This window comes from Rhinolophus sinicus, chromosome 2 (assembly GCF_057876585.1).
Source record: "Rhinolophus sinicus isolate RSI-liver-muscle chromosome 2, RSI-T2T, whole genome shotgun sequence".
Classification (NCBI taxonomy): Eukaryota; Metazoa; Chordata; class Mammalia; order Chiroptera; family Rhinolophidae; genus Rhinolophus; species Rhinolophus sinicus.
The window spans coordinates 138,082,910-139,236,342 of NC_142502.1; the positions used below are offsets into that span (position 1 = coordinate 138,082,910).

Here is a 1,153,433-nt window from a genome sequence, read left to right on the forward strand (position 1 = left end):
GCTATTCTGTATTTCCATAATGATCAGTTTGTCAATTTCTGCAAAAACACCAGCTGGGATTTTCATAGGGAATATGCTGAATCTAATTTATGTAGATAAATTTGGAGCATATAGCCATCTTAACAATATTAAGTCTTTTCATCCATGAACATAGTATGTCTTTCCATTTATTCAGGGCTGTTAATTTTTTTCTATCATGTTTTCTAGTTTTCAGTGTACAACTTTTACATTTCTTTTGTTAAATTCATTGACAAATATTTTATTATTTTGATACTCTTATAAATGGAATTGCTTTCTTATTTTATTTTCAGTTGTTCATTGCTAGGGTAGTATGTAGAAATACAATTGATTTTAGTATATTGATCTTGTATCCTGTAACCTTGCTAAGCCCATTTACCAGTTCTAATAGTTTCTAAGTGGAGTTCTTAGGATTTTCAATTTATAAGACTATACAATACAAAAATAGAGATAGTTTTACTGTTCCTTTCTTTCCAGTCTGAATGACTTTGATTTCTTTTTCTTGCCAATTGTCTTAGCTAGAACCGCCAGCAGAATGTTGAATAGAAGTGGAGAATGTCATTGTCTTATTCCTAATTTTAGGGAGTATATCATGATTTTAATGGCTATTATTTGTAAAGATGTCAATTTTTCTCATAAAAATTTGTCTCACGATTCCAAAAAGAACTAGAGCTCGTGTGCACGAATACATGGGTAAGAGTAGCTATAAAATCTTTGAAAAAAGAAATGAGTGAATATTTGCCCTTCCATTGTAATAAAGCATCTAAAAGGCAACACTAATTAAAATAAAATGGCACTGGCAGAATAATATAAATCTCAGTGGAACAGAATACAACATTCAGACTCTGTCTATATTATTTTAAGAACTTATATGAAAAAAAACCCCATTTGCAAAAGGACAGGGTTTTATAGTATCTGTTGGGAAACTTGAATAGCTGTCAGGGGAGAGAGGGTTAGATTTTCACTCCAAATCACTTACCAAAAATAGTTTCTGGAAGAATTTAAAGAGAATGAAAGAGCAAAGAAAAGCCAAGCAACTTAAAAACTAGAAAAAATATGAGGAATGTTATCGGACCTGAGTGTGAAAGAACTTAACTTTGAAACAATGGAAGAAATGAAAAGATTTGACTACATAACTTCTGTCAAAACATATTTGCAATAAATGTAAAAGACAAGATGTTATTATTCTTAACATACAAAGGGTTAACATAAATTAATAAGAAATTAAGGCTTCAAAGAAAAACAGTCATAGAAAATAGATGATTCAGAAAATAGACAACTCATTAAAAGAGGAAATACAATGAAAGAGGAAAGACTAATAACTGAAAAAAATGTTCAATCTCACTGTTACTTCAAATGCAAATGAGGTAACAAAGGAAGGAGGTACAACCTTTTACTTTCAGCAAAGATTTCTAAGATGATAATACTCATTACTAATTAGGATGTGTTGAGCTAGCTCTCATACTAACTCTGTGAGGTGATTTCTATTTTTAGGCCCATTTGATAGATGTGGAAACTGAGACTCAGTGGGGTTCAGTCATTTGCCCAAGCTTATACTGGTAGTAAGTGGTAGACCAGGGTTTGAACCTGGGCTGTGTGACTCTACTATGGTGAGGTGGGGAAGGAGGGGTGAAGGACGGGGAATTGTCGCTTGAAGAGCCAGGCAAATATATTTGAAGTGCCTATGTGGAAGGATCAATAGTCTTGGATGGTATTGCAGAGGAAAGCAACAAGTGGAAATTACACAAAGGACCACTCTTTTAAAGCAAGAACTGTCACAGCGGACTAGAGAGGCCCAGGAAGGCATGAGCACCCAGCCCTGGGGAGGTGGAGGAGGCAGGAGGGTCCTCCTCCTAACTCTCTTGGCTGGCTGCAGGGGATCGGGGTGTTGGTGGTCTCTTCTAGAGGAGGAAACACACCTAGTGGCCAAATCCTCAGTGTCTTCGGAGTTTCTGTTTTTTTTTCTCACCTGCAAACAGCTAGCAGATCCCTCCCTTTCCTCCTGAGGCCAAGTGACCCATAGGAGAGTCCTGCCTGGGTTCACTGCTTTCCTACAGCCCCAGTTCAGTGCCAACAGGAAGCCTGAGCTTGCCAAACTGCGTGGGCCAGGACAGGAGGAAGGAGAGCAGGAATAGCCCACCTCAGTTCTCTCACCTTTTCCTGGAGCCTTGCTACTCCACTGGGGAGGAGGAAAGTACGTAGGTAGGAGGAGGCAGTCCAGTTATGTTGGAGAGCTACAAACAGATGAAGCAGAACCATTAAAGGAGAGGGGCAAATATATGTTAGTTGTAGTTTGGTAAAGATACGTTTATTTACAAAGCCCTTAGGGAATCCATTCTTAAAGTGGGGGGCTTCATCCTTACTCTGTGACCTTGGGTAAGTCTGTTATCCCTTTTTATACCTTAGTTTCTTCACCTGTAAAATGGGTATGATAACACTTCTTGCTTTGTCAACTTTTCAAATGTATATACTATGTTTCCCCCAAAATAAGACTTAGCTGGACCATCAAGTCTAATATGTCTTTTGGAGCAAAAATTAACATAAGAATCGGTATTATACTATATTATATTATACCCGGTATTATATTATATGATACCTGGTATTATATTGTTATATTATATTATATTGTATTATATTACTATATTATATTATATTATATTAGACTGGGTCTTAAATTGTATTAAAATAAGACCAGGTCTTATATTAATTTTTGCTTCAAAAGATGCATTAGAACTGGTGGTCTGGCTAGGTCTTATTTTCGGGGAAACATGGTAGTGCTTAGATGATCAGTGTGGGGCGGCAGACTGCTGCAGGCAGTAGTCACTTAGACCCGAGTTCAAGTCCCATCTCTGCAACTTTCCCGTTGGAGACATGGGGAAAGTTACTCAAGTTCATTCTGCTTCAGTTTCATCATCAGTGAAACTGAGGGTGGCAACAGCACCTGCCTTAAATGGCTGTCTCTTGGGATAAATGAGATAATACATACAAAGTAAATGGTAGAACCAGGAAACCAAAGCCCACAGGTTTAATCATTACACTACAGTTGTCTCATAACCATAATGTACATAAAACAACAACATATAGTGTAGAGAAAAGACTGGAAGGAGCTACAACAAATTGTTAGTGTTTATTTCTGGATGGTGAGATTATGATGTATTTTTATTTTCTTTGTATTTTTTTCTGTATTTTCCAAATTACTTTTATAATCATAAAAAAGACTGTGTATGATGTTCAGATGCCTTGAGATCAATGGTGATGTTCTCCACTGCATTACAGTCTTTGACAGTATTTTCTCATGGAATCTCTTCAGCAGCTGTTTGAAGTAGTGATCATTATCCCCACTTTCTAGATGAGGGAATGAGGATGAGAGAGGTTAGAGAGCTGCCTTGAACTTCAGGTCTCATTGCTGCTAAGTGGTAGACAGCCTAGATCTATAGGCAGGTCTGGCTGTCTCCAAAGCTAGGTGCTGTCCACAGGGGTGCTGGACCATGGGGCTCAGTGCCAAGGACACCCCCACCCCAGTCTTCTGATCATAGAGTTAAGGTGGGAGGCTGTCAGGATTGGTCCTGTGGCAGGCGCGCTCCTGTGGGGCTCCTGCACTGGTTTCCTACATCCATATTCCTGGTAGAGGACATGGCCTGGAGAGTGGGGATTTTGGCATCCTTCTCTCACAGCAGAGGGAATCAAGGGGTACTGTGGAGAGTCTCCCCAAGAATGTAAATATTACCACTATAAATATAGGTATCTAGTAGAGGAACTAAAAATAATAGCATTACACAAGACTGAGGGAGGGAAGTGGGTGTGAGAGAGCGAAATTATTATCATAGCAGGAAGACAATAGATAACACGGCCATTCCTGCCTGACAAATCCAGATAGAGCTCTGCAAGTATTTTACCTAGAGAGAGGGAGGTAACTGCCAGCCTTGAAAACACAAATGGCTGTAAGTTGTTATCCCTGATTCCAGAGGTAGAGTGGGAGTTTTTGCTTTTCATAAGTGATTCTGTCCTATTTGGTTTTTTAAAAGCTATATATGTGTGTTGCATTTTTAAAAATCATTTTTAAAATATAGGCTCTGACAGTAAAAAAAAAAAAAAAAAAAAAAAAAAGTACAGGGTTTGGGGTCATCTGTGTGTATTCAAATCCTACCTCCGTCAGTTACAGATCTTGGGCAGGATGATAACCTCTCTAAACTTCAATTTTATCTTCAGGAAAAAAAGGGATAAAAACCATATTCACCCTGCGGGGTTACTCTGAGGACAAAATGAGGTAATTAATGCATATAAAGCACACAAACCAGTACTGGCCGAAATTCAGCTTCTATAATTATTAACCACTGTTACCATTATTAATTATAAGCCAAGCGTGCTAGTAATACCCAGGTTTTTTCACATAGTAGGCACTTAATGGATGAAATAGTTTAAAACCCTCAGCAGAGCCTATAATTTTTCCCAACTCGTGACGCATGAGCTCCAGCGCTCTGAGTGAACACTTAAATATTGATGTGGTTACTCATTTATTCATCACTCTGCGCTCCGCTGCAGTGTTCGCTGAGGTTGAGCCCAGCTCTCTGGCCTCCAGCGCTGAGGTCTCGCCGCATCCGTGGTTGCCTCCTGCGCGGAGGTTGGAGGCAACTGCAGCTCACCCTCTTCTAGGTCGCTGATGGGGGGCCGTCACGTGGAGGAACGCGAATCGTTTCTAGTTTCACTCGGCATCTTCCAGAACAGGAGCGGGCTGGAGAAGGGGGAGCGCGGCTCGAGAAGAGAAGGGCAGCCGGGTTACGCATCACCCCCACATGCCCGCACCAACGGGATGGCCATCCCGGACCCGGGCAGTTTTTAGGGCGGAGCAGGGACATCTTAAAGGAAGATGTGGGATTGGCCGCGAGACGCCGAGCAGGCATTTCAGAACCCGCAGAGGGTGTCGCGCAGCCCCCCAGGGAGGCGGGATTTCTCGGGCGCCCCCAGCCCTGGGCGGGGCCAACGAGGGAGCCCCGCCCACCCCTCTGCAGAGGCCGCGCGCACCTCGGCTTCCTACAGCCTCCGCGAGTGTACCGTGGACAGGACGAGGGCGTGGTGGCCAGCGTGCCCGCAGCACTGCCGCACCGCGCGGGGCTGGGTCGAGGCCGCCGGCCGCGGGGCGGGGCGGGGGGCGGGGCGCTGACGTCGCCGCACGGCAGGCGGCCGGGGAAGCGGAGCGGCGGGAGGCAGCGGCCGGCTCGGCCCAGCGCAGCCGGCAGCTGCAGCGGTTGGGTGTGCGGGCGGTAGCGGCGGCGGTGGCGGCGCTCCTACCCGGCTCCTGACCGCCTCCCGCCGCTGCCCGGTTTCTCACTCGGTCCCGGTGTCTGCGCCGGGTTGGGCCAGCCCACGCCCGCCGCCGCTTCCCCCGCCATGGCCCTGGTGCGGGACGCCGAGCCGGCGGCTGGGCCCTCTCGCTGGCTACCCACGCACGTTCAGGTGACCGTGCTGCGGGCCCGCGGACTGCGGGGCAAGAGCTCGGGCGCGGGCAGCACCAGCGACGCGTACACGGTAATACAGGTGGGCCGTGAGAAGTACAGCACGTCGGTGGTGGAGAAGACGCCGGGCTGCCCCGAGTGGCGCGAGGAGTGCTCCTTTGAGCTGCCGCCCGGCGCCTTGGATGGCCTGCTGCGGGCGCAGGAGGCTGATGCGGGCCCGGCGCCCTGGGCCGCGGGCTCCGCCGCTGCCTGCGAGCTGGTGCTCACCACCATGCACCGCTCACTCATCGGCGTCGACAAGTTCCTGGGCCAGGCCACGGTGGCGCTGGACACGGTCTTCGGTGCAGGCCGCGCCCAGCACACACAGTGAGTGAGGGGCGCGGGGCGCGGAGACGGTTAAAGGCCTGTCCTGGCGGGGCGGGTGGCGTAGCAGGACCTCGAACCTCCGCCTGGGCAGTGCGCCCTTAACCTCGTGCTAAAGGGCGTAAACCGACAAGTTGGTTCTTCGCATATCGGGTCCCCTCCCGACACCCAAACGTGCGCCCGGCGGTGTTTGGCCGCTGGTGGGCCTTGGGAGGCTCGGGGAGGTGTGAATGGTGGCCTAGCGTAGATTGTCAAGTCAAGTTAGAAGTAGGATCCCGAGACTCTTGAAGTGTGGGAACCTCAAAAAGGAAAACCTTGGGACCATTCCTTGGGCCTCCTGGCGGGTCTCTCTGTCCTAGAAGGGGAGGGGAACTGCTGGCGCCTGACCCAAGCCAGGCCTGCAGGAGAGTGGAGAGGTGCTACCTCGTCCTGTGGGGGAAGGAAGGTGCAGTGTTGCCCTCAAGGGTGAGATTGAACCAAGGTGTCCCACCAGATCTAGAGACTGTGAGGGTATCTGCTTCCTGTCTGGTACTGGGATACCCTATTCCGCTTAGAGAGAGCCCTGGACTCTGCCCCTCTGTGTCTCTGGTCTGAGAACAAGAGAACCTCTAAGTGAAGGAAAGAAAAACACCTTAGTTAGGCTTCCAGTTCCTGCCTGTCCTGCGTGAGGTGGAAACAGCCGCATGGTTAATGCACAGCAGGGGATTATCTCCCAGTAACTTCCACCTAGAAGGGCCAGTGAGGTTTTTTTAATCATTTATTTTGGCAGCGTTTAACCTGCCCTGTGTTAAGATCAAGGCTTCAGACTTGGAGCCTCATTTCCTGTTTTGGGCTTGGGAAAGATCTGGAAGCCAGTCCCCAGGACTGACAACCTGCTGTGGATCACTCAAGTGATCAGCTGGGGTCACACCTCCCCTGGGCCGTGGATGGGGCGGGTGAGGGGATGAGGGCAGGGGTGTGCCCTAGGTGGGGACAGGTGCTGGAAAGGTTTGCCTGAGTGGATTGGCATTGCACTGTGTACGCCTAGGGAGGCTGGCCGGAGAACAGTGAGCCCGGTGCAGACCCAAAAGAAAGCAGGAGTTGGATAGAAAAGGATCTGACCTTGAATGTTTTTCAAAATATGGGTAGGGAAGGGCCTTCCTACATGGCTCTTTGAAGCACAGGGCAGGTTCTGGGCAGGGCTGTGACCTGCCTCCATCTCCCCCTCCCCTGGCCTTCTCTCCTTCCCTCATGACTTGCTGTTTGGTTGCTGGGTGTGGGATCATGTGGTATAGCTTGGCCCTTGTTTTGCTTCTTTCCTCCCCTTTTCTGTCCTCTCCCTCCTTTCTGGCTCAGGGAGCCCAAGCAAGTGGGTGTGGGGCGGAAAGCTCTCCCTTGGATCTCTTAGCCCTTTCTTTTTCTGAAGAGGCTATTTGCAAATTCATTCCCCCCCTTTCTTTCTTAGTTCTTAACCTCCACCTCTCAGCTAACCTGACTAGACTGGTAGGTGACACATCTGGGGGGCACACAGAAAAGTCTCCAGGCTTGTAGAGAGGGGCTTCTGGGAAGTCAGTGACTTGGGGAGGGGCTTTTATTTTATTTTATTTTTTGTTTCCTGCCCTTGTTTCTTCTTGGCCTGCGTATCTTGCTCAGCTGGGCTATCTATGGGTGTAGGCCCAAGTGGGCCTGTTTTCTGACAAGGACAGCTCCTCTTGGAGAATTTGACTTGCCACCACTTGATCTGAATGGGAGCCTTACTTGACTTTGTAGAAGTCATCTTTCCACCAGAATCGTTCCGCACCCAACTGGCTGCCTATCCTTTGATGCGCTGACCTAGATTATTTATAGAACCTGAGAGGGTAGGGAGGAGAGGGACACTTGTGGGCAGAGAAAAAGTCTGTGAAATCAGCCTGATTTTCTAGTATACAGGACCTCACAGCATGCCCACTGACAGAGGTTGAGGGCTGCTTGTCCCCACTCTGTCCTCACTTCCCACCTTTGACTCTAATGGCCACTCCTGGTGGCCTTTCCTGGAACACACTGGCGTGGACTGCTACGACAGGAGTCTGCACATTGCCCAGTGGTAGAGGGCAAGACGGAGAGGACCAGGGTGTATCCTCCTCAGCTTTGGATAATGATGGAAAAGAACAGTATCACACTTTAACTCCAGGAACCACTGGTGGTGCTCTCAAGGAGGGCAGATGGTAGCCTTGTATCATCAAGAAAGAACCTGGCTGGGGAAGGGCAGGTTCATGGTTAAGAGGAAAGGTCTATAGAATGTAATGGAAGAAATTCCAGTCCCAAACCTGCCACCTTGTGGCAAGTCAAGTAAATTCTTGGTGCCTCAGTTTTCTCATCTGTAAAATGGGGCTAATTTATACCTTCATAAAGTTCATGTAAGAGATGACATGAGAATGCAATTAAAGTACCCAGCGCAGTTCCTGGACATGGTTGGAAATCAATGAACAGAAGTGATGGTGGAGGGAGGTTTTGGTAACAATGTCCAGTAGTTCTGGTCTGGAAGACATCCCCTGCCCTGTAAGAGTCTTTCATGTGATGGGGGAGAGACAATATAGAACTTAGAGCCTGGGAAAGCCCCAGGACTGTGGGTGGCAGGGTACATACAGGAGTAGGAGAGCTCCTGATGAAATGGGCTGGCCCTTTGCAGCCTTCCACCATTCTCTTTGCTGCTAGAGATTTGAGAACTAGGGCCAGACTTGGGAGGCCTCTGCAGCCCAGAAGCCAGGACTCAGATCAGCCTGCAAGTCTGCAGCTCTCCTCCCCAGCAGTCTTGCCAGGAGCTGCCCTTGCCCTCTCAGAAATGCAAGGCAGCAGAGTATTTAAGAACCTGGAGATCGGGGTTTCAATCCCAGTTCTGTGACCTAACTATCAGGCAAGTTACTTAACCTGTTTCCTCCTTTCTACAAAGGTCATGATAATAATCATAGAATTGTACAGAAAATAAGACAGTGTCAATGAAAGCCTTGATATAGTTCTGGAACCATAGCAAGCTTTTAAATACCAGTGTTGGGATTATTCTCAGGGCCGTGCTTTGTGTAATGATGGTGATGGTGGTGGCTGGGGTGCTTAACAGCCCCTGAAGCTCCTTTGTCAGTGCAGTGCTCTTAGAGGGGAGGGATTTCACTGGGGACTTCCAAATAATTGAAGAGGAAATTACCCAAACAAAATTGAATATAGTACACAAAGACATTGATTATAACCCTTTCTCCTTAGTAAAGCCATCCATGGATCACCATGGGTCTGAAAATCCTGAGCTGCTTCTCCACTATTTCCTTTTTGGTTTTCCCCTCCAGCACCCTTCCTGGTATATCCCAGGGGCTGCTCTGTGTGGAGTAAAATGGTCCCTACCATAAAGAACCCCTGTCCTGGGCCTGTTGGATCAGTGGTTAGAGTTTGGCCCCCTGGGAAAGCCGAGGCTGTGGGCTCGATTTGGGTTGGGACGAGTTTGTCTTTTTTCATCCCAAAGAGTAAAACTGTTGTGACCGTGGACAGGCTGCTAACTGTGACCCCCCAAGAGGCTCTCATCATTGTGCATTGATTGTATTGGGGGCCCCCTGGAGTCCTGTGGCAGAGGATGACTTCAGCTTGAGACCAGAGCCTTCTGGCAGGAGACCTCTTGAGGAGGGAGGGTTTGGGGCACGGGCAGAGACACTGTAGGGAAAATGCAGCCTTGTCGGTCTAAGGTTGGGATGGTCTTTGAGGGCATCCACCCGTCCCTTAGCCTCCAGATGGGTCACATGGTACTGTTGTGGGCAGATGGCGCGTGGCCTCACACAGCCTTCTCTCCACCGGTTTCCAGATATGACTGCTCCTTAGGAAGCAGCTGAGGCCACGAGGGTCCTTGGCTGTGGCTCCTGTTCCAGCCCCAGGCCTGGAGTTGGAGGGCTGGGGGGCTGTCTGGGAAGTCGCTTTGGCTGCCAGGCAAGGGTGTGGCTATACTGAGAAGCCAGTCATTAGGACACAGGAGGCTCCATCTCTCTCCCATAGTTATGGGGCAGTTTTTATTTGGCGTGGTTGGAGCAGCAGCGTCTGGGGCAGTGGGGAGGGGTAGGAAGTGAGTCCCCTGTCAGACTGGGCGGCTCCTCCCAGCTGGCACAGCAACTTCCCCTTCCCTCTGCATCTGGTGCTAGGCGGTAACCCCATGTCTGCCCTGTTCTCCTCTCCCTGTAGGCAGCCAGGGCCAGGCGCAACTCAGCAGAGCCTCCATCCCAGGTGACCTTGAGGGCTGTCCCTTTCCTCTGCTGGGGGCTGCCCACCTCGTTTGTTATTGCTGCCACCTTGGTGCTGTGACGCTCTCGCCCTTATCCAGATGTTTCCCCTCCCCTCCCCACCCTGAGTGGGGACAGATAATGAACACAATGACAGGAGCTCTGTGTTCTCTGGGAATCACTACTCTTTTTCTTCCTTGCGCAAGGTCAGCCCTCTGCAAAACAAAGCTTTGCCCTTCCCCACGGCCAAGTAATAAAAATAAGTCCACAATGTGGGTCCTTTTTGTACCTGGCAGTCCTGTCAGGGAAGTCTGATTGCTTTGCTCTTCCTGAGCTGGCCGAGAAGCCCTTAGGCTCTTTCTTCCCTCCCTCAGGTGATGGCCGCCAGACAGGGGTGCTGGCTGGGCTTGGCAGGCCGTTTTGAGGCCCAAGTGTGGGACTGGCCCTAGGCCTCTCCGTAGTGAGCAGTAACCCCACAAGTTCAGCTCCCAGGCGGCAGCGCTTCAGAGGAGCAGCACGGAAGGGGCTTTGTCACCAGCTACCTCGACCTTCAGTTGACCCAGGGGTGGGGGTGGAAAGCACAGCCCTTAATGCTGGAATTCTAATGTCAGAGCTAGAAGAGTGCTTATAGTGTGGAAATTGAGGCTGGGAAGGGAGAGTGACATGCTGTCAGCTACTCAGCAGCTGACAGAGTGTTGTTTCTGTTGGGCCCTGGCAGCCAGAAGAGAGAGCATTTGGGACCTTACGTGCGTCCCTAGGCACTTTCTGTGCAAGTGCCTGTGGGGTTAGTGAGAGGGGGCCATTTTAGCTGGGATTGGGAAGGGGGCCTTGGGGCTCATCTGTCAACCTGGAGGGCAGTCTAATAATCCAAAGGTCTTTCTGGAGTGCCTGGGCAAGGCTGAGGGAGGGTGTACATAGACACCCCAGCCTCCATGCCTGGAGGGCGCAGTCTTATTAGGAGAATGGACCCCCGCATTTGGAGGAAGGGCCATAGCCAGGTGCTTTATTTTGGGGCCTAGCCAGGGAGCACTGGAGATATTCAGAACAGATAGAGCACCTGGAGTCAGCTGCGGTCAAGGAAGTCCTCCTTGAGGAGGGGACACACACCAAAGACCTATCAGCCTGGCCATCAGAGCGCCACCCACCTTCTCCGAGTTCCACACCGACCGCATGCGGTACTGTTATTATTGCCTTGTTGGCCTAGTGTATCAGCCATTAAGCCCTTTCTAGGTGCTACCACTGTCGGAAGGACTTGACACATTAGCTCACAGCAATTCCTAGAGACATAGGTACTGTTATGTGCAACAGATGGAGAAACACTGAGAGGCGAGGTGACTATTTTTCTAAAGGCACACAGTACACGGCAGAGCCAGGATTTGGACCCAGGCGCTTGGCTTCGCGTTCTGCGGCTCTTCACCACCATGCCGTACCGGCCGTCTCGGTGTCCCCGTGTCTCCCATGGTCCAGCTCTGCATGGGACTAGGTGCTCAGCAGCTACCCTCCTGAGGGTTCCTCTCTCCTTCCAGAGCACAGCTCGCGGGTGGCATTCGGGGCTCTGTAAGCATGACCCGCTTCCCCCGTGTGAGGCCTTGCTGACTGGGTCAGCGTGTTTGGTCAGTGGCTCTGGGTCTGCGGCGTCTGTGTGTCTGTCTGGGATGGGGGCATTGCCTGTCACTTTGGGAAGGAGGGTATCACTGCCACCAGGGTGTCTCTCCGGAGTCGGGGAGGTGTGGGAAGCTCAGCCTTGGCCCTGGCCACCCTCACCTCAGGGAGATTGCTCCTGTTGGCTTACGTAGTTAGTACAGCAGGGCAGATACAGGACTTCCTGTCCTTACCCAAGTCATCAATCACATGCTTGTTTCCCTGTGACAGAGCTCTGAGCCATCCAGTTCCTCCCCACAGCGATGCAGTCATTTGCTTTTTCTTTTCTTCCTTTTTTTTTTTTTTGTTCAGGATCTAGGAAGCGCTGTGCCTGGATCAGGGCTTTGGAGGAAACAAAAGAAAGAACATGGATAGCCCTTTCCTTAAAAGGGTGAAAATATGTTTGAGACAAGACTTACACATGAAGGGTAGTTAACCTACAAAGCAGCATATAGAAAGTGTGAGAGAAGGAAAGGGCCAGAAGAAAGGCCAACTCTCTAGGGTTGGAGTGATCAGGGAGGATTTCCTGGGGGAGGTGGGACATTGAATGACTGCGGGGGGGGGGGGGGCCGTGTTGTGGGCTGCGCAGATTTCTGGGAGGGAGACTAACCCCTCCAGAAGAGGAGGTGAGTGCTGTGGGCTTGGGCCAGGAGAGGGAGTGGAAGGGAGCCAAGCTTAGTTTCCTATGTGCCTCTCTCAGCAAAACAGTCTGTAGCTCACCTGGTTCAAATTCTAAAGGTACAGAGAGTATGCAATGAAAAGCCTCCCTTGCCCTGACCTTGAGTCACCCGGCTCCTCTCTTCAGGGGCCACCGACATTACCAGTACTTGTGTGACCTGCCAAAGGTATTCCATGCATTTAAAAGACAACACGTGATGTATTTTCTCCCTCCCCCCCCCCCCCTTGTGTGCACAAACACAACATTCTCCACACACAGGTCTACCTGTGGTCAACCTGACTTGCCCACAGAGGGATGTTTGTTGTGTGTCTCGACCTGTGGTGACTCTGAACCGAGACCCTGGCAGAGGGATGGGCCCTAGTTAGGTTTGTCCTCCTAACCCAAGACTCCTTTTTGGGGTGAATATAAGGTTAGGAGCAAACTGGGGAGGGGCATGTGGCTAAGTAGAATTTCTTATTCCTGTGTGCCCGACCTCCCCGAGTGAGGGCGTCTGGCTGGCTCTCTGCTTCCTCCTCGGCAGGGTCCTCGCTGGTTGGTCCTGGGCCACCTCATTCCCACTGGGCTGTTGACAGCCTATAAAAGGCCCTTGATAGACACTAAACCCAAATCTTTACAGATGGTTTGTCCTACTTTTCAGAGCGCTTTACCAGCATCGCCTCGTTTCGTTCTTCCCTGAGGGCTGGCAGGGTGACCCCCATTTTTACAGATGTGGAGTGTGGGGTCTCAGGAGGTGGAATGACCTGTTCAAAGTCACATGACTAGTTAGTGGCAGCCAGGTTTCTGACCTCCAAGCCCACTGCTTTTTTCCCTACATCATGCTTTCGGCGATACATACTTTCTGTTGCTATCTGGGGTGGTTAGACTTGTCTCCAGGCATTTTTATAGCTTTTTCTCTGCTGGGTGAGTGCGTCTGGGCCACGTCTGAGGCAGCTGGCGGTGACAGACCTTTGGAGCCTCCAGCAGTAGGAGGGATGAGGGTTAGCCAAGATGTTTATGCCCAGGAAGGAGGGAGGCGGGCTTGGCTGGGGTCTGCAGGGAGCTGAGTTAGCCATGTCCACGGAGGCAGGGGAAACTCATGAAGGGATGGTTCTGGGCTCCGATGACTGTTGGTGCCAGGCATGGTGCCAGGGTAGCCGATAAGAATCATCTTCTGGCCTGATAGGAAGCAATATCCTGTCCTACGATTGTGTCTGGCTTGCAGTTCTACTGTAGATACCAAATCAAAGGGTGGTTCGGTTGTGGGTGTGGGGAACCAGAAGGGGACTGGCCTGCTCCCTGTACCCCTCATGTCTGATAGTGTGTCAGGACGACTGCTGGGGTGAGGGGGTGGCATTTGGAGAGAGGGAAGGTGTCTGGATGGAGGAGACTCTGGGGAAAGGTTTTCCAGCTGTCTCTCCAAACTGAGTAATAACAGTTTTAGTTGGCATTTCTCCCTGCCCCTAACGGGCTTATTTTTAGAGAGGTGAAATGGCTGGTTTAAAGCCACTTAGTAAGTTGGATTAAGGACTAGAATCCAGGTCTCCTGGCTTCAAACCCACTGGGGTGTTCCCACCTATGCGCTTAAAAATGTTTTCAACTTATTTTTGTAACTAGCCGAGCCCTCCCGATTCCATCTCATTTAGCCAGCAGGTGTTAGAAGGTGTTCCGTATATCAGGTCCTAGGCTGTGGGGGATAAAAGGTGGGTAACAGCCCCTGCTGTCAATAAGTTGTGAGAGTGCAGGGTGGAGTGGCTCTGCCTGAGTGGCCTGCAAGGGGATGAAAGCTGGCCCCTCCCACCTTCGCCATTGCTTCTGTCCTAGTTTAGGATTTTTATTATTTTTTTTTTAACCTCTGCTCTGGACTGTTATTATAAGCTGCTGCTGCTGCTGCTGCTATTTTTTTATTTTTTTATTTTTATTAACCAGAATGCCAGGTTTGTTAATTTATGATGAGAAATAACTGCTAAGGCTTCAGGAGTTGCTCAGGTCAGCCCATCTATGGGACCTGCCCGGGCTGCGCCAGCTTCCTGCTGGCCTCCCTCCCTCACCCCTCTGCTGTCCCTCACTCTTCTTCCAGCACAGCTGCCGTCAGGCCCTGTCCTTGTTTTGTCCCCTGTAGCGCTCCTCGCGGACAGAATACAGTTACAGCTCTTTAGCATGATGTTTGAGGAAGGCTCCTATCTGCCCCAAAGCACCTTCCTGCCTGTCTTCGCCTGTCCAGCCCTGGGCATCTTGTGTTTTCTGTTCCTTCCACCTGGAATATCTTCCCACCCCCGTGCTTGCCTCCTTCCTACCCGTTGTTCAAGGCCAGTAGACATGCCATGCCATTCCCTAGCTCTCCTGAAATCATCTTCCTACTTCTTTGAACCTTCCTGTGCAGCTTATTTGTGCATTTTTGTGGTGTTGATCTCCTTCTTCTTTTATTCATGGGGCTATCTTATTTCTCCACCAACATGTAAGCTTCTCGAGGACACTCCCTTACTTGTTCCCTTGTTTCTGGAAAATTCCTGGGAAATGTTTTGCGCGGAGGCCTGGGTGAGGCCACCTTTGGTTGGGTGGGGTTTCACTGGCGAGTGAGTTTCCTGTGCCTCTAAGATGCTGCGAATGACAGGTTGGGATGTGAGGCCCCCACGCGCCAGGCCCTGTGGCCATGAGTCGGTGCTTAGCACAGGCTCGGGACAGGACCAGGCTGGGCTCAGTCATAGGACAAGGAGAAAAAGCCTGTGTCCTGGCCCAAGGCTGCTCCCCGACCTCCTTAAGGGCCTAATGTAAACCCCTTTTAGTCCTAGGCGGAGAAGGAGAGTATAAATGAATCAGCGCTCCCTAAATGCTTCCATATGTGTTTTCAACCTTTCCCCACAGATTCAGGTGCTTTTTCAAAAACATAACCATCATACCATTACCACACACACAAAATAACTCCTTACTAATCCCTTGGTATCCAGTCCATATTCAGGTTTCCCTGATATACAACTGTCTCTTCATAGGTGGTTTGTGGAGTCCAGATCCAAACAGGGCTCCCGTATCGTGCCTGGTGTTAGGTCTCCCAGTATAACAGTTTCCTCCCTCTGTGTTTCATACCCTCCCCGATGGAGAGGCTGGGCCACTGTCCGTGAGAATATCCCACACTGTGGCCCCGGACGATGGGTTCCTCAGGATGCCCGTCACCCTAATTCTCCAGCCCCTGAACACTAGGTCTGGAAGGCCTGTTCCCCAGGCGCCATCTCCAGGCAGGAGTCTTTCCACGTGTGGTGGCCGACTGCTGCATGGCCTGAGCGAGTCTGCGACTCACCTTCAGGGAGGCCCAGGTTAAGCTGTGGGCTGTGGGCTGGTAGCCTGACCCAGCCGCTCTGACGTCTCCAGCACCCTCTCTCCCAGTGCTTTTAGTGTGCACTGATGATGGTTGCATTCTAGGTCTCCAGGTCTGTCTTTTATGTATTGCATTTGTTTATCTCTCTATCAGGAATCTGGCATAAGGAATCTGACCTCTCAATTGTCTGGTCACTCTACACAGGGAATGGCAGGCTGCAATAGCAGGAATGACGGTTTTTTTTGCTGTTACTTTTCAGTTAGTGACGACTTTCAAATGAAGACTCCACCCTGCCCCTGATAGTGTCATGATCCTAGTCACTTACATGGAGTTTCCTGCCAGAGCAGAGACTGCAGGGCCTCCTGCGCCTAGGGAGGCAGCACACAGGGTGGCATATCTCTGGAGGCTGCAGGTCTTTTGAGGGCAGATGATTTCACCTACGCAGCACCATTTGAAATGGCCGGTGGCTGGCCTGGAGTGCAAATCTGGGGCAGACAATGTTATGGACAGATATTTTGGTGTTTTCTCCTAGTTTTCCACAACTTCTAGTTTTTGAGTCACCTGTCTTCCCCCTCTGGAACCCTAATTCCCCCCTTCCCCCATTTGTATGAACTCTCTAGGGGAACTAGAAGTGGAGAGTAAGGCTGGGAAAGGAGAGCTGGGTCAGGATTTCTTCCTCTCCTTCACGTTGGCTCCTCACTTTCCCTTCTAGAAGATTCTCCAGCCAGTACGTAGAGCAGCACAGTTGTCTTTCCTAAGGGCCTGTTGGCTTCAGTTGCCGCGGGGGGGTGTGGGGGGGTGGAGTTCGATTCTACATTTGTCAGTTTTGCAGGCCCCTCATCCCCAGCGTGGTAGTAGCTGTTCACTAGCCCAAGGTCAGGTCGGTTTCCCAAGGCTGGAGCAGCGGCCACAGCCAGAAAAGAGAGGTTGCAGAGCCGGTGGGTTGCAGCTGTAGCACGTGAGGCTCAGGTGGGGACCGACCCTGGGAAGCTGGAGATTGTGCTGTTGGGGGCATGACGGAAACAAGCTGTGGGAGCAGTCCGCTCCAGCCTGCTCGCAGACGTCCTTGGCTGTTTTCCTGTCTCTGGAGCCCCCTTCTTCGGCCTGTAGGGTGTGCGAGGATCAGACCGAGCGCTGCAGCATGACGCTGGGGAGTGTCAGGGCTGTTGGCCCGCTTCTTGCCCATTGTGAGTGGGAACTGGGGAGCAGTGCCTGTCCTCTGCCTTGGGAGCTCAGCTTGGGTGCCATGCATTTGGGCAGGAAGGCAAAGACCTGCCCTTCTGATTCCTTTCTGCCCTCCCTACTCTAGAGCAGGTGTTCTTAGCACTTTTTGTGCCACAGACCCCTTCTCGGAACAAGATCTTCAACTACATAGGATCACACAGTACACAAGTGACATGGAAGCACATTTATTAATATGTTAGAACATTTGCTAAAGTAACATGTGCTGTATTGCTATGTTAAATAATGTGATCCAGTGGTGGTCTAAGAACTTTAAAGTTCGAAGTAGTGATGAGTATATGAGTAGACAATATTTTGCGACGTTTGTAACATCTGTAATGTGATATGAAAATATCTGGTTTCTCCTGGTGACGCCCTCAGGCACTGCGACTCTACTACTGCTGCTGCTGCTGCTGCAAAATTCATCATTGGAAGAAATGCTAAATTTCAGTTAGCAATTAGGGGCAATAAAGATGTAATTTTTGTTCCATCTAACACTTATCCCTTGCTCTACAAAAATAAGGAGTGACTTTAGATTCTTTGGTTGAGCAGGAACTTGTGTTTTGGGGCCCATGTGTGTGTGTGTGTGTGTGTGTGACTTGCAGAGAGAGGCAGCCTAGTGCAAGGATCAAAGTCAGGGGCTCTCGAGACAGGGAGCCTGACTTCAAATCCTGGCTTCCTACTTACTGACAAGAAGTGTTGGACTTAACCCAGTGGACTGCTCTGTGCCCCCGTCTGCATCTGCCAAATTGTATGAGCCCCGTTCTCTGAGTGCTCCCCACATAACCCACTTAATCCTTATAGTGGCTTTGTGAGTGGAATGGGTGTGGAAACTGAGGCAAGGAGAGAGGAGATGACCTGGTCAAGGTCACAAAGCCCTGAGTGGTGCTGATGGGGCTTAAACCAAACAGCCCGGCCCCAAAGTTCACTGGTGGCCACTCTCAGGGTCAGCCTCCCACACCCAGCTCACAGGGCTGTTAAAAGGATTAGAAGGATATAATTTGGTGTGTTGAATGCTTAGTATAGTGCCCGGCACACAATAGGTGCTAAATGAAAGGTGAAGTTGTTCATGGTGATAAGACTAGTGGACTGGTGATGGGCTAGAGTGGGGTCAACAGCTACCTCCATTCACTAGCGGGGCGCTTCCCAAATCCGGTTGGCACCTTCTCTCTCAGGGAAGTTATTGAGAGTCTTAGCTCAGAGATGGGGATAAGGGTCTCAGGGTTAAAGAGGATCTCCTTTGGGAACTGTCCCCTTGAAGCCTGGCTCTTGTGGCCCCTCCTCTTAGGAAGCTTCTATTGGGGGATGGTGGGCAGGGAGGCCCCTCTTTGCTCTTTGGGAACTGCCAGTGTCATAGGTAAGACCGGTGGATTTGTAATGATGGAAACGTTACACAATTGTTCAGTTGTAACCAAGGACAAACACGTTCCTAAGTCAATTCATGGATTAACTTGTTAGTTCATTGAACAAATATTTGAATGTCCACTATTTTAAGAGCTGGGGAAGCAGAGATGAGCAGAATAAAGTTGCTGCCTATAGAGCAGGGAAAGAGACGTTAAATGGCTGTGCATACGAAGTCTGACAGTTAAGTTCATGAATTTGTTGCAACGATGTTGCTGACTTTTTTTGATATCAGAGGGATTATTCATTATGAATTTGTACCCACTGGACAAACAGTTAACCAAGTTTACTATTTGGAAGTGCTGAAAAGGCTGCGTGAAAAAGTTAGACGACCTGAACCTTTTGCCAGCAATTCATGGCCCTTGCATCACGACAATGCACCAGCTCACACGGCACTGTCTGTGAGGGAGTTTTTAGCCAGTAAACAAATAACTGTATTGGAACACCCTCCCTACTCACCTGATCTCTGGCCCCCAATGACTTCTTTCTTTTCTTGAAGATAAAGGAAATATTGAAAGGAAGACATTTTGATGACATTCAGGACATCAAGGGTAATACGACGACAGCTCTGATGGCCATTCCAGAAAAAGCGTTCCAAAATTGCTTTGAAGGGTGGACTAGGCACTGGTGTCAGTGCATAGCTTCCCACGGGGAATATTTCTAAGGTGACCATAGTGATATTCAGCAATGAGGTATGTAGCACTTTTTCTAGAATGAGTTCACGAACTTAATTGTCAGACCTTGTACATACACCATTTTACTGTGGGAAATATGTGTGCTCACACGCACACATGCATGAACACACAATGTCAGGTAGTGTTAAATACACTGAAGAAATAAAATAGGGTACAGGGCCGGATTTAGTTGGGGTACTGAGGGAAGACTGGAGAGGTTCAGGTGGACGGAGAGCTGACATCAGTGAGTGAGGAAACCGTGGCTGAGCAAAGGGAAGAGCCTGGGCCTGTGTCTCAGCAAAGGGAAGAGCAAACGCAGTGACCCTGAGGTGGGAACGTACCGGATGGATTCAGGAACACCATGGTGGCCAGCGTGAAATTAGAGACTCAGAGAGTCAGAGGCGCCGAGACCCAAAATATAGGGCCTTTTCTGCCATTCTGAGGAGCGGGTGTGATGTGCTCTGACCTCACCTGTTTGCCAGGTGGAGCACGGATGGCTAGGAGACAGGGAAGCACGGAACTGTGATATCCAGCCGGAGATGATAGAGGACCGCACTATAGGGTGATAATGGTGGGCGAGGTGGAATTCAGGATGTAATTTGCAGGTAGAACGAAGAGTTCAGTTTCTTACTTTTTTTTTTAAATTTTTTAATTGGGGAATATTGGGGAACAGTGTGCTTCCAGGGCCTGTCAGCTCCAAGTAGTTGTCCTTCAATTTAGTTGTGGAGGGCACAGCTCAGCTCCAAGTCCAGTCGCCATTTTCAATCTTTAGTTGCAGGTGGTGGCGCAGCCCACCATCCCCTGTGGGAATCAAACCAGCAACCCTGTTGTTAAGAGCTCGCACTCTAACCAGTTGAGCCATCCTGCCGCCCCAAGAGTTCAGTTTCGATGTGAGTTGTGAGGGGGAAAAGAGACAAATATGGTTCTTGAGTTTGGGGCCCGAAATAAATGACGTGTGGGGCCTCAGGAACGGGCATGATTATTTGGGCCATAAGCTGTGCTTGTGGCTGTCACAGCCCCCGCCACTCCTGTCTCTGACAGGAACCGCCCTGGCACGTGGCATGTGTTTGACATCAGTCCTCCCAAGAGTGTTGGGCTTTTCCAGTTGTGCTGTGTGGCACCTGTTGGCCCAGCTGGTGTCCGGAGTGATGGATGGAGAGCCGGGTAGCCCACTAGCAGGAGTAAGTAGGGCCATAGTCTTGCCCCAGGTGAGACAACTGGTCCCCCACCCCTTCTGTCTCACCTTTGTCCTCTGCCCCTGCGGTGTGAGGGGAGGGGTCCAGCCTGGCAGGAGCTGCGGCCTGAGTCCTAAGTCCACGCAGGGCCTGCTGAGCTTTGTCAGGCCGAGGGAGCGTGGGGGAGGGATTTCGGCTGAGCAGGGGCCCTTAGAAGTTCCCCATGGTCAGCGCTCCCAGAAATTCTGGACCCATTGATGGCTGTTGGGGGAGACTTCTCTCAGTAAAAATGTTAATGGTCTGGGGGCAGGTCAAAACTCTGAGGTTTCCTCAATGACTTCTCAGGGTTCTATTCTCCCAGGATTGTGGCAACCCCTTGAACGTCTTTCTGGTCTTCATAGCCGATCTCTGTGCCTCTTTGGGCGTCTGTGATGGATGTCCAGGCCTTTTCCAGCCTTTGTTCTCTCCAGGTTTCCAGAGGCATAAGCGTTTGCATTCAGCCTGATGAGAAATGCTCTACCTTAAAGGCTAAGGGCACGGGCTGGCAGTTAGGCTTCTTCATGGTTAAGTCCGGACTCTATCCCTTACTTACTAGCTGTGTGACCTTGGGCAAGTTGCAAATCTTCTCTATTAGTTTCCTCATCCACAGAAGGGGGAGAAGGGACCCTGTCTCTTGGACTGTGTGGATGGTGAAAGAAGCACAGAGCCTGCAAGCAGTGACCACACAACTGGCTCTGCTGATTCTCTGGCCCCATCATGCGTCTCCCTCTGTTCAGGCATGGCGCTGTCAGGCCCGTCTGTGCCTATGGGATCAATCTGCATTTTAATCAGACCCAGGGATCCTTTCTCCCTTTGCAGTTTGAGAAGCACTCTGAACTGCACTCCTGAAGAGCAGCACCCATAGCTCTGCATGCCTCTTCAGGGGCAGGGCATTTCCTCTGTGGCTCCTTTCCCGATGGTGCCCATCCTGGCTGGGCTGCAGACATCCCTGGGACAAGTCCCAGATAGTGATCATCGCTGTCAAAACCCTTGCTTCCTGAGCATGTGCTGCCCGGGCCTCGGTGAGTTGAGGTGCCCCTGACAGTGCAAGAGTCGAGGTGGGCGGGATGCAGGGGGCGCCGTTTAGGGCCTGCAGTGAGGGACAGGCAGGTTGGTGATTTACCTGCTGCAGGGGTCAAGGAACCTGGGCTTTGAGAACAGCCGTGGCAGGGGAGCTGTGCTGGAGTAGAAGGGCTGTCCTTCAGCCTGTCTCAGGGAGAGAGCCCTCCTGGGAAGGAGGCCGTGTTCGTTTTAGCGCTCCTTGCTTATAGGAAGTGTTTCATGGTGCCTGCCCCCCACCACCACATGCGTGTGCCTCTGGTAAATCATCCCCTCCTGTGGGAGAGAAGAGCATCACGACGTTCAGCCTCCAGACTTTGGAAGGCAAGCCTCTGCCAACCAGGGAGCAGGCAGGCTTCTCTGGATACCACCTGCCTGTCCCTGAGCACGATCCAGGGATGGTTGGTCTCTGACCCAGCAAGTGATGGGGACTGGCCCCCTGTGGTTCTCACACGGGGGCTGGTGAATTCAGTCTCCTGAGGGAGGACTGCTCCTCTTCACTTAAAGGTATATGTTCCCAGGTCTGGCCCTTCCAATCCTGCAGGTTATAGGTGGTATCTTGGTACAAGTAGGTAGAAAAGAAATCCTGTGCTGATGTGTATGTAGCAGGTTTGCATGCCTCCCTGGCGAGCTCTGAAGACCAGAGCTCTGTCTTGTGAGCCACTATCTTGATGTGTGTGGGGGCCTTGGTCAAATCCTGAGGGGATTTGGCTGGGCCTCAGCCATGGGTGGGAGTGACAGATTAGACCTCAGCTTGGGCCTTGGAGTTGGAGGTCCTAGGGCGGCAGTGGCCCACCCAGGCTGGCGGGTGCAGGGCAGTGAGTGAGAGAGAGAAAGCTGGGGTGGCTGGGGGAAATGGTGTGCCGAGGAGCAGAAACTCCAAAACCAACGGCCAGGGCAGGCGGCCCTGCTGCTCCTTGCATGCCGCTGTCTCCTCCATGGAATTGAGGGCGGGTGCTTGTTAAAGGAGCCAGCAGACTCCCTTTAAAGGCCAGGCACAGTGCTCAGGCTTAGGGATTCAAGAACAAAGTGAAAGTTCCAGGAACTCTGTGTGGGAGAGGTTGGGACTGAATGGGAAACGTGCTGACCAGGCTTTGTGTGTGTCATCCTCTCAGCAGCCCTCATAGGGTGGTACCGCCACTGGATGGCAGAGGAAGGGGAAGCTTAGGAAAGTAATCTGGTGGGTGGAGGTTTCACACCAGTAAGCAGTGGGGCCAGATGTGCACTCGGGATGCAGAGCCAGCTCTGAGCCACCATACTCTGCGGCCATAAGCATCCAGATGAGAGCTCCTAGTGAGGGGGGGCAGAGCAAGGGGAAAATGAGGAAAGTGAACAGTGAATCGCTGAGGGCTTATAACACCTCCAGGCTTTACTGCCAGGCATTGTTTCTCTACTTTGGAGCTGTGTGCCCTGGGGGACACAGTAAATATCCACAGGGCACGCAGTCCAGCCACGGAGACCCTGGGCACCTGGGAATGACAATACCAGGTGGTCAGAGCTGAGTGCGGCCAGACCGGCTGTAGAGTGAGTTTGGTTCAGAGTATGTATGCCTGGTCAGAAAGAGGAGGGTTGGACTGAGCCAGGATGGTGGCAGCTGAGAGAATGTTCTAGAGGAGGTAGGGCTTGAACTGGGGCCACAGGACCCTGCTGTCTCTTTCCCTCTGGGAGCCTCAGTCTGTAGGGATGAGCTGCTCAGCTTGTTTGCTCTGGCGTCTGCTGTGTGTGGAGCCCTATAAAGAGAATGCCTGCATCCTTTCACTGAGGAGCCGTCAGTCCATATGGGCATTGTTTGGGGCTTCCTAGCCCCCACTGGACTGTGTACTGCTGTGCCTGGCAGGCCTGGGGTCTGTTGGCGGACCCTGTGGATAGGCAGAAGGAAGCAGGAAGCAGGGGTGGGAGGAGGGAGGGTTGTGGTCTGGGAGCTGGTTGTGGTCCCCTGTCATCTCAGCCTGTGTGGGTCACACTTTTGGGGGAAGGCCTGTTGTGGTCGAGTCCTTGGAGAACCCAAGGTGCCAGGCAGGGTCCAGCTCAGTCCTGCCCCGGCCTGGTGGGCAGAGGGAATTGGGGTAAGTGGGTAGGGAGAGAGCTGGGTGACAGTGGCTGGAAGTCCAGAAGCAGGTCCTGGCTATTCTCAGCCACACCCTGCTCTGGAAGAGGCGGTCTCAGAAAATGGTGAGGGAAGAAGCCTTTTCTTTTCCTCCTGGCCTCCGTGAAATGCAGGTCCACAGAGAACCCCAAATTCCCTGCAGGAGAATCACAGGTGACCTTCTAGGGGCAGCGGTTGGGAAGGACAAGGGACAAGGATCCTTTGGGTAGAGGACCTGAGCCTCCCCCTGGGCTAGGGAGGCACACGCCCTTCATCAGAGGGGGTAGGAGGGACAGCCCAGCAGCCCATTCTGGGGCTCAGACAACTGAGGAGATGAGATAGAAACGGGCATTTTCTTGTCTCTTTTTCCTGTTATGACAGTAATACATACTCCTTATAAAAAATTCAAACAGGACGAAAATAGACAATGCCGGAAGTGATAGTTCCCTGCAGCCTTACCCCCCAGAGATAAACGTGGCTAATGCTGTGGTGTGTGGCACGTGACCAGTGGGGCCGAGGGCTCCTGACCTTGATACCCCAGCAGAGGATGTCTGCTTGCTGATCCCAGCTGCTCAGGGCTTGGAGGGTTTGGGGCTGGAGGCCATACACTTACTCTCTTTTGCCCCACCTCCCAGGGTCATCCTGTCCTAAATGAAGCCTAGGCCAGGATTGGGGAAAGTGACCTTGAAAGAGTTAAAGGGTCAGGCCCAGGGTGGGCATGGGGTTAAGAAAGTGGAGGTGTGAGGATGCTGATGCTAACTGCTTCCTCCTTTTAGGAAACCTCCCCTCCTGCCCCCACACACATCCTTTCCGTCTGTCTGTCTCCCTTAGCTCTCCCCTCCCCTCACTTCCCCCTTTTCCCTGCCTCCAGCTGCTGATTGTGAGAGCCTGGAGATGCGCACGCACCCCCTCTGAGCACGCACCCCCTCTGAGCACGCACCCCCTCTGAGCACGCACCCCCTCTGAGCACGCACCCCCTCTGAGCATGCACCCCCTCTGAGCCGGGCTCTGTGCCCTCCCTGTTTGTGCCTCACCTCTGCTGACCTGGCCTTGCCAGGGATGGTCTCTCAGGTTTGGGAGGGAAAACCGGCAGCCCAGGCTCACTCTGCTCAGGCCGTTGAGCAGTTCCCCAGGTGTAGACCTTGATGGGCACACAAGAGTTTAGTCATCATGGCCTCTTCCAGGGATGCAGTTGGAGGTGCCCCTGGGAAGAAGACCTTTTTCTTTTTTAAGTTTCAGTATTGAGAACAAAAATAAAAACACCCACTACCTCCAAGCCCTTGCAATGACTTAATTCTGGACATTTGGATGTCTAGGGACTTTTCCCATGAAAGATCACCCACTCCCAACCCCTTCGTGTCCAAGAGAAGCTCGGGGAGCTGGTGCTGTGGGGCAGGCAGGTCTCGGGTGGAAGATGACCGCCTAGTGCTGACTGAGGCACGTGGGTTGTTGTGTAATGTGTGTGGTACATTGTAGTGTATATGTGGTGTAGTGTGGTGAGTAGAATCGTGTGTGGGGTGTGTGCGGCTGTGTGTGTGTGTGTGTGTGTGTGTGTGTACGCACCAAGGGACTTGTTGAGTCCTTTAGTGACCGATTTGACCATCTCTACCAGGCTTTATTCCACCATCATGCTTGATTGGCTGGGTCCAGAATTCTAGGCGCCAAGCTTTTCCATCAGAATTCTGAAGGCATAACTTCACGTGTGCCCAGTGTTGGTAATGAAGACCTGGGCCTCTTCTGTTCCTGGATATCTGAGCCTGGCTCCCCTTTTTGGGAGCCCTCAGCGTCTCCTCTTTATTCCTGGTGTGCTGAAACCCCCCAGGGTTGCCGTGGCTGCGTCTGTCTTTGTTCATTGTGCTGCATACTCCTGGGTCCTTCTGTGGGGTGCTCTCGCCCTTCAGTTCAGGAAACCGTGCTTGTATGACTTCTTTCATAGTTTTGTCCTCTTTGTGTTCTCTGTACGTACTCTCCTTTCTTCTTTTTTTTTAATTAGTAAAGTTTGTTGTGTTAGAGCAGTTTGGACGTACAGAAGAACAAGGGGAAAGCACAGCGCTCCCACGTGCTCCCTAAGGCCTCCCACCCCGCCCCAGTAACGGTAGTGGGGTACATTCGTTACAATTGATGCACCAATAGCGATACGTTATTATTGATTAGAACCTATAGTTTACATTAGGGTTCACGCTCTGTTTTGTAGTCTGTGGGTTCTGACAAATATATAATGACCTGTACCTGCCATTATAGTATCACACAGAATAGTTTCACTGCCTAAGAGTCCCCTGTGAGTGGTTGATTTTCAGGTTGCTCAGCTCTTGTTTTGTGGGTGGGAGGGATGACCCCCAGGCTCCTCACACATGGGAACCGACTCTGCTCTCTTTTCTGACTCTCCAGTTCTTTGGTGGTGAACCTCCTTGGATTGACCTCGAATAATCACCTCACCGTGGTCCTTCTACATTCTGGAGATTTCCTCCCATTTATCTTGGAACACATCCTTTGACTATTTTATTTCAGCTCTTATGGGCCAGGGAGGTTATGCATTCTGGGTGCTGGCTTGAGAAAGGGGGCTGATTGCCAGTCACTCCTGTTTGACCCCATCATTTAAGGTTGGTGTCCTTAAGTCCAGAACCTTTCCGGTTCATTCTCTCTGTGGAATCTCTCTGCTCACATCCTTGGAGCTAGGACGGAGTGTGACCTTGGTGAGTGGGGCAGGAAGGGGCCGTATGGAGCTTTGTAGCGGCTCTGCACAGAGACCCTAGCCAGGCAGGATCGGCTTGGTCAGCCCTTCCTTCTCGGGCCTTCTGCTAGGAGTCTGTCTGAGTGGTTGGGAAGGAGGATTTGGGAAGCAGAGGAATGAAGAGCTCCCTGCACACCCCTCCCCTGTAGGGTGGGCTCCACCCACCCTGGTCCCGTGTGTGAGGGGGTCTCTGGGAGTGTGTGAGGGGCTCCGCCTTTCCCCTCTCCTTCCTGGGAGCTGCTTGTTCTCGATGAGTTACTTTCCCTCTGAGCCTCAGCCTCCTGATCTGTAAAACTGGGGCGGCGTCTCTGACGTCATGGGTTTGTTTTGAGGTATAAGTGGGAATGAGACGAGAACTCCTGCCCTCCATTGTAACACACAGGAGGTACAAGTGCTCTTTGCCTTCCCTGAGTCTCTTGCTTAAGGCCCCTTTGTGCCATTTTGTCTGCTCTTACATCTCGCAGAGGTGTTCCTGGCAGGGTTTGGGGTGAGTCAGTGAGTGGGCGAGGGTTTGTGTGTGTGTGTGTGTGTGTGTGTGTGTGTGTACATGCACTAGTGTTCCTGTGTTCCTGGCCCTGGGCCTCTGGGTGAGCTGTTCTTTCCTGGGCTCGCTAGTGGCTCGGAGCAGAGCTTTAGCTGGGACTGGCCGGAGGAGATGATGTAAACAGGGAAAAATGTGGGCAGGTCGGTCCATACCAGGGGCCTGGAGACGTGAGGATCCCCGCCAGCCCCAGCCCCAGCCTTCTGGGCCACAGAGTTTCAGTTGTAGGGGGCACGGGCAGAGGGGAGGTCTCTGAGCTCCAGGGAAGGTGCTGGGGTGCGAGGGGGCCATGGCCTGGTCACTGCTGCCCTGCCCAGTAGCACAAGGAGCTTCCCCTACCCAGGATGTGGTTTTCTCCATCCTGGAAAAGTTTTGGATAGTTTCTCAGCTATGCCTGTGGCCTGGAAGGCAGGGCCTGTGTGTCAGAGCAGGAGTCTGTGGGGAGAGGCTGTTGTGGCCCCCAAAGCAAAGAGGGGCCCCGTGAGGTGCCTGGCCAGCCTGGTGGAGGCCAGGCTCCCTGTATCTGTGACCAGAGCTCTGCCTGCTCCCCCTCTTCTCACAGGTGGTACAAGCTGCACTCCAAGGCAGGCAAGAAGGAGAAGGAGCGTGGGGAGATCCAAGTCACCATCCAGTTCACTCGCAACAACCTGAGCGCCAGTATGTTTGACCTGTCCATGAAGGACAAGCCGCGGTCCCCCTTCAGCAAGATCAAGGATAAGATGAAGGGCAAGAAGAAGTATGACCTGGAATCCGCTTCTGCTATCCTCCCAAGCAGTGTCCCCGGGGATCCTGAGCTGGGCAGCCTGGGAAAGATGGGCAAAGCCAAGGGTTTCTTCCTCCGCAATAAGCTGCGCAAGTCATCCCTGACCCAGTCTAACACCTCCCTGGGCTCGGACAGCACCCTGTCCTCGGCCAGCGGGAGCCTGGCCTACCAGGGCCCAGGCGCCGAGCTCCTCACGCGCTCGCCCAGCCGCAGCAGTTGGCTGTCCACCGAAGGGGGTGAGCGAGCGAGGGGCCATCCCTGCCGGGGAGGGGAGGGCCTGCCGGGGTGGGGAGGGCCGGCCTGGGAGGGTAGCGGAGGTTGGTCTTTCCCCTCAGGGGAGCAGGGTTGACCCAGGGCCAGGGAACAGGGCTTCTCTTCCCTGCGCTAACCCCGAGTATGCTTCCTTTTTAGGCAGGGACTCTGCACAATCCCCTAAGTTGCTCACCCACAAAAGGACCTACAGCGATGAGGCCGGGCAGATGCGAGCAGCTCCTCCCCGCGCCCTTCTTGACCTTCAGGGCCATCTCGACACCTCCTCCCGCTCTTCTCTCTGTGTCAATGGGAGCCACATTTACAACGAGGAGCCCCAGGGCCCCTTGCGGCACCGGAGCTCCATCTCGGGCCCATTTCCACCCTCTAGTTCCCTGCACAGTGTCTTTTCCCGGCCTTCTGAGGAGGGGCCTCCGTCTGCAGAGGACTTCTGGGGCAGAGGCAGCCACGGCACCAGCAGCTCAGAGGCGGTGCCTGGAGAGGAGCCGCTGAACACTCAGGCCAAAGTGCTGGCCGCTGGGGCCAGCCACTCTGGAGAGGAGGAGGGGGCCCGGCTCCCAGAGGGGAAGCCAGTGCAGGTTGCCACTCCCATGGTGGCCTCCTCTGAGGCTGTGGCAGAAAAGGAAGGCGCGCGGAAAGAGGAGCGGAAGCCCCGGATGGGCCTCTTCCACCATCACCACCAGGGGCTGAGCCGAAGCGACTTGGGGCGCCGTGGCTCTCTCGGGGACAAGGGGGGTCCCACCCTAGGGGCCTCCCCCCATCATTCATCCAGCGGGGAAGAAAAGGTCAAGAGTAGCTGGTTTGGCTTGAGGGAAGCCAAGGAACCAACTCAGAAACCCAGGTACGTCTTTGGTAAGACCAGCTTGGTCCCTCGGGGAGGATGTGGGGTGTTTGCAGCCTGAATCCTGGTGCTGGGAGGACGGAGCCCGTGGCCCTCAGGCAAGCGGCTGGGGCTCTGGCTTTGCATGGTTGAGCGGGGCTTCCCTAAGCCAAGGCTCGTCGTCTGCACTTGGATACAGGTGAGTCTCGAGGGCACAGTGCTCTGAGGGCCCCGGGGACTGAGGAGTCCAGGTCTTCCTTGGCCGGCCTTGCTTCATGGGCACACCAACCCCCGAGGGAGGGGGAGGAATAGGAGAAAAGCAGGAAGGCCGTTTGTGTCAATTGTTTGCTGCTTCACTTCTACCTCTTGTCCTCTGGCCTCAAGGTAAGGAAGCCTTGGCAGGTAGAGAGGTGGAGACCATGAACTAGACCTCAGACTTCCACCACCCTCCCTGAAGCTGCCCCCGCTGGCTCTTGATCTCTTCACCCTGAGAGATGGGAGTTAATAATTGATGCCCCCACCCTTACCCCCCGTGCACCTCCCTCCAATTGCTCCCCTGGCCTGGCAAGAGGCTATGGGCAGCTCCCCTGAAATCTAACCTACCCTCTGTCCTTGGAGACCCCTGGGCTCTCGCCATCTCTGAATCTCTGTCTTGAAGCACGGCAAGTACTGATGATGGCCGGTCTGTTTTGAATGTGCTGTGTCCCACCCAAGAGAGGGAGGCAGGGGTCCTTCAGTTCAGGCCCGGGGCAGAGCTCCTAAGAGGGTTCCGATACCAATTAGGATTCTTCATCCAGTTCCAGTGTGGTGATGGGGGGGGGGGGTTTCCCCACACATCCAAGGAATTTTCTGACACCAGCTGGATATCCTGCAATTCAACTCAATTCTGACACTGTTTACCCAGAGATGGCAGCAGATTCCATAGGTAAAGGGCTCAGTCCTACAGGACAGTTCCCTCTTCCTTTACCACTTCAGACACTAGTCAGAAGTCCAGGAAGTTACCTGCGCTTCCGCTGCCCAGCTACACATAGGAGGTTCTAACAACCCCCTCAGTAGGTTCGATTCATTTGCGAGGGAGGCTCACAGAACTCGCAGAAACATTTTATTTAGTAGGTCCCCGGTTTGTTACAAAAAGCTATGTATATAACTCAGAAATAGCTAGATGGAAGAGCAGCGTAGGGCATGGTATGGGGAAAGGCAGGGAGCTTCCAGGCTCTCTCCTCATTCACCACTCTCCACAAATCTCCATGTGCTCACCAACCAGGAAGCTCCTGGGTCCTTTTGGGTTTTTATGGAGGCTTCATTACATAGGTACCAGTGCTTAAATAATTGTCCATTAATCATTGATTCAACCTGCAGCCCCACCCCTTCACCAGAAATTTGGGGATGGGACTGAGAGTTCCGACCTTCTGTTTATGAGCGGTTCCCTTGGCAACCAGCCCTCATCCCTGCCCCCCACCTTAGGTGCTTTCCAAAAGTCACCTTAGGAACAAAAACCTAGTTGTTATGAGTAACAAACACCCATTTCACCTTTCTGGCTCTAAATTGTTTTTAGGAACTAAGGAAAAGAGAACAAATATAACAAAAGATGCACCCATTACTTTTCTCACTCAGGAAATTTCAGGAGTTTTGGGAGCTGTGATCTAGGAACTGTGGGTAAAAACCACATATATATCTTATAAATCACAATATTGAGCCCTTGGCCCCCACCCCGGCGCCTTTGCCTTTTCCTGACTCTGAGCCATCGAAGGCTGCTGCGCTGGCCCACAGGGCCCAGGGTGGGGCTCTAGGCTTGGGCCATAGGCACATGTGTCCCTCCTTCCCCAAGGCCAGCCCTGGATGGGAGCATCTGTGGCAACCTTAACCAGTGTGGCAAGGGCAGCCATTTCTGCTCTCTCAGCAAGCCCTGCCCCTCCCCCTGGATCTGTGGGCAGGAGGTGGGTGGGAAGGCGGGGTACAGTGGGGAAGGGTCAAGCCATAGGGAAGAGGGAAGGTTCCTAAACTTCTTTCCCAGCAGAGGGAGAAGAGTCCTGAAGTCCTGGTTCTTCTCTTTCCCTGTGAAATTCTGAGTCTGCCGAGAGGAGTGGGCAAAGAAATGCAGGCCTTTCTTCGTTTGGGCCCTGGCCAGCTGGCAGCTCATGGACAGATGTGTGGGGTGGATCTGTCTCTGGGTGATGCCACCCTTTGCTTCCCCTGCTTAGTACATCAGCCTCGGTCCCTATTGCCCAGCCCCTATTCAGCGGAGCCCAGGGGAACTGCTGGCCGCCTGTAGCCTAGGGGAAGAATGAGATGGGCCTTTCTCAGATGCCCAGGCTAAGCCTGGTGGCCTTGTGACAACTCAGAGGTATTTGTGGGTGGTGGAATGGAGGGAGGTGGCAGAAGATGGCATTTGCTGGGAGCAGTTGGGGGCCTGGGTCAGAAGGGGCACAGACAATAGGTTTTCAGTGCTGTGGGGTGTCTCTGGGCCTCTTTTTTCTGGGGTAGAACAGATGCTGGGGGACATCTCTCTGTGAGGCCATTTCTAGGTGCTTGCCCAGGTTTTGGGCTTAGATTCCTGCAGACCAAGACTTTGCGTGACGTTGGGGTTGTCACTGCTGCTCACAGCCTCCGTTTTCCTTCTCCTGTTTCTCCATGTCTCTTGCCTGCCTTTCAGAGACCAGAGAAGCTGGGTCACTGACGTCTGTAAGGAAGCTGGGGTGTTTGTCTTTCCTGCATTTGACTTCTGAGCTTGTCCTCAGCTGGGTGGAGGGCGCCTGGGGCATCCCTGCCCTCCCTGGGTCCGTGTGCAGGGACAGGCTCTGTGGCCTTGCATCCAGGCAGGGCAGGAAGGGCTTTCCTTTGCGTAAAGTGGCTTGGCCTGGGGAGGTGTGAAACCTGGCCATTGAGCTCCATCAGCATCACCCTGGCCCTGTGTGCCCTGAGGAAATGCAGAGGCTGGTCTGGAAGAGATGATAGTTGGTGCTTAGTAACCCAGAGGGCTTGCCAAGGGCTTTTGAAGAGCGGTGAGAGGTGAGCTGACTTACTGCAGGAAGCTGTAGTTTGACCCCTGGAACTGGAATGGCTGAGTGTGGCTGCAGGATCCCCAGCTGGGACACCAGGAACCTGTCCTGCAGGCCTAGAGCTTTGGGGGGCCTCTGCCCTAGGGATGCAATTGCGCATTGCTGGGGGTTGCTCACTAGAAAGGGCAGCGGCGCCCTCTAGTGCTCTGAGGTGGCACTGATGCCCCGTGCAGAGGCCCCTAGCAGCCTGGGACTGTCAAGACCCCCGCTGTTAACCACACCCGTGCCAAAGCAGATTGTTTCCGTGTCTGTCCCTCCCTTTCGAGCCCTTTTAGAGTATCAGCTTCCCAAGCGCAGGTCACTCTGCTCCCCATCCCCTCCCCCCTCACACTGACCTAACATTTTGCGTACGTAGGGGAGCAGGTGGTGAGTACTAACATTGTTTTAATTAGGGCTAATGTGGTACAGCATAGGTGTACTGTGTACTATGTACTGTGCTGGCCTTTCATGTCTCTGCCTGTGCTCCAGCCGTGCACCAGGCGTGGTGGGCAAGGTCCTGGGGAGCCTGCAGTGCGCAGTGGCGCTTGGCAGAGCTTGCTATCTCAGCGGCGTTCTCGGGGAGTAAATGCGTAACTGTGTGTCTAGGGATGTAGTGTGGCCATGTGTCGTGTCAGTGCCTGTTGTCCTGGCACAGTTAATAGTGCCCTGTACCATATAAACATGTCCTGGTTTGGGAGAGAAATTATATGGTCTCCCTAATTACAGCTCCAAGGCTCCACTGTGTCACCTCCTTGTGCCCAGGTGCTGGGAGAGGAGATGTCCAGTCTCCTGGACGTTTTCCTGGACATTGGGCATATCTCCGGCAGGTGCCAGGAGATCGTGTTCTGAAAGGGTTAGAAAGGGAGGGACAGACACAAAAACAGTCCGTTTGGCACTAGTGGGATTGACACCCATGGTCTTGACAGTCGGAAACACAGAGAGATGGTTGAAGGGCATGAAGGCTGGCTTTGGCCTTTTTGGGGGACGGCCTGGTGGAGAGCCTTTCAGATCCACCTGCCACCTCTGCGGTCAATGCGTGGAAATAACACGGACTCAGAGCTCATGTCAGCCTAAGGAAGAGCTGTCTACGAGTGAAATCTGGCCTGCGCTTACAGAGGTGTCCCGGAGATGGAGTCAGTTGCCTGGTGACAGTAGTGTTTAAAAGAGGGGGGCTGTTGGAGTGAACAGGTGATCCCTGCATTAAGTGGCAGGTTCCACTAATTCTAAGGTTTCTACAGGCCTTAAAGTTTTCTTTCCATAGTTTGAAGCGGCAGAGCCGTTTGGGTTTCTGATTTCTTTCCCCAAATTTTGGTCCTAAAAGAGAAGATGACTCAGCATATGATGAAGCCGCCGCTCCTTGCTGCGGGGGGTGGCATGGTGCTAGGCTGGCAGGGCGGGTTGTGGGACACCCGTGTTTATGTCTGTCCTCAGAGCATAACCTGCAAAGCTAAGCACACACGGGCATGTGTCTGATCTGTGCCAGGTGGAATGTGGGGAGGGGACGTTTTAAAGTGAGAACCTGCAGAATGAGCATCTTATGTGGAGCAAGGGCAAGGAAAGCATGGGGGAGGGGTTGTTGCTGGGTAGGAGGGATGGACTGGGTGCTCTGAGCGGTGCTGCTGCCGGGCCTGGAGTCCCTTCCTCGGGGGAGAGCCCTGTGCCGGTTCCATACCAACGGCCTGTGTGCACTCTGGGGAACCTGTGGGGGAGGAGGAATTGCCAGCCTAGCCTGAGGCTCCGGCCTACTTCCCTGCCACCCTGCTGCCCTATAGTTCCGACTGCCAGCCCGATTGCTGCAAAACTGCAAGGGTGAGTGGGGCCAGGCTATGGCTGAGGGCTGTAGAGCTAAGCTTGTGCTATTTAATGTTGATGGAGCTCTCTTCCCCCAGGCCTCCGCCCCCCAACCACTTGTCCTAAAGGGGCCTGGGGAGTAAGGTGGCTCAGAGTACCCTCGCCCTGTTCCTGGGGGCTGAGTCCTGCTGGCAGGGTTGGGCTGTATCTGCTATGGGTCCTTCAGTGGGGGCACCTCAGGGCCGGGTCTTACCCCACAGGCTGGTGGTACATTGCTCTCCTTGGACCCAAGGTAGGCATGTATGCCTTGGTCCTGGGGCCTGCCTAGAATGAAGGGAGAAGGGATGTTTGCAGAGATTGGGACTCTGGGCCCAGGATTGTATTCTTCAAAGAGTCAGAGCAGTGCTGGGAAGCCTGGGTGGGGTGGGAGTGGATGAGACTTTTATCTCCTCTCCCTCCATCTCTAAGTGATGGCGTGAGACTGAGAATCCACCCTTGGGTGGGGAGTTACTGTAGGGCAAACACAGGGTCAGTAGAGTCTCTAAAAGCTGGATTCTTAAGAGAAACCCAGGGGATGGGGATCTGGCTGTGTCCTGCTTGTAACGCTAGGCTCACGACTCGCAGACTCGGGAAGCCCACCTTTGCTGCTGGTTGAACCGACTCCTTCCCATCTCCTGCTTCCGGTGTTTGTGGACGAACTGGCCCTGCCTCTGCCCAGCTCTGTGTAGGGTCTGCTGTCTCTGGGCCCTGGCTTCTCGGAAGAATCCTGGCAAGCTGCAGACTTCTTGGCCTCTTTCCCTAAATGCCCTCCTGTCCCAACCTGCAGTCACTGTGGGCTGACTGGGGAAGCCTGGCTTCTGCCACCTTATGGCCCGACCCCAGGATTTCCCCATGGGAAGAAGCATCTTGAGTGGAAAAGATGGATGTGCAGGTGCTCCCCAGGGTGTTTCCACTTGGGCAGGCATCAAGGAATGGGGATCTTGGGGCTTGGAGCAGGGGCTGGGAGATGGGACTCAAGATAGCAAGCGCGGCCGCTGAGGTCAGGGTCTGACAGGCGGGCTCAGCCTCAAAGCAGCTGCAAACCACAGACTGCTGCACACGGGTGCTGGGTCTTGCACCGTCTTTCTGGTCTCCCCCAGGACTGTCCTGGGGAAGCCGGGGGCTCTAATTTCAGAGTCCACCCCCGTCCACATCCCGAAAGTCAGCTGCGCACTGTAGATAAGGCTCAAGTGCCGGCAGTGCCCCCGTGTTCACTGCCATGGCATGGATTCCCCAGGGGGGCCAGGGATGTGTGTGGGGGACCCCGGAGGCCCCTGCTGACATCTAGGGTTGCTGCTGCTGCCTGTGTTCTACATTCCAGCCGTTGCCTCCCCAGCAGGGCTGCTTTCAAGGCTGGCATGTGGGTGCCCTCGGTGAGGGGCACCGTTTGCCAGGTGCTGGTCCGAATGTACCTCTGACAGTAGATGTCCTCAGCCGTGTTTTGTGTCGTCCTTGGCTTGTTATGTGCTGACACCCTGTCATGCCTGATGACTGCCCCATCATCTGCTCTTTCTACGGGAGTCCGTAGAAACCAGTCTTGTCTCTGTTTGTCCAGCCAGGTTCCTAGGCTGGCCTTTCTCGGGTTCCTATCCCCTCCATGCCAGCTGGTATTTTCTTTCCTCTTAGTCCTTGAAGGGATGCAAGGCACTTTCTGACCGTGTTTTCATTAAGTAGAATCTTCAGCCCAGGGTAGTGGAAGAAACAGTTGGTTTAGGTTGGGATCCTGCTTGTAAAATGGGATTATTGCTCCCCGGGGTTGGTGTGAGGATTAAATGAATTCTATCCAGCATCTTCCTCCTTGGGTGGTATCTAATGAAAGCTACATGTTGGGGTGTTCCCTCTGTCCCCGGGCGGATACATGTGCCCAAACCCAGCCTGTGTGGCTGAGGCATCTCGTCCCGAGGCAGGTGGGGGGCGGGGAGCGTGGTGTTCAGCAGGGCGGTTCAGTCTTGGCATTAACCAGGAGGCTCACGGTTTTGTCTCCCTCCACAGCCTGGACGTGTCTCCTCAGGTAGAACCTGACTCAGCTGCTCTTCCTCACCATCCCCCCTGCTCCCCCTGTGCTCCGGCCCCTCCCACTCCTGCTCCCACCGCTGCTCCCATGCTAAGCACTAACCTTTTTGCAGCCGCCTCCCCTGCTGCTGCCACTGCTGCTGCTGCCACCACCGCCCCAGAAGCCACCCCATCTGGATTCTTGGGTCTCACCAACCCATTCCTCACCTCCTTGCAGAGCAACCCTTTCTTCGAGGAACTCATAGCCGACATAGCACTAAACTCTCCTTCACCTGCTCCCTCTCTCCCCAGTGCCTCGAGGGCCAGCCCCACCCCCCTGGCCTCCCCTGAGAAAGCCCTGCCTGAGTGGGACGACACCTTCAGCGTCTTTACTGCCAGCAGGCTACGTCCAGAGGCCAGGAGTGAGATCCTGGCCCCTGCAGAAGTGGGGCTGGAGGCGACTGGGCTCCAAGACCCAGGTCCTGGGGCCAAGACAGTGAAGGCAGCTGAGCTCCCGGGGAGCCCTGGGGGAGGAGGAAGAGATGGGAGCAGCGTGTGGCTGGAGCCCAGGGTTCCTCTGGACTTGGGACTGGACCACCAGAGCACGAGTGCGGCTGACCCGGAGCCCCTTGGGTCGGTTGGGGCAGGCCTGCCGTCCACGTCAGCCTTGCTGCACCCACGAGCCTCAGACTCCGAAGCAGACAGGGAACCAACAGCCCCTGGAGGTGAAGCTGGGCAGAGTCCAGTAGACAGTGCAACATCTCTGTTTAGCTCCCCAGAGGTGCTCAGTGTGTGGGAGAGGCTGCCTGGCCCTGACGACGCCCCTGAAGGCCATGATGAGGAGGCCTCCGAAGGCGAAAGCCAGCTTTTGCATGAGCTCAATACAGTCGACAGTTCCTGGCCTTGGGATGTGGTCACCATTTCTCCTGCAGCCGAGGTGTCCTCACCAATCCGGGGAGAGTCCAATGAGCTGCCTCCTGCCCAGGTGCAGCCAGAGTCGCCAGAGCCTGTGAGCCCCAAGGGGAGCCAGCGGCTTCCCTCACTGGAGCTGGAGCCAGAGCCCAAACCTGAGTGGGCGTTGGACAAGGGGCTGCAGTCCAGCACGCCACCTCCCAAGCCACCCCGCCTCTTCACACCCTCAGAGTCCCAGGACTGGGAGCAGGAGGAGGAAAAGGAGGAGGAGGAGTTGGCTGCAGGGGGGCTGAGTAGCAGGGGGGCAGAGACGGGAGAAGAAGACACCTTCCCAAGTGCGCTGGTTGCTGGTTCCCAGGAGGCCAAGGAGGAGGGCAAGAAGCCGGGGTCAGAGTCTGACAGCTGCTCTTCCGGAGCTCTGCCGGCGGAGCCAAGCCTGGAAGAGCCAGTGGAGGATGCCAGCCCTCCTGTGTCTGGGCCCACTAGCTGCCCCAAGGGTCCTGCCCCTGAACCCTCTTCCTCAAAGAGCCTGGCTTTTCAGAGTCAGCAGATCTGGGAGGCTCTGGAGAGAGAAGGGCCTGAGGCCCAGAGCCAGGGACCAGCAGACGGGCTTGGACCCCTGCCTGGCAGCTCCCAACAGGCTGACTTGTGGGCCCTGGAGGAGGATGCCTCGAACCCCTTCTTGTCTCAGGGGAGCCAAGATCCCCCCAGCCTCCCATCCACATCTCCTCCAGGGTCCAGAGAATCTTCCATCTACTCTGGTCCGGAAGAGCTGCCGACCCCCCCAGAGCCTGGCTTTCCACCGCCCCCTCTCCCACCCTGGGCCAGCCACCGCCACGGGGGGCCCAGCCCTCTGTGCTCTCCCCCCCCAGGAGCCTGGCCCCTCACCTCTTCCTCCCCACCCCCTGGGGAGCCAGCCTCCCCCACTGGGGGCTCCCCCGCCCCACTTGGGGAAGACCACGCTGCAGCCACCCCAGCCTCCCTGCTTGTGCTTCTGCCCTTGGAGACACGACCAGCTGAGGAGCCACAGCCCGGTGCCAGGTGAGTGGCCACTCCGAGAGCACTGACGGGGGCGATGCAGGCCACTGGCTGAGGGTTCCTGCTTCAGCCTCAGACCCTCCGGGGGAGGGCGAAGGCCTTTTTTACCTGGGCAGACAGAGTCTTCTGTGGTTACGGCTCTGAAGCCGCCTTCTTTTGGAGACCTTGGACCAGCAGGTGCCCCCACAAGCCAGGGGTTTGGGGGATGACGCTGATGAAGTGTCCATGGTGGGGAATGGGGTGGGGAGAGGTGATGTGGGTCAGCGGGGGAAGAGGGATGAGATCTCGGGCACTCAGCCACTAGGGGCTGGGGGCAGTGAAGTTTGTCCAGTGCCCCCCCCCCCCCACCCGGCGTCCTCTGCGACAGGCCTCAGGGTGAGAGGCTGCGGTAGGCAGAGAGCCAGAGTGGGGACCGGTACTGAGGTCCGAGAGGAAAGGGGAGACCCCATTGGAGGACAAAAAGTAAAAAAAATGCTTTGCGCGTCTGTGACTCAGAAGAAAGGGTACCTGGCCTCATCAGGTGCTTCGCTGGTTTGCATTTGTGCCTGTAGGGGGGGTGGTCTGTGCTTAGGACAGTGCTGTGGACAGTGGGGCCTGTGTGACGCTGGTCACTGTGGCATTGGTCTGTTTGGAGAGATTCAGGAGGCTGTGACCTCACTGGGTGGCTGATGAGTGGTGACCCGAGCTGAGGTCTGCAGACACAGGTCACTGGGGGGTGACAGGGTGTGATTTAGCAGAGGCAGCAAAGTCCAGGGGGGCGCCAGCGCTCTAGGAGGCCTGAGTGAAGAAGTGGGAGGAGCAGAGGTGGCCGCACCTCTGATAAGCAGGGCAGGGCGAGGGGTTTGGGGAGCAGGGCAGGCTCCAGCACTAGCTGGCCTCTGTGAGGTCCCCGCCCGCTGGCTCATACATTCCGTCCTCCCCATTCACTGAATGTCCACTGTGTGCCAGACGCTGAGCAGAGATGAAAGTCACTGTCCCCACTGTGTTCCCATGGAGTTTCCAGCCCAGCAGGGAAGATGGACGTGAGCCCCGAAGGGAAGGCTTGGGGCCAGGGCTGATATATCAGACGTGGGTGGGAAGGAGCCTGCGCTGCTCTGTCTGCTGTTCCAGTGATAGGTGGTGCTGCCATTCCCAGAGGTGTGGGAGAGGAGGTGGTTACAGCTTTCCAGTGTCCTCAGCTGGCCCTGCTGTGTGCCAGCAGCACTGCTAATTACACTTGCCACTTGTTAGAAGTTTTGTTCTCTTCAGAATTGGCTTCATGTCTGTACTTGGTATGTTCTTTACGTTATGAAGTGGGTGGGCCGAATAGCGCTGTCCCCATTTTTCAGATAAGGAAATGGAGTCCGTGGAAGGTCCAAGGTCTCTCAGATGCAAGAGGGCAATCATACTGGGAGCGCAGGACTCCTGGCCCCTCATTCAGGGTGTTGTTAGGCCTCCTGGTACTCCCCCCTCCCATGGCACCGCCCGCAGGTGGCAGGAAAGCTAGCTGCCTTTCCACGTTCTTCTCTAACGCAGACTCTTTGGTGGGGAGGGCAGACTGAGATGCATTCTTGGCCCTACTGCCTGCCCCTTCCCGGGCTTCTGCCACTGTCCCCAGCTTGTGAGGCTGCAACACGGCCCTCTCCTGAGTAACAGAGCACACGTCTCTGGATGTGGGTGAGCCCTTCTCCAGTGGAGGGAAGGGCCTTGACCTAAGCCATTTTGCTTCCTACTCCTGAATGCTCTGTGAAGTAAGCGTCAATTTTCAGAGGTCCTCTAGGGGTAGGTTAGTTGATTTAGGGGCCTGATGCTTGCAGGTTGGGTAACTGTCGCAGGTACAGGGTACTGGGGGTTTCCCAGAAGAGGGTCACCTTAGTTTGCCTGGGGGAATCAGGAAGGCTTCCTGGAGGAAGTGGCTTCGCACAGCTTTGAAACAGGAGTAGGAGTTAGCAGGCCCTCAGGGAAGGGGCAGAATTCCAGACAGAGGGGCAGCTTTTGTCAGAGCCTAAGGGTGAGAGAGAGTGCCCTCTCTGGTTGGAGCATATGGGGGCAGAGGGCCAGGAGGAAAGGGCCGGGCTCAGTTGTTAGAGACTGTTTTCTGACCCTGATAGGGAGGCTGAGATCTTGATCCCACAGCAGAGTGGAGGAGTGGTTGGAGGTGGGCAGGACTCCCTGAAGAGCTGACTTCGCAGCTGTGGCCAGAAGGAAGGTTTAGAAGCTTTGGCCTGGAGGGGCGGGGGTGGTGTGAGAGAAGGTTAGCAGGGCTGGATGTGTGTTAAAACTGAAGCTGAAGCAGGGGATTCAGAGGGATCCCCGGGTTTCTGACTGGAGCCACGAGAGGCTAATGGTGCCACTCACTGCTGGGGAGCAGAGGAAAGGGCAGGCGTAGAGGGCAGGGTGACATGCTTTGAGTGGACCCCCAGTGGAGCAGGCCAGCCTGCACTGTTTGTGTGGGTCCTGAGCTCAGGGCTGAGGGCTAGGCTGGAGGTGGCAATGAGGGTGAAGGGGAGAGAGCCCCAGAGCATAACTGCAGACTGAGAAGGGGTTTGTCAGAGGTCAGAACCAGAGGAGGGCTGGGGGGAAATGAGGGAGGAGGAGAGCAGGCCAAAGAAGGGAGTGGTCCAAGAGTCAGCTCCACAGTGGTCAGCAAGGTGAGGGCCGAGGGCTTGGTGGCCTCAGCAGGCGCGCTTGCGATAGGCTGGCGGGGGCCGACGTCCTGTTCTGTGGGTTGAGTCTGTGAAGGTGAGAGCATCGACAGAATGCAGCCTGTACGCTCTGGAGAGGCTGGGGGAGAAGGAACAAGAGGTGGGGGTGACTGACAGTGATAGCCAGGCAAACACAAGGTCAGGGAAGCTTTCTCAGGCCAGTGTCAAACGTTGAGGGGAAGCAACCAGTGGGGAGAGGTGGGCAACCAAGTGTCCCAGTTTGCCCACGTCTTTCCTAGTTTTAGCACTGGAAGTCTCACATCTTGGGAATCCCCATAGTCCTGGGAAACTTGGGATAATTGGGGGTGGGCGATGATCACCCTACCACCACCACCAGAGAAAGGTCGCAATAAGGAGGAGGGAGGGAAGATGGATGGAGAAGGGCGGCCCTGGCAAAGACTGGGTAGAGGTGCAGAGAAGTGTGTAGGAGGCCTCTGCTGTCCCCGTGAAGGGGGAGGTCATCTGAGGGAATGAGATGGGTGGGGTGCTGAGGAGTGCTGGGCACAGCTGTCCCAAGGCCTTGGCTGTGTAGGGGCAGCCACCGCCAAGTGGGGGGTATCTGCCCAGCAGACCTGCGGCCCCACCTTTTCCTCGTGCTGTCCGCCCCCCTCCCCCGTAACGCACCTCCTGTCTGTCTCTGCAGCCCCCACCCTGTGAAGCCCCTCAGTGCTGTCCCTGTGGAGGGCAGCCCCGACAGGAAGCAGCCCCGCTCCAGTCTGAGCACGGCCCTGAGCAGCGGGCTAGAGAAGCTCAAGACAGTCACGTCTGGCAGCGTCCAGCCTGTGGCTCCGGCCTCCCAGGCTGGCCAGACCGCGGACACTAAGCGGCTGAAGGTGAGGTCCCGCAGGATGCCACGGGGCATCAGAAAGACGTGCAGTGCTGTGGAGAGAGGCCAGGCGTCTGGAGGTCAGGAATGGGGTTCTGGGCAGGGTGGAGCAAGCAAGGAGCAGGCCTGGCCCCCCACACCCGAGCCCTGAAGCTAGTTAGGCTGTCTCTGGCATTAGAGACAGAGGCAGCTCTAAAGGTCTGTGGTGGTACAGCTGGGGTGTGGGCGGGCCGGCGGGCAGGTAGGCCTGAGGGTGCTTTGCTCACTTCATTCCGTCTGCCCTCAGGATGCAGGTGTGCTGGACCAGTCGGCCAAGTACTACCATCTGACCCACGACGAGCTCATAGGCCTGGTGCTGCAGCGGGAGCGGGAGCTGAGCCAGCGCGATGAGCACGTGCAGGAGCTGGAGAGCTACATTGACCGGCTGCTGGTGCGGATCATGGAGACCTCACCCACGCTGCTGCAGATCCCCCCCAGCCCCCCCAAGTAGCCCTCCTCATCCCCCCACCCCGGGAGGGTTGGCGAGGACCCACTGCCCAAACAGGGCTTATACCCTCCCTGCTCCTGCTGAACTCACTCACCTGGGGCTGGGCACAGTGTCCTCTCTTGTCACCCCTTGCTCCCCATCCCTCCTGCCTCAACTGGGGCTGTTGAAGGGAGGGGGGCTTTGGACTCCAATAGGTGGTGGGTCTTACACACCTGCCTGTTTTCATACCCCTTAGCTTTGGGGGCTCCAGGAATTAGAACAAAGAATTTAGTCCTCAAGATGGAGCAGGGGTGAGCTGCCATTTGACGTGGTATCTGGGACATACTTTATTACCCCACAGGGAGGCTCAGCCATTTCTTCCACAGCTAAACCCTCGTCGTCTTCATCCCCCTCCAGCCCCGGGAGGGCTCCTCGTATTACTGGGACTGTGGCAGGGGCGAAGCTGCCCATTTGTCTGAGTTATGGGCAACCAGGGTACCTGCTCTTCAGCCTCCTGTCTGTCCCCCGGGAACAAGGATCCTGTATGGTCTAGTGTTGTGTCTGCTGTGTCCTGAGTCTGTCTGTCTCCAGCTGTCTGCGGAGCAAGTGTGGTGTGGGTGGAGGGAGATGATGGGCATTCTCCTGGTGACTCCCTACCCTCCTGACCTTTCCATGAGTGTCATGTGTGAATGTGTGGAGAGCTGGAGCAGGGGGGTACCTCCTCACCCACCTCCAGGCCTCAGGGCTTCGGGTGGCTTACATTTGGGGGTCAAGCCTCCATTCCTGTACTCGTTGCCTGTCCAGATGCCAAAACTCTGTGCTGCTACAGGGTTTGAACTTTTGGAAACCGATTAAAATGTGCCTTTTGTGGGTGGGGTCAAGAGCCTCTGGATGTAGGCCCCACCCCCTGTTTGGTGCCCTGCCCCCTCCCTGTTGAGCTCTTGGGGCTGGATCTGGCAGGGCCCTGGTAACGGTAACGGGAATGGAGGATGGGGCAGCCCTGGTACGTGCCCTTCCCTACAGTGAATTTCAGTGAAGGGTCTTGCCAAGCTGCTGCTGTACCCTTAACCTCCCTGCTACCTTCTTAACTCCCGCAACCCCAATTAAGGGGGATCCTGGGGAAAAACTATGTTCTGGAAATGGGAGGTCCCACTCTGCCTATACTTAGGAAAAAGCCTTTGTTGGTCTTCCATCCGTCCACTAGCTGCTGTCTCGGCCTGTCCCTTCTGCCCATGGCCTTCCCTGGCTTGGCTGCAGTGCACTTTGAAACGAAGTGTCTGTCCTGTGGCCCAGCCCTGGTTTGTTTACGGAAAACAGCAGGCTTCCCCACAGGGTCTGCAGGGGCCCTTTGGTGGCTTAGGGCACCCTGCCTTAGCAAAGTTGTGGCGTGAGGAGGTGCTGAAGGAGGCTACTTGGACACAGTGAGGAGGCGAGAGCTGCTTTGGATCACCTCTTCATGAGCAGGCCTGTGGGGTCACTCTGTGGGATCACTCGGAAAGCCTTGGAAGAGAAGGGGATGTGCTCTGTGGGGGGGATGTCTTCTGCCAGGATGAAGCAGAGGAGCCCCACTTAGGGGGGAAAGCTCCTGTAATGTTATCTACCTTAAGGACCACTCAACAAAACTGAGGAAAGTGTCCACAGGTACCCAGGACTTCGGTCATGTTTTTGGGGGGTTACTGGGGGTTGGATAGGTGTCTCTTCTGGGGGCAAGGGGGTAACTTCTGTACTAGGTATTCTTCTGGGCTCTTCAGTCCCAGCCCTGGCCCTCACCTTCTACTCATCTTTGATTATGGGCCTCCAAAATGCCCAGGTCAGGGACATCCTCAGAAGAGTTGAGAGTTGAAGTCCAAGGTTCTTGTTGGATGTTTTCTGCTCCTGGCCACAAGTTGGAGGAGAGCTGTAGGTGGGGTGGGCAGGGAGCAGGCACAGCTCTGCTTTGCTGTTTGTCTTCCTAGTTGTAATTCCTGTGTATAAAGAGCTTGTTCTTCATGTTTTGAGCACTTTATGAAGAATAAAACGTTCACAGACTGCAGGTGGCTCTGTTGTGTTCTTGTGTTGATGAGCATGTGAAGGAGGCCTCCTGGGGGGAGAAGGTAGGTGATGGGGTTCTTGGATGACCCCGCTCCTGTCCTAACATCAGGGTAGCAGCACAGTGTTGGCCAGTGGCCTGGACTCCACCTTTCCTCACTCCTGTGGGGGATACAGAGGGTCAAAGACTTTATTCCTATTCTCAAGCCGCTTGGTTTAGTAGGGAAAGAAAAGACACAAATCCAGGATACAGATGATTCTTCATGGCTAGCTAGAAACTCTTCAGCTTTAGGGAAAATCTGTTTCTTGTGGGTTGACCGTTGGTAGATGAGGAACTGACTGTTGCCGATCATGGGTTGTTCAGAAAGACATGGGCAGGCATGAGCCAACCCTGCACCACACCATGAGACTAAGGAGACCCAAAGTGGGGTTCCTTAGGTCAAAACCAAGTATTTCTACTGTCTTCTTGGGTGAAATAGGCAGCTCCTCCTCCCAGCAGTGTGTTTATTCTCCCTGCTGCTGTCTTGCTCTACAACCAGCAGTGCTCTCCCTTACCTAAAGTCTTTGTAGTGCCTGATAAACACTACTGAACCCCACTCCCAGTTCTCTTCCTGCCTAGGAATTAGGCCCCTGTGGGATCTTCCTTGGTTGGCCAAAGGAAGTGGAGGCTGCCAAGGCTCCTAGGCCCCCGCTGTTTAACTCCCAGCTAGCAAACATTTTGAGTACTTGCTGTGAGCCCTCCCATGCCTGGCACTGAGGACTCAGCCAGCAGTGAATCCGAAAGTCACAACTCCTGCCCTATGGACCTTACAGTAGGAAAGAGGTACTCAAAACCATAAATATAAATGCACGGACAGCAAAAGAGACGAGCTGGGACTGGGTGCTATAGGAGCATGTAGTGGATTTTGTGGAAGTAGCGCAGTGGGTTGGGAAATGAAATGTTTAGGCTCAGGCCATAAAGAGAGCTCCCTAGCGAAAAAGGCGAAGATAAAAAGTTGGTGTCTTCAGGGTACAGAATGTTCAAGGGTCTGGGGCGGGGAGCGCCCAGCATGCTCCAGGAACTGAGTGTCGGGTGGCTGGAGAGCACAAGGTGAAAGGCAGGGTGGCGACAGAAGAAACTGCATGAATTCCGCAGTGCAACTCCCAGCAGAAAGCCTTGCGAGATTAACCCTACTCCTCCTGGAATCCTTGCCCGTCCGGTCCCGGGTCGGACCCGCTTGAGTAGGGCTCTTCTGGGCTGCAGCTCCAGGAGCGACGCCCACCGCAGTATCTCAAACTTCTAGGGGCAGGTAACCAGCGAGGGGTCGCCCCGTGGCCCCCTGTCGGGACCTCAGAGTCCTACACGCACATTCTTCCCGGACTGCCGACCCCTGCAAAACTGGCAGCGGGAACTGAACCCCGGTCTCAGTACGTGCAACTCTCTGCAGTCTAGGGCTTTCGAGCGTTGTGCCGAGGGAAACTACACCTCCCACAACCCCTTGCGTCTCCGGGCTCGCTGCGGTTGCTTATGACCAATCGGGAGAGGCAGCTGTGGCGGGGGCCGAGGAGGGACATTTTAAAAGGGCCGGAGATTGCGGGCGTCAGTGGCCATGGCGGATACAGCGACTACAGCATCGGCGGCAGCGGCAAGTGCTGGTAGCACCTCGACCGATGCACCTCCTTTCCAGCTGGGCAAACCCCGTTTCCAGCAGGTGAGGACTGGGCTGTGTGGTCTGAGGGTCGGCGGGTGGCACAGGGAGGGCGAGCAAACTCCTCTTCAAAATTCCCTTTAGCCCTAGGGTCTCCGACCCGCGGCCACCGGCAGCCTGCAGCTACTGGATCGGGGACCTTGGCCACAGCTGCTCTTTTTCCATTGGTCAGCGGGGTGGTCGAGGACTCCCACCTTGGCTCCCTATTGGCCGTCGGCGCTGTCGCTCTGCGGCTGCCCGCGCCCTCTAGCCTTAGCTCCCCGAGGCACTCTGTGATTGGCCGCTGCCGGCCGCGGCCGGGGAAGCGGAGCACCTGGGTTTGAGCTGCTTCTGCAGGGTCGCTTTCGGCTGTGCAGCCCACTCCGGGCGGAAAGTTCAAGTCTGGCTCTGGATGAGAAGTTGTCGTGGCCGAGATGCCTTCTAACTTTTTCCCCGAGTGGGGACTGAGAGTCTTTCCAAGATGCCGCAGGAGCCTCGGGGCAGCCTCCGTGCTCCCGGGTCACGCTCCCAGCCCTCCATCCCTGCCGGGTCCGCGGTGCCCGATCGGTCAGGGCCACGACCTGAGGGATGCCCGGGGCCCGGCGACCCCGGTCCCCTCCGGCGGGTGATTCGCTGACGCAGCGAGTCGTCCGGTTGGTGCCCTGCCGGGGATGGATCGAGGACGTGCGGGGAGAACCAGGTGCGGAGGAAACGCTGTGTCATCTTGGGGCTGCCGGGCGTTGGGAGGATCCAAGTCCCCAGGAGCCCGCACTAGCCCCCTTCCCCGCTGCCACCTCGGCGAAGGGTCTCCGCACCCGGGGCCTGGCGCTGCCGAGCGCCTGGCTCTGTCCGACTTGCTCGGGCTCTTCGGGCACGGTGACAGTGATCCTTTTCTTTCGAGACCCCGACGGGGCGTCGCTAACTGGCCCTCCCCACGGAGAGGGATCGAACCCGCAGCCCGGACCTGAGGCTGGGGCTGGAGGCTGGGAGGGACCGTTACCACGCCGCTACCGCACATGCCCTCGGGCCCTCGCTGCTTCCAGAGCCCAGGAAAGGGACTTCATTAGGAAACGGGCGAAGAGGCTCGGCTCAAGTGAACCCGGGCTTGCCCGGGGTGGGGGGGCAGACAGAAAAAAAGTTTACTGAAAGAAAGGAAATGTACAAAGGTCGGTGCGGTGGGGTGTTTTGTTTTGTTTTGTTTTTGGTGGTGGTGGTGGTGGTAGAGAAACTGGTTCCAGCAAGGTGGTGCACTGAGCTTCACTGATAATTAAAAAGCTGTGCTCCTGAGAAAATGTCCCCACTGTTTTAGAACAGAACTTTAAGTCCTTTAAAAAATAAACCATCTCAGCATAGGTGTCTGAAGTGAGACTGGTGTTTTCCTTCCAGGGGAGGGTGCCACCTAGGGCTAGACTATCTGGTGCCTCTGCTTGGACTTGAGTGACCCTTCATTGGCTGTCCCCCTTGCCCCGCCCTCCTCACATGCACTCATCTGTCAAGGCTTAGGCCCACCTTCTCCCTTTTTCCCTGTGACTTTACATGCCCAGGTGGGACCAGGGCAACGACTCCTTCCTGCCCACCTCTTTGGCCACCCCAAGTGGGATCCTTATAGGTCAACCTGCCCTGTGGTCCTCTAATACTTCTTTGTGTGGTTACTTGGTCTCTTCATCCCCTGTGTGCACGTTGTGAGAGAAACGGCTGATCTTTGCCCTTCTGTTGTCTCCATCTTACCCTGAGGTGGGGCTTAAACACATAGTAATGTGCTGAATAAAGATTTGTGGGGTGGTTATTTTCTCCTACCTGCTCCGGGACATTATCACACAACAGGCATTTATTGAGAACTCCCAAGTGGACTGAGCCCTTTGCCGTGATCACCAGTGGAGCCATAACTGCACATGAATGCACATTTGAGACTACTCTGTTCCGGCAGCCATTGCTGGTATCTCTTTGTGGCAGTGCTCTTGAGGGCAGTAAAAGTGTTCGTTGCATTTGCTTTTGAAGCCCTCCTCCTCCAGCACTGTGACCTGCATAAAGCACAGTGCATGTGAGCCATTCATGTAAAGGAACTTCTTGTCTTTCCCCCAACCTGTTCCTACCACACCACTCCCAGCTGTGCAAGCAGCCCAACCTGCCCCCCAACTAACTCCCAAGAAACCTGGAAGTCACCTGTATACTTTCCTTCCTCTCCCTCACCCTCTTAAGTACAGTCAGAGGTCCAGTGTTCTCATCTCTTAAATAGCTCTCAAATCCACCGGTCTCTTCTACCAGAATCCTAGACCAAACCCCCATCATTAATCTCCTGGGCCACTGAGGAAGCCTTCTAAGAGGTCTCCCTGTTTCCACTCTAGCCCCCTTCTAATTCCTCCCTCTTCTGCATTGGCAGAATCCCAATGCAGATCTGATCAGGTGACTCTCCCCTCACTTAAACATCCTCCAGTGGCTTCCTCTGCTTCTGAGATAAAGACCTCACTTTTGAAGGGGACCCAAAGGCCTGCATGGCCCACCCCTGCTGACCTCTTTTTCCTCAAACTGAACCCCCACCCACCTCCTGAAACCCTCCTTTTCACCACACTGGCTTCTTTCAGCCCAATGAACCCTGAATGTTTCATAATCTAGGGTTCATTCCCAGAGCCCATACCAGTCTCACCATTTTCTGCAAGAATGGGTGCCAAAGTCTTCCTTATTCCCTGGAGTCTCCCCAGAATCCTTCTTCCTTTCATCCCTTAAGGATCTCCCTGTTCAGGAGAGCAGGAGAGCAAAGCCACTATGCAGCATCAGAGGGTGGAGTTGATAGCTTGCCCTGATGGCCTTTGGTCTGTGACCATCTTTCTCCCCATGAGATGATGATGATAGCCAAGCATTTTCCCAGCCTTTCTTATGTATTGACTTACGTAATTTTCACAACAACCCTGTGAAACTGGTACACTTATCCTTTAGTTAATCTGTGCAGCACAGATTAACTAACTTCTTAGACATTCTGGCTCCAGAGTCCATGTTTGTTTGTTTATTATCAACTTTTTATTATGAGGGTTTCCAAACATACAAAGTGGAGACAGTTGTCAATGATTCCTCTGTGCCCTTCACTCAGCTTCAACAACTACCAACGAAAGGCCAGCCTCATTTCATCTATATGTCCCCGCCCCCAACCAATGAATTTTTAAAAACAAAACCCAGACATCCCATCATTTCATTGTACCTGCTAGTAGGTATCTAAAAAAATGAGGACTTTGTTTGGTTAGTTTTTTTTTAAAATAAACTTTTAAATTTTGGAATAATTTTAGATTTACAGAAGTCCAAAAGGTAACAGAATTCCTATATAACCCTCACCCAATTTCCCCTAATAGTGTCATCTTCACATTACCATGGTGCAGTTGTCAAAACTATTTGTTCCAGGATCCCACATTACATTCAGTTGTCATGTCTCCCTAGTCTCTTCTGGTCTGACAGTTTCTCAGACTTTCCTTGTTTTTGCTGACCTTGACAATTCTGAGAAGTACTGGTCAGATATTTTTGTAGAATGTCCCTCAATTTGGGTTTATCCAGTGTCTTTCTCATAGTCAGACTAGGGTGATGGTTTTCAGAGGAAGAAGGTCATAGAGGTGAAGTGCCTTCTTTTTTTCACATGGTATCAGAAGGTTTTTTGATTAGTTTTAACATAACCCCTGCACCATTAACACACCTAGAATAATTATTTCTTAATATCATCAAACCAATCACTATTTGTCTTAGTCTGTTTGGTCTGCTATAACAAAATACCGTAGACTTGCTGGCTTATAAACAACAGAAATCTATTTCTAACAGTTCTGGAAGCTGGAGGCTCAAGAACAAGGTGCTGGCAGAGTTGGTGTCTGAGGAGAGCCAGCGTTTTGGTTCCTAGACAGCACCTTCTAGCTGTAACCTCACGTGGCAGAAGGGTGGAGGGAATCTTTCTGGGGTCTCTTTTATAAGGTCACTAATCTGATTCACGAAGGCTCTGCCCTAGTGACCTCATCACCTCCCAAAGGCCCCATCTCCTAATACCACTATCTTGGGGGATAGGAGTTCAATATATGACTTTTGTGGGGACACAAGCATTCAATGCATGGCATTATTCACATTTCCGTGACTGTCACATCATTTTTAAAATAATCAGTTTGTTTGAGTCAGGACTCCCAGAAGGCCCCCCATTATATTTGACTGATTTGTCTCCTCATCTATTGGTTCTCCCTCCTTCCCTCTTTTTTTTCTATTTGTTGATGAAACTGCATTGTTTAACCTGTAGAATTTCCTTTATTCTGAATGTGGCTGAAGGCATCTCTGTGGTATTATTAACCATGTTCCTCTGTCCCCTGTTCCCATAAATGTGAAGGCCGTGCTTTTAACCACTGCCCCATATTGCCTAGAGAAGGGGAGGAAGATAGCAAGACAGCACCGGGGGGAAGCACTGTGACCGGACTTTGCTCCCTTTTCCTCCTTTTCGGCTCATTTCCTCTCCTGAACCTGCTCTTTTGCTCCCTTCAGACCTGGCGCCATTTTTGGCAAGTTGGGGCCCCAGGACAGGAAACAAACACGCAGGCTTCTTCCTCTTTGTGCTTCAGTCTATCCAGAAAGAGATTTTCGTTGTTTTTTAACTTCCTTGCTCCCTCAGAAGTCTCAGTTACCTGCTAAGTTGACTGGGGTGTGCTCTGGGTGAGCTGGGGTCCGAAATCGGCCGAGGCCAGTGGTGCAGAGCAGGTGAGGTGCCCCGGGCTCCCTCGGGGTCTGAGGAGCTTGCTGGGCAGGAAAATGTACTCTTCCCTCCAAGGTGGAGTGTTTGCGTGACTGAGTTGGGAGGCAATGGGGAAGTTTCTCACATAGTTTGCCTGAAGTAAATTCTAAAAGGAAAATGCCTTGCAGGGAGTTATGTATTTTAATCATTTACAGACTAGACAGCGACTGTTTCCCTGGCCTAGCCCTGGCGCTGGTTTGAGCTATGGAAGGGTTAGTACCTTCTAGTCCAGTGTTTCTCACCCCCTGCTGCACATAACTCACCTGGGCAGGTTATCAGACAGACACTGATGCCTGGAGCCCACCCCAGGCCAGTGGAATTTGAATCTCGGGGTATACAACTGGTTTTGGGGTACCCAGGTGATTCAGTGTGCAGATGGTCCAGGACTTCCGAGCCAGTCCTAGCTTTCTGCCTTTGGGCTACAGGTTCAGTGTGTATTTTATTCCTAATCCTGAAGAGCAGTGCTTTAGAGGTCTGGGAACGGCAGGGCTCAGTGTTCTTCCTTAGCCCATTGCCCTCAGCTGCTGCTCCCAAGGCCCACTGTCCCCCAGGGGCGGTGGAGGAGGGAAGGCAGTGTGGATTGCAGGCCCCAGACCCTGCAGAGAATTAGCTGACTCACGTCTTTGTGAAGGGAAAGGGAAGGAGTCACTTGGCTGACTCATTCTTCAGGTAAAGAAAAAGGGAAGGAGAAACATCCACTGACTGGGTAAAGATGGGGGCTGAATTTTGGAGGTGGGGGAAAGCCCATACATTTTAAACTATAGAGAGAATCAAAATTAATCAGACTGAGAAAGTAGGCACCTTCCCTGCCACTCATCGGGCTGGGAGGACAGGCACATAAAGCAGGTACAAAGAAACAGGGTTTCCCATGAGGACCCACTGCAGAGAGAAAGTCTCCCAACCACCTCCGTCTTTGAGTCACTGCTCTTTCATGCTCACTGAGAAATCACATTCTCCAAGATCTCTGGGGTCTCTTTAATGAGAGCATGGCGGCCATTCATAAGGGCTGATATCTAATCACCTCCCAAAGGCCCCACCTCCAAATGCCATCACCTCAGGCATTAGGATTTATCATATGAACATTGGAGAGACACAAATATTCAGTCTATAGCAATAACCACATGGTAGTGACTATATTCAGGAAGTTTAATATGGATGCAATACTTTTATTAAGCTATGACCCACATTCCGATTTTGTCAGTTGTCTCAATACTGTCCTCGAGAACATTTTCCCCCTTCAGTCCAGGATTCAATCCAGAATCACGTGAAGCATTTCTTGTCTCTATAGTTTCCTTTAATGTACACCGGTTTCTCAGTCTTCTTTTGTCTTTATGACATTGACATATTGGATGAATCAGGCTGGTTATTTTATGGAATGTCCTTCAATTTGGGTTTGTCTGATACCTCTTCATGATGAGGTTCAGGCATCCCAGAATACTATGTGAGTGATATGGTGAACTCCTCAGGGTGTCACATCTGGAGGCAGACAATGTCCATCTGTCCCTCATTGGTCCCTTTAACATGTCCCCATCCTTTTGGGGGGGTGGCATGTCATTACTTTCTGGCACAGCAGAATATAGCAGTTCAATCTGGTACCTTCCTGCCGGAGTGCTGGCATTGGCCACTTCTCTAAGGAACCCCGGCTCGTTTTAATGGACCAGGATCTGGATGTCATTCTGTCTCTTTGCTACTCATTTAACAGCCACCTGGCTCTACTGATCTCCTTGCCGATTAATCGGAATCATCCTCTTCATATGCATTTCACAACATCATAAGCATTTTTCCATGTCATAAATGTCTGGAAACATGATTTTAAATGGCTGCATAGTATTCGATCATCATTTATTTAACCATCCACCTTTGCAAATAATTCAGCAGTGAGCTAGCATCCTCAGCATATACCTCGGACCACGTCTCTGATTTTTTCCTTAGCCTTAGAGGTGAAATTTTGCCAGGGCAATGGTGTGAGCATCGTGGTTTGGGCTGTTTGAGTTATAAGAGATTAGAGAAGCAACTGTTTTCGTTGGGGATGGTGCTGAAGCCTGAGCTGGTCTGGGAAAGGCAGCACCTCAGTGGGGGTGGAGGCAGGAGATGGAGGGGCTGCTTCAGGCAGGGGGTGCTGCAGTGAGCAGAGAGACGGCCTGGTGTGGACAGGGGACTTTGAGGTGACCCGAGGCCTATTGCAGGGTCTTCATTGGGGAAGGAAAGGAGCAGAAGTTGGCTGCAGGGTCTGGTGTCTTACAGAGCAAGGGAAGGGAATGTGGAGGCTTCTGTTTCTTCCACTGTGCAGAAGATGGAGAGTTGTGCGGCCCCAGGGAGGATTTGGGGCAGAGCCCGGGAGAGTAGCGAGGCATGAACCCCCAGCATTTGCAGCCTTTCCTTTGTCCTCTAGCTTGGCACCCTCTCTCCTCACTTTGAGCTTGGCTTTGCCAAGCTGGCTCTGTCCCTAGGGCAGAGGGCCCAGCAGCAGGGTTGCTCGGTTTCCTTTCATTGCGCTCTAATGCCTGTGGCCGGCTTTGCACAAAGCCCTTCTTTTCCAGGGACCCTGCTCTGGGGCAAGACGATGGGGACCCCGCCCCTTGTCCTGAGCCTCACAGCAGCTCCAGGGCTGTGGGTAAAGGAGGGCCTGAGAGCTGCAAGCTGGGCGCTATGGTGCTTGAGCTCTGCCTATGGGGAGCTGACCTTGAAGAGGGACCATCCCTCACTGGAGAGGGGCCGTCCCTCACTGGAAAGGTTCTAAGCAAGGCAGGGAGAGTGTGGTGGTCAGAAAAGGCTGGAAGAAGGCAGAGGGCCAGGCCTCATCTCCGGTCTGCGTGCTCAGTGGTGGTCAGGAGCTGCTAAAAAGCTTGGAGTGGATCTCAGGGCACTGGGGGGAAAGGGAGAAAAGTGGGAGTTACCTTGAAGAAAAGTTGGGACAGTCACTAAGTATGTCATGGTCTTTCTGAACTGACGTTAGAAAGCCCTCAGACCTTGGAAAGCTGCCCTCTGGTCAACGAGCAGTGAGGCCTCATTGGCATTCATCACCCATATGGGGAGTCCTGGGGACTGTGGGAGCCCAACAGTAGGGGTGAGGTGTGGGGTGGGGTTCCCTGTGGCTAGAGGACGGTCACAGCAGCTGATGTACTCTCCTCTCCCACCCCCTTCTCCAGACGTCCTTCTATGGTCGCTTCAGGCACTTCTTGGATATCATTGACCCTCGCACCCTCTTTGTCACTGAGGTAAGTCATGGCTGTCACTCTCGTGGAGGCCCCGTGTCCTTTATACCTTGTCACTTTAGAAAACCTATGGGTCATCTCATCTGTGTGCGTACTTCATACACATTATCTCATTTCATTTGGATCTCACAGCATCTCTTCAAGGAAGATGTACATCATTATTATTATTATTTCAACTTTAATAAAATTATTACCAACACCATGAATTACATGCTCATTAGAAAAGTTCAAACGGTCCAGATGTGATTAAGTAGAACAAAAAAGTATCCTTTATACACTCTTCCTACCCAGTTCCCTCCTGTCATAGATAATTAAGGTATAATTTACCTTTTATATGTGAACCACTCTATGAATTTTGACAACCACATCCAATCATAAATCCACCACTACAATCACGATACGGAACATTTCCATCACCCTAAAATGTTCCCTTGTGCCCGTTTGTAGTCAGTGAATCTCCCCTGTCCAGCCCTTGGCAAACACTTACCTGTTTTCTGTCCCTACTGTCTTGCTGTTTCTAAAATGTCATATAAATGGGATCCTACAGTATGGAGCCTTGTGTGCCTTCCTCTTTTCCTAAGCATGTTCCCTGAGTAGTATTCCATTGAATGCATGTTCCAGAATTTGTTTGTCCATCCACTTGTTGATGAATACCTGGGCTATTTCCAGGTTTGGGCAATTATGAATAAAACTACCTTGAGCATTCTTTGTATGGACATATGCTTTCATTTCTCTTGAGTAAATAACTAGGAATGGGATCACTGGCTCATATGGTAAGTGTGGTAAAGTATGTTTAACTTCCTAGAAAACTGCCAGACCATTATTGTTCAGAGTCGCTCCATGGTTTACATTCCCATCTGCGGAGTTCCAGTTGCTCCACATCCTTACCAACACTTGGTGTTGTCAAATTTAAATGTATTAAGTTCATTTTAGCCATCCCAAGAAGTGTGTCTTTATGGCCTTTATGGGTATTTACAAATGTGTGGAGGAGTGCACGCACATATAAAATAACAAAGCCTTAGGAAGCACTTACTGTGAGCAGGGCAGTGCTGTGAGCATTTTATGTGCATCAGCTCATCAGATTAACTCAAAGCAACCCATGAGGTAGATACTATTGCAAGTTCCATTTTGTAGATGAGGAAACAGACAGACAGAAATTAAGTCTCATGCACATCTGGACTTAATGATGGCTTAAAGTGATGGAGCCGGGATATGGAACACAGGAAAGCTTGTCTCCAGAACCCTTATTCTTAGCCAGTTTATGTTCCTATTCAGGTAGCAAGTTTAGGGAACTCTCCCAAGATACCCAGCTGGGAGAAGGCCTGAGTCCCCACCATGGGCCCTGAGCCACTTACCCTGAGGCAAGTCATGAAGCCTGTGAGTCAGCTACCTGAGTGGACAGCTTCCCTGCACATCTTCTCTGTGCTGACCACTGGCTTGCTTCAGCCCCATAGTTGATCAGCTCGAGGAAGGAAAAGCCCTGGCGGAAAGGAGCGTAAGACCTGCTGGGCACCTGGGCCTAGAACCCTCCCCATTGGACCTAGGAGAGCAGCCCAGTAATGCGAAATGTGGGAATCAACCTGTTTGTGGTTTCCCACTGCATCTCGCAAGGACAGAGGGCTCAGGTATTTTACTGGCTGGCTCTACCTGCCCCTCTGGGCCTACTGCCTCCTAAGGACAAGGCTGATGTATTTCTCGGCTCTGCCTGGATTCTCTTAAGGAGTTGTCAATGTGATCACATAAAAATTTGGAAGAGCACCAAACGAGAGAAACTATTTACCCAGCCTAGATTATGTGTCTTTCTGGAAAGTTCCAGAATGGTGCAAAACTAAATACAATTGCAACCTAAATACTACCTGCTTGTTGGAGGAGTCAGCAGAGGCCACTGCTTAACTCCAAGGATGGAGGTGATTTGAGGTATATTGAGAGATGACAGGGAGAGAGACCGGGGAGGTATTTCATGCTCCCCAGCGTACTACGAGCCGGCAGGAGCTGTGGGGATGAATGGATGGCCACAGGCTGGCATGCTACCTGTGCCCGGGGGCTTACACCCTCCCTCCCTCCTGTCCAGTTGGCCCTCTTCTCATTCCCCGACCAGTTTACTGCTCTCCTCCTATACCATTTATTTCTTCTCCAACGCTTACGTTTTGGAAGGCCCCAGCATTCTTGTACATCATTAAATCATGTGGGTCTAAATGCCATCACTAAGTACAAAAATCTCCTACTTTACTATTATTAATTGAAGTGTCAAAGCAACTTAACTATTTACTAACTAGGAAACGAAACCAATGTAACAGTAATTTTAGAATATTTTTCAAATTTCACGTGTTCCCTCCCCTTGTCAAAGATTACGATAGACTTCCCAGAAGGATCTTCACTTCCCCCAGCGTCCCCCCCACACCCCCATCCCTCGCACTACAGTTGGGGACTATTTCCAGCACTGCCTGCTGGCCTTTTGGAAAATTTTTGCCCACAGAAGATCTTCTAGATGCTAAAAACTTTAGAAGGGCCGTGAATGGGGCCTTCAGGCCCTCACGGGTTCTAGTCCAGGCAGGTTGCTTAGCAAGGCCATCTCCATGGAAGCAATGAGAGATTAGAGGCTCTGGGAGGAGAGGCCTCTTACCTGAGCCCCTCCCCCATGAACCGTGGTGCCAGCAGGAGGGCCCAACTCCCCTCCCTGGGCCCTTAGCTGGTGTCCTGAGAGGGAATGTGGGGCAGTGGCCACCCAGTCGGAGGACAGGCCTGTTTGCCTGTGAGGAGGGTGGGAAGATAGTGGAGGACATGAGAAGGTGGCCCTGGAATCCAGTTTCCCGAGGTGGAAAGATCCTGGGCAGCTTGAGCCATCTGGTGGCCTGGTTCTGAGAGGCAGGAGCTGAGTCAATGGACAGACTCATCTTGAGAGATTTTTGCAGCTAATTGTTTGCAATTTATAGCTGACCAAGTTTTAAAAAGATTCCAACCCTTGTATGTGTAATGAGGGGAAGGAAGTATTATTCACCGTAATTTCTCTTAGGAAGAAAGAAGGCTGTCTTTGTTCTAGGAAAGTCTTGAGCAAGACTTCAGAAGAAGTTGGGTTGGTCTGCTTGACAGAAGGGGAAGAATTGTGCTGTGATCCTAAAGGAGAGAGGAGCGAGAAGGAGGGAGAGGGAAAAACTGGGAAGGAGAGCAAGTAACGGTGAGCCCGAAAGGCCAGTACCTGGGGGCTCTTTTGAGTTGGGCATGTCTACTGTGCTTGTGAAAGTCATTGACATGTGGCATCATTGTCCCCTCCTCTGTCATTCCTGGGAAGGTGTCAGTCAAGTGTGCCTGGTACATGAAATCTCTGCAAACGTAGATAATTTGGGGGATCTCGAGGGGCCGTGTGTGAGTCAAGGTCAGGGTGTAGTGTGTGTAGGATCAGGCCCAAGAAAGGACACTGCCCATCTTTGGCCTTCCTGGGGCATGGAATTTAATCTAGATTTCTGAGGGTAACACTGTACCAGCAGACGTCTAAGCTACTTTTAGTTATGAACTAAAGATGAAAGGGATTTGCTCTTCTGAATTCAACAATTATTTAAGGGAATGAATGGCTGACAGAGTGTTATCCTGAAGGGCATAGAAAACTCATTGAAATAGCGTTAATAACACCATCTCAGTACTAGTGCTGGTGTAGTAATCGGAAACTATTTGGGGTGTATTGTAGGATAGAACAAATAATTATGCTGATGCTGGGAACCGGGGTTCTCACCGTGGGAGTAGGGAGATACATACATAGGGAGTAGGGGGAAAAGACAAAACACTATGTCATGTTGTGTTTGAGTTGGAGGTATCAGTATGAACTCATGATTTACACACACACACACACACACACACACACACACACACACACACACACTTTCCTGGCTCTGTTCACTGAAAAGACCTAGAAGCAATGACACTCATTAACAACGTACCATTATCCACTAAAAGGAACCAGGGCTTCTTGGAGAAATGGTCAGGTCCACATCTGGGGCAAGAAGAGTTCCTACAGAAAGTAACAAAGTGCCTCAGAGAATGACGGAGACACAGGAACTGGCTTGAAAGGAAACCTACTGGCCACATTTGGGATAATTTGAGCATTAAGAATAAAAGCAATGAATTATAACACATTGAGTAATAATGATGATGATGGTAATAATAATAATAATAATAATAATAATAATAATAAAATATCCATGAGTCCATAGTAATACTAAAAATATGGGAGGGGGAAGCTCTTCTTCACAGAAGAATGCCATCTTAAAACTGTAGAAGGAATTAAGCATTATGTATTCCTCTGTGAAGCCACTGGTTCCAACTATGATCATTAATGGATGCTTTTTCTGTAGACTAAAAAGTTGTTGGGAAACAGGATATTTGTGTACTCGCAAATCATTATCACCCCAATGATTATTTAGCAATTACAAAGGAGAAAAGGTACCTTTACAGTGGAGAGCTGGGTGCACAGCCCTTTGACCAGGTGACCAAACTTAGCATCACTAACAATAAATAAGACTGACATGTGCCCCCTGATGTGATGTGATTCTGGTATTAACCCCTAAATACGGGAAAAGATATGGCAGTCTAAAGAAGAAAATAAAAATTGCTCATTATCTCTCCTGCCCGAAATAATCACCATTAGCATTTTGGTGTATGTCTAGGTACAAAATTAGGATGTTTGCATAATATATATAATATGTATGTAGCTCTATCTCTCTATATAGAGATATACATAAAGATTCATATGCTCTATATATATACATAACATAAATGTATACATGACATATATTCTTTTTTCCATGTAGCATATCATAAGCATTTTTCCTTGTCATTAAATGTTGTTTCAAAATGTGTTTAATAACTTCATAGTAATCAACCATGTGGTTAGTCTATAATTTATTTAATCATTTTTTGACCATTTGGGTAGTTTCAAGTCTTTTACCTTTATAAATAATATTGCAGTACATATCCTTGTACATAAATCTCCCCATCTTTCTCTTTATTTCCTTTGGATAATTTCCTAGAAGTGGAATTTCTGATGAAAGGCATTTTAAGGCTTTTGAATATACTGCCAAATTGCCTTGCAAATTGTACCATCCCACGTCAAGATTATATCAGTTTATACTCTCAATAGCAGTGAGTGAGGGTGTCCATTTACTCTTTTTTTTTTCATTTAAATTTTTATTAGGGAACAGTGTGTTTCCAGGGCCCATCACCTCCAAGTAGTTGTCCTTCAATCTAGTTGTGGAGGGCGCAGCTCACTGGCCCATGTGGGAATCAAACCAGCAACCCTGTTGTTCAGAGCTCGCACTCCAACCAACTGAGCCATCCAGCCGCCTCTCCGTTTACTCTTTTTTTTCCCCTCCATTTACTCTTGACAGCATCAGATATTCTAATCTTAAAAATATTTAATGGAATTTTAAATTAAAAAAAGACCCAAATGTCAGTACTTTTATACACTTCAAGTTCTTGCCTACCTGCATACATTTTTGGCATACTTATTACATTGAACATAGAGTTTTTGTTTGTTTTTTCATTCATTTCCAAGTCTTGATAATTTTTTAAAGTCAAATCTTATAGTATAAGTAAGCATTACTGTTAGAATTTTTGGTATAACAGATAGATTGTTTCCTATCTTTGTGTTCCCACAAAAAACACTCAAGCATATCACTTTTTACTTCTGCTAAATTTATTTTTTAGAATAAATTTCCAAGAGTAGGGTATCCAGGCTGGAGGCCATGATTGTTTTTATAGTTTTGGGGGTAGCTGGACAGTTTTATTTTCTAAAGGGCTGTACCACCTGTCGTATCACTAAAATTATATTGGTTTACTTCACATAGGCCCCTGAGGGTGACGAGAGGTGAGCCAAAGGGAGCCTCTCTTTATGGGTCCTCTCATTTCCTCTTCCCTTGAGCCTCCCAGAGGGTGGCTTGTGGCTGGTGGGAGCCAAGGACCAATCTCAGCACAGACAGCCCTGTGAGTCCTTGGTCCGCTGGGAGGGAACACGAAGGGTTTAGGAAGACCCAGGGAAGACAAGAGGAGGTCTTGGGACTCTGCACGCACATAAATCATTAGCTTTGGCCTCCAGGTCCCACGCCTGGGGTCACAATAGGAATGGATGAAGCCCAGCTAGCAGATGAGGTAAGAATGCATGGCCCTGCACTTGGCAGATTCAAGACTGGCCCAGGGGAGAGCAATCAAAATACTGAGCAGTTAACATGCTGTGAGTAACCTGCTGGCCCCCCTGCGAGCCATCCCTGCTCCATTCCCGCAGACACACCCACACCTGCAGTCAGTTCATTCTCCTTGATACTTGACACTGCTCTTTTTGTTTCTTTCTTTTTTTTTTTCAGTCTGTAAGCTTTGGGATTCCCAAAGCTTTGCCTGAAATTTCCCTGTTTCAATTGTACCCTTTCCCTAATCATGCTCTCCAGTTTCTGTGTGTCAGGCTGGGCTCAGCTTGGAATGAGAGTGAAGAAGGACCTTCCTTTTCTGACCTGGGGTGCCCACCCAAGTAGGCATCAGCTTTGGAGGGGATGCAGGATTTGCTGTGGTTTCTTTGGGAGACCGCCCATCTCCCAGTTACTGTATGAGGTTTTTCCATGCTGACATCTCGTGAAAATGGCCCAGAACTAGGATGGAACGGACTTGGGGTTTCCAGGTGTCACCTACCCACTCTGTGGCCCTGGGCAAGGAAATGCCCTTCCCTCTCTACCCCCAATTGTCTCAGAAAGGCGATGGCCTAGATGGTTCTATGATATACACACACACAGGGGTATTTTTATTCATGTCCTGTGTAAATAGGGCACAGTCTCTTGGAATCCGGGGATTCTGTCACACCAGCGAGGGACTTTGGTCTGCTGCTGCTTTGGAACCTGAATTCCTTGCCTTGCTTGACCATACCCTTTGCCTCTCCCCAAGAAGCCTCAATCATTTGTTTTTGTTAAATGAGCATTATGTGTGTCCCTGTGCTGGTGATGGGCGGGGGTAGGCATGTCCTGTGGTCCTGCAAAAATACTTAAACCCAATCCCCTGCTCCCTGCACTTTGCGATCTCTGACAGATAACATGGGGACACGAGCAGTAGGTGGTCAGGGACCTCACAGAGGTGCAAACCCAATGCTCTCTGACTGTTCACAGGAGGTAGCATTTCTGGAAAATTCCTGGAGAAGGTGGCACTGAGCCTTTAAGGATGAATGGGGATGGTAATGGACTTGGGGAGGAAGGGTGTCTCGGTGAAGTGAACAGTATGGGCAAGGTCAGGAGGTGGGAACATGCAGGTACCACTTGGAGAGTGAGTGGGTCCCTTTACCAAAAGGGGGGTGAAATATCTTTGGGCACTCCTCGCATCCTGGCCAGGTACTGTTACTCCCATCATATATTTAATATATTAAATATTATTTTAATAAGTATTTAAATCAGTTTGACATCCTCCTTTAACCAAGCAGGGGTTAAACTCAGTCTGCATTTAGTTTGGGGGTGCACTATGGTGCTCTCTCTTCCCTCCCTAAAAAGATTAGTTTTGCTTCTGATGACTCTCCCCAGCTTTCCTTGTTTTGCCCTTCCCTGCTTGTGTCCTCTGTCCCCATTCTCGTTTGGCGTGGTGTCCTGCCCTCTCTGGCCACCACCCTAACACTCCATACCTGCCCCTTTGCTTCCTTCTCCTTTCCCTCGGGGGTTTGGAGCCAGGATTCTCCTCTATTCAAATTATCTGCCATTGGAGCAGACCTCCCAGGCGCCAGGGACCTCTGAAGACCATGTCCCCATAAACTACAAGAAGACACCCTCAGTGATATTTTCGGCAGGTGAGCCAGAGGCAGGCAGGCTGGTGATAGAGTCTGGGAAGCAGCAACCTGGGCCATCCATCGCTCTGGCCCCTGGGGCCTCCAGAGAAGAGCTCCCAGTCTTGTCTCCAGCCAGCTGGCCCCCTTCCATCTTTGCAGTCAGGGCCTGGCTGCCAGTTCCTTCCTGGGTAAATAGACTTTTTGCAAAGTTCACCCTCCCACCAACCTCTAGCTTTCCCCACCCCTCAAGTGCCCAGGGCTCTACCGTCAAGCCTCGTAATGTATCTGGGTGAAGAGAGGTTTGACCCTCCTCCTATCCCTCAAGCCTCCCCGAAAATGGCCCCCTTCTCTGCAGTGGGGAGACCAGCCCCCAGTACAGTCAGCACTTGGGCCTCTCAAGACAAGTAGCCTAGGCACTTTCCTGCCCCAGAGAGATGTCTGGAGCCCCAGCCCTTCAGCCTCTGACAGAGGGGAGCCTGGCTGAGGGTTAGTAAGACCCGGGGGCAGAAAAGCACATTCTAGCTTCCTTCAGTCCTAGATTCTCAGATCTGTCTTCAGGAACTTTGGATTCAGTTCTCCCTCAACCCATGCCAAGATCAGGGCTCTTGGGAACTTATTCTTGTGGCAGGAGGCCTCCCTTTGATGACCGTGTCAAATGAGATGGAAATTGGCCAGGTTGTTATAGGAACTCGGAAGAATCCCTGGAGTGGGAAAATAATGAGAACACAGGGCCATTCACCATTCAGCGGTGGAAAGTAGAGCATCCATTGTCTGGTGGCAGCAGCTATGGCCCCCCCGAGGCAGCAAGCTTGGGGTGGGGAGCTTGATGCATCACTAGGAGGCTTTGGGGGTGTTGGGACAGAGCAAGGGTATGACTAAACTCCAGGTGCAAGTACCAAACCGCTCACTTTCTATGTGTGACCTTAAGCAAGTTAAAACAGCAATCACCATGAAAAACAAACGTTTTAAGTCTAGAAGGAAAAATCATCCTCATGTTTGCGGTGGTTATCTGAGTCGTATGTTTACAGGTGATTTAAAATTATTTTTTGTGCTTCTCTATTTTTTCTGACCTTTTCTCTAAACAGCATGGATTAATTGGAGGTTGGGAGTGGGGGAAACCCTGAGAACACAAAGCTGTCTCCAGTTTGGAAGCAAACATTCTGGGAAGGCACTCTGGAATTTTGGAACAGATACACATACATTGGAAAGGGCAGGGGCAGTACTTTCCAGCAGTCAGGCTGTTCCCAAGTGAGTTTTGCTGGCCCCTAATATCCTGGGTTAGACCAGTGCTGGCCACAGGTATTGTACACATAGGCCAGGTGAGTCGGAGGTGGCCTGGCTGGCTTATCCAGGCTGGTAGTTATTTCTGTGGTTACAGGACAGGAGGTGGCTGTTCGTTTCCCATCCTATGAGACCACCCTCTCAGTCAGCTCAGCAAATGCCCCTTCTGTCTGACTGGGTGCTCCGTACTGCATCCTGCCTTTAGACTAAGGGGCTCATGCTGAGGTCTCAGCACTCCCGTTCTCAGCCAGCCTTGTCCCTCCTCTGTCAAAAGGGGATCAGGGTGATGTGACTTCACTGGGTTTCTTTGCCTATGCCGGGCATCCCTGATGTCTGGGTCCCTCACCTGACCTTGGCGTAGGCTGCCTTCTATCACTGTTGTCTGTTTATCGCTAATTTTGAGGGGTATCACATATGTACAGTAAAATGCACAAATCCAAAGTTTATTGCTTAATGTATTTTGACATTTGTTTATACCTATGTAACCACCATTCAGATCAAGACATTGTACGTTTCCATTACCAGGGAGGGTTCTTCCATGCCCTTTTTAAGTCAGTACCCCCCGCCCCCCACAAAAGTAACACTATAATAACCTCTACCACCATAGGTGCGTTCTGTCTGTTTTTTAATGTTATTTTTTTATTGTTCTTTTTAAGACTTTCATTAAAATATAGCTAACATACAATATTATATTAATTTCAGGTGTACACTATAGTTATTCAACATTTATATACCTAAAGAAATGATCACCATAAGTCTAGCAACCACCTGACACTGTACCACGTTATCACAATAGTATTGACTATGTTCCCCTTGCTGTACATGACATCCCCATGACTAATTTGTTTCATATCTGGAGATTTGAACCTCTTATTCCCCTTCCCATTTCCCCCCCTTTAAAAATGTATCAATTACAGTTGACATTCAATATTGTTTTATGTTAATTTCAGGTGTACAGCATAGTGGTTAGACATTTATATAATTTAAGAAGTGATCCCGCTGACTAGTCTAGTACCCACCTGGCACTATGCATAGTTATTACCATATTATTGACTATATTTCCTATGCTTTACTTTACATGCCCATGTAAAGGCCATGACTATTTTGTAACTACCAGTTTGTACTTCTTAATGTCTTCACCGTTTTCACCCTGTCCTCCAAACCTCCTTCCATCTATCACCCCAACAAATCTAGTACCCATCTGACACCATACATAGTTATTACAATATTACTGACTGTATCCCTTATGCTATAACCTACGTCCCCATGACTACTTTGTAACTACTTTGTGCTTCTTAATCCCTTCCCCTTTTTCACCCATTCCCAACCCCCCTTCCGTCTGGCAGTCATCAAAATGTTCTCTGTATTTAGGAGTTTTTTCTGTTTTGTTTGTTTTGTTCTTTAGATTCCATATAAGCGAAATCACATTGCATCTGTCTTTTGCTGTCCTCCACTCAGCTAATACCCTTCAAGTCCATCCATGTTCCCACAGATGGCAAGAACCCATTCCCTTCCCTGGCTGAGCAATATTCCACTGTATATATGTACCACCTCTTCTTTATCCAATCTTCCATCGACACATACCCAGGCTGCCTCTACATCATGGCCATTGTAAACAATGCTGTAATGAACATATGGGTGCACACGTCTCCTCAAAGTAGCATTTTAAGTTTCTTCAGATAATTACCCAGAAGTAGGATTACTGGGTCCTTCTTTGTCACTTGTTATATAGCCTTTGTTTCAAAGTCTATTTTGTCTGGTGGAAGTATTGCTACCCCAGCTTTTGTTGTTGTTGTTGTTTCCATTTTCATGAAATAATTTTTCATCCCTTTACTTTTAGTTGTGTGTGTCTTTTGATCTGAAGTGAGTCTCTTGTAGGCAGCATATGTAAGGGTTTTGTTTTCTTATCCATTCAGTCACCCTATCTTTTGATTGGAGCATTTAATACATTTACATTTAAAGTAATTGTTGCCATTTTATTATCTCCTTCTAGAGCTTTTCTGATACATTTACACAGTAAATATCCTCATAGAACACATTGTTTTCTATGTGTGTGGGTTTTGTTTGTTTGGTACAACGAATGGCATCAGAAGGTTCTACAACTCACTTTCTCACTCAATAATAGCTTGGAAATATGATTATAAAATGGGATGTAGATCTACTTCACTTTTTAAACTGCCGAAAAATGTTTCACAGTATTGTCATACTACCGTCATGTAGCCATTTCCCTTTGGAAGGACATTTCCGTTACATCCTTCTTTATTGTTTTGCGTGTGTACAAGGCCTGGAGGACAGGCCTTGCAACATTGTATTGTTGCCTGTGCTTGATTGATACTAATGCACTCCCACAAGGGAGAGCTGCCGGAGCCCTGGATCTGGGCCTCTCAATGTCCCTGTTCCTCCCCCTGCAGAGACGTCTCAGAGAGGCTGTACAGCTGCTGGAGGACTACAAGCATGGGACCCTACGCCCAGGAGTCACCAATGAACAGGTAACGCTGCTGGAGGTGGGGAAGGAAGGAAGGTGGCAAATTCATAACCTCTTCCCTGCAGCCAGAACCATTACTTTCCCCTTCAGCATCCACTTCTACTGTGGCTACAGACCTCTGTGGACTTCCAGCTGTTTGGAGGGGATACTCAGGTCTTTCCTGTACCCTGAGTTTGGTTGGAAGCATGGAGGCTGACTAGATGAGAGAGGCCCAAAGGCAGTAGTTTGCTGGAGCTGATGTGTATCTCTTCCCAATTCCACATTCACTGATATCACGTGATGGCTTGAAATCAGCCACATTGGGACTATTTACACTATGGAAATTGGCAAATGCTACAAATTAGGACTCTTTCCCCCCAAAGAATTGATTATTAAACATTTACCAGGTTACTACTACCCAAAAGTTCAGGTTGAGGGTGAGAATGATGGGGGAGGATGCAGGGGATTAGGCTAGGGCACTTACTTTCATGTTTAATATCATATAGAACCTTGAGCTAGAGCTAATTGAAATATTGATGGTTGTGTTTGGTTTGGGCAAAGGTAGGCGACTTTAATGATTACAGAGACTCGTAATGGTTAATGTGTCAAAGTGCTTTTGTTGCTGTTCATAAAATTTATTTTTAAAACTTTTAAAAAATTAATTTCACATTTTTTCAAAGTCATATGTGTGAGTAATTTAGGAATCAAACAGTACTAAAACACTTCTAAGGAAAAATAGTGGGCTGCCCCATCATCCCTCCTCAATTCTCATTCCTGTTCCCCAGAAGCAAATACTTTTAGCTGTTTCTTCAGATAGATATCTATATTTCAAACTAATATACTTATACTTCTCAGCTAGTTCTTTTGTATTGTCTAATATGGTAGTTGAGGATTCAGCGCTCTTATTATCTACCCCCATAAACACACTCCCCTCCCCAAACTTCATCACCCTCCCAAGACAGTTATCATGATTTTGGGGTCTATGGACATTCAGTATTCACATTATAATTATGTAAATAACATTTACTGGAGAGTCAAGTTGGTTGTATCATGATTATGTTTCCTCTTTTTTACTTTATTTTTAAAATTATTTTTTTTAAAGATTTTTATTTTTATTTTTTTTATTGGGGAAGGGATACAGGACTTTATTGGGGAACAGTGTGTACTTCCAGGACTTTTTTTCAAGTCAAGTTGTTGTCCTTTCAATCTTAGTTGTGGAGGGTGCCGTTCAGCTTCAAGTTGTCCTTTCAGTCTTAGTTGTGGAGGGTGCAGCTCAGTTCCAGGTCCAGTTGCTGGTGCTAGTTTCAGGGGGCACAGCCCACCATCCCTTGCGGGAGTGGAACCGGCAACCTTGTGGTTGAGAGCCCGCGCTCCAAACAACTGAGCCATCCGGGAGGCAGCTCAGCTCAAGGTGCCGTGTTCAATTTTAGTTGCAGGGGGCAGAGCCCACCATCCCTTGCGGGACTCAAGGAATTGAACTGGCAACCTTGTGGTTGAGAGCCCACTGGCCCATGTGGGAATCGAACCGGCAGCCTTCGGAGTTAGGAGCATGGAGCTCTAACCGCCTGAGCCACCAGGCCGGACCCTACTTTATGTTTTATTTGTAGTTAATGATTGACTCTTTTTTCCATCATTGGCATAGTTTTCTTTGTTCCATCTCTAATTCTTATTGCACCCTCTAGTGATATTTTCAGTGCCTCCTTTCAATCTGAAGACTTGTGTTCTTCAGTTTTATTTTTCCCCTGAAAATTTCCTTTGTGGGGCCCACCTCCCTCCAGCTCCAGGCCTTCCTCTTTCTGTACATTTTCATTTTGGTGGAACACCTCTTCCTGTAGCTTCCTGAAAAAAGAGTAAATGGAAAGAAATTTTTGAATACTTTTATGTCTGAAAAATTATAATTCTGCACTCAGCTTTAATTGACAGTTTGGCAGAGGAGAGAATTCTAGTATGACAATAATTTTCTTTCAGAATTTTGAAGACATTTCTTTACTGTCTTTTGGCTCCTAGGATAGCTGTTGAAAAATCTAATGATATTTTATTCCTGATTCTTTGCAAGTGACCTGTTTCTTTCTTTGAGAATGTTTGGGATCTTCCCTTTATCTATAAAATTTATTTCTGAAATTCCACAGTGCCATCTCATTATTTTGGGTTCCTGATAACTCCTTTCAATCTAGATACTTGTGTCTCTCAGTTCTGGCAAATTTTCTTATACTGTTTATTTGATAATTTCTTCTCATTCTGGAACTCCTATTAGTCAAATATTCGACATCTTAAATTAACACACAAATTTTCTTTTTTTCTTTTTTTCTTTTCTATTCCATCACTTTGTCCTTCTGTTTAGCTTTGCAGAAAATTTCCTTGAGTTTATTTTCAACATGTCAACTGTACTTGAGTTTATTTTCAACATGTCTATTGAATTTTTAACTTTAGCTAGTATAATTTTAATTTCTGAGAACTCTTTGATTGCTTCTTTTCTTTATTCTTTTTGATAGAATCCTCTTCTCCTTTTGTGAATACAATATCATCTCATCTCTCTACATTCTGGAAGCCAAGAAATGGAAGGAACTGGGGTCCCAAAATCCACTTTGCAGACTTTCATTAATTCCCCTGCTTTTAGCCTCACCTATTACCCATTCCACTGTGCTAGTGTTCCCAAGTCTGGAGTCACTTGGATTCAGTTTCTCCAGAAGTTTGCTAAACCTCCAGCATCTGGTGGGGACACAGGTGAGGCAGTAAGAGTCATTTTGCTGTGAAGGGAAGGCCTGGTGGGTCTTACAGCTTTGAGGACAGACTTTCAACCACCCCTGTGTCTAGCCTTATAGTTAACCCTTTTTTTCGTATGTTACCTGGTGCCTCCAAGTCCTGAGCGTTGCTGGTGTCCGGGGGGTAATGGGCTGTTTCCTTAAGCATGCCTTCTTCATACATTTGGGGGATGGCTTCCTCCTCTCTGCTGGATCAGTTACTAAAACGCTACTCATTTCCATCCAGAAGCATGTTGCTGTCCCTCCTCTGCTGGTGTCTCCTCTTCTGTCCTTTTGTAATTCTGTGCATTGCTGTCCCTGCCTTTTTCTAACACCTTTAGGCTCAAAACCCAGGCTCAGCAGCTCTGTGTTGGCCGACCCGACACGCTCATGATTGGCTGGGTGTTCCTGGGGCAGGCGGCTTGGCCATCAGCCCTCCTCAGTGCAGTTCATTTCAATATGTATTTATGGAGCACCTACAGGCCAGGCTTGGTGCTAGGGCCTCTGGGAGAGAGCAGGGAAGAAGCTGGAGGGGAGACTTACCTCATGGACTCCCCAGACTAGGCAATGACAGTGACAACACATGATACCGCAAGAAAGCATAAGAAGACAGACCCTGCCCACATGAAGGGTTTCTGGAAGAGATTTCTCTCCTGAGATTGGAGGGATGAGAAGGAGCTGGTGAGAAGGAGGCACTGGGTAGGAGCAGTCCGGATGAGGAAGGCTATTGTGAACATAGAGAGAGCAGGCCCCCCAGAGGAAGTGACAGAGAAACGTGCTCCGCTGCAATCTCACTATAAGAAGGGAGGGGAAGTGAGCAGGAAGATGCAGCACCTTGGTTGTATCTCCATGTGCAGGGCCCAGGAGGGTGACGCGAGATGGTGCAGTGCCTGGCTAGGCAGGGCCCATCTGCAGGCGTCTGCGCTGCCTGCCGGGAGGGCAGGCCACAATGTCCTCATTGCCAGCACCGTACTTCTCTCTGGCCAGCGGCACCGAGGAGCCTGGGTGGCATGACCTGACAGCCTCTCTCTAGGCTGAAGTATAGTCCTCAGACTCAGGCAGCTCCTCTCAGACACATCAGGGAGGGGCCAGCCTCAAAGCCGTTCCTGGCCGTGTCTGCTCCCAGCCAAGCTCCCCTCTGGCCCACCCTTGCTGAGGTTGGCCTCTGGGACTCCTTCCAGTTTCCAGTTTGGGGAATGAGGCCATGTTTCCCCTCTTTGCTCCCTTTAGTTGCTTAAAGTTGCCCGTCCTGTTTCCTGGGCCTTCTTTGTTTTCTGTGCTGAAAGCCTCCATGTGCCTCCAGGGAGCTGGGAGGAGGGGAGGTGGGGGGCCCTGGCACGAGCTGTGCTTCCCTTCCTGCTCATGTCGGTGAGGCAGCCTGTCCATCTGGCGGCTGGGTGGCACAGTGGTCAGGTGTGAGCCTGCCCCCTGATAAGCAGGTCCTCCTCTCCCTCCCTTCCCAGCCCTCCTGGCTCCCACAGCATCAGGGCTGGGGTTCTGTGGCAGCTCTTCCACTGCTTCCCTCCCCTGGCCTTCGTGTGCAAAGCCCCCACCTCTGGCCTCTACAGACACAGGACCCAAGGAGATGGTGGTGACATTCCAGCTCAGGGGTTGGGGAAGCCTCCGCAACCTGGACTTAAGGACAGTCCTTGTTCTGGTCCTTAAGGACAGGCCAGCCCTGCTCAGGATCGTGTCTGTGCTGTCTGAAGAGGCCCCGGTGGTTCTTGGTCTCAGTCAGCCTTGCCTGCTCCCAGGATCTGCCCGCTCAGGTCCTTTTGCAGGCATGTGGCTCAACAGCCCGTGCGTCAGCAGCCTGTGCCTATGTCCTGATGCCTGTGGGCATGTCCTGGTGTCAGGGACAGCACTGGGCATGCCAGTTAGTTGTGTAACCTGCCCTCCAGTTACAGCATCACGCCAGTGGCCATACATGAATGGACTGACAATGTGTTCCCTCTTGAGGCCTTGGCTTGGTCTGCTGTGAGTGGGTGGCTGCGATCGCCTCCAGAGACTGTTAACTCCTGAAAAGGTTGCTACACCAATGAATAATTAGTCCCGAGGATAAAACAAAAGTAAGTATAATTTACCCTTTGGGCTTAACGGAGAAATTTGGTATGCTAGGCACCCTAATAAGGACTGTAGCTATCAGTTAAGCAACAAAGCCATAGATGAGAGCAGAAACATAGGCAGCGAAGTTTCTGGGTGCTGACTCTGCTGTGTGCACTCTATGGACTGGAATGGTTTGGCATGGGTGGGGTTCAACGTGGAAGGATCCCCCTCCCCATGTTGATGAGCCACCACTCACTGCGTGCTTACCAAGTACCAGGTGCTATGCTAAGTACTAGCGCTTTACATGTATTACCTCAGTTAATCATCACAGAAACCCTGTTTGGTTGGTACCTATATTAACTTCATTTTACAGGCAAGAAAACTGAGGCTCATAGAGGTCACATTACGTCCTTAAGGTCACATGACCAGTATGTGGTGGCATAAGGATCTGACACTGGGACTGTTAGGTCCCATCCCTGTTTTTCTCCCACTATCTGAAGGTGGCTTTGGAAGGGAAGGCGATACTCTGTGGAACGGAATGATGGGCACAAATGGGGCAGCAGAGTGGGGGGTGGTCAGGGGAGCTTGGCATTTGTGAAGGTTTGCAGCCCCAGTTACACCTGTGCAGTTAATGCGTCAGTCCAAGCTGTGGGCATCTGCTAAGTGTCCAGTATGTAAAAGGTGCTGAGGTAGCTGGGCACCGAGGGGGAGATAGGCAAGTGCCAAGGTTCTTGCCCTGATGTAGCCAGCTCCCACTCAGGTGAGGCCACCACACATAAGCAGGTAGCTAGAAGCCGGGTTGGTGGCAGAGCTGTGTGGAGCTGATGCTAAGGTAGAAGGAGTGCATCGCTGAGAGAATTCAGAAAACACAGGTAATGAGGAAAGGCTTCGTGTAAGGAGAGCACAAGCGGACCTGAAGGGTAGGTCGAATGTAAAATGGAGAGAGAGACACAAGGCAGTGGGAGCAGTTCCTTGTAAGTCGCAGACAAAAGCCTAGAAGTAGAGGAAGGAGGGAGGGAGAGAGGGCACGAAGGAGGGGGTGGGGGAGAGAGAGAGAGAGGGGAGGGGAGGGGAGGGGAGGGGAGGGGAGGGGAGGGGAAGGGAGGGGAAGAGAGGAGAGGAAAGAGAATGTTGGAGAGGAAGTTGGAAAGTTACAGGTTAGATTGTGCAAGTCTTTAAAACCTACCTAGAGAGATGCTGGGTATGTTGTGTCGGGTAAGAGGAAGCTTCTGGAAGCTCTTGAGCAAGGGAGTAGCATGAAAGTGTATTGTGGTAGAATCATTCTGGTGGGGTGCCAGGTGAATGGGGGAGGGGTAAGTGCTGTTAAGGAAGCCAGCTTGGAAGCTACTGGAGTGGTCAGGAGTAAGGTGAGCCGGCCTCTGGGCTCCACTGCAAGCTTCTGAGTGGTGGTTTGTTTTGTGTGTTTTTTCTGAGTGGTGTCTTTTATCCATCATTCCATGTTCCCCAGAGGGTGGGAACCAGCCCACCTTTATTAAGTGCTTACTTTGCACCCAGCAAAACACATCAATTGCTCAGAGGCCGGCCCCATGCAGGACGGACTTCTGCCTGCAACCTGCCGAGGAAAAGGACAGCTGGGATGTAAGAGATCCTGCAAAGTCTTCTCCTCTGGCAGACAGGAAATGGGGTCAGCTGTGTTTGGGCTTTGCTGAAAATAGAGAGGATACTGAGTTAAAAATACTTGTACCCCACATCTTCTCTGGGTGTAAGCAGGTTTGTCAGAAGGGGGCCGACCCCTCCCCCCTCCCCCTGGCCCCTAGCCTCAGGCCTCTGGGACCCTGGTCAGCATGCTGCCTCTGTGAGCTGGCCCAGGCTGGCCCTTAGCGTTAGCACACAATAGGCGAGTGATCAGTAGGCAGAGCATTTGTGTAGTGTGCTAGGTGTTGGACTGGGTGCTGTAGATACAGCTCTGGGCTGGGTTACCACGGTGGTCTCCTGGGTGGTCTCCCCATTCTACCTCGGCCCCTCTCTTCAGTCCCATTAGAGCAGTCAGAGCGATTTGTGAAAATATATATTACATCATTGGTTCCTCTGCTCCGGGGTTTCTCAGCCTTGGCACGACCAGCATTTGGGGCCGGATAGTTCTTTGTTGTGTGTGGGGGGGTATCCTGTACATTGTAGGATGTTTAGCAGCATCTCTTGTCTCTACCCACTAGATGCCAGTAGCATCCCCTCCCAATTCATGACAATCAGACATTGCCAAATGTCCCCTGGGTGCAAAATCCTCCCTCCTCCCTCCCCAGTTAAGAACCACTGCTCTAGTAGAAACTCTGTTGTGTCCCCCCTTTCCACTCAGAGTAAAAGCCATAGTCCTTACCACAGCCTACAAAGCCCCCATTCTTCTCTTACCTTCTACTCCTATTCTCCTTACTCAGTCCACTACAGTTACCCTGGCCTCCTCGCTGTCTTTCAAACGTTCTGGGCAGGCCCACTTCTGCCGCAGGGCCTTTGCACTGGCTGTTCTGGCTGCCAATCTCCTACCAGATATCTGCAAGGCTCACTCCCTCCTTCAAGTATTTCTTCCAGTGTCATCTCAATGAAAACTACACTAACCACCTTACTTACCATTGTTAGGCCCTAAACAGCATCCTACTTGAGCATCTGTCAGGGAAAAAGAAAAAAAAAAAGCTAAGGGTTAGAAAAGAATTAGCCACTAGGGCTAGAGGCAGGACAAGAGATGGCGTCTTAGGGGGCCAGGGTGAATGGGGGGATCTAAGGACTAGAGGTACTTCTTGGGGGTGGAGCAAATGCAGCCACAGTGTCTCCCCCTTCCCTCTTCCACCCCAGCTCCAGCCCTGGCCTTTCTTTTCATCCCGCTCCCCCATGATGGAAGCTGTGGCCCTGGCCACGTCATCATGTTCCTACGTCCCTTACATGTTGCCCATCCTTCACCTTCTCCTTTTGTGCTGACCCCATTACAATAAATTAAAAAGAAAAATGTCCGTCCTTCTGCCAGGACACACCCTGGCCTACTTCCCCATGTATCCTGCAGCTCCCATCCTTCTACTTATTTATTATCTTTATTGTGTATTGTCTGTCCCCACTAGCATGTAAGCTCCACGAAAGCAGAGGGTTTTGGTCTTTTTTGGTCACTGATGTATTTTTGTGCCTAGATCCGTGCCGAGCACAGGATAGGTGCTCAATAAGTATTTGTTGAACAAATGAATTTTCTTTCATCTTCACAATAACCTTGAAAATAAATATTCATATTCCCATATTACAAATGAGGAGGTGGAGGGTCAAAATGATTAAATTGCCCAAAATCACATGGCCAGCAAGTGGGAGACTCCAGGGTTGGATTCCAGGGTCTGTCCTCTTAATACCAAGAAGCTGGCTCTATAGGGAACCCATGACTGCTGCTGTGTGCTATGCTGTAGAACCCGGGGAAGTTCTTTTTCCTTTCATGTATCTGTAGAATTGATGGGGTGCCTTCACCCCACATAGACTCGCATATGTACATATTACCTGGGAGTAACCATGGCAACACAATTATTGTTGAGGAGTAATGGGATTGGCCCAAATGATAAATTAGGAAGACTTTTTTTTTGTTTGTTTTATGGAAGCATCCTTTGCCTTGCAGAAGGATCCCCTTCAGGCTCTGTTTAATTACCTTCTGGAGGCTGTTTTAAATAGGCTCTGTCTTTGCTGCCTTCAGAGGTTTGGAGAAGCAGCTTGGAAGAAGGCAGAGGGGAAGGGGAGTGAGCCAGACTGGGGGTGGGGCCTGGGTAGTTACTCTTCCATCTGGGGTCTGGAGTCTGGGCGCTGAGGGTATCCCTGCTCCACCCCAAGAAGACAGGGCTTCTCCTTCTGAAGCTTGTTTGGGCCCACCCTCTGCCCCTCCCTTGGCCTTGACACTGGGGTTCTAGTAGGTTCAGATGGCAGGTCAGCTGAAATGCAGGCCATTTCTGAAATCAGCAAACTTCTGCATTGTTCCAGCAACCTCTCACTCAGACTGCTTTCCACATACACCCTCTGTCCTCATTCTACAAGTTGAAAAATCAAGCAAGATCCAAAGTCTCTGATCCACACTGGTTTGTTGCTGCCACCATCAGTTCCAAGGGATCATGGATGCCCATTTTTATGTTCAGCCGGAGACACAGAGGGAGATGGGCTGAGCCCAAAGGCGATTGGGTCATGCCAAGGAATTGTCATTTATTTGTTTATTCACTTATTTTAATATTTCTTAATTTTTCAGTTACAGTTGACATACAATATTATATTAGTTTCAGGTGTAGAACACAGTGATTAGACATTTATATAACTTTTAAAGTGATCACCCCTGTAAATCTAGTACCCATCTGACACCATACATAGTTATTAAAATATTATTGACTATATTCCTTATGCTATACTTTACATCCCCATGACTATTCTGTAATTACCAATTGTACTTCTTAGTTCCTTCCCCTTTTTTGCCCTGCCCCCCAACCCCCTTCCCATGTGGCAACCATCCAAATGTTCTCTATATGTATGAGTTTGTTTCTGTTTTGTTTGTTTATTTTGGTTTTTTTAATTCCACATGTAAGTGAAATCATGTGGTATTTGTCTTTCTCTGTTTGACTTACTTCACTTAGCATAATACCCTCTACGTTCATCCATGTTGTTGCAGATGGCAAGAGCTCGTCCTTTTTATGGCTGAGTAATATTCCATTGTGTATGTATGTACCACCTCTTCTTTATCCATTCATCTTTTGATGGACACTTAGGTTGCTTCCATATCTTGGCTATTGTAAATAATACTGCATTTATTCACATATGGATGCATATGTCTTTTGAATTAGTGTTTTGGGTTTCCTTGGATAAATACTTAGAAGTAGAATTACTGGGTTCTTCTTTGCCTCTTATTACAGCCTTTGTTTTAAAGTCTGTTTTGTCTAGTGGAAGCATTGCTATCCCAGCTTTTTTTGTTGTTGTTGTTTCCATTTTCATGAAATACCTTTTTCTATCCCTTTACTTTCAGTCTGTGTGTGTCTTTTGATCTGAAGTGAGTCTCTTGTAGGCAGCATATGAAAGGGTCTTGTTTTCTTATTCATTTGGCCACCCTATGTCTTTTGACTGGAGCATTTAATCCACTTATATTTAAAGTAATTGTTGATAGATATGTAGTTATTGGCATTTTATTATTCATATTTTTAATCTTTTTATCTTCTTTTTAAAGCAGTCCCTTTAACATTTCTTAGAATGCTGGTTTGGTGGGGACGAACTCCTTTAGCTTTTTGTTGTCTAGGAGAGGAACTGTAGTTTAAAGTAGAGCTTCTTCAGTGGGCTGTTGAGAAGATGCTGGGGGGCCCCCGTCCTAGATTCTCAGTGTGGGTGGACCATCCACCACATCTCTTTTGGCTTCGTGTCGAATGCTTTACATCCCAGGATGATCTTCACCTGGAACCCGTTTGCAGGACTGGCTCATGAAACTTCAGACTTCATAGCAAAAAGCTCTTGGCTTGTGAGTGGTACCCGTTGCCATTTCTGCATGGTGGTTGCCAGGAGCTGGGGAAAGAGGGTTGGGAAGTTAGTACTTACTAGGTACAGAGTTTCAGTTTGGTAAGATGAAACAATTCTGGAGGTGGATGGTGGTGATGGCTTACAACAATGTGAATGTACTTAATGTCACTGGACTGCCGCTTAAAAATGGTTAACACGGTAAATTTTATGTTGTGTATATTTTACCACAATAAAGAAAAAAAGATAGGACAGAGCCTAAAAGACCAATAAGGTACAGTTTACAATACATTCATTCAGGGTTTCTACTAGGAAGAATAAGGTTGCTGTCTGTATGTGGATGTACAGAGCTCTCCAACATACATTAGATGCCTTAAGGGACAGAACGGTGTGCGTTGGTGTGCCAGCATTTAGAGACGGGTACGTGTGGTAGTTCAGAGTGGGGGTTCTGGAACCAGACTTCTTGGGTTCCAATCCCAGTGCTGCTGAGGGAAAATGCTCAGCAAAATAGAAATGCATGGAATTATCTCTCATGTCAGGCTTTACTATTGCCTTTATCTGTGGCACTAGCCTCCCTGGGCCGTGTGGGTGCTATCACTGCAGGATGGAGAACATGTCTGTGAGCTCTGGGTTCCTGGTCTTGCCTACTGACACCCCTGCTGACCTTCTGCCTTTGCTGACGAGCCAGCCACTCTCCATGGCCGTTCCATGGGAGGAGGTGGAGGAGGCAGTCCTTGAACCTGAGGGACACAGATGCCACCATGGATTACAAGTTGTGCTTGGCTGGGCTTCAGAGGGAGGGAAGGAACAGGTACTGGTGAGGAGCATCTGTTACCAAGCCGCCCTCAGGATCAGGTCAGCCAATTCTCTTCCCTCTGCTCTCGTGCCTCAGCCCTGGCAGTCAGCCTGGCCAGACCAGACATCCATCTGCTCCAGGGGGCCCCTGAGGAGCAGGGAGGGGAGCCTGCAAACCAGGAGGCCTGGGTGCCGATGTCCACCCTGCCACCAGGCCCCCAGGACCCTGGCTGAGTCACTTAGTCTCCATGAGATGAGTTACTTTGTCTGAAAAAGAATCTACCCACCTCACAGGCATGCTGTAAGAATAAGAGAATAGAAGGGAAGTTACTTTAAAAACTAAGTCCATTCAAAAAATATTGCTCATTTGAATGACTGTCCCTCTATTTTAGGCATTTATGGAGCATGTTCGATGGGCCAAGTATTTTAGATATGCATATCTCTTTTAAATCCCTGCATTAGTCAGCCAAGTGTTGTAACCAACACAGCCCAGATTTTAGGGACTTCTTAGGAAGGTGTATTTCTCAGTCATGTCAGGGTCCAGTGCACCTCGGGCACTTGGCACATGCCGTTGTCCAGGGACCAGGCTCCTTTTACCTCATAGGTTTACCATCTTCTAGGGCCTCACTGTCCTCCACTAGATTCTCTATGGGAGGCTTTGGGGCCAGGCCTAGAAGTGGGGAATATCACTTCATCTCACAGTCCAGTTAGCCAGCACCCAGTCATGTGAGCAGCCACCTGACTGGGGGGAGGCTGGGAAGTGAAGGCTTAGCTGTGTGCACCAAGGGAAATGCAAACTACTGGGGAGCACCAAGCATGCTCTCTGTCCTATCCTTACAACAACCCATTTTACTGATGGAGAAGCTGAGGCACAGAGGCAATGTAATTTTCCCAGGCCCACACCTCCAGTAAGTGATTTGAACACAGGCCTGCCTGGTTCTAACGCTGGCTTTTCATACTGTCCTTTGATGTCTTAGACCAGTGTTTTCTTGCCCAGGCTGTTCATCAGCATCATGGGAATATATATATATATATTTTAAGATTTTATTGGGGAAGGGAAACAGGACTTTATTGGGGAACAGTGTGTACTTCCAGGCCTTTTTTTTTTTTTTTTTCCCAAGTCAAGTTGTTGTCCTTTCAGTCTTAGTTGTGGAGGGCACAGCTCAGCTCCAGGTCCAGTTGCCGTTGCTAGTTGCAGGGGGCGCAGCCCACCATCCTTTGTGGGAGTCAAACTGGCAACCTTGTGGTTGAGAGGACGCATTCCAACCAACTGAGCCATCAGGGAGCTCAGTGGCAGCTCAGCTCAAGGTGCCGTGTTCAATCTTAGTTGCAGGGGGTGGAGCCCACCATCCTTTGCGAGAGTCAAGGAATTGAACTGGCAACCTTGTGGTTGAGAGCCCACTGGCCCATGTGGGAATCGAACCGGCAGCTTTTGGAGTTAGGAGCACGGAGCTCTAACCGCCTGAGCCACCGGGCCGGCCCTTTTTTTCTTTTTTTTTTAAAGAAATTGTATAAAGAAATCTTGAGTTCTTTAAAATAAAAATTTAATTTTAGAACAGCTTTGGATTTGCTGTGTGCCTGATGCTGCGGAAGAAGCTGGGGGAACGGACGGCCCTGAAAGGCGAGCCTGTGAATCCACAGGGTGAGGGGCCCAGAAAGGGAAGGCTCTGAGTGGGGGAGGAGAGTACGGGGTGTCAGTAGTCTGTACAGTCCTGTGGTCGCACCTAGGACGGCGCTGGGACCTGGGTGGTGCCCCTAAGGAAGGCACATTCTGAGCAAAGAGGGCTCAATCTTGTATCTTTTTTTTTAAATGTCTTTGCTGTATGCTCTCACTTATCTCCTTAGGCTGACAGTGATTCTGCATTTGGTTCTTCTCTTTTCAATCCCTTCTGTTCCCCAATTATTATTTTTTAAAAACCTACTGCTTCCAATCTTCCTGGAATGGCAGACAATCAAATATGTTTGAAATGTATCTAAAATAAGAGTAATTAGGCTGTGAATTAAGGCTCGGGGGACTCTGCTGTGAATAAAATGCATACACTTTAATATATCAATTTTATAACGTCTATTTTTACTACCCAGTAGCATTCTGCAGCTCAATTTACATTCCAGACCACAACATTGCCATATACATGAAGCATAACTGAACTTTTCTATTATAAACTTTCAACATCAACTCCTGGCTGTGTCTTGCCTCTCACCTCTTACCATGCTTGCACCATTAAAAATGCTCTGGCCTCTGGTTTGCCTACAATGTAAATTTTTATTTACTGTGTTTTCTTGATTCTAAAAGGCCTATTTTGTCCCATTTTAACATCTCTTAAATGGGATGAGTCTTTTTATTGATGGTGGTCTTGGCATTATGTTATTGTTTTCTTTCTTAGTGGCACATAGTAGTGTGTCTTAGGATCAATGATGTCTTAGATGCAGTGAAATACAGTATTTATATCATTCGAAGGAGTTGACGTACTGTTCTGTTTCTCCAGTCTGTCCCCCATGCTATGCTAGAAAGAGACAACTTTACCACTCATTTGAAAGCAACTTTCTTCTCCAACCTTCTTATAACAGCAATAGGAATAATAATATCTACAACAGTAAGCAGTTATAAAGCACTTACTATGTGCCCAGAGCTGCTCCAGGCCCTTTCCATATACCTCTTCAACAATGTTAGGGGTACAACTATTATTCCCATTCTACAGATGAGGAAATTGAGGTTCGGAGGTAGAAGTGAGAAAACCAGGCTTGAGGCAGTCTGTTTAGCTCTGAAAAAAAATCATGCTATGCTGCCACTAGTGATTCAAGGAAACAGTTGAAGGGTCTTCATTTAAATCAGGGCTTCTTACCTGGTCGTACCTTAGAATCAGCTAGGAAGCTTTAGAAAAAGGCTGGAAGAATTCTTCAAGTAATGTTACAACAGCCAGAGTTGAGAACCCTTGGTTTAATTGATTTTCATGAGATTCCTTAGCTCTGCTGTTCTGGGGTCCCTGGTACCCCTAGGGTAGCTGCCAGACCTGGGGCGACCAGGACAGCCTGAGCCTCTTATGCCCTTTGGAGCTGGATCTTTTGGTTAGAAAATATAGTTTTTGAGACATTAAATTGATGTGTGCTTTAATTTTTTCCCTTTTTTTTCTCTCTCCCTTCCTTCCAGCTCTGGAGTGCGCAGAAAATCAAGCAGGTAATCCATTTTTGGCTTCTTTTCCTTCCCTCCTCTCTGTTCTCCTGCACCCTGTCCTGCTCTGTCCTGGGGATCCTTTGCTGATGTGTTCCCAACCTCTCCTATCCCCTTTGGCCCTGTCTGCCTCACCCCTGCCTTCTTCCCCAGAACCCAGGGCCTGAGTTTCTGAAGACTGGAGCTCAGACCAGCTCTCCTTTCCCTGGGCCCCCTGAGCTCCTTCCCTGTGGGTCCTTCCACACGATCCTTATTGCATGCCTACTGTGTGCCAGGCATGGGGGTTCAGAGGGCCTGCAATGTAGACGCAGTCCCTCTCTCCCCTGCATTCAGCTTTGAGCATTTGCCAGAGGATAAGTGCTATTTGGGGGCCATGGTTTAGGTTTCTCTTGCCCTGGATAGCAGGAAAGGACTGACTGGCCAGAAGGCAAGATACAGCCACTGGTCATCTGAGTCATCCTGGGGGAGGCTGTCCTTTCCCGCCTCCCTTCCTCCTTGTGTCCCATGTCCCTCCTCCCTCTCCCACTGTCACCCTGTGCTCTGTTCCCGGCTCTTGTCAGGCTATTCTCCACCCGGACACCAATGAGAAGATCTTCATGCCCTTTAGAATGTCAGGTAAGCCCCTGGGACCTTCTGGTTCTGCCCAGCCTGGTCCACTTACTGTGGTCATAGCTCCAGGAACTTCCAGATGTGCCAGCCTGAGGAGGGGACAGAGCCTGTCATACACACAGCCACACTGGCACCTGCACGTTCACCTTGGTACAAGACTCCGGCCAGGCCTCAGAATCACCTATGGAGCTTTTAAACAATGTGCTGTCTGCCTTTTCTGCCTGAGCAGGTGGGGTGGGGTGGAGGCCGCCACACGTTACTGCCTGTGCCCCCTCCCCCAGGTTATGCATCAGTCACTTAGCAGCAGCCTCAGGGGTGGCACTTGCTATGGGCAAGCTCTGCCTTCTCTGAGTCACTCCTCTCCTACCTGTGCACACTGCGCTCTCCTTCCAGGCCCTGCTCCCTGCTCAGCCCTGTCAGGCCGTTAGTCCCCAGACTAACTCCTGGGGCTCTGATCCTGCGTTTAACCTTGCCCTTCAGAATGTCTGCACTGCATTTGCCCTACTACACACACAGGGGCAGCGGATTCCCATCCTATGGAGACCAGTGGGCAGAGAGGGTAGTGGGAGAGTGGGTATAAGTCCCTGACCCCAGGAAATCCCCACCCTGTGGTTGCTACAGGGACAGCGCTGTACTAATGAGCTTAATAGCCTGGAAAGCACTTGCACACACGCGGGCTGGCTGGGGCTGGCGTGGTTATCCTGTGGGCCACAGGCCTTGCCCAGAGTCGCACAGCACAGGTCAGACTCACACCTGTGCCGATGCCTCCCCCATGCCATTTCTCAGTGTAGTGGGGTGTCCCACCCCGACTTACAGGGCAGGTCAGAGGGCTACTGGCTGCTGCCTCCGGAAGTGCTCAGGCAGCTGGAGAAAAGGTTTCTCCCAGTGGGTGTTCTCAGTTGGGTAGGTCAGTCAGGGTCTCCACTGCAAGAGAGCCTGACTTCATGGGGATGAGAGAATAAACCACCATGTGACATCCCTGTGCAAACTGGGCAATTCGTGACCCCCTTGCTCTGCCATGAGCAACTCCACGGCAGGGAAGGCTCTGAGCATCTTGAAGCCATGGCTGTGGGTGCTCCCCAGTCTCTGCACAGGACCAGAGCAGGCTCTCACCCTGGGCCTGAGTTCCCTTGTAATTCTCCAGTGAAACTTTGGACCTCTCTCCAGAGGGATGCAGGTAAAAGAGTGACGGCTCATGTGCATGCACAGTTACACACCCTCAGGACACAAACCTTTGCTTCAGACGTAACACAGATAAGTGTAGTTGCTGCTGTCCAGCCACCAGTTGCCATAAGTTAGAGGCTGGGGACAAGAGGCTGCCACCCAGTGACAACATTGGGGAAGGCGGAGGGAGTCTTGCCGTAGTGGAGGGGCCATGAGCAGTGAGGAAATGGTGCCCAGGACCGGGCTGCACTTTATGCCAACTCTGTTCTGCTCTACTGAGGATGTCTAGGCAGGGTACAAGAAATTTAAAGAGCCCTGGCACTTAGAGGTACACATCTCAGGTGGGGAGGAAGTGTCCTTTCTAGTAACAGTCACGATGCCGGGGAAGTAAGAATGCATGCCAGAAAGGCAAGCTGAGAGAAGAAGGACATTCCGGGAGCTTTGAAGACATTGGAGTATGTGTGGGCAGGGGTATTGTGCCTCATAGAGGAAATCATGGGAGGACCACCACGTGTAGAGTGGTGGTGCCCCAGCAGTGGGCAGCCCTGCCTTCAGGAATGGACCCCTGGGTTTTGGAGGGGAGTGAGAACTGTTTAAAGGGGAAAAGAGAGAGGGACACTGGGGGACCCAGGGGAGCCTTCTACCCTGGGGAAGTCTGAGCTGGGAGAAGGTCTGGGGGCTGGAAGTGCCTCCTGCCTAACTGACCGGAGCCCCTTCATCAGGGCCACTGTCAAGACCAAGCCCAGAAGTCTCTTCTGATCTCAACTGACAGGTGGGTGGGGCAGAGTGGGAGAGAGTATATGACCTGACTTTTTTCTCTCTCCTCTCACAGGTTACATACCTTTTGGGACACCAATTGTAAGTATTACCTTCAAAGGATTTTTTTTTTTTCAAAAAAAAAAAAATTTAATGTATCAGTTTACATATTATTCATAAATATTTGACTGAGTGGTTGGTTTAGGATAAATTCCTGGAGGGAAATTACTGGATAAAATAGCATATATTTCTTTTTAATTCTCTTGAATGTATCGTCAAACTTCTTTCCATAGAAGTTATGCCACAGCACACCCAACACGGAACCTCAAAGGGCCTTCGTCCCTGCACATTTTCCATCCCGACTATTGTCATTGAGACACGTTGTTCTGATTACAGAGAAGTTTTCCCAAAAATCTTGGGAAGTCAGAAAGTAAAGGTGATGTCGGAAAACTAAGGTTTAAAAGTAACACAAAAAAGATTCAGTCTTCTTTTTGTTCAGTTTTGGAATCAGGGTTAAGTTTACTCTTAAATTTTTTTGTATTGGAATGGAACAAATATACAGAGAGGTGCATTTATCATAAATGGACAGCTTGATAGGTTTCTGCAAAGTGAGCTCATACACATAAACATCACTTAGATAAACACTTACAGCCAGGGTGTCCAAACTTTTTTCAATGTTTTTCACCAAGGGTCATATGCGGTAAAATACACACACAGCCGGGCCACTCACTCGAGGTGAAGTACATATTGCCTCACCTGGTTTATTTAAGTAAACTAAATATATTTTTGGAATTTGCTGCGGGCCAATTAACAATGGATCATGGGCCGCAGTTGGCCCGCGGGCCGCAGTTTGGACACCCCTGGCTTAGAGCATCATCAGCATCTCAGAAACCTCTCGGGTACCCCCCTCATAACTGCCCCCACAGGGAACCACTTTTCTGACTTCCTTCACTATTTTCTCATTTTGCCTGTTATTAAACTTTATATAAATGGAATCATCAGTATGTTCTTGTTTTGGCCTTTTGACTTCTTTCACTCAAAGTTGTTTGTGAGACTTGTCCATATTGTTATATGTAATATTAGTTTGTTTTTTCATTGCTGCCTAATATTCCATTGTTATAATTATGTTGAAATTTCTTTATCCATCTTACTGTTGGTGAACATTTGTTTTTTTTCCAGTTTGGAGTTGACAACAAATAGTGCTGCTTTTAACATGATTGTACAAGTCTTTTAGAGGATATATATATATATTCATTCTCATCTCTCTCTAATTTTACCTAGAAGGCTAAAGAGATAAGAATGAAATGCTGTATATGATTCTAGAACTGGGATCGGGCAGGAGTATGTGTGAAATGGTATTGCAGTTGCTTACAAAGTTAAACACTTACAATGTGAGCCAACAATCTTAATTTTAGGTATTTACTTCAAGAGAAATGAATACATATGTCCATACAAAGATCTATATGTGAATGTTTACAGTAGCTTTTTTCTTATTAGCCTAAAACTGGAAACGGACAAGAATGACCAACAAATGTTAAGACCACTGGGTGAAAAACTGGGAATAGAATATTTTCCTGGTCTCAGAGTTTCCTATATGTATTTCATGTGTATCATTCCTTCCATGTTTATTAGTTGGCACCCTCCTGTAAATAAGAGATTTCCCTTCTGTCACTTCCTTTAAGGTTTTTTTAAAACGATCAGTATGATCTTGTGTATTTTTTGTATTCAGTGGGTAATAATTTACTTCTGTCATTGTTCATTTTTGTATGCAAATTGTGCCAAATTTGACCAATAGGAACCTTTCAAGGCAGTTTCTCTGCCCATTTAACACGTTCATTTTTTTCTTTTTTTTAAGGGAAACAGGACTTTATTGGGATCAGTGTGTACTTCCATGCCTTTTTTGTTTGTTTTCCAAGTCAAGTTGTTGTCCTCTCAATCCCAGCTGTGGAGGGTGCCACTCAGCTTCAAGTTGTTATTCAATCTTAGTTGTGGAGGGCGCAGTTCAGCTCCAGGTCCAGTTGCCGTTCTTCCAGTTACAGGGGGCACAGCCCACCATCCCCTGCGGGAGTCGAACCAGCAACCTTGTGGTTGAGAGCCCGCGCTCCAACCAACTGAGCCATTCGGGAGGCAGCTCAGCTCAAGGTGCCGTATCCAATCTTAGTTGTAGGGGGCACTGCCCACCATCCCTTGCAGGAGTCGAGGAATCGAACTGGCAACCTTGTGGTTGAGAGCCCACTGGCCCACGTGGGAATCGAACCGGCAGCCTTCGGAGTTAGGAGAATGGAGCTCCAACCGCCTGAGCCACTGGGCCGGCCCCCAGTTTTTCTTTTTTTAAGTGATATTTTTCAATTACAGTTGACATACAGTATTATATTAGTTTCAGGTGTACAACATAGTGATTAGACATTTATATGACTTATCAAGTGATCACCCCAATAAGTCTAGTACCCGCCTGCCACCATACATATAGATATTACAATATTATTGACTATATTCCTTATGCTGTACTTTACATCCCCATGACTATTTTGTAACTACTAATTTGTATTTCTTAATCCCTTCACACTTTTCACCCACCCGTCAAACCCCTCCCAGCTGGCAACCATCAAAATGTTCTCTGTATCTATGAGTTTGTTTCTGTCTTATTTGTTGGTTTATTTTGTTCTTTAGATTCCACATATAAGTGGCATCATATGGCATTTGTCTTTGTCTGACTTATTACACTCAGCACAATACATTTAGGTCCATCCGTGTTGTTGCAGGTGGCAAAATTTTATTCTTTTTATGGCTGAGTAATACTTCATTGTATATATGTACCACCTCTTCTTTATCCATTCATCCATTGGGGGACCATCCAGGTTGCCTCCGTATCTTGGTTACTGTAAATAATGCTGCAATGAACATATGGATGCATATATCCCTTCAAAGTAGTGTTTTTGGTTTCTTTGGATGAACACCCAGAAGTGGGATTATTGGGTCTTCCTTTGTCTCTTGTTATAGCCTTTGTTTTAAAGTCTATTTTGTCTGGTAGAAGTATTGCGACCCCTCAATTTCTTTTGTTTGTTTTGTTTCCATTTTCATAAAATATCTTTTTCCATCCCTTTACTTTCAGTCTGTGTGCCTTTCGATCTGAAGTGGGTCTCTTGTGGGCAGCATTATGTAAGGGTTTTGTTTTCTTATCCATTCAGTCACCCTATCTTTTGATTGGAGCATTTAATCCATTTACATTTAAAATAATTGTTGATAGATATGTAGTTATTGACATTTTATTATTCATATTTTTAATTTTTTTTCCTTCTTCTTAAAGAAGTTCTTCTAATATTTCTTGTAATACTGGTTTGGTGTTGATACACTCCTTTCGTTTTTTCTTGTCTGGGAAGCTCTTTATCTGTCCTTCAATTCTAAATGATAGCTTTGTTGGGTAGACTAATCTTGGTTGTAGGTCATTGCTTTTCATCACTTTAAATATTTCATGCCAATTCCTTCTGGCCTGCAAAATTTCTGTTGAGAAATCAGCTGACAGTCTTATGGGAGCTCTCTTGTGGGTAGCTAACTGCTTCTCTCTTGCTGCTTTTAAGAGTCTCTCTTCATCTTTAACCTTTGCCATTTTAATTATGATGTGTCTTGGTGTTGGCCTCTTTGGGTTTAATGGGTTTATCTTTTGTTTTTTGTATATATATATATATATATATATTTTTTTTTTTTTTAATTTACTTTTTAAAATTTATTGGGGTGACAATTGTTAGTAAAATTGCATAGATTTCAGGTGTACAATTCTGTATTACATCATCTATAAATCCCATTGTGTGTTCACCACTCTTTGGGTTTATCTTGTTTGGGACTTTCTGTGCTTCCCAGGCTTGTATGTCTATTTCCTTCACCAGGTTAGGGAAGTTTTCTGTTATTATTTCTTCAAATAGGTTTTCAATTCATTGCTGTCTCTCGTTTATCTTTTTGGTACCCCAATGATGTGAATGTTGGTATGCTTGATGTTGTCCCAGAGGCCCCTTAAACTCTCCTCATTTTTTTTATTTTTTATTCTTTTTCCTTTTGCTGTTCTGATTGGGTGTTTTCTGCTACCTTATCTTCAAAATCACTGATTCAATCCTCTGCTTAATCTAATCTACTGTTGAGTCCTTCTAATGTAGTCTTTATTTCAGTTATTGTATTCTTCATTTCTGACTGGTTCTTTTTTATGTTTTCTGTCTCCATTTTTATGTTTCCTATCTCTTTGTTGAAGTTCTCCCTGAGATCATTGAGCATGCTTATAACCAGTGTTTTGAACTCTGTGTGTGGTAGATTGCTTGTCTCCATTTTGTTTAGTTCTTTTTTTGGAGCTTTGTTCTGTTCTTTCATTTGGGACATGTTTCTTTGTCTCCCCATTTTGGCTGCCACCCTGTGTTTGTTTCTATGTATTAGGTAGGGCTGTTATGCCTCCTGATCTTAGTAGAGTGGCCTTATGTAGTAGGTGACCTGTGGGGCTCAGTGGTGCAGTCTGCTTGGTCACCTGAATGACGTGCTCCAGGTGTATCCCTTGTGTGGGTTTTATGTGCTCTCCTGTTGTATTGAGCCTTGGTTGCTGTTTGCATATTAATGGGAGGGATTGACCCTCGGGCTGATTGCCTGTGAGGACTAGCTGTGATTGCATTTGAGGAGCTGATGTGCAGGGCTGACCCTACAGAGCAGGATTTGTTTTAGCGGGGCTCTGGTGCCTGCCCAGTCTGCCCTTTGGGTGTGTTGTCCTGCCCTTCGGGTGATGGTCTGGCTTGGTCAGAAGCTGGCCACTGGGAGTGCTGGCCTGGGGACTCCTGGGAGGGGCTGTGCCACAGGCCAAGTTCAACTGCAGCCTTTGCCCTGTGTAGGGCCGCCTGGCATGAGCCACAAAGCAATCTGCAGATGGCAGCCACCCACACTTGGCTTGGAGGTACCTCTAGAGGCCAAACTGAACTGAGGCTAGATGCTACTAGTGCCAGGCTTGGGGCTACTCAAGAGGTATGGGGCACTCCAAGACCAAATACTGCTTGTTTGGGGTTTGTGAACCTTTGAGAGGTTTTAGGAAAGTCCACAACATGAGCCAAGACAGGCTGTTTGTATGGAAAAGCCACTGGAATCGGCTTGGGTGGGTCTGCAAGTTGGGTGGGGCATGGTCTCAGGGAATCACAAGGTAAAACGAACAGTGTTAACCAGATTGGTGGAGACTCAGATATGGCAGCCGCCTGTGTCTACACACCAGGAGGGAGTAGGGAGGGCTCAACAGGGAAATAATGGAATCGGCCAGTACTTCTGTCTGGGAGAAAGCTGCTCCTCTAGCCCTCATTCTGAAGCCAGACAATTCAGTTCCTCCCCGTAGGTCCCTGGTGTCTTTCCAGCTGCTGCCCCAGCACTGGAACTCAGAGTGAGTGAGTCCATCTGTGAATAAGTCCGTGTACTGACCCTTTAAGAGAACGCCTGAGACTGCAGCCACCTCCATCCCACTCAGCCACAATCTCTGCTGGTTTTCACAGCCCAAAGTTATGGGGACTCCTCGTCCCAGCACTGGAACCCTCAGCTGGGGAGCCTGGTGTGAGGCTGGGACCCTGCATTCCTCAGCAGGGAACTTTGCTGCAAAGATTTCCCTCCCAATTTTTAACGGTCACATTTGAGGGTATGGGACCAGCCCATTCCGGGCCTCTGCCCTGCCTACCAGTCTCAATGTGGCTTCTTCTGTATGTCCTTAGTTGTAGGACTTCTGTTCAGCTAGACTTCAGGTGATTCTTAAGGACGGTTGTTTTATTGTTTAGTTGTAATTTTGATGTGGTCACGAGAGGAGGTAAACACAGTGTTTCCTATTCCGCCACCTTAGGTTTAGTCCGACACACCCTTCTTATTTTTTGAGTATTTCAATACTTTCTGGTACAGTATATGGATATTCCAGACTCATCTTATAGTTTCTTTGCCACAGTCCTGGAATCATCCATTTCTCCAAAGAGCCCTGATTCCTTTCAGAAAGGAATGGTATTTAGAAACCAAACTCTGGATGGGCGTGCTCCTTGTTACCCAAGTATCATTGTTGCTAGGCCATCTTAGCAGACTTAGAAGGTACAACTTTTTAAAAATCATGAGTTCATACTAATACCTCTAATTCCAATAATTCCAATCTGACATCTCAGGGTTCCTCCCCTTCTTCCATTCCATATTTATATCTCCCTTCTCCCTGAATGAGATCCAACAAGAGTATATTTATTCACTCACTAAATCTTATACATATAAATAAAGGAGTTTCAGAATTGCTATGTCAGTACCACTCCCTCAAAAATGTATTAAGTAAAGCCCAAGATTTCTTTGAAGTTCTTTTTATCCATTGACTAAGAGTATACAGTCCTTTTTATCCATCCTACTAAGAGTATACAGTCAGTGAACTGTGTTTAAAAGTTGTTTGCTTTTTTTTCTTCTGTGTGTTTATGTTATTTATTTGATATACCATTAGGAGTATTTGTTTCTGTTGGTATTCAGTTTCAGTTGTTTCCCCATTCTTATTGATTTATTTTGGGAAATATATAAAAATATCAACATAGTTCAAAAGTCAAAACTATATAAAAAGACATACTAAAAGTTTGATTCCCCTCTCTATCCTTTCTACCTCCTTCCCACCTATCCTCTGTAAGTAAATAATTTTATTCTTCCTATGTCTTTGGAAAAATAAGCAAATACATGTATAATCCCCCTTCTTTCTTATGTAAAAGGTAGCATACTATATGACTCTATTGCACAATGTTTTTTTCACTTAATGATACATCCCGGAAATCACGATATATCAGTTTATAGAGATCTTCGTTCTTTATTTTTTTTAAATAGATGCATTGTAGTCTACTATGTAGAAGTATCATAATTTATCCAACTAATGTTCTAGATATGGACATTTAGGTTATTTCCAATATTTTGCCATGATGAATAGTGCAAGAATGGATAATCTCGTGCATATGTTTTTTGATATTGTTGGAGATGTAGCTTGACAATAAATTCCTAGCTTCTATGAAAGGACTAATTAAGTAGATATTTCTGGCAACAGTGAGCAGAAAAAAGAGACAGATGCAAATAAACAATATTAGAAATAAAAAGTACAATAAATATTGATATAATTTGAAGTTTAAATGATCAGAATGCATTGAACAATCTGGGGTGATAAATTTGAATACTTAGAAGAAATGGACACATTTCTGGGAAAGTAGAGCTTACCAAGAACGACCTAGCAAGCTGGAATGTAGAATTTGAATAGACCTATAAGTAGCAAGGAATTAAATCAGTTGTTTCAAATAGATGCACCAGAGAACCAACAAACCAAAACTTACCACATGGCTTCATGATCTTCCTGGTGACTACACTCAAAGGAATAGTGAAGCCCGATCTTGGTAAAACCCCTGAAAGAGGATAAAAAAGAAAAAAGGTATCCCAATTCATTTATGAGGCACTTTGAGACCAATATCAAAGGAGTGACTAAAAGAAAGAAAAATTATAGGCTAGTAACACTTAATAAATTACATATAAATCGTGTAAATGAAATAATAGCAAGTTGAATCCAGCAATACATTAAAATGCATCATAATCAAATAATTTTTACCAAGAATGGTAAAGTTAGAGAATGTGTTAATATTTTCATCACATTAACAAATTGAAGGAGAAATATGATAATCTCATTTGACACACAAAATTTTTTTGATAAAATTAAGCATAACTCCATTTACAATTTAAAAAAGAGGTTAGAAGGGAACTTAATTAATTTGATAGTTACCTATCAAAAAAACAACAACCCCATAGCAAGTACCATTCTTAAAGATAAAACAGATAAAGGTACATTCTTAATCACTGGGACAGGATAAGAATATCTGATAATACTACTTCTATCCAACATTTTCCTAGGAGACAAGCATGTAAGACCTGAAAAAATAAATAACTAGTATTAGGATTAGAAAGGAAGAAACAATCAATTCATGAGAATAGGCAAACTATTGGAACTACTATTTGAAAAGATTTCTGGATGTAAGGCAAGTATACAAAATAATTGTTGTATAATTATAAACCTATAGCAAGCATCTTTTTTTTTTAAAAAAAAGCATTTACAATAGCACTTAAGACTATAAGTACCTGAAAATCAATTCAAGAAAGGATGGGCAAGACCTTTATGGAAAAACTTATAAAACTTTATTGAAGGGCATTTGTGATCCAAATAAACGGAGAGATATATCATCTTGGATGGGAATACTCACTTTTATCAAGAGACCAATTTTCTTCAAATTAAAATCTATATTCAATATAATTCCAATCAAAATGTCAGCAGGATTTTTCATGGAACTTGACAAGTTGATACTAAAAATTATATGAACAAGTTAAAGGCCAAGAACAGCCAAGACAATTTTCAAGAACAAGGTGGTAGGAGAGGAATCACCCTACCAAATACTGTAGGACAGTTTGGCTTTGGTACAGGGAGAAGCAAATAGATCAGTGGAAAAAGCCTGGAAACATGCTCTCCATGCCCACATGGAAGCTTGATATTTAACAAAGGTGGCATTACAAATCAAAGTGGGGGGAAAACGATGGACCGTAATAAATGGTGTTAATAGCAAAAAATTGGAAACCACTGAAATGTCCATCAACAAGAAAATGGATAAATAAGTCTTGGTTTAATCATACAATGGAATACTTACTACAGGAAAGAAAACAATGAACACGCCTCCATTTACCAGTCTGAATAAATCACAGAAACAATGTTGAATGAAAAAAGAATAGTAGAGTAATAACACTGTCTGATGTCATTTATAAAATGTTTTAAAATATGCAAGGCAATATGATATAAAATTTATGGGTACATTTTTCATGTATCCATAAAAACATTCACGGAAACATTTAGCAGCAGATTCATGATACTGCTTACCTCTGGGGGGAGAGAGAGAATGCAGTGGAATCTGGCAGAGCAGGAGATGCCTCATTTGTATTCGTCACGTTCCATCTTTTAAAAAGACAAACTTTGTACAAAAATTTTGACAAAATGATAAAATTTGACAATTCATGGATGCTCATTATATTATCCTCTAAAGTTTTCTGTATGCTTGAAATATTTCATTTTATACGTATATTTAAAATGTGCATGTATATAAATATGTAGAAAGAGTATTATTATTCACATATCTATCCTTATGTAGTTTTGCCAAGACTACTACATCATTTTGAAATATTATGAGAAAGGATTATGTTTCCAACCATAATTGTGTGTGTTTAATCTCCTTTCACTTCTTGTCGTTGTTGCTGTGTGTATTTCAATACAGTGGTGTTTGGTGTGTTCATGAGTTTTATGAGTATGTTTATGAGTCTGTTGTTGTCATCTCTCTCTCTGTCTCTCTCTCTCTCTCTCTCTCTGTCTCTCTCTCTCTCTCTGTCTCTCTCTCTCTGTCTCTCTCTCTCTCTCTCACACACACACACACACACACATACACACACACAATATCCATTTCATTGAATTTTTTGTCTTAAATGCTGCTTCATCTCATTAATATTAATAATGATTACCTTGTAAATCATTACCTACATATTTACACGTTTATATGAGTGACATTTAATTTGTGTCATTTTGTATTATATGTCTCTTGTAGACAAAATTTAGCTGAAATCTACTTTTTTACTCAGTTTGAGAAACCCTGTCTTTAATTGTAATATAAATGAAATCCGTTCATATTTATTCTGCCACTAGTTAATTGTGAACGCTTATCACAGCTATCAGGTAGTTTGTTTGTTGGTAGGTATATAAAGCTTAATTATTGTTTCCATTTCTTTTTCTGATTTGTAGTAGAGTGTTTTCATTGGTTACTAGGTTGTTTTCATTGGTTCTTTTGGTTTCTTGCGTAGCTTGGAAGGGGAACAGCATAATGCTCTCTAATTGCCGTTCAGCTATAATATTTTACAGAGACATTCCATTGTATTTACCTTATCAATATCAACAATTGAATAATAAATATGACCTCCCCAACCTTACTTACATAGGAAGAGACCTTGAACATATCACTTTACTCAACTCTACCATGCTGCTCATACACGCCTGCCAAGATTTTGAAAATAATCTGGAATCTCATCAGATTTTTGAATCCTTGCTTTAAACTTCACAATTTGTGTGTCTGTGTGTGTGTGTGTGTTCTATGTTTATCTAGAGTCTTTCTTTGAATAATATTCAGAGTGTGTAGGCAGCACACTTTCTGAGTACTTGCATATCTAGAAATGTCTTTTTTTCCACCTCATACATGAATAATAGTTGGCTTGATTCTCTTTTCCTTTGGAGGAAAAGATTCCCTTGGGATCCTCTGGTATTTTTTTCTCTTTATCTTCAGAGTTCAGAAATATCCTCAGGATTAAAAATTTTTTTCTCTGTATATTTTATAAAATTATACAAGTAATACATGAATATGTTCTTGGAATTCAAAAATACCACCAAGAATTTTTTCAAGACTATTTTAAAATTTATACAAGTAATACATGAGTGTGTTCTCTCAGCTCAAAATTCAAACAATACAAAAAAGTAAAAATTCCTCTGACAATCCGCTCCTAGAAGTAACCTCTGTTAGAAGTTGGGTGTGAACTTTCTGGCTTTTTTTCGTGTATTTGCATACATAGGAATTATTTAAACTATTTGTTTTGTATTTTTTCATTAAAATATAACAACATATTTATTTATCTACAATTAGCTTATTATACTTAGCAGTTTGCCTACATAAAGATCTGCTTCATTTATTCATTCATTCAATCATTTATTTATTCATTCATTCGTTTTTCCTGCTGAGTAGTAGTCTCTCCCCTAGTGATGGATTAAGGTTGTTCCTGATTATTTACTATTAGAAATATCGGTGCTGTGAAAAATTTTTGTAAAGCTCTCTTTGTACAAGTATGACGATTTCTCTAGGGCCATTCGAGAAAGTGAATTTGCTGTGTAAATGGCTGTGCAATTTAAATTTTTGATAGCTGTTGCTAAATTTCTCTTCAGAGAGGCTAGATTTCACCACACTTTTGAACTACTGGTGTTCATATTTCAGTGTTTTTGCCAATCTGATGGGAGAAAGGTAGCATCTCACTATGGTTTTAATTTTTTATTTCACTGAACACAAAAAAGATTTGCTTCTTTTCATGTATTTACTGGCCACTTATATTTCCTCTTCTGTGAATTACCTGTTCACATCCTTTGTCCATTCTTCTATTGGCTGTATTTTCCCAATAGATTTGTAAGAGTTCTTTATATATTCTGGAGACTAATCCTTTGAATTATATATATTGCAAATCCCTTCTCCCAGCTCTTTCCCCTTTACTCTCTGGTGTCTTTGTTGTAGAAAAGTTTTGAATATTATGTTTTTAAATGTAATAACTTTTCCTTGGATTGATTGTGAGTTTTGTCCCCATTTCTCACCTCCATCTCCTTCATTAAAATAACTGGATTTGGGAGAGTTTTGTCTAGGAATCAGCTCTTGGATATATTTATCAATTCTTCTGTTTTCATTTTCTAATTTATTCATTTTTGTTTTTATAATATCCCTTTTGCCTCTTTTCTTTGGTTTGTTTGTGGGTTTTTTGTTTGTTCGTTTTTTACTTTTTGCCTTGAATGCTTAATTTACTTATTCTCATTCTTTCCTTCTAATAAAAGTTGTTAGGGCTGTGGATTTTTTTCTGAGTGTATCTAATACCTGGCTATGTCTAATATGTTTTCATGTATAGAGATCTATGTTTTTATTTTCTAAATAAGCATGAAATTATAGTTTTGAATCCTCTTTAATCAATTAGATAGAGCACATTTTGAATCCCAAGTGGCTGGGTTTTTAAAAATACATTCTTTTAAAATTATTTTTTAGTTTATCTTATTTTTAGAGAGATTGAACTCTACAATTTTGCAATCTGAGATGTATTATGATTTTATTTGTACCATAGTACTGATTATATCAATTAGGATTAGGATATCTGCATATTAAAAAGTTCAAAATAACAGTGGCTTAAACAAAATAATTTATTTCTAGCTCAAGTTACCTCATAGCCCAATAGGGCTGTTAGAGTTCCAGCCATCACATCCACATTACAGGGAGGAGAAAGAGAGAGGAGCAAAAGGATGTACCTCCTAACTGAGTCAGTTCCCTTTAAGAAGCCTTCTTTGAAGTCTCACACAACAGTTTCATTTACATTTCATGCAGAATTTAGCTGGATATATAGTCAATCCCCAATTATAGGGATTCTGTTAGTGAGAAAGTGGGGGAAATGGCTAATAGGTAGTCAAACAAGAATTTGCTATGATAAAATACATATTTTATCAACACTTGAAGAAAATGATTCATCATTTGGCAGTATCATCTCCTTGCCAACCCAGGGAAGTTGAATTTGGGGCTCATTTCCCCATAAGAGGCCAAATGGACCCTTACAAAATTATTAGCTGCCATTACCTGGGATGAACCAGCTAAGCCAAAGGATGCCAGCACTGTCTCTAGTCCGTAAGATGTTACTGAAGACACCCCATACTTTCTCACTCACTCCTTTTCCTACCCAAGACAGGTCAGTCATTTCAGGGTCACTATAGCCTGTAGGCATCCTGGTAACTTGGGTGCCGGTCCACTCTCACGCTGTGCAGGGGTTCCGTGCTAAAGCAGATGCTGTGAATGTCCTTTCAGGACCAATCCTCTCCCAGCCCGGAGCAAACATCCCTTTGTGAATAAATGTGTAGAATGTGAGAAGAGTGTGCCCGGCCTCCGGTGAATGGGCAGCATAACCTGGGACATCTCCCAGCAGGCCTCCATGGCAGCCAGAACCAAAATGACAATGCTCACCTAGCCTCACTTCCTCACCCCAAATATTCATATCTCAGGATTCAGAACAGCTGGCCCTAAGGCCAGGTCCCGAGAGAAGCCATTGGATGTGGAGAACCTGTAGCCTTCCATCTTGGCACTTTGACTTGCACAAGCAATGTGAGGACTCATTGGTCCTACTCCCTCCCCGGGCCACTGCCTCGACTCGTGTGGAAGGAACAATGTGGCTATTCTGGCACTTCCATCCGAGGCCTGGCCCCCACCAGCCATGTCAGCTCCTGCAAGACCCCACTGTTGCCTGGTAGCACTGAACATCTCAGCAAACACCTGGTTTGAAGGGGGGCGAAGGCTCCAGTCCACACCTTAGGGAAACCCCTGGTGTGATAGAGTGGGTAAGAAATATACACATGCAGAAGCTACTAAATGCTTACCAAAATAGAAATGGGGGTGCTGGCAAATGTGCTAGGAACTGGGTCCCTGAGTGATGAAGGGAAGGGGTGAATAAGGCTGGCAGCTGCCTCGACCGAGATGCTTCTGGGAGCAATATCCCAGCTTCCTCCTGCCCAGGTGAGCATCCCTGGCCCAGCCCCACACTGTGCCCACCTTGCCTGAGAGGAGCCCCTCCTCCACCCTGCTCACTCCCCAGAGCTCAGGGGAAACGAGCTGGTTTTCTCCCAGAGGCTGGTGCCAGTTTAGTCAGCAGATTTCACAGATCCACTGGCACCCATGTAGTGTCTTATTTTAAGCTTAACATTTGAAGATGGGAACTTTTCCCCCTTCGGTGTGTGGCAAAGAGATCCCAATTTATACATAAGCACAGTGGCTAAGCCAGCACACCAAGGCTGGTCCTGATGAGGCTAGAGCCGTGCCGGCTCCCCTCCTCCAGGTACCTTCGCAGAAAAACCTCACCAACCGTGGCCGCTTCTTATAACTGGCAGCTCCGTCCCCACGTTTCCACTCCGAGGTGTGCAGCACTGTCCTTTCCATGCGTGTGTGGCCAGAAAAAGGCAGTGCCAGTGTCTGGCCCCTTCCTGTCCTGTCTGGCATTTCCCCACCTGCCAGCCTGTGCCCTGCACCCTGGGATCACATAGCACCTCAGATACCAGGAACTGGGCTTCCCGTGGGCCCGAGGATCTCCCAGGTCACCTGTGCCTTCTTCCTCAGCCCTGAGCTCCCCACGGCACTGCTGCCCTAGCAGCTCCAATCATTCTGGAACTCTCCAAACTCAAGGCCCCAATCCCCGATATCTAGCTGGGGGACAGGAGGGCTGGCTGTGCGTGTCTGGTCAGTGAGTCCAGTGGCTTTGGGTTATGTCCAAAGCAGATCTGTCTTGGGCCGTTAAGAGCTTGCACTCCGTACTCTGAGCCCTCTTATTTTACACTACAGATGATTACGTGGCCTTAGAAGCCCCATTTCTCATAGGCACTGGTGCAGGTCACGTCATCTCTGGGGAAGGAGGCGTGGACCATAAAGGGTTCCCAGGGCCTTTCTGACATCCCCCAGCTCTCCTCATCCCAGACGCTGCTTTTTCACACATTTAAATCCCAGTCCCAATTTTCTTCCATTGTAACAGACACCAGCCATTTGGCCTCGTTTATGCCATGCAAGACGTGTGGCTCAGTTAAGCTGGATTTGACCAGTCAGGGACAAACATTCATTTGACAAAAGATATTTTCTTTAACGGGTTGGGATCCTTTAAATAACAGCACCCCTCATGCACTGAAGTGTTACTTTTCAGATCATTAGCTACATAAATCAGAAGATGGAGACAAAGTAGAAGGAAAAAGCAGGCAAATTGTTGAGTACTGGGGCTCATGGCAGGTGTCTGAAAAATGAAGAACATTTAGAATTGAGAGAGTCAGTGTGAAGGAAGCGGGTATGGTTCCAAGGGACTGTTGCTTTACCCGTGAGGATCCCAGGTACGTGAGAAGTGAACATCGTATGGTCTCACCCCTCTGAAGCTTCTGGAAGCTCTCGAGGAAGACACACTTTAAACAGATACTACTGAGATGAATACTACAAAGAAGGCAGGCAGGATGCTGGGGGAACATATGATAGGGGACCTAACCTCACCGTGAGGTTCAGGGAAGGCTTCCTGGAGGAAGTGACAGCTAAGCTGAAAGCTGGAGGATGAGGAAGGATTAGCCAAGTAGAGATGGGGTAGAGAGTGAAAGGGACAGTTATTTCTGCTGTTATCTTAACAAGCAAGATAATTCCGTGCCCTGTAGTCTTCCCCTGACCTAAATTTCACCACCCAGTTGTTTTGACACACACCCTGTTTCCCGATTTTCTACACTTAAAAAAAAAAAAAAAAAAAAATCTTTTTTCTATCACTCAAGTTAGTTTTGTATGGACAATGGCCAAGGGGGTGGAGGGTTGCTCAGTTCTCCCTCTCTTTCTGAGTCCCAATAGCACAGTACACAGAATTGTGACCTGTGGCCTTGGTCCCCTGTCCTTGTGTTCAACTGGTCATGTCCCCTTTCTGGCCAAGCCAACTGGGATATTTGGTGGCGCCTCTCACCCAGATTGAGACCTCATTTCTCTGCAGAGGTTAGAATACTCTGAAGGAAGAGGCCTGGAGGGAAGATATAGTTTTTCGTGTGAGCCCGTTGTCATGTGGGTAATTGGCCCCATCCCAATTCCGTGCTGAGACAAGGCTCAAGCACACACTGGCTTTTGTCCTGGACCTGCCAGGGTGGCTGCCAATTGCATTAATGGTCACCAAGTAAAGTAGGTAAATAACCTAGGCTGCTCAGGAACCAACATCACTAATGAAGACATCATTTGAGGTGCATTAGTAATGTACAGAATTTTGAACCAGAAACTACAGCATATTTATTCTTCATATGGGGTAATCTCTGTATTAATCAGCTTTTGCTACTATAGTGCTGTGTAACAAACATCCACAAAATTTCAGTGGCAGCCATACACCTTTATTTTTAGGGATCTGCAGTTGCCTGGGGTTTGGTTGGTCCAGACCGGGCTTTACTGAGACAGTTCTGCTTCTCACAATAGGTCTGGGATCAACTGGGAGTCAGCTGACCCAGGCTGGACTCTGCTCCGTATGTGTCTCATCCTTCTTGGACCAGGACATTGGTCAGGCCATATCTCCTCATGGCAATGTTAGAAGCACCAGAGGGCGAGTAAAAGCGCATGATGCCTCTGAGGCTGGGGCTCAGAACTGGCAGATTGCCACTTCCTCCCACATGCCATGGCCAAAGCAAGCCATGTGGCCCAGCAACACCAAGATCAGGGAAGTACATTCCTTCCATGTCAGAGGTTTGGATGCAAGGAGGAGCACAGAATTGGAATCAAACGCAATCTGCACTGCCTCTTCCAAAGGCCAACACCCCATGCAATTCTGACTTTAATAAAAGGAGCAAGGGAGAGATGGCTGATGGTTGTCATTGTGCCAATCCATCATCGATCTTTTCCCTGGCCAATAATTATTTAATGCTCTTGATGAGTTGGCAGTGTTTCCAGTGTGTCATGTGGGCCCATCTTTGTGCTGAGTGCTTTGGGGGACATCAGGAAGAAAAGCCCTGATTCTACTCAGGAGCTCACAGTCCTTTGAGGGGTAAGGCTTGTGTTCAAAGACAAGACAGGGGCAAGATGGTGCTCAGTTGTGTCATGCAGACTGGAATTCAGAGAAAGGAGAGACCAGCAAAGACCAGAAAAGAAGGAGCTAGGAGGAAAGGAATCATACTAACACCTAGTAAGTACTTCCTGCGTGCCAGACACTGTGCCAGATTCTTCCCGTGCTTTATTCCCATGACCATCCAAAGAGGTACCAGGATCGTCCTCATTTAACTGATGGGAAAACAAAGAGGCACAAACAGCTCAAGTCACTTGCACGTGGTCATCTCTCTGATAAATACTGGAACCAGGATTCTGTCCAGTTCTTCCTGCAACCAGAGCCTGAGTGTTCGTCACCAGGGCTCATGGCCAGCCACACAAGGGGAAGGGGAACAGCAGAAATAGACAGATGTGCAAAGAGGACAGCTGCTGCCAGGGGGTGGGAGCTGTGGAGGGGACCCCAGTCATGTTATGAACTATAAATGGGAGCAAAGAGAGGATGTGCGATTTGGCCAAGGTCCTGTAGCAAGATAGGGTGGAGGCTGGGCTGGAAATTCTGGCTGTTGGCTCTCCTTCCACTTTCCTTGGTACCAGCCGCGTTCTGGGCTCTCTCCACCAGTCTGCGCGGCCACGCCTGAAGCGTTTCCCTCTTGGAAGAGGTGTAATCCACTGGCATTGAAGCCGGGTGGACTGGCTCCCTCTCTCTACCCATCTCTTTCCTCCTTTCCCCTGCCATGTTCTGGAAAGGGCAGCGTGAGGGAATGTGGGCAGGTTGCACCAGAGATATACATCTGAGAACTGAAGGAACATTTATTTTTAATTTAGACTTAAAAAGAAAAAGGAAGTTATAAAATATCTGCTCTTGCTCTGGGATTGTGCAGATGGCGCTGCGTGTTGCCTAATAGGGAACGGGGCTGGCACCGCGTGCTCCTGGCCCCACCAACCTGACTGTAGGACCAAGGAGGTGGGACCCCTATTCCCTCTGCCACAGCCTCAAATGGCTCCCTCAGGCTCCCTAATGCAGCATTGTGTTCCACCGCCTTCTAACCTCACCCTTCCCGGATTCCAGTCTTCTGAGTCCCCAAACCGCCTCCTTCAATGAGGCCGATCTCTCAGCTGTTGTTCTTGCTCCTGTGAGCTAACACACGCACGTGCACACACGCGCTCACACATGCACACCTCCGCACCATCTTACCTCCTCCTTGGGCAGATAGCCAGAGCACACCGACTTCTCACTGAACTCCTCTTTGGATGTTAGAATTTATCAGCTTTACACACACCCAAGTACCTGATTAAACCATCTTGTCATTTTCATGCCCAGGTGTTATAACGGACATTCTCACACATTTTCCTGTTTGGTCTTCATGTTTTTTGTGGTGAAGTACTCGATAGTCTTCTCCGCTGGGAGCAGCATGGCGCTTTGTGCATACAGGATGCTCGGAAATGGGCATGGGATCTGACTCTTCCTTTGTGCTCAGGGGAATGAGCTGGAGAAGAAGCCCCTACAATCACAGAGTCAGGGCCCCCAAGCCAGGAATCAGGAGACCTGACTCTTTCTCTAGTTTGCTATGAAGACTGAGGCAGATCACTGAATTTCTCTAAACCTCAGTTTCCCCATTTGCGAAGTATAGGAAGTAATCTCTATTTTGTCTGAACCCCAGCATTGTAATAAGTATCATGGTAAGAAACATAGAGGAAAATGCTTAGCAAAATCAATCAATCAATCAATCAATCAATCAATCCCTTTAAGAAAGCATAAGGAGTCAGAGGTAGCCTGCAGGGACAGGCCCATGTTAGGGCAGGAGCTTGGGACAGGAGGCTGGTTGGGGTTGGCAAACACAGTGAAAAACTCACTGGTTACAAGCCCTGTGTGTGTGTGTGTGTGTGTGTGTGTGTGTGTGTGTGTAGTACATAGCCTGGGTACTACTTTAGTTTAGGGCCGTGGTTCTTTCTGGAAAAGACTTGATATCACATTTAAAGAATGCATGGCACAAGATAAGACAAATGAAGATGAAAATGAGACAAAAGGAAGGAAGGGAAGATAAGATGAAGTCAAGAGTGAAATTTGGACACAAAATACAGGCCATGAGGATGTGTACTCTTGGCAGATGTGGGCCATGGAGATCTGGCCTGACCTTGACAGTCAGTGCAAACAGAGACACAGTTTGCAAGACTGATGCAAACCAGATGCTCAAAAGTACAGTTTCTGACCCGCAGAGGATTCCTAAGGGGACCCTGTGATGTAATGAGCAATGAGTATCCTGAACAATACAGTGAGTCCCACGGAGCTGTGTCTTACGATGTTCCTGGGGGCCCAAGCGTAGTTCAAGGGGTGCGTGGGGAGAACTGAAGGGGAGAATACAGTGTCATTCATAACGCACCGTGTTATACAAACTGACAGATTAGGGGGAATGATATGCCCGCAACAGTGGAGAACAACTTTCATTTCCTTAGGCTTTGGGAGGCTGTCACACATGTGTACACAAATGCACATGTGTATGCATATGTGCACACACGTTGGCTCACGCTGTCTGTTGCCAGCTGCAGGCCTCTCTACGCCCCGCTTCCTCTCTATGGTCTGGCTCCTGACTGGAGACAGTAAAGGAGGGCCTGGGTTTTTCTCATGCTTCTTACCTGGGCAAGGGTGGGTTTTTTGGGTTTTTTTTACAGAGAATGGGGCTATCTCAATTGACTTCACACATACTACTTGGAACCTGAGAATAGAATTTAAACCGAGATAGGACCTCCCAGGTCAACCCCTTTACTTATAGGTGAGAAAGATAAAGCCCCCAAAGGGACTGTCTTCTGCTGGAGATCACACAGGGACAGAGCTGAAGCTGAGACCTGCGTTCCCCTGATTCCCACTGCTGTACCCTGAGCTGTCATTGTCAAGAAAAATCAAGTTGGGATCTGATTTTTGGGAGAAAAATATTGTAAGATAATTCCTCACTGGAGCTATGAAATGGCTTTACATTATATAATTTTATTCAAACTGATATGGGCCAATAAATATAAATGTGTGTACGTGTTCTCTGTTTTAAAACATTTTAATGTTTAAAACATGATTTACTAATGCTGCTGAGGATGTCTCGAATTTGATTTACTGCATAGAATTGAATGTTTATACTTGTTCCTTACAGAAATTCTTGCCAAAGAGCCATTTTATCTACAGGAATAATAAATAAGTCAATATGTAGATGGTTGTGCACATTTTTTCCATATGCAGCAGTACTTGGTAGATGTTATTTTGCACACAAGCGCTCAAAAATTAAATTTGGGAGACACACATGGATCCCTGAAGTCCAAGGTTGGTCAGCATCAAGATCAGACAATTGATCTCGACTTAAACCCAAAAACAAAGTCAGTGAGTCTAGGTCTTAGGTGATGTTTGGGCTTTGGGAATAATGGATCCACACCTGTGTAACCATACTTAGCCATAGGGGTGTATTTGCCTACTCATTCATTCATTCATTCATTCATTCATTCATTCATTCATTCATGTATTCAACAAAGTTTCATTAGACATCTATGTTTCGTCTATGTTTCGTTTAACAGCTTAAATACAGTGTAGGTTTGCTTCATGAGGGCTCAGAGATAACAGATATAAATTCCCCCAGCTTCTGTTTGTAAAGCACTTAGGCCCTTTGAAATGATTTTTATTTAATCCTCCCAAGAATCCTGTTGGATGGCTGGCGTGTGACGGAGCTGGGTTAACTGAGTGGAAATGAAGGGGTTCCTTTGGTTTGCTTGTTTGTTTTCGTTGTTCCCACGCCCACCAATTATGGAAATAATGCACATCCACTGTTACAAAGAATACAGAAATACTTAAGAAGAATGTGAGACAGTACTGTGTAACCCAAGCTCCAGAGACATCTATATGCTGTGCTACAGGTTTTTTCATGCTTGGAGCTACGTATGTGTATATGTATACGGTTATGTATAAGATGAGATGTTTTTCTTTGCAAAAATTGGATTATGCTATAGCATAACTTTATAACCAGGCTTTTCATTGTATACTATCTGTACAGTATCTGTAAGTACTCATCATCCACATCAGTTTGTACGGATCCGGCTTGCTTCTGGAATTTTTGTTGAGTAATTTTCCTTTGCAAAAGTGTAGGACATTTCTTTTGCCTTCTTCAGCCTTTCCCCTCCCCCCCCCCCTCTCGTAGGTGGTCGGTCTTCTGTTGCCCAACCAGACACTGGCATCCACTGTCTTCTGGCAGGTAACAATCTCTGGGCAGAGAGGCTGCTGGGGGAGGGCCCAGGTGCTGGTTAGAATTCCCGGCCCCATGGTCTCCTCTCCCATCCAAGCCCCTTGGGGAAAGTCACTCCACTTCCTACCTCTCCCCAGCCCAGAAACCCCAGGACTTTGTGTCCTGCTGAGAAGGTCCCCAGCAGCCCACATCTTAGGCCATTATGTGTCATTTAACCTTTGCACAGAGGTGATGAGGGCTGAGTTGGGGCCCTTACCTGGATGGCTCATTGGTGGCCATCCGCTCTGCTTCTTGGCTTCTTGTCCGATGTCCAGTGACCTTGAGGCCCACAGCCTCTTGTGAGGAAGGTAAATCCACCCCAAACCCAAGGTAATGAGGTGGATGAAAAAGCATCACAGACCCTGGTGTCTGTTCTTAAAGAGAGTCTGGGCTGCAGCTCTCTGAAAACAGTGGAAACTCTGTGTGTGTGTCTGTCAGTTGTCCCTGAACAGAACTCCAACAGTGCCTGTGTCTGGGCACTGCAGGACACTGGGCTGGGGTATTTTTGAAAGACGTTCAGGGCTGTCAGTCATTCCAGGGTCCTAACGTCCACCTTCGGCCCAGTAAGTATGTAATAAGGATGATGGAGCAAAGGGAGGGGGGCCGTTTGGGGCAGTGAGCGCCATAATTCCAGAAGAGGTGTTGGGATCAGGATGGACTGCTGGGGTGAGTGGGACCAGCATCCTGGTTTGCCGGGAACGGAGGGGTTTCCAAGGACTGGGGACATCCCGTGCTAAGATGGCACAGTCCTAGGCAAACCAGGACAGTTGGTCATGCTAACTAGTGGGATGATGGGCCCACCATGAGCTGGTGACCCACGCCCTTCTGGAGGGGTGTGGCCTCCTGGGCCCAGGGCTGGCTTCCAGGGAGAGGACCAGCCTTCCCTGACTTCTTTCCCCTTTTGCCTTTCAGTGGCTGAACCAGAGTCACAACGCTTGTGTCAACTATGCAAACCGAAATGCTACCAAGGTAAGCACCATGGACCACCACCCAGTGGTGGCCTTCAGGCCCTGGTGACCTTCGTCCTCCCTGCAGTGGGTCATGCCACTCATCGGGTTAAGCATTGCCCTCCTGTCGACACCTCATTTAAACCTCCAACTTTTCAGGAGGGGCCCTATTGGGGAGGGACTGTTCCATGAAGTGACGAAGGCCCACAAAAGGGGAGTGTGGCGGGGATGGTTAAAGGGATGAGCTCCTGTGGCTTCAGACTCCTCCGTGGGCAGCTGAGGTTGGGTCAGGACAGTGTCAGCCAGGTGGGAACTGAATTTCCCTAAAGCTTTCTCCAAGCTTGCCTGGAAGCTCCCTTGGTACCCCAGACTGTTGGCTGCAAACTGAAGGGCTGCTCTTGAAGGGTGAGCGGTGTGAGTGCTGACACCTCCTCTCCAGTCCCCTGAACTGCTGGGGTGAGCTTACAGTGGAGGCCCAGTATCCCTTCTGTTGTCCAGAAAGGGGCTGGACCCCTGCTTCACTGGCAAGGCCTCCTCTCCCCCTGGTCAAGTGTCTTGTACTTCGGTCCAAAGGCAGGGAGAGGGGAGGAGGAGTCTGGGTGCCCTTAGGAGGCTGTCAGTTTGAGTAGGAGAGGGTCTGGGCATTTTCTAACCTTGCAGGCTGGCCTGGGGGTAGGAACTTTAGGGCGTGATACTCTGAGGATGCCCCGTCCCCCCATCTAAACCTACAGTCCACGCCTTGCTCATATGCTTCACACACATACATCTCTGCTTGGATGGCTCCTGTTTACCATACACCAAACAGCTCCAAAGTTGCCATTGTCATATAGTTAAAGGCAAGTTCCTCAGCTCTTTCTTAATTTTCTACATTGCAACTTGGGATACCTTTTTCCATAGAAATATTGAGCCACTGTCATCTACTGGCATGGAAGCGCAGTTGCTGCGTGTGTTGACCAGGCCTGTGAGAGCCAGCCAGGCTGTAGCCAGGCCTGACACTGCCGTTTCTACCTGGGAAGGGCTCTGGGTGCCAGACAGCCCATTTGCAATGCGTGGTCTTCCTAAACCGGATCTGCTTGCCCAGCCATAAATGAGCCATTTGGCCCTTGCTGGTCTCTACCTCCAGCCCACGGTGTCAGCCAGTGATCTTTCTAGAACAGGGCAGAGAACAGGGCCCTTCGGCATCTCCCTGGGCATGGCTGCCTCGCATTGCCATGTTTGGAACTGCGCTGATGGTGGCCCGGGTCCTTTTGGCTTCCATAGGGACCTCTTCCTTCTTGCCCCGCCCTCTGGGTTGGAGGACAGAAATACCCCTCGCTGGCTTTGGGTACCCAGTGGACCTGAAATTCCGTCTCTTTCTTCCAGCCTTCACCTGCGTCCAAGTTCATCCAGGGCTACCTAGGAGCTGTCATCAGTGCCGTCTCCATCGCTGTGAGTAATCCCCCCACTCCCCTCTCTTCCTCTCAGCCCTGCTGCTCTCTAGCTGGCCCATCCAGCATCTCGGGCCAGAGCTTGTCTGAGGATCAGACCTGGGCAAGGGGTGTGGGAGGCAGGTTTCAGTGGGTGGGCCGCCAAGGCGGGCTATCTCAGCAGAGAAGAGAATACATCCTGGTGACCTTTAACAGAGCATGAACTGGTGCTCCAGGTTTCGGAGCACAGGCGGGAGGTGAGGTGGTGCTCGTGGGCAATGTAAAGACCTGCCCACGGCCGCGAGGGCAGAACGTCTGTCCCTAAAGGGCCCTGTGTTTACCCGGCACTCTTCTCAGAGGAGCTGGGCATCATGCTCAGTCCTGCGGCTGATGCAGGAGGCTGGGGGCTCGAGAACAATCCGCAAGGTTGGCCCCAATGCCAGCTCCTCTTTGCTCTTTGCCTGAGCTCCTAGGGCACTGTTGACCCCTCTTGGTAGCCTTGGTCATGTGGGCACATGTCCAGTCCCTCCTGGAGGCCGGTAAGCTCCTCAAGACAGGGGCAATAGGCTCATTTTGTGTCTATTTGAGAATAGAGCAGCTATTAAGTACGGGAAGTTTGTAGACTGACTATGTGAGCGTAAGGATGGATCCCAGATGAGGGCAGAGGGCAGGTGACACAGCGAGGGGCCTAGGCCAGCGCCAGAGCAGAAGCTCAAGCCCCCAAGACTGTGGTTATGCTTGTCCTAGCCTTGAGCCCTCCCTGGCTCCTCTATCTGGTCCCTAGAATCCAGCTGGGTGGTCTATAGCTGACGCCAGTGGCAAAAGTCACACAACTTTGTTATTTTATTCATTACACAATAAATACATGCAATTAGTAAGAAAAAATGAGAAAATTCAAATTAGAAAACATTCACGTATAATAATTTTTTTGTAAAACACACTTTCCTCATCTTTTCTGTGTCATTAATTAAATATAATTATTCATGACTATGTACTAAACCACTGTACCAAACACCGTCATTTACTTACTGTTCTAAAGCAGGGATTGCGGATTGTTCTGAAATGGCCTCAATTACTCCACTCCCACGTAGACAAGATCATCTCCAAATAGCTGTTAGGTGTGTGTGTATGGGGGGGGGGGGCATTCCCACTTCATGCCCAAGATCACTCTCCTTCCCTGAATCCTTATGTCTCACCCCAAGCAAGAAGCCTTACATTGCAAAATCTGTTTAGATGGCTGTTCAAGAGACTGCGAATCCACCCTGGCAATCCTGCAACCCAGCATGAGGTTTCGTACAATTTGGGGGTCCCTGATTCTGGGGGGTTGCTGGCCAAGGTCAGGGACTCTTGGGAGAGAGGGGAAAGGGCTCTGTCACCTCTTTCTTGCCGATGTCACTTCTTCCCTTGTGACAAGAGGAGCTGATGGCTCAGCCTAGTTTAGCTGCTTGAAAATCCCGCTTTCCTTCTTTGAGATTTAAGGGTAAGGTTGAGGCAGGGAGCTGGAAGGAGAAGCCGCCTGGGAAGAATATTGAGTGGCTCTGATGGGGACGGGCTTGAGGGAAGGGGATCACTGTGTGGTGGGACCTCCTCCTCCTGAAGCCTGGGGCCCCAGTAACAGGAACGCAGTAGCTTCCCAGAGCCCCAGGCTGTCTGCACGCCCAGCCCTTGCTGTCTCACCCAAGGGGCCCTAGTCATTCCATTCCAACCACTCCTTAGGGCCAAAGCTAGCCCAGCTGCGGGGTAGGGGTTCTGAGGCGCAAAGCCCAGCAGAGTTCCTGGGGACTTGGGGTTCTCTAGGGCTCTCAGAGCCAGGGTTCACCCACAGGGACTGTCATGGCCCCCAGGACCGTGCCTGTGCTGGGGAGACCCTCCTTCCTCCTCCCTGCCTAGCTGCAGAGCCCTTGAAGAGGCAGGCGTTTCCTGACCATGCCAGCCCATACTGTTCTTCCCCCACCTCAAGTCCTAGAAACTTCTGTCCTTCCTGCGCACTTACTCAGTTATGCCCCGTGTCCTGTCTTCTCATTGTTCCACTGGATTACAAGCTAACCAGGGACAGGCCCTGTGTCTTCTCCACAGAGGGGGGCACGGAGCACTGCTCCATAAATACTTGTTAATTAGGTTGCTGATTGATTGCTGGCCTCGGGAGGCCCCCTCCACTCTGGTCCAGGCGTCTCAGCAGTGGCGCGTCCCTCTGCCTGCCGTCTTCACACAGTGAGGGTCTAACTCCGGCAGATGGAGTGGAGTTTCTGACTTGGAAAATCTGCAGCTTGCTTGCTTTTCTTTTGTGTGTGTAAATCACAAAACCTCCAAAGAAAGAGGCTTTATTTTATTTCCCTTTCCCTTGTTCTATGGAACCCCAGGCCTCGCGGCCTCATTAACTGATCTCTGCTTCAATTAGTGACAAATCCCCTCCCAGGGTGAGCCTGTTAGGAGGAGATGACCTGCAAACAAGTGTCAGGGCCCCAGTGGTTGGTCCAGATCTGGCATTAATTAAAACGAGTCCCTACAAGCAGGCGGCATGGATGGGGGTGCTGACAGGCCAAGGGCAGATCCCAGGGACCGAGGGCAAGCTGGAAGTGGAGGCCAGGCCTTGGGAGTCCAGCATCCTCTCTGGACCCTACATAGCCCTTTTCCCCTCTCCCTAGAGCCCATGGCCTTGGCCAGCAACACCCAGAGTCAGGGATCCCCAGTTTGCATATCCCCAATGTGAAGTCTCACGCTGGTTGCAGAACCACCAATATGGGGTTAGCAGCCTTTTTGGTGAACCCTCTAAATAGATTTGGCAATGTCTGGCTTCAAGAATAAAAAAGAAATTTCATCAGAAGTTATTCTTGAGATCTCACAGTTTACCATCTTTTCACAAAGGAGCCTCCATCAGCAGCTGCCGTTAGCGCTGTGGTCAGCTCCCCCTGGGCCCTGGCTACACGAGGGTGACCCATGCACCCCCCTCAGGATGCATATGTGCTGGGCTCTTGGCAGACACTGAGATGCAGAGACTGGTGTGTCCTTCAAGATGCTGAGAGGGGAAGCTGGGGTACTCTGTGGTATAACCAGAATTATGAAGGTGACCCTTGGGTATGGTGGGACCCAGGGGAGGGGCCCCTAATTCACACGGGGCTGACTCTTATGGGGCAGACCCGGAAGAGGCGAAGGCAGGGCTGTGTGTTCCAGATAGAGGGCGCAGCACACCACGAGGCAGACAGGAAGAGAGCAGGACACATTCCAGAAGCTGAGAGTGGCTGCTGCGTACGGAGTGATGGTGATGAGGCGATGAAGAGACCCGGGCAGCAGCAGGAGCCAGTTGTGGAGCACTGCAGAGCCATGCGGGAACCCTGCCTGGGCTCAGGGACCCATGGCGTTGCTGGGGGTGCAGGCAGAAGTGGGCTGCAGAAGTCGTGGGGGATTGGCAGGCCCAGCAGATGGACCACTTTCATGGATGCAGGGTCTGGGGTGAGAGTGGACTTGGGGCTGGAGAGGAAGGCTCAGGGCTACAGTCTGGTCAGGAGCTGGTTGATGGAGCCAGAGTATGAGAGTCGTTTCATGCCTGATCCTCAAACCCGTCACTTTTAGCCAGGTCTTAGCTGGCTGAGGACTTTCCCTGTGGGGCACCACTGACCTCCATTCCCGAAGGGTCTAGGCCCTGTGGGGGCGGGGGTCCTTTCTGCATAGGATGCAGTGATGTCTGTTAACCTTTACTACTAGACACTGGAGTACAAAGAAGTATCCCAGGGGGTCCCTGGGTGGAACCCCTCCCCACTCGGTTCCCGTTGCTTACTGCATGTCCGCATGATTGTCAGACAGACAGAGAATCATAATGGCTAGCACTTATGGAGTGCCAGGTACTGTTTAGATGTGCATTTCCATTTTATAGATGAGAAAACTGAGGCACATAGGTGAAGTCAGTGAAAGAGCTGGGATTCAAACCCAGGCTTAATCACACACTATTCGGCTGCCACAGGACCCCTCTTTCTTCCTGCTCCCCCTGTGGCATAAGGAGGCAGAAAAAGCCAAGCAGTATTCTCAGCTTCCAGGCTGGAGGAACTGCTACCATGCACCCAGGTAGACAAGGCCCTCCGCAGGTACCCTGAGAACAATGGAGACGGGAAGAAAATGTTTGAGAGGCTCCTCAGCTGTAACAGGGTTAGCCCTTTTGCTCACCTTCATACTTGGTTCCTGGGCCTGTGTTTTCTGGCTAAAGTCAAGCCAGTGGTATGTATTTGTCCCTGGTCACAGCGTGCCCTGCCTACAGCAAGACGCACCGCACTGGCTCTGTGGTCCGGGATGCACCTCGGGGAGTTCTCTGTGGCCCGGGGTGCACCTCGGGGAGTTCTCTGTGGCCCGGGGTGCACCTCGGGGAGTTCTCTGTGGCCCGGGGTGCACCTCGGGGAGTTCTCTGTGGTCCGGGGTGCACCTCGGGGAGTTCTCTGTGGCCCGGGGTGCACCTCAGGGAGTTATCTGTGGCCCGGGGTGCACCTCAGGGAGTTATCTGTGGCCCGGGTTGCACCTCGGGGAGTTCTCTGTGGCCCGGGGTGCACCTCGGGGAGTTCTCTGTGGTCAAGAGGGTACCTCAGGTTGTTCTCTGTGGCCCGGGGTGCACCTCGGGGAGTTCTCTGTGGCCCGGGGTGCACCTCGGGGAGTTCTCTGTGGCCCGGGGTGCACCTCGGGGAGTTCTCTGTGGCCCGGGTTGCACCTCGGGGAGTTCTCTGTGGTCAAGAGGGTACCTCAGGGAGTTCTCTGTGGCCCGGGTTGCACCTCGGGGAGTTCTCTGTGGCCCGGGGTGCACCTCGGGGAGTTCTCTGTGGTCAAGAGGGTACCTCAGGTTGTTCTCTGTGGCCCGGGGTGCACCTCGGGGAGTTCTCTGTGGCCCGGGGTGCACCTCGGGGAGTTATCTGTGGCCCGGGGTGCACCTCGGGGAGTTCTCTGTGGCCCGGGGTGCACCTCGGGGAGTTATCTGTGGCCCGGGTTGCACCTCGGGGAGTTCTGTGGCCCGGGGTGTACCTCAGGGAGTTCTCTGTGGTCAAGAGGGTACCTCAGGTTGTTCTCTGTGGCCCGGGGTGCACCTCGGGGAGTTCTCTGTGGTCAAGAGGGTACCTCAGGTTGTTCTCTATGGTCCAGGGTGCACCCCGGGGAGTTCTCTGTGGTCCGGGGTGCACGTCGGGGAGTTCTCTGTGGCTGGGGGTGCACCTCGGGGAGTTCTCTGTGGTCAAGAGGGTACCTCAGGTTGTTCTCTGTGGCCCGGGGTGCACCTCGGGGAGTTCTCTGTGGTCAAGAGGGTACCTCAGGTTGTTCTCTATGGTCCAGGGTGCACCCCGGGGAGTTCTCTGTGGTCCGGGATGCACCTCGGGGAGTTCTCTGTGGTCCGGGGTGCACCTCGGGGAGTTCTCTGTGGTCTGGGGTGCACCTCGGGGAGTTCTCTGTGGCTGGGGGTGCACCTCGGGGAGTTCTCTGTGGTCAAGAGGGTACCTCAGGTTGTTCTTTGTGGTCCAGGGTGCACCTCAGGCCCTGCTGTTCTTCTCTGGGCCTGATGGAGGAAGGGGGCCAGAAGCCTGAGAATCCTGGTCCAGACTGTTATCTGGCTGCTCTCACTAGGAGTGGCTTATGGGTTGGAGGACCCGTTGCACACACCCTGTAGCAGAATCTCAAGCGTTCTGAAAGCCTGTAGATGGTGATGCTAGCCGTGGTGAGTCTGACATGAATACCAGTCTGTGTATATTCTGGGCAGGATAAGTTGTCCCCTCCTACATGGAAGGAGTCTAATGTAATTGGTTTTCCAGCAGGTGGCCAGCTGGTCTCTGTGGGTCATGGTTCAGGGGTCAGGTCTGGTCACTGTTGCTAACAAACAAGCCACTCATTTGCAGCTGCAGCTGACTGGAGTTTTAGTCTGTGCATGACTCTGTCCCAGCCACTTTGGCCCTTGGCTCCTGAGCCTGTTGCCAAGCCACAGGCTGGCTGGGGTTGCAGAAAAATTAGAGGGTAATGGGCCACTTAGTTACCAATTTATTCTACCATGAGCGCCCTCTGGTGGGCATTTTTGGTACCTCAAAGATTCCTTGACCTGCCCCAGCCCTTGCCCCCTCCAGGACCCACACAAACCCGTGACCATTTGGTTACATTATTACCACCACCCAAGAGTGGATCTAAATTCTAATCTTATACCATCCCTCCTTTCAGACATGCCCCCTTCTCCGTTGTTCTGTAGGGGTCCTTGGACCCCCTTATGGCAAGTGTCTTCAGAGCCTGCTTTAGACAGTCTGATAGTTCATGATCCTGAAGCCTGCTGAACCCCCCTCCCTTCTAACCTGGCTGCCTCCCACTCCCCCTTCAGGGTCAATCAGGCACCCCTGTTCTCAGAAGCCTTCACGGCCCTTGGGGCCACCCCTTCCAGGCCCCTCCTGGGAGGGATGAGCCATCCACTCAGGCCGACTTAGACCCGGGTATGCAGCACCCAGCACTGGTAAAGATGTTTGCAGACGTGCTCAGCAGTCACTGTACAAGCCAAGTCTCCTCTGTGGCTCTTCGTTGTTTTCCTCCTGCTTCAGCAGTCATTCACTTGATTTATTCTAGAAACATTTATGAAGCACCTACTCACTTCACCAGCCACCAGAATGTCAGTGAGGAATGAGAGAGACAGAGACCCTGAGCCCAGTGCCCAGGGCCTGTGGGGAGAGATGGATGTTTAGCAGAAGCCACAGGTAAAAACAGTTCTATGGAATTCAGTTTTTCATCATATACATGTATTACTTTGAGCTACAACATTTTATGAAGGTCAGTAAATATGTGCTTAGAGACCATGATAGGTACACAGAAGGAAGAGATCCAGGTTCTGTGAGAGACTGTAAAAGGGGAGCCCTGAATAAAGAGGGCCTGACATTCACGCTGAAAAGGGAGCAGACCAAGGAGGGGGGCGGGGGTTGAAAATTGGTTCATAAGAGGACCAAGGGCAATGCAGAGGTGGCTGGGGCCTGACAAACAAGGCCAGGCGGTCACGCAGTGGCACGCAGGTCTGTAAGTGCAGTGAGAAGCCAGGAAAGGCTAACGCAAGTTGGTATTATTAGGAGGTCACTCTGGCTGCTGTAGAGAGGGACTGGAGGGAGGCAAGAGTGGAAGCCGTGAGCTGAGTTAGAAGGTGGGCAGTCATCCAGGGAGAAGAGACTGATGCTTAAGTGAAGTGGGAGCAGAGAGAGAGAAGTCGCCGCATTCAAGATACCCAGGAGTTGGAACGGTAGCTCTGCGGATGGGCTGGATGTGGGGTGATGGCTGGGATGTAAGGCGGGAGCGGCTCCTGCCTGAGAAGACTCCTAGGTCTGCAGCAGGAGCAGTGAGCTGGGAATGGGAGAGCAGGACTGGGCGTGGGTGAGAAAGAGCAACAGAACGTTCATTTGAGGTGTGCGAAGGTGGAGCGCCTGAAGGCCCTTGGAACAGAGGTTCCTGCAGGGGACTGGGTGTGTGGGCTGGAGGCGAGGACACAGCCTGGGTGAGAGAGGGCTGCATGCATTGCTCAAGGCCCTCCGGTGTCTCCTCGCTGACCGTGCAGAAATTAGGCTGCTGTGGGCCTGAGAAAGACATTGATACTTAAGGAGACAGCTATCATCCACATGAGTCATGGAGCTTCCACCCCACCCCAGTTCTTGGTACTGGTCAACGCTTACCCCCCTGCAGGGGGACTGTCAGGAAGCCACTCTTCTGTCTTCTTCCTCTGTTCCTGTCAGCTGCTTGTGGCAAATTCACTAGCCTGGGAGCCGCCGCTTGGAGAAAAGTGGCCGGAGAAAGTCCACTGCTTCCTCAGACCTTTGCTGATGCCCCTCGGATCCTGGGTTCTGGCTTCTCCCAGGACCCTTGTCTGCTGGCCACATGGGAATTCTTGTGCAAAATCCACACCCTGTTTGTTTTCCCCTCCACCCAAATGGAACCCCTGTTTGGTTAATTTCTATTTTGTGGCTTATTTGGAGGCTGTTAAAACAGACCCTAGGGGACCCTCAGCTGCGATTGTTCCATATCTCATTATCTTTCCCAAACCCGATTATTAGCTCAGATTTTTCTGATCGCTAGCTGCTGTTCGTGATGAGTTGTGTGCCATTAATGCCAGCTGGTTCCCTTAAACAGGACCTACCATGCCAGGGAGAACGAGCTGGCATTCAGAGCCACCAGCCACTTGGCTTTTTAATTTTAATGGGCTCCACCAAATGTTCCAGGCCAAAGGGCCCCCGAGGAACCAGAACAGACGGGCTCCCAACCCCCGGCCTGCAGCCCACCCTGTTCTTTCCCAGGCTTCGGCCATCCTAGCTGCTGGGACGGGAAGACCTGGGTGGGGGACTGCAGGAGGAGCTGGAGGGAGAGGGAAGGTGAGTGGTCACTTGCCTCCCCTGTATTCATGCCTGTCTGCCACTGGGTCCACCATGGGTAGAGAAGCAGGATGGGCTACACAGGAACCCAAGCCTTCTCCCCACTTTCCTGGTCCCCAGCCCCTTCCCTGGACTCTAGAGTGTTGGCTATGTGCTCAGAAACATACATGTCCTTCAGTAAATTTCACCCCGTTTGTGTTGGGGAGACGCCCATGAGCTTCTGGGAAGGGAGGGCAGGAAGAAACCTAGGCCCCCGGGTATTTATTTTTCTCTCTTCTTTCCTTCTCTCTATCCAGGGCTCCCACATGGGATAGGGGGAGACAGGCTAAATCCCTCACTAGGGATTGTGCCATCCCAGCCAGGGAGGGGAAGGCGTGAGGGTAAGGGGGCAAGTCTGAGTGTTTGCTACAAGGCCACTACGCCTCCTTGCCCTGCCCATCCCCAAGAGGCTGCCAGGGGAAGGGGCCGAGCTCCCTGCTGGCTTCTTGGAGGGCTCCTGCCCCCCACTCCTCCAACATTCTCTGCCTCTTTCCAAATGAATGTGGGGGCTTTTGTACCCAGACCTTCTGATTTCTAGCTATGGGGGGACGCGGGGAGGAAGTTCAAGGTCCCTGTCGCCCCTGACTGAAGCTCCTGCCCCTTTCCAGTCTTCTGGGCCCCAGACCCGGGCTGGTCTTTTCAGGGAGGCTTTTGCTACGCAAAGAACCAGTTTTAAATGGCAGTCAGACATTAAAGCAATCCTCAATGCTGGAAGGCAATTGGAAAGTAAATAGCACAGTGGTTAAGAACAAAGCACTGGCATTAGCAGACCCTGGGTTCAATCCCAGTTTTACCTGCCTCATAATAGCTGTCTGTCCCTGGACAAAGTTACTTTACCTCTCTGAACCTGTCTGAACTTCCCTGAATCTGTAAGGAGTTAATGCTCTGTCTGAAAGCTTATAGTGGGGATTTAATTAAGGTATTTTACGTGCCTTGCTTGGCACGTGGCTTGTCATATCCCCACACCCTTTTCCTCCTTCTCCTCTTTATCACTAATACTTACCTGCCTGTCCCTCCACACTTTCCCTCCCTGCCCTCTGTAGGAACATATTCCCTGGTATTTTGGGGGAGAGGGGAGAACCATTTCTGAATCACAGAAATAGAGTCACTCACTGCTGAGAGCTGGGGAGACCTGGACTTGATGAGTTCCATCTGCGTGGCAGGGGCAGCCTGGAAGCAGGGCAGCAGGGCCCAGTGTGGGCTGGCAGCTCCCCAGCCTGCCCCGCTGTACCACTGAAGTGTGTCCAAGCTGCCACACATCTCCCTGCCTCCCAGCCTTCCCTTAAACAAGCAGAGACAACAAGCATTGGACTCTGAGTATCCACTTGAGGCTTCAAATGGAGGTCAGGCACCCAAGAGCTGAGGCTATGTTTGCCTGGCAGTATTCTGGCTTCAGGGGGCCCTGGGTTGCCCAGGGGCTAGCAGGCTGGCACTTCCTGTCTTCCTGGGTGCCTGGGCCATTTCTGCCATGCCCCGCTTTTGACTGCTGCAGGGACCCAAAAGCAGGAGGCCTTCCCAAGGCTCTGCATCTTCCCCAACAACACAGAGGTTTAGGCCAGAGCCAGAGCGGTGGGTACAGGTTGCCTTCCAAGACAGCAGGTGTGTCAGAGCCACAGCAAGCAGCCCCAGGCCCCCTCAGGCCAGGAATTATCTACAGAGCAGGGGCTGGCTCTGGCATCAACTGGGGGAGCAGAGGCCTCTATACACCTGTCTTCTGGTCTGGCCACGAGCATCTTGCCTTTTCTCTCTCCGTGCCTAAGCTCACGCTGTTTTCCCCACCAAAAGGTCCTTTCCTTCCACCTAGACTCATCTCATCTGCCCCTTCTAGCCTTTGCTGATCTCTCCATCCATTCATCTGTTTGTCGGTTCATGCATTTATTCCTCAGTCACAGTGTATTCAGCATGTACTCTGCGCCATCCACTACCCTAGTGCTGGGCACACAGAGATGAAAGAAGCACGGCCCCTCCCTCCCAGTCTGGCGGGGGCGTCACACGCATGAACAGTGTATGGCGTGCTGGGAAGGAGAGGCTGGTGATGTGTGAGGGAGGGACTTTCTGCCAGGGAGAGGCGACACCCTTCTTATATAGCTTCATTTATTGAGTCCTTTTATATGCTAAACTCAGGCTAACGAATTACATACATTCTTACAACAGTCCTGGGATGCTGTAGGTTTTACTATCCCTTTGTACAGACAAGGAGACTGAGGCAGAGGTTGAATGACTTCATGACTAAATGGATTCCCACCGTTAGTAAGTGATACTGCCGATGGAGCTTAAAAGAACAAGTGTAAACTGAGTAGAGGGAAGAAGAAAGGCCTCCTTGGCATAGGGACCAGCACTGGCAAAGGCCCCCAAGGCTGGGAAGCTTCTGTAGCATCTGAGCAGCAGCAAACCCGACTCATGGAGGGAGAACATGGATTGTTGGGGGACTGGGGAAAGGAGGTGATGGAGGCCAAGACTGCCACATGGGAGAGATTGCACCTTCTCGCACAGGCTGCAGGAAGGAGCTGGTGGTGGTGGGTGTGACTGGTCCTGTATTCTAGAAAGATGAAGGGCAGCATGGCCATGGACTGGAGTGGGGGGCACCCAAGTGTCGGCGAAGAAACATCCAGGCAAGGGGGCTCCAGGTGAGGGGAGCTGGGATCTGAGTGAAGACAGGCAGGGAGGCCAGGATGTCCCCTGCGTCCCCCACCTGCCCCTGTCCTGCTGTGGCTGCTCTGCTTAACTCTGCAGGCACCTACGTGCAGGTGCTTGGATCTCCCTCTCCTGAGACCTCATGGCCCATGCCTGGCCTCACAGTGGGGCCTCAGAAAGGTGGTACTTAGAGGCTGGGCTGAGAATAAGGCGGTCCTACACTTTATTATTTGCAATAGCAACCACCCCACCATCACTTCTCCCCTCTCCAGAGAGGTGTGTGTGTGTGTGTGTGTGTGTGTGTGTGTGTGTGTGTGTGTGTGTAGCTGATGCTTTATCTCCCTCCCTCTGTCTCATGAGCCAGTTAACTGGGATGACTGAGTTGGGGTGCTTTTAATAGCCACACTGGAGCTCTGCAATCTAGGATCTGGGGTGAAATTGCAAGGGAAGACGGTGCCTCTCACTCTCTGCTCTTCCCCCAGTGTGCCCCTTCCTCCCACAGGCGGCTGCAGCACCACGTGCTTTTTCTGTTTTTTTCTTTCCAAGGTGGGCCTTAATGTCCTGGTTCAGAAAGCCAACAAGTTCACCCCAGCCACCCGCCTTCTTGTCCAGAGATTTGTACCCTTCCCTGCCGTAGGTAAGATCCGCACGGTGCTGAGTGCGCATGCGTGTGTGGGCGTGTGGGGCTGCGGGGAGCTCAGAAGCCGGACTACACCTTCTCACTCTCCTGATGTGGGGGTCGGGGGCTGTTTTCTGGCAGGGACAACTTGAACCAAACGTGTAGATAGAAGCAAAGGTGACAGGGACCCTGCTGACTAGCTCTGTACCCAAAATTCTGCACAGGGATTCTTAACCTGGGATCCCAGACTCCTAAGGGTCAGTAGATAGAATGCAGTGGATCTCGGTGAACGTGATTGGGGAAAAATTTACACTAACATCTAACTGACGTTAAACATTTCCTTGCATTATGAATGTAGGCAGCAAACTATAGTAACAAGCAAGTCCTGTGACTGTCACTAATAGAAATCACAGATAATTTATGTCCTATTAATGTTACAGTTGTTGCAGAGATCTTAAAATATTGTTCATACTTAATACTAAATCAAAAAATTATACTTAACAGATTCACTGGCAGATCTTATTTTTTAATTCATTAGTTAAAAAACCAAATCTATGACTATATCACAATTTAAAAAATATTTTGATACCTTATTTCAATATAATTCCTTTGTAGCCCTATATATTTCGTTTTATGCATTTAAAGACATTATTCGAAGAGGGATGCATGGGCCTCACCAGACTGTCCCAGTGGTTCGTGACACAAAAGAAGGTCCACTGCTCCTGCTAGTCTAGTGTTCCAAGTCTTTGGGTATTGTGGGCCCTTTAGGTTTTGGAGGCCCCCACTCAAATTCAGGTAATTGTGGGTGCATGTGTGTGTGTGGAGGGGATCTTACCTGCCTTCAACTGAGTCCTTGCTGGTCTTGGAGTCTCCGAGTTCCCAATAGATGCCCCAGGCCTGGGCCCAGGGATCCCACAAAGTCTAGCCTGGCTCTGTAAGAAGCCTATGCCTTGTGTGGGGAGAGGGCACTGCAGTAAGAAGTTTTTTTTTTTTAATTAAAGAGAAATAAATAACATTGAGAAAAAAAAGAGGCATTCAGCAATTAGTCATTAAAAGAGAAGTATAAGCCAGTGTTTGAACCATGACACTGAGTTTCCCATCTGTTGCCAGAAGACAAAGATGGGGGCCAGCCCAGGAGAGGCATGGGGTGCTGTGACCTCCCTGGTGCCAAGACTCAGTCTGAAGAGCAGAGAGTCAGATCCAGGTTGATGGTGTGGACCCTGTTCTCCAGGGCTCAGCTTCCCCATCTGTCAAGTGGGGTACAAGTACCTACCGTCTTTCCCCCAAAATAAGACGGGTCTTATATTAAGGTTTGCTCCAAAAGACACATTAGGGCTTATGTTCAATGGATGTCATCCTGAAAAGTCATGCTAGGGCTTATTTTCTGGTTAGGTCTTATTTTGGGGGGAACACGGTACCTTCCTGCAGCCCAGAACTGTGGGAGGGTCACATGAGACCACAGACCAGATTCCATTCACAGGAAAGTGCTTTGAAGCACCTAAAAGCCCCCAGGAGATCATTCCTGGTCAGCCCCACCTCCTCCACGGCCCAGAGGCTAATGACCTCCCAGGACCAACCTACTCGATGAGCCTCAGCCAACCCAGATAATTGCTATAGCAACTCCACACTTTTAATGAACTCTCAGCTATTTCTGGTGTGGGCCATTAATGGAATAACTGTTTAGATCTGACTTTGTTAAGGGGCCTAATTGAGTGAACACCGCTGCCATTCTTACGGGCCTCGCCATCCCTAGCTGGAGGGTTAGATACAGCCTGAGAAAGAGGCAGCTCTCAGCTGCACTGGACTGGATCTGGGACTCGGCTGAGATGTAATCTGTCCTTGAGCCAAGCTTCAGACAAGGACGTCACCAGAGCCCATTCCAGCCCTGCTCTGCTGGCCATCTTGCTGTGTGACCTTGGGGAGGTGGGTTTAACTTCTCCGAGTCTCCTTCAGGAGGAGGGTCCCTGTTTTTGGGTTTGATCCTTCTGTCAGGCCCACCTGAGACTTTCTGACCTGTCCTTCTGGGCTCCAGCCCAATTTCTCTCCTGTTTTCTTTTTGAGGAGGAGTCTGCAGTCCCCTTGTACTAATCCAGCCACTGTTAGGGGATCTTGAGTTCTCACGTAGCCCTCGCCAGTTGCACAGGTTGCACACAGTGTGGTTTGCAGCCCTGATTGTCCTAGCTTGCCAGGGTGCTGAGAGAAGCAGGTCCTTTATGGCTGCTTCCTCAGGCCTGCTGCCCAAGTCCTGGTGTTTGCCTGTCTGTCTTCCACTCCCTGCCTGTCTCTCCTCCCTCACGTGTAGACTCCCATCTTCCTGGCCCCCAATGTCCATCCCAGACCCAACTGCAAAAGGGCACTTGCCAATTCCCCTGGTCAATGCTGACACAGTGGTATACAAGATAAGTGGGCATGTCCCTCACCCTCCAGGGGCTCAAAAGTCCCCTGGTCCTCTCAGGCCACCATTGAGTCTGTGCATCTGACCTCCCTCCACCTTTCCCCAGGAGCCTCTGGCCAGGACAGAGCGTTGTTCAGCCCCACTGCATGCTGGTAAGGCCCAGGTCCCACTAGGCGTTCACCCTTGCTTTCCACGGCAGGCTGGGCCAGACTGAGCCAGGCCACTGTTAAGATCCCAGAGAGGCTTGCTCAGGACTCACTTTACCTTATAGAGGGTCCATTACTCTGGCCTGATGGGGAGACAGGACTCACCGAGCCATGAGTGCACATGGGAAGTAGGTTGAGGCAAGTGGAAATGATGGGATAAGATCTGGTTGTTGGGTTGTGTGTGTGGGAGGATGGAGCACGAGGGGATCTTCAGAGTGAGAGAGGGGCCTGAAGGGGCCTGTGTGCCCTGTGCTCAGAGGCCGTATCCACACGCTGTCCCTGCTGAGCAGGCTGGGAACTCAGGGCCTGGGAGGTCAGGAGGCTCCCAAGAGTCAGTTGTTCCTTCTCTGCACAGCTCCCCCTGGGGTTCCTGCTCCAGCCTGAAGTCTGGGAGATGGAAGGACACCTCTCTGCGCTGGGCCCCATATGCGGCCCAAGCGAGAGGCCTGAGACTCTCTGCACAGGATGCCTGGTTCTCGCACCTGATTATGCAGCTCACACCCCTATTTCAGTCCCTTCCCACTGGGAACTCTGGGACAGTCTCTGCGGCCTCCCCTGGGTTTGCAGAGACCAGTACTCCCAGGCCTCCATAGTGCTCCTCATTTCCCCAACAGGCCTCTGTTTCCCTCAACAGTCCTCTTTCTCTCTCTGGGAGGGCCCTAGGGCAGAGAGAGCCATCCCATCTGACAGAAGAATAAACAAGTTCAGACTTGTTGAAAGTTATCCTGAGCTGGCTAAAGCCCAGGGCCACTTCAAGCCCACTTGAATAACCCTGCAGCCCAGAAACAGGACGTGGTCCAGTGGCGGCCGAGGCTGTTTGTGTCCCACGGGGAGCACTCCATCTCCAGGTTTGCCCCTGGTTTTTCAGCCAGGGTTGTGTGCATGTGCGTGGAGTGCGTGGGGAGCCCCGAGGACACTCCCTCAGCCACTTTTCTCCCTCAGGGTGGTTTCAGAACCTTGCTGTGCCTTGGTCTGGAACGGCCATCATGTGAGAAATCTCAGTTTCTATTTATACATGGACATGTTAGGAAAGACGGTGTGTGCTGGCATCGGAATCGATTGGGGACTGGTAATTAATTTGTTTAGACCTTAATTAATTCTCCAGTTCTCTCTTATTTGTGGACTGTCACGCTTAATTGTGTTCAGGAGCTCGGGCCCAGAGCAGGCCCTCCATTAATTGACATGCGGTTGCTGTAAGGTGGAAGTTAATGGTTTGGGGAGCTGGGCAAACAGTGTAATTAAAGGTCAATTGAGGAGGCATCGGAAAAATACAAATCTCCGGATCCAGCCACCAATCTCCGTGAACAGAGTCTGTTCCAGTGGAGGCAGGCCCCATAAGCAGCCTTCTCATGAGGCCTTGGGGTGGGGGCTGGGAGGAGTGGCCAGGCAGAGGGAGCGCCAGGTCCCAGGTGCCATGATGGGACACTGGCATAGAAGTAGATTCACCTTTTCAGGAATGGGCGGGGCAGGGGCTTTAGCCAGGGGCTGAGAGGTGGAGACCCCAGGTGTCACCTGGCAAGGATGTCTACATATCCAGGATCTCTCTATGTGTGTGTAGAGGGCAGGGCAGAAAGCTCTGAAGGTCATGCTCAGGCTGCACGGTTGAATCCACACTGAGCAGAGGACAAGCTGTCTGTGCTAATGAAGTCCCTCATGGGGGCTCTGAGCTCCTGATGGAGGAGGGCGGAGCCTCGGCCCTAGCCAGCAGACTGCTTGCGCAGGGAATAATCTTCCTGCGTGGACCGGAAATGCCAGCGTTATCATCCCTTTGCCGGGGAAATGGCTTCTTCCTGTGTTGTCTGGAGCGGTCCCTTACGTTAAATGTCACAGCTTATTTCATTGCCATGAAAAAGATCTCTGTATTCACCAGTGAATCCATTCCTCAGGACGCCAGGGCAGCCTTTGGGAGAAGGCTTAGTTCACATCAGTGCGCCCCATTTCTGCCCCCCCCCTCCATGCTCCCTTTTGCCCCTAGGCCACATGGGTCTTAGTGTCCTTGATTCCTCCTTCACGTCACTGCTCCTGCCTTGGTGCTCAATGCACCCTGCTTGCCTCATTCGGAAGGTGGCCACAGTAGTGTGCCCAAGCCCCCAGGGTGAGTCCCCAAGCTTGCTCCTCTCCGCTCCCTCCTCCCCTGTGATTCGAGGACAGCACATGCATCTGCATCAGCTGTCTCCTGGGCCTCATGATTTTTCTTCCCTCCATCCAGGTCAGTGATAATGTGGCTACCACGGCCTTCAGGCTCCTCTGATGGGCCATGAGTCCTTTCCTCCACCTGGCCTCAGGCTTGCCTGCTCATACCCCATGGAAGCTGTGGTCAGTCTTAGGACTTCCCTCCGTCCTCTTCCGCTGGGCCCCAGGCCTTTGCTCATGGCCCTACTGGCTGGAGTCCCCATGTTTCCCCACTTTCCTTGGCTGCCAGGCCTTTGTTTCTCAGCTCAGATACCACCTCCTTCAGGAAGCCCTCCTTGGTAGCCCCAGTCAGGGTTAGACCACAGCACTTTGTGTGTGCCTATGTCTATCATGAAACTACCTGCTTTGTTTCTGATTCTACCTCCCTCATCAGACCATGAGGTCCCCCAAACAGGGACTGGATCTCATTCATCACCACCCCCCAGACCCCTTGGGTGGCTGGCACACAGTCAGCACATGATGTGGTTTTGTTCTGTGATCAAATCAGTGCTTTGGTAGAAAAGTTTTGACATTGGGCACCCAAAGTGGAACCCCTCCAACCCCGATGACATTGGTGATCAGATTCGATAGCTACTTGGACATTTATTCTGGGTTTTTTCATTTTTAAAAATGTGTTTTGAATGTTCTGTTTTCTTATATGTTTTCACCATCACTGTAATCTACATTTCAGTCGGCAGGCCTAGGGAGGATGGCCCATGATCCCACCCCTTACCAGGTCCTCCTGGGCACGTTCTCCAACCTTTCTAGGTTGGATTTGGAAGGATAGGTGGTGGGCTGGGCTACGTGCTAGGATTGGGGGCAGCCCCAAAACTGGCATGGGCCCCTGGTGTGTGTCAGGCCCCAAGAAGTCATGGACAGTGGGGCCAACTCAGCTAAGTGGAAGTCTCCAGTATCGTGCCCTAGGTCTCTGTCTTCAGTTTCATTCCCTCAGTTACTTATAACTGCCTTGGTCAGAGGAAGCACGTGGGTCACATTCAAGGAACAGCAAATTAGTGGTGATTATGAATCCATGGACAAGAGTACCAGGTTCCAAAAAGATCTTCCAAGTGTGTGGCTCTGATGAGGCTCACTCAGACTTCAGCTGTATTACTAGAGATAGAGTGCCTGGAATAAAGGAGTCTGTTTAGTTCTGGACTCGACACATTCAGAGTAGCACTGATAAGTGGGAGCCCAACAAAAGTAGCAGGATCTTCTGAAAACCTGACAGTCTGTTACTGAAATGAACTGCCTGACCCCTTGGTTAGGGAAGTGTCTGAGTAGCAGCCTGGCCCAAAGAACTGAGAGAGGCACTCACATGTGACCACATCACCTGTTTCTGGGCAGCTTGCCCAGGACATGGCATACAGTAGGTGCTCAGTGAATGCTTATGAATAGCCTTCCAATTCAGAGCATTTATAATTCCTGAAATCCGAGGGCAAAGAAGTCCAGAGACAGAGGAGGTAGGGAGGCACTAGGCAGGGGAGGAGGGGTTATGAGTGTGGGAGGGATGGAGGAAAGAAACCTGGTTGGGGTGGGCCGAGCCTATTGGGGAGGGGAGGTGGGAGGGCATGTTGATATTAGCTTAGAGATGGGGCTTTCTCTTGTGGTTAATGGAGAACTACTTAAGAATCTCAAGCTAGGGAGCAGCTGTGATAAAAGGGAGCTTTCCAGAGGATGAATACGTTAGCAAGACTCTTTTATTAAGAGATCCTGAACTTCAGAGTCAGCCTATACCTAAATTTACAGGCTGATTTTTCAATCCAGAAATTCTCACTTCAGTGTGGGGTGTGAAATTCTCCCCCAATTCTCCAGCTATTTAAGGGAAAATCCATGCCGTATAGCACTGCCTCTCAGGCGTAATAATGGGGAATATTGTAGAATCAAGCAAATATTGGGTGTACAATCTCCTTTGATAATCATCCTCTAAAGGCAGAGGGGCTGTATTCTAGTGTGATTTAAGTGTGTGTGTGTGTGTGTGTGTGTGTAATCTATTATAATAATTTTAATATATATATTCACATATATGTAAATATATATGGGTGCAATAAATTTGTGTGTGTGTGTGTGTGTGTGTGTGTGTGTGTGTGTGTGTGTAAGGCAGTAATATACATACACGTCTGCTTGTAAGTACATAAACCTTGCCTGGCAGGGACCTGAGAACCTGGCTACAGTGGTTTCCTCTGGGGAAGGAAGTGAAGCTAAAGATCAGGGGTTTGAAGGAGACTACATTTTATAATTTACACTTTTGCATGATTTGAATTGTTTACGGTGTTCATGTGTTACTCACAAAATAGGAGATGGAGGGATGGAGAGAGAGAGAGAGAGAGAGAGAGAGAGAGAGAGAGAGAGAGAGAGAGAGAGAATGTGGAGTCAGGAGAATTTTACGCAATGTCAGTCTGGAGCCAAGATGGGAGCTCACGTGCCCTGGTTGCCATTTAGAGTGTTTTTGTTTTAATAAAAAATGGTTCTATTTTTTTCCTGATAATACATGATTGTTATGTGAAGTTAAACAATTCTACTTATCTCCCCAGAAATGTTTGGTATATATCCTTCCAAATTCAAGTAAACATCTAAAAGTGAAGGACTCTGCCTATTTATTGTATCTATGTATAATATACATATATTTAATACAAATGAGATCATACTGTGTGTACTGTTCTATAAACTGCTTTTTAGCATCACGATAAATTTGGAATGTCTTTACATGGTAGTCATAAAATTCCAAATTATCCTTTTTAACAGCCACAATAATTTATTCCACGACTTTTAAAAAAATTATGAAATATTATTTCAAACACATGGGATAGTGTAGGAAATAGAGAAATAAAATATTAGATGCACCCTAAGCCTTCTGTGCCCTCCATCATTTTGATTCTGGTTTCCTCCTTTTCTCCCAGGGCAAGGCAGTCGACTTGCAGTCTCCTCATTTATGTTTTTATATTGTATCATATGTGTATGTACCATAAACCAGAAATTGTATTGTTTATGTGTTTTTTAAGTTTACATTAACTCTCATATTGTACAGGTCCTTTTAAAACTGCTTTTCATTGTGGTTTAGAGATTCATCCATGTTAATACATATATATTCGCTTGAGCCGTTGTAGGCATTCTACTGTATGACTGTTCCACTGTTGATTAATTAGGGACATTTAGGTTGTTTCCAGCTTCTCATTAGTATACATAGTACTGCACTAAACAACCTTCTACGTGTGCCCATTTGCACACCTGTAGGAGCTTCTTCTCCAGAGCAGAGATTTTCAAACAACCACCTGGGGAGCTTTAAAAAACGCCCAGATCTGGTCTTAGATTTGGTTTCAGTTGTGCAGCCAGGGTTGAGAGTCACCAGTCTGGGCTCTGTACCCAGAAATGGAATGGCTGTGTCAGAGGGTGTGCACATCTTTAGCTTTACTAGATATTGCTAAATGAGCATACTGGCTTTTACTCTGCCTGCCAGGTTGGAATATTTGCTTCCCTACATCCTCTTCAATATTTGGTATTATCACTCTCTTAAAAGTTTTGTCCATCTGAAATGGTTCTTTTCTCATTTTAATTTGCATTTTTCCAATTGCCAGTACGGTTGAGAACCTTTGCTTAAGTGTATTGGGCATTTGGGTTTCCACATAGGAGAGAGAAAGGATCCCTATTTTATACCACACACAAAAATAAATTTCAGATAGATTAAAGACCAAAATGTGAAAAGTGAAATGTTAAGGCTTCTAGAAGAAAATATAGATGAACATTAAAGTAGGAGTAGAGTTTCTTGAAGACACCTTAAAAACTATATACCAGAGAGGAAAGGACTATTTGACTACCTATTAAACTATATGACAGATGCCACACACTATTTGTAAACCATTTCACCAATGAGGATTAATCTCCAAAACATAAAGCACTCCTGTAGATATTTTTTCTTCGATTCAAAACTCTAGTTTGACTCTTAGTAAGATTGAGTTCATGTTCATTGATTTTTTTTAAACATTTCTTTTATAAATTCCTACTCAAATATTTTTCAGTGATTTCAAACACTGTCTTTTTCATAATAATTGTTAAAGCTCTTTATACATTTTTATGGATTTTTTTTGGCTAAAAGTAACAGAAACCCTCGACTCAAAGCAGCTTAAACAATAAAGGAATTTATTACTTTACAAAGGTTGAGTCCCGGGTGAGGTATCCAGGGCCCTTCCTTCCATCCCTCTGCTCTGCCAGGGGCTTCATCTTGAGGGTAGCTCCCTTTATGGTTGTAAGTTGGCATCAGTAATTCCAAACATCATATCCAGACCTACCATTGCCCAGAGGACAGGAGGCAGTGCCTGCTACAGAAGAGCCCTTTCCCAGAAGTTGCCTGCACACATCCCTCATTGGCTAGTATCAGTCACATGTCCCTTCCTAAACCAATCCCTGTCAAGGGAAGGATTATTACAATTCGTTTAGACTCATCTTTTGGGAGTAGAATAGCTGTTGAGCATCAATCACCATGACTCTCCATAGATTAATATTAGCTCTTTGTCACATATAATAAATATATTTTCCAAGTTTACCATTTCTTATATGATGGATATTAAATAACATATTGCTCAATTCTAAGATGCCTCAGTTACAAGAGGCATTAATATAGCCATTCAGAAGAGGGTAGGACTGTATTTCATCTTCATTTGAAGGAATAAACAAGCCTTCATTATACATTCAATCCAAGGCACTTTCTTCAACACCACAGTTTGTGTCTCAACCTTCTTCACATTTTCCAGTTCTCTTTTCGACATTGGTTGTTAAATAGCATCATGGCCCCCACTACTTTTTGTAATCCTGTCTCTAATCTTGACCCTTTCAGCCCCCTTAATATTGACAGTATAATTTAAAAGCACACAAAAGAATATTGGGAATTTTGTGTCTGCAGTTCCTGTTTGATTATACTTGCAGTTTGATTTCTTTCTTTACATGCAGAAAAAATATTCTTGACATTAATCTGCTGCTTTAGGTAGTTGCTGATATATAGATGCCTAAATATAGGACCCATGAATAGGTCACACCAGTCCCTGTTGACTTTTAATTTTTTTATGATCTACTTCAAGAAGTTTGATAATTTCTTTTCAATTTTTCAACAAGTAAAGCATGATTATACTCTCATTGTAAAAATGCAAACAGTATAGAAAATTTTAGGGCAAAAAAGTGAAAGTGCTTCCTCATCCCCTGATTCCCAACTTTTGTTTTCTTCCCCAAGGATATCACTCTGTGAGGTGTGAACCTTCCAAAAATGTTACCTGTGGGTTTATGTGCACACAGCTGTGTGTATACCAGTGACGGGGTTTTATGTTCAGTATATTATCCTGTACATACTCAGTAGCTCTTTTCATATAAGTTGTTTTGGAGAGCTTCCCATGTAAGTTCCCTAAATGGTGGACATTTAGGTTGTTTCTAATTATTTACTCTTACAAACAGTGCTATAATTAACATCCTTGTAAATGTCTCTTTGTGCATATGGGCAAGCATTTCTTTAGGGTAGCTATCTATGGTTTGGCAATTTCTGCTGCCTTTAATTGCATTGCCTGGTATCTGGCAGACGATCTTCCGCATGTACAATAACTTTTCATGTCCGTGCTCCATTATAGTGTAAGTTTTAAAAAGATGTCTTAGGCGACAATTAGGAATCTAAGTTTAAGTTCAAATTCTGTGTGGATTGCTGTAAGCAACTGAGGTGATACTCAAATGAACAGATACCTCTAACCGTGGCTGAGTTCACCCAGGCACAAGCAGTTGTGATGGGGAGCAAATAAGCCCCCCCTGCAACACCGATCGGGAGGCACATCATGGTTTTGAAAACATTAAAATATGAGAAAATGCATTTTAGAATAGAGGAGTTACGGTGTTTTATTTTCCCTAAATGAATAGCCTTTTGCTTCACCCCTATATTTGAATGGTTTTTTGCCTGGGAGTTGATACAATGGCTTAACTCGTTTCCACAAACTCGTTTCCCTGGTAGGTGGGTGGGTGTGTCTCTGGATTATTAACTCTGTTGATTTGTGTCCGTTCCTGTGCTAGTTCAGGGGACCAGCTCCCCTGTAGTCTTCTTTTTGAGAACTTTCTTGCACATTTGTCTTCTGTCTACTGCTCTTTCTCTCCACACTGTCCCTTTGACACGGGGTGCTTCATTATCTGTTCACAATCGGCAGGATTTTGCATCACGATGGGTCTGATGTGAGAACATCTGCAGCAGTCAAGAGCACATTTTTCTCAGGACTTGACACCGAGCTTGCCATCAGCGTGAAGCGATCTCTGTCTCATTCTCTCATCCCCTGACATCTCCCAGCATCCCTGCTCCAACATCAGCTATGCCTGAGTCTTGAGTGGTGTCAATCTGAGTTGAAAATGTGCCAGCTTTCTTAACATTATCACTAACAGACTGCTTAATTAACCTGCTGATACTGTCAATAGTAGATCTTGGTGGTGTGCTAGAAAGGAGAGCTGTGGCCCATCGTTGGTCTCTCTCTTTTTCATTTGCTCAGGCTCTCAGTGTCCATGATGCGGGAGCCGGACTTGCCAGGAGTGGGATGGGAGGGACCAGGGAAGGTCTGAAAGGAAAACAGCATCACTGAATGTTCTGGATGAGATTCTGGAAATGAAATCACCGACAAAGGCCAGGATTTTCACTGCTCAGAGGCAGGGGTGGCTAATAACCTGTGTTAACAGCAGGTGCTCAATAAGTAGACAACCAGTAACACAGTCGACAGAGAGATTACAGGGCATGTGCCATTTGAATGGGCAGTAAGAATGATGGGGGTCCAAGGGAGGAGGCTGGGGGGTGCCATCATTTTGAGGTGGCTTTTAGGGTATTCTCTGTCTTTTCTTTCCAGGGAGCTTAGATGAAAGGGCAGCTTTGTCATTCTGAAAAGTGTCCTGGAGGGGCTGTCTGAGGGGAGGGAGGCTGGATTTTATCTTTTGTCTCAAGTCATTTTGTGTTTGAACCAAGGTCCTGCTGGGTCCTGGGAGGGCTACACTGTGTATTCAGAAACTGCGGACAAGCAGGGGAGATACCATCATGAGTGTGGGACTGATCCACCATCACCTCCAAATCCATGCTCTCTCTTCTCTTTGTCTCCTACACACACACACACACACATTTGGGGCTAGAGGTGTCCCCACTGTCCCTGGCTTCCCTCAACCTGGTGTAGGCACAGATGGAAAGGCTGTGAGCCCAGAGGTCCCGTGAAGACGCTACATGTAGTCCCTCCTTTTACACCCAGGGAAATGGGCAGGGGGTGGCATTTGCAGAGTGAGCTGGTGGTTCCTGACTTAAAGCAGATGGTCGTCCCCAGACCACATTCCTGTGGCCTTGCCTTTCCTGGGACAGCTGTGGTGTGGTGGTGGTGGAAGGGATTTTCAGAGAGCAGAGACTGATGCCCTTTCAGGGGGAGAAAACCCCAATATCCTCTCCAGTGGTTTTATTGGATCTGGGAACTGCCAGCCGGGCAGCCCCCGCAGGTGAGGCATACAGAGTATTCCTGCCACCACTAGAGGGCATGTCACCAACACAGGCCAGGTGCCCCCTTCCCAAGGCCACTCTGGGGGCCCCTCCCTGCCTTCAGCCCTGGTGGGGGGAGCTGGCAGACGATCACCTCTGAGAACGAAGAGGGGGAGATACGGTGTCAGGATTGGAATTGAAGCCGAGTAGGCCTGAAGCCCAGGCTCCCAACTTCTCTTTCTTTACCTCAGATTCTGTCTGTCTCTGGGTGTGTGTGAGACAAGGGTTTTTCAACGTCAGAACTACTGACCTTTTGAGCTGGATAATTCTTTGTTGTGGGGGCTGTTCTGTGTTGTGGGATGTTCAGCAGCATCTCTGGTCTCTACCCACTAGATGCCGATAGCAACACCCCACCCCAGGTTGTGCTAATCAAAAAGGTCTCCAAATGTTGCCAAACGTCTCACAAAATCGCCCGTGGTTGAGAGCTGCTCTGTGAGACAGGTGAGCGCGCCTGCAGTGGGGACAGGACTGGCCCAACGCAGACGAGGTCTGTCCATGGTAACCGCTGCTGCCGAGTGTCGTGTGGAAACACAAGAGCTAGTCAAAGATGGCATATGTGCTGTAAACGCATTTTAAAACTGGATTTGGTCTCCTGCCTTTCTCTCCAAAGACGGCAGAGCCTCTCGGTCTTCCCCTCTGTTTACTCCACCTTCCCACTTTGTTGAAACAGGAAACTGAGGCTGAGAGACCCCCACGGTCTCATGCCACCCCTCACCTGCAGGACCGTGTACCCCCACTGCAAGCACCCTGGACCCCTCTGCTCCCAGCCCTGGCTCAGGCACCAGGGGCATCTGTGGTCCTCCTCCCACTGCATCTGCCCACGAGGCCCTGCCGCCCTCCGGCCCCCCAGCCCTGTGCCCCCCCCACTGGAGGGAGTGGGGAAGCAGCAGGTGTTGATGCTAATCAGCGTTCACAGCCCAGAACTGCAGTCGCTCTCAGGCTGACACACTCCCCAAAATTAAACACTCATTATACAAAATTAATTGACATTAATTAGCAAAAATTAAAACTTTAAACACAGCAAGGCGCTTTGGGGGGAGGAGTGAAGCAGGCGGGCTCCACATTTGTCGCCCCCCACTTCCCACCTGCCTACCACCCCCAAGTCCCCCCACATCCATCCCACAGCGGGGCTGGCGGAGTTCAGGCAAGGTCAGTGCCCGCACCCAGCCTTAAGCCCAGTCCCAGCTGTGTGAATCCCAGGTGAGAGGAGCCCGAAGAGGTTCCCTGTGCTAGTCACCAGCGGATGGGTGGCCCCCAAATGCTGGCATCCAGCCCTCCCCTCAGCCCAGCTCCCCATGATCTCAGCTGAGATGGGGGGCATGGCAAAGGAGGAAAGCCAACCATCTGAAGCAAGAATGTTGAAAGTATGCCTTTAGCGCTGCCTGACCCTCTCCCCCGCCTTCCTCGCACTCTCCCATCTCCTGGTTATCTAAAGGGTCAGGCTCTGTAGCCTTTCAGCTCTGTCCCACTTTGCGATGGGACCTGAGATAAGTTGCCCTCTTCTCTGAGCCTCAATTTTCCATCCATATGATGAGGGGGCGATGCTGGGTGAACACTGGATCCTGCCTGCTCTGGCACCTGCTGTCAGGGAAGCATGTCTCTGGGAACTGGATTCACTCTGAGGAGCAAGGGGCTGACTGTGGCAGGCTGGCATTTTAAGAGGATGCCCAGAAAGGCAGCCCAAGGGACTGAGTTGCTGACCGTGGAGCATCAGGCCCCAGTGGGGGGATGCATCTTCAGGCCAGAGAGCCCCCCAAGATGGACATCCACTTGGCCTGCCTGCGGGGCCTAGCCCCCAGGAGAGGAAAGCATCCTCCTTGGTAACTGGTTGCTTTCTAAGCCTTGAACAGTTTCCCCTTCCTTTCTAACACTGGTTATTTTCCACCTTTGCTCACCAGGTTCCCAGGGCCCAAGTCCCTCAGCAGCGCTGCGTCTGAAGGCGGACGTGGCATTTATTCAGCACTTGGTTGCTTGGGCTAAGGAGGCTTGGGTGAGGGTGGAGCCCAGTGGTCTTTTCGACCCAGTGGAATGTCATCCTCTCCTCTCACTCCTGCTCCCTGCTCCCTTCTCTCTCTGCAGCCAGCGCCAATATCTGCAACGTGGTCCTAATGCGGTACGGGGAGCTAGAGGAAGGGATTGATGTCCTGGATGGTGATGGCAACCTCGTGGGCTCCTCCAAGATCGCAGCCAGACATGTGGGTTGTCCCGGGGCTCGGGAGCTCGGGGGTGGGGGGTGGCAGGGGCAGCAGCAGGGAGGGTGTTTGTTCCTCCTAAATGTCTGCATTCCCCGGGGGCTGCTGTGCCCAGCACCCTTGCTTTGTCCCCTTGATCTCTCCTCCTCACCTCCCATCTCTATGAGTCCCGGCCTCAAGGTCTGGCCCAGCCACTCCTGTCCTCTGGACATCCCTGCTTCTTTCCAACTGCCCTCCCCTCACCGCTGTGAAACCGCCCCATCTCAGGACCTGGCTTCTCTTATCTGTTAATTGATGAGGGCAGAGGAGACCCCCCCCCCCAGAGCTTTCTTTTCCCTCCCCAGTACCTAGGGCCCTGCCCCCTGGGCTTTCATATCCTCTTGGGTAAAAGAGGAAGTGTGGGAGCGGGTGCTTTGTGTTTCTGTGCTAATAGGCACTTCTGCAAGTGACACCTCACCCCGGAGTGAGTGTGGCTGGGGTGCAGGGGTGTCAGGCTTGTGGGAGGCCATGGGGGTGGTATTTTGTTTCAAGAAGGCCCTGTTTCACTAGCCTCACCCACTTCAGCAATTGTCGTTTTTGTTTTAAATCCCGTCTGTCCCTCTCCCTATGCTTTCCAGCCTTCATCAATGGCAGTAGTGGCTCATCCTGCTCTGGCTTCCAAGTACTGGGACAGGGGGTTCAGCGGTGAGGTGGCTGAGCATTTCCCTCTGCTCCAGTCACTGTCCCTCCTCAGCTCCCATGTGGGGCCAGGCCGAGCCTCACCTCTGTCAGTGAGGCCTTCTCCACAAGCCTCTCATGTGGGAAGACCCCTCTGTTAGCTCTGCCCTTCCCCCCACACTGACTTAGGGAAAGTGATGAATGACCAGGCAAGTCTCGTGAAGGGCAAGGGGCTCAGCGTGCCAACACCAACACTGGCTTGTCTGCTTCCTGCACTGCCTCTGGGCCCCGTCACCCCACACCTGTTCAGGAGACCAGAGGGACCCACTCCAGGCCTTCTTGAGGCTGATCATGAAGGACCCAAGTTCCTGGAAGAAATTCCCAGCCCTGAGCCCGTCACAGAGGGAATTTGGCCTAAATTTCCTACCTGACCCCAGCCTCCTATCCAACCTTATATTCTTTCCTGACTTGCTATGAGGGAGGCTGACAATGGTAACTCCTCCTTGTGGTCCAAATGGCAGAGAGCCCCAAGCTCTTCTGCAGCCCTGGTTGTCCCTCAGCCTGGCTCTGTCAGCCCTTTGCTGTCTGGAGGAAGACCCAGGGACCTGGGGGCGACGGGCCTTTCCTGGAGCCTTCTCTGAGGGCTGGGATCTGGTGGGGTTAAAGAACTCCCCGCAATAACCGTCAGAGTGCAGAACTGCCACTGACCTATGCCCTGACTGTGCCCACCCCCAAGAATCCCGAGGGAGCCCCCAGAACAAGGCCCCAAGCAGACCCCATAGGGAGACTCAGCAGACACTCAGCAGAATCATCTCCCTCTGACAAAGCCGACCTCTGGTCACTAAGAAAGACTCATCCACAGCCAGGAGGCACAAGGTCGTCACCATCTGTGTGCTCCCTGAGCGCCAGGAGCCTCACGGGCTCCAGCAGACCCCAGCTGCTTGTTCTGGTCCTTCAGCGCCCGCTTTGTTTTTAGAACATCTCAAGTGACCCATGTGCTTCCTCCCCAGCCCCTGCACCCGCCACCCACCCGAGGCACCTCCCTGGGCGCAGGCCCCTTCCTGGGGCTGCTTCTGTGTGGCCACTCCTCCCCCACACGTGGCAGGTGACAGGATTCTGCTCTGCAAATGTGTGCAGTGGGAAGACGGGTGGCTTTTTTCTGTTGTTTGGAATATGGCTGTGTGAGCAATTGCATGAATTATTCCATCCCACCAGATGTGCTTAGCAGTCATACACACACCTAGGGGCTATGGGGTGGGATTTGCTGCCAGGCGCTGTCCCCTATCCCAGGAGCCGCACTTACCACAGCCTCTGCTTGCCCCTCAGGCCCTGCTGGAGACGGCGCTGACACGGGTGGTGCTTCCCATGCCCATTCTGGTGCTCCCGCCGATCGTCATGTCCATGCTGGAGAAGTGAGTCGGGGCAGCCAGGACAGAGGGGACACCACGGGGGGGAGCGGGAAGGGGGCTGGCTGGCCCAGGACAAGGGGAGTAGCTGGCAGCCCGCCAGGTTTGTTCAGGCTCGCCCAGGCAATGCTACTAGAATCTGGGAGAATTCATGGACTTTTATGGTGCGGGACCTGGTGTTAGGAAGGCTAGCCCTGCGCTGAGGAACTGGAATGTGTGTGTCTCTGTGTGTGCGCGTGTGTGTGTATGTGTGCGCGTGCACACTCTTAGTGCACAGTGCAGGACCGGTTGTGAAGAGAGTGAGGATTGTGGTAGGAAAACTAGATTTGGGGCAGCACCACCCCTTTCAAGCATCCACCATGAGGCAAGTCACTGCCTCACAGAGCCTCAGTTTCTCCATTTAGCAAACATGAATAGTACCAACCTCCCTGCCTCCCTCAGAAGGATGGAACACATATTTGTCATGACTGTGAAGAAATGAGGGAACACAATAATAAAAACAATGATAGAGTGATTCTATTAAGTGATGAGTGTGAAACTGAATCGTGACGACTGCAATGCTGCTTGAGGGAGAGGCTGAGCAGAGAGGGAGGGAGGACAGTAGGGCTGACCGTGTAGGGTTGGGCAGGCCCTGAGGTTAGAGTAAGTCTAACAGGAAAGGAACAGGCAGGGTCTGGGTGGGGGCATCAGGTTGAATAAAAGCCTGGAGGTCAGATCCTTGGCTCATACAGGTGAAAATAAAACGATTGCTCCCTCCCTCCTGGGGGCTCAGCCTGGGAGGGGGCACACCAAGGCAGCAAGGTTGGGCGTGGAGGCAGTGTAGGGTAAGGACAGGGTTGGGGCACCCCATCTGGGGTTCTGGGGCAGGGTCTTCTGCCCCTGAGACCTTCTTTTTCCCACAATACCAATTCTAATAGCAGCTAACGTTTATTAAGCACTTACTACATCCCAGCCCTCTCTCTGCCCAAATGCCATCTCAAAGAGGCTTTCTCTGACCACCCCGTCGAGGTAATAGACGCTACCCCCTTTCTTCACACTGCCTTATTTTAATTCACAGCATTTATCAATATCTGAGAGTCTTTATCTAGTTGTCTATTATCTGTCTGCTCCACTAGAATGTAATCTCCATAGAGGCAAGTAAATTCCCTTTATTGACTGCCCTGCAAGTTCCTGGCACATAGTAGGTGCTCAGTAAGTGTTGAATGAATGAATGAATGAATGAATGAACAAAATGAGTCTTCTAACCTTCCTAACAGTGCAATGAGGTAAGTATGGTATCCCATTTTACAGATGAGGAAAGGACGGCAAAGAGAGGTCTTATTATCTGCTCACAGTCATACACTGCATAATGGCAGAGCCAGGCGTGGCCCAGGAATACGGCTCCAAAGCAGGGCTCTTCCTCCCACGCTGGCTGTCTCTTTGGTCTTCAGGTCACATCCTGTAATCAGCATGTGTTTGTGTCCTGCCCTGTGTGGAGACTGAGGAGGAGCAGATTTGGGGACCTGGCCTCAGGAAGCCTGTATTTTGATAAGGGAGATGGGTATGACCCACACACAGGTCAGCTGCAGATGAGACCAAGATGACCTTGAGGAGGCATATTATGGGCTCCGCAGCAGGAGGGCTGGTCCAGAGGAGAAAGGCTACCGCTGACTCTGAGCACAAAATAGGATTTTGGCAGAAGGGAGGGCTTTCTGGGCAGGGTGTGGGCCTGTTGTGTGGACAGCCCGACAGAAGCAAAGCGTGCTCATCGAGGCCAGCTGATGGGGGGCCCTGTGTCCAGCTGACGAGATGATCCCTTTCTCTCTGTAGGAGAAGGGGGAGGGGTAAGGTGAGAGGGTGCCTGAGCAGGGGGCACTGTGTGTATAAGAAAATTAGTCTCCTATGGAAGTTGCAAAAATAAGTAGATCCTGGGAGAGCAATTGCTTTAGTGGCCCTGACCCTTATAAAGGTAGCTGCCTCGTAAACTGAGGCTGTCTCCAAATACCGGTGACTGCAAGTACAAACAAGGACACCGCAAGACAAATGAGGAAGGTAGGGTTTCTGTCTTCTAGGCTGTTGAATCCTGAGCCTGGAGTTTGCTGGGGGGATGTGGTCTGTGATGCCTTCCCGGTTGGCATCTGAGTTGGGTTTGTAGAAAGTGGAGTGAGGGTTGGCGTCCCATTGGCTTGGGGGCTTAAACTCGAGAGTCATGGAGGTGGGGTGGGACGGTTCTAGTTCTGAAGCTCCCTGGCCCAGAGTCCAGGCTGCCATGAGTCTGGCTCAGCTCAACGTCCAAAGAAGCCCCTCAGGCGGGTAGGGGAGGTGGCCTTGTCCTTGGCTGATTCTTCCCTGAAGCCACTTGGAGGGTCTCTGGGAGGAGAAAGAGTCCAACCCGAGTTCCCCCCAGAATATCAAAATGAATAAGACCCAATTTGTGCCCTCAGAGACTTACTTACTCTCACATGTATTGGGGGACTGCAAGACCTGGTGGGGGGAGAGCCAGGGCAGTGTGGCAGCACCAGCTGAGACTCCTGGTAGGAAATTGAAATCTGGATTCCTGCTCCATCATTTTCAGACCAGGAGACCCCCTCAGCCTCAGTTTCCCACCTGGAGAATGACAACACTGCCCCCTTTGTCACCTTGTTCACTAGGGCTTTGCATTTTGCACCATCCAGCAGGCCCTTAGCTCTTTGCAGGGGCCCGACTGGGCACCCCATGGCCTTTCCATGCAGGGATGCTAGTGACAGGGCCTCTGCTCAGGAGGCTGGTGGGGGAGGCAGCCTCCACCCTAGGGAGCCCCGTTGGGTGAGGGAGTCAGGACAGCCAGGAAAAAAAGACCAAAGAACACTTACAAAGCAGCCTACTTGCAAATTAATGGAGCGCAAACTAAAACTACTTCAAGTGCTGAGGGAATGAATGCACGGCAGTAGGGAGACAAGCTGTTGTGTGTGGGGCTGAGGCCTGCCTTGCTTTGCCTCTGGCCTCAGTTTATCCTCTCTGGGAGGAGCCCTCAGACTCCCTGGGTTTCCTGCCAGGGTAAGAGAGGTGGGCGCCAGGCATTTCAGGGGTCCCAGTCTCTGAGACTGAAAGGAAAAGTGTATGAAGTCGGAAGCAGAGGCGCCTCAGCTCCTAGCACGGGCCTCCCTCTGAGGGGGTACACGTGCCCCCCAACACACATCCTCTCACTGCACAGCTTCATCTTGCTGAGGAGGAAGCTGGTTTTAGACCCTGGCCTGGGCTATCAGCCGCTTCCCCCATAATCTCCCCAACTCAGAGGCAGGTGCAGCAGCTCTCCCCCACCCCCCAGCCCTGCATCCCTGGTCCTGGAGTTCGGTCTCCCCACCAGACTGGGTCTCAGCTGGGTTGGGGTTCAGGCCACACCCTCCATGGGTGTTCTCCAGGCCGCTCCTGCCTCCCTCATTCCTTGGGATCCGGGTCTTTCCTTTCTCCCAGGCATTCGCACATCTCTCCATCTGCATATTTTAACTCCCCCAGCTGCCTTTCCAATCCCTCCCTGCCATCTCCCTCTCCCTCTCCCCTCCCCCTGTCCTGCTGTGTTCACTCTCCCGCCTGCTCTGAGCTGGGACTTCGGAAGCTCCTCTTTGGCCTCAGTGCAGGGCCGGGAAGCACAGGCCTGGGGCTTCCTGGGCCCCATTCCCAGTGGGGACTTCAGCCAGCCACCTATGAGAAAGAAGCCAAGGTCACGGCCCCCCATGGAAGGAGGTCTGTCTGGTGTCACTGCCAGGAGTTCCCAAGGATTGAGTTCGTAACCTGCCCTTTATCTACCACCTTCTCTCTCTCTGTCACCTTCCTTGCCCTCAGTGACCCTTAGGGCTATGCCTCCAGAGACTTCACATCCTCCTGTCCCGTTCCCTCTTCTCTAATCCCCCTCAGGGACTGAGGTACCAGTCAGTGCCACGGGGACATAGGACAGCCCTGCCTTGCACAGCCTCTTCAGAGCCTGGGCTGTGGGCCCTGCGTGCAAGTCTGGAGAGTGAGCCCTGTAACCCAGCTCCTTTTGCTGCTGGAGAAGTAGCTCTGATTTGAAAAGATCTCAGGGCCCATGTCAGCCCCTCCATGACTCGCATGGAAGCCCAGGGGCCTTGGGCTGAGTCCGTGGCCTGTACGAGGCATGGCTGGAGGAGAGGGAGAGGATGGGGGCACCTGACTGAGGCGGAGGTCGGAGGTCGGACGGGCTGGAGCTTGACTGCTGCTCTCGATGCTGTGGAAACTCCCTGTCCAATAGCTCAACTCAGGCTTCATGGAACAGCTGGACAGATCCTGGGGCCCGGACCACTGGGAAGGGCCGGAGGACAGCCCCACCACCAGGACCCTCCTTCCTTAACATACCGTACGTACATACATACGTACGTACGTACATAACATGACAACAGCAGTAACAATGTATTTACGATGGCCAGGCCAGGCGTTTCACTTGCATAGAGTTGATAAGCAATTGGATCTTGTTGGTCCCTTAGCGAAACATCCTGGGCCTGGGTTAGTCAGAAATGTGCTCTGGGATCAGCTGTCTTAGACTCCTGGGGCCTTGTCTGAAACGCAGGTTCCCAGGCATCGTACCAACTGAATCAGGATCTCCTGGGGGTGAGGGGCCCTTGGGAATCTTCATTGTGAACCAGATGCCTAGATGTGAAGTTTGAGAACTGCTGCTCCCAGTGTTGCTGTCTGCTCAAGGCCTGGGGCTCCTGGGATTCTTGTCCCAGGAGGTGAAGGTGGCGTGGGGTTTACCTGCCGCCCTCCACTGGGGCCCTGCCCCCAGGAAGGCCTGCTTCTCACCTGCCTGTGGCCACAGCCAGCCCTGTTCCCAATGATATATCCTCTTCATACCAGGAGCCAGTCACAATCACATGGAGGCTGAGCAGTGACTGAGGTCACATTTAGTGCCCACCCAACACCCTCTGGCACATCGTGCAGTACTCCCTCCTGCTGGCACCTGCCCCCCCAGCCCTCCCAAAGTACAGTGCTTGGTGGTGTTCACTGAAGGGCCTGCTGCATGACATAAAACGTACAGCTCTGAGGGACAGCATGGCGAAGTTGTATTTGCCAGCTGGGATGGCCCCCACTCTAGCTGGAGAGCCTGTTTTGTCACTGAGCTGGGGGACCCGGGGCCTGGAGGGAAGCTTTTCATGCCCCACTCCTGCCTAGGAATCCTACCTCCAAAGTTTGGCCTGGGGAGTGGGTGCCAGCTGTGACGCGCTAATGACAAAGCTGGCAAAGGGTCCTGAAGGCGGGAGCCAGGAGCAGCACTGGGTGACAGCACTCACCAGGAGCCAGAAGTCCAGGCAGCAGCCCTGCTGCCTCCCACATACCTGGCCTTGGCTTTGGACAAGTCACTGCTGCTCTCTGTGGCTCTTGGATTGAAGTTGATGAGGTGTCCAGTGGGGTGTGTTCTGTTCCCACACACAGAAGAGCATCAGCCCCTTCCGGCTGTGCATATGTGTGTGTGTGTGTTTGTATACATGTGTATAATATATGTGTGCATGTGTGTGCTTCTGTGTTTGTATGTGATTTGTCTCCTCTCCTGAACTTGGCACCTTCTCTGGTTTGTTTGCTAGTTCATTATGCGCTGCTTTCAAGGGTGATTTTACTCTCCTGTATGTCCCCCCAGGAGCAGGCGCCAACAGCCTCCTCTATCATCTGCCCAACATGTGGCCGACTTTGCACAGGGCTGGGCACATGTGGAGTGCAGGAGGGGCCCCTACAAGTGCTCATTTATGGTTTATGGTTGAGTGTTCAACCAGCAGTGTCCTGCAGGGTAAGGCCTGGGAAGAGGGGTGCCAACTAGGGGAGGCCCCAGAGACAGTATTCCACCACCACTATTTAGCTACGGGCTGGCACTGGCCCAGAACTGTGCTACCCTGGCCCTGGGACTCTGAGTAGGACCCAGCGTGTGGCTAGTGGCCTGCTCACCCTGTCTCCAGGTCTCACAGCGCGGCCTCCGTCTCTCTCCCCCACAGGACGGCTCTCCTGCAGGCGCGGCCCCGGCTGCTCCTCCCTGTACAAAGCCTCGTGTGCCTGGCAGCTTTTGGCCTGGCCCTGCCGCTGGCCATCAGCCTTTTCCCACAGATGTCAGAGGTCAGTGGGGCAGGGGCTCAAGGGCAGGATGGGAGGGGACAGTTTGGCCATAATTAACAAGTACTTATTCAGTGCTGCCTCCTTAGCACAGGGCTAGAACCATAAATGAGACTGACCTCTCAGAGCTGAGGTCAAGCAGTGAACAAAACAATGAAACGGAGAATAGAAAATGAAGGGTGAGGAGTGTTAGCTGGGGGACCAGTTCAGCTGGGTGTGGGAGAGGACAGTAGGGGGCCCAAACCGAGCCTGGAGGGAAGTGGTGTTTCCTGGGGCCTGGAGAATGGGCTAGAGTTGGCCAGGTGTGTCGCGCGGGCTGAGAGAACACATAGGCTAGCGTCACCTGGAGTGAAGTTTCTGAGGTGAGGCAGCGCACCGCGTGTTCCTCGAGCTGAGGCAAGTCTACCTCTCAAGCAGAGAGTAGAGCACGGTGAGATGTGCCAGGTAAGGCGGCCTGGGCCCAGCTGGTGCCGGAAACGTGGAAGCCAAAGCAGGAGGGCCAGTGTTGTCAGAAGGACCATGCAAAGTCAGACCACAGATTCCTGATAGTGAACGGTCCCCGTGGCTGTTTTGTGAGGCTGGGTTTGAGCTTTGGAGGAGAAGGAGCCATCAGGAGGCTGTGGCGAGCGTCCAGCGAGAGATGATGGCAGCTTGGACCAGGCTGTTGGCAGTGGGCATTGAGAGAAGTGGGTCCTTTCAGAGAGAGTCAGGAGGAAGCTTCGTCGGAATAGATGAACTGCGTGTGTGGGAGGGAAAGGGAGCCCAGGATAGGCGCCCAGCTCTCTGGTTTTGAACAACCAGGAAGCTGTAGGTGCTATGTGACAAGATGGAGACATGAGGAGGGGCCGGATTGATGGAAGACAGCGTGTTGAGGTGGGTGGACACGTGGGGTTTGAGGAGCCTGGGGGAAGTTGGCCCTGGGTCTGGGGGACAGAAGTGGGGTTACCAGCATAAAAACAGGAATGGAATCGGGGGCGCTGGGTGGGATCACCCCGGACAGGGGTGGTGTCTAAGGATGAGTGAGCAGTGAGGTAAAGACAGAGCCAAGTGGGATTCAGGGTGGTGGGTAGGCTGACCACAGAGTCAGACACTCCTGAGAGGTGAAGCTCTGTGAGGTGGAAGCGTGTCTGTTAGTTTCTCAAGCCATGAACGCAAACCTTGTCCCAAGGGGCGGGCTCAGCGGACGGGCGAGGAACCCAGGTGGCAGAGCGAACGCTAGGCCCAGAGGCTTGGTGCCAAGGACAAAAAGAGAAACAGACCCTCACTGAGGTGTGGGCTTAAGACACTTTTGTTTATTTTCCCCCTTTTTAAATGGGAGGGTGGCGCTTGTATAGTGCAAAAGGGAAGCACCAAGACAAGTGGGAGGCGGAGAATGGGAGAGCTGAGTGCATGAAGGGGGCGGAGGCAGGGCACAGACAGGGATTCCTGGGGCTCACCTGGGCGGGGAGAAAGCCCTCCCTACTTTAGCCACGGGGAGGCGGATGATTCCAGGGGTGGTGAGGCTAAGGAAGTGGTTCTGAGAGCTTCTGGTCGGTGTCCTTATGACCGAGTGGAGAGGAAGCAAGAGGGTGGGGAGGGGGAGGTCCTAGACACTCAAAGGAGTGAGAGGGAGAGACAGCTGACCAAGGAAGTCAGAGAACCTCGTGGGCAGTGCAGGGAGGTCAGCAGAGGGAAAAGCTGAGAGAGACACAGGCCTGTGGCTGTGACCAGGACCTGTCTACCCAGAGGTGCCGGGAGCCAGCTCCTGGAGGAGCCGCAGGGCTCCCTCAGTGGGTTTCCTCCAGCTGGGTGGGGCATTCGGGACATTGATGGGCAATCAGGAAAAGCAGCAGACGCTGGAATCTTAGCTGGGGGGTGGGAGGTGAAGATGGGCAAGCCAGCTGGTGGCAAAGCAAGGTGTGATGGAGAGGCAGACCCGGGGGTCAGGGAGGGAACTTGGCATTTGAAGTCACTGAGCTCGTGGGCAGAGGGAGGCTGTGGCCAGAGATGGGCACTGCTGAATTTGCGATTGCAGGACTGACCCTGCTCTGTCCTGGAGAGAAACGTGGAGGGAGGGGTACTGGATTCCAGAGGGAAGTCAGGGAAGGTGAAATGAAGGGGCCTGGGTGTGAGACCTGGACTGTGAGGGCGGGAGCCCAGGGTCTGCAGTAGGAGTTGGTGACCCAGCCTGCAGCATCACGGTCCTAAGAGGGTAAGGACTGGCGTTGCTTCCCTCCACTGAGCCCCCAGGTTTTCAGAGGAAGCTATGACTGGCTGGCCTCCTATCTTGGGGGCCAAACCACACTGGGACGGGAAAGCTGGTGTGTGATCAGTCCCTGCAGTACTGTCATGTCCACAGGACCCAGCCTTGTCCTAAAGCCAGAGACACCCCTCCGCCCTCTTCCCCACCCCCCATAAAAGCAGCACAGCTATTACCTGATGCCTGCGAATCCAGAGGGATCCCAGGGCTCAAGGTTGCCTGGACATTCTGGAAATGGGAGGGAGGGCACTTCTCAGTGGTCTTGGCGTCCCCATCCTGGGCTGGGCTGGGCCCGGCACTCCCTGTAGCCGCTGTGTCTGTCCAATTGGGCTGAGTCTGAGATTCTAAGCGAGGGTCCCAGGGCCCTGTGCGCTTGGGGGCACCCCTGTGTTCAGAAGCTTCAAATAGCTGTCATGGCTCCACTGTCTGCACAGGGGAGGGACCCAGGGCCAACCCCACAGTACAGAATCAGAGACTATCCCTGCTGGAAGGGCTTTCTAGGTCATCAGTTTACCACCCTGCTGGCTCTGCTGGGGAAATGGAGGCCCAGGGCAGCCAGGGGACCAGGCCAAAGTCACAGAAGCCAGGTGCTGATATGGGAGGAAACCCCAGAGGCCACTCCCAGTCTAGAGCTCCTGGGAAATGCTGCATTTGCTTCTGTGGGACTTTCTTCCCTCACTCCACCACCTGGCCTACTTAGGGCAGTGGAGCGAGGCGGGGGTGGGGTGGGGTGGGGGGGTGGGGGGGCGGGAGGGGCGGGGGGGGGGAAGACTCGAGGAGTGCTATGGGTGTTTGGTGAGTGTTCCTCGGGGGCAGGTCATGGAGAGATGGCAGGAAGTGGTCTCAGTGAGCAGCCCTGGCCTCACAGGCTCCACGTGTAGGTCCAGCCTCCTCTCTCCCCCCATGCCTGCCTCAGAGAGGCCTTGTTCTTCTGGGTTTCTAGCCAAAGTCTCTCTCATTGCAACCCAGGCCTCTTTCTCTAGACTGGGGAGAATACAGTCATTGCATAATAAGTCTGTTCTTAGGAACATGACTTACAGCGCCCCCTCCTTACCTGTATCAACCCCAGTAGGATGCAGGGGGGCCTGGGCATTATGGGGTGTTTTGAGGCCTTTCTGTGGCCTACAGCACCAAGGCCATCAGCCACTTGCCTGCGGGGACCTCGTTCCCCCGTTCATCCTCCCAGTGAATTCTTTCTAACAAGGCACAGCTTCTGCTGTCTGGGGATCATGTCCCAAAAGCCAGTGGGATTGGCCACAATAAGTCTGGGCTTGCTTGAGCTGACCCAACTTTGCCAGGAGCCACCAAGGTTGTCGACAGGAATAATCTCTGGAACACGAATTAATTAATTAGGGGACTTGGAGATGGCATTTAGGAACTGGTTCCTCGCCTGGCTGGCCTGCGGTGATCAGTGTGGGGTTTCCAACCTACTAACCCCAGAGGTTGAGGAAAGAACTTCAATCCCTGCATGAGAGTTTTGTCTGCTCTTTTCAAATCAGGATTTCTGTCTATTGAAATGGTGTTAATTTTAAAATTAAAATTACAAATAACAGTTAGCATTTGCTAAGCATCTACTAGGCCAGGCAGCATGCTGGGAAACTCTGTATACCTTGTGTTAAATCCTAGTGTCCTTCAGGTCCCAGGTGTTATTGACTGTCAGGGGCTGTCCAGACAGACATGTGTGTCTCTGGCTCTGGGGAGAGGTTTTGGCAGGAGACGTGGAACCTTAGGTGCGTGGTGGGAACTGAAGCTGAGGAAGGGGTGAGGTCACTGAGGGCGGAAGGAAAGGTGTCAAGAAAGGGCAGGGGCAGCCAGGGCAAAGGGAGCACCCCAACTGAGTGGCTTCACAGACGCTGAGGACAAGGGCATTTCAAGGCAGAGGGGGCTCTCTGCAAGTGAGCTGCTGCAGGGGGACCAGAAGGAGGTGATGAGACTTGGAAACAGTGATGTAGCCGGACAAGGCCGCCTACGAGGCAAAATGGTAGTCATGTTTCCCTCTTTGTTCAGAGAAGGGAGCTCAGGGATGGGAAACCATTGGAGAACAGCCAAGAAAGTTTCATTCACTTGGTGTTCTGTAAACTGGGGATTGGGAGCCTGGAGAGAGGACAGCGATGGGGTCCCTGGGCCCAGTAAGTAGAGGGGCCTGGTTGTCTGTGGTTGGGAAATGGGGGTCCTGAAAGTGATAATCCTACAAGGTAGGTCCCCATATTATTCCCTGTTGAAAAATGAAGAAACTGAGGCACATCAAGGTGTAAAGCTGGTAACGATGGAGTAAACTCTGTACCCACAGAAGGGTTCTGTCGCCCTCCCCTGCCCACCTCCAACTCACTATAAAATGAGAAGGCCCAGGTCTGAGCCCAGATGGCTCCCCGCTAATGTATCAATAGGACCATTGCAGTGCCCTCCGCCAGCCCTCCTACCCATCATTGGAAATCCATATCCAAGTTCATAGGGACCTTCTGAAGTGCGTGTTAGTTATCCTTTGGTCTCTAACCCAGCACGTGGGGCAGGAAACCTCCTTAGGAACTTGGGTGCGAGAACAGGGGCACAAGGTGTGGCCTCCCTTCTGGGCCCCAGTCCCATCACCACATAGGGACCATGGGGTCTTCCCTGGTGGACCCTGTGACCAGCAGGTGTAGGCTATGGGGCACTGGCCAAGGCTGACTCCGCCAGGCCATGCCAAGCATGGATGGGCCCATCACACCCAGAGTCTTTTCCCCACCCCATAGACACTGGGTGCTTTCCCCTTCTTCCTGCAACTGGTTGGGCCAAGGCATAGCCCTCAGTCTCAGGAAGCCTCTCTTCTGGTAGAGTGGACAGAAACCTAGTAAACAAGAAACATAAGGTGATAGTACAGTTATGATAAAAATAAAGCAGAGGGCTGTGCTAGAGCTTCCCTGGGGCAACTCGAGGTCAGGTGAGCTGTGGAGGCCTCCATGGCGTGGTGGGGCCTGATTTGTGGTGGCCTTTTGGTCCTGCACTCCCTGGAGACTGGGGCTCTGGGTTCTAGGCAAATGTGGTCATTTGATAAAGAGTGCCAGTTCTCAGCCTTACGGATGCCCTGTGTATTGAAGGAGGGAGAAAGCACTGTTATCCCAAGGAGATGGGACATAGGAAACACACACCATCAGAGTCTACACATTTGAGGTGAGAAGTTCCTGCAGGGGCTCATCAGGGTAGATGTCCTAGAGGAGGGGTCATTTGTAGAACAGCTTCACACACACACAACACACATGCCACCCCACACACACACACACATACCACACACACACGTGACTTTGGCACCTCAAGGGAGACGTCCAGGGTCCAGTCTCCAAGCCCACGAGCTTGGCTGCCAAAAGAGGCTGGACCAGGGGATGTGAAGGTCCCCCCAACTCTGACAGCCAGTGTTCCCCACCTGGGAGCGCTTCTAATCCTGTTTAATGAACCTCATGTCTCCCCAGAGCAAGAAGCACTACCTTGGCCAAGACCCTCTCCCCACATCCCTGCCTGTTTCTGTTTCTGTCTATCTGTCTTTGTGCCTCTTTCTCCCTTCCTGGATTCCTCTCGGGCTCCCCGCCCAACCCCATTCCCCTCTCTTTTCCCCCACTCTTCCCCCGGGAGCTCGGGGGCTGGGGAACAGGGCTGCACATACAAGCCGGAGCCATTGTTCAACAATCTGTTTTTGTCTTCATCTTGTTGGCAGGCGGCAGGAGAGGAGCAAAAGGTTAATGAGGCACTGTGCAGCGGGATTACCGCGTGAACGGCGAGCGGCGGGCGGGCGAGCCAGCCATGGTGACAGGGAACTAATTAGGAGCAGTTTAACAGGAGGAAAAAGTGAAATCTCCTCTTCACCAACTGTCAATAATTAGCTGATTTGGTGAGGTTGAAATGTGTCCACAGGAAAAGTTGGGGCTCTTTTGTGAATGAGTGAGGCTTGGGGGAGTGGGGGCTCTGCCCCGTCCCTAGGTAAGGTTGGCGCTGGGGGTCCCCCCATGTCCCCCAGGCCTGCCCTCCTCCCCTCGTGATGGCATCCCTTAGCGTCAGCCATTCGTCTGACCTGGGTCTTGACCTCAAAGATCTCCGTTTCCCCAGCCATAAGCTAAGGTGTTGGGACTCATTTTATTCCTGGCTCTGCCCATTATGGTTCTGGAAATGAAACCAAGAGACCAGGCCCTGGTCCTTGATTGGGAGAGCTGACAGTGGGCTTTGTGACCTTAAGTCAGATGCTGACCCTCAGATGTCTTGTCTGCAGCATGGGTGGGCTCTCTGAGAGCCACCCTCTGGGGCCCGGCATGGCACAAGAATGGTGCCAAATGGTGAATGGGTAGACCCTAGCCTTCCTCGGAGCATCACTCACTCAGCTCCTTCTGGCCTCCCGGCAGCAGTAAGGGCTGGGATAGGAAAGATGGGGCGACGTGCTTCTGGCTGGGCTGCAAGTGGAAGAGAGGGCCCCAGGTATTTCTGTAGGGCTGGGGGCTGTGCACACGTGTGTGTCTCTCTTCCCCATATCAGCTTTGCAGGGGCCGAGTGGGAACCAGGCGTGAGATTCACTAGCAGCCAGGGTTGTATCATATTGGGCCTGTTTTCCCTGCAATTGTGCGTTCACTGGCTTCTGCCCTTCGGCCTTCTGTGACACCTCAGTTGGGGAACCCCTCCCACCCTCCCTCAGCCCCTCCAGCTTTTGTCAGACACCTTGACTGGAAGAAAAGACGTCATTAGAGCCCCCAGGGCTTCCTGCTTAGAGCCTCCCCGGCAGCTCTGCCAACCACCCCCCCCTCCCCGCAGCCCCGTTCCTCCTCACCTCATCTCTAGAGGGTCTAGGAGGGCACTAGAAGCATGTTCTGAGGAAGGCACAGGCCCTTCTCATGTCCTCACACCATTTATTCTTAGAGGCCAAGCCCTTGCTGTAGATGAGGTACCTGAGGGTCAGGCTGTTCTCCCTCCTCACGCCTTACCCCTCCCTTCTCCCCCTCCAGCTTTCAGAGCTAAGAAACAAAGAGGCACACCCTCCCTGCGTGGGAAAAGAGTATGGGTATTCCCAGTGGGTACCAGCACCTCTACCACCTCTCTCCCCTTCACCAGCCTTGGGGAAAATTATGGTTTTGCTGAACCAACTTGGCTGGGAGCTGTAACCCACCAGAAGCAAATATCCCCCCGAGCTGTGTCTCTTTCTCCGAGAAAGCATTTGAACTCCCAACCAAGAATTCGGATGAGTTGGGAATGGGCTCAGGTCTTCATTCAAACTGTTCTAGAAGTGACCCCTCCTCTAGGAAGTCCTCCCTGATGTGCCCCAGCGGGAACTGTCTCACCTCACACATGTAGCCTCTCGTGGTGTGTGTTTCCTGTGTCCCATCTCCTTCCTCGGGACAATAATCCTGTCTTCCTCCCTCAACACATAGGGTGACCCTAAGATGAGAGCTGGCGCTCTCTATCAGTCCCTAATCGGAGCATGGCTTACCTGGGCTCACCTTGACGGTGGTTCCTGCTTCTCTCATTCTTCCAGGGCTGATGTGAGGCTAGAGGCAATGCCTAGGGGACCTTATGTTCCTCCGAAGTCCACAGGTGTTCACCATCTCCCAGAGCAGGGGCCTCTTCCCCTCCAATCTCAAATCCATCTCCTATTTTGCTTGGAGATGTTTGTTTGGGGGTTTTCTCATTTACTGGTTTAATCAGTCCCTACTGAACTCCAAAGTGAGCTATTTTTGCTATCAGAAATCTGCCGCCTCCCCGCCCGCTGCTTTCTTGGAGTTTGCCCACAGGACCCCCCAGGAGGGATGGATGGGAATGGCAAAGCCACTCGGAGCCCAGGAACGCCAACGCCACCTGTCATGTTGCCTGTTCCCTACCCCACACCTGCACGTGCCCACAGGCCCACACTCAAGCACATGCTCGAATATGCACACACATACCCCAGTGACAGGCCTCAGCAGGGCTGCCTCTCAACCTGTCCCTCCCTGGTTCTTTCTGGGACCTTCTAGAACATCTAGATGAATTCAGGATAGGGAAAGAGGAGGCTTGGTTGTACAAAGCTTCTATTGAGAGGATTAAAAGCATCCATATGTGTGAAGTGTTTAGAACATGGCTGGCCCACAGCAAGGGCTCAGCCTTGTGAGCTGTGAGGAGATACTGGCAAGCGAGACTAGGCCTGGTCGCTAGGATAACCACGGAGTCCTGCCTTCCTTAAGCAGCAGCACATAGGTTTTCAAGCCCCCAAAGGGCTCTCCTATCCATTTCTTGACTTATCCTCATCCCAGCCCCAGGAGGTAGAAAATCTTCCCATTGCACATATGGGAAAACTGAGGCCTCTAGGCTAAGGATGACAGAGAATGATTCTGAAATTGGTCTACCAGAGGGCACCCAGGAACAGTGCAAAGCTCCAAAATGGGGAGGAAGTCTGAACATTCACTGGGTGAACATTGTACAGGGGAGGTAGAAAAGTATTAATATAAGACAGGATTCCTGCACTTGGGGAGCTTGGTTTAATTTTATTCGACTTTTATCGAGGACCTGTAGTGCACAAGGCACAGAGATACTGAGCTGTCTCAAGTAGCTCACACTGGGGTGAGGAAGGGGACCACTGCATTCACAGATGGTTAGTGTACAAATTGGCCTACGACTTGGGATGTGATGGAGATGGAAATAAGTGCCAGGGGCATCACAGGTGGCAGCATTGGATTTGGTCTGAGAAGATCAGGAGTGCTTCCTGGAGGAGGCAGACTTAGAAGATTAGGATATCGCTAGACTCAGGCCTCAAAGCCTAAACATACAATGTACTGGAAATGGGGAGCAGCCAGCAGGTGAGGAACCAGGAGAAAGTTCCAGAAGGCTTTGAGTGTTCAGCCAGTGAGTCTGATATTTATTGGGAAGGCAGTGGGAGCCCAGAGCCAGCACCAGGGGCCTACTCAGGGGTCCAGGTGCAGGCTTTGCTCTTCATCCCCAGCCTAACACCCCTGCCCACCACTCAGGATAGCTTCCCAAAAAATGGGGCCTTGATGTGTGTGTGTGTCTGAGCAGGACCTCGGGCCTGCCCAGCCCTGGTGAGAAAGGGTGGGATGTGGCTGCCCAGGAGGTAAGTTGGTTCCAGGCCTGGTAAAGGCCTCAGGCACACAGGGTCAGCCAGGTGCCAGCCTGGGTGTTGGACCCCATGTCAATGTCACCACCTGCAGACTCTCAGAGTCCCAGACCGTTGGCCAGGAGCAAGAGGCTGCTTTGAGTGGTGTCATAAGGTCACACTGAACACACCCCAACCCCCAACCCTGTGCCTTTGAAAAGGACGCAGAAAAGCCACCAGAAGAAAGGCAAGGAGGAGGAAGTGCTTTGTAGTAGGTAAAAGCCCCTGAGAATGGGGCACAGGCCAGGGATCCAGTTTCCTGTTTATGTCTCAGCACCTTAGCTCCAGGTTCAAATATGTAAACTATCCTAGCCGCTGGCTGCAGGTGTGTGCTCCCAGGCTGCAGAGGCAGAGGTGGCCCCAAATGCATTCCTGACTCTGGCCCCCCACCCAGGATGAGCCGGGAGACAGAGGCAAATAGCTCAAGGTTAACCCTTCCCGTACCACAAAGGAAGGCCTTCAGGCTGCTCTGGGGGACCCTGGGGCCAGCTGGGCCTGGGGTGCTCAGGGGAGGCTGGGGGCGTGGTACTAGAGGTGCTGCTGCATGTTTGCTGCCTCTGACCTTCGATGCAACCAGAGTCCTGGGATGTGAGGGACAGCAGAGCCGGGCCGGGTCTGGAGGATGGGGTTGGGGCTCTGATATCAGTGGGGGCAGCGATCCAGATGAGGCTGTCTGGGAGCGAGGGTGCAGGTTCTGCCTCAGAGACAGAGAATACCAACAGGGCAACACTGCTCATGTCGTAGCAGAGTGGGCATGTTCCCAGCAGGGGCTTCCCACGTCTTCCTGGCATCCCCCGTTCTGCGGAGGGGCGGTGGTACCATCAGCAAGTGATGATTGATAACTTCAGCTTCCTTGCAGGTGCCTGCAGCCCCCACCCCCAGGGCTCCGGCTCCCCATCCAAGACACCCCCTTCCCTCAAGGGCCCCTACTGACTGTCCATCAGATGCCTGGGGAAGAATCTTCAGATTCCTGCCTGTCCCCCACTGGCAGCCTAGGGCTAGGTCACTCCTTCTCCCTGTGGCCACTCCTTGCCCAGCCCCCTTTGTCCGGTCACCCTCTCCCCAAAAGAGGCCCCTCAGAGCTCTTGTTGTCGGAACCAAGCCGCTGGCCTCAGCCCACTGCCTGGGGCTCTAGCCTTTACTGAGCTGGTGCTGTACCTCTTCGCTGCACCCACTACTCCCACTGGGCCTTGGCACCTATCCTCCTTTCACAACCTGACCTGGAGCCACTGGAGCCACTGGAGCCACCACCCCATTTATTCTGCTGCCGATGTGGCACATACAGCCAGCTTCTGCTCCTTACCCATCAGCCCCCCCAAACAGCAGGCAGACCCCAAGAGAACAGCACAACCCTTTGTTGCTACCTCGGGGACCCCAGAGTTGGTTAGGGCTACAGCAGGGCACTCCGTTGCCCTCAGCCAGGACCTGAATCACATTCGTTTACCAGCAGTGCCCTGGATGTGATTTCCATGGAGGAGACAGCACCCCTATCTCAGGCAGGTGATCTTCAAGGGCGGGGGAGAGGGGCAGCCCAGGCGTCCCTGCCCAGCCCTCCTCGCTAGCCCAGTGGTGATGCGAGGACCCCCGGTAGTCCTGACACCCATGAGACTTCAAGACACCCAACCCCCAGCTGTGGCCAGAGAGCTGGAGGGGTCTTCCAATGGCCAGTTGAGTTGGCCCAGGTCAGAAGTGAGAGGCTGGGACTGGGGTCACTCAGCATTGAGTGAAGTTTAGGAAATCAGGACTCTGGAGGTCACCAAATCCCGATACCAAGACCAAAACCTCTTGGCCTTCTCTGGGACCACCCAGAAACCTCTGGTGTCCATGCTGCCTGGTATCTCTCCATGGCACCCTCTGTCACTGCTTCCACTCCTTGGGCCGGTCCCCCAAGGCCACCATCATGGGCTTGTTCCCTACGCCCGCCCCTCAGTGTGCCTGTTCCCCAGGCTGGCACCCTCCCCTTCCATCTGCTCTCCTGGGCAAGCTCCTCCACTCCGGGGGCTCCGGCTGTGCTCACACACCCCGGGCTCACTCTCCTGCCCAGACCCCTTCCCCGAGCTTCAGAATCCAGGACCTGTCTGCCTCTCAGATCTCTACGCCCGGGGGACTCAACATGGCCAAACCTGAGCCTGTCACCCTCCCACCTTGACCTGTCCCCCTCCCGTGTTCCCTGCCTCTGAGAGTGGCATCACCAGCCTCCCAGCTCCTGAGCTAGAATTAGGACTCATCCAACGCATAGTCATCCGCGATGTCTCCCTCTCACCCCCACATAGGATTGGTCATCAACTCCTATGGATTTCATCTTCAGAAAGGATCTCCAGCACACACCCTCCTCTCAGCTCCACTGGCAGCAGCAGAGGGCAGGACCTGGCACCTGTCTCTGATTCCCACAGCTGCCACCTCACCCCTCTAGTCCGTCCTCCACACCCACTGCCACCAGAGAGACCTTTCTAAAATGGAGCCCACCCCTGCTCAGAATCCTTCCATGGCTCCCAACTGCCCTCAGATAAAAGGCTGACACCTTCACGTGGTCTACAAGGGCCTGCCTGTCCCAGCCCCACCTCCGTTTCCTGCCACATACCCCATATGTCTGATATTGCCCACTCCAAACAGGCCATGCTGGCCAGCTAAATGCTTTTCCCTTCACCTAGCAAGCTTTTCCTGCCCTCTCATCAAAATCCCCTACTTTCTCCCTAGCCCACCTCCTCTGAGAAGCCTTCCTTCCTTTTTCTTTCATCAGTACATGGGAACCCCCGACCCCTCCCCAGTTTCCGTGGCACTTTTTCTCTCTGGGAACATCTGCTCTTATATCTGACTCCTCCCCTTGACTTTGAGCTTCTTAAGGGCATGGGCTGATCTTATCCATCCTTGTGTGCCCAGCCTCGGTGTATGGAGTTGGCAGCCATAAACACCTGCTGACTTGAGGGCTGACTGCATTGAAATGAGAGAAGAAGCCTTGAATGCCAGCTCTGTCCCCAAGCCCCTGCTCCTGAGCGCCTCAGTCACCTCCTCCCCCAGAACCTTCCCACTTCCCGCATCTCCCCCATGCTTCCCTCCTACCTGCCACCCTCAGCACAGTGAGGAGCCTGGGAGCCCTGGGTCTGTGACAGCCTCCCCTGGGAGGGTCCCGCGGCCAGTGCTCTCCAGGGAGTGGGTCGAGTGGGCCATGGCCCTGGCCTGTGCTCCTCCACCGTGGTGGAGAGCAGCCTCTCCGATTTTAATGCGGGCCTCAGTGCTTCAGTGAAAGCCGGCATGGGAAGTTGCTAATAATGGCACTAAAATAAAATATGCTACATCTGTTATGGGTAGCAGAACAAAATTAGCTGCTCACACCTCTGACATCCAAGATGTCTTAACTTAAAATACTCCTTGGCTTACTTTACATCATTTACTGATTATATTTAAAAGAAATACAATTTTGCAATTACTGTTCTTTCCAGCGTGATATCTATGCATCATTCTCCTTTTATGTTTATATATTTCTCCTTCATTAGTGCAGTCTGAAGGGTGATTAGGATTCTTCAAACATTTTACAGAGGTTAAACGTTGATTAAGATTTAATTATTACTGTAAATAGCTTGGAATGACATATGGTGCAAAAGCCTGACATATGTGCATTTGAATAAATGAAGTGCTATTTCCCAGGATGCCTCAGTAGCTGTTTAACAGCTTTCCCGAAGGGTTATGTTACACCTCATGGTAAGATTGCTGGGATGTTATATTTTGTTGGTTTTTGCAGCTGAAAGCTAAGAACAGTTTTCCAGTTTTTTAAAAACATTGAATATTTTAAATACCTAAATTGTTTTGCACAAATTTTTGCTAATTTGTCTAACTAGGTTAAACATTTTCAAAAGCATTTAGATTTTTAAGCGTGGGCGCTGTGCATTGTGTCAGTGGCAGCGTGGGGACGAGGGGAGCGGGTGGAGTGGAGGGGCCTCGGAGGCCAACAGAGGTGGGGACAGAGGAGGCGGTTTGAGGAGGGGGGTGGGGAAGAGGCCCAGGTCTCCAGCCGAGCTCCTGTCTCTTTGGCCCTCTCAACTGGTCAAAGCCTGGGTATTGGGGTACCAGGGACTACAGGGGAAGGGGCCCCCTTCTCCAGGAACTCTGGTATGCCCACCAGCTCTCATCCACACCAAATTCCCTCTTGTCTGGCCTCTGACGAGCACAGCCTGGGCATGCCTGAGCTCTTCGAAGGCAGAGCTGGTCTGTGGCACCTGCTGCCTAGGCCCCAGGGTCTCTGGCCGGAGCACCATGGGGTGGCAGTGTGGGGAGCTGGGTTGGGGCAGGGGTTGATTCAGTTCCATTTTAGATGGGTTGAGTTCAAGTGCTTGTGAGACATCCATAGAAAGGTCTAGTAGACAGTCAGTTGTGGGCCTGAGGCTCTTGGGAGAAACGTGGCTGGAGACTCCTCCAATCTGAGAGTCACCAGGAAGATTGAGTTACCCAGGGGGGGTGTGACAGGGAAGCGAGCCCAGCCAGACTGAGCCCTGGGGACCCTGAGAAGTGTCCAGTAGATGTCACAAAAAGGGGAGCAGCAGTGACCGTGGAGAGAAAGACTTTTGTGGAGTGTTGTGGGAACACAGGCCAGATTTGCTGTGGGTTGAAAAGTCGGTGGAAGGTGAAGAAGTGGAGACAGCTACTGTAAGACAACACCTTAAAGAAAGGTGGTTGCTGGGGACGGCAGGCAGTAGCTACAGCATGACACAGGGTTATGAGAAGGTTTTCTCAGATGGAAGGTTCTGGTCTGTGTTGAAATGCTGCTGGGCAGGAGTCAGTGAACTGAAAAGATGGGAAAGAGGGAAGACAGTCAGAGAGTGGGCTCCGGGAGTGAGCAAGGGGGAGATGGAGCTCATGGGGATCTGCTTCTGAAGGGAGGGATTGTTGCTTTGGGGTAGCAGGAGGGCAAATGCAGAGCAGAGTGTGGACACAGGTAGCTGGTGGGTTTGATGATGGGACACCGACGGTTCCTTCTGATGCCTTCTACTTTTGCCCCTTCGGTCCAAAGAAGGCTCATCTGCTCAGGATGAGTGGGAAGCTGAGGGTTTGCAGTGGCCTCTGGAGAATGGGAGAGGTGACCGGCCATGTGATCAGGGTCTAGGGATTTGCCTGGCCACTGCGAGGGTCCAGCCAAAGTCAGACAGTGAATGTTGCATGATTTCAGATGGTCAGGTTCAAGTGGAGACAAGGTGGCTGTATGATTGGTTTCCTGCATAGTGAACTTCTGCCAGTCAGGGCTGGAAGGACCTTGGGGCTAGGGAGTGGCTGAAATGATGGGCCCTTTTGTCCAGGTTAGAGGGGGAGGACGTGAGATGTTGGGAGTCTGGAGCCTGAGGTTTTGGAGGTCTACAAACAGGCAGGGAGCGTGAGTGAGGTGTTGGAAGGATAGAGGACTGTTGGGTTCAAGAGAGTGAAGTTTGGATATAAGGAGTCTGGATGGTGACCAGGTCCAGGGTGTGGCCCTGGGAGGCAGTCTGTGCAGTGCAGTGGGCAAGGTCATTGGAGATGAGAAAAACACAGAGCTCAGAGACCAGGGTATAGGACATTCACCCCCATGGACACGCTGTCAGAGGAAGCAGCACGACCTGGGCGGGAAGGGATACTGTGAGCCCCTGGGCAGGAGGGCAGAAAAGAAGGAAGATGTGTCATTAGAGGGCACATGTGGGTCCTGGCTGGAGTGCCAGAGGCGGGGCGGGGTGGGGGGAGAGAACTGTGGGTAGTCCTAGCTGCTACTCCCAGCTTCCCCACTCGCCTCTTCCCTCCTCTGTCCCCTCACCTTCCCTCCCTCTGTTCTCACTCTCTCCTCAGATCGAAACATCCCAGTTAGAGCCTGAGATTGCCCGGGCCACGAGCAGCCGGACAGTGGTGTACAACAAGGGGCTGTGAGTGGTGGCCTGCTGGCCTGGGGACGCAGTGTTGTCCAGGCCAGCAATGTGTGGACAGGGAAGGAGGATTAGGGGCTGCACCTGCAGGGAGGGGCACGCTGACCCCACCAGTCCTGGGCCACCTGGGGTGGGGGGTCTCCATCCACAGTGGTAGGGAGACTAATCTATTCACATGTTAACATAAGGGAGAGGAATTCTGACACATTTCCTATCAAAAATAATCAAGTGCATTTCTGGGCCTTACGTGGGGTTGTCAAAACTCTACTCCACACGATTCTGTGTGAAGCTAAAAAATTGTAGAGTGCCCACGGGGTAGAATTAGGATCCTTTTATACTTTGTGTTTTTTTATTTTTATTTTTTATCAGAATCAAGCCTTGGTTGCAGCTGCCCAGACTGGTTGCTGCCGGCAGGTGGACAGGTGGTGGGAATAAGAGTCCTGGGAGCTGGTTGGTTTGGTGGCTAGGCTGGTAGATTTAGGATATTACTGTGGCCAAAACCAATGTCTCCCTGGGCTGGGCGGGGGTAGTGAGGGGAGGGGAGGCAGTCTACACCTCACAGGACGAAGCAGCTATGACTAAGCTCCTCAGAAGGTGGCCCAGGAAATGAAGGAGCACTGGAGGCCTCTGGAAGTTTCCATGGGCATCTGGCTCTGAGTGTGGCCGGCCTTCATCCGTGCCACACTTGCAGAACCAGTTCCTCTGCATGAAGCCCAGTGATACACGGGCTGGTGTTTCCCTTCATGGAGCCATGATCCATTTGAGGCCCCTGAGATGACCCCAGCTCCAGGCAGGAACCCCCAAGAAGGAACAGTGTTAAGCCAGAGCCACGGGCATGCACCCTGGTGCATTTCTGCACTATGGAAGGTCCTCCTTTTGGCCACCTCCTTTTGGAAGATCCTCCCAGGCTGGAAGCTGGGCGTTGGGACTGGCGCTGGGCTGACTGCCGTCAGAGGGGTCTTGCCAGCCCCCGATGATTCCTGCCCCATCCCACTGCTTCCTGAGTAGAAGGGTCTCATGTCTGAGAGTTTGGAGGCCAGATCTCTAAGCACCTATCTGAGCGGAAGCATCAACCCAAGAACGGCAGGACTCAGCTCTGGCACTAATGGGCTGTGTGACCTTGGACAAATCCACTCCCTTCTCTGAGCTTTCACTCTCTGCCCAGAACCAGAGGACTGGATCAAGGGGTTCTCACCTGCTCTTCCAGCTAGACCTTGTATTGGCCTGTCCTGCTTAGATACTGGTCATTCCAGGCACATCCCAACGTGGACACTGGACTGGGAAAGGGGTGGGTCCCCTTGGGAATGACCAGGTGTTGGCCTCAGAACCTGGACCTTGCCTTTATGTACGTGACCCCACATCCTGGGAGCATTGACCTTTGCCAAACACTTTATCGTTCCGAAAGAGGAGGCAGTATGGATGCCTGGGACTGAGTAGGGGGCCACACCCACGTGCCACCTCTCACCCTGCACTGGCCTTGACGTTGTTTGCTGCTGGCTGTCGTCTTCTTTCCATTTGCAAGCCAGGAAAGAAGAGAACTCTTCAGAGGAAAGCAGGGCCTGACGTGGGGGTAAACAGGGTAACCCCCTCATTGGAAAGGCCCACAAAGGAGGAAGCATGGGTCTCAACGCACCTCTCACCTGACCCCAACTGGAAGGAGCCCTCGACATGCAGCCACAGGGCCTCCCCTACCCTGGTGACTCTACCTGGGGAGAGACCTGGCTGGAGGTAAATACATCACATGCAGGAAAAGGCCAGTGCAGGGCAGCAGGAGCGTGGCCACGGGCAGCTGTTACTGCGGTTAGGGTTGGGGGAGTTGTGGTGAGGTGGATTTCCGCAGGTATTGACACCATGCATGCCCCTAGAAGTCCTTGCTGCCGTCACCTCCTAGCCAGGCTCTGCAGGATGCTGCCCTGAGGGCCCCCCACTCTCCCAGGGAGCAGCCCACCCACTGCCCATTAGGAAGGAGAGAAGGCAGAGACAAGCTTGGAAGACAAAACAGAGGGAGGGGGTGCCGTGGTGTTGGAGGGGCAGGTATGTTTTAGCTATTCCCGCCATAATGTGAGTGTGCCAGTGACAGGGGCTGGGCATATCTGGGTCCTCTTTTGCAAAGTTCACTTCAAGCTCACCCTGTCCCTCCTCTCATTGGGTCTTATTCTTGTGCACTTTACTTTGGGACCAAAACTGTCCTCCCCAGCTCCACTCCCACCCCTTTGAAAGGCCTGGCAGAGATGGGGTCTGTCCAACTCTACCTCTGTGTTGGCTGCCCCAGCCCAGCCCCAGCCCTGTGGCCTCTTCATCTCATAACCTGCTTACTTTGTCTTCTGGATGATTTCTGGTCATGCTCGCAAATGTAATTTCAGGTTAGCTAAGGGGTGGTGGTGGCAAAGGATCCTTATAGCTTAGGTGATGGTGACAGAGATTCAGCAGGCCATGCTGAAGCCCTGGTCTGGCTGTGGAAAACACCATGAAGGGAAACTTTCAGCCAATATCCATCTTCCACTCTGCTGAGGCCAGAAGAAGGGAGGCCTCATGGAAAGATTGTTTTTTGACTGGGGAGGAGGCTGAGCCAGAACCCACAGTCAGGGTGGGGCTGTCTAGCCCAGCTGTGCTGGAATACAGGGCATATCTGCAACTGCTTCTCCAATCCTGGTGTATCTGCCCAACCCTACTCTAATAATTTCAGACATTTCCAAAGGCTGGGGGATGCCCTTCTCCCACTTCCAGTCAGCAATCTGAGTGTGCAGGGACCAAAAGCCCAAGATGTCAAGATGGCTGCTAAGTCAAGATGGCTGACAGACCCCTTTCCACTTCCTGATTGTGAGTGGGGGGTTGTTTCCTGTCCTGGGTCTCCAGCCTAGCAGAATGGTGGGGTCCTGAGAGAAGAATCCAGTGGACAGAAGCAAGGTGGTTTTCCAGCCCTGGGCCAGTGTGAATGAGGCACCAGTACACATGCCTTGGCCATATCCAGGTTACTTTGCAGTGTCTTTTTAACCTCAGAAAATTTCTCAATCTCTGTGATTTATGTAATACTAATGAACTGTGGGCAATAAATGATGGATTTAAAGCATCAGGGTTTGGCTTTGTGAATTGTGGGTGGGAGAGGTGGGGGCACTGAGTCACAGTGGGAACAAGCCAATGGGCTACCTGAGGATTTTGTGGGAAGGTCCCTGAGAAAGGTGCAGACACAGGCCTCCCAGGGAGGCCCAGAGGGAAGGAGAGATGAAAGGATGGAAGAGCATGTGAGGCCAGGAAGCAGGACAAGGGGTGAGTTGAAACTCCGCAGAAAGAACCCCCTTTACAGAGCTGTTGCTGAACTGGAGTAGGTAAGGGATTTTGGTAGATTTTCATGCTGATTATATCCAGGAGACTGGGAGGGGGAGCAGAAAGGGGGGAGCGGGTCTTTCTGGACTTCCTGGGGGCCAAGAGAAGCTCCATAGGGAGAAAAGGTTTGAGCCAAGTGGAAAGGTACCTACTGTCTGCAAACTGCCCAGCACAAGCCCTGGGAACTGTCCCTTCCTGACTCCTCCATGGGCTTTGGCTGCCTCTGGATAGTTCAGGCTCCTCTTCTTCCAGGCAGTGCCCAGAGTTCCTGAGGGAGTGAGGCCAGGCCTCTTCTCTGGGCCCTCCAAGCAACTTCCACTCCTGCAGGGAGAAGCTGATGGCCTCCCAGGGCAGGGAGACCATGCAGGAAAGGTGAGCTGTGTGGTTGAGAACAAGCCACCTGGGTTCCAGCCCCAGCTTGGCCTCAGCATGACTGTGACTTCTAGCCACTTGCTTTATTCACCCATTCATTCCGTCAGATGTTTGCTGAGTATCTTCTCTAGCAGAGCCTTGGTGTCCTTAGCTATAAAATGTCAAGAATAACATCATTCGCTGGACTGCTTGCTGTAAAGAGATTGGAGAGACCAGGTGAGGAACTCACTCACTCTTTTCCTACCCTCCCTGGTATGGGGGACGCTGGGTAGGAGGAGGGAAAGGGATGGGGGAGGGGACTGTTCCCAAAGTGATACTTACATACTTCCGGGTCAGGAGGCTTCTGGTCTCTGGGGAATTCCTTTGCTAAGAGCTCCACTGGTCACAGCCCCCATCGGGTGGGGTGGGCGGTGGGCGGAAATCCTTGACTCTTGGGACAGATGCAAATCCTTCCTGGGAGCTGTTTGTTGTTTTTAGCTGGTCTGGAGGCTCAGCTCCTGCCCAGCCCAGAGATCATTAACACTCCAAGAATGTGGCTTCTCCTGGCCCTCTCCCCACCTGCTGGCCCCTAGGGCCTCCCCCTCCTACTCAGGCCATGGTTAGGAGAGTCAGAATGCTGGGGGATGAGGGCAGTGATGAGTGACCCTCTCCCAAGGCTCTAGGGAGCCGGCCTCATTTTCAGATGGAGCTTCCCTTAGTCTCCTGGAGCTGCTGCTGTTCCTGCCGTCTCACCCGTCCTCCTGCCACGGATGAGCCCCCAAAACAGGAACCTCTTAGCCACTCCCCGCAAGGCCTAACCCCCACATTCCCATGCGTCCCTGCAATACCAAGTGTCTCTCAGAGCAGTGGTGAGAAGTGTTCCTTCTCCATGCCCCACTCTGAGATGAGGTAGCTGCTGGCGGCCTTGTCTAAGGTCAGAGCCTGACTCCTTCCCCACAAGGACACCTCCTCAGCCAGAGCAAGAATCTAGGGCCTCACCTTACCCCATTCCCTGGGCCTTGTGGAGGGGTGGAGAAAAGGAAGAAGAGAACAAAAGGGGGGGAAAGAAGATGGACAAATGGGCTAACAGGCAGAGGCAGTAGATGCGAGGAAGTGAGGGAAGGGAGCTGCCATTAGTCCCCTGGACACTTGAGCTGGTTCTCTTCACAGGTAAGCCGGGCAGAGGGAGGAACAGTACAAAAGCTCAGTGTTGTTAGAGAACAGAGGGCAAGACACTGGAGGTGAAAGTGTGCCAGCTGCAGCTGGGCCAAGGGTAGTTGGGTGCCATCAGAGGCTTTCAGTGGGGAAGTGGAGTCATCTGGCAACAGAGTGGAGTGTAGCGTGGACCCAAAGAAGACTGCTGGGGAGACTAGGTAAGAGGCCGCTGTGGCAGTCAGGGTGAGGGAAGATGGGGCCTGGACCAGACGGTGGGATGGGGATGGAGAGAAGTGAAGAGATCAAGACTGTTCAGCTCTTGGTGATTGATTGTGGGGAGGGTGGCAGAAAAGAGAAAAAGATGGCCCTAAGTTCCTGGCTTGAGCAGCTGAGGGCATAGATGGTGGTGCCATTTCTCAGTGCTAAGGAACAGAGAAGGAAGAACAAATTTGCAGAGAAGGTGATACATTCTGTTACAAATTAATAGAGGTTCCTGTGAGATAACCAAATTGAGATGTTAGGAGACAATGAGTATACTTGTTTGGCACTCAGGAGGCAGGTCGGGATTGGATATGTAGAGTGGCTTGTTATCCATTTATTTTATTGAGAGCACCTGGAGTTAAACTAACAGTGGTAGCCACTCAGGGGAGTAGGTGGGATGAGAAGAGGAAGACCTGCGATGGCACCCCAAGGAGTCCCCATCTCTAAGGCCTGGGCAGAGACGACAGGAGGCTGCTAAGAAGTTCAACCACAAGATAAGTGTTAATGGCCTGAATTGTGTCCCCCAGCCCCTCAATTCATATGTTGGAGTCCCAATTCCCCATACCTCAGAATGTGACTGTATTTGGAAGTAGGGTCTTTAAAGAGGTATTTAAGGTCAAATGAGGTCATTAGGGTGGGTCCTAATTCAATATGACTGGTGTCCTTATAAGAAGAGGAAATTTGGACACAAACATGCATGTAGGGAGAACAACACCATGTGAATATGAAGACAGGCGTCTGCAAGCTAAGGAAGGAGGCCTCGGAAAAAACCAGCCCTGCTGGCACTTTGGTCTTGGACTTCCAGCCTCCAGAACCGTGAGAAAATTTCTGTTGTTTAAGCCATCCCGTCTGTGGTACTTGTCATGGCACCCCTAGCAAACTAATACAAGAGGTAAGAGGAAGAGGAGGAGAGCGTGGGATCCCAAAGGACAAGAGCGTGCTTCAGTAGGAGGGGTTGTACACGTACTTAGTAGGTGATGAGAGTTGATGGAAGATGAAGTGCAGAGCGTGTCCCTTGGAACGACCTGTAGAGAATGGTCCAGTGGCGTATGCTCAGGGCAAAAGCCAGTTTGCCATGTGTTGAGAAATTAACAGGACTCCCACTGACTGGCAGCATAGATTGTTCTTTACGGAAACTTGGTTGTGAGTTGGTCAGAGAGACGTGACAATGGCTGCAACATGACATGGAGCTAAATTAGGGGTCACTTTAGAAGGGAGACTCTTGGGCCTGTTGAAACTCTAATGCGTGAGAGTGGGAGAGACTGTCAAGGCAGGACAAAGAAGGAACCCAGGAGTGAGGTCCCCCGGGGATGTGGGGAGAATCCTCTTTGAGGAGAGAAGTCTCAGGCGGTGACAGGAGTTAGGTGGAGAAGATGGCATGGATGCAGGCAGTGTGGATTTGAAAGTGGGAAGTTGAGGGGTGAGAGGCTAGCTTCCCCGGCCCCTCCAGGTCTACTCTGCACCCTTCTCCACCAACTATCCAGCCCAGGTGTGTGGCTTGAATGGACTTGATACCTGACTCCCACCATTGGGAGTCACCAGCAGGAAACGAGGATTGGAGGAGACAGACTGGGGCTTTATTTCCCCTGGCCTCCCCTGCAGTCTGTGGGCCTCTTGCTACTGAAGTCCCCAGCTCCATCTGGAGCACTCCCCTTCCAGCTGTCCTAAGAGTCTGGTAACTGCTCCCCTTGCCCGTTGCCTCTCCAGGCTCCCCATTATTGATAGTGTTGGGGTACTACAGCATATCTTGTTGGCTTCCCCAAACACATTAATTGTTCCTTTAATTAACTCTCAAAGTGCCTCATTTGAAGGAACCATCTCATCTCTTCCTGTCAGGCCCTTTACTGATATGAAGGTGTCCCCTTCAAGTGCTTCTTTTTTCTTTCTGAAGATGGAAAGAAAGTCCTCTGCTGAGGGAAAGGGAGAGAAGAGGTACGGGGAGAAGCGTGACTGTTTGAGACATCTCCTGTGGAGAATGCAAGTGGACTTATGAACAGGGGTGAGGCCTCAGCTGAGGCTGGGACCCTGGGTGTCCAGGAGGGCAACCAGCAAGCTTGCCTGATGTCCTCACAGCCTCAGTTGCAAGGACAGACAGGGAAACAGGTTCAAGCAAGTTTGCCATTTGGCCAGCCAGGTGCAGCTAAGGAACAGTGGGACAAGGGGATGTGGGGGGAACATAGAGGGGCCGTGGCCAGGAGGGGCCCATCAAGTCAAAGCACGGATGTCGAGGAAAATTGAGTGAGTGAGGAGGAAGAATGTGGGGTCTGCTAGGAAAGGACATCTGAATGTGTGATTTGAAGGAAGCTGTAATTGTAAGTCTCTGATGAGCCCTGAGAGTGGGTGGTGATGAGGAGGGTAGGGAATGAGAGGCTGGAGGGTTGGGTGTGTTGTCCATGTAGACGCTCAGGCCTTAGGGAGACAGAAAGCCTATAAGCTGATAGCCACAGGCTTTGACAAATGAGGGGGCGTGACCAGGACCTACAGCCACACACTGCCCACATGCACTGCCGCACGCCCACACACACCCACAGTCACACTTGCACACACACGCCCACAGCCCTCCCAGACACTCTCACATGCACTCACCCTCACACACACCCCAGACAGCAGATGGGGCGCTCGGGTAATTGGTTAAACCTGTTCCGATGTCTGGCTCCGCATTGGCAGCGCCTGTCTGACAGGAAAGCTGGCTGGGCCTGCTCCGCGAAGCCGGCTGGCCTCCGTGCCCCTCCCCCTGCACGGCTGCCCTGGAGCAGGGGCTCTGGGAGAGGCCTGTGGGCCCAGCCTGGCTCCCTCCTGGCCAGAACAGTTCATGAGGTGGGGGTTCCGTGTGTCCCATGGGCAGCAATCACAGCACCCGTGAGGAGGAGTTGGTGTAAACCAAGTGCAGAGATGCTAAGAGCACGAGCCATGCTGCTGCGGAGGCTGGAGGGACTAATCCTGGAAGTTCTGAGGACAAGAAGATGTGTAAAGATCATTCCCTGAGCGTGAGGCACAGGGTGAATGCCGTGAGCCTTCAGAGCAGCTCCCCTGTGCACCCTCTTCTTCAGCCGCATGCAATTTAGCATTCTCACAGGTGCTCATCACACCTCAGCCATCCGACTCTGCAGGGCCTGGGAGGCCAGCCCGGCTGAGGGGCTATAACCCATCAGGTTGTCACAGAGAGGGCCTGGTCCAGCAGCTCCTGTCCACCTGTCCTCACCCCTGCAGGCCCTGATCTCCAGGGGCAGGAGCAGTTGGGGGAGGGAAGGGAGCATCATTCTTGGGCTGCTTCTCCCCTTCCCAGCTGCATCTGTGTCTCTTCGAGAGAGACTTTGGTTTGTTCCCTGGAGAGGGCCCAAAAACTCCCAAATTAGCAAACCTGGCAAGCCCGCAGCTCAGAAAATAGTTCATCCTGATTCCATGTTTTTCAGGCTCACAGAAGCCTTTATTAATGAAGTCACAACACCAATATTTACCGTCTGCAGGGAGAGGCACAACATGGGGGATGGATGGGAGTGCAGCGGGACTCCCGCCCCGCCCCGCCCCCTGCAGGCCTGGCCTAGGAAGATTGGCAGGTTTCCTTGGGTCCTTTCCAGCTCTTTATCTGGATGACAGGGGGTGCTCTGCTGTGATCTCCCTATACCCCTCCCCCACCAAGTGAGAGAGAAGCTTGAGAAGAAGGCTCACGAATGCCTCTGACCCCCACTAATGCCAAAAGGATGCCTCCTCTTCTCACCCTCACCCAACCTGTGCGCATATGCTCCCCAGAGGTCATCCCACCTGCTTGACAGTGAAAGAGTCTACCCAAGGTTTAACTTGGACTTCTCTAGAATGCAAGGGATGTGTTTTCCTGGTTGGGGCGGGGGGGGGGCGGGGGGTAAGGGACATTAGGATGGGACAAAGCCCTTTGGTTTCTAGCACTGACTGTTCCCACGTGATATGCCGATACTCCCAGCAGAAGGACCTTCTGTGTTTGGATCCCTGCATGTGCCCCAGGCAACAAGGCTGGGCCTCTGACCTCTTTCCAATGACTTCAGCATTGATCAAGCCCCCCCAGGACATTTCAGTCACAAGAACAGCGTAAGTAAAGAAAGGCACAGTGCAGGCAGAACCCGTGGCTCACTGAGGGACAGGGATGACATGGATGAGACTGAAGCAGAGGGCACCAGGAGCGAGGTAGGAGAGGCCGAGGGTGGGAAGAAGTGAGGGCAGAGTGGGGGGCTCAGGAAGGGGGAGACACGGTCCTATTTGGGCTTGAGGACGCCCCTAGCCCCAGTACGGAGGTCCTGCTTTGGAGTCGGCCTTATCCTTGACATCTCCACAAAGCTCACTATGCCCACCCCTCCTCCCCTCCCAACCCACCAGGAGCCATGCACCCTGTTTCCCAAGGTGGAAGACACCTTGGCCACTTGCCAAAGTGGGCGATCCTGCAGGAGAACAGGCGAGGAGATGAATTCTCTGGGAATGCGTTGGGTTTGAGGTGCTGAGGGGCATGGAGCCGCACACGGCTGGTGGCGGGCTGGTTGGGTCTGCCGCTCAGCAGAGGCCGGAGGTCAGCTGAAGGTGTAAACCAGGGAGCCAAAGAGAAGTCCTGGCATTGGATTCGAAGCCCCTAGCCGAGGGCTCAATGAGGAGGACTGACCCTGGGGTGGACAGAGGCGATGAGGCGTGGCCCAGACTGGGGAGGACTCGGGGAGGCGGAGGAGGAGGTGTCAGGGGTACTGGAGTGAAGGTGGGGGGGGAGTCATGGGTGCATGGCCAGAAGATTGGGGTGCAGGTGAAGCCAGATGGGAAGCAGTTGAGTTTGGCCACAAGAGGGTGGCGGTAACTTGTTGGTGACTGTTGTCAGCATCAGCAGAGGGTTGGGGGGCACTTGGGAGGGAAGAAGTAGAGACAGGTCTGGATGGCGTAGGGGAAAGGCTATTAGGAATACGGGTTTTGCTTTTTTTTTTTTTTTTAAAGATTTTATTGGGGAGGGGGAACAGGATTTTATTGGGGGACAGTGTGTATTTCCAAGCCATTTTTTTTTCCAAGTCAAGTTGTTGTCTTTTCGATCTTAGTTGTGGAGGGTGCCATTCAGCTTCAAGTTGTTGTCCTTTCAGTCTTAGTTGTGGAGGGCGCAGCTCAGCTCCAGGTCCAGTTGCCGTTGCTAGTTGCAGGGGGCACAGCCCACCATCCCCTGGTCGGAGTCGAAACCGGCAACCTTGTGGTTGAGAGGACGTGCTCTAACCAACTGAGCCATCTGGGAGGCAGCTCAGCTCAAGATGCCGTGTTCAATCTTAGTTGCAGGAGGCGGAGCCCACCATTCCCTTGCGGGACTCGAGGAATTGAACCTCGAGGAATTGAACTGGCAACCTTGTGGTTGAGAGCCCACTGGCCCATGTGGGACTCGAACCAGCAGCCTTTGGAGTTAGGAGCACGGAGCTCTAACCGCCTGAGCCACCGGGCTGGCCCCGGGTTTTGCTTTTTGAGGATGAAGGAAACGTTGGTGTGTAACAAGCAGGAAATACAAGTGGACAAATTGAAGCCAGGGGAACTAAAGAGGTTGGTGTGCCCTGCCTTGGAGCTCCTTCCCAGGCTGGGAGGCCCTGAGTCCTCGGGCACCGGTGGCAGGCTCAGCCTCAAGCCCAGTCTCTGAAGCTATAAACTGCACAAGGGGTCTTCTGGGGACAAGTGAGCAACCGGGTGGGGCCAGGACTTGGGGCTGGGACTGGTAGCCTCTGGGAAGTGTGCCCTCTCCACCCAGCCCCCAATACGCCCCTTCATTTTCTGGTTTCTCCTCAACTGGAAAAGCTACCAGTCTCGTAAGCATGGGGAATACACATGCCCTCTCTCTCCCCTGACCCACCTGGGCCTGATTCTCATTGCTCAATAAGTTTGGAAAGACCTGAGCATATAGGCTCCCTCATATACAGGGTGGTCTTTCCCTATGTCTCACCTCAGTTTCTCTTGTGACATTGTTGTGACATTGGAGCTAGAAACCAGGTGAACCACCGACAAAGCAGGGGTGTTAATAAAATGAGTCTCCAAGGCCCCACCCCAGGCTTTCAGGCCCTGAACTAGCCTGCTCTGCCAGTCCCCACTGGCCCCCAGAGCCAGAATCCACCACCCCAGGCCCATGGGCTCTGGAGTTGGTGCTAGATGCCCATGTCATTAAGAGAGAGACTTTTATTGTTCCCATAGGGAAGGGAAACACAGGGGATCACTAAGAACTACAGCAGGTGCCTGGAAAATAAATTAAAACAGAAATACATCAAAACAAAAAGAAGATAAGAGAAATGGAGAGTGGCTGGGAGGCAGCAGTGGCCAGCGGCCTGCCCAGGCAGGCAGGCAGTTTCTCCGAGGAGAAGGTCGAGCAGTCCCAGGCCTCAGCCAGCCCATTTCTTGTCCCTCTGTCGGTGGTGGCCCCAGGCTCCAAGCCCTATGGGGCTGTGACTTGATGCCACCCCACAGCCCAGCCAGGGAGCAGCCAGAGTCCAGCTGAGCCCAGCCCAGGGGCCTGGACAGCAGTGAGCAGCACTCTGCCCTCATGGGTTCATGGCTGCCCACCCTAGTCATTGGAGGTGACATCGATGTCCTCCCCATTGGCCTGCTTGGTGGCAATACGCCACCGATTGATGTGGTGGGAGCCCTTCTTCTTCTGCTCAGACTCGGGCCCTTCCTCTTCCAACTTCTGCCGCTTGTACTTTGTCCTCCGGTTCTGGAACCACACCTTCACCTGGGCCAGGGAGGGAGGGGCACAGGTGAGAAACACCCAGGAGCCCCCCCGAGCAGCCAACAGGGCCTCAGCACTCAGGCTGAGCTGGGAGCCCGATGGGGAAACTGAGGCCAGAGTCCTCTCTGGCCAGCTGCGACCTGGTGGTTCTAGAGGCCTGTTGGGCCGGGAGAGGACACAGTGGGCCAGAGGGGGGTGGTTTTCCTGTCCCTCTCAACAGAGGGAAGGGAGGGGTCAGGGAGCTGCCAAGCATCCTGGAGCCAGGCAGACCTGGGTCTCTACCAGTTTCTAGAGAAGAGATAATAATCACTCCTTCACAGGGTCGATGGGAACAGTAAATGAAAGAACATCTGAAAAGTCATCACATGCTCCGTCTGTCAGCTCCTCCTGACCATGCATTTCTGTATTTGGCCTTGCAGAGCCAGGCCAGACCATCCTGAGTCACTGGGAGGGGCCTGAGTGCTGATCCTCTGCTAAGTTCCTGTCCCTCTCTGGGCTTATGTCCATCGGCTATAGGAGAAATACTTTCTAGGTCCCTTGCAGCTCCAGGGCACCTCCTGGGCTTTTGCTCCAGAGGGTCCCTGGAGGAGGTGATGCAGAGTGGGCAAGGTTACAAGATGTGGATGGTTTCCTGGAAATGACAGCACATATAAAAGCAAGTAGTGCCAAACTGCAGCTGGGGCAATCCATGGTGCCCGTGTGGGTGGTGGGTGGTGAGTCGTAAGTGGTGTGTGTGGAATGATCCTGAGCACCTTGGTTTTGGCAATGGCCCTGACTGCTGAGGGGAGAGCCTTTAACCCCAGGCAGAGCTGAGGGCAGTCCTCAGGAGGATTACCCAGTCCAACCCCTGCTCCCTGAGAATGAGTAAAAGGCACAGGCCTCAGCCAAAAGCCAAGCAGCGGCCGCCAAAAGCAGGCCTGGCCTCTGGATCCAGGGAGCAGTTTCCTAGCCAGGACTCCCGACCCTGACAATTCCAAGACACTCCCCTCTGTCCCTTCCTTGGAGCTCACCCAACCAGGGCTCTCCCAACTGGCCCCCGCCCCAAGGTGTCCATAGCACAGCCTACCCTGCCTCCTGGATTTTAGAGCACCAGGCTGGGGATAGGAACAGACGGTGCTCAGTGCTATGCAGAGCAGACAGCAGGGACAGGAGATGAGCGGCCTGGCCTTGGGGGATGGAATGAGGAGAAGGTCTCCTTCCCTCATTTTCAGGTCAAGGTTCAAACCTGTCACCTACATGTCTCACCTCAGGTAGATGGGAAGGATGGCAGATGCTCTAGGTGCAGGGCTTCTGGATTCCCACCTTTCCTTGGGAACAGGGCTGGTTGGGCCCTGGGTGGTTCTCAGCATAACCATTTGGCAGCCAGCCTGGCCCCTGCCTCCCCCCCACCCCACCCCACCCCCGCCCTGGAGCCTGCTGTGACTGTGCCATCCAGTAGGCGGGTAAGCTCACCCTGCCTCCTGTGCAAGGCAGTGCGTGAGTCAGGTCTGCATGCTGGGCTGGGGCGGCATTCCTGAGAACCCAAGGGGCTGGCTGAGGGCTAGGCAGGCCAGCCTGGTGATGGCGAGATCCAGGGCAGCCCTGAGCAGTACCGGGGACAGGACAGATGGATCCCTCTGCACTTTCTCACTCACACACACTCCCAAGTCTCCTTCCAGGAAGGAGACTTACCTATGATGGGACAGACCCAGCCTGCTATCCTTGCCCAGCATCATGGGCCCATAGAAAAAAAGCTTCAATGGTGGAGCTTCAGACACAGGAGCAGCTTCCGGACACATCCCAATGAAAGTGATTTCATGATTTCTCTATGAAAACAACCAGGGTCAAGGAAGGCTGTCAAGCTGTCTAGAGACAGGGCTATAAACCCTCTCCCTAGGCGGCCTGGCCATCTTCCAGAGAACAGCCTTGGGCCGCGTGTCCAGATGCTGTTTACAAAGACTGTAATAACAGGGGGATGCTTAGGACTTAGTAATATCAGTGAAAACGGCAGGATGCACAGTTTGGGCACAGTGTGATCACACCATGGAAAAACAAAATCTATGCATGGGGGGAAAAGACTGGAAGGAAATGTAACTAAAGTATGGCTGACTTTTATTCTTCTTTCCACTTTTCTGAATTTTCTTTAATGCATGACTGATAACAATTCCTAGTTATGTTTTACTTGGGAAAGAAAGGGAACTGGGCTCTGAGTGTAGTGCGTGGTAAGAGTGAAACCCCATGACCTCTCCAATCCAGCCAGGCAATTCTGGGGTGAACCCAGAGCCCCTTCCTTAGAGAACAGAGGTCACGCAGTGTGGCGCCCAGCTCTGTGGGAGGCTGCCTTAGGAGACTGTACTTTTTCTGCACCTATGTCCCCACCCCACACCCCCATACACCTCTCTCTAAGCCTCAAAAGTTCAGTTGGGATGTTGGTGTTGGTGAGAGGAACCACCCCATCTCTGACCTCTTGGGGTTTGGGGAGTCGTTCCTCATGGTCTCCCAAGTCCCTGCCTCACAGAACGTCTCTGTTTTTCAGATAAACAGACCCTTCCAAGATTCTCCGCTTTGGCCTAAGTGACCCCACCTGAAATTTACTTAGCCTTCAAAACCCTGCTCTGAAGTTCTGTCACTGGACCTGCCCCATTGCCTGTCTGTACTTCCTTAGTCCTTTTCTCTGTCCCAGTAACAGTGAGCCCAGCAGTGCGCTAATGTATTTGCTGGAACCTGTCTCTTCACAGGATTATGGGAACCTGGAGAACCAAAGTGATGAGTGAGTCTGTTTTGGAGTCCCAGCGGACACATGCCAGGTCTGTTCAGCCAGTTGTTCAGAAGTGAGGTAGCCCAGCCCTATGCTCTGGGCCAGACCCGGAAAACAGGAGAACATCAATGGCAGAAGGATTGAGGCCTAATCAACAAAAGGATTTGGGTAGTGCTAATTGCCAAAGAGATGTGATCCTTCTTTGGCTTAGTTCTGTGGATGGTCAATTCTTAATTTTCCATGTTGTAGCCTGGATTAAACACTTATAGAGGGAAGCTGGGGAAGGGAGACTCATTGTTGAGGGGACAAGGGTCAGTCTGAGTCCGGCAGGATGAAGAAGGTGAAACTGCTGCAGATGAATGAATGAATGAAGACATCAGTGCATTTGCAGATAGATCAAAGTATGCATTAATGAATGACCACACACGCATGTATTAATGCACGAGCGAATGGACAGATGAACTAACAAGCAAACTACAGCTCCAACCCATATTTCAGGTCTTACTTTTGAATAACCTACTGTTTGAATGACCCAGGCCCGGATCCCTTGTTTTCTACTACTCCCCAACCTTAGCCCATCCCAAATGGAAGTGTCTGTGGCTCTCAGCCCCTGCATACTTTCGCGTGAATACATACCTGTGCTCTCCTCAAGAAGTTCAAATACCCCTGTGAAGGGGTATTTGAGTCTTGTCACTTTAATACAAGAAGTTCCTCCTTATGTCTTACTGTTATCTCTTCTGCTTTGGTTTAGGCCTGTGTCCTCCTAGTCTGTCATCCTCAGACACAGAGAAAGTCCTCAGACTAGACAGAGGCTTGGAGACATCAATCAAGCCACCCCTCAGTCTCCTCTAACCCCTCCCCGCCCTCTCCCCTGGGGATCCATTTCCTATCATTTGATCATGTGATCTGCTCCTACTCTCAGGGTGAAGCCCAATGTCATGCTAAGCTGAACTCTCATCCCCCCAACCTGAGGTCACCTCTGACCCCCCATTAATCATAACCCTAAGCCTTCCTGTCTCCTCTCTCAGACCATCCTGGATGCTTGCCCTCACTTTCAGGTGAATCTCATAGGATTTACGTGCCTCCTCAGGACCATAGCCTCAGAGAACCACCTAGTCTTTCTTATCTCCCCTGCCCCCTTCTGCCGCCCACTGGACCTAGAACTTCAAGTGCCAGAGTTCTTGGAGAAGAGACAAGACTTAGAGGAGGGACAAGTCCATTTGAAAACATACAGTGAGCTAGTAACAAAGGTCCCTTGACCTTCCTCTAAAATTTACGTCACTTGGCTATCCCCCTCTCATACATCCCCCAAAAGGCAGAGCATTCCAGAGCAGGAAGGGACCCAAGGAAGTCTACTTATCATGCCCCTGGGGGAAAAAAATCCATAGACAGGTGACCACACACTCCTGTCTCCTAAGACCTCCCTCCATGCTCTCTGGCTCCAAGATAGTGGCCAAACTTTAGAGGTCCTGCTTCCTATTAATTTTCCCACCTCAAACCTTCCCCTTCCTTCCCACCAACGTAGAATCCTATGTGTTGTCCACGCCTTCTGGGCCTGAGGTTTCCTGGGAGGCTTTACCCATGCAGGTCTCCCCTGACCTCTGTCAGCCCACACCTGTGACTTCAAGGGAACTCCAGTCGCTCACCCTGTGCCTATCCCACAAGTGTGCACACTTTGCATTTAGGTCCTACCACTAAATGAGGAATCTCCAAGGCCAAGGACCACATTTCTGTTCCCTTTCCCCTCACAGCTCAGCTAAACTCAAAGCCAGGGAAGGTCAAGAAACGCCTGCTGAACTGTTCATAGCAAGGGAGGCAGCTGGAAACACCGACCAATTAGTCTGGCTGGAGCAACCAATGTTTTCTCTCCTAAAACTAACATGTTCCCGTCATGCACAAGCACAGAGGCATGCGAGCTGCACTCCATGCTATATGATGACTTGCCAGCATCTGATGTGTCATATGATATCATCTGACCTTTGGGCATCAATCACACTAAGCCTATATGTGCCCCACATTGTGGGCACAACGTTACACCCATTTAACACACTCATTCTCTCACTCGCATTCGTGGATCTGACCTGACTCAGGCCTGGGTCTGCCCCACCAGCTGCCAGGACCAAGCTTAGATGGGCATCATCCAGGTCAGAATCCAGGGCTCCACCACAGTGGTGAGGAGCAACTGATTAGGGCCAGAAGGGAGAAGAGCCCTCACCTGGGGCCACTCTCTCCTCCTCCTGGGTGGTCCCATAGCCATCCCAGCACAAATCCCCTACTCCCCACGTATAACCCTGCCCCAACAAAGAAGCTCAGGGTACCCACCTTCTGAATCTCCATACTAAAGCTTTGGGTGTACAGAGACTCCTGAGCTCTGGATGAAGACCCACACACTGATTTATTTAACCCTCCCTGAAGCTTTATCCATGGATAAAACTAGGTCAACAATATAGATGAAATTGCAAGGGAAAAGTGAAAAACAGAGGGACAAGAAGGGAGCAGTGACAGCAGAGAGCAAGGGAAATGACTGATAAAGTTAGCATATGGGTATGTGTACAATCAAATGAAGTCTGCCCATTCACTCAAAACGTGTACGGAGCATCCGCTCCTTGCTGGTCACTGAGCTGGGCCCCTGAGTACAAGCGAGAAATAGGAAAGCTCAGCTTCTGTCCCCAGAGCTGAAATGCTCAGGCCTGTTGTTCATCAGAAAAACCCAGACAGTTATTTTAAAAACTTTTCTGGGTCCCATCCTGGAACTCCTAAGAGAATCTCCTGATCGGGGCCCAGGAATCAGTATTTTAGATTTCTTTGCGAGATAGATGACAGCCTGTCTATAGCCTGACATGTGGACCTGACAGATAATTAAACAACAGCAAAGTCCTGTGCATATTACGATACGTGGGAGATAGACTGTGAGCTCTGAGAACTTGGAAGAAGGATTATATAGAAACACAGAGAAGTGCAATATAGATGAGCCAGAAACTCAGGGCTGGAAGGGGACCTAGACTTCATTCCATCTTCCAGATTCAGCAACTGAGGCCCAGAAAGAAGATAAAGCCAGAGATGAGGGACAACCAATAGAGACCTAGGACTATGTGTCACTTGCTAAGTGGATCTATAGAGATGGAAGTGTGAGATGGGTTGTGGATACACAGAAGATAAAACAGATGATAAAGAGATAACAAACAGTTGGGTAAATAGGAGTTATTGTTAGGAAGAAGATTATAATTAATAGAAGATAGGGAATCTAAATTAACCAGTTTGGGGGAGGCAGTTTAATGAGAGAAGACAGAGTACAAGGCTAGATATAAACAGCTTATCTGTGAGGGTCAAATAAGAGAGCTCTGAGAGACAAATATAGATATTAACAGTAGAAATAGATGGCAGGGGGCTGATGGGAATGACTGATGCTTGACAAGTAGCTGACAGCTGGAAATGACAGGTAAGCCTGCCTGGAAAATACTGAAAGATGGATAAGTAATTACTTAATGATATAACCCAGGTCCAAACGATCAGTTATGACAGGGACAGAAAGACAGCTCTGATGATAAAGGAGCCTGGACATACTAGAAAGACACCGGATTAAGAGTCAGGAAGCCCAAGTTTGAATCTTATTATAACACTAACTTGATATATTACTTTAAATAAGGGAAAGGGGAGGACGGGGGATGACAATTAATATCACTTGAATTTATAGTAGGTGCCTTTAATCCTTAAACAACCTATTTTTCTGAATGAGAAAACCAGAGCTCCGAGAGGTTGAGTAACTTGCCCAGGTTACACAGCCAGTTAGCAGGGAGGCAGATACTGAAATCGCATCTGCCTGCCTGGGGAGCTCTGCCCAGTCTCTCCATCTCAGAGTCCTCACCTGGAAAGACAGGTCTCTACAAGGAGGTTTCTTAGGCTCAAACCCCCCGTAGTTCTATTATTATTTTTTGTTCCATATGCTAAAACCAGGTCATCCATACAGATGGAACAAGATTGGACATGAGTTTCGATAGTGAAATTGGATACCCTATATTATTCTATCTGGTTTTGTTTTAAATATAAGTTTGAAACATCTTATAATAAAAGTGAAAGAAATAATTGTTATGTTTACTAACTGGCATTGTTAGAAGCAAATAATAAGCAGCTAGATTCGATTTGAAAGAAAGTTAATTAAAAATGCTCTCAATGCACTAAAAAGTCGAAAGTTTAGAAACAATGACATTATTTCAACAAGTATTAATCGGTGGGTGGTGGGATTATAAACCGTTTTGTTTTCTTACACTTCTGCAATTAAAATTAAACAACTGTTACTTTTTTAATGAAGTTAACTAAACACCATCCTTAAATTGACACCTTGTTTTAGACAACAATTTTAAAATGCTGTTTGCTAGGAGGAAAAGGGGGGAATTCTTTTATTAACGTGTTTTTAAAAAGCAAAACAAAACATGTCTTTCTTTAAAATATTTTTTTAAAATTAACTCCGTTGTTTGTAAGCTGTATCTCTGTAGTTAGAACAGCCGAGGTAGTAAATCTGAAAAAAACACGGGTCCTGCATCAGAGACGGGAGTAATGCACTGATTAAACGGGGCGTCAAACCGATAGGACGACAGTAGATACCAAAATGCGACGCGAGGACCCGCGGGTGAGGTCCGCCGGCCGCAGGGATCTGGCGACGCAGTGAGGGTTTAAATCCCCTACTAAGCTCCCTTCCTATCCTCATTGTTTCCCCTCTCGCCCCAAGGCCCGCTACTTGTCCTGGCCCGGGACGAGGGTGGAGAGTGGTGGAGGGTAGAGGCTAGGCAAACAGGAAAGGGGAGAGGATGGTGAAATGCCGGCGGGGAGGGAACTGTTAGGCCAGCGTGCAGACCTCTCTCATTTGCAAATCCGGGAGATGTTAGGGACCCAAGGGAGTAAGGTCTTCTGAGGCCCAACCAGACACTGAAATCAGCCCCCAGGGCAGCAGCTAGCCCCTCCGGCAGGCCGTACTCCCTGTGAGCGTAGGCGTTGCCTCCAAGCAGCATTAATTTAAGGCAAAGCCTGTACTTACAATAACCCCCAACCTGCTGCCCTGTCACTTCCATCTAGTTCTTTCAAAATTTTTCTTAATCATCAACTACAAAAACACTACGTGATAATTGTAATTTCACCCAGGTCAAATCTCTCCAACACCATTGGAGTTTATTCTCTCCCCAACTCAACAGCCCTTCAGGTGATTGAAAACAGCCCCCCCCCCCCCAAGTACCCAGAATCTATTTTTCCACCACATCCAGGCCTCTCAGATGGCCGCGCATTTCCAGAGCCATTTCCACGGTTTCCAGAGCCTTGCCGGCCGGACTGTGCGGAGATCAGGCCCGCCCTCCGACTCCAAGCAGGGCCACTGCTCCCTGGCTTATCCCCTCTGCTGCTGCTGCTGTTTCTAGCCTGAGAACACGTGGGCTCTCTCCCCACACAGCACCTGCTGCTAGCGCAGTCGAGGCCTCCACCAACTCTGCCCATGAACTGCAGCAAAGCCAGTGCGGGGAAGGCCTGGGCATCCCGAGAAACCGTGAGAGCCCCGGAAGAGAGGCGGGAGAAGGGGGGCAGTAATCACAGGGCCGGGATGGCTCCAGTGTCCACTGGTGCGGCCCGAGAGTGACAGAGGGCCCACCACTTCCTGATAACCTGGCACCTCCCTACGGGTTTCGGGAGCGGACTCGGGATAAGATTTAGTTCCCACTTCTGTTGGGTCCTTGGGGCTTGATTTAAAAAGTCCTGCAGCCTCTGCGAGGCTAACCACCGTCGGAGGTCCGGGTGTCTAAAGTCAGTCTTGGCTTTGCCGGAGCGCTGCCGATGTGGCTTTCGGAGCTGGGCGGGAGAAGGGCTCGGGGAAGCCTGGGGGAGGACTCGGGCCGTTCCGGCACCCGCCCGCCCCCACCTCCATCGGGGCTCCGGGCCAGCGCCGGCCGCGGGCTGGCGGGGTGATTATTACCTGCGTCTCCGAGAGGCTGAGGCTGCCGGCCAGCTGCTTCCGCTCGGCGCCCACCACGTAGTGGTTCTTCTCGAAGGCGCGCTCCAGTCGAAGCAGCTGCGAGGGCGAGAAGGCCGTGCGGATCCGCTTGGGCTTGCGTGCGAAGGGGCCATGAAGCAGCAGCCCGTCCTGGGGCACGTCGCTCGCTGCGGCGGCGCCGCCGACAGCAACACACGCAGGTACAGACAGAGAGAAGGGGCGCCGTGAGTCGCAGCCCGGGGCCTTCCCGTCAGCTCGCGCTCGTCCTTGAGAGCTCCGCTATCCTCTCCAATCCTCGACACACACCCCGCCTCTGTCTCCCCTTTCCCATTTGCTGCCCCTTCCTTCAGGCCACTCTCCTTCCCAACACCTCCCACAATCCCAGAGCTACCCGGTCCGGGGACGCACGGAATAGCAGCGCTTCTGTTGGGCCAGGTGGTGGGCCCGGGCCTGATGAGGCGCAGACCCGCCCAGATCCACAGTACCTGGAGCAACCCAAGAGGCCAAGGCGTGGGAAAAGTCCCTTATCTCTCTTTGTCCGCTTGGGCCGTCATATCTCCCTCAAAGTGGACCGACCAAGAGTAAAGAAGGGGCTGAGCGCCAGAAAGGTGATAAGGGGAACTGCGAAGTTGTTAGGCATCCCGCATGCAAACACAGATTCAGAAACTAAAGGATACCCAAGGAACCTCTCCCCTTCTACCTGCTTACACCAGCTTTGCAGCAAAATGCTCAGGCTGCTAGCCCTTTGAAAATTCCTACCAACAGGCCCAGGTGCTTACCTTCCAAGTGGTAAAAATAGGACAGTGGCTAGGTCAACTGCCAGGTAGTACCTGTAGGTCTAAGGTCAGGTTCTTCTTCTGCCCTTCCCTACCTCTCTCCCCCTTCCCCTTGGGTAAAACCCTCTCCCCACAGGAAACTCTCAGTGGTCTCGTGGCAAAAGACTTTGCTTCATCCCTGAATAGTCCCATGCTAAAGAAACATGTTTATAAATATCTAGATATCATCTTTCTGTCTAATAGATTGGTTCTTGCATGGGCATGTGTAAATATATGCTCCAGCTTCCCTACTGTCTTTCTCCCATCTACCACCATACAGGATTCTCAAAGAGCGTGACTGTCCTTTGGCAAATGTTGGCCATCAAGGGGAGTCAGCTCCTACATGCAGGAGGAGGGGCTGTCATTGGGCTAGACCAGGCTGGGGTGGCGAGGTCAGGAACTACAAAAGCCAAACAAGCTTCCACCCACAGCCCCAGTCTCAATGAACCCCCCACCATGCCCTCACACAATCCCTGGCATGGTCACCCTGCTAACAGACTGGAAGCAGCCACTGACATCACCTGTGGATTCCCGTGCACTGGCACATACGCATAACAGTCCTCCTAACCCACCAACAATGCAGAGCCCTAGATGGAATATTTTGACAGTTAGCTGTTGAGATTGACGGATCCAGTTAATTCCCTCTGAAATGGCCACTGGTTTGACTCAATGTGACCTGTTGTTTTGTTCTTAAGACAATTGTTTGGATCATTCAGTTGAGATCGCCCATCTCTGGAAATATCCCTGTTAAGTGAAGCCGGGCACAGAACTGAGATGCTGTTGCTAAAACTCTCCAGGTTCATGTCCCTCTGCTGGTGGAAACTGCCTGACGTTACTTTCTCCAAATCCCTGGGCTTTGGACACTGACACAGGAAAGCTTTATTGCTGGGGTTTTCTGTAGAACAGGGTTGCCTAGGAATGAGGGGCTAGTGTCTGGGGGTGGAGGGAGACCAAGTCCCTTGACCCTGAGAAGTCACCAACTTCCAGGCACCTATCCATTTTAAGTGACTGGATCTGTGCTGCTACAAAAGAGAGTGGGGTCACATCATAGGAAATGGAGGGGGGAACACCCTGCCCATTGGGCCCTTCAAGATGGGGTCAGGCCAAGGGCCATAGGCCTGTCTAAAGGAAGAGAAGTTTAACGTGTGGCAGTGGAGGGGACAGATGATCAGGGCGGTGGTCTGGCAGTGAGGGTGAAGTGGGAGAGAAAGGAGGATCCAGGTAGGAATGAGAAGGATTCAAGTCTTGCGTACGGGCCAGTATGATAGGCCAGGAAAAGGTGGGAGAGGTGGGTGGGAAGCAGACACTTCTTGTTGATGTTAAAACAAATTGCTTCAAAAACAATATCCTTCTGAGCCCAGGTGAAATCTCAATGGTGGTTTCCTCTGGAAAATGAGCTGGAGAGAGAGAAAGCCTAGCTCATGCCGGTACTCACAGGATTTGGCTCTAGCAGCTCGATTGGCTCAGGCTGGTCAGAAGTGACAAATGAGGTGAGGTGGCAGTGGAGAGTCCCATAGGTGTGAGAGAATGGGATGCAGAGGTGTGAAGGGCAGTGCGGGCTGAGGAAGCAGGACTGCAGTCTACCTCAGTGTGTGTCACTTGATGGCTGTTTCACAATTCGGTGCTTTGTGTCGGTCACTTGTGTGGTGGAATTCTCTGTGTTTGTCTTTATAAACTGAAAGTAGAGGATGGAAGCAACAAAGTTCTCTCTTATTCTGACATACACATATTTCTTTGCCTCCAATCTGGGTAATTTGGGGGAAAGCGAGATTGTTTGGGGTCTGCCTTATTGAGGGAATGACCCCAGTTCCTTGTTATGTCCTGTCAGGGGACACAGCGTGTGTCTACAGTCTGTGTCCATATACATATGCAGAAACATAGGGATCCTTTCGACCCAACCGCAAAGAAGGGGGGGGGGCAGGAAAATTATTCAAGATGCTGATAAGTGGTGACAGATTTAATTTCAAAAGAAGCAGGGCTTTTCCCTGTAAGAAGGGGGATGTTTAGTACAAAACTAACCGTCTGGAGAAACTGATCAATAGCTACATGTTTCTGCAAGTACAGGGTGGTGGCTTAGGTGCTACGTGCAAGGACCCCTCTCACTCTGACCTATGGGGAGGAGGCCTTGCCATCTCTAATGGGGATTCAGTTTCCCTTAACTGGACCATAAAGGCAGAACAGGCTTGGGGCTGGGGTGCAATGTGGCCTGTTTTGACCCACTAATTCTGGGCTGTGAGAGAGGGCTGTCAGTTTCAGACAAGGACAGGTGGGAAAGTAGAAAGGGGCTGGCTTAGCCTTCCCTGGAGCGAGAAACTGAACCCCACCCCACCTCATTTTCCTACAGCCTCTCTCTGCGGGCCACTTCAAGGCAATGCCTGGGAACTAGCAATAGAGACTCCCAGGAACGAAGCAGCTGGAGGTGGGAGCTCAGGATCCGGAGGGCCTGGGGCTCAAGCTGTGCAGTCCCTTCCACAGCAGCCGCGGCGGGCCCGGGGCTCTGGGACGGATGGCAGGGCGGAGGGGCCTGGGGCTACGAGAGGGAGAGGCCGGCCAGGCAGCGGAGATAACCTCATTCCCCCTCCTCCTGCCGGAACAAAGACGCCCTTTGAAGCACCGGCCCATTACCGTCGCCAGTCCCACAGGGCCAGGTCTCCCACGGCCCCCTCCTGACGCGGCTCCTTGGTTTGGAAAGTTCCCAAAGTCCGGGAAATAGCATGGAAGGGCAGCCAACACCTCGTCTCCACCAGCACCTCCCCTCCACGCTTCGAAAGCGGATCCCTCCTCTCCCGGCTTCGGGGTCCTGAAAGCTGGTCCCGATCATGCCGCGCTGGCCCTTCCTCTTCTACCGCCTGCTTAGCGGAGAAGCCGCTTCCCTGCTCGCCGGGACCACGCTGCAGCCGGAGAGCGCAGCGCACGGAGTGCAGACATGTTCCTTTTCGTTCGTGTAGGGTTTCCGTTTCTTGTGTTAAAACGGGGCTGAAAAGAGCATCGCAGAGACCCGGTTCTCTAGAAAACACGGCGCCGGAGGGCCTGGGCCGGCTCAGCTCGCAGCCCCGGGTCCCCGGTGGGTCCGCAGGGCGCTCGGTTGCAGAGACGCGCACGGGTCTACAGTGACGCTGACCGGCCCCGAAGCCAAAATGTCTCAGGGTTCAAAAAGTCCTTCAGCGCCCAAGGGATTTCCGAGTTCAAAAACGCGGCCACACTTGGCTCCATCTCCTCGTCCAGACATGGTTCTTGAGAGAAAAATCCAACGGTTTTTCAACTCGACAACGTGCCCGCCGGGACTGATGGCTCAGGGAGCGGAGGCAATTTCCGAAAGGGTTTTGTGGGGGATTTATCTGGGCTCGCCAGGCCAGGGATGCTCAGAGCCCGAGCGGGATCTCTCGCGAGGTGCTTGGGCCCTCCACCCTGAGCCCTCGCGGGCGAGCCCAGAGGTGGGAAAGGCGGCTCGGAGGGTATGGGGGAGCTGGTCGGAAGCCGAGGGCGCCATGGGAGAGGCCTTCTCCGGCTGAGCAGAGACCACAGGGCTTAAGACCAACTCTGCCCTCTCCTACGAGTCGCTGTCCCTCCACCAGCTCCTAACTTCTGGTACCTCCGCCGCCCTGGCCTGAAGGTTCTCAAACAGCCGCGACTCTCAAATCGGTCTCAAGGCACTGCATTTCGAGACCCAGGCCGGGATCCCAGCCCGTGGAGGATCGACGCGGTTTGCTCAATTTTGAAGAAAACTAAATTTTATCAGTAAACATTGATTTTAATTGACAGATTTCTTGCCCAAAGCTCCTGACACCGGAGGCATTTTTTTCCCCCGGATGATTTGGGCAAATCTTTGAAATTCTCAGGGGAGACAAGTCTGCCCACAAAAATTCTTGTTCAAATAATTACATTCTCTTGTTTTGTGGGGTTTGTTGAATCAGTGTCTACTAGCCAGATGCGACTGAGAAAGTAGTCCGACAAATCCGGACCAGAGAAAGCGGCTTTCTGTGAAACAAGCAGCTATAACTAAAGCTTCAAGAGATCATTTTTTCTCCTATTATCTAGATAATTGTACCAAACATCTCATTTACTTTGACTGTGTAAAGCCGGTTTACCGTCAGATTCGCTCCTGGAGCCCAAGCTCTAGCCACGTCGTTTCCATTTGTTTCACTAACAGTCGGGTTACCTAGCTCTGAGTCGTGGAACCGCACAAGGCTGAGACGTCCGGTCTACACTAACAAAATAAGGCCGGAAACTAAGGCAATTACTGCACAAATTAAGGCTACTCTTTAAAAACAAGAAAGAAAAACAAACTCCAACCAATTCAAGGAAGAAAACCAACTCCAACAAATGCAACTATCTTTCCTTCGGGAAAGTCAGATAATTCAAGTGTGTGTGTGTGTGTGTGTGTGTGTGTGTGTGTGTGTGTAAGGGCAGTCGAGGATCTTCATTAGCAAACCCGTTGCCCAGTGCAGACGAGGGGGCTCAGACCGCCTACGACCTTAAAAGCTTTCTGCCCCGGTCCCTTGCCCGGGAGGACTGCCTTCGGTCCTACAGAAGCCGGGTGGGCTCTCAAAGTCAGCAAGCGGCGGAGGAAGCTGGTTTGCGACGGCAAACCTTCCTCACCCTGCGTCCGAGAGGCGCTTGTGATTTGGGGAAGTCGGGCCGAGGTTGCTGAGAAACATCCCAAGACAGCTGAGCAATCCACACTGAACATTAATTAACTCGCCAGTTTGCTCTGCCCGCTGCCTCTTCTTCGCACAGACCCAGGGGTGGACTTTCCCCTGCCGGGACGTGCCAGCGAGTGCAGATCCCTGGGAGCTGGTTGTGGACATACGAGCGAAGTATGATGCCAGGCCCAGCACCAGCGAAGGGAGGGCGGCGGGCGCTGCGCTTTCTGGGCTGGGACTGGCTCAGCAGAGAGACTAAGACTGGCCAGCGGGAGCACCGGGAGAGGCTCCAAGGATGCGTCGCGACCCGCATCATTCCTGGGAAGGCCGGAAGGTCCCAACCCGGCTCTCTGGGAGGCAACTCAACGCGACAGAAGCGCGATGGATTTGGCACGGCTCCTCCCAGCTTGGGAATGGCCTCTGCGGACCCGCAGCCTCCTCGAAACAACTTCCGAACAGCCCTGCGAGCCCCCGAGCCTCCCCGGCTTCACTGCAGCGCGGGCGCGGGCCGGCCGCGTAGGCGGGCAAGTGTGGGCACTCACCCTGGAAGCGGTGGCCGAAGAAGCGGTTCCGCAGGACCCAGGGGTAGAAGTGCAGGGGGTCCCGGTGCTGGGCGCCGAAGAAGGAGTGCGGGGGCTGCAGCGGGGAGGCGCCCAGCTGGTGCGCGGGGTGCACGGTCAACGCCGGGTGGTTCATGGCCTCGGGGAACACGAGCTCCGGCCCACCGTACAGCGAACGGCCGGCGCCCGCGGCGGCGGCGGCGGCGGCGGCGGCGGGGAAACCGCTCACGAAGGCCGCCTCGGCAGCGCCGGGATGAGGGTAATTTAGCGCCGTGGGTCGGAGCGGCTCCTCCGAGGCGGCCGCCGCCAGGGGATGGGAGCCCGCGCCCCCGCCGCCAGTGTCCCCGCCGGTGCCGCCGTCCTTGGCCACCAAAGACTCGATGGTAAAGCCGCGTTTGGCTGTGGGCTGGAACATGGTCGCGGGCGCCAGAGCCGAGAGAGGCAACCGGGCTCTGGGGAGGGCTCCGCGTCCTGGCGCCGCCACCGTGCGGGGTGTGCACCCAGCCAGGCACATGCACACACACCAGCACCCCTCACCTCCCCCGCCCGCCCGCCCGCGCTCAGCCCCTGCGGGCGAGCCAGGCGCGGAGAGGCAAGGGGCGTGCGAGCCAGCGAGCGCTGACTCTGGTTCCGGCGCGCTGCTAGGCGCGCGGGCCTCTGCGGCCAAGCAGGCAGCTCCCGGCGCGGGCACTGGCGCGGGCACTGGCGCGGGCTCGGTGCGACGCTGTGAGCTGCCTCTGCGGCCTGAGGGCTGAACACGGACCCCTCCCTCCGGAGTCCAGCCACGACCGACCCCCGCCCCCGGTTCTCCCAGCACTACCCAGCCGGGCCTCGGCCGCAGCGCAGCAAGGCGCGAATTAGCGGGCACCTGCCCTGCGCTCGCCCATTGGCCACTGCTCACCTGCCCAAGGTGGGGGGCGGGGTGGGGAGGGGCGAGGGGCGGGGGGGGGGTACCGGGGCGGAGGAGTGGGGTGGGGAGGAGGGAACCTGCAGTCGGAGGCAAAAACCGGACTGGAGTCTCTACCGGGCGATCTAGGCGTCCTCCTCCCCCAGCCCTCGCCGCTGGCTTCTCCTCGCGTCTCCGCCCTTTAGCTGAGTCTGGCAGCCGCTGCAACCGTCTCAACACGCGCTGGAGCTGGAGAAGGCGTCCAAGGGGCCGGGGGCTTGGGAGAAACTCCAACCCCACTCCCCGTTGTGTAACTCAGTTGAACCCTCTCCATTTTGTCCCGGGATGTCGTTTCAGTTCTCAGACAACTTGGAAACGAGTGGAGGGTGGGTGTTTCGGGTCCAACAAATAGGTTCTCCCAAAAAACCATCTCCCCACTCCCCTGGCCTGCGGGACCCTCCCGCTCACCCACCATCTGTCTCCTGGTCCTCGACCTTGTTCGTGAAGTTTTGCCTTTTCTGGGTGTCATGAGGGACAGCTCCAGAAAGGGGACACTCAGTTCTTTTCACAAGGAACCGTGCTGGAGACAGCGCGAGAGGAGCCGCCGGAGCAGTCGCCCTGCAGCCCTCAAGCCGCAGTTCGCTGGGTCCAGAAGCACTCCCTTGGCCCAGCTACAGCCACCGCAGCCGGCTCGCACCGGGACGGCTGGCCTCAGCGCTCAGGGCAATCTGCTTTCCTTGCCTTCTCTGGTCGCGGGGCTTAGGTGCAGGCGGGCTGGTCCAGGCCAGGGACTCGGGGACACTGTCTTAAATTGGAGCTGGCCGAGCAGTCGACCCCATCCCCAAGAAAACACACCGGCCATCCCAGGAACGCAGCGGTCACATGGCCTCCCTTAACCCCCCCCCCTTCCACCCGCGACTGCGATGTAGTGGACAGCTCTGCTCCAGCCAGTTTCCATTTCGTGCAATAATTCCCCGAGGGATGAGAGGGTGGTTGGGAAGGAGAATCGATACTCTGCAAACTTTTTCACCCGGGCCTTCCAGGCCGCAGGAAACACCATGCCGAGGCCTAGGAGGGCGCTGGGCGGTGGTGGGGAGGCTGGGACCAGAACCCTGCCAGCCCAGTGCGAGGTGGGGACCGCAGCGCGTTTCTCTTCCTCGCCACTGCCGGGGTCAATCAGAGCCGCCCCGCCGCCGCTCGGGTGCGCAGATCCGTGCTGAGCTTCCCGGCGCCGGGAGGCCTGGGGGTCCGCGGGCCGCGTGAGTCTGAAGGGACTCCAGGCCGGGTCTTGGCAGTGGCCCTCCTGAGCGCCTGAAGCCCTGCTTCGCGAGAGCGCTCCGGGCGCCCTCTTCGCCACAAAGCGGGTTAAAGTCTATTTTCCACTCCACTGCTCTGAAAAGCCCCCGCGTGCGGACGCCGTTCCGGCCCCCTTGGGCGAGGAGGGGGAGGTGAGGCCACCGCACCCAGCAGCCCTTCGCGTCCTGGGAAACCCAGGGTTGAGCACCGCGGAGGCCTCTCTAGAAACGCCTGCGGAAGAGCTGAGGAATCTGTGCGAGTCTCTTTTCCTGGCCTCTCCGGATCTCCGTCTCTCTCTGCTGGTCTCGCCCTCTCTCACATTTTTGTCTCAGGCTTTCTATTTCTCCCCTCTCCTGCCTCTCTGCTCCCCTACCCCAACTTTTCTTCTATTTCTTCTTCCTTCTCCTCTGCCCCATCCTTAATCCTGGAATAGGGGAAGTTCCACAAAGTGGGGATGAGTACTCACCAGGACATATCACTAAGAGGGTGAGGGTGTGGAGCTGGGAAGAGGCACAGACGAGGAGAATTTCGTTCTATATGGAAAGAAATGACAGGGGAGAAAAGTCCCCGCAGGGACGTGGGTGCAGTTGGATAGGTACAGACCAAGTGCTGGGGGCAGCGAAGGAGACGGAACAAGTTGAATGCGGCCCCAGGGCCTTTTGCCCCTAGCCGGAGAGAGGAACCCCACCTGTCCAGCGCAGGCCCTCACTTCCCTCCCCTACGCGAGGATGAGCATTGACCTCGAATTCGCTAAACTGGGCAAATAGAGGAGCTGGAAATATACCAGGCTGTTCCTAGACTTGAATCTACACTGACCACATCTACTTGCATTCGTTCGGCTATGGACACACATGGTCGTATTTAATTCGATAGACTTTCAAAATAACACCTTGCCTTGTTGTGGTGCTTTCCAGATACTTGGACATTCAGCTGTCTGTCATTAACCCCATTTTACAGATGAAGAAATACACTGCACAGAACCAATGACTGGTCGGGTCTTAGCCTGGCTCAGGTTCCACCCCCACCCCCACCCTCTGCAGCCCACTCTTCCAAGACCGGGCGTTCACAGGGTTAGGGAGGGGGTACTAGGGTGCGCTGGGTGGTGGGAGTTCTACCGTCATACTACCTCTCTTTATGCCCCATTCTCACACTTTCCTCTCCTGTAATTTCCTAATTTCCCTCCCTTTGCAGATATTTATCCTTTACCCACTTTCCTCTATTTCTGCTTTTTAAAGGGCCTCTTCCTCTGTTGTCGCTTCCCCTGCAGTAGGTTGAGAGGAACTTGTCACCCTCTGAGGGTCTCTAAACCTACCACTGTGTTCTGGATACAGCATCAATAACCCTCACCTGGCCCCAGTCTCTTCCTGTGCCATCTCCCCTGCCCAGTGTCTGCCAAACTCATACCTCTGCCTCTACCACCCTCCTCCTCACAGCTGATCGTGTGCACAAATGCTTTCTCTCCTCACCAGCAGACAGCCACCTACCCTAACCAAAACTTGCTGCCCCCTCCCCCACCTCTGTTCCCCAACCCTTCCTCTCCACCTTTCCTGTCCTCCCTCCTGGGCTGTTGAGTTCTGCTGGTGACCAGAGTCTGGTCATGCCTTCCTCCTGCTGGAGTGCCCTACCATCCCACACGTCTGCGGGCTGCTTACCTTTCACTTCACACCTGCTCTCCTCTCACACCCCTGGATCACCCTCCTGGCTCTGGCCCCTCATCAACTTTCCTTTCTCCATCTCTGGAATACCCTGGGCTCAAATCCTGACTCTTCTATTTGCTAATGGTGAGACCTGGGACCAGTAGTCTTGCCTCAGTTTACACATCTGTGAAATGGCAAGCATTATATAGAAGCTGTGAAAATTAAGTGAAGTGAGTATGTGGTACACAGAATTAATGCCTGACTCCAGACAGGCACTTGGTAAGTGTTACTGTCTCTGCCTTTTGCCCACGCGAGAAACTTGGGAATTGTCCTCAAATCCTCACTCTCATCCTCTGTATCCAACCACAGTCACTGGGTCTTGTAGTCAAGTACTTCTCAAGTCTAATGCCCTCCCTTTTTGCTTCTTTGCTGGCTGCTAGCTAACTTCATTCTTCACAACTCAGTTCAACTCCTCTCTGGAAGCCCCTTCCACCACCACCTCTCACCACTCTGTCATAGCATTCACCTACAGGATGGAGTTGTCTGTGTCTGCATCTGGTCTGTCTCCCTCACGAGGCTCTGATGCCCCCCCAAATCCCCCAAGCTGGGAAGCTGTGGTGTATATCATGACCCAGCCATCCCCCCCATACTTTCCATCTCCCTCTTTTCTCTTCAGCCTAAGTTCATATTCTTGTCTCCCTACTCTACAAAAAGTCTCCTCTCCTCATGTTTCCCTCACTCTTGTTAACTTTTCTTCTTCACCACCAAACTTCTTGAATAAGTTTTAATCTCTCTCCGACTCCCTCATTGAGTCAATAAGACTACAAGGTGGCTTCCACCCTGTCACATTAGGAAAATAGCTTGTAAAAGCTCTGAAACTTTTAGTATAATGTTATTACAACAGCAACCTGTGCTGATGGAGGCAATAATAAACACAGTTTTATGGAGTTATTGCAATATTGAATGAATTGTAATACCCACACAATGGCGTAGAACATTGCCTAGCACATAGTAAGTACTTGATAAATGTTAGCTATTATTTTATAGAACCCTGCTGTCCAATATGGAAGCCATGTGACTATGGGTGCTTGAAATGTGGATGGCCTGAACTGAGATATATTGTAAATGTTAAATGCATACCAGATATGGAGGGCCAAGTGTTAAAAAATGTAAAATATCATTAATATTTTCCATGTTGATTACATGTTATAATGATAATATTTGGGATATATTGGGGTTAAATAAAATACATTATTAAGCTTATGTTTATCTGTTTCTTTTCACTTTTTCAATGTGACTACTAAATATTTAAAATTACATGTATGTTTCATGTTTCTATTGGACAGAGTTGTTGTAGAAAATACAGGTAATGCAAAAGTGAGGGAGGGTAAATGGGTGTGGGGGAAAGGAAAACAGAGGTTTTATAATTATCATATCCTACCACCCGGAAACAACCATTATGAAGTGAGCTCTGAAGCTGGAGTTTGTGTTGGAACAAATCTTAATTCACTGGTGGCCCAGAGCTTGGGTTTTAAAGGGCTGCAAATGAGAGGGACAAGGGAAAAAGCTTAGTAAAAATCCCACCCCCACAAAGGGAGATGATAGATATATGTGTCTGACTTAGCTTTGGCTCTGTGTGGAAAATAAAATAAAAAATAAAACATATTTTCTTGAGAGTTCTGAACCACAGCCCCACTTTACTGGGATTTGGGGCCAGAAATTTTAGGAGGCCCTAAAAGATTCCAAGCTGAAAATGTAGTATGCCCAGAAGCAAACAAGTATACTTATTCTGCTTCTTTCAAGGAATATACTTGAAAACCAAACTTCAAGTAACTGCCCCAGGAAAGTTCCAAGAAAGATAAACTCTCAATCGAAAATCACAAAATACACAGGGAAACAAACTACCGTGAGAGTTAACAGAAACCACAAACTGCAGAATCAGACCTGCAGGGACAGCATATATTAGGATTATCAGATTTAGAATATAAAATAATTATGCTTAATATGTTTTTAAAAATAAAAGAAAATATTAAAAAGAAACTTAAAAATACTGAGCATGGGAGTAAAAATGATGCAACTTTGGAAACTTATATGAGAGTTTTATTTATTTTTATTTTTTCCAATTTATTTTAAAAATATTTTTATTAAAATATAGCTAACATACAACATTATGTTGGTATGTTTCAGGTATACACCCTAGTTATTCAACATTTATATACCTAAAGAAGTGATCACCACGGTAAGTCCAGCAATCATCTGACATCGTACTATGCTATCACAATATTATTGACTATATTCCCCATGCTATATATTACATCCCCATGAATACCTGGAGATTTGAAACTCTTATTCCCCTTCACCTTCCCCCTTTTTAAATTTTTCAATTACAGTTGACATTCAATATTATTTTATATTAGCTTCAGATGCACAGCATAGTGGTTAGACATATATTTTTTATTTTATTTTATTTTATTATAATTTAAGAAATGATCCACCTGACTAGTTTACTACTCATCTGGCACTATACATAGTTATTGACACATTATTGACTATATTCCCTGGGCTTTACTTTACATCCCCTTGACTATTTTGTAACTATCAGTTTGTACTTCCTTTTTTTTACATTTTTATTGGGGAATATTGGAGAACAGTGTGTTTTTCCAGGACCCATCAGTCGTCCTTCAATCTAGTTGTGGAGGGCGCAGCTCAGCTCCAAGTCCAGTTGCCATCTTCAATCTTAGTTGCAGGGGGCGCAGCCCACCATCCCATGTGGGAATTGAACAAGCAACCTTGCTGTTAAGAGCTCACACTCTAACCAACTGAGCCATCTTGTCGCTCCCAGTTTATACTTCTTAATCCCTTTACCTTTTCACCCTGCCCCCCAAGCTCCTCCCATCTAATACTCCAACAAATCTAGTACCCATCAGCACCATACATAGTTATTACAATATTATTGACAATATTCCTTGTGCTATACCCTACTTCCCCATGAATACTGTGTAACAACCAATTTGTACTTCTAAATCCCTTCCACTTTTTCACTCATCCCCATCCCATCTGGCAACCATCAAAATATTCTCTGCATCTATGAGTTTGTTTCTGTTTTGTTTGTTTATTTTGTTCTTTAGAGTCCACATATAAATGAAATCTCATTTTTTCTTTCTTTCTCTGTTTTACACTCCACTCAGCACAATTCCCTCCAGGTCCATCCATGCTGCCGCAGATGGCAAGAACACATTCCCTTCCACGGCCGAGCAATATTCCATTGTATCTATGTACCACCTCCTCTGTATCCATTCTTCCATTGACAGACACCCAGGCTGCCTCCACATCTTGGCCATGGTAAGTAATGCTGCAATGAACATATGGATGCACATGTCCCCTCAAAGTAGCATTTGGGTTTCTTCAGATAAATACGCAGTAGTGCGATTACTGGGTCCTTCTTTGTCTCTTATAATAGCCTTTGTTTTAAAGTCTATTTTGTTTGGTATAAATATTGCTACCCCAGATGTGTTTTTTTTAATTTCCATTTTCATGAAATAGCTTTTTCTATCCTTTTACTTTCAGTCTATGTGTGTCTTTCAATCTGAAGTAAGTCTCTTGTAGGCAGCATATGTAAGGGTCTTGTTTTCTTATCCATTCAGCCCTCCTGTGTTTTTTGACTGGAGCATTTAATCCATTTACTTTGAAAGTAATTGTTGATAGATATGTAGCTATTGCCATTGTATTATTCATATTTTTTGTCTTTTTTTTCCCCTCCCATCTTAAAGAAGTCCCTCTACCATTCCTTGTAATACTGGTTTGGTGGTAATGAACTCCTTTAGCTTTTTCTTGTCTGGGAAGCTCCAAGTCCTTCGAGTCTAAATGATAGCTTTGCTGGGTAGAGTGATTTTGGTTGTAGGTCCTAACTTTTCATCATGTTGAATATTTCCTGCTAATCCCTTCTGGCCTTCAGTTTCTGTTGAGAAATCAGCTGACAATCTTATCAGGGCTCCCTTCTAAGTTACTAGTTGCCTTTTTCTTGCTGCTTTTAGGAGTCTCTCTTTGTCTTTAACTTTTGCCATTCTAATTATAATGTGTCTAGGTGTGGCCCTGTATGGATTGATCTTGATTGGGACTCTCTGTGCTTCCTGGACTTGTATGTCTATTTCCTTCATTAGGTTATGAAAGTCGTTATTTCTTCAAATAAGTTTTCAATCCCTTGTTTTCTCTCTTCTCCTTCTGGTACCCCTATGATGCGAACGTTATTAAGTTTGATGTTGTCCCAGAGGTCTCTTAAACTACCCTCATTTTAAAAAAATCTTTTTTATTTTTGCTGTTCCAGTTGGGTGTTTTCTGCTATCTTGTCTTCCAAATCAATTATTCGATACTCTGCTTCATCTAGTCTGCTGGTGATTTCTTCTAGTACATTCTTCATTTCAGTTATTGTATTCTTCACGTCTGACTGGTTCCTTTTTATGGTTTTTTGTCCTTTTTTATGCTTGCCATCTCTTTGTTGAAGTTCTCACTGAGTTTCTTGAGCATCCTTCTAACCATTGTTTTGTTGTTGTTGTTGTTGTTTTATATAATTAAAAAAAATTTTATTGGGGGATATTGGGGTACAATGTATTTCTCCAGGGTCCATCAACTCCACATTGTTGTCCTGCAATCTAGTTTGGAGGGCGCAGCTCAACTCTAAGTCCAGTTGCTGTTTTCAATCTTTAGTTGCAGGGGGCGCAGCCCACCATCCTATGCGGGAATTGACTGGCAACCTTGTTGTTGAGAGTTCACGCTCTAACTAACTGAGCCATCCGGACGCCCCTCTGGAAGATCAGCAGCCGCTCGTTGTCCTCAATCTAGTTGTGGAGGGTGCAGCTCACTGGCCCATGTGGGAATCGAACTGGCAACCCTGTTGTTCAGAGCTCACGCTCTAACCAGCTGAACCATCTAGCTGCCCCCTAACCATTGTTTTGAACTCTGTATCTGGTAGGTTGCTTGCCTCCATTTTGTGTAGTTCTTTTGCTGGAGTTTTCTCCTCTTCTTTAATTTGGGATGTATTCCTATGTTTCCTCATTTTGGCTGCCTCTATATTTGTTTCTATGTATTAGGTAGATCTGCTATGTCCCCCAGTCTTGACCAGGTGGCTTATGTAGTAGATGCCCTGAGGTGTCCAGTGGCACAGTCTCCCTTGTCACCTGAACTGAGTGATCCAGGAGTGTCCCATGTGTGGGTTGTGTGTACCCTCCTGTTATATTTGAGCCTTGGTTGCTATTGGCACATCAGTGACTGGGATTGACCCTCAGGCTGATTGGCTGTGGGGTTTTGCCATGTCCACAGCTTATAGGCTACTGTAAGTAGGATTTGCCCCAGTGAGCTCTGGTACTTGTTGCAACTGCTCTTTGGTGCCACTTGTGGGGCTAATTGGGCTGTGCTCTGCTGTGGTCTGAAGCCAACCTCCAAGTATGTGAGTTCTGGGGCTTCTTGTGAAGGGCTCTGGAGCAGGCCTAGGTCACCCACTGCCTGTGACCAGCCAGGGACTAACTGGTAAGAGCTACAAAGTGATCCACACTTGTTCACTGCCTGTACTAACCCTGGATGCGTGTGGGAGAGGCCACACTGTGAATCAAGGATGTCTGCCACCAGTATCTGGCCTGGCATAGCTATGCAAAATGCCAGGACACTCTGAGGCCTGCTGCCATCTGCTAGCTCCCTTAAGGTTCAGCCACTGGTAAAACCTCATGTGGTATGCCAGTTGGGTGAGGCAGGGTCTCAGGGAGTCACTAGAGTGGGAAGAGTTATGGTCATCAGGTTAATGTAAATTCTGGTTTGGTGCCAATGCTGAGCCTGAAGCTACTCAGCAAAAGTCTCAGAGCACACTGAGGCCAGTCACTGCCCTCGGGGTTTAGTGGACTCTGATAGTTTTTGAAGAACAAGTGCAATTCAGGTGGGCCTGGCTACTCTTGGAGAAACTGCCTCTGGCATTGGGGGAGTTGGGTGGGGTGGGGTCCCAGTGAGTCAGCCGGACGGAGTCCTGGAGTTCACCAGACCAATCAGATTCAGATTTGGCTTAAGTGTAGGGGGAGGGCTCAACACAGAAAATATGGAGACAGTGTGTCTGCTGCATGGGAGAGGGACCCCTCACAGGGAAAATGCAGCCTTCGTCCCAAAGCCACACAACTCAGTCTACCCCCTGTATCTCTCCAACACCCCCTAAGTTACTATCCCTCTGCTGGAGCCCAAGGAGTGCCTGGGAATCAGCGAGTTGTGCATAGGCCCTTTAAGAGGATGCCTGGGTTGCCTGCCACCTTTTTTCCCATCTGGATGGTCAGAATCCCCATTTTGTTTTATAGCCCGATGTTTTGGGGGCTCCTCTTCTTGGCACCAGTACTCCAGGCTGGGGAGGCCAGTGTGGGGCTGGGGTCCCTTGTTCCTCTGGGGGGAACCTCTGCAGCCCAGATATCCCTCCCAGTTCTCAACTGCCACACAGAGGTTTGGGGTTAGCCAGTTCTGCGTCTCCGCCCCTTCTACAAGTCTCAATGTGGTTTCTTCTTTATATCCTTCGTTCAACCAGACTTCAGATGGTTCTCCAGGTTGATTTGTCTATAATTTAGTTGCAATTTTAATTTGTTCATGGAAGGAAGCAGGCACAGTGTTTATCTACCCTGCCATCTTGGATCTTGACTGACCTTTATTTATTTTTTATTAAATTTATTGTGGTGACATTGGTTAGTAAAATTATATAGGTGAGAGTTTTGAATAAAATTAAACATATACGCATTCAGCCATTCTACTCCTGGGTATATACTGTAAAACAGGCAAAATGAATCTGTTGATAGAAGTCAGAATAATGGTTACCTCTGAAGGGTTATTCACTAGAAAGTGACACAGTAGAATGTTCTGAGGTCTTAGAAATATTCTATATCTTAATCTGGATGGTGTCTATATCGATGTGCATGTATGTAAAAATTCATCATGATACACACTTAAGATTTAAGCATTGTATAGTATGTAAATTATACTTTATTATAAACAAAAGGGACCAGCCAAGTTGGAAAGGACCAAAGAGAAATATAAACTAAGTTAACTAAAATTAGAGACTTAATTTCTAAGAAATTAGCAGATTAGACATAGAAGAAGAGAGAATTCATGAACTGGAAGATCTGAATAGTTGAAGTAATACAGCACAGAGAAGCAAAAATGTAAAAATTATCAAAAAGTTAAGAGATATGGAGGGTTGTGTATGAAGGATTATGTCTAATCAGGATTCTAGATGTAAAGAATAGAAGTGACAGGGAAGAGTCTACATTTGAAGAGCTAACAGCTAAAAATTTTCCAAAATTGATGAATGACTTGGGAAGTCCATTGAATTCCAACAAGATGAAAAATAGAAATCCACATATAGATAATGTAATTGCAGAAAAGGAAAAGAGATCTTAAAAGTAGCCAGAGAGCAAAAACCAAATTATTACAAACTGATGACAATTAGCTAACAAGTGACTCTTCACAATGGATGCTAGAAGAGAATGGAATATAGCTTCAAAGCAATTGGAGAAATTAACTTACAACCCAGAATTGTGTTTCTAGCATAAGTGGTCTTTCAAGGATGAGTGAAATAAAGACCTATTCAGGCAAATCAAAAATGAAAATTTCTACCAACCAACCTCACTAAAGAAACTTCAGGCAGAAGGAAAATTATTGCAGAAGGAAAGTCTGAGGTGAAAGGATGAGTGATGAGTAAAGTTCATAAAAATAAATACTCATATTGACTAATTCAGAAATGGGCAAATGATGTGAATAGACATTTCTCCAAAGAAGATATGCAAATGGCAATGAGCACATGAAAAACAAATGTTTAACATTGCTAATCATTAGGGAAAGGCAAACCAAAACTACAAAAAGAGTAGACTGCCTTGTACCCATTGGGATGGCTACTATCAAAAAACAGTAAATAACAAGTGTTGGCAAGGATGTGAAGAAATTGGAACACTTGTGCAGTGTTGGAGATAATATAAGATGGTGTAGCCACTGGGGAAAACAGCATAGCAGTTTCTCAAAAAAATTGAAATAGAAGTACTATATGATCCAGCAATTCCACTTCTGGGTATATGCATATACCCAAAAGAATTGAAAGCAGAGTGTTGAAGAGATATTTCTACACCGATATTTATTGCACCATTATTCATAATAGCTAAAACATGGGAGCAATCCAATTATCCATGGATGGATGAATGGATAAGCAAAATGTGGTACATGTATACAATGGAATACTGTTCAGTCTTGAAAATAAAGGAAAATCTGACGCTTGCTATAATATGGATGAACCTTGAGGACATTATGCTAAATAAAATAAAACAATCACAAAAAGACAAATATTGTTTGAATCCACTTATATGAGGCACTTAATCATAGTAAAAAATCATAGAGACAGTAAGTAGAATGGTGGCTGTCGGGGAAAGGGGGGAATCGGGAGTTATTGGAATGTGGAATATTAATGGGTATATAGTTTTAATTTTGCAAGATGAAAAAAGTTCTGAAGATGGACGGTGATGATAATCATACAACAGTATGATTGTAGTTAATACGGCTGAACTGCATACTTAAAAATAGTTAATATGGCAAATTTTATGTTATGTGTGTTTATTACACATAATAAATATCACAATAAAAATAAGTTAAAAATAAATACATAAAAAAGAATAAACAAATAAATAAAATGATGGCAATAGCAAGTAGTGTGTGTCTTTTAAAATATATTTTTGGGGCAATATAAGAACTTAGCAACACCCACCCAAAGTATAAATATTGATTTTTTAAAAACTTAATGGTTCTGTATAATCTGTGGGACTAAAAAAATGAATTAAATATTGAACAATAAAAACACAGAAGCAGGAGCAGAGTGGTGACTGAAGTTAAAGCATATTTGAATCATACATATTTCTGAAGGAAGGTAAAGATAGGGTTTAGATTATAAGTTAAACATGCTTGTTAAATGTCTAGGGTAACCACCAAAGGAATAGAAACAGGACATTACTTCCAAATTAGTAAAAGAGAGAAAACAGAATTAAAAAAATCTAGGATGAGCGATAATTAAATAACAATAAAACAGTTTCTTAATAAGAACTGTAGTCAGTGGATAAAAAATCTTAAAATCCATGGTTTCTAGGTTATAACAGTAGCATGCCACTAGGCTGAAAGAGCCCTGCTTTGGGACATTAATCTGGTTAGAAAACAACTGAGAAAACATGGAAAGTGTCATAACAAGAAGTGTTAGAGAATCTGTCATTGGCATTCTCTTCTTGGAGATGGAACACAATCGCTGAGCAATTCTAAATAAATACTTAAATCACAGGAATTTAAAAAGTGATGTCAAAACAAAAGTTTGAGTTCCGATTTTTCTCAAAAATTTCCAAGAGTTTGCCATCAAATTATGATGCCAATAGGATTGTGAGGCGTAATCAAGTATTTCACCACCAAGAGTTAATCAGGGTTGACGACATGAGAGTTGGTATAGAGTAACATGTTTCAAGCCAAAATTCTGCACATGATTTGAAATTTATGAAAGAAAGTAATATGCCTTATCAATCCAAACATAACTTCAAAGTATAAAACTTCAAGGTGGGGGAGCATGGGTGACTCAGTTGGTTAGAGTGTGAGCTCTGGGCAACGGGGTTGCCAGTTCGATTCCCACATGGGCCAGTGAGCTGTGCCCTCTGCAACTAGAGTGAAGTCAATGAGCTGCCGCTCAGCTACCGGGTGGCCAGATGGCTCAATTGGCTGGAGTGCAGGCTCTCAACCACAAGGTTGCTGGTTCGACTCCTCCACTCCCACAAGGGATGGTGGGCTGCGCCCCCTGCAACTAACAATAGCAATTGGACCTGGAAATGAGTTGCGCCCTCCACAACTAAGATTGAAAGGATAACAACTTGACTTGGAAAAGTGCTGGAAGTACATACTGTTCCCCAATAAAGTCCTGTTCCCCTTCCCCCCACAAAAAACTACAACAAAAAACCAAAACTTCAAGGTGAATTAGAATATGCTCTTAAAACCTTTGTAATCGGATTGTGGACGGATGGAACAGAGCATTTTAAAAGATGTGCTCTTCTGTTACCACTCCAGTTATTCTGCTAACAAAAATTCAGGAATGAAAGAGCAATTAAAACTTAAAAAAAAAAATTGGAAAATTTCAGAAAACCAGAAAAAATGTGAAATGCGTTTATATTCATGGAGTTTTGTAGTAAAAACTGACTTTTTGGTGACATTGTCTTTTGTAAACTACACTGATTAAATGAAACCTAATGAGGAAAGTAGAATGTATTTAAAGTTGAAAATACTTTATTTCTGAAAAACTGTTTATCAAGGGCATAGGGATTCTAGCATGTGAACAAAAGCATTTTGAGTTGGAAATCAGAGAAATATAAAGAAAACTTACAACTAATTTAAGTTGGTTTCTACAAATTGTATAAACTTACTATGAAACTTGGGCGAATTACTTAACATTTCAGTGCCAGTTTCCTTTTCTGAAAAATGGGACTAAATCATACAACCTGCTTTATAGGTGGTTGGGAGGATTCAATGAGTATATTTATGTAAAGCACTTAGAATAGTGTCTAGCACATAGCAAGCATTTAAAATTATTAATAAAATAATTAAAATGGAAATTGTTTTCACAAATTACTCATGAGATAACAGATAAATAATTAATAGTGTAATAACACCAAACTCTCAACCTGTGCAAGTTTCTTGCAGAAAATCCCCAAGACTGTCTTAACGAAGCAGGCATTCATGGATGCCATAGATATGGATAAGATCATTGTGGAGGCTCTCACACCAGATTAGTATGGAAGCTGATTTTAATAAAATGCGTGGCTATGTCTACACAGGAGCTGCTGACACAAGGGAAAGATTTAATGTTGTTGTTACAACGTTTATGGAAGATGAGCCAAGAGCTGTATACACACATTGTCATGCACGTCTTGGGGATGTAATGGTGTTGAGGTTTGTCGGAATATGAAAGAACGGCACCGTGATCTCAGTGCTGTCAATTCTTTGTATGACACTATTCATGCATCTCTGAAAAGCTGGCAAATTTTCAAAACGTTTGTAAGCAGAGGGAAGGCGTAACATACAGGAAGCTCCAAGGTTGTTGAAAATATGTTGGATGGTTGGTTGTGACTGAAGGACGTCTGCAGATGACTCAGACATGGGAAGTCGTATCAAGCGATTCTTGAAATGCGCAGGTGGCTGGTACAGGGAGGTCTTGGCTGACTTTGGTTTCCAAATTAGAATTTACCTTTTGTTTACAAATTTTAAGCAATGGGATAAGCATTGCAGGCATTTTTTTTTTCTAAAGAGCTTCTAATCTAAGCTTAGACATTTTTTTCTCTTTGCCATGAAAGCTGGAAGCAAAATTTCATGGTTTATCAGCCGAGAGAAGTGACAAATATTTCAAAACCATTTGGGACAGAATGAGAATTTATGCCAAAAAGTTATACCCAAAGGTTTCAAAGTTGAAAAAAAAATTGTTGTAAGGGAAAAACGAAAAACAGTTCATGGTAATTCGGTTATTACATTTCCCCTATTACATCAGAAAAACAATTTATTATAAATGTTTATTTCCAATAAATAGTAGCCATATAACTAAATTTATGTTTTCAAAAAAGCAATGACAACAAAATGAGAGAAATTTCAGAAACTGTATATTCAATGAAGAAACATAAACACGAGCAAGAATTTTCTGTGCTCACATCTCACCCACCCCCTACTGGCCTGGGTGAACCACGTGGCCATTCTACTGACCACAACTGATTGGACTTAGGTGGTCACTGGGAGTTTGCCGGTAACCTTGATTTGGGGCTGGGCTCAAACAATGAGATTTTCTGTCAGGAATTTGAACTAAGTGACTCAGAGGGAAATGACACCTGGTAGTGGGCAGAGGGGCAGAGAGTACAGCAAACCAGGGAGGCGGGGACAGTGCCTGGAGACCCTGTGAGCGGGGCTTCTGGGTGAGCCCGGGACACCAGCTCCCGTAGAGAGGCCATCCTGGCTTCAATCCACAGGCCTATTGTATGAAGTTCAGGAGACAGCCTTTATCGTGGACCTGTTCCACCCATGTTTGTCTCCCCTGAGCAACTTTAAGTCCTTGAGACTCTTACGTCTTGTTATCTCAAGTTCCCCCCTCCCCGCCCCTCAACTCACACACTCAGGAAATGTTCACCAGCCTCCTGGAAATGGATTAATTAGGATAAGAGGACAGTTAGGAAATCCAACCAGGTGAAGCATGTGATGAGTGTGGAAAGCACTGTAGGAGAGGACTCTTATTGGATCCCCTAGAAGGGGGCCAGAGTATTGGTAGCCCCAGTGTCTGGGGAGAGGCCTGGAGGGGGACCATGAGACAGCCCTGGGAAGTCTCAAGAGCCTGGTGTTGAGGACAAGGGCCTATAATAGAGACACTTGTCCCCAGGAAAGTAGTTTGTAAGCCCCAGTGCCTCATCCCAGGTGCCTCAAAGACATCTGTCATCCAGCTTCATCCACTCCTCACCAATAGTCCTCAGGCCACCGCCTAGCTGGTGTCCCCGTCTCCACTTATCATGTCCATTCTCTCCTCGGTGCTTTCGCTTATGCGCTTTCTGCCACCTGGAATGCCTTCCTCCTCCCCACCAATGCCAACCCTTCAAGACCTGTTCTAGTCTCACTTTTTTGGGCAGCCCTCGCCACCTCCCTCCCCTAAAGGTTGTCCTTTGGAGCCTTTGGGCCACTTGCATTTATATAACTCAGGAAAGGCATGTGGCAGGGACTCGGGACTTCCCACGACCATGGCATGAAAAAAATAAGGGAGCAGCCATGACCCTTGGTTCCCACACCAGAAATCCAGGCCCTCCTCACCCCCTTTCTGCCTCATTCCGTGGCCCACCACCACACAGACAAAAGAGAGTCGGAAGTGGTTCCTTTCTTTCACATCCATGTCTAGGTTTTCAGTAGTCCTCCCCCCTGTCCAGGGAGCTTCTGGTGTCAGCTCTTCCCTCTCCTTCTGCCTCCACAAAGGCACAGGATGCTTCTTCCAGGATGCAGCACATCCACTCACCCCACCCAGCCCTGGGGACACCCCTGTCTCTGCCCCAGTCTGCAGCCTCAGCCTGGGCCCCCAGCCCCAGCACCTGGCAGCCAACCATCCTTTAATGAGCACATTAGTGCTCAGGTGTGTGAGCCCAGAATTTTCAGTAAGCTGGGCGAGCGTCTTGTTATCTTAATGAGGCGGCTAGCAGCTCTTCTGGAGACCCTCCTTCCTCCAGGGATCACAGACTTTGTCCCCTCAGTTGCACCAGTGGGTCTTCCCTGCCCTTCCGACCCTGCTGCCACCTGCAGCTCAGCCGCAAGCACGCTGCTGCCCCCATCTCCTGTTGTCTGTGAGCCTAACTCCAAGCCTTGATCTGTCTGACGTCCTCAGTGCGGACACTGTGGTTGGTGGATTTCTGGTTGCTCAGACATGAACCAAAACAAGGCCTGGACATGCTAAGCCAAGCTTTCTCTTGCTGCAGCGGAAGCCCCATCTTGCTTCCCTTCAGCTCAATTTGCTCTTCCTCCAGGAAACCTGATTACTCCAACTCACTTGGATCTTCCAGTTCTTTCCAGAGACGTCTGAAGCTCACAAATGATTCTACTAGTGGTAAGAATGTTTGTCATGGTATGAGTGAGACCTCCAGGGGATGTTGGCCACACAGCTGCACTCACCACAGCGTGAGTAAAACAGCAGGAATTTAGTAGAAATTTAAAACAGCAGAACTACATTTTCGTTGAACATCTGCCCTTCCTCCCTCCCTCCCTCCCTTTCTCCTTCCCTCCCTTTCTTTCTTCCTCCCTCCCTTCTTTCTTTCCTTCCTTCCTTCCTTCCTTCCTTCCTTCCTTCCTTCCTTCCTTCCTTCCTTCCTTTCATCTTTCTATTACATTTTCTTTTTATTACCAAGGAAATGCATGTTCACTATGGAAATGTTTCAAAGTATAGGAAAGCAAAAAGAGCTACATAAAAATTCTTCCAAATCCTGCCACTCAGATGCCATTTTAAAATCTTACTGTTATTAACATTAATAGCTAATATTTATTGAACTCTTTCTAGATACAAGGCACTATTCTAAGACTTTCTATGCATTATTTTATTTAATCCTCTTGATCCTATGAGACAGGTGGTCTCTTTAACTTAACAGGTGAGGAAACCGAGACGCAGTTTAAGTAGCTGGCAGCACTGCAGCTTGAATCCAGGCAGATGATAACCAAGTCAAGCGATAAGCAGGGTTCAAATGGTCCTTTCAAAAGATAATACACTAACATGGACTCCTTTTCTGTTTCTTTATACAACTGCATTTTGAAAAAATTTCAAGTAACATATAGTCTTACTTTACATTGTGACATATTTTTGCTAGAGAAAGTAAAAAATACAGATGCTTTAAAAGAGGAAAACACAAATTGCTTGTAATCTTCCCACCCATAAGGACACTGTTTACATTTAGGAGTTTATCCTTGATGTCTGGAATGAATTTAGGATTAGGAACATAGCTATAGCTCCTAAACAGGGCATCACCCAGGGAGTCTTTTTTTTTTTTTTAAGTTTTATTTATTTTAAGTGTGTTTTTCCAGGACCCATCAGCTCCAAGTCAAGTGGTTGTTTCAATCTAGTGGAGAGCACAGCTCACAGTGGCCCATGTGGGGATCGAACCGGCAACTTTGTTGTTAAGAGCACCTCGCTCTAACCAACTGAACTAACTGGCCGCCTCCACCCAGGGGGTCTTTTAATGAACTGGGAAGCCATGTGAACATTGGGCAGTTGGGTGCACACTAGAGGTTGTGAATTATATTTGAAACCTTTCGAATGCTTCTGTCTGAAGCAGGCAAGTGTGTTCCAGATTGTAATGTTAAATGTTGCACAAAGTCTTTATAAATACTCTGGCTGCAGTGGAAAGAGAACTGGGCCAGGGGTCAGTTAAGCTGGACTCTCATCCTGAGATGCATACGCTGGGGAAGTCATTTCTTGTCTAAGCCTCAGTTTCCTCATCTGTACAATGAGCTACTACAATTCTAGGAATGAGTGAATGTCCTTGAAACTTCATTTCTGTGTTATCTACTGCATTTTGGATGATTCCTGACACAGTTCCCACTCAGCTCTGGCAGGAAACACAAGAGGGGCGGTATTATGAAAGAAGCTGGGGTCAGGGAACACCAAAGGCTTAAGGACGCCCCAAAGAGGGTGTGAGCTCTATTTTCCTGGAGGGCTAGGCCAGCCAAGCCGATTAGGGGCCCTGAGCAGCTGTGGGCCCAGGGAGGCCGCTGGCAGTAAGGGGATTCAAATGGCTCTTTCCCACCCTCTCCCCCACTAGCTTGCTCTGTGTAAAAATTCCAAACTCCCAATCAAACCCCCTTCTCTTTTCTCCTTTCATTCACCTGCCCATCTTCCTCTCCTCTTCTCTCCTTTTCTATCCAAACTCATAATTAATCGCTCAAGGCAAAAGTAATGAATGTTAATTGGCCATCTGTAGGAAGACTAATTAAAATCTACCACGCTGGGGTTTCAAACATACCTATAGCAACGGAGTGAATCGGGAATGAGGCGAGAGGGACTGAGGTAACAGCTGAAAGACTGCAAAACACCATTGGGCTTAGGTGTGAGGGAACGATGCCAGAGAGGGGCTGAGATGCTGGAGAGAGAGACAGAGAGAGAGACACACACACACACATCCTTGATTTACTCTTACCACTGCAGGACCTGGCATTTTGTTGCTGTTCTGTTTTGTGTTTAACAAACACATTTACACGTTTCCATCTCACTGGACATGGCTTAAGGGGTGGCTGGAGTTTGTCAACATACAATTGTTGTCCCTCAGTCACAAGCCCGAACATACCCATTTATCTAGGAACACCTGCACTATGTCAAAACCACACCCAGACAGACAGACAGACAGACACACACACACACATATCAATGTACACAAATCTCATGCACAGCTTTGCACAGGTTTATCCTTGCAACGCATTACCCTGTTGCATGTGTGTACACATGCCCACCCAGTTATAAACCAAGAGCAACCCAGGGATACAACATGTGGTCATACGCAATCCCACGTAGTCACGTATAGGCAGACTATTGCATGCACTCACAGTTTAAATACACAAGCCCACTGTTATTCAAATGTAAATGTGATATATACTCACAGTAGTTTACAATTGCACTCACATTCACACAATAGTCTTACAGGTATGTACATATAGTTACATAGCCAAACCCACATTTGCGTGCACACACTTATCTGGCAACTTGTTCTACATCAAAATGCTTATACATAGGCATACACACAATAACACAAGCTCCCCCTCCATGCATACATACACATGACTGGGGCCTAGGGCAGGGCCATGTGTGGTTCATATACATCCATATATGTGCACACAGGGACCCCAGCCCCAGGAGAGAACACATCCCAATGATGGCCTCCCACCTTCCTGAAAGTACAGGGGTCGAGCCACAGATCTAAGGGCTTAGGTCTCATCTCCTCCCTCAAAACACCTTGCATTGAGCAACATTAGCACCCACAGCCTTCCTAGAATGTCCTGTCCAAGCTCTGGGCAGAAAGGATAGTGGATCTGAGGGGAGCTCGAGAGAAGGCCTAGGGGTCAGCATGGGCTTTGATGATGCCGGGCAGGGGTGAGGCTGCCAGCCTGTGGGATGGGTGGCAGGGCCTCCGTACTCTTTATATCTTGAAAGGGTCAGTTCTGTGGGTCTGGGAGGCTAACCTAGGTGGGCATGGCATTGTGGGAAGACCCGTGACATAGAGGCGGGGTCCCTTTGGCCAGGGTCCCTATTTCCCTTACTTGGAATGAAAAGTGAGGGGACTTTCTGGATAGCTCCTGGGGCTTTTTCCTCGTTACTGTAAAATGCCATTATGATAAGCTTAGGTGAAAGCAGAAGGGAATGCAAACACATAAAAACTTTCTGACATATGGGGGATGGGAGGCTGAAAACCTGGAAAGGGTCACCAGAGAGAAAGGGCAGAGAGTCCTATCCAAGGAACCTTGCAAGAAAGGGTTAAGCATTCCTTTTTGTCAGGCTTTGTGCCAACCCTCTCTGCTCTTGGAGGCTGCGGTCTGAGGTTCTCAGAAGTCTGCAGCCCAGAGTCAGTGTCTAAGGCACATCCTTAGGTCCAGCAGAGAAAGCAATTGTGAGATGAGCAGGCCACTGGAAAGCAGTGTCCTCGGTGCCACCAGAGGGACCTGTGTGCTGGCTTCCTCCCTGGAGTCAGGGGCAGGCACAGAAGGGGCAGGCACAGAAGGAATTCCTAGCTCTAGTAACCAAGACTCCCTGATATCCCAGAGCGGCCAACATGCATGAGGCCAGGAGCTCGTCACCACCCCTCTGGAATCCAGGTGGCATGGCTACTGTACATTCCCACCTGACAAGTGAGGAGCCCAGCTGTTCTGATTGCCCAGGGCCATATGACTGTAAACAGACAAGCCAGGCCACAGAATTCAAGTCCAGTGGACTAACTCCTAGAGATGGGTGGCCCCTGAGCCTCTCTCTCCCTGTACAGGATGGGAAGGAAAAGGGCCTGTTTCCGAGGGTGTGGACTTCCTAGAGAGCCTCTGGGGCCCTTAGGGATCTCCCTCTGCCAGGCTAAGGCCTCAGAACTCTTTGGGAGGAACAGGCACACACAGGCACACTTTCACACTCACACACACACACACACACAGCCCTATGACAGCTTCTACATTTGGAGCTGACAGATGTGGAAGGTAACAGCTCGGCACTGCCTGTGCAGCTGAGGCCCGGGCGTCGAGAGCGGGATTATTTCCAGCGAGTCTTGGAGACTGAGTGAACACACACCCGGGTGTGTGTGAGTAAGTGTGTGTGTGAGAGTGTGTGTGTCTTCTCCCACAATCTCTCTCCTGCCATCGAAATCTGTCCTATTATATTTTCTAAACTTTTGGTCTCTGTCTGTTTTCCTGTCTGTCTCTCTGTGTTTCTCCATCTTCCTCTCACTGTCCTGCTCATCCTGTGTCCGTCTTTCACCCTGGTGTCTGTTTCTTGGATGCTCCTGAGAGGAAGGGAGACGAGCCCCCTCTCAACGCCTTCACTTTGCCCTGCTGCCTTTCCTGTCCCACCCAGGCAGGCCACAAGAACGGACTCTTAGAGAAAGCCTATTTGGTTCCCGATGATGATGTAGCTGGCCCTGCCCTGTGCACAGGGCTCCCGTTCCAAGAGGCTGAGGGCCAGGGGCATCTGAGGCTGTCCTGGGCGGAGAGCAGCTCCCAGCCCCGGTCCCTGTCTTTAGGCCTGGCCTTCTCATCCTGGGATGCTCATCATTTATGCTTACATTAGCATTTTAAAAACCAATAGTGCAGGCCTCTTTTGCCTCCCCAAGTTTCCTGTCTCTCTCTCCATGTTTCCAAACCCCACCATAGACTGAAGCTAGCTGCAGTCCTGTGCTCACCCCAAATCTGACCTCATAGTGGCCCTGACTCTGGCCACATATTGATCCTTAATTCTGACCTCAAACTAACCCCAACTCCTAACCCTGACTCTATCCCCTGAACTTCACCTTCACTGAGGGGCTGCCTTCTTTGATGACTGCCAACACCACTTAGGTTCGAAAGGTTTACGGCTCACTTTTTAAATTAATCATTTTCACAGTTCGCTTTTTAATGCTCTAGTGCAAAGTGGGGACACACCTGGATCCCCATGTGGGTGAAGGAGGACAAACGGGAGAATGATTAGTGGGGAAAATTCCCCAGGTGATTCTGACGAAGGTCAGCCCCACCCACTTCCACAATTCCCACATGTGGGCTTTCCTTTAAGGATTCCAAGGGGGGCTTGATCCCCACATAGAGACACCTGGTCTGGGTACCCATACAACTGGTGCTGGTCAGCAGAGACCTGACTCCCAGGCACCAGTCATCACACCCAAGCCCTGCAAATGCTTCACTGTGCACCTGGCAGTGGGTCACAACAGCATTCACTTGCTCACTTGCTTCCCTCTCACATTCATTCATCCATCCATGCAGCCATTCATTCATCAAACACTCAACAGTGCCTCACTGGGTTAGGTCTGGGTCAGGTCTGTGGGACACACACAGCCTCTTGAGCCTGAGGCCTTGGATCCGTGGGGACAAGCTGGGGCTTGAGAGGGCAGGACCCAGGCAGGAAAGACCTCTGTAGCAGTGGACCAAGACCTGAGCCAGACTATGGGCGAGGCAGATTCCTGCAGCTCCAAGAAGGTAGTACCAGGTCTGAGGAGTACCTTCTTGGGGTTGGCGTCTGGGAGGCTGGGGGGAGGGTGCATGGGCCTATAGACTAAAAGACCAACAGTCAGCTTCTAGGTTAGTTGGCTAAGCCTCTCTCTGAGCCTCTGGGGTCAGCTGGGGGGATTAGGCCTGAGAGGTGGAGCCCCTAAAGTTTAAAGGAACTTTCTTCTCCCTCCCTTCCTCCTTTCCCCTAACTCCTCCCTAAAAATAGAAGTTCAGGGTTCTCCCTTTTCACACTAGGGCTGAGGGGGAGTGCATGAGGATGGGTGAAATGGGAGACAAAGGGCGAGGTAGGGGAGTCTTGCAGGGAAGTAACAGTAATTCTGGGGTGGGAGTGGGGAGGTGGGCTCTACTTCAGATGTCTGAGAGAACATTCAGGCTTGGCCCTGGCTCCTAGCATTGGTGGCAGAAGACCTCAGGATTGGGGTGGAGATTGGGGGGAGAAAGGCTGGCTCACTCCGTCCTCTCCTCAGCCACCCCTGAATCCTTCCCCAGCTGGCCGGGGGCTTGGAGTGATTCCTCAGCTACCTTCTTGCAAGCTGCCTAGTGGCCTGCTGCATTCCCCTCCTCCCAGATCACTGAGAGATTCTGTGGGTGCCGGAGAGGTGTCATCCCTTGGGGTCCCCACTCTGGCAACTGGAAGTGCTCCTCACTCCCCTCCCTGTCACCACATGGGACCCCGATGGTGAGGGAGCACAGCTGGACTCTCTTGGGCATGGGACATGGGTGTGCATATGTGCTATGTGACTGGGAATTACTACAGATGTGCTAGCGTAGGAGGCCATGCTCTGTGGGCAGAGGCTGTAGTTCAGGTGAAGGAGACCAGAAGGCAGGTCCCCAGAGCACACCTCCCTGAAGTGAGACATGGGGAGATGCGAGGACAGAGCATGGCCTGGAGGAGTGGTTCTGAGTGGGGAGGGAGGAGCAGCGGGGCACCTCCAGGGGTGGCTAATGATGGACTCAAACACCACTCTGCATTGTATTCCAGGGACAAAAGACAGGAGTTGGGGTGGGGTGGGGCGGCTCCTGACCAGCCTAGTCCCAGATGGTCATACTCATGGACAGAGGTGCTGTCGCTCCCTGGGGTGGGCCTGGAATAGCCCCTCACTCCCCTGCTCCTTACAGGCCAGCTGCTGGCCTCCAGCTCAGGGGTATTAAACACAGAACAACAAAAAAAAACTGTCCAGCTCACTCATGCCAAAGACAAAGAGAAACCTTGTTTGTCTTTTGGCTAATCTGAGGCCCTGCTCAACCCAGCAGCTGGGCTCTGGGCATGTGCAGGCATGTATTGTGTGTGCTTGCATGTGCTCCTGTGTGTGGTGGCCAAGGCCAGGCCATGCACTCTGGGAACACAGATTCTTAACCCTCTGGTGGATGGCTGCTTGTGGCCAGGAGGCTGGTTAAGAAAGTCTCCCTGTCCCAGTGGTGGGGAACCTGGGGAGGCTGAGTCCAGCCCATGGAGCGAGGCCAGGGAAATCCCTGTGGCCAGAGCTCATGGGTCACTAAGGAGGCCTTGGGGCCTGCCAGGGAGAGCGATCCTGGCCTTTTCTGCCTCCCCAGCTCCCTGGGGGCCCCTGAGAGGCCAGAATCCTAGAGTACAGGGAGACAGCGAGACAGGTCTAGGGTCATTTCCAAGGCTCTGAAATCCCTGGGCTCAGAGAGGACGCGTCAGGTGTGAGAAGTTCTCGCCACCTTGTGGGGACATGTGGTACTCCTCCTGGGCAACCAGCCTGGTGGGAGAAAACCTTGCTGGAGTATCCACTGGCGTTTGGGCTGGCGCTGGCTGCCCTCATACTCCTACCGGGCAAGGGGCCAGGTGGGGAAATCCACCCAACACCCACCAGACAGAAGGGGCCTCTCAGGCTGGCACAGCACCACACACAGAAGCAAACCTGATGTCTTCATGTTTGAAACAACTGGGAGAGACATTTGCAGGAAGGAATCTTAAAACTCAATCTTTTCTAAGGACACTAAAGCCCAGAAAGGGAGGGGGGCCCTGTCCGAGACCTCGCAGCATCTCCATCGCAGAGGGAAGTTAGAAGGTTCTTGACTCCAAGGCTCATGGATTTTCCAGTGGGTCCAGTGTGTCCAGAACAAGCTGTCTAGACTGAACCCTCGTCCTTCTGAAGCCCAGAATAGGGGCAGCAGTGACAGTTCTTGCCTTAGGTCAGCAAGGGGAGGGCATCTGGGCCATGTAGAGACGAGACTGCAAGTGGGGCTCCCGTGTGACCTGAATTTTGGTATTAAAAGGCAATGAATATTAGCACCTACAATGTTAGCACTGTGCTTATCATTACAAACACTACATAATTTCATACCATGACCCTCTGAGGGAGGAATGGTTACAATCCACATTTTTCAGATAAGCAAACTGTGGCACAGAGAAGCAGCTTGCCCTGGGTTATATTTGTAAGTGGCAGAGCAGGAATCTTTGTAGAACAATTTTGACTCAGTAAGTGCAAAGGAGTCAAGAAAGTGAAGAAAAAGCATGAGTTGCTTGCTTCCTCCTGGGCAACCCAGCAGGGCACTGCCAGCTGCAGCTAAGGGCTTGCCTCCATCCAGAGCGGCCAGTTCTCCATGGCCTCTGTGCGCCCTCTGCTGTGCACAAGGAGCAAAGAGTGCTCCCTCATGCATCAGGCGCAGGGCTGAGTCCTGGAGATGGCTGGCAGGGACCAGGCTCTGTTCTCCTAAATACCCTCGCAAGGGGCTGGCTGGCTGTGGACCATCACTGCAGGGCTCCCAATCCACCCAAATTGATCCATCCGCAGGATGGGTTTAGTCACATCCCTTGTTTCTCAGGGTTTCCCTCTCTTGGAGTTTTGCCCACGTCTCCCTAAGGCATGTTGGTCCAAGCCCACCGCACTGAGGACCAAGGCCATGGGCCAAATGGACACTATGCCCCCTGAGGAGCTGGGACCCATTCAGAGCACCGCCATGTGGGCAAGGGATAGAAATGGGAATCCAAGAGGCAGGGCAAGGACCCCTCCCTGAGGACTGGGGTGATTGAGTCACGCTCTGAAGGTTAGATACTCTGAATAAATCAAGGTGAGCAAAGGGTAAAGACTAGGGTTAGTATAGACAAAAGGAAGTAAGGGCAGCACCCCGAGTTTGGGTTAATTGCTTCAGGAACACCTCTGGGCCCAGCAAACCAGGGAGTTAGTCATGGCGTCACTATATTCCAGGCATTAATAGAAGACAATCCACATTTTATTTGTATCTGCCTTTGACATGTAGAAAAACTCTTAGGGGCCTCTTCTCCCCCACCTGGGGGGCAAACGGTAGGTTCTGGAGGGAGGCAGCCTTAGAATGAGGTCATCAAGTTCAACAGAAGGTGCTGCTACCCTGAGTAAGGGGCATCCCTGGGGGCCAGAACTCGTGCTGTCCTCCCTCCCTGCTAAGCCATCTGTGAATCTACTGGGTCCTCTTATTTGACTTACCCCCCACTCCCCATGGACTGGCCATGGGCAGGAGACCCAACCCCCTCTTCAGTGTTTTAGCTTCTTGTCTTGCTTTTCCTATCCCTAAAATCCTATTCCTGTAGAGGGAACACCAATGTAACGTTTCTCTCCCAAGCCTCCTCCTAACTCAGGATGCTCAGCACAGACTCCTGGGCTGGGCACCCCAGCGACCAGAGGCCCTCACAGCTGGCTGGGTCTGAGGGCAGAAGAGCAGGCATCATTGCTTATATGTGTAAAGCAGGGTTGGCAGTGCCACTGTGGCAGGATGTGGGAAGTGCAGAGCTCCAGGGTATGCCTGAAAGAGGGAAAAGAAAAGCCCCAGAAAGCCAAGGATGTGTGTTTATTTCTCGTAGAAGTCAACATGGGCTCCAGACTTGAACGTGTCCTTTTGTAGCAAGCTTAGCAGTTTCTGGGCTGATATCTTGCAATCCACCAGCTCCCCCTTTTTCTTCAGCTCCTGTAGCCTTTTTCGCAAGTCTGGGTCCCCGGAAGTCTCCCGGGCCAACTGCTGCATGTCTGTGTCCAGGGGCCCTAGGGCATAAAGAGCAGAAAATGAAGGCACAGCTGAGGCAGGGGTCTCTGCTGTGTGTGAAGTGGGGTGGAGTCAAGTCTGGCCAGAGGCAACACCTCATTTTGGCGGACATGTGTGGTCAGGGTCACCAAAGGGCCACTGCCACCCACTGAACATGGTCCCTCCAGACCACCGTGTACAACCAAGCTTATCATTTCCTGTCCAACCAGCACCTCCTCCTGAGGCGATGTCAGTGAACTCATATGGGCACTTTCGATTGTTAGTATAGGAACCATAGCACCCCAGAATTTGGAGTTAATGGGCTTTAGGGGAAAAAACTCAAGGAATCTCAGTGTTGGAAGGAAAACCAGCCTCCTGACGCTCGAATGTCTTTCAAGAACCTGTGCATCCCTGGTAAGTTGGGACTCGCTACCTTTTCGAACAGCCCATTCCCCCTCCAGACACCTGTTAGAACATTCTTTGGGAGACTGAAATGAAAACTCGACTGGTCTCAGCCTTCACTCTGGCCCTGGTGGCCTCACAGAAGGTCAACTTCCTCATAAATTCCCAGGCAGTACCCTGAGATCTAACCCAGTCACATGGCATTCTGGCGTTTGCTCCACTTCTGGCTGTGGTTTTCATTTGCTCCCTGTTGACTGAATTCCGAGGCTGATCTCAGAGTGGGTGCTGAGTTGAATGTTGGCTGGAAGAATAACTGCGTGTGAGGGAGGAGGGCTGGGTATTGGCGAGCATGAGGAAGTAGCAATGATCATGTTCACTGATCATGAACTTGGAGGCAAGGTTTGATCCTGGCTCTGCCACATCTGGGCTTTGGTCAGGTCATTCTACCTTTGCCCCCAGGGTAACAAGGGGCATAGACTATTGGATCTCAGTATCTATGTTGCTCAGACATTATACAAGAGCTATGTCACTGCCTTCTAATCCCAGCAACCTCAAGCCTAGAACAGAAGCTTCACTTTTACGAAAGAGGCACAGTGGCAGCAGGGTAGGGTGGTGAGAAACCAGACCAAGTGTCATGAGACCCCTACCCTGTAACTTCTGTGAGGACAGGGGCCCTATCTTATTTACCCAAGCACCCCCTCAGTGTTCCAGCACAGTTCAGCCTGGGATGGTCAGCATTCAACAATGTCTGTCTGCTGTTCATTCAAATAACATTTTCTGCAGACTGACTCAGTGGGGTGCTTTATTACATGCTGGGGGACATACAGGCATAATCCCTGCCTTTAAGGCTTTCCTATCAAGAGAGAGAAGTCTACCTATGAAGATACACAGTGTGGTAAGTCCAATATAATAATTAGAAGTGCTAACAATTAGCTAGCACTTCACAGTTAGGGAGTATTTTCACATATATTACCTCATTCAGTCTTCCAAACTGCCCTGTGAGACAACTGGAATCGTCCCTGTTTTACATGAAGAAATGGGTGACAGGCCTGGAATTCAAAACCTAAATGTCTCTCGAACTCTATCTCCAACTTTCTGGCTCCACGCTCCAGTCCAAGTGGTTCTCCACTCTCTCTCCCTCTAACTGGTACCCTCTAACTGTGGCTCCCTGCCCTTGCCAGCTCTAACTTCCTGGGAGCCTGTATTTCCCTTCAGGAGTTATGTGTCACATTTCATGGTCACTATACTCTATGGGCCCTTCCTGGAGGGGACAGGCTAGGCCTCTTGCCCAGCCCCCAGGCGGGGACAGGAATGGCAGTAATGCCCACCTACCTGGGGCATAGCTCAGCACCCTCACACTAGGTTCCTCTGCTGCCAGGACCTGGAACATCATCTCACGGGCAGCCTTCCCTGCGCAGTACAGTGTCCAGCCCTTGAAGGGCTGCACAGCACAGAGGGAGGAGATGTTAACCACCGTCCTGTGGAGGCCAGGACTATCTGGGAAGGCCTTCAGGATGCTGGAAGTCAGGCAGAGCATCGAGGTCAAGTTCAGACCCCAGTAGCTGTTCATTTCAGCTGGGTCAGCCAGGTCCACGAAGCCTTTGGATACATCCCCAAGAGTGCCTGAAAAATCAGACCTTAAGAATCACCCAGTGCAAGCGGGGCTTTCCCTTCTTTCAGCCCTCCCCAAATTCCTCCAGACAATCCCTTCCCATCCAGACCTAGAGAGGTCTCCCTAGTGCTTCTGAAGGTGCCTCCCTCTTCCCAGCTCTGCAGACACATACATACCGCGGGCACCCACTCACCCCACGTTGCACATTGAGAAAGCCCTGCTCTGGGACTGGGGGAGAACTCTAGGGGCCGTTTGGCGAATTGGGGACATTCACTTGTGCTGGGAAATTCCATGACCTGACTCAGGCCTCCGCCAGAGGGCGCTGAGCAAGGCGATCGGAAAAGTTCCACAGACGTTTTGGAAAACCTGGCCTTTAAAAGGGGAGGGCGAAGCGGGGAAGTGGTGGGGGTGGGGGTGATGGCGGGTTGGTGGGTGTGGGTGTGAGTGGAAAGAACCTCCTCGACTGCACTGGGTCTTCCTTCACTCAGCTGAAACAACTAGTACTTTCAGGCACGTTTTTTGACTCTTAGCTGTCACCTTTAAAGTTCCAAGCGGTGGGGGCAATGAGAGGGAGGGAGGACGGAAAGGGATGGTGAGTGCCCACAAGGGGGGGGGGTCTGTCTCCCGCCCGCAGGCATCTTACCTGCGTTGTTGATTAGCAGCACTCGCTGCAGACCCTCTGGCCTGGGGAGCTCGCGCAGGGCGCCGAGAAGCCGCTGCAGGCCGTCCTGGGAGCCCAGGTCGGCGGGAACCCGCACCACGAGCAGGCCCGGCCGCTCAGCGCCCAGCTGGGCCCCCAGCTGCTGCAGCGCCTCAGCGTTGCGGGCGTTTAGGACCAGCACGGAGCCGGGCGACAGTAGCGGGGCCAGGAGCAGGGCCAGCGCGCGGCCGAAGCCACGGGAGGCCCCGGTCAGCACGCACACGGTGCGTCCCAGAGAGCCCTCGGAGCCGCCGCCGACCTCCATACCTCTGACCACTACCTGCTCCGGGCTGGAATCAGAGACCCGACGGGAGGCGGGGCGGCCGCTGTAGGCGGCGCCGCGGTGGGAGCAGGCGGACGCCCCGCCCGGCGGGAGCGGAAACCTGGGGCTTCGGGCTTCCTCGGGCCCATCACCCGTTTCCTTGGCTACCGGTGGCAGAAATGGAAGCTCCTGCTCGGTAGGAGTCAGCGCGAAAAGACTAAACAAAAAGGGCAGGGAGGCGCGGCTCCCAAGGGTAATCCTAGTCCAGCTCTGAGCCGGGCGCTGCCGCACGTTCAGTGCCCAATGGGGACTCCTCCAGACCCAACCTCCAAGCCCAAGTGACCTCCTCCTGGCAGGACAGCCTGCTCTTGGACGACAAAAAGCACTGAGTGAAGCCCAGGCCAGTTTAGGGCTTGGAGTCTCTACTGCGCTTGAGGAACTCACCTCCCTGTGGGTTACAAGAGCTACCGCCGGGAAAACCACCGCTGCTCCTCCAAGTGATGTAAAAACCTCTTCTCCCTTACTTTCCACGTTCTGAGCAACTGGGTGCTGGCGCCGGTTCCCCTGCCTCTCTCAGATTTCTGACTCCTCATTTGCCTAAAGGTCTTTGTACCCGGGATTCTGCACCCACTCATGCTACACTCTTCCTAATAGGCAATTCCTTCTACTCCCAGCTTCAGGTTTACGGAGATGACCACCTAAGTCCTGTCCAGGCTTGTGCTTCAGAAAGTCCACATTTCCGTCTTTTTTAAGGAGAGAGGGAAGATGTGAAAATTGGCTACAGATCTTAAAAGGAGTCTCCTTCCGAGTTTAGCAAGGGCGGTAAGTAACCACGGGTAACAGCCTAAGTCCTCACAGGGGTTTTTTCCCTCTGAAGATAAGCTTCAGTGTTAACCTTTCAAGTTTCCTGGAAAAATGTGTTGTCCTTCCTTGGGCTGTGAGCTGTCATTACCAACAGCAACACAGTTTGAGAGGGGGGAAGCTTTTCACTTGTCGACATGGGGTACCTCTACCACGGACTTTGTGTACAGACTTTTTGTTCAGATTGTACCTCTCCGTGGATCATATTCCAAGAACAACTGAAACTGCAAAGAAACTTAAACTTCATTTAGTACATTTGTTGTTAATATGTATAGTATTATTTCGAAACTATTTTATGTAAAGTAGGACCAAGAAAACAAGTAATTATGCTAAAGTTGTTAGAGAAAAAGACCAAGTATAAATTCAAGGAAATTAAGGGGAAAGTCAGTAAAATTGAATTTAAATTGGAAGCCAGAAAATTGTAGAATTTATTGCAATTACTTTTACTTTTATGTGATAACACCAAAAACACGTTTTTCTCTTCTGGATGTATTGGTTCTCCAATATCTGTGACTAACCTTTTTAGGAGTTCTGCAGGCAAAAATGGCAGAGATGAAAGTGGTGCCTAGATAAAGTCTACAGTTGTGTTTTGTTTGGCCCAAACAGGGCTTCCCCCCGCCCCCTTTTAAAATTTGAGATGACATTTCTAAAGTGAGAGATTTTACATAATATCAGAATTTCCACCTTCTTTTGAATGATGAGTGGGTCTGGCAAACTGGGTGCTGGGTGAGGTGAGCAGCAGCGCCTGTTGGGAAGGAGACAGGGCGTCAGTTTGCCAAGATCCTCACCACTCACAGATGTAGACGCTTGGGTTTCTTACTCCTGATGCAAAACTGAATTCTTACTCACTGGTGAGAGTCCAAACACTTAACAGCCTCAGCATTGTGCTGGATTGTGGAGAGGTGGGTCCGGGGAGGGGTCAAGAGGCTTTTTGTATTTTAACAGGACTCTGTGTGTATGTGTATATCAAGTGAAGCTGCCCTGCTTTTCACTTATCTGGTAACAATGGATGATAAAGATCGTAAAGCTGATTGCGCCAAAGCTAAACTCTCCTGTACTGGTCCAACAGCCTACTCTTTAAATAATTTTCGGTAGCTTCTCCCTGCTCTCCAGGCCTCAGCAAACAGGTTGGTGAAAGCACAATCCCATCCATTCATTTGTCTTTTATTGAATTTCTACCATGTGCCAGGCTTTGAAGAAAGGAGGGAATGAAGAAGGAATGGCGAAAAATCAGACCTAGCTTCTCCTAAACCTAAATGTTTCTAGGAGGAACCTTTTGGAAACAACCCCCAAGGAGAACGTGGTTTGCCTGGACTGTGAGAGAGCCTGGAAAATCCTTTTCTGAGGAAGGTGATTATCTGCCCCACACCTTGCCCCACTGCCAGCCTTCTTTCAAGTAATATTTCAGTAATTTGTGAGTAATATCTCAAGGGCAACACATTCCGTAGCATTCCTTTAACAATGGCAGTGGTTCCTGAATTTGTCTGCACATTACTGGGGAGCTTCAGGAGCACTGATGCCTGTGTCCTGCAGGCATGGACTTCGGAATATTTTTTATTACATTTATTTAAACTAAACACACATACACACACACACACACACACACACACACATATATATATATATATATACATGCATGCATATATATATATATATATATATATATATATATATATATATATTTATTTATTTATTTCATCCATTTCTCCCACCCGCCTTGTTCTTTGTGTCAATGAGGAGCTTGGGTTGTTTTTTTTGGCCAGGGGTGGGTTCAGATTCCACATATAAGAGAGATAATGCAGTATTTGTCTTTCTCTGAATTATTTCACTTGTCATGATACCCTTGAGGTCCATCCGTATTGTTGCAAATGGCAAGATTTCATTCTTTTCTATGGCTGAGTTATACACCTTGTACATATGTACCACTTCTTTATCCAATTGTCTATTGATGGACACTTAGGTTGCTTCCATATTGTATCTATTTTAAAGAGTGCTACAATGAATGTGGGGGTGCATATATCTTTTCAAATTAGTGTTTTTGTTTTCTTTGGATAAATACCCAGAAGTGGAATTGCTGGATCACATGGTAGTTCTATTTTGAAGTTTTGCAGAACCTCCATATTGTTTCCCATAGTGGTTGCATAAAGTTACATTCCCAGCAACAATGCACAAGGGGTTTCTTCTCTCCACATCCTTGCCAATACTTGTTATTTCTTGTCTTTTTTATAATAGCCATTCTAACAGGTCTGAGGTGATATCTCATTGTGGTTTTGACTTGCATTTTTGTTGTGATAATTAGTGATGTTGAGCATGTTTTCATGTATCTGTTGTCCGTCTGTATGTCTTCTTTGGGTAAATGTCTATTCATACCTTCTGCCCATTTTTTAATTGGATTGTTTGGGTTTTTTATTATTGAGTTATAGGCTTTCCGCTTTCCTTTTTTTTTTTTTGGATATTAGACCTGTATCAGATAAATGATTTGCAATTATTTCCTCCCAGTAGGTTGCCTTTTCATTTTGTTGATGGTTTCCTTTGCTGTGCAGAAGCTTTTTAGTTTGATGTAGTCCCATTTGTTTATTTTTGCTTTTGTTGTTTTTGCTTTGTGTCAGATTCAAAAAATCATCACCAAAACCTATGTCAAAGAGCTTGCCACTTATGTTTTCTTCTAGGAGTTTCTTCTGGCTTCATGTCTTGAGTTCAAGTCTTTAATCCATTTTAAGTTAATTTTTATGTATAGTGTAACATAGTGATCCAGTTTCATTCTTTTGCATTCTGTCCAATTTTCCCAACACCATAGATTGAAGATACTGTCGTTTGCCCATTGTATATTCTTGGCTCCTTCATCATAAATTAATTGACCATATATGTATGTGTTTATTTCTGGGCTCTCTATTCTGTTCCATTGATCTATGAGTTTGTTTTTATGCCAAAATCATACTGTCTTTGTTACTATAGCTTTGTAATATTACTTGAAATCAAGAAATGTGATGCCTTACCTTTGTTTTTTTGTGTTTTTTCTTAAAAATTTTCTCTAGGAATTTTTAAAAGATCTCCAGGTAATTCTAATGTGCAAGCCAGTTTGGGAACTACTGCAATAGCAATTGGCAGTCACATTTGTTTAACAGGTACAAATATCTGAAAGGTCAGAGATACATTAAAATAGATTTAAAAGCTTAAATCTGTTAAAGGACATTAGAAGAAAAATTGGTGAAATTTGAATAAGATCTGTAGGTTGGTTACTGGCATTGTATCATTTCCTGATTTTGACCATTGAACTGTTGTTATGTAAGAGAATGTCCTTGTTTAGAGGGAAAGGGCATCTTAACTGCAACTTACTTTCAAATGTTTTAGAACAAAAATAGAATGACTAATAGAATGGTTAAAGGTATGCAAGAGTTCTTAATACTATTTTTGCAACTTTTTAAAAGGCTGAAATGATTTCTAAATAGGAGTTTTAAAAAATTAACCATACTTACATCCCAATAATAAGAAGACAAGTAAAATTGAAGAATAAATTAAGAAAGAAAAATCCAGAATGTGAGACGTCTGCAAAACATTGATCAATTGCTTTGAGTCAGTAGCATGAAAAAAGGTAGGAGGGACTGCTTTATATTAAAAAGACATGACAACTCAATAATATGGATTCTGATTCAAACAAACCAATGTAAAAAGCATTTTCCAGATAATTGAGGAAATTTCAATATGGATTGGGTATTAGATAAATGTCAATGATTTATTATTAATTTTTTAGGTATAATAATGGGATATGGTTATGTTAAGAAAATGATTAAATTTTTAGACAAAGTGATATGAAGTCTGGGATGTGCTTTAGAATACTTAAATAACAAAAAAGAAAAAGAGGAAGGGATAGATAAAGCAAAATCTTGATAATTATTGAATCTAGATGATGGGTATGGGAACGAAAAAGGGGCTATGTAGCAAACCTGACATGCTTGGGAGGCCACTTAGCTAGCAGGCCTGACAAGCTCAGTGGCCACAGAAGTAACCACACAGGGTGATCTGATCATAAATTCCTAACTGGACACCCCAGGCCTGTAGCTTTCTTAGCAAAAAGTTAATCTTTACCTTAGGTGAGCCCTGTCTATTGTTCTTACACATCTGCAATAACACACCTTGGAAATGCCAAAGTAATCATCTTTTCCAGACCCCTGCAGGCCTAACTACCCTCAAAGGAACATATGCGCCAAAACTCACTATTATCTTGTTGCCTACATACCATCTCTATTTACTGTAAATGTTAAACTTTATCCTGTCCCCACCAATGTAAAAGAAGTATAGATTTCTCCATTTTGTTCTTTATCCAATCTTAGAGATTTTCCTGCTTTGCTTTCTCCCACCTCCTTAATCTACCACCAATAGATTTCATGTAACCTTCCTTACCTTTTCTCTTTTGATTCTAAATGTATAAAAGGAACCACAGAACTGCCAGTTTCTGGAACATTTTTTCAATCTGTTGAGATCTTCCTTCTGGGAATCGGTTTGGCTCAAGTTAACTCTAATAAAATCTTACAACGTTTTTCTATAGGTTTGGATTTTTTGTCTTTGGTAGGTATATTGTAGTCCATTATATTATTCCCTTTCTTTTGTGTATATTTGAAAATTTTTATATTAAAAAAAATTTTTAAGCTCTGGAAACTGGTAAAAGTACTGGAACATTATGCAGTTTAATAGATATTGCCTAAAAGACCTCTAAAAGGGTTAGAACAATTCTATTCTCCAATTAATAGCATATAAGCATGTCCATTTCACCATATTGATTTTCTTTTAGTTCTTTAGGTTTCAGTAAAATTGTGTATTTTTATGTCTTTTGTGAGTTGTTTCCTCATGTTCTTTGCCCATTTCTATTAGGCTTCCTATTTCTATCTAGGCTTTGTCAATGTAAGAATGTCCAAACCTATAGAGAATTTTTATAAAAATTTATTTGAGCCCCAAAGAAGATACACCTAGAAACAGGATCTCAACAGACTGATATAAATGCTTTGAGATAAAGTTTTATAGCTTCTTTTATGCATTTGAAATTAAGGAAGGAATGTAAGGAAGATTATAGGGAGGTGGGAGAAAGCAAGGTGGGGATTGGATTATAGGATAGTTAACGAGATTATGTGCTCTCTTGAGAGGTGTTATGGCTTATTTCAAAAGTGTGTTAACTTAGATGCACAGAAATAAAAGACAGGGCTTAACTTAAGGCAAAGATAAACCTTTACTAAAGAGGTTATGTGCCTGGGGCATGACTACCCACCATGACCTCCCCAGTTAGGAATTTATGATCAGATCACCCTGTGACTGTTACTTTCCAGAGAACCCCTGTTTTCATCCACGGCTTTTTTTGTGTGTGTATGTGTTTTTTTGTTGTTGTTGTTCCACTTACTTTTTTCCCTATTGATTTGGAAGTTGCACATCCCATTTTTAGTCTACCAATGGTTACTTTTTAAAAATTTTTATTGGGGAATATTGAGGAACAGTGTGTTTTTCCAGGAGCCCTCAGGTCCATGTCAAATCGTTGTTTTCAATCTAGTTGTGGGGTGCAGCTCAGCTCCAAGTCAAGTCATTTTTTTTGTGTGTGTTTTTTTTGTTTGTTTTGTTTTTCAATTTAGTTGTGGAGGGCGCAGCTCAGCTCCAGGTCAAGTCATTGTTTTCAATCTAGTTGTGGAGGGCGTAGCTCACTGGTCCATGTGGGACTCGAACCGGCGACCTTGGTGCTATGAGCTCTGCGCTCTAGCCACAGAGCCAACCAGCCACCCACCAATGGTTACTTTTGAAATAAAATTATAAATGTGTGAAGTTTTATTTTTCTATCAATATTAAAAACAAAATATTTTATTTTGGGGTAAACAATATGACTGGATTTTGCAGGCAAACAGGCCTGGTTGGAATCCTGGCTCCACCTCTTATTGTGCATTCTTGGTCAGGTCATACAACACATTTAACCTTGGCTACTTTATAGGCTTGTTTATTCAACGTTGCACAAATATTTGTTGCGTGCCTAACACAAACCGAGACATGGGCTAGGCTCTGGAGATATAATAATGAGCAACTCAGATAATTCCTATGTTCACAGAGGGTGGGATAAAGCAGCTAAATATAAAGTTCTTAGTACCCGTACATTGCTTTATAATTCAATAAACAGCAGATATTGTTATTAATTATTGTTATTATTATACCTCCATATTATGAGAGATTTTAATTCCTTCCTCCCAGGTACCAGTTTTTTAAACTGTATGTGGCCTCCAGATTCAACTTATTTAATGTTATATATTATGTCATCTTTTTCAGGAATTATTTTTGATATCATACTGTTTCATCAACATGGAAACAAAGTATTTAAACACTAACTTTATGTTTTCTGGTCTCAATGGCAGTCTGTATGTTTATCACATTGCATCTTCCATATACTTGAGTTCTTTATTTTGATTCATTTCTCAGTCAACTGAAGTACTTCTTTGTTTGTTTCAGAGAATATGTATGAGTTGCTTACTTTTTTGAGTCCATGTATAAAAGTGTCTTTCTATTGCCCTCTCTTATGAAAAAGCCCTAGTGGGGTGTAGAATTATTGATTCATAAAATTTTTAATGATATTCTGAAATGATGATCTATCACCTTTCTATCATTAATATTTAGTGTTATTCCAAAAGGAGTCTGATGTTGCTCTGGTTTTCATTTTGTAGGTAATCCATTTTGTTCCTGGCTGGGTCCATACAGAATTATTTATTCTTGAAACTTTAAAAGTCTATTTGATATGTTTAGGTGTGGGTCTTATTTTTTATCGTTTATTACACAAAGATTTATTTATTATAATTTATTACACAAAGATTTATTGAGAATCTACTGTGCTTTCATGATAATTTAGTGGGTCCTTTTGTTATGAAGACTGAAATCTTTCTTCAGTTTCAGGACATCTTTCTATAATTTTACTCATTATAGTCTCTTCAGGTAGAACCCCCACAACTAGTTCATTTGATCTCTTGAATCTATTTCCAAGTCTTTTATATTTTCACTTACCATCATATTAATCTCTTTATCCTTTTCACATGAACTATGTAAGCATTTCTGAGCAGTCTTTTAAATCCGTGTAGTATCAATCTGTAAGTCAGTGCCGCCATGGGTTTACCTTGCTGAATAAAGGGCTCCAGATGGCTGTAAGGTGTAGGGTTGGATTATTATGCTGCAGTCAAGTTTTATGAGGAGAAAAACTCTAAAATCATGTAAAACAGCATCCATGGTGAAACAACTTTGACCCAGATATAATAAAGAATATGAACTAAAGGGAGAAAGTTTCAGAGAAAAATTAGATATATCAAACCCATTTGGTTCTGACCAAATTTCAAAACAAAAGACTTTATAAAAATATTTCAATAAAATAGTGCCTTCTACTTTTGAATCCATGCAAAAATTTAAACAGAAAGCTTGACAAAATTATTGCTATAGACTGCCGACTATTTTTAGTGGTAAAAGATGAAGGATTTTTGACATTTGATGAAGCTACAAAATTCCTTCCTTAAGTATGTTACTGAAAACAGTCTATAGATTTAAGGTCTGCTGTGCATAAAAAGGTTAATGATATTATTAAATGTGCTACCTCTATATCCTGTACACTGAAACAACCAGAGCCTTCCTGAAAAATAAGAGCACCATGGATTATTGGCAATAAACAGAGTAGACCTTTTCCATAGTCTTCTCCAGCCAATGCAAACTTTTATGTGATATAGAAAATAGTTTGAACCTGCTTTGTCATGTAGTTACACAGTACAATCAAACAAGATAAAACAGCAGTTACTATGCATTAAGAAGGCCGTTTGAGCAAAAGAAAGCCTTGGCTTTTGAGATAACAATAGCAACATAGCAGAACTTTCTAAGAACTCATGATATCTTGAAGATGAATTAGTTTATTTGCAGGAAACTTCTGAAGAAGTAATCAACTCAATTGTCTCGTGAGGGCAATATTTCTTTCACTGTATGAAACCTGCTATTGGAATGGGAATTTACAAATAAACAGGCACAGGGCAGAAGGCTAGAACGAAGCACGTGGGAAAAAATTAGCATTGGAGACATCAGTATGAACTCATACTTACCTTAATACAGATACAGAAGGATAAATGGACAGATAATTACAGATATGGGTATATACACAATTATACTGCGAAGCTCTGCCCTCTGCCAGGGTCAAGAAGCAGACACCTCAGTAGCCACCGCTTACCCAGTGCCCAGATCTTGGTTTCTAATACCATTCTCCAATAAACAGAACCAGGGCTTCTTGGAGAAATGGCTGACTCTAGAACTGGTGCCGGAAATAGCCTGAAGCATCTCGTAGAGCCAGAAAGTTTAAAAGGTACATAAGAAAAAAAAAAGCACCCACAATGAAAGGGGTTTGTCAAAGAGAGACAAGGGAGGCAACTGAAAATGCTCCCAGTGGCCAAAGTGGAATAAATTGAGCAACAAAATCAAGTAGTATTGGATTATAACACAAAGTATAAAATAATTATCCATGAGTCCGCATGCTATAAATAAATTATTAAATAAATAAATGGAGGAGAATAGACAAATATGAGGTGGGACAATTAAGTTCGTGAATTCATCCTAGAAAAAGTGCTACATACCTCATTGCTGAATATCACTATGGTCACCTTTGAAGTACTCCCCTTGGGAAGCTATGCACCGATGCCAGTGCCTAGTGCCCCCTTCAAAGCAATTTTGGAACTCTTTCTGGAATGGCCATCAGAGCTGTTGTATTACCCTTGATGTCCTGAATGTCATCAAAATGTCTTCCTTTCACTATATCCTTTATCTTCAGGTAAAGGAAGAAGTCACTGGGGCCAGATCAGTTGAGTAGGGAGGGTTTTCCAATACAGTTATTTGTTTACTGGCTGAAAACTCCCTCACAGACAGTGCCATGTGAGCTGGTGCATTGTAATGATGCAAGAGCCATGAATTGTTGGCGAAAAGTTCAGGTCGTCTAACTTTTTTTTGTTTTTTAAAATTTTATTGGGTAATTGTGTTTTTTCCAGGACCCATCAGCTCCAAGTCAAGTTTGTGGTCCTTCAATCTAGTTGTGGAGGGTGCAGCTCAGCTCCAAGTCCAGTCGCCCTTTCAATCTAGTTGCAGGGGGTGCAGCCCACCATCCCATGTGTGAAATCGAACCAGCAACCTTGTTGTTAAGGCATTCTAACCAACTGATTCATCCGGCCACCCAAGATTGTCTAACTTTTTCATGCAGCCTTTTCAGCACTTCCAAATAGTAAACTTGATTAACTGTTTGTCCAGTTGGTAAAAATTCATAATGAGTAATCCCTCTGATATAAAAAAAAAGGTTAGCAACATCGTTGCAACAAGTTTGCGAACTTAATCATCAGACCTTGTATACAGAATAATTCCAAATACTTTATATAGATACTACCTTCTCAAGAAGGTGGAGCATGACTCCCACTTCTTAAGTGTGGTCTGTGCAGAGTGAACTCCTTCCAAATTGTACAGTATGTAACAGGAAAAGAAGAGTAACATTACACTGGAGAAACCTAACAAAAACTACCTGAGCCTGGAGATCAAGGTCAACATCAACAGTGATGAGTCATGTTGATAGCATGTAGCCTTGATATAATGGGATGAAAATGTCACTTTACCAATGTGGTCTTCCTCCTCCAAACCTGCAATCCCAGTACAATCATGAGGCGGACATCAGACAAACTCAAATTGAGGGACATACTATAGAATACTTGGTCAGTACCCCAAAAATATCAAGGTTATCAAAAACAAAGAAAGCCTGAGTAACTGCCATTGGCAAAAGGAAACTAACGAGACATGGTGACTAAATGTAATACGGGATCCTGGAACAGAAAAAATAATATTAAGTAAAAATGAAAGGAATCTGACTAACATGTTGACTTTAGGTAATAATAATATTTCAATGTTGGTTCATCAGTTGTAAACAAATGCACTACACTAATGTAAAATATTAATAAGGGAAGCTACATGTGGGTATGTCTTCACAATTTTTCTGTAAATCTAAAACTATTCTAAAAAAATAACAATCCAGTCTTTATTTCTTCTTTTCCTTTAAAAAATTACTTGAATTTAGGTAGATATGTTTTTATGTCTGAAATTTACTTTAAAATGCATCCAAGAAATTAGATGGATTAATGAAAAAATAGAGGGATGACTAGGTGGATAGATATGTGATAAAGCAACTATACCGTGTTTCCCTGAAAATAAGACCTAGCCAGACGATTAGCTCTAACGCGTCTTTTGGAGCAAAAATTAATATAAGACCCGGTCTTATATTAATAAGATTGTCCAGCTAGGTCTTATTTTTGGGGAAACACAGTAGTAAATTGTGAATAGTAAAATCTAGGTGATTAACTGGCAGTTCCACTCCTAGGTAGCTGCCCAAGAGAGATGAGAACTTGTAGGCAAATGTTCACAGTAGCCCTAAATCTGAAGGTCCATCAACTGGTGAATGGATAAACCAAATGTAGTCTATCCATACAATGGAATACTACTCAGCAATAAAAAGAAACAGTCCCGATACATGCTACAACATAGGTGAAAATCATGAAAGAAGCCAGGCACAAATAACTATTTTATGATTCCATATATATAAAATTTTTAGCAAAAGTAATAGAGATAAAAAACAAATCAATGGTTATCCAAGACTGAGGGTGGAAGCAAGAATAAGCTTCAAATCAGCATGAGGGAACTTTCTGGGGTGATAAAAATGTTCTAAAACTGGATTGCGGTGATGGTTGTACAACTGTAAGTGTTTTATAGTTTTATCTCTTAAATTTAAGTTTGTGATCCATTTTGAATTAATTTTTGTATATGTTGTGAAGTAAGGTCCAACTTCATTTTTTTTTTTTTTTGCCTGTGGATATTCTGCTTTCCCATACTTTGTTGGAGCGATTGACTTTTCCCTCATTGAAGGGTCTTGGCACCCATGTCAAAAATCAATTGACCACAGTGGCCGGCCCGGTGGCTCAGGCGTTAGAGCTCCATGCTCCTAACTCCGAAGGCTGCCGGTTTGATTCCCACATGGGCCAGTGGGCTCTCAACCACAAGGTTGCCTGTTCAACTCCTTGAGTCCAGCAAGGGATGGTGGGCTCCGCCCCCTGCAACTAAGATTGAACACGGCACCTTGAGCTGAGCTGCCGCTGAGCTCCCGGATGGCTCAGTTGGTTGGAGCGCGTCCTCTCAACCACAAGGTTGCCGGTTTGACAACCGCAAGGGATGGTGGGCTGTGCCCCCTGCAACTAGAAAACGGCAACTGGACCTGGAGCTGAGCTGCACCCTCTACAACTAAGACTGAAAGGTCAACAAGTTGGAGCTGAACGGGCATCCTCCCCAGCTAAGATTGAAAGGACAACAACTTGACTTGGAAAAAAGTCCTGGAAGTACACACTGTTCCCCAATAAAGTCCTGTTCCCCTTCCCCAATAAAATCTTAAAAAAAAAAAAAAAAAAAGAAAAAAAAAATCAGTTGACCATAGACGTGAGGATTTATTTCTGGGCTCTCCGTTTTATTCCATTGGTCTACATGTCTATCCTTATGCCAGTACCACACTGTTTTAATGATTGTATCTTTGTAGTAACTTTTGTGAGTCTTTCAACTTTATTCTTCTTTTTCAAGATGGTTTTGTCTATTCAGAGTCCTTTGAAAATCCGTATGAATTTTAGGATGAGCTTTTTCATTTCTGAAAAAAAAAAAAAAAGACAAAAAAATGCCATTGGGATTTTAATAGGGATTGCATTGAATCTGTATATCAGTTTCCATCCCAGGAACATGGGATATTTTCCCATTTTTTTAGGTCTTTAATTTCTTTCAGCAGTGTTTTATAGTTTTCAGTATATGTCTTGTGCCTCCTTAGTTAACTTTATTTCTGAGTATTTTCTTTTTGATGCTATTTTAAGTGGAATTGTTTTCTTAATTTCCTTTTTGGACTGTTCATTGCTAGTATATAGAAATGTAACTGGTTTTTATGTGTTGATTTTGTATCCTGCAACTTTGCCAAATTCATTTATTAGCTCTGACATTTGTGTGTGCACGTGTTCTTCAAGTTTTCCACAGATAAGGTCATGTCATCTGTGTATAGCGATAAACTTACGTTTCCCTTTTCAATTTGGATGGTTTTTGCCTTTTACTTCATTTTCTTGCCTAATTGCTCTAGTTAGAACTTCCAGTGCAGTGTTAAAGAGAAGTGGTGAAAACAGCCATCCTTTTCCTGGCATCTTTTTCCTGACATTAGGGAAAAAGTTTTCAGTCTTTTACTATTGAGTGTGATGTTAGCTGTGGGTTTTCGTATATGGCTTTTATCATGTTGAAGAAGCCCCCTTCTATTCCGATTTTGTTGAGTGTTTTTATCATGAAATAATGTTGGATTTTGTTAAATAATTTTTCTGCATCAATTGAGATGATCACGTGGGTTTCCCCCATTCATTCGATTAGTTTTGTGTATGCAATAATGGTGTATACATTGATTAATTTTCATGCGTTGAACCAACCTTTCATTCCTGGGATAAATCACACTTGGTAATAGTTATATAATCCTTTTAGTGCGCTGCTGAATTCAGATTGCTAGGATGTTGTTGAGGATTTTTTATCTATCTTCATAAGGGATATTGGTCTGTAGTTTTCTTGTAGTGTCTTTGCCTTTGGTATCAGGATAGTAGTAAAGGAGATTTAAAGAACAGTTTCAAGTTTGATTTAAAAGATATATAGTGTGTGTGCATGCACGTATAGACAGAAAGAGAATTTTTCAATTCACAAATAGAGAATATCTATTTTTGTAATTATCCAAAGAACATTTACAAAAATTCATCATGTACATAAAGATCTCTATAACTCCCTCAAATTCTCTTAACACAATGTTACAAAATGACAAAGTAGCAATAGAATAATTTTCAAAAAAATCACTTGAAATTCTAAAAACCCACATAACTCCAAATAACTCAGTTCAAAGAAGAAATAAAAATCTATTCAGAAAACACTCACAGTGAGAACACTGCTTTGTATACCGACAAACTCTTCACAGAGGAAAATTTTTATTACCAAATATTTTTTATTAGAAAGCAAAAAAGAAATGAATCAAGTATTCGCTTTGTATAAGGATCTTTGTTTGCAGAAAACAGACATCAACTCAGGCAAAACAAAACAATAAATTTTTGGTTCAGCTCATAGCTCTGAAAGAGAAAGCTGAAAAACCAGATCCAAAAAGGGCAAGAACCCCAGGTGGTTCTGGGGTTGATTTCTGAACCAGGTAACAGAAAGCAGTGAATCAGATACAGGGTGAATCAGCTACTAGATGAATTAGCTACAGCTGTTTCCAGTCTTATCCTTTTGCTTAAAATTTAGTTGCCATGGAGCGAGCATAAAATTAGCCTAGGTCAAGTGTCATGTCCATTTTTTAATCTAGAAAAGTTCAGTGCATCTTCATTGATGGTTTCACCAAACAGTATCCAATAGGGGAAAGTTAGTTCCCCAAGAATAGTTGGGGTAGTTTTATCAGAAGGAGGGTCAATGGATGTGGAGCGGCAAAAACAAATTGTCCATTACACACCTTTAGAAGCTAGATTTTTTTGCTAGGATGTTCGCTATAGCATTTAGTACAGTATTAAAAAGTTATGAGTGTGTGAGCTCTCCTCTCTCTCTCTCTCCCCCTCCCTCCCTTTCTCTGTCCCTCCCTGTGTGTGTGTGTGTATTCACATCCTAGCTCCTCGACCTGTGGATATGACCTTATTTGGAAAAAAGGTCTTTGTAGATGTAAATATAATTAAATTAATGATCTTGAGATGAGATAATCCTGGATTTTCCTCATGGGCTCTAGATCCAATGACCCGTGTCCTTACAAGAGATAGAAGAGAAGATACAGATACGGAGAAGCCCATGCTTACGTGAATATGGAAACTAGAGCAATGCAACCACAAGCCAAGGAATGCCTGGAGCCAGCAGAAGCTGGAAGTGGCAAGAAACTGTTCTCTCCTAGAGCTTTTGATGACAGTGCAGCCCTGCTGACACCTTTATTTTAGACTTTTAACCACCATAACTGTGAGAGAATAAATTTGTTCTTTGAAGCCACCCAGTTTGTGGTAATTTGTTTCAGCAGCCCTAGAAAACACACACACACACACACACACACACACACACACACACCAGTAATCTGTTTTATAGATGGATAGAGAAAATATATAAAATACATTTCCCCAAAATTTTCGTATTTTTCCACAATAAAGTATATTGTTTTAAAATGTGGATCTAAAAAAGGCTAGCAAATTTAATGCCAGACAAAGTAAAATTTAAGCAAAACAATCAAGTGTGCCTATATTCTCATAGGCAATTCCCTATGAGATTACTGGCCTCTGTGACTCAGGAACCCCCACCCTCACTGTCTGCTGTTCGAGCTTTGAATGCCTTGGCTCTTGTCTGGTCTGACCTCCTTCAGGTGTCTGTCTGTATCTCTCCCTCCCACTTGCACTTCCCTTCGGAGTTGGGGTTGGCTGGGTGGACTGCTTGGAAGTTGGATCTCGCTCCTTCTTGCTGCTGCCACCTGGGTTTCTGCTCTGTCTGACCCCAGCACTCAGCATTCTGGATCCCCATCTGGGGAAGGGAAATCAGGTATTTAAAAGAGGGGCTATTAACCGCTTTTCAAGTGCTTATAGCACATGTGGCGGGATAATGAATAGACATCAACAGTAACACGTCCACACCACTGTGTGAATTCTGGTAAGTGTAGCGTACTGTGGTAATTGTGTTCTGTTCGCTAAGATCTGAGGTGGGGATTGATGTTATCTTTGTTGGTAGGGTAGGTGGAAGGTTGGGTGCTGAAAACGCAGGCCACCTGATGTTTGGAAACCGGGAAGGTGTCGTCCTTGGTATTCTCGCTGCCCAGTGTCCCCAGGTCACCCAACAAAGCATGCGCCATTTAACGGGCGGATCCTGGGAAGACTGTAGCTCTTCTGGGTATCCCAGCCAGGTGGAGGTCCAGTTGCACAGCATCACCATCCCAAGTCGTGTTTACCCCCGGACTGTCAAATTACCACCAGGTGGCGCCAAAGAGCAGCCGAAACAAGGTGTCTCAGCCCAGAGTTGTCGGGAAAGCACCAGTATCAGACCCTGAGTGGGTCTCTTGAGAAGGGAGCCTGCCCTCTGCCTTCTATTCCCAGGGTGGAAACTCCCCCGAAGGGGGTATGGACCCCTTATCCACCCCCACTCTCTACATAGGGATATGAAATCCCAAAGTGGAGGTTGTCTGGGGAGAACAGGGAGGCAGCAAGCCTTGAGCAGTCAGCCCACAGCAGCCGGGTGAGTATCAAGATTGTGAAAGGACTGGAGGACCTGAGTATGAAAGGTTTCACAAAGGTGGCGGGGGAGGGCTGGCAGAGTGGAAGTGGCCTTGAGGTCTGGGCCAGTAGTGCATATACCCAAACTGGGAAGAGTGGGGAAAAGGCCACTAAACTAATGTTAGTATAGTCTGTGGCAGGTGACAGGCCTAGGTGGGGAGGATGATGTACATCTCAAGGGATGCCAAAGGGGCAGGTGACCACAGAACATTCAAATGACTCTCATTAAGGCTACAAATTTCCTCCTGACTTAGATGCAACCCCCCGTGAGAAGGTAGGGAGAACCATGATTGACGGGGAAAAATCCCGAAAGAACAGCAAAGCTGAGTTCACCTGGAAGTGACTAATGTTTGTATGTGATTGATGGGTGTAACTTTTATAATAGCCATTAGGGGATACTCAAAATAGAGGAAAAAATTTGTAACAGAAAAATAAAGTTACGTTTTGTTTTACCAAACCTGGAACTGTGGCCTGTGAAATGCATATCAGCTACAAATATTTATGAAAATTGATTGCATGTAATAAAACTTAATAAACTCCAAAAGGAGAAATTGTATAGACTACATTCGATAGCCACTTTGTAGCCAATAATATATCAAAACAAACAAGAAAACACAGCCACTTGGAAATCAAAAAAGGGAGGAAAATTATCCTAAATAGAACTAGAATCATAGAGAAATCAAGATTACAACACCAGATTCTTTAAAGAATAAGTAAAAAAAAACAACAACATACCAAGTCTAAGATACATGGACAATGCTGTGTTTTCACATATAAAATCATAGCTTTAAATGCTTTTGTTACCTGGAAGAATTGATCAGCTGGATATTTTACTTAGAATTTTAGAAAAACAAAAAATCCTTTGAAAAGGAGTAAATAAGTAACTATGGAAATAATTAGAAAAAGAGCAGAGTTATGTTTTTAACAAACTAATAGACAAATTACACTGAGAGACAATGCAAAATACTTCATCCTTCAGAAAGCGCTTAACCATCTGTCCCAGCAGAGGGCTCTTCTCTCCCTCTAATTTGCCCACTAAGCCCCTCTAAGAAAAGCCACAAGACACCCTTCTTTGTAGATTAGAGCTCACTGCCACAAGATCTAAAATGACCTTTAAAAATCCTGAAGTTCCCACACTTACATGGCCCCGAGGAGATAGGGAACAGTCCTCCTTGAGGATGACAGCAGGGTAATATGAGTTATCATGACTAGGTGTAAAGTGCTTACAGGTGTGAGTGTGCACATCCATACACATGTGTGTGTTGTGTTCTTTCAATCCTAGAATTATTCTAAACTGTTGAATCCAGATAGACTCTAAGCAACCAATCCCAACACAGATGTAAATTTTTATGTGTCACATGACCAGTGATGAACAGGCATTCTCAACCAAGGATTTTGGTTAATTCAAACTGTGCACCCAAAATTCACAAAAAAGAAAACGTCTCCTAGAAAAGAACTGCCCTGATTTCCTTGTCCACCTTTGTCAATCATCTGTAATGACTGAGCACCATATATATACCAGGGCCTCATTGCCAAACAATCATTATCTCAGTTAACCTCTCATCATGCGGACGTACTATTATTATTCCCATTTGACAGATAGGGGTTAAAGTGACTTGTCCTGCATCACACAGTTAGCCCAATGCTGAGACAAATGAGGTTTGTGTGGCTCCCGGTCTTATCATTATGCTATAAAAAGTATTGTAACTATTTTTATAATAAAAGTACTAAATTTACCCATTATGATATGCATATAAAAAATAATATGTATGCCTGCCTCGTTCTTTTTGGCCCTAGGTTGGAACTGAATCAGGAGCCTCCACTTAACCAGAGCATGGGACACCGAGTTGTGGTATGACCGCTGTAAGGTGGCAGCAGAATCTGAGGCTTCTTTGCTGACCTAAGTCCAGACTGCTTCTTGCCCTGCAAGAATCTGCCCAGGTAGAGGAGCCCTTCCTGGTCTCATGATCGTTTGGTCTCTAGTCAGGTTGCAGTCTGCTTTCCATCATTCCGTGCGCTGCTTCTCACAGCCGAGCAGCCATGGCACTGGCTTGCACTAAAAAAGCACTGCTGCTGATACCCAGTGAATTTTCTGTACTTGAGTTGTATTCAAGATGTAGCTTACATAAAACAACTACCCTTATACTGAATATTGTAGACATTTAGTTATTTTGTTTCACAAACTGGATTTGCTAAATCCTAAGGTTTTCCTAATTCACCGCTTCATCACTTTCCCCCACATTTTGACGTCTAGTCTTAAGCAAAATTCATGGATTCCTTAGAACAGGCTAAATCTGCGGGTCAGGTGAGCATCTACAGGTGGGAAGACCAAACTTCCTAAAGCTGTCTTGGTGTCACTGAAGGTTGATAGACCTGGCTCTATCTGCCTGTAGTTATCATGGGTTCCCCCTGAGATTTGGCATGAATTGGTAGTTGTTTGTGCTTTTTCTTTTTGTTCTGTGTTTCATGGGCACTTTACTGGGAAAGTAAAAGAAGCTGTTTTGGGGACTGCTTATCAGAACATTCTTCCAAAACACAGTTGGGCTGAACCTTTGACAGTCCTATGTAACAGCCAGATACTGAAAGTGAAGGTTCCTGGAGTTGGCACGGGGGTCGATGGGATTCTCCCCTCTCCTTCTGTCCCCCCACCCCCACAATGCTCACTACTCACTGTGTGTCTGTGGCTCTGGAAAAAATTCTTAGAAGTGAAACCTCAGGAGGCAAAAAAGGCGAAAGGACTAACTAGACTGGTTCAAAAAATATTCTGCTGCTTCTCCCATGTTCAGTCATGGCAGAAGGTGAGTCTCCTTGTGGCTCCTTCTCATCCGTGACGCAGCTACTGCCCAAGGCCCCTTTGCGTCTATGCTTCTGACCACAATGCTGTTTCACCGCTGGGTAACGTTCCCACCTCACGAAGGTCCATGTTGTCACGTTGTCACTGCAGCTGCCCAGTTAAGAGGTCTCAGGCAAACATTTGGTAACTTCTTCTCTTGCAGTGTGGGCTGGGCAGAGAGGGGGGACCTGCCTCAGCACCTGGAGACTCCACTCAGAAGGTTGGGGGTCACCACTGTGCCAGCCCCTCCTACCAGGATCATTTTCCCACAGCCAGCCGTCCCAGCTCCTCACAAGCTTCTAAGGTTCCCCCCACCTCTGTATTTAGCAGTCGAGGAAATGACCCCAAAGTGTTACATTCATTTAACAGCTCCCTTAGTAGTTCTGAATGATGAAGGAGAATGGGAGTGAAGAGTTGGGGGTTGCAGTGGGGGGGGGGGGGGAGGCAGTGCAAAGGACCGCTAAGGTGGCTGGAACTTGGACAGTGAAGGGGGAGTGGTACAAGGTAAGGTGAGGGGTCAGTGGGGCTCAAAGTTTTGGTCTCTATCATCACAGCAATGGAAAGCCTTTCAGGGGGTTAAAACAGATTAGTGATATAGTCTGATTTGTGTCTTAAAAGATAATCCATCTGTAAAATGACTTGGCATGGGATAAGCATGTTAGGAGGATATAGCTATGGCCTAAGTGAGAGATGATGGTGGTGGTGGAGATGGAGAAAAGACCTAGTTAGAATCTGGGTGAGAGGAATGAAAGATGCGTTTACAATACAAGGAAAAGGTAAATTTCCTGTGAACATGCTCACCGTTCCATACATACTCACACCCACCTTTACACTGTTGCTCCACCGTCCCCACTCACTTGGTGCTCTGCTACTTGCATAGATCATGGATACCAGCAGGTGCCCACATCCCTGCTATTCTTCCTTTGTCAGTCTTTGGAGGAAAAGTTTCCTCTGTCAGTCATCTCAGAGGGACAACTCAGGGACCAGGGAGCTTCGGGTAAGGACATAAACATACAGTGGTCTCTCCTTATTTGCGGTTTTGCTTTCTGTGGTTTCATTACCCATGGTCAACTGTGGTCCAAAAATATTATGGAAAATTCCAGAAATAAACAATTCATAACTTTTAAATTGTATACTGTTCTGAGTAGCATGATGAAATCTCTTGCCGTCCCACTTCATCCCTCCTGGAATGTGAATCACCCCTTCGTCCAGCGTATCCACACTGTACACACAGTACTGTAGGGGTTCAGAACATCTCCCCAAGATGTGCCACTTTGACATGTAAATTAGTTTGAGCTGAATGCAGTCAAGACCCTGGGGGCTCGTGAGAAACTTTTACCTCTCCATTAGTGACTTTAAATTAGGGGCCCAGTCTATCATAAGAGTTATCACCAGAAATAACTTTTTATGATCTATCTATAGGGCAGGGCAAGCTTCTAATTACTGAACATTTGCTCTTATCATTCTGCAATGAGCTTCTTCCCCTCTGAAGCCCCAAGGTGCCTTACCGCAACCTTAGCTCAGACTGTCATATATGCCTCATTTTCCCTTTTTGTCCTTGAACCTCTCATGTATGTGGGGTCTCTGACTCTCTCATGTATGTGGGATTCCCATACATACATATGAATTAAATTTTATCGTATTCTCTCATGTTGATCTGTCTCATGTCTATTTGAGTATTAGACCAGCCAAAAGAGCCTAGAAGGGCAGAGGAAAATTTCTTCCTTCTCACAGTACAATACATATTTCGAGAGAGAGAGAGAGAAACCACATTCACATACCTTTTATTATAATATATTATAATTATTCTATTTTATTATGTCACTGTTAATCTCTTACTATGACTAATTTATAAGTTGAACTTTATCATAGGTATGTATGTATAGGAAAAAACATAGTATATATAGGGTTTGGTACTATCTGTAGTTTCAGGCATCCACTGGGGGTCTTGGAATATATGCCCGTGGATAAAGGGGTGCTACTGTACAATAGATGAGATAAGAAGAGTGAGATCCCAAGGTGTGGGTCACCCTAGCTCAACAAATCTGTGATTTCATCCAGCTAGGCTCTCTCTGAGAACCCTGGAGAAAAGCTAGCCAGCTGCTCCCCTGTAGAGCAGCCTCCCTGGGTCCTGGCCCCTGGAGAAGCTGAACCAGAGTACCATGGCAACAGTGGTCATGTGACACATAGGCCCCTACCTCCAAGCCCCGAGGACCCAGTGCACCAGGGTTGGAAGGAGGTTTGGGAACAAGACCCCTGGGCTTTCCTGCGGGGCTTCTTAATCGTCCGGGGGACCGACACGGCTGAGGTGCAGTGTTTTCTGACTTTAGCCCTCCACAAGGCGCCAGTCTAGCCCAGCCCAGCCCAAGGGAAGGGGAAGGGGGCCTACAGGCTAAAGGGGAGGGAATTCTGGAGGCCACTGAAGAGGGAGAGGAAGGTTAGTGGCTGGCCGCCAGGCAACAGAATCCAAAGTAAGGAAGTGCTCAAAAAAACAACAGGTTGGGAACATCTAGAAAGGACACAGGAACCAACCTGAAGGAGCTCCCAGTGGTCAAAGCTGGAACAACTTGAGCAATAAAACAAATAATGTATTATTAGATTATTACCCAAAACATGAAGTAAATGTACATGTGTCCATAGTGATAAAATGTATGTTTGAATAAATAAGTAAACAAGGGGGTGGGGGAGAGAAATCTTCCTTTCCAAGAATTTCACTGAACGTCTGTGGCTATTTCCTCCCCTAGGAAGCAGAGCTTGGTCCCTCTTCCACACATGAAAGTGGACTTGACTTACTGTCTGGATTCCAAAGAGTTTGGAAAGGGAAAAACAGTACCATTACAGTGGAGAAACCTGGCATTACAGTGGCCATACCATGTGATCAAGGTAAAGGTCACCAGTGTTGTCATGTGGATGTAGGTGCCCCCTACTGTGATGCAATAAGAATACACTTCACCTCTGTGGTATTCTTTCCAGAAAGTCCTGACTCCAGTGTAGTCATGAGACAAACAGCCAAACTCAAACTGAGGTATAGCTTATGAAATACCTGACAAGTATTGTTCTTCAAAATCACCAAGATTGTGAAAACAAGGAAAACCTGAAAAACTGTTCCAGATGAAAGGAGACTAAGAGACATGATGATGGCTACATGCAGTGTGCTCTCCTAGATTGGATCCTGAAGTAGACAGGGGACATTAATGGAAAGATCTAACGGAGTCTGAATTAAGTCTGGAGCTTAGTTAGCAGAAATGTCCCAGTATTGGTTTCTTAGTTTTGACAACGCACCGTGTAATGTAAGATAATAACGGGAAAATGAAATGGGGTGAGGGGTATACAGGAAGTCTGTGTGTTATTTTCACAATTTTGCTCTAAATCTAAAATTATTTTAAAGTTAAAAGTTAATGTGTATCTAGGAGGTTATTGACTCAGTACAGAGAGAGCTTGCTCATATTTTTTTATACTGTAATTTATGTAACTGTTTCTCTACTGATGGACATTTAGGTTGTTTCTGATCTATTTTTGCTGTTACAAACAGTGGCACAGGAATGATATGTCATCGACACGTGTGTGAGAACATTTGTAGAATAAGTTCCTAGAAGTGCAATTGTCAGATTAAAATATATTGTCGATTGTCATTTTGATCAGTACTGCCAAATTGCCTGTCTTAAAGGTTTGTGGACAGAAAAAAAAGGGTGTTATAGAAAGTAACCTCACAGGATGACCCCATCATAAATTCCTAACTGGGCAGCTCAGAGTGGGCAGTCACGCCCTAGGCATACAACTTCTTTACTTGAAAGGCTTATCTTTGTCTTAAACAAACCCTGTCCATTTTTTTCTGTGCATCTAGGTCAACACACTTTTGAAATGCCTCTTTTCAGACTCCTCCTTCCAAGACGTAACCACTCTCAAGAGAGCAAATAACCTGGACTATCCTGTAATCCAATCCCTGACTTGCTTTCTCCCACCTTCATGTAATATTCTTTATGTCCACTCCTTAATTTCAAATGCATAAAAGAAACTGCAAAACTGTTATTCTGTGGAGCATTTGAGATCTTGCTCCCCAACATGTGTCCTTAGTTTGTCTCAGATAAACTCTTATTAAAATTCTCAAAAAAAAAAAAAAAAAATTATCTGCAGGTTTAGACATTCTTCCATCAACGTTTACTTGAGGTAGTCAGCAGGATTCCGAAGAAGCCCTCCCCAGGACCACCCTGGTGGACCTGGACCGCTGCTAGTTACACACAAAGGCCCATTGTGACCCACTGGCTCCCTGCTTTGCATCAGGTGAACTTGGGTGAGTTTTCTCTCAGAATTCTGGGCCTCCTTGATTTCAGTAGCAGGCCATGACTTTATTTGAGCTGTTCTCAGAAAATCTTTAAAGTGGGTAAGGGTTGAGATAACCCAGGGAAAGGAAAAAAGAATGGGTTGCTGCTTTTAATTTATACTTCCAATAGCAATGTAGAAAATGCCTCCTTACCCACCCTCCTAACATTAGTTATAATCAAATCATCCATAGAAGGGAGGTTCCCATGTCCCCTGCCTCAGGTTTGATTAAATTGCTAGAGCAGCTCACAGAACTCAGGAAACCAGTTTATTAGATTACCAGTTTATTACAAAGGATATTAAAGGACAGAAATGAACCTCCAGATGAAGAGATGCAAAGGGGTTGGTCTAGAAGTGTTCTGAACACAGGAGCTTCCATCCCAGTAGAGTTTGGGGTACACCACCCTCCTGGCACCTGGATGCATTTTGGTTTAGCTCTTCAAACCCCATAGTTCAGGGATTTTTATGGAGGCTTCATTAGTAGGTATGATTGATTAAACCATTGGACATTGATGGCTGAACTCAATTTCCAGCACTGCTCCCCTCCCTGAATGTTGGAGTGTGGGGCTGAAAGTTGCAACCCTCTGATCCAACTAATCACGGAGTTGGTTCCCCTGGGAACCAGCCCTCATTCTTAGGTTGCCTAGGGGCTTTCCAAAAGTCACCTTATTAATATAAACTCAGGTGCTTGTTACGATAACAGGACACTCATTTTACCTTATGGCTCAGGAATGGAGGACAAAAGTCCGAACATTATAACAAAAGGTGATCCCATTGCTCTAATCCCTTAAGAAATTCCAAGGGTTTTGGGAGCTGTGAAGCAGGAACTGTGGCCAAAGACCAGAATACATCTTTATTCTAAAGCACAATATCACAGGTTTCTAATAGTATGTGGCAGGCAAAATAGTGGTGCCGAGGGATGTCCGCGTTGTAACCCCTAGAATCTGTGAGTATGTGACCTTCTGTGACAGAAGGCACTTTGCAGATGTGAGCAGGGATCTTGATATGGCAGATTGTCCAAGATGTTCTAGGTGGGCCCAAGGTGAGGTGACTTATAAGAGGGTCCTTAGAAGCGAAAGAGGAATGGAGAAAAGTGGCAGTCAGAGGAGAGGGCATGACGAGAGCAGAGGTCAGAGTGACTGGATCGCTGGCTTTGAAGATGGAAAGGGGCCACAGGGCATGGGATACAGTCAACCTGCAGAGGCTGGAAAGGCAAGGAAATGGGTTTCCCCTCGATGCTCCAGAAGGAAAGCGGCCCTGCTGACACTTTGATGTTAGCCCAGTGAGACCCATTGCAGACGTTGGACCTAGAGAATTGTAAGATAATAGACTGTGTTGTTTCAGGCCACTGAGTTGGTGGCAATTTGTTACAACAGCAATAGGAAACTAATACATGGTAGCTGTGGTATAATTTTTATATTTTAGGAACATGGTCTATCACCTCTCCACAACCCAAACCTCAAAACAGTTGCCTCTATACCCTACTCCCTGTTACAATGGATGAATATCCTCACCCCCATCAAAAGCCAGTGTTAACTTGTTGACTCCCCAAAAGACCATCAGAAAAAACTGATCTTAAGTTAAGCTTAGTTGTTAGACTAACTGCAATAAGGGAGAACACCACTTGCTGCATCTTCGTAGCGTCGCAAAAAAGGAAAATGAGGACAGGATAGTTATAGAGTTTTAGGGCCTGGGCTGGGTGATCTTAAGGTGTGTCTTGCAAGGAGAAGAACTGGTTAGGATTGAACAGAGTGTATGACAGCTTTGGGATGGGGGCACGAGGTGAAGTCTTTAGTGAAGGGAAAGTCATGAAGGAGTCTTGATGAACAAGTCATTTTAGTTGGTTCAGTCTTTTTTTTTTTTTAACGTATTTATTTATTTACTCACTTATTTTATTATTATTATTTTTTTAAGGAGGGCACAGCTTACAGTGGCCCATGTGGGGATCGAACTGGCAACCTTGGTGTTATTAGCACTGTACTCGGACCAACTGAGCTAACTGGCCACCCCTAGTTGGTTCAGTCTTACTTCCCAAGAACAGGTATTTCCTGGAGCAATCAGCTAGGTCATTTTTCCTTGGTCTCAGTATTGTTTAACACAGGACAGGAAAGTATGTCCAGTCCCAGTATTGTTAAATACAAGAACAGGGAATTATGTTGGCATCAACGCTCACCAAAAACTCCACCAGTCGTCTGCGTCTCATTCCTTCTTATTACTCAAGGTCTTTAGTCCTACAACTTGGCCTCTCTCTTTAGCATTGTCAGTGCTCCCACTCTACTGGACCATTCCCATCTTGGGAAAAACAAAATCTCCTCACAGAACCCTTTGATATCTGCTCCATTTCTGTTTCCCGTTATAGAAAAACTTCTTGAAAGAGTTGTCCATGGTTATGATGTTTACCTTGTCACCTGCCAGTCCAGCGACTCTCCCGACTTGCCCTCTATGCTCCAACCACATTGGCCTTCTTTAGGTCTCTGGAATCCTCCCAATGTGTTCCTGCTTTAGGGCTTTGCACTGTCTGCACCTTTTGCCTGTAATGCTTCTCCCTCACCCACCATCTTTACGTGGCTGGCTTCTTCTCGTCATTCAGAGCTCAGCTTAAATGTCTCTTCCTCAGAGACCCCTCTAACCATCAACCTAGAAATTACCTGTACAGGATCTATTATGTCATTCCACATAAAAATATTTATTTGTTTTAATGGTGGCAAAATATATGTAACACAGAGTTTACCATTTTAACCAGTGGCATTAATTCAGTGGCATTAAGTACATTCACATTGTTGTACAACCATCACCACCATCCATCTCCAGAACTTTTCATCTTCCCAAACTTAAACTTTGCATCCATTAAACAACAATTCATCATTCCTCTCATACCCCAGCCCCTGCAACCACTATTTAATTTCTGTCTCTATGCATTTGCCTATTCTAGGTACCTCATATAAATGGAATCACACAGTATTTGTCCTTTCGTGTCTAGCTTGTTTCAGTTGGCACAATATCTTCAAGTTTTAACCATGTTGTAGCATGTGTTGGAATTCCATTTATTTTTAACACTGAATAATATTCATATATATAATGTATATATAAAAACAGATGAATGGATTAAACAAAATGTCCATTTGTTGATGGACAATGGAGTAGTTTCCATATTTTGGCTATTGTGAATAATGCTGCTATGAACGTTGGTGTGCAAATATCTGTTTGAGTCCCCAGTTTCAATTTTTCTGGGTGGAATTGCTGGATCAAATTGTAGTTCTAGGCTTAATTTTTTGAGGTGCCTCCATGCTGGTTTCCACAGTGACTGCATCATTTTACATTCCCACCAACAGTCATAACGGTTCCAATGTCTCCACATCCGCACGCACCAACTCTTGTTATTTCCTTCCTTCCTTCCTTCCTTCCTTCCTTCCTTCCTTCCTTCCTTCCTTCCTTCCTTCCTTCCTTCCTTCCTTCCTTCCTTTTTTTATAATAGCCATCTTATTGGGTGTGAAGTGGCATATCAGTCTATTTTATTTATCTAAATCGTGCTTGTAACTAGTGTGGGATCTAGAATGAGCCACCCCAAGATGTGCCTCAGTGGTATGCAGATTAATGTGAGCTAAAAAGACAATTTTAGATTCAGGCTCAAGGGAAACTTCTGTTCCCCGCTGCCCCGACCCCCCTTAACTACCTGGAAGAATTTGAATTAAAGGCCTTGCCCATAACAGAGTATTAGAGATAACTTCTTTTGACCCTTCTATAGGGCAGGGCAAACTACTAATTACTGAAAGTCTGCTCTTATCATTCTAGAAAGACCCTTTGAAGCCCCCAAGGCACCTTACCTCATCCCTAGCACAGGATGTCTTATTTGCCTCAATCCACCTTTCTGTCTCTGAACCACGCATGCGTGTCGGGTCTTTGACTCTCTCCTGTATGTGGGGTCCCTCTGTACATGATGTTAAATCTGATTTTCTCTTGTCAATCTGCCTCCTGTTGATTTGATTATTCAGCCAGTCAAAAGAACCAGAGGAGGTAAAGTGGAATTTTTCCTTCCCCATGGTTTTGGCGCTGTGAGCAGGATAAACTCACTGGCTGGAACCCCACACTTCCCCCACAAGGCTGCTGTGGATGAGGAGATCCTGGGGTGTCGGAGACAGTCTGGCAGAAGGTAAGGATTCTTACCATGTCAGCACACCCCCAGATCTCTGTCTGCAGGATCCGGTGGAGGCGAAAGTGATGAGAATCTTTTTCTCTCTTCTAAGTTTAGAAATTTGCAAGAGAAAATATTTGTGAAACTGGTTTCTTGGGCTAGTGAAATTTGGTTATTTTCCCTTGCTAATCTGTCTGATGTCTATTTGATTATTAGGCAAGCCAGAAGAACCTTGAGGGTAGAGGAAAGTTTGGTCTTCCCCCACTCAAGCAGATCTCTCTCTCTCTCTCTCTCTCTCTCTCTCTCTCTCTCTCTCTCTCTCACACACACACACACATACACACACACACTTTTTTTTTTCTCCCTCAACTATGTTGTAAACTCCATAGAAGAGGGATTTGGTCCCTCGTTTACCACTGTATGTCCAGTACTGAAGAGTGCCTGGCAAGTAATTTCAGCAAAAATAGTGACAACAGCTACAATAAATCCAATAGCCAACACGGATCCAGCACTTATTATGTGCCAGGCCCTGCTTTATAATAATATCGCGATCTTGTAGGAGAGGTATTATTATTATCCTGATTTTACAGATAGCAGAATTGAGGCACAGGGAATTAAGCAACTTGCCCAAGGTCACACAGGCAGTGTTTCTGTAGTTGCTTGAAAAATATTTTTTGAATAGAAGAGCAAATGAATGAATGAAAGGGAAGGAGGATTTTAGGAAAATAAGTTGGTAGATTATTGTAAAAAGTCCTGGAAGAAGATGTTAAACCTTGACTTCTGGTAGTAGCAGTAGCGCTGGATGAAGGATGGGGGGCATTCCAAGCCACTGGAGAAGCAGAAACATTGACAAGATTTCATGGTATAAACATGTATCCAAGAATGTGTCTCTAATGTACAAGAGAATTCAATTGCCTGGGATGGGCACATAGTTCGAGAGAGAGGGGTTTAGACACAGATTTAAGGAGGTGAAGGAAACACTAACACCAAATACTCCCGATCACACCATGTATTTTGATACATGGTTATTTTCAACTTAGAACGGTATTGTATTGTCTTTGTGAAGTTTCCTGTTTGTGTAGAGCAGATAATGTATTGAGCTTCTACTTGTCTTTCATTCTCCTGGTCGCCTTCTCCTATTCTAAAGGGGCAGTCTGGCTTTAGTTACCATTGCCTCAGAGCCATTTGCATGCAAGACAGAAATGAAAGTAGTCAGAGAGAGGTGTAAGTTCCTTGCTTGCTGGGTTGGTACTAGGCTATGGAGAGAAGGAAAGTGCTAGTACCTGAAGGGTTAAGGCTGAAGTGGAGAGGGCAGAGAAGAGTTCTGCAAAATTTGGGGGATGACTTAAGGGTTCCCAAGCATGTGAGGACCCTGGCCTGTTCCCATGGGGCACCCTGTGGAGGTGGTGAGACAGTAGAAAGGAATGGACCCCAGTGCACCCCAGACACCAGGGTTACTAACCCCACAGTAGTAACCCCTACGAGGAAGGGTGGTCTGAAGGCTGTAGAGCTACTTCACAGAACCCCCAGGGCTGGGACAATGAGCATCTCAGTTGGGGGACCAACCTGAATGTTCTGTTTGGGGAAAACCACCAGGCCTTTGCTCAAGCCTGGATTGAGACTGAATTTCTGCTAACAAAGGTTGAGGGTTCGAAGGTAGATTCAACTTGGTTGAAGGGAATTAAAATAATGCGCATACCCAGTTTGTAAAGAAAAATGTATACCTGCTTTATGTGTACTGGTTGGCTTCCCCAAACAGATGAGACACTCTAAATGCAGAGATCACTTTTTATCATTCATTTGGTCAACAAAGATTTATTAAGCACCTACTATGTGCCAGGTACTGATCTACGCACTGGGTATACATTACACAAATCAGACATGGTGCCTGCCGCCTTGGATTTATAGCTTAGTGAGGGAGAAAGGAAATAAAGAAACAAACAACTAAGTATATATAATTATAAATTGGGATGAGTGCTATGAAGGAAAAGAAAGGGGTCTTCCTCTTAGCAGCAGCGTATCTAATGTGGGAGCTGGCCCCGCAGCCAGTGCTGCCCCAGGGAGTAGAACTCGTTGCTGTGATGTAGTCCATGCCCCCGCTCCTATGCGGTGGCAGCACCTCGACCAAACCCTGAGTCTCAGGCCTGACGCTGCTTTCCGTAATGGCCAGACATGCGAGATCTTTCCAATTTGGACTTTTAATACTTCAAACACCGTGCTCGAGTGGCCAGTCACACTGTTTGTTACTGTATCTGCGGAGGCAACGAATCCGAGACCTGCTAACTCCGATTCGTCCTGCAGGTCTCAACGTAAACATCAATTGCAAAGCCCAAGGTAGTCAAGGTTTCGTTGTGTTTGAGGGGCTGAAAGATGGCCAGTGCTGGTGGAGGGGTGAACACGGGAAGAGCGGGGCAAGACGAAGTGGGGGGTGGTCGGGGGAAACTGCACAAGGCCATGGTTTAAGTTTGGAGTTTGTTCTAAGTACAGTGGGAGCCATGCGGGCATTATAAGCTGAGGGGTGCCTGTCTAATTTTGTTTTCAACCGTATCCCAACGTGTCAGGTATTCAGGTAAATGACTATCTGTTCAGTTGTTTGACGATTACTTGCCAAATTGAATTAAACTAGGAGTTGGGGGGATGGAAGGAGAGACCCCTCTGTGGAGATGGCTTCCTTATGGCTGACAGAGACGGGGAGGTTAAAAATCTGGAAGTTCAGGGTTGAAGCCGTTTCATGTTTTCAACCACTTTAAAGTGGAACAGCCTTGTGACAGTCAGACCCTGGAAAGGTTGACAAGTTTTCCTATTTCTTCTTGTTCAGCTTCTCCCTTTTCCAGTCTGACAGAATCGCTGGGGAGCATTTATTTATTTGTTTGTTTGTTTATTAAGATAATTCCCTGTGTTTCCTGATTTATATTGGTGTGTCAGAGATTTCAGGCAGTGTATGCGTAGAGGGAAGTACTGAGTGAGGCTTACAATTTGAGGGGACCCGTAAGTTAGGGTGACAGACGGGAAAGAAAGCTGCCTACCGGAAAGAGACCTCTGGGCAAAGGAAAGAACTCCAAAATCATGAATGCAGAACTTGTCTCAGGTAGGGCCATGTGGATGAGGGCTGAGTTTCTTACTAAGCCCCATGGAAACCTGGGTGATATCACCTGTGCTCTCAGGAGCCTGGCAGAGCAGGAGGCTGACATCATCGCCCAGGGGACCCAGTGAGCTCAGACTCCAGGGAAGTCCCTTCATGTCCCCCACAGATGCTGGAGCAGCAAACATGACCAAGAGAGCCCTGGGGGCTGAGCTGCTTTTGTCTGTTGTTCAATTATTGTTCTTCTCCTTCATTCTTCTGCCAGCACAGAATCCTACCTCAGCACTGTAGGGAGAGACAGCACGGATGCGCTGAACCCAGGAAACTTGAAGCTTTCTGGCGAGACATGTTTCTTCCCCTAAGACACCCAGCTGCTGGGACAGGCCCCTGCCCCCAGGGCGTTCATGGTATCGCTGGAGAGATAGACTTGAAAACTAACAAAAGCAATAAAAGAAAGCATATGAGCTTTGAGGTTAGGCCTGGCTACTAACCTCAGTCTGTCACTTAGTTATTAGCCATCCAACCTTGGGCAAGTTGTTTAACCATATTGAGCCTCGGTTTTTTCATCAATAAAATGGAGACGACAATTTTTGTCTCACAGCACTGTGATTGTGAAGATTAAATGACAGACATCGTATTATGTTCCCGGAACTCAGCAGGTATTTAATAAATGGTCGCTGTTATCATTGCCACTACTCGAGGTCACACAGTGTGGTAGGGACAATGTAGAGTTATGTAATGGTACACGACAGAGATGTTGACAGAGGATCCGTTGATCGACAGGAAGGGAAGGCGTCTCTTCACAGAGGAAGGTCAGACAAGCTGGATCTTGAAGAATAATTTCACCAAGGAAGCCAGGAGTCAGCAGGGGAAAGAGTATTTCATACAGAAGGAAGAGAATAGCAGAAGACTGAGAAAAGGGACAAGCAGTTAGGTTCAGTTTGTTTCAGCTCAAGCTACATGAACTAAAAGCTTTCTATTCTGGGAACTCAGAGGTGAGTAAGAGTACAAATATTGGCTCTTATTGTAACTACTTTGTATGTATTAATTCAATTTAACCCTATAAGGTACTACTATTATTATCTCCACATTATGGATGAAGAAACTGGGGCATAGAGAGATGAATAGTTTGCCAATCACACAGCTAGAAACTGGTAGAGTCAGGATTTTAATCTATACTGTCTGATTCTAGAGTGTCTTAATTACTCTGCTATAAGAGACTGAGCTGTCTCTAGGGGAAGACAGTGGTAAAATCATATGGTAACTGTTGGGACAGATGTATGTATACACAGGAGCTGGAGAGCCCAAATGGAGGAATGAGATCATACAGCAAAGGCTTCCCATAGGACAGGGGGACTCTGGAGTTAAGTCTTAAGGCATGAGTGTGTTCTTCCAGGTGGAATGAACAACATCTACAAGAATGGAGGCAGGGAGATTGGTTATAATAGTCCTGATATGAGGTGCAAAGACCTGAATTAGGTAGGGCAGAGATAAAGAGGAGTGAACAGATGAGTAAAATTAGCAGGGCTTGGTGGTCTATTAGAAATAGGATATGATGGAAGAGAAGGAATCTAGAATGACTCCTGAGTTTCTGGTGTGAGCATCCAGTGCCATTAACTGAGGTGGATTTGAGAAGGAAGAGAGTATAAAATCAATTTTGAACATACTGATTTTAAAGCACCTGAAAGATATTTAAGAGCAGATATCCAGTTAACAAAATAGTTGGAGACTTCGTTACCTTACTTTCAATAATGGGTAGAACATCTAGGAACAAGGGAATAGAAGACGTGCACAACAGCAGAACACACATTCTTCTTAAGTGCACGTGGAACACTCTCTGATAGACCATATCAGTAAATGTAAAAGGATGGAAAAAAAAAAAAAGTATGTTTTTGCCCTATGATGGAATTTAATTAGAAATCAATAACAGAAGGAAATTGGGAAATTCACAAATATGGTGAAAATTGAACAATGTATTCGTAATAACCAGTGGGTCAAAAAATCATAAGGGAAATTAGAAAATACTTCAAAGTGACTGCAAATGAAAACAACTTACCAAAACTTATGGGAGGCAGCAAAAGTAGCACTAAGAGGAAAATTTATAGCTATAAATATCTATATTAAAATTGGAGAAAGTTCTCAAATCAATTACCTAACTTTCCATCAAAGAAACTAGAAAAAGATGAGCAAACGAAACCTAGAACAAGCAGAAGGGAAGAAATAATAAAGATTAGAGAAAAAATAAATTGAGACAATAATTGAGATAATCAATAAACAAAAAGTTGGTTCTTTGAAGAGAGCAACAAAATTGAAAATCTTTTAGCTAGACTGACAAAAACAAAACAAAACAAAACAAAGAGAAGACCCCCCCCCAAAAAAAAAAAAAAAAAGAATAAAATACTTAGGAATAAATTTAATAAAAGTAGTCCAAGACTTGTCACTGAAAACTACAAAATGTTGTTGAAAGAAATTTAGAAAGACCTAAAAATAAGTGGAAAGATATCCTGTGTTCATGGGTCAAAAAAGTTAATATTGTTAAGATGGCAATACTCCCCAAACTAAAATATATTAATGTGTTTCCCCGAAAATAAGACCTAGCAGGACCATCAGCTCTAATGTGTCTTTTGGAGCAAGCATTAACATAAGACCCGGTCTTATATTATATTATAGTATGTAAGACCGGGTCTTACGTTAATGTTTGCTCCAAAAGACGCATTAGAGCTGATGGTTCAGCTAGGTCTTATTTTTGGGGAAACACGGTAATAGATTCACAAAATTGCAATCAAAAGCCTAGCTGGCTTTTTTTTTTTTCTACAGAAGTTGACAAGTTTATCCTAAAATTCAGGTGGAAATGTAGTGACCCAGCATATCTAAACAACCCTGAAAAAGAACAAAGTTGGAGGAATCACCTGTCCTAATATCAAAACTTACTAATACAAAGACACAGTAATCAAGACAGTTGTGATGTCTGTCATAAGGCTAGACATAAACCCTTACATTTATGGTTAATCAATTTTTAATAAATAGGGAAAGAATAGTCTTTTCTATAAATGGTCTGAGAGAACTGGACATCCACTGGCAAAAATTTGAGGTTGGAGTCCTATCTCACTCCATTCACAAAAATTAACTAGAAACGGACCCAGACCTAAATATAAGAGTTAATACTACAAAACTCTTAGATGAAAACATAAGATAAATATTCATTACCTTGCACTAAGAAATGGTTTACTAGATACAATATCGAAAGCATAAACAACAAAAGAAGAAATAGATAAATTGGACATAATTCAAATTAAAAACTTTTGTCCTTCAAAGAACACTAGCATGAGAGTGAAAAGAAAACTCACAGAATGGGAGAAAATATTTGCAAACATGTATCTGATAAGGAACTTGTATCTAGAATGTGTAAAGAACTCTTTCAACTCAATAACAACAAAAATCGAAATAAACCAATAGAAATGTGGGCAAAGGATATGAATAGGCACTTCTCCAATGAAAATAAATACTAGTGCCCAATAAACCCATGAAAAGATGTTTGGCATCATTTGCCATTAGGGAAATGCAAATCCAAACCCTAATGAGATGCCGCTTCACACCCACTAGAATGGCTACAGTGAAAAAGACATACAAAAACAAATGTTGACAGGGATATGAAAAGGAAGGGACTCACATATTGTTGGTAGGAATGGAGCATGGTGCAGACAGTTTGAAATATATTCTGGCAGTTTTGAAAATGTTAAACATTGAGTTACCATATGACCCAACAATCCTACTCTTTGGTGTATATACCAAGGAGAATTGAAAACATGTGTCCACACAAAAACTTATACATGAATGGTTATAGCAGCATTATCCATAGTAGATAAAAAATGGAAAACATCTAAATGTTATTAACTGATGAATGGATAAAAAAAAGTGGTATATCAATATAATGGAATACTATTTGGTCATAAAAAGGAATTGAGTGCTGATATATTCTATAGTATAGATGAACCTTTGAAAACATCATGCTAAGTGAAAAAAAGCCAGTTACAAAAGATCATGTACTGAATGATTCCATTTATATGAAAAGTCCCAAATAGGCAAATCTGTAAAGACAGAAAGTAGATTAGTGGTTGCCTAGGGCTGGGGAGGTTTGGGTGAAATAGGGATTGTTTCTAATAAATTTAGGTTTTCTCTCTGGGGTGATAAAATGTTCTAAAAATTAATTTTGGTGATTGTTGCATAATTTTTTGAATATACCCGAAATCACTGAATCATGGAATCTGTGAGAATCATAAAATGGTAAGTTTGGGATGATTTGTAGCATGATAGCAGTAACTGGAACAAGAGAGTTCTCATCTACTAATGATGTCTTTTACTTTTTTTAAAAAAGGAGTTGAGGCAATCTTGTGTGTGTGTGTGTGTGTGTGTGTGTGTGTGTGTGTGTGTGTATGTGTAGTAGAGTTCTAGGGGTTGAGCAGATTATTGAGGTGTCAAATAGTGGACAAGGAAAATGGGAGTGAGAATTGACTAAAGAGAGGTACACAATAGTTGTGGGGTGGTGGGTGGGCAGCACACAGACCTTTGTGGGGACTGGTACTTTTGGTTGGTGGCAGTTTGCATGTTTGTGCTCTTTTCTCTAGTTGCCCTGGGCACTTTGGGTGTAGGAATGGGGAAGGATGATGGATTCACAGCTGGCGTTTGTAAGACAGTGCAGATGGAAGAACAGAACTATCAGCCTTGCCTCAGGAAGGCTCATTGAAGGAAGGAGCTGGCAGGAGTATTCTGGGAAAATGTTAAAGGAGCCTGGCTTAAAGTAGAGGTTACTTGCGGGGAGGAATTATAGAGCAGTAAGGGAGTGAGATAGTCTGAGGTGTTTGCAATTTGCGTAGTAGTCAAAAGTGATTAGGATTGAAAGCAAAGAAGAAAATTTCCTGGCTCGACCTTCCGAATGAAACTCAGAGGGCAAACTTCCAGAGGATGATTTCTGCCCCAGTCACACGGGCAGTCGGCAACCAGTCTGTGGGGCAGCTCAGGTGCGGTTATTCATCCCAGGTTTTTTGGGCTTTGTGCAGGATTGGGATGAACCTATACAAATTTATGGCTATTGAATAAATAATAGGTGGTGGTATAATCTGCCAGAGGGAAGATGGGAAGGTGTAAGAGCTGATTTTTGTTAAGAAATTTAGAAATTTGTTTAAAATACTGAGTTTGAAGTGGTAGTGGCGTGGTAGGTAGTGGGATATTAAACAGTCATGTCCAGAAGGCCACTAGAAATCTGGATCTGAGGTTTAGAGGAGAGCATTAGGAATCAACAGTGGAGATCATATTTGACCCTCTGGGATTAAATGAGATCACTTAGGGACAGACTATGAAATGGCTGGAAAAGGAGGTTGAGAAGAGAACCAAGTAGGTACACAGAGTGAAAAAAAAAATGGTGAAGAAAGGTAAGAAGATGTAAGCACAGGAGAAGTGAGCCAGGATTGTATCAAGCCCAGATGATAAGGGAAGAGAAACTTTTAGGAAGGAAGGTAGAGTGTATCAGAGCTATTGTTACAATAAAGCTGTGTAACCAAATAACCAAAAGGTAGTGGCATACCACAAGAAGTATTTATTTTATACTTATGCATTTGTGGTCAGCTGGGGGCGGGTTCTGTTTCAGGCTGCAGTTTGTAGATTGGCTGGGTAGCTCTGTCTTTCACTCTTACTGAACCAGTCAGCTTTGTTAGGCATGTTTTTCTCATGGTGATGCCAGAGAGGCAAGAGAGTGAGCCCAACCATGTAAGTGCATTTCCTGCCTCTGCTTAACGCTTGTCTAGCCTATTAGCCAACAAAATCACATAGCTGAGCCCAAAGTCATGTGGTCAGGGAAGCACACTCCACTCGTAGTGGGAGGAACTGCAGTCACATGGCATTGTGAAGAATTGGGAAGAATAATGGAATGACCTACATACAGGTAGTCAACGAGGTCTGATCCCTAACGCTTTGTGAAGACTTGGGATAAGGGTATGAAAGGAGGTCTGTTCCCTTTCTATTTCTATTTCCTGGCTCCATTGGGTCTACACTGTCAAATAATGGATAGACTAAAGAGAGGTAGTTTTCTTTGACAGAAATCAGGTAGATGATGGCTGGAATATACTGTTGGATTTGGCAATTGAAAAGTTAGGATCACCTGAGAAAAGTTGCTTCCTAGGAGTGGTTTGAGTTAAGACATACAGGAACAAGTGGGAGGTGAACAGAAAGAGTGAGTGTAAAATACATTTCCAAGTAATGAAGGAAATGGAGGAACTGGAATAGCTCAGGGAAGCAAGGTTGAGGGGAGAGATTTTGTTTTTTATTTTAATTTTTCAGCTTTTTTAAGACATAATTGACAGACAACATTGTGTAAGTGTCAGGTATACAAAGTGATGATTTGATATACTTATATATTGCAAAACGATTACCACCATAGCTTTAATTGACAACTCCATCATGTCACATAGTTACCATTTCTTTTTATTGTGGTGAGAACATTTAAGATCTACTCTCTTAGTAACTTCCAAGTATATAATACAATATTATTAATTAAAATCACCGTGCTGTACATCCCCAGAACTTACTCATCTTATAACTGGAAGTTCGTACCTTTTGACCAACATCTCCCCATGTCTTCCATCTTCCAATCCCCTGGTAACCACCACTCAACTCTGTTTCTATGAGTTTGGCTATTTCAGACTCCACATATAAGTGGTATCATACAGTATTTGTCTTTCTCAACCTGACTTATTTCACTTAGCATAATGCCCTCAAGTTTCATCCATGTTATTGCAAATGCCAGGATATTTACTTTTTCTTTCTTTCTTTTTTCTTTCTTTTTTTCTTTCTTTCTTTCTTTCTTTCTTTCTTTCTTTCTTTCTTTCTTTCTTTCTTTCTCTCTCTCTCTCTCTCTCTCTCTCTCTCTCTCTCTCTCTCTCCTTCTCTCTCTGCCTCTCTCTCTCTCTCTCTCTCTCTCTCTCTCTCTCTCTCCTGACTGAATGATATCTATCTATCTATCTATCTATCTATCTATCTATCTATCTATCTATCTATCTACCTATCACCTTTTTCCCCTTCCTTCCTTCCTTCCTTCCTTCCTTCCTTCCTTCCTTCCTTCCTTCCTTCCTTCCTTCCTTCCTGTCTTTCTCACATCTTCTTTATCCATTCATCTGTTGCTGGACATTTAGGTTGTTTCCATGTCTTGGCTGTTGTGAATAATGCTACAATGGACATGGGAGTGCAGATAATATTTTTGAGATCCTGTTTCATTTCCTTTGGGTAACTACCCAGAAGTGGAATTGTTGAATTATATGTCAGTTCTGTTTTCAATTTTTTGAGAAACTCTACACTATTTTCTATAGTGGCTGCACCAATTTCTGTCCCACCAACAGTGCACAAAAGTTCCCTTTCCACCATATCCTTGCCAACTCTTTTATCTTTGACAAAATGCAGCATATGTCTTTTTGATGATAGCTATTCTAACAGGTATGAAGTCATATTTCATTGTGGTTTTGATTTGCATTTCCTTGATGATTAGTGATATTTAAGATCTTTTTCATGTTGGTCACTTGATGTCTTCTTTGGAACAATGTCTATTCAGTGCCTCTGCCCATTTTTCAATTGGATTTTTTCCTTTGATATTGAGTTGTATGAGTTCTTTATATATTTTAGATATTAACCCCTTATAGGATTTATGATTTGTAAATATATTTTTCTCATTTTGTAGGATGTCTTTTGATTTTGTTGACTGTTTCTTTTGCTGGGCAGAATTGTTTTTAGTTTGCTGTCGTCCCACTTTATTTTTGCTGGTGTTGCTTGTGCTTTTGGTGTCATAGCCAAAAAAATCATTGCCAAGACCAATGTCAAGGAGCTTTCCCCCTGTTTTTATCTAGTAGTTTTACAGTTTTAGGTCTTACCTTTAAGTCTCTAATCCATTTTGAGTTAGTTTTTTTGTGTGTGATGTAAGATAGAGTTCCAATTTCATTGTTCTGTATGTGGTTATTTAGTTTGATGGGACAGATCTTTAACTGGAAAGACTCAAACGTGTGTTTTCTGACCGAGGTAAAGCAAAGAAGGAAAGACTGAAGCTCTAAGAGGGAAGAGAGATAATTGTGAGAACTTTTCCCAGAAGAGAAGTTGACTTTAGAAAGTGATAGGGATCCCCATTTCTCTTACGTAGGAGATGAGGAGGAGTTGGATGAAAAGATGGTGAAGGGGTAGAAAGATGAAATTTTAATAACAGATGGTGGTCCTTCCAATGAAGTAGGATGCAAAGGTATCTTTTGAGAGTGAGAAGGATGAGAGCAGGGATAAGACCTTAAGTGGAGAGAAAAGGATTATAAATGGATGCTGTAAGCAGGAATAGAAATCAAAGGGTGGGTCAGGAGCCCTCAGGACCCAAATGGTATTGAGCAACACAAATGCGTAATGGTGCTAGTTGCCATGGTCACAGTCTTCTTTCTCTATTACAATAGAAGTGGAGAATTGGCCATGTGAGTATGGTGATAATCAAGATGTAAAAGGAAGCTAAAGAATTAGAGACGTTTTAATAAAATTGGTGACTCATGAGAGTACATGCAGTGGGTAGCTGATAACATTTATTCTGCCAAGCTCTGTGCTACACCCCTTACATGAATTATATCTAATTCTTAGAACTGCCTAAGGTATATATTATAAAATCTATTTTATATATAAGAAAACTGCAGCTTAAGGAAGCCACATAACACTCAAATTCACCTGCTGATTAAGAGGGAAGCCAGGAATCTAACTCAGATCTCTCTGAATTGGAAGCTTGGATAGAAGAAAAAAAAAATCCAGGATAAAAGGGAACAGATGCCAGTAGATTACATAGAAATTAGAGGTGAAGATTGGCATTAGAGTAATGTGTGGGTCTCATAGAAATTAGGCAGAGGTAGAAGTGGATGGAAAAGAGATGTAGAGAGGAATTTCAAAGTTTGTAGTCCTGGGGGTAGAGCAGTGTTTAAAAAAAGTTAGGGAAAAAGTGAGGCCATGAAGATATTGCCTGTGTGGCATGAAGAACATGGCTGGATAGTTGGGATCCATGAGGTCAGAGTGTTGGGTGGGTCATCCATGTTCATGTTGAAGTGCCTCAGGATGATGGTGAGAATGAGTTGGAGAGCAAAACTCTGAGCCAAGGGGTGAGATTTCTAAGGAATATGAGCATTAGTGGATGACCATAGCACAACCTGATACCCTAGATTTCAAAGGGGAGTTGAAGTATTAGGGTGTTGGAACAATAGTTTAGAAGTGGCAGTGGGGAGTAGTGAGAATGTTGATGCTGTAAGCCTATGGATGCAGGAGAAGAGAAAACCAATTCATTTAAAGTGAGTAAGTGGAGGTCAAGATGGCAGAGTAGGTAAATGCTCTGCTTGCATTCTCTCACAACCACATCAAAATTACAACTAAATGACAGAACGATCATCATTAAGAATTGCCTGAAGTCTAGCTGAACAGAAGTCTTACAACTAATGATTCGCAGAAGCCAAGTAGAGACTGGTCGGAGGGGCAGAGACACCAAATGGGCTGGTTCCTCACCTATGTATAGCAGTTAAAAATTGGGAGGGATATCTTGGTTGTGGAGGTCCCCCTGAGGAGCAAGGGCTCCCAGCTTCACACCAGGATTCCCAGCCCAGGGTTCCAATGCTGGGAAGAGAAGTCTTCACAATTTCTGGTTGTGAAAACCAGTGGGGATTGTGGCTGAGTGAGATGAGAGTGGCTGGAAACTCAGGTATTCCTCTTAAAGGGCCCATGCAGGGACTTACTCACTGGTGGACTCACTTGCTCTGAGCTCCAGCACTGGGGAAGCAGCTCAAGAGAAGCCGGGGACATAGGGGAAGGAACTGAATTGTCTGGCTTTAGGGTGAGGGCAAGAGGGGCAGCTTTCTTTCAGGCAAAGTACTGACAGAAGGCATTGTTCTTTTGTTGAGCCCTCCCCATCCCAGTGTACAGACGCAGGCAACCACCATGTCTGAGTCTCCATCAACCTAGCTAACACTGTTCCTTCGCCCCACCCTGGTGATTCTCTGAGACTCTGCCCCACCCATTGTTCAGGTCCATCCAGACCACTTCCAGGGATTTTTCCACACAAATGACCTGTCTTGGCTCATGCTGTGGACTTTCCTAAAATCTCTCAAAGGTTCACACGCCAAAAACAAGCAGCATCTGGGTTCAGTGTGCCCTATACCTCTTGCTAAGCAGCCCCAAGACCAGCACCAGTGGCAGTTGGCCTCAGTTTGCAGCTTACCCTCTCCCAGGCATCTCCAAGCCCAGTGGTGGTGGCAGCCATCTGTGGATTGCTTTGTGGCTCATTCTAGTTGGCCCCAGACAGGGCACAGGCTACTACTGAACTTGGCCTATGGTGGGGCCCCTCCCAGGAGGCCCTCGGGCAGGAACATCCAGTGGCTTTCTACTGAGCCAGAGCACCATCCAGCTGCCTCTGTGGATGACACACCCAAAAGGCACACTGGGCAGGTACCAGAGTCCTGCTAAAGCAAATCTTGTTCTGTAGTGTCAACCCCTGTAAAACAGCTCCTCTACTGTAGTCACTGCCGATCCTCACTACCAATCAGCCCAAGGGTCAATCCCTCCCATAGACAAGCTGACAGCAACTGAGGCTCAACCAGAACAAGAGGACACACACAACTCACACAAGAGACACACCTAAAGCACCCAGCTCAGGTGACCAGGGAGACTGGGTCCCACCAGACACCTACTGCATAAGGCCACTCTACTAAGACTAGGAGACATAGCAACTCTTCCTAATACATAGAAACAAAGGGAGGCAGCGAAAATGGGGAGACAAAGAAACATGTCCCAAATGAAAGAACAGACCAAAGCTCCAGGAAAAAAAAAACAAAATAGAGACAAGCAATCTACCAGATGCACAGTTCAAAACACTGGTTATAAGGATGCTCAGTGATCTCAGGGAGAACATCAACAAAGAGATAGGAATTATAAAAATGGAAATAGAATAAATAAAAAAGAACCAGGCAGAAATGAAGAATACAATAACTGAAATAAATAATACATTAGAAGGAATCAATAGTGGATTAGATTAAGCAGAGGGTTGAGTCAGCAATTTAGAAGATAAGATAGCAGAAAACACCCAATCAGAACAGCAAAAAGAAAAAAGAATCCAAAAAACTGAGGCTACTTTAAGGGGCCCCTGGGACAGCATCAAGTGTACCAATATTTGCATCATGGTTGTCAGAAGGAGAAGAGAGCAAGAACTGAAAACCAATGTGAAGAAATAATGACAGAAAACTTTCCTAACCTGGTGAAGGAAATAGACATACAAGCCCAGGAAGCTCAGAGTCCCACACAAGATGAACCCAAAGAAGTCTATACCAAGACACATCATAATTAAAATGACAAAGGTTAAAGACAAAGAGAGAATATTAAAAGCAGCAAGAGAAAAGCTGTTAGTTACCTAAAAGGGAGCTCCCATAAGACTGTCAGCTGATTTCTTTACAGAAAATTTACAGGCCAGAAGGGAATGGCACAAAATATTCAAAGTGATGAAAAGCAAGGACATAGGACCAAGATTACTCTGCCCAGCAAAGCTATCATTTAGAATTGAAGGACAGATAAAGAGCTTCCCAGACAACAAAAAGGTAAAGGAGTTCATCACCATGAAAGTAGTATTACAAGAAATGTTAAAGAGATTTCTTTAAGAAGAAGAAAAAGATTAAAAATATGAATAATAAAATGGTAATAACGACATATCTATTAACAATTACTTTAAATGTAAATGGATCAAATGCTCCAATCAAAAGATAGGATGACTGCATAAGAAGCAAGACCCATACATATGCTGCCTGCAAGAGACTCACTTCAGATTGAAAGATACACAGACTGAAAGGCAAGGGATGGAAAAGATATGTCGTGAAAATGGAAACTCAAACAACAAACAAGCTGTGGTAGCAATACTTCTACCAGACAAAATAGATTTTAAAACAAAGGCTACAACAAGAGACAAAGAAGGACCCAGTAATCCCACTTCTGAGTACTTATCTGAGAAAACACAAAATACGAATTCAAAGGGATATGTGTGTCCGTATGCTCATTGCAGCATTATTTGCGATACCCAAGGTATGGAGGCAACTTGGGTGTCTATCAATGGATGAATGGATAAAGAAGAAGTGGTACATATATACCATGGAATATTACTCAACCATAAAAAAGAATGAAATCTTGCTATCTGCAGCAACATGGACGGACCTAGAGAGTATTATGCTGAGTGGAGTAAGTCAGACAGAAAAAGACAAATGCCATATGATTTCTCTTATACTCGGATGTGGTATCTAAAGAACAAGATAAATGAACAAACAAAAGAGAAACAAGCTCATACATGCAGAGAACATTTTGAGCGTTGCCAGATGGGAAGGGGTTTGGGGGTATGTGCAAAAGGGGAAGGGATTAAGGAGTACAAATTGGTAGTTACAAAATAGTCATGGGGATATAAAATATAAGATAAGGAATACAGTCAATAATATTGTAATAATTATGTATGGTCTTAGATGGGTATTAGATTTATTGGGGTGATCACCTCGTAAGTGATATAAATGTCTAATCACTATGTTGTATACCTGAAACTAATATGTGTATATTGTATGTCAACTGTAATTGAAAAAAAAAATTATTGAAACAAATAAAGTAAGTAAGTAGAAAGAAGAGTTTCTGTAAAGAGGTCTTCAAAGTGATTTGGAAGGGGTCTGAGAAAGGATGTAATTCATTATACTAATGTGGAAGCAGATGCTGGGAGGCAGAATGATTTGCCTAAGTTTACACAATAAGCTTGTGGCAATGGAGGGAGTGGGTGGGATAGTATGGCCCAATGATCAGAAAATGGGTCTTGGGATCACAGGGATCTGGGTTTGAATACCAGCTTCCTTATTTACTAGCTGTGAGACTTGAGGCATTACCAATTATCTCAATGTTCTCATCTGTAAAATGGGATACATAATATCTACTGAGAAGGATTGTTGCAAGGATTTAATAACGCATGTGAAGTGCTTGCTTTGTGTATTGTGCCTGCACACAGAAAGTGCTCAATGCATTTTAACTAGTAGCGCTGGAAGTAAATCAAAGCTTTCCCCCTCCTCCACAACTCTTAGTGTAGTGCTTTTTGGCCATTCCACACTGACCTGACATTCTTTCTATTTAGAGGGCAGGCCTTCTCCACTGGAGCTTTTCTACACCAATCACTCCAGACTTACACATCCTTGTTGGTAACATGTGAGATCCCTGCCCTCTGTGGGGGCTCAAGAAAACTACTGAGAGTAGCAGAAGCTTGTTTGACCATTACGATACATATCTGGTGTACATAACCAGTCTGCTTCCTGAGATGGACAAAAAAGTTTTTGCTGAGTGAGATGCTCAAATGGGTGCCTGAAGGGACCCTCTGTCATGTATTACAAGAGATCTTTAGAAATATATGAAAAACTCCATACACTCTGTGCCCCTCCTACATCCACCTGGAATTGTTTAAACATGACCAATGAAATAAAACGAGGACAGCCAGAGATTATCTAGGCACAGACTGGTTTAGCAACTTGCTCAATTCCTGGCAAACCAGGACTTGTAACCCATTCTTCTCACTATTTATTTTTAAAATGTGTTTTTGGTTAATAACGACTATTTTTATTGAAAAAGTAATTCACGCAAAGTACATATATAATTAAAATTTACCTTCGTCCTACTTCCTTCCAATCCCTCTCCTGGCTGCCAGTACTGTTAACAATTTCTTGGGTATCCTTTCAGAAATAGTTTATGGATAATATTTTATATATATATATATATATATATATATATATATATATATATATGCATGTAAATATTCTTTTAATAAAAGAAATGAAAACATACTATATATTCTGTTTCATGCCTTGCTTTTTTCCACTCAGCACTACAATGTGAAGACAGTTTCCTATTGAATATAGAGTCTTTTCTCTTTCTCTTCAATCATTGCATAACAATCCGTGGCATGGCTGTAACACCAATTACTTAGCCTCATCTTCCAGTTTGGTTCTTCTTACATGCCTCTTTTGTTGATGGCAGCACCATTCTCCCAATCACTCTGCTCCAAACCTTGGAGTAATACCCAAGGTTCCGCTTCCCAATATCTAGTAAATCATGCCAATTCTGCTTTTAAATGTGTTTCCTATTTGTCTATTCTTTCTCATTCTCATTGCTACTTCCATGGTTTAGACCTTAGTTTTTTTCTATAGTGTTTCCCTGTCTGCAAATGTTCTATTTCTGCCCACCTTGAACACTTGATCTTGATCGTTTCCTAATGCCACAGTTCTGATTGTGTCACTCTTCTTAAAAACCTTCCGTGAGTTCTCGTTTATTGTGTTATGTAACAATTCCAACAGTGATCAATAAATATGATTTCTAAATTCTAATCTGGGGAGTTTATGAAATGCATGATTAGAACGTCCAGATGTAGAACCTTTAGTCTGTATTTAATAAAACGTTTCTAGGTGTTTCTGATACAGTTGGTTGTTGGACCAGTGAAGCCATTAGAAATTTCTCAGCCCAGTATTTCTTTCTACTTTTCCAGCCCTATCTCTTACTATTACTTCTTCTACATAAGTGCAAATGAAGTTCTTGCTGGCCTTCTGAGAACTCATCACACCTTCCAGTCACACTGTTTAGACTTCTAGGCCCAGTCAATGAATCCTTCGCGTCCAGAGGTGATCTCTGGGCTCGATTCTCTGAACTGGCTGACAGCCACGTTCTGCCTTACCTCTTAGTTTGGGTTTCTCCAGCTGTCTCCTCCGCACCCCCTAACGCCCCAGCTATTAAGATATCTGTCCGCAGAAACCCAGTTAGTCCTTTCTTATTATTTGCGCCTATAGAGCCTTTTGAGATTTGTGACAAGGGTCTTAAACAAAAATGTGTGGGATCAGTGCCATTGCTTGACTTCACCACCGCTGCATGCTGTCGTTAACTGTTCCCGGCTTATAGGGCGGCTTCCCACTCGTATTTATGGATTTAATGAATAAATGAATGCAACCCTACTCGACGTCGCCCAGAAAACTACAAATCCCAGAAGGCATTGCGTGGAATGTCGGCGGACGCGGTGACGAAGGGGGCGTGCCGAGCTTGAGGGCGGGGTCGTCCTGCGGGTTGCCAGGGGCTGGGGAGGCTCTGGAGCTTGGGGTGAGAGTGGGAGCGAAAGGTGAGCTGATCTGAAGAAGGGGACACGCTGCCGGGCGCCCCCATTCTATGGATCGGGGTAAGATGGCGGAGGCGGAGAGCCTGGAGACAGCTGCGGAGCACGAGCGGATCCTGCGAGAGATCGAGAGCACCGACACGGCCTGCATCGGGCCCACGCTCAGGTACCCGGGGTGCCCGGGCCATGGACCGGCGGGCACGGGTGGGGCGGGCGGGGGCAGGCTCCTTCGGGACCGCGCGTCTGGCCTTCTGCCCGCAGTGCCAGCGCCGGCCCCTTCCTTCGGCGAGCCCGGCGAGCGACCTCCACCCTCTGCGAGGCGGGTCTCGCTCGGGCGCCCCGACGTGGGGTCCCTTCCCGATCGCCGGCGCACAGCCCCGTTCCTCCGAGGCTCCTCTCGCCTCCCTCCGGGCCGGGGCAGCCTGCGCCCTTCCTTCGCGGCCAGCCTGGCTCCGGGCAGCTGGAGCGCGCCGGCAGATGGTGGCTCTTAGCAAGCAGGTCTCCCCCTGAGGATATCACCCTTCTCCCTCCGACTCAAACCCCGTCCTGTCCTAGACAGACGCCCTGCTTTTCAGACAAAACAGAATTGCACCCCGGTATGTTGCGCGGAAATTAAACTCTTGCCGTCGTGAAATCACAACCCCGGCTCGGAAACGAGTTCCTGAAAATCCTAGGCCGGGAAGGAAGGAAGTTTCCTCCAACCCGCGCCCCTCTCCTGGGAGCCGCTGCTCCCTGAACCCCGTCGGGAGGACGACCTCTCCGCGAGGTGCTGCCTGGCGGTTACCCCCTCCCGTCCCTGGTACCTTTACGTTGCCCACACACCACCGTTTTATTTGGAGATGTCAAAACAAACCCCCACCTACTTCCATTTATTTAATAACCCGTAGGTACCCCTTACTATGTGCAGCGCAAGACGTTGTATGCAGCAATTTACAAATGTAACTGATTCAAGCTGCGAAGCCATCCTGTTAGGTAGGTACTGTCATTACCTTCATTTAACAGATGAGGCACTGAGCGGTTAAGTGACTTGCCCAAGGTCACTGAGAAAACAAAGTGGGGGCGTTGAGATTCCTACTCAGGCCGTCTGGATCCAGACTCTGAAGTCGTAACCTCTGCCGTTTTGCCTCCGTTGGGGATTACCGTCTCCCTGTACTTCCGGTTAATTGCTTACCTAGCCCAGTAGCAAACTGCCTTTTCCTTTCCCCTCAGTTTCCTAGAGCCCTAGAACTAACTCATCGTCTTCCTTCCTGTGGTACCTTCTGATCTCCATGCAGCCAATAGATCATTGTCTTAAACACCTTGTACAGTCTCAGGTCACTGCTCCTCCCTTCAAGAGAGAGTGATTACTCACTGCTTGTTGTTTCATGGGGAGAGTTGCCTCATGAAAGAGTGTTTAAAGGAGGGGCAGGCTGGAGACTTCACCCTTATCTCCCCCTGCACAGCTTCCTTCTCCGTGTTAGCACAGCTCTCCCAGTGCCATCCCTGAACGTGACCATTCGTAGTAGTTTGCCTTGTGTCCCTTATTGCATGACGAGCACGACCATCATGCTCCTCTCTCTACCCATTTTCTTGAGCTCTTCAGGGTGAATGATAGATCCTCATTTCATCATCTTTTATAAAAACTAAGGCTTACTTACTAGTCTTATAAGTGCCTTATTAATGGGTATTAGTATTTGGTTTTCATAAAGCAAAGTGTTACTAAAGTTAACTGAAGATGCTGCTTCAGTATTCTCCTAAGAAATTGGCTGATGAGCTGCATTTGGCAGCCAAGCAAAGCTCCCACTGGAGCAGATGGGATTACCAGAGGTTTTAGGAAGGAGTCTTTCTCAGAACACCATCAACGTTGTCTTGAATTGGTTATGGTTTTCAATTGCTGTAGTTCTTGGTTTGTATGATAACGACTTTAGTTTCGTGTTATCAGTTTAGTTTGTTGTGATTTATTATGTTAACTCTCCGCTGAATAGTAATGCATATTTGTATCATCTGAATTTTGGCCTGTAATTTTCTAGTATCTTGACTTAAGAATGTTGCATTATGGCTCAAATATAAGTTACCCCTTCTCCCTAAAATTTGCTTCATTGTTATCACTGAGTTCTTTTCCCACAGGAAAGTGGGGTTTTGTGGGGGTAGATGGATTAAGGGATCATTTGCCCTAAGTGGATCTGGTAAAGAGAAAAATGGGGTTGAGACCTCTGCCCTATCCGATCCGTTGTAGCTGCTTTTCCTTACTCCCTGTATCATTATTAGGGCTCTTCATTTTTGGCCTCATCCTGTCTTTGGCAGATAAACCTAAATCTTACTATCAGACCCAAGACTCAATCACTTGACTGTCCTATAATACAAGTATTTATTACCCCCGTCTTTGTTTTCAGTCTAGCTTGTCTCTGCCCATGTTCATAGGGGATGATCTCAGCTTTTTTCCTTATCCCGTTCAGAGGTAGCAGCGTGCACAGACTTGATATTTAGACCCATGTTTTACCCTGGATGCACCTCCATCCTCATTATAGCCCGTTTTTCCCCACAGTACAGTCATTAACCAGGTTTAAGGCAGTAGGCTCCGTTCCCTCACTTTACCCTCATCTGTCAATGCCTCTACCCTTTTCATAGTCTATCCTATTTCTTCCGTCTTTTGAGGTAGCATTTTTTTAAGGCACTGGATTCTTAGGTGTTCCTGAGTAACTGAAGAGAAATGAAAGAACAGTGAATAACCGTAAATTGATAGCAGATAGAAGGTTAGTATACCCATCCCTAAAATTCTTGCTCTTCACAAAAATCCATCTAGCAACATTGCCTAACCAGATTCTTTCCTTTGCCAACTTTTATTAATACTTGTGAATCATTACTTGCTTTCCTGGGTATACCAAAGTATTCTTCCAGTCTTACTCCTTTTTGTTTGAGGAGCCACAGTGGCTTGACTTTCTCTTTATATAACTATCCTTTTTTCAATCTTGAATAGCACATGTAATGTTAGTCGATTCCCATATATCGTAGGGCAGTGCCTCCCTTTTTCATTATAATTCTGAGAGGCTCAAGCATATCACGCATATAGAGGTTGTTGCCTAGCAAATTCTTTTGGGAAAACAGCCATCTCTTTCTTCTCTGTCTTTATCTTAAAATTTTTTTTTGTTAGCTGCAAGTCCTGATTTTGCAGATGAGGAAAGAGGCCCATAGGATGTTATGGCCTGTCTTGTTTTTAAAATAGTATTGATCCCAGCTTTGTAGTACTAATGCTAAAGTATTGATTGCAAATCACTCACGCACAATAGCGCCATATTTTTATTTTTCAAATCCCATCTCTACATATCTAGTTTTCTTTCATATCACTTATTCGGTAGGTCATTTCTTCAATTTGCTCTCTGGATACTAGTGATTTAACATTCATTCTTAATTGCCATTTCAGCTTTTGTTTTAAAACTTAAAAAATAATTAAATTTATTGAGGTAACATTGGTTAATAACATTATATGAATTTCAGATGTACAACATAATTAGATATCTGTATACTCTATTGTGTGCTCGCCACTCAAAATCTAGTTTCCTTCCATTACCATATAAATCTTTTAATTTAACAGTAAAATGCATTACCTTTAAAAAAATAGCTTTATTGAGACATAATTCATATACCATATACTTCACCCATTTAAAGTGTACAATTCAGTGGTTTTTAGTATACTCACAGAGCTGTGCAGCAATCACCATAATCTAATTTTAGAACATTTCCATCACTCCGAAGATAAACCCCTTACCCGTTAGCAGTCACTCTTTATTCTGTCCCCCCCTTCGCCAGGCAATCACTACTTTCTATATGGGTTTGCATATTCTGGACATTTCGTATAAATGGAATTATACAATATGTGTTTCTTTGTGACTAAGCATAATGTTTTGAAGGTTCATCCATGTGGTAGCTTGTATCAGTATTTCATTTCTTTTTATTGCGTAATAGTATTCCATTGTATTGATATACCAATTTTATTTCCTCATTAGTTGATGGATATTTGGGTTGTTTCCTTTTTGGGGCTGTTATGAACAATGCTTCTATGAACATTCGTGTACTAGTTTTTTTGTGGGCATATGTTTTCATTTGTCTTGTGTGTATTACTAGGAGTAGAATTTCTAGGTCATATGGTAACTCTGTGTTTAACATTTTGAGAAACTGCCAAACTGTTTTCCAAAATGTCTGTACCATTTTACATTCCAACCAGCAATGTCTGAGGGTTCCAGTTTCTCCATATACTTGTCAGCATTTGTCATTATCTTTTTAATTTAAGCCATTCTAGGTGTGAAGTTGCATTTCACTGTTGCTTTGATTTGCATTTCCCTAATGGCTAATCTTCTCATGTGCTTATTGGTTATTTATCTTTGGAGAAATGTCTGTGGAGATCCTTTGCTCAGGTTTTTATTGGGTTATTTGTCTTTTTATTGTTGAGTTATAAATGTTCTTTATATGTTCTGGATATAAGTCTTTATCAGATATATGATTTATAAATACTTTCTTCCATTGTGTTGTCTTTTTTTCTTTCTTGATGGTATCATCTTCTGCACAAAAGTTTTTAATTTTGATATAATTCATTTAATCTATTTTTAGTTTTTTTGCTTGTGCTTTTGGTATATCTAGGAAGTCTTTGCTTAACCCAAGCTCACAAAAATGTGCTCCTTTGTTTTTCTCTGAGTTTTATAATCTGATCTCTTACATTAAGGTCTGTGATCCATTTTGAGTTAAGTTTTGTGTTCAGTTTCATTCTTTTAGATGTTGCTATCCAGTTGTCCCAGCACCATCGTTTCTTACCCACATCTAATCCTGGTTGATTTAGCATGATCTTTTTACCATGAAATTTATCTTCCTTATTTGTGGTAGAAGTGTAATATTCAAGACCCTGTCATTGTGTTTATTTGACTTTGCTATTCAGCCGACTCCCCTTGTTGAGTGTTCCCACCCAGGAAGAAGTCTACTCTAATGTCAGCTAATAATGGTTTTCTCTTTTTAGCTCGATTGCTGCCTTCTGTTTCTGAGGTCCTGTGTTATAAGAATGATGTGATTGCTATATTTGATCTTGGTAAAGCACATTATTTTAAGGACTGATTCTTATCTTACCTTATGGAATTGCTTTGTGACATATTACCCAGTCTTAAGATTAACAAAGTATCTTAATGATAGAATCTTATCTGTTTAATTACACTGTTAGTTACAATGTTTTAAATACACTGTTAAAACATTGTATCAACATAACATTTTGGAAGCTATCTTAAAAATTACTTACAGGGGCCTTTCTCGTTGGCTCAGACGGTTGGAGCTCCGTGCTCCTAACGCCGAAGGCTGCCGGTTCAATTCCCACATGCGCCAGTGGGCTCTCAACCACAAGGTTGCCAGTTCGACTCCTAGACTCCCATAAGGGATGGTGGGCTCTGCCCGCTGCAACTAAGATTGAACACAGCACCTTGAGCTGAGCTGCCGCTGAGCTCCCAGATGGCTCAGTTGGTTGGAGCAAGTCCTCTCAACCACAAGGTTGCTGGTTGGGCTCCCGCAAGGGATGGTGGGCTGCGCCCCCTGCAACTAGCAAGGGCAACTGGAACTGGAGCTGAGCTGCGCCCTCCACAACTAAGACTGAAAGGACAACAACTTGACTTGGAAAAAATCCTGGAAGTACACACTGTTCCCCAATAAAGTCCTTTCCCTTCCCCAATAAAATCTTAAAAAAAAAAAATTACAATCCTATAACACAACTGCTGTTGTTTTGATGCATTTCCTTTTAGATCTTTACCTCATATATTTTGTTGTTACAAAGCTGTACTCTCAGTGTACAGAACAATTTCTATCCTTTTTTTTTTTTTTAAAGTTGAAGTTGTTTGTTTGTAAAGCTGGCTCTTACAGAAAACAGATTGGGGGGATATTTTCAAAAGGTGCTTTGCTCAATATCGTTTGGTAATTAAATATGGGGACCTGGCTTCTCCACTTACTACTCTCTGCCTTTGGCCACAAGGCTTGGTTTTCCATCTTCCACCCTTCCCTGTTACCTAAATTGTACAGCAATCAGTTAATCAGAATCCTTGGTTTATGATACTTTCTCGTTATTAGTCCATTGCATGGACCTCTTTAATCAGTTAATTAATTATTTTTATAAGCAACTTACCACCCGAGTAGGAAAAATTTTCTCATCTATAAAATGGGATAGATACCACCTATGGTGCAGGTATAGTATTTAAAAAACAAAGGTGGTAAAGCATTCTTTTAGGTAGTGGTTACTCAGTTAATGAGAGTCCTCTTTTGCCTTTTACCCTTGAGTTTGTGGATTTAGATACTTCTGTTTTTGGAGTTATGTTGGTTTAGTGGTTCTTGGCTTTTTTTTTTGCCTACTTTTACATGTCTGCACTCACATAATATCCATCAATAATCAGACCTTGGGAGTGCTTATTTTGGGTTAGAGTGGAGAACAGAGGAGGAGATAAGAAACAAATTTATGAAGATCCTCAGGTGATTCTGATTTCCTTCCTCCTTGGTAATCATTGAGGGGAAAGAAATGATCTATCATTGCTGATTGCTCATTTTTCAGTTGTAGTTCCCTTTTAAAAATAACGTTTTTATATTTTAATTATAAATGTAATATAATGACTTTTAAAAAGACTGAAGAAAAAATAGATTGAAGAAACAGACAACAAAAACTTAATTCTACCACCCTGTCACAACTCATAGATTTGTATATTTCTTTTTAACTTTTTCTGTATGTATTTTATTACATTAGGTATTAGAAGAGTATTATCATGTTGTGTTTTGCTTTTTCAGTTAATGTGTTATATACAGTTTTATACTTTGTTACATATTGTATAACTATATCATTTTAGCGGGCATCACTCAAGAATGAATGAAGGAATTCATTCATTCAACAAATACCTACTGAGCAACTTCTATGTGCTAGATACTTTTCCAGGCTCTGGGATACAGCAGGGAACAAAATAAACAAATTCTACCCTTATGCAACTTGTATTCTAGTGGCTTACTCACAGAATAAACAAACAGATGAATAAAGTAATGCTATTTAGTCACTGGGATATTGTTTTTGATAAGGGTGTTAGAAAAAGTTGTGGCAAAAGTTTGAAGAGAGTGAAGAAGCAAGCGAAATGGCTGGCTTTCTGAGGGAAGCCTCTTCTAGACAGAGGGCACAGTAAATGTCCAGTCCCTCAGTAGACACATAATGGTGGGAGGCGATGGTGCGAGAGTAGTCAGGGTCCAGATCATGTGGGCTAGAAAGAGACCGATTTTATTCCAAGTGTTACGGGAAGGTACAGGACAGTTTTGAGCAGGAAAGTGACGTGCTCTAAGTTATGTTAAACAAGGAACATTACGGCTACTGTGTGGAGACAGAATAAGAAACAGGGAAATCAGCCAAGGGGTAGTTGCAGTAATAAAAGGCAAGAAGATGGTTGTGGCAATAAATAAGGTGCTGGGGAGAAGATGATGAGAAGTAGTTGGATTTAGGTATTTTGAAAGAAAAGCCAAAACGATGGATTATTTATGAGGGTTAAAGAAAGAAGGGAATCGAGGATGATTCCAAGTCTCTTGGCCTAAGTATTAACTGGGTGAATGGTGGTGCCACTTATTGGTACAGGAAGTAAAGGGGACGAAACTTCGTTTTTCTTCATGGCACTTACTACTGCCTGACATACGTCATTTTTGATTGTCTTCATCACTAGAATGTGTATTCCAGGAGGGGAGGGGTGTTCTGTCTTTTGTTTGCTGCTGTATTTGGGGGACCTATTATAATAGAGTGCCTGGCATACACAGTTGGTGTTCAATAAATATTTGTTGAATGAATAGAAGAATAAAATAGTTGTATTATGAACTGTTACTTATCTGGGGGTTAATTAACTGCTTTGCAGATTAACTATCTTAAAAAATATGACTAGGCTTTTGAGAAAAAATAAAACTGAAAATCTTGAAAACTTCAACATATCAGAAGTGTTTATTTTTTGGAATTACATATAATTTTGTAGTTCCTCTTTCTCTTCATCAGCCCAAATCTATGGCCCCTAAGGCCTATCATTCTTTTGTATTTTGTGCAGTGTTGTCAAAAGTTTGCAAATTTAAGTATGATAACTCTAGTGATTAAAATGCTATAATGTAAGTGCATGTTGTGTAAGTAAGGCTTGGAATGTGATAAAAAGTTAAAATTGGAAAAAGGAGGTGGGTAGTGTTGAATGTATCATTGCTATATGAACTAGGAAAATGGATTTTTTTGTGTGTTTGATAAAGAGGAGTTAGGTTTTATTTTAATAACCTTATTGAGTTGTCAAGCAAATTGGAAAATATGAAAAACTGTGAGAAAGCTCTCGTAGCTGATAAGACAATGCTGGTGAGGTCCAATCAGCAGTGGGCTCTGTCTGATTTTATTGAGATAAATAAACAAAAGTTTTCTTTGAAGCTATTGGAAGGTTATTCTGATGTGTTATCTGATTAATTAGATTCAAACCACAGAAAAATTAGTAGTCTCAGAGAGAAATTAAATGAGAGTGTCACATTTGGCAGTTATTCTTGTGTTGAATTTCAAGAGTTTGAAATCATCAGGTCAAATATACAGAGGGTGCAAAAAAATGTATACACATTTTAAGAATAAGAAAGGAAAAAACTGTATTAAAACTGTATCAAAATATACTGATAAGAAAAGATGAATACAGGTCATGGGTACACATTTTTTGGCACCCCAGTATAATATAATTCTTGTGAAACTGATCTAAAATCTTATGTACTATAGTTTTGAAAGTAAAAAATTAATAGGTAAATTGTCTTGATTTGTCTGGGTTTGAAATATTTTATTTAATAAAATGGAAAGAAAAGGATGTGAACCATAGATCTAATATTTTTTCTTCCATTCCCTCTACTTCCCCATTTTATTAGTTGGTTGTTTATTCTTCCATTGCAGTTTTTATGCAAATATAAACATACATGATTTTATTTTCTCCTCATTTTTACAAAATTAGTAGTTCTGCTACTAATATATAGTTCTGCAGTTTAGTTTTTTATTCATCAGTATATTTTGGAGATCTGCCCATATTAGTATGCAGAGATTGTACTTATTCTTTTTTTTTCAACAGCTGCAGAGTATTCCATGATGTGAATATACCATGGTTTATTCACCCATTCCCCTATTTCTGCATAGTTGGGTTATTTCTAGTCTTTTGCTGGACAGAATAATGCAGCAATGAATAACAGTGAATATTTGTCATTTCTTATTGTACATTTCATACTGTATCTGCAGGATAGACTCCCAGAAGTGGGATTGCTGAGTCAATGATGAATGTATCTGTAATTTGGTAGGTATTACTACTCTCTGTGGAGGTTGTGCCATTTTGCTCTCCCTTGAGCAGTCCATGAAATTGCTCATTTCTTTACAGCTGTTTCAACAGAATATGTATTAGACTTTTGAGTTTTTGCCAATATGATAAATGATAAATGGGATTTCAATGTAGCTTTCATTTGTGCTATTATTATGAGTATAGCTGAACATCTCTTTCTATGTGTAAAGGCCTTTTGTGTGTGTGTGTGTGTGTGTGTGTGTGTACTGTTTGTGTGTTCTTTGCTGATTTTTCTATAAGATTGGTATTTTTCTTTTTGATTTGGGAGGGAGCACCAGTACAGAACCTTTGATAGTTAGGCTTTGCTTAAATACATCATGGGGATATACAAACTGAAATGAGTTGTGATTACTAAAACAAAGAAACCATTATTTTTAAGGAATGAAAATTTCAAACCTTCCTTTTAATTATTTTAGTCATAAAGAGACATGAATAAACAGAGACATTTAAAAAGAATTAAAAAAAATCTTATTCCAGGAGGCTGTGATAATTTGAAATCAGAAGTTTTTTTGGGGGGAAATGCAGTGATATTGTTAGATAAGTCTGTTTCATATACAAATAAAATTCTTAGCAAATCAGAGAATGTCAACATTTAAATAATTTTTTACTTTAAAATATTATGTCATGTATTCTTATGTTTACGTCATTTCCAGCACTAACACAATTAGAATATGCATTAGTTGCAAACAATTGATAAAGACAATTATTTAGTACGGTTTTGGAAGCAATTTAGAGTTTTAGATGACATTTATGATATAGTTTTAGTTTAGCATATGATATTCAGAGGGTGCCAAAAAAAGTATATATATTTTAAGAAAGGAAAAAAACTGTATTAAAATTGTTGTATAATGAATGATGCTAGCATTCATTTGATTAACATCTTTTGAGCAAACGTCATACTACACATTGCTATGTAATTCAATTCAACTTCGAAAAGTAAGACATAGATAACATGTCTTAAAATGTGTAAACATTTTTTGTCTTCCCCGGTACATGATTATTAATTAGGTCATTGACGAAAATAAAGATATTTTGGTTCTTTATACCATTGAAGTTGATAGTTTGTAGTGTTTGCTATTAATGTAATAATTGGTTTAATCATGTACCAAAATCAAGCTTCCAGCTGAAAGCAACTTGAAGAAATAAAATTAGTGTGTGACTTACCTATGAAATATGTGAATCTGGTTTGAGAAGCTGAGCAGTGATGACATTTTAAATTTGCTTGGGGAGAAAAAGCAAACATAATGAAGGGGAGGAGTTAGTAAAAATTGAGTAACACACAGACCTGAGCTTAAACACTTGGGACCTAAGGTGACTAATAGGTCATTTTTTAGAGATGTTTGCTATTGTTGTGGGAAAGAAGAGTAAAGCCATTTCTGCAATGTATAATATAATATTAGTAGTAGATTAATACTATAATAATAGTAGTATCTGTTGGAGTGTTTAGAAAACAAGGAAGACAGTTGCTCAAAGACTAACTAATGTTGAATGGACTGTGTTCTAATAGTGGAATTAAGGAGCATTCCGCTGAGAAATAGACAATAATGGAATATTATTTTAATATTTTGCCTATTTAAAAAAAGCAATTTGCGATGTATATCTGTAAATTATATGTATATTGTATTTTACATTTCTAGATGTCTACAGAATGGTAAATGTTTTCCTTTAAGTTGCCTGTAACTTAACATTCGTATTTTACACCACATTTTGACTATTTTTTTGAGAAGAGATTATTTTTGTCTTAACTCTGTCTTTGGGTTATTCTCAATCTTCTTTCCCTCTTATTCTGGTCAATTGACAATTGACTGTCTTTCTCACTCTTATTCTCTAATTTTCCCCTTGCCTTGTTCTAGATAGGAATTAGAGAGTTTCCAAAAATATACATGATTTAAAAAAATATACATAATAGATACAGCACAGGTGGTGAGGAACTTGGGGCGAAGGGAAAACATGAAATATGAAATCAAGAGTGAGAGCAGTTAATAGAGTCATATTTGTAAAGAGCATATATTTTAGAACATTTAATATGTTCCAGAAGAATAACTTTTTGATACACGGAAAGGTATTGAGTCAAAGTGTAACCTCTTAGTGGGGAAGCCCTAACTTACTGAATTCCAAAAGGCAAAGACATAGAGGAAACCTAAGTGCATGAAAAAATTCGTATTTGAAGGCCTTATACAATTTTTAAAGGTAGGACATCAGTTTAGCTCTATGCTTTCTAGCAACTAGTACAAAAAAAAGAGATGTTCAGTTGAGTTATGGTGTTGTAAAATGAAAAAGTAGTTACTTTGGAGAAGCGCAGCTATTCTTGGTTCTGAGAAAGACCAGAGAACTGTTTCGCCCATATGTCCTCACAAAGAAGGCCCTGCATAGTGTAACTTTAATATCCACATAGTAAATGCAGCAATATGTGACAGGCTGTTTCCTGTATTGTCCTTTAGTGAAAGCATATGGCATAACCAAGGCACAATTTAGTAAAAGCAGTTCTGCCGGGAGCCAAAGGAATGCAGTTCTCTACCGGTCTTCGCTTAATCAAGGCATGGATTTGATAATATCTCCAGTGGAAGTTGGAAGTGCGTTATCCCTCCCTCCCTTTTTTGGATTATTGATCACTTTCAAAATTGTATGAACTCTATAGACACCTTCCATATGCATTGTACTGCAACGCGTATGTGTCCAGCCGCCATGATTTCTAACCTGAAAACATGTGTACATTGCAGGTATGTTAGTTATTTCTTCATAAGTACTACTTTTAGTAGTCAAGTTTTTTTATGCTCTATATTTATTTGAAGAAATAATATACATATGCTTGATACATAAACAATATCAGGGAACTGGTTACAGTGTTTATTTCTGGGGTGAAAAAACAGCGATGGAGTGAGACCCCCCCCATTTGAACGTTTCCTATGTGTATGTATGATGTATACTACATAAATACATAATTTTAAGAGAGAAGAGTCAGATTTCCTATCTATTGTCTTGAACAGATTTTCACATCTTATATTTAGTGTGAAAGGCAAGCTGTAGAAGAAATAAGATACAGTCATGTGCTGCTTAGCGATGGGGGTCCGTTCTGAGAAATATGCCGTTAGACAACACCATCGAGTGTGCTTACACAAACCTGGATGGTATAGCCCACTACACATCCATGGCTCTGTGGTACAGCAGATTGCTCGTAGGCTGCAAAGCTGTACAGTGTGTTGCTGTAATGCATACTTCAGGCAGTTGTAACACACTAGTAAGTATTTGAGTAATATCACATTAGGATAGTTACCACGGCACAAGTGACAGGAATTTTTCAGCTCCATTATAATCTAATGGGACCACTGTGGTATATGATGTCTTTCCTTGATTTATACATCCTTATGCTGTGCATGGCTGTATCCAATCCTATTTTTTATTTAAAGACTTTATTGGGGAAGGGAACAGGACTTTATTGGGGAACAGTGAGTATTTCTCCAGGATTTTTTCCAAATTGTTGTCCTTTCAGTCTTAGTTGTGGAGGGCACAGCTCAGTTCCAGGTCCAGATGCCATTGCTAGTTGCAGGGGCACAGCCCACCATCCCTTGTGGGAGTCGAACTGGCAACCTTGTGGTTGAGAGGACGCGTTCCAACCAACTGAGCCATCCGGGAGCTCAGTGGCAGCTCAGCTCAAGGTGCCGGGTTCAATCTTAGTTGCAGGGGGCGCTGCCCACCATCCCTTGCGGATCTCGAGGAGTTGAACCGGCAACCTTGTGGTTGAGAGACCACTGGCCCATGTGGGACTCGAACCGGCAACCTTGTGGTTGAGAGACCACTGGCCCATGTGGGACTCGGACTGGCAACCTTGTGGTTCAGAGCCCGCGCTCCAAACAACTGAGCCATCTGGGAGCTCAACAGCAGCTCAGCTCAAGGTGCCGTGTTCAATCTTAGTTGCAGGGTGCGCTGCCCACCATCCCTTGCGGGACTCCAGGAATCGAACTGGCAACCTTGTGGGTGAGAGCCCACTGGCCCATGTGGGACTCGGACCGGCAGCGTTCAGAGTTAGGAGCATGGAGCTCCAACCGCCTGAGCCACTGGGCCGGCCCTGCAATCCTATTTTTAAAAGAAATTACTAAGACTGAAAAGTAAATCTTACCTAGGATATTGTTTTGTAGGGGATTGGATTAAGCCAAAGGAGAAAGGTGGAGGACATGGAAAAGGGAGGAAGGTTTAACACTGAGGTCCCAACTGCTAGTGAGGCCCCACTCCGATCCCTGCCCGCCAAGCCCTGCGCCCGCCCTAATCCTTGCCCATTTGACCTAAGCCTCGCCCTTAGCCCAGTATATTTGGCATAGACCCCGCTCCCAACCCCACTCTCCAGGTACATAAGATCTAACTCTAGAGCCTAACCCTTAGGGAAGGAAGCTAGAATTTCTCCTCCGAGGTTGGTCATAGGAGTCATGCTTTGGGCCACTGCCTGAAGCTTCTCTGACCGCGTGAACTCGAGCCCTGGCCACTTGTGCTCCTGGCGTCCCGTAGACCAGAAGTGGAAGTGCTAGCAGTCAAGGTTTTTGATAAGTAATGTGTATGAGTGAATTCAAGGTTACATTTTTCTGCCTTTTTCCCCCCTGAATGTATCACTTGCTCGTGTAATTAGTTAAGTGCAGAGCTATATATGCTTTAAAAGTAAACCACCCGTGAGTAGGGTTACCATCTTTTTATGAAAGTCGAAGAACCTGAATAAACCAGAAGTGCAGTGAGGGAGAGTACCCAAAGATTGCACCAAGATTCTTACCTAGTAGTAATTTTGGGTGTGTTCTAGCAATTAAACAAATGCCATTAAAACCACAATAACTTCATTAGGAACAATCATAAATTTGATATTAAAAAAAAACACCAACCCACCTTGGTTATTTAAAATATTGCCCACAGGGGCGGTTGGTTAGCTCAGTTGGTTAGAGCACAATGCTCCTAACACCAGGGTTGCGGGTTTGATCCCCTCATGGGTCACTGTGAGCTGCGCCCTCCACAACTGGATTGAAACGACTTGACTAGGAGCTGATGGGTCCTGGAAAAACACACTTAAAATAAATAAGTTTAAAAAATGTATTGCCAACAAATGAACCATAGATCTTTTTTTTTTTTTTTTTTTTGCCTTAAGCTATATAATTTAGAATATAGTGGCTGGAAAAGGTATGTCTTATTAAGGGGTTATTTACTTGGAATATCTGGAAGCTACCCTGTTGTAGCTTATTAAGGGGTTATTTACTTGGAATATCTGGAAGCTACCCTGTTGTAGATTTATAATAAAAAATTGAGATATGTAACTCTCAAGAGCACAGTGATTAATAAAAGAAGTTTAAGTATGTAATACATGTTTGCATAACTGTAAAGTAGAAGTTTAAAACATACTTTACCCAGTGAAACATATAAGTGAGCAAGAACTATCACAGTTTAACCAACTAGATTACCTTAATGTGATTTGTGGTGACGCATACTCGTATGGATTGGAACTGTTTGCTATTCGGTCTTGATGTTATCACATTAACATGTACATTGCATTGTAGTGAATTTACCTTCAGTTACTACTGTGGTTTGATAATCAGATTGATCATTAGATAAAAGCAAAAGCAAAACAATGACAATAACAACCATTTTTTGTTTTCCCTTTTAGAGCAATTCTATTATTGTTTTGAGTTTAGATACTCACGGTGTTTTGAATGCTAGATAAATGTTCTATTGTATGTTAGATAAATGATGAAGGCCTTTTGCCAAAAATGATGATTTTGATGAAAATATAAGCTCTGTTGCTGTATTTGTTTAGATTAAAATGCTGTGAGGTAACACAGGCTTTCAGTTTTAATCCTGTTTTTATATACCTGGAACGTGACAAGCTCTGTGACGAAAGTATATGGTTTGACCCGACGATATTGTATACTGGAGCACCGACAGCTTGTTGCATGTCTAAGCCAAGTGTCTTTGCTCCTTCATTGTCAATAGCTCTTATTTTTGAAATTTTCTTCTTTATGTTTCTCTCTTTTGCAAATTGTGCCTTTGTTTCTTTCCTCATATTTGTGCTTGCTTTTTGTATTTCCCTTCTACTTCCTGTAACTTAGAACTTTAAAATACCCATTATCCGGTGAAACATCTAAGCAAGCAAGAATCATCACAGTGCAACTAACTTCCATTTGCTGGGGAAGCTCTGGTGCCAATCAACAATACAATTCTAAAGGTATTGATATGAAATGTGATCTTATCAAGCACTATCAATGAATAAACTGGTTGAGAGGACACACTCCAACCAACTGGAGCAGACATTGAGCTTGACTGACGATATGTTATGAAACATTTTTGGTATAGAGTTTTATTTTGGGAAATACACGTTTGTGTAGTACATTAAAAAAAGGAAAGAAATAGGGAGCTAGCCAAGCAGTTTGTTTTTAATGAGGTTTGCTTGACTTTTATACAGAAGAGGTGTACAATCGAGATCTTGGCATTGAACTAGCAAAAGTAAGAGGAAAGTGAAATTAGATATTGGATATACTATAATGGCCTTGTCATTATAGATTATAATTGCATTTCCATTAAAAAGTATTACATTTAATCTTACTTAAAGAGGAAACTGAAATGAAACATGGAATTACTGAATTTCAGGTAAATGTTTTTTCATCACAAATGATGCTCAGTTTTTAAAGATCGCTTAAACTTAAAAAGGTAAAAAGTGATTTTCTATATTTGTAATTAAAAAGAAAAACAACCTCACATTTTTGCTTGCTTTGGCAGCACATATACTAAAATTGGAACGATACAGAGCTTAGCATGGCCCCTACGCAAGGATGACACACACATTTGTGAAGCGTTCCATGTTTTTCTGAGGTTTTATACTCCATATTTTGGGGCATTTTGTATTGTGGCTGCTTACCAATATTATTAAAATCTTAAAAACAAAACAAACCCCTCGCATTCAATTTTAGGCAGTATTGATTTCCCACCGTTGGAAAAAAAGGAAAATTAGTGCTTTTTCTGTTCTCAAAACAGTGTTGAACTTTCTCCAGTCTTTTTCTCCCCTTCCCTTGTTTTATACTGCCAATTCTCACCCCATTCTTTTTTCTTTGCAAATTAGTTTACTGAAGAAAATTTAAAACATACAGAAATCAAGAAAATAATATAATAAATCTCTGTGTATCTTCCCAGAGCCTTAACAGTTAAACACCCAGTAAGTCTTGTTTCATCTAATTCTTTCACTACCTACTCCATCCCCCCATGCCGACCTTGGCTGATTTTGAAATAAATGCTAGACATCGTATCATTTCATTCTGAAACACTGGAGCATCACCTGTATTACTTTGGGGAAATTCAGCATTGATTTACAAATATTTGCTTTATTACATAGGCTCGCAGGAACTTATTTATTCAGTAAATCAAGGACTCCCTGTAGTTGGTCTGAAATTAATTAATTCTTTTTGGTAATAGACAGCCAGGTGAGTTTTCTAAGGTCATCCCTAAAACCATATAATCAGCATATAAGATACAGCTTTTCTTTTTATTCTCTGTGGGGGCAGTGGTGAGGAGGGACAGAGGAGAAGAAACGTGTACATTCAGCTCAACTCAGAGTTATTGGAGCCTAAACAACAAATCCTTGTTTGTCTCACTGACATTTCACAAGACTTTACCTACAGTTCCCATGTCCTGTGCCACATTTAAGGAATAGACCCTAAGTATCAGGAAGGGATATTTTTGTTTGAGCTCATAAAATTTGTACTCAGTCCTAAGCTGAGTAAACATCAATAATCATGCAGTCATACAATTGATATTCTTTCTTATTATTTCTGATGATCAATATTAGAATAGCTGTGCCTCAAGTTTGCCAGCTCCTTGTATAATGTTGACTGGAGAAGCCCAAGATTGCATTTATTGAGGATGTTGGCCTATAATTGTAATGGATTACTTAATAAGGTACAACATTTTTTATTGAGGACAAACAAAATGTTTTCCTGTTGTTTTTGTTTTTTTAATACATGACTTTTATTGCATCTTTAAAATATCACAAATAAGACTGACGAAACACTTGACACCTTGGCGATTCTGTAGCTGGACAGCTTAGATCTTCTTCATCAGCCTGCTGAACTGTTCCTTTTTCAGAAACATGATGCCATCCAAAAATTTTCTGATATCCTTGTTTTTAACTGTTGTGGCTTGTTGAATCAAAGCAGCTGAATTTGATCCAAGTTCAGTATCATTTCCTTCAAGAATTAAGTCATCTTTCTGGGCTTGAGCTACTGAACAAGCAACACCCGACCTCATCCGAATCTTTTTTTATTTTATTTTATTAAATTTATTGGGGTGACAATTGTTAGTAAAATTACATAGATTTCAGGTGTACAATTCTGTATTACATCATCTATAAATCCCATTGTGCGTTCATCACCCAGAGTCAGTTCTCCTTCCGTCACCATATATTTTATCCCCCTTACCCTCATCTCCCACCCCCCACCCCCCACTCCCCTTACCCTCTGGTAACCACTAAACTATTGTCTTTGGAGAAATGTCTCTTCAGGTCCTCTGCCCATTTTTCAATTGGGTTGTTTGTTTTTTTGTTGTTCAGTTGCATGAGTTCCTTGTATATTTTGGATATTAGCCCCTTATCGGAGTAACTGTTTGCAAAAATCTTCTCCCATTCAGTTGGTGGCCTCTTTATTTTGTTGATGGTTTCTTTTGCTGTGCAGAAGCTTTTAAGTTTCATATAGTCCCATTCGTTTATTTTAGCTTGTACTTCCATTGCCTGTGGAGTCAAATTCATAAAATGCTCTTTGAACCCAAGGTCCATAAGTTTAGTACCTATGTTTTCTTCTATGCAGTTTATTGTGTCAGGTCTTATGCTTAAGTCTTTGATCCGTTTTGAATTAACTTTGGTACATGGTGACAGATAGCAGTCCAGTTACATTCTTTTGCACGTGGCTTTCCAATTCTCCCAGCACCATTTATTGAAGAGGCTGTCTTTGCTCCATTGTATGTTTTTAGCTTCTTTGTCAAAAATTATCTGTCCATACTTATGTGGTTTTATTTCTGGGTTCTCAATTCTATTCCATTGGTCTATGTGTCTATTTTTCTGCCAATACAATGCTGTTTTGATTATTGTAGCCCTGTAGTACAAGCTAAAGTCAGGGAATGTGATACCTCCAGTATTGTTCTTTTTTCTTAAGATTGCTTTGGCTATTCGGGGTCTTTTGTGGTTCCAAACAAATCTGATGATTTTTTGTTCTATTTCTTTAAAATATGCCATTGGGATTTTGATGGGGATCACATTGAATCTGTATATTGCTTTGGGTAATGTGGCCATTTTAACTATGTTGATTCTTCCAATCCATGATCACGGAATGTCTTTCCATTTCTTTGTGTCTTCTTCAATTTCTTTCAAAAAGGTCTTATAGTTTTCAGCAAATAGGTCTTTCACATCCTTGGTTAAGTTTATTCCTAGGTATTTTATTCTTTTTGTTGCAATTGCAAAAGGAATTGTTTTTGACCTCATCCGAATCTTGCAGATGTATTTTTCACCCAAGAACTTTCGGATTTCAATAAAAGAAGCATTCTCCTGAATAATGACATCGATGGGGAAGTGAGAATACAATCTCTGACAATTAAGTTCACGAACTTGTTGCAACGATGTTGCTAACCTTTTTTGATATCAGAGGGATTATTCATTATGAATTTTTACCAACTGTACAAACAGTTAACCAAGTTTACTGTTTGGAAGTGTTGAAAAGGCTGTGTGAAAAAGTTAGACAAAAATGACCTGAACTTTTTGCCAACAATTTGTGGCTCTTGCATCACGACAATGCACCAGCTCACACGGCACTCTCTGTGAGGGAGTTTTTAGCCAGTAAACAAGTAACTGTATTGGAACACCCTCCCTACTCACCTGATCTGGCCCCCAATGACTTCTTTTGTTTACCCAAAGATAAAGGAAATATTGAAAGGAAAACATTTTGATGACATTCAGGACATCAAGGGTAATACAATGACAGCTCTGATGGCTGTTCCAGAAAAAGAGTTCCAAAATTGCTTTGAAGGATGGACTGGGCGCTGGCATCGGAACATAGCTTCCCAAGCGGAGTACTTCGAAGTTGACCGTAGTGATATTCAGCAATGAAGCATGTGGTACTTTTTCTAGGAAGAGTCTGCGAACTTAATTGTCCTACCCCATACACAGACCGCATCTTGTAACGGAAGCCGAAGGTAACACCCTTGATCCTGTTCTGTGCGTGACTACAGAGAGTGTGGAGAAGAGCCAGCTCCTTCCTATTTCCCCACCATTTGTTGACCCGAAGCCTCTTCTTTCAAGGAGACTGAGTTCTACATGGATGTGATTGCAGCCCCTCTGCAGGGTGCCTCTGGGGCCCTTCCCAATAACTGGTCCCTGCAGAGTGACGTCCACATTTTCTGGGATGTCCACAGTCTGATTGCTGAGAATGGTCTTCATCCTTGCCGTAGATGCAGCAAAGAGCGCAAAATGTTTTCCTTTAAAATGACAACTCAGGCTTTACTCTCTGGTCAGAAAAGACCATTCACGTGGAGTAGGTAAATTGGCAGAGTGATTCTTGACTAATTCTGGAGGAAGCAAATCTTTCTAAGGGCTTTATTTAGTTTGAAATTTTAAATCAGTTGTACCTTATGGGGGTCTGTGACCAGTACTTTGAAAGTGGCCTCTTTTCAATTTGCAGAGTTCTGGCAGTTTATAAAGCTGGGAAAACAGCCTCCCAAAGGTATACTGGATTTAAACTGTCATTGTCTCAATGTTCAGATTTGGACAGCATGACCCAGAATTTGTCCCTGTTAACCTGACTTATTAAAAAAGTCAGAAGTTTATAATAAATTAATTCTAAAAAAAAAAAAAAATTCAGGTGTCCTTTTTGCTGTTTTATTCCCTACGTCACACAGAAACTTGGTCAGGAGTTTTATTTTTTGCTACCTTGCAGTCTTTGACAAATGAAGAGAACAAGTCTCATGTCTCTTAGAATCACTTTTAAATTACAACGGTTTGATGGTTAGTGAATCAGAGAAATTTCTCAGCATACTTGAGGAAGAGATGTAATGGTTTCATTTCATTAAAGCAAGTTACTTGAAAATTCCCTTGATCCGCCTTGTTTTATTCAGTTTGCTGGTCTGCGAAGGCCAATTATGCATGGGAATGGCCTCTGCAATAGCTTTCGTGAGAGTTAAATGGAGGAAAAACGATCATCTGTTTGGTCCAGAAGTGAAGAAGGGCTGCAAACCAGGTTGCTGGATACTTGAGCAGATTTATTTCTGGTGCTACCATTTTACACTGTTAGGTTCTGTTCTATTAAACAAAAATTTTAAAGACTATTTCATGCAAGTCCGTATGTGTCACTAAAGTAATTTGCTAGTAATCAGACCTCTCGTTTGTCCGTGGCTGTAGGGTGGGCTGCATCAGACCCTTATCTATCATAGTGTTCTTGTTCTCTGAGAGGTAACAGACAGAATAGGCAACCAGACCTATGAAAAACAAGTAAATAAAATGCAATTGACTCAGAAGTAAATGAAGAGAATGCGTCTGCAGCAAATTTTTCTAATTAGTTTTGCTTTCCTCTATACTAGAATCCATGGTCAAAGCAGCACCATCCTGTCTGATGGAAAGCCAAGGGTCAGAGCCAACCTGCTGTTCTTTATCTGCTTGAAGCCCGGACCCCAGCTTTATCATTAGTTACTTGGAAAGATGAGGTTATAGGTTGTGTACGCAGCTGGGAGGCTGCTGTCAGCCTAACTTCTGTGAACTTTATAGTTAGATATCTTAAAGATTTCTAGTTCACAGGAGTTTCAGGAATGGTCTGTACGCATATTAGATTAATTCCTAAGTGTGGTTGCTTGTACAGTTGTGCCCGTTACACAGTACATAGCTGGGCTATTTATAGTGTAGCTGATGTAGATTTGTGTATTCATTAGGACAGTTTTCCAGCAGATGACAGACACGTATCTTGAAGAGAGGAAAGATACCATATGGGTGGGTGTGGACCCTATTTTTAAGTATTAAAGTGTTTCTTACAAAACTGTACATAAGAACTCTTTTACGTTGTATTTATAGATGCAATAATTTTAAGTCCACTGTTCATGTATTTACCCTCTCTTTCCTGTATTTATTATTTCTCCTACATTTTCCCTATTTTAATACTGACAGCATTAATTTTTCTTTTCCTGAAGAAATGAGCTCTTAAGTGAGTTTGCTAGGCGGGTGTTTTGGACTTTTTTCTTTGGTGGGTTTAGTTTGTTCACAGTTTAGCAACTCTGAGGCCTTAATATGGATGTTCTTGCAACGCTGAGATGACTTAATGCTTGGATCCTGTTAATCGCTCCATTGTATGTTGAATAAATCTCACATCTTTGCCAGAGATTTGGGTACTACTCAGCTGTCATTCTTTCAGTATGTGGTCAGCTGGGATTCCAAGTTCATTTGTTATTGCTCAGAGTTTCCGGAAGGTTGCCCTGGGTAGCATTAGGCTTTTGACAGTATTCACCATCTAGAGCTGTTATTCCTAAGGTTGGGTCTGGAAGTTTTGTTATGTGTTGTTTTAGCATCAAGATTAGTCACAGTTCTGGTGGGGTTGCGGCTTTATTTCTGGTAGTTTGAATATTTTTGAGTTTTTTTCCCCCCAAAGTTTATCAGATGGGCATATCACCTACATTTGTTTGAATTTATGTGGCACTAACATTACGAAGAGGAACTGAACTTGGCCTTTCAGGTCATCAGATTTTGAGTTCATCTTAAATAGTGGTTCTCAGACGGGAGCGTGGGTCAGAATCACCAGGATGATTTGTTAATACAGATTGTGGGCTCCCCCCCCCCGCCCAGAGTTTCTTATTCAGTAGATTTGGAGTGGGACCTGAGAGTTTGCATTTCTAACTAGTTTTAGGCAATCCTGATTCTGCTGGTTCGGATCGCACTTTGAGAATCATCGCTCTAAGATAAAATTATCTTATTCTTCCCTAAATTTATAGTATTTAACAATCTGGCATGAAAGGAAGTAGGTTTAGGTCTTTGAGAAAACAATCAGAATCTAAGCATTCTTTTTTTTCCAAGATGGAAAGGGATTTTTTTCTTTCTGATTTTGAAAATAATGTATATACAGTAAAAGTTAAACCATAAAGAAAAGCTTAAAGATAAAAATTGCTTAAAATCCCATTATTAATACAATAAACTAATTTTGGTAAGCTTCATTCAGATGTTTTTCTATGCATTTATATAAATTTATAATCTAAAATGTTTCCATTTATAGCTGATATTTTGTAACCTACTTCTTAAATTAAACAATATATAGTAGACACACATATATCAAATTAGTGTTCCATTATATAGATTGCACAATTTGTTTAATGATAGTGATAAACATTTAGATTGTTTCCAATTTTCTAGCAGCTATACAAGTTATTATACTATGTTTTTGAACATATGTTTAATCATTTTATTATGAATTACAAGAAATGGTATTCCTAGGTCAGAGGAGATGTACATTTAAATTTTGATACAAATTGCCAAATTGCCCTCCAGAAAGGTAGTATGAATTAACACTTCCACTGAGAGTGTCTGAGCATTGTCTGTAAACTGAAATGCTTTCAAGATAGCAACTTCCTTTACTCCAGTCTTATGGTAGAAAATGTTTTCTCTAGAGACGGACTTGACTCTCCTTGGAGCAAATAAAAATTCTACTAGTTCTGGGGTCAGTAGAGAGCCCTTAGCTCTACCTCTTTAAATTTCATCAGAGATTATTTAATCTTGGTGAGCCTCAAAGCACTGTCCCAGACAGGAACTTCTCAGGTGACAACTGCATTATTTGTTCTTCATTCAAGTTTCGTTGAAAGTTTCTGAAAAGGGCCTCTACTGCAGGGTAGACAGTCAACATAGTGCTTTAGGAGTCATCTGGTAATCAGTTAAGTAACTAAAAATATCCTGAAATTTTAAGGTGTAAAAGGAAACCTTTAAAATAAAAGTCAAACCATCTTCTCAGTGATTTTTTTTTTCTTTCTTGTTTATTTTTTGACCGTGTATTCCTATCAGTAGACAATGAGCACACTCACTCTCTTTAAGTGTATTTATTATAAATTATAAGCAAGTACTAAAAATGTATATATTATAAAACATACGTAGAAAACTAAAAGTTTAAAAGGATGAGGTTAAGATATTGATAGTAGATATGCTCATGTTTTCTTTCTGCCTCAATAGAAACTGTTGTTCTCTGTAGGGTTTATTTCTCGAGCATTATTCTCTGCAGAGAACAAGGGGCTTCTTGATTTGAGGCATATATCAGAACTGAACTTTTCTACCTGTTACAGTCCTACCAAGCCCAAATACCTATTTTGATAATGTGTTCCTGAATCCTATAATGCACTTTATGTTTCTTTAGTCATTTCTGAACAATTGGTTACTGGTAATCACCACAGTGGAGAATGAGAAGGAAGAGGGTATTAGTTGTTCCTTTAGGTAGATGGAGAAATTCTATTATTTAATTCTATTATTAAATTCTATTTATCTATCATTGATAGGGTGTATATTACTTTGATTTTAGGTCCATTCAGAACCATAGAGTTTATAAAAGGTGTTTCAGAGAAATCATCTTGTCTCATTCTTTTTAGTACGTAAATTTTAGTGTAGAATAGTAGTTAAGAGCCCAACCCCAGAGTCTGAAGTTAAACTACTTGGATTCAGTTTATGGCACTGTTACCAATTCACTGTGTGATCTTGGGGGAGTTACTGTATCTTCCTGTGCCTTACTTTCCTCCTCTGAAAACAGGGGCTAATAAGAGCATCTATCTTATGAGGCTGTTGTGAGAGATGATGTCTATCTTATGCTTTTACTAAATGTTGGCTGTTGTTACTAGAATTCATTCATTATTACTAAATTAACTTCAAAGCAGTATAAAAAGGAAAACTTAAATTAAACCAAAAAATTAAAAAATTCAAAAATTCTCGGGCAGGCCCAGTGGCTCAGGCGGTTGGAGCTCCATGCTCCTGACTCCCAAGGCTGCCGGTTCGATTCCCACATGGGCCAGCGGGCTCTCAACCACAAGGTTGCCAGATCAATTCCTCGAGTCCCTCAGGGGATGGTGGGCAGCGCCCCCTGCAACTAAGATTGAACACGGCACCTTGAGCTGAGCTGCCTCCCGAATGGCTCAGTTGGTTGGAGTGCGGGCTCTCAACCACAAGGTTGCCAGTTCGATTCCTTGACTCCTGCAAGGGATGGTGGGCTGTGCCCCCTGCAACTAGAAAACGGCAACTGGACCTGGAGCTGAGCTGCGCCCTCCACAACTAAGACTGAAAGGACAACAACTTGACTTGGAAAAAAGGCCTGGAAGTACACACTGTTCCCCAATAGTCCTATTCCCCTTCCCCCATAAAAAAATAAAATAAAATAAAAAAATAAAAAAGAATTCATCTAAAAAAAAAATTCTCTTATAAATCTACCAGCAGATATTTTGATATTTTATGACAGGCAGAATGGTGTATCGTTCTGGCGTCCTACTGTCTGGGTTTGAAACCTGGCTCTGTTACTTAGTGTCTGTCACCTTGGTCAGATCAACTTGTGTGGGTCTCTGGTTACTACTCCTCATTTAAATGAGTGATGATAATAGTGCCTATCATAAAATTGTTGTTAAAATTAAATGAGTTGTTGCATGTATGGAGTTTAGAAGAATGCTTGAGTATAATGAGTGATCGATAAAAATTCTGTATGTTTTATTCTTTACAGATACTCAAATGCATTTATACATTTTAATTTTTAAAATCAGATTCTTATCTTATTTGTTTTTATTTGGTTATATTTATAATTTTAATATACTTATAATTTTAACATCTATATAGTATCCTATTATTTTGAGGTACTATGAACCCTAAACAATAATTATCTCACTTCTGTGTTAGAAATAAGGTGTATTGTTTTACTTGTTTCATTTCTTCAAAAAGAAAGGGTTAGTCTTTTTGTAAACATTTCAAAAATATAGCTTCTTTCAGACAAAGACAAATACCATATGATTTTATTTATATATGGAATCTAAAGAACAAAGTAAATGAACAAACGAAACAAACAAACTCAGATACAGAAAACATTTTGAGGGTTGTCAGAGGGGGTGGGGAATTGGAGGGATGGGGGATGGGTGAAACGGGAAGGGATTAAGAAGTACAAAATGGGAGTTACAAAACAGTCATGGGGATGTAAAGTACAGCATAAGGAATATAGTCAATAATATTGTAATACCTATGTATGGTGTCAGATGAGTACTAGATTTATCGGGGTGATCACCTCATAAGTTATATAAATGTCTAATTGCTATGTTGTATACCTGAAACTAATACCATATTGAAAAATAAAAAAAAAATTTAAAAATACAGCTTCTTTTACATAACATTTTGACCTTAAAATAACCATTTTAAACTTTAACTTAGTACATATTTCAAATGATATTGAACTTTAGGTCAAATGACCATGTAAAGTAATACTTGGAAATAAAATCATCATTATTTCATATTACTGTTAACTTTGTCTTGTTACCTAGTTGCATAGGCTTTTATGTTACTGGGCTGTTAGTAAACTTTGTAACTACTGTATAGGTGTGTGATACAGACCATCATCTATATGTTTTCATGAATAGCATGGTATTGATTTGGCCTGGGTTCCTTATCTTTTGTAGCTCAGCCTTTAAAACTTAAAACAAAAATACATATTATATGAAATATTTAGTTACTTCTGACTGAAATGTTGGAATTTATTATGGTTTATGGGAACCCATGACAAATCTGTGAAAATGGCAAGTGAGAATATATACTGCTTTTTTTCTTGAGTGTTAGAACCTGCTTTGGTGTCTCATAAATGTGTGGTATTTAGCAGTTTCACTCTCTAGTGATTTTGATTAGTGATTAAAATATCTAGCACGTTGCTATTTTCAGTCAATGTGTTATAGATATGAGTTTAACTTTTTAAAAAAAATGTCTTCAATTTTTACATACTTTTTTCAATTTAAATTTGGGTAAGGTGAATATGAATTTGTGATAAACAAAGCTTAAGAATTGTAAACATCAGATCATTATTTTTCTTTGCCCTACAGAGTTACACAAAAAGGATTTTCAACTTTTATGTTGTCTTTTCTGACAGGTAAATTTTTGGGATGGAGATGGCTAAATTTACTGTCTGTATAGGTTTTCTCTTTCATTTTTTTGGTTTATAAACATTTCTGAAATATCTACGAATGTCAATTACTGTATTAGTCCCAAAGGATATAAAGATAAAATTAGAAGAACATGGTTTATTGGGAATTTCTTTGGCAGTACACTCAGATTCTTAGATTGTAAAATCATGTTTGAGTAATATTTTCATAATTTCATGTACTTTTCAAGGAAAATAACTTCACAAAATATTAGAAATATGGGAAGTGAAATTAATTGTATCACCCTTTTTTGTGAATGGTTAGTTTTTATCTGTTGGGAGAAGGGGTAGGGATGAAACAAAATTCTCCACATGCTGATCATTGAAGCTGGATGATAGGTATATGGTAGGAGATTCAGTTGATATAGAACTTGAATCAAATGAAATATTGTTTCAGCAGATTTTTTTTAAAATTTATTTTTTAAATTTATTGGGGTGACAATTGTTAGTAAAATTACATAGATTTCAGGTGTACAATTCTGTATTACATCATCTATAAATCCCATTGTGTGTTCACCACCCAGAGTCAGTTCTCCTTCCATCACCATATATTTGATCCCCCTTACCCTCTTCTCCCACCCCCCACCAGATTTTTTAAAAAATTAATTAATTAATTTTTTATTTTTTGGCTTAACTTTTTAAATTTTGTTTATTGGAGTGACAATTGTTAGTAAAATTACATAGATTTCAGGTGCACAATTCTGTATTACATCATCTATAAATCCTATTCTGTGTTCACCACCCAGAGTCAGTTCTCCTTCCATCGCCATATATTTGATCCCCCTTACCCTCATCTCCCACCCCCCACCCCCCTTACCCTCTGGTAACCACTAAACTATTGTCTGTATCTATGAGTTTTAGTTTCTCCTTTGTCTTGTTCTTTTGTTGTTTTTGGTTTATATACCACATATCAGTGAAATCACATGGTTCTCTGCTTTTTCTGTCTGACTTGTTTTGCTCAGCATTACTCTCTCATGATCCATCCATGTTGTCACAAATGTTCCTATATCATCTTTTCTTACCGCCGAATAGTATTCAATTGTGTGTATATACCACAACTTCTTTATCCATTCATCTATCGAAGGACATTTTGGTTGTTTCCATGTCTTGGCCACCATAAACAAAGCTGAAATGAACATTGGAGCACACGTGTCTTTATGTATAAATGTTTTCAGATTTTTTTGGGTAGATACCCAGGAGAGGGATTGCGGGGTCTTATGGTAATTCTATTTGTAATTTTTTGAGGAACCTCCACACTGCCTTCCATAGCGGCTGCACCAGTCTGCATTCCCACCAACAGTGTATGAGGCTTCCTTTTTCTCCACAGCCTCTCCAATACTTGTTACTATTTGTCTTGTTGATGATAGCCATTCTGACTGGGGGTGAGGTGATATCTCATTGTGGTTTTGATTTGCATTTCTCTGATGATTAGTGATGTTGAGCATTTTTTCATATGCCTATTTGCCATTTGTATGTCCTCTGCCCATTTTTCAATTGGGTTGTTCATTTTGTTGTTGAGTTTCATGAGTTCCTTGTATATTTTGGATATTAGCCCCTTATCGGAGGCACTGTTTGCAAAAATCTTCTTCCATTAAGTTGGTTGCCTCTTTATTTTGTCGATGGTTTCTTTTGCTGTGCAGAAGCTTTTAAGTTTCATATAGTCCTATTCGTTTATTTTAGCTTTTACTTCCATTGCTTTTGGAGTCAAAGTCATAAAATGCTCTTTGAACCCAAGGTCCATAAGTTTAGTACCTATGTTTTCTTCTATGCAGTTTATTGTGTCAGGTCTTATGCTTAAGTCTTTGATCCATTTTGAATTAATTTTGGTACATGGTGACAAATAGCAGTCCAGTTTCATTCTTTTGCACGTGGCTTTCCACTTCTCCCAGCACCATTTATTGAAGAGGCTGTCTTTTCTCCATTGTATGTTTTTTGCTTCTTTGTCAAAAATTATCTGTCCATATTTATGTGGTTTTATTTCTGGGTTCTCAATTCTATTCCATTGGTCTATGTGTCTGTTTTTCTGCCAATACCATGCTGTTTTGATTATTGTAGCCCTGTAGTACAAGCCAAAGTCAGGGAGTGTGATACCTCCAGTATTGTTCTTTTTTCTTAAGATTGCTTTGGCTCTTTGGGGTCTTTTGTGGTTCCAAACAAATCTGATGATTTTTTGTTCTATTTCTTTAAAAAATGCCTTTGGGATTTTGATGGGGATTGCATTAAATCTGTATATTGGAAAATTTCATACATGCACAAAAGTAGAGAGACTAGTATAATAAATTCCTTCCCTGTACTTACCGTCTATTTAGCTAAGAAAGGAAGGATGAAGGGATCTGGCTCAATTTTGCGGACTGTAGAAATGTTCAGGGAGGCAGTGTACGCTATCACCCTGATGGCCTTATCCATAGATAGAAGGTGAGATTATAGTTCTAAGAGCACTTTCCAGAGACGTTTTTAAACTTAATAAAGGCAGAGTGGACTGTAGCATCCTTGAAGCTCATTTCAGTTTCTGCATTTCACATACGAGAGTAAATTGAGGCCCAGCGAGGTCAAGTAAATTGCTTGAGATTGCAAAGTTTAGTTAGTTGGAGAATTCGGACTTCAGCTAGAGTCTGTAACCCAAATTTGGTGCCTTTTCTGTTTAACTTTGGCTGTTGGAAAAGTATATTGTTTTGCCTATACTTTGTATGGCTTTGAGTATATGAGAATTTTTCCTAGTGATGCTGTGTTGCAGTTATTTCTTCAATGAGTCCCCAAATTGGTATTTTTTTACTTAGTCTTTTTCCTCTCATCCATCTTCAATTTAGTCCCTACTCTTAAAAAAAAATCCAAATTGTAGACCATTTTAGCCTTACCCTGCTTTTGTGTTCTTCTATATAGAGACCTTCTCCTAGCTTTTCATTAGCTTTTTACCCACACTGAAGTAAAAAATAATGGGAAGTTCTTTATGTTTAGCTAGACTGTCTTCTGAGCAGATCCGAGAAAAAACGGAATATTTTTGTCAGGACCAGTCAGAGGTGTAGCAAGAAACTGAGACATATTTTGTAAACAGCTCTTCCCTTGTTCCTCCGCTGAGGAAAAGACCAGCTAATGTTGCGTGCTTAGTACAGGAAAGGAAGAAGAACCAAAGAAAATGATGGCGTGGTCAGTGGTGCCATTGACCTCAGGCATGACGATGCCAGTTTTGGGATTTCCGGGGCAGCTATTCCTTTGACTTTCACGTCACTCCTCCCGTTCCTTGTATCTGAAGTTCCCTCTCTCAACTTAATTTATCTTCGGTACCTTCCCTGCCGAGAAGTGCTGTAGCCTGAGGTAATATTTGTACAGCATTAGTTAGGCTCTTTTAGGAAGTTTACTTTGTAATATAACCTTAGGCCATCTTGCTAAATTACCTTCTCTTTAGGGCGCTCTCCTCCTGTGGTCTAAGTGAAATCGCCTCTGGCTGCAGGCTGAGCTCATTGTCTCTTGTGGCATAGAGACCAGTGGGGATGCCTGGGAGAGTTCTCCACATCTTCACTGTATAGAGTGGCATATGGCCTGTGCCAGGTAGAGAGCCTATGTGTACAGGTAATACCAAGATTTATTGGATAGAAGATTTATTATTTTTTGAATTAGGACTCTTAGCAGGTGCTGGGGGTGGCAAGGTTGGGGAATACAGAGACATCCATGAACGTGAGGGTGAAGAGAGAGATTCATTTGTAAAGCAAATAATTATTTAGTGCCAAGTATTGTTCAGGATGGAAAGATGAACAAAATGGGGCCCCTGTTCTTGAAGAGCTCAGTAGTATATACTAGTTTTCTAGTGGGGAAGTGGAGTTATGCATATATACATCTAATTATGGTATAATATGATAAGTGTGTGCATTTATAAGGGGGAAGATAAAATAGTAATTCTTTGAAGAAGAGGTACTTTTTGAGCTGAACCTGAGATAGTGAATTCAAAATTATTTTTAAGTAAGGAAGTATATTAATTTCCTATGGCTGCTGTAACCAATCAACTAGCTTAAAACAACACAGATTTGTTAATCTTGTAGTTCTATAACTCACAAGTCTAACATGGTCTCACTGAGCTAAAATCAAGGTGTCAGCAGAGCTGGCTTCTTTTCTGGAGCCTCTGGGGGGAATCAGCTTCCTTACTTTTCCCAGCTTTTGGGGCCGTCTGCATTCCTTGGCTTGTGGCCCCGTTTCTCCAATTTACAGCCAGCAACAGAGAATGTCTCTGACCCTGCTTCCATCCTCACATCTCTTTCTGAGTCTCTTCCTCTTTCTCCCTCTTCCACTTTTCAAAAGCTTTGTGATTACCTTGGGTCTACCCAGATAACCCAGGCCAGTCACCCTGTCTCACAGCTGATTAGCAACTTTAATTTCACGTGCAACCTTAATTTCCTTTTGCCACAAAACCTAATATATTCACAGGTTCCAGAGATTAGGACATGGGCATGTTTGGGGGGCATTATTCTGCCTACCACAGGTAAGAATAGTTTTTATGTCATTACCCTGTTTAAAAACTTGGTTAATTTATTGCTTACAAAAGAGATTCTTATTTTTTTGGAGGGAAACCGGAATCCAAATATGATGAAACGTATGATTCCTTTCACCAAAATAATAACACAGAAATTTTGTAATAGTTGTGGGAGGGCCTCTTAGAGGTCTAGGCTTTAAGGCCTTTGCCTTGACCTAACCTCTAGCTCTCCTCCGCCCCCCACCCTGTCTCCCAGCCCCAGTAATCTGTTTTTCTAGCCCAGGGCTTCTCAGAAACATCTGTGAAACGGTATAAAATTATGTGTCTAGGATTTCTCCCCTTTCCAGCCAGGGTTGAGAACCACGAGGTAGCCGCACTGGACTAACTGTTATTCCTAGAGAATTTCATCTTTCTCCCTTCCTCTCTTTACCTGCACTGGATAAATTCCTAGTATTTTTTTTTCAAGGTCCAGGTGAGATGGCATCTCTTCTGTGATGTTTTCCTGACTCCATACCTATTAGAACTTCTCTGTTATTTCTTTTCTACTTACATTTCATACTTTTTGTATTTCTGTTACAGCAATCAGCTCATTATGTTTGGTTGTTGACATTTGTTTCCTGAACAGGTCAGGAATTCCTTGTTTCTCACAGCCCTGCTATAGTAAAGGAGTCACAGGAGGTACTCGGTGTTTATTTTGATCATTTATCAAATAACAGTCATTGAGCTTATTCATCTGCTTATGCTTAGGTCACAATCTGTCAGCACCTTCTCTAGCGAGTGAACAAAGGAAATAGAAATTTATCAAGTTGTAGGAATTGATTAAAGTATTTTTGACTATTAGTGGGCTTTATATGAATTAACTTTCTTTTTCTGTTTGTTTCTCCACATCGCACCAAAATATCTGGGGGATATTCACTAAATTTCAAAATTACATTTAGGGTTGTTTGACATTCAGTCTGGGGAGCTTGGAGGGAGTGTCCCCTCAAAGCTAGGCAGTTATCATTCCAGAGCAGCTGATACTGAGGTAGGTTAAGAGGCCCATCTGACTGCCAGTTTGGAGAGTTGTGCCATACATATTTAAGATGCCATAGACAGAGAAACAGTGGTTTCAAGTATAAGCTCCACCTCAGAAGTTAAATGGTGGGTTATCTGTGTTTGATCAAAATTGATTTGCTTCTAACAAGGGCAACTCTACATAGCATGTGACTGGATTTCTCTATTTATATGATGGTTAATGAGTTTACTGAGCAACATGGCAGTGGTTAGTGGGAGGGCAATTAGTTGTTCATAAATTTGTATTTATCTCCAACCCTGATACCAAGGAACAGTCTTTTGACAGTGGACACCTCCCTTTTGGAATGAGATTTAGGACACCTCCCTGTTGTCACGCCTTGGCTCCAGTGGAGAGATTGAGGCAGGGTTTTAGTTTCCTCAGCATTCCCTTCTCTTCCATTTTATCAATATGTCTTACATAATGTCTACCAACTTATTGCCTGTGTCTCTTCGTTATTATAGGTACAAATTATTCAGGCATCTTCTTTTCTTATATACTGTCTTCTTTCTACTTCAAATCTTTACCTTCCCAGTGGCAAAAGGGGTTCATCTCCCAGTTGAATTATCCCTCTAAATAGTTTTTTTTCCCCCCGAGGCTCTGCTTAATGACTTCCACTTATATCTCACTGACCTGTTTGCAAGGATTGTCCTTTCAATCATTTTTCACCTGACAACTATACCTACTCTTGCAGGCCCACTTCAAATGTATGTCATCTCTTTTTTCCTAACTTCTCCAGGTAGTTACGTACTTCATTTTATTTGCTTCTAAAGAACATTGTCCATAACTCAGTTACAGAATTTATCACAGTATTATAGACTTGGCTTGTTAATTCTTCCTTGCCCTCAAGACTAAGCATTTTACCCTTCTGTGAGTTTTATATTAAAAACTAATGCATCATAGTAATATTTGGGACAGGCAAGGAGTAGGCACATGGGCAAAACTAACCAATATTATTTTCTAAAGTTACTGTATTATAAATGCAACCTCTTCTTAGGAAGATCAACTTTAGGAAGGAGTATATATGGAAATTGTGGGTCTTAAATTGGATTCTTGAGAAACTGTATGCCCACTTCCCATTTGGAAAGTCTGTGTACCCTTTGTGTAGGTCTGTGTCTGTTTAAAGGTCACTGCCCTAAAGAAATTCCTGTGCATTTACATCAGGTTACATGTAAAGGAAATGGTCACAGCACCAATGTACGTAATACTAAAACATGGAAACAATTTAGATGTCCAAAAACAATAGGATTGATAAACTACTATATGTTCATATGGTAGGATATTATACAATAATGAAAATGGATGAACCGTAGGTCAGACAGAATAACATGGACTCATCTCATTTATATAATATTGAAAAAGGGCACAAAAGAATATAGTCCTATATTCCCATTGTATAATATTCAAGACTAGGTAAAACTAACCAATATTATTTACAGATGCATACGTATATGCTCAAATATAGAGACAAAAAGGAAATGGTTATCACAGACTCATGGTAATGGTTACCTTTGGGGAAGATAGCGACTGGGGAGAGGGAGTTAGTAGGGCAAAAGTAACTGTGATTCTAGTAACCAGCTGACTTTAGGCAAATTATGTAACCTCGTAGCCTCAATTTCTTTGACTATAAACTGGAATAATATAACCACCTTATGAAAGTTGTAAGGATTAAGTGAGATAAACTATTTAAACCATTTAGTGCGGTGTGTGGCTAATAGTAAATACTAAATAAATGGTAATATTTTCCTTATATTATGTTTCTCACCATTACTAATAGCAGATGGTACAGGCTTTTGGTAGGGAGGATAAAGTGTAAAACAAGAGGATGAAACTGAAATAAGAAAATCTGAAATAATGATGAGGACAAAGAAACTACTCGTACAGTTGAGAGCGATCACTACTTTGTCTCATATACCTTGCTGTCTGGGAATATTATTTAATCTTCAAAATAACCCTGCGACAGATTCAGTTATAACAGCCAGAGTTAACCCGTGTTTTGTGGCTTACATGTCATCATTATCGCCATTTACATCAGACTGGTTAGGTAACTCCCAGGTTCTACAGCTAGTAAGTGATACAGGTGGGATTTGAATCAAGGTTTTTTTTTTATTGTGCTGTTATTAATGATTAAATTTGATTTGAAAGTTGCCAGAAAATAGCTGATAGTCTGCCTTCCGTGTACATGTAAATGCTCTCAGAAGTGTTTGAGATACACCTTGAGAAGTGGAATCTAAATTTCAGTGAATTCAAGATTACAGGCAAAATGTACCCGATTGGCTGCTGAAGCACATCTCATGTCGATTCGTTGTGTGTTCATGGTCTTTGATGTTTACTGTAGTGAAGCCAGGTTTGATAGTTTGCGATCAGATTTACAGTTACTCCAAGGATTAAAGAGATGACTTCACCAAGGATTGCTTTTCCATGAGGTATTGAAGATCTGTATCCTTGGAGTATTGAGTCCTTCCCAGCTGGATTTGTTCTCTCATTAGTATTTGCTAATAAGCATTTACATAAGCCTGGGTTTTAAATTCATTTTTAATAGGCCTATTTTCAGTTCAGAAAGTGGTTAGCATTGCTCTCCATTTAAGCACACAGGTAAATTTAAGTGGCTTTAAAAATCCACCCAGAGAGTTTGTAGTCATATCTGGATGTATACTTGTATTTCCAGCTCCAGGTTGCTTGTTAGTTCTAATAATAGTAATCCTCTAGTCTAATTTTCTAGGCTCTTGTTTTCTGCTGAGCAGTTTAGGATTCAAATGGACTGCTTATGTCTTGTCTCCCACATTAAGGCAGGAAATATGAACAGCTTATTCAAAATATTTAGATTTAAATTAGGAGGCTAGAATAAGCTGAAAGCATGGCTTTTTGTGGGATGCTTTAGGTCCCAGAAAGTGTTGGAGAGAGAGACCCTTTTAATAAGCTAATTATTGAGCTTTTTAAAAAGTCCGCATTTTTACATGAAGGTTGTTCCTTATTAAAGAGCATATTGCGGATCAGGTCCTTCCCGCATTTGAAGTATGAACGGGCTACCAAACACAGGATTCCATTCTTATTTTTATTTAGGTGAAAAAACCCGACCCAGGTGGTAGAAACTTGCTACTCACTGCTTCTACCTCACTGTTTTGTTTTTCTTAGGAGGTTTATTTGATTGTACTCAGTATTTTCCTTCTTGGATTTAAAATTTTTAAAAATGATCTCTGTGAAGGTTTCTGATGTTGCCTTAAAGTAGAGGTGTTATTTGTGTGTGTGTGTGGGGGGGGCTGGAAATACACTTAACACACCGGTCCATTTCAACTATATTAGAGAAAGCAAGGGGGTTTATGGCTGCCAGATGGGAACGCCTTTTCCTAATTAGCCCTGTGCCTTTCCCCTCTGTTTGGCATCAGTAAAGGGGGTCTGTGAGCATCTAGGTAGGTTGGTATAAGACTTGATGAAGTTTATAAAGAGAGGAAAAAGTCAGAGAGACTCTCCTTTCTATTAATTACGTGGTGTAAACAGTAATATTTTCCCCCTGAACTCTGGGAGTATGAATATATGAGTGTGTCAAGTTATGCCTCCCTGCCTTCTGCTGCCCCAACATTTTATTAAGAAAAACTCCTAATTTAAGGAAAAATGGAAAGAACAACCATCTAGATTCTGTAATTAATTATTAACATTTGCCATACTTACTGTGGGGACACAGCCAGGAGAGCAGTTTCCAGGCTCTCGACCTCACATGGAAAGGTGCTCGCTCGGGTAGTAGATACCCATCAGCTGTAATCAGCTGGCCATCTGCTGTGGCTGGGTCACCATCAGCGGTTACCGGTTAGCCATTAGCCACTAATGTAACTGCCATGGCTAAGCTAGCAAGTGTGGATTGCAGCTAGCTAGTGGGTGGGTGTGTTGGTTGGTTGATTGATTGATTGGTTGGTTGGCAGGCAGAGAAGCGGCTGCAGATTGCGGATTGTGTTGATCCTACTTCCTGTGTCTCGCCCGCCTCCAGCGAGACTGGGGTGCAGGAAGACCCCTCGTTGCGGTACTGGCGGATGTTTGCTTTTGTGTCTCGACCAGCTGCCGTCAAGAATATAGTGGTATGACTCCCCTATCTATGGCTCCGTGGGTGTTCCTGTTTGGCCTCACCAAATCCTGTGTTCTTGTGTGGGGAGCGGGAGCTGAGTCCCTGCATGACACTTACTTTATACACATTTTCCTCTTCGGGCATCAAATTGGCTTTTTCTTGTATAGTTGGGAGAAAATTAAGTTTGGTGCCATCAGTTACTTAGTTCTTATTTTCACAAATTGCCTGAAAGGTGGAACATTTTGACTTCTGAGCTATGAATGAAGCAGTTTTCTTTCTGAGAATGTTCATCATGATACAAACATAAAGCATGTAATCATACCCACCTTTTCGGAACTTGGGAGGCATAGCTAAAATGAAGAAGCAGGACACTGGTATCATTAATTCATGTTCACCTCAGAAGGTGCTGAGTTGTTGTCAAGAACCCAGTGTCCAAGCTGTGCCCCAGCAAGCTTACCACACACACCTATCCTAGACTTGTGCCCAAACTCTGTCATCATAAGCCTATATTCCCAGGAGGCGGGGGTGAAATAGGGAAAGGAAGGGTAGAAGGAAAGCATGTATTGATTTGAGCTTAATGCATTATGTATGTTAGTTCACTTAATAATAATAACAATGCTATTATAGATACTAGTATTCTCATTTTATAGCTGAGGAGACTGAGGTTCAGATAAGTTAAATATTTTGCCCCAAATCACATTCTGGTAGTAAGTTGAGGAGGAGTATATTTGAATTAAAAAAAAGGCTATGTTATTTTTAGGTCACTGTGCTCACAGTACGTCAGGTGCTTTTGAATTAGGGCTCACAGGTGAAAAATGGTGCTTTCAACATTTAAATTTGGTTATATTATTGAAATCTCGTATGATTGGCAGTCTGGGTGGGACTTGTCAATACTGCTTCTTAGAAGATAGTTGCAAAGGTCTTAGTTCATTTGGGATTTTAGGGAGCTTGGTAGTGCTAAGTACAGTACTTGTAGTCATGTTTTGTGCTTTTGCTCATTCTAATAAAGAAACAGTGGAAAATTACAAGGTAAACCAGCCTAAAGACAGCTGAATTCTGCTGCATCAGCATTCTCAGAAGAAATGGTGCCAGACATGGCACCACACCCAGAATTTGCCAGCCCACAGGAGAGGCTAAGTCAGGAATTCAATGGAGAGATTGTGACTCATCTCAGGATCCTGGAGAAAAAGCTGACATGAAGATCTAAGGAGTAAACAGAAGCAAAGACTGGGTTCATAATTTGCTCAGGGTTCTGCCAGTTGTAGCTCTAGAAATATGGGAGAGTCTTGACATTCCTGAAGGACAGGTGCTGTTAGGAATGTCCAGTTCTAGAACTTTGCTAATTGAAATGCTGCTGGGTAGTTTTGCTAGGCTCATGAATAGGCTAAATGACTAGGCGTCACATTCACTGCATCACCTATTTTGTACTAGATGTTTTTTAATTACAACAGCAGTTAACATTTATTGAGTACTTTCTGCTAGTCCCCATCCTAAGCAGTTTCATACATGTTAACTCATTTAATACAGCAATCCTGTGAGGTAGATGAGGAAAGCAGCTGAGAGAGGCTGAATAATGCTGAGATCAGGGCTAGGCAAAGGGCCGGGAACTTGAACTTAGTGTGCATGTGGTGTCTTTGCTCTTGACTTCTGTGCTATATCAAACCATGGTGCCATATTAGAAGAGCACTATAGGGTATTATCTCATCCTTTCATAAAATATTTCCTTTAAGGTGATGCCTGACAAGGAAAACTATGAATATCAAGTATTAAAACTCTTTTAGTCATGGCTCTCTTATCTAGCTCAGATGGCTTAATGGGTCTTCCATTTAGAATTTAGAATTTATAGTGCTGTCTCAGAAAAATGTTTCGGATCTTAACTGGACCTTCTTGAATCTTGTGTTATAATGACAGCTAAGTTATAATCTTAAATTTTCCTTGAAACTGTCTCTTATGGAAAATAAGAAAAAAAAACAAACCCCTGGAGATTGAGGCGTATTGGCTTTTTAAAGATCTTCTGAGATGACTTCATAGTACTAGTTTGAGAGAATCACTTTCTAATAATATGTAATAATTAAAAGCTTGTCAGGTAGTTGTTCTGACTTAGAGTTCTTTGTGAGGTTTCTTTGGGATTAGATTTCTTCTCTAATCTCTAGCTGTTTTCTCTGAGTTCCTATGGCTCATGAGCCATAAAACTTAGCATTTAAATAAAGACTTAGAGTGCTGTGTGTGATGTCAGAGGGGTAACGGATGGGGGCAGGGGGATTGTCACTGTGTGAGGGATATAAATGATAAATGTCTAACTATTACATTGTTTTGTGCACCTGAAACTAATAAAAAAAAGTTAAAAAAAATATATATAAAAGACTTAGAGTGGATGTCGTCATCCCCACTTTCCCCTGTCAATGGCTGAATTCAGGCCCTGTGTTTGCTTTGACGACAGTTTCCTTGCTGGTGTCTCTGCTTCATTCTTTTCAATTTTTTCATCAAATATATACTTACTTAAGGTCTGCTATGTGTGAGATGCTGTGCTCAGCACTGCGTGTATCAACAACAAACAAGACGGATATGGCCTTGCCCTGAGTGTATAGTCTACTGGTCAGTCCATTTTCCATTCCGTTGCCATAAACGTCTTCTGAAATCCAGATCACATCTCTACTGGTTCTCTTTTGCCTACTGTAAGCTCTTCATAGTCAAGTTGTAGTATACCTCAACAGTTCAAATGACTTGTCCAATGAAATTGTCCTTGAACTCTCCTTAGTAGCAGAAACAATTATTTTCTTATCCCGGGTCCCCTAGCACTTTATAAACATCTTTATCAGAGTATTCATTATATGTGTTTGTGTCAGTCTCCTCTGATATTTTGTGAATTTCTTGAAAACAGGGACAGTATTTTATTCATTATTGTTTTAGCATCAGTGTCGAGTATAATTTCTGGAATGTAAGTGCTCCATACATGTTTGAATTATGACATGATCTTAGTACTTATTTCATTTTGTATATCTTATTTCTCCAACTGCTAGGTTAAAGACTGTCTTATAATTTCTTTGTATTCCTTCTCACATCCAAGCTGGTGCAGAGGACATAATATATCCTTAAATAAATATTTTCTGATTATTATTGTTCTTTCAGTATCTTCTGCATGCTAGCCCTTTTGTTTAGAAAAGCATTTATTGGTCCCTTGTTTTACAGAATATATTACTTTATTAAAGAAATATCTAACAAATGAAAAACAGAGAAACCAATGATAATTTCATTCATCCTACAAGTATTTATTGAAATCTTCTTAAGGTATAGCACTACGTAAGTCCTGTGGAATATACAAAGATTAATAATACATAATGTCTTTCTTAAGAAGATTGAATTTATTAATGTAGCCTAAGGTAGTATTTTAAAGTGATCACCTGATCTAAAAAGGTGAGACAAGGGCTTTGGGAGAGAATGAGGGGCAGAGGCGTTGGAGACTCAGGGAGTGCTTCCGGAGAAGGTGACATTTGAACTGAATCTTGAGAGATGGCTAGGATTTGTATTTGTAGAGAAAGCAGAGATGGGCATTCCAAAAGGTGGAAACAAGTGACCAAGAAAATATGCTTGTATTCATTAGGATTATCCCCCCAATATTTCTCGTTCTCCTCTCAGGCACGTTATTTCCTTGCTCCTTGGAAGTTAGGTGTGGCCATGTGAGTTGTTTTGAGCTGAAGTGACATGAGTCACTTCCAAGTGGAAGTTTTAAGAGCTCATGTATCACTGCTCTCTTTTTACGTTGCCACAGTGACCCGCATTGCTCTGATGAGCACGTGGACCACATATGGTCGGCTGCCTGTACTTGTAAATAAAGTTTTATTGAAACGCAGCCGTGCTCATTTGTTTATGTATTGTCTATGGCTGCTTTTGCACTACAACAGCACAGTTGAATAGTTGTGACAGAGACCATATGCCCCACAAAGCTGAAAATATTTACTATCTGGCCTTTTATAGAAAAGTCTTGTTGACAACTGCTCTAGATGTTGGCTGCTGCTTAGACGTAGGGCATTGTAGGGCACAGCCTCCTGCCAACCCACAACGGGCACAGCCCATCAGCAAGAAATAAATCTTTGTTGTTTTTAAGCCAATGGTATTTTGAGGTTCTTTGTTACAGTAACATAATCTAGCCCATCCTGACAGTCAGGCTGGTTTATAGGATAAAAAAGAATTCAGTTTGCTTGGAGAGGAGGAAACCTTACGTAGAGGAGTAGTGTGAAGAAAAGATGGATAGGAATGTCAGGGTAATATTGTGGAAGTACTAGGCTCAGGTGTTTAGATTTTATTCAGAGGCCTCAATGTGGAATCAAGATTTGGCAGTTTTTTCAAGGGACAGAAGACTGGTATGGTGGGAGCCATACTATTAACCACAAGAAGATTAGTCTGCCAGTAGTTATAGAAATGCTGGGAGCAGTCATTGAGTGAGAGATTTGATCTTTGTAAAACAAAGCAAAAAAAATCCCCCAAAACCTGACTGACAGTGATTTAAATGGAGTTTTTCTTTTTAATTTAACACGTAGTAATCACTTAGTTCCTTGTTCTGTTTAATGCTTAGCAACCTTAGATGTTCTGTAATTTGAGCTGTTACGCACGTGGGGAGACAGCATTGTAAAGGGATGCTGAGGGCCAGTTTTTACTTCCTTCTTTCTTTGATTTCCTCTTTTTTTTTTAGATAAAGCAAAAACATCAAATCAATAAAATTTGGTATCAGATAGCCTGAGGTAGTATTTTAAAGTGAAAACCAGTCACTTTAGAATTCTTTCTCCTGTTACTTAATTTGCTATCTATCTGCTGAAGGACACTGGTCAGCTTGCCAAATTACGTGAGTGCATCTAATAATAATATATAGTAGCTCCTTAAGGTTAAGATATAATATTTTAGGAAACTGAGTCCTTTGGGTCTCCTAAAGCAGTTTCATGCTACATATGCTGTTCTGAAGATGTGGAGAGGGAAAAAAATAGAGAACAATAACAATAACAAAAAATGCTGTAAAAAAAATCCCTGTATAATCAGGTTATTTTGTAAAGTGATGGAAGAACGTATTCTTCTAATACTGTTTTGCTCTAGTGAAATAAATAATTTTTATTTATTTATTTATTTTAATGGAGGGCACAGCTCACAGTGGCCCATGTGGGGATCGAACTGGCAACCTTGGTGTTATTAGCACCACACTCTAACCAACTGAGCTAACTGCCACCCCAAGAAATTATTTTTTCACTTGATTTTATTGGCACAGGGGTATTTGGAAATTTGGAAGACTCATTGTATTGCAGGCATGTTGTTATTGTTGATGAAGCTGTTAATTGTTTTCTCTAGGAATTTATATTTTAATAATACAACATGCTACTTACACACAATTGAAAAAAGAAATAAACAGGATAGGAATTTTTTTTGCTTTTCCTGATGATGAAAATAAAACATGTTTACATTTCTTGGGACTCTTATTGCAAGTGACAGAAACGCAACATGAATTAACTTAAGGAAAACAGTTAAAGTTTTTAGCTTACCATGAGCAAGCATCTGAAGACATAGGGTGAAGCTGCATGGAATGCTCATGTTGACCTGTAGGCAATATGTTTACATTCTTAACAAGATTTCTATGTAGTTAGAAAAATATACACATATACACAAATGTGCATATAAAAAGTTTTGTGTATATGAGTATATAACGTGTATTTTATAATGTTATGTAATGTAGGGGTAGCAATTTATAATATATATATTTCTGTTATGTATAGTGCATAGACATTTTTTAATAGGCAGATAGAGAAATACATGAGTGGGATTCTTTGTCAGTCTTAATCATTTGGCTCTGTGTCTTGTGAAGTAATTTGTCTTATCTGTGACTCAATTTCTCTGTATGTAAAATGAAGGTAATACTGTTACCCTATATCATGGGGTAATTTTGAGGTTAAGCAAGATAATATAAAAAAGTATTTAGAACAGTTGTTTATAAGTAGAAAATATGGAAAAATATTAGTTATCATAAATACTGTAATGTGTATTACTATTTATGTACATTTACACTGTGCATATTTATATTGTGTTAATATATGAACCTGACTTGGGAAAGTGAGGTGGGCATGGCACCTGTGAATTTGTAGTTGCCCAGGCAGAGAAATATGGGTGGCCTGGATACCCCATTTGTGGCTGGTGTCTGAAGTGGGGGCAGTCTTGTGGGACTGAGCCCTTAACTTGTCGGGTCTGATACTAACTCCAGTAATTACCGTGTTTCCCCCAAAATAAGACCGGGTCTCATAGTAGTATCAGAATTAAATTGAATTGTAGGAGACCCCCTTGGTGTCAGAGAATCAGAGAATGAATTGGTGTTGGTGAAAACACCAAGTATTTGGTGTTAAGCAGAGAAAGAACCTTTCGTTGGCTGTTTGTGGATAAAGCTGTTTGAACATTCATGTACAGATTTTTGTGTTTTTTTTTTTGTCAACATAACTGGTCATTTCTCTGGAATAAGTGCCCAGGAGTTCAGTTGCTGGATTGTATGATAAGTGCATGTTTGGTTTTTAAAGAAAAATGTCAAAATATTTTCCTGAGTTGCTGTACCGTTTTAAATTCTCACCAGTAATATATGAGAGATCTAGTTTTTCTGCTTCCTCGCCAGCATTTGGTGATGTCACTAGTTTTTACTTTAGCCATTCCGATGTATAGTGATATTGTAATATAGTTTATTATGATTAGATTTCAAGTCCATCTTTATTATTGTGTTCTGCAGAATGACCAATTTATTATTTACACTACTTAGGTGGGATTTACTGTTGCTGCTTGTTTATATATTTGCAGATGGGGCATGTTCCCTTCTTAAAGATTGCCAATACTTAAGGATGGGGTGTGAGATATATATATGAAATAGTTTCAGGTGTACAACATAGTGATTAGACATTTATATACCTTATGAAATGATCACCTCGGTAAGTCTAGTAGACTGGGTGGTGATATTAATGAGTGTAAGTTTTTGATATTGTATAATGTTATATGTTAACATTTGAAAGACCTGCATAACCCAGTGAACCAGTATTTTTCAAATGACCAATGCCTGGTGTTATAAAATCATATATGGGTAAAAGATTCATTTGGGGTGTAAGATAAACCAATGGATTTTAATAGAAAACTCATGGAGTTTTGAGGTTGTATTAAAAATTCATATATAGTATATATGTAATATATATGTGTGTGTGTGTACATATGTATATATGTATATATGTATATATGTATATATGTATATATGGATATATGGATATATGGATATATGTATATATATAAAATTATCTGGAGAGGCTTTAAAAAACACTGTACTTTTTCCAACTATATATGTGTGAGGCTGGGTTTTCGTATACTGCAACCCAAACCATACATTGCAGTAGATTGAATGCAGAATCGGTTACAGCATCCAGATGTCTTCTGTTAAGCCAGACATTAAAGAGATTTGCACAAATGTAAAAAAAACAAAAGAACTCCTCTTGTTTTTTGTTTTTGTTTTGGAGTATGCGATTATTTTTCATAAAATATATTCATTGACATGTAATATTTATTGTTAATTTTAAATGAATTGATTGATAGTTCTAATTTCTCAGTTTTAACTTTTAATACAGTGAATATTGACATATATAATCCATACAAACAAAAGTTCTTTAGGGTCTCTGATAATTTTTAATCATATAAAGGAGTTCTGTATCTAAAAAGTTTGAGAACTACTAGCTTAGATGACTGGAAGCTGAAGAAACATGGTAACTGATTGTAATACGTGATACCATACTGGATACTCTCCAGAAAATGAAAATTCTCTAAAGAACATTATCTGGACAGCTGATAAAATAGGAATATGGACTGTGGATTAGATTATAATTGTATCAATGTAAATTTCTTGATTTTGATGAGTATACTGTAGTTAGGTAAGGGAAGAAGTAAATGCACACTGAAGTTTTAAGGGCATAATGTATACAGCATATTCTCAAATGGTTTAGAAAAATAAACATACATGTGCATGTATAGAAAGAGAATGATAAAAACGCGTGGCAAAAATGTTACAAATTGGTGAATCCTTCATAAAGACTCTATAGGAGTTCTCTGTTTATTTGTGCAATGTGAAATTATTTCCAAATAAAAGTTAAAAAAATTATGAAGTAATATAATGAATATCTTAGACGCAGATTTTACATATTAATTGGTGTGTTTAATTGTGCTCCACTCTTTATGCTCTGCTGCCCCCTAGTGACTTTTATTCTTATCAGCAATTTATTCTGCAAGTACAATAACCTGAGAATTTAGAGCAGGGTAGTAGTCATCATTTAAACATAACTTAGTATCAGGCAAAAGAATCTTGTTTTGAGGGTGGAGGACGATACTACTGTGAAGCCATATCTCACCATCTCTTTTATTCTTTGAATTTAAAGAAATTGTATTTTATCCTTGTTCTTTGTATTGTATCCTTAATCCCTTCTTACTCCCCTTTCTTTTTTTTAAAGGTAGTATTTATTAGTTCCTCATCTGACATCAACAGCAAAACTTATTTATACTCTTCCCCTTTCACTTTTCTTTTACTACTAAATATCAGTCAATAATATTATCTTAGTGTTTTACTTTATAATCGTAATATGCTTAGAATTCTGCTACCCCATTATCTCTGATTTGCAATTTGAAAATCTCAAAGGCTCTGAGACCATTTGTGGTCAAAACCTGCCTAAATTAATTTGGAAACAAAATCTAACATGAGTTGACATGGGATAATGATAGTCTTTATACTTACCACTTGTGTGAATATTTCTACATTTTGTTGCAGAAACATTAATGTGATTGATTATAGAATGTTTCTGAAGACCTTACATGTAATGTATGATATATACATTATATATATGTGTATATATATATATATATATATATATATATATATATATATATTTAAATTACATAATTCTGAGTTATGAAACATTTCTGCTCCAGGAATTTTAGATTAGGGATTGCAGACTTGTACTTGATTTGTTTAGGTTTGACTCCCAGTTATTACATATGAGGTATTCTACCAGCTTATTTTACTTTACGTCTTTTCTCTCTTATTTTTATTAATATTAGTTGTATAATTTTCACATGCTATTTTTATATACCATATTTTGTCATTTTTAATTTGGTCTTGTTTTTGTCTTGAGTTGCAGTTAAATATGTTCACTTGTTACTGCTGATCTTTTTTGTAGATTTCTCTCGTCATGTAGGTTGGTTGGAGTTCCTTCTCTAGCAGTTGTCTTGAGAAGGACTTACATGAACAATCATTTTTGAGTTATTGTGTATGTAGAATGGTTTCTGTAGACTTTATATTCAAAGCATAGCTTGGTTGAACTTAAAATTCTTGGCTCATATATCCTTGAGTGCCTTGTCTTCTGGTGTTTGATGATATTGTGGGTATCCTGCTGGATTTTTTTTTAAATTGGAGTTTAATTGACTAATAATATTATATTAGTTTCAGATGTACAACATAATGATTCAGTATTTGTATATATTGTTCAATGATCACCAAAATAAGTCTAGTTAACATCTGTCACCACATATAGTTATAATTTCTTTTTCTTATGAGACCTTTAAGATCTATTCTCTTAGCAACTTTCAAACATGCAATACAGGATGTCAACTATCGTCACCATGGCTCAACATTACATCCTCATGACTTATTTATTTTTTAACTGGAAGTTTGTACCTTTTGACCCCCTTCATCCATTTCACCCACCCCCACTCTTCACCCCCATCCCTGGCAACAATCTATACGCTTGTTTTCTTCTTTCTTTATTTTAAAGATTCCACATATGATTGAGATCATGTGGTATTTGTCTTTCTCTGTCACTTAGCATAATGCCCTCAAGGTGAATCCACGTTGTTGCAAATGGCAAGGTTTCTTTCTTTTTATGGCTAATATTCCATTTTGTGGGTGTGCGTGTGCGTGCATGCGTGCTCATTTTCTTTATCTACTCTTTCCAGCAGTGGACACTTAGATGGTTTCCATATCTTGGCTATTGTAAATAATGCTGCAGTGAGCATGGAGGCGCATATGTCCTTTTGAGTTAGTGTTTTTGTTTTCTTTGGATAAATACCTGGAAGTGGAATTGCTGGATCGTATTGTAATGCTATTTTAATTTTTTGAGGAGCCTCCATACTGTTTTCCATAATTGTTGCACCAATTTGCATTCCCACCAACGGTGTACAAGGTTTCTGTTTTCTCCACATCCTTGCAAATACTTGTTATTTATTGTCTTTTGGATAAGAGCCCTTCTAACAGGTGTGAGGTGATGACTCATTGTGGTTTTCATTTGCATTTCCCTGATGATTAATGATGTTGAGCACCTTTTCATGTACCTGTTGGCCATCGGTATGTCCTCTTTGGAAAAATGTCTGTTCAGTTCCTCTGTCCATTTTAAAATCAGATATATATATTTTTGTATTGAATTGTATGAGTTCTTTATATATTTTGGACATTAACCCCTAGCAGATTTTTGATTTTTGAAATATTTTCTCCCATTTTATAGGTTGCCTGTTCATTTTGTTCATGGTTTTCTTTGCTGTGCAGAAACTTCTTAGTTTGATGTAATCCCACTTAGTTATTGCTTTTGTTGCCTTTGTTTTTGGTGTCAAAAAAAAATTATCACCAAGACTGATGTCAAGGAGCTCACCACCTCTGTTTTCTTCAAGGAGTTTTATGGTTTCAGGTTTTAACATTCAAGTCTTTATTCTAAGTTAGTTTTTGTGCATGATGTAAGATAGTGGTCTAGTTTCATGCTTTTACGTGTTGTGGTTCCGTTTTCTCAGCATTGTATACGAAGGAGACTGTCTTTTCCTCATTGTATATTCTTGGCTCCTTGGTTGTAAATTAATTCACCATCTATGTAAGCATGGGTTTATTTCTGGGCTCTCCATTCTGTTCCATTGATCTATCAGTCTGTTTTTATGCCAATACCTTACTGTTTTGATTACTCTAGCTTTGAAGTATAGTTTAAAATAAAAAAGCATGATGCCTCCAGCTTTGTTTTTTTCTCTCTTAAGAGTGCTTTGGCTGTCTGCAGTCTTTTGTGCTTCCATATAAATTTTAGGATTGCTTGTCCTATTTCTGCTGGATTTTCTTTTCCTGGTATATTTTTTGGCTGTCCATTGGTTCCTCTTCTTTTTCTAATCTTTAGGAGTTATCCTAAGGATTACACATGTATGCTTGACTGATCACAGTGAAATACAGGTTAATACTTTCATCACTTCCTTGACATTGTTAGGATCATATACTACTTTATTTTTATTTACCTTCTCCCACCTCTTAAGCTACTGCTGTCATGAATTTTAATTTTATGTGTCATTTAGTGCCCACAAGATATTGTCCTTATTATTTTGTAGAGTCAGCATTCATTTATGTTTATCTTTTTTGGGTTGATTTTCTTTTCCTCCTACATTTCTGTGCTTCATTCTGAGATTACTTTCTTTTTTGCATGATGAACTCTCTTTAGCATTACATTCAGTGCAAGCCTACTATTGATAACATTCTTTCGTCTTTTGCTTTGTATGAAAATGCCTTAATTCTTTTGAAATTGTGGTACAGTAAATTTTATGTAATGAAAAATTGACCATTTTAACCATTTTTAAGTGTACAGTCTAGTGGTATTAAGTACATTCACATTGTTGTACAACCATCACCATCATCCATCTCCAGAATGTTCCTCATGTACTAAAACTCTGTACCCATTAAGTGATAACTCCCCATTCTCCCATTCCCCTGCCCCTGGCAGCTGCCATTCGACTTTCTGTTATGTATGAATCTGACTACTCTAGTCACTTTATATAACTGTGAATGGAATCATATAGTATTTGTACTTTTGCGACTGGCTTATTTCATTTAACATAATGTTTTCAAGGTTCATCAAGGTTGTAGCATATGTCAGAATTTCCTTTCTTTTTAAGAATAAATAATATTCCATTGTATGTGTACCACATTTTGTTTATCCATCTGTTGATGGACACTTAGATTGCTTCCTCCTTTTGGCTCTTGTGAATAATGCTGCTATGGACATAGATGTGTAAGTACTTTTTTGAGTCCCCTATGTCAGTTTTTGTTGTTGTTTTGTTTATACCCAGTCATGGAATTGCTGGGTCATATGGTAATTTTATTTTTCATTTTATTTTTTGATAAACTACCACACTTTTCCATACTGATGCACCATTTTACATGGCTTGTCTTTATTTGTAAAGGGAATTTCATTTTTATTTTTTTACTAGTTTTAGGATTCTAGGCTGGCAGTTTATTTTTTTTTTTAGAACTTCAAGGTAATTGTTGACCTATCTTTTCTGTTACAAAGTCAGCTCTTACTCTTAATGCTGTTCCTTTAATATTTTCTCCTTTGTTTTTGGTTTTGCACAGTTTTACTATGATGTACTTAGATACAGTTTTCTTTGTATTTATCCTACTTGGTGTTTGTAAGGCTTGAAACTGTGGATTGATGTCTTTTATTAGTTTTGAGAAATAGTTGACTCTGATGTCTTTAAATATTGCTTCTGCCCCGTTACAGAAAGACTAGACCCTTTTCAGCGGAGTCACAAATTCAAAACTATTTTCATAATATTACTAAGATGTTATTTGTTATTTTTACTCACATTCTTGCAGAATATAGTGTAGTATCACGGGGGTTATATGACATGTGAAGACATCATTATTTTAATGGCTAATGTAATATATACTTGTGTATTCTAATATTTAATTTTTTCAGTTTTAATTTCTAATATGATAAATCTCAAAACATGTAACCACAAATACAATTGTTCTTGGGGACTTCACTGTTTTTTTTTTATTGGGGAATATTGGGGAACAGTGTGTTTCTCCAGGGCCCATCAGCGCCAAGTCGTTGTCCTTTGATATAGTGGCAGAGGGCGCAGCTCCCTGGCCCAGGTGGGAATCGCTGGCAACCTTGGTGTTAGGAGCACTGCACTCTAACCAACTGAGCCAGCCGGCCGCCTGGGCCTCACTATTTTTTAAGAGTATGAAAATATTCCTAGACCAAAAAGTTTGAGAACTGCTGTTAGGCCTTTTGACTGTTTCATGTTTTATATTCCGTAATTCTTCTGTGTTTTACATCCTTTTATTTTCCTCTTTATGCTTTAATCTGGGCATTTTTTTTTTATTGATTTATGTTCATTAATCCTCTCTCTCTCTTTTTTTTTAAAGATTTTATTGGGGAAGGGGAACAGGACTTTTATTGGGAAACAGTGTGTACTTCCAGGACTTTTTTCCAAGTCAAGTTGTTGTCCTTTCAATCTTAGTTGTGGAGGGTGCTGTTCAGCTTCAAGTTGTTGTCCTTTCAGTCTTAGTTGTGGAGGGCGCAGCTCAGCTCCAGGTCCAGTTGCCGTTGCCGTTGCTAATTGCACGGGGCGCAGCCCATCATCCCTTGTGGGACTCGAGGAATTGAACTGGCAACCTTGTGGTTGAGAGCCCACTGGCCCATGTGGGAATCGAACCGGCAGCCTTCAGATTTAGGAGCATGGAGTTCTAACCACTTGAGCCACTGGGCCGGCCCCCATTAATCCTCTCTTGATGATAACCTGTCTGTGGAGTTCTTAATTTTAATAATTGCATTTTTTACTTCTGAATTTTTTTCCAATTTTTAAATAGCAAATTTCAAGGCGTTGGTGAAATCCTCCATCTTTTCATCTAGATTGTTGATCTTTTCCCTTTAGTTTCTTGACTCTGATGTCTTTATTTCTTGTCATATTAATCACAGCTATTTTAAAGTTCTTTTCTGGTAACTTCAATATCTGGATCATGTGTGGAGCTTGATTTTTAGTCTGGTGATTCTCTCCCTTGGCATGCTTGGTGATATTGGACTGAATGGTGATAAAAAAAATTGTGGAGGTTTTAGATAAACTTATCTTCCCGAGAGAAGGTTTATCCTCTCCCTGCCTCCCTTGCTTAGAGAGCAACTCAATCCAATCCTGGACAGAGCTGGCTACACTAGGGCTCAGCTTTGGCGGGGCTGTGGTTGCCTGTGGTTCAGTACTGCTTTCTGGTACAGTCCTCCATGTATTCCAAAGAGCCTCGAGGGCTGATTGGGGCCCCTTCCCTCAGGTGGATTTCCTCCATAGTTTCAAGGCTACCTGAAACTATGCACTGGTATCGATAGATACCTAACAAATCTTAATCATAGAGTCATTTCTGAAAGGAAGGCAATTTACTTTCTCCACAGTTACCTACCCATTGGAATTTCTCAATTCTGTACATTGAACCAATCATGCAATTTTAGTGACCTCTCTTTTCCGAAAGATGTCTCTTACCATGTTAAGCTAGTCTTCCCAATTTTAATACTGTGGTTTGAGTTTTGGTATCCCTTATTTTGTTAAATTTTATTTTGTTTTAGGACCATTTTCCCAAATAAGTCCATGTAGATCAAGGTTGTTTCAATTTTATTTTTACCTTTTATAGTATTAAAAAGAAAATCACTTTAGTATCATGTATGTAGTTGAACATATATTGGATTTCTTGGTCTAGTTATAAAGTGAAATTATTGACTAGAGTAGACCCTAAGATGACACCATGTAGAGAACTTAATGACAGAGTGAGGCCTTCATTTAATCAAAGACCATGACAATTACTAAAGTAAACCTGCGGCAGGACACGAAGGACCGTAGAGCAAGGACTGATTGTGATGTGGCAGGCGTTGTTTTGGGAGTTTGATCCAGATCATTGGCTCTGGATGCTAACATTTGAAAATGATTTCTTGGTGGAGCACATGTGACCTTGGAATTATGAATTGTCTTAGAATTTCTTTTCAAGGGAAGGAGCATGTCGGAAGGAGGGTAAACAAAATATTATCTTTATAATTGGCTGTAAAGATGACTTATTACAGTTTAATATTAAACAGCTCAGGAGGATTGGAATTTATCTCACTTGGTTCTAACTGGTGTTTCTCTCTGACACATGGTGTGAATCAACTGTCCTTCCAATTTGAAAGAGCAGAGAGCTTGCTGACGCAACTGCTTTGTTTTGGGGAATTGTTTCCACTGTGCCTTCAAAAGCTTTGGCTCATGGCAAGTTCTCTCCAAGTTGGACGCAGTTGGGGGGCTGAATGTTGGCTGAGGGAAGTAGGGTGGGTGACTTATATGTCCAGGACTTTTTAAAGACTGAACATTAACCTTTTCAAGCTCTCTACTTGACTTCATGTGATTAATGGTCCCTTCTTCCCCCTTAAAATGGAACTAGAAAATATCACAGTTTTATATGTGGGTGTTTTCTTAGATCCTGGAGAGGTGCTTGGGGTTCTGCCCTTCCCCATAGTGAGTTTTCTTTTGGGAAAATATTCTTGTACCTAACAAAACACGGAAGTGGAAGGTTGAATGCCGACATTATTGTTTCAAAAGATCTCAGAAGACTGGAAAAATGGGCTATAATTGTAATAGGCAATAAGTTGTAGATTCAGAATAATAACTGAATGGGTATAGCAATATATAAAAACAAATTAAAAGATTTTATGTGACTTTAAGCTCAATATACAGCATGATATGTCTGCCAGAATCGCTAAAGCATTATTGTTAGGCTGTTTTAATGGAAGCTGAGTAACAAAAAGTTAAGGGAGGTGTGTCTTATTTTCCTTGTTTGACCATCCTTGATTGTAAAATCGCTAATACTTATAGCATACTTTCTGTTTGCCAGACACTGTTTTGAATGCTTTACTTATAGTATGTCATCTAATGTTCGTACAACGAGTGCGTGAAGTGTTTGCTATTATTTGCATTTCACAGATGTGGAAACTGAAGTATGGAGAAGTTTTCTAACTTGTCCACGGTCACACAATTAATAAGTAGCAGAACGCAGACTTGAATCCAGGAAGTTGGGCTCTGAAGCCTGCGCTCTTGGCCACTGTGTATACTGCCTGTTTGGTTCGCTTCAAGGAGAATGTTGGCCACTGGAATGTGTCCAGAGGGTAAAGGCCTGAATTGAAAGGCTGTTTATATGGAATAGTTGAAGAAGTTGAGATTGTTTAGTCTGGAGAAGGGAAGGGAGGGATCAAGATCTTGTTCTCAGCGATCCTTTGAGGGCAAACATAAGATAAATGGTGATTATAGGAAGGCAGATTTTATTTCTGTATAAGAACTTTGCAATAGTTGTTGAAATGGGATTTGTTGCCTTGTAACGAACTTCCTCACACTAAAGATGCTTCAGCAGAAGCTGCATAAGTATGTGATGGAGATGCCGAGAAAAAAATTGAGCTTTGTGTCAATGGATTTGGGCAAGATTATCTCTAAGGTTCCTTTTTTTCTGTATATTTCTATATTAAAGGGGGATCTTTCAAGTGATCTAGTCTGTACACAAGTGCTTCTGTAAATAAGTGCTTCTATGAAAAAAGACACACTATTGATTTCCTAATGGAAACATGGCACTTATGGTGTGAGAGAAGGGGTGTGTCCTGATTTATTTTTGTCTAAAACATGAACTTTTTTTGGTAAATAGCTTCATAGCATTGGTAGGGAATTTTTTGCACATTGTGTTACTGAAATAGGAAACAACGGAAAAATGGCTACCTTTTCCAGTTCACAGATTCAGTCATTAGTAAGAGATCAGAGGTCCCATCATAATAACCATTGGGGCTCCCCTCTCCCTCTCCTGTTTGAAGGATAATGAAAGAACATTAACTGGGGGGCTTCCTGGTTGTAATGGAAGGGCTCTAGGAAGCTGCTACATCAATTTTCAAATTAAGAATTTCAGGGTATCAAATATAAGTGTTTTAAATTCATTTTGAGATTACGATTAATAGCAAGACAAGTTTAGACTATAGAAAAGATACTGAGTTGTAAATATTCTGACTACTGGCAATCACTTCTTGGTTTTGTAGGGGATAGTTTATAAGAAGACATTTTCATTCTATTTTTTCTTTTACATTTATTTGATTTTTTTTGGGGTAATTATTAAAAATTATACCCCAGTTACCCTGAAGTGTATATTCTTGTTTGGTTTTTATTTCAATTAATATTTTATTGAACATCTACTATGAACCAGGTACTATTCTAGACTCTTTTAAGTACATTTCTTTTTTCAATTATGAAAGCACACATGTTTAAATAAAAGCTACAGTTATAGAAAAGTAGAAAGAAAAAAGTCACAATACGTTACCCAAACGTTACCATTTGTGTTACTTTGCTGTTTTCCTCCTCTCCCTCCCTCTTGTCCTCATTTTTCTCTGTTGTATCTTCCTCTCCGCCCGCCCTCCATCCTTTTTCTTTCATCTTATCCTTGATAGAATTATAGCAACCCATGGAAGGAAAATGTTTCTGTGTACTGGCAATATCGGAAAGATTGCTTCATGTGTGAAATGATAGTGATAACTACTCCAGTAGGATTATTTTTGAGCACTGAGTTAATGTATATACAATGTTCAACAGAGGACTTGTTACATAGTTTAAAAATGTTTATTATTTTTAATATTATTTTACAATTTTGAGCTGGATTGATCCTTTAATGTTCTAGGTGATACGGGTATAGTAAGATTTCCTAGGTTAAATTGCTGGGTAGTTGAAGTTGAATGATTGCTGTCTAGTTTTCTATGCTTTTCTCATGAATTGATACTCTATGTAACTTTCCCCCCATGTTCTTGAGCCATCATTACAAACTCAGACATACACCCCAAACTTTTTTCAGAAAAATGATCAGGTATAAATTGTGCCCCACATGATGTGTGGTGGAATTTCTCTGCATATCCCTGTGATAAGCATTTAATGGAGCACTTAATCCAGGTCAAAATAATGAAAAATTGCTCAATAAGAGGACATTTAGCATTGCCCTTGTTCAGATCTGTATGACTGGATATTTCAGTGTCTAATCTTAGTATGAGACCCATGTTTATCATTATGATACAGAGTTCTTGACTACTTTTATGTTCTACCAAATACAAATGTTTAACAGACTCTACCCCACCCTCCCCCTTAAAAAAAAGACTTTGCCAACACATTTTTTCTCTCCTTTGAGAGTTAGCTTGGTAATTTGGAGCATATAACCACGATGTTTGGGAGCTATCTGTTTCCATTATTGCGGCCTGATTGCCCATGGTTTAATCATCAGTAGTTAAGAAGGAAAGCAAAAAATGGCTCCAGGTTGCACAGTACCATAAAAAATTTCCACCTGGAAGCAATTTTTTCTAAAAGCCCTTAGGGACTGTTGTCACCCTCCCCCTTCCATTGGCAACAAGGGCCAGAAACACCAGTTCCCTTCAGAGGCAGGTCTTGTTGCAGTTTAATCATCATCTTTCTCCTAGCTTCCAGAGGAGGTTAGAGGAGAGCTAGGGAAATAAATTATTCCCAGACCCTTCCCTTCTCCTACAGAAGATTTCCTTGAACCTTCAAAGTTCCTCCTTTTCGTCCTCGGATTCTTTCTTTTTTTATTTAGCATTTTAGCTAAAACACAGATTATTTGCACTGCTAGAACTTGAATTTACTTTTTAAGTAAGAATGTTTATTATTAACGCTAGTGTTTGTCTTTGGAGAAAGTTTAAATGTTGAAACACTTTTGGGCACTGCTTTCAGCCCTTTGTCACTTTGTAATGCCTTCTCTGTGGCATACAGGCGTGGTTCCAGGAGTAAACCCTCAAGGAACTCTTGGTCCTGTTGGTCCTGTAGGGAAGGTAGACGTGTAAATAAGCCTTTACAGTGTAGCATGCTCAGTGTAGTGGCCTTTAAAAACTATGAACAAATAAACGTTTCAGAACAAAAGAAGATCAACGCAGCTTTCCACCAGTGCGTGTTATTAGTGGTGGTGCCCATTCATTTCTAGGGTAATACTAGGCATTTGTTCACGAACTTTATGGCAAAACAGGATGATAGTATTTCTGGTGACATTTACTTCAAACCACACATGGTTTCATTGGTTCAAGGCCATTTGAAATTTACGCAGTGTCAAAATGAGGGCTAGGTGGTAAACGAGGATGCAATGGCTATTAAGGAGTACTGCTTACCCAGTAGCCTGTCCTATCAAGGATAGGGTTAGGTGCTTCAACAGGTTTTGTTTCTTCATTTTTTAAAATAGATTTTTAAATATACTTCTTTTAAAAATTAGACAATTATATACTGCAACAGATTTTTTATTATAGATGAAGTTGGTCTCTTCTGGGAAAAGATGCCTAATATCAGCCTGTCAGTAACTAGGAGAAAAGTAACCCTCAATATGAATATTCAAAGAATGGACTCACAGTCCTGTTTGCTACAAATGCCTCCAGAGAGTGCAAGCTTAGACTCTCTGTGGTTTGATGAACAGTTTCTTAGGTCCTACCTTATTGATAGGGAGGAGAGCTTCTATACCAGTTTTAGTAGTTGTACTAAGGAGGGAGGTTTTAAAGAAGGAGTTTTGAGGGGAGTATTGAAGGATGGGTAGGAATTTGCCAGACAAAGTGATAATAAGGAGATTCTGGGCAGAGGAACTACATAGTGTACTCAAGAAACTTCAAGTACAGTCTTAGAGTGAATGTGGGGAATATTCAGAGGTAAATCTGTACATGGAGGGGTCTCTTATACTATGCTAGGGACTTTGGACTTGACCCCGAGGCAGACTTAATTGTAAAGTGGTGTGTGTGTGTGTGTGAGAGAGAGAGAGAGAGAGAGAGAGAGAGAGAGAGAGAGAGAGAGAGAGAGAGAATGAGAGAGAGAGAATGAAGTGTGATCAAACAATATGGTGAATATTTAAATAAAAAAATTTATTACAGTAAAAGACACATTGCCATTAATCCCCTTCAAAATACTCCCCCTCACTTCAAACACACTTATCCCATCATTCTTGCCACTTTCTGAAGCAGTTCTGGAAGTCTTCTTTCGTGAGTGTCTTTAGTTGCTCTGTCATGGCTGCCTTAGTGTCCTGAATCATTTTGACTTTGGAGAAGAGCCAGAAGTCACATGGTTCCAGATCTGGTGAATAAGGTCTTTATTTGACAGAAATAAAAACCATATACCTGAAGGGATGTGTGACACAGAGCATTGTCATGATGGAGGATGATTTACAGGACACTTTAAAACACACCTTCTCTCAACCGTAGCTCACACCCGACTGATTGCACCAAGCAAGTTGACACTTGCCACACACTGTTTCTAAGGTTCGTTGTGCTGCTTCCTATATTGAAGATCCCTGCCTTTCTGTTGGATGGCACTCAGCAGCAGCATTCACCGTATTTGTTTGATCACAACGGAAAGGCTCCATGTCACACATCGCTTCTGGTACAGCAATTTCTGTGAAATAAAAACATTATGGTGTGTCCTCATCCACCTTTTTCACTGGATCTGGCACTCTACGACTTCTGGCTCTTCCCCAAAGTCAAAATGACCATGAAAGGTGAACATTTTGAATCGATTCAGGACATCAAGGCAGCCACAACAGTGCAAAGAAAGACACTCATGAAAGAGGACTTCCAGAAGTGCTTCAGAAAGTGGCAAGAATGATGGGATAAGTGTGTTTGAAGCAAGGGGGAGTATTTTGAGGGGGATTAATGGCAATGTGTCCCTTACTGTAATAATTTTTTTTTAGAATTTAAACATTCCCTTTATTTTCTGGTCATACCTCATATGTGTTTCATGATCACAATTTCATTTAAAGAAGATTACTGTGAAAGAAGTATCAAAGCTGGATTGTTAGGGAAATAAGGAGCGGTGAAAAGAAGAGATAATGAGGATATGAGCCAAGGCAGGGGAGGATAGGGAGGAAGAAAAGCATAGAAGAGACATCATGGAATTAGAATTGGTAGGTCTTGGTGATTTATTAGTTGGAAGGACGTGGGAGGTAGGGAGTGAGGAGTCAAGGTTAACTTACATATTCTAGTTTGGGTAACTAACTAGGTGGCTGGTGGTACCTTCATTTGAGATGATGAATATAGGAGGAAAGTATAGGTTTGGGTGGAAAGCTGATGATTTCAACATTTGACATGCACAGTTTGAGATGTTTTTGAGGATGAATGGTGGTTAGATATTGAGGTTTCTAGGATTTGACAAGGTATGCCCTGGGGTTATTGATTTGGGAAGCAGAGATATCTGATTACAGTGAAAGCTGCAGTACTGCTATCTCCAAGGGAGTATATATGCAGAGTGAGAGAAGATGAAGGCCAAGTAGGTACTGAGGGCCAGAAGGAAGAGTTATTGGACATTGAGAGGGGAATGTAATGGAAGCTCTGCGAGTAGAGGTTAAAGGAAGAGGGAATGGTTAGCAATGGCAGAGTAAACGACTGAAGAATGAGTATTTGATTTGACAGTTATTAGGCTTTTATTGACCTTAGCAAAAATAGGTTCTTTGCGGTGATGTGGGTAAGAAACAGGTTATAGTGGGTTGAAAAGCAATATGAGGAAATGGAGACAGTGAGTGTAGATTGCTCTTTGAAGATTTTTAACTGTGAAAGGAAAGAAGAGAGCAAAAAGGATGCAAGAAGGAAAATTATTAGAAAAGAGATTTGAATTTAATAGCACCTTAAAAAAAAAAGATAATAAAAGCCCCCTCCCCCTTTAAAGATGGGGACATGTTTTGTTAGGAGGAAGAAGTCAATTGAAATGAAACATTTGAAAGTACAGAAATTAAAAAAGTATTGATGGAGTAACACTCCTTGGTAGAGGAGAAATGACATTTTTACAACATAGGATTAGTCTTATACTGAGGTGGGCTATCTATTTCATTGAGGTAGCAAGGCACACGTGTACAGGTAGACAGAGATATAGATTTGTGTATTGGAATGCAGGACATTTAGAAGATTCATGCCTAATAAGCCTGAATTTTCTTTATGAAATAGATGGCAAAGTCATCTGTTGTGAAAAAAAGTTGCAGGATCGAGGATGGGATCTTAAAGACAATGGCAACATTTTGGAACAGATACTCTAGGTAGTGGAAGAATGAGTTGATAAAAGATATACCAAATATTCAGGTGGTTCTAAGGGTTCCTGTGCTGGTATAATTAGCTCTGTCAGAGTAAGGTTCTGTACCCTACTGAAGCAGAGCCATGAAGAGAAAGGACAAATAGGCAGCCAGCTCTAAATGCTGATAGATATAACTGAACAGTGCTGTTCCTGTGTTGGGAGACCACTTTTGGTTTTGGTTTTTAGGTCTGTCTTTTGATTTCAAGGATAACAACTTCCTGTATCTTTTATCAATTCTGGGCAATTCTCGTTTATTTCTTTGAATATTAACTGTTTATTATTTCAATAGAGCTCCCATCACACTCATTGTGTTCTCCATGTTCTTAACCTTTCTTCATGTTTTCTGCTACAGATTGAATATCTGTGTCCCCTCAAAATTCATATGTTGAAATGCTAACCTCCAAGATGATGGCGTTAGGAGGTGGGACCTTTGGGAGGTGATGAGGTCACGAGGGCGGAGCCTTCATGTACAGCATTAGTGCCCCTATAATGAGAGCTTGCTGGCACCTCTGCCTTGTGAGGGTACAAGGCGGCTGCCCAGAAGAGGACCCTCAGCTGGCGGTGTTGGCATCCTGATCTCTCACTGCTAGCTTCCAGAACTGTGAGAAACACATTTCTGTTGTTTGTAAGCCATCCAGTTAGGGGTATTTTGTTACTGCAGCCTGAGCAGACCAAGACATTTTCCATCTTCTGTCTCTCTGTACTGCATTTTGTATGAGTTTTATATATACCTCCCAGTTAGATATTGCCTCTTCCCATTTATTAAATGTTAAATATTGACTATTATAGTTTTTATTCTAAAAGTTCTATATGTCTTCTCCAATTTGTCTATTTATTTTTTTGTAATTTCCTCATACTTCTTTAAACATATTAAACATTTATTTTTAATTTACACATATTTATTTCTAAGCCTTTGCACATCTGATTTTGTTACTTGTGTTTCTTTTGATTCTTGTTTAATATGCTTTGTTTCCTTGTGTGTTTTATGGTTCTTGATAGTTGTGTTATTTGTGAGGATTTCGGAAGTTTGGGTTAAGATGTATTCCTTTAGAGAGGAGTGGCTTTTGTTTAAGTCAGTTTTGTGGGGGCACTAACAACCAGACTGGGATTTGAGGTATCTCCCACCACACAGATAGACTTAACAAGTTTCAGACTGTGGTTACTTTTGGCCAGGAAGTGTCAGTAAAGAACCATTTGTGGATGAAATTGGACCAGGAATTGAATGTGACGTTGGCAAGTCTGGTTCTTTCTCAGAAAATCAGGAAAGTGTGTGTGTGTGTGTGTGTGTGTGTGTGTGTGTGTGTGTGGTTTATTTTGTGCATATGTGTGTATATCACACATTTATAGATATATAGCATATACATTATATAACACACATATGCATATATAATGTATCCATAAGTATATATATATATGTATTATATATAACATACACATCTATAAATGACTTCACTTAAATTTATTACAGTTGGATTTAGTGATTCTGGGGGACTTGATTGGACTAATTTTGTTAAGCCTGCATTAAATCTACACATATAAGGAGACCAGGACTGTTCTCTTAAGTGTTTCCACTACCCGCCCCCACTGGTTTGTTTTTCTGTATTATGATCTCTGTCATTGGAACCATAATAATAGTTTTAAATGTGGAAACTCTGAAACATTTCTTCAATTAGTATGCCATCTTTCTAAATCCTTACATAACTCTTCAGAGTATTTATTTAATTAAGTACTTAATGTGTTTTGTAAAGGATCTTGAAGCATTTTACCAACATACCCTACATTCAGCTCATTCTGATGGTGGTATGTGAAGTGAATCAGTAGTTTCATTTAGCTCCACCTTCGCATATTTAAGTGTTAAAGTTGACACTTTGAATTCCATGCAATGAAACTGGAGCTAATCTACCAATGTTAATTATAACCTTGTATATAACAACTGTATTACTACCCTGCTCTCAGCAGTTTCCCAGGTTAGTCAGTGGACTCGTCAGGCTGTAGATGGATTATTTTTTTTTGACAGCCACATCTGTAATCCAATTTTTAGCTGCCGTATTTCATGACCACCGCTGAAAATGGGATACATTTTTTTGCACTTAATACAAATTGGTACAGAGGCCACTAACATATCCTGCAGTGCCTTTGTATCTTCAGTTATTTATAATGATTAATTGTTCTAACAGCGTGACGTTATCATGGTAGTAGTTACGGGATTCTCTATACCCTTAATATGGAGTTTCCTTGCTTTCATTAGTTTATTTCCTAATAGTCTGTTATTGATTTGAGTGACATTTTTGTGACAAGTTCCCCTTCGCCACTCTCCTGTGCTGTTTAACCAATAGCAGGCTTTTAGGAGGCTCTTCGGCTATGTGCTAGTTGGCACTTCATCCTGTTTTTAATCCCTCTAAAAATAGCCATCACAGAAGTGTGGGGTTCCCTTTCTGCTTTGAGGGAGGTCTCCTCACAGCATTATTTTGGTTGCATGAGCTATCTTGGTGAAATCATTCGGATACCTTGGTATCTGCACGGGTGAAAAAAGGATTCGAATGTATTTGATCTCCTGTGGAAAGTACAAAAACATTTGGGTATCGCCTACAGCTTAGATGTTATTAACTAGCATATGCTTCCCATATCATTGATAATGATATACAATGATCTTCTTTCACTTTTATGCCCTCAGAGAATCCAAATTAGCATAGTAAGTCTGAATTACATTGATAGACAATCCAAAGTAAGGAAGGGAAGGGACTTTAAACTTCTGTTGACCTCCTGCAGTTTCTCTTTCAACATCATGCTCAAGTCTGTTTTTCTACTTTATTTTTAACTTTTGGAATAAACAAAAAAACTGATGATGTTTTTATGGAGCTTAATGAGAAGAAAATGTTTCAGGACTAAAACCGTGACACAAGTGAAAAAACATATATATGAAAAAGAAAAGACTACAGTAAACTCTGGAATTTTTTCTTGGATGAATCAAAAACAAAAAGCAAATTGTTCAGTCTTTTGCATCTTGAAGTTCTCCTTGGTTCTGAAAACATCTCAATAGACAAACTTTGTTTGATGTAATTCTCTTTTGCATCCATCCCTGAAAAAATCACAAACCCACGTTATTTAGTCTCCAACCCTTCTCTTTCTCCACCTTCAGCATCCATGGAGGATCTCCCTCATGCCAAGCCCTGTGCTAAATGCTGGAAATAAAATGGGAGACACAGCCTCTACTCACAAGGCGATTCATGTTCCAGTATGGGGAAATTGTCAAGTGAATGGGCAATTAAAATATAGTTTAATACATTCTGTGATGGCATTGATACCAAAGGAGGAGCACATAACAAAGTCTATGTGATTAGAGAAAAGTAAGGCGCAAGCTGAGACTTGCAGAGTGAATGGGAGCTAACTCTTAACGGGAAAAAAAGATGAAGAGCAGTGTAGGTCCTGGGAACAGTGCTCCTTAGCATTGTGTAGACTTTGACTTGCTGTTGGTTGTTTCTTTGAAGACTGAACAATGTTGTGCATTTAGAATACTTTGCTTTGCCAGTAGCAGAATATCAACGGAAAGTAGAAATAGGAAATTTCTCTTAAAATAGGAAATTCATTAATGCTCATATAACGTGAAGTCTGGAGATAGGGCTGTTTAAGGATTGGTTCATCTTCAAGGACCCAGGTGTTTTCCATCTTTTCCTTTGGCCATCCTCAGATTTTTGGCAATGTCTTCTCTCATATTAGTATGGTTGCTGCTCCCCAAGCATCATATAGGACAAGGACGATGTCCAAAGTAGGAAAAGTGGCTTCTTTTTCTGTATCCTTCAGGAAAGAAAACCGTTTCTTGGATCCTCGCCAGACTTCCCTGTACTTCTCAGTCTGTGAGAGTTTTGTCACTGACTGGTGACACAACTGGTCACTGACAAAGGGAACGGAATTACCATGACTGGTCTACAGATAGTATTTACCCCAGTGCTAGATGGGAAGGTGAAATACCAGAGCACATTGGGTCTCTTCCAGCAGGAAGAAGAATGCAATAGCTTTTGTGTAGGTGTAACTAATAGGCAACTGACTCATCTTGAAGTAGAAATCTGTCTCTCTCAACCACTTAACTTTATGTCGGGCTTCATATTACATTAGCTTTTCCTAATTGTGTTTTTTTTTGGGAGTTAGACCCATATGTATCAGTAATAAGCAATGTAATTTTGATTAAGGCATTTAACTTTTCTTGGCCTCAGTTTCCTGCATGGTACAATAAGAGCTTTATATTCCATCTTTGAGACCTCTTTCAACTCTAACGTTTTAAGGGTCCAAGGGACTTTCTTGCTTTCCTTGCTCTAAAAGGACATGACCTGATGTACTGTAGAGGGCACTATCTAGCTGTGTGAATTTGTTAGATTACTTCATCTTCTTGGGTTCCAGGTTACTTATTTTTATTTTTTATTTATTTATTTTTCTGTCTGTTTTTTCTGTTTTAAAAATTTTATTTTATTAAATTTATTGGGTTACTTATTTATAAAATGGGGATAGTGGCTAATTTATAAGTTACATAGGATTTAAATGAGATAACATATGCTCATATTTATTCTTCTCTTCTGACAAACAGATTTGAGTGAGGTAGGCTCTAGTAAGTAATATAATACTGTAATGGTTTAGTACAGATGAATGATAAATATTTGTTGCATAGAATTCCTGAGGTGCCATTTTATAAGTTAAAATCTCTTAATATGCACATGAAATCTAGGGAGGATGTTCAGAGGTATGTATCAGACATAGACACTAGGATAAAACATTTTACATTTTGCAAAAACCTGTTGTTCGTTTGATAGTGTTTGAAAATGAGACTTCACATAGCAGCACTTATGTCAAAATATAGGCTATAAAAAAATTGTTAATTTCCAAGCATTTCTTCTTGTTTACCTTTTACTGGGTACTAGGATTTTCTTTGGATTGGCACAAATAATTAAACTAGGGGTGCAGTTTATTTCATAGTCTTGTTTGACTGTGACACACCTGGATATGTCAAAAGCATATGACTTTGTTCTTCAGATCTTGCTTTCTATTAGAAATAGAAATTTAAACATTAGAGTACTTAATATAAAACATAATTTAATAACTAATTATAAGTGTTTAGCCAGCCGGTACTACAGAATATAGTTTTTAGATTTTTTCAGCGGTCTCTATTTCCCTGCCATATCAAGTTTAAATTTCAAAGAATGTTAGAAATGAGCCATCACTAGATGGCAGTCTTTCTCTACTTTAAGTCATGGGGGAGGTATTCTGTGCAAGTACAATGTTGACTAGCAATATTAGATTAAACTTCAGTATGTCTGTGACCTTTCCAGAATTTCAGACTTGTTTATTTTTGTTTTTCGCATTTTATATATGATAGATGTATTAGTTTGCATTGAGTGTATACTTGAAATACTGATCAAGGTGAACTGGTAGGTAGTGATCTATGATTGCCTTTTCCTACGGTAGGCAACTAGAAACAAAACCTTTAAATCAGTGGTTTTTAACCTCTTAGACAACCAAATGGAAATCATGGATCAATTTCCCTTAAAATTACATATATGTGCTTCTCTCTGTGCACACAAAATGTACATAAAGTCTGGAAATCGTGTATTTCCTGGTGCATACCCACGGAACACAAATTCATTAAATATAGTCTCAAACTTCTGTTTAAATATGTGAGTTTTACATTTTATCCTAACTTAAAAATTCTCAAGATAGTCAAGGGGATGTACTATAAGCCTTTCATGTTATTCAACGCTATTATAATTCAAGAAGACATTACTAGAATCATAAAGGCTTACATAACATAGGAGAAACAGGCAGGGGAGAATGATAAGGTATAGAAAGTTCATTAACTTGTTTTGAACTACCTGTTTAAGCTATTCTGAAAATGTATGATCTTTACATTATTATTGACTGAACTTGAAAGTGGAAGTGAATTGTAGGGATTTAGACTGGGCTAATACTTGAGAGAAAATGTAATTGATTGCTTCCTATTTGCTGAATGAGAAAGCTGAGGGTGGGAGAGATTACCTGAGTTGACCAAAGACTCAGAGCTAATTACATTGCTAAAACGAAGGCCACACAGTCAGGCACCTAAAATCCATGTTTCCTTTCTTTGATTTATGTTTTTTTATGGGAATTTCAGGGAGCTAGGGAGTCATTCTTTTTTTCCCTTTAAGTTTTTGTTATTTAAATATGCCATGCTACAGCAAATGTCTCCGAAAATATCACAAATAAACTATCACAAGGGAAAATTTTTTTTCTTTATTCAGCTAATTAGAAATAGGAAATTTCTACACAGTAGCTGCTATGAGCCTGATTTAAAAAAAGAAATGTTTTTTTTCGTTCATCATGGGAGTAGCAACATTCGGATGAAAACACTTACATGCATACATACATTGTATTTTACAAAGACACAATAAAAGTGTTGCTAGAGTATCACAAAAGCCACATCCTTTTCTTTTATCTCATGTTCAGTTTTGATTGAAACACATTTCCTTATGACACATAAACACATAAAGAGCGAGTAGAAGGTTGTTTAGTAAAGCACAGGGCCCAAACTCTGGCCAATGCTCTGCTAATTGGTGATGATGGTAGAAAGCAGATTTGAATGCTTCTTTTCATTAGCTTCATCAGTCATTTCCCTTCTGCCAAGCTGTGCCCCTCCCCCCAGATGTCCTCCGGTGGAACTTTTCATTTTCTCTGCGGTCTTTCATTAGCCCAAGTTCACAGAGTCCTTAATGTTCATATTTAGACCTTTAAACACACCAATAAATGCAGGAAGGGCAGTCAAGACTAAAGATGCAGTGGCTTGGAGCTGGCACTGGCGCTGGCTACAAAGGTGACTTGTCTACTGAAGAAGACACATGGGATCCACCCGTGATGAACAAAATCTGAGATGAAGGCATGCATTCTGCATTACTCTGGCCTGTTAGCAGACCTTCTGGTCTGGCAGTCGTGGATTGTTCTGAAGTGAATTCAAATGGCCATGGATGAGAGCTGTAGGTCTATCCTGTTAACAAAATAAACTGCCACTGATGTGGTGAAACCGCCAGTCTTCTGGGACCAGGAGATTCTGGCAGGGAGAGCATGTGAAACCCTTAAGATGATATACGTTGCCTTGAGCCTTCACGACGAGTTCGCTCGCAGGAATGACTGTCCCCACGGGCTGCAGGCACCGCTATTCCCAAATAACGCCACGTTGTCATTTCTGCAAAGGATCGTGCAGCATGCTCTTGGTGTAACAGGACGTCGATGTTGCCCAGACGCGCCTGGCAGCAGGAGCTCTTCAGGCAGCGTCTGTGCCAGTAGCTGGCCATGGCACCAAGCAGAAATCTGTCCCCAGTCTTGCCCCCGCAGTCTGGGCACCGCTTCCGGGTGAGGGAGCTGATGGTCACCCGGGGCCCCCGGCTGCCGCCTGGGTTCACCATGACCTGCTTTCCCCTGTGTTGTAATATTGAGAGAGGCTCGTGATATGTGGCGCTAGGGGGTCATTATTAACATAAGTAACACATTTCTTAACTTTGGAATTTTCTTCTTCACTTGATCTTAGCCAAAAGGCCGAGAAGCGATTGGAATTTTCTTCTTGAGGTTGTCTTTTGGAATGTTAATGTAGATCTTTGGAGGGAGAGAAAATGAAAAGTTTTGCGTAGCAGGAGGAAGTAGATTGCTACTTAGAAATGTTACTGGTTCAAGATACAACTGAATTGGGAACCAAGAGTTACCTAATATTGAGTAGAATCTGCTTATGCCATTTATGTTGATGAATTTTCAGTGGTTATTCCTCTCCTCCAAATGGCAAGGAATGTTGGTGTATTTTCATGGAAACCTTTCTTTACCTTTCTTTTGAAAGGGAAATAAGATGGTACCTGGAGGGAAATGTGTAGATCAGGACATGTTTCTTTCCTTTTTTTTTTCTTTTAATTTGGACGTGTTTCTTAAAGCCATGTTTATATACCCATGAGGATGATTTAGTAGAGTGGGAGAAATATATGATGCAGGGGAAAGATAAAAGGGAATAATTGCAGGAGTAAAGATCTTGAGACAACAAGGATTGACTGTAGATAAGAACTTGAAATACTTTTTCCATTGTTATAGAAGGGTGGACAGGGTAGGAGTTACAGATGTAAGTAGGTTGGTTGATTTTAGTGAGAGAAGATGAAATCATTATCAGTTTTTTTCCGTGGTCAGTAGCTGAGAGTGAGGGGGTGGATGTTTGAGGAGAGGAGAAGCTAAGGCTTTTATACATAGTTATTTTGGAGAATACAAAGTGGTTTTTTGGTGGTGGTGATGGTGGGAGATAGATTTAGTAGTGTTATCTAGCAGTATTCATTGTGCCCACTTTATTTTTTTATTTATTTTTTACTTATACTCTTTTTTTAAAATTTATTTTTTAAATTTATTGGGGTGACAATTGTTAGTAAAATTACATAGATTTCAGGTGTACAATTCTGTATTACATCATCTATAAATCCCACTGTGCGGTCACCACCCAGAGTCAGTTCTCCTTCCATCACCATATATTTGATCACTTTAGATTTGTAGTTACATAGCTGAACGGAGTCTAACCGTATAGAGCTTTTGGTTTTCTCCAGTAGTGTCAGCTTCTTGGGTATAGTTATGGTGTAATGCGAGTTGGTTTTATCCAAAATTGAGTTTTTCTAGGTTAATTTAATTGGGAAAGAAAGGCACAAAGGACTTGTAATTTAGCCTTTGATTTTATGATGAGAAGTCTGCGATGAATACTGTCAAACGCTTAAATATATTTGAATGAATAAGGAAGCAACATTTTGGGTTTTCCTAAAAATAGTTGTCTAGAATTGGGGTGGTATTAATACAGTCGGATTGCTTTGTGCTTTATGTATTTTATCATCTGATTTCCAAATAAGTTTGCTTCTGGGTTTGTAATTTTTTTTCTATTTCTTAGAAGCAAAGCTGGTGTAACCTTTTATGCCATTTTTTTTTTTTTTTAAGGTCTGTCTATGATGGTGAGGAACATGGACGATTCATGGAGAAGCTTGAAACTCGCATCCGCAACCATGACCGAGAAATTGAAAAAATGTGCAACTTTCACTACCAGGGCTTTGTGGACTCTATAACTGAATTGCTGAAAGTGAGAGGAGAAGCCCAGAAACTCAAAGTAAGGAGACTCTGAGAGAGACTTGTGTCTCTGTCCCGTACCTGGATTTCGATCAGCATTAAAGGAATAGAGAGTACATTGCCGGTTATATGTTTGTAGTAGTAAAGATTTTTGTATAGTAAGAAAGGAATTTGTACTGAAACATATATCATTGAGATTATGGCTTTTAGCTAAAAAGAATACTCTTTTTAGTAAAATTTATTTGCAACAACTACATGTAGGCGAGAACCAGAACCAGAATCAGTAATAGTTTCTTTCAAACAGAAGCTCTGTTGACTCTTCATGTCATCCATCTACTTCTTTGCTCGATACAAGCCATCCCTGTAAGGTGATGCTTTTACAGGGCCTGGGTGTAGAAGTCACTGCAGGATGGCAGCCGAAGCCAAAGGAAAAAGATTTCTGATAGTTGTGGAGTGTGTTCTACCAAAGCAGGAAGGTTCTTTCTTGATATGACAGATTCAGGTTCAGGGAGGGTTAGTCATGTCACGCTGGCCCCTAGCATAGCACGTTAACTTATCTTGGATAACTGACTTTACTTATTGTTCTTAAATCGAACCACTTCACTAAACTCTTCTATTATTTCTAATAATTTGTACTTAGATTTTTTTTCTGTATAAACACTTGTATGATCTGCAAATAATAACAGCTTTATTTCCTTCTTTCCAGTCCTTATCCTTCTAATTTCTTTATTTTTTTTCTCTTTCCCCTCTTTGTTTTTTTATTTTGGTCTTTTTAGAATTTGAATGAAAACCCCAAAAGAATTTTTCTGGGGCATGGGGTGAACTTGATAGTGAGTGTAAAATTCATATAAAAGAATACATTGGTAAGAAAAGCAAAGAAACAATTTTATCGAGGGAGAAGTGGGCTATTAGATGTTAAATTATGTTTTAAAGGTATAGTGATTTAAAAGCTAGTTTGACTGCAGAATCCGACCTGAACAGACATGAAGCTATCAAACTTCTTAATATATTTTATTTAATGTAAATTTTTGTATTTTGCTTCAGAAATGTTAATGTGTTTGATTATGGGATACTGTCCTAGTACCCACAGGTTATATAATATACAATATGTACCATATTATCTTTATAAAGTCTCCAAAATTTTGAAGTCCAGAACACAGTGGGTCCCAAGGTTTCAAATAAGAATTTATGGACCTATAGAACAACTTTCCAACCATCTCAGGAAATATAATATTGCCAACACAATTAAAGCTCTCTTTTTGTACCCTTCTGAGTTGCTTCCTCCACCCTCCCCTCTTCTGATGTGTTGTTAATATCCTTTAATGCTTAACTAATGTAATTGAAATTAAATTAGATCCCTTTCTCATTCAACATACCAAAATTAATTTCAGATTATCTAAAGAGTTAAGTGTAAAAAATAAAACCATAAAGTAACTAGTAGAAAATATAGATGAATGTTTATGTGATTTTGAGAGCAAGGAATACATTTCTAAAGACAATTTGTAAGCCAGAAAGAAAAAATTGATAGATATGAGAACATTAAAACAAAAGAAGCTTTGCTATATACAGGTTAAAAATTAAAAGGTAAACAAGTAAAAAATATTTGCAAATATATACAAGTAATTGATATCCTTAACATATAAAAAGTCTTTGTAAATTAATAGCAAAATGTGAACACTGATAGAAAACTGAGAAATGCACATTAATATACAGTGTACACAAGAAATACAGGGAACTCTACAATTTAGAAATAAAGGAATGCAAATTTGGACAATGATGTGCCATCTAGTAAAATGACAAAGATGAAAAAAATAATATTTAAGATGGGAGATGACACCAATCAATGAGGGAATGCCTCGTTGGAGTGCAGATTGTTACGACCTTTGAGAAGAGCAATTTCATTTATCAGTACTTAAAACTCCACATAGTTTTAAGATTTATCCTAAGGTGCATGCACAAGGATGATCTTTTGAGTTTTTTGTAATAGGTAAAACTTTAAAATGTCTCTAAAAGTCATTTAGTAGAGGATTAGTAAAATAAATCACGGTGCATTCATTTAAAAGAAGAATAAACTATAATATATTGTAGAATGATATCTGACAGGGGAAAGTATTAGAAATGTTTGCTTCATGTATAAAGGACATTAAAAAGTATGAACAATTTGATCCTGTTTAAAATAAAAAACTATGCTGAATTTTTGGGGGCTGAACAGCCTCAGATGGACAAAAGTATTTGAAATGTATGAGAACAAAGATGGCGCTCCTGCCAGGAGCTGTGTGCGCTGTTGGTCCTTACTCAGCCATCCCATCTTCCCACCCTCACTCTGGGCTGCTTTTTGTCTATAATCCTTGGACACCTGTGCTCCAAACTTCTCCCTCTGCTTCCTGTGCCCCTTGTCAGTGATGGGCACCAGGATACTCTGTCTCTGGTTACCGACGTAGTCATGTGATGGAGTACTTCCTTGGCAGGTAGCGTGGAATGTTACCCGTAATGCTCACCCATTGCTGATATCATGTGCTGGTTGGTACTCATCTTCTCTTCCTTTCCTCACATTGTTTCAAGTTGCAAATTCCTTCAAATTACTCAGGATGCCCCTAAGGGGAAAATGAGAACTGGGGGCTGCCATTTCAGGGTGTTTGGTGGGCTGCTTCTGGCCCTACTCACTCATTCTGAGAATCGAGGGGATAAAGTCTAAAGCACCCCTGGGCACACCTGGGAGGCTCTGCTCTAGGGGGATTCAACCTGGATTAAGAACCTATGTAATGTAGAGGAGGTTCTTGAACTCTAGAAGAGAGTTCAGAAAATGGAAAAGGTTAAGCATTGACTTCTGTCAATATTTTTTAACACAACAATGAAAAGAAACTACATTCTCTAGGATGCCCACTATTTTTTTTTTTTTTTTTTGACTTACAGCTTTATCTAGCTATCATCTATCTATCATCTATCTATATCTATATAGGTATCTCTATATCATTGAATCAAGACAAGTAGCATCCTAGAGAAGCAGTATAGTTTCTTCTCATTGTTATGTTAAAGTATTATTGAAATGGTAATTATCTTTCTTATCAGAAGCATTGTTAGGCTCCTATTGTATTAGGACCTTGGTTTGTATGAAATCAATTTAGTGGGCCATAATCAGTATTTTTAACTAATATTGAAATGAAATGGAATAGAATATAAAATAATAAAGTATATTACATGTAGTAAGGGTATTTGTTTCTTGAAACAATTATTTCTTGAAAATTTTGTTTCAAGGTTTTGTGTGTGTGTGTGTGTGTATTCCCTGTACTTGTCTACTGGGATGCAGCATAAAATGTATTTCTTATAATGAGTTTGATGTAAAAAATGTATCAGAGACGGTGTCTTTATATAGGAAAAATTGTATTCTCACAGAGACAATGATGCTGAATTTAGTGGTATTTATGGAAAGTTTAATTTTATGAGATTTCTACTTTAGGATAAAAAATATCTAATTATTCTTGAATAACTGCTGTGAAGGGGATAGGTAACACTACTCTCAGTGCAGCCCGCCCCATTTTTATTCACATTGCTTGAAACCTTTTTCTTGTATTGAGCTGATATTAACCTTATTTTCTAGTAACATCCATTTATTGTTTGAGTAATAAGCACTATTTTTAAGCATTACTTTTCTTATAGCTTTTCCGTGTTTGAAGGACAGCTTTCATTCAGGTCTCGTGTATAGTGTCTCCAAATGAATATTTCCCCTCTCTTTGGGCTAAAAATTCTTTTAGCTGTTTTCCATGTGTTGTAGCTTTGACTCTCTCTCCAAATGTAGTCACATCTGATCACGCTTCAGTTTGTCAATGGCCTTCCTAAAATATGGCGTCTGAATGTAATTCTCATAGTGTGATCTTAAAGCCTTACCATCTCACTTATTTTAGACAAGGATCAGCAAACTATGTTTTGCAGGCCAAATCCAGCTTGCCTCCTATTTTTGTTAATAAAATTTTATTGGGACACAGTAATGCCCATTCATATACGTTATGTTTATGGGCTGCACTACTGCTACAATGGCAGAGTTGAGTAGTTGCATCAGAGACTATCTACCTGTCCATTTTCAAAAACAGTTTGCAGACTCCTGTTTTAGATAATGCTTCTATTACCATTGTCTCTGATCAGCATTTTGGATGGTTACATCATGCTCTGAATTCACGTTGGGCTCACAGTCCAATGAAAACAACTGTTTCACCTGTGGTGATATTAAATAAATAATAAAGAGGGAATTTGAGGGTTTCTTGCTTCTTTTTCTGATACTTTATAAAGACTTTTTGGAGGTCAGATTTCATTTTGTCTTTGAGTGGGGGTATGTGTGATAATCGCCTCTGAAAATGATAGTCCAGGTATAGTTTATAGTTTAGGGTAGAGTTTTCAAAGGTATGCTCCTGAAAAGCTAGTTTCTTGATATGATTTATTTTCAATAAAAGGGTGTTTTTTGTTAAATGTTGAAACTTATGTTAAATAAGTTTGGAAAACATGCTATATGAAATCCTCATCTTGGGTATTCATAGTGCATGTAGAATATTAAAAGCTTCAAGAAATCCTGAATAAACTATCCTGTGGTATTTCCCATACGTACCTGTGTGTGTGTGTGTGTGTGTGTGTGTGTGTGTACACGTACGCACATATGTGCACTTCTGTGCGTGTGCAAAATACCTATTAACTAACATTCCTTAGGGTTTTAAGGGACATAATAGGAAATGCTGAAGTAAGGGAATGCCGTGAAAGTATAAGGAGTGACAGTTATTGGTGGAAGGTTAGAAAGCCTGTGTTAAAGAAACTTTGAGAAGTTCAAATTGCTCATTTTGATAATGTCTGAGATGGTGAAGAAATTACTATTCTACGCACTTAAATTTTTTTATATCAATTGAGTCTTCAAAAGTGGAAACCAAAAAAAGTGGTACCAATCCCTTTAAATTATGAACTCTAGGTAATGTTAAGGCTTGTTCACATAGTTTTGACTATCTGATGGAGGGATTAATTTAGAAAAATGGGAATGGAGGTGTTACAAGTTAAGAATTAATGATCCTAAAAGAATTAAGATAAAACATTTTGTTTTAATATTAGGATAATAAATGGGGAAAATTTGACCTGAGTTAAAAAGTTCAATTTATATTCAAGTTCTCCAGGAGTGTATTGGTGAAGAGAGGAATGTCTATGATAACATTTGTTTTTTGCTACACATAGTAGAGATGGTAAGTTTCTTTGTGTGGGTTATTTTTTCTATTTTAATTTTTCTTTTCTTTTCGGAATTAAAGTACGGTCTTTAGTCATTATGGTATCTTAGTTTGGAATACTCCACACTGAACATATCTCTCGGTACATTTTTCTTTCCATTGTTGAAAAGGCTGTGCAACATTTAGTAGAAAAGCTGATATAATTTAAACGCAAGAGGATGCCACTAAACCAAAATGTGGTGGAATCCTGAAACTATCTGAATACCGACCCTTAGTCTTTTCATTGTAAATTTTGATTTTATCCAAACTGTTGTTTAAATGTTTGTTTTTCATGAGTTTAAATTGTCTTCTCTCCACAGAATCAAGTGACGGATACTAATAGAAAACTACAACATGAGGGGAAGGAAGTAAGGCCAGTTTACCTTTTGAAAAAATCTTTTCTTTCTGTCCTTCTCTTTTGATGACTGTCTTCCTGATGTAGTGGCTTGTAAGACCATAAGCAGTATGTTGGAGGAGCTTGGACATTATTGTTGCTTCTCCTAATGTTTATCTGAATTAAGTGACTGTAGCCACTTGAAAGCTTAGCGAGAGAGGATGTAGCCTACTTGAGCTGTGTTTTTAAATCACTTGAGTAGTCATAATACGGCCACTGCTGTTCCCTCTGCCTGGAATGCTTTTTTCCCAATATTTACCTACTTTAGACCTTGCTGTTTTGTTAGCTTCTTAATGCGGCCTTTTCTAACTACCATATTTGAAATTGCAATCTGAAACTGCAATTTCTGTCAACCCGCCGTATTTTTATCTTTCCTGCTTTATTTTTCTTAATTGCACCTATCCTGCTCTGCTATATGTTTTTACTTATACATTTTTTTTTCTGTTTCTTTCCATTAGAAATTAAGCTCCATGCGGTCAGGCATTTTAGTTTGTTTTATTTATTGCCATATCCCCTCTATCTGTCTAGACAGTAATGGGCATAAAGTGGGTGCTCCATAAATATTTGTTTAAAAAATGAATCATTGATTACATTAATTGATATACTCACCATTTAAATCATCACAGTTTGCAAGATTACTTTACATGCATTTTTCTCACTTGATCCTCATGGCAGACCTATGACAAAGTCAAGACAGGTATTGTCACTATTTTCTTGATGAGGAAACTAAAACATGTGATTTGCTAATGTGTACATAGTAATTGCCAAGTCTGAAAACTCAAGTTTTCTGACTTGTATGTAGTCCATTTCTGTTCTCTGTACTGTGCACCTTCCTTATTGCCTAATATTTATTGTTTAATTTTAATAATCTTTAAGATTAGCTCGTGGTTGTTTTATCATTGACTTAATCAGGGACATTCTTTTTTGTTCTCTTTTGCTTGGTATCTAGACAGATAACATTTTTAGATATGAATATGGGATGAGAACTATAGGAGGCTATGTAGGTAGATTATTGCTTTTTAAAAGTTTGTCTCATTTTAAATTATGCAGAGATTGTAGTTTCTTCTAGTTATATTGTGGTATGACTTTAGACGGAAGCCTTTCAAAACAGCTTTGAGAAGAAAAGTGAGTTACTCTTCACTAAACTGGAACTCTTGGAAAAGCCACAACTTCTAAGTGTGTGGCTTATTTGTTGAAATCGAGATTTAGTTGAAGATTACTTTCAAGACTCATTCGAAGCTGTATAGGAAGGACTATTTTCCTCTAGGACTCTAGCACTGATGTAAGAAATATGGGATCTTCTCAGGAGAGAGATGAAACCATAAATCATGAAGAGTCTGAATAGCGTCTGGAGAAAATCTGCAAATTTTTTTTCTCTTGGATAGCCTCTGAATTTTAGGATTTCATTTTACGTATCCTTTCCTCGTATAGTATGTATCTTGGGGAGAAAGTAGGAAACCATGCAGGAATGTTTTACTTGTTCAGAAAGGCAGTTCCTTAGTCCACTTGGCACATCTTACTATGAAACTGTCTGGGATTTTCTGATGAATTGAACACAGGGTGGAAAAATGTGACTGAAAGGTTTTTATTTACAGCTATTGGCATAATTCTTTTTTTTTTCCCCCTCCTTTTGCCAAGCTGGTAATAGCAATGGAAGAGCTGAAGCAGTGTCGACTACAACAGAGAAATATTTCTGCTACTGTTGATAAATTAATGCTGTGTCTTCCAGGTGAGGAACTGGAAATGGAGTAAAATTCTTGATCCAATTCTTTTAGCTTTAGTTTTTCACTTTCTTTAAATAATGCTGGTGTGCTCTTTTTTCCTTTCTCTTTCAAGTCCTGGAGATGTATAGCAAACTGAGGGACCAGATGAAAACTAAAAGGTAAGATTTTTTTATTGAATACATTTTATTATCTAAAATTTGTCATTTAGAATATTTTTAAGGCATATATTTAATATAACCCTTAGAAAAATAATTAAGTTCATGTAACATCCTGTCTAGCCTTGTGTATGTCTATTGATTTATCCTGAGACTTATTTATATATACTAGTGGTATGCTGATGTGTTTTGTCATGTATTATGTTTAATAAAACACACTACTCATAGTTGGAGTTTTAGAAGACCCAGTCTTTCAGGGGAAAAGCATATACCTGTTTTAGTCAGGGTTCTCCATTGGAATAGAACCAGTAGTGCATGTGTGAGTGAGTCTGTGTGTGTGTGTGTGTATGTGTGTGTCTGTGTGTAGACATAGAGAGAGATTGATTTACTTTAAGGAATTGGTTCCCGTGATTATGGAGCCTGGAAAGTCCAAAATTTGCAGAGTAGGCTGGTATACTAGAATGCCACGGAAGAGTAAATATTGTAGCCTGAGCCTGAAGGCAGTCTGCTGGCAGAATATCCTCTTCCCTGGGGGTAGTCAGTCATTTTTCTATTAAGGCCTTTAACTGATTGAATGAAGCCCACTTCATTATGGAGAGTGATGTTCTTTACTCAGAGTCTGTTGATTTCAGTGTTAATAATTTCATCTAAAAAAAATACCTTCATAGAAATACCTGGAATAATATTTGACCAAATACCTGGTTACTGTGGCCTAGCCAAGTTGACACACAAAATTAACCGTTACGAGGGACAAGGTCAAGGTTAAATTCAGAGGTTTCCTTTCCTATGTGTTGTTTTCTTCTGTTTGTTCCAGAAGAGACTCTACAGTGACTCTTTGGCTCTTCTTCCCAAACTAGAGTAAGCATCCCCACCCTCTCTGCCCTGGGGTACCTTGCAGCAGGATGGAAGCTGCAGGATAAATGGGACACATCTTCCTGGAATGTTTATTTTAGGAAAAAGTATAGAATGTAAATGTATTTAATATTGAAATAAGAATAGAAATATTATGAATAAAAATTTTTAGCATTTTAAAGCTAAAAAAAGCATAAGGCATCAACATTTTTTGAATTTCTTAGGATTGTTTCCCAGATACCCTTCACCCCAGAAGACATGTCTATAAGCCTATATACACTAAAGAACATAGGTAGAACAATAGACTGAGATATTCAATGAAATACATCAGTAGTGTGATTTTTCTGACAACATTTTTTTGTAAAATTCTAAAATTACAGAGAATAAAACATGCTTGTAGGCCAACTTCTCTGAATTAACAGATGTTAATTAAAAACAGTTTTCCTGTTTTGATTCAGGTATATATAAATATATCTATTTGAAGCACATATATTAACATATGTGGATAGAGAGAGGTAAAGATACACATTTTTTAAAACTACAGATAAAACTTAGGTCCCTTTCCTCAGTCTTATTCTTTTCCATACTCCCCTTAGGCAACCAGTGTCATAAATTTGATGAGTGTCCTTTTTTTTTTTATTTTTTATTTTTATTGGGGAAGGGAAACAGGACTTTATTGGGGAACAGTGTGTACTTCCAGAATTGTTTTCCAAGTCAAGTTGTTGTCCTTTCAATCTTAGTTGTGTAGGGTGCCGTTCAGCAAGTTGTCCTTTCAGTCTTAGTTGTGGAGGGCGCAGCTCAGTTCCAGGTCCAGTTGCCGTTGCTAGTTGCAGGGGGCACAGCCCACCATCCCTTGCGGGAGTCGAACCGCAACCTTGTGGTTGAGAGGACACGCGCCAACCAACTGAGCCATCTGGGAGCTCAGTAGAAGCTCAGCTCAAGGTGCCAAGTTCAACCTTAGTTGCAGGGGGCGGAGCCCACCATCCCTTGCGGGACTCGAGGAATTGAACTGGCAACCTTGTGGTTGAGAGCCCACTGGCCCATGTGGGAATCGAACCGGCAGCCTTCGGAGTTAGGAGCATGGAGCTCTAACCGCCTGAGCCACCGGGCCGGCCCAATGAGTGTCCTTTTGGTCCATGTTTTTAATATCTATAAATCATATGTTGTATTATTTTGTATTTTTAAAAACATTTACATGAATGGTTCTCAGTTCTCATTTTTTTAAAGATTCATTTATTCATTCATTTAACAAAAATGAATGGAGTACCTAATGTATGCTAGTATTGCTCTTGGTGGGATACAGCTCTGAACAAATCAAATAAAAATATCTGCTCTTAGGGGGCTTACGTACTAGTAGAGGACTTATTCTTTTATGTATCTAGATCTAGTTCCCTTAGTTTAATTACTCTATAGTCCATTATATGAAAAATTCACATTTCATCTCACAGTTCTAGTGGTTTTCAGAAGTGCTGTTCACCAATATTTCTAATTGACCCTTCTGTTGGCACACAGTAGGATTATATTTCCTGGGCTCCCTTGGGCGATGTGACTATTTCTGGCTGATCAGATGTGAGTAGAAGTGAAGAGTGTTACTTTTGGGCTTAGCAGTTAATTTGCAGTGCAAGTCCCTCCAGAGTTGTTTTCCCTTGGACATGACAAATAGTAACTTTCAAGATGGCGTTTGAATTCCAGAGTATTTTGTAATGAGCAGCTCTTCCCTGCCACCCTGTTATGGATGTATAACATGAGTAAGCCATAAATCTTTTTTTTAAAGCTACTGAGAATTTTGGGATTGTTGTTACTATAGGATAAATTTCCTGACTGATTCTATGAAGTACATTTGGTATGTTTCTAATTCCCTGTTTCCCTGAAAATAAGACCTAGCCAGACAATCAGCTCTAATGTGTCTTTTGGAGCAAAAATTAATATAAGACCCAGTATTATGTTATATTATATTATACCTGGTCTTATGTTATATTATATTATATTATATTATATTATATTACATTATATTGTATTATATTGTATTATATTATATTAGACCCAGTCTTATAATAAATTAAGACTGGGTCTTATATTGATTTTTGCTCCAAAAGACCCATTAGAGCTGATTGTCCGGCTAGGTCTTATTTCCGGGAAACAAGGTTGTTTGCTCTGCAGATAATGGTACAATAAATATCCTTGTTCATGCCTCTTTGGGCACACATTCAAGGTTTCTTGAGAACAGTGCTCTTCAAATGTTGCTGTGTTTACAAATTACATGGGGGTTTGTTAAATGTAGATTCTGATTCAGTAGGTCTGGAATCATTCCTGAGATTCTGCATTTCTACCAAGCTTTGAGGTAATGCCAGTTCTGCTGGTCTAGGTTTATACCTAAAAGGAGATCAAAGAAAGGGTGTGAATATCTTTGATCTTAATTAACTACATGCTGCTCTCCAAAGTTATTTACCAATTTCACCATCATTTTATTGGAAGTCCTGTTACTCCACCTCTTGGTAGCATCATCTGTATCTTTTTTCAAACTTCTTGGTTTTTAGAAGTCGATGATTGTGAAATGATAGACAATAGTTCCGATTTTTCTTTTTCTTTTATTTTTTTAAACTTTATTTTTCAATTATAGTTGACATTCAATATTATGTTAGTTTCAGGTATATAGCATAGTGCTTACACATTACATAACTTAACTGAGGTATCCCCAATGAGTCTAATATCACCTGACACCATACATAGTTACTCCAGTATTATTGAGTATATGTCCTATGCTGTACTTTATGTTACTGTGACTATTTTGTAACTACCAATTTGTACTTCCCTTCACCTTTTCACCCAGGCCCCAAATCCCCCTCCTATCTGTCAATCGTCAGTTTGTTCTCTGTATCTATGAGTCTGTTTCTGTTTTGTTTATTTTGTTCTTTAGATTCCACATATAAGTGAGATTATATGGCATTAGTGTTTCTCAGTGTGACTTATTTCACTTGGATACCTTTTCCCATTATATCCCGCAAATATTTTACTAATTTATTTTAAAAAGCATCTTTAGGTTTTATTGAGTTTATCCCTGTTGTTTTCTGTTGTTTCTTTTACTGATATCTGCTATTATCTCTAGTATTGCCTTTCTCCTGCTTATTTGGGGTTTAATTTGCTCTTTTTTTAGCTTTATAAGGTAGAGGCCTAGAGCATTGATTTTTGGTTCTTTTCTATTGTAGCTATTGTGTACATTTCTCTCTAAGCAGTGCTTTAACTGAATCTTACATATTTTATGATTTTTTTCAAATATTTTCTAATTTCTTTTGTAATTTAAAAAATTTAATTCACTGATTATTTAGAAATGAATTGATTAATTTCCAAATATTAGGGGATTTTCATATTTTTCAAAATTTATTTGTAATTTTTCAAAATGTATTTGTTATTGTGTTCATGAATGTAAAATGTATGATTTCAACCTTTTATGTTTGTTGAGACTTGTTTTATGGCCAGCATATGGTCTATTTTGGTGAAAATTCCATGTACACTTCAAATTAATATATATTCACTTATTGAGTGGAACATTCTTTAACGGTCGTTTAGGTTCACTTGGTTGATAGTGTTCAGGTTTTCTACATCCTAATTTTTTATTTGTTTGTCATTTGCTAACAAAGGAGTGTTGAAATTACCTATTATGTTGTCTTCTTCCTGTTCTTTGCACTTTTGCTACCATGTTTCCCCGAAAATAAGACCTAGCCGGACAATCAGCTCTAATGCGTCTTTTGGAGCAAAAATTCGTATAAGACCTGATATTATAATATGTTGTGTTATGTTATATTATAAAGACCTGGTATTATGTTATATTATGTCATGTCATGTCATGTCATGTCATGTCATGTCATGCCATGCCATGCCATGCCATGCCATGCCATGTCATAGTAAAGACCCGTCTTATAGAAAAATGAGACAGGGTCTTATATTAATTTTTGCTCCAAAAGATGCATTAGAGCTGATTGTCCGGCTATGTCTTGTTTTCTGGGAAACACGGTATGTGTGTTTGGAAGCTCTCTTATTGGATGCATACACATTTAGCATTGTTATGTCTTCTTGATGAAATAACCCATTTATTGCTATGGAAGGATCTTCTTTATCCCTGGTAATATTCCTTTTTCTGAAATATATATTTGGTATTAATATAGCCACTGTTGCTTTCATTTTGTTTAATCTTTACAGTCTCTTTAAAAATTTTTTTTCATGTGAAGTATTTTTAACAGCTCTATTAAGATATAATTCAGATACTATTCAATCCATCCATTTAAAATTACAATTCAGTGGCTTTTAGTGTATTCACAGCATTGTGCAACCATCACTATTATCAATTTAGAATGTTTTTATTCTTCTCCAAAGACACTCTGAGTTTCCTCGCCATCACTATCCAATAATCCTCTCCTGGTCCCTGCCCTCCCTTGACAGCTACTGGGAACCACTGATTTCCTTTCTGTCTCTATAGATTTGCCTATTCTAGAATTTCATATAAGTGAATCATACAATATGTGGTTCTTTGTGATTGGCTTCTTTCTTTTAACATAATGTTTTTAAGGTTCATTCATGTTGTACTGTATACCAGTCTTTAATTTCTTTTTATTGCTGAATGATATTCCATTATAGGGATATATCACATGCTATTTATCCATTCATCATATATTTATGAACATTTGGGTTGTTTTCACTTTTTGGCTTTTATGAATAATGCTGCTATAACTTTTTGTTTACAAGGTGTTGTGTTGAGATATGTTTTCATTTGTCTTGGTTATATACCTAGGAATGGAATTACTGGATCATGTGGTAACACTATGTTTAACCATTTGAGGAACTGCTAGACTGTTTTCCAAAGCAGCTATATTTTTATGTTCTCACCAGCAGCATGTGAGGATTTTCAACTTCTGCACATCCTAGTCTATACTTATTATTGTCTTTTTTTTGATTATGGCCATTTTGGTGGGTGTGAAATGGTAGCTCATTGTTCATCTGCATTTTTGAAAAAATATTTTTGATGTGCATAGAAATCTAGGTTTATAGATTCATTCGTTCTTAAAATGTTATTCTTTGTCTTTTGGCTTATGTAGTTTCTGAGGAGAGGTATGTAAACAGTCTTACCTTTGTTGTCCCTGTGTACTTAAGGTGTCATTTCTCCAGCTGTTTTAAAACTTTTGCCTTTTTCATTTGTTCTCAGCAATTCGATTTTGATGCACTTTGTTGTTAATACATGTGCATGCTTGCATGTGTGTATGTATTCTGCTTGTGGTTTGTTTAGCTTCTTGGATTTGTGGGCTTATAATTTTCGTAAAATCTGGAAAATGTTTGGATAGTATTTTTCCAAACATTTTTTTTCTGTCCTTTTTTATCCTTATTCAGAGACTTAAAGTATATCTATGTTGGATAACTTTATGTAAACACACAGGTGACTTAAGGATCTATTTTTTTACCTCAGTCTTTTTTCCCCTCTGTGCTTTATATGGTATTGATTTTATTGCAATGTTCAAGTGCACTGATCTCTCTCTTTTGCATTGTCTAATCTTTTAAAAATCCCATCAGTGAAATTTCCATTTCAGAGAATATATTTTTCATATTTAGGAGTTCCATTTTTTTTTTAACGTTTTGTTTCTCTTGTTATTTTGTGTCTTTCCTTTTGTGTGTCTTTCTTTAAATACATGTACTGTGTTTCCCTGAAAATAAGACCTAGCCAGACCATCAGCTCTAATGTGTCTTTTGGAGCAAAAATTAATATAAGACCCGGTCTTATTTTACTATAAGACTGGGTCTAATATAACATAAAATATAATATAATATATTATAGTATAAGACTGGGTCTTCTATTAATTTTTGCTCAAAAAGACGCATTAGAGCTGATGGTCCGGCTAGGTCTTGTTTTCGGGGAAACAGGGTATGTAGCTTGACTATCTGTTTTCATGTACTTTTTGCTAGTTCAGTCGCTTTTGGCATTTTGGATCTCTTTCTGCAGACCGATTTTGTTTTCCCTCATTATAGGTCAGTTTTTTAGTTCTTATCATGTCTAGTAATTTTTTTTAAACATTTTATTGGGGAAGGGGAACAGGACTTTTATTGGGGAACAGTGTGTACTTCCAGGACTTTTTTTCCAAGTCACGTTATCCTTTCAATCTTAGTTGTGGAGGGTGCCGTTCAGCTTCAAGTTGTTGTCCTTTCAGTCTTAGCTCAGCTCCAGGTCCAGTTACCATTGCTAGTTGCAGGGGGCGCAGCCCACCATCCCTTGTGGGACTCGAGGAGTTGAACTGGGAACCTTGTGGTTGAGAGCCCACTGGTCCATGTGGGAATCGAACTGGCAGCCTTTGGAGTTAGGAGCACGGAGCTCCAACTGCTTGAGCCACTGGCCCATGTCTAGTAATTTTTGATTGGATAATGGACATTATATTATTTTGACGAGTGTCTGGATTTTGGGGGGCTTTGTTTTTCTCTATTTTATTTTGGCAAACAATTTAGTTTGTGGATCTGTTCAAACCTCATTTTTAAGTTTTGCTAGACCCACCTTCATTTCAGGGGTATTTCAGAGTAGTATTCGTCTTTGCTGAATAACTCAGGAATCCCTAAGAACTCTTCACTTTGGCTGTTCAGAGTCTGAATATTTCTCTGCCTTGTCTGAGCTCCTGGAAGTGTTTATCTTACATTTCCCTCGTGTTTGTCGGTCTCTCCCTCCCTTTCTCCCTTCTCCTCTTTCCCATCCTTCTTTTTGCCTGTCCATGTGGAATTTCACTTTTCCAATGCCTGGCCTCGTACTCAGCAAAGACTCAAAGGAACCCCTGTGTAGATCTCTGCAGTTCTTTTCTGCTCCCTTTGCTCCCTTTTTTTTGAATTCTGCTGCACAACCTCAAGGTGCGTCGGCTTCCTGAACTCCATTCTATCTCTGACTCTAAGGCTATAAGCTGCTAGGTTCTGTTTGTGTTTTCTCTGACTTTGTCCATGATCTAGAGTTACCTTCAGGTAGATAACTCAGGTAATTATGAAACTCATCTTGTTTGTTTCCCTGTTTTCAGACATTACAGTTCTGTGTTACCTGATATCCACTATATGAAAACAGTTGTTTTATATAGTATTTACCAGTATTCTACTTTTAAAAAGTGGGAGTCTGTTCCTTATTACTCCCTCATGGCTGGAAGCCTAGTTATATTTTTTAAAGCTGAAAATACTGCTTATACTACTAGGTTTTATGTTCCCTAAAGAAAGATATCTAGCCATATTTCTATCTTTAGCACATAGAAGGGATTAAATATTTGTTAATTAGTGTTTTTTATTAGGAAAGGCACTAGTATTTCCTGTGGTGCAAGTTTTTATTTCATATTCTTATCATACTCTGAATAAAAAAAAATTCTTATGGGTAGTTGTTATCTGCTTTAAAAGGTCACCTATTAAAATTTTAAAACCATCATTGTGAAAGAGTTTCATACCATGGTAGGAAAGTACCATGGCAAGAAAGTACCAAAATTTGATTTGCCTAGAATCAACATTTCTCTTCTCACGATAGCATTCAACCATGACTAAATTATTCTGACCTTAGTTATCCAATTTGTAGCATTATTTACACCTCTTTTCCTGCTGCCTTTCTTTTTACTCCTTGCTTTTATTTCATGTGCTTTCTTTCTGCTCACATCTCTATTAGGGAGTCTTTATGAAGGGGGACAGGAAGAAATAGCATATACACAAAGGAAACTTAGGAATTTGGCTTTTGATTCAGTTTTAATAATGTTTAGAGGTTGTCAAAAGTAATGTCAAAATCTTGTTTTAGATTTCCATGGCCGTTGGAAGTAGAATTTTTTTTCCTTTGGTGTCTGCTATACAGGTGTTTAATTGACTGTCATTCATTAACCTGTCACTGATATTTGAAATACACCAGAGATTTGAATAATCTTATTGATCTGTTACAGTCAGCGAACATGAATATGGTAGAGAAAAGACAATGGGGAAATAAGGTGACATTCTTTGTTGCCAGGAATCACTGAGTTTTGTACTAATTAGCCTTGAAAAATGTGGAGTTATTTGACAGACCAGATGTTTTCGGCATGCAGCCATGTGTCTCATCAGTGATTGTGCCTTGTGTCCGCAGGCAACATTGTTAGATTTTTCTCATTCTATAAACAATGTTGCAAAATATAACTAAACCCCAAAGTGTGTTTATCTTTTTGGCTTAATTTCTGGCTCTCTATCCATTCTAAAGTTTCTCTCTAGAGGAATTGCATTTTATTGCACATAGGTCTTTGTACCTAATTATAGTATAAACACCATTCTATTTACACTAAACCATGTGAATTGCACTGTTTTTTGAGTATAATTTTTTTTTTTAATAAAAGCAACCATTTCAGGTTATATCTGTACTTTTATTTCTAAATATATGAGAAATAAACCTTTCTTCCCTTCATTTATTTGGACTATGATTTTGATTTTTGGATCATATATGGGAACAACAACAATAACGAAAATAAAACAAGTAAAACCAATCTCTAGTCTTTGGTGTTATTGCTTTGGAAGAGATTAAGTATCTACTGTGAAGTTCATTCTTAAATTCTAAAATAGAGCTATAAATCTTTCATTTATAGGATTGGAACTGAATTTTTCCTGCACTAACTATATTACTGGGAATTAGGGAATTAAAAACATGAAGAAGAAAATTATCAACCATAATGTTGTAAAGGAAAAAAATCATGGTTAAAATTTTTGTATATATTTTTCTAGTCATTTTTTTGTGTACTTATGTGTGTGTGTTGATATTTATCTCATGCATGTGTACATATTCATAATTTACGTATGTATACATATTTATAATTTAGAAAAATGTTATGATTATAATTGTAATTTCTATTTTTTGAAATAATTTTCATTCAATAATATTGTAAACATTTTACTATTTTATTGTAAACATTTTACTATTTTACATGGATATATCATGATGTGTTTAACCAAATCCTTATTAGACATCTAGAGTAGTTTTTATTTGCTATTACAATAAATATAACTTTAATTCAAGAAGCATATGCATTTTTTGTGCATCTAATTGTTTTTTTGGAAATACAACTGTATAGAATGCTTATTTTGGTAAAGTTCTTCACTGGAAACTTATATCAGTAATCCAGATTTGTTTACCAGCAGGCTGTGAATTATCATTTATTGAAACCTCTGATAATACCTATTATCTTTTAAGAAATCTTTGGTAGTTTGAGTGACAAAATTATGTTTTTGACTTGCATTTCTTTACATATCAGTTCAACTTCTTTATTCACATGTTGGCCTTTTTTTCATTCTTCTGTGACTTTTCTTTGTTCATTGCTTTTTAAGAAAAACTCAAGTTTATACGTTGCAAATGATCTTGATCAGATTGTCGTTTCCTTTTTATTCTTGTTATGTCCTTTTTATGCATAACTTATTTTGTTTTTAACTAGTCACCTTTATTACTTAGTTTTATTAATTCTCTTATGCTTTCCTACCTATCAGATAAATATTGTCCCTTTTATTGTTATGAAACATTTATCTGCATCATCAGCAATATTTATTGTCTTAAAATCTGTTTTATCTGATATTAATATAGCTATTCCATCACTTGTATGGTTATTTTTTGCATGCTATATCTTACTCCATTTTGTATCTTTGAATCTAAAGTGTGTTTCTTGTAGACGATATATAGTTGGATTATGCTTTTTAAATCCTGTCTGACAATGTTTGCCTTTTGATTGGACTGCTTATTAGTCCATTTCAATTTAATGTAATTATTAATATGGTTGAATTTGGCTCTTTGTTTTCTATGTCTTTTTTTCTTAATTCTACTTTCTCCCTTTTTTTGTGTGTTATTTTGTAGTGTGCTATTTTAAAATGGCTCTGTTAATTTTTTTTAAATTAAAGTTTATTGGGGTGACAGTTGTCAGTAAAGTTACATAGATTTCAGGTGTACAATTCTGTAATACATCATCTATATATCACATTGTGTGTTCACCACCCAGAGTCAGTTCTCTTTCCATCACCATACATTTGCTCCCCTTTACCCTCATCTACCAGCCTCTCCTGCCTTACCCTCTGGTAACCACTAAACTATTGTCTGTAAGTTTTTGTTTCTTCATTTGTTTGTCTTGTTCTTTTGTTGTTTTCAGTTTTATATGCTATACGTATCAGTGAAAACATATGGTTCTGTACTTTTTCTGATTTATTTCACTTAGCATTATAATCTCAAGATCCATCCATATTGTCACATTAATATTGTTAATGATTAATTTTTGAGTTATTTTCTTAAAGGTTACTCTATGGATTATAATCTGCATCTTAATTTTTCACAGTCCATTTTAGGTCATTGCTGATGTAATTTTCATATACGTATAGTAGTAGTTTTGCTTTAACTTAGCTCCGTTTCTTTCCTTCTCTTTTGTACTATTATTGTCATATATATTATATCTATATATTTTATAAATCCAACAATACAGTGTTATAATCACTTTCAAAAAAGATCTTATATTTTAATGAAATTAAAAGAAGAAAAGAGAAAAGTCTTTTTTGATTATAACTTACTAGTCTTTCAATGCATATATTAATTGTTAATAATTTGAGATTTTCCATTTATATTTTTATTCAATTTTAATACTGGATTTGTCTTAATGTAAAGTGAAAATTAATTCAGGCTAGAAATTTTGCCTGAAGAATATATCTGTGTCCCTAAGGAAGACTGAGTTGAGCTAAAGGTGATACAATTCCTTTTATAGGCATTATCCTGCACTGAAAACTCTGGAACATCTAGAGCATACCTATCTGCCTCAAGTAAGCCACTATCGATTCTGCAAGGTGATGGTGGACAACATTCCCAAGCTTCGAGAAGAAATTAAGGATGTTTCTATGTCTGATCTCAAAGACTTTCTGGAGAGTATCCGCAAACATTCAGACAAAATTGGAGAGACTGCCATGAAGCAAGTAGGTCTTGGGTTTATGATAGGTTGGCCAATGACTTTGCAAGTATTCTGTTAAACACAACTTTCTTTTTCCAAGTGTTTTAATAGTTTCTTGTCATTTTAAGGAAGTCCTTTATGGGAACACATGATTAAAAATGGTGTTTTATTTTCTTAACAGAGGAACCAATTATTTACTAGTGGTTTTTTGTTTTGTTTTGTTTTCTGTTTTTTTTGCTCTGTGCATATTCAGTAAAAATACTGATCTATTATGATGGTTTATGCTGGGGCTTTGAAGAGGTTTTTCTATGTTTTTTTTTTTTTTAATACTATCCTTGACTTTGGATATGATTTGAAGCCCAAAAGTTTTAAGAGTTCTCTTTCTAGTTAATGAGCTTAATTGTACTGCAGATACCTTTGGTTGATTGTTTACTGTGTAAGTGAGATGTCATGTTATGAATATAAATATTTCTGTAATAGCTATTTCTGATATCATTGGGTGTCAATGAAAAAAGGCCTATTGGGAAATTATGATCATAGAAAGTGATTTATTTACCACTTATAAATTAACAAATGTGTTAGACATATTTAGATTTTTTCTTTTAATATTTTCATCTTTAAGTCACGAAAGCCACAGGAATGTCTGGATTTTTTTTTTTTTTTTAATAAGAGAGCAGCATGATTTGCAGTGCTACTTATTCTTTTGAAATTTAAGTCACATTGATTTTATTAAAATCTCTCAGTATACTTTATGATGTAGCCTACAACAATAAATAGAAGATTCAGTTGTTTATGGAAAGTGTTTTTTTGTTCTGTAAGCAACTGTATTCTTGATTAAGTCATTTGTATTTCTTATTCTGGGAGGAAGGAGAGGATAGGTCATATCTGGGTCCTATTTTCAGTTTCAGCTAGCCTTGGTAATCTTCTTTCAGATGTCTGTTGGATTCTGCAAAAGAGGTTTACCTATTGAGAATGCCTTTCCTAAGGGAATGCAAATATTCTTTCCCCCTTTCTTCTTTTTAATTTTGTCAATGTTATACTTTACAAAGTGGAAAGCTTAAAACTAATTGACGATAAATCTGATAAAAATAATCGTATCATGGCTTTTGTTTAGTGATGAAACAAAATTTATCATTGAAAATATACCTTTACATTGCTGGGTGATGTTTTGAGTATAGGAATGAAGGTATCTTATAAAATAAGTCTTTATTGTGGTTGACTATTTTTTCCTAAACTGTCAAATATAGGAGAGTATATGTAAAGCTTCCGTGGAAACTTTCTTTCTTTCTTCTTTTTTTTTTTTTTTTTATTGGGGAAGGGGAACAGGACTTTATTGGGGAACAGTGTGTACTTCCAGGCCTTTTTTCCAAGTCAAGTTGTTGTCCTTTCAGTCTTAGTTGTGGAGGGTGCAGTTCAGCTCCAGGTCCAGTTGCTGTTGCTAGTTGCAGGGGGCACAGCCCACTATCCCTTGTGGGAGTCGAACTGGCAGCCTTGTGGTTGAGAGCCCACTGGCCCATGTGGGAATCGAACTGGCAGCCTTCGGAGTTAGGAGCATGGACTCTAACCACCAGAGCCACCGGGCCAGCCCGGAAACTTCTTTTTTTAAATTTCCTTTTTCTAGGCATCTGCTTGAGAAATTGACTTTATATCTCCTTTTTGGTGAGGGAGAGGATTCCATGAAGACTTTCATTTAATGTGAGATTATTTGGTCTTATCCCGTATTTGTCTCTTGAAATGAAGGCCCAGGGCAGAGAAGCGACTTGCTCAAGTTCAGAAAGCTTTTCAAGGTCAGATCCTGTAGTAGAAGTCAGGTTAGGTTGAGGTGAATTTGTGTACTGTGGCACTCTATCTGTATAAACTATTAGCTGTTAGCTATAGTTTTGTCATATAAAGAAATGATGAAGAAACCTTTTATGAATTCAAGACTCTTAATTAACTGATAACCATTCCTCCAATAAAAATTTCATATCAGTATAGGTCTTATTGCATATGCTATTATCCTATGCTATAGTATATATAAGATCCTTGAATAAAGATACTTACATATTTAAAAATCTTCTGTACCCTGTTTCCCTGAAAATAAGACCTAGCTGGACAATCAGCTCTAATGCATCTTTTGGAGCAAAAATTAATATAAGACCCAGTATTATGTTATATTATATTATATTATTATATTTATTATATTGCATTATATTATACCAGTCTTATATTATAATAAAGTAAGACCAGGTCTTATATTAATTTTTGCTCCAAAAGATGCATTAGAGCTGATTGTCCGGCTAGGTCTTATTTTCGGGGAAACATGAAAATAAGTACCTAAAAAGTAAAGAGAGTCAGAGGGAGAGAAACTACCATGTACTTTGTAGATAGTGTTAAATAAATTCTTGTTTGAATTCATGGATTTTGGAAAAGGAGAGGAAATGGTTTATTTCTAACTTAGGTCAAGCCCCAAATGGTGCTTCTGATGTTTTTCTTCACAGTGCTGATGAAGGGACTCTTTCCATTATGTGACTGTTCCATCTTTAATCTGGCTTTGAAGATTTCTGCAGAAGGGGCAAGACCAAAGTGTATTGCATTTGGAAGAGATTTTCAGGGCTAGGCATGGATGTAGCACATTATCATGTCTATTCACATTTCATTGGCTGGAACCTAGTTACGTGACCATACAGACCTGCAAGGGGGCTGGGAAATGTGATCTCACTCTGTTTCTAAGACGAGAAGGACACAGGTTTGGTGAATAGTAGCTAGTCTCTGGCACAATCTACTCTTCTGGTCATCAAATATCTCTTTATTCTTCCTCTCATCCAGAGAACGTACTTTCCCTTCCCTAAGGGAGGCAACCCAGTATCCCATCCAGTCACTATATAAATCTCAAAGTCTAGTATCTTCCGGACATGTTTAGGACTCTCCATCAGATGTGTGTCTTCAGGGGCTGGTGACCACGAACTTGGATGACAAGTTATCTGCACCTGTGTTCCCTCCCACTCCCAATATAAAAGGAAGAAGCAAGAATAGAATAACTACAAGCAAAACTGCCCTTTAGAGAAGGGGAGAATGGGAGACATGCAGTATGCCCTGCTTCATAGCAAATCATGTAATCCTTTGGGGCCAGTATTGGGAAATCTTTCTGCCTTGGCTTTTGGGGAACTTCTTGCTTAGACGTTGACTCCTCGTCCATTGTTTTCCAGGTCTCCTGTCTGCGCCCTGGTTTTTCTCTTTGTTTTTTCTCCATATACTTCTGAAGTGGATGCTGGGGAATATACCTTCCTTCAAAGATTTCTCTCTCTCTTTCACTCTCTCTGCACATCTACATTTGTATCTACAACCACATTTTTATCTCTATGTATCTTTTCACTGCCTGCTTTCTGCTCCTGCAAGTTGAGGGGCCTGAAAGTTGTTTTAAGGCTCTGAATCGTCAAAGGTTTATTTAGTCCAGATTTGTGGGTTTTTGGTATTATAGTCACCTTAAAACTTTGATCTGTTTCTTTCTAACAGGTTCTATAGGGACACCATACCCAATGTTTCTTTCTAACTACAATTTTCAGGAATTTGTTTTTTCCTTCTCCCTTGTTTGGGGAGGTATTGGAGTTGGAGCATAGCCCTTGCCTCGTGTCGCTGTCTTACGTTAATGGCTGTTTTGAGGCTGTATGAAACAGTGGTTGGAAAGACCTTACCTGAATCTAATCTTTGCCTCAGGATCGAGTCACTTTTTTCAACTAGATGTCCTCTTGGGACTTTCTTCCTCAATCCTTTTCTCCTACTGTTTGGGATCTATTAATATATCTGTTCAACTTTCTAACACTCTGAGGCCTGGACTTCTGTTTCCTATAAGTTCAGTTGGCACATCTGCCAATTCTTTTCCGTGTTCATCTCTTTTATATAACACTTTGCTAAAAACAGAGGGTAAATGACAAGATACATGTGACGGTGACTCTCCATTCACTTCTAGGGTGACAGGCCCCGTAGGCACGTGGTGTGCCTTTTCATTTATTGCAGGTTTCAGTTTTACCAGTTGTTTTGCCACAGTGTTACAGGACTCTCCAGGCTTTTGACTTGTGAAATATATGTTCTTGCTGCCGACTGCTTGATCTCTAAACCAATGCCGTTTATTTTGTTTTTTTGTTGTTTTGTTATGGCAGTACCATTCTTCCAACACTAGTTTCTGTTTTCCTTAAATAATGCTGCCTGCTGTAATAGCAAAGCTCAAAAATCGCACCATCGAAGTTTTATTTTTAGTCATATAAAATCCAAAATGGATGTTCTGGTGGGGTGGCTCTTTTCCACGTGCTCATCTTCCAGCTTGTGGCTTCCAAGGTTCCAGCATAGGGAAAAGACAGTAAATAATGAATGCCTGGGGGTTTGTTATGGACCAGGCTGCTAGGTGGTACATATCTCTTCTGCTAACATAACATTGACCATAGCTCACTCGCTGCAAGTGAGGCCTGGAAATAATAGTCTGTGTGACCAGGAGGAAGAGGAAAATATTTAGGAATAGCTAGCTAGTCTGTGCTGCCACCTCTTATTACATAACCTGGAAAAATACATACGTATCTTCCATGTCTATTTTCTTTACAATTTCATATCTTTGACATTCCCCCCGTATGTTTGCCTTCTGATTTACTAATTCAATTTTTAGCATTGTGAATGCTGCCATTAGAACTTTGTCCTTATCATCATTCTTTTAGCAACCAAAGTTTTTGTTTTAAAGAATTTCTTCTTGTCCTTAAAAAACACACAGCCTAAGTACCCTTCTTTAGAATCATATGAGAAAACAGATTGAGGAGTCTTATTTCTGTTGACAGTTGGTCTGGGCTCTTCTAGAAATTATGTATGTGAATATGCCTTTTCTTGGGTGATGTCTCCTTTTTCCTTCTTCTACCCACTGTATCCTGATTTGCTACAGTGACCCATGGGTGGGCTTTGTCCTTAGTACAGTGAAATGATGGAGGCAGTTGGTAAATTGGCTTCTCTTTGCGATACACCAGCCAAAAGAAACTATCAGAAGGGCTCCACAGTAACTAAGCTTTAATGAGCAAATGATTCAAATTTTTATCTGAGATTATGATTTCAAACTGTTTGTTGTCCAATTTTATCAAAAGGTACAATGCAAAAAACACTATTGGCGCATGATCTGAAGGATATGTATTTTATCTATTCCTCTATATTTAATGTGTTATATTGTCTGTGGATAAAGCTTTTTAGTAGGAAGCACTTGCTTTGATTGCATGTGGTAGGCAGAATTCTAAGAAGGCCCCCAGGATTCCTCCCCACTGGTGTGTACATCCTATAAAACCCCCTCCCCAGGAGTGCGTGGGCCTGATCTAATCAGGTGAGTTCCTTTAAAAGAGGGTATGCAGGTCAGATACAGAAATTAGAGAGATTCGAAGTGGCAGCTTTTGCTCTACTGTTTGTCTTGAAGAAACAGACTGCTAAATTTTGGAGGCAACCTCGAGTTGCTGGGAGCTATCCCTGGCTGCCTGCAAGAAAGAAAATGGGGACCTCAGTCTTACAACCATAGGGAACTGAATTCTGCCAAGAACATGAACTAACTTGGAAGAGGACCTTGAGCTCCAGATGAGACCACAGGCCTGGCTGACACCGTGATTTTAGCCTGGTTGAGACCTTGAGCAGAAGACCCCAATATGGAAACTCAGATAATAACTGTGTATGGTTTTAAGCCTCCGAGTTTGTAGTAGTTTGTTACATAGCACTAGAAAACTAATATACACTATTATATTGGCCTTGAATAGAACTACTTTTTACTAAACTGTACATTTTTATTTTGCTCTTGGATCTAGGAAACAGTGGTATAGTCTGGTTTAAAATGGTGTCCAGCTGGAAGTCTCTGAGTCTTCCATCTGTCTTCCAATATACCTGGGAAGCTGAAGAAAAGTAAGAAAATGTACAATTATGGAAAATAGGATAGAAATTCAATCATTTAGCAAAATCTTAGAAGGAATTTAAAAATTGCCCATTGTATTGCTTATTATCATATTGAATTTTAAATTAGCAGTCATGTTTTTATTAAAAAATCTTTCATATTAATATATATATACACACGATATATATGTATATATACACAAAAATTATAGAAAATTTATATATATAAATTATACAAAATTTATAATTTTTGTTTTTTCTTAAACATGGTATTGTATTAAAAGCCTTTAGTGGACCCGCCTGTGGATTCTGCCATGGGAAACAGAGCCATCTTTTTAAATGTTTTTTTTTATGGGGGAATGTTGGAGAACAGTGTGTTTCTCCAGGGCCCATCAGCTCCAAGTCCTTGTCCTTCAATCTAGTTGTGGAGGGTGCAGTTCAGCTCCAAGTCCAGTCGCTGTTTTCAGTCTTAGTTGCAGGGGTTGCAGCTCACTGGTCCATGTGGGAATTGAACCGGCAACCCTGTTGTGCAGAGCTCGCGCTCTATCCAGCTGAGCCATATGGGCGCCCCAGAGCCATCTTTAAAGCAGGTAGAAAAACCCTTGTATCCTGTCTCATTTTCTGTGTTGATCTTCTTTCAGTGTGTTTCCAAAAGACTGGGCATATCTGATTTTGTAATTATCATTTTAGCTTGAAGTGATTTTATAAAAAAATGTCTAAAGAAGTTCTTTGTTAGTTGTCTACCGTTTTCTAGTTTCTTTTGAAATTGATTTCTGTAAGTCACTTATGGAATTGATTTGTGCAGGAGGGAAGTTCTGTATTTCTTATTTTGATTAGTTTGCCTTAGGCTTTGTGGGGCTAAATAACATTTGTAATGTAAACATTCTTAGCTAGGTTGATTTCTGTGTGAGATCCTTTAATGAAGGGAAGGATTTATTTACTTTTAAAATTCTGACTTGGCTTTGCCAAATTGTATGGGTTATATAACTGATGCTTAGGAAAGGAACTGGTTGCCCATAAAAGAAATTGAAGGCTTCCAGGCATTCTTCTTTTAGTAACTGGTTTTAAAGAAACTGACCCTTGGGTGAGATTAGTTGTCACCATGGTCTTTTCCACCCTTGACTTTATTTGGTTAAGTGTTGAGTAGAGCAAAATGTGTTCTTTTATTTATTGTATAGACCATCTTTTGACTTAGAACTGGCAACTAGTTCACACAGGCCTTGTACTGACTGCCAAGTAAAAGCAGTATTGCTGTTGAAACCTCTTTCATGCTGGATGCTATGCAAAACTTCCACAGAATATGACCTTTGGAGTCTAAGAAGTTGCTGTTCGGTTGGCTTAGAGTTCCTGAATTTACTTTATATTCTCTTTTCTTTTTGATGTTGGTATTTATTTCATGCTTTATTTATTCCTTGAATTCAATTTCTTGTGGCATTTTCAGCCTTGAATTAGATCTAATTCTTAAACATTTTTTTCTCCTTGCCTTAAAAAAATTATTTCTATTACATATACTTCCAAAATATTTTGAATCTGATTTTAGTTAAAAGGCACATATATATTAGATGACCACTAAGTTTAAAAGATAAATATCCTTTTACTGGGGAGAGAAGAAAGATAATTTATTCCCTAAATTTGTTTTGAGGACAGTATTGCAGTTTGATTTTGAGGCTTTGTGTTCTTCAGGGTAAACAGAAAGCTATATAGTGTATGTATATATGTGTGTGTATACTAAACATATTTGTTTGTTTTGATTAAGCAAAGCATATTGGCTTATTAGGAGAAATTTTCCTTTTATTCAACTTCAAGAGAAAATTGTCATATGGACTTTCAATATAGTTTGTCAACATGGCTTTGTGGTGGGCTCATCCTAAAATAGATCATTGCTTAGAAAATCTATAGGAAGAGCAGTTATTACAATACTTACACCATTTCTTACAAACATATTTCTTATAAATATATATACTGTGTTTTTCTGAAAATAAGACCTTGCTGGACAATCAGCTCTAATGCGTCTTTTGGAGCAAAAATTAATGTAAGACCCGGTCTTATATTATATAAGACCGGGTCTTATATAAGACCGGTCTTATATAAAATAAGACCGGGTAATTATATTACATTACATTACATTATATTATATTATATTATATTATATTATATTATATTATATTATATTATATTTATTATATTATATTATATCATATTGTACCTGGTCTTATATTACAGTAAAATAAGACTGGGTCTTATATTAATTTTTACTCCAAAAGACGCATTAGAGCTGATTGTCTGGCTAGGTCTTATTTTCGGGGAAACACAGTCTATGTGTGTATATGTGTGTGTGTGTGTGTGTGTGTGTGTGTGTGTATATTTCAGTTATTTTATGATGAAATTCTTTTGAGAATATTCCTTTTACTGAGCCTTGGCTTGTGCTGAAGAGCAGTAATACTTAATTTAAAACAACATAGTATCACAAGAATAAACTGATGAGTAGAACAGAGTACAAGTGTAGAATTTGACCCAAATATATCTAAGAATTCAATAAGTGGTAAACGTGGTGTTAAGCAAGAGGCACAGACACACACAAATTAGCATCACACCATACAGTGTAAAGTAAGCTTTCCCTCAGTAAACCTGTGGGCAGAAAGGTCAGCACAGTGCTTGGGGCACCATCCTCCTTTTACTCTGTGGAGGGTTCTAATGGGTTCAGCTTCATTGTACAAACAGCAGGACATATGTCAGGAGAGGGACCCTGGTTGTATCATTTATAGGGAAGTTAGGAAGAGGGCTGAGAACATGTAGTCATGTAGAAATAATATGGATCCTTGCTGCTCAGAGAAATGACTTGGCTGGGACAGTTCTCTCAGTGCCAGTGATATCAGCTAAAGAAACCTAGTATTCTTCTGATGAACTAATAACTCAGTCTTAGTGAACCAGCTCATCGCTAAGCCATGAGACTAGGGAAGGTAGAGAGCCACTAGGGGACATCTCTAGCAGTGGGGAACTCCATTAATGTGATTGTTGCTTTACTTATCTGACTTCCCGACCAATCTGTGTTTTCTGTAAGGACAGAAGTCCTTATCTTTATATCTTCAGCACCTTACTAGCATAGTACTTTGTGACTGTCGATAGTTAATAAATCAATTAATGGCTATATTCTTTGCGTATCTAATTAAATTTAATGTACCTACACCCTGACATTTTTCAGGAAAAAACATCTTTTGTTTTTTAAATGTTCTAAGGTATGTACTCCTTGTTATCAGTTACATTGTTTAAAGTATATGAAAATATCTGAAATTGCTCTTTGAATGGATTTTTGACCGTATCTAAATGTCCTGTGGAGGTGCTAAGAAGTTACCAAATTGACGTCTTGTTAAAGATGGTGGGTTAAATGTATATATTTATATCTTCTATCTCTTCAAACTCATAAAAACAACAGCTAAGGGAATTTTTAAAAAAGTGTGGGCTCCCAAACATAAAGAATACAGGAGAGCAGACGATAGTAACATTTTTTTGGAGGTGTAAAGTAGAAAGAAGTGCGATAATTGTCATAGCATACCCAAGAAAACTAGTTCTAACCCAGTAGTAGAAAGAGCTGAGAACAACCCAATTTTCAGTATTTTGCAGAACCCCCATGTCTTAGAAATTGGCAGCATCAGGTCCGTCTGGGAAAAGGGGGTAAAGTCAATGCCCACACAGAAGGACTGGTGGCATGTCTGTTTCCAAAGCAGTTAGACAACTTGATTTCTTCCCCAGCTATTCCCCAGCAGTCAACTGCCCTCTCCCAACTTTAGCAGAAGACCAGAGGAGAATACACACAAAGTGAGGGCTGGGTTACCAAACTGAACACAGTGAAAGTTTATGTACTAAATATTGAGATTTCTACTGAATCTCACAGCCCTCTTTTCTGATTTGGTTTCCAGAACTTTAATAGCCAGGCTTATTCCCTTCAGATGTGAGATTGGAAGATATTCTAAATAATATGATTAGCCCAAGAGAAATATCCTAAAGATCTATCCACTGGGTAGTCCCCAACAAAATGCACAAGTCAGATAGCTTTGAAGTCCACAGTTGACTAGAGTGATGTACATGCACAGAACTTTCCATCAAGTTTTTAGTCTCCCAATTTAAAATATGAACAGTTAGCTAAGGATCACCAGATCACCAGACATTTGAGAAAAGCTTCTGACATGAACGTTAGAAGTCAGAGCAAACACAGAGAGATTATACAAAAAGTGAAAAACGAAAAAGTCAAAACAAAACAAATGATCATCAATAATAGCATTAGAAAGGTAAGAGAAAATTATTATACATGCAAAAAGCAAGATCAGAATACTACATGAATAGGGACATTTAGAAAACAAAAAGAATGTTTAGAAGTTGAAAATATAAAGCAGAAACCACTAAAGGAGGGTATGAAAAATAAGATTGGAAAAGTCTTCCAGAAAGAAGAGTAAGAAGAATAAGAGATAGACCATGGGAAATAGAAAACATTTAAGGCCCATTAATGGGTCAGTCTAGGAGATCCAGCATTTGAATACTAGACATTCTAGCAAAAGAAAGCAAAGAAAATGAAGGAATTCAATCATGGAAGTAATATAGGAAAATTTTCCAAAATGCTAAGACATGAATTAATACGATTAGAAGACCCACTAAGTGCCCAACGAAAGGGATGAAAATAAACTCACATTAAGGCATGGTATGAAATCTCAGGATCCAGAGGACAAAGAAAATACTAAATGCCTTGAGAGAGAAAAAAGAGGTCACATACAAAAGACTTGGTGTCAAAATTATTTTGGACTTCATTACAGCTGGAAGCTAGCTTCGATATTGGAAGCCAGACTGAAATGGGGCAGTACTATTAAAGTTCTAAGGGAAAATGATTACACGTCTGTATTTCCATATGTAGCTATAATACCAAGCAAGTGTGAGGGTAGAATAAATAAAGATGTTTTCAGTAATGAAAGGCCTCAAAAGTTTACTTCCTATGAACAACAACAAAAGACTCTGAGATATTCAGGACATAGATAGTCCAATAAAGAAGAGAGGCAAATAGACTTTCTAAGATGATGGTTAAGAGAGATAGTTGGTTGACAGTAGAGAGAAGCAGGGCAGAAAGTGCAATGAGCATAGCCTGGAGCATTTTAGAGAAAAGAGATATTCCTAAGAATATATGAGGCTCCTGAAGTAGTAAAATTCCTAAAGACAGAAAGTAGAATGATGGTTTCCAGGGACTGGGGATGGAGAGAATGATAAGTTAGTGTTTAATGAATACAGAGTTTCAGCTGGGGAAGATGAAGAAGTTCTGAAGATGGATGGTGATGATGGTTGGTACAACAATGTGAATGTACCTGGTGCCACAGAACTGTACACTTAAAAATACATACAAAGGAAATTTCATGTTATGTACATTTTATCACAGTAGCACATGTAGCATTCTATGGAGAGATAAAGAGGTAAGCATCAAAAGAGTGATTGTCTTTGGGGAGCAGGATTTGGGGAGAAAGAGAAGAGGAGGAAACTGTTGTTTCTTATAATAAACTCTGTAGAATGATTTGACTGTGTACAGCTTAATTATGTGTAGCTTTGCATGAAGACTTGGATAAAATATATTGAACAAAAAATGAAAAGAAATATAAGTCGTCAGATTTGGAATTTATGTATAGCGGACAGGATTTGTTGGTGGACTGGATATGAGGTAGTAAAAATTCTAACTCTCAGGGTATAAAGGAAGAGTTACCCTTATTTTAGGGACTATTTATACTTATCTAGGGCATTATTCAGTTTCTTTTCTGCTTTATGTAGGGCAAATGAGCAGTCTCCATTCCTAAGATTCATAGATGTAACAAGATGGGCTTGGAATTATGTGTTAGATGTAAATTAAATGAAGGTCCATTGAGTTCTCTGTTATAGTATGTGCCTTATTAAAGAAGAGAACAGATAAATTTAGTAGAATAGGCAACAAAGCAAATGTTTTTTATAACGTAAAAATCTTACTTTCCCCTGATTTTTAAAAATAATTAAAAAGAGTTTTCAATTACACTTGACATACACTATTATATTCGTTTCAGGTATACAACATAGTTTTTAGACATTTATATAACTTACGGAGTGATCACCCTGAGAAATCTAGTACCCATCTGACAGCATACATAGTTATTACAATATAATTGACCATATCCCCTGTGCTATACTTTACATCCGCATGACTATTTTGTAACTACCAATTTGTATTTAGTTCCTTCCCCTTTCACCCATCCTCCCAACCTCTCTCACATCTGGGAACCCTCAAAATGTTCTCTGTATCTATGAATTTCTTTCTGTTTTGTTTATTTATTTTGTTCTTTAGATTCCACATGTAAGTGAAATCATATGGCATTTGTCTTGCTTTGTCTAACTTACCCCACTTAGCACAGTATCCTCTAGATCCATTCATGTTGTTGCAGATGGCAAGATTTCATTCTTTTTTTAATGGCTTGAGTAATATTCCATTATCTATCTATCTATCTATCTATCTATCTATCTATCTATCTATCTATCTATCTATCTATCTATCTCTATCTCTATCTATATATCTATCTATATATGCATCTATATATGTATATGTATGTATATATCTGTCACCTCCTCTTTATCCATTCATCCATCGACAGAACCCCAGGCTGCCTCCATATCTTGGCTATTGTAACTAATGCTGCAATGAGCATATGGATGCACAGGTCCCTCTGAAGTAGTGTTTGGGTTTCTTCATATAAATACCCAGAAATGGGTACTGGGTCCTTCTTTGTCTCTTGTTATAGCCTTTTTTAAAAAGTCTGTTTTGTCTGATATAAGTATTGCTACCCCAGCTTTCTTTTGTTTATTTTCATTTTCATGAAATATCTTTTCCATGCCTTTCAGTCTGTGTGAGTCTTTCGATCTAAAGTGAGTCTTGTGTAAGCAGCATATGTGAGGGTTTTGTTTTCTTATCCATTTAGCCACCCTATGTTTTTGATCGGAGCATTTAATCCATTTACATTGAAAGTAATTGTTGATAGATATGTAGTTATTGCTATTTTATTCATATTTTTTATTTTGTTTTTTCTTAAGGAAGTCCCTTTAACATTTCTTGTAATACTGGTTTGGTGGTGATGAACTCTTTTTAGCTTTTTCTTGTCTGGGAAGCTCTTTCTTTGTCCTTTGATTCTAAATAATAGCTTTGCTGGGTAAAGTAATCTTGGTTGTAGGTCCTTGAATATATGAATATTTCGTGCCAATCCCTTATGGCCTGCAAAGTTCCTGTTGAGAAATCAACTGATAGTCTTATGGGGGCTCACTGATAAGTTACTACTTGCCTTTCTCTTGCTGCCTTTAGGATTCTCTTTTTGTCTTTAAGCTTTGGCATTTTAATCATGATGTGTCTTGGTGTGGGCCTCTTTGGGTTCTTTTTATTTGGGACTCTCTGTGCTTCCTGCGTGGGCTTGTATGTCTATTTCCTTTACAATGTTAGGGAAGTTTTTTTGTCATTATTTCTTCAAATAGGTTTTCAATTCCTTGTTGTCTCTCTTTTTCTGGTATTGCTATGATGCAAATGTTGGTATGCTTGATGTTCCAGAGGCCCCTTAAACTACCCTCATTTTTTGGGATTCCTTTTTTTTTACTGTCCTAGTTGGGTGTTTTTTACTACCTTAACTTATAAATCACTGATTTGATTCTCTGCTTCATCTCATCTACTGTTGATTCCCTCTAATGTTCTTCATTTTGGTTATTGTATTCTTCATTTCTCACTTGTTCTTTTTTATATTTTCTATCTCCATTTTTATGTTTCCTATCTCTTTGTTGAAGTTCTCACTGAGATCATTTAGCATCCTCAAAACCAGTGTTTTGGACTCTGCATCTGGGAGATTGTCTTCATTTTGTTTAGTTCTTTTTCTGGAGCATTGTTTTGTTATTTCATTTGGGACATGTTTCTTTGTCTCCCCATTTTGGCTGCCTCCCTTTGTTTGTTTCTATGTATTAGGTAGAACTGCTTTGTCTCCCAGTCTTTAGAGTGTCCTTATGTAGTAGGTGTCCTGTGGGGCCCAGTTGCACAATCTCCCTGGTCAGTTGATCCAGGTGCTGCAGATGTGTCTCTTGTGTGGGTTGTGTTTGCCCTCCTGTTGTAGTTAAGCCTTGATTGTTGTTGGCACATCAATGAGAGGGATTGACCCTTGTGCTGATTGGTTGTGAGGACTGTCAGTGACTACAGTGGAGGAACTGTTGTGCAGGGGCTGACTCTATGGAGCAGGATTCTCTTTAGCAGGGCTCTGGTACATGCTTAGTCTGCCCTTTGGGTGTGTCATTTGTGGAGGTGATTGGGTGGTGCTTTGGTGTGGTCTGAAGTGGCTGCCAAGTGTGTTGGTTCTGGGCCTTTTGGGAGGGACTCTTTTGCAGGCCAAGGTCAGCTGCTGCCTATGTCCTGTCTGGGGCCACTTGATAACAGCTACACCATGATCTGCACTTGTGCTGGGCATGGAGGTGCCTGGGAAGGCTAAACTGTAAAATGAGGCTGGCTGCCGCTAGTGCTGGGCTTGGGGCTATTAGCAAGAGGTATGGTGCACGCCAAGGCCAGATGCTGCTTTTTTGGGGTTTGTGAACCTTTGAAATATTTTAGGAAAGTCCTCAGCTTGAGCCAAAATAGGTTGTTTGTATGGCAAAGCCACAGGAAGCTACTTGGGTGGGCCCCCAAGTTAGGTGGGGTCGGGTCTCAGGGAATTACCAGGGTGGGGTGAAAGGTGTTAGCTGGGTTGATGGAGCCTCAGATATGATGCCTGCCTGTGTGTGCACACTGGGTGGGAAGAGGGCTCAACAAAGGAACAATGGCTTCTGCCAACACTTCTGTCTGGGAGAAAGTTATTCCTCTAGCCCTCACTCCAAAACCAGACAATTCAGTTCCTCCCTATATGTCCCTGGTGCCTTTCAAGCCGCTGCCCCAGTGTTGGAGCTCAAAGTGAATGAGTCCTTTAGTAAGTCTGTCCATGGGCCCTTTAAGAGGAACACCTGGGACTCCAGCAGGCCTCTGTCTCACTCAGCCACAATCCCCACTGTTTTTCACAGCCAGAGGTTATGGGGCTTCTCTTCCTGGCACTGGAACTCTGGGCTGGGAGCCTGGTGTGGGGCTGAGATCCCTTGCTCCTTGGGGTGGACTTCCTTAGCTGAGATATCCCTCCTGATTTTTAACTGTCACACTTGGGTGTGGGACCAACCTGTTCTGCATCTCCATCCCTCCTGCCATTCTCAAGGTGATTTCTTCTGTCTGTCCTTAGTTGTAGGACTTCTGTTCAGCTAGACTTCTGGTGATTCTCAGTGACGGTTGTTCTGAAGTTTAGTTGTAGTTTTGATGTGGTCATGAGAGGAGGCGAGCGCAGCATTTGCCTACTCTGCCATCTTGACCAGAAGCCCTAATGTAAAAATCTTCAAAGTAATGATGACGATTGAAAATTTGTGATAATCAGAATGATCTGTTTCCTTTGTCTTGAATTCTTAAGATAAATCTTTACCTGTGTTCAGAAGAGAATATGAGTTCTTCAACCTCTTTTGGTTGCAAACAAATGTCAAACTACCCCACCCCTGTTACAACTGCAGGCCCACACTCTTGTGGTCCCTGTGCTGCTGGGAAAGAGGGAATTAGAGAGCAGTGAAGGAAAGTAGTGCTGATAGGCTGCCTTCATATAATTGGCTTGGCCTCAGAGTCTTGTGGAAGAGAGCCAGTAGCCTCATTATTATTACACTGGGAAACTTATCTTCCTGTTAAATTTAAAATAAAGGAACATGACCCACACTATGAAGTTATTCTTGGGTGGTTTTTACAATAACTTAACTTAATTCCAATACAGTACTCCTGGGATTTCCTGCTGCCCCCAAGGGTCATTAATAAATGCACTACACTAGTGTGTAAATGAGGTTTAGTTCACTGAACTCACTTTTGAGTTGAACTTGAGGCTAAAAGTTTAGATCTAAGTTATGAAGTGGAAATGAATTGATCCTATTAATATAAGTAAGATGCTATCTGGGTATGTTTTTATTATATAATGTAATCTCTGAAATATGCAAGGATATGTGTGAAGTTATTTAAAATGATGCCTTAAATATAATCTGTAAATATACAGCCTAAGTGCTGTTAAACATTACTACACAGGGGGGCCAAGAACAACCACTTTATTATTTTTATCATCTGATAAAATTTAGATTGGTCAGGCATAGTCTTTGTCTGCCTTTCTAAAAGATGAATGGAAGCAAGGTGTATTTTTCATCTCATCATTGGAATGAACTATTAAAGCTTATTTTTAATAGGTAGTGGTTTCTCATTACAGGTCTGAACGAGCTAGTATTCTTGTGTTGTATTTATTTATAAAGTTACTATCTTACTTTGCTTGTATATCGATGGGGTTTTCTCAAGTCAGCTATAACAACTGCATGATTGAGATATAGAATAACTATTTTAAAACAAAGACTTGCTTCTTTTACTTCCCATCTCTACATGCTAGATTCCCTCCCCCCCTTTCTTTTATCTTCTTTTCCCCCTCTTCTCTTTTCTCTCTCTTTCTCTTCCTCCCCTTCCCTCTCTCCTAGTAGTAGAAATATGGCTTGCAAAACCCGAGGACTCAGCTTCTTTCTGAGCAGACATACATGCTGATCACTGCAAGTGGGAATCTTTATTTTTAAAAAATCAACCATGATAGAAGATCTAAAACCATAGTAAAGTTCAAATCAAGTTTGAAACCCATGGTATTTTGTCTCTATAATGTGTATGTTTAGCTGTGTCAATAATGGTTCTTTGGTGTAAAGAACAATTCCAACTATGACATTTTTAGAGCGGTTCAATTTAGGGATAAGAGCTAATCAGTTCTGGCTCTTCCCCAATCCCAGAATTTCTTGATATTCTGATATAACCTCAGTATTGATTCTAATTAGATTTGATGGATTCTATCTGCTCTGATATCAACACAGTGAAAAGTGTGCAAAGCAAACAAAGACACCAAGGACATGTTTTAAAAAGGTTGTAAGTCTTGTCCATTTTTTACTTAAATGTGATTAATCCTTGGACCCTGCCTGTAGATAGTAATTTAGTCTACTGTTTGAATTCCATCTTAAATTAAAAATTTTCTGTTTTGAGTGCTATATCACTTTTGGTTCTTCTCTACCCTACATTTAGATCTATTTAATATAATTCTATAAAATAGATCTCATAGAGCATGATTGATTATGTTTTGTCATCTCAGTTGTCTTTTTAAAAATGCTTTTATTAGGGTAGCTGGGATCATTAATACCCAAGAAAATAGACCTCTTAAGTAATTCACTATAGAAGTTACTGTAATATTTTATAAATAAAATTATGAGTTATAAAATATAATCAAAGAGGAATTAGCACCAACCAAAGCTACTTTTTAAAGAAAAAGATAGAATTTGATTATATTGGTTCTAAGAACACTTTGAGACAGTGTTCTAAGAATGTAGACCCTTTAATATACTTAGCAGTGGGAGACTGGTTCCATGGCTGACTCTTCTTGAGGATTATAGGCATTTACTTATTATGAACTTGACTTATACTAATTGAAAGCTAGGAGAGGTAATGCCTTACCATATCTTTGTTATGCAGTTATAGTGATAATACAGAGTACAGAGCATCCATCAATTCTCTGCAATAATATTTAGAGAAAGTAAGCCTATATCAATTTCTCATCAAGTCTTTGTTGTAGAAAAACTTTTATAGCATCTTCAATATTAAAGGTTTGGAATCAAGAAAGCTGAGTTGAAGCATGGCACTTATAATGTGACTGGGCAAAACACTTAATCTTAGCCTTAGTTTCCTTTTATTAATAAGAGTCAAATAAGATCATATATATAAAGTACTTAGCACTGTGTCCAACACACAGCGGACAATGAATATGGCACTTCTGTATGTTTTTTGTTTTGAGATCAATGTGATTTTATCAGGCAATTAAAATCATTTGGGATGGGTTGGTTATTGATAGTCTGATACCAACTGTCTTTCTGCCTCTCCATCTTTTTTTTTAAGCGATTACAACTATATTTTTCCATGAGTATTTTAAAACAAACTGATTTTGGAAAGTTTGAGCCACTAGTTTTGGAAGGGACGCATTTTTCCCCCTCTTATTATTTTCAGGATTCAGTATTAAGAAATGAAGGCATTTTTTTAAACTATATTTGCAAAAATGGCTTTAATGTCAATGAGAAACCAAACCCTAGATCTGTTTAAATATGCAGTTTAGACAATAGAACGAGACTTACATGGATTTTGCAGAGTGTAGTGGAGCCAAGTTTGAGGTTTAGATCTAGAGCCCTCCCTAATTCCCCAGGGTGTACCCTTTGATCTGGGGAATGGCTCTTACTAGTCCTCGATAAACCAGTTGAGAATTCCTAGGATTGTTGTGCTCTCAGCAAGTGGTTTATCCTCCTCCTCTGCAGCTGTTTTCTTTACTGAGCACAAAAACTCCATCAAAATAATGCTAAGGAAACTGATATGTGAGGAAATGAAAAAAAAAGGGAGAAAAAAAAAAAATTCAGGCATGTTCAGGAGTGCCAGAGAAAGAGACTTGACGATGATCTAGAACTAGAGAAACCTAGCTTAGTTATAAATTTCTCACATCTTTCTGGATCTCCCTGACATAAAAGTTTTAGCAGGTAACCGTAAAGTAGTTAAAAATTAAAAAAAAATTTCCATACAATAAAATTTATTCTTTTTTGGTATGCATGCATGAGTTTTTTAATTTATTGGGGTGACAATTGTTAGTAAAATTACATAGATTTCAGGTGTACAGTTATGTATTACATCATCTATAAATCCCATTGTGTGTTCCCCACCCAGAGTCAATTCTCCTTCCATCACCATATATTTGATCCCCCTTACCCTCATCTCCCCCTTACGCTCTGGTAACCACTAAACTATTGTCTGTGTCTGTAAGTTTTTGTTTCTTCATTTGTTTGTCTTGTTCTTTTGTTGTTTTTGGTTTATATACCACATATGACGGAAATCATATGGTTCTCTGCTTTTTCTGTCTGACTTGTTTCGCTTAGTATTATACTCTCAAGATCCATCCATGTTGTCACAAATGTTCCTATATCATCTTTTCTTACCACCGAATAGTATTCCATTGTGTATATATACCACAACTTCTTTATCCATTCATCTATCGAAGGACATTTTGGTTGTTTCCATGTCTTGGCCACCGTAAACAAAGCTGCAATGAGCATAGGAGCACATGTGTCTTTATGTATAAATGTTTTCAGATTTTTTTGGGTAGATACCCAGGAGAAGGATTGCTGGGTCATATGGTAATTCTATTCGTAATTTTTTGAGGAACCTCCACACTGCCTTCCATAATGGCTGCACCAGTCTGCATTCCCACCAACAATGTATGAGGGTTCCTTTTTCTCCACAGCCTCTCCAACACTTGTTACTATTTGTCTTGTTGATGATTGCCATTCTGATTGGGGTGAGGTGATATCTCATTGTGGTTTTGATTTGCATTTCTCTGATGATTAGTGATGTTGAGTATTTTTTCATCTGTCTATTTGCCATTTGTATGTCATCTTTGGAGAAATGTCTCTTCAGGTCCTCTGCCCATTTTTCAATTGGGTTGTTTGATTTTTTGTTGTTGAGTTGCATAACTTCCTTGTATATTTTGGATATTAGCCCCTTATCAGAGGCACTGTTTTAAAAAATCTTCTCCCATTCAGTTGGTTGCCTCTGTTTTGTCGACGGTTTCTTTCGCTGTGCAGAAGCTTTAAGTTTCATATACTCCCATTCGTTTATTTTAGAGTCAAATTCATAAAATGCTATAACGAAGGTCTATAAGTTTAGTGCCTATGTTTTCTTCTATGCTGTTTATTGTGTCAGGTCTTATGCTTAAGTCTTTGATCCATTTTGAATTAATTTTGGTACATGGTGACAGATAGCAGTCCAGTTTCATTGGAAAGCACGTGGCTTTCCAATTCTCCCAGCACCATTTATTGAAGAGGCTGTCTTTTCTCCATTGTATGTTTTTAGCTTCTTTGTCAAAAATTATCTGTCCATATTTATGTGGTTTTATTTCTGGGTTCTCAATTCTATTCCATTGGTCTATGTGTCTGTTTTTCTGCCAATACCATGCTGTTTTGATTATTGTAGCCCTGTAGTACAAGCTAAAGTCAGGGAGTGTGATACTTCCAGTATTGTTCTTTTTTTCTTAAGATTGCTTTGGCTATTCAGAGTCTTTTGTGATTCCAAACAAATCTGATGATTTTTTGTTCTATTTCTTTAAAAAATGCCTTTGGGATTTTGATGGGGATTGCATTAAATCTGTATATTACTTTGGGTAATATGGCCATTTTAACTGTGTTGATTCTTCCAATCCATGAGCATGGAATGTCTTTCCATTTCTTTGTGTCTTCTTCAATTTCTTTAAAAAATGTCTTATAGTTTTCAGCATATAGGTCTTTCACATTCTTGGTTAAGTTTAATCCCTAGGTATTTTATTCTTTTTGTTGTAATTGCAAAAGGAATTGTTTTTTGTATTTCTTTTTCTGAGATTTCGTTGTTAGTACATAGGAATGCAATGGATTTTTGTACGTTGATTTTGTAGCCAGCAACTTTACTGTATTCGTTGATTGTTTCTAATAGCTTTTTGGTGGAGTCTTTAGGGTTTTCTATATATAGCATCATGTCATCTGCAAAGAGTGATAATTTAACTTCTTCATTCCCAATTTGGATGCCTTTTATTTCTTTCTCTTGCCTGATTGCTCTGGCAAGGACTTCCAACACTATGTTGAAAAGCAGAGGCGATAGGGGACAGCCCTGTCGTGTTCCTGAACGTAGAGCGAAGGGCTTCAGTTTTTCACCATTAATTATGAGATTAGCTGAGGGCTTGTCATATACGGCCTTTCTTATGTTAAGGTATTTTCCTTCTATACCTATTTTATTAAGTGTTTTAATCATAAATGGATGTTGTGTCTTGTCAAATGCTTTCTCTGCATCAATTGATATAATCATATGATTTTTGTCCTTTATTTTGTTTATGTGATGTATCACATTGATGGATTTGCGGATGTTGAACCATCCTTGATGCATGAGTTTTTAAAACATGCATAGATTCATGTAACCACCCCCACAAAAAGGATACAGAACTATTCCATTACCTCCCCAAATTCCCTTGTGCTGTCCCTTTGTCAAACCTTCTCTCTACCCATACCCTCTGGCCATTGGTCATGAAGTGTATCAAAAATGTAAGATGGGAAGGAAGGACATCCAACAGATAATGAAGACTACCGGAAACTTTAGTTAATTATTGCTAGGCTACTCACTGATTGGGAATGTGGCATATCTCTTATTCTCTCTTCTTTAGTATCTCAACAGAGAAATGAACCCCAAGCCAAAAACACAGAGAGGTTAAAATGTTGCAACTGAGTAATGACAGAGTTATAACTCCTAAATTGTTGCTTTTTTTAGGTCTATGTGATTCTAAGGTTTAGAGGCTTTATCACCTTTGAACCTGACTCACGGAATAGATGCTTTCTATTTTCATTAGGTGAACGGATAAATGACTGCTGAGATGGCTAGGGAATATAACACTTTGGACTAGGAAGTATGCGAAACACTTGGATCATTTGAGTTGAATTTTTCACTCATAGACTTCTTTCTTCTTTGTTCTTTGTGAGAGGCTAATGAGCAGAGCAATGGCAAGAGTTTATACTGTGAGCTGAAAGTTTTCAACGGACTTTTATTTGTTTTGAAAACTTGCAAAAAAAAGGTTGTTTTGTTGACAAGTTCAGGCTACTTTACCTTCCTGACATACTTTTCTAATTGCTCATTTATAGCAAATTTAGAACAGCTTTCAGTTATTGTTTGTATGTGTGCATGTGGAGGAGAAACTTCTCTGCAAATTAGGGCAATTGTTTGGGGGAAATAAAGGCTTTGTCAGGTTGTGGTGCCTACTTGCACGTGTGTGTGTATGTGTGTGTGTGTGTGTGTGTGTGTGTGTGTGTGTGTGTGTGTGTTTGTGTGTTTGCTTAAACTACAAGTAAACCAACCGTTGAGGCCTCTGAGTGTGGTTAGTCATTAGAACAGTGATAATGGATCTTTATATAAATTTTTAAGTGTTTGGAAATTTTTGAAAATTGAGAAAATATTGTTTTAGAAATGAGAGTGGTCTGTTGGGGAGATGGTTACAGTCTACACCAGTGAGATGTTAATGAGATTGGCAGGGAAGTAGGGAACTGCAGAGCCCTTATTTTTAGAAACAGTCTTACTGTGCCAATGTGTAAGATGTGTTCTGTCCTGTGGCACACCACCCTGAAGAAAAGAGACCTTCGATCACAGGCGACTCATTTGCAGAACACTCGGTAATAAAAGGGATCTGGGCCAGGTGTTTGGAAGAGGGGAACCTGTGGCTAGGAGAGAGTCTAGGAAGTGGAACTAAGATGATAATCATTTACTGGGGTTTTCTCGAGAGCGTGTGTCTAAATTGGTTTTATCTTTTTGTTTCCACAGAACCTAGCACACTGCTTTGTATAAACTAGGCATTCATCAAATCTTCATTATGTTATACAAACATATACTTTTTTCTCTTTGGCAGAATACTTTAGCATTTAAGAACACGAATCTCCATGGATGTTATAAGAGTTTTAATATTTTCCTGCTCTTCTTGGGCTGTTAATTTGCTGATGAAACCGATGACTGTTACACTCAATTTTGATATCTCAAGATGCAATTTATCTTTGAAGGTCTGCATGAAATTTTTTCACTTAGGTATAATTTTATCTTGACTTTTCTCCAGTGAACCTTTCTCACTTCTACATACCAGTGACTTTTTTTTTATTGTACTAAAATATACGTAACATAAAATTTACCTTTTTAATCTTTTGTAAATGTACAGTTTAATGGCATTAAGTACATTGAAATTGTTATGCAACCTGTCACCACCATCCATCTCTAGAACTTTTTTCATCTTCCAAGACTGACACCTTATAACCAATGAATTTATTTATTTATTTATTTAGGGGTAATTTTTTTTTTTTTTATTAGTTTCAGGTGCACAAGACAAAGTAATACTTAGACGTTTATCTTGTATATCCCTCACATTGTGTGACCCCCCTACCCCCATCCACTAACCCTCTGACGTCGCACAGAGCCATTACATTTCCACTGTCTCTATTCCTAATGCTGTACTCCGCTTCTTGTAAGTACATACATGTACACATATATACATATATATGTGTGTGTGTATATATATATATATACACATACATATACATACAAACTTGTAGTTGACATTCATTATTGTTCAGCTTCAGCTTCAGGTGTACTGTGCAGAGCTCAGGCATCTACATCATCCCTGAGGTGGTCTCCCTAATGAGACAAGTGTCCATCAGATACCCTACAAAATCTTTACAACATTATTGATTACATTCCCCAAATTAATTTTCAGAACCGCGTGGCCATCTTGTGGTTACTGACTGTTTTCTAAACCTCTCACCTTCCCCCTTATCCCCACCCGCCCGCCCCTCTAGCAACCCTCAGTTTTTCCTCTATGTCTCCAAAACAGTTTCTGATTAGTTCATTCACTTATTCTTTTCTTTAGATTCCACATATAAGTGAGATCATATGGTATTTGTCTTTCTCTGTCTGACTTATTTCACTTAACATAATGTTCTCTAGGTCCATCCATGTTGTTGCAAATGGTAAGATTTCTTTCTTCTTTATGGCTGAGTAATACTCCATTGTATAAATGTACCACAGTTTCTTAATCCAGTCACATACCGATGGGCATTTCGGTTGTTTCCATGTCTTGGCTATTGTGTATAGTTCTGCAATAAACATAGGAGTGCATAAAGGGTTTTGAATTAGAGTTTTGGATTTCTCCGGATAGATACCTAGGAGTGGAATTGCTGGATCATAAGGTAGTTCCATTTTCAGATTTTTGAGATACCTCCATACTGTTTTCCATAGTGGCTGCATCAATCTGCAATCCCACTAACAGTGCACAAGGGTTCCCTTTTCTCCACATCCGCACCAACACTTATTGTTTATTGATTTATTGATGACAGCCATTTTGACTGGGGTGAGGTGGTATCTCGTTGTGGTTTTTATTTGCATTTCTTTAATAATTAGTGAGTTTGAACATTTTTTCATATATTTGTTTGCCATCTGTATGTCCTTTTTAGAAAAATGTCTCTTCATGTCCTCTGCCCATTTTTTAATTGGGTTGTTTGTCTTTTTGGAGTTGAGTTGAGTGAGTTTTTTAATAAATTTGTGATATTAACCCCTTATCAGATATATCATTGGCAAATATCTTTTCCCCTTCAGTAGGGTCCCTTTTGGTTTTATTGATGGTTTCCTTTGCTATGAAAAGACTTTTTAGTTTGATGTAATCCCACATGTTTATTTTTTCTCTTATTTCCCTCGCGCGAGGGGATATATCAGTAAAAGTCTTACTCCGGGTAATGTCTGTGAAGTTTCTTCCTGTATTTTCTTCTAGGAATTTTATGGTTTCAGATCTTACATTTAAGTCTCTAAGCCATTTTGAATTTATTTTTGTATGTGGTGTAAGGAGGTGGTCCAGCTTCATTTTTTTGCATGTGTCTGTCCAGGTTTCCCAGCACCATTTATTGAATAGACTGTCTTTACTCCACCATTCTTGCTTCCATTGTCATAGATTAAATGGACATATAGGCATTGATTTATTTCTGGACTCTCTATTCTGTTCCATTGATCTGTGTCTGTTTTTATGCCAGTACCATGCTGTTTTGATTACTGTAGCCTTGTAGTATAATTTGATGGCAGGTATTGTGATACCTCCCACTTTGTTCTTATTTCTCAAGATTGCTGAGGCTATCCAGGGTCTTTTATGGTCCCATATAAATTTTAGGATTATATGTTCTATTTCTGTGAAAAATGTCGTTGGTAGTTTGATAGGAATTGCGTTGAATATGTATATTGCCTTAGGCAGTGTGGACATTTTAACTATATTAATTCTTCCTATCCATGAACATAGCATGTGTTTCCATCTATTTGTATCTTCTTTCATTTCTTTCTTCAGTGTCTTATAATTTTCTGAGTACAGATCTTTTGCTTCTTTGGTTAAATTTATTCCCAGGTATTTTATAGTCTTTGAAGCAATTGTAAATGAGATTAAAAAAAAAAATTCTCCTTCTGATGTTTTATTATTGATATATACAAATGCAATTGATTTCTGAATATTAATTTTGTATCCTGCTACTTTACTAAATTCATCTATCAGCTCTAATAGTTTCTTGGTGGAGTCTTTAGGGTTCTCTCTATATAGTATCATGTCATCTGCATGTAATGACAATTTTACTTCCTCCTTACCGATTTGGATGCCTTTTATTTCTTTTTCTTGTCTGATTGCTGTGGCTAGAACTTCCAGCACTATGTTAGAAGTGGAGAAAGTGGGCAAACTTGCCTTGTTCCTGATCTTAAGGGGAATGGTTTTAGCTTTCCCCATTGAGTATGATGTTAGCTGTGGGTTTATCATATATGGCCTTTATTGTGTTGAGATATGATCCCTGTATTCCCACTTTTTTAAGGGCTTTTATCATAAATGGCTGCTGGATTTTATCAAATGCTTTTTCTGCATCTATCAATATGAACATGTGATTTTTATTTTTCATTTTGTTAATGTGGTATATCACATTAATTGATTTGCAGATGTTGAACCACCCTTGCATACCAGGGATGAATCCCACTTGATCATGGTGTATGATCTTTTTAATGTATTGCTGAATTCTGTTCGCTAATATTTTGTTGAGGATTTTTGCATCTATGTTCATTAGAGATATCGGCCTGTAGTTTTCTTTTTTTGTGGTGTCTTTGTCTGATTTTGGGATCAGGGTGATAGTGGCTTCGTAAAAAGTGTTTGGGAGTCTTCCCTTCTTCTGGAATTTTTGGAAGAGCTTGAGGAGAATAGGTGATAATTCTTTTTTTTGAACGTTTTGTAAAATTCACCTTAAAGCCATCTGGTCCAGGGCTTTTGTTTGTTGGGAGATTGTTGATTACTTATTCAATTTCCCTGGTGGTAATCAGTCTATTCAGGTTTTCTGTTTCTTCTTGAGTTAGCCTTGGAAGGTTGTACGCCTCTAGAAAATTGTCCATTTCTTCCAGATTGTCAAATTTGTTGGCATATAGTTGCTTATAGTAGTTTCTTAAAATTTTTTGTATTTCTGCGGTGTCTGTTGTCACTTCTCCTCTTTCATTTCTGATTTTATTAATTTGGGTCCTCTCTCCCTCTTTTTTAATGAGTCTGGCTAAAGGTTTGTCGATTTTGTTTATCTTCTCTAAGAACCAACTCTTGGATTTATTGATCTTTTGTATAGTTTTTCTGGTTTCTATTTCATTTATTTCTGCTCTGATCTTTATTATCTCCTTCCTTGTACTCCCTTTGGGCTTATTTTGCTGTTCTTTTACCAGATCCCTTAAGTGTGAAGATAAACTGTGGATTAGTGATTTTTTTTTGGTTCTTTAGGTAGGCCTGCAATGCTACAATTTTCCCTCTGAGGACTGCTTTCGTGGCATCCCATAGATTTTGGGTCATCGTGTTTTCATTTTCGTTTGTCTCGAGATATCTTTTGATTTCTTCCTTGATCTCCTGGTTGACCCATTCATTGTTTAGTAACATGTTATTCAGCCTCCATGAATTGGTGTGTTTTCCAGTTTTTTTCCTGTAGTTCATTTCTAATTTCATAGCACTGTGGTCAGAGAAGACAATTGGTATGATTTCAGTTTTCTTAAATTTATCACGACTTGTTTTGTGGCCTAACATATGGTCTGTCTTGGAAAATGTTCCATGTGTGCTTGTGAAGAACATGTATTCTGTAGCATTGGGGTGAAATGTTCTGAAAATATCAATTAAATCCAAGTGGTCCAATGTGTCATTTAAGGCTGTTGTTTCCATATTGATTTTCTGTCTGGAAGACCTGTCCCTTGTTGTCAGAGGTGTGTTGAAGTCCCCTACTATGATAGTGTTACTGTTGATCTCTGTCTTTATGTCAGTCAATATCTGTTTTATATATTTAGGTGCTCCTATGTTGGGTGCATAGATGTTTACTAGGGTTATGTCCTCTTGTCGGATCGATCCCTTTATTATTATACAGTGCCCATCTTTGTCTTTTAATATGTTCTTCATTTTAAAGTCTATTCTGTCAGATATAAGTATTGCAACTCCAGCTTTTTTCTCATTTCCATTTGCATGAAATATCTTACTCCAACCCTTCACTTTCAGCCTGTGTGTGTCTTTTGATCTGAGGTGGGGCTCTTGTATACAGCATATACAAGGGTCTTGCTTTCTTATCCACTCAGCCACCCTATGTCTCTTGATTGGAGCATTTAATCCATTTACATTTAAAATGATTATTGATAGGTACATAGTTATTGCCATTTTTAAATTTGTAGTTAGATTGTTTTCATCTTTGTTCTATTTACAGAAGTCCTTTTAGTATTTCTTGCAGTGCTGGCTTGGTGGTAATAAATTCCTTTAGCTTATTCTTTTCTGGGAAGCTCTTTATCTCTCCATCAACTTTAAATGATAGCCTTGCTGGATAAAGCAATCTAGGTTGTAGGCCTTTGTTTTCCATTACTTTGAGTATCTCCTTCCACTCCCTCCTGGCCTTCAATGTTTCTGTAGAAAAGTCATTTGATAGTCTTATGGGAGTTCCCTTGTATGTAACCCTCTGTCTTTCTCTTGCTGCTTTTAGGATTCTCTCTTTGTCTTTAACCTTTGCCATTTTAACTATAATTTGTGTTGGTGTGGACCTGTTTGGGTTTATCCTGGTTGGAACTCTCTGCACTTGCTGGGCTTGTATGTTGGTTTCCTTCATCAGGTTAGGGAAATTTTCAGACATTATTACTTCAAATATGCTCTCAATCCCTTGCTTCCTCTCTTCACCTTCTGGTATTCCTATGATGCGCCTGTTGTTGCGCCTGATGTTATCCCAGAGGTCTCTTAAACCATCTTCATTATTTTTTATTCTTTTTCCTTTCTGTTGTTCTGTTTGGGTGATCTCTACTAACTTGTCTTCTAAGTTGCTGATTCGATCCTCTGCTTCATCTAACCTGCTGTTAATTCCTTCAAGTGAGTTCTTTATTTTGGTAATTGTGTTCTTTATTTCTAACTGGTTGTTCATTATGATTTCTCTATCCTTCTTTATGTCGTCTCTAAACTCCTTAAACATTCTTATCATCAGTTCATCAGTGTTCTGAACTCTGTCTCTGATAGGTTGGTTACCTCTGTTTCATTTGGTTCCATTTCTGGAGGTCTCTTCTGTTCTTTTATTTGGGACATGTTTCTTTGTTTCCTCATTCTGGCTGACTCTCTGTGTTTGCTTCGATGTATTAGGTAGATCCCCTAGAGTTCTTAGTTCTTGCTGGGTTATCTTATGTAGAATGTGTCCTTTATATTTGACTTGTACTACTTCGTTCTTCTCCTCTGCGTGTGTTCCAAAGGTGACTCTTGCGTTGTGTATATTGTCCTTCAAGTAATCCTTGCACGAGTCTCTTAGTTGTTCTGCATGATGAGCAGAGAGTCCTTTGATGGGTTACAGATGTCCCGTTTGTGATAAGATCCGGAGGAGAACTCAAAAAGTATGCCCCGCTGCCGCCATTCCTATGATGTCACACAAATAACTTTTAAGCTTGTAATTTGTGCTCCAGTACTGACTGAACAAATAATGTCTTTTGTGTGTATACTGAAAAACTCATGATCTCTTTGTAGGGAAGAAAAAAGAGGCAAAGAGCAAAACCAGAATTCACAGAACAGTCTTGTAATTTAATAAGAAGTAGATTGTAATTATTAAATATTATAGAACAGTTTTTCTGCTCTTCAGTTTCCTTAAGAAATTTGTTCAGAAGCAATAACTGGAGTAGCTCTTACTCTCGCAAAGTCTTTCCAGTCTGTGTGTGTGTTTCTGCAGTCTTTGTATCTAACAAGTTATGTATATAGAAAACTATATTTTTACCTTAGGTTTCATGTTTAGCGCCATTCCTGGCTGGCTTGGACCATAATGGTCTTAATCTACTTTTGAGGGCTATAATATGGCAATACATATGGTGATTTCACCCTGGTGTCAGATAATTTAAGGATAAGGAGTATCTGTATTTTGTTTTTTTTAAATATACTGTAGTACCTCGGTTTTCAAACGTCTCTGTTGACGAATGTTTTGGTGTACAAACGCTGTAAATTTTATGGATCTATGGTATTATTAGATAGTAAAATTCATGCTAAATTTGCAGTTTTAGGGGTTGATTTTAAAGGTCTGGAATGGATTAATCCATTTTCCTTTACTTTCTATGGAGAAACTGTGCCTCGGTCTTCAAACGTTTCAGAACTCAAACGGACTTACGGAGCGATTACATTTGAAAACCGTTTGAAAACCGAGGTACTACTGTATACAGCTTCTTGCTGCTTGAATTTTCTAGCTACACTCTTTTTTTAAGAAAATATTTTTATTAAAAATACAGCTAACATACAATATTATATGAGTTTCAGGGGTACACCATAGTTGTTCAACATTTATATACCTAAACAAGTGATCACCATGATATAAGTCCAGCAACCATCTGACACCGTACCATGCTATCACAATATTATTGACTATGTTCCCCATGCTGTACATTACATCCCCATGACTTATTTGTTTTATACCTGGAAATTTGGACCTCTGATTCCCCTTCCCCCCTTTTTAAATTTATCATTTACAGTTGACATTCAATTTCAAGTGTACAGCCTAGTGGTTAAATATAATTTAAAAAGTGATCCCCCTGACTAGTCTACTACCCATCTGGCACTATATCCATAGCTATTACCATATCATTGACTATATTCCCTATTCTTTACTTTACATCCCCATTACTATTTTCTAACTACCAATGTGTACTTTTTAATCCCTTCACTTTTTTTCACCCTACCCTCCAACTCCCCTCCCATCTATCACCCCAACAAATCTAGTGCCCATCTGACACCATAGACAGTTATTACAATAGTATTGACTATATTCCTTATGCTCTACCCTATATCCCCATAACTACTTTGTAGCAAACAGTTTCTGCTTCTAATCCCTTAACTTTTTTTTACCCACCCTCATCCCTCCTCACATCTGGCAATCATCAAAAATGTTCTCTGTATCTATGAGTTTGTTTCTGATTTGTTTGTTTATTTTGTTTTTAAGATTCCCCATATAAGTGAAATCACATTGCGTCTGTCTTTCTCTGTCTTATACTCCATTCAGCACAATACCCTTGAGATCTATACATGCTGCTGCAGATGGGAAGAACCCATTCCCCTCCATTGCCGAGCAATATTTCATTGAATATATGTGCCACCTCCTCTTTATCCATTCTTCCATCGGCAGACACCCAATATGCCTCGACATCTTGGTCATTGTAAACAATGCTGCAATGAACATATAGATACACATGACCCCTTGAAGTAGAGTTTTAGGTTTCTTCAGACACTCAGAAGTGGTATTATTGGGTCCTTCTTTGTCTCATGTTATCTCCCTTGTTTTAAAGTCTATTTTGTCTGGTCTATATCCCAGCTTTTTTTTTTGGTCTTTTTTTGTTTCCATTTTCATGAAGTATCTTTTTGATCCCTTTGCTTTCTGTCTGTGTCTTTCTTTTTAAATTTTTTTTATTGGGGAACAGTGTGTTTTTCCCAGGACCCATCAGTTCCAAGTCAAGTTGTTGTTTTCAATCTAGTTGTGGAGGGCGCAGCTCACTGGCCCATGTGGGAATTGAACCTGCAAAATGTGGTGTTATGAGCACTGTGCTCTAACTAACTGAGCCAAAAGACAGCCCCTGTGTGTGTCTTTCAATCTGAAGTGATTCTCTTATAGGCAGCATATGTAAGGGACTTGTTTTCTTATCCATTCAGCCCTCCTATGTCTTTTGATTGGAGCATTTAATCTGTTTACATTTAAAGTAATTGTTGATAGATATGTAGCTATTGCCATTTAATTATTCATAGTTTTGATTTTTTTCCCCATTTTAAATAAGTCCCTCTAACATTCCTCGTAATACCAGTTTGGTGATGATGAACTCCTTTAGCTTTTTTCTTTCTTATCTGTCCTTCAATTTTAATTGATAGCCTTGCTAAGTAGAGTAGTCTTGGTTGTAGATTCTTGTTTGTAATCACTTTGAATATTTTGTGCTAAACCTTCTGGCCTGCAAAGTTTCCGTTGAGAAATCAGCTTACCGTCTTATGTGAACTCCCTTATAAGTTACTAGTTGCCTTTCTCTTGCTGCTTTTAGGAGTCTCTCTTTGTCTTTAACCTTTGCCATTTTAATTATATTGTGTCTAGGTGTGGGCCTGTTTGGGTTCATCTTTTTTGGGACTCTCTGCACTTCCTGGACTTGTATGTCTATTTCCTTCTCCAGGTTAGGAAAGTTTTCAGTCATTATTTATTTAAATAGGTTCTCATCCCTTGCTGCGAACCAAGGACTTCTGTCACCAGTACTGGGTCTGGGGTAGCTCTGAAAAAAGCCAGGATACCCCAAGTCCTGCTGCCACCTGCCGGCTCTCTTAAAGTTCAGCAGCTGATAAAGCCTCCTGTGGTATGTGAGTTGCATGAGGCATGTTCTCAGGGCGTCACTACAGTGGGAAGCATTGTGGTCACCAGGTTAATGCAGACTCTGGTTTGGTGCCAGTGCTGAGCCTGGAGCTACTCAACAAAAATCTCAGAGCACATTGAGGCCAGTAGTTGCCCACCTGTGGCCCATGGACTCTGATAGTTTTCGAAGAAAGAGTGCAATTCAGGTGGGGCTGGCTGCTCCTTGAGAAAAGGATTTGGGGAGTTGTGTGGGTCGGGGTCTGAGTGAGTCAGCAGAAGTTCACCAGACCAATCAGATACAGATTTGGCTGTAAGCATAGGGAAAGGGCTCCACACATTAAAGATGGAGGCTGCCTGCTGGATGCATGGGAGAAGGACCCCTCACAGGGAATCGTGGGACTGCCCTCCAGCCTCGGTCTTGAAGCCACACACCTCAATTCTGCTCCCCATATTCCTCTGATGCCCCCCGACTCATCATCCCTCCTTTGGAGTCCAAGGTAAGTGCTTGTGAGTGAGTGAGTCTGTGTGACAGCCATTTAAGAGGACGTCTGGGTTTCCTGCAGCCTTCTGTACCACCTGGATGGTTGGAATCTCCACTGTTTTTCACAGCCAGATATTGTGGGCTCGTCTTCCTGGCACCAGTACTCTGGGCTGGAGAACCTCGAGTAGGGCTGGGGTCCTTCGCTTCTCTAGGGGGAGCCTCTGTGGGCTGAGGTATCCCTCCCATTTTCATCCATCACACAGAAGTTTAGGACTAGTCTGTTTTGTGTCTCCACCGCTACTACCAGTCTCTATGTGGCTTCTTCTTTGTATCCTTAATTATAAAACTGCTGTTCAGCCAGACTTCAGATGGTTCTCCAGGTTGACTGTTATATAATTTAGTTGTAATTTTAACGTGTTCATAGAAGGAAGCAGGCACAGTGTTTATCTATTATGCCATTTGGGTCTCCTAGGAGTATGTGTATTTTTGATGTAGGCTGAAGTCTCTTATTAATTTGTATCTTTCCCTTATAAGTAGATCATATAAGAGAACAAACAGATGCAAAAAAAATAGTACAGTCTACTTCCCAACAGAATGATGCTAGGTCTTCTTAGTCTGCTAAACATGGGTCTTCTAGCTCTCCTCATGAAGAGGCTGTGGCTAACTGGGCGTGTGTTTTGTTTGTTTTTCTTGGTAGGTCTTCAACCAGAGTTACTCTTTTAACATTGGAAAAGAGAGCTGTCTATAGCAGGCGTTCATAAACATTTCAGAGATTTGTATTTCTGAACCTTTTGAGAATCTAATGAAAGTCGTGGACTCTCTCCCTTTAGAAAAATTATCATGTGAATTAAAATTTTTCATAAAATGCCAGGGGATTTAGGCACTTTGTGGAATGTATCCAACTACATATTTCTTGTGGGAGACATCTGGATTATTAATGTCCACAATCAGTATCAGATTCAGTAGTAAATTCTGGGTTTCTCCTATTGTAGTTTCATCACGGTTTGTGAAGAGTACATAGTAGAAATGGTTGAATAAAGTTGTTGTAACTGTCTCAGAGTTCAGTTTTATATCATTAGTGAAAATGGATGCTATCTTCACAAACAAATTGACAAGTAGGTTCAAGATGTTGGTAAACTTTACTGAATAGCTGAGTTTAAATAGCAGACTGGTGTCAGAAAATAAGTTGGCCTATGCTGCATTTTGCAGTGGAAGTTGGATAAGGTTTTGTTTCCAAACTTTGGTTTGGCTCTGACTTCTCATGAGCTTTTGTCATTTATTTTTTTCCCTTCTTATTTCTGTTGTACGGCTATTACAGAAGAAATAGCGTAGGGCAAAATAATGAAAAAATGTTCTAATTTTGACTTAGAATAGCTAGAAATAGTATAGGATGAGTAAGCTTAAAATTGGTATCCATTTAAATATCTAATATGACATAAAAAAATCATTTTACTTTGGTGAAGACTTTGACCTCTTTTTTCACAGATAAAATGCTCCTTTTTCTTTATGGGTGAACTTACTTCTTAACCAGTGTCATAGAGAAACTGAGGACTGTTAGGCAGAAACTCTTGGCTGAAAGCTGTTCCTAAACTGTCTTGTTCCTAAACTATCTGTCTCCGCCATTCTTTATTGCTGTATCTCCTGCCTCAGAGGAAGAGGCTCTTCCTCCTGTTTAAGGCCATTTCCTCCACTTGCGCTCAGTCTCATTTCTTTGTTCCCTCAATTATTCCCCCATTCTCCTCTGTTTTTCTTCAACCTTTCCTTTTCAATAACTTGTTTCACTTTGCAGTTGACATGCTCAGGTCTCTCTTTTGTTGGCCATATCACTGTAATCTCTCTTCCTTTCACCAAACCATCCAGTGCTTTTCTTTCGTGTTTCCTGTCTCATTGAGTGATATCACTGTTTATCCAAGATAGAAATCTGCCATGCTAAGAGAATTGATAGTTGTGTAGTGATCAAAGCGTATAAGTAGTATAGTAAGTAAAATATTGTGGGCTGGGGGGAGTATTCATAATATTGTACAGTGAAAATGCACTGTATTAGTAAAAGCAGAATATAAGAACTATGGAGATTCTTACTTCCTGGGATAGTTTGAAATTTGTAATGTCTGGAAGTAGAGATGGGCTGAATAGTCTGATGAGGCTTTTTTTTCTCTCAACTTTACTACATGTACTTGCGCTTGGCAGCTCACTAGGAATATTCAAAAAATTTTGACACTCTTATCTTCAAAAGAAATTGAACATTTATGCCCAATATCTGTGTATTTGTATTTATAAACTATATATGTGTATTACGCTCATTAACTCACTGGTTCTAAACTTTTTTGATTGTCGGGTACCTGCAGTAAAACATTGCTGTGTACATATACCCCATATATGTATGTATTATTTATAAAGTATATACATATGTACTACTCTCATTACTTACTATCTTAGGACATATATTTAGAGGAGAAAGCCGTTGTCAATAATGCATTTAAATCCCTTTTTCAAATAGTCTTCTTGATCCTTTCAAATTTTGGGGGTTATTTTCTATCAAATCTGCTTTGATCATCTTCATATTTATCACATGATATGTTTTGTAAGAGGCTCTTACCAGGTGTATCAGTTATCCATTGCTGTTTAACAAACTACCCCATAACTTAATGGCTTAAAATAACACTGATTATTTATTTCTTGTGAGTCTGGGGATCAGCACTTCAGGCTGGGCATAGCCAGGGTTTGTCTGCTGGCCTTACCTGGACTCACTCATGTGGCCAGTTGGTGCCAGCTGTTGTCTTGGTTCTCTGCATGGCCTCTCATTGCCCAGTAGGGCAAACTGTGCTTCCTCATAGCCTGGTGGTTTTAGGGTTCAGAGAGGGAGGGAGAGAGGGAGGGAGGGTGAGAAGGAGAGAAGGAGAGAGAGCACACTGAAGCTGCTAGGCCTCTTAGGGTCTAGACTCTAGAATTTGACAATGTCCGGAACATGCTGTTGGGCAAGCAAGTCACAAAGCCAGTCCAGGTTCAAGAGGGTGAAGAAATGATCTCCACCTCTTGACAGCAGAAGCAGCATTGTCACATTGCTAAGGGCTGTATGCACAGGGAAGCACAATTCACTGGGGACCAATATAATGATCTTGTAACACCAGGATGAGGGCAACTATTAATCCTGCTATTTTCTTGTTGTTTGCATGTGGTAACATTATTAGTGTTATTTTTAGTGTTTTTAGGAGTGTGTTAAAACCGTTTGTTTATTTTCTACAAGTTTAAAACTAGATAATATAACCTAATTTTATTTAGCTGAGCACATGTAATCTACAATATATCACAATAAGCTGAAAGAAAATAAACAAATGAGGGTATTATATCAACCACTGTGCACTATCTTTCCTCAGTGTAGTATATCTTAAATTCTATATGTGGTACATGACTCTCTGACATAGAGAGAATGAGGGTGTCAGTTTTTAAATCAAATGTTTGTAAAGCTTAGTTTATTTTTTTTGAAGATGAAAATAAATGTAAATACTAATGGATTGTTTTGACTCAATCTTGAGTGTAGACACAGCCACTTTGGAAATCATTGGTCAAACTGATATGGAATAATTATGTGCCACAAGTCTGTGGCACTGGTTTGCCCATCAGCGTCAACCCTGACAGACAGAAGTCAGTGATTTAGTGTGGAATTCTACTGCACTAGACCTATTAGGCTGGCCTTCACAAATAGACCATAGATGGCACAGGAGATACAATGTGTTTGTTACTCTGGTTATAAGAGATTAATATTACTTGTGGAAGAGGTAGAGAGTTCATATTTATAGTTGGTGTTTTAGGAAAGATCTCATCAGGTGTGTGTGTGTGTGTGTGTGTGTGTGTGTGTGTAATTGAGGAGATTATGGCCTTCCAGCTCTGCTTTAGTAGTATATATATATATATATATATATATATATATATATATATATATATTTTTTTTTTTTTTTTTTTTTTTTTTTTTTTTTAAATCATCAGTCGTAACTCTCCTTTGGTTTCTGTGTGCAAAGAAAAACTTTTAAGAATATTTTCATATATTTTTAACTTGCATTTGGATGGGAGATGAAAACAAGATTTATTTCCAATGTATGAGGTTTGTTTTAATCCTCTTTACAAAACTCAATTTACAGTTGCAGTTTCCTGACATATGGGAGTTTGCCGATATGAGTTCTTTGGCATTTGATACATGGTTGTCCTATCGTACTGCTGGAGTTTTGAGCTTTTACTAAGGAGTTTACTAACTTGAAAAGCCTAGTTAAAATTCTAGTGCAGCTGTAGCTACTTCTCTTATAGCTGTGCTTTTCTTGTTCTGGTCACTACAAAGAATGCTTCTTCCATGCAGCCAGCAGGATTAACAAATAGGCCAGCTGAACCCCAAAGCATTCAGCCTTCTTTTCTGCTTCGACCCCATAACCTCTCCTTTGGTTGGCAGTGTGCTGGTGTTGACAGTTCTCCTGGTTCAGCCAAAGGTGAAAGATAATTGCTTGTGGAGTAGCGGCTGGGATGGTATGTGTTTTTGCAGCAAGCACCCCCAGCCCAGTCCCCAGGCAAAGCTTTGGATCTGGTACACATTTCAAAGCATGTGTTAAACTTTATGTGATACTGATTAAAATGGAGGGCTCCAGGGTGAATTGGCAGAGCCCCACAACTGCATCTGCCAAATGACATACAGAGCAATGTCTTGCTACAAGTGGAGGGACTGAATTCTGTCTATCCTAGCAATGTGCGAACCTGCAGAAGGGAAGGTGACTCTGGGCATGTGTACATACACAGCCTGTGGAGCATCCAGGACTCTTTAGCAATTCCTTTGCTCCCATGGCACTTTAGCAGGGAAGGAAAACTTTTCCTTTTCCTTCTTTTTTAAACAACAACAGCAACAACAGCAGCAGCAGCAGCAGCAGCAGCAGCAAAACCCATATGGAAATAATAATTTGTATTACCATGTTCTGCTGAACATTTATGAAAAATGTGACTTGGACCAAAGACATGGAAGTGGAAGAATTATCTACCTTCTGAAGCTAGATTTATTGGTCATTGGGATGAGATCTATGAAGGTCATTTTTGAAGGAAGCGAGCTCTGATAAAGCAGACACGTTTATATGCAGAGCTTTTCAGGTTCAAAGTCTGCTCGGATTTCTTTCTAAAAAGAGCTGTGTATTTATGTTATATGCCTAGAATGTCACTGCCTGAAAGGCAGCAGAGTCAATGTTAGTATCTCAGGTCACATTTCCTTAGACATCTTGCCCCACTTTTATGACAAAGTTAGGATAGAGAGAACATCAGTTCTTTAAAGGAAGTTAGACATTTTGTTAGGAAAAGATAAGGAATTTAGAGGAGTGAGAAGGGTGAGTGGCACACATGTGGGGAAAAAAAATGAAAAGAAACAGGTTGAAGAAATTGGTGGAAAGAGGAGCGTGAGCAGAGAGGTCAGCCAGGCTTCTACTTCATGGCGAACCAGAGGGGACAGATATAAGATTAGGGATTACAAAATGTGGAGTGGCTATGAAATATCAATAAAAAGCGGCCAGAGTTATATTGATTTATGGATTTAAATGACCCCACCAAACACTGATGTATTTTATCACGTTCATCCCCTGCTCCCGAGACTGAAGAATTGCTTGATCCTTTTTCCCCCAAGATGAAAGCATTATTATTATTATTATTATTATTATTATTATTATTTTTAATTTTATTGGAGAATGTTGGGGAACAGTGTGTTTCTCCAGGGCCCATCAGCTCCAAGTCGTTGTCCTTCAATCTAGTTGTGGAGGGTGCAGCTCAGCTCCAAGTCCAGTTGCCATTTTCAATCTTTAGTCGCAGGGGGCACAGCCCACCATCCTCTTTAGTCGCAGAGGGCACAGCCCACCATCCCATGTGGCAATTGAACCAGCAACCTCGTTAAGAGCTTGAACTTCAACCAACTGAGCCATCCGGCCACCCCTCCAGAAGCTCAGCGGCAGCTTGTTGGTTGGCCCATGTGGGAATCGAACCGGCAACCCCGTTGTTCAGAGCTCACGCTCTAACCTACTGAGCCATCTGGCCGCCCCTTGTTTGATCCTTTGCAGTATCCTTTTTTTTTTAGAATGGCTCAAAAGATGGCTTTGGGGACTCACTATGGGACATTATTATCATCTAGGTTATACTTGAGGTGGGGAGGCATATATTGAAAATTTTCATGGCAAAGTAAAGCCCTATGTATAGCAGATCCTGAATTAGGTAAACAAATACATTTTATTGTTAAGAATTTGATTTTATAAATTCTACATTTAAAAAAAAAGCAAGTCTTATACATACAGATATATTCAGGTTTTCCAGGTGAGACCATCAGATCTCTTTTACTTTTAAGTGTTTTCTATGACGTATCATATTTCTTTGTTAAATCAGATTTCTTCCTTTTTTCTTCCTCCTACTCTTTTGTCTTCACTCTTAAGAAACAAGGGTAGAGAATGTGCAGGGAATGGAAAGGAAAAATGCTGGCTGTTTACCTACCATTATTGAATTTCATTCAATTTCTTCATTTTCCTCTGGTATTAAAGCTCAGTGTTTCAGTCATGAAGATACTTATTTCTAAATAATATTTTTGACTAAACTTTTGTTAAGAGTGGTTTGGGGGTGGAGGGTTGATAATCTGTTTTTTTCTTTCCTAGAATCTTGGTTGGGTCAAATAGAATTTGCCCTGAGGATATTAGTATTGACTTCATGTAAAAGAAGTTTGAAACCTAAGATTCCACTTAGTTTCCTCTCCTGGGCTTTTGTAGGATATTTTGCACAGAGAGCAAAACGCAACTGGAATTAGTCAACCACTAAAGCTTTAGTGAATGTGACTTCTTTCCAAGGATTATCTTAGAGTTTCTAATAGGTCCGTTACTAAATGGAAGCTTCACCTTAGTTAAAACAATTTTAGTTGAAAAAGAATACTATGAAAAAAGATTTTATGTGTGTGTGTGTGTATCTGTAGTGAAAGTTGTAAAAGAGTAGGAGGAATAGTAGAAAAGGAATTTGGAACTTGTCAGTAATCACATAGTATTCTCCGTGTAACACTTTAACCTCATGAATTTATTTCATATCTGAAAGATTATCCTTGTTTAGTAATATCCCAGAATTTGATCTTTATTTTTTATTTTTTTGATTACAGTTTTTTTAAATGTCAAGATTAATATCTTGATGTTTTATACTTTATTATTTCAATCAACAAATACCTATTGAGTTTGTATTAAAAAACAAGTCCGTACACCATACGTCAGATGGTGATACTTGCTATGGAGGGAAATCAAGCAGGGGAGGGGGGAAGGATTAGCTGTTGATTTCAGGTTGGATAAAGTGTTCAGTCCTTTAGTGTTCTCTAGACATCTTTAGTGTTCTATAATTAGACACTTCAAAATTAGATATTTTCAAGATTCATTGTCTCTTCACATCAGCTGAAATCGATTAGAGTTTTGCTAGAGTTTAGGCTGTTTTTGGGTGGCAGCACTTAATGCTTCTGCTTTTTCAGTAGCCCAAATTCTGACTCTAAACAGCTATTTATTAAATAAATGGGTGCAACATTTTGTATTTGTCCTTGTTTTTCATAGTATCTTCCACTAGTGCAAAGCATCACTAAATAATAGTATCCAGTTCAATCCTCAACAAAATATTAGCAAACTGAATTCAGCAACACATTATAAAGATCTGCCACCACAATCAAGTGGGATTCATTCCTGGTATGCAAGGTTGTTTCAATATCTGCAAATCAATTAACAAGATACACCACATAAACAAAATGAAAACTAAAATTCATATGATCATATCAATAGATACAGAAAAGGTGTTTGATGAAATCCAGCAGCCATTTATGGTAAAAACCTTTAAGAAAGTGGGAATAGAGGGATCATATCGCAACATAATCAAGTCCATATACGACAAACCCACAGCTAACATCATACTCAATGGGGAAAAGCTAAAAGTATTGTCCTTAAGATCAGGAACAAGACAGGGATGCCCACTTTCTCCACTTCTATTCAACATAGTACTGGAAGTTCTAGCCACAGCAATCAGACAACAAGAAGAAATAAAAGGCATCTAAATTGGAAAGGAAGAAGTAAAACTGTCATTATTTGCAGATGACATGATATTACATATAGAGAAACCCAAAGATTCCACCGAAAAACTTAGAACTGATAAATGAATTTGGTAAAGTAGGGGGATACAAAATTAACATTCAGAAATCGGTTGTATTTTTATACACCAATAATGAACTATCAGAGAAATTAAGAAAACAATCCCATTTACAATTGCATACAAAAAAATAAAATACCTAGGAATATATTTAACCAAGGAAGTAAAAGACTTGTACTCAGGAAATTGTAAGTCATTGAAGAGAGACATTAAAGAAGATACAGATAAATGGAAACATAACATGCTGATGGATAGGAAAAATTAATATAGTTAAAATGTCCATACTGCCCAAAGCAATATATAGAGTCAATGCAATCCCTATGAAAATACCAATGACATTTTTCACAGAACTAGAACAAATAATCCTAAAATTTATATGGAGCCACAGAAGACCCCAAATAGCCACGGCAATCCTGAGAAAGAAGAACAAAGCCGGAGGTATCACGCTACCTAATATCAAATTATACTACATGGCTATAATCAAAACAGCATGGTATTGGCATAAAAACAGAGACATTGATCGATGGAAAAGAATAGAGAGCCCAGAAATAAATCCATGCCTATGTGGTCATTTAATATATGACTGAGGAAGCAAGAAATCACATTAGATAGAGACAGTCTATTCAATAAATGGTTCTGGGAAAACTGGACAGATACATGCAGAAAAATGAAATTAGACCACCTTCTTATGCCATATACAATAATAAACTCAAAATGGATTAAAGACTTAAATGTAAGACCTGAAACCATAAAAGTCCTAGAAGAAAACAGAGGAAGTAAACTCAGATATTACCCTTAGTAATATTTTTACTGATATATCCCCTTGGGCAGGGGAAACAAAAGAAAAACAAATGGGACTACATCAAACTCAAAAGTTTTGCACAGCAAAGGAAATCATCAACAAAACAAAAAGACATCCTACTGAATGGGAAAAGATATTTGCCAGTGATACATCTGATAAGGGATTAATATCCAAAATATATTAAAAACTCCTACAATTCAACAACAAACAAACAAACAACCTAATTAAAAAATGGACTGAGGACCTGAATAGACATTTCTCCAAAGAGGACATAAAGATGACCAATAGACTTATGAAAAGATGCTCAACATCATTAATCATCAGAGATATGCAAATAAAAACCACAATGAGATATCACCTCACACCTGTCAGAATGGCTATCATCAATAAATCAACAAACAGCAAGTGTTAGTGAGGATGTGGAGAAAAGTGAACCCTTGTGCACTGTTGGTGGGATTGCAAATTGGTGCAGCCACCATAGAAAACAGTATGGCGGTTCCTCAAAAAATTAAAAATAAAACTACCTTATGACCCAGCAATTCTCCTGGGTATTTATGCAGAGATATCAAAAACACATGTGCACCCCTATGTTCTCTGCAGCGCTATTCACAATAGCTAAGCTATGGAAACAACCGAAATGCCCATCAATGGACGATTAGATAAAGACATTTGGTACATTTATACAATGGAGTATTACTTGGCTATAAAAAGAATGAAATCTTACCATTTGCTGCAACATGGATGGACCTAGAGTGTATTATGTTAAGTGAAAGAAGTCAGACTGAGAAAGACAAATACCATATGGTCTCACTTATATGTGGAATCTAAAGAACAGAATAAATGAACAAGCAAAACAGAAATAGACTTATAGATACAGAGAACAAACTGATCATTGCTAGATGGATGGGGGGATGGATGAGAAAGGTGAAGGGATTAGGAAGTACAAATTGGTAGTTACAAAATAGTCACAGGGATGTGAAACACAGTATGGGGAATATAGTTAATAATATGGTAAAACTGTATAGTGTCAGATGGGTACTAGACTTATCGGGGGATCACGTCATAAATTATATAAATGTCTAACCACTGCACTGTACACCTGAAACTGATATAAAATAATATTGAATGTCAACTATAATTAAAAAGATATATACGTGTATAGTCATGGGCTATAAAGTACAGCATAGGGAGTATTGTCAATAGTATTGTAATAGTTATGTCGGTATCAGATGGAGTAGACTTGTTGGGGTTATCACTTTGTGAGGTGTGTAAATGTCTAATCACTATGTTATTTTGTACACCTGAAACAAATAATAAAAATGTAGTATCAAATTTAAAAAATAGTACTTGAAACTTCAAGATTAAAGAAGTTTTTACACATTACAAATTTATATATTAAGTCAAAAGAGGATTTGAAAGCTTTTCCTATGTTTGTTGCAGTTGATAAGCTATTTAGCCATGTTGGTAGCGCATTTGTGTTCTATTTTATTTCAGGGCAGGAAAGTTTCAAACCACTTAGTCTTTTGGTTGATACTTGAAATTTTTACTTATTTTACTCCATAATGGGTTTTTGAGATGGATTTATTGAGCTCTGATGTGTTTTCAGATTTTGTCCTTTTACGTGTATGTGCATTGTGTTGGCTCATAACATTCATGGACCCTCAGAGCAGTCGGTGTCAGTGTAGGGTTAGTCTGAGGAATAGAACTACCAGGAGAGTGCCTGCCCAGTTCCCACAATTGCAAAAGATCAATTCCTAAGCAGGGCGGTTATCTTTGTGTCTGATCCTGGAGTTTGAAGTCCATAGGGAAGGTAGTCAGGAACAGACAGTAGATATAAAATAAGGGCGAGCAAGGACAAGCTGGAAGCTACAAGCCTGAGCTGGAACCGAGGAGAAACGACTGAAACCCATGTGAGTTCTTGCTGCGTCTGATCTTGATGATGTGGGTATACTGCAGGAGAAACTGGTACCCTTCACTTGGAACTAAACACACACCTGGCCCAGAAGAAGCTGAAGGAAGATCCAGGGGAAAGCACATCTGGCTGCTGCCTCATGGCAACATACTTAGCTAGCAGATAAGTGTAACGTGTGAGCTACAAAATGGCTGCTACTTCATTTCTACTCTCTAAATCTTGCACAGTCATATCTCTTGTGCCTCATACTAAACAGAAAAATAGGGAGGAGGAATTATGGGAAATGTAGTTCAGTGTAGCCAAATTGACACATTACAACTGTGTGTCCATGATGCCAGGACAGTTAAGAACCATTACCCTATAGTAGGGTTGGAACGACAGCCTGTGGGTAGACCACATGTTTTATAAAGTTTAGAGCATAGCCATGCTAATTTGTTTACATATTGTCTACTTTTGTGCTGCTGAGGCAAAATCGAGTAGTTTGCAATAGCCACTGTATCACCAACAAAGCCTATAATACCTATTTATTATCTGGCCCTTTAAGAGCAACTTTACTGACCCTTATTCTGCAGAGACGAAGAGATTCTTTAGATCCCGGAGGTCTCATATCTAGAAACACTCATCAGAAACCCTAGACCATTATATTTATACGTTCGAAGCTTTGCTAGTTTATATTTTCTTTTTGCAAGCATTCCTGTTAAAATTCTGTTTTTCTTTACCCATATAGTTTCAAGCTTTTTGAAATATTAATCAGAAATAGAATAAATGTTTTCTATAAAATATCTATTAATTTTCTTTTTAGTGCTCTATAAATTCAACATTATATTTATTATGTTTTCTCCTGTAAATTCTATAGCTAAACTATATTGTGTGCTAATTTCTTTTTTCTTTTAAATTTGGTCCCTGACTTTATAGTTTCATTTCTTAAGGTAGATGTATTAGTTTCTTAGCGCTGTTATAACAAAGTATCACAAATAAGATGGCATAAAAATATAACAGAAATTCATTCTCTCACAGTTCTAGATAGGCTAGAAATCTGAAATCAAGCTGTAGGCAGGGTTGATTCCTTCTTGGGGTCTCAGAGAGAGAATCTGTCCCATGTTTCTCTCCTTGTTTCTGGTCGTTTCCAGCAATCCTTGGTGTTTCTCGGTTTGTGGCAGTATAGCTCCCAATTTCTGCCTCCTTCATCACATGGTGTTTTCCTTGCGTGTCTGTGGCCCTTCTTTTCTTCTGAGGATACCAGTAATATTGGATTAAAGCCCACCCTGACATCTTCCTCTTAACTTGATTGCACCTGTAAAGAAACAGTTTTCAAATAGAGCCACATTTTCAGGTTCTGGGGTTTAGGACTTCAGTATTTCATTTTGGGGGACACCATTTAACTGACGACAGTAAAATTTAATTTGACTGAGTGACTGACAAGCCCTTCTTAGCAGCTTTCTCTGTGTGTTCATGACACAAGGAAAATGTTGAAATGCGCTCTAAACACCTCAGAAATCTTTAGCATAAGAAAGTCTGTACTTTATGAAAAACTAAGTAAAGCTAAGTAGGTATAATAGGCTCTATAGTCAAAGACTAAGACTGTATACACAAAGTTGTCAAATTGATTAGAAAGACATTCATGATTTGTTACTAGTGTTTATCAACAGCTTGTGCCTAACTGCAGTCAACAAGTCAGTAGTGGTTTATCAGTGACATTTTTTTTTTCATGTGATCATTAAATACAAGGACTTATATAGATACTGTCAAAGGATTAAGAAGGAAGAATCCCCTAAGAACTTTTTCAGGAAAGTGAATTGACACATGATCAACTGATATTATAAGAATATTGAGACAACCTAGGAATTAAAGGAATGATTATATTAGTTTAATTTAGAAAATAATGTATTCCTCTTTCTTTATTTCTTGTTCCACGGAAATGAAATGATTAGAATATGCTTAGGGTCATGAGGATGTGAAGAAGGCCCTCTGTCATTTGTTAATTATAATGTCGCTGTCCTTGGTTATCATATACCCAGATGGTGCTTAAATGATGAAAAGATTATTGATAATATGAAACATTTCTTTATAGGTTTTAGATATTGTTGACGTTTTTGTGAAGTAGGTGTTATTTCCTTTCTGTCTTGTAGGCTAGAAAAGTAAGTGCACTGAGAAAAAGCAACTCCTCTGGGCAGACTGGCTATAGAAACTTAATGATAAACTGGTTTGAACTGAAGGTTTAATTCCTGGGCTTTCATAAACCACCCCTGCCCTCCTGTTGTGAAGACTTACAACTTGTATAACAGGTTGTCTTGGCAGAGTCAGAGCTGGAAGGAGAAGTTAAGCAATCTTCCACAGGATATGTCATACATGTTTTGGGCAGACAGTTTCCTTAACTGTCTCCGAACTCTCAGGGACACTTAAGCATGTACCTCGTAGCTATGTTGCCTATTGGTCTGGTACATTATGGACTACATGGGAAAGAAGGTAAATCATGTGCACAGTTGTGCATACCTACACTGGTAGAAGGTGATTGGATTGCAAGGAAAGACGGTGGAGCCCCTGGGAGAAGCAAACATATGTGTAAAGATCCCGGCACAGTGAGCCATATTTTGCCACTGGACTCAACTATTAGAAAAGAGCATTGATCAGACCATTCTGACCTAGTCTTCTCCCCTACTTCACTCGAGCCAAACGATTGTGCACCTTAGGCTATGAAGGTTTAAGATTATATCATTAAGAATTCCAATCCACACAGCAGCAGAAGAAAGCAATTTGTGATGATGAAAGTAGAGAGACACTTGAAAATGCTATTCTGCTGGCTCTGGAGATGGAGGTAGAAGGAGACCTAAGCCAAGGAATGTAGCGTCAGAAGGTGGAAAAGGCAGGGAAATGGATTGTCCTCTAAAGCCTCCACAGACCATATAGTATTGCTAATACCTTGATTAAATCCTGGGAAATTATTTTAAATTTTTGACCTCCAGCAACTAAGATAATACATTTCTGTTGTTTTAAGCCACTGTTTGTGGTACTTTGTTACAGCAGCAACAGGAAATTAATACAGACAGTGTAAATGTGCATTTGTTTGTAACTCTTTCCTGTGTTATGAGATTTAAAAGAAAACTGCATAAAACAATAATGATAAAACTGTTTATGGACTTACGATGGTTAAAGACATAGTTTCTATGACAATTAATAGCATAAAGAATGAAGCAGGGAATGGAGGTATACTAGAACAAACTTTTTATACCATTGAAATTCAGTTAGAATTGGTAAGATTAGATTGTTTAAAGTTAAGATGTTAGCTTTAATCCCTAGGGAAACCAGTAAGAAAATAATTTTTTAAATCTTGTAAAAGATATAAGAAGAACGTTTAAATGGCACACTAAAAATATCTTTTAAAAAGAATGTAATGGTGGAGAAATAGAGGAACAAAAAATACAGAAGACATAGAAAACAAATAGTAAAATGACAGATATAAATCCTACTTTATCCATGATTACATTAAATGCAAATTGGTTAACTGCTCCATTCAAAAGGCAGAAATTAGCAAAATGGGGGAGGAAAGCACTATATTAGCAAAATGGGGGGAGGATCCAACTATATACTGTCTACAAGAGAAACATTTTAGTTTCAAAGAAACAAATAGAATGAAAGTGAAAAGTTAGAAAAATATGTGCCATTCAAAGGGTAATAAAATAAAAAAAATAAAAGAAGAATCCCAATCCTTCTACTATGGGGCACCCATTTTTAAACAAGTGAGATATTAAAAAGAAAGGCATTTCTGTAAAAAAAGAGAGGGACTCTGACAATGCAGGCTGTGAGTGAGAATATGGTGAGTGGAAAACGAGGTCCAGCCGCTTTGATTCAGTGAAGTTTTGGAGCCAATTGTTCTTAGAGACATAATATTGTAAGAGTAGCCCAATGGGATACTCGGGTTAATGGGCCCAGGGGACATTCAGGTTGCATTTACCTTTCAGAGATTTAGTAGCCTGGCATCATCTTTAGTTTTGGTTGTCTAATTGTGAAACAGAGTAACATACCTTTCTGGCCAGCTGCTCTGAGCTAAAATTCTTAGAGCTGGGAATTGGCATAATTAATATAAATGTCCAAGTCAGCAGGTAGCACATTGTGAAAGTTTAAAATGGGAGTCATGAGGTCAGCTTTTAATTTTATCTCAGTTTAACTTTTGGACCTAATGCATCACTTTATTGCTTTGGATTCATTTTCTCATGGGTAAAATAGGGGTGGGTAATGTTGATCTACAATACAGAGTGATAAGGTTAGTACCATTAACCAGAATGGTGTGCGGTTCTGGCTATAGTCATATAACTTTGTCAAAGTGCTTGATAATGTTGGGTCCCGTATCATTTACTACTAGAGTATTAGCTTTCTAATAGGGAAGAAACGAATTCAAGAGTGAACCCACAAGAGATGGTTTTTTTTACATTGGATATGATAGTGACACAAATTAGCTCAATTATCATGATTTATGTGGCAGATGCTGTTGGTGCCCTGTTTATATCCCTTTAGCTCTGACCCTTTCAGTGCGTGGTGACCGAACCTCCAATTGCCAGCACCTGCACTGCTTTGCCTAAGGGCTTTTTCAGATGCCAGAAATGGCGAATTAATGCCACTTTCCCCCCACCCCCATCCCAGTAGCCCTCAATCAATAACTGATGGAAGCTGGTATGTAAATACCTGAGCTTCCTTGCCCATCAGGTGAGTAGTCTATACTTCTTCTGACTTCTTCATGGAATTAAGTTTCAGTTGACCTATTTGCTTGATAACATACCCTTTATTGACTTCTTTCTTTTTGTTGTCTGCCTTCCTGTTTTCCCTGCTAGTCCTTCCTAGGGTCCTCTTCCAAGTAAATGCCTTGAACTCAAATCCTTGTCTCAGTTTCTCCTTCTGGGAGAGCTTAAAATAAGACAGTAGTCAATAGCAATGAAAAGTCTGTATCCTATTTCTATATATAGCAATAAATGGGGGTTTCTGGTAGATCCAAGACAAAGCATACCTACGTAGCCGCTAATCCTTCCATCGAAGATATCCTCCCAATCCTTCCCCCACCTGTAGGGTAAGCTGGATGGAAAACTTTCTTGGGGAGAAACTTCCTTTGTCAGTAGGTGATTTTTTTGGGGGGGATTGGCTGGTCAAATTACCCCAAGTTGGAGCTTATAGAATCCTTCTTGCCTGCCAGCATTTTAAGGAGTCTAAGTGGGATAAAAAGATTGGGGATCTCAACGTTCAGCAAATAAACTCTCATGCTTAATCCCCCTGTTTAGAATGATAACTCCTCTCCTCAATTGTGACAGCTGTTCCCTAGTCCAGAGACCTTCTATTTTTTCTTCTCTAGAGAATAAATCCCTAGCCTTTTGCTGTGGTGTGGGAAGGACAGGCACTTGGCCAGATGAAGTAAAAAAGGAGAACCTGAGGGTCTTATTGCTCCTTACTTAGACTTTCAACTAAGCCCATTCAAACTTCATTGTCTAGTTTCCCTTCCAGAGATACCTTGTGCTACCAATGAGATGCAAGTCATGCTGCCACTTGGCTTTCCCCACCACTTGCCTTGTCTGGTTACCGAATGGGCCCTTTACTTTCCAGCTTCCAACATTTTGTTGCTGTTGATTCTTATGTACGCTTTGATTTTTATGGGTTTATGCCTTTTAAAAAAGGCTGTTTAGTTTTATTTTAGTAGAGTTTTGAGGGAGGAGTTCAACTCAGCCCACATGCTCAATCTGCCATCTTTGACTTGAGGTCAGAGAAGTTAGTTTTCACAAACGAAAACGTAATAAAAGAGGCTGTACAGTCAGCAGTATTGTATAAAATGGTAGGTTGCATGTAGTGCCCAATAGTTAACAATTTATATACTTCTGTGCATCTGAGGAAAACCATTTCAAGCAATTATTTCTTTCTAGACTATTCATAAAATACTATTGAGTAAGAAAAACGTAGAGTGAAAGTTGGGAAAGAAAATAAGATCTTATGATTTTAGTGTGCATGGGATATGCATTCTGTGTTTGTGTAGTATATTTGTGTTGAGTATCATCGTTTGGGATGTAAGTACTATTTATAGGTATTGTACACGGCCGCTTATAGTGGGGAGAAGTAAGACTATAGTAACAATACTTACTATTGCTCATATGAGAAGTTCAAAGTCTTTGAACATAAATAATTTAGAAAGTTTGGTTAATTTTATTGATGGGGTAAATAAAGAGTTCAGAATCTTGCTTATGGTTGCAGAGAATCCTCAAAACAAAACACTAATCCCACATTTCTGAAATTTGGACTTTTTCATATACTACTCCTTGGCAAAAATTTTGTGCCTTATTCATAAATTATTTTACTTCAGTAGTATTGTCAGATCAAAATTGTGCATTCTAAAATACCTATTGAAAATAATATGTTCAGTGGTGCTGTCTGTTTTATTCTCTTAAACTTTATTAACTCAGTGAACTTTGTATACGGCATATTAGTTAAGTTACAGAATTCTGTGGGTGGTTTTTCTATCATGACTCTTTTGCCTCTTAGACTTTAAAGACTGAACCTTCCTAAGGAAATCCACTTTTCAAAACTCCAGACTCTATGTGTGATGGAACTTAAAAGAAAAACTCTTGGCTGAGCTTGAAGGTTGAGAACCAGCTAAGTGGTTTTCTCTGCCTGGAGAAAATTGGACAAGGAATTATTAAGCCCAGCAAATGTAGTTGTTGATGGAAATGCTGACAGACTGGTCCTGCTTGGTGCCACTGTTGTGAGAAGTCAATCAATATTAGATGTATTGTAAGAGCTGCTGCTTATGTACAAGTTGTGTCTTGTAGACCTTGTACATATAAATAAACCCCTTCAAAAATGTTAAGTGATTTCCATAAAAAACATTTATTCTGTTCTCCTTCTTAAGCCAAATTCTTGTTGTTTATGGCTTCCTGTACCCAATAGTTTCTGATTGTCTCAAAAAGCAAAACATGTCCTGTGTGGATTAAGCTGCTGAAATGCCTTTCAGGCATTGTTTATGAGTCTGCGCTCTTTATTTTCAGAGAGAAAACGAATACTTTAATGTCTTCCATATTCCATAAATCTGTCCCATGCTACAATTCAAAGCAGTGTGTGCTTTTGTTAGAAGGTACTTCTGGTTGTACTTAGGGAAGAAAAGCTGCCTCAGAATGTTAGTGAATATTTGGGTGGTGGTGGCAGAGTCCCCTAAAGGGGATTTGCACTGGTTGAAAGTGCTGTTGGTTTTTTAACTCAAGAAAGTAGTCACCAAAGGTGCCCTTACAGTTAGTAGTAGTGTAATTGCTCTTTGATTGCTTTGCACCAGTAAGTTTCCTGTTTGGTTCATCCTTTGGGACCAGTCTTCCCTCCAGGCAAGCTTGCTAATGTACCACTTCCAATTCCAGTGCTACGTAAGTAGCACATTGAGTGTGTCTGCCTAGTGGTCTCGGCAGAGGGAAATTGGACTTTGCTTGCCATAGAATGAGACTGTCTATCTCTGGAGACTGAGTAAAAAGTTTGAACTGCAGAGTTTAAAAAAGTTTACTTCTTTCCACTTAACGTTTTATTTTGAAAACTTTCAAACATACAGAAAAGTTGGGAGACTTGTACAGCTAACACCCATATTTACCCACCACCTAGATTTTACAATTCACATTCTGCAGTACGTGCTTTATCATTTATCTATCCGTCTATCATCCAGCAACCCATCATTTCAGAGTAAGTTTGAGACATCACTACACTTTATCTCTAAACACTTCCTCATGCGTAACATTAGCTAGAGTTCAGTATTTGTTTATTTTTTTTCTTTTGAGGAAATTTGAAATACCATGATATGCACAAATCTGAAGTGAGTTTTCGACAAATGTATACATCTATGTAACTTAAACCCCTGTCAAGATAGAGAACATTAGCATCACCCCAGACACTTCTCTCAAGCTCCTTTCTACTCTGTCCTCTACTCTTCCCTCCCCAGAGGCGACCATTTATTCCACTGTACATTAGTTTTGTCTGTTGTAGAACTTCATATAAATGGAATCATGCAGTATGTACTATTTTATATGAGGCTCCTTTCACTCAGCATAAAGATTTTGAGATGCATCTATATTATTACATCTTTCAGTAGTTCATTCCTTTTCATTGCTGAATTTTATTCTCTTGTATGAATTTAACCTGTTTATTGATTCTCCTATTGATGAAGACTTGAGATGTTTCAGTTTTTGGCTATTAAGACTAAAGCCACATGAACATCCTTGTACAATCTATCTTTTTGTGGATGTAGGTTTCATTTCTCTTGGGTAAATGTACCTGGGAGTGGACTTCTGGGTCAGAAGTTTATGAAATGCTTGCAAACCTTTTTGCAAAGTATTGTATCATTTTACACTTTTGCTATTAATATATGAAAGTCCCACTTGTTCTGTTTCCTTGTGAAATTTTGTTGTTGTCAGTCCTTTTAATTTTAGTCATTCTGGTGGGTATGTAGTGTTTTGTCATTATGGTCAACATTTATTTTTGGTTTAGTATAGGAAATGAGGAATAAGAGATGGAAGGGCTATACAAACAAGTTATAATAGCCCAGATAGTGAATTTTCGGTCCTGCTGTTGGATGTGGATGAAGCAAAGCGTGAAAAAAGCACAAAGGAAAGACAGGTGGGGCGAGAAGGCAGATTACAAAAGGTTCACTGACTCGAGGGATACCAGAGCCGAAGCTACTTCAGGGATTTGGGAAGAAGAATAGTAGTTGGCTTAGAGAGTTAAGTTTAATGGACCTTTTTCCAACCTGAAAACATTTTTATTGTTTTGATATTTGTGGGAGGGATTAGTATTCATTATTTAAAAATTTTATAAACTACATGAAGATGTATGTAAACAGGATGTCAGAATCATTCAAAAGTCCCACTGTCCACAGATCACCTTTTGGTGAAAAGACTAGATTTTTATCTGTGGATAAATGACAGTCATTTATGTGTATATGCATGTCACTATGTACATATTTGCAAAACCAGGCTTGAGCTATACATTACAAATGCATATATTTTTTCACACCTTAGACATACTTAATGTCCATAAGAATAAATCTACCAAATAATTTTAAATAGTTTATTATATTATATAAATACCATAAATTAACTATTCCTCTATTTCTCAACATTGAATTGTATCTAGTATTTTTAAAGCAGCCTTTTTTTTATGTGTAAAGCTCTATGCTAGGCACTAGGTGTAGGAAGTGGACAAGGTTTAGGAATGCAGAGAATCAAAAATGAAAAAGACATAGTTCTGCCTTCTAGGAACTTGTAATCCAGTGAAACTGATTCAGACACTAAAAGCTTTTAAAATAAGTACCCCCTCCCCTCCAAGAGTACAGAGAGTTTGTGGTGGTTTGTGCAGAATTCTTTTAAGTCAGACTTAATATGACTTGCTGGTCAGTTCGTTGTTGGTATAACTGTGCAGCAAGATTGCCAAATTTTGATAAGAGTTTGATATTCTAAGAAGTATGTAGTAGGGGCAGACGGGTGGCTTAGTTGGTTAGAGCGCAAACTCTGGGCAACGAGGCTGCCGGTTCGATTCCCACATGCGCCAGCGAGCTGCACCCTCCGCAACTAGAATGAAGTCAATGAGCTGTCGCTCAGCTCCCGGGTGGCCAGATGGCTCAGTTGGTTGGAGCGTGGGCTCTTAACCACAAGGTTGCCGGTTCAACTCCTCGACTCCTGCAAGGGATGGTGGGCTGCGTCCCCTGCAACTAATATTGAACACGGCACCTTGAGCAGAGCTGCCGCTGAGCTCCCGGATGGCTCAGTTGGAGCGCGTCCTCTCAACCACAAGGTTGCCGGTTGGACTCCTGCAGGGGATGGTGGGCTGCGCCCCCTGCAACTAACAACAGCAACTGGACCTGGAGCTGAGCTGCACCCACCACAACTAAGATTGAAAGGACAACTTGACTTGGAAAAGTCCCGGAAGTACACACTGTTCCCCAATAAAGTCCTGTTCCCCTTCCGCAATAAAATCTTAAAAAATAAAATGTAGTAAATCTGTTGCATTTGGGAATGTGGCTTTCAAAGGTTGTTCCAGAGAACCCTAGAATTGCATGAGAACTTTATGGGGGTTCATTGAAAGAAGGAATAATTATAAAGGGTATGTCTCTTGCAGGGTTGACATGTAATCCCACAATAGAATTTGAAGATCCAGGTTATAAAGCGGTAGTATGGAATAACCTCCTAACCTTTTTACTTCGACTGATATGGAATCAAGATGGACTTCTTCTTAGTTATGTTTATAAAGTCAGAACCAAATCAGTTCAAGTATTAATACTTGGTAATTTTGTCACTTAGAAGTCTTAAATCTTTTAAAATTACCGAATGAGTGAATAGTTGGTTTTCTCATGTGCTTTCTCCTTATCTCTTATGGTCACCCTGTTGTTTGTATGCAAGCCCATCATCTCTCCTTTCAAAATTATTCTAAAATATGTTTTCTTTCAAGAAGCTCCTTACTGGTTTTTCTTACAGAGGGATAGCAATTAAAAAGGTAAAAAGAGAAAAAGGAGGTGTAGAATATAATATTAAAAAAAGCAATAAAATATGTCTAGGAGTTCGTGTACTTTTTTATCTTACTACTGTCTGAATTTTATCTAATTTAAATTATGATTTCAAGTCTGGGGCTCTTGTTTCTTGAGTGGAATAAATATTAAGTCAGTCTTTCCATTTGTGAAAAAGGAATCTTAGGAAGAAAGAGCAGATGGTTGGAGCCATTACTTTCTTACCCAGCTGGGAAGGATACTGTTTTCAAATGTTATTTCCATTGTGTTTAATACTGCTCAAGGGCCCGTTTCCAGCACCTTTTTTATTTGGCCATGTGTTTTGCCCAACTCATGGTGCGAAAGGGAACTCTGGTCAAGACTTTGATTATAGGAATTAACCAGGCATTGTGACTCGCAAGCTTAAAATCCTTCTCAGACAGATCGTATTAGGTTTTTTTGTTTTTTTTAAATTCAGGCACTCTGGTTAGAAATAACTTTAGGAACTAAAATGAGGCTGTCTTATTTCAAGGGGAGTGGAGAGAAGGGACTTAGAAGAGTTGTCATTTTATATGGTGTATACCCCTGGCAGCAAAAGCATTTGTAGTTATTAGTTTTGTTTTTAACAAATGAAGACCACAGCATTGTTGCAACTGGTATTTTTTTAGGAACTCTGTGAACAGGTGTTGAGAGGAACACCCTGTCTTCCCAAACTACACTGCCATCTACTTTTTCTGAGTACAGAGCTAGTGTTTTATGATCAAAACTTACATGGCTAACATTTTATGTACTTGGTTAAAAGTACAGATTTGACTTAAGCACTAGTTAGCCCTCTGCCTTTGACAAATGCTTTCATTTGCTACTCAATAGATTATCCTCTGTGTACACACGTATTAAAATTTCTTGTCAAGAGATTCATTCACTCAACACTAATTGAAAGCGTGTATTATGTTAGGTTTTGTGCTTGCAAGTCAAAGACTTCCACGACAAGCTCGTGCCTTTAAGAAGCTGAGAACCTACTGAGCACGATGAAATAATCAGTGGCAATAGGATGACGGTGTGGTGGAGCTGTGCTCAGAGTGTCTGCGTCCCACTGAGATAAGTTTTAAGGGTGAATATGAGTTGGGTAAATAAATAAGGGTGAACGCTTATTCTGGGTAGAGAGAATATTCTGTTTCAGGGATTGAAAGTTTGTATTCAAAGAAGTACAACTAATTTATTGAGGCCTGAGTGAAGGGTATACTTGTGGAAGTGTGTTGAGAGGTGAGAACAAAGAGGTATGCTGTAACTAAATCATGATGGGATTTATATAATGAATAAAAAGAATTAGAATTTTATTCTTAAAGCTAACATTGAAGGTTTTAAGAAAGGCATCGGCCTACCAGAGTTGTGTGTATAGAGTCATGTGTGTGACAGCAATCAGACAGTGGGTTAATGGATGACCAGCCCGGAGGCAGGGAACCCACACTGAGATCTTGAAGCTAAAGTAAACCTGAAGCTAAAGTTGTTTCTGTCTTTTTTTTTTTTTCCTTTTTAAAATTGGCCGGGTCTAAGACAGAGACTGATGGGATGAAAGGTGGAGGGAATAAGGATGATATTTGGAATGGAATAATAATAATTTGAGTGTTCCTTAATTCGTCAGACATTGCTCTAATAAACACTTTACATGAATTACCTCATTATCATTTTATTCTTTACAACAACTTAAGGTAACGCTATATTACCCCTATTTTACAAATGAAGAAGTGGCGGCAAAGAGAGGTTAAAAAACTTACTTGCCCAAGGTCACATAGCCAATTGTGGGGACAGAGCCAGGAGTGCAGTTTCCAGGCTCTCCACCTCATGTGGAAAGGTGCTCACTTGGGTAGTAAATGGCCATTAACTGTGATTGGATGGCCATCAGCTGTAACCAGTGAGCCATTGGCCACTAATGTAAATGCCATGGCTACGCTAGCAGCAAAGGGGGGCTAGCAAGAAGATGGTGGCTGAGCTAGCAAGAGTGGATTGCAGTTAGCAAGTGGGGTTGGTTGACAGAGAAGCGGACAGCAGGTTGCGGATTGTGTGGCTCCTGCTTCCTGTGTCTCCAACCCAGCTGCCAGTGAGAATATAGTGGTATGACTCCCCTACCTATGGCTCCGTGGGTGTTCCTTTTTAGCCTCACCATATCCTGCGTTCTTGTGTGGGGAGCGGGAGCTGAGACCCCGCATGACACCCTGCATGACACCAATGAGTGGCAGAGCCAGGATTTGAACCAGGTAGCCATGCTGCAGAGTACATGATTTTTATTATTATTTTGAAATAATCTCAGACCTAAAGAAAAGCTACAAAAATAGTCCAAACAAGTCCATATACACTTTATCCAGATTCCCCAACTATTAACATTTTATCATATTTGCTTTACCTTTTTCTCTAAACATATAATTATACCTATTATTATTTTTTTCCAAATGCTTTTAGAGTTAATTGCAGACATAATGCCCCCTTTAAAAAATGCATTCTCTTATATAATCACATTATCAAAATCAGGAAATTTATGTTATTTAATCTACAAATCTTATTCAAATTTTATAAAAGAAAACAAAAATTGTTTTGGTCCAGGGTCTAATCCTGTTCAGAGTTTGTGATCTTAATTTCTTTATTGTACAAGGCTGGTCTCCATTGCTACTACTACCAGAATCATTATTTCCAGCTAAACATTGATTATATTCCATTTTTCTTTTGAAATCTGCTGTTGTTATTTCTATAAGCTTCAAAGATTTATTAATTTTGAAGTTCCTTTTCTCTTTTTCAAAATTTTTTCTCCAATTATAAATGCATACTTCACTTTTCTGTCACTTCTTCCCAATTCATTTTATAACTTTTATGCGATCAGTGAAATTCTATGGATTTACCATTTTCATGTTAGAAATGGTTTCCTTTCTGCCAAACTTTCTTTCTCTGTCATTGAAAATACGCTTCCTAAAACATAATCTTGACAGATTACAACTAAGAGACCCACATTTCCCTTGTTTACTTAAAACATTTTTTGTTTTAGAACTGGAGTTCTTAATCTGGGGCCCATAGACTATATAGGCCCAGGACGTCCATCAGCATCTGAAATTACGTGCAATATTACATGCATTTATCGATACACTAATGTGCATGTGCACACATCAAATGGGTGTTCAGGGTAAATATTCAATAACTGCCCGTGACTAAAATTTGCTAGGGCCTCTTCCAGGGAACCAGTGCCAATCCAGCCATAGTGTTTCACTACTGGGCAGTGAAATCAGATTGTTCACTAGTGGCAGCAGCATTTATAGGCATTGAAACAAAAATGGATAATCGTGTTACAAATGTTTAGCAAGCCACATTTCATGACCAGCTTTGCAAAAAAAAAAAAAAAACACCCCAAAAAACCCCTGAAAGTGTGAACAGCTGTTGGTGCATTACATTTGCATTTCTGAAATTTCAAGTGAAGATAAAACATTAGCAGCTGTGATAGATAGATTCCTGCAGTTGACCTACTGCCTCAGGGTGTGTAATACATAGCTGTTGTCGGGCTGTCAGGGTCCTGGGGAGAACTGTGGGGAGAGGGAGAATCTAACAAATAGACTTGTTATTCTTTTAAGTTTTTGTTCTTTTTTTTAAACCTAGATAGCCCTACTAGAATCTAGCAATTCCCATAGTCACTGAAGGAGTTTTTGACATAGGAATTCTAGAGGTTGATTGCCCTCAGACCATGTATGCCTTAAAAATATTAATGTAGTTCTCTCATGGATAGCCCATCTTCTTTATTTTGTCTGTTCTGAAATGTATGCCTTTATGAAATTTTAATTCTGCCTTTGAATGTGTTTGGGTTTTCTCCTGTCTTCACTTAAGGCACTGTTGAGGAATTCTTTTATGAGATCCAAATGCTTGAGGGCAGAATTAAACTTTATGAAATTACTTTAAGCCCACATCTCATAATATTTATTAGTAAATTATATTTTTTCTCTCCTTTAGGAGTTATGAAGTAAACTGTCAAGGAATATACTATTGTTTGACTTTCAGGCCCACTGAAACTCAATGTATAATGCTTTGGAGAGGGTCCAAATAAAAGTATTAAACAGGATTAAAAGTGTGAAGAGTAGACTTGGAAGGTGTTGAGTGCCTGAAGCTGTAGAAGAAAGAGTTGAGGAACTGGAAAGGAACTGTCTTTAGTGTTGGAGCAACTATTTATTATCAGTTTGAAGGTACTTAGTTATGTTTTTACTGTGTTGCATGCATTCCCCCAACCTGTTGAACTATTCTGCCAGCTGAGAATCAGGTTAAGAGATTAGGGCTGTATGGATTCTGAAACATAAATATATTCCAAGAGTTAGCAGATTTTTGGTCCACTGATCTTAATAGAAAGGCAAGTTAATGTTTTGTCTGGAATGGCTATATTTTACAAAACCTTGAAGACCTTTTAGTCCAAGATTCTATGTATTTTGACATCCTAGTACTAAGACTTATGTGGGGCTTATGATAAAAACGATAAGACATTTGAGTTTTTCAGGTTTCTGGTTCATTTTGTTTGCAAGGCATCAATCACTCTGATGTGTCACAAGGTGGGTTAACCTAGAATTTCTTCTTCTTTTTTTGTATCAATTCCTTCCTTGGTTGGGAATCAAGACAGTGGTGGTATCTTCTTCCGCTGCCTAGGAGGCAGGAAAATCTTGTGATCTGAGTCATTTCTCAAGAATACAGATGACATCTGATTAGATAGGGATGGTTTTTCTTGCCTTCTTTTAGTTAGGGCTCTTGCCTCTGTTTTAGAAGTAGTATTTGGTGGTTCCCCCTCTACTTTAAACCTCTAGACCTGTTAATCTTATTGAAGACTTCAGATTTTCTATGCCGTCTGTGTAGGTAGCCAGATGCCATATGCTGTTAATTTCTGATTCCGTGAAGGCCAGATCATACAGCTGGAAATGATCGAAAGGAAAAGCATGTTCTTTTGTTTAACAAGACAAAGCCTATTGTGTACTCTGCTTCTGATGCTTAAAAGATGTATTTTTTTTTTTCTTACTGCATAGTATGTAGGACTAAAAGTTTTGAACTCTTCACTTCAGAAATTACTTTTCCAGACAAAAGAGCAGAACAATGTTTGTTTAAATTGTTCCCTGGAACATGACTGATAGTGTTTACAACATTTCTGTGACATTTTGATCCAGTGGGGAGTACTTGGAGAGGTATTTAAAGTGCTTTTCACTACATCAGATGCTTTGTAGTGTTTGAACCTTTTAAAAAAATTGTTTGAGAGGTTGAGTTGCGAGAAAGAAAATGGCCAGGGCATTCTCTAAGGACTAAAAATGACTTATCATAAGCAAAACTGATTTTTTTCCTTCAAACATTAAAAACCTACCTTTTTTTTTATTAGTTTCAGGTGTACAAAGCAACATAATAGTTAGACATTTACACCTCTCACAAAGTGATAATCCCCCCAATCTACTACCCCCTGACATCGTATAGAGCTGCTGAAATACCATTAACTCCATTCCCTATGTTGTGCTCCACATCCCGTGACTATACATATGTATATGTATATGTAATTATAGTTGATATACAGTATTATTCTACTTCACCTTCAGGTGTACAGTGCAGTGGTCAGGCATCTACACAGTTTATGGAGTGATCCCCCTGATAAGTCCAGTGCCCATCTGGCACCCTACGTAATCTTTGTAACATTATTGATTCTATTCCCCATACTGTATTTCACATCCCCGTGACTATTCTGTGACTTTCTAATCCCTTCACCTTCTTCCCCATCCTCACTCCCCTCCCATCTAGCAACCATCAGTTTTTCCGCCCTATATCTCTGAGTCTGTGTAACCTACTTTATTTTTAACTAGAATAAGTTGTATACATACTGGTTCAGAGCTTTGTCTTGTCATGTTAGCCTTTTCATAAGGGCTGTTTTCCAAAGTCTACCTTCTAGTCAATGAAAATTTGTTTGGAAATAGCCATTGAGGGAAGATGTGTGTGTGTGTGTGTGTGTGTGTGTGTGTGTGTGTGTCTGTGTGTGTGTGTGTGTGTGTGTGTGTGTGTGTGTGTGTGTTTAAATTCTACAGAGGAATCTATATCTTGATTCAGGTACCAGGGACATTTAATAGAACAGAGGAAAACACCACATAAGTATCTCTCTTGTACCAAAGGTAGAGTATACATAGAAAAATTGTGTTTTATACATTTTTTTTTCCCAATTCTGATATTTGACACGTCATTTTAAGGCATTTAGCTGCTTTTGGGGATCTTACGAGCCAGAAAGATTCCGTAACATAAATATTCAAGTCATTGACCCAGTTTGCAGTCATTTACTTATAGAGAGGCCCAGCTTTTACTCATAGATTTTTAATGGAGATTCTATGTAAAACATCAGACTAATAATTGTTCAAATGCTGTCTTTAACCTGGGAGAGATCTTGTTCATTTTTTAAAGTATATTTTTAATCAGCTACGGAAATTTTGCTTTACACGCGTTCCAGACATGAAAGTCAGGACAAAGTTCAAAGAGCCAGTCAGCGATATGCTCTGGTCATACAGCATTTGTCAATAATTCTCCTCAGGATTGTACCATGTTGGGTAAATACTTGTATCAATTATGGTTGAGCAAGGTATTTTAGTTGTGCTTGTTTTGAGTGGCGTGTAAAGAAACACGTCAATCCTTATTTTGTGGAAGGGACAGAAGGGATCTACAACTGAAGTTGATATTAACCTAAAAATATGAAAGGAATATATTTAGGAAGCATTCAAGCATCATTACTAAACACATTATTGTGCATTGGGCAATTTAGTTAAATTGACACTGTCTACCTTCTAGGCCTTTGGAAACTAAAACTGATAAACACTGTTGGTTTAATATTGTTTTTCAGTCAGTTGCACAACCTTTTCAGAGATATGAATCATTACTGTTGGATAAATATAATGGTTGAAATAAATGGGCATTTGTGTAGATGCACCTTGTATTAATGTATGTATAAGAGTATGAAAAGTTAAGAACCTTGAAAGTTCAGATAGCACTCGGTCCAACTTCATTAATTAACAAAATACTTTGTACAAGACGTGGGACTCGGGATTTGAAAGAATAGTGAAGGTGGGGAGCTTCATCATCAGTAAAAAACAGGACTACCTTAACTATAGAGCAAGGCCTGAGAGAAAGCTCAGAAGAATGGTGTCATTGAAGGGAGATTGGGAATATGCTTGATTGGCAGAGGTGTAAAGGACCAAACTGGGAGATAGGGTAGTGGGATAACTGGGATTTCCTAGTGAAATTCACTGAAATAAAGAAATCACAGACTCATAAAACGAAAGTGGTGAAAGAAACTTTTAAAGTCATATAATCTAACATTTCTGCCAATGCAGAAGTCCTTCTGCAGTATTACTTCTAATTGAAGGGAAGTTTTAAATGTTAACACACTCTTTTATTCGGTCAATAACTGAGTATTGAGTATCTGCTATGCATCAGACACTGTACTATTAATGCAGTAGATACAACTGTAGATCTTGAGAGTTAGTGCAAGGACTTATATTTGAGTGAAAAAGAATCTATTGTAGGGTTTTAGATCCCTCGCGGGATCTAAGAATCGATCACTTTTTTTGACCCTTTGGATGCCTCACTCTCAGTGCTGCGTAGAATGTAGACAGAGGGTGGAAGTGGCGTAAGAAGACCAGGTAGGAGGCCAGTTTAACAATACAGGCACGAGAGGGACTGTAGCTTAGTCCGGGCTACAGTGGTGGAGATGTTGCAAAGGATGATACTCTGGATTTAGTATATTTTACGTATAGAATCACTAAGTGGATTAAGTGGGTTGTAGGATAAAGAGAGATCAAGAATGACTCTAAGGCTTTGGTTTGAGTGGTGTAAAGAATGGAATTGCTCTTTACCAAGAAGAATGAGTGTGGAGTAGGTTTTGGTGGGGGAGAAGGGGCGGGGAGAGGGAGTCATGCGTGTGATTAAGGATATGTCATGTCTGAGATGCCTATAAGACACCCCATAGAGATGTTGATGAGAGTGATGGCACTTATGAGTCTGGGGTTTGGGGAAAGGCCTAAGCTGGTCAGATAATGTTGAGACTCATCATAGAACTGGGTGGAATCACCTAAAGAGTGGCGTGTAATCAAAGAAGAGGTCCAACGAGTAAGCACAGGAACTTCTCCAGCATTTAGAGGCTGAAGAAAGGAGGTGTAGCCAGCAAAACAGATGAAGCACAGCATTGAATAAAGCAATAGGAGAGCCAGAGGAGAGAGGTGCTCCAGGTTCTTCTATATGAAGGTTTTCAGTTTGAGGAGAAGAGCAAGTTCCTGTGAAGAAAGATCTTTGGGCAAATAATAGTGCCGTACTACAAAGGTTTTGAATGCCATTTTGGGGAATTGGGGCTTTTTCCTGTCAGCGCTACCAGATGTGTGTGAACAGAAGAGGGACATGACGAGTTTGAGTTTTAGGCAGGCTTCCTGGTAAGTAGTGTGATAGCCAGATTCAACAAAAGGGGATCTAACTGAGAGACTGTTGTAAAATTTCACGGGAGAGATGATTAGTTTAATGTACTGGTTCAACTGCATCAGACCCAATGCTGCCTTTTTATAAAGAATATTTGTAATGCCACTTTACAATGCTGAAATAAAATTCATAGATAATATAATCTACCTATATACATAATTCAAAAACTAATGTACTGTCCTAACTGTAGTAGAAAGGAGAAATAAATGGAAAATGACTTACAATAAAATATTATTGTAATATAAAAGTTGTATTATGATACAATTTATTGACTTGGAAATTATTGTCATTATAACCCATTCTGATGTGCATGAATGAATCTGAAGCAGGCACCATTTAAGACTGGTGCTGTATAATATAATTCCTAAAAACAAAACAAAATAAAAACAAGTGGGTCCAGAAAATAGACCTGAGCCATTGTCTTTTTAAAACTGTTTATTAAGTAGCTTATACCACTGGGGCTCTTACTAAACATCTCCCCATTTGGTCTCTTCTGATACTCCACCCCTAAGGGAATAGTTAGTGATTGGAAACCCAGTGTTTATAAAACGGGGGGTAGCAGGTACTACTGTGGTGGACTCAGGCCTTCCCTCTGGGAGGGGACCTTTGCTTCAGGGACAGGGGTCTTATTTTATCCCCACAATCTGAAGCTACCTGCCTCCTTTTCTTAGGTAGCTTTCTGTTGTATTTTGTTTTAGTAGAATATTACAAATTCTGGACATATACATAAAAGAATTGCTCAAGATTTGTATCAGATATGCGTTTATAGATATTGAAAGAATAAAACACAAAAATTCCATAGATAAAAATATTATGTATTTCTATCCGAAAATGCTTGAAGACATAATGGAATATATTGAAAACATAATGAAATAGTCAGATCGCTGTTACCCTTCCATGTAATGCAGACTCCTACCAACACTCTGTATTTGCATTTTAAATACATAAGCAGTGCTTACCTTTCTGGATTAGTGAACAACTCTTTGTAAAGTTGTTCATAGTTCAGAACATAGTTTTCTCTCAATTTACATGGTCATTACATTTCTGAAAGTTCAGTGTATATTAAAGCTGTGCAGAAGCCTTAAGTTATGGGTTCACATAACTAATTACAGACAGTTATTTGTCTTACACAAATGTGCATTGGGGCACCAGACAGTTGAGAATGATGTGGGATATTTCTTCCTTTTGCAGGACTACCCTACACATTTCAGGATGTCTAGCATCCCAGCCCTGCCTAATAACTTCCGTAGTGCCTGGCTACCGACCAAATATTGTGATAACCAAAACTCCTCCCCAGATTTTTTAAATGTCTCCCCCGCCTGACACACACACACACACACACACACACACACACACACACACACACACACACACGACATCCCTAGTTTAAGGCATAATAGCATGCCTGATCGCTTTGTTTCTGGTGCTTCTCATTTTAAAGAACTTTGAGGAGAAACCTATTGTGGATTATAGTGTCATGTTGGAACTTTTTATGAATCATCAGGAAATGATACTGTTTGGTTTGGTGTTTCTATAATTGTAGAGATGTACATTTAAATAGTTTGTGATCCCAGTGGTACTGACATATTTATTTTAGTGTTAATTCCTCATCTTTTTTTGGAGCTCTGAATCATATAAAAACAAATAGATGAAAATGGTACCCACTTCCTTTATAAATCAGAATCATTTCTTTGACTTTGTTTCTCTCTCTTCTTTTATAAAAAATTGAATGGCCTTTATTAGCTAAGATTACAGTTACATTTTGGGGAAGGGAGGCTTGGCAATGAACCTCCCACATGTTGCTTGAGCATTGTGAGAATTTCTTGGCCAGTTGTAGTACTTGGAACTTTTGGTTGCTGCATTGTTCTTTTGACTATTGTTTCCAGGATTTATAACTATTTTTCCGTATTTGAATAATGGTGGCTTTTTTCTCCTTTTAAAATATTAATAATCTTTATTTTTTAGAGCAGTTTTAGGTTTACTGAAAATTTGAGCAGAAAGTACAGAGAGTTCTTATATACCCCTTCAGGACTTGCATTAATGTGGTACATTTTTTTAATTGATGAGCCAGAATTGATACATTATTATTAACCAAAGTCCACAGTTTACATTAGGACCACTCTTTATGTTATATATTCAATGGATTTGATAACAATATAAGTAACAAGTATATACAGTAACAAACATATAACGGTAGGCATCCACCATTAAATGGACCATAGAGAATAGTTACACTGCCATACATTCCCTTGTGTTCTACCTACTCATTCCTCCTCCACTCCCTTGGCACTGATCTTTTTACAACCTCCATAGTTTTGCCTTTTCTATACTGTTATATACTTGGAATCATAAGCTATAAATTTTCCTATAAGCATTGCTTTTTCCGCATCACACAAATTTTGGTAAGTATTTTTGTTTTTATTTAGTATGAAATATTTTTCAATTGCTCTTGAGACTTTCTCTTTGAACCCATATGTTATTTAGAAGTGTGTTTTTTAACCTTCAAGTATTTTTGGATTTTCCAGCTATCTTTCTGTTGATGTCTAAAACTCCCTCGTGCACTTCTTTTATAATCCTCTCCCCACCCCAACTCAACAGACAACCACCAGTCTGTTCTTCATCTGTGTAGTTTTGTCTTGTTAGAATGTCATATAAAAGGTATACATATGTATACTTTTGAGGAGACTGGCTTATTGCATTTAGCGTAATGCCTTTGATAGTCATCCAATTGTTACATGTTTATTGCTGAGTATCATTCCATTGTATGGATGTACCACAACTTGTTTATCCAATCAGCTGCAGAAGGGATTTGAGTTGTATTCAGTTTTTTAACAGAGCTGCTGTAAACAGTTGTGTACAGAATTTTGTGTGATAGATAGAAGTTTTCATTTATCTAAGATAAATACCTTGTAATGAAATTGTGGATTATAGCGTGGGTATATATTTAACTTTTTAAGAAATGGCCTAACTGTTTTCAGAATGCCCCACCAACAATGTCTGAGAGTTCAATTGCTCTCCATCCTCCAAGCACTTGGAATTGTCAGCTTTTTCCCCTGTAAGTCTGAAATGTGTAGTGATACGTTATCATGGTTTTAATTCACCTGTTCATACTGGCTAATGATCTTGAGCATCTTTTCATGCCATCCAGGTGTTCTTTTTGGTGAAGTGTCTGCTCAAATATTTTCGGTATTTTTCAATTGAATTGTTTGTTTATTTATTTTGAATTTTGGGAGATCTTTATATATTCTAGATACAAGTGCTTTGTCAAACCTGGAATTTGCAGACATCTTCTCCCAGTCTGTAGCTTGTTTTTAAGTTTTTTTAATAGTGTCTTTTACACAGCAAAAGTTTTTAATATTGATGTTCAGTTTATCAGCTTTAAAAAAATGGGTCATGATTTCAGTATCATGTCTAAGAACTCTTTGCCTACTCTTAGACCATGAGGATTTTCTTCTGTAAAACATTTGATGGCTTTATGTTTTATAATTAGTATTGTGATCTATTTTTAGTTAATTTTTGTGTAAGTTATAAGGTTAAGTTCAAAGTCTTTTATTGTTGTTGTTTTTGTATATGGATGTCCAGTTGTTCCAATATTAGTTGATAAAAAGACCATCTTTTCTCCACTGAATTGTTTTTACACCTTTGTCAAAAATCAAATGGCCATACTGTGTGAGCCTCTTTCTATCATTTCTCTTTCACTGATGTATATGTCTATCCCTTCACCAATAATAAACTGTGGCTTTAAAGTAAGTCTTAAAATCTGTTAGTATAATTCCTCCCACTTTATTCTTCTATTTCCAAAATTAAAAAAAAATATTCTAGTTCCTTTGCCTTTTCATATAGTTTTAGAATCAGCTTGTCTATATCTACAAAAAATCTTGCTGGGATTTTAATTGTAATTCATTGAATCTATGGTTCAATTTGGGGAGAAATGACATCTTTATTGGGTCTTCTAATCCATGAATATGGTGGTCTCTCCATTTATTTAGATCTCCTTTGATTTCGTTCATTAGCATTTTGTAGTTTTTAGCATATAGATCCTGATATGTTTTGTTAGATGTATGACAATTATTTCCTATTTCTTTTAAGCTGCTGTAAATGATATTAATCTTCTTGGTTTCCAATTGTTTACTGATATTGATAAAAGTACAGTTGATATTTATATGTTGACCTTATGTCTGGCAAGCTTGCCACTCACTTATTTGTTATAGAGGACTTTTTTTTTTTTTTTTTTAAATATTCTTTGGTATTTTTCTAGGTAGGTAATTGTGTCATCAGTGAATAGCAACAGTTTCAATATTTTCTCTCTGGTCTGTATGCCTTTAATTTTTCATTCTTGTCTGATTGTATTGACTAGGTATTTTTCAGTTCCGTGAGGCTGTTTTTTTTTTTTTTTTTTTTTTTTAAATCATTCAGCTAGAAAGCTGGGGTTTTTGTTACTCAGCTTTGCTGTAGACTTCTCCAGCTGCCTCTTCATCCTGAGCCAAACAGTGGGAAGACAGAGAGAAAGGAAAAAGCACTGGGATTTGGCTCTATCCTTTCAGAACCATGGCTCCACTGTTTGGAGGGAAAGTTTCCTCTCCCTTTTTAGCTCTTAGGGGCTCCCATTAGTGAATATGCCACTGTTGCTTGGAGATTGCTTTATAGGCTGTGGTGGGATGGAGAGGAGGACGAGGAAAAGGATGAGGTACTTCTGTGCTCTCTGAACATTAGGTTGTCCTTTTCCTGTTCCTTGAGCCAAAATCAAAGGACTGTTCCTGGAGCTTCATTGCCCATGTCCAGGATTTTGGTACGTGGAGTTCAGGCTAGGGCATACCAGAAGAACAATAGTAACAAAAAAAGTACATTTACTGTCAGTTTTGTGGTATTTCAAATTCCGGTCTTTGCCCCTACTCAGCCTGCTATTTATGTTTCAAAGTTTTCAAATAGCTACTCCATGACATCTGTCCAGATTTTATAGCTGTATTCAGTGGCAGAGATAGGTTTAAGTATGCTTGCTTCATTTTACCTGGAACTGGAATCCGTTAATGGAATATTACGGAGATTGAAATAAACCATCTCTGTTCTGTGTATACTGAGTAATCAAGAATGAATGAGCTCATGATTTTGCCATAATTATAATTGAAAATATTCTGCGATAGAGCAATTAATACGCAAATGTATCGATGGAGACAAAGTTGTTGGGAGGCACTGAATCAGGGTAACATTTGTACACTGCTCCTGCAGGGAAAATCATGGATACCATAGCTAATTCTTCTTTATCTGTGCCAATAGAAAGAGCTCCATTTCTATAATTTTTAAAAAATTAATTAAAGAGACTAGAAAAAGGCTGGTTTTCCTAAGGCTGAGAAAGGAGAGTGTTTTTTGAATACCAGTCTACAAATGTCACTGGAAATACTTGCAATAGTATATTTATTGTTAACTATATTCAGGATAATTAGATAATTACAGGCTTTATTTCTTTCAGCTTCTTGATTAGGTAAGTCAGAATTTTTAAGAATTAGGATAGGATTGCCTAACTGCAGACTGAGTTTTGATAGTCAATCCTTCACTCTTACTCTAAAAAAAGTTTACTAAAAGGAGAGAGTGAGATAAAGTAGTAACAGAGACTGTTGTACCAGTTTATGCTGTAATTCCTTATTTTGGATTTTATCCAGACTGATCTAAATGGGATAGATCTTTCGCTGTTTTCGGATTGCACGACCCTTTTGTAAGCTAAGGCTTTTAAGAGTTTAACATTACAAATACCTTAGGTTCATTGGCATATGTAGAACAAATGTGAATCAAACACAAAAATGATTCTTTCAAGAATTTTATTTATTGATGTGGTGGCAATATCTACACTGTTTACAGTAGATAGCTAAATGGGATTTTGAGTATGTTGAGAAGTTGACAGCTTGTGGGTCCTGAACAAAATACTGTCTTTTGTGGGATAAAAGAAGAAAAGATGTGTTCTTGAAATGATTATTTATAAATTATTTGAAATCTTGTTCTGCTTCCAGCTCAGGAGGCATTTGCCAGCATTGTGGTCACTGCAATCGTGAAATTTTGGATGCAAGAAAAACCTCACAGAAGTCTGTTTGCGTGTGAATAACAAGATAAAGAACCCAGTGTAGGCTTGGAGAAATAAAATATAGTTGTGCACACAATTCTTTCACCTTTTCTCTTATGGTAAAATAATTAGGAATTGGAATAGAAAAATTAATAGGAATTCAGTGAAAATTGAATGATGTTTAGGTGGAAAGGATTTTGCTTGTTATGCAGTGAGTCAGAGGTTAGTAGTCACTTGATTGAAGGATGAAGATTCCATCGAGGGCTATTGCTTTTGTTGTGACTTTGTCTTCTTCAGATGGGAGCATAATATCCCGTTTTCGATTGTTCTTTGGAACTCAAGCTATAGTCAAAGATTGCATTATTTTCATATTGTATATATTCATTTGTTTATTGATTTATTGTATGTTTCTTACTTCCAAAAATAATTTGAGTTTCTTCTGGGAAGAGACAAAAACCTACAAATACTGGGATTAAATGAACTGTAATATAGTCATGAAAATGATGGTGGATGGGAGGCATAACTAAAAGGAAGAGGGAATAATTGTACCAGGAAACCGATCTATAGAAAGTGACTGTATTTCTGGATATAAACTTACTTTGAATTTTCTATCAGCCAAGGTTAAAAAAGACAGGATGGGTTGCATGAATGAAAAGCTATCCCCACCCGCCATCACCACTCCCTGCCCCTCGCCCCAAGATAACTCTTAATTATGGAGAGGGGAGGTTTACTCAATAACTATGGTAAAAAGTAATGAAATTATACTAGTGAAAAAAATGAAAATAACTCTCAATTAAAAAACCCCCACACTTATTAGAAAGTAGTTTTACGTTTCTTTTTATTTTATTTTATTTCATTTTTTAAAATTTTATTAGTTTCAGGTGCACAAGACAAAGCAAAACTTAGATGTTTATCATTTATATCCCTCACACTGTGCGAACCCCCCCTCCCCCTATCCACTAACCCTCTGACATCGCACAGAGCCATTACATTTCCACTGTCTCTATTCCTAATGCTGTACTCCGCTTCCTGTAACCATATACATACAAATATATAAATATACATACATACATATATATATATATATTTATTTATATAAAATTATAGTTGGCATTCAGAATTGTTCAGCTTCAGGTGTACTGTGCAGAGATCAGGCATCTACATCATCCCTGAGGGGGTCTCCCAAATGGGACACATGCCCATCGGATACCCTACAACATCTTTACATTATTGATTACGTAGTTTTACATTTCTTAATCTCTCTCTCTTGCCAACGAGAATTTTAACCATCAAATGGCCAGTCACATAGGAAAGGCAAGCCGAAGGTGCTTAGGCTTCAGGACCACCGTTTAGGGCTATGAAGGTAGAGGAATTAGGTGATGGGGGACATTGCAGCTGGACTGAGTCTTTGCTCCTCCTTGGACCCATTATAATATTTTTTTTGGGAAAAAAAAGCTCAGTCATGAACTGACAACCATTACAAATTGTTCTAACAGAAAGAAATATTTGGTGCACTTTGCCATCAATAAATAGTTGTTTTGGTCCTCCTAAAATACTGAACTTTTAAAAAATTTAAGTTGATTTTATACTTTTATTAAAACTAGTTTTGCTTTTACTATGATATGTAATTATCTTTGATTTCTTCCCTTTCCTGCTCCCTCCCTCCAGTCATCTCAGGATATATTGATCCTTTAAAGGTCAAGGATATACGGGTATCTACATTGGTTCCTTGAAGAAGTTTTTGTGTGACCTTCAGTATATTTTTATAGAGAAAGTTAGAATTAAGAGCTGGATTGGATAGTTAACCTGTTCTTTGGACTTTATTTTTCACTACCTGTTGTCCTATTTAAATAAGACTTTTTTTCAAATTACAAAATACTTGCTTAATGCAGGACATTTGGGAAATAAATGAACTAGGAATGGCATATAATTAGTATTTACAGGTGATCACCGGTAATAAGTTTGGTAAGTGTTCGTATGATTTTTTTTTTATATACTCAGCTTTTAAAATCTAGTAATGTATTGTGAACATTTTTCAATGTAAGAACATATTCTTCAATAATAATACAAGCTAGTATTTATTTAGTGTTTTATTTTTCTCTTGTGTAAAATTATTTTGGTGGTCTCTCCAAGAATAATACAATGACTTTATTTCACAAAATCATCAGAGACCCACCTGTCATTGCTCTCACCTCAAGGTCCAACATGATTATCTGAGTTCCATTTGCCCTAGCCATATTCCAGGCAGGAGGAGAATTGTTAAAAAAAAAAATAAAAAAGAAAAGGCCTAATGTTGAATAGTCATGGTAATATGGTTAAGTAGTTAATAAAATAGATAATTGATGATATCTTGTTATTTAAAAAATAAATAACAGGTTATAAAATAAAATGTGTATATATTTATATATGTATGTATACAATTATGTTTGTGTGCATACACACTAAAAATGTCTGGAAGGACATACATGAAAATTATAGTAGTAGTCATCTCTGGATGGCAGTTTTATGGATTCAAAAATTTTTAAAAAACAGTTGTGTGATGCACATCTTTGAATGAAAATGTTTTACTTTTACCAGTAGTGGAAAGTGTGTCTTTTTATCCATACTGTTGGCAGCCTTGTTTTTTTAAATAAACTTTTTCTGATATAAAAAGGAAAAATTGATATCTTATTGTTTTGATTTGCAATGTTTCGACCATTTTAGTTTTCTTTTGTAAAATGCCCCTTTTTGTCGCTTGCATTGATGTGTAGGAGTTTTAGTTTTATGTAATCTTATCTGTTGAGGCTTTTGTTTTGTTTCTGTTATGAAATCTCCATTCCAGTACTACCGTGTTTCCCTGAAAGTAAGACCTAGCGGGACCATCAGCTCTAATGCTCCTTTTGGAGAAAAAATGAATATAAGACCTGGTATTATATATTATATTATATTACATTACATTATATATTATATTACAATGTTAGTAAAATAAGACTGGGTCTTATATTCATTTTTGCTCCAAAAGACGCATTAGAGCTGATTGTCCGGCTAGGTCTTATCTTTGGGGAAACACGGTAGTTACTCTTTTTTATTTTCTTAGGGTATGGTTCTTTTAGTATAAGATAGAAACCTGATATTGTATATTTTCACCAAAGATTATTCATTTATCCCATTAATTAATCTTTTTCTTACTGATTTGAAATGCTACCTTTATAAACTTAGGCTGTTTTTAGACTTTCTATTCTATTCATTTTTTTCCTTCTGTCTGTTGCACACTGTTTTAACTATCATCACTTTATAGTATATTTTAATATCTGATATTTTAGTTTCTCTCTTGTTCTTCAGTTCAAATGATTTTTGGAATTTTCATCTATTTATTACTTCATTTCCAACATTTCTTTAGAAAAATGTCATGTTGCGTAAGAACTTTGTTAAAATTTTGAAAATAATTACATTATATTTCCTAATTTAATTTGTGGATGAATTGATATATTTACAATAAAGGAATCACATGCAGGAACATGATATGTATCTTCATTTATTATGGTCTTTTTTATGTCTGTTAAGTTTTATAGACCAAGGCATGATCAGAAAATAGATAAGTTTAAACTGGGAGCCTTTGCGAAATATCTCATCTCAGGCATGGTTAACTAATTCAATATTACTAAATTAGAAAAGCACTTAATCCATAAAAATGAAATTTGTAATTTTGGCCATCATGCTTTCAACAATTATTTTGAATCTGTTATGTATTTCAGGGCTCATTCCTAGGTTTTGGATACTGGAGTTTCTCCATGTTTGGGTTCTTATTTTGATTAGTTTTGTGTTTGATTGGAGTGTGTCTTTGAATACTTTTTAAGTAAGTTTACATGGAATAGAATTTACATGGATGAAAATCTTTTGGACCTCTTGTATATCTGAAGAATTTTTTTTCCAATTTTCCTTCTCTAACAAATAACAATGATCTCGAATAGAGAATTCTTATGTCACATGTTTTAACCCCCCTCAGAATGTATTTATTTTCCTCCATTATCTTGCATTTATGGTAGGAGTCTGATACCTGCTTGATTTTTCCTTTTAGGTTGCCTGTAAAAAAAAAAAAAATCTATAAAGTGAAAGAATTAAAAAAAACACCCTTGATAGTTTTGAATAAGTTAGAATACAGTTATTAATAATATGTGCTTGTAGGTTTTTTGTTGACCTTTATATTCCCTAGCTAATGAGCTAAGTGACCATAGTGCCAATTATTTCAGGTAAATGTCACTGATCCTAGCAGTGCTTTGTATAGAATTCTTACTAAGACCTATTTACTTAATTGTTTGAATAATTGATCTAGTAATTCTGGACACAGTGTGTATCCCATGTCAATATGAAAACCAGATTTGTTCTCCTAAGGAAAATGATTAGCTGAAGTATGGTTAATTTGTGACAGACTTGTAGAAGTAGGATTTAGATTTAGACTTGGTTCTATATAGGCTACCAATGTTCAAAAGATAAATATATTTGTAAGTAAGAAGAATGAATTAATTCTTCATTACTGTGTATATGGTGTTTATTTTCAATCAATAGTCCTGTCTTTTTCTTGCAAAGTATTTAAGATAATTCATGTAGAATAAAACTCAAAAAAACAAGTTCAGCTTGTTCTCTGCTTAATTAAACTATAAAATACAGCCTGCTAACTTGCTGAGAGATTTTGGTGGCTGGGACATTTGTGGTAATCTTGATGTGTAGGTAATAACAGCTGTTGGGCATTAAATTTGAGGACTTTGAATTTAACGTAATCCTAGCATAAAGTTGTGTGGTCAAGAAAGGGTAAAAAAAGGGGGGAGGATGGAGAGCGGAGGGAGGGAGGGAGGGAGGGAGAGAGAGAGAGAGAGATTATCCACCCTCTATGATCAGCATGTAAACATTTCATGTATTCAGAAAGGATCAAAAGACACTTGGTTGTTTAATTTACATCTCTGGAGAAGCCCAAAATATCAAGACAAAACCAGACTTAAACTTTGTATGTCAGTTTTAAAATCTAGTCTCTCCCTCTTTCCAAGTAATATAAATTTCCTTTGGGTTTTTCTTGGTTATCCCACTTAATCATAAATCTGAGAAAAATTAGGAAACTTACCTCAGGCTTTGAGATATCTATATATCTCTATCTCTATCTCTATCTCTATCTCTATCTCTATCTCTATCACTATATGGCTATAGCCATATCTATAGCTATCTATAGATATATCTATAGATATATATAGAGATATATAGGTATATATAGAGATATATATATATATATACTTTTTGTGAATAAGATAAGACTTGCTGGAGAACAGTTGTTAAAGACTTCTATGTAGATTCAAAACTGGAAGAAAATCTAATGTCTAAAAGTGTGTTTTTAATTTAAATTAAATGCAGGATGTTGTGCAGTGATATATTACCAAAGAAATATAATGTAATTCTTTTCAAAAATTTAAAACAGTGTACTTTCACATTTTGGATGTTATTAATTCTTAAGTTTAGTTTAGATCCATTTCTAGCAATGCTATAGTCATTGCTTAGGGAAGCTTAGTACATCCCATTGAAATATCTCTCTATAGAAATATCTATATATATAGAAATATCTATCTATTTATATTTGATAAAGCCTCTGCTAAATGTTTGACTCAAATATTAGGTACCAAATCAATAACTTTTCTCAGCCAATTAATATTATTTCCTTCTTTACATATTCAGGATTGGGGTGAAACTAGATGATTTTTTAAGTCTCTTTCAATTCAGTTTCTGTTGAAAGACATTGCTCTAACAAACTGCTCTCTAGAAAATGGCAAAGTGACTATAAAAGTATATTTTTTCCTTTTTTAAATGGAATTATATATGAAATGTTTTATAATGATAAATTATTATATTATATAATTATTAAATTATAAATATAAATTATATATACATAATATATGAGTATATATAAATAAGCCATGTGTGTGTGTGTGTGTGTGTGTGTGTGTGTGTGTGTGTGTGTGTATGGCTTATTTTTATGGAATTTTTTTTTGCTCAGACAGCTAAGCAATAGACTAATTAGATTGTTTTATAGCAACAAAAAGAAAATTTCTGTCATTAGGTCATTGTTGATAATTGCCAAGTTTCACTCGATTAATCAGGAAAAATAATAGGAAGAATACTTTTTATTTAGAAACTATTATGTGGTGTTAATAGCTAGAGGAAGTAACATTTGGGTGAGTGATTTGAGTTATTGTTGAAGCTACTATGACAAATTGTTTTTGATGTGGTTTGCACTGTGGCAATAAAATGTATTGAAAAGGTAGGATGTGTGAGTCTCAGCACAAAAGTTAATCAGCTTTACCTATCCATAAAGTGGTTAACACATTCAATTTCCCTTAGTTTTTTAACTTTAGTATTTTGCGGAATAAGGGTACCAAGGAGTTGGCAATGGTCCTACAGTTGTTGGTTAGTTTTGTTACTGACCTGAATAAGTGTAAATATGATATCACATTTAAGATGCTGGGAGCTGTCTCACTGGATAATTGAATTTGGGTTTAGTATAAAGTCAAGCAAACTAGAAAGACGTGTAGATGCAAACTTAGACTGAGTAGGTATAAACTATAAGGAAGATACAAATTCAATGGCTTATTAAAAGACAATTTCATTGTAACTAAAAAGGTTTATTATGGAATACAAATCCTTAATATTACAAAATAACACAATGTACTCTTTATCATTGTCACCATTTAACATTTAATGAAAATTAGTGCAATAAAGGAAGAATGTGAAATGAGTTGTGCAAAAAATAGAGGAGCAGAGTTATTTTTAGTTGCAACGTCATGCAATTTATTGAATAAGCCCAAGAACATCAATTGGGAAATGATTTTAACTAATAAGATTTAGTGACTAGCTACAAATATATAAAACTCAATTATTTACCATATGAAAGAAATAACAAATAGATAAAATGGGAAAAAAGATCCTATATATAAAAGATCCTATATATAAAAGCACTGAAAACAACTACATGTTCTCTAACATATATATATTTTCTAGGAATAAATAAAACATAATTAAACAAATTAACAAACTAACAAAGAAGATGCAAGATCAGAGTGAAGAAGATAAAAAAACATTATTAAGGGACATAAAATAAGACTAATAAAAAAAATAAGACTTTAATAAATGAAGAGACCATGTTGATGGATTGGAAATCATAATTCAACATGGTTATAATGAAGTTGACAATGAAATGATATTCTTTTGGATAAAATTGAAACTGATTCCAGAATTCATTTGATGGAGTAACTACAACCATATTACCATGAATAATGATGTGTGGCTTTTGTGGTGTGTATTTGTGATTTGGTGCTAACATATGAAAAACTATCAAGCTATAATATACAGTAATGACAGAGCAACATATTAGAAGAGAAAGAACCTAAAGAAACCCTAGTACATACAAGAAGTTGATACATGATAGAGGCAGCATTTTAAATCACTTAGAAGACTAAAGGGTTCACTGCGGCACACAAACACTACAACTAGGTTAAAGACAAATGTAAAAAACCGTCAAAGTATCAGACATTGTGTTTGACTCTTTATTAATCTTGGACTTCTAAACATGATACCAGAAGAAGCATAACAATGTCTGGGAAACGTTTGGTAAATTTCATTATAAAATTAAAAACCTGTGTCTTATTTATCAAAATGAAAAGTTGAAAGGCAAATCACAGACTGGGAGAAAATATTTCATATCCAATAAAGGACTTGTTCCAAAATATACAAAGACCTCTTAAAACTCAACAACCCAGTTGAAAAGTGGGCAAGAGGCCTGAACAGACACCTCACCAGAGGAAGATATTAACATGAAAATTAACACATGAAAAGGTGCTGTATATCTTATATCATTAGGGAACTGCAAATTAAGACAACAATGTGATACTACTGTGTACCTATTAAGATGGCTAAAACCCAAAACACTAACAACACCAAATGCTGTTGAGGAAATGAAGCAACAGGAACTTTCATTCATTGCCGGTGGGAATACAAAATGGCACAGTCACTTTGGAAGACAGCTTGGCAGTTTCTTATAAAGCTAAACATACTCTTACGATAAGATCCAGCCATCAGGCTCCTATATATTTACCAGATGAGTCAAAAATTTGAGTTCCCACATAGAAACCTGCATACAAATGTTTATAGCAGCCTTATGCATCATTGCCAAAATTTGTAAGCAACCGAATTTAGCAGGTGAATAGATAAATAAACTATGGTACATCCAGACAATAAAATACTATTTAACACTGAAAAGAAATGAACTGTGAAGCCATAAAAAGACATGAAGGAACCATAAATGCATGGGAATGAAGCCAATCTGGGAAGGCTACGTTACAGTATGATTCCAACTCTGTGACATTCTGGTAAAGGCAAAACTATGGAGACAGTAAAAAGATCAGGGTGTTAGGGGACAGAGAAGAGAATGAATAGGTGGAGCATAGGGGATTTTTATGATAATGAAACTTCTGTATGATTCTATAATGGTGAAATGACATTATACATTTCAAAACCCATAGAACTGTACAATACAGAATTAATCTTAATGTAATCTGTGGACTTGAGTAAATAATTTATCATTATTGATTCATCAGTTGTAAAAAATTTGCCATACCAATGCAAAAATGTTCTTTTAAAAAAAGTCATTCTTTAAAAAGAAAAGGCAGGCAAATAACTGGAAAACATTGGTTGTTTTGGAAAGTAAATAGTTAATATCTTTAAAAAAATTTTTTATTGTGGGATATTGGGGAACAGTGTGTTTTTCCAGGATGTCAAGTCATTTTTCAATCTAGTTGTGGAGGGCGCAGCTCGCTGGTCCATGTGGGAATCGAACCGGCGACCTTGGTGTTATGAGCACTGCACTCTAACCTGAGCCAACTGGTTGCCTACTGGCGGCTCAGCTCAACCCGTTGTTTTCAATCTAGTTGTGGAGGGCGCAGTTCACTGGCCCATGTGGGAATTGAACTGGCAACCTTGTTAAGAGCTCTCGCTCTAACCAATTGAGCCATCTGGCTGCCCATAGTTAATATCTTGAATTTAGAGACCTCTAAAGACTAAGAAAGAGACTTAAAAAATGAGCAGAGAACAGACTGTTTACAAAAGAAGACAAGTTCAGTAGAAATAACAGAATTGTGCTTTAAAGCTCTAATATGTCATTTGCCACCTATGACATTGGCAGAGATTTAAGAGAAGATGATAATATGTTGTGACCAAGAATGTAGAGAAACAGCCATTCTCACATACTTCTGATTGGAGGACGTTTTGGTGAGTGAAAGAAAATTTGAGAACACATATCAAAGATTTAAAGGTTTGACCTAGAATTTCAAGGTTGGAGGATTAGCCCCGTTGAAATTATCAAGGGCGTGTGCAAACATCTAGTTATAAGGAAATGCCCTGCATGATGGCAGTAAAAATTGGAAACCACCTAGATCTCCACCATTAGAAGAATGATGACATAAATTATTGTATGTGAATACAGTGGGAAAATGTGCTGAAATGGGTTCTAGAGCAGTGGTCTTCAAACTTGAATGTGCTTCAGAATTACTGGGACCTCATCTTCAGAAATTCTGATTTGGTCTGGGGCAGGGGGCCATGAATTTGCAAATGATCAGCTTCTATGATGTTGATGTTGCTGGTCCAGGGACCATGTTTTGTGAACCACTTTTTAAGAGAAATATTTAGGGAAAGATTGCAGATTATAAATCAGTGTTTATAATCTGTATAATAATATGTGGCAAAATGTTTACAATGATTATATAATGGAAATTTTTGTGATTCTGAAGATGAGGTCCTAGGAATTCTGAAGCACATTCAACTTTGAAAGCACATATTGCTTCTGTGACATGCTTTAGATACTTGGTGGCTTTTCAGACAGGCATACCCTTGATGGCCTGGGCAATTTCATGAGTGCCCTTAGAGTGAACACGAAGATTTGAACCTCTTGATTTACGTGATTTTTGTGGAGTTCTCTGGGTCAAGTGAACAGCAAACCATTTTCAGAGGTCACCTCTGGCTGCTTATGGGAAGAGCTGGGGAGCTTTTTCTAAGGTACTTCTTCCGTATACCGTTTCCTAATTCTACGTTAAGAACCCTTTCTTTGTACTTCCATGGCATTCTTGACTTCTCTTAACGTAAGACCTTCCACATTTTGGTTGTCTCTTTACTTTTCTGTGTTTGTCATTTGATTTTAAACCCTCACAGCGTAGAGATCAGTGCCTGTTATAGAGTGGGAGCTTCAGACATAATTGATTGAGTGAGTGAATGAACAGATGGAAAATGGAACATGAAGACGAGATGTAGAGACTGAGCACTGATGTATGGGCCCTGAGTATAATTCGTGTAGCCTGCTCTGGTTAGACTAGAATTCTCTTTACGTCCCTTTTCTACCAGAAGCTAAACTTGGAAAGGATTTGATAGACAATTATCCTGATGATTAAAGAGCTAGAAAGTATACCCATCAGGGAATCAAGAGGGTTGAGTATCCTGAAAGTTAGCATGATGATCTAATAACTATCTTTAAAGATATGCATGCACACAGTTCATTTTCTAAGAGTGTTGATAAGCTGTTGTCCACCATTTCATGAGGAAATAATTTGATTTGATTCTATAGCAGAACCTAAATTCAAAAATTCAAAAATGGGGAAAAAAATTTAACGACTGCCAATAAGTCCTGGAATTATTTACTGAGACAATGGGAAATGCTAATTCTTGTTTTGTTTTAATTTGTAAAAGCCTTGTAAGTAGAGATATATTATAAAGAAAATAAAGGGGATTTTGATGTTTATTTTGTCAATCAGTAAAATGCAGATCATTGTAGTGCCTCAGATACTATGGGGATTTAAAACCAAAGTTTCTCACCCAGCAATACGACTTCTAGGTATTTACGTGAAGAAATATAAAACTCTAATTCACAAAGATCTATGCATCCCTATGTTCATTGCAGCATTATTTACAATTGCCAAGATATGGAAGCAACATAAGTGTCCATAGATAGACAATTGGATAAAGATATAGTACATAGATACAATGGAATATTGCTTGGCCATAAAAAAGAATGAAATCTTAACAGTTTGTGACATGGATGGACTAAAGGGTATTATACTAAATGAAGTAAGTCAGACAGAAAAAGACAAATACCATATGATTTCTCTTATATATGGAATCTAAAACCCAATAGATGAACAAACAAAACAGAAACAAACTCATAGATACTGAGAACAAACTGATGGTTACCAGATCAGAGGAGGGTTGTGGGACTGGGTGAAAAAGGTAAAGGGAGTAAGAAGTACAAATTGGAAGTTACAAAATAATCATGGGGATGTAAAGTACAGCATAGAGAATATAGTTAGTAATATTGTAATAACTACGAGTGTGTATGGTGTCAGATGGGTACTAGATGTATCAGGGGAGTCATAAGTTATATAAATGTCTAACCACTACGCTGTATGCCTGAAATTAACACAACTTTGAATGTCAACTGTCACTGAAAAATAAGAAAACAAAACTAAACTAAAATCTCTCTCCAAAGAGCTGTTCACATTTGAATATTGTTGATGGAGAATAATTTTCTAATTTTTAGGTAGCCTCAGCAATTTCCTCTCAAGATTTAAGAAATTTTAGCCTTAATCTTTGGAGAAAATACTAATGTCAAAATCTGAGATGTTAATAATCAATATACAGAGAGCTAGTTTGTGGTAACATGAGCCTCGCAATGTTGACTTAAATGAGTGATGTGTATCCTGTATAATCAGTAGAATGTAAGGTTTAGCTTTCTCTGCAGCTGTAGGAGACATATTTAATTAATACTGAAGCAATTATCTTGACAAGTAAATCAAACTCAATTAGATCTCAATTAGAACACTAACATTTTCTCAAATATTGTATGGTTGCCAGATGGTTACACTTTTTTTTTTTTTACCCGCTCCCCTTTTGCTTTTAAAGATTGACTTTCTCAATACTGTGTTCATTAGGTGTAATCATTAAGTTTTGCTTTCTTATTTTTGGGATGAATATTGAAACTTAATGTGTTATATATCAAAAGTTTCATACCTGGCAATGTGTTGTTTTTTAAATAGAAATTTGGAAAAGTAATAAATGTTCTCATTTATAAAATTAATAAATTCCAAACTAGAGATTGTGGATTACTTAGAAGAGACTTTCAGAAGGTATTTAATTTATACCCCTGCCGAAGGCAGCCTGAATTACAACACGATCTGTAGATAATTGTGTCATAATTATATTTTGTCTTCAAGTAGAATGGGAACATAGATCTTTAAACTACATAATGCTCACTGAATACGAAAGTATTGTATCATTTTCTAACCAATTAGTTATACTTAGGACAATTGTGTCTTCAGAGGTTTTCAAGTGCCTGTTCAAAGGTCAACCAAATTTATATCAATTCAGATCCAACTACTTCACCTCAGTCTTAAACTTAATTTCACATCTTATTTGCTTGTTCACTCACAGGTAAAGGTGGAGTGAACAATCAATCACAGGTAATTTCACATCTTATTTGATTGTTCACTCACAGGTAAAGGTGGAGGATAATATAGTGGAGGCAGTATTGAACCATGGATTGGAACTCTAGGCTTTGTGGTCTGACTACCCGAATTTTACGTCCTGGCTCTATTACTTCCTAACTGTGATGCTCTGGGCAAGGAATTTAACTTCTGTAATCCACAGTTTAAGTAACACACTCAAAGGGTACTTAAAGATTTAAAGTGGATAAAACATAAATAGGTTTAGTTTATAATTCCTGGTACATAGTAACACTCAGTAAAAATTGGCTGTTCTTATTATTCATTTACTTTATCATTGGTTTTATTCATTCACTTTTTCAGTGAATACTTGGGTAAAACTAGTTTTTAGATAAACTTAATTATGAAACTTAAGATTCAGGATATTACTGCTTAGCATATGTATAAGATTTTCAGGAGAGATGAAATAGTCTTCTAAATTATTTTTTTTGTTTCCGTCTTTTTCACTCTTCTATTCATTCTCCAAATATTGTGCATCAGGTGTTGAGAAATATTTTGTATAAAGGACCAGAGAGTAAATACAGATAATAAATATTTTAGGCTTTGGGACCACAGACAGTATCTGTCACATTTTCTCACCCCCCCTTAGCTTTTAAATTTTGAAACAATTATAGATTCACAGCAAATTGCAAAGATAATGCAGAGAGGTCTCATATACACTTCATACACTTTCCCCAATGGTTACATCTTACATAATTATAGTACAATAGTAAAATCAGGAAATTGACGTTGGTAAAATGTGTGTGTATAGTTGTATTATCACATGTGTAAATTCTTGTAACTACCACCTCAGTCTGTAATCAAGATACAGAACTATTCCATCAAACACAAGACACTCTCTCATGCTACTTCTTTATAGTGATACCCACCTCCTATGTCAACATCTCTAACCTTTGGAAACCACTAATCTGTTTCGATTTTTGTCATTTCGAGAATATTATGTGACTAGAATCGTGCAGTATATTATTTTTTGTGATTGGTTTTTCTCACTTGTTTTTGAGATCTATTGTTTCATGTTATGAATGTACCACCGTTTGTTTATTGTGTGTAGTTTATGAGGAATTGGTCCATTTCATCTAAGCTGTCAAATTTATGTGTGCAGTGTTGTTTCTAATTTTCCCTTCTTATTCTTTTCATGTCTGTACATTCTGTGGTGATATCCCCTGGTTCGTTCCTTATTTATTATGTCTTTTCTCTTTTTTCATTGTCAGTCATGTTAGAAATTTGTCAATTTTATTGATATTTTCAAAGAACCACTTTTTATTTAATTGATTTGACTATTTTCCTGTTTTCAATTTAATTGATTTGTGCTTTTATCTTTACTGTTTCCTTCCTCTGCTTGTTTTGGGTTTATTTTGCTCTTCTTTTTCTACTTTCTTGAGGTTGGAGCTTACAATATTGATCTGAGATTTTTTCCTCTTTCCTAATGTATATAATTAGTGCTTTGAATGTCCCCACTGGTTTAGCTGTGTCCTACAAATATTGATGTGCTTTATTTACATTTTCATTCAGTTCAATCTATTTTAAAATTTCCTTTGAGATTTTCTCATGACCCATGTATTTGTTTAGAAGTGTTTTGCTTAGTTTCCAAATGTGTGGGAGATTCATTATTTTCACAGATCATGCTCCTATGATTTCAGTTCTTTTAAATTTGTTGACATGTTTTATGGCCCAGAATATGGTCTATCTTGATATATGTTTGTGGATACTTCAAAAAACAAATGGGTGTTCTGTTGTTATTGTGTGGAGTGTTCCATTAATGTCAATTAAATCTTGTTGGTTGATGGTATTGAGTTATATATCTTGATTTACTTGTCTGCTTGCCCTATCAGTTGTTGAGATAGGAGTGTTGAATCTGCAGCTATAATTAAATTTGTCTATTTCTCCTTTCCATTCTATCACATGGTCTCCACTGACACCTTGCAGGGGTTCTTTGTTACTTCCTGGCAGGGATTAAAGTCCTGGGTCCCTAATCCGCCTTTTCTGACAGCATCCAAAAAGGGTGGGGGGAGTTAGTGCACCTCATTATAGTCTGGAGGTGGTGGGAGTCTCAGCTTCTCATAGACCTTTGAGGAGGTGGTGGTGGATGGGGTTGGAGTTTTTTCTGTGGTATTTGGCTGGAGTTGTTACTGTGTAAAAGTTTTTTGTCGTGGTAGATGGTCCCATTCCTGGTTTTTTGGCTAGCGACATAATTTTTTGGATCTTTTTTTGTCTGATTTTATTGGCTTTTCCAGATTGCTGACTTCCCTAGTATCTAGTCTGCTATACATGAGTCAAAATAAAACCCAGAAAACTCACTGCCATGTCATTTTTTGGGTCCTGAGGTCTGTAGATGGTCTGTCACCATCTTACCTCCTCTCAGACTCTTTATGTAATGTTTAAAGTTTTTACTTGTAGTTAGCAAGAAGAATAAAAAAAAAAATGTACATCTGTTCTGTCTTTCTAGAAGTGGAAATCTGTTCTGTTTTTTAATAGATTTTTTTCCCCTGAAGACTTTTATTTTTTTAGAGCAGTTTTAGGTTCATAGTAAAATTGAGAGGAAGTTACAGAGATTTCCCTATACACCTCCACCACACATGCATAGCTATTCCCATTATCAGCATCACCCATCAAAGTGGTGTATTTGATGAATGTAGATTAACATGCCATAATCACCCAAAGTCCATAGTTTACATTATGTTTAACTCATTCGATACCCATAGTTTACATCATGGTTTACTCTTGGTTTTGTACATTCTTTGGGTTTGGACAAATGTATAATGACATGTAACTACCATTATGGTATTACACATAGTATTTTCACTACCCTGGAACTCCTCTGAGCTTCGCCTGCTCACCACCCCTGCTCAACCCTTGGCAACCACTGATATTTTTATTATCTCCATAGTTTTGCCTTTCCTGAATGTCATGTAATTGTGATCATAAAGTATGTAGTCTTTTTAGATTGACTTCTTTCACTTAGTAGTATGCATTTAAGATTCCACCATGGTTTTTCATGGCTTGATAGCTCAGTTTTTTTTTTTTAAGTGCTGAGTAATATTCCATTGCCTGGATGTACCACAGTTTATTTATCCATTCACCTACTGAAGGTTTCTTTCAAGTTTTGGAAATAATGAATAAGGCTATTGTAAGCATTTGTGTTCAGGATGCAGTTTTTGTGTGGACATAAGTCTTCAATTCCTCTGAGTAGATACCAAGGAGCGTAGGTGCTGAATTGTATGGTAATAAGAGTATGTTTAGTTTTGTAAGAAACTGCCAGACTGCCATGCCGTCTTATATTCTCATCAGTAATGAATGAAAGTTCCCGTTGTCCCACATTCTCATCATATTTGGTGTTGTCAGTATTCAGGATTTTGGCCATTCTAAGAAGTGTGTAGTGGTATCTTGTTTTTTTACAAGACTTAAAAATGTTGAAAATCCATTCTTAGATCAAGGACTACTGTGTTTCCCCGAAAATAAGACCTAGCTGTACCGTCAGCTCTAATGCGTCTTTTGGAGCAAAAATTAATATGCGAGCCAGTATATTATATTATACCCAGTATTATATTATATTATACTATATTATACTATATTATACTATATTATACTATATTATACTATATTATACTAATATTATATTATATTATATTATATTATATTATATTATATTATATTATATTATATCAGGTCTTATATTAATTTTTGCTCCAAAAGACGCATTAGAGCTGATGGTCTGTCTAGGTCTTATTTTTGGGGAAACACGGTATACAAAAACAGGCTATGGAGTGGCTCTGGTTCACAGGCTGTTGTTTACCAACGTGATAGTTGCCTATATGTTTTTAATGTCATCTTAAGTCTTTCTCCTGGTTGCTCCAGATACTGCAGCCACTGGCCTTTTTTTTTTTTTTTTTTTTTTTTTTTTTTAACCTGTTAACTCTTTCCTCTCTTGGAACTTCACAAATGCTCTTTCTTTCATCTGGTTCATTCTTATATCCATTGTTTCTGTATGTCTCCTCTTCATCCTTTAGATTTCAGCTTAAATATCATAATTTCAAATGGACCTTTCTTGACCCTTAGCAATCTAAGTTAGATCCCCCATACTACTTCATAACACTGTCAACTTTTCTTTTATAATACTTATGACAATATCTTATTCAAAATTTAACATTTGTTTTTATTTTACAAAATTGTAAGTTCTTTAGTGGAACAGACCTTGTCTGTTTTAGTCAACGGCTTACACTGCTCTAGAACAATTATTTCAACACTCAACACAATAGTTGACACGTCAGTTTTATTAAGAGGAAGTTGAAACTTCCATTGGATTCAGCCCTAAAATATTGTTCTACGTTTTTTACCTATGTTTGCTAATTTAATATTCATAGACTTCTGTAAGGCAAATATTGTTATTCCTTTTTATAGGTGAAGCTGTAAGAGCTAAAGTAATTTGTTTAAGGTTAGAGAATTAGAAAGGACTAGAGTCAGGTGGTAGCCTGAATCCAAATTCATTTTGTTTTAATTATATTAGCAGTTCTTGAGGCTTCAGAATCTTGATGGTGATAGCAGATGGGGAAGTGATAATAAAAGAACAACAACAACAAAAATAAACACGATATGATCCTTCCTAGTTCCTTTCCCAGTTCAGGGGCTGGAAAACCCGGCCACCAGGAATGTGCTCCTATGTTTAGAATTCCTGCACCTCCACCTGCTGGCAGACAGAGTACTTTGTGTTAAGGGGCTTACTATTTGGTCAGCACGTATTCTGTATTTTGTAATTGCTGTTGAGCTAATAAACTAATGAGGCAGAGTTAACTAAATGCTGTAATATAAAATTAAAAAAGGATATACAAGTGGATATACTGAGGAGGATACAGTTTAATCCAGCTGGACACTTTAAAGAAGTTTGTTCACAAACCAAGCCCTTCATTGGGAAGGCAGGCTGTAAATTAAGAAGCTGGTGTCTAAGACTTATTTCTTGGGGGACAATTAGTGTACTCTCTTACTGAGTGTAGCATTAGGTACTAAGAAGTAGAAGGTAAGCTAAGTGGAACATAAGAGACTACCATTATTAAATTTTTGCTTATTTTCCTCTAGAATTTTTGTCTCCATGGCTGTGCTTTTAAAGACACATTCTTATACTGTATGTGCAATTGTGTCTTATTTTACACATATACTAATATGTATTTTCATGTTGCTATATATTCCACGTGAATATCACTTTTAACAAACGTTTTGTATTCATCTAGAGAGTCATTGTGCTATATGTTAATTATTTTTACTAAATGATGGATGTTTAGATTATTTCCAGCTTTTTAAAATATCAAAATATTAACGATGTGCCCATAGCTTTTTCCATATTAAGGTAATTTCTTTAAGATGGAGTCTAAGAAATGGAATTATTGCATTAAAGAATATAAGTATCTCTTTTTTAAGAATATAAGTATCTTGAAGGCTGTTAACACACATTAAAAAGTTGTTTTCCAAATTGAATTTTCACATTTTACTGATACTTTCAGAGAATTTCTGTTTCATTGTACTCTTGCCCATGGCATGTATATTATTTTCTTCAGTCTTTTAAAATTTAATAGGCATTGTTTTACTCTGCTTTTTTGTAGTCACTAGTAAGACTAAACATTTTAACATGTGTTGTCCCAATAGATGTACTTCTCTTTTATGATTTGTCTGTTCATTTTTCTTGTTCATTCTTCTGTTCTATTGAAAGCTACTACCTAATTATTATTTTTTTTTAAATCATCAATTTATATCTACTCCCAATCTTTTTCTTTTCTTTTTTTTTTTGGTGTTATTTCTTGTTGTTTTGTTTGGACATTTATATTTGACCCCCCCTTTTTTTAAATAGTTTGAGTGTTTTTTTTCCTCCCATAATTTTTGTGGAATTTTTTGGGGGGAGTTTGTATAGTGTGATATAAAAATCTAAATTGCTTTTCAGGTTGGCATCACCATTTATTGGATAATCCTTGCATTCTATTATAAATGAGAGTCCTGCACATGCCTATGTGTTTGTGCATTATCTTTTACAGATTTGATGTCAGAGTTAAACGTTATCTTTGGATGGAGTGGAGCAGTAGGAGTCCTATGTAATAGTAACATGGGATTATGGATAATTTGTCTTTGATTCATTTAAGTTACATTGTTTTACACAGAAATACATATAAGTACATACATCTATAAATATACACACACATACATAATTCTATACTTTAGAGCTATCAAGGCATGTTAACTATGCCACATTGCTTGTTGAGGTTGTGATATATTTTCCCTTACAAATGGAAGTTAGTTTTTGTAGGATGCTCTGATTAGTTGTGGTAATGCAAAGTCATGATGAATGTATTACATAGTTTGCTATGTTGGGACATCACTTGGGATTATTTAGTTGAGTTTGCTGATTTGAAATGGTGCCAGTGTTTCTCCTGTAGGGTTGACTACTGTAGCGTTATTACTCAGATTGCTGCTTCCTCCTGAGATTTGCACTTGAGCATTAGACATTTTTTTCAAGGTAAAAATACAGTTAATATGCTTTAGGAGTGCCATGTCTCCTACTGTAATTATTTAATTAGACAGCTTGGGAGTTCTTTTCTCTCATATTTCGCTTGAGAAGTAATCCTATATTTCCTAATGTCTTCTGGCAGCAGCATTGCTTTAAAAAATGTAAAAAGTTTTATTTTGTTTAAAAAATATATACACATTTATTGTACAACACAGAAGAGGATATAGGAGTTTGATGATCTCAGAGTGATATTCCAGCGGTCACAGTGGAAGGGTTGGGGGAAGAGGTCATGACATGCATAGGACTAGGCCATACTGGGACAAATGTTGCATATTCAGTTAACTGCAAGAACCAAGCAGGTATGTAAATGAGCGTAGTGAGGACCGTGCCGGCCTAAGGGGGTTAGCTACTATTCAGCTCTAGGTGATTACTTCCGTGGGACAATATAGGCTCAATGTTACCAGACCTTAAAACTCCCCTCCCCCCCAAGACATATTGAAAACCTGGAATTTTGTGTGAATTCTCCTAATTTCTAAAAAGTGGCAGGTCACACATTTGTGATCTCTCGCTTAGGAGATCTAGAGAGCATGTGGGGATAACAGTCTGGAGGATGATAGATGATTAAAGAGAGTTAGGTTCAACCACTAAGGTAAATGGATGCGAGGCATGATAGAATTAGTACCTATGAAATGATGGTGGGTAACCAGATCTCTTGGTCTGGTCCTGAATATTTCTTTCTGCATCTGTTGGCTCTTTGAGGCTTGGCCTGATGTAATGTTATCCGTGGCTAATATTGCTTCCAAAGCCTTGCAACCTGGTGAGTATTAAAGGCAAGTAAAGAAGAAATGATAATAAAGTACAGTGAATGTTATAATAGAGGAAGTACAGGGCATTTCTGAATCTCAGAAGAGGGCTATCTGACTCAGATTTGGGTGATCAGGGAAGGCCTCCCATAAAAAGTGGTGTATTAGCTGAGAGAAAGGAGCTTGAGGAAGGTGGGATGGTGAGTGGGCAGAGAACAAAATTTACACAGGCCTGAAGGCTAGGGAGGATGGTGCATTTAGCAGATGTAAAGTAATTCACTTCTTGTTAACTATGCCTCATTTTTAACATTGTTTTATGTCATTGGCCTCTTTGTTCCTGTTCATCCAAGGTAAAGAACTACAAATTGAGTACAAAGACCAATGAACAGATAACTGGTTGAATATAAAGTACGATCATAAGTAAATCCCTGAGATGAGAAGATTGTTGCTATTTCTGCTATTGTGTAGGATCCTTTGTGTTGAGTATTGGCTCTCTTATCAGAATAAAGATGTTAAGACTATGCTTATTGTATTACTGATTAGTAGTTAATGAATAGGCTGAATATCAGAATGAAGATTCTGAAACGTCCTTACAGGGTGGTGAATCCAGCTTCATCCATTAGAATTAAATTTCATCTTGAGTTAATATTTTATCTTGAATACATCACACTGCTCTTAAATCAAAAATAACGAATTTTAAGTGTAGGATGGGGAAAGTTTATAAGCAACATGTGTGTGGAAGCAGTGCAATGTGGTCATTCACAAAAGCGAAGGCTGCGTGAATCGGTTAGTATGGGGTGAGGGAGATGACAGTCCCATCTTGTTCTATTTGGAATTCACCTGGAATGTTATAGTCCACTTTCAGTACCAGTTTAATAGACTGTATGTGATGCAGAGTGTATTCAGGGGAAGGGAAATAGAGGAGCTATCCAACAAAACACTATTGCATATGGTGAGTAGTTGAAGGAAGGAATAAAAGACATTTTTTAATCTAGAAAACAGATCGTGGCTGTTGATATACTCTTATATTTTAAAAGGGTTAAACATGGAAAATTGATTTGAATTCTAGTTTTCTGGCACCAAGAGAGTAGCATTATAGCAGATGGATAGAAGCTTTGGGGTTGGACAAAGATGAGGATGCAGAAAGAAAGCAAAGGGATGGGAAGTAACATTCCATACTATACATGTAACTTGGTACGTATCAAATAATATAACCCTTACAATACTCAACACATCAAGTATTATTTAAAAACTAATTTTCTATAAAACATTAATTTTTTATGTTACAAAATATTTTTGAAAGTTTGCTAATTCCATGTTTGCTTAAAACTGTATTTAAAAACCGATCTTCTACTTCAGATGGCTTGCACAGCCTGCTTTTACAAAACTGGCTAAGAACAACAAATGCATCTATCAAAATTCATATATAACAAAGATATCACAACTAAAAATGAGACACAGAGGAACCTCAACCTACATTTTTGTATTTCTTGTGAGTGGATTCTCCAATTCTGGCATTTTCTGAATACAAGGACCTAAAGCACCAGGGATATACTATGTGATCTGTTCTCAAAAAACAAAAAAAAAACAAAAGAGAGATCGCAAGGAAAAGATAGGCTTCTGCCAGGTCTCCGCATAGCACATGCTTCTAGGATGACAAAATTATGCAGGGTAATTGATTAACAACCAACACTTTTCATTAACAACTCTTCTAAGAGCTTTTGTTAGTAATTTTATTGACTTTTTTCTTTGAATATAAAAAAAATAATATTTTCTACTTGAAGCTGACTACCTCCAAAAAAGCTTTTCCATCTCAGGAATGATTTATGTGGATGGAATACTGGTTGTGTAACAGTGTACAGCATAGTTTGTTAAATTACAAAGCTTCTTCTCTATGAGTGGTGAGTTATTATACAATTGGGCAGAGATCTCTGATGTGGCACCAGTAAAGGGAGCGCTGCTGCAATGGAGAGTGTTTTTAATATGCACATTTGCAGGGTCTTAAGACTCAATTAGAAAAGGAATTTGGTTTGTAGTTTGCCCTGACTTTTAGTAACCTGAGACGCAGAGATGAAAAAAGGAACAATTTTGCATGCACAACAGCATTGAGAACAGCTGAAGAAAAACAATAAGACACCGATTTTCCATTTTGCTTACTAAAAGCTTGTGCTTGAATTCTGCCCCCATCCCCTATTTTTATAACAGCTCAGAGGGCAGTCTCGCTTCACTCAACTATGAAACATACGCTATTCCTCTGATACTGCTCTCTTTCTTAAATCTTCAACCCTCTGCAACAGAACACTCAGTCAGCCTTATTAAATAGAAATGAAAATTGCTTCTGAATTCTATGTCCAATAAGGCACAGATCAGAATCATCTTAACTAAGATCATGGACCAGTAGGGACCAAACTTTAGCTCACAGCATGAGATTAGTACACCTTAGATGGCTAATAAATATATTTAATGATAATATAAAAGCGAAAAGAGGTCTTCTCCCATTTACGTAAGTAGATTATGGGAGGGAAAAAGCTCCTCCTTCTCAAAGTTAGCAATGTTTATTAATATGTGTAAATTATTGTACCAGTTAGATGCCAAAAATTATTAAAAGGTCATGATGTTGTCTTTAATACTATTACAGTCTACATGAGAAGACAAACTATAACACATAGAGAGGAACTAAAATGTTAGTATATAAATAACAATTGTAGGCAATGTGTAGAAAAGATTGTTGGAGCAGGAAGTGATCACTGTTGGTGAAATGGTCAGAGAAAGATAAAAAACCAGAATTTATAGAATCTTACAGTTTTAAGGGACAAAAAAAATTATCTTTTTAAATAACCCATTTAAGGATTGGCTAGTCTACAGTCAGATACCTCTAAAAATTAGAAACTTCCGTCTTTGGGTGGGGCTAAATCATAAATTATTCCTCAATTTAAATTTGGGAGTTGTTATGCCAGCTATTTGTTATCTTCATGTGAACTCTAAATACTTTTAGGAGTCCTGGGTATTCTCTGCTTGATAACCATTTAGTGTTTATTCTGTTCTTGATAAATCCAGGCAGATGAATGCTGAAAGCCATTTATTTCTATTGCTGAATGTGAAGTCATCTACAAGAATGAATTTATGATAGTTTTACATTTGATAATTTCTTATTCTTTAAAGATTTTTATTAAAATATAGCTAGCGTACAATATTATATTAGTTTCAGGTGTACACCGTAGTTATTCACCATTTATATACCTAAAGAAGTGATCATCATGCTAAGTCCAACAACCATGTGACACCATACCACGCTATCACAATATTATTGACTATATTCCCCATGTTGTACATTACATCCCCATGACTTATTTGTTTTATACCGGGAAATTTGGACATCTTATTCCCTTTCACCTTTTTCCCCCCTTTGAAAATTTTTTCAATTACTGTTGACATTCAGTATTATTTTATATTAATTCCAGGTGTACAGCATAGAGTTATAGTTAGACATTTACGTAATTTACGAAGTGATCCCCCTGACTAGTCTAGTACCCACCTGGCACTGTACATAGTTATTGCCATATCATTGACTTTATTCCCTATGCTTTATTTTACACCCCATGACTATTTCATAACTATCCATTTGTACTTCTTAATCCCTTCACTTTTTTCATCCCACCCTCAATGCCCCTCCCATCCAGCAACTATCATCTTGTTCCCTGCATCTATGAGGCTGTTTCTGTTTTGTCTATCTGTTTATTTTGTTCTTTAGATTCCACATACAAGTGAGATCATATGGTATTTATCTTTCTCTGTCTGACTATTTCACTGAGCATAATACCTTCCATATCCATCCATGGTGTTGCAAATGGTAATATTTCATTCTTTTTTTTACAGCCAAGTAATATTCCATTGTATATATGTACCACAATTTCTTTATCCAGTCATCTACTGTTGGGCACCTAGGTTGCTTCCACATCTTGGCTATTGTAAACAGTGCTGCAGGGATTGCAAATAACTTTTCAAAGTAGTGTTTTGGGTTTCTTCAGATAAATACCCAGAAGTGGAATTGCTGGGTAATAAGGTAGTTCTACTTTTAAGTTTTTGAGGAGCCTCCACACTGTTTTCCATAGTAGCTGCACCAATTTTAAGTCCCACCAGCAGTGCACGAGAGTTCCCTTTTCTCCGCGTCCTTGGCAACACATGTTGTTTGTTGATTTATTGATGATGGCCATTCTGACAGGTGTGAGGTGATAGTTCATTGTGGTTTTAATTTGCATTTCTCTGATGATTAGTGATGTTGAGCATCTTTTCATGTCTATTGGCCATTTGTATGTCCTCTTTGGAGAACTATCTATTCAGGTCTGTTGCCCATTTTTTAAATGGGTTGTTAGTTTTTTGGTGTTAAGTTGCTTGAATTTCTTATATATGTTCGTATTTTGGATATTAACCCCTGGTCAGATGTATCTTTAACAAATATTAGGTTGATGCTAAAAAGTAATTTAGCATCAAAAGTAATTGCGTCTTTTGCAATTATTTTTAACCTTTTAAGCCACAACTACTTTCACACCAACCTAATAACTTTCCCATCTAGTGGGTCGTCTTTTTCTTTTGTTGATGGTTTCCTTTGTTGTGCAAAAACTTTAGTTTGATGTAGTCCCATTTGTTTATTTATTTATTTTTGTTTCCCTTGCCCGAGGTGACATATCAGAAAAAATATTGCTAACAGCAACGTCAGAGTGTTTACTGCCTGTGTTTTCTTCTAGGAATTTTATGGTTTCAGGTCTTACATTTAAGTCTTTAATCCATTTTGAGTTTGTTCTTGTATATGGTGTAAGAAGATGGTTCAGTTTCATTCTTCTGCATGTATCTGTCCAGTTTTCCCAGCACCATTTATTGAATAGACTGTCTTTACTCCATTGTATATTCTTGCCTCCTTTGTCATAGATTAAATAACTACATGGGTGTGGATTTAGTTTTGGCCTCTCTATTCTGTTCCATTGATCTATGTGTCTGTTTTTACGCCACTAGTATGATGTTTTGATTATGACAGTTTGATAATCAGGTATTGTGATGCCTCATTTCTTATTCTTTTAAGTGAAAAAAAGTGTCTTGAAATTTTTGTTATTTTTTCTAGATTTGTTGAAGTGTTCTGGGAGGTGGGGAAAAGCATAGCTTTAAATTAGTTGCTTTACGTGTGTACAGTAGTCCTGAGAGAGGAAATGAAGGGCTACTGTTAAATTTTGAGTGAGGGTGAATTCAGAAGGGAGGGATAGATTAGTAGAAACTTTGAAGGATAGCCAGAATGTAGGTTTAGTTTCTTTGAAACCATGGAAAAGTTATAGTTTTGTAAAAACCACAGTAAATTCAATTGAAAAACATCGTTCAGTATAAATGATGACCGCATGTGAATTGGAGGTGAGGGTATTCCTGAAGTTAGGTTAGTAATGGATCAGCTGTGATGGTCTTGTAGCAATGGGTGGAGAATAGGAATATCCGCTGATATTTATACAATTTAATAAAAGACCAACAATCTCAAGAGAATGTATGACATTTGGGATCTTGAATAAGAGTGCAGGAATTTGGAGGTAATTGGTATGGTCTGGAGCCTTTCTTGTCATAGGCTAGCAAAATTTTGGGAAAAAATGTTCTTTCCAGATGTGTTACATGGGAGAGTTTCTCATGAGTTACTGGAATAAGAATAATAGAAACAAGAGACTGACGTTTCCTTGCCCTCCTTTTGGACAGGAGATGGGGTCAGTTCCTTGTCAGAGCCTGGCAGTCATTTTGCATGAGAGAGAACTGAAAGCAATGGACCTAGTGGAGCTGTCTTCAGGGTTCTGGACATGTATTTGACTATGTAGTCACAGACAAATATGAAAAACTTTCAGTCCCTTTTAGAATTTCCTAAGGGGACAAATGTTAAACAGTATTGAAAGTCTTTTTTTTTTTTTTTTTTTAATTAAAGTTTATTGGGGTGACAATTGTTAGTAAAGTTACATAGATGTCTGGTATATTATTCTGTATTACATCATTTATAAACCCCATTGTGTGTTCACCACCCAGAGTCAGTTCTCCTTCCATCACCATCTATTTGATCCCCTTTACCCTTATCTACCACCCCTCTCCCCTCTTACCCTCTGGTAACCACTAAACTATTGTCTGTGTCTATGAGTTTTTGTTTCTCATTTGTTTGTCTTGTTCTTTTGTTGTTTTTGGTTTATATACCACATATCAGTGAAATCATATGGTTCTCTACTTTTTCTGTCTGACTTATTTCACTTAGCATTATAATCTCAAGATCCATCCATGTGGTCATAAATGGTCCTATTTCATCTTTTCTTACTGAAAGTATTTTCTGTGTTTCTTTTTTATATATAAAAAAAGCTCTCTATATTCTTGAGTGTGGAAAAAGATACAGAAAGACAGGCCACCAGGCTGTTACCATTAATTAGGAGGCAGAAGGGTGTACTGGTTAATACTGTGTAGTCTCTGTTTGAAAACATCTGTTTCAAATCCTAACTCTGTCACTTACAACATGTTTGATCTTAGGGAAGCTACCTAACTTCTTGGTGTCTTTTTCTTTTTTCATAGGGTTGATCTCAAAATTAAATAAGGTAATGTGTGTAAAGTATTTGGAATGGTGTCTGGCAAATGGTTGGTACTATATACATGCTTTTAAAAATAAAATACAATAAAATAGGATTCTCAGATTTTGATCTAAACGGGAGAAAATATAGTGCCTTTTTATATCTTCATTTCTACTCAGGACTGAAAATAGTATATGGATTAAGGTTCTTTATTAGCATTTAATTTTGGTTTTCTACTATAGAAGGGTAACTGGAAAGGAGTTCCTTATATATTCAGAAATATAACATTAAAACATGAGTAATATTCCAATCAAATCTATAGTCATTCATCATTTTGTTTAGTCCTATGTAATTATTCTTGTTCCACTTCATCTTGGGTTATCATACTCATGAACCCATTTGCTTTTCAGCTAGTGTTCTGGAAATCCTTCCTTAGGCCACACTAGTATGGTCTCAGAGTTGCTTAAGCGATGTATCAGAATCCTGTACCAAAAGGACCTGCCGTAGTGCTTTTCCACAGGACTCGGAGACTTCTTGTTGAAGATGAAGCTTGTGTTCTTAGCTGATGGCAAGTGTTTTCAGGGAAACATCAGAAAAGTATCTGTAGGTGACAAAAGATTGAAATTGGCTGTGTTTCACTTATTACTGGTAATTTATAAAGTGGAAGATCTGATGAGAGTTTATTATAAGAATAATGTAACTAACAAGAATAATTGAAATTTGGTTGTTTCTGTGGCATGGAAAATGAGATAAAAGTCAATCCAAAAAAATTATAAATATGTCTAAAAACATATGGATGGACCCTGTTTTCAAAGAAGAGTATGTATCACATCTAATTTATAAAAATGGACAAACATAACCTTTGCAGATAAAATCTTCAGATATTATATAATAATCCTGACATTGTCTAAGAGATTATCTAAGTCCGGAGTAGGTCCTAAACATTTGCATATGGTATTAATAAAACTTAATAGATAAGTAATGTGAATCCCCAGTTGCAAACTACTGGTCTGGAAGATGCTGGATTCAAGGTAAAGAAATAAAGCTGCGGCCAAGTTAACACTTTAAAAGCGACAGAAATCATGATTATGACACTGTACTTTGACTAATATCAGGCAAAACAACATCAAGATTCTGATAAATGGAAACATTATGGACAGTGAGGCCACTGACAGTTCTCTAGGAGCTTTTCGTACAGCATGCAATTTTTGAAACATTTACCACATTTTACAAATTTAATCTAGGGAATGTTAAGCATCTCTTCTGATTTGCTAACTCATCAATAGCAACCTATTAAATGAACCTAAGTATTTCTAGGACTTGCCTTTTTTACAAGATGAAAGAATAAGTCCTTTATGATTTTCCAGGGTCTCTGGGAAATCTCAAAGATGATTTTACGTGCAAAAGGTATTTAGGATTCAACCTTAGGAAGGCAAAATGTGAAAGGTTGTTAGGAGTATTGAATACATGGTTCAGATAGGCTTATGGGTTACTGGGACATAATACTTGATTATCTATATAATTAGAGTGACAATAAAGATTTTAAAAGCAAACATAGGAAGTAACATGATTGTCAAGAATCTCTGTCCTAAGTGAGAAATGTATGTTTTCTTATATAATCAAGGACATAATAAAGTCAACATAAACCATAGAAGGTTTTTTTGGTTAAGAGACACAGTACTTGCTATGTGGGTAGATTACAGAAAGGAAAAGATTTACAACTTCTTCTTAAGAGCAGACCAATAATTAAGAAAATACTTTTATTTTAACAGAGATAACCAAATTCTAGATTCGCATAGTCTATTATCTGATATTGAAGTTCTTTATGAAAATCTCAGGAATAAACTCGTCAAATCATAGTCAGTTTTGACCATGACAAATAAAAATTCCTTTCCAAACTTCCTATAGCTCTCTCTATCCACTCACATCTCAAAGTGGCAATAATGAACTTGTTCATTAACAGATCAAAATATAAATAACTCTGTAGCATATAAAAATAAGAAGCAACACTATACAAACTTAAATCATATTTAGTAATCAGCATTTCAGTATTCAGTCATGCTAAGAAATGATCCAGGTATGTAATGAATGCCTGTTAATTATCTTTAGTATCAGTCCAAGATCTTAAGTTACCTAAATATCTTGGAAAAATTTTTTTCTGTTCTGGAATGTGAAGCTCTTTTTAATTATAGTTGACATACAATATTATATTATTTTCAGGTGTAAAATATAGTGATTTGACATTTATATACTTTATGAAGTGATCACCATAAGAGATGTCTAGTAACCATATATCACTGTACAAAGTTATTCCGATATTATTGACTGTATTTCCTATGCCGTATATTACATCTCCATGACTTATTTATGCTATAACTATAAGTTTACATCTCTTAATCCCCTTCACTTTTTTTATCCATGCCACCCACTGCCCAGTCCTTTCAGTTTGTCCTCTGTACCTATGAGTCTGTTTTGTTTTGTTTGTTCATTTGTTTTTGTTTTTTTGTTTAGTTTAGATTCCACATATAAGTGAAATGATATAGTATTTGTCTTTCTCTGACTTATTTCACTTAGCATAATACCCTCTTGATCCATCCATGTTGTTGTAACAACAACCACAACCACAACACACACACATACACCACATCTTTATCCCTTCATCCATTGGTGGACACCTAGGTTGCTTCCATATCATGGCTATTGTGAATAATCCTGCAGTGAACATAAAGGTGCATATATCTTTCCAAATTATTCGTTTCTTAGGATAAATGCCCAGAACTGCTGAATTGTATAGTAGTTGTATTTTTATTATTTTTTTGGAGGAACCTCCATACATACTATTTTCCATAGTGGCTGCACCAATTTACAATCCCACCAACAGTGCACAAGGGTTCCCTTTTCTCCACATCCTCACCAACACTTGATGTTTCTTTTTGATGATAGCCATTCTGACAGGTGTGAAGTGATATCATTGTGGTTTTTCACCTGCATTTCCCTGATGATTAGTGAAGTTGAGCACCTTTTTCATGTGTTTGTTCACCATCTTCATGTCTTCTTTGGAGAAATGTCTATTCAGATCTTCTGCTCGTTTTTCAATTGGGTTATTTGATTTTTTGGTGTTGAGTGTGTAAGTTCTTTATATATTTTGGATGTTAATCCCTTATCAGCTATATAATTTGCAAACATCTTCCCCCATTCGGTAGGCAGCCTTTTTGTTATTTTGATGGTTTCCTTTGCTGTGCAAAAACCTTTGGTCTAATGTAGTCCCATTTGTTTATTTTTTATTTTGTTGCCCTTGCCTGAGGAAACACATTCAAAAATATATTTCTAAGACTCATATCAAAGAGTTGACTGCCTGTGTTTTCTTCTAGGAGTTTTATAGTTTACATCTAAGTCTTTAATCCGTTTTGAGTTATATTTGTATATGTTGTAAGAAAGTGGTCCAGTTTTTCCAGTACCATTTATTGGAGACTTTTTCCCATTGTATAGTCTTGCCTCCTTTGTCGTAAGTTTAATTGAGTACATAAATGTGGGTTTATTTCTGAGTTCTCCATTCTGTCCCATTAATGTATGTGTGTTTTTGTGCCAGTGCCATGCTGTTATGATTACTATAGACTTGTAGTATAGTTTGAAACAAGGGAGAGTGAGGTCTTCATTGATTTCTGCTCAGGTCTTTATTATTTCCTTCCCTCTACTAACTTCGGGCTTTGTTTGTTCCACTTTTTCTAGTTCCTTTAGGTGTAAGTTTAGATTATTTGAGATTTTTCTTGTTTCTTGAGGTAAGCCTCTATTGCTATAAACTTCACCGTGAGAAAGGCTTTTGCCGTGTCCCATAAATTTTGTAACATTCCCATTTTCATTTGTCTCAAGGTATTTTTTGATTTCCTCACTGAAGATGGTTGTTTAGTAGCATGTTGTTTAGCCTTTAGCCTCTCACATGTTTTTTCCAGTGTTCCTCTTATAATTGATGTCTAGTTTTATACTATTGTTGGAAAAGATGCTTGATGTGATTTCAATCTTCTTAAGTTTATTGAGACTTGTTTTGTGGCGTATATGTGATACATTCTGGAGAATGGTCATGTACACTTGAAAAGAACATGTATTCTACTGTCTTTGCATGGAATGTTCTGTATATATCTATTAAGTCCATCTAAGGTGTCACTTAAGGCCAATGTTTCCTTATTGATTTCTCTGAATAATCTATCCATTGATGTAAGTGGGGTATTTAAGTTCCCTACTGTTATCATATTACTGTCAACCTCTCCATTTATGTCTCTCCATTGCTGTATGTATTTAGGTGCTCCTATATTGGGTGCATAGATGTTTACAAGTGTTATATCCTCCTGTTGGGTTGATCCTTTTATTAGTATGTCATACCCTTGTCTCTTGTTACAGTCTTTGTTTTAAAGTGTATTTTTTCTAAGGATTGCTGCCCTGGCTTTCTTTTCACTTCCATTTGCATGGAATATCTTTATCCATCCCTTCACTTTCAGTCTGTGTGTCTGTAGATCTGAAATGAGTCTTTTGTAGGCAGCATATGTGTGGGTCTTGGTTTTTAATCCATTCAGCCACTCTGTGTCTTTTGAATGGAGTGCTTAATCCATTTACATTTAAAGTAATTATTGATACATATGTACTTATTGCCATTTTGTTTTCATGCTGGGTTTACAAGTGGTTGGTCTACTACCTTTACTATATATGTTTGCCTTTTCCAGTGAGATTTTTGTCTTTCATATATTTTCTTATTTCTAGTTTTGGCCTTTTCTGCTTAAAGAATTCCCTGTAACATTTCTTGTAATGCTTGTTTAGTGATGATGAACTCTTAACTTTTGCATGTCTGGGAGACTCTATCTCTCCTTCAATTCTGAATGATGACCTTGCCAGGTAGATGTTGTTATATGTTTGTTTGTTTTTTGGTTGTATGTTTTTTACTTTTATCACATTGAATATATCATGCCACTCCCTTCTGGCCTGCAAAATTTCTGTTGAAAAATCAGCTGGTAGCTTTATGGGGGTTCCCCTGTATGTAACTAGTTGTTTTTCTCTTGCTGTTCTTAAGATTCTCTTTTTATCTTTAACTTTTGCTATTTTAATTATTATGTGACTTGGTGTAGATCTCCTTGGGTTCATCTTGTTTGGGACTTTCCTTGCTTCCTGGACTTGGATGTCTGTTTTCTTCACAAGATTAGGGAAGTTTACAAACATTATTTCTTCAAATCGGTTTTCTCTCTTCTCCTTCTTTTGTGACTCCTGTGATGTGAATGTTAGTATGCTAGATGTTGTCCCAGAGTTCCTTATGTTATCCTCATTCTTTTAAATTCTTTTTTCATTTTGCTTTTCCACTAGGTGATTTCCACTACCCTGTCTTCCTGATCGCTGACACATTCTTCTGTGTCTTCTGATCTGCTGTGGATTCCCTCTAGTGTAATTTTTTATTTATTTCAGTTATATTCTTCAGTTTTGATTGGTTCTTTTTTACATTATTTATCTCTGTTGAAGTTCTCATTGAGTTGACTCACTGTTGTGCAGAGTTTGGTGAGCATCTTCATGACTATTATTTTGAACTCTTTCTCTAGTAGACAGCTTACTTCCAGTTCATTTAGTTCTTTTTCTGGGGTTTTGTCTTGTTTTTCTGTTTGGAATATATTCTTTTGTCCCCTTATTTTGCCTGTTTGCTTCTATATATTAGTAGGTCAGCTATGTCTCCTGGTCTGGAAAATGTGGCCTTATGTAGAAGGTGTCCTGTGGGGCCCAGTGGTGCAGTCCCCTGTAGTCACCAGAACTACGTGCTCCAGAGGTATTCCCTGTGTGGACTAGTGTGGCCTCCTGTTGTTGCTGGGCCACAATTGCTATGGATGCACTGGCAGGAGAGGCTGGTCCCTGGCACTGCTGGCTGTGAGGCCTGGACACAATTGTTGTAGGTATGCTGGTATGCAGGGCAGCCCTCCCTCCCTCCCCTGGTACAGCTGGCTGGTGGGTTTGACTGCAACTGCTGCTGGAGTGCTGGTGTGCAGGACGAGCCACTGGTGTGGCTGGTTGTGAGACCCAACCTCAACGGTTGCAGACAGTTGACTGAGGCTGCCCATGAGGTGTAGAGAAGTAGGTGCCACTTTGGGGGGATACCAGTGATGGCTGAGGCCCCCTACTTTACGTGACAGGGCAGGAGGCACTTCGGAGGGATACCAGCTGGGGTGGGTTCTCAGGGAAATGCCACCATGGGGTGAACAGTGTTAGCTAGGTTAATAAAGAGTGGCAGAAATGGCGCCTGACAGTGTCAGACCAGATAGATGGAAGGAGAGTAAAGAGAGGTTGTAAAAAATGGCACCCACCAGCACTTCTGTCCCTGGAGGAAGTTAGAACAGATCTCTGCCCCTCCAGCACACACCCTAAAATTAGTCAATGCATCACCTTCACATATAACCCTGGTGCTTTTCAAACTGCTTCCTCTGTGCTGGGAATCAGAAAGAGCACCACCTTGGTTTTCTACAGCCCTTTGGCTTTCCCAGATGTAAGCCCTGCTGGTTTTCAAAGACAGACATATGCGGCTCCTCTTTGCAGTGCAGGTCCCACAGGCTGGGGCTTGGACCTGCCGTTCTTCAATGGGGGACCTCTGAGGCTGTGATATCCCTCCTGCTTGTGGGTCACCCCTCAGGGAGTGGAAGGTAGGGTGGGTCCTGACTATATTAAGTCTCTGCCCCTGCTATGTGTCTCATTGTGGTTTTCTTTATATCCTTAGTTGTAGAAAATCTGTTCTGCTGGTCTTCAGGTCGTTCTCAGAGGTAGCAGTTCTATATGTAGTTGTAGTTTTGGTATCAATGAGAGGAGGGGACCTCAGGATCTTCCTTCTCTGCTATCTTGAACGTGAAGTCAGGAGCTTTGCTCTTGAACGCCCATTAAGCTTGTCTGTGAAATGTTTCTTGTGGTTGATGCACAGTCCCTGCAGCAAATGTGTGTCCACATTGCCCTGGCACTGTCCCTGCTCCTGTGCGTGATTCCCACATCCCTAAATATCTTGGAAATTAACATAATTACTGATTTGATATCTTGAAGCTGACATAATTACTGTTGAGATAATTTTTGTCAGAAAATCATTCAATTTGGAGAAACACAAATTTACCTTTTTTCACAATCTCAAACATTAAGTAGAAGCAGCACCAGCTTATTTGATCAGTAAAGTATATACTTAGGAAGAACATACCCAAGTAGAATAAAAAAAAATCAATGCATGTATTATAGTTAATGTATTAGAGAAGACACAGCTGTTTTTAATAAGCCAAAAATATTAAATTAGTCTTATTCACCAAAGATTTACCTAAATTATGTGAATTTGAATTCTTAAAATATTTTTGAGTTTTTATAAGAATACATCTTTTTTCACATTGAAAATATTAGAAATTTAATTTCCTTAATTTCTGGGAATTGAAGGAATATTCTAGTTGTATAAGGGCTTATTTATCTCTAAGCCAATCAGATTAGAGCTCCTTTAAGAGATTTTATAATCTAATTTTGCAATAGCATCTGGGGTAGGAAAATACTATGCAGTCACACAATGAGAAGTAAGTGCCTTTCTGAGTTACAGACATATAACACACAGACGGTTAAAGAGGGGAAGCTGGTTCAGTGCATATACTAGAATGACTCATATTTGGATGTTTTGAATAGTTGGATAGCAAGCTTAGAATTTTGAGATGACAGCATTTGGACTGGAGTTGGAATCCTATGATGCTTCATTACTATTCTTCCTACTTTACCCTTCTTAGAAGGACTTCTATTCAGTAAGTTCTGGGACAGGACTTAAGTCAGTGATTTCTAAATTTTTTGATAGTTTATACTTGATAGTAACAATATATATAATTTTATTAATTTAGAAATTACATGAGTACTACTATATCATTATACTATTAACAGTATAAAACGTGCACACAAAGTAGAAGTTAAAAAGATATAATGATGAAATGAATTTTTAAAGTAATTTTTTTCTTAACTGGAAAATAATCTTTTAACCCAATTACATGACTATTTATTAGCAATTTTAAGGGAAAGCCATAATAAGGAAATCTTCAGTTAACTTTCTTTAAAAACTTTTTTGTTTTGAAATAATGATAGAATTACAAAAGTTACAAAAATCGTTTGAAGAAGCCCTTTGTACCCTTCATCTGGTTTCCCCCAGTGGCCATATCTTGCATAATTATAGTGTAATATTAAAACCAGGACATTGACATTGGTACAATGTAATGTGTATGTGTACGTACCATTTTGTCATTTGTGTAGATTTCTGTTACCACTGTTACAATCAAGATGTAGATCTAGTCCATCACCACAAAGATCTACTGGTATCAGTATTTTACCAATTAGTGTAAAGTGTAGAAATCTTACCTCTCTTATGTGTCTTTACTCTCTTGTTGAAAATATGATTGTCTTAAAAGTTTTCTCTATGTATATTGAAATCTCTACCAGAAAATATTATACTTTTGTTTTGATAATCAAATTTAATTTAGAAAACTCAAAAGAAGTAGGAAAGGCTATCGTATTTACTTACTGTTATTTTTCTTTCCTTCCTGACGTTCCAAGATTCATTCATTTCCTTTCTGTTTAAGAAACATCCATCAGCCATTCTTTAGGGTAGGTCTGTGGGTGACAAATTCTCTAAGTTTTCCTTCATCTTGAATGTCTTGAGACATTCTGATGAACATCTAAGATAAATCTTGATTTCCCCTTTATTCCTAAAGGATAATTTTACAGGATGAAAAATTTGGCATTGACTCTTCTTTTGTTTAGCACTTGGAAGATGCTGTATCATTTCCTTTGTCCTCCATAGTTTCTGATGAGATACTTACTATTGTTTGAGTTGTGTTTTCCCTGTAGGTAAGGTATCATTCTACTCTGCCTGTTTCGAAAACTTTTTTTTGTCTTTAGTTTTCAGAAGTTTAATTATGATGTTTGAAATTGAGTTAGCTTCTTGAATCTGTAAATTTGTGAAATTTTAGTCATTATTTCTTATGATACTTTTTCAGTCTCATCCTTTTCTCCCTTCCTTTTGTGATTCCAATGATAAGAATAATAGATCTTTTGTTATAGTTCTATATGTATCTGGTTTTTTATTTTGTTTGGTTTTAAGTCTGTATTCTCCCTGTTATCTAGGTTGAGTAATTTCTGTTGTTCTGTTCTCAAGTTAACTGATTTTTTTTCTGTCTTTTCTATTGAACTTGTCCACTGAGGATTTCTAAAATTTTTGGTTATGGTATTTTTTAGTTCTAAAAATATTTTTAGCTTTCCTTAGTGGGAAGAATAGGAAGAAGTGTATTCTTTTCATGAGTTAGCTTTTTGTGTAGTCCTTTACAGTCTATAGTCATTTGTTTCAAGAATGTTTGTAATTGTTCGTTAAAGCATTTTTATAATGGCTACTTCAAAATCCTTGTCATAAATTCCAGTGTCTGTCATCTTGCTTTTGGTGTCAATTGATTATTTATTTATTTATTTATTTATTTATTTATTTATTTATTTATTTAAGTTCAGGTTGAATTTTCCTGGCTCTTGATATTACATATTATTATTATTATTTTTTAATAAGGAGGGCACAGCTCACAGTGGCTCATACGGGGATCGCACCAGCAACTTTGGTGTTATCAGCACCACTCTCTAATCAACTGAGCTAACCAGCCACCCTATATATGATTTTTGACTTGTGTGCATTTTATGTATTATAAGACTATATCTTATTTAAATTTTCAATTTTAGCAAACTTTTTGGATACTGCTTAAGCAGGAAAACAGGTTACCTTTTACTGTCAGTGGTAGTAGAAGTCCAGGTTTCATACTTGGCCTCCTTTGACACCCTATGAGGAGGTTGCCTTATTATTACTGGGTAGAGGTCGGATTTCAGGTTTTCCACTTAGGCCTTCGCTGGTACCTCTTTGGCTGGGACAGGATACAACACCTTCTTAGTGTTCCTCAAGTTTGGCATGATATATTGTTTTTAATACTCTTGTGCTAAGTGCTGTTTAGAGTTTTGTAGTCCTCCCTCCCTCCCTCCCTCCCTCCCTCCCTCCCTCCCTCCCTCCCTCCCTCCCTCCCTCCCTCTCTCCCTCTCCCATGTTTCCTATTTTCCTCTTTCAGTGCCTTTCCCATCTTTCTATTATCTTCTCCATTATTTCTTAGTGGTTTAATTTATTTAATAATTCTTTTTTATATATAGCACATTTATCCCTTCCTCTACCAAAGAACTATACAATCTGATCTGATCCACTTGTAATAATGTCCAAGTTTTATCCTTGGCCATTTTTTGTTTTTACTGTAAGTTTTCTGCCTAAGGTAACATGAAAATTCTCAGGACTTCAACTACCATATATGTATCTTTGATCCCCAAATATCTTTGTCTGCTCTGAACTCTCACCTGAATTCCACTCCTGTTTTCTATTTATAAGGCAATTTCACCTTGGTAAAACTCATAATGACACCCGACACTCAAAATATCTAAAATTAAACTCATTCATTCACACTAAACCTGAACAAAACTTTCTCTTCTCTTTTCTTCCTCAGTTGGTAGCTTGACTGACTAATCTTTCAGAGTAGGGATCTAGACATTCATCTCTCTCCCTCCCTATTTTCACATCCATCTCATTATTGCAGCCTGCACCACCATTACTGCTGGAACTGCTGCCAAAGCATTTTTCAGTAATCATGCTTTGGCAGGCACTGTTGCTGAGCTCTGTTAATTCATTTCATTCTTACAGCACACCTTGGAGGGTAGGTACTGTTGTTATCTCTGCTTTACAAGTGAAGAATTTGAGACAATAAGACGTTAAATTGCTCAAGATCACATAGTTAGAAAGTGGAGGAGCTTGACAGGTTTTGGCAGTCTGGCGCTACAACCTTTGCTCTTACCAAGTCTTGTTAATTTTATCTTGAAGATATTTTTGAATGTTTCACTTCATGTCCATCTCTACTAATGCCCCAGTTCAGACTCTCATTATCGTGAGTATAGGTTAACCAGTCTTGCAGCCTGCCTTCCGTTGTTTTCTCCCAAGTCCACTCTCTACATAGTTAGAAGGAGGACAGCACTGATCATCAACTCCCCCTCTTCAAATAGCAGTAACTCCCTAATACTTGGAAATAATGTCCAGGCTTCTTATCCCTGCATCCAAGGCTGTCCATTATCTGATTCCCGTCTACTTCCTGTTCTTCTCCTGCTACCTCCTGTCTCTCTTTTCATTCTAGCCACTGTACGTTTGATGGTTTCTGAAGTTGTTTAGACCAGAAACCTGTTTGTGTGAGCATTCTTTTTCTAATTCCTTCATGGGTTCCTTCTTTTCTGTCTTCCACTTCTGGTATCCCACCTAGCCTCAGAATCTTCTCTTTCTGTTTTCTTGCCATTATACTTTTTGCCTTATTTTCCCTTCTGCTTGGTATATTTTTCTCTTTTTACTGAACAAACTTACCTGGTTCAATTCCTGGTAGCCTTCCTTGAATTCTGTCTTCCCCTCTCCTCTCTTTGTGGGCTGACCCATTCTTTGTGTACTTTTCCAAACTCTGCTTTTTCTTCTGGTGACTGGCTCATATCACTGAGTTTCTTTAAGGTCTCTTGGGAATCATTCAGCCTATGTTTTCTGGTGATTCTTTCTATATTCTAAATAGGCTTATTCTTGCCCTTGCCCTTATATTGGTTTTGTTTGTTTGTTTGCTATTTTGGTCAATTTTCTCCCTTTGTCATCCATGACATCAGGGCTTCACATTCCTATAGTCTAACAACATCCCCACTCTATCTTGCCAATTGTGCTTTTCAACTATTTGAATCTAGTCAAAGAATATGTACTTTGTTGTTGCATCCCTGTAGTTTTGGACACTTGGCAGGTAAAAACCTGGAAAAAAAGAAACCCTACACATTTGTTACACAAGTCTAATCTCTTAGTGTTCAAAGTGCTTTGCATTGACTGTTTAATCCCTGTCACATCTTTGTGATTTATATTGGATAGGATGAAAAAATGAGAGGATTTACCTCATAGTCACAAAATTTGTCAGTAAGAAGAAAAAAAATATGCTTAGCTTGCCAATCTGTGTTTACTCTGCCTTCTTTGAGAGTGACATTATCTAAGAGTGAAATTTTTACCATGTTAGTTTTAAGTATTTTTGTTTACTGTTCATGCTAGAATACATGTGAGTCAATATATAAGAGAAATCATGGGTAGATCTTAGTCAGCTTGTTCTAGCACCACCATGTGAAGAAGAATATTGTGGGTGTATTAGGTTCTAGTTTTGCCCTAGGCTTGTCTTATGACTTTAGCGAAGTCATTTAAACTTCTTGAATATATTTCACTACCTGAAGTGGTTACCTCTTAGAATAGATTGAAATTATGAGAAATGCCAGCAGAACCAGCAATTCTGGGAATGCATGCTAAATGCTTTGACAGTATGAAGAATTAACTGACCTTTTAGATTATTTAAAAATAGTTTCCAGTATAAACCGTTAGGCTTGGTCTTCACCCACAGTTGACTGTATTGTTTGTATTTTTTGCCTTCTTTTTATTTATACTTACCTGCTTTTTCTTTACTTGTATTTTTTCAGCCCTACTCTTCTTTGTCTTGTAATACTAGACACCAAAATGTTTGCTTTGTGATTTCGTTCCCTTCCATAATTTGAGAGTATAAAATACGCCAGGGAAGGAAGACAGGATATCAACCTCTGTTTCACCTTTTATCTCTTGAGAATATTTTAGCCGACTAAGTTGCTTACCTGTTTGTTGACCTTTGTGGGTCTTGCATGGAAATGATCAGTGCTGTGTAACATCTGTAGACAGTTAATTATCAATTCACACAATATGCTTTTTGGGGTCATATGTTTTTGGTTTTATCGTAAACAGAAGTAAAAGTTGAGAACATATTTTTCTATATCCAATTTCAGTTGTGGATATTTGGAATAGTTTGTTACCCACATCTTTTGATTTTTGATGGGGCGCTTGGCCTGAGAATACTGTGACCATTTCAGTGTTCCACTATTTTTCTAAAGTGCCCCAAAGGCTAAATTATTGGGACTTTCCCTTATGTAAAACATAAAAGTGTTGTTATTTTTAAAATTGCAGGCATATATATATATATATTTTTTTTTTTCCTTTTCTTTTTTTTATTAAAATCAGTTGTAATTCTAGTAAACAATAAGACAGAAATTGTTCCAAACATTTGCCTTGAGCTGTAGTTTCCATTTTTAATTTCATGGAAACTTTTTTTTTAATTTGTAAAGTTAATATATATTCATTCTAGAGAACTTGGAAAGTGCTAAGAGGTGTAATGAAGAAATATACATCATTAATGATGTATCATCCAGAAAGAGATTGTGAACATTTTAATAGATTTTATTTTTTAAAAGAAATATAAGCATATATATTTATTAAAAACATTGACATTATATTTGTAATGGATTATAACATACTTTAGTCTTTATATTTTTCATTTGTCATGAAATAATGAATGCATTAAAAATATATATATACACATACATACATATAGTAAAGCATAAAAATAAGCTAAACAGTTTTGTACTACTGCCTAGCTTAAGAAAGATGATATCAACGACTTTGAAGCCCTCTGCGGGGCTCAACTTCATTACACACCCCTACTTCTTCCTGTACGAGAGATAACCAGTAAGCTACATTTTGTGTTCATCATTTACCTCTGTTTCTTTTAGTTATGTGTGTTGCCATGTATTATATATTATTTTGTTTTCCTTGTTTTTGATCCTTGTAAAAAGGTAACATGTCTCAGGCTTGCATTGTACACACAACATACGTAGCTACAAATCATCCATGTCTTTGCAGCTCATTTAGTTTCATCGCTCTAGAAAAATAGAACTATGTACTTCAGCATCTTCAACTGAAGATGGACGTTTGAAGATGGCAAGTTTGATGACCTGAAAGTAGTACAGTATGATTTGTTATATAAAATTATACATATAATGATTATGTATGTATATATTATTGTGTTTACTATCACTTTTGTTTTATTTATGCAAAAGCTATATTATTAGGTGTTTGAGTCTTAGTAAGATTATTTTTATTGCCAGGAAGGCTTTTGCCTGATAGTTTGTGTAATATTAAAGGAACAGTGCTAGCTTTTATTTATTTATTTATATAGTATTTTCACGATCCAATACTTTCAGTTTCTTTGCAAGTAAGGTTTTAGATCTGTCTTTTGTAAATAACATATGGCTGGACTTTAAAAACATTCCAGTGTGATTAATTATTAGGGTTTATTAACAGGGGCGTTCAGTCCCTTTATATTTAGTCTACTACTGATATATTCGAATTTTTATCTTATTTTGAGTTTTCTATTTTTTGGCTTTTTGCTTCTCACCTTTTTTTGCCTCCTTTTGGATTGACTTTAAAAAGATCATTCCATCCCATATCTCTCAGTCCCCCTCCCTATTTTGAAGGTTATACACATTTTCTATTTCTTTAGTGGTTACCCTAGAAATTACGACATACACCCTTAACTTATGAAAGAATAAAGTTGATCCAAACTTTTAGTTTCCTCCAGGATAAGGACTTGAGAACACTTAAATTCCCTCTATGCTCTACCTCATTTGTGGTATCAGTGTTCTATATTTTAATTTTGTTTCTAATTCTAGTAGGCATTATTATTGTTTCATACAGTCAGTGCTAGTTTATAGTCAGCTGCATTTTAGCACTTAATATCTTCTTTCCTTTTATCTCAGACCTTCCATTTGAGATCACTCACCTTCTGCCTCAAGTATGTCCTTTACAATTTCCATCGATGAAAGTCTGTCTGCAACTAACATTTTTTCCCCTCTGTTTGGCTTGAAATCCTTTATTTCATCCTTATTCTTAAAAGTGGGTATGTAATTCAGGGTTTGCAGTTATTTTCCATTAGTACATTACGTCTCTAACTTCTGTTTTTGACAGTTTTATGTCAGCTGTCAGTCTGACTACCCACTTTGAATGTATCGTATCCTTTTTCTTTTCTGTCTGCTTTAAAATTTTCTCCATGTTTTGGTTTTCAGTAGCTTCACTGTGATGTGGTTGTGAGTTGATTCCTTTTTATTTATGCTATTTGGGATTTGTTGTGTCTTAAATGTATGGATTGGTATCTTTCATCAGTTCTGGAAAATTCTCAGATTGTTTTTTTTTAAATATTGTCTTTGTCTCAGTCTCTCTTTTTCTGGATCTTTAATTAAATGCACATTAGATTAATTTCACTCTAAACTGCATGTTTGTTATTTCCTGGTCTATATTTTCATCATTTCTCTCTGGCTTTATTCTGTGTAATTTCTTTGTATCTATTTCTAGTTAGCTAATTCTTTCTTCTGCTGTGTTCCATCTATCAACGATATATACTGAAATTTGACTTTCAGTGGTTGGTTTTTTGTTTTTTTTCATTTCTAGAATTTCTATCATTTCCCCAAATATGCAATCAATCTCTCTCTCTCTCTCTCTCTCTCTCTCTTCCCCCCCGTCTCTGTCTCTGTCTTTCTCTCCCTCCCTCCCTCTCAACAGTTTTCTATTTCTAGAAGATATTTTCAACAATTTTATTTCTTAAAACAGTAAGAATAGTTATAAGTTATAATATCTGTGCCTATTATTTCCCAAACCTGGAATCTTTATGGGTTTTTTTTTTCTGCTTGTTCACACTCATGGATCTTGATTTTCTTTTTCGCTTGTTTTTCTTTGACTGTGTCCTGGCTATTACCCTAGGAAAAAACTGTGTGTGTGTGTGTGTGTGTGTGTGTGTGTGTGTGTGTGTGTGTGTGTATGTGCATGTGTGTGTGTATTCCTTGAAGCCTAGGATGAAAATACCTTCCTCCAGAGATGAATTTTGTTTGCTTGTCCGGTACCTACTAGCATTGCCAATAAGGAAATTTCTTAAACCAAACTCATGTGGTCCATCCACTCTAGGCTCCAAATCCCTGTGTGGCCTTGGCTATGACCACCGCTTCTTCAGCATTTTGTTTTGTCTGCTGCCCCCCCAACCCCCCACCTTTATTTGAAATATTGTGTTCTGCTCTGTACCAAGGCATCCTTCCTTGGACTCCCCACTGATTGGGAAGGATTTAGTTATGATGTAGCCTTATCTCTAGAATGTAGTCCTTTGAAGCTTTATGTGGGAAAGAACCACCTATAACACTCCTCATCTTGGATGGACTTGAGTTTTAACTTCTGCCCTCCTTGCCCTTGCAGGCTTCCTAAATTCCAAGTTTCTGGAATTGTAATTGTCATACGCCATCAGTTCAAAATTAGCTTTTGGTGTTCTAGTATTCTTCATAATTCTCTGGGTATAAGTTTTATTCCGGAATTTGTCCTGGTGGTTTCACAGTAGCTTATTAGCCCTCCAATGCTTTTTACTTGATATATATATTTTAAAACATTTTAGCTAACATTTTTAGTTGTTTCAAGCAGAAACGTTGGTTTGAGTAACCAAGCTCTTCATTAGTAGAAATAGAATTTCTGTTGTGATTTGTTGTTGTTTTTAGTGTCTTTGGAACTTTATCTATGGATGCTATAGTCCTAAGAAAATTTGTATTAGCTTCTTATGGGGTATGGGACACTAATTACTTGAGTCCAATTTAAATTATCAACTGGGTTTTTAAAAAACTTATAGTTGACATATAATATTGTACTAGTTCCAGGTATACAACATAGTGATTCAACATTTATATACCTTCCAAAGTGATCACAACAATAAGTCTAGTAACATGTCACTGCACAGTTATTATGAGAGTATTGACTATTTCCTTTGCTGTACATTATATCCCTGTGATATTTTACAACCGGAATTTTGTACTTCCTAATCCCCTTCCCCCTTTCTGCCCGTCACCCCTCTCTCCTCCCTTCTGGCAACCATTGGTTTTCAACTGAGTATTTTTTGAGCCTCAGACCCATATACAGGGTGTTTAGTGGCCACAAATGCTCAGGGGAAACACCTCTTCTTATCCCTGGTTCCCTATCCTGCTTCCTGCTCCATGAAGAGTCATTGTGGAAGCAGGTATGTGTCCGCCCGGTATGATTTTGTAGATATGTATTTCTCTAATTCACCTTTGATTGAGTGTCTAGCTGTTTGGCGTTACTGCCTTTTTACCGCATCTCTAATTTGATTCCTCACCCTGCATGAGCCAGAGGCTTTATTTCCTGTCCCCCTTGTGTAGTCATTAAAAATGAAGCATTAGGCCAAAGATTGGCAAACTTTTTCTGCAAGGGGCCAGATAGAAAATATTTCAGACTTTGCAGGTCATACAGTTTCTGTTGCAGCTACTCAACTTTGCTGTTGTGATATGAAAGCAGCTGAGACAGTACTCAAATGACTGAGCGTGGTTGTGTTGTAAACAACTTTATTTATAGACACTAAAATTTGAGTTTCATATAATTTTCATTAACTAAGATTTCTGCTTTTTTATTTTCAACATTTAAAAACTTACAAACCTTTCATAGTTAATGACTCTAGGCTGGATTTGGCCTGTAGACCATAGTTTTCCAGCCCCTGCTATACAGCATTAAGGTATCGTTCCTCCCTGCTGCTTTCATTCCTGGCCCTTTTAGGATTTTTCTCACTTCAGTTCAAGCTTAGGAAAGCTTAATGTTCATTTTAATATGGAATTAAAAGTGGTTTTCTGCTTTATCCAGCATTTCAGGTATTTTACAGTGGGAAGATTTCAGGGTACATTTATACAGGCAGAATTGTATTTATGTAAGCATTTCATACTAAGTAATATATAACGAAATATGAAAAACAGAATTAAAAACTTGGGACAGTGGTGCTTAAACAAATATGAGGTTTTCAATTTTCTCTGGTAACATGAAGCATGGAGGTAGGCAATTCAGGGCTGATGCTGCAGGAGCATGATTCTAATTGGGGCACAGGCATCTTCTGTCTTTCTGCTCAGAAATCCTTAGCTTGTGCTTTTTAGCCTCGTGCTTTTTCTTCTCACAATTTCAAGATGGCTATTCTACCTCCCAGCATTAAGGAGAAAAGGAAGGACAAAAGGCAGAGGGGAATGCGAATTGAGCTGAGTCTTCCCTCTTTTAAGCAGCGTTCCCAGAAGCTTCACCTAATGACTTTTGTGTACCCCTCAAAATGTAGTGTTTTACCTAAACACACTGCCACTTCTCACACAATTGCAGTTCTGTTAGTATGGAAGGAGAGAGCTGGTAACAGATAGGCCAGTGTCAGCATCTGCTTCTTTTAGGAGGCTTCTTTGTGGAAACCTCAAAGGAGAGGTCACAGAATTGAAACACTTCCCTCATCAAGGCACATTGGTCCTCATCATACTTGGTGCACCAAGGTGAGAATTTTTAAAACTATTACGTGAAAAATATATAGTTTATTTACTTTATGTTCCTTTTTCTATGTATTATTGCCATCGTAGTTGTGTGTGAAGTTTACAAGGTTTAGATCATACTTATTTATATAGTTTTTAATCTTGATTTTCACACTTCAAATGTTACTTAATAAGCTTTTACCGTATCACTAAAATTCCTTTTAAATATTTTTGAAGGCTTCACATAGTATTCCAAGATGTCGATGTACCAGAATTTGTTTCCCAATTCTCCTACTGTTAAACATTTATTTAGTTAATTTATTTGTATAGTTATAATTTGGGGGAAATGTAGATTTACAGAAGAATTTCAAAGATAACATGGAGAGTTCTTATATACCCCTCACCCTCGTGAACATCTTTCATTTCCATTTGTGAAGACTAAATAACCAGCATTGACACATTACTATGAAATAAGCCACAGACTTTATTTGTATTTCACCAGTTTTCCCATTAATATTCTCTTTCTACTCCAGGATGCAATCCAGGGTAGCACATTGTTTAGATGTCATGTCTCACCATTTTCCTCTGATCTTTCCTTGTTTTTTTTTGACCTTGGCAGTGTTGAGAGGTATTGACCAGGTATCCTGTAGAAGGTCCCTCAATTCGAGTTTGTATGATATTTTTCTCATAATTAGACAGGATTGTGTGGGTTTGTGGAAAGAATACCACTGAAGTGAACCGCCACTTTCATCTCATATATCGGGAAATATGTGATATCCACATGACATCGTTGGTGATATGAACCTTCATCACTTGGGTAACATGGTGTTTGCCAGGTTTGTTTACTGAAGAATTACTATTTTTCTCTTTTTTCCCTCTATTCTTTGGAAATGAGTCACTAAGTGTAGTTCACACTTAAGGTGGTCGTGTGGAGTATGGTGGGGGGGGAGTGGATTAGGCTTCACCTACTGGAAGGAATATCTGTATAAATTGTTTGGAATTCTTCTGTAAGGAAGATTCGTCTCTTCTCTCCTCAATTAATTTATTGATTCAATCCTTTATATCAGTATGGACTCATGTATATTTTATGCTTTGGGTTTTAATCCAGTACTATATTATTTATTTTGTTGCTCAAATCGTTCCGGTTTAGGCCATTGGGAGTTCTTTCAGATTGATTGCTATATCCCTTTGATAAACCCCCATCTTTTTATTTTTTAAGCAGTTTACTTTTTGTTACTACAAGCTGCTGCAATCTCATCTTCTATTTCCCCTGACTGAGCCCTAGAATCATCCATTTCTCCAGATAGCCCTGGTTCATTTTTATTGGAGAGTGGTATTTAGAAACCAAGTTCTGGTTACTAGGAGTGCACATTGCTACTAGGGTATCATTGCTTCTAGTCCCTCAGCAGAAAGAAGTGGGTGATATGTGTATGGATTACTAACCCATGTAAGGACAGATACATTGAGTTTTATTATGTCTTTTTAATGGTTTGGCCACTTTATTATTATGAAATGTACCACTTGATCTCTGGTAATATGGTTTGTCTTGAGGTCCATTTGTCTGATGTTAAGATAGCCACACCAGTTAGTTTTTATGATTACTGTTTACATGGTATACTTTTTCCATCTTTTTACTTTAGCCTCTCTGTATTCTCTTATTGAAAGTGTGTTTCTGGTAAATAGCATAGATTTAGTCTTTCTTTTTTGCTTTTGTAAATTCATTTCGACAATATCTATCTTTTAAATAGTGTTTTTAGTTCATTTACATTTATTGTAAATCCTTATATGCTTGTATTTAAATCTTTCATATTTTTTCTTATATTTTATATGTTGTGTCTATTTTTCATTCATTTGTATCTCTTTTCTTGGCCTTTTTTGGGATTCATTGAGCATTTTCTAGAATTCCATTTATCTTCTCACTGGACTTACCTGTATCTCAATTTTTAGGTATATATCAATTTTTATTGGTAACTGTAGAAATCTAAATGTGTATACTTCACTTATCACAGCCCTTCCTTAATTAATGTAATACCAGTTAACAATTTGTGCAGTTTACAGCAGTATAATTCCATTCACCTTCACTCCCATCCTTTGTGCTATTGTTATATTGTATTTTCCTGCGTATTTTATATTATTATTATATTTATTTTAAATAGTCAGTAATTTTTTAAATAAATTTCAAAGAAAATCTGTTATATTTACCTATCTATTTACACTGTTTGGTACTCTTTTTATTCTTCTTTCATAAGTAGGCTTCTGTTTGGGACCATTTCCCTGAAGCCTGAAGAACACACTTTAATATTTGTTATAGTGCAGGTCTACTGGCAACAGTTTCTACTTGTCTGGGCAGGTGGTTATTCTACCTTCATTTCTAAGGGATATTTTTACTAGATATAAAATTTCAGATTAATTTATTGTTCAGTACTTTAAACTGTCATTTTTGTCTTCTACTTCCATTGTGTCTGATGAGAAATAAGTTGTATTCTGATTGTTCTTCCCTTGAATGTAATGTCTCATTTTTCTAGCTGCTTTTAATATTTTTTCCTTTATTGTTGAATTTGTGCAGTGTGATTAGGTGAGAATGTGTGTGTGTGTGTGTGTGTGTGTGTGTGTGTGTGTGTGTGTGTTTATTTGGGAATTACTGAACTTCTTGGATCTTGGCTGTGAAATCTTTTATTAATTTTGGGAAATTCTTGACCAGTATCTCTTCAGATATTTTTTCTGTCCCATCTCTTGTCTCTCTTCCTTTTGTGAATCCCGTTATACATCTGTCATACTGTTAGATATTGATTCATTGGTCTCTGATCTTTTTCTGCACTTTGATAGTGTGTTTGATTTCATTGATGCTTTTTTCTGGTTTGTTCAGTCTGCTTTTAAGAATATCCAACAAATTTTGCATTTCTGATATTGTATTTTTCAATACTAGACTTTCTATTTGATTCTTTTTAGAGGTTCATTTCTCTGCTGAAATTGTTTACTTTTTTTCTCATTCCACTGTTTTTTAAATTGTTTACATATTTATAGTAATTATTTTATAGTTTTTGTTTGCTAATTTGAACATCTAAGTAAGTTGTGAGTCTGCTTATATTGCTGTTTATTGTCCTGATTATGAGTCACATTATTCTGCTTATCTTCCAGGTCTCCTAATTTTCAATTCTTTGCTTTCCATCAGGGATTTGAGATAAAAGCACTGTGAGGCTCTAAATCTCCCTGTGTTTTCCAGTAGCATCCCTATCTTCCCACATTTTGCTGACTTAGTTATGGATCTATGAGCAGAGGTGGAGAGTGAGGTGCTAAATGGAAGGTGGGGATAACTTGGTTTGTTTTGGGACATCTCAAGATTCCATTGCCCCACAGCAACCTAAGTGTCAGTGTTAAAAATTTGACTGCTTTCTCCTGTTCCAACAATATTCTTCTGTCTGTGCCTAGTGAGGATAGTGGATACCATTCTCTGCTAACCTTCAGAAGGGCTTGTTTCTTTCTGGAACTTTGTTCATTTAGATTTTTTTTTTTCATCCACATCGCTTGTATGTTTTTGAAGGAAAAAAATTTACTTTTTGGTATGTATTTTCATTGTTACTGGGATGGCGAGAAGAATGGTCTTTTGTGGCCTTCTACAGCATAACTAGAATTGAAACTCCTTTTTCTTGTTTGAATTTAGTTTAAAAAATTTCTTTCAGCTTTGACATTCATTTTCAAAACATTAACATAGAGGGGAAGTAGCCCCAAATCTCATGTCTACTGTGTGTGTGTGTGTGTGAGTGTGTGTGTGTGTGTGTGTGTGTGTGTACACAATAAAAGAAAGGAATTAAAAAGAATCTCTGGTTCAATAATGCTGTGTGCATCTGAATATATGACTCTTGGAGAGGAGGGATGAGGTTGGGTTTAGCAGAATTAGGCTACTGATGACCATTAAAATTAAGGAATACAAAGGATTGTTTAGCTTATAAACTACTCAGTGATTTCTAAGATTAATGATTTTTTTTCACCCCTTTCAAGCAGGACATTCTGGAATTTTAATCTTTAGTATATGGAAATCTTGATTAATTTTATTGTTTGCTTCTTATTCTCTGCTTTTTACACCTGCATCCCTTTAATACCGTCTTTGTGATGGTATTGAGTGCCTTATTAAATTCTTAAAACTTTCTAAAGTTTCTTAAAGCTTTGGGCCTCTGTGTACTTAATGCTGTATCCTGAGATCTGTAAAGTTCAAAGAGTTTAGGAAGAGAACTGATAGACTTATATGTTGTTTTCTTTTTTCATTTATTTAGTACTGTGCATTCAAGTCTATATAGCATTGTTTAGTTCATTTAAACTTATTTTCGATAATGGCCTTCTTTCATATTTGCTGAACTTATATAAAACTATCCTTCTTTTCTATAATATCCCATTTGTTTTGGCTCTTTTCTGATAATTTCCTTAATGTCTTCTGTTCACTTTAATTAGAATCTTTTGCTTTAATTTATCAGCACTGTCATACTTATTATCATTCCATCCTCCAAACAGTTATGAAAATTTCAGTTCTAGGCCTCTGACTACCCACTAGAAAGACTTACTGAAGTTCTATCTGGTGTCTTTGAAACTTGGGTACGTGTTGAATGTGACCTGTCAGCTAGTAGGCCAGCTGTCTGAAAAACAGCGTTGTACCCATGTTTTCTTAGATTGGCACATTGAATATAGTCAAATATTTGGGCCATCATGTGTTTGCTCTTTTTTTCTTTAAAAACAACAACAACAACAACAACAACAACAACAACATATGTATCTTTGTCTTCACACATAGACATTTTTTTCAGCTATATTGAGGTATAATTGATAAATAAAATTGTAAAATATTTAATGTGTACAGTGTGATTTCATATACATATGTATTGTAAAGGAATCCCCCCATCGAGTTAATGAGCACATCCATTCTTACACATATTTACCTTATTTGGTGGTGGCGGGGTTAGAACATTTAAGTTTTACTCTCTTAGCAAATTTCGATTATACAGTGTGGTGTTATCAACTATATCACCATGTTATACATTAGAGCCTCAGACATTATTCATCTTATAACTGAAAGTTTGTACCCTTTCAACAACCTCTCCATATTTCCCCCATTCCCCACCCTCCAGCCCCTGGCTGCCACTTTTCTACTATCTGTTTCTATGAGTTCTAATTTTTTTTTTAGGTTCCACATATAAGTGATACCAACACATGGGCATTTAATTGAATCAGTATGTTTCACAGAATCTTAGAAGAGTTATTTATATTAAATTTTTCTTACCTTAGAAGAATTTACCATATTATTGTCTAATTATAAAACCTCATTAAAAAGGAGGCCTGATTTTTCTGTAGACCAGGGAATGACTGGATATCTGGACTCTAGGGTATAACATATTTTTCACACATTCACCTAAAGACTTGGATTGAGCATTACATAGTATTTGTAAAAATGTTATTTCTTGAGAGAGTTTCTAAAACTTAGATGATTTCTAAAAATTGGGTGGGTATAGTTGTATCCTCCATAAGTTATGAGACACAAAACTGTTCTAATTATTTGGGGGAAATAACTTGAGATTTAGAATTAGATTAAGTTCATGTCTAACCCTATTTGGGAGATAGGTTCTTTATATTACAGTCTGTGTTCACTGTCTTTTCTTAATGCTAGTTTGAGAATGGCAATATGTTTTAAATGCCATGAAAAAATGATTTCACTGAAGTAAATCTCTTGTTTTGTTGTGTTATATGCATTAACCATGAGGATGATTTTGTTAAACACATGGAATATTTGTTAGATTAAATATTGATAACATTAGGTTAAAAGAATGTGAATATACTATTTATTTATACTATATATAAATATGCTATATTTATTTCTGGGAAGTGATTATCTTCTAAACTTTATATTTTAGAATCATCACTAATATTTTTTATTTTTGGTGGAAAGGGGATGGGTGGAAAGTTTTACCCATATGGAATAGATTTTTAATGTTTACTCCATTGGCCTGTCCAATAGTGTGTGTGTTTATTTATGGCATATATATGTATATATGTATATGTATCTATATACATATACATACATACATATATATTTATAGTCGTAGTAAATATAAATCCTTTTATTATAACGTGACATTGAATTTAAATAAGCTTGGTAAATGACCTAATTGGGCCCTTGAAAGACTTTGTTTGAAAACTTGAAAGCATTTAGAATATTTTGTTTGAGATTTGTGTAGGTTAAAAATGAGAGCAAGTACTATTGGTCCGTCTAGAAAATAAAATTATATTAATGCATAATAACTGAATCTGATAAATCATTTCTTTAGTTTTCTCTTTCTGATTCATTCCACTAATGGCCTGTAGAGGGCATTACATGTATAGTAAATGTTTTATATATTCAGTTTCATCTAAAGTCATTATATAAGGTGAATAGTTTCTGAGTTATAGTAACATATTCTATGATATGTCATAAGTGTCAAGATTATTATCTTTAGTGATATTGGATTGATGTGGAAGATAGTTATGAAACTATAAAATTAATTCAATTACAATGAATTTTTTGTTACAATAATTTCTCTGACTGTGGTTTTTATCTTTTCTGAGAACTAAATGAAGAAAGAACATATAAATAAAGCTTCCTAAGACTTGTTTGCCTGGAATGCAGTAGTTAATGAATCAGGCTTTAACATATATGTGATAGTCTAATCTTCCCTGAAATTCCACAGGAGTGATCCTTCCCACTGAATAACAATAAAAAAGAGTGAAGGTTTTTTTCTTATTGCAGGCATTTTATGAACTTAAAATGCAAACAGAACAGTTTAGTGCTTTTTATCTTTGAGATAAGTTAATATGATATAGTAAAAACTAGTAAAAACTTATAAAATGCTTTCCTCTGGGTTAAGAGGACAATTATATAATCAAGATAATAATGGGAAGAGACTGTTAGATGAGACTGGAAGTTATGAAGACCTCCCCGGTTTGTCTTCACAGTGTAAACTGATTAAGTGACATGTCTTCTCATCCTGGGGTTTTAGTGTTTCCTCTGTAAATGGATATTCTTAATTGTAACCTTTATAGGTAGTATTTTGCTTTTAGATTTTATGAGATTCTAAGTGCAGAAGAGATGCTTGTATTTTTATACACACTTCATTCAATAATTAAATACATAGACATATCACTATTTTTTTATAGTGTTTAGTTGTGAGTGATGGAGATACTGAGTAAATGAATTAGTGATTCTGAAGAAATAATTTGTATAAAATCTGGTCTTTATAAAAAACTTTTTTGACTAGAATTTTTTTTTTTTTACTAAGAATGTTTTAATGATTTTTCTTTTTAAGAGTCAACAATTTATAGGATTTTCCTTATTTGAAGGGTAAAGTGAAAATTTAAAAGTATTTTTGAAGGACCTGAAACCAGAGTTTAGTCACGGGATTTTTTCTAGTGGGTTTAAGACTATGAATAACAGTAATTCTCAGGGGGAAATCCCCCGGCATCCATGAGATTTATTTTAATAACATTGACTTTGGGTTTTGTATTATACTTCTTCCTAAGGTGGTCAGAGCCACTAAATCATTTGGGGAATCTAGGAAATCAGTGCGACAGAAACTTCCATCAGCGTCAAGTGACCAGGGACTAATAAATACGATTTTTTTGTGTGGTACAGTTAATAATTATTCAGAAACTATCTTGATGGGGCATATCAATGAAACAAAAATCCTTACCGATCAAGATTCCAGTCTTGATATTAAGAAAAAAAGTTCAGGACCATAAGAGGAAACTGTGGTGAGTGGGGGAAGTCCTTGAAAAGTTGTTAACTTGGATAAGGGAAATACCAGTATCTCTGTGGTCTTTCAGGAACAAAAAACATCTTTTGCAGAGGGCGTAGTGTTGGAGCCAAGATATAAAGTGACCTTCATGGCTGGCTGGCTCAACCCCAAGTTTTCCTAGGGAGAGTCAGCATTGCTTCAGCTCTTCACAGTGGGCAGCAGATCACTTAGCAGTGGGAAGCAAGGAAATGATGGTTGAAGCAAGGAATGACTGTTATTTCTCACCAGCAGATAGGTACACATCACTTGCTGAAATGATTCAGCAGTTTAAAGTTGAGAGCTGTGAGACACTGTGAGTTCCACATGGGGCGTACCTGCCCCAGGAGGGTCAGCTCTCTTGGAATACTTCTGGGATTCCTCTGTTCCCTTCTGCTTTGAATCCCAGGCTGTTGTGCGGTTGGAGACTTTTTCTTTTTTTCTCCTCACTCCTAACCCTTCCCCCAAGGTTCCTTGACTGTTTGTAATAGCGTATTCTAGACAGCAGCAGGTAAAAATTTTCAGGTGCTTGGGGGCCAGGGGAGGGATTGGAGGGGAAGGAAGGTGTTTCATCTATCCCATCGATGTTTAAGGTACTTCCATCTTTTAAAACTGACATTATTCTGTTCCACCCTCTCTCCCTGGAAAAAAACAGGCCTCTTGTCTGGTTCTTTTCGTTTTAATGATTTCCATGAAAAGGCTTTTACCCAGGCTCTGACATGACTGTCAGAACACACGTTTAAATGTGAGACTGCTTAAAAGGCTATTGATATTCCCTGGTGGAAAAGAAAGTGCTTTTTTAAAAAAAAAATCCATCTGTCCATACACAAGTTAACCCTGACTATTTTTCTTTCTCTTCCTCCTCTGTCTCCTCCTCCTCCTCCTCCTCCTCCTCCTCCTCCGCCTTCTTTTTTTTTTGTTTTGATCAAAGACTCAGGTTAAAGCCAGATCCTTGGCCTCACAAAATTTGTGTGCCACCATCTCCTAGAAGCTGTCATTTTTATACATTGATAGCTCTGATTAATCCAGATCCAAAGATACTGAGTGGGGAGGAAGAATGCTTAAGTTTGATCTAAGGCTGCTGCTTCAGTCTCAGCAGACGGCTCCTTTTGAATTTGGGGCTCGTTCCTGTGTGTATGTCTTGGATATGTTAGCAGAAGTCAACAATCTGTATGATAAAATGATGTTACATATAATAGGAATTGTGTGCAGTATTTATAATCAAAAACATATTTGGCATGAATTTACTGTTAGTGGGAATTAAAGTTGATACTACATTGCTGTACTATATAAACAGCCTGTTGCAGCAAATGGACTCTGAAGTAACAACCAGGTATTTGATAAGATTTTAATTAATTGATAGCTGGGGGAATATGGAGATGTCAACATGGTTGGTTGGTTCTCATGTTGGTGAGAGAATGCTCTAGTAACTATTAACCACGATGTTCATTGTTGCTCTGTGTTCCTCACAAGAAGCACGATGGCTTTACTGAACAAGCCAGAGATATAGACAGTAAAATCCATAACAAGAAAAACATTACTACTACTGAGAATTCATTCCTGGAGGAAGTAATATAATTATCCAGATTTTATCCACCATAATCATGCTATCTAAACTCACCTAGACATTCATGGCTACTTACAAATTCTTATAATTATCTCATAAATCCCGATGATTTTCTAAGGGGTGACAATTCTAAACTTTTCTCATGTCGCTGCATCCCACAGATTTTACTTCTGTCCTACATTTCAGCAGGTAATCTTTTACTTAGAAACGAGATCATTAAGTAAAGGTTTAAAGGAGTCTAGGTTATTTAGGATAACTTTCTCAAATTTCTTTTTTTCTATTTCAAATTTGCTCTGGGTCATTGCCTTCTCTTTCCTATTTTAGAGAAAGAAGTGCCTGGCTTCCTTAATGAGTCTAATAGCTACAAGCTTTTTTGGATCTGATTTCTTCTCAATTTTTCTAAAACATTAAGATAATAATTGATCTGTTTGTATATCCTTTTCCCAGTACCACACTGTCTTGATTACTATAGCTTTATACTAAGTCTCAAAGTCGAGCTTTATCAGTTCTCTGATGTTCCTCATCTTCAATATTATGTTGACTATTCTGCATCTTTTCTTCTTCTTCTTTTTGCCTTTCCATATAAATTTTAGAATCAGTTTGTCAATAACCACAAAATAACTTGCTGGAATTTTATTGGTACTGCATTGAATCTGTAGATTAAGTTGGGAAGAATTGACATCTTAACAATAGTGAGTCTTTCTATCAATGAACATGGAATATATCCATTTATTTAGATCTTCTTTGATTTCTTTTATCAGAATTTTGTAGTTTTCCTCCTATAGGTCTTGGACATATTTTGTTAGATACCTAAGTATTTCTTTTGGGTGCTGAGCTTTAAATTTCTAATTCCAATTGTTTATTGCAGGAATTTAGGAAAGCAGTTGACTTCTGTATATTCACCTCTATCCTGAAACAGTGCTGTGATCATTTGTTCCTGGAGTTTTTTTGTTCTTTTTGTTGTTGATTCTTTGGAAATTTCTACATAGACAATTATGTCATCTTCAAAAAAAGACAATTTTATTTTTCCTTTCCCAAGTTGGTATACATTTTATTTCATTTTCTTGCCATGTTGCATTAGCCAGGACTTCCAATATGATGTTGAAGGGGAATGTTGGGGGAGAACATGCTTGCCTTCTTCCTGATCTCAGAAGGAAAGCATCTAGTCTCTCATCATTAAGGATGGTGTGCTATAGATTTTTTATAGACGTTCTTCATCAAGTTTAGGAAGTATGTAATTATGTAATATCCTCCTTACCCCTGATAATTTTTTTTTTGTTTTGAAGTCTGCTTTCTCTGAAAATAACAGTTACTCCTTCTTTGGATTAGTATTAGCATGGTATACTATCTTTCTCTATCCCGTTACTACTTTAACCTATCTGTGACTTGTATTTAAAGTTTGCTTCTTGTAGGAAACATATGGTTGGGTTTTGATTTTTATCTATTCTTTTAGCCTCTGTTAATTGACATATTTAGACAATTTACATTTAAAATGATTATTGATATAGTTGGACTATTATCTACCATATTTGAAATTTTTATATTCATTGCCTTTGTTACTTGTTTCTTTTTTTGTCTTCTCTTTTCTGCCTTTGGCTTGGAGTATTTTATAATTTCATTTTCTCTCTTCTCTCAGCACATAATTATACTTAAAATTTTTCCCCCGCTGATTGCTTTAGCAATTCCAATATATATTTATAATTAACCTAAGTGTATTTTCAAATAACACTATAACAATTCACAGGTAGGCAGATATCACAAAATATTCCCAGTTCTTTCTTCTGGTCCCTTATGCTATTGCTGTTACGTGTTTCTCTTATCCATAAACTGTAATAACCCAACCCACTTAGTTAATATTAAATTTTTAAACATCTTTTTTATTGAGGTGAAATTCAGATAACTTAAAATTAACCATTTTAAAGTGAACAATTTAGTGGCATTTAGTACATTCACAATGTTGTACAACCACCACCTCTATCTACTTTTAAAACATTTTCATCATCCCAGAAAGAAACCCTGTACCTATTTATTCCCTGAGCCCTCTGTCTAGCAGACATGATGCTTCAGATAATAGGAACCGAGGTAAATAGGATTTTAATTTATTTACACTTACCTGGATAGGCGTTAGGCTGTATTTAATGTTTGCTGTAACTGTAGTTTGTCATAGGCTTCGTTTGCTTGAGTGTCTTTGTTTGCCCTATTTGGGTTGTCTTCCTACTCTTCCCTAGTTACTCCTTTTAAAATACAGCCTTTATCTTTCAGTTCCCTGAGTTGTAATTCACTGTTATTACACTGGAGCCCTATTGATGTGGTGTTAAGGTATTGGGGAAGGGAAGCATTCTGTAGTCTTATGATTAAGTCTATATTTTGTGTTTTGTTTTGTTTTAAATTGTACAAAAGTGTCTGAGCTATGACCTTCAGTGTTTCTTAACCTTTCTTTTTTTTTCTCCCCTTATGTGATAAAGGCTAGCGGGGGCATATTTCAAAATGGCTACTTTTCCATTTCCCCTGCTGGAAGTATGAGGGAATTTTTCTTGGAGTTTTTCCGTGAGAAACTTGGAAGTCTCCTGGAAAATAAAAAAATCATGGAAATGTAGGGATCCTCCTAAGACTGGACATCCAGGAGTTTCAATTCTCAAGCTACTGTTTTTCCTTGAAAATAAGACCTAGTGGGACAATCAGCTCTAATGCATCTTTTGGAGCAAAAATTAATATAAGACCCGGTCTTATATCATATTATGTTAGGTAAGACCCGGTCTTATATTATAGTAAAATAAGGCTGGGTCTTATACTAATTTTTGCTCCAAAGGATGCTTTAGAGCTGATTGTACGGCTAGGTCTTATTTTCAGGGAAACACGGTAGTACAAATTTAGTCTCCAGCAATATATTATTTATTTAAGTTTTCCTACCAGTACTGGGTAGGCTTCAGGGACTTCTGCATCTTGCAAGCTGTGATTCTCTGTGTTCACCTGTCTCTCTAATTTTGGGGATAGCAGTTTGCCTTGTAACTTCAGTTCTCTAATGGATCTAAGAAGAGTTGGTTTGTTTTCAGGTGTTTTAGATTTTTTTTCTTGCTGTGAGGACAGGAGTGACAGCTTCTAAACTCTTCACACGTCAGAGCTACAACCAGAAGTCTTATTCCATTTTGACCTTTTATATTATTTTTGTAGCAGGTCCTTACTGAGCTGTCTTTTTCCCCACCCTCTTGTCTTTGGACATCTATTATTATTGAGAAGGCTGACATCTACTTGAGTTTTCCTTTTCTTTTTTTTCTCCCTCCTTCCCCTTTTAAGATGTGGTGTACTTCTTTTGACTTAAGTTCTTCAGATTTAAACTTTTGGAATCTTACCAGGCTCCATCTTGGTATTGATTATTATTTTTGGGGTGAGGAACATGATAGTCATTTTTTGATGTATAAATTTAAAACTTTAAAAATTTCATATTTTTCAATATTTTTATATTCTACTGGTTGTTTTCTCTTAATCTGAAACAATTCTTTTTTTTTAAATTAGGAAAATTTTATTTTATTTATAGTCTATGTATATTAAAGCTGTCTAGCCTGTGCATACAAATAGGACCACATTAAAAATAATACATCTCATTTCCTTTGTCTAATCTACCATAAGGATACCACCAATATCCCCTTCCTTCCAGACACAAATATGTATATACCATATGATTTAACCTATATGAAATTTAAGAGTATACAAAACTAATCCATAGTGTCAGAAAGCAGATCAATGGTTTCCTAGGTCTAGGATTTGGGAGGGTTGAAACAATTCTTAATCAGTATGTTAGCTTTCCATTGTCAGTCTTCCATATTTACCGTCATCTCTCTAATTTTGTTTCATATCTTTATCTATTTTCTTATTATGTATATGTATATTTTTTCTGTGAGCGCTCTGCTTCTTATCCCTAACTTGGTATTGTTTCCAGCTTCCAATATACTTTGTTTTAAGATACTTTTAATTTTTTATTCAATTTCTTCCACTAACTCTCATTGCTCTTAAAAATACTACTTTGTTTTGGTATGTTATTTCTCTCCTTTGATCACTTGTTTTGTAGTACTCGTGTTTCATTAATTTCTTTGATTTTGTTTCTTTTATTATATCAGATTATTTTTTCTCAATTTAAAAATTTAGCCTATTTTTTGTTTTATATATCTTTTCTTTTTTTTTCTTTTTTGAAATTCTGGTTTCTCTCCACTTACTCTCTTTGTTTATTGCTAGACCTGTAACTTTTTTCTTGCTTTAACTACTGTGTTTCCCCGAAAATAAGACCTAACCGGAAAATAAGCCTTAGCATGATTTTTCAGGATGACGGCCCCTGAACATTAGCCCTAATGTGTCTTTTGGAACAAAAATTAATATAAGGCCCGGTCTTATTTTTGGGGAAACACAGAATATGCTGTTTGAATCGTTAATACATCTTGTCCATGTGAAGGATGTACCTCTTCATTTATTTTGGTCTTTGTTGATTTCTCTCAGCAATACTTGGCATTTTTCGTTGTACACGTTTAAGTATTACACATCATTTGTTAAATAATCTCTAAGTACTTCATATTTTTGATACTATTAAAAATAGTATTGCTTTTTCTAGATTGTTTATTTCCAGGCAGAATGTGGAAACACGATTGATTTTTGTGTATTGACCATGTATCCTGTGATTTTGCTAAATTTTCTTATCAGTCCTAGTAGTATTTTTTCAGATTCTATATTATTTTCTATAGATGATCATGTTATTTGCAAACAAAGACAGTTTCATTCTCCCCAACCCCAGTCGGTATGCCTTTTATTTCTCATTTTTTCCTTTTATTTTAACTGGGACTTCCAGTACAGTGCTGAATAGAAGTGGTGAGAGCAACTGTCCACCTTGTTTCCTATGGAAGATGACAAGTATTTAGTTGTTTACCATTAAGTATGATGTTATACACTAGTCTAAGTAGAAGCCCTTTAGTTTGAGTAAGTTCCCTTCTATTTGTAGTTTGCTGAAAGTTATTTTGAAAGGGTGTTGAATTTTGTTAGTTGCTCTTTTGTGCATTTGTTGAAATGATCATTTGGTTTTTCATTTGTAGTCTCTTAATATAATGCATTGCATGGTTAATTTTTAAATGTGAACCTTCATCATGTTGATATAATAAAAATATATGTTTGATCTTTATTTCTTGTTTCTGGCACAGAGTTCCTAAAACTCTTGGAATTTCCTGAATTATAGGAGTGAGAATAGCATCTTTTTGTTATTCATAACAAGTTTCTTTCAGCTGTAGCTGAGTTTATGTTAACGAGGTGACTCTTGGTGCCTCCCTAGATAGTTTCAGGATGAGAGCTGGTTGCTAGTGGGAACCAACCTTGTGATTAGAGAACTGGAACTTTCAGCTGCACTCCTTGACCTCTGGGGAGGACAGAGAGAGAGGAGAGTAACTAGAGATAGCACTAATCATCAAGGGCCAATGATTTTAATCAATTATGGCCACATTAATGGAACTTCCATAAAAATCCCTAAACCATGGGTCTTGGAGAACTTCCAGGTTGGTGACCACACCAAGGTGCTACTACGAAGGTGGTGTGCCAGGGGAGGGCATGAAGCTCTGGATATGATCCTGATACCCCTTACCTGGCCTTATACATTTCTTCCATTCGACTGTTCCTGAGTTGTATCCTTTATAATAAATGAGTGATAATAGTAAGTGTTTTCCTGATTTCTATGAGCATTCTAGCAAATTTTTGAACCCAGTGAGGAAGTTATAGGAACTCCCGATTTGTAGCCAAATTAGACAGAAGTGTGGGTACCCTGGGCACCCAATACTTGTGGCTGGTGTCTGAAAGGATGACAGTTTTGTTAGACTGAGACCATAAACCCGTGAAGCCTAATGTTAACTCTGGTTAAGTTAGTGTAAGAATTGAATTGTAGGACACCCAGTTGGTGTCCGCGGAGTTGGAGAATTGACTGGTGTGTGGGAAACCTCCCACACATTTCGTGTAAGAGCTGCTGTGAATAAAAACAGATGTTAACCCAAAATTTCATTCCTAAAATAAGCCCCATCTGATTATGAAGTATTAGCAACACACACACACACACACACACACACACACACACGCACACACACCTCTACAGTTTCAATTTGCTAACAGTGTTACATGTTTTCATGTCTATTTTCACAAGGGATAGTTGTAGTTTTCTTGTACAGTTTTCATCTGATTTTTGTATCAGGGTAATACTAGCCTCTTAAAATGAGTTGGAGATGTTCTGTTCACTTTTATTTTCTGACTCATTGTGTGGAATTGGTATATATGTATATATATTTATTCTTTAAATGTTTGATTGAATTTGCTAGTGAACCATCTGTGCCTGCAGTTTTATTTTATTCTTGGAAGATTTTTATCTACAAATTCCAGTTTTAAAATACATACAGGGCTATTCAGGTTATCTATTTCTTCTTGAGTGAGTTTTAGTAGTTTATGTATTTCAAGGAATTTGTCTGTTGCAGCAGAGTTGTTGAATATATAGTCATAAAGTTGTTCATAATATTGCCTAATCTTTTAAATGTCTGTTGGGTCTGTAGTGATATCCGGTTTTTGAATCTTTAAAGTGTGTATCTAATAATTACAAATTTTGAACCTCTGATATATTCTTTTTATCCATCTTTTTTTTCCTGTTGGTTTTGTTCCTGTTGTCTTATCTCCTTATGTGCTTGGTTATGTGATTTCACTTTTGATTATGTGCTGGGCATTGTGATTTCAAAACTGTTTGTAGAAAGAAGGTAAAGTCTTAGGGTGATGAGTTCTATTTGCTTTTATCAGATACCAGTAGACAGTATTATTATAGGATGCTTGGGGAGAATAATACTTTGGGATCACTTTAATCCAATTTAATGCTTAGTATGAGTCCCTATCTTGTCCTGGTTTAACCTTATCAGAGTGCAACTGTTCAAGGTTCTAACCCATAAGGAAGGGTATACCAAGGCCATTCCTCCCTGATGGAACTTGAATTTTATTCCTGTTTCTAATCACTTGGCATTGTAAAATGTACCATTCAGCCAGTCTGTTTGTTATCCTTTCAGTATCAGTAAATTCCCTCAAAGGAAGAATGGCTACAAATGTTGGTGTTTCTTCCCCATGCCACTTCCCTTTTCTGTATCCTGGCCTAACAAGTTTTCACCATCTTATTAGCTCCCTGAAGCTTAAAGCAGATGGTTTTTATATTTTGCTAAGCTTTTCTTATCTAAATTCTCTAGTTTACCATTGCCAGAAGTGGTTATATTTTACAGTTATTTATAGCCACATTTATTTTTTAAAAATTTGATTATATTATATATAAATGTATCTTGATTTTTACATTGACATAATATTAATAATATTTCTCCATCTAATTAAATGTTCTTTAAAGACATGGTTTTAAAAATTTACTGAATAATATTTCTTTACATTTATGTTGTGTAATTTCCCATTCTTTTTTTTTTCTGACTTAATTCCCTATTAGTAGACATTTACATTCCCTCTTCTTATTTGCTATATAATATTTGTAGATTCAAAATTATTTACAGACCCTGTTTACACATTTTATGAATGTAAACTTGGTCATCTTTACTGGACTAGGTACCTACTGTGATAACAAAATTGAATTTTATTAGCAGGACTCATAGGAACCTTTAATATCTCGAGAAACACCTGGCTTTTAAGTTAAAACTGGAAACAGAAGCTTGTGTGAGTGTATAGTTTTACACCTAGCAATAAGAGAACACATGTCCATCTGATCTTAGGAAGATTTTATAAGTTTCAAATGGGACTTTGGCCCTGAGCCATTCTTGCTGTCATTTTTTATTAACTTTGTTCTCTTTTTCTTCTTACAGAAAGCCTGCTTTTTGTAATATTGTTAAAAAAAAATATGATTTCATTCAAAAGGATCTTGTAAAATGGTGTCTGAAAATTGTGTGTCTCAGTCCATTAAAAAGACTCATAAAACATCATAACGCAAAATATGCCGCAACTAGTCAGAACCACAGAGTTAACCATAACTCTCTTTTAGCTCTGTTTCATAGTAAATCAGCTTGCAGTGATCATCAAAACAGCAAATTAAATTTTTTTTGAAACAAACATCACTATCTTCTTTTGTGGATAAGAGTGAGGGATTTAAAATCACATTTGTAGAAGGGCATTTAAACTGGCAATTTTAATAACATCATTGAGATTAAATCTTACAGCTTTCTCCTCAGTTTTTGTGTGACATTTGTATCAACCTTTTTATTTCTTTTCATAAACTAGCTTATATTTGCACTGTTAGGTCTTTGTAGATTGGCTAAATTATAATTATTGCTATTCTTTTTCCTACGGCACTTTTTAGGAGTAGTTGATAGAGATATGTTCTCTCTATTCCATAACACTGTTCCTGTCTACTATGGCTCATCAAAACTTAATTTTGTGGGAAATCTGGTTCAGCTTTTTAATTTATTTCTATAAACTACTTCATGTCTGCTATGTTTAGTTTTTCATACCTTGACTAAATTGCAGTTGTGCAGTTCCTTTTCCTACGTCACGTCTTAAAGGAGTGGGTAATAGCGTGAGGTTCTCTCTGTTCTGATAATCTTCTTACCCAACTAATGTGGTTCATGGAGAACGTATCTTCTGTGCCGATAGGAAGCTACTGATAAAGCAAAGAAATATTAGATTATGGAAGGAAGAAAGAAACTGTCATTTTTCAAATGTTTGCTTTGTGCCAGTTATAGTGCTTGGAACTCACATAAAATGTAGAGACTGGTTTGTTTAGAACTTTCAACACTTTAATGAAAACTTCCCAAGGTAGTTGAGGCTCAGCTGTGGAAACCTTAATTTTTGCAGTTTTTTTCTTTGTGATTTTTGCTGTTAATGGGATGTGAATCAAGCACAGTGTAATGACTTACATATTTTTCTTGTAAATATTCATATTCCTTATAAATTTGGTCTCTTGGTAGCTTTTCTTTAGACATTCTTTATATTAGAATGTGGACATAAGCTTAGTGTTCTCTATTTATATTTATAAACTGCAATGTTATCCATATTATTTTTCCAGATTTGCTTTGTTACCGGTAGTTTTATACAATGTATGAATTTTACTAGGACTATTACCAAGTTTTTCCTTGTATGGAGTTTTTCTCCCTGAGAAGTTGTCTTATACACATTTGAATCCCACATCCTTGGTCTCATTAGCATTCTATGTAGCCAGTGACTTATGTCCTAAAGTCAAGGTAATTTACAGGATAGAAGCATACCTTGGCTTTCCTAGTAAACCACACTAAAGGTATGGGTTTCCCTGCTGAAAATTGGCTTCCTTCATTATTCTCCTCTCTTTAGAGGGCAGTTTGGAGTATTGCCTTCACTTTGATGTGGTTTTTAAATTTCTTCTCTTCATTGGACTTCTTATAGAAGCCTTTATTTGAAACAGAATGTTTAAATCCAATGTGGCTTTCTAACACATCATTTTTTTTTTCATGCAATACCATGTCAAGTAAATTATGTTGGATCTGTTATATCATTTTCTTGGTGCAAAAACATGAGAAGGGAGTCAGTAGGTAGACATAGGGAAGTAAGTAGTTCTCGTGTCTCAGGGCACATACTTACAGTAACTTGGTTTTAGACTCCTCTTAATTTTGCTGGGTAAAACTAATTTTTAAGTAGACAGTATGTCTCAGTGGATCACTTAGGTACAAAGAAATTCTAGAATGTAGCTTAATATCATGCTTCTTTCCAAAATTTAAAACTTACTTTTTTAACTAAAGAATAGTCTATTTTCTGGACCATGTGCTTAAGTGTTTTAAATATTTAATATATTCTATTGAATATTTTCCATTTTGACAGCATTTAGGAAACTCAGGGCACTTTGTAACACTTTGTTGAAGTAGATGGAAAGGAGAAATTTGCTGTTTACTTAGAACCATAGTTACTATTTTAATTCAGATTATGTGGATATTAATTATTACAGAAGTTTTAACTTTGTATCATGTATATTGTCAGAAAAAATTATAGTACTTAAAAAAAGTGATCCCTTTATTTTTTTTTCGTTTTCAAAGTCTGATAATGATTTATTCTATATATGTATTTTTTTTACTGAATTAATGTTTTTTCAATTGTTGAACTAATAAATATATACAATTTTAAAGCTAGAATTATCTTTAGAGACTCAAAATCTTCATTTTTTTTTCACTGAACAAACTGAAATCATACAAGGACATACAACTAATTAGTAGCAGTTAGAGCTGTAAGTTATGTCCAGTATTTTTTTCTTCTTAGTCACATTGCTTAGTTTTATCACAGCAATTCCTTTAATTTTAACTTTCTTGTGAAGAAATCTGTCAGGAAAAAAAAAATCTTTATGACAGACAATTGCAAACTGGGGCCTAATTGTATTTCTTTTCTTATGATGTTACTGCACAGAGAAAACCCAAAAATACACTTGAAAGGAAGTTTATAGTGGATTGGAATAATCAATGTAATGTTAAAATTGGAAGCATTTGCCCTTTGGAGTCTATTGGTAGTGATTTTTTTTTTTTTTTTAACATTTACCTAACGTTGTTTTTCTGCCTCCTTCTCCCTATCACTCTCTACTCTCCGCCTTTCCTCATCTTTATTCAAACAAATATAACTATCAGAGTTTGGAAGTGGTTGAAGAAGTATGGTAACAATACTTGTCTTCGGTGAACTGACTTGTACTTGGGACACTTTGGAAAGATGGGTATTTCCTCTGCTTCTGAGAGCTCTTGAAACTCTGCCTATTATTAGGAATGCATTCCAGAATTTAAAGGTATGGGTGAAGGCAAGACTCACCTAGTTTCCTAGAAGGAAGAAAGTGGATAATTAAAGATTGATTTATTAGAATTTTAATTTGTTGAAAGGGTGAATCAATAGAATAGGTAATTATGGAATAATCCTTGCTTTTAGGAATAGATCCCAGGATGCTATTAATTTTACTTTCTACCACTACATTTCTTCATTGTATTCTTGTGTTTATTTTCCTCACTTGGGTTTTGATTGTAAGTCTTGTAAATGGCAGGGGACATTTCTCCTTCAGCTTGTTTTATATGGCAGAAATGGAAGGGACATGGAGAATGATAGCTTATTATGTAGTTTGGTGATATACTATGACTATGTTACCTAGTAACACATTTATTAGGTATTTACTTTTCAGATGTAATTTAGGTTGAATTGACTGAGAAGAGTGATTTAAAGGTTATGTGAGTTGTTAGTTGATGTATATGCCTACTCTCTTTCCCCCCAATTTTAGCAGTTATCTTGTGGGGGGAGAAAAAGGGCTACATAGAAGTTGTATGTTTTTTGTATAATTTTATCCTTTGCTACAATGAAAGTCTACAAGTAGGATGTAAAGTTAGCATCTTTTTGATACTATAGTTATAGTTGAAACTATTAGTTCGGTTGAAACATTGGCATGAACCAATAGTTAAAATTCTAACTTTTTCTGGCCCTTATCAGGTGGGATGGGGTAGTCTTTGGAGAAAACGTTGCTTATATAATAGGCCTTATCTTTTCTGTTAGACTAGGTTAAAACATAGAATACTAGGCACCTAACGGAGTCTTACCCTAAGAGTACTACCTATCCTTGATTACTTTTCATCCCAATTTTACCTATATTTTGGGGTCATTTTCATGACCACATAAAGACTGACAATGATAAAGGATATAAAACTCAACCTGATATGTGGCAGAAATTCGTGGGGAAGAGAGTTAAGAATTATCTTGAAATTTAGTTTACTCAAGAACCAGCCTATCTTAGAATCATGCATAAATGATTTTAATTGACGAATTAATGTGCTAGACATTAAGCAAAACCTACCACCATCCTATCTTCTGGTAGCTAGCATTCTAAAAAAAATGTTCTATTTGAAAATAACTTAGAAATTCTTGAAATATGACTAACGGGGTGGACATTGTCCTTTCAGGTATTAGAATATGTTATAATTTTATAATAGTTTAAAAAGTGTGTGAGAACTCAGGATTAAAGGATTGACCACATGTATTTGTCTCTTTTTTTCTTAAGCACCTACCAATTAAATAAATAGCACTAAGTCCTGAAACACAAATGCTACTTTATGAGAGAGACGCTCCTTGATCACTCTGTATTCAAAAGGAACCTCTCTTTCTTGCTTTTATATTTGCTCAACAATTTTTAATTTCTGATGCTCTTCATTCATTCATTCATTCATTCATTCATTCATTCATTCAAACAGACCATTAACAAGTAAGGAGATTGAAACAGTAATCATAAACCTCCCAACAAAGAGAAGCCCAGGCTCAGGTGGTTCCACTAGTGAATTCTATAAAACATTTAAAGAAGAATTAACATCAGTCCTTTTCAAACTCTTCCAAAAAATTGAAGAGGAAAGAACACTCCCAAACTCTTTTTAAGAGGCCAGTTACAATTACCCTGATACTAAAGCCTGATAAGGACACTACAACAAAAGAAGACTACAGGCTAAGATCCCTGATAAATGTAGATGCAAGAACTGTCAACAAAATTGTAGCAAACAGAATTCAACAGCACAGTAAAAGAGTCATACACCATGATAGAGTGGGATTCCTGGGATGCAAGGGTTGTTCAACATACACAAAACAGTAAATGTGATATACCACATTAATAGAATGAAAGATAAAAATTATATGATCATCTCAGTATATGCGGAAAAGTCACTAGAAAAAAATTTAACTTTCTGTCATGATAAAAACTTTCAACAAATTGGGTATATATATAAAATACCTTGACATAATAAAGGCTGTATAAGAAAAAACCAACAACTAACATCATACGCAGTGGTGGACATCTGAAAGCTTTCCCGCTAAGATCAGTAAGAAGACAGGGGTGCCCAGTCTCACTACTCCTATTCAACATAGTACTGGGAGCCCTAGCCAGAGAAATGAGTCAAGAAAAAGAAATAAAAGGCAGCCAAATCAGAAAGTAGGAAGTAAAAATATTTCATTTACAGATGGAACGATTTTACATATAGAAAATTCTAACTACTCCACCAAAGATATGTTAGAGCTAATAAACAAATTCAGTAGTTGTAGAATACAAAACCAACATACAAAAATCAGGTGCATTTCTATACACTGATAATGAACTATCTGTAAAGGAAATAAAGAGAATAATCTCATTTACAATACCAAACACAATAAAATGCTTAGGAATAAATGTAACCAAAGAAGTGAAAGATCTGTACACTGAGAAATACAAGACATTGATGAAAAACATTGAAGGCACAAATAAATGGAAAGATATCCCATGTTTGTAGATCAGAAGAATTAATGTTGTTTAAAGATCCATAATATCCAAAGCAATCCACAGATTCAATGCCATGCCTATCACAGTTCCAATGGTATTTTTCTCAGAAGTAGAAGAAAAAATTCTAAAATTAGTGTGGAACTACCAAAGACCTAACCAAAGCAATTATGAGAAAGAATAACAAAACTGGAGGCAGTATTCACAATAGCCAAGACATGGAAACAACCTAACTGTTCGTTGACAGATGGACAGATAAAGAAAATGTTCTATATAAGTACAATGGAATACTATTCAGTCGTAAAAAGAAGGAAAGCCTGCCTTTTGTGACAACAGAGATGGACCTTGAGGCCATTATGTTAAGTGAAATAAGTCAGATAGAGAAAGACAAAAACTATATGGTTTCACTTATATGTGGAATTTTAGAAAGCCAAACTCTTAGGAATAAAGAGTAGAAAGGTGGTTGGCAGGGCCTGGGAGACAAGGGAAATGGGGAGATGTTGATCAAAGGGTACAAACCTCCAGCTTTAAGATGAATAAGTTCTGGGGATCTAATATACAGCATGATCATTATAATTAACAATATTATATACTTCAGAGTTGTTAGGAGAGTAGGCCATAAATGTCATTGCACACAAAAATGATCATTACAAGGTCTGACAATTAAGTTCGTGAACTCATTGCTGAGTATCACTACAGTCACCTTTGGAGTACTCCCCTTGGGAAGCTAAGAACCAACACCAGTGCCTAGTCCATCCTTCAAAGCAATTTTGGAACTCTTTTTCTGGAATGGTCATCAGAGCTGCTGCCATCGTATTACCCTTGATGTCCTGAATGTCATCAAAATGTCTTCCTTTCAATATTTCTTTTATTTTTGGGTAAAGAAAGAAGTCATTGGGGGCCAGATCAGGTGAGTAGGGAGTGTTCCCATACAGTTATTTGTTTACTGGCTCAAAACTCCCTTACAGACAGTGCCATGTGAGCTGGTGCATTGTCGTGATGCAAGAGCCATAAATAGTTGGTGAAAAGTTCAGGTCATTTTCATCTTTTCATGCAGCATTTCCTGCACTTCCAAATAGTAAACTTGGTTAACTGTTTGTCCAGTTGGTACAAATTCATAATGAATAACCCCTCTGATATCAAAAAAGTTAGCAACATAGTTTTGACTCTTGATTTGGACTGATGGAACTTTTTTGGTCATGGAGAATTGGCTGACTTCCATTGTGAACTTTGACACTTTGTTTCAGGGTCATATTGGTACACCCATGTTTCATCACTAGTGATAAGATGGCCTACAACATCATGTTGCCTCTCCGAAAGGCCTTGGCAAACCGACTCTCCTTTGCTTTTGTTCATTGGTGAGCTCCTTCAGGACCATTTTTGCACACACCTTTCTCATGGAAGATTTTCAGTTAAGATTTTCCTAACTGTTTCTCTATCGATGTTCATTTGGTCTGCTATGCTTCTCACAGTCAGCTGATCATTTTGACTCACAATTCGACAAATTTTTGCAATGTTTTTGTCAGTTCTACTCGTTGTTGACCACCCTGACCTCTCTTCATCAGTGATGTGTTCTCTCCCCTCAGAAAAACATTTAATCCATTTGTACACTGTCTTTTTCTTCATGGCCTTATCCCCATAAACTTGGACCAACCTGTCCCTGATTTCACTTCCACTCTTGCCAAGTTTAAGAAGAAATTTAATATTTGTTCATTGCTCTAATTCAAGCTCAGACATTCTTGTGATGGCGCACAAAGACACGCAACAATGATGAACGCCACTCAGCAAGACACCGCCACACGTCAGCATGAACACAGCTATGAGACACGGATATACCAAGGTTATGAAACCTTACTGAGCTGTTTGTATGTGCTGCTAATGTAAGCGCATGGTAGCAAGTTCTTGAACGTAATTGTCAGACCTCATATGTGATAGAATGGAGATGTTAAGTAACCTATTGTGGTAATCATTTTGTAGTGTATATGTGTATCACATTAGCATGTTGTCCATCTTAAACTTACATACGTGACATATCAATAACATCTCAATAAAGCTGGAAGAAAAAAGGCTGAGGGAAGAGTGGTAACTAAGATAGCAGGATGTATGAAGGCACAACTGCAAGTTTAAACAGAGGTACCCAGGGAATGGAGAAATCAGGTTAGTACAGAGAACTCCATTGTCTGAAATTTTGGAGGTGTGAGTTATGATAGATGATGGGGGTAAGACGAGGGGCTTAAAGGTGTGATTTGTTGAAAGTTAGTATATAAAACATGTAATTCCTCCACTTCTCTTGTTTCATGCATGGAATATTTGCACTTATAGTCTTCAGTGGGAGATTAGAAGATTCTTTTCTAGAGAAATTGATAAAATATTGCCACAAATTACCATTTGGATTTCCCCAGCAGAGAGGGATCTCCCTTCTAGACTTCCTAAAGTGAAGCTTGCTAGTTGACAAATCTTCCTGTGCCCACAGACTTTTCTGTAAGCTCTTAAGTGATTTATTATAAACATGAATGATTGGCCAAGGATCAACAGACATTTGAGGAAAATGTCCAACTGGAAAGAGAGAGACCAAAATCTACTACTGTGAGAAAATAAGTATCAACAATAAAAAAGTACCTAGAGGGAACAGATAATGCAGAAAACAGAATATGTCGAAAAAATTAATTGGTATCCTCAAAAATTAAAAATTTGGTTCTTTGTATAAAAATGTTACAGAGATCATCAGGAAGAACTATAGGAGAATTCAGTACCAATTAGGAATTCTTGACAAAGGGAGAAAATTATCTGAGCAGTAATACAAGAAAATTCCCCTTATCTGAAGCACTTAAACTTCCAGATTCATGGATATATTACCCATCATAACGAACAAATTAAACAAAGAACTACACCAAGGTACATCATTGTGAAATTTAGAACATAATAGGTAAAGGTTTGAAAAGCTTCCAGAGAGAAAAAGTTATAAAATATAGAAAGGAATGAAGACCAAAATGACATTGCCTTTCTCACGAACAATAATAGATGCTAGAAGACAATGGAGCAATGCCTTCAATAATCTTAGGGAAAATTATATTCTACCTTGAATTCTGTACTCAGTTTAATACTTATCAGTTTAATGTGAAGAAAGATTAAAATCATGTTAGAATGCAAGGACAAGAAATTTAGCTGCCATGTTTCATTTTTAAAAATTACGTGAGGATATGCTCCAACAAAACGAGGGACTAAATTAAGTGAAAGATAGATATGGAATTTGTGAAACTATGGTTCTAATTCTAGTGAGAGATAAAAGTAAGTTTCCTCTAGAATGACAGTTGTGATGGACAATCAGCCCAGGTTATACCTTTAGGAATAATAGGGCTTGAATGCAGCATGTATTTTGATGAGCTTTTTTTTTTTTTTTTTTTTTTTAAAGATCAATATTAATTGTAGTTATAACATTAAGAGAATTTTTAGAAAATGTAGGCAATTTGAAACTCCAAGAGAACTGAAAAACGACCAGAAAGGAACTGTAATCAAATACATGTACTCATTACATATGTCCTTGGCTTTGTAGTGAGACAGTATGCTTACATGACACCAATTATTACTTTAACTGAAAATACTATGTTGGGAGGATAATTGAAGAAGTAGTAGGTAAGGGGTGTAGATTTTTAAGTGATCTAAGTTTTTGCCATGAAGTAAGGGTGTTATTTAGAAATGTGGTTGTAAAAATATTAGCTCTACAGAGCAGGATTGGGGGTGGGAAAAGGCCTAAGAAGTCTACTGTCTACTGTCTTTTTCATTAATATAATTTCAGTATTGTTAGAATTTTAGAACCATGAGATGATATTCATTTGGCAGACATTTAAAATAAAACAGTTGGGAAAAGATGAATTGTTCTAAAAAGTTGAATTGGGATAAATAAACATTTGAGGAAGTAGTTTTCTTTCTCGTATAACACTCATAGTAAAGTGTAGAAGGATTAAAAATATTAATGTAGAATAAATTAAGGTATAGAAGTACTAGAGGAAAATAAATAAATATTTATATTTATTTATTGTAGAATGGGATATAATTGTAGAATGGGATAGTTTTCATTTTTTACCTAGCCCAAATCTAATTACATGTTATCATTTCTTCCTTTGCTGTCATGTGCCTTCTGATGCTGTAGGGGCTAGGAAATAAGCATTCATATACTTTTATGTGTTACTATGAAGTGGCCTAGCTTTTCTGGAGGGCAGTTTGTCAGTGTTTATTTATTTTGCAACATTTATCTAGATTTTCTACAAATTCCCCTAATAAAAAAATTAAGGATATACACAGAATTTTAGCTCTGAAGGTAGTCTTTTCAGCATTATTAAACAGCAAACCATTGGAAGCGATATAAATGTCCAATGCTAGACTATGTTTAAATAAACATTTCTTCTTTAAAATACAATAAAATATAAATGTTATAAGTGTTTTTATTTGTAGAGAAAGATATTTGTGAAATATTTTTGAGCAAAAAGATTTATCCAGATTAAAAACTTTTTATCCAGTATGATTCTTTTCTGACATACCAATATAAATACTAATTGCAGATAAATAGAAAATATAGAGAAGCAAAAAGAGAAATCTTTATATATGCACAGAAAATAGGTTGCCATTCACCAAAGTAACTGATTATTACTGAGTGAAGATTTTGATAGATTCCCCTCCCCCCCATTTTTTCTTTGTTTATTTTCCAATTAACTGCAATTAACACATGTATATTTGTGGTGTGCATGTGTGTTGACAAAGGAATAAGATAGTGTTTTAAAAGAGCTAGGAATATCCTAATTCACAAGGGAATTTTACAAAATTTTACTCTTCATACAAATTGTAATACCCTACATACAGTACATCTTACTACAGTGAGTTTTGTTAGTGCAAAGACTTTCTCCCCAATGAAATATAGGTTTAAATATGAACTGGAGACTTTCAGAGGACTAAGGATCTCAATTATAATTTTCAAGATGATATAGCGTCCACCTTCCTCAGTTAATAAAAACATCCCAAGAGTATCATAATTCTAGATTTCTCATCCTACTGCTGCATTTAGGTTATTGGGACCTGACTAAAGGATATGATAAATTGTCTTTTTATCCCTCCTTTAAAATATCATACACATGCCTATGTACACTAATATGCAAATAACTTTTTTTGCATGATCTTGGTATGTTTTTTCCCCTTCATTTTGAATCACTCTCCTTGTTTTGTTTTCATTTTGTTGGTTTGAATCTGATATTGAAGCTATTTGCCAAAGAATGCTAGTTGCCAGACTAGTGCTGATAAATGTGAAGAAGGCCTGTGTGGAAATTGCAGCTCTTTTGCAGTTCTTTGGATTGGTGGGACCTGAAGAGGCAACTTCAGAATCATCATTTCTTGATCTTGCCAGTTATCTTCAGAGTTATCCTGTGGGCTTCAGACATAAAATGGGGGGTCATCCTCCTCCTTCACTGTTTTGTTGTATGGAATGTTATTTTAGTCTTGGTTTCCCTGAGGGAACCTGAGAGGTTGAGTTGTAAGTGGTTTATTCAAGCATGTGACCCATGGAACAGGAATTTAAGGGTCAGGAGGAGTGAAAAGAAAAGTTTGTAGAGGGAGTACCGTGGTACAATGGTAGGTAATTTGGTTTCTTAATTCCTGGGACCTTCCGAGAAGCCATATGGAACTGACTAGGGGAGGCACACAGAGGGGAAGTATGTATTTGTTCGTTCCTTGGTCAGTGGTTACCTCTCCTCTGGGTTGAGAATCATGAATGCTAAGCAGTTCTTGTGGGATTCTAGGCTATGGTATTATAGGAAAGCCGCAGGGAAGGAATCTAGAGGTGTGGAGAAAGTGTCAGAGCTGGTTTCAGGTTACATGATGTGCCGCTTCCAAGGCTGCGCAGAACAGGTTACTGACGCTCTCACTGGAATAAGAGCTGAGGCTGAGAGGATGTGAAGCACAGCACACGACGTGCCTCATACCGGCATCGAATACTTGAAATGTGGTACAAATGCGAAACGGAATGGCGACCTGTAGCAGTGTTAGATGCCGGTAATGATGATGTAGCCAAATACTTGCTGGATCGCAGATGCTTCCATAGTGGACAATGAAACAAAATTCCTGTCTCATTTTTAGAGAGAGGACAGGTAGAACGTGCAAATTTGGGGTGTTTTTTGGTTGTTTTAATTATCTTTTAATTCAAGATACTTGACCTGTATTATCTCATTTAACCCCTGTGGCAGTATTAAGGTACATTTTATTAACTTTGTTTTTTGGAGAGGGGGATGTGCCCCGTGAAGTGAAGAGACTGCCCAAGGTTATAGAATGAATAATTTGCAGAGTTTAGATTTAAAGAGTTTTACTCCAAGAAGATCTTAGTTTGCTCGGTGTTTGCTATAGCAACCTGTAATTGAAGTCCATGCAAATATATCAGGCCTCCAACCTATACCCTTCTCAATTAGTTTCTCATTCTAAGGGTCATTTGTATGTATTCCTTTAGTCCACTAGAGGTCAGTGTTGGGCTGATAAAGACAGGAGCCTTCAGTTTTTGATTCACGTTAACTGAGTCTTCTTGGTAGGCACCCTTGGAAGTTGTATTTCACGGTAAAACTTTATTTTATAGCGTATATATTTATATATATGTAATGCCTCATAGACACTATTTGACAGTTGTAAAGTGTTAATAGCAACATTTTTAGGTTAATATTAGGTAATTCTTATGCGTTTTCTTCCTCTTCTAATAGGTAGTAGAACATCCAAATTATCTCTTTTGCAGATACCCCTCCCTTTTATTGAGCAAAATCTCATTCTCACATAGATGTCTTTTGTTACCTATTGCCTTTATATAGTAATCAATTTTTAAAATTTACTGTGTATGTGTCACTGTGTCTGGGCTTGGGGATTCTAATGGTTGTTGGGGTGTGGTTGGGGTGGGCTGTGCCTGGACTTGGGGGATTCTAAAGCATGTTTCCTGTCCTCAAAGAAAGAAGAGTTACCTACCGAAGTGTCGTACTGTCCTTTGTTTACCTGGACATCTGACAAGTTTCCCGAGCTCATCTTCATCCTGCTCTCAACTTACTATTGCCGTGGTTCCTACTGTTTGGAATGCCCCACCATCTAGTCACCAAAGCCAGAATACTTAGAGTTATTTTTATTTCCTTCCCATCTTCCATATACTACATTCAAATTAGTAAATCCTGGTACTTCTGCCTCTTGCATATCTGCTACTACCTTAACTCAAGTCCTCACCATTGTTATTTGGATGGTTACAGTGATTTGTATTGGTTTTCTTTTTCTGGTCTTGATCTTCTCCCAGTTGACCACTCCTCTGCTCCTAGAGGATTTGCCGGAATTCTAAAGCTGATCCTGTTATTCTCTCGCTTACTCTTTCATTGTTTCTCCATTGCCTACTAGCTAACACTGACATCTTGAACCTTACCTGTTGTTAGTCCTTTGTAAACTATGCTCTTATACAAAATCACTTATTCCTTGGGTGGATAATGTTATTTCACACATGATCCTTGCTCATGCCTTTTCCTTCTTCTGAAATGGTTACCCTTTCTACTTACCTCCCTTTGGAAAAATCATATTTATCTTTTAAGAGCATAGTTTTCTACCTGTTCCTCGTCGAAGCCTTTCCCGAACCTTTTCCAAGCAGATCTTATTACTTTCTCCTTTGTTCAACCATTGTCCTCTGTATTTATTTCTATTATTATACATATTGCACAGAATTTCATTCACTTATTTGCCTATCTGCTTTTCATAAAATAATTTGATGTGAGGTTCATGAGTCAGAGACTCCATTTTTTCCTTTGTATTCCTAGCACATAGCACAATACCTGGTACCAAGCAGACATTCAATGTATGTTTGACTGAAAAGAGCAATACAGAAGAAAGCATCATGAATTAGGGCAGCAAGAGGAGGCTTTCTAAAGGCAGAAGAATTTTAGTTGAGTTTAGGAGGAAAGGTTAGAGACAGGCAGAAAGAAGTCATTCAGTAGAGATACAGAAGTGGAAATATACCCAATATATTATGAAGTAGAGTTTGATTCAAGTGGAAGATTCATGTTGGAGAGTACTGGGTAAGAACATCGGAAAATTAGGTTCAGCTTCCATTATGGTGGAGTTTGTGATGGATTATCGAGTTTGGATTTGTACTTGTTTAATTCCCCCCCCCCCCCCCGCCCCAATTTCCCTCGTGCCTAACTGATATGATGAATGACGTGGTTTCAGAAGAGCCTGGCCTCAGTGTGCAGGGGAATTACAATGACAAGGTGATGAGTTCCGTTTTAGGGATGTTGGAAGTGAGGTGATGGGAGAGCCCAGTAGTAATAGGAAACTGGAGATGTGCTGTTGGATCTTGGGAGGGTGGGAAGAGAGCTAAAAGGAGAGGGGTTGAAGAATAAACCTTGATCAATTTCTGTATGTTAGGAAACCAGAGAAGAATATATGTGAGGGAATCTTGAGGAAGAGGTAGTTAAATGTGTAAAAAATTATTCACAAAGAGAAGGAACAACTAAGAAAAAGAAAACACCTAAGTGCTTTCTAAGGCCTAGCTGCTACTTGTATGCTTCATGTCCTCGTACGCCAGTCCAACCCAGGTGGCAGAAATCACGCAGCTGTTTCTTTGGCTCATGATTATAAAGGTTGTCTCTGGAGGGACGGAATAAATAGTCCTGGTGAGGTAGCTTAGCATGTTAGGAGAGCTCTGAAGGGCTTTCACCAGGCTTTTTCCCATGGGCTTTTCATTTTAATATATATTATGTGTATTTATATATTTTTTCTATTTTTACTCTTCTCCACTTTCTGCCAGTCCCATAATGTACATTCTGAATAGATGGTAATTTTCATTTTCATCCATAATGGGTAACACCTGAGTATTCATTTCATTGTCTTACCTGACATTTAGGGTTCCTGACTTGACCAGTTCTTGCTTGGCAGATCTTCCCTGACTGCTCCTTTACAGACTGGAGAAGACTTGACAATTCTAACAGAGACCCCACGTTCTGATAGAGATTTGGAATACAACTTAAAATGCTTTGATTTCTAACATTGGGTTTGCTATCTTAATTTGCTAATTTGGCCCAAACTACTTTGTGCTCTTCCAAATTGATGGGAAAACCAGATACGTACCACCTAAAAAGAGCAAGTCATAGGAGATCTAAAATTTCTTCCACAGGATATTTGGAGATTTGTATCATTTCAAGTTTAAGAGGCACTACGTAAGTGTGCCTTCTCTTTGATTGCTTTTGCTACACTGGCAGTTTTTTGTTGACTGTGAAAGAAAAATAATTAACTTGGCATTCAATAAACTAAGAGCACCTTATGAAAGCTTTTGGTATTGCTGTCCTGCAAGGGAGGATGGAGTTAAGGGGCAGGTGATGACTCTCTAGTTGAGGGCTTGCTTTTGTAAATATAAAAGCTTTAGGAAGCTCTCCCTCCCTTAGTGCTTCCCAGAGTCCTTGATTCCTTTTTGTGTGGTTTGCCCTGGAAGGAACTGGGGAAGAACTTCTTAGTTTTGAGGGGAAAAGAAAATATTTTATCTAATTAGGGGTCTCTGATGCTTGAAGGATATATATGTCTTATATTCAAACCTAAATTAAATGTTCTGGGATGCCTTCTCTATCTCAGTTTGTTACCGAAGCCACGTATTTTATGTAAGTCAAAGCAAAATATCAAACTACTATGTAGAGAAACAAGTTTGTCCATTGATTCAAATCTCTGGAATGTAGATTCTTTTCATTTTCTTGGCAGAAGCTGGCTCACATAGTTCAAGTTTTTCTCTGTCCTATTATAATTGTCTCATTTAACCAGTGCCTGGACTAACATCTTATGCTTAATATTTGTCTTGAATTCCTTAACCTCATTCAGAATATTTGGAAACTGATTTTCTCCTGAACTAATATCTATTTGTCACTGCAGAGAAAGATCACATATTGATTAAGGAATGTATATTCTGAGAAACCACATTGCTCAAGCTTTGTATTTTAGGATGATACTAAGTATAACTTTTTTTTAATGCTTAAGTATTACTTTTTAAAAAAAGGAAAGTTCCGTTTTGAAATACTTTTGGAACGTGCTGGATTAAATCAAATTAAAGAAGTTTCTTAAAATAGGACTTCTCCCAGTCTTTATTCTGTTAATTAGCATTCTATATCTATATACAAGAAGGCTACATGATATGTCGTGTTTCCCATTTATTGATCACAGAACCCCTTTTTTGGGGAAACTTTTTGCCATGCTTTCAGGGACTGTTGTGTAGTGAGAAGATCACTGATCTGGAATTTAGAAGATCATACTTTGAGATTCGGATTTACCAGAAACTTGCTTTGTGACCCCATACAAATCCATTGTCTTCTAGCCTCAGTTTCCTGAGTGGTAACTAAGGTCACTTCCAGCTCTAATACTATCTGGTTTAATACTTCTGTTGTTGACCTTGGAAACTGACGCTTTCCACCCTTTGTATCTATTGAAACAGCACCATCATTTGAATCTTTTTTTTTCTTAAAGTGTAGAGGATTACTCTTCCTTTCTCTAAAAATGCAGAGGAAGAAATCCTTTAAAACGCTGTTTTCCACAGTTAAGGTCATGAAATCCTGTTGGATTAGTTAGTTCAAATCACTCTATTAAGACATTTCGTTTTCTTAATCAGGAGAATTGTGTTGATCTCTTACATACACACAACTGTTTTTAAGAGGCCCCTAAGCTTAAAGGGTCCTGTTCCTCCTTCTGCAAAACAATGATTCCAGTATGGCATTTATCTTATAAGACATAAAAATTTGGTCATGTGCACTTATCTCTTGGTTACTTAAAGGAAAATGAGTAGATTTTATTTTTGTGATAATTTCGTAGGTGTCTTTGAAAAGTCTTATGATAATATTGATTGATTATCTTTTTTTTTCCCTGTGGAAACTGGGAAGAATGAATCAAGCGCGGGTAATTTCAGGGTTGAAAATGTATACATTAATATGTTTGGTTTTATTTCTGGAACTAAAACTTTATGTACTAAGGCATTTTGTTGTAGTATTTTCTTTAAGATACGAATTTGTTCAAAATTAGTTCTTTGAATGCTTAATTGTTCTCTTTCTTTTTTCTTTTTTTTAAATGTGTGTGTATCTTTCAATCCTAGGCCCAACAGCAAAGAAACCTGGACAACATCATCTTGCAACAACCCAGAATAGGTACCAAGAGAAAATCTAAGAAAGATGCATATACAATTTTTGATACAGAGATAGAAAGCACTAGCCCCAAGTCTGAACAGGATTCAGGAATTCTGGATGTTGAAGATGAGGAAGATGATGAAGAGGTAACTATCATTTGCACTAGAGATGTGAGACTTTAGGCTGAAATACAGTATGTTTGAAATGTGATGAAGAGTTTATCCATTTAATACAGCTTGTGTGATATTCTGGAATTAGACAATCATTCTACATGTGAATGGGCCCTGGTTTAAGGATACTGAAGAGGCACTAAGAGTTCTTTGATACTAATTCTGTAGATTTTAAAAAGTGGTCCATTTTTAAAATAAGTTTTTTGATTGTATACTGACTAGGTAGATACTGGGTAGGTTCCTGACCTGGAGAAAGAGATCTTGGTGACCTCCACTGAAACTGGACCAAAGTTACTTGAGACAAAAGATGTCACTTTGAACAGTGGGGAATAAACAAAGGGATTTCTTAGCCTTGAGATATGGTTCAGTTTGAAAATATAAAAGCTTCCAGAAGGTTGAGAATACATTTCTGGAGGAAATAAGTACATGAATGATTATAGGGAATCTGGGAATTTTGTGACATGTCTGTAACCTCTTAGATTAGTTCTGTGTCACTTGCAGGTAAAGAGTAAGATTCAGAGGCTTAACTAGTACATATTTTAATATTCTTCTTGATATGACCATTGGAATCAGATAGACTGCATTCAAATCCTTTTATTTTATTTTATGAAAAACATGATCATTTATAATCATATCATTTCCTTTTAAAACGTTCAATGACTTGTACGAGGAACCAGTTACTTCTCTACTCAGTGACCCACTTGCCTCTAAGTGCTTGTCTCCTTTTCCTTGTTTCCTTTCTCCAAATAAGACCGGGTTCACTATTGCTGCCTCATCCTTGGCCTTTGTCATACCCTTACCACCCTCCTTACTCTCCTCTCCCCCCAAAACCTGTCCCTGTCTAACTTTGTAATCCTAGCTAATTGTTTGGTTTGTTGGAACTTCAATGTCTTCATGGATCAGGCAAAGACAGTAGTCTCTGCAGCCAAGGGGTGGCACAAGTGCCTGTGCCGTAACAGGTCGTTCAGGCAAATGCTAGTTTCTGTCCTGTTTTCCCTGCTCCTTCTTGCTGACTTCTGTTATGAATCACGACCGTCACTATGCCTGTCATTATTATTCCTCTTTCACGTCAAAAATCGACGCGGCACTGTTTAAACTGTTTGAGCTGAAAAGCAAATAACCATGTTAATTATGTGTCTAAAATATTAGCATTTAAGTTTGATTGAATGTCTGAGAGACTATCGTAAGTATAAAGAACTACATATTCTTTTATACGGTTATCATTACTGCGGGGACACAGTTCTACAATATAAGTGAATATAATTTATAATTTATACTTTATCAGGATATGTTTGTTATGTAAATGAGGTACATCAATAGTTAACAATGTGTGAAAGTCTTATCATAACCCCTATCATATTTGGATAGCGACAACTTTTAATAGCTCTAAGAAACAGAGCCAAGAAAAGAACCAGATATTTGCCTGATACCTGTGGAAATAGAAAAGGGCCGAAAACTTGATCCCCCAGAATATTTCCTGGTTTTCTCTCTTCTTGCCTGGAATGACTTGATCTACCCTAGAGACGAGACTGTCAGGTGTTAGGCTCATCACCGATGACAAGTCACAGTAGTAACACAGCAAAGAGTCAGTCTCAAGAAAGGCCAGTTAATGCTTTTTATTTACATTTTGGGTGCTTGTTAAGGAAACTAAATTGTATCAGGTACTGTGGTTTAAGGAAACAGAAGTTAGACACAGTCTAGGCGCCTGGGTAATACATACCCCAAAGACATGATTAGATGATGAGATAAAAGAATGGAATATATACATAGTTCTCATGTATCATTGAGAACCTTCTGGATAGGAGCCATTCTTTATCATTAACTCACTGAAGATCCTGGATACATCCCTTCTAATTTTTGTGCCATATGTATTCTGTTTCGTCTTTTGAAGTCCGGAGAAGATGAAGAAAGTGGGACTAGCGAAGTGTGCTGGGGAGTTCCTCATAAAGGGAGTATTTTAAGAATGCACTTGGTAGTTCACATTTAAAAATGCTCCCATTTCCCAAATCAAACAGAATTCACATTAGAGATTTGCTGATTGAGCTCTTACAACAAGAATTCAGCACCTCACTGTCATCTAATGGCATCCTATCATAAAAAAATTCTACCTTATATTTATTTACCTCTCAGTTTGAATCTTCTTCAAGTGCACATTCTTAATCTCAAACCTCATGTAGAGAATTATTTATTTAGATGTCTCCAAACTGGTTTCTTGGCATAGTTCTTGCATGGTGTGAATAAATTCTTCAGATAAGGTCTTTCGTGACCCACTGTGACGTTCTGACCTTCATTCTTCTCATTCTTCAATAGACCTCATTGAGAGCAGCGTAAATAGTTTTTGAAATATTTTGACTTTTAAACTGGCATAAAATCCTTTAGGACAGTGGTTCTTAATCTATTTGGGGTCATATATTACTTGGAGAGTTTCATAAAAAAAATATATGGAGTTTTTTTTCCCCCAGTAAAATGTGCATTTATTCCCTCACAAAAAGTTCTGCATGAAATGTCAAGGGGTTCATGAAACTCACGTTGTCCCTAGGACCCAAGTTAAGAACCATGTAGTAGGGCAGTGCTTCTTGGACTTCTGTGTGCATAGGATCCCTGCGTGGCGTGTGAAAGGCCGATTCTGATTCGGCAAGTTGGAGGTGCATCTGAGAACCTGCACTGTTCACAGGCTCCCAGGTGAGGATGGTACTTCTGGTCTCAGAGCACACTTTGAGTTGCAAGGTTACGGGGGGGACCACCAGGAAGCATTTTTAATGCATAACGAGAACAAATCATGGATATGTGGGGCTTCTATTGGTTTTTCATTAGTATATCTTCAAATTTTCCAACAATGAATGTAGCCCTCAAAGAGAAAGTTATATTTTGCTTTCTAAAATCTGTTGATTATAATAGATTACCAGCGTTGTTGTTGATGAAATTTTGATTCTGATTTAACATACTTACGTTTAGGTATTTTCTATTTTCTAAAGGAATACCTTTTTACAGTTTCTTAAAAATGCTTTTAATGGAAGTATTCGACTTTTGAGTCAAATGATATTTGTAAGCTATTTACCATGTCTTCAGTTTGATGGCACTTTATAGGAGACCATAGAATGAGATGGGTAGGAAATCCCAAATACCTAGACCATAGCTTTGCACATGGTAAATAGATAATTAATATATTCTTAAACTGAAATTAAAGTCATGTCAGAGATGGGAAAAACTTGGAACTGAAGATGAAGTCACAGTAGTAAATTGTCATGTTGGACGAAAAATCAACTCACATGTTGAACCAAGAGCATGAGTTAGCCTCTTGATTGTTGAAAAGTGTTGCACGAAAAGTATTCCCCCATAAAACTCTATCTGTATTTCATATTTGTCTAAGCTAAGGAAAGGCTCACCTTATTTAAGGTGAGGTTTTTCCTTTACATGTCATATATTAAAGTTGAACCATATAAACTGCTGATATTTGGCCACTTTTGATTACAACTTAACTCAATCGATTTTTAATGGAAATATTTATGATTTCAGGAATTTGATTTGAATCGCTATATCATCTTGTGCTATGTACAGATATAATTGCTCTTCTGTAAATGTCTAGATAGGACTTAAGAAAATATTTTTAGAAATAGTGAACATTTTAGATAGAGAATGTATTTATGGATCTAGATTCATTAAGAATATAATTTTAGAGACATTTGAAGGTAAAATACAAAGAACCCTGTCAGTCTCAAGAAAGGACAGTTAAAGCTTTTTATTTACATTTTGGGTGCTTACTAATTTTATGAGATATTTGAAGGTAAAATACAAAGAACCCTGTAAAGTGAGATATTATTTGCGAGGACAGTAGTACCTACTAGGGGTGGGTTGTTGTGAGGATTGACTGAAATAATGTATATAATGCTCTTTTCACAGCACTCGGGACATACAATGCTATCATTATGTATTAGTTATTATTAAGCCATTATGGCTGCGTGCTTTTTTTTTTTTTTGAATAAAAGTTAGAAAAAGTTGATATCGTTTTTGAGGATGTATATTTGCATGGATGATAAACACCCTCTACTGAAAACAAAAAAAAAATCTGCTGAAATAAAGCAGTATTGAGTAAGAAATAGTTTTTTAAAGTAGAGCCTTGGTATCTTCTTTGCTTCTAGGTTACTGCAGAGCTTCTGCCTTCTTAGAACACTGCATTGCAACACACTTACGGCACATCTCACATTCTAGTTGGTACCTTTCTTTACTTGCTTGCACACTGTTAGAGAGCAGTAGTCACCGTGTTCATACAGATCTTCATAGAGTATAGGTCAGAGAAGATAAATGTTTGTGATTAAATGATACACCTCAGGTTTAGCTGTCAAGATTTTGGTGCCTCATTTGAAATATGGAATTAACAGGATCGCGTTGCTAATTTAAATACAAATGTCATGTAATACAAAGCTTTATGAGATGTCTTAATGATTGTTGTACTAATTGTGAGGTAACAATATGCATGTGTTTGCTAGGGCTGCCATAACAAAATGCCACAGATTGTGAGGCTTACTACACAACAGACATTTATTTTCTCACAGTTCTGGAGGCTGGAAGTCTCAAGAGCAAGGTGCCACAGGGTTTGTTTCTCCTTAGGCCTCTCTACTGGGCTTGCAAATGGCTGCCTTCTTGCTGTGTCCTCACATGGCTATTTCTCTGTGCTTGCCCCTGGTGTGTCTTCCTGTTCTTATAAGGACACCAGTCCTATTGTATTTAGGCCCCCTCTCATGACTTCGTTTAACCTTAATTACCTCCTTAAAGGCCCTGTCTCCAAAACAATCACATTGGGTGTTAGGGTTTCAACATATGAATTTTGGGGGTGACACAATTCAGTCTATAACACAAGGCAATTAGAAAGAATACAAAATTTGTATTTAGAAGGTATAAGTTTTGTCGACTTTTTGCTATTGAAGCAAATCATGTCATTTCTCTAAGCATCTCTTTTGTCACCTATAAAAGTGGCAATAATTAATTTATGTCAGATTGTTTGTGAAGAATTCTTGTTAGCATATTTGACCCAAATTTCGAAGTGTTTTTTGCAAAACTTCCTGTTAACAGGAAGGTAACAGAAACCAGATCATTTCTCAGTAAACTAAAGTGAAATCAAGAATGCCCTTCGAACTTTAGAATTAAATCAGAGGTTGCAGATTGGCAGCCCATGGACCACAAACAGCTTACAAGATGCTTGTTAGCTTGCACAGCACTTACAAATTTTAAAAATTAGTTGCCAACTTTTAAAAGTCAATTGAATTCACATAAAAATCTGTATTTCCAACTTAGGCTCTTTCTAAGGATGGTAGAAATAGACTCACCCTGAGTAGCAATGTTGCCACAGGGATATGGTTTTTCCACTAAACCACAATTCCTGGTGTGTCTACACATTGGCAATTGCATTTATTATCACATCTGTGCTGTCATTGAGGGAAATATGTTATTAGTTACATTGATTCTCTAATAAAAAATGGCAAAATGGAAGGTAGACTGACAGGGCCACATGTATGAAAAAAATGATGAGAATGTAGTCTTTTTGACAAATGAACAATAATATGTATATTCAGAGAATACAATTTAAAATGCTGACCTACTTCACTTATTCCTAATGTTTACTGACCTTTGTAGGCTTTGAGTTTTTTACGTCTATAATTAATGAAAGCGGATCTATTAAAGATGAAAAATACGCGTACAGTTAAATGAAAAGTAGATACCCGTACATATAATCAAATGGCAATAAAGACAAATTAGAAAGTTGAATGAAAACATTATGGCATGCTTTAGACTTTCTGTTATGGGTTTCTTATTCCCATTCTTTGATCTTTCAGGTCTATTTATTATTGGCAAAGATATATTATGGCTAACATTGGTTTAAGATCTTTTAAATTTTTTTCGTTGTTGTGATATTATAAAGGTCTTGTCGTTTTGAAATTACTTGCCTCAATTCAAAACATCTACCTGCCTTTTCAGATCTTCTGGAATTTCTCCTTTATATACTCATTGCTTATTTAACTACCCACTTCACCCTGTGCTAAGTTGCTAGTTACCCCAACTAGGGAATATATTCCTTCCCCACCCCTTGTCTAAAATGTCTAATTCTACTTTGGCCTGAGGACCGGTTCATTCTCACCTCTTCTGTATTACCCTCTTTTTAAAAAATGTGTTTTTCTCTTGAAGAGTTTTAAATCTTCAGAAAGTTACAAGAACAGTAAAATGAATATCATACACCCTTTACTTAAATACTTCACTTATTAACATTTGACATGATCTCTCTCTCTCTTAAAAATTTAATTTTGAAAGAATCAAAGAATATATGTATCCACCTCCCCCCCCACAAAGCTGAGCCCTTTGAAAGAGTCATACTTCATTCATCGTATTTGAACTCGCAATACAGCAACCTGTAGAGTCTTGAGAATGACATTCTCCTTCACAACCATAATACAGTGATCACCCTCAGGCAGTTTAACACTGATACAAGTCTGCCACTTAATATACAACCCAGGTACGAATTTCCCCAGTTATCTCAATAATATCTTTTATAGAAGATGTTTTCTTTTATTTTTCCTGAAGCCATATCCAGACAGGTATCACAGATTGCATTTAATTTTTATGCCTGTTTTTCATCCTTTAATATTCCTCTCTGTAGGTACATCTGGTATATCCTCGTGATCAGGTTAAGTTTAATCATTTTTGGCAGGAATACTATAGGAGTATTATTATGTTATTTTCAGTGCATCGCATCAGGAGGCACATGGTTGGTTAAGGTGGTATCTATCAGATTTCTCCACTGTAAAGGTACCTTTCCCTCATTGTGGTTTATAAGTGATCTGTGGAGTGATACTTTTAGACCATGTATCCTATTCCCTAACAATTTTTCACCCATTGTTTAGAATTCACTGATGATTCTCATCTGAATCATGTGTTACTGTGGTGATTGCGAAGTAGTGATTTTTCTATTTTTATCACTTCTTTGACATTGATTAGTTAGCATTCTTCTATGAAGAACTTTCCTTTCCTCTCTTTTTTTAGTGTTATTATTGGCATTCTTATTTTATATACAATGGATTATATTCCATTTTTTTCTTTCATTTTGATTCTCTAATTGTTCCAAATTTGGCTAGTGTGTGTCTCATCCATTATCCTTTGACATGTCTCCATCAATTTTTGACTACTTCAGTTTTTTTTGTTTTTGGTTTTTTTCCTGGCACTAGATTCTCTTGGTTCATTCCAGGTTCTGCCCCAGCCCCAGAATCAGCTATTTCTTCACTGGAGGATGATATTTAGAAACTGAGATGTGAGCATTAGGTATGCTCCTTTGTGGACAGAGCCAAGATGCCCATGCTACACCAACACATAGACATTTTTAAAAATCATGAGTTAAAACTGATGCTTCTAATTTCAACCTGATATCACAAGTCTTCCTCTTCTCCTATTCCAGATTTGTATCTCGAAGAATTCTGGGTCCCAGAGTATCAGTATATGTATTCATTTGCCTAATCATATATCACAAACAAAATAGTTACAGAATTGCTTTGCAAATATCACTAAGAGCAGTAGACTTACTAAGTTCAAGATTTCTTTTCAGTTCTTTTTATCCTACGATAAATCCCACTGGGGCTATATAGCTCAGAGTATTTTGTTCAAATATTTGTTGGCTTGTTTCTCCTTTTGTGTGATTGTTACCACACTGATATATAATTAGGCTCATTTGTTTCTTTTTGTATTAATTTTTAGAGTTCTTTTGTCCTTATTTTTTTGACTATGTAAAATATGAACATGGTTCAAAAGGCAAAATTATATGAGAAGATATTTTCAGTGAAATCCCATTCTTATCTTTATCCCTCCCACTCTGCTCCTACCCATTCTTTGTCAGTAATCAGTATCCTTTATGTGTGTGTATGTCCCCTTCCTCATACCTTACACAACATCACTGTTAATAGCATAATACATATGTATTTTTTGTATTTTATTTTATTCTGAAACTATATCCTGGAAATTATTCCATTTCTGTTCATAGAAATATTTCTGATTCTACTTTTATTGCTGGCTAGTACTCCATTAATTGAATGTACCATAGTTCATTCTGCCAATCTCCTATGTGTAGATAGTTAACGATTTTCAGTATTTTCCTGTTAAAATATAATGTTTCAACTACACAGCTATTAGAATTAGCTAAAAAAAGAACACAATAGCAGGTACTGGCAGATTGCAAAGCAACTGGAATTCTTATATATTGCAGTGAAAATGCCTAATGGTACAGACACTAGAAAAAAGTTTGGTAGTGTATTATAAAGTTGAACATACACTTACCATATACAGTATGACCCACCAGTCTCACTCCTAGATATTTACCCATTATGTTCACACAAAAACCTATACCTAAATACTTACAGCAACTTCATTCAGGCATGGCTAGAAAGTAGGAACAACCCAAGTGTCCTTCAGTGGGTGAAGGAATAAATGAACTGTGGTATATTCATAACTGGAATATCACACTGAAATAAAAAGAAATGAACTATAAACACACGAAACAACACAGATGAGCCTCAAATGCAGTATGCTGAATGAAAGAATCCAGATTCAAAGGCTGCATACCACATGAGTCTATTTATACGACACTCCTGAAAAGGCAAAACTCCAGGGACATAAAATAATCAGTGTTTGCCAAAGGCTGGGCATCAGGGAACAATTTGACTACAAAGGGGCATGAGGGAATTTTTGGGGGTGTTGGAACTTTTTAAATCTAGATTGTGGTGATGTACACAGGGCTATATGGATTTATCAGAACTCATTGAATTGTTCACTAGAAAGGGTGCATTTGACTATATGTAAAACACCTTAAAACTATAAAAAAAAGTTTCAAAATAAACCTCCAAAACCTGAGAATTGTTTTCCATATAGTCAAAGGCATATGTTCTGCGTAGGTTCCTAGAGACAATATTGGTGCAAGGACGTGAATGCATGTGTCGTTTTGTTAGACAATGTCAAATTCTGCTTCATGCAGGTTGTATCATTTTCTATGTCTTCCCCCTCCAGCAGGTATGAGGTGCCTATTTCCTGACAACTTCCTTAAGAGAGTATTAAGCTTTTGAATTTTTGTCAGTTGCATAGATGAGAAATGGTATCTCTGTATACTTTTCATGTGCATTCCTATTACTGTGGGTGAAATGTAGTATCTTGTAAGTTTGAGGACTATTTGTATTATCTTTTTTCAGTAAACTTTCTGTTCATATCTTTTGCCCATTTTTCTAAGGATTTTGGGTATTTTTCCTTCAATTTTAATGAGTTCTTTATATATTAGGGGATATTAATTCTTTACCTATAGTATAACATTTTCTATGATTTTGATTACCTTAATTTTTCCTCCTCTCAAAACTTTTATACTTAACACCATATTTAGTTCTAAATTGCCTTTTTTTCCCTAACAGTTTAGAGTTTCTTAGCATATAGTGGACCATTGTTAAGTAAAGACCAGTTGAATTTTTATTTCCCTAGTGGTCAGCTTCAAGCAGAGAATTCTTGAGGGACTGTCTTTTGATTTTGGCCACAAGATTTTTTGCAGTATTTCAGTAAAGAGACATGGTAATTTTCCTTATTTTCTTCTACTTAGTGCAAACACTTGAGTAAATTCAGTGGTAATCAATTTAGGTATTTCTCAGGAAGCATCCTAATAATTTGTGAGAAGCTCAATAGCAAAATCTTGTACTTTTTAGGATGGGGCTCTGGTCAGGGTATTCTTATATGTTCAAAGGCTTAGAAAATTTTTTATAGTTTTGCTAATTCTAGTCCCTTAGAATCCTAGGCCTTCTAGTGTGTTGGTGTGTTGGTTGGTGATGTTCAGTCCAGCCTTGTGAAAGCTTATGTCTGCAGGAATTGAACCCTTCTTTTGTCTGACATTTTGGAAGCAAAGTAGGACAGAAAAGTACACTGGTGAAAAATGTTTGCCAGGTATTTCCTGGCTCCCAGACATAATATCGGCAGTTGAAATCAGTCCTCTGAATGCAGAGGCAATGCTCCTTTAGCTAATCATTTGTTGTTTTCTCCCTTCAGAAAGATGCCTGGTACATTTTAATGACTTGAGATCCAACTAATGCTCAGAAATGGGCACCAAGTCCCTGCATTCATTTACCAATACCGAGAAACTGTGTTGTGTAAAGTGGTAATCAAAAGTATTTTCAAGAAGAGAATGACTCAAATAATTAGTGAGAAAAATATCTACATTCCTTACAAACTTCTGTCATACTCTTTTTGGATGATCCATCTACTTTGAAAGATTTCATAACAGAAAAATAAATGGCGTGTGTGTGTGTGTGTGTGTGTGTGTGTGTGTCTCCTGGGACAGCTGTGTGAACAATAGGGCTAGAGCAAACTAATGCATTTTCTGTTTTCACGTACTATCTTTATCAGCAGCGCAGGTAAATGTCTCAGTACATTTGCTGCTTTTCTTGAGTGGAAGGAGGCGAGTACTCCTATTCCTCCTTTCCTAATGATAGGCTTACCCAGTAGTAAAGCAGATAGATGTATCAGGCTGTTACCTGCAGATACTTTTTTTTCCTGCCTCCCTTCACTAGTGAGTCTTTTAAGATAGTAGAAATAACTACTAACTGCCAACGCAGGGGGTGTTATGAAAATATTAAATGATTCTATCTGTTAACACTTGAATGCCATTATTTATTTAAAAGTATTTAATTTAAAAAAGGAGATTTAGATTTTAAAATAAATAATGGAATTTTCCTTATTTTTTGTTTATAGAATGTTTATTTTTAATAGAGATCAGTTATTAATCTTTGCTAGCATTTTGTGTTGTAAGTAAAATTAACAAGCATATATATTTACTTATTTATTTTTCAATTTTTACAGTTGACATTCAATATTATATTAGTTTCAGATGTACAGCATAGTGATTGGATATTTATATAACTTATGAAGCGATCCCAGCAATGTCTCGCACCCACCTGGCACCATACATGGTTATTACAGTATTAGTGACTATCTTCCCTATGCTGTACTTTATATCCCTGTCATTTTCCTTATTCTCTATGAGAGGAACTTAACCATTAACCTTTCCATTTGTAGAGACTTCCTTTTGACCTGAACTAAGATGTATTAGAGAAGAAGAAAAACATCATGAAAGTCAAATCCTGTGTTTTGCAAGAATTTTTATAATCAGAAATGTTCATGTTTCTTTTCTTTCTGACCGTCTAATATTCCCATTTCTACTTTGAATTTTTACACCTTTCCCAATGTATATTGTCTGCAGTGGCTTATAAGACTATTTTTTTCAGGGTACCTTTCTCTAATCTTATTTATAAATTTACTTTTCTTACTTTATAGCGTCCTCTGTCTCCAGATTCTTTTTAGTCATCTATATAGTGGCAGCACCTGATAGCTGGTGTATTGATAGACTGTAACGCTATTTAACAACAAATATTCTACAGAGAATAATTAAGAAGTATTGCTTTGATGGAGCTGTTAATATTTATCATACAAATGTAAGAGTCATATTGAAACGGATTAGCCATATATATTGGTAGCTGATACATATTCTCTAATGTCTGTGGTTGTGTGATTATAGAATATAGTAGTTGCCCTCATGATTTCTACCTCTGAATGTTACGATCCAGTTATCCCTAAATTCTTTTACTAGAATATTATTTATCTGTTATTTTAATACCTTAATACATATAATATTATAACATGATATGAGGCATAGATTTCTTAGTTACAGAGACTAAAAATCTTACCTACTATTTGCTCCTCTCTGAAAATAAAAAGAGGTTTGAACTGACAGAAGGCATTAATGCTCTCCATTCAGAAACTATATAGGAAATTAGGCAGTTGCTGTCCTTGGTGATGAAATTATTTCATGTGAATTCATAAGGAAAACAACTAGTTAAAAAAGCAGAATAATCTTGAATATGCTGTTTGTGGCTACTATTGGTATCTTCATAGATCTATTTGAACTAGAAAAATGCAGACTCCAGTATCTTAATGTCTTGAGTTCCTGACTGCCAGGCAGAGGAAATGTTTAACTATTTTAATCATGTTTCTGTATCTCAGAAAGAAAGCCCTTATGAGAGGAAATGACAACGTCCTACCACAAAGTTATCTCTTATCAGTTATAGTCTCAGTCGATAATGATTTGTCAAACTTGGACATGTGTAAAATGCAAGGGCTGTGTTATTTACTTTGGAAAGGAAAAATTAGATGAAGCTGATAACAACGGAGTCATGGCTTTTGTTAGGAGACAGAAACCATTAGAGACAGTCATTGTTAGCTTAGGAAAGTGTCCCTGGACCCCTCCCTCTGCCCTGGCTGAAACCTAAACCTGCTTGAATCCTTCTTGCCACTTGAGGGGAGGGAGGGGCAAAGGAGGGGAAGAAGAATGAAGACAGATTTGACAGAGATTTAGCATTTTGAACGGGGAGCAAAAGGTGGACCTTAAAACAGACCTATTTCTGTGCGTCTGAAAAAACTGCCTTTTGTTTCCCCCCCATTCCCATTTATTTAGATTTTTGAAAGTTCATTGCTTATCCTTCCAAACGTGTAGCATTCCTTCACGTACAGTGTAGGTTGCTCTCCCTTCGCCTTTCCCTAGATGTGATTCTTTTTCATTAGTGGAAGCAGAGAAAACACATCTCGCCCAAAGCAACATGAGTCAGTGCATGCTTCTCATACCTTTCCCCTCACAGCACTCTTCTGGGCTCCTCAGAAAGCTCCTGCTGTTCCCACAGAGGGGAGCGCGGAGGAAACATGACTTCTAAATAGCAGGCTATTTTGCGGGGCGGAGAGACAGTTTGGGAACTGAAGCCGCGTTTTGCTCCATCTTTGCTCGTCTGGATTTCTGTGTACTGCTATCAAAGCCGCCAGTCATGTGCTTAGGAGGACGTACGGTTTCAGAGGCTAAGAAATAGCAAAGTCAATACTTCCAGCTCAGGACCCTTGAAACAGTTTGAAACCGCGTATGATGATGGCAAGACAGCCTCACAGACAATAGGTTTGGTTGTAAATATTTGGTGCAGATGACAGGAAAGGCCTTTGCCTCCTGTCTAAACATATGTTTTTTAGTTGGCCCAGATAAACTAGTCCTATTAGCCCATTAGTAAGGGGCCCCACTAGCTTGTTCATCACAGGTTTGTAGGGACACTGTCCCCTAATGTTTATGCTCATTCTATAAGGTTGGGTCTGACCTGAGAAAGGGCCGAGGCTCTGTCTGACGCATGGCTACAAGTGGTTTCCTTTTGAATGAAACTATGGCTCTGAGTCAAAGCAAAACAAAATAAATAAAGTGCACAAAGAAGAACATAAACAAAGTTGTAATTGAATTTGTTATTCAAAATTAGGTAAGAGAATTTCCTTAACATTTTTGTAAATGTATATTTATAAAAAAATAACTTTATAATCATTAATTCTAAATGAAAGAAAAAAGTTTCATACCCTATACAGATCAGTTTTTTTTTTGCATGTTTCTTTCTTGTCTTTTTTTATATGCACGTTTAATTTTTATGTAGTTTGAATACTATTACAATTGTATGAAAATTTTCTATTTTTCTTTTGAGACTGTGTTTCGCTTAGCTGTAGTTTTCACTGTTCTGGTTTTATGGCAAGAGAAAGTAAATTTCCTTCACATCTTCATTTGCAGTCAAAGAAGGGAGGCAGTAAAGATGCTTTAATATTGTGGTCATCTCAAATACGCGTGCCTAAAATGATCACTTGTTGCCTCTTTATGTTCATAACATGAAAATGAGTGACCATTTGTATTCTTAAAGTTAAAAATTTTATGTGCTTTTTAATCTTGCTTTTTCATGAACTACATGTGCTTCTGCCCTAAATTATTTTCTCTAATTTTGCAATGCCTACTAACATTTCTGGAGGTGTTTTTTCCCCCTAAAACTGTGCTTGGGCCATGGTATAGGATCTTAAGTACCTTATTATCAATCTTTGGATTCACATAAAAGTTTGTTTTGAGCGCTTATAGAATATATACAGCACTATGAGATTTTTAAACATAAGATTTACTCTCTGCCTTCATGGATGCAAAGCAAAAGAACAAGATCGTCACTAACTTTGAACCAATAAGTATAGAGATGTGATGGTTTGGAGGGAAAAGGAAGAAAGTATGGTGCTGTTGAATTGTAGAACGAGTAGATTTCATTAGGAAAAGCATCTTGGTGAAGAAGCTATGTCTCAAAAGAAGAAATGAGACTTACTTTATGAAATGAAAGCAACTGACCTCGTCACAAATCAGCCCAACCCAATTTAATGTGCCTGCTGCCGATAGTCTGATGAACATTACAATTACCAGTGTTATGGTAACAACTTTAGCTAGGTTCTTTTAAAAAAAATTTCTTTATGTAATTGTCTTTTATGTTTTGCTTTATTTTGTTTTATTCAATATTTAGTTTCAGTGTCACCTTTTATTTTTATTAAATTTCTATAGATCAGCTGATAGTTTCCTTTTTTTTTTTTTTTAATTCTTTATTGGGGAATGTTGGGGAACAGTGTGTTTTTCCAGGACCAATTAGCTCCAAGTCAAGTTGTTTTTTTCCAATCAAGTTGTGGAGGGCACAGCTCACTGGCCCATGTGGGAATCGAACAGGTGACCTTGGTGCTATGAGCACCGCACTCTAACCAACTGAGCCAATCGGCTGCCCCGATAGTTGCCTTTTTCAGTTGAGGAAATTGAGGCTAAAGTAAATTGTGACTTACTCATTGTCAGGCCATATAACAAATCTGTTTTAGTCCTGTGACTATACTCCAGTTCTTACCTGATGGTTTTTGTTTTATTTTCTTTTTTGATGTCTAGGTTTAATCTATATGCATTGTTCATATTAGAATTTGCTGGTATTACCTATAAGTTTGGCTTTTCCATTCATTATCTTATCTTTTCCATGATCTCCTCCCCTCTTCCTATCATATTTCTGCAGTTTGATTGCATTCTGACTTAAATGTTCAGTAATTCTTATGTTCTTCAGAAGTTGGCTGGCAGGCCATTCAGTTCATCCTCTGGCAAGTTCTGTGTTGACCATTGAAATATAATTTTTTATGTAGACTACCATGTATCTAAGAAGGCCATGTCAAGTTTTCAAACTCACATTCCCATCTTCTTCTTTTCCCTTTGCAGGCCCACAGCCCAAAATGTATCTCTAAAAGCAGATGCAGGAACAGTGATACCTGTTACCCCTCTCTGCTATTCATCCTTCTGTTCTGTGTCCCAGCCTTGGTGATATTGTCAGTGTATTAACCCCATAGCTAAAATACCAAAACTAGGTTTCTGGGAACATAGTTTGTTTCGTTGTGTTTCTCTCTTGGAAGCAAGAGCTGGTCTTTTTTTTTTTTTTTTAAACACTCGAGTAGTAAAAATTAATACAGTTATTATTGTTAATAGCTTTGTTAGAATATTTTGTGACAATCTTGATTGTTTTGCAGGTACCCGGGGCCCAAGATTTGGTGGATTTCTCTCCTGTTTATCGATGTCTACATATATATTCTGTCCTGGTGAGTTTTTATCTGGCTCTGCCTTATAAAGGTGCATATTGAATTCAAACTGTGCTTTCTCATTTTTGCTAGTTTTTCTGTTTATTGTTAAGAGTAAGTAAAGATAAACTATTATTTAAGGAGTATTATAAAAAAATAATCCTTTCTTCTTGAATCTTTTATTTATGTTTGCGATGTAATATGCTATAACTAGTAACATTAATTTCTGTCAGTCACCAACACATCATTAGATTATACCTAAAAATATTCACATGCACATTCGGATTTCTGTTCTTAATTTAATAATATAGTTATTTAAATTATAATAGTCTCTTTACATATTAAAATAACATTTGTAAAAATATTTTTTATTCCTGATGATAGCTATTCCTTTTGTCATACAAAGCATATGGAAAGAGGAACCTCTCTGGGGGGAACTTTTTAATGGTGTTATTGATATTCTAAGAAATGGCTCTATCTCCATCGTGGTAGTACACGTACTTGCAGACACACACAAAATCCATAAAAAAAAAAGGAAACTATGAAGCTAAAGTATCATCAAAGATAAGTTGATGAGAGATGTCAATTATTGATATTTTTTTATAGAAAAGTTCTGTGAAGTTTCTAGGTTGTTTTTAAATATGTGTGAGCATATGTTGTTGCCCAGTCTGTTACCCATTTTCTTTCTTCATCTATTTAACATAGTGTCATTTAGTTGTTACTCCAGACAGTTTGGGGCTGGTCTGTGGACTTTATGGCCTGCAGTATTTTGTAGTGATCTCCATTAGTTTGAGAAAAGACCTGGTAGCTTCACCTCCTCTGTTTTCTTTTCTCCTTGCTCACCAATTCCCTCTCTTCCCCACTCCGTCTTTTCTCCCTCTCCATTCCTTTTCTCTATCTGTCATTCCTTGTTATATAAAGGTGAAGCAGGATATAGGGTTGTATCAAGACATCTAAAATAAGTAAACAATTTGTTTTCAATCTAATGTATAGAAAATTAAATAAATCATATATATCTTCGCTTGTGACACACTATTACCATCATTTCATACAAGGCCCCCTTTTATATTTTATATTATCATGTTTTTTCCATTCATCTCCTATCCATAAGCCCATTTGTCTTTCATCCCCATCTAACTCTAATATGTTTAATATATGGTCATGGTTGTATTTATGATCTTGAAAAGTATATAGTGATTTTGTATATATAGGTGTTTTTAATTTACTCAAATGATGTTGTCTTATGGATCTAGTTCTGTTTCCTATATTTTTTATTTAGCACTATTTGTAACATTTGTCCTTGTTGGCATCTGTATATCTAGCTCATTGCCTCTCACTTCTGAGAGGCATGATAGTTAATTGATGGTTTGTATTTGCTGTTTTTAATTATCTGTTACGTTGGTGATCAACACTTAAATTGCCTCTAACATCTTTCTGTAGCAAATAATACTCTCTATAGACTTTGTGTCTGTGTCTATGGTTTCTATACCTAGGGTGGAATTTTGGGATCATAGGTATATATTACTTAATTTCACTAATTTTTAAATTTCTGCTAACCTGATGGATATTAAATGGTAGGTCTTTGTTACAATTTACATTTCTCTCGTTATTGGTAACATTGTGCTTCTCTTTTTAAAAATGTATTTAAAACATTTTTCAATTACAGTTGACATTCAATATTATTTTATATTAGTTTCAGGTGTACAGCACAGTGGTTATTCATTTATATGATTTATGAAGTAACCCCCCTTACCGCCATAAGTGTATGACCTACCTGGCACTATATATAGTTATTACAATGTTATTGACTATATTCCCTATACTGTACTTTATATCTCCATGACTATTTTGTAACTACCAATGTGTACTTGTTAATCCCTTCACATTTTTCACCCAGCCCCACAGCCCCCTTCCCTTCTGGTAACCATCATTATGTTCTCTGTATCTATGAGTTTGTTTCTGTTTTTTGTTCGTTTGCTTATTTTGGTTTTTTTAGATTCCACATATAAGTGAGATCATGTGGTATTTGTCTTTTTCTGTCTGACTTATTTCACTTAGCATAATACCCTCTAGGTCCATCCATGTTGTTGCAAATGGTAAGATTTCATTTCCTTTTATGGCTGAGTAATATTCAATTGTATATATGTACCACATCTTCTTTACCCAGTCATCTATTGATGGGCATTTTGGTTCCTTCCATATCTTGGCTATTGTAAATAGCACTGCACTGAACATAGGGGTCCACATATCTTTTCAAAGTGTTTTGAATTTCTTCAGATAAATACCCAGAAGTGGAATTGCTGGGTCATAAGATAGTTCTATTTTTAATATTTTGAGGAACCTCTAAATTGTTTTCCATACTGGCTGCACCATTTTACAATCCCACCAACAGTACGTGAGGGTTCCCTTTTCTCCACATCCTCGCCAACACTTGCTGTTTGTTGATTTATTGATGATGGCCATTCTAAGAAGTGTGAGGTAGTATCTCATTGTGGTTTTAATTTGCATTTCTCTGATGATTAGTGAGATTGAGCATCTTTTTATATGTCTATTGACCATCTGTATGTTCTCTTTGGAGAAATGTGGATGGATTCAGGACCTTTGCCCATTTTTTAATTAGATTGGTTTTTTTTTTGGGCGGGGGTGTTGAGTTGTATGTGTTCTTTATAAATTTTTGATATTAAGCACTTATCAGATGTAACATTGGCAAATATCTTCTCCCATTCAATAGGATGTCTTTGTTTTATTGATGGTTTCCTTTGTTGTACAAAAACTTTTTAGTTTGATGTAGTCCCATTTGTTTATTTTGTCTTTAGTTTCCCTTGCCTGAGGAGATATATCAAAAAAAATATTACTAGGAGCAATACTGGAGAGTTTACTGCCTATGTTTTCTCCTAGGAATTTTATGGTTTTGGGTCTTACACTTAACTCTGTAATCCATTTTGAGCCTATTCTTGTATATGGAGTAAGAAGGTGGTCCAATTTCAGTTTTATTTGTGTGTGTGTATGTGTCCAGTTTTCCTAGCTCATTGTGCTTCTCTTTATAGACTTGCTAATATAATCATTTAAGATTTATCTTCTCTAAACTACCTATCTTTAACCTTTGTTCAATTGTGTATTGGATTTCTTATTTGTTTGTTTTTCTTTTTGCTGGAAGAGAAATTTCAGATATTTCTTATATATTATAGATATTGACAGTTTAGGATGTCTTTATTCCCGTTTGCTTCCCGACTCCGAACTATGTCGATATTATTTTTCATGAAATAGAAATCCTTGGTTTTGATGTATTCAAGTCCATCAATTTTAACTTTATACATAGTTTGTATTTTTTCATCTTGTGTTTTAAAAAAATCCCCCTCTCTCTATTCTTAGGTCATAGAGCATTCCCCTTATATTTCCTTTAACATTTTACCATTCACATTTTGATTTTGATCTATCTTGGGTTCAGCATTGTATATAGTATGAGGTAGAGATCCCACTTAATTGTTTTCTATATGATGAATTCAGTTTTACCAATGCTGCCTACTGCATAATTTGTATATCACTAGTGATTCCTGGTAGTACCTCTGGCATACACTAAATATCCATTTTTACACAAATCTTTTTTCACTATAGTTTGTTTTATTTGGTTTTGTAATATATCTACGTACCTGATAAAAGAAGCCCCTTCTCATTTCTCCCCTTTTAAATTGCTTTCACTATGTATAGACCTTTGTGTTTCAATATATATTTTAGAATCAGTTTGAGTTCATAAAAAAAAATCCTTCTAGACTTTTAATTTAAATTGATTGAATTTATAGATAAATTTTGGGAAGAATTGACAATTTTATAATGCTAAGTCATCTTATTCATGAAAGAATAAGATTGACTTTTAAAGTACTTAACTGAGTCCTGTCCCCCCCCTCCATATTAATAGTTTTGGGCATTCTTTGTTAGTTTAGTAACAAAATACTTACAGTTTCAGTTCTTTGCTACTTTTTTTTTGAATTAGGTATTGCTAATATTGAGGAACACTGTTGATTTTTGTAATTTAACCTTAAATCTGGCAAGCTTGCTTAACTCTTTTATTATAGTTTGTTTTTTAGTTTATGGTAAGTTTTCTGTAAAATTGATTACCTCTGTAGATATTGACTTTTGTTTCTTTTCTTTCTGTCCATATATCTCATTGTTCTTTTTGTCTTACTGTATTTACCAGGATCTTCATTACTTTGTCGTTTAGTAAGGTGATAGTGGACATTCTTGTTTGGTTCTAATCTCAAAGAGAATGTATCTCTATTTTCTCCCTTAACTGATGTTTGCAATAGGTTTTTGGTAAATATTCATCTAGTTATTCCTAGACTTCTGATAATCTTTTAATAAAAACATAAATGTGTGTTGAATTTTATTGAATTTGTTTTCCAAATATATTGATATAATTCTGTGGTTTTTATCCTTTAGTTCATGAATGTTGTGAATTTTATTGGTAAATATTTCTGATATTAAACCATCTTTGCATTCTTTAGACAAATCCAATTTGATAAGGATGTATTACTGCTTTTTTTTTAGCATCTTGTGGGATTTAAATCTTACACATTCATTCATTCATTCATTCATTCATTATTTTTTGTATTTATATATGGTCGTAAGTAACACAGGCCTATAATTTTCTTTTTTTCTTTTTTTGGTATTATCCTTATGTGGTTTGTAAGTTAGTGTTATATTAGCCTTATTAAAATGGTTGAACATTCCTCCCTTTTTTCTATTTTATGAAATGATTTACATAAGATAGGAATTACCTGTTCCTTGAAAGTTGAGTAGAAATCACATATATAATAACATGCATTTTTCCTTTGCCATTCACTTTCTCTTTTCCCCTTTATTTTGCTTCCATGCTCCATGATTTTGTTTAGTCTCTTCATTAGTATGTATGGTTATAGGAGTTTTCAGTTGTTGTATTTAAGCCAAATGTCTATCGAAAAAGAACCACGTTGACTCATATCAAGTTTCAAGGTTTAGTGTAAGCCTCATAATTGCAAAATAAAGTGAATTTTTCCTCTTATGTAAAGTCCATGAAAACAGGTAGTTTGTTTGTTTAATGTTACATACTCAGTACCAATAATCATACTTGGCATACAGTAGACACTCAATAAATATTAGTTGAATGAATAAGTAAATAACCAGTAGCTAAAGAATGCAGTACATTTATTTGAATTTAAGCTAGCTCTAACCTTATTATTCATTTACTTATTCAGTAAACACTTACTGGCTTTCTGTTCTGCATGAAATGGGTTTGGAGAAACAAGGATTTATAAGTCAAGAACATATGCTTTTAAAACATTACAATGTACCAGGAGAGAAGTTACAATCTTTGAATGACTATAACATTACAGCACTATATCTCATCACTGTATGTGTGCTAGTTTTTGTAAGCTTTTACGATAGAGAAATTATAACAGATTTTCCTTAAGTGAGAACTCTAATAGTTATTTGTACGAGTATTGAAGTAATTTGTTTGCACACTTCCTCGCTGTGTGGTGTTAGGCAAGTCACCTAAAGCTTAGTTTTCTCATACATGAAATGTGAGAAAATTACCTGCTTAGTGCAGTTATAGATATTGTATGAATGGTGCCTACCTCAATCTCTGGCACATGATTAGCATTTAATAAATGGCAGTTAGTCTAGCAAAAGTTATATATCTCATGTTGATTATTAGTATTTTAAAAAACATATGACATAAAGTATAGCTATGTAGCTAGAGGTTCTAATCTCTGCCATCAACATACAAAGTTTATCAATTATTTAAAATTTATATATTCTTAAATGTACAAAGAGTATGTTGTCCTAAATTGTGAAGACTAAACAGGAGGACCTTTAGTTGCCTTTTTAAAAATAAATTCTACACAGTGGTATTCTGTAATGTTAAAATATTTGCTATTCATAAATTTTTGTAACAGTTTAGTGAGGCATTGTTTACATGGCAGAAACAGGCCTTCTCCCCCATTCATAAGTTTTCTAGATTTGAAAAGGTGTAACTAGTGGTAAGAACTCAGCTCTATTTCTTTTTCTTTTCTTTTCTTTCTTTTTTTTTTTTTTTTAAATGCATGGTTATATTTGAGACATTGCTGTTCCAGACCTACAGGGACTTTAAATAATAACTCAAATATCTCCTCTGCTAAAGGAAGAGCCAGAGCATGTATAACTTACATGGTTGACTCTTCTTAAAGCTTTTTGGGGGCTGTAATTTGTCACTTCTCTATATTTGTTTCCTTATTCTCAAATCACTAATTTGTATTTGTGTATCGTGAAGGATAGGTCCTCATAATATTACAGATGAAGATATTTAAAATTGGATTACTTAATATAAAGACTTGTCACATAGATATTTTCTTATTTCCTAATATACTTAATATTAGCATTAGACTTTAAGAAAAAATTTGAGAAATGAACACTGAGGAGAAAATAAATCTTATTGCTCTCATTCCTTTCCATTCCAATACTCGTCTCTTCTTCCCTCTTCATTCTCTCTTCAACCCAGTATATTTATCTTCCGTCCATCCCACTACCCTGAATCTGTATCTTACTGGACCTTTCAGCTGCTTTTGACTATGTTGATAATTTGCTCCTTAAAACTCTTAATCCCTTTGTCTTCCTTTCTGATATGTTTCCTTCCCCTCTACCAACCTTTTTGAGAGTTATTACCTGATTTGGTCTTTGTGAGCTCTACTTCTTTGTGTCCCTCAGATTCCCCTTCTCTTCTATCTCCCCTGCCTTCCTTGAATGGTTTGAAGTGCTAATGACTTTGAAACCTGTATCTCTACTTCTCAGCTTTTCCTTGAACTTTACGATTTTTAATATAATAGTATACTGAACCTTACCCTTTGAGTATTCCACAGGCAGCACAAACTCTGCATGTTTCAAAATGGACTTGTTACCTCCACCCAGCTCCCTAAACATCTACTTTGCATGTACAGTGAGCTGACGTAATAGCAGCATCATCTCTCTAGTTACCAGGCAGAAACTTAAACTCTTCCTTTTTTCTCAATATCATATTCAGATCTCCAAGTCTTGCAAATGTTACCTTCATCTCAAAATGTGTTCATACATATCATCCTCCCCATTTTAAAATGGTCACCCTAGTTCAGATTCTCAGTGAGATTATTGAAATACTCTCCTAACTGTTCTCTTTAATTTATATCATCATAAGCTGCTAACTCACTTCTCACTATTATGATAGTAATCTATTTATCATACAAATCTGACATATGTGCTATCTGCTTAAAATTCTCAAATTGGTTGTCTGTGGAGTAAAATACAGAAGAAGAAAATGTAGCATTTAGCAGTATGGAAGGTTTGCCATGTCCTGTCTGCCGTATTTCCTGCTGCTTACCGCCTTGCTTTAATGATAATGAAATGCTTCTAGTTCTCTGAATGCACTATGCTAATGTGTTCTGCCAGAATTCCCATTTCTTTTTATTTTACTGATTCATAGTTATTACTTACTTGTGTCCTCTAGCAATGTTTCCTGATGTTTCGGGTTGACCTCGGTGGACCCCCATCCCCTTTGCACTGTTATAGGACCCAGTACATGTTTTTATTAGTGCTTACTATATTATATCATAGTAGTCTAAATATGTATTCTTTTTCCTCAATAGACTGTAAGCTCTTTTAGGGCAGGTACCATGTTTTATTCATCTTTTTAGCCCTTGCACTTAGCACTTCATAGTATATAATACTTAATAAATGTTTGTTTTTGATTTTGAAAGATAACTACCCTCCTTTGACCTGCAAATGAATCCAGTATTCTAGTCTCAGGCAGTGTTATACAATATCAGGGCTGGGACTTATACAGGGGAAACAGTTCTATTGGTGTCCAACGGAAGGATCATAACAGAAGTAACAAAAAGTTCTAATATTTTGTCATTTACAATAGTGTTTATCTGAACTTTTGGCCTGGAGGATAACAAGGCACACTTTGAATAAACATGGCAATATTTATTATTTTTAGTGAAACCGACCTTCCATTCACCCCCCTTTTATGGCTGTGCTGCTTATAAATTCCCAAAGGATTATTTGAAAAATCCTACTTATATCTGCCAGCCTTATCAGTAGGGCAGGAGTTCACGTATTGTAACAGGAGGTCAGATTTCGGTCATGGTCTTATAGATGGGGCCAAGCACCTGTAAATTCTTCCTTTGGTGACTAAAGTGAAGTACAATATCAAACAGGCAGTGAGACTTTTCTAGGAAGTGCTGAACTTTGGCAGGAAGGGCAAACTTTGGCAGGAGGAGGGGAGGCAAGAAAGTGAACAAGGGTCAGATAGTGGTTAATTGAGACTTGGTCCTTGATACAGTAACACAATGGAAGCGTACAGGGCAAAAGTAGGTGTATTTTATAGAATCGTTTTAAACAACTTATACTATTTAAATCTTCATATACATTTTAGAGATGGGCAGGTAAGGGGCAGGACATAAAACATTTTACAGTCATTAAAGATCATTTTTTTAAAAAAGGAGAAAATAACAAGCTAAACATTTTTCTGGGAGGGAAATGATGACGAATAATCTCAGATTCTTGTACATAGTGTAAAAGTAGTTAAAACATATGGGTGGACTATCTGTCTAATGAAGACAGAAACAAGTCTGTCTGGAAGATTTTTTGAAAACTCTGTCAACCCAATGATGTCTGACATATTTATGTGTTCCAATCCTTGAACTCAGCTCAATTTGGACAAAGATTTGTATGTACTGTTAAACTCTTCTATACACTGCAACATCTCTTTCCAAATTTGCTAGTCACTCACCCTTCTGTCATTGAAAAGGTATATATATGGCCCATAATAAGGAGCTTGAGTGTCATTAAGGCTGAGAGAGCAAACTTGTAAATACAACCGTACCCAGTGTGTGGGTCTCATTTATGATCTTATCTTCTTGTAGTATCTACATCATCTGCTCATTAACAATTTAAAATATTTCAGAATAAATAATGTTGATAAATATACACCTTTAATTTATATGTTTTTCTGCATGTGTGTTACACTATAATAAAAAGTTTACTTTAAAGGTTTTTGCCATCTCGTGTGCAGGGATAACAATGATAGCAATGTATGATTTTTTTTAGTAAGCAACAACCCCTGTGTTCTATGAATTATAAGAACCTCAGTTGTAGTTAATTCTCCTTCGATCACTAAAGGAGACTTACTATAAACCAGCCAAAGATGTAAGAGTTGCAGAATGTCATTGTGCAATGAATTCATTATTTCAAAGGCTCTAGCAAGTATGGTATTCTTTTAAACTTAAGGAGCCCCTGAGAATTTGATGATAGATATGAATCCTTTCCCAGATAAAATGAACATATGTACATGCATGTAATGTTTTGCTTAGTATTTCAGAGGCTTCCCCAACTCCTGAATCTTATCCATAGACCTAGAAAGACTCCCTCATCTAAAGGGAACTATAGGGCTGAGTTAAGTTTCAGGTGTCCACTGACTATAGGTCTACATATGTCTCAGAACAGCCTACCCCAGTTCCACTTGAGTGTCCCCTTTTGTAAGTCTCCTGACTCCCTTTCACCTTGTCTTTTTCTTAGGTTTGGAAGCCTTGCCAAAATCTAAATTTAAAAGCATAGTTCAAAGTGACCTTATTTTCTGTGTCATAAATCCTTATTCCCTGAGCTGCCATTATACATGGCAAGCTGGTAACCTGTTTTTCTGTTAAGAATAAATTAGCCTCAGCACCTAGACTGATAGATTTGTCCCCTGAAGTCTTCTACTTAGAAGAGATTTAGAAATAATTATGAGAACTGTAATTAGTAATGAATCTCCCTGAATATAAGTAATTTTGTTAAATTTCGGAACATTTTACCTTTTACTTTTAATAATATCTCTTTTTAGGTACTTGGCTGTAATTAGGAGAGGTGAATCCACAGCAGATCTAGAATTTACCCACAATCTCTTTAAAATCCTCTTTATGTTGCTGGACCAGAGGATGGGATGAGGTGGCATGGGCAGGAAACTTTCTGCAACATGTTTCTCTCTTTCTAATCTGAGGGTTTCTAGTGGCATGGTCTGCACTGGCAGCTGGGGGAAACTATAAAGTTCATGGTCATGTAACTGCAGATAATAGTAGCAAGGAAGGGATTTGGAGAGTGGGAAAAGGAACAAATATAAGCAGTTCTAAGTGACATGTTTTCTGAGATGTTAGGGGAATTACTTAATGAAATTACTTAAAGAACTTTGGTAACAATTGGCTATGATGGTAAAGCACTTGGAAAATAAATACTCGAATAGTTTAAGGCACTGCTTGAGTTTTCAGTTGAAGGAAAATGAATAGTTTTGCCATTCTCAAGGTTAGACTTAAACATCCTGTTGAATAGCGGTAGTTGAGGGTTGTTTACATATGTATTTATAATAATATTATCTTGGATTTTTATAGAACACTTCGTTCAGCAGTCTTATAATACTTCACAAATTTGACTACATTAAATAAGTGACTTATATGTTAAATATGAAGAAAACACCTCACTTAGTAGAGACTGGTCTCACTCTGAACCATGCTATGAAATAGTTTTGTTGGCATCAGAGGTAAGATTTTTAGGGTTCTTATTCCTGAACTTTTATCAGAAGGCACTGTTGCTATTTCATAACCGAGTAAATTTAGCAGTAAGAATTGGAACATAGACTTAAAGCAAATCTAAAGGATTGGGTGAATTTTTGATGGTCAGATTTTTTGTTACTGATTTAAAAAATGAGACCCCTTTAATAAAAATAGCAAAACATTTCTGCTAAATCTTGATATTAAGATGATTGATTGGCAAATGAAAGAAAAAAAATTCATACCTCAACTTCACATAGTTTTTGCCAGTGCCTCTCACTGACCATTGATCTGGCAGTGAGTGCTAGTAAGTAAATAGAGCTCTGACTAGTTTTTTAGTTTTCATTAAAATTGATGGTACTTTACCATAGTCTAGTTTTTTTTAAAGAACTGTTCTGATTTTATTATAAACATTGAGACTATTGACTTGTATTTATTTTATATAACTGTAGTAAAAATCCATTATTTAAACTCTTTCAATGTTTTGCAAAGACACTTGAGTGAACATTTAAATATTTGGTTTGGGTATAAACACAAGTGGGGTCATTTACTACTCCTATGGTAGAAATTAAGACAAACGAAAAGGAGGCCTATATGCAAAATTGTAGGTGCTGAGAGTTTGTGAATAAGGTTTTGGGTTTTTTTTTATTTTATTATTTGACATTTCTAAAGATGGTGTTACACAGAGGTAAACATCACTTTATTTTGCCAGTCACATGAAATTAGAAATTGGGGATATAGAATTCAGCATTGCCAGAGGCATATAGCTTAATGATCTAGATCTCCTTAAAGTTGCTTTTGGAGCTGTGTTTCTGGGGAAATCCAATGAGTCTCATCAGTTGATCTGTTAAAAAAGAAAGGAGGGGTCCTTTGTTTCAAATGTCATTGAAACTGTACTACATTGCTGTCTTGGGTTTTTTTACAGTTCACATTGGTATATTCAAGTATATTCTGAGAAGATCTGCGAAAAATACACATGTTAAATTTTATGTAAGCCAACATTTCCTCAGACAGTGAAAGATGATCAGGACACTTTCTACTTTCAAAAAGTTTATAATTTAATGGATCTAGAGAAAAGTTGCTTTGTAAGAGACTCTGAAGAGGCCTGATTTTTAAAAAATATCCATCATGTTTATTTGAAATATATACATTTTCTTTGGGAAATAAGAAGACAACATTGAACTTTTAATAGAAAAGCTTTTCTGAGAATAGTAATTTGAAATGAGTAGGTGCCATTTTCAAATCCTTTGTAATAGCATTGATGTGAGAAAGGACTTCTGATGTTTATATACTTGAAATTTATGTTTTAAGAACTTTATGTGACTAACATTTCAGGCGCTGGTATTGAGACACTCTTCCTCTTGATCCTTTTTGTAACTTTTTAAAATTTTTTTATTTTAAATGGACTTTATTTTCCCCCTCATAGTGTTCATCTGCTTTCCCCCACTAAGACAAGTGCAGGTTGCACTGTTGAGGAGCCAGCTTATACTATGAGAACAGAGCTGGAAGCTTTCTGGTTTGTTTCCATGGCGACCTTGAGTACTTCTGAGCAATAAGAACGTATGTTAAGTATTTTCTTTAGAGATATTTTTTTAATGTGGAAAGTTTTGCCCTGAAATATTTGGTGACTGCTAGTCCATCTCTGACACTTAACAGATTGTCCCATCACTCTCCTGCCATATCTCACTGCCTCCTAGTTTCACTGATCCACCAGTGCCTGGTGAGGTTAGATAGGCGTAAACACTACATAGATCATAGAGAAAAGCTGAGGGTGAGATACTTTGTGCGCTGCATTGATAAGGACACAGGAAAAGCCATTTATAGTGATAACTTTCCTGTAGTATGGCTAATGGGCCCTGGTTTGTGGTAGCTGTAATCTAACTTTTTATGATTGTCATATTGCTCTTTTAACCCGGTGACCTTATTACCCATGGGCATACGTATCAATTGGCTCTGAACAAAACAAGAGGCAAAAAGAAAAGTGATTAAAATTTTTTTTTTTTCCTCAGACATGCTTGCATTTGTTTTTCAGAATGCTTACTTAGAGAAGATTGAACTTCTCAAGTGTGCTTGCTTGTTTTTATGTTTTAATTTTTTTTAACAATAATATCTCACTTACGTAGCTTTAGACACCACAATAATGTAACTATTTTTTAAGCTCTGAAGATAATTATATGGAAAATAATTCATTTTCCACGTGATACTCAGTAATCCTTCTAAACACAATCTAAATCATATCAAAGCTGTGCTTTAGATACTTTAATTTCTCATTGTTCTCAGAATAAAGTAAACTTAAGTTGGTCTACACAGTCTTCCATATTCTATCCTTGGCTTAATTCTCTTACCTCTTTTCTAGTTGCTCTTTTCCTCCTGCCTGCTCATATTCTGTGCTGCAGATACACAGACCTACTAAGACCTACTGTGTTCTCTTGTAATGATGCCTTGGACAGGCAGTTCTCTTTCCGGAAACATACTTCAGATTTTCTTTCTTCCTTTTCGTGTTTCTTCCTATTTAATTATGCTAAATATCTCCCATCACTGAGAGCTCTGGATTTGGCATTTATAATCTTCTCTCCCTCATTTCATATAGCCAACCAGATCTCTTACATCTTGTTCTTTCTTTTCCTTTTTATTTTGGTTTTGACCACCAGTTTTATGTTTGTTTTCACTTTTTAAATTTAAAATTATTAGGCTTTTCCTCCTGACCTAAAATTTTTCTGTACTGAATATTTAGTGTAATACATTGTCCCAATAGTTTTGGATATTATGAAGAGGGCCATAAATAACTGTAGCCAGAGCCTCTTGATCTAAACAAGAAGACATGTAGGGGAGGAATTTCCTTTTGTTTTATAGGGGAAATTTGGTCATTTAGACAGTTACGTAAGTTGCATCTACCAAAATGATCTAACCAGGAGCTCATGTTTATCTGTGGTTGGTTGCAGCAGGTGTGATGAAAAGTTTGTTTTTAACCTATGACTAGAACTGATTTATTTTTAATTTGTGAGGAATTGGAAAAGCTGAGTTTGGGACTGTAAGGGAGTGCTTACTTTTTCAGACTCGCACCTATAACTCAAACCACAATCTAGAGGTGAAGGAGTTTCGGACCTTAACACTGGAGTAGAAACTCAGACTTTTTGCCTGTTCATGCCCCAGATTTTCTCAGGGAGCATAGGCAGAAACCGTCTTACTTTCATACCTCAGTGTCTTTAACTGGAGCTCTGGGAAATCTCAGAATACTGAGATACGGAAGGAGCTCAACAAATAAGTGTGGGATGAATGAATAAATATTCAAAATACCTCAAGAAAGTACTGTGTAAAAATTAATAGAGTTCCTGTAAAAGGACTATCAACTATGTAAAAATTAATAGAGTTCCTGTAAAAGGACTATCAAGTATGCCATCGTCTAAGAAGATTTAGTTGTTTTGGTTGAAGTTAATATGGTTTAACGCTCTAGTATATGGAGTGTTATTAATTAAGGTTTGGGATTTCTTCTTGCCTGAAGTGTAAGATGTGTTAACATATTTTTTTAGACATGAGGAATGAGGTCATCTATGATGTTTAATGATGATATTTGTAGCAGTTCAGATTGTGTTTGACTGCATGTAAGTAAAACCCAACTATAATGGTTTAAACAAATACAGAGTTTGTTTTTTAATAATATGACAGGAAGTCCAGATGTAGGCAGTTCAGTGTTGGGATGGTAGCTCCACACTATCATCAAATACTTAGGTTATTTTAGATGTTCCAGTCCTTCATTTTTAGCACGTAGTTTTTGTCTTATTCTTGCAAAGTAGATGCTACATCTTTAGGCAGCCTTTTCATATTTCAGAAAGAAAGAGTTTGGGAAGGCCAACGTGTAAAAGCAGTATTCCATATGAGTCTATTTCTGTTAGTCAGAAAACAGTAGCTTCTGTCAAAGAATAAAAGGTTTGTAAAAATTCTTTTGTAATTTTAAAAACAATTAAAATTAGAAACAATTTAATTTCTAGTCAGCAGGGTGTTTTTAAAAAATTAGGAAAAAAATGTCAGTGTAAATCAGATAAACGTCAGTGTAAATCAGGACCTAGATACATTACTTAAATTTTTATAGCTTCAATTTCCCCATATAAAAAATGCAAATAATAGTTTTTATTTTACAGTGTTTCTGTGAGAATGAAATGAAAGAATATATGCAAAACACCTGGCATAGTATAATACCTGGAACATACTAAATCTTAAAGAAATATTTCTTCTTTCAACTTGTATGTATTCTGCTTACTCCCACCTACACCCCACCAATCAGCAAAATTTTATATGATAAAAAGGATTTTTAAAGAATGCAGTGGTGGAGGAATAAGGGACTAGGAACTACATTAATGCATGTGTAGGCAAACATACAGATATAAGAAATAATACAAGAAAACCTGTGTATTTCCTCCTACAACCCATCTCCATTTAATTTTATCCTTATAAAAATTCTAATCTAGAGATTAAGAACTATGAAATATTAGGGGGAAAAGGGCTTTTGTATACCCTTTCTTTTTTCACAGAAGGGGACATATTGGCCTAGGGCAGTTAAATTACTCACATAAAGTTACATAAAGTGGTAAATAGTGGCATTACAACTAAAACCTAGCTATAAATTTTGTCTTGTGTTTTTAACTCCATCAACTCCATCCTCATTAAAGTGGCTAAAAATCTCATGCTATTTGTGAAGTCCTATTCTAAAATCTTATAGGTATTAAAATCTTATAGGTATATAAAATCTTATCAGTATATTATATTCCGAATATGATATATAATAGATACATGAACTATATAAACCTAATTAATTCATGGTTTTTCTTTTCCCACTACTGGTAAGGGACTGGACCTGGTTTCCTGTCAATAATGATTAGAAATAGGAAGGGAGATGGGAGGATCTTCTACATTTTTTTTTCTACCTTTTTAAAAAGGCTTTTCTCCTTCAGAGTTGCCTTTGGTGCATACTTTAACAATTCTGTACTCTCAGTTTTTATGAGATTATGTTTGTTAAAAGTTTTGCTCTGGTTGTCAAGAACCATCTTATGGGGAGGCCTGATGACCATAGTTGTTATGGGGAAAATAACAGGATTTTCCTTTCTTAAGCAGTACTATCAGTTACTTTCTTTTTATGAAAGTGGTCTGTCTGCTTATTAGTTCTTGTTTTTTTTCTTGTAACATAAAAAGATGCCATTGAAACCAGTATCTAGAAGAGAGTGAATAGTCCGTACCAGACCACACTTAGCTACAAGTGGTTGTGGGCTTAAGCAATCAACAGGGCTGTTTGTGAGTTTTTTTAAAGCTGTTATTCAGGTTTTTAGGAGGGACCTGAGGACACTTTTCTTAAGTTTTAGTTGCATTTGGCCTATTGTCTTTCTAGATTTTCTGACATTATTCAGAAATTCAGAAGCATAATTTCTTAACGGGAAATACAAAAGTAGAGTTTGTGAGTGTAGGTGTTTTTATTGGGGAAAATAGAAAACCATGAGTCTATGCTAATGATAAATATGAGTGAATGAATACGTAATACATAAATAGGGGAGAGAGTGCTGTGGTCTTACTTGTAGTAGAATGCTGAGTGTAGACTGTTGGGGCTTTTTCATCTCTGTACATCTTGTGAGCAGAGGCATTGACTGTATTTGCGCCAGACCATCTTTTCAAGATGTTTGTGTGGCCAACAGCTTTGTAACATAGGGATGTCTCCCACCAGAGAAAAAAGCAGGTGTACTTCCAGCTTTGGGAGATCAAGATAGATTTTACTGTGGAACAAAGAGTTTTGGAATCCCTTTGCTCAAAGTTCCTCTTTTGTAAAGTAAGTTGCTGTGTGTGCAGGTGCCACCTGGACCTCTTCACATTACCCTGTGGAAATTGGGACTCTGGAAACTGGTGCAAGTATAAATACTGATATTCTGGTACTACCATTGATACTAGTAAGAAAGTCCTTTGTTTCTGATCTGGGAGTTTGTGTCTTCTTGCAAACATCCATGAAACTAATTTGTTGGCTTGCAAATGGTTAAAATCTCAGACTCTTCATGATTCTTCATTTTGTAGTCATTACAATAAAGATTTATTAAGGTAGGAATCATAATTAGATACTGAATCCAATTGGGAAATTTTAGTAAAGAGTAGTATATTTGTGTGGTATTAAGTTTCTACAAGGCAAAAATTGTAATTAGACACCATCTTTACCAGGTGATCAAAATTAAATTCACAATTGAGGATCCAGTGGACATTGAGTGCTGCCGAACGAGATGCCCTGAGAGGGACACAGCATTACTTTTGTACTATTCTGACCTTGAGTGCATAAACTGACTCTAATTTATGAGGAAACATCACAGAAACCAAACATGAGGAGCCTTCTGTTATGACAGAAGGAAGGGAGGGAGGGAGAGAAGCAGGGAGGAAGGGAAAAGAGAGAGAGAGAGAGAAAGAGAAAGTTTTGAACAAATGTCGGTCATAAAAGATAAAGAAAAGTTGAGCAGTTATTTCATATTAAAAGAAGCTAAAGAGGAATAATGCTAAGCGAAATAAGTCAAGAGAGAAAAAGTTGAGAACCATATGATTTCACTGATACCGGTATGTGGTATATAAAAACTGAAAAAAAAAACCCACAGAAGAACAAGACAAACAAATGAAGAAACAAAACTCATAGACACAGACAATAGTTTAGTGGTTACCAGAGGGTAAGGGGAGAGGAGGGTGGTAGATGAGGGTAAAGGGGATCCAATATATGGTGATGGAAAAAGAGCTGACTCTGGGTGGTGAGCACACAATGTGATATATAGGTGATGTATTACAGAATTGTACACCTGAAATCTATGTAACTTTGCTAACAATTGTCACCCCAATAAACTTTAATTTAAAAAGAAAATAAAAAAAGAGGAATGACAACTAATGTAATGCATTTTCCTAGACCAGGGGTTGGCAAACATTTTCTCTAAAGGGCCTGATAGTTAAGTAATTTAGTCTTTCTGGGCCATTAGGTCTATGTCACACCACTATAGCTTACTGTTATAACGCAAAAGCAGCCAGACACAATATGTAAATGAATGAGTGTGGTTGTATTCCAATAAAACTTTATTTACATAGCAAGTCATGGGATGGATTTGACCTACGGGCCATGGTTTGCTGACTCCTGTCCTAGATTGAATCTTGTAGTTGAGGGAAAAATGTGCTGTAAAAGACATTTTATGGTTCCATTGACAAAATTGGAATATGGGCAGTAGATTAAGAAAATGTTAAATTTTCTGAAATTGATAATTGTTACATAAGGAATTGTTCTTATTCTCAGCAAGTACACAATGAAGTATTTAGGAGTAAAAGGATCTGATATATGTACCATTAAAATGGATGAGGAAAAAATATATATAGAAAGAGAGCAACTGATAAAGGATATTGGCGCAAAATATTAAGGGCAGGTGAATCTGGGTTAAAAATACCTGGGTATTTTTTCATACTATTCTTATAATTTTTCTGTAAAGTGAAATTATTTCCAAATAAAAAGTTAAAAAGAGTATGTGCATTTATATATGTAAATTTGTATGTATGCACATAGCCCATAGGGAGAGAAAAATATAAAAAAATTCGTAGCTCCTGTGCACTCTCTTGACAGATACCTATTAAAAAGAGAAATTTACCAAAACATGAATTGAAAATGAATATCTGTGATTGATGTAACGAGGGAAGCCAGCAGACATCATCCTTGGCCTAATCTGAATTCACTTAGTTACCAAACGCCTGTAGTCTAGGGGCCAGAGGTTTTAGTGCGGTCTGAAAACCATGGTGGGAGCCACATTTTCCAGACTGGGAAACACAGGGTACCTTGTTTAGTCAGCACAGTTTAGGTCAAATGTGGTTATGAAAAACAGATGAATTCTGGTGATCAAGTTGTACTTTGACAAATATTCCATTGTTTGAACATGCAGTAATTTCTGAAAAATGTGAAGCAGCCTGGATTGCAGAGATTGAGTTCTCTCTTCTCAACTCCCTTGCCTGCTCACAAAGGTCTTGTCATCGTGGGGAGTAGAAATAACAGGGCAGCAGAAGTATGTTAGATACTCCCCACCCCCGTCTTCTTCTTTTTCCCCCTGTTCTTTGCTCTACTGGAAAATCAAGCCGTTCTCCGCAGGCTGTTTTGTCAGCTGGAGGTCTTGCACTACTCTGGGCTTTGGGGAGAGCTTTTGTGCTTCGGTTTTGTGGATCGTGGTGTGTTGTGGTGAATTAGATGCTTTGAGTTTATCCCATTAATAGAAAAATGGTACTTGAGGTTTAGTGAGACATTGTTATATTTCACCGGCTCCTCTGTGTATGGCCTGAGTCATTATTTCATCCAGTGTCTACTCCTAGCTCAACAGGCTCATCCACAGAGCTCTGTCCCTGTAACTTAAGAACCATAGTAACGGCACATAGCGGGCCACAGATGTTTGATGCAGAGAACTCCACCCAGAGTCAAGTCTTCTTTGATGCCTTGTCTTTCCATTTATATGCTTGTGTTATACTTTTTTGGTTGCTTCAGGATTTTTCTCCCTTTACTCACTTTGTTCACTCATCCAGTCAATAAATATTTATTGCATACTTATTGTCCTCAGAGCACATGGTCTATCCTCCTACATTTGGGTAAGATTTCTATGCTGGATGATTTATTAGATTTGTGTTGTTGAATATAGTAGCCACCAGCCACATGTGGCTTTTGAGCACTTGAAACATGGAAAGTTGGACTCAAGATGTAGTAAGTGTAACATACGTACCAGGTTTCAAAGGCTTGATTCCAAAAAAAGGAATGTAAAATATTTCATTACTAATTTGTATATTGATTGCGTATTGAAATGAAAATATTTTGGATGTATTGGGTTGAATAAAATACATTATTTCATTTTATATCACCTGTATTTTACTTTATTACTGTGACTTCTAGAAAACTTTTAAATTGTACATGAAGCTAACTTTTGGGGTTTGCATTGTGTTTCTGTTGGACATTGCTGTTCATGAAATATAAATTAATATATATGAACCTGAGTATACCTCCTCCTCCCATCACGAAGAGATCCTCGTCATTTCTAGTATTAGTATGTTTTAATATTTTTCTATAAAAGGACAGAAGCCACAATTATTACACCTTTTTTTGTTTTTTTCAATTTTGATGATGGTTAGTATGTCTCAAAAATACCAGTAATTCTTATCAAATTGGTTTACCATTTCTGAATAAATTTAGAACCTTGGTGAATGTCTCTGGGCAATCAGATTCATTAATAACAAGCTGATATTTGTAAAAATGAGGAATATTACCCAGAAATCTAGATGGTAGTTCTCATGAATTCCGCTAAAACTTTTATATAAACTACTAAAACCTTAAGGAAAGTTGTCATTGTTTTTTAAACTATTTTAGCTATAGGGAAATGAGGTCACAGTAGTTGCATAATCTAATGGCTTGTAAAATATGAACGAAAGAAGAACTCATGTCTAATCTTGAGGATTTAATCACTTATTAAATTATAAATAAATACAATAGGATGCAGTATGTGTTTAATATTTATTTGTAAAGATTACCTTTTGTTGCTGAAATCTGCAGTATATTCTGCCATGAGGAGATTATCTGGGAAAAAGTTTGATGCCTGCCTGGCTGTGTCTTTTGGAAGTATTCGTTCTTTCATGTCTGTAGGAAGGCTGCCAAGATGGAAGTATTGCAGTGCCCTACACATGGCTTGTTTTTTAGAAGCTTGAAGCTAAATCTTCATTGTATACATTACAATGTGCGCGCGCACACACACGTGTTGGATCTCTGCCAATGATTATGGCAGTCTTAACATCTTTTGTTATCATAGTCCCATGATTTAGATTTAGTTTGTCTTTAATTAGGTAGGTCACATTTGGTATTCGTGGCATGTATGAATTTGGGGATGTTTTTAATCTCACTAAGTCCCAACCCTCGTATAGGTACTTTTCAGGGCTGTAGGGCATTCTGTGGCTTGACCCCAGCAGGGAGCAGTCTTGATGAGGAATGAAGTTGTGGGCAACCTGAAGGGAGCGGGAGAATTAGACTCCTGCTGTTGAATTGCTTCAGCAGGAGATAAAAGTATGGTTTGTAGCCAAGAAGAATCACATACATCTGAACAAGACTGGCTCCATAAGAGGAAGCCAGAATGGGAAATATCATCCATTTCTCTTTCATTCTCTCTCTTTTTAAACCTAGTGTTGACACATTTTTGCAATGGGCTTGTTGGAAAAAACACCAGTTAATCTGAGAATATTGTTTTTACTGTGTCGTATACGTTAAGGAGAGACAAGTATGAGACATATTCTTACATTAAAAAAATGGATGTAGATAAAACATGAGAGGACTACCAATTATATGGAAATTTCTTAATTTGGTAAAGGGCATTTATGAAATATCCACAACAAAGATCATGCTTAATGACTAAACTTTAGAAGGATTCCAGATACAATCAGGAAAAAGGCACAGAGAAATGCTAGGACCAAGATGACCACTACCACTCATCATGTTCATTATTCCCAAGGTCTTAGGCCCCCCAAAAAAATTAAGAAAGAAAGAATATCGATACAGTTAAAAATTGTACAACATACATAATAGCATTTCTCTAAATCAATTGTATGTATCACGATAGTACAATTGAAAATAAAAAACAAAACAAAAAACTTTTAGTAGGTTATATAGAAATTAACCTAAAATATACAAGGCCTTTATGGTGAAAGTTTCAAAATTCTATTAAAGGATATGCAAGAAGTACTGAATATATAGTCTTTTAATAGATAGGATATTTGGACATTGTAAATATGTCAGTTTCTCCCCAATTTAATTCGTAAAAGCAATGGAATTCAAATTATAATTTCAATAGGAAGTTTGTGGTAACTTTGCAGCCCCTTTTCTAATTCCTTCAAAGCTGCTGTGCTGTACAGGCTAGTGGCTTGCTGTCAAGACTTGAGGCTACATTGTTTTGGTCCATGCCCCAGAAGAAGCTCTCCTTTATTTCCACAAGCATACATTTATGACAGTATTTATTTTGGCATTGTTTCTGGTAGCAAGCAATGGAGGCAATCTAGGTGTTCATTGCTGGGGGACTGGATGAGTAAAACTGGCATTTACCTATGATTGAATGTAATATGAAACATATACCAAGCAATTATAAATTATAAACAATATATATAACAATACATAAAGATTTCAGAAATGCGGTGCTGGGGGGATCAAAGTAAGAAAGTAAGAAACAATACAATTGATGTCTCAATATCATTTATATAAAACAAACCCATAAAATAACACTAAATGCACTTTTTACAAAGACACATTTTTATGTAAATAAACAAAAGTTTCATATGAATGACGAATGACGTCTTATATATACTAGAGTGGGTGCCTGTGTTGATAGGGGGAATGGGATTAGGAATTGGGTATAAAAGAGAAAAAATAAAAATGTATAATACTATATACTTCGACACTATGTCTGGAACTGAGGTAGTATTATAAAATCAATTCTTTGTAAGTGATGTTCCAATAAAATGCTCTAAACTGTTTCTAGTTGAATGTCACGTTATCAGAGAAATCCCATTAGCATTTGTCAAAAGGCTACTGGGAATTCCTATAAGCACTACCTTTACCCTCAAAATCTTAACAGAATTGCCACAAAACATGGGTGGAAGATATTATATATTTCTTCTGTGTAACTTGAAAACCCAGTAGTTCTTTTCAAGGTCTTTGATGTACTGGTATGTGTCAGGCCAAATAAAGAGAACCAAAATAGAAAAGACTGATGCTTACAGGAAAGAGTGTGTACACATCTAGTATCCCTAACGGGAATTTCAGTCACCATACATTTTTTTTTTTTTTTTTTTTTTCATACATTTTTTAAGGTCACTCTTGCAACGGAAAACAACTGCACCAAACAACTAATTAAAGTAACTAATACTTTAATTCGACTATGCTTTATTCATTCAACAGATATTTTTCATAGATATATTTTATTTTATATGAGTGGTTTCAAATCAATTAGCACTTGAGGCTTTGAAGAGGTGCATCAGGGGTTCCTTGCTCGAAAAACAGTAGTTCCTTGATAAAAGTTTCAGTACCTTTGTTAGCATGAATGGCATTGAGAAGGTCCTTGTTCTTAAACGGGGAAAGAGATGTAAATGATATGATTAACAGGTTTTCCCTTTTCATTTTAAGCTTTTCATCTCTAATCAATGTGAAACACATTCCTTCATTAAAACAATTTTGATGGAAGTTTCCAAAATCACACTAAGGCTGTCTACCTCCACTGAAGCTTAGTGTGATTTTGTCTTTTTTTTTAAATATAAAGTATTTTAATTGTTGAATTTAAATTAACGTAGGCTAACTCTAATTACTTGATGCTTTAGACAATATACATTTTCCAGAGCTTAGATAAAGCTTAAAAAGATACTTATAATGTTTTTAATTACAGTTTTCATCATATTCACTTCAGTTTTTACACACGGTTATTTGTGTGACTTAATCTTAAAAGTTTGATATGAGGGAGGGGAGAGTTTCAGAAAAAAAAAAACCTTCATCCATTATTGAAGAAGAAAAACCAAGCTACTCATGTCAGGTTGCTGGAAGGTAGAGTCTATGGAACTAGACAGAAAAACCTGCATAGGAAAGGGTGGTGTGTTAGAAACAACACGAGCTCGTATCAGACAAATTTGTCTTGCTATCAGAGAACTTTGTCACTTTGACTTTCAGTTTCCTTACAGGGATAGGAAAGTATGCTTTAAAGAGTTGTTGAGAAGAATAATTGAGATAACAAGATTGTTTTTATAAAGCACGTAGTAGGTGTAGTGATTGCTCCATATATATTAATTCTTTGTAATATTTCTTCTTAAGGCATGTGTAAGCTTGCTTCTTCTACTTCATTAAATCTTAAATCCAACCCCACTTCATTAAGACTCGTAGGTGAAGTTTGTTTTATGAATTACATGCAGTTAACCCTGCCCAACATGGGTATGAATTACGCAGATCCATTTACAAGCTGATATTTTTCAATAAATATGTACAGTACTGTAAATGTATTTTCCCTTCCTTATGATTTTCTTAATAACATTTTCTTTTCTCTAGCTTACTTTAGTATAAGAATACAGTGTATAATACATAAAACATACAAAATATGTGTTAATCAACTGTTTCTGTTATTGAGAAAGCTTTCAGTCAACAGTAGGTTATTAGTAGTGAAATTTTGGGGGAGTCAAACATTATATGCAGATTTTTGACTGTGTTGGGGGTTGGTGCCCCTAACCCTCATGTTGTTCAAGGGTCAACTATAGTTGAAATATGTCATCTTTAAGATACATTTTTACTATATGCTTTTTAAAACCTGAAGCATAGATTACTTCAGTTTTCCGTACTCTGTTTCCTGGATAATTAAAAATATTTGTTTTCTTGTGGCATCTCTGAAATATCCTTTGTGAGGATTGCAAGCTCAGAGAATCTAGTTTAATTTTTACTGCTGTATCTATCTCCTCCTCAAATAGTTCTTGAATGTATGAAAATAGAAAAGTATCAGACTATGATCCTCGTTAGAAGGAAGGATAGTTTTTGTCTCTTTTCTCTCCATTTGACAGTATCAGCTATAGCCCTGAAGGATTCTATAGTCAACATTCCAAACTGCTGAATTTTTTCAAGGAAGTTTAGGAGCTTCGTGTTTTTTTCTACTGCAGTTTCACACACACCTTTTCTCATTTGAGCCTTGTGATGCCAGCCTGACACAAGCAGGTTTTATAGTGAGCATCTTATATTGACTTGGTGGTTGAGGGAATTGAAGCTCAGTGAGATTAACTGATCTGCCCGATGGATCACAGAGCTAGTGATTGGTGGAAGTAGGAGCCAAGCCAAGCCAGGTTTTATGAATCCTATTTGAACCTCTTTTTACTTTCCGATATCAGTGTTTCTGTTTTAGGGGCAAATGCTGTGCAGTAAGTAAAAAAGACTTTTTCTAGAACGATACCTTCTGAAGGTATTACTAAAAAGTAAATTGTTTTGCAGTAATTTGTGGCATTGCTTTGCAGTAATATCTGGTCTTTGAAGTTAGAGGAGAATGAATTGTTTATAAAATGTTTAATTAACAAAGCAATGCTCTTGGTAGTTTCTGGGAAAAGCTATGTTGAAAATAACAGTCATGTCCTACCTTCTAATATTGGCAAAGACCTGGAAATCAGATATAAGGACCTGGAGAAAGACGGTCACATAAACCACCTTGGTTTTGGCTTAGAAAAATGACTGACTCGGGTAGAGAGAGAAGGACAAAATATGTTTAATAGTTTGCTCCTTAGATTGGGAGTGTTGCCTTACAAGGAACTCTAATAATGTGTTAGTGTCGTCATACAAGGTCTCTTTGGGCCTGTCAGGGTTCTGCAAAGCTATGTAAAATTTCAGCCTTGCTGGGATAGTTCTCTACAGTTCATCCTAAGAGTTTATTTTTAATTAGAAATTACCTTGTGCTGTCTCACTGCTCTTCAATCTAGACCTGGCTTGGGAAAATCAGGAGGGGAGGGGCAGGTGCTAATACTGCTGTTTTTAAAGGATCCCTGCCAGCCCTCACTTAGGCAGAGCCAAGCTCATTCTGGATTAGACTGAGGGTAGAACAACCTTCCTTGAGTTGCCAAATAGCTCTTCATAATGCCAGGTTATTGTGCAGTTTGTTCCAGGATCAGGCTTCATTAGGGCCCTCCCATTCAGAAAAGAGCAAAAATTTCCCCTCTTATCCAGGCATAGCTTTATTACTCTCTTAAGGCAGACTTTCAGATATTTGGCTATTTCAAAAGAGCTTTTATTAAAAGTTTCTACTGTGCAGGGTGTTTTCTGTTGCCTGAAATCATCTTATACATTTGTTGTAGAGTTTCATGCATGATGTTCACAGGGAAAAGTTATCAAATAGCAGCCATCTTGTCTGGAGTCAGAAATGGTACATGACAGGGACCACGAAGGACTGGTTTTATGTTCATACACGTTATTGCAACCAGGATGGTGAGTGCCTTTCCGGATGCTAGCACTGCTAACTCTAACCCGGCCTAACTTTAGGCATAGCACATGAACTGCTCTTATTCTCACTATCAGTTTTGGAGAAAGTGCTTTTTTCCTCACTTGTGTTCTTTATCTTGGCATCTGGCGGTTTCTGTACTAATCATTCCACCATTGTCTGCTCTAGACTCTTTCTGCCCTGACCTGGTGAGATCAGTCAGTGGACACAGTGATATCAGTCAGTGATGCCTTTGATAAAAGGGAACTAAGGAAATCGCTTTATTTATATTTTCCTAAATGTCATTGTTCATTGTTTAAAAAAAATAGAAAAATTTGAAGAAACCAAATTACTCACAGTTTAACCACAATTTTGGTCTGCTTCCTTGCAGACATTATTCTCTGGACACATTTGATATACTTTTTACAAAAATTACATGCTTTCGTTATAATTTGCTTTTCCCCCTTAACATATACCATATCACAAATATCATGTTCATGCCAATAAATGTAGACCCAACATTATTATTTTTGTATACACTGTATAGGTTTACTTAATCTAATGTTGGAATTAATCATGATGATGATGATGATGGTGGTGGTATTGGCTACCATTTATTGAGTACTTACTATCTATTAGACATCATATTATATGATTTGGATGCTAGGCATCATGTTATATGACTTGAATACATTGTCTTAGTTAATCTTCATAGCAACCCTGACAAGTATATATATATATATATATATATATATATATATATATATATATATATATGTACACATATATATATAAATATATATATACCCTTATTTTGCAGGTAAGGCAATTGAAACTTAGAGAGATTAAATGAATTGTGTAAGATCACAAAGTTAGGAGGTAAACCAGGGTTCTAACCTATATTGTTAGAATCTGCACCGACGTGCTTTCAGTTGTGCACATTTCAAACATTTTTTTCTTTAGGTAAAGTTATTAAAATGAATTTAAGGACATGCATATTTTAAGCTTCCTGATACCTAATCTCTCAGAGAAGTCTTAATAATTTGCATTCCTTAGCAAAGGAACTTAGGAGTGGAGTTTTACTGCATTTTCAGCAGCATTGGGTGTTGTCTTTTTCCTTTTGTTAATTTGGTAAGCAAAAAAATGGTACATTATAAATTTCATTGGCATTTTTAAAGTCACTATTAATTGTGGCCTGTTTCTAATGGTTAGTGGCCACAGATTTCCTTTTTGTGTGTACATGGAATGTTTATATTTTATTTATTCTGATAAATACTTTTTTGTCTGATGCGTATGTTTATGATATTTTCTTAGCTTATTTGATTTTCAAGTTTATTTCTTTTATTTTGATTTGTAGAAATTTAAAAATCTTTGTAAATCTATCTGTCACTTTCTCCTGTGTTTTTAAAAATATAATTTGCAATCATTAAAATGTGGAGATTTTAAGTGTATAACTTCATGAGTTTTAACACATGTGTACAGTTATATAAGTGCCACCCAGATCAGGATATAGAGCATTTCCATCTCCTAAGGAAGTTGCCTTTTGTCCCTTTCTAGTCGTTATTAGCCTTTTTCTCCCCTGACAATGTAAACTTTTCTGATTTCTATCACCATAGACTTGTCTGTTTGTAATCATATAGTATGTGCTCTCTTGTGTCTACCTTCTTTCTCTCAACATAATATTTTTGAGATTCATGTTGTTGCATATATTGGTAGTTTGTTTCTTTTGTTGTGGGATAGTTTTCCATTTTATCAATATCGATGGACATTTGGATTGTTTTTAGTTTGGGGCTTACGATGAATTCAAGTTGCCGTGACATTCTTATCCAGGTATCTTAATGGACCTAGATATTCTTTTCTCTTGAGAAAATGTCTAGACCAGAATATTCTAGTTATCTTTTTGTTATTGATTTCTAGATTTCCACTGGAGTCATTTCTTACACCCTGTATATTTAAACACTTTGAAATTTATGGAGATTTTCTTTATGGTCTAGCATATAGTATAGTTTGATAAATGTTTAATGTGAACTTGAATGTATATCTTGCAATGGTTAGATAGAGTGTCTACATATGACAGTTTGATTTGCCAGTATTTTCTGCTTTGGTTCCAACAGTATGTTGAGAAAATACATGAGATAATTATACTATAAATGGAGAGGGTAAAGACAAAAAGGGAAATAAGGTTTCTGTACTTCCCTGGAACTGGTAAAATGACAGTACCAGTAGCCTATGATAAGTTATATCATAGGTATATATAATATCTATCTGTCTGTAACTGTCTATCTATCTATCTATCTATCTATCTATCTATCTATCTATCTACTATATACGTAGAGTAACCACTAAAAATCTTCTACAAAGAGATGCACTACAAAACACTATAGAGAAATAAAGATAGAATTCTAAATAACATTCAGGTAACCCACAGGAAGACAAAAACAAGAGAAAAAGAAAATTGAAAACAAGGAGAAGAAACATAAAACAAAAAAATAAAATGACAGACATAAACCCTAACGTATAAATAATTGCATTGAATCTAAATGATCTAACTATACCAATAAAAAGGCAGATATTGGCAGAGTGGATTAAGAAACATGACCCACCTATATACTGTCTACAAGAAAATCACTTCAAATATAATATAATACAGGTAGGTTGAAAGTAAAAAGAATGAGCAAAAAAAGGATATCATGCCAACATTGATCAAACAAAAGTGGAATTAACAATATTAATATCAGTGAGGTAGACATCAGAATGAAGAGAATTACCAGAGACATCAGTACATTATATAATGATAAAAGGATCAATCCATCTAAAAGACATATAATCCTAGATGAATATACCCCAAACAACAAAACTGCTAAACTGTGAAGCAAAAACTAATAGAAATGAAAGGAGAAACAGACAAATACACAATTAAAGTTGGAGATTTCAAAACCTCTTTCTCAACTATTGATAGAATAGACAGGAAATCATCAAGGATATAGAGGAACTCAATAACATCGTCAACCAACAAAGATGATAAATATACATTTATAGAACACTGTACACAAGAGTGGCAACGTACACATTCTTTTCAAACATCCACAAAACATACACCAAGTTAGACCATATCCTGGGCCATAAAATAGGCCTCAATAAAATTTGAAATCACACACAGGCCTCAATGAAATCAGATTAGAAATATAACAAGAAAAATCTGCAAACACTCTGAAATCAAATAACACACTTCTCTATAATGCCTAGGTCTCAAAGGAGATCTCAAAGGAAATAAAAATATATATCAAAATGAATGAAAATGAAAACTTGTGGGACACAGCTAAAGCAGTGTTGAGAGGGAATTTTATAGCACTAAATTGCATACATTAGAAAAGAGGAAAAGTCTTAAATTACTAATGTAAGCTTTTACCTTAAAAACCTAGAAAAAGAAATGCAAAATAAACCCAAAGCAAGTAGAACAAAGGAAATAAGAGCAGAAATCAATGAAACCAAAAACAGGAAAACAACAGAGAAAATCAATGAAAGAAGGAGGTTGCGTTTAAAAAGATTGATAAAATGCACAAAATTCTAGGATGACCGATAAAGAAAAGAAAGAGAAGAAACAAATTATCAATATTAGGAATAAAACAAGATATCCGGGATATCACCACAGACACTACAGATAACAAAAGGATAATAAGGTAATGCTACGAACAGCTCTACACACATAAATTTGACAACTTATAAAATATTGACCAATTCCTTCAAAAATGCTACCTGCCATAGTTTACCTAATATGAAATTGATAATTTGAATAGGCCTGTGATGATGAAGGAAATTGTATTCATAATCTTAAAATTCCTCTCATAAATCTTTAGACCCAGGTAGTTTCATTGGAGAATTCTACCAAACATTTATAGAGGAATTAACACGATCCTAGTCTCTTCCATAAGATAGAAGCAGAGGGAGTCCCTTCCAGTTCATTTTGTGAAGCTAATAATATCCTGATACCCAAAGCAGACAGAGTACAAAATAGAAAACTATAGACCAATGTCCCTCGTGAATATAGATGTAGAATTTAACAAAATAGTATTGAGCATAATTTAGTAATAAATAAAGAGAATATATGGCTAAGGAAAGTTTATTTCAGGGATGTAAGGCTGTTTAATACTTAAAAATCAATTAATGTAATCTACCACATTAACAGGCTAAAGAAGAAAAATCATGTAATCATATCAATTGATGCAGATAAAAAGCACTTGACAAAATGCAAACCCATTCTTGATTTAAAAACAAAACAAAAACGAAATCTTCCTCAGAAGGATAAAGAGCATATGTAAAAACCTACAGCTAACTTTATACTTAAAGATGAAAGACTGAATGTTTTCCCTCTAAGATCAGAAACAAATCAAGAATATCTGCTTTCACCACTCTTATTCAACATAGTGCTGAAAGTTCTAGCCAGTGCAGTAAGAAGGAAAGGAGATAAAAGGCATACAGATTAGAAAGGAGGAAATGTAACTGTCCGTATTTGTAAATAACATGATTGTTTCTGTAGAAAATTCCAAAGGATCAAGATAAAACTGCCTGATAATATTAATAGTAAGTTAATATAGCAAGGTGGCAGGATACAAGATATCCAGAAATCAGTTGTATTCCTATAAACTCACAATGAACATATAGATACCAAAATTAAAAATACAGTACTATGTATGATCACTTAAAAAAGATATGCTTATATATAAATCTAAAAAAAAAAATCTAAAAAAATAAAGAATATGTATGCTGAAAATTATAAAATGCTGATGGATGAAATCAACAAATATGTACGAGTACTTGGAAAGTCATACTGTGTTCATGAATCAACACAGTAAAGACATCAGTTTTTTCCAAGCTGATATACAGATTTAATGAAATTTCTATCAAAATCCAAAGCAAATTTTTGTAGCTATGGACAGGATAATTCTAAAATTTGTCTTGAAAGGCAAAGGAAATAGAATAACTAAAACAATTTTGAAAAAGAAGAGTAAAATGGAAGAATCAACGTACCCAATTTCAAGACTTACTTTATAGCTGCGATAATCAAGACTGTGTGGCATTGGCGGAGGGATAGGTGGGAAAGAGTAGGGAACCCAGATACAGACTCATAAAAATATTTGACAGAATTGCAAAAGCAATTCAACAAATGGTCCTGGAACAATTGGACATCATAGACCAAAATTGTCTCAAAATGGATCATGACTTAAATGTAAATTTCAAAACTATAGAACTTGTAGGAAAAACATCATCAGGTTCTAGGGATAGGCAAAGAGTTCTTAGACTTTACTCTGAAACATTCATCATAAAAGAAAAAAATTGATAAATCAGAACTCATCAAAATTAAACGCTTTTGCTCTGCAAAAGAACCTGTTAAGAGGATGGAAAGACAAGCTACAGAGTGGAAAAAATATATGCAAACCACATACCCAACAAAGGAATAGTATCTAGAATATATAAAGGCTTTTCAAAATTAAAAAAAACCAAACACACAAATAAACAGAACCCAATCTATCCTGTTAGGATATGGGCAAAAGACAGGAAGAAACAATTCACTGAGGCAGATACCTAGATGGCAAATAAGCACATGGAAACATCTTTTGCTCAGCATCATTAGTCACCACAGGAATTCAAATTAAAGCCACAATGAGCTATCACTACACTCCTATAGAATAGTGACAACACCAAAAGCCAGGGAGGATGCTGGTGGCCATGGAAAGGCTGCAGTCACTCTGGAAAACAGTTTGGCAGTTTCTGAGAAAACTAACCATGCACCTACTACATGACCCAGCAATTGCACTCCTGGGCATTTATTCCAGAGAAATGAAAATTTAGTTCAGGTATTTTCTATATACGAGTATTGATAGCAGCTTTATTCATAATAGCCGCAAACTGGAGACAACCCTGATGTTCTTTGGCAGGTGAATGGCTGAACAGACTGTGGTACATTGATACCATACCATGGAATATTACTCAGCAGTATAAAGGAAAGCACTATTGATGATGTGCGACAACCTGCACGGATCCTTGGAGGTTTATGCTGAGTGCAATAAGCCAATCTCAAAAGGTTGCATACTATAAAATTCCATTTACGTAACATTTTGAAAATGACAAACTTATAATAATGGAGAACAGATTAGTGTTTGCCAATAGTTAAGTAGGGGTTAGGGAATGGGGGAAGTGGGTATGGCTATGCAAAGGGAACTTGAGGGATTCTTACAGTTTTGGAAATGTGCCCCTTGACTATCTTCATGTCAGTATCCCCGTTGTGACACTGAACTGTACTTTCTTCTGAGGTGTTTACTATTGGAAAACCTGGCTGAAGGCACATGGAAGCTGTCTCTGTTATTTCTTATAACTACATGTCAATCTGCAATTCTCTCATCATAAAAAGTTTAATTTTAAAAAATTGGCATTGAAGCAAATTTTATTCTTTCAGTGTTTTCCTCTCTTAACCTGGATTATTAACATTTTTAACCAACTGTTGGTCTAATATTTGTCCACTTTGTCTGTTTTTAGCTATTCTGCCTATTTCACTGAACATCTGAAGTTCAGTATATAGGTTTCTTTATTTTTAGATTCTAAATTTGTCTGTTTCTGTAAAGCATCTGTTAACAGGGGACGGGTAGAGCATAGATTTATTTATATAAAATTTGCCCAATCCTCACTTAACTATATAAAAGGCTATTTTTTGGGGTGTGTGTGGCAAATTTGATTTTGAAATACAGGAGCAGTCATGTGTCTTTAATAAAACAGCCATTATATACATTTATATATCATAAAAATAACATATATAACTCTTTCAGTTTATAAAGTACTTCGACTGAGCCTCAGATTTTGTGCCTTTCCTGGCATTGGCTTCCCCTCTATACATGGGAAGTCACTTAAAAGATATATGCCTCCTTCTTTTCGTATAAAATCTTATACTGTACCTTCTGTTAAGGCAGGACTTCCCATTGTGAAGACTACTAATCATGTCTCACTGCCTTCATCTACATGAAGTGATTGTGTGTAACAACTGTGACATGCTGGTATTATTTTTATTTACATTTTTAGAGGCCACATTTTCCTACTAGCTCTTTAGTAACTGTTCAGAGGCCCTATTCATTTTGGCAGCATGAAACAGAGGAAGAGATTTGTCTGGGAAATGTTAAACTTCCAAATTGTGAAATGCTTTAGCACTTTATAAGATTGACAAGTATGAGTTAGAAGAGACTTTCCTTAAAAATTGGCAAGTGTGAAACTGGGCAGTTGAAGAGTAACTTTGGAAGACTACCAACTTTGGGAATAATTCCTTGGAGAAAATGCAGAAAACCTCATTATTTCACTCTAATTGAAGGAATGACTTTCCTTGCTTGTTCTATAGACACGCAATTCCTTAAGAATGTTTGTTGTCCCCTTGTTGGGCTATTTATTGGATGTACTTCTTTGCTCACATATTCTTAAGAGTTCCTGGTGTTGTAATGGACCACTCAATAAAATGATAGACTTGGGGGGGGACATTACTAAATCATAGCGCCTTTTTCCTTAATATTGAAATATCATGGCGTTCAGTTGTTTTATAGTAAAAGCTGTATCACATATTAAAATTCTCTTGTGAAGACGGATGTTAGCTGAACCTATTAGTGGTGATCATGTCATAATATATGTAAATAAAGCCATCATGCTGTCTGTACTCCTTAAGCTTATACAGAGATAAATGACCATTATTCCTCAATAAAAAATGGAAAAAACATGAAAGAAAAGAAAAACTTCTCTTGTTAATTGTCCACAAATTGATTAAATCATATGATAATATACAATTGGCACATAAAGCTCACAGTTATATGCAGGTTACTCAAGGTAGGGTTTCCCTAACAAAAGGGACACTTATCTTAAAAGTGAAATCCAAATTTTTATCTGATCAATTACCTTAATCATAGAGGAAGTCTGTGTTTTTGTTCTAGCCAGGTAGGTAGGTTGTAATTTTAAGCAGTTGGGTTTGCTAAGCGTGATTAAGACATCGTTCCCTTTGAGGTTTACCCTTTCGCTTCTAAGGTACAACTGTTTATCATCTGGGGTCAAAGGTTATAAAAAGTAGTCATCAATTAAAGCTTTATTGGTTGTAATTGGTAATGCTATGAAAGGAGCCAGCCATACTGAATCTGATAATAAAAGACTCTTTGTTAAAATATTTAATAAATTAACACTCTCTCTTAGAAGGGGGAAGCTAATTACAAAGTCCAAGATTGTTAATCATAATGTTTACTTTCTTCAAAAGCACAGACTCCACTACTCCATAATCATTAGACATCAGATTTCTTTCTTTTTCTTTTTTTAATCCCTGCAGACTCTGTCATTCCCGCAGGGGATGTTCTTTTCTATGGCTCAGGCTTGGGATATGGCGGAAGGAGGAAATGCCAAGACAAACATAAGTTATAAGGGCCATCTTAAAAATAAACAGGACTCTGTTAGAATATCAGACTGCGTTGCTGTCTTCAAAAAGGGTCAGAAGTTTATGTAGATTTATTTTGTAGGTTAATTGAGTGATATCAAGAATTGGGCCATTTGGAAAGCAATTTTTTTAAATAATAAATTATCTACCAGAGCTATTATTCTTTCCCCATACATAGTTTTTTTCGTTTGAGGTGTTTTGACAGTGTTGTGGTTCTTGAATTTTAGACATTTTTCAAAGCCTGAATATAGGTAGGTGAAGCTGTCACACATACCACCATCACGACTCTTGAATGACCTTTGCTGTGGGAACTCTCTGAATGGACTTTTACCTCTGGGAATCGAATGTTTCTAGGTTTAAGCAATAGGGGGCATCTTGGATTTGTTCTTTACACGTGTTTCTGTGGTCTGATCTTTAGGGCAGTTCTAATGAAAGAAAATCCTGCTTTGGGCCTGCTGTGCAAATTAGCCATATGGTGAAGTGTAATATCCCGCTGAATGTCATTATGGGATCCTATGAAAAGTGCTCCCCTTTTCACATGGAAGCAAATTAAAATGGCCCTTTCAGTTTTTTTTTTTTTTTTTTTAAACTCTGAATAAACCTGTCTTCACTTGGAAGCCGGGACAGTTGAAAGGGAGTTCTCCAGCTGCAGTCAGGGTGGTGAAATTACAGGCTTTGCCCAAGACCAAATGGAAATACTGCTTCCTGTAGGCAAAGCCGGAAGAACAGTGGTGTGTGCCTCCCTCCCTCCTTCCATTTCCCTCCCTTGTTCTTTGTGTACTTGTCTTTGGCTGCTTCTCAGTCCAAGGGTTAATTTTCTGTTATTGTGATGGATGAGAAGCTCTCAGCCCACTGTCCAGTAGACCTCATGTCCATCTCTACCAGGAAAACCCACAAGATGGAGTGCTGTGTAGCCAAATAATGGCACAGTAAATATTTAATGAAGAGGATCGCTCTGTCCCTCTTGGCCTGTGGTGTAGACACGGTGCCCGTATGAAGTAGTATTGTTCCCAGCACACATGTTTTTCCTGCTACAAAACGAGGCATGTAGATACCACCAATGTTTGCAGGCATGGGGCTCAGTAACTGATGAAATGTGTAGGGTGTCCCTGTGCATATTACCTTATATATTGTTATCTTTTATGAAGACATATCTATGGAAAGGTCTTCCACCTGGCCTTCTCTCCCCTCCCCCAGCAAGAGCAAAGATCACAGGATTGTGACTTACTTGATTACTGGTGCACATTTGTAACCTGTAGTAGCTAAAATTTGACTTTTGAGGTTTGTTAGCAATAAATTTTACCACTTTTACAGAAAAAAAACCCCAAAAGCCTCACTCATTTGACCACACTGAGTAGCAGTACTGTGTGTTTTTCCTATGTTTATATCCAGACAAGTGTCTAGACACATGGGGAATTAAAGTTGTCACTGTGTTTTTATTTTTATTTTTAAACACTTATTCAAATGGTTGTTCTAGCAGTTTATAGCATGTTTAAAGGAGGGAGCTGGAACAGTGTTGTGCAGTAAAGGTGGATCATACTAAATTATGTTGTTTGAGAAAAGATTTTTGCATGGAAAGGTCAGTGAAAATATTACAATATGATCCTATTTTTATGTATGTTTATATACTGTACATATGTGTGCGTGTGAAATATCTATTAAGGATGGAAAAGCGTCTCTAAGGGAGTATACCAAAAAGTAAACAGTAGTTATTTCCAGGTGATGGGATTATAAATAACTTTTATTGTCTCTCTGCCTGATCTTTATTGTCTGGTTTTTCTAAGTCACATATTTTAATTTTGTAAATAGTAATGATTTAAAAAGTGATAGGCAAAACAGAAAACACAGCTAAAAGGAAAAGATTAAAAAAACAACCAAACATTTTCTGGCATAGCCTGAGGTAAGTGGGTTATTTCCTGGTAAAATCTAGCGCTAGGATTAATGATTAGATTTAGGGAATTGGCAATGGCTTTCAGAGCATTTGACCATTAGCACCCTTCTCCAGGTTTATCACGCAACTTATATAATATTTAAATTAAATATGAATTTAGAAAATAAAGTGCCCAGTAAATTGAAGACGAGGTTAACAGAGCCTGGAGAATATTTCTTTCTCTTGTTTTTGCATTAAGTAAAAATAGAATATATTCTGTGATCATTTAGCTTTTCTTATGTAGTTGTTCTATAAGGGAGTGATAAAAACTTTGTTGTGGACATTTCTTTATAATATAAACTGTAGTATTAAGGTTAAATTTCAGATGGATATATACACTTAACATAGAAAATATTAAGGGAAGCCTTGCTTGTCTTCTAAGTCTTTCTTAACTTTTATTAAAATACTTTAGATGCATAAAAGTCTGAAAACTTACAACAGCATTGATAGAAACAATTATTATTATTTATTTAAAATTTATTTATTTATTTATTTTTTTAAGAGGGTGCAGCTCACAGTGGCCCATGTGGGGATCGAACCAGCAACCTTGGTGTTATTATCACCATGCTCTAACCAACTGAGCTAACCAGCCACCCCTAAATAAAGAGGATGATTAACATTACATTGTCTGCATTAGAATAAAATTTTCTCTAATGTTAAAACTGATTGATTGAATTCAGAAACCCAATCGTTGAGTGATGTGTATTTTGCTACCCTAAACAGCGCAAATCTTAAAAGTCAGAAGACACTTCATCCATTTTCCACTGTATGCCTTCTGGCTTGAAAATACAACTCTGAACCCAGCAATCCCTCTCCTGGGTATCTACCCAAAAAATCTGAAAACATTTATCCATAGAGACACATGTGCTCCAATGTTCATTGCAGCTTTATTTACGGTGGCCAAGATATGGAAACAACCAAAATGTCCTTCGATAGATAAATGGATAAAGAATACAATTAGGCGGCAAGAAAAGATGAAATAGGAGCATTTGCGACAACATGGATGGATTTTGAGATTATAATGCTAAGCGAAATAAGTCTGACAGAAAAAGCAGAGAACCATATGATTTCACTCATATGTGGTATATAAACCAAAAACAACCGAAGAACAAGACAAACAAATGAGAAACAAAAACTCATAGACACAGACAAAAGTTTAGTTCTTATCAGACCATAAGGGGACAGGGGTGGTAGATGAGGGTAAGAGGGATCAAATATACGGTGATGGAAGGAGAACTGACTCTGGGTAATGAACGCACAATGGGATATATAGATGATGTAACACAGAATTGTACACCTAAATTCTATGTAACTTTACTAACAATTGTCACCCCAATAAACTTTAATTAAAAAAAAAAAGAATACAACCCTGAATCGATGCGTACATTGGTTTGTCCACCCCTGTACTGCATAGATTCTCCTTTTTAAGGCTGCCAGAGTGGGGGTAAGAGGAAAAAAAAGGACTTTTGGTGGCAGAATACTTCATCCTGTGCTGGAGAATACTCTATAGTGCTATAGAGGAGCACAGATAGGAAGATCCCATGTTATAATGGTTTCCATTCATTTTAAGAAGTTCAGAGTGTTACACACTGAGGACTGTGTGGTAGGAGGATGTTTGGCGTATTTCACGTGAGTCTAGTAGGCCAGTTGTTTGCTAGACACTGGGATCAGTTTGTGGATTATCTTTGAGACAGTTTTGGACCTGGGCACATCAACCTGCTATGAATTGCTTCTTCCATAAGGATATTAGATCTATAGCCAGATGAATGGTGAATGGGCCAAAGGCAAACCACAAACCAAGCGTGGAAGAAAGTACTGGTCCAGAAAGAGCTCTTGTTGTTCAAAATAGAACAATTGGGAAAATGAAACAATAAAAAACAAAATATGAGATTTGAAAGAACACATTGAATAAAATGGGACAAGGAACATCATTCTAAAAATTCAGAGAAAACTTGATTCTAAAAAGAATTTGCTACAAGAACCAAAAGGAAATTTTAGAAAATTGTTTGGCATGAAGAAAGCATAATCTCTGTGAAACAGGAACAAAATTCTTTAAAAGAATAAATGGAGATAGAAAAACAGCAAGAGGAGATGAATAGGAATAATTACAAAGAAATGATTATTTCAATAGCAGATAGAGTAAAAATGAAGTTTTAGAAGAAAATATTGATTAATATTTTATTCACACTTTTAATCATTTATTCAAACAAATGTATATCGAATGCCATTTATGTGCCAGACATTGTTCTAGGGGCTGGGGACACAACCATAAACAAGTCAAACAAGAAACTTGTTCTCACGGAGCTTGCATCCAAATGACAGGAGACAGACAAATAAGAAACCAACATAATATCAGATGGAGGTATGTGTTATGCAGAGAATTAAAAGAGAATGTATTAGGTGGTACTTTCCATTTTAAATTGAGTAGTAGAAAAATCTTCTCTAAGTAGTTGACAATAAAGTTATATTTTAATTACAAGAAAGAGGCAGGCATTTCCTGATTGTTGGTGTCACTTGGGGTTTTTGTGTTAGATCCTTTTGTACTTTGATTTGATTCTATAGATACTCCGTAGATTATCTCATTTTCTCCTAGGCTTCGAGTACCATCTGTCTGGTGATGGTTCTGAAATCCATTATCATTCCGCTAGCCCTTTCTCCTGAGCTGTAGACCCAAATACGGCTTCTCCGAACACTTAGCCCTTGCAATTCACAGACTAAACATGTCTAATACAGGGGTCATTATCATCAATCTCCCCAGATACAGTAAATTCTTGTTTTTTATGGTAGTGGTGTTCTATAAAGTCACTATAAACACTGAGTTAATGAAAACTGAGCCATTGCTCCTAGGGGAAATACAGGGTATGTTCCTGTGAGCTTCTGATCACAATATTTTCATCAACAAATCAATTCCTAACCTTGTTTTAAGTGTGTTTTTCTTTAAAGACACATTATTTAATATATGTAGTTGATTCATTAACATTGCATTCATGGCCACCAGCACTATAATTCATGCCTGAACGAAGCTTATCTAAAACATGTTTTCTCCGTAAAGCACATCTTACCTTCTTGAACTTAGGAAGAATAGACGGCACATCAGTACTGTGTTTGGGGCTGTTATAAATCGTAAAATAACCAACAAGAAGCACGAAAATGCAAGACACACAGGTGGCCAACAGGTACTTGAAAAGGTTCTCAATGTCACTAATCATCAAGGAAAGGCAAATCAAAGCCACAATGAGATATCTCCTGACACCTGTTAGAATGGCTATTATCCAAAAGCCAAGAAACAGCATGTGTTGGCAAGGATGTGGAGAAAACGGAACCCTCATGCACAGTTGGTAATGGAAATTGGTGGAGCCACTGTGGAAAACAGAGTAGAGCTTCCTCAAGAGATTAAAAATAGAACTACGATATGATCCAACAAGTCCACTTCTGGGTATTTACCGAAGAAAATGAAAACACTAACTTGAAAAGCTAAATGCACCTCGTGTTTATTGTAGCGTTATTTACAATAGCCCAAATAGGGAAACAACCTAAGAGTCCATTGATGGATGAATGGATGAAGAAAATTTGGTATATATACACAATGGAGTAAAAGAAGGAAACTTGGCATTTGCAGCAACATGGATGGACCTTGAGAGCACTATGCTAAGTGAAATGAATGAGTCAGACAGAGAAAGACAAATATTGTATGATCTCACTTACATGTGGAATCTAAAAAACACAAACAAATAAACAAACAAACAAAACCAAACTCATAGATAAAAGAACAGATTGGTGGTTGCCAGAAACAGAGTTGGGTGTAGGGAAATTGTATGAAGGTGGTCAAAAGATACAAACTTCCAGTTATGAAAAATAAGCCCTTGTGGAGGTAATGTACAGCATGGTGACTATAATTAATAATACTGTATGTATATTTGAAAGTCACTAAGAGAGTAGATCTTAAAAGTGGTGATGGATTGTGATCATTTTACAATATATACAAATATTGAATAATTATGTTGTGTACTTGAAAGTAATATAATGTTATATGTCAATTATGTCTCAATTTTTTAAAAAAGCAGAAAAATACAAAAAAAATGTGGCACTAGATAGACTGTAAAAAGGATAATTGTTTACAGTGAGCTGAAATAAGAAAGCAGAGTCTCGCCTTGTTCAACCTCATCCAGGAGGATGTGCATGAGGCAACTCAAAATTTTCACCACTTTGTACATGTCTGTAAATGACTATGAAAGAGCCATGGGCGTTGATTTTCAGGTTACAAGTAAATTTTAGCAAGTGGACAAATTTGCAAATGCAGGATCCATGATTAATAATAACCCAGGTTAGAAACCTCACATCATATCCACTCAGTCATCCACTGACATCTCCTAAATATATGTCAGAGTCTGACTAATCTTTTTGTATCTAATTTTCCCTTTTTTCATTCTACTCACTACGTTACAATTTCCAAGTGTCTAAAACTCTGTCTTTAAAATTGAAGTCCAAGTATCTTAACATAATTTACAAAGCCCTCCAGCCATATCTCTGTCATCCCTCTCCCTTACACTCCATAGTTCCAGCCATGAAAAGCTTCTTTCAATTCATGGGAGGTGTGATGCCTTTTTTCTTTGAACCTCTGGTCTCTGCAAGGAACATTTTTTCCCTGTCTCTTTACCTGACTTCTTATTCTACTCATTCTTCACTTATGATTATAAAGGCCATTTTTTAACTAGGAAGCTTTCTCTGCCATATCTCCCATCTACTACACATACACACACACACACGCATGCACGCACGCACGTACACACACACACACACACCCACTCCAATCCATGAAATTCAGTAGTTTATGTTAATATAATTGTTTATCTTCCACTGTAGACTCTAACCATAAATTCTGTGAGGACAGGGTCCATTCTCAGTGTCTAACCCATGATAATACACACTTTACATACTGGGGAGGGGGGGTGCCAAAAAAATGTATACACGTGACTTGTATTCATCTTTTGTTATCAGTATAATTACAATTATAATACAGTTTTTACTTTCTTAACATGTGTATAAATTTTTTTTGGCACCCTCTGTATATTAAGTGACTTGTTTTTTCTGTGATATTGTGTATATTAATTATTACAAAGTGTTTGGAGCACTGTAATACTAATGACATAAAATGAAAAAAAAAACCACACCAAAATGTTTCATTTGCCTGCATATTGTTTTATATCTATTTGCTTATACCTTCAATGGTGTTTGTGGGGTTTTTTTTTGTTTGCTTGTTTGTTTTTTAGTATTAGTGATTAAAGGAGTTTAAAGCTGAAGTGGCAAACCTCTATAGTTCATCTATTGACCTATTTGTGAATAGGCAGGCACTTAATCAATGACTCAGCCCGACTGGTCAGACATCTGCTTCTCAAATTCCACCTGTAAGCACTGAGTTGACAAAATTGGCAGAGGAAACAGAATAATCAGAGGTGAATTTATTTAGCAGCCTGTAGGGAAAAATCTAACTCATTTTTGTAAATGTAAATGGGGAAGCCAGACCTATTAGATAAATTGGTCTTGTCTTATGTTTTAGTTTATTGAATGAATATTTGAAATGCAAAACTATGTAGTTTAGAATTAAGTTGAGGTTCATGATTTGGTATTTATATAGAATTTCATCTTATATGTTTTCTCTCATTTATAGCAAATAATTAAATTAGTATACCATGGTCTAATTAGAGAGAAGACTTTCCCTAAATTCTCAGCTAAGTATATCTTGGCTCCAAAGCATGTTGAATATGTAATGTCACACCAGAATAATAAAAGGCCTTTAGGACTGTTAACCTTAAAATGAAAAGCCCTTCAGTGTGTATGGAATGTAATTGACATTTAATAACAACACTAGGCCGTGAAATGGTAACAAGTGGGGAATAACTTTAACAAACCAACAGGCAGTTTCCACATCTTATTTTTTTTAAATAGAATCATTTGCTACCTCATAAACTTATGGACTAAGAAAACCTTGAAAGAGCTGACTTAATGTTTGATTTCATTTTATAGGCAGATAATATCAGGTGCATACAATTATAATCACTTCAGTATTTTCAAACCTTTGTTTTTAAGTTACACCAGGGGTCAACAAACCATGACCCATGGGCTAGATCCAGCCTGCTGCCTGTGTCTGTCTGACCTGCGAATTAAAAACAGTTTTGTGGGGGCAGAGCCCCAGAAAGTAGTTTCCAGGCTCTCGGCCTCACATAGACAGGTGCTGGCTCAGGTAGTAAATGGCCATCAACTGTGATGGGATGGCCATCAGCTGTGGCTAGTTGGCCGTCAGCTGTAACCAGTGAGCCATTGGCCACTAATATAACTGCTGTGGCTACGCTAGCAGAAGGAAAAGAGAGAAGAATGGGGGCTAGCAAGAAGATGGCGGCTGGGCTGGCAAGCGTGGATGGCGGTTTGCGGACAGTGTGGATCCAGCCTCCAGTGAGAGTATAGTGCCGCCAGAGAGAATATAGTGGTATGACTCCCCTACCTATGGCTCCGTGGGTGTTCCTTTTTGGCCTCACCATATCCTGCGTTCTTGTATGGGGAGCGGGAGCAGAGACCCCGCAGGCCTCCCCGCATGACAAGTTTATATTTCTAAATGGTTGGTAAAAAAACAAAAGAAGAATAATATTTCATGACAGGTGAAATTTATATGCAATTCTAATTTCAGTTTCCGCAAATAGGGTCTACGGGAGCCTGCCACACCCATTTATAAATTGTCTACGAGTATGGCTGCGTTTGCACTAGAAGGGCAGAGTTAAGTAGTTGCAGCAAAGCCTGTGTGGCTAACCAAGCCTAAGAGCATTTACTATCCTCCCCTTTACAGAAAACGTTTGGCAACCTCTGAGCTACAGTACTGAGTTTGCATGACTTAGTACCTTAAATCAACTCTCCCAGTTCAAAGAAATCACTTTGGATAAAATTCTTCAGACTTTTGGGAAGGTGAAGGAAACTAAACTAGGTTTTGCATGGGTTTATACTTTCACATGCATTTTATCTTATTCAGTTTTTAAATAAGCACTTGCATGGTGATTATTATTTATCATACACTGTTCTAAAAGCTTTGTCATAACTCTGCTTGTAAAGCTTTGATTTAGAAATTTTCATAACAACTTTGTATGGTTGACATCTCTATAAATGAGAGAACCACAACGTATCTACTAGTGAAAGTTAAAAAGTTAAGTAGTAGAAGTTAAATTTGTGAAAGGGAAGTTATATAGCTAGTAATATGAGTTATAGAGCTATTAAGGGGCAGAGGCACGATTTGAATGAAATCATCTGGTTCCAAAATCAGTGCTCGTAACCACTGTGCAGCGCTGTCTCTCCCTTCCCACTCTTGTTTATTTCCAGAAGTCTTGGATTAAGAGTAGAATTTAGTAATAAGGGAGAATCATGTTTTAAAAGCTTTGTTTGAGTGTATATTAGTTTTCTTGGGCTGTTACATGAAGCACCACAAACTGGGTAGCTGAAAACAACATAAATTTGTTCTGTCACAATTTTGGAGGCTATAAATCCAAAATCAAGGTGTTAGAAGGCCATCCTCCCTCTCAGACTCTGTCCATCCTCCCTCAAGAATCCTTCCTTGTGTCTTTCCAGCTTCTGATGGTGGTTACTCCTTGGTGTTCCTGGGCTTGCAGCTGCACTCTTCAAATCTCTGATTGTGTCACCACAAGGTGTTGTTTGTGTCTTTTCTCCTCTTCTTTTGAGGACACCAGTTATATTGGATTAATAGCCACCCTATTCTAGTATGACTGCATCTTAATTTAACTAATTACATCTTCAATGACCCGATTTCTAAAGAAGGTCACATTGAGAGATTACGGGAAGAAGGTGAATTTTGAGAAGACACTATTAGACCTGGCTACAGAACTCATGAGGCAGCTCTTGTTCCCTAGCATTTAAACCCTTCAATTTAAGCCCAGAAACCCAAAGTGAAAAGTGGAAACTGTGCACTGAGAATTTCCAGGGCTTTGGTTATTTTTTTGGTGTTAATCCTGTCCTAATTATATTCTATCTGGGAAGACTGATTTATTGTTTTTAGTTCCTACCTTCTTTTTTGCTTCATTTTGCCCTTTGTTCATGATTCATTTTCATTCTGGACATTTTTTCTTCTGGAATGATCTGTGAGGTTTTTTAAGGATCATTTTCTCTACTGTTGTTATAACCTATGAGAACGTTGGTTTGTCTTCATTCTTGTGAATTTGTGATAGTTGATTCAGAGCTTTGGTGTGTTGGAGGTTGAGTTCTGGTAGTTTCCTCTTGAGACTCTTTTGTATCCATCCCTTCGGGATTTCTAAGTAAGGGTCAATAAATGGTAATAGTTATTTTTATTTTTTCTATGACTATCATTGTTACAATAGCAGATTTTGAGAAATGTGGGGCTGCCTCATTTCCAGACCCGGGTGCTTCTCTTTTCCCGTGAAATGTTAGAATAATTGGTCCATTTGGGTCAGCACTTTTTCTTTCATTTATTTTACAGGGTGCCCGGGAAACATTTGAGAATTACTACCGAAAACAGAGGCGAAAACAGGCCCGTTTGGTGCTCCAGCCTCCATCCAATATGGTAGGATCACCACCTTCACTTTTTTGACTTTTCTTCTCTGGTATTTTTGAACTTTGCATATGTGCTTAAAATTTTTTTTGTGTGGTCAGTCTGAGACCACTTTTGATGACTGTGACTTGGAGTAAGGAAATAGCAACTCCAATTCATTGCTATGTGTCAGAAATTGTTCTAAATACTAGACAGGTATTATTTCGTCCTCAGTGTAACCTTATGAGGTAGGTACTATTATTATATGTACCTTATAGTCTTGGGAACTGAGTCTTAAGAAATTAAATAACTGATATTAACTCTGTATTAATGCATCAAAACAAAAGCAATAACTTTTTTCTTATTTGCTTTGTTGCAGCATGAAACTTTAGATGGCTACAGGAAGTATTTTAATCAAATTGTAGGGTAGGTACATGTGTGTGTGTGTGTGTGTGTGTATATTTAAATTTATACATTTTCAATATATAGATTTGTGAGACTTGAGAAAATCAATCAAGTTTTCACTGGGAAATTCTTTTTTTTGTTTTTTTCTTTAGTTTTGATTTTCTGATGATTTTGAAGGAATGTTCTATTGGTTTCAATATTATATTGTTGGAGAGTACTTTTTGTGGATAAATGGAGAAAAACATTGAGTTGTAATCTTATTATATTTGATGTTCTATTTCTCCATCTTGGTAAAAGGGAACCAAATAATCAGCAAAGTTTTTCTAAAAGGCCAGATAGTAAAGTATTTTAGGCTTAGCAGGTCGTAATGTTTTTGTCACTACTCTCCAGCTCTGTTGTTGCAGTGTGAGAGCAGCTGTAGACAGTACAAATGAGTGAGCATGGCTCTGTTCCAATGAAACAATATTTATAAAGCCATCTTATTTTACTTGCAAAATAATGACTACTTTGCAGTTAAAGGGAAATAAATTGGAGTGCTCTATGATATTTCTTTTCTACAGATTAAGAATAATATGACAAATATTCCGTATTTAAAGAATTATTTAATTAGTATGAAGATTTAGGCAAGATTGCTGAAGATATATTTTAAATGCATAAATATAAAAAAGCCACAGCAAAATGTTAAAAAATAAGTGTGCATTTTTTTAATACCTTTGTAAGATAACCTTTTCAATACTTTGATGAGAAAGTCCATGTAAGAATAAGGGAGATTATTTTGATATTTTGTGTGGTGGGGTCTTAAAAAATATATTTTAGCTTTCATTGCCTCTTGAAAATCTATTGATTTTTAAAAAATTTGTTAATGGCCTGATGTTTTTAATATAGTGAAATTAGCCTCCTTTACCTATAAACATTTTCCTCCCTTTTAAATTGCTGGATAACATGGTTAACATTTAACAGAAATGTAACTGTAATTTCTGTAAAAGTGGTTAAGAGTACATTGATGATCGGGGGCATAATTCTAAGTCTAAGAAATCTGATTTCATTTGTGATACCAAACAGCTTTCTTTAAGAAAAAAAAAGATTGTTAACTTAGGATTTGATGGCAGCTCTTAATGTTTGTCAAACCTTGGAGATAGTATTCAAACTGTAATTTCTGACAACTGTGCCTTCTTTTTTCCTCAATCTTAGCTTTTTTGTGGTTGAAGACCATATTTTACATACAACCCAGGGCCTAGTAAATAGAGCCTACATTGATGAACTTTGGGAAATGGCACTTTCAAAAACCATCGCAGCACTCCGAACCCACTCGGTAAGTAAGATGCCCAAGAGAAGTTCTTACTTCCAGCTTATTATCTTCCTACTATTCAGTGTTTCACTGCTTTAAAATAATCACATGTATATCAGTTGAAATCATCCGTTTGGAGCTATCTCCTTTAAAGACATGTGGAAGTAGCCACTTCAGATTGTCATGTTCTCTAACAGCCCACTTTTGTGGGTGTCGTTTTGCAAAGGAAAACAGCAGCTAACGTTTATTGATTGCTTGCTATGGTCTCAAATGCTGTTATGTGTATTTCATACATATATTTCTTCCTCACTGCATCCCTATAAAGTATATGTTATTAGTATATTTACCTTATAGTTTGGGGAACTGAACCTCAGAGAGGTTAGGTAACGAGCCTAATGTCACCCAATAAGTGGTGGAGCTTGGATTCAAACCCAGATCTTGTGACTCCAGAGACCATGTTTTCAGCCACTGCTGCATACCACCTTTTGTAATGCCTAGCAATAATTATTTGGAGTTCACAATTTTATTCTTACTTATTGTACAGAATGTTTACAGCAGATCAGTGAGTTATCTCATTATGAGTTCCTGTGATCTACTGATATATTTTATCAGATTTCCATTTTGAAAAGATTATTCTGGGTCAATTATGGATGAGTGGTGAGAATAGATGTGGGGAGAACAATTACTAGGCTAGTCTAGTATTCCATGCAGGAGATGATAGCTGGACCCAGGGGTGACAGTAGTTATGGAGAGATGTGGATGAATTAGAGAGATTTTTTACAAAATACGATTAGTTGTATTTTCTGATGGATTAGATAAAAGAAGTAAGGGTAAAAGAAGTAGTATCACGGTAATGTCTAGTTTATGCTTTCCTTCCTTGAATGATGGATAGTGTTGGTTTTGATGCATTGTAGTAGGGAGGTCAGGAGTTGCCTTTGGATATGATCGCTTTCAGATGCCTTTGTTCCATCCACATAGCAAGGACGATTTGTTCATATATGAGATTTGTTTATATATATATGTATGAGATTTGTTAATATGTAATTTTGAAACCAAAGAGAATATGTCATTATTAAATGTGTTGCAAATATTTTTCTCCTTTTATTTTTGTTTATGGTTTTGGGGTAGGGGTAGGGTCAATTGTAGGAATGTACCATTTAAAAAAAATAATGTATTTGATAAGCTTTTTAAAAAAGTTTTTGTCTTTTAGCCATTATAAAATTTGCAGTGAATATTTTTATAAAAACGTCTGTGCACAAGTGCTTACACTTAGAATAAATTCTTAGAGGTAAAATTAGTGAGTTAAAGGATCTGTATATTTCTTAGGCGCTGCATGCATATTGCTAATTTGCTCTACAAAAATATAGAACCATTTAACACTCTATCATCTGTTAGAATGCCTAGTTCCCCATTCGTTTTACTACAGGGTCATGTTTGAAAAGAAAAAATCATGCCCAGTCTAATGTCAGAAATTATATCTTATTTTAATGTTTTTCTTTGATTAGTACTGACATCGAAAATTTCCTCATGTTTTGTAGTTATTTGTATATCTTCTTAGAATTTTCTATTCATATGCATTTCCTTTATTTTATATTTTAATATGCTTTTTATATTTTATTATTTATTAGTAAAACATGAATGTTAGCCTTTAATTTGAATGTTAATCCTTAGTCTGATTTCTAGGTTGTAAATATTTTTTCTTAGTTTCATGTGTCTCTAACCTTTGTTTTTCTTTTTCATGGCTTTACAGAAGTTTAAAATTTTTTTGTGTAATTAAATTTATTGATGTTTAACTTTATAATTTATATCTTCTGTATTCTAAAGAATATGTAATTAATTTTTTATATTTGATTTTAGAATTTCTATAGTTTCTTTTTTTACGTATAAATTATAGACATAGAAAGTTTATTTTAGTATGGGGTATGAGGTTGGACTCTATGTTTTAATTATTTTTACAGTAACTCATCACTTGCAGTAGTAACATTATCGTGATAATTTATTGTTTTATTCATTTTGGGTTGCCATCACAAAATACCATAGACTGAGTAGTTTAAACAACAGAAATTTATTTTCTCAACTGTTCTGGAGGCTGGTAGTCTGAGATCAGGGTGCCAGCATGGTGGGTTTCTGGTGAGGACTCTCTCCTGGTTTGCAGATGGCTGCATTCTTATCACGTCCCTACATGGTCGTTCCTCAGGGTTATTCTATGTCTTCTCATCCTTTTGTAAGGACACTAGTCTCATCGTACTAGGCCCCTACCCTTTTGACCTCATTTGATCTTAGCTATCTGTCTAAGGCCCCATGTCCAAATATAGCCATACTGGGGGTTAGGGCTTCAACATGGATTTTGGGGGACACAATATTCAGTCCATAACATCTGTCCTTTCCCAACATGTTTGAAAGGCTTCCTTTATCATATAATAATGTTATATAAATAATATGTGTTATATACGCATAAATAGACTAAGGTCTATGTCTATGCTCTGTGATTCCCACCCTCCCCCCTGCCCTTCTTCTTTCTGCATGTCTTGAACAAATACAACTTTGCTTTGATTATTACAGCTGACATTGTATGGTTTAATTTCTTATAGGATATGTATATCCTCTAAAACCCTCTCTTAAAAATATGCTGACTATTTGTCTTTGTACTGTTCTCCCAAGTTAATTTGAGAATCACTTTGTCACGTCCCTTTCATCTCTTATCCCTCCGTAGAGATGAAAATTGAACTACAGTCTTACTATGCAGTAAATCTGTAAATTTAATTGGAGGTAATTGACATATTACAATATCTGGTAATTTGCACTGGAAGTATTTTTTTCACTGGTATTTTTCACCGGAAATGTATTTATTTGCTTTCATGAATTTTGGTAAAATATTTTATACGCTCCCCATCTAAGTCCTATTTTTGGTGTTTTATGTTTTTTTTCAGGGAATATTTTGAGGAAGGTTTTTTTACCCCAATCATATTTATCAACTCGTATTGCTGTCATTATATAGAAGCCCTTGATTTTGTTTGTTTATTTTATATCTGTCCATTTCACTGATGTTAACAGTTTTTTTTTCCCCTGGGAGAAGTTGTTTTTCTTTTAGAAAACTTAGATTTCTTCTAAGCAATTTCTTTTATGTAAAGCAGTGGTTCTTAACTTTTTGTGTATAACCTACATTTGAGAATGTGACAAATCTGTAGGGTTCTCTCAGCAGGAAAATATACTTTCTTTATCATGCAGTTGCATTTGACGTCATCAAGAGCAGGACACTTTCCAAGTGTGCTGATTAAAGTGTATATGTATGGAGAAAATTAATCTTAATGGAGTTTTTCTTATTGATTGACTGTGTATTCTTTTGAATTGAAAATTAACTGACAAATGCATTCTCCACCCCGGCTCCCCCCTCGCCCCAGCCCCCATACCCTTCCCCAATAGTTTAGCATCAGGATACGGAGGGAGGAAGTAGGGCTGGGAGTGGTGAGTAGGAGGAGTAAGGAGATGATGGGTTAAAGGGCATGAGGTTTCTTTTTGAGGTGAAGAAAATATTCTAAAATTGACTTGGTTATGTTTGCACATATCTGCAAATATACAAAAAACTAAAAACCAATAAATTATGTGCTTTAAATGGGTGACTTGTATGGTATGGGAATTGTATCTCAAGAAAGCTATTAAAACATAACTTAGCATCGCTCACATTTACTCAGTGAACCATTTTATCCATTATGAGACAGAGTACTTGATGCCACAGATATTAATTCCATTTCATGACACTGTTTATTGTGTTATATTACCCAGCAAGGAAAGCAAAATAAGAGCAACCCAAACATCAAAACAAATTTCAAAAACAAACTCTATATCTGAGTGATTATGTTTTTTGTTTATCACAGTCTATATATTTTTCTAACTTTCTATATGACTAAAACTACTCTTTATTTTCTGATTAAATTACTAGTCATTGCATAAATTGAAACCATTTTGAAATATACACTATTTCAGGTATTAATGTGTGTAATAGCCTCATGCTGATTTCAAAACACAATAAAGATCTTACATAATCCATCTCACTTAGAATTCAAATTTAGCTATGTATTAAAAGAATAATATGCTAATACAAAGGAGAATTTATATCAGGAATGGTTCAATATTAGATCTGCTAATGTAATTGCAGTATCATCAGATAATACTGAAAAGGTGTTTTAAGATTCAGAATTATGGAATAATGCAATCCTGTGTGGCCAAAATAACTCATGTTTTATACTGTGTTTCCCCGAAAATAAGACCTAGCCATACAGTCAGCTCTAATGTGTCTTTTGGAGCAAAAATTAACATGAGACCCAGTCTTATTTTACTATAATATAAGACTGGGTCTTATATAATATGATATATGCTATGCTATGCTATGCTATGCTATGCTATGCTATGCTATGCTATGCTATGCTATGCTATGCTATGCTATGATATAATATCGGGTCTTCCTAATTTTTGCTCCAAAAGATACATTAGAGCTGATTTTCCGGCTAGGTCTTATTTTCGGGGAAACAGGGTAGATATTAAATATTGCACATTTTTTCGAATTAGGTAGACAAGAGCATGTACTGTGATAGTAGTTTTATACACACCCATACCACATTCAAACCCATACCCTGTCACACACATATTTTAAGTTTTTTGGAGCCAGAGGGTATACTAAGCATGTGTGTCTTCCAGATCTAACAAAATTCTCATTAAAATAACATGGGAAGATAAACAAACTAAAACGAGAAACTCTACAAAGTACCAGGCTATAGGCTAGAAGCTTTGAAAAATTTTTTGAACTTATAAAACAGATGGGATCAGAATAATGACCGCACCAAAGAAAAAAATTACATTAAATATGGTAGCGGTGGTTATTGTCAAAGAAGGAGACATTCTTCCAAGTGGGATATAGGAACAATCAAAATTTAGAGTCAACAAATACAGCAAGTGGGGATGGGCCTAGGAGAAATCATAAGGCAAATTATTTCAAGGTCTGCTTTAGAAATCCTTGGCCAATAAGCTGCTTGCTCAATTCCTTTGGCCAATCTTACCATCTACATAGTAGAGACAATAGCGTGATCAGCGAAGTTCTCTAGTGCTGCTTTTTGAACAAAGTAATTCTTCTGTCCCACCCACATACAAAGAGTCTGTAGTCAGTTTCTTGGGAAACAGATTTACAACTTCAGAGGATGAAACCCATACTGGTTATCCATACTAATCATTCATTCTAAAACTTGAACAAGCAGCCAAGAGTCATAAAATATTTGAGGAAAACCAATTACATCAAATAGAAGATAACAGCATCCCCGTGGCAATATTGTAGTCACAAAGTAGCCACAAACTGAAAGGCAGTTTGGGGAATATAATTAATAATGTTGTAAAGATTTTGTAAGGTATCCAGTGGACACGTGTGTTATCAGGGAGACCACTTCATGGGCTGTGTAGATGCCTGACCACTGCACTGGACACGTGAAGCCGAAGCTGAACAATAATGAATGTCAACTATAATTTTATATATATATATATATATATATATATGTATGTATATCTATATCTATATCTATATCTATATCTATATCTATATCTATATCTATATCTATATGTGTATGTATATATAGATATGTAATAAAATATGAGATAATCTTTAAGTCTCAAAGCACTTAGTAAGGATATTAAGGAATTTCCAGGCCAAGTCCAGGGGAAATTGAGAATCCAAAGAGATAGGCTAAACACTTAAGCTGCCTTTGTCTTGAGGTCACTTGTTAGTTCAGACAATTTGAACTTAGATCTTGACAGCCTATTGGGCCTACCCAAAATGGAGAGTCTAATATGGTGCCCTCCCCACATTAAGCTGGAAAGGATTATTCCTTTCAGGTTAAGGGTTGAACCAGAAGTTACCAAAAAAAAAAAGCAGTCAAAATTCTTCCCTCAAAAAAAATCTCCAGGTCTAGGGAGTTTTAGGCTCAATTCCTATCTTATATAAACTCTCAGAGAATAGAAAAGAGGAAACACTAACCAACTCGTTTTATGTAGTGTGTGTTGTCTTGACACACTTTCGTGACACAAAACTACTATACAAAATCAATTCTCTATATACATATACATTATACATATGTTGAAACCCATAGACTAAAACACAAAGAGTGAACCCTAATGTAAATGTGTCACCACTGGTGCCTCATTTATAACAAATATACCGCACTGATAATATAAGACTTTGTAGTAGGGAAAAGTATGCTTGAATGTACTTGTGAAAGGGCATATGGAAACTCTCAGTACTTTCTGCTCAATTTATCTGTAAATGCAAGACTGCTCTAAAAAAATCTATTCAGTTAAAAAATACAAAGAAACAAAAAACTAAGAAAAGACATGGAACTGATGAAAATAAAAGTCATGATATTGTTTCCATGAGTGGGGAGAAAAGCAGTTGTGATTATTTTACTTGGGCGCCTCTGGCACGCTGGTGCTGTTCAGTTTTGTTTGCCTGGTAAAATTGTACATGCAGGTTTTATTTCTTTGTTCCTGTTTATATACTGTGTTCACAATTTAAAAAATGTAGGAAGGAGAGAAAGGAAGGAAACAAGCCAAAGGTGGGTAGAAATCAAAGATAAACGTTTATCTTATAGAAATTTATGATTCCATAATGGAGAAATTTAATTCAAAGATTAAATAGATAAAACTGCATATCATTCTGTGATCAAGAAGATAAAGTCAAATATATATTCCAAAATATAGAGGAAAGACAAAAAGAGATTGAAAATATTAAAGGGAAGTTAAGAAACATGACTAATGATGGAGAGTTTTGATTGTATATAATAGAGACTTAGAAAGTCACAAAGGTGGGAACTTAAACAAATAAAAGAAGGAAATTTCCTTGTGGTGAAGAAAGCCTAGATTATTAAAATTGAAAGGATGCATTTTGTGTCAAGCAAAGTGAATGACAACCAACAATTTTCTCACATCTAAAATTTTTTTATTTTAGTTTGTGGGCAAAAGGGAGGCATTTTCAAACATATCAGGATTCACAGTTTATGCTTCATCTATCCTATCTTAATTGGTATTCTACAAAAACTGAAAAAGAAATCCAAAATACAAGATGGGATAGGATTAAGTAAAGTGTATTAAAAGAAGAGAGTAAAAACTCAGATAAATCTACATAACTGATTATTTGTAAAGTTTAATGCTATTAAGAATATCTATAAAAGGAGGGGCTTAATGTTTAAAAAGTTTTTAAAATGTAAACTACAGATTACTTCAAGTAAACAATAGACAGAGAGTATAAAACTTATTAATAACCACTATAAGATAATTTAAAAGTATTGCTCCAATGAAAAACATGAAACAAATAAAAAACAGAATCATAACTAGAACACTGAAAATAGCTGTAATAGGTCCAAGTATGTCTGTAATCATGGGAAATGTCAGTTAGGAAGTTTTATAGTTTGACTACTAAGAGATTCATACATTAAGATTACCTAAAAAGATTGACAGGAAAGAGGAGCCAAAACAGCAATATTCTACAATGCAAGTAGAATTGAAGTTGAAGATAGTTAAATGGGGTAAGAGAAGAACATTCTGTACTGATACTAGTTTTAACCCACCAAAAAAACAATAGCCCATTTATAGCGGACTTATACATCAATACGCATCAAAACAGAAACTGTTAGTAATAAGAGGAGAAATTGAACACATCTCGTCAGGAACTGAGATATCAAGTAGAGAGTAAGCAACCAACCTATAATTAAGAGAATTTGAATATCAAAATCACTGAACTTTTAAAATGTGACATATACATCCTTGTATCCTGCCCACAGACGATGTCTTCCATGTCATTTCAATTTTCAAATTTGTTGATAAGAAAGTGTATGTGGACTTTATTTCTAATTTTAATTTTGTTCTGTATTTAGTTTCTCTTTTGTAGTCTTTGTATTAGTTGGTTTTGTTTTCTCTTTGTTGTTTAATCAGACTTACTTAAGATTTGTCTATTTTATTAATTTTATTTTTAACTTGAGCTTTTGGTTTCATTGATCGAATCTTTAATGTCTTCTCTGTCATTAATTTCTGCTTTTAATTTGATCAATTTTGTACTCTCACTTATGATTTATTTTGGCTTTTTTTGGCTTAGTGTCATGAGTTGAGTCCTTAGTTTATTTTCAATCTTTTGTGTTTTCTAATGTTTGCATATAAAGAAATAAATTTACTTTGAAAATGGTGTCAGCCACATTTTGTAGGTTTTAATCTGAAATATTTAATTTTTGTTCATTTAAAAATAATCTGCAGTATCAGTTTGATTTGTTCTTTAGCTGAAGAGTTATTTTGAAGTGTGTTTTTAAATTTTCAAGTGTTCAAAATACAGATCATGACTTCCTGCAGTCTCTACTCAGCTCTTTCCTGGTGGAATCTGGCCTTACCTTAAACCAAGAAAGGGTTGGACCCTTTCTAGAGAGCCTCCACTGGGTGAAGCATGAAACCGTTAAATAAATCAACATTTAGTTTTGTTTCTAATAATTAAGATGTTTTCCTAATTGCCTTTTATTTCCTTTAGTCTTACTGCTCCGATCCAAACCTCGTGTTAGATTTGAAGAACCTCATCGTGCTTTTTGCTGATACACTTCAGGTTTGTGACTTCTGTTTACATATACGGATCTAGATGAGTATTTCATCTGCTCCAAATCTTTTCCTTGTCTGCCTAAGCTTGAATAAGTACCTTTTGATTTTTAGTTGTGGTTCTTCATTTCCTAGAGCGATATCTTTTTATCTCTTTAAAGCATTTCCTGATCATCACCTTGACTATTTGTTCTCATAAATAGTTCCCATGCCCCCTTTTCTCCTTAGAGTCAATCAGTTGATTGAACCAGTTACTACTTTAGTTTTTCAAAATGTCCTTAATTCAGATATAGTGCCTGAGTGACTTTAGAGTTTCTTAACTACCATCTTGAGTAATTATTGATTCAAACCACATGTTATATCAGTAGAATAACATTAGAACAGTGGGTGGGTTGGGTAGCATTTTCAGTTTCTCTCCCTACTGCTGATGGTTGCTAAACGTTAAGGTGGAGTTGTAGGAAGAGCTTAGTGACAGTATACCCTGTATATATTGATTTTAATTTTCATCTTTTAACTTTTTTTCTGACTCGCTTAAATATTTTGGCATGTATGGTTTTTACTCCTGAGAGATAAACATTCGATATTAGGTGGGAATGAAAGATTCGCCTATCATGGTTTCATTTAAATTGTTGGCTAAAGAACAAAAATATCTTTCAGTGCCTAGTCTCTCTGATGTTGCTTTAAAAAAACAATCACCTTCTAAAACAAAGCTGTTTTCTTATTTTGTATCAGGTTTATGGTTTTCCTGTAAATCAGCTTTTTGATATGCTATTGGAAATCAGAGATCAGTATAGTGAAACTCTGCTAAAGAAGTGGGCAGGTATTTTCAGGTGAGAAATTATCTATGGTCGTGTGTGTGTGTGTGTATGTGTGTGTGTGTGTGTGTGTGTGTGTGTGTGTGTACATTTGTTCAACATGTATTTATGCATATGGTTTTTCAGGTGTAATGAGCAGCAAGTATCTGTGGCTTATATTTTCTACCTATGATCTAGGTTATGATTGATAATTCAGGTAAATTGCAGTCATATCCGAAATAAAGTTCCAGTCTCAGTGTGTTAGTGTCAACCATGTAGGGATTCCCCAAATCCATTGCGACTTTTCTGTTTCTTTGAATAACTGTCAAATACCTTGGTTCACACCATCCGTATCATCTTGTGTATTCTTATTCAATATTTTGTTTTCTCTTTGAGGAACATGTCTAGTTTACGTCTTTTTAGCCCTTTTGAATTATTTAACTTCTTTGAAACCTTTTTGAAGACTCACTCATGTGATTTCTCATCTTCTTCCTCTCCACGCACAAAGAGGCCTATTGCAATCCAATATTTGAAGTATATTATTTAAATATTTATTGTAACATGCATACAACAATAAGAAAGTTACCTCCTTAGGCTGTTTTCCTGGCATGTACCCCATGTCAATTCACTTAAGTTTCTTATCCTTTGAACCTTTGCTCCTTTACTTAAAGTGATCTTCCTGCTTACTGCAAGACCCCTTCCCCAGATCCGCTTACCCTGTTTTCAAATTCTCACAGCTTTAAGATATTACATTGCCCCTAAATCTTACACTTCATAGTTTATGAAGATATCTCTGATAATCACATAGTGAAACTCATTTGTAAATTAATATAAACATTTGTATTTCTAAAAACCACATTTATCTAATGGTGCAATTATATTTAATGGAGGATTATCTCCATAAGAACCTTAAAAATTAATAACATGATCTATTCATGGTCTTAAGAGCATCTGACTTGATATCTTCAGTACATTTCTGTTTTGATTTTGGTAGTATAGTCTCTGCTATTATAGAACCCCCCAGCCTGTTAAGGAGTCAGAATTGATGGATGAAAAAAAATTCATCCCAAATATAGAGCCGTATACGAAGTAAACATGTTTGGATTTATTATATAATAGAAGTTACTTTTCTTCATCTGCCTATTTTGAAAGTTGAACTAGAAGATCTAGTATGAGGTTAAAGAACATAAATATATCTTATTTAAAAACAAACAGACAAATATAACCTCTGCCTTTTCCAGAGCACACATTCTTTTATAATTCACTTCTTACTTGCCTTAGGGCTTCAACATGTTGCCTTAAAATTTTCTGTATCATTAAATACTGTGGGGTCATGTTTATAATTGTGTTCCATTTGTTTCGGAATGTAGCTTTCTTTCTGTCTTCTTTTAAAGATGTCCTTACTGGAAACCAAATATCTATATTATAGAAGGAATAGAATAGGAACTGGAAAACAGTTATTTTGGGTTGTGGTATATGTATAACCAGTGGAGTTCAACTGAAAATTACTCTTGATCACTAATGATTCACCCTCTCTCCCTTCTTTATTTTCTTTATAGAAACATACTCGATTCTGACAACTATAGTCCTATACCAGTAACAAGTGAAGAGATGTATAAAAAGGTGGTAGGACAATTCCCATTCCAAGATACAGAGCTGGAAAAGGTAAGGATACTTTACCATAAACTTCTCTCGTTTGGCATCCTCTACAAGCTTTCGTTGCATCAGTCTCATTCAAGGCATTCCCTTTAACTCAGTGGGTGAGAACTCTAGAACACCTTCAGGATGCTTTTCGGGCTTTGAAGAATGGAAGTTCCTGTTTTAGGAATCAGTAGATGGCTTTGGGGTCCTGTCACTGGAAGTATTTGGGGGATTGCTGGGAGTGTTCCAATTTGGTTTACTTGCTTTTATTATATACTTAGGACATTTTCGCCACAAAATATATAGTAAATATTTCCCTATGTGCTATAATTCCATTGGTTTTGAAAAAATGCGTTGAGTCATGTATGTCATGTATGTACTACCACAATAATAGCCCAGAATAGTTCATCATCCCCAAAAGTTCTTCATGCTCCCCCGTTTAATCAGTCCCTCCCCTCAGCCCCAATCTTTGGCAACCACCAATCTGATTGCTATCCATCTACCTTTGGCTTTTCTAGCATGCCACATAAATGCAATCATACAGTATATGACTTTTTGAGATTGACTTCTTTCACTCAGCATTGTAATGCTTTTGAGAATCATCCAAGTTGTTGCATGTTATCAATAGTTCATTCCTTTTTTACTGCTAAATATGTACCATGGTTGATTCATCCCTTCATGTTTTGGAGAACATTTGAATTATTTATTTAAATTAGTGTCTTATTGTTTTTAGTATCAGGAAACTTATGGAAATACTTTCGTAAATTGAGGTTATTAAGCTGACAGTTCACAATGTGGAATAAAATTCTTTTTGCATTTTAGCTAATTTATAAGTATCTTCAATGTATATTTCTTTGTGACTTGCTTTCATTAATTCTTGCATTTACAGCAACCATTTCCAAAAAAGTTTCCCTTCTCTGAATTTGTGCCAAAAGTTTACAACCAAATTAAAGAATTTATCTACGCCTGTCTGAAGTTTTCAGAAGATCTTCATCTCAGGTATCGTAAGAAACAGTGGAAATGCAGCAAATACTGAGATTGTGACTGTACACATAAATATTCTGGAAAACGATTGATATTCCTTTCAGCTCTGATTTTGAAAGTCAGTATTAGCCCTTCACAGCATGGTACTGCTATGTTTATATAGTCATGGTGAAATGGAAAGTTGGAGACTTTTGGATAATTTGTTGTGTGTTTATATTACTTAGTTTATTCTCTACTATTCGCTTTATAGATTTGCATTTCAACACTCTATTAGTGAGAATTCACTAGAAAAGAGCAGTATAACACACTAGTTTTTACATTCCACTTGATGAAATTTTAAGGCCAGTAGGGGAGTAGCAGGTAAAATCCTTTGGAAATATTCCCTTTAAATATTCTCTGGATTTGTTTAAAGTATCTGTGTCTCCTTTAATTTATATTTAATTATTTAACTAACATAAATTGAGCATGTTTGTATACCACACACATCCTGCTTTTCGGGAATGCCAAAATGAAAAGACCCAGTTCTTTGCCCTTATATATTGTCAGTATCTTCTCAGTCTGATAGACATGAAAATAGACAGTTAAAGTATAGCAGGGTGGGTGTTGTAATATGGCTACTGTACTTTCAAAACTCCTAGAAGAACACTTAGTTCATCCTAAAGAATTTGAGGGAGAACAGCCATGATGATTGGCTTTCTAAAGGACCCTCCTCTCAGTGAATGATACTGCCATTTATCCCAATCAGAAACCCGAGAATCACTCTCAAATCCTATTTTCTATTAATAACTTTTTCTTAAAAACAAAGTTTCAGGCATTGGTCTAAATTCTTGTAAACACCTGACAAATATGTTATTACATCTGTAAAACTCAAAGAGGTACTTATCTGTGGGGTACTACAATGCATATTCCATTTTTACAGAGGAGGAAGTGGGGCAGAGAGTTAAGTAACTTTATCACGGTCACAGAGGGAACGTTTGAGCTGCATTCAAATCTGATGAGCACCAGCATGAATGAAACAGTCACTGCCATGTTGAGAATGCTCACTCTTTGGCAGCCCTTGTATTAGTATTTTACACGCATTATCTCAGGTAGTTGTCATAATAATTTCTCTGAAAGAAGCACTAACAAATGAGGGCAGTGCTTATTTGTAAATGAGCTTCCCTAAATCTAATTGATGGCCAAATTATATGGATTCTGTTTTTTTCTTTAAAGTTTTCTCTTCCCAGTGTGAATGCTTTGATTCACTGTAGACATATTTGACTTGGACTATTTAAATAGTCCCCTAGTTTTTCTTCTAGCTCTAACTTTACTTTCCCAGCCATCTATCATTTCTTTCTCCTCTTTTTGTTCTGTGTCCCCTAGAATAATTTTTCTAAAAACAAATCTTATCATTTAACTTTATTCTTCTCCCGTTTTCAGGGATTCCTCATGGCTCACAGGATACAGTTTCCCCTAGTCTGCCATATTTATCTGTCTGCTTCCTCTCCCACCCCTTGACCTAGTTCCCCCCATACCCGTTCTAGATTTATATGCCAGGTTATTACCCCTGTCACCCCACGCTTCAGTCAGACCAACCTACTTGCTGTTTTCTGATCACGACATGCTCTTTTATACCTCTGACTTTGCTCATGGCTTTCTCTCTACTTGAAATCACTTTTCGCTGTTAGTGCTCTTCACTAGCTTCTAACCATCCATCAAGATACTGTTTAAACATCACGTGCTGAATGAAGCCTTTTTTGACTACTTCCATTCCTTTCAGAGTTGATCTAATGACTCCTATGAATACTATTATCACAGCTTACCTTAAATCTCATTACTTTACTTGCATCTCTGTGTTTCTGTGTCCCAGATTGTAGGCTCCTTTGTTTATTGGCTTATTCACCATACATTATATGAGTAATCAATTGTTTGCCAGATGATTCTTGGTAGCAAGGACATTAAGATACTAAAAATCTGGTCCCTGTCTTCAAGGAGTACCTAGTCCCATTGAGGAGCTGAAGAATTGGTGCAAAGTGATGGAGATGTATAGGAACATCACAGGAACCAACTCTGAGACAAATGGAGGATGGTAGAAAAGGTCTCTTGAAGGGTAGAAACATTTTATGTTTTGCTCAACACCATATATTCTGCACTTAGTTCAGTAAATTAAAAAAAACAAAAAAGAAAAGAAAATAATGAATGAGTGAATTGAATGTATGGTAAGTCAGGCAACTGAAAATAAACACAATTGGAAAATAGTTTGAGTAACTTAGTTTGGTAGCTATTCTTACTAAATAAAAGATGAAATATGGGTTTGTACAATTCAGTTGTTTCTCTGAAAATGAGATTAATTTTATAGAAATAGTCTCTTGGAGTGAGATTATCTTTGGACGTTATAAACTAAAACATTTTTTAATTCCCAGGACAATCCCCCTTCTCCCTGCAAATGACCTAATATCAGAGAATGGTCTCTGGGTACTGTTAGGTATGTTACTGTATATAAATTATTACAAGTACCTTGCAGAATGACTTTCTCTATTATCTTTTGGAGGAAAGATAATAAGGTAAAGGGATAATGTGAGTAAATTGTTCAGAAGTCTTTTTCTTTCTTGAATATATTACTTCTTTGCCTGAAAACTCCCTTTGATATCTTTAACATTGACAATTTAAAATACGTATTCAATTTGGGGGGCTTTTCTGCCATTTTCTCCTTGGTTCCCATTTACCTTATTTCCTGAACTACATTTACCTTACAACCTGGAGTGACAGAGACCACTTTGACAATTGCAGCTATCATGGGGGAGAAGTAACAATATGGGATGTGAGACCTAATGTGTATAAGAAAATTAGGTCTCGTAAACGTAAGGCTTTCAAAACAAGAAAGACAGCTGTATTGAAATTTTTGTGACCCTTTAAGGATAATTAATCTTTTAAATAAAGCTTTCATTATTTTCCTGCAACGATTTTCTCTTTTACGTTACATAAAAAATTCTGAAATTCTGTTTTATTTATTTATTGTCTATTTGTGTGATTTCTCTGGGGATAACAATGTGCATCCTTAACTTATTTAACTTGAATAATATTATATCACTTTACATATAATTTAAGAATCTTTCAACAGTATAGTGTAATGTCTCTTCTCCCTTTTTTGATATTGTTGGCAGATGCTTCACTTACACACCTGTTTTTCAACCCTAAAACATATTATTGTTTGTGCTTTGAACATTTAATAGTATTTTAAAATTCAAAGAAAAATGTAGTTCTTTATATTTACCCAGATATTTGCCATTTTCAGGCCTTCTTGTTCTTTTCTGTCAATCTAAGTTACCCTTTGATATTATTTTCCTTCAGTATGAAGAATTTCTCGTAGCATTTCTTTTAATGTATGAGTATATCTGCTCGTGTAAGATTTTCCTTAGCTTTTGTTTGTCTAAAAATATTTTTTCACCTTTGTTTTCAAAACTATATTTTTCAAGATGTAGAATTCTAGGTTGACAGTCTTCCCTTTCCCCATACTTTAAAGATGCCATTCCATTATCTGCTTCCATTGTTTCTGAAGAAAATAAGCCATCATTCTTATTGTTGTTTCTCTGAATGTATGGTCTTTTGTCTCTGGTTGCCTTTAAGATTTTCTCTTTATCTTTGCAATTTACAGTTTGACTGTGATGTTCCTATGTGTTGTTTTATTTGCATGAGTTCTGCTTGGTGTGTGCTGAACTTATTTGATCTGTAGGTTGAAATCATTTATCAGGTTTGAAGATGATTTTGCTGGTATGTCTCCTTTCTCATTTTTCCTTCTTCTTCTGTGACTCCTAGCTGTTTGATAGATCATTCAGATTTCATCATTACTTGAATGAACTGAAGATGAGTCTCAGTTTTAATTAGTTTTAAATTACTTCTGATTTCAAATGCTACTGCAGAAGTCTTTTTGTTCGCAAGACCAACTCTGAAATTCCAAAACTCCTGACTAGGAGCTTATCTATGATTCTAACAAGATTTGAGCGGAGCTGGGTTTCAGCCTTAGGTAGTTTTTGTTCTTCTTCGGATTGAATTTCAGTAGAGTCCTGGAACCTAAACCTTTTGCAAAATTTGCAAGATTTCTTTGATTTCTAGCACTGCCCCCACCATTTCTTATTGAACAGAATTTTTATAGGGGGGCATTGTTGGATCACTATATTTATTTTTGTTCGTGAACTCTTCCAAGATCCAATTTGTAACATTAGCCCACACTGTTAAAGGTTTGGCTGATTTCTCCTCATCCCACTAACGCTTCTCAGCCTATGATTCTTTCATTCACTCATCCATGTGTAGCCAGATCAGGCAGTTGGCCTCAGATATGAAAGTGCTTGGTACTCTTTGCTCACCTCTCAAGGGCTTGTTCCAGTGTGCAGTTTAGTTCAATTACACATTACACTTCATTGATGTTTAAGGAAAATATAACTTTTAGCTTACACCTAGCTTTCTTATTGTTATGAAGGTAATATTAGGTTGGTGCAAAAGTAATTGTGGTTTTTGCAATTGCTTTTAGCCTTTTAAACCGCATTTGTTTTTGCATCAACCTAATAGCCGTCTTTTTTGATCTTTTGCATAGTATCTAAAAGTGGAACTTCTGCTAGGTCTTCTTAAAGCATAATAGAGCTATGTAATAAGCACAGGATACCATGACAGTGAATAACATCAGGGTTACCAGATTATTTTGGACACCTCTGCTAATCACTATTATAGCAACCTGTACTTATTCATAGTCATATTATAACTGATATGATGTAATTATGAGTTTAATACATGGAGGCAGGAACCATGACTATTTTGTACAACATTGTGATCTCATTATTCTACTAACAAATATTTATGGAATGAAGTATTTCAATTCAATAATAATTTTGGAAAGTGTGACAGTGGGCCAGAAGCTATCCATCAATTAAATATATCCTTATGTGGATCTTGTAAAAATATTTTTGTGTATTTTTTTTCCTCCTAACTGATTGTGGCCTTACATTTTGTAGTCTTATTTATTTCTAATATTTTCTATTTTCCACAAAGCATGATAACGTAGCTTGTTTATATATTTAGAATTTTAAGATTTTTAATTTGATTGCACTAAGCCTCTGATTTTCTTCTGTAGAAAAAGAAGTCAGTGAGATAAAATTTGTGATCATTGTCCACAAGCAATAAATTATTGACAAAGAACTGCTCACACAATCTTGATTTACAGTTTTTCTTGATGTGTATAAACAAGTATCATTACAATAGTAACCTTATAATTGAAGGAATGTTTATCTCAAGAGGATATTTTTTATAGAAAGCCATCTTGGGTGATGTTTTCGGGTGCTTACGAAGGTCTCAAATTTAGTCTTTTGGTAGCAAGATTGTTTTCTTTTTAAAAACTTTGCATATAAAAACAGCTTTGGGATAAAAATAGCTTTGGAAAAATAGCTTTATGTTTAGTTTCCTTTGCTGAATAGAAAATGTCTTTATTGATCACTTTTGGGGTAGTAAGTGGGATTGTAAAACATGCATTCAGAATTAAACTACTGGCTTGAAACATTTATCTTGGAATTAGAGCTAAATAGCATTATATGAAAGATAATAATATAGGACCAGAGATTCCCTTTTTTGGGGATCTTTGTCAGCTAATTGTGTAGGAAGTCTACAGAGAGACCAGGTTGGAAAATTTTAAGTATTAATCTATTAAGGAATGTGGAAGTATGGGAGAAGCAGTGGTTTTAATGAGGAATCATGCAGGGGAACTCTTTATCTACCATGAGAGACAGGACAACATAGTGTTTAAATACTGTGGGTTTTAGAGCTAGACTGCTTGTGTGAAAATCCTTTTTTTTTTTTGCTGTGTTCTACTCACTGTGTGATCTTGAGCAAGTTACTTAATTTCTCTGTGCCTTCATTTCCTCATCTGTTGAGATAATAATAAAACTACCTCATATGGTTATTGTGAAGGTTCAATGAATTTTAATTCATTAAAGTATTTAGAATAATTTCTGGCAAACAATAAATGTTATTTGCTGCTGCCGTGGTTGTTGTTGTTGTTACTACTAGTACTACTACTACTAATATTATTACTATCCTTTTTCCCCGAAAATAAGAACTAGCTGGACAATCAGCTCTAGTATGTCTTTTGGAGCAAAAATTAATATAAGACCCGGTCTTATATTATATTATATTATATTATATTATATTATATTATATTATATTATATAGACTGGGTCTTATATTATAGTAACACAAGACTGGGTCTTATATTATAGTAACATAAGACTGGGTCTTATATTAATTTTTGTTCCAAAAGACATACTAGAGCTGATTGTCCAGCGAGGTCTTATTTTCGGGGAAACACGGTACTACTACTACTACTACTACTATTTCCAGTACCACTGGCATCTTGTTTGTTGGCAGAATAATTCTGCTACCTGGTAAGACTGACTCTTGACACTTCTCTTTCAGCTCAACTGAAGTTGATGACATGATTCGTAAATCGACAAACTTGTTGCTAACCAGGACGCTGAGCAACTCTCTGCAGAACGTCATTAAAAGGAAGAACATTGGACTTACTGAGGTAAAGCTGCTCTCGACGGAGGCAGCCATGTCCGTGTGTCACAGATGTCCGAGCTCTGGGGGTTGTTTGTGAATTAATTACAACTTTCTGTATGGTTCATCATGTTCTTCCCTCATGTTCTTCCTAATGGTGAAAGTGAAAAATAAATGCCTTGTGATTTTCTTTGGCCACCTTGGAGAAATCCATTATTATTTTTTGAAAGTCACTTTTTCCCCCCCTCTCCCATGGTTTTCACTAGCTTAACCGGTTTTCCTTTCTGAAGCTATGGGGTTAAATTTGTATTATTTTCCATTGATTATATTTTAAAAATTGTTGGTTGGAGAATGTATTCAACATCAGGTTCCTATCCAAATGAGTGGCAGTTCAAATACAGCGTACAACATGAGATCATATTTTGCCGGCAAAAATCACTGATGCCACGGATATTGGCCCTCTGAGTCCTTGGTTAATGTTAGACTTAGATTTTTGTTTTTGAGATGCCTCATGTGTAGGAATGGAGAATTAATTACTCTTTATCAGCATGTCAGTCTGGGGATTTGGGATTAAGGAAACGTGAGAGAAAGGCAATTGTCACATTTCTGTGGCAGCTTATGCAGTCTCACAAAGGGAGGAGGGATATTGTACATATTAAGAACAGTATCTTGGCAAAATGAAGATTTTGAGAACAGTATCTTGGCAAAATGAAGATTTGGCGCATTGGCATGGAGTCCTAACATTTCAAAAGATGTGAAGTTTCCTTTCTCTTGGAACCCAGGATTTCATGGGAGCCCCAACCTGCCATTTTAGGGAAATTATAGTGCCAAAAGTGAGAGCTTGGAGGAATTTTTTTTTCACAGGAAAAGTGAAAGGCTGTTGGCCATCTGTTTTACCTGTGGAGGTAGAGTAGTTGGAAAGGCAGTTGCTCTAGGAAAAATTGGCATTTTCAGATATACACTGTCAAGTATTAGAGTGAAAGTCAGGAAATGGTTAATGATACTGACCCATACGTACAGACAGCTGGAGGCCAGGTGAACATTTACTTCTGATTTTGGAAAGATTGCTTTTTCCTCTGTGTTAATATTTAAAAATATTATAACGTGGACATTGGCAGTGACTGAATTCTACTTAAAACAAATTTTTTTTTTTTTGTACAATTGAATGTCACATTTGACATTATTTAGGACAGTTTCTTCATTTTGCAGACCTTCCTTTTTATTGTCATGTGTAGAAATATTAAGTGTTGCTTTTGTGTGTCTGAGAATAGGCTAACTTCATAATCAGGGAGGCTACACAAAAGGAAAGTTGGAGTGAATATTAGGAAGTCTCGCTTTTATTAGATTGTACTGTTCTACTTTTCTGAATCGCAAGTAGGACAGGAAGTTTGTTATTTATTTTGTAAACTATCTCTGCATTGTAACTCTTGATATAATTCTTCTATGCCATTGAATTTAGCAGTCAGTCTCTTAAAAAGCTATTTTAAACAAGTAGCATAGCAGGAACATGGTATGATAGAAAAACAGCTTTGGCCTCAGAAGACTCTTGAGTTTAGCTGTAGTTGTACCATTGATTTACTGTGACATCTTAAGAGAAAGACCTGACTTCTTATTTCTTTGGCTGTTCCTGATTCCACTGTCCTTTTCAAGGGCTCTGTACAGATCAGGTAATGATAGCAAGGAGCAGTAGGAGCTTATCAAAGAAGTGTGTCATCATTCTTTACAGTGTTTAAATGATTGCTAAATGTTATTCCTTAGTCTCTGGATCTCTTTAGGCAAATATATTTTCATTATCAATATCTTTGTATATGAAATACAGCTAGCAAAATTATAGAAATGAGACCTAAGTCCGGGTTGTTTTTATTTCCCCCAAACTTATTCACTTTCACTATATGTATTGCCTTCCATGTTGATTTAATTATTTCACCACTACAAAGACAGATACTTTTTACAGGAGGTCCATAGTAGCATGGAAATTATTGTTAGAGTTGGTTTTGTGACAGGGAACAGACATCCACTAAAACAATAGAAGTATTATAAGTACACAAAACTCAAGAATCCTATTTCAGGTTCTCAGACAATTCTTTTAAGACTTAAAAGTTCCAATAAGCTAATGTCTGTCTGTCTGTCTGTCTGTCTGTCTGTCTTTCTCTTTTTCAGGCTCTATGGTATCTCATCTCTCCTTTTGCTGTCTACACAGTCTATCCTTTTATCTTTTTCTATCTGTACACACCGTATTTCTTGCTTTCCTCATGGCTTCTTTGCTTCCCCATGTTGAACCAACTCAATATTACCTTTCAGTTCTAGCACCTACTGTAACTTGGAAGCCTTGCTCTCTCAGAGCAAGTGCACTTATCCCTAGTGCAATTAGCAGGTACAGCTGTTTTCCTAGGGCTGCTTCTTCCGGGTCTGTGGGAAGAAGGGCAGTGGTTAAGAGTATATGTTCTAAAACAGCGTGCCTGGATTCCAGTTCTGGCTTTCCTCTTAACAAACGTGTTCTTGAGCAAATTACTTGGCTTAATGTATAAAATGTGGACAGTAATAGCATGTATTTCACTGGACTGTTGTTAGAATTAAATTAATATATAAAGTGCTTAAAACTGTGCCTGATACATAGTAAATACTCAACACATATTGCCTGTTATTAAGAAAGAAGTCTGGGCAAGTAATGATTGTCAGGTCTAGTACAGAGATGTAGTTTTTCAGTTAAGAGAAGTCAGCGATTGGAACAAGATACCCTGTCACGATAAACATTTATTCAGCGCCTATTGTGTGACAGGCACTGATCTAATCCCTAAGGACAAATCAGTAGACAACAACAAGCACAACAACAAAAGAGATCTTGCTTACATTCTAGTAGCAAAAAACCCAGAAAATCCATCCATCCATCAATCAATCAATCAATCAATCAATCAATCAATCAATCATCTAGTATGATAAAAGATGGTGAATACTATGGAGGAAGAGAAAGAACCTGATTTAAGGAAATCAGGAGTCTGTGGAGATTCAAGGTTGATCTTATTAAAAAGAGCAATCTCTTGATGGTGAGTTGTCAGTGAACATGAAAGATCATTCTTGGCAGAAGTTAGAACTAGAGCAAAGGCCTGAAGGTAGTTAGGTTATTGGCAAGTGCAGGGATGATAAGGAAGGGTAGCCGGAGTGGGATAAGCAAAGGGAAGGGACGCAGAAGATTAGATCAGAGGTACCAGGGGTTCATCGTGGACCATTTTAGAGTGTTTGGCTTTTATTTTGAGTGAAATGGGGAGCCATGGCAGGATTTTGATTAATAACATGGTATGACGTATTTCAAAAGGATTGAATTGACTGTGGTATTGAGAACAAACTGTAGGGTGTAAACAGACCAGTTAGGAGGGCTATGACAATAATCTAGTGAGATTTGATAGAAGGTTTTGTTGTAGTCATGGAGATGAAGACAAGTTATCAGATTTGGAAAGTGGAGACAGCTTGCTTTGCTGATGACTGGTTGTAAAGGAAGTGAGAAGTGAGGAGTTGACGATAACTCCGAATATTTTTTGATTTGAGCAACTAGAAGCCTGCATATACCATGAACTAGGGTGACAAAAACTTCAGGTAGAGCTAAACTTGGGGTGGGGGAAGATTAGGAATTTGGTTTCGGGCATGTTAAATTTGTAGTGTTTATTAGACTACAGTTTGAGAAATTGAGTAAACAGTTGTATATATGAGTTTGGAGTTTGAGAAGGAGGTTTGGACTGGAGATAAAAATTTGGGAGCATAAAAATAATATTTATAACCACATGACTGGATAATATTGCTGAGGGAATTTGTAAAGATGGAGAAGAGAAGAGGATGAAGGGCTGACCCTTTGGGCACTCCAATATTAAGAAGTCAGGAGAAGAGAGGAACCCACAAAAGAGATTGGGAAGGAGCCACTAGGAAAGTAGGAAAAAACCAAACCAAAACAAAAACAGAAAGAGGAGAATATGGTGTCCTGGAAGCCAAGTGAAGAAAGTATAGCAAGAAGGAGGGAGGGGGTCAACTAGGACAGATACTACTGATAGATCAGCTAGGATGAAGATTAAGAATGACCATTGGACTTGGCAACTTGGAATAAGTAAACTTCGATAAAAGCATTTTTAATAGAATTATGATAAGGAAACTCTGATGGAGTTTGTAAAAGAGAATGGGTCCTGTATAGAAAAATTTCAAATCATTTATGTAGATATTACCCCCTCAAGGACGTGGTGCTTAGCTTTCCACCCCTTATGGGTAGGCTGTGCCTAGTTATTTGCTTCCTAAAAGTAGAGTATGGAAGGAGGGGAACAGTTACTTCACAGTAAAAAAACATGACAAACCCTACCTCAGCCAGGTGATCAAGGTTAACATTGTCAGTGACAAGTTGTGTTGATAGTGTGATGATATGATGTGATGAAAAGGCACTTCACCTCTGTGGTCTTCCTTCCAAAACCCATGACCTCATTCTAACCATGAGAAAAGCTTTAAACCCTAAACTGAAGGACATTCTGCAAAATACCTGACCAGTATTCAACTGTCAGGTCATCAAAAACAGGAAAGTCTGAGAAACTCTTACAGATCAGAGGAGCTAAGGCGACATGATAACTACTTGTAATGTGGGATCTTAGATGGGATCCTGAAAAAGGTAAAGAGCATTAGGGAAAAATGAGTGAAAGCTGAATCAAGTGTGTTGTTCAGTTAATTGCAATGTACCAATGTTGGTTCCTTAGTTGCTGCAAATGTACCACAGTGATGTAAGATGTAACAACAGGGGGAACTGGGTGTGGAGTATTTGGGACCTCTTTGCAACTATTTTGTGAATATAAAATCCTAAAATGAAGTATTTATTTAAATTAAAAAATTTAAAGAATGGAAGAGAGGAATTGGAGACAGCAAGTATAAGACGACTCTTTCAGAGAATTGTGGTAAAGAGGTAAGCAAGGCATGAGGTGGTAGCTAGTAGGGGAAGTGGGTTAAGCAAATGTTACATTTTATTTTTTAATAGGAGAAGTAACAGAATGCTGTTTCTGATGAGAATGATGCAACATAAAGCAAAAAGTTGATGATGTATGAGAAATGGGGAAGCCTCTAGAGTAATGTGCCTAAGTAGAATCTAGTGCACAATTAAAGGGATTGGCTTTAGGTAGTGTGAAGGTCACCTCTGGTAACAGATGAAAATCAGTATGGGGATGCAGATGGTGGTGGTTGGGTAAATGTGTTGGTGGCAGAATCCAAATGCTTAGTTTTCCCAGTGAAAGAAAGGTCTTCAGCTGGATGTAGAGATCAAGAGCAAATGTTGGGGTTGAAGGAGAGAGAAGGGACTTCTGGGTGTATGGAAAAGAGACTTGGTTTGTGCCTGATTTTGTGATGATTTTGCAGCATTGAGTGTCCACTCTGGCTAGTGGATGTGAATTAAAGTGAGACTGGCCAGCGTAGTTGTATATTTTCTTAAGCCATATTTAGTTGGAGCTATAATGACTAAGTCCATATCAATAATAGCTCTCAAGAATTTGGTATATATTATTCCTGATACTTTATTATTTATATTGCTATTTATATTTAATTATAATATATTTATTATTTCTTTGGTATGACATTGATGTTATTACCTCAATTTTAAGATGATGAAAGATAATATCTTTGCCTAAGCCCACACAACCAGTAAGTAGTTTGGAAATAAGATTTGAGATAAGTTTTGAAATACATTTTCTTTTAAAAATAAGATTTGAAAAATAAGTTTTAAAATATTATTTCTTTTGTCCTGAGCCTTTGCTCTTTCACTACACTAATTTTAAAAACACCAATATCATGGAGAGAAAGGAAATAAACTGCTAGTTTGTTAATCTCAGAGAATTAGTTAAGTTTGAAAGAAAGTTTTAAGATGAATCAAAGGGAACCCTACTTATTTGTGAAAAATGTATTGATAGAAAGGTTTAAGATATAAATTAGATTAAAAGAACTTGTTTATTACAAATGATAGATATATTATACCTTCACTTTATTTAAGTCACTATTCAAATGTCATTTCCTTAAGGAGGCGTTCCTTGACCATCTCGAAATAGTTCACTACAATGTCACTCCTTACTCTCACTCCTATTCTCAGTGCTTATTACCACCTGACATTATACTGTGTGTTTATATGTGCACGTGTTTACGTTAATGGTCATGAGGTTAGGGACTTTGTTTTATGTATAATTTGTATCCCAATTCCTTGGCATGTAGGACTTCTTAATTGATGAAAGAGAGAAGAAAGAAAGAAAAAAAGAAAGTAGGTAAGTAGGTTCTTTAGGGTAAAGTTAGAGAAGTTCAGAGTTCCTATTAGTGATATCATATTGAATATTTATATTTTTATGATTATAGTAGTGTCACAGGAGACCTGAATAAATCACCAATGCTTTGCATTTACCCTTTGTTTTTAATATATTAGATCGATCACCATAAGGTTATATCCTGTGTTATTTATCTCCCACGTACCATTTGTGTCTATCAGCTGTTGTCGACAGCAATGATATTGCTAATACTATGTTAAAACATTTTATACTTAAGTTTTGTCAAATGTAAGCTCTGTACTAGACCTTTGAATTTGGAACCTGTAGTTCCAAGTATTTTAGGTATTGGCCTTGGAGATTATATAAAATCAATAGTTGACGCACCTTTTTGTATCCTTGCTGGGGCGAAATGCAGATTAAAAATTCCTTGAAGTCCTAGGGATACCTTATTTCTGTAAATAAGAACCACTGCTGCTATTTAGTTCTTTATCTTCTTGCAAATCTAGCAGTTGAGAAGCACATTGGTGGTGTGGGGAGGAATGTGACTTGTCATTTACTGGCTTTGGGTTAGTTCTTTGGAGATTCAGTGTTCTAAACTCTGCTTTGGGAAGCAGGATGATATCAATTCTAATGTAAGCAAATGTGTGTACCCCAGAAATAGTTTATATAGTTGGGAATGGAATCTTCTTCTTGGAATTTAGAGCTTAATTTTGAACTATTAAAGATGATGAAGACATTTTTCTTTTCTGGAGTTTGTCAAGAATGTGGACATTTGTCTGTCATCATGGTTCAGGCTCCGCTGGGGTGTTTCAGCAGGTTAGAGGAGTGACTTCCGCAGTCTACTCTGACTTACTACTCATTAGATTCTCCGTGATACTAGGAGGGAGAGACAGAAAAACATTCTGCTTCTTCATGGTTTTTAACCTAAGTGACTTCTGTCATTTAGTTTTGAGAGTTGATTGTTTGCCTTATAGTAGTTTCTTTTTTTGGCCCAATTCTCAAAGAACTTTATATAAGACAACCAATATCTAATCTGCTGTTAGTTCCATGTCCTTGAAACAATGTTAAGGACAGTTTAGATTGCTGCAGTGATATATTTTTATAAGAGAGTGGGAAGTAGGGGTTAAAAATATCAAAGGAGCTCAAACTCTGATGGAAGTTGATATCTGAAATTGCTTCATTTCATCCTTACTTCAAAATTACCCCCAAAGCATCTGGCTTTACATTTGTAAATGCCCTTGTAAGGATGTTGGTTAGCTGTCATTCAGAAGTAGAGATCACTTAGACCTCATTAGCAGACAATATTCCCTTTGAAAATGACATGGTATCTACTGTAATCCTAGAGTGTTTTAATAGTCTATTCTATGCTCAGCAATGAAACATTTCAAAAGTGACTGACAGCCAATTGATGTAATTCATGGTGATCTTTTGTGTTGACAGATCTTTAAAAAGTCATGGGAAATTACTACTGTACCCAGTGAAGCCGCCTCCTTTTTTTTTTTTAACTGCCAATATCCTGCAAAACAGGACAATTTTCTCTTTGACTGCCACTGTTTTTTATTTCGATAACATGACACGATTCCTCCTTATTATTAGGATTTCTTTTGATAGATAGAATGTGTTCCCTATAGGTAATGCTGGTTTTAAAATAGAAATTCTTCAGTTCTCCAAATTAACTCTCTTACTTTTCTGACTTCCACATCAAGACAACCTTGCCAATAGCCACCATCCTGCTCAGGAAGAAGAGTAATTTAATTTAGCCAATTAAAAATTATTTTAATGATTTTATTCGTCCTCTGAGGGAGAAACACGTCGAAAGGAAGAGTGTGATAAATTGCTTGTTTTCGGTGGGTGTTTTTTCCTAGAGCACTCTAAAGCTAAAAGGCTGATGTTTGGGGTAATTTTATAGGAGATGGTATCTGTGTCCAAAAGTCAAGGTCTCCAGATTCAAACTGAAGGAGGAAAGGGCCTACTGATGAATATGAACTTGTCTGATGAGTTGTGGGGAATAATACAGAGATCTAGTCCCAACGTTGCCCCGACTTTTCATCTTTGTTGTTTGTCATCATGTTTCAAAATTAGCTGTTTTCCTCAGATGTTTTAACTGATCCTTAGGGGAGTAAAAGGTACCTCTTCCTTTTGTCCTCTCTATTACTAAAGCACTGTCATTATGAACTGACATGTATACTTGTATTTTGAGAAAGAATTGTGTGCTTTAGCCCTGTGCTGGGTGCTGTTGAGGAAGCAAGAATGAACTTTCTGATGGTAGTCCTATTAATATTTTTTGTGTAATATTCCACAGTATAATACTTGACTTTTATTGAAGTATAATTCCAACTTTTAAGCATTGTTTTGAAATATTGTTTGACTGTAAAAATGTATAAAACCTCCCTTCATCCTTAGTTACAATTTCCCCTTTGTGTCATCTATCCACTCTCCCCCAGCTCGCTATCTCACTAGACTAAAAGAAGACCCTACATCATCCATAGCCTTATACACCACCTGCCACAACCCTACCCCCAGAACATATTCTCGTGAAAATGAAAAGTTAAAGATGTAGAGAAGAGAGACAAAAACAGGTTCCATTCCATGTTCTCTTTGTATTTCTTTTAGACTCTGGGGAATATGAATAGTTTTCATAGTTGAAATAAGTAGTAGGTACCACTTTTTTTTAAATTTTGTGTTTCGCATCGAGTAGAATCAAAGCCTGGATGGGGTCTATTAGATGGCAGACCCAGAATCTGTTTCAGCCTACTGTACTTAAACATGTAGCACTCCAGGGCTGCCATCTTTTGCTATGATAAAAGACACCGAGAGAAGTCATTTAAATGAGTCCATAATTGACGGTAGATACCTGGATTTGAGTCCTAGTCCCATTTAGGTTATGTGATCTAGAGAAAATCATTTTATTTTTGTTTCTGGTATAGTAAAATGGAAGTAACATTTACTCCCACTTAATTTACTTCTCCAGGGTGCTGGGAAGACATTGTAAGAAAATGAATTGTGGAATGCTTTACAAACTTTAATTCTATACAGATAAGAATGGTTTATTATTCCTCATTCTCCCCTCAAAGTAATTTATAGATGACTTTTATCTTACCAGCACTGTCTTCTTTAAGGATTTTTTCTGTAAGAAAAGAGAAATAGTATTAACAAAAGAATATTTAATCCTCACAATAACTCTGTGAGTTAGACATTATTAACATTTTACAGATAAATAAACAGGCTTAGAGAAGTTAAGAAATGTTCTCAGGATCAATAATTTATAAATAGTTAATCCTCTGGTTTCTCTGACTTCATTGCCCATATTTTTTATTTCATAGACTAATGCAGTTTGTTAATGTACTGTGGTCTATTCCAACATCTGTCTGTTCATCATGCCTAGTTTTAAACTTCTTGCCATTTCAATGATTCTTATTCTTTTAGTGCCAGTTTATTTATTTAATTTATTTGGCAATGATTAATGCCAGGCACTATGCTATACACTAGCAGTTTTTGTTCTTAGTCTAGTCTTTTTTAAACAGAAAAAAACATGTTGAAAATAGGATGATAAGAGCTCCTATAGTGGGGGGAAATACAAGACATTTTGGGAAGTCCGGGAAGGCTTCTTAGATAAAGTAATACCTCAGCCCATGCTTTCAAATACGCTTTGTAGAACACAGATGATCTCTGCCATCATGCCTTTTGTTTGTCTTATACCAACAGATTCATATTGAGCTATTTGTCCTGGGGTGAATAGTCAAATGACTTTTACATGTGTTTGCCATTTTCCAGCTTGTCCAGATTATTATCAATACAACACACTTGGAGAAATCCTGTAAGTACTTGGAAGAATTCATCACCAACATCACTAATGTGCTTCCAGAGACAGTCCATACCACCAAGCTCTATGGCACCACAACTTTTAAGGTGAGAAGGCCCTACAGTATTGTAGAACTGCTCCGGTATCCACAGTCTGGGGTGTTCTACCTAACATGGCTTTGTTTTCTCCAGGTTGCATAGTAGTACGATTCATAAATGCTCTTGAGAATAGGTGTTTATGAACTCCTTAGAAAAACAAATACTAATGCTAATTTTGGGGAGTTTAAAAAAAGTCTACAACTGTGTCCATTGAATCTTCTTTACATTCTGTACGTGAAAATGGCTATTTCCTCAGTTGGCCCCCATCACAGTTAAGAGTTCTTACGTATGGACTGGATGATAGTGGTTATAACTGAAATTAACATCAATGAAATGTTTTAAGTTTGCTGTTCTCTCTTTTCTGTGTCCTGTGTCCAATTTTTTTTTTTAACCTGACTTTTAAGTGAGAAATTTCTGCCCCTTGCTATTGTAGTTAACAACTTTATAATTATTTCACAAGGCCACAGCATTAGTTTTGACCCATGGTTAAATCAAATGGGAAAAATGACACCATTGTGGATCAAAAGAAGGATCGATGGTAGATGAGTTTTTGGAGAGTAAATGCCTTAATTTCAAAGAGCCTTAAGAAACTCCTTTATTTTGCCATATGAGCCTTCAATAAGTCTTTTTTAACATTTTTTTTTTATTAGTTTCAGGTGCTCAAAGCAATGTAATAGTTAGACATTTATCATTTATATCCCTCACAAAGTGATAGCCAAAAAAGTAACAGGGCAACTTCTTAAACACTGAAATGGTACATTCTGACGTAAAGCCAAACGTGTATGCTTTGGGTTTTTGTTACTGTTGTTATTATTTGATTATTTTAGTCTTGAAACAAGTCTATGTCACCTTTTTGAAATTCACTTGTTTATATTAATTAGGCATAAAGTTGTAGAGTTGAAATCATGATTTATGTCCACTGGTGTCTACTTTTTCCTATCTTTTTATCCTGTTTCTCTATTATTGGTACCTCCTCTTGAGAGTAGATTTATGAGAGGAAATCAAATTTGATTCATATTGCTTATTACATTTTATGAGAGAGAAAAATTGTTTGAATTATCTGCTCTTTTTCTGTTATAAGAAAAAGAGTGAGAAAGACCTTGAATAGCCGAAGCAATCTTGAGAAAGAAGAACAAAGCTGGAGGCATCCTGCTTCCTGATTTCAAATATATTACAAAGCTATAGTAATCTAAACATTATGGTACTGGCATAAAAACAGACACATAGATCAGTGGGACAAAATAGAGAGCCCAGAAATAAACCCATGCATAATTGGTCAGTTAAGTTACAAAAAAGGAGCCAAGAATATAAATTGGGGAAGGGATAGTTTTTTTTTTAATAAAAGGTGTTGGGAAAACGAAACAGCTACATGCAAAACAATAAAACTAGACCCCTATCTAATAACACACATGAAAATCAACTCAAAATGGGTTCAAGACTTGAATGTAAGACTGAAACATTAAACTCCTAGAAGAACACATAGGGAGGAAGCTCCTTGACATTGGCCTTGACAGTGGTATTTTGGATTTGACACCGAAAGCAAAAGCAACGAAAGGAAAAATAAACAAGTAGGATTTTATCATGCTAAAAAGCTTCTGCACAGCAAAGGAAACCATTAACAAAATGAAAAAGCAACTGATGGAATGGGATAAAATATTTACAAATCGTAGATCTGATTTGTAATATCCAAAATAAAGAACTCCTGAAACTTAATAGAACAAAACCAAGTAATGTGATTTAAAAATGGGCAAAGGAACTGAATATATATTTTCCCAGAGAAGTCATAGAAATGGCCAACAGGTAAATAAAGAAGATGTTCAACATCACTAATTATCAAAATGCAAATGAAAACCACAATGAGTTATCACCTCATACCTGTTAGAATGGCCATGATCAAAGAGACAAGAGATAAATGCTGGTAAAGATGTGAAGAAAATTTTGCACACTGTTGGTCGGAATGTAAACAGGTACAGCCACTGTGGAAAACAGTATGGCAATTCTTCAAGAAATTAAAAATGGAACTACCATATGATTCTACAATTTCACATGTGGATGTATATTCAATTGGAATAAAATTATCTTGGAGCGATATCTATATGCTGACATGTTCACTGCAGCATTATGTACAAGATCCAAGATATGGAAATAACCTAAGTATCCATCAACAGATGAATGGATAAAGAAAATATATGAAAAAAAAAAATATATATATATAATGGAATATTATTTAGCCATGAAAAATAAGGACATAATGCCATTTGTGACAACATAGATGAACCCTGAGGGAATTATGCTAAGTAAAATAAGGCAGACAGAGAATGACAAACACTGCATGTTAGCACTTATATGTGGAATCTTTACTAAAAGTCAAACTCATAGAAACAGAGAGTAGAAAAGCTGTTGCCAGTGGTGGGGCGTGAGATAAATAGATGTTGGTAAAAGGTACAAACTTTCAACTATAAGATGAATGAAGTCTGGGTGTCTAATGTAAAACATGGTGACTATAGTTAATAATACTGTATTGTATAATTGAAATTTGCTAAGAGAATAGATTGTAAATGTTGCACTTAAAAAAATAAGAAACATATGTGAGGTGATAGATGTGTTTAATAATTAGATGGTGGGAATTTTTTCATAATATATATGTATATCAAATTACCACAGTGTACCTTTTTAAAAACTTATAATTTTAATTTCAATATTACCTCATTAAAGCTGAAAAGAATTAAATGATCAGCCACAAATATTCTTTATGTATTTATATGGTTAGGTCAGCTGCTGGATGAGTTACACGTTCAAGGTGTGACCATGAATTATTTGTTTCAAATTACCTATAAAATTACTTCAAATTTATTACCCATCATATTATATGTGTATCATTACTTATAAACTTTTGAATAATGTCTTACTATATTAATATTGATACAGTTTTAGTGAGGAAGAGACTTAGTTAATAAAGCGGCCCCAAGAATGAGTATGTAAATATAACAAGAGCTTTAAGAACTTCAGGATGACCTGAGGCAGTTTTATGAAAATTGTAATTACTCTTATATATTAGCATTATTATAGAGCCTGGGTAATACTTCTGTCAAAAAAATATTTCCACTTGATTTACTGTGGAAGCCAGAATTTCTCCAGGAAAGAAAATGTGGGTGGGACTATAGTTGAGTGTTCAGCAGAGAATAAGGATTTAAGAAATTAGAACGTGAAATTCATTTATAGTTGTGTATCATATGGAGACTATGTAATATGTTCTGCTACTCTTTCCCTACCCCAGCTCAATTTTCTTATTTCAAGGGCTTTTCAAATTATGGTCAGATATCCTCCCAGAGGATGGCTTGTGTATTTTGTTGTTGCTTTAGCTTTAAAGTTGCTGAGGGAAAATTAAAGGCAGACAGGAAGCCAAAGGGGTTGAGCAGCCAGTTAAATACTTAGTAGAGGAGAAGTTCTGGAGACCACTAAAGGTCATGTCCACAGTGCTTATTGGAAACACTGATTACTTAAAACACATTGAGAGTTTATTTTTACCAGGGCTGTTTCAGACCAGCTAACGCGGAACTCAGTATAAACATGGCAATTATAATAGCTACAAGTTGTGTATTTTCCTAAGCTACTGTTTCCAGAAAACTTTCCCTCACAGATGGAAACCTTTATGCTGAAAAAGGGGCAAAAAGACTCAGAAGGTCTTCAAGGTATTTTTCTTACAGAGTTCCTTCTGTTGCCATATGTGTCATAATCCAGCAGGCATTCTTTGCTTTCTTGGTTCATAGGAATTTCTTCATTCTTACAAAATAGCATGAAGGCATTTTTACTAATTTTCTAAGTATTATTATTAAATATTATTAGTAAATATTTAGTAAATATTTACTAATAATTGTGTACCTACTATGCAACAGTATGGTATTCTTGTTTAGAGAGAGAAAAAATACTTGGTCTTTGGATTTACAGTTTATAATCTACAGGAATGACAGATGCTGTAAGTTCTATAAAGAGCTATGTGAAAAATACTAGAATGATACAATACATACATTAAATCCCTCATTGATTCTACGTTTTTATAAAGCATCTGCTACATGTCAGGCAATTTATAGGTATGAACTGAAAACACAAGTCTCCTGACCTTACGGAGCTTATAGTCTAGTGCTACTGATAGATGAGAAACAAACAAAAATGAAATTTAATGTCAGGTAGTGCTAAGAACTAGGAAGAAATGTAAATGACCTGAATGAAATGACAAGTGGAATTATTTGCATTTCTGATAGATAAGCATTTTGGTCACAGGGAACATTACAATAGTAAGTATTGGTGTGTTCAAGGAGTAACAAGGGAGTCAGTCTGGCAGTGATGTATCTGTCAGTGGTGGTAGGAGTGGTAAGAGACGAGATAGGAGTCAGATAATTTCTGGCCTTGTAGGTCACAGTAAATACTTTGGATTTTATTCTGAAAAGAAATATGAGGCCATTAGAAGACTGGGAGTGATGGTGATAAACTGATTTGTATATTAATGGGTAACACTGGTTGCCATGTGGAAAATAAACGGATTATAGGTCAGTAAGAGTGAAAGAAGAGAGTCCAATTTGGAAGTTATTGCAGTAGTGTAGGTAAGAGATAATGATTGCTGGGACTACAGTGGTAGGGGTGGAAGTGATAAGAAATATTTTTGAAAGAAGAGATGGCAAGTTTTACCTCTGGATTTGGCATGGGGTTATAAGAGAAAGAGTAGAGTCAAAGATGATTCCAAGATTTTGAACTAAGCAAACTGGGTGAATAGTGGTGCTATTCACTAAGATGAGGAACAGTGAGTGAATACAGATTTGGGGAGTGGCCATAGAATCAAGAGTTCCATTTCTGACATATTAAGCTTGAGATATATAATAGTTATCTGCATAGAGATATTAAATAGACAGGGCAAAGTTCTAGCTGGAGATTAAAATTTAGAATTCATCAGTATCAAGATTGTATTTAATGCCATGGGCTGGATTTTTTGGGGGAATTGACTATAGATAGAGAAAAGCATTGAGCTCCAAGGGAAATCAACACTGACAGGCCCAGAAGAAGAGGGGAATTCCACAGAGGATCAGTAGTACTTACCTCAGCTTTGAGACCTTCCAGGAGGACTTCCCAGAAAAGGCACAAGTTGAAATGGGTCTTGGGACCAGCAGATGTCCAGATGGAGAAAGGATGAGGAGAGAGTAAGGGGCATTTTTAGGAGGGGCAACTACATGTGCAAGATGAAAGAATAGATATAACTAGGCATATTCAGTGTGAGAGGCTTCTAGCAAGGGTGTGTCGCATTTTTAAAAAGAATCATTTTACCTTGCCTAATTAAAAGAAAGGAAGGAAAAAAAGAGGTAAGAAAGGAAGGGAAAGAGAAAAGAAAGGAAGGAATACATCACAATTACTTGAAATTTATAATCAGAGGAAATTAAATATCTAAAATACTTTGTTTAATTCTGTGCTAATGAATTTCAGGACCTAAATGAAAATATGTGATTAAAATTGATTTAAGAAGATAAAGACAACTGACTAATAACTATGAAATAAATGAAAAAATTTCTTAAAATTGGGCAAATCCACGAGTTCACCAGTGAATTCAGTTACACCTCATGAAACAGAAATTGTTGTAGAATTCAAGCCTTTGCAGACACAGAGAAAAAAGGAAAGTATCTCACTTCACTTCTGCTAAGTCAACGTAACAATGATTCAGAAATCAGAAACCAAAACAAATAACCTGAACAATTAAAGGGAAATATTGGTATAAAAATCATAAACAATAAAATGTCAAACAAAATCATATGTATATAGAAAGTAGGGATAAAAGTAAAGATAAGAGAGCAAGGATGATTAGTGTTTGAAAATTGCTTAAAATTATTCACTAATAGATCAAATGAGAAAATAATATGTGAGTATCTAAAAAGATACTTAAAAGGAAGTTATAAGTCAACATCTCTTCCTGCTAAAATCTCTTAGTAAGCCCCACTAACAAATCCAGGAGGCAGAAAATCAGTAAGGATATAGTTGAATTAAATGGTACCGTCAATCAACTGGATCAAATTGACATTTATAGAATACTTTGTCCAACAACAATACACATTCCTCTCACACTCATAAGAACATTCACCAAGACAGACCATGTCCTGGGTAATAATACACACCTTAACAAATTTTCAAGAATAGGACTCCTACAAAACTTGCTCTCAGACCACACAATTAATCTATGGAACTAAATAACAGAAAGATAGCAGGAAATTCCCAAAATATTTGGAGATTAACCAACACACTTCAAAATAACACAAGTCAAAGAAAAAGTCTCGTGAAATTACAAAGTATTTCCAATTAAATGAAAATAAAATACAATTTATCAAAATTTGTGACATCAGTGAAAGCAGTGCTTAGAGGGAAATGTATAGCATTAATTGCATATATTAGAAAAGAATAAATTTCTAAAATCAATAAGCTTCTACCTTAGGAATCTAGCAAAAGTAGAGCAAATTAAATCGAGAGTAATCAGAAAAAGAAGAAATAAAAATTAGAACATAAATCAATGAAAATGGATAATCAAGAGAGAAAATTGGTGAAACCAAGTTCTGGGTCTTATAAAAGAAATCAATAAAATTAATAAACCTTGGTCCAGGCTAACTAACAATAAAAGAGAGAAGACACAATTACTAATATCATAAATGAAAGAGGAGCTATCACTACTGATTCCATGGACATTAAAAGAGTAATAAATAAATACTGTGAACAACTCTATACCCATAGTTTGATACTGAATATATGTGAGGTGATGGATGTGTTAATTAACTTGCGGTGGGGAATCCTGTGACAGTGTATACCTATACCTAATCATTACATTCTACATCTTAAATATCTTACAATTTTGTCAATAATACCCTAATAAAGCTGAAAAAATTCAAATATTTAAGGAAGAAATTACACCACTTCCCTACATTTTCCAAAAAAATTGAAATAGAGGGAATACTTTCTAACTCATTGCATGAGGTCAGGATTACCCTAATATCCAAACATTAAAGAAAGAAAAACTACAGACCAATATCTCTCATGAACATAGATGCAAAAATGCTCAACAAAATATTAGCAAATCGAATTCAACATGTATCAGAAGATCGTGCAGTTGATCCTTGAACAACTTGGGGGATTATGGGTGTTGAGACCCTGCATGGTTGAAAATCCATGTATAACTTTGACTCATTAAAAACTTAACTACTAACAGCTGTTGACCAGAAATCTTACTGAAAACATAAAAAGACAATTAACATATATTTTGCATGTTATATGTATTATATACTGTGGTCTTACAATCAAGTAAGCTAGAAAATGGAAAATATTACAATCATAAGAGAAAATATGTTTCTAGTATTTATCAAAAAAAATGTGGGTATAACTGGACCCATGCAGTTCAAGTGTCAATTGTATACTACGACCAAATGGGATTTATTCCAGGTCTGCAAAGCTCACTCAGTATTCAAAAATCTGTTAATATAATCCATCACATCAATGGGCCGAAGATGGAAAATCGTACAATCATACCGATAGATGCAGAAAAGCATTTGACAAGAGTCCAATACCTATTCATGGTAAAACCTCTCAGCAAACTAGAATAGAGAGGGAACTTCCTAAACTTGGTAAAGAACATCTACAAAAATTTTACAACTAACGTCACTCGATGGTGAGAAACTAGAAGCTTTCCTGCTAAAATCAAGAAAAAAGGAAAGCATATCCCATCTACCACTTCTAGCCAACATCTAATAAGACAGGGAATAAAAGACTTACAGATTTTAAAGGTAGAAATAAAACTGATTTTGTTTGCAGATGACATGATTGTCTAAGTAGAAAATATGAAAGAATTAACAACAAAAACAAACAAAAACCTATGAGAAGTAATAAGTAAATATAGCAAGGTTTGGGATACAAGATTGGTCTGAGTCATTTGCTTTCTTATTATACCAGTAATGAACAACTGGAATTTGCAATGAAAAATGCAATATCATTTACATTAACATAAAAAAGAGAGAAGTAGATATAACTAACAACATAAAAGAGGTCTGTGTGAGGGAACATATAAAACTGATGAACAGAAGGCAAAGAAGAAAGATCTAAATAAATGGAGATATATTCCATATTTATGGATAGGAACACTCAATATTTTATCAAGATATCAGTTCTTCCCAATTTGATCTATAGATTTAACATAATCTCAATCCAGATCTCAGCAAGTCATTTTGCATCTATCGACAAATTGAGTCTAAAGTTTGCATGGAGAGGAAAAACAGCCAGAATAGCCTGTACTGTATTGAAGGAAAAGAATACTGGAGGATTTACCCGACTTCAAGACTTACTAAAAAGCTTCGGTAATCAAGAGAGTACGGTATTGGCCGAAGAATAGATGAGTAGATCAAAGGAACAGAATAGAGCGCCCTGAAACAGACCCACACAAATATAGTAAACTGATTGTTGACAAGGAGTAAAGTGAATTACTTTGGAACAACTGGACATCCACATGCAAAAGAAAAAAAATAAATCTAGACACAGATCTTTTCACAAAAATTAACTCAGAATGTACCATTGACTTACATGTAAACCCCAAACTATAAAACTCCTAAATAGCATAAGGGAGACTCTTAGGGACCTTTCATTTGGCTATGACGTTTTAGTTAAAACACCAAAAACATGATCCATCAAAGGTAATATTAAGTTGGATTTCATTAAAATGAAGAACTGCTCTGGAAGAGACCTGTTAAGAGAATGAAAAGACAAACCACAGATTGGGAGAAAATATTTGTACAAATGCATATCTAATAAAGAACATATCTAAAATATACAAAGAACGGTTAAAACTCAAAAACATTAAACAACCCAATTTAAAAATGGGCAGAAGATCTGAATAGACGCCTCATCATAGAGGGGAGAGGGAATTTTAAATTAAAATAATGAGATACCACTACACAACTATTGCAGCAATTGACAGCACCAAATGCTGGAGCAATAGCAACTCACTCATTGCTCGTGCTAATGCAAAATGGTAGTGCTATTTGGAAAGGCAGTTTGTCAGTGTCTTACAAGGCTAAACAGTGTTACCATGCAATCCACCAGTTATACTCTTTGGTATTACCCAAATGAGTTAAAAACTTATGCCACACAACAACTTACACATAAAAAGTTTAGAGTAGCTTTATTTATAATTGCGCAAACTTGGAAGCTACGAAGATATTCTTCAATAGGTGAATGGATCAACTGTGATACATCCAGACAATGGCATATTATTCAGTGATGAGAAGGAATGAACTATCAAGCCAAGGAACGACAGAGGAAGCTTAAATGCACATTGCTAAGTAAAAGAAGCCATTCTGAACAGCTATATAATGTATGACTCCAACATATGACACTGTTAAAGGCAAAGTTATGCAGAAAATAAAAAGATTCGGGGGATGAATGAGGGAGGTATGATGAGATAGAGCAAAGTGGAATTTTAGGGCAGGGAAGCTATTCTGTATGATACTATATGGTGAATGCATGACATTACATGGTTTTTTTGGTACCTATAGAACTGTACAATACAGAGTAAACCCTAATGAAACTATGGACTTTAGTTAATAATAAATTATCAATATTAATTCATCAATTGTAATAAATGTGCTGCACTAGTGCAAGATATTTTAATAGGGAAAACAGTGGGAGGAGAATGGCGGCCAGTATAAGCAAATGGTCCGTATTTTCTACTCAATTTTTTGTTAAGCCTAAATTTCTAAAATACAATGTTTAATAATTAAAAGAAAACTCTTAGTAAAATGGGAATTCAAGGAGAGTTGATTGTCATACAAGTCGATTATCATATTTGTAGATAGCTTATTATACAAGTATTTAAAGATCTAAGCACAGAAGTGCCCCTTGAAACCTTGTTCATATAAGTAAACATAGCCTATGCCTATATTATTGTTTGTAAACACATTACAAAATTTGTAGCCTTTAAAAAGGTGAAAATGGAGAGAAGGGTAGGAATTAGAAAGAAATTTAGGAGTTAGGACTTACAGGACACAGTGATAGAAAAAATGAATGGAATCCAATATGTTGCATAGATCTCAGCCTTGGACTGAACTGAAAAGCTGAAGAGTGGGGATTATGATCAATCTAATTCCGGACCTAACTGTGTTCAAAGTTTCTGTGGGTCATAATGCCCAGGAAGCAATCAGATATTCTTCAACAAGATAGTCTTCAACAAGAGTGAGTTTGGACAGAGATAGTGGGAGCCATAAGAGTGGAAATGACCCAGCAAAAGTGAGAGGATTAGAAGCCAGGAAAGTAAAACCTGAAGAAAACCATGTCATGAAAGCTGAAGGAGAACACAATTCTAGCAGAGGATGTTTAACAGAGATCAAGTAAGATCAGACTGAAAAATGAGTACTGGATGTGGTAGCATGGAGGTCCTGGGTTACCTTGGACCAATCCATGTTGAATGGATTGCTAGCATTGGAATCCTGATTGTCCTGGTGCAGTGTAGACTCTTTTGTTCTGAAAATATTTTTCTTAGAACATTAGTCACATAACACTTCTTAGAGTCTTTTGTATGCTAGTGTACTTCAAGAGTCTCTTAAACGGAGTTTCTCAAACTTCTTTGATCTTGGAACTCTTTTGCTGTTGTTTTAGTATTTTTCAGGACTGATGTTACTTAGAGCACATTTTAGGGATGTACCTACCAATCTTTGAAAAAGCTTAATGACAAAGAAACTAGAGAGGTAGGATAGTAACTGTGGGAATAAGCCTTAAGTTGGATCATCAGGATACTTACAGTAATCGAAGTGAAGAGACTAGGGGATATAGAGAGGGTGGTATTACAGGAAGCGAGGTTCCTGGAGTCCCAGAAGAGATGAAAGGGCATAGAATCTTGAGAGTGAGTATAGTTTTGAACAGAGATAAGAAAGTCAAAAAGGATGCAGAAAGCTGAGGACAGTGCCAGTTTCTCTATTTGGTGAAGCAAAATAATAGCTTGTCTTGCAAACACAAAATAAAAAAGACTCTACTGTGCTTTTGAAAAAGGAAAATTCCTGGAGACGATGATATTACTTAATGTTCCCAATTCTGTTACTTAGTTGATATGTGTGAGATGTCTCCAAGCAGAAATTTCTGTTTTGCTTATGTTGGAAGGCTGAATGATTTTAAAAATTTCATTATTTTACAGGATGCCAGACATGCCGCTGAAGAAGAGATTTATACCAACTTAAATCAGAAGATTGACCAGTTTCTCCAGCTGGCTGACTACGACTGGATGACAGGGGATTTGGGCAACAAAGCCAGTGACTACCTAGTAGACCTCATTGCCTTTCTACGTAGCACGTTTGCTGTCTTCACACACCTTCCTGTAAGTGACAATTGCTTTCACTTTGCCCATCACACAGAAAAAAGTTCTCTTAAATTGGTGAAAGCTGTTTGTTTCTGTTTCAGCCAGGAAGCTTTCCAGGATATAAAAGTTCACACTCTAATTATTCATCCCTTAACAAAGATTTGGAGACATCTTCTCTTACTTTTTCATTGACTTTTGTGTTGTGTTTATTTTGAAAATGGCTCCTAATAGTATGTGTACTTATATTCCTTCTAACTTCAGAATAATTTGTGCAAACACCTAATGAATACCATGGTAGAAATAGAAGAGAAACTTAGGAGTTAGAATTTCAGACATGTATCTTTTAGTTCTAGAATGTCCATTTCATTTTTTTTATAACCTCAAATTCTTTGGTAAAATTCTCCATCTTTTCATCTAATTTTTTTTTCTATTTTCTCTATCTTTTCTCTATTTTCTTGAGTATATTAATTACAGTCATTTTAAGTCATTGCTTACTAATGCTAATGTGTAGTTCACCTACATATTGCTGGATTTGTTTCTGATTTCTTTTTTCTTGGTTGTCAAGTAATGTGGTCCTATCTCTTCTTACTGTTTTTTTTGGTTGATATTAGGTTGGTGCAAAAGTAATTGTGGTTTTTGCAATTATTTTTAACCTTTTAAATCTCAATTACTTTTGCACCAACCAAATAGACATTGTGTTTAAAATATGTACAGAGGTTCAGGTGATATTGTGGAAACCAGCATTGATTCACTCTTTCCCTTACTAAGTAGGTTGAATGGGTGGATAGGTTGTGGTTTGAGCCTCATCACCTTAATCAAATCGATGGACTGATCTGGGTCAAGCTTGGGTTGCAGTTGTAGTGTACCTTTGGTTTGCCCCTGTGTTTCCCGGAAAATAAGACCCAGTTGGACAATCATTTCTGATGCGTCTTTTGGAGCAAAATTAATATAAGACCCGGTCTTATTTTACTATAATGTAAGACTGGGTATAACATAACATAACATAACATAACATAACATAACATAACATAACATAACATAACATAACATAACATAATAATACCAGGTCTTATTTTACTATAAGACCAGGTCTTTATAATATAATATAATATAATATAATATAATATAATATAATATAATATAATATAATATAATATAATATATTACCGGGTATTAATTTTTGCTCCAAAAGACGCATAAGAGCTGATTGTCCATCTAGGTCTTATTTTCAGGGAAACAGGGTGGGATGCACTTCTTCAGAGCTTTTCGTGAGAACCCGGCACATCATTGTCTCTTCAGCACCAAAAGGACTATAGAAATTGCCACTTCTCAGAGAAACCTTATCATTTCAGCCTCTTCCTGCCTTTTTCAATTTTAGAATTTGGTAAATGTCATGAGAAGGAGTCTTACCCTGATCAACAGTTGCCAACAGGAAAAAAAAAAAAGTGGTTGGAGACCGTAAATGTCAATTTACCTCTCTCTCAAGAGCTTTCAGCTCCTACTTGAGATTTTCATTAATCCACCCACGAGTGAGTCTTTCACTCTGAAACACTGTAAGACTGTGGGAAATCTTACTTTGCTTTTCAAAGGTTTGGGCTTAGACCCTTATTTTTCTCAGCTGTGTAGCTTTAGATTTCAGAAAGGGTCTTGCGGAGAAAACTGGCCCTCCAATCTCCAGTTTTGGCACTTCGGCCCTATGGAAGCAACAAAAATTCAGTGATTGTTTTTCACCCCTAGATCTTAACAGATTTGCAGTCTGTTCCAATGCCTAGCTTTTGCAAATGCTGCCAGGGAGAGCTGCAGTTCCTCAGCTCACCTTGAAAAGGTCTGCCTTCTTTGTAGTTTCATTCTCTTTAGTCCTCATTGTTTCACATCTTCTGGTATTTTTAACTATGTTTTCTGTAAGTTTTTCTTTATTGCCTTTCCTAGTGCTTCCTGGGAGCATTAACCTACAGAAAATTAGGTCGTTGCATCCTGCTTCATCTTGGTGCCAAAGTCAGACCAAAGTAGCACGAAAGAGCAAACAACAAGCTAATCTTACAGTTATGGATAAATAAATAAATAAAGTTTTAGCAAGTCTTTCCAGTGTTTTAAGAAGGTAATTTAGCACTACAATGCAGGATTTATTCTAGAAATGCAAGGATGGTTTGATATTTAAAAATCTGCTAATATAATTTATCACATTAATAGGTGAAGGAAATAAAGTATATGATCTATATATATTCTTAAAAGGTGTTGTATAACTTCCAGCCTGCATTCCTGATTTAAAAAAAAATCTTACTAAAATATTAGCAATATAACATTTCAATATTGCTGACATGATAAAGAACATCTATATGAAATTCAGCAACTACTATAGATATAACAGTAGAACACTAAAAATATTTGTTTGCATTAACATCAGAAGTATAGTAAAGATGCTTCTCACAACTACTTTACAAGTTCTATCAAATAAATAAGGTAAAAAAGAAATAATTTATAAATATTGTAATGAGCCACAATATTATCATTATTCATAGGTTTTTACTATATAATTGGATAATCCAAGAAAATCAACTGAAAAATAATTAAGACCAATGAGACCTTAGTTGGTTAGGTGGTTAGATGATCCACAAAGAAAACAAATCAGCTTCTCTTATATTAATAATATTGTCATAGACAATACGTTGCAAAAAAAATGCCTATTCATTTTGGGGGCATAAGATATATGATTTCTATGAGTACAATGAACAAGTAATATGTGAAATCAATGTGAAGAACATGTCACAGAGTCATTTAAAACAGACTTCATTATGTACAAGTACATACAGTGTTCTAGGATGGGAATATTTCATATTGTACAGAGTTTTTCTAAAATTAATCTAATTACAATGAATATCAAGTGAATTTGATGATGGTGGGTAGCTTTGGGAGACAAAAATGGACAATATTTCCCAAATATGAAAAACAAAAATAATGAGTGTGGTCTTTCCTGTCAAATATAGGAATACTATTATAAACCAAAAATAGTTTAATTAATATCATTCTCACACTGGAATAAACTAATAGATTAAAGAGATAGAGTATAAAATCTGTAAGTCGTTCGAAGTATATGTAAGAATTTAGTATGTGGTAAAGGTGGCATTCAGCAGCTGCTATTGCCACTACTTTATTCTCAATGGGTAAAAAGAATGTTAAGTCACTATCTTACATATCAAAATGAATTCTAGATGAAATACATGTTTAAACTTTTAAAAATAAATAAATTAAGAAGAAACCAGTAAAAATATTAGCAAATATTTCTATAATCTGAAAGTGAATCATCATCATAATGATGATACCAAAAATTGAAGTCATTAAGGACAATGTTAATAATTTAACTGCATAGAATGTTTTTAAAGTACCTAAAAGGAATTAATATAGAAAATAGAATGTAAGCTTATTCAGAAAAATAATTACAATAAATATTCCTAAAGGTCAATATTTGTAGTATATAACATAACACATTGTTTCAGATTTAATAAGAAGACACAGAACTTGATGGAAAATTTTGCAAAAATTACATTTAGGCAGTCAGAAAAGAAGAAAAATAATAGGCTAATAATAACATGAACAAAATGTGTAACTTTAATAATACGGCATATTAACATTGTGTGATATTTTTGCCTATGAATTTGCCAAAAAGTCTTCTTGGTGGTCAGTTTTTCAATATTACTCAGAAGTCTCTTAAAATTTGTTTACCTTTTACACTGCAATCTCACTTTTAGAAATCTAACTTAATGAAATAATCATGGGTGTATTATAAAATTCAGATATAAGTATGTTCATCACAGTAGCTAACACATCTATTGCAGACCGTTTAATTTATTCCCAACGTTCTGCAACAAATGTGTTAGCTAAATTATTCAATATTCACATAAGGTAATATCAATCATTCATTAAATTAATATAGATTGATATTCATTTAAAATGTTAATTATGTCTTACTTGGGAAAGCAGATTGCAAAATAGTATATACAATATGATTTCACTGGTTAACTGTACTTATCTCGGTGTAGCTTTTAAATTTTCCTTTTTGTTTATTTGTTTAAAAAAAACGTGTTTCTGTCCTGAAACGTTTGCTGCTTTTATAATCCTAGGGGTGGGGGGAGGTGATATTTAGAATAATTATTCTCTATCTCAAGATTATTCTGTCTTCAATAATTAATTTATATTGAAAAACACTTTTATTGAAGAAAGAGTATTTTAAAATTTGTTTCATTTTTTAGAAGGAAGATGGCCAGTAGTGTTTTGGCGATTATGTCTCCCCCAGCATTGTACAATTATTTGAGTAAGATTTTGAAGTATCATAAGAAAAAATGCAATTGTTCAAAGTCAAAGCCACCTGGATAAGTTTTCCCTACATTCATCTTCCTTGTTTAATTTTTATTTTTTATTTTTCTTGTCTTACAAAATAAAAACGGTTCCCTAATAGGTGTCACTGTTTATATATGTTATGTAATACAGTGGATCCTATATATATATACAATAGCTATCATGTCAACACCATACTTATTTAACGTCCAGGCCATTTAGCAATAGTAACATGGATCAAACTCACGTTGTCTAACTTAAAGAACATGTATTAGCCAAACAGAGCTGTGTCTAAGATTTGTTCTTGTGCATTATTAGTGAAAGATGAGAGAGGAAGGAGAGGGATATTGAATGATAGGAAATATTTATATAACATGGAAAGAACTGCAAAGAAAATGGCAAAGACCCTTGTTTTCTTACATTTTGAAATCCTCAGTTTTTTGTAGTTCTCAGGGATGTTTTGTCACCACAGTAGAAACATAGCAAAAGGGATAGGTCAGTGTGTGTGTGTGTGTGTGTGTGTGTCCTAGATTACGCTGTGTTAGATAGTGGATGGTCCCTTGACGTTTGGTGACTAAGGTGGCCTACTTATTTTCATGAGGCAACCAGAAGTCATTGTCATAATAAGATTTTCCAGTTAGAGTTCTAAAACTTTGCTGTGTACTTTGAGTTAACAGATGAAGTAAGTTCACAAGCATGTTTTCAGACTCCAGTTGTATGATTTACAATTGCATGCACAATACCCATTTTGCATGCTCAGCATAAGAGCATAGTTTTTTTATCCTTTTTATCCTGGTCATTATCTTTCAGAAATGCTTGAGAGAGAGGAAATGCTGTCTCAAGTAACAGAAGCAAAGGAGGGAATCCTGAATGTGTTTTCTGTCTGCTGTTGATGTTAATTTATATGACCCGGGGCAAGATTTTTCTTAAACCACCTTGGTTTGCCTTAACTTAGTTTGTCTAAAAATGCAGTGATACCTCTCCTTGGCCTTCCTTCCTGGGCAGTTAATTGATGGGCCATTTTTAAGGGTAAGTTATTTTCTACATGGAAGTTCCTCAAATTTTTCCTGTCTAAAACCCTCCTAAAATGGACATTGCTCTTAGCACTTGAGTTAATTTTCTGAACTGCTGCCATTTCAGTACTAACCAAACGATTCTGCTATTTAGAAACGGACAGCACCTCTCATTAAGTATGAAACTTTCTCTGTGACCATCTAGACTTTCCATGTTGTGATCCCCACACTGCCTTTTTGTCTTTCTCTCTCTCTCAGTTTTCTCTTTGCCCTCCCAAAACTGAAGTACCGCTCTTTGTCAAGTACACCCAGCTGTTTTCTACCCTTGGTGTTTAGTTGTGCTTTTATGTCTTCTTTAATTGCCTTTGCCCTTTCACTACATGTATTGAAATCTTACCCATTTTTTCAAGGCTCATTAGTTCAAAGCATACACTTTGTGTGAAACCTTCTCCAGTTGTTCTGACCAGATGTGACATCATTCTTCTTCGAGGCCCTTCTTTTATGGCACTACCCTGTATTGGGTGGGATGTGTCATTCATTTGTGTGCTCACTTCAGGAAAGGGGAGGGTGGTAATTCAGAAGTACATACTGTGTTCCAGATATTTTACATGAGTTACATGACATCCTATTTAGTAAAGTCTAAAACTACCTCAATCAGATAAGAATTATTACATTTTAGTAATGAGAACATGAACACAGGGAAGTTATGTTCTTTGCAAGAGATACAGCAAATAGGTAGCAGGGTCAGGATATAAAGAGATTTCTTTGACTTTCAGACTGTTCCATGATACCATCATGCCCACCAATTTGATCGCCAGCTGTAGGATGGTGGCTCTGGATAGAGACCTCATTTTAGTTGTCTCTCTCTCTGTAATCCAGCAGGGCACCTGGACTGAAACAGTGCACAATAAGTTTTTTTGGAGTTTACTTGTTTTGAATTCCTACCTGGGGTTTGAAAACCATTTTGGGATCATATATATCATTAAAAGTAACCATTTAATTGTTGAAAAGTCACAAACTAGTCTTATTCTGAGACTAGGTCCCAAAATGTGTTTGGGTTAAAATTCTAAATTAGTCTTTCTCTCGTCATAGTCTCTCAAGTTTACCTGAATAAAAAACACTGTTTTCCAAGTGACAGAATTGTAATGATAAATATGCCTTACATTTGTGTGTCACTTTATCATATTTGGACTTCTCTTATCTCTTTTCATGATCTCATTTGGTTTTTAGAATAACCTCTATGATATATGGATAGTTATTATTTTCCTTATTTGACAGATGTCGACAGTGAACCTGAAAAGGTCTTGCCCAAACTTAGAAAATGAATCAAGAGTGTGGGTAGATCCTAAGTCTTTTTTACACCGGGTCATGCTTTCTCCACTATGTAAAACTGTCTTTCCATATTTAATAGTAGCTACTATCTTTTGAGTACATATCATGTAGAAAGTACTATGTTAAGCATATGCATATGCTCTCTCTCTCTCTCTGCCTGTCTCTCTCCATATATATATATATATATATACGCGTATATATATATGTGTGTGTGTCTGTAAATGTGTGTATATATGTGGATTTTTTGGAAGAAACCAATGATAATCTGTTTATATGTATATCTATGTGTGTGCATATATTCTCATATACATATATATACATATTCTCATTTATTCCTTGTAACAAATTTGCAAACAAGTGTTATTATCCCATTTTACAGATGAGGAAACTAAAGCATAGAGAGGTTTGCTAAAGTGTTAAAATTAGTCATCTGGTGGTAGTGGATGTGGGGTGTGAAGTGCCCCCAAAGCCCGTGTTCTCTTCCCACTAAGTTATGTTACCTCTAAGCTATGCATGAGGAGTACTAGGATTTATTTCATGGTGCCGTCATTTAAATGCCATTTCCTCGGTGAGATTCTTACTCAGTGTTTTATGTTAGTGTATAAAGTTTAGTCATTGTGACCAATACAATTCCTAGTAGGAGAGGTGAACGGTGGTAATGTGCCCAGAAAGTGGAACCTCGATTTGGAAATGGGAAGGATACCAGTAAGTGAGTTGCCTGTTAATAACCTAACTTAATTCCCTTAGCTGACACCTCATGTGGAAATTCTCTCATCTACTGGTAATAACGATTCTGTAAGTCAGCCCAATCCCTACGGTTTTCTCTGGAACAAATTAAGGAAATTTCAGGTGTCCTCAAGGGACCAGAGGCATCAGAGCCTTCAGGATATCAACTAAATTTGTCTTCAAATTAATTATATAGACAGAGCCAGGATCAATGATTTTTTTCTTTTTTCTTGTCTCCTCTGATAGAGCAGAAATTACAGATTTACTAATGATTTCTCTGTCTACTGAGAAATTTATTATGTTTCCTATTTACATGCTCTTAAGATTTTGGTTATTTGAGCTACATGAAATACTTTGAAATCAGCATTATTAGTGTGGTGTTGGGATGTGAGTGTAGTTAATCACTTAAATTCTTTAGTTTTATATTTTTTCAGAGATATCTTTGTGTGTTGAGCTATTAGTTAGCACTTTCCCTCCATAAAACTGTTACCAATAGCAGTTCTGGTAGTACTGAGCCAGTATTCCCTTGCCTCTTTAATGGTACTGATCTTTGGATTGTCGCCTGCTTCTTCCAATTATTAAGTAAAAGGTTAAGACTGTTTGATTCCGAATACTAAGAGCCATTCTAATCCTGTTTTTGGTGATGAGATAAGGTAGAAAATAAGGAAAACCTGGAGCTTAAAGGACTGTGAAATCCTTCACCTCAAACTTCATATCGGATATGCTGTTTATGAGTCAGAGATACCAGTGAGAACATTTTGGGTACTGCTGTGTCTGGTCAACTTAATATTTCAGATCCATTTATAAAATGGACAGGAGACTGCTCCGATTCTCTCTCATCGGTGCTGGTGAGGTAGGAAGCTGAAGTATTTTCTGAGGACAAAATTATTACTTCAACATTGTTTATGAGAGCAAGTAATTAAAAACAAGTTTAACGGTGTAATAACAGGTAAATGGTTATATAAACTATAACATAATTCAATGAACTATTATGCGTTTGTTAAAACTAATTTTATGAATATTAAATAATAACATGGCAAAGTATTTATAATATAATGTTAAATGATAGAAGCAGAATGAAAATTTTATAAACATGATTATTAAGTCTGTAAAAATTCTAAAAACATGTTAGTAGGGAAAAAGTTCAGCAGGAAATATGTTAAATGTAAATAATTGTTTTGGTGGTGTGATTTTTCTATTCTTTTTCAAAATTGTTGGTATTTTATAGTTTTTTGTTACTGGCATTTTAAAATATTTAAGCATTTGCTTTATTAAAAACAATTAGATCTTTATAGCTGAAAAGGTATTTTTCCAAGTTCCCAAGGAGGAAAATACTGCTGCTTGGGAACACTGCAGTTAGGTCATTCTAAACTGCATTTTTCCTTCTTGACAAGATGGCAAATTTGAGCCTGCCACATGGTGCCAAGATACTCCAGCACATCTAACGTGCATGTTGTGGGGTGAGGAGTTCACAGTTAAATGAACAGGAATCTGGTACATGCCACTGTTCTGTGATACTTTCATGGTGGTTTATAGCCACAGTGTTAATATGGCTTAGTAAGTGCTTGAACTTCTCCAAACAAATAACACACATTATTGGGAATCAGACACAGTGCATACTTGCCCCTGGGGACTCCTCCTACTTTGAATTAGCAACTGAGGTCTTGTTGCTCTTTAACTCCCTGGCTGTGGATGAGGTCCGGGCTCTTCTTAAGGAAAAACTAGCATCTTAAAAAATTATTAGAGTAACACGTGCACAGAGCCAAAAAAATGGATTTTCTACCCTGAAATGCATTATGTTCTACTTTTAAAAGGGTTTTTGTTAAGAACATCTACTTGTTATTTTTATTTCATGTCTGATAATTTGATTGCCTTTACAGTATTCCTGCAAATGAATGATTTACTACCTTTACTGTTCCCAGAAGGAGACTTTTGTTAACACTGAGCTGTGACTGTCAAACTAACAAAGTGAGGAAGTTTTATGTTGTGTGCTGGCATATGTGTTTTGTTCTGTGTTGGTGGATTGCTGTTTTTTTGTTTGTTTTTATTTTAAGTTTCTTTTAATCATTGTGTATCTTGGTAACTCCTTTGGAAGATAGTCTTAGGATCAAGAGATGACAGAAGCTGTTTTTCAGTAGACAAATAGGCTCTAGCTACAGTCTCAAGAAGTCTCACATGAACCTGTGAGACTTGTAAAGGTAGTATTCTGCTGTGTCTGTTTTTCCTATATGTGAACATAAATTCCAATGGGAACTGTGTAAAATATAAGTATTGTTCTCTAGAATGATATTTTTGGTTTTATTCTTAAATAACTATCACATTCTTTTTAAATTTTATTAAATTTATTGGGGTGACATTAGTTAATAAAATTATATAGGTTTTAAGTGTGCAGTTCTGTAATACATCATCTGTATATTACATTGTGTGTTCACCACCCACAGTCACTTCTCCTTCCATCACCATATATTTAACTCCCTTTACCCTCTTCTACCACCCCCCTCCCCTCTCATCCCTTGGTAACCACTAGACTGTTTTCTGTGTCTGTGAGTCTTTGTTTGTTTTGTTTTGTTTGTTGCTTTCAGTTTTATATACCACATATGAGTGAAATCATATGGTTCCTGACTTTTTCCATCTGATTTATTTCACTTAGCATGATATCCTCAAGATCCATCCACGTTGTCCCAAATGGCAGTATTTCATATTTTCTTATGGCCGAGTAATATTCCACTGTATATATGTACCGCATTTTCTTTATCCAGTCATCTATTGAAGGACACTTTGGTTGTTTCCATGTCTTGGCCAACAGATACATGAAAAGATGCTCAACCTCACTAGCTACTGGGGAAATGCAAATCAAAACCACAATGAGACACCACCTCACACCTGTTAGAATGGCTATTATCTACAAGACAAGTAATAACAAGTGTTGGAGAGGCTGTGGAGAAAAAGGAACCCTCATACACTGGTGGTGGGAATGTAAGTTGGTACAGCCTCTGTAGAAAACTGTGTGGATGTTCCTTAAAAAATTAAGAATAGTGTTACTGTGAGACCCAGCATTCCCTCTTTTGGGTCTCTACCTGAAAAATTTGAAAACATTTATTCATAAAGATAGATGTACTCCTAAGCTCATTGCAGCATTTTTCACAGTGGTCTAGAATGGTATTTTTGGTTCCATGTTGACCATATCTATATTTCTCCTGTTGTAAGACAGACACAGTGACCCCTGTAGCCCGCTGTTTTAATAAGGCCCCTGAAAAAATGTTTTTTAAACAGTCCATTCTTTAGAAAAAGAAATAACTTCATTTCCTGTATTTTTAAATTAAAGAATAGCATACATGTAGAAAAGTGAGTAAATTATAAATACTATATAGTTTGATGAATTTTCACAAAGTGGACATACCCATGTGATCAGCAGCAAGCTCAAGAAAGAGAATATTACCCGTTTCCCAGAAGACCCTTCTAACCTTTGCCCCATCAAATCTTTACCTTTCTCCCTGAGGTTAATCATTATCAGTACTTCTAATACTGTAGCTTGGTTTTGCCTGTTTGTGGAATGACACAATATGTACTCTTTTTTTGTGTCATTTCTTAGGCACACCATTACTTCTGTGAAATTCATCATTGTATGTAGAAGTAGTTTGTTTGTTCTTATTGCTATATAACACTCCATTACATGAATATATAACAATTTCTTATCTATTCTACGTAAAGTTGTTGGATATTTGTTTCCAGTTCTTGGTTATTAGAAATACTGTTCTTTTGAAATTTCTGTATGTATTTTGGTGAACATATCTCTTTTGAGTACATCTTAGTGCTGTAGTAGTTGTGTCACAGGGCATAGAAATGTTCAACATCCTCCCACATAATTTTCCGAAGGATTATACCAATCTATATTTTTCACCAGTAGCATAAAAGAGTTCTGGTTAATTCACATCTTTGCCAAAATTTGGGTTTATCTGTCTTTATCATTTTTAATCCTTTTATTGGATATATATATATATATATATATATATATATATATATATATATATATGTGTGTGTGTTACATTGATGTTCCAATTGCCATATTTTCTGAGGACTAATGAAATTGAGCAGCATTTCACATGCTTATTGGCCTTTTGTATATACTCTTGTTGTGAAGTATCTTTTAAAGTCTGTCGCCCATTTTGTAAGTTGAGTTATCTGCCTTTTTTCTTGATAATTTTAAAGAGTTGTATGTATTTAGTTCAGCAGTTATGGTAGACAGAAAAATGGTCTCCCAAAGATGTCTACATCTTAATCCCCAGAATCTGTGAGCATGTAAATACCATGTTTCCTTGAAAATAAGACCGGGTCTTATATGAATTTTTGCTCCAAAAGACTCATTAGGGCTTATGTTCAGGGGATGTCATCCTGAAAAATCACGTTAGGGCTTATTTTCCGGTTAGGTCTTATTTTCGGGGAAACATGGTAGCATAAGGAACTTGGCAGATATGATTAAGTTAAGGGTCTTGAGATAGGGAGATTATCTTGTATTATCTGGTGGACCCAATGTAATCTCAAAGGTCCTTATAAGAGGGAGGTAGGAGTGTGAGAATCAGAAAGGGAGATGTAATGATGGAAGCAAAGGTCAGAGTGATACAGCCAGCAGCCGAGGAATGTGGGCAGCTTCTAGAAGTGGAAAAAAGCAAGGAACAGATTTTCCCCTCACTTCTAGAAGGAATGTTGCCTTTAATTTTAGCCCCATAAAACCTATTTTGGACTCCAGAACTGTAAGATAATAAATTTGTATTGTTTTAAGCCACTAAATTGGTGGTAATTTGCTACAGGAGCAATAGGAGGCTAGTACAGCTGTTCTCAAACGTTTTGGCATTGAGACTCCTTTACACGATTTAAAGGTCTTGAGGACTCCGAAGAGGTTTTGTTCCTGCTGCTCATTTCCACCAGCATTTGTCATATTTGAAATTAATACTGAAAGATTTGTAAAATATTTAGGTATTTATTTTAAAATAGTACACCCATTATTTGCTAACATGAATAATACATTTTTCAAGAAAAATAACTGTGTTTTACAAAACGAAAAAAATTCAGTGAGAAGAATGGTATTGTTTTATTCTTTTGTAAATAACTTTAATGTCTGGCTGAATATAAGACAGTTACATATCTCAAATCTGCTTCTGCATCAGTCTGTTGTCGTATGTTTTTCTGGTTGAAGTATATGAGAAAAGCTGGTCTCACGGATACATTTGATAAAGGAGGAATACTTTAATAGCCTTTTCAGATAATTGTTGACATTCTTTGATATTTGAAAGTTCAACACATGATAGTTTCTTAAAGATTAGTTGCAATGTGGAATCTGAAATCTTATCAATGAAGTTTTCAATGAACAGCATAAATATGCTCTTACCTTAAAGTTCATTGATCTGTTTTGTACTTTGAATAGATCTTTACCCATGCGTGATTTTGTAGCATCATGCATCAATCATTTAGAAAATATTTAAAAAAATAAAAATAAAATAAAATACTGCTTCACCGAGTTAGTCAGATCTTCTAAATGTTGACATATTTTATTATATAATATCAAAAAAAGTCACCCTCCATAACATTACCACCAGTCTCTTTAAAAAGTTTTTAAGTATTGAGAAACTACATGATGGTTGCAGATACGAATTTTTTAAAATTCAAAATTTTGCTTGTAAGCTTGAGTTGTGTCACTGGTAACTAACATTGTCAGTTGTTTTCTTTAAAGATGCAGTCCTATTTCTATCATGTTTAAGAAAATGCCCATCAAAAACCCAAGTTTGAAGAACACAATTTACCAGATATTTTTTCATTTAAAAAGGGTATTCCATGAAAAAAAAGGGCTGGTTCAGTTTGTAACTCAAACAATTGCACAAAATACTTTTCCGAGACAATTACCATACTTTAGCATGCAACACAAATGCTTTATACACACTACCCTATATGTCACACAGAATAGAAAAAAAACATACTCAAGGATATACTCAATATATGTTAGTTATTTTGAGAGTATTAAAGGAGTTGTGTTTATATGCTACCTTGTAGGTGGTAAAGGAAATATGATATATTAGTTCCTGAGGGGACATTTAATAAAATTAATAGTTTTTACTGCTTGATCAAGGAAGTTCTTACAAGAAATTGGCATTTGTTTTATTGTGAGTGCTGGCAGTGAAGTATACAAGAATTACCAGTATAGTTTGGTGCCACAGCCTTAATGCAAGCTATGGCACCAGTGGTTTTGCTTACCATTGCTTTTGTAAATTCCAACACAAGTGAAATGTCATCAGTGCAAATGTCAGCACAGTGAAAAAGGCAAATAACATCTCAGTGTTATTATGAAAACTGTCCTCTTGGACCCCTTGAGAGGGCATGAATGACCCTCAGGCATCTGCAGACTATACTTTTGAGAATTACTATTAGAGCTATGAGTCCTTTATAGGATATATGTATTTATTGCAAATATTTTATTTCAGTTTGCAGCTTACCTTTTCATTCTCTTAATGGTGTCGTTTGATGATACATATTAGCCTTTGAAAAATATAAATTTATTTTCAAATATAATTTTCAAAATTAAACTTTCTTGTTTTGTCCCTAAGGAATTGAAATACTGGTCACAGCAAGTTAGTCACATTATCATTTTCCTATTCTACTTCTCTGGGCCAAAGCTTTCCATCTCTGTCCCTCCGTCCCTCTGTTTTCCTCCAGTGAATGGAGATGTCCATTTTATAGTGTTAGTGTGTGTCATCTCTCCTTCTTACAGGCCTGCATTCTCTAGTTATATATAGTCAGTATGCTTTGTTTATGGTTCAAACATTGCAGGTAACTTGAAGCATTCATGACATTGACTGGTAGGTAGGAGAGGATAAGGAAAAGATTATAAAAGTAAATCTCAAATATTTACATGAAGTTAGATTCTTCTAGATCACAGATATGTTTTCATGAATAATTGTAGGCCTAGAAGAGTTCTATTTCAGGAAATGAATATTCAAGATTATCCTAAAACCATGAAAACTTTATATGTAGTAAAAACTAACGCTGCCTATCACGTATAGCAAGTGTTTAGTAAATATTAGCTATAATGTTTGTAATAGATAACATTAAATCTTATTTAATAGCTATAATAGATATTATTTAAAACTTAAAAACATCCTTCTGAAATATATGTGAGAGACATTGGTTGTTTTGAGATTATTAAAGGAATAGTGTTGATATTCTGCCTTTAAGTGGTAAAGGAAATATGTCAGTTCCTGAGGGGACATTTAATTGTGATCTTTCTTTAAGGTTTCCCTTTCCTTTTACAGTGGCCCATGGGGATCCTTCCAGTGTTTTTTGTTTATCTCTTTACCTTCCTGGTGGAATCTGGTTCCCAAGGGTAGGGAAAGGACTGAGTCTAGTGAGCATAAGCTTTATAACACGTCAAAGTTTCAACAGTAATACTTAGAACCCCAGTCCTTGTTCAGCTCTGATGTTAGTTCGAGGCCTCAGTCTGCTGCAAACAATAGGGCCATGATTAGCCCTAATTGTCCCTATTCTGTGCTCTTGAGGGAAGATTGCTAGGCCTGGCACAATTGTATTACTGACGCTAACTGTAAAAAATCACGAGGAACGTCTAGTGACCTTCTGTGTGATTCAGTGAATCCCTCTAAGTTATATAGCATTTGATCTGCTTTTGATTAAAAACCACCACTACCCCAAACTACCAAACCACAATGTCATTATGGGGAGCTCACAAATATGTATTTGTCTTATGACTCACCTTGATTCTGTTTTGCCCTGAGTTAACAAGTAACTTCTCTCACTGTTAATTCCTTTATTTTTTAATCATATGATTAATTTTCAATGTGTCCATATCCTCTACAGTATGACCTCTGCCTTTCATGCCCTCTGGTAAACTTGCCAGGCTGGCTCTGATTTCATGGATGCTGAGCAGATATTTGGCTTAAGTGCTGCTGGTCCAAAAGCCTAGGAGACACTGTGAGAAAGTGATTTTGTCTAAATACCAGAGTTTAGCTTCTTTTTCTTCTTTCCTTCAGATCTCTTTGCAGTCCATTTTACTCTCTCTGCATTAACAGGGTATCTGAATACTGGGGAGTCTGCCACAATTTTCTGGTGTGCTGATTTTGTCTATTTATTATTTTTTTCCAAAGGATAGACTTTCAAATTATTATGGAAACAAAACAATTTATAGCTAGCTGCTGTAAATTATTGTTCCTGACTCTTACCATTAATTTGCTGCCTTTTATTTAGAGTAAAATTGGAATACCCAATGACCCTCTGTTTCCTCTTCTAGAAGTAGGAAAGCTGAATGCTGGAAAAAGTGGTTGTCTGGACGATGGTTGTCTTGAATGGACCTAACAAGTCAAAGTTAGAGTAAATTAAATAGAGCATGAACGAGTTAATTCATGAGCAGCATTGGAACAGAGGATGGGTGATTTTTTATGAGATGTTATAAAAGCAATCCTTGTATATTACAGTGTTAGACTAGGGCTCTGAGTCTTAACAACCTTGAGATTCCCATGCTTCCACCTCCATGTGCTGGAAGCACATATGAGGAAGAACTTGGTGTGTAATCTGACACCATGTCTGTATGATGTTTAAAGGTCATCGAACCCAGTAACTGTAAAAGCATATTAGAAATTAAACTAATAGTGAAGACAATTTTATATCGAGGCCTGAAGTTGGAGTAATTTTCACCTTATGTTTTTGTGTATTACTGTTATTCAGTTATTAAATACTTACGTTTGGTCCAATATAGTTATAGAACCTCATTGGGAGGAATTGCTTCTGAAACTTTGTTGTAACAATATCCTCTAATAACTGCAACGGAAAATGAAAAGATAATGCTGTAAGATAAATTGGAAAGTGAAATGAGGAACATAAATACCAAAGGTAATGGATTTAGAATATCATTTATAGTTTACTGCTCTGGTGTAATACTTCTGAAATGTTTATAATGTGAGCTGAGGTATATTTTCCTTATGGGCTTAAGTATAAGTGAAACAATAGACTTATAATTATTTGCTTATTTCACTGTCTGGCGCTATAGAATCTCATATGATTCTTTTTAACTTATGAATATATAAAAGAATGCTGCTCACACTCCATCTCTCCCCAAAACCTTTAGCTATCTTCCCAGATGCAACTGTGACAATTACTGTCCTGTCCAAAACTGGGCAGTTTATTCTGCAGTGAACTGATCCGTGGTTAGCATTCTGTCCAGATGTTCTAGGAGAGCACTGCAGCCAGTATTTATAAAGCACTTAGACTTAAGCAATTTAGGTTTGAACATATTACTGATTTAACCGGATGCTTCAAACCAAGAAAACTGTGCTTATAGCACATCATACAGTCATTTTTGCTAATTTTTATATTCTACTTTCATGTTAAATATAGCCCATTATTTTAGTTGTCTAGATGGTATCTTTGGTTTAACCTTTAGTTCATTTATCTTCTGTTCCCACAATAAAATCCTTTTGTTGATTGTGAGGCAATGGTAAAGATAGCTTAACTTTTCTTTCTCAGGTTATTGTTTTAAGTATAACTCAAATGAGAGTGCATGAAATCAATCACTATTCCAAATATATTATTTGTCTCAGTGTAAGCTGTTAAGCTATATCACATTCAGTTGATTTTGCAAACAATTGCCTAATCACGTAATTTGAATACCAGTTACTTAAATTAATAGAGAATGGGGTCTATTCTTCTGTAGCAAAAAATAGACAAATGTAAATTGTTTTTCCAAAAAGATGAGGATTCAGAAAGTTATATAACAGTTTCACCTACTCTGTAATCTGGTAGAAGAGAAAGCAAAAGACAACTAAATGTGAGGCCTTGAGAATACAGCAAAGCAGTACAAGCCTTGGCCAAGGCGCAGCCTCTGTGTTTTTATATTACTGTCGTATCTACCCTAATGCCTAACAGATTTCATTCCACACAGACTAGGAAAATGAATTTCAAAGACCTGAAGTGACTTATCCAAGCCTATTACAATTACTTAATGGCAAAACAAAAAACAAAATAAAATAAAACCCAGATCTCCTGATTCCCAGTCCAATATTCTTTTTAGATACCATATTGCTTTTACGATTCCTTTCAGTTGTAATATGTATTGTATCCCACATATGTGTGTATGTATATAATATGTATTTATATGTGTGTATGTATGTGTGTATTTGTATATATACATATAGATGCATAGATACAATCTAAGTGAAAGGAGAATAACTGGTGTGGTGATTCGCTTGCAAGTAAACACTCAGTGTGATCTTGGAGTGGTAACTTCAAAACCTTTTTGCCTCCATTTCCTCACATAAAAATAAATGTTATATTCAGCAATCATTCAAATGAGTTTTTGAACCCCGACTCCGTGAAAGGCACTAGACTGGTATTTTACTAACAGTGGGCCAATGTAAAGGTATAATTAGTGCACCGAGAGTGGTATAAATAAAACACAGTAGACGTCCAAGGGGGCATACTGAGAGAGAAGTTTGGAAATGATTTTATAAAGAAAACACTATGTGTAGTGTGGGATTTGAAGATCATTTTGGAAAAGTCTTTTAAGACAAAAGTAACCCCATAAGGAACGCTGTAAAGGCTGAAAGTTTGGGGTGTGTGTAGGCAATAATGAGTAGTTTGATATTTCCTGAGCTGAGGATATATAAAGAAAAATATCCAGGAAAAATAAATCGGAAAAGGCAATGTTTAGGGTCAGATGTGGAAGACCTCAACTATGTAGCAAGTGAAGGGAAAACAGAAAATCGTTGATTGGTTTTCTACAAGAAAGTGTTAAAATTGTAGCTTTGTTTCTGGAAAATTAATTTGGCAGCAGGAAATTGGATTGGAGATGGAACAAATTATGGATAGGAAAACTAGGAGTTAGTTGCAGAAATTCCTAATAGTACATCTAGTTTGGATTAAAGAATGTTTGAATTGGTAGAATAGAAATGAAAAATGAATTAGTCAGAGAGATACTATGGAAGCAGAAGCAATATAAGTGGATCATGAGTGGATGTGTAGAGCAAAGGGAGAGTTGTAGATGACCAGAAGCTTTGAGTCAGGAGTTTGAAGGATGAAGAGTATCAATAAAATAGATAGTCTATCAAGAACAGTAGTTTTAGGAAGAGGTGATGAATTTACATTTGGACATAACTGAGAGGTCATTTAATATGTACTTATTCTTATGACATTGTGTAAATTTTTGGAGTGCTATGCCTATGACATTGTGTAAATTTTTGTAATAGATGGACGTAAATGGTTCCTTTTACTGATATGATTCTATATCTTTCAACTTTGTCCTTTTACAGAAAAGTTACTGGAGAGGTTGTTGCCCTGTGCTTAATAACAGCATATTTCTGATATTGAAATTACTCAAATTTGTTAACTGTGGGATGCGCATAGCTTCTGTATTTCATATAGTGTTCATAGTAGGTTATATAGCAAGAAATGCTACTTTTGTTATTATGATTCTGGGGATTTTTATTTATTTTTCCACTACAAGAGACTGAATTGGATCCCAGATCAGAATAGCACTTATGGCTCTCACTTTTATATTAGAAAAAGAAATGTCTTCTATGCAGCCAAACGTAAAATCATAAAGTGTTAAGTTAAAATATCTTAAGTTATAGATTTATAATAATCTTTATATTTCTCCTTCTGGGAAATAAGCCTTTTCAGTTTGTTTCTCCCAAAATAACTCTCATTTATTTAGCAAAAATGTATACACCAACAGTATAAAGCAACTGTTCTAACTTTACAAATATTGCTTAAGAACCCTGTGAGATTGGTAGTATTTTACGAGGTCTGACAATTAAGTTCGCAAACTTGCCACCGTGCGCTTACATCGGCAGCACTGTACAAACAGCTGGCTAAGGTTTTATAACCTTGGTATATCAGTGTCTCACAGCTGTGTTTGTGTTGACATGTTGCAGTGTGTTTCTGAGTGGTGTTCATTATTGCTGTTGTGTGTTTTTGTGTGCCTTCGCGAGAATGTCTGACTTGAATTAGAGCAACAAACAAACATTAAATTTCTTGTTAAACTTCGCAAGAGTGGAAGTCAGGAACATGTTAGTCCAAATTTATGGGGATAACGCCATGAAGAAAAGGGCAGTGTACAAATGGATTAAACGTTTTTCTGAGGGGAGAGAATATGTCACTGATGAAGGGAGGTCAGGGAAGCTAGTAACAAGCAGAACTGATGAAAAATTGCAAAAATTCATCAAATTGTGCCTCAAAATCATTGGCTAACTGTGAGAAGCATAGCATATCAAGTGAACATCAATAGAGAAACAGTTAGGAAAATCTTAACTGAAAATCTTGGCATGAGAAAGGTGTGTGCAAAAATGGTCCTGAAGGAGCTCACCAGTGAACAAAAGCAAAGGAGAGTTGAAGTTGCCAAGACCTTTTGGAGAGGCAAGACGATGTTTTGGGCCATGTTACCACTGGTGATGAAACATGGGTGTACCAATATGATCCTGAAACAAAGCGTCAAAGTGCACAATGGAAGTCAGCCAATTCTCCACAACCAACAAAGTTCCATCAGTCCAAATCAAGAGTCAAAACAATGTTGCTAACTTTTTTGATATCAGAGGGATTATTCATTATGAATTTGTACCAACTAGACAAACATTTAATCAAGTTTACTATTTGGAAGTTCTGAAAAGGCTGCGTGAAAAAGTTAGACAGCCTGAACTTTTCACCAACAATTCATGACTCTTGCATCATGACAATATACCAGCTCACGCGGCACTGTCTGTGAGGGAGTTTATAGTCAGTAAAAAAAAATCTGTATTGTAACACCCTCCCTACTCACCTGATCTGGCCCCCAATGACTTCATTCTTTATCGAAGATAAAGGAAATATTGAAAGGAAGATATTTTGATGACATTCAGGACATCAAGGGTAACATGACAGTTCTGATGGCCATTCCAGAAAAAGAGTTCCAAAATTGCTTTGAAGGGTGGACTAGGCATTGGCATCGGTACATAGCTTTCCAAGGGGAGTACTTCGAAGGTGACCATAGTGATATTCAGCAATGAGGTATGTAGTACTTTTTCTAGGATGAGTTTGTGAACTTAATTGTCAGACCTTGTATAGCTGATGATACTCAAGCACAGAGAACTTAAGTAAGTTGCACAGCTAATAAGTGGCAGAGGTAGAATTTTGTTCCCTCTGCTTCCTGAGTAAAGGCACCATCAACCTTTTATAGAATCAACCTAGTGTTTCTTAATAGCCAGTTTTTTTCTAGACAACATAGTGGAAGTTAAATAAAATTAGGCTTTAGAAAACATTTCAAAAGACAATTCTGGCCCATTGCCTCAGTATTTGTGTGTCTTGCTTCAGACTTTCATGTAGCAAGACTCTATACCGGGGTCTGAAATGTTAATGAAAAGAGAATGCGTTAAATATGATTCAAAGGTGATTTCTTTCTTTTTTTTTTTTTTTTTTAAATTAAATTTATTGGGGTGACAATTGTTAGTAAAATTACATAGATTTCAGGTGTACAATTCTGTATTACATCATCTATAAATCCCATTGTGTGTTCATCACCCAGAGTCAGTTCTCCTTCCATCACCATATATTCGATCCCCCTTACCCTCATCTCCCACCCCCCACCCCCCACCCCCCTTACCCTCTGGCAACCACTAAACTATTGTCTGTGTCTATTAGTTTCTGTTTCTCATTTGTTTGTCTTGTTCTTTTGTTGTTTTTGGTTTATATACCACATATCAGTGAAATCACATGGTTCTCTGCTTTTTCTGTCTGACTTGTTTCGCTCAGCATTACTCTCTCAAGATCCATCCATGTTGTCACAAATGTTCCTATATCATCTTTTCTTACTGCCGAATAGTATTCCATTGTGTATATATACCACAACTTCTTTATCCATTCATCTATCGAAGGACATTTTGGTTATTTCCATGTCTTGGCCACCGTAAACAAAGCTGCAATGAACATTGGAGCACACGTGTCTTTATCTCTAAATGTTTTCAGATTTTTTGGGTAGATACCCAGGAGAGGGATTGCTGGGTCATATGGCAATTCTATTCGTGATTCTTTGAGGAACCTCCACACTGCCTTCCATAACGGCTGCACCAGTCTGCATTCCCACCAACAGTGTATGAGGGTTCCTTTTTCTCCACAGCCTCTCCAACATTTGTTATTATTTGTCTTGTTGATGATAGCCATTCTGACTGGGGTGAGGTGATATCTCATTGTGGTTCAAAGGTGATTTCTAAAAGAGTAAGAAAAGTATATACATTGGTCTGTTAAGAGTGTTTCTTTACAAAGACTGATTTCAGAATAACCATAGTTTTTTCTCCGATGTTTTTCTGATCAAGTTTTAATATATCTTTATAGTCTAATACCTTAAATAAATTGGTAATAATGCAGTTCTAATTCTATAATGTTTCCTTTGCATTGTTTAGTCTGTTTTATTATTGTGTGCATAACTTTAGAACAACACGAGTGCCTAGAATTTGAGGTTCGCTGCTTTCAATTTAATTCAGCAAATGTTTCTTGAACACCTAATATGTACTCAGTGATGTGCTGTGGTGCTTGGTAAGATTATAAAAATGAAATCTCCTTTCTGAGGAACAATCTAGTGTAATGATTAGGAAGGAGTATTGCTGATTAAACTACATGGGATGCATTTGGAATCCAGCTGGCCTAAAGATGCCCGATATGAATAATTCATCATGGAAATAAGCCGGTATCAGTAAATAAAGAAAATTACTCAAGGTTTAATTCTTTCCCTCACTAAAGATCTAAGTAAGAGCACAATGCAATCCCATTTCTGATCTTATAGCCACATCAGCAAAGAGCAAATCCTTAATTCGGTGCACAATATTAGCTGGGGTAATACGCAGCAAAATTTAAATAAATAAGCTAGTCATCGAAATAATTGCATAAAATTCATTATGAAGTTTTTGGTGAATCTTATTTGATGTCAAGACGTCAATTCTGGAAAAGTATGCACGAAGCAAGAGGTTATGTCCTAGGTAAGAAGAGGACAGTAATATCGTTAAAGTGATGCTGTGGTCTTTTCAGTGCTCTCGGAAATTTCATCAGGCAAACTGAACTAGATGATCTTTTGGTCTCTATTACAATTTATGCTGATAATAATAGCACACAACACCTGAGAAGATAGACTGTCATGTCCTCATTTCACAGTCAGGGAACTTAGGAGCCTTATGGTTAAGTAGCTTGTCTGTGTTTCCATAGCCATGAATTGGTTGGCCCACAAATCAGTCTCAAATCTCTGGCTCTAAAGTTCATTCTCTTTAGTGCACGATGTGTTTTATTTGCCACTGGCAGGATTGACAGTGTGGGGAGCTCAATTTCTTTGAATAGTTCAACCAAAAGAGAGAAATTCAGTATTTCTTCTGCCTTTTTATTTCCCTTTGGTTAAGGTTATTCATTTTTTTCAGTGGACCTTTTTTGCTAGTGAAACAATATCTTAAATGAGTTATAAAGTTAAATTTTCCTCTGGTATGATTTTTTCAGGATACAAAGGCGTTTTTATAGGTTTTATTTTCTAGTTACATCTTTTTTTCTCAGACTTGATTATAAAGAGTCTTCAAGACTTATAGGGAGAAGCATCAATTATATCCTTATACTCGGAATCAAAGACCAACTTTATAGACGCGAAGATGTTGGTTATATCCACAGTTTATTTTTGCTTTCTTATAAAACTCTGTAATAAGATGGGTAATAAGACAAAGAAATGTAACCTCAATTATGTGTTTTTATGTGTGTGTATGTGGTTTTTTAAAGCAATCATATCAGAACATACTTCCAAATAAATTTTATCTTTCAAAATAGTCTTCTTGGGAAGCTATACAATTTTTCCAAAAAAATAAATTTAGAGCCATCTTGTGGATCATGTTATTCTGCAGTTATTATTTATTATCCCAAAGAGTGTGTTTCAATTTAATTATGTCTTCATTCAAGAAATATTGGTTAAATGCCTGTAGAATGCAAAAGAAACCAAGCTTAAGCAATCTCCCATCTTTTTCCTCAGTCTTGGCTCATGGCACTGTTGATATTTTGGGTTGGATAATTCTTTGTTGTGGGGTCTGTACACTGTAGGACGTTTAAAAGCATCCCTGGCCCCTACCCATTAGATGCTAATAGTCCCCTCCCAGACCCCTCCCCCTGCCAAAACTGTGACAACCAAAAGTATTTCTAGACATTGCCAAATGTCCCCTGGAGAGCAAAATCATTCCCAGTTGAGACTCACTGCTGTAATGTCTGAATTAAAAATTAAAAAAAAAATCAGACAGTGAATAATTGCTACCACTGAAGATAATAAAAATACTGGCCATAATAGTTATTTTTACAGAGGAGTTTCAAGAATATTCAGAAAATGATTAGCACTATTGTATAACCTCCTTTGGTTATCTAAGGTCTGAAATGTTTATTAAAATATTAAACCTCTTTATGCTTATATCATATATCATTACTTGTCTTTGGTGCTTTTTTCATGTCTCCTCATATGGCCTGTTTGATTTTCGTCAGAGTTGTTTAATCATCTAAATAATTTTCTACTGAACAATGTTCAGTTATCTTCTAATATTTTCATCTTTTTATCTGTCTTTTCCATTTTGGGTAACATCAGCAACAGTCCATTGAAAACAATTGGGGTGCTCAGTTGACACAAAGTACCACAATATTTCTAAGCATCAAATGCAAACATCAGGATATGTGCCTCCTATAATGATTTTCAGAAAGTTATTCAAATATGGATAGTGTCACTAGAACCAAAAAAAGATAAATATAACTCTTATTTTTTTCGGTTTGTTTGTCTCTCAAAGGGACTAAATTAATGTAATTATCTTAGAACACTCTAAGTTCAAAATAAAATTAAATATAATTACTACTAACTACAAACATTATTTGATATCCTTAAATTTGGTTTCATCAACTTTAATGTGAAATCATCTGAAATTTATGTGAAAATTGAAATTTTAGAGTTCTAAGAAAGATGGCTGATTGTCCTACATGAAACACTCTGAAATGAATACAAAGGAGCAAAAATAGAGATGAAAGCTTCAGCCATAAATAAAATTGTAGGAGTGACCTTAGTCCCATTCCATTTATTGCAAAAAATATTTTCTAGATATTAATAAAATTTGAATAAAATCAAAATTGGATATCAAAGGCTGATATATATATACATTCAATTTCAAGCAGGCTCTAGGTTTTGCAAAGAAAGTGAGAAAGTTCAGAAAGAACTATCAATAACCTGGAGATCAGAGCACTGAGAATAAGAATGGCAAATACCACATTGGGGCTAATTTTCATACTTCACAATACAGAGTGACAGGGGAGGTGAAGCTTATAGAGGGTCATGTTATGCTTGCTATCTTTATTTTTCTCAACCTGATTTCCTATTGTGGAAAAATCTTCTGTTTGTTCTTCTAGCCTTGAAATAAATAATGGCTAAAAGCTATACGAGAACTCCCCGCATGGAACTTGGCAATGACTCGGGACAAAAGAGCCATCTAATTCAATGGGAAATTGTTTGGAGACAATATACCAGGGGTGCCAAAAAAATGTATACACATGACTTGTATTCATCTTTTGTTATCGGTATATATTGAGTATTACAAATTTAATACAGTTTTTTCCTTTCTTAAAGTATGTATACATTTTTTGGGCATCCTGTCTATTTGAGTTTAGGTCATCTCAGCTGGATTCACTGTTGTCTACCTACTTCTCCCCTTTTTCCAAAGCATCAGAAGGAATAAACAGATGTTATATCCAATCAAGTTCTAGATTTCCAGCTCAGATTATAAAGTATGTTTTAAAAAGTGACTGAGAAGCAGAAGAATCCAACCACATGAATCATAGTAAATATCAGACCCAAATTGCCCCTCCTTTTAGCTAAATGACAAGTACAACTTAGAACCTGTATAATGAGTGCTACCAAAAATAAATGGGAACATAAAAGCCAAATGAGGAATATATATTGAGAGAAGAATTACTCTAGGAAACTGAAGACCACTTTAAGAAAAAATAATTCTCAACACTCTCAAGGAGATAAAAGTGACCATAGACTTTATGATAAGAGATCAAAGAAGATATTCAAGAGATTAAGATATAGATAAAAGGACACCAAAGTAAGATCTGGCAGAGGAGGATGAGTAAAACTATCAAAATAATTAAAACCACATTAGATACAGGAAGATACAGAGTGAATGATGCAGCAGATGGACTTAGTGGCTTAAGAGAAAATGTTTAAGAAAAAAATCACAGAAAATGCAGTGAGAAAGAGAGATTAAAAGCTACCAGTGGAAATTTATTGATACAGAAGGGGAAAAAAAAAACATCCCTGAAATAAAAAAAGCTCAATCTACAGATTTAAAGGTTTACTAAATACCAGAAAAATCTAATAAAGATGTAGACCACTACTGGTGACTTTTGAGATTTAAAAAATTTCCTAAGTATTACTAGATTAAGAAAAAAGTCACTATAAAGTTTTAAAAAATAAAGTTGGCCTCATAATTTTCTCAGATTCTAAATGACACTGTAATAATGTCTATAGAATGTTGAAGAAAAAAAAAAGTGACTTAATTTCAAAAGTAAGAAATTATAGCCTTTATGAACCCTTCTTAAAAACTTACTTAGAAGATGCATCAAAAGAAGAAATCCATAAGTGGTAAAATTACCATACAGAAAGTTTGGTGATGGACTTATTAAACACAGGATCAAGCAGACTAGAAAAAAGGAATATAATGTTCAAATTCTTTGATAGAAGATATATAATTTAGAAATCATAATTTGATGATAGTTAACTGGAATAAAATGTTCAGAAAGAGCCAGCGAAATGGAGTCTTGCGGGGGTTGGGTTTGGAGAGAAGGTCATATTAATATGCTAATTGCTTCATTTTTCCTAGGGGAGTTTATTTTTGAAGTATAAATGGAAAAATGTGGCTTCAACATGCTTGTGCATTTCATCAGTTGTAAAGAACATTTTCACATTTTAACATCTCTGGAATTGGAATATGTTTGCTAATCAATAGTAATGTAGTTATAATTGACACCATATTTTCTTTCATTATCATTTAAAAATAACAATGCATCTTATAGTTAATGACATTTTAGAGTGCATTAAATATGGATTTTAAACATATAAAGTCATCACTACTAGAACTAAAACTGTCAATTTTATATATTTTTAAAATTAATGATTGAAGGGACGAATGAAAAAAAATTCATAAAATACAGACCATAAAGCAATAGAATAAAAATTTAAAAAATGCTAGGAAAAGAGGCAATAGAAGATGATAATAGTTCAGAGCTCAAACTTTGGAGGCATACTGACTTGGGTTTAAAATTGCAATGTCAGAAAATGTAGAGATATTCAGTCAAATTATCTGTGTAACAATAACAAAGACAATTAGAAAATTTTCTCTTAAACAGTGTTTTGATAATACAAGTCAAAACTGTTAGCTTCAGAATATTTTTAAAGTAATGATAACAATAGCAAAAACATCTCTTACAGTCTATGAGCTACAATTAGAATCATACTTGCAGGAAATTCATAACCTGAATGATTCCAGTTTTAATCTAGCAATAATGAAAAACCAGTACGTTTTAGAAATCAGCAACAAAAGGAAAACAATAGGAACTAATTAATGATAAAACCATTAATCAATGAATTAAACATAAATTGAATTGATAGGCTTATGAGCTTTTTCTTTGAAAATGTAAGAGTCATTTGTCTAAATTTGGGGAACTGAAGAAAGTCAAAAAATACGAAATTAAGGATAAAACTTGGGAGATGACTTAAGATACAAAGAAACTTCAATGTTGCAACTTTGTACAAATCTATACTACAAATTTGAAAGTTTGGATGAAAAAGTTGATTTTCTAGGAAATTTTAAGCGGATTGAAAAGGTGATAGAAAATCTAAACTGAAAGAAAAAACATACTGGAAGGAATAAAACTGTCCAAAAGCTTATCTATCCCTATCTTTTAATTAAAATGCCTTCTAGGTGGCTTCGTGGGTGTATTCTGCTTACCTGTTGTTACTAAACCCCAATATTAGAGTCTGTCTGCTTGCGCACACAGACTGAAAGAAATGCGCTAGTAGGGGTTTGCAGTATAGAAAGAAAGTAGGTTATACAAAAGGCCAATATGGAGTTTGGGCCAGCTCATAATCTAAAAGACCTGAATCTCTGATGGCCTTGTAGGTTACAAATTATATAGGGCAAAATTACACGACACCATAGGGTAGGGGTTTGGATTCATGTTAGAAGCTGATTGTTTGGGCAAAATTACAAAACACCATAGGATAGGGGCTCGGATTCATGTCAGAAGGGTAATAAATCACTTTTTCAGGTCTTGAGGACAGCTGTGAGGTCTGCTCTGGTGTCCAACTGTCTGGTTTCATGGAAAAGTTGCCAGGGGTGGTTCCACCTTAGGGTTTAGGAGTTAAATCATAACTTAGGTCAAGGTGTTGTTTTTAGCCTGCCAGAGGTACAGAGCTTGTGACCATTAGTCAGCTCCAGGCTGTTCTCTTCTGCATCCTCAAGGGTTACTAATTAGGAAGTGAAGGGATAAGGCTTTTGGTGCATGCAGAAAAGAGAGAGAGGGAGAGACATAGGATTTCTAGAGCTAGGATTCAAAGCTAAATTTAATCAGTCATAAGGACTCTTTCACTATCAAAGAACAGGTAATATTAAAGCTATTAAAACTGTCCCTGATCATAGAGATAGAAGGGATAATTGACAATTACATTCATAATATTGATACAGAGCATGACATTGAATAGTAAAAAAAGAATCTGCAAGTCAGTCTTGTACAATATTAATGAAAATCATCTTTTAAAACTTAGCAAATGCAGTACAGCAGTGTATTAAAAGAATATGTGTCATGGTCAGATGAGATTCATTCTAGGAATGCAAGGTTAGTTTAATAAAATTTTCAGATTATATTGTAAAACATGATTAAATTGTTGCATACTTAAAAAACATTTCATGTAATTGAATATAATTGAATAAAACATTTGATATAATTGAATAGCCATTCCTGTATAAAATCCTTAGATAACCATGAGTGGATAAACAATTTCTTAAAATAAGTGTGTGTGTGTATGTGTGTGTGTGTGTGTGTGTGTGTGTGTGTAAAATAAGACAAAGGTGGTTTATTTATTTTTTTTAAGTTTATTGGGGTGACAATTGTTAGTAAAGTTACATAGATTTCAGATGTACAATTCTGTAATACATTTTCTATATCTCACATTGTGTGTTCACCACCCAGAGTCATTTCTCTTTCCATCACCATATATTAGACCCCGTTTACCCTCTTCTAGAGTCCCCATCCCCTCTTACCCTCTGGTAACCCTAAACTATTGTCTGTATCTATGAGTTTTTGTTCCTTCATTTGTTTGTCTTGTTCTTTTGTTGTTTTCAGATTTATATACCACATATCAGTGAAATCATATGGTTCTCTACTTATTCTCTCTGACTTATTTCGCTTAGCATTATAATCTCTAGATCCATCCGTGTTGTCACAAATGGTCCTATTTCATCTTTTCTTACCGCCGAACAGTATTCCATTGTGTATATATACCACACTTCTTTATCCATTCATCCATCAAAGGACATTTTGGTTGTTTCCATGTCTTGGCCACTGTAAACAAAGCTGCCACAAACATTGGAGCACACATGTCTTTATGGATAAATGTTTTCAGATTTTGGGGGTAGATACCCAGGAGAGGGATTGCTGGGTCATATGGTAATTCTATTTGTAATTTTTTGAGGAACCTCCACACTACCTTCCATAGCGGCTGCACCAATCTGCATTCCCACCAACAGTGTATGAGGGTTCCTTTTTCTCCACAGCCTCTCCAACACTTGTTACTATTTGTCTTGTTGATGATAGCCATTCTGACTGGGGTGAGCTGATATCTCATTGTAGTTTTTATTGGCATTTCTCTGATGATTATTGATGTTGAGCATTTTTTCATATGTCCATTTGCCATTTGTATGTCCTCTTTGGAGAAATGTCTCTTCAGGTCCTCTGCCCATTTTACAATTGGGTTGTTTTGTTTGTTGTTGCGTTGCATGAGTTCCTTGTATATTTTGGATATTAGCCCCTTATCAGAGGTGCTGTTTGCAAAAATCTTCTCCCATTGAGTTGGTTGCCTCTTTATTTTGTCGATGGTTTCTTTTGCTGTGCAGAAGCTTTTAAATTTAGTATAGTCCCATTCATTTATTTTAGTTTTTACTTCCCTTGCATTTGGAGTCAAATTCATAAAGCGCTCTTTGAACCCAAGGTCCATAAGTTTAGTACCTATGTTTTCTTCTATGCAGTTTATTGTGTCAGGTCTTATGCTTAAGTCTTTGATCCATTTTGAATTAATTTTGGTAAATTGTGACAGATAGCAGTCCAGTTTCATCCTTTTGCACGTGGCTTTCCACTTCTCCCAGCACCATTTATTGAAGAGGCTGTCTTTTCTCCATTGTATGTTTTTTGTTTCTTTGTCAGAAATTATCTGTCCATATTTATGTGGATTTATTTCTGGGTTCTCGGCTCTATTCCACTTGTCTGTGTGTCTGTTTTTCTGCCAACATCATGCTATTTTGATTATTGTAGCCCTGTAGTACAAGCTAGTCAGGGAGTTTGATACCTCCAGCATTGTTCTTTTTTCTTAGGTTTGCTTTGGCTGTTTGGGGTGTTTTGTGGTTCCATACAAATCTGATGATTTTTTTGTTCAATTTCTTTAAAAAATGCTATTGGGATTTTGATGGGGTATTGCTTTGGGTAATACAGCCATTTAAACTATGTTGATTCTTCCAGTCCATGAGCACAAAATGTCTTTCCATTTCTTTGTGTCTTCTTCAATTTCTTTTAAAAATATCTTACAGTTTTCAGCATATAGGTCTTTCACATCCTTGGTTAAGTTTATTTCTAGGTATTTTTGTTGCAATTGAAAAAGGAGTGTGTTTTTTTATTTCTTTTTCTGAGATTTCATTGTTAGTATATAGGAATGCAATGGACTTTTGTACGTTGATTTTGTAGCCAGCCACTTTACTGTATTCGTTTTATTGTTTCTAATAGCGTTTTGGAGGAGTCTTTAGGGTTTTCTAAATATAGCATCATGTCATCTGCAAAAAGTGACAGTTTAACTTCTTCATTCCCAATTTAGATGCCTTTTATTTCTTTCTCTTGCCTGATTGCTCTGGCGAGGACTTCCAACACTATGCTGAAAAACAGAGGTGATGGGGACAGCCCTGTCGTGTTCCTGAATGTAGAGCAAAGGGCTTCAGTTTTTCACCTTTAACTATCATATTAGCTGAGGGTGTGTAATATATGGCCTTTATTATGTTAAGGTATTTTCCTTCTATACCTATTTTATTAAGTGTTTTAATCGTAAATGGATGTTGTATCTTGTCAAACGCTTTTTCTGCATTAATTGATAAAATCATATGATTTTTGTCCTTTATTTTGTTTATGTGGTGTATCACAATGATGGATTTGCGTATAATGAACCATCCTTGTGCCCCTGGGATGAACCCTACTTGGTCGTGATGAATAATCTTTTTAATGCATTGTTGTATTCGATTTGCTAGAATTTTGTTTAGGATTTTTGCATCTGTATTCATCAGAGATATAGGTCTGTAGTTTTCTTTTTTTGTGTGGTCCTTACCATGTTTTGGTATCAGGGTAATGTTGGCCTCATAAAATGAGTTAGGGAGTATTGTCTCTTCTTTGATTTTTTTTGGAAGAGTTTGACCAGGATTGGTATTAGATACTCTTTGAAGGTTTGGTAGAATTCACTAACGAAGCCATCTGGTGCTGGACTTTTGCTTTTGGGAAGGTTTTGGGTGACTGATTAAATTTCCTTACTGGTGATCGTTCTATTTAGATTTTCCAGTTCTTCATGGTTAAGCCTTGGAAGGTTATATGTTTCTAAGTACTTGTCCATTTCTTCTCGGTTACTGAATTTGGTGGCATATAGTCCTTCATAGTATTCTTGGATGATCCTTTGTATTTCTGTGGTGTTTGTGATAACTTCCCCTTTTTCATTTCTGGTTTTGTTTATTAGTGTCTTTTGTCTGTTTATCTTAGTGAGTCTAGCCAAGGGTTTGTCAATTTTATTAATCTTTTCAAAGAAGCAGCTCTTTGTCACATTAATTTTTTCTATTGTCTTTTTGTTCTCTATTTCATTTAGTTCTGCTCTGATTTTTATTATTTCCTTTCTTCTGCTGACCTTGGGTTTCATTTGTTCTTCTTTTTCTAGTTCTTTAAGGTGTAATGTGAGGTGATTTACCTGGGATTTTTCTTGTTTCTTGAGATAGGCCTGTAATGATATAAATTTCCCTCTTAAAACTACTTTTGCCGCATCCCAGAAATTTTGGTAGGATGTATTTTCATTCTTATTTGTTTCTATATATATCTTTTGATCTCTTATTTCTTCTTTGACCTGGCCATTCTTTAAAAGTATGTTGTTTAATCTCCACATATTTGTGTTTTTTCCTGCTTTCTTTTTGCAATTGATATCCAATTTCAAAGACTTGTGATCAGAGAATATGCTTGGTATGATTTCAATCTTCTTAAATTTGCTGAGGCTAGTTTTATGTTCTAATATATGGTCTGTCCTTGAGAATGTTCCATGTACACTAGAAAAAAATGTGTAGTCTGAGGTTCTAGGATGAAGTGCTCTATAAATGTCAATTATATCCATTTCATCTAATGTGTCATTTAGGGCTGCTGTTTCTTTCTTTATTTTCTGTTTGGATGATCTATCCATAGCTGTCAATGATGTATTTAGGTCCCCTGCTATAATTGTGTTTTGGTCTATTTCTCCTTTTAGTTCTGTTAGTAGTTGCTTGTTATATTTCAGTGCTCCCTGATTGGGGGCATAAATATTGATGACTGTTATGTCTTCTTGTTGTATAATCCCCTTTATCATCATGAAATGTCCGTCTTTGTCTCTTGTTACCTTTTTTATCCTGAAGTCTGTTTCATCTGATATCAGTATGGATACACCTGATTTTCTCTGGATACCATTTCCTTGGAGTGTCAATTTCCACCCTTTACCTTTGAGTGTATGTTTGTCCTTGTAGCTGAGATGTGTCTCTTGGAGGCAGCATATGTTTGGGTTTAACTTTTTGATCCAATCTGCTACTCTGTGCCTTTTTATTGGTGAGTTCTGTCCATTTACATTTAGGGTGATTATTGATATGTGAGGATTTCCTGTTATTCTATCTTTGGTTTTCTGGTAAGATTATATCTCCATTGTTTCTTTACCTTTTCGTTGTTGTCCATTATTTCTGTGTGGTGGTATTCTATGATTTTTCCCTCTTTTCTTTTATTACATTATATATTTCAGTTCTGGATTTTTTTTTGGACTAGTTACCATTAAGTTACCATTAGAGTATTCCATTTTCTTCAGCATGCTTACTTTCTCCATTCCTATATTACGGTGGCAGCCTTTACTTTTCCCCCTTTTATGTTTTGTTTGTCACAAATTATCCCTATTTATGCTGGTCAAAGAGCCTCCTTTAGTGCTCTTGTAGTGCAGGTCGTGTGTTAGAAAATTCCCTCAGCTTCTGTATGTCTGGAAAGGTCTTTATTCCTCCTTCATATCTAAAGGATATCTTTGCTGTATATATTATGCTTGGCTCATAATTTCTCTATTTCAATAGTTTGAATATTTGATTCTACTCCCTCCTGCCTTGTAGAGTTTCTGCTGAAAAATCTGATGATAATCTAATGGGCTTTCCTTTGTAGATTACCATCTTCTTTTGCCTGGTTGCCTTGAGCCTTCTTCCCTCAGTCTTTCCTCCGAGGTCTCTGCCATGAGTGTTGGGTTCAGCCATGTTATATGCTGTCCCCTCAGCCCTGTGGGCCATAAGCAGAGCCCTAGCAGTTCAAGTTTTTCCCCTCTCCCACAGCTGGGGTAGTTCCTGAATGCAGTGAACTCAGAGCACTGAGCTAGGTATGTGTCCTGCGCCTGTGTGGCCCCATCTCACTTCTCCCTTCCCTTTTCCCCTAGTCATACAATTTGCCCACCTTGAGATGATTTTAGTAGTGTGTCTCTTAGTATTGCCTGTCTGCTGCACAGGGAGTCCTTTGTGGAGTTATAGTTGTTCAATTTGTTGTAAATTCCAGGGGAGATTTTGAGAGGCTCACCTCATACCGCCATTTTTATGATGTCATCTCCGGAATATCCAAAGGTGGTTTTGTGGCACCATTATTTAATTTTTTTCTTCTGGAGGTTCTAGCTAAAGCAATTATGAAAGAGCAACAAATTATAAATATTGGGAAAAGAAGAGTTAGAATTGTTACTACTTTTGTTTTTATTTCATGGTCCAATATCTGGAGTACCATGAGACTTAACTAAAGAACAATTGATTTAAAAGAAAAAAATTACGTAATTAAATAAATACATTAATTTTTAGTTTTCCTATACATAAACCAAAACCCACATAATGTTTTGGTTGTAAAGATTGTATTCATAATAGCAACTGAAAGGTTAGAACACTTAGGAATAAACATGAAATATGTGAATACTATATTAAGAAATTTTAAAAATTGTTGTGTAGCAAAATAGTCTCTTCATATGTGGTGAGAAATTGTAAAAATGTCAATTATCCCTAAATCCAGTGCAGCTGAATAAAAATTCCAGTGGGATTTGCATTGGAACTTATGTAAAATTTATCTAAGAAAGAATGTGAGAAAAGGAATGATTCGTAAAATTCTAAGAAAGAAAATTAGAGAGAACATACTTTTTAAACTTAATTTGGTAGTTAGAGTTGTGTAAACAATTGGCACTTGCAAGAATGTAAATACACAATTCCATGGAGGAGAGTAGGTAATCCAGGAATATAGCAAAGTGTTCTTGGGAATTTAATTTATGGTAAAGGTATTTCTAATCGCTGGTAACAAGGATGGATTGTGGAATAACTGTTGTAACAATGGAGTTAAGTTAGAGAAAAGTGGATTCTTTTCGCTGCCTTTACACCAAAGATTGAAATATATGTTTTTAAAAAGTCACAATAGTATTGGAAGAAAATGGAGTGGAGATTTTCTCAGCATGGTATAAAACTCAGGGGCTATAAAGGAGCAATCTGTTAAATTTTATTATGAAATCTCTTAATACCTCTCCATCAAAATCACTATAAACAGTCAAAAGTCTAAGGGTAAGACAGGGCTAATTTCTTAATAAACAAGATGCTCTTATATATTATTTAAATTATTACCAACAAAAAGTATACAATATCAAAATAGGCTAGGCACACATGTCCAAATATTCTTTAACCTTCCAATCCCATAAAATAATAGAGCAGATATGTTTTTTAAATGGAAATGAATTAACAGCAATGAAAGGAAACAAGTAAGAATGTCATTGGCATGCTAGATATTAAGGAATTTTTGAAATAAGAAAAACAAATATATGAGTTTGTGATTATTTGGAGAAAGAACACTGGAGTTAACCATCTTCTAAAGGCTAAATAGGAAATTGCTTGAGACCAGTGTGCCAATTAAAGTGGATACCCAGTAAGTCCCCCTATTTGGATGAAATGGCTCAGGAGGGGTAAAAAGATTCAGAATGTGCCATTCCAACAAAAACTTGCTCACCTCAAGGAACTTGTAAGGGGCATATCTCAGAAAGATTTGTGGTGACAGATATTGGCATAATAAGATGACTGCCGTTAAATAAAAAGACAACTACATTTTTGAGAGAGTTATATTGCCAAATGAGCTAGTAGGTTCAATTCAAAGAGACTGCGATTGTTCATGACTTGTGTGCTTCCTGCCTTCTATGAACAGGAAGCAGACTGAAAAATTGCTCAACCACCAAAGTGGTGGTAGTGGGGCATATTCTAATACCTTACTTATAGAGCCAAGGAAGATCGAGGAAAATGAATGACTGGCACCAGCAGACTCAGAACAGTGAACTGGGAAGCTACACCAAGAGAGCAGAACCAGAGACCAATTAAGGAATATTCCCCCCTCCCAGGGCAGTGGCCCTTACAACTTCTGTCCAGCCAAGTTTCAAAATTCACATGGATAATGAGTGTTCTCCATTCTTCCTCTTTTCAAATTGGAGATTTATTCCAGTTGCAGTAATCCCATTCTACAATTATATGTTGGATGTTTGAGGGGCAGCTAACTTGTCTTTATAATTCATTGGTCTCCAGAGTAAAAGGTACCACATCTGGGTTTTATATTTTTTACATTTAATTTATTCTTTAAAATTAACTTTATTGGGGTGACATTGGTTAATAAAATTATATAGGTTTCAAGTGTACAATTCTATAATTTATCATCTGTATCTTGCATTGTGTGTTCACCATCCAAAGTCAAATCCCCTTCTGTCACCATATATTTGACTCCCTTTACTCTCTTTTACCTCCTCCTCTCTCCCCTTACCCTCTGGTAACCACTAAACTGTTGTCTGTATCAATGAGTTTTTGCTTGTTTGTTTATCTTGTTCATTTGTTGCTTTCAGTTTTATATCCCACATAGGAGTGAAGTCATATGGTTCTTGACTTTTTCTGTCTGACTTATTTCGCTAAACATGATAATCTCAAGCAAGATCCATCCACGTTGTTGCAAACGGCAGTATTTCATCCTTTCTAATGGCTGAGTAATATTCCATTGTATGTATGTACCACATCTTCTTTATCCAATCATCTGTTGAAGGATACTTCAGTTGTTCCCATGTCTTGGCCACCGTGAATAATGCTGCAATGAGCATAGGGGTACATATATCTTTATAGATAAATGTAGAGACCCAGAAGAGAGATTGCTGGGTCATATGGTAATTCTATTCTTAATTTTTTGAGGAACCTCCATACTGTTTTCCACAGTGGCTGTACCAATTTACATTCCCACCAGCAGTGTATGAAAAGTGTTTCTTTTTTCTCCACAGCCTCTCCAACACTTGTTATTATTTGTCTTGTTGATGATAGCCATTCTAACAGGTGTGAAGTATTATCTCATTGTGTTTTTGATTTGCATTTCCCTAATAGCTACCTAAGTTGAGCATCTTTTCATATATCTGTTGGCTGTTTGTATGTCTTCTTGGGAGAAGTGTCTGTTCAGGTCCTTTGCCCATTTTTTAATTGGATTATTTGTTTTTTGTTGTTGAGTTGCATGAGTTCTTTAATATGTTTTGCATTTTCATTAGAGTCTATCACAAGATTCTGGACTTTGTGAGTCTATTGTCATAATTGGATAGGATGTGGGGGTTACCCACCCTGGGGAGTAGGGTATGTATATTTTGTGTACAGAAGGAAAAGGCAAATATTTATGACCAGTTGGTAGGTTGTGGTATAATTATTTTCCCCAATTATTTCCTGATTCTCCCTGTGAGAAAATTATAATTCTTTACCACTGACATCAAGCTTGTCCATATGACTTACCCTCACCAATGAAATGTGAACAGAAGGGATGGATGTCACCGCCAAGCAGAATCCTTAAGAAACATTACATTGTTCTGCTATGGCTGCCTTCCCTCTTCCACAAAGGTAACGTGTTCCAGAAAGACGCTGCTTCTTCAGCATAACTCCTATTTGACATGTAACATGATTAAGAAATAAATCTTTTTAGTTGTAAGCCATGAAGATCTGACAATTATTTGTCATTGCAGCATAACCAATGTAAATTGATTGACAAATTGATGTTGGTCAGAGTATTTGTGTTCACCTTTAGAATCCTGAAGATAGTAAGCCTACAGAATCTCCCAGAAAGTACTGTTTCTCTGAACTTTACTGATGAAAGGAACAGAGTAAAAACTATTGTTACTATTTGGCCCTATTCTATATATGCCATTAATACTTTTGTTATTTAGCACAGTGCCAAGATCTTAATTGCTGTCTCATAAAGTCAGAGCCAATAGCCAGAAATTTCACTTTGCGTTACGTAGTCCTTATTCATGGCGTGAAGCAGTTTTATTCAAATGGATTTTTCATTGGCATGGTAATTCTAGAAGCTGTGGTCTAAATTTTGTTTATCACACTTTGGACACTCAGAGACAGTGAGTTGTAGCATCTGTCTGTGATTGAATACCATCAAAAAACATATGTAAAGACTTCCATACATTTCAAGTTACAGTGTCAGTACATTTGTAAGAGTTTTCAGGATGCTTTTCAAACATAGGTTTTTGTTTTAATGTGAGAAGAACTTGCCTCTTTCCCCCGCTGCTTTTTTGCAACAACTGCAATGATTTGGCCTTCATCAATGTATTCTTTGGAGGATCCCAGGCCCATCATCTTTTCCTTTATTAAGTTTTTTCTTTCATTTGTGAGGCTTCAGAACTCCATGGTTAACTTTGGGAGATTGGGGCAAAAATGTCAATCGGGAAATTTGGTTTCTTTAATTTAGTTCATTATCTTTTCAGAGTTGAAAATGTGAATGAGTACCTGAGTCTTAAGGATCCCTCAGGGTTACCATAGTAATAGATTATGTTTCATAAAAGGAAGATATAAAAACAACAGCACATTCACATCCTGTACAAAAACATTTTCACCAATTCGGTGACAGGAGAGTACTTATTATCAGGTTAATTCAGCCAAGACTGTGGACATAGAGTCTTAAAACAGGCATGGAAAATAAGGATTATCATAAAAGTTATATTGTAATCCAGTAATTTTCTATTGATTCTCTGCTAACCAAAGCATCTTGAATTGAGGTAAGTATGAGCAGAGCTGGGCAGTTTCACTGAGCTGGTAAATTTTTATAAGACTTCAAGATTGTATTTTTGGGATTTATCTTAAGTCTGTCAAACTGACTTGAATTGAACTTTGGTGCTCAAGAAGTTGGCACAAAAAATAACTAAGCCAGGCTAGTGAAGGTCATTAATTTCTAAAGTTTAACTGATTGACACTGAACGCATCTGTTCCTTGAAAGGCTGTTCTCCTGGCATATTAATATCCTTGCACAGAGGGCCTCTGTCCATGTTATGTGGAAATGGCAGGGTTCTTTGTCTGCTTGTCACATTAGCTAACTGGAGTCAAGCGAACTTGAAAGTAACTTTTTTTTTCGGTTTTGGATAAGTATTTATAAAACTTTTTTTGGACAACTAGTAATTGGACAGTTAGATAAACTATTCATATAGTTAAGAAGGAGCCAACAGTTAGTCTTCAAGCATTTTTTGGAAAGCATTATGTAGTTGATTCATTGTTTTTTTTGACATCCTTAGCAATTGTTGTTATGGGATTTTAGAAAAATAATTTATAGAGTACTCAGTGCAGAGCCTTTGAGTTCTTTTAATGTCAGAGAAAGAATACCAAGAGATCTCTAAAACTGGCTTGCTTGTAATTTAGAGATGACAGAGGTCTGGAACTCCTTTTAGCTTGATGAACTAAAGCTAAAATATAAAGAATAATATAATCTCTTTCATATATGAATATGTCATTGATGATCTACCATCTGTAACATGCTTTTTTTTTTTTGAAGGAGTAAACTTTTATTTAAAAAAATGAAATACTTTCATATACACAAAACTCTGGAACTGTGCAATATAATATAGTAGCCACCCGCTGTATGTCACCATTTAAATTTTTTTTTTTAGAGTTTATTTTTTTTAATTGAAGTTTATTGGGATGACAATTGTTAGTAAAGTTATGTAAATTTCAGGTATGCAATTCTGTATTACATCCTCTATAAATCACATTGTGTGTTCACCACCCAGAGTCAGTTCTCCTTCCATCACCATATATTTGATCCCCTTTACCCTCATCTACCACCGCTGCTACCCCTTACCCTCTGGTAACCACTAAACTATTTTCTGTGTCTATGCGTTTTTGTTTCTCATTTGCTTGTCTTGTTCTTTTGTTGTTTTTGGTTTATACACCACATATCAGTGAAATCATATGGTTATCTACTTTTTTTGTCTGACTTATTTCGCTTAGCATTATAATCTCCATGTTGTCACAAGATCCATCCATGTTGTCACAAATGGTCCTATTTCATCTTACCGCTGAATAGTATTCCATGTAACATGCTTTTTGTTTATTTTTCTCAATAGAGAGAAAAAAAGGAATGGGAATGTTAAGTAGGTTACTCAAATCAATTGTGTCTGTTAAACAAATCTGACAATTTGAGTTGACTGCAAGTTCAGGGTAAGTAAGCAAGATAATAGGTCTACTAAAAAGCTAAATTGATCTGAGTTGTGTTATACAAAAAATATTATCTAATACTTTTCAAAGAGTGGTTCCTGCAACAGCAATATCACCACAGAACTTGTTCATAATGCAAAATCCCAGGCCCCATACCAGATGCACTGAATCAGAAACTCAGCTTTTGGCTTAGCAATCTGTGTTTTAATAAGTTCTCCAGGGTATTCCGATGAATGGTAAATTTTAAGAACTACTTATCTAGAAGAAAGTCGTCTTCTAATTGATGCTCATCAGAACATGTCTGGATCAATTAATTATTTTGCTTTACTTTTGTAATCTAGAAAAGATACCGACCAGCTAGGATGCTTCTAATAGAAAATGCTATGGTATAGAAAGAACTAGAAACTAAATCCTGTTGGGATATTTTAAAGAAATTTGGTTTATTCAGCGTAGCAAAAAGGTATCATAAAGCATATGATTGTTGACTTTGTTAGCAAAAGAGCTACCTTAACTCCAGTAGATAGGAGCAAGCAGAAAAAAATCTGGCATAAGTGTTACATGCTGTCTCTGTGATTTAGTGAGCTTCACCTCTATGGAGGCATTTGTGTAAGTTCTAGTCACTGTCTTAAGGGCAGTGCTTCATTCGTCATTCGTGTAGTGGGCTGAATCAGATGGCCAGTAACTAAGGTCTGTTCTAGACTTGGAGAGTGAATATCTATGACTTGCCCTAAGTCACCATACTCTCAGGGCGCTTCTGAGTGTTAACCTAGAGCGATGTTCTCAGATTTAAGTGATGTATGAACCCGTCTTACCTGAAAATGTTATTATTTCACCTCTATGCAATCTCTAGTTAGGGTTAGTTAGCATTTGAATTAAACCTTATCTTCCTTCTCCTTGTTGAAGATATTGTTACATTGTCTTCTAGCTTCTTCTTGTTGCTGTCAATCTTATTTATTGCTCCTTTGTAGATAATTTGTCTTTTCTTTTTTCTTATAAGTTTTTATCTTTTTATATCTCTGATTTATATTCTGGGTAATTCCTCAGATCTGTCTTCTAGTCCGATCTATTGTTTATATAATCTATTGAATTTTAAATTTCAGTGACAGCATTTTTCTAAAAGTCCTATTTGGATCTTTTTCATATTTGTCTGTTTCATGATGTTCTGTTATTTTGCAATGATTTAAATTCCTTATCTTGTTTATCATTTTAAACATTTAATTTTCAAAAAGTTTTTTTTATCTCAGATGTGTCTATGCTTTTTATTGATCTTTATACTCCACCTCATGAAAAACCAGTTCTTTCTGTAGTTTCAAATTTTCGATTGTGAGATTATTTTCAACAAAAATTGTTTATTCCATGGGCAATCATGTTTCTTAGATTATAAAAGTGTCCCTCTTGAACTTTTTTGCATTTGTTTTTTCCTAGTTGTCTCGAATTTCACTGATCCAGGACCACTTTTCCATTCATATTTTAGCTTAAGGATTCCTGTACTACATGGATATTGCAAATTCTGACAGACACCAACACTGGGACTTCGATTTCTCATGGAAGACTATTTTTTTTCCCCAACACTAAGTGCGCTAGTAAAACAAAGCTTCCATATCACTTTAATCTGATCCCTTTTCACCAAACCTTCTGAGGTCTCAGAAGTACACAGGTGCTATGAATGAATATTTGTGACCCCTTAAAATTCATACATTGAAATCTAATCTCCAATGCGATGGTATGTGGAGGTGGGGCCTGTGGGAGGTATTTAGGCCATGAAGGTGGAGCCGTCATGAATGGGATTGGTACCCTTATAAGAACGGACCAGAGGGCTAGCTTTCTGTTTTCCCACCATATGAAGATACAGAAAGAAGTTGAGAGTCTGCAACCTGAAAGATGGCTCTCACCAGAATGCAATGGCATACATTTCTGATGTTTATAAGCCACCCATTCTATGCTACTTTGTTGTAGCAGCCTGCGCTGACTAATAGAGCAGGAATCTAGTTTATATCCTCACTCATTTTGCAAAACCCGAGACCTATCCCTGTGTTAATATTAAAATCCAATATGTAGCTGTTAGATGATTCTGGCCTCATGTCCTTTTGAGATCCGAGCAAAATCAGCTCAGGAGCATACACCTTCGGCTTTCAGTTTCTTTTTCATTTCTAGTACCTAGGTCTTTCCTTTTCTTTCAAGCTCAGATTTGTAACTGAAAAAATACTGTGATATTTTAGTCTATAATTTCTCTGGTTATGTTAGCTCAGTCTGCCATATTGCCAGAGCTAAAATTCCTTGGTCTCTTAAATTTCCCCTATTTTTTTTGGTAGTATTTTCTATAAGTGTGTAAACATAAATTATATATATAAAAATTCTAAAATACATTTATAACTTAATATAAAAATTTACAATGAATAAAATTAACAACTTAATAAGATCAGTGTTGTTATTTTTGCTAAAGTTAATTGCTACATCCAACATTCATCGTACTAACTACCAATGCAGAATTTTCAAAGTTCATATGTAGTGTATGATAATTTTGCAAATTTTCTACCACTTTTGTCTGGTTAACCTATTGTGAAACTGTGTGATAAATTATTTTGACTTTCACTTGATACAAATGCATAAAAGTTTACATCTAGCCTTTTGCTCATGGAAAAATGTCCCCTTACTTGATACCAACCTAATTGTAAACACAAATGCAATTGCAGACACTAAAATCACATAGTGGTTTTCAGTTATAAAAGTAAGCATTCAGATTAAATAGACCACACTTAATTTATGTTTTAGACAATCACAAAATTGAAAACACAATTTCAAAAAATGTCCCACCAAAAACAATAGAACCTGTGTCTGGAAACCAATTTAGGAAACCCTGATCTGTGACATATGTTTGTGACATGGCTGCTTAAATGAAGAAAAGGAGTCTCTGAGAGTGATGGCAGCAAAATGATGGAGTAGATAGCTCCAGATTCTCACCCTCCCACAGAAACATTGATCAAATGAATGCTGAATCAAGAAAAAGGCAATCTAAAAATGTAGGAAATCTGTGTGGTGTTTTTACTTAGCCTGCTCCACTCCACCCCTAGCATATTGGTAGGCTTGAACAAGCAGTAGCTTGTGTTCCCAGTGTGGTACCCTGTTCACTGATTCCAGAGGAATCAGAGAACATTTCATACAAAAAATTATTGTGTAGGTGTCTTCTAACTTGTCTTAGGGCTACCTCATGCCAGGTACTCATCTTTGTTTTGTCAAATGTAAAACTCAGGCTAGAAAAGTGGTGAACATTTTTCAAAAATGATGTAATGTAAAGTAACAATAAACAGGTGACTAGATTAAAAAATAATAGATCACCTGAGGCCCAAGAGGAAAAGCTGGGGGAGACTCTTTGGGAAATTAGGACACTTAAAAGCACCTGTTTAAATGTGGGTAGGGGGAGGTTGTAGAAATCCATGTGTGTATCCAGGGAAATGTACTCAGAAAAGACTTAAGGAGAACCTAAGTTTTCCCTTTGGGCAGATACTTAGGCTCACTGCAAGCCTGGATCAGTGTTGAAGTGATCCTGCAAGAGCCAACATGTAAAACCTGGGAGAAATGTTTGGTCGTTTTTGTTTTTGTTATGCTTTTTCTTGGGGCAGGGGTGTGTTTGTTGTTTTGGTTAGATTTGGGTTTTGCCCCAACATTCAAGGATATCTCTGTCAAAAGTTTAGCTCAACATCAGGTAAAAGAACAGAGTTCATGACCACACATGACAAGGAATACAGTCTTTGCAAAAAATGATTTTGAAAAGTCACTAAAAAATAGACTACTATAGGATACAACAATAAAAAAATAGCAGACCCTGTGGATGAGGCAGAATCTGATCTCCAGAATTAGGACATTATAGTATTCAAATATCTTATTTTCAGTAACAACAAAAACAAAAATCACAATCCAGACAAAGAAACCAGAAAGTATGGCCTATTCAAAGGGACAAAAATACATTGACAGAAACCATCTCTGAGACAGTCCAGACAAAAACTTTAAAACAACTGTCTTAAATATGTTCAGAAAACGAAAGGAAAATATGGACAAAGAACTAAATGACATCAGGAAAAGGATATACGAACAAAATGAGAATGTCAGTAATGGGATAGAAATTATAAAAAGGGACCAAACAGAAATTCTGGAACTGAAAATTACAGTATCTGAAATGAAACATTCACTAGAGGGATTGAACAACAGATTTGATAAGGCTGATAAAAGAATCAGAAACTTGAAGATAGAACGAATGAAATTACTGGGTCTTAAGAGCAGAAAGAAAAAGTGAATGAAGAAAAGTGAAAAGAGTCGGAAAGTCTTGTGAGTCATCATCAAACAGACCAACATATGCATTATTGTGTTCCAGACATAGAAGAGAGAAAGGTGCAGAAAGAGTATTTGAAGATATTATGGCTGAAAATTTGCCAAATTTGATGAAATACATGTATCTACAAATCCAAGAAGTTCAATGAACTCCAAATATGATAAACTGAGAAACCCAAACTGAGACACATTATAATGAAACTACTCATATGCAGAGAACGAGGGAATCTTGAAAGTGAGGAGCAACTTGTCATATACAAGTGATCCTCAATAAAATTATTCCAGTTTTCTCATCAGAAACCTTGGAGAACAGAAAGTAGTAGAGTGATATATTTGAAGTGCTGAAAGAAAGAAAAACTGTCAACCAAGAATTCTATGGTTGATAAAACTGTCGTTTAAAAATGAGATAGAAATTAAGATATAGCTAAATAAAACAAATGCTGAAGGAGTCCATTACCATTAGACCATCTGTACAAGAAATGTGAAAGGGATTCCTTTAGATTGAAATGAAAGGACATAGCAGTACTTTGAAGCTGTATGAAGAAATAAAGATCTCTGGTAAAAATAAATACAAGTGCAAATGTAAAAACTAGGATTATCGTAGTTTTGCTTCTACCTCTATTTTATATTCCTACTTGATTTAAAAGACGTATGCATAAAATTATATTATTGGGCACACAATGTATAAAAATGTAATTTATGACAACAGCATAAAGGTAACCTAGATGAAATGGTCAAAGGTCTAGAAACACATATTACTTAAACTTACTCAGAAAGAAGTAGAAAATCATAACAGACTTCTAATAAATAAAGAGATTTAATCAGTAATCAAAAACATCCCAACCAAAGCCCAACCAGAGGGCTTTACTAGTGAATTCTACCAACTATTTAAAACATAACTATTTAAAACTATTTAATCAAAAACATCCCAACCATCCCAACCAGAGGGCTTTACTAGTGAATTCTACCAACTATTTAAAAAGAATTACTACCAATTCTTCTTAAACACTTTCAAAAAATAGAAAAGTAGGGAACAACATTTTGTAACTCATTCTATGAGGCTAGCATTACCCTGATACCAAAGCCAGATAAATAGATTACAAAAAGAGAAAGCTACAAACCAATATTCCACATGACTATAAAAGCATAAACCTTCGGAAAAAAAAATACTAGCAACAGCAATCTAACAAAATATTGCAAGTACTGTGCACCCTGACCAACTGGGATCTTACCTAGGATAGTGGTTCAACATAAGCGAATCAATCAATGTAATACACTACGTTAATTAAATAGGAAAATAACACATGATCATCTCAATTTCTGCAGGAAAGGGATTTGACAAAATCCAACACTCAGAAAACTAGGAATAACCGGGAATATCCTCAATATGATAAAAGGCATTTATGAAAATTCCACAGTTAACATCATACTCAACGGTGAATGACTGAAAGATTTTGCCCTAAAATCAGGATCAAGAAAAGGATCCCTACCTTCACTATTGCTATTCAGCATTGTATTGGAAGTTCTAGCCAGATCAGCTAGACAAGAAAAAGAAACAGAAGGCATCCAAATTGCAGAGGAAGAAGTTAAAGTATCTTATTAGCAGATGACATGATCCTATATATAGAAAATCCAAAGAATTCACAAGAAAGCTACTATACCTAATAAACAAATTCAGCAAAATTTCAGGGAACTTACAAAATCCAGTTTTGTTTCTATATGCCCACAATGAACAATCCAAAATGGAAAGAAAGCTATTTCATTTATAATAATGTTTTTAAATATTTCACACTTAGGATGATATTTCTTATGATTTTACTGTTGTTGATTGGTTGGTTTTGGTAGATACCCTTATCAAATTAAGAAATTGCCCCAGTATTCCTAGATAATGAATAGTTTTATTCTGAGTTTTTATTGAATTTCTCACATTCTTACATTTATTGAAAAATATATAAATACATATATGATTTCACACCCTTTGTTCTGTTAATATATTGAATTACAATGAATGACTCTTGCATTACTGGAATAAACCTGATTGTGATGCATTTTTATATAAAATTGGATTCCAATTGCTAATATTTTGTGTAGAATTTTGTTTATACATTCATGTGAAGGCCTGGTCTGTGTTTCCTTCTTGTAATGTCATTACCAGATTTTGGTATTAGAGTTACTCTATCTCATAGAATAAATTGGGATATGTTTTATTTTGGGGAGCATTTATGTAAGATGGCTCTTATGTGTTTCTTAAATGTTGATTCACTTAAATGATTCAGTGAAGCCATCTGGGCCTTTGCTTTTGGGGAAAGTTGCTTTGGGGGAAAGTTTTTAATTGCAGCATCATTGTATTTTATACTTTAGGGATGTTCAGATTTTTCTGTTTCTTCTTGTGTCACTTTTGCTAAGTTGAGTTTTTGTCCATTTCATCTATTTTGTTAATTTTATTAGTATATGTTTGTTAATAATACACTCTTTCCTTTTTAATATCAATAGTGATTATAATGATGTCCTGATTTTCAATCCTCCTGATATTATTTATACCTTTCCTCCTTTAAAATTAAAAAAAAAATATTTATTAGTTGTTTATAACTTTATGCTTTCAAAAACCAACTTGTGGTTTTATCAGTTTTCTTGTATATTTTTTCCATTTCATTGAATTTTGCTCGTTTTCATTATTTACTTTTTTTCATTTTATTTATGTGTGTTAATTAAAATTTATCAGGGCAACAAATATTAGTAAAGTTACATAGATTTCAGATGTACAATTCTGTAATACATCATTTATATATCACATTGTGTGTTCACCACCCAGAGTCAGTTCTCTTTCAGTCACCATATATTTATCCTCATCTATCCCTCCAACCTCCTTATCCTCTGGTGACCACTATTGTCTGTGTCTATGAGTTTTGTTTCTTCATTTGTTTATCTTGTTCTTTTGTTGTTTTCAGTTTTATATACCACATACCAGTGAAATCATATGGTTCTCTACATTTTCTGTCTGACTTATTCCACTCAGAGTAATGATCTCAAGATCCATCCATGTTGTTGCAAATGGTACGATTTCATATTTCCATATGGCAGAATAGTATTCCATTGTGTATATACACCACAACTTCTTTATCCATTCATCTATTGAAGGACACTTTGGTTGTTTCCGTCTCTTGGCCACTGTAAATAAAGCTGCAGTGAACATTGGAGCACATCTATCTTTACGGATAAATGTTTTCAGATTTTTGGGGTAGATACCCAAGAGAGGGATTGCTGGGTCATATGGTAATTCTTTTTTTTTTTTTTTTTAAATATATATATATTTTTAATTAAATTTATTGGGGTGACAATTGTTAGTAAAATTACATAGATTTCAGGTGTACAATTCTGTATTACATCATCTATAAATCCCATTGTGTGTTCATCACCCAGAGTCAGTTCTCCTTCCATCACCATATATTTGATCTCCCTTACCCTCATCTCCCACCCCCCACCCCCCACCCCCCTTACCCTCTGGCAACCACTAAACTATTATGTGTGGTAATTCTATTCTTAATTTTTTGAGGAACCTCCACACTGCCTTCCATAGCAGCTGCTCCAATCTGCATTCCCACCAACAGTGTATGAAGGTTCTTTTTTCTCCACAGCCTCTCCAACACTTGTTACTATTTGTCTTGTTGATGATAGCCATTCTGACTGGTGTGAGGTGATATTTCATCATAGTTTTTATTTGCATTTCTCTGATAATTAGGGATGTTGAACATTTTTTTCATATGTATATTGGCCATTTGTATGTCCTCTTTGGAGAAATGTATCTTCAGGTCCTCTGCCCATTTTTCAATTGGATTGTTTGTTTTTTTGTTGTTGAGCTGTATGAGTGCCTTATATATTTTGGATATTAGCCCCTTATCAGAAGCATTGTTTGCAAAAATCTTCCCCATTCGGTTGGTTGCCTCTTTATTTTGTCAGTGGTTTCTTTTGCTGTGTAGAAACTTCTTAGTTTGATATAGTCCCAGTGATTTATTTTAGCTTTTACTTCCCTTGTTTTTGAGGTCAAATTCATAAAATGCTCTTTGAATCCATGGTCCCTAAGTTTAGTACCTATATTTTCTTCTATGCAGTTTATTGTTTCAGGTCTTATACTTAGGTTTTTGATCCATTTTGAGTTAATTTTGGTACATGGTGATATTATTTCCTATTTATAAAATTTACATCATGATTTATTTCTTGGCCAATAGATTATTTAGAAGTACATTGCTTTATTTTCAAACTTTTTTTGTTGTTTTGGGGGAGGGTTTTCTGGTGTCTTTTTTCAAAATTCATTACTAGCTTAATTCCACTATGGGCAAAGACCAAAATCTGCATTGAATTTTAATACTATCATGTTTGTAGGGACTTACCCTATGACCCATTAATTATATGAGCACTTTAAAAACATCTATATTCTGCAGTTGTTAGGTGCTTTATTATTTTATTTATATCAATTCGTTTAAGTTTTTTCATTGTGACATTTAGTAAATATTTGATATTCTGATTTATTTGGATGAGTTTATTTCTTCTTTTAGTTGTGTTATTTTTGTTTAATATTTTTGAAACTTGTTAAGTATATGCAAATTTAGATTTATTATATCTTTCCATTGTATTAACCCTTGTACTGCTAAGACTTTTTTTTTCCTTAAAATCTTTTTCTGATGTTTGCTAAGATACACACAAACTTGCTTTTAACTATTAAATAGTTTGTCTTTTTCCATCTTTCAGTCCTTCTTTGAAGGTGCATCTCTTTACCTTAGTAGCATATAATTGTGTGTTTTTAAAAACTAGTTTGAAATTTTTCTCTTCAACTTTACTATTCATTCTACTCACACCTAATGAAATTACTGTAGCATTTCTGTTTAAATCTACCATCTTACTTTTTACCTTCTGTTTGTCTTATCTATATTTTGTTTCTATATTCTCTTTTTTCCCTTCTTTTGATTCAATTGCTTCATATGTCATTGTCCTCCTATATTAACTTGTCTCATTAGTGTATCATTTTTAGTTGTTCCTCAAGAGATCAGAGCATGCATTTTTAAATTGTTTATACTACAAATGAGTAATTTCACTTGTACCTTAATAGTGCAAAAATTTTGTAATATTATAACTCCATTACTTTCCTTCTGCCTTTGTGCTACTGCTGTCACGTATATTCATTTTACATTTATTTCAAACCTTTTAAACTTTATTATCACTGTTTTTTACAATCTATGCAACACACTCATTTTTCATTTCTTTTTGTATTACCCTGCTGCCATCTAAGTATTATTTTTATTCTGCCTAGGGAATTTCTTTATCTATCTATGTATCTATGCATCAATCTATATACATTTGTATGTATGTATGTATGTATGTATGTATGTATGTATGTATGTATCTATCTATCTATCTATCTATCTATCTATCTATCTATTTATCTATCATCTCTCTATAGTGTTTGGGTTTACTGGTAGCACATTCTTTTAATTCTATGTATCTAGAAACATTTTCATTATTTCTTTATTTTTGAAGGATTTTTTTTTTTTGAGTTTAGATTGCCAAGTATTCCCACTCCCACCCCAGCAATTTAAAGTTGTAATCTAGTTATCTTCTTGCATCTATCATTTCTAGTGAAAAGTCAGCTGTCAATATTATTGTTGTTATAATTTTTCCTCTTTTTACTTTTATATTTTTCTTTTAAGCTTTAATTTTCTGTACTTGTACTGAAATGTTTCTAGATATGGTATTCTTCTTATTTATTTTATTTGGCATTAATAGAGCTTCTTGGGTTGGAGATTTGATGTCCTTCATTAGCTTTGGAGAATTCCCAGCCTAATTATCTCATCAACTATTTCTGCGGCATTTTCTCTCTCCCTTTAGTTTCTTTCTAGGACCCTAGTTTAAACAATTCAAGTTGAAATACCAACAGAATTATACCTTTGATTAAGTGTAAACCAAAAGTAGATCAATCCTTACAAAGCCTTAAGGGTAGCCAATTTGTCAGGGAGATTACATGATCCAGAACTTTTAAATAAATTTACAGATAATATTAGATAATCGTCGTATTCAATAGAAAAATTATCAGAGGTGACAAAAGGCGGCAATATATCATCGGGGGTTAAATATTAGATACTTTACTGTACTTCATATGTTTCTGGCAATATTTTCTGTCATTTACCTCTGTTTTTTTTTTCTTTGCTTGAGTCTGAATATTTTCTTTCGACCTATTTTCCAGTGTACTAATTCTTTCTTCTGTTATGTCTAATATAGCCTTAAAACATCTTTTGGGTTCCTTATTTCAGAAATAGTGTTTTTCAGTTCCAGAAATTTTATTGATTTTCTATTTATAGATCTCCAATCTCTAGTGAAATTCTCTATTTTGTTATCTTTTTCTAAGCATATTAAATTATTTTGTATGATAATTGCAGTATCTGAATCACCTAAGGACTTCTTGGGGGTTTTGCTTTATACTTTCTCATCTTGTTTTGCCTCACTCCCCATGATGTACATATTTCTGTCTTTTGTCACTTCTGATACTTTTTCAATTGAATGCAAACATTATCTATATATCTATATCTATATATCTCTATATATCTATATATTCATAGATAGATAGATAGATAGATAGATAGATAGATAGATAGATATTTTAAGTTCTGGGTCATGTAATCTCTCTGCCAAATTGGCTATCCTTAAGGCTTTGTAAGGATAGATCTATTTCTGGTTTACACTTAATCAAAGGTATGTATTTCAGTTTGAATTGTGGACTTTTTACCAGGATCCTCCTCCTTAATGAATCCTGATCTCTAATTTTCTGCCCTGCTCTGTGAGACTGCTTAAACGCTGCTTAGCTTTCTCACCTCTTAGCAGGTTCTTCCTGATTGCTGTTTCTGTTTCATGCCCCCCTATACACTTTAGGATTCAGTAAAGGCAAACAATGTAAAGAATGTCAGTCTCACTTTTCTACAAAATATTTTACTCCAGCATCAACTGATGTCCTAATTTGACTGCTTGTTTCTGGTACGGGGCTGATAGCGCTGGGAATGAGAGTGCCAAATTCCATTATTCTTGGACTTCACATTATTGAGAGGCTCCTATTTTCATCTCAGCCTCCATGCCCTGTGTTGGGAATAAGCAATTCTCCAAAGGGAAGAAACATTGGAGATATTCCAGGTCACTTCAATGTTTAACTTCTCTCTTTTTTTTCTTTAAATCCTTCTGTCCTTGATTGCCGTTTGATGCCTTCAAACAGCTGTTTTTGTTTTGTTTTGTTTTGTTTCTGTTATTTTATGCAGTTTTATAGAGGGTCTTGGTGGGAGGATTTGTTTTATATAAGCTACATTGTCATTGGCAGAAGTGGAAGGCTCTTTAAATCTCTTTTTATTTGTAGGTACTCTACTTTTTTTTTTTTTTTTTTTTTTTTTTATAATGCTTTGCCTGCTATTTGTTAAAGAAACTCAGTTATTTGCTTTATAGGATTTCCCATGGTACCTCCCTGTGATGTTACTTAACGTGTTCCTTTGTGCTCTGTATTTCCTTTAAACAGGTGGTTAGGAGATGTAATTTTGACAAATATGCTTCATAGATATTTGTATGTATTTCTAATTGCAGTGAATTGGGAGGCTCATGTTTGGTTTACCCTGTTTTTGCGATGTAAAAATTAAATGATGGATTCAATTTTATCTTAATTTGCATTTGTGTCAAATGGTAAATGTATGTTTTTAACTTTTAAGAAATTCACAAGTGCTTTTTGAAAGTAGCTGTCCCATTTTATATTCCTAAAACCAATGTATGGGAGTTGCAGTTACTCAAAATTTTTGTCAACATTTAGTATTGTCATTTTTTTGTTAATTTCCGTTACTCTAATGAGTATGTACTGGCATTTCCTTGTGGGTTTTGTTCACCATTTCTTCGATACCTAATGATGCTGAGAACTTTTCATGTGCTCATTGGTTGTTTATATATCTTCTTTTGTCAAGTACCTGTTCAAATCTTTCCCCTATATTTTCAATTGTGTGAATTTTCTAATTATTAAGTTTTATATTGTTTAATATATTCTGGATACCAGTTTTATTTCAGGTATATATCTGGAGAGTCCTTGCCTTTTCAATATGTCCTAACTAAGAAATCATCTACTCCAACAGCTAGAAATTATTCTTCTATGTTTTTTCTAGATTTATAACTAACATTTTGGGGTTTTATTAGATATTTTCTTTTGCATAACAGTGACAAAACAGTTGAGGTTTATGTTTAGCTCTATGTTCAAGCACTAATGTTGAGAAATCCTTTAGGATTTCATTGGATATTGCCCCATTTACTGATAAGAAGATGTATTTCCTGACCATAATGTAGAAATATATAAATTCATATTATTGCATTATTATTTAGATTTCACTTATAATATTTGTGCTTGATTTGTCAAAGTCTCAGTGTATTCTGTTAAGATATCTTACTATCATTTTGTTGTCTGTGTTGTTTGGTATTTTCCCATTTCTGTAATTTTTTCATTATGTATTTTGGTATGTTGATTAGGGCTTGTGTATTTTAGAATGCTAATGGGAAATGACTCTTTAAAATAACTTTTTTCTTGAATTTGAACTTATCTGCTAATTAACATGTTATTATCTCTTCCTTTACATTTGTTTTTCCTTGCATGATGTTACCTATTATTTTGTCAGTTTCATCAACTTTTAGTCTTGCCTTTGTCTTTTAATACAATAATTTAAACAATATACAATTGTGTTGTTGACTTGGTTATAACTGTGTTATTTTGTTTCATTATTTATCTTTTTAAAGTTTCTTCTGTTTCCTTTGTTTTTGCACATGTCCTTTTTTTTTCAGTTTACCCATCTTCAGAGTTTTGAACATAAGTCCTTTCATTTTTTTTAAAGTTCTTCAATGTATAATTCTCTAAGCTTTTAGAAAGCACAAACATTTTATTTGAGATATACTTAATATAAGTATTTTGTCACCACACATTTTCATTCTCCCTCTTTCTCTCCTATATTTTTAGATATATTCCTGTGTTTTAGATCAAGAGTATTATTACAGCATTATTTTCTACGTTATATGTCTTTTTTCAATAGTAAATACTGATCATCTACATTTAGTTTAAGACAATATGAAGCTTATGTCACTTTTAATTAGTTTTCATGCTTTAGAGCATGGCTTTCACAGTGTATCTTCAAGTAAAGGTTTGTTACATATTTTGCCAGGCCTTCCTTATATGTTAAATATTGAATGTTTTCTTCTTACATTTTAGCTTGATTTTAAAAACTTTGCACATTTTTTCCCAATCTGTAATGTACCCTGTACATGTTGTTCCACTGTCGTCTGGTTTTTAGTGTTGTGGCAAAGAAGTCTGATTTTGTTGTTTGGTTACGGAACTAATTCTTTTGCCTTAATACTTGTACCTTTTTGGAAATTTTTCCTCTAACATATTGATTATTTTTGGTGTCTTATTTTTTTCTTGGCTCTTCTTTGCAAACATCCGTTGACCTGATGTTAACTTGATCTTCTGTATTCAAACTGATCACTTTCTGTATTATAATTTTCAGTTTCATACTAGTGTTCTAAGTTCTGGGAGAATGTCTCATGTTTATTATCCACATAACTTGGGTAATTTTCCATAGTTTAAATCCTGCCCTTGTTCCCTCTCACATGGATTTTAATTTAGTTACTATATGTTTGGTTTTCTTACAACCCTTTGTGTCGCATCCATTCCATTTCCATTCCTGTTGAGGTTTTATTTATCATGCTATCATTTCACTTCACTATTTTCTCCTTATTGTTTTATGCCTCTCCTTCACTGAGAATAGTTTATTTTATACTTTAGATGGTGATACCAAAGAAACTGAAACTGAATAATACTGAATGTCAACTATTATATAATTTAATATATATATAGTCACAGGATGTGGAGTATACAGCACAGGGAATAGAGTCAATGGAATTGTAACAGCTATATACGATGTCAGAGGAGTAGTAGATTGGGGGAGGGAGGTTATCACTCTGTGAGGGGTATAAATGTCTATTACATTGTTTTGTACACCTGAAACTAATTAAAAAAACAGTTACTTTAAAATTTCCTTTTAATCCATTAATATACAATTTTCCAAGGCTTGATAATCTTTTGAGTCTTTTGAATGCTATTATTAGTCAGGATTCTCCAGAGAAACAGAACCAATAAGTGGTGTGTGTGTGTGTATGTATAATTACGTGTGTGTATAATTGCGTGAGCCCCTTATAATATACATTAATAGACCGAGGAGTCTCAAGATCTATAGTCAGCAAGCTGGAGACCAAGGAAGTTGGTGTAAGTTCGAGTGTGAAAGCTCAAGACGCAGTAAGAGCCATATTTCAGTTTAAGTCTGAAGGCTGGAAAAGACTGATGTCTGGCTCAAGGCAGTTAAGCAGTAAGAGTTCTTTCTTCTTTTTTAAAAAAATAATTAATTATTTTATTTTTTCAATTACAATTGACATTCAGTATTATTTTATATTAGTTTCAGGTGAGGAAGAATTCCTTCTTACTTACAGGAGGGTCAACTTTTTGTTTTAGTTCGGCCTTCAACGATTGTATGGGGCCCACCTACATTAGGGAGGGGAATCTCTTTACTCAGTTTACTGATTCATCCAAAAATACTCTCACAGACATACTCTGTATGATGTTTGACTGGATATCTGAACACCCTATGACCCAGTCAAATTGACACATAAAATGAATTATCACAGAGGCTGTACTTTTTCCTCTGTTCTGCAGTATTTTTACTTGGGTCGTGTGCTAGTATTTTACTCCCCCCTTACTTGACTGCAGACATAGAGGATGTATACAGACTGTATACTTGTCAAAAACAAGGTCGGTAGACAGTCTTTCATCCTTTTCTCTGCCCCATTTTATGGCAGTCTTCTCATTTACCCAGACTATTTGTGCCTAGTGATGTGTACATCTCTCTACTGACTTCCTGAGTCTATTGGCTTTCATATGGTTATCTGTTGTCAATAATAATAGCTAACCAGCTTCAGTAGCTTCCATACCTATGTAAGGGTGTATTTTCTCACGTAATAACAACTCTAGAAATGATACTAGCTCAGAGGCTCAGGAAAGTCAGGGCTGAGGTCTCTGTCATTGTCTTGACCTTTTCCTCACGATTCCAAGGTAGCTGCTAGAATTCTAGTCATCACATACATGTTTGGACAGCAGAAAGAAGGAAAGACCAGACAAAAGGGCTTCTGCAGACATTTCTACTTTCAGATCATTTGCCTTCCATACATGACAAGAGGTTGAGGAATGTAAATATTCTGTTTATATTGCCAAGGATTGTTTTGTTAAGGTAGAAGGGAGCATGGATAATGAGTAGATAACTAACATATTCTGCAAATATGTATTTCAGTGTATGTGGCATCTTCCTCCTATTACCAGTCTGGTTTTCTGAAAATGTTCTGAACTTGCGTAGTACAATGTAAATGGTCAATTTCTAGCATGTCCTGTTACAGAGATCCTTCAGGTTTTTTTCTTCCCTTTCTCCAGGACTATACCTCTGAGATTCCAATATATTCCATCAGTTTCCTTTCAACCATAACTTTATGCCATCTCTGTAAGATTTGCAGGTTCTATTTACGTAAGAAAGAAGCTAGGTGGCAGAGAATAGGTGAGAGATTTGCTAGGAAAGAGGGAGAACTGTATTCTAACCCAATGGTTAGGAGTAGCAAAGTACAGAAAGGAACCACTGCCTTCCTCTATGGTACGCAATTCCCAGGGTCTGAGAACAGCGGGTATACGGTAGAGGACTTTACAAGAATGTTTGTCCCACATTCTGAATTCTAGGAAGGTTTTTCTTAATCCAGCTTCTGCCTTCTATTTAGGATAATTTCATCTCTGGTTTCATCAATCTTGGTTTTAGCATTGTTGTGGCTTTTCATCTTTTTCTGAGTCTTTACTATTAGGAGTGTTTGTAAAAAGCTGTATTGAGGGGCCGTTAGCCAGACAACCTTTATTCATTGGGTATTTATTTTAATAGCCATTTGGTTTCATTACCTTTTAATGAGTTCTTTGATAGCAAGTTCCTTAATTAACAAGGCCGTCTTTCAGGTTTCCTCTTCTCTAATTGTTAACATATTTTGGTGCTTTCACACAGATACTATGATGAAAAGTTTCCTCTTTTACAGCTCCTGTAGGGCATTCAAAAGAGGAAAAGATGGGGATGGGGAGAGTATGCAGCATGTTTCCTTGGGATCTAAATGGTTTAAGAGCATTTGTCTAACTATATTTTATGTTCAATTTCCTACAATGTGATTAACTCACAGTAGATTTCTAGGTGTATGAAAGTTGACTGAGTTCAGCTCACATTAAAATTTGTATGTTGAATTTCTCTCTAGCCACTTTTTAAGAAATGTGGAAAATTTGATTCTGCCTGGGACCCAATAAATTTTCATTAAAAATATTCTTAAGCTATAGGCACTGCTCTTCAAAATGACAGGAGCATTTTATAATAAAGTACCTACCCCTCACTGGGCCCCTACTATGTGCCAGACACTGTACGGGGCTCTTTCTTATGTTATCTCATTTATTGCATACAATTTCTGCAAGGTTGCTGACATCTTCATTTTACTGATGAGGAAACTGAGTCTAACCAAGAATACACAACGGACCTAAAGGTCACATAAGTGATGGGGCCAGAATTTGAACCTAAGTTAATGTGAACTAAAGTCCTTGCTCTGGTCTCTGTTTCACTTCCACTCTAGTTGTATCTTGTTTTCACTACTACTTCCCATGCACTGTTCTCCCATAGTGAGACTCATTAGAGAGCTAATTCATTTCTTGTAAAGAAGATGTTAAATGATTTGTCTCAGAGAACCTAAGGTTTTAAATATTCTGAAGTGAAGCATTAGTTATTGGCAGAAAATAATGAACCGAAGCACCTACAGGATATGTTAGCTCAAAAAAGTAAAAAAGAAACTCAGGCTAATGAGGTGTTTGGGAGGAGAAATGCTCTTATTTAGGGTATTGACCAGTTAGGAACTGAGTAATATGTTGTATGTGGAAGTTAAAAGCAACTGGCTGGCAGACAGTCAGGCGTCTGTACCATTGTGTTTTGTAAACTCTCTCCTATGGCTGTGGTGTGTGTTTTCCAAGCCCACTTAATTTTTTATGAGGTTTGTAAAGGTCTTGAATAAACAATTGAGATTATAGAGGTTTTCCTGGAAGCTTTGGTTAATATTTTAATATGCTCTGCTTTGTCACATTATTAAATAGCTTATTGGAAAGTTTGAAAGAGAGAGGGTTTCTTTTTTATTTTTCCTATTTTTCTTTTTTCCTTTTATTTGTTGTAAGAATTAGAAATCAATATTAGTTGTGGTTTTTAGCTGATTCTTTCTCTTCTTTTTATTTGAACTTCATACCTCTACAGATCACCGGTGGATGGGGGATCTGGCATCCAGGAGACCTCCACTTAAAATGCACTTCAAGTGGAATTACAGTCTAGAGGGTATATCTTGAAACTAAGCCAGTGACTGTAAACTTATGCAGTAAGAGAGGACTGGAGAAAGGGAGAGGGAATTGGATAGGGTCAAAAAAAACAGGAACTAATAGAACTTTGGAGATTACCTCATCATGACCTTTTGCTCATTAATATTTGAATCTGATTCTTTGGCATCTTGGTTGTAGTCTGGTGAAATGTCAAGCATGGCAAAGACGGCATACCTTCAAAGACATTTCTGTGTTAATGAGATGACTTGATGAAGTTGACCTTTAACCCGAACAGGAGCTGAGGAAAGAGAAAGGAAGAGTTTTTATTTCTCATTATGAGGACTTATTCTATGTAGGTTTCTGTAGTTGTGATTGTTGTTATTTGTAGAGTGCTTTATATTACCTTATTTCGAATTGTAAAGCACTTGCAATTATTTCTATGGTGTTGTTTTTGGGATGTAATGAAGGTTACGCATCAAGTCGTACCATTTTTGTGAAGCCTTCCCTGACTATTTTGGCCTCATAACCTTTTCTTCTAAAATCATCTTCCACCTAGAGTTTATTCTGCTCAATTTAGCACTTAATTGCATGTTATACTTGATTTGCTTCAGAACAGGAAGTACACTTTCCACTTTTTTGTACGACAGAATTTTTTGGTTTAAAAGAAGAAAATTGCATGACTCTATAAAAGGGGCAAATGGTTAGTAAAATATTCTGCACTCATAAAATACTTACATTTTAAGTGACTATATCCATTGATTTTTAACAGTTTTCCATATTAGAGTCATAGGAATAAAAATTATACAAATAAGACATTTACTGAGTATTTAATATAAGCCAGGTACTGCGGTAAATGCTACATAGGAATTATTTTTATTTAACCATAATAATAATAATAATAATAATAATAATCTATTTTGCAGATGATGAAACCAAGACAAAGATTAAAGTCAGTATCTAGGGAATGGTACTTGGTATGTATGTTGGTTTTTATTAGACCACATACGTGATTTCCCTGTTTACTTTTATATTTTTTTCGTTTGTTTTTCTGACACTGTTTTGGTCTATGGCAGTAAAACATGCAAGTTAAGTATTTGCTAGTGGTGTTATTGTTGTTTTTAATGTACTGATTAATTGGCTATACCCTTTATTCTTTATTGTAAATTTGGGTTCAAAAGACATATATATGTCTGCATTTTCTTTATAATGCAAAAATGTTTGCAGAGCTAATAATGGAAATCAAGACTAGGGCATATAAAATTATTGACCAGGGAGAAATTATTTAAATGGTTATTATAGTTTTCTTTCTGGTATAATATAAATTAGTGAATTCAACAGATTGTTTTAGGGTTCTAGTTGTGATGCCATTCTATCAGATTTATCCTCTAGTATAAACTGTAAAAACTAGAGAAAATATAAAATGAGTGTATTATCCAAAAATAAAAACAATAAAAAAAATGAAGGGATCAATGCTTGAGTATCAATAAGAATAGATTTTAGAGGAATAGGATACCAAAATACATAGAAAGAAAGATGGAGAAAGAACGCAAAAAACTGTCTTTATAAAATTCTTCTTCAGTCCTTGGCTAATTTCTAGGCTACATATGAATAGGGCACACTTTGGGGCTTTAGAAGACAACAGCTGCTGGAATATGAGCAAATACTCTAGAAGTTGCATAGTCAGAGACATTGGAGAATTGGACCCATAAAGAGACCTGATGAATACCATGGCCTTTCAGTTTAAATATCAGTAAAGCCATTTTCAATTAAGGACAAGTTCTTAAGAGTATGACAAAACTAAAATGGACCCACTGTAACTTTAAAAACAAGCTCAACAAAATCAGCGTGCTCCACTAATAATTTAATGGCCTGCCTGAATAAAACTCAACCTCTATTGAGGAAGATAAGATAATCGAGAGGCTTCATAGCATCTTATCTGCATTGAAGAGCATATAAAACAGTTTCTTAACATGCTAGTAAGCAGAAAAAACTGACCTATAATCAAAAGTTAAAATAGTCATAGAAGTAGATCATCAGGTAATCCAGGTATTTATGCCAGCAAACAAAGATTTCAAAATAACTGTGATTAATGTGTTAAAGAAAACAGGAAAGAATGGACAAAATACAAAAGCAAAGATGAATTATTTGAATAGATATTAAGAATGAAATGTGTAGTCTAGAAAAGCAAAATGCAAAATCTGTAATGAAAAGCTCATTAGGTGAATTTTTAAGCAGAAGTCAAGCTTAGTGAACTCAAAGGCAGGTCTATAGAAAACACCTAACTTAAACACATATCAAGACAAAAACAATAAAAAATTTATTTTCAATTTAAAAAATGGAATGGAGCATGAAGAAAGATGGAACACAATTGAAAGTAGTAACCATGTATGTATCTGGAGTCTCAGAAGGAGAAAAGTGAATGAGAATGGTATAGAAACACTACTTAAAGAAATATTGCTTGAGAATTTTCAATATCTGAGAAAAGGCATCAATTCACAGATTCTGGAAGCCTAACAAGCCCATGCAGGAGAAATGCAAAGAAAACTATGAATATACATAGGCATATGAATATTAAGATATAAAGAAAAAGCTTAAAACAGCTACGGAGCTAAAACACGTTCAAGGGGAAAATAATAAAAATGATGGATGACTTCTCATACTAACAATGGAGGCCAACAGAATGAACCTTCTAAAATTCCAAAAGTAAAAGAAAACTGTCAATATACAACTCAGTACCCAGCAAAACATGTCTTCCAAAAATCAAGGTAAGATGCTTACTACTGGCTATGTTGAAATAATTGGTACCAGATTTACTCTCAATCATAAACATTTGGAATAACAGACAAAATAAATGAAACAACTGTGTTCAGATATTGGACAGCAGGCAGTGCAGGGCTGTGGTCTCTGAAAAAAGGAAAACAAATGAAATTTAGCCCCAGCAATCTGCCTCTACATGTACTTTGCAAATTGTGGTACAGGTAGGGTACCCAAGGTAACCCAAGCACAGCACGGTAGTATTGTTAAGAAGACAAAGATTGGAATTTGGAGAAGAAGTTGCTGACACTTATAAGGAAGCAGTTTTGAGATGTGGAAGGTATTTTGAGGAATAGCACCAGAAATCTGCACTGGAAACCCTTTGAAGCTTTGGCTGAATACTAAACTGTTCATGTGTAGGAAAAATCTGTGATGTCAGAGGAAAAACAATGCCAGGGTTCAGAAGCTGGCAATTGGGTACAATTGCCAGAACTCACACAAGGAAGGGAGATGTTAAAATTTCAACCTGTAAGAAGGGAAAGACTCCACTCAATTCTTGAAGCATTCATTCTGTAGAGCCACCAGAAGAGTGGTTAGTAGTGGGTCTAAAGTTACATTTGTACTAGGCCTAAAGTAATCATAGAGAAAAGATGATTCTCATCACTACATAAAAGCGCATACTAAAAAACCTCAAATTTTCAAAAGAAACTGAATCATTTGCCACAACAAAAGTCAACACTCTTTAAAGAAATTCAACAAAATAGAGACACTCACAACCTAACATTCACAATATCTAGTGTTCAATAAAAATTTACTAGATGTCACAAGAAACAGAACAAGTTGATCCATAGCAAGGAAAATAATTAGTCCATAGAAAAAGTTGCAGAAATGACAGAGGTGGCAGAATTAGCAGATAAATGCTTTAAAACTGCCCCCACCACACACATGTTCAATGAGTTCAAGATTTAAAGATAAATGTAAATATAAGGAGAGAAATAGATGTTATAAAAATGAATAATGGAACGTCTAAAGACAAACATGTATCAGAAATGACAAATATACTGAATTGGATTAGTAGCAAAAATTAGCAACTTTAGAAGATAAGATTAGAAGATTTAAAAGACTGAGCAATGGAAACTATCCAAACGGGGGAAAATTTTAGAGAGCATCAGTTATATCTGGGGCAATATCAAGAAGTGTCATGTATGTCTAATTGGCTTCCTAAGAGAGGAGAAAAAGGAAGAGGAAAAGTGTTTGAAGAAATAATGACTGCAAAAATTTTAAATTTGATAAAAATTATAAACCCACATTTCCAGGAAGCTCAATGAACACCAAGCAGGGCAACACACACACACACACACACACACACACACACACACACACACCAATGTACATCATAATCAAATTGCTAAAAAACAATAGTAAAGAAAAAATGTTAGGAGCAACCAGAGGGACCAAAAGACACATTACATACAGAGAAACAGTGATGAAATGACTGCATACTTCTTTTTCATCAGAAAACGTGCAGGCCAGAAGAAACAACTCTTTAAATATGATATAAAAATAACAAATAACTGTCACAATGGAATCTTATACCTAGCAAGCAATAAAGATGAAATACTTTTTCAGACAATCAAAAGCTGAGAGAATTTGTTGCCAGAAGACCTGATTTTCAAGAAGTGTTAAAACAAGTTTTACAGGCAGAAATGGAAATTTAGATATACATAGAGGAATAAAGACTCCAAAAATGAAAAATGTGGGAAATATGAAAGAATTGTTTCTCATTTTAAAATATATTAGATAATGGAATTTTGATACCAAAAATAATGATATAATGATGCTATTGATATTCATAACTTATAAAGAAATAAAATATATGAAAACAATCACATAGAAGGGGTGAATGGAAAGATACTATTCATATGTATGAAATAGTATAATATTATTTGAGGGATAGACTGTAATAAGTTAAAGATGCATATTGTAAAGCCTAGAGCAATCACTAAATGTATAAAACAAGGAGATATAGCTAATTAGTCTGTATTAGGGTGCTCCAGAGAAACAGAACTACTAGAAGACAGATGATAGATAGATAGATGATCGATAGATAGATATTGATTGATTTACTGATAAGGTACTGGCTCACTCAATTATGAAGGCTGGGAATTCCCTCAATCTGCCATCTGCTAGCTGGAAACCCAGGAAAGCCAGTGGTATAGTTTGAAGGCATGAGAGCCAGAGAGCTCATGGTATGGTTTTTTTCAGTCTAAATCTTAAAACTTGAGAACCAGCAGCACCCATAGCAGGAGAAGATTGATGTCCCAGCTCAAGCAGTCAGTCAGAGGGTGAATTCAACCTTCTAGGACTGCCTTTTGTCCTATTCATGGCCCTAATGGATTCCATGATGTCCACCCTCATTGGGGAGGGCCATCTGCTTTACTCAGTCCAGCAATTCAAATGCCAGTCGCTTTTCGAAAACACCTCACAGTGATACCCAGAAATAATGTTTAACCAGCTTTCTGGTCATCCCATGGCCCAGTCAAGTTGACATATAAAGTTAAGAAGTAAAATATATGAAAAAAGTCACATGGAATGGGTGAATGGAAGGATATTCTTCTCATATATGAAATCATACAATATTGTTTGAAGGTGGACTGATAGGTTTACACATATTGTAAAGCCTAGAGCAACCACTGAATGTGTAAAACAAGGAGATATAGCTAGTAATGTATAGCTAATGTAGCAAAAATGGAGATAAAATAGAATCATAAAAATATTCATTTAATTAAAGGGAAGGCAGGAAAGACATAGAGCAGATTGGACAAAAACAAAGATCCAGGTCATAGATTTAAATCCAACCATATTGTTAATTATATTAAATATAATTACATGATATAAACACTCTGAATAAATGACAGATTTATTATTCTGGATAAAATGGAATTATCCAACTATATTCTGCCTATAGGAAACTCACTTTATAAAGACACAGAGAGGCTAAAAGTAATAGGAAGGAGTAAGATATACAATACAAACGCTAATCATAAGAAAGTTGAGTTTCTATATTAATATCAGATAAAGTAGACCTAAGAAGAAGGAATATTCTCAGGATAAAGACTGACATTTCATAATGACAAAAGGGCCAATTCATCAAGACATTTCAGTCTAAATGTGCTGCACTCCATAACATATCTTCAAAATGCATGAACAAAGTTGACAGAGCTGAAAGAATAAATAGACAAATTCACAATTATAGTTGGTTATTTTAACATTCCTTTCAGTAACTGATAAAACTAGTAGATGGAATATTAGTAAGGATATAGAACAATGGCAAACAACTTAATTGCATTTATAAGACATTCCCCCACCAACAGCTGCATTATTTTCCCAATGAACATGGAGCATTCATTAAGCTAGAGCATATTCTAGGCCATAAAACAACTCTCAATAGATTCAGAAGAAGTAAAATTACATCAACTATGTTTGCCATCTACAACAGAAATAAATTTGAAATCAATAACAGGCACATTTATGTAATACACTCCACCTAGGCCTTTCTCTGGCAATTGTTTTTTTTAGCAATTTGATTATAATGTTCATTGATGTGTGTGTGGTGTCCTACTTTGTGTTCATTGAGCTTCTTGGAAATGTGGATGTATAGTTTTCATCAATCCAAAAACTCAAGTTCCAGAGGACAGGCAGAAGTACAACAAAGATCCATAATAAAGGAGATGCCTACAGTAGAGGTCAGGCTAGAGGTAAGGAAGCAGAGGCCCAGGTACACTGAGAGAGGGAGCAATTTATAGGGTGGCTTTCTGTTCTCTCTGAGTAGTTTCGCAATTACTTGCCTTGCTAGATCAGCTTCTGTGTCTGAACTTTCTCTATTTCAAAGTGAAATAACTCATGAAATAACTCTAGTTAGAGAATAAAATTTGACACACCAAAACCTAAGCAAGGAAATGTTGTTACTCAGGCAGCCAAAAGCAAAAGAGAAAGTTGGTGTGAAAGGACAGCTTTCTTTCACAGAACATATTTCTTTGAAGGAGTTTGTAAGATTTCTACACATTTGTCTTAATTGTGTTTAATTGTATCTTTGTATAGGAAGCAATGGATGGTACTATCTCCCTTTTTTAGAAGAGGAACAGATACTCCCTGGCCCAGTGAAACATATCGGGAAAAGAAAAAAAGATATAAAAGGATACTGTAGTGAGAATCTGGAATTTTCATGAATTCTTACTAGACCTACATTACTCTATGGTCTACTTTACTTATAATAGTCCAAAAAAAAAAAAAAAAAGTAGGAATAACCTACATCTCCAACAAGAGAAGAATGGACAAATAAATTGTGGTATACTCCTAAAATGGAATACTATAGAATAACTAAAGGAATAAACTACCTCCACATGCGTTACATTAAAAAAGCTTCACATAATATTGAACCAAAAAAGCAAGTTGCAAAATGACATACCACATGATATTGTAAAAGTTTCAACATACATAAAGTAATATATTTCTTGTCATATATATCCTTATCATAGTAGTATTTTTTAAAAGTTTTATAACAATTTTTTTTCAATTTCAGTTGACATTCAATATATTTTAATTAGTTTCAGGTGTACAGCATAGTGGTTAGACATTTACATAATTTACAAAGTGATCCTCCCGATGTGTCTAGTACCCACCTGGCACCATGCATAGTTATTACAAATATGAGTTACTATATTCCCTATGCTGTACTTTACATCCCTGTGACTATTTTGTAACTACCAATTTGTACTTCTTCATCCCTTGACCTTTTCCATCCAGCCCCCCAATATCACCTCCCATCTGGCAACCATCGCTTTGTTCTCTGCATCTGTGAGTCTGTTTTGGTTTTGTTTGTTTGTTTATTTTGTTCCTTAGATTCCACATATAAGTGCGCTCATATTGGATAAAGATGTGGTACACAAACACAATGGACTATTACTCAGCCACAAAAAAGAGTGATACCTTACCGTCTGCAACAACATGGGTGCACCTACAGGGTATTATGCTAAGTGAAATAAGGCAGACAGAGAGAGACAAATATCATAATAGTATTTAAAACAAATGCAAATGGTATAAGTAACACCAATAATGGTCACCTGTGGGGAGAGGGAGGAAAATGATTCATGAGGTCAGCCAGGGGCTTAAACTATATTTGAAATGCTTAGTCAATACTTAAGTGCTTATTGTGTAATTCTATATATCTTTCTGTATGGCTGAAATATTTCATAATTTCAAAGAAGGATCCACTGTCTAATTTGAGAACTCAGACTTCTTAAGACACATGTCACCCTGCTTTTCAGAATAACAGAACTAAAATGGATGTGTGGCTGGAAAAATGTGAATATATCTTGTATTAAATATGACTTTGACCTGAGACTAAGATGCAATTCACTCAATATAAAGTGTTTGAATACTTTAGAGAAGGCAGTAAAGTATTAATTTTAATATCAATAAAAATTAGCTTAGAATTTATGTTAACATTCATTGTTCATTTTGTAAGAAAACAAAATTCGTCCTTTTAATTATTTTTTTCAGGAAAACTTTTTCATTCTTTTCATTTTCTATATATTAAAGCATAAAGCAGTGAAGACTTTGGTTTCTAGATAAGTTAGGGATTATTGTTTACATTTGTTTTTTAAATTTTGTGATTGTTTTGGAAAGGACTGTTTGAAATTAGTTCTCTGTGGAAAAATTTCTTCTTGGTTTAGGATTTTGCATATTGTTTATCTGTTGTTGATTTACAAAAGTGCTTCTTAAATAAATATCTGGGCTGTATGAATTTTATCTTAGTGTTACAGCTACATGACTGATTGTGATGAAGCTAATATTTGGGAGGATTGCCATCAGTGCTATTAATTCCAATATTATTTGAATGCTATTAATTCCAATTATTATTTGTAAGAAATAATATTAACAGTATTATGATGAAGAAAACCTTACAGACATTCCTAATTGAAAAAGAAATGATTTTAATTTTTTGGAATTTCATTTTAATCTGTTAACGTTATGATTTACACTCATGTATTTCAGGGAAAGGTGGCTCAGACAGCGTGTATGTCAGCTTGCAAGCATTTAGCCACATCCTTGATGCAACTTTTGCTGGAAGCTGAAGTAAGGCAGCTCACCTTGGGAGCATTACAGCAGTTCAACTTGGATGTCAGAGAATGTGAACGTAAGACAGTGAACTATCCCTTTGTCTGTTTTACCTGCATACTCACTTCTGTGGAAAAAAAAAAGTTTTAAGTCTGTAGGGTCTTTGTTCTTGATGAATTCAAAGAATACCTAGAGGACAGAAATAACTGATAGGACATCTAGAAGTAGACTCTATCAGCAAGCTAATGTGAGCATGCAAAAGTGCCGAGGCCCATATGCAGAACAGAGAAGATCTCTGGCCACAGGAAGTTGGCAATCTAGAGGGAAATATAGGCAGACATACATTTAATAGATCCCAAAGAAAACCTGATTAGTCCAAAGACTTCAAAAGAATGCATTGCTTTTATATGCTATATTTTAAAACTCCTTGTACATCTTATTTGCAAACCCTTCTTACTCTAAACGACAAATGGTGTGTTCTTAGAAAGCATTTATCAGTCAGATATATTTTCTATTACAGGTAGAAACAGAAAACCTTAGACAGTAGTTTAAACACATAGGTTTTCTTCTTCTCATAGGCAGTGAATTACTGAATTGATTTAGTTGCACGGTGATGTCCTCAAAGACCCAGACTCTTTTTGTTCCCTCTTCTCTGCCACACTTGGAGTGGGAACTTTTCCTCCTCATCTGTTTTATAGTCAGAAGAGACTCACATTCAAGACAGGAAAAGGGGGCCAGCTTCACCTACTCTTTTTTTTTTTTTTTAAATTTTATTTTATTAAATTTATTGGGGTGACAATTGTTAGTAAAATTACATAGATTCACCTACTCTTTTGACTAAGAAAATAAAAATCTTTCAGGAGACCCCTAACAAAGTTTCCTGTATGTCTCATTGGTCAGAAAACTGTTGTATGGTCACCTCCAACTCTAAGGGAGGCTGGGAGATTATCTGGCAAAGTGAAAGAGGAGTATTATTATTGGCATAGTTGATTCATCACGAATTATTCATTTGGAGTTGAACATAAAGTTAAGCTTCAGTTAGGAATGAAAAAGGAAGGAATGAAGAGTGTTGTGTTCATTGTGCTGTCAGTGAAAAATGAAAATGAACCAAAATGATATGACTATGGGATTTTTTTTTCTGACTCTAAGAAAATTAAAATAGTGGAAAATTCTGAGAGTCTGCTAACACTTCTGCCCCACCTTTTAATTTTTACTACTTGTTGGTTTCCTTTGGTTGACTTTTGATGGCTAGAAATTAGGGTTTTATTGGCTATGCTGTTTTGAATGAATGAATGAATGAATGAATGAATGAATGAATGGAGTCTTCCAGTTCCAGCCATCACAGAATAACAGGTATCAAAGTTACCCTTCTTCCATTAACAATGGTAAAACTGGGTTAACTGTCTGAAGCAACTCTTTTGTCTATTGGACAACAGACAGCGCAAGGATGTGATCCTTTAGAGAGGAGAGGTACCAGGTAAGGCAGTCACTCTCATTTTCTGTCTGGGGGCACTAGCCATATAGCAGTAAAGTAGATCCCAAGTAAAAAAGTGTTTCACACAGAAAGACAGAGATTGGTATATAGGGCTGGTGAGGCAGCTGAGATTTGTGGGGTGAGATACTAGAGAACAGGGAGTTGTTTAGAGAAATAGATCTAGAAATCTGCATTGGGAAGCCCTTGAGTCTGGTCAAAAACTAGGTTGCAATGTGCAGGGTGAAACTTTGGCAGAGAACAGCCACTGGGGATCTGTGAGCTTAATAGGAATGACAGAGGTTACAGAGTGCTAGGAGACATTGGAATTCTGACCAACCAGAGTGGAGAGACCAGCTAAATATCTTGTGCATTCATTAAGAGCCCAAAATGTTTGGCCTTAACAGTGCTACTCGAGCTCTAGAGTAAGAGCTAATCTTGATCCACCCTAACGAAACCTAATAACAAGACGTAACAAGATAGAGGTAATCAGCCAGTAAAATAACTGCCTACCAAAACAAAACCAACAGTCTTTGAAGAGGAACACACACACAAAAATGTCAGGCTCTCAACCACAACGTACCCACAATTTCATAGCAAAAAGCTATAATTTGACATGAAAAGAAGCAGGAAAATGTGATCCATAACAACAACAACAAAAAAAAACAGGCAATAGAAAATAGACCCACTGATAACAGCAATGTTGAAAATAGCAGACAGGTCCTTTAGGAATCTGAATATACATGTACATATCCTCAATAATTTAAAGGAAAAGATGGCCATAATGCATGACTGGAGCTGAAATTTTTTTCTAGGTTTGATTAAAAAGTATTGATCTACTGACTCAAAAAGCTCAACACATCTTTAGCGGGAAAAACACAAAGGCACACCCTGGCACATTATGGTCAGATTGCTAAAAATAAGCAATGATAAACAAGAAAAACTTTTAAGTAGCCAATAAAGAAAAGACATTACATAATGGAGAGCAATGATAAGAATTACTGCTAACTTCTTATCAGAAGCAGTGCAACCCAGAAGCCAGTAGAATATATTTAAATTACTGGAAAAAAAATGCCTATCAATCTAAAACAAGCCAGTAGAATATATTTAAATTAACTGGGAAAAAAATGCCGATCAATCTAAAACTCTGTATCTTGTAAAAAATATCCTTCAAAACTAAAGGTAAAGTGAAGACATTTGCAAATAAACTTTATTAGAAAGAAGATTAGAAAATTTGTCACCACAACAAATATAAAAGGTAGTTTTTCAAAATGAAGAGAAATGGTACTAGAGGTCAGCTCAGACCTATAGTGTGACTACATTGTTCAAAGCTGTCTACAGCAGTAACCCCTTTCCCACGTCTTTTTCTAGAACCTTGACACTACCTTATTAACAAATGACATCTAATTCCCCTTCCTTTGAATCTGGGCAAGCTTGTGACTTGCTTGTAACAAACAGAATGTGGCAGAAGTGGCCTTTGTGACTTCTGCTGCTAGGTCATAAAAGATAATGCAGCCTCCATCTCCTTAGTTAGCTGCTCATGTGGAGAAACCACACAGAGAAGCACTGACGCCTGACATTTTAAAGTTTATGTTGTTGGTGCTGTATTTTGTTGTATTCTTTAAAATAGTGTTAGATTTTGTTCTGACCTCCATTTATATTACTTGGAATTGGTTGAATCCTTTTGAGATTTGCTTTTGAGTTTATAGTGGGTCCAGAGCAGCCTTTTGTCTAGGTCTTAACTGAAACCAAAATTTAAAGCAATGCACTTTGAATGATTCTCTACCCCCATGCCCAGGTATCTGGAGATCTTTCAACACTGTCTGGTGAGCACACAAAGTATGCCAGCTGTATAAAGGCTCCACAAGTTATTCTACCTATTCATTTCTGGTGGTTCTTTCCCCAGGCGTGGGCAGTTTCTTACCATACACGCACAGAGTAGTCCTCTGCCAAACATTCAGTGGCACCCTTCTATAGTTTCCCTGAGTGCTCTCTTTTGTAGCCTCATCCTCTCTGGTACTTGGCCCTTCAAATACTAGATGCCTTGGCATTCTGGACTGCAGTCTCTGACTTTTCAACTCAAAGTGTGTTTTGTTTGGGTTCCCTCCCTTTGCCCCTTTTGCATCACAACCTGAAAACTGCTTCTAGGCATGCTCACCTGGTTTGTTTCCCTTCTTTCAAGGATCACCATCCTGCATTTACTGTTGTCTAATATCAAAAACCATTCTTTCAGATGCTTTATCAGTTTTCCAGTTAATTTGTTTGTTTGTTTGTTTGTTTTTTATGGTGAGAAAATGAGTCCTTCCTTCCTTACTCCATCATGACCAGTAACAGAACATCTTTTCAAGGTTTTTTTATTTTATTTTTTTTATACCTGCTCTTTGTGGAAATTTTTTTTTTTGGGGGGAAAAAGGGACAAAAAGAAGATAAAAATCACCATAACATCATCATTCAGAAATAAGTACAATTCCAGGGATTATACCCAGACATGATAACATAGAGCAGCCACACAATTGTTTCAAGAAGTCATCTGCCAGATTCCTTGCTTCTAGTTAGCCAAAGTTGTTTTACATGCTTCTGTCTTAACCAGTTATTTACCAGAAGAATGAAAACATAATGATTGGCTAGACCAATGTTGATGTTGATTTTAAAGCCATTCTTTTCTGAGTTTTGATGAAAGAGTAGAACTTCATTGTGATAGGAAGAAAAGGACTGTGGAGTAGGCAACCAGCAAATACCACTGGTTAAAGAACAAAGTCTGATGAATGATTGGGAATGACTCTATGACTGCATTTTTGATAGAGCTAAAAGATAAAGAGAGATGGAGGGTAATAAAGCTAAATATATGAGCCTTGAGTGACGGTCTGGGAGAATCACTGATGAGTAAGGAAAATGCCCATCTTATGGCCTGATTCTGAAGTACATTTTATGTAGAAGGATGAGTAGTTTCTACTTGAGAGAAGTGAATTCGTATCCTTAGCAGAGAGCCAACTTTCAGTTAAGACTAGGGTGGAGAGATCATTTAATGAAAAGGTAGAAACATAATAGAGTTTGTTAACCTTGCAAAAAGGGGGTCCAGAGAGCCAGTATCTTATCTGAAAAGCCATTCAATATTTGTAATAGCCTTTCAGACTTAGATCAGCTTGAAGCTAACATTTGTAACGCCTCCAATAAACACATTACCACTGAAATTTTTTCTAATATATTGCGGAGCCACTAAGTTTCATTGATTTAGAATTCAATGTTTCATTTCTGATTGGCAGTAATTTGTCTGTCAAGAATCTTTACATGGACATTTATTTGACTTTAAAAGAAAGAATTCTTTTCTATGTCTTTTGCTATACCATCCCCCTCATTTTTTTTTTTCCTTTAGATGCTCAGTGGTCTATAAAAAATCTTAAAGAAATGATACATAAGACTCAAGTGACTATACAGAGGCGTATAAAAGCAGCCCAAATGACAAGATAATTAACACTTCCATCTTTCTACCCAGTGGTGTGTGCATGAGGTATTTTCCCTATTGTCTGTGAGTCCTTGGGAGAACTGTATAGGTCCTGAAAGAAATCAAACTCTGGACAAGATAGAATGTCAATGCACCGTCAGTGTCTGAGTCCTGGGCTGTCACTTGCTTAGAGCCCAAATACATAGAGGAATTATATGCATTACCATGAGCCTGAGGTATTCAGCTAATATACTGTAGTTGCTAAGAATATATATTTTAGAGTCAGCTCGACCAGATAGATTCAAATCACCACTTACTTTTAGTGTGACCATATGTATATTATTTAACTTCTCACAGTTGACTCCATTTATGAAACAGGAATAGTAAATAATAATACCTAATATTACAGGGATAGCATCAGAATTAAATGAGATAATACATGAAAGCATTTATTTCAGGACTTGACAAAGCATTGAGTATGCAATAAGTGGTAGCTTCTCCTGCTGTTAGCAGCAGCAGCAGCACGAACAGCAATTATAAATATTTAGCAATTATCTGAAGGTCTTTTGCAGGCCACAAACCTGTGTCTATAGTTTGTGAGTCACTTAGATTTGGAGATGTCCTTTTATTTGGTATAAGAAATTAAGTTTTGCTTCTTGATAGTTGTCTGTCAAACCTCTGTGGTTGTTCTGAAAGGTATGACAGAGAACTGATGATTTTCTACTTCTTAGCTCGATGCTTTTGGAAGAAATCAGTCAGTTAGCTTCGCTGTGTACTCTAGAGATGGTAACGACTATTTAGGGTACCATTGTCTAACAGGAGCATGGTTAGGAAACTCTTAGGGACAGGCTACCAAACCTTTAAGGTGAAGGTTATCAAGAATTTAGGCAATTGAGAAAATATTTCTTTCCCTTAAGAATTGACAATGACCTCTGGTTATTTCTACTTCTTAGCTCGATGCTTTTGGATTTCTTCTCATATCTCCTTTGATTGTATGTCTTATATTTGGTTTGGGATAGCGGAGCACTGGATCCTAGCAGAGAAACTGGATTTTAAATACTAGCAGGTCTAGATAGCCTAACACTTACCTCCTTGATCTCACTTGGACTACTCTGTCATTCATGCACCAAGATGTCCAGTCTGTGTCAGGATTTGTCATCTCCCAAGCTTTCTCTTTGTATATTCTAATAAAGAGGGTCTAGGTTCATATTCCAGCTCAACTTCTTGTTCACAGCATTAATTCAGTAATCTGTTTATTTATTCAACAAATATATGTGGAAGCCCTACACTGCACAGAGTACCATGGTGGAGGCTGGAGATAAAATAGGAAACCATGAAATTTTAAATAGGAGAGTGACTTGATTAGATTTGTGTTTTTAGAAGGAACTCTGCTATTTATCAGGAGCCTCAGAGACCAGTTGCAAGGCTATTGCAGTAATCCATGGTAGGGAAGATTTGGGAGCTTCAGCATATTTCTGCATGATAATTTAAGCCATGGGAGTGGACGACTCAACTCATTTCGTCCATCAATAAATTGGAAATACTAATCCCTGCTATATTTGTCTCACACTATTGTTATGAATGAGATCATATATGTATGTATAGATGTATATAGATGTATATATATGTACATAATATACAGAGGGTGCCAAAAATGTGTACACATTTTAAGAAAGGAAAAAAACCATATTAAAAATACACTGATGGTAACCATTTTGAGCACCTCTTGTAATTGCAGAAGTCAAATGTGACTTGTATGAGTATTCATCTTTTGTTATCATTATATATTGAATATTACAATTTTAATACAGTTTTTTTTTCCTTTCTTAAAATGTGTATACATTTTTTTTTTGGCACCTTCTGTATATACGAGGTGTGACCAAAGAATGTGGTGAATGTTTAAATAAAAAAATTTACCGTAAAAAACACATTGACATTAAATCCCCTTAACATATTCCCCCTCACTTCAAACACATGTATCACATCATTCTTGCCACTTTCTGAAGCAGTTCTGGAAGTCCTCTTTTGTGAGTGTCTTTAGTTGTGCTGTCATGGCTGCCTCGATGTCCTGAACCATTTTGACTTTGGGGAAGAGCTAGAAGTCGCACAGTGCCAGGTCAGGTGAATAAGGTGGACGAGGACACACCATAATGTTTTTATTTGACAGAAATTGCCATATACTGGAAGGGATGTGTGATACAGAGCATTGTCATGATGGAGGATGATTTACAGGACACTTTAAAACACAGTTTCTCTTAAGTGTAGCTCACACCCGACTGAGTGCACCAAACAAGTTGAAACTTGCCACACACTGTTACTAAGGTTGGATGTGCCACTTCCATCCATGTTGAAGATCCCTGCCTTTCTGTTGGATGGCACTTGGCAGCAGCATTCACCGTATTTGTTGATTACATTGGAAAGGCTCCATGTCACACATCCCTTCTAGTACTGCAATTTCTGTCAAATAAAAACATTACGGTGTGTCCTCGTTCACCTTTTTCACCGGATCTGGTACCGTGCGACTTCTGGCTCTTCCCCAAGGTCAAAATGACCATGAAAGGTAAATGTTTTGAATTGATTCAGGACATCGAGGCAGCCATGACAGCGTGACTAAAGACACTCATGAAAGAGGACTTCCAGAACTGCTTCAGAAAGTGTCAAGAACGGTGGGATAAGTATGTTCAAAGCGAAAGGAAGTATTTTGAGGGGGATTAATGGCAATGTGCCTTTTACTGTAATACATTTTTAAAAATTTATACATTCACCATATTTGCTGATAACACCGTAGTACATATTCATTTGTAAACAGCCACGGAAATTTTATTTATTACAATTATCATTTCTTTATTCAAATGCTAGTATATGTTTTCTTCTTATTTTCTTTCCCACTTCCACTGTTACCTAATGTTAAATGTTTACGGTTTTTAGATATCTGCTCAGATCTCTAAATTATTCAAAGGATGGGTATATTACAAATATGACATAATCAAGCCAAATCCAGGGCTCATGTGGTTGCAAGGAAATGCAGCAGCAATTGTATCTTTTTATATTTAATGTAATCCATCCTTTCCCAGGACCCATGAGTCTTTTGTGCAGAATAAACTGGGTCCTTGAACACGAAGACAATAGGATGCATCTTGCCAAATTCTCTCAGTTTTTTGATGGTCCAGTTAATCTGCCCTACGTTTACTATTTTGGAAAGGAACAAGGGCTCCAGAGCTCTCTGCATTTCACCATTCTCACCATAACAGCTCCGACAGTATAGGTCAGGAACCCAATGTGGAGAATCTGCCTAAGCTCAGGATTTAGGGAAAGAACTTCAGAGTAAATGTGTGATCTCACCGAGCCCACTGTGATATCAGATAGTGGCAGAACACCATTATTACTTAACCTCCATAAGTCCCCACTCCAAAGATGCGATAGGTTTTGCATCCCTAAAGAATTAGTTTTAGCTCAAAGTCAAGACCCAGTAGTTCCTGAAAAGTTTGAGCATTTCCATCTCTTTGTAATCACTAAATTAAATGGCTGCAAATCCCCTTGTTGGTATAGCAGGCTCCCTTTGACTCAGGTGTGAGGTGTTTTAGGGAATGTTAATCAGGCAAACCTTAATAGGCTCGCTTATGATTTTGCCACTGGATCTTTACAAAGTGATCTCTCTGAACCTTAAGTACCAGGTCCAAGCAACTGCCAATTGGGATAACTGTACTGACTTATTTTGATTGTCTGCATTACTTGAGCTCAGCTATCCTTGACTCTCCAATTTCATATAGCTAATAACCCACCTTTGGTTACTCCCCACGAGAGTCTCTCTTAGGCCTTCAGGCATTCCTTCATCAATCTCTTCCTGATGTGAGGGAGAGAAGAGACTCCTCAGGACCCTGGTGAGAAACATACGGAAAGCATATGTGATAGATCCATACTATCACTCTTCCCTTGCAGCCTTTGAAGTTTATATTATGCAAAGGGGGTTCTGGTTCTTAAATAACAGCTAAGCCAGCACTAACCCTAAGTCTGCATCAGCCAACCAAGCAAACTGCTAAAGTAACTACTAGCTAGTACATTAAATCAAGCCTCTCCGGCGAGATACCCTGTAGTAATTAATTTGTCAATCAAGATTATGTTTAGTCGTCCTTAAATAAGAAGTGCAAAATGCATATCCACACAATTTTCCCTGTTTTTGCTGAGATTCTCTAGAAAACTCTTACATTCCCTTCTGGATATAATTCTTTTCTTCTCTTATTTTGTATATCACCCTTGAGCCCACGTTGTTTAGATCCTAGTCACAGGACAGGATTCAATAGGGATAGAAGATAGCACAGGAGTGCTGCTCTTCTCTGGCGGGGGCGCGGGGAGGAGCGTTCTGCAGAAGGCTGAGGGATCAAAGCCCCACAGTTTCCCTCAGTACCCTTGAATTTGTCTAGGACTATGGTGAGCTCATGAAGACAGCTGATGTATCTTGAAAGATCATTTTATGAACTTGATTTGCAGTGCACTCAGCTGTCCAGCTATAGACAGAGGGGGATTCCTGCAATAGAACCTCACACTGGTTCTATTTTCTTGGTTTCTTGAGTGGCACATTCTAGCAAGGACCAGAGTTTGCCCCATCTTCATAATAAGTTACCCAGTGTTGTTAAAAGCTTTCACATGACTCATATTCTTCCATTTTTAAAAATTGATCAATGGCAGCACAACCTAGTCCTCCAAAACTTCACCCTCAGTGGGAACTTGTTCCCAGGTGACTTAAGGTAATTCTTTTTTTTTTTTTCTGGTGTTTTTTTTTTTTTAATTTTATTTTATGAAATTTATTGGGGTGACAATTGTTAGTAAAATTACATAGATTTCAGGTGTACAATTTTGTATTACATCATCTATAAATCCCATTGTGTGTTCATCACCCAGAGTCAGTTCTCCTTCCATCACCATATATTCGATCCCCCTTACCCTCATCTCCCACCCCCCACCTCCCTTACCCTCTGGCAACCACTAAACTATTGTCTGTGTCTATGAGTTTCTGTTTCTCATTTGTTTGTCTTGTTCTTTTGTTGTTTTTGGTTTATATACCACATATCAGTGAAATCACATGGTTCTCTGCTTTTTCTATCTGACGTATTTCGCTCAGCATTACTCTCTCAAGATCCATCCATGTTGTCACAAATGTTCCTATATCATCTTTTATTACTGCTGAATAGTATTCCATTGTGTATACAAGGAACTCATGCAACTCAACAACAAAAAAACAAACAACCCAATTGAAAAATGGGCAGAGGACTTGAAGAGACATTTCTCCAAAGAGGACATACAAATGGCAAATAGACATATGAAAAAATGCTCAACATCACTAATCATCAGAGAAATGCAAATCAAAACCACAATGAGATATCATCTCACCCCAGTCAGAATGGCTATCATCAACAAGACAAATAGTAACAAATGTTGGAGAGGCTGTGGAGAAAAAGGAACCCTCATACACTGTTGGTGGGAATGCAGACTGGTGCAGCTGTTATGGAAGGCAGTGTGGAGGTTCCTCAAAAAATTACGAATAGAATTGCCATATGACCCAGCAATCCCTCTCCTGGGTATCTACCCAAAAAAATCTGAAACCATTTAGAGATATAGACACGTGTGCTCCAATGTTCATTGCAGCTTTGTTTACAGTGGCCAAGACATGGAAACAACCAAAATGTCCTTCGATAGATGAATGGATAAAGAAGTTGTGGTATATATACACAATGTAATTCTTTAATTATGAGCTTGGCTACCACATTCCACAGACTGTTGACTTCCCATCCTGGGAAGTCTCAATGCCCTATTCCCTCCCATCACCTGCTAACCAATTCCAAACATTCTACTTTCAAGTGTTTTGTTTGCCAGCTTGATCCCTAATAATCTGTCTTAATTAGAGAATGTTTACTTGCAAGGAACAGAAATCTATTCAAACCAGTCCAAAGATAAAGGAGGGCTTATTTTAAATACCTGGATTTCATAGAATCCAAGAAAAGGGCAAACAATAGATTAAGGAGACTGATTAGATCAGTTATATCTGTTCTGCTCATTCCTGTCTCCTTAGCACCTAGCACAGTGCCTGATTTATTAATAAATATTTATTAAATGAATAAAAATTACTCAGTTAGCAACTACCTCGGTTTCTGGGTCTCTTCTGTCAGCTCTGAGGATGAGACGCAATAGAAGTAGGAAGTAGCTTGGCACGGCTGTCATGTGATGCGAATAGAAAGACAACCTGGGATGTAGTTGGAATCCTAAGGATTATTCCTTTAAGAGGATGTACAACTGACAAGCCAATGATTGGCAACGTTAGTTCATAGATCCTCTTCTATGGATTATAAAGCCATCTTTGCTATCAATAGTGAATTCTCAATGTATTAGCTGTATAGTACATCATTAATATCGTGGGTGATAGAAACAGATAGATTGGCCCTTGAAACCTGCATCTTCATTTTAATAATTTGTGCAGACGTAACTCCTCCTCTAAAACTCAGTTTCTTTATTAAGTGAAGTTACAGTTGTACCTCTTACTCACTTGTGACTAAGTGAGTAATTACACATACCATATTTCCCCGAAAATAAGACCTAACTGGTAAATAAGCTCTAGCATGATTTTTCAGGATACTCGTAATATAAGCCCTACCCCCCAAAGTAAGCCCCAGTTAAGATCGTCAGCCAGACGGACACATTTAGTACATCCATTGCAACACATGACGGATGTGTTGAGTTATAAAATAATAATATTAATATATAATTAAATATAAATCAATAATATTATTTTAATACTTAAAATAAACGATAATATAAATTATAATTATTTGTAAATACCCAGCACGCACCTTTGGATGAGAGGTAAATGCCTATGTAAACAGATGAACTCGAGACTTATTGCCAAATGACCAATTGAGTACAGACACAACACACGAATTACGTGCACACTTGATAACGGACGTGGTTGTGTCTAATATGAATCTTCATAACTCAATACATCGTGTGTTGTAGTGGACGTACTTAATGCACTCATGTGAAATAAAGAAACATTTTCTGAATTTTGGTGCCTGCAATTTTTCATTGCTTTTGTGTGGACCATCATTCTTAACTGTCACCATTTTTGTTGCCACTCCTGTCTCGTAAGTCTTCAATTAACACTTGATTTAATGGTAGATTTAAAGGGAATAATATTTTGACCCCCAGACAAGATGAGTACAAAAAGAAAGAGCTATTCCGTTGGTTACAAGAAAGGAATCGTGGAGGACTCCCAGGGCAAGAATCTCACAGCTTTCTGTAAAGAGAAGAAGTTGGATCTCTGAATGGTCTGAAAATGATGAGCAGAGTTCGATAACCTCAGTCAACAGGTGGACAAGGGAAATGCTATGAAGCATAAGTGTGGATCAGGTCGGCAACCATTATTTCCTGAGCTAGAAGACATCATCTGTCAATGGATTGCTGACAGGAGAGCAAAGGTTTTGGTTGTGCACAGGGCCATTATTCAAGCATTTGCCCTTGCAATGGCATCATAGTTAGAAATATCCCCAGAAGAATTCAAAGCATCACAACACTGGCTGGATGGCTTCCTTCAGCCATATGACCTATCTCTAAGATTGACAACACCGTTCAACCTGGAAGATACTGAGACTATTAAATGTGCACTTGCATTCAAGTCCTTTGTTGATGGCATCGACTTTTCTAAATACCAACTCTCCAACATGATTGCTGTAGATGAAACTGCAGTGTTTATGGGCCAAGGATCTCAAACGACAATTGATCAGAGGGGTGCCTCGTCAATCTACATTCCCTCCACTGGTTATGAAAGTGCGTATGTTACCAGTATTTTGGCAATTCATCTGGATGGGAAGAAAGCCCCACCTCTAATCATCACTAAGGGCAAGAAAGATAAGGTTGAACGTGTTTCAGGCATTTATGTTCTTGAAACCAAAAAAGCCTGGTGCACACAAGCAGTTATAAGGAAATAGGTCGATTGAATGCTGCCACTTGGTTTGCGAGGTGGCCAAAGAGGTCTGCTAGTCTGGGATTCAGCCAGCACTCACGGCACTAAAGACATGAAGAACTTCCTTGCAGAGAGAAGAATAGATCAAATAATGATTCCCGCAGGAATGACTGCCTATCTCCAGATTCTTGATATTGCAATAAACAAGCCATTCAAGGACCATTTGTGCATGGAAATCAATGACTACACTGAAAATAGAATGCAGAGAAATTAGCTTGGAAACTTTGTGAAGCCTAGCCTGCAAGAGGTCCTGACGTGGGTGAAAAATTCATGGGATAAAATCACTGACAGCTCTGTTGCCAATGCACTACGAGCAGGCTACATGGACAAGAAGTGCTCATTTAAGGAGAGCTCTATTGCTGGACATGAGAGATTGGGGCCAATGGTTCTACAGGAAATGGTTGCAAGAAATTCGAGCCGGAATTCGGGGTTTGGAGAGTTATGACAATGTTCCAGAAAATGACATGACTGTATTTGAATAAATGTAGATTTTTGTACGTGAATAAATGTAGATTGTTGTACATGAAAAAATAAGACATCCCCTGAAAATAAGCCCTAATGCGTCTTTTGGAGCAAAAATTAATGTAAGACCCGGTCTTATTTTTCAGGGAAATACGGTAGTAAGTACTCAATAACCATTAGCTGTCATCCTCACTGTCCTGTCATTGTCATCATGATCAGCAAGAGTGTTGGGCTGGAAGTCAGGAAACTGTATTATAACCTCAGTTTTGCACCAACTGGCTGTATGGTCTTGGGAATTCATTAAACCTATTTGTGCTTTGGGCTCCTCATTTCTTCAATGAGAATATTTGGCTAGATGATTTCTGAATTTCTATTTAGTTCCAAGATACTAAGATTTATTGTAAGAGGGAAGATTGTGTGGACATTTTTATGTTTTGGGGGAGTTATTATAAGAATTAAATGAGATAATGCATATGAAATGCTTTATAGATCCTAGTATACATACATATTTGTAAGAATTAGTAAATATTAAATGTTTATCATTGTTTTTATTGTAGTTATGTATGATGCCATATTCTCAGGGGACTTATACTCAGAGCATATGGAAGCAGAAAGCAGGCTGTGAGATAGCTATCAGGGGCTCTTGTAAATTCATTGACAGTTGGAATAAGGTATTGACCTTAAACAAATAGATGGCCAGATAGTTCTCCAGCAAAATGGGTTAATCAGGAACAACAAAGAATTGCAATTCAGGACATGCAGTCTAATGGTGAACCACATACAAATCCAGGGAAACAAAGGTGAGGAATGCTCTTTTAAGGACTTGGGAAAGGCTGTTGTAATCAAAGAGTCCAGTGGAGGAAACTAAAAGTTCAAAGTATAGTGATTTTTATTGGCTAAGTCATGGCAGTCTCCCATTGTGTGATCTGTTACTGGGCAAGGAGGAATCTTTTCCCTCTCCTGCTGAGGTAAGAAAGTGGTATCATTTACTTTGGGAAATGCAAGGTAGTCTCTTCCTCTTGGGGTCAGTAGTGTGCATTGAATGGCATGTGCATGAGAGTTCTCTCTTCTAGCCTCCCAAATCCATTTTAAATGAGGTTTCTGTTTATTAATTTTCATAAAGGCCAATAATTTTCTTCTTAAATTAACTTTCTCTATAATCTTTCAGGTAGGATTGTCTCAGCATCTGCTTTATACGTTTTACTTTTGAATAATACTGATTTAGGAAGAAAGTCAGGCTGTCTAGTCAAGACCGGAAGCACTCTTGTATCCTGTAGAGATGTCAGTGTGGCTGGGGATGAAATCAGAGTTGCCATGATGAAGCGTATTCGCTAAGCAGTCCTGAATTGCAGAGGAGAATAAAGAGTATGAATATATTTCTTTTGGAAACTTAGGTATCAAGACGTGAATACTGGTAGAAATAGATTTAAAGAGGAGAAGTTGGCTCTCTTGTCAAATTAAATAAATCTCAGAAATGTTAAATCATTGTAGCAAATGGCACCATTTCATGTTAAAGGATTCTTGTGAAAACTTTGGTATTTACTTCCTTTCCAATTAAAGTATATATTTTGTTCTTTATCCAAAGGACACTTTTCAGATTGTATCATAAGCACTTGGTACCTCTTCAAGTCTTAAAAAGAGAGTCACCTTAAGAATGTGAGGTTTGAAGAGAGGCAAATGGAGAAAGTTTGAACTTAGTAAAATTTAAAACCCGATAGGTTATATGAAAATAACAGGTGTCTCTTTTGTTAGAGACTATATATAGCTTAAAAATGGGTAGACTACTGAAGGGCATTTTGTGTGTTTCAGTATCATTAATTTCAGATCTCTTAGCTTATGTCCTCAGCCTCATCTTTCTGAATTATAATTTTAAAACAACCTTTCCCTTTCTGCCCTCTTCCATCTGAGAAACATTAAGGTGAGAAGATTGATGATACACTTCAAGCTTGTATGCAGAAAAATAAACTTGTATCCTATAATTTGCAGTGTTCTGCATGTGTGAAAATCTAAGGATAACTGGTTGTTATTGCTTTAATATGATAAAGACAACTTGTTCCATGAGACATGCTCCATGGCTAATGAATTTTGTCTTTGGGTTGATTGACTAGTTAATGGAATCAGAAAATTATTTTATGTCTCTTCTTTACAATAATGCTTTCATTCTCTACAGGGAATGTGTAGGGATTTGGGTAGCGAGTCTTTATTAGAGCACATCCGTCTTTATTCATTTTATCATTTGTTTTCCCCATTTCTCAGTTTTGTTCTGTATTCTTCTTTCTGATACTCATTTTGTTTCAATATTGCAGTGAAAATTACGGATTTGCAAGGGAGAATCATTAAGTTGGTGATTGTATCTATATACACACACATGGTTATCAACAGTTCATTCATTCTCTGCATTCTTGTTTTCTCTGTAAGACCTGGAATACTGTAGATATTCTGTACAAGAAATGAGATTTAAAACTCAGGTGCAGTGGGAATTCGTAGGATGAAAATTAGTCTGGTATCATTTTCTCAGGCACATAGCTCTCAATTGACCTATGCAAAAGCTTCTTTGGAAACTTATGATTGTATGGCTTTCTCTCTCCCCGACTTCCCAGGCCTTTACCAGTTCCTTTTAAAAGCACGATTGAACTTGGATCTTAAATGGTGTGGGAAAAGTACAAACTGCAAATGTCTTCCTTCCATCAAAAATAGGCAGTACAAAAGCCCTACTTTGTTTGCTGTTGTCTTCCCACGCCTACAAGGTTTTTCATGCTAGGTGCTATGCTATTATGATGTGTCTTTCTTAGCTATGAAGAACCCGGATAGGAAGCTTCCCTGCCATTGAAATGGCCATGTCACTTCTCTTTGACTATTGATGATGGACCCTGTATCCTCTGGAAGGGCTTTTCTCAGACATGGGTCAGTGTCCACTTAGCAGTTATTTGGGTTTATAGGCTGAAGTTCCTTGAATTCCAGAAGATAAGGCATCATTGTCTCTCTGAGCCCGTTGCCAGACACCCGGTCATTTGATAGTAGATGCTGCCAACCTGAGCAGTGAGGGCAGGCAACCTGCTCTTCCTCACCATGGCCTAAGATGCCATCCTTGTCAAGCAAATGGAGATGGATCGTGCTGCTCTAACCTTGTTATACATCAGTGTCAAGCCTTGCTATTGGCTTCCAGAGACTGGCCAACACAGACAAAGTACTTTTTCTGGTAGCAAATGTTACCTTGGATTGTTTATGGGGCGTATTAGTGATGGAGGAGTACAAAGGACCGCCTACGTGAAGGATCATAATTCCCAATTAAGCTTCTTTGTCTGTGGCAAATGCTTCCAATCCCCTAAATTCTGTCTGGCTATTTGGTACTGATGTTGTACTTAGGCCATCTCTAAATAAGGATAGCGACTGATTCCTTTTTGAAATTGTTTAGATTTTTCTTCCTGGTTTTATTCCAAGGGATAGTTTGGGGAGGTGAGGGTGGCGGCAGCAGATTTAACTTAAACAGCTGGTAGTTTCCAAAAGGCCATTTATTGCTGCCTGGTTTTGAAAGGAAGAGGACCAGCTATGGTTTTTAAGTGATATTCCAGACTTGGTGCTCCTTCCTCCTTTCTCTACATTTTCCATTTTGACTGTTTCAGGTTTCATTCCTTGTTTTTTTCCTCAATTTTATACACTTTGGAAGTTTCAGGGACCAGAAAGATTAAGAAATGCCATTTCAGAGAAGAAAAACATCAAAAATATAATGGGGTCATCACTCTTTGCCTGTCACTTGATCCTGGTTACAGATTTTTGTACAGTTCAAGGAGCGTATCATAGCAATTTTTTAATCTCCAAAGCGATTTTACTGTTTCTTTATGGGAAACTTTAAAAAACAATTATTTAAAAATTTTCTTTAAATCTCATGATTTGCTTGAAAACACCCAGAAGCATTTTCCTGGAGAAATGAGCCAGTGGAAACAATAGTTCGTCTTATCATTGTAAACCAGAGACCTCAGCATTAGCTCCAGAGCAATGTGCGGCCATCTCTTTCTGCTGTATCCCCTAGCCACAAACATCACCTCAACTGATAATTACGTATTGCTTTAGCACTGCTGCCTCATTCCATCAAGCCCTCTGCAACTCCCTTTCACTCACATAGGCCAAAAGCCAAATGTTTGTAATAAACCCCAGTCTCCTAACAATATCGGAGGCATTCACTTCTCTTGCTTGTCTCCAAGTGTTTACACTGGGGCATTATATACATTTCATATTTTCTTTGGCCCTCATTTCATGTCTTTGAGGCTGTGGCCAGTAAACTATTTATTTTAATTGGGCCATTTTATAGGGTGTAAACCAGGAAATCATATTAAATACCATGTTTATTTAAAAATTATTTTAATTGTTGAAAGTTTGCAGATTTCTCAGGTCTATAAGAAGTTCCCATAGCTTCCTAATCCATCTACTGCCTTTAGGTGGAACAGTACTTTATACATCTCAAAAAAAATTGATGAAAGTCCTAATTTGTGTGAGACGTTTTAAAAAAATTAATGCCTGTCCCATAACGTGCTCTAGCATTTCAGCATTTAATAGATTCTGATTTGAGTTCTGCCGTTTTAGTTAAATTACCTATCTAGTCTACTTTTAGTATTACACATTTTAAGCATGTATCTTCTTTTTCTCTTTCTCCATTTTACGTGTGTGTGTGAGAGAGACCGCGAGAAAGAGAGAGAGAAGAGAGATCCAAAAGTTACCTTAGTATTCCTAATTTCTTATTTCTAAGATTCAAATTTGGAAAATATCATTGCCAACACTTCCATTTAGAAAAGCTGGTTTCCGTACACTAGTGAATCAATGTATAGAATTTTGAAAGTCTTGCCTATAATGTTCTTTCTATATTTTACTTCTATTTTCCACTGTTTTCCTGGGAGAAGGTGGTACGGTAGGGTCACTGGTGGGATAATGTATACTTGGGTGGGTATATTAAGGCTTGTGTCATTGTCTTTGTTTAATCATTAAGTAGCTGTGAATTTGGACAACACATTTCATCGTTCAAAATCTTTTTACTCATTTGTTATATATGAGTGGATTGGACTGGGATATCCAATTGGACTACGTGGCTAGGAGTTAGCCATTCCAGTGGGATGACGTAGGTTGTGAAAGGTGTTCTGAGAAAGGCACGTATTGTATAAATTCTAGGAGGAAATAAAGAGCATGGCATATTAGGGAACTAAAACTAGTTTAGTGTCATTGGAGAATAGGGTGAAGTGAAGTGGGGTGACCAAAAGGAAATGATGCAAGACTTATTAAGAAGTATGTATAGTTAACCCTTGAACAACAAAAGTTTGGACTGCACAGGTGCACTTATATGCAAATTTTTTTCAGTGAATACCTGTACTGTTTTTGATCCACAGTTGGGAGTCCACAGATGTGGCGGGCCGACCATATATATGGATCTATGCTATTTTATATAGGGGACTTGAGCACCCTCAGATTTCGGTGTCTGTGGGGGTCCTGGAACAAAATCCCCATGGATACCGAGGGCCAACTAAGTTTTTGGGGAGTCAAAAGTTACATGCAGATTTTCAACTGTGTAGGTCAGTGCCTGTAACCCCTGTGTTGTACAAGGGTCAACCGTACTTTATTCTAAGTACACGGGGAGCTGTTCATATGTTTTAAGCATGAGAGTGACATGATCATTTTCTGCTTTAGAAAAATCACTGTGGCAAAAGTGAAACATGTATAGGAGAGGGGCGAGACTAGATATAGAAACTAGTTAGAACTAGTTAAGAGTAGGGTTGCCAGATAGAAAATAAGACATCTAGTTAAATTTGAATTTCAAGGGAAAAAATGAATTTCAGACAAATGAATAATTCTCTAGTATAAACATGTCCCATATACTGCATGGTACATGCAAATGTCAAGTAAAATGAGGACCAGAAAGTGTTGCTTTAGTAAGAAGGAAGCCAAAGCAGATTTTGAAGACAGTACTTTTAGTGGAAGTGGGGTGGTGGAAACCAAATTGCAGAGGGATGAGGAGTGAATGGAAGAAAATGAAATTGAATCTGTACTTATAAACAATTCTTTCAGAAACTGACTTTGGAAAAAAGGGAAGAAAGTTTGTTTATTTCATTGTCTCTGAGAAGGTCAGTGGTTACTTTTCTTTATGTTGCCATTGTTAAGCCTCATGATTTGGGACTGTTTAATTGCAAATAACACCAAACATTTTATATAGTGTAACTAAGAATAAAAGAAAAATAATTCTTACTTTATTTTCTATGTAGGCATCATTAAAATTTGCCCAGTAATGTTTCTCTTCTTTCTGTCTGTCTCTGCCCTTTCTTTCTGAATGATGTGCCTTCCTGGAGAAATTCAAGTCTCAGTTTTTCACCAAATCCAGTGCTTGAGGCCTGCCCTTCCCCTCTGACTCACTGGAATCTCTGTCAGCTGCCTGCCTGTCAATAGATGGAAACAAGGTGTAGCTTAAGTCCCTGCCCCAGCAATTAACCAAGGAAAAGAGTGAGATTCTCTCCTCTCCCTTAGAAAAGCATTTTTGAGGGCTTTTCAACCAGGACCGTTTTAAAGACAGAAGTGCTTTTAATGCTTGAGATGCTCGTTTATCTCCTATACCTCCTCCCACACACTTAAGATATTCCTTTAAAAGCACTAGTTTATCATTGAAAGTTGCTTATATATCTTACAAAACAATTATTTTCATTTCCTTCTCTTCCAGGGAACCTAAATTCTCCTTAAACACTAATCTCCCCCTCTCTTAGCAGTGCGGATGAGTTAAAATGCGGAAGACTTCCTCCAGAGCTCCTGTGTGTCTAAAGCGCATTCCTTGACCCCTTACCTACTAACTACCGACTTAAGGTCTCAGGTTTCACTGACAGGGATTCTCTTCTTCTTTTCGTTTTGTTTGTCTTTTTTGGGGTGGGGTGGGGTGAGGTGGAGAGAAAAGAGAAAACACACCTCAAACTGAGCTCTTAGTGGCAAAGTTTGTGTTTTCTAGTAAGATGGATCCAAAGTTTAGATCTTGACCTCTGAAAATAAATTCATTAGCCTGTGTAACCAGAATGGCTCACAAGTATTTATGTTGATATTGATCTAATGCAATCATTTAACATGGATGTTGAATCATTGTTTTAATACTTTATATTAAAATTTTATTTGGGAGGTGGGGATTCCCAGCTAATACTAGACCAATTCCATGAAAACCAAAAGCAAAGCTAGAAAATGTTAGCTTTCTCCAGGCAAGATAAGCAGAACTCTGTACTTTGCCTTGTCAAAAATGATCTCTAATAATGAAGACTTGTTTTAATTTAGTATCTTTATATTTTTTATTCATTGAAGAAGTGGTCATATGGGGGAAAATGCATACTATTATTTTAATGTATCCAATTCCAGTTTTCACATTATTTATGCTCGGACATGTATGGCTATAGCCTACATATTAAAATGGACCCAATGTCAAATTATGTTTCACTTCATCTGAATTGGACCTTGCATTCTAAAAGCAGTTTTCAGACACCAATTGGCAGTCCTAAAATTCAATCCAATTCTAACACTAACTACCCAGAGTTTGTGCAGACTCCACACGGTAAGGGTCAGTCAGTCTCATAAGCCTGCCCCTCATCAGATATTAGCCACAAATCTCAGGTGTCCTTAAGCCACTGGTACTTCTTCCTAGCTGACTATAGACTCAGGGCTCCCCACACCCTCTTTAGGTTCAATAATTAGCTAGAAAAACTCACAGAAACCACTAAAAGCACTAAATCACCAAAAGATTAGTTTTATTATAAAGGATATAACTCGGAACAGCCAAATGGAAGAAATGCATAGAGCTGGGTCCTGAGGAGGAGGTGGGCAGCACAGTTTCCATGCTTTCCTCATGGAATCTGGGTGTGTCACCCTCCCAGCATGTCAGTGTGTTCACCAATCAGGAAGAGCCACTGAGCTTCAGTGTCCAGAGTTTTTATGTGGGATTTCACTACATACCCAGGTATGATTGAATAAATAATTGACTACATGATTGCAATCAATCTCCAGCCCTTCTCCCCTCCCTGGAGACTGGGGATGGGGTTGAATATTTCAATTCTCTAATCAAGGGCTTGGTCTTTCTCACTTGTGGAGCTCCTCCTTTAAAACTAAGTGAAAACAACAAAAAACAAAAAATACTGTCTAAGGGCCTCCCTCCAGTCGCCATGTTAGCATAAACTTATATGGTCCAGAGAAGCTCATTATAAATAACAAAAGACACTCCTATTGCTTAGAAACTTCCAAGGATATTTGAAACTCTATGCCAGGAGCTGGGGACAATGACCAGATGTATATTCTTTATTATATCACAAACCTCAAGAGTATATTTGATTCAGGTCCATAGCTTTAAGCAAGTGAAATATTATTACCTTCATTTTACAGCAGAGACATCTGGTACTAAGAGCTTATATGATTGACCCAAAAATCACATAAGTAAATTCCATAAGGGACTGCAATCCCAGGTACTACTTTCTGTGGACATAAGCTTAGACTATGAGACTCAGTTTTCCTAGCAAATTCTGAGACTAGTCATGAAATATACACCAAAGAAACATTATCTACTGTCAGTTTGGAAAGAGCTGTATTGGCTTTTTTAAAAATCTAGCTCTTTTAACTTGGGAAAGTTACCATGTGGAACCTACCTTAATCATTTCTCAGACTTTCAGCTTTTTTCATAGTGTAGTATGACATACCTCTACTTTGTTCAAGAGTTCTGATAGTGTCTTGATAACTTTTCCTTTTAATGGGTCAGCATTTACTTTATATTGTATACTTACAAAGCATTTTGTAGTTAGAGATCAAGATTGTTACTGTCATCAGTGGCTGGGGAAACTGAAGCAAAGAGCTGTGTCCAGAAACTTAAATGCTGATCAACTATCATCATTTAAAAAAAAAAAATTGTACTCTACTGCTTTCCAAAAATGATCTGAGACCACTCTCAACAGGATAAATTGAAAAATTAATAAACTAGATATAGGAAAGAGAAAATGGGATGAAGAGAAGAAAGGTAAGAATACTAGCATAAGGGTTAATAGAGAGGTGATATAAAAATTTACTGACAAACATGGTGAAGAATATACAAAGCATATAGCTCTCTCAGAGGATGACATATTTTTACAATATGAGCTGAAGAGAGCCATTGCATAGTATCATGAACATGAGCTTTAATCCAAATTTCATAGCCAAAGTAAACATAGAATTCAGATTGTTATGAATTTCGGGAGTCCTCTTTCCTTGTCATTTCAAAATCTGAAGTCATTCTTTGCACATTTCATTTTGGTTTACTTCCATTACAGTCAACATCATCTAAAGCTATACTGTCCAAAACTATAGCTACCAGCCACAAGTGGCTATGAGCATTTGAAATGCAGCTAGTCAGAAAGGAGATGTATTGTAAGTGTAAAATACATATTGGATTTTGGGGAAAAAAAACAAACCTCATGAGTGCTTTTAAAAGTATTAATTCATGTTGAAAGTAAAATATTTTAGATATATTGGGTTAAATAAGATATTATTAATTTAAAAATTAATTTTTGTTGTTTCTTTTTTTAATATGTCTACTAGAAATTCTAAAATTACACGTGGTTCACATTTCTATTTTGACAGTGCTTTTCTAAGAGAATTGATCTGCACTGTTATGGTAAATGCCCTGCGGAATCCTTTCTCAATGTAAAATTTCAGATAGCCATAGTTTTGTGTATATATTCATACAACAGAATAATCACTGCTGAACAAACACATGGATAAAATTAAGTCCTTAAAAGCATAGTAAAACTATCAAGGATATAAAGTTACTCCTTCAGAGCACCAGTCTTTCTCATCTCTCAGGAAGCCCACCCCTTTCATGGCAGATCTGCAGCTTTCCCAGAGATTATGCACAGAAGCACTGCTGATTGCTAATTGGAGAGGCTTCTTTTCACTCTTAAAAGACCTGTTATGAAATTGGCCCTTATTTTGCAAAATTGTACAGCATTTGGGAACTTCAGAGGGAAATGATGACTTTACACAAATCTATGTATTGTTATGATTTTATTGTTCCCTAACTAAATGGAAAAGAATATTTAATATGTATATAAAATAACATATAAAGCGAACATTTGTTTTTAGATATTCTAGGTGGGGGATGCCTAGTAAGAGGCATTAGATTCTAACTGTTTGACAGACTTTTCCACCTTAATTTTTTCATCTGTAAAAGTTTAGTAATTACAAATACTCCTTTCAGCTTTAGGATTCTAGGTTGTAGACTCAAGTCTACAAGGCATACTTTGCTTTTTGTTTTTCTTTGTTTGGCTATTATTTTTCTGTAGAATATTAAGGGCAAGTCCAATGCCATGTGGCATGTCATTGCACTACCACTTGTTATGGTCTTGACTTTAACTCTTCTTCCTCTGCAAGGAATCACACAATGCTAAAGTCACTCTGTTTAATTTAGTGAATACCGTGAAAATATTCTTTCTCATCATTTCGAATATTATTTCTTTAGGCAAATAGCAGCACTTTATTTCTATAAAGGCTTCCAATGCCCCCCAGACACCATGAACTGGTGGGAACTTGTATCATCTCCTTCTTTTGATCTTGAACAGAATTGTTTTCTAGTTTGCTTTACTGGATTCATCCTACTAATCTCATTGAACTGTTTGCCGATTCTTCTTACATTTAGGCAAGGCATAGAAATCAGCTTCTCTCATTTTCTAGGTTTATTCTTCATCAGCTAGATTCTGTCTCTAGGTGAATGTGTGCTGTCGTTGACACCAGTCACTACAAGTGCCTGAACCCTCATTTCCTCTCAGTGGTACCTCAAGAGGTACAGGCAGATGGCAATTGATTGGCCTATTTACTTAGCAGCAGCAGGAAAGTTCCTTCATGCCTGTGGCCATTTCCTAACATATAGGATATTAATTCCTTATTAATTAAAAAGTCATGTCTTTCTGTGCTAATTTTCAGTTGCCTTTCAGAGAAAAACGAGCTTGGAGAATTAAACATTAAAAATTATTTATAAATCTGGGGTACTGGTTTGGTATTTGCTATCAGACTTTATTATTATCAGTTTTAATCAGAGTTCTCTCACAGAAACTTGGAGAATAAGTTCAAGTTAGCCTGTAGTTTCCTCTGGCTTTCTTGAGGTAGGAGATCTAGTGAGTTACATATTTAAAATACGTAAAAGCAAAGAATAATTTACATCACAGTCATATCCCAGATAATTAAAGGTAGCTATTTTTTCATGATCGCATGTCCATAAAAGCACACTCATACAAATATAGTCAGTTGAATCCCCAAGGAGCTTTTCCTCCTGCTCCCCTACCCCGTCCTTTTTCTGTCTCTTTGATATCTCTCCCCTTAATTTTCACTTCCTTATGTTCTGGCCGACCTTTCTCTGACCAGCAGGGCCTCGAGTGGATTCCCTGTGGAATCCATCAGCTCCTCTCTGTAATTAGCTTAGTGGAGCCACTGTGAAGTGATGCAAGAAGGCTTTAGCTTCCCTAGAGCCACACTCCTGATCCGTTGCTCCAGGGAGCCAGATACCAGGAAACCATTATGTTAATACAGCAACAGCAGCTCTTATTTTTTCAGTCCCACAAAACCCACATGTGACCTGACATGATCTTAAGATATAAACAAGTACCCAACATACTTTGGGCTCCCAGGTACTGAGTTTTCTCAGTTTGTTCCCGGCATTCTCACCTGGCATTTTGGCCAAAAGCAAACGCTAATCCATTCAATGAGGGAGGGCTGGTGATGCTTTCTTGTCCATTGTCTGACCTGGAAGTTCACTGGGAGAAATCGCATATGATATCCAGGGACCTCTGGTTAAAATTTTGCCTACTGCCTTTCAACTTCCTCTTATTTGACCAAATTATGTTTTCCTCCAACAATTTCATTTTACCTATTTGCCAGGTATTGTACTAGTTTTGCTTTTCTCAAAGAAATTTTACCTTGTTGCTCATCTTCCTTTGAAAATTATTCTTGTTCTGTGGGCAACTTGCAAAGATTCAGAATTAGTTTTATATTTTGTTTCTTGCAACCTGATTTTGGTAAACTCCCAAATGTCCTTAGACTGAGGACTACAGAGTAAAGCAGCCATTTTGACTTCTCAAAGGCCCTTCTTACCCTGCCTTAATCATTTTATTCTAATTGGGGTTCAATGCTCTTTGTAAAATGTATCTTTTGTTTTCTCCAGCCAAATGAGAATGTGCCAGATAATTTTAAAGTTTATTTAAAATTTTTTTCCTTCCCCCTCTAAGTGACAGAGTTAGTAATTTTAAGATCAACCTTCAAGAAGTCTAGAAAGCATTCTTAAAAAGTAGTGGAATCTCTCCTTTTTTCTCCTTTTGGTAGTTTCATTTTATTATAATGTGAAAATTGTTAGAAATGTAAACCTACAGGGTATTTTTGAGAAATTAACATTGTTTTTTTAAAAAAATGATTGTCACACCTCTTAGATTTAAGTGTATATGAGAATGTGAGGGAATGTTGGATATTTGGTGAGTAAAATGTTTTGTGTGTGATTTTCTTTCCTCACTTATACCTTCACTTAACAGGATGCTCTCTTTCCTGTAACTTTCACACCTCCTTTTAATTTTTTTAAATGAAAATATTTCCTTCATTAGCTTCAATGAGTTGGCATTTTCCTCATTAAACGGTTTTTCACATTTGCAATTTGGATCTTGGAGTCAGGCCCTGATAGCAGCTTTGACTCTAAGAGTACGTGGCATGATTAGACAAGGACAAGGAAAAGCTGCTGGGGAGAGCCGAGCTCTGTAGGATGGTTCGGTGCTGGTGAGGGGTTTACCAACCTGAACACATTTTTTAAGAGAAAGCTTTCTTGCCAGCCTCACTGGAACCCTGACTCAGTCCCCAAGTAACACGAGATTGTCAAAGATAAGGTTTGGTACTGTGTTAAGAAGAGCAAGCACCCTGATATTCTTGCAGTGCTGAGGCCAGTCTGAAGAACTCCAGGCTATGGAAACTTTGGTGTTGGCTTAGGCCACTTAGAGACTAAAACCTCCTACAGATCTCGGAATCCAGAGACAAGCCCTAGATATCCACTGGTTCCACTTGATCACACTTGCATACATGTTCCCCTTTCTGTGATGGCAAAAGAAGGAAGGTTTACATTCGTGATTCAAAAGAGAGGCTTCTTGTACGTACATATAATCAATTTGTGTATGCATAAATGCATTACAGCAGACTAGGGGCTTCTTACCCCCTCCCATGTGTTGTTTACCTCCTTTCTATCAAGCAGCATCTGGGAATTTGGGTGTGTAAATCAGTCCCAGTTGCCTATTATGCTAAATCTTGAACAGGTTATATCTCTTGTCACTACAGAAAGTACTACTAAATCAGCACCACTAAATAATTTGGGGTGTGTGTGTGTGTGTGTGTTCTTTTTCCTTTTCTCTGATTATCTGATTATAAAAGTCTTCTGTACTCATTTTAAATGTTTGTAAAATATAAAGGAGACCAAAGCCCTCTTGTAATCCTCCTCTCAGTAACAGGCTCAGTTAACATTATGAAATGAGTGCTTACTGTTGTGTTTTCTATGCATATTATATTTTATATAGTTGGTTTCAGGCTCTATACAAATTTTCATTTTAATTTTTAAAATACTCACACTTTCTTATGCTATTAATATTTTTCACATACCTGAAAAATTGACTCTAGGAGAACAATTGTGTTTTTAAAGGTATACAGAGTCACGAATTACATGTCTATTATATGCATTTATTGAATTTTTAAAATACTACCAATGAAAATTACTGTGCTGTGGCTAATACACTAGTAATTAGTCATATCAACTTCCTTTAAGTGAAACACTTAAATATTTACTTATAAATAAATTTGCAATACCAACATCACTGAATGGTAGCTGAATTTTTTCTGATGTTTTGTCCCGGATGTAAAACAGTGTTTCTTCACCTTTGTTTGGTCACCAACCCTCTGAAAATTCAGTGAAAGCTATCAACCTTCTTTCCAGAGAAATGCACTTTCACAGCGAAAACTAATTGTAATGATAACCGATTATGATATGCTAGGCACTTTGCCAACTGCTTTATATGTGTTATTGCATATAATCCTCGTAGCAGCACTGTAAGGATTACACTGTTATCCCCATTTTTGAGATAAAGGCATTGAAGCTTTAAGGCAATTAAGTAATTACCCATGCATGCCTATAGAGCCAGTAACTGGGGCTCAAACTCTGATTTTTATGCTCTTGAAGCCATCCCCTCGATCCTTCTACACCTAATTTTAGGCAGCTTATAAATTTCTAAAGCCTGCTTATTGGTATTCCTGTTGAGGACACCTCACCTAGTGCAATCCAGAGATTTTCATTGCCAGTGAGGAGTGTGTGTGATTCATGAATCTTGCTATTTTTGTAACTTATTTACTTAATATGTACGTATTTGCTGAACATTTACTATTTTGAATACTTGGAAGGATCTGTGATATGGTCCTTATCCTTAAGGAGTTTGCTATCTACATGGGAAGACAAGAATTACCTACATAAAACAATGAGAAAAAGTACAAATATGAAGCTGAATATATCACAATTACACCTTTCCGTAAGCTATACATCAAAATGAATCTCTTCACTTTGTCATCCCTTGATGCAGTTGTCATTGTTTGATTCCCTGATTTATAAAAGGAAAATCAAGACTAAAAGGCCACCATGTCCTCTGGGAACCTAGAAGATTCAGTGTGTGATAAAAATGAGGTCTATAAAGTGAGACTCTGATACCCAAATATGTACCACATCCAGATTGCTGAGTGGTTTCATCACCATCCTCTGTCAGCCCCAGGGAGCACGCCCAATGAGGAGATTCAAGAATGCATAGCCAGATCTCAAGCCATGTATTGCAGGATGATTCTGTTGAGTTGGACGTGTGTAGGCTGCAGAACACCTTGCTAGTTGCAGCACTGTGATTCAAGTAGGGTTCCTACAGGAAGGACTGCAATATTTCAAATGATGCAGCATAGCCTTAGGCCATGCAGGAGAAGTTGTGATCATCTACCAACCTTGGATGAAACCATGGGGCCTGGGAAGCTTATTTAAGTTGCCCACCTGACAATCAAGGCTGTCAGAGAGAGGCTGTGGCCATGAGTCAAAGAACTGCCTTCTACAGAGCATAGTATGGGACAGTTGTGCATCTGACTTAAATAGCCGCTGTATAGTACAAGGTTATAAGAGAGAATGGCTGTTGTAGAATATGAAGGATGGATTATGTCAAGCTTCCTGTTAACGGGGCCCTCATCAAGTATTTGCACAGTTTTAGGATTTTACTCTTTTAAAACTTTAATCACTTGGGCTGTCCATACGATAGAATTAATTCATAAATGACATTTGAATTTTCTTTTCAAAGCAAATAGAAACTTAGTGATGCTAATCGTGCCATATAGTGTATGTCCTTCTTTTATGAGTCATTTTGATTTGAAATGTCTGACATAAGAATCTTTTGTGTACACTTGTATGGTACATTTATGCTATATTTTAGTTAGTTTAACAAATTGGTTTAAATTTCATTTCACACACAGTTTCCACAATTCCTACACTTAACTTGTTAGCATTTTTTAAAGTGGGGTAAGGTTTTTATGAAAACTTATTATGTGTAAGAAGCCCCTAGGTGGAAAATATTTTTTTGAAAAAGAAATTCCTATCATTGTTCACAAATCATCATTTGAATCTATTCAGCTACTAGTTGTTTGAAATAATTTCTAGACAAATATGCAAATATGTTAATGGGTTTTATGTAATTTCAAAAGAAATTTATGATGCCAAGTCTATAATTTCTTAAATTCATTCCTAGGAGAAATATATTTGAAAGAAAACATTCCTTTTCATATTTGCTTTGAGCAGTTACTCGAGTTGTTTTTGAGGTAAATAGTGAATTGGCGGTAAATGTCCACCACACTTTGGCTTCACAGAATTCAAGACATAGTAACGGTCCAACTTTTGAATTTGCTGTGTGTGTGTGTGTGTGTGTGTGTGTGTGTGTGTGTGTGTAGGGGAGCTTACACAAGACATTTTGATTTCATAATAAGCAGGACTTAGGGACAATAAAACTTGACATTCTTAACTGTTACTAGTATTTGTCCCTGTAGCCCTGTGCAGTTATCATCTTGTTAATGATGTAGAAGCCAGAGTCATAAACTGAGCATATACCCAAGGTGCTACTGTGAATGGTAATTAGCTTTCCTATGGCCTCTTTGACAGAAGACTAAATTGGGGTAGAGGGAAGAGAAGAAGAATTTTCAAAAGTGGAACAGAAGTCAAGAAGAAAGAATACACTAGAAGGAGAGACAGGCAAATATTTCCTACGTTTCTGTAGACAGATTTATGTAGATGGGCCTTTTCATATTTGCAAATACTCCTTTGCTCAAGAGCCAAGCCCTGGATTGGGGCAGCCTCTGCTGCTGGTGCTGGTGTGTGCGCGTGCGTGCATGTGTGTGTGTGTGCGCGCGCGTTGGCAATAATGCACTCATGAGATAATACAAATAATCAGTGAGGGAATAATTAATGATGTGGCAGGGAATATTTTTTGATAAATGCTTGCGGAATGAGGTGACAGGCGTGAAATTAGAAAATTCCTTCAGCGATCTAAAATATAAATAGCTTTCGGAACTGAAAAGAGTTTCACAGCTGAAGATTTTATTGTGTTGAGAGGAAAAACTTTTTTCTCTCCCCCACTCCCTCCTCCTTTGCAAGTTGTTTGTCCATTCACAAAACAAATACTCTGAAGCCCAGCGCGGCTCATGGGAATAAATTTCAGGTCGAATTAGTACAGTTTCCTTGCTGTCAGGATGCTGGAATTAATGGTGTTTTGATGACACGAATTTTGAAGGGCAGACAAAGAAGCTGAAGGGAGAGAGACATGACTCCTTAGAAGCTTGGTCCTCCTCTCCCCCAGCCTCTCTTGTCTTCCCTGTCATCCGTCTGCCAATCTCCCTGTCCATGGTTAGTTAAAGGCGCTTTTTATCCTCTTTTCTTTCCCACAGAGTTTGCCAGATCCGGCCCGGTGCCTGGGTTCCAGGAGGACACGCTGCAGTTGGCCTTCATCGACTTGAGACAAGTAAGTCTTTGTGTTTTTGTTTTTTGTTTTTCTTTTAAGATGTGTGACTGAAGACCATCAGGTCTTAAGGAAAAGGGGAGGGGAGGGGGATTGGCGTTGGCGATTCACACTGGAGACCTAAGGGTTTTTCTCTGTGTTTGAGGCCACCTCTTTTATTTAGCTATCTGGGATCCTTAGCTATGGTGGCGTTAAAGGTTTTGTGGGTAGAAGGGAAGGCAGGAGGTGGGAGGAGGGACCCAGATCGTAGAGGGACTCAAGTGACCCTCAAGTGATGTGACCCATTGTACTATAGTTGCCTTCTGCAGACACAGCAAAAAAGATAACTGAGCAAACCAATGCTAAGCAGGTGCACTGATGCAGAGACTGCCTGCCTGGAGAACTTTTGTTTGCCGATAATGAGGGCAGCAGCTTTTAAGAAAAATGAAATATTTTTCATTCTGGGTTGTTGGTTTGGCTTGTTGACTTTTCTCTGTTGCCTTAAGTCTTCCCATCCCCTCCTTTGTAGAATGCGGTCGGCCATGAGTGACTGAGTGGTCGTTTTTGAAGATGATTAGCAAAGGCCTGGACCAGTCATGCTAACCTGACAGGCAACCCTATTAAAGTAATATGACGAAAGCCTGTCCTGAGGTATACCTGAGCTTTGCAGGCCCATCAGATAGAAAGAGTCGCTCTGTAGGGCTGTTGCCGACAGACTGAAATGGTGGGTTGGTAGGCCTTGGTGGTTTGGGTATAGAGGAGCAGGATGGGCGGGGGCCTGAAGAGGGAGAAAGTTAACTGGGCTCTGTCATCTCTTCACTCTGAAGATGGATGGGGTTGGATAGAAAGTGTGAATGAAGTAAGAATCAATGACTGATGCTTCTCTCCTATTAAAACAATCTTTTTTTTGGTCTGTTTTAAAAAGGGGGCTGGCTTTGTTTCTCCTGCCATAATGATGCAGTGCCTCTTGTTTTCAGAGCTGACATAGTTTGCATTCTGAAAACTTTTAGATGCCCAGGGTATTTCTTAAAGCTGTAGGACCCCTTGTATTGGTAGTCTCCTTACCACTGTGACTCGATTCATGCTGGAACAGCTTTTAACCCATAATGGATGGCCTGAGCTACCCTTGAATCCTTGTGGATGGGTGGTGTAATCTGTCATCTGATGACAATTCTGGAAAGCCCTGTTAAGCAGAAAACAGAAAATTGTGTCTCTATAGATCCGCCGAAGTTTGAGGATTCAGGCCGCGTCCCAGAAACGTGTGTCAACTTAATATTTGGGGGCCGAGGTGGGGGTTCTCTTACACATACAGGCTTTCCCAGCATGTTCACAAATGGAGCTGAGTATCTCTTTCTACACTTACGCCCTTCCACCTATGGATTCAGCAACTCAACTGACACATTCAGGTTTTAACCCCTTTGCTGATGTAAGGCTGAAAGACTGGGATTTTGTTTTACGGTTTTGTGGAGTGGGTCTGTTGGACATTCTCCCCTGTTTCTTCTCAGAAACTTCTGAGCCAATTGGCTTTTCTTGGAAAGCAGAAATTGAATTTCATTGGAAGTACACATCCAAGGAAAAAATGTTTCCTTCTTACTATTCGTGAGAAGGAAGTGTGATCATGCTCTCTAGTTGCTGGTTTTGGTCCCTATGGAAAGTAACTACCATGTTTCTCTGAAAAGAAGACTGGGTCTTATATTAATTTTTGCTCCAAAAGACGCATTAGGGCTTATGTTCAGGGGATGTCATTCTGAAAGATTATGTTGGGGCTTCTTTTCCGGTTAGGTCTTATTTTCGGGGAAACATGGTAGTGTTCACTGAAAATGTTAACGAAGGGGATAAGTTAGAAAGCACAGCCAAAGTAAGATGACTCTGAGCCGGGATGAATGTTCAAGTACTTGTGAGTTGTCAGCGAGCACTGTTGTTTATGCTTAAATTTGTACTTGCTATTACATTTCTGTTCTCCAGATCCTTTTGTGATGTTTTAGCAGCAGAACCCAGGCCTTGAAAATTCTGCTAATAATGAAAGAGTATGGCTCTTCCTATTGAATCTATCACCTAATTTCTATTTATGTCTGTCTCTATTAAAGTAGCTTAAATTTTTTAAACTTAGGTCATTTGAAATACTTTCCTAGCTCTCAGGCTGTAGCTCATTATTAACAGGCGTCGGGTAAGTTGAATTATTGTGAGAAAAATTATCGTTCCACACCTCATGCTGAAAATATGGATCTCTTTGCAGTTCATCTTAGTCATTCTCATAACTTATTTAAAGTGAGCGTCTTTTTAAAAGGAAACTTCTGAACTATAGAGATGTTCAAACTATAAATAAAAAGCCTGGGAGTATGCATGCAAAGGAGGTATCTTGACCTCAAATGAGGCATGATTAAATGTCCTTGAATATGTGTCCTTTGCATGTACTCTTCAGAATCCTCAAACAGAGTTAAGGAATTTTGGTGCTTGGGGCTAATCTTAAAAATCACGTCGTATAACCTTTGGCTTGATCCTTGAATCCCTGTACAGCACCCCAGACTGTGTGCCAGCATCCTCCTTGACGAGATCTCACTGGTCCAAAGCAGCAAGGTCCACCTTAGCTCAAGCTGATTACGACAAAGATATTTCTTAGGTTGACTAAAATCTCTCACTTAACTTTGACCATTTGACTCTTTATGTTTTTATTAACAAACCCCAATTTGGGGGACAGACTTTTTTTATCCTGATTTATTGACTTCCTATCTGCTAGTAATTGAGTCTTTTTCAAATGTAGCATTGTGAACCATTCCTCATCTAGTCCTTATATGGTTGATTTTATGGACCAAAATTGGAGACTTTACTCCCTTTGGTCTGTGCTTTTCTTTTAGGCATGTTATTAACAACACAGATTTTTATCATTCTTATTTAGTTAGTCTACCTGAATGAAACCTCTTAGGTTCTGAATCAGTTATCTATCTTATTAACTGATTTAACCATTATGCCCTTTGTAAGTGAAAGCTAACAATAAAAAGGAATGGCAGAAGTTAAAGGAAGGAGTTAAAGTTAAGGCAGGTTATAGGCAGCCTATGCAGGAAGAGGATTTGTCCCCAGTTCAATGAAGCAGCGATACTCTTTCACTGTCACGGAGTATATTTGCCTCATTGGTTTGAATATATTCATTCTGATCATGCTTTCATGTTCATTTGCTTTAGAGTGTTTCAGACACTATCAACTGGATGATAATATTAAAAATATTCAAAACATGGAATATATGATGAAATCATCTCTCTGTAGAGTGCAATAGCAGAGTGTCATTTAAAAGCTATAAAATTTTATTAAGAAGCAAATTAGATGGGGATAGCAAAACTATTCATCCTTTCTTACCTGTCCTGTCTATTTTTAAATTTTCCTGCTTCTTAAGGAAAAAAGTAAAATGACATTTTGAATATACAAGCTTTTTATTTACATTTGTATAGCACTTCAAAGTTACAGTAAATTTACATACGTATCTCATTTGTCAGATTTCTGGGTGTAGAAAACTTGCTGTTAATAATAATGTGAATTAGACAGTACAAATCAAAATCTCCTTCTTTGCCACTTCATACTTTCTATATTTCCAAGTTCATAAAAGTAGGATTAGAGTACAACTTCACAATCACATATTACATGTATGTGCATATTTCTATCAAAATCCTAATTTGGGTTAATGCTAAATCTTAAGAAGTACAACTTGAGGGCCCAATTATTCACTATTTTGAAGTAACATGTACACTCCAACTACTAATACTTGCTGGCCTAAAAGCGTTCACAATTGGGAATTATATTACAAGGCCAGCAGTAGATTTTCAGTAGTTATTTGATTCTTTAACAGTACTACGGTTTGTATTTTTCTTGTGTTGTTAAACATTCAGTAGCTAATGCTGATGAACGCCTACCACAATTTGAACTTTAGTTGATTTTTGTTTCAGTTTATCAAACTCTGAGTGCCTACTATGAACAGAGCACAACTTAGGTGCTGTGGGAATGCACAAATGAATGTAACACAGTCTCTTCCTTCCAGAAGCAAAGAGGTGATCAGCAAATACTTGATTCTAACATAAGGCACACTGATTAGTATTACATTGGTAGGAGGAAACCATAGTGTATGTTTCAATTATTTCTACAGCTTTTGCTACATAACAGATCACTCCAAAATGTATTGGCTTAAACCAAGAGCCATTTATTTATCTCAAGTCTCTATAGATTGGCAATTTTTCAATAGATTCAAGTGAGCTCTCTCAGGCTTTGAGGTTGGTTCGCTGATTGGCTAAGGACTGCCTGGTCAGGTATGCTTTAGCTAGGCTGACTCTTCTCCACTCCATGTGATCGCTCATCCATTAGCAGCCTAACCCAGGCTTAGTCACATGGTATCTTGGCAGGGTTCCAAGAGAGCAAGAGGAAATCTGCAACCCCTTCAGGCCTACACTTGGAACTAGCAAACCTATTCTATTGGCTAGAGCTAGTCACAAGGCCAGCCCAAAGTCAAGGAATGGGGAAATAAATTCAAATTTACACTCTAGTTGGGATATAAGACTTTTATATAAATGATGCAAAATTAACAATGCAAGTCAGGAGCAAGATTGTATCTATAAGTACAAAAAGAATCCGTGACATGGAGAGGTCTTTGTACACCTGAATAGTTATAAAGTATTTCATGGAAAAGGTGGAGAGTTATAAAGTATTTCATGGAAAAGGTGGAGAGTTAAACTGAAAGAAAGTTAGGCGTTGATGGGCAGAGGTATTTCAGGCATGGAAGATAGCTAGTTTTAACTTTTGCTTAGAGGGAGATCCAAGATGGTGGAGTGGATCAATGTAGTGCTTGCCTCATCCCATGAGCACATTAAAATCACAACTAGAATATAGAACAATCAACATGGAGAACCATCTGAAGTCTAGCTGAACAGAAATTTTATAACTAAGGATATAAAGAAGAAGCCACATCAAAACTGGTAGGAGGGGTGGAGACATGGAACACAGCATCCCCAAACCTCCATGTGGTGGTTGAGAATCAGGAGGAATACCTTGGCCACAGAGGTTCCTCTCAGAGAATCTCCCCAGCCTGGAGTACTGGTGCTGGGAAAAGGAGCCCCCACAACATCTAGCTGTGAAAAACAGTGAGGATTCTGACTGTCCTCGTGGGTGAGAAGGCTGAGGGAAACCCAGACATCCTCTTAAAGGGCCTGCTCAGACTCACTTGCTCCCAAACACTCACCCTGGGCTCCGGTAGAGGGACAGTGACTCTGGGGGCATCAGAGACATACAGGGAAAGAATGAGTTGTGTGGTTTCTAAGTGAAAACTGGAGAGACAGTTGTCATTTTCCCTGTGTGGGGTCTTTTTCCCATGCAGCCGGCAGGCGGGTACCATCTTTTCTGTGTTGAAGCCCTCCCCCACACCCATGGCCAAATATGAATCTGATTGGCTTGGTGAGCTCCGTTTGTTCCACCCTGGTGACTCACTGAGACCCTGCCATACCCAACTCCCTACCACAGGAGGCTTTATCAGTAGCTGAACCTTAGAGGATCTGGTAGCTGGCAACAGCCCTCAGAGTGTCCTGGCTTTTTGTGGGGCTACCTCAGACCTGGTACTGATGGCAGCCATCCTAGGTTTGTAGAGTGTCCTCTCCCATGTGCCTCCAGGACCAACACAGGCAGCGACCAACTGAAGATTGTTCTGTAGCTCCTGCCAGGTAATCCCTGACCTGTCACAAGCAGTGGGTGACCTGGGCCTGCACTGGAGCCCCTCCCAAGAGATCCCAGAACCAACATACTTGGAGGGTTGCTGCAGATCACAGCAGAGTACCACCCGATTAGCTCCACAAGTGACACACATAAAGGGCGTCACAACAGACACCAAAGCCTGCTGGGGTGAATCCCGCTCCATGAGGTAAGCACTCCTGCACTGCATCCCGTAAGCTGTGGATGTGGCCAAACCCCATGCCATCAGCCTGAGGGTCAATCCCACCCACTGACATGCCAACAGCAATCAAGGCTCAACTACCAAGAGGAGGGCACACACAACCCACACAAGGGACACTCCTAGACCACCCATCTCAGGTGACCAGGGAAACTGCGCCACTAGGCCCCATAGGGCACCTACTATATAAGGGCACCTGGCAAGGTTGGGAGATGTGCCTAATACATGGAAATAAACACAGAGAGGCAGACAAAATGAGGAAACAAAGAAATACATCCCAGATGAAAGAACAGGAGAAAACTCCAGAAAAAGACCTAAACGAAATTAAGGCAAGTAATCTACCAGAGACAGAGTTCAAAACAGTGGTTCGGGGGCAGCCAGATGGCTCAGTTGGTTAGAGCACAAGCTCTCAAGAACAAGGTTGTCGGTTCAATTCCCTCATGGGATGGTGGGCTGCACCCCCTGCAAATAAAGATTGAAAATGGCGACTGGACTTGGAGCTGAGCTGTGCCCTCCACAACTAGATTGAAGGACAAAGACTTGGACTGATGGGCCCTCGAGAAACGCACTGTTCCCCAATATTCCCCAATTAAAAAAAACAAAACCGAAAACAATGCTTATAAGGATACTAAAGAAACTTAGTGAGAACTTGAACAAAGAGATAGCAAGCATAAAAAAAAAACCAGTCAGAAATGAGGAATATAGTATTTGAAATGAAGAATGCACTAGAAGGAATCACGAGCAGACTAGATGAAGCACAGTATTGAATCATTGATTTGGAAGACAAGGTAGCAGAAAACACCCAATCAGAAGAGCAAAAAGATATAGATAGATAGATAGATAGATAGATAGATAGATAGATAGATAGATAGATAGAGAGACATGTAGTGTAAGAGACCTCTGGTACAACATCAAGCATACTAACATTTGCATCATGGGATACCAGAAGGAGAAAGCAAGGGATTGAGAACCTATTTGAAGAAATAATGATGGAAAACTTCCATAAGCTAGTGAAGAAAATAGACATACAAGCCCAGAAAGCGCAGAGTCCCAAACAAGATAAACTCAAAGAGGCCAACACCAAGACACATCATAATTAAAATGCCAAAGGCTGAAGGCAAAGAGAGAATTTTGAAGGCAGCAAGAAAAAAGCAGTTAGTTACCTACAAGGGAGCTTCCATAAGTCTGTCAGCTGATTTCTCAACATAAACTTTGCAAGCCAGAAGGTGTTGGCACAAAATAGTCAAAGTGAAGAAAAGCAAGGACCTACAACCAAGAATACTGTACCCAGCAAGGTTATCATTTAGAATCGAAGGACAGATAAAGAGCTTCCCAGACAAGCAAAAGCTAAAGGAGTTCATCACCACCAAACCAGAATTACAAAGAATCTTAGAGGAACTTCTTTAAGACAAACAAACAAACAAACAAATAAATAAAAAATATGAATAAAATGGCAATAACTAAATACCTATCAACGTTTATTTTAAATGTAAATGGATTAAATGCTCCAATCAAAAGATAGGATGGGTGAATGGATAAGAAAACAAGACCCTTACATATGCTGCCTACAGGAAATTCACTTCAGATCAAAAGGCACACAAAGACAGAAAATGAGGGAATGGAAAAAGATATTTCATGAAAATGGACATGAAAGAAAAAGAAAAAAAGATGGAGTAACAATACTTATGCCAGACAATATAGCCTTTAAAACAAAGGCTATAACAAGAGACAAAGAAGACCCAGTAATCCCACTTCTGCATGTTTATCTGAAGAAATCCAAATGCTACTTCAAGGGGACATGTGCATCCATGTTTGTTGCAGCATTGTTTACAATGGCCAAGATGTGGAGGCAGCCTGGGTGTCCGTCAGTGGATGACTGGATAAAGAGGAGGCAGTACATATATACAATGGAATATTGCTCGGCCAGGGAAGGGAATGGGTTCTTAATATCTATGACAGCATGGAGGGACCTGGAGGGTTTTGTGCTGAGTGAAGTATTTCAGACAGAGAAACAGATGTAATGTAATTTCACTTGTATGTGGAATCTAAAGAACACAATAAATACATGATCAAAACAGAAACAAGCTCATAGATACTGAGAATATTTTGATAGTTGCCAGATTGAGGGGGGCATTGAGTGGAAAAAGGGGAAGGGATTAAAAAGTACAAATTTGTTGATAAAAAGTAGTCATAGGAATATAGGTTATAGCAGAAGGAATATAATCAATAATATTGTAATGTAATATTGTAATAACACATAGTTATTATGTGTTATAACACATAGTTACTATACATGGTGTCAGATGAGTACTAAATTTATCTGGGTGATCAATAGGGGAGGAGTTGGGAGACAGGTGAAAAAGGTGAAGTGATTAAGAAGCACAAATTGGTAGTTACAAAATAGTCACAGGGATGTAAAGTACAGTATAGGGAATATAGTCAATGATATGGTAATAACTATGTATAGTGTCAGGTGGGTACTAGACTAGTCAGGGGGATCATTTCTTAAATTATGTAAATGTCTAACTATCATGCTGTACACCTGAAATTAATATAAAATAATACTGAATGTCAACTGTAATTGAAAAATTTTAAAAGGGAGAGGGAGGTTAAGGGGAGTAAAAGGTCCAAATTTCCAGGTATAAAACCAAAAAGTCATGAGGATGTAATGTACAGCATAGGGAATATAGTCAATAATATTGGGATAGTGTGGTACAGTGTCAGATGGTTGCTGGGCTTATCATGGTGATCACTTCGTTAGGTATATAAATGTTGAATAACAATGGTGTACCCCTGATACTGATACATGTTGTATGTTACTTATATTTTTTAATAAAAATCTTTTTAAAAAAGTTTTGTTTAAAAGTAAGTGTGTGTGTGTGTGTGTGTGTGTGTGTGTGTATGTGTGTATTGATTGAACTAGGATCTAGATTGTCTTTCCTTTTTTAAGTATCAGGCTAATTTTTTTAAACCTCCATTTCTTAATTTTCCTCTTGATTCCTTAGTTTTACTGTTCAGCTACCTCATAGTCATTTTTTTTTATGTCCTACACTTTTCCTCATCAAACGCTGCTTTTTTGTGGGCCACCCTGAAGCATGTTACATTTCTGTTATTGACATTCATTGTGAGGGACTCTCAACTTCCCCAGATAATTATTGATATTATTTATTTAATTTATGGCTGTTCACCTTACATGTTTGACCAACAGGAAAAGATTTGAGTGTGTTCTTTTCTTTAGTAACATCCCATTATTTTCTGTTCCTTGGCCACAACTGTGATTTACTTCCGATATTCATAAGTTTCTATAAAGCTGAATGAACTAGGTTGTGACATTGCATCAGATCTCTTGAATGGAGCTTGTTGGCAACGACTCTTATGTAGCAAAGCCATCCCAAGATATCTACAGCTTTTTTTAGATTGAGCTGGTAACATTCCCTCTAGGCCAGTTATTCCCCAATTTCTAAACCTTCAGTCTAAAGTAAACACAGTGCATTTCCATTGCAGAAACTTAACCTGCCTTAAAAACAACTTTAGGGCCTAAGAGAAATAATTGTATGTTTCTTTGGAGATATTCAACAAATTCTGATGTAAAATCAATACCTTTGGTTAGTCAACATCAGGTAGGGAAACCTGAGAATAACTCAGGGAAAAAAAAAAAAAGAACTAACTATATAGAACCACCCCTCCTGTTTCCCATCCTATCTTGATCCTATTCAATACAATTTTGGTTTTTGAAACAAATTGCCTGCCCTTCTCTTTTGCTCTGCCCTAAGTTTATTGAATAATAGTCCCATTAAGAGGAAATTCCCTCTTTGCTTGACTGCTGTTGGCTCTTGTGGAAAAATCTTAACTTTGCTTAATAATCACTTATATTTTAGCCTCAGTAGAACACCCATTTATATAAAAAACTGATTTTGTCTGATACACCACATACCAAAATGACATGTAGTCAATAGAATTTCTTTTTTCATGTTTCACCCTGAGCAATCTAAACAACCAACCCCTAACTAGGAGGCCGAGATCGGGGTAGGGCTGGCCCACATCTTAAAAGGCGTCAGTCTCTCTCACAACCGCTAAGCTGTATTTAGCAGGAAGAAAGCCGTCTTCTACCTATACTTCCTAATACTGGTCCTTAACCTGCTGGAATGTAACTTGCCTGTTTGTGTGCGTCTGTGTTGTTTTGGGGGGTGGAGGTGGGGGAGGTGTCGTGCGGCCTGTAGTTTTCCCAAGTAGTTACTGAAGTTATCAGTTGAAACATGGAAAAAACAAGTTGTAGGGGAAGGTAGTGTGGGAAAGTTTTTATGAAACGATATTCTTGGTGGAGGAAAATAGAGTGGTATGCAAACCGTCTAGTAGTGATGGATCAGTAATGCTATCAGTAAAAAGTACTCTCCAAGTGCTCCACTGAAATATTTTGTTGACCTTCAGATTGTGTATGATCTTGAATAACAGCCTGTAAAACTGGGAGTCATCTGCACTAGAGTCAGACATCAAATAATTGGATAACTCATGAAATTGGATGATGTCATTCCTCTGACTGATATGGATGTGGAGTTGGAGGGAATGGTTTCAGGCACAAAGCATGTTATCTTGGAAAAGATTATCTACACCACCATGGTAGCATATCTGTGTGGGTAGATGTCATTTCAGAAATGAAATCCAGTCATCATGTCCCAACGGCATTTGGTGATTAGAAGAGAATGTAGTAATTAATATATCAGACCACCTGTGCACATCTCTTTGCTGATGTGGAGCCACCAACAGTTCCTGCAGACCGTAGTCCATGTCTTGACATAGGCACAGCAAGCATTTGAATATAGATATAGACCTCTGATCAGAAAATATTCACTCATTTGTTCATTCATTCATTCATTCATTCATTCATTCATTCATTCAACACTCTCCCTAGCACTGTTATAATGGGTTTAGTGGTATAATGCTCATACTGCAGTAAATAAAACATGTTCCCTGCCCTCGAGAAGCTTATGAGGTCTGATAATTAAGTTCGTGAACTTGTTGCAATGATGTTGCTAACCTTTTTTGATATCAGAGGGTCTATTCATTATGAATTTGTACCAACTGGACAAACAGTTAACCAAGTTTACTATTTGGAAGTGCGTGAAAAAGTTAGGCGAACTGAACTTTTTGCCAACAATTCATGGCTCTTACATCACAACAATGCACCAGTTCACACAGCACTGTGTATGAGGGAGTAAACAAATAACTGTATTGGAACACTCTCCCTACTCACTGATCTGGCCCCCAATGACTTCTTTCTTTACCCAAAGCTAAAGGAAATATTGAAAGGAAGATATTTTGATGACATTCAGGGCATCAAGTATAATACGATGAGAGCTCTGATGGCCATTCCAGAAAGAGAATTCTAAAATTGCTTTGAAGGGTGGACTAGATGCTGGCGTCAGTGCATAGCTTCCCAAGGGGAGTACTTCGAAGGTGACCATAGTGATATTCAGCAATGAGGTAGGTAGCACTTTTTGTGAACTTAATTGTCCGACCGTGTACATTTTTGTGAAGTTTGCCCATGCTTGTAAAAAAAAAAAAAAAAAAAAAAAAGACATGCCTTTTTATCAGTCTACTCTTCCGAAAATCTCTCTTTAGGTGGCCCTGGTGCTTTGAGGGGATGCCACTTTGTCTAGATTTTGATTTTTTGGATTGATGCTATTGTATTGGTCAGTTTTTAGGGACAGCTGCAGAGTTTTCTGGAAAGATCCCCAGGGCAAGGACCAGCGTGCTGTACACTGATACACAGCCTTTCATAAAAGAACTTTCAGCAGTGGTTTGGCAGCCTGCTAAACCATAGCAGGTCTGGTTCTGCTAAAGTGATATGGTCAACTTGAAATACTTCAAAAAATCCTTTGGTTTTTAAAAGCAGTGTTTTCTGGTTGTATTGATAAAATTGTTTTGCTCAGGTTGTTTTGACAGACACCCATAACCTTCAGAGTGATACCTCTAACCTCAAAGGAAGCTCCAACAGCAAATAATTCCTATTCCCAAGCAGGGGAGAGCTAACACCTTTGGGTCTAGTTCTGCTAAAACTATAAATAGGAACATTTTTGAGAATAGACTCCACTGAGCTAGACCTTTGACCTCATATAAGCAAACACTGGGATGGGCCCACGTGCATAAGGTCTTCAGCTACTGAGATGCTGCTGCAACTTCTGCAAACCAGATACATCTCCTTACCTTGCTTCGGACATTAGTATCCAGAGCCATCATGGAAATTTTATAGAAGGAATTGCCAGTAATAAGTAACTTGGATTTACTGAATGTCCTTGGCTGATTGGAGGACGGTCTGTTCTAGGACTTCTGAGACTTTGTCTCACCTCATACCAGCCTCTTAACCAGGAAGGAGGTAAGCTCAAAAATTCTGCTCAGGGCTTTTTTAAAATTTAACACAGAATGTATTTTTTTCCAGACCAGGATCCCCTGAAATAATATGCAAGCAGAGTACAACTCTTTGGTATAGAAATCAAGTAAGGTGTCACTTAAATGCTAGGAAAAGATCCAAATATTTAATGGGCCAAATGGCATCACTGTGTGTTGGGAAGGCCACTTTCTATTCGTTATCCTCTCACTATGGAAATCATTTTAGCAACTCAGAGGTCTAATTTCAAGTGTCATGGAGTTGTTTCAGGAGGTTGGGAATGAGCAGACAGTGAGCAAGTATTAGTAATAGATGCTAGCCACGCTGAAACCATGGTCATCTTACCAGAGGTAGACTTCTCAGTGATGTTTTTAAAATGGAGAACAGTTGGGGTCCTTGAAGGGAAGGTGGAAGGTTTGATGAATGCCACTGTGTGTTTTCTAGGGGCATTACTCTTCCTCAGAGAGGAAGCACTCCCCTTAGCAGGAATGTAGGCGACAGACACTTGGTTCCTTACACAGTTCTGCTTGGTTGACAGAGAGGTAGCTTTCGAGGCACTTTAAGGGTCTTCCCCTTTAAACAGTTGTGTGTCTCAAAATGCTGGCTCAGGACTGGAAGACACTGCGGCCAGTGGATGAAGGACCCTTCAGTTAGGAGCAGTTGTGGACATTTTGGGGGTAGCAAGAGACAAAACCCCAAGCTTTTGATTGATATTCTCCCATGAAGAATACACTGGGTTTGGCCTTTGACTCATGGGCCTCCCAGGCTAACATCAGCCCTTGTTACTGTCAGCCCGTTGGGCACAGTCTTGGGTTAGAAGGACGCGTAACCTAAATCTTGGTTCACAGAGTTGTCTAGCACTTCCTTCTCTAACAGGGGCCAGAAGTCTGCCACTTAGAGTTTCCACCAGAGTATAGAGCAGACTGTCCAGTAGACGCTAAAAGGACTTTTCCAGAAGTGTGAGTCTAGTCTGTGACAACCCTCCTACTAGCTGTAACTTTAATTGTGGTGCCAGCATCACTTTAGAAAGCCTCATAGTGGCGTGTCAGTTCAAAAGCTCCTGTGTGAAGAGCTAATAAGCATAGCATAGTAAGCCACCTGTCAGTTTCTACCTGAGCTCATAGACCTAGGGAATCTGTGAGGCTCGCTGCTGGGCTAGCCTGAGGCACTGGACCACTCTCAGCTTCTCCCAAAGAGCCAAGCTTCAGGAGGTTTCTCCCTTACCTCCAACACGCAGCGAAAATATGCCTACCCACAAGCCTGGAACCTGAATTTCTGAGACAGTCACATCTTTAGGAAAATGAACAGGAAAGTCATCACCAGTGAGTTTTCCTGAGAGTAGCAGTGATGTTAGAGATCATTTTGATAATGCTGGCTGAATTGAAACCTAATAGGTTATGAACACAAATCTCATATCTATTAACTATCTAGTGTCCTACTAGAGGACACTCACAGGCCAAGGAAAGGGCAGCAAAGTCAGGCTTGGAGCTAATTTCTTACTGGTGCATCCTACTAATAGCCGCTGGAGGGCAGCAGAGAGTGACAACAAAGGACTAGATTTAGGGAATTGGGGCATATTTCAGTTTGCCAAGATAGAAGCCCCCTTAGCTGCAAAGGAATTAGCTATCTGGGAGCCACAGTTGCAAGCATAGGCCCCTGAGGAACAAGGACCAAAAGGAGCATCCAGAACCCTCATCTGAAGGTTAAAACCCTCTATCTAGGCAAGTCCAGGAACCAGGAATGGGTAAAGCATTGAAGTAGCACTGAATGTGAAAAGGGAACTAGACAGCAACAGTACAGGTAGGGAACGAAAAGGGCATTCTGAAGTGTCCAGTCCCAAGGGTTGCTGCAAAGACGGAACAGAAACCAAATGAAAGAAAAAAGTACAATCAGAGGCAAGCCAGAGTGAGTAAGTTGAGGAGCAAAGGTACAATCAGGAAAGACTGATTCTCTGTGGCACCCATACCCAAACCCAGGAAGGAGCCTTTTGTAGGGTGCATATCAGCAAGCAGGGAACTGCAAAGGGACGAATTTCAGACACAACCACACAGCCGTATCTATGGGATTCTTGTCCTTCAAGTGCCTTCTCCTTGGTTGGCCAGGATCATTTCTTCCTTGGTCTTTCTTGATTTCAAGCGCAAAATAACTTGTTGAGAATGTGGAGAGAGATGATGCGACTAAGGGATTCTTATACATGAAAGGAAATTGAACATGGGCGTGAAGTCCTTCTGGATAGCATCGGTGTGAAAGGACATCTCTCTTCCTAGAATAGCTTCTGATGTTCTCTTTTTGTATTTTATACTGTAACGTTTGCTAAGAATATCCAGTGGAAAAGAAGAACTGGCTCTGGTGACTAGTTACATAAGCAAGATCCCAGTCAATCCAAGGGCTTAGGATCTGTTCCCACTAGGTTTGCAGAGAACTCTTTGGAGTTTTTTCTAAATGCTGAGCACTTAGCAGTTTTCCAAACCCCTTCAATCTGGAGATAGAAAACTCTTTCTTGACCTATTAAACTTCTAGTATGTCCTCTGTTTTCGTGAACACCGTAAACATCAGGAAAATGGGACTCCTGTACCTGCAAATTCCAGGAGTCCTGTATTGGATGCTAGGACAGCATGGTGGTTAAGGAGTTCAGAATTGGGTAGACCTGAGTTACTAGCTGTGACATTTTCCAAATTATTGACCTCTCTAAGATTACTTTCCTACTATCTTTGATCATATACTTAGCAAATATTAAGTAACGTAATTACATTATCTTATTTAATGCTTACTTAGCATTATCCGCTCTATAAGTTACTATAAAATTTTCATTTGTATATCTTAGGATCTTCATCCAATAGGTTAGTTCATAAATATAAACAGATGCATGATTGAGTTATGATATACCCATATAAAGAAATATCTCTCCTCAATAAAAAGGAATAAACTATTGATATGCCCAACTCTAGAATTTCTGTAAAATTCTAGAAAATGCAAACTAATCGATACTGGCAGAGAGCTCAGTGGTTGCGTGGGGCAATGGGACATGACTACAAAAAAGCACAAAGGAGTTTCTTGGAATGATAGAAATGTACTTGGTGGTGGTTATGGTTAGATATTTGTCAAATATCTGTATTTGACAAAACTCATGAAATTCTACATGTAAAATAAGTTCATTTTGTTGTACATAAAATTATATAGGAACAAAAATTATTTCAAAAGTAGTAGTCTAAAAAATGCATATAAAATTTTATATATGTAATTCTAGAATGTCATATAAAATTCTAGAATTTGTGTTCTTTTTATACCCTTTATATCTGGTTTCTTTCATGCAATATAATGTTTTAATATTCATCCATGTTGTTGAGTGTATCAGTAGTTCATTGCTTTTTATTAATGATATTTAATAAAAGAGTGATATTTCTTTCTATGGATATATCATAATTTTTTTAGTCATTCACCTGCTATATTTATGAACATTTTGTTATTTCCAGTTTTGCACTATTATTGATAAGACTGCTATGAACATTCGTGTGCAAGTGCAAGTGCTTGTGTGGACATACGTTTTTATTTCTCTAGGAGTGGAATTGTTGGATCTATGGTAAATGTATATTGAATTTTATTTTTTAAAATGTTAAACTATTTTCCAAAGTGGTTGTACCATTTTTCATACCCACCTGAAGTGAATGAGAGTTCCATTTGTTCCATATCCTCTTCAACACTTGATACAACAGTTTTGTATTTGTTAGTTTATTGAGGCATAATTTAGGTATAGTAAAATTCATCCTTCTTAGATACATAGCTCTGTAAATTTTTATAAAGTTACTCCGTTCTGTAACTGCCACCAAAATCAAGATGCAGAATATTTCCATTACGCAAAACATTTCTTTATTCCTCCTTGCATTGAGTCGCCTCTTCCCACTCCCAGCTCCTGGCAATGACTGACCTGATCTCTGATGCTACAGTTTTGTCATGTAAATGGAATCATACTTTTAATTTTAGGCTCTTTTACTTAGCAAGGTACTTTTGAGACTCATCCATAGTGTTGCATATATAAGTATTCTGTTCATTGTTATTGCAGAATAGTATTCCTTTATAGGAATTAATATTTCCAGTTGATGAATATTTGAATTGTTCCCAGTTTGGGGATATCAAGAATAAAGCCACAATAAACATTTGTGTAAAGGTTTTTATGTGGACATATGTTTTCATTTCTCTAGAATACATACTTAGGAGTGGGATTACTGAATCATATATTAAGTGTACATTTAACTTTATAAGAAACTATCAAAGTGGTTTTCCAAAGTGGCTTTACCATTTTGCATTTCCACCACCAAGATATGAAAGTTGCATTTGCTCTGCACCCTTGTTAATATTTGATATTGTCAATTTTTAAAAATTTACACCGTTTTACTAAGGATGTAATAGTATCTTCTGGTGGTTTTAATTTGCATTCCTGTAGTGACTCTTGTTGCTGAACATTATTTTGTGTGCTTTTTTGGCGTCCATATGTCTTCTTTTGTGAAGTGTTTGTTCAAATCTTCTGTCCAGTTTTTACAATAATTCTTATTATTGAGTTGTAATAGATTTTTATTTATTCTAGTTAACAGTCCATTATTAGATATGTATCCAGCAATTTTCTTTTCTTAGTCTGTGGCTTTTAATTCTCTTAATGGTATCTTTCAAAAAGCTTGAGAGTTTTTATTTCAATAACATATGTTTCATGACATCATTTTTTTTCTTTTATAGCTCATGCTGTCTGTGTCCTAGCTTAAGAAGTTCTTGCCTAATTCAAAGTCGAAAAGATTATTTCCTATGTTTTCTTATAGGAGTTTTATAGTGTTAGGTTTTACATTTAGGTTTCTGGTGATACATTTTGAGTTATTTTTTCAATATGATGTAAGATATAATCAAGGTTCATATTTTTATATAGAATGTACAGTTGTTTCAGCACCATTTGTTAAAAAGACTATGCTTTCTCTGTTGATTTGCTTTGACACCTTTATCAAAAATCAGTTGACCTACGTTATGTTTCTGAACTCTACATTCTGTTCCATTGGTCTGTGTGTCTATCCTTTTTCTATGTCTTGATCTTACTTTTATATTAAGTATTGAAATCAGATAGTATGCTATGAGTCCTCTGTTTTTTGTTTGTTTGTTTTCAAAATTGTTTTATTTATTCTAGGTCCTTTCACGATATATTTTTGAATCAGCTTGTCAATTCCTACAAAAATAGTTTGCTGGAATTTTGACTAAGATTTTGGCAAATTCATAGGTCAATCTGAGCAAAATTGACATTCTGACAATATTGAGTATTCTAATTCATGTACACAGTCTATCTCTCCATTTATTTATGTCTTTAGTTTGTCTCATCAGTGTTTTATAGTTTTTAGCAAGTTGCACATATTTTGTTAGGTGTATTTCAAAGTAATCCATGTTCATTGTAAATGGCATTGTTCTTTTAATGTCAATTTTTACTTGTTCATTGCTAGTGTATAGAAACACAATTGGGTTGTGTATGTTGACCTTGAATCTCAAACTTTCTAAACTCACTTATTAGATGTAGTAGTATTTTATACACTCTTTGGGATTATCTAGATGCACAATTATGGCAGCTACGAATAAAGACAGTTTTACTTCTTGCTTTCCAATCTAGATGCCTTTTGTTTCTTGCCTTGTTGCACCAGGATCTCCAGTACAAAGTTAAATGGAAGTGCTGAGAGCAAATATTCTTGCCTTGTTCCTGTTCTTGATGGGGAAATATTCCGTTTTTCACCATCAAATATCATGATAGATGTAAGTTTTTTATTTCCTTCATCATTGAGGAATTTTCTCTTAATTCCTAATTTACTTAGAGTTTCCTATATGAATGGTGCATCAGTTTTATATCTTGTCATTTAATTAGCTGTTATTTTTGAAACTATAAGTTATTTCTAATATTTTATATTTATATTTAAATTATAATATATGTATTCATATTTAAAGCCTTTTTAAAATCTGAATTTCTTCTCAAGGTAATTTATTTATGCAAGAATTATAAAACCATTTTGGTGGCTTCTAACTGTATTGATGGTTCCTATATCATTTGCTACATGTGAAAAATTGAGTGGCCCATGAACCTCAGTAAAGATGTGAATTTACCAATGTCCAATTTTCAATTCTCACTGCCTTGTCCTATCATAGGTTTTTAGCAATCTGATTTGATGTATCTCTCATTAAACTTTAGCTTATTAAAATCTAATAAGAAAGGCAAGACTAATGTTTCTAAAAAAGTAACTACTAATAAAAAGCAGCATATGATTAAAGCCAAATGAAGTAGCACGCACAGCATTGTATGAGTTTGAAGGGCGGAGATGGTGCTGTGCATTCGAAGTGGTGATTCTTGCCTTTTTGTTTAATTGGTCAATAAGAGCTAATTTCGCTTCTTAGTTTTATTTTGGTTATTTAGTATTATAAAAGCATCTGTGACCAAAACATTTGAGATTCATTATGCACGGTGTCTGAAAATTGTGGTCATTTGGGGAAATGTAATTTCATGCTAGTAATTAAAAAATTTTCAAACCATTGCTTGGCTCCAGTGTTACCACAAAAAAGAGCAAATTGACATGCTATTGGCTAGCAAAGTTAAGGTATAGCTTCTCTATTTTCTAGACTACTTAAAAAATACGTTCTAAAGACTTATCTGAAGATCGAAATGTTCATCTAAGTCACACATCGATCAGAGTAAGGCCTCCCAAATTCTTCCCAGAGCTCTGATACTTTGAGTCTGATGTTGTGGCCTACTTATAAGTGATTACTGGTATTGTCTCGAGTATTCAGTGACTTGGGACCACAAGAGACTTGGACAGACAATGAGGAGAAAGAAGTTCTCCGAAGCTACTGACAACCAAGGCTATGTTAAGAGGAATTATCTTAGACAATAGTAAATTGGCAAAGTGAATGTATGTTATGAGGTAAGAGGAGAAATAAGTATTATTTTAGAGTGTATACCACCTATCATTTGTCAATACAGCTTTTGTGTATGGGGGAGGGGTGTTTATATATGCTTCTCAGTTCTAAACCCAAATGTGGTTAGAGTGCCATATGATGCTCTTAATTTTTCGTTATAACCTCTGATGAAAATCATTAAAAGGGAAAAAGTGGTTTTCCGTGTGTTTTCTCTGGGATACCAACTTTCCACATCTCTCTCTCTGTGTGGACATCTTTTCTTTCACTGCCTGCTTGATGATATGATAGTGAAAGGAGACTGTTAATTTCGTTTGGTGGGAGGTAATGGCAGGTATTGGAGATGGGGAGGGGGAATGGAAGTGGATGTGTTCATGGTTCTTTCTGTTAAGTGTGAAGCTCTATTCTTCTTCTGTTCATCTGTGTTATGCGGCTGCCATTGCGGATCTTATATTTCTTTTCTTCCATTCTGCTACTTTTTTAAAAACACAATTATACTATTTTTTTTAAAAAACACTCTTGTAATCACATCATTTGCCTGTTTAAAAAGCCTTAGAGCTCTCTGTTGCCCAGAGAACAAATAACAAACTCCTAGCAAAGCAAGTCTAGTCCTAGCCTGTCTTTCTAGTCTCCTTTTCCTGTCACTCTTCCCCACGTAACCTCTACCCAGGAACACTCTTCACATCTCAAAGAGTGGTCCCATCTTCTGATCCCAAAACTGGGTAAGCTTCAGGCACCCGCTGCCAATCATAGAGTGCCCTCTCCGTAGAGTGACAAACTCCTCCCCTTTTCCTTCACAGCTTGGCTCAAATGTCATCTCCTTTATTAATCCTTCCCAACCTCCTCAGGCAGATTTAATTGTTCCCCATTTGGGTCTCTGACATTTTGTTGTCCCTTCATTACTAATTCTCTTGTAATTACTTGTTTAATCATCTGTCTTCTCCATTAGATTCTGAGTTCACTAAGGGCAAGAACCCTGTTTTATTTGTCCTCTAATTCTTCCTATCCCAGTGAGTAACATAGTTTCTGTTAAATCTTATGCTTTCATAATTGTTTGCTGAATGCTTTGACTTAATATTGTTTTGAGGCATTTCAGAAATAAGTGGAATTAGGTTGAATTTCTGAATAATATTTGTACTCATACTCCCTTAAATAAATCATATTCATCATTTTTCTCCCACTCCATGTTCTTAATTTTCATTTTCATCTTGTTAAATGAAGTGCAGAGGTCAGATTCTTGGGGAAGGCAGTGCCAAAAATGGGGAAAGGGAACCTAGCTGGTAGTCCCTGGGACCTAGCATATGAGGTCTTCTTCTTGAGGGAGGGTACCTAGGAAGAGCACCGTGCAACCAGATGGTTCATGCTGGAAAAGGAAATAGCTCCTCACCTGATAAACTACTCTTACTGCTTCAATAGGAGATGACATCTCAGATGAAACACTTGGTGATATTCCTCCAACTCGGGTGAAAATCTGGGTTCACGTGTCAGGCATTGCTTTTCTATTTTTGTCCCCAAATGGGGGGCATTTTTCTCAATGCAAATGCACCCTTGGAGTTCATCCAGAACTTCATCCTTGTTATATCCCTCTGAGATGTATGGAGCCAACTAACTGAACTCCAAAATTAGGCCAGAATATCAATCCAATCTCTGAAACCAATTCAAGATTTTGAAATCTTTCTAAGAATGACTTCGAACATAATTTACAAATAACTCCTGCTGAGGCAATGAGGAATTTTTAATGAAAGTGATTAATGTATTGAAAATGTAACTTGGCCTTATTCTCTATGCCAGAAGTATACCTATCTTCATCACATACGACAGTAATATGTTCTATTATAGTTTTAGACATTCTAAAACTAAGTTTCTGATTTCCCCATTTCCCCCATAAAAATCTGTTCCTTTTACAGTCATATTCATCTTAATTAATGGCAATTCTGATCTATCTTCTAGGAATAGAAACCTTGCAGTCATCCTTGACTCCTTTCTCTCACTTCCCACATCCAGTCTGTCAGTAAGTCATGTTTTCTCTCCCTTCAAAATATATTCAGAAACCAGCCACTTATAACTATAACTATCATTTCGCTTCTCCTGATTCAAGCAATAATTATTTCTCACTGTATTCTTGCAATAGCTTCTTAAATGTCTTCATGACGGTAACTTTGCCCCTCTGCGGTCCATTCTCAATATGGAAGCCAGTGTGAAACACTCCTATGTCTATAACCTTACAATGGCTTCCCATTTTACTCTAAGTCAAAGCCAAGTCCTTTTAACGACTTATAGAATCTTCATGCACACACATACCCCTTAACTTTCTGACCTCATCGCCTACTGCTTTTCTCCTCATCCTGCTCTCACTCTGAGAGCCTTGTTTTTTCTCAGACATGCCAGGTATACTTACATCTCAAGACCTTTGCACTTGGTATTGACTCTTCCTAGAAGGCTCTTTTCCAGATGTACCCCTATTGCTTTCTCTTTTATCTTCCTCAGGTCTTTATTCAAGTCATTTATAGTCCGCCCTCTCATTGAGGCCTTTCCTATTTAAGACTGTAAATTTCCTCTCTCACTATGGCTACCACACCACCACCAAACCTAAACTAAAGTGAAACTCTCCATCCTCTTTTCTGCTTTATTTTTTTTGAAGAATTTATCATTTTCTAGTATATTATATATTTTACATATCTTAATTGTTTCCCCCCACTAGAAAATGATCTATAAGAGAAGAAGGTAGGGATTTTGCCCATGTTATGAACAACTTTATTCTTAATGCCTAGAATAATTCCTAGCACAAAGTAAGCCTTCAGTAAGTATTGAAGGAAAAAGTGTAATCTCTGCATGTTTGCCTTAGTTTTAAGTATAAAGAGATTAATAGCCTTTTAAACATGATTTTTTTTCTACAAAGCAATCTGATCCACTATTAAAAGTAGGGATTTCACAAAGTTTTTAATTAGTGGTTTTAAAGTGTGCTGTACATGTACATGTTGTATATAAACTCTGTACCTTTCAATGTAGTAGAGAAAGGATATTTCCTAAAAATGTTCTTGGTTGTGGATTTCTTTGCTTCACAATATAAATTGATAGGTACCTGCTAATAAATGTCCCACCCTAATAACATATCACCCGGGATGATGATGATGATGATAATGACATTAAGTGTGGAGATAAAAACTGAGCCAGGTGCCAAAGTCTTTGATCACAAGTTGGCAGTGAGACTTAAGGCAACCCAGCTTATCAAGACATGCAAAAGTCCTTCGAAAATGGTCAAAGTAACTTGACAAAACATGTTGGGGAGTCATGTTTTTGTAAATGGAAAATGGACTTCTGATTGGAAACGTGTGTTGCTACTTTTCTAGAGGACTTTTAATGTTGTGTAGGGACAGACCAACCTCTTTTCCAGCAGAGTACAGTAGAGTATGATGAGATATGGAGAGTTTGGGAAATCATACCGTACCAGGTGAATGTGACAACCAGGGATAATGAGTGTCAATATACCAAAGAGGGAGAGGCAGGAGAAGTTTGCCCTGCAACTGTGATAGTCCAAGTACAGTATTTTGGATAATTAATATATACATATATATATTTCCATATATATATGGAAAATTTATATATATATATATGGAAACTGTGAAACCTAAAGTTAGAATCTACAAATTCATCATTCTGAGGAGTGGCAGAAAAATCTGAAATAAGATATCCAGGACTCATTAGGCACCTTCTGTTGATTTCGTTTCTTCATCCCCTTTTTTAATATGGTTGTCAGCGTTCTGGAGGACTTTAGGCCCACAGAAACCCGAGAATGGTGGATGATCTATGGATGCTTTAGCCGGCTAAAATCCTCCACTGCTTTTGCAGAGGGAAACTGGCAACAGCTCACTCTCCTTAAGTAGCAAATTGCCTGGACAGGGATCATAGGATTTAATTGCTATGTCTGTGACTGGCTAAGGCTAATTGCATAGATTCTAGGGTTGGGTGGCCTAGATAGGCTAACTGACTCCTTGAAATGTGGATTTTTATTTTTTTTTAATTTACCAGTCTGGAACAGAATAAAATAGCTGTGGTTTTGTGTGAGTTGTATCCTGTAATGTGTTCGGGAGCATAGGTTTTAGAGATTTCTTTATTGTGGCTCCTGCTTTTTATGAGGTAATAGAACTGAAAAAAAAAAAAAGAAAAAGAAAAAAAAATCTTGGCAAAACGTCAGATGTGGCAGAGGTAAAACCATTAACCTTTTTTCCTACTTTCGCTTTCCCATTTTCTTTCCCCAGAATCCAGTGGTAATTTTATATACACGCATACTCCTCCAAAATCTCTTATGTAGCTATTGAGTCTTAAATTGCGTACTGTCTTATGGTCTTCTAGGTATGCTACCCCCTGGGAGAGAACTACGGCTCATGGCTTTTCATAAACTATTCCCTATTACTTTTAAAAAGATGTTCTTTAGGCTCAGAGATCGTAGTACTGAGTTTCTAGTAGGCTGAAGCCTGGAACTGCTTACAGAGGTAAAGACTGCCATTGTTTCGTCTACAGTTTTGTCCTCTGCATTGAGGCTACAGAATAAAGTGGCTGAGATGTTAGAATCCATTTAGCAACTAATAGTAGAGCTATTCCTGTGGACCACCCCAGGATGTATTAATAGAACATTGCAGGGGAAGTCAGGATACCTGTGGTGTTGTCATCAGCTAGGTTACCTTGGGAAAGTCCCTTGTATTTTATTTAGTTTTCCCTGGTATAAAATGAAAAGATTAGGTTAGATAATCTCTGTGTTCCCTTTGATCTGCTATGTGCTCTGTTTCTGGATCATCCTTACTAGCTTTAGACTTGTCCTCTTTCAAGCAGGCTTCTTCCTTAACTTCTTATACGTACTTGCTTAGAATTCCTATATTTCAGTTTTAGAACATAGTACTTATTTAATAGGAAGCATTTTAGCTTTCCTATCACTGATGATTCTCAGCTTATAGCACAGGATCCAACCAAATCTTTTAGTCAAGTTAAGACTTATCAATCCACATGTCTATATCTCAGAACTTACTTGAGTCAGTTGGAAAAAGAGTATTATTGACACCAGCAGACTCCCTGCTGGGTTTCTGCTTTTGAAAACTTGAGGTAAGGATCTTGCTTGCCAGCGGTGGAACCTGCCATCTAGGTATTACAGCTTTCCAAAGCTACCTTGCTTTAGGGAGTTCTAGCAGTGATCTATTATTTTATTGCCTGGAGCAAAATGTTCCTGGAAAAGAGGTCTCTGAATGTTCAGCCAATTTAGCAGTTCATTGGCTGAGTGTTCTGAGATATTTCAGGATATTATGTGCAAGATTGAAATTCGTGTAGTCACTGCCCAAGAATCAGCACCATTAAAAATGACTGGATTCAGAGGTAAAAGACTGGGCAAAAGAACTTTGACAGAATTATTTCCAAGTTAAAAGAGGAAATCAGTAAGTCATGAACAGGCAAAACTTTGCACAAGAATCTTTAAGGCCAGTGTCCCTTTCCATCTACCTCTTTGATTGCTCCTGCTTGGGCTCCTTTAGGGAGGCTTCTTTTCCTCTGCCCATCCCTTAGTGTCGTGCTTAAGGGTTCTGTCAGTCCTCTGTTCTGTCAGTTCTGTCAGTTCTGTCAGTCCTCTGTTCTTCTTACCCTCTATATTCTACCTAGCTGAGAAGAAACATTGTGTGTGAATGTGTGTGTCTGCCTGTCTGTCTGTCAGAATAATGCCCCACTCGCCCAAAGATGTCCACATCTTAATCCCTAGGACCTGTGACTATGCTACCTTTAGGACAAAAGAGACTTCAAGGACTTTGAGATGGGCGATTACCCTGGATTATCTGGGTGGATCTGGTCTAATCCTGTGAGTCCTTAAAAGCAGAAGAGGGAGTCAGATGAGTGAGTCAGAGAGATAAGATAGAAGAACGAAAGTGAGATTCAAAATGTGAAAGGAATTTGACCCACCTTGCTGGTTTTGAAGATGGAGCAAGAGGCCATAAGCCAAAGAGTACAGGTGGCCTCTAGAGGCTCGGAAGGGCCCTCTGACAGCCAACATGGAAATGAGGTGCTCAGTCCTACAAGGAACTGAATTCTGTCAAGAGCCTGAATAAGCAAGAAAACAAATCCTGCCCTAGAGCGTGCAGCCCTGACAACAACTTGATTTTAGCGGGGGGGGGGGGGGGGGGCATGTTGTACTTCTGACCTACAGAAATGTAAGATAATAAATGTATATTGCTTAAGCCACTAAATTTGTGGTAATCAGTTATGGAAGCAATAGACAAGTAATACAACATGCATTCCTCTTTTGTTGCCAAAGTCAGAGACTTTCCATTATGCTATTCAACAATGAAATGCAATGCGGTAAAGAAAAAAGAGTGTGATCTTATTTAGACAATTAGACAAAGCTGGATTTGAACTGTGTCTCTATCAGATCCTACTGAGTGACTTTGAAAAAATAACCTTTTTTCTTTAGAAAATGGTTATAATGCCAACTAAGAGAGGAAGGAAGGAAGGGAGGAAAGGGAAGGGAAAGAGAAATGAAATAACACATGTAAAATATCTGACATATGGTAATGTGATTCAATAAATGATAGTGATTAATATAATAAAAATTAAAACCAACATTGGCATATTTTACCTTCAAAAGAAGCACCATACTTAAATACATCAAAGAAACAACAAAATAAATACATAAATTGGACTTCATCAGAATTAAAACTTTTTTATTTCAAAAGATACTATCAAGACAGTGAAATGGCAGTGGCAGATAATATTTGCAAATCACATATCTGATAAGGGACTAGTATCCAGAATATACAGAATAATTTATGACTCAACAATAAAAAGACAAATAACCCAATTTAAAAATGGGCAAAGGATTTAAATAGACATTTTCCCAAAGAAGATATATAATACAAATGGCCAATAAGCACAAAAAAAGATGCTCAGTATCATTAGTCACTAGGGAAATGCAAATCAAAACCACAATGAGATACCACTCTATACTCAGTAGGATGGCTGTAATCAATAAAATGGAAAATTGCAACTCCTGGCAAGAATGGAGAGAAATAGAACCCTAGTACATTGCTGGTGGAATTAAAAATGGTGTAGCCTCTATGGAAAATAGTTTTGTGGTTCCTCAAGAAGTTAAACAGAATTACCATATGACCTAGAAATTCCCTTCCTAGGTACATATCCCAAATAACTGAAAACAGGTGTTCAAACAAAAAATTGTACTTGAATATTCATAGTAGCAATATTCACCATAGCTAAAAGGGGAAACAACTCAAATGCCCAGCAACTGATGAATGGATAAACAAAATGTGGTATATACATACAACGGGATATTATTCAACCACAGAAAAGAATGAAGTACTGATATCAACCGTGTTTCCCTGAAAATAAGATCTAGGTGGACCATCAGCTCTAGTGTCTTTTGGAGCAAAAATTAATATAAGACCCAGTCTTATGTAAGACTGGGTATAATATAATATAATATAATATAATATAATATAATATAATATATAATATAATACAATACAATATGGGTCGTATATTGATTGTTGCTCAAAAAAGATTCATTAGAGCTGATGGTCCAGCTAGGTCTTATTTTCGGGGAAACATGGTAGCACAACAATGGATGGACTTGGAAAATCTTATGCTAAGTGAAAGAAGTCAGACACGATAGGCCACATAGTGTATGATGCCTTTTATATGAAATATCCTAAATAGGCAAATGCAGAGAGACAGGAAGCATATTAGTGGTTGTCAGGGACAGGGGAATGAGAAGTGACTACTTAATCGGTTTTCCTATGAGGTGATGAAAAGTTCTAGAACTAGATAGTAGCAGTGGTTGTGCAACACTGTGAATGTACTTGATACCACTGAATTGTATACTTTAAAATAGTTTAAATAGTAAATTAAGCTTCACTTTTGACAATCCAGAATTGTTAGGAAGTGGTCAACTCATTTGTGTGTATGAGTTTGTGTGTGTGTGTGTGTGTGTGTGTGTGTGTGTGTGTGTGTGTACACATATGCTCGCGTGCATGCACATGAGTGTACAGAACTAGGACAACGAGTGGAAGAATTGTGAGTCTTCAAATAGGTGAGCTTGTCAAAGAGATTGGAATAAAGGTGGGTATAGACTTTTTACCATGTAGGGAAATACTCCAGGGATGGAATTTAACTTGGATACTATTATGACATAGTGTCCAGTTGTTTTATTTAGAAGGTCTGATTTAGGGAGTAAACTAGGCAGGGACAAAAATGTAAGGATGTATATTCAGACTAATTTTCAGTAATCCCACAAATTAATGAGGAGTATGTAACCAGAGATTCACTTGAAGGCAAAGTTTCAGAAGAGATTAGAAGTATTTATCATTAACTTGGCTCCAAACATTGGGAGCCAAATGAATCCCCCGTAGAGCCAAATCATTCTCTCCTCCTTCCAAGTTCTATTTCCCATCTACTTATTTCTTCTGTCTTTCCTCCTATAAAAATCATTAGGTAGCCATTTAGGATCAATCAGAGAAACAAAGAAAAATGAAGCAGGACAAGTTCAGGGCAGTCTTGTGTTGCTGTAGAAAGCAACACCCCTTGGTCAGAGGGAGTCTTAGTCCGTTAGGGCTGGATAGCTTAAACAACAAACATTTATTTCTCAGGGTTCTGGAAGCTGAAAAGTCCAGGAACAAGGCAGCAGCAGATTTGGTGTCTGGTGAAAGCCAATTATGGTTCATAGACAGTTGTCTTCTCACTGGCATTTTTCACATGGCAGTAGCGGTGAGAGAGCTCTCTGTGGTCTCCTTTCTAAGGGCATTAATCCCATCCTCACGACCTAATCACTTCCCAAAGGGGCCATTTCCAAATATCATCACATTGGGGATTAGGTTTTCATTATATGAATTTGAGAGAGTGGGGGAGGGACAGATACAAACGTTCAGTGATTAATGTAAAGTTATCCTTTGATTGCTCATAAATTATAGAAAACATCATTCTTTTCCTACTAATAAAAAATAAAAGAAATAGATTTAAAAATTAGCTAAAATAGATTTAGATATTATGAAGACTTGCAAGTCTATTACAGTGGGAAAAGTTGTAATGTTGGGATATCAGGAACTTTCCTAGAAATGTACATGTATGGGACAGTGTCATCAGTCATGAATAAGTCTCTTCTTGGCCCAGAATTCTGGCCCATTGTTTTTATTTACTTAATGCCTTAAGTTCCAGCTGCCTAATGGGAAATAAGAAAAAGAAATGATAATAGTATGCATTGACTCATTTAATCCTTGTAACATGTCTGTGAAGTAGATGCTACTGTCATTCTCATTTTACAGACGTTCTCTCAGTAGCAGAAGTCAATCAGTTAGAAAGGTTGTTTTACTTTAATTTAAAGTGTTCCTTCCTACTTACCCATTCCATAGCCATTCCATTCTTTATGTGTTCCATACATGTTCATCTTCCACTTTTCTTAGGTCTCTTAGTTTAGGCTTTCAATATAGCTACATTAAACGAGAGTTGATTATGAAAGTTAATAACGCCATAAAATGTAAGAATCTAGGGCTGACGTGTCTAAAGAGATGATCCAGTCTTGTGGAAAAGGAGGTTGATAGTGCTGGTTGGGCATATGCAGGGGACACCTGGGCATTTCTGATAGATTTTAGGATTATTTCCACTTAACAAAGTAAACGGAAAAAGCAGACCATATTTAGGTGCTGTGGTCTTTGCTGAGTTTTTCTGCAAGGTCTCTGCAGAGATTTAAAAGACATTACCCATTCCATTGTTTAAGGCTTTCATATGAGTCAACTGGTTTAACTCAGCACTTCTAATAACTTTTCAACAGTGGACTCTGGAAATGAGCACGGCTATGTCTTTGTGATGGCTGATTGTCTCTTTGAGTTTATATTCTTTTTTGTAAACATATTTATAATATTTTACATAATGTTTTATGTTAAAGCATTAAGGAGTATTTGCCAGACACAGACTTAATTAAGTTTGCTCCTTGTATTACTCTAGAGTACCTAGTGATATAAATCCTTTGAACTTTTAATTGAGTGCAAGGCACTGTGCTAACCTTTGGGTGCAGTAGAACTGGTACTTATCCTTGGTTTATACTGTCGTAGGAAGACAATACACAGAATATGAAGTCCTTAAATTCCCAATGTAAAGAATGCCTGCTTACAACTGGTGTGAAAATAGGGTCTTCGCTCTCACAGAGTTTTCTGCAGTTTACCAGAGAGATCAGACATTGAATAAGTAATTTTGAATAAGGAGAGCTGGGTATTAAGGGAGCTTTAACCTAGTGGTAGGTGTCAGTGACATTTAAGAGTAGCTCAGTAAAATTTAGTTGTGAGAGTGAGTGGAAGTCCTGGGGTGAGTCCATTTGAAGACCCCAATGCAAGAGAGGGTGAGGCACGTTCCAGATGTTCCAGAGCCGCATAGACCAACCAAGGACATTGAACTGTGTCTTAAAAGGAATAGAAAGCCATTGAAGGTTAAGAAAGGGATATGATGAGACTTGAGTTTTTAAAAGCTTATTCTGATTGTACAATGGAGCTATTGAGGGAGGGCTATGACAGACTAGGGAAAACAAACTGGAGATTTTGTAGTTTATTCTGTGAGATAAGTTAAAGATGGCTCTGATCCTCAAATGTTTATTACAGTGAGCACCTAAAAAAGTGACATGACAGTAATCTCATTTGTAAACACAGATGAAAGTATCAGAAATAAAATAGAACTCAACTTTAATAGAATTATCTAGAAATTCATGACTGTTCATTTGGATTTGATCATGTATTCCCAGAGTAGAAGAAACGGGGAGCATATGGAAACTCACCACCAATTAAAGGGACGAGGAATTTGGAGATGTGGACATGTCAATTTTTAGACATAATTGAGTCAATAGCCAGAGTCTTTTTGGAAAAGAGTTTAGCAATATACAATGAAGCTCATAAACCTGACCGCTATTTTTCACCTCAAAATACACTTACTTTATCTTTATAAAATTACCCAAGGAGAAATACTACATAAGATATTTATGCCTGCAGTGTCACCATTTTTTATAAAGAAAAATGAGAAACAATACAAATATCTAACCATTGAGAAGAGTTAAACTGTTGTGTGTTAATCCTAATTGAATATTGTAATTAAAATCACAAATTTGTGGACCAGATTAATGGAAATAAGGAGCACAATGTGTACAAAATGTACAACAAAGTAATATTTTTTTAAAAAGATGAGAAAAAGCCATACACATAATGCCACAATTATATCAAAGCTCTATTTTTGTAGTGGTAAGGATGGGAAACACTTGTAGAGTTTGGAGAGTTATTTAAGGTGAAGTCACTTACGTCACTTGGACTCAGTTTTATCAACTGTGACATGAGGATATTGGATTATAAAGGTATACATTTTTGTGTTCAGTTCTGATCTATGAATTATTTACCCCCTTTTTTGTAAATGTGTTTAAATGGGCAATATATATGAATATATCTTGAGAGATACCTTAATCTGGGTCAGCCTATTCAGGGTAGGAAGCACTCCTCCTTCAAGCAGGCCTGCTCTTCCCAAGAGGGAAAATGTGTTCAGGATTTTTGGGACTCTGACTATGCTGCTTGCTCCCCCTTTTGGAATAGGAGAACAAGAGAGGAGGCCCCGCCCCAGTCATGTGTCGTATAAACAGGAACAGAATTTCTGAGCCTTAGAATTACAATGCTTTTATTTCACTGGCCTCTTGGGATATCTTGAATCTAATCAGCTAGTGTTCAAAGTTTTAACATAAATTAATCTGAAGATTAGTAGAGATTAGGTTCTTAAAATCTGGAGCTTAATAATTTATTGAAATTTGCTACTTTTTAGAGCAGACACGAATTTGGTGGAATACACTAGAGGGAAACTTTGTGTACCTATGTGCTGGAAGTGTCTTCTTATAGATCCTTTATATTGAACACAGTATATATTTTGTCATTATAATCTACGGCAGTTTGAGGTAGGTAATTTAACTGTATAATTTTAGTATTCTCACGTACCAGTTAACTTTCCATGAAGCAAAAGCCCTAACCTTCTTACCTTCTTTCACAGGGTTCAGAAGGGACAACTGAATAAGCATATACTTGATCAAACATTGGAGAGGAACAAAAAACATCTCTCTCTCTCTCTCTCTCTCTCTCTCTCTCTCTCTCTCTCTCTCTCTCACACACACACACACACACAGAGTCTCATTCTTACACTATACTTGTATATTTTTCTACCTAATTGTCTTAGGCATTCCCATGAAATCATTTCCTTACTAGCCTCAGAGCCAAAGCATTTACCTACATGAACTTAGCAGTATAACCCTGAACAAGGTCATAACCTTTCTGTGCCTCAATTTCTTCACTTATAAAATACAGATAATTATAGTAGCTACCTCATATGCTTGTTGACGTGATTAAGCTAATCCATGCCGAGTGCCTAGCGTACTACTTGTCATATGATAAGCATCCAATACATGTTTATGGCTTGTAGTTGGTCTGATTTACTGTACCTCTCAGAAACTCTTTCATCTTTCAGATATATGCTCACTTCAAATGTATTGAACAAAAATGTATGATGCATCTGCTCTCAATCCCTCTACCCCCTGCCTTTGGACTTTTAGGTTTCTCAAGAAACCTTGTCTCAGTCTCCGATATTGACCCAAATTACCTAACCGCAGTCTAACTGAATTTGTTCCTTATTGTCCAGGGGCCTTTGCAACTTCAAAACTGTCAAGTTTCCAAACAGCAGTTTCCCATTTTTGGTAAAGAAGATTAATAATAGAATGGATATGACCAAAAATGAGGGCTTTACTGATGCAGCACTGACGAACATTTTCATATCATAAAGGCTATTATATATGAGAGGGTTGAGCTTCAAGTTGACTTTGTGCTGTGTAAAATTCACTCTATCTACTCCAAAGTCAATTTAGTGTAGCATGACATTTTTTTTTTTTGGTTACAAAATTCTGAGTGCTTTTTTTTTTTTACATTCAATATTATTTTATATTAATTTCAGCTGTACAGCATAGTGGCTAGACACATATAATTTAAGAAGTGATCCCTCTGACTAGTCTAGTACCCACCTGGCACTATACATAGTTATTACCGTATTATTGACTATATTCCCTATGCTTTACTTTCTATCCCCATGACTATAACTACCAGTTTTTATTTCTTAATCACTTCACCTTTTCACCATGTCCCCCAACCCCTCTCCCATCTGTCACCCTGATAAATCTAGTATTCATCTGACACCATGCATAGTTATTACAATATTATGGACTATATTCCTTATGCTATAACCTACATCCCCATAACTACTGTGTAACAACCAATTTGTACTTCTTAATCCCTTCGCCTTTCTCACCCACTCTCAACCCCCCTCCCATCTTGCAACCATCAAAATGTTCTCTGTATCTATTAGTTTGTTTCATTTGTTTGTCTATTTTGTTCTTTAGATTCTACTATAAGTGAAATCATGTGACATTTGTCTTTCACTGTCTGACTTACTACATTCAGCACATTATCCTCTATGTCCTTCCATGTTGTTTCAGAGGGTAAGATTTCATTCTTTTTTATGACTGAGTAATATTCCATTGTATATATGTACCATCTCTTCTTTATCCATTCATCCATTGATGGACACCTGGGCTGCCTTCATATCTTGGCTATTGTAGGTAATGCTGCAATGAATGTATGGATGCACACGTCCCCTCGAAGTAGCATTTTGGGTTTCTTCGGATAAATACCCAGAAGTGGGAGTACTAGCTCCTACTCTGTCTCTTGTTATATAAAGCTTTTGTTTTAAAGTCTATTTTGTCTGGTATAAGTATTGCTACCCTAGCTTTTGTATTTTTTTCATGAAATATTTTTTTTCTGTCCCTTTCAGTCTGTGTGTGTCTTTCAATCTGAAGTGAGTCTCTTGGAGGCAGCATATATTTGGGTCTTGTTTTCCCATCCATTCAACCACCCTATGTCTTTTGATTGGATTATTTAATTCATTTACATTGAAAGTAATTGTTGATAGATATGAAGTTATTGGCATTTTATTATTCATATTTTTAATCTTTTTTTTTTTTTCATCTTAAAGAAGTCCCTCTAACATTCCTTGTAATACTGGTTTGGTGGTGATAAACTCCTTTAGCTTTTTCTTGTCTGGGAAGCTCTTTATCTCTCCTACCATTCTAAATGACAGCTTTGCTGGGTAGAGCAATCTTGGTTGTAGGTCCTTGCTTTTCATCACTTTGAATATTTCCCTCCAATCCCTTCTGGCTTGCAAAGTTTCTGTTGAGAAATCAACTGAAAATCTTACAGGAGCTCCCTTGAAGGTAACTAACTGCTTTTCTCTTGCTGTTTTTAAGAGTCTCTCTTTGTCATTAACTTTTGGCATTTTAATTATGATGTGTCTTGGTGTTGGCCTCTTTGGGTTCATCCTGCCTGGGATTCTCTGAGCTTCCTGGGCTTGTATGTCTGTTTCCTTCACCAGGTCTGGGAGGTTTTTGTCATTATTTCTTCAAATAGGTTTTCAGTTCCTAAGATGCTGGTATGCTTGATGTTGTCCCAGAGTCTTCTTAAACTATCTTCACTTTTTTTTTCTGGATTCTTTTTTCTTTTTGCTGCTCTGATTGGGTGTTCACTGCTACCTTATCTTCTAAATCACTGATTCAATCCTCTGCTTCACCTAATCTGTTGTTTCCCTCTAATGGAGTCTTCATTTCAGTTATTGTATTCTTTAGTTCTGACTGGTTCTTTTTTATATTTTCTATCTCCATTTTTATGTTTCCTAGCCCTTTATTGAAGTTCTCCCTGAGATTATTGTAGCAGCTGTTCTGCGAAGCACCTCTCTCTTTTGCTATTTGGCCTACTATGTTTTCTTTGTTTTTGATTTTTCTCTAGTAAACAGAAGATGTATGCTATATATTTATTTCTACTAGTGTGTAAGTATTATACTTAAATTTCATTTTTTTCTTTCATGTATGAAACATTATCTGTTGATCCTCATTCCTCTTCCATCTATGTATGAGAAAATAAGTGTGATGGCATGAGTGTTTTTTTCCTCTTGATCTCTCCCCTCAAGCTTACCTTTTTTTAAGTATTGATTCTTGTGTGTATACTACAGTAATATCTATATATGCACAGAAACCTGGAGGAGAGAAGGGATAAGTGCCAGCAGCTTAGATGGAGAACTAAAAAGTTAAATGGGCAATGACAATACAGTATGATAAATGCTATAAAAGGAAATTACAGGAAACATAAGGCACACCAAGCCTAAATTTGGGGTGGGAATCTTTTCAGGAAATAGTTTTATCACTTGTGTCCTGTTTTGTAATCATATTTATAACAATTTTTATATTTAGTATGTTTGATTTCTGTGTTTATTATCAGTCTTTGACGACATGATATTTTCATTCATGAAATCTTGGTCTATGGGTAGGGCTACCTTACTTGATAAATATTTTAGTAATATTTCCAGGAGTACTTTGAAGTAAATTTTGTAAGTTTTTATATACCTGAAAATGTCTTTCTTTTAGTGTCACATGGAAATGACAACCTGAAAAGTATGAAATTCTTGGGTAATATCTATTTTTCCTCTTAGACTTTGCTTTGTGGCCAGCCTGATTTTGGTTCCTTGGTAATTTACCTCTTTTGCTGCCTACATATTTGTAAGCTTACTTCTTTATCATTGAAGTTCACTGAGATACATATCCAATTCCCCAGAAATTATTCTTTTTCAATTAAGTTTGCTGGTTATATGGTGAATATTCCCAATCTGCATACTTAATTCTTTCCATTGCTTAAAATTATTTTCTATTTTATTAATTCCTTTTCTTTGCTCTTTTCTTCTTCACACATTTGAATACTCTTTATGTCATAGCAATTTTCTATTATGTTCTTCCTTTCTTTGCTCTGCTTTCAGAGGAAGTATGTCAAATCAAACGGCTAGGTCTGTTGAGTTTCAGGGGTTCTTTTTCAATATTGATTCTTTATAGGGCCGTTTAAATTTTTTGTTTTGTATTTTTACTTCTTTACCATCTCTTGTATCATCTATCTCATTTTAAATTCTATGCAATTAAACATTGTTTCCTATTTTTATTTTTCAATTGTTTTCCTAGACAGTCTATTATTCCTTGAAATTTATTGAAAACATTAACATTTTCTTCTGTTCTGGAGTTTTTTTTCTATAGTTTACTATTTTTATTATAAACTCCATGTATATTTTTTTAAAATCACAAAATTTTTCCATGCCTTCCGTATTTCTTTTCTTTTTGTTGTTTAAAACTGTACCTAGCCCTGAAAATGAAGGTCTATTTGGACCTATTATTTATCTTTGAACAGGTTGTCACATTATTGCCAATCAAAGTATGGTCTCCACACTTCTCATCCAGGAATACAAAAATCTCATGACCCTCTTTGGTTAATGAATCCGAATCTGCACTTCAACAAGATACTCAAGTGATTGAAAAACACATTAAAGTTTAAAAAGCACTAATCTACATTAATGCTGATAGAAAACTTATTACAGTTTAAAATTTGAGGGATGATTGATAGAAGCAGTTCCCCAATTTGTAGTATTTAGTCTTACTATCTAAGGAAGCATCTCCCAGACCCAAGTGACTAACCGCTTGCTTATCTTTCTATAAGGAACCGCTGTGCAGTTCTCCTTTTGCCATAAAAGATGGGCGAGGACGGGGAATTGATAACCCACAGAGTACAAAACTCCCATGGATTTTCCAGGCTCATCATCTTCCTATTGACAGGTTTTCAGTCTGAGAGGTCAATCCCACCTGTTCACTATTTTAACCTCAAGCCATGTTTTATTTCTGGTGTAGGCGAGGAAAAATTTTCCTTCTACCCTGTTAGATTCTGTTCTTTGGGCCTGCAAACTTGTCTGGCAAAAGATAGATTAACAGGAGAGATAGATTAAAAGGCATATACATTTTTAATATTTTTACATGTACAGGCTTAACACGAAAAAGAGAAAATTAAAAAAAGCGGTTGGACTCCAGAGCTTAGGTTTTGTTTTAACAACGGGTGATAAATTGTGAAATGACTAGATAAAGAGAAGAGGATTTGGACTTAGGGGGGTGGTACACTGTGGGAAGGTGAGTGAGAAATGTATGGTAAGGAAGGGTTAATTGGTAAGGTTTGTTATGTAGACTCATCGGGTGCCATCTCAGGTCTTCAAAGTGTGGTAGCAGGGAACGTCTCTGCAAATGGATACAGGCAAACCGCATTTTATTGCACTTCATTTTATACACTCCACGGATACTGTGTTTTTTACAAATTGAAGACCTGCATCAAGCAAGTCTATTGGTACCATTTTTTCCAACACTGCTCACTTCATGTCTCTGTGTCACATTTTGATAATTCTTGCAATATTTCAACCTTTTTATTATTATATGTGTTATGGTGATATGTGATCAGTGATCTTTAATGTTACTATTGCAATTGTTTTGGAGAGCCATGAAGAGCACCCATGTAAGACAACGCACTTCTGGAAAGGAGTCACCATTCTAGATACCTTTAAGAGAATTTATGGATAAAAAAAGAAGAGCATTTATGATTCATGGGAAGAGGCCAAAATAGCAACATTAACAGGAATTTGGGGGAAATTGATTCCAACCTCATGGGTGAGTTTGAGGGGTTCAAAACTTTAGCCAAGGAAGTAACTACAGATGTGGTGGAAATAGCAAGAGAACCAGAATTAGAAGTGAACCTGAAGACGTGGCTGAATTGCCTCAATCGCCTGATAAAACTTTAACGGATGAGAAGTTGTGTCTTATGGATGAGCAAAGAAAGTGATTTCCTGAGATGGAATCTACTCCTGGTGATGATGCTGTGAAGATCGTTGAAATGACAACAAAGGATTTAGAATATTATATAAACTCAGTTGAGAAAGCAGGAGCAGGATTTGAGAGTAGTGACTCCAATTTTGAAAGAAGTTCTACTGTGTGTAAAATGCTATCGAACATCATCACATGCTATAGAGAAATTGCTTGTGAAAGGAAGAATCAGTCGATGCAGAAAACTTCATTATTGTCTTATTTTAAGAAGGTGCCGGGGTGGCCCGATGGCTCAGTTGGTTAGAGTGCGAGCTCTGAAAAGCAGGCTGGTTTGATTCCCACATGGGCCAGTGAGCTGCGCCCTCCACAACTAGATTGAAGACAACAAGCTGCCACTGAGCTTCCAGAGGGGCAGCCGGATGGCTCAGTTGGTTAGAGCATGAGTTCTTAACAGCAAGGTTGCCGGTTCACTTCCCACATGGAATGGTGGGCTGTGCCCTCTGCAACTAAAGACTGAAAACGGCAACTGGACTTGGAGCTGAGCTGCACCCTCCACAACTAGATTGAAGAACGACAACTTGGAGCTGATGGGCCCTGGAGAAATACAGTGTTCCCCAATATTCCCCAATAAAATTTATATATATACAAAAAGAAGTTGCCACAGCCACTCCAGCCTTGGGCAACCACCACCCTGATCAGTCAGCAGCCGTCAACATCAAGGCAAGACCCTCCACCAGCAAAAAAGGTTACGACGCATTAAAGGCTCAGATAATGGTTAGCATTTTTTAGCAATAAAGTATGTTTTAATTAAGATTAGACACAATGCTATTATTGTACGCTTAATAGACTACTGTATAGTGTAAACATAACTTTTACAGGCACTAGGAAACCAAAAAATTCATGTGATTTGCTTTATTGCAATCTTCTCTTCATTGTGGTGGTCTGGAACTGAACCTGAACATTTCTGAGGTATGCCTGTATTTGTATCACCTTTACAAAGGAAATTTATGCCTTGCTCTAAGGCAGAAAGGGAGAGAGGAGAGAGCTCTTCCTGTGTCTGCTGTTTCTCGTGTATCTTTAGTTCAAAACAGGCTTTATGCCAAAGTGGTGTATTTTAGGGTGGCATATTTTGATCCTCTTTATTGGGAATCATGGTACTGAAATCTCCTTATCCATGCTTTTAATACTGTGAATTCTTCCTGAATTCTGACAGATAAGTTTCTTAGTTTCCAGTAAGGTTGAAACTTGTCATTACTTACTGTATTTTCATGAGAATTGTAATGGGAAAGTGGGGAAGGGCAAATTGGGCATTGTTCCCTGTCCCATCATTACCGGGGAAGTCCTGACTGTAAAATTGCAGGAGTCAGATGGCCATTTTTGAGAACTACATGAAGAATTCCTCACAGAATGGAAGATTACATGGATGACTTTGAGGTAGCCTCTTACCCAAACATATTATGACTCAGTGGACCTTTTGGTGTATGTAGTCCAGTTTATATATTTCTCCCTACCATGGAATCAAGCGAAGGTTTATAAAAGCATACATCTTGCAGAGTGTTTAGCTAGAAATACAGGTTTACTCTAAGATTGTGACTTTCTTAGAAAGGTTGGTCTCAGTCCTTTTTAAAATAATTTAAAATGTTAAATTGTTCTTGGTATTTCATTTATAATGTACACACAGTACCTTAATTTATATCCCCATGAAGTTAGTCTTTTGATTCACATTTTGCACTTGAACTAAAATGTGACCAAAGAGAGTAAATAACTTGTTTAACATAATTCAGCTGATAATTGCAGAACCTCAATTACTTACTAGTTGTGTAAACTTCCAAGTGACTAAACTCTTTGTGTTCCAGTTTCTGCATTGATAAACAGGACATTATTGTACCTTACTGCAGTTAATTCTTGTGCGAATTGAACAATGTCAATGTATGTTAAAGCATCTAGCATAGTGTCTGGTAAATAGTAAATGGTCATTAACTGTTTATTTTCTACTATTTCCCCAGTTATGGTTTCCCGGGCATGCTTTATGCTTTCCTGGTTTTATGTCTCTACTCTCTCTGCTCTCTTTGCCATTAATCTCAGTCTACTAAAAAGGCATCTGTTTAATGTAGATGAATGAAATAATCATATAACTATAAACAAAGCTGTACGTACCAAGAAGTTTGTCATAGTATTGTTCATAATGACAAAAATTTGGAGCAATTTGATTAAAGTTTTAATTAAGTTAAATTAAAATTGGGTTTATTTAACCAAAATTTGGATTAAATTATTTAATAAAAACTGATTTGTTTAATTTAACTATTTAATTAATTTAACTATGGTACATATATACTGTATGGTATCCTATGTTATGATATGGTATATGGTATATACCTCAGATATAATAAAGATTAAATGAGTTGATATTTATCAAGCATTTAGAACAGTGCCTAGTACATAGTAGTCACTGTGTTTTTTTATTGATTTATTTTTAATTTTTTAATTTTATATCACTATGCTTTCTTTAAATGGCATATTCAAACCACAGAATATGATGCACTTGTTCAAAAGGATAATCCAAATCTATACTTTTTTACATTAACATTGGATGCAATATATTGTTCATAACTCATAATATCACCAAAAAAGTTCTGGAAGGCTATATTAAAAATCTTTTTCAAATTAATTTTTTTTTTAAGTTGTACAGAGCCAGAAATACAAACTGATTTTTCTAACAGCTGACTTCCCTGGCAATAAGTCAGAATTGGGTTTTTATGACCTTGAGAGATTTATTTAATGACGAGGATTTTCAAGGCTTTGCCCGCAGCTCCTCTTGGTGGTCCATGCGGCTGTGAAAGTCCAAGTAACTTGTTATGGGCCTTGTTTTTATTCTGCTTGTGTACAAGTGACATTCTAGAGCTCAAACTGATTAGGACTGCTTCCTTGGAAATTAAGAAGCTTTGGGGTTAAAGAACAAGTGGCAACTTGCTTAATTTACCGTAGGTGTGGGTGTTTAGATATAACTAACAGATTACAAGGTTACTTAAAGGGGAAACTGTCAGAATCTCTTTTCTATGAAAATACTATTTGGGGAGAATAATTCTAGTTATCCCTAATGGGGTTTTTGAAAGGACTATATGAGTTAATATATGTAAAGCACTTAGAAGAATACCTAACATACAGTAAGTACTATATATGTTTCTTATTGTTATTTTTGTGTTTTTGTTTGAGCAATGCAGTGTTTAAGTGGAGCAAAAGTTCTAGTGAAGTATCTATCATCCTATAACTACTGTCACTCAAAAAACAGACAGAGAATGATCTTTCTTTCCTCAGTGTTTTTGACTAAATATCAAAAACTATTGCACAGGAGAATAAAAAGCTGTCCTCATAATCGATTATATCATTGTCAGCCTAAACATTTCAAGTAAATTGACTGAAAAACAACATACTATTAAAAGATGGTCAGACATAAATTCAAATATTAAAACAAATAGCTTTGCTATATAACAGCAAATACCAATAGAGAAAAAATATCCCAATTATAATAAGAACAGAATCAATAAAACTCCTGAGGAACAAAGCTAATTAGAAATGTACAGTATCTATAGGGGAAAAAAGTATAAAATTTTGCTGAAGGACATAAGAAAAGAATAAACCTAGAGACACACCATCTTCCTGGATTGGATGATCTAGGAATTTTATCAATACTTTTGTCAATATTTTCTTCTCCTTAAAATTAATCAGTGCATTCAGTGGAATATCAATCAAAGACCCTGTGGAATTTTTTTAAATGCAAGTTGATAGGCTGATTCTCAAATTTATCTGGAAGTTATGATGTGTCAGAATAGGCCAGAAAATTTTGAAAAATATTTACCATATTTGAATTCTTACTATGTATTGAGTACTGGTTTAAGTACTTTACATGTATGTACTCATTTAATCCTCCTAGTAATAAAATGTAGGAAGTGTTAGTATCACCTTTTTTCAGATCATGTCTACTAGGAAAGTACAGAGAGGTTAACTTGCCCAAGGTCACCCAACTAGTAAATGATAGAGCTGGGATTCTAACACAGTCTGATTCCATCCCCTATTCTGAATAATTACACTATTGTCCATATACTGAGGGAATATTTTCTACTTTGTATGAAAACATCATCTAAAGCTATAAATGAAAAATTCTGATTTGGGCGCAAGAATAAACACAATAGAAAAAAAATTAATGTACGGGAATTTAGCTTATTTATGATAAAGGGGCAATTTCAAATCAGTCAGTAAAATGTTAGTAAATGGTACTGAGACAATTCACTGTCTCTTTGAGGAAAATTTTAAATTAGATCCTTGCTTGATACCATGCCCATAAATAAATTCCAAATATATTAAAGACCTAAAAAGTATTAACAGAAACACAGAATATTTTTATACTCTCAGGGTGGGAAAAGACTTTCTAACTAAAAGGCAAAATCTGAAGCCATAAAATAAAAGATTGACAAGATTTAGGGCTTTAATATGATAAAGGACAGCATAAACAAAGTTAAATCATAGTCTGAGAGAATAATGGCAGTATCTATAATGGAACAATGATTAATATCCAGACATATAGATTAAAAAAAAGAGAGTAAGGACTCAATAAGCAAAAAGTTAATCCAGTAGAAAAATTCTCAAAGGATATCAACAGGCAGTTCATAAAATAAAAACTGAAAGTGTGACCCTTCAAAATGAAAAGATACCTTCATTATTAATGGAAATTAAAATAATAATGAGGTATCATTTTTCAACTACTAGGTTAGTAAAAAAAATTTAGCTTACTGTATCTAGTGTTGGGAAAAGGAGTGAAGAAACTGATAATATATGAAGCTATTAATTAGATTATAAATTGCAACAGCATATTTGAGGATAGTTTTGGCATTAACTATGAATATTTTAAACTATATCTTCCATTTGATCTCTAGTAATTTTATCTCTCACATGTGTACAAGAATGTAAGTATAAAATATTCATTATAGTGTTTATGTATAAGAGTGAGCAATCAGAACAAATCTAAATATCCATTAGTAGAAGAATGGCTAAAAGTATGGCCCATTCATACTTGGAATATTACACATCCCTTGAAAAGGTTGGGGCAGTCATACATACTGGCATGAAAAGATCTCCAAAGACATACTAAGTTTTTAAAAGGTGGGTCACCAAAAAATACTTAAAGTAAAATCCCATCATCACCTAAAAATCTGTCCATATTGTACATATTTATGTTTGTTAACAATTAAATTATCCTTAAATCTTGAGGAAGAAAAGGGGTTTATACTAGGCGAAAGGGAGAATTTCAGCTTCTATTTGATTACCTTCTTTCAATTTTTGAAAGTGTGTTCATGTCTTACCTACTTTTTCAAAATACAGTTAATTATAGAGAATAAATTTAGAGGTAGAAAGTCCTTGTTAGATAATTTTGTTCATCTCTTTCTACTTTCTGCAGGTTTATCCTCTGTAGAATAGTACAAAAAGAACAGTTTTTCGCATGACTGCAAATATGTGAAATAGTACAAAAAGAACAGTTTTTCACATGACTGCAAACTGAATTCCTTGGGGAATTTAGTTCACAGGTAGAAACTTAGGAAAAATCAGGAAAATATTGTTTATCACTCGTTTTCCTTTGCCCAAGCTTAGTTAATTTAAAGTCTCTTGAGATGTTTTATTCTTCCCTCTTCCTTGATAGTCACATCCTTTAAAAATCTGAAGAATCATCATGTGATTGTGTCTTTTCCATTTCCATTTTAAAAACATTATTGTAGACATATCTTTTATCATGAGACACCTAGAAAACTTTTGTGGAGCAGGCCAAATAAGAAAATAATCATAATAAATCATGATATTTTCATCTATCTGCTCTGCTCTCGTCTGTCATTTAAATTATGCTATACATATAAGACGCCACCAATAAATACTGAGTGAATTATCTTTATCCAAATATTTAGGAGATTCATTAGAACTCCTCTTCTTCCCTGTCCATATGGGCTCTGAAGAGAACAGTGGCATTGTCTTTAGAAAGGCCAAGGAAATCTGACCCTCTAGTTTGGGGCAACTCAGAAAGCTTTCCACTAGAAGAATCTGAAAAACCCAGGTTTCTTCTCCCCAGCCTTTCAAGGTATATCATTTCATATAGCTCAAATTATATTACATGAGAAACTCCTGTTTTATAATGGAAAATACTGGAATAAATATAATCTTATATTTAGTAATTCAGGATGACGTATATAATTTATTCAGAAGCAAATCTATTGTTTTTAATATATTATTATTTAGTATCATTTAAAAATGCAACATACATATTCAGGTTTCTGTTATAATTCTCTTTATGTATTCCCTTGGACAAATCCATAACCACTCTTATCCTTTACTTCTTTATTTTTAAGGAGATGTCTTTGTATTTATTTTATAGAGAAATTATGAAATATAATTCTTATCGTAAAGGCTCCTTATATTTAACTTCCACCTCTTTTGTACAATCTCTTTCAGTATATTTGGAAAAAAGTACATACTATAAGTCTACTTTTCTCTTCTTAATATTTAATGTACAATCATCTAATCTGTTTAAAATAAATACTCACACATTAAAAGGGACTTCAAAATGTCATCTGGTCTAATAATCATCCTTAGGCAAGCAGATGCTTCAAGAACTCAGGATGGAATCATCTCCTCTCTGCTTGAAAAACCTAGGAAAATGCAAACATTACATCTTCCTCTTCAGTCATTCAGCATGAGACCCCTGATATTCAGGAAGTAGTTCTTTAAGCCTGTTCCAGTTCATACTGTCTTAATAAATACTAACTGTGGTGCTTCTTAACCATAGTGAAGAGCTCAGTATCTACTCCTATGAATAATCCTTAGACGTAATTGACAACAGATAGAAGCAAACTAAGTGTCAATTGATAGAAGATTAGATAAAGAAGATGTGGTACATATATACAATGGAATACTTGGCCATCCAAAAAAATGAAAGCTTATCATTTGCGACAACATGGATGAACCTAGAGGGTATTATGCTAAGTGCTATAAGTCAGGCAAAGAAAGACAAATACCACATGATCTCACTAATATGTGGAATCTAAAAAACAAAATAAATGACAAAATGGAAACAAAGTCATAGATGGTTGCCAGATGGGAGGGTTAGGGGGCTGGGTGAAAAGGTGAAGGGACCAAGTACAAATTGGTAGTTACAAAATAGTCACAGGAATATAAAGTACAGCATAGGAAATATAGACAATAATATTGTAATAACGATGTATGGTGTCATGTGGTACTAGATTTATCGAGGGGATCACTTCATGAGGTATATAAATACCTCATTTATTGAGATATTTATTGATTTATTGAGGTATATAAATGTCTGTACAACTGAAACTGATATAATATTGAATGTCAACTGTAACTGAAAAATTTTTTTAATTGAAAAAAAGAAATTAAGCAGACTCAGAGATCGTGCTCTTTAAAGAGTATATTTGTGTCATTCTGGTTTTAACGCGCTCATTGAAGCTCTAGTTTTATTTTTTCTTAAATCATAGTAAATAATGGCTGAATATCTGTTCAATTTATGGTCCAGTCAGTCTCTTATAGGAGGAATACGAGAGTAAAGAACATAGAACTGTGCCTCTCGTTTCATATAGTATCATTGGAGAAGGACGTAACGCAATTATGTTAGCCATAGACCTTTTCTCTATAGCAAGAGTCAGCAAACTGTGGCCCACTGCTGTTTTTATGAATAAAGTTTTATGTGTACACAGCCATGCCCACTCATTTGCCTATTGTCTATGGCTGCTTTCGTACTACAATAGCAGAGTTGAGTACTTGATACAAAGAATAAATACATGGCCCACAAAGCCTAAAACATTTACTAGCTGGCTCTTTATAAATTTATTTTTAAAGTTTGCCACCCCCTACTGTGCAGTATTAAATGCAAGAAAGTGAAAACATTTACAAACTTTTAAAGGTCTGTGTAATATAACCAGTTGTTCATGTTTTTAATCAATAGAAATATGGTTTGCTTTTTTTTTAAATAAAAGCATGTGATTGTATAAAAGGACTGGTAGGGAACATTAAAATTTTTTTAAACATGTTGAAGTCTGAATAATTTATGGCAGACATTTTTAATATTCAAGATATTTTTATATATACTTTTTAAAAACTTAAAAATAAGGAAGTGGGGTCTGTAACCCCTAATGTCAGTGATATTGAGGCACAAGAAGTGTAAATAGATGTTCTTTTATTCTTGACACTGGTAATTATGTAAGTTCATGTTTAGAAAATTGAATCAAGAATGTATACATTCTAAATCATTAGCAAAAACTAAGTCAGAGAAAATTTCTGTGTAGCAAAGGAAACAGCAAAGAGGAAAACAAAACAGAAAGCATAAAACCAGATAATACAAGACCAACCATACTCATTATGCTAATAAATGTAAATAGGTTAAGTGTCCCTACTGAAAGGCTCAGATTGGCTTAAAAAAAAAAAAATCTGGACAATAAAAAGTGACTCTGAGATGTTAAATAAAAGGCAGAAAAATTTAAGCAAATACAATCTAAAGGGAAGCAGAGGCTATAGTATTAAAATTGGCGAGCATGGTTAGCAGTTAATATATTGATTGTTAGTTGAAGAAATTGAGATGCAACTGCATTTAATTTCATTGAACATTATATTATTGAGTTAGTGATGGAGCAAAGTCATTCAGGCCTATCATTACAGAAAATGTGTAACCTCTGTGGAGGTTATAGTCTTAGCCTTTGGATTAGTGCGTATATGTGTTAAGAAGAAGAAAATCTGGTTAAGAGCAGCAGAATATATCCAAGTTTCTGAGGAAAAAAGACAGATAAAGGTGATTGTTGCCTGTCTTCAACGTGTGCCTTCCTGATTCCAAATGCCTTGAAATTAGAGCCACATTGGTCAGAATTCTAGAGCTAAGCAATTGAATCAGGTTCTCTGTGGTCTGTTTCTGTTGTGAAGAGTCAAATTGAGGACAGGAAAAGAATGCCTTTGGAGAGTAAACAATGAATAATTGTTGATTTAATTCTTTTTTTTCTTTTTTTATTAAGTTTATTGGGGTGACATTGGTTAATAAAATTATATAGTTTTCAAATGTGCAATTCTATGATACATCATCTGCATATATTATTGTGGGTTCACCATCCAGAGTCAAATCTCCTTCTGTCACCATATATTTGATCCCATTTACCCTCTTCTACCACCTCCCTCCCCACTTACCCTCTGGTAATCACTAAATTGTTGTTTGTGTCTATGAGTTGTTGCTTATTTGTTTGTCTTGTTCATTTGTTGCTTTCAGTCTTATATCCCACATATGAGTGAAATCCTATGGCTCTCAACTGTTTCTGTCTGACTTATTCAGCTTAGCATGATAATCTCAAGATCCATCCATGTTGTTTCAAATGGCAGTATTTCATCTTTACTAATGGCTGAGTAATATTCCACTGTATATATGTACCACATCTTCTCTTTCCATTCATCTATCGAAGGACACTTCGGTTGTTTCCATGTCTTGGCCACTGGGAATGATGCTGCAATAAACATAGGGGTACATATATCTTCATGGATAAATGTTTTCAGATTTTTGGGGAAGATACCCAGAAGAGGAATTGCTGGGTCATATGGTAATTCTATTCTTTTTTTTTTCTTCTTAATTTTTTGAGGAAACTCCGTACAGTTTTCCATAGTGGCTGTACCAATTTACATTCCCACCAGCAGTGTATGAGGGTTCCCTTTTGTTTCTACAATCTCGCCAACATTTGTTATTACCTGTCTTGTTGATAACAGCCATTCTAACAAGTTTGTTCTTGTCTCCCCATACAAATCATCTTCTCTTTTTGTTTATCTTGGGTGTTTTTTCTTTTTGTTATTTTTTTTACCTTAGCACTCTTATGAAATTTGTTTAGACTTGTCATTTATATCTATTGTTCAAGTTGCTGAAGTCATGATCATTACTACCTTTAGTATTTATGGAAATTCTACTCTTGCATTTTTTTGCATCATTTCCACCAGCTCCCTTATTATGATCTCTTTCATTGTGGACTTCTGCTTCCTTGCATCATATTGGGAATGCAAACCAATTTTTATTTTTAAATTTTCTTTTGGTTTCTATATTAAATCTTTTTCAGAAATCCGTTTTTCTTCTTAAACTTTAAGGATGCTAATCTTTTGCAATGATCCTAGAGTAGTTTTCCATAGTTGTTTTTTTTTTTTTTTCTGACTTCTAATCCTAGAAAAAATATTTAGATGCATTGCGTATTTCAACAGGTAGCATATGTGGTTCACTGTGGTTTATTTACTCGGGTTTGTTTACCATTTAGTGTCCCCAGAAGTATCAGAAAAGAAAGTTCCTGCTCTTATATCCAAGTTAGGAGGCAGCACAGTACTATGTATTATAAGAATGTTGGCTTATAAGCCACTTTACAGTGTGTATTTCTTTCTATGCCAATAGCTCAAATACCAGATTTTCAGCTTTAAAAAGTACATACCTGTTAATCCCCTTCTAGAGTGTGGTTAACTTCATCTCAGATCCTCAGCTAGAGAGCACATTGGTATGCACGGTTCCTATCCAAGTATCCCACCTTTGGCAATTATTCATCTAATGCAACATTAAGGACTTACTGTTTATCATAAGCCTACCCCCATTGTCTTCTTCTCTGACATTGACCAGTAGGATGAATGGAAACACTATTGCCCCAACATGTCTTCTTCTTGGGATCTTCTAATCTGTGCACACGTGGTGACTTCATAATGCTTTGCATCACTTCAAGTCTTCTGCCATATTATGAAAGCGTAAGTACTAAGTAGGAGCTGAGAAAAAAGGATATCCAGCTTTGTGCACCTCAGAAAGCAGCAACTGATAAAGCATCTGCTAGTAAAAATGCAGAACAATTGGATCGCTCATGCATACTTTACTGGTGGGAAAACAATTTAGCAGTTTCTTATAAAATTAAATGTATACTTACCATATAGGCCAGCTTTCACACTCCTGGGCATTTATCCTAGAGAAATGGAAACATGTTTACACAAAACATGTACAAGAATGTTTGTAACATCTTTATTTGTGATAACCAAAAACTGGAAATGTATTTCCAATGTACCATCTACACGTACTACATGTAAAAGGATTAATGGGTAAGCATCTCTGATACATCTACGAGTAAAAAGGATTGAGTTATTGATATATACAAAATATGGATGTCTCTCAAGGAGATTATGCTGAATGAAAAATAAAAGCTAAACTCAAAGGGTTATATGAGGTCAGACAATTAAGTTCGTGAACTCATCGTAGAAAATGTGCTACATACCTCATTGCTGAATATCACTATGGTCACCTTCAAAGTACTCCCCTTGGGAAGCTACACACCGATGCCAGTGCCTAGTCCACCCTTCAAAGCAATTTTGGAGCTCTTTTTCTGGAATGGCCATCAGAGTATCATCAAAAGGTCTTCCTTTCAATATTTGCTTTATCTTCGGGTAAAGAAAGAAGTCATTGGGAGCCAGGTCAGGTGAGTAGGGAGGGTGTTCCAATACAGTTATTTGTTTACTGGCTAAAAACTCCCTCACAGACAGTGCCGTGTGAGCTGGTGCATTGCTGTGATGCAAGAGCCAGAAAATGTTGGTGAAAAGTTCAGGTTGTCTAACTTTTTCACACGGTCTTTTCAGCACTTCCAAATAGTAAACTTGGTTAACTGTTTGTCCAGTTGGTACCAATTCATAATGAATAATCTCTCTGACACCAAAAAAAGGTTAGCAACATCATTGCAACAAGTTCACAAACTTAACTGTCAGACCTCATATACTATATGATCCTATATATATAGCATTCTCTAAGTGACAAAATTATAGTGATGGAGAACAAATCAGTGGTTATCAGTGGAGACAGGGGAAGGTGTGACTAGTAAGAAGTAAAACAAAGGAGTTCCTTTATGGTAATGGAACAGTTCTGCATTCTGATTGTAGTGATAGTTACACAAATCTACACGAGATAAAAATTTATACAACTGTATATACACACACAAAAGTGCATATAAAGCATATATATACACATGAAGGTGAGTAAAACCCAGTGAAATCCAAATAAGGTCAACACCTGAAATCAGTATTGTAACATCAGTTTCCTGGTTTTGACAATGTACTCTGGTTATATAAGGTATTATCATTGGGGACAGCTTATTGAAGGGTTTATTTATAGAAACTGTACTATTTTTGCAACTTCTCATGAGTCTATTTCAAAGTAAAAATATATATATACCAGGGGTGCCAAAAAAATGTGTACACATGACTTGTATTCATCTTTTGTTATCGGTATATATTGAGTATTACAATTTTAATACAAATTTTTCCTTTCTTAAAATACATTTTTTTGGCACCCTCTGTGTATAGAGGTATGTTGTTTTTTTAAAAGCAACTATGCAACAGAGGAATGGCCACCCAATCTTTTTGATTGGTGTAGACCAGTAGTTTAGAAACCTGGGAGATCATCAGATTCACTTAAAGAGCTTTATAAAAAAAATATTCCCTCTGGACATCCCCTACCCCACACAGTCACACACCAGCCCTACTGAATCATGATCTCTGGAAATAGAGCCAAGGAGTCTGTATTTGCAGAAAATTGCCCGAGATTGGGAAACACCTTTACAGAGTCTGGTTTCTGAGCCTGGGGTAGGAGTGGAGAAGACCAGTGGGTCTGTTCTGTCTGCACTCTGGATGGTGATTTTTCAATTCTGCTCCAATCTCATTACAGTGAAAATCCTTCTGAATTCTGGCAATAAGTTAACCATTTGTTTTAGATTTTACATTGTTAAGAGCTTTTGTTTTTTACTTTATTCAGAGTTTTTATAGTTAGTTCAGTGGGAAATTTCTGGAGGCTGTGTCCTTAGCTACTAATCAGTTGCCAGTTTAAACCAGAAGCAGGGCAGTCGTACTTTTCTAGATGGACCTCGTCTTGGCCTTTTCCACATGTGAATGGTGACTTACTTCCAGCTTTCCCCAGCCAGCCTGCAGAGTTCTACTTTGCTTGATCAGATTTTCACATTGATGTGGCGTCAACATAAATCACGTTTCCCCCAAGATTGGCTAGTGAGTGGAAGACAGCCAAGGGACACCACAGTGAAGACATCAGTTAGGAAAATTACATCCAAAACCTGAAAGCTGCTGTCACTGAAGTTTTTGTTTATGAAAATTGGAAAAGCTCTCCCCTCTCAGCCACTGACATCCCTGATTTATTGTTTCTCTGCTGAAAATTATCCAAAGATGTTTTCAGACATTAGCTGGTGAAAGACAAATTTATTGAAGGTGTAGGCGAATGTAAAGAGCCATTAGATTTGTGAATTTCTCAGTCAGACATGGCAACCTTTTAAAAGCTAAAGTTGGCCAGATTCTTTTTGTGCTGATGAAAAATGAATTGAGGAGTTAATATGACCCATAGTGCTAGAAGGGACAGGTATTTTATGCTGTGGCACAAAGAACTCTGGGCCAATAATCAAGTTGAATTTGAGTGTCTACCCTGACTCTGCCACTAACCGAAAATGTATCCTTGGTCAAATTGCTTACTTGCTCTATGTCTCAGTTTCCTGATCTGTAAAATTTGGGGGTAGACATTAGACTAATGGTTTCAAACATTTATGACTTGTGGAATTTACAGTAAACATAATCTCATGATTACTCCCCTTCAGAATTTAAAAATAATGTTTTTTTATAACATATGATAAAGAAGCAAATTAAAAATTCAGATTTTGCATATTACCAAAGATTCTAAAATTAATTTCAATGTAATATTTATAGCAATTAAATACATGTCACCTTTTCCCATATTAAAATTATGCAGACTATTTAGTTATTTCAAACTAATTTGTAAGAGAAAGCATTATTTATTGAGTAATTTAATTGTAATATTTTATCGTCTTGGTGATCAAATATATGAAGTTCCAGTTATTAAAATACAGATCCAAAGAGCCAAATCTAATTATGCAACCTATTGAATTTTTAAATTTTGAATATTAAAAATAATTTGTTTTTATAATTTTCAAGTTGTGTTTCTAAATAAAATAAGAAAAGGTGTTTTATGCTACCCTGTTTCCCCAAAAATAGGACCTAGCTGGACAATCAACTCTAACATGTCTTTTGGAGCAAAAATTAATATAATACCTGATATTATATTATATTATATGATATAATATAACACCCGGTCTTCTATTGTAGTAAAATAAAACCTGGTCTTATATTAATTTTTGCTCCAAAAGACGCATTAAAGCTGATTGTCTGGCTAGATCTTATTTTCAGGGAAACACAGTAGTAAGTACAAGTATTTCTTTAAAAGTAAGTGTCGATATGACTAATGTTAAATTCTAATAAATAAAAAGTCAAGTTGAATATAAATATACTTCCTCCTTTTAAATATCTGTTTTAAAAAGCCTAAGGATAGTTTTATGTACATTGTAAGGAGTCTGATCAATGAATTTAATTACAAGTTTGTTTAAGATCATCTCTGAGACTTATTTGTAAAATTATAATCATTTAGTGGTCTTCGTTTATTTTTATTTTTTCAGTGTTCCTTATGTTTGTGGCCATTAACAATCTATTATGGGCTAAAAATTAAGCAATACAAGTGTGTATTAGTCAGAGTTCTCCAGAGAAACAGAACTGATAAGATGTGTGTGTGCATGAATATGTAGATGAATACACACACAAAAATCACAGATGCCAAAAAATGTGCACACATTTTAAGAAAGGAAAAAACTGTTAAAATTGTAAGACTCAATATATACCAATAACAAAAGATGAATACAAGTCACCTTTGACTTCTGCAATTACAAGCGGTGCTCAAAGTGGTTACCATCAGCATAATTTTTATACAGTTTTTTTCCTTTCTTAAAATGTATACATTTTTTTGGCACGCTCTGTGTGCGTGCGTGCGTGCGTATGTGTGTGTGTGTGTAATAGTTATGCAGCTTGATGTGTTTTCACAAAATGAATGGACCCAGAAAAGCCAGATAAAAAATAAATATTACCAAGAGTCCCCGAAGTTCCCCTTATACCTGCTACGAGCCCCTGATGTCTCCCGCCAAATAGTAATCAGCATGCTTTTTTCTATCAGTATTGGTTAGTTTGGCCTGTTTTGAACTTTACATGAATGGGATCATATAGTATGTACTTGTTTATGTCTAGCTTCTTTCATTAAATATTATATGTATTGGATTCATTTAAATTGTTGTATGAAGCAGTAATTTTATTCTTTCTCATTGCTGTCAAGTATTCCATTATATGAATATCCCACAATGTATTAATTTCTGTTTGATTGTTTGATGGACATTTGGGATATTTTTTTTGGTCGTGGTTTTTATAAATAGTGCTGCCCTGAACATCCTTGTATATGTTTTTTGATGTACCCCTTTCTATTCGATATATACGTAGAGTTGGAATTGCTGGTCATAGGATAGAATATATATATGTCAACTTTAGCAGATACTACCAGTTTTTTAAAGTGATTGAAATCAGGTTATATCAAGAGTGGTGATAATTCAGATTGCTCCCACATCCTCAACAACACATGGTATTGTTTTTTTTGGTTTTTTTTTTTAGCCATTCCAATTGGTGTGTACTGGTATCTCATTGTGAGTTTATTTTGTATAATATAATAATATATTGTACAATATAATAATATAATATAGGCATACCTCGGAGTAACTGTGGGTTTGGTTTCAGACCACTTCAATAAAGCAAGTATCATAATAAAGCAAGTTATCTTTTTTCTGATGGAGGATCTTGCCTTCAACTTGTAAAAAAACATATCTGTGAAGTGCAATAAAGTGAAGTGCATTAAAATGAGGGATGTCTGTAATTGATTATGTTTCCCTAATACTAATAATATTGAGTAATCTCATTTGTTAATTGTCCATTATGATATCTTATTTGGTGAAGTGCTAGTTCAGGTATTTTGCCCAGTTTTCTATTGGATTTCCTTTTTTATAATGGCCTTTTTGGTTTTTGGTATCAAGGTTATGCCAGTGTAATAAAATCAATTGGGAACTATTCCCTCATTTTCTTTCTCAGGAAGAATTTGTGAATAAATAGTGTTATTTCTTACTTCAATATTCGGAAGATTTCACCAGTGAAATTATTTCTGGGAAATTTAATGTGGACTGATTATACAAGTCTATATTAAATATACAAGTAACTGGTCAGATCTTCTATTTATTCTTGTGTTGGTTTGGGTAAATTGTGTTTTTCTAGAAATTTGTCAGTTGCATCTAAATTTTCCAATCTGTTGACATAAAGTTGTTCATAGTATTCTCATATTTTTAATTATCTGTAGGATCTGTAGTTATGCACCCTTTTTCATTCCTAATATTGGTAATTTATGCCTTCTTTTTTTTGCTCGATCATTGTTGATAGAAGTTTATCATTTTTACTAGTCTTTTCCAAGAACCATTTTTAACTTTGAGTTCACTTTACATTTGTATTCTACATCTCTGATCCTGCTAGGAGCAATAGCAGCAGCAGCAGCAGCAATAGCAGTTTGCTATTCTTTAACTTCTTGAGATGAATACCTAGATCCATCTTTCTTCTTCAGTCTTTCTTCATTTTAATGTATGCATTTAGGGCAATAAAGGTCCTTTGAGGCAGTTACACTTTCATCCCAACGATCTTTATATATCATATTTTTATTAACATTCAGCTCAAAATATTTTCTAATTTTCATTTTTATTTTTTGACACATGAGTTATTTGGTAGGGCATTAATTTCCATTTTTGTATTTCTTAGATTTTTTTTTTTTTTTTTTTGTCAGCATCCAAAAGCTTTTTAATAACAAGGTCGGATCTGGGATTAGTATTTGTAGCCACTGCTGGCCCTTCGGCCTCTGGCACACTCAAACTTCTGGCCTGTGGAGCGCACGTAGGGTTTGGTGTGGCTGTGCAGGGCTCCAGGGGCCTTGCCGAAATGCCTGGATACATCTTGGCCCTTGCGAGGACCAGAGAGCAGGACAGTGCCACAGCCCTTAGGGGAGTCCAGGGCCCACTGATCAAAGGTGAGGATCTTGCCCCTGGCTTTGAGTTTGCAGCTCCAGGCACGGCTGCTCACACGAAGTGTATGAATCTTCAGTTTGGAGATCTCCTGTACACGCACATCATTGGTTACAGTCCCTACAACCACAGCAGCTTTGCCCTCCTAGCCAGGAACCTTCATCTCGATCATCTGGAAAGGGCCAATTGGTGTGACTCATGAACAGTCTCTCAGTATCACCTGGTTGAAGGTGAAGTTGGTTCGTCTGGCCAGAAACCAGTATAGCTTGACCAACAGCTGTAGGTAGATGTCCTGTCTCTTGGGCTCCTTGCATGGAAACTTTCAGTATTTGTTGTGATGGATATTGTCTCCCATGATGGTGCCTCCTGCTCCACCATGTCTGGAAAGCCTTAGCTATCTTTTTATTATTGATTTCTAGCTTGATTCCACTGTGGTCAGAGAATATAATAGAATGATATCTAGTCCTTTGAAATTTGTTAAGATTTGTCAGATGGCTCAGCATGTGGTCAATTTTGGTAAATATTCTATATGCCCTTTAAAAATGTGTGTTTTCTGCAGTTATTGGCTGTGGTGTTCTGTAGACATCAGTTAGATCAAGTTTGTAAATCTGTATCTCTACTGATTTTTTGGTTCTAATTGTTCTGTCAGTGATTGAGATAGGAATGAAACAGTCCAATTATGATTGTGGATTTGCTCATTTCTCCTTTTAGTCTTGTCCATTTTTTTCCATATAAATATTCCAGTTTATACTTCTAGGTGCATATAAATTTAGAATTGTTGCATCTTCTTGGTAGATTGATTCTTTAGCTTTCTGGTATGACTCCCTGTATCTCTAATAAGGCTTCTTGCCTTAAAGTCTACTTTGTCTGATATTAGTATAGCCACATCAGCATTCTTTTTGGCTGGTATTAATATTTGCATGGTATATTATTTTCAGCTTTTCAAGATTGTTATATTTAAGGTATGCTTTTATAAGTGGCATGTAAAGTGTTTCTTTGTTCTAAAAAATTCTGCTTGCCCTTTTTTTTTTTGCACTTTTTCCATCTTCCTTGCCCTTTAAAAATTAATTGCATTTTATTATTCTCCCTTTTTTCTCTGTTAGCTTATTTGTTATTCAGTCTTTTAATGATTTCCCTAACACTACAACAAGCATGCTTAACTTATTAGAGTCTAATATAACTTAACAAGTCCTACAAAATGCTAAAACTTTAGACTACTTTAATTCAGTTTACTCCATTCCTATCTTTTTTATTATTGCTAACATATATATAACTTCACAAATATTTTAAATCCAAAGTAATACTAGTATTATTACTGATAATATGTTTATATGTATCTACATATTTACCCTTTTGTTTCCACATTCTTTTTAATATTTCTTTTAGTGTAGGTCTCCTGATTATCTCAGCTTTTGTCTTGAAAGGTCTCTTTTTTTCCCTTTATTACTAAAGGATATTTTCACTGAGTATTGAATTCTAAGTTGCCAGTTATTTTCTTTTAGCATGTCAATGTGTAGTTACATTGTTTTCTGATTTCCATAATTTTTCTTAATGAAGTCAGGTGTCAGTCTTGCTGCTCCTTTGAAGGTTTGTCTTTGCTTTTGGCAATTTTACTCTAGTGTATCTTGGTGTGCTTTTCTTTGTGTTTTCCCTCTGTGGAGTTTAAAATTCCTTTTGAATCTATGACTTGATATCTTTCATCAGTTTACAGAATTTGCAGCTGCTGTCTCTTCCATTGTTTTCCTTCCCCCATTTGTGGACTCCGAATACACATATTTTGGCTCTTTTCTCTATGTACCATATGTTTTATCTTTTTACTTCAATCTAGTTATTTGCTTCAGTCTAGATATTTTGTACTCACCAATATTCCTATTTAATCATCCTCTCTCTTCAGCTGTTCTTAAACCCACTGTATTCTTAACTTTAGCTATTATATTTTCCTCCCTTTCTTTCGCTTCCCCTGCCCCCCACTCCAGTTCAAGCTGCTGTTTCTCAGTCTAGTTGTGTGGGACACAGCTCTCTGGCCCATGCTGGTATTATGAGCCTTGCACTACCCCCCCCCCCCCACCCAGGGGCTGAGGCAGTCGGTCGCCGGTCGTCAGTCATCCACTCATGGCAGCTCACGCTGGCCACCGGCCGCTCATGGCAGCACATGGTATCCCACGGCAGCACATGGTAGCCCATGGCAGCACACAGCAGCCCATGACAGCTCATGCCAACCTCCAGGTGCTCACAGCAGCCCACCTCCAGGGAGAGCCGGTGTTCACAATCTTAGCTGTAGAGGGTGCAGCTCACTGGCCCATGTGGGAATCCCACTGGCGACCTGGCACTAGGAGCATGGGGCTCCAACCACCTGAGCCACTAGGCCAGCCCTGGCTATTATATTTTTCAGTGCTAAATTTCCTGTTTTTTCAAATATCAATTATTTGGTGGAACTCTGTGTTTTGTCTTCTATTGTACATGTTAATTACAGTTATTATTTTAAAGTCCATTTCTGATCTTGTTCACCTGTAGGACTGTTTCTATTGTCTGTTTCTCTCTTACTCTTGTTCTTGGCAAGTCTGTATTTTTATTGCATCCCAGCCATTGTGTATGAACAATTTTAATGGCCCTGGATGATATTCTCCTCCAGAGATTCACCTTGTCTTTTGGCAGGTATCTGGAGTAAGGGAGATATCACTGCAATCCAGTTAGGAACTTTGCAGGCTTGTGGCTGGGATGCAGTTTTCTTAAGGTTCAGTCTACACTTTGTTCATATTCACTGTTATAGGTCGCCCTCCATGTGTCCCAATAGACTAGATCATTTTAGTAAGACCCTTGCCCCCCCAGGTGGGATCTGAATTCTAATTTTTGTTTCCTCGACACCAAGAGTCTGCAGAAAACTCTGCTGTACTGTGCAGCTATTTCCTGTGTGGCTTTTCAGTCCCCTGCCTTCCACAGTTTAGTATCAGCACAGGCCACTAGACTCACATTTCTGTCCCTCTCTTCTCTCTGCGATCTTGATTACTTAAATGTTTTCTTCCTTGGTAATACCAAACTCCAATTTTTATCTCTCCATCCCTGTTAGTTTGTCAAAAGTTCTCCTGGTTTCTCTTCCTCTCTCCTAACACCAAGACTCTGATATGCAGAATTTTGCGTTCCTCTCAAAGAACTTCTCTGTTCTTACAGAGCCTGTCTTCTTATGTCCTGAATGCCCCTGCAGCTCTCTAATGCTTTCAAGCAACCTTTTATTTTTTTTAAAAATTTTGTTTCTGTCTTTTCTAATTGTTCTTGGCAAAAGTGTTGGTCTGCTACAAGTTACTCTCTCCTTCCCAAAAACCTGTTTCTTGATTTCAAATAGAAGTACTTACTGATGCCATTATGACCATTAATGTTTTGAAGCCTCGGGGGTTCTCAACCATGTCCCTAAACTAAATGATCTCTGAAGGTATGTTTCATTTAAATTCCCACTGATTCTTTCAGGTTAATATCATGGACTTTTAATATAATTGATGCATGGGAAATGGTCATTCTTTTTGCCTAACTCTAATGTCTATTTTATCTCACAGTACTTTACTAGAGAAAGGGTTGTGAGCACCAGAAATGTAAAAAGGAGAAAAAATAGTAAGTTACCATGGTTGAAACATACCTGAGTTAATTTGTGAAGCAGTCATAGGCAATGCAGGCAATAGAGAGACTCCCAAAACAGAATATGAGAATGAAACAGGGAAACAAAAGACAGAAGAGATGTCAGGACATGGTATTTGAATCTACTTCATAAATAAAATGCTTTGTTACAATGACTTTTTTAAAAAAGTACAGACAGGAGAAAATGGCAAAATAGGATTAGAATGATAGGAAGAGATTAATGAAGACCAGAAGTTGTAATGACTAAGACCCTCCACAGAGTGAGTACTCAATAACATGCTTGCTGTGAGACAAATAAAAACTGTAGTTTTAGGAAGCATTACTTGGTTCAGAAAAGCAGGTTTTTGTTGTTATTGTCATTGTTACTGACGATGATGCTGTGCCTCAGCCATCTGTTTCTAAATGACTCAGTACCTTTAGAAAATTTTCTATACTTATTCTGCTCGTTCACTAATGTTGATCCAAAAGGGAAAGGTGAGTTTAGCAAAAGTTCCTTTGTCATGTTAACTTTGAGAGGAATGAAAAATGGCCTCCTGCTCAATTATATTTTATTGTGTATGAAAAACGATTCTTTAGCATTTGGACCCTTATACAATTTTTGTGTGGTCCAAGGTCCAAATTTTCTAAGTCACCTGGTCCCTTACCCTAGTCATTTTGATTCTAATCTTAAGGACTGGGTCAAATTATCCCTGAGGGCAATCTAACATGTGACTTGATAACTCCAGAAAGCTTGGCAGAAGAATAATTACCTAAAGGAACAGATCTTAACACTAGTCAATAGGCCTACGACCGACCATAGGATTCTTCACTTCTGAGACTATCTAGTTTCTGTTCTGGCTCAGGTTAAGGCCTGATTCAGGAATATAAGAGGGGAGAGAGAAAGAGGAGTGACAAGGAAGAGACGGTGATGGGAAAGATGTGGTGATTGAAATGGAAGTCCTTTTCGTATCATGGAGCGACTATCGTTAGTATGATTGCCTTAAAAATTCAATGTGGCCCTGGTTCTGCCTTTTGTCGTGTTCTGAATCCAGTTCAATTTGATATATCCTGAGGCTTACTTTGTTACAAACCCAGTGGGAAGAGCCCTGGGTCCCTCCCACTCCCATCTCACAACCTGAATCCCCTGGAGCAAAGCTTGAGCCCCAAGGGCATTAAGATACAACATATCTTGGTATTTACCTTATGGCAGTTGGTTTACAAAGTCATAATACGTGTCTTTTGTGTCTCTCCTTTGATCTGTTGCATACTTGGGATCCCACACAGGATTCTGAATCAAATAGGTACCAGGTACAGTGCTAGATATTTTCATAAATATCCTTTTTTATCTTCAAAATTCTATTGTGAGGTAGTGATTATTATTCCACTTTTAGTGATGAGGAAACAGTCACTCAGGTGTTCTTGAGCAATCTCATAGTGCTATGAAGTAACAATACTAAATTTAGGCTTCAAGTTCAATGCCTTTTTTTTAATACGCCAGAGGATGTCAATAAATGCTTGGATGGTTATTGACTGAGAAGGAAAAATTCCTCCTAAAATGAAAGGCAGACTTCAAATGACTTCTTGCCTTGGTTTAACACTCACCACCTCCTTGTAGATGAAAAAGGGACCATGTAATAAACCTGACAAGCTCAGGAGAGGCCCCACCTTACAAACCTAGTGGCCAGAGTAACCACACAGGGAGGTCTGAAGTGAAAATTCCTAACTAAAAGCAGGTCATGGTGGGTAGTCACGTTTTAGACCCATAGCTTCCTTGACAAAGGTCGGTCTTTAACTTTGAAATTGTCTCTTGTCCTTGTGCATCTAAGATAACACACCTCTGAAATGTCAGAGTAATCTTTTCCAGACCCCTAGAAGGTACAACCCTCAGTACCAGAACACGAGACTACAGTGTTATCTTGTTGCCCATGTACCATGTCTATGTGCTGTAAATATTAACTCTCCTGTACCCACCGATGTAAAAGAAGTATGTCTCTCTCCGTTGTACTTTTTATCAAATCTCAGAGATTTCCCCACTTTGCTTTCTCCTGCCTCCCAAAACCTACCACCAGTGGCTTTCACGTAACCCTCCTTGTGTCTCCTCCTTTGATTCTAATGTATAAAATAAGCTGCAAAACTGCCATTCTCTGAAGCATTTTCTCAGTCCATTGAGATTTTGCTTCCCGGCGATTGTCATGTTTGGCTCAAATAAACTCTTTTAAGACTTTTTCTTAGGCTGGATGTTCTTTCCTCACTATCCTTTTGAATGCCAGATGAGGGAAATTATCAGTTTATAAGGGGGAAAGTTGAGACCAAATAAGCTTTACTGAAGGCCTCAACTTTCAATTGTCATTCTACATTTCTCATTAAGGAAAGTTGAGATGCATGGTGGTTGTCACCTTGTTTGAAGGTCAAATGGAGTGTTTCTGTGATGAATAGAGTCTCAGGTGATGACTAGTTTCTTATGATCCCCGTGATGACGAGGGATTTCTGGGTGAATGTGGAGTGAGGGGGGAGGGATGTATCATTCCTACCCCCTTAAAATGACATGTTCTGCACAGAAAGCAATTTTTTCCAAATGAGACAAGGTAGTATAATATAACATTTATGGAGCATAATATAACATTTATTGAACATTTATTGAACAAGGTAGTGTCATATAACATTTATGAACTAGGTATTGTGGGGAGTATAATATAAACAAGCCAAAGATTCTGCCTTCAAGAGACAGTAATTAAATGGGGAAAAAATGTTTTAACATGATCATATAGTTCTGAGTTAATTAAGTTTGGGGAAATGATTTGCCACTTACAAATACCTACTTTCTAATGACTACCAACATCCATTGCTTTGTAGCTTTTAAGCTATGTTGCATGGCAGCTAGTGGTTCTGTTGTGCTCCCTCAGGTGTGACTCTGTGCTGTGGCAGTAGAAGCTGGGGGAATGGGGGAGGTAGAATGGCAGAGCTCATAGGTCCCTGGGTGGTTTATCCTAAATTTGCCTAAGCAGCTTTGGTATTATATGTTTTATATATTGGGCTTCTTCATAGGATTTATTTGGGGGAGGAAAACAGGCTCTGCAACTAAAAAATGTAAATCACTGGATTATGCAACAGTAACAAACATTTAGGCTTTGTGGTGGGGCACTCAACTAAATGCTTTGTGGTCCTGCAGCAACCAGAAATTACCTCCCTCATTTGAAAGGCAGTGTTGAGATAATCTGTGGTTAAGTTTTGAGAGTGAAAAAGCTTGTTACACCACCCACTTGTTTGCCAAAAAAAGGAATCTCTGAAGAGGAAATGAGTGAACATTATAGAAATTGTCTTTTCATTTTGTCAAAGAGGACTGACAAGGCAGAGCAGGCTGGAAGAAAGCAGATGCAGCCCAAGCCAGACAGTGATCTGAGTGCCAGGGAAGACGTCTCTTAGGCAAAGGCCCAGGCAACTGAGCATTGTTTCCAGGGGAATAAACGGCCAAGAGTGAAGTGTGCTCATGGGGTCTATACTTATGTTTGATCTTCTTCAATTCAGCTCACAACGTGAACCATCCCATGAGCATTTAGGTACTTTGAGGGGAAAATTAAAGAATTAAAACAAAACAAACAACTAAACTCTGTGAATTGGAAAATGGGATTTCCATACAGGATGAGTGATAAGTTATGCAGACAGCATTCCTGAGCAAAAGCTTTGGGGCCACTCTTTTGGGTTTGGTTTTTAAGTAGGAAAATGCTTTAGGTGGTCCTACAGAACATTCCCACAGGACTTGTCATTCTAACATGTGATACTATGTAGGCAGCAGAGGATGAGAAAAATCCCATCTGAAATGACTCCTCTCATTGATGTTACCTGGGCTCTTTCAGCCTAATTGATTAGAGAAAGAGCCCTTGTCTGCAGAACACATTCACCTCTCTGAGAACTTCCTTCTCTGTTCCTATTCACTGAGAAAGCAGAAGGAAATCAGCATTTGTCCCAGTTGCCTTCAATGCAGACTCAAGCTTCCACTATTGTGATCACTTCAGAATGTAACACAAGGCAGCTTTTGAGCCAGTTTTGCTTCTGGCAGTGATGCAGTCCTCAGTAAGTATCTAGAAACTCCTGTAAGGCTCCACCCCAAAGGTACAGGGCCTTCCCTCGGAGCCAGAATCAACTCACTAAGATGGCCGTTGGCCATGAACCTCTCAAACCTCCAGAAGTCAGGAGCCATAGCTCCTCTTCCCTGTCCCACCTCTCCCTTCCCCATCCCCCACTTCCTACTTCCTTCATAGCTACTAAGTGCTCTCTCTGGAATGTTTGAAGGTGAGGATTTAGGTCTGGGCAACCTTTTAAAAATATGAATTGTTACCATGAACTCTGAGTGGCCTTTCAGCTCTGCTGACAGAAATTTACTCCATGTCGACCCCCCCCCAAAAAAAAAAAATTAAGCAGGTAAGGTCATTTGGAGTTGAAACAAGCATGCAGTCGGTGTGTTTGAAAATGAAATTATAATTAACCTGCTGATGGCTGTGAGGTGTTACCTTGAACTCTGTGTGGCCTCTTGGCACAGCGGCTGAACTTGCTTTATTGAATACCCAGAGCCCTGAACAGGTGAAATCAGGATATGTCCAGGGCCAATTGTACTTTTAGAAAGAAGATTATGTCTCTTTTAGTGCCTATTGTAAGAGAGTTGAGGATTAATTGAGCAGCACTAATCAGAAAATAAAAATGAGTTTTGACCATCCACATCTTTGTGAAGCATAAAATTTGTGAAAAACTGCTGAGGAGAATGACTTTACTTGCCCACTTTGTGAATTGATTCCTGAAGTGCTGAGGGGTTGCCAGGCCTGATAGTGGCCTAGGCAGATTATTGCAGTTTGGAAACCATATATCATCTCCATGTTTAGGAAAACATTGTAATTACCATCTGAGAGCTATGAAGTGTTGCTTGAACTCCAAGTGGTCTGTTGACACATGGGTTGGACAACTTTATGGAACTATTCAAAATGAGGTAGGTAAAAATCATACAGCAATAACTTAGCATTGTCAATGACAAGCAGGGGTAGTGAGGTCATTTATGGTGTAGAATGAATGGGTCCCAGATAAACTTTAACTCTCTCTTGTCTGTGAAATAATATTTTAAAGTAAATGTGCGGCTTACTGCCTTATATAACCAACAAACCTGAATAATGGTGCTGCAGTTATCAAGTGTATACTAGGTTAAGGGAATACCAGAAATAATGGATTTATTGCCAGAGTCAGTCACGAACTACACCTTGTCACACCCTATGCTTTCAACTGGCAAGAAATCCATTACATCCCTGTCACCTCAAATAAAAAAGAACTGCATGATTCTGTTGCCTCCGACTTCACATCCCTTCCCTCTAATTATGTAATATCATTCCATGGTAAAGTCACATTTCATAAAGGCAAAATTTGGGGGTCCTCATTTTGGCTGAGAGCATCTAGCGTTAGACTCAACAAATTCTTTAGTTCACTTTGCGCTTTTGACAGGGTGGCTAGAGTGAATGCTGTTGTGTTGGTTTAATAAACAAAAAACAAGAATCCAGAATGGGTTTTATTACTGGGTGGAATTACTCCGTGCATAGGTTTGGAATGGTCTAATGGTTCACAGCTCGGCCTCGTTTAAGCATTAAATGTATAAGTAACACTGAGGTTGTCCTGTTTCAAAAGAAGTTTCAGTGAGGACACAGGTACAAATACTCTTGGCCTACCCAACTCCTCTTTCAGTCACAGTCTGTATTATATACTCTTATATTCCTTGTAAAACTATTTTTCAATGAAGAAGGTTACTTCGCAAAGTACTAGCCAGTAAGGGAGGCTCATCTCAAGTCAATGTCGTTTCCCTTGGAGATCATGGAAAGAAAATGTGTTCTATGTGCCCAGCATACTTGACCAATCAAATGCACAAACGTAGACAGCTAAACCCTCGACAGCAGACACAGGCCTGACCATGTCAGCTCAGTGTCCACACTGACTGCCTAATCCCACTTTGGGGTGACATTTAGATTTTGGTGGCCTTCTGTGTAACTCGGAATACCTGCCTAAATGTGTTGGGCCTCAGACCGTTTTATTTCTTTTGTTTTCTCCATCAGCCTGATAGGTGTTCTCCAGTTCATAGACATGTGATGTTTCTACCCTACAGCTACGAGCATCACACGTTATTTGTGCTATTTCTGCAATCCGGGATGGCGCTCATCCTACCCTATTTCAGTGATTTCTCACTTCCTGCTTTCCTTCTCCAGAAGACTTCCCTCATCATTCCATTCCAATCTCTGAACTTGTAGGATATTGATTGTCTATAGTACTCATAATAGTGGGAGATAAATGACAAAACTTATACAAGTATCTCCATTAATGGCAGCATTTATCGTAAAGTTTATCATAGTTTTTTACATATTGTCTCAAAATGTCCCTTTTGCATTTGTGTGGTAGAATCCCCCTCCCACATCCACTTGCTGCCAAAGTGACTTTTCTAAAATACAAATTTGATTGATGGTTCTTCTGCTTAAACCTCTTCAGTATCTGCCCATCACTGTCAGGGAAGAAGAAAAAAGCCCTCACATGTAACAGTGCCTTCTCAGGCCATCCCTTACCATTCCCTTGGTGCACCCACACAGAATTTGCTGCTGTTCCCCAAACGTGACATAGCAGTTTTTTCCCTTTAGCTAGGCGTTTATTCCCCTGGCAAACATTTACTCAGCTTTAAGACTCAGGTCGGATGTTTCCTCCCCTGGGAAACTTTCCCTGACTCTCTCAGGCAGAGATTGGCCCTCCCTCTGCACCTCCCTCACACCTTCCACAAAGCTCTGTGACAGCAGATCAGGCTGTACTGCGTGTACTTTCCTGGGTGTCCCCTGTACTAACGATGAACTATTGAAGACAGAGACTGTCGTCTTACTCATATCCTTATCTTAGTTCCTGGCACACAGCAGTTGTTCAATAAATGTCGAATGCATGAATAAATGAATGAATGAATGAATGAATGAATGAATGAACGAACGAACATACGAACATCTTTTTTTTAATGAAATTAAAAGAAAGCGAAATAATTTCCAATGAGAGAGATGCTTAGAAATTAGAGTATTTTACGTCTGTAGATGTAAATATGAGCTGCTTGCTAAGGGGCCTGGGTGCACACCCTCTGAGTATTTCGGCAGAGAATACAGTCCCTTGAAATGTGTCCTGACCATGGATGTCTTGATCTGTGAAAGTCTTCTAGTTTGCGTAGACGTGATTATTGCCATTGGTGTGGGTCACAGCTAGATTCCCAGTAGGTCAGAGAGGTGTGAGGACAATTTGACTATAACTGGAAAGATAGAAACTTCAGTCACATCTTTTCCCTTCTCTTCAATGCAATGTGTGTTTCAGAAAACAAACACTTTTCCTTGTGTTTTGCAGTATTTTCAGCCAGGACCTTAATAGGAGGGAATTAGTATTCCTACCTGCTTTGTAATTATTCTCTAGTAAGATCCAAGCAATGGCCAGTTCTAGCCAAAATTTACCTTTAAGAACAATGTCATTAACATCATATTCAAGGCCAGCCACAGGGCTTCTCTGTCAGCCAGCCCTGAGCCCCAAATTCCAGAAGCACAAACCTTTGCAATTTGATCTTGTGTTTTTTTTCTGCTGCGGAGGCTTAGTTGTTCTACTCTCCGGAGCTCGCTAAGCAGGTAATAGAAGCAGTTCAGGAATAAATAGTGAGGACTGCCATTATATAGGAGAGCACAACAAGGCACGCCAAGGTTAGGTCGTTTGTGAGATGATGTTGGTTGGGTAGGTTCAGGTACAGGTCAGTGCAGCGGTAAGGAAAGCACCCAGGTATCCTTGAAAGATAGTCCCCTGGCCAAACACCCAACTTCTCCACCCTGGGCAGTTTAACTTGTGCCAGTGAGCCCAAGGATTTTCTGAATGAATTACCATAATTGGATTTAATTCAGGAAGGGGATGTTTCCTGTACACACCAAACAGGCTGCATACTGGATTCTTTTGCCTAGATGACAGGGAGGAAGAAATCCAACAGGAAATACATCTTTGCAAATTAGAAAAGTTGATGAGCTAAGTCCTGCAAACACTGGGCACTGACCCAAAGTGAACTTCTACTGACCCCCTGGCACCTTGGCTCACCTCACTGCACTTCACAGCCAGAAGCATACCAGGTGGATTCACTTTCTTACCTCCCTGATAAGGCAACAGGACCTTGCCCCACCCAGACTCACATCCAATCTCCTTTCCTGCTTCCGCTGACTGAGGTCTGATAAAAATCCAGGGTGATAATGCTATTGAGGTAAAGGCTATAAACCATATCAGTATGTACGTAAGTGGAGGGAGGGGGAAAGGGGAGGAAAAAGCAAAAAAGGCCAAATGGAGAGTTCGGCTTCACCTCTAGGTGACCTTGGCAGCATGTGGAGTAGAAGGGAAATTGCCAGGAACTTGCAGCCTTTTTTTTTTTTTTTTTTTTTTTTGAGCATTGTTTTGACTTGGCTTTGCTACAGAGCAACTTTAAGGGACTGGGGCAAAAAATAGGTCATTGTGAACTGCAGGTGCAGTTTTGGTCTTGAACTATAATCTTTCGTATATGAGCAAACCCAGAAATATTTATCAAGATGAAAATGAAGCTTCTCCTCATAGGTACATAGACCACTTTACGTCATACTAGCACCAACATTGTAAGTTTTTTTCCTCAAAAAATGGAAGGAGAGAGTGGAGTTCTCTCCCTCCTTCCACTTACCCTGTTTCTCCCTCAACCTCTCTCTCAACCTTTCTCTCTCTTTCTCTTTCTCTCTCTCCTTTTCTCACTCCCTCCTTCATCTACCCCTTGCTTCCATAGACCATACTTCTCTGCTATGAAAAAGCTCATTTGACAAACTACCTCTGACTCTTCGAGGAACCCTCCTCAGCAGATACTGGTTGATATAGGCAGACTTACTCAAGAATTCAGTGACAGGCAAGATATTCAAGAGGCTGGGATTTTGACTGCTACTCTCATGTAGCCAGAGCATTCACCATGATCTCTGTCTACTTAATGTAAACTCTTGATAGAATGCAGACCAGTAGGCAGAAAGAACGTATCCCACCAAATGAAAGGGGGAGAGTTTTAAAACCCTTACTCTTGGCCTCAATCATGTCATTTAATCCCTCCCACCATCTGTTTCCTCATTTTCCAAACGTAATAGGAAACATATCAAAGCACCTGGCTGCTAAAATGATAGGCACTGTCTCTAGCCTGAGAGGAAAATCTGGGGAGTATTGGTGGAGCAATTTTGTACTTGAGAACTGCTACAAAGCATTACTTGGGTTGCTGATTTCTTCCTCCCAAACCATTCTGCACACACAAAGAAGATGAAGAGAGCAGAGGTTTAAATTTCAGCAAGACACACTGAGATTAGCCTAGAAATGCCCTGCCACCTACTTGTCTAGGGTGGGAACCATTTAGGTGAGGCTTTCATACAAAGGGAAATCAGTTTTATTCATTTTCCAATTATTGTGATTTTTGAAGATTAAAAACTAGAGGAAAATAGGTGTCTGCTACTGATACTTTTTGGATAGAGTGGGATTAGTTGACAGAAAATGTTGAGAAACAAACAGTTAAGAAAAGAATTTCATGATGGTTTCTAACAGCAACTTATGATGTATTCTGGACAGGGTGTCTAGGAAGGTGGGAAGAGGCGGGTGGATGGGCAGATGACTCACCTTGAGGTTTCTTCAAAGTCTGTGATTTAATATGTCAAAATTTTTAGGCTTTTATTCTGAACCCTTATTGGTATTCAGAGGAAAGAGACATACTTAGCACTTTGAGACTTGAAGTGGACAGATATCTTAAGACAACTTCTTGGCCTTCATTTGGGATTCCTGCCCTCTGTTTCAGAGTGGAGTCCCCTGAGACCACTCATACTCCTTCCAGGCTGCTTAGAATGAGGACCCACCACCATCACCTCCCGGTGCCCCAGGATTTTCTCCGCCTAGGGGTTTTAGCTGCTGCCAACAGGAAGTCTCCCATATCTGTGATCTCTGTGATCCCAGGTTTCCAGAGGGAACAGTGACCCAAAGTTGCCACCAGCTACACCTCTGCAGTTCTAGGAACCTAAAATTCCCAGGACGTGGTTCCCACTGGAACAGAACAGTAATTCTCAGTGATGATGGGATGGCATGGCGGGGGACGGTTGGGGCACATGTAGAAGGCCTCTACCACCCCATATCTGGTACCTGTTTACCCCTTTGTCTCCCTCACTATTATGATGGAGATGTCCCATATTCATCATGTATGTAGAATTGATTTAAAAATGGTTAACTTTTAAAAGCCCATATACAACAATAAATGCTTCCTCATCCCTTTAATTTTCCCCAACCATTCTTTGAGTGTTTCCTACGTGCTGGGCAAAAACTAAGCAGTGTATTCATACATTATCTCCGGTAACTTTCCAAAGACTGTGTGAGATAAGAATTTCCATTTTATAGATGAGGAAACTGAAGCGCAAAGGGGTTAAGCTGCTTAGCTGAAGTCACACTAAGTGGCTGAACCAGGAGTTGAACCCAGAGCTGCCTGATGCCACCGCTACCTAATTGTTATGCCCTTCTGCCTCTTCTCTCCAGTGACCTTGCCTGGAATCAGTATGGCTGAAGGGTAGCAACTGTTCATTCAAAAAACCATGAACTCTGCCTTTAAGTTTTAGAGGAAACAAACGGTGCTAAGTCTTTACTTGTGTTTAGAATCCCTATCATCCAATAGATGCATTTTTCTATACCTCAAAGTAAATAGAGTCAACTGATTGGCCCATTTGAGATCTAATTTTTTGAGAAATTTAAATATAACAAATACTATATTCCTACTACCCAGACTTGAAAATGAATATTTTTGTTGATTTCATTTTTATTTAAAAATCTATACAATCGATCACACAAAACATAAAAAGAAGGAAAAATAGTTAAATGAACATATAAAAGAAGAAAAACATTGTAGCAGAGATAACATCCTGTTTGATCCCTACGCCTGGACAGGCCCATTCCTGCCATAAATTCAGTAACATTTGTTTCATTCAATAGTATTTTCAAGATTCCTCCATGCCAATAATGAGATCTAATTTTTCCTTTTATCTGTTGTGTCATATTCCATTATATTAATATGCTACATTTTATTATCCTTTCTCCTATCGACGAACACTGAAGTTGTTTCTGTTTTTGTTGGTGTCATTCCAAATAGCATTTCATGGAGCATTCTTATGCTTGTTTTATTGTGCAAACGTACGTGTTTCTTGAGTTTTTACCTGAACGTATACTTAGAATTAGAATGACTGGCTCATTGAACCATCTTGTCTTGATGCACATGAGATGTTTATTTGGTAAGATGACCTCAAGTAAAACTATAGGTGTATGTTTACAGTAAGAGAAGAAGGGTGGGGATTGTGCCAACATAGAGTCTACAAATGAGGGATCTGGGTCCCATGACAGTCTGTAACCTTGCTGCCATTCAACAGACAGATTGTCCGTCTTCAGCTCTACAGGCAGGAGAGCTCAGCATGACTTAGCTGGTTATATGTGACATCTGCTCTTTATAGGTACAGTACATGTGTGCATGTGTGTGTTACATGTATAATACACACACACACACACACACACACTCAGGGGTAGGCCCATTCCTTAATTCAGAAAAATGAAATAAAATGTCTGATGCACAGAATTCAGACATCAGCCAGTTCTGTGGTGTCCTGAGCAACTGTTTTCAGGATCATCACAACATTTGACTCTGTCAGAATGTTTATTGTGGTGCCTGCAGCAGAACCTGCAAGAGGGAATTTCCCTTTGCAGGAGTGGCTGAGAACAGGGAGACTCTGCATTGTCTGGGCATTCTGCTATATGTATAAAGTATTTATTTACTTTATTTAGTGGCCATGGCTGTGACTTTATCTTCTTGTAGCTCATTTTCCAGCGTAACAGGATAAGACCACTCCTGCCATTATGATTTACCATGCAGTAAACAATGAGGGCTTTTGGATTGCATTTTATTGAATTGCTTTATTCAGCCTCTCCTTCTAACCCCTTTGGGAAAGAATTGACAATTGATATTTTTCTTTTGGATTTCTCAGTGAATTCAGCATTCCTAGATTTGGTTTCTATTTGTTATTTGGCTTATAAAATCCATTGCTTTGGGGATAAGAATGGCTTGTGTCCAACATAATAGTTTTTTGCTCACTAGTCTACCCAGTAACAGGAGGGAGAAGACAACGTGGCTTGCCCCAGCCCTGTCTCAGCTGTTCTTTTAATATTCTAGTCCAAGCATAGCAGTACCCCACTCCCAAACAAGCAAGGATTGAGTATCTCTTTTGATCATGGAGCATAGTCTCTTCCCAGCAGCCCCTCTTCCGTCATGGAAAGTTCAGGTATATCAGAGTCAAAGAGTTGCACAGCTGAACATACTGTGCAGGCCAGGACGGGCACTGGCTGCTGTCCTCCTGTTTACCTGCTCTGGCAACCTGTTCTACAGATCTGCTCATCCTGGGGGCCAGTTAATTTCATAGGACAAGTTTATTCCATTGAAGAAGGGGAGGAGTTCCTGAGTCTTTTGTGTTGTGAGACTTTCATGGAATTTTCAATCTGATGTCAAATGTAAATTATTCTCAGTTCCAAATTTCCCCCCAACTTTGGGTCTTGCTTCCAGAAGAAAAGCTTCAGTCTTGGAATGTTTATATTTTGTGCGTCTATTTTTTTTCATATCAGTGTAGCTTGTTTATTGTCTGCATGTTTTCTTTTTAACATTAGTTGCTGAGTTCTTTAAGGCAGGCCTTATTCTCTATTTCTATCCTCAATGCCTTTTGTCTTGTTGATTTGCAGTAAGTATATATTGAATTAATTCCATATGTATTTTGAGGGATGAATTCAGGACTTGTAGGAGGTTGGGAATGATACAAAGAAAGCACGTAAGCCAAGTACCAACCTGCATGTACCAGAATGCTATTTTGCCCAGTGCTCTCAAACTTAATTTTAACTACTGCTCCAGAGGTAATATATATCACTTTATTCTGCCCCTTTGCTATATATATTTTATATTCAAAATCCTGGGTATAGCTTATATGCCAAGTCTTCGCCCACCCCACTACCACCACCATCACTAGGCCAATATTTAGTTGTTTTGAGCTTCTTTGTGATTAGTAGGCTGCCTTTAATATCAAGGATACTATTGCATGACCAAGTAAGTGTTGGGATTTCAGTTGGGCAATACGGGGAAACAGCCTGGACTGCACTGGACCTCTTAAACAAAGATCAGAAGTTACTCAGATGCTTTGATCCTCTGCTACTAGATTCTATAAGACCTTTACCCAGAAGCTACCTAAGAGTACATCTTGTTTTCTTTTGTGGAGAAGAGTGAAGACCCAAGTAAGGGAATTAAGTTGGCCTAGGAGAAGGAAGGTCTTGATCCTAAGACTCATTGCTTTTCATTCATTTCTTTTATCATCACGAAAACTGTTATCCATATTGAAGAAATGTATTTTTTTCTATCCAATGGGTTATTTTCAGTGTTATGTAGGGAAAGTATACTGACCTGAGAAGCAGGAGATCTATTTCCTATTTCTATTTCTGCTACTACCTGCTTGAATAAATGTAAACACGTAATTTAACCTTTCCTGTCATCTATAATTAGAGGTGGTTAGCTATGATAATAAGCCCGTACCTAAAGCATTGCTTTTGATTTGGAGCACCACATTTTAAGCACTGAAGGAGTGCATTTAGAAAAAAAAAGTTGACCAGGCTATCAAGAAATCTGAAAACCCTGTTTAAAGAACTGTGAGTTTTTCAGCCTGGAAAAGAGAAGACTTGGGAGATCCAGCTTTAAATACATTGAAGACCTAACTTGTAGAGAACTGTGAGTGGACTTACTTCTGTTCTGCTAACTTTGGCCTATGGTTGGAAGTTAAAGTAAAGCAGATTGCCTCCATATTAGAGGGGGAAAAAAACTTGTCAACAGCTAGAGAGCTCGAAAATTGGAGCAGACTACATTTCCTATAACATGAAGCATGCAAGCAGAAAACAGATTCACATTTTATAAGGGATGTTTTATATTGGGTAGCAAATTATGCTAAATGATTCTCAAGGTCCCTTCCAAAGCTAAAAGTCTATGATTTTTATGAGTAGACGAACTCAGACTCCTTCCAGCCTTCACTTCTATGACCCTAAAAGATCTATAAGTGTTAACAAACTTTTCTTAAAATCCGAAGTATGAGAAGAATCGATAAAGCATGTCGTTTTATTGCTTTCCAATCTGGCAGAACTCCTCAGTCTCTGATGTGATCACAAGTTCCCTGGAGGGGGTGCTCCAAGCATGTTCTTCCTCTCCTGTTCTCCCTCCCTCTAAACACATCTGCCACTTTTTTTCTTCCTCTTCTCAGTGATTTTTTTATTTCTTTGAATCTTTACAGGTGGTAGCAATTTAGGTTCATCTGACTTGATGGTATGAAATTCTAAATAGTTGGAGGTCATTTGGAGTGATTACTTTTTTCTTTGTATTCTGGGAGCCTGGGGGAGTGTGTTTGGAGCTGCTTAGTTTATAGTCCTTGTCAACATAAACTCCTTATTCATCTCCCATCTCTCTGAAGAACAGACAGAAGAGGTTCATGATATCACAGATGTCATGCTGCAGACACATACAGAGTCAAGCAGAATTGTAGTAGTCTCTCTCTAAACTGAATAAACTTCAGTAACTTCTATTTCTAAGTCGATGGTTTAGGGAAAAAAATTCTGTAGATTATCACCAGATAAAAATTAAGACCTCAGTTTTGGTGGATAGTGTCGCTAATAGGAAATTCTTTGGAATATGCTCTTGCATGTGGGAATATCTTCACCTCACCATCCCCCCAAGGATTAAGTTACCGAGAATTGCAGCTATTACAAGGAAATTGCCAAGATCTTCTCTGTTCTCTTATCAAATTATCTGGATGGCTGTTTTTTTTTTTTTTTACTTCCCCCTCTCCCCTTTCTGAAATCTGCCGGGGCCCACGTTTTATATGAGATTCTTTTCCACTACACTTTCAGGGTGTTTGAAACCCTGTCTAGATTATTGGCCATGGGGCAAGGAAAGGGAATCTTTGAACTTGATCTGTGTGACAACATATTTTAAAACATTCTCTTCCAAACTTGACAGAGGTTGTGCCTGTGACTGTCAGTTCATAATTGTTGCCTCACATAATCAAAACTGGATATGACTTCTGTTATCCCACGGGTTAGCTCCAAAGCGTGAATTTTTAAAAGTAGAATGCCATTTTCTCCTAATGCCCTATCAGCCTCACCTCACCCCATGATGTAGATGAAAGCCCACCAGTCTCCACACGCCACAGCCTTCCCCTTAGATATGAACACACAGTTCGATTTTCCTTCGTTTGTCTACATCTCTAAAGATACTGCTTTATTATTATATACAAACTTTATTATCTGTGAACTTGAGTGGGGAGCTCAACCACTGCTACTCTTCCATGGCCAAGAAATCCAGAATGGCATGCTTGGGGCGACGCTAGCTGGAGCTAAACTGTTCAGTCACAAATGCGCTGATTAGAACAATTGGAACTCTCATACATTGTTGATGGAAGTGTAAAATGGTATGGAAAATGGTTTTGCAAGTTCTTATGAAAGTAAACATGTATTTGCCTTACAACCCAGCAATTCCAATCCTCGGTATTTGTCCAAGATGAAAGCATATGTCCGCAGAAGGACTTTAAAAAGAATGTTCATAACAACTGTATTCATAACTGTAAAAAAACTGAAACATCCCAGAGTCCACCAACAGGAGAATGGATAAACTGTTGTGTAGTCATACAATGGAATATTATTCTTCAATAAAAAGGCGCACCTGCTGATACATACAACAACATGGATAGATGTAGCTCCAAAACATTATATTGCCTGAAAGAAATCTTATGCAAAATAGAACATATTGTATGCTGTTATTTATGTGAAATTTTAGAAGAGGTGACTATCTTCTTTGCAATATTCATGAATCAAGCAAAACTAAAGTGGAAAAAAAATCAAAACCGTGGTGGCCTCTGAAGGGTAAGGACTGAGTGATAGAATATTCCATCTTAACAGAGGTTTGGGTTACACAGGTAGATGCATTTGTCAGAACTCATCTCAACTGTACACTTAAGTTTTGTACATTTCATTACATGTAAATTTTACCTCACAAGAAAGAGTAGAACTATAAACAAATATCGAACTTCGGTTAATGACATGCATGATAAATTATCTACAACTTATTTTGAAATGCATCAAAAAAAGAATAGTTGATAAATATATGTGTCTGATCAAACAAATACAATAAAATGTAAATTGTAGAATTTAGGGGGCCGTATATGGGTGTTCAGTGTTGTTTCAACTTTTCTATATGTTTGAAAATTTTCATAAAATGTTGGTTGGGGGTGGTGTAGAAGCAGTTATAGCCACAATGACGAGAAAAGCCACGCTTAAAATTTTCAGTGGAATAATTACTATCTCAGTCTGTATATGTTAGGGCTTTCTACCATCATCATCATCATCATCATCACTCACGCATTCATTTATTCAACAAGCATGGTCTTAAGTGCTGGGAATACCAGGATAAGAGAAACATAAACCCTGCCTTTAAAGAGCTCACAATCTAATCGGGGAGGTAGGAGGTGCTTCCATGATATTCATACTTGACTTTGCATAAAGAAAGATGGAAAGCTCTGTTTCGTTACTGTCTTGGTCACAGTAGTCTGAGAATTTTAAAAAGAAATGTTTGAAAGAATGTTAGACTCTTTAGGTTTAAAGGGTGCATAAGAATCTAGTCACATATACTCTTTTAGCTTTAAACTACTTAAAGACTCTAAATGTGAGATCGAGTGAGTGTGCCAGCTTCCTCCTCAAAGTCTCAGGATGGAACTTCCCAGAGGTGTCCATTTTGTAAGACAACGCAGAACCGTGGGAAGAGTCCCAACTGCCCGGTTAAGATATTTCTATGCCCATTTAACTTCAACTCTTCAAAGAGTCTGGAGTTGGAGGAAACAGAGTGCTGCCCGGGACCACGTGATCCCTCCCCATCAGCCTGACGCTGTCCTCTGCTTGTGGAGGTTGTGGTGACGAGCTCAGCCCTGGGAAATGGGGTGCTTTGGAGTGAACAGAAGAAATAACTCCTGCTTTGATCTTCCTCACGATAAGGAGGCATCAGTGTTTCGTTGACCTTTCTAGGTCTTCCTAATTCTGCAGAGTTCACAAATCCTGTCTCCGTAAGGATCTCCTGGTAGCTGACAGACATGTAATTCAGGCTCTGTGTGTTAACAGGCCTTGTTAACACACTGTATTCAGCTAATAATAAACAGAATACTATGTCCCCTTCAGTATTGATTTAATGACCAGAGATTGATAGTGATTTGTCATTCTGCTAAGATTAGGTTTACTCAGGATCAGTGAATTTTAATGACCAAATTTAGGCTGTAATACAAATGTGATTTTTCCAACTCTGATATTGCAGTTAGAGATTAAATTCAGGAGAAAAAAAAAAAAAAAAAGTTAAACTGGAGAGCCAAGATAAGCCAAGCCTGGGTTTAAAAACAAACAAAAATACCTTATTTAGTCAAAATGGGCCTTTTCTAAAAAGGAAGATGTGTTTTATTTTGTTTTCATAAAGCTGTGTGACTTCTGAAAGATGGTAAAGATTTTGTGAATATTATTCTCAGATGTGACAAATCCATGTTGGCAGAACTAGCTTATATGCAGACACTTTGAACAATACCTGTTTCACTTGGCCTGTGTCGTGTCACATATATGCCTTCCCTTTGTGGCGAGAAAACACTTTGCACAGTCATTTTGTTCCCAGAACATGATGAGATGACACAGGTGGGAGTCAGCCTAGGGACAGGGACTGGTTATGCAGAACAAAGGATATTTAAGGTACTTTAGGCCCAAATTCCGTGCTCCTGGAACCTGGAATAAATAGGTTCCAGATACTTGCTTTTACATTCAGCCTCTTCATATTCACAGATAGACACAGTCTAGGCCATGCAAATACTTAAATACTGAAAACAATGGGGATAGTTCTCTTACCCAATATAAAATTTAGCACTAGAAGGGATTCGATGAGCCTCTATCCTTGTGATTCCCAAACTCAGTTGACCTTGATTTACCTGAGAGTTTAAAAAAAATAGATAGATTTCAGGGCTGCAGTGATTCTGAGTTAGTAAGTTGGACAGGGTGAGGTGTCATCAGGCCTGGGAGTCTATAGTTTTAAGTAAGCTTCCCATGTGATTCAGTTGATCAGCCATTTTTGAATTATACTCACCGGTACTCACATCCTCACTCTCAGTTTTACAAATAAGGAACTAATGCCCAGAAAAGTTGTGACTTGCCCAGTCACACAGCAAAAGCCAGAGCTAGGACTCTGGTCTCCTCATTTTTGTTCCAGTGCCTTTTCAATCTGCCTTGAAGCAACAGATGCAAAGACCATCTGTTTCATGCTTTTTCTCTGAACTGAAATTGCTTAAGTTCTTTAAACTTTAGTTACCTTTTCTGCAAAATGATTTGATAGTATCTTAGTTGCTGTATTAGTTTTCTGTGGCTGCTGTAGCAAATTACCACAAATTTGGTGACTTAAACCAACAGAAATTTATTTTGTAACATTTCTGGAGGCCAGAATTCCAAAATCAAAATGTCAGCAGGGCCATGCTCCCTCCAAAGCCCTTTGAGAGTCCCCTCAGAGGGGAGAATCCTTCCCTGCTTCTTCCAGCTTCTGATAGCTCCATGGATTACTGGGCCCCTGGCTGCACGGTTGCAGTCTTTGTCTCTATATTAACATGGCCTTCTCCTCTTCTCTCTATGGCTTCTCCTCTTCTGTCTTTTATCAGCATAATTGCCACTGGGTTTAAGGCTTACCTGTTTAATCCAGGAATGATCGCATCTTAAGATCCTTAACTAAGTTGCTGCAAAGTTCCTTTTTCCAAGTAAGGTGCTGGAGGTTAGGACCTGGACATATCTTTTTGAAGGTCATCATTCCACCCACTATGCTTCACCTCCTGGCCCTCAAAACATCACATCCATCTCACATGCAAAACGCATTCACCCTATCCCAACACCTCCAAAAGTTCAACCATGATAGCATTTACTGTAAGTCTAAAGTCTTACCTAAATGTCATCAGCTCCAAAGTCTCAAATCTCATCATCTAAATCCTCTAGGTCAGATGTGGATGAGACTCTGGGTATGATTCATTTGGGGGTAAAATTCCTCTGTATCCGTGGATCTGTGAACCTAGAACAAGTTATCTGTTCCCAAAATACAGTCACAGGATAGACATTTCCGTTCCAAAAAGAGTAAGTTGAGGGAATAAAAGGGTCACCAATTTCAAACAACTTTGAAATCCAGCAAGGCACATTTGGTTAGGTTTCAAGGCCCGGAACCAATCCTCTGTGGCTATCAGCTCTGCCCTTTGGGCCTGTGGCTCTGCCCTCTAGACCTATGCCGTCTCTATCATCCTCTGCTTCTGCACCTGAGTCTGTGTCGTACAAGTCCATCTTTCCTTTTCTTGAGTGGTAGTACGTGTGCAGCTGAGTAGCTCCATCAGCGCAGTCCCTGCTTGTAGAATTGTAGAACTCCAAAAGCCTTCCTTCACTTCATCCCATGCTTTGCCCCTCCCCTGAAAGCTGGCAGTGTTTCTGCTGATACAGCATCCCTAAAAACCTCGTGGGTCTCCTGTGTATGTCACAGAGATCCATGTCATTAGGTAAGAGGGCCCTCCATAGATCTTTCCTGAATCACCCATGTCTATTTCTGGCTTCTGCTGAGATGGTTGAGTGGATCAATGAGTCATACACAGGCTCTCTTCAGCAAAAGGTTGTCCAGGCACACCCTTGGCTTTTTCACCAGAGCACACTTTCCTAACAGTAAATTTCCTGATTTTGGCATCCTTTGCAATCTGAATAGGCCAAGAACCTCCCAAATCATCAAGTACGCGTTTCTTTCTACTTAATAGTTTCTTTCTCTTTCTAATTTTCAGTTTTTCTTTATCTTTTTTTTTCTCTTACATTTTACAATAAGCTGCAAGGAGAAATCAGGCTGCATATTCAACACTCTAAATCTGCTCAACTAAATATCCAAATTCGTCACTTGCAGATTCTACTTCGCACCCAACTATAGAACATAATTTGGCCAAGTCTTCTGCCACTGTATGTAACAAGGATCACCTTTCCTCCAGTTTCCAATACCATGTTCCTCATTTCCTTCTGAGACCTCCCCAGAAGCCCCTTTAGTGTTTTTGTTTCTCCCACCCATTCTGTTTGTGATGATGCATGCATTCTCTAAGGAGATAGCTTTCTCTACCACGCTCCTCACTTCTTTCTCAGCCCTCACCAGAATTGCCTTTAATGTTAATATTTCTACCAACAGTCTCTTCAGGGCAATCTAGACTTTTTGTATCATTTGCCTCAAAATGTTTCCATCCCTACCCATTACCCAATTCCACAGCCATTTCTACATTTTTAGATAGTTGTTGCAACACCACTCCACTTCCATGTACCAAAACCTTGACTAATTTCCTAGAGCTATTGTAACAAAATTATAAACTTGGTGGCTTAAAGCAACAGAAATTTATTCTCCCACAGTTCTGGAGGCCAGAAACCTGAAATCAGGGTGTTAACCTTGTTGGGCTCCCTCAGAAGGTTCTAAGGGAAAATTCTTCCTTGCCTCTTCCAGCTTCTGGTAGCTCCAAACATCCTTGGCTTGTGGGCTTGCCTAATTCCAGACTATACCTCCGGCTTTTCCTGTTTCTTCTCTTTGTCTGTCTCTTACAAGGTTACTTGTCATTGGATTTTTGGATTTACGGTTCCGCTAATTAATCCTGGATAATATCTCATCTGGAGATCCTTGACGCATCTACAAAGACCCTTTTTCCAAATCAGGTCACCTTCATAGGTACCAAAGGATAGGACCCTTTCTATGAGGGTCAGCATTCAACCACTGCAGTTGCCAGATATAAGGGAAACACATTTTTCTAAAGCTTCCTTCTAAAACTGTGATCTGTGACTTTAAATCTTTTCATTAATGACACTATTTATAGTATTATTAATTCTGTGCTAATATGCGTTATGTGTATTATTCATTCAAGCCTCAAAACAATTTGTAAAGCGGTATTATTCTTTCTGTTGTACAGTTGAGAAAATAAGGCTCAGAAGTGTGAAGTGACTTGGTCAGGATCACAAAGTATATGGCACAACCTGGATTTGAACCCAAATCAGTCAGATGATAAGCTGAAGGTTTTACACTTTGTGTTGTATTGCTTCCCAGTGTTGTTTGTTTTTTTTGTGTGTGTTTTTTTTTGGGGGGGGAAGGTGGGGCGGGGTTGTTTCTTTCTGTCTTTTTTTTCCCCCAAGACTTTAGTTTATAAGGAGCAGTATATCACTTCTACAATAACTGTAGACAGCAGGGATGTATATTCTACCAGACCCACAATCAGCGCACGCACGCACACACACATCATTGAGCAAGAAGCAAGAATGTCTACATATGACAATAGTGGTAGACATTTCACCCTTGTTTATATAAATGCAATTAAGTAAAATTGTGTAACTTCCAAAAACAGCTATAACCCCTTCTGTGGCTCCAGTACCCTCCTCCCTTTCCTATCCTTATATTACTCAGGAATTATCAGATTGGAAGATAATGCAAAATGTTCATGTGATGATGGCATCGATAAAGAGTGAAAAGTTTATTCTACAGAGAAAGAAGGGACAATTGCAGGAACAAAGCCCTTGAGTAGACAAAAAAGAGTGGGATTAGTTCACAAAAGGAGGACTATTTCATTCATTGTAACAGAAGAAGCAGAAGATACGAGTACAGATGCTAGGTTGCTAATAGATTTGGTGGTGATAAAATTGTATAAACAGAAATGTTATCTAATGTTGCTATCAATCAGGTATGAAGTTATTTAAGCTTTACATTTTCTAAATATTAAATGAAATGCCTCTTAACTTTGATTTCATTTATGGCTATGCTATTTATGATTATGCTAAATGGATAAGCCACATTTATGAGAAAATGCTACATTTCTGTTTTTCCCCGTAGGAAGTAGCACAGTATGGGTAAATGTATACTTACCGGGGAGCCAGTTGTCTCAAGTGCTATTAAAGTTGTGGTTTCAAACCTCATCCATGTCATTTGCCCTACTTAGAAAAATAAAAGTGCTATCCTCAAATTCACACATGTATCTCATTATCCTCTTAGAGCTCCTAACCAGCTTGCAAATGCATACCTTTAGTTTCAAATGAATAACAGTGAGGATGGATTTGGTTCATATCTATTCCTACCACTGGAGAAATAACCCAGTCGACATTTGACAGCAGGTGTGTCATCATCATACCCATTCCTTTCAGATAAGGCATTTAAGTTAACTACTTCTTTCGATTATTAGATTCTGATGAAAAATGAATTGTGTTACTTAAACAGAAATTCGTATGTACACTTTGAACCAGTCTCTGTGCCTAGAAAACCTATTCTAAGAGGTTGGTTTTTGATGAAAGTCTTGCAATCCAAGTAGGAAAAGTTCATCAAAAAATAAAATCAGAAACAAGCATGCTAAGGGGTAAAGTAGACGGGGATGGGGGGACAACTATGGAGACACTGTCCATATCAGACAGAAAGTAAGCAAGTGAAATAATGAAGACCTATGTCTCATTCATCTTCAGGAAATAAACTGAAATTGAGTTTTTCATAAGCGATGAGAGGAAAAAGAACCATACATTTTCCAAAATATCATAATAGATTTCAAACCAAATAGATATATTATTTTAGAAAAATCTGACTTTTGCAAAGTATGCTCATATCTAGACAGTGTTGTCAGGATCGTAAATGTACTGATCATTTTGGTCCAACACATTAGAGACTGTAGAGGGGCAACACATTTGATTGCCATGTTTTACACAAGAATTTCACCCCCAAAATTATAAAAATGATTGAAACTTAATCATGGATCCCTCTACTATGTCATTCAAGCTTTATGTTACTTTCTGGATGAAAGATTTCCTTGAAATAACTCAAGGAATAGAATATCCATTAATTCGACAAGGCGCTATTGACCACCTACTGTGCGCCAGACACCAAGGATTCAGCAGTGAGCAAGCGACGCCGAATCTATTTTCAGGAAGCTTACATTTTCATGGACAGTTCTACTATAAATAATATCAATCAACATTGGTCTTTCTCACTCTTGGTGTTTAACTTACATAACTTAATAAAGCTATTCTATTAGGTTAAACCATATAAAACTACCAATATTTAACCAAAACACAGCAATTTCACGCAGTTCAGCCAGCTATGAATTAGATTTCAGCGCTTACCTACCACACTAAGAAGATAAGTGTTTTTTCCGTGCCAATGACATAACTTTATTGAATTAAACTTTATTTATTTAAAATGATTTAAGCTTTATTTATTTAAATAGCTTTATTTCTGTAAACCAGCAATGACTATAAGAAGCATGTAAAGCCCCGGTGGCTAATAGTTCGCTCCCTGAAATGTACTCGTTTATTCAGCAAGCGTTGATTGAACACCTTCTCTGTGCCAGACATTCTTTTGTGAGTTGGGGGTACAATTCGAACAAGGCAGACAAGGTCCTCAGTTTGTTTACAAGCTGATGGAGGCAGACAATTAACAAATAACCATATAAATAAATAAATTATCAGGTAGTAAGAAGTTTTATGGTGAAAATAAACTATATACATTTGACTTTTGTAGATGCTGATATAAGAAATATCCATTGGCAAGAAATTTTATACATCTTTTATAAAATTAAAGATGAAAACCCTGTGTACTTTTTTTAATCTACCATCAATCATTAAAGGATCCTAGCAAAAAAAATTTCTCTCCTAGAATTCAGTGCCAGGAAAATGTTTGCCTCTTCAGATGAACTGTATTGAAACTAGAAATTTAGTGTGTTTCTCTTTTTGTTTGGCAGCCAGGAAGACAGTAAAACTGTTTAGTGCTCCATTACAGTGATGAATTTGCCCAGATTTCCCGGTCATCTTTCTTTCTTTCCTTCCTATTTTTTTGTTTGTTCTTTTAATCTAACTTTTTTCTATTTATCTTATGTCTCTTTTTAAATTTTATTATTTCTTTTATTCTATTTTATTATTTATAATACGTTTATATACTTATAGTATGTGTTTGTATTATTTCTGTTATTATGTATTTCTTATTTCCTTATTTCTATCTTTTTTTATTTTCTATTGGGTTTTTAATGTAACTTTTTTCTGTTTATTTATTGTGCATATGTTTTAATATTGCAGACAACCTTTGTCTTTAGTAGTACGTAGGGTATGAATAATAATTAACTATTAGAACACAACACTTTTACTGTTTTGGGCATATGAGAGGCAGCAATGAACAAGATAGACAGGTTTGTAGAAGGAAATTACAGGTGAAGACAGACGTTTGGTGTTCCCAAAGAAATGAACAATTAGAGCTGGATGTTTTGGTGGAAGACTCCGGACATTTAGGAAGCTGAGTCACCTCCAGGTAACACTTTGAATGAACCTTCACTGCATACAGCGTATGGTGAAAATTGGGTGCAATTTAAGCTAAGATGTCTCTGCCTATAAAGAGTTAAAAGTTCAACAAACCAAGCCGTAATTATTGTTTCTTAAGTGTCTCTAAATTCTGTTTACAATGAAACGATGATTTATCAAACCTAGATCCTACCTTCAAAGACTATCAATCTGCTTGGTAAGTAAGAACAGAAATCTAAGAGTGAAGGAACTAAAGTATATACTTATATACCTGCCATGGGACATGGAATTGTAATAATGAGAAAGTTCTAACACATTTTTAGTTGTTGTTACCACTGTTTTTATGTTATCCAAGTAGTTCAGGTTCTGGCCAAGGGAGTCAGATAATGTGGAGAAATGCTTCCAAGAGGACTGGAGAACAGGCCAGTATCCCAGGGCCACTGGCAAGCACAGCCACCACCAGAAAGAATCACTGAGATTTGGTCGTATGTTATTATAGAACCTTTATTGAAAGGCACTTTGGGGACAGCAAGTCTATCTCCCATTCTCCAGGCGTCCTCCACCCATACCATGAAAAGATAGATGACTGACTTTCTAACTCCCCAAGATTCTTAAGAAAGAGATCCAAGTTCAGATTCAGAGCATCTTTATATGCCTTCTAAACGTTATCATAAGATGAATCAAAACAAATCATTAAAAGACCAAAAGTTTCAATTTTGAAAAAGCAACCGACCATCCTTTCCCTCTCCCCCCAAAAAGAATCTCATCTATGAGCCAGTCATCCTGTTCTGATAAGTTTGCAAATTTCCCATGTTTGCCTTCCAAGGCAGCTGTAGAAAGGAGCTGGGAGTTTACATGAGTAGTTACAGTCACAAACTTCAGCCTGCCAAAAAGTGTCTTAATTTCATAGCAAATCTGAGAGGGAGGACTTTTGACATCTGGATGGAGCTGGAAAGGCCAGAGGCACATCATCGGGTCAGCAGAGCACATCCTTGGGAAACCCTGAAAGAAGAGCTCAAGGAAGATTAGAAACTTGTAAAAGGCACTAAGCTAACAATAGCATCTGTGTGATCATCTCCTCATCCACAGTGTCCTTTTTCGCTCAGGCAGTAGTCTCTGCTGAAATTTTTTCCCCTGCTACTTCAGACATCCTACTGCTGTGCCTGGCTCCTCACAAGAGGCTTCTAATTCCTTATTTTGTACACATTGTGGTATCAGCAGTACAACTCCTAGCCTTGCCTGTGTCTTCCCTTTCTACCTCTTCATACCCGAGACACGGATAAGCTTGCTCAAATAACTACCTCACAGAGAGACTCTGTGATTCATTAAATTAAAAAAAAACATTTATCAGAAAAATTCTCTTCATCTTCTTGATAGAATCTTCTTGATGTTTGCCTTACAACAGAGTCCTACCTTCTGCATTTCTAGGTAGCAGGGTATGTTATCCTCTTCTAGAAATATGTATTTGACACAAGAATGATATATCGTGTGTAAGCCATGAGTTCTGAGAAGGCTCTGTTTTAAGGTATATTTAGTTTTTGTTGTATCCTTAGTGTATAGCACGTATGAGGTAAATAATTTTTGAATGAATAAATGGACACATTATCATACATCCATATTTCTAGCCTGAGCAATTGGATTGCGAGTGATGCTATTTATTTAGATATGGAACCAAAAAAAAGAGGAAAATATTTAAGGGGAATCTGAGTTCAGTTCCTTGATTATTCGCATCTAATTATTAAAGAGAGCTATGGTAGATAGATAGCAGAAGTATTACAGCTTCTAAAAAAAATAGCAGACATTAACAGATAAGTTTTATGTTTATAGAAAAATGGATCAGTAAATACAGATAGTTCTGACATACCTCCTTCCCTCCTCTCCTTGCCATAGCTTCCCCTATTATTTACATCTTGTGTTTGTGTGGTGAATTTGTTAAAATTGAACAAATATTGGTAGATCACTGTTAACTAAAGTCCATAGTTTACATTAGAGTTCTCTCTGTTCTACATTCTATGGGTTTTGACAAATGTATACTGACATGGATGCATCATTATGTATCATACAGAATAGTTTCACTGGCCTAAAAATCCCCTGTGCACCACCTATTTTCCCTTCTGACTTCCACCTGAACCCCTGGAACCACTGATATATTTACTGTCTCCATAATTTTGCCTTTTCCAAAATGTCATACAGTTGGAATCTTACAGCATGTAGACTTTTCAGATTGGCTTTCTTTACTTAGCAATATGCTTTTAAGGTTGATTCATGTTTTTTGGTGACTTGATAGTTCATTTATTTTTATCACTGAATAATTTTCCACTGTGTGGATGTTCCACCATTTGTTTATCCATTCACCTACTGAAGGACATCTTGGTTGCTTCCAAATTTTGGCAATTATGAGTAAAGCTGCTATAAACACTCATGTGCATGTTTTTCTGTGGACATAAGTTTTCAACTCATTTGAGTAACCACCAAGGAGTGCAATTGCTGGATTGTATGCCAAGGGTATGTTTAGTTTTGTAAGAAACTGACAAAGTCTTCTAAAGTGGCTGTACGAGTTTGCATTCCCACCAGCCATGAGTGAGAGTTCTTGTTGCTTCGCATTCTTACAAGCATTTGATGTTGTCAGAGTTTTGGATTTCAGCCATTGTAATAGGTGCATATTGGTATCTCATTATTGTTTTAATTTGCAGTTCTCTGATGACATATGATGTACAGCATCTTTTCATATAATTTGCCATCTCCATATCTCTTTAGTCAGGTGTCTATTCATATCTTTTGTCCATTTTTAAATCAGATAGGCTGTTTTCTTATTGTTGTGTTTTAAGAGTTCTCCATATATTTTAGATACAAGTCATTTATCAGATATGTGTTTTGCAAATATTTTCTTCCACTCTGTTTTATTGTCATTGTCTCAACAGTGTCTTTTGCAGAGCAGAAGCTTTTAATTTTAATGAAGTGCAACTTATCAATCATGCTTTTGGTGTCGTATCTAAAAAGCCATTGCCAAACCCCACGTCACCTAGATTTTCTCCTATGTTATATTCTAGGAGTTTTATAGTTTTGCATTTTACGTTTATGTCTATAATCTATTTGAGGTAATTTTTGTGTAAGGTCTGTGTCTACATTAATTTTTTGCATGTGGATAGCTAGTTGTTCTAGCTACATTTGCTTAAAAAGACCATCCTTTGCTCTTTCTCAAAGATCAGATGACTGTACTTGTGTGGGGTTATTTCTGGGGTCTCTATTTTGTTCCATTGATCTACTTAGGTATTCTTGTACTTACCACACTGTACTGTTTACTGTTACAGTAAGTTTTAAAGTCAGGTAGTTTACTATTATGTTGGCTGTTGTGGGTCTTTCACTACTCCATATACACTTTAGAATCCATTTTTTGACATCCACAAAATAGCTTGGTAGGGATTTGATTGGAATTGCTTTGAATCTATAGATCAAGTTGGAAAGATGTGATGAGAGTGTTCCTATCTATGAACATAGAATATCTCTTCATTTATTTACATCTTTAGTTTTTTTCATCAGAGTTTTATTGTTTTCATTATGTAAATTTGTACATGTTTTGTTATGTTCGTATTTCCTTTTCGGAGTGCCGATGTAAATGGTATTGTATTTTCAATTTCAAATTCTAGTTCTTCATTTCTGGTATGTAGGAAAGAAATAGGCTTTTGTATGTTAACTCCACATTCTGTAACCTTGCTATAATAGCTTACTAGTTCCTATGATATTTCTTTATTATGCCTTCCCCCCCAGTTTTATTGATATATACTTGACATTATGCAAGTTTAAGGTGTGCAGCATGATGATTTGATATTTGTATCTATTGTGAAATGATTATCAAAATAATGTTAGTTTATACATCACCCACCTCGAATAGTGTGTGTGTGTGTGTGTGTGTGTGTGTGTGTGTGTGTGTGTTTGGAAAACATTTAAGATCTATTCAATGAGTAACTCTCAGTATTGTTAACTATAGTCACTATGCTGTACATTAGATCCCCTGAGTGGGCCTGCTACCTGTTCTCCATGTTCAATCAGAGCCACTAGCTATCCAATCTGGTTAGGTGGAGGTGTGCTTTGTGGTCAGGCAGGGCCAGTAGCTGGACTCTACAATTACCTGTTGTTGAACAGGCTGTGCTCCCTGGCTGGGCAGCACCACTAGCTGAACTCCATGATATGGATGGAGCTGCAGGCTATGCTCTGCGATCACTCCTGGTCAGGCAGCACCTCAGGCTGTGCTCCATACAGATATTGCCACTGGTGGGACTCCATGTTTAGGCAGGGCTTCAGGCTATAGTTTGTAATTCGGTGGGGCTGCACCTGTGCCCTGAAATTGGGAAGGGCCACAGACTAGGTTTCACCATTGGAAAGACCACTAGGTGTGCTCCACTATTGGACAAGTTTGCAGATTATACCTTCTTGTCAGGCAAGGTCTCCAGCTGTACTGTGCTGTTGAGTATGGATGAAGGCTGTGCTCCACGATCAGGCAGTGTCTCTCTCCAGGCTCCCTGGTCAGGTGGGGCTGGGCTTCAGGCTAGCCGTGATTGGGTGGGGTCACTGGCTGGTCTCCCTGCCTGGGTAAGGTCACAGGTTACAGGCTGTGCTCAGTAATTGTGTGGGGCCATAGGCTGTGCTCCTGAGCCTCCCAAGGTCACTGCTCAGGCTCCCTGGTAAAGTGGGACCAGAGATTTTGTTCTGCAGTTGGGTGGGATTGCTGGCTTGGCTTTTTGCCCAAGGAGGGCTATAGGATTTGTTCTGTGGTTGACTGGGTCTCTGTCCAAGCTTCTTGGTCAGACAGGCCTGAGGCTATGCTTAGAAGCTAGTTGAGGCTGTTAACTTGCTTCCCTGTCTGGGCATAGCCAGTGTGGCCCATTTACTGGCAACTGAAACCAGGCAGAATTGCCAATCAAGCTCCCTGGCCCAATGGAGCCACTAGCACAGCTATACAAATGGGCAGAGCCACTGGTGGGGATCTCTCTTGAGTGCTGCCACTGCCATCAGAAACATGATCTGCCAAGATCTATCCATTGGCTGCTATAAGCCCCACCCCTTCTTCATTTCTATCTGATGCCCCATGGTCCGACCCCACTGATTCCCCAAGTAATCCCCGTGAGGCAAGACCCAAGTTGGCCTCCTGGGACTCATCCATCAATGCTGGGGAAGCTGGATGTCTACTTTGGGCTCTCTTTTTCCCACAGAAGAATCCAAAGTTCCAGACAGGCCCTCTTGGTGTAATGCTGTGCTGGCCTGGGGGAGGGATGATGCAGTCAAAGTGAAACCACCCTTTTTACCCTTCTAATATGGTCCTTTTTGGTCTGTGTATCCAAGGGGGTGCTTTCAGCCTCACCTTCACCTTCTGGTATGTTCACAAAAATGTCTTGTCTATGGATAGTTGCCAGTTGGTCTTTTCTGTAAGAACTGAAGTCAGGGACCACTTGTTCTGCTATTTTTCTTACCTTTTATTATTCTTTTAATATCAATGGTATCAAAATGATATCCTCTCTTTTATTTCTGATATTAGTAATCTATGTCTTCATTTTTTTATTATTATACTGGCTAGATGTTTATCAATTTTATTGACCTTTTCAAAGAACCAAGTTGATTTTCTTTATTGATTTTCTGTTTTCAATGTCACTGGTTTATTTCCTAATTTTTATTATTTCTTTTTCTCTGCTTACTGTATATTGAATTTATTCTTGGTTTTTACAGTTTCCTTTGGTGAAAGCTTTGATTATTGATTTTAGATCTTTCTTCTTTTGCAATATGTTCATTCAGAGCTATAAATTTCCCTCTGAGATCTACTTTTGCTGCATCCTACAAATTTTTATCAGTTGTATTTTCCTTTAGTACAAAATATTATTTAATTCCTCTTGAGAGTTTTTCTTTGACTCGTGTATTATTTAGAAGTGTGTTTTTAATCTCCAGGTATTTTGGGATTTTTCAATCATCTTTCTGGTTTTGATATTTAGTTTTTGATATCTAGTGTGGTCTTAGAGCACACTTTGTATGATTTCTATTCTTTTAACTTCGTTAAGATATGTTTTATGGCCCAGAGTGTGGTCAATATTAGTGAATATTCTGTATGACATTGGGAAGATGGGTATTCTTCTCTTGTTGGATGAATTGTTCTGTAAATATCAACTAGATCCACACAATTGATGGAATTAGTGATATCCACTAATTTTTTGGTCCTGTCCAAAACATCCATGGAAACATTTGGTCCACACCAAAAACTCCTTGATATTTGGTCTTGTATCAAAATGTCCATGGAGATATTGGGTCCACGCCAACCCATCTACCTAACCCCATATGTCATGACTAGCTAGGCTACCAAGGCGGTAGGGTTATTATGCAACCACAACACAATTATTGAACCAATAAAACTTTATAATATTTTAATGTATTTTATCTGTAAGCCAAAAGTACAAATAAATGTGGGCTATTTGAACCCAGAGACATTTTCTTAAGGATTGACATTTTGGACAGGACCAACAATCAAGGACCTTTTGGCATGGATCAAATGTCTCTGTGGACGTTTTAGATAGGACCAAATGTCCTGCAAGGGATTATGGTGCTTTTTAAGTCAAATATTTCTTTATTGATTTTCTGGCCTCTGGGTCTGTCAATTATTGATAGAGGTATGTTGAAGTCTCCAACCATAATACAGATTCATCAATTTCTCCTTATAATTTTATCAGTTTTTGCCAAACATATTTTTATTATTATTAGACACATGCATATTAAGGATTGGAGAATTGATCCCTTTATCATTATGTAGTGTTCCGCTTTATCCCTAATAATTTTCCTTGCTCTGAAGTCTACTTAGTCTCAAATTAATATATCTACTCTAGCTTTCTTTTGATTAGTGTTAGCATATTATATTTTTGTCTATCCCTTTACTTTTAATCTATCTGTGTCATTATAATTAACGTGGGTTTCTTGTAAAAAATATACAATTGGCCTTTTTGAATTTATCCACTCTAATAGTCTCTATCTTTTAATTGGTAGTCAGACCATTTACATTTGAAGTGAGTATTGACATAGTTAGATTAATATCTATTTGTTAGTGTTTTCTACTCATTTCTCTTGTTTTGTGTTGTTTGTTTGTGTGGTCTTCCACTTCTGCCTTTTATGGTTTTAGTTGAACATGTTAAAGATTGCATTTTTTCTCCTCTTTTAGCATATCAATGATACTTACCAATGATTTTTTTAGTGGTTGTCCTAGAATTTGCAATATAAATTTACAACAAATTCTAGTCCATTTTTAAATAACACTATACCACTTCATGAGTAGTGCAAGTACATCATAACAGAATATTGTCAATTCTTCCCTCCTGTTCTTTATAACATTATTATCAATTCATTTCACTTATCCATGAGCTATATATTATTGCCAAGTACATTGTTGCTATTATTATTTTGAAAAAACTGTTACCTGTTAAATCAATTAAGAATCAGAAAATTGATTTCATACTGCTTTCATTTATTCCTTTACTAATACTCTATTTATTTAGATCTACTTTTCTGATGTATATCATTTTCTTTCTTTCTGAAGAATGTCTTTTAGAATTTCTTGCAAGGCAGCTCTACTAGCAATAAGTTCTCTTAACTTTTATCTTTCTGAAAAAGTCTTCATTTCTCCTTCACTTTTGAAGGACACTTTCACTGGGTATGCTGGTGTTTTTTTTTCTTTTAGTGCTTAAATATTTCATTGTACTTTCTTATTGTTTACATGATTTTTAAAGACAAATTTAGTATAATTCTTATCCATGCTCTTTTATAGTTAAGTTGTTTTTTTCCCTCTGGTTTATTTCAAGATTTTCTCTTTGTCTTTGATTTTCTGCAGTTTGAATATGATATGTTTAGGTGTAGATTTTTTGGTATTTATTCTACAGTCGTTCTCTGAGCTTCCTGGATCTGTGGTTTGATGTTTGTCTTTAATTTTGGAATTTCTCAGTCAACATTACTTCAAGTATTTCTTCTGTTCTTTTCTTCTTCTGGTGTTCTTTTTTAATTTTTTTTTCTCTTTGCATTTCCATTTTGGAAGTTTCTACTGACATTTCTTCAAGCTCACTGATGTTTTTTCCCTCAGCCATGTCCAGTCTATTAATGAGCCCATCAAAGGCATTATTCATTCCTGTTACAGTGTATTTTTTATTTCTAGCATTTCTTTTTTATTCTTTCTTACAGTCTTCATCTCTTCTTACCCTACCCATCTGGTATTGCATGTCCATTTTTTTCCATTAGAGCTCTTAGTATACTAATCATAGTAATTTAAAATTCCCAGTCTGATAATTACAACATCTCTGTCACGAATGAATCCAGTTCTGATGCTTGTTCTGTCTCTTCAAACTGTGTGTTTTGACTTCCAGTGTGCCTTGTAATTTTGTGTTGAAAGCCAGACATGATGTACTGGGTTAAAAAACTGAGGTAAATATGCCTTTAGTGTGAGGTTTTATGATTATCTGGATAGGATCTACTGTTTGTGCTAGGTGTGTCAGAGGCTAAAAATTCCTCTGTTGTCCTTGTTTTTGACTCCCTCTTGTCTCTGGATTTCCCTAGACACTTTTTTTTTTTTAATAGTATCTGAGGTGTGGTGTTCTTTCGGTTTTATTCCCCCTTTACTATGCAGGAGCTCTATTGCTGTGGTCGCAAAGTGTGGGGAGATGGAAAGTGTTCTACAGAGGGTGCCAAAAAATGTATACACATTTGAAGAAAGGAAAACTATTAAAATTGTAATACTGAATATATACCAATAACAAAAGATGAATACAAGTGACATTTGACTCCTGCAATGACAAGAGGTGCTCAAAGTGGTTACCATCAGTGTCCAGACACTTCTGATTACAGTGAACTACTGCTTGAGCAACCTTGATCAAAGTGTCCACTTGTATACGTTTTTTTTGTCATCCCCGGTGTAGTCCTATTACTTGGTCTCAGTCTTTTAGTGAGCCTTTCCCCCTGGGATATGACCACAAGTGCAGCTCAGCTCTCCTCACCCACATTGACAAGACAGGAAAGCTAGAAAAGGCTCTAGTTGCCTTTTCCAGCATGGAAGATTGGAGCAGGCTGAGGCTGAGCATTACCATTGCTCAGGTTTGTTAGGCTCTAGGAAAACTCATTTAGGTTTTTGTAAAGCAGTTTTTGTTGAGAACAAGCCTTGCTAAGAACATAATGCTTTGGGCATATTTCAAAATGACTACTGAAAATAGGTATGGATTTCCTTTTGGAGTGATGAAAATGTCCTAAATGTGGTTGTGGCGCTGGTTGCACAGTTCTATGAATATCCTAAAGACCACTGACTGAGTTGTATACTTTAAATGGGTGAATTATATGACATGTGAATTGTATCTTAGCTAACCTGTTTAAAAAAAAAGAAAAACGAATGCTTCCCTGTGTCCAAAAGTGAGAGAAGTTTTTGTTTTCCTTCTTTCTTTGGCCTTGGCTCTCTCCTGCCTCTTCTCCACCCACACTTCAAGTCAGTAGCCTCCAAGGAGCACTCAGTTTACAGCCTCTGCTGCCACAATGTAAAACTCTGTCGAAATATGTTATACAGAGCAGAAATCAAAAAGTCATAGTATGTGAAGTCCGACAGAAACTGGCAATTACACAGATTCAGAGGTCAGACAGGGGGCGAGGGTAAGGAGAAGGACAAAGTTGACTCTGGAACATGTTTAAATTCTTTTTGCCATGTAGCTTGCTTTATATTGTCAGCTACAGGCTTTACTTCATTTATAGCCAGTTTTTCAGTTTTCTATGTGTTTTGTTCATAATCGATATATTGGGTTCTTGCCATATTTTTATTATGCATAGCTATTGACTCTTCCACTATAGTGTTTGCCCTCTTTATTTCTTCAACATATTTTATTTGAAATTTGCACATGTACATTTTCAACTTCCTGAACGTATACTCAGAGAGAGTAGTGTATTTGGCCAATTGATCAAAAGCATTGATCAGAAGGCAAAAGAGATGGTGTTCTGGTTACCAGATACCTGTCACACAGCACACATACTTTTCTAGCTTGGAAAAACAACCATCTCAGTTGAACTAAGATATATTGACCTCTAGGAGTTTATCATTTTGCTTTCCCACTGCCTGATGTATTGCCTGACTCTTCATAGGCACTCCATGAATGAATGAATCAATGAATGAACTATCTGGATATCCTCTACCTAGCATGGGAGCTTCCACTGTCTTCTGTTCACCATGGGCCACTATGCCTTTTCTTTTCCAAGCCTTTCTTTCTACCCTGAAGTCTCAGGAAGTATTGACTCTTTAACTATATCATCTTTCTACCCGGCAAGTAGAAAATCTTTCTAGAAAAATATGACTGCAACTGCGCTGTGTTTAAATATGGGACAAGTGCTCTGCTGTTGATAGTGCTCAGAGGCAGCACGGACTTGGCCACAGAGCTCTTGAAATTGTGCATGAGAAACCGAGACTGCCTGTGGTCCCAGAATTTTGATGTCCCTCTTTGCTTGCGGTCCTACTATTTATCTATTTGCACGAGATCTGGCCAAATGACAGGTAGGTCAAAAGTTGCCAAGAAAATAACCACTTCTTTCAAGACTCTTCTGCTGAGTCACAGAATCCCAGCCACTTTGCCTGTGGAATAGCACTGCTCATGGAATGAGTCATCATGGGCCAAACATGTCAAAACAATGCAGAGACAGGGACAATGCTCTATGAAGTCTCCAGGGCGGTGTGCAGAACCTAAGAATAGTTGAATTTATTGGTAGCTATCTTACAGGCATGTGGGTTGAAAGGTACATTGTATTTGGAAACCAAATGTTTAGTGATTTGGAAAGTCTGAATTCAAGACCGTACCGACAAGCCAGTACAAGGGTGTGTTTTCCTTGCCTTTGCCCTCACAATAGTGTATCCAGGTTATTTTCCAAGCTCAGAGAAAACTAGGATTCCGAATGTTTCAAACCATTTAATCTCCTCTTGTGTATGCAGTGGCCTGTTTTACAGCCCTGTTTTCCAAGTGCGGTGAGTCTGCAAGCATAAATCAGTACCAGCTATACCGTCAGCCACCAGTGTTACTGAAGGGATTATGTACTCATTTGCCAAGAGGCTGCCTGCTCTGGTCAGGAGAGGAGCATTCTCAGTCCATTTTGGTTCAGCTCGAGAATCTAAGGGAAGTAAATTAACTCTTCTAGATGTCATTTTTCGTTTCTATAAAATGAGTAGGAATCCTTTCTTCTCAAAAATTGTCAGAATGATTAATATAGCATTTGTTCGATGTTTTAAGCTCCTCCATCAACTGACATCCGTTCAGGACTTTGGTACAGCTCTGTTAGCCTGGAAGGGTTTACAGCCCTCTTGAAGGAGAGGCAAAATATAGCTATAAAAAGATAAGCCACGATACACAGTGGTGTATGCTAATGCCAAATAAGCAGTGGTAAGGAGAGGTGGTGGCCGAGCCCGTAGAGAGAAGGTCCTTCACCGCGCAGCACGTGGGAAGACGAGGGCTTCACCTCAGGAGTGCGGTCTGTCCAGAGAGCTGGGCCGGGGAAGAGGCGACAGGAAGACAGTATAAACCGGAAGTCCCTACGCCTGTGAAGTGGGATCATTCTTAGGTTTCATTCAGTTTCTAGACAACACCATTTAGAAGCTGTGGTATTTACCGATTCTGCCTGAATTTCCTACTCCCTTCTGTGTAATAAGGAAAATATGATTCTACAGTCATGTGATCTGTTGAGATTCTTGGTCCCGTGATAGCTTTTTGAAGGGTGTCATATTTAGTAGGGCCTCTTTCCTTGGTTATAAAAGTAGTACATGTTTATTATAGAAATTTTGAAAAATATGGAAAATTATAAATTTAAAATATTGAGATATTATTTATATAGGTTTGTGTCTTGCATTTCTTTCACTTAATGTTATCTTACAAGCATGTTCTCATATTATTAAAAACTACATAAACACCATATTTTATTTTCCACCGTAGGGGATATAATTTTTAACTATTTTTCTGTGGTTAGACACTTAGGTTGTTTCTAGTTTTTTGCCTAGTGTAAATAACACTGTGATGAATATCCTGTATATATATCTTTGTCCAGATTTTCTGATTAGTTCCTTAGGATTCATTTCCAGAAGCAGAGTTACTAGGTTAAATGTTGTAAATATTTATGGCTCTTGATGTGGATTAACAAATTGATTTCTAGAATATTTTTACCAATTTACTCCCATGTATGTTACATGCGAGGCTCCATTTTAATCTCCTGTGACCACTATTAAATATTCTCAGGTTTAAAAAGTTTTTGCTAATTTCATAAGCAAAAGGTATCTCATTGTTTTAATTAGCATTTCTTTGTTTTTGAAGCGAAACATTCTTTACTGTTCATTAGCCATTTATGGGAAGTATCTAATAATGTCTGTCGTCTTTGCCCATGTTTCATAGGAGCATTTCATTCTTATCAGTTGTAGCTTTTCATATAGTAATTACTCCTTTGTCATGTTTACTGAAGACATTTTCCCTGGTTTATTTCCCCTTTATTTTTGTGTTTTTGTTTTTGTTTTAATATACTGAAGCTTTACATTCGCATATAGTCAAATCTCTAACTTTCCTTTGTAATTTCTCTTATTGCTGTTATTCTTAAAAAGTCCTTCCGTAATCAGAAATAAGAATAATAACTTAATTTCTTCTTTATTGCTCCATTTAGAAATTTTTCAGATTGCAAGTGCATCTAGAATTTATTTTGGAGAATAGTCTGAAATGAAGATTTAATTTATTTTTGTCTCATGCAGGTAATTTTTCCAGCACTATTGTTGATTAATCCATTTTCCCAGATTTGGCCATCATGTCTTTGAATTTTACAGTGCTGTTCTGCTGGGGGCGGGTGGGGGGGGAATCTTTTATGGGAAATAAGAAGTTGGGAAAATCTTTCACCATATTAAACCAGAATTAGATTCTGTTTTCAATGGGAACTTTTAAATCAAACATTCTCAGTAAATTTGATTTTATCCAATCAATGTTAATTATTCTTTATCTCCAGCTATTCTCATGAATAAGGAAGCATTTTAACTATTATTTCTTTATTGACTCTTTTTTATTTAACCACTATTTTCCAACACATACCTATTAGGCCTGTTTTTTCACTCTTAGGAATGTGCCATTTCTGTTCTTGCTTTCATTCATTCTGGTTTTTGCCTAAAATGCCCTCTTTCTAGCCATCTCCCAGTAGTACTTCAATACCCAGATCAAATCCTAATTCTTCCAGCTAGCTTTGTTTGGTCCTCTGAATTTTAGTAGCACTGATAATCATAACAATTGAGCACTTAAATTCATTTTATCCCATGTGTAAATCTTATTTTACCAGATATTGTAACCTTTTTAAAGAGACTATTTTATTTCATCCCTTTCTTATTATCTAGCACTAAGAATTTATTTTTTAAATCTCATTCGTTAAAATGTTAGAATGCACAGAATCCATTATTAAGTATTTACCAGAATCTCATGCAGCTAATATCAGGAACTCTGTAAGACATAGGTGAAATAAATTCTTATCCCCATTTGACACAAGAATGAATTGTTATGCAAAAGATAAAATGATATGCCTTCAATTACTTAACAACATTACTCAAGTCAGACTTCCCAAATTCAGTCTTTTTGTCTCTGCTTTTAATAGTTAGTTCTTCCCTTTCCAAAGCTACTTTGTTACAAATAAACTTTCTTAAATTTAGCTCATATTTCTTATAGTACGTTCAGCAGAACCATAGAATCATAGCATGCTGATAAGTGTCTTTCAGTGAAAGAGTTCCATAGTAAGTAAATTTGGGACATGCTTAAACAGCTTTCAGTGGATTTCTTAACAGAACTGCTCAGAACCGTTCATGTGGGACCCACGTAGCATAAGTGAATCAAATTTATTGCCTGCAGGTCTCTTTCTTTTTTTCCACACAGACAATCTTTGAACATACTTTGTGGGAAATAGTGCTATTTTATTCTTTACTCACCCTTTTTCTTTCCTGTGTCTTATATTCTTTTTTTCTTCTTTGGTTTTCTGTCTAAGGTACATTGTGCAGTAAGGTAAGATGCTTTGAAATGGGGATTCCTGTCCGAATTCCTTGTCTTGATGTAATTACATCCAGTACTACGAAAATAGCCAAAGCTTCACCAACAGTGTAGACTTTAAGAAATGTTATTAGACGGCATGTAGTATCTATTTTTCTGAACACAGGCAGCTTTTCTAAAAGAAATATTTTGAGTTACTGTGTCGTAATTGACTAATTCGAATCTTTGTTGGGAATTCAGATGGTTTCTCGTTTTTGCTACTGCAGATGACTCTATAATACACATTTTCAGGCAGTATTAATTAGAGAAGGGTGAGAATGGAACAGATATTTGAATTTGTGGATTGTCTCTTTTCTCCTACTTTCTTCCTTTTGTGGGGTGCTCTGCAGCCACCACTCGGGAACGCCCTGCCTTGTCTCTCTCTGGTAAATACTGTTTGAGAGATGTCTTGCTTATTGTTATAGACCATAAATTATTGGTCTAAAGTTATCCTGTTGCCATAAAGATCGTGGTTTTATAGCAAATGGCGGACTCATACTGGTTGCTCAATTTCTGCCAACTGGAATCTTTCTTGCCTCTAATCTTCACCCATTTCCCCTTTGCTTCTTAATGCTTCCTCTAAACTCTCCCATCACTGTCAGAGTTAGACCTTCTTAAGAATGTCCCACCAATACTACAAATGCAGTATGTCCTGAATTCAGTGCTTTATTGTTTTTCTCCTCTCTTACCTGTTTTTCCTTTTTTTCTCTCAATTTCTTTCCCCATTAGTGGCATCATCACCCAATCAGTCACTCACACTAAGAAATCTTAGATTTATCCTTGATTCCCCTTTTTCTGCCATTTACTCATTTCCCTGGATAGAGGGTAAATTATCAAGTGATGTCAACTCCATGACCTTACCACATCTTAAGCCCCTTTTTTACTCTCTGTCTCCCCTGCTTCTATCCCAATTGAAGCTCTTTCAATTTATCACTCCCTCCATTGTTTCTTCAGTGTAGTCCATCCTCCACAGTGGTGTGAAATGATCAAATTCATCAACTCCACACTTGGACATCTTGGAACACTCCCCTTTGCCTAAATGATAAAATTCAAACTTACTTCTGGGTGAAATCCAATCTTGCTGACTCCAATCTACCTTAATAGTCTTTTTTCTACTTTTTTCTTCTGATCTTATGCTTTAATCATACTTCTCCCCTGAATTCCTTGCTCTTTCCTATCTTTTTACCTTTGCAAACACTATTCCTCCACCAGCAATACTCTTCTTCTTGGCCTGATGAATAACATTAGTGAGCAATATTAGTTCTGTAATGCTAAAAAGTAAGTATCACTGCCTTAGCTTTTTGCCCCACCAAGTTGTTTTCCTAAATCAAGTAAAATTATAAGCTTCCTGGTGAAAAAATGTCTTGTTTAAAAAAAAAAAAAAAAAGCATATGCAGATTTATTTATTTATGTTATTGCACTGATTCAAAGAATGTAGTACTTTTTAAGGTTTGCTGTATAGCATCTTTATGACCAATTTTGTAAATGCCCTACAGGTGCTCGAAAAGAATGTGTATTTTCTAGTAAATGAATGCAAAGTTACCTATCCAGTGAGTCAAACTTAATAATTGTGCTCTTCAAATATTCTTTACTAAATAATCTTTACTAATTTTTTAAAATCTGCTTTATCAATTACCGAAAGAAATGTGTTAAAATCTCCCTCTAATATTGTGGTGTATCAATTTATCCTCATAATAGTGTCAGTTTTTGTCTTGGATAGGTGCACATTTTGGGACTATGCTTTTAGGATACAAAGATTTAGAAATTTTATCTTTTGGTGAATTATTCTTTTATCAGTACATAGGAACTCTCCTTATTCCTAATATTACTTTTTTGTCTTATAGTCTATGCTACGCTGCTTTCTTTTCTTTTCTTTCTTTCTTTCTTTTTTTTTTTTCACATTGCTTGACTTTCTGGGTCCTCATAGTTATATTTTAGAATTATCTCTTATAAGCAGCATATAGTTGGACTTGCTTATTAATGCAATATGAAAATCTCTATCTTTTAACTGATTAATTTAGACTACTGCTATTATATTTTTATTTCTAACATTTGTGGTATTTACCATGCCTTTTCTTTGCTTCTTTTTGTTTTTCTCTCTTTTTTTCCTACCTTCTATTTTTTATGTTTTGGTTTTAAAATGTTAGCATTACAAATATGAATGTATAGAATGCAGATATTTTCTGAAACTATTTTATACCTGATATTACTTACAGTCTTCGACACACATATTAAGGATTATATATCTTTTGGGGGTTTTATATAGTAGTTGTCCATTCCACTGTTTCCTATTTACCTGACAAATATACAGACAATTTGCTTCTGGTTAAGAGGGAAGAAAGCATACCATTGCTAATTTCAAAGCACTTGTTATTACTCTTGCCATTGCTTAGTTGTCTGACAGATGTGTCAGATTTAATAGAATCACCACCACTTGGCTGTTAACACAACTTGAAAACCATTTCACTGATGTCCCAAGTCTACTGACTTAATGAATGAAGTTAGTTCCTTCGTAGTTACTACCCGGATGAATGACAGTGCTTTAGTGATGTTATTATGATCTAATCAAAGTCAAGGTAAACCCTAAATTCATACTCCCTGTTTAAAATATGACAACCCAAGTAAACCTAGATCAAGATTTTTTGAAGGGATGTTGGAAAAAAGGGAATAATTAAGCAACTCATGTTCAGAGATGCAGCACCAAACTGCCTGCAATTCTTTGCATGGATGGTACCATTTTCCCCCTCCATATCTTTGCTTATACTACCTTCCTCCCCTGCTGGGATGGTCTTTCCTTTCTCCTTTTCTAAAAATAAAATTGGGGGAGGAGGGTATAATTTTAGATTTACAGAAAAGTTGCAAAGATAGTACAGAGAGTTCCTACGTGCCCATCACTCAGTTTCCCCTAATGTCGACATCTTTGATCTCACCATGGAACGTTTGTCACAACTAAGAAATTAATATCTGTACATTAACATTAACTAAGCCATAGACTTTATTCAGATTTCACCAATTTTTCCACTAATGTCTTTTTGCTAATCTGGGATATAATCCAGGATATTATATTGCATTAGGCATCATATCTCCTTGGTCTCTCTGCCTTCTATTTCATTGATTCTTTTTATCTCCTGTCCCCTTTCTCCCTTTGGTTTGGTGGTTTTACATGTTGTTTCTATTCTTTTAGAAATTGTCAATTCACTGTTTCCTAAGATATGGAAATATTATCACATCCGTTGCTGTGGTGTAGTGTAAATTGGTACAACTTGTAAGGAGGGAGTATAACATGCCTATCTTGATCCAGCAGTTCCCCTTCCAAAGATTCAGCCCTACAGGTTTGTATACTTGTACACATGTACTAGGTTATTCACCAAATCATTATTTATAGTTGTTTCATAGGATACTAATGCAGAAGTTTTATACACTGATGTGAAGTGATGCCCAATACTTGTTCAATGGGGATGGGGGGAAGCAAAATTTGGAACAGTGTATTTAAAATGCTATGATAAACACTTTTCCTTATTCCTGCTATGCCAAAGGGTAGATTTGTTTTCATATCTGGCCTATCACTAAGGTTCAGCCCTGGAACAATCTTGCCCTTACGTAGCAATTTCAATTCCAACCCAGGTGCATACACAGGTCCAAGTCGTCATCCCCAGTCCCTATGTGGGCTTGAAAACCCAAGCTCAGACACCTTCCGAGGTGTCCAAATGAATTTTTCTTGTACTACCTGGCTCCAATAATGATTCTTTTACATAAATGTAAAATGTTTCAACTACTGTACTACCTAGGGATATGAAAATTAAATAAAGAATAATGCGTGCAAGGAACTTAGCTCATACCTGGCCCATAAAATACTCAATAAGCATTAACTGTTGTTATTGTTGTTGAGTTGCTTTTCTAATTTGTTTGTTGTTAGACTTGGTATTGATATATAGATTTCTATTTACCAGCTTTCTTTTTTTATGCACTTCTATGTTTATTATAGCACTTTTTTTAATTAAAGTTTATTGGGGTGACAGTTGTTAGTAAAGTTACATAGATTTCAGGTGTAGAATTCTGTATTACATCATCTATAAATCCCATTGTGTGTTCACCACCCAGAGTCAGTTCTCCTTCCATCACCATATATTGGATCCCCTTTACCCTCTTACCCTCTGGTAACCACTAAACTATTGTCTGTGTCTATGAGTTTTTGTTTCTCATTTTTTTGTCTTGTTCTTTTGTTGTTTTTGGTTTATATACCACATATCAGTGAAATCATATGGTTCTCTGCTTTTTCTGTCTGACTTATTTCGCTGAACATTATAATCTCAAGATCCATCCATGTTCTCACAAATGGTCCTATTTCATCTTTTCTTACCACTGAATAGTATTCCATTGTATATATACCACAACTTCTTTATCCATTCATCTATTGAAGGGCATTTTGGTTGTTTCCATGTCTTGGCCACCGTAAACAAAGCTGCAATGAACATTGGAGCATATGTGTCTTGATGGATAAATGTTTTCAGATTTTTTTGGTAGATACCCAGGAAAGGGATTGCTGGGTCATACGGTAATTCTATTCGTAATTTTTTGAGGAGCCTCCACACTGCCTTCCATAGTGGCTGCACCAGTCTGCATTCCCACCAACAGTGTATGAGGGTTCCTTTTTCTCCACAGCCTCTCCAATGCTTGTTACTATTTGTCTTGTTGATGATAGCCATTCTGACTGGGGTGAGGTGATATCTCATTGTGATTTTGATTTGCATTTCTCTGATGATTAGTGATGTTCAGCATTTTTTCATATGTCTATTTGCCATTTGTATGTCCTCTTTGGAGAAATGTCTCTTCAGGTCCTCCGCCCATTTTTCAATTTATCCAGCTTTCTTTACTCGTACCTCTTTTTAATAAACATGAAAATATCGTATCCTTTTGGTATTATTTAAAATTATAAAATAAAGCAATTTTATATCTAAAAGAAAATAATAGCAATGATAATTCTCAGCATGCTTTTCAAGCTACACATATATTTTCCCTCTTTTTCCCCGGGGAAAATTCTGATATATTTCCATCCCCCATAAAAGGATGCTTGCACCCTAGTTGAGATCCATTGATTTAGCATGTTTCCAATTTTATGTAGTTTTTTTCCGCTGAGAATTCTGTAACATGCATATTTATACATAGAACATTTTTAATCTAGTAAACTATTTCCTTCAAGTAAATTTCTAGGAGTGGAATTATTGTGCCAGAGGGTAGAAATATTTTTGTGATTCTCAAGACATAAGGTGATATTTCTTCCTAAACGATTTGCCATATTATAGTGCTATTTGTAATGCATGAGTGTAATACTTTTACCAAAACCTTGCAAACATCAAAAGTTAATATTTTTAATATGTTTCTTAATTCTTAGGTGTAAGATGGCAACTTCTCACTGCTTTAATGTCCATTTCCTTGATTACTAGTGAATGTAAACTAAATATTCATGTAACATAACATTTCTGGTATCTTTTCTTAGTTTATTGCATATTGCCAGGCATTAATCAAAAAATCCTTATTTAGGCTTTTGCACTCTGAAAAGATTTAGAGCTTAAACAAACTGAAAAAGGAGAGAAATTAAACTGGAAAGTGGCTGTGTTTATAAACAAGCAGTCTTGAAACACAAGATCATTGTGGTAATTGGAATGGTCTGTATCCCAGAATGTCCTGCCTAATAGATGCCAAGTTCACCAAATAGCTGGGGAAAGGCAGAACAGTGTGTTTACCCCCAAGGTGGTCAGATGAGGCAAATCTGAATTCCTAAGCTCCACAGTTACTCTCTACCCAAAAATTTATCATGGCCCACACCATCAAAGTGTTTATGTTAAAGGTTCTGTTTTCCTGAAGTGTTGCAGAATTCTTGCTTTAAAAAAAAAAATAAAAAAAAATCCAGGCATCGACTAGGTCTGAGAATATTTTCTCTCTTTATAAATGTATTTAATAATAAAACAGAAACACATGTTCCTTTTGCAAATACCATGTTAATTCAAAAAAGGCCTTTTCATTAGATGATATATACACAGGGCTAAAGATTACAAAGGCAAAAAAAAATTAAATTGTAAACTACACGGATACTTAGGAGAAAACCTTAACGGGTTGTAATCAGAGATGCTATCCCTTCTGCTCGCTCTGTTTGCAACCTAACTTTCACAGAGAATACTGTCTAGAGAAAACCTGAAATGGTTTCATAATCTGTAACCACAAAGGGATGACTCAGATCTTTATCTTTTATAAACTGCACTCATAACTTGGTGCTTTACTCGCTTTCCCAAAGTTTAAATGAGTTTCATCCAATTTTTTAAAACAAGTTGGAGGAATCTTTATGGGCTTTTTCCCCATTGCATTTTCTGAACAGTGGTCTTGCAATGGCTAGCAGCTATTGAACTCAGTTAACTGTCATAATTTTATCTGCCTTTGGGGCTCTTTCTACCTTCTTACCAAATTAGAGTAGAGTATGGTGACCAAGGAAGAGACAGCAGTGTTCTTTGGGTGAGATTCGTGGGGAAGGGCTGCAGAACGGAGGGGATGTGTTCGGACATACTGAACTCAGATGGTGTTGCGGCCACATTTTCAGTGCCGGTGACTCACATCTAAAGCAGCTAGACTCCGAAGAGCGGGTGAGTGTGCTGCAAGCCCTCACATGAAAGTAAGTGTCTCCTCTCCTCCGTGTGTCTTAGCCATCAGCCTCACATTATGGGTCCAGCTACTGAGGAATGATAAATACAAGAGGGGACCCCTAGCGTGAAAGTTCCCTCTGCCCAGTTAAGGTTGAGAGTAGCTTGTGATGAGTTATTTGAAGTATTGGGGATATGTTAAAGTGACATACACAGCTCACCAATAGCATTTTCCCAAATTACTCGTGTAGCCCAGCCAGCCGTATGACCTGTTGCCAACATAGGCCAGTATCAGATATTTCCTGAGAAAGGTACCAGTGCCCCCATAAGGACCCAGGTGTGAAACACTGTATCCCAAAAAGAAAGGCTGTGTGCTCTCCCTAATTGATCATCAGCTTAGCTTCTAGCCCAGGACTGTTTGTTGTTTGCTTGTTTATTTATTTTTGAGTTTCCACAACTAGGTATTGTGACACTCAAATATACAATAAAGTTTTTATATTCAAAAATGATTAAGGAAAAAAATGATTAAGAAGTTTCTTGAATGAATCATCCTATGCCTTCAGCTCTGCCTATAAAAATATAATTATTACTTACTTGTCCTTATGTCTACACAAAAATGTTTCCTTTCACACTTTAAAGCCTACCTTTCCTGTAGAAAGGTTTCTCTGATACATTCTGGGCGCAACGCTGGCCTGTGAACATTTCTCACACATAGTGTTTGCTTACTGCAGTGAGTAGGTGTTCATCAGCTTGGTGTAGCGCTCGCCTCTTTTCTGAGATCTGATTCTGTTTTTCAGCGGCAATTATAGTATTCCGTGTATCTTATAGGATTCGTTCTTTAAGTGCTTAGAATGCACCAGGTAGTGGGGTCTAGCCAACAAAGGGACCGCAGTTGTGAATGTTTAAGAGAGTTCCATTTCCATCTTCTGTGGCTGATCCATTAGTGAAGCTCTTAATGACTCGTCTTATCGTTGTGAGTGCACTGGCTGTTTCTCAGGGATTCTGGATATGTGCTCAGTCATCCCTTACCTTTCCCTCTGTGTCCCTTGTCTTTACCTGCCCCCACCCCCCACCCCCTTAGCTTTACCCTCTTACCTGGCTGGCTAATTCATAAGCGCTTTCCAAAACCAAGGGGAAAGCAATCACAGAGTATTAATGGTTTTCAGATACCATTCAGATATATCAGTCAAATAGGACATGTTTTTAAATGTCTTCTGGGCCCAAAGCCTGAGTTGAGTATAGTGACAGCTCAAAAGAAGTTAGCCCCTGCCCTCAAGTAATGTAAACGTAAATTGTTCTTTTAGAGGTTCATTCATTCATCTATTCATTAAACATTTGCTGCACCTCTGCTGTGTGCCAGGCAACTACACAGCATCAATGAGCAAAACAGAGCAAGATTCCTGACTTCGTGGAGCCGACAGTTTAGGATGGAGGAGTGAGGAAATTGGGTGAGGTTCCAGTGGAGGAGGGGCAACAGAGACAGGATGTGCAAGTAACAAGGCCAGTACCCAGGAGCAGTTTGGAAAATGCCAGGCCTGTCTCCAAAACCAGCCTAATCCAGTTTATGTACGTTGCAGACCCTGGAAAATACAAACACAGATAAATGCATCTCATTTCCACCCATGAGTCCCTAATGGAGCCTTAACATTAAAAGGTTATTAAAACATTTATGTAACATTTGGAATGTCCAAATCCCTTTACATTTGTTTATTGACTGAATAATCCCTGCAGCTTCCCTAAGAAGTGAGTTGGTACTTTCATCCCCATTTTAGAGATTAGACACAAATATGTTAAGTGACTGACCTGAGGCTGCACCATGAGTCAGGTCCCCAGTAACTCCCCAGTACGGGAACCAGCACTGAACTGTGGCTCCACCAGTACAAATCACGTAACCAATCTGAGCCTAAGTTTTTCCCTATATGTATGAGATACTAATGATCGCTGCCCTACCTATTCCAAAGAGTGATTGTGAAAATAAAATGAGGCAAGCAAAGTGCTATAATGCTAGTTATAATTAAGTCATGGATTAAGGCAGAAGGAATCAGCAACCTCATTATTTAATATTTAGGGAGTGCTTCTTGTTGGGGCCAGAGCAGAAAAAAAATGAACAGAGAGACAACCAGACAACGCTCTGACAAAACTAAGTTCTCTCCCTCATTTGACTCAGCTTAGCTTCGAGTAGAGAAGAGAGGGAAAACAAAGAGCAGTAAACTAAAGATTAAAAGAGTGAGTAATGCTAGGAGGAGAAAAATGAAAGAGGTAAAATTGTGAGTCTTCAGTAAAATATAACAGTGCTATAAACTGCTAATCTTGGCATAAAAATCATTGTCTGAACTCAAGCAGTACTGCAGCGTGGAAGGAGAAGCTTACAATTTGAGAGCAGAGGATGCTTTGGTAGCTGGATTCTGCTTTCCAAACCACTGGTCTGCGTCCCGGCTCTGGTAATGACCTTTCAAGATCTAGTCCTGTGCTCTTTCGCTCCCTGTCTTGCTGCGTCCTGCTACTGCCTAAGCCACACTTGAGAATATGAGACAGTAACTTAGTTGTCAGGATCCACACGCTGGTTGACCATCTGACGACTGCGGCTGACGTTCCCGTCAGCTTTCTCATCTCTGGCCTCAGGAACTCCAGACCAGTCCTTCCTGGTAGGATTGTCACTGCTGAAGGCCAGTGCCGCTTGTTGCCTCTAGAAAGCAAGGCGTCCAGATACGGCGACTACAGCTGCAATCGAGTTGCCAAAACACTGGGCCTTCCATGCATTTTCTCCAGTGTTGTTTTTTTTTTTTTTAATTCATTCCTGTTTTTTCATTTGTTTGTTTGTTTTTTAATTTGAGCCTATAAGAGTAGAATTGAAGGTTTAAGGAAATATCAAAACTGGAATAAGTAGTGTGGGGTAAATGCCAAAGAAGAGGTACTAGGAACGAATAAAACCTCAGCAAAGAGATGAACAGTGCTGGAAGACAGTGGACAAATAGACTCATTATTAATCATGTTAATTTGGTTAATTAATGTGGTGAGTAATTGTTAATATATATAAACACCTACATGAATACATACATATATATGTGCACACGTGTGCACTCACACACACACACACACACACACACTCACTCACTGTGTTCTGAGACCCTTGTTGGGTGGCCACCTGATGCTAGGTTGAGTCCCTAGAAATTAAGGCAGGATCAAAGAATTCACGCAATCCATAAATGTTGAACTATAACATGTCTTTATGCCTGGGATTAAAGCTTTCTAGCTACTAGGGCAGGATGCAACTTGAAAAACTCCCCTGAGCACTAAGTAGCCACTTTACAGGCCTTACTGTGCACATTTATGAGGTATTCTCTTGGTTGACAAAAGGCAGGTCGTGTTTTTCCTCTGAGTGCACACTGACTTGTAAACTGGAAAAAATGTTTTCCTGTCATTGCTCCTAATAGCATGCATTCTCCTTTTTCCAAGTCCTTCAGTGATTTGGAACAAGTCACTGGCCTCTCTGGTCTCATTCTCTTCATCTGTAGAGTGGGCTTATTAATAAACTCTGCCTCATAAGGTTGTTTTGAGGATAAAGTGACATATAAAAATGCTAAGCACCGTGTCTCGCACATAGTAACCATATTAGCACTTATTAGTTATTGAATACTTGTTACGTGTTAGGTCCTGTTAAGGCAGTTGGTGCACAAAGAAAATGAAGCATAATCAAGGGGCCTTCAAGGTGACCAACCATTTCGCAAGGTTCTGGAAGTTGCTAGCTAAAAAGGCCAGGTATGCGTCCCCCGAAGGAGAACCACATATGCCTAAGCACTGAGGCATCCATATTCACACCGTGATTGTCCTATATCTGTTTCCCTGACCTGCACTTCTCTCTGGCCCCTTGAATGCAAGTTCCCTCTCCCCCTTGAACAAGGAATGCCCCTGTGGCGGAAGACTGTGTTTTGGCCACTGGACTAGAATCTTTCCCGTTGGGGGCCCTTTCCTTCCTCTGCTGGCGGCACGGTGCATAGCGAGTCTTACACACAGTGAGTTCTCTGAATGCACCCTTTCCTTTTACATCAGGTCCTTTTTGTAGCTGAGGGACCGTACATAACAGAAGTGGTCAGACCCTCATTCATTCTGTGCCACCAAGTTTAGAAGTCCAAGTTGGGTATCCATGCTGTACCAACCCAGGAAATCCTGCTCCTTGATGCTCCTCCATGTTTGCTGTGTGTTTGTTCCTTATCCTCATTTGAGTAAAGGGAGGGAGCCAAGGGGGAGGGCTTGTACGGCGTAGGTACCAGAATTGCATAACATTTTTTAGTCCTCAACTTCTCATGACCTGCAAATACTGGTATTATCCAGGGTGGGTCTGGAATGGGAAAATAAGGCATAATAGTGGGGTTCTCTGAGAAGCACCCAATGTAAATCTTTAATTCACAAAGTTAGTTCTATACGAGAAGACAGAGACACCTTAGTTCTGGCCACCTTCTTCTCTTATCTCGATCACTACAACTTTTTAAATTGTTCTCTCTGTCTTATTGTCTGATAAATTACCCTGCATGTTGTGTCAGATGGAGGTCATCTCTTCCTTGTGAAAATCCCGTAACCATACCTCTCTTGTATGACAGTTACTGCTTCTACATTGTATATAGAACTGTATGTGCATATTCTGTCTTTGCCAGATTAGAAGGCTGTGAGGTCACTGTGCTGCAGTATGTTTCCCGCTTTGATTATCAGGGTTCATTCTTTTATGAGGTGCCCGGTCCATACTAGTCTATGGAATCAATTGCTTCTATTGCCTGTATTCAAATCCTGGCTCTGCGACATACTCGCAGTCTGATGGTGAGTAAGTTAAACTTTCAGTGCCTCAGTGTCCTTATTTGTAAAAAGAAGAAAGTAATAGGATCTCATAGAACTCCTGAGGATTAAATAAGGAGATGCATAAACAATACTTGGCATATAGTTAGTACTCAATAAATGTTAGCTGCTGCTGCTACCACCACTATTATTAGTCAGATGACAATGCCCTTCCTCATGGATCCTAAGATTTTATGCTTGCTTCTGAGGTGACGACCTTCCCATAAGAAGAGAGTCATTCTTTGGTCGTGGATATGAGTAGCTGCTACAGTACTGGCTCATTAAAAGCAGGATCTATCCTTACGTAACTTTGCATTCTTTACAGTGCTGTGGAAATACATGCTAATTAACATCTTAAAGTTTATTTTTCCCATTTTAAAACTAATACATGCTTATTAAATGAGTTTAGAAAATAGAAAAGGTATTATTTCATAAAGAAAAAATTACCCATTGTCATACAACTCAGAGACAATGACTGTAAGTATTTTGGTATATCCTTTCCTCACTAATATGTATTTATTTTATAATTGGGCTTATACCATATATTCAATTTTATATGCTGATTTTTATATATAGTTTTAAGAACATTTCTCCTGTATTTTTGCAGACATTAAAATTGTCATGGCTGCACATAAATTACATTAGCATTCCCCTATTGTTGGATGTTGCCAATTTTAAATTATAAATAAATCTGTTGTGATCATTTTGGTATATAAGGCTTTCTTTCAGCATGTCAGATGATTCCATATAAATTATCAGGAATAAAATTACCATGTCAAAGAATATTAGTGACAGTATATGAGATGTGTGTTTTAATTGAATTTTCAGGATCCATTTTCTTCTCTTTTATGAAAAATGAGACAGCATTTGGTCAACTCTAAACTTCCATCATTCTGCTTATTTTCCAGTAGTCCTTAAGCATTTATATATTTAAAAATAAAATTAAGGGTGAGGAGGTGTCTCTGGCATGAGATGTCCGAGTCTGAGCAGGATGAGGTAGGTGTCTGTGAGTGGAGTCTGTGGCCTGGCGTGAGGACCCAGAGCCCAGCAGGGCGAGGAAGGCGTCCCCACAGAGCGGCGGCCTGGCATAGGCTGTCAGAGCCCACACAGGGGAAGGCATGCATAGGGCAGTCCCACGCCAGGCGTCAGAGCTCATGGAGGTCCAGGAGCATGCATACTCAGAGCGGCGGTCTGGCAGGGGAATCAGAGCACCCGGGGTAGCGTGAGAAGGCTTACACATGGGACAGCTGTCCAGAAAGGGGAGGCAGAGCCACCGCACAGGCCAAGGAGGGAAAAGCAGCAGCAGAGATAGGAGACTCATTATATAAAGGAGGATAAGTAAATAGATTAAGGGGAATGGAAGCCAGGTTCTAACTGTCAGAGATGGAAAGGGAGAGAACTCAAATGAACCCTATGGTGTGAACTCATGGTTTTTATTACACATAAATATAGAAATAAATGTAGAGGTAAATATGTGTATGTTAATATGTATGTGTGATCTACACATTCATAGGAACATATACATTACATATATTTCCTAAATTTATTTGGAAGCGGTATAACACCCCAGTGGCAATAAGCACGCATGTCTAGTGCTATATCTTGGCTTCTCGATATAAATTTTCCCCAAAAAAGAACCAGGGTACTTTGGAAAAATGACTGATTCCAGAGAGAGTATAAGATGAGCGTGGAACCTCTTTTTATACCAGAAACCAAGAATGATAGGGGTGTGTCAAAGGATACAGAAGCTAGCTTAAAGAGGCCCCCCCCCCCCACTGGCCAAATTGGGGATAATTCAAGCACCAAAGTAAATTATTATAGAAACAAATTGTATTGAAAAAGCAAGAAATCACAAGTCCATACAGATATAAATAGTTGAATACATTAAAAGTTTGATGAGGAATGGGGTGTTGATATCGTTTCAAAGTCCCTCCCTACAAAATGCTTCATAAGAAGAAGTCTACCTGTGCAGTGGAGAAGCCTGACAGATGCCACCTTAACCAGGTGATCAAAGTGAACATCGTCAGTCACAGGGCAGTTTGAAATCATGTGCCACTTGATAGGGTACAGTGAGGATAAATAGCAATGGCACTGCCACATTCTTGCCAAAAATGAGCCACCTGAATTTAATCATAGGAGAACATCAGCTAAATCCAAATTGAGAGACATATTATAAAATAACTGATCTGTAGTCTTCAAAGTGTCAAGGTCAGGAAAGTCTAGGAAAGTCAAGAAACTGTTCCAGATTCAAGGAGTCTAGGAAATGACAACTAAATGCAACTCACAGTTCTCAGCTGGGTCCTTTGGTTCTAAAAGACAGTGAGACAGTTGGTGAAATTTGGGTGGGATTTGAGGATTAGATGGTAGTAATATATCATCAAGTTAATTTTCTGACTTTGATAGTTGTATTATGCTTATGTAGAATAATGCCCTTGTTTATGGGAAATATACACTAAAGTATTTGCTAGAGATAGAGCATTGGATTGGCAATTTACTCTCAAATGGTTCAGGAAAATTTTTTTCCCAATTCTTTGTATTGTATTTACAACTTTTCTGTAAGTTTGTGATTATTCCAAAATTTAAAATTTTTACTTAAATAGGGAAACAATGTGGCAGACACAAAAATTGCATGGAAACAGTAATAAATTCACTGAATTATACAAGTATATTGAATTGACAACATAATCATACAGAACAAATAATAATTTCAACTTCCCTTTGAAAACAGTTCTGTTCTCCCCACAACACAACTGAATTTTTTAAAAAAATTTTACTCATAGGTTTATCATAGTTGGTAGTATTAGTGTTAAACTTTTAAATCAGTTTTATGTATATTACAGGTAAAGTAAACAACTAAATATATCAATGTTATTAGGAACAAAGATTTTTTTCTAAAAGAGGGAACTAATTTAAAATAAGTAAAAGAGGCTTGAGAGCTGAACAGAACTCTGATGAGGATTTTCTCCCCATATATTTAGTCAACAATCCTATTTAATTTGTTCCTATACAATGCTATTTCAATTGTATCACAACTTAAGAAAAAATGGAAAATTTTCCAGTTCACTTGATGAAATTAGCATAAATCTAAAAGTTGCATTTCCAAAATCACAAAAAAGCAAACTACAGATCATTTTGAGTTAGAACATGGATTTTTAAATCTCAAATAAAATACCAGTAAATGAATTCAAAGCATATTAAAAGAATAATCTATTTTGACCAAGTAAGATTAATCTGAGAAATGCAAGGATATTTTACATTATCAGTAGATGGAAATAGAAACATCACTAAATGAGAATGCCCACTGTCACCGGTAGTACGGGACTGTATATTCTGGTTAATGAATAAAGCAAGCAGAAATAAGAGGCAAGGAAAAGAAAAAAATTGTCACTGGTTATACATAAATGCAAAGAAAACATAAGAATAAGTTGAAAACAAATTGAAGTTAGATTAGAGTTTATTAAGCAGAGTTAAAATACAAGTAACAGACTAGAAGAAAATATGTTAAATATCTGTAATCGACAGAAGATTAATATTCAGAATATATAAAGAGATCTCACTAATCAATAGGAAAAAGCCTACAAAAATGTAGGCAACAGACGTGAACAGGAAATTCACAAAATAAGAAATATAAAAAGCCAATAAATATATGAGATCTCTCATAATCAAGAAAATAAAAATAAAAGCAGTAATAAGGTAACATTCCTCTCTATCAAGTTAACAAACTTTTTTAAAGACAAATAATTTTCAATACCAGAAAAGGTACAGAAACTGGCTTTCACATTCACTATTTCTTGGAATGTAAATTGGCACAACTTTTTCTGTTTCTGTTTTTTTGTTGTTGTTGTTTATTACTACTGAGTATAATTTACATACATCAAAATTGATTCTTTATACTGTACAGTCCTGGCAAGTACAATCCTGGCCTCCAATTATGTAGCCACCATCATAATCAAGAGATAGACCAGTTCCATCACATTAAAGCATTCCTTCATCCCCTTTGTAATCAAACCTTTCCTCCTCTCCCCCCTACTCTAGCTTCTGAAAATCACTGATCTGTTTTCTGTCCATATATTTATGCCTTTTCCAGAATGTTATGTAAATGAAACCATACAGTATGGAGCTTTCTCAGTCTGGTTCTTTCACTTTGCATATGCATTTGAGATTTATCCATATTATAGCAGGTATCTGTAGTTTATGCCTTTTTATTGCTGGGTAATATTCCGTTGTATGGCTGCACCCCTGTTTGTTTATTCATTCACCAGTTAAAGGACATCTGCGTTGTTTCCAGTTTTTTGCAATTATGAATAAAGCCATTTTAAGCATTTGTATACAGGTTTTGATATGAACATCTGTTTTCATTTAATTTTTTTTTTCATTTAACTTTTATAAATAATTAGGAGTGGGATTGCTGAGTTAAGCCTGGCTGAGAAACTGCCAATCCATTTTGTTTTCAACCTGGATTTTCAATTTCACTTTTAATATGAACAGTTCTAATAGGTGTGTAGTGATCTTATTGTGACTTTCATTTGTAGTTCCCAAATAACTAATGATGCTGAGCATATTTTCACGTGCTTATTTGTCATCTATATATCTTCTTAGGTGAAATGTCTATCTAAACTGTTCCCCGTGTTTTAAAATTGGGTTGTTTTTCTTATTGAGCTTTGGACATTAATTTTATATTCTGGATATGAGTCCTTTATCATATGAGTGATTTGAAAATATTTTTCTCCCAGTCGGTGGCAGTTTTTCATTCTCTTTTAAAGAGCAGGGGTTCTTAATTTTGATGGAATCTAATTCTATCAATTTTTTAATCTTATGAATTGTGTACTTTGTGTTATAGCTAAGGAATCTTTGCCTAAGCCAAGGTCACAGAGATTTTCTTGTACTCGTATATTTTCTTCTAGAAGTTTTATAGTTATAGACTTTACATTTAGGTATATGATTCATTTTGAGTTAATTTTTGTAAATGGTATAATGCATAGATTGTTGTTTGTTTGTTTGTTTGTTTCTTTTTCTGTATGTAGCTGTGGTGGGCTGAGTGGTGGGCCCCAAAAAGATATGTCCATGTTCTAATCCTCAGAACCTGTGAATATTACTTTATGAGGCAAATATATATATATAATTACGTTAAGAATCTTGAGAGGAGGCATTTATCCGGCGTTATCCAGATGTTCCCTATATGCAATTACATGTATCCTTGTAAGATAGAGGCAGAGGGAATTTTGAAACACACAGTAGAGGAGGAGGCAATGTGACCACAGCAGCAGAGATTGGAGTGATGTACCCACAAGCCATTGAATGCCTAGAGCTGGAAGAGGCAAGGAACAGCTTCTCTCCAGAACCTTCAGAGGGAATGCAGCCCTGCCAACACCTTGATTTTGAACTTCGGGTCTACAGAACTGAGAGAGAATTGATATCTGTTGTTCTAAGCCACCCAGTTTGTGATAATTTGTTACAGTAGTCATAGGAAACTAATACGATGACTATTGAATTCTTCTAGGACCATCTGTTGAGAAAGCTCTCCTTTTGCTATTGGATTGCCTTTGCACATTTTTCAAAAATCAATGACCACATATATGTGTTGGGTCTATTTCTGGACTTTCAGTTCTGCTCCATTGATCTATCTATATGTCTGTAATTTTACTAATACTCTTTGTCATGATTACTGAAGCTTTATGGTAAGTTTTGAAAATAGGTAGTGTAAATCTTCCAACTTGTTCTTTTTCAAATTGTTTGGCTTTTCTAGTTTTGTTGCTTATCTATATAAATTTTAGAATCAGCTTGTCAATTTCTATGAAAAACATCCTGCTGGAACTTTAATTGGAATTATGTTTAATCTGTACATCATTTTGGGAAATCTGACATCACACCAACTTTGAGTCCTGCAATCCATGAACATAGTATATCTCTCTATTGTTTAAGTCTTTGATTTCTTTCATCATGTTGCAGTTTTCAGCATGCAGATCTGGCACCTAAGTATTTTGTGGGTTTTAATACTATTATAGATGGTGCTTTTTAAAACACTACTTCAATTTCCAATTGTTTATTGCCAGTAGACAGCACTAGGATGGATATTTTGTATAGTGACCCTGTATCCTGTGATCTTACTAAACTTACCTATTAGCACTAGTAGATTTTTTTTGTAGATTTTTGGGGGGATTTTCTATGGAGACAATCGTATATGTGAACAGTGCTATTTCTCCCTTTCCAATCTGTGAGCCATTTATTTATGTGTATATTTATTTATGTATTTATTTATTTTTCTGGTCTTATTGCATTGCCCGAAACCTCCACTATGTTGAAGAAAACGGGTGGAAGAGTGGACATTCTTGTTTTAGGTCTTTCCTTTGTGCTTCATCTCAGAGTATCTCTCCTAGTAGTTTATTGCAGACATTGGTTATTCATTGCTTGCTAGCTTGGTGATGAGAGGTGAAAATGTTCACATTTTCTATTCTCAGTGATCCTGTCCCTCTCTTAGCAGTAAGGGATCTCTATGATCTGAACCGACTGCTTTTTGTGTCTCTCCCGCATGGATACAGGGTTGTTGGTTTTTTTTCTGTTCCCTTTCCTCAGCTGCACTAGATCTTCCCCTGTGGCAGGAACACTGCCCTTTCTTTCCGAAGCAGCTTAAGGCTTTTGTTTTGTAGTGGAGAAATGATAGAAGCATCTAGGGCAGGGCTTTGTTCCTTTTCTGAAGTGGTTCCTGTACATTTTCCGCAGGCCTCCACCATGAAGGAAACCTTCTCTCGTCTCTCTTCTACTCCTAATCTCTCTTGAGTAGTAGATTTGTGAGGAAGAGTCTCCTAATAGGGGCAGATTCTTCTTGTGTATGCGGTTCCCAGACATTCAATGCTCTCGTGCTAGTCCACGCTCAGCCTTTAGGAATTTGTTAACAATTTTAGCTGACTTCTTACCAGCTTGCCTGGCACTCAGCATCTGCCCCTGGCAATCAAGCAGTCATATCCCATGTCTGCTTGAAATTTCCTGTCTTTCTTTAAGTTTCAGGCTGGTTTGTTCTGCAACCCCAGTTATCTGATAGGTTCAAGAGCTGTTCCTTCCTGAGAAGTTTTTACTCTGTTCTTATATCCTTGGTCACTTTAGTGTAACATATTAGTGTCTTTCTTGGAAATTAAGTTTAGGTAATAAGCATTGCATTAGGTAGGGGAGTGAGACATTGTTGGAGAGGTAATGTCAGGCAAAAGAAGCATTTGCTTTGACCTGCTTGGTTACTGGGTAATGGGAGGGTGGTAAATCGAAGGGATGTGCTAGAAATTGTGCCTAGCCCAGGGAAATCCAAGAATGAAACAAGATTTCTCCTCCCTAATATCTTACCTCAGAGGAGAGACACGAAACAATAACACTTACTAATTTGAATGTCCATCCCTTCTTTCCCTACCCAGCCTGCCCAGAGAGGTGTTGTTTAATAGGCAAGTGGGAAGATGAGATTATTTGGCCCTCTCTCACTATTCAGCAAAAGGAGAGATGTGACTGCCTAATGAGTAGCTCTTGTTCCCCATTTTCAATGTAAGCTAGACTCTTATGATTAATGAGATAGGGCATTCACTCGTGCTTTTGAAAGATGGATCATTGTGAAAAGGCCCAACCCTGTTTGCTGCATTTCCTCCCTAAAAGCAGTCAGTCTTGACAGAAGCTATGCTAGTCATCCTGTCTCCCATCAACAATGACCTCAACTGTTTGTTTTAAAGAGTTCACAACCCCAAAACAAAATTTTCACATATAAAAGCATAGCGTCAACAAAACCTTTTGGGAAAGCTTCTCCTGGAGTCCTCAGCCTGTGCTTCTGTTCATTAAATCAAATAAATCCTGTATGGTAGGTGGCATTGAAATGGTCTTACAGGAAGAATCCTTCAAGTGGCCCCATCCCCACATGCCAGCTGCGTTCTAACTGCACATCAGTTCTAACTGCACATCACAGAAAGTGTGGCACAAAGGAAATAGAAGAGTCCATGGAAGTATGGTGAGAGGGACCTAAATACTGCGTTAGTTCCCGTAAGGCTTAATGTTTTTTCTCATTTGCTGCCTCCCTCTAACACCTGCCTGCCACTGCACAAAATGCTTCAGTTTCCCATCGAATTCAGTATTACTGTAAGTAGATGGCTTTCCACATGCATGTCTTCAAATACATCAAGATTTACAATGATAACCAAATGATTGGTCTTAAGATAATATCGCAGTAGTAGAGTCTCAAAATAAAATCTTTAATTTGTTCAAAAAAGAAGAAGGAGAAGGAGAAGGAAAAGAAAAGAAAAAAGAAGAGGAAGAAATAGAAGGAGAAGGAGGAGAAGGAGGAGAGTCCATGGATGCAGGATTGATTGGCTAGGGAATGCTAGCCAGAAGCAGACACTAAAAAGGGGCTTGGCTACCACAGTGGGGTGTGATAACAAATAGTCATCAGGGAGGATACGTTACAGCACATCCTGTGCCCCAGGCACCAATAATTCTCAATAATATCAAATGACAATATGAATGGAAATGACAGATTCTTGACTTTAGGTTTCCAGTGTAAGAAGAGGCTCTAGGGAGTAGTGGGCAAAAGAGCATCATTGGAGCCCCTTGAGCGACAATAAAGAGTTTATCTTTCAAGAGCTACCAGCCTACAGAGAAAAACCAGTTTTCCCTTGAAGGCCTCCTATCAGGAAGTCCCATACAGAAGTCCTAACAAGACTTATCATAGAGACTCAGAGAGAATTCTTTCCTCCTCTTTATCCATGTTCATGGATTGTGAAATCCAAAAAGGTGAGTTTGAGGTCTCAAACTCTCTCTGCCTATGTTCCCGAAACAAAGTACTATCCAACCTGTTCCTAGAATTTATCTAGAAAGGATGTTTTTACCTGTTTTGATTATCTTTTGCTACATTAAAAAGCTACCCCAAAACTTAGTGACTTTAATCCACAACCATTTTATTTGTTCAGAATTCTGAGGGTTAGGCATTTGGCCAGGGCTCAGCTGGGCAGTTCTGCTTTACATGGCATCTTTCATGAAGGTACAGTCAGATGGCGGCTGCGGTTGGAGTACCAGGACAGCATCACTCACAGATGTGGCACCTCGGCAGGGTTGGCTAGGAGGCTGGGACCCCTCTCTATCTCTGTACATGGCTAGCTTGGCCTTCTTTACACGGCAACTGGATTTCAAGAATGAGTAATCCAAGTGGCACATCAGAAGCTATGACCCCTTAAGGCCTGGCCTCAGAAGGTGTACAACATCACTCATAAGATTCTTTGGATGAAAACAAGTCCTGGGGCTACCCCAGATTCAAAGGAGGGGGAAACAGACTCCACCTCTTGATGGGCGAGTGGAAAGTTTACTTTGCAAAAGAGCTCATGGGATGGGAGCCATGGTTGTAGCCATCTTTGGAAACACAATCTACTACACCACCTAAGGCTCGCATGCAGTGCCTCAAATTCTACTCTGGTGAGAACTGTGTTGTATTTAATCCAAGCATTTTGGACTACAATTGGCGTTCATGTCTTTTTGTTCACCTTAAGTGCAAATGGAGACTGTGGGAATCATCACCCTCCATACATTCTCTGAAAGGCTAATTATCCAATAAGTTTGAACTCTGCTTCTCTTAAGTAAGATTAGAAGTAAAGAAAAACCTGGAAGGAAACAAGATGCAAATTCTTGGTTCATTTCCCCTATTAGTATCTTAAGTCAAATGCATTTTTATGATTATTAAGTTGAAGGTGTTTTATTATCCACACAGGGATTTTCAGTTCAGTTAATATGCTTGATACTGACATTTAATTTTTTTTTATTACTCTGTTCTTTTATCCCCTCTCAGTACTAGCAACTCCAAGTCCTCTTTTATAGGGCTATTATTTTCTAGGGCTACTCTATTCCTGTGTGTGTTAGAAACGTGGGTTTATCTCTATGATATGTTAGTAATTAAAGCAAATCTCTACAACACATAAAAAGCCTGCTCTACCCTAAGAAACTGGAACTATGGAGAGGACTAAAAGCTGAATCAGACAAAGATAAAAAGCTGTATTGGTAGCTGATAAGGCCACCATTACACCCTTTGAAACAATGTTTTTGGTCCCTACATCTAGATATGCTTCCATTCCCCTGAGGTCAAAGCAAACATGCCACCTTTCCACAAAGATTGGCACCAACCAAGGCCAGACAACCACCTTTGAGACAGCACTCATTTTGGCATTCTTGGGCCAAGGAGAGGCATGCCCTCAGTATATTCCAACGCATGGAGCCTTGAGTCTTTTTTTTTTTCCACCTCAGCACTCCTAAGGGATTCTACACATTCCCATCAGTGCAGACACTCATTAGGGCGGTGAAGGGCTCTGGTTTGGGAAAAGGCCACCATTGAGAATCACTGGGGTATAACTTTACACAGCGCAAAGTATCACCAGTTATCAGAGAAAGGCAAACCAAAGGAACAGATAAACCACACTGATGTCCAGTCTCCTAAATCCCTCAGACAGCCTCTGAGGTTAACAAAACAAAACATACTTTTATCCAAAATCACACTGGTTGCATAGTAACCCCAGATTGTGCTGCCTGACCACATACTAAATTTACAGTGAGAAGTGGGGGAGTTGTGTGATTAAAAATCACTCATAAGTCTGCACATCACCTCTGGTTATCTCACCATGCATGGTGCCTCATTAAAATCTCCATAAAACATGGCCTGTGGTGAGTGCAAGAGAATGTTCCATCTTAAGCAGGGACGAAGTTTTTGTTTCTGTTAATGGCTTTGCACTCTTCGGGCCCATGGTGGGTATTCATGATGGGTCTTCATTACCAGTAGGTGAGAAAATGAAAGCATATGCAGAAATAACTGTGCCAACCCTAGTCCTGACCTTGTAGGACTTCAAAAGCTTCTCTTTCCCTGACAGTACAGCTCTAGCAGAAGAGGAAGGCTCATTTTCCCACCTCAGCCTCTCATTGGAGAACACGGCACATTTAAAGACTAAGTTTCAGAGCTAGAAAAGGGCCCTTAGAAATCAATTAGCCCCAAATTTTCATTTTATAGATGGGGAAATTGAGTCCAGGACTATTATGGCTTTTTCCAGCATCACTTGTCAGTACATCTGTAACTGAATCTCCACAAGGCAGGCGTGTAAACTGGTCCATTGAGGAATGAGTCTTAGGGTTTGCAGGTGCCCCGGCAATTGGTGCAGACAGGACACATTTGAGGCGGAGAGGGAGGGGGGTACAACTGCTCACACTTTCCTGGTTCACCTCTGGCAAAGGAAGCTGTGGCTGCCTGGAGAGGGCACACAGGTGGTAGTTTCACCTTCCACAGATACCATTTGACCCAGCCTGTGACTCTTTCCTAATCTGCACCCTCCAATAAGTGCTAAGTGAAAACATTTTGAGGAAAGGCCTTTGTAAACAAGTGTCGCGCTCTGGTAACTCGGGCATAGTGGCCAAGATTTCATGGCGAATGCCTTTGCTGAGCCGCAGACTGCTGATAGCGGGGAGAGCCACATGCGGTCCGTCAGGGATGTATGCGTGCTTTGCTGAGGAAACAAGTGCCCACTGCAGACCTGCAGCACCACTGCTGCTTCCCACCACCCACCAAAAAACCCAGCCTCATTAGAAGCGTAAACCAAGCTCCCACAGGCACTGTCCCCAGAGAAGTAGCGTATACTGACTCGTTAGATGAGGCATAGGCCCCTCTGGGATGGCTGCCAGAAAACTGCACAACCTGATGGAAATTGTAATGACTTGGGGGCCCTTGGGGGAAGGAAATGGCCTGGAAAACACCTGGTCCCTTAGCTTTGACATAGATGGCAGGTCGGGAAAAGGAGGAATTCATTCTATAAATATTTATTGGGTGTCTATTATGTGTTAGGCACTATTCTAGGAAATGGGTATCCAGTATGAACAAAATAGTATCATTGTCCACTGCTCTTTCTTCAAAACCTGTGGTGATCCATACCGTACTGCACACCGGTAAGATATTTTGTTTAGCATGAATGCAAAGTTAACAAAATGCCATCCATAAAAATAATACTTTTATTGACTCAAGCGTGTTGGTCTGGATCCCAACTAAATTGCTGACTTCTTGAGAGCAGGGGCAGTGTCTTCTTCCTTTGTAGTCATCCTAGCATTTCACGTGGTGTACACAGAGAAAATACTCAATAAAGGGTGATTGATTCGATACCTAAATAAATAAATAAATAAATAAATAAATAAATAAATAAATAGTATCTTGAAACAAACCAGAGAGAACTAGGGAGGAGGCTGGTGGCAAGTAAAGGTTTAGGACCCAAAAGAACAATACACCTGGAGGTAGGAGCTACAGATACCCACCAAAAGAAAGCCTTACTATTCATTGACAGTAGTTTTTAAAAAATGTATGCTTGTATAATCTGTGCATAGCATTTTCGTTAGGTGTTATTGTATTTGAATGTAAAAAGTAACAATATAAAACATGGTATATACCATATATTTTAAGGAAGAGGGACTGCCTTGATTATGGTCCTTGATAAGTAACAGTGTATTCAAATGCCCACAATTGTATTTTCAGTGCACTTGTCTCGACTTTACACTTGTGACACAGGTTAGAACATTCATTCTCTGATGTAGACATACGTAAGCCTTTAGTTCAGCAAATGCTGTAATGATCAGAAATGTAAGTAGAGCACAATTTTTAAATGAGCCATTTGTTCTTTTCTGCTATGAGCATGTGTCTGCATTGGGTCTTTGACTGAAACACATACAAGCTTCCAGTAGAGTGTAATGCTCAAACTTCCTATTAGCAGAAGAGGGTGCTAAGATGGAGAATCTTAGGGAGGTCCTGAAGATACCAGTCCGAACTTTGCTTCTTTAGAAACCTAAAAATTTAAGAAAGGAAGGTTTTTCAGGGCTTTTTGGAGAAGGGGGCAGCAAGATAGAAACAGCTAAGGAACTTTCACTTGTTAAATTTGAGTAAATGCTCACCATTGATGAAATGAGACACGACTAAGTAAATGAAACTATTTCAAACTAGTTCAGGTGACAAGATTGTATCTTTAATTCCTTTCCTGTGTGTTCATTTGATACAAGAGTTACTAGAGAGTAGAGAAATAGTTGTGGTTGCAAGTTAAAATGCAAAGAGAAGAAAGAAGCTTCTGAATGCTTGAGTAGTGATAGTGGAAGAGGACCTTAGAGAGCTTTTAATCTGGGGGTGGTGAGGTGAAGGGTACAGGCACCCTGGGTCTATTTCATTACAAGGTGCAATGCTCAGTCTTAGGATCTGAAAGGGTTAAGATGAGACCTGGCATCCCTTTGATTATTTTGTAAACTAATCATCCCTTAATTGTCCCAGTTGGGAAGTCTGAGTTTCATAACCAATAAGTTAGATGTGTCTGTGCCACAAAAATGAGAATGTATTTGAAAACATTTTGCAAATTGCAAAGCTCTATCCAAATGTTAGACTCTCCTTCCAAAATGTTCCAAGTTTTTTAACATGTTCTCCTGATTTTCGCTATATCTATATGATTTAGAAATAGAGCAAGGAAGCATGGGATTTTGTGGTCGGAAGGGACCATGAAGATCCCTAAAGCTTTTGGTTTAGTGAGATAGCCCTGCTAATATTTCTGAAAGACACCCATGTAGCTGCTGTTCCATTCAAAAACACTCTGATAACTTCTAATGGGAGAGTAAATGTATACACCATTCTGGAGGACAGTTTATCAATGGATATCAAAAGCTGTGACTAAGAGTTCTGCTTCCAGGAATTTATCAGTCATCACCATCATCATAGCTAACATTTGTCATCATGCATGTCCTTTCACTGTGTGAAAGGAACTCTTCTAATTGCTTTGCATGGATTAACTCATTCAATCCACACAGCAACTTTGTTATATGTCTACAATTATTATCCCCATTATATAGATGATGAAACTGGGTTGTAGAGAAGTTAGATAATTTGCCCAAGGTCACAGAGGCGGTAAGTGCAAGAGCTAGGAATCTAACTTAGGCTGTCTAGACCCAGAGTCAATACTTCTAACCACTGTACTATATTGTAACTTGTCTTGTTTACTAAGGAAGCAATTGAAGAAATGCACAAAGATGTATATTTAAGTATTTCATCAAGACATTGAGTAATATAGCAAAGGATTGGAGGGGGAAAAACCAGCAGTAAGGGATCTGTTCAATTTAGTATAGTACATAGCTATTAAAAATAGATACTATGGCGTCTTTAAAAATAATTAAGTTCATCTATGTGTATTTATTTATGTGTAAAAGATTCTGTGCTGTATTAGTGAAAAACAAATCAGCTTTTGAAAGTAATTTGCTCTAATTTTGGTGAGAAAAAGGTCATGAAGGCTGGATACCAAATCATTGACAGTTATCATCCCTAGGAGATGAGATTATGGACGATAGTTTTCCCATTATGCTTTTTGGAGTTAAAGAAGTTTTTTTTTTTTTTTTGGGGGGGGGGGTTGTTTGTTTGTCTGTTTTGGAAATTTTTGTTTTGCAAAGAGCGTGTGTTGTTTTTATAAAGAAGTAACACAATGAAGCTACATCATTGGGGGGGAAATTATATACAGAAGAAGTATTCTCTCATACATATTCCTTACACCCTCCACTCCCGAACATTCTGCTAATGGACAGGTCTCTTCATTATAAAATGTTTCCTCAGTGTATACGTCAAGAGCTTTTTGTGGGTTTCTGGGAGCTTGATCACAAATGTATTGAGGTCCCACTGTGTACCCCTTACTGTATTAGGTATTGTGGCTCTCAGAGCTCAAAGAATTGACTTTTTATTCTGGGAGATAACACATATAAAACATTTGGGTTTTTTTTTTCTGTATCAACATCTGGTTTACTGACCTAATCAATTGTTCAGTTATGAGGGACAAACAGTTGGAAGAATAGAAAAATATGTGATACAGTGCTTCCTGTGCAGCACAAACAATAAGTACAAATGCAGTTCAGAGAAGAGATAAATCTAAGAAGCTGATAGTCGTATTCAAGGTTTCCTAGAGCAGGGTTTGAAGGGTGGTAGGAAAAGGAAGAGGACATTTTATTCAATCTGGCCAGCATGAACTTTTATAGATTTCCTTAATTCTATAGTTTTAAGATCGTACTCTCATATTTAAAAATGCACTGAGTCAGATAGGCCTGGGTTCAAATTCTGGCTTCCTTGCTTATTAGCAGTGTGGTTTTGAGCAGTTGCTTGATTGTTCTGTGCCTCAATTTTCTTGTCTTTAAAATGGGCATGGTAATAATATCTTCCTATTAGCATAACATTAAATGAGACAATGCCTATAAAGCATTTAATATAGTGCCTGGCCCACTTTCAGCTCTCAATAATTGTAACTTTCATTATGCTTTCCCCAGCCCCTGAGTTTCCACCCAACAGTCTCATCTCATATTTTCTAGCTCTCGGTACATATTTGTCTTTCTTCCTCTTGCGTATGTCTTCCTGGTTCCTCGCTGCCCTGTCGAGTCTGTCTCATTGTCCTTAGCTAGTACCTATGTGTTGTGTGACTGTTTGCCTGGTTGACTGTCAGCTTCAGTGCAGTCCCTTGCTTGCTCTCTCAGCTTTCCCATGATTCTCATATCCCAGCCTCCATATGTTCAGACTCCTGGACTCACCACCAAACACAGAACTGGCCGGGAGAGTCAGGAACCCATTCTCTTTCTTCTCCAAGTCCACACTAGAGCTTTGAACACAAGTTGCCCCCTGGAACCAGAGGGTCACTTCAGAATTTGCATGCCAATCTTAAATCTCCCCAGTACAGTTCTGGCTCCATGGCCATTGCACTCCCCAGCTCAGCTCTGTGTGTCAGAGGCAATGCCTGAGCACTTCCAAAGGCCTGCTTCTGACTCTTGGCAGATTCTTACACGCAGCGAGAGATCTTGCCGAGAGCAGGGCCTGAGCTAAGCCATCGGCTGCTTTCCTTGTGTGATGGGCCCTGGGCTTTGCTGCTTTTATGGATGAGACCTTGCCAACTGCAGAAACAATGAGCCTCTTTAGCACCCCCGTCACTGCCATAGGGTAACCAGAGACAGAATGACTCCTTTCCAAAGGTGACTTTGCTGGCCAGAGCCTATCACCTCAGTCTGGGCTTCCTGACCACTTTTTACAATTCTTTTGGATCAAGTAGAGCACTCCGTGGCCTTTTCTGGTTATAGAGGTCTCATTGTTTAATGGTCAGCACAGGCCTTTTGCAAGCGTCTCTTGGCTTTGGAATCCTAGAGGGTTTAGCAAACTTGACTTCAGTGGAATATCCATTTTTTTCCTACTTTAAGCATAAAACGGTGAATCATAGAAATAAATGTTCTTAGGTCATCTGGTCAGTCTCCTGGGTCCAGCTTCAGGGTGTTTCCTTTAGAATATGGTCTAGTCTTTGTCCAGTCTCCTGTTAAGTGTCCCAGATGTGAGGGCGTCCTCATCGCTCAGAACAGCTCAAAAGAACCACATGAATTGTGTTTTCTTGCAGCCTCCTTTCCCCTGCCTGCTGCCCTGTCAGTGAGGCCCCTACGGTGTAGCAAACCCAAGGGAGAACTTCTCTCTCTCTCTCGGGCAGAACTATTACTTGAGGGATGCCCTTCAAGACTGGCCGGGAGCACGGCAGAGCAGGTTTGTGTTTCACCTGCGAACTTGCAGATTGCGTGGAAGTGGTACCAGGAGTATCTCGGCTCTTCTGTTGAGTGTGGGGCTTCTGAAGTCTTCAAGAGCTTCCATTTCTCTCCCATGGCCCAATTTCTTCCCCCTTCTTTCTGGGACACCTACGCAATGTTTTCTCTTTTGTTCAGAACTGTGAAAAGGAACTGTTTGTTTGACTCTGAGTTTCCCTTTTTTCAACTCCCCCCACCCTGAACCCATTGCTCTCTTCCTCTCCCAAAGAAGAAAGAGGAAAGCAAGCCACAATAATACTTCTGTAAATTTATGGCCACTCTGTAATGTTTAATCACAGCTACGTGACTGGGGGCTTCAGAGCAGGCGTACAAGTTCAACGCAAGGTGAATCTTGTCTGAGATAATCTGCAAGTTCATTCAGAGGTGAGGGCAGCAGCCTCTTGCAGACGGGTGAGGTTAACAGAAGGTCACCTGCTTTTTTTTTTCTTCTGGTCTTCTCCCCTTTAATGTGTAAACAAAGGGAAAATGTAACTTCCAATGAACTTGGCATATGTTGTGCTCACGCTAATCTTGGCCTGGCCAACTGTAAACAGTCCAATATCCTGTGGCTGAGCCTTTCCACCCATTCTCCGCCTTTTGGAGAGCATGAACACCAGCAGAAAGCAGAGACTAGCACCTTGTGGAGCTAGGGCCTGGTGCCCCCGAGATTAGTACGGAGCCCCTGGGGTGCCCCAGCGAAGACCTGGGACAGAGGTGTTTGCTCCGATATGTTCAGGGCCTTCCAGGACCTGGGCGGCTGCAATTCTTTCTCAGTCAGCTGGCATTTTCTGCCCCAGGCAACAGAAACATCCTTGACTGTGCTGGACAGAAACAGGAAGAAGACAAGCAGGGCCAGGCCCCTCAGGTGCTGATGGGCTGAAAGGCCAGAGCACCTACGATCAGGCCCTGGAGGGAGGCGGAGGGAGGACCGTGCTGGTGTCGGGAGAAAACTGAAGGCAGCTTCTGGATGGAACCTGGTTGAAGTTCCCCCTCCTTTGTAGGGCTGTGCTATCATTCCCAGCCCGGTTGCAGAGATGCCCGCAGGCCAGAGAATTCCAGAAGCTTATAGGGCCAGTGTGTACGGGCGAAGGGTGGCCCGTAGCCTGAGCATCAGCAGCTTACAGAGGGGCAGTGGCCCCTGGATATGTGACCAGCTCTTACTTGCCATAAACCCAGCTCCATGGCGGTCCAGAGCCTCAGGCCACGGCTCTGGGAACACAGCTCTGCTTCATCCCAGGGGCCCTGTTGGGCAAATGTTAAATCTCAAACCAGTTTCTAGAACCCCTTACTCATTTTTACCCCTCTGGCCAACACAGGACCATTTGAGTAGCATGAGATGATAAAGAAAGTCCAGAGCTATTGAGCAACCAATATGATACACCTTCCGCTGTGACGTTCCCTTTGTGCTGTGCTTGGTACGTTCCGTGACCAGGAAATAGAAACCTCCTTGACTATGCTTGATACTAAGTATTGCATAGCTAACATGGGTCTATGCCAGGTAGAAACAGAGAGAAAAATTCTGCCCTCAAGGAGCGTATAATCTCCCTGGGGGAGGCAAGATAAAAGAAATAATTAGGATAAGATAAGCTATGGTCCTACCAAATGAGATATTGAGCCTGGAGCTGATTGAAGGTTTCTTTAGGGTCGTTAGAAAGGGAAGGACCTGGACAAGTCAAAGAGAACGGGGGAGGCATTCCAAACCAGAGAACCGCATGAGTGAAGGTGTGCAGGCAGAAATGAGTTGGGCAGCTTCATTGTCATTTATCATCATCATCATCATCATCATCATCATCATCATCACCACTAATATTTGCTGAGTATTTACTATGTGCCAGGCATTATGCCGCGTGCTTTACCAAGTAGGCATTATTATTTCCACTTTAAAGAGAAGTTAGCATCTTGCCCAGGGGCACATAAGTAAGAAACAATGAAAATCTAAAGAGACGACAGCTCCTGAGCAGAATGACTTGGATTCGCCTCAACACCACTCCTCTTTATGACTCTCCTAGGCTACAGATCTCCTAAGCTCCCACCCTCTGCCCCCAGCCCAGTGTTGTAAAGTGTTTGTTTCGAGATCCATAAAGGGGACAGGGGAAGGTGTTGGGAAGATTTAGCTGCTAAAGAGGACACCTTCAATTCAGGAATGTCACCAGACAAGAACTAGTCAAAGGGACTGGATAAAACAAGATGATGGTGATTTGCCAATGCTCCGTGCCATCGACTTTTGGGTGATTTTCTTGCAGACCTGGGAGAGATCTCAGGTAAAAGGATAGAAAAGAATAGGTTGTTTTTCCCACAGCTTGCTCATAATATTCAAACTGTGGGTGGTCCCTTCTGAATACCACCACCAGGGCTTAGGATCTGGCCCTCGTTAAGGTCCTTGAAGGAACTCCTCCCAGGGGACAAGCCACGTGGACAAATCTAATCTGGAGAATGTCCATCTGCCCCTGGCTTACAGAGCATATGGACATCGTGGCTCTGGGGTCGGGAGAAGGGACTTGTAGGTTGGATGAGAGCCAAGGGCTCCGGTCTACGTTATGCTGAAAGAAAAGTCAAACAATTTTTGTTGCTTTAAAGTTCACCAAGGGTCGTGTTTAGTTGCTTTTCAAAAACATCTTTGAATAATAATGATACCCTGTGATAATAGTGTTATTCACTATAGTGACATTGTGAAGTTTTCCAGTGCTTTCCCTGACTATATCTCTTTTCATACCCTTATGCAATAAATTGGAGCAGATTTTTAATAAATTCACATAATTGATTGAGAAACTGAGTCAGAAAACAATAATGATTTCTCTGAGACCTCACCACAAGTCTATGACCCAGACATCAGAAACACAAAGACTTAGTGTCGAATAAAAGTCCCTATGCCATCAAAGACCCTATTGCTCTGGCCATACAAGAAATTAGAACATTGAGCTCGTGTGTAGAATAAGAGAAGAAATCTTTCCATCCTAGTGTCTCTGAGAATGATACCAAACTCTCTCACAAGGAGGCTTCTCCTAATTTCTCCTTCCCACCCAGCTTAAACACTAGCTCATGGGTACTTAGATGCTTCTTGGAAATCTCAGACAATCTACTCAAATTCAAAGAAATAGAGGATAATAGCTATGGAAGCAGAGCTTGCCTTTCTCTACCATCCCAGGTCAACCTCAGATACCTTTGAAAATTCTGTAGAAACTTCTTGATCCATTCCCAGAGGCTCAGCAATGGGGATGTAACTTCTTGACGTTACATTCAGAGAAGAAATATTTTTGTGTTTATATTAGTTCTTTCTGGTCAGAGTGTCCTTCATGACCTCAGCATTACTATGCTTTTTTTTTCTTTATTCCTGTGAATGTTCTTTCCCAAGAAGAGATGGATTTTGTTTCAGCTATCTCGGTAAGAGTCTTAACCTGGACTGGCCATCTGAGTTTTCTCTGTGTCACCTGCTGTGGTATCAAATTCAGGAGGTGTTTAAGTTGGCCAACTAGGTGACCTGACATTTTTACATCACTTCTGATATATATGGTGGTAAAGATTGACTGATACTGCTTTGTCACCATACCTACCTAGCTAGCATGCTGCCTGCTCCCTGGGTGGGTACAGGCAAGCATCCCAGAGATTTCCCTCTCAGCCAGAAATGCAACTGGATAAATTCCCATCGTTGAATTAATTGGTAAATGCATTGTAGTACATTTAAGTATGCTTATACAGTAGGGGAACATTATTTAGCAGTTAAAATCAAGGAACTGAGCTCACTTGGTTAACATAATATTGAATGGAAAAAGCAAGTTGCAGAATGTTCTATACAATATTATATGTGTAAACTAAAACATAAAATATTACCATATATTGTTTCTGTATTGAATGCACTAAAACATGTAGGGGACACATAACAAAATCATGATAGTTTCCTCCAGGAAGGCAAAAGGGACGGAGGAAGGGAGGGGATACCTTTATTTATGTTTTATTCCTTTAAAACAAAGGGAGGATCTTTTAAAAAGTAAATTAGACAAATCGTTAACATTTGTTCCCTAGGGGTAAGGTAGATCTTATGGTTTTTCATTTTTTAATTTAAAAAGTAAAAATAAAAACTACCGTTTCCTTCTTCACCTCTTTAGGCATCAGATCTGTGTTCAGTCCTCATAGATGTCAGTTCTCCACCAGCTGATTAAATTGTACCATGTAGTAGAAAGGAAAATGCACCAGAAGTAAGGCGCTTATTTTGAACCCCAGCCCCGTGCATGGTAGCTTTGCAAATGACCATGAATCAGTCTTCCTGGACCTCAGTTTCCTCCTCTGTAAGATAAAGGAATGGTGCTGTTCTCTGCGATTCCTCACGGTCTGACATTTTATCAGCCTCATTCCTGCGAAGCTGTGAGAACCACTCTCTCTGTGCCATAGCTGTTTATTTGCTAATGAGAAATAGTCTAGATTTAAAATCTTAGAGCTGGAAGGGACATGGATGTCATTGGCCATCCGTGACAGTGATTTTTGGAGGAGCCCTACTTAGCAGAGCACTGAAGGCTAGTGCCACACCCAGGGCTACAGTACTGGGCTTCTGTCTCCTATTCTGGGAACCTGAAAACCCTTCAAAAGCCAAAGGAATACATCTGAAGCTAGCAAAGGAAAGCAGGACAACTAACTAAAGGTGTGTTTGCTCACCAAGAGACAGATAACATGGAACAAACCGAAAAGGTTTGGGATCCAGAGTGTTTATAAAATGCCAGGCAAAATTCAAGCAAAAATTGTTCCTTCCTCCAAGGAGAATTCTGAGAAGTAATATTGTGACAGTTTCTGACATGAGGACAATTTTAGAAGGAGAATCTGATGGGCAAAAAGGTATTTGTGGTGCTGGGGGGGCGGGGGCATGGAAACACAGGTAGAGAAGAGGCTCTGAGGGTTCATTTAATTTCTAAGATGTTGCTGTTTCTTTGAGCCTTAACTGACTCAGGCCACATTGAAACCTGCCAGAGGCCCCTGGCCAGCTTTACCCTCTGCCTGGGAAACTCAATGAGCAACGACTCAATGAGCAACGACGAAGAGTAAAGCAAGGCGTAGTTTAAGCTCCTGCGTAGCTTAAGCAAAAGGCAGGGGTGAGAACTTGGAGATGTACTGATTCATCTGCTTTTCAGAACAGTTATGGGAAGCACCTGCCTGATTCGTCCATTTGTACTACTTGCCTGGTCCCTGGAAGAAACTGATTTTTTAAAACTCTGCCTTGTCCGCCGTCCAGCACTGAGCCAGCCCACAGTCCTTCGTTTGTACCTGAGACAGTGGCCACCCTTTCCTCTCTCATCCTGTTGCTGCCGTTCTAGTCCAGATCCTCATTACCTCAGATCATCCTGCCTGAAAATGTTCTCCTCAGGTCCATCTTGTGTGCCACTGGAAAATCTATCTTCCTAATGAGTCACTATTGAAATGTTACCATTCTCCATGGCATATACCTTTTTGGAACCCTTAGACTGGCCGTCAGGCTCTTCACAGTCTAACTCAACTACCACCCCTTCAGTCTCCCCACTACTGTTCATTTAATGCCACCACTGCCCATCCAAGTTGTACCCCACATTGGCCCTTGAGAGGGGTCCGAAAGGGAACTGAGTGGAGAGCCCGGTCTTGGGAGCCATACTGTCCTCGGTCTAAGTCCTGACTCTAGCACTTAAATATGTTCCTTTTGGTCCATTCTTTTCACCTTTTTGAGACTTTATGTCTTCATCTCTAAAGTGGAGATTCTTACCTCTTAGGCTATTGATTTTCCTGGGGGTCAAATGAAATTGATGAGAAAGATACCTAGCTCAGTGTCTATCACATGGTAGGTGTTCAAGAAATGTCCAGTTTCTTCTTCCCTTGAACACATCTCAGCTACTCCTGTGGGGAAGCTCCTTGGCTTCCCCTAGTCTCTGTTTGAAATTCCCTCCATTCTCTTCTCTGTTTAATGCAAATTGGGCCCATCTTCTTGAAAGCCTAGAACTTTAAATCTTCGGGGCCTCTCCCATCTTTCCTTGTTCTTAATGCATATCGTGCTCACTGGCTGGGCCCTTCATTTGGCTCTCCAGGGCAGGGGTCATGCTCATTAGCACTTTTTTATCACATGTATTTAATCCCACCTATTTCCAAAATGGCCTTGAGGTGGCTCATTAAAGTGACACATGAAATATTAGGAAAACAGAATTGAAAGGAAGGAAAAAAATTAATGAAAAGGGAAATAGCAAATACCCCAACCCCATGGGCCTTCCGAGGCTCTAGCATTTACTTAACACAAATCTTTGGGAGGCAGAACACTTTTTGTAATTTGGAGTTCATGGAGGGAAATCAAAAAGGATCCTTTGGTGGCTGAGAACCACTTCTCATCGCATACCTCTTTAATTGATCTATGATTGGTTCCAAAATTTGGCATTGGAATCTGAGTTGCAATTTTATTCCCTCTCCAGCCCCTCTAACTGAGAACAAAATAGATTTTAAATATATATCTGACTGGGCTAAGGGTCTTAAGAAGTTAGCTGTCTCATACTAAGCCTTTTGTCCAGACCCAAGCATATTTCCCAGGCCACAGAGATTCTACCTTATTCTAAACTTATACAGAATATAAGGACATTCCCTGCTTCGCTATCCTTTGTTAGATATTTTTCTTACATCTATCATAAAGTTCCTGGATTGTCATTGGTAATGATTCATATAAGGCAAGAAGTAATTTTCTACAACTGATGTTTCTTAATTTATCCACACGGAAAAGAGAACCCAAGTCATTTTCATTATGAATGTGTGATAAGTTTTTCCTGCAGGTTATCTAGCCAGCGTCTCCAAACTGTTTTGATGGACCACCATTGGCCAAAAAAATCTGGAGAACTCACTCCTAATGTACTTGTATGTTTAACAATTTATAACAGATCAGGATTAGATACTGAGTAACTCCCAAAGGATAATCCCACACACCCCCATTCCTCACTGCATTTTAAGAGACACCACATTATCATTATCTTTGAAAGTCTGCTTGTGTGTGCGCCCATAGGAGTCTACACGCGCATATTACTGTCATTAATATTTCACAGCACAATATGTACGTAGGCTAAGTAAGGTTCATTATTCACAATAGTGGCTACAAGTCATATTTTAAATAGACATTTTGATAATTTCCAGTTTGGAGGATGGCTTTATCATATTGATTAATTCATCATTGTTTTTATTTTATAATGTGGGTGATAAAAAGCTTGCACGTGGGTACAGAGACATGTAAGCTCTGCCATTTTCTTGATATCTGCTTATACTTATGTTGTTAATATTATCATCAATCCATAGTTATCTTTGCAGAGGTGTTTGTAAACCACTTATTCATTTTGGCAGGAGCGGGAGGGTAGATTAGTTAAAAATTCAACAACGCAGTCCCTAATCCACTTACCTAGGAACTTTTACCAAATCACCGTGTGCTGAAGAAAATGAACAATGGCCCAAGGCTCCTGCCTCCTTTGACCATGTCTGTGGCAGCGCCTCCATCCAGAACCCACATCTGCCTGCCCTCCCCCATCCCAGCTCAGTCCGCCCATCGCACAGGCCTCCCATCCTCCCCTTGAGCAGGTGTGTACAGTACAGTTATTACTACCCAGTGTGATAATAGGTTTTCCTTCTGCCCCCTGCACCAGGCTAGATGCTGTCATCCAGGTGAAATGGCCTTATAGAAGTCTCTGACACAAAGGACTGCTTGGTGTTGGCATTTTTATTTGGCAGTTTCCCCCCAGGCACCAGCTGATGACAATAGGAGAGCCTTAAGCCTCCCTTTCTTTCTCTTTACCAAGGTAGTCTTCAGCAGTGAAGAGTTTAGATAGCAGAACCTATAAACCCACATTTATGAGGCAAATAAAGAGCTCTCAGAGCGATATCCCCTTTCAGGGAATTGCTGATGTGCAGTTGGTCTCTGATAAAGAGTTCGATGAAACTTCCACCCACCTGGCAGCTGGGCTGGAGGGAAAGCATAGCCACTACCCGCCCCTTGCCCTGCCCTCTCTCAATGGGGGGAAATAGAAGAGGAGGTTGGACCTTTCTGGGAGGCCCAGGAGCTAGCCTATTGACAGGCCATGGTTGCAAAACTCACGTAAAAGCCAGCTTCCTTTAACTTATAGAAATCCAGAGAAACTTGGAACTTCTCCCCACTTGAGTTCCATAGCCTGTAGAAAATCCAAAGGCCACCTTCAGATTTCTGTGAATTCCTAGATATGGCCAATCTTCTTGTTTCCTGGGCTCCCATTCCCACATGCAGGTTTATAGCTGGCTAGTGTGAAACTCAGCCTCTTTGAGTTCACAAAAATAGATTCATTAATTAAATAAAATAATAATAATCATTCACACAGCTAATTGAGAGCAGAATAGATTTGTCTAAAAATTGGGATTGAGGGGGTGGCTTTTTAGGGGAAATCACCTACTACACAGCAAACAGCTTTGAAAAGGTCACTCAACAGACATGGCAGGTCTCCAAAGAGGTTTGGGGTCACAATACCGATGGGACTATCCTCCTTAGCCCTCTCACACATACTAGTTAAGTCTCCTCTCTTTAGATTAGCTCTCTGCCTCTCAAGAACTAGAGTAACATATTCCTCTACCTTTTCTACTGCATGTCTTGTCACCCTGGGTATCTTACACAGCAAGATTTTCCCCAAACACATTTCTCTGCCCTAAACGAATTCTGATGCCAGATATTAAGATAATGACGTTTTGCCACCTCATTACAATTAGAAGGGTCTCCCTGAAGCCATTTTCTTTCCTTCTTTTAATTTAGAAGATATTAGACATCTTACATCTGAGAGAACTTCAGAGCACACGGTCCTTCCTCCCTCGCCTGGATCTAGAGGCAAACTTTTTCTGTAACAAACTGGATAGTGAATATTTCATGTTTTTCAAGCCATATGGTCTTCGTCACTTCTTAACTCAGCTGTTATAACACATAAGCAATCATAAATCATCGGTTAACCAGCGAGCATGGCTGTGTTCCAATAAAACTTTATTTACAAAAACAAGTGGTGACTATAGTTTTCCATCCCATAATCACAAAGAAAGCAGATAGCAACCTTGAGGAAAACAAGTAGAGAAGGCTCCAGGCTAAAATTCAGTCTCCTTAGCTTAGTATATGTGGCCATTTATTACTTGCCGCATTTGTCTTGCTTATTCCTAGAGCAGGCCCCACCTACCTGGCTCAGGCGTAGATGTCCTTCTTTTGAACTTTCTTTGCACCCTGTTAGCGTACCTTTTAGAGTGCTTACTTCATTCTGTGTCTGTTATTTACCAGACTGAGTTCCTCAAGACTAGAGATGTCTTATTCATCGTTTCGTGTGCCTAGAAGAATGCCTGATACATTGTCGGTACTCAATTTCAGTGTGTTAAAATAGTTCCTGATCTCTATTCCCTGCGTTTGCCCAGGTTTCTGTGTCAGCAAGTGCTCCTGAGGATATGTGGGAGGTAGGCTGATCTCTCTTTGGAATGTGTGGCCCAGCACCCCCAGGGACAAGGAGTTGGGGGAGATCTTGGGCAATAAACACAAATGAGTCACCAGTCAATTATATGTTTTTAGTGGACTTTTCGCAATCATTTGATCTGCCCTCAGCTGTTGATAGGAGCTATTATGATTCCATACCTGAACAAGAAAAATAGATTTGGTGGCTTATCTGGCGTCACACTGTCAGTCCGGAGACCACCAGCCTGAGGCTCTTTTTGCTGTGTCTCCTGAAAGGCACCTGTGCATCAGTTTTTATGAAAAATACTTTATAAAGATGTGATTGGTTTCATCCTGTCAAAGGCAGGGAGTAGACAAAAGAAACTTCTCCTGGTTTCGTGTTCTGTATATTATTGTTCTCTTGAGTAAGTATACTGTACTTTATATAGTAGCCGTGTTCTGAAGAGGTAGCATATTTAGAATTTTGGCAGTTAGATTATATGTTAAGTGTACCAGAGGAGCATGTTATTTAAAATCATATTGTAGTCTATCCTCTTTAACATGAAAATTTTTCTGGGATGTATACAGAATGCAAATTCAGGTTTTCGTTACATCAAGTGTACTTCAAGGACACACCAGCTCTGGGGGTACAGTTCTCTACAGGATTCAGTGTGCCTGTTCAAGAAAAAAAATCATGTCAGAAAATCACCTCTAGGAGAGAGAGGGGAAACTGTTGTCAGTGTGTCTTTGTGTGTTAGCTTAGCTCCCCCAATCCTTTGCTCCCCATGGAATCTTTGTAGGCATTTGGGGAAGAGGAAGTCTTTCTAACATGAGGTAGGCCCCATGCTGCCCACTAGGAGCCAGCCCAGATGTCACCTTGGAGCCAAGTGGCTGCTGAGTTCCCCTTCCCTAGTCGAAGGTATCTTCCCCTGGAACCTTGGAATCGAATATTCAGGGCTGGGTTTCCACTCACGTATCATGGGTATTATCTCTCCTGTTTGAAGTTTTCTTCTTTTTCACACAACCTTCCTTCTAATACTTGTCAGGAGGACCCTAGGTCTGGTCCATTCGGCAAGTTTGTTGTGAGTAACACAAATTATACATCAGTCCCACCATCTAGCCAATATCATTCCTATAAAAGTCAGTTCACCTATTTTAATTCCATGTAACATGTCTTTGCTGACTAACTGCTGGAAATCTAGCTTATGCTAGCCCATGCTGTGGAGTAGTCAGAGGAGAAAACATAATCCCCATCCTTGGGGAGCCCCCCATCTACATGGGAGATGAGGCTCATATCACAGGAATTAGTGCAAAAGGCAAGAATATATAAAACAACTCTCACCAAGAATAGGCGTGATATGAATTGGTTTACTAATGACACTACTCCCGTAGTGGGAACAAGTGGGACATTCATTCTTCACCAGGCTCTTCATTTTTACTCTCTTTGAGGGTTTGGGGGTAATCCTTTCTGCCTAAGAGAATATAATGGCCACCTCAGGATCATTTGATTGAATGTTAGCTTATAATTCTTACTTGAAGATTCCCTTCCCGTGAACAACTCATCCACTTGAATTACTTCTACGTTTGCTGCTAGAGAAGTGGGTATGTTGGTATGCATTAACAAGGGTAAACAGAGTCCTACTTTATCTTAATAAATCTCCCTCTGAAGGTCTTTCCTGAAAGTCTGCATTCGTTCTGCTATTATAATGTTATCTGTACTCTGTCCAATTAACTCACTCTGTGGCCTTGGACTAATTTTTCACTTTGACCCATTTGGATTTTTCTAGTCTTTCTCAGCTACCATTGCAATAAAGAAAGATTGGTCAGAAATTTGACCTAGCCTCAGGCAAGTACCTAACCCAGAGACCAAATCAATGAGGATTTTCAAAAATAAACAGCATGGCATCCTGGGAAGCGCCAGCATCAACCCACCTCTACCTCTTGTCTACCTTGTGCTTTTGAGCAAGTTGCTTTTCCTGTCTGGGTCTTGTTCCTCCATACCCCCTAACTCCCATGAAATCAGAATTATAATTTGAGACCTATCCTTTCCTACTTGTCCAAATTTCTGTGTAATAACCAATAATCACAAAATTTACTATTTTTATTAACCTATGTAGCTTATAAGCTGTCGTGTCAACTACCACATTAGTTTAGTTCTTCTAGTGTGATGAATACCATAAACAAATAGTCTGTGTTTGAGGTCAAAGCATCATTAATGACTGGTTGAGTTTTCTTTGAATTGATGTAGCCCTAACATTTATCAGTGTATCCTATTGTATAAATATCTAACACTCTCCTGTTCTACCAGTTTAACGATAAAATGCCCCAAAACATAATGTCTTGTCTGGCTCTTGAAAATGATTATCTAGTTTATAAAAAGATCATTTGTATGAATAAATCAAGAATATGATCATTAATAAGCAGTTAGCATGTAGGTAGTAAGTGCTAGGATATGCTGTTAAGCAAAATGCAAGAGTATTTATAGTATGTTCCCCTTCATGTGAGAAAGAAGAGTACATAAGAAAATGCACATGTATCTTCCCATTGTGCAAAAGAAATAAAAGAAGGATAAACCAGAAACTGGATTGGTTACCTGCAAGAGGTGACTTGGAAAGATGTAGAAAGAAGAGGGGAGAAGAGAAGAGGTTAGTTGGGATGAGGAGGGAGCGATACTTCTGACATAGCTCTGATGCAGTCCCTAAAATAAATTAATAATTAAAATCAACTAGAATGTACGGGGGGATCCAAAATGCAACACGACCAGTGAAAAACAAATCTAACTGAATTATGAAAGAAAAATATAACCACACTGAAAGGAATGAGTAAGAAAAGAACTAACCCAAATAATTTAAAAACCAGTATTTTGACTGGAAAGCCTAAAGACAAAACATACAAATACTATACTCTAGTTACTGAATTTGTTTCTCACAGGGGTATAGATTAACAATTCTGAAACTGCTTTATACTAGGATTGAACAAATACAATTGACCCTTGAACAGCGTGGGGGTTAGGGGAGCCGACCCCCCACTCAATCAAAAATCCACATTTAACTTTTGATTCCCCAAAAACTTAGTTGTCCCTTGGTATCTGCAGGGGATTGGTTCCAGGACCCCTGTGGATACCAGAATCCACGATGCTCAAGTGCCCTATGTAAAATGCCGTAGATCAATGCATACAGTCAGCTCTCCACATCCAAGCACTCCCAACTGCAGATCGAAAACAGTACAGGTATTTATGGGAAAAAATCTGTGTGTAAGTCGACCCATGCAGTTCAAACCCATGTTGTTCAAGGTCAACTGTAGGTAAAATATATTATAGATAATGAGAGCCAGGTTTCTCACTGTCAGAGAAAGAAGCGATAAATTAGGAAAGAGGGAAGGCTAAGAACCTGTGGTGTTGGACTGGAAATGGAGACATCAAATATGAACTCATGGCTTTAATATACACGTAAAAATAGATACAGAAGTAAATATAGATGTGTTTGTATGTGCAAGTCAGTAAACATACATATATTTCTTAGCTCTGCCAACTGAGAGGGCCTAGAAGCTATTATGCCTCCGCAGAAATGAACATGCTCAGTGCCCAGATCTCGGTTTCTAAAAACCATTCTCCACTTAAAAGAAGTTGGAGAAGTGACTGATTCCAGAGCAGGGTCAGGAAAGCTACAAGATGAGCTTGGAACATCTTCTAGTGCCAGAAAGTAAGGGAGTATTCTAAAAAGGATAAGGGGAGGTCCTGAAAATACACAAGAGAGCCGGTCTGAAGGAGTCCCTAGTGACCAAGCTGGAACACTTTGAACAACAAAATGAATAATGATTGTATTAGATTATAACCCATGAAATAAAATAAATATCCATGAGATCATACTGATATAAATAATTGGACAAATAAATAAATGGAAGAGAAGGGACAGCCCTTTTCCTTACAGAAGAATTCCAATTAATAACTACAGAAAGAATGAGGGAAATAGTCAAACACCACAGTAAATATTCTTTCAGGCATGGTCCACCGATAGATGTTAAAAGTTAGGGGACAAAGTTTAAGGAGAAACAGGATATTTATATAGTCTCAAAGTATAGCTCCCCAAAGAAATATATTAACTACAAAGGTAAAAATAGTAACTTTGCAGTGGAGAAACTCATCAGCCACCCCCTTAACCGAGTGATCAAGGTTAATATCACCAATAATGAGATATATGGACATAATGTACACCTGGTAGGATGCGCTAAGAAGGACACAATATCACTTTGGTAGTATTTTTACAAAAAAAATACATACCCTCAATCCAGAGTCTCTTAACCTCGACACTATGGACATTTTGGGTCCGGCAGTTGTGGGGGGCTGTCCCAAGTATTGTAGGGTGTTTAACAGCACCCTTGGCTTCTCCCCACGAGATGCCCGTAGACTCACCACCACCACTACCCCCAGTCTTGTTACAGCCAAAACTGTCTCTGGACATTGCCAAGTGACCCCTGGGAGGCAAGATCTCCGCTGGTTCAGAGTTACTGCCTCAATCTAAGCATGGGAAAATATTGGGCAGACCGAAGTTGAGGGACATTCTACAAAATAAATGATTAAAAGTAGACTATTCATAAGTATCAAGGTCTTGAAAGATAAAAACGAGAAACTGCAACAGATTGGAAGAGACTAAGGAACATGCTAAATTACAATGTGGGAGTCTGGATTGGATCAGGAAAAGGACATTAGTGGAAAATTTGGTAAAATTGGAATAAAGTCATAGTTTAGTTAATAGTATTATACCAATGTTAATTTCTTGGTTATGATCATTGTACCACAGTAATGTAATATGTGAATATTAGAGAAGCTGGGTGAAGGGTATAGAGGACTGTAAACTATTTTTGCAACATTTATGTGAGTCTAAAATTACTTCAAATTAAAATTTTAAATCTGCCACTGCTGTTAATCAAATGCAGGCAGATTTCCATAGTGAACTCTATGACATAGATATAAGCATAACTGGCATTTGATATTTCTGAGATTATTCCCATCACCTTTAAGGTGTTCTCTAATAATGAGAATAAACTTAGAGTATACTGTGCACACGTGTGCGCGTGTGTGTGTGTGTGTGTGTGTGTGTGTAGTTTATACCACAATTTATATTTGCTATTTAAATTTTCTTATAAGTGGAAAACTTTGCAAAATATTCAGTTGATAGTTCAAAAGGAGGAGTAGTCCGTTAGTCATTTAATAGCATGTAACTCATTTGGCTTGGATTGCAGTTATTCATGTTTTTCTTTTATTCTATATGAGGGGAAACCATTTCTTTTAATATCACTTGAAAGGGCCAGCCCTGTTCCTTGTACAATTAGATACTTTAAAAACATTTGCTTAATTCAGTGGGTTTATATCTACACTACAAAAACCTGAGACAAGCAAATATGTTTTATTATTCATATTTCAAATTCTGTGAGTAAATATTAGAAGAGGTTACTTTACTTGAACTTTTTAAACTTACGAAGGTTATACAAATACAGTGAACACAGTGCAGGCACAAAGTGTGGTTCTGTAAAGTCTATCAGAAGTGATTGCATGCAGAATCAAGAATTTTAACAGTGTTCTGATGCAGAAGAAAGTCCTCATCAAGAGCCAACGACAGGGAAACTCACAACTAATAAGGATACCTGGTCATGGGAAACAATGAACTGTCCTTGTGGTTGTGTTAGCAGGTTGCCCAGCCCATCCATGCTCACCAGGCCTCACCAGCCAGACCAGGCCCTTGGCTATGGATCCTGCTGACCAGCCCATGTGCACACTGATCTTCTCTCATAATGAGACTGATGCTCAGCTAAAACTTCTATTACAAGTGCTTCTTTGTACGCATAGACCATTGAACTCTATTCCAGGTACACGGTCATCACTCAGCACTTGGCTAAAGTCACAAACTAATCCCAACACATAGGGTAGATGGAGTACTAGAGGTACAGAAGACCGTAGAAAGTGCTAATCAAGGTAAGGGTGTGGGTACTACCCAGGTGCACCATTAAACACTAAACCGTATTGTAAAAAAGCTAGTTCTTTTTAGTCTTTGTGATGACAAAGAGAAGATCTCATTATGGAGCTAGTATTTATCTTCTATTTATGGCAAGCAAGAGTGGTTTCCCATTTATAATAGAGATGTAAAATGTTCTTTTACATTTTTCTTATGATCAAAACATGAATCAATACAAAGAAAAAATGTTAAGTAAGTACGAGGTCGGACAATTAAGTTCGCGAACTCATCCTAGAAAAAGTGCTACATACCTCATTGCTGAATATCACTATGGTTTCCTTCAAAGTACTCCCCTTAGGAAGCTATGCACCAACACCAGCGTCTAGTCCACCCTTCAAAGCAATTTTGGAACTAATTTTCTGGAATTGCCATCAGAGTTGTCGTCGAGTTACCCTTGATGTCCTGAATGTCATCAAAATGTCTTCCTGTCAATATTTCTTTTATCTTTGGGTAAAGAAAGAAGTCATTGGGGGCCAGATCAGGTGAGTAGAGAGGGTGTTCCAATACAGTTATTTGTTTACTGGCTAAAAACTCCCTCACAGACAGTGCCATGTGAGCTTGTGCACTGTCGTGATGCAAGAGCCATGAATTAATTGTTGGCAAACAGTTCAGGTCATTTTCATCTAACTTTTCAATGCAGCCTTCTCAGCACTTCCAAATAGTAAACTTGGTTAACTGTTTGTCCAGTTGGTACAAATTCATAATGAATAATCCCTCTGATATCAAAAAAGGTTAGCAACATCATTTTGACTCTTGATTTGGACTGACGGAAATTTTTTGGTTCTGGAGAATTGGCTGACTTCCATTGTACACTTTGACACTTTGTTTCAGGATCGTATTGGTACACCCATGTTTCATCACCAGTGATAACACGGCCCAAAACATCGTCTTGCCTCTCCAAAAGGTCTTGGCAAACTTCGAGTCTCCTTTGCTTTTCATCAGTGAGCTCCTTCGAGACCATTTTTGCACACACCTTTCTCTGCCAAGATTGTCAGTTAAGATTTTCATAACCATTTCTCTATTGATGTTTACTTGGTCTGCTATGCTTCTCACAGTCAGCCGACGATTTTGACACACAATTCGATGAATTTTTGCAATGTTTTTGTCAGTTCTGCTCGTTCCTGGCTGCCCTGACCTCTCTTCATCAGTGACGCATTCTCTCTCCTCAGAAAAACGTTTAATCTATTTGTACACTGCCAACTTCTTCATGGCATTATCCCCGTAAACTTGGACTAACATGTCCCTGATTTCACTTCTACTCTTGCCAAGTTTAACAAGAAATTTAATGTTTGTTCGTTGCTCTAATTCAAGCTCAGACATTCTTGTGATGGCGCACAGAAACACACAACAGCAATAATGAACGCCACTCAGCAAGATACTGCCACATGTCGACACGTGTGGCAGTGAGACACTAATATAGCAAGGTTATGAAAACTTACCGAGCTGTTTGTACAGTTCTGCCAATGTAAGCGCATGGTGGCAAGTTCACCAACTTAATTGTCATAACTCGTACATTTCCTAGCTCTTTCTGCTGAAGGGGCTTAATTCCCTACAGATTGCCCCCCAGTAGCAATTTAAAAAGACTCTCCAGTAGCAATGAGCACATCTAGCACCCTTGATCTCTAATAACTTTTCCACTGAAAGAAACCAGAGCTCATCAGAGAGATGGCTGGTTGCAAGGCTGGGGCACAGTATATGCAAGATGAGCCTGCAACACCTCATTATTCCAGAAAGTAAGGAAGTGCTCAAAAAAATGATGGGGGCATGTCACAAGGACATGGGATCCAATTTGAAGGGGCTCCTATTTGCCAAATCTGGGACAATTTGAGCATCCAAATAATTAGGTATAGTAATGAATATAAGGCATTGAAAAAACGGAAAACCATGAGTCCTTACCAATAATAAATAGATAAATGAATGGGGAAGAAGGGAGAGCACTTGCCTGTGGTAGATGCTGAGTCACAACTGATAAACGTGGAGAGAAGGCAGGAGTTGGAATATAATCAGTTTGTAGCTATCGTAGTAAAGACTGAATCAGACAAGAGTCCTCGACGGATGCTAAATCTAAGGGGAAATTTTAATTGGGAGAATTACACGTGCATCTAAGTTCTCTCCTCAGTGGTTCACTAGTTGCAAAGGAAAACATACCACCTAGACATGGAAAAATCAGACAACATCTTGACTGGGTGACCAAAATTAGTATCACCAATTAGACAAATGAATATTGTATACCTCCCAATGTGATACCCTGAGGACACAGCATCACTTATGTGGTATTCTGGCCAGAAATGCATGTCTTAAATGTTGTTATGAGAAAGCATGAAAAAAAAAAAAAAACTAGGGTGAAAAAAAAGAGGCAGCAAACTATATTCTTCAAAAATGCCAATATTGTACAAGAAAGAGAAACCTGTGGAAATAGTCTAGATTAAAGGAGACTAAATAGACAACTAAATATAATACCTAATCCTAAACTATATGTTATAGTAGATCCCCCCCAAAAAAAAACTATATAGGACATTATTGGGTCAATTCATAAAATTAGAATATAGACAGTTATTAATATTAAATTTACTAAAGTTGAAAACTATACTGTGGTTAAGTAAGAGAATATCCCTAATTCTTAGGAACACTGAATATTTGGGGATAAAGGCCCATGATATGTGCACTTTACTCTCAAGAAACTCAGAAAAGAAATATCACGTGCGCATGTGTGTGAAAAGAGAGAAAGAGAGAGAATACAAATGATGGAGTGTGTGAGTAAAATGTGGACAATGGATCTAGTGGGAGGGTATGTAGTATTCTCTACACTATGCTTATTCTTTCAACTTTCTGATAAGCTTGAAATTATTTCCAAATGGAAAAAATGTTTAATGAAAAAGAATGCGACTGTTAGTGATGACAGAGGCTCTGCATACCTGGAGACATTTTATTAAGACCTGACAAAGCCATTGTCAGTGGAGAACCAGGCTGGGGGGTGGGGGTTGGGGGGTGGGGAGGGGTGGGGCGTGATTCCCCTGTGAAATTCATAGTCCTGAAATCAAAGTGCTGTGTCGATAAATAGTTCTACTGGTTGACTTGGCCTCTTTATTCTAACACTGTTCTGTGGAATCGAAAAGAACTGTGCCCCCAGGCAGCTAACTTAGTTAGGTCGCCCCCAGACTCCAGTCTATGTCCATCTCTCTCAGAGAAGACCCCGAGATCTAGGTATCGGCCAGTGTGGAAAGAATACAGACCCAGTGTGATCTCCAGGCTCACACTGGTTGAGCTTAATGGAGGTGTGTAGCTTCCATGCCTCCAAGTGGGATACATTAGGTAGCTTGTCACCCCAGAGCTCTTAGGCTCAGTACTGGCATTAAGAGACTTTCACAGCAAGATAAAAACAGAAAACCTTCGAGCTAAGTCATGAATTGTCTTCCACACCCCATTGGTGATTTACCCACGTTGCATCAGCCAGGAAGACGTGGTGTTCTTTGCAATAAATCAGAAAATACTGACACTATTCATTCCATCGCAGAAATTAGGAATTCATTAATAGAGAAGGTAGTTTCATTCAATGCCATGTATATGTCCACATCTGAAAAGTGGTACCTAACATAGTTTTAAGAAGTCAGGTTTTCAAATTTTTCTAATTAAACTTATTTGTTATTCATTCAGTTTTTTTCTGTTAGTTCCTTAGGGTGCAAACAGTAAAAGGCTCCCCAAGGTTCTCCAACATTTTCTGAGAAAGAACTTCCATTAAGAAAATGCTATCTCCTTTTCCATAATTTTGCCCTGGGATTTATGTGGGGGAGCGGAGGGGGGGAGAAGGGGGGCAGGGAGCATAACCTTATGTGTGAAGCTCAGGACTAGAAGAACTTCTGAACAAGGAGCACTCTGAGTGCCGACTGCGCTCCCTGGGAGCGAGTAAAGAGGCACTAGCTCCAGTGGTCTTTGGACACGATGGACAGAGATCCCAAGGTGAAAAGAGGAAGTCAGGAAATTCTCCTCTGAAGGAGAGCTCTGTGAGGCCTCGGGGCAGCAGAAGGAAGCGGTAGAAGCCCTTTTACTTGCCAACTCAAACAGGCAAGACTTCAAGAGGCCTGAGAGGGCCCTTTGGGGCCATGCTGGTCCAGACCAACCAACGTGTCTGTTTGCCTCGCTCCCCTCGCCTCTCATCTTCAGCATCCCTTTCTTGGCTGAGGGTGTAGGGGCTTTTCTCAGTTTTAGGCTTGGGACGGCAGCCAATTCCCATCCTGCCTGAGGAAGTTCATAACAGCTATTCTAAGAGAATGGATGGAAGTGGGGGCTTGGCCAAGCAGGGCAGGGCCCACATTGCCTGTTTGCCCAGCTGCACAGTGAAGACAGACGGGGGAAGGCGTGCCTGGAGCCCAGGCTCTGGCACTGGATTGGAGTCCAGGCTTCTGTGCCTTTGTTCTGCACAGAGAGACAGCCACCGACTTATGTCCTTATCTCTTAGAAAAGTAGAAGTAAGGAACTGTCTGGAATCCAAAAACGCGTATATGTCTCTCATTACTGGAGATTTTTTAGAGCGTCCCTCCTTCTATGCAGTGACGTGAGTCTGGGACGGTGCCCCTTCTAGAAGCTTATGCAGGCGAGCGAACAGCTTCCATTTCATTACCCCGACCTTTGAAACGCACTGACTTTATTTATTTAGTTATTTACTTTTTTAGCTAAAATTTTTTAAATATTTGTTGGAGTGATACCTAAGGCTAAAACTGGCTGGGCAGGAAAGCCTTTGACAAAATTCAGTTTCTCTAAGTCAAAATTTCCCCCAGTCTGAGAACTCAGTTGACCCTCAGAAAACTCTCCTTATCTTCTTATAAATACACATCTAGTTTTTGGCACTCCTCTCTAGCACTCATGATCCCGGTTCAGACTCTGCGTCCTTAGTCATGGGCCGTTTTTCAGTCCTGCCCTCCACGGCCCTGGTTTCCATCTGCTCAGCCAGTGTCCAGCACGCATTTCCTCATGCTCGTGCTCCGTCACCCATCTGTGCCTTGGTTCAGTGTTTTTGTGTTGTCTGTGTCTTGTTGGTGTGTGGGCTGGGTATGTGGACGTGCCAGCTGGGTGGCCTGGGCAAACTCCATGCAGCAAGTCGTGAACGTAGTACTTGAAAAAGGTACTTGACCTTTTGACCTCAGAGCTCATACGATTGCATATGTGGCACAGGACCACGTCCCCCTTTATGTGTTCATTGTTGAATTCTGAGCTGCTAGAATGGTACTTGACACATGGCAGGCATTCAGTAAGTATTTATTAAATGAGTGATTATTATGATAGTCTTGTGTTATGCTTCAGTCCCATGTTAGTTTCTGTTCAGACCTCAGCTAACTGCTAGCGTGTGGTCTTAGCAACATACAGTGCTTATGGCAGAGATGGCTGACCTCTAATGATGACTCGTTTATTTTCTTAGTTGCATTACAGTCTGTAACCATTCCTTCTCTTATTACATCTGTGTTTCTATTTTTCAACACTACTCTTAGCTGATAATGAAGGATGCTAGGGGTTTCTGAGGGGTTTGTCTTGTCTGTCTGATTAATCCCCGGGGTGTGGATTTGGATATTTTACAGCTCTTAGATCTCTTCATCCAGTGGGATTGGTCAACCTACCTTGCCGACTATGGCCAGCCCAACTGCAAGTACCTCCGTGTAAACCCAGTGACAGCTCTGACCCTGCTTGAGAAGTGAGTACCCAGTCCCGTGGTCTGTGTCGCGAAGTGGAGAAGTGGGATTGGCGATGGGGGTGGGACGTGGAGGGTAGTGTTATCTGTGCCAGCACCTCCAAAAGACAGCAGAGAGGCCCTGCTCTCGAGGTTGCCGTGGGCACTATCGGCAGTCTCCATCATGCATTCAGCAGGCCGGTCCTCTGGCCGCCTCTTACGCCATGAACCCACGAGCTAGGCCAAGTGCGGGTCAGTGGGCTCTGACGTTACCTTGGAGCTTAGTGGGCAATGTAGCTTTAACGAGAGACGACAAGGAAAGAAGATGCCTTAGTTGGGGGCTCAGGCCAGCCTGGTGAGCAGTGAGTCTGGCCCCGACCATCTGGGGTGTGATGATGGATAGAACAGCCTCCCAGAACAGATGGTGTCTCCGTTCCTAGCAGAGAAGTTCCCGGACTTCCTGAAACCTTCCCCAGCCACCCCCCCCAACACCCCCCGCCCCGCCAGATTGAGCTTTATTGTGCTGACTGGCCCAAGAAAGCTGTGTTGGAGATGTCTGATTCTTGCCATAGGTCGTCACTACGTGGCAAAAGCTGCCACCACTGAAATTGGGCTGGCCAGCTCCACAATCTCGCAGCTTACCAGTACATCACCTACATGTTGCCGTTTGCTGTGCACTGCAGAGTGGCTCTGGCTTTTGCTAACCTAGTGGAGAGCTGGCAGGCCAGAACCCAGGAAGGGAAGCTTTTTCTTGTCTTCAGACTAGTTCACTCCCACTTTCTTAGAAGCCTCTTAGATGAGTATCCTACATCGAGTTATGTAGGAAATCTACCTATGGCCAGTCAAGCAGGCCTCAAATCCTGGGAAGCAAAGATCAGAGTCTAGGTCAGAATGGAGTCTGAAGCAGAAGGAGAGGCTAAGGTGTACCCCTCCTACTATGCATATGGTAGGGGGATAGAAGAGGAGGGGATGGAAAATGGGCACGAGCAGGATGCAGAGGTATGTGTTTGGAGCCAAGAAAATAAGAGCCCAGAGTGCAACTTTATCCAGAATAGGACAGAGACTGACGTTTCCATTTTAACTTTGTTTCCCATGGTTCTCTCTTTCAATGACCTTCCTCCCTAGGATATCTAGAGAGTAAGTATTTTATCCACTTGGGCCTTTTGCATCACTTTGAGGCAAGTCCTTCTGGTTTCCTCATTGACACTAATGATTACACTAAAATCCCTACCACGTGAGTTGTCCCCACCCTGACATACTAATCTACTAAACCAGCCTGGTGCCAAGTGGCTGGCTGCCTCCCTCTGTCCTTGGTCCTTGGAGTGACCCTTGGCTCAGCAATTCCTTTGGGGCTGGGAGTGGCGGCAGGGATTTCCCCCCAGCAGTGCCAGGTAAAGGGTTTCTCACGCAGCTTCCTAACACAGGCAAAAGTCTCGCTGGTGCAGGGCCTGAAATTCAGCCCTGACAGAAGGCAGCTCCTCATCAGTCTCCCCTACCTCCTGGCGGTGTGGCCCATGGCTTTAAGTTCTGGAACCTATGTCTCCCGTGAAAGCCTTTTTATTATTACAGGCAAGACCTAATCCCAGAGTTCTCAGTACCCAGCTGAAATGGGGGACATTTTGGCTTTTGAGTTGGTGCTTAGATATCATATTCATTATGTGTCCAAATGGGCTCTGGGATTCCCTCTCAGCCAGTTACCTCTCTCAATAGTCCCTTACTCATCGGTTGCTGAGAATCTCTAGATCCGAGAAGTACTGGCTTATTGACTTCCTGTGGGTCAACAACAGGGTAAAATAATCAGCCTCTCTGAAGCACGCTGGGGACCGAGCCAGCGGCAAAACTATGTCCTTACCCCTAGCAAGCAGCAGGGTTCAAAAGCTGCATTCCAAACATAGTTGAGCCAAAGGCCACCCAGATCACTAAAATCTGTATTTCCCAGCCTCATAGGAATCAGTCCCTTTACCTGACCCATTCCTGCTTTCCCCATAGCCAGCTATACCACCACAGCCTGGCACTCTCTCCTTTACAGCCTGGCACTCCTTAATAGAGTCAGTCATGGAAAGACCCAAAGACCTGATGAGGACATTCAGGAAAGAGAGGAGACCCTCGGGTCATTGAGAGGTGCCATAGCCAAAGCAGATGAGGACCCTGGGCTTACAGAATGGGATGGGAGGTGGGGAGGGCTCTCCTTTGTTTGGAGAGCATTCTAGAGTACAAACCAGCATGCTACCGTCCGCCCTCGGGACACTTGAGTTTATCTTTCAAATAATCCTAACTCCAGGCTTACATGGCTAAGATACCCTAGCCTCTGAGACTCAGAGACTACCCCCTGCCCTTTATCCTACCTTCCTGGAGCAGCTTCCCTGTGGGAGCTGAAAGCCAGCTCAAGCTGCCTGTCTCTGGGCTGATGTGAGGGATCCTGAAACTAAGGATCACACAGGGCATTAAGTGTTCTATAAATGTAGGAAGTGGTTTTCTTCTGTCTGTCTTTTTGTTTCATTTTGTGTTGTTTTTGTTTAGATTTACAGCACATCTAAGGAAAGAAAGAGAGTCCTTCTCTGGGGTAAATAATCTAAACCCAGGCCAGTCCCACAAGCACAACTGTGCGATTCATGTGGAAATGACCAAGCGCCGTAATCATCACAGCCTTGAGGACCCTTGTGCTTGCTTTTCAACCTAAACCTCGAAACCTCAGTTCCTCTCCTTCGTCCTCCCCTCCCAGGACAGGCCTCCTCCTGTGGGTGGTTGTACCTTATGTGCAGTAATTCCAGCTTGAAGGTCCTTAAACTTAGCTCAGAGAGAGAAGCCGCAGTTCGATTGTGGCTGTCGCTGTCAGCCAGACCCATACAGCTCTGGTGCTCATCAGAGCCTTCTTCCTACATGGATATAAAGGCCCTTGTGGGGTCTCTGGCCTGTGATCCACTGGCCTCTAATCTGCCCCTCTGCACAGGGCCACCCCACAGAAAACAATGGCCAGGATTGGCAGGAGGCCCCGGGAAGTCTGCCTGGGAGTGGTTTACTCCTCAGGGGGAGGTTCCTTCCCTCCGCTCTTCTAGGTGGTCTCTGTGCAGCCCAGGAAGTTGTGAGGTCAGAGAGATGGCCCAGCTTCTGGCGAATGATGGTGACAGGCAGCCTATCCCTACCACAGGGAGACATTGGCCTGGGCAGTGTTCTCAGTGCACAGAGGCTGGCGCCAAAGTTAACAGTTACCAGCAGATGTCAGGGCTCATGGGCCCTCTGCAGGGAGTAAGATTCCTGGGTTCCGTCTCCACGGCTTAGTCAGACCGGGGTTTCTGTGACAATCTCAGCCTGGCCTTAACTTTCTTGATTCATGCCTCCCAGTTGTCTCTCCATCTGACAGAACTGCCCATGGTTTGTGCTCTAGGAATATGCCATCTCTGGGACTTTAGAGTGACTTAGTAATAGAAAGTTTTCCAAACGTCTGAGGATGTAGAAGCCTTGCAGAAGTCAGGGGTTTCTCTTGCCAAAAGCCCTGGTTTATGAAGTGAGCGGATAGCCCAACCTTTGTCATCTGCTTTCCTCGGCACCATGCCCTCTGCTACCTCACGGCCTCTGGGTCCTTACTCTGAGACAAAAGAAAAGAGATCAGTCAAGCTCTAGTTTTATTAGGGATGGGATAGCATAACTACCTACAATGAGGTTTAGAATTATACAGGGGCTTTGGTTTTCATGTCCCCTTGGGATTGCTGGTTCAGAGGCTTTTTCTGCTTTACTTTTCAATTACCAGCTCTAGGGTCCCAGCAGGGTTAAGCAGGCTTAGGAGGTGGTAAGTAGATCCTAGACATTCTGTAAGAGCCCGTTGACCATCATCGCCATAGCATGTCCCAGACACCTGTAACAGGTGCATACCTGGAGATGGGAGTGAGGTAGGTAGGGTGGGTATGGGCAATAAAGGGGTTGGCCCCTCCATAGCTGGCTCTCGACTGTTTCCAGTGACTGAATGTGAGAGGGCAGTGGGGGCCGGCAGGACAATGGGTGGGTTCTGCACTCTCGGCCCTGGGGGACAGCTAAGGTGCACCATGCCATCCTTCCCCTTCCACACACTTGGCTCTCTTTCCTTCTCTCTCTGTTCAGGATGAAGGACACCAGCCGCAAGAACAACATGTTTGCACAGTTTCGGAAAAATGAGCGAGACAAGCAGAAACTGATCGACACTGTGGCCAAGCAGCTCCGGGCGCTCATCAGCGCTCACCACTCGTGAGGCCCGCGGGCCGCACCTGCCCGGGCGGGCCCTGCACTTGTGCATTCTTCTGCAAAGAGAGAAAATGTATTTTTTTAATAACCTCTGTACAGTATTCGCATAACCTTTCCCGATAGTAAAAGAGGCACAGGAATCAGCGAGCAGATGAGCTATTGCTGGGCTGGGACTCAGGGCAAGTTATTACCATGCTCTCTGTGTTATCCTGGAAATGGTGGTGTCATGAGTCCCAGTGCAATGGACCACCTTTCATCCACGGCTCAAGAGCTGAGGTCTGGGGCTCAGGAATGACAGGGCCAACATGGGTACTTGGCACTGGGAGGTAAGGGGAGCAGGCAGAAGGACCACACGGTATATGCCATCCTCTCCTGGGTGCCCCATTCACCACACAGGTGAGGCTGATTCTTCCTAACACAGGAAGGAGCCTGCAAAACACGACTATTTCCTATGCGAAAGACCAGCACGTAGTTCTGGGGCTTCATCTCCTCAGTCCACTGACTTTCATTAGCTGGTGAACAAGGAATGTGGCAAGATGACAGCTTCACTCCAGTCCCCCAGGGATGGCAGTTTCTTTAGCTTCGATCTGACCCAATGCTTTTACTGCTAGTTCTTCTGGAGCAGGATAGAGCTGAGTATGCAGTGGTAAGAATTGGGCCCCATGACTAATGGAGGTGGCCCCCACAGCAGAAGGCCCGTGTGGATGGACTCAGAGCCTCAGCTCCTCCCCATTCAGCTCGTTTCATTCTTTCAGGCTCAGGGCAGTTGGTTCAAGTCATAGGTCAACAGTTAATTCTATGGGTCCTCACAGACAGCCTCAGACTTGGCCCCCTCCAGCAGTGTCATTGGCATAAGTCAGATTCCAGAAGCCTAAAAATGGCCCTTACTTTACCCTTAGGTAAAACCTGAAGATTACTTGAGATTATTCCTTTGTGTTTTAAAACCAGCTTTCTGGCCACCATCTTCATCTTTAAAGGAAATATCACCAATTCTGCACTGTGGGGGCAGCCACAATTGGACTGGATGCCTGGAGCGGTAGAGCCACTGTCACCCTGAAGTAGACAGGCCAGCCATAGCTGGTGGCGTGTTGCCTCGGGCCCAGCCTCCCCTCACTGAGTCGTAGCCTGGATGCAAAGCTCTTGCTCAAGCCCAAGGCTTCAATCCTCTTCTGAGATCCCCATAGCCATCTTTTGGCCCTGCCTGAGAAAAACTGTCTATGATCCTATTCCCCCAACTCTGGAGTTGGCGTAGCTGGGGGACTGCGTCCCTGTCCCAGAGGCTTATTGCAAGGGCTTTGCTATGAGGTCAGTCAGAGGAATCTGCACTTGAAGACACTTCAGGAAGATGCTGTGATGACTACTGGCAAGAGTATAATTGTGCATCACCCAACAATGACAAATAAGCCACACAGGCATTTCCAGCTTGGATTAGTGGGCGGAGACACTCATCAAACAGATTTCTTCACTGCCTTTGTCAGCTACTGAGTTGCTTCTGGGGAGGGCAGTGCTTCCTTTTCCATTCTCCACCCCTTACCCCCCTTATCCCATCACAACTTGAAAACCACAGGAAAGAGAATACACACTGAGATATACAGCCTTCCTCAGAGCTGGAGACTGGGCTGCCTGTGAGCTCTGTACACGCCTTCTGAGTCTCATACTGGGGGCTCCGTGGTTGGCCCAGGGTCTTAAGATGAGGGTCAGAGATAAAGGCTGCTACCCAGAACTTCAAAAACCAAGGGAAGGCAAGGGCCGATGGGAATAAGACCCAAGATGCCGTCTCCCAAGCCCTGGATTTTACTGAAAAAGAGCAAGAAATGATTACACTAATCTGAAGTCCTACTGCTTAAAAGGGGCCCCAAACACCCTCCCTCTCTAGTCCCCAGTTTGCAGCACGATCCCTTCAGCTTTGAGCACTGAGACGTTGAAGTGGGGCTGGAGTGAACCTTAAGTATGTCACAATTGTTATCTTTTTGTCATCATTGCTGGTCTGGTCTTGCATTTGTACCCTGGAAGAAAACTGTGCTAGAGACGAAAAAGTGAAGAGGGGAGAGGAATGAAAAGTCACTCTGCACCTTGCTCACACAAGTCCCTCTAAAGAAAAAGCCTATTCAAGCTCGAGACTCATAAAGGCAGGGCTTGTGGTAGCTCTCTCCTTCCCTCTCAGTCTGCCTGCCGTCTTCCCCAGCAAAACCAACATGCTGCTGCTGAGCTGTCTGTACAGACACTCTTGGTGGGCAGGGAAAGGTCAAACACAGGGACCAGCAATGTCCAAGCTGTTTGAATCGGTGAAGTGGGATTTTTCAGTTTTGTTTGTAGGCCTGTAGTGGGGCCAGCCCTTGAGAAGACCTGTGCGTTGCTTGTGTGCCCTGCCCCTCAGACTCCTAAGATCTGGCCTCAAATGCCCAGAGATGTAGAAGTGCCCTGGGAGCCTCAACAAGAGGCTGAGAACGTGGGTGACGGGAAGCCGACCAGCTTCCTGTCTTGGCCAAGTTTTGGGGGAAACCGGGTCTGTGTTCCTGAAGTGACAGTCTGCTTTGGGACCCTAGTGCGTTTCGGTAGTAATATAGTCAGCTTGCATGCTTTTAACAGTCACAGGAAAGTCTCTTTGAGGTGACTGTAAGTGAAGCTGTTGGTTGGTTGGAAAGAACAGGACCTGGAAACTGGAACCAGCAGAGTCCCCTGGCAAAGGGAATATAAAGCTTCCGTGGAGCTGCCCCCGGTGTTTGCGTTGTGTGCTGGGCCTAACAGCCTCCCAGGCCTCAAAGCCAGCCTAGCTTCCCTGCACACTTGACTTGCTCAACAAGTCCCAGACCCAGAGCCTTTTATCCCTAAGATTGGCATTGGCCATGACCTTCCTCATAAGGCCCTTGAGCACACTTCCTGGGGCCTGCTGCAGAAATCCCCCTACCTTAGCCTCCCTTCCCCCAGGGCTCTGCTCCTGGCTGCTTCAATTGCCTCTTTTTTTTTGTTTTTTTTCTTTGTATCTTTTTTTTTTATTTGCCTGTGTTTGCAATTACTTTTCACTAATGTATTGGAAATGGCCTTTTTATTTTGCACATTTATGGAGGAAATTTAGGAGAGTCCATTTTTAACTCTAAAGGGAATTTTTTTCTTTAAAACTCACTAGTAAAGCTACTGATGCAGACGGGCCTCATGGTTAGTGGAAACCCTCCTGTGTGGAAAGAGCATGTTTATTCCTCCTGTACATTTTCCTCTTTTAACTGCTATTAAACAAGAGAGCCTATGTACCTGTTTCAAAAGCCACGGTGCTGTCTCATGGTCTTTTGTTCTCCCGCCCCTTTTGCACAGTGTGGCTATAGTTGGTGAACTGGATGACAGACATTGCGCCCCCCTCAACTGGACTGAGGACTGCAGCAGGCAAAGCCTGCCGGGGAGGAGAAAGCCTGTCTACCAGACGAGGCAGGGAGCCCTTGGAAACATCTCGAACTACTGGGTTAGGTGTTCCTGTCTACACAATTAACACTGGAGTCATCGAGAGGAAGAACTTTTGAAATGCCTGGTATATGTGCACCACCAGGCTAGGCAACATGGGCCCTGCCATGGAAAGGTTCCCAGTCAAGACAGCATGATGTAGAAATGTCTAGAACAAAGCCAGGCTGAGGGAAGGGGGAAAGAGCCTATGTTAGAGCTCAGTAGGGGAGAGGGATAGGACTGGATCTAGTCGGGGAAGATAGCAAAGAGAAAGCAGGATGTTAGTTCGCTGTGCCTTGAAATTAAATTCAAACTCTGTTAAGCTATGGGAGTAGTTGAGGCACAGATCACATTAGAGTGAAAAGTTGGCGTTGAGTCTGGTACGTGCTGGGAGGACAGTGAGGAACCTGGTATGCACATCTGGCACCATGGTGAGTGAGGCCAGAAATAGTGTAACAGCACCCAGCTTGCTTGCCCCTGGGCTGCCATAGATGCCATGGGAATAGGATGGAAAGAATTTCTGCAGTAACAAATCTGACTACTGCAGCTGGGCTTTGATGCTGGAGACCCCACTATCTGGATGACCTTGAACAGTTAACTCCCTAAATCTCACCATCCTCATCAATGAAAGTAGAGTAGTAGCCTCTCCTTTACAGTGCAGTTGTCGTGACGTGGAAATGAGCTATGGGTGGTCAGAATGCTTAGCCAGTACCTAGACAGAGCACATGCGTTCAGGCCTTTCCCTTCCTCACCTCCATTCCATAACATACCTCATGGCCGAGCGCTGGGCAGAAGTGTCAGAGCTTCTCTGCCTCCCGGCTTTCCCTCCCAAACCCAGCACAGGGTTAATGGGGGTGTGGGGGGGCTCCTGTACCTGAAACGGAGGTACAGGCCCTGCAAGTCAGCCAGCCGACTGCCGGGCTCAGCCACTCCTTCAGGTGGAATCTGTTCCTCCACTCCACGTGGAAACTTCTCTGCTCTCATTTTGGTTCCAAAACTTATACCTCCATCTAGAATTCAGCAATTCTTAACCAGGGGTCCCCGAGCCCTTAGAATGTAAGTGTGTGCTCAGGTTTACATCCACCCACTTTTCTGCATAGAAGATGCATGGCTTTTATCAATGTCTAAGAAAGATTCAAGATTGAAGTACTGAACACTAACCAAATCTCTTTGGAAATGTAGATCTCCCAGTGAGGGAAAACCAGAAGTTTTGAGCAGTTACTTCCTCTCCCTGCCTCATATAGCTGTGGCAGGAAATTTTTCAAGACCTGGAGCTCTGCCACCCACCTTTTTCAGGAGCTCCCAAAGGAACCCAAAAGATCCTTCCTAGCTTTCTTTCCCCAACACAAGGTAGGGTACTGAGGGGGGGCATGAGACCCTGCACTTCTGAGCATACAGGCATTTCCAGCTGTTACTGAGATTGCAAATAAGAGGGCCCAGGACAGTCTTGAGTTGTCAAAGCCAAGCTAAACCCCGCTCACCTCAGGACATTTCCCAAAGCTTCTGAATACTGCCTGGTGCAATGTCTCACCCAAGGCCTTATCCAGAGAGGGACTTGTGGGGTGCCAGGGGCGGGGGTGGACAAAACAAAACCAGGGACGGATGTGAAGCAGTCACCAGCTTGCCCCTCTTCTCAAAGCTGGGCTTCTTATCTGCTCCCCAGGCAGATGAGGATGCGGGATAGCGTGTGGAACATAAGAGGAGGGAGGGAACGAAAGCGCCAGACCCTTTCCCCAGAGGCCTCAGTTTTGAATTTAATGGGCAGTGTTTGCCGGGAATGAGAGAGGCTCCAAGCCCAAGGGACCAGAAGACAAAGGCTCTTGAGGAAGTGGAAGGAGGAGGAGGAGAGAAGTGAGGCCTGCGCATTGTGTGGGAGAGCTGCCCCTCTATCTGTTTCAATCACTGGTGGGGTTAGGGTTACCCTGCATTTGGGGCCCCAGCTGCTTTGTGGGGTCTGTGACATTAGCTGTTGTAATGGTAATGGAGGGCTCTCTCTCACAGGGGGCACCCTTCACTGGCCAGCCCACATCGGTTCCCAGAGAGAAGCAGAGCTTCTGTTCCCTCAGGGTGGGGGCAGGATGTGGGCCCAGAACTGGACCCAAGACAACAAACAGCCCCCTCCCAGTCTGAAACCACTGCTAAGTACCTTCCAAGCCCAAGCTATGACCTTCCTCTCTCCAAAGCTCCAGAAAAGCAATGGAATCTGAACATTGAGACTTTTTTCTGGCCCTAAACAATCCTTCCATTCTCTAGGCTCAATGATGGGTCTATTTCCTCCTGTAAATAGGTCTCGTAATCTTCAACTTTTACCTTTGCTTCTAAGGGTAATTAATTGGATCTCCCTCTTGTTCTCCCCACACACTCTCCTCTCTGTTACAAGGCTCAAGTTCAGCTGGGTGGATGGCTTTTCTTTCTTTCTGTTCCATGGAGTGCTTATTTTTAAAGCTGATGGAGTAAAGCCCTGCCCTCCCCAGTGAACCCCTTCTCCAGAGAAGCCTGCTGGGGAAACACCACGTCTGTGGGCACAGAAAAGGGGCCTCGGATTGCCCAACTGAAGGCTTTCAGAGAGCCAGTTCCGAGCCACCATTTCACTTTTTCACGGGGTATGTTTCCAAGGATTTAGGTAAGATGCCAGGGAAGGAGTTTTCAGGTGACAGACACTGAAGAGCAAAGTGGAGGGTTAAGTAGTGATTTGGATACCAGAGACAAAGGAAGGCAAAGATGAGCATGGGAGAAAGACAAGAGGATCCAAGAGCTTTTCTCCCCGCTGCAAGGTGAGAAAACCCTAAGTCCTCAGGTGCAGAACAGCAGGAGGGCGTCGAGATAAGAGGGCTCGGGATGGGGCCCAACCAGTGCAGCTGGCAAAGAGACAGCTTTGGGGAGGCGGGTGCAGGCCGTAAGTTGAGCAACAAAGAGACTGAAGCTTTCTGGTATCTGTGTACTCGTTGGATGCTCTGCTCCATAATGAGCTCTTGAAAGGCAGGGATGACCTCATAGCCTGTCTGACTCCACTGCAGCTCCTCATCCAGCAAATGGTACATGGGCATTCACACCAAATGAATCACATTTGTAGTAGGGACACTCACCACCAAGGGAGGGGGCTGTGTGAGCAACCCTCCCTGATGGGGGAAGTCCTTTGTCACTGACATTGTTTAGAAAGCATATGGTGACCATACAAAGCACACCAACTTTAAGTCCATTTTATTATGGTTTTAAAATTCTCTGCAAATATGTACCACCCCACTCTTGGTATGCCGTGGAGTAAGGAACAGGTTGAAAACAGATTGAGTCGGGTGAGAAATCAAAGTAGCAGTTTAGTTTGTCATGGGCAAGACATGGTCCTGGTGGCGATGGTGGTGAATGTGTGTACGAGTGTGTGTGTGGAGGGGTATGTGACAGAATGGGGGGCTTCCCCCACTGAGCCCTAATCCCATTTCCCACATGTAATCACTGGTAACAGTACAATGATGTTCTTTCAGATCATTCAATATGTATACACTGACTTCTTTGACAAAATATGTAACTTTAGTATATTATATTACAGATTTTCCCCCCCCACTTAATATGTCCTAAACATCTTTCATGGCATTATATAGGATTTCTTCATCCTTTCTGAAGCCCATTGGTATTTCTTTTCATTGCATAGATGTACCATGAGTTTATTTTATTAATTCTGAATTGATAAATATTTGGGATGTTTCCAGTATTTCACAATTATAAACAATTTTGAAAGACATTTATATGCATCTTTGCTTTCTTGCTTAGATATTTCTATAGCATGAAATTTCAAGAGTGGAATTGATTGATGAAAAGCTATAAATATTATAAATGTTCATAGAAATTGTGTATTTATCTTTTGAAAATCACCAATTTAAACTCCCTACAATAGTATATGAGTTTGTTTCTCTGTCCTCAAACCTAAGGAATATCAATATTTTTCATTCTTGCCAATCTTATAAGTAAAAAATGATTTCCCTTTGTTTTATTTACATTTCTTTTATAGTTAGGTAAGCATCTATTTCTATTATTTGTTGGTCATTTCTATTTTCTTTTGTATGATGTAGTTACCCATATATTCTGCCTTTTAAAAAAAATTAAAGGAAGCATTTGAGATCTTACTCCCTGGCATATGTCATCAGTTGGGCCCAAATAAACTTCTATAAAAATCCCCTATAGGTTTGGACATTCTTACATCAACATTTACTTGGCGAAGTTGGCAGGATTCCAAAGAAGCCCACCCAGGACCACCCTGCGGACCTGGACCAGTGCTAGGTACACATGAGGGCCCATTGTGTCCCACCGGCTCCCCGCTTCTCATCGGGTGAACTGTGGTGATTTTCTTTTGGAAATCTGGGCCTCTTTGGTTTAAGTAGCAGGTCATGACTTTATTTGAGCTGTTCTTAGAAAATCCTCGAGGTGGATAAGAGTTGAAATAATCCAGTGAAAGGAAAAACAAAATGGGTTGCTGCTTTTAATTTTGGCTTTTTAATTGGATTGCTTACTGAGAGTCTGAACAAAACCTTTGCTGGTTAAATGAGAGACTGAGCTCTCTCTACCTCCAAAGGACACTTGCTCCCTCAACCCAAATAGCCCATGGGGTGGTGATAGTTGTTCATATCCCCAAGTCCAGAATGGCGGAGATGGCTGCCTTGAGGCATCCAGTGTGGTAGCGCAGCTGACAGAAACAACTGGGAGTTACTTCTTCAATGATTAGAAATCTGCTCTCCCTCAAACATATGCCAACCTCCTGCCACTCTATGTTTTTTGGAGCTTCAGTGTGTAATTCATGTGTTCACTGCCACCAATCACATCTTCACTGACAGGGAAAATGTAACCCACATGGAAACATTGATATAAACGCATTCCTTTTTAGATCCTTTTAAAAACAGAAGTGTAAACAAAATGAAAAATCAGACAGGATCTTTTATAGGATTTTTTTCTTTCATGGAAATGCTAAAAAGTTAACTATACATTTCTTGACTCCACCAAGCTCTAACTCCCTCTGATATTGGAGTTCTCTTGTTTTGTATTTTTAAAAACAAACTGGGTTTTTCTTTCTCACAAAACATTACACGTTTATGGAGAAAATATAGAAAATACAGATGAGCCAAAAAAGGTTTTTTAAGAGAAACATCATAATTCCACCACTCCAGGATCAACATTTTGATATAATCCTTTCAGTTGTTTTGCAATGTCTATAGTACAATCATTTTATTTTTATAAATATATGCTACTATAATATTGTTTTATAGCCTTATATTTTCCATATTAATATTCTTCAAACATTATTTTTAATAGCTGCAAGTTATTGTTCTGAATAAATATCTCATAATTTATTCAGCAATTGCCGTAATTTGGACAGTTTAGTTATGTAGGGGTTCAGAACAATTTACCCCAAGATGGACCTCTGTAGTATGTGGATTATTTTGAGCTAAAGGCAACCAAGACCCTGTGGACTCAAGAGAAATTTCTGCCCCCGTTAACTCCCTGTAAGAATTTAAATGAGGGGCTTTGCCCGTAAGAAGAAATTAACAGCGATAACCTTTTTGACCTATCTATATGGCAGGGCAAACTGCTAATTACTGAACAGCTGCTCTTCTTGTCATCCTGCAATGACTTTCCTCCCCTTTGAAGCTCCAAGGTGCCTCATCCTCACCGTTAGCTCAGAATGTCATACGTATCTCATTTTCCCTTTATGTCACTGAACATCTCATGTATGTGCGGTCTCTGACTCTCTCATATGTGTGGGGTTCCCATACACATGTATGTAATTATATTTGGTTATTTTTGCTTGTTAAAAAAAATAGGCTGTTTCCTTTTTCATATTTATCTCTATGTGAGCAGTTTTAATTATTTGTCTTTTGCTTTGCAAATATGTTCCATTTGTCTTGTAAGTTTGTTCGTGGTCCGTATCATTTAGAACTCTATTTTACAGGTAATAAAAAACCCAACTCAGAAAAAGTGACTTTTCCACTGAAAGTCCAAAGGTAGTTCAGGGTTGGTTTGATTCAGTTGACTAAAAAGTATCAAGGTCCTATTTATTTCTCTCCTTCTCTCTGCTCTGCCTTTTATAGTAGCAAGGCTATCCTAAATGTCACTTCCCTCCTGGTAGCTAACCGGCTCTCGTTTTTCCAGGCTTCACATCTCGGCACTACACTGTGCAGAAACTGACTTTCAGTGGCCTTCTTAGAAGACTGAGGAATCTTCCGTCCCATAAGCCACCAATATTTAGAGGCCTAAATTGGATCACATTCTGTTTGATTGGGACCATGCCATGACTTTACTACTTAGACCAGGGTTACCTGAACCTAATACTGTGGCAAAGGTAACAGGATTATCCTGGTAGGTTAAGACAATCAGTTCTCACCCCTGGAATTTGGAGTAAAGAGGTGTTAATACTTACCCCCCAAACAAACTACGTGGCTGCTGCATAATGGGGAAATGGTGGAGGGGATATTGAAGAGACCAGCCATAAAACTGACTACATGGTGTTTTTTTGCCATATAGAAGGGTTTTCAATTTTGAAATGTCAATTTATCAGACTTTTCTTTCATGATGTTTAGATTTCAAGTCATACATAGATTTTCCCCTCTTCAAAATTATAAAAATGTTGACCCATATTTTTTTCCCACTATTTCATGTTTAATATATTAATCATTTATCAATTTGAAATTTACTTTGAGGTGAAGAATATGGCAAGTACCCAGCTTTTTCCTTCTCCAAATGGCTAACCAGTTGTTCTACAACATCAATGATTCATTTTTAATGTCATCTTTATCATAAATTAAATTCACATATATCCTTGGGTCTATTTCTGGATTTTCTTTACTGTTCCATGATCATTCTGTTTCTGAGTCATTACCATATTGTTTTAATTACCATATCTTTGTAACCTGTTTTAATATCTAGTAGTCCCTTCCTTCATCATACCTTTTTTCAGAATATTCCTGAATATTTGGATATTTATTCTTCCAGGGTAATTTTATTATTATTTTCTTTTAAGTTTTAAAAGTTCTCTTGTGATTTTTATTGGAATTGCACTGAATTTACAAAAATAACTTTATAACGCAACGTGTTTGGGCAATCATGAAAAATGTCCATTTATCACATTTGTATTCCTCTGATAGTTTTAACACTTTCTGCATTTGAATTTTCACATTTTTTATTCAGTACAATCATGAATGTTTTATGTTTTCATTACTGTTATAAATGAGATCTCTCCTTCCATGTTCTATATTTTCTTTTTGTTTTAATTACAGAAGTAATGTGTAGTAACCTATCAGACTAGCAAAAATCCTGAAGTCTGTATTACCAAATGTTGGTGAGGATATGGAGAAATGGTGAAAAGAAGATTAATACAACTACTTTAGAAAGCAGTTTGGTGGTGGAGATCCAAATCCCTTATCTGCAATTCAGAAATCCAAAAAGCTCTGAGAACCAAAAATTATTTCTTAACTCATTTGGTGGCAAAACTTGACCTGATGGAAAGCTATTTATTGTCTTTCTTTATCTCACTTAACATGGATATTTACACTTTTCAACACAAAAAAAATAATATATTTGATTCTGCAATACTTCCCCAAACCCTGCTGAGGGTGTTATATATGGTGCACACACTGCTCTGCCTTTCTAAAATCCAAACATTCTTATTCTGAAACACATCTGGCCCCAAGGGTTTCGAACAACATATTGTGGGCCTGTGTCTGGTAAAGCTAAAGATGTGTGTATCCTAAGACTCAGCATTCCACAGCTAAAAATATTCCCTAGAGAAATCTATCCACATGTGCACAAGGAGGCATGTATAAGGTGTTCATTCTAGCATTGTCTATAATTATAAAAAGTTAGAAACAACCTAAACGCCCACCAATGGGAAAATAGTAGATAAATTGTGATATATTCATCTAATAGAATACTATACGGCAGTAAAAATAAACTGTATCTACTTGTGTCAACATGAATAAATCTTTAGAAAGTTGTTGAATAAAAGAAGCAGTTGAAGAATTATGACAGTACAATTGAAAACTTGAAAACACCCATGAGAAGGATAAACACCAAATATAGGATAGTACTAGGTGTCACTGCAGAGGGAGAACAAAAAAGAAGTCCCTTATGGCACACAGTTGATTTTTTACTTTACAAAGTCTAACTTCTTTTTTTTAAAATCTAAAATGAATATGGAGAACTGGAGAAATGTTTTTACAAATAGATTTGTATTCTACATAGTGTTCTCAATCTTTGTGATGGCTACTTAGTATTGCATAGGGTGATTAATCCTTAATTTAACCATTTCCTCATTCTTTAACTTGTTTTCACTTGCTAATTTTTAGAAAAACTACTGAAGCAATTATCTTTGATATTTTTGTGCGTGTACAAATATTTCTATAAGATTTCTAGTAATTCTTAGAAGCAGAATTACTAAGTAAAGAGTATATAGTCTACATTTTGCTAGATAATGCAAAAAGGCTGTGTTAGTTTATATCCATACCAACAATATTTCCCCACACCCTCAGTGAGGCTGTCAAACTGGAGTGGGGAGAAATGGTACATTAATTTGCAATTGCCAGTTTCTGTTAGGCTGAATCATTGTTTCCTATCTCATTAGCCATTTTGATATATTCATCAGTTAGAAGTATGTTCAACTGCAAGTAATTGAAAGTGGACTATAAGTGCAGTAAAGAATAGAGTAGGGTTTTGGGGGGGTATTTTTGGTTTGGTTTTTGGGGGGTATTTTGACATAAGAATTCTGGAGGCTTATGCATCAGAAATACAGGACTAGAGCAGGTGAGCAGCAGAGACCCAGGCACTTGCTATCTTTCTGTTCTCTCCTCCTTGGCATGCTTATCATCTCATAGGCATAGAACAGCTGCTTCACCTCCAGACATCACATCCACCTTCCAGGCAGGAGGAAGAGGGAAAGGCAAAGAGATAAAGGCCTGTGCAGGCCAAATCTGACCCTTTCTTAGAAGCTCATGATTTCCATCTTTATGTTTACAGATTTATTTCCCCAAAATTATGTAAAATAGTCTCAAAATTATGTAAACTACTATATAAAATTATTTCTTTATATTACCTCCTCTTACATATTATTGGCCAGAACTGAATTGCATGGCTTCTTCCAAACAAATAGAGGCCAAAAAGGAGGATTATCATGTCTGGTTTAGATCAATTACGGTTCATTCCCTGTAAGCTCCATGAAAGCAGTGTTTTGTTTACATCTTTATCTTCAGTGCCTAGAAGAGTTTCTGCCACAAAAAAATATGCTCAATAAATTTTGTTGAATGAACTGACTGTATGTATGAAAGAAAAACATTAATGGAGCTGAGATAGCGGCAGGTGATCAAGGGGTCTACACCACCATTTGAGCCAACCTGAGTCTTGTTAGCAGGGAAGTCAGGGAAAATGAGTATGGTGTCTGTCACAATATCCTTGACTCATTGATCCAACTGATGCTAAATACATATGTGTTCATTATATATGAGCAAATATTTTATCCTAATCTTTCCCTTACTCTTTATTTTTAAAATTTATTTTATTTTCTTTAGATTTTTTTTATTAAAATATAGCTAACATACAATACTCTATTAGTTTCAGGGGTACACCATAGTTATTCATCATTTATATAGTTAATGAAGTGATCACTATAAGTCCAGCAACCATCTGACACCGTACCACGTTATCACAATGTTATTGACTATGTTCCCCATGCTGTACATGACATCCCATGACTTGTTTGTTTTATACCTGGAGATTTGCACCTCTTATTCCCCTTCACTTTTTCTGGCCTTTTAAAATTTTTCAATTACAGTTGACATTCAATATTATATTAATTTCAGGTGTGCAGCATAGTGGTTGGACATTTTAAAGAAGTGATCCCCCAGACTAGTCTAGTACTCACCTGGCACTATACATAGTTATTACCATATTATTGACTATATTTCCTGTGCTTTACTTTATATCCCCATGACTATTTTGTAACTATCAGTTTGTATTTCTTAATCCCTTCACCTTTATCACCCTGCCCCCCAATCCCTTCCCATCTATCACCCCAATAAATCTAGTGCCCATCTGACACCATACATTACAATATTATTGTAATATTATAATATTATTGACTATATTCTGTATGCTATACCCTACATCCCCATGACTACTGTGTAACAACCAATTTGTACTTCTTAATCCCTTCCACTTTTCACTCATCTCCAATCCCTCTCCCATCTGGCAACTATCAATATGTTTTCTGTATCTATGAGTTTGTTTCTGTTTTGTTTGTTAATTTTGTTCTTTAGATTCCACATATAAGTGAAATTACATTGCATCTGTCTTTTTCTGTCTTACACTCCACAGCGCAATACCCTTTAGGTCCATCCATGCCACGGCAGATGGCAAGAACACATTCCCTTCTGTGGCCAAGCAATATTCCATTGTATATATGTACCACCTCCTCTTTATCCATTCTTCCATCAACAGACACCCAGGCTGTCTCCACATCTTGGCCATTGTAAATAATGCTATATTGAACATATGGCTACGCACGTCCCCTTGAAGTAGCATTTGGGTTTCTTCAGATAAATACCCTAAAGTGGGATTATTGGGTCCTTCTTTGTCCCTTGTTTAGCCTTTGTTTTAAAGTCTATTTTGTCTGGTATAAATATTGCTGCCCCAGCTTTTTGTTTTGTTTTGTTTTGTTTTCATTTCCATTTTCATAAAATATATTTTTCTATCCCTTTACTTTCTGTCTGTGTGTGTCTTTCAATCTGAAGTAAGTCTCTTGTAGGCAGCATATGTAATGATCTTGTTTTCTTATCCATTCAGCCCTCCTATATCTTTTGAGTGGAGCATTTAATCAATTTACATTGAAAGTAATTGTTGATAGATATACAGCTATGGCCATTTTATTATTCACAATTTTGATCTTTCTTTTTTTTTTCATCTTAAAGAAGTCCCTCTAACATTCCTTGTAATACTGGTTTAGTGATGATGAATTCCTTTAGCTTTTTCTTGTCTGGGAAGATCTTTATCTGTCCTTCGATTCTAAATGATAGCTTTGCTGGGTAAAGTAGTCTTGGTTGTAGATCTTTGCTTTTCATTACATTGAATGTTTTGTGCCAATCCCTTCTGGCCTGCAAAGTTTCTGTTGAGAAATCAGCTAACAATCTTATGAAAGCTCCCTTAGAAGTTACCAGTTGCCTTTCTCTTGCTGCTTTTAGGATTCTCCCTTTGTCTTTAACCTTTGCCATTCTAATTATAATGTGTCTTGGTGTGGGCCTGTTTGGGTTCGTCTTGTTTGGTACTCTCTGTACTTCCTGGACTTGTATGTCTATTTCCTTTGCCAGGTTAGGAAAGTTTTCAGTCATTATTTCTTTAAATAGGTTCTCAATCCCTTGCTTTCTCGTCTCCTTCTGGTACCCCTATGGTTCGAATATTGTTACACTTAATGTTGTCCCAGAGGGCTCTTAAACTATCCTGATTTTTTTGGATTCTTTTTCTCCTTTTGCTGTTCTACTTGGGTATTCTCTGCTACCTTGTCTTCCAAATCACTGGTTCAATCGTCTGCTTTATCTATTCTGCTGGTGATTCCTTCTTCATTTCAGTTATTGTATTTTTCACTTCTGTCTGTTTTTTCTTTTTATGGTTTCTATGTCCTTTTTTATGCTTGCTATCTCTTTGTTGAAGTTCTCTCTAAGTCCCTTGAGCATCCTTATATAATTATTTTGGGTTCTGTCTCTGGTAGGTTGCTTGCCTCCGTTTTGTTTAGTTATTTTTTACGGAGTTTTCTCCTGTTCTTTCATTTCAGACGTATTCCTTCATTTCCTCATTTTGGCTGCTTCTCCATCCCCCAGTCTTGGCCGGGTGGCCTTATGTAGTAGGTGTCCTGTGGGGTCCAGTGGCACTGTCTCTCTGGTCACCTACCCTGGGTGCTCCAGGAGTGTCCCTTATGTGGGTTGTGCGTGCCCTCCTGTTATAGTTGAGTTATGGTTGCTATTGGCATGTCAGTGGGTAGGATTGACCCTCAAGCTAACTGCCTGGGGGGTTTGGCCACATCCACAGCTTACAGGCTGCTGTGCAGGGGGCTTACTGGTATTTGCCCCAATGAGCTCTGGTGCCTATTGAGACTGATTTTAGGGTGTACTACTTATGGGGCTAATTGGGTAGTCCTCTGCTGTGGTCTGAAGCCAACCTCCAAGCATGTTTGTTCTGGGGCCTCTTGCAAAGGACTCTGGGGCAGGCCCAGGTCACTCACTGCCTGTGTCTAGCTGGGGACTACCTGGTAAGAGCTACAAAGCAATCCGTGGTTGTCCGCTGCCTATGCTAACCCTGGAGGTGCCTGGGAGAGGCCATGCTGTGAACCAAGGGTGTCTGCCACAAGTACCAGGCCTGGGGTAGCTCCACAGAAAGTCAGGACAACCCCAGGCCTGCTGCCACCTGCCGGCTCCCTTAATGTTCAGCCATTAATAAAGCCTCGTGTGGGATGGCCGGATGGCTCAGTTAGTTAGAGCGCAAGCTCTTAACAACAAAGTTGCCAGTTCAATTCCTGCATGAGATAGTGGTGACTGAACTTGGAGCTGCGTTCTCCACAACTAGACTGAAGGACAACTTGACTTGAAGCTGATGGGCCCTGGAAAAACACACTGTTCCCCAACAAAAAATTTTAAAAAATAAAAAATAAAGAAATTAATCCTCGTGTGGTACACAAGTTGGGTGAGGCAGGGTCTCAGGGAGTCACTAGAGTGGGAAGAGTTGTGATCATCAAGTTAATGTAGACTCTGGTGTAGTGTCAGTGCTGAGCCTGAATCTACTCAGCAGAAGTCTCAGAGCTCACTGAGGCCAGTCACTGCCCACGTGGGGTCTGTGGGACTCTGATAGTTTTCCAAGAAAGAGTGCAATGTGAGCAGGGCTGGTTGCTCTTGGAGAAAGTGCCTCCAGGTTTGGGAGGTTGGGTGGAGCGGGATCCCAGTGAGTCAGCTGTGGAGCTCACCAGAGCAACCAGATTCAGACTTGGCTGTGTGGGGGCGGGCTCAACACAGGAAAGATGGCGCCTGCTTGCTGGTTGCACGGGAGGAGGACCTCCCCACAGGAAACTAGCGACTGTCCTCCAGCCCTCAACCTGAAGCAACACAATTCTGCCCCAGTATGTCTCCAACATCCCCTGAGTCACCGTCCCTCTGCTGGAGCCCAAGGTGAGTGCCTGCGAGCGAGTAAGTCTGTGCGCAGGCCCATTAAGAGGATATCTGGTTTTCCTGCCACCTTCTGTCTGGATGGTCAGAATCCCCACTGTTTTTCATAGCCAAATGTGGGGGCTCCTCTTCCTGGCACCAGTACTCTGGGCTGGGGAGGCTGGTGTGGGCTGGGTTTTCTTGCTCCCCTGGGGAAAACTTCCCCAGCTGAGATATCCCTCCTGTTTCTCAACTGTCACACAGAGGTTTGGTGTTAGCCAGTTTTGAGTCTCCACCCCTCCTACCAGTCTCAACGTGGCTTCTTTTTTACTTCCTTAGTTATAAAACTTCTGTTCAGCCAGACTTGAGATGGTTCTCCAGGTTGATTTTTCTATAATTTAGTTGTAATTTTAATTTCTCTATGGAAGGGAGCAGGCCCAGTGTTTATCTACTCCACCATCTTGGATCTCCTCTCTCCCTTACTTTCAATAAATTTCTTATTTTGGAAGAATTTTAGGTTTACAGAAAAGTTGCAAAGTGGTACAGAGTTTTTGTATACCCCTCACACAGTTTCCTCTACTGTTAACATCTTACAATGTACATTTATGAAAATTTAAAAACCAACATCTGCACAGTAAAATTAACTAAACTCAGACTTCATTAAGATTTCACCAGCTTTTCCATTAATGTTCTATTTCTGTCCCAGGATCCAATCTATGATCCCTCTTTGCCTTTAGTTGTCACAGCTCCTTAGTCTTCTCTGGTCTGTGACAATTTCTCAGTATTTCCTTGTTTTTTACATCCAGTTTTGAGGAGTCCTGGTCAGGTATTTTATAGAATGGATTTCAATTTGTATTTGTCTGATGTTTTCTCTTAATTAGACTGGGGTTATGGGTTTTTTTGTTTGTTTGTTTGTTTGTTTGTTTGTTTGTTTTTGAAAGAATGCCACAGAGGTGACGTGTCGTCCTCATTATCTATCAGAGGTTACATTATGTTCACATGACATCACTAGTGATGTGAACCTTCATATGGCAGTGTCTGCCAGGTTTCTCCTGTTTATTCTTTCCATTATTCTATTTATTAAAAGCAAGTCACTAATCGCAGCCTACACTTAAGTTGGTGACAGGGAGAGGTGGGGAGCTAAGCTTTACCTCCTAGAAAGGGTACCTAAATAAATTATTTGAAATTCTTCTACAAGGAAGGTTTGTCTCTTTATCATCTATCATTTAAATCATTTATTTATATCAGTATAAACTCATGTGTATGTTTTTGCACCTATTTTAGGCTATTTTCTTTTTTATAATTTTTTATTGTAATATAACTCAGACACTATAAAATCCATCTTTTCAAAGTGTGTGATTCAGTGGATTTTGTGTATTCACAATGTTGTACAACCATCACTATCTAATTTCAGAAGATTTCCATCACCCTAAAAGAAACTTTGTACTTATTAACCATCACTCCCAATTCCCCTCTTCCTCTATCCCCCAAATCTACTTTCTGTCTCTATTAATTTGCATACCCTGGACATTTCATATAAATGGGATCATATAATATGTGTTATTTTCTGTCTGGCTTTTTTCACTTAGTATAGTGTTTTCAAGATTTATATATGTTGTAACATGTATCAGTACTTCATTCCTTTTATGGCTGAATAATATTCCCTTATATGGATATACCACATTTTGTTTATCCATTCAGCTGTTGATGAACCTTTGTGTTGCTTCCACTTTTTAGCTATTATGAATAATGTTGCTATGAATATTTGTGTGCGAGTTTTGTTTGAACATGTGTTTTCAATTCTCTTAGGTACATACCTAGAAGTGGAATTTCTAGGTCACATGGTAATTCTGTGTTTAACTTTTTGAGGAACTACTGAACTGTATTCTAAAGTGTCTACATCATTTTACATTCCCATCAGTAATGTATGAGAGTTTGTCACATCATTGCCAACACTTGCTATTTTCTTGTTTGGGGTTTAGTTGTTTTTTTGTTTTGTTTTGTTTTGTTTTGTTTTAATAACATCCTAGAGGGTGTGAAGTGATATTACAGTTTTGATATGCATTTCCCTAATTAATCATATTGAGAATTTTTCCATTTACTTATTGGCTAGTTGTATGTCATCTTTGAAGAAATAGCAACTCAAATCCTTTGCTCTTTTTAAAATTGGATTGGCTTTTTATTGTTGAGTTGTAAGAGTTCTTTATATATTCTGGATATTAGATAGACCCTTATCAGATATATGATTTGCAAATATTTTCTCCAATTCTATGAATCTTTTCATTTTTTGCCAGTGCCCTTTGATGCACAAAGGTTTAAAATTTTGATGAAGTCCAAATATATCTTTTGGCTGTTGTTGCTTGTGTTTTTGGTGTGATAGCTAAGGGTCTAAGAAACTGTTACTTAATCCAAAGTCATGAGGATCTGTACCGTTATTTCCTTCTAAGAGAATTATAGTTTTAGCTCTTACATTTAGGTCTTTGAAGCATTTTGAGTTGAGTTTTGTATGTGGTATAAGTTAGGGGTTCAAATTCTTTTATCTGTGGAGATCCAGTTGTCCCAACACCACTTGTTAGAAAGACTATTATTTTTTTCTCCGTTGAAGGATCTTGCCACCCTTGTAGAAATCAATTGACTATAGATGTATGGGTTTATTTGTGGACTCTCAGTTCTATTCCATTGATCTATACATCTACTCCTTGAATGTATGTATTTATTTTATACTTTGGATAATAATCCAATGCCATGTTATATATTTTATTGCTCAGATTATTCAGGTTTGACAATTTGGAGCTCAAAAACATTTCCTTGATGGAACTACAAGCTGCTCCAGCCATAGCTTGTACTTTCCCTGTTCCAGCCCTAGAATTAACCAGTTCTTCTGGAGTTCTGATTATTTTTATGGGAGAATGATATTTAGAAACCAAGATCTGGGTGCTTGGTGTGCTCATTGTTACTGGGTGTCATTTTGGGGGGCTTTCAGCAGACAGAGCTAGATTCTCTATTATGTGTGATAAGCCATGTATACACACACATCTGTAATTGTTTCTGTATTCATACATCTGTGTGTGTATGTGTGGTATGAGTCATATATAAACTCATACAGATGTCTCAAACTCTAATCCAGTACCACAGGAGGGATAATTCTAGCCTTTCTTTATTGCTTATCTCTCTCCAATGATGAAAACCTGGCTCCCATCATTCACCAGCCATTTACTTATTTATTCAAGCCTAGTATACAGTTTCAGAATTGTTAACCCACACCCTCACTTTCACCTATTTTTAATTGTTGTTTATACTAACTTTTATCACACAAAATTTTGAAATTTGCTGTAGTTTAATTGTCAATATTTTCCTTTAAGTTCCTGAGTTTTGTATCGTGGTTCAAAAACTTTTCCACTCACCACCCACCCCCAGATTATAAACATATTTTAGTTTTGTTTTACATTTAGATATTCAACATATCTGGATTTTATTAGGGGTTATATAAGATGCAGCTCTAAACTTTTTATTCTTCCGCAAATGGCTATCTGAAGGTCCTAAAGAACTATTATTATTAGTTAATCCTTTCCTCACTGATTTGCAATGCATGGGTCTATTTCTAGACTCAGTATTATACTGGTCTATTTGTCTATTTATATGCCAATATGACACTATTTTAACTTTTGTTACCTTAAAAGCTGAAGCTGAATAATATTGTACGTCAACTATAATTATATATATATATATATATATATATATATATATATATATATATATATATATATATAGTCATGGGATATGGAATAGGGAATAGAGTCAATGGGATTGTAATAGATATATACAATGTCAGAGGGGCAATATATTGGGGGGATTACCAGTTTGTGAGGGGTGAAATGTCTATTGCATTGTTTTGTACACCTGAAACTAAAAAAAAAAAAAGATTTAAAAATATATGTTTTGATATCTGGTAGGGAAAGTCTCTTATTGATCTTTTTCAAAAATTTCATGGCTCTTCTTGTGTGTTTATTCTCTCAGATGAGCTTTAGAATTAATTTTTGAAGTTTTATTTTTAAAATCCCATGGGGATTTTGACTGGGATTACATTGAATTTATTCAGTTTTGGAGGAAGTCACATCTCAGCATGCTAAATCTACTTAGGTCTTCTTTTATGTCTTTCATAAAGTTTTATGTTTTCTTCCCATAAGTCTTGCATTATTCATGAATTCACATTATTCACATTACTCACATAAATTCACATGAATATTCACATTATTCATTATACATTTTAAATTACATTTTTAGATTTATTAATGCTAACATATAAGAAAGCTGTTGATTATATGTTTGTCATGTATTTGATCAAGTTACTGTATGGTTTTATCAGATCTGGTATTTTTTCAGCTCATTCCCTGGGATATTCTATTATAGGCAGTCCTAATATCTGTAGATAATGAAAACTTCTTATTCTTTTCTAAGTCAAAGAGCTGTTTATTGGTGGTGTTGGAGGGGGGATGAATAGAGAAATCACTAGCAAATCTAATCAAGGAAAAACAATGTAAAAAAGTACAGACACTTTCCTGATTCCTCAACAAAATTAAGAATCAGAAAATGGAAATAACCACATACTTAAGGAAAAGTAATAATTTAAAGAAGTAATATTGACAATCCTCTATGCAATTTTATGGAAATAAAACCATAAACCTAAATAATGATGGCTGATACTTCTAGAAAAATATGTATTTCCAAAATTGACCCAGGAAGGAAGAGAAAGCCCCAAAAGATCAACAATCATAAGATAAACTAAAATTAAGAAACTTGTCCAAGAGCTATCTCTAATATTTGTATGTTATACTTTTGATTTTTTCTTTGCATTTCTGATTTTTTTTCTTATTTAATTAGCTAAGAGAACTAGACAGTGTTGAATAATAGTAGTAATTGTAAGAATTTGTCTCTTTTCTTGCTTTAATAGAAGTGCTTACATTATTTAGTTGTTAATTATGAATTTAGTTAATTATGAAGTTAAGGGAGTTTTCTTCTATTCCTAGCTTATTTTAAGCTTTTATAAAAAATTGCTGTTGAATATTATCGAATGCTTTTTTTCAGCATAAATTAGAATGATCATTTTTTTTCTTTTACCTATTAATACAGTAAAGTCTTTTCGTTCATTTATGGGTTCAATACCACTTTGTTATAATGTCTTATTATTTTGGTGGACTTTTGGGTTTTATTTAGTATAATAGCATTTGATTTAGGATTTTTGCATAAATATTCATCAATAAGACTTGTCTATACTAACACTTTGGGCTGCCTTTATAAAGTTTTGTTTTTGTATACAGGGAAAGTTTTTTTTTTTTTTTTTAGAAATCTTATCTTCTCTTTACTTTGGTGTATCAAGGGTTATCTGTTCCTTGACATAACCTGTAAAAGTAACTTCATCTGGGGCAGAGGAGGTAGCTAGAGTGCTGATTATTGGTGGCTTGTGATTCTTATAAGCCCTCAGATGAGTGTAGATGGGGCAAAAACACTTCGGGTAAGAAGCAGCATGAGGAAATAGGTTATAGGGGCTGACTTAATTGTATATACTGTCTCTAAACAAACTCTTACCCAACCTGAAATTTCCCCTATTCTGAGGACAGTGGAAATGGGATGGAGATGAGGGATAGAGTCAGAATCAACATGGAAAGAGAATCGATGGACTTTCGGTTAACTAACCAGCCAGAGAGGAGGGAGATGTCAAGCTAATGTCCCCTTGGCTTACTGGTAAAATGACAGGCTGCTAGAAACTGAATTGCTAGGTTCAGGAGCAGGGTTGGTTTGAAAGAAGATGAGGAATTCAGTTTTGGATATGTGTAAAAGTTCTTTTACAAGCTTGATAAAGGAAAAATATTGGGCCCAGAGTGCTGTCAAATGGTGAGTGTAATCCTCACAGCTAACCTATCTCCAATGCATAGCTAGTAAACCGGAAGCCCAGAAAGATTGCAATCTCCAAGGTCTTTTATTTCTAACACTTATGCTCTTCCCATTGCATCCTTTATGAAGTGTCAGCCCAGAGTTCATTGGCATTAGGGGAAGTCTTCAGGCTAACAGAGATATTGGCTTGGTTATAGGCAGATGGGAAGAAACATTTAGAAATGGCTAGAATAAAATTGCTTGGGATAGAAGTGAGTGAGTGAGATCCTGGAGCACATAAGTGAGGATTTATTCAGAAAACCGCTTATTGAGAGCATGGACATTGGGACTCAGAAGAGGAAGAATGCAGTTTCTGTACTTGATGTAGTTTAATTCATCAAGAGAAAAGAGCATAGAACGGATTGCCTGATTCCCCAGTTCCCACCAATACAACCCACCTCACTCCATTCTTCTCCTTCCTCTCTGTCTCCACTGGTTCCCAAAGGCAGGAACCATATCCGCCTTAATCGCCAAGGTAGTGGGTGGTGAGTGAATGAGAAAGAGAGAAAGGGTTAGAGTGGTATGGTGAGTGCTAGGATGGAATGTACAGAATGTTCCGGAGCACCAAAGAATGGGTGGCAAACTAGAAAACTCCATAAAAAATATGATATGTGAATTAGGTTTTGAAAGATAAGTAGGAGTTTACCAGCCAATGAATGAAAGGAGGATATTTAAAGCAGAAAGATAGTAAAGGGAATGTAAAAAGGAAGGATATTCAAAGTAGTGGTAACTGTATAAAGGCTTAGATCACTTTGCACCTGTCAGACTGGCAAACTTAGAAAGTGGAATAATTCAAGTGTTGTTGACGACGATGAGGGGAACCAGGCACCTTTGTGCCCTGCTGCTAAGTGTGGACTGATGTAGCCTCTCGGGGCCCATAGAACTAGTAAGTAGTCACATCCTCTCGGACCCTGTAGGCACCTTCTGGCTAAACACCCAGAGAAAAGGACAGTCACTGCACAGCATTTGTAATAATAGGGAGTTGGAGGAAATCTAGGTGTCTGTTACTAGGGTACAATGTGGTAAATACGGTACATATTTTAGAATATTTTGCGGCAGTCAGAAGTAACCAACTAGAAGTACACAAAGCAACGTGAATAGATCTCAAGCACAGTGTTACCTTTTTTAAAAAATCCGCAACAAACAAGATCTATGGTGCAAGATCATTTACGTAAATTAAAAATACATACATACATGAGATAGCACTAATTTCAAAGCTATATGCATCACCGGGGTAGCACAATGGAGTGTGAGCCAGGGGTCGTAGTGGGGGATGGAGAGGGGATCAAAATGGGAATGGAAATAAGAGTGAAGCCTGCACTGACGGAATCTCCAGGAATTGGAGCGTACCATGACCAGCTTCCTGCCCCTGCCGTCCACATAACGGACCTGGCGGTATAAAAATGTGTGGTAAGCTTTCATGGCAGAAGAGGCTGGGTGAGTTGGAGGGAGCCCCAGAGCTGTGTCTGGCAGAGAGGCTGGAGTCAGAGTGTCAGCCTGGGCCCCCATCCTGAGGGCACCAGGGAACTGCTGACAGCTTTTAAACAGAAAAGAACATTTTGTTTTTTTAAAAAAATCCCTTCTGGTGATCTAGAGGATAAGGAAAGACTAGAGACAGTGTAGTGTTTAGGAGACTACTTTAAAATTACACGAGGAAGACACAGAGAACAGAATGAATGTGGCTGGGGGGGATAGCAAAACTGTGGGTGGTCTGGAGTGGGTGCCAGCCAGGGCCTTGGTAGGACCCCCAGTGAACCACCTACTTTTTTAATAGATGTAGCCATTGGCTTCACCCATTTCAGTAGGTTTCTAGAAGTGAAGGCTTCCATCCAGCAGCATAGAGGCCAGAGTGATGCTGTCTTTCCTCTCCTGATCCCATTCCTTCTTCCATCCCTGGTTACCCTGGCACAGACGGCAGGAGACTCAAGTGCTAATTCCAGCTCTTCTCTCTGGTTCCCGAAGTGACCTTGGATGGGTCACACCTTCTCTCTGGGCCTCACTTCCTCTTTCTTCCCTTCCCAGCTTGCACTTTCTTTGGCTCCATAGTATTTCCCGTAGTAGCCCCCAACAGGGAAATCTTGCCCCCTCCTGAAATCCCCCCAGGTGTCTCCAAAGTCCTGACATCCTCCTTAATCTTCCGACTCCACTGCCCCACCCTGGTGAGGAGGGGCAACAAATTGGTATCGTAATGGCCCCTCTGATTGCATTATGGGTGTCTAATGTAATATGCCCTCATGAGGACCATCCATCAGAGCAGAGCCCCTCCCCAAGTCCCTGCCACCCCAGTCATATTAGCCAGGCAGCCCATTCATCACGACCACACACCTCCATGGAGACTGTCCTAGACAGATGAGGGGCCAAATCAGATTTATGGGGAGGAATCGTGGAAAAAATCAGCCCCATCCATCTCCCAGACACTGAGGAGGGAACCCTGTGTCCCCACTCCCTCCCAGGCTCCTTAGGGAAACGGGTGCTAATGGAGAAGCCAGCCAAGTTGCTTTTGTTTTCCTGGAGGCCCATTCCTGAGCCCCTGCGTTGCCTAGCACAGCCCTGTAACTGGCTTCTCTGAGAGTTCATAATTTTTGGAGCAAAGCCCCTGGCAGGACTGGGACACGGGGCCCAGCGTCAGCCACAACTTCTGAGAATCCAGAGAATTTATTTAACGGGGTCTCTGGGTTGGGCCTACTGCTGTGAGCACAGGATAGGCAGGAGTAGGCACCAAGCCCAGTTCAGGGACGAGACCAGTGCTAGGGCAACCTTCTCAGGGAAGGGGATTTCACCGAGGCCTTCCGTCTGGGCTGAGGCCTCGCCCAGGGCTCATTGTAGCTCTGCAGGGCCAAACTGGATAATTCTCCTTCTGTGCATGGAAGAGACTGAGAGAGCGCATTGAGAATGAGGTGAGATGGGAAGGAGAAAACTGCCTTCCGGGTCCCAAGACATGTGAGACCTGAAGCTCGCATGATTTGGGGGACCCTCTTTAGCTACGCGCTTTTGGCGGCAGCCTGCGTGCTGCCTGCGCGCCGGCAGCGCTCTGCTGGTTGCTGCCCTGAGTCCTGCATCGGCGCTAATCTGCTCTCTGTGCGCATAAACGCACAGAGAAACACAAATGGATAACAACAGAAAATGGCATTGGAACAGCGGGAGTCAGCAACTTGGCACAGGAGAAGTACCTGAACTTAAGGAAGCTCTTGCGGAAAATCCAGGACGTGTCAATAAATCTCGTCATAAAGATGGTTGGCTAGTCAAAATGACACTGAGTAACCCTTCAGAAACAGACGAACTAATGAGTGAAGAAGTATATGAGACAGACATAAAATCTATTGAGGGGTGAAAATGGAACCCTCCCCCCCCAACACACACACACACACACACACACACACACACACCGCCAAAGAGAATAGTATGAAACAACTTTTAAAAAAGAAAATAATGCACTAAAAGGGGCCTCTCCCAGGGCTTGGGAAAGAGTCTGTGCCTGTGAGAGACGCCAAATCTTCATCTTCCTCAGCTTCACCTTGAATCTGTCCCAGCTATGAACCTGCCACTGTGTCGTGTTTTATATGGATTACCTTTTTTAAAAATCCTCACAACTGCCAATTGCCTGGTAAGGCAAGACTTATTTTCCCCACTTTTATAAGAAAATTGAGCCTCAGTGAGGTGAAGTGAGTTGACGAAGACCATGCAGCTGGTGAATGGCAGGACTGACTCCCTGGCTTGTGCCCGTTTCACCGCCCCTGGGCCTGCGTTGAATTGGCTGGTTATGTGGTGGGCTGGGAGGGGCTGCTGGCCCAAATGTCTCCTTTTCCGACAACCCTCAAACTGTGGACAGAGTGTCCCCTCTCTCTGCAGTTGTTCTATACCCAAGTGTTGCAGCTGCCCTGGGAGGACCAGGCAGAGTCACAGGGACAGGAAGGTAGAAGAAATCCTGGTAACATAGAGCCCTGAGGGCTCAGGGGTGGGTGCTCTGAGCTTGAGCATAATAGTTAATCATGGGTCCCCCAGACTGACCAGGGCCCCATCTGAGCTGGGTACTGGTGGAGGGAGCTCAGGGGCTGGGCAGAACTAGAAGCCCATGTCTGGGGACCAGGCCCAGGGAAGTGCAGGGTCCTTTTTATGTTAGTGTAGGCTTCTCTCTGAGAGGCCTGTTCCACCCCGACCCCCATCCTCATCCTCAGCTGGCCTTCCTCATTCCACCAGGCTTTTGTGAGGTGTCCCTCACACTGCAGGCCAAGCCGATCACTGATCACCTGGGTGCTCAGGTGCTAAGAATGGTGGGTGGCCCTTTTGCCAGGCAAGAGGCTCCAAGACCATGAAACAACCTCTGAACCAACTCGTGCATTAATAACTATCAAAATCATATACAGAACCTTCCCTGAGCACCTCTATCCTCCTCCCTTCCTTCCCTATCTCTCACCTCTCTTTCCTGCCTTCCCCCATACCCCTCCAGGCCAGCTCTGCCCCCTGTTTGCTCTGTGGGCTCTCCAACAGTGGGTCAAGAGAGTACATGGGAAGGGATTCCACCCCTCGCGATTCTTTGCCTGGTTTTCTTCCCATGCTTTGTCCATCCCCCATTCCCACATGAGGTTTATGTGTGACCACTCCATCTGTTAGGTTTTGGTCCTTCTACTGACCTCATTGAATCCTCACAATGCCACCTCCTATAGAGGTCTCCTTCCTGTTTCAGCCCCGAGCAAAGGGCTGCGACTCAGGTTGTGTTATCCAGGATCCCACTGTCTGATGGGGGACATAGTGCAATGGGGATACTCTATCCAATGAAAGGCATGCAGCCTGGACAGAGTCTCAGTCTGGGGGCAAGCAGACCCATACTCCTTAGGAGGTGCCCCTAAAAGTGTTTATGTCACTGTATTGATGTGGTGAGATGCCTTAGTGAAATAGATGGTTTTATATATAATTATAAGATGCCAAAATTGACTCCTAAAAAGGCTGCTGGATGAAGAATCCTACTGTTTATAGTCCATAGGCTAGGAAGGTGTGTGTGTCCCTGGGTTCGATAGGGTGAAATTGCTAACCTGAGTTCCTTGACAACCCTGAGATTCTAAGCGCCGAGGGGAAGCAAACAAATAGCATAATCAATCTCAAGTAGGGTTAACTAGGACATGTGTTTTGGGCAAAGAAAAGAGGTTCCTCTTTCCCAGACTCCTTTTCCTCCACTGTACCTTAAATGTCGGCATTCCCTGGGGCTCTATCCTAGGCCCACGTCTCCTTCTATGTAGCCTTCTCTATTGCCATGGCTTCCCGCAGCATCTGGGTGCTTATGATGTTCAAATCTCTTTCCAGCCCAGATCTCTCTTTTGTGCTCCAGACTTCTATATCAACAGCTGTACATGTATATCCCTTAATTGCCTGGAACCTTCCAGAGCAAAACCAAACTCATCATCTTTTCCTCCAAGCCTCACTCTTCGCCTGAACCCCTACCTCCGTAGATAATACCACCACGCATCCAGGAACCCAAACTGAAATCCTGACCCCCATCTCCCTTATCCCTCCACACCTCGTCAGTGCCCAATCTGTTCACTTTTTTTATTAGAACGCTAAAGACTTCTAAAATCTGTCCACTTTTCTCCATCCTCACTGCTATCCGCTAAGTATAGTCCTAAGTATGCTGGCTAACGGCTCAGACTCTCATCCAGATTCCCCGGGTTTGAATTCTAGAAGAGAGTAAATAAAAGTGCAGCAGGATTCACTTGAACAAGTTGTCAGACCACTTGGTACCCCTAGATTCTTCCTTTTATAATGTGAGGTAATAGTATCTACCTCCTGGGGTCGCTGTGAGAACTAAATGAAACAACACATGTGAAGTGCTTTAAAGTGTAGCCGGTACATAGGAAGTGCTAAGTAAGCATCAGCTATTATTCTTGTGTTTGTTATCACTATTGTCGCCACTATTATTATTATTATTATTTATTACCTGAGTTAACACCAGTCTCCTAATAGGTCTGACGGCCTCAGCTCTCATTCCCTTCGAATCCACTGGCCACACTAGGAAAGCCCCCGAGGCTTGGACGGGGAATTTGGTTCTCAAGCTTGGAAGTGACAGAACAGACTTGGAGCCTCAGTCTAACGGACTCCACGGCCCTTGTTCTTAGCTACTAAGCCACTCTGTCCATTTGCAAGAGTGAAGAATGAGTGGATTTGGAACAGCAGGACAATGAGAAATGGATAAAACCAATGAAGGGAAAAAGAAAAGAGAGTCAGAGGCACTCCAGATTTTCCACTGGGTGGCAGTCTGCTTGCAAGGGGTAGGAGACTGCGGGCTTGTACTGAAGCTTGATTTGAAGAGGAAGCGTAGAGTTTGGGTGAGGATGCCGATGGGCAAAATATGTCAGAGGGGCTGAAGTTCTCTTAAGAGCCTCTTGGTGCCGCCAGAGTAGTGAAGCCCCGGCAGTGGGGACCAAGTGACGTCCTGGAGGCAGTGATGTGCGAGGATAGCCTTGGCCATCAGGACCGTCCTAACCAGGGGGTGTCTGACTGGGAATTGTTCCTAATATATTTGGCCACCAAGTCACTGTCTAGGGAGGAAACTAATTAAAGCTGTAGCATCTGGGACCCAGGTTAGCTTGGAGCTGGGGTGGGGCGGTGGTGGTATAGGTGTGGAAAGGAAGTGGGTGGACAGTCAGGTGGGAGACGACACAGCCTCCCTGCTCTGCCTCACCTCCTTCTTCTGAAGGAGTGAGCAGAAGAAGCCATGGCCTCATGCAAAAGCAAGTGATTTGGACTCGGGCAGGGAGTTGTGCTAACCAGGTTCTCATATTAGCTCTGCTTTCTGAGCTGTCTGGGCAAAGCTGCTGGGCAGTGAGCTGACCTACCTGCTGGTGGCTTCTGAACAAAACCAGCTGGGAATGGGAAGGCAGGTCAGGGGGTGGGCTTTTTCAGGCACTGTCTTCAAGTTCTGGATAAGGGGATATTTTTCTTCCCAGGTATTTGAAGCTGGTGACTTGGGTTGCTGCCCTCTCCTCCCTCCCCAAAGAGTGGAAAACTTTGGGACAAGCAGTCCAGTGCCCTCATGTCCTCTGCCTTGGGCCCCAAGGTGCCCTGATGGTCCAGCCTTCTCCATCTAATAATCCTCAGAGTACAGGTGCAGACGGAACTTTGATTGGCAGAAAAAAGCCCACCCGTCCCTATCCCAACCAGACCCCTAAGAAGCTGGTTGCACAGGCCAAGATGGGGGTGGGGGTACAGAGGGCACTGGACCTCTGTGAGCACCTCTCTGAGAAGGCTTCCCTGGCATGGGGGGCTGGGGAAGGGAGCCCTGGAGGGAGAGGAAGCTGTGCCCCAGCTTGTGTAACTCAGCCATGTGAAAATGAACAGTACTCCTTTTAAAAACCAACACTCTTGCAATTTCTGGGATTGGTGGGATTTTTGCAGCTAAGGTTGAAGGTGGGGGAAGCAGTTTTAACAACCAACAACATGAAGGCAAATTCACTTAGAGCCACCCAACCACAGCCCCCGCCTTTCATATCAGTGTTTTACCTTTGACAAAAGCTCTGGGTTCTCTGTCATGCCTTTCTTTTTTCTGCCTGGATCCCAATTGTCAGGCCTTCAAGAAAATGCACTTCAGTCCTTTGTCACTGAGTGTAATTTGATAAACTGAGCAGAAACACACTGCTCTCCCCATCCTTTCAAAAACTGTTACTGCCAGAGAAAGAGGATGAGGGAAAGAGATCTGAGGTCTTTAAATGGACGTTTAAGCACAAGCGCACGCACGCGCGCATGCACACACAGACACACACACACACACACACACACACACACACACACACAGTCTCACACACATACCAGGACATTGAGTTGCCTGGATGGGAGGAGGTTGAATCCCAGATTCTGGTGCTTGGGGGCCTGTCCCTGGGGTCCCCGGGCAGATGCCCTCCCAGCTCCTAGCGACTCCCCTAGTTGCAGGCCTGTTACAACCGCCCAGTGGGCGGTGCCAGGGCAGGTTTCAGGCTATAAAGGGCTCTTGGCTCCCTGGGTCTGAGGGAACGCCATCGCTGCAGCAGTGTCCCTGCCAGCCACAGTCAGCTTGGGGCACTGCTGGTGTCCCATCGCCACCGAGCAGACTACTTTTTTCCAAGCAGTGCCGATTTGGACACAGCTGTCAGCTGCGTTCCTCGTACCTACCCTGTTCGCTCCATTGGCAAGTCCCTTTTTGGGTTGCTTTCATCTGGGTTGGGTGTGGGGTGGGAGGAAAAGGACTAGATATGGGGGCTTGGACGAGGAGGATGGGGCTATTTCCATTACTTTCAAGAAATTCTTTCTTGGGTAAGTCGCTGAAGCTGATATTTCTGATATGAGGTATGGGGTAAGGCTTGTTCCATGTTCAGGCAAAGGAGAAAGCAGCGAAGTTCTCTTCCGAGGGCCACCCCCCTCCCAGGGCTGCAGAAAGGTGGGTGAGGGGCTCTCTCCTAGCCGCTGGTCTCTGAGTGACTGGAAGTGACAAGTCAGGCTGTGCCTGCATCTGGCGCTGCCAGGTAGAGACACTTGGACAAGGATTGTTATCTGTAAAACAAAAGTTAAAAAAAAAAATCTAAAGAGCCAGTGACAAGAGGATATCTGGGGGTTGGGTGGGAGCAAGTCACATTCAGAGACAAAGAAGAAGGAAAGCTTTATGAGATAAATAACTAGAATCTGGAATTCAGCTTTGCTTCTGCAGCATCACAAATAGCAGGATGGTGGCTCCAAAGAGGTTGGTGGGCCGGGTGGGATTCTGGCAGGCCGACGTTTTGAAGGGTCAGTAAATGTTCTAACCAACAGTCTCAGAGCCCTTGACGCTGCAAGGAGGGGGAGAGCTGAAGGAGAGTTTAGCCCCTGGGGGCTCTAGGAAGGCAGCATCTGTGGCACTGTGGTGATTTCCAAACCAAGCTGGGTTAAATCCCCACCCCCAACTAGACTGGACAGCAGGGGTTTCTTCCTCTCTCACAATCGCTGGGACACAGTCAGGGAGTGTCCTCTAAGCTGTCCTTGAGGATTGGGTGCCAGAGCGGTACTGCCAGCCAGAACGGTGCTCGCTCTGGAGGGAGGGCAAAAGTGTGAGAAGGTAGGCAAACAGGCCTCGGGATGGCTATCTGGGGCCACAGGCTGGGATCCAGGGCCCAAGGGCTGCTGCTAGTCTGCTGGAATGGCAGTTCTGCAGCAGAGGTACCGGGACACGTCTGAGCAGGAGATGGTGTCCCAGGCTGGGCCCCCTCCTCCATAGCTCCTCAGAAGGAAACAGATGGTCACTTCCCCATTGGACTTGGAATTTTTCAGGCAAGAGGTCCTGCCACTGTACTGAGAGTCCTTAGAATGAAATGAGGGCCATCCTGAGGTCCTGGGGAGGATGAGGAGCTGAAAGCTGATTTCCACGGGGTCCTTGGTGCCAGCAAGGCAAGACAGGGCTAAGAACAGAGAAGATGCCCTGAGGTGAAATTCTGAATTTTGTCTCTCAGCCTGGACTACCAGGTCCATAGGTCCAGACAGGAGGTTGGGAAGACCCTGCACAAACTCTGTAAAACCCAGAATACCAGCCCTGCTTCTTGCCCACCGCCTCCTGGTCTCTGCTCTCTGGTCACTGGCCAGTAGGATTAAGGGGCCACCCCACTGATATCCTGGGCCTTTTTCCCTTTTGCATTGGGCTCTGGTTGGAGGATGCAGAGGTAGTTTTAGTGAAAAGAAAGTAAATCAGCATCAATTTAAAAAATTCAGGGCCCAAATTATGCAAAATTGAGTGTAAAATTGACAATTCCCTCTGTTGTCAACTTGAACGGTCAAAAGCATGGACATTGAACAAAGAGGCAGCTGCCATGTCAGACAGGGTCTCATGTCTCACACGGGCTTGCTTTGGGGGAGCTGGACTAGGACAATACCGTGGAGGTGGGGAGCGGGGACTCTGGGTCTCAGTTTTCTCATCAGTACAAAAAGTAGTATGCAAATATGGTATCTAAAAATAGTGTTACCTCACACTATTGTGTAGTTGGGGCTGTTGTGGAGATGAAATAAAATAGTCGCTGTAGAAGAGATTTGTTGGCTCCATAGGACTGCATACATGCAAGGAATTTGGAATGTGCAATGTCTTCATGCCTTTGGGCAGAGAAAGTCCAGGATACTCCTGGAGAGCTTTGTGCCTCAGTGAGGAGCAGGATTTTAAGCAGATTTGGCCCTGTGGATGGGTGTTTTCTGAGCCCAGGAAGAGGGTGCAGAGGTTGTGCCTTACTCATTGTCTGCATATTCCTAGAGTGCCTGAGGCCTGTCCTCCATATCCTCCCAGCCCCATCCGCCAAGCTTTGCAAAGTTCATCCATGCAGAGCTCCCTTTGAACCAGCATGCCCACGGCTAATCCCCAGTCGGTTCTGTCTGATTTCTGGTGACTGAAGGGCTACAGGGACATGGAAGGCAAGCTGTGAGCCAAGGCTTCCGAGTGCTGTAGGCAAGAGTTGAAGCCCTGGAGTGTGTCCTGGGCCACTCTGGAAGAGGGTTGTAGGCGGAGGGTATCCAGGAGCTCCTGGGATATTAGTTACAGCCAGCCTGAGGTGAAGAGGGATGCTCATGAGGGAATGGGCAGATGATTCTCAGGCCAGAGTGAGAAAAATATTCTGAACTACAGCCCACTCCTGCTCCCAGAGCCACCTTTGCGCCAGTCTGCAAGGGGCAAGCCACACTCCTTTGACCAAAGGTGAGGTTGGTGGATGCTTGATGGGACTGGGGGTCTGTCAGGAGTCAGGGTTAGGATAAAATATGTGACCAGGATTAAGGGTCAGTCTGGGAGTAGGCTCTAGGGTCAGGGTTACGAGTGAGACTGAGGACTAGATCAAGGCTCAGTCTGGGGCCAGGGTCAGAAGTCCATCTTATGCAGATGAAAAGAACGTCCTCTGATAGACTCTGACTGGCAAAGATGGTTGCTGACCCTTCTCTGTACTAGCCCCTCCTAACATGCCTGCTCCTCCTCTCCCCAGCATCTCTGGCAAGTCTGAGAGTTATAATACCATGGCTTTCCCTCTCTTTTTTTCCTAAGCACTCTTTGGGACTTGAGCAGAGAGATGGTTCCAATTAGGAAATCCAGCAACTGTTGCTGTGGGGCCATGCTGTCCATGGACATTCCCCAGGAGCCCACTTGGTGGCTGGGCAATAAGGACTCAGAATGACTTCCTCATGGCCCTTCCCAAACCCCACTCTACACCTGAACAGGAGGAGAGTATGAAAGTGTACAAAAGCCATCCCCCAGAAATAGGGGTGGGGGAGGGGAAGACAATGGGTTTACGGAGGCTTCTGGAACTGTGATCCCACACAGCACATACCTCTTGTGGACTCTGGAAGTTGTGGCTGGGAGGCAGGTGTTACTTGAACTTGTTGACAATGATTCTCTAAGTGTATGTGCCTTCCTGTGCATGTGTGTGTGCTCAGTATTTGCCTGTGCACTTATCTGCATCTCTATAAGGTTGTGTGCCCATCCTTTCAGAGATGGATGTCACCATGGGTGGGTTCCCCAAGGTCATCTTGTCCATTTTACCACCTCAGGGCCAGGGCCAGTGTCTAGGGCAGGGGCAGTGGGGGGCGGGGGAAGAAGCTGGATTCTTGGGGCTCTCCAAAACAGTAGGGCCTCAATAATCTCTCCAAGCCCCATTCTTGCCAAGCTTCATCCCTAGATGGGGAGATGAGTGGTGTTGGCCTCACCACTCTTGGGTGTCCAGTCCAGAGTTGATTGTGCAGTGAAACTTCCCATTGTGAGAGTGTGCCCCAGCTCTGTATTTCTGGGTCCACAGTGGCCTGACGGGGCCTTTTTGAGTGTCTGAGCCCCAAGCCTCCTGGGGTGGAAGTCTAAGCCCTTTGGGAGCCTACAACTAGGTCCTCTAGGGGGGATCTCCCACCAGGAAAAGAGATTGAGGGAAGGGGTAGCAGGAATGGCTTCCCCCGGAATCTGTAGTACTATAACTGTCCACCAGGTGGGGTTCCAGGGCAGAGAGTGAGAGTCGAGATGACCCAGTGCTAGAAGCCAGAGACCAGCTTTCAAATCTCCGCTCGCCACATCAGCCTCGGAAGCGCTCACACGGAGGGACAGCACATATGCTCGCACCTTAGAGGCTCACACACGTTCTCTTCTAGTGAACTCTAAAATAGAATTCGTACTGGGGACAGGGGAGGTGTTCAGAGGAAAGTCTAGTTTCGTTTACACACATACCATCCTAAACTGAACGTATTGGAATAGCAAGTCGTCCGCTCTTGGAGTCAACGACAGAGACTTGGGGGCTGGAGAAACAGGACACACCGGAGAGGGCAAGCCAGGCACTAAGCTAGACTACGGCGAGGTTGGCACGCACAGCTCCATGTAGCACAGACACTCCTGAGGAGAGGCCAGATGACAGACGGATGCACAGACACACAGCAGAGAACACGGAAATCCTCAGACACACCACACAGCTCCCCAGACGTCGGGCCAACCCAGGGACACACGCGCGCGCGCACACACAGGTGCGGCCCCGGGCCACACGCACATCTTGCACAGGCACGCGCGCCGGGCCCTCTGCGGCTGACTGCGAGAAGGTGGCCGCGCTCACCCGGCATGTTTATTTACTCATTTGTATCAATGAACGTTTGTACCCGATTCCTCCCGCCTCCAGAGGCTGGGGCCGCTGCATTTGTCCCTGGCGTGGGACACTCAACCGGACCTGCATCGAGGTTCCTCCAACGCTGCGGGGGGGCAGAGGTGGGCTACAAAGTTAGGGGGTCTCGAGGTGTCTGAGAGGAGGGACTGCAGTGTTGGCGGCCTGGGAAGCGGACGGGGAGAGGGCAACATCGGGGTCTTGTAGGGTAAGAGACATATGGGGGTGGAGGGGAGACTTTGGCATTGGAGGTTTGTGGGTATACGGACCCTGGATGGAGAGACTGAGAGTGGTAAATGCGAGGATGGAGGGGTCCCTGGAGATAGGAGCCAGCAGGGTTCTGCGGGATAGAAGTTGGGGACCCTGAGCACAGGTTCAGGGGTTTTAGTGCCCCTTAGTCAAGCCGCGGTCCCGCCAAGCCTTCAGAGGCTGGGGCGACAGCCCACGCGGGACTGCCCGTGGAGGGAGGAGGGGGCCGGGGGACTGGGAGGGAGGAAAAGAGGAAGGGAAGTAGCCTAGCAGCCAAGCGGGCATCGTGCGAGTGCGCACCGTGTGTGTGTGTGTGTGTGTGTGTGTGTGTGTGTGTGTGTGTGTGTGTGTGTGTCATCTCGTCCGTCTGTAGGTGCCTGGCTCAGTGAGACGCCGGAGAGAAGGAAGAGGAGGCAAGAGGTGAACTGAGTTTGATCCTGCGGCGGCTACAAGTGGGTCCCGGGCGGCGGGCGCGGGCGGCGGGCGGCCGGGGCGGGGCGGGCGGCGGCGGGCGCTCACACGCTCAGGCCGCCGGCCTCTCACCACGCCTCCGGCTTTGTGAGCGCGCGGGAGGGGGGGGGGCTGGCGGAGCGCCCACGGCGCAGCCTCCCGCCTCTATATAAACACACGCATCGCCTGGCTTTGGACTCAAATTCACATTGAGAGAAGCTTTTAAAACCACCAGCCCTGAAATCTTGCCTCCTGCCTTTCCTCCTTTCATTCCTTTTGCCTTCCTTTTCTTTTTCCCCCTTTTCTTCCCCCAGCAGCAACTCCTGAGCTGAAAGCCTGCGTCCCGGGACGGACTGCCTTTTCTTAATTGATACAATAGCCCAGCTCCGGTTTTCACCTCCTCCCCCAACCCCACCCCGCCTCACCCCTCCCGCCCGCCGCCGCCCCAGCGCCCGCCCTGGGCTCTGTCGCCGGCTGCTTCCCATCCCGGCCTCGGTCCGCCGGCTCCGCACCCGCGCTCCGGCCACCGCGCCGCCTCGCCCGCCGCGCCCGCCTGGGGGGTGCAGCAGCGGCTCTGGGGCTCGGGCGCGCCACCCGGGGCAGCCCAGGGACGCTGGGCTTGGGCCTCTCCACTCGCCTCGGCTGGGGAGCCTTTCCCCTTGCCCCCAAAGTTACTGGGTTCGTTGGAATTTTTGGATTCAGAATTTTTTCCTTTTTTTTTCTAGCTAGGAATTTGAGGGGGGAACTATTGACCAATAGATCGCACTTTCTCTGTGCTACCTCTCTGTCTCCCTTTTTTTTTTTTTCGAGCAGGGGAAGGGGCTTACGAGAGAGGCTCCCGCTGGACAAAGTTTTCCAAAGTTTTCCGAGTGTGATGGTTGCGGGGAGAGCTAATCCACCAGCTTGACTCACGGCTTCATCTCACCACCCCTCGAGCAGCCCCTAAGTCCGCTATAAGGGAACAAACAAACAAACAAACAAACAAAGTTACACTCCGAGTCGCCTCGTGTCTCCTTCTCTCTTCTTCTAGGCAATTTTTTTTTCTCCCTTTCTCCGCTCCCCTCGCAGCCTCCACTCCCCTTCCCTTGGCCCCTTCCTCCTTCTCTGTTTCGGCTGGAGGTGCCAGGACCCCCGGCCACAGCCTCCCCTCCCCCGCCGCTCCCGTCCCTTCTCGTCCGGCCCTCCCCTCCCCCGCCGCTGCCCGCACAGCCAATCCCCCCAGCGGCCTCCAACATGCTCTTTGAGGGCTTGGAGCTGGTGTCGGCTCTGGCCACCCTCGCCGCGTGCCTGGTGTCGGTGACGCTGCTGCTGGCTGTGTCGCAGCAGCTGTGGCAGCTACGCTGGGCTGCCACCCGCGACAAGAGCTGCAAGCTGCCCATCCCCAAGGGCTCCATGGGCTTCCCGCTCATCGGAGAGACCGGCCACTGGCTGCTACAGGTAAGGGCGCACTCGCTCCGCTGCTCTCCAGGGTCCGCTAGCGGCGAGCGCAGGGCCGGTGGAGCCGCGGGCCGGCCAGGGGGCGCCGGGAACCTGAAGGCACTGGTCCCCGCCCCGCCCCTTCCCTCCTCTTTGCCTGCGCCTCCTGGGCTTCCCCTGCCCGCCTGCGGCGTAGTTCTGAGCCCACTGGCGCCGGGTGCGCAGGTTCGGAGGGCTGATAAGAGAGACCCCCGGTCCTGAGAGGGATCCCAAGACAGACTTTCTGCAGTCTCAGGCGACTCAGCAGGGGTGCGTGGGGCGTCCGCTTTAGCCTCCCCTTCGCCCTCCAGGCCCCAGTAGCCGTCGGCTTCCTGAGCTTTGTTGGTGTCATTGAGACCCGAAAACTGAGTAGGGGAGAGGAGGAGGGGACCAGTGGCAGCCAAAACTGCCAATTTGAGACCGGGGCTGTGTTCCTGCCGCATCGCCGGCTGCGCCAGGTACAACTGCCCTGTGCCACGGTCAGAGAAATTGTGTGTGTTTTGTGGTGTGGAGGAAGGAGGTAACCCAAGGAAAATGAGAAGCCTGAGACCTGAGGGTTGTCTGCTTTCGGGGAAAAGGGTCTATTTACTTATTGGGTGGGGACAGTGTAGCAAGGGAAAGAAACTTGGGAGAGGTGTGTGTGAGATCCATAGAGTATGTGTGTGTTTGTTGGACACGCACAACCCCACACAGCTGGTGATAATCGGGGTGGGCACCTCCGCAACAGGACCCAGGTATGTAATGGGGAGGTTAACCTAGAATTAAACTCGTCAAGTGTTAGACATTCGCTTTCGCAATTTGATACACACCAGGTATTTTTCTTGGGGGGGGGTCGCCTCTGGGTTAACCGCGGGAGGTGTGTTGTGTGTGCGTGTGCACGAGTGTCTGTCAGGTGGAAACTGATGAGAATTGGAAGGATGGATGTACTGAAACGGACAACCCCGGCACAAGAGAGGTGAGGAGGGAAGTGAACGCTGAGACCTGTGGGTTTAGAAGTGCGAAAGCTTGGCTTGAAATTAACAGACGCGTGCAATCCGCTCGCACACACAGGGACCCCGCCCCGCGTCAAGTGACAGCAGTGAGGGCGGGGAGGGGGACGCAAGGTTCCTCTGTACTGTGGTCATCCCAAGTCCGGGAATCAGCCCATCTCTTTTTGGGGTTGTTCGTGCAACAGGGTGGGGTTCCCTTTAACCAGTAGTACTAGCCCCCCAATGAAGAATTCCCCAGAGCCTATCCTGTGCCACCACACTTAAAGGGTTAACTGCAGCGGTGGTCTAGGCTTTTGGCCGAGAATTTAGGAAATAACTCACATGGGCATCGGCTTCTGCCTCGTTAGAGCCAATCTGCGGAATCCGCGGTCTGTCACCGCCCCCCCCCTTTCCTGACCTTTCTCTGCTCCCCCTAATGTCCCCCTGACCTTTTCTCCGAATCCCACAAGGGTCCCTGGGGCTCAGCGTCCAACCAGAGCAGAAGATGGGGAGGAGGAAGCAGGCCTACGCCTCCCCATCAATCTGCCCCTGGGGCCCTAGACTCCGCAGTGGGAGGGAAATGGGGGGATGCTTGTAGAGGAGCGCAGAAAGGGTTAATGGGAGCCTTCTGAATCCCAGCTTTATTTTTTCGGAGTCATTTATCAGATTTTACGGGGGGACCTCCAAGGGCTCTCCATTTCCACCGTGCGCCATCTAAACAGAGCCCAGGGCTAAAAATACAACATTTTTGTATAAATTGGACTCACGGCCCAAGCGGCCGCCCCTATGAAAGTCCTCTTTGTGAAGACCGTGGAAACGGCGGACAAATAACTCTTTATTAATGCCACAAAAAACGCACTTTAATTATAGTTAGGCAGATCAGAGGCGGGGGGGGGGGGGAGCGGGAGAGAGGCGGCGGCGACCTCGGAAAATTCACAGCTCAACTTTTGTGTCGAAAGAAAAGAAAAACAGAGGAAAAGAGGGAGAGGAGAGACGGAGAGTCAGACGGAGCGAGGGAGACGGGTATAGCAGACGGAGGGAGGGAACCCCGCTCCTCACCCCCTCTTTGTCGCACCTCCACCCTCTCCTAGGTTTCTCTTAAAGGGGTAGACGCCGTCTAGAACGGCGGCAGGGTGGGGGTTGTTCTCTCGGACCCGCCAACCTGGGAATGGGGCGGCGGCGTCCCCGCAGCCCAGCCCCCCTCCTGGAGGCGCGGGCGCTCCCGGCTCGCTCCCTGTCGCGCTCCTGACCGGAGGCGCATGTGGAAAAGTGATTAGTACTCGGGGTTCTGCATAGTCACTTTCGGCAGTGCTAGGGTGTGTACACATCTAGCTGGAGAATACTTTTCCGTGGAAGAAAGGAAAGTGAGAAAGGGGAAGCAACCCCGGAACAGAGAAGCCAAGCACTCCCTTCGGGGGTGCAAAACCCCTGGGGTCTGGAGCCCGAATCCGTACTTTTGTTCGCTGGCAAGCAGGACAACCGGACAGGTGGCGCCCCTCCCCTTCTCACCTGGTGCTGTCCCGGAAGGAGAGGGTTAATGTGGGGTCGGGTGGCAAGCGCCTACGTCAAAGGTGAGCGGGATGCCCCTGCCCCCACCTGTCGGCGGTCCCCTCGGTTTCCGGTACACGCGGGACCAGCCCAGCCAGCTCCTCAGAGCGCCGGGCCAGAGCTGGGGCCTAGCCTTTCTCGGCTAGCGCCGGTGCTGCCACCGCCGGGGATCCAGTTACCTGTGACGGCCATGCCGTCCATCCCTGCCCCGCCCTGTGGGAAGCGCCTTCCTCCGCGCTCCCGTTCCAAACTCCAGGGCGGCGACGAAAGTCTTTTTCAGTTATTTCCAGGGCAAAATGCATTAGGAAAATCGCGGCTCTCGGCTCGTGACCCGACCCTGCAGAGCCCTCAGAGAGCCGCCCGTCCCTTCGCGGCCCACACCCGAGAACGTAGGAAACCCCCACCTCCATCTGTAGTGACTGACTCCGGGCACCGACCGCTCACCGCTATAAATAATCTTTGGCCTGCGGCCACCCCGCGGGGTCTCGCCAGCCCATGGCCGAGAGCCTGGAAATATTTATTTCGAGAGGCTCCGGAGTGCGAGGCGGAGCGGGGGGGGGGGGGGGGGGGGGGGGGGGGGGGTTAGGGGTGGGAGTGTGTGTGTGTATGTGTGTTTGGGGGGGCGTGGGGGGCAGAGGCTCTAGCTTCGGATCCCGCAGTCCCGGATACCTTTTCCTTCCCGCAAGTCGATACTAAAAACTAGCCTCCCGCGGGGTGCCCCTGGGCCTCCCGCCTCTTTGTATTATTTATTATCCTCTAGGCCCTACTTCCCAGTTCTTGTGCATGCTATGAAAAATAAAACGTATGTGCATGTTTGTGGGGGCGGGGGCTGCAGGGGACGGGTGCCCCGGGTGGTGTCTCTGACCCTCCCCCACTGGGCCTTGAGGCTGGGCCTCCGGGACCTCCCATCTGGTGATGTGCACTCTGAGAGAGGTCTCTTGTGTGGCTCCCGCAGGGCTCCGGCTTCCAGTCCTCGCGGAGGGAGAAGTACGGCAACGTGTTCAAGACGCACTTGCTGGGGCGGCCGCTGATCCGCGTGACCGGCGCGGAGAACGTGCGCAAGATCCTCATGGGCGAGCACCACCTGGTGAGCACCGAGTGGCCGCGCAGCACACGCATGCTTCTGGGCCCGAACACGGTGGCTAACTCCATCGGCGACATCCACCGCAACAAGCGCAAGGTAAGAGCTCTGGGCCAAGCCCCGCCAACCGTGCTTTGACCCTCTTTTTCCGTGCACCCACCTTGGGTTATGGAGTTCTGGAAGCACTGGGGACGTCTCCACCCGAATCTGAACCCCCATTTGCAAACCATGCTGTAGGTTCCCTGCGTAGACGGCTGCGATCCCAGGTCAAGGGCTTGCACAGGCCTCCTCCAAGTCAGCCCTTTGAGCTGGCCCACTGCGCCGGGCAGGATACCAGGCCCAATGGGTGGCTGTTTGGGGAGTGGTTTGGACAGAGCTTGAATGTGCGGAGGAGTCATATTGTCTGTTCTCACCGTGCTCCCCCAAACTGGAAATCGAAGAGGGCAGGTCGTTTGCTGGAGCTCCATGTTTCCTCTTGGAATTCCAACGTATCAATCTAAAATCAAGCCTAGCTTTCCTGCCACAGGTTGCTTTAAGTGTGGGGGGTGGGGCTACAGGCACCTTGTGGGCAGTGGTTGCAGGGCCACGTGTGGGACGGGCCAGGTGAAATTTGGACCACTACGTGTATCAGACTAGACGGTGGGGGGAGGGTGAGAGGTATGAGAGCAGCCGAGGCGCGGCGGGGAATCAAAGCGCACCTACCCCCTCCCATAAGAGGAAGAGAAAGTGGGTGTTTATCCTGTGGATTTCCCGAGCGCCTTGAAGAGGAGCGGAGGAGGCAAGCCAGCGCTCAAGGAGCGAGCCTCCCCACCCCCTCCCAGTGCTGAGCTGCTGCAGCCGCCGCGACTGCCGCGGCTGAGAGCGCGGGCGGCACGTGCTGTTTGAACTGCAGTAACCCGAAAGCTGAGCCGCCAGCAGGCGGGGCGCCGGCCTGCGGGCTTAAAGCGGCCAGAAGGGGGTGGGGGAGACTGCACGACCTCTCCTCCTTCCATTTTTTTCCATTGGGTCAGAGGACTCACCCAGGTTTGAAACCTAAAGGAAAGGGAGAGGCAGTTTCTAATCTCTGGGAGGAGTGGAAGAACCCAGGAGAGGGGAGGGGGCAACTGTGGGTAGCCCCCTCCGCCGGAAGTCTGCATGTGAGGTGGTCTCGGGGAATGTAGGAATTCATCTTAACAGTGTTTGATGGCTTCGGAACTGCCGGCGAAGAGTAGTTCTCTGTAGCAGACAAAAGGAGGAAAAAATCACATGGAGGGGACTGGTGTGCGGTACCCGCAACGCCCCTCCCCCCATAAAACTTGTATTTCAGGGACTGGAAAGGGGCTTCTACTGTCGTCTCCTCCATGTGCCTCACTAAAGCAGGAAGCAGCTAACACTGCCCAGGGTCAAATGGGGGGAGGAGGGAGGGGTTCTGGGGAGTGGCTGGGAAGGAGCTGTAGGCTCAGGAATGGGGACTTTTAAAATGTGTTGGACACTTTTTTTTTTCTTAATCTTTGAAACTCTACCAAAAGCTCATTCCAAAGGTTGAGGAAAGGGCCTGAGACTCACAAACCTAGCTCCAAAAAACGTGACTGCCTTTTCATTTTATCGTTATAGAGGCTTTGACAAGAAAGCAGTTATTGTCCCTTCTCACAGAAGGGGACACTGAGACTCAGATTGAGAAAGGCAAAGCAAAGGCAGGTGGGGCCAGCAACACCGTGTCCATGGGAGGAGGTGTTACTGGACTGGCCGCCAAGCAACCCTACTTAGTCCTGCCCACCAGGGGCTGCCAGAAACTGGGGGATGGAGTGCTGGGGGGAAGGAGAAGGCTTGGTCAGAACCTGAGTGTGAGAGCCTGGGGTGCAGAGGGCTTCTGGGCAAGGCTATTGCCTACTGGTTCCACCCACCCCTGCCTGACTAGACTATGGGCCTCCATGTGGGGAGGGCCTACCTGGAAAACCCCAAAGCCTATGTTGTCCATTTGGAGAGAAGGGAAGAGGGGAGGAGGAAGGAGATGGCATAGATGACCAATATCAGAGGAATACACAGGGAGGGCAGGGGTAGGGCAGGAGTGGGGGCAGAAACTAAGGACCCCAGTGAGGCATAGATGGGGCACACTGGCCCTCTAGCTCCTTGGGTATGGGGAGCAGCCAGAATGCAGTTCATTCTGACACAGGCTTGGGAACTAATACAGGGGCCCTCCCTTTGTGTGTACTAGTTGTACTTGCTGTGTGACATGTATACACATTCTTACGGTAAGTGGGTGCACAGAAAGGTCCTTCCCTCAAATCTCTCTAATTGGTGTTCTATGAACTTAAGTTTACTGAACTAAATAGAAGGCTTTGGGTTAGGTATAAACATAAAAGCAGGAAACTTGGTCCTTTCCCTCAAGCAGTGGAGTCTAGCCAGGGGCACGAGAGAATACTCAGAGGCACGTGTTGGTCCTGGAGAGAATGGCCATCCTGCTGGACCCAATGCCCAGTGAACCCAATCTGGCCAGGGTGGGGGCTGCTGGGTGCCACTCACACTACCTTATCCAGCCCATGCTGCAGTCAGGGAGCTGGCTGGAGAGCAGGCCGCTGGGCCAGGCCTAAGCCTGGTTAGGATGTACTCGCAGGAAGTGGGGCCCAGGTGCGCAGGAGCCCGGCTGGCAGGGAAGGAGGAGCGTCACTGTTTCCATTGGGGCTGGTAGCCCACCCCTGTTCTGGGAGGTCTGACCAGATGTGCTGAGAAGGGACTCCGCACAGCCATCGCTGCACTCCAGGTGTTGGCCCTGGGTAATCCTGGTCGTCTAGTTTCAAGAGGGGTGGGGTTGCCAGGGAGAAAGTCCAGAAAGTTTTGCCCAGTCTAACAGTCCTCTTCTGAAGCCAGGCCTGTGTCCCTATAGCCACCACCAGACTCTGTCCCTCCTCCTTTGTTACCCCTCCCTCACCCTGGGGCCTGGGTGTCTCTAACTGATGGGAGAGGGCCCCTTTCCTTTTTGTTTTTCTGTGCAGAGAGGCTGGAGTATTGTTCTGGAAGGGAGGATGGAGTCTGGTAGGGGTGATTGGGGGGTTGTCAGACACCAACTCACATGAGGAGTCAGGGACAGTTCTGAAACCCTCCAGTACCCAGCCCTGCACACCAGGATCAGGCATTTCCTCTTCCTTTAGAGACAGGGCTGGGCCTCTGCACCAAAGAGCCAGAAACTTTAGGGCACCTGAGACAGTGGCCTTCCCAGAACTTGGAGAGCATCCTAGGGGCACAGCTTGGCCTTGGAGCCCTGGATTGCGAAGACCCAGGAGTGGTCTTCTTGCCTCTCCTACCCAGACCCCCGCCCCCCCCCCCCCACTCCACATATACACACACAAAGCTTTCTCTGCAAGAGGCTGAGGTGGGGCAAGACTCTCCAGCCTTTGGAGGCAGGGATTAGGAAGCCCACCCACTGCTCCTCGCTAACCCAGCCTTTGGGCCCTATCTTGGTTAGGGGTGGAGCTCAGGCTCAGGGTTGCTGCATCCTGGAATTTGTGTTGGGATGGTGAGGCCAGCAGGTGCCTGTAGGCAGGCAGAGCTAGGAGGACCCATGGTTGCAGGCTCCTGGGGGAAGCCAGCCTGGTCTAGCTCTGGGTGGCCTTTGGACCAGCGCACTGCCTCTGACTTCAGAATCCTGTCCACCAAGCTCAGGGCAGAAGTTCCCACCTGCATTGAATGGGAAGGCCGGTGGCACGGGCCAGGCAGCCCTACTACTGGAAGGACCCCCTATCATAGGCCTTTGTTGTGCCAGCTGAAGTCCTTCAGCTGTTACTGTAGCACCAGCTGGTGGGCACAGGAGCTGTTGAGGGGGCGGGTGGCAGGAGCAGATCTCTCTGAAGGTCAGTGGGGGAGGGAGCCCACAGACAGCCACCAGGGCGTCTGGGAGCGGGTGCCTCCCTCTGCATGCCCTTGTACCAGGCAGTGGGAGGGTAGGTCCAGTGGGAGTGGGGGTCACCCCCTCTCTTTTCCCTCCTTTCTGTGTCCTTCTCCCAGGGCGGGGAGGGGTCCAAGACTCTGATGCTGATGTGTTTGCTCAAGCTTCCAGCCTTGGGAGACAATTGCGGTCTTGGTTAGGAGTGCGTGAGGGGGTCTGACCGGGGTGTGCTCTGGCCCTGACTCTCCTATGCCACCACTGTATCCATTCTAGGTTCGCAGGCAGAAGGGCCGGGGCTGAGAAATGCTGAGAGCAAACCAGTAGCCAAAACAGCTGGCCTTGCCCTTAGAATAAACTTGGGCCAGATAGGAGCTTCCCTGTCGGGGCTCTTAGATAAACTCAGAGGCCCCAGGATGGTAGAGGGCAGATTGATGGGACTAGGAGTGATGGGAGCCAGGGGGTTCAGGGATGTTGGTGGTGTGGCCAGTTGTGCCCCAGACTGTGACCTTGGGAGGCCCTTTCCCCTTGGACTTCAGTTTTTTGAGGGGGTTTTACTATGGCTGGAAGAAGAATGAGTGGGCAAACCTTTTCACATTCTGTGGCTCAGCAGGTATCTTCCAAATGCTTCCCTCCCACCCTTACCGAATGCCTTCGTTGTGTGTGGAACAATTAGGGGAGCTGATTAGAGCTGGAGGCAAATGGGGGACAGATACTCTGTTTCTACAGATGCTGGGAGCCCAGAGGGGCATGCACAGGCTTGTGTGGGGGGAGGGAGAAGGGGGGGTGTCTGGGCCAGCCCTTCCAAGCCAGAGGGGCTGGGTAGGGACTGGCTCAGGAAGCAGCCAGGGTGAAGTCGAGGCCCAATGGAAATGCCAGGCATCTGGGAAGATGACGTCCTCTCTGGTCCTCCCTCTTGAGTATAAAGTACACACCTTGGCGTCACCCCTGTGCTGTGCGGACAGCTGCCGCAGCAGCTGCCTGCCTGCCCTCTGTTATTCTTTCCACTCGGCAGGCCACGGCTCTGGTGGCTTGGCGGGGTGACCTACCCAGACTCCCACCCTCCCGGGCAGCCGCTTCCATTCCAACCCGTCTGAGTCACTGGCCCAGAGAGTGGGTTCCCTCTTGGGCTCTTCCCACTCCCAAGGCTGCCTGTCCATTGGTCTGACCATCCATAGCTGCCAACAGAGAAGGGGGAGATTATCTGGCTGGGCAGGTCAGCACTCAGGGCCAGGGCCCTTGGGGTTCAGTAAGTGACTCCCCTTCCAGGGAGTCTGGAGAGAGGAGGAGGAAGGATTTGTAGAAACAATTATAAGGAATTTGAGCCTTGACAAGCTCCTTGGTGGTCCCGCCACCCCACCTCATTGTGGAATCGCCTCTCATTCATGGGAGAGGGAGAACCAAGCCAGTGGTGTCATTGGGGAAGCCAACATGGGTGGGGGGAGGGCTTCCAAGTACACGCTGCAAGGCAGGAGCGCACCCTGCCCGGGTCTATGCCTGGGAGTTCCCACGTCTCCCTGACCCTCTGCCCTCGCTCTCCCCAGCACTAACCCTGGTGGAAAGTCCATACCTGCTGCTCCCTCTGCAGGGTTTTTGCCTGGGCCAGGGCTGGTTTCCGATGACCTTTGTCCGACATTCTTGGCTCACTTTTGGGAATTCCGAGGGAAGCCCCAGAGGGAGACAAAGCAGCCCTGGCTCCTGTTACTACTGTGGTCAGGGCAGGCAGCTCCGGGGGCCGGGAACCCTTCCCCTCTTCACACTGAGTGGCTCTACCGGGCAACTTCCCATCTGCCCGAGTCCTGACCCCACCCGCCCGTCAGCCGCTTCTGCCCTGGCCAGCACCTCCGCCTCCTCTTGGCCTTTGTGGTGGGCGGTGGTTTCTGGGCTGCCCTGACTTTGGGAAGTGCCCACGTTGTGAACCCTGGGCACAGACCCAGGGATGAGGCCCTGGAGTTTTCCCGGCGCCTGGGAGGCCCAGTGCCTGTGGAATGGCTGGGCTAGAGGCAGGGGTGCAGACTTGGTGACCTCGGACTGAAGCCCCTTGGTCCCAGTGTGCCTGCAATCTGCCTTTGCTTGGCTACTCATTTGGGTAGTTTCTCCACCTCAGGGAGGCTCTGAGGAGAATCATGGGACAGCCAGGTAAGAAGGGACTCCAGAACATCCACTTAGACTTCTTGATGGGTCAAGATAAGAGCCTTGCTCCTGGCCGCAATTGTCTTTTCAGAAGCCCCAGCCTGGGGATCCTGCAGGTACAGTGTAGGTGGGCTTTCTGGCCTCATTCCAGCTCCTGACCTTGCTCAGGACCCCTTCCCACCTAGAGGTGAGGTCAGGACTGCCTGCCCTTGGAGTCCCTCTGCTCAGTCCCAGGTCCCCTCTGGTCCCTCCTGTCCTCCTTGGCCCGAAAGCTTGAGAAGGAACTATTCAGGTGGCCATCACTAGAGGGCGCAGGGAATGTAACCTTTGGGGCAGGGCAGAGTCTGTCTGTGGGTTCCATCTGGCCACCTGGGGAGGCACTGGGGGCCCTTTGGGAACCCTGGGATGGCCCCTCCTAGGCCACTTTAGCCCATGGAGGATGCGAGTGGGGGCCTGGCAGGCACTTACGAGGTGAATCATGCAGTGCCAGTTTCTGGGCTGCTTTGAGGTGTTAGCCTCTACTTAGGGACACGTGGATGCTGGCATTTATATGCGCCGTACATTGGAAGGAAAACGAGGTCACCCTGGCTCAATCTCATTATTTTACAGATGAGGAAGGAAGCTGAGGCTAGGGAGAAACTTGGCCGTGATCACACAGTAAGCTGGTGGATGATCTGGGTTAAAACTCGGGGTTCTGAGCAGCCAGCCTGCCTGTAGCCACCACCCCACTGCATCTGACAGCCTCGCTGGCTTTGGCCTTGGCTGGTTTTGGTCAGTGTGGCCTCTGCCATATTGCCCCCTCTACCCCACCTTTGAACCCAGGTCTTCCTTGTGTTGGGGGCCCTGGCCAGACCCTGCCCCTGTCCCCTCCATGACAGTACTTCTCAGTCTTCCCTGGGCTGGCTGGCTGTGGGCCAGGTATGGCCTCCCTGTCCCTGCTTGTCCCCACCTCCAGCCTTCCCACTGAAGCCTGGTAGCCACAGTTACCTTTCTGCTTCCTTGATAAGCCTGCTCAGCTCCCACATGCCACTTTCTGCTCACCCTGTGGGCTCTTTGCTGTTCTGTAAGGGCCCTTAGTTAGCTGGTGTTGAGCTCTGGGGACAAGGCCTCCACTCTCTCACCCCATAAGACTCTTTGACCAAGAGCTGAACCTGGAATCCTAAGGACACCAGGGCAGGGGGGGCTGAGGCAGACAGCACTGCCTTTATCCATAAGCCTGTGAATGGGGGTGAAAGCTGAAGTCCCCCCTGCAAATTCCCAGGACCCTGAACTGAGCAAGGTGTGAGTGACCCATACAGGCCTGGGCTGCCCTTGGCCATCTCCCATCCTTCTTCCACCTTTCAGCTATCCCTTAGTAGCAGGAGCAGCCTCAAACAGTGCTGGCTTCTCTGCCCCTCACTGGCGGCCTCCTTCCCTCCCCCCTCCCTCTGCCCAAGGGGAATTTCGGAATGAAAGTGCTATTGTGAATGCCTGGCTGGGCCACTGAAGGGCCAGCACTGTTATTTCTGCAAACCAGCCCTCCCATTAGCCATGCAGGGCTGAGGCCAGGAAAATGTTACCTTTTCCTCCTCGAGCTGACTGCAGGGGAAATTCTCACATTTACAGTTTGTGCGGTGGTTGTGTTTGGGGGGCAGAAGGGGAGGGTGGGCGCGTGTGTGTGGTTTGCTTGGAGCAGGGTAAGGGGGCTGGAGGAACATGTGTCTCCTTCCCCTGCACTGCCCCTCCCCCGCCCCATGACCTTCCCCTTGGTGCTGGTGGGGGGGGGGGGCACTGCCTTCTGCGTTGGACTCTGGACTCAGGGGGGGTGCGGGCCGGGAATGGAGGTTGTTGGTTACAAGTGAGACCCACAGGCCATCAGTAAATAAACTAACATTCTCCCGTCTCCCATACACTAGGACAGCAGCATGCAGACGTGTGCAGGGGCATCTGAGTGAGGAGGGGAAGGAGAGGGTTGCTGAGGAATCAGAAGGCCTGAGAGCAGGGGAGGCAACAACACACACTCTCTGGTTACTTAAAATGGACCAGGAAGATGCTAGAAAATAAAAGGGCTTCTGTTTGACTTTGCGATCTTTTAGGGTAGAAAGCCTTGCCCCCGTCTTCCTGCCTCCAGACTTGCCCGCACTGAAGACATTTTGACGGCACAGCTGTTAGCAAACTCCCTAGGATCTCTACCCAGTAGGTGTTTCCCAGAGAGAGCGAGCAGATTTGGGTCTCAGGAAGCTCTTCTTGCAGTCTAGCCTCAGACTCCCTTGTTCTCCTGTCAGTGGAATAGAAGACCCTATTGCTTTCCACCTCTTCTTAAGCAGTCTGCTCACCTGTGTTACAGTCCTCCTGGGTATTTCTGTCCTGTGGCCTGGGAATTTAAGAATGGGCCCCTGCAATGGAAGGCAGCTTCCCCTCCAGTCCTGCCCAGCCCCCTCTGTGTTGCCCCCATGGCTAGTACAGTCACATTGTCCAAAGACCTATTAGCAAGTGGACTGCCCAGTCCCCAGGGCTTTGCCATTGTTTGGAGTATGTGCTTTTCTGAGGGTCCAAACAGGAGATGATGGCTCAAGTCATCCTGTGAGTGACGAGGAAGATCTTGACTTTGAATAAAAATGCATAGGAACTATGTTGTAATCCTGCCCTTCCCCTGCCACTCCCCATCAAGACACAGGCAGTATGAGGGGTTCAGAACGGGTACCAGTAAGGGGACGGTGTGGGAGGCTGAGGAGGGAGCTCGGTCGGGTGAGGACCTTGTTTTCCCCAATCGAAGCCATGAGGCCCGTGCGTCCGCCAGCTTCCAGGAGCTTCACTGGCAGCTGGAGCCTATCTGACTAGCTTGCCTGCCTCTCTGCCCTCTAGGTCTTCTCCAAGATCTTCAGCCACGAGGCCCTGGAGAGCTACCTGCCCAAGATCCAGCTGGTGATCCAGGACACGCTGCGTGCCTGGAGCAGCCGCCCCGAGGCCATCAACGTGTACCAGGAGGCGCAGAAGCTCACCTTCCGCATGGCCATCCGCGTGCTCCTGGGCTTCAGCATTCCTGAGGAGGACCTGGGCCATCTCTTCGAGGTCTATCAGCAGTTTGTGGAGAACGTCTTCTCCCTGCCTGTCGACTTGCCCTTCAGTGGCTACCGGCGGGTGAGCACTCAGGGCCAGGGAGGAGAGGAGATGGGCATCCATGAGCCCACCTTGAGGGCGGGGGTCCCTTACTGCTAAGACACAGAGACAGGGGAGTGTCAGTGGGAGGGCGGGGTGGTCTCTGTGAATCAGGGAAGTTCTCATAGGCGTCCCCTACCCCGCCCCACTTTGGGAGGAGGCCCATGGTGGTCCTGCACTTCCCCTTGGGTGACAGGATGGCCCCCCTTCTCCCCTCAGGGCATTCAGGCACGGCAGACCCTGCAGAAGGGCTTGGAAAAGGCAATCCGGGAGAAGCTGCAGTGCACGCAGGGCAAGGACTACGCAGACGCACTGGACATCCTCATTGAGAGCAGCAAGGAGCACGGGAAGGAGATGACCATGCAGGAGCTGAAGGTGGGGGCCCTCCCCACCAGGGAGCACGAGCGAGCGCCCCAGGCCCCATCCTGGGGCTGCCCCAGAGTGGGACAGCACTGGCCACTTCTACCTTTTCTAGTCCCGTTCCACAGGGACTGTTTCTGAGCAGCTGTGGTGGCCGTCACTGCATGAGTCTGGGGGTTAAACCAGAAGAGGGACCATATCCCTCCCTGCAGTGCACACAATGGGTGGGGCTTCCCCCCCCCCACGACTTGCTGTGTGTCCAGTCCTCGTGCTGAGAGGGTCCCTGTGACACTGAGCCCCACGCTCTCCATTCCGCTCACCGTTCTATCTACCATTTTGGAAAAGACGTGAGAAATTGGCCCTTAGAAACCTCTGAATGGACTCAATGTCAGTGGTGCTTGTTGACCCCTCTCCCCCTCCCCCCACTCTTCGCTATGTTGCATATTCATGGTCTCTGTAGCCCTGGGAGGTCAGCTAGGCAAACTCAGGTCCAGAAGGGGAAGCCACCTGCTCGAGGGCAGCCCATCCATTGGGGAAGAGCTGGGGAGGTTTGGACCTAACTTGGGTCTCTTCCCTTCTCATCAGCCTTTTCGAGTTGGTGGCATTGGACACCCTCCCACCCTGCCTGGCACTGGTGAAGCCCAGTTAGGCTGCCGGCACCAAGACTGTCCACACTGGGCTCTGAGAAGGGCTTCCTTCCCCCCCCCCTTTTGTAGGGTGAATGTTCCACCTGAGAAGGGACCCATTAGTTCATCCTTGTTTAGACTCGGCCTCCCACAGCTTGCCAGGTGCCTGCAGAGACTTACCGCAGACTTCTCTAGCCGTCCTGTCTTTGCTTCCCCCTCTTTAGCTTGAGCTTTCTTCCTGGTGAGTCTGAATGACTTTACTATTTCACAAGAAGTTTTTCTTGTAGGTGGTGCCATGGCAAGTAAGGAACCCAGGTCCTTCACTCCCCTACTCCCCTCTCTGGGCCTGGTGTCCACATTTGTAAAATGCAGGGTTTGGAAGGAGATGACTTGCTGGGGCCTTCCCACGGGGCACACATGGCCCAGGTTCCTTGCTCCCCAGGGAACCCTGGTGGAGTCTTTTAAGTCCTCTGTGGGCCACCTCCCCTCAGCCTTCTCACTGTACTCTTGTCCCAGGCCCTCTGAGTGTGGCCCCGACTGCCTCCCAAACCCCATTGTCCTCCTAGGACTAGAGGAAGGAGTTGGGGCTGCAAGTCGGAAGCTTGGCGTTTCGACCTTGCACCCCCCACCCTACTCACCCACACAGTGCCCAGCTCCTTGGGAGTTTTTCCTTTTTTCTGTGAGCTCACCACACTGATTAGGCTGCTGGGGCTCACGGCCCCAGAATCCAGCAGTGAGTTAGAAGTGGCCCTACCCCACAGGACTTCCCGGCTACCGCCTCTGCCCTGGGTTACAGCAGTCGTATCTCCAGCCGAGTCAGGGGACTGGCCCTCTGACTTGTGTCCATCATGGCCCAGATGCCCAGCGACAGGCAGCTCAGAGGAAGTGGGCAGGACCCAGCTAGATGACTCTGGGGCACAGGGGCCCCTGGCAGAGTGGGGCTGCCCCCAGGCTGGGCCTGCACAGCTGAATCCAGATGGCTAATGGTGCCGGTTCTCTGCGTTGCAGGACGGGACCCTGGAGTTGATCTTTGCAGCCTATGCCACCACGGCCAGTGCCAGCACGTCACTCATCATGCAGCTGCTGAAGCACCCAGCTGTGCTGGAGAAGCTGCGGGAGGAGCTGCGGGCCCAGGGCATCCTGCACAGTGGCGGCTGCCCCTGCGAGGGCACACTGCGCCTTGACACGCTCAGCGGGCTGCACTACCTGGACTGCGTCATCAAGGAGGTCATGCGCCTTTTCACGCCCATTTCTGGCGGCTACCGCACCGTGCTGCAGACCTTCGAGCTTGACGTGAGGCTTGGCCCTCGGGACTGGGCCTCAGGGACCCATGGGAGCATTGCGTTGGGGTTAGGGTGGGGCTGGCTGATGGGAAAGACCAGACTTCCCCTCAGGGTACCTCAGTCTGATGGGAGAGACCCCGTCCCAAAGGCTGGGTCGGATGAAGCCAGCCTGGGTGTCATAAGTGAAGTTGCATGTGGACACTATAGAAAAGAGACTGGACTAGCATGCTGAGGGGTGCTGGCCAGGTGGGTGGGGGGCACAGTGGGGTGTGTCTAGGAACACCTGGGTGGGGGACTGGCAGGCAGGAAGTCCTGGGCCCTCTCAGACCTCCCCTGGCTCTCATCACCCCATCCCGCCCCATCTTGCCTCCAGGGTTTCCAGATCCCCAAAGGATGGAGTGTCATGTACAGCATCCGGGATACCCATGACACGGCACCCGTGTTCAAAGACGTGAACGTGTTTGACCCCGACCGCTTCGGTCAGGCTCGGAGTGAAGATAAGGACGGCCGCTTCCATTACCTCCCTTTCGGTGGTGGGGTCCGGACCTGCCTGGGCAAGCACCTGGCCAAGCTGTTCCTGAAGGTGCTGGCGGTGGAGCTGGCCAGCACGAGCCGCTTTGAGCTGGCTTCCCGGACCTTCCCCCGTATCACCTTGGTCCCTGTTCTGCACCCCGTGGATGGCCTCAGTGTCAAGTTCTTTGGCCTGGACTCCAACCAGAACAAGATCCTTCCAGAGACGGAGGCCATGCTGAGCGCCACAGTCTAACAGGACCTGGCCCACGCCCCCACCTCAGCCCAGCCAGGCCAGGGGGTGGGAGGAGACAGAAGGGTAGAAACCTGTGTGTGGGAGGGGGCTGCAACCTGGGGAAGGGGGAGCGGCCCTCATACCTTGCCCTCCCCTGTCCCCCAACCTCGGCAAACCCTACCCAAAGCCAAAAGGGCCTCATTCTTCTGGGGGATGGGGCTCTCCTCCTGGCCCCTGCTTTCCCCAGTCTCTCTCCAGTTCCCACCAGCTGAGTTCCTGGGACAGGGCATGGCTGGGGGCTCTGCATGCCCACTACAGTGTTACACGTCAGTCAGCTCACACTGCAGCGTTTGCCTGTGATGTTCCCAACTGGTCCCTCCCCTCCCATCTCATTTGGACCCTTTTAGTTTGAGGTCAAGTGGTTGACATGGGGTGGGGGAGGAAAAGAGGTGGCCTCTTCAGCACCCCGCTCCCCCTCCTGCTTCTACTCAGACTGGGGCACGTGCCCCCCTGGGTGTGCACCAAGGAACAGCGTCCTGGTATAGAATATAGTCACTCTTGGCGGGGGCAGGGGCTACAGCCAGCCTGGAGGGATCCCACCCCTTTGCCAGTTTGGACATTTGAAATTACCTATTGCTGCTACTTTTTCTCTCCTCTGACCTTGGGGCAAAGGAGCCCCAGGCTCTGTCCTGCCAGCACCTCCCTGGTGGCCCTGGGCATGCACACAGCACTGACATCCACACCTTCCCACCAGGCAGCCTTGAGCCTACCCTGCTCCCCTGTTCCACACACCCACGGTCCTTGGCTTATATTTATTCACTGATATAACCGAATCTTGGTGTTACTGGGGACTGGAATAGCATCTCCTCTGTCCCCTAGCCACCATCCCAGCTGTCCTGGGGAAGGACTGCTGAGAGTGACCCAGCCCTCCCTGGCTGAGGGTTGAGCAGCTCTCCCAGGCTCTAGATTTTCTGTGGGTTCAACTTCAGAGCTGCACTCCCGGGGTAAAATCCAGCGCCTCTGCCTTTGTGCCCTGGTGGAGATGGGGAGATGACCCAATGCCTCCCTCCCTGCTCTGGCAAAAATGTGAGGATTGGAGGCTGCCACCATCTCCTGCATAGTCACTGTTCTCCCGCTGCCCCCCACTCAGCTAGTGAGTATGGGGAAGGATACGGGTTCTTTCTTCTGACGGGGAGCAAGGGCCTCTATTGTCCCTTCCTTAACCCTCATCTTTGTCCTTGGAAAGATGTCTTTGAAGTCCCTTCCCACCTCTATGCCACTGTCTGCTTAGCCCAGCTCAGGGGTGTCGGACGAGATGAAAGCAAGGGGAGGTGAGTCTGGAAGGCAGTGCTTCTGACTCAGCTGACTCATGCCTCTGCCCTGGTCTTGAGGCAGCTGCGGGGGAGGCTACAGAGCCGAGGAGGAGGGTATGTGTGGTTTGTCAGAAGAGATTTGCTTGAAAACTGGCTGGTCAGGGGAAAGAGGAGTAGTTTCTGCCACCGGCATTTTGAGTGTTGGCAATTTTGAATGCCTCCCGGGGCTGGTTTGGGACCTTTGGTGAGTCTTCAGTGATTTTGTCTGTTTTCGGATTTTTCTTCACTTTCTAATGTTTCTCTGTTGGCTCTTGATGTTATAAGAGCAGTGAATCCTCTTTATAAGGAAATCAGAAACACAGAAGATGTAGGACGTTAATCCCCCTAATTGCCTCTCCAAGCAGTGACCACTGTTACCGCTCAGTGGCCTCCTCTGATGGTGTTGAATGGGCGGATCAGATGACTCCCCCGCCCAACTCCCACCCCCACTCACACCGACCTGGTGGGAGACTTTACAGGAAAGGGTTCAAACGCCCCCAATGCCACCCCCCCCCCCCCACCGGCCAGTCCTATAACCCCCTGTTCTCAAGTGTTTCATTTGGTTTCTACTTTTTCACTGTTAAACTGTATTCCTAACATTATTGGCAAAAATAGACATTTTGAAAAACATAGTAACATCTCTCCGTTTCTCCACATTCTGAAAAACAGGCAAAACTGAGTAAAGACTCGTCAAAGCTTGTAAAATAGCTGCATGGTGCACCAGAATTGGTCACCCACAGAAACTCCCAGTGTCTGGAAGGTTCATGTGCCTTCAAGCTGATCTAGCTTGCCCCAAACCAGCGGGTCTTGACTGAATATCTAGGAATGCATTAAGTGCAGCTTCAGACAGGAAGCCCACCACGCCTGACCCTGGAGAGGGGCGGGAGACTGGAAGGCTCTGGAAAGCTTCAGTGGTTTTCTGTTGGAGTGACCAGCCTGGGAGAGGCAGAGACAAGGCCGAGGGGGATCCCTGTGAGGGAGGAAAGAAGGATCATTTGTCCCGCTGGGTCTCAAAGGCAACAAGTGGAGAACTGAAGAAAGCTCTTGACTGGCTGACAGGAGGGTTCCAATGTCAAAATTTGTCCATCTCTCCTCTGTATGTCCATCCGTGTGTGTGTGTGTGTGTGTGTGTGTGTGTGTGTGTGTGTGTAGGTTTTATAGACATAGCATTAGATGGGTGATGTTTTCTCACTTAACCATTCCTAACTATTGTAACTTGACATTAAAGAGACAAAACCCCACAAAACTTTTCCTGCCACGGGCTTGCAGATTGAAGCACTTTCGATGTTGGGCGTTTGTATTCTGGGCACCATCCTGATCCTGCCCAGATGGCTATAATATTTTATACACAAAACTTTTTTTTTCATAAATGTTATAATTTTGTGTCTGTCTTTATAAACTATTATAAGTACTATTTTTGTTATAATTCAAAATAGATATTTAGTATAAAGTTTTGCTGTTAAATATTTGTTATTTAGTAAAATATGAATTTTTCTCTATTGTAAACATGGTTCAAAATATTAATATGTTTTTATCACAGTTGTTTTAATATTGAAAAAGCACTTGTGTGTTTTGTTGTGATGTGAAACTTGTGCCGTGTGAGTGTTTTTGCTGTCATGTGGTCTTAATCTGTATATAATATTCCATGTTGCATATTAAAAAATGAATGTTGTGCATTTTGTGATTTTGAAAGTACTCATTGTGGCTCTTTTATAGGCTTCCATAATAAACCGTGGGGACTCACCCTTGTTTGGCTCTCTGGTCTCTGCCTTCTCAGCCTCACTGAAAGGGTCCCCCCGCCCCCACATACACCATACACACCCATGTTCCCTTCAGCAACGCCCAGTCCCACCTGCTAGGCAGGAAGTTCTTCCCGGAAACACTTGTCCTATGAGGCCAGCCTGCCATTCCTTGTGCATAAGCACAGAGAAGTCCGTGGCAGTGTCTTTCGAGGAACAGGGGAGGAAAGGGTGTAACTGGACTACCGCGGGAGGATGGGGCAGCTGGGAGCCAGCTCTCCTGGCCCAGTACGGCCGTGACTGGTTGGGCGAGGTGTCTCAGTGCTGGACACAGCAACCCAGTGCTCAGGACCTGTCCTCAGAGCCCATCTCGTGTACACTGATGTCCACGGCTACATGGTGAATTGAGAAGCAGAATTCAATTCTCTTGACTCCCAGCTTCATGCCCCACGAGGCACTTCTCAAAGGCTGTTTCATGGGTGTTGCAGGAGCAAATCGATTCTCTAATCAAATAAGTTTGGGGAAGGGGTTAATCTGAGGTAGGCAAATTCCTTCACTGCAGGACTTCTCAGGACCTTGTGCCTGAGGACGAACACACTGAAGGGCAATACGGTGTAGAGTGGACACAGGTTGCAGGGCTCCCCAAACCCATTTGATGATAGTGTGCTCTTTGCCAATTATCAATTGTGAAAAGCTGCTCTGTACTCTGACTGTCACAGAGGTCAGAGGTGAGGCCAGCAAAAGGCATGACCTCCAGTGCTGAGAGAAGAATGCCTAGCGCTGCTCCCAGGACCGAGGGGCTGTGGGTAGGGAGGGAAGGCAATGAGAAACAGAGCCGTGGTCCCCAGACCTGCACCAGGAACCAGGCAGAGAAAGGCCTCACAGTGCCCAAGCTGCTCGGAGCCTCTGCCATGCCTGGTCCTCTCCCCACAGTCCGGGGAGGGAAAGCCTCCCCTGAGCAGGTCTGAGAAAGGCCTTTTTGTGGCTGCAGCATTTCTTTTCTATTCAGTCAGTCAGACCCAATCTTGGCTCAGAATTCCCGGGTGCAGACACGCCTTGGGCCTCTCCCTACATGGGTCACAGAGCCTGGCCACCCAGAAGAGAAACACCAACATCTTCCAAACAACGCCACCAGGGCAGGACACGCAGCATGCCGTGGCCATCCCCGTCTTTTGCCCCATGCCATCTTTCTGCCTCATCTGCCTCCTCCCCACCATGCCCAGGCCTGCTCCCCGGAGTCTTAACCCTAACCTCAGGCCTCCCCAGGGTGAGGAGGACAGCAAGCATCAGGTCCCCTGTTTTCCATAACATAAAGCAGAGTCTCAGAGTCTCACAGAATCAAAGGGTAGTTAGTCCCTCTACCAGAACCAGACCACCTACCCCACCCAGCACATGCCCACTCTGAGCGGTTCCCTCAGACAGAGGCCTCCAGGGTCGGTAAGAGGCAGCAGTGAACACCCCAAGCTTCCACCAGGAAATGTGCCAGCAGGAGGTAGTAGTTATTCAGAATGTGAATTCCGTCTCTCTTGGTGGAATGTCCTGTGTGGCAGCAGAGGTGAAGGAAGCATGGTCTTTGGGCTGCCCTCAGTCTGACCGCCCTGCCACGGGGTGGGACGGCCCAGCTGGGAGGGTGGCAGGCCTGTCATCACCCAGTCTGTCCGTGCTTCTCTCCTTTGGGCCCGAGAGTCGGTGACGTCTGCCTGCCCGCCTGCCCGCCCCCCACACGGCTCACAGCCCCCGGGATCTCCTGGCCTGGAAGGAGAACACAGGCTGTTGTGGAGAGGCAAACACGGCTGCTGTTTGTCCAGGGATTGGGGCGCCAGTTTGGTGGGAACTTGCAGACCGCACATTCTGCCACCTCCCAGCACTTTTCCAAAACAGCCTGGCCTTGGCTTGGCCTGGCTGCCAGTGGTGGCTGGGGGCTGGGAGCCAGGAACAGGGCAGGGGGAAGCAGGGCCTTGGGGCCAGCAGGATGAGGTGACCAGGTGAGGGCAGAGCAGCACTCGCCAGAGCCAGCCTGCTCAGCTTTGACGTGCTTTGGAGGGGAAAGGGAGAGGGAGAATGACTGTGCGTCTGTGTTGGGGGCTAAAGGAAAAACAAACTTGACTTGCCTCGGTTTTCAGGCTGAGCCAGCCAGCCTCCATTCCTCACAGAAGCTCTGGAGTGCTGAGCATGTCACAGGGGGGCTGACGGTGAGACAGCGGGCTGGGGCTTGCAATCAGCGCCTCATCTCTCACCTGACTTCCCTTTCACCAGAAAAGACTGGTCAGGCCCAAGTTTCGGCGTCTGCTGGCCTCATCCACCACCAGGGATTCTGGCCTCCCAGGAGACACTTATTCCAGACTTGGCGTACTCTCTGTAATGAGAACCCCTCCTGTCTACCCTGCAAGCCCTGTGCTCTAGGACTTGTCTCCTCCAACTGATCACCCACCCTGCACCACAGGGGAGCGACAGGTGAGCGACAGGTGAGCCCACAAAGACTTCCACGGTGCTGTGATGCTACTCATGGGAGGATCTGGGCCTGCCCTACTGGCTACCTGAGGCACATAGGCTGTCAGTAGCACACCTGAGGGTAACAGGCACATTGGCTGTCAGTAGCACACCTGAGCCTCCCTGGGAGGGAATGTGGGTGGTCTGAGAGGCAGGTGTGCTGGGGCAGTGCCCACTTGCTTGGCTATGGCCCCCTCCTTCCTGGCATGTCTACTCCTACAGAAGCCCTTCTTGCCTTGCCTGGTATAGATTTGAGATTTTGGCAAGTCCTTCTTTCTCATAGTTTCTTCCTCTGGCACTCCAGTTTAGAGCCCCTCTGCGCCAAAAGTTATATAGAACACATTATGAGTGGTGCCCCCTGGAGGTGTGCAGCATGAAGCCCCACTTGCACCCATAATTGCAGTGGTCACACAACAACTCTCTGCAAGTCTCCAACTGGCACAATTTGAGTCACATGCCCATTTCCTGGGAAGGAGGATGGCTGCTTCTGATTAGCTGCCCTGGGGTGGGGCAGAAAAGTGGTATTTGATTGGCAGCCCAAGGTAGAGGTGGGAAGGAAGTGTGGGAGGGGACAGATGGAAGTGAAAGTTACCCAGAACACAGCCAGGAGGGAGGGGAAGGAGCTAGCAAGGTGGGGGAAGACCAAGGTGGCTGAAGTGACCAGCCAGGAGTGTGAAAGGAGGGCGGGTGATGAATGATATTTCAAGTGTGGAGAAGCTCTTAAGTGGAAGCCTTGGCAGCTTCACATGAGGTTTTTTCGCATTACTATTATGTCAACTCCTCCTCCATCAAAACAGTCTCCTACGCTCCCAAGGGCTTTGTGTGACTCTGTGTGTGTGTGTTTTATTTTGAAATAAGTATAAAATTCATAGGAAGTTGCAATGATAGTAGTACAGTTAACCCTTGAACAATATGGATTTGAACTGCGTTATGTACACTTATATGTGGACTTTCTTCAGTAAATATACAGTCAGACCTCTGTATCCTCAGGTTTGTATCTGGAGGTTCAACCCACTGCAGATTAAAAACTGTATTTTTCATCCACAGTTGGAAATCTGCAGATGAGGAGGGCTGACTGTATGCATTATTCTCTACCATTTTACACAAGGGACTTGAGCATCTAAGGATTTTGATATTCAAGGGGACCCTGGACCCAATCCCCCATGGATACCAAGGGACCACTGCAATTAAATTTTGGGGGAGTCAAAAGTTAATACACAAAATTTCAACTGCACAGGGGTAAGTGCTCCTAACCCCCAGGTTGTTCAAGGGTCAACTGTAGGAGAGAGGTCCTGTGTACCCTTCACCCAGTTTCCCCTAATGACTTCTAACATCAAAACCAAGAAATTGACATAGGTACAAAGTATATCTACAGTTTGATGCCATTCTATTATACCCCCACATTTGTGTAATCACCACTGCAATCAAGATACAAAATTATTCCATCACCACAAAGATCTCACTCACTCTTTATAGTCACTCACCAACTTTCCCCACCCCTCCACTCCTCCAACCTCTGGCAACCACTAATCTGTTCTCCATCTCTACAATTTTGTCATTTCAAGAAGGTTATATAAATGGAATCATTCAGCATGTGATCTTTTGAGATAGGCTTTTTTTTTTTTCACATAGCATAATGTGCTGAAGAACCACCTAAATTATTTTATCATTAGTTTGTTTTTGTTGCTGAGTAGTATTATGTGGTATGCATGTGCCACAGTTTGTTTAACTATAAATTCATTGAGGGACATTTGGGTTGTTTCCAGTTTGGGGCTACTTGGTAATACCCCCACTTTTTTAAGATTTTAATTAAGAAACAGAGCTAACATAATGATATTATATCAGTTTCAGGTGTGCACCATAGTTGTTCAACATTTATACACCTAAAGAAGTGACCACCATAAGTCCAGCAGCCACCCAACACTGTACCTGCTATCACAATATTATTGACTATATTCCCTGTGCTGTACATTACATGCCCGTGATTTATTTGCTTTATATTTAGAAATTTGGACCTCTTATTCCCCTTCACCTTTCCCCCTCCTTTTTAATTTTTCAATTACAGTTAACACTCAATATTATTTTATGTTAATTTCAGGTGTACAGCATAGTGGTTAGACATTTGTATAATTTAAGAATTAAATTAGTACTCACTAATCTAGTACCCACTTGGCAATATACATAGCTATTATCATATTATGACTATATTCTCTATGCTTTACTTTACATCCCTATAACTATTTTGTAACTACAAATTTGTACTTCTTAATCCCTTCACCCTGTTCACCCTGTGACCCAACCCCCCTCCCATCTATCACCCTGATAAATCTAGTAACCGTCTGACACCATAGTTGATTATATTTCTTCTGCTATATTTCTGATTACATTTCTTTATTATTGATTATATTTCTTCTGCTATAACCTACATCCCCATGATTACTTTGTAACAACCGATTTGTACTTCTTAATTCTTTCTGATTTTTCACCCACCCCCTCTGGTTTGGCAACCATCAAAATGTTCTTTGTATCTATGAGTGTGTTTCTGTTTTGTTTGTTTGTTTATTTTGTTCTTTAGATTTCACATCACATATAAATGAAATCACATTTCATCTGTCTGACATATGTGTACTCCACTCAACACAATATCCTCCAGGTTCATTCATGCTGCCACAGGTGGCAAGAACCCATTCCCATCCATGGCTGAGCAATATTCCATTATATACATGGACCGCCTCCTCTGTATCCATTCTTCCATTGACAGACACTGAGGCTGCCTCCACATCTTGGCCATTGTAAATAATGCTGCAGTGAACATATGGATGCACACGTGCCCTCACAGAAGCATTTTGGGTTTCTTCAGTAGTATTTTGGGTAAGATGCACATGTACCCTCAAAGTAATATTTTGGGTTTCTTCAGAAATGGGATTACTGGGTCCACTAGTTCTTTTAATGGTTTCTATGTGTTTTTGTTTGTTTGTTTGTTTTTAATGCTTGCTATCTCTTTGTTGAAGTTCTCATTAAGTTCCTTGAGCATCCTTATAACCATTGTTTTGAACTCTCTATCTGGTAGGTCGCTTGCCTCCATTTTGTTTAGTTATTTTTCTGGAGTTTTCCCCTGTTATTTCATTTGGGACATGTTTGTTTGTTTCTTCAGTTTGGCTGCCTCTCTGTTTGTTTCTACGTGGTAGGCAGATCTGCTTTGTCTCTTGCCAGGTGGCCTTATGTAGTAGGTGCCCTGTTGGGCCCAGTGGCACAGTCTCCCTGGTCACTTGCTCTGGGTGCTCCAGGAGTGTCCCTTGTGTGGTTGTGTGTGCCCTCCTGTTATAGTTGAGCCTTGGGTGCTATTGGCATGTCAGCGGGTGGGACTGACCCTCAGGCTGAGTGGCTGTGCGATTTGGCCACATCCACAGCTTATAAGATGCCGTGCTCGGGGGCTTACCACATGAGGCAGGATTCACCCCAGTGGGCTCTGGTGCCTGGTGGGTGTGCTACTTGTGGGCTAATTGAGTGGTGCTCTGCTGTCATCTGAAGCCAACCTCTAAGTATGTTGGTTCTGGGGCCTCTTGGGAGGGGCTCTGCTGCGGCCCAGGTCAGCCATTGCTTGTGACCAGTTGGGAATACCTGGTAGGAGCTACAAAGTGTTCCACAGTTGGTCGCTGCCTGTTCTGGACCGGGAGGTGTGTGGGAGAGGCCACACTTCGAAATGAGGATGGCTGCCACCAGTATCAGGTCTTGGGTAGCTTCACAAAAAGTCAGGACTCACAGAGGCCTGCTGCTGCCTGCTGCTGACTGCCGGTTCTGACAAGGTTCAGCTGCAGATAAAGCCTCCTGTGGTACAGAGTTCAGTGCAGCACGGGCTCAGTGATTCCGCAGGGAGATGCGGTGCTCACCAGGCCAATCAGATTCAGATTTGGCCAGAAGCGTAGGGGGTGGGCTTAACACAGGAAAGATGGCGCCTGCCTACAGGCTGCACAGGAGGAGGAACCAAACTGGGAAATTGCCAACCGTCCTCCAGGCTGCCCTTCGAAGCCACACACTTCAGTCTGCCCCCCGTATGCCTCTGACGCTCCCTGAGTCACAGTCTTTCTGCTGGAGCCCAAGGTGAGTGCCTGTGAGCAAGTGTGTGCACCGGCCCTTTTAAAAGGATACCTGGGTTTCCAACCCACTAGGATGGTAGGAATCCCCACTGTTTTTCACAGCCAGATGTTGTGGGGTTCCTTTCCCCAGCACCAGTACTCTTGGATGAGAAACCTGGTGTGAGGCTGGGGTCCCTTGTTTCTCTGTGGGGAAACTCCATGGCCGAGATATCCCTCCCAATTTTTTATCTGCCAGCCAGAGGTTTGTGGCCGGCCCGTTTGGCATCTTCGCCCTTCCTGCCAGTAGTCTCAATGAGACTGCTTCTCGATATCCTTAGTTATAAAACTGTTCAGCCTGACTTCAAATGGTTCTCCAGGTTGATTGTTCTATAATTTAGTTGTAATTTTTATGTGTTCACGGGATGAGGCAAGCACAGCATGTATCTACTCTGCCATCTTGGATCTCTCCCCCTTTTGTAGCCTCCTTTTCTTTGCTGTAAATTTCAGCTTTGTTTCATTTGTTTCAAGAGAATTTAGAATTGTCTGTTGAAGCATTTTTATAATGAATACTTTAAAATCTTTGCCAGGTAGTTTCATCTTATTGTGGACATCAGTTGATTGTCTTTTCTCTTTCAATCTGTGATTTTCCTGATTCTTGGTATTAGGAGTGATTTCTTTATTGTATCGCGTATGTTTTGGCTATTATGTTAGGACGCTCTAGGTCCTACATAAGTTTTTCATTTCAGTAGTCAGTCATCTTGTTTAGGTTTAGCACAAAGGTCCTGGCTTAATTTTTATGAGCTGTAGTTCCAGTGAAAATTTAATTTTCAGAGTGTTTTCAATGTTATGTTGGTCTCCTTAGTTCATTTAGCAACTGAGGCTCCCATTGGGCCTTCTGGTGCTGCTTGAGAGGGTAGAAGGAGCTTCCCTAGCCAGGGTTGCCTGCCGCTTCTAGGTGGGAGAAGGAAGTCTCTGGCCTGCAGGGATAAAAAGCAATTGTCGGGCTGGGCACTTGTTGTGGCAGGATAGTCCCTGCCTTGAGCAAAGGAGAGCGTTTCCCAGGCTGGGTGCCAGCTGTGGCAAGATCACCCTAGCTGGTGCCATTTGGACTCCTGGTGTCTCTGTGGGTGGTGGTGGGGAGTATCAGGCCTCCAGGAGGAGGGTATTTCCCAACCTGGGTGCTTGTCTTGATTATTATAGCTATATAAGTCTTAAAATTGGGTAGAATTATTCTTTCCACATTATTCTTTTCCAACATTGTTTTAGCTATTCTAGTTCTCTTGCCATTTGATATAAATTTTAGAATAATCTTGTCTATATCTACAAAAACTCTTCCTGAGATTTTGATAGAAATTACAGTATATTTGTATATCAATTTGGAGATAATTGACATCGTGGCAGCCCCAGGTTGAGATGGGGAGGAATGGGGAGGGCACAGATGGAAATTAACATTGTCCCAGGGGAAGGGGAAGGAGCTAGCAAGACTGTGAGTGGGCTGGGGGTGGTGAGAAATGACATTTAAGAAGTAGAGAAGTTCTAAGGTGAAGCTGCTGCTGCTCCATGTGAGGTTGTTTAAATTATTATGATGTCAAATACTCTCCATTAAAATTAAGTCTACTATGTACCAGGGCTTTGTGTGATGGTGTGTGTGTGTTTCTGTGTGTGTGTATGTGTGTGTGTGTGTGTGTGTGTGTGTGTGTGTGTATTAAAAAAAAAAAATCAAAGCAGGGCTGAGTTTCACATCGGGGTCCCTGAATGCAGAGGTGTTGAGGTGCACAGAAACAGGAGTCCAAGGACCAGGGGTCAGGTGCCAGGGTCAAAGGATAGGCAGAAGCCCTGGGGACCTCAGGGCTTGTCACTTGTATAAGCAGTGGGAATAGGAGATGTTGAATCTTTTTCACCTACCTCACCTAGGGCAGAGCAACCTAGCTGACCTCACTGGTTTGCTCCCATTCTGCTGTAAAAACAATCAGAGTTGGAAATTCCCCCAATAGTCCGCTACCAGACTGAAGAGTGGGTGAGGGAAAAGAGGGTGAAATTAAGTCAGATGTGGCAGAGTGACTTCTATTAGGGACAGAAAAGGCCCATGGATGGGTATGGATTGTGCAGAAGCCCTGGTCTGCTCACGCCTTCTCAGGGAGGTAATGTCAACCCTTCCTACAGGGAAGTTTACCTGACAAGTCACCTCCACAGATATTTTCTCATCACCACACTCACTTCTTCATTCTCCACTCCAGGATTTAGAACTGGTTTTCCATGCCTTTGAGTGGATGAGATTAGAGAACTAAGAGGGGCTGCTTAAACCAGCTGTATCCCGTCACTACCACATTCCCAGCTAAACTTCCAGGCCACTAGGTCCTGCCCAAAGGCACCAACATTGCAAGCACAGCTCCACGAAGCCAAATTCCAGTTCCATAAAGAAACTGGGATCTCTTCTGGAGCTGGTAACAAGAATGAAAAGTCATCCTCAAGTTCTGATCTGTCAATATTGTTGCCACCTTGCTAGAGGGTTGGAAGATGCATCAGCCACCTCGGTGAGGGCTGTCACCTGGTGACACCTCCTATGGTGTTCACACCAACAGACGCTGAACTTGCTATGTGGACTCAAGACACAATCCACATACGTTATTCTGTTGTGAGCAAAATGCCTCTTCTTTATTAATTTCATAATTCAAGTCTGAAGTTCCCTACTTGTGAATAACTTAACACCCCAGTTAGGGCAGGGATTGGTTATAAAAAGCATGACAAATGTCTTTCTTTTTGTTAATGCTCTTTGCCCAAGGAAGTCTTTACTATTTATTTATTTATTATATATTGGAAAAGTGGAAACCACCAATTTCTGCCCTAAATCCCACCCATAACTGATTTTTTAAATCCCAATATTTTCTTTTCATTCCCATTCCCTACCTCATCCCCTTTGGCCACCATAAGTTTATTATCTATATCTGTATCTTTGTTTTGTTTATTCATTTATTTTGTTTTTACATTCCACTTATAAATGAGATCATACAGTATTTGTCTCTCTGTCTGACTTATTTCACTTAGCATAATACCCTCTAGGTACACCTATGTTGTCAAAAATGGCAAGATTTCATTCCTTTTTATTGCTAGAAAAACATTACTAATTTTTAAGTGCAAATATGTACTCTGTGGCCAGCCAGGATGACTCCAGGGTCTGCAGGTGGGAACGGTGCTGGCTCAGGGAAGAGCAGCGTCCTGACAACACTCCCCAGAGCCCCCTCCTTGCTTTCCCCCTCCCCTGTCAACCCTCAGGGCAGGTCCAGAGCAGGTGGGCCTGTGGGAAGTGGGGGACCTGCAGGAGCATGGCCCTACCTGAGGGTACCCTAGGCACTCTGATTCTGGGCCAGCAGTCCTGGGAGAATCAGGGCAAGCTGGGGAGAGTTCCAAACAAAACTTTGCCCGGCACAGAAAGACCCAGAAGCAGAGATAATCAGGCAGGGGAACCCTGAAGATAGGGCACTCAGTGACGGTGGCCAGCCTGCCTGATACTTCCTGGCTTCCTAGAACATCTGACACCAGGACACCCCCTCCCCTGAATTCCAAAAGGAATCAGTGCCACAGGAGGGGTTGCTCCTGCTGTCCTTGGACTAAGGAGGTATAGCAAAGCTGCCTAGCCATGCTGAGAAAGCCCAGCTCTCTGGCAGGACCTCCACTCCTCAGTCCTCCTGGCTGCTGTGTAGGGTGACAAATCACTCGTTTGACCAGGACATTCCTAGGTTTAGCTTTCTTTGATAGTTCTGTGTCCCAGGAAACCTCTCAATCCCAGGCAAATGGGGACAGTTCATCACCAGATTTCTGTGAGTGGCCATGAAAGTCAGTTATAACCCACTTGAGGGGTGTGCACAGGTTGCTGAAGCCAGCTTAGAGGATCCCAGGAGGATGGAGAGGTATCAAGTGTGATGGAGAATCCCTCCCAATCAGCCACCTTCTAAAGCAGGGATCAGAGCAGCCCCACCTGGGACACTTGTCTGAGGAATCCACACCCAGTCTGTACCCATTGTAACCCAACTTCCCATCACTTGCTGAGGCAGGCATATCCTGCCTACCTGTCACTAGGACACCTGAGGCCGGGTGCCATCTTCCACAGCCTCACAGCTGTTCCATGGGAAGCAGCTGCTGCTGTTTCCACCTCCCAGGCTCTCCACCCCCAGAACTTCAGTGCTGGGATGTGCTGAGGTCATCCAGGTGTGAGGTTGGTTAAAACCCAGCTGCTGCTGAGGAGTGGCTCTCTGATGTCCTCACACAGAAAATGTCAAGGGTTCCTCATAGACCAGTGGGGACAGAGTCCCGGAGAGCAGTTTCCAGGCTCTCAGCCTCACGTGGAAAGGTGCTGGCTCAGTTATTAGATGGCGGTAAGCTGTAATCAGATGGCCATCCGCTGTGGCTGGGTGGCCATCAGCTGTTACTGGCTAGCCATTAGCCACTAATATAGCTGCTGTGGCTACAGTAGGGGGTTGGTTGGCAGAGAAGTGGATGGCAGATTGTGGTTAGCAAGTGTGGATTGCAGTTAGCAAGGGGTTGGTTGGTGGGCAGAGAAGTGGATGGCGGATTGCGGCTAGCAAGTGAGGTTAGCAAGTGCGGATGGCGGATTGAGGATCGTGTGGATCCTACTTCCTGTGTCTCGCCCAGCTGGCAGCGAGACTGGGGTGCAGGAAGACACCTTGTTGGGGTCCTGGTGGATGTTTGCGTTTGTGTCTCGACCAGCCGCCAGCGAGAGTATAGTGGTATGAACCCCCCATCCATGGCTCCGTTGGTGTTCCTTTTTGGCCTCACTATATCCTGTATTCTTGTGCGGAGAGCGGGAGCTGAGACCCTGCGTGACACATGTGCCCTTTGCCTATGGAGAATCCGAGGCCAAAGTCCCCTGGTGGTCAACCCTGGACTCATCATCCAGGATGCTTCTTTGCTAGCTCCCTGTGCAACCCCTGCTATCCCTGATCTGGGCGGCTGCACAGGGGCCTCTCACCATCCAGGAACCAGGGCTAAAAGCCAAGTCTAACTTACCTGTCGGGGCCATGCCCTAAGGTCTGAACTGCAGACACTGCACAGTGAGAGAACCTGGCGTGTGTTCTGGGGCGCCTCCCCTAGCCTTTCGCTTGAGGATGTGGGTGGTAGTTACACTAGTGTTTGATTTATGTGTGTTTTCTGTACTATGCATGTCTATATTTCTATGTACTGTTTCCATAGGTCTGTTTTATTTCACACACACAAAACTTAAGAAAAGGAAAAAGCCATGAGATTTGTCCCAGGCAAGAGATGCAAGGGAAGCAAAGAGCATTGCTTGGGACTAAGTCCCTCTGAGGACACTCACATTGCCTGGGGTTGCCTGGGCCAAGATGCTGTGGGGTGCAGACAGCCTGTGGGAGACTCCAGCCTGTAGGTGGGTGGGGATGATGGGGAGCTGCACACCTCACAAGCCTCTTGCCAGGGGAGGTACTACCATCTCCAGCCCTGGTTGGAATGGAGACCAAAGCCGCCGGGAACTCGTTTCAGCCCTGCACATACCTGAGCGTGCTGCTCCTGGATGTGCAAACAGTAGAGCAGAAAAAGCCCTTTGTTGCACATCCAGAGTGACCACGAATACTGGGCTCAGACAGCCCTGAGCCTGAGCCTAGACTGCATTTATGGAGCAGATTTCTAACCTGGGGTCCATGCATGTCTGGTCTTTCTACCTCTAGTGCTGTATTTACAATGTTTGTATGACGTCCTTCCTGGAGGTGAGAGTTCATAGCTTCAAGAGCTTTTTGAAGGGGTATAAAGGATCTATAGAGAGATTTAGAATTGGTTCTTTCCATTTAAGTCAACAGTAAAACAAGAAGAGATCATCTCTATTCATCTTCTTCTATGTCCCAGGCCCCATTATCTCTTTTAACTGATGAGGAAATGGGCTCAGAGTGCTAAGTAACTTGTCCAGGTTCCCACAGCTTAAAAGTTGGAGTTCTCAAATGGAAGCTATTTCTTGGGGTTTTCTCCTGGCAAGGGGAGGAACAGAGAGGGCCCCAGTGTGCAGCTTGCAGGGAGGTCTGGGCCACTCATGGCTCAGCGCACAGACAGCAGAGCATGGGGTGGGGGGATGGCTGCTGGATGGGCCTGGGGTGCTGGTGCAGAGCTGCCAGGGGTGCCTTCCTCCCTTCTCTTGGGTAGAGTGGCAGAACAGGGGCTGAACAAAGGGACAAGTAGGCCCATCCTAGGGCTCTGAGGTAGCCTGAGGAAGAACAACTCCATGCAGCCCCTTTTCTGGCATGTACGTGGTCCCGGGGCTGGGGGTGACCCTGAGGGCTCCTTAGCAGTGGCAGGCTGGGCTCTGTGCCTGGGAAGCTGAGTGACGTGATCATAGAGAAGAGTCAGGGCATGTGTGGGCTCAAACTGGAGAAATGAGCATAAGGTGTGTCCTGAGGGGCCAAACCGACAGCATTAATATAGGGTGGGGGAAGCCAATGAGACACACACGATTAAGAAAACAAGCTGGGGGTCAGGGCTGACCCCAAGCCAGCAGTGAGCAGTACGTAGAAAGAGCTGGTTGTAGGGTGGGGCTCATGACAGGATGTAAAAAGGTTGAGAGCCAGGAAGTCATCTTTCCTCAGTCCTCAGAATCCACTCCACCCTTACTGAGGTGTCGTGTCCTCTGGAGGGTAGGCCAATGTCTGCCCCGGAGTTTGGGGGAATCATTCGGCCGCTCACTTGCCTCTGTCTGGGAAGGGGTGCCCCTCTCTATCTCTCTCGATTCCCCCAGACCTTCAGCCTCAGACTGAGGAGGGATGTGAGGAGAAGGAATGAGATGAGGGAGGACACAGAAGCCCCCCCCCCCCCAAGGCTGGGTCTTGGAAGGTGCGTAATACAGGTTTCTGGGGAAGCTGAGAATAGTCTGCCCTCAGTGCTGCCCTTTCCCGGCACTTTCACTGCCTCCTGTCTGTCGGTCCCCTGTCTGTCAGTCATCAGGCTGAGTCAGAGATGCCTGGGGCTGGGGGCCGCCTGCCAAAGGCCTGACTCATTGAGAATGGCTGACTGGTTTCCCAGCCTGTGTCCCTCCCTGTCACAACACGCCGAGGGAGTGAGGGTTGGGGACGCACCTGGGCATCTCTCTCTTGAGCAGCTCCTCTCACAGCACGGGGCACCTGGGCTTCTGTCCTGGACAGGATGACCCCTTGCTACTGGGGCTCCAAATTGCCGTCAAGGCCTGTCCATGTGGGCTTCTCCTCGCTAAGGAGCCAGACACAAATCTTGTATGTACTCAGTATACAGTGGTGAATGAATGAGTAATTCCTTCCTCACTACTGGCTGAAAATGACACTCTGGCCCTCCCAACCCCTCGCAGGACCATGCAGACCCCCAGTTCCCTCAATTCCCTCAATTCCATTGGCAATGCCATGCTAATTTTTGTGGTGCAATTCACAGAAGCATTTGCCTAACACCCATTTTGTCCCACTAAAGCATTAGCTCTGATTTCACATTTTATTTGAATGAGAAATAACTCACAGACTTTCAAGCTAAGGAGACAAAATTCCGAGTGACGAGAACGGAGCTTGATAATGTCATCAGATGAAGGATTTGGGCAGAGGGTGAGTCTATGTGCTCAGGAGCAACTCTTCAGAGAAGTCTGTATTCCTGAGATGGAGACATACGGCTATGGGCTGAGACCAGGCACCCAAACTCAAATGCCACCCAGGAGCTACAGAGTGGCCAGTCTAGGACCAAGGTCACGATGATGAAGCAGGAGCTGCAGGGCCACGGGTGCTGGTGACGGACTGAGGTGGGTAAGGGTGAGGGGCTGGCTGGCTGCTGAGACAGCCATGAGGAATAAATGTCCAGGTGGCACACGGCATTATGTGTATAAGGCTTGGGTCAGGAAATACTCTTTTGTGTATAAACAACATGAAACAGGACCCACTGGTTCGCAGAGCTGCCAAGTCTGTAAGGGCCACTGGTTCAGGCCCTGCTGGTTCTTGGGGGTTCAAATGGGATCCTCCTGGGTGCTCTTTCTGGCTTTATCTCCTGGTCCTTGGTTGTGTCTGGCTTCATTCTACGTGAGTAGGAGACAGATTGGCTATGGCTTCTCCCAGTTCATGCAGCCCCAGTGGAAAGGGAATTCTCTCCCATTGTTCACACAATCCCAGGGCAGGCTCTGATTGGTTGCAGGCAGGGAATTGGTTGGCCAACGGGCAGTGCCTGCTCCCATGGGGTGATGGTGCTGACCTGTGATGTCAGCCCCACCACGAGTACGTGGACTGAAAAAGGAGCTCCCCAAATGACTAGGAGGAGGGTGGAAAAGCGTGTTTCTCAGCCCCCTTCTGGATGCTTAGCCTGCTGTACATGTGAGCGTTTGCAGCTCTGATCCTTTCTAGACGTGTGACTGAGTGAGTCCTGACCCGCTGTGAGGCTAACAGTTTAGGGAGATAATAGACCGAGGGGACTTAGATGGATGACTGTAGCAGAACTTGTCTCTCAATAAAAAGAGGATTTCAGTCCAATGCAGGGCAGACAACCTCCTGCAGGGCAACTTCTTTCCCCCTTATGCTCAGCAAACAGACGGGTGACCAAGCTGCACACTCTTTCTGGGCCTCCTGGGATAATTGATTGTGCGTAATTTCCTGCCACGGGGCCAGGTGAGGTGTTCAGGTCCTAGTTATTTGGAGGCAGCACTTAGGAATCCAGCAGGACCAGACGTGACATCTGGGAGAAGGACCAAAGTTCGGGGGCTCCTAGGCTGCATGGTCAGGATAGCGCCCATTCACCCCCACCAGATGATGCAGCCCCCTCCGCCTTCTATGAGACTGGTTGCCCTGTGTGCTGGGCTAAGGCTAGTTTTGGTGGGGGGCGGGGGGGGGGCACTGCAGGAGGCCAGCTTCCTCTCTGGGAGGCCAGGCTGCAGGGACTCTGTTTTGAACAAGTTAACTCTATCTCTCATCTCCCTTCCTTGGCCCAGCCACAAACTACCAGATCCTGCACGACCATCTTCCAAACACCCGCCTGTTGCCAGATGGAGTGGGGCAGGTGGTGCAGAGCCAACTGTGTTTCCTGCCCTGGGCTCTATCAGCCACCAGCTGGGGTCAAACCCAGCACAGCTGCTGGAGACCTATTGTAAGGGCTGGGCTAAGCTTTTCTACAGACCAAATATTCAGCATTGGGGAGTATCTGATGGTGGCACTTACTCCTGCATCCAGCAAGAGGGCCTCATGCCCCAGGAATGGACACAGTATGTCCTTCAGAAAGCTGGCAGGCTTCACAAACTCCTCCACCCCATCGCTCCCCATATTTCCCCTACCCCACTGGATTGATTCTACACTCAGCCTTCCATGGTCTTCCAGATTTGAACTCGTTCATCTCACCTCTCTCCCAACTGACCTTGGTTCCAGTTGGGCCTTCTGGGACAAGCAGGGAGAAGCTTCTCAGCTTTCTCTGAACTCGTGGGACATCTGGCTCCAGGGCACATTCCTTGCTCCCACCCGCTCCTTGGACAGTTTTTCTCAGTGCCTGTCTGTGTGTGTCTGTGCTGGAGAATTTGGCCCTGGAGTCAGCCTCCCCTGGCTCTTCTCTCTGTGTGTTGCATATTGTCCTGTTTTCTCAAGGAGAACAAAGCCTCTTTAGGACCCTCGTCACTAAAGTCACCTCATCAGTCATCCTCTCATTCTTTTAATGCTTAACAGGCAAGGACCATCACATGAAGATGGATGTGAGCTTCATTTGCTCCATACTTTCCACTTAACAGGTGAAGCAACTAAGGCCCAGGGAGGAACCGTGACTTGCCTATAACCAGCCCAATTGTTAAGGTCAGAACTATTTTTGAGACCTGGCTTGGCTCTCAGGCCAGCGTCTGCCCACCTGCCCAGGCAGTCCTGAGTACTGAGTCAGTGAAGGAGTCCCCTGCTCTGAAACCAGCTACTCAAAGGATCTAGAAAAACATTCTCAAACCTTTTCACATACGTCATAATGGGCCCTGCACCTTTTGAGACATGCTCAATAAGCAAAACTGTATATATTATTGTTCAGAACTGTTTTAATTGCAAGTGATGGAATCCGCACTCAGACTAGCTTACCCACAAGAAGGAATTTATTGCCTAATGTTCAAGGCAGTCTAGGGAGGAGCTGACCACAGGCCCAAGGGGTGGCAGCCTGATGCCAATAGGGACATACAGAGGGGCTGCTTTAGATTGAGGATCCTGGGGAGAAGGTGGGGTTTCCAGCACAGTGAGTGGGTATTGTCTGCGAGACTGGAAGAGGTAAGAGGTGGGAGGAGGGGAGTAAATGCCCAGTTTCAAAGGACAAACTCATGGTAAAGACCTGAGTCATGGAGCTGTTAGAGAACAATTTTCTTTTCAATTTGTTACAATGTGAAGTATTTCTTATATATTGAAGAGCATGTAAGTGTGTGTGTGTACAGGTTAAAGTTTAACAATAAAGCAAATACTGTGGAACTACCACTCAGGATAAGAAAATGAACTCTGCAGGCCTGGCACCAACCCAGTGAAACTCACCTCAATTGCACCTTCCTTTCTTCCCATCCTCTTCAATTCTGAGTTTATTATTCTGTTTCCCACCTTGGAAGGTAGCCCTAAGCAAAATAATATTTTGTATTGCCTGCCATTTTGTAAATGGAACCATTTTTTCACTTGCTTCTTTTGCTCATTATAAATTTTGAGATGCTACAAAATTGTATTGTGTGGAGTTGTGGTTCATTTTTCACTACCATATAATAGCCCCTTATATATTAATTTATCTGTTATACAGTGGATGAACACTTGATCGTTTTTAGAATTTTTCCACTATGAGCAGTGCTGCTATGAATACTTTTGTGTCCCTATGAATAGACTCCAGAGTTTCTTTAGAAGTAGGTTGTATGCCACGTTCAGTGTGAACGTTCAACTTTACAAGATGATGCCAGACTGTTTTCCCAAAGTTTGTTCTTCCTGTGTGGTTATCACTCCTGATACTGTCCTAATGCTTCATTCGAGAACATAGTCTAAACTCTGTGGTCTGGAGAGTTAATTTGATGGAGATTTGTGGGTTTCATGGCAGGAAAGGGGGCATTTAGCTCCCGAATGCCCTGCAGTGTGAATTTGTTGGGGCCTGCAGCAGTCCCTCGGAGACTTGATGTAGGTGGCAGGGAGACCTACGCAAACAAGAAAGAAGACCAACACTGGCCCCAGGGCTGGCAGAAATGGAGAAATGGGGACTTTGCAGGCACTAATGGTAGGGTGCAGGGAGAGGATACCCCTAGCACTCAAATATACCCCAATAGAGAACCCTCCCACACAGCAAGGAAACACATAGCACCAGGCTTACTAAGCATCAGAACCTCTGTTTTCATCCTGAACAAATAGGACCTTGGACAGGAAAAGTACAGCTACAGCACAGCTCAGCCTTGCTCTTTTCACTCCCGAAGAATGAAAGACTTGAAGAGACCCACATTCTCTCTGGCAGAACCTACCTCAAATCCCAATACTAGGTAAACAGGGAGAAAGTAATGTTTATTAAAATGACCAAGTAGTTAAAAGAAGGGGACTGTATCAGTTATCTATTGTTGCCTAACAAATTCCCCCCAAACCTAGTGTCCTAAAAGAATAATAAACACTTCTGATCTGTCACAATTTCTGTGGGTCAGGAATTTGGGAGAGACATGGAAGGGTCTGGGAACTCTCAGGCAGGTGGTCTTTCAATATGTCTGTCGGGCTGTGTCATCTGAGGGCGCAATGGGTTGGGACAATCCACTTCCAAGTTGGCTCACTCACACGGATGGAAAGTTGGCACTGATTGTTGGCATGGCCTCTTATTTCCTCCCTAAATGGACCTGTCCACAGAGTTGCTTGAGAGTCCTCATAACATGACAATGGGCTGCCCCCGAGAGAGAGATCCCATAACGCAATGACCTACCCTCAAAAGTCATATACATACACCATCACGTCTTTGTAGTGGCATGACTCCATTGGTCTCACAGGTCAGCCCTGGTTCACTGAGGGAGGGGAACACAGAGGGGCAAGAATAGCAGGAGGGGGACAGTTTGGAGGTTGGCTACAGCAGGGACTACCCCAAGGAAACTGAATGAGCGTTCCGTCATGGAAAAGAGTTACTGCAGGAAATAAGAGAAAGAAAAAAAAATGAAATTAAACAACATATTATATCTCCCTTTGTAGTTTCTATAATTTTTATTGCACCTATGAGAAAAGAATAATCTTGATGATAAAAATTCCTTTTATATGAAAAATTCACTATTAAGACATTTAGAAAGTATAAGCCGCAAATAGCATAAAACCAAATTATATTCAAAAACTAGCTTGAAAATTTCTATTAGATATCAGAGTAAAAGACTTAAGAGATGAGGGAAAACATAACAGACTTAGAGAATCCAGGTGATACAACATTTGTATAACAGGAAGTTGAAGAGAACAAAGAAGGAGAAAAAAACGTTCGTTCATTCGTTACTCATTCTACATATATTTAGTAAGCCCTACTATAAGCCAACTGCTAATGGAGATTTTATATACTCATTTAAAGTTTCTAGTTAAGACAGAGAAAAATAAATACTGTATGATCATACTTTTATGTGGAATCTAAAATAAAACTTATAGAAAAGAGATCAGATTTGTGGTTATCAGAGCTGGGGGTGAGGAGTGGGGGAATTAGATGAAGGCCGTCAAAAGGTACAAACTTTCTGCTATAAGATAAATAAGTACTGGGGATGTAATGTATACTTGAAAGTTACAAAGACAGTAGATTTTAAAAGTTCTCATCACAAGGGAAAAAACATTTCTCTCTCTCTCTCTCTCTCTCTCCTCCCGCCCTCCACCGCCACCCGCATTCAGTATTATTCTACTTCAGCTTCAGATGTAGAGTGCAGTGGTCAGGCATCTACACCGTCTATGAAGTGATCCCCTTGATAAGTCCAGTGCCCATTTAACACCCTATATGATCTTTACAACAGTGTTGATTATATTCCCCACACTGCATTTCATATCCCCATGACTATATTGTGACTACTAATTTGCTCTTTCTAATCCCTTCACTTTCTCCCCATCCCCTCCCCACTCCCATCTAGCAACCAACAGTTTTTTTTCCCATATCTCTGAGTCTATTTCTGTTTTGTTTGCTAATTTATTCTGTTTTTTTTTTTTTTTTTTAGATTCTACATATAAGTGAGATCATATAGTATTTGTCTTTCTCAGTCTGACTTATTTCACTTAGCATAATATTCTCAAGGTCCATCCATGTTGTTGCAAATGGTAAGATTTCATTCTTTTTTATGGCCAAGTTATACTCCATTGTGTATATGTACCACAGTTTCTTTATTCAGTAGTCTATTGATGGGCACTTTGATTGTTTCCATATCTTGGCTATTGTGAATAGTGCTGCAATAAACACAGGGGTACATATATTTTTTCAAATTAGTGTTTTGGATTTCTTTGGATAGATACTCAGGAGTGGAATTGCTGACTCATAAGGTAGTTCCATTTTCAATTTTTTGAGGTACTTCCACACTGTTTTCTATAGTGGCTGCCCCAATTTACAGTCCTACCAACAGTGCACAAGGGTTCTCTTTTCTCCACATCCTTGCCAACACTTGTTGTTTGTTGATTTATTGATGATGGCCATTCTAGCAAGAGTGAAGTGGTATCTCATTGTGGTTTTATTTGCATTTCTCTAATGATTAGTGATATCGAGCATTTTTAAATATGTCTGTTGGCCATCTGTATATCCTCTTCAGAGAAATGTCTCTTCATGTCCTCTGTCCATTTTTTAATTGGGTTTTTTTTTTTTTCATATTGAGTTTTATGAGTTTTTTTTTTAAATAAATTTTGGATATTAACCCCTTATCATCGGCGAATATCTTCTCCCAATTAGTAAGATGCTTTTTTGTTTTATTGATGGTTTCTTTTGTTGTGAAAAAGCATTTTAGTTTGATCTAGTCCCACATGTTTATTTTTTGTTTTGCTTCCCTTTCCCAATGGGATATATCAGTAAAAATATTACTAAGGATAATGTCTGCGAATTTACTTCCTATATTTTCTTCTAGGAGTTTTATGGTTTGGGTCTTACATTTAAGTCCTACCAACAGTGCACAAGGGTTCTTTAATCCATTTTGAATTTATTCTTGTATATGGTGTAAGAAGGTAGTCCAGTTTCATTTTCTTACAAGTGTATGTCCAGTTTTCCCAGCATCATTTATTAAACAGACTGTCTTTACCCCAATGTAAATTCTTGCTTCTATTGTCATATATTAAATGATGATATAGGCATAGATTTATGTCTGGGTTCTCTATTCTGTTCCATTGATCTATGTGTCTGTTTTTATGCCAGTACCATACTGTTTTGTTTACTATAAACTTGTAGTATGATTTGATGTCAGGTAGTGTGATACCTCCAACTTTGTTCTTATTTCTCAAGATTGTTGTGGCTATTCGGGGTTTTTCATGGTTCCATATAAATTTTAGGATTATTTGTTCTAGTCCTGTGAAAAATGTCATTGGTAATTTAAGGATTGTGTTGAATTTATATATTGCCTTAGGTAGTATGGACAAAATAATATTACAAAAACAATCCCAAACATAGTTGCATTCAAATATAAATGTATGAACTTCTACTTAATAGATGAAAACTTTAAGATTGTGTAAAAAGAAATCAAAGCATTCTGTTTATCAGAAACATACAATGTTATGGAAAAGTGAAAAATAAGCAAATGGGAAAATATTATTCTGAGAAAATGCAAACAAAAAGAAAGCAGAAGTAGGGATATCAGAAGTATATGAGGTGGAATTCAAGGGAAAATGCAAATAAGAGAGTGTTATTTTATATTGATCTAATGTAAATCCACAATAAAATGGATTATAAAATTTTATGAACAAAATAACAGCCCATTAAAAAAACAGAAAGCAAAAACTATTATAAACAAAAGAAGAAATTTACAAATCCACATATTAGTGGGGATTTAAAACACTAATCCCTGTATTTGACAAATTGAGGAAATTTTGAAAAGCTGTAGAGAAATTGAATAACATGGATTGAACAATAAAGGGGAAAAGTGGAGCTCCTCGAGGTTTCATTTGAACAGGGTAGAATAATCTTCTACCTTGCTATGAAGGCTGCCTTGCTCCCTTCATAGTCTTGGGGGAGAAAGAAACGTAAACACTTCATCCTCAGCCCAGCCTAAGATTTCATTCTGGGATTAAATTACACTCTCACCTCTGGGCCTTTGCACCAGCTTTCCCTTAGTTTTGAACAACCTGGCCTCTGCCCTCACCCATGTTTACCTGACTCATCCTCACTTCATTTTCCTGAAAGCTCAAAAGTCACCTCTTCAAAGAGGCCTTCCTTGCTCATTCATAATGGGATTTTCTCTGTTGGCTCGGCCCTGCTCCAGGCCATCACTAGTTCCTTGTCCTGCTTTGTTTATTTGTTTATTTGCACATAATTAATCACTACTTGATGTTATATAAACATTTTCGTTTGTTTACCTTTTTATCTCTAGTACTAAAACTCTGTTTGGTACAAAATAGTATTGGCTCAATAGCATAATTCATAAATGAATGAAATTTTAAATATACAAATTTGTAAACTTCTGCAAGTTCTTTGTGTTGTTATAAATCAGTGTGTTTTTTTTTTGTAGGAATCACTTTTTATTTTTTCCTATTAAAAAAATTTTTAATTTTTCAATTACAGTTGACATACAATGTTGTAAGTTTTAGGCATACAACATAGTGATTAGGCCTTTATATACCTGATTATAAAGTGATGCCTTCAATAAGTCTAGTACTCATCTAACACCATATATAATTATTACAATATTATTGACAATATTTTCTATGCTGTACTTTCCATCCCCATTATTATTTTTCAACTGCCAGCTGTACTTCTTAATCTCTTAACCTTTTTAACCCCCCTCCTATCTGGCAACCTTTAGTTTGTTCTCTGTGTCTGTGAGTTTGTTTGTTTTATTAGTTTATTTTACTTTTTACATTGCACATGTAAGTGAAATCATATAGTATTTGTCTTTCTCTGTCTGACTTATTTCACTTAGAATAATACCCTCTAGTCCATCCATGTTGTTGCAGATGGCAAGATTTCATTCTTTTTCATAGTTGAGTAATATTTCATTGTATATATGTACCAGATCTTCTTCATCCATTCGTCTATCGATGGGCACTTAGGTTGCTTCCATATCTTGGCTATTGTAAATAATAGCATCTATTTCTTCATGGAATATTGCTGGAAACAGGACATGGTTGGATATACACTAGGTAGCATCCAATCCTCTATAATAGCCCCACCACAATTTCATGCAACCTTGGCCTTCATATCACCTTTCTCTGAGCGACAGACCCTCACGTGGATACTTTTCCTACCTCACTGGGAAAATGAAGAAAAGACATGAATGCCTCCTCTTTATCCATTCATCCATCGACGGACACCCAGGCTGCCTCTGCATCTTGGCCATTGTAAATAATGCTGCAATGAACATATGGATGCACACGTCCCCTCGAAGTAGCATTTTGTTTCTCTTTGGATAAATACCCTGAAGTGGGATTACTGGGTTCTTCATTGTCTCTTCTTATAGCTTTTATTTGAAAGTCTATTTTGTCTGGTGTAAGTATTGCTACCCCAGATGTTTTTCCTTTTTTTCTTTTCCATTTTCATGAAATATCTTTTTCCATCCCTTTACTTTCTATCTGTGTGTGTCTTTCAATCTGAAGTGAGTCTCTTGTTGGCAGCATACGTAAGGGTTTTGTTTTCTTATCCATTCAGCCCTCCTATGTTTTTTGATTGGAGCTTTTAATCCATTTACATTCAAAGTAATTTTTGGTGGATATGTAGCTATTGACATTTTTATTATTCATAATTTTTTTTTCCGGTCTTAAAGAAGTCCTTCTAACATTTCTTGTAATACTGGTTTGGTGGTGATGAACTCCTTTAGCTTTTTTTGTTTGTTTGTTTGTTTGTTTGTTTGTTTGTTTTTGGTCTGGGAAGCTCTTTACCTGTCCTTCAATTTTAAATGATAGCCTTGCTGGGTAGAGTAGTCTTGGTTGTAGATCCTTGCTTTTCATCACGTTGAATATTTTGTGCCAATCCCTTCTGGCCTGCCAAGTTTCTGTTGAGAAATCAGGCAATCTGACAATCTTATGGGAGCTTCCTTATAAGTTACTAGTTGCCTCTCTCTTGCTGCTTTTAGGATTCTCTCTTTGTCTTGAACCTTTGCCATTTTAATTATAATGTGGCTAGGTGTGGGCCTGTTTGGGTTCATCTTGTTTGGGACTCTCTGCACTTCCTGGACTTGTACGTCTATTTCCTTTGCCAGGTTAGGACAGTTTTCAGTCATTATTTCTTCAAATAGGTTCTCAATCCCTTGCTTTCTCTCTTCTTTTTCTGGTACCACTATGATGCGAATGTTGTTACACTTGATGTTGTCCCAGAGGTCTCTTCAACTGTCCTCATTTTGGGGGAATTCTTTTTTCTTTTTGCTGTTCTAATTGGGTGTTTTCTGCTACCTTGTCTTCCAAATTGCTGATTCAATCTGCTGCTTCATCTCCTCTGTTTGTGACTCCTTCTAGTGCATTTTTCATTTCAGTTATTGTATTCTTTACTCTGGTTCTTTTTTATGGTTTCTATGTCCTTTTTTATGCTTGCAATCTTTTTGTTAAACTTCTTACTAAGTTCCTTGAGCATCCTTATAATCATTGTTTTGAACTCTCTATCTGGTAGGTTGTTTGCCTCCATTTTGTTTTGTTATTTTTCTGGAGTCTTCTCCTATTCTTTCATTTGGGACATATTTATTTGTTTCTTCATTTTGTCTGCCTCTCTGTTTCTATGTGTTAGGTAAATGTCTCTTTCCGGGTGGCCTTATGTAGTAGGTGTCCTATGGGGCCATGGCACAGTCTCCCTGGTCACCTGAGCCCAGTGCTCCAGGAGTGTCCCTTGTGTGGGCTGTGTGGGCTCTCCTGTTATAGTTGAGCTTTGATTGTTATTTGCATGTCAGTGGTTGGTATTGACCCTCAGGCTGACTGGATGTGGGGTTTGGCCACATCCACAGCTTATGAGCTTCTGTGTGGAAAGCGTACCTTACTGAGTGGGATTTGCCCCAGCTAGCTCTGGTGCCTATTGAGACCACCCTTTGAGTGTGCCACTTGTGGGGCTAATTGGGTGGTGCTCTGCTATGGTCTGAAGCCAACCTCCAAGTATGTTGGTTTCGGGGCCTCTTGGGAGGGGCCCTGGTGCAGGCCCAGATCTGCTACTGCTTGTGACTGGCTTGGGGCTACCTTGTAGGAGCTACAAAGCAATCTGCAGTTGTTTTCTGCCTGTGGTAAACCTGGAGGCATGTAGTAAGAGATTAAGCTGGGAACCAAGGACTGCTGGCACAAATACCAGACTTGTGGTAACTCTGCAAAAAGTCAGAACACCTGGAGGCCTGCTGCCACCTACCGGCTCCTTAAAGTTCAGCCATTGATAAAGCCTCTGCAATATGTGAATTGGGTGAGACAGGGTCTCAGGGAGTCACTAGAGTGGGAAGAGTTGTGGTCACCAGGTTAAGGTAGACTGTGGTTTGGTGACAGTGCTGAGCCTGGAGTGACTCCGCAAAAGTCTCAGAGCATACCAAGGCCAGTCAACCACCTACCTGGGGCCCGTGGACTCAGATTGTTTTCCAAGAAAGAGTGTAATGTGGGTGGAGCTGACTGCTCATGAAGAAAGTGCCTCTGGCGGTGCGTGAGTTGTATGGGGTGGGGTCCTAGCTGAGTCAGCAGGGCAGAACAGCAGAGCTCACCAGACCAATCAGTTCAGATTTCGCCATGGGGGGCGGGCTCAACACAGGAAAGATGGAGCCCACCTGCAGGCTGAACAGGAAGAGGACCCCTCACCGGGAAAATGCTGACTGTCTTCCATTCCTCCCCCTGAAGCCACACACCTCATTCTGTCCCCCGTGTGTCTCTGAGCCCACCCCTCCCACCCCCCCAGTCACCGTGCCTTCTCTGGAGCCCAAGGTGAGTGCCTGCAACCAAGTGAGTCTGTGCATGGGCCATTTGAGTGGACATTTGGGTTTCCTGAAGCCTCCTATCCCACCTGAATGGTCAGAATCCCTTCTGTTTTTCACAGCCAGATATTGTGGGGGCTCTTCTTTGTGGCAAAAATACTCAGGGCTAGGATCCTTGTGTGGGGGTTCCTCACTCCTCTGGGGGAATCTCTGTGGCTATCACTCTAGATTCTGAGTTGCCACAGGGAAGTTTGGGGCCGGTTCCATGTCTCCACCCTTCACACCAGTCTCAACGTGGCTTCTTTGTAGTTTTAGTTATAGGACTTCTGTTCGGCTAGACTTCAGATGGTTCTCCAGGTTGATTGTTCTACAATTTAGTTGTAATTTTAATGTGTTCATGGAAGGATTCAGGCATAGTGTTTATCTACTCCACCATTTTGGATCTCAGGATAAATCATTGGTTCTAGACTTGGGGTGATTTTTGCCTCCTGGGAATATTTGGTAATCTCTGGATAGATTTTTTGGTTGTCACAACTTGGTGGAGGGATAGTTACCAGCAGCTAGTGGTAGAAACTAGGGATGCCACTAAACATCCTACAATGCACAGGAAAGCCCCCTCAACAAAGGATTAGCTGGCCCTAAATAAGAGTGCCAAAGCTGGGAAACTCTGCTGTAGAGCTATTATTGCTTTCTTTGTTTAGGAAGAGAACTTCTTAGGATTTTAAAAAGTGTAAATATATAATAAGATGCTAAATATCAAAGTTTTAAGTGGTTGTGAGAGGTTAGGGGTAGGGAGGGATGAATAGGTTGAGCACAAAGAATATTTAGGGCAGTGAAACTATTCTGTATGATACTGTAGTAGTGGACATGTCATTATACATTTGTCCAAACCCATAGAATGTGCAACACTCACAGTGAACCCCAAATGTAAACCACGGACTGCAGGTGACAATGATGTGTCAGTGTAGGTTCACGGATTGTGTGGATGCTGATGATGGGGCAGGCTGTTCATGTGTTGGGCAGGGGTACATATGTATTGGAAATCTCTGTACCTTCCCCTCAATTTTGCTATGAACCTAAAACTGCTCTAAAAAAATAAGTCTATTATTATTTTTTTTTTAAAGGAGACTTTTACCAAGGCACATAGATATTCTAGCTCTTTGATGCTCCAAGTCTGGTCCTTGGATCACATGTGCCAACATCAGATGTACCTGGGAGCTTGTTAGAAATGCCAACTCTTGACCCCATGCCAGACCTGTTGAACTAGAATCTGCCCTTTAATAACATCCTGGGTGCTTCATAAACACCTTTAAGTTTGAAAAGCACTGGGCTAGGACACAGTTTCTCATTCTGGGCTGCTCACTAGAATCACCTGGAGGGTTTTTTAAAATCCTAATGTTCAGGCCACACCCCAGGCCAATTAAATGAGAATCTGGGGGCTGAGCCCAGAAATTAGTATTTTAAAAATCATCTCCGGTGATTTCAAGGTGCATCTAAGTTGTGAATCGCTGTTTGAGACCATATGTGGAAGTTACAAAAGGGTTACTAGAGAACCTGGTTTTGTGAATTTTGGGTCCTTTACTCACATCAAGGGCATAAATCACTGTGATTGAGCCAGGTTGTTACTAGGATTAGAGAGGGCTTGTGAGGGAGGGTGTCTTTGGAGAATGTAAGCGTGAGTGGGCCTTGGTCTCCACCTTACCTCACGGCCACAGAGCAAGCTCAGGGAGAGCTTGGTTTGTGTGGCCTGGATTTGGGGACACAGAAAACTGGGGTCCAACACCTGCTGCAGAAGAGGCTGAGGTTTTCAGGCTGAGATGGCAGGACAGAGGGAGACTGGCTACATGGGAACTGAGTCATTTTCACTGAGGGCTGGCCTGGGGGCACCATTTCTTATGGGCAAGAGTGAGCCTGGTGGAATGAGGCTCAGCTGGCTTAGAGGTGTTAAAAATCTTGCCAGAGAGGACTTCCTGAAAAAGCCACGGGACTCTGCCAGTGACAGTGAAAATGGGAAGGGGCCATGGGAGAAAATGTGTCTCCATCTTCAAAGCAGGTGCAGCCAGATGTTTCCTGTGTGGCCTTTGAAGTTTCCATGAAAATGCACCCTAAGAAAGTCGTCTTTAAATCACAGAGCATAGGGCCATCTTATAACAGTACTTCTCAGGTGGAAACTTGCCTATCCCATTACTTCTTCTCTCTCTCTTCCTCATAAGACCGCCAGCTCTGGAGGGGGCAGATGCCACGATTATTGAGCTGAGAGGGGTAGAGAAATGCCAGGCAGTGAAAAAGAGAAAAAGACTTATGCTGAATACTGCCCATGCCACCCAATTGCGCCCTACAGACCTTCCCGCTCCCCACACCATGTAAATCAGCAGCCTTGCTGAGGTAGGGGAGAATATCAAGGTTTGAGGATTTTATTATCATATGAGGGTCGTGGGAGTAAACACTTTCAATCATTGAATTGAGTTAGAATTTGGGACTTTAAGCAATTTTTATTCTCTGAAAGTGAGAGAGAGAAAAAAAAGCAATGTTCCAATTTGCAACTGCAGGGTTGGGGACTAAAGACCGTCTCTCACTGAATAAAGTTTAAAATGATGATGATGGGAGACAGAAGTAAAGGAGCCTTCCGATGCCATCCCATGAGCCAGGCTCAATGCATGGGCTACAGAAGAAAGGCTCAGGGCTCGGTCTGGAAAGGGGCAGTGGATGCTTCATCAAAGAGAGCTAGATACTTCCATGTAATCGTAATTGAATAATGAAGAAGAGAGAGGAGGGGGGTCTGGGATGACGGGCAGAGAAAGAGAGAATGGAGAGAAGGGACTCAGAGGGTAAGGCAAGAGAAGGTCCCAGGGCATCTGGACTAGGGGGCCTGTGGTGGCAAGGGAGCCATGGTTTGGAATAGGCTGGGATGTGCTGCTCTGAAATTAATGAAAGAATTCTGTATGGGCCATACACATGCACATTTTGATTTCTAGAACTGTGTTACTGCACTTTGTCTTTTTTCTAAGCAAGACAAAACAGTCAAGCCAAGGATCATTAAGTTCCCTTTGCTCTGAGTTTGTGTCAGGATTAAATGACTCTTCCCCCCACCCCCACCCCAGCCCTGCCCCATTCTAATGTCACACAGGAGAGAAGCACCAGTGAGTAGAAGCCTGTTCTTAGCGAGTCTGGCTGGTTCAGATGACACTCTGAGGCTCCACTTGGCCTCTTTGCCTTTTCCTGTTCAATAAGCAGACAATATTGGGACCCCAAGCAGCCAAAAAATACTCCTAGAGGGGTCCCTGGACCCCAACCCAGTGCCTGCCACAAATGTCCTGAGGGACAGCTTCCAAGCCATCCTCAGGTCCTGCCTCAAGCTGGGCAGGATGGGGTAGGGGAGTCTTGCCATTACTTCTTGTGCCTTTGCCCCACCCTTCACCCCACCTCTTTTCCTCTCTCTGAGTTTGGGCCACAGGAATGGGTTAAGTCACATTATCTTCCATCCTTCCAGCTTGCTCAAGGGCCATCTGAGAGAACTCTACCAACAGAGGATACACATTCTCTTCAATCACTGTTGAGAACATTTTCTAAAATTATTCTTAAACCAGGTCATGAAGACATTATCAATAACCTCTAATCTGTACAAACTGTGTATGTCACATTCTCTGACCAGAATTCAAGAAAACTAGAAATTAAAAACCAAAGGATGAGCAAAAAACTAAGACACTGACTCACTTGGGAAATTTAAAAAATTACTTTTCTAAGTAATTCTCGGGTCTAAAAGGGAATACAAATGTCAGTAACAGGCTGTATAGAACATAATGATAATAATGACAACAGAGAAAAATAAATGAGCCAAACAATTATTTCCAGATGCCAGAAAAAAGAGAAAAGCAAACAATCACCACCACCACCACAACCCAAGGAAACAAAAAGGAGAAGCTAATAACGAAAACCCCTAGAAATTAATGGATTAGAAAATGGGAAACGTAAATTGATGAATAAATCCAGAGTCTGTCTCTTTAAAAAGACCATTGACTTAGAGAAAACATTGGCAAGCCTAATTAATCAAGAAAGAGAAAAATATGAGAGTGCAGAAATGAGAAATGATATGGAATAAATGAAAAATATTGAGGAATTGGTTTTATAACTTTATGCTAATAAACTTGAAAATCTCAATGAAGTGGATAGTTTTCTGGGAAAATATAAATGACCAAATTTGACTGACGAAGTAGTAGAAAACCCGAATAGATTAACAATCCTAGACGAAGCTGAAAAAGTTGTCAAAAGGAACTATTAAACCCAGACTGTTTCAGAGGGGAATTCTTTCAAACCTTCTAACAGATCATCTGTGCTGTTTACATAAGGTTAGCACGCAGAAAAAGATGGGCAGTTTCCCAAGTCCTTTTACTAAGCTAACATTGCCCCGACACAAAAATCAACCAGCTAGATGGGCAAATACAGACAAAATTTAGAAAATTGAATGCAGCCATATGCAACCAATTATGTTAATAGATCAAGGTGAAAACCCACATTATCACTGTCTTAAGAGCTCAGGTTTTGAAGTCAGAAAGCCTGAGTACAAATCCTGCCATTTTTTGCTTCCTAACTATGGACTCCTGGATAGTTTCCTTATCTTCAAATTTGGAAAATCTGTCTAAAGTCAGGGTCATATGCACATTAAATGAAATAATGAATATAAAACTCTTGGCATAGAGCTGAGCATGTAATCAGAGTTCAGTAAATAATAGTTTTTTAGAAATCCCGAGACGTTGTTCTCCATTCCTGGTGATGTTTTTGTAAATAAAACAAGAATTAAATATTGCAAACATAATCTCTCTCAAACCAAATCAACATCATAATTAACTGTGAAAACATTAGCGACATCCCAATTAAGTTCAGGAACAAGACAAGGATGCCTCTGTTTCTTCACTACAACTTATTAATGTTCTACAAGTTCCAGCAATGGAATTAAATAAGATAAAATAAGAAATATATATATTCCCAAGGAGGAAATAATATCATTGTCATTTTCAGGGAATATGGTTTGTTTTTTATTTTATTGAATTTATTGGGGTTACATTGGTTAGTACAATTATATAGGTTTCAAGTGCACAATTCTATAATGCGTCATCTATATATTGCATTGCATGTTCACCACGCAAAGTCGAATCTCCTTCCGTCACCATACATTTGACCCCCTTTATCCTCCTCCACCCCCCCTCCCCACTTACCCTCTGGTAACCACTAAACTATTGTCTGTGTCTATGAGTTTTTGCTTGTTTGTCTTGTTTCTTTGTTGTTTTAAGTTTTGTATCCCACATATCAGTGAACTCATATGGTTCTTGACTTTTTCTGTCTGACTTATTTCACTTAGCATGATAATCTCAAGATGGAATTAAACAAGAAGATAAAATAAGAATCATAAATATTCCCAAGGAAGAAATAGTATCATTGTCATTTTCAGGGGACGTGGTTTTTTGTAATTTGAACATCTTAGAAAAATCAATTGAAGAAGTCAGGGAGCTGACAGGGAGGGTAGCAGTCCCAAAATATTGAAATAGAGATATAAAAACCAATTCCTTTCCTATTGTAATGAATAAGCCATTAGAACACATCATGGAAATATATGGCATTTACAGCAGCAACAAAATTCATGGGAATTAACTTAAGAAGAAATGGGCTAGATGTATGTAAAGAAAACAAAAAGACTTTACAGAGAAACTCAAAATGAGACTTTAAAACACAGGGAGATACTCTTTTCCAAGAAGAATAAACAGTGTAAGTTTTCAGTTGTCCCAGTTAATCTATAAGTGAACAAATTGTAATCAAAATCTCATTGAGAATTTTTTCTTAAGGAAATCTTAACAAAGTTACTGTACATTTCTCCGGAAGACTAGAAGTGTCTAGAGGAAAATATTGAAGAAGAGTAAGGTGGATGGACTTGCCCAACCAGATATTAAGTATAATTAAAGGATCCAACAATTAAAACATTCACTGGTGCATAAAAACAGACAGATGGATTCATGGGACAGACTAGGGAGGCAGGAGTGTGTGTGAGAACTTATTATTGATTATGAAGGTATTTCATAGAGTGGGGAAATGACCACTCACTCAGTAAACAATGGCTAAGTTAGATTCCTTCCTCAAAATGCACATAAAAACAAATCTCAGCTTTTAATTATGTATAGTTTTATTTTTGAGCTTCTGTGTTGAAAAGATTTAAAATGTTCATAATAGATGTAAGAATAGTATAATAAACTCCATCATATCCTTTGCAAAGATTCCCCAATTGTTAACATTTTATAATTGCTTGGTCATATATATACATACGTATATGAATGAAGTATTTGTCTTCAAATACCTCAGTGAGAGTCTTCACAGAACAATGGCATTCTTTTATGCAGGCGCAATACAATGATCAAATTCAAAATATTTAACATTGATACGACGCTGTTACTAATCTAATGGTTAGTCCATATTCAAATTTTGCCAAGTATCCCAATAATTATCCTTTATAGTATCCCCCCTCCTCCATCTAGGATCCAATCTAGGATTACTTATTGCATTTAGTTTTCGTTCTTTAGCTCCTTTTAATCTGGAATAATTCCTCAGCCTTTCTTTGTCTTTCATGTAACTGATATTTTCTGAAATATACAGAACAGTAGTTTTGAAGAACCTCCCTCCATTTGTATCTCATATTTCTTCATAATTAGAATCAGGTTATGCATTTTTGTAGGAATATTGCCCAAGACATGCTGTGTCCTTCTCAGTGCATCGCTTTAGGAGGTACATGATGTAGGTTTGTTCTATTATTGGTGATGCCAGCTTTGATTCATCACTTGGCTAAGCAGTGTTTAATGGAGTTCTCCACTGTGAAGTTACTCTATTTTCTTTTGTGATTAATACTAAAATCTGTGGGGGGATACTTTGAAGCCGTGTAAATATCTGTTACTCATTTTTGCCTAAATGAGTTGTTACTAGAATTGTTGGAAGGTGGTGATTTCTAGCTCTATCATTCCTTCTGTATTTATTAGCTGGCATTTTACTGTGAGGAAGAGCTTTCTCTCCCTCCTTTGCTCCCTCCCTCTCTTCTCGCTTCCCCTTTCCTTCCTCTCTGTTTTTCTTCCCTGTCAGTATGGACTCATGGATTCTTATGTTATTCAATGGGCCATCATCAACCATTACTGTCATTATTCATTGCGATGCTCAAATTATCCTAGATTTGGCCAGTGGGTCTTGTGACTTTTTGACATGTTCCCATAATTTTTTTGAGCACTTCTTTACTGTCTGGCACAACAAGATGTTCCAGGCTCATTTTGTACTTTCTCTGCCCCAGACTTGGAATCATCCATTTCTCTAAGGAACTTTGGTTCCTTTGATTGGGAAATGCTGTTAAGAAATAAAGATTTGGGTATAATTAAATATAAAAAGTTAAATCATGAAAGAACCATAGACGAATAGTTACATAATCTTTGGATGAGACAGAACTTTTTAATATAATATCAAAGGCAAAAAAAAAACCCATAGATTTAACAACATACAAATTTAGGAACACCTCTAGGAAATAATCAGAAACAAAACGTTGAGAGGTCGCAAGGCTCATTGCTTGCATCTCTTCTCTTCTTTGTCTACACCCCCTCCCTTGGTGATCTCATTCAATATTATGGCTTTTAGGACTATCTATGTTCTGATCATTAGCAAATTTATATCTCCTGGACTTCTATTCTGAGCCCAAACTTGTGTTCTCAACTGATCATTCAACATCTCCACTTACATGTCCACTATGCATCCCAAATGTCTCTCTCCCTTCCCAGCTGACTCTTTTTACTGTCGTCTCCATATCAATTCATGGCAACTCTATCCTTCCAGCTGCCCAGGCCAATAATTTTGGGGTCATTCTTGAATATGTTCTTTTTCTAAATTTCCACAATTAATCCATAGCAAATTCTGTCAGCTTTACATTCAAAATATATCCAGAATTTGATCACTTTTCATCAAGTCCATTGTCAACCACTCTAGGCCATCTCACTTGGATCCTTGTCCAGCCTCCTAACTGCACTCCCTGCTTCTGCCCTGGACCCATTATAATCTATTCTCAACAGAGATGCCAGTTGATCAGATGACATTATTCCTTCACATTATTCTGAAATCTGATCCCTATGGCTTCCATACCTTTTGGAGAAGCATCCCTAGTCCTCATAACCACCCAAGACCATTGGTTTCTTAACTTTGGTTCAGGAAATAGTGACACAGCAAGTGGCCTCCCCCCCAACAAGCTTCTCTAGTTGAGATGGCCAGGCTCTCCTGGAAGAGCAAAGTGTGTGGGTTATGGTTGTCACTGGGGCGGAGAGTGAGACCGACCCTTGCAGCTGTACCTCCTGCTGCCAGCCCCTACTCCTCCAGATGGACACTCCTCCTCCCAAGAATGTTGCAGTGGACAGCCACCAACACAAATTATGCCCACCCCCCAGGCAACTTCACCAAAGAAGACAAGTGAATGGCCAATACACACCCAGAAGGATGCTTGACATCACTAGTCTTCAGCGAAATGCAAATTGAACCCACAATGAGATACCGTATGTGCCCACCAGAATTACATTAAAAAGATCAACAACACAAAGCATCGTTGAGGACACTCAGCTAGAAACCTGATATACTACTTGGGAATAAAGATAGTACACCCACTTTGGAAAGCAATGTGGTTCACACTTATCGTGCAACCCAGCAATTCCACTCCTGGGTAGTTATCCAAGAAAAAGAAAACATATGTCCACTGACATACTTGTATGTAGAGGTTCATTGCAGCTTTGTTCATAAACGGCCCAATCTTCATCAACTGGTAAATGGGTAAACGGATTGTAGAATTTCCATGTAATACTACTTAGCAATAAAAAGAACAAAATATTGATACCTAAAACAACACAAATTGTGTCAAAAGCATTATGCTCAGCGAAAGAATCAAAGCATAAAAGACTACATATTATATGATTATGTGATTCCATTTACATGAAGTTCTAGAAAAGGCAAAATTACTCATATAGTGACAGAAAGTAGACCAGTAGCTGCCCTGGGCTGTGGGGCTAGAGGAGGGGATTGATACAAAGAGACACGGAAGCTTTTTAGGGAGATGAAAATCCTTTGTATCTTGATTGTGATAGCGGGTATATGGCTGTTTACAATTTCCCAAGCTCATTAAGCTGTACTCTTAAAATGAATGTTAACCTGTATGAATTATACCCCAATAAAGCTGATTTTTGAAATGAAAGATAAAAGTAGAAAAATAATACTAAGGACATTCAAGGAAGAGGGAACTGCAAAACGATGTCTGGCTCCTCTTCAAGGTAGGGGAGAATCACCGGAACCTGAGGGATAGAGTGTCCTTAGATGGAGAACCCAGTGCTTTGAGCAAGAAAGTGGTCTAAGATTAAGGCCTGAATTGAAGCCGTCACCTGCCCTGGCCCACTGCCCCTTACTTCCCAACCATAAATTTAAGAAAAAGGCTGGCCTAGACAGAAATTTCCCCATTTAAAGATGATTAACGAGCAGAAAATAATCATCAAGAAAACTGTTACAACAACAGAGAAAGAAGAAAAGATGCATAACAAGTAAAAAGCCGATGAAAAATGCATATCAGAAAAAGAATTACTCCAGGAAACAGGAACATTTCAGAAGAATACTCTGTCCATGCGCCCAAAGAAATTAATGAGAACCTGAACTCTTAACAGGGAAATGGAAGAGCTCAGAGAAGAGCTAAAAGATTGAAGAAGTAACATTATGACAATGGAGAGAGATTAAAAAGTGAGCTGATAAAGATTTTCTTTTTAAAAAGTAAGATAATAAATGTTTTAGAAAGGTGAAAACCTTATTGACAGTCACAAGAATGGAGCAGAGTTTTGAAAGCAGATTAAGATGCACAATAGATAAGTAGGAGACAAATCTCATAAAATGAAATGGAGCACAGATAGAAAAAATATGCAGTTGTTGTTCCAGTAGAAGTAGACAGAATAAATGGAGGAGAAAAAATAAAAAATGAAACTGTCTTATGAAGGAAGACCTTAATGTACAGTTTGAAAGGGCACATTATGTTCCAGAAAAAACAAAAAAACAAAACATATCCTAGTGAAGTAATTAAGTATTAAAGCTAAAGAAATAATCATATGGGCATCCAGGCAGACAAAGCAAGTCACTCCCAAGGTGAAAAACAGTATCAATTGGCCTGAGGCTTATCCTCAGTAACATTCAGTAGCAAAAAGTAGTGGAGTATTGGCTACAGAGTTCTGAGAGAAATATGAGCCAACAAGTTTTCACTCAGCCAAATTGTCACTCAAGTCTAAAGGCAATAGTCACTCACAAACATGAAAAAATGCAAAGACTGTTGCACTCATAGTAAGTGTTTCTTGAGAAACTACCTGGTGACGGAATCCAGTTAATCAAGAGATGAATCTTAATAAAGAACTCTGGAACGGAGAAACCTTTATATTAAAGGGCTGGTGGTGAATCTTGCATACATTTATAGGCAGAACCATTACTATAATATTAAAACTGTTAAAACTCTTGTTGCAAACCACTGAGATTTTGGGATTGCTTGTTCCTGCAAGCTAAACTAGCACCAGCTAATTGATACACCAATATTAGTCTAATAAATGAGAATCTATTTGAGATGGACTGAGGGGACCTTCTGGGAAAGAATGTGTTCTAAGATTAGAAAGATCCTGGTTGGCCTTGGAAAGGCCAAGGGTGTTTAATATAAGGCAGTGTCCATTACTTAAATATGTCCTTGCCACATCACATGAACTCATACCTTGTCCTTGGAAGACAAGTAAGATAGCTCTAATGCCAGTACAATCAAAATATCCATTTTACTAAAGCTCTGAGCAATACTGTGTGCAGAGAAATGAGTTTTGAGATCCTCTCCCAAAGTGAAACACGAAAGAGGAGAGAAGTATTCTATCTCTCTTTGCCCTGGACACTCTACTGGCTTTCTATCTCGAGGGCTTCAAGACATCGGGAAGAGCTGTCTCCCGGAGCCACGCTTGGGGTGGAAACCGGAGCCCAGTGGGGAATGGCAGTAGTAACCAGTGACTGTGCAGAGTCCTGTATTAGACTGTGGATTTGGCCTGAACAGGTAAGCTAGCAGTGATGGTTTCAGTTGCAAGTGACAGAATTATAAACCATGTAAACAATAAAGGGAATTTGGAGGCTTAGTATATGGGAATGTCCAGCAATGCAGTGAGCTTCAGGCAGTTTGATTTAGAGGTCCCAGGATGTTACTCAGGACTTAATTTCTTTTCATCTTTCTACCTCATTTCCAAGAGATCAACTTCATTTTATAGCTGGCTCCCCTTGTAATGGCAAGATGGCTGCCCACAGTTCCTAGATTGACATCAGCAGGTGAGAAAACATAACCACTGAACCCAGTTCTTGAACTTAATTCTGATTGGACCAATTTAGGTCATATACCCAAACCAATAACAGTGGAAGGGCATGACATTATGTCATTAGCTTAGACCAGCGGTTCTCAACCAGGGGCAACCTTGCTTCCCAGGGGACATTTGGCAACGCCTGAAGACATTTTGTCATAAGAGGGGTGTGTGTGTGTGTGTGTGTGTGTGTGTGTGTGTGTGTGTGTGAGTGACTGGCATTTAGTGGCTAAAGGCTAGAGATGCTGCTACACATCCCACAATGCCCAGGACAGCCCCTCCCCCACTCCCAACATAGCATTATCCCGCCCAAAATGTCAGTAGTGCTGAGGCTGAGAAATCCTGACTTGGACCAATCAGAATCCCCTTGAGTTGAAATGAGGTCAGGACCATTCAAACTGCTTGGCTGCTATACACGTAGGAAGGGTGAAATGGGTGCTGAGAAGGCAACATGAAACCGTCCACAGATGCCCAGCAGACAACTAGGTGGCAACTGGACTTGTGTTGACATAGGTGAGACTCTCTTAGAGACTCCTAGAGATACTTGGAGTGGAGATTGTTAGATGAAAAATTCTTGCATGACATGGACCAGAGAAATTGGGGTTATTATCAATAGGGTGACTTTATTTGTTCCCAGAGGCTAGTGAGGCTTTGTAGGGTATACAATTGTAGGATTTGGGAATAAGACCCGGTTGCGTGGGTACCTTCATCTGCTTGAGTTGGGGAGGATGGACCAGGGATGAGATCTGATGCAGGGCAGGAGCTTAGAGGTGAGCAGCTTCAGAACGTGAGAGCTGCTGGCTGGGCTAGGAAGGGTCATCTCTTCCCAAAGGTGATAAAGATCCCTTGAGAGGTGTCAGAAAGGGGAATGACATCATCAGATTGTATTTTATAAAATCACTCCTTGTGTGGTGGGTAAATTGGAGTGAAGGGCGGAGAGGAAGTGAGGCAGGGGGTGGGATACTCAGCAAGAAGACCAGTTAGGAGACTACAGCAGTGTCCTGGGTGAGGTGAGATGACACCTAGAACTAAGAAGGAGGTAGAGAGAAGGACGCAGGTTTGAGAGCTACTAAGGGGGAGGCAGTTATAGGATTTGAAGATGGGTTGAGTGAGGGAGGTAATGGAAAGGGAGGAGTCAAGAATATTTTTCACATTTCTGACCCCAACTACTGACTGGATGGTGGAACCATGAACAGAGATGGACCGCAGGGGAGTGGGTGGTAGTGTTGGGGGAGAATAGAGTGGGTTTTGAATCTGTTGGGTTTGAGGGGCTTGTGGGATCTGTAGCTTGCGTTCAGGAGGGTCATCTTCTGATCAATAGAACAAAATTGGTGGGAGAGGATCTACACGTATGTAAAGCGAAAAGAAAGGCACTCAGAAGAGAAAGTTGGGGGGTGCCAACATCTAAGGACAGGCTAGGAAGAGAGCCTGAAGGAGGGCTAAGAGGAAATGCAGAAAGGGAGAAACGGGAGGAGCGGGGAGTTGCCAATTATCAGACACTACTGAGAAATCGCGTATGATAAGGCCTGAAAGTGTCTATTGTATTTCGCTCTGGAGGCTGCTGGTGACCTTGGGGCACAGTTTTCCTGCAGTGATAGAGGCCAGAAGTCAGATTGTAAAGCACTGGGGAGAGGATGGGAGGCGAGGAGATGGAGACAGTGAGATTAGACCCTTCTATGGAGAAACTTGACTGAGAAGGGAGCAAAAGGAGACGGTTGCAGGAGGAAGGGAAAATCAGGCAGGTAACAGAGTCAGAAAACTCTGAAAGCTACTATTACATTTAAAAACCAAATAATCTCAAAAGTTAACAGACAGTGAGCTAGGCAATTACATTAATAAAGGACTTCCACTGAATGAAAAAAAGTGAATCTTAATATAGACTTAAAAAAACCCTCAATGCTTTTAAACCAATATTTTTAGCTTTGATTTAGTAATCAAAGCTAAATAAGATACTTTCTTATTCTAAAAGTAACATGTTACTTAAAACTCTAATTTTAATTTTAATAGCAGAATAAAATGATACTTTACATTGAATATAATTTATGGATATACTAAATACATATACATTTAATATACATTAAATCATTTTATAATTTAGCTATTTCTCTATTGGTGAAATTATTTTTCTTTTGTTTATTAAGACAGTTGGAACTGTTTTATGCTGAGGGTGTTACTGGAGGGGAGAAGCTTGACCAGGAGAGAATGAGATGCCTTGTTCCAAGTTCATGGTTCTGTTAAGAACTTGAAGTCTTCTGCTTTCAGCCCAGGGACCTCTCTAATTTCCTACACATTTTTAGGAAGAGTTGAGTAAGGCCAAAGTATGAGCAAGTCCTTGCCAGCTGGAGTCACCAGGCTTTCCTCATTTCCAAGACCTCCCTCTCACCTTTCAAGTGAAACCATTTTCTGGAATCTTATCACCACTGTTTTACATGCATGTTTCAAAACGTGCAGTTGCAATACATTGGAAAACCATGGCCTGTAGTACAGTCATTTCCTCATATGAGGCTGAGGAGTTTGGACTTGATCTTACAAAATGAGTGAGAAATTGACTCCTATGCAAACCACCCCCCAGGTGTAAGCAGGCCTCCTCCTGTTGCCTCTGGCCCGCATTTCCCCTTCCCTTAGGAGAATGATGCAGAACTCATTCAGATGTTCAATCCCACCCCTGCCCTGTTGAACCTAGTTACTCAGACAATACCCAATCATTGCCCCAGGGTAATCAATGGAAGTGCTGATATCCTGCTGGTAAATTGTGGGTCATGGCTGGCAGGCCTGGAAACAACTGTACAAAAATTGCACAATTGCAAGTTATCATAGAAGCTGGGAGAGGATCAGGAAATCTGGGCAAATGTGATTTAAACTGGAAAACTGGAGAAAAGATGGATCACGGAAGAAGGTACCAAGCCCAAGTAGGCTTCTGACTGGGTGAAAATGTGGCTCGTGAATCTGTAGAAAAGAAAGTGGTCATCAGCAGGAACCACCCTGGCTCTACTCAAAAGGCCTGTGAAGTTCTTTCATGTTCATTTTTAATGGGTAATGAATTAGGAGGGGCAGGGGCAGGTGTGTCGGTTTCACCCAAAGTCTCTTAAGTCACTGCAGTGGGGCCAGATGGAGACCTGGGGGCTAGGATGACCTGACCCTTCTCTGATTCTGCCTTCTTTCTCCCCTTACAGCTGAGAGCAGGGGTATGTATAGCTACCTGGGATGTTGATTCAGGAATAAATCCCAAACAGGGTTTTCGAAAATGGAGCTCGGTCTGGAATTGGATAAGGCAGCACTGTCATCTCTTGTTTTCATCCTTGCTCTGAACTAAAGCACCGGATCCAGAGACTAGGGCTTGCCTTGAATCCAGTCTAATATAGGGCCTGTATTGTCACTGAGCCCTTTCGGGAACTCCAGTCAATCCAAGTGTTGGGTCTGTTTCTTGTCCTTACCAGTTGGCTGAACACCTCCTTCCCAGTGAAACCCATGCTGCACAGCCTGGCCTGCCAGGACACCCACAGATGTCCCTGCTTATTCTTCCCTCTGGCCCCTCGAAGGCTGACCCTACCCGGGCACTGTGGAAGAAAAGGGGCACTATAAATCTAATCAAACGTAACCTCACAGGGTGATCAGGTTATAAATTCTTAACTGGGCAGGTCATGGTGTGTAGTCATACCCTAGGCATACAACTTCTTTAGTAAAATTTTTATCTTTGCCTTAAGCAAGCCCTGTCCATTGTTTCTGTGCATCTAGGTTAACACAACTTTGAAATGCCTCTTTTATCAGACCCCTCTGAAGCTTAATCACCCTCAAAACAGCAAATGATCTTGTTAACTATCCTGTCATCTGGTCCCTGCCTTGCTCTTTCCCACATTCATGCAATCTTCCTTAAGTTCCCTCCTTAATTCCAAATGTATAAAAGAAACTGCAAAACTGTCATTCTCAGAAGAATTTAAGATCTTGCTTCCTGGCATTGTTGTCAGTTTTGGCTCAAAAAACTCATAAAAATTCTCTATAGGTTTGGACGTGTCTTACGTCAACAGTAGTGTCCTCCGCCAAACTGCTCTCTTTCTACTGGCTCAATTACACTTCCTGCCCCAGATGATGGCTGGTATGTCCCTAGCAAATGGCTACTCGGGTCACGTCTAGTCCCAGATCCCAGCTCCCCCACAGCCTATAAGCCTTGAGCTCCTGTTCTCACAGGTTGGGGCCAGACACCTAGTCTATGGAACTCCAAGTTCCTGCGATCTCCACTGCTCCCTTCTGAGGAAAATGGCCTCAGGCAGCTCCTTGCAAGTGAATGCTGGGTGCGTGGTCTAGAACTCTGCTCCTCTCTGGTCACAACAGGTTGGCCCCGGAAGTCTAGACACAGGGGAGATGAGCTGCCCAGGAGTCACACTAGTGGTAAGATTTTGCCCACAAGAGTGTTCCATATTGGACAGTGACTAGCTGGCCCAATCACATATTCTCTAGGGAATGTCAAAAGTGAGATAATCCATAGAAGTCAGGCTGTGAAAAGGAGAAACAAAGGCAAAAGAAGGGGCAGAAGGGACGTCTGCTTCTGAGATGATGGGAAGACATAACTCTGTAGCCAGGTTGAGCCTGAATATCAGTCTGGTTCCCTCTCCCCTTCCCCAGGCCCGGCTGAACCTTTGTTGGGACAGGTTTTTCTCACTTCCCCCATTTCTCCGAGGTTACCTTGAGCCAGATTTTGTTCCTACTCAGTCTCTCCAGGGGTGGACAGTCACAACCAAAGGGTGTTGATTGAGGAAAAGATTGAGGTCAGACGAAGAGACGTTTCAGCAGAATGTCTTGGTAGCTAAGGGGATGAAGACATAGACGACATGCTTATCACATGAGGGTGTGACGAGGACTGAGAGGAATAGTGAGTGAGTGGGTGTCAGACTGGAGAGAGGTCAAATCCAACGTGATGACACTCAAAGGACAAATGGGAAATGCTCCCTCCACCCAGGTGGCAGCTCTACAGCGTTTCTGAAAAATACTTGGCATGTCTCGTTGGCTACAGGAAAACAGCCCACAGGGTGAGAGGGTTGCCCCAAAGGGAAAACTCCAAAATGCTTGAACTCTATAGTAATAAAAGTGTGGTCTCTAGTTTAGTCTCCATCAATGGCCTGGGAAAAAATTCCATGCCCCCGGCAGCTCATGGGGCTACTTTAGTAGTAGATGAAGATTTCTATGGGAGGGGTAAAGGGGCTCATGATGCCTGGGGCATCATTCTAATCCATCCATGCTCCCTTCCTTCCTTCCTTCCTTCCTTCCTTCCTTCCTTCCTTCCTTCCTTCCTTCCTTCCTTCCTTCCTTTCTTCCTTCTTTCCTGATTGAACACCTCTGGTCTGAACACTATGGTAGGCATTTGGCCTAACCTAACAAGGAGGACAAAGAGGTTTCACAGAGAAGCTGTGTCTTGAGGAATGGGTAGTTTAGTTTTGTCTGGCAGATTTAGGAGGTGAAAGAGTAGGGGGAAGGGCATCTCAGTTTGAGAGGATGGTGAGGAGGTTGAACTGCCTGGAGATTGCGGATTGGCTGAAAGAGAAGCTGTGCTCACACAGTGGTAGGCTTTATATGTCATACAAAGGACTGTGGCCTTTCTCCTGAAGCAGATTATTAAAAGTTCTTAAGCAAGAACCAACCAAATCTCAGGTTAGATAGATCACTCTGGTATGAAGATAGAGCATGGACTGGAGAGGAGAAAGGTCAAGGGCAGGTAATCCAGTTAACTAGAATAGTAGTCTTCTGTCTCCTTGCTGACAGAAACCACCCTCTGGGTAAAGGGCTAAAAATGTCAGACACTGGCTTTTCCAGCCTCTTTTGCAGCTAGATATGGCCATGTGACCTGAATTGGCCAATGGAACTCAAGGGAATCCCCCTGGGGAAAGTGGTTTCCAGGGGAGGAAAATCTTCCCTGATAAAAAGAGGAAGTTGAGGAGGAAAATGTTTTCTTATTTGCCTTTAGACTTGCCTTGTGATGTTGGGATCCGTGGCCACTGTCTTACATGCTTTAGGAGAAAGGCACAAGAATCAGGGTGGGGCTGACCCTGATCCTGAGGCTGCCTACTGTAGATAGCTCACATTTGCTGAGTGCTGTCCCTACAAATTTACATGTACAGATTCTTAAATTTCTCATTATAATCTTATAAAGAAAGGAAAGAATCAATACCTATATTATTATCTATCCATGTAATACATGTAGGTTATTATCTATACTTTGCCGATGAGGAAATGGATGCACAAAACATTGAAGTGAATTGGGCAGAGACTGTCCACACACCTAGTAGATAAAAGAACCAGTATTCAACATCTTCCTTGGTGAAGCCTCTTTTGGGCATCCTGTAACCGCCGGCTGGGAGAATGCTGACTAATGGAAGGGGCTACTCTTATGGCCTAGGAAAAAGATAATTCACCCTGGAATGGGAAGAGGAGATGGATTAGACCAGGGGTGTCCAAATTTTTTTCAATAGTTTTCACCAAGGGTCATATGCGGTAAAATACACAAATAGCCGGGCCACTCACTTGAGGTGAAGTACATATTGCCTCACCTGGTTTATTTAAGTAAACTAAATATATTTTTGGAATTTGCTGCAGGCCAATAAAAAATGGATCGTGGGCCGCAGTTGGCCTGTGGGCCGCAGTTGGGACACCCCTGGATTAGAGAGACCTTTCGGAGGTAGACTCATTCAGCCTTGGTGCCTGTTGGGGGTGAGAGGTGAGGGAGAGGAAGGAGTAAAGGACAACTGCTGAGTGTGTGGTGAAGCTGTGGGGGCAATCGGGAAGCGGCAGGTCTCAGGACAGAGGTGAGTCTGGTTGGGACAGTTGAGTGGGTGCCCCTTTGGAGTTGTCAGGTGGCTCTGGGGTTCTAGCAGGCCCTCCCTTGGAAACTCATGTGTGGGAGAAAGAAGGGAGCTCCAGGGCTGGGAACTGTTGACAGGGACAGGGAGCTAATGTTGTGCAATTAGATGAGGTGACCCACGGCCTGGTGAGGAGGAGGAAAGGGGACCGACAAGGGGACTCTGGGGAACAGGCAAAATTCAAGAGGAACAGAGAACCGAGGAGGGGCCAAGAATCAGGGCAGAGGGCCAGAGGGGAAAGCTCTGTTGGAGGGAAAGGCGTCAGGACAGACAGGCACAGGTAACTATGAGGCCATGGTCACTTTCCCAGTGAGGGTGGGGCAGAGATGAGAGAATGAGAGAGCTGAGGGCTGAGGGCAGAGGGGTGGCTGGGTGGCAAAGACCAGCTGGTCCTTAATGTGGATCTTTCTTTCAAGATGTTTGAAAGGAACCAGAGGGATTTAGGGTAGAAAGAAGGGGCTTGGGAGGAGGGAAAGTCTTCCAGAAGGAGCTTTGAGTATGTTTACAGGTGGTGGGGTAGGAGCCAGAAGCTAGGTGGAAGGAAGAGAAAAGGCTAATGGGGGCAGCCAAGCTGTGAGAGGTGGCCTGAAGCACAGGTGGAGGCCGTATGTGCTGCTGTCCCCAGGGAGGCAGGGAGCTGGGTGTCTGGCCCTACGCCTCATTTCTCTTTGCCTTAGGCAAGGTCAGCTTCTGGGTGAAGAGTAGGGTAGGAGTGCGGTTGTGATCAGGGAGGGGACTGCAGAATTGAAGGTTTAGAGGAGGCGCATTTCCTGAGGATCACCCCTCTTCTCATTTCCTCCCCAGCTGAGTACCTTCACGTCTCTTTTCCTCTTCCTGTCCCTGTCAGTGCGCGCTGCAGGGGTTTGAGGAAGCCAGACAGCCCACCATATTATTGGGAGCTGGAGGGGTCTGGGAATAGATCCCAGAGCTGCTGGAATAATCAGCAGCACTCAGTAGGCAGCTTCTTCCAGGCAGCCTTCCTGGGTTGGCAGGGACCTGGTGGGTTCCAGCACAGATTACCGCTTGCTGAGTAGCCTCAATTCTCAGTACTTGGCCTGGCTGCTTCATGCCATCACTTTATTTATATTTTCTCTGACCTTGGCATTTCTGGAGCAGGCAAGTGTCTGTCTGTGACCATGACATCCTTCCTCTAGTCTGGGCCCTCCTTCCTCCCCAGGCCATACTCTGGGTGGAGGGTGGGCTTTGGGAACAACAGGTTGGGAAGTCCCCAGGGGTTTGCTGGAGGTGTTGAGAGGGGACTGTAGGCAGATGAGATGCCCTCCCAGGGCTGCGGGGGTCCTGAGTCGCATGCTTTGCCTCTGCAGCCTGGGGTTAGGCTGAGCTCCATGCCCTTGGAGCCGTCCTGGCTTGGGGGATGCAAGGAGAAGATGCCTCCCCCGGGGCCTGGCTGCTCTAGCCTCTCAGGCACCTGCCTGGGAGAGGTCTTCATTGGGGGGCAGCTCTACACAAGCCCCCTTCTGAGCAGTACATAGCAGGTCACCCAGCTCTGCCGGTGCCAGCGCCTCCTGCCTCTCAGTCCACACCCACTTTTAAGGGGGATCAAGACCCTTGGAGCCACATCCCTCTGTGGGCAGTAGGGCCTTGTGCAGAAAGAATATTACCTGATGGTCTGGGATAAGCCCTGGTTGGGTTCCTGGGTTCGAATCCTTGCTCTCCATGTGCCAGCAGAGCAACTGTGGGCATGTTTTTCACCTCTCTGAGCTTCTGTTTCCATTGGTAAAACAGGGCAAATAATTGTACCTACGGCATGGTATTATGGTAGGATTTAAATAGTGATCCATGAGCTGGCTGCGTTTGAAGTCGCCATAATGGTGGGCTGTGGTGTTTTATGTCTTGATGTTCCTGTGGGGGCAACCCCGTCTCCTGCCTGCTCAGTGCACCCTCCATCCTGGGGCTGCCGGGGAGCAGACAGACAGGAGACAGCACAATCTGAGGGTGGAATGTGCGTGTATTCAAGTGGAACTGATCCGTGAAGCAGACCCTGGAATTTGCTCCACTCATCTGCCGAATACCAAATGGAAACAAATACAAATGCTCTTTATAAACAGAGACAGCGTCTTAAAAAGAGAACAAACCAATAAGGCAGTCTGAACTGGAATGGGAGCTCTGGGTTTTCTGACAATTTTCCATCTAAACAGAAACTCTTCCCCCCCACCCCCACCCTATTCCCCTCTGCCAGACCTGACTCTCCTCCATTTCCTCCAGGCCTGGATTCGGGTGGCTGCTTGCACCTCCCTCTCCAGCAGCCCAGCCACGTGCCGGGGATTCTCCAGCTGTGGGAAATTCCCTCAGCTGCCAGCGTCTTCTCTTACAGTGCCAACTCGCTTTGGGGAGACAATGTGGCCCTTGCCCCATGGCAGGGACTGAGGTTAGCGGACAGGTGCCCCCCGCTCCCCGACCCGGGATATGTGTGAAGCTTTACAGTGAAGATGAAGGTTCCCATGGCCCACCTTCCCCTTGACTACACCATCTCGAAGGCAGAGGTCATCGTGGAAGAACAGTGTTATCACTTCCTTCTGCTTACTCAGTGCAGGCTCCTGAATTCTCTCTGTCTGTCTTGGCTCCACTTTCCTCCCATCCTCCTCCCAGCACACAAGTTATCTCTGCCCATCCCCCAGCTCCACCCCTGCCCACTCCAAGGCTTCCAAGGCTGGCCTGTCTCCCAGCTTCACAACCTGTGCCACTTGTGCCCTGCCCTCCCTTGATCTTGGGCCTGTCCTCTCGCATCACACGCCTGCAGGAGCCTTCACTGGACCCACATAATTTATGGGCTGCCACTAAGGGCCAGGCATGGTCCCCAGGAAAGTCATGGTCCCTTCTCCTTGCCTCCTTCCTAGGCTCTTTCCACATTCGGCCAGCCCCTTCCCTAAATAGCTGACTGACGGCCTGTCCCCACCCTGCTCCTCTTTTCCAAAAAGTGATGGTCCTTGGCAGGCATTTAAGGCTCTTTACAATCTTTCTAATTTTAACTTCTAATTCCTGCCTCCCCACATGCTACCCACCTTCCCAGTTCCAACCTTCAAGTTCCCCTAGCACCCCCGAGGGACAGCAGGTGACAGGCAGCAGGCCTGTGCATTTGTGCTTCAGACTCTGGTCACGTATGCCCAGACCTCAGCTCACGTTTCTCAAAGTGTGGTCTCTCACCACCGGCCATGGGCTCTCCTGAGAGACTTGGGAGGAAGGCAGATTGTGAGGCTCGCCTAGTCTCAGAGCCTCAGACCCTCTGGGAATGGGAGGCAGCTCTTAAGCCAGCTGTCCTAGGGGTGGTTCTGGGTCTTGCTAACTTTTGAGGAGCTTGTGGGACACTGGGGGTCACTGAACAATGGTGGGAGGCTGTCTCTTTTGTCTTTACCTCTCCCATAAAACCCAGTGCAAACACCTAGAGGACAACCATGTTCCGTACGAGGCCCGACCTGCCACAAGGTAGGCCTGCCTACAAGTGGGGACACTCACTTCAACAGTGACGGCGACGCCACACATGGGAGGGAACCTCAAAACACCAGTCTCCTTCATTAAAGGGAGGCGAGAAGATGGATAAGAGGTCTCTGGGGCAAGGCTCCCTGCTGGGGATCCTGTCCTTGTGATGTCCCCAGCGTCATGGGTAAAGGGCACAGCCTCCATCCTGGGGTACAAACTGGAGAACACATCTATGAATCAGTTTTTCTTGAGAAGGTGAGAGAGTATGGCCTCAGGAGGGAGGGACCAGCCACACAGGGATTCCGGGGGTGATCATAATCATGGCTGATTCACCCTCTGAGCCAACCATCATTTCATGTGAGGAGGTAGAATTGCACATCTACATTGCACACGGCACACAGAAGAAAGGAGGCTGGACCAATCGGCCCCGGCCCAGGTGAGTAGAAAGTTGCTTGGCATATGCCTCCCATCTCTGTGCACTTCAGGCCTACACGAGGGCAACGCTGACCTTCTGTCCTCCGACATCCAGTAGCCCATGCCCCATGAGGCCACCACTCCCTGCAACCCCTCTCCCCTGAGGCCTGGCTCCCTCTAACCCTGTTGTCAGCACTGCATCAGGGCCAGAACCATCGTGGTTACCGGCAGCACCGAGTGGCAGAAAAAGAACAATGCATGACTCAGGTCTCCACGATTCTATTGTGGGTTCTAATTTTAGGCTATTGTTCCATTCCTCTCTGTGTCTTTCCCAGAATTGTTATGGGTGGGGGCAGGCCATCTTGCCAAGATGGAGACCAAGAAGGGGTAGGGGTGCAGTGTGAGAGGTAGAACTGAGGCGCTTTCTCCAGGGACTTGGATGGGAATGGTGACTGGGTCAGGCTTCAGGGCTCCGATGAAAGATAATCCTTAAGACAGGGGTCTCTGCTGCCCTCCAGAGAGTAGCCTGAGGGTAGAGAAACTGGTGGCTCTGACCCTGCAACCCCTCTGATTACTCAGCTATGCGCTTTGAGTTACAGGGAGGGTGATCTGGAAACCCCAAAGCTCTGAGTCACTTGGGTTCTCAGGCAAGTGAAAAGTCCCACAAATCTCAGAGAGACAGTGGGCTCGTGAGCTGGCGAGTGAGAGCCAGTGTGCCTGTGGTTCACCCACACAGTGGCTGGAGTGAGGGGTGAAGAATGGCTCCATGGCCCCTGGCTCACCCTCCCCACATCCACAGAGGGACCCACAACTGCCCCACTCCAGGGGTGAGGGCACACACTGTGGGGTGGGGGTCATCACTGCCAGAAATCCATCCAGGCCCGTCCTTTCCGGGCTCTCAGGCATCAGTGTTCATCATGAAGGGTGGGCAGAGGGCTGTGTGTAGAGTCTGACTACCTGTGTCTTGGGGCTCACATTTCTGGAGGGTTCTTCAGACACCAAGTTTCCCCTGAAACGTGTGTGTGTGTGTGTGTGTGTGTGTGTGTGTGTGTGTGTACTCTGGCACATTAAACTCCCTCCCTGGATTGTGAATAACCATGGTCCTGCCTGAAAATTAGCTTTGAGCAGGGATGTGAACCAGCTCACCTCATCTCACCTTTCCTCCCCTTACTTCCTCTGAGGTGGTGGTATTCAGGTGCAGTCTGGTGGAGAAAATGGGAGTGGGAATCCATGAGCCCCGGCATCCAGCTCCACCCTTGGACGGGTTGTATGGCCTTGGGCAGTTTCTTGTTCACTCTGGGTTTTGGTTTTCCTGGAAGCAGGAGTCTTGCCTGCCCTTCCTTTTCTCCTCAGAGACCTCAGAAGGCAGAAGGGCTCAGAAGGCGCCACTGGTGTGGCTGGTGGCCTGAGGAGGGTTTCTTGGCAAATGAAGATGGCACCTCTCCTCCCTTGCTGACTCAGGCAGGGGCACAGCAGGGTGGGTGCCCAGGACCCCATGAGGACTCAAGAGGCTACAGCCCCTTTCTTGCTCTCCTTCCCTGAGGCCCTGCCCTTTCATCCCCTCATTCAAGGATGTTTGATTGGCTGCTACACCTTCCAGACTCTTCCACCAATTGTTTCCTCCTCATCTCTCTTTACTTTTTTTTTATTGGAGAAGGGGAACAGGACTTTATTGGGGAACAGTGTGTACTTCCAGGCCTTTTTTTCCAAGTCAAGTTGTTGTCCTTTCAGTCTTAGTTGTGGAGGGCGCAGCTCAACTCCAGGTCCAGTTGCTGTTTTCTAGTTGCAGGGGGCACAGCCCACCATCCCTTGCGGGAGTTGAACTGGCAACCCTGTGGTTGAGAGGACGCGTTCCAACCAACTGAGCCATCTGGGAGTTCAGTGGCAGCTCAGCTCAAGGTGCCGTGTTCAATTTTAGTTGCAGGGGGCACAGCCCACCATCCCCCGCGGGAGTCGAGGAGTTGAACTGGCAACCTTGTGGTTGAGAGCCCACTGGCCCATGTGGGAATCGAACTGGCAGCCTTCGGAGTTAGGAGCTCGGAGTTCCAACTGCCTGAGCCACCGGGCTGGCCCTCCTCATCTCTTTTTCATCAACTTCAGGGCTCATTTTCTCCACCTCAGCATTCCTTTCTTACCCCAGTTTCTTCCCCTCCAGATCAGAAACATTTTCTCTGTCTCTTGTCATGCAAATTCTCCATGCTACGGATATATCTCACAAACCATATTTCCATTCTCTCTCATCAATGAAATCTTTTTGCACTTACCTTGGCCCTAAGTGGTCTGCCCCTGTTATCTATTGCTGTGTAACAAACTACGCCCCATATTTAGAGGTTTAAAACAGCCATATTATTTATAATATCTCACAATTTTGTGGCTCAGGAATTTGGACAGGGTTCAGCTGGACCGTCCTGCTTCTCCCCACGTTGTTGATTAAAGCCACTCAGTGGTCCTCAGCTGGTGAAAGGGCTGGTCTGAAGGGTCTAAGATGCTTCACCCATACGTCTGCTACCTCCCAGCAGACCTTCCCCAGAGTGTTCCCAGAGCCCTGGAGAGAAGCTGCTAGGCCGAGCTCAGCTGGGGCTTCCCACCACAGATTTTATAGGTGACCTCTCCAGCGTGACAGTCTCATGAGCAGGCAGTCTGGGTGACAGCCCCAGCTGAGCCAGCCCACATTTAGGAGGAGGGAATTAGACTCCATTCCCAATGGACCGCCAAGCAAAGACTTGCAAGCCATCTTTCATTGTTCCACACCATCTTTCAAGGCCTTGAGCTGAAGCCCCTCACTTTGTCCTTGCAGATGAGCTGTTACTTTGTAACTCCTTTCTAGGTCCTTGATAACCTTGGCTTTCCCAGTTAGGCTTTGCATTCTCCCGGGGAGGGAGGCAAGCGAGGTGTTGGCCAGGCCTGCAGGCAGAGGCTGTGCCCAGCCGGTGTTTCACAAAGACAGCAGGGAGGCCCCAGAGGCTGGAGTGGGGATTGTGCAGGTCAAACCTCCTGCTGACGATCGTGAGTCGTTCTCTGAGCACCAGGCACAAGCCGAGAACTATGAGATCCCATGTCAGAGCCCTTGTTAGGGAGCAGTGATGGGGGGCCCCAGGCAGATGAGGCAACAGCCACCTGGTATACGTGGGCAGGATCCTCAGCTGGGGCTTGATGATGGCACTTGGCTGCCACAGGTTTGAAGTTGGCAGACTGAAGTCAGCCTAAAATTTGTGATCTCTACCTTCTTCAGCGATAGGGCGCGGTAGGACAGTAAGTGTCAGTGCGTAGGTTCTGGGGTCCCCACAGCTGTGTTCAAGGCCCTGGTCCACCACTTGCTGTTATGCAACTTGGACGAAATTGCTGCATCTCCCTGAACCTCAGGTTGCTTTTCTTTAAGGTATAACAGGAAGTAGCACCTATCTCATTGTGCTGTTGCAAGGATTTAATGAGATAATGAAGGTGAACAGCTGTCATTACTGTCAGGATTGTCCTCAATCATTAGGCCCCAAGTAGGAGGGGAGGGAAAGAAGAGGAAAAACAGAAAAACTTCAGGAAAACTAATAATTACAGAGAGAAACACCTCAATTAAAACACAGAAATAGAAAATAAATTATGACAATTTATGTGGCTGCAGTACGAGCTAATGGACAGAACACCTTCATATACTTCACCTATTTAAATAGGTGTCATATTTTGACAAAGTTACCTAGGTACACAGTTTAAACACTTTAGTAGTTTTACCTCTCCCTTCCTCTGGTCCCACTTCCCAGAGGTGGCCACTTTTAACTCTTTCAGTGACTTCAATCTCCATATTTTAAAATATCATACAGCTTTTATTTGTTGTAGATTTAGATACTATCTATTGGTTTCATACTATGGAAAATGAGACTTTAGCTACAACTCCCTCCCCAACGTACAGATATACTTGCTCTCCTTCCAGCCTTCTAACAGAATTATATCTTTTAAAATATCTTTTTGGTTGGTTAATATTTAGACTTGACGTTGTGACCTTATAAATCCACTCTTCATCACTGAGCCATGCAGCATACGCTATGATCACATTTCCTTTCTTGTGCAACTTTTTTGTTTTCTCTGGGTTTAATATTACTCACTATTGTTGCTTAGTTGCTTCTTGGGGTTTGAGAACCATAGGGTTTGAAGGAAGTATACAAGTTTACATCTTGCATGGGAAGTAAGTGGACAGGTTACCCAGGAGAAGGTTTCTGATTTCAGCTGTAGGACAGGTTACCTACAGTTTACCTCTAGAAAGCCCAAGATTAGAGCCGACTGACACAGCGTTGAGGGCAAATTATGAAACATTGGGGTGACTGGGAAGATGGAGAGGAGGCAGGAATTTCAACCCCATGAATGATTTCGGATGATGAAGCACGGACCAGTGTAGGGAGAAATTGGCGAAGGCCTGAGGCTCCAGCTGGCACTTGGTAGGGACATCTTTGCTGTCATTGTCTCAGGGAGATGAGGGATGCAATGACCCAGCCAACCTTAAGGTGCCACAAAAAACATAAGAACCAAATTCTCTCACATGGTTCACTTGGCCTTCACCTACCCCATCTTCCTGGGCAACTGGAAGCCACCCTCAAACTAAATCTAACAGGATAAGATCACAGAAAAGATCTATTTTATCTATGACTGAACATGTCAACAACTGCTGACAGACTCTCTTATAAATCCTAGTCCTGGGACAGCATATATACACCCTCTGTGTGGGCAAACAAAAGTCACCAGACACATGAAAAAAATTCAAAAGCTCTAAACAAGGGATCCACTCCCCCTGTGAAAATAACAAAATATATACCCCCCATGCAACAAATTTACTCCATTAAACACGATTTTTAAAAAAAGAAATATTCTACATTTATATTCCCAATGAAAGGAAGGAGGAAGCTGAAACCAGAATCCAAAAGGAATTGAATTTATCTTTTGGATTTTTAGTGGTCAATCAATTCGTTTCATTTTCTGGCAGGATACAGGTATTCAAGAATTCATTTCCTGTCATCCCTCACCTCTGCAGTTACTTTGGGTTGGCTTCTTTCTCATCTACATTGTGGCCCAATTGGGTCTTGGTAGGTCCAGACCCAATAATAGGTCTGGTTAAAGTTCATTCTCATTGGCCTGACATTGGTCAATGTCCATTACTGTATCAATCATATGGCCAAGGGATTGCCGTAGTTTCATTGTCATATATGTGTTTACCCCTTGGATCTGGGGATGGAGTCTTCTCCATGTAGACCATATGAATAGAGAATGAGGTAGATGTGATTGCTAAAAGAAAGAGACATGTACTGGGCCAGGAAAAACAGCTGTTCAGTTACCCACCATAATTGTTATTCAGGTGGAGGGCAACACAGAGACATTACTAGATATGCCAGGATTCAGAAAGGATACCCTCCATTACTCCTTCTAAAAAAATGCTAGAAGAAATATAACTGAAAAATGGATTAAAATAACTCCAGCATAGAAAGTATGCTATACAAGAAATGGTGGCAAGCAATAAAACTGTAAAACTTAGAATTAATGTATAAATGATGGCTAGTGACGTAGTTAGAAATTTAATAAAATGAGAAAAACACTCTTTAGAGCACTAACCAGAGTGAAAAGAAATTTATAGTATTAACCTAGACCCCAAACCTCTGGTAATTCCAATGAAAATCCTCAGGTTAGTTTAAATCAGGAAGGGAGATAGATGTGAAGTAGGAAAGAGTAAGAGCAAACCAGAACCTACCACGACAAACAGGAAACGTGTCTGTTTTCCACTACTTCAGTAAGCAGTACCAACTGTACATGCAGTAGGACCAGAATTCTGAGAAACAGGAGGAGGTCTAGTAGTGCTGAGGACCTGGCTGCTGTCACACCAACATCAGCCAGCACATTTGTAAACCGCAATAGTACTTGGCCCTACACTGACCTTTGATTAAAAAAAATAAAAATTAGTGCTCCTTTACTTCTGCCTCCTAAATAGCATGTAAATTTCTCTCTAACCCACAACCACATAAGGAAGGGAATTCTCTGAAATGTAGTTCTTCCAGCTTAGCTAAGTGGTCACAGCACAAAGCCATAACAATAATAAAATAAGAGAGAATGAAAGCAAATGCCTTTAACAGTTAACTAAAAAAATTAGAGAAGAGTAATAAGACAAATCTAATGAAAGCGAAAGGAAAAAAATTAATAAAGACAAAAGCAAAACAATGAATTAGGAAATGCAGACTCAATAGTTTTATTGGAAAATTAAAGTGTTTATTTGTGTAAAGGCAAATAAAATAAGAAAATCTTTAGCAGTGCAAATTAAACAGAAAAGAGTTCACAAAATGTTATAAATGAGAGACAGCACAAAACCCTAGAAAGAATGAGTTCTAAAAAAAAAAAGATGGCAATAAACAATTGGAAATCAAAATTAAAAATACCAATTGCAAGAGCATTAAAACCTTAAAAGAAGGGTAAGTATCACAAATTATGTGCAAGACATGTACACTGAAAATTTATAAAACCTTGCTGAGAAATTAGATACAACTGAAATAATAAGATATACAATGTTCATGAATTAAAGGACTTACTATTAAGATTTCAATTGTCCTCCAAATTATCTATAGATTCAAAACTAGCCAGCAGGCTTTTTTTTTGGGGGGGGGGGTAGAGAATGGGGGGAATGGAGGGCTAGAAATTGACAAGCTGATTATAAAATTTATATGGAAATGCAAAAGATCTAAAATACCCCAAACAATTTTGTAGATAGGACAAAGTTATAGGACTTAGACTATTTGGTTTCATGAGTATAAAGCTATAGTAATCAAGACAGTGCGGTATTGGTGTGAGGACAGACACACAGATCAATGAAACACATATGGTTCACTGATTTTCAATAAGGATTCCAAGGTAATTCAATGGGGATACTTTTTTCAACACATGGAACTGGAACAATTGCATATTTACGTGTAAAAATGTAAACCTTGATCCTTACCTCACACCACAAAAAAAAATTAACATCAAATAGATCATAGACCTAAATGTAAAAGCTAAAATGCTAAAGCTTCTAAAAGAAAACATAGAAGAAAACCCTTGTGATGTTAGGTTAGGCAGATTTCTTAGGACACAAAAAGCACAAAGTATAAAAGAAAAATAATTCAATTGAACTTCGTTAAAATAAAATAAAATTGCTATTTGAAAGACAAGAAATTGAAAATATGTGCTACAGATTGGGGGAAAAATATTTGCAAACATAACATAAAAAATTCTTGTACCTTCATAGGAAGGCAAACCCTGAGTAAGAAGTGGATAAAAGATTTGAATAAACACTTTATCAAAGAAGATCTATGAATGGCCAAAAAATATTTGAAAAGATGCTCAGCATCATGAGTCATCAGGGATAGATAAATTAAAACCACAATGAGATATCACTATGGCTCATACTAGAATGGCTAAAGTTAAAAAGACTGGTTATACCAAGTGCTGGCAAGGATGTGGGAACAACAAGAACTCTCATGCATTACTGATGGGAATGCAAAATGGCACTGCCACGTGGGAAACAGCCAATTTCTTACAAATTTAAACATATATCACTTCTATTTATCCAAGAGAAATGAACAGTGTGTCTACTCATAGACTTGTACACAGAGGTTTATATGGCAGCTTTATTTGTAATAGCCCCTGAATTCATTTCCTGAGGCTGCTGTAACAAATTATTACAAACTTAGTGGCTTGAAAAAACATAAATTTATTCTCTCACAGTTCTGGAGGCCAGATGTCCAAACAGTTTCACTGGTATGAAATCAAAGTGGAAGCAGGGCCATTCTCCGTTTGGAGGCTCTAGGGGAGAACCTATTGCTTGCCTCTTCCAGCTTCTTGGCATTCTTTGGCTTATGGCTGCATTACTCCAGCAACTTCAAATTTCTCTCTGCTCAGTCTTCATATCTTGTCCGCTGTGTGTGTCAGGTCTCCCTCCACCTCCCTCTTATACGTGGGATTGCATTCAAGGCCCACCCTGCTAATCCAGGATAATCTGCTCATCTCAAGACTATTAATTAAATCACATCTGCAAAGATGCTTTTTGCTTATAAAGTAACATTTACAGGTTCTGGGGATTAGTATGATAATATCTTTCAGGGAGCCTTTTTTTTTTTTGTCAGCCTACCATAGACCCAACTGGAAATAATCCAAATTTTCATCAACTGATGAATGAATAAATAAATTCTGGTATATCGGTACAATAGAATCCTATTCAATAATAAAAGGAGACAAACTATGGATACAGGTGTGGGTAAATCTCAAAAACACTATGCTGGGCAAAAGAAGTCAGATACAAAACACAAATTCTGCTTGATTCCATTCCTATGAAATGCTAGAAAAACCAGTTATAGTGATAGAAAGCAGCCCAGTGGTTGCCTGCGGCAGGGGTGGGAAGAGGGTATTGACCATAAATGGGCATGAGGGAAATTTCTGGCATGACAGAAAAACTTTATATTTTTGGTGGAAGTTACAAGAATGCATTAATTTGTTAAAACCCTTAGAACTGTTCACTTAAAATGAGGGAATTTTGAATGTAAAGTAGACTCCAGTAAAGCTTATCTTAAGAAGGAAAAGACTATAAGGCTGAGAAATTTGAAAATCTAGATTAATTGGTTGAGTTTTCAGGAAATCTGACTAAAATAGAGTTCAAGAAAAGGAAAGTCTGACTAGCACAGTAAACATGGAATAAATCAAGAAGTCTGTGAAGAACTCTGTCCTCTCCCCTCTCCTCCAAACTGTACCACAGACACAGAATGTAGATCTGCTTGTAGGTGCTTTATTTTAAAACAGAATTTCTATGCAACTTAAATTGCTCTAGTGAATAGATAAAGAAGAAAAACTTTTCAATTTATTTAACGAAATTTATTTAACTCTAATACAAAAACTTTATAGAACAGCACAAAACAGAAAGCTACTGAATAATATGCCCATGAATAAAACATCAATAAAATATTAGCAAATCAAGCGCATTCCTACGTGAAAAGAATAAACACACTCTGCTAAAATAGGGCTCATTCCAGAAATGCAGGGTAAGTTTGAGAAACTAAAAAAAACAGGTAGAAATTAATTAACTTTGGACTTTTGCTTCTCCATCCCTCCCTCACCAAGTCCCCAGAGCAGGTGAATTATTTGGGGGCAGTGGGGGTGGGAGTGTTGGTCTCCTCACAGTGCTGTTTCTTTCTGGGTTGCAAAGGGTGAATGAAACCCAGTCCCAAAGAGTTGTTTTGTGAGGTGAGTAGTGATTGAGATTTCCAGTGCCTTGTCTCTTTACCCTGGGACTCTTCCACTCTCAACCCCTCAGCTCCTTGGATTCTAGGGGTCTGGCCTTCTCTCAGTTGCACTGACTAACATTTCTCCCCAGCAGAAATGAGCTCAGGCCAAAAAAAAGACAGTTTAGAATCATAGCTATTTCAAACAAAAAATAAAACACAACTGGAGTACAGAATCCTTTAGAAGGAGAACTATTAGAACAGACAGATCAATGATTTAAAATTAGAGTAATAAATTAAAAGTGATAAGGGAAGATATTAGCAATATCTAACATCTTAGAACAAGAAAACATAACAAAGATCAAGCAGAAATATTAAGTAGGAAAAATATAGTAGTTAAAGTAAAGAAGAGAATAATGGATAAGTAGCAGACTGGATCTACCTGGGGGCATGAATTAGGGCTACAGAAGACCAGATTAAGATCATCTCCTTTATGAAAAAGTGAAAATATAAAACTGTCAAACTGGGAATTTTTTTTTTGGCAATAAAAATGCAATAAAAATCAAAATAACCCTTCTCCTCTTCTGTCGCAATCTTCCTCTGCCTCTTCTTTTTATAAAGACACTTATGTATTTTATTTTGCAAATAAAATTCAGTAATATTCTTTCTATATAAAAACTCTTAAAATCAGCAAGAAAATAGCCTAATTGTAAAAATTGACAAATTATACAAGCAGATAATTCACAAAAGTAAAAACCAATAAATATACGAAAAAACACTGATATTAAGTAGTGAAAATAAATGCAAAATGCGATATCTTTTTTCTCCTTAACAGATTGGCAAAGATTAAATGGAGCAGTACTGCTCCTTTTCAGACTATAGAGAAACTGGCACTTTCATACACCATTGGTTCAAGTATAAATTAGTACTTTCCTAGAGGGAAATTTGACCATCTCCACCAAAAGCCTTAAAATGCAAGCAAGCCCTTTGATACAGTAATTCCACTTCTGGGAAGGAATTTATCCAAAGCTAATAATTGGAGAGCTTCAAGTAAAACATGGTGGATTGAATGCATGGGTTTATTTCTGCACCCTCCTGAACCCCACTAGACTGACACCAAGTTAAAAAGAGAAGCATAAAATAACAAGGAGATGACAGTGGAATAGAGTTGTCAACATAGCTTTGGAAGTTGAAAATGAATGGATGAGCAGAGAATGGCAAATTGAACACATGCATTTAATTTTGCTCTCTTCCAAAATCCCACTGAAGCTACAGCAAAGGGATTTTTAAAAAAGGCTTGAACCCACAAGGGTGGAGAGAGTGGAAGAGAAGAAAGGAGGAACACAATTTTGTAAGTGAGAAAGTCTATGGATGAGTCATAATTTACTTGGTGAACCTGAGAAAGCTGAGAACTCACCTGGTTTACATATATACCACAGAATCTTGAAAAGATCCAAGAATTGGAGGCCCCTGTTACCTCTGGAAGGGAATGGGGGAAGGAATGTGTGTGGTTAACTAGGGAGGATTGTTTGAAAAGCTGCTTAATAGGTAATTGGATCCGTAGGCCCCCTCCTCATCTCTGTCAATGAGTGCCTGCCTCTCCCTGAACCCAGCAGATGACTAGAGGCTTATTCTCTGGAGAGGGTTGTTGGCTTTCCTTGACTTGTGGCCATATGGTGCCACTCTCTGCCTCCATGGTCACATTGCTTCCTCCTCTGTGTCAATCTCCCTCTGGTTCTCCCTTATAAGACACTTACGATGGCATTTAAGACCCACCGGAATAATCTAGTTGAGGTGAGGATTGTCACCTAGTCTCAAAATCCTTGATTTACTCTCATGTACAGGGACCGTTTTTCAAATAAGGTAACATAAATAAGATGTGAATATCTTTTGTGGGACCATTTTTCAGCTTGCCAAATATGCTAAATGAAATGTACTGATTTTAGAATGCTAAACCAACCTTACACTTCTGGGATAAACCCTATTTGGTTGTGCCGTATTGCCCTTTCTGAAAATACATTGCTGGATTCAATTTACTACAAGTTTTAAAAGATGTTTTCTAGGTTAAATATCATGAATGATGTTGGTCTTAAACTTTTCATATTCTGTTAGATACCATGGTTGTGATGTCAGTTTTTACATCATGTATTTTGAAGAACCAGTTTATGGTTTCATTGAGGTTTCTTTATTGTTTTTCTCTTTCCTGTTTAGAAATTATTTTCTGTTCTTTATTATTTCCTTCCCTTTCTCACTTTGGGTTTAATTTGCTCTACTCCTTTTTTTTTTTTTCCCCCAGTTTCTTTACCTGGAAGCTTAAAACCATTAGTTTATAAACCCACCCTCATGCCCAATATATAAGCATTTAATTCTACAAGTTTTTCTCAAAGCACTGCTTTGTAATTCATTCATTTTGATTGATTGTGTTTTCACTTTCATTTAATTCAAAATATTTTTTATTTCAATTTGAAATAAATTTGAAGCATAGGTTATTTAAAAGTATTTGGAGATTTTTTTTTTTTTTTTTTTTTTTTTTGAGATTTTTAATTTTCAAGTATTTGGAGATTTTCCTAATACTTTTCTGTCATCAATTTCTAGTTTAGTTCTGAGTAGTAGGAGAAATTTTCTTTGCATGATTTCAATACTCTTAATTTTATTGAGACTTTGTTATATGGCCCAGAATATAGTATATCTTGGCGAATGTTCCATATGCACTTAAAAAGAATTTGTATTTTGCTGTAGTTGGATGGTGTGATTTATAAATGTAAATTAAATTGAGTTGGTGGAGTGTTTTTCAAATCTTCTGTATTCTTACTGATTTTCTGTTTACTTGTTATATCAATTACTAGAAGAGAAGTGTTGGAAAAACTATACTAATAAATTTATTTTTTTTACAGTTCTGTATTTCATCTATTTTGAATTTCTACTATTAGGTAAATACACATGTAGGATTGTTATGTACTCTTGATAAATGCATCATTTTATTTTGTCTTTATCCCTGGTAATAGTCTCTTTTCAGAAGTCTACTGTATGTGATATTAAGATAGCCTCTTCGGCTTTCTTATGAATATAGTTTGCAAGCTATATCTTTTTCATTATTTTGCTTTTTAACCAATCTGTGTCTTTATATTTAAAGTGAGTTTCTTGTAGAGAATATGTATTTGGGTCTTGCTTTAAAAAAAAAATCTAATCTCACAGTCTCTGCCTTTTAAATTGTATAGTTAGACCGTTTATATTTAATGTGCATTTCAGTATTTTCCAGTTTATATCTATTATAGCATATTGTTATTTGTTTTCTTTTCTTTCTATCTGATTTTTATTCCATTTTTCCTATTTCTTTCCTTCTTTGGAATTAATTTTAAAAGTTTTCATTTTATCTCTATTATCGTCTTGTTAGTTATATGTCTTTATTTTATTAGTTGTTGCTTTATGCTTTACTATGAACATCTTTAGCTTGTAGTCTAATTTAAAATAATATATAACCTCATATGTAGTTGTAAGAACCTTAAAATAGTATATGTCCACTTCCCTCTTCATCTTTTGTGCTATTTTTTATACATTTACCTTCTATGTATGCATAAACTACACTATATATTCTTATTATTTTTATTTTAAGCAGTCTATTATCTTCAAAAGAGATTCAGATATGAATTTTACCATTTCTATTTTTATTCTTTTTGTGAATCCATTTTTCTGTCTGGTATAATTTTTCTTCTGCCTTATGATCTTTCTTTAACTTCTATTATAGTGCAGGTCTGATGGCAATAAACTCTCTCAGTCTTTGTCTGAAAAAATTCTTTATTTTCTTTTCAATTTTGAAAAAAAGTTGAGAATTATATGATTTCACTCATATGTGGGATATAAAATTGTAAGCAACGAGACAAACAAACAAAAACTCATAGACACATACAACAGTTTAGTGCTTACCAGAGGGTAAAGGGGGTCAAATATGACAGAGGAGAACTAATTCTGGGTGGTGAACACACAATACAATACACAGATGATGTATTATAGAATTGTGCACTTCAAACCTATATAATTTTACTAATCAATGTCAACCCAATAAATTTAATTTTAAAAAAAGGCAAAAAAATAACATAAAAAAAGAAAAAATATTTTGCTGGGTAAAAATTCTAGGTTGATAGATTTTTGGGGTTTCAATATTTTAATGATATCTCTTCTTTGTTATCTGTTTTTCACAACTTCTGACAAGAAGGCAGTAAGCTGGTGAAATCATAGGGTTAATTTTGTTTGTTTCTCTTCTCTCAGTTATTAAACTGTGTTACTTATTGTCCAATGTGTGAGAATCATTTTTGTATATATTTGTCTGGTTTCCTATTCTGTAAGATGAGAGAGTAAATCTTTTCATTGTTATTACATGTTGGCAGAACTCCATCCACTGTTCTGACCATCTTAAATTTTCTATTAAGATTTATTTTTGGAACCATTATTTGGAAATGTGTTTCTAAAATAAACATATTTTTGTTATTTAATTGTATTTTATTGGATTGTGCTGAGAGATTGTAGTTTGAAATAACATCAAATAATTGACAAAAAATCGACAAATTTTTTTTGGTCAATTATTGTCAATTATTCATGTGTGCTGAAGAAGTATGTGTATTTTCTGATTGTGGGATGATGAGTTCTAGAAATATCCATTAAATCAAGCTTTTTCAGTGTGTTGTTCAAATCCTATATATCTTTATGGCTGAAGGATAAGTAAATGAATGAATTGTGCTGAAATTGCTCATTATAATGATGGCTTGGTTTACTCTACTTGGATCAATCACTTATTATAAGTATAAACAAGTTTATAATTGTTACATCTTCCTAGTACATTAAACTTTTTCTCATTATGTAGTGACTTTTTATCCTTGATAATGTTTCTCATTTTAACTTTTGTCTTTTATGATATAGCTGCCTACCTATTTTTTCTTTGTATTTGCCTATGATACTTTTTTTATTCTTTTGCTTTCAACCTCTCTGTCTTCATGTTTTATGTCTGTGATTTTTAAAAGCATGTATAGAATCTTTTAAAAAGTCTAATCTGACTATATCCATCTTTCAACTGGCGATTTTAGTCTATTTAACTCTATGGTGATTACTGAAAATTTTAAACTTTGTGCTTTCTGTTTTCCCTACGACTTTTTTTCTCTTTTTTCCTTCTTCTTTTTGGCTAAGCTTTGCAGTTGATTTCCTTGTTTTTCTATATAGTGCTAACATTGGCATTTGCTCTCAGTGTCATTCCTTTTTGCACATTTCTACCTCTCCCAGCTTCTTTTTCATCTTCTTTTTCATTGTCCCCCCCTTTTTTTTTTGGGGGGGGTGTTTCTTTTTGCTTGCTCTTCGATTTTTTTTTTTTTAACTTTGTGATAGAATTTGTTTTATTTTCAAATCCCTGAAATTATAATTCAGTATGTTTAGGGATGGAGAGAATAGAATTCTATATTAACACAAGACAAAACAAAATCTCTCAGATGACTCTGATGTATAATTCCAATGAGAAACCATCAATCTGGAGGAAGTGTGGATTCTTTGTTGATAAATAACATATGGAAAATTGATTATAGTTCCCATTGATTAGCTTGTGAAGCAAGTAATAAAGATGCTTTGAGGTTTTCAGGTGAATGGCTTGGAAGACATAAATTCAAAGACAAGTTAAAGAACATGGGCTCTTTTCTTCCTCCATAGTCTATTTAATATGAATTATGAAAAAAAAAAAATCTCTGCCTCGATTGGAAGACTTAATATTGTTAAGATGTCAATACTATCAAAAAAGATCTACAGATTGAATCTAATCCCTACCAAAATTCCAATGATTTTTTTTTTTTTTTTTTTTTTTGTAGAAATAGAAAGATCCATTCTAAAATTCATATGGAATCTTAAGGGACTCCAAGCAGTCAAACAATCTTGAAAAATAATAAAGTTGGAGATATCATATTTTCTGGTTTAAAAACTGACTACAGCAATCAAAGAGAAATAAGGACACCTAATTTCTCAAAAATTGTATCTGCCACACTTTCTCAAGAAACTGTGTTCCACCAAAATAAAGAAATAAACTAACAACATGAAAACAAGGGAGCCAGGAAGAAGGAGGCCAAAACAGGAGAGAAGCAAAGTGGATTCTGAAGATGACGATGACAGATATACTAGAAGAGCAGTTATGAGGAGTGGTAGAGAGCCAGACCAGATGGGAACAGCAGGGTAGAGAGCTACATGAGGACATTTAAAAAAAAAAAAGGAAGGTGACATGAGGTGTTGACCTTATTTAGAGATATTTTATGGGTCTGTCAGAAAGTTTTAAAAAAAGGGCATTAAGTATGAGGAAATTGAAGTAAATAAAAAACGAGGCAGTTATTAACTCCAGGAAGAACTGAAAATTGTACAGAAAAGGATATGAAAGCATAGTATACTACATGGCTCAGATTTGGAAATGTAATTTAACTTTATTAGAAGACCAGGGAGAGGAGAAATGTTTGTGAGTGGCTGTATAAGAGCACTCTCTTTCCATTTTCCAAAGTAGGAAGTAAATAGATGATGTTTAAATCTGGTTAATCAAGAAAGCAGAATATAAACAAATTATTTAGATGTATGTAATTAAGTGCCTGAAAAATCACTAAAGGAATTGTGAGTGTCTCAGGGGACAGAGGGAGGAGTGAGACAGGGCATTACTTGTTTTCATCATGAACTTCTTTGACTTTTAAAATTATGTTCAAGGTTTTCCTCTGGCTGAAGAGATGTTTAAAAAGTGTACAAGTGCATAAAGATGTATTGTAAGGATGTTCATCTCCGCATTGTTTATGATACTGGGACAATTGCCATCTACTTGGGGAAGTACTTTGAGTGTACATCTTACACACAATCATTCTGCCAAGGAAAAGAACAGTTTAAGACAAAAGAAGGAATGTTTGTGATGAGTGGCCAGATGGATTATTAAGTCACATTGCTGCAGGAGTTCAGAGCAGGGAGAGGGACTTCTGGCTGGGATTACTAGTTTGGGAAGAAGATGAAGGCTGTGCTTGACTGGTAAAATGGGGCTCGGGGCCTCTGAAGCTGGGGCATGGGGTTCAGAAGGGCCCCAAGTTGGGCAGGAGCTCAAGGTCAGGGGAGAGTGGGCACACTGCCTGGCAGGCAGGGAGAGAGGATGGTGGGCAGGAGGAGATCTGGTTGTGGAGGAGGTTAGGGCTCTGCTGTAGAACAGGGCTTTGAATGGCCGGTGTAGTCATTTATAACATGCAGCCTAATGTCATTGCTGCCAAGCCCTATAGCTGTGTGCTTTGTGGTGTTTTTCCAGAAACATCTACATGCTCTTTTCCTGTACCTTTGTGATCGAAACACACAGTTTTGTGGTGGCCAGCAGCCAAGGTTAGGCTCAGTGAAGCTGGAGAAGTTAGGATTAGGGTAAATCTAAGGACAGGTTTAGTGGAGAGGCTGTGGCCAGGGTTAAAGTTCGGTGTGAGGCCATGTTAGGGTTCAGTCTGCGATCAGGGTTAAGGTTTGTCTGTGGATTCTGGTTTCTGATTGGATCCTTTTTTTTTTTCTATGTCAATAAATGTTGCTTAAGTGCATGGATGAGTTGCAAATATTAGCCACCTATTCTTCTCAAAGCCCTGAGCTTCTGCCTCTTTTGGTCCCTTGTCACTTGGCTTTCTCTCTCCCTCTTAACATACCACACATATGGGCATCTTTCCCAGACCTCCCCAGGCCCAGGCTTCCTTCAGTCTCAGCCCACCAGCTAATTCTCCTTAGCTGGGGTCTGAGCCCTCAGGCGGTACTGTACTGCCTGACCTGTACTGTACCTGTACTGTAGGAAGGACCTGCATGTGGGAGGAGGTGGGCGGAGGGCTCTGGGCTCCTGGAAGGGGCAGCTGGGCTCTCTGTCCCCCTGCCCACCTCACCGCAACCAGAGGCCAATGCCTCTTCTCTCCTCATCCATGCTAGACGGCTGCCTTATTCAGTGTCCAGGATTCTGGCCTGCACCATGCCTGGGTACTTTTGAGACAGGTTACTGAAACTTTAATCCCAGCTTTCCTTTTCATTCCTGACACCCCCACCCCCCCACCCCCAACCGCCATGGTCTCAATTGAGCCACTCCTTTTCTCTGTCCCCAGCAGACACCTGAGTCAAACTTTGGAAAGGGACTCCCCTTCCAGCCCGGCTTAGCCTGGTTGGGTGTGGCAGCCATCCCTTGGCTAGGTCAGGGTGGGGTGTGTGATGGTGGGGGCCATGAGACAGGGCAATGTCTCCTCGTCCCATTGCCACTCTCCTGGGTGCATGCCTCCCCAGCATCTGGTCCTCGGCTGCCTTCCAGCTTGGCTGCCTTCCCCCTGGCCTTCGTGCTATAACATGCAGGAGTTTCAGGAGAGGCTTTGAGGATGCAGAACCCAGCCTGGCACTGAGGCAGCCGAGGAGGGAGGAGCCTGCTCTTCTGCTGCCCTTCTACGTCGCTCAGCTTTTTGGGCCTCCTTCTCCCTCTCTGCCTTTTTTGTTTGCTCTCTCTGGGTCGTGGCCCCACCCAGCCCCTGGCCTCTTCCTGCCTCTTGCTCCCTGCTCCTCTTTCCTTGACCCTGTTTCTCTCTGTCCCGACGTTGTCTCTCTCCCATGCCATCTCTCTGCCTTCATCCCTGCCCATGTCTGCTGCTTCCTCCTTTTTCTCTCTGCACCTCTTGCTTGCATATTTCTTGCTCCATCATCACAGATTGGAGGGGCAAGTCTCATCCCGTTACGTGAGAAGAGAGACATATGACAACTACTTGTTGATGATGGTAGTTTAAGTGAGGGACCCTTCCCTCAACCTCCCCCCACCCAATTACTCCTGCATAGGAACCTTCATCACCGAGTCACTTCAAAGACACAGAACATTTTCTGAGTTCCTACCAGGCAGGTACCCAACCTGTGCTGGGGGGTGGGATGTATAAGAATGTGAAAGGTCTCCATCCTTTAAGAGTCTACGATAGAGTGGAAGTGGTGGTGGCGGTAAGAACACAAATGCTGAAAGGAAGAATAACAATATAAGATGAAAGTAACTGTTTAAGGCAATAATTGGAGGCTTTAATGGAACATACAGCCAAATCTCCCCAACTGCTTTAAGGACTAAGGAGTCATCGTGGGCAGAGGGAGCTGTGCAAATCCCTATGGGTTAGTGAGAGGAGACTCAGTTGCTAAAAGCTGGGTGGGATTTGTGAGTGCATGTGGGGAACAGGGCGGCCGCTCCAGACTGGGGAAATGAGAGTAATAGTGCAGAGATGGGAACGCGCGCAGAGCCAGGGTCCTCGGAGGTGAGCTTGCTGGGAATTCAGTGTTGGTGTTTGTGAACAAATGGGTAAAGGGTGAGAAGTCACTTGAGCCCAGAGAGTGGCCTTGGCCTTGACTCATTGGCCAGTAGGGAGATAAGGCAGCTTCTCGAACATGGGGATGATGGGCTGCAAGCAGTGCATTAGGAAACAATGCCAGGCTGCAGCGAGCATCCTGCCTCCTCCCTCAACACCCAAGCACCAGAGGGCTTGGACCAGGGACATTGCCATGTCCACAAAGACAGGTGGCTGTGCAGATCCTGGCCCCCACTGAGCAGCAAACTCAAGGCCATAGCTTCTGTCTGTAGTGGAAGGCCTGCAGGGATGAGGACCCCTGGGCGTGTGCCCAGGCGGGTCAGGGAAAGGACTTGTGATGGCTGTGTCACCCTGTGCTTAAACCCCTCCATGGCTTCTCATGTGCCTGGGATAAAGCTTAGATGCTGTGCTGAGGTCTGCAGGCCCTGCACGGCCTGGAACTTGCATCCTGTTGTGTCTCCCTACGGCAGGGTCTTCTCAATGCCCTCTGTCACCCCACACACTCAGCCTACTCCTTCCTACCTCTGGGGGCCACACTCGGAGGCTTGCCCAGGATTGCCTGGGTTGCCCACTGCAGATGAGGTTTGGTCACACTCAGGGAGCCCTGGCTTCTCAGTAGGCACCCTCGGGTGGGGCACTTGGCTCCTAATTGGCGCCTGTAAAGCACTTGAAAGCATAAAGGACGACACCAGTGAGGTATGCAGCTGCTAATCCCAGTGTTTCTTGAGTCAGAGAAGGAGCTGGGGGTGGGTGGGGGGGGACAGCCTCAAGAAGCTCCTGACTGGTCTCCCTTACATCCTCTGCCCCTTCAGGGTGTGCACCCACTGGGAGGGCCCCAGGGGACCCCCTTTCCAAGAAGCACCCTTTGAGCAGTGGCCCATTCCTGTTGCTTCTGTCCCCCAGGACAAGGTGGAGAGAGGACCGAGTGGAGGGGCAAGAGACCTGGGTCCAATTTCCAAAACGTCTGTGAGTTCTGGAAAGTTCACGTCTTACATCTGAGCGCCCACGATGACGAGTATTAATAACTGAAGGCCCAAAGCAGCTTGACGAGAGGGTTTGTCTTCTCACGTAACAGGGAGTCCCGATGGAGGGTTATCCAGGCTGACTGACCTGACAGGCCAACAGTGCCTCTGACCCTCTAGGACCTGGGGACCTGTCATCCTACCTCTACCTACCACAGCGGGGTGGTAAAAGGCAGCATGGCATCTGGTGAACAAGCATGGAAGTTCCCTCGCCTTTGAATAGTGAGGAAACTTTCCCTTATGCCGCACAGGTCCCAGTGACTGAGACCGGGCGACATGCACACAACAGGCTTGTGAGGCCCTGTCATTGGCTTTCATTGCTGGCTGTGGAAAAAAACAACAACACGGGCACGTTGTGATTGTCCTGGCAATGGGGGTCCTGTGGCATTCAGAGGTGGGGGCTGGAGGCCCTGCAATGCTTGACATGGTTTGCACCTTCCATGACCTTTGAATGTCATGCCAGCCATTCGTGGAGGTGAAAAACCTGCTTTTTATTATCCAAGCCTACGACCTAACTCCATTTTATAGAAGTGTTCTTGCCCAAGGCTTACCTGGTAAATTGAGGGAAAATTCTCTGTGGTTTAGAGCCACCCACCACTTCTGAAAGTCCCCAAGCCTGGGCGGTACAGCTTCACCGGGCACAAGGGACCTCATTGCCTCAGGTCACTCTGCGTTTGCTGCTGTCACAGTGCGTCCTCTGGGTGGTCTTGCTTGACCATGTACAGATCGGGACACAATTATCTTATCAGAAATTGCTTTTCTCGCATTCTTTTTTTTATGTTAGTTGTGGCATTCTGCTGATTTTTTTTTCCCTTTAAAACTCTATCATCTATAGGTTTCACTTCAGGACGGGGTCGCTCAAAATGTTTGCTATCAAAAGAGGGCATTGAGTTTGAGAGGGCGGTGAGCCACTGGCTTATACTAATAGAGTCCGTCCCTGGGGCTGTGAGGGGGCATTCTCCTTGATCACCTAGGATGATGGACTTCAGGACAAAATTGGGAGTTCCCAGCAATGAGAAAGGGCTGGGGTAGAACATCAGTTGGGAAGCCACCAACGCACCCACTACACTTATCCTATGGGGACCTCAAGTTGCTCATCTGTGAAATAGGTGGACAGTTTCATCTCTGGCCACTTCACCCCTTGTGACACTGTAAGGCAGGGATCTATGAAAGTACCTGACAAGGGGTCAGTTGCTGATCAAATGCGATGTGGAGGGCACCGCTGTGCCCCTGGGGTCCTGCACACCTTTCTGAGCCATCCTCATTGATCCCTGTTCATTCCCTCAAAAACCCATGTCCTCACAACCCTGCATTGTAGCCCCAGAATCATTAATGCCATTAACATCGAATAGAAATGCTGTTAGTGCAACTGCGCCAAAGCGTGGTACTTCTTAGCCCACTTTCCCGGGAGGCCAGCACATCGTATTGCGTGGTCCCTCCAGGAGAGGTTGCCTGCTGGTAGGCCCTGTGTTCAATAGGAAAGAAAAAAAATGAACCTGGTGAAGTTCCAGATATCAAGAAAAGTAGAAATAATGCAAATTCTGCCTGGCTCCAAAGACCTGCCTGACTCCCTCTGGAATTCCACTCCTAGAGATTAAGCGCCTTCCAGGAGGAAGTGGGGTGGTGGGGGAGGGAGGAGAGTTCTGGCAATGCCACGTCTTGGTTGAGTGGGGTGGGGGTGGTGTTAGTCTTGATGGTGCTCTTAAGTCACAGAGTGATTAAGAGCAAGGTCGATCCCCTGGGTTTAGAACCCGTGCTTGGTTTTAAGTGCCAGAGCCACCTATTATCACTCTGTTCCTCAGTTTCCTCATCTGTAAATGGACAATAGCACATCACGGGATTAAAAGAAACAATGTATAGAAAGCTTTAGAATTGTGCCTGGCGCAATATGATTTAACCACTAGCTGACTCTTCGTTGCTGACGCATGAGGTTCCGGGGTTGGAAGCTGCACGCTGCTGGGGTACCCCCATCCTTTGCTGGGCCCAATAGCTGTTGTCCTAGGGATCATGAGTCACAGGTACTCTGGGGGATCCGCCTCAGAACCTCTGCTTCCCCTCCCAGGCCCGGGGTGGCTGGGCCTATGGAATGACCTCAGCCAGGAGGAATGAGGGGCGCGGAGTCTATAGGCAGGGTGTAGGCTCCTGCCTACCCCTGGGGCCCTCCCTGCCCCACCTTGTATCTGCTCCCTAGCAGCTGACCCACAAGCAGTAGGATTCAAGGGTGACCCCGGTGACTCACTGTAGCCTCTTGATCCAGAACTAGTGCATGGGACTCCCCCAGTCCCTCCCTCCTGCAACACCAGCTTCATATACACCGCATACACCACTGACCCTGACCTCTTGCTGAGACCTCAAGCTGGCCTGTGACTGACGTGTGACCCTGAACTTTGACTGACCTCTGACCCTGGCCACAGACCGACTCCAATTCCGGTCTCTGGCTGAGCTCTGGCCCTGGCTGCAGACTGGCCCATCTCCCAGACATGGAAGACACTCAAGGGGTTTCTGGGATGAAGGCCCTTTCTGCACCACTTGTCCCTCCCTTCTGATCCCCAGGGTCTGGGCTGATGTGCTCCATCTGCCTTGCAGTCTGGCTCCCTGAAAGTGGGGTGTGCCTGCCTGGCCCCCCTTGCTGGGAGTGGTCACCTGGAGAGGGTCCTCAGCTTGAGTTCAGATAGGCATGTAATCCTTAATCACCATGACCTATGTCATCCACTATGTTTGGCATACCTGTGTCTTGCTCTTCAATTTTTATTATTATTATTTTGTTAAGAGCAGCATTATGTGCATGTATTTTATTGGAAGCTACCTCGTGTCTTTTCTGGAGAAGTCACTGACTTTGTCCCTTCAGTTGACGTCTGAGTGATGCCCATTGGGGAACACCTTTCCTCCTGCCCTTTCTGACTGCAGCTCGCAGACAGAAAGGGCCAACCTTTCCCCTTTAGTCCAGGGGCTCCCTAAGAGCAGTGACAGAGCTCCCCAATTGGACCAGGTTTCTTAAAGATAGAGCCACATCTCTTCCATCAGACTGGAAGATCCCCGAGAGTGGGAATTTTGTCTCAATCACTCAAGGGGAGTTTCCAAGGAGGAGATAAGAGCAGCTTGGGCACTACAGTTGTAAATGTGGCTTCAAATACTGGCTTTATCATGTATTAGCTGTTTGGCCTCTTAACCTCTCTAAGTTCAGTCTCGTCACCTGCAAAATGCGGTCAATAACATTACTTAACTCATAGAGTTGTGAGGATTAAATGGGAGGAGCTTCAGGAAATTGGGCGAAGCCCCTGCCCCTTGCAAGTTCTCAGCAGATATCAGAGGTCATAGATATCATCTATGTTAGGGGTACCATCATCATGTTAGGGGTTCCACAGGGGCAGGGAGACTCAGTGAGGCTGAGATCTTTGCCCCCATCCCAACTGGGTTTTTCTCACTGGAGAGGGATCAGATGGTGGTGTCTCAGCTTGCCTCCCCTGTTCCCTTCACTGCTTGTAGCTTCTCAGAGACTCTGGGCCTGCAGGGCTTGGTCCAGCCTCGCCACAGAGCTCCTCTCTGCCCTTCACCCTAAGAAGGCCTCACCTCCCTACATCGGCCCATCCTTCCTGAGTTGCCTGACCTAGCCAACCCCTTCCATGAATCTTCCTGGATTGATGTCTGCCAAGACCTGGCTCTCTAAGGCTAAGTCACAAAAACCAGGTCTGATCCTCCACGGTTGATGGCCTTGCTGTGACCCCTGGCTGCCTGGTTTTCCAGATACAGTGAGCACATGGGACCCAGCCTGCCTCTCCCACCGTGGACCCTAGGATGGGGTTGGGGTAAGGGTGGGGTACGTCCTCGGAACCAGAGCCACTGTACTGGGGAATCCCCATAGCACTTGTGACCCAAACAGGTACCCAAACTGCAGGGTCTGGTTTCTTTATCTCTCTTTTCAATTAAACAGATGAATTAAGTCATTTTTAATCACTCCAGTTGGCCACTTGGAGCTTTTTCCTTAGTGAGGTCTGATTCATTAAGAAAACAGGACAGGTGCCAAGGTCAGCCATGACTTCATAAGCCAGGGACACACTTCCTGTGGGTGGGCTGGGGGTCCTGTCCACAGGCAACCATGTTTCCCCAAAAATAAGACCTAACTAGAAAATAAACCCTAGCATGATTTTTCAGGATGACATCCCCTGAACATAAGGCGCATCCCCTAAAGTGTCTTTTGGAGCAAAAATTAATATAAGACCCGGTCTTATTTTCTGGGAAACACGGTATTAGGAGAGAGAGAAGAGCAAGACAGTCACACACATACATGCCCCAGGACTGACCTCCAGGGGACAGACCTAGAGAATCAGGCTATGTTGCCCCGTGGGGTCTTTTGGACAAAGCAAGTTGTGAACTTAGGCTGCCCAGGAGACTGGGGCACCCATTTTTTCAATCACTTACCAGCTTTCTTCAGGGGTCTCCTAGATGCCAGATTTTGGGGGAGGATGGAGAGATGATTCTATGACTCCTGGAGACTCCCTTTTTACCTTGGCTGTTGGGGAGCTGAGATGAATTTAATCCTTAATCACAATGGTCTATGTTACTCTCTATGTTTGGCATATTTGTATCTTCCTCTTCTTGAATTATTATTATGTTTTTGTTAGTGGCAGCATTACGTGCATGTATTTTATTGTAAGCTACCTCGTGTGTTCTCTGGAAGTGAGTAGAGTATACATTTAAAAAATCGAATAATAGGGTGCAGACGAGCTCACAGATCATTTAGGGGGACTTGCAGGAGTATCCCACATCTTACCCTCTTCGTTAAATAGGGGGTGGAAAAAATGAAATTTTGGAGGCCTGAAGACCCAGAAACAAATTACAGCTGCAGCCTCTGGTGGGGTGAGAAGGAGAAGCAGGGCTTTGGCTCTGTGGAGGGCAAGTGGCCTGGGTTTAGGGCCACAAGCCCTGACTTTTGGCCCCAGCTCCACCTCTTTTTCACAGTGGGACCCTGAGCAGATCCTCTTGCCCCACTAGGCCTCTGTTTATCTGGGAGTTACATGGGTACAATGAGGGGCCTGATCTTGTCTTTCATGGGGGCCCCCCGAGGCTCCCCTGAGCCAATGGGTAGGTTTTAATAGTCAGGGCTGAATTGCACGCTGCTCTTGTTGCTCAAAGAAGAAACTGGCAGGGTTTTCTCAGACTCCAGGCCTGGGAAGGCCCCTTACTCCCAGCTCCTAGAAGAGGAATCCATGTGTTATAAGAATGGCTGCTCCTTGGCCCAGAGAGACGTACTCCTGACCTGAGGGCAAGTGGCTTCTGGCACTGCCTCTCCCACTGGCCCGGGTCCCTCCGTGTAACACTGTCAGTATCCCAGAGTGACCGAGCACATGCATGAGAGCTGACCTGACTCCCTCGGAACAGGAGCCTGCTTGTCAGTATGGGGGCGCCCTCCCTAGGCCTTGGGCAAGAAGAGCCTACTGAGCGAGCCAAGGGGAGCTTCCAGGAGCGTCTCCTGACCTGGAAATGAGCTCAGTGGGCCCTGACACACCTGTCTCCCAGTGATGCTGTGAAGATGGCATCATGGGCACAGTCAATATTTACTGAGCACATGTCATGTGCCACCCACTGAACTGGACACCTTATGTAATCCACACAACAACCTCATGAGTCAGGTACCATTACTAGTTTCCTTTTCCAATAGGGAAACTGAGGCACAAAGAGGTTGCGTCGCACAGTGAGGAAATGGAGGATTAGCAAAGTTCTCTTAGCCATTACAGTCTATGGATTCTCATTCATTCATTCATTCATTCATTCATTCCAGAAGTGTTTATTGAGTGGGTACCACATGCCAAGTGTTAAGGATCCGTTAGTGAATGAAACAAACTGAAAGGTCTGCCCACCTGGAACTGACATTCCAGAGGGAGAAGAAAGACGATACACAGTACACACAGTAGACAAGTAAATTATAGAGTATGCTAGAAGATAGTAAGTGGTATGGGGGGAAAATAAAGGAGCGGACAGCGGACTGGGCATGCCGGAGAGGAGAAGGCTGCAATGTAAGTAGGGTGGCCAAAGAAGGCCGCCTTTATGCAAAGACTTCAAAGAGATGAGGGAGGGAGCCATGCAGCTACCTGGGAGAAAGACACACATTGGGCCCCACAGGTGAGCTCACCTGACACATATAAAGACAGCAAGGGAGTAAGTGTGGCTGGAGGGCGGCTCAAGGCATGAAGACGATGGAGTGGGAATAGGGCACAGAGCTGGTGGGGCCCCGGAGGCCATTGTACGGCCTTCCCCCCGTAACACGGAGTTGGTTTTATTGTATGAAGAGGAGGGTGGCTACATCATCAAGGCTTTGACTTCCACTTTGAGCACAGTTGTCAATTTGTGCAGAGTTCTCAACACTGGGGGGGGCTTGATCTGACTTGATGTTTACAAAGGATCCTCCAACTGAAGTGGGGAGAGCTGACAGTAGGGGCCAAGGGTGGGGCTCCCACAACGGTCCAGGGGAGACCATGGGGCCTGGATAGTGGGGGAGGAGAGGTATGGTGAGAAAGAGTGGGGTTCAGGATGGATTTTGAAGGTGGAGTCAAAGGATTTGCTGCTGGCTTAGATGTTAGGTGGGAGAGAGTGAGAGGAGACAAAATCTGTGGCCTGAACAACTGGAAGGATGAGTTACCATTCACTGAGATACAGGGTGGAGAAGGCTCTTTTTTTGGCATTTGGGGGATGATCAGAGCTCAGTCTTGGGCGTGTTAAGCTAGCAGCTGTCCCTGCGGGTCTGGAGTGCAAGGAAACGTGCAGTCTGAGGTCTTGGCTCTGGGTTTCCCTCTGTCACAGTACGATGCACCCTTAGAGGTGGGCGAGAAAAACAAGCAGCTGAAAGGAAAAGGCCTTATAGTAGGTAAGCGGCAAGGCTGGGACTCACATCTCCTGCTTTTTCTCAGGAGAGAAGCTCCTGTGTCCTCTACCTCCCAGGGACAGCCAGGACAGGAAGGGGATGAGGCTGGTGGGGTCCAGCATACCTAACAGAGAAGGGAACTGAGGCCCATGTGACTTGCCTGGGCCAGTGAGCATAAGCGGCACAGCTAGAACCCAGGCCTCCCGACGTGGGGTTCAGAGATTTGTGCATGACAAGATAGCACTCGTGGAAGTGCCCCGACAGGTCTGGAATGTGGGAGTGAGTGATGGTTGTTATTGGGCCCCATTGGCTGGCTAGGGGCATATTTTGGCAGGACTGCCCTCTCACCCAGTGAGCTCTGGGGACCAGCTCATGCTCTTCCTGCTGGGAGAGGCCCAGGCCCGTGGGTGGGGGCCCCACACTCCGTCCCTGCCTTCCTGATTCATTTTAGCTCTCCTGGAGACCTGAGTCACTTTCTTTCCAGGCGAGAGCTGCCTGCTTGGTAAATCCCTGGATTCTGGAGGAAGGAATGGGAACTTGAGCCCAGGGTTGGTCCTCTGCATAGGTGAGGCAGGCAACCACCCACACCTGCCCCAGATCCCTACCTTGGCTTGGAATTTACTCACTTGTCTATCTATCCGGCTTGCCAGCAATTTCTGACTAACCATCTCCATTCATGTGCTCAGTATTGTGTCATTTACAAACCACTTTCAAATAGTCCTATTTTGCAGGTGAGAACACAGACTCAGAAAAAATGGAAAAGGCTGGTTCAGAAATAAATAGGAGTGCCCAGCTAGTAAATAGGAGAGCTAGGGTACAGACCTATCCTGTCTGACTCCAAGAGCTCTTCCATATACAATCTCTGCTGTCCCCAAGCCTGGCTGTCATTTTCCAACTCTTGCCTGTGACTCTCTGCTCTAGGGAAGCAAGCTGTGACCTTTGGGAAGTCTGTTGATTAGCCTTGTACTTTGGGTGATGGGAGAAGAAGGAGACGTGGGCTAATGGTGAGCATCCTCGTGGCTGACTCTGCAACAGGGGCTGGACAGTAGCTGTGGGAGAAGTCTCTGTGGGTGGGTGCTTAGCGACAACTGCATGGAAGCAATCAGAATAGCAGAGAAGAAGCAAACAGGGTAGAAGGCATTCTGGGCAGAGAAATAGCCGGAGGAAAGGGATGAACTTATATTCAGGGGCCAGATCAGAGGGTGTGGATATAAGATGGAGGAGGGTCAGATTGCAAAAGTTTCTAAATGCCTGTGGAATGTTCTGGGTAGTGCTGGTAAGGGGCTGAGGTGCCTCTTCTCCCAGGAAGACTTCCAGTGCTAACTCTGCTGGTTCCTCAGCCCTAGCCGGCTCTGCTTCCTTCCCTGGTATAGCCTGTATTTCAGAAGGAAGGCACGAGACTTCCTGGGTCATGCCCTCTCTCCCAGGGATAAGACACAGGGTACCTACGCTACTGATAGAAACTATGGGATGTCAGGAAGCCCAGAGATTTTCCCAAGAAGGATCAAAGCTCAACAGAAAGGCTGACCCCATAGAGAGGTGAACTGTATTTTACTTAAGGTGTTTCCAGAACTTTTCTCTCCAAGTATCCCCAACCAACTGTTATAGTGCCTGGAATTTGAGTGGGGGAGTTTCACCCATTTGGACTAAGGCACATCCCCTTATTATAAGCAGATTTCCTTGGGAAGGGTATCATCACTATAAATGCCATAATCTGACGCTTGCCTCCCTGGGTAGGTGGTGGGGTGAGATAGGGAAGCAGAGAGGAGGAGGGAGGCCTGAGAACCCCAAAGGGGGGCTGGTAGCTGGGGCACCTTGGACCACTTCACACCTGTGCTGTGTGTCTAAGGCGTCACAGTGATCCATCCCCACGATTCACCAATGCCCTTTCTATAAGACTCCTGACGGGTCTTGGGCTTCCTTGTATAGGGGGTGAAGGAGCTCATCTAGGGGGATTGTGAAGGGGGTCCTGGGAGCCCAGCTCCCCTTAGCAGGAAGAAACTAACTGAGGGAATGCAAGCCTGTGCACCTGTCAGGTGGATAGTCTGTACCAAAGATCAAGCTGGAAAACAGTGTCATCGAGTAACTTGGGTTTCCACCTGTGACCCTGTCCATAACTGACCAAGTGCAAATTAGCTCTACTGCCACTGAAATAACGCTCTTGAGTAGAATCAAGAAAACACATTGCCAACCTGTCTTGACTTTGTATTTCTGCAATAAGCATGTACCTGGTGCATGACACAGTTATATGCCACGCCTCTCACCTGGGACCCAGTCAAAGCTGTAATCAACCGAAATCCCGCAACTCAATAATATGTGGTTCATACAGCACGGTTTACTGGGGAGGAAGGGTTGGTTTTTATTATATAAGGCTTAAAGTGTTTGACATGACCCTCAAAAACAAGTCCATTTTAGGAAAAGAAAGACTGAGAACTTGAGGAAACTGGCCAGTTGATGAACATGAACCAGAATTTTAAAAACCCTTTAAATATATCGTAAGGCTATATATATGGGGTGGCTAATAGTGGCCAGTTATAATAATGGGAAGATTGTGAAATCAAGATAATTCCAAGTAAATTAAAATATACTACGTTTGCTACAAGCAGTTGATTTCTTAATTTGAACATAAAGAAAAATGGGTGTAACATATTAATGGAAAATCTGTTTCTCTATTTCCACTAAATAAAAGCTGAACACACAAAAATTTTTAATAGTTTACTGGGACACTAAATTATTAGCTTTCTTGGACTGAGTGGGTGTTTTGTTCTTCCTTATGAGAATGGCTGGGGGCATAGAGGCCGCCTATGGGAAATTGGAAAGCCACCAGCTGGGAATGGTGCAGCTCCAGATTTGTGATATAATAGACGTGCTGCTCATTGGTGCTTTAACAAGCTCTAACAGCAGATCTAATACGTATTATGGTTCCAGTATAGTGATAAGCATTTCTGGTATTTCAGGATATCTTCCCAATTGTAATGTGACGTGAAAATATCTGATTTCTATTGGTGACTGAGTCACAGGTACTTTTGTGAACAGGTGACCCTTTAACAACATGGGGTTACGGGGCGCTGACCCTTGTTACCCAGTCAAAAATCATTGTATATCTCTAGCTGGCCCTCCACCCCTGTACATTTCTAACTCTGGATCGAAAATATAGTTGCCCCTTGAACAACACGGGTTTGAACTGCGGGGGTTCTCAGTGCTAGTTCCTTGTCTACACCTATGTCCTGCCTCCCTACACTTCCCCCCAGTGGCTACTACCCTCTGGGTCGGGGCCTCAGGCCTGGCCTGCTGCCAGAGCCTCCTGGCTGGCTCCCTGCCTCTCTGTGTTGGCCTCTCATCGTTCTCCACAGGGCAGCCAGGAAAGAGACAAAGTTCCTTATGTCACCCTCTCCTTAAAGTCCTTCAGGGCTTCTGAGTACACTTAGAATAAGAACAAGAGGCAGGCCTTGACCCCCGCCCCCCAGGTTCGGCCCCACTGTCCTCCCCCACCCCCACCCCAGCACTAGCAGTTTCATCTCCCACTGGCCCCTCTGTACCCTCCCTGGCCACCTTTCACTTCCTGGCTCGCCATGTGCCCCTCCGCCCAGCCTTGGCAGGAGTTGTTCCCTCTGCCTGGGGCGCTTCTTTCTCAGCTCAGTACCAGTGAAGCCCTCAGCTGTCACTCAGACATGACTTTCTCCAGGAACCTTTCCTGTTCTCTGTAGTGCCCTTGTTCCACACTCGTTGCTCCGCTCAGTGCCCGTTTATTATAACGTGCATTTCACCTCTTACACTGGGGATAGGTGGAGGGCCTTCACGAGACAAAGGGGGGCACCATGAGCATCCTGCCCCCTGGGAGGCCTGACCTGCCCTGGGACAGCTCTGGCTGGAGGCTTGTGCTGATGTCAGGAGCCAATGCAGTGCTGGGACCCCATCGGCCTGTGCCGTGTGGCCAAAGCAGACTGTCCTCCCGTGTGGGCTCTGCCTGTGCAGGCTTTCCTGGTCCTATGAACTTTTGGGATAATGTCCCTAATGCGGTGGCAATTTTACTTTCCTTTGCTCTTCTGATTTAGACCATAAGTTCTGAGGAAGCACAGATGGTATCAGTGCCCAGTACTTTGCATGCGCCTGGCACAGTTAGAGTTCAGCAGTTGCTTTTAATGGAATGTGAGCATTCTCTCAGTAAGAGCCCGTGTCCCCTCTCCTCACTCCCCTGGCCTCTTGAGAACCTGCACACCCTCAGATGGACTTTAGTGGACCTTTCCCCACTCACCAGCTAAGGTTTGCAGGAGGGTGCCTGTGACCGACACCTGCTGTGGCTGGGCTTAGCTCAGAGGGAACTCCCCGGAGACTGAGTAGGTGTTCAACAAATGTGTGCTGAGTTGAGTGTCAGCCAAGTTTGGAGGCAGGGGGTGGACAGGATGACCTCTTTGGAGGAGGGTGGGCCCTTAGAGAAGGGAACAGACAGGCCAGGTGCCCAAGGTCAGGGTTCAATTTGGGGTTAGGTGGTAGGGCCCAGGTTCAGGAGTAGGTGCGAGGGAGTCCAGGGAGTTCCACACCCCGTGATCTGGGTTGGGTGCTCCAGATAGGATCCTGGCACACCCCCAGCAGCCTGCCCCCACCTGCTTCTGGGGCGGGGGCAGCAGGTGGGGCCCATTTATCGCCAACCAGGCCAGCGGGCGGAGCTGGCCCTGCTCTGGGGAGATGGCAATAACGCAGACACTCCTCAATGGAAAATCACTCATCACACTGCCCCTTCCTGGGAATGGGAACAGAAAGAACCTGGGAGACATGGGGCCAGAGGGCTGCCACCAAGTGTCAGGGTCTGTGGAAGGTGCCTAGGCAACCCTCAATCGGGTGGCAGGTGGGCATCCTCTCTGTAGGAACTGCACATGGGCATTGCTGAGACTGGGTCTGAGAGAGCTGAAGGTCAGGCCTGGGATGTATAGATCGTGGCCTTCCAGGGTCTTGGAAAGCAATGGCAGCCTTCTTCTAGGCCCATGGGATCTCTAACACCACCTCTAATCAGACCTGGTGGGCCTGGACCAGCTCCCGTCATGGTCCCCTGAAGACTGCTAAGCCCCCAACTTGGCTAGGACAGTGTCCTTGGCCTGGGCCAGCTTGGGGCTGAGTGCTTTGGATACTCTTTTATGGGGGGCGTGGCTACTGGCCCTTGATGATAAGGGTGTGCAGGCTGAGGAATGTCCATATCACTTGAGAATTGATTTGCTTAAACATAAGGACTTGTACATAAGACACGTGTGCACATACTCAGAGCACCCTGGCATATGCTTTCCCACCCATGTCCACAAATGAAGACTTTCTCTAGCATGATCGCAGACACTGGACTCCTGTACTCCAACGTACAGAGACCTCCAAGCAAATGTAGTTGCACACGCTTCAGAAAAGGAGTAGTCTCCCTGTGCAGGCTCAGCGCCCCAGTCCTGCCTGGGAAGGTGGGTAGTCATATAGATTTCCTTCCATTCTGTCTCCTATGCACCTGAAAAACATATTTGCAGTTGAGCTGTTTGTACAATTTTGTATCTCATGTCATGAAATACCTTTTGTACACATCATTTTAAATCATTGCATAATCTACTGTCATATGGGTGGACCCTAATTTATTAAACCAATCCCCTATTATTGAGCATGTAAGTTTTTTTCAGTTTTTCACAAGACTATGCATAAATCTTTATCCACCTAGCAGAGGATTTCCTTGGGCTGAATTCCCAGAAGTCACAATACTGTCAAAAGGTAAAACTCCCCACCCCCCATTTATATTGAGATACAATTGACATATAAAAGGGTAAGACTTTTTTAAAGGCCTTTGATACATATTGCCAAATTTACTGAGGTGATTAATTTACATGCTCACCAGCAGTTCCCTTGCCAAGCATAGATACTCTTACTTTAAAAACTATTCATTTCATGTGCAAAATCTTTTGTCATTCTTTTAGTTTGCATTTGTGGATTATTAGTGATTGCAAATATTTTTACATGTTTGTTAGACATCTACATTTCCACTTCTTTGTCTATTTAAATCCTTTACCACTTATCTATTTGGGTTCTAGCTTTTTAAAAATATTGATTTGAAAGAACTCTTTGTATATTAAAGACATTAACTCTCCCTTTACTGATTGTATTGGTTTTAAATATTGCTTCCATGCTTTTTATATTTTGCTTAAGAGAGAGGCTTACATTTTAACTAATCAGATTTAAAATGTTTTCCTCTAAACTGTTCCATTCACTTTTTTCCTCATTTACTTTTAGGTTAAGAATACTCTTTCCTATTCTAGATGTTAAATATTACTTCTGTGTTTTTTTTTTGTTTGTTTGTTTTTGTTTTGTGTGTGTGTGTGTGTGTGTGTGTGTGTGTGTGTGTGTGTGTGGCTTCATTTTTGCAGTCAGCTCTGTAGTCATCTGCGAAATAAGAAAGAAAAGACATTATCCCTGCCCTCAAGGAACTTACAGGGAATAGAGCAGAGAGTACAGTGCCTGTGTTGTGATGACTCTCCTTGTGCTAGAGATAAAACATGCAGATAGGGGCTCAGTGAAAGGAGAAGGAAGCTGCATGGAGGAGATGGGACTTTCTGCTGCTCTAGGTTGCAGGGGGCTGGGAGAGGCTTTATTTACTTCTCAAACATGTACAAAGGCTCTTTACTTTAGTGGTTTATAAATATTAACTGATTCAATCTTCGTAATAACTTCCTGAATTACTATCCCCATTTTACAGATTAGGAAACTGAGACCCAAAGACTATAAATAACTTACGCGGGATGGTACATGCAAAGGCCAAGATTTGAACTCAAGAAGTCTGGCTGGGCTGGTGGGAAACAGGGGTATTGATGGCTAGGAAACTTGAATGTTTAAAGGAGGGATTTAGACCAGCAGTTGGCAAATTTTTCTTCATGTAAAGGGCTAAAGAGTAAATAGTTTAGACTTTGCAGGCCAGGAAGAAAATGAAAGGTTTCATAGTTACTAATATAACCAGAGAGAAAATAATTTTCCACAAATTTTTAATGACGAAATTTAAAATGTAATAATAATAAGAGAATATATATATTAATAGTATAGGTCTACTAATATAATATAATATATATTATATATAATATAGGTCTACTAATATATATATTATATATAGTATAGGTCTACTAATATAATATATATTATATAGTATATGTCTACTAACATAGTATTTTATATATATGTATACATATATATATATATAGTATAAGTTTACTAAAGTGAGAAATAGAATTTTTTGGAGGGATATAACATTTTGCTTAGTTGGGGTTTAAAGTTAGTGGTCCCTGCCTGAGGATGGATGTTCACCTGTGAAAACCACTCTCCTCCGTGGGGCCTCAGGTGCGCAGGCCTGGGGGGCTGGAGGTGGCCTGCGGCCACAGTGTCTGCCCACCCCGGTGTAGACCTGTTGCTGCTGAATGGAGCTGCCTTGAGGAATGGCGCCTGTGAGGAGCTGTGCGCTGACTGAGGAAGTGTTAGAAAGCTGCCACCCAGATCCAGGGAGAGATGAGGCCACCTCAGGCCAGGGCAGGATGGAGGTAGAGGCATGGATTTGCTAGATTTCTGAGGTGGGCTCCCAGGCTGATGATCAGGTGTAGGGAGAGGGAGAGGGCCTCCCAGACAGTGTGGGTGGTGGGCATGAGCTGGCACACAGAAGCATGGTTCTGTCCACCAAGTCAGCAGGGCCCTGAGCTCCTGCCATCTCTCAGGCAGCTCACGGGGAGCCTACCCAGAAAACTTGGCTAGGGGACAAATCGCTAAGGAAGGAAACAACGTTGCTCCTGCTGTAGTTTGGTGGGGCCTTGCTTCTACCAAACACTGGGAAGACCCTGTAGCCAGAAATTGTGTCCACATTTGCTAGCCTCAGGGCCAGTGATCCCACCAGCAGATGTCCTCTCTTGGGCTTAAGCACTGCTTCTTCAGGTTTTCCTTTCCCAGGGTGGCAAGACATCCAGACTTTCCCTTTCAGGATGAATGAAGGGAGAGCCTGCATGGGGAATGGGAGGAATTTTGCTGAAATTTGGGAAGGAACACAGATAGGGATGGAGACAGACTGAGAAAATGTCACCACTGTGGCCACAGTTTCAACGGAGGCTGATCACTCTGTTGGGAAAGGCTCCTTGATTGCTCTCCTGGATATCTCGTAGTGGAGGAGAAACCTGTCCCCTCCTCTGCCCCATGTGGGGGCGGGAGGTGGCCACTTGTGGGGCTCTGTAATTAAGTCTGTAGCAATGGGCGGGGGATCGGACAGGTCTTGTCCCAAAGCTGTTCTTGCTGTCAATGGGCTTAAATGCAGGCAGGAGGCTTACGAAACGCTCCTGAGAAATCGTCCTGGGTGAGCCCGAGGTGTGCCAGATGCAAATGGGTCTGAGGGACAAAAGCAGTGCATCTGTGCTGTGGGTGCGGTCAGCCTCCCGTCCACAGGTCCGGAGTTAGAAGGCTATGGCCGGCCAGATAGGGGCACAGCAGCCAGCACTAGGCTAAGGGAGTGTCAGCCCTACTCGCAAGCCTGTCCCTTAAAGCTGACCTCAGAGTGACCCTGTTCTAGCCTTGGGCTTAGACAGAGCTTTAAGCCTCCTTCCCCACAAGCTGATCTTGGATTCCTACCCATTATCTTATAAATTAAGCATTTTTCCTTCCAAGGGAGACTGGGCATAGCAGTGTGGGCAGCTCGAGGTGGGTCCAGAGGGACCAAGATCACAGCCTGAGTCTCAGTCCCTGGAGAGTGAGTCACAGAAGGGCCGTGGACGGCCACTTGGACCTTCCTTTCCCCCCTGGCTCCCACTCAGCTGGATGACCCTGGGCAACTGTCTTAATCAAAGTGAGGTTGGGGTACTCAGCGAGATTTACTCATCCAGGTATAATAATACCCTTGCCATTTCTTAAAGTAGGTGCGAAGGTTCAATGGGTCAGAGTGGTGCTGATTTGGAAACTGTACAGCACTCTGGTACAAACCTGTAGTATTAAAATGAGAAGGCTCGTTTGCGTGGACGGCATTCCAAACGCTGCTGCGTGTGGTAATTTGGTTAGGCTTTTCTCGAGCACTTTCTGCTCTCTCCATTCTTTTTTTCTTTGAACAGTCATTGAAAACAATTTCAAACACTCTCAAAAGTAGAGAATAGTTTAATGAACTGTTAACGTGGCAGCCAAGAGAGCATGCTTTGCAGACCTCCTACTGCAGCGAACGTAATGGACCCGGGGTCCAGCTGCCCGGCCCTGACAGTGCTGAGGCTGCACCTCCCCAGGGCTGGACCCTGCCGGCGCCGCAGCGGTATTAAAGCAAGACTGCCTGGTGATTTTCGCTCAAGGACCAGTGTCCTTAGACTCCAAGACAGCTCTGCGGTCTCAGATGTGCCTACCCAGCCCTCCCTGTGTCGCTCTTTCACTGAGGGTTGGACTTGCATTTATAATAGAATGATGCTCTCCCAGCCTTTCTGGCTCCCACTCTATTTCCTCTCTCATAGGCATTTCCTCTAATAAAATAAAACCTTGAATCCCATCTTGAGGTCTGCTTCTTGGGGGACCTGGACTAACAAACTCCACATCCCATACACCGATCTTCCAGGCAACAGTCATCAATGTTTGCCCACATTTGCTTCATCTGTCCTTCCCTCCACTCCCCTGGCCACCGAAGCCATGTAAAACAACTCCTAGACATCCTGCCTTTTCACCCTTAAAGCAGTTAGTTGATCTTCATTACTCACGGGTTCTGTATTTGCGAATTCGCCTACTGCTGAAATACATTTGTAACGCCCAAGACAGCACGTGTGGTGCTTTTGTGGACACCGAGGGCCATGCATAGAGCAGTGAAGAATTTGAGTCGCCGGATAAGCTGGTTCTCAGCTGAGGTCGCACAAGCCAATGTTCTGCCTTTTTGTTTTTTTCAACTTTATTGAGATGTAATTGACATGTGCCATTGTGTAAGTTTAAGGTGGACAGCGTGGTAATTTGACACACTTACATATTGCAAAATAATTACCAGTGTAACATCAGCTGACAACTCCATCGTGTCCCATAGTTACCATTTCTTTTGTGTGGGGAGAACATTTAAGGTCTACTCTTTTAACAATTTTGTTCTGCTTTTTTGTTTCAGCATTCCTACCATAACAAGAATCCTTTTCACTGTCTACCTAGTGCCACGTTTTTTCCCCCCACATTTTTGTGCTTGTTATTGGAGATTTTTCTGTTTAACGTGGCCTCAAAGATAGTGCGGAAGTGTGAGCTAGTGTTCCTATGTTCAGAAAGGTTGTGATGGGCCTTACAGAGAAAATACCTGTGTTAGATAAACTTTATTCAGTTTCTAAATCTAGAGCATTTCTCCCACTCCTTTTAATTTTTTTTTTTTTTTTTGGATGCCATTGACTTATTGTAGAAACCAGGTCAGTTGCCGTGTGAAATGTCCCACATTCTGGATTTTGTCTGTTTCCCTCCTTCTGATATCATTTACTTTGTTTCTTTTTCACCTGCATTTTTGGGCAACCCTACATCTAAGGGTGCCATGAGGGTTAGGTTGGGTTGGAGTTTGAAATCAGGGCAGAGCTGCATTTGGTAGGATGATCTGGTGGTTAAGAGCAAAGACTCAGGGTCCAGGGTTTCTGGGTTCATATTATGGTTCTATCACTTATTACCTATTGACCTTGAACAAGTTATATAACCTTTTTGTGTCTTAGTTTCCTCATTTCTAAAATGAGGATAATAAGAATTCTTGCCTCAGAAGGTTGTCCTGGGGTTTTAATGAGTTAATACAGAGGGTGCCAAAAAAAATGTATACACATTTTAAGAAAGGAAAAGACTGTATTAAAATTGTAATGCTCAATATGCACTGATAACAAAAGATGAATACAAGTCATGCATATATGTTTTTTTGGCACCCCTGTACATGAAAAGCTCCTGGGCTGGTGCCTGGCACATGGGGATTGCTAGGTATGTACGTGGTTGCTATTCATTGCTATTGGGGTTAGACTGTGGTTGGGGCTGCGTTAGGTGCAGGGTGCAGATGACTCTAGTTCATGATTCCACCCATTACTGGAGGTTGCACGTCATGGTCTGAGGGGTTTGGGGGTGGGAGTGCCGGGATCACACTTCCCTTGCGATGGCCTTCCCTTGTTTCCTCTCTGGAGACCAGGTCAGGATTGAATGGGGGCGTGTGGTCTCTGTCTCACTTTCCTTTGGAAGCCTTCCCATTCCTTAACCAGTTCTGACTCCGACCCTTCTCTTTCCTTGCCCACGTGCCAACAGGGCTCTGGAAGTTCTGATACAACCACAATTCTGGGTGGGATGTTAGAAGGGTTGGGGGATAGGCCTTGGGGTCTAACTCATTTCTGAGAAGGGCAGTTTGCAGAGTGAGGACATTTGGATCAGCAGCTTGGAGCTAGACTGGAGAAGGGCTGATACAATTTCAACCCAAGAATAAGGCAAACCATATAGTGGCCACTAGGGGTGCTGGTGGACACGGTGTAGTATTCAGCTAAGCATCCACCCACCCACCCACCCTCCCATCCCTGTGCTTGTTTGTCTATTCATTCATCTTTCACCATAATAAATACTGGGCACCCGCTCTGACTCAGGCACACTGTCCCTGCACTCAAGCAGCTCATTGTCTCGTGAAGGAGGTACACATTTAATGACTACACACTGTGCTACTAGAGGAATGTGCAATATGTGTGTGAACAGAGTTCTGGAGAGGTTGGAACCATGTCCGACTGGGGCCAGAGGCTAGAAAAGAGGCTTCTCCTTCTTGCCTTGGGTCTGACTCTTCTGCCCCGGTGCCAACCCCTGTCCTAGGCCCGGGTCTTCAGTTTCCTGGTTCTAAATCACTGGGTTCAACTTCAGAAGAGATCTGTTCCTTCTGGGAAGGAGTTCTGGAGTTACCAAATTGCTCCACCACGCCTGGGCAGGCACCTTAAGTTCACAGCCAAGTTCTCTGGAGATAGTCTCTCTTCCTCATGAAGACTCCTTGAGGGAGATGTGGACACAGTGTGACTAGGTCACCTGCACCCACTGGAGGGGCAAGACCATGGGTACTGTAGTCCCCAGTTTGGGGTTATGGGGACTATGTTGCCTCTGACTGATTGCAGGCTCAAAGCATCCAAGTACAGGAAAAATGTGATTCCCTAAATAAAACTGGGTTCTGCAAACCTGCTGCATGGCAGGGCTGTCTTTGCCACTGGCCTGAGGTCAGATGGCAGGGGTTGTGTCTGCTCCATCAGCTTAGGGCCAGGCCTGCGGCCTTGCCCTCTGTCTCTCCCCAGCTCCAGAACAGGATCGAGCCCGCATTGCCTCGCAGACTGGCCTTTTTATGGGGAGAACCTGGCCAGGGCCTGAGGTGGTTTCAGCACACTCTCCCTCCCTCCATCTGTCTGACTAATGTTCCCACTTGCAAGCCCAGGTGAGAGACAGCAGCGTCTCCTGCGGCTGCCCCAATGAGCGGCTGTGTTTGCGGTGTACCTGCCTGATGGTATCTTGGAGGGTGGTTTGGGTGAGCTGTCTCTTGGGAGTGTCTGCCTGTTGTTTGCCTCAGCCCCCTGCTGGCCCCCACCCCAGCCCCTGCCTGAGCTCATTGCATTATTCATAGAACTGTAAGACCAGCACCCCTGCCCCCAGCACTGTGAGAGACACCTGCTTGGCTGATACTGGTGTGTGTGTGTGTGTGTGTGTGTGTGTGTGTGTGACTGTGTGTGTGAGTGTGTGTGTGAGACTGTGTGTGTGAATGTGTGTGAGTGTATGCGTGTGTGTGTGTGTGTGTGACTGTGTGTGTGAGTGTGTGTGTGAGACTGTGTGTGTGAATGTGTGTGAGTGTATGCGTGTGTGTGTGTGGAGGAATGCGTGTGTTTCAGGGAAGGAGGTCATCTCTGCACCTCTGCTTGAAGTAGCCCCCAAGATTTTTCCCCTGACATGTTCCTAAGTAGAAGTTATGGGGGCATCATTGCTGCCAGGGTGTCTCCAGAGGTGGGAGGCCCGTTTCATCTTCTGGCTCAAAAAGAATTTCCACCGTGAACCCTGAGGTCTGTCCCCTCATTCCTGCATGGCCCCTCAACACCCTCTTCTGCACCACTGAGTTCCCACCTTCTTATTCGAGGAGATTTCCTCTCTGCTTCCTCCAGCTGAAGAGGGTCTCTTCTTGGCCCCAAGTCCCTCCTACAGTAAGAGGAGACTAGGGGCAATGCCATTAACAGAGCCTGGTGCCTAGCCTGGCTCAACGACTATCACCAGCTGTGTCAACCACCACCACCAACCCACTTCCCCCACCTCACCTTAGTTTCCTAACCTGTAAAATGGGATAATAGTATGAAGAGTCCTGTGGCATTAAAAGAGATCGTGTATCCAAAAGTGCTAGGACACAGGAATCCAATGTCTTAACATTCTTCCTCTTCCTGACTCTGTCACTTCATCTTGTATTCCTCAAGGACTGTCTCCTGGGCAGCAACCAGGTACAGAATGAATCAGAGGAGAAACAAAGATACAAGAAGTAAAAGAGGGTGAAGAGCCCTGCCCTTTGGGATCCTCTAACCTGATGGGAGAAATACATTCTGTGTGTGTGTGTGTGTGTGTGTGTGTGTGTGTGTGTGTGTGTGTGTGTGGCAGGGAGCTGCCCAAGCAGGGGAGAGGAGCCCAGATGTGTGGGTCCAAGCTAGACCTTGACTACTGTAATGTCTTTTTAGCAGGCAAGAGCAAGCAACAAATTCATTAAGTTCCTGTTTACACATCTATTGTCAAAGCTGATAATTTGATTTGATTTAACTAAGCTGATTACCTTCATTAAAAACCATTAGTTCCCATAGTCAAATGTTCCTGTGTTTGCATTTTCATAATTATGTTAGCATTTCACAACTTGCATTTCCAGGGAGGCCTGTGCTCAACCTCAGGCTCGTCCACCCAGCTCACAGGGCTCTCTCTTCACTGACCTCCTCGGCCTGGGTACCTTGCTGGGTGTTGAGGGACAGTGGGGAGCAAGACAGGCCTGGGAGTTCTTTGCCTGCGGCCCTCGCTTTGCTGTCTCTGGTGTCCTGGATGGTCCCTGTCTTGGTGGCTGACTGTGGGCACAGCCAAGGCCAGCCGCACAGCCCGTGTCAGGCACCTCTGGGTGCCCGGTTGCCTGAGTCTTCACATGGGACGGCCCTCAGTACAGCCTCTCAAGGGCATCACTGATTTACACACCCACCATTAACTGGGAAGAGGGAGGCTCCCAGGGTTCCCCTTCAGGGAAGGGAAGGAACTAGTGTTTGTTGAGTACCCACAGCTGCCAGGTGCTGGCACTGTGGTTCCCTCTTTAATTCCTCCAGGAACATATCAGCATCTCCATTTTACAGATGATAAAACTGAGATTCAGAGAAGTTAAGTGACTTACCCAAGTTCACATGGCCAGGAAGAGGGTCAGTACAGGGTCTGGACCCTAAGCCTGTGCCACTTTTGACACATCATGCCTTCCTTCCCAGGAGCTAGGTAAACGGCCCTGGGCCAGGCACTTCCTAGCGCTGGCTCGCTGGGGTCCCCCTGCAGGTTTCACTAGTCCCCATCAGGGAGGAATGGGACTTAACCACATTGTACCTTGATGAGGGTGGGTCTCAGCATTCCTCCACCACCCTGTGATTTTCCCCTGTGATTTCCTAGGTCCTGGCCTGGCCCCAGGAGGCACATGAATTCCAAAGAGTCTTTTGATATGTGCCTTTTGGGATCTGGTCAAAAGAGCATCCACCCTTCCTCCTCTCCTGTGACCTATATTCCCAGACGTCCTGAAGCCTGGGCTGAGACCTCACAGGCAGGCTATGCTTAGGGCAGCGGGAGCCCACCATCTGCTCTCCTACCTCTCCGGCCAGTGCCCAGGTGGGTTTTCCTGGATGCCCATCCCCCTGGAGCAAGAGCCAGGTCCGGGCCTGGTCTCCTAGGGCAGGGAAGTCTGGAGATAGAACACCCTGGGAAATCTCCAAACAAGGCAGAGGAGTCCAGGCTTTTTAATAGCAACAACTATAGGTGACATTGATTGAGACTCGGCTGTGTGCCCAGGCCCTGTTTCAAGCACTTTGCCACTGACAGGCAGGAAGATGTGCCCCTTCGACCCTCAGTCTCCTCATCTATAGAATGGGTAGAAGAATCCATGTTGGAGAAGTGGGCCTGGTGGGATTAGGGAGAGGCGCTGTCACAAAGGGCTTTGCACTCACATTTCTTGGTACTGTGGAAACACCCTCTCTTCCTTTTGGACTGTGATGTAAGGAGGAGCTGTGTCTGCCATGGTCTCCCATGCTGGCCATGGCGAAAACCTGAGCCTGGAGAAAGAAAGAGCCCAACTTTCCTGAGCCTCCTCTGCTGGTCCCTTCTTCCCTCCTCTTCCTTCCTCTCCTATGTCATGGCTCCCTGTGGGGGCTGTCTCCCCACCTTGGTCTCACCTCACCCACTCTCTAACCTGCTTTTCCCAGGCCTCACTCAGGGGCAGCCCTGCCACAGGTGCTGTTGCCAAGGACAGCCCTGGTAGCTGAAGGGTCCAGGTCACCAGTCCTACCCCTGCCCCCTTGCTGGGATCCTATGGCCCTCTCCATCCACTGTTCTTTCCCTTGCCTCTCTGCCTTTCCCTTCCCTCCCTTTCGCCTCCTCCCCCTTCCTGCTGTCCTGATAGGCTGTCTTCTGGTTGTGCACACCACCCACCCCCGTCTGCGCGCTCCCCCATCTCACAATCCTATCTCTTGCCACCTCCCTTCCCTTCCTCCTCTGGCCCTTCACCTTGTCCTGGACCCCCACTGCGTCTCCACCTCTAGGCCTGAGACAGGAGCCAGAAGCTTCTGGACTCCACATGGGAGGAAGCAGATGGAGTAGTCAGTAGGTGCTGGTTGTAGCTATTCAGAGAAGCCAGGTGAGCCCAGCAGAGGAGACACACGTTGCTCCGAAACCCATGGGAGCATGTGGTATTTTCTTTGGCACGTATTCCTAAGGGAAATCTGCCCCTTTCTGAGAACGGACCTTTCAAAGAGACCTATGCTTTTGTGTCCCTCGTCAGTTCAGTTCTGCTCCATGAGCCTCACCACGTACAAAAGGCCTTTCCAGGCTCTGGGACAGTCAGAGCCACAGCCAGCCCGGCTTGTCCTCCAGAGCTCATGTCCAGTGAACCTCCAGAGTGCTTCTAGACGTGAGGGAGAATATTCAATTTCCACCAGAGGGAAGGGCGATTGAGATGTGGAAAATCTTCTTGAAAGTGATGTTTACCCCGCAGACGTGAAGAACTGGGAGGCACAGTGCAAGGTACAGGGTTTGAGATCCAGCTCCCCCACTTTCTAGCTGTGTAACCTTGAACATGTGACTCTCTGGGACTTGGCTTTCTCATCTTTAAAATGGGAATAATGTTCGTTCCAATTTTAGCGTTTGTGTGAGGCTTCCTGGCTGAATCCCAAAGAGCTCAATACAACTTGGTTTTTAAAAAAGGGTATTTCTAAAAAAGTGTCCCATTTCAAAAATATTTTTAAGTGAAGCACAAACAGTCAATTACATAGGAGTCCAACCATCCTTTGGCGTCCTAGAATGCAAACACTGGATCCTGCTTTGTCTCTGCCACTGGTGTGCTGGTGGTCCCATCCGTGAGATGAGGAGGCTGTAACTGATATTTCTAAAGATCCTGCAGGTTTGATATTATTTCTTCAAGAATCCAGTCTCATTGTTTCCTGTTGCTGGCCCGTGACAGTGGGGACAGTGGAGTGGGAGCTGGGTGGTAGGGAGAAGGCCTCCTTCTCCCAAGAGCCTGGGTCCAGGGAAGAGAGACCCCACTAGGAGAACTTTGGTCTCGAGTCAACTTCTAGAAGGAAATAGGGTCTGTACATGCCCTGGAGCCCCAAACCCAAATATTTGGAGGCTTCTGCACTGGGGTGAGGTAGTGGTGAGTCATCCAGTGAGGAAAAATATTGGGAAAACAACCCCCTGTTCTCCTCCCTTCCCTGTCCTGGTGCTCATGAGCAAGATCAAAGCCAGATACACTTCCTGAGATGAGATGTTGGCACGTTTAGTCACCTGGGCAAGCTCGGGGGTGGGGGGGGGCTGTTGTGGGACATAACAATGACAGCACACACACGCTCCCTCCACCAGCTTGCAGTGGCTTTAATGAGCCCCTTGCAAAACTATGGACCTTTAAACAGATCACGTCCATCTACGTCAGAAAGAAGGAAAGAAAGCATTATTAATAAGCTGCCCTGGGCACCCGGTAATGATTGTAAGCGGCTGTGAGCCAGGGTACAGGAGGGCACTGCAACTTGAAAGGGAACATTTCCCAAAGGGAGGTGATAGGTCTTGATAATTGTTATAATAACAGCTCAGCGGGCCTGGGTTGGTTCCTTTCATCCTGTGAGGTCATAAATGGCTTTCTCCACCGGAGAAAGGACAGGGCCTCCACCCACCGCAAACACCCTCTCGCCCCCACTCACCCAGCTGGGGATTGGCCCAGCTGTTATTTCTGAGCTGGAGAAACTTCAGGATTGTTCAAACAAGGTGAGCTAATCAGGCCTGTGTGCGCCATTCTCCCAGGATGGGAATGGAAATTCCACTTGTCAAGTAGGTTCTCAAGTCCTCTGCCAGGAAGCCTGTTCCATTGTATTGGCCTAGTTTCCTCTCACTGTCACACACACACACACACACACACACACACACACACACACACACACACGTGTAGTGTGTAATGTAGTTAACGCTTTGTTTGCTGTGTGAGTGACCGAAGATCCATGAATGATTTACTTCCCTCTTCTCCTCAAGTCTCTTAACACTTGAAAAGTTGACAGTGGTGTCCTGAGGACGGGAGAGTTAACACAAGTCCGAGTTTTCTCTTTGTGGGTTCAGGGAATCTCTTGAGGGCTCAAACAGGAAGACCTGAGGGAGCCAGCAGCAGAAGCGGCGGCTGGCAGCGGCTGGCAGTCAGAGCGCCCATAACGGACCTTGTGAGTGTCATTCAAATTATGCATTTACTTAAGGCTCTTTGTTCTTTGCTTATCTGCTTTCTTTTACATTGGTCTGAGATGGCAAATCCCAGAAACTGTGTGCCAACCGAGACCCTGGTACCGTGGTCCCCTCTCCCCTACTTGCCCCGCTCATTCTCCTGAAGGGGAGGTGGCCATGTTCAGGGTCACCTGATTTGAAAGCTAATGATATTCCTCTTCCTTTTGCTCCTGCCTCTGCCCTGGTTCAAAGCTGCCAGCCCTAGTAGTATCCTCCCAACCGAAGGTCTGGCCGAGCCCCCTCCTCAGCCCTCCACGAAGGCCCTTTGGGGTCTTCAGTGCCAAGGTCACTGGCCTTGCTGAGCAGCAATGGCCCTTCCTCTGAGCCTAGTGGAAACCACACACCCCTGGTTTCCTGTAAATCTTGGTTCTATATTCAAGCCTTTGTCCACGTTTGGTCCACATTTAGAATTTGGAAAAAAGATCCCTTGATTTTACTCCACGCCAAACTGTTTCATACACGTAGATTTGATTTTTTTCACATTAACTTCTGTTCTGTTGTCTGACTGCACAGACCTGGGCACAGAATGGGCTCCTGGGAAATGCTGCTGAGACCCAAGTGGAAGATGTTTGAAGATGGGCAGGTTTGTAGAGAGCTTAGGAACATGGGTTCAAGTTCCAAACTGTTGCATGCATTTGGGGCAAGTTATTTGCCTCTGCTGCTTAGTTTCTTCAACTGAAGAATGTGGTTAATAATGTACCCATAGGATTATGCAAAGATGAAATGTGTTAATGCATAAAGAACATTTACAACAGTGCCTGCAACATAGAATGCCAGCTGCTGTAGCAATAATTATTATTTTTATTATTGTGAAAGTGGAGGAGGGGCTAAACTCATCTTTCCAAGTCCTGTTCCCTAGAACCTGGGAGCCATCAATCACAGGTGTGGAGTGGAGTGGGCTATCAGCAGCTAGCAGACAGGATCTTGTCAAAACCATTCAGGACAAAGCATTCTAAGACAGGAGCTTCAAACTATCTGTCAGGAAGTTGCCCCTAAGGTCAGACTTCAAGTCTGCATGCTGCAGCCAAATCACATCTCTGTTTCTCCCCCGTGCTCAGTGTAGAGAAAGAGGATGGCCTGGTTTCCCAGGCTATGAGGCATCCCAGTGACCAGAGCCCAGAACACGGGAGGGTGCCAGGGTCGTCCTAGGCATGCCCAGCCTGATACCTGTGCTTCCGGTTCCTTGGGCCCAGCCACTCAAAAACCCAAATGGAATGGCCATTAAGGCTTACAAATTCTCCCCATATCCACCCCACCCCAGAGCAGCCTCTCACTGCAAGGGCCATGCTAATGTTCCTCTGCCATGGCTTTCATCCTCTCACCTGTGGCTCAAGGAGTATATATTCTCCCAACTGCTAATTTACCACACATGCAGGCGCCGCTGCCAAGGGTGTCCTCTTTGATCTGTGCTAACTCCTATCTATCTTTCATGGCTCAGTTCACATGTCACCTCCCCCAGGAAGCCTTTGGTCCACTCCACACTCTCCCTCTCTGAATCCTCTGGCCCTTGGCATTAATATGAAGTAGGCCAAAGGTTTACTAGGGTCTATCCCACCCTCCCATCCTATTTCCCCGTGATAGCTAAAATTTGTGGCCAAGGTGAGGTGCCAGAGCATGATGAAGTCATTTTAGAAGCTAAGGTACAGACCTGCTTTTTCTGCCTTTTGGGAGCTGGGGCCTCCCCTGCATGGGGCTGTGATGGAGGTCTGGCCACACCTGCTTCTGGAGGGATGGGAAGAGGCATTGGACCTCGCTTTGAACTTGCTATGGGATGCTTACAGGATTCAAAGTTAAAGGCTGGGACAGGAGATGACAGGCAGACCTCTCTTAGCATTGCTTTTGGAGGTTAAGTGTGAAGAGAAAGCTGTTTGAGAAACACTAGTATCTCAGTAAAAACTGCTCTGTGGCTGATAATATGCCCACCCTGTCTCCCCAATTCTCTTTGGATCTCTCTTTGCCCTGTTTCTGTCTCTTGATCTCCGTGGCACTTTTTCTCTGCTTTCCACTTAAGACAGGCTCACAAAGGTACGTGGATGGACAATTCTCCCACATCAACCAGATGCGTGTGTAGACCCAGCCTTGGCACAAGGAGTGTTCTGCCACCTCCATGCCACCAGCTCCTCATCTAAGACTGCATCAGCCCACCGCCAGGGCAAGCGATTGGCCAGCTGACTCCCGGGTATCTGTTTTCCAGGCTGGCACTGGCAAGTTCCTACCGGTGTCAGCCATACCCTGACCTTGAAATGCCAACTTGCCACCATCCCCCCACATTCTGGAGTACTTGTACGCTGCAGTGAAGACGCCTTGGTGCAGAGGTTATTTATTTATTTATTTTTTGTCTGGGATTACCTAACCATAAATTGAAAAGATGGAAAATAACCGCCTCCCAGAAGAGGGAAATCAGGGGGTCCAAGACTGGAAGTGATTGTGCCCCAGCCTCAGCCCTGGGGGTGTCTGAGCCCAGCCAGGGTACGCTCTGACCCCTGCTTCTCCCGCCAAGGCTGAGTGGGCAGGCAGCCACTGGGAGTGAGGAAACCAAGTTAGGTAATCGGGCAGCATGGTGGGATAGTGGGCAGAAAGGGGCGACTCAACTGCTTTTCTCTTTCTCAGGGTCCTCTGGGGCCTCAGCCCCCTCTAACCTGAAGGTCAAATGTTAGGAGGGGTGTGTGCCGGATAGGACTGCCCCAGCTGAGGGATGACTTGTTCCCAGATCCAGGCATCCCTTCTTTGTTTCTTGGCTGGACACACCTTACCTCTCTCTGGGGATTGTCCTGCCTGAGGAGTTTTCGCACACAATGGTTGGCAGACTTGGGCATTTATTTTCATCAGTGTTTTTAGGCTGAATGGCATTTGTCACATTCTTTCCTGGCTGGCTTTGATGTGGGGCGATTTCCCACTCCCTAATGACAGGTGAGGAGCAGGCCAGCTAACACCCAGCACCTCTGGGCGGCCTCCTCGCTATCCCGCCAGATCTGGTTCCCACAGCTGCTGCTTGTTCTCAGTATCTATTTCGGGGACCTTAATTAAGATCCTCTTTAATGATGGAGAGGAACTTCTCCAGCGATTACCTCCTTACTTTTACAGCTCTCTCAGGCTCTTTCTCTCTCCCTCCTCCTCCTCGGCTCCCACAGTCTCCACTCCTCACCCTGATAGAGACGACTGAGGGTGCAGCTTTTCCGCAGGGCTTTGGGGTGCGGGCGGAGCACTCCCCCCAGACATTCCAGGGGTGCTCAAGTGCACCATAATACGAACATGCAAGATCGTGTTAAAGCCTGTGCCCTAAACAAACTGTGAAACTATAGTGTAGCACAGTGCCTGGCACACAACAGGGGCTCTACAAATGACTGATGAGTGAAATGAATACAAAGGTTAGTGTATGGGTGAGTTTAGTATTGAACACAAAGAATTCATGTTCGGGGCAGGACACTCCTGATTTTCTGACTGGAAGGGGTCTCCGATTCCAAGCCTCTCTTCCTGAGCGAAGCGTTTGTATTCATCAGTTCAGACACGATGTGGGGATCTGGTGACAAAGTGGGTGTGGTGGGGCCAATGGCCACACAGCGGGGAGAGCACCAGCCCTTGATTCCATCAAAATTCGGCCCTGGCCTCACTTGTCTGGCCTCAGTTTTCTTGTCTGTACTTTGGAGATCTCAACCCCAATCGCACAGGAGATTGTGAAGCGGTGATGAGAACTTGCATGTAAAAATGTCCCGTAAGAGCCATTCCAGCTTTATTCAATTTAAACGTGGGCCTCGGCTTTTGTATCTGGAGGCAAAAGGGACTGGACAGTCTAGGACTCTAGGGCGTTGGGCTGGGCTGCAGCCTCACGGAGTCCCAAGTGGGCTTTGCTCTGTTTGCGCTCCATCATCTTCTGGGTCCTGAGTTTCTGCTCGTTTTCCTCCTCAGTGCATGGCCTCCTCCTGCCTTTTTCAAGGCAGCGTCCTGCCCTCAACTCTCACCACAACCCAACACTTATCCCTGTCTATTCTGACGCTCTATGGTGTCCCGTCTCCTCTCTCCAAGGATGTGTATCTCCCTTACTTTCTTGAAGGAAGTCCTGGAATCCTAGAATGAGCTGAGACCAGAAAGACCCAGGAGTCATTCAGGTCAACTCCTTTATGGTGTAGGCTCTCAACTGTTAAAGAACAGGCCCAAGGTCACCCAGATGGTCAGCTGTCAACTGGGGCTACACAGAGGCGCTGCCCCTGCCCAGCTCCTGCTCTTTCCAGAGGACTTAGCGGCCAGGACTCGTAGAGTGTGGCTTAGACATACAGGTGATGGACAGTGAGACCTGCACACGTGTGTGGGTGGGTACATGAGAATCTGACCCCTCAGCCCTTGCCAATGGGTGCTCAACCATCCCCAACCCTGACTGAGTCCTGCAGTTTGCCCGGCTCTGATCATGGAGTGAGCTCTCTTCATAGGAACTCTGAGCTTGTCTCCCGTCCCTCTCTGAGCCTCAGTTTCCCCATCTGTGAAGTGAAGGATTGCAATGGGGAAACTCCTGCGTTGCTTGTGGCTGGGTCATTCCCTGGTGTTAAGAAGTGAATCAGGAGATGTAGCGGTAACAGCATTTCAGGGAAGCCCCTACCCCTGGCCTCTCGCCTCCATCACACGTACCTTCCTCACACATACACCTGTGTGCTAGGGTTGTCCCTTCAGTGAGGCTGACCTGTCCTGATAGGTGGCTAGTTTTGGAGATGGGGTGGGTGTGGTGAGAGTCCAGTCAGGGATCTTAGAGTTGTGCTTCTCCCCACCTGGACATTCACTGTGTCCTACTCGTGGGAAAACCATGTGGTGATTCTGAGCCAGCTTATTTATAAAACTGAGATCATAATTAGCTTCCAACCCCCCACCTCCTTGTGGTTGTGGGACAGATCTAAGGAAATCTCCTGCCCTGCTGATGTGAGGGGTTAATAGGAATAGCCCAAAAGAGCTAGCAAGAAGGTGAGAAGGGTGCAAAGATTGCAGCCAGGTCAAAGCCTAGAGGACGGAGCAGGCTGGAGCATGTAGTGAGAGGGAACAGGACTGAGTCTCCATAAAGGCTGATTCCATAGAGCCAGCCTGGAGAAGAAATAGGCACAGGAGCTGGGGAGGGGGCTTGGAGGTTGAGAGGCAGCTCTGGCACAGCCAGGAAGCTGGTGACCATGAGTGAGGCCGGGGACTTCTTAGGGCTCTACATGTACTAGACTTCAGTCGTTGACTGTGAATTTGACAGGATGTTTTCATCTGTGTCAAGAAAAATTTAGAGAAGATACGCAGGACCACCAACACACTTCTTTGACCTGGTCACAGATCAGAGAGCCTAGTTTTCAGGAGCTGGGGCTCTGCGGGGTGTGCAGGGTCTGGCAGGCCTGGAGCCCATGTTGCAATTCAGGTCTTCCCGGTGCCCTTCGCCCGGGCCTTGGTTCTTATTTGCCTAGCACCTTCCTTCCCAGGAATGCAGAGGAGGGGCACTTTGTTATCTCAGAGGCTTTCAACACCCAGGGGAAGCAGGGAGGGGACTGGGATCCTTATCAGGGGTGCGGCATGGGGCTGGGGAGGGGCCACCCCATCTCTGCTCTGCCTCCCATCAGCCTGTCAGCCCCTCGTCTCGATTTTCTGGGGCAGCTTGATTTTAGCATTTGGGCCCGGGAGACAGTTGGCCCTGCTATCTAATTATTGCCAGAAAGAAAGACTTCAGATCAAATACTCTTGTCAGCAAAGTCATTATTTTTGGTAGCTGTCCCTCGGCTTTTAACGGCAGTGAATCATCGCACAGGTCTCCGTTCAGCTACCTTGGGTTTCATTTCACAAGTGGTTTATCTTGGAAGGTATAGCAGGAAGGAGACTGCTCAAAGTTAGGCATCCCACGAGACTTTACTGACACTTAAAAAAAAAAAAAAAGTGAGTTGATGTTTAGCTGGCTCTGTTTTAAAGTGTTCCCAGGCTCAAATCACTTGCAGTGTATTTCACTGGGTCCATCTTTACTTCCTGGGAGGAATCTTGGTCCTTGTTAGGCTTCTTTGATTTTTAAAAAGGATGTCCAACTTTTCTCCAGCTTGACATCTGGTAGGTCATTGGGTCTGATGCAAACCTTTAGAACCAAGAAGAGCGTCCATCAAGGCGCCAGTCACTAGATTCTACAGTCCCCTACCGTCTGCGTGAACGTGGCCTAGGGACACTCTTTCCAAAGCATCACGTGAAGGGTTTGCAGATGACATCCTTCACCATTTGCTCTAGCATCTACCCCTGGACAAACTCAGATCCTCAGGTACTCATGTCGCTGCGCTGAGCCTCATGCCCTGAGCCCCCCAACTAACTGCACGTCACATTAGACAGACTGTCGAATGTGAGGAGCAAAGTCATAGCTGGTCCTGCTGCAAAGATACCTCTGCGTGTTTTGCTCATTGTCTTGTCCTCTAGGGGAGGGGTGAGGAGACATTTTTTCTGTTCTCTGGGACATCAGGAATGCTGGTGTTTCTCTTAGGCAAGTGGTTTGCTTTCATCTGGAGGATCCTGGGAACTGCAGCTGATCATGTTTCATCTTGGCACTGCCTGTGAGACGTTTTAGAGCCAAATTTGTGGCCCACCCCTCGCAAATGGATCAAAGTTTATAGTATGTTTATTTTGTATTAGTCCCATCCTTGGCTCCATTTTATGGCTTTACCCTTGCTTTTACATTTTTTTTTTCTTTCTCACCTGCTTCTAATTTATGTCATTTTGCTGAATTTTATGCATCTTGTAAGATGCCTTAAATCCTATGGTGAAACCAATAGGTGTATAGCCAAACACACAAGTAAACAAATGCATATTCTGTCTCATCACTAGACAACATAGCATAATTTTTGGCACTGGAAATGAGGTCTGTGTAGCTCTTTTTGTCCCAGGGCCGCCATTTATCTACAAGACCCACCAAGCAGATAAACTGTGAACAAAGCTAAGCATCTACTCTCTAAGGAGTAGGGAGACAACAAACGCAAATGAATAACTACACAAAACTTCAGGTGGGGTTAAGGGCTATGAAGATAAAGCAGGGTAGGGGGAATAAGGCGGTGACAGCCTGGCCAGGGGTGGTCTTACTGAGAGGGGACATTTGAGCAGAGCCCACGGAAGAGAAGGACGGAGTCAGGGTTTCAATGTTAAGAGCATTCCAGGCAGGGGGACTGGTTGGAGCAAAGATTCGGAGCAAGCTGAGAGTGTTAGAGGAACTCAAGCGGACCAGTGCAGCTGGAGGAGAGTGGTAGGAGACGGGGAGCAGGGACTTGTTTCTGCAGGGCCTCGTACGCCACAGAGAAGAATTGATGCTCTTCCGAGATGAGAAGAAGACTTTGATGGGTCTGGGCAGAGGCATGGCATGATCTGACTTAAGTTTCAGCATAATCACTGTGACCATCATGGCAAGGAGGAAGCAGGGAGATAAGTTAGGAGGATATTCAGACGAGAGGTGATAGGAGTTTGAACTGTAATAGGAGAGGTAAGAAGGGGGAAGATTCTGAGTCTTTCTCTATACTGTATCACCAAAATAGAAGTCTGTTTTGTCTACTTTTGTTGTCCACACGTCCCTGTCCTTTTCATGCCTCAAACACTACGACCTGGCTGCTGCTGTCGTCCCATCACAGATTGTCAAAAACTCCTCTGCATGACATGGAGCTCCTGCGACTCTTGCTTCTTTCCCCTCCATAAGCCACCTCTCCTGCATCTCCTTGCACCTGGCACAGGGCTCCATCATAGCCTTACTAGAGTTCTCTTGCACCATCTGCTCCTTTCAGCTTGGTGCTTCAGAGCATTTTGTCTTTGTCCTTTTTGCCCTCAACAACTGCTACATAATTTGCAGGGCCCAGTGCAAAATGAAAAAGTGGGGCACCTTTTTAAAAAACAATTAAGAAATTGAAGATGGAGACAGTGGAGGGTTCAGCCTAGCATGGGGCTTTGCTGAGCACAGGGCCCTGTGTGGCCACGCATCCATGAAGCCAGCCTTGCTCCCCGTACATATTCCCAGGACAGTTTCATCCACACTGGCATGAACTACCACACACTCCAATGACTCCCAGATGCATCTTCTTTCTTGAGCCCCAGACCCAACTGTTGGCCCAACCTATTGACATCAATACTTTATCATTTTGCAGGCAACTTAAAAGCAATAAGTTCAAGACTGAATTCATTATCTTCCCCCCAAACCTGCTCCTCCTCCTGTATTCTCTATCTTGATGAATAGCAACTTAATCCTCTGAGTTGCCCAAACCAGAAACCTCTGAGTCATCCCTGACTCTACCCTCTGCCTTACCCCCCATGTTCAATAGGTCTTCAGGAGCCAGTGATTATAATTCCCTATTATCTGTGGGATCCATCTCCTCCTCTCCGTGTCCTGGGCCACGGCCGTAGGCCACACGCTCAACAGCTCCTGCGTCCTCTGGTGCAGTTGTCTCCTTCTCCCGCCTCTTGTTTCTTAGAACACATCCACCCTCCTTTACCCCGTCACCATAGAGATGTTTCTAAAACACAAAATCCAATTACCGCGCTCCCATGTCTACAACTCCCAGAGTCTGCAGAACAAAGTTCACACTCTGTGGCATTGTATGCCAGCTCTCCATGACCTGGGTCCTGCCTACCGGCGTCTCCTGACCCTGACCCAGGCCACACCCCTCCAACCTGCCAAGGATGTCGATGGCCAACTATCCTTGCCTCCCCTGACAGGCCCTGCACCTTCCTGTTGCTTACCTCTGCATATCCCCTTCTCCCAGCCTGGTGCCCTCTCCCTAGCGCCCCGTGATAACTACGCTCCTTCTGGACATCCGTGATGCAGCTCCAGGCTGACGAGTTGAGTCTTCTATCTCCCAGAGATACAAGGAAATAACCAATGAGAACAAGAGTTAGAAAAAGTCCATAGCAGCAGTGACAAACAGAGGAAGTTGCCCTGAGAAGAGAAGGCATTTGTAGGAATTTCTGGAAGAAATGAAGCAGATAGGATCAGGTTGGAAGGACAGCTGATCAACACACGAGTGAGCACACACTATAGGTGCAGAGGGAGCCCCTGAAAGCGAGGGCAGGCGCCTTGCCTACAAAACTTCAAGGGACTCAAAGCTTGCAGCAACAGGGACAGTGTACAGGGGTGGGTGGTGGGATAGTGTCAGTTGGCAAATTGAAAAGACATAAGCTGGAAACTGGGTCATTTCCCCGCAGTGAGAGTGGTGGGTTCATTTTGTGTGAGCTCCTTAAGTCTCAGTGTGGACTGAAAAATTAAGTGCAATGTGGCAGGGCCCCAGCTAACTCTGACCAGTACCAAAAATATGGAGGATTGAAAGAAATCTGAAGGGTGGTGAAATTCCTTAAGGACCCTCGACACCCACAGTGGTAACTCCTTTCCTTCTTTCTGTTGACATCGTTCTTTTGATATCAATGGCTTTGCTGGAGACACAGGTGCACCAAAGGTCTCCAAGTAAGAGGCCAGGGAGCCATCAGCAAGGAGCAGTCTAATGTTCCTCCAGGGCTTGCTTGGAGCTCCTCACCCCAGCTTTTGTCCAAGATGCTCTCCAGCCCTCGGGCTACCACTAGGACCAGGCTGCACACCACTGGAGTATGAGGCCAGGAGTCCTTACAGCCAGAAGCCTTTTGCTGAGAACTCTGTGCTGCTGCTCTGTTCTCAGTCCATCCACCCTGAAAAAAAGCCCCCATCAGTGTGGTCCTACTCAGTCCCCACCCCAGTCAGACCCCACCCTGGAGCCTGGAGCCACCTGCCTGGAGCCTGGCAGACATCACTCACCGACCTTTTCTAGCGGAAATGATTGTGACCTAGAAATCTGCACTTGCCCAATGGGTGTTCATATGTGAGAGACAGATAAAGGCATTTCTAGAACACAGAAGTCAAAATTTCTGAAAGGGTGAGGCAGGGGGGTTGAGGAGAAACAAAACAGAAAATGAATCAGAGAAAAATAAATCCAGGTAAAGAGATAGAAGATACAGGATCCAAGAAACAGTTGAATCCAAATAAATGTGCTAGTAATGGGATTTGGAAATTTAATGCAAGTATTGTGGAAGGGTTATAAAAAGAAGAAAAACAAATGCAAAAATCTGGGAAATAGACACAGGAAGAAGACAATAAAAAAAACAAATTAAAACTTTCGTTTTGTTTTTTGAGATAGTGTTTATTGATGTGCATATTTTATTCAGATCTGTTAAAATTTAGAGATAACCAATAGTAGGACAGAAATAAGATATAAGACTTTGAAACTACTGGAGAATAAGAAGAACCAAAAATTTATCCAGTAAAACTCAGGAAAGGAAAACAGGAAATATTAATAAATACAAATCAGAAGATAAAATGTCAGGGATGAAATCAAACATAAAAGTGACAACAAGTGTGACTAAGTTAAATTCTCTATATAAAGGGAAAAAACATCTCAGAGTGGTTATAAAAGCCAAATCCAGCATTGTGCTATCTTTAAGAGAAACATACAAACCAAACTGATACAAAATGTAGAAAATACTGATATAAACAAAGATATATTGTGAAATGCATATGCACGAGAGAGAGAAATTATTAGGGAAAGAAATAGAAGCAAGGATGGAAATATCAATATCAGAGTAAGTAGAATTTAAAGCAAAAGATTAGATTGAAAAAAATGGAATACTTTATATTTATAAAAGCTAAAATCAATGAAAATACACAATATTAATAAAATTTTATGCACGGAAAGGTAGATTTAGAAAGGTTTAAACTGCCAGAAGTGTAAGGACTTAATGAAACCACAGTCACATGGGAGGTTCTAGTATACCTCTGTCAGAATCGGGCAGACACTCAAAAGGATTCAGGTAACACGATTACTAAGTTTGTTGTAATGTGTGCAATAGAACTTTATACCTAATGCATACAAAAACATCTTTTCAGATACCTGTGACTCATTTACAAAAATTGACCGTGTACACATACATAAACAAATTTTCAATAAATTTGCTAAACTGACTACAGTGCAATAAAACTAGGAATAATTTCTTTAAAACGTTTTCTAAAAATGAAATCAGTTAGAAACAATTAAAATTTTTTTCTATTTAAAAATTAATAATAAAGAAAACAGGATATAAAAAAAATTAAGAGGTAAAGCCAAAGTTGTTTTAAGAGTAGAGTTCATTGTTTTAATTATTTTATTAAAAATAAAAGATTGAAAGGGACTGGCTGAGAGTTTTGTTTCAGAATCTAGAAAATAAACAACAAAATATCAAAAGAAAGCAGGAGAAAGAAATTTATGCATAAGAAGGAAAAAAATTGATACAAGAAGTCAAAACAAACCTCTATTGATTTACCCTGTCAGTAAATGTTTATTACAATGGTGAACATATGCCAGGTACTACACAAAACCATTGGGAATCCTGACATCACAGCCGATGTGACTGCTGTCCTTGTGGAGTTTCTTTGAAAGGATTTTAAAAAATAGACAAACCTCTTTCAAGATTGGCAAGAATTTTTTTTATTTTTTTTTATAGGAACTTCCATACTGATTTCCATAGTGGCTGTACTAATTTACATTCCCACCAGCGAAGTATGAGGGTTCCTTTTTCTCCACAGCCTCTCCAATACTTGTTATTACTTGTCTTTTTGATGATAGTCCTTCTAACTGGTGTGAGGTGATATCTCATTGTGGTTTTGATTTGCATTTCCCTAATAGTTAGTGAACTTGAGCATTTTTTCATATTATCTGTTGGTTGTACATCTTAAGAGAAGTTTCTGTTCAGGTCTTCTGCCCATTTTTTAATTGGATTCTTTTTTTTTTTTTGAGTTCTATGAGTTCTTTATGTATTTTAGATATTAGCCTCTTATCAGAGGTGTTGTTTGCAAATATCTTCTCCCATTTGGTTTATTGCCTCTTTGTTTTGTTGATGGTTTCTTTTGCTGTGCAGAAGCTTTTTAGTTTGATATAGTCCCATTCATTTATTTTTGCTTCTACTTCCCTTGCCTTTGAGGTCAAATTCATAAACCCTCTCTGAACCCAAGGTCCATAAGTTTAGTACCTATGCTTTCTTCTTTGCAATTTATTGTTTCAAGGCTTATGTTTAGGTCTTTGATCCATTTTGAGTTAATTTTGGTACATGGTAACAGATAGCAGTCTAGTTTCATTCTTTTGCACGTGCCTTTCCAATTTTCCCAGCAACATTATTGTGGGGTTGTGGTTAAGGGTATGGACTTTGGAATTCAATGAGATTTTAACTTTTGAACATGACAAATCAATTATAATTTTGTAAAAGGAGAATAATAAAAACAGAATTTGTTTTATGAGCTATCAAAAAGTACTATAAAGATACAGTAAGAAAATTGTATAATGGAACACAGGAAAAAATGATTAATAGAAGAGAATAAAGAGTAAAAAAATAGATGAATGTTTACAAATATAAAAAAGAACTAGTATGTTAAGTATGCAAAAAGTTTGCACTCATATTTAACAGAGGAATGATTTTTTTTAAATAAATGGGATTAGAATATGTGGCTATCCATTTGAAAAAAAATTTGTGTCTATAGTTCCTTGACACCAAATACAGAAATAAATTTCAAACTAATTAAGTAATGAAATGTAAAACATCTTATCATAAAAGTCTTGGAGACTACTTGCATAATCTTTCTATTTGAAACATCTTTCTAAGCATAACTTAAAATCTAAAAGTTATAATAAAATAAAACAATGTCAGATTTTATCAAGCCTGATTTTATTAATAATTTCTGTCTAGCAAAAGACTTAAATAGACTTAAGAAGACAAATGCAAAACTGGATATAATATTTCAATGTACATATATATTAAAAATTATTAATATCCACAGTGTACAAAGAACTTTTACAAAATATTGATAACTCAGAAAAATGGCAAAGGATTATAAAGAACAATTCATAAAAATCAATAAACATAAGAAAAGATTCTCAACTTTACTAGAAAATCGAGTAAATTCAAATTGAAAGGCAAGTTTATCGGTTTGATAGAAATAATTAAGAGTGCAACTATCCAGTATTGGTGTAGGTGCAAATATAAATTGATGCAAATTGTTCAGGAGAGTAAGTTTGCAGTGTCCGTCTCTTTTACTCAGCAATCATTCCTGGTAACTTACTTATAAAAATATTTACATAAGTGCCCCCAAATTATATATAAGGGTGTTTATTGCTGTATGCTTTACAATAATGAAAAGTTGGAAACAACCTGAAGGTTCATCAGTTGAGGACTGATTAAATTAATTATGGTAAATTTCAGCACCAAATTGTAAAATGTGTACAAAGAGAGTGAGGAATTGGAAGGAAAAACCTGGCACACCATAGTTGGTTCTGTTTGGACATCACACTCCTAATTCCGTAGCCCAGAGGCCATACTCCTCTTGGATACTAAGCAAGAACTTGGAGATCTAGACTTAACTCTTTCTTTTCAGAGATGAGGATTCCTGACAAATGTTTGCCCGTCTTCTATTTGAAGCCCTTGAGTGGAAACCCTGGTAAAACCTTCCTTATAAAGCAAATCTGACTCTCTGAAACCTACTTGTCATTAGACAGCAGCTGAGGAAACTGGGAATGATGGATGGGAGTCAAAGGAGACAGAGTTCAGTATAATGAAAAAAAACCTTTAGGATTGACCAAAGGAGCCCTGGCAGAATGATTGCTGAGAAGCATTGTAGAGAGAATGTAGATGTTATTTGTGAGAGTTGTTTAATTGATGATCAAGGTCACTTCCTTCCTTGAGATCTTGTGATTCCAGAGTTTCACTCATTGGACTCTAATTTTGTCCTTTGGAGAAGCACAGATTAGCCTGATCTCTCACCCCTTAACATCCTTCAGATATTTGTAGAGAATTCTCTCGTTCACTTCTAGTGTTTTCTTCTTTATGCTCCATATCTCTAGTTCCTCTTTTTTTAACCACTCACATATATTATGTCTTCTTGACTCTTCCTTCTCCTGTCCAACTTCCTGTGATTGATTTGTTTTTTAATCTTAAACTATGGAACTAAGAATTTAACCGAGAATTTCAATATTATGTATTGTCTGACTAATAAAGAATGTAATGAGATTTTTTACTTTCCATACTTGGGACATACAATTCCTGTTTGTATAGCCCTAAGCTACTTCTTTGATTGCCATTTTACATTAGCTGGATCATATTAGACTCACCAAAGGGATGCTCTAAACTATTGTGAGGTTACATACTGCACAACTCTAGGGGGCTCTATCTACAACATATTGTAGATTTACGTGTTTCTTATAATAATTTTCCAGCAGATGGCAGTAAAGTGTCTGAGGAAGAGGATGCCTTTTCTAATTCAGACAAAGACCTTCTATAGGCTAGCAATGACCTTGGCTATAGTCAACCAAAGCAATAGATATTTTTAAGATGAGTATACTGTTTTTACGGCGGATTCTCCAATATTCATCTCTTCCCTTCTTCCTTTGTAACAAATCCCAGTTTTGGTCAAATATCCATACCTCCCCCATGTGACTTTGGGGAAGGTAATCTTTTAACTCCCCTGGTTAGGTCTGAATTACTCTCAATCAGGGTTTCTTAGTATTATTGACATTTGGGCCAGACAATTCTTTGTTATGGAGGCTGTCCTGTACTTTGTAAGATGTTTAACAGCATCCCTGGCCTCTCTTTGCCCACTAAATACCAGTAGTACATCCCCTTTGCCCAGTGTGACAACAAAAAATGCCTCCAGACATTGCCAAATATCCCCTGGGGGCAAATTACAATACCACGGTTGAGAACCACTAGCCAGAGTGTCTCAGAGAAGCAAAGCTTTCACACCTGCAGCTATTTATTTTATTTCCTCTATTTATTTGTTATAGGAGATGATAAACTTTCTTATCCATCTTGAATCAGCTATTTTTTTTTACTTGCAGCCCAAAGCATCCCCATTGAATCCAAAGAACTACTGCTAACTCACATCTACTCTTTCTGTGCTTATATTATTGCTTTTTGGGGTACCTAAATGAAAAACTTTTTACTACCTTCATTCACTTTGTTATTGCTAGTGTTGGCCCAAGTTCCCGTCTATCAAGACACTTCGAAATCCCAATTTTGTCATCCAAATTATTAGTTATCCCTCCCAGATTGGCGTTGTTTGCAGATCTGATAAGCATATCATAAGTACTCTTGTCCGAGCTGCTGATTAAAAATATTTTATCAAATCCTTTAAGTATATTTGTTTAGCCAGTTACAAATATAGCAGCTGACTCACGTTTCTGTACCTCATTTACTAAGCTTTCCAGAGTTTTGTCAAGTGGCTCACTGTAGTCAGAGGAGCCATACCCAGAGTGGTCCTTGACTCATAAGTCAAATAACCAAATGGAAGTAGAGTAGGTTATTGGGAGTGAGCTAGCCATTCCTTGAGAACCCATGTTTATGAATAGCGATTTAAGGTGCAGAAACTGCTTATTTGTCCATTCTAGTGTCTTGCTGGTAAGAGGTGTCACCCTTATCAGTCTGCAGTTCCCACATGCCATCCATCTTGTCTGCATGAAAAATATTCAACACCTGTCAGGCTCCTATTTTGTGGTCCGTCTCTAGTTCTCCATGAACCCTCAAACATTACGCACGGTGATTCAGTAATCACATTTGCAATGATATTCGCTGCTCTGAGATTTAATTCATCCAAAACATGAATTCATTTAAAGTTACCTCTTGTGTCAAAGACATTAAATAAAGGAGCCTGTACACTTACTCAACTAAATACCACAGATCAAAGGAGTGTCTACTAAACACAGTGCTGACGGGCCTGATGAAGAAACACCATGAAGCATTGTCAGACTCCACCTCTGTGCCCAAAACAAATAGCTAGGATGTTTGGTAAACTAAGGGGGAAAGAGAACCCACGAAAAGTCCCATGGGTATGAGGGACTCTGCTGAGAAAGGAAAATAGAGAGAAATGAGTTATGCTGTCAACTTCCACTGAGTTGGATTGAGTTCCTCTCTCCCTTCCCCCTGATCAGTCTCTTCCCCCAACTTACTCCTGCAGCCTCCAGTCAGAGAGACCTTGTTGATAGGGAACCACAGTGACCACGGGGCCCACTTAGTTGTCAGGAGTGAGCATTGCAGCCGACGCCAGCTCTGGGGGGTGAGCAAGCCCCAGCAGAAATAACAATGTCAAGAAGAGGACCAAAGGGACCACACACAATCGTTCTCCTTGACCATGGGCAAAGGGAGTTCGTATCACAGAACTGGACATGTGCAGCATGGAATGACACTGACTTTTCAGTCAGCCGTGGTCCCCAGCGCCTGCTGTGGAGGAGGAATGGCTCTGCAGGGGCTTTCCTCCCTGGGCTGGGCTCTCATTTTCCACCTGTAAGTCACAGTTAAGAGGGCTGGAGCCAGACTGTGTTCAAAGAATGGGTCTCCCAGTTATTAGCTATGGAACCTTGGGCAAACCACTTAACCTCCCTGAGTTTCGTTCTCCTTCTTGGAAAATGAGAGCGTGTGCTTGGCATGGTACCTGGCACGCAGCGCACAGCGATGTTAGCTACTATCACCATGACACCACCCACTTTGGAAACTTCCTCCTTGCAGAGGCTGTTGAGAAGAGAAGGCTAAGACACACAGCTTGATACTCAAACCAAGAATTGGTCCTGGGTTTACAGAATCCCTCTAAGGAGGGTTGAAGCTAGAACAAAAAGTTCAAGTGATTTTCTTTTTTACTCGAGGTGGGTTCTCGGATTCATGCTTGGGCAATGGCCCTTCTGAGTAAGCAAAACAAAGGCAATGGATTTCCAAAGAGCTAAGTGTCTCTGCATAACAGTGTTAACAGGTTATCTTGAATGAGAGTTATGAAGGTGGGGAGGAGTGGACAGAGTCTCACCTCTGCAGAAACCCTTCCTTTAAAGAAATGCCTCTTTCACAACTACTGGATTAGGCTGTCTTTCTTGGTATGATATTGCTTGTTCTCCGAGGTGTTTCTATGTTGCTTACTCTTCAAGCATTTGGCCACAGATCTTGGAGGAGCTCCTGAAGATGACAGGAAGCCTGTGTAGGTCTGGTCAACACTGTTGCTGGAGGAAAGAGGAAAAAGGAATGGTTTGGGCTTGGCTTGGACTATTGATAGCTCACAGATGGTATTTTTGAGACCAAATAAGCTAGAGTCTGGGAAATCTTTTGATTTGTAACTTTGGGTTCGGATACATTTTAAGGACCAAAGGGCATGCTCGTATTCCTGTGGGTGGGGTTGTTTTCTTTAAGGGAGCTAATTTCTCATTGTCTCTTATGCTTGCAAAAGGTTACTCATAGGACTGGAAAATAAGAACTTGGAAGGTAGGCCCTGGAATTCAGTGAGGAAAAACTGCCTACTGTCTGTTGTAAGTCTTGGGATATGACTCAACTGGGTCTTGAGTTGGGCTGTCATGCTCTAGAACACTTACTTGGGGGGTAGACCTTGTAACAGGTAGCACATGGAAGCAAGGCAGGGAGGCAGGCCAGCCTCTAACCGAGTGAGGGGGCCAGAATCAAGAGAAAGAGGAGAGCAGTAGTGGGTCTCTGTGAAGGGGTCTGGGCCTGTAGACTAAAAGCAGTCACTGATAATATTCAGTGCAAACACTTTGTGTGCTAATCTTTCCTTTCACAGCCAGCATGTGTGAAGTTCTACATCAGCAGAGGAGTGGCAGGCCGATGCTATTTCCATACTTGGGGAAGAGTTGGTTCAAGGAGAGCAGGAGCATCTCAAGGGAAGCTGACCTTGAGCCTATAGAGACAACATTCAGAAAAGCAAGCAGTGTTCCAGAGCCAGACGATGCCCTGAGGTGGAAAGAACACAGGAGGCATTTGGTGAACACACCAATATTCCTGAGGAAGTCCAGATAGAACTGGGAAGGGATAGGAGCTCAGATTTCTATGAATCAGGGACAAAGGGGGAAATGTGGCTTCCTAAATTGGTAAAGCTTGGGATGTCAGGGTATGTAACTATGTCACCTTCTGGCTGCGTGGCTTTGTGCAAGTTATTTATCCTTCCAAGTCTCAGTTTCCCCATCTGGGAAATAGGGATAATAATAGTGATTACCTCACAGGATTCTTGTGAAGATTAAATGAGCCATGGCAATAATCCAATTCATAGTAGCTGTTGATATTATCATTATTAACCTCAGGAGTGCTGGGAAAGAGGAATTAGTGCAGTAAACAGAAAACCATTACAACTAATGACCAGGAGAATTCACACAAGGAGCATAAATAGAACAGTTGCATAAAGAAGAGGAGGTGTTAGCTCATCGCTGACTTAGAGATGAGAAACAATCCTGACCTGAGAATCTGATGTACCAATGGGCCCCTGGAAGCTCTCAGGCTGCCTCTTCTTTTGCAAACCAACAGACCTGGGTCCAGCACCAGCGTCTCAAGGCCTTGAATCTCATCTTCCCTAAGCAGACTCATGTTGGCAGAAATCCACTTGCAGAAGCCCAGAGAGGCTTCAAAGGAGAGTGCTAACTCAGCAAATGCCTCTAGAAATGAACATTGAGGACTTGGTGCCGATCTGCTTCTACCCATTCTCCTCAAGCTCGATTTTGGCAGAAGCAACAGGACAAAAATTTTATGATAATTCTATTTGGATCCCTCAGTAGACAGTCATGCCTGTACTGGGGCAACTTGATAGCAAACCTCATGCTACCTGGAAGCCCTTCCAGATGTTTCTTGCTTGCCCCTCCAGCTCCTTGCAGCAAGGCTTCCTGTGCTATTCCCTTGGGCACCCTGGCTCCTGCCATGGGACCTTCTCACTGCCCCAAGAGCTATTCCTTCCCCAGGCTTGGGGTCTTCCTTCTTGGGGTTACTGCTTTCTGGAAGCTTCCCCATACTTGCACCCCGAAATAGGCTAAGTTATAAGTGAAATGGCTGTCCTCAACTCTCTATTAGTGTATCATGCTTACCTCTTTCGTAATGTTCTGTGTAATCACTGACTTCCCGGTCTTTTCTCCCACTGGAACGTATGCTGTTTTGGGGGGAATGTCCACGTTGTCTTCTTTTGTTAGTTCCTATTGCTAGCTCAGTGTATATTCCTATTTCTAGCATAGTAAGCATTCTCTCACTGTGTGCTAAAGAAATTCATGAGTAAGTGAAATGGACTCAAGAATAGAGAAGTCAAAATAGAAAAGGTATTCATTCACAAATTCGTTCATTGAGAACCTACTGCCTGCTAGACACCTCTCCCTGCACCAGAGAGTGATAAACAGTAGACCCAGGCCCTGCCTCAGCACGTGAACATTCCAGTGGGGAGGAGAGGAGGTAAATGAGCAGAGGGCATGCTCTCAGTTGGCAACGTGTGTTATGAAAAATATAAGGCAAGGAAAGGTAACGTAAGCCATCATTATGGAACTGAGCATTTGAAAGGTATTTTTAAGACAAACATTTTAAGTAAACATGTTGTAAATATTAAATAAAAATACGAAAGGAAGAAAAACAGCTCAATTATATTTTAGAAGCAAATAATAGGGTTCATAACACTGGGTTAAATTTTTAAGTGTCTGAAATGACTAGAAAGATGCAAAATAAATAATTTATTTAACCTTTCAGGAAATGACTACAAAGTTATAATTTGGTTTTTGTCTTTTAAAGTTATTGAATTTCTTTATGCGCCTACACAGGTAATTTTACCTAAAGGCATGAATGTGTTGCTTTTGTTTCCATTTCTTTTTTTGGCTTCTCTTTTTCCTGGTCTCTCCCCTCCTTCCATTAGAGCAATCCGAACATGTTAGTGAACTAGTATGTAACCTTCCATAGTTTTCTCTATGCAAATGTGATCATTTACATATGCATGCACACACATACATGCATATGTAATAAGAGTTTTTGTTTCTGTCATGTTTTTCATAAAAATATAAAGAGTAGATATTATTTACCCCTTTCCACATGTTGCTCAATACAATCGCTTGTAAATCCCTCTAGAGAAAAAGGTATATTTCTAGTTCAATTTTTTAAAAACAGCTGCATAATATTCCATGATATGGTTGAACCATATTTTCTCAGCCATACCCCTATTTGTAGGCATTAATTTTGCTTCCAGTTTTTTCCACAATAATGATGCTATAATAAATGTCCTTGAGGATATATGCTTATGTACTAGCTCTCTTAATGTTATGTCTAGATTCCCAGCAATGAAATTATCAGGTTATAGGTGTGTATATAGTTTAATTTTATAGTTATTTGCCGGTTGCTTTTTGTGATAGCTATAACATCTCACAGTGCCATCAACAATATGTTAGATTTCCTTTTCCTCCATGTGTCCTCTAGAAATAGATATTGTGAAATGACATTTCATTATTTAATCTGTATTTCCCTATCTACTAGTGATTTAGATTTTGTATTTGGGTTTTAGCAATTCACTGAATACATTTTTAAGTAACCTTTTATAGAAGTATAATGTATATGCACAAATCCTATGTGGGCAGCTCAATGAACAAATCTTCATAACTAGCATCCAGATAAGAAATAGAACATTACCAGCTCCCCAGAAATCCCTTCATGACTTCTACCAGTCACTAGCCTCTCTGCCCTCTAGGGAAATCACTATTCTGATCTCTATCATCAGTATAGATTAGTTTCGCCTATTTTTTGAAATTTATATAAGTGAATCACATCGTCTATATTCTTTCCAATATTATTTCGAGATTCATCGTATTGTTGCACGAAGCAGTAGTTCTTTTATTCTCTTTGCTATAAAGATTTACATTATGTAAATAAATATACCACCATTGATCTATTCACATGTTGTTGAATATTTGAGTTGTTTCTGGTTTTGACTATTATGAAAAGTGCTGCTTTAAGCATTTTGGTATATGTCACCACTGTTGAGTATATATCTAGCAATGGAACTGCTGAAACATAGAGTTTCCACGTGATCACTTTCAGTAAATACTGGTAAAGATCTACTGCCAAATATTACTGCCAAAAGTGATTCTTACCAATCTATACTACCCCAGCAGTGTTTGAAAGCTCTACTTACTCTATATCTTTGTAAGCATTCTTGTCTTTATTTTAGCCTGTTGGTGTGTTTTTAATTTGCATTTCCCTAATGACAATGATATAGCATAGCTTTTATTATGATGATTTTATTTATATGAGTGGGTATGTATGTGTGTGGAACATAATTTGGAGACAACTATACCTACAATATTGATCTATCTAATTCTTATCTTTTAAACTAAAGTTTATTAGGGTGACAATTGTTAGCAACGTTCAGGTGTACAATTCTGTATTACGTCATCTATATCTCACATTGTGTGTCACCACCCAGAGTCAGTTCTCCTTCCATCACCATATATTTGATCCCCTTTACATGATATATATACTCCCATTTATTTAAGTCTTTCAAAATTCTCTCAATGATATTTGTATTTTTGGGGGTAGAGATCTTGTATCTGAATATTATTAAGGCCTAGATGTTTGATTTTTTTTGATATATTGTAACTAGTACCATATTAAAATTTCTATTCTCTAATTGTATGTTGCTAGTATATAGAGGTGCAATTGATTTTCCTATATTGTGTTTCCAGTGACTTTGTTAAATCCATTATTAATTGTAATAATTAACCTGCATTTTTTTCTAGATGTCCTATGAGCACAGTCATGTCACCTGTGAATAATGACATTTTATTTCTTCTTTTCTAATTTTCATACATTTTATTTTTATCTTCTTGCCTTAACACATTGATGGAAATCTTTAATAAACATTGACTAGAAGTAATAGCTGATAACTTTGTCTTATTTCCTGATCCAGGAATCAGTTTTTAACCTTTCACCATTAAGTATGATGTTTGCTGTTTTTTTTTATAGATACTATTTATTATTTAAGGAAGTTCCCTTCTAGTTGCTGACAGGTTTTTTTTTATTTTCTCATGAATATATATTATGTTTTACAAAAATTTTTCTGCCTCTATTGAGATAATTGTTTGATTTTTCTTCTCGATTGTAATTAATGCAGTGAATTTTGTTGATTGAGTTTTTGAATGTTAAACTAACCTTTCACCTTGCATTCTTGGAATAAACCCAACTTGGTTTTCTTATATACATAACTGGTTTCACTTTGATCATAATTTGTTTATTTTTGCATCTATCTTCATAAAACAAATGGGGAAGTGCTTACTCTTTTTTCATTCTTTGGAACAGTTTGTTTAACATTGGGGTTATTTCTTCCTTAAATGTTTGATGAAAACTTCTGGACTAGAGATTTCTTTGTGGGAAGGTTTCAAATTACAGATTCAATGTTTAAAATATAGGTAGTACTTTTCAGATGTTCTTTTTTTTGTCCATTTTGGTAAGTTAATTTTTTCTAGCAAGTTGTTTGCTTAATTGAAATTAAATTTTTTTTCACAAAGTTGTTCATAATTCCTTTGTCCATACACTTCAGGTTTTTTTAATGCCTATAGAAGCTGTAATAAAGTCCCATTTTAGTTATGGAATTAGTAATTTGTGTTCCTCACTTTTTTTTTTTTTTTTTTTTTTTTTTTTGTTCCTCACTTTTTAATAAATAAGTTCTGCTAAGGATTTATCAACTTTTATTAGACTTTTCAAAGCATGAACTCTTGTTTCTTTCTCTATGTATGTTTGCTTTCTCTTTCATTGATTTCTTCTGTCATCTTTATATTTATTTTCTTTTACTTTTTGTATTTATTTATTTCTTTTTTAAATGCTTGAGATGGCTACTTGGCCAGTTAATTTTCAGCCTTTCTTCTTTTATACCATATGCATTAAAACTATCAATTTCCATTGAAGCATAATCTTACCTGCATCTCACAAATGTTATATTTTCATTATAGTTAATTTTTTTTCTAATTTTCGTTGCTACTTCTTTATTGATCTATGAGCTGTTAAGATGCATATTACTGAATTTCCTAACATTTAGGGGGTTTTCTACTTATCTTTTTGTTATTGATTTTTAACTTAACTCCAGTATAGTCAAGAACATACTCAGATTATTCCTTTTTTTTTTTTTAATTTGTTGAACCGCTTTATGGCCCAGCATCTTAAGAAAATATTCCATATTATCTTTAGAAAACGTAAATTCTGAAACTCATTGGTACAGTAAACTCTGTACATGGATTAAGTCATGTTCGTTAATCATGTTATTCAAATTTTATAAATTTGTATTAAATTTTATCTGCTTGTTCCATCAGTTACTGAAAGAAATGTGTTAAAATTTCCAACTCATAGTTAGCATTGTTTATTTCTCATTCTGATTTATCAATTTCTGCCTTATATATTCTGAGGCTAATAATTAATTGTTTACAAATTTAGAATTGTTGTACCTTGCTGCCCTATTGATGCTTTCATTGTTATGAAATGTTTATCTGGTAGTGGTTTTGGCCTTACCATTTATTTTGTTGTTGTTATTCATATAGCTATACCTACTTTCATTTTCTATGCTATACCATACAAGTTATATCATAGAAAATGTAATTTCAATATTCCTTTGCCCTTATATTTAAATTCTGTCTCTTGTAAAAAACAAACAAACAAACAAAAACGCATGTTGTTGTCATTGCTGCTGCTGTTGTTTTAATTTGGTCTTATAATCTTTGACTATTGATTAGAGTTTTTAGTTCATTTGCATTTAATCTAAGTACTGATATATTGGAGTATATGTCTACCATGTTATTATTTGTTTTATAGTCATACCTGCTGTTCTGCTCTTGTTTATACAACTTTATTGTCTTCTTTTGCATTAAGCAAGATTTTAAAAATTCTATTTTCTCTTTATTAGCTTATTGGATATGCATTCTTTAAATTTTTTTTTGGCAGATATGAAATCAGCAAGGATATCGAAGATTACCACATATACCACCTCTAGAGATTACTACATAGATTATTGATCTATCTTAGGCAATGTAAGAATCCTAAAGACCCCCACTTCAGGCTTTTGTCTTATTGCTCCATTGTGTTTTAATTTTACCTGTGTTTTAAACCTCAGGAGATTTTATCATTGCTGCTCTGTAGAGTCAAATTTTATTTAGATAAATCTGCATATTTACTCCTTTGAAGGTAATGTGTCTTTGTTCTTGGAAACTTTTAAGATTTTTTTCTTTGATTTTTATTCTTATCAATTTTACTATGATGTGTATAGGTGTGCTTTTTTCTTTGTAGTTATCATTCTTGGAGTTCGTATTGATACTTGACTTTTTTTCATCAGTTTTCTTCAAATAGTGCTTCTGCTCCATTCTCTGTCTCTTCTCTGTCTGGGTCTCTAATTACTAGCATGTTATATCTTTTCACTAGGTTCTGTATGTCCCTTATCCTCTTTTCAGCATTTTCTATACTGTCTTCCTCTCCATGATTTAATTCAGACTTTTGTACTCATATATCTTTCAGTGTGTTAATCGTCTTTTCAGCTTGGCTCAACCTACTTGTAGACATGTCTATTGAATTTAATTTTGGTTATTATGTTTTTCCATTTTGAGGAGGGTTTTAAGGTATGTAGCTATAATAATAAGACAAGTTAAAATTTAAAGGGGGAAGGATAAAGGGATCTATCTCGTGGTCATGTTTCTATATTTCATTAGAAATAGTAAAATATTGATTCTAAGAAAACTGTGAAAAATAAAGTATCTTTTTTGTAACCTTATAGGAACTAAAAAACGGCACAAAAAATATATTCAAAGCACAATACCTTGTTTTCCCGAAAGTAAGACCTTGCTGGACCATCAGCTCTAATGCGTCTTTTGGAGCAAAAATTAATATAAGACCCGGTATTATATTGTATTATATTATATTATATTTATTATATTATATTATACCCAGTCTTATATTATATTATATAAGACTGGGTCTTGTATTAATTTTTGCTCCAAAAGACTCATTAGAGCTGATGGTCCAGCTAAGTCTTATTTTCAGGGAAACATGGTAAGTGCATTAAAATGGAGTGATGAAAAATGTTCAAATAATTCAAAATAAGGCAGGAAAGGACAAAGAAGAAGGAAAAATCAGGGAATAAACAGAAAATGAAATATAAATGTTAAATCCCAACATATCAATAATTACATGAAATGTAAATGGCTTAAATACACTAATTAAAACATATTATAAAAATTGATTAAAAAACAAGTGCTGTGTACAAATTATTCACTTCAAATATAAAATAAGAGTATAAATAATATAGTATAATGATAAATTAATAAATACACTATAAATATGTTTATATGATAAATAATAAATAACTAAAAAGTATAATAATGTAGGCTAAAAGTAAAAGGATGGAAAAGATAATCCATGCAAATACCAATCAAAAGAAAAGTTAGAGTGGCTTTAATAATAATAAGTAAGCTTCAGAACAAAAAAATTACCAGAGATAAAGAGCAACATTATCTAATGATAAAAGGATCATTTCATCAAAAAAAGTCATGCCAATCCTAAATACATTTGTACTTAATAACAAAGCTGCAAAATACAGAAGAAAATAAAAAGAAAAACCTAACAGGAAAAAAAAAAAAAAAAACTAATGGAGCTAAAAGGAGACATAGATAAATTCAAAATTATAGCTAGAGACTTCAACACTCTGAGTAACCAATAGAACTGGGAGGCAGAAAATCAGCATAGAACTGAACACCATCAAATGTATTTAATTAAAATTTATAGAACACTTCACCCAGTAATAGCAAAGTTCACATTTTTTTCAAGTGCTTATCAAACATTCATGGATCATGTAATGAGACTTTTAAAATTTAAAAGAATTGAGATTACACAAAGTATGTTGTCTGGCAAAAATGGAATTTACTAGACATCAATAATAGAAAGATAATAGGAAAATCTCTAAATACATGAGAATTAAACATTATACTTCTAAGTAATACATGGGCCAAAAATGTCTCAAAGGATATTAGAAAATATTTTGAAATGACCTAAGAATTTGTAGAATGCAGCTAAAGCCAGTGTTTAGGGATAAATTCATTGCATTATATGTTTGTATTATGAAAGAAAAAGTTCTCAAATCAATAACCTAATCTTACACATTTGAGAAACTAGAAAAAAATACAGCAAAATAAGCATATGAAAGCAGAAATAAAGACATAATAAAGAAAAGAGAAGATATCAATGAAATTTAGAACTGATAAAAATCAATCAAACCAAAAACTGGTTCTTTAAAAGATCAATAAAATTGATAAAATTAATACAACTATCAGCAACACTGATGAAGAAAAAAAGATGACACAAATTACTGATATCAGTGATAAAAAGGGTACAGAACTTGCAGTCATTAAGAGAATAATAACATCATCTATAAATCCCATTGTGTGTTCATCACCCAGAGTCAGTTCTCCTTCCATAAATTTAATTTAAAAAAAAAAAAGAGAGAGAATAATAAGAAAATGAACAACTCTAAACACATACATCCAACTTTAATGAAATAAAATCCTTGAAAACCCAAAACTATCAGAATTCAATCAAGATTAAATAATCTAAAGAGTTCTGTAACTACTAAATAAATTGCATTTTAGCTAAATGCTTTCTGAAAAGGAAAGCTCCAGACCCAAATAATTTTACTAGTAAACTCTACTAACAATTTAAAGAAGAAATAACAGCAATTTTAAGCAATCAGTTACAGAAAATAGAAGAGGAGGGAACACTTCCTAACTTATTTTGTAGATTGGCATTACCATGATACAAAAACCAAAGTACCAAAAAAAAAAAGTAAATTATAGATTAATATATAGATTAATATTGCTCATGAACATAGAAGCAAAAATTTTTAACAAAGTATTAGAAATTGAACCCAGAAATATATATAAAGAATAATATACCATGACTAGATTGGGTTTGTCCCAGGGAATACTGATTGGTTCAATATTTGAAAATCAATCAAATCATTGACAGCCACTTTGGAAAACAATTTGACAGTTACTTAATAAGTTAAACATAGAGCTACCGTGTGACCCCATAATTCCGCTCCTATGTATATACCCAAGAGAAATGAAAACAAATGTCCACAGAAACTTGTATGCAAATGTTTATAAATTATTATTTATAATAGCCAAAAAAGTGGAAACAACCTAAATGGTTATCAACAGATGAATGGATAAACATGTGGTATATGTACACAATGGTATATTATCCAGCCATCAAAAAAAATGAAGTTCTGATGTGTGCTCCAACAGGATGGAACATGAATGCTAAGTGAAAAAAGTCACTCACAATAGACCACATATTATATGATTTCATTCATATGAAAAGTCAGAACAAGGAAGTCTATAGAGACAGAAAGTAGATAAGTGGTTGCTCGGGGCTGGGAGTATGGAGATGATAGCTAAAACTAAGGGATTTCTTTCTGAGGTTATAAAAATGTTCTGAAATTGACCGTGGTAATGGTTGCACATATATGTGAAAATACTAAAGCCCAGTGAATTGCGTACTTTAGATTGGTGAATGTAAGTGGTAAGGGAATTACATTTCAATAAAACTGTTAAAAACTTGTATGAAAAGCAGAGGAACTAGAATAGCCAAAATAATTTGAAAAAGAATAAAATTGGAGGAATCACATTGCCTAGTTTAAAACTTTACTATATAGCTACATTAATCAAAAGTGTGATATATATGAAGGGATGGACACATAAATCAATGTCAGATAAGAGTCCACAAAGAGACTCACACAAATGTGGCCAGTTGCTATTTTTTTGGGTTTGGTAAAATACACATAACATGATCATTTTAATCATTTTAAAGGGTACAATTCATTGATGTTATATATATTCACCATGCTGTGCAACCATCGCCACTATCTAGCTCTGGAAAAATTTCATCACCTCAAAAGGAATCACTATCCCTGTGAAGCAGTCCACTCCCCATTCCCCTCGGTCCCCAGCCACTGGCAATCTCTAATCTGATTTCTGTCTCTAAGGATTTGCCTATTCTGAATATTTCCCATAAATGGAATCATACAATACATAGCTTTTTGTGTCTGATTTGTTTTACTTAGCATAATATTTCCAAGTTTTATCTATGTTGGAGCAATATCAGTACATCATTCCATTTTATGCCATAATAATATAGCATTGTATGGACATGCCACGTTTTGTGTATTCATTCAGTTATGGACATTTGGGTTGTTTCCACCTTTGGGCAATTGTGAGTATTGCTGTCGTGAACCATTGTGTACTAGTTTTTGTTTAAACATTTGTTTTCAAGTCTTTTGGATATATACCTAGAAATGGAATTGCTGTGTCACGTGGTCATTCTGTGTTTAACTTATTGAGGACCAGCCAAACTGTTTTATATAGCTGCTGTACCATTTTACATTTCCACTAGCAATGTATGAGGGTTTCGCTTCTCTACATCCTCACTAACACTTTTAATTTTCCATTTTTGTTTTGTTTTATTATAGGCATCCTAGTGGGTTTGAAGTAGTATCTTATTGTGGTTTTGATTTGCTGTTTCCAAATGACTAGTGATGCTGAGCATCTTTTCATGTGTTTGGACCATTTGTGTATCTTTCTTAGAAGAATGTCTATTCAGCTCCTTTGCCCACTCTTACATTGGGTTTTATTTTTATTATTGAGTTGTGAAAGTTTTTTCTGTTTATGCATTCTAGGTACTATACACTTATCAGCTGTATGATTTGCAATTTCTCTTCCCATTCTATGGGTGTCTTTTCAATTTCTTGAGAGTGTCCTTGGATGCACAAAGTTTTGAATTTTATTATGGTCCAATTTATCTATTTTTCTTATTGTTCATATTTTTGTTGTTATATCTACAAAACCAAGGTCATGGAGACTTATACCCATCTTCTAAGACTTCTATAGTTTTAGATCTTATATTTAAGTTTAGGTCTTTTGTCCATTTTGAGTTAATTTTTGCATATGGTGTGACGTTGGTAAATTGATTTTTGACAAAAGTGCAATGAAGAAAGGATAATCTTTTCAACTAATGGTCTTGTAACAATCGTGCATTCATAGGCAAGAAATGAACCTTGACTTACACCTTATACCTGTACCTTAGAAGAGAGAAATTCATAACTTAGTTTAAAGAGAAACTTGGAGAGAACACCTGTCTCCGGAGTTGTTTTGGGGTCAAATAACAAGTCGATAGAGAAGGGGTCATTCTCTTCCTTTTTTTACATAGAACCTACAAAGCTTTGTTACCCCAAAGGACTGGATCCTCCAGCAGCACCCAGAATATGTACCTTCACATAGATAATGGGGACTCATGCTAGACAATAGCAGTGACAACTTGACTATTTTTCAACATGGGTTCGCTTCACAGTGCCCCCCAAAGTAGCCATCTGAGAGAAAGCCCAAGAAAGTACCACTGTAGAGCTCAATCATGACAAGCCAATGATACCCAGGAACTGGACACATTCCCTAACCCAATTCATTTTCTTACTATCCTTGAGAAGTTTAAAACTGATCAAAAGCTCTCCAATTCTTTTCTCCTACTGCCTGTCATCGCTATGCAAAGAAGAGAAATGGGAAATGTCATTTTCTCTGAATCAAGACAGTTGTTAAGATGGTACTGATAATGGCGTGAGACTCATGAATGTCTGACTTTGTGCATAGAGTGTCTTAGTCTTCCGAGACCTCTGTCTTTGACAGCAGGGGCTGAGTTCTTGCGTTTCCTATTACTCACAAATCCCCAGAGCTGAGGGCTGCTGGCCATTCCTCAGAGCTAAAGAATGAATTCCAGTTGTAAACAGCAGTTGCTATGATGACAAGGTGTTAGGGTTCACCTATTTGTTTCCCAAAAGCACACTGGTTCTAGAGGATCTGAGACAATTAAGGCCTGTACATAAGCTTGCTCTTGGCCCAGTTTGGAGTCTCTTTTGTGTTCATGAACTCATCTTCAGGAGACTGACATACAGGGAACCTTGACTTTGGAGCCAGATAAATACGCCCTGGTTCAAATCTCAATCTCATCAGGGTTTTAGCTGTGTGACTGTAGCAAGTGTCTTAAGCTAACTCAGCCTCCTTCTCCTCATGAGTAACAATGGGCATAATAGCACTCATTTTTCAGGATTATTAGGAGGATTAAATACAATAATGTAGGTGAAAACATACAGTAGGTGCTCAGAAAATGTTAATCTCTATTCTCTTTTCCTCTTTGAATGGATGACTGAAATTCTACTCCTTGATATCTGTACTACATAGTTAGGAATTAGGCTGGGTGTAACAACCAAGACAATAGCGATTTAAGTTTAAAAGAAGTTTATGTCTTTCTCATCTAGTGTCTGGAATAAGCTACCTAGGTGGTCCAGGGTGGTCCATTGTCCCAGCATTTCTATGGTCCAGATGATTCCCTACCACATCCGTGCCCCACATAGGAGGGCGGTGGAATGGGAAAGAAGTCTCATGCTCCTTCCTTCAGGGAAATGACCACCTCATATTGACTACATCACATTCCTGCCCATCCTATTGGCCAGATCTTCGTCCCATGGCCATCCCAGCTATAAGAAAGGCTGGTGAATGTAATCTTTATTTTGGACAGCCATGTGCCCAGGTGAGAAATGAGGGTTCTATTACTACAGAGAGGGAAATGAATATGAGGGGACAGCTTGCAGTCCCTGTCCAGTATCCATTTATATTTCCTTTTACTCTTAGCTCACAGTTGAAATTTTCAAGCATAACTGTAAGCTATGTAGATAATAAATAAAATCAAATTAATCTTATACCACTAGAAAATGTGTAGACTAAATTATATGAAGAAACATGTAAACAAAAAATCAGAAAAAGGAGAAATCAGAAAGAGGATCACACAAGTTCAGTTTCTATTGATTAGCATTTAAATGCATAGGGACTTTTCAACAGTAAGGAATCTCTGTTCTGGACACCGTCTCTGTTCTCCTCCAGACCCACTCTTCCTCCATCTCCTCACTGCTCTGGCCCCCAGCAGGCCGACCTGGAAGGGCCACATTGACAGTTTCTTTTCCTTCTGCTTGCACTTGGGTTTGGCAAGTGGAGAGCACCAGCAGAGGACTGAGGGCAAGTTGCAGAGTGAGGCTGGGGTGCTTCGTTCCTTAGCAGCCTCCTGCAAGGGTCTCACAGATTGGCTCTGTCCCTCCCCTGAGGTCACAGTTCCCACAGGCCCTCCCTGTTTCCAGGTTCCATATCTACTCTCACCCTTGCCCCTTACAGCCTAAGGAAAATGATGGTCCCCTGCTGTTTCTAGCCCTACGGTGCTGTATGACCACTGTGGTTTCACTACCCCGAACCACACCTAAAGTGGGCCAGCTGTTTCTTTTCAGAACCCAATCAATGCTTAATGCTCCAAACACTATAGCATCAAAAGACACAAAGGAACTCCTATTAGAATTGTAGAAAAAGATTTATAAAAGCAAACTTTCTTGAACTGCTTTTAACCAACCATTGCCCATCTAAATAGTTTAAGCAATAAGGTAAAATTTGCATCCTAGATAAAAAGAATAGTGTACTATGTACAATACCCATGGACAATTTTGGACATCAAACAGTATCTCCAATATCAATATGGCAAAAGATAATGTTCTTAAAATACAAAGAGCTTTGAAACAAAGTTATGAAAGGTTAATAAACACATTTAAAAAATTTAAACATGGCTGATAATCAAAATATGCAAATTAAAATAAGGTCTTTTTTTAGACTCTCAAATTAACAAAGACTGAAAAATATACTACTTGCAAGCGTGTGATATGGCACTGTTAATTCACAGCTGACACTGTTAATTCACAGGTGGGAGCATGAACTGACAAAAATTTTTCTGGAAAAAAATTTGTTCTTTCCAGACACCAAGATTCAAATATTTGGAATCATCAAGAGCCTTATAAAGATTTATGTTCTTTCAACCAGTAATTCCACTTCTAGGAATTTATTATAAAGAGATAAAAAAATATATTACAGGTGTGTTTAAGGATGCATAGCACACATTATTTATAAGAGCAAAATGGGAATAGTCTAGATAATTGACAATAGTTGATGGTTAGATTGTGGTATATCTATGGAAAAATACATGGACACTAAATAGGGATTTCAAAAAGTAAATGAAATAGGACAATATTTTAAAAATAATATTAACGTATCATAGCAGGATATAAAACGATTTTCCTTCCCTTCTATGTCATCCCTTGCAGACAGATCTCTCCTTTGGTTTCCAGACCCTCAACTTACAAATCATCTAATTTGTGCCCTGAACCTTCCCTCATTCATCTCTCTCATGTTGCTTGTCCCTTGATGCTCAGGTTTTCTGGTCTGTGTTCAAAACTTGTTGAGGGGCTGTTGATTCTTTCTTTCCAACATTCTTCATCTCCCCCACACCCACTCTTCCAATAAGAAACAATTTCCTGGGCATAGTCATGTGATATCTTTTGGGCTACAGCGTTTCGGTCCGGTATGGGGATGAGAGGCAGGCTGGCCAATCAAAGCCCCTCCTTGGGTAAGCCCTTTTTCCTCTCAGGCCAAAGTTACAAGGAGAAGAGTCTAGAATACCCTGTGACCATGTCCTTCATCATACGTGAAAGCCAGACTGAGAGAATAAATCTCATGTACAGAGAAGAGAGATGTATGAAAGAAACAGTCCAGATGGTATTTGGTCCCTTGATCAAATTGTCGCTGAAGGCCAGTTCCATACCTATTTCACCATGGCTACATGCATTTCCTCTTTAATGCTTTGAGTTAGTTTGAAATGAATGTCTATCCCTTCCAAGTGTTCTAATGCAATCATTTCAGACCTCTCAGAGTCACCGTGATTTCACACTGCAATAGCCCTTTGCACTCTTCCCATGGAAAGTAGTTTTATCCATTGTCATACTCTTAACACATATCTCTATGCAGGTGACAGAAGCTCCAGATGGGATGAGAGAGCCTAGGGTTCTACTTCAGGTTCTGCTATCTAAAGCTGTGTGGGCTTGAGGATAACCTTTAAAACATCTGGGTCTCTATTTCCTCCTCTCTATAAGGAAGGTAATGGGTTAGATGGAGTCTGAAATTCCTTCTAGCTCTAATAGTTTATCAATTTATGGTTCCAAGTTCTGCATCTCCAGGTTGACTCTGCCAGAGCTCTGGTCCTAAATCTGCTTGCTTAGCATTTCCAGTTGCATGTCCTTTCATCACCTCACATTCAACAACTCTGATACCAGTTGTCATTTCTCCCCAGAGCCTAGTCTTCTTTGTTTCCACCAATGGGACCACTGTTCTTCCAGACACCAAGACTCCAAGTGATGTTGGGAATCACTCTTAACAGCTTACATACTTTTGTCACATACGCTTAAGTGGTCACTACCCTTAGTTCTTCCTTGAAAAATTCTTGAAGTCACCCAGGTTTGGATTCTTATTGCCATTTGTTAAGCTATTTCTACATTTATCTCAATCTCTGTGTCTCTCACATAGATCTACGTTATATCTGTATCTGTACTTGTAGCTACATCTACAGCTTTACCTAGATCCGTATCTATCACCTTAATTTCTATCCCAAGTTCCAGGCCCCTATCTTCAAATACATAGTGAAAAATTTTACCGGGCTATCTCTCAGGCATCTCAAACTCATTATCCTCTCCTCAAATGCCTACTTCTTCTGTGTTACGTGTCTTGAGTAGCGCTGTCACTAGGCACTTGATTTCTCAAGCTATAACCTTGGACATAACCTTACCTCCTCTTCTAATTCCATCAGCTGTACCCCAGTATGTCTCTCAAACCTTCCCCTACTCCCTTGGACCCAGCTCCTCAAATTGCTGTCATTCAGGTTTCTGTTATCTCTCACTGAACTACTGCAGTGGCCTCTTAACAACACCCCCTGTCCCAATTCTCCGCCCACCCTACCCATTCTTCACACTGATGCAACAGAGCCTTTCAGGCCGTTAAAACTACCAAGTCCATCCGCTGCTTCACAACTTTCAAGGCTCATCCTTTTCCTACCAGATCAAAGCCAAAGGTCTGAAATGACAAAAATAATAATAATAAAAAAAGGTGTCCTAAGGGAAAATTATTGCAAATGGTTTCATATAAAGCTCCCAAGGGAATTCTTTCATGAACGCAGCTAAAATAAGACATAAACATATCTTAGAGAGTGATGCATCTAAAGGCCAGATTTCAGAATAAACTCAGGCTTGAAACAATGCAAAAAAGTCAACTTAAGGATTGGTCCATACTGGGGCAACTTAGCATTGGCCCTTATCTGCCTTCCCCCTCCTTTCTCCCTCCTACAGTGAGGACACTCAGGGTCAGAGATCGGTCCACAGTGCCACAGTGTCAGCTTTCTCTCTGGGATTCAGTGTTTCCTTACTTTTACTGTGCTGGCAGGTTGGGGAAGCCTGGGTGGGCCTCCTAGATCCCTGCTGCTGTGCGTCCTAAAGCCAACATGCTCTTCATTGCGCATTGCACCCTCCTCTTCTTTCCTGATCAGGATTGCCCTTCCTGACATAGTGAGAGCTGCAGCATATGAGGTTGAGCTCACCTGGAGAGGAGAAGGTCACCCAGCATGGCCAGGGGAGCCCTGGCTCTGCTGTGCACTGGGGCTTGGGGCAAAGTCCCCATTGGGAACAAAGGGCTCCTTTGCCTTATTTTGTCTTTTGTGCATATATTGTCTTCTGAGGGAAGCTTATTGTTGAAAGCCAGATCTGGGAGCCACACCTGGGCAATTTATGTCTCTAAATATCCATCTGTGTGCTGTTCTGATATAGCTCAAAACCTCCATGATTACTTTTTGTCATACAAAGCAGGAAGAACAAGGAAGGGATGGGAACATGTTTTCTGGCAGATGGTATTTGGGAACAGATGACAGAGAGAAGACAGGTCAGTCAACTCCTACTGAAAGAAAAGATTTGGCTTTCTCTGTCCGAGACAGAGATCTCCATTCTTGGAAGTATAGAACAAATGTGGTTAGGGAGGAATGTGAATATAAAAATAGAAGTAGGTGGTAAGAGAGCAATTTATTGCTCTTGAAAAATATTTAATGGCAATTTTTTAAACTTTAAAGAACAGTTTGAGACTAAAATGTAGAATAAAAGTCACTCATAGGCCCACCAGACGGAGATAAACCTTTATTAACAATTATATCTCATTCCTTCCATTCCCCTTTTATTTTAACTGTGCATACATTTTTATTCTATTTATTTTACAAATTGCAATCTTAATAAACACAAAAGTTTGTGTTCTGTTCTTATAAGAACATTACAGAATAATCATATTTCTGTTTTATTGCACAGCTCTTATAAACCTTTGTTAATTCCACAGATACTTATCAGACACCTGCAGTGCCCAGGCTCAGGCTGACCATGGCAAGGCCTCTTGCCTCATGGCGTCCACAAGCAAGTGAGGCACAGGGAGAGGCAAGCCTTCAGGTGCCTGAGTGTGACACAGGGGCAGAGAGAGGACCTAATGCAGGATTGGGGGGGACATGTCGGTAGGGCCCAGATGTCTGTAGGCTGGCCGTCATAGAAACTTCCTGGAGGAAGAGGTATCGAAACTGAGTCCTGCAGGGTGAGTAAGACTTGGCCAGGAAAAGGATGTGTGAGAATGTCCTGAGATCTAGAAGACAGTGAGAGCATGGAGAACTGAAGAAAGCTTTATCTAGTGGGGATCTGGAGAGCTGGGGTGAGCATGGGATGGGGGCAGGCTCTATAAGAGGGAGATGCAAGAGAGGGAGGCCAGTGTGGTAGGCAGGATCGTGGTGGGCTGTGTCAGCCTGCCAAGGAGTCTAAAATGCTATCTGGAAGGTAATGCGGAGCAGGAAGCATTTTAAGAAAGAAACTGACAGGTTAGGGCTATGCTTCAGAAAGACTGTGCAGGCTGTACTGTGAAGGACACATTGGCATGAGATAAGAATCGTGTCAGGGAGAGCGATTAGGAAACTCGGCAGTCATCCAGGTGAGAGCTGATGGATCCCTGAATATTCTTCTCTACTCCCAGCCCTGCTCACCACCAAGTGTAGAGGAAACAGCCTCCACAGACTTCTCCACTGACTCTTCTCACTCTTGGCTGGACAGGCCTGGCTTCAGAGGCCTGGTTCATGGCTTTCTTTCGATAGTCCATCTCCCCCTTTAGTACTTCTGCATCCCTGGCTTTCTCCACAATTTTGTGATGTCTTATTCCTATAACATATACCACATTTCTTAATACCGTGTCTCTGCTTCCTGATGTAACCCTAACAGATGCAGCCCCCTCGGCCCCCAGTCACACTGGCCCTTTACTGGGTTTGCACTTATCCTGCATGGAATGACCTGTTTTCTTCTATAGTATTTGTCTCTGCTACATTGTTAAGCCCCCCAAGAATAGGGGCTTATCTGTTTTGTTCCTGAAAACGGTGTTTGGCACATAGTAGGTGTTCAATCTGTTGAGTGTGAGTACATGAATGAACGAATGAAGGAAGGAACATGTAGGTCCAAAGCTCAGGAGAGAGATCTGGGCTGCAGGTAAAGAGTTTAATCACTGAAACCGTGGAAGTAGATGAGATCACCTGCGGAGAGTGTGGAGTGAGAATTAGAAAGGAGGAGAGTCCAAACCGAATTCGGAAGAGGGTCCATGATGGAGCATGAGAAGCTGTCGCCTGAGGGTAAGAGCCAACTCAGGTGTGCTACGCTGAGAAGGGCAAGCAAAAAGAACTTTCGAGATGGAGAGACAGGGCCATATGCTGCTGAATTTGGATTTAGCAACAAGGAGAACTTTAGGGTACGTAGAGCAGTTTCAGGAAAGTGGTAAGAAGCCACACTACTGTGGATTGAGGAGAAAGTAAGGGTGAGGGAGAAAAGACAGCAGGTGCGGATACTTCCCAGAAGGCAGCTGTGAATGAGAGAAGGGAGCGAGGGCAGCAGCTGGAGCTGTGCAGTTTTAACCTGGCAGACACTTGAGCATCATAAATGCTGATGGGAGGGGCAAACAGAGAGTAAGAGATGACGTCATGGGAATGGGGGTAGGGCAGGAGTGCAAATAGCAAGAGGGCTGTCCTGAGAAGGAAGGAGAAGTCTGATTCTCACTAGGGATGGAGCCCACAGGGTGGTGAAGGCTTGGAGCAGACAGATGGCTCCCCCATGTTACTCAGAGGGATGGACTAATGTCAGAAGTCCCTGTATGTCTGGGGACAAGATCCAGCGACTTCCATCCCACTGCTATCCCTAACGGGGAAGCAGGAACAAGGCCACCTGCTCAGAGGGCTGGAGAGTGGAGGGATACATGGCTTGACCAATGTCAGTCCCTTTAGTTCACGGAATTTCTACTCAGGAGAGCGCTGCCTGAGGCCAGAACTCTGCTGGTCACCTCGACTAGGCCCTGAAAGCATTAATTCCCATCTGGAGTCTTTGGCCAAGAGGAGTTTCCCTCCGTTTAGGAAAAGACCATTTCTTGAGCTCTTCTGAACCTCCTCCCCACCCTTCCTCTGGGAGCAGCTGAGGGGCCTGGCGCCTGCCCTTCCCTGCCCGGCTCAATCCCTGAAGAGGGCAGTATTTTCACAGGTGGGCTCTGTTCGAAGGAACCCCATTATAAGAAGACTCTGGCTTTTTAAACTGGGGCCAATAAAAGAATTTGCCAAGAGGGTCTTTGAAGTAATGACCTCCCTAGTTAGTGCCTTGAAACATATTTTTACATTTTGGAGGAGAGATTATGAGCTGGGGGGCCCGAGAGCTGTGGGAGGTGAAAGGCCCGAGGGTGGCAGAGTCCTGGCTCCTGTCCAGAGGCCCCACCAGGGGAGCAGAGGCTGTTGCTCGGGGAGGGGCCTGGGGGCTGGAGAAATCAGATTCACAGAATTGTACATGTCTAAGCCCAGTTCCTGGGCAAAGCGAGGCGCGTCTGGATTAGAACTGTTTATTCTGCACAAGTCCAGGCCCAGCCAGGCTCAGTGTGAGATCCAGACCAGCGGAAGCCATGTGGAGAGGCCTCTTCCCCTGAGTCCAGTTAGGATGAGCAGGGTGTGGGCAGAGGGTAATGAGGGCTGAGGGCAGGCGTGTAGAGGTGCTTATGAGGAGATGGGCCCAGAGGCTGTTTGGCCATGCAGTGCATGATTTAAAAACTGTCTTATCTTTCTCATTCAGTCATCCATTCACTCATTCATTCACTCCCCAAATCTTTATTGAGAACCTAATAGGTGCCAGGATTATTGCTGGGGATTAAATAGTGAGTGAAATAGGCCTGGTCCCAGCCCTATGAAGCTGGCATTCTGATAGGGGAGACAGACTTTAAACAAATAAGTATATCAACATACAACTACAAACTGTGAAAGAGCTATGGAGAGAACGGACTGTGAGACATGAGAGCATCTAACAGGGAGCCTGAAACATGGAGGGGTGCAGCGGTTGGCTCTGGAGAAGCCACCTTTGAACTGGGACCTGAATCCTAGGCGGGCATTAGCCAAGGTTGTATAGGACTTGAGGCCGAGAAAACAGCAGGTGGAAGGGCCCTCAGAGGACTCCTCAGTGAACCCCCTTATTTTAGGGATGTGGAGACTAAGGTGGGATGGAGGAGTGAACTTCGTAGCTCCCACATGACATTCTAGATGCCAGAAACGCTTTACCGCAAGGCCTCCAAGGCCTCCCACCTGCCACTTTTGGCGAGTCTTCGCTGTGAACTAGATACTAAGGGAAGAAAGAAGTGGGCAAGATGTGTGCATGACAAGAGGCTCAGAAGTGCAATGGGGTCCCTCCCATCTGAGTATACTTTAAGGTTCACAAAATGATTTCCCAGACATTAGCTATTCTGTGAAGCATGGACTATCTTCTCTCTGGTGATGAGGTTCAGTGAGGTTAAGCGACTTGCCTAAGATCATACAGCCAATGAGTGGAGAAGGAGGCTCTACCCCTCAGACGGGATGTGTGCCCCTCTGAACCTCTCCACAGTGGCAGTAAGAGAGAGGTGAGATGACAGGACAAAAGAATCATCAAGAAGGAAGAGCTTCATGGAACAGGAAGAGTCCGAGGGGAGTAAGGGGCACAGGCAGCAATGAGGGTGCCCTCTGGTAACCGTTGAACTGTTGTCTGCGTCTATGAGTTTTTGTTTGTCTTGTTCCTTTGTTGCTTTCAGTTGTATATGCCACATCTGAGTGAAGACATAGTTCTTGACTTTTTCTGTCTGACTTATTTCGCTTAGCATAATAATCTCAAGATCCATCCATGTCGCAAATGGCAGTATTTCATCTTTTCTTATGACCGAGTAATACTCCATTGTATATAAGTACCGCATCTTTCTCCATCTATCGAAGGACACTTTGGTTGTTTCCATGTCTTGGTGAATAATGCTGCAGTGAACATAGTGGGACATATTAGGTTGGTGCAAAGGCAATTGCAGCTTAAAAGGTTAAAAATAATTGCAAAAATTGCAATTACTTTTGCACCAACCTAATATATCTTTACAGATAAATGTTTTCAGTGTTTTGGGTAGATACCTAGAAGAGGAATTGCTGGGTCATATGGTAATTCTATTCTTAATTTTTTGAGGAACCGCCATACTGTTCTCCACAATGGCTGCACCAATTTACATTCCCGCCAGCAGTGTATGAGGGTTCCTTTTTCAACACAAATTGCCGCATGTAGCTAGTTTGCTGCTATGTTTGGCAGTACAGTTACGTAATGTGAGGTCTCTGTGTTCATCTCCCAGGTGGCAGGAGAAGACAGTGTGTGTGGAGAATCTCTCCTGCTTTTCTATGCTCAGCCAAGTAGTAACCATTGGTTGAGATGGTCACCAGGCCCCAGCTAACTGCAAGGTGGCTGGAGAATGTGGGGGAGCCCATGAATATTCAGAGAGCAAGACACCGCTTTGCCACAGAACTCTTCTAAGTACAATCAAAGCTTGCTGAGGCTAAGATGGGATTTGGGAGAAGGTGGGTGGATTGAGTTGGTGTGGATGGAGAAGCAAAGCAAGGATGGACTGAACTAGAGCAGAGGGATTGTAGTTTAGAGATGCAGACACAGGCCCAGAGAAGGCAAGGAGTGCAATCACTATTACACAGCCAGGTTGGGCCTAGAGTCCTGAGATCCTGATTCAGAGACAAGAGAAGTGGGAAGGTAGGACGCTCTACCTGCTCTGGGGGAAAAACAACCCTGGCTGGGACACATCCAGCCTTTCATCACGGGTCCCTGGTATGGGAAGAGCTAAGACCTACCAAAGGCCGGTTCTCAGAGCCCTTGGAAAGGAAGGGCCCCAGAGTGCTTTTGATTTTCAAATGGCCTTGACTCTCCCACCCTGAGGTGAGTCATGGAGGGATAAATGGCAGGGCAAGAACCCAGCATGAGGTCATCTGAGCCATACTTCTGGCTTGACCCTGGCAATGGGGCTAAGTTCAGGGAGTTTCCCAAGGCCAGTGAGGAAAGGGGTCATGCCCTGACTGTTGCAGAGCTCCAGCCACTGCGAAGGGGGTGGCGTGGGGGGAGATGGGGGAATGGGTGCTGTTGGGGTCTGGGCCCAAGAGCTGTGGAATGGACTCAGAAGTCACTCAACCAGAGGAGGAAACTGAGGTCAAGGGAGAGGCCCCAAGACCATTCGGAGAGTTAGCAGCTGAACCATGACCAGCACCTAGGGCTCATGCACAAGGCCCTTTGCTCTCCTACTTGAAGGAGTCCCCAAGACAGCTTTGCCCCAATTTCATCCTCACAGTCTCCAGGTTAGTGCCTGCTCCAGCTGTTTCTATTTTTCCTAGAGACCCACAGAGCTCCAGTTCTGTCCACCTCTGATTTAAATCCTGCTTCTGCTGGACCCATTTCTTTTCCTCTCTTCCCTCAGGACAGACGACAGCTCTCCAGATGGCAGAGAAAGACCAATGTGAGTAAAGGAAATGTTTTCTCTGACTCTGTATCCTGGGAAGGGAGCCCCTGCTTCCTCCAACCAGGTTTACATAAATCTGTATTTTCCAAAATACTAGAGTGGGAGCAATTCCTAACTTTAGAAACTACTCTTCATTTTAGAGAGGACTTTACTATAGGATTCCATTAAGGTAAGGTGTATTTCATATAGGATTTGATTCACAAAACTTTTATTAATAATTTCATGAGCAAAATGTTATTAACAATTACCACCTATAAGGCATCAAAGGTTTTTAAAATATGGCATCCAGTCCAAATTAGATTCCTGTAGGTTCCTCAAGTTTCAGGGACCCCAGAATTGAAACTGGAGGCCAACTGAGTCTGGGCTCATGCTGCCTGTGCCACTCAGTCAATAGACTGACACAGGAGTTGGGTCATAGAATAAGCGTTTATTATCAGAGAACCGGTGGTCTGAGAAGGCAGCGGGGCAGGTTAACACCTCCAAAAACTGCCTTAACATCCTCAGACCAGCTGGGGGTATTTAAGGGAAAATCTGGACCTTCCTCTAGAGGCTACATGATGGTGACAGTTCCAGGGGTCTGCATGGAAACGTCCCTCTGGCCATGTGATTCTCTGGTGGCACCAGCAACCCAGGAAAAATGATGGAGTAGCCTGGAAGGAATGCTAGACCATAGAGATTGTGATCAATAAGCCTAAGGGTAGTAATCATAAGTTTCAGGGTAATTTTCTAAAACAGGGAACTGGGTGGAAGAGGGGACATTTCGAGCTCAAGCCGCAGGGGAATGGTCTATCCTTAAGGTATATGTCAAGGAAAGGTGAGGCTGGGGCCATTGCAAGGCATCCATTACCGGGGCCCCAACCGGGCCCTGCTTCAGAATCAGTATGGACTATGCCAGCCTCCAATCTGCCCAGGCGGGGAGAATTTCCCATTTTGTAAAGGGACAACTGATGCTGCAACAAGGAACTGGAGCCAAGACTTGGGAAACTGTCAGCCCTCTGTACTGAGCAAGGAAGGAAGTGTTTGCAGGGCTTCTTCAATCCTGAATCTTCCCACATACCCCAGTGTGTCCTGCAGGCTTGGGGTTGCCTAAGTGATTAGTTCCCACTGTGCTGGAGGCCAGTGTGCATTCCAGAAGCAAACTCTCTTATCCTCTTTCTAAGGCTGTTTAGGGATAGACCCGTTACCACAGCCCAAGCTGACCTGCCCTCTGCTGGTATCTGTGGTAGATGGCATCTTCCAGAGATTTCCAAATAGCTCCATCCATGCATTCTATAGTGTGATCACGCCACTCCCCAGTTGGGCGATAGAGTCCAATTCCACTTCCCTTGTTTCTTGGTGGGCATTGATTGCTTGAACAACAGAGCACAGAGGAAGTGACACTGTGTGACTTCGGAGGTTGGATCATAGAAAGTGACACAGCTTCTGCCTGTCCCCTATACCAGCTGGGCTTATGTAAGAAGTCCAAACACCTTGAAGTCGCCTTGTTGTGAGGAAGCCAAGCCACAGGGAAAGGACACACACAGGTCTCTGGCCGTCAGTCTTGGCCCAGGTGCCAGACATGTGCATGAGGAGGCTGCAGATGGTTCTAGTCCCTGGCTATCCAGCCACTCCCAGCTTCTAGGTCTACCCCTGACGCCCCAAACGGCGTCGAGGAGAGAGACAAGCCATCCCTACCATGCACTTTCCAATTCCTGACCCACAATTTCTGTGCATATAACAAATGGTTGTTTTAAGCTGTGATGTTGTGGGGTCATTTGCTACATGGTCATAGTAGCTGGAACAATAGCCTCCTCTGAGGGTTCAGAGCACCTACCATTCTCCTCCACAGCACTCGTCACAGTGGTAATTAGTGAACTAACTATTCAGGCAATTCCCTCTTTAATGACTGTCCTTCCCATTCAACTGTAAGTTCCAGGAAAGCCAGGGGTGCTGTCAGGCCCATCACTATACTCCTAGGGAGTCAGGCCAGGAAGATGCTCAGTGAATATTTAATGAGTGACTGATCCTAACGCTGTCCTCAGGTTGACCCCTAAACTTGACTTCATGATGACTCTGGCCCTAGATTCAGACTGACTAACCCTGGCCACAGACTAACCCCTGATTCTGGCATCAAAGGTCCAACCCTGGCCCCAGCTTCAGACTGACCCCTAAAGTTGACCTCAGAATGACCCCTGACCCTGGCCTCAGGCTGAGTCCTGGTCTCACTGTGCCTGGGATGGTCTGGCCTACCTCTCTTAGATCATTTTTCACTCTCCCCCAACCCACCCTCATCTTCCCACCACACTGCCCTTCTTCCAGTTGCTTGAAGATGTAAAGCTCTTTTGGGTGTGAGCACCTTAGGGTGCACTTGCGCCCTGCTAAGAACATGCTTTCTCTACTAAGTCCTACTCTTTCATTCAGTCTTGCTTAAGTGTCACTTCCTTAAGGATCAGCTGATTTAAATGAGACCCCTCATAACTGCTTTAGCATTTTCACTCTGTATAAATATATATATGTATGTTTGCTATTATCTGTTTGATGTTTTTCGCTTCCTGGACGTTGGAAACTCCCATGAGTACAGGAACTACATTTTATTCACCCCTCTATACGCAGTATATACAGCGCAGGGCCTGGCACCTACAAGGGGATTAATAAATAACTGTGGAAAGACTGAATGCACCAATGACTGGGTATCAGATCTCCCAGAAAGACCTCTCCCTGCCACATGGAGTTCACATCTTCCCCTGTTCTCTCCCTGGCCCTGTGAACAGCTCCTGGGAAGCACTCGGCCATGAACTGGGTTCTTTGCCTGCCTCCTGCCTCTCTCACCAGCCCGTGGCCTCCTCTCGCCCGGAGCCTATCCTCTTCCCTCTGCAGCCCCAGCACGCACAGGCCTGGGCAGCTCAATAAACGTTGGTTGAACTGTTGAACTGAACCCATTCCTCCTCTCCAGCCTCCTCTCTGGCCTCAGCTCTCGACTGATTCATGTGAGGAGCCATCAGGAGCAGCGCTTCAAACAGAGAAGAAACAAATGAAGAAACAGAGAAATCGGCAGTAGGAGACGGGCGGAGACATCCATCTCCTCTTGCCCTCTGTCCTCATCGCATCCCCCTGAGGGTTATAGGCAGTCAAAAGTTCAGGCTCCACGTTTTCTGGAAGAGGGAGGGAAATCTGTGTGTGGGGGATAAAAAAAAGTCCCCAAACTCAAATCACGCACACAGAACAACAAGCCATAAAACGGAACACCATTGGGAGAAGATGGGGTCACATGGTGGGAATCTGGATTGCAGTGTGGGGGGGGGGGGTGCGGCACTTGAGAAAACGCAGCCTCCTCAATGGGAACCAGATGGGCTGTGTGCTCTTAAATGGAATCCCAGACTTGCAGCGCTGGGCGGGAGCTGGGCTGGGGGTGCTCTCCCCTTGGCCCCTCCATATGCAGAGGGGACATGGGGGTGGGGGTGGGGAGTGGCAGGCTCTGAGGCTGTGACAGAGCCAGTTTCCAAGACCCCAGGCTCCTGGCTCCGGGTCAGTGATCCTCTCACCCTGCCACGTTGTCTCCCAGCCCGTTGCCAGAATTTCCAAATTAGAAGCATATCGAGAAGCAGCACCGTCCTTCCCCCACTTTTCTGTTCTTTCTTTCTTCTAATTTTTCTCTTTGCAGTATACTTTTAAAGATGCCAGGAAGTCCTCCTTGTTCCAAAATTCCTGTCCCGGCCCCCAGCCCATCAGGAGAACACACTGCTATACCTGCAGTGGGCACTGTGCTCGGTGCTTTATGGCTGTTTGCTCATGGAATTGTCCCAACGCCCATGAGGGAGGTGTCAGGATACCAGTTCAGTGTCCCATAGGGTGGGATGTAGGATCAGAGGTGAAGCTGGGGAGATGGGGATGAGACGCTGTCATGTTGCTTCTTACTGACTCCTTAGGATTTAGTTTCCCAGCCAGAGACCCCTGTAGCCACAAAAGCGTGAGCTAAAGATGGTCTTTAGGGGGTCAGGGAGATCTCTTGAGATCTTGAAATCCAAGAGGCCTCCACTTTTCCCAGCAGGGCTCATCACCCACAGTGTGGAAACTGCTGTGTGAAACCATGAGTGTGGATGTGCTTCCCATTGTCTCACTGACCTCTCCTCCCAGAAAAAAAAAAAAAGACATCACTACTAGTGTCTTTACCAGTTCCCTTGAGAAAAAGATTCTAGTGGTAACTTCCGGGGACGGAGGGGTGAGGGGGGCGTGGCCTGTGACCTGGGAGCCTAAACAGCTCTGAGGGCACCATTCACAGGGACTGTGGTGTAAATGACAGCCTGGGCCTCCCCTTCTGGGTTTTTCGTATGCCCCCTCCGGCAGGAGGTGGGGCCCCAGGGCACATGGAGGGATCCCTGCTCCTCTGGGCCGCAGATGTATCTGTTTCTCCTACTAGGAGGGGGTTAAAAATTGGGCATCCACTTTCTTTGACATCTGTCCCCTTTGGGTTTCCACGGGACTGGAAATCCTTTCTATCCCTCCTAGGTTTACTATTGTCTCTAACAACCAATGACTCTATCATCCAACCAATGGTGGCCAATACCTTGCTGTGTGCACTTCAACTGTCGCTGAATGAGCTGCGATGTGTAGAGTCACAGGGAGGGCATCCCGACCGAGGAAGAACCAGTGCAGAAAAGCCGGAGTGGGAAAGGGCTGGAGTGCGTGACGTGCCCGTGGGGCAGGAGTGAGGAGGAGGAGGGCAGCAGGAGAATTGGGAGATGTGAGGTTGGAGCAGGAACCAGCTCAGGAAGGATCTGGAAGGCCATGGCCAGGAGTCTGGGCTTTATTTGAAGAGTGGTGGGGACACCTTTGAAAGGCTTTAAGCAGGGAAATGATGGGACTAATTGACACTTTTGAAATCCCACTCGTGCTGGAGTGGATTAGAGGGAACAGAAGTGGGACAGAGCATTAAGAGAAGAGACTATTTCAGGGGTCCGGGTGAGTGAAGGAGGTGGCCTGGACAAGGGCAGAATCTTAGATGGAGAGAAATGGATGAATTGGAGTATGTGTTAGAGGAAGACTTGCCTGGACTTCCTGCCAGATTGGATATGGGGTGAGAGACGGGGAGTGTCCTAAGTTTGGGACCTGAATAAGCAAGGTAGCTGGAGGGGCTGTTCACTGAGACAGAAAGGTTGGCTTCCTTCCCTAACCCTCATCCCTGACTGTCTTAACCCATGACTTCAGTAAGTGAGTAACATGTGCTGTGGCCTCTCTCTGCTCCCTTCCTTGCAAAGCAGATGGTAAGAGAAGGAAGAAGGCCAAGCCTCCAGGGCTGTGATTGTACTTTCCACTTTTAGCTCAGCAGTTGGGAGCCCATGGCCTTGCCATTCCTTGCCTCCCACTCCTGGTTCTCTTAACTGTGCTCTAAATCAAATTCAGTTTAGTATTATTTACTGAGCACCTGCTGTGGCCCAGCCACGTGAAGGCCACTGTGGGCTAACCAGGAGAAGGATCCTTTGAGGTGTGGAGAGAGCCAGAGACACAGGCAGAGAATGGCTAGAGCAGCCAGGAGGCCTTCCTTGAGGAGGTGGGTTTGACTTGGCATGAAGGATGGGTATGAGCTGGATGGTGAAGCGACTGGGAGGGCAACTGCCATGAATGACTTTCATGGCTGAGAAAGTCCTAGAAAGCTGTGGACACTTGTTTGAGGTCAAACAGTGGGAACTAGAGACAGAGTCAGCAGTTCTGATGAACTCCTGAAGCTGGAAAAAGCCAGCCCCATCTCCCTAACACAAACACACACACACACACACACGCACACACATACACACACGCACGCACGCACACACGCACGCACGCGTGCGCGTACTTCCAGGAGGCCACTCCTGATCTCTACCCTCAGCCTTTATGTCTCCCTCTTCCTTGATGAGATGGAAAGAAGGAGGAAGACTGAGACATCATTTGTCCACCCCCTGCCTTACCCTCCCAAACTGCGACCAGAGAGCCAGCAAACATGTCTGTGAACACAGCCATTTGCTAACCCTCTTTTCTGAACTTCCCTGCAGAGTAGGTCACCTTGTCCTCTAGAAAGCTTGGGTGGTTCTCCAGGTGTGGACTTGAGAATAGCAGCATTAGCATCACCCAGGAACTGACAGAATGCGCAGTCTCAGGGCCCACCCCAGACCTGCTGAATCAGAAACTCTGCGGGTGGGGCCTCAGAATCTGGGTTTTCATCAGCCCCCAGGGGATTCAAATGCACACTCAAGTTTGAGAATGTCAGCTGTCCTGAAACAAAACCTCCCCAGAAAAGAGAGACACGTCTCTTCTGTTGCTTTCCCTGAGAGGAGACTCCAGCGGCCCCTCCAGAGCCTAACCCTGCCTCCTCCTCAGAAGTTGTTTCCTCCCATATGGACTCTTTAGCTCTTCAAATTTATTGCCCACTCCCACCGCACACGGGGCTGTGGGAGTGAAGGCCAGGTGGTTGCATCTGCCGCCTTCTCCTCCCTCCCTGCCCCCAGCCTGGCCTGCCACATCTATGCACCCTCACAGAGAAGCCAGCGTCATCCACGGAGAACACTCCAGGCAGTGGAATAAATGAGTTGGCTTGTGATGAGGTAAGGGTGGGACCCCAACGCCACATTCCAGTTCAGTTCCCCTGGCTTCCCTTTCTGCCCCAGAGCCCTGTCCCTAGCAGTGGGGAGGAGCAGTGCCAGCCGTCAGCTTTACACTTGGCTCCTCTAGGTTACAGATGAAAGGCTGGTGTGCACTGCAGACAAAATCAGTTGTCAGCTGGCTGACTCCTGCGATAGGAGAGCTTCTTTGTCCTCCTGGGAGCTCGTATGACAATGTTATATCCAACCCGGGGCCCCTGTTTCCTTTCACACAACAAGCAAGAACTATCCACTAAACAGATACTCCTTCACGGAGCTCCTGCTTCTCCCTGGGGCACTTGGCAGAGCACTGTGGGTGGCAGCGAGTAGAGTAGGGAGTTGTTTGCTTCCTGCCAGGTAGGCCCCTCCTCTCTTGTGAGCATTTGGCCAAATATGAAATTTTTTCACATCAATTTTTTCATTGCTTTTTATCATTTTTTTTTTTTTGCTTTAGTCTCCAATGAGTTGTGAAACTGTGTTTGCTTAAAGTGTACACGCTGGGTTGGAGTGGGGTGTTTGCTGCTATACTGGGCAAGGCCAGAGAGGAGGGGGCCAAAACCAGCCCTCTAAGATGTGCGGGCAGAGGGCTGTGTGTGTGAACATGTGCAGGTCTAACTGCCCACTGTTGGCAACAACAGAGAACAGGGGTTTCTGGCCCAAGTTCCATTACCAACAGACGGTGTGGCTCCAAAGAAGTCAGTTAGTCTCTTTGAGCCTCAGTTTACTTGTCTGACCAATGGGAACAATGCTAGCTCTGCCTCTCCCTCAGGACCATTGTGGATATCCAAATGAGTAGTAGGTAAAAAATAGTCCTGAAAATATTGACGGCTCCATAAAGCAAGGCAATGCAGTCACAATAAGGCCTCTTCCTGGAAGGCAGAGACTGCAGCTTCCCCATGTTTCGTATTCCCCAAAGCACCTGGAACAAACCAGGACAGGTGGTCAATCAATACTCGTTGAATGGATGAAATAGAAGACATGGTCCCTGTCTCCATGGAATTGAAGGTCTAGCTGGGGGATGGTGGTAGAGATGAGAAAAATACAATGGAAGAAACTTAAGAAGAGTAGAGAGAGGCCCTTGTTAGCTCAGACACCTCTAATTTAGAATTTGTGATGCTTTCACAAGGCCAGAGAGGAATTGGACCCTGCTGATGGGAATATGTGCTGAACAAACTCTTAGTGGGAACAAGATAATAATAACAGGAGCTCCTCTGAGCACGGGTTGTGTTCCAGATGGCAGAGGGAGTGCTGTACCCTTTGGCAACACCCGATTTTATGGGAGCAGTTCGTGGGCCAATCACAAGCAAACTCTGACCTCATCTCAGAAGCAGCCAGCACCTTGCCTTGACCATACTTTGTTAATGGCTGTTCAGGGTGACTTCATGTATTTAAGGAACATAAAATTGTATTTTGTTAAGACTAGACCATTGCTGACTCCTCCCAAACAACTCAGATCCATTCACCGTCTTTCACAGACTTGGTGACAAAGAGCATGCAACCAACTCTATCTCATCGCCCCAGGAGGAGGGGACATGTGCTCCCTCAACAACAGTCAGGGTGGGCCCTAGGGCCTGGCAGAGAGCTGCTGGCTGTGAGGGACCCTGAGCAGCCACTGGCCCTTCCTGGGCCACAGTTACCTCCCAAACTTGAGGGGGTTGTGCCAAGTGAACCTCAAGGTAAGTGGCTGCCATGTTGGACTCTCCTGGTTCTTGGCTGAGGACTACCTCAGGCCTGTAGCAGTGCAACACCAGGATGGCCCCTCTGCGGGCCGCTGCCTCCTCCTGACTGGTGTGCTGGCTGAGAGGAGATGGCGGTTCCAAAGTCTGGAGGCAGAGGTGGCCCAGATTGTTCTGTCCACCCCTCCTGGCCTCGGATCCTTGGGACTGGCCTCAGCCACAAGAGGTGTCCAGTTAGGCCTTGCCAATAGGAGAAAAGAGGGGGCAGGGACTAGGTGGGCAGAGGGGTCATCCAGTTTCCACAGACGGGGCCCACAGGAGCTAGCTATGGACTCTGCAGAAGGCAAGGCTAGGCCACCTCACCCTTCTGGGAGAGTGGCCTCTGGGTTCCTCTTTCCAGGAAGCATACCTTCTCCCCATCTTGAGTTAGGGCAGAAATAGGGCAAGAGGGCGTGGAGAAAGTGCAAAGGCATAGAATCCTGAGGTGGTCCTGAAGGAAGGCTTGGCTCTTCCTCTGGACACCCCTTCATCTGGGGTCCTAGCCTGGGCAGGAAATGTGCCTTGGTAAAAGGCGAATGGGTGGATTTCAGTTCTTACCTCCCAGCAGGACGCCCGCATGCAGTGAACAACTGCGGAACTCTCTAGGGGCCCGGGCTTAGATGGCTTCCCCGTCCATGGCTCCCTGTGTAGCCCCCTTCTCCTCCCACTCCTCATGTCTCTTACCGCCTCCTCTCTGCTCTGCTTCCCTTCGTCCTTCCTCCCCTCGAGGCTTAGCTGGCATCCTGTCCAAACTTGTCCAGCCCCCAATCCCGGGCAGTAGCATGGTCTGTTAGTTACAGGGTGGACTGAGCCTGGCACCTGGCTTACCCTGGAAGACAGTAGGATGTTCCCTAGGGGTTAGGCCTCAATGTCCAACACCTCTTGAAAAAGGAAGGCATGAGACCTCCCTATAGCGCTGCCCCCAACTGAGAGGGCAATTCCTGAATGCTGAGTAATGGGTATGGCCTGAGAAGGACACCTAGAGAGGAGCCGGCCGGCTTGCTGTTCTCTCGAGGGTGCTCTCTCAGCAAGGGACATGGAGTCTACTCGTGTGTCCTGCCACACCCTGAGCTGAGCACTCCCTGTCCCACCGTAGATTGGGGCTGCAGGAGCCTCCAGGTGGCCCTCAGCTGCGTGCACAAGCAGGCAGAAAGTCACTAGTGAGGCAAAGCAAAGCAGGGATGCTAGAGAGGGGGAGTTGGGCACCCAGGAATGTGAGGGGAGGGGCTACCTTTGGGAAGGTCACACCACAGGCAGTGGATGAGACTTGCTGAGGGATTTGGTCTTAAAGGGTAAGTCGATTTGGCATCGGATGAGCTTTCCAGGTGCAGGCAAATGCATGAGCCCAGGTCCCTGCTAGAGAGAGGGGAGTAGTGGCAGTTTGGAGATATGGTACAGGGAGACTGTGAAGGCTTTCAATTCCAGGGAGAGGGGCTCAATCTTAGCTGGTAAGGGGGAGTCATTGAAGGCTATGAGTAAGGGTGGGCTGTGATTAAAGTCCTGTGCCCTGATCTGCAGCCAATCAAATGAGATGGGCTGGAGCTGGCAACGTCTCTCGGGGGAGACCTGGGAAGGCTGACATGAGTGCTTCAGCCCCCAAAGGACTGCGAGGAAGGGTAGAAGGCCAGAGCTGGAAATCCCTCTAAAGTTTAGAATTGCTAGCTAGGTGCAAAAAGAGGGGCCCTGGAGAGATCTCTCTGCCCAGAAATATCCCAGGTAATTGAGATTCAACAACCCCAGCCCGAGTTCCTACATGGCTCAGGGGACTACATGACACATCCACCTCCAGTTTCTTATTGAATCCTCAGACATTCAACATTGCTGTTAGTATCCTCACCGCCTGAGAGGGGAAGCCAAGACCAGAAGAACTAGCAATGAAACTGGATGTCACCTGCTGGGCAGGGTCTGAGGCAGGTTTTGGACACCGCCTGTCTGACTCCAGAGCCTCTGCTCTTTCCATCACCCCCGATGCCTGAAATGGCCCCCCATCTCCAGGCCCAGGGGTGGCATGGGGATCAAGCTCTCAGGTAGGGTATGGGCACACGCTGGGCAGAAGGTCTTGTTCTGGACTCCAGCCCTAGAGGGAAGCTGGGCATTATCAGTGGAGGAGGCAGATCTGGTCCTGGTGGAACACCACTCCTGAGTTTCAGCATCTGGGTGGTGGAGGAAGGCCAGATGACACTCGGCCCTAAACACCCGCCCCCGCTTTCTGCTCTTCACGGCCTTACTCAGACTCTTGTTTTCCTGCCAGTTCTGCCATTTTTCTGGCTGAGGTTCTGGGCAAGTCTCTTTACATATCTTCACTTCTCCATTTCCTAATCAGCAATGTGGGGCTAATAACAGTGTAGTCGTGAGAAAGTAAATGAGAAAATATTTGCTCGGTGCATGTCGTAAGTGGACTGCTTCATTCCAGGGCGCAGGGTCTGCAGAGTTCTTTCTCCCCATTTCCCCTTGTCCACCTGTTGTACATTCCACTCATCTTTTAAAGCCCAGTGTAAATGCCTTGTCATCTCTCTTGGCAGAAGCCATTTCCCTGATCTCTGTCTTGCTGGAGCTTGGTAACAGTTTTATTGCCTGATTTATTGTGGTCTGGCTATAATCAGTTGAGGATATGTCTGTCCTTCCAGTGAGCCTGTGAGAGCAAGGACCGTGCTCACCTCGTTTATTTGTTCCTCCCTGGCTCAGGAGGGGACAGTTGTTGGGACAGCTCTCAGTGTCCCCAAACACATGCCCTCTGGCCATGCCCACCTGGCTTCCTCCTCTTCTCAAAGGACAGGCCTCTACTCTCAAAGCTGCTCTTCCTCAAGGCCTTGTCTCTCCCCAGCCACCTGGTCTGCTTCCTTGCGTCTCAGATAGGCCACCTGTGACCCCGATTGCTAGTCTTTATTTTATTGACTCTCTCTCTCTCCACTTGATAATGCAAATCACTCCCTTTTTCTAGAAATGAATTTTTCTCTTTGTGTCGCTGTTTTCCCAGGCCTCTTTTTCTTTTTCTGGCCATGCTCTGTCTCTAACCTTCCTAGCAAAGTTAGCTATTCCTAACACTTCAAGGTGAGAAGGATACCCCCGTGTGGGCCTTCCACGTGGCTGTTCTCCCACCAGGTTTGCATGTACTTCCACTTTGCTCCTTCCAGATACAGATTTGCGATGGCACGAAAGCAAGCACCATCATACTGAGCCATCAGCATGGAGTGAAAAACAAAGTCAATGTGTGTTTATATCCATAGACTGGCAGAGATGGTGGTATGTTCTCTGAACTTCACTTCCTCTGCCTCCTGGGCAAGGTATTTCCTGCCTCCCTTGCAGGGACTAAGTTCTGGCCAATGGGTTAGAGCAGAAGCGATGGAGGGCACTCCAGGCCTGGCCCTGAGAACCTCCCCCATAATCTTCTATCCTGGCTGATTGTGGAGAGTCCAGCAGAGAATTCTGGAACTCAGGGAGGGGGCAGATTCCAGATTCCTGGAACCATGCTACGTGGAGAGTCACCTGTCAGCAATGCTTGCATTGGATTGATATGGTAGAGAGTCATTTTTAAGCCATTTTAAACTGGGGGTTGTTTAATACCAGTTACCCTGCTCTGATTAATGTACCCCCAAGAATTTATGCAGCTTACAAAGATATACAGTTGACCCTTGAAAAACAAGGGGGTGAGGGGAGTTGAATCTCATGCAATCGAAAATCCACACATAACTTTTGTCTCTCCCCAAACTCAAGTTGTCCCTTAGTCTCTGTGGGGGATTGGTTCCAGGGCCCCTGGCAAATACCCAAACCTGCAGATGCTTAAGTCCCCTATAGAAAATGGCGTAGATCAATGCATACAGCTGGCCCTCCACATCTGTGGACTCCCAGCCAGGAATCGAAAACAGTACAGGTATTTATTGTAAAAAAATCCATGTATAAGTGGACCCCCACAGTACAAACCTGTGTGTTGTTCAAGGGTCAACTGTATATAGCAAGAATATAAAAATAAATAGCTAAAGAAATCAAGTTGGAGGCAAAACAGATGAGGGAGGTAAGATGAAGTCAGGCATAAAAGGAAGTCGACAGGTTTTGCAAATCTTACAAAAACCTGATATTTCAATAGATAAAAAAGGGACAAGGGCTCTGAACAGGCAACTTGCAAGTGAGTTAACCCAAGGCCAATATGTATATGTAAAAGATGCTCCCGAGTAATTAGGAAAATGCAAATTGAAGAAACAATGAGACACCACTGCATAAATACACCACTTCAAACTCATTGGCTGGGCAAAAACTAAGCATAGTGTGTGATGAAACCCTATGTGGATGGGGAGAGGGAGAAACAGGAGCTCTGTGGGTCACTTGATGGGAGTGTAAATAGCTACAGCCTCCTTGGACAATAATTTGATAATATCTAGTAAAGCTGAAGATGAGCTTTCCCTCCCCACAGCTATTCTACAGAAACTCTCACACTTATGCACGACAGATAGAGATAAGGAGCTGATTTGGGTCTGAGCTTCCCAGCAACCAAAGCAAAGAGAAGTAGAGTCCTATTTACAATTCACAATGCCTATACAATAATAATAATAATAATAATTAATAATAATAATAATAAAGAGACCAGTGACTCTGGCTTTTTGGCTGTGAGGTCAGAGACATTTTTCTCCTGTGGATTGCTCCTGGGAGCAATGTGTATTTTAATAGACAAGATCTTAGGCAACATCCCCATAATAAATAGTAAATTACATACAACTTACTAAGTTTCAAAGCACATATACAGTTATATGAAACTTACTATTGATTATAGGGATGAAATCCAAGCTGAAGAGCAAAAGGCAATTTAGTAACAGCAATTATAGGAGAGTTCAAAGCCATGTGGTCCAAGAATGTGCTCTCTAGTGACTTAGGATCGCCTGGCTTGATTCAGGAATGAGATTTTTAATATCACCAGGAACCCTCCCCGTAACCGCCATGATAACTCTTTCTCCAAACCAAGCTTTTGAATAGGCCGAGTAGCAGAGAGTTCAGGTTACAATTTCAGGCAAGCTACCAGAGTAAAAACATCCTCTGTTGTTGATTTAAGGCATGGCCATGAACTTTGCTGATGACAGAGGCAAGAAGATTGCTATCTTTTTATGAGAGTGAAGAAATTCTCACAAGGAACAGGGTCTAGATCGATGCCTCCCTAATCCAGAGGTGTGTGGAGGGAGTCTAGGAAAATAAGGGAAAATTATATCAAGACACACACATAAACGCAAGCCAGGGTTGGTTCTTAAAAACAAAATTTTGATAGGAGCTTCCTTGCAGTCAAAAGGAAAAGAGACCATCACCCCGTGGCATCCTCACACATGTTTCTCTGTGGGAGCTCATGGACTGTAGTTCTGAAAGGTGCAGGTCATGGCCCAAGTGCACAGCTCTGGGGCTTTGTAACCCAAAGCTTGGAGTCCCCAGAGGAGTGAGCACTGGCCACGTCTCAGCCCCGTCTTTCTGGTTGTCATGGCCAGAGCTGCCCAGCTGAACCCAATGCTTCCAGTCCCAGAGAGTAAGGAGGGGCCTAGAAATTGGTCCTCCTTTATCCCATTTCAAAAAAGGACTCTGTCAGATGGTTACTCCCAGTGTGGTGATATGGTAATTAAGGTTCTCAGGACACACATGAGCCACACTAAATCCACACAATCGGCCCCAACGTGGTTCCTGCCTGGGAGTCAAAGGCCAGCAGAGTGGGACCCATATTGGGAAGAGGGTAGGTGGTTTTTGACTGCTGTCTCTGTTGCTTGGAATGGTATGACAGAGATCAATGGGGTGGGGTGGGCGGGGGGATGGGGGGGCATCATCGCCATCCCAAATTTGAACCTTACAAAAGAGAAAGCAGCTACCTCTTGTTAAATTTGAAAGCAACAGCCTGGTAGGTCTGATACTTGGAGCAGAGAAGTTGCCCCTTTAGGGGGGACCAGAGACTTTGCTTTGGGTCCAGCCAATGGGTACCCAGCCAAGAAACAGAACAGACAATTTGCAGGAACTTGGACCTAGTGCTTAAGGCAAAAGTTTAAGAGCTCTGGGAGCAAAAAGGACCTTCAGTGCCTTTCTTGAGCTCTAGGCAATCTCTAATCAATGACATTGCCAGGTAAAAAGGATGCTGTTGGGCTGTGCCCAGATGCCCATTGCCAGTCCTGCATGCCCATCCCCCAGCTCTTGTAGCTTCTCTATTAAGATTTTGCGCCTATGACTTGGGTCACTGGGTCCACTTCACCCAGACTCCCAGAGATCTGGAAATGCTGAGAATTTCTGTCCCCCTGGGGCAGACTGAAGCTACTGCCTGATTGGGGGAGGCACATGGCAGCTCAGTTTCCATGTCTTGGGGATGGGGGTCTAGAGCGAGGAGATAAAGTCTGCGCTGTAATTTATACTCCAGGGCTCCCTGCAGGATCAGACAGGCTGGGACTACACCTGAAGAAACCACACCATTACTTAGCTTCTCTCTGTCCGTTTTGCTTGCCCCACTCCCCTCACTGGTTTCTCCTGGGAGTATTTCCTTGATAAATTGCTTGCACATGAATCCCCTTCTCAGAATCTACTTCTGAGAGGAGGTAGTACGTCCACTAAGGGGGATTTCCGGGGACTGATACAGAACGGAGCAGGAGACTTGGGCTTGCTCTGACTATCCTCCCCACACCCCATTCCTCTCACTATGCCTGGGTCAAGGGCAACAGGATCCTGGGGTCTTCATTCATTGTCAGCCCTTTGTAAGGAAGCTAGGGACCTCCTCCGAGCTCTGTGACAACTGGCTAGGTGTTTGGGCTCTTCAGAAATGAATTGCTCATAGAGGGACTGATATGCAGTGCATCCTGACATTAGGGCTTCCTTCTCTGTGCTCCTCTGAGCTGTCCTGGTAGGCTTGCCAGGGGAGTTCCCAGAGAGCCTCATAAAACAAGAATTTTGTAGCCAGAGTCCCTGCAGCCCAGATCAAGGAAGTCAGACTGAGGTCAAGTTGTCCCTGTTGGTGGTGTGTGGTCACAGGAAAAGCACCACTGGAGAGGTGCAGGAGTGACAATTTGTCTACCTCCACCTCTCAGCCAGGCCATAGGATGATTCCAACCTCCTCCAATGTCTTCACAACCACCTGCCCAGACCTGCCCAGGTGACCCAGAGTTGACCTGAGGATGCCTATGGGCAGAGGGGGTTTGAAGGTGAGAAGGCTCCATGAACCCTTAGAAGGCTCATGTCACAGATATAGCAATTGTTGCATCATCAACGACACCAGCCCTTTGGCTGAACTGTGAGCCCATTTCCCGTCAATGTATGCCATGAGCTGCTATTGAGCAATAAGGCATCAGTTGAATCAAATGGCCCCCTTCAGTCATGACAACTTTCCCAGAGGTGCGGCCCTTGGGGGAACAATCTTCTAAGGCAGCTCGCCCACAGATGGGGCCAGCCTGGGCCTTTTTGAGAAAGGCATAGCATTCCTAGCAGCCAGGTCCCTTCCAATTAGAATGGCAAATGAGGTGTGCTGGGTGAGGAAGCTGGGACCCTGCGCCCGAGGAGCCTCCCCCGGGCTGAAACAAAGGATAGTAGATACTGAAACTGGTCCTGTCGGGTTCCATCAGGGGCAGGGTGGGCAGCATCCCGCAGGTCACCTTCTTAGGCAGTGGCCAGCAGAAACCCAAAATCCAAGGTTCTTACAAAGAGCATCAGCTTGGTCAGGAGTCAGGCCCAGGGCTACCCATGCAACTCTCACCACATTCCAACCCTGCTCCTCCCCTGCCCTTCCCCCAGCTGCGCACAGCCCTCCATCTCATGTCTAGAGCCACCTTCCTTCTCATCTCAGAGGAAAAAGTGCCCCACATGCTGTGCAGGCTGCAGTGGCAGCCTCTGAGAAACAGCTGCCTGGTACCTGCTGTCTCCAAGACCCTGTCCCAGCACTTGGTTTTGTGATCCGTGTCAGTCAGTGTTCGGCCTGTAGGGTTGATCCCATCCTCCCTGCAACATATGGTCCTGTGCCCCCACCTCTACTTGCTGAGGTCTGGCCTCACTCCACCAAAAGGGCTCTCACCAAGGTCATCAGCGTCTTTCTCTGCACCAGTAGTGGAGACATCTCGGGCTTTAGTGCGTTGTACTCTCATTGCTTTGGATGCTGTGGGACATCTAGCCCTTCTTGACATCGCCTTCCATGTCCCCCACTCCCTCTGGCTGAGCCTTCCGTAATCCTTTGCATGCCCCTCTGCCTCCGCCCTTGGCCTCAGCCCCTCTCTCCTCACTTCCCCCACTCTCCCCGGACAAGCACAGCTGAGCTGTGGGCTGGCATCAGTGACCATCTCTATGATTCCTCCTGAACACCCGATCATGTCCCTACTGGACATCTCCCCAGGAATGTGGCAATCTTGGCCAACTCACTTACACCAAAATGAACCACCTCATCCTTGTTTTCCCCCCAAAACTGGCTCCTTGTCAGATAAACGCATCATCTTTTATCCCCCCTGGCTCCTTCTGCCCAGCACTACCCATCACAGCACAAGGCATCACTGGGCAGGCAGGTGTTCATACCAGAAACCTGGGCGCTGTCCCCACTCCTTCCCCTTTCAAGCCTTCACCCTGCACTGAGTCCTGTGGATTTTTCCTATACCTTCCTTGTCACATGTGTCCCCCCTGTGGCCAGAACCTGGGATCCCTTCAGACCACCCTCACCTTCCAGCTCCTCCCAGAGGGGGTTTTGCCCCTGACTGCCACAAGCCTAGCTTCTCGCCAGGGGGACCTGGAGTAAGGCTGGACCTAGGTGAAGGCCCCACAGTCTGTCTGGAGCAACAGGCCTTCACTTGTTTGCTGTGCGTCCAGAAGTCCCCCATCTAAGCAGACATAGTCCTGCAGGCATCTTTGCTGCCATCGCCACACAAAGCTACACTCTTAGGGACGTGCCTGGCAGGTGGAGGGAGGAGCAGAATGGAAGTTTCCCAACTATAAACCTCATATGGGTGTGCGCTCCCTACACTAAGCTCCAGGCAGTCCATGGGGTGGAAAGCTGTGCTCTGCCCACCTTATTCACAGGTTTCCCCTTCAGGAGCATAACCCACTCACGATCATGTCCCTGACCACAGCCACCCTGGATTCTGCAAACTGATGGTTATAAAAATCTTGAACCACCTTCATCCAACTACCAAATGTCCAACTTCCTGGGAAAAGGGCACACCCTTTGCTGTTCCTTCACTCCTGAATGAGGAGAGGCAGGGAAGGGAGGCTCAGGAGTGAAGTGAGATTCTCCTGGACCTGAGCCGGGCTGCCCATGGTAGTTTGTCTCAGGAAAACTGCCTTGCTCAGAAAAAGCCCTCTGACATGGTGTGGAGGCAGAGGCACTCCCTGTAGTTCTTCATTTCTCTGGGGCAAATGCGCCTACAGGATTAGAAGTCCCACAGTTGGCCCCAGGAGGGCCAACTGCCATGACTAGTCCCCACAGAGTAAAGAGACAGTGGCCTGAGGGGGGGGGGTGTGTCAAAGGGAGTGATGGAGAGGCACGATGAGTGTCCCCTGGGGAACCTGCTGGCTGAGGGGAGTGCCATATAGACCCATGGGGGGCACCTGGGAAGTGGGGGCGCTGAAGTGAACCCCTGGGGCCTGGCAGACTTCTGAACCAAGCATGGTGGCCTGGGGGAGGGGCAGGAGGCCGGTGGGAGAGAGGCTTTCAGACTTTCAGGGAACGTAAATTTTACCCCCGGCTACTTTCTCTGGGATTTATTTCTCGGTGAACTTGAGACTTTGCCTAATTACGTTTGGGTCTCTTTCAAAGCACATAAATTGCATCCAGTTCTTCTGCCTCCTTCTTAGGAATGAATAAATTGTCCCTGTGCAAGGAGGGATCTGGGGGAGAGAGTGAGACTTTATTAATTCGACACAGAACTCTGTTCCCCTGCCCTCCCCTCTGCCCCCGTTGAATAATAAAATAATGAAGATTTGACTTGGACCAGGATGTGTGGATAAATATATTGGTGACACGAATGGAAATGGATTTATTACATAAACAGGAGACTTCATCAATTTAAACCTGGCCTCCTTTCAATGGGCATAAATTACATTTTCTTTTCCTACCAGTTGCTGGGTTGTTGTTTTTTTTTCTCATTTTTTTAAGGAACTGGATTTATCGAAATTGAGATTTCACTAATTTATTTCATGGAGCCTCGTGCTTCCTCTTTCTGTCCAACTCATTAAAGACAAGTTTCCTTCCAGTGACCCTTCTTGAGCCTCCCCTACCTCTGTCCCTCTCAGGGCTCTGTGGCCTGCTGGGAGGTGTGGGGAGGGGTGGGCTGGAGTACAGGCTGTCTCTTTGGACCCTGAGAGACCCTCATGTCTCTGGTCTCTCTAAAACTGTCCAGTCCCCCTTAGGAACTGGATGTCCAGCCCCAGAAGTAGAAGAAGGTCCCTTTCCTGGCCGCCAGGAGGGCCAAAGGATGACCCAGAGCAGGGTCCGGTCCCAGGATGGGTCTGCAAGTAAGTGGCAGAGAGATTCTATGAACAGGACTGCAGGACGAGGTTCAGGTGTCCTGGGCCAGAAGTCCCAGGGGCGGTGGGGTGGGGGGGGCGCAGGGTCTGCTCACATGTCCCATTAAAGACCAGTGGCAAAATGCTCATGGCACGAGAATTGATTTCTTACGAGTTCAGGGCTCATAGTCCCTCTTCTTCTTCCTCCTTCCCTTTTCCTACTGCTTACTCTTAGCAAAATGGGGATTTACTAAAATGTTTGGTTGGAGCAGGCTTGACACTACCTTATAGTGGAAGTTGTGGCCGTTAGACTCTGTGACTTCGCTTTTTCTGTACCTTTGCAGGCATGTCAGGGTTACTCCCAGCCTGGGGATTCCATTTAGGGGGACTTCTATCTGCCTCTCCTCAGGGATCTCCCCTTGAACTTGAAAACTGATGGAAGTCTTGAATATTCTCATTCATTTCAAGTGGCGAAAATCTCAGTATGTTGACATTCCTGGGATGTATGTATGCCAAAGAAGTGTGGCCGCCATCTTACTTAGACAACCTGAAAAGGACAATGATTAATGCAGAGAGGTAACTAAGGGGGGGAGTTCTGGGCACCACAGGAACCAGCTGATGAGAGATTCCCCCTCACTGAGCCTCCCGAACACCCCCGAGTCTCCCACACCGCAATGAGAAGGGTGCTACCTCAGCAATGCTGGCCCTATGGGGACTTATGGATGAGGGGAGAGGGAGGCAAGAGACTGCATCCAACCAAACCCTCACTCCATTTCCCATCCCATCCATTTTACCAGCCCCAGGATTGGCAGGGGCCTGCTCTGCAAGCTGTCATTCACCAGGCCTGCCGTCTGGTGCAGGTGTTTCTAATAAGAGCTCCTTCAGGCTTGCTTTATCCAGGAGGATGTTTATAAGAAGGTCTGATGAGAAATTGTCTCCAAATGCTGTCTTGTAAGCAAGACGTAGAGAAGTGGGGGTTAGTGCCTTAGGCTGTAAGCAAGCAGGGCTCCTGGAATGGGGCCGGTCAGTGCTGCCTCCACTCCCCGTCCTCTTGGCCAGGACTGGCAGGCTGGGGCCTGGGCAGGTCTGGGCCCACTGCCAAGGGTGATGAGCGCCAGGGGGTTTGGGTTTCAATACACAAAAGCAATAATGTTGGAAGAACCTCCACAATAAACAGAGAGACTGGGGCATCCCAACATGGCTACCCAAGCCCCAAGGCCTTTTCTCTGTCCCTGTGATCTTTGTGATACCCTTCCTCCACAGGTTGGGGGGCAGGCAATCACCATTTTATTATCACCTTCATGAACAATCCACGTATCCGTAGGGAACATCTTTCTGGAGAAGCCCAAAGCAGGAGGGGAGGTATCCTGTATTCAAACCTTCACACAGAGAATCTCCCAGGGAGATTCGGCCCTCTGGGAGAAAGAGCATGCACAGAAGAGGTGGCAAGCTTTTTCTGTTAAGGGTCAGATAGTAAATATTTTCCTCTCTGAGCCCCCTACAGTTTCTGTCGCAACTACTCACCTCCACCATTGTTGCATGAAGGCAGCTATAGACAATAGTAAAAGGAGTGGGCATGGTGGGATTCAATCCATCCTTACTGGTTTGCTGACCCCTGATATATAGGATCAAATGAGTCCCCCAGAGATTATGCATCATATGGGCAGGGAAGCAGGACAATTGCCAAGGCTCCTAACCCCTCTGCCCAGCAAGCTGCATAGACAGGTGTGATCCAACTCAGTGCAGCTGACTGAGGTGGTTCCCTGGAGACCTGAACTTGGCACAAGGGAATTCTACCCCAGGGAAGAGGTGAGTATGCTCAGAGTTGGAGAGGAACTTGAGACTTAGTCAAGTTAGGCATACAAATAAAAAGAAGGAATATAGCTGGTCCTCCCAGTGTTGCTGGGCAAGAGCTTCTGGTACCTTCCCTGTGTTGTGGAGACAGGACATAAAGGAGAGCATGAAGGACCTGGTCTAGGTGCTGCTGCCCACCGGACTCTGGGGATGTCCCTCTTTGAATACCATCCCTGTTTGTGCTGGCTTGTGTCGGGTCACAGGATCTGCAGAGTCAGGTTGTCTTAGAGAATAATGGAGCGGTTGAACTTGGGTGGTCTCTGTGAGGATGGAATTATAGGTCCCTTCAGGTGTGGGTGAGGCTTCAGGGACAGAGTGAGCCTGGGTTGGAAATGTTTTGTGTGGGATGGTGTGTGTACAGGATTTGAAGGCCCCAGTGTAGCCAGGGTTCACTGTGGCGAGGGGAGCAGTGAACAGTGGGTGGGCTTGGGGCTGCCGTCAGAGTGCCCTCTCTCTATGCGAGGGACAGTGAGGTTTGGCACAGGGAGTTCAGCTTGTAGGCAGGATGTGTGGTTTGTTTGCTGTTTGGCTTTGGGGTCAACATATCTGTTGGGTAGTCTTGGCCTGTTTGAGGGTCAGTGTATGCTTGAGACAGGTCACTTTCAGGTTAAGTTTGGTGGATCAATTTTGTTGGAGCTCAGGTGACGTTCTGGATTTAGGGTATGGCTTTGTTTGGGGGTCCAAGGGGTAGCTGGGATTGAGGTCCTTGTTTAGTTGAGGTTCGTGGGGTCAGTGAGTGTTCAGCTTGGTGTGTCTATGACAGTGGCTCTCATTGGGTGGTGGGCATCCAGGTGAGGCTTGTGATGGGAATGACAGACCGTGATTGGGATGGAGGGGGGTCAGCATATGGTTGGGAAACTGACAGCCAGTACCCTTCGGGCTTTGGTATATTGGTATCTGGTTGAGTTGGGAGGGTTAATGTGTGTGCTGTTTGGATCTGAGGAGCTTGGTGTGTATTAGGGGTTGGGCATCGCTATGTGTGAGTGAGATCAGAGATAATTGTGTGGCTGGGCTACATATTGCAGTGTGGTTGAGTCTGTGGGTCAGTGTGTGCCTATGGATGGGACTGAGGCATCCGTGTGTGGTTGGCATGGGGGCGGGTCAATGTGATTTGGAATTATTCATGGCTGAATTATCCAACCAAAATATGGTTGGACTTGCCGTGTGTGGGTCTTTACAAGTCATGTTATTAGGTTGGAGGGTCAAGGTGCAGCCAGGTTTGGGTGGTCAATGGGTGCTTGGGGATCAGCTGGTCATCTCGAGGCTGAGCTAGAGGTGTTAGGCTGTGAATGAAGTTGGGCTTGGGGATGAATGCGTGGTCTCCTGGAGAAGATGCCCAGAGGAAGGAAACTATACAAGCAGAGACTTGAAGGCTGAGCCGGAATCGTCCAGTGCGTTGGGTCACGTGTTCCCCCTGTGGTGGGGTTAAAGGTCAGCAGGTCGGTGTGTGATGATGAAGGTGAGAAAGAGTTGATGGCAAGAGGTAATATGGGGAGTCAGTGCCTTGTTTGGGGTGGAGAGTCTGGGTGTGGACTTCTCAAGCTGGCCTTCTTAGAGAACATAGAAACCAAGGGAGATTTAGGGGTCAAACTGACTTGACTATTTGGGCAAAAACACTAGCAGTTCTTACTGTTGTCCTGCAGGTTCTCCCTGGCACTCGCTGTTCCTTATACGAGTATGCCGGTAGCTTATTGCTGCCGCATTCGCTCCTCTGCTTGGGGATGTTGTCTGGCTGTAGGAGCAGGTTCTGACTTCACCAGGCAAGTCAGAAAGGTCTGGAGTTCCCGCCCGCAGTGCGAGCCTAACACGCATGATGGGCAGGAATGGGTGCGTGCTCCGGCTTCGGGGCCACAGCCGGACCAAGTCCCGTTCCTACAGTAGTCCCTCACATCAATACACCCTGTGTGGGCTTCCTTCCCTTCCTGGCTCAGGTCCCCACTCCCCTATGGTGCTTCCTGGGATCACGGCCCAAGTAAACGACTTACCCTCACATCCCTGTCTCAGTTTGCTTCTGTGGAACCCGACCTAAGAGAAACATTTTTATAATAAAGCTAACAAAGATATATTATGGAGCACGAATTCCACATGACTTTTCAAGATAAAGTAAAAACCATGATAGAGAGGTGCGTGCCTCTGGGAGTGGGGGGTCACCTCCCTTACGTCACTAATAAGGGTCTAATTCAGGAAAGTGGCTGGAAACTAGAGGGCAAGGGAGACAGGACGCAGTCCTAAGGGTCAGCCTTCTAGGCACGAATGGCACAGAGGTTGGAGCGTGACTCTGGTGGGGGGTGGCAAATGGAAACTACTGAGCACAGCTGTGCACTTGAGTTTGGGGCCTCGACACGTGGCCAGGGTATAGTAAGTGTGCTGTTGTGACTTGGGTTCCTCGAACTGTTTCTTCTATTCTATGGTAGGGTCAGTGGGGGATTGAGGTGGCTTGGCTTAGGGTTCGGTTGCATTGGGTGGTCTGTGTCCTGATGACTTTGTGGGTATCAATATGCAGTTGCTGTAGAGTGGTCAGAGTGGCCAGGTTTTGGTCCTTATGTGGTGAGTGAACAATTAAAGCATGCTGAGGATTGTGGGGGATCAGCTTGGAACTGATGTTAGGAGTCGACAATTGCCATGGATTTCCCTGGTGGGAGGGCTGTGTAATTGGTTTGGGGGTAGAGTGAGTCATTAGATTTGGGGGTCACTTTTTGAAGTAGTCAGAGTAGGTATCACATCCCAAAGGGGATGTGAGCACTGCTGCCAATGCATATAGCACCTTTGTGTGTATTCAAAAACTGCCCCACTCTGGGCAAATGCAGCCCTGCCCCACGGGACAGGCATGGCGAACCTCCAGAGTGCAGGCTGGATTTCATCCTTCACTTGTCCTGTCGTCTGGGTGCCTTTGGGCAATGACCCACCTGCACGACTCCACAGAGCAGCCCTGGGTTTGGTTGGGGTCTCTGAGCACTGGGTCCCCACTGAGCCAGCATCCTTCAGCCCCTTCCTCCGTCATCTCCTCCAGACGTCCTGTTCTTCCGAGAGGAGGCTGGGTAGGTCTCTGCAGTATGAGCCCCTGCACTCTGTGAAGCTTGGGAGCTGGCTTCCTGGAGTGAGGGTCAGGGTCAGGGTTCGAGTCCTGGCCACGTCGTATATGTGTCAGAATGAGCAATGCCTTTTTAGGTCACATATACTTTGGACTTCAACACTGCTTTATGTAGGCCGTAAAATTAATAGGTGGGAACGAGATTTATGGGCCCCACTGGGCTGTTCTTTGCTTGTTAGGTTAAACACACTGATTTCCTGGTACAAAAGTGCTTGTTAAAATAATCTCCCCCAGCATGTTCAGAGGGGACATATCTGTCTTGTTTGGGGGATGGGGAGAAGACCGCGGTGCCCCATCCCCACCTCCCGGCCTGGCCCACCTGTCATTGCCTCCCCCAGCCCCAGCTGTGTGTGTGATGGAATGAATGATGATGTTTCTGGGTGGGGGCAGTCCAGAGAAGAAACGCTCCTGTGTGCAGATGACACCAGAGCCACCAGACACACACTCTCGTCATCCCCGCCCACCCTGAAGAGCCACTAGCCTTTGTTCCTGCCATATCTTAAGAAGGAAGTCTAGAAGCATGGGGGGTGAAGGTGGGGAGGAGGCATGGTGTTATTAGAGCGGATCGGGGAGGATGATCTCACAGCTGCTTCTAAAGATTTGAAAGTCAGAAATGGAGGCAGAGAGAAGGGTGGTGGGCCCTGCTGCCTGACCAGATCTCACTTCTTTCAGCCCTAAGTGCCCTCAGGTGGCACTGAGCTTGCAGGTCTATGGGGCTTAACTATGTATCTCTCCTTCATTTCCCACAATGCCCAGGGGATGCACCCTCTGAATGACTCAACTACTCCAAGGAGTGGATACTCTCTTGCTATCTCCTTTCCTGGAGGGGTGCCCCCTTTTTCTGTTGGGGGTGTGACTGGTGGGTTCATGGGTGGAGTGGATTATGCGGAGCATGTAGGGAACTTCTGACAGACTCAAATTGCTCACAGATGTATTGGGCAGAGTTGGGCGGTGAGCCTGGGGTGGGTCTTGAGTGGGCTTGATCCAATCGTGGGCAAGACAGTGCTGTGAGCAGCTCCCGGAGCACATCCACAGGAAGAAAGGCCCAGGCCGAGCCAACTTAAGGCTGGTGCTTGGCCTTTCGTGAGCCCTTGAGATGCTTCTTGAATGACAGCATGATGATTTGCGTGCTCCACATCCTCTGCTTCCATGTTTAAATCTAGCTCGTTTTGAAACTCTCCGAAGATGGTATTTCCCAGTCCTCTAACATATCCAGCACTCTGGTTCCATGGAATGGAGGGGCGCTCATTGAGTTTCTTTCCTCCCCCTGCTCCCTCATGCTTTCTCAAGCATCTCAGGCTGTCAAGTCTCCATGCCTTCTCAACACTGCTCTCCTGGACTGGAATCCTCACCCTCCGGTCAGCCAAGGGCTCAGCCTTGGAAACTCATTTCCGTGGCCCTCCTCTGGACTCCTGATGCCTTTTGTTATTTCAGCAAAGCACACAATCTACTCCATTCCTGAGTCCTCTCCCATTTAATCCTTATGAGGTCGCTATTATACCAAATTACAGATAGATGAGAAAAACTGAGGCTCTGAGATCCAGCAGTGTGTGGAAGAGCCAGAGTTAACCCAGGTCTGAGGACCTGGTCAGTACCCAACCCCTTGGCCCCTTACCTGCTGCTTGTGCATACCTATCTCCTTTAGAACCATTAGCTGGTGGAGCTTCTGGAGCAGGGATGGTATCTAGATCACTTTTGAGTTTCTAGCACCCAGCACGATGCTTAATGCATGCTGCAAATTCCTTATATGCTTGTGGATTGAGGTGTGATATTATGTCTGCACAGAGTTTAGGTCTGGATGTGACAGTAGATTGCTTGAGTAAGAATCTCGGCTCTGGTGCTTCCTGGCTCTGTGACCTTGAACAAGTTACTAAACCCTTCTCATGTATAAAATGAGAGTAGCAATAGTACTTAACTCATTGAGTTGTTGTGAAGGTTCAATGAGATGCTCTGTGTAAAATGTGTATGACAATGCCTGGCGTGTAGGAAGAGCTCTGTAACTCCTCTTTTTATCAGTCCTAACCTACGTGAGTCACCTTCTTGTTCTGAAATACTGCCACCTGCTGGTAGATTCCAGGTGCAGCTACCACATACCATTGGTTCCCAGAGCAGCTGAGCACCCCAACTGACACCCACCTTCAAGCCTTCATTTGGAACATCCTCTTCCCCTTTACAATAAGCCAAGCGCCTCCCCTCTTTCTAGACTCTACACAACAGCACCTCCTTCTGGGAGCTTCTTTGATTATCAACCCTGCACACCAGGGAGCATACAGCATCTCTGTCCTCCCATCCTCTATTTCTTTGGTTGCGTGGATTTTAGAACCAGGCAGATACGGATTTAGACCCTGCTGTCAACACTTAGTGCTGCTGACATAGAGGAAATTACTGAACCTTTCTGAGCTTCATGTTTGAAGGAACCCCCCCAATAAACAGTCACTACTGTCATTTTTCATCTTCTGCCTCCTTGTCTCATTCAGCCCCTGATGTCTCTTCAGCTTTATTAGGTAACTGCTTGCCTTTTGGTTCCCAATTGCATATAGCAGGATCTAAAGAATTTCCCTGCTGGTAACCACAGGGAAAGGGAACAACTCGAATCCAAGGAAGGGAGTTATCCAAGGGTGAAAGTCCATTGTAAGGGTCACACAGAAGTGCCCAGGTCCCCACGCTCTTGGTTCTGTTCTTGCTCCCCATGTTTTTCATTGTAGCCTTGCTTGGAGGGAACCCAGCCTTTCTTGTGTCTGCTGAACACACCCCTTATCCTCCCAAAACAGCAAGCTGGAGGAGCTTGGCTTATCCAAATCCTCCTGGAGGAGACCTCAAGGAGATTGATGTGTTAATGTGGGAGCTGCACCACAAAGTTCTCTAAGGTCTTTTCTAGCTCTGGCATGCTTTGTGTGAGTCAACCTTTTCTGACTTAATGACTTCCAAATGTGTGCTTGGGAGAACTCGCCTTTGCACCAGTATTTGACCTTGAGCACCACCCCACACTGACATAAGAAAACCTGGTGGTCCCTGAAGATGGTAACTAGGTTCTCCATCTCTTGATGGAGGGCCAGCTCTCCATTCAAATCCAATCCAAGAAGGTCTGAGATTGAGAAATAATGCAGGTTCAGACTTTGGGTTAGAGTGATAGGTCTGGGCAACAAGGGACACTTCTTGTTCCTCTCATCACTTATCTCCCCTGGGTTGGAGGCCTTGTGCGGGCCACTTTGCCCTAAAATGTACTCCTTATGTTGGAGACCTCACTCTAAGTTTGCCTCCTTTTGGTTCTCCTTTACAGGCTCATCTCAAACCCAGCCTTGCCCCTGGAAGGGCAGCACATTTTGTGCCTCTCCCTTAGGCTGTGTGAGATTCGCAGACCCTTGCAAGTAGCCTGAGAGCTCCCAAAGAGGCAGAAGGCAGTGGGGACGGGCTCCCAGGGGGCCGAGGCCAGGGAGCAGATGTTCAGACATTTAGACAGCCTTCACCATGGTGCAGAGCCTGCCCACAGAGCTGGTGGATTAGAGGGGGTATTTGGTGAGTCCACAATCAGCCTGCAACAGTGGGGAGCTTTGTTCAGACTTTGTAGACCATCCAGTGGCCTCTTTCAAAACAGGATTTTGATGAGTTAAGTGTAAATGAATCAGAAACACATGGGTTGGATTTCCCTCCAAATGCAATGGGGTTTGAATACAGCTTAGGGAGGGATGGGTGGTAATTGGAGGTGGGGGGGGGCGGGGGCTCTGAGGAAGAGTCATGGCTTAATCAAACAGGCCTTTTCTTATTTCTGTCAACTTTTGCCACCACTGCCTCAAGGCTCTCTGTCTCTACCATCTCCCCTCCTCTCCCAGGGGTGGAAGACCTACCTGGGTCTTTGCTGCCTGTAGCCCGCTGAAGACCCAGGGCCAGCTCTGCCGGCGTCAGACATAGGGGAAGTTGAACGCTCCCAGCCTCCCTCCGGCTGTCATCCAGGATGCCTGGCAGAAGCAATTGGAAGGCTTTCTCTGGAGACAGTGCCTTGCTGCTCATCTTAGACTTCTGAGGTGAGGTGTCCTAGGATGAACGGCAGACACAGGAGGTGTGCAGGACCCTCATCAGTGTGGCACAATGGACTTACAGGGAGTAGAATGTCATGTTTCATTGAGGAGGCAACTTTTCAGATAAGACTGTGTCTTCATCTGTTCAAATCACATGTATTATTTTACTTTATTATGAACATCACACTGTTTTGGGGACAAATCTTAGAAGCACAGAAAAGAAAAATAAGGAAATAAAAAGTTACCTATAACCCCCATCCAGAGGTGGCTTTGTTAACATTTTGGTACAACTGCCTCCAGACCCATGGTGTGTGAGTGTGTGTGTGTATCCAGAGTCATGCAGGATAGAGACAGTAAAGTATAAATGGTTACAATTTTGAGTCTAGAGTAAAGTAGACTACCGGGGTTGAAATCCCAGCTTCACGTTACATCAGTTTTCCTAAACTTCAGGTTTCACATCTTAACTTTATCACAATAACAGCAACAATGATGTATGTGCCAGGGTTGAATGAGATAACACATAGCAGCACTTAGAAAAGTGCCAGTACGTAGTAGCCACTCAAAAGCTGTTAGCTATCAGTGTTTCTATTTCGTCTCCTGTCTTTTTCTCCTATATATATGACATCACCTCCCATGTCATTAATATTCTCTAATATGATTGAATGGCTGCATTTTTGTCATAGGTTATTCATCCAACAATTTCTTTTAAATGCCTATTATAAACAACACTGCAGCGAACATCCTTCTGCGTTCTAAGAGGGTACAAGCTGGAGTCTGAGGATGTAAGTTTCTTTTTGCATGAGTTGATTCGTATGAAGAGAATTAATTTGGAGAATATTTATGCTTATAAGCTTGGGGAGAAATAGGGGATTGCTATCCTTATAGTTCTGGCTTTTCCAGAATGTCAAATAAATGGAGTCGTATAGTATGTAGTGTTTTGCATCTGGCTTCCTTCACTTTGCATAATGCTTTTGAGATTCATTCACTTTGCATGTATCAGTACTGCATTCCTTTTTATTGCTGTGCAGTATTCCATTATATGGATATAACATAATTTTCTTATCCATTACTAGTTGATAAGCTTTTGGATTATTTCCAATTTGGGCCTATATTCCAATAAGGCTCCTAAAAATTTGCATACCAGTCTTTGGTGGACATATGTTTTCATTTTTCTTGGGTAAATTCCTAGGAATAGAATTACTGAGTCATGTGTACATAGTAAGTATATGTTTAACTTTATAAGAACCTGCCAAACTGTTCTCCTAAGAGGCTGTACTATTTTGCATTTCCACCAGCAATGTTTGAGAGTTTGGATTAATCACATCCCTCAGCACTAATTGCTATTACAGTTTAAAAATTTTTAGCCATTCTAATGGGGTGTAGTGGCATCACACTGTGCTTTTGATTTATATTTTTCTAATTATTAAGGATGTTGAGCCTCTTTTCATGTACTTATTTGCTATCCATGTATTCTTTTTGGTTAAGTGTTTAAATCAGTTGTACATTTTTAAATTGGGTTGTCTTCCTATTATTAAGTTGTAAGAATTCCTTATATATTCCGGATACAAATTCTTTATTGTATATGTGTTTTGTAAATATTCTCTTTCAATCTGTGTCTTGTCTTCTCATTTTCTTAATTGTGTCTTTTGAAGAGCAGATTTTAAAAATTTGATGAAGTCTAATTTATCAATTTTTTTTCTTGTGTGGATTGTGTTTTTTACGTCATAGCTAAAAAAAAAAACTTTTCCCAACCCAAAGTCACAAACATTTCCTCCAAAATTTTTTTTCCTAGAAGTTTTATAGTTCTAGAATTTACATATAGGTCTATGATACATTTTGAGTTAACTTTTATATGGAGTGAGTCATGTATTGAAAATGAACATCTTTCTGCATGTGGGTGTCTAATTATTTCAGTGCCATTTGTTGACAGGACTATCCTTTTTCTAATGAACTATCTTTGATCTTTTGTCAAAAATCTATTATCCATGTATCTGAGGGTCTATTTCTGTTCCATTGACTCTATTCTGTTCCATTGATCTAAGTGTCTATCATTTTTCCAATACAACCATCTTGATTATTGTAACTCTATAGTAAGTCTTGAAATCAGATAGTATGAGTCTTTCAACTTTCTTTTTCAAAATTATTTTGGCTATTCTAGTTCCTTTGCTTTTCCAATATGATATTGTCCTACAGCTTTTGGGGCTTCCTGATTTTTAATCTTTTTTTCTCTTTCTTCTTCAGTTTGGAAAATGTCAATTGACCTACCTTTAAGTTCAATAATTCTTTTCTCTTCTGCATCTAGTCTGCTGATTAACCTGTCAAAGGAATTCTTCACTATCTCTGATATCAGGTTTCCCTCCTTCTTAGTATTTCTATTTGACTTTTTTTTTTTATAGTTTTCCTTTCTATATGAACTTCCCTTTCTGTTAAAGCATGTTGTCCACTTTTTCCACTATATATTTTTACGTCTTAATCATAGTTGTTTTAAGGTTCCTGTTTGATCATTCCAACATTTGGGTCATCTCTGGGTCTGGTTCTGTTGACTACCTTATCTCTTGACAATTTTTAATTGCTTTTTTGGGGTATCTTGTACTTTTTTCTTGAATGTTGGACAAGGTATACAGAAAAAATAGCAGAGACTGAGATACATGGTACTTTTCCCCTGAGAGGGCATGACTCTTTCTGTGAGACCATAAATGTGTGTGTGTGTGTGTGTGTGTGTGTGTGTGTGTGTATAGTAAAAGAGGGGAGGGGTCATTGAATTAAATAAGTCAATATTTGAAACAGGTTTGAATATTATTGTTGCTATTTTTATCTTAACAATATCACATCTTGCAAATTCCAACCCTTTCTTCTGTGCTCTGCCAAAGGGAAATTGTGTGTTCCATCTCTCCTCAAATGGGCTTTTCACTTTTTGAAATCCAGTTCATCTGGTAGCCTTGCAACATCAGCTCTCTGATAGTTTCAGGAAAACTCGTAACTTTGTAGATTATCGAGATTTTTTAAAAACCATTTTTATGGAAGAAAGAAACATCCCCTGTGATTTTTCTATATTCTAAGAGAAGGCAGATTTTTCTTGCCTTTTCACACCTATCTAGATGATCATAGGTTTTTCTCCTATGACCTAAAGATGCAGTGAATTACATTAATGGATTTTCTCTTAAACCATATTTACATTATTTTAATAATGCCCATTGTCTCATGTTATATTATTCTTATTCTATAGTGCTGGATTGGAATTTTCTAGAATTAGTAAGTAGTTTTGTTTTGTTACTATAGTTCTCATGTTTTTATATCATGTATAATGTAGGTTTATACAATCAACTGTGACCTTTTATATCTTTTTCTATTCTCTGTGTAAGTTTATGTAACATGGAAGCCCTCAATTCCATGAACATTAGAGTGATAAAATAGTCAGGACATTGCAGAATTGGGGGGGGGGGGTAAATTCTGTATCAACCTTCTTAATTTGTTAATTAATTATTGATCTTTTAAGGCTTTATATTTCTTGAATTCCTATGTCAATTTGTGTTTCCCAAGAAAGTAATTTATCTTATTGAGTGCTTAAAAGAATAAACTTGACTGAGTTTGTAAATGTTGGCCTAGCATGAGAAGGAAAGAGAGCCTAAATAGAGCATCTAGGAGCACCAATACTCAAGAGCAGAGGAGGAAGAAGTATTACAAAGGAGTGTAAGAAGGAGCACCCCAAGAAACAGAGAATCAGGAGGCTATAAGAGCCTGGAAACAAAGGAAGAGAGATTTTTCAAGATTGAAAGTAATCAAGCTAGGCTCATATTTCTTTGCCTTGTTAGAAAGCTGAAGAAACTAGAAATCTATCCAGAAGATTGAAAGGGAAAGTTGAGATTCAAGAAATCTATAGGAAAGGTAAGGTGCCATTTGTGTTTTAAGGCAAGAGAAGGACATGATTAGTTATGTACATATTCAGGAAAAATATCACACATCTATTTTTTTCTGGAAAAAATAATCTTACTTAAACCTATAATCCAGCTAACAAGGAGATAAAACAAAACAGTTCACAAATGGGGAGGTCATGGTATAAAAGAAACTATGGTGATTATTGAAGTAATACGGATACAGAACTGAGTATAAATTATTGTCATTATTGGTTTGAAACAGACTGCTTTCTTAATTGTATTTTTAACTAATAAAAATTAAAAATCAATAATGATTTTACCATTATCAAACTGAGGTAAAAATATCAAATCATTTTGGTAAAAATTGGGAGGAGGAATTTAGGGTAAGTATGCAGTAAACACATACTAGGTTTTTTAAAATCTTTCATAGGGATATCTTAATAGATACTCTTTTGAAAGATACATTTTATTGGGGTACAATTTCCCATGATAAAAATGCACATATTTTTGGTGTATAAATCAATGAGCTTTGACAAACATACACCACTGTGCAACTACCACCACAGACAAAATATACAGAGCATTTTAATTGCCTTAGAAGTTTCACTTGTGGCCCTTCCCAGTTAATCTTTTCCCTTTGACCCCACCCAGATCTCAGGAAACCATTAACTTTTGATCTCTCTAGATTAGTTTTCCTAGAGTTTATTATAACTGGAATCACATAGTAAGTACTATTTGTGCTTGGCCTCTTTTCTTCAGTATAATACAGTAAGCCCTGAAATCAAATATGTCTTTCAATTTTGGTCACCTTTTCAAAATCATTTTGGCTGTCCTAGTGACTTTGATTTTCATATAAATTGAAGAATCACCTTGTCAACTTCTATTAAAAACTTACTGGAATTTTGATTGAGTTTCCCATTGAATCTATAGATTGATTTGGTTAGAATATGCATCTTAATGATTGTGAGTCTTCCAATACATGAATATGACCTCTCATTCTCCATTTATTTAAATTTTCCTCAACAGTGTTTTATCTATTTTATTTTTGTCCCTAAATGTTCCATACTTTTTATGGCATTGTAAATGGTATTTTTTAAAAGCTTAATTTCAGTTGTTCAATGCTAGTGAATAAAAATACAATGTATATTTATTTATTGACATTTTATTCTTTAACTTTCTATTCATTTATTCATTCTAGCAGGGTGGGGTTTTTTGTTGTTGTTGTTGTTTTGTTTTGTTTTTGTCAATTGATTCCTTACAATATTTTATGGACTTAGTCACGTAATCTGTACATAAAGAGAGTTGTATTAATACTTATCAAAACTGTATTCCTTTTGTTTGTTTTTCTTGCCTTATGGTACTTGCTAGGATCTCCAGTAAAATGTTGAATAGAAGAGGTAAGAGTGAATACTTTGTTTCCCACTCTAGGGGGAAAATTTTGTTTTGTTATCATTAAGAATTTTGTAAGGTATAGTTTTTTTCCCTTTAAGTTCTAAAATAAAGACTTTATTTTCTAGAGCAGTTTTAGGTTCACAGCAAACTTAAGAGGAAAGTAATGTACCTCCAACTGCCTACACATTATCAACATCCCCACCAGAGTGGGGTGTTGTTACAATTGTAAACCTACATTGTTGACACATCGTAATTACCCAAAGTCCATAGTTTACACTAGGGTTCACTCTTGGTGGTATACATTTTTTAGGTTTAGACAAATGTGTAAGAACATATATCCATCATTACACTATCATACAGAATATTTTCACTGCCCTAAAAAATTCTCTGTGCTCTGCGTATTCATTCATTCCTCACCCCAACCTCTGGCAACCACTAATTTTTTTACTGTCTCCATAGTTTTTTTTTTTTTTTTTTTTTTTTTGCCTTTTCTGGAATGTCATATAGTTGCAGTCATACACTATGTACTCTTTTTAGATGGCTTCTTTCACTTACTAATACGCATTTAAGGCTCCTCCATGTCTTTTCGTGGCTTGATAGCTCTTGTCTTTTTAGCACTGTATAATATTCCATTGTCTGGATGGACCACAGTTTGTTTATCCATTCACTTAAAGGACATCTTGGTGGCTTCTAAGTTGTGGCAATTATGAATAGTTTCTCTGAATGTTTGTGTGCAGGTTTTTGTGTGGACATAAGTTGTCAGCTCATTTGGGTAAATACCAAGGAGTGTTATTACTGGGTTGTATGGTGAGGATATGTTTAGCTTTGTAAAGAAATGACTAAACTCTCTTGCCAAGAGCCTGGACCATTTTTCATTCCAACCAGCAGTACATGAGATTTCTTGTTGCTCCACATCCTCATCAGCATTTGCATTGACAGTGTCTTGTTGTTTGTATTTGCATTTCCCTGATGACATATGATGTGGAGCATATTTCATATACTTATCTGTTATCTATACATCTTCTTTGGTGAGGAGTCTGTTCAGGTTTCTGCCCATTTTTTAACTGATTGTTCATTTCTGATTTTTGAGTTTGAAGAGTTCTTTGTATATTTTGGATGATAGCCTTTATCAGATGTGTCTTTTACAAATATTTTCTCCAAGTTGTGGCTTGTCTTTTCATTTTCTTGACAGTGTTTTTGGCAGAGAATATGTTTTTAATTTTAATAAAATCCAGCTTATCAGTTATTTATTTCATGGATCATGTCTTTGGTGTTGTATGTAAAAAGTCATCACCTTATCCAAGGTTATGAAGGTTTTCTCCTGTGTTACCTTCTAAGAGTTTTGTTTTTGTTTTAGATTTAGGTCTGTGATCCATTTTGAGTTAATTTTTGTGAAGGGTATAAGGTCTGTGTCTAGATTTATTATCTTCACGTAGATGTCCAGTTGTTTCAGCACCATTTGTTGAGAAGACTATCTTTGCTCCATTGTATTGCTTGTTCTTTTTTGTCAAATATCAGTTGACTATATTGATGAGGGTCTATTTCTTGGCTCTCTATTCTGTTCCAGTGATCTATGTGTCTATACTTTCTAAACACTAGGCTGAATATTTTTTGAATTAAATTTATGGGACTAATAATGGTCAGTAAAATTATATAGGTTTCAAGTGTACATTTCTATTTTTGTCTATACTTTTATCAATACCACAAGCCTTGATTACTTTAGCTTTATAGTATGTTTGATGTGGGCAGCGTCCATCCTTCAGCTTTGCTCTTCACCTTCAATATTTTGTTGGCTATTCTGGGTCTTTTACCTCTCATCAGTTTGTTAATATCCACAAAATAAGTTGCTGGAATTTTTATTGGGATTGCATTAAATCTTAGATCAAATTGAAAAGTACTGACATCTTGACAATATTGAGTCTTTCTATCTATGAATATGAAATACTTTTCTATTTATTTGGTTCTTTGATTTCTTTCATTGGCTTTTGTAATTTTCCTCATCTACTCGTGGATCTTTTACATATTTTGTTAGATTTTTACCTAAGCATTTAATGTTTTGGACTGCTAAAATAAATGGTATTGTATTTTTAATTTCCAATTCCACTTATTCAATGCCAGCATGTAGGAAAGTGACAGACTTGTATGTTAACCTTGTATCCTACAAGCCAGCTATAATTGCTTATTAGTTTCAGGAGTTTCTGTTGTTGTTGATTCCTTTGTATTTTCTACATAAAATAACATGCTGTCTATGAACAAAGAGAGTTTTGTTTCTTCTCAATCTGTATGCTTCCCCCCCACCCCCACCTTTTTGGTCTTATTGCATTAGCTAGTACTTCTAGTAGGATGCTGTAAAGGAGTGGTGACAGCGGCATCTTTGTCTTGTTTCTGAGCTTAATGGGAAAGATGCTAGTTTCTCACCATAAGTATGACATTAGCTGCAGATTTTTTGTAGATATTCTTTATTAGGTTGAGGAAGTTTCTATTCCTGGTTTAATGAGAGTTTTTATCATGAATGGGTGTTGAATTTTGTCAAATGCTTTTTCTGCATCTATTGACATGTGATTTTTCTGCTTTAGTCTGTTGATATGATGTATTACATTAATTGATTTTTGAATGTTGAACCAGTCTTGCATACCTGGGATAAATCCCACTTTCCCACTTAATCATTATATATATATATATATATATATATATATATATATATATATATATATATATCTCATGCTAAGATTTTGTTGAGAATTTTTGCATCTGTGTTTATACTGGTCTGTAGTTTTCTTTTTTGTAATGTCTTTGTCTGGTTTTGGTATTAGGGTAATGCTGGCCTCATAAAATGAGTTCCAAAGTATTTCCTCTGCTTCTATACTCTGAAAGAGGTTGTAGAGAATTGGTATAAGTTCTTCCTTAAATGTTTGGTAGAAGTCACCAGTGACTCCATCTAGACCAGGTGCTTTCTGTTTTAGAAGTTTATGAGTATTCATTATTAATTCAATGTCTTTGGTATATAAAAGACTATTGAGATTGTCTATTTCTCCTTGTGTGAGTTTTGGCAAATTTTGTCTGTCAAGGAATTAATTGATTTATAGTTTAATTCCATTGTGGTCTGAGAACAGACATGGTGTGATTTCTCTTCTTTTAAATATGTTGTGTCCTATGGCCCAGAATGTGGTCTATCTTGGTGATTGTTCCATATGATCTTGAAAAGAATGTTTATTCTGCTGTGAGTGTGTATGTTGTTATTATAAATTTCAATTAGATCATGTTGCTTGATAATGTCATTCAACTTTTCTCTATACTTTCTGGTTTTCTGAATAGTTGTTCTTTCTCTTTTATGGGATAATTAAAAATAATTGAGAAGTATAATTATCTATATTTAAAGTATACATTATGATGATTTCCCCCTCCTCCCAGCCCCTAGCAACCACTCTTCTATTCTGTTTTTATAAAATGGCTATATTTATCTTTCTCTGTCTGACCAATTTCACTTAAAATAACACCCTCGATGTTGTCACAAATGGCAGGATTTCCTTCTTTATATGGTTGAATAGTATTCTATTACACACACACACACACACACACACACACAAACACACACATGGTGCCAAAAAAAATGTATACACAGTTCAAGAAAGGAAAAAACTGTAATATATACTGATAACAAAAGATGAATACAAGCCAAGATTGACTTCTACAATTACAAGAGGTGCTCAAAGTGGTTACCATCAGCATCCAGACACGTCTGATTATGGCGAATTACTGCTTGAGCAACACTGACCAAAGTGTTAACATTTCTTAAAATGTGTATACATTTTTTTGAAGATCTATCTATCTATCTATCTATCTATCTATCTATCTATCTATCTATCATCTATCTACCTACCTCACACTTTAGTTACCTATTCATCTGTTAAAGGATATTTAGATTGTTTCCATGTCTTTGCTATTGTGAATAATTCTGTGGTGAATATGAGTGTGCAGATAGCTCTTTGAGATACTGATTTCAATTCCTTTGGATATATATACCTAAGAGTGGGATTTCTAGATCATGTGGTAGTTAAACTTTTAATTTTTTGAGGAACTTCCATACTGTTTTCCATAATGGCTATACCAATTTACATTCCTATCAACCGTTTATAAGCGTCCCCTTTTCTTTACATTTTCAACATTTGTTATTTCTTGTCTTTTAATAATAGTCATCCTAACAGGTGTAAGGTGATATCTCATTATGGTTTTGATTTGCCTTTCCCTCATGATTAGTGAATGTTGAGCACCTTTTGGTATACCTATTGGCCATTTGTGTGTCTTCTTGGAAAATGTCTGCTCAGGACTTTTGTTTATTTTAAAATTGGATTATTTACATTTTTGCTATTGAGTTGTATGAGTTCTTTATCTTAGATATTAACCCTTTATCAAATACATGGTTTGCAAATATTTCTCCCGTTTTGTAGGTTGTCTTTGCAATTTACTGTATTCCCCTCTTATCCAAGGGGAATATGTTCCAAGACCCCTAGAGGTTACCTGAAACTGCGAATATTACCAAACCCTATATATACTATGTTCTTCTCTATACATACTTACCTATGATGAAGTCTATAAATTAGGTAGAGTAAAAGGTTAACAGCAACAATAATAAAATAGAACAATTATAACAATATACTATAATAAATGTTATGTGAATGTGGTCTCTCTCTCTCAAAATACCTTATTGTACTATGCTTACCCCTCTTGTGATGATGTGAAATGATAAAATGTTTACATGATGAGATGAAATGAGGTGAATGAGACAGCTCAGTTATGATAGAGTATGGCTGTGGAACAGCATGGCTGTGCAGTGGCTCTAGGGCAAGGTGGCCCTGGGGTGAGATGACCCTGGTGTTGTAGCTTGGCCCCTCTCTGGTGAGACAGTTCCTCTCAATTCTGGTCCGGTCCCACAAGACAGCTTAAGTGGTACAGCTCCAGCAAGGACATCTTTGGTGCAATCCCGAAGTGTGCTCTCCAAGCCAGAGGGGAGCTGACTTATATAGAGAAAAGTCCTCACCCTGATTGGTCCATTCTTATGCAAATGAGGACTCCAAATTCTCACAGTTTGATTGATCCAAAAAGCACTGTCCTGACTGGTTGGAATGGAGCTGCTATGATTGGCCAGTGAAGATGCTAATGCAGATATAGCTTTACAGCTTTACAGATTAGACGGAGAAAGTCTCAGTCCTATTAGCTGAAATTCAATTCCAGGAACTCCTTAAGGGTTGGCTTAGATGGCAGGAACACAGTGCAGGCAAACAGTAGGTCAGTGTAGGTGGCAGGCAGTTTAGTGCAGGCTCGAGTGAGAGGCTCCTGTGTAGCAAGGGCTGCTAAGCTCTGTTTATAAATTTGAGCCTAATCAGCCACCAGGAGCCCTTATTAACAGGTATTTTCTTTCTCGGGTTGACACCATTAATCCCCTTTAGTAAATTTTTCATTTCAGATGTTTCACTTGAGTTATATAAATATAGCTCCCATTTCCTTTAAATTATTAAATTCATAATAGCTGTTTAAGCAGTCATCGTCATATCATCTGAGTCTCTTTCTACTGAGTGATTTTTTTTTCCTGGTTATGGGTAAAAGTTTTCTGCTTCTTGTCATCTCTGGAAATTTTAGATTGGGGGCTGGACATTGTCAATAATACATTCTTGAGAGTTGGGATTCTGTTGTCTTTCTTTATAAAGCATTGGGCTTTGTTGGCGTAGGCAACAAAGTTACTAGTGGTTTAGTTCATCCTGTCAAGGCTTGTTTTTAAAGCATTTTGTATGGAGGGCTTTTAATCTAGGGTTTAGTCTACCTATTAATGTGTGATTCTTCGGATCTCTACTGAATGCTGTACATGTTCAACAGGGATTCTTCCAACCCTGTTTGATAGTATAGAATTGTTCAGCTTATGACTTCCTGATTATTCTTTCCCACTCTCAGGGAGTTCGCTCTATACGTAACCATCTTGATTTTCATCAAAGACTCAAGAGGACCCCTATGCAGATTTCTCAAGATTTTTTCTAAATATCTTACTCCATTTGAGAATTCTTCCCCTAAACATTCAGCTGCAACAGACTCCCTGAATTCTCAGTCCAGCGACAGTGCCATATATATAGCTTGGGATCCCGCTCCCTGTTCTGTGGTTCAGAATGTTTCTCCAGGAAGAAGCCAATGTATTCATAGCGATCTCCTCCTTTTCCCCCCTTTGGGACAACAGTCTTTAGCTGCCTATTGTCCAATACCTGATAGCAGTTGTTTCATATAATTTTCTAGTTTCTAGTTGTTTACAGTGGGAGGTAAGCCTGTTCCTGTTAATCTATCACCACTGGAAGTATGTAAAATAGGTACTCTTTTTCTTCTTTACTTGGATAATTATAGACTTAAGTATGACGCAAAAATTAGTTTTTTCGATTTTCCTGTTTACTTCAAATATTACCAAAATACAGAATTTATAAGAAAGAAGATAACCATGATTAATATTTTGTCATGTATCCTCACAGTTTTGTCTATAGTTGCTGACACTTATAGATATGGGTTTGTTGCTTTAACTTTGTAGTGGGTGATGCAGCCTTGGTAATTAAACAAATAAACAAAATAAAAATGAGTAGTATAAATCTTGAAATGGAATTAGTAAAGTTATTATTTACAAATAATATGACTACCAATTTAGGAACTAAAAGAAAATAAACTAAAGATGACTGGAGATAGTAATATTTTTCAGAAAGAAGATTTTATATGCCAATATTAACTAATTAGAAAATATAATGAGAAAAGGGTCTTGATTACAATAGCAACAGATAGTATGCAATGTTACATATATATGTGGTACAACTCCAGCTGGGGAAATGCAGTCTACATATACATGTAATTAGGTTTATGGAAATATACAGAAATAAATTGTATGAAGAAAATTACAAAGCTCACTTAAATTTTTTAAAAGAACTAGTGAGAATATTTTGTTCTGCTTTGGGAACATTTAATAATGGAAAGTTGACCATTTGCCACAAATTAAAGTATAAATTATTTGTAATCTTTATTAAATTCCATGTGGGATTTTTTTTAGGACTAGGCAAAATGATTCTAAAAATTACTGAATAAATAAAGTTTGAGGATATCCAGGGAATTTTTGAGAAAGGAGAGTAATAAAATGAAAGTTTTTCTTATCAGATATTAAATGTATTATAAAATTACAATAATCACATTGGATGGAACTAGTGCAGGAATAGTCCAAATAGATCAGTGGAACAAAACACAAAAACAGAGAAAGCCCAAGAATATTCAACAATGCATTGCAAGATAAAAGTGGCATTTTAAATCAATGGGAAATGGATGAATTTATTCAATAAATAAATTTGAATTTACTATCTAATATATTTGGTGGCAGGGGATATGTGAGGAGTTAAAACATAATTTATGTCAGAATAAATCCAGGTAGATTAAAGGCTTAAATGTAAAATATGAAGCTTACAAGGGGATGGGAAACCAGCACGCCCATATATTTTTGGTGGAGTATAATTTGTATAACTCTTTCGAGAACAATTTGGCAATATTTATTAAAATAAAATGATAGTCATATACTTTGGCCCCACAATTTCTCCTCTGTTAATTCATCTGGCAATTCATGTAGATATACTGGTCCATGTACGCAAATAAATATCCTTGGACAAGAATATTAATTGCACCATTATTTGTGATCCTGTAACAAAATGTTAGAATGGAACTCTTCATGGCTCAGGACTCCAAAGTGAATGTATCATAGACCCCTCCCTCTGTATAGATTGGGAAAGGAATTTGGCCAAGAATCTGTCCAATGATTCTTGGACTACTCAGCAACATCAAGGATGAAAACAAGGTCTGAGACTACAAGGGTGGGGGATGTGGGGAAGGGATTCTTTAGAGAGAGCTGTTCCCTTCTGGGTCCTCACCCCACCCGTGGGTGATCAGTGGGGGAGGCTACTGTCAAGAGTAGGAAAAGGGATTTCGAGGAACTTGGAGAGTTTCAAGAGGCGTTTTCAGCAATGAAAGACACGGGACTGTTGCCTGCCCCAGGTCTGGGGGTATTAAAGTGGCCTGGGGCTGGAGGCTGACTCTCCTGAGAAACCCAGATGTCGGAGAATGCCTGCCTTGTGGCTTTGGTGGGAAAACCCTGCAGTTGCTGCTGTGTTGGGATCAGAAATTGGTAGGATAAGGGATATATGAGTATTTCCAAAGCTAGATATGGGCCATGTGTGAAAGAGAGGAGGAAAAGCTCCCAAGCTTGTTTTAAAAGGCTACTATTACCCTGATTCCAAAACCAGACTTAGACATTACAAAAAAAAAAAGGAAACAAAAATTATAGGCTGATTTCCCTGCTGAACATACATGCAAAAATCCTCAACAAAATTTTAGCAAAACGAATTCAACAATACATTTAAAAGATCACATACCACAATCAAGTGGGATTTATTTCTGGGATGCAAGGATGGTTCAATACCTGCAAATCACTTATCATAACACACTACATAAACAAAATGAAGGATAAAAATTATATGATCATATCAATAAATGCAGAAAACGCATTTAATAAATCCAGCATGCATTTATGATAAAAATTCTCAGCAAAGTGGGAGTAGAGGGAACATACCTCAACATTATAAATGTCATATATGACAAACCCACAGTTAACATCATACTCTACAGGGAAAAGCTAAAAGCATTCTCCTAAGACCAGGAACAAGACAAGGATGCCCATTTTCACCACTTTAATTTAACATAGTATCAGAATCAGCAATCAGACAAGAAAAAGAAATAAAAGGAATCCAAATCAGAAAGAAAGAAGTAAAACTATCATTATTTGCAGATGACATGATACTACAGAGAGAACCTAAAAGATTCCACCAGAAACACTGTTAGAACTAATAAATGAATTCAGTAAAGTGGCAGGATACAAATTAATATTCCGTAATTGGTTGCATTTTATACACTGATAATGAATTGTCAGAAAGAGAAATTAAGAAAACAATCCCATTTAAAATTGTGTCAAAAAATAAAATAAAATACCTAGGAATAAATTTAACCAAGGTAAAAAAACCTTTACTTGGAAAACTATAAGACACTGAAGAAAGAAATTTAAAAAGATACAAATAAATGGAAGCATATACCATGGCCATGAGTAGGAAGAATTAAAACTGTCAAAATCTCCATATTACCCAAAGCAGTATATAGATTCAATGCAATCCCTATCAAAATACCAATGGCATTTTTTAACAGAACTAGAACAAATAATCTTAAAATTTATATGGAACCACAAAAGACCCCAAATAGCCATAGCAATCCTGAGAAAGAAGAACAAACTTGGAAGTATCACGCTACCTGATATCAAACTGTACTACAAGTCTATAGTAATCAAAATAGCATGGTACTGGCTTCAAAACAGACACATAGATCAATGGAATAAAATAGAGAGCCCAGAAATAAACCCAGGTCTATAAGTTCATTAAACCTATAACAAAGGAGACAAAAATACACAGTGAGGTAAAGATAGTCTATTCAATAAATAATGTTGGGAAAACTGAACAGATACAGGAAAAAAATGAAACTGGACTACCTTCTTACACTACATACAATAATAAACTCAAAATGGATTAAAGACTAAATGTAAGACCCCAAACCAAAAAACTCCTAGAAGAAAACATAGGTAGTATATAAATTCTCTGACATTGCTCTAAGTAACATTTTTTCCGATCTATCTCCTTGGATAAGGTAAACTGAAAAAAATAAACAAATTGGACTACATCAAACTAAAAAGTTTTTTCACAGCAAAGGAAACTATCAACAAAACAAAAGGACAGCCTACTGAATGGGAGAAGATATTTGCCAATGATACATCTGATAAGAGGTTAATATCCAAAACACAAAAACTGATATAACTCAACACCAAAAAAACAATCGTATTAAAAAATGAATAGACATTTCTCCAAAGAGGACATACACATGGCCAATAGACATATGAAAAGATGCTCAATGTTACTAATCATCAGAGAAATGCAAATTAAAACCACAATTAGATATCACCTCACCCCAGTTAGAATGGCTATCATCAACAAGACAAATAGTAACAAGTGTTGGTGAGGATGCGGAGAAAAGGGAACCCTTGTACATAGTTGGTGGGATTGCAATTGGTGCAGCCATTATGGAAAACAGTTTGGACGTTCCTCAAAAAATTAAAAATAGAACTACCTTATGACCCAGAAATTCCACTTCTGGGTATTTATCCAAAGGAATCCAAAATACTAATTCAAAAAGATATATGCACCCCTATGTTCATTGCAGCACTATTTACAATAGCCAAGATATGGAAGCAACCTAAGTGCTCATATCAATAGACGATTGGACAAAGAAGTGGTACATACCCATATATACAATGGAATGTTACTCAGCCATAAAAAAGAATGAAATCTTACCATTTGCAACAACAGGAATGTACGTAGAGTATATTATGCTGAGTGGAGTAAGTCAGACAGAGAAAGACAAATACAGTATGATCTCACTTATATGTGGACTCTAAAGAACAAAACAAACAAACAAAACAGAAACAGATTGATAGATGCAGAGAGCAAACTGTTGTTTGCCAGAAGGGAGTGGAGTTGGGAAGCTGTATAAAAAAGGCAAAGAGATTAAGAAATACAATTGGTAGCCACAAAAAGTCACAGGGATGTAAAGTACAGCATAAGGAATATAGTCAGTAATGTTGCAACAACTTTGTATAGGGCAAGATGGGTATTAGACTAATCAGGAGAACACTGCATAAATTATACAACCGTCTAACCATGATGCTGTACACCTGAAACTAATATAAAATAATACTGAATGTCAACTGTAACTGAAAAAAAGTAAATAACTTTAAAAAATTCACATCACAAATAGTGTCTATTTTATATCTTTAAGTTCATATATGGTTTTATACACACAAAAACTATACACATATTTATATATGTACACATACATGCACACACACATATATATTTCCATAGAAAATAGTCCAGAAAGAAAATACACTGAAGTGTTAAATAGGTGCTTGCATTTCAGGTGTTCAATTAAAAAAAATTTCTAACATTTGTATTATGCTTATATATTACTTGTGTAAAAAAGGAAACAGAACTAGCATAAGGCAAGAATGTGCTCTTTCTCTGAATCTGGAGTGTCATATTCTTCTCCTTGTTGGTCTAAATATTGGAGAGGAAGAAATTATCATTGTTTTGCCTAAGAAAACCAAAGCAAACCAATTAGGAAAGTATTAGAAGTAGTAAGAGTGAACAGTGTCAAAAAATAGATATAATGATCCCAATAGCTTTCCTAGATACCAAAAATAAACAACTAGGAAACATAGTGGAGAAAAATATATCACCAATAGCAACAAAAGCCCTAATATATCTAGGAATAAGCTTAACACGCATAGTGAGACCTAGTGAACACACACACACACACACACGCACACCCATCATACACATACACACACTTCCCCACATATACCCTCTACACACATAGCTAACATCCAGAAAGAACTTAAAATGAGATTCTAATAAATATATACTTTGAAAGAACTGACATCAATACATTTAACACATTCTTATTAAAACTCACTGTGATTATGGGAGGTGGAGCAATTATCAAATTTACTGTAAAATTATTCTAAAGAAATAAACTCATGACAGTATAGAAAAGGCAGAAAAGGACAAGTGACTTGTACTCTCAGGTATTAGAATCTATTTCAGAAATATAATAATCAAGATAATGTGGCTGGAGTCCAGAACAGAATAGAAAGCTCAGAAACCAACCCGATTAAATGTTAGAATTTAATACATATGTAAAAGTGTCATTTCAAATCAGTAGAAAAATGATTTGTTTTTTAAACTGGTGTTAGGACAATTGATGAGACTTTGGAGAAAAGTGAAGTTGGATCCCTATCTCACAAGGTATATTAAAATAAACTCTAATTATATTAAATAATTAAGAGTAGAATTTGAAACCATAGATGACCTAGAACAAAATCTAGATATTTATCTCATCTCAGGATTAGAAAGCCTTTCTAAAAAAAATACAAGAGCAGAATGCACAAAGAAAGAGTTAGAGAGATTTAACACATAGCACATTAACAGAAAACACTATTTTCACAGGTGGGTTCCCTGAGAAGCTGACTCTGAGATGAAGCATGTAGGAGGTGTATTAGAGGTGTTCTTGGGAATACCACAGGCGCAAGCAGTGAGAGGCTGAGCTGTGTTTCATCTCAGTGAAGGCTGGCTAACCCCAAAGGGAGCCCTGAAGCTGGGGTGGCCCTTCAGAGTTGTCTCCAGTTGGGGGGAGGTGTCTGGCCTTGACATCCTTGGCCAACCATAAATTAGATATGGGCTCCTCCAGGAATGGGGCATTGTGGTGGTTTCAAAATATGTCCATGAATTATTTAACAGCTGTCCCTTCAAAAGGTAGGGGCTACTTCCCCTCCCTGAAGGAGGGCTGGACTTAGTGAGTCCCTTCTACAAAATGAATATGGCAGAAGTGATGGCAAGATGAGGTCGTAACAGGCATCGGGGCTTCTTCTTGCGCTTCTCTCTTGAAAGAGGAAAGGCTGCTATGTTGTGAGGACACCCAAGCAGCCCTATGAAGAGGCCCACATGGTGAGAAACCAAGGCCTCCTGGCCACAGCTGTTTTAAGGCATCGCCTTTAAAAGCTGTTCCCCTGGCCAGGACTGGAGTCAGGACTTCAGCTGGCCGCAGCCTGGTCAACCTCTTGACTGCAACCTCAAGAGAAACCCTAAGCCAGAACCACCCCAATAAATGGCTTCCGAGTTCCGAACCCACCGAATTTGCAAGATAATAAATGTTTCAAGTCCTCATGTTTTAAAGTAATTTATTACATAACGTTGGATAACTATTACACCTGTGATTTGGGGCAAGGTAGCTTTTGAGAGATGACAGCTGAGGGCTTTTGCTGGCAATGTTCTCGGCAAGTGGGAGATTAAGCCCTACAGCTCTACAGGGAGACCTGGTGGGTACATCTCAGTACCCATTCCAACCATAAAGAAAACACACAGCCCAGTGATTGCCCAGGTTTAAAAAGATCTGTGTAATCCACATACCAACTCCTGGTGTCCTGGGCGTCGTGATGGTTTGGGTTTGCCTGTTCAGGGGTCAAGGGGGTGACTGGCTCTCATGTCCTCAGACTTCATGGCCTGAGATAGTCATTTCATATCCACCAGGTTGAGATCAAAGGAACCACATTCACATCTAGCACTGCCCCTCTGGACTTCACTGCAGGCTTCAGGGCATGAGAAGGGGTCATATTCTGGAACCCACCACATTTTTCTTTTACCAATACCTCCTCTTCTCTCACTCCCATCTCCCTTCATTTCCAAATCCCTCCAACTCCAAATCCTTTTCCCTCTGTCATTCAGAGAAGTTCAGCTCTTCTGTGCTCTGTCTTAGCCCATAAACAAACATATCCCAATCCTTTTAGAAGCTCAGCGAAACCGAGAGCCTGCCATCTTAGGTCACAGTTGATTTCTATTACATTTGCAGCACATGGCAGCCAAAGGGCCAATATCTTTAATATTAAAATAATAGCTCTCACTTAAACATTTACTATATGCCAGACATGATTCTAAACACTTTACACAGATTTTGTCATTTAATCCTTTCAACAACCCTATGAAGGAAGTACTACTATTATCCCCATTTTATGTATGAGGAAACCGAGGCACAGAGAGGTGAAATAACTCATCCAAGGTTACACCACTAATGAATGCTGGAGGCAGAATTTAAACCCAAGCAGGGTAGCTGCAGAGTACATTCTTTTAATCACTGTGCAATATAATCTCGTAAGTATGTTTACTGCTGGGAATTGTACCTGAGCTGCAAGAATGAGAATCTTGCAGAAAAAGGCAACAACAATGAAAGAGAGACAGAGTATGCAGATGTGAGCGTACGTTAAACAATCAGTAAGAAAAGATGAAATACTTCAATAGAAAAAAATAAGCAAAAAATACAAACAGGCAATTTACAAAAGAAAAATATACAAATGGCACATATGTTCTTTGAGAATAAAGCAGCAGCAAGTAGGAGGGATTCAAGAAAAAGTTTCAAGTGTTAGAGAAGTCTTCACGAGGAACGAGTGATGAGCCAGCCTTTCTGTGTTTTGAGCTGAGAGCTGTCAAGGGTCCATGTTGAAGACCATTCGGAATGAGGTAGTCCTTGAAATAGGTACAGAACTTCTGAGTGTGCAATGGGAGACCCCAGCTGTCCCTTCTCCCCAGTGAAAGGCCATAGAGCCTTATCCCCCGCTTAGGGACCAGACTGGGTCTACAGAAACCCACAGAGTATGGGGCACTAAGAGCTGTCAGGGGGCCAGGCCCATACCTGCCCTAAGAGGTCCCAGTCAGGTGAGTATTGCCTCCTCTGCTTGAATATTTTTCCTGCCACTTACCAGCTGTGTGGTCTTAGACAAGTCACTTTCCTTTCTGTGCCTCAGTTTCTACATTGGTAAAGTAGGCGAATAAATGTAATACTTAGCTCATAGAACTATCATGAGGATTCAATGGGCTAATTCCTATAAAGCATTTAAAACAGTTCCTGGCGTATACTAAATATCCAAAAGTGTTAATTAATATTTGAAACCCATTTTATGCTTCACTCATTTGAAAGATATTTTTGGACCTACAGATGGCCAAAAGACATATGAAAATATGCTCAACATCACTGAAAACTATGTCTGAAAAACAAAAGCATCAATCCTGTCCCCAGTGGTCCTTTTCCCACAGCTCAGATGTCCGTTGAGAAGCTGAACCATGTTTAGCCATTCCAGGCTTCCCTCCTGTCATTCCCTTTTCGCAAAGAAGAGGCCAATTTAATCTGAAACACCCCAGCTGTGGTTTCATCAGTGACTCGTTTGGCCCGGGGTGTTGGTGGAGCCTCTGTTTATGGAGTTCAGGTTCCCTTCCAAATCCACACGACCTGCTCCATGGCTGGGAATGTGGGGTGAGGAGGCTGGCTCCCCTAGAGCAGGGTTAGGTCCAGAGGCAGCTCTCAGTGGAGCTCCTAGAGAGGGGTGGGCTCTGAGCCAGCTTTGTCCCCGAGGAGAGCAAAGGTTTCAAGGAAGACCACACAGTGCCGTTCTTCCAGTGGTCTCCAAACACCCTGAGTTGGTCATTCCTTTCTGCCTGGACCAACCTAAGGTGAATCCCACTTCTGTCACTTAATAGCTGTTTTGACCTTGGCCATGTGACTCACACTCTCAGAGTTTGTTTCCTTACATGGAAGTTACCGCCTATACCCCCAAACTGTTCCGAGCTATGACAATGCGTTATTAGCCAAAGCTTGCTGCACAATAGCCGCTCCTAGGCCCTCACCAAGTTTTCAGTAAACATTATCAGCCTCTCCTCTCTTCAAGACTGTCTGGGCTTTATGGCCTCAATTTCAGAAACAAAACTCTTTCCTTCTGTGTCTAGTCCAAGCCAGTACCCAAAATGCTGCTGACCTCACAATGTCTGGTCTTGGTTTAATATCTCTTTAATGTTCTCTTTGTAAGGCTTCCCCCAGACAGCGTTCTGGAGTAGGATGAGCTATTTCAACCCCTTCATTTTACAGAAAAAAAAAAAAATTCTGAAGCCCACAGAGGAAAATGGCCAGCCCAAGACCACACAACAGAACCACAAGCAGAGTCAAGGCCTTGGGTCTCAGACCAGAGCTCCCTCTCCTGGGGGTCTTCGGTAAATCCTCATTGTCTCTCCCTCCATTCTTCCACCCCACCCCACCCCCCACCTTGGCAACACTGGCTTCCATCACTGCTCACTGAGCATGCGTAGGGGAGCAGATTCTTGAACAGAGCCAAAGGCATAACCACAGTGAGCATGAAATGCCGAGGGAGGAGGTAGGGGGCCAAGGCCAGGCCCTGAGCCAGGTGCCGGGGCAGGGAGATGGGCAGCTGAGAGACTTAAACCCTCAGTGCAGGTCTGCAAGATACTTACGTGGTCGATGATCAGCTGTCCTGGCCAGGAAAGTCTCACATTTGGGCTCAGTGCCAAGGTAAGTGTGGCCAGGGGCTGTGGGACAGCCTGCAGGGGCCCAGGACCAATCCTGGCCACTCTCCTCTGCCTAGACCTGCCTTCATCTGTACTCTAACCCTGACTAAAGACTAAGAAAGAGAAATGGCATTAGAACTCAGAATCGAGAGCTTATCTAGATATTTGAAACATTTAGTTCCAACCTTTCTTGGAGTCCATTCTTTCTTCCCAGGTTGCCAGGGAATCTGTTATGACAACAAGCCCTCCCAGAATGGGGTCACAGTGTACCCCACTCTTCACCTCATGAATCACATGAGTCAGACAATTTGACGGAACCCTTATTTCTTGGAGTGACGGGTGGGGCGAGGAGGAAGGAGTGGCCAGAGCCGTGAAAGGAGCAAAGAGAGAAAGGGGGTGAAGAAGGTCATGGGCCCCTCTGAAGCATGCCTAAGACCAGGGGCCTGCAGGGTCTTCAGAGGGAACAAGGACACCCTGAGAGGTTGCTGAAGCCCAGCAAAGAGGGGAGTAAGGCTGCCTCCCCCCTTTATGAGCAGCCCCTCGCTTCTGCCCACAGAGGTGGGAAGGTTTTCAGGTGCCGATGGAGTTCTTTGGGTGGCCCCTGGTTGACCAGGGGTGGCTGCAGACAAGGGGGAAGGTGGACCTGGGAGAGGTGGTTCAGGATGGGAGTGAACAAAAGGAGACTGAATCAGGGATAAGGGAGACATAGTTCTCCACCTCTCTGGAGAACGGGACCTGCAGAAATGAGCCCCACATAAGAGAACATTTCTGGATATAAAGCAGGTAATGGATGAACAGCTTGGGCAGCTTCCAGAAGAGATGGGCCAATTCCCACTGGTCCTTCATGGATTAGAGTTTTGCTCTCAGGAGCCCGGGAGCAGAGAAGGGAACTTGCCAAGCCCCTCCAAGCACAGGGCTCTGGGTTCCTGTCCATGTAAGCGAAACGAGACCAGCTGCAGATGCTGGAGTGCTTACAGATCATCTGAGGCCGGAAGGCCCTTGGCACAAGCCTGAGTTCTGTGTTTGGGGAGACTTTGAGGCTAACAAGTGGTTGTAGACGTGTGACCCCAGCAGAGCTGGGCAGCCAGCTACTTTTAGTCCTTCCCCGGAGCACACTATGGGCAAGAGAATAGATGAAGGGGAGGCCCAGAGATAGCCCTGGAACCACCAGACAGCAGCCCCATGCCCATCCTCAGCCTGGCCACCAGCCTCGTCAAGCATGCATATGTATGGGGGCAGAATAGCTATAGAAATAGCTGTAGAAAGAACAGAAAAGGAAGTGGCTGTGGGCTGGTGCAGTCAGGGCCGGCTTTCTGGAGGAGGGCACCAAACTGGGCCTTGAAGTACTAGCCAGATTTGATGTATGGATGGAACCTCTCATTTCTTTTCCAATTCCTAAAAAGCAAGACGTACAAGTCACCCCTCATTGTGTCAATGTGTCCTAGTTCCTCAGAAGTCCTAGCTATGGTTGGATGGAAAGGAAGTCGGAGGAGGCTGTGCTTCTGATCAGGCCTGGGACTTGTTTTTAGGACTGTGGAGATGGGTGTCTGGGGACAGGGCTTATAGGTCTCTTGAGAAGCCGCTGCGCCGTGCAGAGCCAAGGGGACAGGAAGGAAGCTGACGTTTCCAGAGCAGAACGTGGTTCTCTTCGTCCCCGTTCACCCTGTACGAGGCTTCCTCCTGGCAGGAGGGCAGCAGGCACTGTACTTGGTGTGGTACTCTGTTGTTTTTGGCCTCTGTGCCCAGGCGGGGAGCATGACAATAGGCACAGTGTTTCTCACGCACTGTATGCCAGGCCTGGCCTGCACTTGACAATGCCCAGTGTTCATGGCTTCAGGGAGCTGGGTGTGCGGGTGATTCTGTAATGGAGCAGGATGGAGGAGGCCTGGGGGTGAGGTGAGAGACCACCCCTCTCCCCCACCCTCCCTGAGAGCAGTGCCAGGTCAGACTTCCCTCAGTATGTCTTCCTTCCTCCTGAGGAGAATTGTGGGGGTGTTGGTGGCTTAATGTGAATGTGCTGTGCTTTCTCAGGAGTCCCAGAACTACATGAAGTGGACCCACAAGCCACATCCTGACCCTGAGTTCAGACTGACCCTAACAGACCTCAGATTGACCCCTGACCCTGTCTTCGGGATGGTTGGTGGGGGTGGGGGTGGGGAGCAGCTGGCTTTACATAGTAAATGCTAATACTTACACATCCCTTTCTACATGCCGGGTGCTAGTCTAAACGTTTTCTATGGATTCATTTATTTATATCCACACAACTCAGCAAGGCAAGCACTGCTATCGCGGAGGCGCTGTGAGATGGAAAACTTTGCATCGATTCCACAGTGAGCAGGCAGCAGAGCTGGGCATGTGTTCGGGTCTAGCACCACATTGGTGGGCCTGACCCTGGCACTGGGGAGGGAGGGAAAGGCAGTCCTTATGCTGGCCTGACAGGTGGCTAGAGGATAGCACACCCACACTTGTTATCCAAGAGATGACAGAGAAGGGGCAGAGTGAAACTGGAAACACTGTCCTGGGAGCATTGGAGACAACAGCTGCTGACGGTTCTTTCCAGACCCATAGATATCGTCCCAATTTCCTGCTCACCCAAGCCTTGCTCTTGCCCATCCATCCATTCATTCATTCATTAAGCATTGCTATGTGCCCAGCTCTTTGCTAGGAATAGTGGAGGTACGGTGATAGATGAGGCTCTGTTTGTGCCCTCACAATGGGACAACAATTAAGTGGATCGATTGATCGATCGATCGATCTATCTATCTATCTATCTATCTATCTATCTATCTATCTACCTATCCATCTATATCTCTATCATCTATGTACCCATATATCTGTATAAGTATACAAATGTACCTACTTACCTATGTATCTGTCTATCATATACGTATGTGTATAGCTAGCTAGGTAGCTATCATCTGACACAGCAAACACAGCAGAGCAGCTGGGAAGGGAGAGTTGGTTGGGCAAAGCTTCCTGGGAGAGGGGGTGGAGCAGCTCAGTTTTGAAGGTGTTAGGGGAGTTAGCCAGGAGCTGGTCCAGGGCCATGGGCAATGCAGCAGGGGCTGCATGGACAGCGACCTGGCTGAGGCAGCAGAGCAGGAGCTACTCTAGAGTTGCCATTTGGAGAGCAGGGTGTGGGGGGAGTGGAGCAGGGAGGCTGCAGAGCTCGGTGTGGCTCAGCTACTGGGAGGGCTCTGGAGGACATTCAGTAGCATACTCTCCAAGGCTGGGACAACTGGCCCTCCCCAGTGTTGTTTGAGAGGGTCCCAGGTGGGCTTCACGCGGTGTCCTCAGAGCCTCTCTCCTGGCCTAGGAGCTCCCTCAGCAGCCCGCTAAGTTCTGCAAATGACCATCCGTGCTGTGGACCTCACCTCCGTGGCCTGAGTCACTCAGGTGCTCAGGTGTTTTTCCCAGGAGACAGGAAGGCTACCTGTGAGTCCTGAGGGTGCTGAGCATTTTGACAAGAAAGTGCCAGGCTTCTGGGTGACTCTCATGTGTCTGTTTGAAAAAGGACCTTTCAGCTAAACCACAGGTGGCAGCATCTATTTCTAGCTGGCTGGAACTTCCGGCTCACCACAGAATCCGTGGATCCCAATGGCAGCCCATCACTCAGCCAGCTGGAGTGAGAGGACCCATCGTGCGTGGAGCAGCCAGGGGCAGTGTTTTTCAGTTCCTTTGCTGTAAGGAAGCATCTATTTCAGCAGAGTATGTTTTCCTTAGGAATAGCTAAGGGACTAGAGAAAGACAAAAATAGCAATCCCTTTGAGTAGCAGCCCTTACCACCTTCCAGGAGAGGCCTCAGAAACATTAAGAAACAGTATCTTTATAAAAATTAATATTTTTGGCAGGAGGTCTGTTGCTGCATCCTTGAAACTTCAGGGGAGGAGTTTGAGAAGAAGAGAGAAAAGGAGGAAAGGAGACGGAGGGAAAAGGAAGGAGGGGGAGGGGAGAGACGCAGGACCTTCCTGGGTACTAGACAGTCTAACTTTTGTAGGTCCAACAACACGATATATAAAAAAATTAAAATGCACCCACATCCCACGTTAAATAGAATTATTTTGCTATAAAATACTTGGAAAGAATTTTTATAATTTTGCTTTTGAAATTATTTGGCTGAAGTTTACTCATTTAGTTTACAATTGACTCTGATTCCCAGCCATCATCACGTACACTCAGGAATCTGTGCAAGGCAAGAAAGGTGAAGGTACAAATTGTTTTCGAATGGAAGGAAATTTTCATGAGTACCAAATTGAACAATTAATGATGCTTGAATGAATCCATTAAAAATTTATTATTTCCAATTTTGCTGTTTTGTATTTTGTATTTTCTCCAGGTTGCAATGGTTTAACGGGTAGAGCTCATGAGTCCAAATACTTTACTCTGTAGGGTTCACTTTCCTGTGAAAGGTTTACAGTAAAACAGTCCTGGGAGGGGTGAGAGGAGACTGAGATCCCATGCAGGAAGTTTGTCTCACCTGTAGTCTGGGACACTCTATTTTGGACAGTCCTTTCTCCAGCTGCCCTGCCTGTTAGTCCAAAGCCCACCCACTGGACCCAGCAAGAGCCAGGCCTGGGGGAAGGGACCCCTGCCCTGGAGTATGGGAGAGGACCCTTCAAAAACCTAGGTCAACCCGGGTCAACCTGTCACACCCAATTTTGGGCCTGGGGTTATGAGAACCTCATCCCAGGCAAGGGGATTTTGGGGGCCACCGGGGGTCAGGCCGTGGGGCGCCTGCACTTTGTAACTTGGATTCCTTGTAACTAGCCCTGGGGGGACAGGGGAGGGGAACAGAAAGCCACTTGATAGACTCCTGCTTTCAGTCACTACAGAGGTTTTATGATCTGAGAGGTGAACTGGGGAGCAGCCACAGACTATTTAAGCTTGATACTAACATACTGAATGGAAATGCAGACAACCCGTTTGGGTTTGGGTTTTTTATTTTTTTAAACAAAAAAGAAATAAAGCTCAGAGCTCACTACAGGTAATGGCCCTGGGATTTTGCAGCCTTCAAGAGGAGTCGGCCTGCTCCCTGCTCCCGACAGCTTCCTGAATGAAACCTTGCAGCTCAGCTGCAGTGACCCCTCCACAGACAGAAGCCCTCGGGGCCCTATCCCTGGGGCCTGGAAGACTTGCTGTGGGCTTGTGAGGTGCAGGCTGCTGTCCTTGACGTCCACCCACCCACCGCGGGACAGCTGGGGCTCCCTCCTTGGCGGAGTGCGGCAGAGGGAAGTCACATTAGCAAATGAGGTGTTGTGATTGATGGGGTCTCTTCTGGACGTCAGGATGACGAATGGGCTGCGGGAGTGGGCCTGACCACAGGATGGGGGGCCGTGCCGGGACCACACCCAGCAGGCCCCGTCATGCAGGGACCTTGTGCTAACACAGGGTAGAGACGCATTACATGTTGAATGAATGGTCCGTTGATGAAAACTTTGATAAAAGTCAGCACTGTGTGGGGGAGGTGAGCAGGAGGCTGGATGTTCTCAACTGTTTTCTGAAGCACTGGAACACGATGAGTGATGCCCTGATGTTGTAGCCTTTTGAATTTCTCTGAGACATTCTTCCATGTCTCCAAGCTCCCTCCACAGGTGCCCACCCTCCTCACGCCTCTCACGCGGACTGTATATTTAGTCAAGATACTCCTAGGTCGTCATAAATTAACCCCTCAATTTCAGTGGCTTCACGCAACTGTGGTTTGTTGCTCACTTACGTGGCAGCCCTGCGTGGGTGTTTCTAGTTCACCTGTGACTTTTCTCCAGGTGGGGATTCAGGGACCCTGGCTTCTTCCATCTTGTGGCTCTGTTATGCCACAGGGTCTCAAGGCTTCGCCACATGCCCAGTACGTGAGCAGTGTGTGGAGAAGGCACATCCTCTTTGGAAACCCCTTAGCTGAGAAGTGACCATTCCCTCATACCATTGGTGAGAATTGGTCACATGGCACATAGTACATCTGGATGAAAGGGGGCGAGTGGGGACAGTACCTCATTGGGCAGTTGATTCCTAGAAGAAAAAGATCTCTGTTCTACAGAGAGCGACAGTGGAGAATGAGCCATCTCACCCTGCCCTCCTCAGAGGTCTTCATCCTTGCTTCCTCCGCCTCATTACCCAGACAGCGAACACACGCACACATGCTATTCTCGTCGTTGCTCTCGGTGCTCTGCATATTTTAAATTGTGTAATTCTAACAACCTCATGTGTAGATACTATTCTATTTCATTGGTTCCAAGATGCACATTTTTTTTCACCCTTCAGCCTCTCTGAAATGGGATCTTTCGATCACTATCGGTTAAGCGGGAGGAATGGTGGCTGTGTGAAGAAAACCTTCCTCTGACACTTTCTGGAAAGATCAAGAGAGTTCCGGCATCGATAGATTTGGAAACTAATACCCAGAGAGGTTTATTGATTTTCCCAAAGTCACACACCCAATGAGTCGTGGAGCTGAGGTGTGAAGCCTGGCACTCCCCTCCTGTCCACTTCCAGCGGATTACAAGACTTGCTCCAGGAGACCAGCCATGTTTACCAACTTTCCTCTCCCATAGCCCTCCTTGGTCCTCTGTGGAGGGTGAAGTGGAAGTACCTCTCTCAGTCTGAGATCAGAGCTTCCAAACTGGCAGAGGCCAGGTCCTGGCTGCAGTGATGGGACTCCAGTTACAAGGACATCTGCTGAGGCTAGGATTCCTGCTACATTCTTGCTGGGCTGATAATTTAATCTCTGGAAAAGCAACAAGCGGAACTGGCAGGAGACAGCAAATTCTAATCAACTAAGAGGCGTGCGGTAGTGAAATGAAGGTGATAGAGACCTGGGAAGAAAAGGCCTTTATCATCTGGGCATTCATAATATCACAGGAAGGGAGTGGTGGGCACAACCAGTTGTGTAGGGTGGACCTTGAGAAAGTAGATAGTTTTCAAATAGAGAAAATATAGTGGCCCTGAGAAGATAATTCAAAAGATCAATGTGGCCCCATGAAAAACTCAAAACGAAAAAGAAAAGAAAACTGTCACCACCAACAACAAACAAGGAATAAGGTGATGGGAGGACTGGGAGTTAGCATATAGCCAAGAACAAAAACAATCCCACCACACCCCACCAAAAAAAAATATATTTCTCAGATCAGATGGTACAAAATGTGTCAGGGCTACCCTAGCCAGGATGTGTCAAAGCTTAAAGGGACCTTTGATGAAAGACATGGCTGAAGCCTGGCCTCCTAAAAACACTTCCATTTTCCTTGGAGGGTGAGCATCCCTGGGAACTGTCTTTGTGTGTGTGTGTGTGGGGGGGGGGGTGACAACCTGACTCCTGGGAGATTTGGAGAGGTCAGGAGGGCACAAGTGTCTCTGACAGGTGAGGTGAGTTGGGTTTCAAACTCTGGGAGAAGTTGCCAATGACAAACCCTGGATGAAAGAAGGAAAGATGGAAACCAGAGATGAATAAAGATTCTCCTGATTTTCAGGATGGAGTTTTGGAAGTTGGAGACAGTGAAGCCAATCTCCAGCAATAGAAGGGAGCAGGTTTTGTAATTGTAAACCATTAGCGCTGGATCAGACTCACCCCATGAAGTGCATTGGATTCCCTCAGCCCCACCTGGCTCTCCCGCCTGGCGCTGCTGCTGGATCAGGGCTGCACCACCAGCCATGCTCATGTGGGCACCACTGACAGCTGGTTCCATGTCCTCCCATGCCCACAGGGCTGCTCTGTGTAGGTGGCAGCAGGGGCTCCCCATGAACTTTCTAGGCACTCTCACATGTAGAACCAGAAGTGCAGAAGAGTTAACGCCCCGTGGGGTGGAGCTGGCACTGATAAGAGCTCCCACTTTTCCCCACACATAGGCATCCCTGAAGGTGATTTCATATGGTTTCTTGGGGAGCCTCATGGAATCCAGCGACCACCTGCAGTAGAGGCCAGCTCCATCCCTCCATCCCTCCCCATTTCGTTCCCTGTCCTTCCCTCCAGCTCCTTGGGCATATTCACGTTCTCTTTGTCTCAGAAGCTGCTTTCTGTAGTGTTATTGGAAGCTTGAAAATAGAGAGGACAAAGCACTCATAGTCCTGTCTCCCTAATCCAATGTCTACAATATTTGGATGACCTCAGGCATGCATGGTATTTTACATGTATATCCTTACTGAGAGCATGCAATTTTTTGTAGCTTGCTTTCTTGAATTCACATTATCTCTAAGTTTTTCCCCCCTGTGTTACCATATATGTATTTTTAAAATAACGATTGTTTCAATGGTGTCCATGCTGCTCCATGGCGAGGATGTACCACATCGACTTTGCCATTTACCTTCATCGGGAGTCCTAGATTGCAGCAGTTCACATGGTCTAAGAATTTGACCATCTTCATGGTTCTTGATACATATTGATGAAATAAAGAAATGTCTTTGACAGCCTGGAAGAGAATGTGAAGATGCCTAGGGTCACTGTGAAAAGAACAAGTGATACCTGGCTGACCTCCTTCTCCCTCTGGTATGGGTACCAGAGTGCAGAATCCTGTATACTTCGTTGTTTCAGCTTGCAACAGTCTCTGGTAACATTTGGTGGACACAATGGGTGAGAATACAGAGGGGATCAGAGACGGCTAAATTATTATCCCACAGCTACAAGGATTGAAAAGTTGATACCCACATTCAGGGAGGTCTTGGGTGGCCTGTCTTGTTTAGCACTTTTGTTGTGAACATACATAAAGATGCAGCTTGCCTTTGTGTCACAATCGTGGATGAAACAACTCTCAGAGGGATACATAAGAATACACTGAGTTAAAAGACTTAAGATGTGCGCAGATCTTGGGAATTTAGAAAGATGGATTATAACTCAGCAGAATGAAATGTTACATAAGGCATTCAGTTCAAAAAATCAACTACATATGGACAGGATGGAGAAGCCCTGCCTTACTTAATAGCCGTTCATGTGAAACAGACCCAGAGACTACAGCTGACCTCAAGCTCAATATGAATCATCTGTGTGGTGTGGCTCCAAGGAGACTAATACAATCTTGGGCCATGTTAAGAGAAGTATAATATTAAGACCAGGGGAGGGGGCGTTCCCACCAGGCTCTGACTAATCAGACCACACTGGGAACACCGAGTCAAATTCTCTCAGTCAGTTTCTCAGTGGAACATTGACAAATTCGTTTCTTCATGAAGCATTCACTGAACACCTACTACATGCCCAACACTGCTGGGTGCAAAGGATTCACAGATAAATGAGACGTGTTCCCTGCACATACAGAGCTCACAGTCTAGTGATATCCAGTGGTGTCCAGTATTTCCCAGAACGTTTCATAAATTATAAGCAATACTTATAAAACAAAAATATATTCTGTCAATTTGCTTAGGGTCCTTTAAATGGTCTTCAAAATCCCACAGATATCATACACACTATATGTAATAATGGTTCACATTTGAGGTGGTAAGTTAGTACAGACTCCCTCTCTTCCACCTGCTCTCCCAAGCCCATCTCATGTGACTTTTTTTTTTTTTTTTTTTACTTCAGTCCCCTTCATCTAGCCTTGTTTGACCCAACTATCAGGTTATAGATTATTCTCACCCTAGCTTTGAGCTGATGCACCCTTAGAATTTCAGTATGTGTTTGTTATAGTGGGTGTGCTAAATTGACCCTCAGAAACACTGTTTTTGAGAATGCCTTCCTGCATTGTAGAGGCTGGAAAAGTAAAAACTACATTTCTTAGACTCTTCTAAAGCTATGATTCTAGATACAAATTAGGTTTTTTCTAACTGGATGTGGGATTTGGCAGGTGGAATTGCAGCAAGGACCATTTTTCCACTACTGCAGCTGTAATACAGCGTCTCAGCTCCCGCTCCCTGCACAAGAATGCAGGATACGGTGAGGCCAAAAAGGAACACCCACAGAGCCATAGATAGGGGAGTCACACCACTATAATCTCGCTGGTGGCTGGGTTGGAGACACAGGAAGCAGGAGCCACACAATGCGCAACCTGCCGTCTGCTTCTCTGCCAACCAACAAACCAACCCTTGCTAACTGCCATCTGCACTTACTAGCTCAGCCACAGCAGTTATATCAGTGGCTAATTGGCTAACTTGTTACAGCTGATGGCCAACTAGTCACAGCTGATGGCCATCTACTACCTGAGCCAGCACATTTCCAGGTCGAGAGCCTGGAAACTGCTCTCTGGGACTCTGTCCACACAGCAGCTCTTGCTTTGGGCAAGCATAGTCAAGGCCAGTAATGTTCCAGTGTCCAATGATACCAGTCAGATGGCCTACACTATGCCCAGTAACAAACAATCCCCACATCTCCTGGGTGGCTGGGAGTACTGATCCGTTTCCCCCACTTGGGGACTCAGACTGGCAAGGAAGCCGTAATGAGGCTAGGTCATAAAAGTTGATACAGCTTCTGTCTGGCTCTCTCAACATGCTCATCCTTAGAACCTAGCCACCATCTTGTGGGGAAGCCCAGCACATGGAGAGGCCACATATAAGTTATCTAGCTGACAGCCTCAGATGAGGTCCCAGCCAACAGCCAGCATCAACCATCAGATATGCAAATAAGTCAGCCTTGGGATGATTCCAGCCTCCAGCCTTTGACCCAACCCAACTAATGCCAGATGGAACAGATATGACCTCTCCCCACTGAGTCGTTCCAAAATTTCAAATTTTGAGCAAAATAAATATCATTTTTGTTTAAACCACTAAGTTTTGTTACACAGCAATTAGATAGCTAGGATAGGTGCCCTCGTTTAAGAGGAAGTCAGTTTATGCTACCGAGCTTTTCATTCCCTGGGTTAAGAATTTCTAAGTAGCTGGTGTCTGGTATTGTTGGGTCCTGGAAGTTCACAGGTGGTTAAGACACTATCCATTACCTCACACGGCTTGCAGTCTTTCTTGTAGGGGAGCTATATGGGCAATGAGGTCGCTATGATTGCTAAAACCAGAGCTATGGGAGGAACAAAAATGCAAGTTCAACTATCTCTGATTGGGTTCCCACAGATAAAATAACACCTCATGTGGTCTCTTAGACTGAACAGGAGTTCTGTGAAAAGAGAGTGAGGAGAACATTCCAGTGGAGGGAGCAGCAAATGCAAGGCCGTGGAGGTGTGACTAGCCTGGCGTGCCCAGGGAAGAGAGAGAGATGCTCAGTGTACTGCAGAAAATGGCAGAAAGGAGAAGAAATTAGAGTCAGGGAAAACCAGCAGGAGATGGTCACCATCATCCTGGCAGGGACAAATGACAGAAGAGACTTTGGAAGCAGAGTCAAGGTGTTTGGTAACAGTTTGTACAAGAGACGTGAGGGAGAAGAAAGCAGAGACAACTGTAGAATTTCTGGCAAAATAAACTCTCTTTACTGAGATGAGGAACTCTGGAGGAAGAGTGATTTGGGAAAGAATAGATGAGTTTGTTTACGGATTTGTTGATCGTGAGGTGTGTATCCGTTAGAGTGATTTCAGCTACAGGTAACAGAATACCCACCTGCAAGAGGCTTAGAATAAAGACATGTGTTATCTTACGTAGCAATAAGTCCAAAGGTCCTAGGTTAGTTCATTGGTCCAATCACATAACCAGTGAAGCCAAATTCATCCATAATTTTGGTCTGCTAAACTCAACACATTGGGTTTGTCCCCTTAAGGTCACAAAGTGGCTGCTGGAGGTCTAGGCACCACCTTTAGATACTAACTTCTGGCCAAAGAAAAGCCAAGTATCCATTCATGAGCCTAGTTTAATACAGAAGAGAACTTTCCCAGAAGCCCCTACGTCCATTGAGTAGGACAAGGTTATATGCTCATGTCCTAGCTGCAGAGGACACTGGGAAAACAACCATGTGGCCTTTACAGCCCCTGTGTGGGAAGTGCTCTTTGCCAGAGAGAAAAGGGCAGTTGGGGAGGCTTTAACCAAGTCTACCTGTGGAACACTCAGGTAGAGACGCCAAGCGGTCACATATGCAGGTCTGACACTCAGGAGAACATTCCAGGCCAGAGATTTTTATGGGCAATGTTGCTAAATATGTTTTTCTAATATTTGTTGAATGCTATGCAAGGCACTTTATATAATTATGCATTAAACTTCCTAATACCTGAGGAGGACTTGAATCCAGGCAATTGGAGGCTCTTTGAAACCACATGGTTTGGTTTTGTTCCTGTGTGGAGTGGTTGGAAAAGCCCCCGGAGGCGCCCAGGGCTCCTGCAGGGCTTTCCCCCGCCTTCTCTGGATGGGTGAGTATGAATAGCCTCTCTGTGCCTGTGTTCATATGGGAAAGTGGAGTCTGATTTAGTGAAATTCTGGAGGCAGAAAAAGAGAAGCCTTTGAGTCCAAGTGGGGTGCTTGAGGGAACAGCTCCGCCTTAGACACGTGGGGAGACCTGGAGCCCAGATGCACAGAACTATGCTTCCTCGGGGATCTGAGAGTCAGAGAAATAGCTATGGTGCTGGACCAAGGGAGAAAGCAAAGGTTGAACCAGAGGAGTCGGAGCTGAGCTCCCTTCATGCCTGCGGACAGGCTGAGTAAAGGCAGGGGGCTGGATTTCTCATTCCTCTGAGGTATCTCTGCACTGCAGTTGCTCGTGAAGAGGAAACTGCTGCCCAGGCTGTTGTAGGGAAGGGACTAGAGGACACAGTAAAGAGGAAGATCTTCCACCATGCACTGTGGGTGGTGCCCATGGAATGCTACCTGGAGAAAAAGCCTCTAAGGAAGTAGGACTTTAAAATGGAGTTGGACAAGTTGAAATTATATCATGGGGTTCTTCTTCCAAGTTCACCTGAGGCTGAGCCCTAAGTTCTTTTTTTTTTTATTATTTAATTAGTTTCAGGTGCACAAGACAAAGCAAAACTTAGACATTTATCATTTATATCCCTCACACTGTGTGAACCCCCCTCCCCCCATCCACTATCCCTCTGTACGTTCCCAAAACCTCTCACCTTCCCCTTATCCCCACCCCCCCGCCCCTCTAGCAACCCTCTGTTTTTCCTCCATGTTTCCAAAACTGTTTCTGATTAGTTCATTCACTTATTCTTTTCTTTAGATTCCGCATATAAGTGAGATCATATGGTATTTGTCTTTCTCTTTCTGACTTATTTCACTTAACATAATGTTCTCTAGGTCCATCCATGTTGTTGCAAATGGTAAGATTTCTTTCTTCTTTATGGCTGCGTAATACTCCATTGTATAAATGTACCACAGTTTCTTAATCCAGTCATCTACTGATGGGCATTTCGGTTGTTTCCAGGTCTTGGCTATTGTATATAGTTGAGCCCTAAGTTCTTGCCAGCTGAAGGAGCTCAGCCAGGGTAGGGCCTAAGGACTTTGGAGGGCGTTCATGGCAAGAACATTGCCCAGGGGGCTCTGAAAATTGTGTAGGGTTCAGCACTGACTCGTGGACCCAGGCTAGCGTTATGCGTGACTGTGGAGAGACAGTGGTGCTCACCAACATTCCATCTGCCCTGCAACGACTGCCCTCTGAGGGAAGCAGGACGATGCGGCTAGTTTTGACCAAGGCATTAATGAATTGTTTCAGCACCTGCCCTGTGAAAGACACGTCATCCGGTGAGATGATAGAACTCCAAATCAAAGCACGCTAAAAGAAAAGAGGAAGATAGTTTCCCTGAAGAGTCCAGCTGCAGACTGTGTGAAAGAAAAATAAGCCTTTGTTATATTAAGATTTGGGGGGAATATAGTCAATAATATTGTAATAACTCTGTATGGTGGCAAATGGGCACTACACTTATTGGGAGAATCACTTCATAAGTAAAAGTCTAATCACTATGTTGTATACCTGAAACTAATATAATATTGCATGCCAACTATAACTGAAAAATAAATTTAATTTTTTAAAAAAATATTTGGGGGCTGTTTGTTATAGTAGCTTAACTTATTTTCTCCAATACACAGTATGTGCTCAATACCCATCCATTTAAATTATAGCTACTGACTGGTTATATGGCCTTAGGCCAGTCTCTTCCTCTCAGGGCCTCAGTTTCTTCATCTGAAAAATGGGAAAGTTTACACTTGTTTTATAGGATTGTTGCAAGGACTGAATGTGACGATGCTTGGCTTATTATGGGATATATGCAAATCTTGTTCATTTCGCACGTCCTCTTCCATGAGTGACACAGATGGGAGGCAAAGACCCTGACCTGGAGGAGGTCCTAGTCTCCATTCAGGGCACAAAGTGAGACAGGATATATGACAGCCCTCCAGGTGGGAAATGACATTCCCTGAAAATCAGCTCATCCTGGGGCTGGAGCCTCCATTCTAGTCTTTTGACTGGCGAGTTTTAAAAGTGGAGATATGTTAAGGTCTGCCCTTCCTGCTTTGGCAGGGCTCTCCAAGCCTCTTCTTCCCCATCTCAGAAATAGGTGTAACTCAAGAGGTCTTCCTGAGTGGTGTCCGCTGTGCTCCTTTGCCCTCCCATCTCTCCAGGTCTCCCTCAGGGAGGGAGCCAGTTGTTCATAGCTGCCCCAGCTTTCCAGTTCGTGTTGTTCCGAGAGATGAGGAAGAGGGCCAGGAGAACTCTGCCAGCCCTGGGTCCTCTTCCCTGACTGTGCTCTGGAAATCTGTGCTGCTAAGCTGCTCTGTGTGCAGCTGTGGGTGCAGAGACTTAGGAGAGGCAGGTAACAGGCAAGCCTGCCTGATCAGACCCTGGCAGGAGAGGGTACTTGTGGTGCCTGTTGACCTCTCAGGTGGGCCGTGAGCTGGGTGGAGGTAAGGGGTCCTGGGGCGAGGATGAGGAGGGAGAAGCTGCCCCACAGGGCCAAGGGCAGGCCCACAGCCCGCCTCCCCGTGCCCAGGGGCATCTGAGTGATTCTGGAATTAAGACAGACATGGGCTCCAGTTCCTTCCACAGCCCTGACTTTTTGTGTGGCCCTGAACAAATCACTTATGGCTGCTTGGTTTTCACCTCTGAAAAATGGAGAACACCCCTGTCTCCCATGGCCATCAGATGAAAGGACTGTGCAATCCCTGGCACATGGTGGGTGGTCACCATATCCTCAGCAGTAGATAATCCTGCAATTCGGTGGGGCTTCCCACTGGGAAGGGTGGCCCCAAGCAGAGGACTAGCCGTGGGAATGGCTGGCCAACCGGTTCTGCTCTGGGCAAGGACGGTGGGACTGAATTCCGAGGTGGGAGGCAGGAGACAGGCCGCTTTGGCACTGGGCATCCCTTCCTCACATCCCACTTGGCCTTGGAAAGTGGCAGAGTTGGCCTCCCTCCCCAGCTGTTCCTCGTGCTCCAGATAAATTGTTTCCGCCTGCGCTGCCTCCTCCTCCTCCAGCCGCCTTCCTGTTGCAACACCTCAGCTGGGCAGTAAACATGGACCCTATCTGTCTCCACCACGTCCCTGGCTCCCTGCCGGCCACAGGCCCACCCTCCTCCAACCCAGCCCTGGCCAGATGTGCCCGTGGCTTTCACAGCTGTTCCCTTGACCCCTGAGTCAAAGCTCTCTGTGTCAAGGGATTGCCCCTGGCCCTCCCACCCCTCCATATTAGGCCTTCTCCCTTCCTATCAGAGCAGGAACTGAGGGCGTCCCAGGGCTGCCTTTTTATTGCAGTTTCCTCTCTCAGCCCAGCTCCTTAACAGCCTCTGTGGACCTCAGTATTTGGCAACAATGTAACAGATGCTCATGTGTCTTCACTGTGCCCCCCCACCCACCCTGCTTCCTAGTTTCATCTACCCCACCAGGAGCCCAGCCTCCACGTGCTCCAGAATCCTCCTGACTAGAAGACAATCTAATAAGCCCACCCATAGGAGGTGCTCTAGACTCAGCTCCTCACCCCTCCCAGGCACCATATTCCTTTTTAGGGTCTCCACATAGTCTTATCTTCCAAGGGGGCGGGTAACCTCCATTTTTCCTGCCCTGGCCCTGGCCCTGGCCCCATCCAAGATCCCCACAATTATTCCCCCAGGGAGAAGGGGACTTCTGTTCTTTCCTGACCTCCAGGGCTCCTGGGGAGCAGGTCCTGGTATTGGGTAGGAAAGGAACAGAGACCCTTTCTGGCCTTAGTAGTAGTTTGTAGATTTTGGTCCCGCCCTTCTGGATCTCCACATCCTCACCTTACCATTAGGCCACAGCTCCATGACTGCCCAGCTTTCCTGGTTGACAGCAAAGGTGCCCATATGTGTCTGTCTGTTCTCATCACAGATACAACCTCTCTTGTTCTCTCTCTCTCTTTCTCTCTTTCTCTCTCTCTCTCTCTCTCTCTCTCTCTCTCTCTCTCTCTCTCACACACACACACACACACACACACACACACACACACACACACACACACACCAGCATGCCTAGGAGAAAAAGAGGGAACGTATCACACCCCACTTCCTCTAACAGAAGCATTTTCAACACACATTTGACACAACGTGGCTAAGATCATGATGAAAAGACCACCTGCGGAAACAGTGTGAAAAGGAAAGATCCTTCTGCTGGAATTCAGTGGCAACCTGAGCTCAGAGTATCAGCTTGAGCACGAAGGAGAAGGCTTCCTCGCAGACATCAGGGGCCCACCCCTGGGCTCCCCACCCCTGAGGTTCAGAATGAGGCTGGGCTTCTGCGCCCACCTCACGCCTTTCCACAGCTCACCTTTGATTAGCTGCAATCCCTTTGTTGTCTCTCAAACCCCTTCCCTAGAGCCCCGGAGATCTTTCCACAACTCACTGTTTTCTCACTCCCCACAAGTCCCAGTACCTACATTGATTGCTCAGGGCTGAGGAGCGGGTCAGAGAAAAGGACTTAGAAATCATGTTTGCCTTTCTCTCTTTTTTATAAAGGGATACAATTGAAGCCCAGAGGTAGTAGCTGGTAATGGCAGCAGCGAGGATTTTCTGAATATTTCCTATGTGACAGATCTTGAGCTGAGCATTTCATGTATTCAATCCTCATAATAATCCCCTAAGAAAAGTATGATCACTATTCCCATTTTATAAACCAGAAAACTGAGACTTGTTGAGGTTAAATGACTTGCCCCTGAATACCCAGCTACTAAGTGTTAGAACAAAGATTCCAACCCAAGTCAATCTGACTTCAATGTCCAGTGCTTTAAACCACTAGCTGTACTGCCTCCAGTGCAGAAAAGGGATTTGGGAGGCAATTTGCCCAAATTTACACAAATATCTTCAGTAGAACTGGCCCCAGAACACAGGTTGCCACCACTTGTTGTCCATCCTTAGGGGTCAGGTCCTTGGTGAACAGTAGGTGTGACAAGGGCAGGCCAGGCCTGGCCTGGTGGTTTCCTGCTGGCCTTGGCCTTGGTCCCTCCCCTCACGGACCCCAGCTCAGCCCTGTGGGAGAAGTCTGAGCTCGGGAGCTCATCTTGCTGCACTCATCGCTGTCAATTGCTCAAGGTCACAAGTGAGCTGGGAGCAAACCTGACACCCACAGCAGCCCCTCTGCGTCCTGGCACCATTCTCTGACCCTGCCCTGATGGGCTTGGCCTTCCCAGGGTGACGTCAGCTCCAAGAGTATTTTGGTGGTCAAGATTTGGTGGCAAGTCCCAACAAGTCCTCTCCGAGGGGTTAAGATTAGCCCAGGGACCTCAGCTATGACTCAGAGATGACCAGGGTCAGGTCAGCCTGGCTCTCATTACCGCTTTCCTCTGATTCACCAGTGGAAAAAAAAAAGTGGTCCAAGACCTTTCCCTGGCTGCCAGTTTCCTCCCTCTGCTTCTAACCCATTGGCCTTGGCAGAATGGGGACAGTGCCTTCCCGTTTCTTAGGCTCAGAGCCTGGGCTACCAACAGTGACCTCAGAAGATGGTTGGGGTTTGGGGATTCCCTTCTCTGGGACCCACTCTGATGCTCCCCATCATTCTCTCATTTTGTCCTTCCTTCCAGGTCTCCCCAATGAAAGGGCTTAAGCCTACCTTCTCTGCTTCACAGGGAAAACCCCTGCTGCAGCCAGCTCTGCGTATACCCTGCTGTGACTTCTCAGATTTCACTGATCTTTTTGAGCTGTGATGGCTTCATTGTAAGTGTAAGGGATATGTTTCATGTCACTATCACAGTCTTAAAGCCACAGAGGGGTCGTACCACATGAATTAGCTGTGTGTGTGTGTATATATATATATATATATATATATATATATATATATATATATTTGGGTTTTTTTGTGTGTGTATATGCAGATGTGCACATTTGGGTGTGCACGCACATGTGTGTATAGAGGGAGCACAGAGAAGGTGAACAAAGTGCAGGTCTGCATATCCTATAGGGATCCCAGGACCCTGCCTTCAGAAATCCCAGATTAGAGCTGGCAGAACTCATTGTCCCATCTGTAAGATGGGCGTTTGGACCCGATTGTCCTGTTACAATCTCCACCTGCCTTCCAGCTTTTCCAGAGCCTGTTACTTTTCAAATGCATTGTCTTCTGGACACCACTTGCTCTTTGCAAACACAGCCTTGGCTTGGGTCTGAAAGAGATATTTATCCTATTCCTAATCTACCTTCTCGATTTGCATCCTAGAGGCATCTGTGAAGGAGCAGCAAAGGCCACCAGACATCCCCCGTCAACAATGACCTCTCCAGAGGGCAGGAGATAAGAAGCAGGAGGAAGGGAGAAGCTGATTTCCCCGTGAAACCCTGTGATTTCTGCCAGCAACCATCAGAGCGGATCCCTTGCCTGCCCCCTGCTGCCCACTGACTCTGATTCAGGTTGGCTCTTTCCCCAAGGCTTCAGAGTTCCTCGAATAGGGGATGTGGTGCTAAGCATGACATTCCCTTTTCCTTCTTTCCTCTTCTTTTTTAAGAACATGGTGGAGATGTGGCCCCATGGAGCTGTAAATTGTGAATGTAATAATTGGAAGGACTCGGGCTTGGAATACACCCCTTGTGGGCATTGGTGGAGCCACCATGCAAAAGGAATGACACCCCCTCCCAGGACTAGAGAAGTCACCAGGGCCATGAGGAGCAAGCCTTTTGAAAGCTGTGCCTCCAGTGAGGCCAGGTAGCAAGGGGAGACTCGGGGTACCCTGGGCAGGGAGGATGAGTACCTGCCCCTGCCCCTTGCCCGACACTGGACAAAGCTGGAGTAGGAAAGGCCCAGGAGAGCTGAGGGTCGTCTCTGCATCTGCAGAGTCCCTGGGACAGCCTGCACTATAGCCCAGGGGTTAATTAAACAAAACAACCGGCACTGGAGCGAAAGTAGGAAGTACCCCTTTAGACCGCTGCAATCCTAACTGGCACAGCAGATGACAATTATAAAAATCAACAAAGGATGTGAAGAGATGCTCCAGCTGTGTCCAGGTCTCAGTCGCATAGTGGCCACTGCTTGGGCTTGAACTTGGAGATGACAAGGAGTTATGTCACTCCATGGGGGTAGGGAGCGTCAAGGATCTCGTGTGGAAGAAACGGTGATATGGGAACCATGCATCCAGAAGGAAAAGCAAGGCACTGCAGTGTGTCAAGACAAATTCACTCCACTGGGCTCTCGCGCATGGACAGATGGTCTCTGTAGCCCCAGTCACTAAGTGCTGAGGACACTGATCCTCAGAATGGCTGTCAGGGTGCAGCCTAGTGGGTGGCTGCACCCTACAAAAGCCAGACTGAGCTGAGGTGCACAGCAGGCCATGTGCTGGAGACGCTGCAGCCACACACAGGGTGGGCTCGAGCCAGGGCAGAGGTTGCCTCTCTGGGTCACCCCAGGCCCGCAGGGCATGTCTGGCTGTGCCGCTCAAGGCCACCCAGAGTGTGGGGAACACAGCTGGCCTGCCTGGAAGAGCCCAGCACAATCTGCATCCTTCTCACTTCATTTTTGTTGCCCTCAGGGACCAGGGGGGCCAGCCCATGTCGTTCCAGCCCTCAGCAAACGAGAGCCCCTCCCTCACCCGCCAGCCTTGTTTATACCCCTGCCTTCGCTCCAGACCTGAACATGGCAGAATGCCTGGGAGAGGTTTGAGGGGGGCCTCAAAGCCCTGCCCCTCAGCCTCCTCCCAGAGTCACAGACTCTTTCTCCTCCAGTGAGGAGGACAGCAGGTGAGGGTTGGGGCGCTGTTTCTACCAACCCATCCATCCTGTGTCCTCTTTTGATGGTCTAGTGCCAGGTGGACACATGAGACCAGAGGGACAACTGAGATGGCAGAGGCCTCTCTCACATCTGAAGGAAACCTCTGGGACATCACTGTCATGTTATAATGCCAATCTCTGTAGCCACTCCATGATAGGGGCTTCCTATGGCTTTGGAGACACAACGAACTCATCCATCCATCCATCCATCCATCCATCCATCCATCCATTCATTCATTAATAAATTCATCTGACATTATGTGCCTGTCTCCCTCTTCCTACTCTGGCTCCCACCATACTGACCTTCTTTCATATACCTTCTGTTCTGTGAAGCTTCTAGACCTTGACACAAGCTGTTTCCTACACTTGAGACACTCCTCCAGTATCCAAGCCCTATTTGCCTGGCAAGCCCATACTTGCCCATCCAGTCTCGGCTCAGATATGACTTCTTCCAGGAAGCCCTCATGGACTGTGTGATGGCGACGGTCCCTTGTACTCCCACAGTTTCTCAATTGTAGCATTTATCATGCTGGGTTATCATCACCAAATGAACAAACTGACTATTTGTTGCATATCTACTGCCCTGTGAGTCCTATGCAGGGTGCTGGGGAGAGTGGTGAAGAAGGCACCATCCAATTAGTCCCCACAGTTTGCAGGGGAGGCAAGTATCCAAACCATTGTCAGAACACAGTGGCCTCATTCACACTTGAGGTTGACTTTCAGCAACTTTTGTTTCAGCTTTACTACTATCATGAGGACCATCACTTTAAAAAAAGAAAGAAAGAAAGCTTCCTTGAGGTATTACTGATGTATAATAAACAGACCTATTTGAGGTATACAGTTGGTTCATTTCTGACCTGTGAAACCATCACCACAACCAAGATAATGAACATTTCCATATTCTCCAAAAGTTTCCTCCTGACCCTTGCAATCCCTCCTTCTGTCCCTCCCAGCCCTTTCCCTGTCCCCAGGCAACCCCTGCTTTGCTTTCTGTCACGACAGATTAGTTTTCATTTTCTAGAGTTTTATATAAATGGAATCACACATTCTCTTTTTTTGTCCTGGCTTCTTTCACTCAACAAAATTACCTAGAGAATTGTCCAAGTTGTTGCATGAATTTGTAGCTCATTCCTTTTTATTGCTGACTAGTGTTCCATCGGATGGATGTACCAGGGTTTGTTTATCCAGGCACCTGTTGATGGGGATTTGAGTTGTTTCCAGTTTGGGGCTACTCCAGATAAAGCTGTCCAACATCTGTGTGTGAGGCTTTGCGCAAGCCTTTGTGTGGACGGATGCTGTCATTTTTCTTGTCATCACCTTCATGCACGAGCTCCTCCTGTGTGGGGGTGGGTGTCTGTTTAGGAGGACATCCTGAGAGGGATGGAGGAGAGGAGCGAGGAGGAGGGAACATAAGCCTGACTAGCTAAGGCCGTGTCACAGGCCCCCGGGGAAGGGAGAGGAGTGATCCCGCTGCCAGGAAGGTGCCAGCTTTATACAATCCACACATCTCATTAGAGACCCTGGCTGGTACCAGGGTCTCTGTCGCCACATAGCTGACTATAGACAAAATGTACAGGCATCTTCATTCATGCCCTGTTTAGAATAAAGTATCTACCGGAACATTCTATTCCTATTGGGGCAGAGACTAGGAAATCTCCTTCCCTCCACACATTGACACTAAGTGGAGAGACAGAGAGAGAGAGAGAGAGAGAGAGAGAGAGAGAGAGAGAGAGAGAGAAACCTCTGTAGCTCATGGGGAAGCAGAGGGCTAGGAGGTGAGAGATCCCTCAGACTCCACAGTTAGGCTTCCTGGCAGGGAGGGCGGAGTTGCCCTGAGATCTGATGCCCTCACCTGGGAGCTGCTCTGGCCTGACTTTAGGTGACTGTGAGGTCACTGAGGAGGCAGCTGAGATATTGAGGATTTGGGGAAAACTCTATGGCTATGGATTTGGGGAAAACTCCATGGCTTTTAATCCTGCAGCCCCATCCCCTCCCTCTGTACCTCAGGCCCAGCCATCCTTTAGTCCCTAAACCTCCCACACGGGCCCTCCTGCATCCCCCCCCCCCCCGCCCCATTTGGGGTCACCTCGCGAATAAGCCAGCCTTCAAACTCCTTTGTCCCCTTAGCTCACTTTGCCACAGGCCACCCCCTTCCTTCACCTCAGGGCCTCCCCATCTTCGAAATGAGCCATTTTTGTCCTTGGGCCCCACTCCCAAGGCCTTTCTCACTTTCTCCTCCTTCAAGAAGTTTCCTTTGATCAGCTCAAGTTACTCCCTAATCTGATTCGCCAACTTTATACCCTTTTCACAAGGGCTGTGACCTAAGGTGACCCCCTTAAAGAGCCTCAAGGAGAGCAAACCAAGATTGTCAGGATCTCAGAGGCTGCCTCAGTTTCCCCTCTATGCCGGCAGTCTGAACTGGAGGAAGTCACTTGGGACCCAGCACAGTTCTGTTGCTGGCAGGCTCAGGCTGTTCCCTTAGAACAAAGGACACCGAATCACCAGGGCTTGCTGAAGAGAGAGAAGATGCCGGAATAAGCTATTCTGTGTCTTTCCCATCAGAGTGGGTCCCTGGAAACCAGGAAAGGGGCAGAGTTGGGGGTGGAACCCAAGGGCCCTGACATCTTCTTGGGTGCCCATCCCACCCTCAAATCAAGTCTGCACATCTTAATAAATGCTCTCCTATGCTTACCATGGGGCATTGGTGGCTGAGAGCCAGACAAAGAAAAATCAATTGGAGGTGGGAGTGTAGGGAAAGCCAGTTGTGCGGGCACTACAAAAAACAACAACTATCAGAATAGGTAAAATATAAGACCTAGGTGTCTAATTCCAGACACCCAGTTCTGACAGCCCAAACAAAGGAAGAGGGCCCTGCAGTCTCTAGGGGTCTGGGAGGGCTTCATGGATGAGGCTCAGTGGGAGTTTGTGTAGAAGAGCAGGCAGGCTGGTATGGAGGGCACTGCAAACAGCACAGCTCCCTCAAAGGGATGGCAGGCTGAGCCTGAGCCCAACCTGTCTAGCTCTCTCTCACATCACCTGGGAGTCTGCCTTCTCTCTTCCTTCAGCTTTGATACTCTGAGGGCTTCCCACATTTTCCCCAACCTCCAACACCCCCAATCCAACTCTCTTCTCTAGGAAATCTAGGGGGTCCGTATGGACTTGTGTGGGCACCAGGACTTCCCTTTTCCTCTTTGAGGCCAGTGGAAGATCTTTATTGGGAAATGACCATCCCATGTCCCTGCAGCAGTCCTGTACCAGGCTTCATGACCTCCATGTCATCCAATCACCTGCAGTTTCCAAGACTTTCTGGGCGGGGCAGGTGAAGATGTGACGATATGGAAATATTATTGCCTTTGGTTATAATTACCCCCAAGTTCATGGCAGAGGTGAGGGTTGCTGAATATAGTATCTGGTCCTGGATCTTGACCTGTGTGTATGTGTGTGTATGTCCCAGCATCACCTTGGAAGCTTATTAAAAATACGTATGCCTGGCCCCACCCTGGAAACTAAGTCAGAATATCCAGGACATGATGTGAGGAGGTATGTTTATATTTTTAACATTTACCAGCTGATTTTGACGTTCTTCCCACAGCCCCACCTTCTCCCTGAGTTGAAAACAAAGAAGTTGAGGGACAACAGAGGCTCCCAGACCTGGCCATCAGTCTTTCCCCATCCAGTCAGCCCGGGAGCAGCTCTGAACACTCCTGTCTCCTCTGGACCATCCAGAGGCATGGAGACATCTGGATTTCACGTTCCTCACTTCAGGGGCATCAGACCCACCTTGGCAAGGGTCTCCATCACAGCGGGCATTCTCCCCTCTCAGCTTCACAGTCTTGGTCCTGAGAGCTTTGCCTCTGCTTGTTTCTCACTCACATCTCAAAATGTTTATAAAACCCTTAGTTTTCAGACTCTGTACTTGGTGTTCCTGTTTCAGGTCTCACTCGAACCACTGTTTTGTTTTGTTTTAATTTATTTTTTAAATTTATTGGGGTGACATCGAACCACTCTTGAGCACAGGTTTTGTTATCTGTTTTAATTATGGTTAAGATTCTCCTTCCAGCTATTCGAAGTCAATATCCTCCAACTCTCTACTCCTGTTGCCTCAGGACCCTTCCCCCTTAGGACAGTGGTGATAAGTTTGCATCTTCTACCATCTCCATAACTAATGCCCCCCCCAACCTGCCATCACTGTGGTCATCCCTGCGGCCACGACCGGCATCAATGCTATCTCCCTCGTTTTCATCAGCTCCATCATCACTGCTGTTTCCACCATCACGGTGATTTGGGCACCATCACTACCACTGCTGATATCAACACTGCCATCACCAGGACCACCACTACCAAGGTTGTCAGTGCCGTCACCCCCTTCATAGTACCTACCACCCCCAGGTATCACTGCTCCATTAATTACCAACACCATAAGCAGTATTATGTCTGCCATCGTTTCCTTTATAAATCTGCATGGGCATGGACTCACATTCCATCCTGACCTCTAGTTGAGCCTGACTTGGATTCTTGGTTGATGCCTCCACCTTGCTATGCTGCTCTGGTCCAGGAACTCTGAGGCCCCGGACTACTGGGGGAGACATACTCTCAAGGATGCCATACTAGAGAAAAATCCTTCACTGATTAACCACAGTGATGGAGACCCCTGAGGGAGATAGCCTCATAGGGAACCTCTAGACTGATGGAAAAGGAGTCTCCAGATTGATGTGGAAGAATTTCCTCAGGGATTCCCAGACTTCTGGGGGAGGCATTTCCTCAGGAAGTCCCCTCTCCATATTGATAGGAGAGATTCTTCAAGGAGCCGTATTCAAACTAAAGTAGACTCCCTTTAGAGAAGCTTTTGACTAACTGGTGAAGGCCATCCCCTCATAGAAGTTGGAGACTGCTGACAGGTGCAGGAGTACCCTGAGGAAGAGAGCGAGGAGAGAAGGGAGATGCTTTACTGAGGCTAACATTTGAGAAAACAGAGCTAAGACACATACCAAACCCATACTTAAAAGTGTCAGGTAGCACAATGGAATAGACCTCGGGCCTGAGGCAGCTACTGGATTTGGGGGGGCCACAATGGTAAGGCCTGTTGCAGAAGGGCTCTGGGCTAAGTGAGCCCCTTGCAGCTCCCTATCCCAAGGCTCTGGCGTCCCCAGTGATGACCAAACCCATCTCCAGCCTGGGAGTGGCTGGAGGGTTTGTGCCAGACTTGCATTGTTTCCACAGCCACTCCCTGTTTCCAGGTTGTATCCACCCAGCCTGGCGCCAGCCTCTGCCCGGGCAGTCCCAAGTGTAGACTCAGGGCCCAGGGACACTCAGGGCTAGAAATGCGTGGAGAAGTGCCCTTCGCCAAAGCCAGCGAGAGTCCTCTTCCCACACAGGACAAGGGAGGATGACTGGGAAGTTCACATGCCTGATGATGAGCAAGACCCTGATCAGAAGACACAATCATTTGAGGACTTTCGTTATCATTACATTCAGTTATGACCAACCATTCTTTCTAGTCCCTCAAGGTTTCATTTTGCCTTACCAGCTTTCTTCTTCAAAGTCTCACTAGAAGCTTATTCCCTACAGGAAATCATCCCTGGTTTTTTCCCTTAGAGAACAGAGCTGAAAATGTTGTGGGTTTATATCTTATGTGAGCGTATAGTCATTCTGTTTCCCAGCTACAAAACAACTCCCACTCTGAGCTCAGTCAGAGCCTTGATCTTGACCTTATATTGATCCAAACATTGACTATGAACTGACTCTAACCCTAACCAAAGGTAGACCGTAATCCTGGAAATTCAACTCGCAACTCTATCTTCTGGCTTTCAGAAAAAAGCCATTGGTTGCTAAGGAAAACCAGGTAAGAAATTATGGCAGCCAGCCTCAGCCTTCTGCAATGGTTATAGCTTTTCACATACAACAACTGCTTCAATGAAGAAGTACGTGTGTGTGTGTGTGTGTGTGTGTGTGTGTGTGTGTGTGTGTGTCCTTTATCCTATTTAGAATCTCCTTTCATCACAATTCCACCCATCTTCTCCAGGGAACAGAGAAAATAGGAAATGGATCTCAGGTTTCATGGGGAAGAATTCTCTGCTAAGCCTGGAGTTCAAAGAAGGCCCGCGGCCGCCTAGTGGGGCCCGGATGTCACTGCATCAGCTGCCTCTTCCCTCTTCCCCACTCAGGGATGAGCTGGGAATTTGAGCGACAATGTGAGTGGGAGGCAACCACTAGCACCTGTTAGAACTTTGGGGCTTCTGTTTGTCATCTCAGACAGTGACCAAAAGGAATGAAACTCCTCATTTCATCTCCCCCACCCCCGCCAGTCCAGCCCCTCATTTCTGCAGCTACCTGTCCTATCCTTGGTATTTCTCCTGCCTCCCTCTCATTCCACATCTCACACACTCTTGATCTCTCTCCCTCTCATTCTTCTTCTCTCTCTTATTTTCAGTCTTTCTCTACTTTTTTCACATCATCTGTCATTCTCATCCAATTTCGCTGTGTCACTCTTTCTATCCCTTCCTTTTTCTTTTCTCAACAAAATACTAAGTATCCAATATTTGTTTGCAGTTTAGTTTCACCTGACATTATAGGGCTTCACAAGCTGATGCAAGTATAAGTCTTGCCTCTTTAACCACAAATCTGAGCTGCACTTTCTCTTGTTTCTTTCAGAGCAGAGTTTGGCTCACTGCAAAATCCAAAAATACCGGAGTGAGGGAGGCCTTGGAAATTCAACGCTCTCATTTAACAAAGGGGGAAAGTTGAGACCCCATAAAAGGAAGGATATGTCCCTGGGAAGCTCAACCTATTAATAATGGAGCTACAAGCTTGACCAGTACTTTATTCCCATCAAGACTGAACCTTTTCCCCTCTAAGAAATGTCTCTGGTCCATCCATACCCATTGGTTTCATCTGAATTTGACTTAGTTCCTCTGATCTGGCCAATGATACAGGAACATAATACAGGTAATCCTAAGACACATGGAAACATATCTATAACTGTGGGGTCAGCTTCCCAATGTGGAAAAAAGGAGGATGAGACCAAGGGAGTTGAGTCAGAAGGAAATAGCAGGATGATGAAACTTGGTCCAAATGTACAACATTTTACCCTGTTAAACAATTAACTGGATGGACGGATGGATGGATGGATGGACGGACAAAGTTCTGAGTAAGACAATGATGTGTGCATGCCTCACCACCCATTCACATTACTTGAGATTCTCATAGAAATGACTAAACTACTAGAAATGTGAAAATAGGAAATGTGCAGCATCACTGATAATATGGAAGAGTACCACTCACATCCAGAAAATCAAGGGGCCCTTGTATGAGCGCAGATTGATGGACAGCAGCAAAGCCAATCTGCAGTGGCTCTGCCTAGGAAGCAGCACTCTACCAAGGAAGTGAGGAAAAGAGAGCCTACAGACACCACCACTCTCCCTAATTTGAGGGGTGAGGGCTAGAGGAAAGGGCAGACTAAGAGCAGACGAGGAACACACCGTGTGTACGCCCTTCATGCTACAGAGCAGCAGCCTGTGCAACAGGCACCAGAGGGCTCCAGGTTTTGAGTGACAGCAACCTCCCACAGAAAGCCTGAGGGAAGTAGAATTTGCCCTGGTAAAACGGGCAATGATCCATGGAAGGAGGCTGGGTCCAGTTGTGGTTTATACCTGTTATGAAGGCCAGACCTAACAGGAAAACGGAAGTAGAAAATAGCTTCCCCAAACACGGAGCCAGAGTCCCAGACACACAGTCCCCTGCTAAGACTGCTCACAGCTCTGCCTCCCTTCTCACTCTGAATGAATGGATTGTGTAAATTATTATCAGCCACCTCTACAGCTTAAGATCTGGCAGCAGGATTTGTGCAGCAACCAAAACAATGTGATAGGAGCTAAGAACAATTCACTCATTGGTTGTACTGGCTGTTCTTTTTCATTTGTCCTCAGGAGGAAGCTAAAGAACTTAGCATGGACCAAAGAGATTCTGCAAAATAAAGCACCACAATCAAGATGCAGATTATAAATATGCTTTCGTCAAATATTCAGGACAGGAAATGTTAAGAAATAGTTACTTTGTGTACTCAAATAATTTAAGAAAATGTAGACTCTATGAAAAAAGAGATAACAGATGCGATGTTGAAATATTAGACTGAGATGAAAAGGGATAAGAGTTTAAGAGAAAACAGGAGTTTGATGATGGGGAAAGAGCGTAAGGAAATTAGAAATGCCATAGCAGAATTAAAATCTTTATTAAAAATGGAAAGGGAGATTTGACACTGAAGAAAATAGAAGTGATGATGGGAAGGATATTTGAGAAATTTTCTCAGAATGCTGAGGAAAACAATAAGAAGATAGAATGTTTTTTTAAAAAAGAATCTTTGCAGATAGGAAGACTCAATATTGTCAAGATGTCAGTTCTTTCCAACAGAATCTAAAGATTCAGTGCAATCCCAATCAAAGTCCCAGCAAGTTGTTTTGTGGATATTGACAAACTGATTCTAAAATTTACATGGAGAGGCACAAGACCCAGAATAACAAACACAATATGGAAGGAGAAGAACAAAGTTGGAAGACTAATACTGCCTCAGAAGTAGAAACCCATCAATACAGTCAATTGTTCTTAGACAAAGAAGCAGACAATACAATGTAGAAAAGATAGTGTTTTCAACAAATGATATTGAATTACTGGACATACACATGCCCCCCAAAAATTAATCTAGACACTGATCTTTAACTTTCCCAAATGTGAACTCAAAATGGATCATAGACCTACATGTAAAATGCAAAAACTACAAAACTCCTAGAAGATAACATAGGAGAAAACCTAGATGACTTGAGTTTGGGGATGACTTTTTAGCTACACACCAAAGGCATGATCCATGAAAAATATAATTGATAGGCTGGACTTCAGTTAAGTTCAAAACTTCTTCTCTGTGACAGACACTGTCAAGAGAATGAAAAGACAAGCCACAGACTGGGAGCAAATATTTGCAAAAGTCATGTTTGATAAAGGACTGCTATCAAAAGTATACAGAGAATCTTAAAACTCAAAAATAATAAAATAAACAACTTGATTTAAAAGTGGGCAAAAGACCTGAACAGACACCTCAACCAAGAACATATACAGATGGCAAATAAGCATATGAAAAGATGGTACACATCATATGTCATCTGGGAAATGCCAATTAAAACAACAATGAGATAGCAGTATACATCTAATAGAATGGCCAAAATTCAGAATACTAACCACCCAATGCTGCCAAGGATGTGGAGCAACAGGAACTCTAATTTATTGCTGGTCAGAATGCAAAATGGTACAGCCACTTTGGAAGACAGCTTAGCAGTTTTTGTGTGTTTTTTCTTAAAGATTTTATTGGGGAAGGGGAACAGGACTTTATTGGAGAACAGTGTGTACTTCCAGGACTTTTTTCCAAGTCAAGCTGTTGTCCTTTCAGTCTTAGTTGTGGAGGGTGCAGCTCAGCTCTAGGTCAGGTTGCCATTGCTAGTTGCAGGGGGCGCAGCCCACCATCCCTTGAGGGAGTGGAACCGGCAACCTTGTGGTTGAGAGGACGCGCTCCAACCAACTGAGCCATCCGGGAGGCAGCTCAGCTCAAGGTGCTGTGTTCAATCTTAGTTGCAGGGGGCAGAGCCCACCATCCCTTGCAGGACTCGAGGAATTGAACTGGCAACCTTGTGGTTGAGAGCCCACTGGCCCATGTGGGAATCGAACCAGCAGCCTTCGGAGTTAGGAGCATGGAGCTCTAACTGCCTGAGCCACCAGGCCGGCCCCAGCTTAGCAGTTTTTTACAAAAATAAACATTAGTCTCACCGTACAACCCAGCAATTGCACTCCTTGGTATTTACCCAAATGAGCTGAAAACATGTTCGCACAAAAACCTGCATTTAAACGTTCAGAGAAGCTTCATTCATAATTGCCACAACTTGGAAGCAACCAAGATGTCCTTCAGTAGGTGAATGGATGAGCAAACTGTGGTACACCCTGAAAATGAAATATTATACAGTGCTAAAAAGAAATAAGCTCTCAAGCCCTGAAAAGACATGAAGGAACCTAAAGTGTATATTACTAAGTAAAAGAAGTCAATGTGGAAAGGCTATATACTATATCATTCCAACTTTGTGACATTTTGGAAAAGGCACAACTATGGCGACAGTAGAAAGATCAGTGGTTGCTGAGCTTATGCTAAAGGAAGGGCTGAGTGGGCAGAGCACAGAGGATTTGTATGGCGTGAAATTGTTCTATGACACTATATAATAGTATGATACTATACTATTACATAGTGGTGAATACATGTCATTACACATAGTCAAAACCCATAGAATGTAATGTAATGTAAAATATAGATCTTGGGTGATAATGAGGTGTCAATGTATGTTCAACTATTGTCACAAATGTAGCACTTTGGTGTGGATGTTAATATTGGGGGAGACTAGGGGTAGCGGGTATGTGGGAACTCTGTACTTTCTGCTCAATTTTTCTGTGAACCTAAAAGTGCTCTGAAAAATAAAGTCTATTTAGAAGGGAGAGAAAGAAGAGAACATGGTATCATGGAAGAACAGGGATTCAATGTTCAGATAATTGATATTCCTGAGGAAGAAATCAGGACCAAGGAAACCCATCCCACAACAATAGAAATAAAACTTTTCTGAATTGAAGAAAGACCTAAAAAGGAATAAACACATCGGATATAACCCCAATGAAATTTCCAAAATTCAAAAATGAAGAACATAATGATGAAAAACAAAATAGGTTACTTACAAAAGAAAAAAAGTCAACTTTGGACTTCTTTCCTGTTTAATGCAAAAAATAAGGGAGTGAGGTCTCAGGAACTTCAAGAAAGAAAGTCTATAATTGGAAACACAAACCAGCCAAGTCGCCATCTATAAGTGAAGGCCATTGTCAGATATGAAAGAGCTCAGAATATTGCATCTATGTACCCTTCCTAGAAGAAATATACTTATTTCAAGTGTATATAAAATATAATCCACTTGAAGACATAATTCAGCCAATAAAGAATTCAAGAAAAGGAAAAGTGTAGTGTCAGACTGACAGTAAGTGCTGTTAAATATGGACTTGAACCTAACTAATTGTGGTTAATATGGGTTAAAGAGAAATGACTGCCTGTGTCCAAAATTGGAGAGACAATATCTGGGGGCTAGATGGCCATTTCTATGTACAGTTTATGTTCTAAATTCATTAATTCTTTGACTGTGAAGAAGTCCCTAAACTACTAAAGTGCTACCTTGATGTAAGTGGTGTTTACATAGGTATATCCATATGTAAAAATTCATTCAGCTGTATACTTAGTACTTGTGTATATTACTGCATATTAATTATACCTCTATTAAAAATAAATGAACAAAATGGAAAGACAAAACAAAAATCAGCTTATGTCAAAAACATTGGAACTCCAACTGCAATGGAAGAAATACCACAAATGGGTGCCCTTTAGCTGTTCACATGACATCTCTGTGGGAGTTAGAAAGTGGCGTCCCCTTTCCCAAGATCCTTTACTTCCATCTTTTAAAAATTATAATAATAAATATGCATGCCTTTGACGACTATTATCAAATAATATCCCTTAACTATGGTGCACTTGTGCAATACACAACCGGCCCAAAATTATGGTTGAAACTTGGCTGTCCTGCCTGCCCTTCCTCCACAGGCTCTGCCTCCACCTAACATGGGCGTCAACTGCTACTGGGCTAGTCCCTTGCCTGGTTGGCAGAGTTTGTCAACACTGGCCCATTCTTTATTCCCAAACTTAATTTCTGGAATAATATGGTAGATTTCTCTGCACAAGGGAAGTTTGCCATTAGGTTCTCCATACGTTTGGCATAAGATTTCTTGCTACAGTGGCCAGAAATAAGTGGATGGCCAACACCTCTTTAACTGCTCAGAAATCCTGTGTCTTTCCTAAATCTACCCCACATACCCCGGGGCCTGATGGCAGGTAGGGCCTATGGTTGGTTACCCTGTCCTGTTTGTGACCAGGCACCTTAACGTAGGAAGCAAATGAATGGGTATAGTTTCCCCAGGACCCCTGGGCTTGTTTGAGAAGCCTGCTGACCAGGAATGGGAACGTAGCCCCCTGTTCCCCAGGTCTGCCTTGATGCCACATGTCCCCACTTTACTGTTTGTCCCTTAAGGGCAGCCAGTGTCTCTGCTTTTTCTTTCTCTCTCTGAATCAATGATATTAACTACAAGAATTTGAGGCCACCATTATTCTCATGAGTTGTAGGATTTTATAGCGTTCATTTCCCTTGACAGGTCTAAAGCCCCATTATTCTTATCATAGAATTAATTAATTAAGTTTTCTCACGGAATAAGAGAGATTGACAAGTTTTAACAGCTTTCAGCTCTGAAGAGGTCAGTGACACTAGAATTTCTGTGAGTTTTCCCCTAAAGGTGAATGTTACAAATTGTAACAAATAAAACGCCATAAGACTGACAAAATTCTTGCGAGAATTACTCGGCCCCAAATGGTGCTAGTCTGTGAGATGTTGCTAGTCTGTGAGATGTCGCTATTACAGAACACAGGGAGACTCGACCATTACTCTCAAAGGAAATAGTAGAGTTATAATTAACACTCACCATGACCAGTGCTTTCAGCCCCAAGAGAAGTTTTGAAAAGGGTCAGAGCACCTCCCCACTTTGAAGCAAACGGTTAGTAGTGTGCCAAATCAGATGCGTGGATCTGGTCCCACAAAAACGGCAGCACTGGAAAGATCTGCTTAGACTTTGTTAGAAAGAGGGGAAGTGGGGAAGGAAGGGAGGAAGGAAAGCTGCCAGCAGGTGGCTGTGGTAATAACGAAGTAGTAAGAAACATTTGGGGCCACCGAGGCTCTTGGAGTCCTGAAATTTCCTCCTTATTTCTTACATTAAAATAGTGGTTCTCACCTGGGGACAATTTTGTCTTCAGAGAACATTGGCAAGTTCCGGAGACATTTTTTTTTTCCTCACAACCTAGGGAGAGGCGATGCTACCAGCATCTAGTGAGTAGAGGCAAGGGATGCTGCTAGATATCCTACATTAGGACAGCCCCCCTTGCCTCCCACCCTGGGAATTATCCAGCCCAGATGTCAGTAATGTTGAGGTTAAGAGACTGGCTTAAAAGAGCCAGAATTATGCTTAACTCGGCATGGTCACCTCCAATGAGAACCAGCACCGAGGCTTCCCCCTGACTCCCTCTGGCAGCAACTTGTTCCAGGTGGGTCTCATTGTGTGCTCTCTCCCCCTAAGCACCTGACCGTGTGGCGCCACACAAAATCTCTCCTGTCCCAACATATGTGTGGAGGCCTTTTCTCTTTCTTGTTGGTTGTGGTCAGAAACCTTAAGGGCATTCCAGCACCTTCCCACATCACCACATGCCCATTCGAGGGCTGGCAGGCCTTGTTCCTGCCCCAGATGGAGAGGCGTTTGTGGCTTTGGGACCATGTACGCTCCCACTGTCTGACTGACCTATCACACTTCCTCTCAGTCTCAGCTCTCTGGCTCTGAAGCAAGCACCCCAAAGTGAAAACCACAACCCGAAGTCTTTCCCCTCATCCCTCCCGGTCAGCCAATCCCCACACATGGCCCTGGTTTCTGCAGGGCTTATTTACCCATTAGGAGAGACAGTGCCAAGAGCTTGAAATAATTGTAGGGGCTCACAAAATGTTTTAGTTTCACCAACTTTTAAAATCAGAAGAAGAAAAGAACATACTAATAATGATGACATATAATAATTGAATTAATCTTTGCACCAACACAGTTGTAAAGGTATATATATACATATATATATATATATATATATATATATATATATATATGTGTATATATACATATATGTATATATACAGAGGGTGCCAAAAAATGTATACACATTTTAAGAAAGGAAAACTGTATTAAAATTGTAATAATATATACTGATAACAAAAGATGAATACAACTCACGTTTGACTTCTGCCATGACAAGAGGTGCTCAAAGTGGTTACCATCAGCGTCCAGACACTTCTGATTACGGTGAACTACTGCTTGAGCAACGTTGACCAAAGTGTCCACTTGGGTACATTTGTTTGGCACCCCCGGTATATAGTTTTTATGCATGAAGAGGCCCATGAAGACAACAGTGCCTAGGGTCCATGGAACTCACGATGGGGCGCTAGATTCCTGGGAGCACACACCCTCCGCCATAGCTCCAGGGTCAGGGAAGCATGTCACAGGTGATTCGGGGTGGTGGAAGCTAAAGGAAATCTGTCAGGGACCTCCCTTCTCCTCCAGGAAAGACTCTAACTTTTAAAGAAATTGTTTATCTATTGAGGCCTGCTGTTTTCACCAGGGAACCTGTTAGATTTAACTTTACTGAGTTGACATAACCCTGCATGACCTTGGTTCTCTGTCTGAGGCATCCAGTATCAGAGAGAGCCACCCCCACAGGTTGTAAATCAAACTCAGAGAGCCTCCCGGCTTCCCTCCAACTTTGAGGTGGATTCTAGGGCCCCAGCAGTTCACATGGGCTGGTCCCTCCTCCACGTACCAAGTGTCTGAGAGTTTGGCTTTTGTACTAAGGATACACTCCTGGATGATTATTTAATTTGTTCCATGTCTGGGTACTGCCCTGAGTGTTAAGATAGCTGGCAAACCTCCACAGTGTGCCCCAGAAATGAGCTGTCTTCCCCAGATAGCCTCTTTTCTCTTTCCACACCAACTTGAAGCCAACTGTGGTGGGGGGGGGGGGGAAGGCAAGAAAATATGGCACATATAACAAATGAAAACTATAAGGACTGTGAAACAGAGCCCCAAATGGAACCAAAAACAACATGAAGCATGATAGAAATATAATAAATATAATTATATGCCAATCGTGAAAGACACTTATACCAACCTGGCACAGAAATTTAGAATTAAAAGGATGAGTAAAAAGATGCCAGACAAATGAGGAGAAAGGAAAAGATAGCAGAAGTCACAAGAATATCAAACAAAACAATTCAAATGGACAAAGGGTCCCACGATAAGCGTCACACATCTGCTTCAGTACTCACAAATTTTTGCACCAATTTCCATACTTGTTGAACTTTAAAGAGCAAAATCTGCTGAACATGCAAGGAGAAATTGATAGGAGTGTGGCATTATGGGAGATTTAGCGTGCATGTCCCCCTTTCACTAATGAACTAACCACAAAGCAAGAGTATAGAGTGTCTGGAGGATACAGTTAATAAAGTAGGATTAATGTACTTATAAGACTTACCTCCTACAAATGGAATACACCTCGCTTTCAAGTATTCAGAATACATTAAAAACGATCATATCTTAGGCCACAAAGAATGCCCCAAAGTATGTGACTCCTCAAAGCAGAAACTGTACAGACCATATCCTCTAACCACAGCGCAATAGCACTAGGTATTAATAACAAAAGTTGAAACAAAAAATTGCAACTACTTAGGAGTTTACATTCAGCCTTTTGAATAACTTTTGGGATAAAGAGAAAATCAATTCTGTAATTACAGGTTTTTAGGGAAATAATGACAATGAGAAAGTCAATATGTCCAACTTCATATGTAGCATATGATCACCATTATGTTGAAAAATACCATGGCAAAGAATGGAAATGAAATGCATCAAAGTATGAACCATGTTTATCTCAGGGTAAAACTGAATGCCTGTTGGGAGCTGGGGACAATACACTGTTTCCTCATTTTATATTCCCAACACCTGAGAGATAAGAATTAATGCCCCTTTCACAGATGAGAAAAATGAGGCTGGGAGTGTGTAATGCTTTGGGAAACATCATGTACTTAATGAAGGGTTAAGACCAGGTCTGACACTGAGTCAGGGTTAAGACCAGATCTGACACGGCACACTACGTACGCTTCCCTTTACCACACTTCCCTGCACCGGGGCCTAGTTTTCTCCGAGTAAAATTGAGAGGCCATAGATGGTTTCTGGGGGTCCTTTCAGCTCAGCCCTTCTGGCACTCTAAGAAACAAGACAGGAAGCAAGCTAGTCCTCAGGTGTCTTCCATTCTAGTGGGGAAGATAAGGTGTGCAACCTGGGAGAATGCAGCAATGGTGCATGTGGAGGGGAACATGAATCACGTGGGCTGGGTATGAGAGCCTCCAGCTCATCCTATAAGACAAACATTTATTGGGCACCAGTTACATGTACTGGCGCTGGACATGTGACAGGTGGATGTCAGGAATATAGAAAGCAAGTGGCCATCTGCCCTCTGAGAGCTTTTAGACAGAAACCGGCAGAGCTTCCCAGTAATTTAGTAAAATGCAAGACACACTGTGGCCAGAGCCATGTGGAGTCTCTGAGGGCTGGAGGAAAGAGGACAAAAGGTGGCTTTTGAAGGGTGGATGGGTACAGAGAAAGGGAGGTGTGCCAGCTGGTCAAGTGACATGGACCAAGTCTTGAGAACTGAGATGAGCACAACACTGACTTTATAATCCTGAGTAGAGTTGAGGTTGGTTGGGCTTCCACCACACCGGGAAGGTCAGGTGTCTGGATGGTCTTGTTTCGGGGTAAGTCCATGTTCTCACCATCACAGGGATCTCAGCTCACCTCTTGCTCCCCTTCTCAAAGACACCTGCGAAAAATGGGGTGTCTCTAACATCCCCACATTCTCCTCTTCTCTCAGGTGCCTTCACCACCCTTCACATCACAGAGTGCTGTAGATATTGTTAGTGTTCCAGGCACACCTTTGAGGAAAAAAGTTTGGTGACACACTTGCTGGGATTAAAAGATTTGAAACATCTTCAGACTGTGTGGGTTGCTGAGGGTGGAGCCGTGTAGGTGCCTCTGGCCCAGAGTCCAGCTCTGTAGGGTCACTGTACAGCCTGGACCTGGTACTTCAGAGGTGGGACCTCCCCCGCCCTTCCTATCTTCTTGGCTGCTTTTGAGAGACTAAGAGAGGCCTCTGATTTCCCCATCAGATGGTGGAGCCCCAAGGGCAAGGACTAGGAGCCCAGCATCTAGGGCACCTGAGGAGGCATGTGGTCTGCTTCTCCTACACTCTTTGACATGGTTTGACCGACTGCTCCTGACATTTTGGAGAAAAGGACTTTGCATTGCAGCTCGCCGACCAGGAAGGCTGGAACATTAGCTTCATGGAATGTTAGTGATTCTCTAGCCGAGTGTTTCCCAACCACCAGTCCATGGACAGGCACCAGGCCAGGTCAGATTTTTACTGGTCTGCACAATTTTTCCTCCCCCGCACTTCTTATAAACCTTATAAACCGAAGCATATCTGAGCCTCTACAGACATAGCAAGGCTTCTGAGTGGGACTCCCATAGGGCTGGGGCACTTGTGTGGCATTGTTGCCTCCCTGCTGAGCCCAAAGATTGTCTCTTCCTCCAGCATGTCAAGGAGTCTCCTGCCTGTAGCCTTCAGGGCAAGTCAAGGTGTGCCTCACCTGCAGGGTGTGCGCAAGCTGTTCCCTCTGCCTGATATACCCTTTCCCCTTGTCTGTTGGGCAAACTCCTATTCTGTGGCATTATCTCTTGTGAGAATCTTCTCTTGACCAGCCTCCTTTCTCTGAGGCTCAGTTTGGTGACTCTGTCCTGTGAACCCCTATTACACTACCCACCCCTCTCACTACACACACACACACACACACACACACACACACACACACTAGACACACTCAGCCTCTGTGACTACGTAGGTCTAGCTTCTGTCTTCCTCAGCCGACTATGAAATCCTTGAGGGCGGCAAGCTGGGCTTCCCCATCACTCTGTTCTCAGGACCTGGTACGGTACCTGCTAAATGGTCACTGAGCAAATGAGTGGGTGGATAGATGGATGGATACGTGGACAGATAGAGGGTTAAAAAGGGGTCTGGATCTTGCTATTTATGCTCCAATGGGATGGGGTGGGAGCAAGAGTTTCCGACTAAGACCCACGTAGGATGGTGTGTTTACCCCTTTTTCTCTACTTCATGCTGGTTGAAAGGTGTATTCTGCATCAGAGCCAAACAGTTTGAAGACCACATGCTTGTTATTCCTTCCTCTTTGTCCTTTTTAAGAGGGTGTGATGGCAACAGGAAGGCCAAGGATGCACTTCTTAACGTCTTGATCCAGAAGTAACTGTGCCCTCTTGGTAACTGTGGTCTCCATATCCTGAACTGTGTGTGTGCTCGTGTGTGTGTGTGTGTGTGTGTGTGTGTGTGTGTGTGTGTGTACACAGATAGCAAGGCTTATGGAGGCATGAAGAGAACCTCAGGCCATCCTTTTCTCCCAAGCTGTCTTCAGGCTGCTGTCAACGCCTTAATCGTCCTGCCTTGCCATTCAGTCCCCTACTCAGTTGTTTCATATGCTATAGCCCCAATCACCCAGGGTGGATAGACACTGTTGGAGGCTTGAGTGCAGATCACAAACATGAACATACACTCGCTCACATATTCACACACTTGTCCACACACACTCATTCATGCACACACAGCTATATACCCTCACACACACTCATGCTCACATACAAATATGCTTACGTGCAAATACACACATTTATATACTCATACGCATGTATATACCCTCCATTTCTAATCAATTTTGAGTCAATGGGGATCAAAGCACAGGGCCAGAGTTCCAACAATTCCCAGCGCAGCATTCCCAGGTGTGACTGGGTCAGGAACAGAGTAGGATGTCCTACCTCTTACCTGCAGTGACCTGGCCCTGGCTGAGGGCCCAGGAGCCATCACGTTCTCACCTCAGTCCCCCTCATCAGCTCCCCATGTCTCAGCAGTGCTGGAAGAAACTCCTCTGGGGAGGACACAGTCAGATTTACACACATCATCTTTTTGGGTGTTTTTTTTTTATAGGTTTATTGAGGCATAATTCACATGCCAAAAAATTCACTTGTAATGCGACGTCACCAATGATTTTAGTAAATACATAGAGTTGTGCAATCATCACCACAACCCAGGTTTAGAAGATCCCCGTCAACCCATGAAGTTTCTCAGGTTGGGGCAGTTTCCCTCTCTTCCCTTTTTATCGAGCATTTTCATCACAAAGGGGAGCATTTTGGCCAGGGAGAGTAATGACGTTCTTAGTCATATATGAGGATACCTCAGTGTGGATTAATTTAATGCATTGCTTTTTAAATTCATTTAGTTCATTAAGGAATTATTTAGCACTATTTCTACAATGGGCAAGGCTGATGAAAGCGTGATGTCCCCTGGTCATGCTCTAGTGGCGCTGTCTTGACTCAGGTCCTGCTCTATTCCCTGAGGCAGCCCCACCCCACAATCCCACATTTGGAACAAAGACAGGTCTCCAGAGCCCATTCCCAAAGAGCTGAAGTTTTGTAGACAGAACAGTAGTTACCCAATCACCACGATGCATTTTGGAAAGCATTCAGTGGGTTAATAAAGGTGCAGAATGACAGGGTGCTGTGAAATTTAGGGGGTGGTGTGCTCTTTCAGGACGGGGAGGGGGCAGTGGAGTGTGTGAAAGTCCTTCAGGATGGGGTGCGGGGAGTCAGGCGTCAGAGAGTGAGGAAGAGGGGCCAGGAAGAGTGATGGGGAACACCAAGCCCACGGGGACACTGTGGTAGGGCCGCAGTCCCAGAGCTCCTCCTGTGGGGCCAGCCATTCCCTTGCTTCGTCGGAGGCCTCAGCTGCTCTGGTACTACGGCCAGCTCTGATGGACAGCAATGCCTACTCAAGAGAAGGCGGGACAGGAGGTTCACCCAAACCCAGGCCAAGACAAGATCTGCCTCTGCACATTGTCACAAGGGAGGTGTGGGCCATCCCCTTTGAGTATGACCTGACAAGACCCATTGCCATGGCCCCAGAGTCGTCCCCAGCCAAACCAGCTAATTCTCACCCTCTTCTTCCTTCAGTTCTCTCTCTCCTCCCAGGACTTGGTTCCATCTCATTTTACTTTTTTTCTGCTATCCCTTCCCCCCACCCCTGCTCTCATTTCCTCTTTCCACAGAGCAAGGGAATTTCGGCTGGAACAGTCCATAGTATGTGGTGGGCCTGGGGGGGCATCCAGAGGTCGCTGGAGCTGGGAGAGCCTCAGGCAGGGGCTGAGCAAAGAGTCACTGCCAGGGCTTGGCAGGGGTTGCAGCCCTGGGGGGTGGGGAGCAAGGGAGGCCTGGAAGGTGGGAGGCAGAGGGCAGTCAGGAGGCCTGGAGCCTGCCAGCGGCGATGACCTGAGGTGGGGGTGGGGAGGCCATTTGAGTTTGGAAGAGAGATCCTTGCTGGCCGCTTCCTGTCCAAGCTCCCAGGGTCTTTAGTGGGGTCTCCTGGCTTGGAAGGTGCCACCTTAGCCAAGAATTCTTCTTTTTTCTTTCTTTCTTTCACTAAATTAAATAATAGAGGGACTGTGTCTATCTCTACTTCCATGTAGCCAAGTCTGCGCCTCGGCGGGTCCTGGAAGCCAACCAGGTACGTGGAAAGAGGAAAAAGCAACAGCCAAAGAAAATGAAGTGATGCCTCGGAGGCCAGATGGAAGCCACGGGCAGGGAGCTGCAGGAGGCCCTGGACGGGGGGACAAGGAAGGGGTCTGTCTGGCCTCAGAGCAGAGGGGGGAAGGCATTTGGGGGTAGGTCTCCCCTCAGCGGGCCACTGGGAGCAGGTTAGAACCAGAACACAGGCAGCCAGAACATGGGTAACCCTTCCTGGTAGAGATTCCGAAGGCTCTCGAGGGGCTCCAGACAGCAGGGAGGTTTCTCCGCTGGGTGGAGGGCAGGAGGGAGAAGGAGGTGCGCTGGCTCGGTGGGAGGAGGAGTCACCGAGAGCTTGAACCCGCTCCTCAGCCTGCAGTCCCTGCTCATTCTCACCTACAGCACACTTTGGCCCACAGCTCCGTTCTTTTACTTTCTTTGACTTCCCCTCATTCCCATCTCCTCATGATTAAACAAGTCTTTCCCTGAGGAACATTAGGCCTGGGTCTCAAGAAGGAAAATATGGTGGCAGGGTGGAGGGACGGAGCGGTGACTCTGCCCCATCGACTTTTTCTGGAAAGGAGAAGAAGACACACACCCACAGCTTCTCTGCCTTTAACCATTTTCCTGATCAGTCCCCTTCTCTCATGCCTGCTGCTTCTGGCTTGGGTGGGAGCCCTGAAATCCACAAGGGCAAAACCTCCTAACCAGTCCTGTTGTATGTACTCCAGGCTCCCTCAGCCTCATTCCCTACATGGCAGCCAGAGTCATCTTCCTTCCTTGAGACACTAACCCCTGCCCAACATTAAAACCTGTTTTGCCGCAGCTCTCAGGATCAAGTCCAAGTTCCCCAGTGTGTCCTACATGACCGGGCCCCTCTTACCGCTCTGACACTGTGACACTCCTGACACCCCACCTTCCCAAGTTCTTGCACACGCTTCTCACCACTAGTATTTCTCTGAGTGTTTTGCACTCTCCCTGCCCCCACCCTGGCTGCCCTCTCTGCCAGGACAGTACCCTCTGCCATGCACCTGGTTAACGCCTTTTATCCCAGCACCAAGGACAGCGCCTGGCACAGAGCAGGTGCCAACAAATAATGATAAACGAATGAGTCTTCCCTTGGGCTGGGTGATGCACTTCTAGCCAGATTAGGTTTCCCTAGATTTTGTCATATTATATTGAAATAGCCTGACCACATATGCAGCTGATAGGATTTTAGCGTCATTGCTGATGTATTTTTTTCACCCCAGTATTGATTTTCATCCCATGGCTTTCTCCTATTCAAGCTAGACTGTTAGGCATCCATGACCCCAGGAAGAGCTATTGCAGTAGGAAGGCAGAAATAGATTCTGGAGAGTTCAAGGCATAGACCCTGAGAGGATGGAACAAACAAGGAGTCTAGATAGGATGCCCCAGGTTAAGGCAATGGGAGAGACAGGGAGATGTGAGGAGAGGAGTGGGGCCTGGACAGGAAGGGAGGCACTGCACCCAGAGGAAACCGTGTATTCAGGGGAGTGATCAGCATCCAGAAATACCTGGCCCCTCTTTGGTAGGCATCACTCAGTACCAACAACAGGCAATCATGTGGGAGTGAAATTGGTACAACCCTGAACTCCCTGATCTCCCCTGAGTGAAACCCCCTAGGATTTCCTCCCTGATATCTGGACAGCACCTGCTACAGGGCAGCAGCCAGAATGCTGCATGTTGACCATCCAGGAAAAGGGAAGCCTCTTTCTGAGCTCTGTGTCCACTCAATTCCCATCCAACTCATCTAGGGCAGACCCCCCCCCCCCCAACACTGCTATATCTCAGGGATGTGGGGCTTTGAAGGCGAAGGTGAGGATGGGATGCTGGGGAAGGAAAAGCTCCCCGTACTCATTTCATACTTGACAGAAAAGAGCCCGCTCAAAATGCTCCTCTGTGTAGGACAGTAGCTAACAATGCATAACACTGTTATCTTCATCTCTCTTCCACTCTAGGCCAGGATCCTTGGGCCAGCTGCATCCCCAGCTCTAAGCACACTCTCTGGCACATGGTATAGTCTCAATAAATCTGAGGCAGATATGCTCTCCCTCCCTTACTAACTGAACTTCAAAGTTGTTCAGGGGAACACTGTGGTTCCTTAAAAGCATTCAGCTTCCTAGAATCCCTTGCAGCTAGAGTAGCATTAAGACTGTTCTGGATAATGAAACATACGTGGAACAATAAAATAAAAATATAAAATATAAAATATATGGTGGGTAGGGCTTCTGGGAAAGCTTGTTAAAGGGGCTGACTCAACTGGTATGTTTCTTTCTGCTTTTGTCCTTTACCCTTCATCCTTCACCTTTCTTCTCTCTTCCTACCTGGAACAACATGGGCATGATGGTCAGAGGTGCAGGAACTAGCTTGCGATGATGATGACAAATTCATACGCTAAGATAGCAAAGCAGAATGATAGAGAAAGCATGGGTCTCCATTAGCATGGTGAAGGCCAGCGTCTGCCATCCCTGGATTGCCTATCTATGGACTTGTTGGTAGTGAGTGTATCAGTTAGCAACTACCTCAACAGTGCCCCATAACAAATCATCCCAAAAGTCAGTGGTTTAAAACAATAGTCATTTATTCTCACTTAAGCTTCTGAGGATCAGCTGTTCTCGGCTCTAAGCTGCAGGTTGTGTCAGCTCCATGCATTTCTCATCCTCCTAGGACCAGCATCTACTCAGAGCATGTTTTTCCCGTAATGGCAGCAAAATCACAACAGCGCAAGCTCAAATGTGTAGGCACATTTCAAGCCTCTGTTTATGTCACATCTGCTAACAACCCATTAGCCAAAGCAAGTCATATAGGTCAGCCCACAGTTGAGGGGTCGCAAAGTATACTCTGCCTCTCATGGGAGAAACAACAAATTCACACAGCAAAGGGCATGGATATAGAGAGCGGTGAAGATCTGGAGCCAATAATTAGAAAATACCTGCTGAATACATAAATGTTAAGCGCTCATTGTATGTCAGGCAGCATTGTAGGTGCTTTGTGTTCATTAATCATCTCATTTAACCTTTTCAACAACTGATATGAAACAGGTTTTATTACATTTACACACACTTTGCAGATTAAAAAAAGAAAACTATTGCTCAGGAAGGTTAAGTATTGTATCACTTGTCAAAGAGGAAGGCAGGGTCTCGACCCAGGTTCTGGCCGCTCCAAAACTTATCCTCATCCATGTGTCCTTACTTTTTCCCTGGAGTCTTCTGGGAAAGCACAGGTATCTGACTTGGGAAACCAGCACTGGAAAGAATGTCAGCTTGGCATCTCGTCACTGCATATCTGACTGCAGGCCAAGTAGGCTCCAAGGTATGGGGGAAAGGTGGGCAAAGGAATGCTCCAAGAATCCAGACTGTGTCAGTTACAAGCAACAAAAACTGAGTCTGGCTGATTTAAGCAGAGAAAGGCTATTCATAGTTTCCCAGAATTGCCCAGGAAGTAGAAAGTCAGGCTCAAATGACAGGTGGAAGCACAGCCCAAAGCATCCTGCCACTCCAGAAGGGATCCTGCCACCTGTTGGCACTGCATGCTGGGCACCACAATTGCCACTGCTGCTGCTGCCCCTCCAAACGGGAGGTTGCTGCTGCAGCCACCACCAGAATAATTCTTCCCTGTCCTGGGTTTAAAGTGCAATTGCCCAGCTCAGGTGAGCTGCTCATGTCCCAACCTCGCAGAACGTAACTGGCTTCAGCATCTGTAGATGGGATCTGTCTTACACTAGGGCTCATTCAGTTAGCAAGTCCTCCAAGCACAGGAAGGGGGTTCAGAGACTAGGAAGCCAAGAAATTAAAAAATAAAGATAAATGTCCCTCCATAGACTCAGCCAGCAATCAGCAGCTGGTGTGTTCAGTGAGTGTGAGAAGCAAAGGGAGGCCTGGCCTCTGGGTTTCCAGCCCAGTTCGTACACTTCTGGGGGGTTGGGTGGTAGAGAGACAGTGAGGCACAGAGTATCCTGACCTCCGGTCCTCACCCCTGTTCGGGGGGGGGGGGATACTCATCAGGAGACTGCTGTTCTTTCTCCCCCCCCCCCCAGGGCTTCTAGGCTGGGGAGAGAAAAGTCTCGCCCACAGGGAACTTCTGGACAACAGCACAAGGCATGTCGCAGCCTGTTAGTGCTATTAAGATGCTGGAGAAGGGATTGGGAATGTCAGGGAGGGCTTGGCACTGAGCTGGGGCTTGGAAGGAGGTGGGTGTTTCAGGATGTGGAGATGAGGGGAGGCATTTTGCTGGGAGTGGGGCCTAAACAAGAGGAGTTCCTTGTCCCTTCCCCCGTCTCCCACTGAGACGTGCCGGTGCATCCCTGGACCAGCCAGCTTTCTCCAGGGCCAGGGAGCAAAGGCGAATAGTGGTGGCCTGTTCAGGTCCGAGCCCAGCTTCAATGAAGTTCATAGCTGGAAGCCCTGCGTCTACCTGCTGGGAAGAGCATGGACTTCAGATCCTGGCCCTGTCTCTTCTCTCTTAGAACACGTTACTTCACATCTCTGAGCCTCAATGTCCCCATCTATAAAGTGAGCATAAGAGCAGTGCGTCCCTCAGAGGCTCACTGAGAGGATTGCAGTGAGATACCAGATGTACAGTACTGAGAACATTGTCAACACATGAAAGCCCTCTCTGAAGGTCAGCCATGCTGGGAAGGAGGAGGAGGAGCAGGAGGCCGAGGAGGCCGAGAAGGAGGAGGCTGAGGAGGAGGAGGAGGAGGCAATAAAAACACTAACACGCTGACAGTGTCCATAGCAGGCGCTCAGTAGTGCTTGTTCCTTCCCTCTTTTCCTGATTTCAGTGCCGTCTCTCCCTCCCTAGGTGTACAACGTCCTCAGAGCTGCCCCTCCCTGGGAATGGGACTTGCTGTGGTCATAAGCACCCTTCAGGTTTCTGATGTAATTAAGGGTATGCGGGGAGGGCAGAGAGCAGAGGAAGGACACACGCCCTCGCTTTCCCTGCCCTTACATCCTGCAAAGCCCAGTAGAGTCTCCTCTTGCCACATGCAGCTCACCGGCCTCCCGTGGGACTGCGCCAGTGCTCTGTATGCCCGCTGAGGCCTCACCCCTCCTGGGGAGTCTGTTCTTCACAGTCTGAGTTCCCTCATGGGAGGCCATGACTGTGGCCTGGCTGGGCCCACAGCTAGAGGTGGAGATGATTCTCAGGACGGTGGAGGGTACTGACCACAGCCTTATCAAGCATGGGTCTCACTCTCCACTGCCTCTTCTCCCCTTCCATGAACCCCCAAGAGAGAAGGGGGCAGGACGGGGCGCACTTTGTTTCATCCCACTGAAGAGGCTTAGAGGAGCTTCAGGAGCCCCTGTCCTCTGTAAGTGCCAGTGCTGGGCTGGCAGGACTACATCCCCCTCTGGCCATGATCCTCTGGCAAAGTCCCTTTGCTCTGAGTCCCCCAGGCAGGCACAGCTTGTACCCCGAGTCGCTGAGGTGAGGTTCTGGACACTTTGCACCCTCCTAGCTCCCAAATCCAGTTTCCTAGGCGGACACATCTTTTCTCCGAATCCAAAGACTGAGCGGGCCTGGGACAGCCCCAGCCCCTCCTCGCTCCCCTCCCCATCCCCAGCACAGAAGCCCCGTCAGGGATCACTGAAAAGCACCACGTGGAGATCTAATCTGGGGCGGGGGCGCCGAGCTGAGGCGGGGTGGAAGGGGTCGACGAGAGGAGGAAATTAATGATTAAATAATGGGTTCCAAATGTAGCGGCTCCGAGTGAAATCCCCAGCCGCAAGCCGGCAGGCTGCACGCTCTCGGCCCAGCTCCAGGAGCCCTGAGGAGGCCAGAGCAGGCAGGCGGCGGAGATGCTGGTGGCAGAGACTGTCGGCTCCCCCCAGGCCCGGTCAAATGGTCCCGGATGCGGGGTCAGCGGGGTGCCTGTGGGGCCCTGGTTATTCCTGATGACAGGTGGGAGCCCTGCCACTTGGAGCCTGGCTGCTGAGCAGAGTGGGGACTCTTGCAGGGAACACTGCAGCAGTGAGTGGCTGGACCAGGCAGGGAGGAAGTCTTGGCTGGCAGTTTGGCCAGGGCTGCAGCCACTCTTGGCCCCTATGCCTGGCACCCCCAACCCCATTTTATTCCATCCCTTCATCGTTCTGGCTACGCTGAACCTCAGCTCTTCCTAGAAGCAGCCCCTACAAGCAGCCCCAAGGGGAGGGGAAGGTACCCCCCAAGCCCAGACCATCACTCCCACCCTAACTCTTCCCTATGATTGCACCCCCTTCCTAAGTCCCACTAGGATGCATGCCCCTTACATAGGGGAGACAATCCCTACACTAAATTCTGGTCTTATCTAGAGCAAATCCCTTCTCATTGTGCCTCAGTTTTGCTCTGAACACTGAGAACTGGGGTTCCTCTACTGCACTCCCCTGAGAACTAGGACCCTTTTGTATTTTTTTCCCTCTGATTAGTGTAAACCCCTCATGGGCAGGGAAGGTGTGTGAGCCCTGGACCCTGGTTTTCTACCACCAGAGAACACTGCCTTGTACCCTCACCATACTTCCCGTCTACGGGGGGAGGGCCCAGGTCTGGGAAGCCCGGGACAAGCATCTTGGCCCCAGAGCCCCTTTCCCCCTCCTCTGGAACCTTGCTTGGAGCCTGAAATTTTCCACACTGAGCCTTTGGCTGCAGACACTGGAACTTTTGCAATTTCCTGACTTAAAAACTGCTCCCCCACCCTACACCCTCCACCACGTCCCACAGGTCTTGTGGGGTGGTCAGCTCAGCAGGGAGGCTTAGAGCCCAGACGGTTGGGACCACAAGTCTAGGTCTTCGACCGTGACATTGAAAAGTGCACTCTTTGGCTGGACGCTCCCATGCCACTGTCTGCAATCATCTGCCTGTCTCACCAACAGTCTCCCCGGAGAATGACTGGCTTAATGGCCCAGGAGAGTAGGGATCAGTTGGACAAGAAGGAAATCAGTCTCCAGGTAAATGAGATTGAGTGATGGGAACAGAATTTCTATGTGCAACTCCAACTATACAGAATAGATTTACTCTGAAGTTTGGGGTGAGTGCTACCCTCCAAGACCAGATGAGGGAATGCCAAAGAATATCTGGGCCCAGGAAGGTGACACACATAGCCTTGCAGAGCATCATATTCAGAACTTCTGACCAGGCCAAAAGTTGGGAAAAACTGGAAGCCAGGAGCCCAACCTTGCTCCCAGAGGTTTATATTGCTGAAGCTGTCACAGGAGGCCCCTGCCTGCTTCAGAATCCTGCTCGTGGCCAGGAGAGAACAGCCAAGCTGACAGTAGGCCTGCAGGTAAGAGCCGAGAGAGAGCAGTTCTTATACACTCTGCTCACAGGGCTGGGCCCTGTCTTTTTTCCACTCCTATGGTTCTCCAGAGTGTTTTCTATGCCGTCTGGAGGCTGGCAGCCCAACGCCAGGCCAAGGCCTGCCGTGGACCTTGTGTCACACCTGCCATGCTCTGGGGCATCAATCTCGGGTCACTTCTATGGACTTCCATTCTCTACTACTCTGGAAAGACAGGCCAAATAAACACCAGGCTGAATAAGACTGAGGCCTTCCTCACCCCAGGTCCCCCACACCGCCTCATCCAAGATCCACACACCATCCGGGATTGCGCGTGCAGAAGAATTTTAATAAAAACAAGCAATTCAGAAGGTCTGGCGGGGCACGCAGGCTGGCCGTGTAGACTCAGTGCTATTCCTGGCCTGAGAGGCCAGGAGGCTCTCCTAGGAATAAGGGCTCCCAAGACAAATATGGAACAACAAGCAGGCTTTGTCTTCTCCCTTTGATGATGGAGTGTCCAGGCTGGGACTTGGCCACACAGGAGGAGAGGAGAGGGCCTAGGAGGGAGGAAGCCAAGCTGGAGGGGCTCTGGTCCTTTGGGAAGCTCCGTGAGGGTGGGCATTTAGGGTAGGTGCATGGGAACTTAAGAGGAAGACATTTTTTTTGCTTTGCCACCTGTCTGGCCTCCCATCGTCACTTCACTCAACACCCTCCCACACAGTTCATTCAGGTGCCTGCTATCCCCAATGTGAAAATCAGTCACTAAAGGCCCCAAGCTATGGCACAGATGGGGTGAAAATGAAAATCAAAAGCAAAACTGAAAACTTTTAATCCCTTGGTTCTGTGGAGATGGATCTTTTCCAAAAAGGAATTTAATTAAAGACAGAAAAAGACCAACATAAACCAAGAAATCACACACACATGTGAAAAGTGCCGTGACGGCCCTAGAGTCCTGGCCTAAGAGCAGTGATGTCTGGGCACAGGGTTCCGGGGCCCCCATAAGCTGGGCCAGTGAGGCCGACCTTGTCTGCAGCAGTTTCAGAGGTCTTGGGGGCTCTTGGCCCTTCCTAAGGCATGAGCCGGGCAGGCAGCTGGCTCCCCTTAGGGCAGCTCAAACTCAGTAACCATCCAGACCCAGTGGTTGGGACCCAGAACTCCCTCCTTGGGACACAGCCTCCCACTACCCATTGTCAGGGTGATGAGGGTTGATGCTCCCTGACACTAAACAAAGCCCTTTCTGGAGAAGTAGCTGGACTTTCTCTCAGGTAGATCTTTTTTTTCTTTTTTCTTTTTTTTTAGTAATAACAGGTCTACTATTTTTGTGATTTTAAAAATTTGACAAAATTTTCATTTTCCAATCAGTCCAGCACATTGTGGTCAGCAACTCCCCCACCGCTTTGTGCAGCCAGCACCAGCTACATCAAGGCTCTGGATATGGTTCAGCTTCTCTCTGAGAGCCTTCCCAAGCTCCCTTTGCTCCTCATTCTGACCTGACCCAAGTCTTTTCAGGTTTTGGATATTGTGACTTTTCTTCTTCCAAAGCCCTCATCTCACCCCCTCAATCTGTTGCTCAGCTTGGGCTGGTGGCTTCTCCCTGTAACCAGGATGCGTGATTCTCGTGGTCACAGTGCTGACCCTGCCCTGGGGACACACCTACCCTGATTCAGCCTGACCCTAGGCTCTTGTATCTGGGCACAGCCCCTCCCAGACGGCCCCCTTCCAGGTTTACCAGAGCCCCAAAGAGAAGTTGAATGAATGTACAAATGAATGACTGATTCATGAAGACTATTTAGTCTTCATGCACCAAAGCCTTTCCCAAAGGCCTAGGCAGAGAACCTCACTCCTACTAAAGCCTTTTTCATGATTCGTATTATACACTTATCACATCGATGTCCAGTACTGCATTACTGGTGAAACTAACATTGCATATTGATTCTCTCCTGGCCTTGTTTAAGTTCGCAACATCCTAACATTTAGAACAATGCCTGGCACATCGTAGACAATTGTCTGTGAAATCGGTGACTGTGGTATAACTGAGCTTTCTCAACCTGGGCTGTGATCCTCATTCTACCTTTTACGTCCATCTGTGCCTCTCATATCTAAGCTTAAGCGCTTTCTCTTTCCTTTCCTCATCATGATCATCAAGATTTCCCTGCCAGCATTCCTCTTAGGATTTTGGGTTATAAGAGCTTCTGCTCTCTGTGAGCTTCGCAAGGACAGTGGCCTTATATTTTCATTTTGGTGTCCCCCATCATATGAAAGGTCTGACAATTAAGTTCATAAACTCATCCTAGAAAAAGTGCTACATACCTCATTTGCTGAATATCACTATGGTCACCTTCGAAGTACTCCCCTTGGGAAGCTATGCACCAGTGCCAGTGCCCAGTCCACCCTTCAATGCAATTTTGGAACTCTTTCTCTGGAATGGTCATCAGAGCTGTTGTCATATTACCCTTGATGTCCTGAATGTCATCAAAATGTTTTCCTTTCAATATTTCCTTTATCTTCAGGTAAAGAAAGAAGTCATTGGGGGCCAGATCAGGTGAGTAGGGAGGGTGTTCCAATACAGTTATTTGTTTACTGGCTAAAAACTCCCTCACAGACAGTGCCATGTGAGCTGGTGCATTGTCATGAAGCCAGAGCCATGAATTGCTGGCAAAATTTCAGGTTGTCTAATTTTTTCATGCAACCTTTTCAGCACTTCCAAATAGTAAACTTGGTTAACTGTTTATCCAGTTGGAACAAATTCATAATGAATAGTCCCTCTGATATCAAAAAAAGATTAGCAACATCGTTGCAACAAGTTCACAAACTTAATTGTCAGACCTTGTAGCATCATACCTGGCATTCAATACATAACTGGTGATGAATAAATTGAAGGACTGGCTGAATTCCCAAATTAATGAATTAACATTTTTTTCTTAGAGCTTTTGGAAATCTCCCTGGCTACATAATGGTTAATATTCATCAGGATTCCTCTCACTTTCACTTTTCTAATTGTAGTAATTTCTTCTTGCTGATCAGAATTAAGTCCAAAGGAGTATTCTATTTCCATCAGTTGCTTTATTGACCTTCTGGAAGATGACTTTTCTATCCTCTCTCCACTTTATGTCCACCCCCACACACACTCACACACAGAAGGCACACTGGGCTTAACTTGGTATAAGTCAGGATAGGCTAGGTCATGATACAGTAACAAATAACCCTCAAGTATCAGTGACTTAAATAACAAAGGTCTGGGTGACTCTCCAGGGCAGGGTCTTCCTTCCATGTAATGTCCTAATGTTATACTCCCATATCAATGGGGGCTTCCACAAATGCCTGAACAAGAGAAGGGAGAAGGATGGAGAATTGAGCAGGGCCAATTAAATTTTTCCACCAGAAGGGGGTGCACCTCCCTTCTGCTCACATTTCATTGGCCAACGCAAGTCATAAGACCACTCTTAATTTCTACCGGGTGGGGAACTACAATTTCTCATGTACCTAGGAGGAGAGGAGACCAGATATTGGGGAACAGTTATGATCCTTGCTACACCAGAACTAGGGTCAAACCCTGGTCTGCTGAGGGTGTTAGAGGTTCAGTCTGTGGCTGTGGAGAGGAGATGAGAAACAGAACAATGTGAATAGCCCCACCCGAGGTCTGAACTGGGACTTGGACTTCTCAGTCACTCTAATTACCATACCAGTCATTTCCTACGATTTCTGCCAGGAACTCTGCCAGGAGCCCTGAGTAATCGCAGCTTCACAGTCAGCACCAGGGAAAACTTTGTCAAACTTCTCAGGCCAGTGGTTTTCAATTCAGGTCTGTGGGACTGGGGCCTGGGACCTGGAGCCTGAGCTTCTTCCCCTAGGATCTCTTATCCAAACCTGCTAAGGGGATGCGCCAGGAAGAGTGCCTGGACGAGATGGTTTGCTGGGACAGGTTACCTACCATAGCTCCACCCTTGTTGCAGCCCTTCCAAGCCTCTGCCTTCTCTCTGTCTTCACCATCATGCCTACCATCCTTCACCTTTTGGTGCTCTTTCTCCCGTGGCTTTCTTGGCCAGACCTTATGGTCTGAGTTCCTGAGGTGCAGGCAAAGCCAGGGAAAGCAGGTTTGGTCTGTGGTTAAAGAAGAAGAAGGGGGAGGGGAAGAAAAGGGGGAGGGGAGAAGGGCAGAGGGCTACAGCTTTCTAATTAGGGCAAGACGGCTTAAACTCTGCATATGGGATTAGCTCCAGGGCCCCGTAAGAATTACCTGCCTGATTCTTTGATCCAGCAGTCCCTTGATTCCATCTTCATCAGTACTTCTAGCTCAAACTTCTCTGCTGCCCCTCATCTTTCTCTTAGGGTCCCAGTGGCCTCCTGCCAGCCACTCCTCAGGCACTAAGACCCCCACTCCCAAGGACAAACTCACTTTGCATCCACGATCCTAATACCTCAGATAAAACAGGGAGATTGGAGATCCCACTTCTCAAACCAGCTGCTACAGCCCTTCATCATCACTCTTGCCAATGACATGGAGTCTGGTGGAGCTCCTCTGTTACCCATAAATCCATGATCTCTTTACTTGTACTGGGGTGCAAGGAATGGAAGTGGTACCTCTTGGCTTTGAACACCATAAGTTCAGACCCTCAAGTGTGCACTCACATTCACTCCTGTGCTCCGAACAGTCTTCTAGCTGTCTCTACGTGGGTGTACCACAGATACTTCTATCTCACCATCAACAAAACTGAGTTCTTGGTCTTGCACTTACATCTGTCCCTCCCTTAAGTGTTCCCCATCCCTGTCATAGGCACGTCCACTTCATACCCAAAGCCTGCAAGTCATCCTTGCTTCCCCCACCCTCACCTGCCACATCCACTCCATCAGCAAGTCCTACTGATTCTACCTCCCAAATGTATCTGGAATGCATCGCGCTTTTCTCCATCTCCACTGCCGCCACCCTAGTCTAAGCCTCTATCACCTCTTGCCTGTTCAGCAATCATAACCCACTCTCCACAGAGCAGCCAGGATGATATTTTTAAGGTATAGTTTTGGTTATGCTGCCACCTTGCTTAAAAATTTTCAGTAGGTTTCCATCTGTGCTCAGGATAAAGTTCAAACTCCTGAACATGGACCTCAAGGCTTTGCATAGTGTGGCCCACCTACCCCCCCTCTTCAGTCTCACTCCAGTCATGTCAGCCAACCTTCATGTTTTTGAACATGACAAGATCTTTCTTATCTAAAGTCTATTCTCTTGTCTAGAATGCGTTTTCCTCCATTTGTCCTCTGGTTAATGTCTTCTCATTCTTCAGATTTCAGTGAAACATCACCTTCTCAAAAGACCTTCTCTGATTCTCAATCTAAATTGAGACCTATTACTATCATCTCACATACACCTGGCACCTTTCCTTCATAATGTTCCTAAAATATGAAATGATAAATTTGTTGATGATTTACTGCTTGGCTTTCCCACTATATTGCAAGCTCCAACAGGAAGAGACCATGTCCAGTTAAGTCATAACTGTAAACCCAGGGCCTTGGACGTTGCTTGGAACATGGTAAGTGCCCAATAAATATTTGATGGGTAAATAAATGAATCATTGGCAATACAGATGGACAAAATGAGGATCAGATTGGCCGGATGACTTGAATAGTGTGTGAATGACAATGCTAAGACTAGAACTCAGTTCTCCCAATGTCTGCTATACTGTCCCCACAATACTACCACCATACCATTTTTGCCACCATTGCTGTCAACAGCAACAAGGGACTGGTTTCCTAGGATGATGAAGGCGTTGGTGGGGAAGAGGCCACATAGAGAAGTCTGCCACCTTATAAAGCCACCAGGGCTTCCTTTCTGCCCCGGCCTTCCCAGACTCCTCCCTACACCTCACATCAACCCCCACAATGACAAATGGGACTTTGTTGGAAGGGTTCCCTACCTGGAATGCTGCTCCCTCTTCACTACCCCAACCTTTCCTATTATCACAGATTCGGTGCAAGTCTCTCCCTCTCCCAAAAGCCTTCTTCAGCTGCCGAGGTCCAGAACACTCTCCAGGGCTAAGCTGTTCTCTGGGCCCTTCACGACGTAGAGCTCTCCCTCCCCTAGGGACTATGCATTTCCAAGGATGAGGGCTGGCCCCTTGTGTCTCCTGGGGTGATGCCTGCTGTGTTCCTGGCACTGTCTGGATGCTTGGGATATCACAGGGAACAAGACAATATCTTTACTGTTATGGAAATTAGATTCCAGTGGGGAAACAAGTAAATAAATATTATCATTTCTGGGGGTGACAAGGGGACATAGTGGTGTTGTGGGGGATGTGATATAGACCTAGGTCTCCAGTGAAGAGATGGAACCCAAGCAGAGTCTACAGACATAGTAGGGAACCATAGTAGCTTGGGTGAGGGACTTAGAAGGAGAGATAACCTTTTCCAGGAGAAGGGTCTCCTCTACCTCTGACCCCATGGATGTGAGAATGAGAGGAGGGATCTAGTGGGGGAAGTTCCAAGGGGATGGGAGAAGACAGTAAGGATGTCTCCTTCCTGTGGGTAAGGATGTTTTCTTCTCTTGTTTCTGTCACAAGTAACCTAGAGCAGGTGGTCAATAGTGTCTCTTTCATTGATTTTCAATAATGCCCTTTCTTGGTGCCTAGTTTGAACCCAGGCAGCAACAAGCCGGTTTAAAAAGGGAGCAAAGTTGCCAGGAAAAATTCTTTGAAAGCCTGACAACCTTCTTTCTTCCACACTGCTCCTGGTCTGCTTCCTTCTAACACTGCTTATCACTACGGAACTTCGTCCTTTCTGCAGAATTCCCATATCCTCTCCCAGAAAGGTGAGGCAAGAGCTTCCTGAGGTCCTTGTCTCTAAGGCAGATAGGAAGGTACCCCAATCAAATGCTGGTTTCAAGGCCCTGCCTACCAGGTCCCTCTGCCCTTGCTGTCATCCACTTGTTAAATTCTGACACATGCCAGTTCTGCTTTAGACGCATGCGGGGGAGTTTGGGGTATTTGCTGGAAGGAGTGTGCTGTTCATGTAATCCCAGTCTGCAAGAGGGTGGAGGGCAGTGTTGAGGGGCTGAAACATTCTCTCCACTCAGAATGATTCCCAGCCTCACTGGGCTCCCAGGCCCATCCTTGAGGGACAAAGAGGAAAGGACCACAGTGAGTCAGGGACAACTCAGAGTTGAAGACTGTGGTAATAGCAGAGCAATTAGGAAGTGCCCGATGTAGGAATAGGGACAGTAAGGAGGCTGGGCTCTCTTGTCTGGGCCCTGGGGGGATCCTAGGCTCCCAGGAGAGGCACTAGTTCACTAAGAATAGGTGCCAATGGGCAGGCAAGTGCCCAGGGCATGAGTTTCTGGATGCTACTGGTCTGGAGAAACCTTGTGAAGCTGCGGTAGTAAAGTGGGGCCTACCTGGGACAAAAGGTGGAATTGATGTGCTCAGGTAGCAGTAATCTTCAAGGGTCATTGTTTGCTTTTTTAAGGGTAAATCTTCCCTTCTTCTCCACCCTTAACTCTCAGCTTCACCTGTTGTAGTTTGGTTTTCTGGAACCATTTTCCTGTCACTAACTTCCACGAGCATCTCCCCAGGCTGGCCTCCATACCAATTAGGACTCCACTTCCTCCTGCATCTCTTCTGGGAGTTCTCCTCCTTATAGGCTTTAATAGCACTCCCTCTCCCCCAAGCCTGTGATAAGAGTCCAGCATCATCCTTCTGAGAAGCAGGTCCTAGCTCACTTCTCTGTAGTCTCCAGACCCTCATCGTTAAACTATCATTCCTCATCCTCAGTGGGCAGGGACTTAACTAGGGTGGGAGACCGAAATAAAGCCCAACCCTGCCCTGCCCCACAGGAATTGAGTGTGTTGGAAGAGGTACAGACCACATGCATCCCCATTAGGGTCTCCCAGAAGTAGACCCTGACACAAGGATTTGAGTGAAGTACTTTATTTGAGAGATGTTTCCAGGAAACACCACTGGATGGTACATGAGACAGGGAATGGAGGGCAGTCAACAGGTGCCCTACCAATTCAGCTACCACTGTGGGCAACTAGAGTTTAATTCCACTGTGGATTCTCTGAAGGCCAACACAAGATACTTACTCAGTTATTTTACACAAGAGTGAGGGAGCTGGGTATTTACTGGTTGAGAGCTGTTTTCAGAAAGTGTTAATACTCCCGTACCACTAGCCTGCTACACAGAGGAGAAAGCTACTAGTAACCAGAGAAACCCTGCGGGAAAATAAGTGTGAGTGCTGTTGGTTGGAAGTTGAGTCAGAGTACACTAACATGGAAAGGGCAAGAGCATATGGACCCTGATAACATCTGTTACAATGTACTAAGGAGTTTATTTAAAGAAAACAGAGAAAAGAATAGCTCATATAGGAGTTAAATTTGAAGGTTTGGTAAGATATTGAAAACCAGAAACAAGGAGTGAAGCACTCAAGGATAGGAGAGCAGCAAGAGCAAAGTTATGGGAACAAGACCACAGGAACAGTGGAATCTTAGAATGAGTCATGGGCTGAGAAATTTTGTTAGGTGATGTACAAGCCATGGAAGATATGGGAAGACTAGAGCTCTATGCATGAATGGGAAATGATGGCCCATTGTCTGTGACGGGACTGAGTCAGGTTTTAGGAGGAAGACAATGAGCAGAGGTGTGAGTACCTTGAATTTGAGGCCTCTGGGAGTCATCCGGGTGGAGATGTCTGGTTATTGATTGCACATAGGGGTCTGAAGCTGGGGTCAAAGGCCTGAGCTAGAGATGGAAATTCATGAGTCACCTGCTTAGAGGTGGAGGTCAAGGACTTGAGATTAGTGAGACCATCAGGAAGTGAAGGGAGTAAAAGAAGACACAAGAAGAATATGAAAGTAGGAAAATACGTACGTGTTGGAAATGAAAGAGGGAAAGAGATGTAAAGCAAATAAACAGATAAAGAACCAGAAGAACTCAAGAAGCCAAAGGATATTCTAACAAGGCATTGAGGAACAATAAAAATTTTTGACAAAGTCAAGTTGGGCAAGGGCCATGAATGTATTAGTCTGGTGCAAAAGTAATTGTGGCTTAAAAGGTTAAAAATAATGGCAAAAAACACAATTATTTTTGCACCAACCTAATAGCAGTAGGCGGTCCATTGGAGACCGGAGCAGAAGTGGTCTTGGGATACGATAAGAGGGGAAGTCTGATAGTAAAGAAGCCTGAATAGGAGTCATGGTCCTCCAGTCTTTTAAGAACCTCTATTTTGAGATTAAGTTGAGAATTAGGGTATTAACTGGAGGAAAACACAGATGATGGAAGGCATTTTTTTAATGGAAGGAGGGGATATATATATATATATACACACACACATACACCAGGTTGCCAAAAAAAATGTATACAAGTGAACACTTTGGCCAGCATTGCTCAAGCAGTAGTTTGCCATAATCAGAAATGTCTGGATGCTGATGGTAACCACTTTGAGCATCTCTTGTAATTGCAGATGTTAAACATGACTTGTATTCATATTTTGTTATCAGTATATATTGAGTATTACAATTTTAATACAGTTTTCTTTCTTAAAAAAATGTGTACATTTTTATATATTCATACCTGGGCTGTGGCATCTATCAAATTTAGGAATAAACCCTGTCTCTGAAACTTACCCACTTAGCTGTGTGACTTTGAGAAAATTACTGAACCTCTCTGAGTTTTGTTTCCTCATCTGTAAAAATAAGGATAAGAATATTTGTCTTTAGGGTTGTTCTGAGAATTAAATGGGATAATGCCTATGCAGTATTCAGCAGAGAGCCTAACTTATCTTAAAGAAACAATTTTTTTCTATTTGTCTATTTTTCTATCATGTGAAAGAGGTTCGTTGGGTTTTCACCAAAGTAAGAGGTTACGTTGTGAATGATTCATAATATATATGAGTTTCTCAAACTCAGAAGTTAGGAAGCTTGAGTTTTACTACTCACACGGAAACAGGAGAGTAGATATGGGTCCATGAAGGTTAAGGAGTTGGAATTTATCATTCTTCATAATGCCAAGAATGGAATAAAATAATATTCAACTACCTACCTTCTCTATGATCTAGATGTGGAAAAAAATTAACCTCTGAGAATGTTTAACCATTAACTTTCCCTCATGCAAGTTTGGGTTTCACGTTTACTCTTTTTAAGGTATCCTCATTAAAAAACAGTTTCATCCAAGTGATACCCCTAGGATGCCTGGCAGAAACAAACACAAAATCCTTGAAGAACAAATACTTAACCCAGATAGCACTGTATTCCCATAAATAAAGATCCTCTGAAGATGAATCTCAGAAGGAAAAAATTCTGTCATGAATAAGAATTATCAAACAAAACAAGTAGTTGGATTAGACTTCTAATAATTCAGATGGTAGAACAATCAGATAGATACTGTAAAATAAATATTTTAATTATCAAAGACAAAAAAATAAATACATGTGAACAAAATAAAAATGTTCTTTTAAAAAGGTCAGATGAATTTGGAAAATAACCAAGTATAACTTTTAGAAATATAAAATAGAATCATGAAAATTAAAAACTCGATGGATGGTCATATTAAACACAGCTGAAGAGAGATTAGGAAAACTGGAAGACAGTTCTCAGAATATTACTCAAATTGCAGGACAGAAAGAAACACAAATGGAAAATATAAATGAGAGTTTAATAAATGTGGAGGAGAAAATACAACATGTTTCTAACAGAAGTTTTTGAATGACAGAACAGAGACTGGGAGAGAGGCAATGGTTGAAGTTAATAGCTAAGAACTTTCCATGTTCTTAATGAAAGACATGACTCATATTCAAGAAATAACAACCTCAAGCAGGATATGTAAAAATAAGTCCATACATAGACACATCATAGTGAAATTGTAGAACCCAAAAGATAATGAGGAGATGTTAAAGTAGCCAGAGGAAAAAGACAGATTACTCACAAAGAAACAACACTTAAACTGACAGCAGGTTTTTCATCAGCAACAGCAGAGGTCAGTTGACAATTGGACCATCATCAAAGTCATAAGGGTAATTGTCAGTTATGATTCCGTACCTAGCTAACATATAATTCAAAAGTGAGAATGAAATAATATTTTCATAAAGACAAAGGGTGTGTACTACCCACAGGTTCTCACTAAAAAAAAAATACAGAAAGGTGCTTTTCTGTAGAAAAGAAATTGAATCCAGAAGGTAGTAATGGGATGTGTGAAATTATAATGAGCAAAGAAATTGATTAACATGTATGTAAACCTAAACAAATATTGATTGTATAAAACAAAAATTATTGTGATGATTAACTTTGGGGCATTACATAAGTAGGAATGAAAAATAACATGTTAATAAAAGTTAGAGAGTGCTTGGTCCTTGCATTGCTTGATCCTTGCATTGTTTAGTAAGAGAGCAGATGGGTTGAATAACTTTGAACTTTGTTACATAGTAATGCAAAAAAAGTCCCATAAAAATGGAAATAAATGTGTATGTGCAAACCCTGATATGTCTACCTTTAGATTCCTTTCATGGAGGAAAGTAAACACTTTTTTGTTTAAGGTATTGGAGTTGTATCTCTAGTAGTCACTGCCAAATCTAACATTAACTGCTTTAATTATTTAATAATATTTCTCCACCAATATACCATAAGGTGAGATTTGGAAGGGACAATTTCTATCTTTTCCTCCCCTATATTTTGGAACTTGATGTAGTGCTTGTACAAACTATTCATGTAAAGAAAGAACTGAAGGTAGAAGGAAAGGAAGGAAGAAAGAAAGGAAGAGGAAAAGAAAATTTATCTATATGCTGTTAACTATAAAAATCATCATAATCAAAAAATGTTTATTAATGAATCAGCGTCAGTCTGAAGAAGAACTTTGTATTTAATCTATACTGATCCCTGTCTTCCTTAATATTTTTTTGAATTTGGATGAGAATAATGACCAAATGTTAATCAAGTGGACAGATGCTGTAACTATAAACAGGAATAACTATTAGGTGATAGAATTAGGACAAAAAAAAAAAATCTTGACTGGTTATGGTAGGAAGAATGATGTCTTCCCCTCTAAAACAATGTCCAGGACCTATTCCTTGTAACTTGTGAATATGTTATCTTAGATGGCAAAAGGGACTTTTTGTGATTTGATGTGATTTCACTAAGCACCTTGAGAAGGGGAAATTATCCTGTATTACCTGTGTGGATACAATATAATCACAAGAATCCCTTGAAGAATCAGAGAAGGAGATGTGATGATGGAAGCAGAGTCAGAGGGAGGTTTAAAGATAATATGCTGCTGGCTTTAAAGATGTAGGATGAAACCATGAGCCAAGGAATGTGAGAAATGTGTAGAAATGAATAGGCAAGAAAACAGACTTTCTCCTAGAGCCTCCAGAGATATATGGCCCTACCCACACCTTGATTTTAGCCCAGTGAAACCCTTTTTGCACTTCTGGCCTCCAGGACCATAAGACAATAAACTTGTGTTATTTTAAGCCACCAAACTTGTGATAATTTGTTACAGAAGCAATAGGAAACTCATATATTGGCTGAAATTATAAGATGGTCTAACAAAATTAAGTATTTAAAAAATATAGATGTAATGCAAAATCCTATAGTGATGTGAAAGAAAACAACGAAATCCAGATTGTTAGGATATAGGGGACAACTTTTAATGTGTAAAAGGCCTACAAATTGCAATTGACTACAAGCTCAGTAGGAAATGAACAGAGAAGCACGCACACACACACACACACACACACACACACACACACACGTGTGGGCTTGGAAGAGAGAAATAGAAAGGCCATGTCATCACTGAAAAGGGTCCTCACTGATGCACAGTGTCTGCTGTGGGTTCAATACCTTACAAACGGACACCTGGATGGGGCGGCACATGAAGCATGTTTACAAAGGAAGGAACTGAGTATAAAATTTTCATCAAAAGAAGAGAAGATCTAAGAAAATATGCCATTTTCTTAAAAGATGGGACTGATTCTTCATGGTTCCTAAAGGTAGAACTCAACCCACAGGGCTCCAAGGGGATCAATTTCAATTTTACACAAAAAGGAAATCTTTCGCCCTCCAAGTGGTCCTGAGATAGGACAAATTTCTTTGGGAGTATTCTGGGATTCCTGCCCCTAGATGTATCTGAACATAGCCTGGACATGTCTTGTAAGGTCTTTTCTGGCTCTCAGAGATTTTCCTTAAATGGGAAGTGAGTTAAGTATGGGGTCATGGAAAGAAGAGGGATGACTCTACTTTCTCACCCAGGCTTCTCACCTCCATGCAAGCCACAACTGCAAAAAGAAACCTGGACAGTTAGAATTCTGCCTCCAACTTGGAAAAACCCAAGATTCTGCTAATAAAGGAGTAGACCTTGAGTCCATGCCAGCAATTCATCTCCCACTTCTGCCTCAAGGCTCCCCTTCACCAAAAAACAACACCACAACAAAACAAAGACCTGCAGTTACATCAATAGTGCTTCGTACAATCAATGAAGTCTTAAAATTGAGGAAATGTAGTATTTTCTGAGCTCTTGTGCCAGCTCTCAGAAAAAAATAAAATGGAGCGCCAAAATGAGCAACAGTGATTCATCATAGAGCCCAGTTCTTCCTGATCACAAAGAAGGAAGCCACTTCCCAGCTTCTCCCTCCCTGGAGTACTCTGCACCCATTCCCTCAGGAACCCCAGTCCTGTGGGGGAGGCATGGGGGTACTCCTTTCCCAAAGTGAGACACAGCTCTTGACCTCAGGGGTGGTTCAGGGCTCTGCCTTCCTCTTGCTGGGTCCCAGCCTTGACATCTGCATGGAGAGAGGTCAGATGAGGAGTACTGAGTGATGGAAGGGTGGACAGGCAGAGCAGGATCAGGACCTATTTCAGGTTCCAGGGAACAAAGGGCCCTTGGGTACAAGGGGTTCCAGACGGGGGTGAAGGGTAGGGGGTGGAGCAGAGAACACATCCTTCCAGGAATGGATTTGAAGCCACAGATTAGTAGTTTCAGTCCTACACATGGCATCCTCCACTATTGCCAACTTTAAGGGAATTTCCATCTCCTCTTTACCCCTCAGTTCACCCTCCACCCCTGCCCAGTCCCCGAGATGGGTGGGAAGGGAACTGTGGAAATTCCCTTTTCAGGAACATGGGGGTGACCTAGAGAACAGGGGTGATGGAAACAAAGGGAATACTGAAAATTGAGAAGGACCCCTTGGTTTCCTGACCTCCACTTTCATGTTCAGTCAGGGCATCTTTTAAAAGGAGGAGAGATTCACCAGACCCATCTGCAGGTGCTGAGTTTTCCCAAGGCCTCCAGCCCACCCTCCTCCAGTCCCCCAGCCAGCCCATCCCACAGGGGAGTCAGAAGGCCCAGCCGACAGCTGGGTTGTGCAATCGGCAGCCCAGATGTGGCTGGGACTCTGGCTTGCGGCAGCTGCCTCTGTCATCACCCAGAGCCTATGGCCTTCATTTCACCCTAGAGCTGTATTCTAGCAACATTCCTGTCCCCATCCCAGACAGGCCCCACCCCAGCCACCATCTTTCTCCAGAGAACACTTGGAAATTTAGAATCACAGACCCAGCTCAGCCATACTACACTGTGCCACCAGTGGGGGAGGCCTTACCCTCTCTGAATTTCAGTAGATGTGTGCTAAAGCTTGAGATCTTAGTTCTCTACAGAATTTCCTCCTCCTTCCTGAGGCCCTCAAGTTTAGTGATTCATTTATTATTGGCTCCCCACAGGAACTGGATAAAATGTAAAACCTCTTTAATTGCTCTTGCGCATTCTAACCAGGGCAAGGTCACATCTCATTCTGCAGCTACCATGACCATTGTTTTCATGAAACCTTGGATGTGGTCAGTCATTAGGCAATGTCATTGAGTCTTTGGCTTCAGAATTGGCAGTAGATCAGACTTACAATAATCTCAGCCTACTTTCTGCTTCACAAAGGACTTTGTGGCTCAGAGCAGATGCACTGTAGTTATCTGTTAAATGGAAGAATGGAATGAAGATTCACAGAGACGAAAAGAGTTGCCTGAGGTCATACAGCAAAGCAATGGCAGACGCGGAATTAAAGCCCAGGTGTTGGGCCTTGGAAGCAGATTCCTCTCCCTGACACTATACTCTCTGATTTCATAATGAGATGGCGATAATGATGGTGATGAAGGTGGTGGGGATGGTGGTGGTCATGATGGTGATGGTGGTGATGATGATGGGAATGATGGTGGTGGTTGCAGTGATGACAGTAATGATGGCAGTGATGGTGGTGATAATGTGGTTAAGGTGGTGATAGTGGTGATGACGGCAGTAAAGGTGACGTCATGATGAAGATGGTGATGATGACGGTTAAGGTGATTACAGTAGTGATGATGTTGATGGTGGTGGAAAGTCTGGTAATGACGGTGATAATGCCTTGATGTGATAATGAAGACAAATCCCCCTTATCTCAAGAAAGTCTCTTTAGGTATACATAGCTCATTTCAATAATTTCAGCTCTAATCTTCAACTTTGGAATGATTCAGCATTTGAATCCTTACTCTAACTCTTCAGCAGCAGAAATTAAGCCTTGTGAGGCAACCATGAATATTCACTGCTCAGAACCTCTGCTTTGATGAGCATATAGAAAGATGGCTTCAGCTGCCGCCCTTCTAGATTCACTACAGCATTTGCGCTGAGGCCATGCTTCCCAGGAGATACTCCAGCCAATGATGGAGCACGGCAGGGGTGCTAATGCTTGCCCATTTCTGGAGACGCGGGACTCTTCAGCCAGGAGACTTTGGCTCAAGAATTCCTCATCAGACTTCTCTTCGTGGCTGAGACTTTCTTGGAACTGCACTGCAGTCTCAGACTCTTCCTCTCCAGGACTCCTTCCGTCCCTCTGTCCTTCACAGGGGACACATCTGCACTGCAATCTGAAGGCTCTCCTTGCTTTCTCTAGCTCCCTCCCCTTTATCCTTCACAGGCATTTCCCCCAGTAAATCTTCACATCTACTCATGTCTTATTCTGTACTTTAAAAAGACCCAAATTGATAAACTTGAGTGATCAAGCTGGGTAATACCATTGTGGTGCAAATACAAATAATAGATAAAACGTTTTATAAATGAGTCACATTTTATTCTGATTTACAAACTATATTTGAGGACAATTCCAGGCTGGAATATGCTGTGTGCTTTGAGAAATGAAGTAACGTTTGCCTTTGGAGGATTACATCTTTGCTAGAGCAGAGGAAAGACAGGAAGCCTAAGGGACCACAGGGCAAAGACCTTGAGACAGGAATAAGCTTAATATGTTCAAGGAATGGAAAGGAGCCCCAAATGATTTGAGTGGAGAGGAAAAGCTAAAGCTGAACAGAAGGAGGGGACAAGGTAAGGACTGAGAAGCCCAGGAGAGGACTTAAGATTTGATGGCAAAAGAAAAGAGGTGACTCAGAAGACTGTTGATTGGATGGGAAGTGGCATTATAGAGTGGCAGGGTGAGGAGGGCTTGCAAGGGAAGAGACCATCTGAGAGGCTCCTGGGATCACCCAACCAAGCATCGATGACAGCTTGTGGTGGATGAGGCAGCAACACAAAAGACAGGTTGAGAAAGAGCACTCCATCTTGGCATCTCACTGGACATGAGCATTAAATAGGAATTGACGGGCCTCAGGGGAGTTCCAGTCTGGAGAGTAGACTGGTGGTCCCTCTGACAGAAACAAGATGGTTTAAGGGAGAGATGTTCAGGAGGAAAAATTATGAATTGTTTTTGGTCGTGTTTTTTCAAGTAGTCATGTCCACCAGGGCCTTGAAAATGTGACCTAGATCTCAGAAAAGAGGCTTTGAACCAGGATGTGGTCTTCCAAGGCACAAGAGGAAATAAGCTCTTCTCCAAGGGTGTGCTGCTACAGATGCTGCAGTGGAGAAAACAGATCCTGGGAAATACCCACAGTGGTAGCAGGGAACGATGGATGGAGCTGGTGATAGAGAGGGAGTGAGCAGGGAAGGAGGGAGATAAGAAGGACAGAGTCTCTTGTAACCAGGGGTGTCCTGAAGACTGGCTCTGATAGCCCATATCCCTCCTTAGCCTTCCAGCCTGAGGCGTGCCCTTGTTGGCCCTGAGCAGAGTAGAGACAGGCATCTGGGGGTTTCTCAAAACCTCAGAGAAACCCTCCTCTAGGGTCCTGCCAGAACAGAGGGGTGACATTCTGGCAGAGCTCAGGACTGCAGAGCCTGCCACAGGGGCGGCCTCCCACAGGCTGCTCCTGTGGTCCAGTGGACACGTCGCTCTCCTGGGGTCAGCGCTGGGGCGGCAGCAGCCTCTGTGTGAGGTGGTGGTGCTGGCATCTGCTTCCCTGGAACAGGGACTAGGAAAACAGATGACCTCAGGCTGAAAGCTCTTAGAATCGTTGCTCAGAAGAGGGCGGAAAAGACGAGGCTAAAAATACATGCAGACCCAAATTCCCTACCTCTCCAGAAAAGTTCCAGGCAGAGTGTCCTACAAATGTGTTTGACGCAGGCCCTTGCAATTGACTGTTCCCTCACCAGTCTTTTCATCACGCTCCATCCTGGCTTGCATACCTGCCCTCCACCCAGACCTGGCTCTTCTCCATCCCCAGGGCAGGCTGGTCTCCTGCCTTTGCCTACGTTCTCTTCTTCACCTAATGCACCTCTCTCCTGCTCCTGGCTTATCCCCAACTTGTCCAGGACTCATCTCACAGATCCCCTCAAACCTCCTCCTGGGAGCCTCCCAAGCCACCAATGCTGGGACCAATCTCACTACTCATTCCCCTGGACCAAAAACCTGAACCACATAATTGACCATCCAATGGCCTGTATTTCCCTTAATATCTGAAAATTAGGCTGATCTCTTATAGCCATAATAGAATCTTCTTATTGGGGGTAAGGGGGAGGACTCCTGTATTTTTTTCCTTTTTTTCTATCTCAAAAGCACCCAGTCTAAAATTAGGTCCATAGTGGGTACTTAATAAATGTTTGTGATCAGTTGAATAAATAGAATCGCTTTGTTCATTTGAATATACTCAGCCTCTTAGTGATAGGGTGGAGCAGGAACAAGGAAACTATGTCGTATAATAGGGGAGCAGCAGGAGACTTATCCCACCGTGTGTGTGCGTGAGTGTGTACGCGCGCACATGCCCTTGTGTATGAGGTGCATGGGAGACTCTACTAAACCAAAGGAAAGAGCTAGAACGTTTGGGATTCCTGAGTAATTTCTGGGGTTCTCAAGATGGCCTTGGACACGAGGAGGAGACAGCGTCCCCATCCCTTGTGCCACAAATGCCTGGGTCTCACCCTGAGCCTCCTGACTTTGGCTGGAGATCAGGGAGCTCAGCTGGGGAGACTCCACAGCAGAGACTTTGGTTTGGGTGCTGCTATGGTGACTGATTCCTGTTCTTCATTAGTGGGGACAGGGACCCTTGGCGTCGAGGGTGTATATAATGGGTGACCATTTCTTTACACCTGTACATTTGCTCTTCTCCCAATACCCTCTCCCTCCTGCTGCCTTTGTCCAACTGCTTCGCTCCTAATCTGAACTGCAGAAGCCCTGAATCTAGCATGAAACCTGATCGTCAGTAGGTAGCCCAAAGTTATTGGTGGATGAAAGAAAGGAAGGGAGAGGAGGAGAAAGGATGGGAAAAGAAAACTAGTTTCCAGATCTCAAACTCCAGGCACAAGGACAGTAAAGGAAAAAGTAAGGACTAAAATATATCAACTTTCTGTAGCACAATGGCTCACAAAGATACTGGCTGATCTCAGTTTTAACAAACTGACTATGGATTATAGTCAAAACAGTCAAAATAAACCTTTTGCTACAGTGGGGAAGCACATGACATCCTGAACCCCATAATTCAGCTTGATTCACAAAGGGTGGACACCCACCCCAGCTTCTCGCCAATCTAGGGAAAGTCAGGGGGAACCATCTTGGACCTTCTCCTCATCTCCTTCCTGTTTGCCCCTCGCTAGATGGGTTGCCGACCTGGTCAGAACTGGGCACTCCCATGCCCAGGCTTTACAGTGGGTGGGCTTACTCAGGTGCTACCTTCTTCCCTCTTTCACTTCCAGGGACTCAGCCTTCCCAGGGCGTCCCAGCCAGCCTCCTGCCTGCTCTCATTTCCTGCGCTGTAATCTGGCTCCCAGAGGCCAAGGCAGCCGCGTCCTTCACACCTCACCTGTGTCTGGGTGTTCCCAGCACCTACAGAGGGGACAGGACAGGCCTGCCGAGACCGGAGAGACTTGGTAGTAGGAAGCTCCCCTTAGGCTTTCAGGCAGAGCCTCCTGACTAGCCCAGCTTATCAGAGCAGCTCCGCTTTGGGGAGATGCTGGCACTCATCCAGAGGTTGGGAAGCTACTACTTTGTTTCCCTTTTGGATTTTACCCTTATGTTCAAGAATCCCTTGGCAGGAAAGCTGGGAGGAAGGGAAGTGAGCAGTAGAAGTCAGGTCCGAAAGCTCCCTGGAAGCACTAACAAGGAGCCAGACAGCAGTAACTTCCCAAAGATGTGAAAGATGCCATTCTCAAGGTCACACTTTCCCTGTGTCCTGCCCTTTCCATAAAGTTCTGCGCACAGGGCCAAGAGACAAGGTACAAAGAACAGGCTGGGAGTTAGGAGACTTGAGGTTTCATCCCAGCTCTGCCCCTGAGGCAATCCTTTCTCCTCCACTGCCTTGGTTTGGTGCCTATAGCTTGTGTGCAGGACAGAAGCTGAAGGAATTTAATGGAGGAGTTAGCAGCGAGGAGACACATGTGCGAGCCAACTGCAGGCAAACGCTGGGCAGAGTTTGATTGAATGCCTGAGTGAGTGGATCAGACCGGCAGTGCCTGGCTTGTGGGCTGGAACTCTTGCAAGAGAGCTGTACATCCATATGCCCTACAAGCATCGACCGAAGGCTGAATAAATAATACAACTTGCACGTATATGTGTGACTATTTTTCAAATCATCAATGCTGCTATCACGAATGAAACACAGATTCGCTCAAAAGGATCCTGCACGCAGACTGCCTTTGGGTTACTGTGCATTTTCTCAAACAGCAGGCCTTATAAAGACAACTGCTGTTTACAGAGAAATCAAATGTTATCTGGGCTCTTTTTTAAAATACTCAAGGGAAAAAAGGCAGGGGGGTGGATGAAACTAGAAGGAGAGAATGTTAATAATTATTGAAGCTGGATGATGAGGACATGGGGGCTATTATACTGTTGTCTCTACTTTCGAATGTTTGAAATTTTCCATAATAAAACGTTTTTTAAAAAGTATAAATGTTCTTATGTGGTCATTCATGGAATCTTTTGACATTAAAAAGGGAGTTCTTTGTGGAAAGCTGTTCACAATACATTGTTGAGTGAAAAAAAGCAGTTATGAAGCCATACGTAAGGATGACTTCAATCTTTTTTCTTTAAAAAAGTGAGTGTGAGTGTGTGTGTGTCTAGAAAAAAGCCTTCCTTTCAGACCCTCATGAAGAGATGAATGATGGTTACCTTTTGGTAGCAGGAATAAAGCAATTTTTATTTTCTTTCTGTTTATCTATGTTTCCAATGAACGTATTGTCCTTTTGTTATCAACCTCAAATGTTATTTTTCAAAACTTTATAATATTCTTAGGTTCAAAAAGGCTGGGAGGTGCTCATTTGAGCCCTCTATTACTAAATGAATTCAGACAGTACCAGGCCCTGAGAAGCTGTCATGGTGGACCCCCTTGTGCGGGGTCTTAAGGATGGGTGGGATTTAGAAATCCCAAGGCGGGTAGGAGGGGTGTTCCAGGCAACACAAAAATAAGTACATCTTGTCTTGAGACAGTGGCCTTCACAGAGCAAGGGTGAACCTGGAGGCCAGGGAGCTTTCGGGGGGCGTGGAACAGGGATGGAGGGGCTGGGTGGGGCATGGCCTTGAAGGGCCATGGGGTTCTGGGAAAAGAGGAGACTGAATGTCTGGCTAAAAATTGTCCTCAGTATGTGTGTGAGTGTGCACGCGCGTATTAACTGTGGCATTCAGAACAAGGGATAATTGGAAAAACATGACCAATGCTGAGCCACACGCATTTGGGGACATGTGGCTCGGGTTCTGGGATTGTTTGTCATTTCTTATTTCAGGAAAGCAACAAGACAAAAGATGAAGCGTCGAACTCAACGAAGACACAGATGTCACCAATGAGTCAACATAAGGCCAGGACGGCCATCTATCAGCAGCTACCTCTTAGGGCTGCCACTGATCCCATGACCAACCCCACCTTTGACTGTCCAGTGCCAGCTGCCAATCAGGACCCAGGGCCCTCAGCAAGCAGAGCTTTCGCACGCTGGGAGAGGGAACCCTGGCACCTTCCCAAGGGTTTGCCGGAAGAAAGCTGGAGGGGCAGCAGGGTGGAGAGGAAGAGGCTGCATTACAGGCAAACAGGAGACAATCCGGGAAACTCCCAGAAACCCCAGCACAAACCGCGGAGAGAGCCTGGTTGATCCACAGAGGCCCATATGACCTCACGAAGGCCCAGAAGCCGCTGGCTTCCAAAAGCTGGGGAAGTTGATGGCACGCATCTCTGCACCTCTGTGGCCTTACTGGCAACTAAAGGGGAGGCATTGGAACAGGGGCAGGGAGTTCAGATCAGACTTCTAGGGGTCTTGGAGGCGGATAACTGAAAGCATTCAGAAGCTAGGCTGGGCAGGTGGACTCCGGCTGGGGTGACTTGGGAAGACCATTCAAACCCCCTTTGAACAAGTTTAGAGAATGGACTTGCTAACTGCTAGTATCTGGCTTTCTGAGTGCCCTTCGCTCACTCAGACCTGGGATACCTTGGCTACTCACCTAGTGTATAGCATCTTGGCATTTTAGGATGGAATGCAACCTTACCCAGCCTTGTTCTGACCTTTGTGAGAACACTGAACACGGTGCCTATCTCTGAGTAGAGGCTCAACAAATGCGAGGTCCATCTCCTCCTCTCATCCCAGCCCTGTATTCCAATCAGGCCTGGGTAGCAGCCTTCACCAGGAATGCAACAGCGTCCTCCTTCTTCTTCCAGCCAAGTCCCTTTCCCTCTGCACTCAGCCAAAATAAGGTGGGACTTTTGCAAACTGTTTACTAGGAAACTAAGAAACAAACAAAGCAAAACTGAAGGCAAGTGACGGAGGTTAGGAACTATTACAGAATTCCAGAATTTATCAGCAACCTTAGATCAAAGAACCCAACCCAAATCCCCCAAGATTTCTTTTATTTTTTATTTACTTAGAAGTGGATCTTATTTCCTATTCTTAGTTTGTTATTCTAATCCCCATTCTCACTATTATTTTTTACTAATATTTTTGAGCATATGAGGTCTGACAATTAAGTTCGTGAACGTGTTGCAACGATGTTGCTAACCTTTTTTGATACCAGAGGGATTATTCATTATAAATTTGTACCAACTGGACAAATTAACCAAGTTTACTATTTGGAAGTGCTGAAAAGGCTGCATGAAAAAGACAACCTGAACTTTTCGCCAACAATTCATGGCTCTTGCATCACAACAATGCACCAGCTCACACAGCACTGTCTGTGAGGGAGTTTTTAGCCAGTAAACAAATAACTGTATTGGAACACCCTCCCTACTCACCTGATCTGGCCCCCAATGACTTCTTTCTTTACCCGAAGATAAAGGAAATATTGAAAGGAAGACATTTTGATGACATTCAGGACATCAAGGGTAATACGATGACAGTTCTGATGGCCATTCCAGAAAAAGAGTTCCAAAGTTGCTTTGAAGGGTGAACTAGGCACTGGCATCAGTGCATAGTTTCCCAAGGGGAGTACTTCAAAGGTGAGCGTAGTGATATTCAGCAGTGAGGTATGTAGCACTTTTTCTAGGATTATTTCTCAAACTTAACTGTGCAACCTATGTCACGTACCAAGTACTTTGTCATATGATCGTGTACCATTTTATCAGGCTCAGTCAATGTGTACAAACAACATTTTGTCAGGCTCAGAGGGGTTAAATAATTTGCCCACAGTCGCTCCTCTGTGGCAGGGGTGAGAGCTGAAATCAGGCTCTCTGACCCCAAAACCTGGTTGTTGATCACTTTCTACCTGCCTTTCTTTGGCCGTGTGTCCACATTCTTCCTTGTAATACAAGGCATCTAAGGTGGGGCTGAGAGTGGGGACGGCAGCCAGGGGGCACCTGTAAACCTTGGGGCCCATTTCTGGCCTAGGCCAACGTTTTGCAGAGGCTCCTGTCTCTGGCTATGAAACAGTTTTCAAGTTCAAAGAGACAAATTACGGCATTTCTTGAACTTCTTTTTCATATAGACTTCAACTGCACAAAGTTACAGTAATACCAATCTTACAATAATACCCATCTTAGCTCACCGCGTATATCATCACTGGTTCATATGTGACCTTCCTTTATTTATTATTTACGAGGAATTTGTTCATTTCTAAGAAACTGAACACCTACCAACCACCACCCAGCATTACAGGTAACTTTCCACTACCTGTGTTCCTTGCCCCCTCAGTCCCCTGACCCCTATCCCTCAGCGTAACTATGAGGGGATTTATTTTTTATTTTTTATTTTTTTTTAGTTTTGCTTGTTTTCCAACTTGGGGGATTGTAGCTGAGCACCAGAACCTTCTGAGATTTTTTTTTTTTTCATTCTAAATTTGGTACAAAGATTCATCCATGTTGTCGTACTTTCTTTTTTTCCCTTTGATCCTATCAAGAAGAACAAACAAATAACTTTGCCAAGATTTTTGATCACCTTTGCATCTGATGTATCTTGTATTATCACTTGAATTTAGTTTTCTTCTTAAAAGATATTTCAAAAAGGGTCTTCAGTGTGGGTCTTCTGTGGCTGGTCATCTATGCCCATGTATCACTAAGAATATTTTAATTGTGCACTGTCATTCAAATGATAATTTGGTTAGATACACGATTTTCAGTTTCAAGCTTTTGCCTCAATATTTAAAACATTGTCTTTTTGCCTCTGTTGTTGTTGACGTTCAGAAGTCTGATATATCAGAGTGACTCATTTTCCTTTGTAGTGATTCACTTCTTTCTCTATGGAAGCTTGTGAAATGTTCTCTTTGTCTTTGTGATTCTTAAAAATTTGGTATAGTGTATCTAAGGGTGAGGTTTTCCTTCTTTCTCCTATTTGCACATTATCAATCCTTTCTATCTGAGATTATTTATTTTCAAATTCTGGAAAACATATCTGTATTATTCATCAAATATATTCTTCTTCCTACATATTTTTATCTTCTTCTGGGATTCCTATTATCTGGATATTAGCATTTCTACTCCTATACTTTGTATTCCTTAACTTTTCATGACTATATAAAATTGTGGTAAGAATACTTGAGGTCTACCTTCTTAATAAAATTTTAAGTGTACACTACAGTATTGTTAACTATAAGCACAACATTGTATCGAAGAGCTCTAGAACTTTCTCATCTTGCATGTCTGAAATAGACAAGTGACACTACATCAAACTAAAAAGTTTCTTCACAGCAAGGGAAAGAATCAGCAGAGTGAAAAGACACCCTACAAAATGAGAGAAAATATTTGCAAATCATATATCTCATAAGAGGTTAATATCCAAACTATAAAAGAAACTCAATCACAAAAAAAACAAAAAAACAAACAATCAAAAAACCTTGAATAGACATTTCTCCAAAGAAGATATACAAATGGCCAATAGGTATATGAAAAGATGCTTAATATCACTAATCATCAGGGAAATGTAAATCAAAATCACAATATATCACAAGATGTCACCTGATTGGAACCCTTGTGTACTGTGGATAGAAATGGAAATGGTGCAACCACTGTGAAAAATAGTATAGCGGTTCCTCAAAAAATTAAAAATAGAACTACCACATGATCCAACAGTTCTACTTCTGGATCCAAAAACATGGAAATTAGGATCTTCACGAAATATTCACGTTCCCATGTTATCACGGCATCATTCAAAAGAGCCAAGATTTGGACACAACCTAAGTATCCCATTGAGTGACAAATGAGGAAAGAAAATGTGATGTGTACATATAATGGAATATTATTTACCTATTAAAAAGACAGAAATCCTGCCATATTTGACAACATGAATGAAACTTGAGGACATTATCTTAGGTGAAATGAACCAGTCACAGAAAGACAAATACTACATGATTCCACTTACATAGAAACAGAAAGTAGAATAGTAGTTGCCAGAGGCTGCAGGGAGGGGAGTTGCTGTTCAGTGGGTATAAAACTTCAGTTATGCAGGATAAGTTCTAGAGATTTGCTATACAACATTGCCTTTTGTTATTTTTAAGTAACATTCCCCCTTACCCATCTAAAAAACTAAAACAGACCTAATGCAGAATGTTTGGAAAGCACACAAAAGCACAAAGCTAAAGCCATCTGCAATCTTACTACCCTAAGATTTCTCCTGCTAATAGTTCAACACAGATAGATCCTGCCATGACCTCCAAGAAGGTTGTAATGATGTACATGATAACTGGGTGTTTGAGACTCCTATTTCCTGAGAACTATTATTAATGCTGGTTAATATTGATCTTATAAAGGTTTGCCAAACTGATGGTGAAGTAAAAGTACTTCATTGTTGGTTAAATTTGTAGTCCCAGATCTACAGGATGGTTGGGCATCATTTCCTATGTTAATTTGCCGTTGGCACTTCTGTGAAATGCTCATTCTTACCTTTTGCTCAGTTTGCTTTTGAGTTATTTGATTTTTTTCTTATTGATTTGTAGAATTTCTTTATATAGTATTAACATTAACCCTTATTATATGTGTTTCAAATATTTTCTCCTAAAATATAAAAAAGATGATTTTCATGTAGCCGTGTTTACCTTCGAAAACACAGATGTTTAAAATTTTCATGTGGCTGGACCTTTCAATATTTTCCTTAAAATTTCTGAGTTTTGTACATTGCCTAGGGAGGTCTTCCCCACCTTACAATTAGAATAATAATAATAATAATAACTCCAAAGGATCTAAATAAATATTTCTCTGAGCAGATATGCAAATGGCCAAAAGACACCTGAAAAGATGCTCAACGTCATTAACCATCAGGGAAATGCAAATCAAAACCACAATGAGATGCTACACCATATGCACTAGAGTGGCTATAATACAAATGACAGATAATAACAAATGGGGGAAAAATTGGAACCCTAATATACTGCTGGTAGCAATACAAAATGGTGCAGCCACTTTGGAAAACAGTCTGGAAGTTCCTCAAAAATTTAAATGTAGAGTGACCATATGACCCAGTAATTCCACTCCTAGGAAATACCCAGGAGAAATGAAAACAAATGTCCATGCCAAAACTTATATACAAATGTTTATAACAGATTATCCTTAATAATCAAAAAGGGGGGAAAAAAAACAAATATCCATCAACTTACAAATGAATGAATAGCATATCCATACAATGAGATATTATTTGACAATAGAAAGGAATGGAATCCTGACATATGCTACAATATGGATGAACCTGAAAAACTTTAGGCGAAATGAAAGAAGCTAGTCACAAAAGACCACATTTTATGTAATTCCATTTATATGAAACGTGCAGAATAGGCAGGTATATAGAGACAAAGTAGACTAGTGGTTGCCTAGGACTGCAGAGGTGTTGTAGTGAAGATGATTGTCCAACTATGGTAATATATTAAAAGCCCTTGAATTGTATACTTTAAATGAATGAATTGCATGGTATATGAATTATATCTCAATAAAGCTATGCTTTTAATTTGTTTTAAATGAAAAGGAAATATATTTGCTCTGATAATGGAAAGTCCAGGATAAACTGACATCTGGAGGACTTGGTTTTTCCCCATCTCTCTCCTTGGCCGTTAGATGTATAAAATTCATTCTCAGGTTCCTTGTGGTTGGTCACATGACCATCATCAAATAACCCAGGGGCATGGAGTGTTTTGACTGGCTAGACCTGGGTCACATGTTTGACTCCTATTGCTGAGGGAGGAGCTCCACCAGATCACAGGGACCAAGAGTGTATGAGGGTGCAAACCCTCAAGTAAATTTTAGAAGCTATTTCAGGAAGAAGAGGCAATAAATCCTGGAGAGGTAATAGTTATTCAATATGGAGACAACAAAATCATCTGAAAATAATGAAGTTTTTGCCTCTTTGTTTCCAATATTTGTGCTACTCTGTGTTTCTTCTTTACTGTATTGTCTAGGATATCCAAAACTGTTGAAAAATTGTAGCAATAGTATTCCTTGACTTCAATGATGACGTCTCTTTTATTAAACCATCTGGATAAAGTGATTTGAATAAAGTTTGACACTCTTTACCAAGTAGTAAAATAAAATTCTAGGCCCATTTGATTAAAAATTTTAAATTAAGAACAAGACAAACAAATGAGAAACAAAAACTCATAGACACAGACAATAGTTTAGTGGTTACCAGAGGGTAAGGGGGGAGGAGGGTGGGAGATGAGGTAAGGGGGATCTGACTGTGGGTGGTGAACACACAATGGGATTTATAGACAATGTAATACAGAATTGTACACCTGAAATCTATGTAACTTTACTAACAATTGTCACCCCAATAAACTTTAACTAAAAAAAAATTAATGCTGAATTCTATTAAATGTCTACTGCTATGATCAAGCACTTTCTTTCACTTGTGCAATGAATTGCATGAATAAATTTCTTAACATTGGATAGCTTCTGTATTTCTGTGAATTGCTTTTATAATGGGGGGAGATAAACAGACTATTTTTATTATAAGAAAACCAAGTTGTAAGATTTTTCTATTTCAGGGGAGCACCTAGTTGAGGGAGGAAAACCTGGTGGGCACCCATGGAGGACATAGATGAGCCAAGATTTCAGAATATGAAAAAAGGATATGGCAGCTGACTCTGTTTTCAGGCCCAGCTTTTAGGCCTTTACCCTTCCTGGGCCGAAGGCACTGACAGTAACCATGTAAGAGACAGGCGCCCAGGATAGCCCGATGCACTGATTGCTCCTTCCATGTGACCTCTATTAGGGTGGTCATGCGGGTTACGAACAGGATCAAGATCTGATGGAGGGAAAGTGGTGCTCAAAAGACAGACGAAGACACTGGTGCTGAGAGCCAGCGACTGGCCTACAGTTACAGAGGCTTTGAGCCCAGGCAGTCCCCCTTGAAGCCTGAACCCTTAGCCTAACTGCTAGACTGCCCTGAAGGCTGGTCTGCACTGCTCAGAACAAGGGCTATAAATTCTTTAGAAATGAGAGTTCAGGGAAGGGACGTAACAAGCCCCCTGTTCCAGGCTGAGTCTGAGGCCTCTTTGGAGGCACAGAGCCCTTTTCACTAGGATTAGTTGCGTGGTCCCCTCCAATACTGTGGTCCAAATGTGTTCTCAAAAATCCAATCCTCCTAGTCTCACGCCACCCACATTTTTCCAGAGAGGGAGAGTTTTGAGGAAAAGGAAAAGTGTATGGAAATCCAAGCCAGACTCAGGCTGGGAAAAGATTGTCCCATCACAATATTCTTGCAACTGAAAGCTCTTATGTTCGGAAATGCTAGAATGGACATGAAAATGAACAGAATCAGGGTTCCTTGGAAGTCCATAGGGCTGTGGCAATCCCTGAAAAGTCTGACTTGTCTTACGTATGCTGACAGGAGAATGGGAACATGTAGGACAAACCTCAGTAATAGCTGAAGACAATGTTGGAAGCCCTTGGGGTTAGTCAGCTCTTCCTGACAGAGAACAGTGTTGATTTCATAGGACCGAATAAGGAGAAATACCATTCATCATGTTTTTGATGAATACTTGTCTAGTTTCTTCTATATGCAAGGCAGCCCGTCAGCTGCCAAGTATACAGTGGTGAACAAAGTAAAAGTGGCCCTTGATTTGACAGAGCTTTGAGTCTAATGAAGGAAAAAGCCAGCAAACAAACAAACAACCAAATTTCAAATCCTGCTATTAGGGAAACGAAGTGTGTGCTGTGAAAGAGGAGGAGAGGGGGTACACACATGAAAGTGTCAAGGGTGAGAAGAAGCCATCTCAGCTAAGAGCGAGGGAGGCCACAATGTGAGCAAGGGCTTGGCAGTCGAAAAGGCCTGCGCTTGTTGAAGGAACTGGAAGACCAGTGTAGGAGGAGCATCACGTACTGGGGGAGATTCATGTCCATGACATGACAGTGAAGAAGCATCAGAGCCAAATCATGCCGTTCCTCTTTGGCCATGTTAAAGGGTACAGATTTTATTCCAAGTAAAATGTGAAGCCATCAAAAATGTTTTAGACAGGTGAAAAGAGTAATCTCATTTCTTTTTAAATTGTTCTACGTCTATGTGTAAAATAGATAGGAAAGGGCAGCATAGGAAATCGGGATACTAGTTAAAGGCAAATTCCCAGCTGAGGAATTCTAGAAGCTTGGACCCGAATGATGGCAATAGAAATGAAGAGAAGTCAATGGACTAGAGATGGATGTTGGAGGGAAGACGAACAGGACCAGCTGATGAAGACGATGTGGGAAGTAAGAAAGAAGGCAGAATCCATAAATGCTCCTAGTTTTCTGGATGCAGCAACTTGTTGGATGGTGATGCCAACTTGAGATGGGAAATCCTGGGAGGGGTAAGTCTTGAAAGAGTAAATCAAGAGTTTTATTTCAGGAATGTAGAAATGAAGTACCCACTTTTCAAACTCGCTTTTCTCAGGGCCACACACTGGGCCTTACCTCTGGGAGACCCTAGTCTGATGGGAGTGGAGTGGGTCCTACCAGCCAACACCAAGGACTCGAGCACAGGAGGACCCGGGAAGATCTTATCACCCATTCTTTGCCTTATCCCCACAATGACTGCCTCTAATAGCCCCATGGGGCCCACGTATCTCTCCCCCATTTCTCCATCTGGACAGGAGGATGGGATTGACCCTGGGAGTGACTCTTGGCCTCTACTGGGAAACTGGCTCCCAGTAACCTCCTCCCCCTGCGTCAATCCTCTTCCCCTAAATGCTTCCCAGCTTCCCATATGGTCTCCAGATACCCCGCACCCTCTCCCCTGGGTGCAATCATCATTCCTAGGGTCAGTTCAGCCCTTTGGATCCCTCAATCTAGGGAGAGTCATGAGTCCATCTGTCATCACTCACCTCCCTAGAAACTGAGGAGGGCAGAGAGCCAAGCCAGTGGGCAGAGCACATCTGTATCTCCTTGTGCAAGCCCAGTTCTGCTGGTTAATCCATGAAGAAGCCCGGCTGGGAAATCTACAAAAACACAGGAATCGCTAGTTTGAGCCCTCTGCCTACACACACCCCTTCCCCATCATCACGCATATCCTGTTCCTTATCCCCGACTTAATTCAAAGGTCACCGCATCTGGGAAGGCTTCCTGATTCTCAGGCAGATACTGTCACTCCCTCGCCTCTATTTCCTTGACCAGACCACAATGGCAGCCTTGATTGCGCCGTCCTGATGCTGTAGTGGCCCAGCTACTTGTCTCTCTCCTTCATTATATCTTTGCTGTCTAATACAGTTCCCACGAGTCACATGAGACTATTTAAATTTAAATTAATTAAAGTTCACTAAAATAAAAATTCAGTTCTTTGGTGCTTTAGCCACATTTTAGATGCTCAATTGTCACTTGACGTGTGACCATACTAGACATCACAGGTGTAGAGCATTTCCATCATCACAGAAAGATCTACTAAACAGTGCTGCGTTCAGCTAAGGGCTCCCTGAAGACCTAACTGGGTGTTATTCATCTTTGTACCCCTGGCACCCAATGTAGTATCTAGAACATAGAAGATACTAAATATATATGAATTGAATGAGTGGATGAGAGTCTGGACACCAAATGCAAAGAGGAATATAGATGGCCTGTAAGAAGCATATTTCAAAGACAGGGACCAAGAGAAAATATAACGTAGGGGAAAGACAGAGAGGACAACTTAATGTGGGAAAGGTGACCTTTCTGTGTCCTGAGACACTAGAATGTGGTGGCCAGTGCTCTTCAATAACACCATTATGTTGGTGCCTAGCCACACAGAACTGCTCATTCATACTACCCTCTCCTCCATGACACCTCTTCATCTCTGCCAATCTATGCCCCCATTGACCTTGCAAACCCCTGAGAAGGCTCTCCTGACAAACCCTAGTAGGTCAGACTCTTCATACTCTGCCCAGCATCCCCCCACTCCACCACACCCCCAGCATAGTTGTGAGGTACTCCATTTAGCAGCTGTGGTCACCGTCCATTTTGTGTTCCAGTGCATACGTTTCATGTCCATGGCTCTGCTCTCTCCCTCAGGCTGACCAGTGGATCCCCAAGGGTCCATAAGACCTGGGCTCCAGAAGACCTGGGCTGTCCAGGGACAAGAAATGTATTTTACCAATCAGGATAGGTAAGGGATCCCCAAAGCCTATTTTCTCGTCAGGAAAAGGACTTACAAGGGAAGAATCATGAGATCTGATCTTGTGGGAACAATGCATCCAGGGTTTTGTCCATCATGGCAGACACAAAGCAGGTGCTTGAGGGAGCTCAAGATGATGCTGTTTCTCCTCTACCACTTCAAGTGAATTTTATACAACCGTTTTTGCTCAGGGTAAGTATCTCGGTCCTGGGTAAAGTGAGAGACACAGGCATGAACCTCGAGGATTTGAAGAAGCTGAATCTCCCCTCCTCCATTTCCTGTTCCTGTTTTCCTGTATCAGTTCCTAATTCAGCACTTTGAGCCCCATCAGCTTCCATTGCTCTCTGAGAATCCATGGGA

At 41.6% G+C, this 1,153,433-nt stretch overlaps 6 protein-coding genes, 1 long non-coding RNA gene, 1 other non-coding gene and 3 pseudogenes across 18 annotated transcripts; 5 read left to right on the plus strand and 6 right to left on the minus strand.

Moving 5' to 3' along the window:
• Nucleotides 1-4,521: 4,521 nt before the first annotated feature.
• Nucleotides 4,522-5,141, minus strand: LOC148758923 (uncharacterized). Its single transcript, XR_016020441.1, has 2 exons — nucleotides 5,041-5,141; nucleotides 4,522-4,750 (listed from the first exon to the last, which is right to left on the minus strand). It is a non-coding gene; the product is annotated as an uncharacterized LOC148758923 (long non-coding RNA).
• Nucleotides 5,142-5,203: 62 nt separating this feature from the next.
• Nucleotides 5,204-43,249, plus strand: RAB11FIP5 (RAB11 family interacting protein 5). 3 transcript variants are annotated; one of them, XM_074332165.2, is made up of 6 exons: nucleotides 5,204-5,837; nucleotides 27,141-27,577; nucleotides 27,753-28,452; nucleotides 35,292-37,244; nucleotides 40,569-40,758; nucleotides 41,038-43,249. In XM_074332165.2, the coding sequence occupies exons 1-6, from the start codon at nucleotides 5,407-5,409 to the stop codon at nucleotides 41,239-41,241; spliced, it is 3,915 nt and encodes a 1,304-aa protein (XP_074188266.2). In that variant the 5' UTR covers nucleotides 5,204-5,406; the 3' UTR covers nucleotides 41,242-43,249. The 3 variants fall into 3 exon arrangements, with proteins under 3 accessions (XP_074188266.2, XP_074188267.2, XP_019568414.2); XM_074332166.2 differs by having other exon boundaries at nucleotides 5,205-5,837; nucleotides 35,604-37,244; XM_019712855.3 differs by lacking the exon at nucleotides 35,292-37,244 and having other exon boundaries at nucleotides 5,208-5,837.
• An 808-nt stretch (nucleotides 43,250-44,057) lies between these two features.
• SFXN5 (sideroflexin 5) lies at nucleotides 44,058-156,643 on the plus strand. 4 transcript variants are annotated; one of them, XM_088796093.1, is made up of 15 exons: nucleotides 44,779-44,936; nucleotides 45,018-45,612; nucleotides 52,806-52,874; nucleotides 64,344-64,421; nucleotides 78,584-78,610; nucleotides 79,165-79,219; nucleotides 81,210-81,235; nucleotides 101,679-101,732; nucleotides 102,675-102,731; nucleotides 104,072-104,137; nucleotides 115,677-115,767; nucleotides 130,118-130,233; nucleotides 132,214-132,299; nucleotides 138,248-138,365; nucleotides 153,500-156,643. In XM_088796093.1, the coding sequence occupies exons 6-15, from the start codon at nucleotides 79,201-79,203 to the stop codon at nucleotides 153,575-153,577; spliced, it is 711 nt and encodes a 236-aa protein (XP_088652219.1). In that variant the 5' UTR covers nucleotides 44,779-44,936; nucleotides 45,018-45,612; nucleotides 52,806-52,874; nucleotides 64,344-64,421; nucleotides 78,584-78,610; nucleotides 79,165-79,200; the 3' UTR covers nucleotides 153,578-156,643. The 4 variants fall into 4 exon arrangements, with proteins under 4 accessions (XP_074188273.1, XP_074188268.1, XP_019568417.1 ...); XM_019712858.3 differs by lacking the exon at nucleotides 45,018-45,612 and having other exon boundaries at nucleotides 44,234-44,936; XM_074332167.2 differs by lacking the exons at nucleotides 45,018-45,612; nucleotides 52,806-52,874 and having other exon boundaries at nucleotides 44,220-44,936.
• Nucleotides 156,644-164,796: 8,153 nt separating this feature from the next.
• On the minus strand, nucleotides 164,797-182,328 carry EMX1 (empty spiracles homeobox 1). 2 transcript variants are annotated; one of them, XM_019712875.3, is made up of 4 exons: nucleotides 181,446-182,323; nucleotides 180,070-181,222; nucleotides 174,052-174,236; nucleotides 164,797-165,364 (listed from the first exon to the last, which is right to left on the minus strand). In XM_019712875.3, the coding sequence occupies exons 1-4, from the start codon at nucleotides 181,500-181,502 to the stop codon at nucleotides 165,197-165,199; spliced, it is 1,563 nt and encodes a 520-aa protein (XP_019568434.3). In that variant the 5' UTR covers nucleotides 181,503-182,323; the 3' UTR covers nucleotides 164,797-165,196. The 2 variants fall into 2 exon arrangements, with proteins under 2 accessions (XP_019568434.3, XP_019568436.3); XM_019712877.3 differs by lacking the exon at nucleotides 164,797-165,364 and adding an exon at nucleotides 170,648-172,614 and having other exon boundaries at nucleotides 181,446-182,328.
• Nucleotides 182,329-206,949: 24,621 nt separating this feature from the next.
• On the minus strand, nucleotides 206,950-210,114 carry SPR (sepiapterin reductase). Its single transcript, XM_019712878.3, has 3 exons — nucleotides 209,793-210,114; nucleotides 208,870-209,160; nucleotides 206,950-207,155 (listed from the first exon to the last, which is right to left on the minus strand). Exons 1-3 carry the CDS (start codon nucleotides 210,112-210,114, stop codon nucleotides 206,965-206,967), a joined length of 804 nt encoding a protein of 267 aa, XP_019568437.2. The 3' UTR covers nucleotides 206,950-206,964.
• Nucleotides 210,115-210,432: 318 nt separating this feature from the next.
• Nucleotides 210,433-839,754, plus strand: EXOC6B (exocyst complex component 6B). Of its 3 annotated transcripts, none has more exons than XM_074332164.2 (23): nucleotides 210,433-210,613; nucleotides 210,786-210,933; nucleotides 322,832-322,997; nucleotides 328,512-328,559; nucleotides 330,224-330,314; nucleotides 330,422-330,467; nucleotides 342,053-342,257; nucleotides 488,473-488,649; nucleotides 504,106-504,174; nucleotides 548,573-548,656; nucleotides 549,003-549,049; nucleotides 550,220-550,340; nucleotides 558,865-558,936; nucleotides 559,659-559,756; nucleotides 561,280-561,385; nucleotides 562,251-562,360; nucleotides 568,784-568,895; nucleotides 578,905-579,039; nucleotides 590,228-590,407; nucleotides 656,476-656,617; nucleotides 686,917-686,990; nucleotides 832,187-832,299; nucleotides 836,371-839,754. In XM_074332164.2, the coding sequence occupies exons 3-23, from the start codon at nucleotides 322,866-322,868 to the stop codon at nucleotides 836,495-836,497; spliced, it is 2,289 nt and encodes a 762-aa protein (XP_074188265.2). In that variant the 5' UTR covers nucleotides 210,433-210,613; nucleotides 210,786-210,933; nucleotides 322,832-322,865; the 3' UTR covers nucleotides 836,498-839,754. The 3 variants fall into 3 exon arrangements, with proteins under 3 accessions (XP_074188265.2, XP_074188264.2, XP_088652220.1); XM_088796094.1 differs by lacking the exons at nucleotides 210,433-210,613; nucleotides 210,786-210,933; nucleotides 836,371-839,754 and adding exons at nucleotides 255,812-256,042; nucleotides 833,401-833,412; nucleotides 834,305-836,364; XM_074332163.2 differs by lacking the exons at nucleotides 210,433-210,613; nucleotides 210,786-210,933 and adding an exon at nucleotides 255,786-256,042.
• Nucleotides 271,949-272,052, plus strand: LOC141571931 (U6 spliceosomal RNA). The gene has a single exon (XR_016020528.1). It is a non-coding gene; the product is annotated as a U6 spliceosomal RNA (small nuclear RNA).
• Nucleotides 273,226-275,837, minus strand: LOC109435182 (large ribosomal subunit protein uL6-like; annotated as a pseudogene).
• LOC109435204 (LIM domain transcription factor LMO4.2 pseudogene) lies at nucleotides 320,514-321,288 on the minus strand (annotated as a pseudogene).
• Nucleotides 740,802-741,353, minus strand: LOC109438859 (large ribosomal subunit protein eL18 pseudogene; annotated as a pseudogene).
• A 27,083-nt stretch (nucleotides 839,755-866,837) lies between the features above and the next one.
• CYP26B1 (cytochrome P450 family 26 subfamily B member 1) lies at nucleotides 866,838-892,595 on the plus strand. 3 transcript variants are annotated; one of them, XM_074332156.2, is made up of 8 exons: nucleotides 866,838-867,162; nucleotides 872,223-872,301; nucleotides 872,614-873,736; nucleotides 877,226-877,450; nucleotides 886,188-886,463; nucleotides 886,701-886,856; nucleotides 888,476-888,760; nucleotides 889,124-892,595. In XM_074332156.2, the coding sequence occupies exons 3-8, from the start codon at nucleotides 873,533-873,535 to the stop codon at nucleotides 889,514-889,516; spliced, it is 1,539 nt and encodes a 512-aa protein (XP_074188257.1). In that variant the 5' UTR covers nucleotides 866,838-867,162; nucleotides 872,223-872,301; nucleotides 872,614-873,532; the 3' UTR covers nucleotides 889,517-892,595. The 3 variants fall into 3 exon arrangements, with proteins under 3 accessions (XP_074188257.1, XP_088652222.1, XP_088652221.1); XM_088796096.1 differs by lacking the exons at nucleotides 866,838-867,162; nucleotides 872,223-872,301 and having other exon boundaries at nucleotides 872,371-872,977; nucleotides 873,113-873,736; XM_088796095.1 differs by lacking the exons at nucleotides 866,838-867,162; nucleotides 872,223-872,301 and having other exon boundaries at nucleotides 872,371-873,736.
• Nucleotides 892,596-1,153,433: the final 260,838 nt, after the last annotated feature.

What these genes read in the sequence shown, in the direction of transcription:
- SPR (XM_019712878.3), bottom strand. Translation starts at nt 210,114, where the DNA reads ATGGAGGTCGGCGGCGGCTCCGAGGGCTCTCTGGGACGCACCGTGTGC. An exon ending in GCTGCTAATCAACAACGCAG is followed by an intron (nt 209,161 to 209,792) that starts GTAAGATGCCTG and finishes CTGATTTTTCAG; the next exon opens with GCACTCTTGGGGATGTATCC. An exon ending in GGTGCTGAGCTATGCCCCAG is followed by an intron (nt 207,156 to 208,869) that starts GTAGGTGGGCAT and finishes TTTATGCCCTAG; the next exon opens with GGCCCCTGGACACAGACATG.
- EMX1 (XM_019712875.3), bottom strand. Translation starts at nt 181,502, where the DNA reads ATGACACCCAGAAAAGGCAAAACTTCACGAACAAGGTCGAGGACCAGG. An exon ending in CTTCGGCCACCGCTTCCAGG is followed by an intron (nt 174,237 to 180,069) that starts GTGAGTGCCCAC and finishes GCGCCGCCGCAG; the next exon opens with CGAGCGACGTGCCCCAGGAC. An exon ending in TCAGCCTCTCGGAGACGCAG is followed by an intron (nt 165,365 to 174,051) that starts GTAATAATCACC and finishes TCCCTGGCCCAG; the next exon opens with GTGAAGGTGTGGTTCCAGAA.
- RAB11FIP5 (XM_074332165.2), top strand. Translation starts at nt 5,407, where the DNA reads ATGGCCCTGGTGCGGGACGCCGAGCCGGCGGCTGGGCCCTCTCGCTGG. An exon ending in GAACCAACTCAGAAACCCAG is followed by an intron (nt 28,453 to 35,291) that starts GTACGTCTTTGG and finishes CTCCCTCCACAG; the next exon opens with CCTGGACGTGTCTCCTCAGG. An exon ending in CGGACACTAAGCGGCTGAAG is followed by an intron (nt 40,759 to 41,037) that starts GTGAGGTCCCGC and finishes GTCTGCCCTCAG; the next exon opens with GATGCAGGTGTGCTGGACCA.
- SFXN5 (XM_019712858.3), top strand. Translation starts at nt 44,835, where the DNA reads ATGGCGGATACAGCGACTACAGCATCGGCGGCAGCGGCAAGTGCTGGT. An exon ending in CAGGAGTCACCAATGAACAG is followed by an intron (nt 64,422 to 78,583) that starts GTAACGCTGCTG and finishes CCTTCCTTCCAG; the next exon opens with CTCTGGAGTGCGCAGAAAAT. An exon ending in GTCATGTCCATGCTGGAGAA is followed by an intron (nt 132,300 to 138,247) that starts GTGAGTCGGGGC and finishes TCTCCCCCACAG; the next exon opens with GACGGCTCTCCTGCAGGCGC.
- CYP26B1 (XM_074332156.2), top strand. Translation starts at nt 873,533, where the DNA reads ATGCTCTTTGAGGGCTTGGAGCTGGTGTCGGCTCTGGCCACCCTCGCC. An exon ending in TCCACCGCAACAAGCGCAAG is followed by an intron (nt 877,451 to 886,187) that starts GTAAGAGCTCTG and finishes TCTGCCCTCTAG; the next exon opens with GTCTTCTCCAAGATCTTCAG. An exon ending in TGCAGACCTTCGAGCTTGAC is followed by an intron (nt 888,761 to 889,123) that starts GTGAGGCTTGGC and finishes TCTTGCCTCCAG; the next exon opens with GGTTTCCAGATCCCCAAAGG.
- EXOC6B (XM_088796094.1), top strand. Translation starts at nt 255,930, where the DNA reads ATGGATCGGGGTAAGATGGCGGAGGCGGAGAGCCTGGAGACAGCTGCG. An exon ending in TGCATCGGGCCCACGCTCAG is followed by an intron (nt 256,043 to 322,831) that starts GTACCCGGGGTG and finishes TTTTTTTTTAAG; the next exon opens with GTCTGTCTATGATGGTGAGG. An exon ending in AGAACATTGGACTTACTGAG is followed by an intron (nt 568,896 to 578,904) that starts GTAAAGCTGCTC and finishes GCCATTTTCCAG; the next exon opens with CTTGTCCAGATTATTATCAA.